We start from the raw sequence: 1,045,779 nt of genomic DNA on the forward strand, positions 1-1,045,779 counted from the left end.
GATGGTTTTCTTTAGAACTTGCTGTTCGTTCGCCAGTACCATTTCTTGGGTCATCCTTTTCTTCCGCTGGGCAATTTTATACGCCTCGCAAAAGTCACATTGGTAACATTCCGGTTTAAGAAATCCTAGATTATATTCGTAATTAAATATATGTCTATAGAATGCTACATTTTGTGGGAATATTTTTTCCTCCGAACAATGTTCAACATATAAGTCATGCATATTGTTAATGTTTAGTAACGGATCAACGTATTGCTTTTTTGAATTGGCTTTGCGCCTTAAAATTTTGCCTAGAATTCACAAATGAAATAAAAAATAGGTGTTTCCCTTTGAAAAAACAAAGTTGGTGGTCGTACTTGATTTTTGGACTATCCTGTATATATGAATTTACCATAAAAAAAACCGCAAGAAAAAATAAAAATCGACGTATCCCAGGATTTTGGCCGCATATGTTCGGCATCTTAGTTATATGGACTGTTCCATCCAAAACTTTCACACTGTATATGTATATCGGCTTTTGCTAATACGAAAGGATATTAAAAAAATAATTTGCACACTTTTATTTTTTCGTTGTCTTTTTCTAAATAGTAGAAAAATGTAAAAGAAAGGTAATTTGTAGCAGTGTTTCTTTTTCGTTTCACCAACGTTCTTTTTGTGTTGTATAGCAAAAAATTATATTTCCCATTTTAATCTATCGAGTAATAATTAATTTTAATTTCTTCCCTTAGATCCATCGGGAAAGTTTTTGTGCATTGATATCTGCAACTTTGGTTGTAATATTTCGTCTCGTTAACTTTTTTGCGGGCTTCAATTCTCCATTACTGTTTACATAACTTTGCCCCTTTTGATACCTTTCTTTTCGTTGAGTACTTTTTCGCATATTAATATTTCTGTTTCGTTTACGTCTCCCGTACCTTCTATTGTCCTTCATAGGCATTTTTTGACACTTAATGTTTAGTTTTTTGACCTTCGTCTTTTATAATTTCGGCTTCCTTCACCTTCTGGAAATAGAATTTACAAGCTTTTGATATAATTTTAATAGTATTACATCCCATTCTGCTTTGATAACTTCCCAAAGTTCTGGCTTGTTTTTGGTTTTATGTTTACCAACTGCTTCCTTGAAGTAGGCCCATAAATTCTCAATGGGATTGAGGTTTGGTGATTGAGAGGGCCATGGCGGTAAATCTATTCTATTACCATTAAAAAATTGTTTTGCTTTCCTAGTTGTGTGTTTCGTATCATTGTCCTGTTAGTACCTCCATATTAGTGGGATATAATCCTCTGCAAATATAACATGATATCCTGAAGAATATGAACATACTCATTTTGTTCCATAATTTCCGTAATCCAATAAATTAGTCCCACGCGATACCATGAAAAAGCTCCCCATAATTTGATATTACCACCTTCATGTTTAACAGTTTTAATGGTATATTTCGGTAATAATTCTTGGTTAGGTGGTTTTCTAACATATTTCTTGTCACTAGAACTCATCAAATTTATTTTAGTTTTAACCCTTCATAAAATATTTCTCCATTTCTTGATTCTGTGTTCCCCATTCCAATTTGAATAATCTTGGGCAAACTTTAAATAGTGTTTAACATTCTTGGAGGAGAGGAAAGGAACTTTTCTGGGTATTCTACCGTGTAAGTTATTTTCCTGAAGCCTTCTTCGGATTGTTTTAGAACTTATTCTTAATCCCAGTTGATTTTAAATTTCGGCAGACGAATTAAATGGATTGTTTTTTGAAGTACGGACAACCTGCATGTCGGTGTATGATGTTGTTTTTCTTCTTACTCCTCTTTTTTCGCAGATTGGCTGTATTTTCAATGAATTTTCCACCATTTTTTTTTTTGAACGACCAATGAGTTTTGCAATTTCCCTTAGAGACTTTCCATCTTTTCGCAAAGTTAGAATTGTCATTCTTTCAGCCGCCGTGCAATAGATGCCACGGCCCGTTTTTATCAAAATTATTTTCAGTACTTCATCAAAAAAACAAATCGCGTTGAAAGTAACGGCACACATGAGATAACAATATTTACTGGTCTAAACATTTCACGACTCTATTTCAATGTCCAAACAAATATCGCCCTAATTTTTTCAACTATTTGCATTTTTTATCGTGTTTATTTATGACTGTTTTTTTTGTGCGTATCTTAAAAAGTTTTTATTAAACATACGTATCAATTTTCCAAAAACGTAGTAAAATGTTTTTACGAAGACACAACGCTAAATTCTATCAAAAGTATACACTGGCTCTATTTCAATGGCCACCGTTGTACATAATTTAAATAATAATAGTCGACAAAACAAGAGCCAATAAAGGAACACCGATTCGCGACTAGTACAAATCCCGGTTTTAATTCTCTAGTGTCGGTAAACAGATCAAAAAGATTTTAATATTTTTGGGTCGGGATTTCTATTTATGTTGAGTGCCGGTAAATGACTCAAAGATATTGACTTTTGTCCATATATGAATTATCCTTACTGACGACTATACGTTATAAACGACAAATTTGCGCCCTTATTATGCACAATTTGGTTTATTATAAAGGGAAGTTCGTTATAGGCGGGTTCATTTTACGCGAAAAAAAATACGTTGACTTTATGAAAATTATTTCTTGCCATCTATGGTAGTTTGCACTAAGCAGAAGTTTGTTATAAACGGGTTCGCTATAAGTGGACATTACTGTAATTCAAATATTATCTGTAACTAAATTATCACAAAGAATTATGTAATTTTGTATGAATATTAACGTTTCTTTAAGCATGTTTTTAAGCAAATTCGTTTTTCTGATGTAAAACCCACAAACTTTATATCATAGATCATAGGCTACTCATTAGAATCTATTAAACTGTAAAGTTGAATAATTTTCTTATTTTCTTTAATACAAATTTCGCTAACTGCTGTGATTTAATTTTAGTAAACTAAGAACTTTTTTTGAAAATACTTTTCATTTAATTAAAAAAATTGTAATCACTTTGTTAATTATGAACAATTCATACTGATTTAACTGCAAAGGTATTGTATTTTGCCAACATGAGGTCTTTCAGTGAAGTACAAAAACATTATAAAGTATTATTTTTATGGTGTTCTTGAGGCGCTTAGGATGGGTAAAAGTACCTTTCACTTCTATTCCTAAAATGTTATATTCTTCAGTTGTACTTAGTTAAATTGCGCTTTATTAAAATTATACAACGTGTGCGGAAAAGTTGGTACAGAACTTAAGGAGGTAAATGTAGAGCCAAAAATAGTAAAAAAAGTTTCTATAAACGTTGGTCTGACGGAAAATCGTTACTGAGATATGTCCCTCTAAAGGAGTCCTATCATTTGGGTATTTTTTTAAATAATTTTCTGATTAAGATGCAAGAATGCAAATTGTAGATAATCATATCATAAGAGTCTTTAACTGTCATAAGATTCATCAAAATCGATTATAAATAAGGGTAGTTCTTTAACCACCATTATCAAAAATGTTTCGATTTTTTTTATTCGTTTGAATTAACAAGCAAATAATATTTTTTAATAAATTACACTTAAAAAAATATTTTTTTCCTAATTCTGCGTAGTTTAGTCAGAAATAATTATTTTTAAAATAATATTTGGCTCAGAACAGTAACAATTTTTTACCATTTTTACCTTTCATCTTTCATGGAGACAGTTTCATTGCAGTGATTTTCACTTTTATATTTTAACAAATGTTTCATATTCATATTCGTAGTTAGTAAAAACATGATGATCCATGCTTGTAAAAAAATCAAATGTAATGCAAAGTCAAACATAAAGATCATAACAAACAAACTAAAGAAACATAAGAATTTAAATGGTAGCACACGAAAGTAACAAAGTAATTTGAAAAGTAGATAATTTTTTTCTTCGAAAAAGTCTAATTCATTAAAAACTAATATTTGCTTGATAATTCAAAGTAATAAAAAAATTAGAAAAATTTCTGTCAAGGATAGTTAGAAAACTACCCTTATTTATAATCGATTTTGATGAAACTTATGATAGTTAAAGACTTTTATGATATGATTATTACCTAAAATTTTCATTCCTTTATCTTAATCAGAAAAAAAGTTATTTTAACAAATACTCAAATGATATGGCTCTCCAACGGGGTCCTATTTTAATAGCGGTGCTCCATCGGATCAATGTTCATAGGAACTTTTTTTACTATTTTTGGCTCTACTTTCACCTCTTTAAGTTCTGTACCAACATTTCCAAACACCCTGTATTTACATTTCATAGTTACATGAAAATCCAGTTTCATGATTTATTTCCTTTTCAGTCACTGCTCAATTAGTTTTTATGGTTATTTATTGGTAATTTAGTTGTTTAAATGTGATATAGTACTTGGTTTATATATGCAGTTAGAAAAATATACACGCGCCGAATAATAGATAATGAGTAGTATTTGGGTTTGTGTATTGCTATTTGTAAATTTAGAGTAATAAAATATCGTTTTCAATATAATATGTTTCTTTGAATAAAATTACGCCTCGCGTTATATAACGTTATCTATGATAAATAAGGTGACATGACACTTTTGGCACTTTTTCATTTTTATGAAAAAAAACAATAATATTTTTGGCATTCTGAGGACATTGTCTAACGAAATAAATGTGGGTCTTGTTCATCTTTTCATTTTTTCAACACTTACCTGTTTTACGGGATCGTGGAGCGAAAAGGGGTACAGGGTGGGGCAGCTAAAACGGGGTTTTGATGTATTTTTAAGGTAGTTCAGGCTAGTTTTGATATATTTGTAGAAGTTTTCCAAACGGTGACATCACTCGTATAAAATATTTTTCTTGTGCAGGGGATACACTAATAAAATAAAATAAGGAAAGGTAAAGTAAGTGTAATGGAAGAATACCAATAAATAAAGGTTTCACACAAAAATATTTAATACAAGTGATGTCACCCTTTGAAAAACTTCTAAAAATACATCAAAACTAACCTGAACCACCCTAAAAATACATCAAAACTCCGTTTTAACTGCCCCACCCAGTACCCCTTTTCGCTCCACGATCCCGTAAAACAGGTAAGTGTTGAAAAAATGAAAAGATGAACAAGACCCACATTTATTTTGTTAGACAATGTCCTCAGAATGCCAAAAATATTATTGTTTTTTTTTTCATGAAAATGAAAAAATACCTAAAGTGTCATGGACCCGCTTTATCTTGTATACTTTATAATTTATAACGAGAGGTAAGTTATAACCTCATGAGTGAGTGGTTTTACTGCCCAACACAGGAGCAGTAAATTTATAGCTCTTTACAAAAACTTAAACAACCCAATATTTGAATATTTACACTCATAAAATATCGCAAGCGAATTATCTTCTTAGTTTCCAGTTTAAATTTTATTAACACATAGAACTAATTCTTGAAATAGAATTTATTTACCTGTTTTACAAAGGAATAATCGTTCACCTAACAAGTGCGTAAAGTGACATTTTATCGTGCGATTACGGTTGAAGACACTTTCGCACGTGTCAGACACAATATTTTTTCTACCAACGTATGTGCGTTAACTTTATTTACTTCTCTACGACTTGCTCAATTAAATTATAAAAAATAGATATATCTATATAGCTATTGTTTATATAATGTTTTATTCATACATAGCAGAACTAACTTTTTATTACTTGATGATATTGATACCAAATAGAGTCACTTAAAGTAAACCATAATCATTTGAAATAATCAAGTCGTAAAAATTCATATTCTGTATGCACTAATATTCAGCTTCTATAACCCCGAAGGCACCCTGCAACAATTTTCCGGTTAAGTTCTGTTTGAAATGCTCCTTATCGGCTTCATAAGCAAATGGAAGTCTCAAAACCCAATAAGCCGACTGAGTGAGTTTCTTAGGGCCGTCACTGTTGGTAATAAATATCGGAGAGCCTGCGGCGGGTTGCACCTATTCGTAATGATAATTCTAATATACGGACAACAGTTAGTACATTAGAATTACCTTAGGAGAAACAGTGCAGTAAACTGGAGCTTTGGGCGTAACGACGTGCAGTCTCATAAGTTGCGCAATTTTACCCGCCCTACATGAGCAAGGGAAATACAGCGGCATGTCTGACTCTGCAATTTTGTGTCCGGTGTCCTTTACGATACTGTTAGGCGCTGCTTTTAGCATACGGTCTGGAGCCGATAGCATAAACCTACGAATGAAATATCTTGTCCAATCCTGATGATAATTATTAACAAATAATATAATATGAAAATATAAATTGATGGGAAGAGTAAACTTACACGATAAGACAAGTATCTATAACCGTACTAAGTTTCTAATTTACCTATGTCCTGAAGGACATTCATATTCCACCCCAATGAACACTTTCACAGAGTAAGGGATAGAAGTCACAGGACGTCCCCTCCTAGTCCTGCTGCCGTATTTACTAACAACTGGCCAGGCTTTCTTCGACTTTGAACCTACCGTAACGTCCCATGGCAAAAGGTAATTTGTAGCACTCAAGAACCCCGGATGATGGGACTCGGGTAAGCCTTGAGGATATATTTACATAATACTACATAGGGGAAACTCGAAATGACTCGGACTTCAAGAACTTACCCACATTATGACTATAAAGAGACGAAGCGCCTAAACATACCAGAGACCAGCTAGAAAATACAGGTAGAAATCCGAGAGGTGAATATAAAGTTAACATTCCAGGCAAATATTCCGTAGTACTCGGTTGGCGAGTTAATCCCTTTTCCACCTAACAATATATACTTTACATTGACCCTTTTATAATACTTATCTACACTACAAGTCCAATAGGTGACTTGTTACAATACGTTTTTTTATGGACAAAGTGATATCAAGAGCTCAGTCTGGAAAATATCAACCAGTATTATAACAACACCTAATAGACATGCATTGCATATTATTTTATTTTGTGCTGGTACCCAATTTTTTTCACAAAATAATGAATATTTGTTGACAATATGGTAAACATAATAATTGTTACACTTTAAACGTTTTTTTCACCTCGGGTGTAAGTTGGGTACTTCTGTCAGATAGTATCGACATTGATTCATCTGCTTCATTAATTGTGGCCGCCTTAAATTCCTTTATGGATGGCTCGAATATTGGGAACTCAATTCTTTCTAATTTCGAGCAACAGTCCTTGCCCATCTGCTGATAAAATAAGTAATTCGCTTGCATGGCGGTGTACGGATCATCTCGTTGTCCTATTTTACGACCGCAATCACACACAGCTTAAGGGGTGCATTTTGAATTTGTCAATCAGGGACTTAATTCAATCAATACTTACAATTATAAATGAACCCACTTATGTGTTCTTTGTCTGTGGAATGTTTCGGTCTTTTACACGGATTCCCCGTCATTGACGCGGCTTCGCATTGCTGCCTCCCGTTTTCCCAATGTGCCTGGCATTCCATCTCTAATTTAAGTTCAAATTGAGGATATTTCGGTCCTCTGGCTTGCGCCCTGAAAAGGCCCAAAACAATTGCCAACCGAGCCTCATGTTCTGCCTTGGCATAATACGATGGTAAACCTTCTTGATACTGGGCAATAGCCAAAGGTAATACTTTAAGACATCGCTGTTCGGAAAACCGCGTATCCGTGTATAAGGAGGTCATGGGTTTATCCTCTTTTACGATTAAATTGTAAAGACATTTGGAAGCTTCAATCCACTGCCCTAGCTTTGGCACCTATAAATTAATATAATAAAAAGCACCTATAAATAAAGCAATGGAAATGTCCAATAAGTTAATAGACCTACTTACTTCAAAGTAACTTGGAGCATGCTGATGTCTGGATGAAGACACAGTATCATCAAAACCTTCATTTTTAGCTTGCTGAACATGAACAAGTAAAAATTTAAAAAAGTCTTTTTCCCGATAAGGTTGACTAGAAAATGGAGCTTCCACTTGCATGGCACTGCCAGGCTGACAATCACGAATAAGACCCTTTACAGCCTCACTCAAACGATCCTTAGGTGGTTCGTCTGATACGTAGACAAATTCATCATTGAGTGGTATTGCAAACAATGAACAACTACAAATTGTTTTCTTGAAATTGTGCGTGATAATGGAGGTGCGTTTTATTACCCTGTGGTGGTAATTATCCTGGTCTTCTTCAAGATGTGGTAAATTTTATCCTCTAAGTTATGCTCTAATTTTTTAATGCTTATGTTGTTGAGGGTGTTTGCCCTTTCAAAAAAGAATATAATTCTGGGGGTGCATGGTCGGCCATTGGCTACCCAATCGGAACTCAAATTCTCTACTGCTTTCAAACTATCACAAATTTTGTCAAATAGTTTTTTACTGAAAATATGACAATTCAATGATTTTTTAAGCTTTGAACCAATTTTGAAACTCACCTCAACGAATCTAATGCTTTAAAATATTGAATATAGCTGGTGTCAAATGAAATTCCTGGGTGAGACAAAATGATAATATGACTTACATAAAAGAGGAATAATAGTGATCTACAGAAAGAGCTCTTGATATTATCATATGTTGTTAAAAAATCCTCAGAAAAATCACTATCATTATTGAAACCTCCCAGTTTCTCTACCAGGAGATCACTGTCTAATAGACTGTACAAATGAAGATATACTATTTGATGCTCTTCATCATATGAACCTTTTATAAATGACTGGAAATTTTAAATCTGCTGCAAATTCAATTTGGAATACTTGCATTTGACACTAACCTTTGAAGTTCTCTGATTTTCAATTGGAAATATTCTACCTAGGGGCTTAACCTTCAGACCAAATGTATTTAGGGAACTTTTTCCAATTATAGATATTACCACAACTTTTTCATTAATTATTCCTCGTCTTTGCCTGAAAATTAATAACATTCACATATTTAGTGCATCATTGGAATCACTGAAAAGATGAGTTATAATGTGGGTTAAATTAGGAAAAGTTGAACATTTTATTACTCATTAAAGAATCTACCTTAGAACTTCATTTATCTCACAATTAATATGGTTAAAATCTATAATTAGATGTTGTTTGTTTTATCCTCACAGACAAAGAAAGTCCTCTGTGGATTTAGAGCATTAGACTACAAAGTCAAGTAAGGCTAATTTAACAAAATAAAGTGAGATACTAAAATGCATATAATTTGACATTGAGTTTATATTGGTTACTTTTTAAAGAATCCTTCAAAAAGTATCTTGCAGGATTCTGGGCTTCGCAGTTATGCATGCCTTCATCAACAAGGTATATTTCGGCAGGTGATTTTAGGTAATATCCGATGGTGGAAATATTCAAATTTTAAGTTACCACTCGTACTTACAACAAATAATCCAAATCTGGCAACACAAAGGTATTTTTAAATTTCATTTCGACTCGTCTTCAGCGTTAAGGGTTAATTAAACAATATTTAATTATTAATTATAATGCCGAAATTGTTAAAACATTTAAATTTGCCAAAATAAATAAACAAAATATTAAGGTTAAGTTAACTTGGCAGAAGTCATAGCCTACGTATGTGATTTTTAAAGTTGTCATCACTGTCATATCATAATTCATCGAAATAACATTGAAGGGATCAACGGATTAAAGTCACGTGGAAATACCCGATTTGATATTTAAAGTATTGCGATTATATTAATACGGCCACCCTGTGCCCATTACATTACTCATAGAGGGTGGATGTACGGAATTAGCTTATTTGTTACTCCGCTGTTATTTTCTTTTGATTTTTTCCTAGATTTTAGAAAATTAAACCATTTTTCGAGTTTTGAATAAGAAATTCAATAAAACGCACATACCTAAACGAATTGTTTGCTATCCTGTACATGACTTTGAATGATCATGAATTTTGGGAAGTTAGTTTGCCCCTATGTATCCCCTATCTGTCACTATTCTCGGTTTCTCTGCAAGGCAAATAACAAAATGAAATATTAGAATGAAGTGTCGATCTATAAATACGCAGGTTTGCGGCTCCGCATATGATAAGCATTAAAGAGTAATTAGCCCTATATATCCCTATCTGCTGCTACTCACCGCTTTCCTTGCAAGACGGTAGAAGATGAAGGAAAAAGTTAAATATGAACATAAACAGAGTATGCATGCATGAATATTTATAACTCATTTTACTATAGTCAATCATAGAAGATTTAGACAATGCTCTTGTTGAGATTGTTAGAGAGAATTTATCCAAAAAACTTCCATAGAGGTTCCATGCTCTACAAGTAAATAGGTACTGTAGAAGTAAAAAATACACTTTAAACGGCAACTAGAATTTTACTTATCACCGTCAAGTAAGGAATGAATAAAGCTAAATTATATGTTTCCAATAAAAAAAAGATGTAATTATGATTCTTTTTAGCCCCATACTCTAACGCTCTGATCCCAGCTACAAGTCGTGACGGCTATCCCGCTGGGTGCAATGGATAGTGAAGTTATGCGGTTTTCATGGCCACTCAGTGTTCCTAAAATCATAATTACAGTCTCTATTTCTAAAGCTCAAAGTTAAAGAGAGATCTTCAAAATATTACCATTATGGGTGGTCTTTAGAGTGTCCCACATGTGGACGTTATTGTCGTCAGATCCGCACATTAATATTCTGCCGCTGACCGACAAGCCGCAGCTTGTGAAACCACTTTTAGCCGTGGGAGGGTTATATTGGGCAATTTGTTGGTCTCCTCGTAAATCAAACATGCGTGCCGTTTTGTCCTCGGATCCGGTCGCGAAAGCAAATCCACTTGGATGGAACTATAATTTTAATTCGAACTTTTCTCAAAATTCCTTTCAAATATTTGGGGATTTGCACGTACGCAAACCGAATTAACATCCGCGCTGTGTCCAAAAAATGTCTGTTTGGGCTTCATGTCCCTTATGTCCCAGAGCATGCATGTTTTATCCACACTTCCAGTTACGAAACTGTTACCATCTGATGATAAACTGATAGAAACGACGTCTCCGTTGTGTGCACTTACGTCGGAAGTTTTCCTTCCGGTTTCCAAGTCCCAACGACAACTGAAACGTTCGAACTATATATACAAGACCAATTTGAGGTCAAGCTTACAGTTTCATGTCTCCCGAGCCGGTAATTATAGTTTTGTCGTCTAGAAATCTACAGGAACTCAAAAATCCATCGTATCCAGCCAATTCCCGAGCCATCTTGGCAACTCCTGACGCATCTCTATTGTTTAAATCATAAATTGTGCACATATTGTCCATACCACCACAAGCTAAAAATTGACAATAAAGCGTGAATTAAATTACTTTCCATAGATAAACGGATTTTAGAATCAATTTATTTAAAAAAAGCATTAAAGAGTGACCATTTGAATGAACGCGAGGTAGTTTTGTTCCAAATTGTGTATAGCCTAATATAAAAATGTAACTAAGGAAAAATGGCATCATCTTGGCTTCTATAATGTCCCTGTGTGAACTTGCATTACGAATCTTGTGTTAGCCAGTGACAATTTATTGCGGCATATCTATTCCGAAGTGCTAAAATAAATAGCCATGACGAGGACCGAAATATATATTACAACTAAAGCTGTTTTAATTCTCTCCTATCTCCTATGAATTGTCCTGGTTAACCTTGAGAAGACTCAAAATTTAACACATTATACTGTGTTCCAACTTCAATAAAAAAAAATCCTACCGACAAAGTTTCCAGATGAGGCATAGGCGACACTCATAACCCAAGCAGACCTTAGAGGTATAATTTGAACCTTATTCCCAGTATACGTGTCCCAGATAATCAGCTTGCCATCCAGTGAGCCTGTAACGCAGTGCCTGCTATCACCACTGTAGTGTACGGAATTAACCTTGTTAAGGTGTCCTTTCATTAATTTTCTAGTGAAAAGTTTCACCGTAGGCGAGTTAGCTACGTTACTGCAACAACTGTCCAGTGTGGTATCTGCACATGCCTCCTGAGCTTCCTAAACATTTTTTTAAGATAATTTAAATTAGGTTTGTATTTAAAAAAATATTGTTAAATAAAATTACGCCTAACAGGTTTTCGTAAATAGAAGCTCACCTTTAATTTTTTATGTAGGTCCTCTAGCTCTTGTCTTAGTGCCGCAGTTTCAGGATCACTTTTAGGGCCCATTATTAACTTGAGAATGTGTGTTACGTACTGATCTCAGGCCTCGCAGTTTTCTGTACTAATAAACGAACGTGTGTAATCTCTTAAGCGCATAATTTAATTTTAAAGCCGACTGACCAAAGGAATCCTTATGCGTTTAACCCAGTTTTGGTATTGATTGAAAAATAGGGGAATAAAAATAAATTTGAGACAAAAATTGACCGCTCGAAAAAACAGGAAGAAAGTAAACGATAAAGGTGAAGAATTATGAATATTAATAAAACCCTTGATTAAAATCTTCCAATAAGAATTTATTAAGGAATAAAATGTGACAGTGTCCCTAAGAAGCAAAGCACTGTAATTTAGCTTCTTTAGAAAGCTTGAATTTTATAACATTCCAAAAAATGTTAATAATAATCTAAAATATAGTTAAATAACAAAATAACATTTTAAATTGTTAATAGTAACTACTAATAAAGTATCCATAAGAATTTTAAAAAAATACAATCGGCTGTACACTACAGTAGCACCAAATTGCCCCCTTCATCGTCTACCTTTAAATGCTTAATTAAGCTTTATACACGGATTATATCTACAACACAATCGATCGGGAAACAAATAAGACTAACGTTAACATTACAACCTAATGAAATTTAGTTTAAACACATTCGAATACTCAATAATACAATTTTGCGAGATATATACAGGGTCTTCTTCAAATTCACTATTAGTATCTTTGAAACGGTGAGAGTTACAAAATCGGTGCCCGAGGTTTTATAACAACTGTAAAATTAGTCATAAGTTTCAATCGAAAATATTTCAAAAAACAAATAAAAAATTTAATAATTTTTTTTATAGTTTCTTCCTCTTTAAACCATTTGACTTTTTTAATTTTACATTTTTGGCAAAATATAAGAAACCAAAAATAATGTAGAGACGTCGTTTAAGGCATATTAAAAATTGCTAAAAATTGCACTTTTTTTCCTTTAATTGATTTTGTAACTCTCACTGTTTGAGAGATAGCAATAGTGAATAAACTTAAAAAAGACACACTGTATTACTTTTTTTTTAATATGTAACGTATAAAGATTTAAAACAATATAGAAATATTTTCCGCTTATCATTAATAATTATTAGAAAAATGTCAATGATTGTTCTTAGATATCTAGGAATTCGATTATTTAAGGCATTTTAAAGCATTGATATTTACGTAGGACACTAAAAATTATAATAAAAGTTCAGTAATAGGTAGGCATTAACAAAAATTCATTACAAATAAGAATTACTCATTTTGCTTTTCGAATAAATTTACCAGATTCCATAATCGTAAAATAACAAATTTTAATCGTTTTGCTTCGACATTATTCGGTAAGAAAGTATAGAGAGTCGTAGTAAATTTATCCATTTTTTTAAGGTTCTTTTTCAAGTGTATTTTGTATAGGTGTGTGTATGTGTGTGTGTATGTGTGCGTGGTGTTATGTGTGGTTTAAGAGTCTTAAAAGTTACACAGAAAGGACAAATCTAGGGTAACGACTCTAGTTCTGAAAGTTATAAATTTGCAAAGTTGTTTAAGCGTTAATGTGAAATCTTTCTTCAAAACTAGAGCATTTCACCCCGTTTTGTCGAACAAAATATTCCTGACACTTACACAAGTTTTTGCTTGGCGCAATCTGGACAGATGATGTCCTCATTGTCCGTGATGAAACCGCGACCCACCAGACTGGTACGACAACTAGCGCAGAAGAAACAGTCATTGTGCCAGTGACGGTCTTCGAAGGAAATGAACTAAAAAAAGAAAGCAAGTTAAAATAAAAAGCGATACTGTATGTAGTTGGGCCATTGCCTTGGTTCCACCGATTCCAGTGATGGGTTTGTTACATGCGAAACACCGTTTGGCAAAGAGTTCTCCAAAGCAGTCGGCACAGTATGGTTTCTCATCACGACTGGTGAAACGTTCTCCAGCTAAGCTCTTTTGGCAATGGGTGCAAGTGAAGCACTCGCGGTGCCATGGTTCGTTCTTGTAGGTTACTCCTCCACTAGTGATGACCTGCGAAATGTATATGATAATTTAGAATTTTCAATTGCCTTTATTAAAAGAGCAGAAGATTGAAAACAAATGTCGCGCCGAAGTTTTTACAATGGATTACACACAGTAGTAGTTAATATGGTTTAATTAAAATTTGAAAAGTTTTCATATTTGCAAATTTCTAATTCAACGTGTTACAGCTTTATTGGTACCTTGTTGCATTTTATGCATCTAGTTGCGTATTTATCCTCGTAGCACTTAGCGCAGTATATTTCTTGTTCTCGGGGGATGAAACTTTGGGTGCCGATGGGCACTTTGCACACGCAGCAACAGAAACACTTCTCATGCCATTGTCTGGTTTTGTATTCCATTTTCTTAGTTCCTGCAGAAAAAAAACATGTTAACGTAGATGCAGTAATTTTTCCAATTAAACATATACTATTTTATTGGGTTTTTGCACGTTGCTCAAACCGTATTTCAAAAGAGTTTTCTGAATCACATTTTCGGAGAATACAGTCGTAAAATTGAAAGATTTCAATTTGGTCCAACATTACTAGGGCGACCAGGAAAATTGTCCCCATAATTGTCCGAGTGCAGATAATCGCAATAATTAGCTCGTGATTATTGCATTGTTGATCTGTCGAACTAAACAGATAAATTGGATTGTCAGCGAAATGTAAAGAATGTAACGAAAGTTATCGATCATTTTTTTGAAGTTTGTACAAATGCAAAAAAGTACGAGTGCATGCAACGCGCAAATATCTTTTAGTTTAAGTTGCACGAGTGTAGTTTTCAAAAATTATAATTCATTTTCGTTAAACAAATAAAATAAGTCGAATATAATTATTTGCACTTCGAGCTATGGGCGCTAAGCACATGGTACTGGAAGATTTACCAGAATAAAAATTTAACTGTTGAAGAAAAAACATTTATTTAACAAAGGGCACAAACAGTAGCAATTGGTTCCATAAGATGTGAATGTGTAGGACAGTAAGTCCAAAAAATCTGAAAATTTGAGCTAAAAAAATCATAACTACGTCGGGGCTTGCTCATTAAATATCTAACAAATGAAGATTTTTAAGCGCAACTTTCAAATTGCGATTTCAGAGCCAATATATCATATGGACAAAAATTTCATTAAACATTCTAGTATTTTCTCAATAGTCTTAATCTAAATAAATTGACTGCGGTGAAAATTGCACACCTTGTAACAGCAGCAATATCCCACGCAAAATTATGATTTTGGGCGGCTAATTGCGTTTAAAAATGTATTGTTGGACGCCTACATACTCTTTAAACGATTGCATTGTAAATAAAGTAAAAGTAATTTGCTTCAAAGTATAGACAATGATGAGGTCCATATGGGCGGTTTGGAATTAATTGCCTGGGCACCTGAGATGACGCGTGGGTAAACTATTATTCACTTGACCGTCGAGTTTCTCACTATTATTGCTGTTCCTCTCGATGAATCAGCATAGATTAGAGTTCTAGTCCAAAACCAAATTATTATGAGAAACTCATGTTGCATATTATATATGTAATTAACACCTGACCCAACAAATTGAGTTAACGATTGAGTTAATGGTCTGAAATAATCGCGGATTTGACTTAACAAGTACCCAATGGATTCGGACGTAAATTATCATTATGCATATGTATGAAAATAAACGTTGCTAATTAAAAGTATGACGTGCACATTGGCGAATTCTGCAAAATAGAAATTACGTTAACATGTGTGTGTATGTGCCTTTATTTAAAAAAAATTAAAATTTATTAGAAAATGAAACTGAATGTTTAATTACGTAACCCCGTTTACCTATATGGAAATGCGATATTTGATTTCACTTTTAAATATGTACCGAATATCAAAGATTGATTGAAGGGAACAGTGTTGCAACTCACACTAGAAATTGAGGCTTTTACAATTACTGGTTGACATCATTTGGTTCTCTTGATAAAGCTAGAAGTATTAACATTTTTTAATGCGGATAATCAAACAAGATTACGTCCAAACCGTCCCTTTAATAAAAATTTTACACAACAATAATTTAGAGTAGTGGCTACAATGGAACCAGGAAAGTGTTGGGTAAGGCATTCTTATTGTCCCACAATGAGCAACATACATGTTTTTATAATGACACATCATTTTAAATTTGGAATTTTTAGCGTTTATGTCGAAGTAGGTACAACGAATGCGAAGTAAGTAATAAAATTACAAAATGAAAATTTGCAAGCAAATCTGCTTTGCGGCTGTTCCACTAAGGGCAATTGATTATCGCAGTTAAATAGAGAATGACATTGAGAATAAATAGACCAGATAATTGAAGAAATTAAGCAAAAAGATTGGTTTTGTGCTTATTTGTTCTCAATTCCATTCTCTGTCTATCTGCAATAATCAATTGCACCCAGTGGAATGGCCGGAAACTAGCCAAATTTTCATTTGGTAATTTTATTACTTACTTCATATTCAGTGTAAGTACCTGCTACTTTTACGTAAATGTTAAAAATTCAAATCTTAAACTATCTTTCGCGGAAAATAAATCCTCTATTCGGCATTGCATTCGTCATATCCTCTGGATTTCGAAAATTTAAGAATCGGTTTGGCGCCGGGTTTCTGTATTTTTCCTATAAATCAATTTTATTTTATTAACATCTACAAGGAAATATACATATCTTTTCCTCGTTGATGGTCCTAACTTCATGACAAAACTTTAACCAACCTAAAGGTAAACTTTTTGGATCCCCGAACAAACAGCGATCCTCTAAGCTGCACTTAAAACCCTTCTTTTCCCCGGGCAGCTCCATGGTCAAAATGGCAACGTCCTCATTGCGATCCCTGGCCCGCCTAATCTTGTCTTCTCCCACAATTTTCGTCTGCAAATTCAACTTCTTAAACTGATCACTCAAAACGCCCGCCATGATGACCGAAACGTGTACTAATGCCTCGCACTTCCGGCACTCGGTTATGTCACATTTGTTTCGGTATTAAATTGGAAGGATCAGTAAATAAAGATTTTTTTATGATTTCACGAACGCATATTACGAAACGCGTGCGATTTGCACCAGCGGCGGTTGTCGAAAGAATCGTTCGTTTTGTTTTGAGTCATCGCGAACGCCACGATACGACGACGACCAGTTTACCTCATCCTAAAGAGAGAGATTGCCGTGTCAGGCCGCAGCCACAGGGCAACTTAAATTGACTGCCTACACGCCAGAATTAAATAATGACTTTGCCATGGCACGAAAAAAATTAAAGGGCTGAAATATTATTGATTAGGGACCAATAAGCCAGGGAAGAGTTCCCATCGGCATTAAATACCCAGCATTCTCTTTTATTTATCCACGCCCTTCAGTGGAATCTATCGCTGATAAGAGCTGCTAACATGACGTGATCCAGCAAATGGGAGAATTCAAAAATAGTAAATTCAAGTTCTTATCAGTAATTAAAAAACGCGATGGCAGCAAAACAAGAACATAAACGATGGATAAAAGGAAGCACCCACCTAGTAACTATCGTTGATCCAAATTTCATCCGACGTAATTCTACTTAAATAAAAAATGTAGGTAATTAATTGAAGCTTTTGCATTCCAATGAGAGCAACGATGAACCCGAACGTATTACCCTAAATCGCAAGCTCTCGTCAGACCATTCCATAGCCCTAAATGGCAATAATAGTTACCATTTCAAAACACACAAACAACATTGATTCGGTTTACAACCATTTTAGTCATTCATTCGCGAGTCGACCTTAACGTTTCTCCTCCCATTTTATTCTTTATTTCAGTTGTATGCATTGCATGATTCGAACTAACAGGACTAGATGCCATATGTCACGAGATTTGAATATCAAGGTCTTCGAAATTTTATCAATTCGATGGTAATAATTAAGGTTAAAACAAATCTTACGTTTATTCTTGTGTTTGAGTAATAAAATATGAGTAATAAAATTTTCATTTTGTAATTTATTACTTACTTCAAATTCATCGTTCCTACTCCTGCATAAGGACTATAAATTCCAAAGTTTTAAAGTCTTTTAGGAATGAAGAGCGTTTCGAAGCGTGAAATGAGTTCGTATTGAAAAAAATACCGAGTTGGTATTGATATCTTGAATGCAAATTTTGTAGCGAGACAGAAAGTAACAAAAATGTGGTTTCTGATTCACATCTTAAAATAAAACAAATTACTTTACATTATTATATACGAACGGAAAGGCAAAAGTCCAAGACACCCGATCAAGTTACGTTGTTTTTAACAAAGGATTATATGTACACATAGTCGGTCTCTATCGCCAATTTTTCTGACCTAAGCCAAAACTTGATAAAATTTAGGATTTAGATAGCAAACTAAGTCAACTTCATAACAATAAACAATGTAATAAATTCAAGATATACATGTCCTTTGAAAGCACAATCAATATTTATCTTGTGTTTACTAATAATGACCTTTATTCGTATCAACAAACATTTCATAAAACACTCAATGATAAAGTACTGAGCCATATTTATGTAGACACATATTTTAGATGTTTTTTCTCATCTTAATGTTTTTCGTACTTTGCTTCCTCTGTGTAGGTGTGAAGTGACATCATTTTTCAAAATAACACTCATAACCAGGTTTAACTGAGTAGAGCATATGTTCATAGTCGATTTGGGAGTGACATTTATCTCCAAAAACCGTAAAGTGCTAAATAGTGGTTTTCGCCCACACCGAAAATTTGAGACCATCGCTAAACAAATTGTAGCTTTATTCATGGTTCAGCTCGACTGTCACGTAAAAACTCACTTTAACTAAAATGGAAATGTTTTTGAATTATTAATAATTGGCGATATTTTCGGCAGTATAAGTGATGGTGAGTATTTAAATAAATATTTGATTAGTGTGATTTGCATAATTTATTGTTTTTCGGACAGACGATATCGGCTTTATAGGTTCCGCATCAATGTAAAAAAAGTTGGCATAATGTAAAATGGGAATGTACTGGTGGAAGCTTTTAAAAATCTATTCCTCATATTCTTCGTTGAGTGTTGAAATTTCTAAAGGAACCTGGAGGATTCTTCTTTTTGCCCTATTAACGCCTGTTTGTTTGTATTAAATCGTATTTTTACGTACCCATGTTCTATGTAGGTCAACAACTTGACATGTTTTTATTGCCATGTGTATTATATTGCCCGGTCTTTTGCAACTGCTTTCACTATTGCTATTCCCGAAACAGTGAGAGTTACAAAGTGCATTAAATGGGAAAAAAATGTTTTTTTGGGGGCTTTTAATATACCGTTAGTCACTTTGCCAAATCGCTTTTGATTTTCGAGATTTTACAAAAAGTGCCAAATTGGTCAAAATTTTCAATGAAAAAATTCAAAAAACTTCTGGTCTCACGAAATAAAGTTTAATACATTTTTATCAGTGTCTTCCAACGCGACACTTCGCGTTAAGGATATCATATGTCGTTAGGGAGATGTTTTTGCCTATTTTGACCCGATTTCCTTCGACTCCTTGGTACCTCTAGCCATGAAGTTTAACGATGACTTACCAGCCCTGAAGATCTCGTGACATCCATCGCACCTGGAGGCGAACTGCTCGTCGTAGCAGCGACCGCAGTAAATACGATCTCCCTTCGAACCGAACTGTTTGTCCACCAAAGATTCTCCGCAGGTGGTGCACAAGAAACATGCTTCATGCCAATGCTTGTCTTTGTAGGAGAGGTCCTAAAGAGCACGAGTTAATGAACCTTCTTAGCCCGTAGCTGTTCACGTTACTTTGGAATCGATTCCAATGGTTCTGCTGCACTTCTCACAGGCATTAGCGAAGACGGATTCGTAACAGGAAACGCAGTAGGGATGTTCGTCCCGCAGGACGTAGCGTTGTCCGGTGAGGCTTTCGTCGCATTGCCAACAACAGAAATGTTGACCGTGCCAGTCCTTGTTCATGGCCTTGGTGTACTCGCCACTAAAAATAAGCTGAAAAAAGGAGAAATTTCTGTTAAGAAAATCTGCGCTTTTTTGGTCCACCATCATAATGCAATTTAATGATAATAGATTTAAAATGGTATATCTCAATGTGACATTATCAACATAAAAATGTTTTCAATTATAAATAGACGGACAGTTAATTCAAAACCTTTGCCAGGAATATAATTGATACTCCACATCATAATAAATCGTTGCCAATTATTTGTATGAGCCAAACAATTGCTGTTTTGCTTTTGTTCTTAATGAGTAAATCATGACAAAATTGAAATTTAGAGCTTCGGTTTGTAAACGTATCTAGGTGTAAACATAGAACTCACGAGGGGTGGAACCCATGACAGGTTCAATAAACCAAAACGAGAAATTACCTCACATGTAAAACGTGTCACATAACAGAGATCCATTACAAATTAAAATAAAAGCGTCCTTTGCCTTAGCAAATAAAACATCACCGACCTTGATGTTGTTTTGAGGCAGGCATTCAGGGATCGAACTTTTCTTTTTTTACTACATATCATAATTATTATTAAGCGCTTCTATTATAAAATCGTTGCTGAATTTCAGGAGGGAGGAGAATTCAATTTTCTATCAAATTCCTAGCAATAGGTCACAAACAAAACAACATGACGTACCTCTAAATATTACAGGGGGTATGTAATTGGCCCGCATTTTCCTCCAGTGTGACAAAGTGAAAATAAAATTTATGGGTTTAAGTAAATTTTAGGCAGACATAAAAATGCAGTTTTTGCATCAAATATGTTGCCGACCTTCATTTTGCCCTCGATAAACCTATAAGATTGCATCCTTGAATGACAATCACCCATAGTGTTGAAAACCATCTGGTTATGCGGTCATCGCGATAATGCATACCGGGTGTTTGCGTTGAACGGAATTAAAACAAGCCAATTATTTTATTTCAAAAATTGTCTCACAATGCAATTAATTAGTATTTGACTAATGCAAATTCGCGTAGGTGCCTTTTTATAAGGTTTTCTAAGTTAATTATTGCTGTATTTTTGTACGCCACGGTCATATAAAAGTCGGGGTCGAATTATAATGGGTTCCTAATTCGAAACAGTTTGATTTATGATTTAAGTATTTTGTCAACCTTATTTTAATACAAAAATTTAATGTTTATTCTTTGATAACCATTGTGGCCATTAATGCCAGAAATTTCAGGTTTAGCCTAATTTATTACATCGTAAATGTAAAAAAGAAAATAATTGTGGGCGAAAACATGAACGATTCGAGGAAATGGGGTTAATTAATATCTACTATTGCAGATATGAGGACTCGAGATTTTATGCAAAGCGATGACGTATGAATAAGATCTTAAATTTGCCTTATAGGGATTTGTAAGAAGAAACTGATACTGTGTTAACTTGATTTTCAAGATTGTTGACAAATGGAGGAGTAGAACGGAAGCTGAATGTTAAGTAGGTATTATTGAAGTACCTTTATTGAAAAAACGTGTTTTTCGCTGTAAAATTAAAAATGAATCAACAAAAATACGTAATAGAGACTGAAGAAATATGACACACTAACTGGAAAAAATCTTCAACTGATTTATTGATAACCTGAATTAAAAACAATGTAAAAATAGCATCTGTGCACGAGGGGATATACGAATATCATTTTATAAAATTTTATTCATGCAGCAGATGTATTGTAGCATCACTGGGAGTCGGCATACTTATTCTGAGACATCTTAATGTATTGGGAATATTAAATAGAAAATGTATTTCCAGAATTTTGAATTTTTAGTGTTTATACGGAAGCAGTAGATACTTATGTTAAATATGAAGTAAGTAATGAAATTACAAATTGGAAATTTGCAAAAAATCTGCTTTGCCGTTATTCCCCTGGTTGCAACTAATTATTACTGATAGATAGAGAATAAAATTAAACATAAACAGCCACAAAATGACGCAGATGATCGAAGAAATTCAGCAAAAAATGATATTTGGTTTGGAAACGTGCGTCAAAGCCAATATATGAAAAAAAATGATAAAAAATGTACATATTTTTCAAGAAAGTATGATTGTAAAATTACTTCTGTAAGTACGAATTTCTGCTTGAAAGCAGGCGTACTTTAGCACCTACAGAAAGTGATTTTAGTCACACTCTTTCCAAAAATGGGCATTTTTTTAACTCATTTATTCAATATGTTAACTATGACTCACATTACCGAAACAATCCAATTTTTTGTCTCGTTTCTTTAATTATCTGCTTTACTTTTTTTTATTTATGCTGCTCAATGTCATTCTCTATTTATCTGCAATAATCAATTGCACCTAGTGGAATGGCCGCAAACCAAATCTACTTGGAAATTTGCATTTTGTGATTTTATTACTTACTTTATATTCACCATATCTCTTTCTTTGCAAGCCCTAAAAGTTTAAAACCTAAAATAGGAAGTATTGGAAAATGATTTCCTTATAGTTGCTCGCATGTGGCTTGTAACGTCTTTTAAACAGCAGCCGAACTTAAGATTTAGTGCTTCCATTTTGCTGCACCTAAAGGACAGAGCCAAAATAAATATTTAAAACAGACCTAATTCCCGAGTGCGCTCCCACTTGGTTCGGTTATATTTAGTCTGTTACAAAACATAGAGATTATAGGAATCTCGCGTACATATTTCGTGAATCAGTGTATTGACCAAATGGACGATCTAAACTCCGAAATGAGTCTTAATGTAATGATAAACTATAGAATTTTTGATAACTTATTCTTGGACTCTAGTTTCAAAAAAAAACTCTAGAATCCGAAATTCCAAAGGGACCTATTCTGTTTGACAATCAGCCTCAAATTCGCTGCCTCACACCCATGCTTAAATGTGACGCGTTATTCTCAAACAATAAATAAATGATTAAATGCTCTGCTTTCAAAGGTAAACTTCTTTTCGGCGTTCGGATAAGTATGTTTCGTTGATCCCAAATCTGCAATAATGCATTTAGCCAGATTCTACTAAACTCAACATCTAAAACTTGTCTCTGAATAAATCTGCGAATAGAGTCCACAAGAATTACTACAGGTCTTGACTCAATGCTTGTTGCTCGCGTTGAATTTCGGTTCAAGTTCCAGAGGAGTCGGTTGTAAACAAGACGGAAAGCCAAAAATAGAACTTTGTACAGGCCAATATGACTAATTTCTGGTTGGTTTGGTGAATGCCAACTTTTTATCATTTTTTTTCCATTTTATTTCTCCAACTGGAACGAACGTGTTCCAAACCCAAAGCCACTGATTTCACTTTGTCACACTCTCTATAAAGGAAATTATATGGTCGGTATTTTCCGCATGAGGATATCAATCCTCCTCGGCTTAGCATCCCTTTGATGGCCAACACATACCCCCTGGTACCATTCTCGGCGATGTTGGTCACTTCGTTGCCGACGTCATTCTCTTGGGTCTGTCGTTTGCTGACCTTCTTCACCTTCTTGGTCTTCTTCTCGGTAATAGTGAAATTGGCGGAGGTAAAATTGTCGACATCTGCCATTTTAAGGCCGTTTTTTCTGTTTCGGAAACGGAACTGGACCGCGCGCGCTCACCGACCTGACTTGGTCTCGCGACTGGATTCTGTAAAAGTGTTTGAAAACGGCTCGAGAGATGATTTTCTCCACGGTATTTTTAGAAAATGATAGAAGAACGCCGTGTGGTGCCGAGTGCAAGGGATTTTTGGTTTGGCGAAGACAAAAATAAATTATATGCTTTTTGACGTAATCAATTAATTCCCCTTCAAGTTTCGCCATGAGACGCGCGCGAAATAGAATCAGCAGTGACGTAACTGAAGTTGAAATAAAACTATGAACCCAATTCGACTTGAGAAAGGAAGAAAAGTTTAACCTTTACGTACAAATTTGGGGAAATTACTGAGGCGAAGGATACAAAAAGATGGGATTAGAGTAGTCCCCTCTATCATATGTACGAGTTACTTTGTTTTATTTTTAATTCTATTTCCTTCTAATCTGAACTTTTTCAGAAGAAATTTTTTCACATATACAAAATAGTGTTTTTCCTTTCTTTTTTCATATTAATTTTTGTTTCCATATTTAAAATCGATTATTTAATATCTTACTTTATGGTGCATTACATTAATTCTGAACAGCTTTCCCAGCAAATTTGCAAATAATTTTCGCAAAATGTCATTTTCCATTAGTTAATATTACTTGGCACCATTTCTTGTTTATACAAATATCAAGTAGTAACATAAAGTAGGCCGCTGCTCGAGTATACAAAAAACCTTCGTCATCCATATGGTTAACTATAAACATGAGGTCCATTTACTTAACATTTCAAAGAAAATCTGTACATATTTCGTTATTTTTCCCCGATAAATGTGCGGTAAAGTGGCTTTATCGCACGCATTTCCGAGCTGAAAGTAGCACTTCATGTTTTAAAATTTTTTTTTTTTGAAACACGTTCGACGTAATTGTTTTGTCTAAGAGACTAATACAAATATATTTCTCATCGAAAGTTAATAAAATTTGTTTGCTTTTGCTTGGATAACACCTAACACGTTATGGATTTACCTCATAGCTGAAGGGTATTGCTATTTTTTTTTACTGTAATTCAATACGTGTTCTGGATATTTTCGCAAGTGGTCGTGGGACTATTACACATTTCTGTAAAAATAATACATGTACTTAATAATATTTTTTAATTGCAGCAATGTGTAAATACACACATATATATCTACCTCAATATTGAAAATCTGTTACCTTCTAAAATAATTCTACAATGTTGTGAAGAATTTACTCGCAATTATCTAAGAAAAATCACACTGCAGTATATTTTAATTCTAAGGTTAAATAAGCCAATTCCACACTACAAACAAACCAGAAATACCAAATTTGTTTTTTAGCGATTTACCCAAAAAGGATCTCCTGGCTTCTGTCTGGCGCTGGAACTTGTTTGCTTCTGTACATCCGAATTTAAAGAACTATTTTCTTCTCCTGCTTTGGCTCCTGCGAATCCGATTCGTCCATATGTGTTATTAATATTATATATTACTTAATACCTTGCGAATCAGCTGAATATTCAGAACGACTCTTCCTCATTCGTCTCCTAATTAATTTCTTTTTCACGCCTCCTTTGCTTTTGTCCAGCCCATCGAGGCTATTTTTTAACTCTTCGGAATATAATTTTACATCCAAATCTTCTGCATCAGTCTCACTAGATAAAACTTCGTCTTCACCTCTGCTGGAGAGCTCTAAATTGGAGGAGGTTTTGGAGACCAATGGATCCTCTACTTTCAAAGTATTTGACTCTGAGTTTGACCGTTTCCTTTCGATGGATTTAGTATTAAGTGGCGATATAGATCTAGATTTCGATTTCCTGATTGGAACCACCAATTTCTTGTTCTCCCAATATTCGGTAGAACTATGGGCTAAATTGCTGTGATTTAAAATTATTTCCACTTTCTCTGATGTGGAGACAAAATCGACATTATTTACAGGAGAGATTGATCCGGATCTAGGTTCATCGATTTCAGCTACACTGACAGGACCGTCAAGCAACTCACTGCAAATACTGTTTCTTGGAACAGTAAGATCAAAACTTGGAAAGGGCGACGGTGATCTTCTGTAGTACAATTCTCCATCCAGCTCGACGACACTGTGACCTAACTTTCTTCGGAAAATATTGTCGGTTTTTGGTTCAACTTCAAGATTTCGTTCAGAGACCAAAAAGGTTTCGGGAAGTGGTAATGGGACTGGATCGTTTCCATCTTTCAGTAGATACCTGGGAATGCTGCATCCCGTATTCTCAACTTCTTCAATCAAGTACTCAGGAACACACTCCTGAGTTTTGGACTTCTGGACTCCTTGTCCCTGGGACTGTTCTGAAACTAAGAACCTTCTAGGTGACGGCGATCTGGAGCGAACGTTACTGCAAAACTCTATTTCGATATCCTCGTGACTATTAAGCCTGAAAGTGGGCCGAGATGGAAGAACTTGCTTGCTGTTAAGCTGATCGTATTGGTCTGAAAGTCTATCTCTGATGCCTTCGAGCTCTTTTATTTGCCTCGTATGAATAGTGGCTAAGCTAGTTTGAACTGGTTCGTAAGAAGTAGCTCGTCTTCTGACATTATGGTAGAAGGCTACAAGTTCAATTACGCCCACACAAGTCACCAAAACGGAAAGCAGCAAACCCATGTCACTTCCACAATGGCAGGTAGGAGTGCGCACTGAACATAGTTTTAGTAGATTTTCGGACAAATATTTAATAAGATGGCACACACCACAATCGCAGGCACTGGACTAACTGTGCCAATAATCTGGCTGGGGCACTAACTACAAAAACCTTGTTGCTGCCTAATCGATAATAATTGGTAACAAAAATATATATACAGGTTATACCTCTAATCGGTTCAATATGAGCGACAGAGACGCAATAAAAAAAATTAATTGAAAAACAACATAGGGACAAGTTGGTGACCAAAACTTACGACGTTATCATCGATAAGTTTCTACGTATTCATTCAGCTGGGATAAAAATGTGCCAGACATTCGGAACTATTGCCAATAGCAGATGGCACGACCATATTGCTATACATTCATTATTTTAATAGATAACATCAAGAGACAAACAGCAAAAGCGGAGCATCAGAATCTGATTCCATGGATAAGAATAGAGCTTTTAGAACCTCTAGGAAAGCCGATGAAGATATTACCATAGTAAGCTCCACTTCACTTATATAATAAGGAGGTTTGTTTTTTTTTAAATTCTTTCAGATGTACGGGGATTTCCAAGGAAATTCAATTCGGAATCTTCTTCAGTGGACTCCAAGGATGAGGACGGTAACTTTTTTCGAGAGTCTCTGTTTGTAGACAGAGGTGTTCCAGTATTTCAAGAACGATGCGTTTTATCTGGAAAAAATCATCCTGATACGCTCTGGAGAATCTTCGACAATCACAATTTTCTTCGGACTCTCTAAAATGGGACAACACTACAAGAGTATTGTTTGACTGAATTTCTCTCAAATCAAGGAATGTGTGTAAGTTAATGAAAAAAAAAATGACCAATAGATAGAAAAGGGCAGCCGACGGTTACCGGAAACGTGACAAAGAAAATTATCGGACGCGATTTTCAATCAAAAGATTGTTTCAAAATATAACGCTTCATAATCTGGGATCTTTCACAATATTTTTTTGTCGCTACGTTGAGAATGGAAATCACAAATTCCGTTTGTGACGATTCCTAAATTACCCTGATATAGATTTAATGGGACTAGGGCAACAACTTCATGCAGAGGTCGGCCAACTTGAGCCTCATCGTCTCAACAGGTGCTCCGAACTCTCGTGGGAAGGCAGGCAGGATGGGATTTAGTGATGGAAACGACGCTGTCGACGTCGAACGTCGAGGCACTGCTGCATTTGCAATCCGAGACGGCGGCCTTGTTTGGCGAATAGGTTCTGGCAGGTCAAATAATTGCGAGCCGTGTGCAAATCGCACAGACTACATTAACTTCTCGGACTGTTTTTTATATTCCCCTTGGGACTAATAATATAGTTATCCAAGTTATATCACACCCTTTACTTGATACCCAGCTACTGTTTACTATCAAATTGCATTATATGCACTTTGGAACATAAGAAAAGATATGTATTAGATAGCTGGTGCACAAAAAATGCACATGGAAAAGTAAACACACTTTCGATGTCGCCGTCGTTAGTCAAAGGTCCAAGTTTAAGTTGTACCTACTAATATTATCTTCACCAGTTCGAATCAAGACACGTGTAATAAATTCCAAATTAAAATTTTTTCTTTCCTTAAAACCCCCTGTGAAAGTCACCGTTGAGAATCTCTCAACACTCACGACATTGCCAATTCGCTTAGGAATATATTAAGATAGAGAGCATGTAAATAAAACTTATTTATGGATTGGGCATTCAGCATTTTCCACACGGCGCTTTTCACAAAAAAAATTGTTTAAATAAAATGTGTAGGAATCTAGCTCGTGATTTTTCATTTGAGGTAAAATGAAGATTCAATATATTTCCGAGAAACGAAAAAAAAAGAATGAGTAATATTTGCATTAGTTTATCCTTATTATCAAATTTCTTTACGTTTTGAATAACTCACCAAATCTGTAGTAAATATTCTCTAAGCTTTGCGGTAAAATTTTTTAAAAGTTTGCAATGAGTGTACTGTACAAATTTCGCAACAAATATTTTCTAAATCTTAATATGCAATGTCTCTAAATTTTTTTATGAACATTGTCTAGCTCCTCTGCTCATTCCAGATGAAATTTCGAGTTGCAAAACACCTTATCTGTAGTTGGAAATATTCTAAGCTTTATAAGGAAATATCTCTAAATTTTGCCATGAGTCTTCAGCTATAGTGAACATATTTGAAAAAGGCACCCTATTTTATACAGGAAACAAAAATTTTTTTCGATGTAGTTTACTACGTGATTGAAGTTTCGCACCAACAATTTGAGATAATCGATCTCCAGTCACCCAACAACGGTTTTGGTGTAATTGCGTCATGCGCCAACTCAATTATTCCATGAACACATCCAGTGACTTAGCTTGCCATTCATAGATTTGGTGCAAATTGCTATTAAGAAGCAACTAAAAATAAAGCGAAACTCCTAACCGCTTTTGCAATACCTATAGTATAATCTAACCGATTTAACTGCTGCGGATTACTCAATATACTCAATGAAAAGAAACAAAACCCGAGATACCTACATCAGAGCGCATACTGAAAGCGAAGCGAAATATTTGTTATTTCGTATAATTGCGGCTTATTTTTAACCATTTTACATCTGTTTTCTTCTATATTTTCCTCCAACATATTTACTTTTATATACATAATATTTTGTTTGTAACATGTAAATAAATCAATGCCAGATTAAGGGCCGGTTTTTCCAACTGCTGGATAACTTTGCCTGCAAAATCATTTCCATGGAAATGATGAAACTGGCCAGTGAGCTTTGCTCTCATTTCCTTCTTTCTATAAAAATTATCTTGTTGGAAAAGTTTCCGAGAATTTAAAACACTGGTCCTTAATGAAAAAAATCCTATTAAAAAATTATTCAGGAAATGGTAGGAAATGCCAGGAAATGTAAGTTGTGGCGCCATCCATGCACCTAATTTTAAATCATAATCAGTGCGCACTCTGATTGCTTTATTACGTCGCGTCCGCCAAAACGTCGTGAATTAAAAAGTTTTTATTCTTATTTATTGCACCCAATCTTGAAATCACAAATTGTTTCAAATATTTTTCTCTACCATATATTTGTAGCACAAATAACAGTTCCCCAAAATAGTAATACTAATAATAATTATTTGTTTTCAAGCCAGAAAAATCTTCTTTATAGGTTATAGTTAAAAAACAAGTTTACTTTTTGGTACCCTTATGTAGATCTTAATCAAATGTGTATAGACTAATCAAAATTTAACATAAATATTTAAAAAAGTGGCGAAGTATTTGTTCAATTTAATTAATATGTGTTACACCGTGGATTTTAAATATGGTTGAGGGGAATTTTAATTTGCTTCGTTTATACTTCTTTTCCTTACAAAGCAATAATTATTATCTATTTACCAGCACTTACCTCATCACAGCCAGCACATCGTGGTTTCATCTTCTCGGCGTAGTGCCGTTCGCAATAAATATTATCGCCGTAGACGCAATACGCCAAGTCCACCAGAAGATCGTCGCAACCAGTGCACTTAAAACAACCAGGATGCCAAACCATGTTGCCCAGCCTGGGAGCGGTCACCACTATTTGCTGGGAAGACACTGAACGATCGCAATTCGCACAAGCACTATTCGGTGGTGCTTGTTTGGCTACCCCCACGTCCAGGGCGACTTCGTTACGGGCCGAGACAAAATCCTGAAAACAAAATATAAAAAAGATATTACATATCGAAAAGTACTCTCCAGATTTTATACATTGCAACAATCATACTAATTTTGTTATACTTAATTACCAAAAAATGAAGTTATAGTGTTTATCGTGCATTATATTTGTAAACTAAGGTGGACTATGTATTATTTTAACTTAATACAAATCGGGCGGTATCGTGGAAATCAATTATATTGCCCCTTTACAAATAGGGGGCCGTAAGAATACTCGAAACGTGTAAATCTAGCTAGGGATCTAACAAATGTATTGAATTACTAACCTCACTGTGTCAAATGTTGGCAGAAAAATTATTTGATTGAATAGCTAAATTTGAAATAAGTTTGAAATTGAATAAAGTGAAATGTCACAAATAAAAGTTTTTATAAAAATTTATAGAAATATATATTTTTAAAAAAGCAATTTTCCTTGCCTGAATCCTTGTGCCACCCGATATAACTAAATTTAATATTGCTGAATACCTCATAACTAGTTGCATATTCCGATTCTATAAATTTACAGGCACTTAGTGATAAGTCTTGCTTCGGTAGCTGTCTAACTATTCGCTGCGATCGTATCGTTTCTCCTTTCGATCCTAATTTAGGTACATCTTCGGATGGCAGTGTTGAGTAGTACTGGTCAACCTAAAAGAAAACGAGATTTGAGCACGTGTATGCTGCTAGTAGTATTTTCTGTTTAGTGACGCCTCATTATTATATCACGGAATGTAACATCACACAAAATAAACCGTACATCGACAATTAAATGTTATTTTAACTGATTACCACGAATATAAAACACACGATTTATAGATAAAAAATATTCTTCATAGCCGTAAAGAAATATCGAACCAAAGTCGATAAACGGCTATATTGATCTGTTGATCACATAATTAGAACCACTTTTATTTAAATGCTATTCCAAAACAGCAAATATATTAAATTTTTTCTGCTTTAATTTTCTAGCTGAATTAAATTCATAAGCTTTTCTATAATAATGGATTTTGTCCAATATACATTAAGTCACGAATAGTGAAGCAAGAAGAAAAACAAAAAGGATTTGACAAGTAATTTTGCTTTTATTTTCAATTGTGGAACAAAGATAAATATGTCTAAATTTACAATGTGTTTTAGATGTTGATTATGCAACATTCTGTTAAGATGAATTTGAACCATGTCAAAAAAGGTTACAAAAAGTAACTTTACTTATAGTATATGTAATGTTACAAAAATATTGTATTATACAGGATGAGTCTTTAGTAGTGGGACACACAGCAATGACAGATTTTTAACATAAAAATAAAGAAATTTAGTTAAATTTATGTTGTACCAAAAATTAATAATAACCGGGGTACAGAGTATTAAAGTAGAAAAATAAAATCACTTTTTCTTTAATATCTCTCGAACACTTCAAGCTAATTTCACGAAATTTCCTATCTAGGGGTTTTTTTGAGATAAAAAATTCAAATTTATCGACGATTTTGGTGCATCTTGTAGAAGGCACCATAATCGACGATTAGGATTCATTTAAACCGCTTTAACCTTTTTGTACCACGGTATATGTCATTTTGGACCCATAAATGTTTTCCTTTTACTTGTTAACATGTAATAACATAATTTTTTTGTATTGTTAAAAAGGCATAAAAATAATATTAGAACAATTTAATACCACAGTTAGTCTTCTATTAACATACCCAGTAAAGCTTCGAACAAATATTTTAACAATAATTAAAACAATTAGAAATTAAATATATCTTCCTGTGGCAACAAATGCTCGACGTGTCTACTATCTACTTGGATGCATTTTACAACCTTTTTACAGAACGGCCACTTTATTTTAAATAGCAATTGTTCATTCCAAAATAGTGTTGCTACATTTTGAATATTGTTTAATAATTATTCAGGTATATTTATTGCATTTTTTTAAACTGAAGGTAAGTAACGTCATAATTGTTAACGTAAACAATTGTTAAAATATTTGTTTGAAGCTTTACTAGATATGTAATATAAGACCAACTGTGGTATTAAATTATTCTAATGTCTTTATGCCTTTTTAACAATATAAAAAAAGTATGTTATTACACATGTTAACGAGTAAAAGAAATGGGAATTTAAGTAATTTCATTTAATTTCTCGGAAACCGTTGCTTCTAACGATACTAAGGTGTAACTTTTTTAAGCAGAAAAGGTAAGGAAAAATTTTTTATGGGTCCAAAATGACATACACCGTGGTACAAAAAAGTTGAAGTGATTTAAATGGGTCCTAATCGTCGATTATGGCGCCCTCTAGAAGATACACCAAAATCATCGATAAATTTAAATTTCTTATATCAAAAAATCCCTAGATAGGAAATTTAGTGAAATTAGCTCGAAATGTTCGAGAGATATTAAAGAAATGTATGATTTCATTTTTCAACTTTGATGTACTGTACCTCGGTTATTAATTTTTGGTATAACATAAATTTAGCTAAATTGCATTATTTTTATGTCAAAAAACATCATTACTCTGTGCCCCATTACTAAAGACTCATTCTGTATATACATGTTGCGGAAATTTTTTTATAAATTACATTATACTACCATTTTAAAGATGTTTGTTTCCAGCAGGCTTCGGTAACCGAGTAATGAAGTGAAGGTGTCTGCTTTATCATCTAATTTCGAAATGAAAGTCGTTTAGTCACAGATTTGATTAAGAAAACTGCCACTTTATTTGTCAAAATTAAAAAAAATACTTTATCAAACAAGCGCCTTATATTCAACTCTGTATTTCAAAGAAATTATTTTTTTCCTACCTCCTTTTTTCGCTAATTGCAATTAATAAATTCCAAAAAAAGTACTGGTTCTTTTTCACTGGGTTGTTTTCTTATAAAATAACTGTATTTTAAATAAAATGTTTAAAGAAACGAGATGCATAATGTATTGTCATAGTGGCGACTCGCTGGACAGAGCAGTAAGTATAGTTCAATATGCACACAATTGTCATTTTTTAAAAATAAATAACAACGAATGTGGTCAAGCCATTAGGAATTATGTTTTACTTCATTATTATACCTGTCTAGCTGTAGTCAAACCAGGAGGCACAAAGGTGTATCCCAAAGTCCGGGCATCCAGACCATCTTGTATCACAAAGCCAAGGCGCGACCGCGCCCCATGTTCAGCTACTACCTCGTGTCCATCCCTGGGGCATTTGCAATTTTTGCATGTCTTTCTGAAAGATACACAAAAATTTATTGAAATTTCCATCTCCACAAACTCGCTTTTAATAATTACAAGAATAAATCACTACTTCTGCGTCAGTGAGCTTGAAAAGTATTGCCGTTATAACCCAATTACTGTCAAAATATGTTTGAGGGCTGTCGTAAAAAGAATTTACTGCAGCAACGAAAGGGCCTTAACAAGACTTCGGTGCTGCCTTAAGGGCCTTGTTAGAATTTGTGATGAAGTTTACCTGGTCTGGCATTTCCATTTCTTGCTTCGGAAACGCTTTTCATTCTTGAAACATCAATTTATCATTTGTGGACTGTTTTTAGTTGGCCACCTAGTTCTTCCGAAATGATTTCAATGAATTTTTTTGGGGAAACTATCAATGACCAAGTTTGTAAAACATCAAAAAACACTGATATGATGTTGATTACAAAAAACTCAAATTATACATTAATCACTCACGAATGAAAGTCGTTTATGATATGATGTAGAGAAGAAAATAACGAAGAAATGTTTCAATTTTTTTGTGATCACGCTGGCAGATTTGAAATATTTTTAATTGGAAGTTTTGATCAATTAAATATTTTTTGTAAAATCTCAGAAAACAAAAACAGTTTGTCAACGTCCTGTAAATCTTCAAAAATGGCAACCTTTTCCCCATTGTAACTCTCACCTTTTCGAAGATAGCAATAGTGAACATATTTAAAAGTGACCAGTGTTATGGTTTGAATCATTGCACAGTATCATAGCGAACGGAAAAATTAACTCATAAACGACATCATAAATCTTATTAAGTTAAATAAAACTCTAACTACAATCTGATTAAATTGACCAGAAATATGATTAAAAAAGACTGAAGTAGGGAGTGAAACTAAATAATAATTATAAGTAATAATAAAGTCTCAAGCAGCCCATATGGCGATAAAAATTAGCACCTTATGGACTGGTTGCCAAAATGAGGAATTTCGAGTATTATTTAGCAGCTCATCAATCATCGTAACAAATAACTGCGTATATGACACTTAATATTTACCTGAATGATTCGAAATATAAAAGTATAGATATTTACATTATAAACTCTTATTATCAAAGTACGTTTAATTTACATCATATTCTACATTTCGGCAATTTCTCGGTTAGATGCTCTCCACGCCTTATAACATTATTTTGGCAGCTCATGACTTTTATTTTGGTTAGTTAATTGTAAAATGGTCCATTATTTTTAACTTATGCACAAAAGATGACGTAAGACACGAAGATAGGTCTGCGAAATTTCAGATATAGTTCCTTATAATTTCGATGTTTAAAAATGGTTTTTGTTGGGTGCCACGTTTTTTTTTTTTTTGGTACCAATAATATCGATGCTGACATATTTTTCCCAGCCCAATAACACATAACATATTTCAGAGCGCTAAATTAAAAACTGTTTTCCGACTAATCAATTTTCGTGGATCTTTCTAATTGACGTCTGTTTGTTTTGGTTCAGCTCCACTAATGAACACTTCCTTTTCATTTCAGAAAAACTCGGCGCTCATCCCACAAGTCCAATTGAAAAAAGAAAATTTTTCGGATTTTCCGCCCCATATGTCTGTCATGTGCAAGGTTAAAATTAAATGGGAACACATTAAGATGCATCTGAGACCGTGAACACCTTAATATCTATTTCTATATTAACTTATGAAAGTGCTAATTCTGAAATGATGCTCATGAGGGATATATCACGGACTTAGCTCTTAATATCAGCACCATTAACATCAGCACATTTGCGATTTTATTTTATAGGTCTGAAAATACGAAATGAGCACTAATGAGTTACATTTTTAAAAACGTTTTTGGAGTTAATAAATAAATTAAATTTTCAAAATATCACTTTCTGGGTTGGCAATAAATTTGTGAGAGTCTTAAAAACCAAAGTTTATTCCATAGAACGTCCCGTATATTACTAACTATTAAGAATCTGCCAACGGTAAAGAAAAAATCCTTAATACACATACAATATCTTTATTGGTTTTCCATTAGTTTGAGGTTTCAAGATAACTATTTTCGCTTTGTTTAGAGCGCTGAAACATAGCCAATTTATAAGCAATGTATGGCTGTAATCACTGAACTTTACTAGAAAAAACATACTTGATATTAAACTTGGTTATATCCTGTTGAAAAACCTTGCCGTATAACTGAAGAATCCTTACACACGCCAAAGTTAATCCCGACCAAGGCAACGTCGAACTTAAATCCTGTTCACTTTTGCTTCTAGTTTTAGTTAACATAGTTTTCCCACTACAACTCCCACTATATACATATATGGCACTATATATTCTATTTCCTTCTTGCACCAACGACCGTTAAGACGTATCTATCAATTTTTACTCCATCTAATTTAGTAATTTTATGTCCAATGTCTATTTTCGAAGCGGTTTCCATTTAACTAATGATACCTTTATCAGTGGGGTTTATTTGTATTTGCTGTAAAAATCGTTTTCCGCTGAAATGTGCTATCTCAAAAGGAAACACCAATCGCTTTAGTAGCTTTTGTTAGTAGAATAATTTTGCTTAATGGCTTATGATTTAAGTACGAAGATGTAATAGACTTGAATTACTAAGGAAATATTGTACAAATGTAACAACCAAATAAATTTGAATTATTTAGCACAATTCGCGAAGTTCAAAGGGATTTTACACATTCCTCAGAAAAAAAAATTATTTCCCTGGCAAACCATCCACCACGTAGAACGAATCATACATAATATGTAAACATCGGATTTTTCGTGTTTACAATTTACTATCCAAAAAGGTGATTAATGCTCATAAAGTGGCTTCTAATAGATTAATAACTCCTTCCACTCTAGTATTATTAGGTATTATGAAAACAATATCGGTTGAAGGATGGTTCAATATAGTTAAAGTATATTTTTGGAAATTATTTCATTCATCAAAGGTATCGTTTCCAGCACAGTTAAATTCAATTCAGTTTGTATTGTTTTTTTATTTGATCAAAAAATAAGAGAAATAAATTTTTGTGGGAGTCTAACTAACCCACAAAAAGACACATTATCGAGCAACAGATATTTAGGTGTTTTTCAAAATCGGACCAAATACGCCTAGCGATAAATATTAAAGAATAATTAACTACACCTGCATATTAAATACACAAGCAGTTGTGCACATTTGCTTCTCAGAGAAATAATAGAACTTAAGGTAAATAAACTAAACAACGTAAAAATCTGATCCAAAAACCAATAATCACGTCAGATATGTGTACTGTGCCTATTAACACACAGCTAATTATAATGTCAGTAATTTTACAAAAGCTTACATTATAAAATATAGTGTATGCACAAAGTTGTGTCAGTTTATTTTCAATAAACCTTTGAGTTAATTGTTAGTTAGGACTACACACTTTTTCTTGACTCTTTAATTATATTCGAATTATTATTCTTACATAAACATGTGTTAGCAAAAAACTGTACAAAGATTCGAAAAATACGGCACAGTGTTGATAAAAATTCGTAAAACATACGTGTGAAGCTTTAAATTCGTTCAATGCATTATGCAAAATAGCTTACTGGGCACCAAACAAACATTATTAGTTATGCAATTATTGAAGTTTCTGTCGTATGATTCAAATTTTTTCACAAATAATAAATACTATTATATGAGCGTCATTTTCACTTCACAAAAAAATATGGATGCTTGCCGATACTTTCGAAACCGAGATAATAAAACAAGATGGTTGATAGACAATTGCAGAAAAAGAGAAATTCATAAATGGTCCCAAAGAGATAGCGCACATGTCAACAGCACAATAAAAACCCCTAAACCAACCGGCACACTTGACAAGTTCGGTACACCGTGTACAAAACGGTTACACGTTGAAACACAATAACAAACCTCAACTCGTAATATATTGACTAATCGGCAATTTCACTACAGGTCGAGTTTTTGATTTTCGCGGGTCGCGGAAAGCATGTGCGAGTCACGAACGAACGTCGAGAAAAATGAGGGAAATTCGACGTCTACATTGGGTGAAACTCGCTATGTTGCAGGATAATCTGGGACGACCGCGTGCGTACAAGAAAAACTAAAGTCAGTAGGGGCGCGCTTTCCAAAACGCACTCTAGGTACGTATCTACTACAGAAAAATGACTGATAAGTTACTTACAATCAAACAAAACAATTAATATTAATTTAATCAATCTTTAATTTTAAACTGTAATAAAACAATAATAATATAATGATAAAGCAGTAATAAAATCGGTAAATATGAGTGTGCAATTAAATCAATTGTAATTAGATTTGAATAACATATTATTTAATATTTAGCAAACTGGAATATTTGTCTAAAATCAAATAAACTGCAACGATTGAACACAACGGAAATTATTATTTAAATATCAAATAAACTATTTTATTCATAATAATAAGGGGCAAATAATGAATTTTATATTTTTGTCACTCGGTATAAGCACTATAAAAGATAGAAATGTGAAAGCATTTATTGCAAGAAAAGACAAAATCTTAAGAGCTTAGTTCGAAAAACTCATGAACTCACATACTAAACGTACTGAATAACAATGTCATAAATAACAGACATGGAGAAAAAGGATAATAATACCAGTTCCAAAAAAATGACTAAACACACGAACAAAAAACTGCAAAACTACTCGTGTTAAGTAAAGTTTTTAAAGAAAATAAAAAACAGACTTCAGGGACTGATTGGAAAACATACCTAAACGAATATATCAATTTGGCTTTATACCGAAACATTTGACTATTAACACAATCTTTGTTTTGACGAGCAACGTACAAGCTATACATATATCTAAACAGCAGAAGAACAACAAGTTTATTTATGGAAATTAACAAATCATTTGACACAATGGTCGGTTATACAAATTATACCAGCTTCCAACGACAAAAAAACCTACTTCAAAAGGACAACTAGATGTACGAAGTAATAGCATTCTTTCTTTTCATTTTTATCCTGAACAGTGACTCCCTCAAGAATCGCCCCTTTCATCCTTCCTTTATAATGTATACTGCCAGAGGTATACAGGGTGTCCCAGAGGCAATGATACAAATGAGTATTGGATGCTAAGAAAGAGGGTAAAAAAACAACTAAACAGCTAAACTAACCGCATACAAAAGTAGTTTATTCTCATTCTACAGGGTGTCAAAATATCCTTTAGTCTGTAAATTGGAAATAAATCTCACAGTTTTTTATTTTTAAACTTGAAATTGCTGTCAGAGAGGTTCTTGAGTGCGATATATTCACTTTTAAAACCTATCGATAACTTCAGTATTGTTGTACACTCTAATACTCTGAACTACTTTACGTCAAAAAGGCATCTCTAACCGTTTTGGAAATATTCTTGATTAAGTTCTTTATTATGAAGTTCTCTGGACTACATTAAAAATTATGTTTAAGCCGCAATTTCCGAAATGAGTGTGAAAAGTACAGTGGCTCGAATCCAAGTCAATGGCGCCGATAACGAATTAAATTTTATGAAGATATCGTAAAAATGTGTAAACTGTAATTTTTTACTCAACTAAACAATAATTTTATGTTTTTTGCGTATTTCTGTTTGTCAGCATCCACCATCACTTATTTTTTTAATCCGATTCTAGATTTTTTCTTTTTTATTTTATTTGGTGACATATTACGACAGTAACCAATTTTATTACTTTTTACGACTTTATGGTGAGCTTTATTCTCATTATTGACTTCTAAACACCGTTTTATTTACCTCTTTTTTTTTGGTTCAGATTTACAAATTAAAAAAAAAATGACACATCGCCGTGTTCATAATTTAATAGTGAGTTCTATGTTTGCGGTCGTGTCGAAACAAAATTGTGGCTCGTAAATATTTCCAGTTTATTGCTAATAAAACCCATCGATTGCGCATACACCACACATTTTGTTTAGGTTTCAGCAAAATTTGCACCCCACGGTTATTAGATTTAACTCATCCATTAAACTAAATTTTATCGACAACAAGATCAAAACAACAATTGATTCGGAACATCTAATAACAATTGCTCCGGTGTTTTTTCACAATGCTAAAAAGGAAAATGGTTGTTTTCATTGCTTATTAAGGGCGCCACCAAATCTTAACTTGTTCGCTGGTTAGATGAGAATCAGGTCTGAACTTTCTTAACATTTAGAAGTAGGTACCCGCCGCATTTATAATTATTCACAGATATGCCCCAGTTACTACTGACGCTTAAATTTCGGGATGTTTACGAAATTAAGCACTAACTAATTATCCTTCATATTTTCTTAGATTTATCGATAATAATGCTCCGTGATCTGCTGTTATTAAACAAGCGGGACCCGCCCATTTATCGTGAAAATTAATTCATGAAAACGAAAATTTAAAGTGGTAAGCAATTAATGATTACCGAGGCTGCTGCTCTGAAATTATTACATTGCCACCCCCCTCCGGGTTCGTTCGGATATGTATTATACACCTGCATTGTTTCTAAAAGCGAATGTAAATTAGTTCAATAAATTTAAAACAACACTTGCTCTATCTAAAAATAGATTAAACGCGACACTATTTTGGCAAATATGTGTATTAACACGTGCCGCTAAAATCCTCTTAAAAGATAAATCTACTTTTCCACAGCTTCCGGGATATTTATAGCGGCGACATATTTTTCCAGTCTTCTTTATGAGGTATTTGTTGGTAAATGAATACTTAAGTACCTTTTCTTTTCTGTTAACTGGAAGATAATTTATTGTTCTACTCCCAGTTCTTTAAACTGAATACAACCCAAACTCCATAACTTGAATCATGATTTGAATTCTCCCATTTTACTACAGGTTAAGATTTAAGTATATTTTCTTTGCAGTAATAACCTCCCACGTATTTGCCAAACACTCCGACTTATTGCGTAATTGTCCAATACAGCAGAACACGTAACATCTCAAACTTCTATAATTACGAAAATTTAATGCATTTTGTAGGCGATTACTCGTAATTCCGTGCTAAAGTGTTTCATTGCTGGGTCTTTAGGGGGCTATAAAACAGTTACGATGGATACCCACTGAAATTGAATTAATAAAAACTGTAATAAATCCATCATTTATACGCTTTTGCGAAACTCGCCGTGTCATTCATCTAAGTGCTCTATTTGAACTAGCTAAATCATATTGCATTGTAGAAACGGCACAGTGCTTTATTAAATAAGCATGAGTTAGAATAATTGTCCATTATAAGTGAGCAAGGAAATATTGTCACCCACCACCACACTATGGGATTGCACCTTCCAGATGGAGATGTTGACGGCTGAGGCACCCATATACGACGGGTCAATGTTATTGCCAAGACCTCACCCTGTATACAAGCTGTTGAATCTTTCTTTCTTGAACAATTCCGGGTAAGGCTGACAATTGACCCATTTTGCAGGTTTAAAAATGTATGATTGGTATACTTATTCCACAAGGTGAAAAATTGAATGTAATCTTGACTTTTTATAATTTCTCTCTAATCCTGATCCTAGATACCCCTTTACTCTTCTGATTTTTTGATATTGAAGAATAGATGGTCCCAGTAGTCTAATAATAAGAAGCGATATGGATTTATCAATTAATTTTCAACGCCATATTGTCAAGAAATTCTCTACCATAACATAAGTTAATACCTAAGTTTATTTATGACTTTTGTTATTAGTTTAATTTACATTAGTTCCGAAAAATAATTGCTTCGATATCTTTGCTGAAAAGTAAATTTCTGTAAAGACGAAAATATTAAAGCAAATCATTAACTTATTTCTTTGTTTCCTTGGGAGTTATCTTCCAGGTAAAGTTGCCAAAATTTTGACCTATTGACCCTTAATCAATCTTACAACTTCCTAATAATTGCAATGGCAGTTAAAGGGTTTAAAAAATAACTTCGAAAAGTTAAAAACGAACTACTAATTTGTTACCATTATTATTATCAATGACAACTCTCTCTTATGAATTTAACAACGCGAAATGGCATTGCTTATTTCAGAACCAGTTTCAGAAATTAATTGACCTTGAGACACCCATGCGATTGATTACTAACCACCATAATGGATAACATCTAAACTAGACCAAAATACCGACAGCTGTGCGTCTGGTTTCTGAAAAACTTTTTATTGGCGACGCAATTCCTGAATTGATCACATTAAACAAGGTGAAATAATCATTATTATTATCATTGAAACAAGAACTATGTATGTATATGTTGAAAGTATAAGGTACCAAAATTCCGATTTCGGTGTCGCCAAATGCGATCAAAGATTGATTTCTTCGTCGCTCGATACCAAATTGATAGGTGTTTGTACTTAAAATGTATGACTGGTCATTAGGAATGTGTTAGCACATTTTATGGAGAGGAATAGACAACAATCTGAAACATTATCATGATGTCAAGAATTTAAAAGAAAAATGTCGCATAAGACCAAAACATGTCTATAATATTTATATAAAAGCTGTATAAACATTACAATTAAAAAATTATACTATGCAGGTGTAGGTACAATATAAATAATTATAAAACAACCATATGTAGCCAAATTTTGAACAGCTTGTCAGCCTGGCCACCATGCATTCATTTCATTTCATTACATCAGCTTCTATTTATAAATCTTATGTAAGAACAATTTAACAATTTATTGCTGTTGGGTATCAGTTTATGTGCACTTGGGCAGATAGAGGTAGTTGCTAACTTTATTAGGTCATATAGGTACAAAGTTCTTTTTTTGGATTTTAATTCCTTAAAGCCAATTTCATTATTTCATTAAAAAGGGCATTTTATCGTCAAAAACATTTCAAAGGCCACTTAAGAAGTCAATCTCTATTTTACATGAATACAGTAGTTCAACCGTGCAAATGTCGACGAAATGTTAACAGCATTATGAAGTACACATAACGCGACTATAAAACCGTTCAAAGTGGAGCTAAGGGGGACAAATTACAACAAACAAAATTATATAAGACCTTTATGGAAGCGTTTTAATTGTTTACCGATATTTGCTGATTCATCACACTGTAAAAAGTAAAATCAAATTTATGACTTCGTGTTTGTCGCTTGGAACCTGAAAATTTCAAGCGAATGACCAATTCAGCAATTATATAGTTTAGTTAAGACATCTCAAATAAAAGAAATTCGTGTAGGGAGCATTATTTCTCATGTTTAGCCCGAATTTAAACGCCAATAGATATTATGTGTAATAAAGATTGATAGGAAGAGACTTGAAAACTCCATCAATTTAATTCCAGCGTATTAATCATTTATAGCAATGGCTTTTACAATCAGTCCGTTGATGTCACAGACAAATCTCCAACGAAGGTGCGACCGCACGAAATGTGTTTCAGGAAATTTTACCTCGCCTGAAAGGGTGCATCAAATTTACTTTTAGATACATTGTTGCCATCGCAGCCCTATTATAGATATTGTTTGACAAGTCATTATTCCTAAGTGAGTGCCAAGGACGTAGGACCTTATTTTAGCGCACAGGTGTGGACATACTAATTAAGCAAAATTTCTATAAAATTCGCTAATTAGGTTCGGAGATATTAATGCGAGTATTATTGAACTAATTGATCAGACCAAGAAAATTTACCCCCCTGGGTATATACTCAATAAATTCAGTTGTTGCAGACAAAAATATTTTTAAACTCCTGTAGGGTTTTTTTTATTAGTTTGGATCAAAGAAATTGTACTGCATTTTACGATTTAAATTAAGGTATGATTCTTTAATGGAGGTATAGCAATCACAAAACTTACCTCCAAACATGCGGCTTGAAACCTTTACATTCGCTGCACTCTGTACAGGGTTGTCCGATGTCAGCTTCTTTTATTTGAACACCCTGGAACAAAAATGCATCCTCTATCAGTTCAAGTTTGTGAGTGATAATAAAACACTAATCGAGCCTTACGGACGATTCACATTATTGGTCAGATCACGGTCAGCTCAAATATTGTAATATTAATTTTGTATTGTTTATTCACCTTAGCGGTCAGACAATATAAAATTAATGTTCCAATATTTGACCAGACCGATAATGGGAATCGTCCTTTATTCTATTATTTGCCAGATTATCGCTTAAGCAGACTCCATGGCTACCTCTTCATCATCTCTCGCATTTTAGGTCTTGTTAATGTTTAAGTCAAGTATGGAACCACACAGTGTTAAAGTATAAAATTCAATTTTCAATATAAAATCCTTGACACTTACATTGCCGGCTCGCTCCCACCTTTTTGGCGTAGTAACGCCGTCGTCCCATCTGTTAGAACCATTTATGGTGATCTTTCGGGGTTCCTCGACTACGTCATAGACGTGGCTCGAATATGACGTCGAGTATGTCTGGTGATCGTCACTATATGCACCACTATATTTCGACGATCTAGACATCGTGACTTAGATGGTAGAAGAGAAAAGTTTGTTCAATTTAGGTGGTAGGGAAATGTGTTTGATATCGGATAGAATTGAAATATTATGAAGAATGAAATCCGAATTTTGCTTAACTACTTTTTAAATACTCCTGTTCCAACACAAAAAAAAACGATTTTATTTTTATTTTTAAACACTATCAGTGATAAATGTCTGGAGATAATATCTGCTAATCACATTTATCCATGAATAACTTAATAATAAGAACCTATATCACCATTAACAAAATGTCTCAGTAAATAGTGAATTCGAAAAATATATATATTAATCCGATACAGAGTTATTCAGTGGAAGTTTTGGAGAAATAAGAATTTTAATCCCAGGATGTCAATGGCACTTAAACACTGATGTTCGCACAGGTAAATATTCAAACTAAGCACTAGAAGGTTCTTATACAACACAGAGGAACCGTCTTTCGAACGCTTATAAACAACGAAAATCACGGTTTAGTAAAACTGACTGTAGGTAAATATTGTTACCTATACAGTCAGCCTCTAACTAGTTCTTCACCTACGTGTGTCTCGCTTTATTAGAGAGACAAAGACATTCGGATTTTCGGCGAAGAACGATCTGCAACAGATGTCTTGTATGCTAATAAAACGTTCGATTGATAACTGGATCGATAAAGGAAGAATCATTTTTTTAAAACTAAGATGCCTGTTTTAAAGTAAATAACTGTTAAGATTGCTAAAAAGTCAGGCTACATTAAATAATGACTGAGTCACAACCTGCTGTTAAATTTAAGTGGAGACCTCGGCGACGATCGTTCATCTACAAATTTACAGAACTCGGTGGCGCAAATCAATTATATCATATTGGAGGACATGTGGTTTTTCCCATCCGTGGCTGAACTGACTCATGAAAGCCACTTTAAGCCAATAAACCTTCCATAAATAAATTGCTTTATCAACTTCTTCCAATCATACGAGAGATAACAACACATCAGTCATTGTCGCAATGTAAAGAAAGTGTTAAATTTCAGGATTTGCTTCTTCAGCAAAGACTAAAAAACGAAACGAAGATTCTATATTTTGTTGGTCAATTATAAATCTCAAAGTGATTTCCAATTAAAGTATGAAGCTTCCCATGAAATAATGTGAGTCAATCTAACTGGACTGAAAGTCTATTTTGACTTTACGTAACCGTAAAAGCGCATTTATTTGTAAACTTGTTATACCACTAATTATTATCACGTGGAATTTAATTTTTGTTCCATACACACGCAAACCTTGATTGATAAATTTCTTAGTGTCTACATCTAGTTCTGTCTTGCTTCCAGTATTTTTACAAAATATTATGCCACTCCCAAAATTATATCATCTTATACCATCACAACCAAGGATGAACTTACCGCATCAGCAATTATTCCAAACTTGTAATTAACGATGGAACAATGATCTCCTATTAAAACCATTTTGGAATGATCTAAAACTTGAGAAACACTCACTGTAACAACATCTAAAACTACATAGATGATAAATTGATCGTTCTACGTGTTTATTTAGGTGATTTACCATTAATTTTTCGATAATAATAATTAAATTGTTATATTACTACAAATAGATTTGAATTGTGATTTTTTAGATAATCTGGATTTGTAAAAGATTAATAGGTAGCTATATACATGTATAATGAATTAGATTTGAAAAAACCTAGAAAAAAATGAAGGAGCAGTAGCGCCTTAAAATGTATAATGCACGAAAATTTTTAAATACCATAAAATCCTCAAAACTGCAGACATTTTTAAAAAATTACAGGGAATACCACGTTATTTCAAGTGATTTTGAGTAATTTCCCCAAATTTTAAATTAACAAGTTTTTGATCCGGATTAAATCAGTTTTTGAAAACAACAAGAAAATATATCAGTTCACCCTGATCACGCTAAATCGGATTGAGTCGATACCAGTAATGTCAATTGTTAAAAAAAAAAGTTCTTAAGATTTTAAAAGTGTTATAAATTGAAAGTGTCTCTAAAAATCTGTTTCTAAAGCCCCACGGCCTCGGTAGAGATATCCAGAGTCAATATGTCGATTAGAACGATAAACAGAAAAATTTTCCTGAAAATAAGTATATAGGTACATATCAGGTAAATTCTACAATTCATAGTAATGCCATGAGTTTGAGTGTAAAGCAATGCATGAAATTGTCTAGCTCTACAAAGCTCTCTAAAAAATCGTAGTAGGAGAAATAGGGAGACCAATCAGTACTTAAAGGTTAAAAACGACAGGCAGTCTCATAGGCAGTAAATAAATGAACTATTTAACAGTGGTGATATTATTGCAGCCAATACAATAATTTGGTTTTAGTCATACTAAAAAGATACCCAGGCAAGGCGATTGATAAATAACAAGTAAATACCGCCGTCACATTATGGTCAATTTTACGTTGTAAGGCGTATATAATTTGTCTGTACTGTATTTTGACTGTGCGTAAATACTGTACTTCGGTGGTCCCCTGCGCGATTAGCCCTTAACTAGCAATTGCATAATTATCATAATGATACACCATCACCCCAGTCCTTAATCATTTATTGACAACACACATATATGTTTACATCACAAAGCAACGTCACCAAATAATGTCTGTGACACATCAAGGGAAAAAAATGTATAGCATTATTTATTTATTAAGTTAAATTTATTTTCAAGGAGTACCTACCCTAGACCATAAGTGTCAATTTAAAACACTTAAAGCTCAGTCATACAGCGAAACCTCATTAGTAATTGAACCACCCCACAAGATTAGCATTGCTGCCACCAAATGTCATTTGACAGCAATGTTATTCTTGTGGTGAATTTTCATGTGCATCAAAATGACATGTAAAAGGCAATTCCATTGGTGAAAAATGGCAATTTGGCAAATATAGTTTTTTCTAAACAAATAGAATGACTCCTTCTCAGGTAAAATGTCAGTTATGCTGTTATTTTCATACTCATGAGGATCCATCATTGTGGTCCAAAATTATGAGATTGGATCCATCATCCATGCACCTCCAACTGCTCGGAAACGCTTTAGAATTTGTGAAATAAGAAAAGAGAAAATGAAGAACTCAACTCATAATAAATAAGTATCACTGTGAAACTCCTTACTGATCCCTATAAAAAAAATACTCAAGGCCCTAATTCCATGTGAATATATAAAATTCAGAATGAAATGTTTGGCAACATTGCTTAATTAAAATATTGCCTTATCCAATTTATTAAGACAAAAATTCCATTTTCACTCTCACATATTCTTATAAGATTGAGCCCTGGAGGTCTTCTGAGACCCAAGACCCAAAGTGTGGTTCAAGTACCAAGGGTTTACCTGAAACGACTTTTGAATTGTAATTGTACTTTCAACTGGGTCTTAAGCTACAAATCTCAGAGCTGAGTAGCATAAACAGTTCGAAACAAACAAATGAATTTAATAACAAAACAAAACAATCTGTTTACTTACATCCAGGGAGAAACATTCAATAGCGGTCCTGATTACTAACATATTAGGGACTCAAAAAGAGACGATGGACTGAGTCAAAGAAGCGCAACACCTAACAAACAGCCACATAAATCAACTAAACATGGAAAGTTCATAAATAAAAATGTTTAAATAAAATGCTTTTTAGGTTAGGGTCTACTGTCACCGACCGATCCGCATCTGTTTCGACGCGGCTGCCGCTTGCGCTGTTTGCCCGAACTGAAACGATTTATTGGAATATCGGGGTTCGTTTCAAGTTCTCTCAACAGAAAAATAAACCAATTCTGGATATCCCTATACTATCAAAAATATGTAAAAGGAGCTTCGATAAGATTTGGGACCAATTTTTCTTCCATTAAGTTTAGTTGGAACTTGGATCTTGTTTTAGAAGTAATATTAGAATGTCCTTTGTATTAAGGCAACGATTTGACAGCTGAATATAGTAGACAACACAAATTACAGCAAACCATATATTTTCAAATTCAATAATTTTCCTATTGAATATTTGTGAAAATGGGGATTGAGCTTTATAGGGGGTAGTCTAGTTATTATGGGAATTGAATCGGGATCATCACCACTAGGATTATTGCCCACATGCCTATTGTAGTTTACATTTGCTTATTCATATTTTTCTTGACAATCTGATGGATAACAGGTTTCGTTTCACTATGTAATATGTTTTTAGTGAACAAGTATTAGCACTTATTTCTAATTATCAAACATAAAGGCCTTATGATGTTTTTTAAATGCATAACTTTAGTTTTCTCACAAAACCCTGAAAGATACAAGAGTTACAAGAAAAAGGGTATCATGAAAATAATACAAATAAACTTGTCCGCGTGTGAAAAGAAAGCAAAAAGATCAAAATAGGTCGATAGTCAAAAGAAACAGGAATATAATTTGCACTGCTCGAGAAATTGTGAATTCCTTTAAGAAAACAAAAATTGTGAAGAAACAAGAATATCAAATTGTTTAGTGAAGAACTGGAGACTGGTTTCTGCGGTTATTCCTAAACCCGACATATATAGAGTGTAACATATTATGGAAATATTTCAGGGAGCAATAGTACTCTTTAAAATAATTTAAAAAATGCTAATAGACCCATAGTCAAAAATGCACCATTTTCGATGTACAGGGTGGCACATTGTCAACAGATTTCATAATTTTGTTTTCAATTTCAGTTCGAACGTTTAAATTTATTTTTATTTTAAAAAATGTGATTAAATGTTAGGTAATGTTATGAAAAAAAAACATAACATCCTGTATATGGTTATCGACAATTTTGACATTTTGTTGGAGACGACCTTAAAGCAAACAGGTGTACAAAATGTCAAAAATTTAACTCGAGGCATACGTGAGAAAAACGCAAAACATGAGAAAAAATTGAAACTGTGCCACCCTGTATATCGAAAATAGTACGTTTTTAACCACGGGCTTACTAGCATTATTTTAATTATTTTGCAAGGTAATATCGCTTCCTGAAGCATTGAAAAACAGGAGTTATCAGAAGATTCGCGGCAACATAACGGTTCTAAGAGATCGCGCAAAATGTTATATAAAATTAGGAGCCTTGGAATCTAAAAACAAGGAACTCAGTAGAAAGTTAGAAGTATAGAAAAAGAGGTTTTACCTTAAAGTATCACACTTTTTCCAAACAGTGGAAGAAATATAAAATAGACTTACGTTCCCTGGTAAAAAAGTGATCGTGTTAAACACCCTGTATATACAATAACCGAATTACCAAAAATAAAAGTGTGACCCGAATTACTCATATCCATTAAGTTCTCCCATTAAAATGACATCTTTGGATCCACGAATCACCCGGTATATTGGCTTATTAGCTGTTATTTGCATTGAAATGTCAGTTATAAATGAATTTTACAGAATCTCGCTTCTTTCTTCAATACCGAAATATACATACTTAGGTATTACTGACTAATTACATGCCGGATTCAACGCCAAAAACAAGTCGACCCAAAAGGGGCCCCTGTTTGGCGTGTATTCGCCGTTTTATTTCTTTCCGTATAAATCTGAGAATTAGTGACCATCTTCCTTAGTCGGCCGGCATACCGTGTGTTGCGTATTTCGTGTGGACCAGATTAAATTCATTATCATGACAAGAATAGTGAGTATTATGTATCCATTACGTCTGCATTAAAATCTGCATGCAAATAAGCAGTAATAAATTAATTTTTAATTTATTTTTGTTATTTTTAAAAATTAGTGTTTTTCGATTACTTGCAATAGATAAATATTTGTTTCTCTTAGTTGAGAATTATGCTTTAACAATATATTAATCCTTATTTGTACTTATTTAATTGTTATATCTTATTTCCATATATTTCCCATTCCATCCATATCCATTATATCCGCACCTTTCTCGCGTAAATCAACACTGATCAAAACGGCAAACGATTGGGTCAACGTCTTTTAAATATACTGTAGCCTTTTAAACCTGTACCTAATAAATATGTAATACACCACAATTATGTTTTTGTCTTCTGATGTGAAATTATTTAGTATTGAGAGTTCTGTTTAAATAGGGATTTCTAGACGTTATAAGTCCGTAAATATTTTTATTTTTATTTTTTCTTAAAGATTTTGATGTTTGATCTGCAAAAGTTGTAGCGCAATATTTTCTTCTCATTGTTCCAACAGTTAATCAAATATTTAGCGTTTGTCGACCTACGTTAATATAACATTTTTTCGTATTTATTAGATGTACCATCTGTCCTCAAATTCCCTGAACGACATTTTAAATATACAGGGTACAACATATTATCATGGAGATATTTCAGGGAGTATAATAATTTGTATATATTTTTTTAAATTATTATATAATGATTTTAAAAAATGCTAATAGACCCATGGTCAAAACACACCATTTTCAATATACACGGTGGCAATGTTATATTTTTTTTCAAACATTTTCAACAGTTTTTATAATTTTATTTTTGTTTAGATTTATTTTCATTTAAAAAAATTGATTAAACGTGCTTCAAATAGTTGATAACTTAGTCAAATAACTATTTTTTCTTACTTCCTTTACCTTCTTAATTTGCATCAATAGATATTTTTGCAAATTCTATGAAAACGGTGAAAGGTATGAAAATATTGCAAGAAACCAAAAAACTAAAGAATTGACGAAGGAATTTAAATTTGGTATCAGAATTTATACAGGATGTTTCAACAAAAATACAAAGCACAAAATACTAGGTCTTAAAGAGAATAGTTATAAATATATTTAAAAAATTAAGATATGTGTAAGAAAAACGCAAAATATGAGAAAAATGTGACATTTTGCCACCCTGTGTACTGAAAATGATGCGTTTTTGGCCATGGCTCTATTAGCATGTATTATTATTTTGTAGAGTACTATTACCTTCTGAACTATCTTTATGTTGATAAGTTACACCCTGTATAAAAAATAAATTAAAAAAACCTGTAGAGTTACATTCCATTTTCGATATTCCTAATGGATTGTACATTTACATTATACACAATAACGTTTCGAAAATTGAATATATGACCATTAGTACTCACCTACGTATTATGGGTTTGCATTAATATGTCCATTTCTACAAGTTTAAACACCTTAAAGAGGAGTATATAAAAATAATATTATTATCATGGTCATCCACAATATAATATGCAATTAAATGACCGAATTCCAACTCCTTACAATCTTAAACATAAAATAAATTGCAGACCTTCAGGGTAGTGCTTGGAATTATCGTATTCGAATCCGGTTTGGTGTCTGGTTGTTAACGAAAAGATGCCCAAGAGTCTTAATAATAAGAGAATAAAATGATCAAAAATTTTGCTCCAAAATGCTACATCACAAATTATAACATTAATCACCAATGTTAAAAAAACGTTATTTAGATTTTGGTATGGGTCTTTTTGATTAGCATACACTCTAATATTGATGTGGGGCATTGTAAAATGTAAATTTCCATGAAACCGTTACATTTTATAATAAATTCTTTGTGGATGCCATCAAGCAGAGTATTATCGCTACAGGAATAATAATTTAGTATAGTGAAAAATCGTGTTTAAGCCATTAAACTACATTTTTTATACATAGGTATGGGTTTTGCAACTGATCTCCTTCGTTTGGGCCTACCCTTTGCAGAACCCCTTCCAGTTCGTGTACCCACTCGCTTATCCTTCTTCAACGGCTTATCTGGATTACAATTATCATGGTCAACCCCTAATTGCACCCCCAATTCAACTCGACATATCTAGACACAACAATGACCAATATTTGCAAAATAACGTATTGACTGGTTTCCCGCAAGCATCGCTTCCACAGCCCACATTAAATATTATGGCTGAACTGCCTTATACCATATCTAAACAGTACGTTCAAAAGGTATTTTGAGAAGAAAATTGAACTTAGAATTTTTAGATTTTCTGTGATACCCATGTTTATCGTTCCTAAAGACGCTTTAAATTTGGCATCAAAAGCGTCCATAGAGCGGCCAGTGATGATGATTAAATCGAAGATCAACGGTTCGATAGAATGCACTCCTGCAGTGAGGATGGTTCTAGAGAGACCTATATTAGTGGGGAGTTTGAAAAGTGATATTCTTTTCCCTTCAGAGGTGCAAATTATAAACGAAGGGATCAAAATTCCTATTAAAATAGGAGCTGTAGTCGCCCCTGTGATATCTGAAACTGCTGTTTCTCCTGAAGCTCCTTTATCCATTCGGGTAAGGAAGCATATTAGTGATATTAATGACCGTAGGAATAATTATTCGATTTTGCTTAAAACCAATAGACATAATATAATAATTATTAAACAAACTGTTGATTTTTATTCACCATTCTGCCAAGAAAATTATTGCCTCTTGTATAACTTCGTATCAACAATTATAAAATGAACTTGAATCGATTCGAAAATTCTCTTGAATAACTCACTTTGCAAATTTGAACTGGAAATAAGCAATGCGCTTGCTCAAAGAATTTCTTAAACTCTTTCAAGATAGTTTTCTGGCGGAATGGAATCTCCTCTTATGTATAAATAAAATATTTTTAATTTTTAGGTGGTATATGCTGTGCCGACGAAACCAATAAAGATTACGATAACTATTGAACAATTAAATGGTACGTTTGCCGTGGTTATTGTTTCTTATTTTTTAAACGCTTATTTTTATCAAATATACAGGATGTAACATATCATTATGCTTTCTACAGATTGCTAATTTGATTGCCCATAATATTTTTTTTCTCATAGACAAACCCGAAAATGTTGAAAACACCGACGCCGTAGTAGTACCAGCCCAGGAAGCAGTGGTGGTAGAAAGCGAATCAGAGTTACCACCGAAAAACGTTACTGTAACTGATTTTCCTAAAGATGAAGCAGAACCAACTCTGGTTGTTGGAGGAGAAGATGTTGAATTAGGTAACAAATACACTAATTTTGTAGTAAAACTTTTAGGTCTGTTCATCACGGTTTTTTAAATTGCAGTAAACAGAAACCCTCCACTTTTTTTGGTACCTGCTGGCATAGTATCCTCCAGTCAACCCATTATCCATGAACAAATCTTCCACAACGACAAGGAGTCTCCATTATTGGAGGGCTTAAGAGATCCTAGTAAAATCAAAAAGAAATAATGGTTACATGGTTAAACCCAAAGACATATGTTATACCGATATGATGCGACCTGGCCTGAATATGAATTTCATATACTTTACTGCCTAAATATGAAGATGAAAGATATTTAAAATACATACAAAAATTTCAGAATTGTCCCAAGTTGGGTTGAATTCAGATGGCTCTAGATACTTTTTGTGTTATGTAATAATAATTCAATAGACTTCACCCCTTCTCAATCTTTAATAATTTGTTCTAAATCTCCTTTACTCCTTTTTTCTTCAATTATTCATAGCTTTTGACTGCGTCGAGTACCTACTCATATCTACTGTAAGTCCATATACACTTTATAGTGTAACTATTTATCTCTGGCGTCAAGTCGCCTATATTTATTTGTTTGATAATAATTCATATAGTTTAAAGAACATAAACTACGACATTTCGAACAATCCGTCCATTAACACCTTTGCTAACTAATTATATAAGCTCCCCGTGTAAAGTTAAGATTATCTCTAATCTCATGAACGCGTTTTTATTACGATAGTAGATGTTATGAGCTTGTTTATTCAGCAATTTAATATTAATCGATTTCTTTTTCCTTTGTGATATCCATTATCAAAATTAAACTCAACTAGGGGAGACCAGATAAATAATAGCAATATAAAAACAATGTAACTGGCTGAAATGAAGCCCAAACAGCCAACAATCATCGTTCACGAATGTACTAAGCAGAGTAGCCGCGCATGCGCCTAATGATTAATCGACGTTAACAAAATAGCCATGATTGAAATAGCACGTGGTACTTAGTATGTAGAAAGATACCATAAGGCTATTTGATTTTTTGCAAAGTTGTTATAGATAATTGAGATGTTTAACTTTCGACTTATTGAGAGGAATTAAAGTGTATTAAAGTCTAGTATCGAAGAAGTATTGGGAAAAATAAGGTATAGTTTTGTAAGCAGAGGTAAAATAGATTTTTCCATTCAATAGTGGATTGTTGTTACGTACCAAATGAAATTAGTTAATTAAATAATTCGCTTGAACCATATGTTGAACCCTATATGCATAAAAATTGTTGGCAAATATTAAGTACTCATTCTGAAAAGACTCTGGAACTTAATTTTAATATATATAAATAAAAATTCTGATTTAAAAATGTTTTTAAAAATGTCATTGTTTTTAGGACACCCTGTACCATAACTATAAAAGACACAAAGGTGATTAAATGAGGGCAAAGTTGCACAATTGAAAATTAAAAAACATGCCGTTTCAAAATTTGAACAATCCCGATGAGGTTCAAAGGTACTCGAAAAAAACTAAAATTTTGTGAAAATACTTTTATTTTTTCCTCACCCTATTTTGTGAATCAATTCAAAATGATCCATACTTCATCATTACATTTTTTTTTACAATGTTGCGATGCCTTATTTAAAATCCGACGTTTCGATTTTTGACAACCATAATTTCTTTTGTTTTTATGAGTGCCATCTAGGATGTTTACCTTTGGAATTTTTTAAAAATTTCAAAGGTAAAAAAAAAAATTTTAATTTTCGGTTAGAATTTTTCAAATTTCGAAACGGCATACTCTTGAACGCTAAATTACGCAACTTTGCCCCAATTTAACCGACCTCGTATCTTCTATGAATACCAAGATCCTTATGATTGAGCTCTAGAAACTGACACCCTTCCTACAGTGTAACCTACTTAAGAGCGGGACACCCCTGTAAAATTTTTATTTGTGGTCCGATTTTAATAATTTTTTTATACGTTCTAGTGCATTAAAAACTCTAGTTTGTGACAAGTTCTTGTTACGTTCGCTTAAAATCCACGTTTTACTTTACCTCTTTCTCATGGCGAAAATTTAAGAAAAAACATTAGGAAAATTTTTAATTTAAATTCAACTTTAGTAATAACTTTAGAATAATTCAAAATGGTTGTATCTCAAATTTCGTTAAAAAAATGTTTATTTATAAAAAGTTATAGAACAATCAAATTTGACTCACTTCAGAGCAGGACACCACTGTAAAATCTTTAATGAATCGTTCAATGTGAAAAAAATGTATAACGAAAAGAGATTTGCTTCATTTTAAAAAGCACTTGCTTCGATAAGCCACCGTTTAGCTGAATACATTTCTCGTATCTTCTTCTAGTATTGCGCATCACTTTTCTGAGAGACAAGAGAGTAACTTCTTCACAGACGTGCCCTACAATATGTAAAAAAATATATCAAAATCGGACCATAAATGAAAATTCTACAGGGATGTTCCGCTCTTAAGTGGGTCATACTGTATAAAGCATGGATGAGCCGATTTCATTTTTTTACATGGTTGAGCTGCAAGTAAATACTTTTAAAATTATGTACTTGCTTCAAGGTAAGGCGTGCCCCCAATGATTTTTTTAGTGGGATTATCTAGATGGAATAGACATCACAAAAAGGATCATTCATTTTAAACGCTCCTTGATATAATTAAATTTTTTGAAAATGAAGAGAGATGAGTATAGGAATTTCTATAGCTCAATTAACCACAATTGTATCATACACAGGGTGTTCTAAACGAAAAAACAGAGTGTCAAGCGTTCCATAATGCTTGGGAATGACGTCTCTTCTGCATAGTGGTTCTACCAACATCAGCAATCCCAACAACAGTTATTTGTGTATTGTGTATAAATAATTTTTATCAGAACGCGTCGAAAGAAACGCGTTCGGCAGGAACGGTTTCCTGATGAACGAGCTCGAGACCCGCTGCTGGCAGTAGTCGCAGTTAGTTCGCGTTGGCAGTAGTTTAAGTCATAAGTTAATTCCGATTTCCATTATTTTCCATTTAAGAAAGAATGGTTGCCGGCAAATCTGAGGATAACGGGGGTTTCCGTGAATTTCAATTTCAACGAGTGCAACAGGAAACCAAATGGGAGACTTTCAAAAAGGCAATTTACGATCCTAACACCAAGTCAGTTCTGGGTAGAACAGGCAAAAGTTGGGGCAAGTATTTCATATCAGCATATTGGACAGTTTTGTTTGAGTTGCTTGTTGAATGTTGAGTTCAACCACAGTACCTAAGCAACAATAATTGATATGGGGACGATATGTGTTACATTATATAATTAAATAATTAAGTGGGTAGGTACTGTTGACTAACCTGAACCAATCTATACTAATTTATTTGATTCTATGTTCAAGAATACTAAAATGGGTATTGTGATTATATTTTAAGTAGGCACATACGACAACTCTCATGACTTACGAGATTCCGCTGAAAATAGGTAGCTATATAATTTTAGATTTGGCTATACAGTTACTTATACTTAGAAATGCTAAAGCTCGTGAAATACTTGTTAATTTATATAGTAAATTTTGTTGTGGTATGGATCACAAACCTACTGTAAGTTATTGGGTAAATAATGTAATGCAAATTAGTAAACATATTAAAAAATTTTATACCTACTCTGTTTATACGAATATTGCACAGGGTGTCCTTTTTTGGAAGCCCACGCAATCATAGGAGTCTCGATAACTATGGAAGATGGGGGGTCGATTACATTAGAGGAAAGTTACGTAAATTAATGCATGTTCAGCATTTGTTGTAAGATTGGAAAAGATTCATACATTTCTGGAGATATCATCGAGAAATCGAATGTTTTGATTTATGTTTTTATTAAATTTTTTAACGACTTTCCATAAGCAGAAAAATGAAATTAAGACATTTTTAATAGAGAACCCAAATATGTTGCAAGATTTTCTCACTTACAACAAGGGAATGTTACAGAAGATTTTCCTCATGAGCATCACATATTTTCCTACATTTTTCTGTCAATTATCATTCATTAAAGATATATAAGCGTAGTTTGCAATCTGCTGTGAGGACGATTAAAAAATAAAAATCATAAAAACGATATTATTTTTAGTAGTCAATCCTTAAAATTCCTTAATGGGCAGATTGTTTGAAATCATACTTGCATTAACATTTTAACATTGACCTTTCCAAAAATAATTCTTATTTTTGTAAAGAAAACTCATAGGGATGGTGCGTTCCAGGCCATCTAGACTTTACCACATAGAGTTTTAGTTACTTTGGATGTGTAATAATAATAAATAAATTTCCCTCCATATTCACCAATAGGGTACAAAAATAAGCGGCTGAATTTGCAGGAAATGCGAATTAAAGCTAAAAGTAGTTTCCTTCTTTTAAACAATCTGCTTGGTTTATTTCATTTACAACTCACCAATAAAAAGATAATCGAGTTATCTCTCTATGATAAAATGAATCAAGACAAACACGAGAACCGTAAGATATCGTTTGTAGTATATGCTTAATTGAGGATATGGACATAATTTAATTTGGCTTGTGCGTAAATGAGATAAATGGCGCACGTCTGTCTCCAGACGATAAAATATTATGGATTTCTGGTCTTTTTCTTGTACATTAGTCTCGTTTTACTGAAATTTAACAGGGCCTACTCTGCGCAGGGTGAATCTTAAGTAGGGATTTTCTATTTAACGCGACAAAGACCTCGAAAAACTAAACAACATTTTTATGCAAAAGCATGTTTTGTCTAAAGCTCAAAAGTAACCGAAATATGCTGGTATGAAAAAAAGTATGGGACTTTTTAAATAACCAATTTTCTAACGGGTGGATAAGTCGCAATGAGCCAATAGGATGACTTGTGAGATCCCCAGACACAAATCCATGTGATTTTTATCAGTGGGGTTAGATGAAAAGTTAGAGTTCATAACTGAAATTAACATAGTAGCAAAGTTGTGTGAATGAATAGAAAACGTTCCAAAAATAATTCGAGGGAAAAGATCTTTTCTAACAGTATGTACAGTGTCATGGATAAGGCGCGTGATAATTTGTGTAAATGAAACCAATGACGATCTTTTCGAACACCTTTTGTAGTCAATTTCGGAGTGAAAAATACTAATAACTAAAGGTTTTCTTACCTTTTAAAATTTACATACTCGCATATTTTGGTTGTTTTTAAAATGTCAAAAGAATGTTAAGTAAAGATTTCGCTTAGTTTTTTGGGGTTTATGTCGTGTTAAAAGAAAAACCCCTACTTAAGATTCCCCCTGTATATAATAATTTGAAGTTCTCGTTTCTTTAAATGCCTGAATAAGATTCGAGGTGTCTATAGCCCTTGATGGAATTAATAACGCTTTATGTGGTTGTATTGCATTGACCAGGAAGACAAAATTACATTTAACTATTTTTTATATTCATTCAACTTTTGAAACTTTAATTAATAAAAATTTAATTTACCTTTAATTTCAATAGCATTTCTTTTCAATCCGTTCACAGGTCAACTTCTCATTTTCTACGCCATTTTCTACGCAGTTCTGGCAGCATTATTTGCCATTTGCATGCAAGGCCTTTTTGCCACTCTCAGCGATAAAGAACCAACTTGGCAACTCGAGAAAAGCCTCATAGGAACCAACCCAGGCTTGGGTTTTAGACCTATTTCGGAGAGAACTGAAGAGGGATCTCTGATATGGTACAACATGACAAATGGTACCGATATTAGGAAGTGGGTTCGGTTGATCAATAATTATCTAGAACGTAAGTACATTTTTAATCTTGAAATTTCTGTAAAATTTCAGTTTGATTCAGTTAAAATATGTACGAGGGTGACTCACATATGAACCGAATTTTTTATTCTAAAAAATTTTTTAGAGCAAGATCCAAAAGCAAATGATACACTTTATTTTTCTACATAATCTCCTGATTAAAGAATGGATTTTTCCCAACATATTGAAAGTTTCTTAATGCCGTTATTGTAGAAAGAAGCGAAGTGTGTTTGCATCCAATTGCTCACGCAGCCCTAAACAATTGCATCTTTGTTGAATTTTTTTCCTCCTAGTGTCTCTTTTAACAAGCCAAACATGTGATAATCGCAGGAGGATAAGTCTGAACTGCAGGGAGGAAGTTGCAATGTTAGCCAGTGAATTTTTAGCAACTTTTTCCAAGTCAGGTTGGTTATACGAGAACGGGCATTACCGTGAAGTAAAATCACGTTTCTGATCAGAAATTGTCGTCTTTTCTGACGATATGCAAGCTTCATCTCAAGCAATATTTGGCAGTACGAGACTAGGTTCACTATCAAAATTCATGGAGAAACTAAATGTGCAAACACCCTTTGCAATCTCAAAAAACTATTAAAAGAACAAACTGGTCCAAGGACATGGCATGGGGCTCATTCTCAACCCTTTCTCATCTCCCTAAAATTTTTTTTTGCTATTGGTACACCTAGGTTTTTTTCAAACAGATCTTTCCGAACTGTGCTTCTAATCTTTAAAGGATTTTCGCTAGTTTCATATCTTCGCATGTAAGAAATTTGATAATAACGCATTGCACAACCTAAGGGTGTGTCTCGTGCTCACTCGTGGTGGTGGCGATTGAAAACGCGACCTTTAGAGACCAAGCAAAGTGGACGTGGTCCTGTAATATTCCTATCTATCACTCCTAGATGCACGAAAGAAATCCCGATTCGTATTTGATTCACTCTCATATACATATGAACGATTTAATTGGATATGCTCACCTTATGCTATCTCCAAAACAGTGAGTTATAAAATCAGTCAAATGGAGAAAAAGGGGATTTTTGAAACTTTTAATATGCCGTAAGCGGCGTTGCCAAATCGATTTTGGTTTCTAAAAGTTTACGAAAAATGTAAAGTTTGTTAAAAGATTTTAGAAGTAATTAGTGAGGAAAACACAAGTGAAATATTACCATTTGGTACATATTTAGTGAACTGGTGCGGATTGTTGCTGTACGATACATATATATGATGGTGAAAATTTCGATACTCGCCATTGGTATCTTGGAAATAGCAAAAGATACGAGGTTGGTTAAATTAGAGAAAATGTATCAAATTTGGGGCTTAATCAATATTCGGAAACAGTGTGGCTAATTTGTTCTTACTTTCCGAGATACTGGGAAAGATCTAAAAAATGCTAAAATTTAATTTTCAAAATAAATCGAAAACTAAAGATTTTTCAAAAAAATGTTTCACATAAAAGTTTTACAGTTTTCTGGGCTCTTGATGTGTGTGACTTTCTAAATTTTATAGCTGGTTTAGTTTTCCAGATAATAACCCCAACTTTCTTTTTTTAATGCGGATCTGGATAAATTTTGGCATATTTTGAAAGTGCTCATTAAGAGCTTTTCAACGATATATCACATGATAACATTCTCTAGTGTTTTGGTTATTATATATAGAGACCATCATCAGAGTTTTTTATAAATGTGATCAGAATTTTATGACAAAAGAGGACATTAGCGAATAAATGACAAATTTAAAGCCTTAAAATAATAATCAATTTCTTAATTTAACATGTGTTCAGCGTCCACCGTTTTCACTAATACAAAGATTTGTTTGTAAATTAATTTTATCCAGTGCTTTTTGTAAGCTGTTAAGGCATTTTTATTTTTTTTATGTTATTTTTGTGTTAAACGTACAAAAACATACGTACTTTTCTTGTCGTATTTTGTAAACATGTTTACAATTGAAGAAAAATTAGACATATACGACATTTATATTCGTAGTTATATAAATTCTGTTTTGTCATCTCAGAATTATGAAAATCCGGAAGACAGCAACTTCACTAAACCATGTTTGCTAGAGTTTCAAGGAATTAAACTTTCACTGGTGGTTTCAGAACATCACAAGGACCGTATCGAAAACAAGCTGGTATAAATTAAATCCATGTGTTGGCATTAATCTCAATCAATTCAGAAACCTCCCGTCGACATTGAAGAATGCAGTATTCATGATTCTACTGTGAGGAAAATTATTAAACAACACAAGTATCATGACTATAAATTCCAATTCGTCCAAACACTTCATCAAAGTGATAATGATAGAAGATTGGAGTTTTGCAATTGGTTTCGTCACAAAGTTCAGCAAGATCAATATTTTGCCCGAAAAATTTTATAGACGGACGAGTCTTCTTTCTTTAACGCAGCAATGTTTAATAGAAAAAATTGCCATTACTATGCAACGGAGAACCCCCACATTTTAAGGAAAACTAGGCCTCAAATGCGATATTCGTTAAATATATGGGCTGGTCTTTTGGACAATATAGTTATGGAGCCATTTTTCTTTGGAGGGCATTTAAATGAGCCTAGATATTTGAATTTTTAGGAAACGAATTTAGAGGAAATGCTAGGTGAGTTGCCTTTGCAAAAGCTTTTATATCTTGAATGGTAACATCAAAATGGTGCTCCCCTGCATAACACTCGCATTGTACGGGAGTATTTAGATAAACGTTTCTCAAATTCGTGGCTGGACACTTTGAGTCCTGTTCGTTGGTCACTAAGATCGCCCTACTTGATACCGTTGGATTATTTTTGGTGGAGCTTTGTGAAAAATGTTGTCAATGCAACCTCAACAGAAAATGTAAATCATTTGCATCAAAAAATTGGAAATGGCTTCAAAACCATTCCAAGGCTCACTACACAAAAAACAATGGATAAAATTAATTTACTAACAAATCTTTGTATTAGCGAAAATGGTGGATACTTTGAACACATGTTAAATTAAAAATGTTATTATTATTTTAAGGCTTTAAATTTGTCATTTACCCGCTAATGTTCACATTTGTCATAAAATTAATATGTATTTTTAATATTATGTATTATTAATAAAATGCTATCATGTGATATATCGTTGAAAAGCCCTTAATGAGTATTTTCAAAATATGCCAAAATTTATCCAGATCCGCATTAAAAAAAAAAAGTTGGAGTTATTATTTCGAAAACTAGGCCGATTATAAAATTTAGAAAATCACACACATCAAGAGCCTAGAAAACTGTAAAACTTTTAAATGAAACATTTTTTTGAAAAATCTTTAATTTTCAATTTATTTTGAGAATTAAATTTTAGCATTTTTCAGATCTTTCCTAGTATCTCGGAAAATAAGAACAAATTAGCAACACTATTTCCGAATACTGACTAAGCCCTAAGTGTGACACATTTTCTCTAATTTAACCAACCCCGTATCTTTTGTTGTTTTCAAGATACCAATGGTTAGCATTGAAATTTTTACCACCCTGTATACTGTAATCAGAATTTTAAACAACCGTCATACGCTTATGGGGTAATTTGGTGTGTCAACAATGAGAAACAGATTACAAAAATCCAGATTCAAAATTCGTGTCAACCAGTGTAATCTACAATAAAAGAGTAATTTAATTATCCTCAAATAGCTCTGTAGAAAACATTTAAAAAAAATTTTTTTTGATACCCTGCATCTCAAAAACCAAAGGTCCTCCACCAAACATTTATAGGGCTTATTACAGAATAAGGTTCTACATCGAATGCCACAGACCTGTTATTAGCACAAACTGACTCACTCTGTAGACAACCGAGTTTGAACGATGAATGTGATACTAGTCAGTACTATCTATTTTTAATCCTTGCTAATGAATACCAACAGATAATTGGAAACGCCTAAATTCTATAGCTTAACCCATAAAAATCAATTAACATATGCTGAGATTAAACTTATTAAGGTTAAATCAGCAGGGCCGGAAATAGACGACCGTGAAATCATCATATCAATATCTATCGTACTCATTACTTTAGTTTCATTAGGGTCTATTAAAATAATTGCGGCAATTTGGTCACATTCACAATTTCCTGTTAGAAAAATCAGCTAATTTGCATAGTTTCCAGCTTATAATTCTAGTCAAACTGGAGAGAGTTACGTAACTTGCGACTTCGACAAAGTCCCACCGGAAGGTAAGGTCTGCGTGACAGACCTCACTAAACTGGGAAACTGTAACGCTGGTCGATCTTACGGCTACAACAGCTCATCACCCTGTATATTTCTGAAGTTGAATCGGGTAAGCTCAGCTCGAACGAGCATTGTTCACATTATAGCTTGCAATAGTCTCGATTCCTGTTCTTAGATCTTTGGATGGGAACCTGATTATTATACATCTGCTGTATCGGGCATGCCAGAGGAATTAGAGCTTCATATAAATGTAGGACGCGTTGATAGCTGCATAATAGATGCTTGGATGATTGCTTTGTTCATTTGTAGAGGACTAGAGAGAAAAACGAACTGGCTTTGAAGCAAATATGGGTTTCGTGCGAAGGAGTGGATGACATTGATAAAGAGAACGTGAAGGGATTCAACTATTTTCCTCATGGAATGGCCAGCTATTATTATCCATATAGGAATTATCAAAACTACATGAGCCCCATTGTTGCGGTGGAAATTGTTAATCTCACTCGTAAGTGTCTCCGTTTCAGAGTCTGTAGAGAGCAAATGAGCAAGAGAGATCTGCTTTAATATTTCTTTCGAAAGGCATGAAACTCCATGATTTCCTCGATTTTAAATACGATCTTATAGGACCTTCCTTTATATCTGTATGCATAGCGACGTGCCCACTCGTCCCTGGAATCATGCTTTGAGCTATTTTTAACCTGCTCCAAATAATCCAGAAGCAGTATTCCAGGCCGAAAAATTACAAATGTTAGGTATTTTAATTTAAGCAGAAAATTCAGTATGAGCATGATCGTTATCCGTATGGTTTGTGCAAACTCGCTTTAGTTTTCCTCCAATTAGTGTCGTGACATAAAAAAACACTAACGAAGAGTAAACACGTTCGTTTACCATTAGAGGGAACTTTCCGTCGATATAAGGGTGGAGCCCTTAGATTTCAATCTATAAATAAAATAGAACTGGTTTTAGCTGCTTTAGCCTAGATATTCCCTATTCCTCACTCAGTTCCCATTAGACAATTATTATTGTCAGGGTTTCTGGTCACTAATAACACTTTCGTGTCTATTTTTGACGAGGCGGAAACGCATCGTCAATAATAAAAAGTTCTGAATATTTTCCAGCAAATGTGATCGTCAGCATTGAGTGTAGGGCCTGGGCGAAGAACATCAGGTACAACGGAGGGTCTTTGGATAGAGCCGGATCCGTTCAATTCGAGCTCCAAGTAGATGCTGCTGGTAGTTAAATCATCCATTAAGTTTAGTTTGTTTATGCCTACATAACTTAATATGTAGGTAGATGCACTAGCATATACCAGGCTTTAGTACTTATATATACATATATAATTACCACGTTTTCATGGGAGTATTAAAATCGTTTAGGTTTAGGATCCAGAATCCACGATCCCTGATAAAAAGAGAAATTTGAAACTTATATACAAGTCGCAATTTTCAGGAAAAATCAGGAAAATGTGTAGTAAGATCCGATTGTTTTTATTTAATTACGTGTGATTATTTTAGTTGTACAAGATGTCTCAAACGCCATGTGGTGGTATTGCTATCTTCTAAACGGTAAGTAATACGAAGTGACATAAATTACAAAAAAGTTGTAATTTTTGAGCTTTCTAATTTTCCGTGTTTTTTGTCTTTAAAGTGAAACCCAACTAATTTGCAATCCAACCTTGACTTTAAATTTTCCAGTATTGAACGTTGTTTATTAGATTACGTTTAGAAATAAAATTTTCAGCTAATTTTACATTTTCCTCAATATCTCGTAACCCAAAAACTTTCGGTGACACTGTATACGGCAACTTAAAAGGCTCCAAAAAGGACAGCCTCTCTTTAATTTAATTAACTTTAAACGTCTTACCTTTTTAAAGATAGACATAGTCCCACGTTGCATTTGGGACACCCTGTAGATATACCTACTTAAACCAGATGGTTGTGTTCTTTACTCTTTTTATACTTTGTTTTTCTTGTTATTAATATTTATATTTTTATATACGTTTAGTTATCCTCACATTATCCCAAGAAGTAAGCATATCCTTTAGTTTTTCATTTTTGGTCTTTATAGAGGGTATCTAAAAATTCATTTGCGAAACCTGACAGGGTGATTCTTTAGATCATTTTATGGAAAAAAGATCATGGAAGAACATACGGTCGCAATTGCTTCGTTTCATAGAAAACAGGGTATTAAAGGTATAAACACTAAAAATGCTGTGGCATGAAAGGTAGGTAGTGGATTACAAAAAAAATCTTAGAGATTGGAATTAAATATCATCATGTCTAATGACTTCAGCTATAAAAAGTTATACCTACTTTCGAAATTTGAGTTAAACACTTTACAAATTCTCAAAGCTGTATGTGTTGAAAAAAAATTAAAAACAAAAGCAACACTGTGTATGAGAAACAAAGGATTTGCATACCTGCGTTCATATCATCACATCCTAAAGCTTGGCAAAGGAATTTCCAGACACACGGTATACGTAGTTGTAACCATTTTTAGGAAATAGTTCAATATGAGAATGAATAAGTTTTATATGCTATCTCTGTGTGTGCCTTAATATTGGACCCAAACCACGCTTTTGCACAAAACAATGTAATAGTGATAGGTACTAACTTTATGAATTAGGAAAGAAAATACATATTTTTAAATTTTTGTTTGTTAGGACTGGCTATATTTATACTATTATTACACTTAATTCAAGTCATTTAAAATATGTATATATCACATTCACTCAGACCTAATTATTTATTAGGTACCTACATAAATAATTGCATATTAATATTGTTATTTATATTAATTTACTTCTTTGACTTTAGATGTAAAACTTTTCCTGCATTAGATCTAAGGTAAAAATGGTATTTCAAAAAAATACATAGTTGTTCATACAGGAGAGTGTAATCTTTAATTAGCAAACTAATTGTCTATATTTTCACTATTAGTTTTCTACAAAAATGTTGTTACTGAGTGCCCAGAAATGCTTTACAAATATTTTAGGAACCAATTCCTTAAGTTAAATTAAAACACTTATTCATTCAAAAGAAAGTCACAAATGCTCCCTTATTAATATATAAAGTGTTGACTTTCTGGTTTTTTACAAATTTCATTTCGAGCCTGTTTCAGCTTTCATGATATTAATAAACTGAACTTTGGTACAGACACTGTTTAAAATCTTCACAACTATGTTTTATAAATCATTGTTTTAGATCTACAGGGGAAATTATTTTCTGGAAGTCAGGCTCATTTTTTCGGACTTTTTGAAGTAAAAACCGTAAATAGAGCGGTAATTGCACTATGATAAATGCCATTTTGAGGCATAATTCTTTAAAATCATTTTTAAACCACATAATTATAACCATGAAAATGTACCTTGAAAACCTCGGTTGTATCTCAGAATTTAGGAGTTTTTCAACATATGCTTGTATCATATTCTTCAGTTAGTAGAACAAGGAGATTCTTCAAATTTTAAATTTGGAATTTTCAGCCCTTACGCAAAAGTACGTACTATAAATATGAAGTAATCAAATTACAAAACGGAAATTTGCAAGTAAATCTGCTTTGCGGTAATTCTACTGGTAGCAATTGATTATTAGAGATAACACAAATAATTGAAGGAATTAATTAATTTCAAATTAATGTCACGTTATTAATGTAACGTCAATGCCAATGTTAAAGTCATAAAATAGGCAAAAATATTTTTTGTTTATTTGTGGGGAAAGTGACACAATTAAGACAGGTTGACTTGTCAAAATTCAACACAGAAAATTGGCCGCATTTAAAGGGACTTAGTGGTAACTGTTATGTTGTGTAACGCTTTGGGTCACTTACCCTCAGCTTAAATAAAATGAGCTGTGCAGAAGGCCAACTGTTATTTTTTGTATGGAATATACAAATTTAAAATAGTTACACATTTATCGTTTTTTCTTAATACAATCAAAGGATTTAGAGCTGGACTAACGTTTATAACTACTATAAAATAGACTCAAACTCGTTTTCAAATGACGACAAAAGAATATGAAATATGAAGAAACTAAGAGGCAAGAGGGGGAAAATATTTAAAACAAGACATTTCACAAAATTTAAAAATAGTTAATTAATGGCAATTTTAATTAGAAGAAGAAGGAAGAAAAAAGGTGAATAGCACTTTGAATTGATAAAAAATGGTTTAAGACCTCAATTCCCTTAATCTGGCAACAGCGGCTGGGTCAAGTGGCAACACCGTAGAGAATGGAATTGAAAATAATAAAACAACATGGCGGTTACTAATGACTTGAACGTTGACGTCATGACTTGAATGATGTCTTGTAGCAAAATAATACTAAAATCTTGTGATTTCTGCAAAAGATATTTTTAATTATTAATTAAATTGTGCACGTACGGGATTACTTGTTTTGCATTTACGTCTGTCTCGGTTTACGTTACTGCTGGGACGTTACCAACACCAAATAGAACTATGGTATTTTTTTTGGTAACTTGACCCACCTGGAAAACTCGTTTCATTTTCCTTCTTTTTTAGAACACTGAAATGTTTCACATCAATTAAAACGGAGCCTGTGGCAATCGGGATTTTATGCAGCGAAAACGGTAATAAATGCAGTGCCAAGTTGATTGAACAAGGACTAAGGGAATCTTCCTGGAATTTGCAAACAAGATCTTTGTCATCTCTGCGTTGCACCAGAAAAATTAACAGGCCATCGAAACCACCTTCGGCGATATGGCTTTCAATGAGGTAAGATGTCTTTCCCCATACTTTCAAAACTTGATTTGTTTACTTAATCATTAGGTGATTTATTATTATATTTGAACTTGCACCAAAGTTCTACATTAGAACCTATAGACATTTTAGCTAATTATTTCAAAAACTTATTTATGTAAACTCAATCACCATGTGAACTTTGAACTTTTTCCTTCACTTCAGATTGAGCTTCAGATTTAAAATCTAATAGACTTGAGCTCAGATCTAAATAAGCTCAACATTTTGTCTTACTGCTTTTGATTTTCATTGCAATTGCTCCTTACATGTTTAGTAAAGTTAAAGCTTATACTTCATTTGACTACACTTAGCTCTCAAGCACTCAATTTTGGAGTGCACACTCAAATATAGTGAAGTACTGTCAGTAATGTCAAATTCATGTTTGATGCCTACCCTCACGTCATTGCTTTGTAAAACTTACATATATCTTTTTCAGCTAAAAAAATGTTAGTTTTGGGTGTTAGATCTCTAGTGAGTTTTCTGTATTTTCTCGTGATAAAAGTGTTGGTGATGTTCATACTAAAACTATGAATGTGATAATTGCAACATGAGCTTTTAATGATTACAATATGATTTGTCATACTGAAACTTGGCACAATATTGAAGTTTGTAGCAACAAGATGTTTGGTCCAAAATATGTTGTATGTATATACAGGGTGATTCACGTAACTGTTTCATTAGAAACTTTTGTACTTGTAGCTAATCTAAATTTTTCATATTTGGGAGTTAAACTAATATGCATACACTCTACTTTTTTAAAATATTTTGAAGGTCATATCACTTCCGGTTATACCGGAAGTCAAGGTCAACTTTCTTATTTCAAATGGAACACCCAGTATATTTTTGCATTTTTGGAATCTAGGGATTAAGCTGATTAAATTCTTATTAGGTACTCTTATATCTAAACCTAACCGTTTCAAAGATATTTTGGTTTAAAAGAAAAATCTGTCTAAAACACCATTTCTATAAAATTTAAAATTCTCAGCTATTATTGAAGCTGGCTTTACGAAAATTTGCTGACATGTTAATTAGATATGGTAGATTTGGTTAATGTGAAAGGTTTTTATAAATATTATATAGGGTGTCCAAAAAACACGTCATATTTAAAGAACTTTGATAGCAAAAAAGTCGCTTATTTCAAATGGAACACCCCATATATTTTTATATGTTTAGAATCTAAATTTAATTCTAAATCGATTACTATTAAGCATCCCTATACCTAAAATTAACGCTTTTGCTCTAATTTGCGATTTTTTAAAATTGTATAATAATAATTCTAAGTATCTTAGTTGCCTTTGAAAAGAACATGGCTGCTTCCTGTAAAATGCGTTAATGTAATTGTCAATTTAATAAGTTCGCTCAGCAGCTTAGAATCATGAACTTTAATAATACTTATTCAAATAATGATATTTTAAATTTATTCTTTATTCATGGAGAGTGTAACAAAGTTTTGGAGAGAACTTGCCGTACATTCAACGAAAGATATCCGCATCTTCCGAAAATCACAAAGAACAAATTTAGGATATTGGAATCAAATTTTTTAAGACATGGAAAAGTCCAAACTAAAAAGTCTTATTCTAATCCCATCATAAATTTAAAAAATAATAAATCAAAACAAATAAAATTAAATTAAAATAAATGTTCAATATGACCCCCATTAACTTCTAAACATTTCAAAATTCTTTTTTTAACTTCATGTTGTGTCACTTTATTAATTGTAATGGGGTGAAGGTCTTCAAAAGCTTCTCGAATTCTATCACAAAAATGTTGTTTGCTTTCTATGGAAACTTCATAAACCCGAGATTTTATATGACTCCATAAAAAAAAATCTAGGGGCGTCTAGTCGGGTGACCTTGGTGGCCATTTCCATGGTCCGTTACATCCGATCCACCGGTCTTCAAATGTCCGATTCATCTCTTCATAAACTTCATGAGAAGAGTGAGCTGGTGCACCGTCCATTTGATACCAAACAGTCTGTAGCATATTAAAAGGTAAAGTGTCTAAAAAGTCGGAGAGAATACCTCTCAATATATCTAAATATTTTGAAGTGTTTAAATTTTCATTGTAAATAAAATATCTTGCTTCATTATTCATAATCATGGCAAACACGTTAACACTAAAACTATCTTGACGACGGGCCTCTTTGAATATTTGAGGATTTTTTTCTACCCAATAATGAAGATTTCTTCTGTTTATAAGCCCCCATTTTGTGAAATTTGCTTCATCTGTCCATATAATATTTGACAAAAATGATGGATCTTCCTGAATACGAACAAGCATAAATTCACAAAATTTACTTCTTCTAACTTCGTCTCCCGGTTTAAATGACTATACAATTTTATAAGAATAAGGATGCATTCTATGTTTCTTTAGAATCCTCTAAATTGATGAATATGATAAATCTGTAAAAATCATTAATTGAAGATAAACAATTGCCATTATTAATAACAATAAAAGTACAAACCTAAATCATTAGAAGCAGTTCGAATAGAAAAATTCGGATTTGCATTAAAATATCCTAAAACGGTGATTTCATTGTCTTCGCTATTTATTATGGGTCTAGAATAAGATTTTTTAGTTTCGACTTTTCCATGTCTTAAAAAATTTGATTCCAATATCCTAAATTTGTTCTTTGTGATTTTCGGAAGATGCGGATATCTTTCGTTGAATGTACGGCAAGTTCTCTCCAAAACTTTGTTACACTCTCCATGAATAAAGAATAAATTTAAAATATCATTATTTGAATAAGTATTATTAAAGTTCATGATTCTAAGCTGCTGAGCGAACTTATTAAATTGACAATTACATTAACGCATTTTACAGGAAGCAGCCATGTTCTTTTCAAAGGCAACTAAGATACTTAGAATTATTATTATACAATTTTAAAAAATCGCAAATTAGAGCAAAAGCGTTAATTTTAGGTATAGGGATGCTTAATAGTAATCGATTTAGAATTAAATTTAGATTCTAAACATATAAAAATATATGGGGTGTTCCATTTGAAATAGCGACTTTTTTGCTATCAAAGTTCTTTAAATATGACGTGTTTTTTTGGACACCCTGTATGATATTTATAAAAACCTTTCACATTAACCAAATCTACCATATCTAATTAACATGTCAGCAAATTTTCGTAAAGCCAGCTTCAATAATAGCTGAGAATTTTAAATTTTATAGAAATGGTGTTTTAGACAGATTTTTCTTTTAAACCAAAATATCTTTGAAACGGTTAGGTTTAGGTAGAAGAGTACCTAATAAGAATTTAATCAGCTTAATCCCTAGATTCCAAAAATGCAAAAATATACTGGGTGTTCCATTTGAAATAAGAAAGTTGACCTTGACTTCCGGTATAACCGGAAGTGATATGACCTTCAAAATATTTTAAAAAAGTAGAGTGTATGTATATTAGTTTAACTCCCAAATATGAAAAATTTAGATTAGTTACAAGTACAAAAGTTTCTAATGAAACAGTTACGTGAATCACCCTGTATATATATATATGTAGAGTAATGAGTCGAAGCACTTAATAGATCTCAATTACCTCTTTACATTTCCAATACCAAGCAGATGTTACCCAATAATATTAAATATTCTGGTTCTTGGTATAAATAATCTTAAAAAGATGATAGTACTTCTACAAGCCTGGAGCTCAATAAACAATCAAAAACTACTTTTTGACAGAATTGCGAAGGCATTCACTGACTCCATTGAGAACTCTTATAGTGACTGCTCCAGTGCTCCTGTGAACATAATCAAGACATGCCTGAACCTGAAAGTGTTGATCTTACTCTACACTGTTGAAGTTCCACTTCCTTGACAAGAACAAGACTATTTTCCCTGATGAATTGCCTTCAGTATGTCTCAGGAATTGTGGGGATCTGTCTGGACCATTATGTCATACTTTCTAGCTCTCCTTGGAGCAGGATCATTTTGCTTCCACCTGAAAGCTCTCCTCCATGGTGAATTTCTCTATTGATCTATGTTCTTTTTGTTAATTCTATTTCTTCTATGCCGGTCACCTCTGGATATTTTTAAGTGACCATTAAAGGATTATTTTATTTAAATATATGAAAGTTTCTGGATAGTAGTTTTTTTTTTTTACTGAAACATGAGTCAGTTGTTGAAGTGCTGCAAAAATAACGATTTCAGCAACCACTTCTATATTAGTTGCCATGCAGTGTTTTATACCAGTTGTATTAATAAATTATCTGATATAATTAGGCTTCATGGGGCTGCTCATTGAACAAAAGAACAAAAAAGATTGTCTTTCCAGGAAATGTTCTACAATCTCCTTGGATATCTTGGAAAATCCCCATTTTTCCTTAGATACCTTCAAATTTCCTTAATTTGTTTTCAAATTTCTTGAGATCTATTTTGATTACAAATTTTGATTGTTGGGTAAGGACAATTCTGGTTTTGATTTTCTAATGGGACACCCTGTATTTTTAGGCATTTGGATCCAACAGATCATTTTATGTAGGACTGGACTATTTTTATTTCATGAGATTAAGTATTTTCAATGTGATTTTGGACTTTGTTGCGTTTATATTTTAAGGGATTTGGCAACTTTTAGTATCAAAATATGTGTAAACATATTGCTAATATGCGGTTTTCACTTATGTGTTGTTGCAAAGCCGTCTTATGTTACGACTTCCTACCATCTCAAGGAAGGAACCAAATTAAAACTGAAACACTTTGTAGACGATTTTGGACTGTTCCAGATATAAATGAATGGTGTAAATTTTCTGAAGCCTTTTGTCTCGACCGCTCGACACCTTCAGGATTCCTTAGCCTCCCCTCACCCTCAAAGACAAGTGCTGAAACAAATGTTTAAAATTCGTTTATAACTATACAATTTTTGGAGTACACCCCTACTTTTCTCCAATTTCCCAATAATTGTACACCACCAACTGTGGACTTTATGATGTCACGTTTTCTTGTTGTTGAGTCAGTAACATGGATTATGGATGTCGAGTTTTCAACTGATTATTATTCGATTCATCGTTAGATTCTTGTTATATGTGTATTTATTTTATTCAAAGGTCAACTTAAAGGTAATTTCAATGTAAATGACCATACGTTTTGATTTTGAAACGGGACATTCTGTCTTTTCAGTCTGTTTTGCTTGGCTGACAGAGATTATAACATTTTGTTGAATGACCAGTGTGAGTGACTACCCTATGCACAACCCAACCAAAAATTACATGACTTGCAATGCAATGTAACAAGCATCGTATATTATTAAGACGTGGTATATACATACATACAGGGTCCTGCAATAGTGCGTCAGGCTTCCTTAGCCTCTATAAGAATAAAATTAACTATTTTTTTCTTTTGCAGCATTACACAACACATAAAGGCGTATTTCCAGAAATTATTTTCTAATGTACAGAGTGACCCCAAAAAGTGTGACGACATACAACTTCGTTATTTTAAATGGAATCCTCCAATTTTTTTGCCATTTTCGGATTTATCGTTAAATTTTAAAGTCAGTTTAAGTGAGGTATACCATCTTTAAAATTTATCGTTTCCGAGTTATTTGTAAAAATTTGAAAAATTTGACAACAGCAAGGTTCCACAGAAATTGGTATTGTGCGTTACCGCTGTGAATGTCGGAATCAATTTTCTGGAGCTTAAAGAGGACCTATTAAGGTAAGTTTTGACGTATTTTGATATAAAAAAAAATCCTCTACAACCACTGAAATAGGCCTCCGAAGTTGCACGACTTCTAACCTCAATAACTTGCTTATTTCAAATGAAATGCTTCAGTTTTCTCGATGGCATTGTGTTCATAATTCAAAAATCTACAACTTTTGTTAACATTGCCCTATCCCTAAAACCAGCCATTTCGGAGTTCTCGAAAATTGCCCCTTTTTGACCTCTAAGTGTTTTGATAGTCATAACTCCTAAGATCTCTAATTTTTCTCTCTCTCCTATCAACTTTTTAAATTCAAAAATAAAAAAATAATTACTATTGCTAATGACTACTACTGCTAACTAATTTTACATTCACATTAAATTAAAGTACATAACTTCACAATTATTAGCTTAACAATTTCATCTTAAAAGATATTCAAAATGTTTTCCACCTTGTTCAAGACATTTGTTGATTCTAACATGAAAGGATCTATCCACGTTTTGGAGCACTGCAGGTGTAATTGTGATAAAGGCGTGAATAAACAATTAAAAAAAACAACCATAAACTGCAAATTGTGATAAGCATACTTCATCAGCCAGAGAAGATCTTAGAGTTATGACTATCAAAACACTTAAAGGTCAAAAAGGCGCAATTTTCGAGAACTCCGAAATGGCTGGTTTTAGGGATAGGGCAATGTTAACAAAAGTTGTAGATTTTTGAATTCTGAACACAATGCCATCGAGAAAACTGAAGCATTTCATTTGAAATAAGCAAGTTATTGAGGTTAGAAGTCGTGCAAATTCGAAGACCTATTTCAGTGGTTGTAGAGGATTTTTAAAAAATCAAAATACGTCAAAACTTACCTTAATAGGTCCTCTTTAAGCTCCAGAAAATTGATTCCGGCATTCACAGCGGTTAGCGCACAATACCGATTTCTGTGGAACCTTGCTGTTGTCAAATTTTTCAAATTTTTACAAATAACTCGGAAACGGTAAATTTTAAAGATGGTATACCTCACATAAACTGACTTTAAAATTTAACGATAAATCCGAAAATGGCAAACAAATTAGAGGCTTCCATTTAAAATAACGAAGTTGTATGTCGTCACACTTTTTGGGGTCACTCTGTACATTAGAAAATAATTTCTGGAAATACGCCTTTAAGTGTTGTGTAATTCTGCAAAAGAAAAAAATAGTTAATTTTATTCTTATAGAGGCTAAGGAAGCCTGACGCACTATTGCAGGACCCTGTATATTAGCGAAAAAAGGTAGATATTAATTAGTGATATGCAAGATGCCATGAAACGGTGAAAGTCGATTAGAAAAAAATGTGTAAATATGTAAAGCGGCATTAATCTTGTCTATTCGAGCAAAACAAATACTATGGAAAGTTTAAAATATCTGATAAGAGAACAAATGATGCATTCGCATGATATTTTGTTAGTTCAGGTTGAAAACTGCAGGGTTTTGCTTCTCCAAATAATTACGAACATCGTTTAGGTACGATTAATTTGTAACGACAAAATTACTAATGGCGACGAGGAAGCGGAAGGCGATCATTTAAATCGTTAAAACATTTCATTACGACTCTAATGGTTCAGTCCCACTATAGCAATGACACATACAAACTAATCCTGTTTTGCGCAAGTGTAATGATGCCCAAGAACACGCACTATAATTTTGAAAAAGCTGCCGATAGCTGACAGCTTTTTTAGTCTTATAGGAAGAGCATCTCTACCTATATCTTACTATTCGGATGTTTACAAAGTTATTGCGTCTTTTACAATTTAAATGAAAAACAATATTGCCCATTTTGTTCAATTATATTTCTACATTTTTGAGGCACTTTTGTGATACTGCGCTCATAAAATTGAATTATTTTTCGTCAACAAACTGGCCCAAGTGCGTTTTCACATCTTCAGCAGTCGCGAAAGTTTTCCATTAAGGGCATTTTGTAGCAATCGAAACCAATGATAATCCAATGGGGTTACGTCTAGGGATGGGGTGGATGTGATAAAATATCCCATCCAAGTTGTAGCATTTTTTCGCTGGTATGAATTACCAATGATAACATAATGTTTCTTAAGTGAATATCCACTTTTGGAGTGTTTTGGGCTGATTTATTACTCTTGGTCCAAGATATTTTATGTACGACATTGTCGTAGATGATCCATTTTTCGTCACTTGTTATCATACGTTTCAAAAACGAGCCATTTTCTTATCGTTTAGAAAGTGCCTTAAGTTCAAGTGGTACCCATAACTTTGAGTTTACTAACGAAAAATACGCAATATTTTTATGGGCAATTTAATAAATAGCGGTGTGAGAAATCAATGTGAAGAATTAAATAGTTATGAAGCAAAAACCTTGATTGTTTATATGAATAGTTGCATTGGCAAGGCCGTTCCGCTTTTCGGACATTTTGGTAACTGAGCTTACATAGGTGCGCTATTGGATCTGCTTTGTGTCTGATCTGTTGCGTCAACCGCTAAATAATCAAATATCGTTTGTTAAATAATATTTGGACAAAACATAATTAATTAATCTTGAAACTAAACCATCAACAATCGTATTATCCGTGTAACGGGGCATTTTCAATTACTCCTTTTCCACCGAAAAAAAGTTGCCACGGTTAAAATCAGTCACGTATTTTATTGATCTCGCGGTTTGAAATTGACAAAAACGAACCTAAAATAGAAGCGAAAGTCGATTCGAAAATGACTATATAGCTAAAACAACAAATGGAGCCAAACCAAATAGGCCATCGGTAGAAGAAAAGTAGTCGAACTCCTTCGATCAGACAAGGCAATCGATCACCACACTCCTTTAGAAATGTCGTTGTTACCGATGGCCACGAAGAATCAGAAATTGAACTCCTGAGCACGGACTGGCAGTTTTCTATGCATGAAAGGAGTTATAGTATCGTAATGCAAGAAAGACTAGAAAAAACGGACATGGAAAATTGCTTCATGCACAAAGTGCGATAGTGCCGGGTTATTGACCCTGAATAAGTTGTCGGGGAACGTCGGTGGATAAAAATTCTAAAACTTTCTACTGGTAGTTTAGGGAGCAAGATAAAACAAATAAGGAACTTCTGGTGTGCCGGCATTTTACCTTTGTATTGTGTCACAACTGCGTAGCATACCAACAATACAGTTTTTTAATTGGGCACCCCGGTATTTTATATTTAATTCGAGTGGATTCGCCTCGGAATTGTATCAATATTTCATCTAGTTAATTAATTTTCTGGGCTAATACAACTAAACGGTTTGAATTAGATCAAAACGGTTTTTCTATCTTAACCTAAACCCCTTCCCTCTCCCTCGAGGGCATGGTTGGCCTTAGCAAGTGCGGCGTCCCTACCCCCAAGAAAAATCGCCGACCAGGAAAGTCTGGACTTGGTCTGCTGCCCTAAGCTATCACCCAACCTCGCTCCCCATAAAACTGATACTGCTCACGGGCCTTCTTGGGTCTTCATCCTAAGATAGTTACATGAATGAACTATAATTGGTCCTATTTCTAATGTTACAGAAAAGTAATGTAAATCTAAGGAGATTCTGTTAATAAGGTTTTTTGGAAAGTTACTCAGGTTAACAACACCATGTGCACTTATTTATCTGTGGTTTTACGCTATGTTCCTTTACACGCTTCGTGCTAATTTAAAATGTATCAGAGCTGAGTGACCTGAGGGTACTAAAAGTTGCTGAAGACCAACCAACCAAAGAACAAAATATTTGAAAAAATGTGCCTTAGATGTGATTTAAACAACACATTTTTTTATGTACTACAGTAATGAACCACATTTAGGATAAAACTACTATGTGTTTGGTTACTCAGTATGTAATGTAAATAATAAACCATCAAGAATGGATATACAATTAAATTCTAAAAATCGTTAAAATCAGGCAATAGGTTTATAAGTTCATTTTTTCTATTCCCTTGTACAAAAAATATTAAGATAATAGAAGAAATATTAAGGTAATAGAAAAAAGGTTTCTGCGACCATCTAGAAAAGACAACTTTTATCATACTTTACTGCAACCCAAATCGTCTTTTTCTTTTCTAGGGAGATAATCGTAACTTTAACTTTTCTCTCTAGGAATAAAACTTTGACAGTTGACGCGTGACAGCAACCCACTTTTCATGGGAGTATTGTTGGATGTTGCTTGTTGACTATGTTGTTAATTTTATGTATGTGTTTGTTTTCCTAGTTTCACGCGATGATTTGAATTTCAGTCGCATCTGCGGTACCGTAACTCGAAAACAATGGAAAATATTGTCCTGTCGAGCATTACTATTCAAATCCGACGCATTACCGCTTCGGTACCCGCCCTCGAGTACACACCTCTGAACGGGTACCACCGTGGCATGTTCGCGCACCACACAACGCTTTTATTCGAAAGTTTCCAATGGTAGTCGTCGTTCGCGGACTCGTCCGATTGATCTTTTAATTTCGCTTCGAATACTCACTTCGGTTCCCTGAATTTTCGATGCTGATAGGTATCAAACAGGTTCCTATCTTGAAGGGTGCGTTACTCACCCACGGCCGTACTAACACTCACCATAGATTGCTATTTTTTGTTGGATAATAATTATAAGTGCGGGTTGTTACCGGAGTAGAAAGGAATTCGGATTGTAGGAGTGTTCATGTGTTATATCTACAATAATGTTATGCATAGTTTCGTTAAATATGGCTGCTTCTGGACTCTAATGGAAGTGTCGGAAAGAAAAGTGCGTATGTTAGTTGGGGAGGAGGAGCGGTGTTTATTGGGTCCCCTGCGAAATTTTAGAGAACATCACACATCACAGCGCTCTACATATTATGCAATTTTCACGTTCCCACAATTCAATTTTAAAGTTCTTAAAAACTATTTACGTAAGTGCGTTTTGTCATAGCAGCAACAAGACAGTTTCGCCTGCTTCCGGAATAAAATTTTGGTTTCATAAATATTAATGGCAACAGCCACATCGTGTTGCACATTACAATAGGACTTAATATACTACTTTTTTAATAGTTACACGTTATTCAAGCTAAATACCAGCCATAAATAGCTTTCTGGTTGATGACTAACTTGGCCCAAATATAGGTAGATTGTTATAAACAAAGATGACATAAATAAAAGGTTCCCACTTATCTCTATAAGGTCCCGAGTAATTAATCTTATAAATTGCTTAGATAGGCTAGATAGGTCTATTGGGTTAATAATTCAAAATTTAATTGTTTCGGAAGTTAGGAAAGTCGTATGATTGATAGCTCAGTAAGCTGAAATATCACGATTTTCAACTCGTATATAAGTCAAAAATCTAAAGCATAGGTGGTATTACAATCCGAGCTTTATTGGTGTTCATATTCAAGCATCAACAATGTGTTTATTATATAAAGTTAGGCGAAAACGAAAGTTATTACGTTGATTCTATAAGTACACCGTGAGTCAAAAAATGCCAAACATTACTATTATGTGTCAATCTTTGAGATAGAAAGCTTAGACATTCGCACATGCGTATTAAAATTTGACAATTGTTATAGATTTCTAACCTCACTCGTGTGTCAAATTCAGCTGCTGTCACCGTCCGCCATGCAAGGACAAAACAATTGAATTCCATGGCTCCGCCCAATTGTTAATAAGTTGTTACAACGCATATATGTACATATGTTCATGTATCTGACTTCGTCTGTCTGGTTCATTACATTTGCCTATTTCAATCTTTTCACCTTCATGGATGGGAGTACTTGTTCCTCAAAATTTGATTTAGCTTCACCGTCCTCCTCTTTGGAGTTTGTTTCCATGCTGAGAACTTACATTAAGCTCGATCGAAAAATTATCCAATCACCGATACATTAACGAACCGCTTCATCGCTAATTATATTTTCCAGCAATAGAAGTTTTAATCTGCCGCATTATTGGCGTCACAGCAAACAGGCTTCCTCAAATTAGTCGCAATAATTACTTTAGCTGATAATTTAACACAAGGCCGAGGAAAAGTAAATAAAAGTATCAAGTTAACGAAGGATAAAGATACTAAAATAAACTTGAGGAATGGCGTTTAATGTCGGTCTGGATAGAGTTTTCGACCGCCCTGTAAATGTAAAACGCACCTATTCTCTTGTAATCTAACTCTCATTTCCCAGGAACGGGGATTTACATAAATACGTTCAAGAACAATGGCACAGACAAACCGTTCGGAGGAGTGTTGCAATTTGCAGTCTTTTTATATGTTCCTTTATTAAGCAAAGAATCGTTACGCAACAGAGCCCTGACATTATGCATATCACGACGAATACCAGACGAAGTTTTGAAATTGTCACGTGAGTTTTCTCTTTTGCCATGTCAACTAAGTGGAAAATCTGGAATTCTAGCATACCTGGTACGACAATGCATACGCATAAAATATTTTGTCCTAAAATCTCTGAAATCTTAAAATCGAATTTAAAAGCGGACCAACAGGTTCTTCTTTCGAATGAAGTACGCGCTGACGAAAATAAATCTGAACACAGCCAATGCCGAAAATACACCACTGAATAAACTCGAATTATAATGAATATTCACATGGCAGCTTCACGTGAGATGAAATAATCATTATCTCATTCTATAACAGAAATTTCCTTCTACTTAGAGCGGCTATCTATTATGTGTGTTATCTTTCTTATTTAGATGCGGTCAGCCACCAGATGGCAAAGGAAAGTACATAGAAGAATGGCGTACCAATCACACGTGTGCATAGTAAGGGTGTTCAATTAGATCGAACCGCTTTTAAGCGTTTATTTATTGCCTACTTTGCATAGTCGTAACATATTATGCAAACTTTTCTTTCTGGTTGCTCAGGAAATGGACCTAATTTAAAAACCGGCCACATTTGAGAACTACGAAGATTTTCTTGTTTGATAGAACACCCCGTATGTTTTACAGTATATGTGAAATAAACGGTAATAGATACAGACTTTATCGAGGTAAAATTTCTGCCAATATCGACAAAAATTTACAAATAATTTTGTAGGATTTGGTTGATAAAATTTTCCGCTGGATATAACTCGTAGATAAGCTTATATTAACACGTATTCATGCAATCCGGAGCAGAAAAAATTACTGGTAATTTTTCATCCATGCGTATTGTCCTAGAATTAGTCGATAATTCTCGCTGCACATCTGATAAGCCGCCACTTAGACATAAGATAAGAGCGACGTGGCCAACCTGATGGACAACGTCCTCCACTTCTCGATGAGGGAACCGTTACCTCGGACACCTTTATCAATGACGATTAAAACGGTGGAATGCGTATGTAACGGACGATAACTCCATTAATTAGTGATTTTGTCATGTCAACGGCACAGTTAGCTGAACGTGGAAAAAGTAACAACTAACATCTAGATCTCGACACTGAAAGGCGACGCTGGTCAATGGTAGGTTTTACCGCTTGATCTGCGGTTAATTCTCCTTTTCGGTGTTCGAACGTTTTTATTGGTTCATACGTCTCGCCTCATGAATCATTTGAGGAATTGATAAGCTGCAGCACCATCACTTACCCACAGATTTAAATCAAACCGACCACGTTGATTTTCGCGCCCAATTTTCTAATCTAGGTTTGATTATTTACTGAATCTTGAGACGAAACACATATTGATTATTGGTATTTTCGGGGAATAACTTAAGACTGATAGTTAGGGCCGGCACAGATTTTCATCCCCATTGATTATTGTTTTTTATGTGTTATTTTATTATACTTCGATTTTCTAGATGAAAATCATATTGATATCACTGTAGTATGCATCTTTATCTCTTTCACACAGTTTGTAATGTTAGACATGATGGAACCGTTATATGTATTATGTAATTGTAATATAATACATAATCATTCTAACAGCACTTAACATTTTATATTTTAATAATTCTATTGATCCATTCGTCACCGATAATAATTAATAGTTTTCGACACTTTCTAGCACTCAAAAGTCATCATAGCGTTTTTGTTCTATTAATCAGACATGTATAGTTAATATGAATACCTACTATTTAAAATTTTCAAGTCCCATACGTTTGAGCACTCAAAAGTGTTTTTCCGTATAATGAGTCAGAGTTAATTTTAGTATTTAATTAACTTACCTATTGTCTTAATCGAGTTGTAACAAAAATTTAACCAACTGATTAGTATCTTATGTCCCAAAAATAACGCACCAAAATGAAATTTTGGCTCCCTGTATACAGGGTGTAACACATCATAAAGATATTTCAAAGAGCAATAGTACTCTGCGAAATAATAAATAAATGTTAATAGGCCCATTGTCAAAAACGTACCATTTTGAATATACAGAGTAGCAAAGTTTCACGTTTTTTACAGGACATTTTCAACAGCTTTTATAATTTTGTTTTTCATTCAAATTTATTTTTATTTTAAGCAATTTGATTAAATGTTACTAATTGCTTTAGATAGTTAATAACTGATCCGAGTGATTATTTTTTCTTTTGCTTCCGCTACATTCTTAATTTGCATCAATAGATATTTTTGCAAATTCTACGAAAACTATGAAATATCTTTCATATATAAAATATAAAAACACTGCAAGAGATCAAAAAGCTAAAGAATTGAAAAAGGAATTTAAGTTTGGTATCAGAATTCATATAGGGTATTCCAAAAAAAGGTACAAAATATAAAATAAAGAACACAAAAAAACACAGGGTGTTTTTTTGTGTATGATTACCAACACCCTGTGTATGATTACCAACAATTTTGACATTTCGTTGTAGAGAGTATAAAAATAGATATACGAAATTTCAAAAATTTAACTAAAGGTATACATTAGAAAAACGCAAAAAATGCGAAACTTCGCCACCCTGTATATCGAAAGTGGTGTGTTTTTTTGATCATGGTTCTATTAGTACTTTTTATTATTTTACAGAATACTATCGCCCCCTAAAATATCTCCAGGATAATGTTAGACCCTATATTCGTGAACATTTGTTTTTCATATTAAGTTCATTTGCAAAGCCGCCTTATTTTACGATTTTCTCCGACCACCTGAAAAAAAAGCAAGTGAAAATTGAAACATCCTGTTTAAGCTCCTCCAATACACACATGACGTATACTTTTCGCTATGAGTTATTTTTTGCTATCTTATTAAAATTATCATGTCGCTTAATGCGGTACGCTATCAAGTTGTTTCAGCAATAATAAACGTATGTAGAGTACCGGTAATAAATCATACCAGGTACAGCCTGCGTACACATAAATTAGGGACCAGCGCAGCATAACAAAACCTCCTTATCTGAGTAGGGGACTAATAAACAGACCCGCTAGTACCTATTGTTCTTGATAACAGTCCAGCCTATTCTATTATAGTAACTAACGCGTGCAGCAGTTATCAACTTACGTAACTTCATCATCGCCAAGTGGGCTTGAATACGATTTCGAAGAATTTTCCTACCGAAGAGAAGTTCCAACGTAGTAACTGAGTTCACCTAATGTTGTCCGATTACATACGGTGTTATTTACCATAGTTGAAGGTGAAAGTGGTTCGATGATGGACGAAGAACTGGGTTCCGGATTCCAGTGGCGTGTACACTTCCAGTGACTTGTTTCCGACGGACGTTATGTGGGGTTCGAATCACCATCAGCAAAAAAGTGCCGCCATTGCCAGACACCCGTCCACCCTGGATCAGCTGAACCTGGGTGGCGGTGGTGGTTTCTTGGGCGAAAACAAAAAGTGGAACCAGCGGCCCGCTTCTTGGGCGGCACCGAGTAATGTTAACATTTTCCCTCCGGAGAGGAACGGTCATTCGCCGCCTCTGAATGGGAGAGGGGTGGGCAGGGGATTTGCTTCCGTAAGTTTCTTTTTTTAAAATGTGTAAAAATCAAAATGGATTTATGGATTGAGATTTGAAGTTTTTAAAATCTGAAATCCCTAATTTATAAGTTTTCCTTTACCTATCATACCACATTATAATGACACATATCTAATCAGTATCATTTACTGGTTTTTCAAGTTTATTTAGCTCGAAACGCGTTTAGTTTTGACAAATTGAATGTCGTAATTTTGAAAAATGTTATTTATGCGGATGCGCCGCTCGTGGTACGCCTTCACCAAAGTATCAAAAATGCAATAATTACCTCTCTATTAGATTTTCTGACTCGTCACACAATTTTAGCAATCTAAAACGGAAAAAATATTTCATGCGAAAAAGCAATTTTTATAGTACATATTCTGAAGACTTTACATTCTATTAAATACGTGAGTTTTTAGTGACGATAACGCTTAGACGGACTACTTGAATCGCGAAACCGCACATAAATTCTTGATTGCCTTTGTTATTTTAAGTTCGAAAGAGTCTCCAGTCTCCCTAGTCTTTAAAAGAATTTTAAATTACGTACAAAATTAGTTACAGCTTGAACTTTCGATTTAGTATTTTCTTGCTATGTCGGTTATTTTCTAAAAGCTTTGTTGAATAGATCGCATTAGTTGATAATGGTAGGTAGTTAGTGCCAGAAGAGTATAATAGCTCATTATTATTTAGACTATTGATGCAGGAGGTTTACAAAAACCTCCATTCTGCCACACATTTCCTTCAATTGCTGCTAATGTAAATAATCAGATTTTCCTGATCAAACGAAATTGTAACGATCATATACTGAATAATCATCCCGATTCGAAAAATTCCATCCTATACCCACTATTTTCCCGTTATTGCGTGTTTCAATTCGAAAACGTATGAACTCTCAATATGGTAATTATTGTAGATAAGATACATACATTATATCGGTAATTTAATCTGCCTGACAGATAACTTTGGAAAATCTGCGTTAGTCATGAGTGATCATCGATGCGAATGAAACTGTGCTGGAAGTGAGACCATGGTTGTTTTTGATATAGCGCACCTTAAGGTACACAATATTTTTCCCAACTTTTTCTTATTTTTGCAATGAGACTCAAAAATTAAAATGTTGATCCCATCTTTAATCTTATCGCTTTTTTGCATCGCGTAGCAGCTCTAGCCAAGATTAAGCCACTTTCAGTGGCTTTAAAAATAACAAATATTCGTAATTAATTATGTAAGCTCCGAGGACACTTTTCTTTCAAACAATGATATATTTACCACCTCTCTGAGCACTATTTTTTATTGAGACTTTATTTGAAGATGAGATAAAAGCGTTATCGTTGATGCTAATTTATGCATTAGTCATAACTGGAACCATAAACGTTTTAGATTATTGTCAATGAGTACTGGAAATGTGTAATAGTGACTACATGCTAACCCACCAGGCGAAACAATACATAATGACTTCAATTTCAAAAGGTTATTCCTGTTCAACTGTTAGAAGTTTATTCCCTAAAAGTCCGCCATTAAAGCCGAGTACTAGTCGGCAGTGGATTTTCCCTTAAATCGTTTTCTTTTTCAGAAGGTCGATCCAGAACTAATATTTACGAAACAGGAACGTATCGGTAAAGGATCTTTTGGCGAAGTGTTCAAGGGGATCGACAACCGAACCACACAAGTTGTGGCGATTAAAATCATAGACTTGGAAGAAGCAGAAGATGAGATCGAAGACATCCAGCAGGAAATCATGGTGCTCTCGCAGTGCGACAGTCTTTACGTTACGAAGTATTACGGGTCATACCTTAAGGTAACCATCTCTTTGCTTTATAAGATAATATGGTGTCGGGATGGTCAGAGTTGGCAGTATAAAACTCATAGCATAGTTGGATGTCTACTAAAGTTTTGTTGTTTTTGTTTTTTCTTATAAAATTGCTATTGCTGTAAGAGTTAAGAATTACTGCTGAAAATAATTATCGATCGCATTAATCATATGAACACCAGAAGCGCTCTGGGAGGAATTTTACGTTAAATATGAGCAATAAGTAAAACGTTGAAAGTGAACGAATTAATTTCGGATAATAATTTGAGCAAAAAACTTAAATCTACACAAACCAGAGGTGTCTTGGGTACGATTTTGCAGTGATACTAGAAATAGTGAGTAAAAAGTTACAAATAATGAGGGATCTGTTTTTAGATAATTACTATGACTAAGAAAACTTGAGGTGCGCCATTGTGTTTAGTCCTTTTAAGTTAAGAGATTTCTACTACTACAAAAATTAAAATTTTAATCGGGTGAAAACCACAGATGCTGTCAAAGAAATTTCGTACAGGCAATAAGTAAAATAAATAAAATAAAGTAAAATATAATAATTCATTTTGGGTAATAATTTGCGATTAAAAACTTAAACTAGGCCAACAATTTTTGGCAAAGTAACAGTAACCTTCTCAGACCTCTCTGTAAGTATAAAAATTGGCATCTTTTTCAGGTACAAACCAAGGTGAAATTGCAGTTTTAAAAATGCAAATAGTTGCCATAGTTAAAAATATTAAATTAATTGCGGGTAATTACCAAAAAAACACTTCGCCAATGAGTTTTTTCATGTTAAAAAATCTACGTGTTCTTTATACGTACAACTTCTAATAATTTAATTCAATGAAAACCACAAGCGTCCTTCGCAGACTAATGAAATTATTGCAGGAAATAATAATGAAATTGGAATTTAAAATGCGGGATTCATCACGAAACGAATCCCGGTTTATAAATTTTTAGGAAAAGGGTAATTAATCATAGTAAAAATAGAATGATTCGATAATTGAAACTTCCGAACGATTTGAGTTATCCCGAAATGGCTTTTACGTCCCTATCTTAGTTTTTCAAAACAAGTATGAATGTTAAATTTGATATGTTTTAAAAAGTTGTCAAAAATTGCTGTGCTACGAGGAATAAACTGACAACAGTGTTAAACATATTCCAAAAACAATCTTAAGAATGTTTCGGCAATATTATATTATAACACCTCGATTCGTAAGCGAAAAATGAACACACAGATTTTTAGTTTTTCACGGATATTAGGAAAGTAGTGGTAACACTGTCAATTTTAAAAAGTATTCCTATTAAGCTTTAAATTGTACAGTTTTGTCCCAATTTAACCGGCCTATTGTATTTTTTAAGATAACTAAAATCGTAATGGTGGAGATCGCAAAACGGGCACCCTATACATATTTAACTGCAAGTAATTTATTCACATTGATAATAATGGTAGATATACGTGTGTGCTTAAATACATTTCAAACTTTGCTCAAAGTAAACACGCCCGCGAAATAAGTACACATGTCTTACTCTTATAGTCATTTGTTAAATATTTGACTTCGTAGTGTAATTGCGTTGTAATAAAATAATTAAAATTCTTCTCGTCTATAAAAATACGTATACGTACGTATACCGAGTGACACCGGAAATGCCATTTCTTCAGTCTTTTGTAGCATTAAACTGAAATATGGGGGAATAGTATTTTGCTCTAACGAGGCAATTTTTAGTTTTTCACAAATAGTTTAAAAGCAACAATACTTTCTGTTTTGCATTTTTTTAAGTTTTGACGTCGATGGAGAAAAACTTACCCAAGTAGCGTGAAAAATTTATTTTAGATCGAGTAGGCCATGATTGTCAGTTTTATTCCTAAAAACAATTGCTTAATGGCAGTGGCAACTTATTATCTAAATTGACAGTTACTGAGCAAATGTTATTAAAACTAATGTAAGATGATGATTTTTCGACGAAGATGATGACCATATCGACCATTTGTGCTATTTGATGAAATAATCCTTTTTTTAAACCAGTAGTTTTTAGAAATAGATGTCACAACGATTAAACCGATTTGAATAAAAATTAATTTTGAAATAGCGAAAAAAAACGATTTTAGAATTTAAAAAATTGCAATAGACGAATTACGGGAAAAAATGTGATGCATTTGAAAATCGAAACCTTCAATTATCTTTGTAAATAGTTGTAAATAACCATAAAAAGTATAAACTGTTTTATATATACTTTTCATCCAAAGATCTCCTAAATATCACGAAAATCGTGGAAGACTCGTTGAAAATGCTCGTAGTTTATTTAAAATTTTCTCAAAGCAATATTCTCCTATTAGGGAACAAAACTATGGATTATCATGGAATATCTCGGAGGAGGCTCCGCCCTGGACCTGATGAAAGCCGGTAATTTCGAAGAAATGCACATTGCCATAATACTGCGGGAGGTCCTCAAAGGGCTGGATTATCTGCACAGCGAACGAAAATTACATCGCGACATTAAGGCAGCGAACGTCCTACTGAGCGAAATGGGCGACGTCAAGTTGGCCGATTTTGGGGTGGCTGGACAGTTGACCAATACCACTAGCAAGAGAAACACGTTTGTGGGTAAGCATTTCCAGATCCACGTTCACATGTGCTCTTGTTTTCGCATCACCGTGAGAAGTCTGCCCTATTATGCTTTTGCCCTTTAAATTGTAAATCATCCTGCATATTTCAATATTATTGCCAGCTGATGAGACTTCTGATCCATGCGTTGATTTGTAAGTTTATAATACATAATCAATATCAATTTTGCCACTCTAGACGATATCAACAATGGTGACACTTTTGAGGAAATAATTGCGCATTGTGAAATTGAAGATGCCATTGTCATCATCTTATTTAGAAAAATAAATGTGTTCTAAATTGTTTCTACATGTTTGGAATTTGGTTGAGTGCAATGTCAATACGCTCATTAAACTGCTTTCCAACGTACGAAGCGGCCTTAGGGTGATATAGATTCGCTTGTAGGAACCGAAAACGTTGAGTGCACCCTGCCATAACTCCTACATTGCTTGCTGATCCACATTTACAAGACAGTCTTTATCATTCTTAATTGATTTATGATGTTTGTCCCTGTGGCCTGAGAATGGTCCCCTCGCTCGTGAAATTACCGCATCTCCTCATTGCAATCTCAGGCTACAGGCCGCAGATCAGAGAACTCAAATGCAGTAGATGAAATGTTTCTGTCCCAGTTTTTTCTCCTTATTACTGGATCATTTTTACATCTCTAGTAAGACTGTTATGAGAGGTGACGATTTTCCATCCTTTTCAGCAGAGATCTGTTTGATTTCCCTGTCCTGGCCTTGCCGGGTTGTTAAAACATGTTACAGAGCATCCGAATACTGGACACTCTTCTATAGTAAACATTTGAGCGCCTTCTTAGTCACTCTGAAGAATCTTTTCTTCCGGAGGGTAAATCCCCCAGAGCTTCAGTTGTTCCATAAAATTGTAAGATCTAAAGCAATTTTTAAATCAGGTATGAATTTCGAATAAAATTTTCCCCATTTAACCGTCACTGTATTCCTTAGGATCACAGAGATTCCCATTCATGTAGATCCAATTTGAGACACACTGTGGGTAATTGCATTTTTCGTTCTTGAATGAATTAATGTAACTTTAAAAAAAACTTAATATGTTTAATGAAATAATAACCGACAGTTGAACTAAATTAATTCGAATCTTCTTCTATTAAAAATCGTTTCCAGGAACGCCATTCTGGATGGCGCCTGAAGTAATAAAACAATCAGCATACGACTCCAAAGCGGACATTTGGTCCCTGGGCATCACAGCGATTGAGCTGGCAAAAGGGGAACCCCCGAATTCCGAACTGCACCCAATGCGAGTGCTGTTCCTTATACCAAAAAATAACCCTCCCCAGCTAATAGGCAGCTATAGCAAGCAATTTAAGGACTTTGTAGAATCGTGTTTGAATAAGGATCCGGAAAATGTAAGTTAACTCTAAGCTGGCGACAAGGATTTGTTGCTAAAATTTGCGGTATTTGCAGAGGCCGACAGCCAAAGAATTGTTCAAACATCCGTTCATTAGGAAAGCTAAGAAAAATGCGTATTTAATAGATCTAATTGATAGGTATAAAAAGTGGAAATGTACGAGGAATGAGGGTAGCGAGACGGAATCTGAATCTTCAGACTCGTAAGTATAACGCTTTTCTTTTTTCAGTCGAGTGTTTTGATGGGGGTACCTACCGTGTGTATATACAAATAAAGAAAGTCGCACTGATTAAGTTTAAAAAATGCGAAAAAAACTGATGCGTGTAAATAGCACATTTTGCATTTTTTTGCATATAGTAAAACTACATTGTTGATTGAGTGCTATAAAATGCTTTTAACTCGCAAATGTGTGCGGTAAAGCTTTACCGTACGCTTGTGGGAAAAATTACATAAAACATATGTATTTCAGAGAGGAACCCAGGCAAGATGGTGACATCGAGTCGATGGATTGGGTGATGACCGTCAAGGGTAACAACATGAAAGTACAATCGGAAGATGTCACAACCTCGAATCAGAAGAACACGAACTACCAGAACGGCATGCGCCCGGCGATTGCGCGTTCGCCACCGAAAAATTCCAATCTGATCCACTATCCGCTGGAAAAGAGTATACAGCCCGTCATTCAGCCGACATCTCCAACATCAACCGAAATTCGGAAAGAGCGAAACGACAAAGATGCCCACCATCGGAGTGACAGAGACCGAGACAAAGAAAGGGATAAATCGATGCCCCAGGCCTCCTCCAAGGATTCAAGTCCACTTCGGGGGGAAAGCACCTCCGTAGGTAAGCAGTGACAACTTATTCAACATAATAGACTAAAGTATATTGTTGCGACCGTTCGATTTGCTCATTAAAAATCCACTTTCTATCAAAACTACTTCTTCGCCCGCTTCCCATAAACCACTAGACTTGCAGCAACCTGGTCAACAGAATCATTATAATATATTTTTATGCACCTATTACTCATCTAAAAAATGTAAACATCTCAACACTTTTTCTGTTTTAGAAAGTAAAAAGTCTAATCGAAAATCGACCTCAAGTGGACAGAGCAAAAGCGACTTTAGCTCTTCGTCTTTCACGAGCTTTATTTCTCCAGTAATAATAGATCTACAAAGCAGACACCATTATAATGGTAAGTTCTAAGTAAAAAAAAACTCAACTCTTAGTTTCGAAATTCACAGGGAGAAACTCGGAAAGTTTCCATAAATCGAGTGATGCAATAGAAGAACTTAAAACTGCATTTGACATAGCCGAAAGAACGAGTCCGGGCATCAGCAACATGTTTATTTCAGAGTTGGTGCAAAAACTAGTGCCATCCATATCCGAACATAAGTTGAAAGGGGTTCTGGATCGACTAAATTAAGTGATGAACTCGTGAAACTTTTACTTATATCCTATTTCCGGCATGCAGAGATTAGTTTCAACAAGAAACTCTTCAGTTCTAAATTGTTCGGAAAATTAATGGGTTTTTCTATCCACTTTGTTTCTCTACACACCGTTAACATGACAATATTTTCGTGTCTATTAAGCTTATACGGAGCACCTTTAATTAAAACTGAATCATAAATCATTACGGATTTAATGATATACTGATTGAAACACGCTTTACGAACGATACAAGCCTATTTTTCTTCAGTGTTGTGCAAAATTGCACCGTTTGAGTTTACCAAAAACTCTAAAGGTAATATCTGGGAGAAGGGGGGTACGTTATAATATTAAATCCGTACGTTAATCGCAACCCTTCAGTAGTTAAAATTGATTATTAACCTTACGCTAGCGTAAGTATGTTCTTCGAGACCTTGATAAATATTTTGTTAATTTATTTTATAAATCATTGCCAAGTCCAAGTGTATATATATGCATATATATATTTATGTATATATATATATATATACATAAATACATATATATATTTATATAAATATAAAACACATATATATATTTATATGTGTATATACATATATACACATATATTGTATACCTAGAATTTCTTATGATAATTTTTTTCTTGCGATGTATTTTTTTAAATGTGTATATATTATACAATAACTACATAGTTTATTTTTAATTATTCAGAGGTGTCACAAATAAAGAAGGGTATTAGAGAGGTTTGTGATTTAACGACTGTTACTAATTTATTAAATGATCTTTTAAATGGTATATTATGGTTTTATTTGTTATCATCGCTTTCTTAATATAGCTACTATTAATTTTTATGACAAAAAGTCCCACGTTGCCTGTGTTTTAACAGTGGTATCCTAGAAAACTGACCTACTCTAAACCTCTCGTTCCAAAAGACTGAGGAATGGAATGATATAAGCAACTCATAGTGGCCAGTTTTGTAGGTTCTTCAAAACAAACCTGTGGATTAAATAGAGAAGACAACCAATGAGAATCAAGAATGTTTTGGTGGCTTAACCTGGAAAAAATATATCCTCGATTTGTCGTCGAGCCCTGTGCTAGATACATACAAATAAATTGGAGATTATAGAGAAAAGATAAATGTAATTTAGAAAAAAAATCTTATAAAACGTGCCTTTTCAAGTGTTTCATTATTTAAATTTTTAACGATGAAAGTTTAAAATCGGTAAATAGGGAAAAATTTGCCTTTTTTGAAAGCTTTTAATATGCTGTAACAGCGTTGTCAAATTGTATTTGGTTTCCAAGATTTTATAAAAATATATAAAATCGGTGAAAACTTTTAATCTAAAATATTTCAAAAACTATCAGTATGATCAAAAGCAAGTTTAAAACCTCCTTTTTGTTACTTTCTCTCAACAACACAAGATTATCACTATCTGAAAGTGGCATTTCGCGCTCAATTTTTTTTAAATATAGATCTAGCATTTTCACTTTATATTTCAAAATTACTTTTTATACCTAAAAACTAATGTATAATTTGTGCATTTTTTTTAAGTTGGCCACCTAGCTCTCCTGACGTAATTCCAATGGATTTTTCTATTTACAAACTCAACTAAAAAATGTTGATAATGGTATTTGGCTAACACTTACCATTCCTAAAAGATCAATTATTAGTTTTTCTGTTTTGGTCAACATTTTATCAATACCATCATGAATATTTCGAGTAGTATTTTTAAAGGGTACAAATGATCCGTTGATCTTTTAGGAATGAAAAGTGTTGTTGAAATATGAAATATAAACGCCTGGTTCCTATCAAAAAAAGTTACTTGGTATCAATATATTAGAACTCCAAATGTCATCAATGCCTTTGTTGTAGAGAAGATAAAACTAACAAAAAAGGTATTTTGAAATATCTTCGATTAAAAGTCTAACCACTTTGTACAGTATATTAAAAATTAAAAAAAAAAAAGATTTTTTAGGTAATAAAAGTTTTTTAAGTTGTTAAATCACAAATCTATTATTTATTTACAATTCCTGTAATAAAAATAGTGAATGATTAAAGGGAAAGTGATGATTTTGCGTATAACAAGATATGAAAAGGAAATATTAATGGCATTTGCAATGAATTATTTATACATTTATGGTATATAATATTAATAATTTATTAATGGCAATGCTATGTGCATTCCTTGATTCACTGATTTTATTGGGAAAACTATGCATAAATCGGGTGTTTCGGCAAAGTAGTTCCCCTCTAAATTTATTACAAACAATTTTTTAGATAAAAATTTTTGGTAATAAATTGTGTATGTGAATTTTATTTTAAACACCCTTACTAGAGGCACTTCGCTGGTGAGTGGTGCTTTTCTATTTTTTTTTTGAGTTTCTGAATCTTAGTGTTATGGAAGTTTTATATGCTAAACTTAAAATAACCCAAAATTCTGACATTTCGGTGGTAAAAATGAAGACTTCTCAAACCAAGAAAGGTCTTCAGGGTGAGTGGAACATAGTGTGTCCCCTACCTGTTAAACGTTTTTCCAAAATTTTTATATTAGCCAGTCTAAAGTCTATTTATTTTCAAGACAGACACGATCAATACAAACGTGCGTCCACAATCACAGTAAAACTATTAAACAGGACGACACTTAGGCGGTTTTAAAATGTAAGAAAGGACGATATGTGAACGTATTGCTAAAATAATTTAATACATTAAAAGTTAAAGTATATGAGGTTATCAACAAATCATAAACAATAATATGTACTGTTTAGATACGAAAGCAATGAAAATAAATCTGTTTGGAATTCTGTAAAATGATTAGTCATCGGCAAATATAGGCCAATCAGTGGCTGGCCATGTGGTGGATGACACGTTTATTATTGTTTTAATTGTGTGAATCTTCAAAATTAATTGACCATACACTGGATAAATTAAAAATTTTTATTTAAACTTCATCAAACTTTATTTTATATGTCCCTTTTCCTCATTGTTATAGAGATTTTTTAATTACTTTACAGAAATACCCGGTAGTACACGGTCTTTTAGTATATGTAAACGTGTTATGATCAGTTGCTCAAATACCCAAGTAAATTTTAAAGAGCCATTTCACATTTACTTTGTGGTATTTGTGGTTTTAAAAAGTATAATTAACTAATCTTGGACTACAATGATTGAAGTTAATATTATGCTGTTACTGTAAATTAGATTTTTAAAACCATTATTACGGCTAATTATTATTAAACAGGTATTTAAGAAAAAATACTTAAATTGTACTACTGAATAGTGACGTTAGTACTGGACACTGTTAATATTCCACTGCATCAAAATTATTAATACTGATGAGTTAAATGTAATGTCTAATTTAGTTCTGTCGAATAAAATTGTTAATTGTATAAGTTTAGAATTTTTAGCGTTTGCGCAGAGAAGTTATTATTACTACAGGTAAATAGAGACTGAAATTAAGCATAAGTAGCCACAAAATAAAGCAGACAACTGAAAAAACAATCAAAAATTAGTTTTGAAATAAAAAAAATAAAAAAAGGCAACATATGGAGTAGAGGGATGGAAAAAATCGAAAGATAAGTATTGTTCAAATTAAATTAAGGTAATGGTACTGATGTAGCACCTACGAACCCGCATTTTACAGTCACTCTGTCCAAATATTAAGAAAGATTTTTTTATTTATTCATTTATTCCATATGATGATTTTGACTTACATTTCAAACCCAAATATAATTTTTTGCTCAATTCGTTTAATTATTTGCTTTACTATGTGATTATTTATGCCTCAGTTTGATTCTCTACTGATCTGTAACCACCAACTGCCACTAGTGGAATGAATGATCGTAGAGCAATTTGCTTGGAAATTTCCATTTAGTAATGTTATTACTTACTTCGTATTTATTGTCCCCATGTACTTTGGCATAAACGCTAAAAAATCAAATCTTAAACTATTTCTCGCAGAAAATAAATCTTCTATTCAATTGTTAACTGTAGTCATTAATTTGTCCTACAGGCACGTATTACATACTTATGATATTTGGTCGAGGTTCCTCTAAAAAAACTTTTTTACAATAAAAAGACCAATAATTAAATGACATAAAAAAAATAAAAATAGCGCTTTTCTATATTATGTCATGGGTACAATTTAAAAATGCTGTTAAAAGGATGATTTGTGCAAAAGAGGTACTACATAAAATTCCAACTTTTACAATCTTCTTGTGAAATTTTTCAGTAACATCTGTTTGGCTTTGATGGTAGACAGTAAATGGCTTAATCAACGCTTCACATTTACACTTCACAGTTTAGTGGCTATTATTGCGCTTCGTCCTTATTACAAAAATTTAGTGCTTTGTGTTCATTCCCTCTAATAGTTTTCACTCAAACCAATCATACACATCAAAATGACCTAAGGGATAATCTTAAAAATTTCACTAACGTTTCTTTTCAAAAATTCTTTTGAATCAAACTCGTTAGACAATGTATGATAGTCAAAGACCAGTTGGTATGGGTATCTATGTAATAAACTAAATTGACAGCAACTATTTATAACAATTACATTGTTTATCTAAAGACGCTGAGAATAAAAAAATATTATCTTCAGTTTTTGCAGTCTGAGACTCAAAAACATGGAAGAATGTCGGTTTAATCGTAATTCTACGTCGAGAGCCGCGGGCATGATATACAGGGTGTAACATGTCATCATGAAGATATTTCAGGGGGCGATAGTACTCCGCAAAATAATAAAATATGCTAAAAGACCCATTGTCAAAAACGCATCATTTTTGAAAAACTTTTTTGTAGGTAAATCATTTCTTTTGAATCAATTATTAAAAAATGTATAAATAAAGAAAACAAGCAAATCTAATGAAAGATAATAATTTAATGCATCTATTTGACCATCATGCCTTATTTAACTAAAATTAATCAAAGAAAATTATTTAATAAAAAAAAAACTTAATAAAAGATGTGCTGGTTTCTAATCTATACGTTCCATTATTCCCCCCGAAAATATTGTTGCCATCCCACTAGAATTTGGAAGTTAGGAGAAAACCTGAAGGTAAAACTATATTTCGAACTTAAAAGCTGATATAGATGATGGTGATAGTTGTTGAGAAATGCATTAATTTAACTAAATAAAATGATCAACTTAAAGATAACTTAAACATGATTTCTCAAAAATTTAACATCAGTAGCAATAACTGTGATTATCACCGTTGAATTGTGAATATAGTTTTGCCTCTATGTGCCAATATTTATTAAATTTATTCAAGTAGTTCCAATATTAGTAAAATGACGAATCAATAAACACAAAGAATATAAGTAACACGCACTGCAGTCTGCTTAGCCAAGATCTGAAAAATCGTCGATACCATTTTCGATTTGCGTGTGAAGCGGTTGAAGATGAAGATGTTGCAATTGTTGCTGGTTCATAAAATTCGACTTAACAACGTTGCCTTGATGGGTCTGAAGCCCCGCCGTCTGAACGGAAAATGCACCTTGGTTGGACTTTAACAGCAACTTCTGTGCTTGGCTCTGAATAAATTTGGGTTGATTAAGCGTCTGACCGCTTGAAACTAATTTAAGGACCTAAAAAGAAAAAAATAATTGTCGAAAATATACAAATCCAGTAAATTTAGTACTTACTGTAGTTGCAGGTGAATTAGAATGACTGTTCTGAGAAGCGGTCGATTGAGATCTTTGCGGCTTAAATACAACCTTTTGCTGTGGAGTTTGCTGAACTCTCTGAGGCGGCTGCTGATTCATCACAATAGTGCGACCCGTTGAATTACTCTAATATTTGTACAGAATGTCTCAAATTGGATGGTTTTACGAAGTATCTCAGTTATTAAAATTAGAAACATACGGGTTTCGCAATTCTGGACAAAGACTGAAAAGTCGACATCAGTCGTGATAATTAGGGGCCCCTCTGTACTTCATTTATTCAATAATGAAACACCCAGAAAGTAAAACAAGATATTGAAACGTCTATAAGATCAAGATAATATCACCTTTATTACCGCCCATTTTCGTTTCATAAAAATCGAGTAAAGAATTGCAAGCACCCGGAGGTATCTAACTTCAATAAAAACTGAGATATCCTGCAAAACCATCAAATTTGACACATCCTGTACATCTTTATTTTAACTTAAGTTAAATTTGAAGTTAAACTAACCTGTTGTAAAATGGTGGTCGTTGAAGCAGTCACTCCACGAGAAACGGCTTGACCCACGGTGGTTATGGTGCCGGTGGTCGTGCTTGTGGAGACTGCAGTCATGATAGGAGTGGGTTGAGTTCTCGCCTTCACAACGGCAGCATGAAACGCGATCCCCACATAGCCATAATCCTGTCGGTACTCTTCCAAATTATCCGGTGGATTTCTCACGCTTTTCACAACAGGCGCGACAATTTTTATTAGGAGCTGTTTTATATGGCCCGATGCGGTCCTATCAGAGTTTGAGATTAAATTACCTTCAAGATGGGATTCAATTCGCGCACCTGGATAATAAACCCATAATAGAAACTAAACGTATTCATGACATTTCTTGATAGTCTCACCAATATTCTTGATTTTGGGCAAGACAAAAATTCGAGTGACTTCAGGTCCCAATTCCGACAATCCTTGCAATGCCCCATAGAGAGAGGATAATGGAATTTTATCAGACTGGTGTAATGCATTGGTGAATAACCTGGTTATCCTTGTTTGAATATTATTTGTGCTGGTGTTAAAGTTTTTACAAATTTGAGACATTAATCTAGAGGCGAAGTCCCTTAAGGCCCAGTGATTGTCCAAGTCGGGTCGCATGCAGAGCTGCTTGGACACGATGCAAGTTGTTACCGATGGTATTAGTTCATGCAACTAGAAACATATTGTATAATTGGGGACTTGTTATTATACCTAGAATGAAACCTCACATATTTTTCGAGATATAGAGATTGATTGTCAAGCAATGCCTTCACCATTCTCATTAAATAAATTAGGAGAGCCAGATTGTTTTGGACTACGTTAACTCTCACACCCTCTATAATGAACGTGCACATCCTTGGCAACATCTCATGCAGTCCTGGGTCAGATGACAAGCTTTGTAGAGCTTCCTAAATTAACAAATTATAATATTATATAATACACAACAATAATAAACAAAACATACAAGGTATTTACTTTTAAATTTCAACTGAATACTTTTCATTGAAATACCTAGGTTCCTCCAAAAGCATTGCAATAATATAATTGACTTACAGCTCTTCTAGCTTCATCTGACCCCACACAAGCCTCAGTAATCTCCTTATAATATAATTGTTGCTCGACAGACAGTTCATGTGTGGCCAATTGTTTGATCTGGACAGTTTCCACATTTTTTAGCTTCTGTTTGCCTGTGCTTGGTTTTCCAGAAGTCTCTTTCAATGGCTTCTTATTGATTGGGTCTACAGATTCTAACTGTGGACAAAAGCTCTCAAATCTTTTACTTTGAAATTATCATGAAATGTGATACCTTTTGAACATTTTTAGTTACAGGAGGTGGATTCTCAGGTATTGTTGGCTGGATGCCGTCAATACATAGCCAATGAGACCTAAGAGATGCCTCTAGAGGAGCCTTTGGGTTTAAGTTGGAGAGCAAATCTCCTAAATCAACTTCCTTTTCTTCGATAAAATGCAGTTCACGTCCACCACCAGAAGCAAAACGGAATGGTAGAGGTTCTGCAGAGTGAAAGCCGTATTGGGGCTACAGGAGGGTGAAATTATGGTGATAAGAAAATAACTAATTATATGGAATGTACAGTTTCATAAATTAAACTTGATATGTGAGCCATAATAATGTACTTCACAACATTGGTGTATAAATGTATTATTATGTGCTCCAGGAATTTAGACCGTTTGCTAACTATTCTCAGGAATAAATTACAGTTTAATTTTAAAAAAAGGAAAATAGCTATACATGCTTTATGATCTATAAAGCAATAGACCTACCTCAATATTCCTAACTTTTAATGCAGAGTCAACATCTGTCTGTAACAATTTTATTCGTTTTGCATGGTTCATAAACTTTGCTGCATCTTGAATGATATGTTTCAGCTGAAAGGATATATCCTCGGCCAGTTCCTTAGCAGCTTCATCTTGTACATTTCCCAATCCAATACTTTCAGCAATAACTTTCATTGATTCAATAGAGAAATTTGTGCCATATAAATCGTTTTCGTTCATTTTCGACATTTTCAATATATGGGTTTAGTTACAGAGTCTGATCTAAGATCTGAGACTAATCTGAGACTAAGATCTCCACAGAGAAAATCGACACCTAACTTAAGATCCAAGTTTTTATAAGAACGATAAACAGGTATTTGGTATCTTAGCCGACAACAGCAGGGAATAGTTTTGTTTATATGTTATAACACATTATAGAATCTTGGAGTCTGGATTTGGGATAATCACAAACTACAAGCTATTCACTTTCAGCTCTTCTCCATTATGTGTTCAGGTTTCACTCTTCTGTTTCATCTTTCATAGTTTAATTAGCGGCTACACAGAAACTACTATAATTATGAAGAAATCGTAAAATTACAACTGCAGGTTTTCACTGTACCATCCTCAAACAACACTCTTGTTAGACGCAACACTCCACCTCAACATAACCTCAACTTTCAACGAGATTGACTGAAATGACGTACTGGGGCGCTTTCGGTATCTTTCGATGAAAGAATTTTAGGTCTTCTCAAGGTCATGTTAAGGCAGAGGTTGTAAACCCCCGATTAATCTATGATGACATTTAATTTCTCTTTAACTTGACCTCATATTTAAAGAAATATTTTTAGCATATAAGTTATAAATTATTATTACCTCAGAGTAGAGTAAATAATTTACAATTTAAGAGAGATACCCGCAGACGCATCTGTGATCTGCTATAAGATGAGACAAAAAAAATTTGGTTTTTATAGAAAAACCTGCATACCTATAAAAACGAAGTTGAAATATATTTTTGATCTCAGTGTCAATCCTGAAGAAACAAGCATATATACAGGACGTCCTTTTCTGGAGGTCAACTATGGAGTTCTCGTCGTATTTGAAAACTACCGTTTCGATTTTTGGAAAGAGTTTCATTACTTTTGTTTTTTCTTAAAAGTACTATTATGAATTTTCACATTTTCACAAGCGATATTGGAAACTGCTCTACATGCGGCGTTGCCAATTGATAACTCATTTTCTTACTTCATGAGTTACAACAAAAAAATTATCTTACTAATGCCAACATTTCGAGGGAAAATTCTCTAAGATACAAAAATCGAAAATCCCTTTTAGCTGGTCTGGTGGTATTAGTTTTTTTAATGTTGGCAAGGATATTTGCAAAATCACGACGTGCCTGAAAAAATAATTCTGAACGTCAACAATATAACAATTATAGAAGATTTGTTAAAAAGAGTCGAACAACTTTTTTCCATACTTTTCGGCGACTGTTGTGGTGGTATCAATCCGCGAGAATCGTTCTAAAGACAAAAGCAAGTCGTTATTTTCACGACGCCATTTTGTATGTGCCGGTGATTTTTCCTAGAGTTGTATACCTGTTTAAAAATTTGTATTAAAGTAAATTTGTCAAGTATTATTTACTGTGGACTGCCCTCGTCCCTCTCCGTTTCACGGGTTTTCCAGGGTAAGCACTCTAGGCATGAATTTCCCTGAATAAGTTACCAATTGTCACTCCCATTTATTTGGGTTTTAAAACTTGACCTTACTCCATTAGGTCTTTTTTTGATATACTGCATTATTTATTTCACTCCACTGTCGCTGTGTAGCTACGCCTTACTTATTTCACTTTTTATTTATAGAATACAAAATCTAAGATGTTCGTCTAGTACAAATTCAAAGCAAAACAATGACTGTGGCAACACGAGGACAGGAGATTGTCGAAGACAACAAGGAAATACAAGTAATCTCAATCTTTAATAAACCCTATTTATTTTTTTCACATGTATCTTCCTCATTAGAGCCCTATAGCTGGCCCTTCAAATTTGACAACTGAAGAGGTCCAAGATGATGTTGAAGAACCAGATTTTCCAAAGGATAAACTGGCTACTTTAGAAGACAAAATATCTAATTTGAGATGGGTAGTTCCAGTGCTGCCAGATCAGGAATTAGAAATTTTATTAAAGGCCTCTATCGAATTGGCAAAAAAGAATTTGGACATTAAATCAGAAGCATGCCAGAGGTTCTTTAGGGATGGCTTAACAGTTTCCTTTACCAAGATCTTAACAGATGATGCAGTGTCCAGCTGGAAATCCAACATCCACGTCTGCATTTATAGCAATTGTTTAAAATTAATTGAGTTATGTGTAGCAAAATTGCCCCATGATTGGTTCCCACTTCTTGAATTGCTAGCAATGGTTCTCAATCCCAACAATAAATTTCACAGTTTTAATTCATTGAGGCAAAGTGAATCGGCAGGTCCAGGGTGCAATTTAAGTGAAGAAGAGTTGTTTGCAAGGCCCTCTCCTGACCCGAGAAACCCCAAGGGTTGGCTTGTTGACTTGATAAATAAATTTGGAGAGTTGGGAGGATTTCAGAAACTTCTTGAAAGGTTCCAGAGTGGAAAAAATTTAAATGTCTCTGTTGTCAATGCACTGCTAACTCCTTTTGGACTGTGTTATGAGTTTCTAACTCCACATACTATCCACAAATATGTACTTCCAATATTGGTAAGTGCTAAATGTAGTTCTATCTTTTCAACTTTTGTTGGATGTTGAATTGTTAGATCCCTACTTATCAAAATTTTATTTGTTGCAGGTGGTAGTCTTTTAACTAAGTTTTATATCAGATGATATTAAATGATCATTGGCATCTGATGTATTATTATATATAAAATGTCAAAAAAACCTGAAATATCTCAAAACACTATTTGAGATAATTTAACAAAATTTTGGAATAGAGTTTCGTGTTTTTATGTGGGAAAATGTATAAATTTAGTTTCTTTTAAGTGGAATGTTCCATATGTTGTTTCACTTTTTGGAATTCTTTCTGCTCAGAGTGTCACTTAAAACACAATTTAAGTGTAGGTGGAGAAACTATATACAATAAAATTGCCTATAATGTCTCACAAAAATGAGATTCAGTTTTGGAATGTGAATTAATCTATATATAGAATCAATGCAGAAAAACTTATTTAGGGGCTATTTATGTTCAATTTCATTATTTGCCTTTAATAAGCAATGAATTCCCAATCTTCCCCAAAAACTGCAAATTTCCATTTTACAATTTTCTTATTTACCTCATATTCATTGTACCTACTTTGGCATAAGTGCTATAGATTCTTAATTTAAAACAATAAAAAAAGAAGAAATTCTGTTTTTAATTAATCAGAAATTTACATAAATAGAAGCTATTCACTTCAGTTGACATCAGGAGTCGTCTGACCTCAACTAAACTAACAGTAATATTAAATGTAAAAAAACAGATATCCAGATTTTCAAGATAATCTGGATATATGTTTCCCTTTATCTTAAAAAATTGGAATTGAATTTAAATAGAAAAAAATATACTCAGAAGTTAGAGAAAAACACAAATATTCAATGGTATATAAACCATTCTATTTAAAAATTTTGAGTTGGTGCTACTTTATCATAGAAAAGGTAACACTGCACCTTTAAAAATACTTTACTAATATAGAGTAGATTCAGTTTTTCTTCAACCAAAGTTTCATGATTATTGTCTTAACAGTACTTAAAAAACGTTAAGTATACCATGAGTGTGGAACACCCTTTGTTTTATATTTATCTCCTGATGTCGATCCCTGATATATCTGTATACATTTATCACTATTTCTTAATTAGGAGCACGTTTTTAGGAAATGGTACCAGGTATCCTGGATAAATTAACTGATGAAGAACTAAAAAAAGAAGCTAAAAATGAACAGAAGAGTGACATCATTTCATTAACCATTAGATCAGCCAAGAATTTGGCATCCCGAGTGAACAGTCAAGAAGAGCTGATACGAACTTTAGAAGGGTTCAGGCTGACCATGATTTTAAGACAGTTGCAAATATCAAGCTTCAATGGGAAAATGAATGCTTTGAATGAAATCAATAAAGTAATATCAAGTGTGGCTTATTATCCTAATCGACATCATGGCATGGAGGAAGAGGAATACCTAACACCAGAGAAAATGGCTGTAAGTAGGAATAGAGTCTGCCAGTGTTTTCAGTGTTTGTTTGAGTATTTGTTGCAGCAGAAAACAATTATTTTGCTTCAAAAATTATTTCTTACCTGCAGTTTAAGAAGCTGCATCCATTGCATACATTTTTTCCTATACTTATCAGCTTTTAATTTTCTAAATTGAATTTTAATCCCAAAGTTGTTGTAGAAGAAGTTCTTCAATGTATTAGGTGTTTTAGTAAGCCACAACATGGAAAGTTCTCAATATATTTCATATAGAATAATGTACATACAAGGTGATTCACAGTAAGTGGCTTATCCTTCTAGCAAATTGAAAATTTATAAGATCTAAAGGAAAACCATTTCAGCGACAGTAGTAATTAAAATTAAACATAAAATTCTTTGCATATTCAGTTATGTAATAAGTACATTTTCCTCAATATTTCCTCTTGTAGCCGTTATTAGAATTTACTCCAGTCAATCGTCAAAACGAGGCAACTATGTAATTACCAATTGTATTATGTGCTATGTTAAGCCTTCTATGAGGCTGTTAAAAAATAGATACGCAGGTTTTTAAGGGAAAAATTTCTGTAATTTTTAGAAGAGATGTAAGAAAGATTTTTAAAAAAATCGCTGCATCAACTACAAATTTTGAAATAAAGAAATGTTATAATTCTAAGAAAATCATTATTTTTTGAACATTTTAACGAATTAATCTTATATCAATAAATCAATCTTACATCAACAAACATTTATGGATGCTGCAGTCACATAAATAAAGCCAAATTACTGCTCGCTTATTTGCATATTTAAAAGGAATACTGCTCTGTCACAATACGCCCATTAACTGGTCAGCATAATCTTTAACGTTGTAACTGTAAACAATTTCAGAAAAGATATTCTAAGTAAAAAATTTCAAAAGCACTTTAAAAACACAAATTGTTACTAGATTGATATGCATATTTTTTTTTTACAGAAATGGATTAATGACAATAAAGTCTTAGAAATTGTCCTTCGCGACTCCCTTCATCAACCCCAATACGTTGAGAAACTAGAGAAGATTTTGAGGTTCTTAAGTAAAGAGAAAGCGCTCAGTCTTAGTGACTTAGATGCCGTGTGGGCAGCTCAAGTGGGCAAGCATGAAGCCATTGTGAAAAACGTCCACGATTTGTTGGCCAAACTGGCCTGGGATTTTAGTGCCGATCAACTGGACCATCTTTTTGAGTGCTTTCAAAATAGTTGGACTTCGGCTTCGAAAAGGCAACGCGAGCGACTGCTTGAATTGATAAGGTTCAACATTTATACCAGTGGAAGGTAATATGATGCTATGATTTTGTAAAACTTTAAGGAGGCTTGCGGAGGACGACAAAGACGGGGTAATGGCCCATAAGGTGCTGACGTTGTTTTGGAATTTGGCACACGCCGAAGATGTGACCACAGAAATTATGGATCAAGCTCTAGCTGCACATGTGAAAATTTTAGATTATAGTTGCTCACAGGAAAGAGATGCTCAGAAAATGGTAAGATTGATAATGTTCGCTTATAGTGCTACACTGGTAGCTGAATTATCTCCATACAATTCGTAGAATTTATGTACATTTGAGAAGATTGTTAAGAAGCAATAATTTAAGCATGCATAGTATTTAGTGAAAACAATTTGTGTCAAAGCTACTGCTTTACAAATAATAATTATATATACAGGGTGATCCATACTCAATGAACTATTAGACGTTTTGTAAGAATTATTAGAGAAATTCTTCTAACAACCATCCTCAAATATATATTATATATTTATGAAAATGTTTACTAATCCATCATTTCTGTATTAATTTCTAGATGTGGTTGGATAAGTGCGTGGAAGAATTAAAATCTAGTGATTTGTGGGTGTTACCAGCATTGAAGCAAATACGAGAAATCTGTACTCTTTTCGAGCAACACACGAACGGGGGCCATCCTCAGCGTACTCCTCATATTTACTATCGGCAAGAGATAATCGAAAGACTGCAAAATCAACATTCTTTAGTTATCTTAGTCACCAACAGTCTGACTACTTACATGGACCATTTGAAGACGATTTATGCGGAGAGGTCCGATTTAACACCGGAAACTTACATACCGGATGGGAGATACTGCCATAACATACAGGTGCTGGAGAGACTCAATTTCCTCAGGTGAGCTGTTCAGTGGGTAAGTGTTTCCTTTGACAAATCGTTACATTTTATTTCAGATTTCTTTTAAAAGATGGCCAGCTGTGGCTCTGCGCCGATCAAGCCAAACAAATCTGGCAGTGCTTGGCGGACAACGCCGTTTTTCAATCAGACAGGGAGGCGTGTTTTCGTTGGTTTTCGAAGTTGATGGGTGACGAGCCCGACCTAGACCCAGGAATCAATAAGGACTTTTTTGAGAACAACATTCTGCAGTTAGATCCGGTTCTGCTCACCGAAAGTGGTATAAAGTGTTTTGAGCGGTTCTTTAAAGCTGTCAACGTTAAGGAGGGGAAGTTAAAATTGAAGCGGAGGACTGTTTTAACGGACGATCCTGATTTGATTGGTATCGATTATCTTTGGAAGGTAAATACGTACAATATACGACCTACTACCAAGTCGATTTTTGACAATGAGTTTTCTTTAGGATTATAAGCTCTTCCTGGCAATGACTTATCCACGTTGTCGGGTCTGAGACATTTAAGTTTAGTCTTTTTAAAACATATTTTTGTGTAATTTTTTTAATGAATCAATAGAATACACAAAAAAAATTGTAGGGTACAATCTTAACATTTTCTGTTTTAAAAAGATCGTGTAAGGTTATACATTTAGATCCGACTATCGAAGACACACATTCCAAAGACAAATGTTTGTGTGCTTGAAGTGTTTACTTTCCATGGATGAGTCACATCTGTGATAAATTTTTGGGATGTCTATTCGTTGGGGATTTTTAAGACAGCGTTTCGAATGCAAAATCGCGCCGTGAGAGCCCTGATAATTATATGTGGTCAAACCGCCATGAGACTCATTATTTTTTAGTTCGTAATATAAAGAATTTCCTGTTAATACAGACGAGCTAGACATTTCGTATACAGATTTTATTAAATTGTAATGTGATAGGTTATCAGGAAGAAATAGGCATTTTTTACAAAAATATCAAATTGTTTCAGGTTGTAACACTCTGCCCGGACGATATAGCCGCCAGAGCTATAGAACTACTTAAAGAAGTTAGTACGAATTTAGGCACGAAATTGTTACAAAACCAAATGACTATTCATACGCAATATATTGGAGAGTGTTATGATCGGCTTAGGGCTCATTACGATACAGTGACCATTTTGCAAAAATCAATGGCAGACAAGGAATTTGACAACTCGCAAATTCCGAACAGGATTGGTGTTGAGGCTGTGAAAATGTGCAGAGTCATGAAGGTTCTGCAGGAGTACATAAGTGAATGTGATAACGCCTTTATGGGCGAAAGGAAAATATTGCCCTTGCACAGGTAAGTTGAGAATATTTCATTGGCATTTTTTTAGAATTTTCAACATTATCTGGTTATGGAAATTTAATTTATTATTATACATTATTATATCGATTCTACATGCCATTTCTTATTCATTTCAGGGCGTGTTACGGCAAGCATTTAGCTTTAATAGTTAGGTTTTCAAATATAAATAGACAAGTTGAGGATATGGAATTTCACACTCACACAAATGATACCTTGTTGTCTCTAAGAAGAGCTATTCTTAGACGTTTAAAAACGAGCATCCACTGCAAGTTAGAATTGTTTTTAAATGGAGAACCGCTGGAGACTACCGATGATAGGAAATTACTGTCTCAGATACCTCTGCGAGATAAAACTGTAAGCTATTAATTAGGGTTTTAGGACAATGGGGTGATATCATTCTCCTCAAATTCTCAATCGAATTTAATATTGCAAATATAAAATTTTTGAAGTAAATTGCTCAAAAGACAATGTGAATTAACTATATGATCATCCATTAGTTTGTATGTAATTCTACAGATAGTATCTGCAAAAGTGACTCAGGTTAACTCAAATGTGGAGTCGTCACAAGACAGCAGTTCAGATAGTTCATCGTCCTCTCCTCAACATTTATATGACGCTCCAAATACGGATATGGAAAACCTACTACCGGGCGTTTTGATGTCTCAAAATCGCGTTTACGCCCATTTTTTTTGTCAACTAATGGCGTTGGGAAGTCAGTTGGAGTTTCCCGGATTGAGAGATAGTGCACACACATTACTGCAAATGTTGCCTTGTGACAGTCTAACGATCGAAAAACTGAGGATCCTTTTTGCTACGCCCGGTGAGCAAAACATATCGATGGATGTGATGTTTTTCAGAGCCATCCCGGCTGAGGTAAATTATGTGAAATGCATTGGAATTGTTTTATAAGTGTAGGCTTGTTTTTATTTAGGTGTTGTACCATTTGGAAGTTTTGTACGCTATGTTAATGCCGGCGATGGACACGCTCTCCGAGAAAACCTACGACTTTCAGTATTCCTTCATAACGTCTGGGGAGGCCCATCTGTTTTTGGAAATGTTAACGAAGAACAATTTCATGTCCAGCGCCGACAATATCACAAGAAGATCGGCATATTTGGTAGTTCTGAAAGTATGCAAGTTAATTTTGACGTCTGTGGCACACGTCTTGGTAACCTTGAGTGAGGACCACACCCCTCCAGAAAGCGGAAACTTTAATGAGAGCACCACAACGCCGGGGATGCATTTGAGACAGGCCTTAAGATCTGTACCTGGACATTCCGATTATGTAAATTTTCCATCGTTACTGTGGATTGAGTTATTGAACAAATTTTAAAATGCACTCGCATAAGTTTAATTTTTTTTGCGTAAAAACTGATGGCCTATTCTATATTTCTAACCTGATCCACACAACATAAACAGTACTATAATTTTTACGTTTTATCGTAATTATTTAATCATTAATTTATGTGATGACACCTTTCTTTCAGCTCTTACGCCAAGTATCCATAAAATTATCCCAGGGATTGGCTCAACTTATGGTCGCTGAAACGGGTAGCTCTGGTCAGGCACAGGCGTTGTTCAGTCAGGCTTTAAACTGGGAATTACCAGATTTGGCAACCACACTGGCGTTAGTTCGATTGGTGTGGGCAGCCAGCAGCGATAATCTAAGTGCCCTGAACTCGTCACCGGAAATGCTCCATGCATTATGTGATCCCGCCAAGCAGACCAGAACAATTGAGTTGGATGTTGAAGACATTTTGTTGTGTAAAGAGTCCATGGAGTTATTGAGCACTGCGGTCGTTTTAAATTCAAGCAGTCTGGAGCATTTATATCAAGACAATTGGTAAGTTTTTTCTATCTATGAACATTACATAATATTAAAAAATATGGAATGAAAAATTACTAGTAATATCCCAATTACGTATTCAAATAGTTTGATTATTCAAATTACTAAATTTCATTAAATTTGAATTGGAATCCTAGGTTTAATTTAAGCCACAAAACTTCTCTATCAAGATTTTTTATAATTTTTCTTCATTTTTTAATATAGGTGGCCACATTTCATTACTGATCTGGTGCTCCTGAATCCTTGTTGTGCAGTACGCGTTGCCGCTGCCGAACAGCTAATTGTGATATGTACGTGCGGCGCCGCCAGCCGCCTGGCCTTACAACTTATAATGCCTCTTCTGTTTTCATTACTTAACACAATGGTGATAGAATATGCTAATAATTCGCATGAGTACTTTCAACTTCTCTGCCAGTTAGTGGGCGTGGCTCATTTTATCGGATGCCCCGTCAACGACGTTAACGCTCTGTTGGCTAACGAAGTAATACATTTTGTTTTGATAAAATGCATTGACGATACGAGTATGGCCTTTTTTTAAGGTGGGTTGGCTGCGGAAGGCTCGAGACAAGAATGAAGTTCTCATTGAAGGCCATCTGTCACTGGCCAAAGAATTACTGGGTTTCATGACGGCCGAACAAAAGTGTGAACTGGGTTGTGCCGAATCTGGGAGTTTGATTAAGGAATTATTAGAAGATTTTCTTTTTCCCGCAAGCAAGTTGCAGCTGCAGCTGACAAAAACAAAACATTTGGGAGAAGACCCTGCTATTCCCATATGTGACACTCCCCAGACTCAGGCAGCCGCCTTCGATTTGCTTATTTCTTTGTGCGTCAATTGTGTTCCGAATTACAAGCAGCTGGTTTCGATGTTAACCGAAATGTTTTACTCGGGTACGATCTTTAACCACTTTAAGCTGCATCAAATAACACCGCATGTATGAAATTATTATTTCAGACCCAGATTCGGCGATAATAGAATGGGACTATTTGCCGGCCGTTGCGCCCCGTCCGTTTCGAGGCTTTGTGGGATTGAAAAATGCAGGCGCCACGTGTTACATGAATTCCGTTTTGCAACAACTGTATATGGTAGAAAATATCAAAGAAGGAATCCTTGCCGCCGAAGGTGCCGCAACTGATCCCAATGAAGATTTCACAGGGGAGGAGAGAATGGACTTGGACGTTGATTGCATGGACGACAGGAACTGTATTGATGACAATAGGAAGGACTATAATGTGGGGATATTGAAACAAGTAAGAGTGCGAAGCATTTTGTTTTCTTTAGTAATTATTTGAAGCAAGGCATAAAATAACCTGAAATATCTACATAAGGTTCTAGAAAACTTTGTATATACAGGGTTGCTCATTAGTGCGTCAAAGTGCGATATCTCAGTAAATATAAGTTTTGGAAGGAAATTTGTCTTAGTAAAGTTTTTGGGGAATAAAAGGCACGTATTTTTAAATTATTTTCAAATGTACAGGGTCTGTCATAAAAGTGTGGTAGTACCAAATTATGTTTTTTTAAATGGAACCCCCCAATTTTTTTGCCATTTTCGTATTTATCGTCAAATTTTAAGGCTAGTTTATGAAATAGGTCTTATATAAAAAATTTGCCATTTTCGAGTTATTTGTGAAAATTCAAAAATTTTGATAGCTGCAAGGTCTCACGGAAATCAATGCTGTTCCCTAACCGTTGCGAATTTTGGAATCGATCTTATGAGGCTCCAAGGCGACATAATAAGCTACGTTTTGACATATTTTAGTTTAAAAAAAGTTTTCCATAATCCTCGAAATAGGCCTCCGAAGTTGCATGACTTCAATCCTCAATAACTTGCTTATTTCAAATGGAATGCCCTACTTTTCTCGACGGCATCGTGTTCAGAATCCAAAAACCTACAACTTTTGTTAACATTACCCTACCCCTAAACCCAACCGTTTCTGAGCTGCCGAAAATTGCCTCTTTTTTACATCTAAATTTGTATTTGAAAAGTCGCATCGGTTACGTCACCATACGCAAATTTTACGCGATGTCCGGTGACGTCCAGTGTCATTTTGACGTTTTTTTTTCATTTCGCCTATAATACCACCCCAAACATTTACAGTCCACTGCCGCTGCGTATTCACTGATCTTACTATTCTTGGATTTTCCATTGAATAATAATGGAGATTATGACGGTTTGGACTACCATTCTGAGTGAATGTTAATTCGTCGGAGAATAATACTTTTAGGAAAAAGTTAGGCGTTCTCCTTTCCATTTCTAACCCTCACTGACAAAATGTTCTTCTAATCTCCAAATCAGGCTCCAATAGTTCTTGATGGAAGGATATACTGTAGTCATGAAACGTGTTACTCTTTAAAATTTTACTAACGGTAAATCGAGGAACATTCGTTTCCTTGGATATTGTTGTTGAACTGGTAGAAGGCTCCGAAATTACAGATAGCAAAACATTCAACTGATCTTCATCGCTTGTCCTCTTAGTCCTTTCACATTTTTCATAAGTCACATTGCTTGTTCTAATAGATCTTTTCTTAAGTTTTTCTAAACTTCTAACCGAGGGTTGCCTTCTATCAGGATATTTTTGAGCATACATCCTCTGAGTTAGCAAACAATTTCGATCAACAGATCCCATAACAAAGATCATGTCAACCAGTTCCGTCTTTTCAAAATTCATACGTATTTAGTGAACTACAAACCTTAATATAAGAATAAGAAAGAAATGTGCAAAACATCTGCGTAACTACTCACCAAAGTGGATAAAAATAAACAACTTAAAAAATTGTGTAAAACAAATTTAAAAAATATGTGGATTAAAAAAACGAAACAAATAACGAATGTACAATGTAAAACTAATTGTAACTTACAAATATCTACGACTTTTATGATATTTTAGAAAGAAAACACAGACATCAATAGAAATAAACAAAGCATTTGTATTTGTTTCCATGACAACATGTAGCTGGTTAACTTGATCAAAATTTAAAAAATAACACTGGACATCATCGGACATCGCGTAAAATTTGCGTATGGTGACGTAACCGATGCGATTTTTCAAATACAAATTTAGATGTAAAAAAGAAGCAATTTTCGGCAGCTCAGAAACGGTTGGGTTTAGGGATAGGGTAATGTTAACAAAAGTTGTAGGTTTTTGGATTCTGAACACGATGCCGTCGAGGAAAGTATGGCATTCCATTTGAAATAAGCAAGTTATTGAGGATTGAAGTCATGCAACTTCGGAGGCCTATTTCAAGGGTTATCGAAAACTTTTTTTTAAACTAAAACATGTCAAAACGTAGCTTATTATGTCGCCTTGGAGCCTCATAAGATCGATTCCAAAATTCGCAACGGTTAGGGAACAGCATTGATTTCCGTGAGACCTTGCAGCTATCAAAATTTTCGAATTTTCACAAATAACTCAAAAATGGTTAATTTTTTATATAAGACCTATTTCATAAACTAGCCTTAAAATTTGACGATAAATACGAAAATGGCAAAAAAATTGGGGGGTTCCATTTAAAAAAACATAATTTGGTACTACCACACTTTTATGACAGACCCTGTACATTTGAAAATAATTTAAAAATACGTGCCTTTTATTCCCCAAAAACTTTACTAAGACAAATTTCCTTCCAAAACTTATATTTACTGAGATATCGCACTTTGACGCACTAATGAGCAACCCTGTATAATAGTTTTATGAATATTATTGTTTATAAAAAAGAGGGTAATGCAGTAAATTCATCTTTTCATTATCCAGCAATCTTTGCTTTATGTTATAATAAATAATTTGATTTCCCATTAGTGGTTTTTGCGGTATTTACTGATATTTTTCAATTTCCAACTCATTTCAGGTGCAAGCAATTTTTGGACATTTGGCCTGTTCCCGTCTCCAGTATTACATTCCCCGTGGACTGTGGAGACACTTCAAGCTGCAAGGTTTGTTTGATTTTTTTTCTGTATTATTTAAGCATTAGTCGTGATTATCATTGAATTGGGTTTCAGGCGAACCAGTCAATTTAAGGGAGCAACAGGACGCTGTCGAGTTTTTTATGTCTCTAGTCGAAAGCCTGGACGAAGCTCTAAAAACATTGGGTCACGAGCAAATCATGGCAAAAATCCTGGGTGGCTCGTATTCCGATCAAAAGATTTGTAAGGGCTGTCCCCATCGCTATTCCAAAGAAGAACCTTTTAGTGTTATAAGTGTAGATATAAGGAATCATAGCAGTTTACCAGATTCTATGGAACAGTATGTGAAAGGTACGTTGTAGATTGTTATCGAATCGTCCTTGTGTGATGACCGTTCTGTTTCAGGTGAACTGTTGGAGGGTGCTGATGCTTATCATTGTGAAAAGTGTGCGAAGAAAGTGGTGACAGTGAAACGATTGTGCGTCAAAAAATTGCCTCCTATTCTAGCGATTCAATTGAAACGATTCGAATACGATTTCGAACGAGTGTGTGCCATTAAATTTAACGACTATTTCGAGTTCCCCAGGGAACTGGACATGGAGCCTTATACTGTTTCTGGCTTAGCCAAAATCGAGGGAGAGATTATAGACTGTGATTTAGATCCTAACGCTATCGATGTTTGCACTAACTATCGGTTATCCGGCATCGTAGTGCATTCCGGACAAGCTTCAGGTTAGTGGACTTTTTTTTACTCAGTCAGTAAAACTGTTAAAAATAATTTACACCAATTTTCGTTTTTTGTCTTTTATCGAGTCTTGAAATTTCGTTTTTAGACATTCGTTGTAACTTTATTTTTTCAAATACAAACATTTATGCGCCGATTACGTATAAAATTTCTTCTTCGCTAAATAGTTACTTTTTTTCAGGGGGACACTATTACTCTTACATTAGGCATCGAGATCCTTCAGGAGATGTAAGATGGTATAAGTTTGACGACGGAGACGTGTCCGAATGTCGAATGGGTGAAGACGATGAAATGAAGGTTCAGTGTTTCGGGGGTGACTATTTGGGTGAGGTGTTTGATCCCATGCTGAAGAGGACGACATATAGGAGGCAAAAACGATGGTGGAACGCTTATATGCTCTTTTATACTAGGCATGATGTGGAAGACGAATCACTAGCAAAATCTCTGAGTCAGTTTACGTTGTGTAAGTACCTTTTAGGGTGACTTTCATGTTTTATTTTGGTATTATTTTCAGCTTCAATAAAGAAGGAAACGCTTTTAAAAATGCCTATGGCCATAGAAAATAGTATAAGAAAGCAAAATGTTAAGTTTTTGCATCACCGTGGACAATTTACATTGGAGTATTTTGCATTCATCCGGAAATTAGCGACCACGTGTGCCCCGACAAACATCAGACAAAGTCAGAATCTTGCAAACGATCACCTAGATCAACAGTACTTGCTTAGCGTTCAATTAGTCAGTAGCTTTTTGTTTCATACGGGTTGGCATACGAAGAAAAATCTTAGGGGGCTGGCTATGGATTGGTAAATTTATTACTCTACAATAACACAATTTGTTTGCAATCAAATTTTTAGGTGTGATGTGTTATGTCTACATCTCAGAGCGTCGCCTTCGATACGGTTGTGGTTCGCGATGAACATGCTGTTCAACCATATGAGCCGTTTTTGTGAATATCTCCTTGGTTGTCCTAGTAACGAAGTCCGATCGGCCTTCATTAAAATGGTAGCTTTGCTGGCCCATTTTTCAATAAAAGACCCGCCCTGTCCGTGCCCACCAGGCATTAATAATTCAGATGCGAATGCCAACTTGAGCGAACATGTGATTTGGGCCTTGTTGACCCTGCTACAGCGCGAAGTCAGCGAGCACGGCCGCCATTTACCTCATTATTGTACCGTGTTTCATATGTACGCCAGTCAGGGTACGTACATATTTTTACCTGCAGTGGCAGAGTGTGTATTGTAAGTTTGTATAGAAAGTTTGGATTTTTTTAAATTTTATTATACAATATGTCTCAATCATCAGGTATACACGTATATACAGCTAATGTTTTATTTTTATGTCCACCCATAGGTGTTGAGGAAAAAGCGCAACTTTTGAGATTAAATGTGCCTGCAACGTTTATGCTAGTGGCCTTAGACGAAGGACCAGGACCCGCCATTAAATACCAATACACTGAATTAGGCAAGCTGAATCAACTAGTCTCTTGTCTAGTCCGTTGCTGTGATGTTAGTTCGAAATGTCAGTCGAGTATCGCCGGTGGTCAGGTTCGACCTAACCCCTATAGGGAGTTTTCAATAGATGATTATATAGCGACCATCTCGCCACAGGCCGCAGACATTCTATTTAACAGGAACAGGTAAGAATTTAGTTAGAAAAAACCTTTTTTTTATGTCTATTCACATAAACTATTACACTTGGAACATCTAGTATAATATCCAAAACAAAACGTTGAATAATTTACCATCTTTCGATTAATTATACCATTTACCTTTTAGTTACATAAAAAAAATTATCGAAGATACCAATCTGACGGACGAGGCCGTCAAACTGTTCCAATTTTGTTCGTGGGAAAACCCGCAGTTTTCCAAACATGTTCTCTCCGAGGTGCTGTGGCAAATCTCGTTCGCATATTGCCAGGAGTTGCGTCACAACATGGACATATTGCTGTCGGTTCTCCTAATGGAAGATTCGTGGCAGTCACACCGGATACACAATGCCGTAAAGGGCATTCCGGACGAGCGCGAGGGTCTCCTAGACACGATCGCCAGATCGAAGAACCATCATCAGAAACGAGCATATCAGTGCATCAAGTGTCTCGTGACTCTGTTTACGAAATGTACAATTGCTAGGAATATGCTAATGAGCCAATCTGACGTACGAAGGTAATTCATGTTTTTTTTTTGTTTAATTTACTAAGCATGTTATATGTAGAATTTTAATTAATAAGTATTCTTTTAAAACATCTTTGGTAGATCTTGGACTTCATCAGTGAGCTGGTTACAAGACGAGCTTGAGCGGAAATATCCACCAAATTCCCAGTATGGATACAACACGTGGTCGCCTCCGGCACAAAGTAACGAAAGTTCGAATGGTTATTTCCTCGAACGATCGTCTAGCGCCAAAAAAACGCTGGAAAGAGCTCTGGAGCTGGTCCCAGAGACAGAACGCGTCGAAGACGAAGGGGTCGAAGATCCTGAGTCACGCGAGGAAGATGCCGCAGGCCACGTGAGCGACGAACAGACACTATTATGAATATTTCTTTCGCACGTTGTATTTATGGTAAGTGTAGTAATAGATCTTATGGCACTTTTCTTGCCGTGATAAAATGCATTAAAGGGTCCCAGCGCTGTAAAAATGTCAGTGTTTGTGAAAGTTTTCTTTCGTCTAAATCTTGTCAGTATCATACCAAAAAGTCTATCCTAGAGGGTAAAGTTCGTCGCGACTAGACCCGCAAAGACAAAAAATCCATTGGATGTCCGAAATAAATCTGTAAAACGGAACGAGCGTTCGGTTGAGGCAAAAACTATCATCTGTACAAAGGTTTGGAAACAACGTTTTTTTTTTCCTTTAAGTAAATCCACATTTCTGATTTGGATCCTTCTAATAGTTCATTTAAATATGCTTGTTTATGCTACATGGGTATTTATAGACTCAAATTAATTAATCGTTGTGATTTTCAGATATCAAGTATTAAAGAACGCGTACATCTGATACCCCCGGAGTTGCGTTAACACGAACTTTGCTCCCACGCCCATGAGTCGCAGTTTGAGATACATTGGAAGTTAACAGAAAAACACTCTCACACATTCACTTGGTTAAAATCGAATTTGCTCTTTTAACCTAGGCCAATATCGTTTATTTACAATCCAAATGCATGTGAAATAATAATTTTCGATGCGAGTCGTAAAAAATCATTGCGATTCGATTGAAACGGTTGTAATTGTTAAAAATATAGTATTTTATATCTTCAGTTAAGCTGAAAACTATCCAATTTTAACTCGCTACTTTTTTTCTAAAACTTATTGATTTTGATTATGGAACTGTTTCAAGTGTTGATACACATCGATAATTATTATCATTACCTTACCCTAATTACTGTATAAAAACACCTACTAAAATACACCGTTTTCTTTTATTACCTCCTAATTAGGATATTTTAAGCATCTACTTATGCGACTTTCCGAATAATTCCGCATCTAAATCTTGGTATCTTAAAGTGGTAAGTAACGTTTCAAGTTACGATATTGTTGCACAATTGATTTTTATCTGCAATTGAGATTCATATCAATTTGAATTACACCGTCAAATTATTAGTATTGCTCCGCGGCTACAAACCAAATTACTGACCAAATCAACTGCAATAACATGTTCCAAATCAGCGGCTTGAATTCAACGCAAACCGCGTTTCAATATGTTTATGCGCCTTCAAAGTTAGAGCACAAATTAAGATTATGCAGTTGATTTAGCCAGCAGTTCACATCGGAAATGGAATGATTATTTCAGCTAAAAGCTCTAAGTAACGATACTAAAAGCTAAAATAAAAACTCAGCTTTTGAATTCACAACAAGTACTGAATTGAATTCAGAGCTTAAGTAAAGGAAATTAAGGTGGCGATTTGCATAGATTTTTCGGGAAAAAACGAAAGCATGAAAATACGCAACTTTTCGCTATCTTTTGAAATAAAGGAGCTGAGGGGGTCAATACATGAGAAAACACCCTGTACATACCGGTAAAGACGTCTACATATATTTTACAATTAGACTCTTTCATTTCAAAAGCAGAGACATCCATTATTTCTTTCTTTATCTACGCAAATAAATATTAGTGGTTTTATTCAATTAATATACAGGGTGCCTTTTAAATGAGTTCACTATTGATATCCCAAAAGGCGAAATATATAAAATCGGTTAAATGGAAAAGAAGTTGCCAGATATCAACACCAACTGAGTTTTTTATATATAAATTTGTATATAATATAGAATCATTTGCGTTTTTTAAAAATTAATTTTGCATTTTTCATAAAATTTCGGAAATCAAAACAATCTGGCAACGCTGTGTAAGTGCCCAAAAATAGTAACTTTTTTCCTATTTAATTGATTTGGTAAATCACCGTTTCGAATTTCATAGAGCAATAGCGAACACGCTTGAAAAAGGCACTCTGAAAAATCTTGAATTTATAAGGGTGAACTCTATGAACCTCTTTTTTAGGGTTGACGCATTTTAAAAATGTGACAGTTTACCAATCTAAAGTTATTATCATTGAATTTTACCTATGTGTGTAATATTTGAATTTTTACAAAAATTTCGATTCATATTCCGCCTAAGTTCCTTTACCCAGATCTCAATGTTAAGAGTAAAAGATGAAATCCGGGGGAATAATATTGTTTTCGATATACGAGTATAAATAAATACCTATAAAATATACTAATAAGTGGAACAATGTCCCTTTTTTAGATATCAGAGGAGTGCTTGTGGGGACCCCCTAAAGACCTCCAAACGCTAGTTTAAAATTGTTTCGAGTAGTGAACATTGCTACATAAAAGTGTTTGGTCTGTATATAACTAACGGGAAAATTAAACTTCAGTTTTTGTTTATTTTGTGATATTTTTTGTAATTATAAAGTTAAGAAACAACTGTTTAAAGTCATAATAAAATTTAACTTTCGCTTTGTAACTGTTTGTATATATCCTTGAGTAATCGATATAATATTGTATTGTTGATGCTTAAAGATGCCTTTTACGTGTTAATTATTATAGCATCAAGCTACGACGTTTGGCTACCATGTGTATATAGTTTTTCCTCCGGAAACTTCCTAGGGAATAATTAAATTGAATTTTATTATGACTTCCCTGAACCAAATACTAGACAAAATTATAAAGCTTCAATATTTTCGTTCTGTAATCGCATACTAATTTATTGCTTTCTTTGTATTGATAACTTTTTCTTTTTCAGTCGAAAATATTGACTATTTCTAGTGTAGCTTTTGTGGTAGGTACATATAGGTACTGGGTGTTCCGAGTTAAAACAGCCGTTTCCTGAACTTTAGACGTAAAAATCTTCTAAAGATGATTCAAGAACTGCGACATAAAATTTCGATGTGTGTAATGGAACATCCAGTACATTGTTGTTTTATTAAATGAACCTCTTCATCTTGATTTCAAAAAAATGTGTGAGTGAAAACGATTAGAGGTAAAGCCACGATTTCGTATGTTTTTGAAATCAGGACGAACAGGATCATCTAATAAAATATCAATGTATCGGGAGTTCCATTACACACATCGAAATTTTATCTCGTAGTTGTTGCACCATATTTTCAACATTATAGATTCTGTCTAAAAGTATAGGAGACGGGTATTTTGATTTTTCTATTGAAATACGCAAGGGTACTAAAATAACAGGTTTTTCATCTAATTTGGAACACCCTATACAGGGTGAACATTTATGATGAGGTATGTATTGGGTTCTTCTAAGTTGAAGGAGCTGCAGAAAGGTTAAATTGAGGAAATATATTTCAGATTGCCGGATTACGTTTAACCTTTTTTTATATATCTTTTGTAATATAGAACCCGAATATGTGCATCATCAAAAATGCCGATCCTGTAAATGACATGAATTGAATACTTAATTTTCTGTTTTAAAAATGTCTTTTTGAAATATATGATTAAAATATAAGCCTATATAGGTACTTATGTTTGTATTATAATTTATGATAAATTAAAAAATACACTTTTATATTTTGTTGTTTATTGATGGTATCATGCGCCTCTAACGTATGAGTGTTTTTTACTACTAACTGTACTTTAAGTTAAAATACAAGTGAGTCGATTTGTGGATTCCTTTTGAGGCAAAGGATCTTTTTGGAAAAATCCGCTTTTTTATTGTGTAAAGTTGCTAGAAATCTCCTAAAAAAATCAGAGTTTTAAGGTGAGAACTTGAATTCTGTATACTTAGGGTTATTTAGGGGTTAATTGTCCAAAGCAGAAAACATTAATTTTTTTGTAAATTACAGGATTCGATCCATCTAAATTAAGCCTATCCTTAACCTTTTTTTTTTGCGAGGAGGGGAAATTAAAGACACGCGGCCTGGTCGTCAACCAGGTAGTGTGGGATTTGACCGCAACTGGTGCGCCCACCTACCCACTAAAACCGCCTTCCCTCTTCCGCCCCGGAACCGCCTCTCGGCATTACATCGGGGAAGCCTATCCTTACCCTAATGAAGCTTAAATAGCTCGCTGACTATCGATGCCCACTGCAAAAGTTCTCTACAGTAACTGCTTATAAAATATGGGAAATTTGGAGAGCGGAAGATTAAATACTGTAATTAAATGTGCGTAAAATCCTACGCAGGCGAAAAAAGTGTTGTAAAATTTACGATTGTCACTGGCTGACCATTGGTAATATGGCACGCTACCGAACAGTTTCCAAGTGTGTTGAAGAATTTCAGTAATATACTTCCAGAGCGTTAATTAGAATGGAACGATAACGACAGTGTCTATTTTTTTTTTTTGAAAATTATGAAATGTTTTTTTATTTACAAGTTTTAATTCAAGTACGTTGAGAGCTTTCAATTTAAGATTTTTTTTAGGAATAATAAATACAGAACAATACAAAAATATTTAAAAGTGCGAGCAATTGTCTGTTATCGTGGCTAAAGTACTTTATACAATCAAAACACTGATAAGTATTCAAAAAATAAATTCCTCTTAAAAAAGTAAAATTTGACCGTTTGCGGCGCACAGAATGAAGTTAGTACTGTTCCGAATTACTCTCACGAGAATATTGAAAACCCTTCGTATGTAATTAGTAACTTGAAAGGAAAGAGGTGAGCTTTGAGGTTATGTTATCTTTATTTTGATTGCAAAAAACGAATTTTAAACTTTATTTTCAACACAAGACTTCCTATTTTAAAAAAAAAATCGAAATGGTAGGCCAAATACAGGTTGTTGTTGCGTTACTGAATAATAGCTCTCAGGTTTTGTTGTAGAATGGAATAATATTAACTGGATTAGGTTTAGCTGCTATGGGTTTTGGGGCTCGATACGTCTTGCGACAGTTGCCAAATGCGACGAAAACGTTTACGGAAGCTATGAAAAACCTCCCCAAATTTGAAGAATCAGCGGCAAATTCCAAATATTACAAGGGCGGATTTGATCAAAAAATGAACAGAAGGGAGGCAGCACTTATATTGGGTAAGTGTTACGAATGTGAATCCTTCATAAATTACAATAAACTCTATTTATTTTATAAAGTTTATTGTATTTTTATTTATTTATTTATTATTTTATAAATAAAGTTTATTGTATAGATATGATTCAGATTCAAGTAAAAAAAGAAAATGAAAGAAAAAAAATTTGCATAATGTGCTATGGAATCGATATGGTGGAAAAAACTAGATGTCAGTATCTCATTAGTGTGTTTCGTTGAAATTGCGCAAAAATGTCTTTTTTTAATGAAGAAAAACGTGATATGCTGGAACTTTATTATCATGTCGCACATCATTTAAACAAAAAAACAAGAGCTTAATCTAAAAATATAAAAATCCAATATGGCGGCCATAAGAAATAACAAAATTACGTGTCGTAATTTTTAAACAAAGAGTGCCTTGAAAATTCTGGTAACATTTTCAAGTTCCTCATGAAAAAGTATCCTAATAATGTATTAGTCAAAAATGTCCAACTCTATCCGTTTTCGCTAAAAAAAATCAAAACTTAAATTTTTTTTAGATTAAAAAAAAAAATTTCGGCAACCTTTGAAAAATTAAAAAGTTTTTCAGAGATATATTTTTATCCTCCCTAAGATGTAACTATGCCCCAATTTAACCGACTTCGTATCTTTTATAATAAACGAGATCTCCATCGTTACGCTGCAGAAACGGGCACCCCGAGACCTGTTGCATTTAGGTATAGAACATAGTATATGAAACACACTATTTTACCTAGAATTCAAAAATAAAATTTAAAAATAGGTGTCTCCATTTGAAAAAACAAAGTTGGTGGTCGTACCTGATTTTTGGGCTACCCTGTATAACTGAATTTACCATCAAAAAAACCGCAAGAAAAAATTTAAATTGATATGTCCGAGGATTTTTGCTGCATATGTTTGGCATCTAAGTTATATGGACTGTTCCATCCAAAACTTCCACACTGTATATTATACAGAGTGTTTTAAAAAAATGTGGCAATATTTAAGGAGGTGTTTGCCCAGATCATTTTATTAAAAAAAAGTTCCTATAAACATAGGTCTGCAAACGCTTCGTTACCGATCTACAGGGTGTTGATTTTTTCATTAAAGAAACAGTAAAAAATTAAATTTTTCAAAAACCGCTTAAGGTATTATAATGAAATTTTAGGCATGTCAATAGTTGTGGAAGACGAAAACTTTGCAATACAAAATGATTTTTTAGTCTTACAAGTGGCGCGTGTATTGACATGTCACAGGCTATTTAAAAAAAATAGGTCGGCGCTTGTTTTTCTAAAAATGAAAAATATTTTTGAATTCCTTGTTCAATTGTGAAAAAAAAAGATTTCTTGACATTTTATAGCATGACACTCTTTTTTTGAGTAAAAAAAAAATTTGCATGTTCATTTATCATAGAATTTTTTTTTAATCAAGCGTTTTATTCAAGGATAAAAACACATTTAGAATTTTAAGTATCACCATTTTCTTACCAAAAATTACAAAAAGTATTCACAGTGACCATCTCCAGCTCGGATGCAAGAATCCAAACTTCTCCTCATTGCTTGGCGAACTCTCTCAAAAACACCAGAATCAATTCTAATTGAGTTGCACCCAGCAATGATTCGATTTCTTAGGTCGTCTACATTTTAATTCTTGATTTAAAAAAAAAAATTATTATAAATGAACATGCACTAAAATGTTTTTTTTTTTACTCAAAAACGGGGTGTCGTACGATAAAATGTTAAAAGAACTTTTTTCTTTACAATCGAACAAGGAATCCAAAAATATTTTTTATTTTTATAGAAGCCAGCGACTTTTCTTTAAAAGTAGCCTATGACGTGCCAATACGCGTGCTAGTGGTAAGACTAAAAAATCGTTTTGTATTGCAAAGTATGCGTCTCCCACAGCTATTGACACGCCTAAAATTTCATTATAATATCTCAAGCAGTTTTGGAAAAATCTAATTTTTACTGTTTTTTTAAAGAAAGATCAACACCTTGTAAATCAGTAACGAAGCGTTTGCGGACCTATCTTTACAAGAACTTTTTTTTATAAAATGACCTGAGCAATCGCTACCTTAAATATTACCGCATCTTTTTTAAACACCCAGTATATACAGAGTGTTTCCTAAATGTTAAACAAAATTTAGGGGGTTATTCTCTGAGTAATTTTAAGAATTTTTTATCCTTTGACGATTTTAGAAAAAATGCTTTGTTCCCTAGATACAAGGCCGTAAATGTTTATTGACTAAATTTTTTCTTTTTTGTTAAAATGGTTAAAATAAGCGTAGCAAGATAGTGTGAATCTTGAAATCAACACTAGTAAACACCTTGAACGTCATTTAATTTGAATACGTTTCCAAATTTGTTATTTTTAATCTTTTTTTTATTATGAATACCTATACGAACGCTGAGATGAATGACATGCATTTTATGTATGGACTTGCCGATGGAAATTCGTTACAAGCCAAGCAATTTTACATTGAACGATTTCCGAATCGAAATGTTCCCAATTGAAAAACATTTGAAACAATTCATCTAAGTCTTCGTAAAGCAGGTACATTAAAAGGAAGCAGAGGTGCAGGAAGACCAGTGATAGAGAGAAAGACAGAATTGGAAGAAAATGTGCTAAACATAATAGAAGAAAATCCAGGTACTTCTACTAGAAAAATTGGAAGGTCTTTGGATGTTAGTAATAAGAATGTGTGAAAAATTTTGAGGAAAAATTTGTTGTACTCGTATCACATACAACCTGTTCAAGCTCTTCTTCGTACACATTTTCCCTTGAGGATTGCATTTTGTCAATGGCTTTTGCACACATCGGTGCAAATTCCGCAACTATTGTCGTTGATTCTTTTTACCGATGAAGCAAATTTCTCGAAAATTGCAATAGGAAATTTTTATAACAATCATGCATGGGCCGAAGAAAATCCATACGAAGTACTAGAAGTTAATTTTCAACACTAATTTTAATTAAACATTTGGGTTGGAATTGTGAGTAATTAGCTAATTGGACCAGTATTTCTACCAGAAAGACTTACAGGCGTAGTTTATCGTAACTTTTTGGGACAATCGCTTCCTGAATTCTTTGAAGATGAACCAGTGGCAACCAGAAATCTAACGTGATTTATGAACGATATTTTAGTAGTAGTAGATGAAGTATATTTTAGTTGCTCGCTAATTTTTAATGGAAACATATGGAGATCGCTGGATCGGTCGTGGTGGACCTCTCTTATGACCAGCTAGATCTCCAGACTTGAACCCTCTGCACTATTTCCTATGGGGTCATTTAAAATAATTAATTTACACTAATCCAGTGAGAAACCTGGAAGATTTGAGAAATCACATAATCAATGGATGCAATTCAATAAAAAACAGTCCTGGAATTTTTGAAAGAGTTCGGCTGTCAATGAGGAGAAAATTAGAAGCATGCATCCAAGCTGGTGACAGTCATTTTGAACAATTATTGTAACTTTTAATAAATTTCATGAAAAATATTTATCACCTTGTATCTAGGAAACTAAAATATTTTTCCAAAAATCATTGAAAGACAAAACATTCTTAAAATTACTTAAGTGAAGAGCCCCCTAAATTTTTTCCTAACATTTAGGAAACATCCTGTATATACAGGGTGATTCGCGTAACTGTTTCATTAGAAACTTTTGGGCTTCTACTTATTGTTAATTTTTCATATTTTGAGGGTTAAACTAATATAGATACAGTCTTTTTTACCATTTCTAACATATTACTGTAATAACTCAGTTAATTGAATGATTTTAGAATAAACTTATCAGTCTTGAAAGAATTTGCAAAAAAAATGTTTTAATAAATATTTACAGCCAAAATAAAAATGTCGTGTACGGTTAATTTTGTGTCTACATTTTTAGTTTATTATTGTTTGTTATTTATTATTTTGGATCGAAACTACTTTTGTACATTTTTTGTAGCAAATTATACACATAGTATACTTATTTGCAATAAATATAGGTTTTTGAAAAACAAAAAATGTGTAGGAGTATTTATTTATTACAAATTTATGAATTTTCGCAATATGTACGGTCAATTTTGTGAATAACTGTATGTTGATCGTGGATACTACCATTGCGGTCATGGAGCCTTGGAAAGGCACTTTACGAGCCTGCCTCTTTCTGCATGAGAAAATAGTAAAAATTAAAGACTAAAATGATGCTGTATCTCAGAAAGTAAAAAAGATATTGCCAATTTTGTTTTTGAGCTAACTTGATGATTAGCTCATTCCGTATTTCGCATATCATGTTTATCGTGTTACCATTCGGCTGAATCATCTAAGAATCGATATTGGTACGAAAACGTACAAAATACTTTAAAACCTGCCTTTTGTACGAGTCATACGACGAACAATAACAACGATACGATAGCCTCTAAACGTTCAAACACTTTTTACCCTTTTTTGCGGGTGTACAGCTCATCGATCTAATCATGGAAACGATACGCGAAACTAAATAATATACAGTGTGTATATGCTTGAGGAAGGACATACAAACAGTGACAAAAACCACTTAGAATGATTACCAACACAGAAAATAAAATTAAGCGAGGTTAAATTAGGTACAATAATTCAGCACCGATCAGTTACCGCAAATAAACCTTTTGGAATTATCGTCCGATTGGAATCCTATCAACAAAAACTGTCATTCCGCAGCCATTGAGAAGAGAAATTCAGTTAGTATACAGGGTGTTTTTTTTTTGGTATGCCTACCATTACTATTTCTGAAACGGTGAGAGTTATAACTTCGATTAAATTAGATTAAATTGACCCCTTATGGAGCTGATTAAGAAAACCGCTGCAAGCTTGCCACATTTTCACTGGTTTCCTAGATATTTGGAAAAATATAAAAATGATCCAAAACTTCAATCCCTCGTATTTTGTATACTGTTTGTGGCAGAAAAGGAGTTTAAATTACAAAGTTTCACAACTTTTTAGTCTCTACAAAACGACATATCGAACGTCATTGTATAACTTTTAGTAACTAAGTAATCGGTATCAACTTCATTATTTTAAATACGGACCTGTAATTTTTATTTTATATTTCGAAAGCGCTTTTTATTCCTGACAGATCCATGTATAATATGTTTACATTTATTAACGTTTCAACGATTTTCGAGATTTGCTATAAATTTTTAATGTTTTATTTTAATAAATATTTCTATTTTTATCAACTAGTATTTTCCTTTTATCTCGAATATAAAATAATTTAAAATTATTAAGATTTTACATAAGTGTCAAATACTTTTGGCCAAGGCTGTATATGTTTCTATTCAATGTTCTAGGAAATTTATTAAATTGATAAACATTTGCTTCAGTAATTCTTCTTTTCACATCTTTTTTTTTAATGACTGCCTCGACAAACAATAAGTCAATAGATTAGTAAATTGATTTATTACGAACATTTCCCAATCATAAAATATGTTTGAATAAAAAATTGTTAATTTGAACGGTATCAAAATATTAATAAGAAAAATAATTTTAGAATTATCTAAGACGCCTACCTTGATAATGCAACAGTTGAATACAACAAATAAGGTTCCAAAATGTAGAGAATCAAAGGTCCATTAAAATGATATATCTCTTAATCCTTGTTACCATTTAAGATACTTGAAAGAGTGACTCTGTGAAGAACAAAGTTCAAAAAGGCGCAGTGAATTTTATATAAAAATTGTTCCCTCTCCATAACAAAATAGACGTGTTCCGGCAATTTTTAAAAATTATATATACATATATACAGGTTATACATTAAACATACTGTAAAAATGCAGAGGATTATTCCCTGAACTATTCTAAGAATATTTTGTCCTTTGATGATTTTAAAAAATCCTCGTTGTTCCGAAGATATAGGAGTAAAGTTTTTGGCAATAGCAACAATTCGTTACTAAATATTACATGTAAAGCTTCTTAATCTACAAAAATTGTTGAGAATAACTATCTTGAGTGAAGTAGTCATTGTGAGGTCCACCTCCACCAATCTATTTGTTGAGAAATTCACTTCATCGATAACAAAATTGTCATCGAGGTGGACCTCACTTATGTCCTGTTCGATCCCCAAACTTAAACTCTTTGGATTATATCCTATGGGAGCATCTAGAGTCAATAGTTTACAATACACCAGTAGAAAATGAGGAAGATTTGAAAAATCGGATCATTGCTGAGTGTAACTCAATAAGAAACGACCTTGGTGTTTTTAAGAGTTCAATAGTCAATGAGAAGATTAGATTCTTACATTTTAGCTGAAGATAGTCATTTTCAACAATTCTTGTAGATCGAGAAGCTTTATATGTAATATTTAGTAATAAAATGTTGCCATTATCGAAAATTTTTCTCACTCTGTATCTTTGAAATAAAAAAGCTTTTCAAAAATCATCATAGGACAAAAGATTCTTAGAACAATTCAAAAAATAACCTCTCGAATTTTTTTCGTATATTTAAAGAACATCCCATATGAATAAGGGTGAAAAGTTTTCAAATTGACACCCTGTATATGCACCTGCTGAATTTTATTTTTGCCTTGTTTATTTCTTGTTTTTGTCTCTATTTTCATACTTTGTCTAATTTTATATTATAAAAATAGAGCTTTTTTAAATTGATAAAAAAAGTTATTATCTTATTGAGTAGAATGCGATATTTATTCCAGGTGTCAGCCCTTCGGCCAATAAATCAAAAGTAAAAAATGCATTTAAGAAAGTAATGACTGCCAATCATCCTGACAAAGGTGGTTCCCCATATATAGCATCAAAAATCAACGAAGCCAAAGATTTTTTAGAAAAGAAGCTGTAAATAGGAAAATAGAAATGCATTATTATACTTATTTAATACATATTTATTTGTGCAAACAGATAAATACCAGGGTTCGATGTATATGTAGTATATGAAGTTAGTTTAGGTTCTCCTTTAGCTTAAAAGCAAATAAAATTACTTTGCTTTATTGTTTTATAAATTGCTTTATCAAGGGCCGAATTATTAATGTTCCGTCAACTTTAACTACAATTACAAGCTATTTTTCTAAGAAACATTGGAATAAAATAAGTTTGAGAACAAACAAACTTAGAACGAGTTTTTGCAGAAAATAAATTTCCTATTCAAGTGGAACAGAAAATGAGGAATATTAGTTTCTATGGAAACTAGCTTGATGTTAAAGTTAATAGCACATAATTAATTTGATCTTAGTTCCTGTTTATTAAAAGTGAAGAAACCGACGAAATTAACGACGTGGCACCACAGCAAAGAATTATTTCTTTAAAAAAATTAATAATTTTCTCAAATATCTACTAAAATTTCCATTCCCACATGTCACATCTTTCTTACTTTAGAAAATTTTGACATATCGGCAACGGCGCATCTGAAATTAGTCACTGACTTTTTTTCAAGTTGCCTTTAGCAATGGTTTGTTGACTGTTTATTAAACATTTGAATTTTAAGAAAAAAAAAATCATATTTGAGTAATTACACCGAGTAAGACGACCGCAATGGGGTCTAGAGCCACTAAGTCGATAGTGGAAAGCCCCACTGAATACTACTCCAGCATATATGAAAATTATAGAAGCCATAATGAGACCAAGGGAAGCATTCCTGCTACTCCATTTTTAACACCAGAGGTATGTGTTAAAGGATGAATTTAACTGCTTGAACAGCGTTCTAGTATGTTTTGTAAAGGCTTCGCATGAAGAAATAAGGGAGCAGTACATGGATCTAAAATCCCCAAGCGAACAAATTGGGCGTAGTCCTTTAGAGGTAAGAAAATTGCGTAACTTAAAAGTATGTCTTAACAATCCTGTGTTCCTAATCTCGCAGGAGCTCTCTGTTGCAACACTGAAACTGGCAAATTTGTCAATCGAAAGCTTAGAAACTGACATTCCTGCTCTAGAAACTCCTCTAAAACACCATCTAGTTTTAGATGTAGAGTCTCGATTTCCTAATGTTGAAGTGCATAGTTGGAGTCCTGTAATAGTTAGAGCCTCCCCTGACAAAGAATTCTCTGCGATAATTAGGGACAAAAATTTAGAAAAAGTTAAGAATCTAACAGAAGTTTGTTCAGAAGTTATAAAATCAACGGATCAATGCCGGGCTCCATTGAGGCTGAAAAAAGGAGAGGAAGTGAAGGACAGTAATATGGACAGGTTGAAAGTTAGAAATAAACCGAGAAAACAAGTCAAGGTGAGCAGTAAGATACCCATTTTTAAAGGCAAGAAGGTCAAAGTGCAGTGTGACAATATACCACCACGAAACATGATGCCTAATATTAGCAGTTCAAAGAAAACAGTGGAATCCTAAAGATTGAAACATTGGTTTTGAGTGTTTAGATTTAATTTTGAATGTTGATTGTGTTTTAAAGTGTTGTGAGGGATATAATGTCGGGTTATGAGTTTTACAAATGTTGCTAACGCAGTGCACAATTTTGGACACATTTATCTGCACTGTTTAACAACAACCAACAATAAAATATTTAAGGCTGACATTAATCTAATAGTTATTTTCTGAAAAAACTCCTGATAATGGCGAAGGAGTTAGTTAAATCTGAAAAATTAATCGTAAATCATGTAGTTTTTCAATATATTTTAAATACTTTTAGTGTCACTGTCTACGCTCCACCTTACCCAGATTCCGTTGACAATAGCAAAGAAATCTTTCTTCACAATTAGAGATTAGCGCATTCAAGAATTTGAAAAATGTTCTGACGATTTTCGGAAACAATGTGAAAATTGTGTGTTAAAATCATAAACTGTCTAATAAGTACAGTCACCTAAATTGTGAAATAAATTACGTCTTTTTCAACGAATGTGATACCTCAAATTCAAGAGTTTAGATATTATCTTTCATCAGGGAGATTTTTTTTTGACGATTGTGAAGAAAATTAACATATTATAGATTTTACGATTGATGGAAAAGAACGAAGTTCAATTTATTTAAAATGTTAAAAAAACAACACGAAACATCATTTTCTTTATAATAAACAACTATTCTCTTTGAATCGTCAAGATTCCACGGAGGAAGGATAAAATACAATCTTCTTTTACTGGCAAAAACCAATTAAACTTAACTTTTACCGATTTTTGAATCATCATTCAAAACACATAAACCATAACCTCACAACTTCAAATTCTTTGGCGGGACATAGTCAGGATCATCATCTTCAACGACCATTTGCTCCTCCTCCAAAAACTGCCGCTTGCCCAATGTACTGAACATCCCCCTTGGCACCGCTGTAGCCTCGATTTCCGTCTCCAAATCGATATCTTTATTCAAAGATACCGCAATGCTAGGTCTATGGTACACAAACGGTTCCATGCCCTTTTTCGACAAAATAATTTTAGTATATTTGGCGGGCTGCTTCATCACCGGAGTGGGATTGGGCATCTTAAGTGTCGTCGGACTGATAATGAAGTTACTAAGGCCGGAACATGCGGTTGATTTGTTGATTACCACGTATTTGTTGGTTGGAATAGGGGAGACGAATTTCGGCTAAAAAACTACAGCATCACCTGGAAAATTCACTTTAAACATTGAGATTTTACCTTGTCAAGCTGGTCCACGGTACTAGAAACAGAAAGATCAGTGGATGGCATATTCGAGTCTATCAGTTGATTATCATCGGCAAAGATAATAGGCAAATCCATGATCTCCTGGGAGGTCAAGTTCGTAGGGGGAGGCAAATTTGTCTTAATCGGCAGTGGGAAGGTTGGAAACGACGACTTTTTCACAGGCTGCGGTTTAGGGAGGCGTAAAATCTTCATGAAAGGCTCTAAGGACCAAAAAAAGTTAAAGTAAAAATGTCTCACTTAAAGTTCCAAAGTTGACAAACTTGTGGGTTGATTTATGCTTTTTCCAGGCACAGTCAAGACAAGAGGCTTGCCACCGCTGGTCTTCATATTAATAGTGGGTTTGGCTGTCTTAACAGGCTTAATTTTGCCGTCAGGAAGAATTACCACGTTGTTGCTTATTGCCCTCTCACCTAAACTAGTTTTAGAAAGATCGTCTCGAGAAGATCTCGTTGAGTTCGAAATCAGTTTAGTTGTAGTCTGGCTGGTCAGCTGCATATTTTCCAGTACTATATAGAAAAAATTAGCAACAAATATGAAAAATTCTCTAGAACCAGAAGACGTGAACCGGAAATACATAATTCTTACAAAAATGGTTTGCCACTCCTCAGAATGTCTTTAAACGGAGAGAAGGTTCATAATTTAATTGGGTTTCTTCATATCCCATAAATTACTTCCTAATTAATGAAGAATTCGTAAAAATTTTACTTACTTTTTATCGTTGACGGGGATGAAGTTATAGGCTTTTGGTTGATTGCCGGAATGGTCTTAATACCGCCTTGCAAGAGGGTGGAAAGTTGACCTGCTGGCATTACGTTTCTACCTAAGTTATAGGCTTGCAACCGCGCTAGGTGATAAATAATACTGGCATTACTCATGTGACATAAACGTGCAAAAATCAAGGCTCTGAAGCGGGTCAACACATGAGATAAAATAGCCACATTTCCAGCCGGATTTTGTTCCGCTTTTTTAAAGATTTTTCTGACCTTTATTAGCTGCAGACTCTCCCTTTCCAGTTTCCTTTCTCCCTCCACTTTCTATGGAACCTCCCCTTTTGACAACGCGCTTCTTTCTTATCGCCCCTTCCACCTTAAGGGGGAATTTATGGCTGACGGGAGTGTCATGGGGACTTTCGGAGGCCGAGGCCGTGTCGGAGGAATGAGGAGATTTCGAGCGATGAGAGGAAGACAAGGAGGAAAGGGCGAAGCTGCTGTTTGGGACTGTAACAGAGGCTGAGGATGAAGTACCTTGGGCTACCTGGGCGGTCCACTTGGCCTCAAGCTTGCATTTGGATTTGCTGGAGCCTGCCGGACGCCCTACTACAAAAAAAAATGGAATAGATCATGATAATGAAGGAACTTCAATTCTTCAGCCTCAAGAATATACTAATCGTCTTTCTCGTAGTCAAAAAATAATTCCTTTATCATTATCTAGGTTTCTGTTTTGATGGACTAACACGATGATAAAGCAATTTTGACGTCATTCCTAAGAAAACGTTCAAATCTTCGGTTTCAAGAATATATATACAGTAAAAGCTCTCACAAGCGGACACCGACAGTTCCGATATTTTTGTCCGTTTATGGGAGCTGTCCCTTTATAGGAAAGTTGACAAAAGAAAATGGATCAATACAAAAATAAACAAAACTTATATTAAAAACTTGTAATATGTATAAGATTAAATCTGTTAATTTCAAAATAAATATTATTATTAACATATTTTATAAACCTATTTTAAAAAATCTGAAATTTTTAGTTGCTTAGTTTTTTACGCTTAGCTTCTACATAAGATTTTTCATAATGCGTTTAAATATTCAAAAGCAATGAAATCCTCTTTAGAAAATTTCTTTAAGCTTTCTACAACTTGTATAGCTTCAGTATAATTCCCTATCATTTCTGAACTCGTTCCTGAATCGTCTTCTTCTTTTTCTTCATTGTCACTGTCTCCCAGAACTAGGATTTTTTCACTAACCTTCACGTCGTTTTTTTCTTTATCGTAGTTTAGTTGTAGCTCCTCAGTTGATAGTGTTTCGTCTAACCGAATGAAGTCATTTCCTTGTATTAATGTCTCAATGTCTTTTACGTTCTTCCAGAACTCTACTAAGGATGTCAATAGCATGTCATCCTCCACGTCATATTCTTCTTGAACCACATCTTCGATTGCTTCTGATTTTCGAAAACCTGCTTTTGTAAAACAATTTCGAATAGTGTTTGGTGTTACTCTATCCCGGGCGTTTTTTATGAAGTAAATTGTTTCCAAAATGTTAATTGATTTTAAAAGATCTGAAGCCGATGAAATGGTATCCATTTCTGAAAAAATATGTTTCAAAATAAAATCACGATAAAAAAACTTAAAATTCTGAATTATACCCTAGTCCATTGGCTGACAAACTGATGTGGTGTTAGGAGGTAGAAATATTATTTTGATATTCTTCAAGTTTACGTCATTGGGGTGCGAAATTGTTCAGAAATAGCAAAATTTTGCGTTTTTGAGATCCCATTCGTTTGTCCATGTCCAGAAGCCATTCAGTCATGATAGCTCCTGTCATCCACGCCTTCTAATTTAAAGTCCATGTAGCTGGCAAGTTTTTTACAGAGACATTTTTGAATGCCCATGGTCGCCCAGCTTTTCCGATGATCAAAAGTTTTTCGTTTTCACCAATCATATTGGAACAAAATAATAAAGTAAGTCTTTCTTTTAACATTTTAGCACCTACGCATTTTTCAGCTTTGAATTTCAAAATTTTATTGGGCAAAGCCCTGAAAAATAAATCACTTTCATCCGCATTATAGATATCATCTGGCTTGTATTCTAACAGTATTGACGGTAACTTCTGTAAGAATTGGGTGACATCTTCTTGGAAAACATCTATAAATTCACCCGAGATACACTTTAAACTTATGTTATGTCTTCTTCTCCATTTTTGTAACCACCCATCAAATGCACTCAATACTTTAAGTCCTTAGCTATTTTTTTTTGCTTTAGCTTTTATTAATACTCCTGAAATGGGAATATGCTGACTCCTAGCACGAGCAAACCATTCGAAACAAATTCTTTCAATCTGGGATGCCTCATTTCTTAATTTTGTTATTTTGATATTCATATTGTCACCTGATTGCCACCGTCCACGAATGCTCTCCTTTTGTCTGAGAATCTGTGCAGCTTGCGTTTTGTCTATTTTAAATCTAAAATTATGTATAAAAAATATTTTTTATTCCCTACATGTGAAACTATAAAAAATTTGTACTTTTCAGGAAGTTTTCAAACACTCAAATTTTCTTGGTCTGCAGCATGATGACTTTCATCTTTTGCTTCACTGTTAAAAATGTTTTTCCGTGTGCCATTATGTTATACGTACGTACTACTTATTAAAAATTCAGTTCACTACAATATGGCATACAAAAAAGCATTAAAATATTTGGTACAATTGTACTGAAGCCCAAAACATCAGTCAGTAGACAAGGGAAGCACTGACAAAGCACTGAAAATAATAAAAGGAGAATCCCATAATGCGGCGTAAAAGTACTTGGTACACACGGGGAAATATCACAGATGTTGCGAGTTTCGACGATATTTTTGTTCGATTTTGCAAATGTTGTGTCTCCTCATCGGAGCTTTTCGAACATTTAAGAAAAATTATACTGTCCGTGTCCGTCCGATAAAGCGTCCACTTGTTGGAGAAACTTTTACGTAAGAAAATATGCACAAAACTTTGGTACCATAATAAATGTCCGGTTACGGGAAATGTCCGCTTGACAGAGCTGTCCGTAATGAGAACTTTTATTGTATTTCCTTCACCATTAAAACAAGATTTTTAACAATGATAAAGGAAATAAATAGAGATTATTTAAATTTCATATTTAGTCACTGTGAAATTTGTGGAAGAAAAGAATGTATATCAAGAAAAGTAAATAAAGCAACATAACTTCACTCGGCTCCTTTATCAAAAATTCATTTTACTGCCATTTTGTGGCATATGATCAAGCTACGACTTACTTTTTATCTTCTATTTCTCTTGTATTTCATATTTAGGTGGCTGAATATGAAATTTAAATGATCTCATAGTACATATAAAAACAAATACCTGGTCGTGTTATACGCGGTGTCGGAGACGGCGATTCGCTCTCCACAGAGCTGGTATTCGAGTTGTACCTTTTCCGCTTAACTTTACTTCCTTTTTGGAAATCTCCGGCAGAAACACGGGTGGGCGATTGGCGTACCTGAGGCGGATAGGGCGATAAAATTAGGTTGCTTATAAACTCCCCCACTTCATCCTTAAAAAAAAGCCACTGATAAAACCTGGTGAAATTTCAGAAAAAACTTACAATTATGCACCGATCTACAATGCTTTGCGTAATGCCCTCTTTCCGCCTTTTCTTCTTAGTAACAATAAGATTATTGTCAGCAGATCCAACCACTATCAAACCAGTTTCAATTCTCATTCGTTCTCGCAGATCTTCTACATCTTCTTGGCTGAAATAATGAATTAAAAATTGGCAAAAATTGATTAGAAAATATTCTTACAAGGAAGTACTAGAGCACTGGCCTATCACAAACAATACAGGACACTGCAATTCTAGTAAATTGTCATCAGGCTCTCCTCTTCTTCCCTCAGCTGTCAGCATGGAAAAACCAAGACTTACTACACAGAAAATGTTCTCTACTTGGGCCAACTGAAGGGCTAAAGTTGCTCCAGCACCGACTCCAACCTAAACCATTCAATTGATTATAAAAGGAATTTTTCATTATTAAAATATTTACCAAAATTATGTGTCTTTCAGGGAAATTTTCCTTGGCTTCCTGAATTGCTCCTCTTGCCAGAGAGAACATTTGATCTAAACAACTAGTCATGGTCATGCGATGACTGGACAAACCTAAATTCTTTCATTTATTCTCATGTCTTTTACTTTCCCTTACCTAAACTTACCAAAGTTAAAGGGGACAGAAACTACAAGTCCTAAATTTGACAACAAACCCAGCCACTTCTGATGCCTCTTTGAAACACCAGGAGCACAAGATATCAGCAATAATACTGGATTAGAAGGTAATTTTTTTGGTTTATCTTGAGCTAAACTAGTTTCCACTGGATCCCACGATTTCTTCAGCAATGGAAGTAAATTCTCAGTATTAAGAGGCCCCATTCGATTTGCTGAACTTGGGGCATTTAACAACTTCTCCAATAATTTGGGGATTTTTGACATTAAGGTCTATAATTACCTTAATTTAATAAAAGATGAAGATTTTAATTTACAAAGAATTACCTGGAGAATGTCTAAATACAATGATAAATTCTGTTGGTCTAAATTATCAAGTAGCAGCTGATGAATCCATTGAAGGAGTTTGGTGTCATAGGAAATGGAGTTAAATAAACGTCTCACTCTTTGTGCAGCTTTATCTATGATGGCCCTTCGAAGAATTGGTTCATTTTTTAAGTTTGAATAAGTCATTTTCCCCAAATGAAAATTGTTCAAAATGTTGACAAATCCATTGAATAGTTTATGCTGAGCATGAGACCAGTCTGTCCTAATAGAAAATTATTTTACCTCCCAACTTTAGCACATCAAAAAACTCACTTAACAAACTTTTCCTCCCAATTTTCATCATCAATACTACTCCTTGCTAAACTGGCATGTTTTTCACACTTCACCATCAAACCTCTTGCTTTTTCAATATCATAAGCAGGAGCTGGAGGCTCTACATCAGTCAAACCATCCACATCAACAAAATCATCTCCACTTTTAGATGAACCACTATCTCTAAAAAGTGGTTTTATACCCAAACTTTTAGCACTAAACAGAGTTTTTGTGGGTTTCAAAAAGGAAGATTCTGGTCCCCAGTTCCTAGGCCGAGCATAACAATGGTCCGTGCACACAGTCCATCGCTCCCTCTCGAACATGTTGGTAAATCGTATTGGATATGAGTATTTCGCTTGTTCATTTTCCACTACCATTGTGTTTGATGAGACACAAGGTCTTTTGGTCTTTTGGAGGTTAATTAGATTGGGAAGAGAACAAAAGGAATTTACGGATGCAAACCAAAGAGTACATCTGAGGGGATATTTTGGAAAGAAAGATTGTTGTAAGGCAATAACACGGCCATCAATATCAGATGTGGAAAAGGTAATTTATCGAAAATTTAGGTGAGTTGATCAGTAATATTCAGTAAGTAATTGATATTAATAAACGAACTTTGAAAGTCTACCAAATAAAGTGATTCTCGGATTATTTAGCAAACTTTTTTAAATTATCAACAAACAATACGGCCATTTTGGATTTCAAAACATCAAATTAGGAATGGGGCAAAAAGAACTGTGTGACCGGTTAATGGCGTTATATTCCAGGAACAGTTGTTGCTGTGAAGAACGCAACTGGCTGTTTTGATAATCAGTAAAAAGAAACAACGTTCCATGTTATAGGAAGATCCCGTGACTTGTTTGATTTGGTCTGTATGTTGGTAGCCTTTTTTTATATTCATTTCTTCTGTGATAGGCTTAAAGTTGAAAATTAACAATAAAAATACACGAATTGGTGACGTTAATTTATTTCGGAACGGTGGCAGAACATCGTTACCGTTCCGATATTCCTTAATAACTGATTCATTCTGAAGATCCGAACAATCAATCGAACGTCAACGGAACCGACCCGAGAACCCACTTCATCTAAGTACTACCGAGTGTCTTAAAACATTTCTGATCAAGCAGGCCATGAAATTATTTGACATCGAATTCATATGTTTTTGATACGTCCTCCGTAATCTCGAACATGAATGAACCACTTAACCTCATTTAAAAATATTACTCTGTTTACCTATATTATTAGTTGGTTTTTATTAAAAATAATATTTTCTAAGACTTCACGGGCTTGTGTGTTGTCAGTTAGTTTTCTGAGTGCAAGATATGGTGTTTACCCTTGAACAAATAACCTTTATGGTTTAGTCTTATTTTTGAAATGGCAAGGTCATAAATGGAGAATGGATCTACAAAATTCAACTTTGTCACCAAGAGTTTCGTGAAAAATTGTCCCCACATTGCAGTGCTGGAATTGCAATTTCGTAGCAAATTGTGAAATTGTTTTGTGAAACTAACAATGTTCAAAGAAAATTAGGAAGCAGTGGACCAACTAAACAAACCCTCGAATTTGTTGAAAATGTAAAGTGAGTAATGGATAACAATTCCACCACATCTTTAAGAACACTTTTTATAAGTCTGCAGGCTGAAAGGGATCTATAGATCTACTTCCAACTTTACTAATTAACATGAAAAAACAAAGGGATAAAGAAAATAAATTTTTATTCTTAATTTTAGATTATAACTTCAAAAATTTTAATTGATAGAATGTAAAAGTTACAATCACTACAATAACTATGTGAATATGTTTAAAAAATATTACTGTTCTGAGCTCTACATTATTTAAAAATCATTATTTCTGATTTTTTTATTATTATTATATATATTATATATACAGCAGACGCTCGATAACGTAAACACGCGATAATGAAATCATTGCGCTAATGTAAACACAAAATTCGTACTATAGGATTAAGTGGAACGCGCGATAACGTAAACAATGTGTACCCTCGATAACGTAAACAGTTTTTGCCAACGGTTTATTCTCGATTTAAATCGGGGAATTCCCCCGATTTATGTAGGGAATTCACCTCTGTGATACTTTGCGACACCCACTGGATCGGCCTTATGAGAGTTTACATTTTACTTTCGATCTTAAGCGAGTACGTTGCACGCGTTTATGCATTTTCACGAGAATGGCATCCACATCCTATAAAAGAAATTGTTTAAAATTGAGTGACAAAGTGAAAATCATAGACGAGGTTGCACTAGGTGCGGGAGTAACACAATTAGCAAAAAAATATGGAGTATCGAAGGCAACAATCTGTAAAATTAAGCGCTTAAAAACAGAAATTTTAAGAAAATCGTGCAACACAGTTGGAGGGCTAGGAAAAAGAAAAACTTTAAAAAATGCGAAGGCGCCTAAAATGGAAAATTTCCTGTATAAGTGGTTTTTAAAACAACGAGAAAAGCATGTCCCAATTAGTGGCGAAATAATAAAAGAGAGGGCTAAATTGCTAAATGCAAAACTGAAAGAAATTGAAAATTTTGTAGCTAGTGATGGTTGGCTACAACGATTTAAAACAAGATATGGAATTCGACTGCTGTCGATATCAGGTGAGAAATTATCAGCACAACCGCAATTGATACAACCATTCAAAGAAAAATTGATGAAAACAATTAAAGAGCTAGATTTAAGTATGGATCAAATTTATAACGCCAATGAAAGTGGTCTTTATTGGAAAATGTTACCAGAGAAAACCTATGCTGCAACATTTGAAAAATCTGCTCTGGGTAGAAAGCCAGAAAAACAACGAATAACATTTCTAGCCTGCACTAATGCTAATGGTTCACACAAAATAAAGCCAATGATAATAGGAAAAGCAAAAAATCCGCACTCATTTAAACATTTTGATATCCCTGTTGATTATGACTGTTCAAAAACCGCTTGGATGACTAGCAGTATATTTCTGAAATGGTTCTACAAGCGTTTTGTCCCTCAGGTATGACAATGACTTTCTAGTCACAAATTTTTATTCATAATTTGAGGATTATATTTAATTTGTAGGTAAAAAATTTCCTGAAAAAACAGCATCTTCCATTAAAAGCGTTGTTACTATTAGATAATACACCAAGTCATCCTCCAGAGCAACAACTGAGGAGCGAGGATGGGTCAATTTTTGTCATGTACATGCCGCCCAACGTAACTCCATTAATTCAGCCTATGGACCACAACGCAATAAGGCTCACCAAATTATACTACAGAAAGTTTCTACTTTCATCTGTCTTGTCAAAGAATCCTGAAAACATATCTGAGGCTTTGAAACAGGTAACACTACGAGAAGCTGTTTTAAATTTGCATATGGCTTGGAATGCACTTAATCAACAAACTATTCAAAAATGTTGGAAGAATCTGTTTTGTACCAATGATCAAGATGAAGACGATATTTTCTTAAGCGTAATTAGGGAACAGTTGCGATCCAGTGCTGATGTTCTTGTCAGTGCGTCATTGGATGTTGTTAATTTATTGAAAGTAGTGAATCCCAATGTTGTTTGTACTCCAGCTGATATTAACTTGTGGAACGAAGATAAGCAGACGATTGATGTTAATAAGGAGGAAGATATAGACAGTGAAGACGATGAGGACGTTCCCATTGAAATTGGAAGTGTAGTGACTGACGCGCAAGCTATACAAGTTTTTAACCAAGCTTTAGATTGGGCTGAAAAAAAAGAAGTAGCATACACGGATATTTTAGTTCTTCGTAAATTAAGGGCGCAGGCATTGGAAGACAATGCTAAGCGTAAATTTACGCAAACTAAAATTACAGATTTTTTTTTCTAATTAAAAAAAACTTGTTGCTATTAAAATATTTGTTCATTTTGTTATATACAAGTTATAATAAGGCAACAAATACGTAAAATTGTATATTAACTTAAAACAAAATTTACCACAACTGTCTGCATTAGGACGGACCAGTTGGTTCTGGCACATCGAAAATTAAGATCCGAGCTCGCAGGCTCGCCATAAAACAAACAAATAAACAAAGGTTCGACACTTGGGGAACGATGCCCATTGCGTCTAAACAAAATTATATTGTCCACTGATTATCACATACATATATGTATTAAACGTTTCTTTTAATAAATACATATGCAGTTAATTATTTACATGACATTTGCTAATGTAAACATTTCGATAAAGTAAACCATATTTGGTATGATATAGTTCACATTATCGAGCGTCTGCTGTATTTATATTAAATAAAATGCAAAACATTTCTGTTAAGGTTAGTTGGAAGATGGCCCTAATTTATAATAAATTTTGATGAAACTTAAGATAGTTAAAGACTCTTATGGTATGATTATTACCTACAATTTTCATTCCATTATCTTAATCAGGAAGAGTTATTTTAAAATATATCCAAATAATAGGACCATGTTGGAGCACCATGTCTTAATAATGGTGTTCTATAAAATCAACGTTTATGGGAACTTTTTCTACTATTTTTGGCTCTACATTTACCTCCTTAAGTTTGATACATCCTTTTCCAAACATTGTTTTTACTCTCATTGTAATTTACATGTATACAGGGTGGTCCACTTTTTTTTAGTAGGATTTTAACAATTGACAGAAAAACTTATTTTAAGAAGAAAATTTCATATCAACACAGGCTCATAAATGCTTCGTTTTAAAAATACCAGGCGTTGAAAACATTAAAAAAAGATCGATAATGTTTTATAATACTCCAACCTCTGGAGATATTTAAACTAAATTTAGTGTACAGCATCACACTGTATGTTGTCATATTTAGTAATAATATCACGGCTCATGAGTAACCAGTGCCGGAGTTGTAGAGTTTTTTTACTATAAAATTCAATAAATTATTAATACGGTTCTGTCTAAAATCAAATTTTATTATTATTGTTAATGATACGTATTGTATAATTAAAAGTGAAAAACAGCTAAAAAGAATCACTTAATTTAAAATAGGTGTTCAAAATATGAACAATTTTGTTACACACATAATTCACACCGACGTCTAATAGATCGGAGAACACCAATTCAATTATGATTTCTAAATTAAGTGCACGCATTTCTAATGCGGCCAATAAGTTCTTCCTTTGTTTCCACAAAAGTTGCATATATTTGTTCTTTTAAAAATTCCCAGACAAAAAAGTCCAACTGGGTTAGGTTGGAAGAATTTATTAATTTAAAGTTTTTTAATTGAATTTGTTATGCAAGTGAGTCAGGTACGAAAAAATGTCAAGAGACATTTTCTGTAGAGAATGAATTACTCATTTAGGAAAAAAAAATGAAATTTGATTTTATACAGGACCGTATTAGTAATTTATTGAATTTTATGGTAGTAAAACCTCACAACTCCGGTACTGGTTGCTTGTGGGTCGTGAAACTATTACTGAATATGACAGCATACAATATGATGCTGTATATCATATTTGGTTTAAATATCTCTAAAGGTTGGAGTATTATAAAAAATAATCCATTTTTTTTTAGTTTTCAACGCCCGATATCTTTAAAACGAAGCGTTTATGGGCCTAAATTGGTATAAAATATTCTCATAAAATAAATTTTTCTATCGATTGTTAAAGTCCTGCTACAAAAAAGTGGACCACCCTGTATAATAAAAAACACAAAAATTAATATTTATTTAGTTACAACAAATGCTCAAAATGTTGTCCATTATTTTCCAAAAACAAATTAACTCAATGTTTCATATTATTAAATACTTTAATGAGAGACTGTGGAAAAACACTTTCACATTCTTGTCATGTTCTGTTCTTGAGGTCCTCAATTATGTGTATCGGAGTTTTAAAAATCGTATTTTTTAAGGTCGGGAACAAGAAATAGTCGGGTGCAATTAAATCTAGAGATTATAGTGGATAGATGCAATTTATGAACTTATTACTCTATCATCATAGGATTCTCCAAGATAATTGAGAGTTGTCCTAGCTGTATAGGCTATTGCTCCATTCTGTTGAAAGTATCCATACCGCAGTTCGTCAAAGTGAAGTTGACTAATGAATTCACTCAACATATTCTGATATCGGTCAGCTATGATAGCGTCATTGAAGAGAGTAGATCCTACTAAGCGTCTTTATGAGGTAGTAACCCATATTCCAATTTTTTAGGGATGTAATGGTGTTTCCGTAAACACATGGGGATTCTCTGCACTCTATATTTTCAAATTTTGTGAATTCACATTACCGGACAAATGAAACTATGCCTCATCATTAAAAAAAGGTTAAATCCAGAAGGTCGTCGTGCATTGTTTGATTAAACTAATTACAATATCTTAATTTTTTTTCATAATTTGGGGGCTGCAGTTCATGAAACACTTTCACCTTGTATGGATACAATCCCAAATTTGTTTTAGCAATTAAATGACAAGTGTTACACAATACATCCAATTGTTAAGAAAGTCTTCTTAAAAATGTGTTGGAATTGTCAGACACTATTCGCCTCACACTTTCAACAAGTTCTGAGGTTTGTTTAGTTGGTCTACTATTTCCCAATTTTCTTTGAACACTGCCAATTTCACGAAATAATTTTACAATATAATTCAAAGTGCTACGAAACTGCGATTCCAGCACTGCAATGTGGGGAAATTTTTGACGAAACTCTTGAAGACAAGGTTGAAATGTATAGATCCATTCTCCGTTTACGAATTCGTCATTCCGAAAATAAGATTCAACCATGAATGGTTTTTGAATGTAAACACCATTTTTTGCACCGAGGAGAAAACTTTAACTAAGCAACACACAAATCCGTAGTCTTGGAAAAGACTATTTTTAATAAAAACCGACTAATAATACAGGTAAACAGAGTGATATTTTTAAGTGAGATTAGGTTGGTTCATGTATGTTCGAGATTATACAGGACGTATCAAAAACACGGAATCGCTGTCAAATAATTTCACGGTCTACTTAATCAGAAATTTTTTAAGACACACGGTACTTGTCAGAGGCTCCTGAACTAACTCACTTTTTGGGATGATTCATTAAGAAAAATCTCTGTCTTGTAGACTTGTTAACCAAAAATGGCCAGAAAGATATTATATTTAATTAAAAAGTGAGATATCGCACGGTAAATTATTAGTGATGCCTTTAAAACTCCCATCCAGATTAACAGGAAAAAATGCTATTTGGAGAAATTCTTATTATATTTAATACCTAAGAGCTTCTTAAAAACGAGTAATTTGAAAGATATATTGAGCATAGTTTGATTTACAATATATAAAGGTCTTGGGGTGACAGAAACAATAATTAAACTAAAAATATTGAAATGTACTTAGAATATCAAATCAGCAAGTTTGCCTTTGTGTTTTTTCAACACAAGGTAGGTAGGCATGTATTTTTACTTTTACGGGGCGGACCGGGGATAGCAATTAGCAATCCCAAGTTAAAATTTCAAACTGATTTTGTTTGTTATTTCACCAAGTTGTAAATGTGCCTATTGTGTTATTAATGTGTTTAACTCATTCTGGAAGATAATCAATGCTAATTCCTGTTTAATATTATTCAGAGACATCTCCAATTCCCTCATCAATCATTGGACTCACTATAAAGCCCCAAAATTCAAAATATATCTGATTTAAGTAAAATTCACCCAATTACCTGTCCAATAAAGGCTCATTACTAAACATTTCAGTGGGTACTGTAGGAGCTCTTTCAGGTATTAAATCTAAGAAATTTTGTGACTGCAGATATCTCTCCACCTCCTCAGGTGTCATATGACCATCTGAGAGCACATTTTCAATAAGCATTTAAAGCTGTTACTGTGGGCATGAGGTTAATTAAAACTTTTTGTGTCTAACAAATTTTTTCATACCACTTGAGGATGAATCTACTTGTTTGAATAGTGAGCTGTAGATTTCCATTTCTTAATTGCTAATGTTGGGTTTCTCAAGTTGGTCTTAGCATTGCTTGTTGGATTATGAGCAGTTTCTACTTTACGTCTGTAGATATTAAAGAAATTAATTATTTTCAATCATATACTTAATTAAGAATCAGAACTTTTTAATTGGTTTAATTTTAATGATTGGTAGGTCATTTTCTGATAATTCAGTCTCCTCAGATTCAGAGGTGGAGTGATCTAATTTTTCATGCTTTAGAAGTTGGTTTAAGAGAGATGACCAGTCTTTGGTCACTTGAAGAAGTCGTTTTTGAATTTTTCTTAAAGAAACTTGGAAACTCTCATTTTCCTGCAATTGGGAGATGCTGTATAGTAAAATTGAGGGTTGGCATACATTTAAGTGACATTCTTACGTAGACTACAAACTGAAATCGGGTTTTTAGAACTTTATACTTTTTCTTGAACGACTCTTCAAGACCTTGTTCTTCAGTTCTAGCCGCTTCGTTGGCTATAGTTCTGCAGTACCAACCATCATACATTATTGTGTCTGAGTAAATGACGATTTGCGGCTCTTAATATGACACAGGGAATAAATTTTATTATAAAATACGCGAATTTACGAATTTGAAAATTTGTATTGTGAATCATAATAACAACAGGTAACATAATTATAAATAACAATTACATCTGTCGATCATGTGATAGTTTCTTAATTGAAATCGGTGATTAAACCGGTTTCATTTCGTAACTTGTTATATAATGAACACCAAAATTAAAAAATATTCTGTATGAAAGTCATTAAGAAATATATAATTTTATATATATAATATATAATTTATGTAATTTGCATTATATTTCAGGATTTTGTTTTTCTTGTTTCGCAAAATTCAACTTGTGGCACAAAATTGTGCACTTCCTAACAGTTTAAATTTTCATGGTCTTACGAAAAAACTATTTCACTCTATCCTCATCAAAAGTAACAGTGCACTGCTTCAAGTTCTTTTTAAGCGTGTCCAAGATCTTCACCCTTTCCTCAACATAAGGGAGACTGAAAATAACAAGAGTCTGCAATTTTTCAAGACTAAGCAAATACATCAATCCAGCCTCGGTAACATTGCCACACCTTGAAACTTGCAAAAACTTCAAACTGTCTTTCACATAATGCAACTCCTTGAGGGCTGCATTCTCTAAGTAGTGACACTCATGCAAAATTATCTTGCCAATGTATTTACAGCCTTTGAGATGCTCAAAGCCATTTGTCATTACGGAGCTGCCTGTGGCATCAATCTCTTGAAGCCTCACTGGGACTTCCTCTTTGGGTAGATTGTTGTAATCTGCTACATATTCCTCATCATGAACCCACTTGACTTTACCGCCATTGCGAAGTATCCATTCAGCGCAGGTACGATCAGGGCCAAGCAATCTCACTCGGTTGTCATCAACTACATTGAACTGCAGGTTGACCCAGTGGAATAGGGAACAACGGGGCACGATGCTAACAATGTTTTTGCAAGCTTGCAGGCTGCTTATCATTTTTCAATCTTCCAGAGTAACTTTATGAGTATTCATAATGGGGAACAGCTTCCAAATGGTCAATTTTCTTTTCCAAAGCGATGAGTTTCTCATTGAAATGGCCAGTTTGGATCGTTATCAGGAGAAATTTGTTTATATTTACCAAATGAATTCACGATATGTGCGATTTTTTGTATGCTGATTGTTATTATTTCAACGTGTTCTCTGTTGACCTAATCTTGTTGGATTTGTTTTTAGAACCACTTCACGTTTATAAGCACCTCAGATGTGTGTATATATATATATATATATATATACACAGTACGTTTCACGACACTAGCGATATGAAGGAGTGTATGCTTTCGCGCATCCCTATTTACAGTATACAAAAGACGAAGTAAACAAAGTGGAGATCAGCTGTCATACTGTATGAGCTTTGCAATGTTGCCGGCTTGCTTTATTAAAAAAAAGTTTAATATCATTGTCGATTTTGTATTTGCATTTTTTTTGAACTTATAGAATCATATATTGTTAGAACAACGAATAAACATATAATAAAATGGAAATTTTTACAATTGAAGCAAAAGTTTTCATGGTCAAACAATTTTATTCAGAACAACCGTTAGAAGGGATTACTTATTTTACTACTTATTTTTAATTAATATTTATTACTTATTTTTTAGGAAATTTTGATAATCAGCCCGTTTCTCCTGTTGATGTAATGCGTTGTGTCATTCGAAATTTTAAGACGATTGGATGTGTTCTTGCATTATAAACGTCCCCTACCAACAATGAAAAGGAAGGACAGGAAATTATGATTTGTGCCAGTGTTGAGGGATATCAGTTTCTTAAGGAAGTAGTAGACCAATTAGATGTGTCACGTGCAGTCACCCACAGAGTGTTGAAGAAAAACGGATATAATTCATACAAGGTGCAAAAAATGAACGAAATTTTTCCCAAAGACTTGGAGAAACAGCCAGTTTTTTGTGAAATATAATTTTTTGTGAAAAAATAATGATGAAAATTTCATCAAAAACATCCTTTTTATGGATTAATCGACTTTTCCGTTATAGAGTCATGCGAATCCAGCCGTCACTCGTTACTGGTCAAGGGAGAATTTACACAGAACGTACAATACACGAATCCAATGTCTTCAAAAACTTAATGTCTGGGCAGTTATTTTAGTGTAATTGGTCCATTTTACGTTGAACATACTTTAAACGGATTAAGAAACCTTGACCTACCTCAAACACGAAATATTGCAGCAATCCAATAATTAGGAGTTGAATTGAGAGATATATGGTTTCAGCAAGATGGTTGTCCTGCCTATAATGCCGCATTTGTTAGAGAATGTCTTGAGGGACATTTGTGAAACAAAGTGGTAAGTAGATGGGGCAACATTTTGTGGCCGCAAAATCCACTGATTTAACTCCTGCAGATTTTTTTTATGCGGTTATGTTAAATCTACAATTTACAGATTTGAGGGAGATAGGGCTAGTAATTTAAATGATTTGCGACTTGACGTTCGAAATTGCATGTAAAATATTAGCCCAGAAACACTTGCAAACGTGCTATAGAATTTTTATGATCGGTTCGGTTACTATTCTGCATAAGAAAGGGGCCGATTTGAGTGTTTAATTTAGTTTCAGTTTTTATTTTAATTTCCATTCATTAAATTTTGATTCTTTTTTTGTTTATTTTCAGAATTTTATTTAGTTTCATGTTTAAGAGTTGTATTTATTTTTTTAATTTAATTTTGAAAAGAAAAATTATTTGAAATCATTTTAATAGCAAACGTTAAATAACAAGTAACCTGGTTGTTTAAAAGCAAGCCGGCAACATTGCAAAGATGATGCAGTACGACAGCTGATCTCTACTGTGTTTACTTCGTTTTTTTGTATACTACAAATAGAGATATACGGAAATATACAATACTTCATATCGCTAACGTTATGAAATATACTGGATACAAAAATTTTCTATATTAAAAATTTGATGTCAGGAAATATAGCAACATCGGCAACGTCGACGGATGAAGTGACATGACGTTGACCAGTAGTTTCCGGAAATTCCATAGAGAGCCTACAAGATTGACCTACTACTGTTTCTTTATTTACTCAATAAAGAATACCAATTATTGAAACAAATAAGTTTGACTTTCGTTAATATTGAAATTGCAATTGCTGTTCATTACATGTGACAATGTTTTAGTTGAGCAGGTTTGGGATCGATTAATTAAATAGTTTGATGAAACGTCAACAAACATTTCATTATTTACATTATTGACTATACTTTGAACATTTTTTTCTCATTTCAGCAGATATATTCCGGGCCTCCCCCGTGTATTTTAATTTCAAATGAAAAATTTAACATTTCCTTCTAAATTTATACATTTCAATTGAAAATCAAATGTTACTCTTTACTTAAACGTTTACTCGCCTTTAATAAAATAATGGACTACTTTATCAGTTTTGTCAACGAGACATCACGGAGTTATTGAACAGCAATTTTTCGCATTGTAGAGGCGGTGCGACTCGAAAACATGCTTGTGGATACACGACGAGCAGATGCCGCGCGGACGTCGAAAACGATGACAATGCCGCCGCGTCAACAATCTAGTAGGCCTCTGTGCGAAAATGAACGACGATCTGGATCAGATCAATTCCTATTAGCTGGTTTTCCACCAATCCGATTAACCCCCGATTATCAGCTGGTAGAAATAATTCCGATCTACATTGCGAAAAGAACTAATGATAACGGCTTAAATAGTCAAAATGGCTACAGAAAAAAATTCGTATACAAACCATATCACACATTCGCCGGTTTATTTACTTTGTTATTTGTCGTTAGAGCTGGTATACGCTTAATTTGGTTGATTAATATTAAAGTGTATGGATAGGCTGAATCTGGATGAGGGTGAGTCTATTTTCCGTAATTTCATCACCACACTACTTAAATAATAGAGACCGATTATGATTAATTTGATAAAAACGAGACATTTATCATTTTCATGTGAATGTTATTTCAATTAGATACACCTATAGGGAAGATATCAGATTTAGAATTCTTTGTTTCTAGTTGCATCATGACTCAGACATTCATGGCCCAAACCAGCTACAGGTAAGTAAGGGTCCTTTTCATTTGGGGCTATGATAGCACACTATCAGATTTTAGCAAAACAGACGAGTATGGATTCGAAAGATCTGGGAGTTTTGATTATGCAAGCTACACCTCCTTTATGTCTCAATATATGTTAATTTTGACAAGAAGAGCTCAAAGATGGAATGCAGTATTTAGTGGTCGAAATTTTAGGAAAAGTAATATTTTGAAGAGGTTTATTCGTAAGGGAATTCCTTCAAATTTACGGTCAACCTGCTGGATGGCTGTTTCTGGAGCTGAAAGGCTTAAAAGTCAATCTGTTTCTTATCCTCAATTAAAGCTTTGCAGCAATAACAGGCACATATTGGAGGCCATTGAAATTGATCTACCCCGTACTTTTCCTGACAATATATTTTTCTTTAATCAAGAAAACTTGCCAAATATGTTGTACCATGTGTTGGCAACGTTTGCTCATCAGAATCCTGAAGTCGGTTACTGTCAGGGCTTGAATTACATAGCGGGTAATTTTATTACTTAGTTCATATTCATTGTATTAAAAAATTCCATTCTGAACATGTTGACTGACTGCATTTTAGGTCTAATTCTTTTGGTTACCAAAGACGAAGCAATAGCATTTTGGTTATTAAAAACGTTAGTTGACGAAATATTACCCAAATACTATGTTAAGACTATGTCAGGCCTTCTTACTGACTTTGATGTCCTTGATGAATTAGTAAGAACATCAGATCCTGTGGTACATAGGTAAGAAATTAAAAGTTATATGGATGAATAAACTAGATGGTTGAAATACAACAGTTTTTAATTTCTTAGGCACGTTCTAAACGTAGGCATGCCATGGGCTATGGGAACAACAAGATGGTTTGTTTGTTTATATGTTGATGTACTTCCAACAGAGACTGTACTTCGAGTATGGGATTGTTTATTTTTTGAAGGCTCCAAGATACTATTCAGAGTGGCCTTAACTTTAATTAAGATACATAGAAACCTAATTTTACAAACTAGTGACCTAAGTGATTTAACGGCTGTGTTTAAAAATATGAAAAGTCATCCTCGAGTTATCAACTGCCATGAGTTTATGAAGGTTAGTATTCAGTCAGGGAATATTTCTTTTTTTTACTATTCTTTATACAGTATGTTACATTTAACCTGGAATATGAAAATATTTCAAATACTAAGCATTCCATAAAAAATGTTTAGTATTAAAATTTAATGTCCCCTCTGAGGGGAAAATGTATTGGTGTTAAAGTCGATTCCCCTCTACCCTCCGTGTGGGCGGGGTAGGGGTTAACAAAATTTAATTCGCATGTTAAATGGCAATCTCCAGTTTAAAAAAATGTGTAGGCCAAAAAAATTCTATGGTAATAAAATATAATAAATAAACAATAAGGTAAACAAATAAAACGTTTACTTTTAAGTATTCTGTTAATATTGCTTCATGATGGAATATTTGACTGTAGAAGAGAAAATCAAAACGGTTTTGGTGTATGGAGAAACTGGTAGGCATTTAGATAATGTGGTCAATCTCTACGCTCAGCGTTTTCCTGAAAAACCACGATCCCGACTTCATCGTATGATTAAAAAATTTATTAATGAAGGGACTGTAAATCAGAAGAAAAGAAATCATCCAGTTACTGTATGTGGAGAAAGCAATCAAATTGTAGTTCTAGGTGCTATGGCTTTTAATCCCCAATTGAGCACAAGAGAAATATTAGGATTATCAGCAATTTCTCATATGAATGTGTGGAAAATGTTAAGGATACACAAGTTTTATTCTTATCCTACCTCTTTACACCAAGAGCTTTTTGAGAAAGATTTTCAAAATCGTTTAAACTTTTGTGAACATTTGAACAGGTAGAACGAACTCCAATTCTTTCCGTTGTGTATTATTTTCTGACGAGTCATCGTTTACAAATCAAAGTACAGTTAATAGGCATAACATACATTACTAGAGTGTTCAAAATCCTCATTAGTTTTAACAAGTTGAACACAAGTGTCTTTGGACTGTCAACGTATAGTGTGGAATATTTTGGAAAATGAACTGCTCATATTACTCTAGAACTTAAATTTAGAAGTGCATCAGAACATGTGGTTTCAACATGACAGTTGTCCGGCTTACTATTCTACGGTGGCATAGGAAGTTCTTAAGCGTAATTTTAATGGTCCATGGCGCGATAAATCTGGTCCGGTGAATTGGTTTGCTAGATCTCCAGATCTTACTTCACTGGATCTCTTTTTGTAGGGATATCTTAAAGTTCAGGTTTATAAAAAAATACCGACTATACGTGCGGATATGATTCTGTAAATTATAACCGTTTGCACCAATATTTCAGAACACACACTTCGTAGATGTGAAGAGTCCTTTAAAACACTGATAAATAAGTGCATTGAAGATTTAAGGACACTATTTTGAATATTTTCTTTAAATAAAGGCTATACAAAAATTCACGTTTTATATATTATTAATTTTAAAGCAGATATCATCAAACCTTTCGATAAATCGTAAGTGAAAGTAAAATTTAATTTTGTTAATTACAATGTTTTCTAGCATGAATCGAAAAAAATATTTCAGACAAATTTTTCTTATTTTTTGTCGTATTATACGAATTTGTGAAAAAAATAGGGGTTGCCGTTTGAAATAAAAAAGCTAACCCTCACCCCGCCCGCACAAAGAGTGGAGGAGAATCGACTTCAGCACCAATACATTTTCCTCCCAGAGTGATTAAAGTTTGATACTAAACATTTCTTTATAGGATGCCTCTAGTATTCGAGATATTTCGATATTCCAGGTTAAATGTTACATCCTGTATATATTTTATTTGTTTGCTTAATATTTTTTTTAGGATATATTTGAGATACCGGGTAGTTTACCAGGCAGTAAAATTTTAAAGTTGAGGGCTAAGTATCACCGAGATTGACGCATGTTCGTTACCAAAAACCATTTTTGTTCACATTTCAAAATTCTAGTCAATTGTATTATAAAGCCCATGTATACGATACTGGAAAAAACTACTGGGGTACTGAGAAATGCGTGTTTTATTGCACATTGGATATATTCCCTGCACATCTAAATATTTAAAACAGATATCTGTTTAATCGCTTCGTTTTTATCTTGGTTGGTCATTATGGTAGCAAATTCTCAGGAAACAAAAAAAAAAATACAAAGAGTAAATGGATGGTTAGAAAACACAGGAAGTTTAGTTCAATTGATGATGAAATAGTCTAATGTTAGTCATACAGTGGGATATTTGACACCTCTAGAAGAAATTTTAGGATTGCTAACGAATGTTTAAAAGTATTTCTAATTGAGAAACACATATAGTCTACCTTTACCATATAATATACAATTAAAGAACATTTATATTAAATTCTAATTTAAACATTCAACAATAATCGTTTCCACATGAATAATTGACCAATTTTATATGAATTTAATGTGAAAAACTGTTCGGAAACAATTTTATGAGGGAATTGCTTAGCAGCGCATTCCGATAGATGGTGCTGAAGTTTTTTTTACTTCAAGTGACCACTGACAGTTGACACTAAATAAACTTTTGATTATTTTTTTAGCAGAGAAAATTCATCCACCACGTGTCAAGAAAACTTTGAAAGTATTTCAATAAATCCAAAACTTTTGTGTTTGTTACTTGCAATTATTCCATTTTCCATTCTCTTATTCTTCATCAATCACGAATAGGAACCAAATCAATCAGTTTAAGTAATAAACAAAAATTTTATTCAAGTTATTGCATAACTCTCATTGAAATAACTCTTCCAAACATTTCTCCCTTATTACTTGAATATTCTCCAACCCAGGTGAACTTGGATGATGTACAGGTGAATTATTGTTCAAGCAAAGTGAAGCAACTTCCGGTAGAACCGGAGAAATAATCGCTGAATATACGTTGGTTTGTGAGGAAATCAAGCGATCTAGAAATAACAATTATATTGCAGGGTTGTGCAAAAAAATTTTTCTTTAAAACTTACCATCGCTATCAGGTAATTGAGATGTTGGACTTGATACAGGAACTTTTGCAGAGCAAATCATTTGCAGCTGCCCCACATCAGTCGAACCATTAATAGGATTTTCGCGTTGTATAAAGTTTATACTGCCAGTATCATAATCAACAGACATAATGCACTTTTTAGTTGCATTTGCGAGCTTTTGAGTCTCACAATCGCTTTGAGGTAAATTTGAGTTTTTGAGGCTCAACTGAGCGTCGCTTTCATTAACTTTGATAACCGACCCTGGGGGGTTCATAGGGCATTTATGGGATTTCTGGCTGACTTTGTATCTGAAGCTTTTATTGCACGCAGTACATTTGTAGGGCATGACACCGGTATGAATCCGCATATGAACTAAGTAAGATACGCGTTGCCTGAAACGTTTTCCTAAAATTCATTTTGTCACATCAAGTTAATAAATAAATTAGGAAACAGACCGCAAATTTCACATCCGAAAGGGCGTTCCCCCGAGTGGATTCGGGCATGGTTTTGCAGGGTGGAATGTTCCTTGAACGCTCTTCCGCACTCAGGGCAGACATAAGGCTTCTCTGATGAGTGATAGAGCATATGTTTGTGGTAGGATTGCTGGAAGGTGAAGGATTTGTTGCAGATGCTGCAAGAATATGGCATCTCCCCTATATTATATAGATCATCCCATAATATCCTATTCAAATCGAGAAACATTTAGCCTACCAGTATGCAATCTTTTATGCTTCTTTAGGAAGTATTTCGTGGTGAACATTTTCGCGCAGACATCGCAAGTCCACTGCTTACATTCATGTGGCTTACCACCACCTAAAACCATCGAATTTTATCATGAAACAACAATCTTTAAAATCACCTTTGATTTCATCAGATTCAGCACCATCTTCAGTGTAACAACCATTGTTGGTGAGCAAGTGGGGAGGTAAATTAATATGGGTATTGAAGCCGTAATGAGCCACCTAGAATCGCAACCACTAAGCCCCGGTAATAATCATGAAAATAGAGCACAAACCCTCAGATGGACCATGAGACTCCCCCTCATTCTAAACCGTTTACTGCACAAGTGACAATGATAACTATACTTTCCGGTCTTCTCATCTGGAGAGGTTTGATGTAACAGTTTTTGATGCATTTCCAGGATATTTTTGTCTGTGAAGGTAAAGCTGCATATATCGCAGCTGATAACCTCGTCAGGTGGTTTTTGAGGGGTGCCTTCTGAGGGGCTTAGATGAGCCTTTGGTACTGTAAACTGGATCTAAAACGTATCTTTAATGTTCACAAATGCAAAACTCACATTTTCATTGCAAATTTTATGAATGCTCCTATCAATCTCCTCCTTCACAGTTTCATGATCCTCCTTGCTCTGACTTATAACGCATATTTGCCTTTTATCCGCAGCTTCACTCACGTGTCCGAATAAATGTATGGTCAGCTTATCCAAGCCTCGTAAAGATTCCTGGCATACCGGACAGGTCAAGGGGGCAGTTGCCACGTTAATCAAAGTAGTCCTTAAGGAGTCCACACCTTCGAAGTGCGGTTTGGAGCACAAAGGACACGACAATAACATTTTTTGGGGGGATTGTTGTTAATGCTAAGTGCAGCAAAACTTCTTGTGAAACGCGAGATTCTGTTTATTAATTTTCTAGTCTATTTTTAAGCCTAATGGGAACGGGCAGGCTTACGGAGGCTTGGGGGCTATATTTAGGAGCTTGAATTTTGGATTATTATTTTGCCAAGTTTTTTGTTTTGGCTGTGGCTTGGGAATGAAGCATTGGGACCACTTGTGCCATTTACGAATTAGATGAATTGTCAGATTCAAGATACATATCAGGGGTTTCAGCTTGGGCTTATAGAATATTTATTGAGGGCCATTGCTCTACAAATTCTTGAAATATCGATGCTTAATTCTTGAAAAAAATCAGGTTTTATATATACAAGGTGAATTTTAAGTAAGGGTTTTTCTTTTAATACGGCATAGACCTTAGAAAACTAAGTAAAATCTTTATTTAATGTTTTTTCGAAATCTAAAAGACAACCGAAATATGCGCATATGGAAAAAAGTAAAAAAAAGTATGAGCGTTTTTAAATAACTAAGTTAATAATAAGATAATCCGCGAGATCTCCAGATCTAAATCCATGTGATTTTTATCTGTGGGAGTTATATGAAAAGTTTGCCGTTTACGACGAGATACGTTTTATTTTAGCTCTAGTACACCACTGCTTTTTTATTACAGCAATATACTCGTAGTTCACGTTTGAGAATATCTCTGGTTTCATTAGAAGGGTTCATAAAACTATTTTTAATCAGGAATTTTCACAAGAAAACGTGAAATATTCATTAACGTACTATGTCTCAATAAAAAAGCATTTATTGAACTTTTGCATGGCCTTTAAGTCTGGCTCTGATGATTATCACATGGATCTGTAATCTTTAATATGGCGAGCTATATCCCAAATAAGATATTTGATCGCTCACCTTCATTATTAAAAATGTCGAAAAAAAGAATTTTGTTCATTTTACGATAGCCTTGACCCCTAGAGTACTTGACCTCCTTGATTTTTATCAAACGGTTTAAGAAATTTTAAATTTATATTTAAACTTTTGGAGGGAAAATGACAGAAGTTTATTAGTGCCCTATATCCAGGACCAGCCTTATGGGGGGGCGAAGTTAGGCGACGGCCCGTGGCGCCAGGCTTGCTAAGTCCGGCCCTGCTTATATCCCAAAATTGGCTTTCCAACCAAAACCTTCCAGTTATGGCATTATGACGCATTTCATTGAATCACTACGCCCTTGATTATTATCACTAACATCAAAATTGCCTCCTGTATCTCAGGAACAAAAATAGATATATACACAACCCCGGTTCCATCGATCACACAACACCAGTGGCTATAACAACCCCCATTTTTCATTTCAACTCCTTTCTGCCTTCGTTAGTGAACCATGGAGATATTAACCAAAGAAAGTTGTTACTAGTGTAGCCTAATATGACTTACGTGGAAGAGATACTGCGTAAATTGGGCTGGAATGATGGTTTTCATATACCAGTGGCCAATGCTGAAAACCAAGCATTGGAACAAGAGCTCGCAAAGCTGACAATGCAGAAAATCAAGTCCAAAGTTGCGTGGGAGAATACTTGCACTCGACTAGAGAATTTAAGGGATCATTTCAAATTTGTGAATCAGGAGAATGACTACACCCAGGTGAGAATCTCAATATAACAACTCAATAAACCCAAAAACGTACTTTAAAGAAACTTATAACTGCCCACAAACAACAATATGATAGTGAGGCCAATCAATATCAATCGCTCAAGGGGGAGAAGAGCAAAATGGAACAGGATATTGGGAAGGTCAAGAAACATATTAAATTCCTGGAAGAAGAGAAGGAAGCTAAGAGGAAAAAGCTGGAAAAAGCTGTCATTAAGGTCTAATAAAACTCATATCCCCCATGGTACTAATAATGATATCTTTCTTCAGGTTGATAGAATAAAACAAGAAACGGGCTGGGACATTGAAGCCTTAAAAGCATGGGAAGAAGCATTGAAAAAAAGGGACGATGACAATGAGCTGATTCAAAAGTTCTCTAAAGAAGATGAGAGAAGGTTTAGCGGGCTTGAAGCAAGAAGAGCCTTTCTGCAAGGAGAGTACGATTCTAAGAATTTAATTTTAGGCAAAATGGTGTGCGATTTGCATAGCTGCGATATGATTATTGAGAGAACTGGTAAGTATGATTTTGAGCTATTGAACAAATAAATGGAATTTAAAAATTCGGAAGAGCAACTGACTTTATAACTCATCGTTTTTAAAATACAGATAGCAACAAGGTATATTTAGGATATTTTATTAAGTACAGTACGCCTTGTTCATCCTTTTAAGAGCCTATTCTCTTCTTAATTTTCCATTTCATCTCCATAGTCCCTCTCCCTCAATCTCTCCACTTCACAAACCTCTAATCACTCCTTATCTTCTTCCCTTAATTATTGCCCTCTTCTTTATTTTATATTATTGCATCACTATCTCTCATACCTCACAATCTCTTTCTCCTCACTAGGCAAAGCAATAAAGCAGCAAATCGACGAAAGGGAGTCTCTAATCAAGCAATGGAAGGACTCAGTAAAAATGCTACAACAAAGGGATGCGGAGATTGAAACTGGACAGGAGCGAATTTTAGAGGCTGATGAGGTGTTGAAGAAGCAAAACGAGCACATAGAGGAGGAGAATAAGATGTTAAGCAACCAGCAAAGGAATAATCATGAATTGGAGCTGGAAATTGAGAAACTGAATGCTTCGAGTTCAGGACTGAAAGGAGAATTGAGTGATTTGCAGCAAAGCCTTTTCGCTATTGGGAATGAGTGCCAAGCTGTGAAAAGGGAGGTTACAACTTCAGCGAATAACTTGGAGAAATTGAGGATCCAAAATCGATTGCTTGATAATAAAATTGATCAAGAAGAAAGGTTAATTTAGTGTTTTTCTGGGCATAAATGAACGATTCTAGTCCTTCTTTGGGTTTTAGGAGATGCATCAAAGGCCGGCAAGACACAGAAGCGATTCAAGAGAAAATCAATGAGATGAAGAGTAGCAATGTATCATCAGCAGAACGAATAAAAAAAATCCAAAAGATGATTGAAATGGTAGAAAAAGAGTGCGCAGTGTTAATCTCTGATACTGAAAAAATCAACAGCAACCTGTTTCGAACTGATCAACAACTAAAAGATCAACAGGCACTGGGAAAAACCTTGGAGACTCAGATCAACAATACCTATTGCATATCTAACAAATTGCGCAAACATATAAGGGATGATAAGAAGATTTTGGAGAAACTCAAAGAGTCCGTTTACGACATGGTAGAGATAGCTTGTATTAGTTAATAACTTGTGAGTTTAAGAATTACTCATTTAGCAATTCAGAATCGACGAACTCAAGCAGCGGCTTTGCAAGTTGGAGGGTTCACATAAGTCCAATAAGCATGCAGATGAGAGGGAGGAGAAGATCAAAGAATTGGAGAAAACTTTGGCTGATCATATGGAGGTACAACATACCCTGCAGCGACAAGTAGACAGATTGCAAGATGAGATGAGGAAATTGTCTAACTTTATTGATCTTGATCGGGAGCAGATCGACATCGTGAAAAATCAAGTAGAAACTAACCTTATGATCTACGATATCGGTAAGTGTGTACGAGTTTACGTGTCAATCCTTATGGCTAATGGGTTGTTAAAATTTTAAGCAAATCGGTAAACCCATATACATATTTTTTATTAACAAAAATGTCGAAATATTGACCTAAATTAATGGCTGAATTATCGAGGTTGTCGCTTGTAGAGGTCAAATCTTAACCACGATTTCTACATAGAAAAATAATTGAAATTTGTTACATACGTTATATCCCAAAAATGTTTCGGAACAGAAATACAGTGTGTTAAATTGTCAAGAAGAAAATTACAAATTTATTAATTCCTCATAAACCCCTCTGTATATTTTATTGCAATTTTCTAAGCGTTACTCAGATCAAACAACTGATTTTTTAGAGTAAAATATAATGTTTTGTTTCAATAATAGCGCGCGGACGGTCACCATCTTTAATATATTTAACGAAAAATAACGTACGACACCGATTTTTCTCGAAATAAAAATTACATTTGAAGTTTGCGTAGTTGCGAATAATAAAGATATCTAAAATTTTTTATTTTGTAAACGCACCGTTTTATAGTAAAAAAATAAATATCGTCTTAATGTATCTGCAGTTAATTTTTTTAAAATTGTTATCTTAAAAATAATGTTGAGACAATTCTCATTTTTTTAAATAAAATATATATAATAATTACTTTATTATAATAAAATAATAAATAAATAAATAATTAATTAATAAGTTATTAAAAATTATTGAATTTTATAGCCATTGCTCAACGTGTAATCAATCGAGTTCGATGCGTTTTTGACATCGGCAAAAAGAATAAACTTCGAACCACCCCTAGCTCACAAACTGCTTCGTGCAAAAATAACCAACAACCTTCCTACTACAGCTAAGCAATTACAGCTAAGGTTTATTGGTAAAGACTAATGATTTACGTGCTAATATCAATAAAAACGAGATAGAGTGAGTAATTCGCCATTTTATAAGAACGATCATATTGTCTATCTTCCCCAAAGCCGAGAGGTAACTTTCTTTATTAATAAACATAACGAAAAACTTTACTTCGGATTGCGTGATTGCCACGTTGGCTTGGGTGTAACAAGACACAGGTCTTAACAATTATGTGTAGGGTGTCTCAAATAAGATGTTATATTTCTTTATCTCGGAAAATACATATAATGTATGTATATGTAAGATTTCGGTATCGTTATTGAAAGAAAAAAAATAAAACAAAAGCAAGTTTTGAGGTACTTCTTTACTTGTCAAGAGTCAAAACCGGAGTGCCCCCCGATACACATGCCTTATCCACCCCCGAGCGCACCCCTCTCTTTTTTAAGAGCATTGATAAGCCACATTTCAGGCCTTTTCCCACGATTCCCTGACCCATCATCAATTTTTCTCTCGCCTATGTTAAGGAATTCATAAACAACCCTCTATCGTTTTCTCACGCTTATCTTAGAAGTAATTTACGGCTAACCCCCATGTCATTCTCACATGGTATTACTTGATGGTCTTAACATAAGCGAGGAATGCTCACATATATAATATACAGGGTGTCCTCAAATTGCGTGGCCAAAATGATACCGCAGATTATTTAAGTAAAAATAAGTCGATTTAACTAAATTTGCCTCAGTCCAAAAGTTGATAATCACGGAGTTACAGGGTGTTGAAGTTGAAAAAATAAATCGCATTTTCTTTAATATCTTTCGATTCCTTTTAGCTAATTTCAAGAAATTTCGTATCTGAGGGTGTTTTAGAATGCGAAATTCGAATTTATAAACAATTTAGTTGTATTTTCTAGAGGGCACCACAAGCGACCATAGGGGACATTTAAACCTCTGCAACTTTTTTGAACCATAGTGTATGTCATTTTGGTATTGAAAAATCTTTTTTCCTACCTTTTATACTTAGAAAAGGTATACTTTATTGAAGTCGCTAGAAGCAACGGTTTCTGAGAAAAACGCATATAAAGCTGATGATGCATGTAAATTAACTTAAAATTATTCCCGTTCAAAAAAAAGGGTTCAAGTTTTTTGAAAACAATTATTACTAAAGATAAAACAAAAATAATAATAATAGTTTTCCGATTTGGAATTCTACGAAAAGGGTATTTTTCCTTGTAAACTCGTACACTTTTTTGACCGTTGCAACGGCAAAGTCCATAGGTTAACAGCATATCCACCATTTCAGAATACGTGAAATTATTAGCCATAGTTATGGCTATTAATCAACAGTGTAATGTGCCGGGTTGGAATAACTATACGCGAGTCAAAAATATAACACTTTATTAACTTCTCGATAATACAAGAGCGGGAGCGAGGCGTAAAGACCCTTTTTATGTAAGTGTTTTGTGAAGATGAGTCGTGAAGGTTTCTGCTGGACTATCTCTTAACTGCTTGACTGCCCTATTTATATAAATGATATCTACGTGGACTTTGCCAAAGTACATCAATAAGGGTAGTTTGAACCTTAAACAGTACTGAGACTTTGAGTCTCAGCTAATTACAATTTGATGGGTTGCTTATATTAGACAAAGGAATTGTGTTTCTACGTAGACATACATTCTAATTAAGTTCTAATATTGTCCTTAGGTTTCCATGAGAAAATAGTACAAGAAATAATGTAAGAGGTTAATACATGTGAGCTTTCATATAGAAGGTGATACGGGGTTGGATATTAATTCATTTAAGGCAAGAGCAATAAACCTGTTATCTTACAAGGATGGAGCTACGTCTTATCCTTGGGCATATGTGGTATGTCACCGACACCTAAGAGTGCCCATTGGAGATTGACTAAACTTGTACTAGTTAAAGTAGATCGTTGCCTTGAAAGATAAAGAGGGTTTGTTTATCATATGGGGGTGTGAAGAGAATGACTAAGGGATGTAAGCGTGGGAAGAATGTAGAAGGTTTAGCGATTATCTTTTGAAGATAAACAGATGCGCGGGGATGTCTCCGCCACCTTGTATGAGGGGGGCATTCTTTTCCCAATCTTGGTCGAATAAAGAAGTCTTGCTTAAATTCGTGTTTTTTTTATTTTTTTAAGAAGGAAATATTTTTTTCTTACATCAGAAGTGGGATAATCTCACGTAAAGTGCCATCGAGACGTAAATCGGTCGCGACGTGAACTATACCGTGTAAAAATACGGCTTGACGAATCTGAAGTGCTGTGAGTTCACGCTGAGTGCAAATATGGAAGAGTTTGTGAAATTGTTAGCAGAATCCGTGAAGTCATTGCAGGACAAAAATAAAAGTGCAGTATCGACGTCCGTGTCCATCCCGATTTTCGACCCTTCATCGGACGTCCACAATGCTAGAAAGTGGTGTCTTGAGATAGAGAAATTGGGGACCCTGTTTGATTGGACGGACTACGAGTTGCTGACGAGGAGTACCCCCAGCCTCAGAGGTGAGGCCGCCGAATGGTTTGCGACGTGGGAACCAGATGAGAGAACGTGGGAAGGTCTAAAACATGAACTATGTAGTGTTTTTCCGACAAAAAAGAACTTAAGTGAGAAATTGCGGAGAGCCAGTCTCTTCACTAGTGATTTGGCAGGTTCATACTGTGAGTATGCCAGGAAAAAATTATCCTTGCTCAAATCTTTAAATGTCAATTTAACCGAAAGTCAATATTTGGAAATCATTATTGGGGACATTGACGATGTCCAAGTCAAAACGGCTGCCTTCAACAGTAAGATTAATAATGTCAGCGAATTATTAGATCTTCTGGCGAATTATAATAAAAATAACCGTAAATCCGATTCCGGTAAACTTAAAAGGAATTATCCGTTCGATTTAAAAGTTCGACGAAACTCTGATGCTAAGTTGTGTTTCATTTGCAATGATCCAGGACACCTCAGTCGTGCCTGTCCAAAAAGAACAAGATTTGGTCATTCTGTAGATAATGTTAAGGGTAAATTCCTAGATAGAAGTAAGCTTACCTGTAGTTTTTGCCATAAAACGGGGCACAGGGTTGATGACTGTTTTCAGAGAAAACGGGAGCAACCGTCCACCTCTCGTCAGGTGAACTTTTTTTGCGCGAACTTAGACAAGAATTTCTGCACCCAATTTAAAATCCAAGATGTTTCGGTTAATTGCTTAGTAGATACCGGTGCTGAGTGCAGTTTAATATCGGAAAAATTATTAAGCAGTTAAACTGTAACTTGGAGCCAACCTTTCTAACCTTGCATGGCATAGGGGCGTCCTCTGTAGTTGTAAACACGAAAACGATCTTAAATATAGAGAGGGACGGCACTGCTTTCGAAACTGTTTTTTTTGTGGTTGATAGTTCCGCCATTATCCCCGACTGCATATTAGGTCGCGATTTTTTTAATCACCCCGGGGTCCAGCTTCTTACAGACGATAAGGGCACCTGTATTTATTTAAAAGATGACCGTGGGTCGTCACCTAAGGCCGTAAACACCATCTCCGTTTCGGCGGAAGTTGTGAAGACGCCCTTACGGGGACGAGATTTAGAGGATTTATTGGCATTGCTCACGAAGTATAGCCAATACATCACTACTGGAATTTCAGTGTCACCAATTGCTACCGCGAAATTAGAAATTAAATTAAAGGATGACAAAGTAGTTAACTTTCGTCCTTATCGGATGGCTCATTCTGAACGAGAAAAGGTCAAATTAATCATTAAGGAATTGCTCGAACATAATATTATACGCGAAAGCAACTCCCCCTTCGCAAGCCCCATAGTTCTTGTTCACAAAAAGGACGGGAGCACTCGTATGTGCTGTGATTTTCGGGCGCTGAATAAAATCACTGTTAAGGATCGTTTTCCCTTGCCCAGAATCGATGATCAGCTTGACCGTTTGGGTAAAAATAAGTACTTCACCACCTTGGATATGGCATCTGGATTTCATCAGATACCAATAGCCAGGTGTTCGATCGAAAAAACTGCTTTTGTGACGCCTGATGGGCACTATGAATATTTGCGAATGCCGTTTGGTCTCTCGAACGCACCGGCTGTTTTTCAGCGGGCGATTTGTGGCGCTCTAGGTGATTTAAGGGATAAGGATGCCATGGTTTACTTAGACGACATACTTATTCCTTCAATGACCATACCTGAAGGCTTGGGAAAATTATCTAGAGTTTTGGATTGTCTCACGGAAGCAGGTTTTTCGTTAAATATCAACAAGTGTAACTTTTTTGTAAAGCAAATCGAGTATTTGGGCCAGGAAGTTTCTGAAGATGGTATACGGCCAGGGAAAAATAAGGTGAACGCCCTCTTGAGAGCCCCTGATCCATGCAATGTCAAGCAAGTGAGGCAATTTATGGGTCTTGCTAACTATTTTCGTAAATTTGTTCCGGAACTGGCGGCACGTACGGCCTGCATCACGAAATTGACAAAGAATAACGTGCCTTTTGATTGGGGGGATGAGCAAAAAATCGCGAAATCTTATGTTTGCGCCTTCCTTAGTCAGAGGCCTCTACTAGCCGTTTTTGATCCGACTTTGGGAACAGAACTCCATACAGATGCTAGCTCAGTGGGTTACGGAGGCATCCTCTTTCAGAAACACGACAATCAATTGCGAGTGGTTGCTTACTTTTCTAAAAGAACATCGAGCGAGGAGTCAAGTACCACTCCTACGAGCTGGAAACCCTGGCGGTATATTATGCCATTAAACATTTCCGGGTTTATTTACTTGGCACGAAGTTCAAAGTCGTAACCGATTGTAATTCTCTTAAGCTATCCCAAAACAAAAGGGAGTTAATACCGAGAGTAGCCCGATGGTGGTTATTTTTACAATCGTACGATTTTGAAATTGAATATCGCAAGGGAAAATATATCCAACACGTGGACTACTTTAGTAGGAACCCCATTGTTGAGGTCATTGACCCCGAGCTCGTAAGAATTCAGGCTGTGACCACGGACAATTGGTTAAAAAGGGCCCAAAGAAAAGATCATGAAACCCAGGGCATTATAAGCAATCTAAACGACGGGAAACTCACGACCGACTATTTTTGTCAAAACGAGTTGTTATTTAGAAAAATTAACCCTGGTCGAAACCCGCCTATTTACCGCGCTTTTATACCCAAGGGTAGCCGTTTAGGATTACTAAGATTATTTCACGACGAACAATGCCACATCGGCCCCGACAAAACTCTAGCTAAAATAAACCACTATTTTTGGTTTCCTGGGATGGCCAAGTTCGTAAGAAAATATTGCAACCATTGTTTGAAGTGCATTATTAGCAAAAATCATACTGGTCCTAAACAGGCGCATCTGCACCCTATTGATAAAAGACCGATACCATTTCATACGGTCCATGCCGATTGTGTGGGTCCGTTCCCAACCTCGGCCGAGGGTTATAAGCACTTATTACTTTTGGTTGACTCTTTTACGAAATTCTTATTTTTGGTACCACTTAAGACCTTGTCAGGTACTGAGATGTGCAGTGCCATGACCTTGTACTTAAATATGTTTGGTATCACGCGAAGACTGATCTGCGATAGGGGTACCAATTTTACTGACAGTTTAGTTCAACGATCACTCTCGGAACTGGGTATTCAACAACATTTTGTTGCCAAAAGTGCTCCACGGGGCAATGGACAGGTGGAACGCTATGTGGGAACAGTCACCAACTTGCTTAGGGCGGAAATAACTAATAGAACAGAATGGCCGAATGTAATTCAAAAATTGCAAAATACATTGAACACCACGGTACAAAAGACAACTGGATTTTCGCCAGTGTATTTATTAACGGGGGTTGAAGGCAGTAGCTCCGATGTAAAAACCTTGACAGCGTCCTTTTCGTTGAAGGACGTCCCCAATAATTTATTAAGCGATCGAGAACTGGCATACGAACGTATGAAGAAGCAAGCGGATTTGGCGAAAAATTTGTTCGACAAGAAAAGAAGGTCAAACAAGGTATTTGTAATAGGTGACTACGTCTATCACCCTTCAGGCAATAGTCATTTGGCAAAATTAGACGACAGGTATGAGGGACCATTTGAAATAACTCAAGTTCTCCCTAATGAAAGGTATGCGCTGAAAAGTCTTGCGTCAAATCGAAAACGAATTGTGGCCAAGGACATGATCAGATTATGGCCTGATGATTTATCGGACAATGCATGATTTACTTACTCTTATTTTTGTAAAGCTGTTGGAAGCGGGACGCTTCGCAACCAGTGTTTAGTTGTTCTGTTGAAAGCGGGACGCTTTGCAGTTCATATTTTAGTGTAGGGTTGTTGGAAGCGGGACGCTTCGCAACCAGTGTTTAGTTGTTCTGTTGAAAGCGGGACGCTTTGCAGTTCATATTTTAGTGTAGGGTTGTTGGAAGCGGGACGCTTCGCAACCAGTGTTTAGTTGTTCTGTTGAAAGCGGGACGCTTTGCAGTTCATATTCAGTTAGTATCTTTTTACTTTTGTAAAGTTGTTGGAAGCGGGACGCTTCGCAACTAATGTTAGTTGTTCTGTTAAGAGCGGAACACTGTATAGTTCCTGTTCTTTATTGTAGTGATGTTAGGGGTGGCACGCTTTGTAATATGTGCTTTTGTTGTCATGTTGGAAGCTGTAGCTCTTCGCACTCTGTAGTTTCATTAATACCTAGTTTTAAGTTCTCTGTGTATTACTTTTTGTTGATAATTGTTAAGGAAATTCGAGAACGAATTTGGTGTCAGGATTGGCCGTGTGAACTTTCATATAGAAGGTGATACGGGGTTGGATATTAATTCATTTAAGGCAAGAGCAATAAACCTGTTATCTTACAAGGATGGAGCTACGTCTTATCCTTGGGCATATGTGGTATGTCACCGACACCTAAGAGTGCCCATTGGAGATTGACTAAACTTGTACTAGTTAAAGTAGATCGTTGCCTTGAAAGATAAAGAGGGTTTGTTTATCATATGGGGGTGTGAAGAGAATGACTAAGGGATGTAAGCGTGGGAAGAATGTAGAAGGTTTAGCGATTATCTTTTGAAGATAAACAGATGCGCGGGGATGTCTCCGCCACCTTGTATGAGGGGGGCATTCTTTTCCCAATCTTGGTCGAATAAAGAAGTCTTGCTTAAATTCGTGTTTTTTTTATTTTTTTAAGAAGGAAATATTTTTTTCTTACATACATATATGTCAGATCTTCCAAACTCGTAGAGAAACAAAAACACAAGTTTAGGTGATACTTCTTTATTTCTCTAGAATCGGGAATCGAATGAATCCCTTTTTGATGCGTGAGGGTCACCCCGGGTGCATCTGCTTTTCTTCCAAAAAGCCTGTCACCATACCTTCCACATTCTTCCCACGCTTACATCCTTTAATCATCTTATTCGCACCTCCATATGTTTTTAGGCGAGATGATAAACAGACCTTTATCTTTACCACGAATGATCTATTTTGACTAGTACAAGTTTAGTCCATTTCTAATTTACAATGGGGCACCAGTAGGTGCCTGTGACATTCCGCACATGTCCAAGGATAAGTTACAATATTATGGGACAACATGTTTTTTGCATTTACATTAAATAAGTTGATAAGTAACCCCATATGGCTTTCTTTATGAAAGCTCACACGGCCAATCCTGACACAAAATTCGTTCTCGAATTTTATCCTTACTAAAACCTATAGTAAAAACATTATCATTTTATATTGCGAAGACTACGCCATTTTAACAATTTACAAAATATTAATTTTAATTGCAAAGAGCACGTCATTTCAACGTTTAGGTACTCATGACCTAACGCAAAGAGCACGTCTTTCAACAATTCTCAAAGTATTAGTTTCAATTGCAAAGAGCACGTCATTTCAACGTTTGGGTACTCATGACCTAACGCAAAGAGCACGTCTTTCAACAATTCTCAAAGTATTAGTTTCAATTGCAAAGAGCACGTCATTTCAACGTTTGGGTACTCATGACCTAACGCAAAGAGCACGTCTTTCAACAATTCTCAAAGTATTAGTTTCAATTGCAAAGAGCACGTCATTTCAACGTTTGGGTACTCATGACCTAACGCAAAGAGCACGTCTTTCAACAATTCTCAAAGTATTAGTTTCAATTGCAAAGAGCACGTCATTTCAACGTTTAGGTACTCATGACCTAACGCAAAGAGCACGTCTTTCAACAATTTTTTTTTTTTTTTTTTTAGGTGATAAATCTAAGTTTTTATCAACTAATAAAGCTCATACGGACATCCGTTGAACAGAACACTTGATAGCGATAACATAACTACAAAAATATTACAAGGGACAAACCTATAAGATACAGTAATATCAAGAATTATTAAATAATTATTAAATAGAAGAAATTATAAAATTATTATCAATATACTACTGATACTTCCTCTTCGAATTCGCCTGGCCATATTCGCATCATGTCTTTGGCGACAATTCGTTTGCGGTTAGTGGCTAAGTTTTTTATTTCTACGCGGTCGTTAGGCAATATCTGCAAAATTTCAAATGGACCTTCGTATCTTGAGTCTAACTTGGACAGATGTGAGTTCCCGGATGGGTGAAAAACTATATCGCCTACTTCGAATTTTTTTGTCATGCGTCGCTTTTTGTCAAATCTTTCTTTTGATTCTGATCCGTAGTGCAACGAGCGTTCATGGGCTGTTTTGCGGTCTTTGTCTAAATTTCGGTTGGTACTTATCACGGGCTTGATGGTTTCTGTCAAATTCTGAATCTCTGGGATATCTAAGGTTTGTCCTGTGAGTAGATAAAGTGGGGAAAAACCCGTTGTTTTTTGAATGGTCGTGTTGAGAGTTAACTGTAACTTTGAAAGAACGCTCGTCCATTCTGACTTGTTGCCATTTAGATCCGCCCTGAGCAAATCTAGAATTGTCGAGACGTATCTTTCAATTTGGCCATTTCCACGCGGGGCACTTTTAGCAATAAGATGTTGTGTAATTTGTAACTCTGAAAGCAACTGCTTCACTTGTTGATCAGTGAAATTGGTTCCTCTATCGCATATTAGTCGTTTAGTGTTTCCGAATATAGTTAGATAAGTCTTTAATTTCTCGCATGTCTCAGGGCCGGAGAGGGTTTTTAAGGGGATCAAAAACAGGTATTTTGTGAAGGCATCGATTACAAGAAGGACATGCTTGTAACCGTCTGGTGATGTAGGGAATGGACCAACACAGTCACAGTGTACGGTGTGGAAAGGAATGGGGATTTTATTGATAGGATGTAGCCGTCCCTGTTTGGGTCCAGTATGCTTCTTGTTCACGATACACTTTAGGCATCGATCGCAGTATTTTTTGACAAACCTAGCCATTCGTGGAAACCAGAAGTAGTGATTTATTTTAGCAAATGTCTTATCTGGTCCCACGTGAGACTGTTCATCATGGAATATTTTTAGTAACCCGAGCCTGCTTCCTTTTGGGACAAAAGCTCTGTAGATTGGTGGATTTTGGCCCGGATTTATTTTTCTAAATAAGATGTCGTTTTGGCAGAAATATTCGTGAGTCAGATAACCATCAAGCAGTTTTGATTTGATCTCGCGAGTCTCGGGGTCGCGTTTTTGATTGATTTTGAGCCAGTTGTCGGTCGTGAGGACGTTCACGGGAGCTGAGCAACTAAGTTCTTCCCGAGATTGTGGAATATTCCTACTGAAATAGTCCACATGGGGAATGTATTTGCCTTTTCGATACTCAATGTCGAAATTGAAGGATTGTAAATAAAGCCACCATCTTGCAACTCTGGGCGCTAAATCTTTCTTCTTCTGTGTCAACCTAAGCGAGTTGCAGTCGGTAACAAGTTTAAAGTTTATCCCTAATAAGTAAACACGATAATGTTTTATGGCATAATACACAGCTAGTGTTTCGAGTTTGTACGAATGGTACTTGCATTCCTCCTTCGTAGCTCGTTTTGAGAAATACGACACAACTTTTAGTTTGTTGTCATGTTTTTGAAATAGAATCGCCCCATACCCTAAAGAACTCGCGTCTGTATGGAGCTCGGTGTTTAATGTTGGGTCGAAAATTGCCAAAAGGGGGTGCTGACTTAAAAACGCGCAAACATAACTCTTGGCAATTTTCTGGTCAATTCCCCATTCGAAACTCACATCTTTTTTCGTTAATTTCGTAATGCAAGCGGTACGTGCGGCGAACTCGGGGACATACTTGCGGAAATAACCGGCCAAACCCATGAACTGTCGGACTTGTTTAACATTTTTTGGATCGGGCGCGTTAAACAAAGCGGCCAATTTCCTTTTATCAGGTCTTACACCCTCTAGAGATATTTCGTGGCCAAGATAAAGAATTCGGTTCTCGAGAAACTTACATTTATCGATGTTTAAAGTGAAACCCGCTCTAGTAAGAGAAGCTAATACCCTATCGAGCTTATCAAATCCTTCTCGTATGGTTCTAGACGGGATAATTATGTCGTCCAAATATACCAACGCGTCGGCGTCCTTAAGTTTGCCTAGCGCCTTACAAATTGCCCGCTGAAACACCGCAGGAGAGTTCGACAGCCCAAAGGGTACACGCAAGTACTCAAAATGTCCGTCCGGCGTCACGAATGCCGTCTTTTCGATCGAATTCTTGGCCACAGGGATCTGGTGAAATCCAGCCGCCATGTCTAGGGTCGTGAAGTACCCGTGTCCTCCCAGTTGGTCAATTTGGTCGTCTATGCGTGGTAACGGAAAGCGATCTTTGACGGTGATTTCGTTGAGTGCGCGGTAATCCACGCATAAACGATGACTACCATCCTTTTTGTGGACTAAAATAACCGGGCTAGCGTATGGCGATGTACTTTCGCGAATGATTTTGTTTCGCAATAGATCTTTGATAATTCCCTTAACTTTTTCTCGCTCGCTCAATGACATTCGATACGGGTTGTAATGTATTATTTTATCGCTCTTCAATCTTATTTCCATTTCGCCAGTTTTTATTGCCCCAACGGAATTACCAGTAGCTATGAAATCGCTATATTTCGTCAATAACCTTAGCAATTCATCGTATTCGCCCCCTTGTACGCCTGTCTTAATTTGTTCGGGAGAAATGCTTACATTTTGAATTGTTTTAGATTCATTCTTATCTTCCTCATCATCTAGGTAAATTTTGGTACCGCGCGAGTCAGTGCAAATTTTAACCCCCTTATAATTGAGCAAATCCCTGCCTAGTATAGCGTCTGGTTTCATAGCAGAACTTTCGACAACATAAAAGGTGATATCGAATGCAGTACCCTCTCTTTCGAGCAACAAAGCCGCCCTTCGACAAGTTGGTACTAGGTTACCACCTATACCCCTTAATATAACGAAACTTGGTTCAAAACGGCAATTTAGTTTATTAGCGACTTTCTCAGAGATGAGGCTACATTCGGCACCAGTGTCGATTAGGCAGTTTACAGTCAAATCTTGTATTTTAAACTTGACGCAAAAATCACTATCTAAGCTTACGCAGAAATAATTTATTTTCGAGAATCTCGACAAGTGGCCCCCTCTTTTATTTTTAAAAAAACACTTTTCGGGAGAATGTCCGATTTTTTTGCAGATATCGCAAGGCTTTTTAACTTCCATCGGATTTAGACCACCCGCAGTAGTAGTATCGCTCAATTTGGACGATTTCCCACAGTTTCGACTCATATGCCCAGGCTTATTACAATTATAACAAATTATCCCTTCGTCGTTCTGCCTAGGCAGATCTGGACGGGGACGTTTTAAGGATTTTCCTTGAGGCTGATGGCCTTGTTTATTGATTTGATAATTACTAAGTACATTAAGTAGCGTCGCAATAGAATCAATATTGCTATTAAAGGCTGCTGTTTTAACATGAGTGTCGGTTATGTCACCAATAACCAGCTCAATTATTTGACCAACACTTAGGTTAAAATTCAGCCCTTTCAATAACGATATCTTCTTTCGTGCGTACTCACAGTAACCCGGTGCTTGTCCGCTGGTGTACAAGCTTGCCCTGCGCAACCGCTCGCTCAGGTTTCGTCGTACAGGATAGAGCTGACAAATTTCTGCTCGAAAACTAGCCCAATCCTTTCTTGCTGGGTGCCAATTATTGTACCACTCCTTAGCGTCGCCCTCCAAAGCGCTTGCAGCTCGGCAAAGTTGTTCGAAATCAGTCCAATTAAAGGTGGTCGCCAAGGCCTGCACGTCATCACACCACCCGTTCGCCCCTACATCGCTCTTCGAGGGGTCGAAGGTCGGAATGTCCACTGGCATAGCAGGCGCCTGCAGCACAGGCACAGCTTGTTGAGGCCGTTGTTGCATTTCACGAAGAACAGCCGTCAAAACACTGGTCAATTCTTCCATGCTAGCGTACTTTTCTGCACACGAAACGCACCCACAAAACAAGCGCACTTTTCACACAAATAATTGTTTTACACGTTGTGGTATCTTCGCGAGTCTATCCCACTTCTGATGTCAGATCTTCCAAACTCGTAGAGAAACAAAAACACAAGTTTAGGTGATACTTCTTTATTTCTCTAGAATCGGGAATCGAATGAATCCCTTTTTGATGCGTGAGGGTCACCCCGGGTGCATCTGCTTTTCTTCCAAAAAGCCTGTCACCATACCTTCCACATTCTTCCCACGCTTACATCCTTTAATCATCTTATTCGCACCTCCATATGTTTTTAGGCGAGATGATAAACAGACCTTTATCTTTACCACGAATGATCTATTTTGACTAGTACAAGTTTAGTCCATTTCTAATTTACAATGGGGCACCAGTAGGTGCCTGTGACATTCCGCACATGTCCAAGGATAAGTTACAATATTATGGGACAACATGTTTTTTGCATTTACATTAAATAAGTTGATAAGTAACCCCATATGGCTTTCTTTATGAAAGCTCACATATATGATATAATAATACGTATGCGTAAGCCGGGGTGCTTTACAACAGGAAGTGAAAGAAAAAACTGATATTTAAGAAATAAATTCAAGTGTCAAAATGTCAACTAGAAAACATAGCCAACTAAGTTATTTACTTAAAAGCTATAACGCAAATGTGCGGCGCATTAGAATTATGCGTTTTTCTCAGAAACCGTTGCTTCTAGCGACTTCAATAAAGTATACCTTTTCTAAGTATAAAAGGTAGGAAAAAAGATTTTTCAATACCAAAATGACATACACTATGGTTCAAAAAAGTTGCAGAGGTTTAAATGTCCCCTATGGTCGCTTGTGGTGCCCTCTAGAAAATACAACTAAATTGTTTATAAATTCGAATTTCGCATTCTAAAACACCCTCAGATACGAAATTTCTTGAAATTAGCTAAAAGGAATCGAAAGATATTAAAGAAAATGCGATTTATTTTTTCAACTTCAACACCCTGTAACTCCGTGATTATCAACTTTTGGACTGAGGCAAATTTAGTTAAATCGACTTATTTTTACTTAAATAATCTGCGGTATCATTTTGGCCACGCAATTCGAGGACACCCTGTATATATACAGGGTGATTCTAGATAAGTGGGACAAGCAAATATCTTGAAATCGGGAAGACCTACAAGAAAAATGTTCAAATAAAGTCTTCTTTATTTTCGGGGCCTCAACTTTTTATAATGTCAATTTTTTTTCAAGGTCACCTTCACCTGTCTTTTGGGATCAACTTCATTTTTTTCAAATGTAACACCAAATTTTTTTTTGAGATTCCAATTTTTTTGTTGGCAGTAAAAATGTTTTTACTTGAAACATTTTTTGCTAAAAGTAATGAGATTCATAATAATACCAAACTCTTATCCCGCGAACGCTACAAGTCCAATTTTATAAAATTTTTGTTAAAACAGTTAAATTCTGTTAACTAGTTTACTATTTTTTTCATTGATTGTGTTAAGACTTGTGTACTCCATAAATCCATCAATTAATCTTATCATTGATTTGTTTATGAATAGGTATAGATTTCGTCTCGTAATCCATACCCTTTAAGTAGGTATACGTAGTTAGCACCAGCAATTTTTAAAATTAATTTCTATTTATGTTATGGTATAGTATATGTTGGAATATCCAGTCCAAAACAACGAATAAAGCGCATTCCTAGTCACAGATATATGACGCAATGTTATCAATGCCTCAAAGAACGACCGGCCTAAATATGATTATTGCTTAGGTTAGTGTTTTTTTTTTCTTCTCTGGCTTAGCGATAAGAGTAGTTAAAAAATCTAGAGTTAGTCTATCGCCTGTCGGGTATATATAACGATCGTTGATAATAAGAAATAAAGGTTTAATTAATTACGCCTACAATTTGATTTTTACTGTCACACCATTAGACGGTCTGGTTAAAAAGGATTATTCAACAGTATAGACTGAGACATACCTTTATTTTTTTGTTATTTTTATGTTTATGTTTAGTTTTAAGATAAAAAGTCAAGTAGATTTCTTTAGGCGGATAGTTCGATTTAAGAGTCAAAGGCTCACGAAAGTAGTTTTATTCATTTTGTGAATCATTGAAATGGATTTATGGAGTACACAAGTCTTAACACAATCAATGAAAAACCATAGTAAACTATTTTCAACGGAATTTAACTGTTTTAACAAAAATTTTATAAAATTGGACTTGTAGCGTTCGCGGGATAAGAGTTTGGTATTATTATGAATCTCATTACTTTTAGCAAAAAATGTTTCAAATAAAAACATTTTTACTGCCAACAAAAAATTGGAATCTCAAAAAAAAATTGGGTGTTACATTTGAAAACATGAAGTTGACCCCAAAAGACAGGTGAAGGTGACCTTGAAAAAAAATTTAATTATAATATAATAAAAAAACATTATAAAAAGTTGAGGCCCCGAAAATAAAGAAGACTTTGTTTGAACATTTTTTTTGTAGATCTTCCCGATTTCAAGATATTTGCTTGTCCCACTTATCTAGAATTACCCTGTATATATCTACAACTTACGTCAAAAAGTTTCTTACAAAAGTTCAATGATTTTTAAAGATCTTTTATTATAAAATAATTTTACATATACAGGGTGTATCACTTTTGCGATTATAAATATCAACTTTGTTCATTTGAATGGAACCCCCATATTTTTTTTGGTATTTTCGGATTTCTTATCAAATTTTAGGGCCACTTTATGTAAAGTATCTTATGTTTAAAATTTATAATTTCCCAGTTATTTTGGAAAATTCGAACATTTTGACATCTGCAGGGTCCTACAGAAATAGATGCTATGCCCTTACCGTTGCGTATTTCAGAATCGGTCTTTTGGGACTACAAAAGGACTTAATAAACTACGTTTTGACTTATTTTAATTTGAGAAAAAGTTTTAAACGACCCCCGAAATATGCCCCCAAAATTGTATTATTTCAAAGATCAATAACTTGCTTATTTCAATAAAATGCCCTATATATTTTTTTGTCAAATGACTCAACTTAATTGCCTACAGCTTTGCTATATGTATACAGTGTTTCCTAACTACATGTATAAAATTTAAAGGCGTAATCTTTGATTGATTTTAAGTAAAAAATGTCTAATAAATATATGTCCGCAAATACTTTGTTTCCAAGATACAGGGTGTTGAAATGTAACAAAAAACACGGTTTTATTCAATATTTTCAAAATGACTCAATTTGACTGTTTCAATTTTAGTCTACGATTATATAATATAATATAAGTATAGTAAAAAGCTCAATATTTACATTTGTTTTACTTCTCTTATTCTTTTTTGATAGGGGCACTCCTTTTCAAAGAAAACATAGTTTTTTGGGGAAATGCTTTAATAGTTAATTATAAGAATTGCTGAAAATTACCATAGTGGTTTTAATATGTATATATGTAATATTAACTTGTTTTTTTTGCTACTGCCACAACCATAAACAAGATAATAAATAATAATACATATTAAAATCACTATGATCATTTTCAGCAATTCTTATAATTAATCATTAAAGCATTCCTCCAAAAAATTGTGTTTTCTTTGAAAAGGAGTGCCCCTATCAAAAAAGAACAAGAGAAGTAACACAACAATTACATTACAATAAGTGTAAATATTAGGAATTTTACTACATAATCGTGTGCTAAAATTGAAATACCCAAATTGAGTCATTTTGGAAATATTGAATAAAATCGTTTTTTCTTGTTACATTTCAACACCCTGTATCTTGGAAACAAAACATTTGCGGACATATATTTATTAAACATTTTTTACTTAAAATCAGTCGATGTTTGTGCCCTTAAATTTTTTACACGTATTTAAAAACACCCTGTATATAGCAAAGTTGTAGGCAATTAAGTTGGGCATCATTTGACGAAAAAATATATAGGGCATTCTATTTGAAATTAGCAAGTTATTGTTTTGAACCTTCGATACCACAATTCCACAGTCTGTATGGATGACACATGGTCGGCATAAGCCTCCAGCAGCAAAATATGGCACTGAACGGTTTTTTTCTTAAAATGGAAACAGAAAAGGATAGCTTCCCGCAAATTGCGTTTCGATGACTCAAAACTGGACATTATTAAAGCGATAGAATTACGTGTTGTCACTATATTTGATTGGCGCGCACTAAGATGATAGCTGAAAGAGAGCCTTTTCTTATGAAATAAATATTGGGCTTCCCCTATGCGAGACTAACTAGTTACATCATCTAACAGAAAACCCTTAAAACTAAGCTTACTACCTAATATAATAAAATATCTTTAAAAACCATTGAACTTTTGTAAGAAACTTTTTGACGTAACTTGTATATTTTCCGACATAAGGGAGTAGAATATCTTATTTGGGACACCCTGTACACACACATTTTACAGTTTCATAGACATCATTTTATGCAAAAATAACCAACAACTTTCTTATGTAACTACAGATAAGGTTTATTAAGGCTAAGACTAAGGTAAAAAGTAATTATTTACGTGCTAAATAAATATTGATGAATGCGAGCAAAAGTGTGACAAAGCCGGCAACAAGGCACTAAAGGATACAAGTAATACAGCTGAGTGTCTGACATCAAACAAAAATAAGACTCGACGGCCAACGGCGGGTTGCCACGTTGACTTGATTCTAATAAGACACACGTTTTTCGGTACTTCTGCAAGAACCGTCCACAGAATTTGTCATAACTTCGTTTTGTTGTAACAATATCGTAGAGAGCTGAGCGGGATACTTGAATAAAATCAGCAGGCACTTCAGAGATTGTGAAACGTCTACACTCCTATATCACATTGTAGGCCTTATGAACAATATCGTTTGTTGCTACGAATTTCCGTCCTTGACCACTTTCATCCTGAATATCAGTTCGTCCTTCCAGAAAAATTTTAAACCATTTTCGCACTGTATTATCACTGATACACTTTTCTTTACATACAACACACAAACATCAACAAATTTCAACCGAATCAAAATGCGCTCAGATCAAAACTGTGACATCAAACAGTTTACTCGTTTGATACGATTTGACAGAGAGATGAATAAATGATACTAAACAAAACCACATTTCTATGGCAACCGAATATCCACAGCCAACTACACGGAACTTGGAAAAAAAATAGTTGTCGTATTATATTTGACATTAATAAATTCCCAGGAATTTTAGGCAGGAAGCAAATTGTGTTTGCCAAGAAATCCACTCAGGAGAAGCAAGTGGAAGAGAATATTATGCAATTGAGGATAAATCACATTGAAAATGAGATGCGAAAGGAGGATCGGAGGATTTTCAATTTGCAAAGACTGAGAGTAACACTGGATCAGGTAAGCATTACATTACTAGATATTCTGTACGCTGTATTGTCAGGTAGGTGTCCAAAATAAGACAAGCAGCCGAATTGGCCGTGAAAAGCGCATCAATCAACAGGTAAAATTTATTTTAGAAAAAAATCTTTTAGGTTACGAAAGAGCGAAATTTGGAAATTGACACCAAAAAGGCCGTAGTCTTAGCAAAAAAACGACATCTGGACGAGGAAAGGAGAAGACTCGCTGGCGATATCTCCATCAGGAAGGTTAAAATCCAACAATTGCAAAAGAAATATCACACTGAGTTAATGGCTTTGGGTATTTAAATAAATTGCGCAGATTTTATAGTCCCTACAAGTTTTTTGATAGGTAAAAACGACCATGGGCAACCCATATCTCTCACCCACTTTAAAGTCAAAAATGCCCAAGAGAAATTCTTTCTTCAACAACAAGGGGACGAACTGGATCAGAAGATTAAAGTGGCTGAAAAAGAGATTGTAGCCATTGAAAATACCCTAAAAATGGTTAATTTAACCAATGTGGCCTTTAAGAATAATCTCTCCGCTGTCAAAGAAGATGGTACTAATTTTTTTCCCTCTTTTTGATGCATTGTAAAATCATATTTCTCTCCCTTTTAGATGAAGAAATCCAAGAAATGAAAGAACTAAACAATCTTTACAAGGAATGGATTTTAAATTGTAGGAAAACCAGACAAAAACTCGATAACCAACAAGCCGCCTATGACGGTAAATTTTTACTCAGATTTTAACCAAAAAAATCAAAACTTTTCTTTAGAATTAGTAGCAATTTTGAATGATGAATTGAGACCAGCTAGGGCTGAGAAGAAGCAAATAATTCAAAAACTTGAAGAAGAGAATCTCTTCATTGAAAAACAACAAAGAGATAAGGAAGAAAAACTCCAAAGGGCACAAGAGCAGTTGAGAAAGGCCCTGAAGAAGCTCGGGACTAGAGACGTGACCATTTATGAGGTATATTTCTTAAAGTTTTAAAAAGTAAAAATATTTCGATACTTTCTCTTGTTGATTGACACAGAAAGGCATAATTATATCTCTACTGCCTCTCTCATAAAACCGTTTCGATTTTTAGCAAGACCTGGAAGTGAGACAACTTAGAGACGGTAACAACACAGTCTTGAAACGACTAAACTCCATCGCAAATGAATGCACAGAGGTGGCACCAAACATCAATAAATATTCTGCAGAATACAGCATCAACCTCAAATCCCAATCAAGTCTAAGTTCTAATACATTCTCCACACAATCCTCAATCAGTTCTGGATCTAGTGCCAGAAGTCTTGTGGCACAAATGGAGCATATTATGGTTAAGACTATAGATATTTCCTTCAAAGAGAACTGAGTTGTACTTTTATTTTTGTGAATATTTGTACAGAAATCACGAGGTACGCTATTGACACTTTATAAGCTGTCACTCTATAATATTTCCTATAAAAGCAACAATTCAGTATCGATTTGGTAAATATCGGGGGCGTATAGGAATTATATAAGTTTTTTTGTAATAAATGTACTATTATTTATATTCAATTACATATTCCAGTCCTAATAAAAAAAAACAGCATTTCAATCCATTCCAGGAGGTAAAAGTTCTGAAGGCATGCCCATGGAGCGTTGCTGTACCATTGAAGAAGGACTCTTGACTTCCACGCCCTGTTGAGGTAAGATTAACGATTACAATCCAGAAATTTTATAAAATTTAAGTTGCATTACCATCATACGACGATCAGGCCCGACAGTTGCATTTGGAGGTCCTGAAAAACTATTCAAAATAATCTCTTGCACCTCAGAGGGAACATGCATGCGCTGAGCCTCAGTGAACGTATTCAAATGTTCTTGTAGGGGTGTTTTAAGCTCTCTGCAGAGGGTTAAAACTTCAGTGAGTTGAGGAGCAGGCAGCTGCATCAATACCGCGAAACTCTGAGGTTTAGTGCGTTGGCAGCACTTTATAAAACCCTCCCACACCACTTTATGCTTCCACACCTAATTTTGGAAGATTGGTTGCAAATGAAAATTACTTATTTTTCTTATATGTATAATAGTATAATTCTACCTGCTTTAGAATAAGTCTCTGTAAGATGTTCATTACAAATCCTGATAATCGGGGATAGCTCCCAAGAGCCTGAATTACAGTTCTCATTAGTAATGTAGGAATGGGGGTTTGGTCCATTAATTGCTGCAAAACTACTGCTAAAACCTCTTGAGTGTATACCTGAAAATAATATATTATTATAGTAATCAAAGCTGTCGCAAATACTGTCGAATTTACGGCGCCTTGTACAAGATCATTAATAAATTTGGAAACGGCTTAATATCTCAAAAAGTATAATAAACAAATTCAAGAAGCTTAATACCGTAGGGATGTCTAATTATGCTCAATTCAATAAGGATTTGGGCATTGTTGCCAAATTCATACTTTTCCTTCAAATATTAGCCAGTTCTGACTGACTTTGAATGACCTACGCTATATATTATCCACCTACCTGCTTTTCTTGCATGCATAAAGACACAGCTTTGATGATAGTCTTTAAGTCAGCTTGATTGGGATCTATCAGATGTAAGGCTACTAGTAGTTCAGTGGGGGATATGGGACTATCACCATATTGCCACAGGACTCTGTTGAGAACTTCACGGACCACCACAGGGTTGAGTTTGATTAACTTAGGGAGGGCCGACGTGATCTTCAAAATCGATTAACAATTTTATATTATAGAAAATACCTATAGGGCTATATTGACTCTTTTTAATGGCAAAAATAACAGTTGTCATTAAAAAATCTTCGTGGTGGGCGATAAACTGTACATGTAGGGCGTTGATTAAGATATATAGATAGCAGCTGATGAATTTATTTAAGACATGTTTCCGATATTTTAGCGTCTACTGATTCTTTTAATCGGCATCCTTTATATAAATTGAACCAAAATAATGCGAAACTTGAATTAAATTTTTCAATAATCCAAAAACCACGCAACATACCTCCTGTTTAGACAAGCCATTTAAAACGGGTATCAAAAACCGCACGTCCGATACTTTTGTATTATACAATTCCTTCACCTTCTCTACCAATTCAGCAGTGGGAGGCACTTTATCTGTTAAAATATGAATCACTCTAGTCACAAGAGTTTCCGACCCTTTAACACAGTCTTCCACCAACTGAATCAAATCCGGGCAATGCATCCCCATAGTTCTTATAGGACCTTCAATGAGGCGAAGTATGATACGTTTAATGTCTGCACTAGTTTGGATGTAGACCTATTACAATAAAATTAGTAGAATATCTTATGTATAGATGAACAGTACCTTTGCCAAATCGTGAATAAGTGAGGAATTAACAGGGAGCAAAGAAATATAAGGCAAAAGACAGGCTTTAATGAAATCGTCACTCCAAACTTCGCTTTTGATTCTTCCCTGGTTTTCCCCGCATAGACTTTCAGGAGGCTTGGACAACTAAAACCACCACATTGAAAATCATACTTTCCAGAAAATATAGCTAAAACTCACTTTCAAAAACTCCAAATTCATTTTCGCAAATTCCTCAATGATAAGCTTCAGTTCAAAATTTTTGTGTAAGTCTAAAATATGGTTTATAGCTGCGTCACGAACTACGTTGGATTCGTATGTTGTATAGGCCAAAAGAGCGTTTAGGAAGTTCAATTGTTTCGGTGGTTTTCTGAGGGTAAGGTCTCTGAGCAATCCTAGCACACAACCTAAAATCCGAAAGATTTGGATATATAATAAAATTTGGTTTTCCCCTTAATGAAACATAATGTTCGTTATTTACCAGATCTTTTCTCGTCTCTGCAAATTATCTTTACTTCTTCTAAAGCCTCATCCGTGATTAGAGGAGCTTCTAAAAGAAGTCGAAAAAGCACAAGTGGGTCATGCGCAGATGACTGAATGAAGCTGCACAGCAGTACATTATAGCACTCTTCAGGCCTCATCCCTTTACGTAAAGGAGGGATTCTTGTAAATCCCTGAATATGCAAAAATATTCATTAATTGTGTATAAAAATGATCTAAAAATTGAAAAAAAAAGGGAATCCAAAATATTATCAAACCTACCTGAGTTATACTGTATTCTTCAAATAACCAAGCCAAAGCCGTATCAACATTGGAGCGAAGATCGGACAGCAAAAACGTCAATATGGTCTCCCTTACCGACGGATTGAAATTAGATGCCAAAGTGGTGATAATTTTCTGCTGCAGATTCTTGCTCTTCAACTTATCGCAACGCAATAACCTCCGCACTGCAGAAACCAACAGCTTCTCCTTCACGTCCCGCATTAAAGGTTTAGTAACATCCGCTAGTTTCAAAGATCTCGTTTTCGGAGTCTTTGGAACTTCTTTCTTTGAAGTCTAAAAAAAAATAATAATAACCCGCAAAAAAAATTTTTTTTCTCACCTTCACTTCCTCCTTTTTGCCTTCATCAACCTCCCTCTTTCTTTTAGAAATCTCCCTTTTCTCTTCCATAACTTTAACATCAACTCCAGGTCCAACTTTGGCTTCCACCCATTGAGCAGCTAAAGCTTCAGCCAAATATTCCTTTCCAATTCTCCCACTGAGCATATATTTAGCATAATCTTTATTAAAACTGGCAGGTGATGTTTGTGGAAGTTTTGGAATGTTGGTAAAAATGAGATAAATTGCCTTTTCAATTGTGAGATTCTCATTTATGAACCTCTCATTTGCCTCTTGAGGAGTGCGAGGGGGAGGCAAAGATGATTGCTCGGATTCAGTTTCTAAGGAAAATACCTCTTGAACTCTCTCAGAACGAAGTCGTTTTGAGGCTCTTGCATATGAATCTGAAGAAAGAGCTCTTTTTTGGTACTTGCGTCTTTCATCTGATTTAGGAACCATCTTGTTTATTTCACTTTGAGAACAACCCAATTCCAATAAAAGATGGCTTAATCGACTCAAGTATTCATAAGCACCAGGGTGTTTCACTAAACCTGAAATCTCAGTTTTCAGCTTTTTCTTCACAGCGTTGACTTGAGTTGCAGTTAAAGTAGGAGGTAAATTGTTGTAAAGCAGTTCGAGAGCCTCCACAACTCTAACCATAAATTCCGCCCTGTTTTTCGCTATGTTAGTTAAAACACCAATACATGCTAATAAATTTGCACTGCTAATATGAGGAGATCCATGGAATTTTACCAAAAGTTCAAACAAATTACTAGCCTCTTCTTCTAATTTCCTTCTACGAGCAATTTTCAAGGTTAACGGTACATTATCTAAGGAAAAATCATTGACTTTCTTCGTCTCTGCTTCATCAGGATAGCTTTGCAATAAAACAACGCATTCCAGAAACTTTACAGAACTGGTCCTGATTCCGTCATTGTCACTATCAATCATATTAGCAATTTCTAGTTTAATAGTATTCAACTGCTTCCAGCCCTCTTCCATTTCCTCAGTGATAGTTGGAGCGCGACATATCCAAGATAGAGTGCGGCGGTATATTGTAATGGTGGCTTGAATTACTCGTTTTTGTACTTGAATTGATTCATCACAGAGTAACATGTGTAGGGTTGCCATTATTTTGGAGATGAAATTCTCTCGCACTTTGCTGGAAATCATATAAATGTGATTTTGAAAAGAAAAAATCTTCACACTAAATTAAGTAAAAAGGTCTAAATTATTATTTAGCTGTTAACATTAATATTCATTTAGTTTCAGCTCAGGGTTAAAAAACTAGGATGCAGACCTCCACCTATATCCACATCCCCATTTTCTGAATGTAGCTGGCCCAAAAGATTGAATTTCATGGACAATTATCCTTTTTAACTCATACTTACCATAATTCCTCAATAAACCCAACTAAATTCCTTTTAACATCTTGCTGCTTATCGGTCACAAAACCGAGCACATTTGGTAGATATTTCAAAAGCAAATGCGGATATTTATACAGAAGAAGCTCCTTAACCTTAGCAAGAAAGTGAACTTTCTCACTAGCTTGTGGACTTACTAAGGCATTATTAATATTCTCTACCACCTGGAAATTAAAGCAATTACGAGTTGGGAAATGAAAGAGAGTTTCATGAGTTTACTTCTTCTTCATCAGAGAGGGTTGCCATTTTTGGGGTTTAGGGTTGTAGTTACCTCAAAAGGAGGCTATACATTAAAAGTAAACCGAGCGGTTCTAGGGGTGAATTTCAGAAGAAATTTAAAATTTTTGAGATTTGGAACTTTTTGAGAATTATGCATAAATGACAAACTTCAATAATCTACAAAGAAAATAAGAGAAAATATGTAAAATTAATAATAAAACAGTCCTGTTTTAGCAGTTATGAGTTTCACTGCCATTTGAGGTTAGAATTGTAAATTTTCAGGTTCTCTCCTATTGCTCTGTAACTGAGTATTTCGAGCAGTTAGAGTAAATAAAAGCGATAATGAACTGTACATCGATATCGGTTTCAGTTTTTCTGTCACTGTCATTGATAATAATAATTTATTAATTTTCTTAAAAAATTGTGGTTTTACAGTTAATTATTCATTAATTTATTTAAAAAATAACTTTCTTCTAAAGAAAAAAAGTCTGCAAACTTGCCTACACATCCTAAGACATCATTATTATGTCCACAAAATCCATTAGTAGACGACAAAAATGGAGTTTAGAAAATATAAAGTTAGACTGTTCTTTACAATCTTTCCCAATATGACTTGAAATATTTCCAGAACAAGAACGATATCATCAGAGCCTTTAGCAGCCCCCCCAGCATACTCATCCTCGGCCATAAGCACCACCTCTGAAGTTTCGAAGAAAACTGATGTGTCCCGGTTAATCACTAAGAAATCATGGGATCTTGCTCTAGCTCCCATCAAGCAGGTCCCAATGAACCTGTTCATTTCCTACATGGCCGGAAACTCAATATCAATCTTTCCAATTATGATGGTGGGAATGTTGCTTATGAGACCAATACAAGCCATTTGGGCCACCAAGAGCACTTTCAAAATTATGGAGACTTCCAGTGCTATACTGCAGATGATAGTTTATATTTTTGGAAATTTGTTAAATATGGGGTTGGCTTTGTATAAGTGTCACAGTATGGGATTATTACCAACTCATGCTAGTGACTGGTTGGCATTTGTCGAACCACCTTTGAGAAATGAGTATTTAGGTGGAGGAGTAATTCTGCATTAAATGGTTTTTTTTAGTATGTATTTTTGGTATCTTATGTTCTATAATAGTTGATAAATGTCTATTAAGAATTATGGTTTTCTATGTCTATCTGCAAAGTCTTTGATTTTTTCATATAAAGCTTGAGGATCATCAACTCGAGGTATCTGGAAATATTGGAAACTATATATAAGGCACTAAACGCTGAAGGAGAAACTTACATCATAGTTTTGACTAACGTAAATGCCCGCGTAAGCTCCAAGTAGGAAGGTGAACTAAGGGAAAAATTGCTCAATTAGAAATTTATTCAATAAATTATTAAATACAACTTACAAGTCCTCTAACCATTGTTTATATTTTGAGGAAATTTAACATTAAGTATTAAATATTTCTAATACTAGTTTGAAGGAAAAATACAAAATTTAAAATGACCCTCAACAAATCTGCTAATACGATAATCAGCTGATTGTCAAAAAGTACAATGAATGTTAAGAACCTATTGAACATGAACTGTCACAGGAAATGAACATTTGGAGGAAAAAGAACTAATCAGGAGCACTCTTTTTTCCTGTACTTTTCAAATTTTGACATTGACTTTCTATGGCCATATGAGATTGACATAAAAAAATTATTTTTTTGCAAAAAAATAAACTTGCAGAAACTCCTCTATATTGACTCAATATTCTCCAATATGGACAAGTCTCTTTCAAGCTATGGTAAGCCCCAATTGTTGTTATTTTCAGTTTTCCCCATAAACAATCAGGCGATCATATTGGGAGCTAACATATTTCCTTTTAGAGCTTACTGATAGCACAATAAAAGCAGCAGACTCAGAAAGTGGCTCAGGATCAGACAAGAGTGAAGCCATTGAAATAGTCGGCTATGGAGATGTTGAGTCGAGTTCAAGTAACAGTAACAAGTCTGATGACTTCGATAGTAACCTTCCAGATACAGTTACTTTGTTAACTCACAAGGAAACTGGGGCTAAGTTGTATCTTGTAGGAACCGCTCATTTTAGTAGGGAGTCGCAAGCTGATGTGGAATTGGTAAGTATGATTTGCAAGGGGAATTTTTTTTAAACCAGTGATAGTACAAAATAAATTTGTTAAGATACTTAGTAAATTAATATTTATTATTCATTGCACTACATAAACAAATTAAATAATCTTGTTTCTTTGATACCTCTTAAATTATACCTATTTTCCACTTTTCCAGACAATTCCCATACTTTTTTACCTTTCAAATAATTAAAATTCATTTTAGGTGATCAGACAAGTACAACCTCAAATTGTCATTGTTGAACTGTGTCCTTCAAGAACTAGTATCTTAGACTTAGATGAAAGTACCATACTTGAAGAAGCCAAAAATGTAGATATGTCAAAAATTATTGCAACAATTAGGTCAAATGGTGCTATTAATGGCCTTATGTATCTTTTATTACTTAACATGAGTGCACATATCACCAAGGAAATTGGAATGGCCCCTGGGGGAGAATTTAGAGTGGCTTACAGGGAGGTGTGAGGCAATTATTTGTTAGGAAATTGAAATCTTCAAGAAAATGTTTATAGGCAAAAAAAATTCCAAATTGTTGCATCCATTTAGGGGATAGACCCATTGGGATTACAATGAGAAGAGCTTTATCGCGATTAACTTGGTTCCAGACAATAAAGCTTGCCTGGCATTTAATTACAAGCAAGGATCCTATTAGGTTAATGCCAATATAGCCTGTTTTTAATTAATTTTTGCCATGTTCATTTCTTTTAGTATTGAAGAAATTGAGAAATGCAAAAACCGAGATATGCTAGAACAACTTTTAGCAGATTTAGCTGGAGAATATCCAGCATTCCGGGAAGTGTTTCTGGATGAAAGAGACATTTTCTTGACTAACTGTCTTCAGAATGCTGCAGCTAATAAACCAAAATCTAAACCTGGTCAGGTTCAAGCATCAATCAAGAGTTTTAATTGAAAAATAATGTTTTTGTAGGTGAAATAGCTGATGAACAATTGAAAATTGTAGGAGTTGTAGGCATAGGCCATACTCCTGGAATTATTAGACTGTGGCCTGTTGAACAACGACCATTTGCAGCCCAAATAATGGAAATCCCGCCTCCGTCCTTAGCCTCAAAAATCGTGAAATATTCCTTTAGAATAACTCTGTTGGGTTTTGGTGGATATCTAGTTTATAAGGTTGTACCCATTCCTCTAGTACTCAGAAGTAAGATTGAAATACTTGCTCAGCAGGTTGTTAGTTCTGTAAGAATCAATCCGAGTGTGAAATATTCGTTGAACTAGTCTGGTGATAATTTATTAAATCCATGTGTAAAAGAAATTGATTAATCATTTACTATGGATTTAATAAATGCTACAAGAAAAGCCCTGATAAGACTGGTGATATTTGTTATGTTGCATTCTTTGTTCAACAATTTCTATTGGATAGACATGCCTAAAAATATAGGTATTTTTGAAGGATGTTACACTTCATATTGTCACTATGTGAGGCATTTAATGCATTCCTACAAATAAGGTTTTATTTGTTAATAAGGGAGAGGGTTGTTCATACTAACAATATTGTTAATACAGAGAAAGTTGTAGTGATATCTAGAGAAATATTAAAACTTTTATTACAATTGAAATTGTTTTTTTTAAAGGAATTTTATGAAGTTTATGAGAAAAAGTTTTATCTTGGTGTATCAGAGAACTGGGATAAAAAAATGGCGATACAAAATTGTGCATCTTTATCTGATACATTAAGTTATACCATAATGAGACAAACGCATGTAGAAAATGTCGGCCATTTTTAGCCCTGAAATCGAATAACGCTCAAGACATGTATTTTAGTTTCTAAGAAACGTTATCTCAAGAAAATTTTTTAAGTTATAATTAGTATTAATTTATTGAATTCTATAAAGTTCTGGTCAAAATTAGATCTTAAATTTTTAATAAAACAACTCCAAATTGAAGTTATTATTGTAGTACATGCAAAAATTAAATTCTACTCGATCATATAGCTATCGCACTCTCACCCGCGAAAACTTCTATTCTATTTTATATTTTTCTATTTTCCTTGTTTGGGCTAACTTTTCACCAGCAAGTAGGTGTTGTTTCTCAACGCTCCAACAATCTCTTTGTGTGTATAACGCATTATATCTAAATAAATTAAAACAGAAAATTAATAATTCGTCTCATTCGCGCACGCAGAAGCATGTGTTTGATAAATTTCTGTTATAAGGGTGTCAGTCAGATGTTTGATAATAAATAGTAACTAGTTTAATCTAGGCCCTACGTTCATTGGTTATTTTAATTTCAGACACACCTTTGAATTTTGTGTGACTTTGACGGTTTTTCTAACCAAAGATTTGGTTTTTTTGGTTTGATGTTTGTCTGCTACTTTTTGTTGCTAATTGTATTTTAATTTTAAATGGATTTTAAAATGTGGATTTCTTTCATTTTTACACCTCATTCAAGTTAAATACTTGTGCCTCAAAGTTTTGTAATAATTTTAAGATCTGTGCAATCAATTTGTCTTGTATAATGATGGATCTTTAACTAACTTAAATATACAGCAATTCATCATAGATTTTCATTACTTGCAACTTTGTAATTACGAATAAAAACACAATGCAAGTTATTTCCATCCTCATTTCCTTACTTTCAATATCCTCTTATTCCTCTTCTGACTGTGGTTGCAATTTGAACCGCAACAAAGACTCACAATGTTCCAACGAATACCACATTAATCCCAGCAGCAAATACTCAAAAAAATCCAATATTAAGCCCAACCAATACCAATCTCAAAATCTCGACATAAGCAATATGATTCTCATACACAAAGACACTTTTCTTATGGGCACTGATGAACCAGTGTTTGAGGCAGATTTTGAAGCCCCAGCAAGAAATGTTACCATCAACAAGGATTTTTATTTAGATATGTATGAAGTCTCCAACCAAAATTTCTATGATTTTGTGCAGGAAACAAATTATGAGAGTGAAGCTGAAAAATTTGGGGATAGTTTTGTGTTTGAAATGTCATTGCCTAAAGGTGAAAGGGACCAATATCAGGATCTTAGAGCTGTGCAAGCACCATGGTGGGTTAAATTGAAAGGGGCTATGTGGAAGCATCCAGAGGGCACGAAGAGTACTATTGAAGGTAAAAGAGAGATTAAGTGAAATTAAAATTGTGGTCTTAAAAGGGCACAGAAATATAAATTTCCTCAAATTGAGCCTGACTAAATATTTTATGTATTAGAAAGATTTAATCATCCAGTAATCCATGTGTCATGGAATGATGCAGTTACCTACTGTAAGCATTTGGGAAAAAGACTTCCCACTGAGGCTGAATGGGAAATGGCTTGTCGAGGGGGACTCAAGCAGAAGTTGTATCCATGGGGAAATAAACTAAATCCCAAAGGTCAACATTGGTAAGTTATGGCCAAATGAGGAGCAGCAAAAAACTTCATGGTAAAGCTTTAGGATTAATATTTGGCAAGGGGATTTCCCTAAACTAAATACTGTAGAAGATGGCTATTTATTCACTTCTCCAGTTGATGAATTTCCTCCAAATAAATTTGGGCTTTATAACATGGCAGGCAACGTTTGGGAATGGGTGCAAGATGACTGGCAGTCAGATCCTGCAGTGAGTTGAACTAAAACTTTTATACAAAAATGCCAATTTTTTTTATAGAATTCTAAGGTGAAAAAAGGAGGATCTTTTTTGTGCCACCAGTCTTACTGCTGGAGATATAGATGTGCGGCCAGATCTTCAAATACACATGATAGTACTGCTTCTAATTTGGGATTTAGATGCGCCGCGGATTCCAAATAATTATGATAATTTAATGTGATAATTCCTCATATAATGAGCCTAATTAAGTAGATCTACAATAAGTGTTATTGAATTTAATAGTTTGGAATATATTTAATAAATTTGTTTTGTAATTTGATTATTGGTTTTCTCTATGGATTCCACTGAAAATTGATGGAAACTTAAAATATCGGTAACAACCTAAAGATAAATTAAAAATCAATTGGAAGAGCTATGGGAGTTTCTTAATAATGGCACATAAGTTCTTGAAAATTCACCGATTGTGTTATTGCTATTACTGCCATCTATAGAGCAATGCCCGAGCACAGCAATTCTCGGAGAATGCAGTAAACGCCCTCTGCCGGAATGCGTTACTAACTAATATTTCTACAACGTGTTTTTATGGGTTTTTAAATGTTTTTTCTTGAGCTTCTAACTGCGATTTTATGTTTTTTTATTAACAACTATAAAATATTTATTAATTATTATGAATGTAGTAGGTAAAATTGACATGATTATTATCAAAAACAAGCTTACCAGAGAAATAAGGAAAACTAAAAAAATCGACATTTTCAAACAGGAGAAGATAGAGGATTCAATATATTAATATTCAGGCTGTTGTGTCGCCTCTTAAATAAGTACATAATTTTTTTATTTTTCTAAAAGTACTTTGCAAGATTAATTGGTTTATCTCCAAAATCCAAATAAGAGATTCGTGAAGTTAAAAAAATGTAGCTTACAAATGCAACCATCTAGAAACTTCCTTATAGGATTGTTTAAGGTCTTAAATATGCTCTTTAGCCACCTAAAATATCAGCCCAGTCTACGGATTTCTCTGAAAGAAATAAAAAAGATTATTCAACAGAGTAAGGATCCACGAGTAGATAAGCAAAGGGAAATTCAATAAATTATAATTTTCAAATAAAGGAACCTAGAAGCTTTGTTGTGCGGTTATCAAAGTTCTAATATTTACTCTTCATTGTAGTAAAATATGAATTCAGTTTTTTGGTGTGTTTACCCAAATTATCTCAGAAACCTATTTTACATATGCAAAAAGCATATCTTTACTTTTGCGTGCCGATTTACAGCTGGAAAGGCATATTTTGCACACATATATGTATATTAAGACTAATTAAAGTGAAAAAATAGACATTCATCATGAGATCAGGCAGAAATTTTTAATTTTAATAATAATTAAATGACAATTTTAGAAAATTGGTACTTGGGAATTATTTACTCCGGCAACACCTTGTATGGATTCAATATCCCATTGGGATCAAACAGGGATTTTAGCTGTTTCATAATAACAATGCTTTCAGGACTCTTGGAGTAATGGATATATTTGGGCTTCCGGAAGCCAATTCCATGTTCTGCACTAACACTGCCTCTGAGCTTGGATGTGTATTCGTATATAAAGGGTTCCACTTTCTTTAGAATGTCTTGGGAAAATTGACGACATGAGACTTGGAAATGGATATTTCCATCCCCTGAAATACCACATAATTGAGATTTAAATTGGTATTTAAGGTAAATACATGGTTACCTAAATGCCCATATCCAGAAACTCGAACAACTTCCGGATTGCCAGCTAACCTTTCGCGCATTACTGGGACTAAAGAATAGAAATTTTCAATGGGTAATGAAACATCATATTTAAAGACGTATCCATCTAATACCAGACCTTCAGTTATTCGCTCTCTTAAGTCCCAAATGTTCTTAAACAGGAAAATAATATAAAAAACACCAACAATATTGCCTATATTACCTTCATTTTGCTGGGTTCATTAGTCACAATACCATCTAATACTAACTGGTTTTTCAAGACATCTTTAAGAAATTTGTTCAATTTCTCTTGATCATGCTCATTATTACTTCCATGAGTTTCAATGAGCATATAAAAGGGATAATTAGGAAGAGGTGAAGTGAGTTTCAAATTTCCAGTGCAGACGTCTAAGGTGCTATCATCTATCATTTCACATGAGGCCACAATTTCCGCTAAATCTCGTTTTGCCTGTTTCATCACTTTCAGTATGTTTTCAAATGAAGAGAGACCTAGAATGTTTATTTTTATCTAATAACTATTTTTTGTGTGGTAATTAGAACACAAACTCAAAAAGGCTAAATTAACAGCTTTGAGCTTTGGAGGACACTGCACAGCCACTTTCGTTACCACACCCAACGAGCCCTCAGAACCAATAAAGAGATGCTTTAAGTGGTACCCGGTATTATCTTTTTTAAGGGTACTGAGTAAATCTATCACTTGGCCGTCAGCTTTGACCTTAAATCAATGGAAAATAGTCTATAATCGCAGCAAATTGAGAAATGGCTTACAACTTCTACTCCTAAAACGTTGCCATGCAAGTTACCATATCTGAGAAGACGCAATCCCCCTGCATTAGTAGAGACGTTGCCTCCTATATGACACGTGCCTTTAGCCCCCAAATCTAAAGGCATCATTAGGCCGTGATTAGCTAGTGCTTCGTCTAGGGTTTCGAGGACGCAGCCTGCCTGGCAAACTATGACTCCTAGATAATATAACAGATTATGAATGGTAGAGAGGAAAATTAATTTTACTGACCTGAATTGTCATTTATACTGTGTATCTTATTCATTAAAGATGTGCAAAGGACTACTTCATCAAAAACTGGAACAGAGCCACCGACCAATCCAGTGTTTCCTCCTTGAGGGCACACGGCAATTTTGTTTTCATTGCAATATGAAAGGATTTTGGATACTTCTTCTGTGCTTTTGGGCTTTAAAACACAGCTGCTATATCCTGTAATAAATGGAAAATTCTCAATTGAAGGGATAGAATGAAGTTAAAGGACCCCCTCCTACATAAAAATCGCCCCAATTTCTCTTAAAACGGGACAAATTAAAACATAAGCTTCTTGGCATTGGAAAACGGGAAAGGTTTTCTTACAAATTCACAGTTTATGTTACCGCCAGCTATAGAGCAATACTCTAACGAAGGAGAAATGACTCTGGCGAATACAGTGAACGCCATCTATCGGAACGCGCCTCTAATTAACTCTTTCTGAAAGGGTTTGAGGTATACACAAGAGTTGATAATTATTTTTTAATGGGGTTTGAGGTTTTTCACTGCTTTTTTGTGCCTGTTCTTCAATTATCTTAAAAATATGAACTCACCCTATTCTTCTGGACATAAAATATAAAGTTAATTTATTGATTTTTTGAGAAGTACTGGGAAAAATTAACTGGTCCTCTTCAAAGCCTCTTCAAAACAGAATGCGTAAAAAGCGAAATTGAAAAAATTCTAACTTCCAAGTGAAAGAACTTAGAAGATTCATTTTTTACTTACTTTTAAATTCGCTTTTCAACTGCGTGAAATCTTAATTTAATCTGTTGATTTCCCTTCAAGTATTGAGTTCATAAAAGAACATTTGCTATATACGAGTAATAAGACAATTTAGAGTCTATTTGATATATGCATTATGAGATCTGATGGAAATTTCTAATTCTAGTAATAATGTGAATATTAATACAGTTTTCTCGTAGTTTCCCCATTTTTCTCGAAAACTAGAGCAGCTAGGCAACTAGAGAGCTAACTAGAGTTCTCTTCGATTTTCTTTTATAGCCTCTCTGAATTCAAATTTTGTCTCGTGTAGCAGCTCGGCGAAAATAAATTTTTTCCTCTTTTTACCTCTAACACTTTTAATCCAGTCAATGTTGAATGATTCGCAGTCAGCTGGATCAGTTAACATTCGTTGGGCCCCCAAAACGCTTTTGAAGAAATTCAGATGATTTGAGTCCAGAAATGCAAAGTTTCCTCTCTCTACCGGATACCTGTCCTAAAAAAGCACAAAATTTTATCTTTTTTACTTCAAAATTTTGTGTAGTTATTGAAATATACCTTCGTTAATTCGGGAATCCCGCTGGCTAAACTTCGGAGAAATTGCTTATTGATTTCTAGTCGATTAGCAATCATGAATGGCAGTAACTTTTTAGTTAACATTTTTCCAAAGTGAAATTTCTAAAAAAAAATAAATTTGGATAATAGCAAGAAAACAAACAGAAGACTCGATTTCTCGGTTAAAGTGACGCGGGAACTGAGAAAAGGGAAATTCATTTGGGATTTAAAGTAGAAAAATGGGTTTCTCTAAATGTGTTTATTTTAGAATTTAAATGAAATAACGGATTGTAGTCAGTTTTAAATTGAATTTGGATTCAATCAGAATTGAGAAATCTGAGGTATAAATAAATAGGTTTATTGCTTTTCAAGGCATTGCTACTCTTCTCCAGAACTCAAAAGTCAAATAGAGAATTGAGCTCATTTTCCGTAATGTAAGGGTACGTATAGGTTTTTAACTTTGCTTAAAGAGAAGGTTTTAAAGCTTTGCATTTGAAAATTGTAAATTTTTCAACTGAATTTTTTTTTCGGACAAAGTTATTGGATCTCGGATAATCACTGCCAGTTTTTAAAAAATCAAAATGTTGTCTACTGTTTATACTTCTTGCTCCTGTTGCTAAAGCTCGGTATCTACGCTACACCTTTTTCTATATTCAAATATAAAATTTTGAAGAATGTGGAGAACTTTCACAACACTCAGTAGTCATGGAGCCTTTTAAGATCCACCAATTTTCTATGCTTGTATTTTCCATTAAATTTTTTTCTTGTTGTAGGTTTTGACGCAGATGATAGTACGTAGTGGATTAAAATTCATGATTTTCAAATTATAGAGATGCCTTATAAAACTACAATATACAGCAAGTCATTAGCATCTCATCATGATTTTAGACCTAGCATTTTTTTAAATAATCTCGTCCAGTCCTACTTTTTTCGCCCAGTTGGTCAATTCAAAGACCATACAAAGAATCATCACATTACTCATATACGTTGAATTATTGAAACATTCCAGCTCTTTATGGTCCAACATTTACCAAAGTTATTTCCCATTTGATTTTTTGTTGCTGTTTTTGATTTTACTCAAAAATTGTTTGGGTACGGCCTTGCTTGACGGACTTCAAATGCATGTTTTTAAAATGAATTCTTGTTAACCCCTACAGATGTTCAATAAGCAATAGGTATGTTGTTTCAAATTTCATGGAAACCAGTGGCGTAATTGGTTTCTCAGATTTTCCATATATTTTCGAAATTTAGAGAGATAAACGACAATTATTTGGAACTCCATGGAGATGCATTAAACACTTCTGAAAACCTGTGGCGTACCTGGTTTCTCATAATTTTTACAAATTTTCAAAATTTAGTTTTGTCAAAGCTGTGAAATTGAGATGCGCTACTGTGTTTCACCGCTGCCAACTTTATTAAGATATTACCGATATCAGAGTCATAGTCAGAAGAGTTTGACAAAAAAAATTCCGGAAAAATATTGACTTCAATCTCTCGTTTCAAAAATGTGTAGATGTTTCAGGTCCCGCATTATCTCTAATTGCTGTGGAAGGTTATAGAAATAAAACTTCGTCTGTGGATTTTAAAGCGATATTAAAAATATCAGGTTCGTATCCAAGAGTATTTGAAGCTGACTCTAAAAATCCATAAAAAGTTTATTATTCATCTTCTGCATTTTGGCAAATTTGTAAAAACAACCTAGTACGCCACTGTATTTCTTAGACTATGAAAGCTCATATCGTTTTTTAAAAAATCTATAAAATTTTAAGCAGTATTATAAACATCAAGGTCATATCCAGGAGAGTTTGAAAAAAAAGACGAAGTGTCAGGGAAAACGCTGACTGAATTTAACTCAGGTGGAATATGCGTAGTGTTTCAGAACCTAAATCTTCTCTACTAGTTCTTATACATAGTGAAAGCTCATACAATTATTTATAAAATGTGTGAATTTTACAGTGGTATTGCCGATATTAGGGTCGTATCGAGGGGAATTTGAAATTTAGATCAAAAATCAAGAATATAAATAAAATCGAGAAACTCGATTTTATGTTTTTAACTCCTTTTGCTACGCCCCTGATATTTTTTGTACGTATTTCGTTTCTTGAATATCAATATGATATATATAATATGAAGTTTCTACGAATTTTTAAAATCTTGAGTGCCAGATAGGTGACGAATTTTTTGGTAAATTTTTTTCTCTTTCGGTACCTCGCTGATTTTTTTAAAGTTTCAAATTTCGATATCAATGAACATCAATGCATTATTTGGTTATTGAGGGTATCTATAAATTTTCACAGTTTTTATTAATTTTTGAAATTTTTAATCCCTTTCGGAACGACTCTGATTCTTTTTCTGTGGTTGCTGTTTCTTACACTAAATTTGTATTTGGTACTCCCTTTTCTTTGAAGGGAATCTTACGTTATAGTCAGTAGCGGGTCGAGGGATAAGTACTTCCCCGGCCAAAGCTTTCAACTGCTTGGTTTTATGTCTTCCACATAACATAAAAAATATTATAGATAAATAACACTTGTGTTGCAAATCCATAAAGCGCGAAAAAAAATTCTAGTAACTTGGTAAAAAAAGTTTAAACTAAACAGCAAGGCTTGTAACGTTAGTGAATGGATTAGTCTAAAACTTTAAGAATTTTTAGATTTTTAGGGGATATTTAGTGTAATAGAACTAAATCAAATTTGCACAAATACTGAATTTTTTAGGGGACTTTTTATTAAAAAATACTTAGTTGTGATCATATTTTTCTGTAACATGCTCGTATACTGGGTGTTGCAAAAAGGTTGTGCAAAACTTAAGGAGGTTAGATGGGATATTGCGATGAAAAATTTTGCATAGAAACCTGTAGTCAAAATTGAACCGTTTTGGCTCCACAGTCATTTTTCTTCAAAAACGTAATGTTAACTCGTTGACACCAAAAATTTCAATATTTAATTCATTTTTATTAAAGATAACGCAAAAAGAAATTATAATAAAGGTTCAAAATTATGATCTCCAACGTGATTATATAAATTTGTTCTTTGAATCATTGAATCGCGCACCCGTTGTAAGATGTGCGAATTTTGCTGCACAAAAAGAAAGGTTCCATCACTCTCCCTAACAGTTCCTCTTGGGTGGTTACAGGAGTTTTATGCACCAACGACTTGATGTAACTCCAGAGAAAAAAGTCCAATGGGCTTAAATCGGGACTTCGCGCTAGCCAACCTGATACGTCCGCCTGTTCCGATCCATCACCCATAAAAATGTTGGTTTAGATGAATAAATTTGCAGGTACACCGTCATATCAAAACCATATTCTATTCTGTATTCTCATAGGAACGTGTGCATTGTTCAATAGCTCAAGAAGTCCGCCTTGCAAAACATTTACGTAGATATTACCAGGTAGCCAAAGTGGAAGCAAGAACGGACCAAATAAAAAGTTTTTAACAAAAATAGCTCTAGAGCGAAAACGAGTAAATTTTGACTAGGGGTTTCTCTGCAAAAATTGTTCACCGCTATGTCCTTTATAACCTCTTTAAATTTGATACAACCTTTTTGAAACACCCTGTGTATTATTAATTCTGTATCATTTTTGAGGTTCAAATAAAATTGAAAAGCAGTTTTAAAAATCTAGAAAATCGGTAAAGTTTTGATTTTTCAATGTTTTTTGGAGAGAGTTAAAACTTAAGCGTGTTTTTATAGTGCTCCTCGGGAACACCGTAAAACCTCAAATCATCAGAAAACATTTACATTGTACACTTTGGAGAATAGATAAATAGACACAATTGATCTAAATTTGGAACAAAAAGTAAAATTGTTATCGTCGATATAACGATGTTTAGATAAATAAAATTGCGAATTTTTCAAATGACGTGAATTCTCGTTTCTCCGCCGCTGCACGAATTCGCACCAACGGGCAACGGTTTCGCCCATAGAAACATGTTTCGCCTACAAGTTGAGAGCATGGCCGATCGCATGGCTAATCATGCGCATAACCAGGCCCCTCCCTACGGGCATATGCGCGCACTTTGAGGGGAACGAAACATTTGTCCTCCTCCCCCGACCCCTCTCCCCCGAAAGCTCGTTCCCAATCAAGTTCAATGAGATAATAAGATAATGAAGAAAACGTATTTGTTTATCGTCAACCAATGTAACGCAATCATTTCCTCTGTGCTTTATGAGGTATTTTATGGCATATGTGGGTGGGGGAGGAACCAACCTTTCCATGATCGTCAGCTCCTTCTACTTGGTTTTACGATTATTTTTTTTGTTCGTACACGAATTTACTATCTGAATGACGATTTTCGACGCAATATAACGTGCACTCCAACTAAAGTGCGCCTTCTCTGTGTCGAATCTGTCATAATTCGGGACATACGTTAGCGTAATGCCATGCACATAACGCGTTTATCGTGGATGTAACGATACGTGTTCGTATCTACGCAACTTAGTCGGAGCTATGCCTAACAACGACCATAACGTTGTAACGAATATCCGGATGTTTCCTATTGGAAACTTTGCTTGCCAATGTTCGGTCAGTGACGACTAGAGTCAGAAGAAACCTTTGTCAAAAGAAACTTCTGTCAGAAGAAATTTCTGTCAAAATGAACTTCTGTCAAAAGAGATTTCTGTCAAAAAGAACTTCTTTAGGTAGAAATTTCTGATACCAGTCGTCAACTCTTTCTGTTTCGTTTTACGACATTTTTTTGTTCCTACGTGGATTTGTTATTTGCATGATGATTTTTTTCGCTAATAAATTGACTTAAATAACATGACGCTATGCGTTACTCACCTTTATAAGCGTGATTTAAGTAAATCCAATACGACTCAAAGTACTGTGCACTCTAACTAAAGTACGCTTTTTCTGCGTTGAATCTGTCATAACTCGAGATTTATGTTAGTGCAACGCTACGCATCTAACAACGCAACGTAAATCGCACTTACCATAGGCGTAGTCAGAAATATTTTAATGTTGGAATTTCAGAGGGGGGGAGGGGGGGGGGTCTACGCTGGTAGCTAGTCTTAATAAGAAATTTAAAATTTTCGTTTAAAAGGTAAAGTCTTAAGTCAAAATTGTATAGTAGTTATAGTTACTCATGCAGGCAAAATCTACACAAAATATGTCTTAGTTGATATTTATTAGGTTTATAAGCATTCTTCTTGACTTAAAGCCTCAAGAAGTTGAAGTCCCAAGAATGGACACGGTGTATATCAATGACTGCCTGTACCGGCTTTATATTAAGTACAATTCGAGTTACTATATGAATGTGATGTGTACACCTATACCACACCATAAAATTATCAAGATTAATAATTAATAAGAATTAAATTTCATCCTTAATCCAGTTCTTCGGTGCTAAAAAAATACAATAACTTTTCAGAATTATTTAGTGGGTGTGCGCAACGCAAGGCGTATTAGGTAACCAAAGTGTGCTTTTTCTGCGCTTGCGTTAACGCAGTGCCATACGCACAATAGCACAACGCAAGATACACTGTTTAATGTGAAAAAAATTCAGTTTTTTTGCTCTCATTCCTTCATAAAGCGGATTTATGTAAACGCAATGCAACGTAAAGTCTCCTAACGAAAAACCTGCAGTTGGCATTGAAATAACAGAGACGTGATACATTTATTTGTTATCTGTTATGAAGTGTTTTAAATGATCTCTCACTATAACAAGTGCCTTTTTCTGCGTTCAATTTGTCTTAAAGCGAGATTTACGTTAACGCAACAACGCTCAATAACACGTACTAATCCAATTCTTGCATAAAGTGGATGTATGTTAACACAGAGAGAGAACTAATGTGCAGCAAAAGGACTGGTCGGAGGAAGTTCTGTAGCGAGATCAGAGAGACTTTGTTTCGAAGTTCGCCAGGCTTACCAAATTGCTGTTTTTAGAAAAGAATAATGAGAGAAACACTAAAGAAACAGGACTGAACATGTACTGCCGATCGCCGGGGAGAGGCCTTAACCTTTTCCCAAGCACTCACCCCTTGAAGAAACAGGCGGGACCATCCTTCCTGGGAGAGGTGGAGCAATACTGGACGCTGGCCTAGGAATGATGACCAACGAAACCATTAGCAGTGAGAAAAAAGTGAGACCTGAAATTCCACGTCCTACACTGACTTTTCACTGTGGTAATCTAACCGAGAATCCGCTACGAAACCGTGATTTGAGGACCATCGATGAATAAGGCCTGCTGTGCCCTAAAATTGAAGAGGCTGCAGGTAGTGGTTTCCCCGACAATCACTGGTGCATTTAGACCACACCGGGGGCGTTGCTCAATGTCTTGTTGGGGTTGTCGAAGCATCCATCTCAAGAGGGAGGCTATCGTGCTCTCGATGGAGAGCCCTAATGAGTAATTAAGGCTAAAATAGTCGTTTGGGGCGAAAATTCAAAAAAGAGGAGAATTTACGATGGAATTTCTTTAGTTGTCGTAGGACAACATTCAGGTTTCGAATGCTGACGAATCACAAATGACTAGTATACAGGGTGTCCTTTGATATCGTGTCAATATTTTAGGGTGTGATTCCTTAGGTCATTTTACGAAAAAAAGTTTCGTATGAACATATATATACAACAGCCCAACTTTTTAGCGATAGGACGTTGAAATTTTTCTTTTCAAACCGTTATTTTAGATACCTTAGAAAGTACTTTAAATCTTACTTTCGATTTTGGTGCATGTTAGTAGGTTTAAATGCTTATTAACACAAGTTTAAAATTTTTTTAAGTAATGCTATTGCTCAACCAGTGGCGTCTCTGCATACATGTCTTCCGATAATATTTACGAAAAAAATGATATATCACTGATATATTTTCATGGGAATATTTTTCTGATTAGGTTGGTCAATTCTTCATGAAAAAGGTCTTTTACGCTTTTCTCTTCGGAGAGCCGTTCTTGGTTGAAACAATAAAAATCGTCTTAATTAATTAGTTTATTTTAAAAGTTTATTATAAGTTATTATCTTATATTAAATATTATGTAATTTATATTTTATTATAAGGCCTTTTTCATGTAGAATTGACCAGCCTAATCAGAAAAATATTCTCGCCAAAAAATGTCAGTGGCGTACCATTTTTTCGTAAATAATATCGAAAGACATGTATGAAGAGACGCCACTGGTGGGGCAATAGTATTACTTTTCTTATTAAAATATGGGGTTGTTTGTCCTATAAGCATACACCAAAATCGAAGACAATGTCTAGAGTACTTCTGAGAAATTTAGAAATAACGATTTGAACGAAAAAATTTCAACGTCCTTTAGCTAAAAATTTGGGCCGTTGCGGACATATGTTCAAATGAATTTGTCTTCATAAAATGACCCGAGGAATCACATCTTGAAATATTAGCCCGACATTAAGGAATACCCTGTATATAGTGAACAGGAGCCGAGATTTACAAGGATGGTTACAGGAGGGGCGACATTTTTTTAGGATACTATCTAACTGCAGAGATTTCTCTACGTCCATGCCACACAAGAACTTGGACAAGCCCCCCCCCCCCCCCCCTGGATTTACTTCTACTCCGAAAGTCAAAGTGCCCTACAACCTGCTGGCAAAAGTAGAATGAGTTTGGCGCTCTTTCAGGGTTGCAGAGGCGCTTTTTAAGAACTGGTAAATACAAGGGGAGTCATTTTAGGCCGGGACCCCGAGCGTCGAGGGAAAGAAACAGGCCAATAAATTAGCCGGGCGGGGTTCTCATTCACGCTTCAGTAGACCTAAACCATATGTAGGGCAAAAGATACGTCTCCCACGCACTGAACACCTAGATGGGAATGGAAAAGGATAAAAGGCAAACTGGATACAGTGAGCGATATATAGTCAAGACAAGATGTCTTTCTCGACTAGGATACATCCAGGGCATCGAGGATACTGAAAAGGGGTCGGCAATGCTTTGGGGACCTAATCGAAGTCTTCACATGTCATTGCAGATTAAACGGACACATTATTTACACACAGGAGTGGGCAATAGGCGGGTGTGTTTGAAATGCAAGATTTTCGGAGTCGCCTTTTTCTTCCAGGAGGAATTTTTGACTCTTGCACGGAATAGAATTCTCTCCTTCATAAGGAAAATGGGATGTTTTTTGGAAAGGGTGAGGTTTTACATGCAATAAAAATGGGCGGATTGGGCGGCAAGAAAACCCTCGATTCCCAGGCTTAACTATCAGAGGAAACCAAACGAAACAACGTTTCGGTTCGAAAAATTTATGAATTTTCACATTTGTGTATTTTTTCAAATGTACATATTAGATATAATTTTTAGACGTTTCAAAACCGGGAAATTTACAACTTGAAGTTGTGAAATGCAAATGAAAATGCTTTTAAAAATGCGTAAATCATGAAAGAGATTCTTTGCTGATCTCGATTTCTTGAAAATCTGTGAGCAAATCGGAAGAAAATCGTGATTTCAAAAAAATACTGAAAATCCTCTTTGATTTCAAGCAATTTAGTATTTCTCCTAGAAGAACAAAAAACATATTTTGGTCCGATTTTACCTCTAAATATTTTTCTAAAAACACCGAAATTTCAAATAGTATTTTTTGTTATCTCTTCATAGGGTCTTTGATCAAAAACATGTTTCTGTTTTTAAAATTAGTTGAATTTGGTAGAAAGTTGTGTCTATTTCTGTGAAATCTCTAGACAAAAAATTTTTCTAAAAATTTTATTCATTTTCCAAAACTGATCAATTCTAAGCCTATGCGGCATTCAATATCACTGTAAAAAATCGGGATTTAAATAACGCATGGACACGTATATGAAAAATTACCTTATCAGCAACATTTGCTATTTCGATAAATTGGGCTTAATTATTTTACCAAAAATATTTAAAAATTAATAAACGTTTTGGACAATTTTTGGGAAAATTTTCCAGATAGAAGTTGAAAATATGTTGAAGGCATTATCTATATTCACGAATATTCAAATCCCTGAAAACGGCTTAATAATTCAGAAAATATCAAGATGGCATCTTGATATTCCTAATCGACCGACAATGAAGCATTTTTAAATAGCGTCACAGAGACACTAATACATGGCGGCCTTCCGTTCAAAATGGGACTAATTTTTGTCGAATGCTGACCATTGTTTGCTAAGTGCACTTTTACGTTAGTGGGAAATACCTACATCTGCTTTTCATGGCAAACGGAGACTTTTATTATAATAACTTGGAATATCATATACCTACTTATAAATCAATGATTTAGAAAAACTGGATATAGCAAACAATTGCTCGCATTTTACTAAAAGTGGGCAATTTTTTGACTAGAAGGTCATTATAGATTAGTGCGTCTATGACGTCACTTTATCACCAGAGGCACGCACCATATACATAAATCGTAAGAAGTCGTGATAGCGTCAATATGTTCAGTTTTACTGCCGTGAATTAATGTCTCATTTGCCCAAAAGAGGGGTCAAAACTGTAAAAATCAACGCTACGTCGAGTTTTTTTGTCACTGTCTAAGGCTATGAACCTTAATCAATAATCTATAAGGACTGCATGTAGTATTGCTTTTTTCCAGTTTTAACCTTCCTTTTAGGCAAATCGGGCACTAATGTATGGCGGAGCAATCGGAGAAAATGACATCCCCATGATCTTTTATGTCTTACAGGCGCTGATTGAGTCGGCACACATAACATCTTTAATGATAAAATGACCTCATATGGGGACATAGCGGTCTTCCATTTAAAAATAGGATAATTTTTAGTGGAATTCCAGCAATTCTTCTTCTCGGTCGTTGATCTGAGCTTTTTCTTCAGTGTCCGGGAACGCAAAAAAGACATTGAGATGACAATGACAGTGACACAGTAAATTGACACTGACATTCTCGCATGCACTCAACCGCCATATTAAATCAGAGCAAATGCCACTATCAATGTTGGTCATTGCTGCCGCGTTAATGTTCTCAGTGGCCGTTTCGAATATTATTTCTCATATTTTGTCAACGTTTCTAACGCAATTGCATTTTCACGTTATTCACGTATTTTACATAATTTTCGGATTGTCCTCGCTGTGCTAGACGCTAGTGGCGCCACTGATGATTCGATCGGGCGTTCTCCCGCCTTTCACCGAATAAACCGACGTTCTATAAGCGCATTGGTCGGCCATACTTCCAATCGCAATTCACGCAACCGTCTTTGTAAGGGTCTTTTTACAGGGCAAAGACACCGACCGCTCAGTTACCGAGCTTTCTTAACCGTCAAACGCTTTTCTAATGCGATTTGCTTGATGTTTTTGTGCGAAAAGTGGCGTTTCGCCTACGCGGCCTTACACTTGGTAACGTTTCCTTCTCTTCTACAGTGTTACCGCTATTATTGGTAAGTGTCAATTTAGGGATTTGGTGATGTAATTAAGGCAAATCAGTGACGTGTCAAGTTGAAGGAAGCCATTTGTGCTGTACGGGTGCGGTCGGCCGAAACGCTGCGTTGCCAAAGTTAACGTTGAGAGGTTGATGAACGTTAGGTTTTTTCTAATATGCTTTTTCTGTCAGAGTTAATTAATGTAGGACGCATGCGCGTGATACTACGCAGTGATTGGTAAAGCTTCTGTGTGGGGAGGGGGTAAGGAGTTTCCAACATAAATTATTAGAGGTGGCCACATGTTGATCAAGTGACAGATAATGAGCAAAATTGCAGAATTTAGTTTTAAATGCCATTTCAGGTTATTTTAATTCAAAATGGCAGCTAGGAATGTTGTATGTCACTACCATTGTCAGTGTAAACATATCGGCAATGAGCAAGTTTCCGACAGCGTTAAAAACATGTTGAACTCAATAAGAATCATTGGTCATTTCTGGCAGTTTTTGTCTGTTTCATACAACTTGGCCGAGTTAAAAAGTTGACAGTTGAAAAATGACAGTGAAGAAATGTCACTACTTTTGACATGAGAAGAAAAAACATTTGAGGATCTGGGATCAAATCTAGTAAGGGCATATTACTGGCACTTTCTATAATAACTAAGAAGATTTAAATTTACCGATTTCTACGAAACAGACAAATTTTCTAGAGATATCTTACGTTATTAAATCATTGTGACCCAAAAGCAAACCGTCTCCGAAAGCAGGTAGAAATTCAGAGACGAGAGATAGCTCTATTTCGTTTAAAATGTCCTTGAGCGCTCCATTCGGTATAGAAGTAGGTCAGTAGGATTTAACCTTCAAATCGGGGAATCGTTCGTTTCACGCACTCGACAGTGATGCCAAGTTTTAGCGGCGTTTTAACTGAACTGGGCCAACAATTTATTTAAAACAAGATACAGATTTTGGATAATAGAAAGAACGTCAACGGAATTATACGAATTTAATATAATTGGTGGTTTATGATGTCGTGTCACATTTCATCTGAAATTGCATTTTTGACCAGCGCCATACATCGTCGACAGGGAACTAATCTACGGGAATTATTTCAAGTAAATGTGACATTACAGTTAAAAAAATTTAAATAAAGAAAATAAGTTGCTGCCGATTGCATAGAACCCATTGATGTGATTCCTCACGTGATCGAACACTACAAAAATTACGTCACTCGTATAAGGGTTTTAATAGTGTTGAAATTCAATATGGCCGTTGGGTGGATGTCATTATTAATGTCAAAATCTTACAATGTCGTTTAATTTGAATTCATGTTTTGGCCAGGCCTTCTCGGTGCGAATACTTTCAAGTGAACGTGGCAACGTGGCGTTGAAGCAGACTGCCGAGGGTGTTGACCTATAATGCGTTCATTATAAGCACTTTCCATGACAGTTTCGGCGAACGTGAGGGACCGTAATAGCTTTTTCTACAGCTCTTCTACATTATTCAAGACATTTTCTGATTGCGTTATGTGTGAAAAATTTTGGTTATGAAATCTGGTCGTTTAACTTGGAAAAGACGGAATTCTCGGTAAAATTTGTTTTATAATTTGCTTAAGATCGTATAGTGCTTGTAGTTGTCAGGGCTTAAAGTACCGTTTTCAGTACAACTTTTTTGATAGATGTTAAAACAAGACAAGTAGAATAATGTTGACAATATGAGGATCCTTATTTGGGTTGGGTTTGAAGCAAGGAAGGAGAAAAATTAACTCATAGAAGAAGGAAAAATGTTCCAAACCAAAACCTATATTTTTGGCATTTTTTGATAAATTTCAAAATGAAAAAGTAGAATTTTATTGAAAAATAACCCTTGAAACGTAAAGAAAAAATGCATGAGTTTTAAATCCCTAATTTACAGTTAATTTTTTGATAGATTATGAAGCATGTAAGTAGAATGTTTATGTTCCATGGAAGAAGAAGAAATCTTTACAACTAAAGGGTTGATTTATAGAAAGATTGGAGAGCTAGAAGATAAATATTCGTGCATTACAAATATCCCTTAAACGCAGGAGAAAAAGTCTGAGCTTTTATTTCCTACTAGTTTCTTAGTAGATTTTGAACCAAGAAAATGGAAAATAATATTCCATATAAGAAGCAAAAATCTTCCGAACCAAAGCCCTCTTTATGCACAATTTTCTGATAGATTTGAGAACAAAAAGGTAGAAGCAAATACCCCTGAAATGCAGGAGAAATATCTGAGGCTTAGAATTTCTATGTCAACCCTATTTTTAGATAGATTTTAAAATAGAAATTAAAAGTTCCTAGAAAGCTAGGAAATATTAAGACACTTTTCTAGCCTAGAAGCCTTGCTTTCTAGCAAATTTCTAATAGACTTTAAGGCCGGAAAAAAGATTCAATAATTGAAACAAATATTCTATGTGCGTAAGAGAAAAGTTTAACAGTCTTTCCTTCCAGTGAATTTTCTGGTAGATGCTAAAGCAAGAATGTAGCCAATTGTACGAAAAAAAACTTATACATATAGTATATAGGCAAAGGAAGAGCCCCTGATGAGTTTTAATAGTCAATTTTTTGATAGATTATAAAGCTGGAAGGTAGAACATCGTTTAAAACAAATACGAGAAATCTTCCTGGCCGAAATCTTCTCTTTCCGAAACTGTGCAAGAAAATTATCTGTTAGATGTGAATGCAAGCCTTGAATGCTCCAAGGCAGAAATTCGTTGAAGTTATTCCATGAGCGTACAAAAAAGTTTTTTACTTTCTTGGAACTTTCTGACAAATTTGATATCAACAAAAAAAAGTGTATTAATTTACAACCGTTCATATTAACACACTCTTGCAAATACAATATTCCGAATAACGTTTATCTTATTATCAACGCATATGTAACCATTATTAAAGCTAATCGTCATGTACGTACTTTTCAACTCTTCACATTTGATTACACTATTGCACTCCTAACCTCACACTTTTACTTTTAACACGGTTTTATAACTCTCTACTCTTTCATTCGCAGTACAGCAATAACCCGAACAAAATAAACTTCCTGTGCACTGAACTTACGCATTAATTTCTGATTACAATTACTAATCACTCATGGAACGTATTTGCTTTTACTTAGTAAGTTGAGACAGAGAGATATGTGCTTTGTATCTAAATGTGTTCTGTCTCAGTTTGGCCAGCTGATGATGATGAAAACCGGTGACGAAACTGTTTTCGATATACTTAGTTGACATTGAGATATTTTACAAGGTGAATTTGGTACGTTTACTGCGGTATGTTTTACGGTGAATTAGTGTTCTGAGGAATATTCCATAGTATTTTTAGTGTTAATAGTATAGAATTGTCAATTAGCACTTAGTACAAGCTAAACGTTTGGAGAATCCAAGAATGATGTCAAATGTCAATACTTATTGACACACTGTCAAACAGCAATAATTGACTCTGACCGAAGAGTCAAACCTCATTTAAACTTTCTAAAACGTTGTCTTTTTTCCTTATGATAAAAACAAAACTCATCATCCTCATCTTGATATTGAGGTATTAAGCATTCGGCTTAATAACGTTTATCAAAAGGGGTCTTGTGCGTTTCCGCCCTTTTGGCCGATCAATAAACACCCTCCGTCTGCCCTTGTCTGCAAAACAAACCATCGCAAACGACCCTGAGCTTGAACTCTGTGTTTGTTTCTTGTTTTCCTTTCTTTTTCGGTTGTTTTCTTTCAGTATTCGCATTCGAGAAGTTCATTCAGACATCAAAATATAAGATTAAGTAAGGATTTTGAGACGCGATGTAACAAAAACCCAAATTAGCTTTACCTGAAAATAATGCGCGTCCTTTTTTAATGTATAGAGTACACTTTTCACACATACATTTTTCAGTTATTTAGCAGACGCAAAACAACCGAGAATCATTTTTCTCGGGTGTGCGAGGTTGCTCTACTGTTCTGGTGATCAAACAGCCCCACCCATGTGAAGAGCTATTTTCGGCACTAGTTACATCATATATCATTGTCAAACACATTTAAGGGTAGGGATGGGAGTGTCGCCCCTTACAGGCGTTGCTTCATGATGCTCTATTGAATGTTATAGAAATCTCCTTCCGTATGCTTCAAAACGGTATATAAAGTCCGTTGTGTAGCTTGTGAAGATTAATAGAGGGTCTACACTCATCTATGATCTACCCCTGATTTCACATCTGAACTATTAACAGCGCACTACTCAAAATAGATCCTTTTTGTGTTCCCATCTACACCATATAAGATGAAATCACTCATAATATGACGCAATTTTGACATTTTTATTCATATAATTTGGACCATTCCGATTACCAATTATCTGCCATCTGATATTTACCGACAGTAGTAACTCGTCATTCAACACAGATGGCGTTTTGAAAGTTTGACCCAAAGCGACGTCTGATATGACACTTGTCACGCATTCACTGCGCATGCGTTTTTAAGTCCCATCAAGTTTTTTAATTTTCAGGGATACTTTCATAAACGATAGATAATAGATAATAGATTAAAGTGAGCGGCATTCTTTGCACAAACAGGATTTTTGATATTTGCACCAAACTGCAGGACTGAGCCTATTAACATGTGATGTATCATTGTAATAAAAAAAAAAGCTGAATACAAGAATTTGAAAATCTAAGATGACGCTCGTAAGAAAAACAATGTTGATGATGATCATCGAAAATCGAAACGTCGGATTTCCAGTATGACAGTGTAAGTTGTAGAAGAGGAAAAGTTGCAATAATAAGGTATCAATTGCTTTGAATTTGCTCGCCAAATAAGCTAAGGGAAAAATAAAAAAAGTTTTTCCAAAATTTCAGTTTTCGTCGACCAGTTCCGAAAGTCATCGGAATTTTTGAAATTTTAAAATTATATATTCTTAAACTCCAAATTGCCCAATTTTGCATCAATATAATCGACCTCGTATGTCCTATGGTTGCCGAGATTCCTATGGTAAAAGTCCAAAAACGGACACCCTGTATATTAAATTAAACTTCTATTACCACGGAATCAGGGCTATTTTAATCCATAAAATCCACTTATTAACCATCACTTTTCACTATAAATCTTTTTTTTTTCTAGACATCCAAGGGCGATGATCTTAAGCATCTAAATAGAGTTGGGAAATCCTGCATAGGTATTTAACATTCTACCTCCATCAAGCGCGAGCACTTGATTCGATCTTGAACCCAAGTAAATTAAAAACCTGTTACTTCGTGAATACGTCCGACCCTGATCATGAAACTGTTAGAAAATTTAGTTCGTATTTATTTAGTTGTCATTCGATAAGGAATTCCCACTTAAAATGCTTATAAAATAAATGGATTATCTTAGAATTTGATTTGTTTTGAGGACACTCACAGGAAGCTTTTATACAGCTAAAGTGTTTTGTAAAATACACTTTACCTTTATAGCTGGCTTCACTTTTCTACGAAAAATTCAACTTTTTTAAGGGTTTTCCGTTGATACAGATACATATTTCTTATTCATTTTAAAAGCAGGAGGTCCTAATTAAAACAATTATTGTTGGGAAGGACAAACAGAGAGAACTACGCACTAAATTGTTTTAAACAAAATCCACAAAATTGGCTTGGAAAATTTCCCATCAAAATTACACAGGGAGTATAAAGACATGAGATCAAATTTCCTCCTAGACTTTAACCACTAACGCTTCATAGGTACTTATAAAACGGTAATAAAACGAGTTTGTCACAATTGCAGGGAACATCTTATAATAGGTGCGGAAAAACCCTATCGATAATAATAAAATAATTTTATTGGACATTCAAGCAATATAACATCAAAGTATTAGCAAAGTAGTGCTCTAACTGACACTAATACTGAACAGCATTAAAATTTATGTGGAGCTTCTATGAAGTTAGTATATCGCAAAGAAACCGTTACACAATAATGATAAATCGTAATTCTAGTTAAATCTTAAAATTGTAAAACTGTTAGTTGGGCTATTAATGACACTAGGCACTATATCCAACGTTGCCACTAAACGCAGGCAATAAAAGACGCTTCTAATTTCTAAATGCGCATATAACGCGATTTCTCAACGAAAACCGTGTCAATCTGGCAATACGGCGACAACGCCCGGGCTGTGCCACGATCTCACTCCGCGTCGGTTTAACGTCCGTCTATGACGACATCATACGGTATTCATTCAGTTGTTTAGTAGCTTGCTCGGTTTGTGCTTGTGCGTATTCCGCTGCGATAGCCTTGAAGGGCGCCAGGCAACCTTTTTGTGCGGATTCTAGAAATCATCATGAACAAAGTAAGTTTCCTGTTAATAAACAAGTTCACCCAGTTCTGCGTGGAGGACCAATTGAAGATCAAGGCCTTGGGCCGCGACACGCCCGATTTGAACATCACCAAGGCCACGCAGAGCGACAAAATCAACCGATCGCGCAAATTCAACCCGGTGTTGTATAATAAAAGCAACTGGATCTGCGGCTGCGCAATCACTAATAAAATGTACTGTTTCCCTTGTGTTTTGTACGGGGGGGATGAGCATTGGAGTGAGAAGGGGGTGGACGATTTGATACACATTTGGGAGAAAATTAAGTCACATGAGCGCAGCCCGAGGCACTTGCACAACATGTTCAGTCTGAACATGCTCGGTAAAGTCGACATTAAAATTCTGTTGAATTCTTCCCTGAGGGCCGAATTGTTGAAGCAAAATGAGCAAGTTAGGCAAAACCGGCATGATTTGGATAAAATTATCAGCAGCATTAGATTTTGCGGGGCCTTTGAGTTGGCTTTAAGGGGACAAGAAGCGTCCCAAAACAGCTTCAAGGAGCTGATCAATTTTACTGATGAACTGTTTAAGGAAAACAGAGAACTCATAGAAAAATTCCCGTTTTTTAAGGACATTTCGTTGAATATCCTTCAAGAGCTTTTAGAGTGCATTTTTGGGGTCTACAAAGAAGAAATCATGAAGCAAATAAAGAGTGCGGAGTATTTATCCGTGATTCTGGATGAGAGCAACGATATCAGCTGCAAATGTCAGCTGGTAATGATAGTACGGTACCTGTTCAATGGAAAACCTGTAGAGCACTTCTGGAACATACTGCATCCAGAAACTTGCGATGCAGAAGGAGTTTCTCGGAGCGTTTTACAAGAACTCGAAGTGTTAATCGGGCAAAACCAAGAGAAGCTCGTTTCAGTCAGCTATGATGGGCCCTCAATTGTCAGTGGTTCCTTGGGATTAATCCCTGACAAAATAAAGGAAAAATACCCTTCAGCAAGATATGTCCACTACTATGGACACTCGATGAACTTAATCATATCCAGCGCAGCTTCCGTGAACAAACAAGCGAGAATCTTTTTTTCCAGCCTCTGCAGCATCTGCTCCTTCATCAGCAATTCTCCACAAGTTACCAATATCCTCAACGAACTGGTCCAAAAGAGAAGAAATTCCAACGTTGCTCAATGGGACTTCGATGCTTCCGGCCTTGGAGTGAAAACCATTCACGAGTACCGAAGAGATTTGGTGATGGTGATGGATTTCCTAGAGAAGTCTGCTAATGACGCTACAGTGAACCAAGCTGGCGGCTACAAGTTCAGACTACAAGACAAGCATTTCATATTTTGGCTGGGGATTTTCAACAAAATCATTCCTCATGTAGTTTCAGTCTTCAATTACATGCAAAAAGAGGGGATTGATGCCTACAAGAAGAATGAAGAGTTGAAGAGGTTTGAGAATGCACTGTATGGTATTCAGCAGCAGATTGATGTGTTGATTAGTGAAGTTGAGAATGAAATTAACTCAAATCCAGATTTTGATGATGATGAGGATGAGCATGTGGCGAAGAAACCTAAGATCCTTAACCGGGACAAAAGAAAAGAGGAAGCTATGGAGATTTGCAATGCGATAGTCCGGCATGTGACCTCCAGATTCACCTCCCTCGACTACCTCAACGCTACTAATTTATTCAGAGTTGGCAGCTTCAAAGAATACAGAATGAGCTTCCCTAGCAAATTTCTCGATGACACAATAAAGCAATTTCGTTTTTTAGACAAACAGAAGATTACAAATGAGCTTCAGGTAGTTTACGAGAGGCCCGAGTTGAGGGTCATTTCGGGTGTTGTCCCTTTGTTGGCCTTGGTCTCGGACGCCGATTTGGAGTCTGCATTCCAAGAACTGATTAAACTTTTAAGTGTGCTGAGCACCATGCCCATCGAGACGACAGAGGCAGAAAGATGTTTTTCTGTGTTGAAGCAAATCAAGACTTTCCTGACTAATAGTGCGAGAGCTAGTGACTTGAATGCTCTTTGTGCCATGTCAGTGGAGAAGGACTTTCTTAATGATATTGATGATTTTAATCATAAAGTCATCAATTTGTTTGCCACCAAGAAGAAAAGGTTGGAATTTGTTTTTAGGAAAGTTTAATTTTGCTTTTGTTGTTAATGCGTTCTGTTGGTAATATAAATGAGTATCAGCACTCTCTCTTGGCTTTAAAGGATTGTTATAAGTATACCGAGTGTTATATATCATTATGGAGATACTTCAGGAAGAGATAATACTTCGCAAAATAATAAAAAAATACTAATAGACCAATGACTAAAAATGCAGTATTTTCGAAATACAGAATGGCAAAGTTTAACATTTTTTCTCATATTTTGCGTTTTCCTCACGTACACCTTAAATTAAATTTTTGAAATTTCATACACTTATTTTCTTTAAGACTCATTACAACAAAATGTCAAAATCGTCTGTGGCCATACACAGGGTACGCATGTTTTTTGGGTTATGTACTGTTTTATATTTTGTATTTTTTTTTGGAACACCTTATATGAATTATGTTACTAAATTTAAATTTCTTCTTAAATTTTTTAGCTTTTTGGTCTCTTCCAGTATTTTCGTATCTTTTTCAGTCTATATTCCGGTCTGTAATCTAGGATGACATGTGTGAGTTTCAATCATTTTAATAATTTTGTTTTGATTTTTGACATTGTACATTTTCAAAAATTAAATTCAAGACATACCCGAAAAAAATGCAAAATATGGAAAAAATGTGAAACTTTACCACCACCACGGATCTACTAGAATTTATTTATTTATTTACAAACCATTATGGCTCCACGAAATATCTCCTTAATAATATATTGCACCCTGTATAAGTGAGTATGAGCACTTTTTTGTGGCTTTAAAGGATTGTTATGGGTGTATAGATTGCTTGTCCTGAAATGCTGTTTTCAAAACAAAACCTTATTATTTTTGTGTGTTAGGACATCCTGTACATTGATGCGTCTCACAATGTTGTCGTCTTCTCAAAAGGTAAATTTGAGATGAAGGTAAAAAATATTGTATACGCATTTCTTACCTCGTTAGCATTTTTTATGTTAATTGACATGGCATAACTCAGTATTGATATAAAACTATAATTTATTATCGTTGGTTTTACAAATAGGTTTAAGTGTATCACTGTAAATATAGGATTACTTAGTTATTTATTTGGTAGATACCAAACTGGATCTATCGAATAAACCTATTATATACAAGTCTACTGTTGTTAAATATTTAAAATCCTTCTTTTTGTTTTCTTGTTCTACCTCTGATTTGAAACCCTGAACAGGTTAAGATAAGTTAGACAATATGTCACTAAATGTCAAAAGCATTGCCGCCATTGTGAAAACGATCATGCGCAGATCTGCAACAATGAAATAGTGATGGATTTCCGCCTTGATGGTCCGGGTTCGATTCCGACCCGGGTAAATTTTTTTTTTTTTTTTTGTATATGGTCCATGGTCGTGAAAAAAATAGTGTACATAACTCGCAAGAAAATCCCTTAATACACCTGTGTGATTGCCACCCTCATCTGCGATTCGTTTCTATACTTCATTTCTTTGCATTAAGTGTTACTATTTTTTTTTGTTATGTAAATACCTGTTTCTTATCTTCTACATTTACAAAAATTTTTCCTAGTGCAATATCCACTCCTTTTACCCATGCTAATACAACGGGCGGCACAAGCATTCAATTTCAGGGTTCTAATGGACCACTTCCCAAATCCACATGTGGTTCTTTTGACGATCACGTGACCTGGAAACGAGGCAATTTTACACAAGTTTAATAAATCAAAAAACCGGCTATATGAGGAAAAGGGCCCAAGGGACCAGAAAAAGTGGGAGACTCGGCACGTAATCACGGTTGTTTCCGAGGACTTTATTCCCGAATTTTGGGAAAAATTCGAGCGAATCCAACTTACCAGTTTCAAGGTCTGTCGGTTCATAGGTATCTTCGAACCTTTTCTGCAAAGAGGTAGCTTGGACCAGTACCATGAAAGTAGCCAAAATGGCGAACATATACAAAGTTGTCTTTATTGTGGCTTTAGTAACAATCATGGTCAGAACTTTTAGGTCGGAATGGAGACTCAAGTAGCTCATATCAGTTCGTAGTGCTGCTTTTATAGACCAGAAATGCATGGTGGTATTCAGGCAGAGGGGGGAGGTACTGTAGAGGGGGAGCTTTAGGTTATTAACTTGTTTTGATCCCATGTCACGATCACATAATATGCAAAACAAATCAGGGGATTTTACATTACAGGGGAATTACTATGGCTCGTTTTATGTGCAGTATGGGTTTTCCCGGATCAAGAACTTAAGCACGTTTTGTTAATTTTAAATATGGATGCAAACAAACTATTAGGGCCTTGACTTAAAATTCTCATTGTAGATCAATAATAACATTCTTATCTATTACACTCGCTTTTTGAAGTTTATGATGGTCTTCTATTCTCTCTAACAGACAAAAAGAGGGCCAAACTTTTGCATGGTTTTTTTTCCAGATTATAACGCTGAAAATCTATTTCCCAATAAATCAAACCTCATGCGTAATCCCGAGTAAAGTGAACAATCCATTATGAGCTATCTCCGAGATAAAATTTGTCACCAGTTGACGAGATATAATGAGGCTTTGATACCATAGAAACCACCTCGGTTTGTTAGGGGGATAAATCCAGATAGGCAGTTGACAAACCTTTTGTACCCTCAAATCCCCAGACGACATTATGAATCATGGAATGAGGATCACTCACTCTGTTAAACTAAGGAATTAACCAATGTTCGGCCTAATTTATCAGCGGAGGAAACTATCCTCTGGATAAAGCTATCTGGCTTTTGATTATTTGACCCTAAGAGTTTGAGAAATCAAGGTCGTGGAAATTTTGGTCGGAGGATATTGTCCATAGAAATTATGGTATTAAGTCTCTTTATTTATATAAAAATTCTCTTCCAGATAAACTTGTGAGAACTCTGATTTGTTGGCTCTAAAAACTTGAATTTCCATGAAAATTGTCTTCTGGATAGAGCTGTTAATGCTTTACGAGAAATAGCCACCAAAAGATAACTCTATTGTAATGTTGGTAGAGGGAACCTTCTACTTGCCTGGTACCGGTTGTCTTACTATCATAGGTTACCGTGTAAACTGAAGATACTCGCAATTCACTATTCAACTATTGACTGCTTTTGAAATGTTAAATAAACATGTTCTATATTCTTGATTTTATTGGTTTAAGTGTTTTTTCAAGAAAAACTCAATAGCATTCTGAAGCAGGTTTTGCAAACTGGAGCATACGAAAATCATAAGTTTTTTACAGTCCCACAAGATTGGCTCCAGTGACGATATCATGTTTTTTTTATTTTGGATTTTTTGTTTTAAAATGTTTCAGAAGAAAAACCGACACCACAGAGTTTACTTGCGTTCATTGATTCACATCTATAAAAAAAATCATTTTCTTAATAGTATTCCAGGGGCAGTACTAAACTACTTTTCTCCGTTACTTAAACCACAGAAAGACACTTTGAGTTCAGGTAGTTTTTACGAATCAAAATCTATCGACAATTGTTGAGATGTTCATTTCTATCTTTCAAAAATCAGGGACGTACAGAACGAATTTGGAACCAGTTAAAAATGAGCCAAAAGGGAGGTTTAATTTTCGCTCCTTGAAAATGAAGGTAGCCAAATGAAACTACACCACTAATTTTGGCCAGTTTTCAGGAACGAAACTGGAAAAGTATGAGCTGAAAATTTCGAGTTTGTTTTTCTAGAGATATACAGCAATTTTAAAATGTATTGCCTCTTTAACGCTTAAAATCGACTAAAACAATTATCCAGCACTTTATATCTATCTTCGTTTAACATAAGTCCTTTCAGTTTCACTGATATTTGGATGATTGTGTTGTGTAGCATTGTATAGTTAATTTACATAAGACTTATAGATAAGGCTATCATGCCGAAAATTGGGGAATTTACTGATAAAGATAAGTGTTAAGGACATTATCTCCTTGGAAGCTAGCTGGAGACCCTTGTAGGGCTTAAGATAAAGGCTGCTAAGATTATTGGGGGCTTTGTATGGTGGAATAGAAGCATAGTTGTTCGCGTAAAAGAAAATGGTTAGGAAAAATGTTTTCTTATTTGGGAGCACTTCTATGCCTGCGTTGTATTTAAATAGGGAGAGGCACCGAAGAACTTATTTTTGTTTACTTTTTTTTTATTAAAACGTAAAGTTTAATATTTTAATTGCGCAACGTCCCATCACACCTAGGAGGTACATTGAATCCGAAAGTAATTCCCCGCAGTTACAGGAGCTGAATGACGGCACCCCCTTTAATTTACTCCCCATTAACATACAATGTACCTTCAGCCCCGCGGCCCCAATCTAGAGTTCCTAGCAATTTGAGAGGCTCCCGTAATGTGCGATTAATGGTTATAATCAAGGGTGCTCGAATGACGGAATATGGGCCACAACCGGATCCCATTTTCCCAGTTTCGTGGTATATTTCATGGTTTGCCATTAAATTTTGACAGGAAGATTATTGTTTCGGACTGAGAGAATGACTGATGGAAATTGAATTTTGATCCTGTTTTAAGATAAAGTGAGTACCTCCTACCAATCAAATTTCCTGTGAGAGAAACCTTTCAATACTTTTTATATTAAAAACTTGTATAATAAATATGTAATTAAAGCCCATTATATTATAAATTAATTCATCACAAAATTAAAGCAAATCTATCTTCGGCATATGCACACTTTCTTCTTACTGCAATATCCGCCCCTTTTGCCCTTGGTTAGACAATGAGCAGCACAGGCGGAGTCGTTGAATGAGAAGCCGCCTATGGAGAATCCTAGAAGGTCACAAGTGGCTCGTTTGACTATCACGTGACCTAAGTAGAAACAAATTAAGTTCAAGTGAATTCAATTTTTAGGAAAAATATTTGGTTACATGATAGCACTCCTGGTGCTGGAATGCTATTTTGTAGAGAGCGGTGCTTTGGAACTAGTTGTTATTTGTGAATTTCAAATTTCCTAGTTGATGATCTAACGAGAAAATGTAAATATTTCTAGTTTGTTTTTCAGTCCAGGTTTCTTAATTATGGGCAAAAAAATCTCCCAAAAAATTTTGAAAAACCTGAAAAACGTTCCTAAACTTCGATTTCTTGATACTACAAATCCTGCATTATAAAGTAAAATTTAAAGTAAAATTCAGTACTTTATACTTACTAGTTTCTGCATCTTCATTTTGAAGATCTTCCAATTCTTCATCCAGAGGAGCACCTGAGGTCGCAACTACAATAGCAAGGATGACGAAAAAGTACAAAAACGTTTTCATTTTCGAACTAAAGTTTAGTAGCAATCTCTTAAGAATCAAATTAAGGTCACCAAAGTGGCTTATCTGACCCGGCACTGCGACTTTTATACACAAGAGAAGTTGCGATGCAAAACAGTAAATTTGTGTGTTAAGACAGGCCCGTCTTCAGGGTATTTAGGTGTGACTACTCAATAAATGATGCATAAATTGACAAAAGTCCTACAATAAATTATGATACATCCATAAGTAAAGAATCTTTAAGAAGGAAGTTTTGAGTTCGGAAAAGGAATTTATTTTAGTTGCAGAGGAGTAGAGAAATGATCCTAGAAAAATCTCAAAATTACGAGGATTTATAAAATATTAATTTTTTAATGAATAACACAGTACGGTCCTGCATAATATTAACCGATCTTTAACACCAAGAATTGAGAAAAGGGATTTCACATTGCTGGGGAATTACTTTGGCCAGTCTTCGGAGGCTTTGTGCCTACAATACTGAGAAGCACGTACTGAAAACGATTGTTTCTATATTTGTTTGCAACAGTAAAATACTGATTGTATACGGTCTTGACCTCTTTGTTTGATTATAGCTTATTATCAAATACAGTTTATTTAAATCGTTTTTCAAAATTTATCAAAAGTTTTTTGTATGAGATAACAATTTCAATATCTGTCTGTCAATCCACAGATTTTCTTTTAGAGAAGAACTTATACAACAAAATTTTGGCAATTTCATTTCTACTTTTATCTTCAATGGGTGATTCCTCTAATTCAGGTGCACTTAAGCTTTAACAAAAAGTGCAAAATTTTAATTTTTTTAATACAAAACTACTATGTTTTCTTGTCAGAAACAGAACTGAAAACGACCCTCTTCACTTACTACAGGCCTTATTTATTCTAGACTCTTTATACAGGAGGATCCAGAACTATGGAATCAAATTTCTAGGGATTATTCCGTACAACAATAAGAGACATTTAATTATAAGAATTCAGGTTCGGAAGTGTGTCCCTAAGGTGTTACTTCCTTATGATGCTTTAGGACTTTTTGAGCACAGTTTATTTTTATTGGTTTGTAGAAAATATCATCACAGTAATTGTTTGTATTGTCAGATCGGACAACATTGGATTGGCGGAGGTGATTCAGTTCTGTGGCCCCCTAGGTCATCCGATTTGACACATTTAGATTTCTTTCTGTGGGAATATATGAAGTACCTGGTTTATGAAACATCAATGGAAACACAAAAAGACCTGATTGTATGAATTACTGCGGCATCTGAAGTCGTTCAAAACTAAGGATCTCATGTTCTGAATTACTCTGTATAGTTTGATCCAGGAATCCTTGAAGGGATTTTTTTTAGGAAAAGGTTAATGTGGCAAAATAATATCCGAAAAAGTTCCAGGTAAATAATCCTGTTTTGAACATTTGACATCGATGGTAAGCAAATTAACAAATTTCCAGGCAAATAATCCTATTTTAAATCACTGATAAGGGTTGTAAACAAAATAAACAAATTTAAGCCAAAAGTACCATTTGTGTGGAAATTTTGAACTCAATATGTAGCATTAAAAGTAAATGGTAGTTAACTCTCAAGGATTAAATTTGAGTTACAAGCAAATATTTGCATCAGAATTAATCATATTTGACTCGTACGAAATTAAAACGCATCTACAGGTTCTCTTCTCTGAAAATCCGATGTCTCAAATAATGCATTTCTGTTTATTTTGGGGGCTTTAATACATCGGAGAGTCTGTTCAATGGAGCAAACAAAAATGCAACCGCAATCTCCGCTCCTTGGAGAGGGATTTAAAGGCCACTCGTGCATGAAGCCACATCTCGATACCTAAGTCATCTACCAGTCGTCAAAAAGCATAAAAATTTGGAGATTATGTTTAATATAATATATAATATATAATTTAATATAATAATATGGTTATATGAAAACGTAATGAAACTTCCTCCATGGATTTTAGCTTTCTGAGCCACAAAATTCCAGCAGACTTTACCCACTTCCTACATCAACGATTGGTGAAACTTGATTCATGAGGTGACTACAAACGTGATAACAGCTTAACTCATTTACAACAGTTGTAAAAAAACAATTATTTGTTGTTTATATTCATGATTAATGTTTTCGGAATCTTCCGCGCTCTGTCTGAGCACAGTAATTCCCCATGACACTAAAGTAGTATTGTTTCAATAACTTACCATTTCTTATTTTTGATTAATAAACTACAGAGACGGATTCAAGAATTTATAAATAGAGAATATTATAAAAGAAGAAAAATATACAGAATATGATGCAGAAATTAATGAAATGTTTTCTGTGTGCAAGAATTTTTTACTCTCTGGATTAAGAATTTTTTAAAATAAATATTAATAAAATTGTTTGTTGTCTAGAATAGTGACATTATGTATAGAAGTGCTTCGTGACCAATGAGATTTCCAGTTGAATCACCCCATAAACACTCCAGTTTTGAGCCAAAATCAGATTTTTGATATCTGCTTCCAGTATCGGTATTCTTAAGAAACTCAAGTTTAAAAAATTCTCATTCCCAAAATAACGAAAATATTAGAATGAAATGTTTGATGAAATCATTAGCGTAAATCTATTTAGTTATCTGATAAATTTTCAGTTGAATCAAGTTATGGGACTCAGCCTACGTCCAAAATCCTCACGCATGTTTCCGCTGTAAATTAAATTTTTGAAAAATTGTGAACCATAAAGTAATATGAGTATTTCAATAAAATCCAGCAAAATTGCTGGAGTAAATATTCTAAATGAATTACAGAGTTTTCAGTTAAATTCGGTCATAAAAAGTGGCATACCAATCATGAGTTTAGAACCTTCACATTTGCCTCCTATATCATCTTAATTATTGAGAAAAGCACATTTTGAAAAATTGTAACTCCTGAAATAAAGTAAATAGTTCAATGAAATTTAGTGAAACCAGCGGCATGGGTGCCCTTATTGTTAGCTTGTAAAATTTATCGTTGAAGATTAAAAACACTAGATTACCAAGCCCTCATCTAGATTTTGCACATCTGCTTTTCATGTGAATTTAAGACTCAATTTTTGGAAAATTGTGGTTTTCAAAATAATACAAGTATTTCAATGAAATTTGGGGTTATTACTAGTATAAATGTGTTTAATGTGTTGTGAAGCTTTCAATTGAATGCCCTTATAAACAATAGCTTTCCAAGCATGAGTCTGAACACCTCACATTTTTTGATCTAGCAGTTTTTAAAATTTCTGGTTTCCAGGATAATAAGAATATCTTAATGAAATTTGGGACATATCTGAAATAAGTGTCTTTGATAAACAACAAATGAAATGTTTGATTAAATTTACGTATCAAGCCTAGATTGAAAACCCTGCACAAAATACGAGTACCTTTCACAGGGAGTTTTTTTACTTGCATATGTACAGTATTTCGTTGGTTGCCTAATTATTACCCCTTAAATTTCTACTTAATATTCCAATTATGCTATAAATTTCAAAACTTCATCGAACAAAAATTCCTTAGTCCCCACCTGTCGCTTCACGTTATTTATGTTTATCCAACTGCTAGTCTCGCTAAAGTATATAAACCTCTGCCTGGTGTTAAAAATCACAAACTTAACTAATTGTAAGAGTCAAGACTTGTTTCTTCAATCACAAATTAAAATTAAAAAACAAAAAATGAACAAATTATTTGTTTTATTCGCAATTTTCGCTACTTTCGCTGTTGCCACTTTGGCAGCGCCAGTTGAAGAAGTTGATGAAGTGGTTCAAGTTGATGATGGTAAGTTTTTGGGCAAATCTAATGGAAAACTTATTAATAGAAAAACGTATTTTTTAAATTTAGATCACGTGATTGTTAAAAGAGCCACGTGCGACCTTTTGAGTTTCGAAATAGCCGGAGCTAAATTCAACGATGCCGCATGCGCAGCCCACTGTTTGGCCCTTCGCAAGAAGGGCGGACATTGCAATGGAAGTGGAGTGTGTGTTTGTCGCAATTAAGAATTTTTGACTATTGTTTCTCCAGGAAAGTTTCCCTCATAGCCCCCTTTTTTCCTTTCATGAACTCTCCACTAATTCCACGCCCCTTTGTACTTTATCCTCTAATCGAATGGATTTTTTTTCTTCAATAAAGCACGTTTTCGTTTAATTTTTCCTTTGTATTGCGGGTAGACCGCTGCGCCTCCAAATTGAACCCTAATGGAAGAAGATATTAGAAAGAAGGAGAGGGAGATTAAAGAAACAGGAAATGGCTTCCTTTTGCTTAATTTCGGCTTACTTGAGAGTAAAAGTGCTGTTACAAGAGTAATTAACTGGAGGCGAAAATTATTACGCCCCAGGGTGAGATAAAATAAGAGTGCATGTTAGATAGACCGCTTTAGGGGGTAGATTCTCGAATTCATGAAATGTTGACGTCAAAATGGCGTTCGAGCAATGTATAGCGTACGTCATTTTAACGTCAAACATCGCTATTGTTTCAGATATTTGCCCTTATAATAGTATAGTTTATCCTAGTCTTACATACACGTGCAACAAACTTTTCATTCTCTCTCTCTTTCTCTCTCTCTCTCTCTCTCTCTCTCGGTAAATAATAGGAATTGTGTGTGGTCTCCGGAGTGTAAATAACTGTAATGAAGCCCTGCATGGACCGAGGGTTCTAAAATAAACAGACCATTATTGTGCGTTTATTTTTCTCCAGCCATATTTCACTTTTAAAGCGTCTTTCAGTAGATTGCACGTTTGTTTGCCTAGGACAAAGCATAGTTCCGAACCAGGACAAAAACATTTTTAATATTTGTAAGGCCCTTTTTGTGTCAGTTACAAGACAATACAATTACCAGAATGTGTGAATATCTTTTGGAAAAGTTGACAAATTCTTGAGAGAATGGTAATTGAGCGTTGAAAATTTTGAAAATTTCTTTGAAGCGGAAAGCTCCTGGTCATTGAACTAGAAAATGTCGATAAAACCTAAAATATCGGATAGAACTTTAGAAAACCTTTGCTCTTAGTCTATAGTTCTCACATATGTAAGAATATACAGGGTGTATTAATTGAAACCAAAAATAAATAATAACATAGTAATCATCAAAAATTAACAATTTACTACCATATCTGCAGTTTTTGTTTACTAAAACATTAGTAAAATTGTGTTTTCTTAATAAATAAAAGAATCATCTTTCAAAAATTTTCACCCTATATATAATATCTAATATAATAAAATAATATGCATCACGCTAGACTGAGCTCTTTAGAATTAGGTTTTGCTGTTCTTATCATCGTTTCTTCAATGACACAAAAGAACTTCAAGGTTGAAAGCTCATTTTTCGGGTTTATTCATTCGTGAAGAGGATTTAATGGAAATATAATGCCTGTTAATGGAAAAATTTTTTCGCTTTTCCTATAGCTATGAAAAGAGAGAAAGATTTGTTGCAGATGACGGCGCTTCGTGCAATAACTTTTTTTGGTGCCAATTGATTTACAAAATTTGGTATTTTTGGTATTTAAAAAGGTGAAATTCCTCTTTTAGAAATTTTGAGGCAAAACTTTATTTTTTTTATATTACTGATTGCAAGTTGAATATTTTGACAGTTTTGCCACTATTACTCTCATTAACTCATTTTAAAACAGTCAAATTCACCTAAAATCTCTTGGTTTTTAAGATTGTTGAAAGTTTTTAAGGTTTCAAAGTGTCAAGTTTTGTTTAAAATTTCTAAAACTTTGATAAATTCACTACGAAAACCGATTGGAATACCAGATTATTGATTTAATTCAGCAGTAAATTACAAGCTAAAATTCAAAATTTGAATTAAAAAAAATTCTTAACTTTATTTACAGAAAATGAAAAACTACACTTATGCCTATAGAATTTGACCTCACATATAGAGAAATTATAGGAGAAGATAGGGAAAAATATTAAGCTGTTTTTTGAAATTCCGGCTGTGTCACCAAATTTTTGATTTCTCGTTTGTGAAAACAAAATTTATATTCTTTCACATTTAGTGTTTGGAAATCTCTTGAGAAAAAAAGACACCTACGCCATTGCAATTTAGGATCACATATAGGAGAACTATACAAGTAAATAAGAACTATATGAATAAATAATAATATTCCGTTGTTTCATTAAATTTCAATGAGGCTATCAAATTTTTTATTTCTCAACTGTTGAAAACAGAAGTTTGTCTCATTTACGTCTAATTTTTTTAAAATTGAGAGCTTGAAAAAAAGAATTATCTACGCCATTGGAATATGACGTCAGATATGTAGAAACTACAAAAGAAAATGGGGAAAATATTCAACTGTTGAATTCCAATGGAGTTACTAAATTCACGTTCGATTAAAAAGAATATTTTGTGGAATTTAATAGTACTTCACCAACTAATTGGTTTATACCTTTTCGAGATATCGACGCTCGAAATGTGAAATTTTCTCTTTGGAACGTTAGAAAACTTTTGAATATTTTGAGGCGCTGAAAATCACAATCTTAAAGAAAAATTAAAAACAAAGGAGAAAATCCGTTAATATACAGGGTACACGGTATGCGAACCCTAGCATGAGCTTCTCAGTTATTTAAAGAGATGCAAAGCCGGTTAAATTAGGGCAAAGTTGTGCAATTTAAAGTTCAGTAAAACGCTTTTTTGAAAATCGAAAAATTCCAACTATTTCCGTAAATACGTATTCGGAAACACCGAAATTAAAAAAATTTTTTTTATCTTTTCCAGGGTTTATTTGAAGAGATAATTGAAAACTATTGACGCTTTACCATTGCAACTTTTTCCCCTCAACAACGTGATGGTATTACATTAGTAATTCGACATTTTGATTTCTATAGTCTATTTGAAAGTGTTTGACAGCACAGAACACCAATAAAGACAAATTTTTACTAACAGGGTGAGTCGCCAAAATTTGAAAAAATAACGGACGGTTTTCATAGTAAATAGGCAATTTTCGCAATTTAAGGTCGTGCTTACCCTAGACCTTTAAGAAACACAATAGGTCATAAAATTTAAACAATAGTAGTGCGGATGAATAGTAGTACCAGTGGCAGAGTTTAAGAAGGGTACAGCTTGAAATTAAATAATTTTTTAATTATATTCGCTTTAATTTCAACTCTGTACAAGGAGGACACAGATACTGTTAATACATATGTATATATTTCAAATTCATTTTAAAAAGGCGAAACGACACTGGTTTATTGGGGTTTTATGGCTTTCGACTCTTAGTTGTGCTGCCAAACATTTCCAAATAGACTATAGAAACCATCATCAACTTAACTTTTTTAAATACGGCCCTGGATTTATAAAATTAAACTCGTATAACCGTTTTTATTCTGAATTTGATGACATAGGACACTTAATAGTTAAACACGTTGTTAATCTTAATATTCTTGATTTCTGTTAAGACGGTTTAAAAAGCTGAAAAGCTTCTCCCTATAAATGTGCCTTGCTATATTCTTATAATAATTATCAAAATACTAGACGATAAAAATTTTGTGACCGTAATCCACGTCTCAGTTTATTTGGTTAGTTCCATTGAAACGCATTTTTTTTTTCAAAGTATGTTCTGGAACAAATTGTTAATCATGTAACTATCCGATTTTTGACAGTTTATAGTTAAACACCTAAACTTTTCGCTTTTAAGTAACAAAATACCTTATTTAAATAAAGATAAATGTGATATCATTGAAATTTATTACAATCCACAGAACAATTTTTAAACTGCGTTTCAAAGATACTTTGAACGATTTCCTGAGCGTCAACAATCAGATAGAATGTATTTTCTATCACTTCATAGAAACTTAAGCCATTGTAGGTCATTTTCGAAACAAAAAAAAAACTGTGGAATTAGACCGAATGAAAACGAAGAATAAGCTTTTTAAGCCGTTTTAACAGAAATCAAGAATATCAAGACTAAAACGCATTTAACTATTAAGTGTCATATGTCACCAAATTCAGAATACAAAGGGCTTCACGAGTCTAATTTTAGAAAGCCAGGGTCGTATTTAGAAAAGTTCAATTGATAATGGTTTCTAAAAATCGAAACGTCGGATTGCTAATATTACATCATCACGTTGTTGAGGGGAAAAAGTTGCTATAGTAAAACGTCAACTGTCTTTACTTATCTCTTCAAATACACCCTAGAAAAATTTTTAAAAATTTTGGTTTTTTCGAATATTTACAGAAGTAGTCGGAATTTTTCGATTTTCAAAAAAGTGTTTTACTGAGCTCCAAATTGCGCAACTTTCCTCTAATTTAATCGGCCTTGAATCTCTTCAAATAAACGAGATGCCCATGCTGGGGCTCGAAAATCGGGCACTCTGTATAAATACCGTCGACGTTCTGATATACACTATTTACTGCATCATCAGGAGACGAGTCGTGATTGGTTCGATGAGCTTTGATAGTCATATAAACATCATTATTACCGCAATTAATTTCCTCTTTTGCGATACCTGGTGATTGTAAATTTGAATAATAAATAAAATGAAGACAATTAAAAAAGTGAGTTTATTCGAACAAAACAAAGACAAAAGTGTTTAAAAATACGAAATAGCTACAAAAAGGGAACTTATAAATACATAGATATAAACAGGTGATTATTAAAAAAACCTGAAGTAGGCGTTGAAATATCTGAGGTACGTCTTGGATAAATTCATCTGTTCTGTTGCGAGTCAGATGTTTGATGGTATACTGCAAATGGCTTAATCAACATCCTACCTTTACAGCTCACCGCTTACTGCCAGGTTTTTTTAACGATCGCTCGTAAGTCTATACAGGGTATATACAGGGTGCTGGCTAAATAATAGAATTCTAGTTGAACGCGTAAAAATTCAAATTTGTCATAGTTGCTGATACAATTCACAAAATTGATCACAAATCGGAGCATTAAATTTGGAATATTTTTAGAACGTAAAATTTACATGAAATTTATTCATCCCAAACCCATTTTCCCTGCTGTTTATATCAAATTTCTCCTTCCGCCCGACACATCCTCATTATCATTATGCCTAAGGTGTACTTCAAGTTCTCCCTAGACAGCCCTTCATCACTGAAATTCACACTTAAAACCACTCAAAGCACTGTTTGGTGTTCACTTTCCGCGATAAAACAAACTTCACATAAGTTATGCGAGGCGGCGCTATTTCCACGAAAACTCGGATGTTTCGACTGCCTGATAAAGCCGCCTTCAGACTCTTAATAATCCGTCTACAGTTTACCAAACTGTTCGTCCTTCAACTCGAAACGTGAGCCCCCTGCCTCACTTTGTACCCCTCTGTTTCGGTTTGCCCCTCCCTCGCCGCCAGTGGGACCCATTTCAAAGCTCTTAGCAAACACGGAGGTAAAGGAACCATAGGCGTAGGACCAGTTTTTGAGCTTAAAAAGAAAACAAATCAAAGATGATTATTCATTCATGTTAATAGTAGAAAACGTAGTGGCGTAATCTAGCTGGCGGTGGACACAGAGAAAAGTTTCATAACAGTACTTCAGATAAGAAAAAAAGCAAAATGGCTTCCAACCGCCATTATGAAAGCTGCGCTTATCTCATAATGGGTACTGAGGGTCTTTTCGGTGCTTTCTGATTTTTCCAGAAGAAACTGGCAACGCTGCATTGAAATGATGGAAACATGCAAGTTCACGCTGCTTTCGTCGCAGTCTCGTCACTGGGTCAATGATCCCATCTTTGTCAGCTGATCGATGACGATCGGCTGTGTGGCCCCTTTACTTCATTACTTTTTCATTCCTCTCTCTGCTTTGTTCTCTCTTCTGCCTCAATCGTTTATGTCTCATCAAAGTTTTATACACATCAATTTTTTATCCCGTGGCAACCCTGCAACAGTCTTTTGTCTAATCGCCATTTTGTGTCACTAAAATTGTGTTACTTTGACATCTGGTAGTGGTGCCCAAAACTCAATTTATAGGTATTTACGTATATGTATTTGTAATGGGTTTTATGGCAGATTAGCTAAGGTACACATTCACACATGCCGAATAACGTAAACAAGGGATAATCTAAAAGCAAACTTTGGGCTTGTAAAAATCGCACTTGTCTAAACAAGTCTGGATTAAAAAAGGGTTTTGTTTACCGAAGGCCCTGTTTTGAAATTATATGGATTTGGGGTTTGTTTTTCCATTAGCAATTCAATCTGACATTGCCGAAATGTGACCTACAACTCACAGTGATGAATTTAAATCATAACCCAAACTCGTGTTCTAATACTCGCGAGTTAAATTTGTTTCTATCTTCTTGTACACTCTCAGGGGACGAGTTTAAAAAATATCCTCAACCTCAATTCACACTCAACTTACCCTCCAATCGAAATTTTGTTTGTTTTATTATTCACATGAATAAAACTTGTTTCTACCTTATTCTAAACTCCCAGAGAACGAGTTTAAATAATCGCAACTTGTGCTCAATTTCAACTCATCCAATCATAATTAGTGGATTCAATTATTTACGGATTAAAATTGTTACTATCCTGTTGCAAACTTGGCGAGTAAGTTAATCCCAAGTTTATTGATCAGAACTCACGTTTTATGACTAAATAGAACATGTTGAGCTGGATTTGAATGATATGCAATGGTATCATTTCATAAGGAACGAATTTCAGAAATCTCAGTTGAATTCATTAAATCGCATTTTGAGTTTTTCATCGCTCGTGAGTTAAATTTGCATTGTTCAGTCTTTTATTTTTTTGGGAATAACACCTCACAGACCAGCACGGATTGTTGGACCGTAAGACGATAGAATCTGGTGAGAAAACCTGAAAAAAAAAGATATTTGGTGTATGAGGCGCTATCCCCCCCCCCCCCCCCCAAAAATACCAATCCGCTTAATACATAGAGAACATGTCTACATTGTTTTAAACTCTAAGAGAATAAAATTATATCGTTCCATGTTCGTCTCAATTCAACAAACCATTAGGTAATAAGAAACCTCATTTTAGGTTTCTTATTACTCATGAGTTAAATTCCTTTCTAATTCGTTGTACACCCGCAAGAATGCAGAGATGAAACTGCAACTTCAAGTAGCGTCATTGCAACTCATCTCTTTTTGCTCACAACTCGCACACCTCGCATCTTCCATATTTAACTCGCCACTTGATGAATCTAAACTAAATTTTGTTCTCATTTTCTACCTTCAGCAACTCGTATATCTTAAAGTATTCCCATTTTTACATTTTTCAAAACTCGTGGTGAATGAGTTTCACCCTTTCACTCACTTCAGCTTAATTACAAAACCTCGCATCAGAGTTGCAGTTAATTAGAACTAGATTTTTACTCGTTGTAACTCGTGCAACTGAAGTTACACACATTTTGCAATGTCCTAAAGATACAACAATTGTTGAAGGGTTCTAAACTCGTAGGCGAGTTGAAATCTCTGCAACCTCATGCTCACGATTATAAATTCAATTTTTAGATCCAATAACTCTTCAGCCTGAGCTAGACTTGTCTTAGAACTGGTTGCGATTAAGTTGCATGGTTTTAAAAAATTTTTAGAATCTTGCGGTGAAAAAGGTTTGTAGAGAATTAGCTTCAACCCTTCTACTCTTAGCTGGACTGACCTCAGCTCAGTTCTGACTCGTCTGACTGACTTGTTTCGATTTGCTTCTGCAATGTTATCCACTGGCATAGAGTGAGTTTAACCTCTTTTAATTTTATTGTTTGCAAAGATCTTGCCCAAGATTTTTTTACACAATTGGAAGTTAAAAGCTTTTCTTTCTCGGTGCGTTTTCAAAAAACCGTATTGCCCTCCCATGACTTTCTAAAGCCTTCCTACGGATTTTTAACAGTTTAAAACTCTCATTACGGAAAATCCTGGAAAGAAACTCGTCTGATTTCTTTCTATTTCCCTGAAAATCAGATTGGAAGCCTCTTTATGCATGGTATCCTAGACAACCGGGCACAATCCAGGGATAGGGATGCAAGTCACAGGGTTTCACGTGATTAGTTTTAGGGCGCGGGGATTATTTCCGTAATGCTCCAATTAGGAGTAAGTGGTCGCAGTTCACTCAAAAAGACAGGTCTATAATTGGCGAAATCGTAGACTCGATTATTCATAAAAACTCATAGAATGTCCCATAACTATTGTCCCATCTGGGAGATAAATGGAAGCGCCACCCATGGCATCTCACAGTTAACTAAAGTCGACATTACGAAGACCCACTTGCCTGTCGGGGGGTAACATCTGCAAGCTCACGACCCATGGGATTCGCCCTTTTGTCCTTCCAAGGCCTGAAACCCTCATCAATTCGACGTTGCTGGATTAGGCTTTAACAGAGGCGGAGAAGTTGAAAATTTTCATTTTGTAATTTTATTACTTACTTTATTCATTGTACCTACTTCTGTATAAACGTTAAGCACAGTGGCGTAGGAAAATCCATTTCGGAGTAATAGCTTTGCACAATTGGTTGTGTTGAAATTTTAGTAAAACCTTATAAAATCCCTTCACGCAACGAACCTCTGACTCATATAAATTTTTAAGGAAAGACATTTACGGAGGTTTTTGGGTAAAAATGTGCTTTTTCCAACAGTTATATGCACAGTGGTGTAGAAAAAACCGTTTAAAATTAGTCAACCCAGAAAGTCCAAACTGCCCTTCACGTGAAACGCCTCTGATTAATACAAGTTTTCAGGGAAAGATAGAGGAAAATGTGGTATTTCAAATGGTTACAGGTGCAGGGGCGTGAGAAGAACCGGATTAGAGTAATTATTTTTCAAAACTGCTCCTGTCAGGGACTCTAAGCTTCAGTAAAATTTTCGGTTATTTGTTTCTTCCCTTCTCCCCTTCATATGAAACGCCTCTGGTTGAGATGACTTTTTTGTGGCTAATAGAACAAGATATGGGGTTTCTAATGTTTATGGATTCAGTGGCGTAGGAATATCCGTATCTGTATATTTATATGCAGCATCGTCAACGGTGAAAATAATGTCTTTGGACTTTAAACAGTATTTAAGCATTTAATCGATTTAATGGATGTATTTGAAATGTATTACTGATATCTCTTAATAACCGATACGACCTATTGTTTCTACTATTTTCCACGTAGCTACTTTTAGTAAATTCCATGACTTAGGATAACACACAACAGATGTCGCTACGTTCGATCTGAACCTCACTTAGCAAATTTCTCTTCTATATTTAGTGTCAACTGTGATCCATCTATGTATGAGTGCAATAACTAAAACTTTCTACCAAGGGGGTGATAACCTAAACCAACACATCAAATTTAATAACATTAGTTCCACATTCCAAAGGGGTGGGTGGCGAGTATAGACAAACAACAATAATGCTGAGACATGTCATGCTTCACAGAGCCCCTCATCATTAAATATGGCGATCGGATCATGCTTGGTTCGTTACGGTGTGCGAGAAAGGACCATAATGGCTGAATGGCCTGCCCTAAGCAATTATACTTGGCAGGGATCCGTTTTCATTAAAACCGTACAAAACGTATGGCTCTTATTTGTTATTTTTGCCTGCCTTGGAAGGGAAAATTATGATTCAGACTGTTAAGGTAGAGAAAGTAGATTTCAATCGCCTTTGGGGTTAAACCTTTGTCTAGAACAGGTTTCCATTAAATCCAATATCTAAGTGGTATTTTAATATTAACGAATTCAATCAAAGAATGTGCAGACCTCATGGGTAGGGGAATAAAACTTTAATAGTGATTGGTACCTCTGTATATTACATATGTACCTGTTACATGCCATATTTACTCCTGCTTAGATATGTTCAAATGCTGCTTTGCGCATTATGATAAAACTCTATATTAATTTAAATCTCTAGCGAAACCATAACGCCTTCTGCGAAATCAAAATTTCTTAACAAACAATTAATATTTATGGTTTTCAAACCCATTTCAAAACGAGTTCGGGCTTTACAAATTCGCCAAATATCTATATTATACCTCTTACTTTGAACTGGCTTTATTTGCATACCTTTAAGTCCTCATTGTGCGACTCTGTGGGGACTCGATCCCGAAGGTCCAGTCTGGTCAATAAAATGCCGTTAGGTGCATTTTTGGGCCGAGTGATTTGTAACCTTAGAAATGACATTTCGAAGGGAAAAGATTGTTTGTCCTATACAAGTCGGATGCGGCTCTGATTCTATAGTTATGGTCCTGTTAAGGGGCCGTAAAACGCTTTATAGCCTCATAAAAAAACCTGTGTGTAGGTTATGGTGGGGGAGGAAAGGTGGGCCTACAGGGAGAAAAGAATTTATCGTCTGGTAATAGTGAACAATGTAGATGAATAATTGGGTCGATAAAACGCTATATTTGAGATGCGAAAACTCCATTTTTTCATATGGGACTTCCTAGAATGAGATTCTATTATAGGAATTATTGAATTTTTACTGCTCACTGGTGTTAATTTACCTATGGAAACCCCTATATCTCGTAGTTTTTGAGTAATATTGAGGTTAATAATTGAGAATGTCTTTAATGCCTTTCAAGGAGAGTTTTTGACATGCTGTTTAAGTCCTAGAGACTCGATTTTTTTCCATTGAGCACCATACATATTACTCGTTCTCATTTCATTTTTATGGGTTCTTGAGTAATTAGAGCCTGAATCAGATTCTAAACCAAAACTGCACAAAGCTCCATAAACTTCCTCCAAGACCCACTAACGCTCAATTACTCAAACTCCACCCTTGGAACTATTTTGCTGAAATAAGGTTTCCGTAAGTAGGTTGTAACTGTACATCCCCTAGGCAATTTTTTATGCAATTTCTCAACCTGGGAGCAGCAGGGGAATTCCACCCCATCGAAATCTCAATTGCAAGAGTGCGTATCGATCAGGGACGCAACGGGCGCAGCCCTCGGGAGAAGGGACCCTGCTAATTCGGTTCGTCGGTATACGTCACTGTCGGGGGTTGATAAAAGGGAGAAAGTAAAGCTAGAAACAAAGTAATGTTTGCATCAGTAGGTTAGGTGGGGACATTGGTTTAAGGTCAACTTTTTATTCCTGAAGAATTCATCCCTTAACCATTGGGAGACGCCATTTTAATTTGGGAAATTGAAGGGTCGAAGGGGTGATGTAGACAAAGGAGAATAATTTATGTGGCAAAAATGCCCCACAAAGAGGTGTTTAGAAATGACACGTGGGCAATTAAATCGATTTTAAGGCAGGGATTTCATTTTTGGGGTTGATGATGCTACTTTTGAAGGGTTTTAACTATCAATTCGTAGCAGCAATTTGACAGAGTTACGTCATATATGTCAGTTCTGATAATGAAGTTAATTGACATATTGGAAAATTGTTGACATATTGGAACCGACGAAAGTCATTTTTCTTTAAAACAACCATGCGATCCGAGCCTTGATAGTGAAAGCCACGGCTGACAGCAGGCAATATCATAAGCCAACTGTCAATTATAGATTGACCGAATTGGTTTGAGCCTTTTAAAATATAATTGTTGACATTCTAAGTGGACCATTAAAAAAAATCGATTCGATATTGTTTTCAGAGTAATTTATTAAAGGTTACGTGCAATTGACGAAATGCTATGTGCTTCATGTTTCAACAACGAAAGTGACAGTTGAGAGTTATAAATTACGTAAATGGGTTGAAGATTATCCAAATGAATTTAAATTTTTTTCTGCCTCGAGCATCAACTATTCGACGAAAAATCTAAAATTGATAATAGTTGGTCAATTGTTGGAAACAACTAGAGAGTATGTTTCCTTTGAAAGGAGAAGGAAAGCCATGTGATTCGAGTCTTATGTTTATTTGTCTTTTTAGCTACAAGTGCCTTCCGTTTACATTCAAGGAGATACATTTACAAACCTTCACAAACCACAATCGCGATATCTCTGCTTTGCCCTGAAAAATCAAACCCACAGATCAAAGTCCCCCAGAAGAGAATCGTCGACAGCACCTGTCACCGACACACGGCTGGTCAACCCCTCCCTGCTGTCGCCGACGCTGCCCTCAGGCGGCGGCGAGACGAGGGAGCCACTCTCTGAGAATCGCCACTTGCCCTTCCATGTTCCAACCGCATTAATCAAGTTGTTGGGGTTTGCGTAATGCGCCTGCGGCTTGATTTGAGCGATGGCGCCGGCGCACGGCTGCTTATGGGGGAATGGCCGCGGCGTCGATTATTTGCATACGATTCAGTAGGGGATAACTTGTCTAATGTCGAATTAAAAAGCCTTTTCACGGCGTATGCGTGTATCTTGTAAATGTCAGCGAGGCCAATCGTAATGGTTTTAGTAGGCCGACATTTTTTCTATTGCCGGTGCGCAGACCCGAAACTGTTTCTCGTCTTTATCTATGTAATTTTGTTTCGAATTTGCAATGGAGAATCATATGAATTTTCGTGAAGATTGATGTCTTTGAGATCTCTATGAACTTTGTGAACCTGGTGGGCAAAATGCAAACATAAGAAAGCGAGCAGTTATGACGCTATATTTGACATAAAAATGACGTTCCTGGTTGTAGTTTGTTACTTGATTTTTTCGGTTTGTTTTTTCTAATGCCCACATGAGTAATCAAATTTCCTAATATGGGATTATAGTAGGTATCAACTGTATGGTATCTACTATCTTGCACGCTGTTTAGCTGAATTTTATGACATTTTTGACACTTAGATAAGAAATTATGTATCTTGCAATGGTCTGGAACCATTACATCAGCCATCTGATATCGTGTTTTTTTTACGGTTTTATCCGCCTTTTTGGAAATGACGTCACATGTGCTATCACGTCTTATATGCGCAGGCACATGACACATCTCTGATGAAAGATGACGTCATTGGGCACTAATAAATGGCGACCCTTCGTCCAAAAACTGGAACACATTTTAGTGGACTGCTGGCAATTTTCAATTGCTACGCCCACTTCTTCCATGTGATTGGCTTGATGAGTCTCGCATTGTTGCCACGTTTATTGTGTTTCTGAAATTGGTAGAAAATTTCTCCTTTCATCCGCCTTTAGTGAAGTACCAAAACGCGAAGAATCTTGTTTAAAACCTTGAAAGCTTGAAAAAAGCTTAGTAAGTAATTGCTATTAAATAAACTGTTAACCCGTATAAGGACATTCCTGAATTTTGATACTTACTTCAAATTAACTCTCAGTGTACTTTGAAGAGTTAAAAAAATGTATACCTAAAAATCGGGTCTTAAATGCGCATTAAATGTCCACAGATGCATGATGCCTTAGGTATTGATGTTTTGATACTCCTTTCTTTTGAACTCATAGGCCGTTTATAGAGATATGTTTGAACTTTCTGGTTACATATCTTAAATAGCCATTCGTTAAGAGGTTAGCGAAACAGTGGCGGGCAAGAATCGAAAATTTTTAGAAATAATACAAATTTTGTTACGAAGCTCTACAAGTGGTAAATATTGATTAATCACAATGATTCTCGGGGAACTCATAGAGCGGGGGTTTACAGAAGTTTACAGAAGTCTATTAAGGAGTGTTTTTTTTTGTTTAGATGCGAGTATGCAGGGTGCCAAACGTGACTAAATAAGTAGCGAAAATGAAAAGAGAAAATTCCTAAAGTCCCAATTTATAAAAATTTTAATTGCCAGTAATAGCCAAATTCTTGTAAGCATGAAACGACCCGAATGGATTTTTAATTTTAGGCGAATTTTTGAGATTTAAAAATTCGACGTTGAGTTTATATTGCAAATTTAAACCTATTTAAGACATAGAAAATAGATTAAAAAACTATTTTCAGAGAAATGTTTATGGAAATGTTCTGTTAATATACTTAAAAGGATTATTGGTAAAGAGAAGAAGGGATCAGTGGCGCGCCTAAGTCGAAAATTGAGGAAACTACTTATTAAACTACACAATGAACAAATATAGATCAGTCACTACGAAACTCTCGGAATTAAGTGGCGAGAGGAGGCTGCAAAAGTATACCTTGCGGTATAAATTCAGCCAAACAAAGTTAAAAAAAAAAAGTTAGAAAATCAAAATTTTGCTCACGCGCATGCTCAATTTTGAACTGTTTTTGCAATTACAGACAGGCATCATTGAATTCCGAATATCATTATATCCAGTAATATTATTTCAAACTTCTTTACGAGATTTTCGTGTCTCTAAATAATAAAGTATATTTATCAAGCTAGGAATATTTCATCATAAATATCCATAGTCCAACATTCCGTAAACCACATCTATAGGCTGATAACTCAGCCATCCTCCATGTTATCTCTGAGTGTGCGCCATATAATATTTAAATTATGATAGCCTAAAAGCGGCCATTAGACAGTGTAGAAAAGCGCAGAAGCCCTCAAGCGAGACAAAGACAGACAGCAAGCCTGTTTTGGCTTCTCCATCGCATTAAAGCGCAGCCGAATCTGGCCGACAAGGCCCGAACAAACTTGTTTCCCATTCGCTTGAATATTATACAAGGGAAACCCTCGAAATTAATATGGACGACGTTCCCCTCACCCCCCAAACGGGACCAATCTAGCAAAATGGAGGGGCAGGGCGAGGTGCGATAGGCCAGAATCGAAGGACATTCGGGTCGACTCCGATGATTCCGAGTCCTAGTCAGTGTAGTTCGAGGGACCACCTATAGGTGTGATTACGTAGAGACGGGAATAAAAATAATCAAGTTTCAGTGCAAAGTTTCATTGTGGCTTGAAAAACTTTGATTTGTTTTAATGTTTTCAGTTATTTTTAGTTGGATTTCGTTGTGATATGGAACGTAATAGGGGTTTCGGTTTTTATACGAAAAGGTCAGTTTTTGTTTGATTATTTAATTTTAGTTTGCCTTAGTTTGCTGTGTTCGTCACCAGAGGAGGCAACCTCTTCAGTAGTTAAACGGTACGTCTATAATTTATGTGTTTTGTGTGTTTCCAAACCCCCATGGCGTTTAAATAAAACTAAAATGGCGGCCGAAAATAGTACATTAGAGTCTGTCCTTGTTTGCACTATGGCGATCGCCTCCTGACCGAAACGCGTCTCTTTGTTCTGATTGTTCAGCTATACGATTCCCTTCCTACCTCCTCTTGAACACCGGTTGTGAAAGCGGTAGCTGCGCAGTGCGCAACCCACTTTCATGTATGTCTCCAATGAATTTACATTCGACTATCTGCCGGGGATAGTGGGTACAAGGTACAAAACACTGTGATTCGATTATTTTGGTGTACAACCATTTTAAGAATATTACCAGGAAATTCGTAATGGATTCATGTGGGTGTCAGATGTTATTTAGACCTCAAAACCCAAATATTTCATAATTTATGTATTTATTACATACAATTTTATTTTCAACACATAATTTAATATAAAGATTTTATTATGGCGTGTTAGTCAGGATATGGAGATAAATCTATTGTTAACATGCTTTGAAAAGTTTAGATAAATATCTCAAAAACTGTGGAATAATGGATGAACAATAAAGAATAATATAAAATATCTACTTCCTGTATCATAGAAAGTTCTCAAGAATTTGAGAAAATTTGTCCGTATAAATGCTGGGTCTGTTTTTAAGGGTAAAATGTGCTACTGTGATTTGGTTGTGGTTTGGTAGAATAAGTACATATTTTTTAATTTTGTAATTAAAAAAATTTTTTTGAGCATTAGTCCTACGAACACTTTATTTTGATAAGAGTTGCAGGTAAAAAAAATATACAAAAATGTTGTAAACTGAAAAAAAAATTGCGTATTTTTGAAAAAATCTGACTAGCACATGAACAAAATTTTTACATTTTAAAAAGCGGCTAATCTCCGAACAAATATCACTATATAGAGCCTCACTATCATTTTAAAAATAAAACTAAATCTGTAAAATTATAAAATTAATATATCGTGACAAATCAGGTTAATATCCCAAAAACTATAGAGGCTATTGAGAAAAATTATGTAAAAAATAAAATTTCAATGTCTTGTACCCGAGAAACAAATTGTAGGAGCATTGCTCATTCATGGTTTTATGAATTTTTTATGTGTGCTTTTCAGGGAAGAATGCGCTCCTTTAATTTGGCTAATTAAATAATTATTTTATTGTCTGAGCATATACAAATTTTCTCTAATAATAATTTTTTGTTTTGATAATGATGGTAAATAGAAAGAAAATGTAAGGGACAAAAAGTATTTTTAATCTAAAAAAAAATTAATTATTATTTTTTTTAATATCTCAGTGATAATTTAACAAACAAATTTGAAACGATAAATGCGAATTTGCTTTCAGAGAAAATATGTAGCATTGGAGTTTAATAATCGTATGAAAAACGAAGTTATATGTATAAAAATTTGAAATGAACATATTTTGAAAATTTCAATTTAATAAAACAAAAACTGAAAAAGCTATAATATGATAAAATTATAAATCCAATTTTCACTCCCTGTATTTTGATTAAAAAAAAGCGTTTACGCGCAACTAACCACATATATTAATTTTCATATGTATTTTTTTAAGTATACAATGCGCTGCGCTGATTTAGCGTTGCTTAATGAATAATTTTTTTCATAATCTACAAATTTAGTTTATCATAGTCACTGCATCTCTATAGCTTTGACAAATAGGAAGAAAATCGAAGGGACAAAAATGTTCTACATTGAATATAAATATAATAAGAAAATTAATTTAAAAAAAAAAACAATCAACAAATAAAAAAATAACAAAAAAAATGACCACAAGTAGAACCTAATTCCGAAAAATTACTTCAATAGCTTTTTGATTATTTGAAATATCGAATTATACGTGTAAAATCGACATATTTTTGAAAGTCTTCTCAACATTTTAAAAACTGTAGGAGCTTCGATGACAAACGTCAGCAGTAAAACTTTAATCCCACATATCTGGGAAACCAGTCCTTTGTAGATCTACGTTAGTATGAACTTCTTTCAGTATATTTATAACGTAAAGATATGATACCAATTTGGAAGCTTCTCAGTTTGTTATTTTCTTAGTATTTGTTGCCATTTTAAAATTATTCAAAACTTAAATGTTATTGGAACAACATCAAAGTGAGTGGGCTGGACGGCATTGAAGTAGGTGCGAAATAACATCTTGTACATTTAATATGTTGACATTTTGTATGTATCTTGTAGAAAGGTGATAAATGGTGCTAGTAAACACCTTCCAACTCAATAAAAACTAATTCCAAGGATAATCGGCGGAGTTGCAGACGTAGGGAGGTGGGTTAAATGGTTTTGACTCCATACACGAAAATGGGGTTGAGAGCTCAACATATAACATCAAATGATGTAAATTCACTTACAAAGCTTTGACAATGAAAAAATGTATAATGGAGTGAGAAAAAGCCTCCAGATACTAAAAACTGGTCATAAAGGTTTTTATGTTGATGGTAATCTAGTCACTAGATTCTAGTGAATCTGTAGTGCCTACAAGAGTTTTAGATACCTAAATCTGTCTAGTGATAGTGATAGTGTTGGTCTAAAAATGTTTTAGTACCACTGAAAAGCTGTTTCCGACCATTCATGACCGATATAACTATGTAAGCGACGGCTCATCTGTTTACAATTTTGAATGGTGTTGACCTTTCTCTTTGCCCCTTTGGACGTAAAAAACTGGAAAACGATTTGGGATAGAAAAAAAGACGCTCAAAGACCGGTTATAGAGAAATGTTTCAGCTTTCTATTGATATTCCTGCAAAGGCTTTTCCTTGAAGTGGGGACGAAGCATACAGTGCCAAAATCGAAAATCCTTAAAACTAAAAGAAATTTAGCTAAAGAACTATAGTAGTCATGAATAGTGATCAATCAATATGAATCTCTAGGGATTCATAGGGGTAAGTGGTCCACAGAAGACATTAGAGGGACTGAAATCATCACTTGGATAAGATTTAAAGAGATTTTCAGTTTGTAATTTTGCCTATGGGCGCAGAATTTTAGTTCACGAATATCTCGGTCAAAGTCATGGAAATGGGATGTGTCGAAGTATATCCCTGACAAGACCCTATTGAGGACTGTATTTCGTGTATTTAAACGTTTTTTGTAGGTGCGAAAATACAGTGAGATAAAAAGGAAAAAACTGCCAATTCCTTTACCTAATTGCCCAAAGTTTGATATTCCTATATCATTCCATGGCAGACATGTTTTTCCCCCGAAGCAAAAAACGCGATGTTTTCGCTGCACTATGCCAAACTAAACAAAAATCACCAATTCCATTACATCCGCCGAAAAAAAGACAAATTCCAGGCTTAAGTTAAAAATCACAATTAATAATTTAACACTTTCTCGGAATAAGTTTATAGGAGAAAATAACAGTAAAAGATAAAACGTCTCCTGCCTTGCACGTTCACCAAACAACACTGTAGAACGTGGTTGCCAAGACGTCGCCCCCAAACACCAGATTTGCCTTCAGTATTCTCGATCACTCCGGATCTTTTCCTGGTAGTTTTGCTGCGCCTGACAACGCTGTGCGCTATAGCACTTCACAAACGACAGCGGCGCTTAAAGGGGACCGCTCGGAAAGTAAAAGCGGGCAGAAAAAAGAGGCTGAACATTAAAGGGGAGCTGTTGTTCCGTTTCTCGCTTGATTGAATGGGCACCCGCTGTTAAATAAATGGCGGGGATAGTAGGCAAAGAAAAAAGAGGGGGCCGTGGGATTATTCGTTTAATATGCATTGGAGTAATTATACTTTTTTCGCATGCAGCGATGTTTTTTTTTCTGGGTCAGATGAAATCTAATCACAACCTGATAAGGAAAGAGTGCGTGTCGGATTATGCCTTTATTGTCAAGGCTACAGGTTGTTTAGTGTTTTTGTTGTGGTTATTCCTCGAGTTTAAGTGCCAAGAGTTTGTATTTGAAAGCAACAAATCGGTTTGCCGCTGTTTACGCTTGAGCTGTTATTCTCAAGAATTGTAAAAAAAATCAACCATGAGCCTCAAACGTACGGAACATAGTGTCTAATGCTATGATTAACAGTTGATTATGATGAATGTGCTATTTTGGAATGATCGGCAACAGCGTCTTTTATTTGTGACGTCAATTTATGCCTCATGTCACCTGTTTAATAACATAGCTGACGCTGAGATTTTCGAGAGGGGGATGGAGTGAAGGGTTCGTTTTGGTGGTCGTTTATCGAGATGGAAGCAGAGAATGGAAGCAAAATTTGGTGAACTTTATATAGAACAATTAAAAGAAATAGAACCGAATCGAACTGAAGAGAGCGAAGGATCATCTTTTGTCCTTAAATGATCAATTGTACTAGCAGACGGCTTGTCGAAATAAGTGAAGAAAGACGTATTGTAGAGAAGTTCGAAAAACATTAGGAAGCTCCTAAATCATTCAATATAATCACCCTAACTCACTAAATATTCGACCTTCAACGGGTTTAAAAGTCTTAGAAACGATTTTATTGGAAGGAACTGAAAGAATGGTGGGAAAACTATAGTGTCGGACTACATAATTGGGAAAGGGAATGGATGAAGGAAAAACATTACAATCTGCGGCCTTCGATGAAGAACAGATTGTTGATCAAATTAAAAACGTCGAGAAACATTCCATTTATCAAGATGAGTTAATAGTGCTTAGTGAAGATAAGTGGAGGCAAGGAACTGGCAGTATGTGGAAATCACGGAAGGTAGTTGACGCAGCAAAATAGACAAAGAAGTATAATAATTGAAGAATTTGAAGGAAAGGCTCAATAGTACAAAAACATCTATAATTTGGGATCATAGAACAACAGATTTTGAAGGAAAATCGCAGAGCAGTGACATCATCAACTACAACATTACTAAATCATCTATTAAAAACTGATTAGGGATCAATGAAGTAACTGGGGAAAAAATGGATACAAGACTATTTTGAAGTACCTTCTGGAGGGCCAAAAAGAAAAACGCATTTTACAGATGAATCTCATGTCCCTCAGGGGTTCATGGAAATCCTGAAGCTGATATTGAGATTTGTTTCATACAGCACGTGACAATAACTGATTATGAGGTTTTATCAGAATTAACTGGGTCGAAGTTGGTTATAGGGAGAGAGAACAGAGAACAAAGGACACAGAGGACAGATGATACACATAGGAAATTTAGGGATAACTGAAGACGAAAACCCCACACAGAGAATAATAGAATAAGAGAAAATTAAGAAAATATTAAGATATTTGAAATGGAGGTAAAGAGTCCACTACAACGCTCAGAAAAAAATGTTAACAATAAATGGAACAACATCGAACGGAGAGAAAGAAGAAGAAAAGATAAAACCACTATAAGAGGAAAAGATTACACGTTAAAGTTAACATTCAGTGGTAAGGACTACTTTTGCCATGGAAGGTTGATCTGATAGCAAGAACCTTTAGATGGTAGCAAATAAAGAAAAAAAAGCATCAAGTGGAAAGAAAGTGTTGAGTCTTCTAAGAAGGGCACACTAAAAAAGAAAGCAAAAAAGAAATCCATCGAAGATATTCTGAAAAGAAGTTTCTCTATACAGGCGCAAATGACGGAAAAATATACTGATAAGTGGATGATATTAAAGATAGCTATAGGAATCTTTATATGTAAATTAACCTTAATGAATAGGAAATTCTAAAAATTTCGTAATATATGTAAAAATGTTTTATACGAAAAACGGTAATTTTAGAATCAAACTAAGCGAAAAAATTGAAACCTTGGCCTGATCACCTTAAATTCTAAAAACTCTGATCCCCAAAGATAGCTATAGTAACGTGTATTAAAAATGTGTTCCTTGTGACTGGCAGGTTGTTAATATGCAATAGAAAATAATCAAGTTTTTATGGCTTAGAGCAAAAACTCCTATTAAAAAGCATTGAAACGTTATTCTTATTAATCTCTGCATTATTCGTATGGCAAGAGAAATAAATAGAGAGATTTCTACACATGAATTTTACGTAACGAGCAGCTAATTCACATAATCGCAATAGTATACATGGTGTTCTATACGAAAATGTAGAGTTAGCGTTATAAACTAAGAAAAATTGGTTTTTCAAAATTTTTAATTTGTTATTTTATAATGGCTCAAATTTTTCAAAAATGCTCTGAAATTACTCCTTGTGACTGAGCGATTTAAAATGTTCAATAATATACAGGATATTCGATGGGAAACAGCGAGTTTCTATTGCTTAAAAAAAATAAAGTAAAAAACTTCCATTAAAAAACATGGAAAGCGTGCTCTTATTACTCCATATTATTTAAAAACTAAAAGAGATATGTATAAGGACTTCTTTAGATGAATTAAATTTAATGAATACTTAATTCACCAAATCGCGTAACATACATATATGATGCCCACGTTATAGAGCCTCAAATTTCTCGAAAACTGATAAAGGCTATATATAGCAAAATGTACTGAGGAATATTTTGTGATTGGTAGGATCATAAAATTCAATAATATATTGTGTGTTCAATGGATGAAAATCGAGTTTTTGGGAGTTAAAGAGAATCATATTAAAAACTCCCTTTGAATAGCATTGAAAATATTTTATTAATTCTTATTATGACACAAAAACCTAGAAAGATAGATATGAGGACTGCCATGGCTCAGTTAATCTTAATAAAAAGGAAATCAAAAACTCGTGCAATGTCCACACTGTCCATACGAAAAAGTAGAATTTTAGTATATCGAACTAGATAATAAAATAGACACTAAATGATGCAGTTTTTCTGCAGGTCAGCGTTTTCCAGTTTTATTATTATTTAAATTGCTCTAAACCTAATTTTGTTTTTAACGAGAGTAAACCGTTGGCCTTAAATTTCACGAAATTTACAAAAATGCCCACCGGAGCGCGAAATACACTTGCTTAACGGCAAAATTTCCAAGGCGGTGCAAAAATCTCAAGATTGCACCAATTCCATTCTAATGAACTTTACCAACTGTATAATTCTTCACAATAAATTCATACCTACGTCGTTTTTTACCACGTTAACAATACATGAGCCTTGTAGTGCGGTTCCGTGGAAATTGCACATTCAGCCATAACCACTGGGTTGCGGTATTGCATGAAGAGGTGTGTGGTATATGCCGGTGATTGATAAGGCTGGTGGGTAGTGTTGCACGCTGGGAGATGTGGGTAATAATACTGGAATGGGATAATTATTGTTTTTTGTGATTTTATGGGAAATGGGTAAGTTTTGATTAGGCCGTGGTGTGTACAAGTCTTCAAGTATGTTTGTTAGCTTTTGAGACATGAAAGAAAGGAAATTTTTTTCAAGACCTAGTAGAATCCCAGTAGAAAATTATTTGTCCTTTTCTATGCCAGTAATTTCCCTCACTCCTTGAAATCTCAGAACGAAGACAAGACTCGTAATGGGCTGATCTATGGCGACGCCGCTGCCATGGCAAAAATCGCTCACTAACTACCCCCGAACGCACACATTTCTTTTTCACGTATTCAGGGGGACCGACTTCAATAATCTCCCTTTTTTCCATATACATCCCCTGCAGAATTTTCGGCGAGGGTCGCGTTCAAAAGCACCCCCGGCTGGAATAATGACTCGCCCCTTCTCTGTCTGATGGGCGGAGATGGAGGAAGAGGGAACGATGGTCGGGCGTTTCTTTTGTGTGTAGTCGAACGAATCGACAGATGATTCGGAGGGTGGGTCACGTGACGAGGGGCCCCGCGGCGGCAGTTTCGACTTGCACCGGCTGCGCCCGACAGAAATAACGGGGGGTTGCCCTGTTCCTGTTGCCGGTTTTCAGGACCGAAATAAGGGTGGATTTGCTGGGGAACAATGGAGGATATGCATGATATTTCGGGGGATTAGAATTGCGATCGGTATCGAGAACATTTGAATTTCAACTTCCTTTAAAAGCTTTCAAAACTTGTTCTTGTTAATCTCTATATTACACGAGGACTGAGAGATGTAGGTATAGGTATTTCTATAGGTAGATTAACCTTAAAGAAAATTCAATAAACTGGATAATATATAGGGTGTTTTATATGAGAATATAGGGTTTATAAAATAGTTGTAGCAAAGTGCATTAAATAATTATTTCTTGTAACTGGCAGGCCCATAATATTGAATAATATATAGGGTGTCCAGACAAAACCAGAGGCGTGCCAGTCAAATATGGGAAGGAAAGGGGGTCATGTCGAAAAGTCCCTATGAAGCGTGCTGAAAAATTTAATTGAAATAAGTAGAGGGATTTCTATAGGGAAATTACCCTCTATGAGTAGTAAATTCCAAAAATCCGTATTATACAAGGTGTTCTATAAAAGAATGTGGGAAAACATGATTGCAACATTTTGCAAACTCATTTCAAAATCTCGATCGTAATTCGCTAGAATTTTACGTTGATGGTATAGGGGAATGTGAATCGTTTCAGATAGCTGTGTTCTAAAATTCCATGTTTTGTACCAGCTTTTGAATCATTCACTTTTGAAATATATTTTTTTACATTTTTGTGCACATGTTGATATTCCATGAAACTCTCAACTAACACAGCACTACTTCACACACTTTCCACATTATAAAATTGAATCCACAGTCGTGGCACTCATCGGCCTGTTTCTCATCTGCAAATGGTTTAACCATTAATAAACCATTAAAAAATGGTCTACTTTCCCATAGTTGAGGCGATAAGGCCCGAGGAACCCAGCATCAGTAAAAGCTCCAGGTAAAATCCCGTTTAAATGTCATCCTAGTGGGAGACAAATAGTTCTATGAGGTCTATAATTAGTAGTTAATTTTAAACGACCAATTCTAAGATTATGAATATACAGGACTAGCTGAGGTGTTGGGTTAAATTTCTGCAAATGTTAGTGCGTTTTTGTCAACCTCCATAAAACGGGTCATAAAGCGAATACGAAACCAGCCCTTTTTGAGCCGTTAAGCCTATCCAATCTTCAAATATTTGCAAGTTTCAAACATCGCATTGTGTGAAATTGGCAGGTAGAAAATATGCACCCCTTCAGGCGAGTTGGATCTATTTTCCAATATATTTTTGCCGGCACATCTGGCCTACTCGCAGGCATTATAAGGACCATATATCTGTAACCATCAACATCGTATCGCCCTCAGGACGGGTCTAGTGTAGGGATAGTAGGGAACACTCTCCCCTTCTCCCCATTAGAGATACGCAAGGGCTTTTGGTTGGAAGCAGGGGCGGAATTAGGGTTTTTGGTAGAGTCAAAATGGTGGAAAATTGCGAAGTGCCTTGGAAAAAAATTTTCTGTGCAGACTCAATGTAGATAGATTCAAAAACAGCAGTGCAAGCTCCTGCCTGTATGCGAGAGATAATAGCTGTGAATATCAGTTATTACAGGAAAAATTTTATGTGTGGTTACTCAAAAGGCAGAGACGTATTAAATACAGCCTTCCAGATATTATATAGGAATTAATAGAGAATTCTCACATTAAAAAAAACCTTCTATGTCTCTTTATATGAGATATAATGCCTGAAAAGCTGAGTTACAATCAGAATGATTTGCATTTTTATATCCTGAAATTCAGAGGTGTGCCACGCATGATTTATCAAGTATTATACGTAATGAATACACAGTCAAATATTTGACTTATTCCGCCCGAATATATGGCTACATGTCGCTGTTTATTCCGAAGTAACATCTCCGTTTTAATCAGAAAGATATACACTGTAAATGTCTAAAAATAAAAGGCATACTAGGCAGAATCTTCAAAATATTGAAGAGACCTGCTGAAATTCCTGGAAATTTTTAGGGAATTAGCTATCCAGGCCATAGTTTAGGTAGGTAAGAAGTTATACTTGAAAGACGCAATTACAAGTTGAAAATGTTGCATTTCTAGAGCCTAGAATTCAGGGGCGTACCATATTAATAACAATAAATTCGAAATTTCGACTTATTATGATCGAAAATGTAACTGTACGCCACTGCCTCTCTCGTACATAATAGTTGTGAGCACCAGATAAAATTGCCAAATTTGAACTATGCTTGGTAAAAACTTAGAGGCATAGAGAGAGAGAGAGAGAGAGAGAGAGAGAGAAAGAGAGACATAGAGATTTTCAAATGGTGGAAATTAGCACCTTAGAAAGTAGAGTTTTTTGAGAATTGTCAAATTTAAAAAGAGTATGCTACTTTACTGTTTATATGCGATATAATACCTGTAAAGTTGAGTTATCATCAGAAAACCATTATTTAAAGGAATTTTTAAAATTACGAAGCTAGATAACAAAATGGCCCCCTCTTCTACATAAACATGATAGAACAATCTGATTTAGCAACTTTACATAGGAAAAATCGGTACGATTAATTTGATATATCTTTTGAAAATAATTGTTCTGTCAGTTTTGGAGATATCCACAATCAAATTTCAAGATTACCATAAGTTCGATGATTTTTTCTCTTCATAAATTTTTGAAGAAAATTCCGAAATATATTAAATGCTGTTTTTTCCATGAATCTACTTGCATTGAACCTATAATGAGGCTGGACATCTCATTTGAGAGCCAAAGTTTAAAAAAATCCAGTTTGACGAACCTTCAATTAGTGACGCTTTCAAAACCACGATACTATGCATCGCAATGGCTCTGTATTTTCGCAACTAATTGAACTATGACAACCTCTCGAGCAGATTTTTAGAGGACAATTCATCATTTATAGAGGACACCAAGAGGATTAATTTGACATACTTTTGGCGTAAATCGCTCCACGAATTTCTGAAATATCAACGATCAAAATTGATTGACAAGTGACAAAGGTGAGTATTTCAAAACTTGGAATTTGCGAACGTAGAATTTTTGGATGTCTTTAGTTAATTTCTTCACATTTTTTAAAATATTTTTAAGATAAAAATCGCTCAGAAATTGTGTAAGTCCACCCGGAATTGAGATCACCCAGAACGCAGATAAGCGAAACACTTCTTTAGCCTTATGAAAGTACCTACACATTTTGGTATCTTGGTGGATTTGACTTAGACCGACAAGATTAATTGAATTCCGATAAAACTGCTTCACGTCTATCATTTATATAGGGGACGTTTTCCTGCAATTCCTTTAACTTGCGCAACCTCTATAGTCTGTACAATTCCTCGAACCTACATTTCTTCCATATGCATAACATCTCTGGTTGGACGTTCCATCGAACCCAAAAACGATTAAGGCATTAAATTACACCACCAGGCTCCCAAACTATACCGCACAAAACTATTTAATCTCTTCCAATCGTTATGGGTTTTTTTTTTCAAGAAGGGTCTCACACACCAGACCGAAAAGCACGCCTCAGCTCACATTCCACCCTCCCATTTCAACATGGCCATCAAGACACGAACAAAGGGTCCTTCCATGTGTTTCGACATCAGCCATATTTCTAGAAAACGTCACTCAGATATTTATGATGCCCGGCCCGATATAGACCCCCATAAAGGAAGATAGATTAACATTTTTGGGTTCAGGAAGGTTGGGTACCTCTCAGTTGAGGGGTTTCGGACTTTCGGGCAACATCATGCTTCTCGGTCGGAAATAAATTACAAAGACAGCAATATTCGTTTCGTGAAAGTGATTGAGAGGTTTTGAATCATGGGAAAGAAAGTTGGGGAGGTGGAAGTTCAGGGATGAAAGCTGTTGGAATGTCAGGGTATCAGTTAAGGTTAAGTTAGTACGCAAGTTTTCAGTCTGAAACATAAATTTCATGCAGAATCCAATATAAACCTAGTAAAAGAGCAATTTGAAAACACGCGACCACACTGCCTGTCACACAAAACAAATGCATGCGGCGGTGTTGCCAGAGTTCTCTTTGCCTCAGGCCTTAGATTCTTGAGATACAATTAAAGTGATTCCGGCAATCGAATGACGTAAAAATGACTTGCTTTTCGTACTATTTTTATTAATGATTCCCTAGTATTCGTCATTCTGACATCGTGCTAATGCGGAATTGTTCGAATCGTTTCTCAAGAATGGATCTCCTGATTCCAATTCGTTTTGGCATTTTTCAAAAGTCGCTTTGAGGAGTTTCAACTCGTTTTTCAATACCGTGTAGCTACTTTCTAAGCAATATTATGCTTTTTTCGAATGAATAAAGCTTCTTCAGCGGGACGCCCCTGATTTTGTACAATAGTTAAGATTGCTAACTTTTTTTCCGGTTTAGAAACTTTCAAATCAGTGACGTAGCTCAAATCAGTGGCGTAGCACGATCAGCCACAATAGGTACCTGTCAATTCTCCACAACTTGTCACGTGTGGAAGTTGGTTTATTAGTTGCCTTTCGTCTCTGAAATTTTGAAAATTGCATATATTTCAGTACTTTAATTTGATAAGATATTCAACGTTTAAAATGATATAATTAACCTAAGGGAAAATTGAAACAAACCATTGAAGAAATAAGACATAACAGTGGCAGCAATGTGGCAGGATATTGTTTCAATAAAGCGTCAAACTTTAACTGTCAAGATTGCAATGATGTTGAAGGAGTGTTTTTCGTTGTTGTTTTGGATTTGAACTTTCAACTGATTTTATTGAGACACCAAGTATCGAAGAGAGCTATGACATTGATTTTATGCAGTTTCAAAACTCGAAATAATTAATCAAGATTTTTCAGGTTCAGTTCTCAAGTCAGTGACCTTCTGGGGATGAAAAATATGTGGCATTGTTGCCAATGCATCTGTAAAGTCGTGAATTTCAGAACTTAATTTTACATAAAGATAAATAAATAATTAACCAGTGTTCCCCTAATAAGTGTTCCTTCTGAAGAACCGATAACTGGTAACAGTCCACTGACTTTCAACTACCTGCTTCTCCTCTACAGATTACAAAAATGCATTAGAAAGTGGTTAAAAGAAAGTGTCAAAGTGAACAATAGTGATTTGTGACGATAATGACATTGAACCAGCAAAAGGTACAGTTCAGGGTAAAATACAAAATACCGGTCAAGGTACGCACCATCAAGGAGTATCGCAAACTGAAGCGAAAAAAGAAGTTACTGGAAGAAAGTCGCAAAAAAAATGAAGTTAAGGAGTTTCTTCGTTTCCCTGATAAAGGAATAAGCAATAATTCACTAGAGATGTAAGATATGTTTTTGTCAATTTCTTTTTAAATCGTTTTCTATAGTCATTATAACCGATAAAGTTTTGAAACATGGTGGAAACCCTCGTGATACCTTCTGCAGGTAGACTGTGATTAAAACGCCTCTTTGGTACCGCCGGGTTTAGAGTCTATTGTGAGCACCAATATAAATCCCCCTGAAGCTAGGGCCAATATTTCATTTTTTAGCATTTTATTGCTGTTTTACAGCTCAAAAATGAATCTGTTTGGATGGGCTCGGATAGGTAATTTTGAAAACATCTAGTAAAAGTGCCTTGTAACAATCCTCTATACTATTTACTTTGTAATTTTCGACCTAGAGACGGAAGCTTTGGGTTCATGTCACGGACATATTCGTACTACATAAGGTATGCATACAATGTGTGTTTATGTGGGAGTGCTGATGGAAATTTAATACAGAAATTTGATGCCATTGTGGAATAAACTATTCGAAGACTGAATATGGTAAATTAACCCTAATGAAAAGCATAGTAAAAAAATCGCATGCAGCAAAATAAAGGGTGGGGGTAGGTAACATATCATGGAGATAGTTTAAGGGGCGATAGTACTTTGTAAAATAATAAAAAAATGCTAATAGACTCGTGGTCAAAAACGCACCATTTTCGATATACAGGGTGGCACCGTTTCACATTTTTTCTCTTGTTTTACGTTTTTCTTATTTATGCCTTGAATTAAATTTTTGAAAACGCAAAATGTCAAAAGTCAAAACAGAATTATTAAAATGGCTGACATTCAGCTATGGCATCCTAGATTACAGACCAGAATATGTAGTCTGAACTTTTTTAATTTATTTTGATGAATATTTTACAAATTCTACGAAAATAACGAAAAATATGAAAATACTGTAGGAGACCAAAAAGCTCAAAAAATGAAGAAGGAATTTAAATTTGGTATCAGAATTCATACAAGGTGTTTTAAAAAAATACAAAGCATAAAATGACCCAAAGAAACATAACACTCTGTGTATGGTTACCGACAATTTTGATATTTTATTGTACAGGGTCTTAAAGAAAATAGGTGTACGAAATTTCAAAAATTTAACTCAAGGTATGCAAAATGTGAAACTTTGTCACCCCAAATATCCAAAATGATGCGATTTTGATCATAGGTCTATTACATTTTTAAAAAAATTATTTTGCAGAGTACTATTACCCCCGAAATATTTCCATCGTGATATATTACACTCTGTATATAAGGTGTTCTACACAAAATAATATAGTTATAGTGACTGAAAATGAGTGAAAATAATTTTCTAAAATTTTGAAATCAAGTTGCTTAAGAACTAATAAAGCGATAGAAAAGTGTATCAAGGATTTCTTCTCTGTTATTAATAGGTTCATAATGTTGCATTATATACAGGGTGTTCTATATGAAAAAAATCTAGTTACCAGAACTTAAAGAGAATGACGTCAAAAACTGCTGTTAAACAGCATTGAAAACTCGCTTTTATTAACTCTTATATTACCGATAATTAAGACAAATATGTATAGAGATTTTTATAGGTAAACCATCCTTAATGAATAGTAAACTGAGAAAATCGGGTATACCGGATGTTCTATTTTAAAAATTGGAGTTCTGGCGCCCCAAACAAAAAAGGCGAGTATAATTGTTTGAAATTGTAAAATCGTGGCCTCACAAAGGCCCAAATTACTCAAAAACCGATGAATCTATTAATATTTACTGCAGTTTTCCTTTTACAAGCTTCTTCTACCATATCTTGCAATGTAGGCCAGATATTTCTGATCCCTGTGTGAATCAAAACATTTTCGATAAATTGGTAGGACTAGACTGAAAACATCGTATTTTACGACCGAACTTTCTCAATAAACCAGAACGTTGAAAGGATTTATCGTTTCGATTTGGGTAATTTCTTCTTCGTGTTAAACGCAGTACAAAGAAGTGTTTCTGCATGGGCTGTAACTAATGTTAGGAATTTATATAATCAACAAATTCACAATTTTTACTTCTTTTCTCTTGAAACCAACCAGACAACTGATTTAATAGTAAACAGTCCATCTACATGCACCCAGATAATCCACCCTCTGGACAAATTTAATAAAGGTTTAACTAACTGTAGTGCCCTCTTCGAAATCCCTCCGTATATCGCATATCTCCCCTGCCGAGACTGGGGAGCAATCGTTGCGTAAAAATGGAAAAAACTCCACTATTCCCCATGGAAAAAGGAGCAGGAAGCGACGGGAGAGGAACATCCAGGGAATGTAATAATTGCATTTTCGGGCTCAAAGTCACGTAGAAGCTTGTATACGTATAGAAAAAGTCGTGTCTGGAATTCCTACAGCCCCAAATATCATGATTCCATTATGTAAATCTGATATGATGAGGAATAAGGCGAGAAATTTCCATTGAAATGGGGAACGTCAATCTTTCTTTCCGAACAAAACTTCTTCAATTATTAAAAATGTTCTCTTTTGAATTTCAGAACGCAACACTATAATAACTTACAGCAGCAACAGCAGCAGCAGGAACAGCAGCAAGCTGACAGTCTTTCGCAGCTACAGCATAAACAGCCTTTGAAAGACACAACGAACACTCCATCGAAACAAAAATTGAATAATAGTGAAGAAGCACAGGTTAACAGTCAGGAACCTTCTTCCACACAGGACAACGTAACCAATCATCAACAAGGTAATATTAAGCGAGTCATATCATAAATTCCCCTTAAAAAGCATTGAGAACTTGCTTGTATTAATATTTAAATTGCTCGAGAACTGAGAGATACGGGTATAGGTATTTTTATACGTAAATTAGCCACATTGAGCAATAACTAAAGTAAGTTAAAAAGAAGAGTTTTAGCGTCATAAACTAAGCGAAATTAAGTTCGAAAAACAGATTTGCATACATAGAATTGCACACTATCTTCAGTTAAAACCAGAGAGGAAAGAACCCTTATTGATCTTTTCAATTGTTTTCCTTATTTTTATTATTTATTTTTATTAATTAATTTTTTTTTCTTTAGTCGTATATGTAAGTGGAGGGAGGGGATGTTGTTTGAGGAGCAATAGATTTTATTTCACACTATTTTCAGTTAAAATTTACTTACTGAAAATAACCATTTTCTCTCTCACCTCTTTCCAGGGTCTCGTTCACTTCAGTGCTTAGAAACCCTTGCTCAAAAGGCCGGAATTCACGACATAACCGCGGATGATTGTAAATATGATGTTGCCAACACACTACTGAACTTGGACAGGGGGCACGAATTTATCAAGCAGAGCGTAGACGCGACGATGGCAGATATTAACAAACAAGTTAGTAGTTAGTTTTGCAACAAAATCAAAACATCTTCATCTAACACTGACAACCTTCAGCAAATCGTGGACGCTAACGGTCAAACGGTGCAACAACAGCAACAGCAACAAGACCAGCAACAATTCCAGCAGCTGCAACAACAACAACAACAGCAACAGCAGCAACAGCAACAGTTGGTACAGGCGCAAAGTCCTCATTTACAGCAAGTCACCGTGAATGCTCAAGGTGATTTTTGGATTTTTTCTCTAACTTTTGGTGATTAGTTTCTTTTATAGGACAACAATGCATTCAAACTGCTACCAACATGGGTCCTCCTCAGCAGCCCCAACATGCTGCGCCCATGCATCAGCAACAGGTAGCTCAGCAGGGACAGCAAGTGCAAATTCAGACCCAAGGAGGGCAAGTTTTGGCAGCGGCGGCGCAGACTGGTAGCACTACCATTACTACCATGTCTCCTTTGCAACAGAGTCAACAAGCTGCTCATCCTCAACAAGTAAGATATTTTTTTTGGGGAGAATAATGATAACGAGTACGATTTTTACTAGGTGGATTGGGGTCACGGTCGGGTGCAAGTAATTCAACAACAACCGCAAAACCCCATGTATTTGCAACAGCTCTACAATCCTCAAGGGCAATTATTGATGCCTAGCAACATTGCCCTGCACCCGAGCATAAATCCCCAACAGATTCAGGTAGGCCGCCAAATATAAATTATTTCAAAGGTTAATGACTTATAAATTCTTCAGGTGATAGCTAAACCCTTTCAAGGGAACCAAATAGCCGCCCCCCACATGATTACTGCCACTCAGGGGAAGCAGGTGCTTCAAGGTAGTCAAGCGACCACTTTTCCCGGGTATACGACCATTCCCACCATTCCGACCACCCAGAACCAGCAGACCTTGGTGTTTAGTCAACTAGGGGTCATTAGTTCGCAACCCAATATACTGCCCAACCATTCCGCCCAGGGCAACGCCCAAGTCACTCAGCAAAAGCCCCAGGAGATGCATAAGGTATTATACAAAGCGGCTATTTTAATTATGCACAATTTGGCAATACCGCGTTTGGCAATTGTTTTTCACCAAATTTGACAGGAGCACACATGTATCGACGGAGACAATGTTGCAAGATGGGGCAATAAATCTGTGGTTTAAGAATTATTTCTGTTATTACCGAGAAAAATGATATTTACTGCATAAAGTGATTTATAATTTTAATTCAGATTTAAAGAGAATAGTGTTTATAACGGTCCAATTTGTATTCATTCGGTTCTAACTCGATCCACTCCATTTGAAAAAGAGAATTGGACCGCCATTTGGACGCTATACATGTATCGGTAATCGGATCAAATCTTCCGATGTATACGTGCTCATTTGAGTTTCTCTCAATTAAAAAAATTTTTTTACATAAAATCTGTGTTCCAAGGAATTTTGATTCAATTTAAGTTCTGTAATTACATTCAAGAACATAATATTTTCAATTTATTATTTCTTCTAGGGGTGTCCCCGGTTTTTGATATTTATCCCTTCAGTGTTGCCTATGACTTTTGGCCCAAATTAAGTTCTTGAAATTTGGAAATATGTACTCGATAATTTTGTTTTTTTCAAATCGACGTGTTCAGTGGGGTACCGAGCAATCTAAAAATTGGTTTTTCATCATTGACCTTCAAACGAGACTTAAAGAGTAGGTAATTGATTTGATGAGTTCGAAATGGTGCGATGAGTAATTTTTTGCATAAAAACTTACTTTCTCAATGATTCTCGCCGTTTCTTGTAGTTCAGTATTTGTTCCTCCAGCTTTTGGACAAGTGAGGAAACAGCCAATTTAATTAATGTCTAACCTGAAGGACACTTGCCTGCTGTGACTTTTTATAAAAATGCAGATAACGGGTACTTAAAATCGATAGAGTTCAACCAAAATTGGTACAAATAAGTCTCTTCTTATTTTTAACCAATGTCCATTTGGAAGGACATTTCCCTCTTGTAATGGTTGACTTGCCTTTTCTTGGATTCATGGATAGAATCGACTTAGAAAATTCTATATCATACAAAATCTTAATTCTAAGGCCAATTTTTCATAGTTATCCGATTAGTACTAGCGAACATTTTTTTGTCCAATACAGGTAATGGGCCAAAAGGTTCAAATGCAAAAGGTTGCCCCTAATACTGGCGCAGTGGCGCAAACACAACCGCAACAGGGCCAATGCGTTCAAGTGTCTCAAGCCATGATAGGAACGCAACCGACCACGCAAATTATCAGCCCCATCCAAGTAAGCCGGCTGCGGTCGATTGCTTCTTCTGTAGTCTAGAAAAGTTCATTTTGTAGCTTAGAAAAGCCTGTGTGATTTTCGAAATTTTCGCATGAAAACTTAGGTATTTATGGCCCTGAAGAAAAACTGATTTGACTACAGAGAGTACGTTTCAATAACTTTAGTGCGACGTTAAAAGAATTTAGAAACTTCCACATAATATAATTTAGTTGAAAATGCTTGATGAAGATACCATCTACTTGATATGGTTTACAAAGATGGTTTGATAGAAGTTTCATATGCGGAAATCAGGAGTTTTGCATGGTATTTTTGCATGATTCAACTCCAATGAACACTATTGCTTTTTCTTTCATTTATCTTTTTTAACATTTTTTTAATGGTACTTCTTCTTTCTAGCCGGGAGGCCAACCAATGCAGCTCGCTGCCAACAGCTTCCCATGGCAGTTTACCGCCAATGGGATTCCGCAAGTGTGGGCCACCAACGGGCTCCAATCTCAAGCCCTCCTAGCACCCAATCCCATCTTTATACGCGGAACCCAAGCTGATGGCTCGCCGGGAATGTTTATTCAGCAAAATCCTCAAACTACCATTCAGACTCAACAAAATCGTTAGTAGTTTTTAAGATAATTTTGAGTCGAGTCACACTCAATTCTGGATTGTAGAGGCTATAGCAGCCCAAGGAGCTGTCGCTCAAGCTGCCAAGCAGACCAGGCCCATTAACGAGAACATCCAACCCAAACAGCCGACTCGGCCTTTGAATATATTACCGTCCAATGCGACAATCCGACCAGCAAGCTCAGTTTCTACTCAAACTATTGGAGCACAAACTCCGGTAAGTCCTTCAAATATGCAGCAATTGGTGTAAATTAGCCACAATCTACACAAATTTAATAATTTTGAAGCTAAATCTTGTATTTAATAAAATACAGGATGTCCCGAAGATGAGGAAAAGTCCTATTATTGTTTTCCTGTGTAATATAACAAGTGCGTTGAAAATTTTCGATGCATTTTAGGGTAATGCAGGGGTATGCACGAGTGCAGTTTGGAGCGAAAAGAAGCACGAGTGCACGTAATGCATCACCGCTCTTTCCCGATCCAGATTGCAGGATTGAATATTGTTCGAGTTATTTTTCATACGTGTTTGTGACCACTGGGGCCTCAATCGTTACTTAATAACGGAATACTTGATTTTTGGTGTAAAACAGGTAGTGAATGAAGTTCTCATAAAAAATTCTTTAAAATTTACATGTACAATCAAAACTGCCTCAATAGTTAGTAATAAACACGCACTTTTCCAATTTTTTTAAAGACACTCTGTATGCATTTCCCAACACTTGTGAATCAATACAAGAATTTAGCTTCAATTTAATGCTTTTTTGGAAACACTACAATTTTGGTTCTATGTATGTATAATTACCTTTTCGGGAATTAGACATATTCGTCACAGGCTATGGGAAAAGCTGCTTCCAAGGTTAGGCCCAAAGCTCCTCAGATCAGGTCCCCTGCCCCGAAAGCGGATGCTGCGAATCAAACTCAGATGAAGTCGTATACTAACTTGCAGCCTCATCATATTGTTCAAGGCAATAAGTAAGTTTGGTTTTTTAATTTATTAATTTCCATTTATCCTTCAGAACCCCTTTTGCACGACTCTGAATGATTAGAAGCCGATTAGCGAATTTTGGGTATTAAAAGAGAAGTTTTCAAGCATTAAAAGCCATTCGAGTAAATTGGTGTTTTCTGGGGTAAATTTCAAAACCACTTTCGTACATCTCTGAATTTTTACTAATTAGCTAGAAATATCGAAATTTGTGAGATTAATTTTTACATTGCCAAAATACGCTCAAAACATTGGCGGAACCAGGTCTTTTAGTCTTAATAATTTTCCCGAAAGTACGAATTAAGGTACTCGTTACAGACTCAAAGTCTCCGAGAATTCCTGCTGTACGCTTATATTTTATGTAATCGAAAATTATAGAGTTTTTACACCTATCCAAGCCATTGGCGTACCTTATTTTATTTTGCAGCCATGATTATGTTTTAAAAATTCGAGGTTAAAAGTTTCCAGTTTCTCTCGGGTATATTTTTAAATCCTTTCTGCACGCCGTTGGTTTCTGCATAAACACCTTCGAAATCTCTCTCGCGTGTCTCTGAATTATTACGGATGAAGATGCAAATTTGGAAAATTAAAGATCTGAACCGGTTTTCTAGCACTTAATATGAGCCTATGGTAAGGCCTTAAAACTCGACCTATTTTTATACAGAATGTCCTCTATTGTATGCGACTTTCTGAATTTTATGCAATTTACATTTTTAAAGCAATACCCAAAAATTCGTGGAAATATGATACTATGTAGCATAGCGCAGTAGCTGTTATTTGCTATGTTACTCTTCAAGTGATAACATTCAAAGACAAGGTTTGTTAATATTATAGCGGCATATGTGATGATAGAAGGCATATTTTATCTAATCAGATAATAATTTGTAAAAATTCCTCTCAAAAAATCTATTTTCGGAATGCGCGCTTTTGCACCTATAAGTAGCACACTCGTCACGTCCTACACTATCAATCCACATAGTTTAAATCAACAATCTTTTACTCACATTTACTACATACAATCTCCCTAATAGGATGCTGTTGATGAACACGTCAACAGGCATGACGACAATGACTCAAAGCTCCCCGGCAACATTGACAAATCAACAAAAACAAGTGCAGCAAGCACAACAGGCCACCAGTCAGCAGCAGATGCAACAAGTAACATTGCAGCAACAGCAAGTAATTCAACAGCAACACGCTATGCAGCAGTATCAGATTCAACAGGGGCAACAAGCGCAGCAACAGATTCAAGCCAAACCTATGATGAGTAAGTTGGGATTGATTTATTTTGATTTTGAATCTGGGAGAATGTGTCAAATTGACGTGTGTTCTTGGGTTTGATTGTGACGTCAGAGATATAATGTTTTTCAATGTCAAAAAGTGACATTTCAAGTGGGTGTTAGTTTTGTTGAAGAAAGTGAGCGATGCTGTCAAAGTCATTGACACTTAGATGGCTCATAAACTTAGAAATTTTCGAAGTCTCGCGTGAGTCACGGCGTTACAATCTACAAAATACGAGAGTTCATGTGGGTATTAAAAAAGGCCGAAGATCAGCTTCTCCTCCTGGAACAGCAAAACTACCTAAACTCACTCGAATAAGTAGAGTTAATAAGTTATGTTGTGATATAGTATCTCCTATGTAATTTTGCCTTGTTTTTCACAGTTCAGACCATCCAAGGAATTCCTCAACAGCAAATTCAGATGACTGGGGATCGGTCTATTATGCCTGTGCAACAGGTGCAACAGCAATTGCAGCAGCAAATGTCCGGGACTTTGCAGCAGGGAATTCCACTGCAACCCAATTTAGTCACTCAGCCGATGAATATGCAACAAATTCATCCAGTAAGTATATGAATTAAACTGGAGAAATTGCCAAAATCATCAGTTACATTCTATCATTCGCTATATCATTTGAGTGCAAGTTTCTAATATTGATCTCCTTCAATTTATTGGTATTCTAAGATTTTTTGAAAATGTGAATTTTAACTGAGTTTATAAGCTTGCTCTGTTGTGTATGTCCTGCATCGTTTCTATGGAAGTTATTCTCCCGGTAGTGCTCACTGGATTTTTTAGCCCCTAGAGGGTTCTTTTTTGATAAAACAACAGCTAAAAAATCGTTTTTGCAGTTACAAAATTTCGAGTTTTCTCCTCTTATAAATTCTTCTCAGTGGTCACCAGATTTGGATAAACAAGATTTAATAGTCTCTCCCTCTGCCACTGTTTCATAAACATGAGAATACAATTTTTCGAATTTTTTAGGAGGATTTTTAGGATTGCTTGCTTTAGGATTATTGCTAAAAATATATCAAAAAAGCACATTTTTGCATTCAGCATATTTCAAAATGTTGTGTCCTTGGAGTTCAGTATCTGTTTTTTCTGCCATTGTTCTGCTTCTAACGTGTTTCTCCTGTTTATATTATAGATTGAAATCAATTATCAAACAAATTTTGAACAAATTCTCCTAAAATAATTTTAAAAAATTGGCAATGATGCTTTGAAGCCCTTAATGTTTGTACGTACTATCTATGGCGCAATATTGCCGCATTGACTTAAGAGTTTGTCCCAATGTTGTAGAATTTATAGTAAATTGAATTTTCAGTGGTTTCAGAGGTTTTTGTGAAAATTTTCAAAGGAAATTGCAATGCAACGAAACATATTAAAAGCTCTAGTATGTTCTTTAAAACTGTTCCGGCACCTTAAAATAATTTTCTTTGCGATCTGTTTCTTATTTAAAACCAGTTTTCAACACTTGAAAACGATTTTTTAGTTTCCAAACTGGTGCATAAAATTTTGTGAGTATTTTATTATTCGAAACCATCATAAGAGTTTTTTTTACAATTTTTTTCAATTACGAACACCACAATCTCTCTCTTTTTTCAGCAACAAATTGCTCAAATGACCCAACCAGGTACCATCCTCACAGGCCAGATTCAGCAAGGTGGAGCGACTCAGACTGTGGTGTCTCAGGTCGTGACTCAGGCCGGACAACCAATGCAACAACTGCATCAGATTACTGTTGCGTCTGCGCCTCAACAGCAACAACAGCAGCAACAGTTAAATCAGCAGCAAGCGCAGCAGCCGCAACCTCAACCGCAACAAGTAAATAATAGTTTATTTAAGAATTGTTGAAAATTGAGTGTTTGTGTGAGCATAGAAAACAAAAAATTACAAAATTAAGCGTATTAAATATTTAAAAAGTTATTTAAAACCTGTAAGATTAAACAAAAAAAATCTGCGCTATAAAACTCATTCATTCACGTTAGTTCACGTTAGTTGTCAGGCCACTGATCCCAAAAAAGTAAGCATAAATTGAATATAGCTTAGCTCAATTTATGTTTTAGCTCACTTGAGTTGTTCCACTAGAAATAACGTTGATGTTGCAGATAGAGTTAATTTGATAATAATATATTCCTTATGGGAGAGCTTAAATGAGCGAATAGTGCCTTAATGTGCTTGTTTAATTAAAAATTATGCCTTTGAAAAATATATGCTTTTGTAGTTATTTCAAAAGATTTCTCAGGTTCCCTTGCCACCAGTTGTACCCCCCGTGGCCGATAAAGAGGAGGCACCTAGTCTTGGCCAGGACCAGGTACCACCAGTCCAAACAGTACCTGTAACAACCACAGTTGACACTTCTATAAAGGAAAGCAGTGGTGTTGACGGTAAGTGTTACATAGAAAATTTCAAATGTTTCATGGGTTTTTACTCAATCAATGAAACCCCACATCCAGTCATCATTAGTGGCATTTCAAACCTAAAACTTGCTGAAACTATGAGTAATTTTCCCTTTCTAAAAAGAAATGTTATGAATCAGCTATAAAATCATTTTTTATAGCTTCCACTGCAGCTGCCAGTGACCCCAAAGAAGCCACTCCTACAGTTGCTCAAGACCCTAAATTGCCTCCAGCGGGAGAAACCCCGGGGGTGCAGCCAGTACCCCTGCCTGGTACAGTACCATCACAACCTGCCACGACCAGCGGAGGGGAAGTTGGTCTACCAGTGGCGGCGACGGCCGAGGAAGTGAAGGAAAGATGCCCTCCTAAGGCAATGGTAAAGCCTCAACTTAGTAATAAAGTAAGTTTGTGTGTTAATTTCAATTTTTCAAAGCCCTTTAACTCAAAAAAACCTTTTTTTAAATAGGTTTTGACTCATGTAATTGAAGATTTTGTGATACAAGAATCTTCAGAACCGTTCCCTGTTACCAGAAGTGGAATGATTGGAGATTTGAAGCGGCCCCATTCAACCAACGACCATGAAGATGACCCATTACGTAAGTGGTTTTTTCTTAAATTTTAGTATTTAATTAAAGGTTTTCTTTAGGGAAAAAAGGCCTGTTATCTCCCAGTGCTTTATCTCCCAAAGGAGATTTGGCTAAATGTGAATCTTGCGGTGTAATTGATCACAAATCCAAGTTCAAGAAGAACAAACGATTCTGCTCTGCTGTCTGCGTCAAAAGGTAGCCTTAATTGTCCTAAATAATTGATATTTAATTGTGAATATTTAACTTTTAGTGGTAAGAATAAGGATGATAAGAAGAAGGAGGAAATCGGATCTGATGATGGCAAAGCTGAGAGTACTAGTGCTTCAGGGGCCAGCGATGAACCGAAAGTGGATCCTCTGAAATGGGGGGTGAGTACCCTTTTTGCGTTATTTCATATTTAAATTCTCCAAACAATACAATGAATGGATTTACAATAGAGAACAAAATCCATGGTATATACCAGATCAATATTTGGAATAGTTCCATTCTACTTTTCCAGATGGCAGTCTATGTATTGATCGGGGAGCGTATTCTTGAAATAGTGAAACATTTTTAGTTGCATTTAGATTACCGTTAGATGCCGCTAGATGTACAGGGTGATCATTAAAAACATTTCTTGTATAAGAATACTTGCAATCTAGCGTGAGAAAATCAAAGTTAAGTTTTATACTTTTTCAGAAAAGTTGCTAAAATTTCAGTTCAATTTTGAGAACCTCTAACTTCATTACATTTAAAGATACAAATTCTTACTGGATGCTGTAATATATAGATTTAATGGTACATTTTAAATTAAATTACAGCAAAAGTTTCATGGGAATAAATTACAGATGCGCAAATGCTTATTTTTGCACCCTTTTTGGAGGAGTTTTGGAGCGATTTTGATAGCCTGTTAAAGAATTTCACTTTAGGGATATAACCATGTAGTTATCTTGAAATTTAGTTATTTTTAGGGGGATAAGATAATTTCAAGTTTGAGAAAGGGCGCCAGATGAGTTTCTATGAATTAAAAAAATTCTAGTTTAAACAAGAAATTCTTTAGTTCATAGCGAAACAGAGTTTGGTGAGCAAATTTAAAAATTATTTATTGATTGAAAGTGCGTTCTGAAACCATCCACAATTACGCAATTTTTATAAAACTCCATGCAAAAATACCAGTTACCGCAAAAATTCCTCCTATTTTTTTAAATCCCATGTTTACATAACTTCAATTTCTGTACCATTATGATAAATAAACCGGGTTTATTTAGGATTAATCGATGTTTGTTTTATTAGTAAACGAGGCCGTTCAAACTTAAACCAGTTAATATTCTGAGTTCGAAGGAAAATTATTACGCTGAGCATTTTAGAGACACAAATTCGTTTAGTTTTTTTTTACGAGTATAAACTAGGTCCAAAAACCACAAAAGCAGCACGTGAACTGCGCTGGGTGGGTGGAGAGGATACTCTCTCTGATCGAAAAACGCTTTTTTGGTTTTTAAAATTTTGTAACGGGGACGAATTCCTCATGGTTGAACGTTACCATGAAAGTGGAAGATCCGTTGTCGATGATGGCGCCCTGACTGAAATTAGTGAGGCTGATCTACGCCAATTTATGCAAAAATTGTCACGCAGCTGGATATTTCAGATATGACCATTAGAAATCATATTCATCAAATGTATAAGACAAAAAAGCTGGAAAAATAGCTTCTTCACAATTGGCCAACCACAATTTGTTGAATCGCTTGTCCATCACGTCTTCTCTTTTGTCTAGGCTAAAAAATAAATTTTGACTTGATTATTATTTTGGATAAATAATATTTAGTATATTTGTTTGCTGTATTTTTTGCTCATAATAACAAAATGACAACTTTTTGTGATACTTGGTATATTTGCTGAGATAAAAAAAAATTCGTTTCAAGAGTACACCTCCCTTTTAATGCATTAGAAGCCTCATGGTTGCTCCCACATAACACATTTTCCTCCTTGATTGGTCGTGTTAACGTGTTCAAATTTCTTTACTTCTAACCTTATTTCCAGGTCCAGGAAGTGTTCGAATTCATCAAAAACTTGCCAGGTTGTTCTGATTATGCTGAAGATTTCCTTATCCAGGAAATAGATGGACAAGCACTGATGTTGTTGAAGGAGGACCATTTAATGACTGCCATGTCCATGAAACTTGGCCCTGCGCTGAAAATCGTGGCCAAAATCGACGATATGAGAATAGATAAAGAGCCTCCAAAACAAGTTTAAGTTAAGTAAGTTTTTTTTTATCAAGACTGGTGTAGTCTATATAATTTATAAATTTGTTTCAAAGTGTATCATATTTTTGTTAAGTGATTATGGTAATGTAATTGAGGAAGGATCTGATTTAAACGTTTTATAGCCAATTTTACGACGTTATGACCAAGTTCTCTAGTTTTATAGAGAATATCTCGTGTAGTATAACATATAATTATTTTAAGATTACCGTCAGCACTCACTACTTAATTATCAGTGTAAATAAATGTATATTATATAAATCCAGATTTCTTAATTTAGTGGCTCAAAATTCGCTCTAAAATAGAGCTACATACAAGCCAGGTATATGTAATTATAATGTAAATAGTTCTTCAATAGTCATTAAAAAGATAATTTAATTTCGATTAGTTACAAATTACTTAAACTGACAAAATTGTGTAGATGCACTGTGTTGAAATGTCGGAGTATGTTGTAATAATGTGCAATTTATATGACTAGTGTAGTAATAATTATAAGGCTTTCAGTCTGTGACGAAGCGATTCAAATAAGGATGTTTGTTACTTTTAAAGTACTGCCACTTTATGATTAACAATAAATTTGTAATTTATATAATTTCCTGTATTTCCCCGTAAGTTATAAAACAACGTCAAATCGTAAAACGAATTTTGTCGTTAAAGTCAGATTTAAAGGTACTGAAAACAGCGTTTTTGAAACGCAAATTGCGGCTATAAATGGCTTTAAAATCACTCCATCAACTAAAGTAAAGCTCATATTTCACCAACAGCAAAAGTAGCTCTGAGCCATTAAATACCTTCACTTGAAAACGACAATTTTCTTGTGAAATCATAATAAGTTTGAGGAACGCCTGCAGGTCATAAGGTAAGTTATTACGGGTTTGTCAAAAGTGACTGCAAAAATAACAGAAATGACGTTAAATTGACGTTAATGACGTAAAATAAATTTTATCATTAAAGTCAGTTTTAAAGATGGCGAAACTAGCATTTTAGAAAGGTAAATGTCAGCTTTAAAATCTAGTTTCCTGTCACTGAAATCGATTAAATTAAAGTTCATATTTCAGGATTAATAAAAGAGGGAAAAGTCTGCGTGTTATAAAATAAGTTACTTCGAATCTGTTAAAGTGACTTTAAGTCATAAAAAGATGACAAATTGCAGAACAAATCTCGATCCATCGATATCTCAGAAGCTAATAGAGATGTTACAATATCCAATTAATGCTAGGTTATGCCTTACTGCTTCGAAAGAATCAATAAATAGTGAAAAGTACGGTTCACATGGACGAACACTGAACATACTTTTTTAGTCGTTTTACTTCCTTATTCAGGTAGCAGAGAAAACGTCATGTGACGCGATTGTTGGACGATTCTATAGTTAGGTATTAAAATTCTGGAATGTGCATTAACTACATTTTGCATAATAACAAGATTTACTCGGCATTTTTCAGTTCGAGTCTTCAGACAGATCGATTACTCAAAAACATTTATAGATTTGAAGAACATTATAAGCTTTAAAACCGTCATGATACGCCCCTGTTACATGACACCCTAGTTTGGAATTGATATTCTGGAATGCTCATTTATTAAATTTAACATAATGATAAGATTTATGTGGCATTCTTGAACTTGAGACCATAGGCGTACCGGCAGCTTAAGATTATTTGTTAAGTTTGAAGAGTCTATTTCATAAGCTTGAAAGCCATCCTAATACGCCCCTGTCAGATAACATCATAGTCGTTCGGTATTGACATTCTGGAATGTTCATTTATTAAATTTAATATAGGGACAAGGTTTGCTGCATTCTTCAGTCCGAGACTATAGACATATCGATTACTGAGAATTATACTTACAGATTTAAAGAATATTTTTAGCTTCAAAACCCTTATGATACGCCTCTGTCACATGGTGCTACAGTTTGGTTTTGATGTTCTGGAATGTTCGTTTATTACATTCAACATAGTGACAAGATTTATATGGCATTGTCCAACCGGAGATCATAGGCGTATCGATTACACAAAAGTATTTATTAGATTTCAAGGGCCTATGTTATAAGCTGGAAAATTATTATAATGTGTCCCTGTCAGATGATATTATAACTTGATAGTGATGTTTTGGAATGCTCATTTATTAAATTTAACATAAAACCGATTTTTCCATAGAGACCGGGACCAATCTTATTTTTTTTCGCTGAATATCCTCATAGCTTTAAATTTTCTCAGATTGGTTTACCAATCCTCACAATTAATCCGCGATTGACTAAAATTGACGAAAAATATCTGAACAAAATCAAATATGCAAAAACCAACAAATAACGATCACTCCAGTCTCTATAAAGAAGTTCTGACCTGTATTTGAAATGTGATTGCAAACCCCATTTTAGTATGTCCCCGTAGTGCTCCAAGATTTATCGGTGTTCAAGTGTCTGGATGCACGTTGGAAGCTCTGGATAGGCGACATTGTGACGGCGAAATTATTTATAAGGCTTATCTATTATGTACGGAAACCGGCATTGCTGATTTGGGCTCTGATTAGAATGAAAAGGAACTTGAAAAGATCGGGATTCCGAAGGAGGGAAGTCTTTCAGTTTGTTTTCATTGCAGTGGGAATATTGGGGATTTTATTTGTTAATTTGCAAAAGTGGGAAATTTGTTCCTGAAGGATACAAAGATAATAAATCCAAGATGACCGCAGTTAATTCGAGACGGACAACACACTCAATCCATGACGCACTTTAAATTTACGATGAACTCACTTACTTTGAAGCGAACACACTCACTTTGAAATTGAACACATCCACTTTGAGGGTGAACACACTCATTTTGAGGACGAACACATTCACCCCCAGATGAACATGAACTCCAAGACAAGCAAGCCTAAATGCTTAGTTACTTTTTATGGCAAAAGCTGACTAGGTTTCTCTCAGATAAAGTCAAATTTTATGGAGCAACCGGCTAAGGGCCTTAATTCCTTTTGACACCTGAGCGTCTCCGAGGGCAGTGTCCTTTACCTGGACCGAACTCCAGTCGATCCAACCGAAAAGTAATTTCATTAATTTCAATTTAAAAAACAAACCCAAAACTAAACATAAATTATTCAGGATTGGGGAACTTTTGAATAATTTGGCTTCGTTTACACATTCAATTTATGCCTCGGCTCGCAGTGCCGTTTTCTGGACCCCTGACATTCTGCTCCAACGGTGTGCCTGTTTAATTACGACGCGACGGGCCCATATAATTTAATTAGAACGTGATTACACAATCGACTTGGGTGCGAACTCATGCCAAACACTGTTAGAGCCACAAAAGGCTCTTCGCCATGGTGCCCTTCACGTCTCCCTTGATGCTACTTGTATGCAGCTGTTGGAAATTGACGCACTTTGCTCACCACTATCTAATCTCAGGGTCAATTAGGACCTACATTTTTTTTCAACATATAAATCTCCCCATTAACCTGAACCACCCTCATTATTGTGAATTTATCTATTATATTATAACTCCGACAAGGATCGCATTCGAACCTCTTTAGGACATCGGCCGTAAAGAGCAAAGTTATTTTCCATAGGGGGGATATAAAGGATAAACAGGAAAGTTTCGGTTAGGTAGGCTAAAACAGCGGCGGGTGACAAAAACATGTAAATTGCTTTCATTAATCTTCTTGTACCTGCAGGAAGGTGGCTCCTTTCCTTTTTAAACTTCTTCCTGCACGTTTTATATCCGCTTTACAGATGAATCTGTAAAGTTTTAAGTAGGGGCATTTAAGGTAAAATAGTGCTGGAAAAGGATAAAATGCATTGCAAAAGAGTTAATTTAGAGTGGGAGGGCTTAAGAGCCTTCAGTCGCTCCATAACAAGTAACGATTCGGTTTAGCTCAGTGGTGTACGTCGTCTTAAATACCCCCAAAGTTAAGAGCAAATATCTTGTCATATCTGGATAATTTCTAGCAATATGCAATTTGCACTTTGCACACATCAATGGTTTTCTAGTAAGTTTGGCCATGTAAACTGTTTCCATGCAGAAATATTGTGAGTTTATTATCATTTAAGGCAGTGGCATGCATTTGAATACCTATAAAATTAGGATAAGATTTTTCACCATAATTTTGTTCAATTATTGAAGATTTGCATAATTTTGAGTAATAGGTACGCCTATGGTCAGACTAAGGAATGTCATAGAAACTGACAGGGGCGCATCATGATGGTTTTTAAGCTAATGTCCAAGACTCTTCAAGTTTCATAAATAATTTTGAGTAACAGTGGCGTAGAATAATCTTTCAAAAATATAAATATTATTCCTTGAACTCATCTAACAAGGGACATATGATGGGTTTCAACCTAACGCATAAATCTTTCAAATCTATAAATAATTATAGGCACTTATGGACACCTATAGATTCAGTTTGAAGAATCCCCTGTAAACCTTTTCATTATGTTAAATACAATAAATGAATAAAACCCTTAAAAATTCCTCATGTACGCCACTGGCTTGAATGCAAAAAGCTGAACATTAGGGATTTCAAAATCAGATAAGAACACTTTCAGTTCAAAAATTGTAAAAAAAATGAGTGATAGGACCAGAACTAAATAATTTTTGAAAATCCTTTAGAGATATTTTGGTTCGGTTTGCCGTTCACTTACCATGAACTGAAGTTTGCGGAAATGGTTTCCGTATTGATTGATTTGTGAATGACCATATTCATACTGAAATTCTTCGTGCAATTCAATCAAAAACTCGCATTTTTAAGCATTCGATAAGGAATTTTTAATGCATAAACCTTCAGAGCCCACAAATTTACAATATAAGTCTTGAAGGAAGGAAAGAAAAATCACGTCCGAGGTACGTCGCAGCGAAGACAATTTATGATCCCACATAACGTTGCGGTTGCTGGAAATATGGAACGACGAAACCTCTATCTATTAAATTATTATGACCCTATTTCACGAAATATTCTTGGAAAAATCCCATTTTTCTTATAAATTGATTAGTATAGATGCAAGATATTCACACAAAACAACACCTTCCATAGAGCAAACTCATAAAGTGCAAACTCTGCAAAGGGAAAAAGCTCAAACGTCTTTTTCATAGCGTTTAAGACCTCTTTGAAGTTGCTTAAAATTCCCCAGGCAATGTGGAACAAATGGGAAAAATCGCGTCGTTGGAAAACAATATTTTGCCTGCAATTGGAGCATTTGCTGCCAACTCTCCAAGAAGTTATCTGCAGGCCATTGTGGACAAAGAAATATCGGGTTTGTATGTAGAAAGTTTCGGCCGAGAGTTTACAGTTTTTGGATCAGAGGGAGTTGCTTTTGTTAATAATTGCACAAACACAATCGTTGTGAGAAAAGAAATTTGTAGTTGGCAGGAAACTTTGTGAAAGCGCCTTTTAGGGTTAGTGGATCAATGTCCTGGCAAATTTATTTAAAAGATAGCTTCCCTGGATATCAAGAAACCTACAAAAATTAGCTCCATTATTTAATCTACCTCTATTAGTGGTAATTTAGAGTTTGCATTTCTTTTCTTTGTTAAATTTACTTAAAATTACCAATATTTGAGTAAAAAATCAGGAGTTTCACTAAGAGCTTTACAGTACTGCAATAGTTTAAATAATTCTTTTATTTGGAGTTCCATGATGAGCAAAACAATTCTGGAATTCTTTTATTATGCCACTGCAGTTAACCATGATTTCAATCAAATATAAAAAATCAGATGTGCATCTAAGATATGAGCAATTATTTTACCTCGACCATGCTTTCGGTTTTTAAGATAAAGAAAAACTTTTTGGTGCGCCATTGATGATCTTAAGTTTCTTAAATGGCAAACTTTTCACAGAACAGTGCTTTTACGTTATGGGATTTCAGTAAAAATATGAAACTTCAGGGGCGTTTCTATAAGGGGAGTTTGCTAAAATGATTCACTGTATGTCTTTGGGGTTGGAGTTTTATGAAGGGAAGAAAATCTTGACTTTTTAGGCCGTCACTTTTAAAATGCCAAATTGATGCATTCTTACATGATATGAGGAATATTCAATTTGAGCTAAATATCATATACCAGGGTCGTCACTAGCAAGGATTTGGCTAGTCAAGTACGTCTCTGATTTTACCAGATGGATTTACAAAATTTCAGTTGTTACACAGAAATTGCGGAACGATAAAAAGTGGGAAGTTCATGGACGTGCTAGATCTCAAACGGACGTTTCCTTTGAAATCGATAAAGTTCTGGAAATAAGGAATTTTTCTTGATTTCACGAGAGGTCTGGACCTTCGAGTAAACTTTTAATTTTTACCGAAATTCATTGGCATGTAAGATGATTTTTTGGCTGTTTGTAAAACTACCGATTGTCATGTTTCTTTATCCATTCTTCCCTTTCTCGACCACTCTATTAATGGTTTATCTCTGGTTCGTTATCCAACAGTTCTTCTCCTTTTTATTCGGGACACCTTTTGATTCCAACTACCTGATTTATTCAGATTGCCGGGCAACTCTCGACTATATACCTAAGCACCAAAGAGATTAAAACTAGGAAGTGTCATAATATAACTTTTACAGTCATCCTAAGGAGCCTTCAAACAATCCACTCGTTCTCCTTCCCCATCGTAAACTGTACAATAAAACTAGAAGTTTACGACTGGTAAAGAATAATTTCGTAGTAAGAATGACTTCTTGAAAACTTGATTAACACACTTGTTCTATTTTTTTCCAGGAAACTTTTCCCGACTTGAACAATAAGAAATTATTAATTTTGAACTTTATTGTAATTTTGTCGCCAATCATATAATACTGTTTTACTTCCCTCTCTCAATGCACATATCAAAAACAGAGTTAGTGTCTTTGAATACCTTCAATGGACTATCCAGAAGATTTCCCAATTCTTTAATCTTCGCATTGTATTTTTGGTCTACTAACTCTTTGTTAATAGAGGATTGCAGAAATTGCTTCGACTCATGTGGGCTTGATATAAAGACGCCCACATAGTGACGGGTTGGTATTCCTCGGGATACCAACCGACTAAACTCTACTCCTATCTTCACCCTGGATCTTCCCTGAAACTGTCACAAGGCATTACTTTGGGAGGAGGTTGGTGTAAAACTTCTGGCTCCTATCTGTGTCTTCTAAAACTCTGGACCCTCGTTGTTCCCTGTCCTGTAAAATATTTCAAAACTCTTGGCCCTCATCCATCCATATGGCTATTCCCTTATTGCCTGGCCCTTGTTGATCCTTTCAAAAGGTGGTTTCCTGCTTTGGTCTACTAATCCAAACTAACCTGAACTAAAAATACGTTAAAAAACCTGAATGAGACACAGATAGTCAAATCAAAGCTATACCGAGTGAAGATTGGAAGAAGAAACTGAAAGAAAAATTCATCAAGGAACTGTTTCCATCCAAATCAACATAATACTTTGATATTTGCCTTTAAAACTGGTAGATCATCAAACTCAATCGCTTTAGGTTTCTTAGTGTCGAAGAAATCTAAATACAGAGTTTCAGAAAGTCCATAAATCTCGTACTTTGTAGTGCCTTCCACTTTCCAAATGGAGTATCTTAGTGTAGGAAAACGGAACCGGAAATATTTGCTCGTGTTTTCTACTTTCGTCGCTATTCTCAGCTCGTTCATGCAGAGTGTTAACTGAAACAAGGGGGTTATTTTAGTCTGATTAGAGTTTCCAAGTTACTTTCGAATTAACTAAACGCCAGGCGAATTAAACTGATTTTGAGTAAGGCATTTAGGTGCTAATGCTTAAGCAAACTGTAAGTGATTGTGTTTTAAGTTTTCGGTGGGAAATTTCCTAATGGAAGAAATAAATGTTTCTTTTATTGGGGTGCTGAAAACGCCTAGGGGAGATAAAGAGGTAAACAATCTTCCTGCTACCCCAGTAGTAAAACTGATAGTTTCAGAAAGAGTGAAATATAACAAAACACTTAACTTACAATGTTCTCGTAAGGATAAAGAGAATTGCATCACGTCTCCTTTCAATTTCCCTAAAGCAAATTATGTATATCCAAGACAGTAGAAGATTGCATACTTATATGAGCGATAGAAAAGTCTTGTAAAGTTGTATTGGGGATGCAAATTGAGCTACAAAAATTATAAAAGCGACGTTATCCCACAGACAGAACAATTTTCCATTTCCCTAATTCCGCGGTAAAATTGGAAAATAGCGTTCGTTAGTAACACACAATGATGAAACTTTATTTCAATCACGATTTCGACGAGCGGACGACACATGTCTAGTGGTTAATAAAACCATCAGATATATAGCTTAATACTCGTAAAACTTCCTGGCTTTAGGGGGATTTTGGGGGAAATACGCCACTAGCCAAATGGGCATTTTAACAAAGTTATAGATTTTGCATAAGTAGGTCAACTATGAAGAGGTCAAAATCAGTGTTTGAAAATTTTTAACTTCCGAAATCGTGAAATGGCTGTGATTTATGGTTATTTAGTGCATGTTTTATACATTAGATGAAAGTATGGGGATATTGGAGGGCTTTCTTGGAGATTCGGGAAGGAAGTTGCAAGTCCGTTTAAAATCAAAATTTGTAGCTTCCAGAGAGTGATTTTGAGCCATTTATAGTACTCTTCTTTGCTTTATATCAAGTGGAAATAAGAACTGAACTCGATATTTAGTGATCGATTATAGAAAAATCGCTTGAGTCAACAGAATTTATCTAGAACTTCTGAAAAAAAATTCAAATTCAGAAAAATGTTTGTGTTATTCCAATGATTTTGTATAAGAAACGATTTCTAATTGTTTTATTTAAAAAGATATTTTTTTCAATTAAAAGTATAGGGGTACGAGTCTCCGATTAAAAGAAGAGTAATAATTCTTTAATGCATCTTTAAAAAAATAAAAAATCTCGAAACTGCTTGCATTGTGCCAATGATTTCCTATAGAAAGGAGCATCCAAGGGTTTTATCTGAATATAGAATAATTTTCTAAAATTAAAAAAATATTTCGCAAGAAACAGATACGTACTAGGCACAAGAAACAGAAATTTACATTTTGCACATCTATTCCTAGCACATTATTTTCCTCACATGTCTAATAAGTTTTCATTTTACAATTAAGATTTTCAGTGGCGTATCAATAATGTAACATGAGATTTTTATGTGTGAAAACGCCCTGGATCCAAATATTTTTCAATTTATTAATCCCTTGCGAAATGCTCCTAATTTATTTATATTAATTAGCAAAATTTAGTTTATCATGATAAAACTTGTTTTCTTATGTTACATCATCGGACATGATTAAATACAGAGTCCCAATAGAGACGCGTCCCTTCAGAGACGATTCTGATTCTGGGTATTTGCTGAAATTGAGTTCTCTTCATTATAAAATGCTTAATGATAATTTTGCTCTTGGAAACTAGAAGTGAAGATTTTTTTCCCTTTAAATTAAAATCATAAAATGGAGATTTGCGTGCAGAGGACTTCAGTTGATTAATCCCTATAGAGACGCTTTTGATTTTTTACATTTGACTCTAAAGTGAGGTTTATAAACTTTCGCGATGGTCGATAATTTAGCCACTTAAATAGAGATCTTCAGCGGCGCATGGCATATGGATTAATTTTTTTCTGAGCTATTTCAAGCTATTTTATTGCCGTGCTTTTCGGTTCAAATCGCCAATAAAACCACGGGATTTAATTGCATCCAGGCCACTGATTAAACACTAAAATTCGAAAGTTGATGTCACCAATAAAAGCCTTCGATTCGCTTTCCGATCGCGCCAGATGAAATTTCCTTATTTACTCATCCAGACTTTTAATTTAGTTTTATTGTTCTCTTTGTCGCTATTAATCCCAGACATTGCATAAAATTAATCCGGCTTGCTCAGCATGTGATTGGAGATAACAGTGCGAGTGAGAAACAGTCAACAAAACGAAGGTGGAAGTGGCTATCCAGTGAAATGGGCTTAATCAGGAATTATCTGGATTAGGGCCGGGTAGACAGGTTGTAAACATGTTCTTGCCAGGACGTTGTCGCCCTCAGGGACGTAAAATCAATTACAGTACAAACCGATATCTGGATGGTTTGAGGGGATATTTTAATTGGCAGCGATCCAGGCACAATGTGCGGTAAATGAAGAAAAATCGAGACCGACTCAAAGAGCGAAGGGAAATAAACTACGCAAATTTTGAGAGGGAAGATGAGAGGGCCGCCTGGGGAAATACCACCGGTGTTATTTATCTCGAAACGAAGAAGTAACAAGTGTTTCTGGCAATATAGAGTCTCTTGTAATTTACTTTGTCGAGTCACTTTTACTCCATGTGGGGAAACGTTTATGATAAATATTACCCGTAAAATACATAATAACATTTGAACGCTTCCTCTGAGTTTAATGTGAGCAATCCGGAAATACCTTAATCGGTGCAAAATACTAGAGAATGCAGCGGCAATATTCAACAAAGGTATAAGGGGTAAAAATAAGTTTCCGCCGTTTGATATCAAAAATTAGGAATTTATTGTGAAAGAACGGTGCATTGTGTTTTATTCTAAGTATTGCCCATCGCTAGCCACTACTTTTTCCCATCTTTCTGACAGCATTCGAATACCACGTCGGAAGAACTCTTCATTTTTTGAGGCTATCCATGAATCGACGCAATCTTTGGTATCTTCATATGATGTAAAGCGTTGCTCAGAGAGAGCTTGTGCCATCGACTGGAATAACTGATAGTCAGATGGGACAAGGTCTGGTGAATATGGCGGATGAGGTAGGACTTCCCAACACCGCAACATGCGAACGAGTATTATCATGTAGGAGAATAATTTTGTTTTGTCTGGAGTAGTAATGGGCGCGTTTTTCTTTGAATGCTTGGCTCAGTCTCATTAATTGTATTCGGTAGAGAGTTCCAGTAATGGTTGTGTTCGGTTTGAGCAGCTCATAAAATATGACACCAATCTGATCCCACAAAATGCACAACATGAGTTTTTTTCTATGAATTGATGTCATTGTTGTCGATGTTGAAGCGTGGCCAGGTGGTCCCCATAATTTTCTTTCCTTTGGGTTATCGTGATGGATCCATTTTTCATCGCCAGTGACTCGATGCAAAAAACCCTTTTTTTATGTTTGGCAAGCAGCATTTCACTCATGCAAAATCCGCGTTCAACGTCTCTCGGCTTCAATTCATAAGGAACCCAATTCCCAACACTTTTAAATAATACGAAATTGCTTGTTGAGTCACTTCTAATGTAAGTGCAAGTTCTTTTTGCGTTTGGGATGAATCTTCCTCCAATAATACTTCCAATTACGTATGTTCGTACACTTTAGGGCTGCGTTCTTTACCTTCCACGTGAAATTCACTGTTTTTAAATTTGTGAAACCACTCACGACAATTTCTCTCAATTAAAGCAGCCTCACCATATGCTTCTACAAGCAATCGATACGCCTCAGCTGCAGATTTTTTCAAATTAAAGAAGTAAATTAAAAGTTCCCCTAAATAACGCTTATTCGGCGTAAATCTTGACATTATTGAATGAAATAAATTATGTGATGCTGATAAGGAGTCATTAATATTTCAAGGTTAGCTCAGGTTAGTTCAGGTTAGTTAGTTGTTACTAGATAACCAAACTTGCGATAGTACGTTTTACATCTGACGATTTCAAGATAATCTTCTGGTGGGGCCACGTTTTGTCAAACAGCGGAAACTTATTTGTACACCTTATAACATTTATGTAACTCTTGTACAAACGTTTTAAGTATATTTCAGAGTAGCATTTCATTCCGCAGAAATATCAACAGTTGCGCAACTGTTACCTCTGCTGAAGGGGGTTACTAACAAAGGGTCAGAATTTTGCCAGAAACAGAATTCGTGGAAATTACTACTAGATTTAAAAATCGTACCTTCAGAAAAAGACAATTACACTATTAGAATCTTACGTTGCATGAGAGAAATTGGAGAAGCGAATAGGGAAGCATAGTGGGCAGTTTCATGAAATTCCAGTGGCGTAACTAAATTTGTAAACTCCCGATAGTTAAACACAGAATTTCATGGAGATTATTAGTCGATTTAAAAATCATTTAATTAGAAAAAGACAATTACACCATTGGAATCTCATGTCGCACGAGAGCAATTGTAGAAGCGGGCAGGGAAACAGATTGGGTAGTTTCATGAAATTTCAGTGGTGTAACCAAATTTGTAAACTTCCGATAGTTAAAAATAGAATTTCAAGCAAATTACTAGTTAATTTAAAAATCATTTTAATGAGAAAAAGACAACTACGCTATTGGAGTCTCACGTCACATGAGAGCAATTGTAGAAGCGGGCAGGGAAACACAGTGGGCACTTTCCTGAAATTTCAGTGGCGTAACAAAATGTATAAACTTTCGATAGTTAAAAGCAAAATTTCGTGGAAGTTAGTAGCTGATTTAAAAAACACTTTAGTCAGAAAAAGACATCTACACCATTGGAATCTTACGTCTCATGAGAGTAATTGCAAAAGCGGATAGGGAAACACAGTGGACAGTTTCGTGAAATCCCAGTGCAGCAACCAAATGTTTAAACTCCCGATAGTTGAAAATAGGATTTAGTGCTATTTACAATTAATTGAAGGAAAAATTATAATTTCAGTAAAATACACCTACTACTAGCAACAACGTGTACACATACGCTTGAGACTTCCCATCCCCGATAAAGAACAGAATCTATGTCTCAATACTGTAGTTTGCCTGAGAAAGCAGCTTTTCCCAAAATGCAAAATAAAGTTAAATGTATAGAGCATAATGGATGTTCACAGCCATATAGGTAAATCCGCATGTTCGTACTTTTAAAGTTTCTAAAGTTCGGCAGCTCTTCATGTAAGTAGAACTTAATAACTGCTGCAAATATATTGTAAACAAAAGATTTTATGAGATGAACGAGGCCTGAACATTATTTCTGAAATTTATGTTTTTGGTTCGAGTAGGGTTTAGCTTAAATATTATTCTCTTTTATTCATGTTATTTCCGCTAGATCCAGCAAAAAGAAATATTTTTTCCCTAAATACATTAGATCCAATGCCTGGTTTTTGTGGCAAATGGCTCGCAAATGTACCTTATATTTGACTCTTTGCTGTCAGACATGTGTAGCTGGCAGAGCTGAATTTCAAGCAGCCTGGACCACATCACGTACGCACGTCACGGAAAAATTGAACATTGGTATTATGGAACATCGGACTGTCTGCCTGGAACTGAGATGTAATGGAAAATTATATTAAAGAACATCGCAAAAAGGGTATTAACAATGACGTTAAATTAATTGCCAAGGGGGAAGGAACTGAGAAGGAAAATTGATTAAAACTTATTTAGGTTTTGGAGTCAATTCTTTTTGTGAAATGTCACTGATCACTAAAATGCGCCCTTTACAATAGTCAAAGCTTCACTGGTTTAGATGAATTTGTTAATTAGAGATTATTTTTAAAATCAGATTATAATTTCAGATCTATGCAATTTCTTTCAGGAGTAAAGTTTGCGTTGGCGAAGTCTTTTTACGAAACGCCACTGATCACTGTGAAAATTTGAATAAAAGTAAACTAAAGTATGATATTTTTGGTAATAAAAATCACAGCAGCGTAGATGAATTTGTCTCTTAGGGATTATTTTTCAAAATTATATAATTATAGATTTGTGCGATTCCTTCCAGGAATAAAGTTTCTTCTGGCTTAATCTTCATGTGAAACGCTACCGACTACTATTATAACTAGAGGAAAATTAAACTAAAGTATGCTATTTTCGGTAACAAAAATTACAGTGGTATGGATCAATTTATTTCTTCAAAATAATTTGACGGAACTATATAATTTTCGATCGCTGTGATTTTTTTCAGGATCTAAGTTTCCGTTCGTCCTCTAGATATACGCCATTGATCTCGGTGAAAAATACAGAAAAAGTATAATAGGTTAACATGTGCTTTTTCATTGGTGAAAACTACTTACTTTTCGAGGATAATTTTTTAAAATCATAGATTCAGCCCTTTTGAATTTTTTCTAGAACTTGTACTTACGCTGATTTCATCTTGTGGTGAAATTCTTATGATCTCTGTAAAAACTGCTAGAGAGTAAATTAAAAAATGCTGTTTTTATAGTAAAAATCACGTTGACATGGATGAATTTATTTCTTTGAAATAATTTTTAAACTAATTTGATCAAATGTTAAAGATAAAAAAGTTTCCTCATATTTCATTCCCTTGAGAAGTGCCATTAATCATTATAAAAAATGCAGAAAGACCAGATTAACATGTGGACTTTTCAATAATTGAAAATAAAAACATTTTTTGTGTCTATTTCAGATTTCTTTGTGACTCCTTCCGGGATTTGAGTTTCCCTCTGAATTTGTACTCTCGTGAAGTGGCACCGGCTCGTATGAAAACCGCAAGAAAGTAGTTTTTCTTTATTCAATGATCGATTTACGTTCCCTCGATTTATCCTTCAGCCTGCGAGATTAGCTAATTTGCATTCTAGTTCTTCTACACCACAAACAGAGACAGTAATAAATCACTTCTTAATAGGGAGTAATTTAATAAGGCTGGAAGGCTCATTTCATGGCAGATTAGGCATAGTAGCAAAAAGATCCCCATTTAATATGTTGAAATTAAACAGGCATATCCGCGACAGACATCTTCTTCTGTTTAAGAAACGACTGGCAGGTATACGAAAAGCGGGATGTAAATGAGCCAGATTCGCTTTGTAAATTTCTCCTATACATTCTTCGTAATTAGTTCCATATCCAGAGTTAGGTACGTGTGTGTCGACTCGAATAAGCTAACAAAATTAACTACTCATTTTCGTCTTATATACAACATATGAAAATACCTGTTATTTATGTATTTAATTTGATAAGGGCCTAATTCTATTCGTAGTCATTGGCACAAAAAGGGCCCTATTAACTGTGTTGCTCTTGGATAGGCTCGCACACGCGATATCTTTAGTTAATTAAACCCTATCTCGCAGGTATACGAATTGTTAGACAAAGCAAGGCAGAACATAAATTTGCATTCGCTGTTATAAATTAGCTGCGTTTCCTTTACACTATGGAAGTAAAGGGCAATCCAAAGATCGTTAATTGCTTTTTAATTCGGAAGTCAGGAAAATGTTGCGACGAAGAGGGGCAACGTGTGTCGAAAGGTCACTTAGAGATATTAATTTCAAGTTACTTATAATCAGTTCGATTTCTTGAGTATCCTAAACTTTTTCCAAAATACTTTTCACTTTACCTCACAATTCGTTTAAGAAAAACGCTCGTTTACCATCTCCAAATAAACTTTATGGTCTATTTTTATATCAGATTTCTTCCGGTTAGCCTCTCCGGGCCCGTATTTAAATGATATTCGATTTTAGTCTTGTAGGGTCTTCGATCGGGCACTCCGACGCGTTTAGACTCCAACAAATCCTACGTTTTATGCCAGTTTTATTGATAAAACGTCCATTGCCAATCTTTACGGTACAGATTCCATCGGAAACGTCCGGCAGTTAGGAATTCCGGTCTGAATTAAATTTTTCTTTGCCGAATGGTTTGTTTTTCACTTCAAGCTTAGAATATTGAAATTGAAATGTCCTTATAAATTCTCTTACCGAGTTTTAATATTACTGGAAAGACAATTTCCGATTTCATTACAGAATTGAATCGACAGCAATAATCAGATAGCAGAAGACATACCCTTCTCCGTTATGTAAATACGCTGACAAGCAATGAAATGAAAGATAGAGTTTCATTGTTTGGCTCCATTATGTAAGAGAGGAAGTACTTCTCGTATATAACGGATAATGCCACATTATTATATAGAGTGATAGTGAAGAAGAGTTTTCTAATTTCTCCGATAATTAAAATAACTAAATCAAAGCCCAGTGTAGTCGAGAATTTATATAATTTGCCACCTAAAACCCTTATTGACAGGTTTTTACCGACAAGGCAACACGGTTTTCATTCTATGGCTAAGACGTGATCGCCCTCTTCACCCTCTTTGGAATAAGCTCAATATTTCGCAATCAGCTTTCCGAATTGTATAAATAACTACAAAGTTTTCAATCTACTTGGAATCTATGTGTCTCTAGAGCCATATAAGTCCCGATGGTGGCCCATATTTCTTTCGCGATAACACAGACGTGAGGCCGATGGGGGCTAAATTTGTTTATGCCCCAACTTTGCGGTTTTTGCGTGGGAATTCTATGACGTGTCCCTCCACTGATTTATATGTTAGGCACTAGGTTTAGTCTTAGTTATACCTAGAAAAATTGCTTTAGAAGCTAGAGGCCTATTAAAAACGGTTTGTCAAATATTAAAAGCAAAAGCCCGAGGTGTGTTTGGTTTCGGATCGCCCAATATTCAGAAACACTTTTTAATCTAATTGAAATTGATATTTCTAAAAATTATGAAGTATTAGTGAAAACATGCTATATAGCCGATTGCAGGTATTTTTTTTTAAGTAGCAATTCTGTGGTCGTAAATAAAGCTGCACACGAGTCTCAGATCATTATTAAATTAAGAATGGATGGGTCTTCCTATTGATTTCCATGTGGAATGATGACTTACAGTTTCGGTTATATCTAGAAAAATTAGTTATTCTAGAATTCAAACGTTATACCCAGTCTCGGTTACATTCAAAAAATTTTGTATTACTTAATTTCTTTACTGCTCCTAAAAATGACATCTACCATCACTTGGTTGTGCACTACACAACAGGTTTAGGTCTTAATTATATCCAGATAGTAAAAGGGCCTTTAAAGCTATGCAACTTCGATTGAAGTATTGAAATATTCGAGGCTTTCATCACTTTAACGATTGAACTAGTCGCAGTTAACTTTAGAACCCCTTATATTTAAAATTTTGATTTCTTCGTGAATCCTGGCCCTTCACCGCTATAAATTCCGAAGCTTTTCTGAAAATTTTAAAACTCTTCTCTTCTAACTGATTACTTTCCAATTTTTAAGATTCTATAAAACCCCCCGTATTCCGTTGTTCCTCTCAAACAATTCACAACTCGTGGCATATTTAAAATTCCATAAATCTCCATGGATTAAGAAGACAGCGCCGAATTTCCATAAAACCGAATTTGAGTTCAGATTCCAGGTAAATACGTCGACGACACACACCGGGAAAGAGTCCAATGGGTCAGGTTGGGAGAGCAGAGGTGTCAAATAGAGCGCTGTAGGAGGGCAGGGAGAGAAACGCGTGCGCCCTCTCTCTCTTTCGCTTTCGGGAGATGGCTCAGATTTTGCTGCAGCCGCAGCAGAAGTCAGTAGCCTCGCAGCAGCACTGAGTACGGTCCTGCAGGAGGCTGCGATCTCGAATCGGGAAAGTTTCGTTCGGAGAACTCGTTCGGAAGTTGAAACTTTTATCGGGGTGACGTGCCTGGACGATGTGTTAATTTGCCGTTTTGTGTTCGCCTCGAGTGGGATATTGTCGTTTTGATGTGCCACTGTTTATGTAGGGCCTGGTGCTTTTGCCTCATGTGTTAAGTGGGTACTAGATTTGTGGGAATAATTGGTAAGTGTCATGCAATGACAAAGGATACTCGTGTATGGGTGAAATTTTTCATGAATCGTACAAGTACAGACAATTTTCTAACAGTTGGTTAGGGCTATGGTCAGAACACGTCTATACTACTTCACGTTAATACCTTTAGAAATTTGTCCATATTTGAAAATTCCTGTCTCTCGTTACTCTAGGAAATGGTGCTATACCCAGACAACAATAACAGTCAGCTTCTTGTATTTCGTAAATGTAACAATTCATGTGTTTAATCGCTACGAATAAAAGAGGAATGTTACCCAACAACAGAATGCGAAAATTTCCAGAAAAATTACGGTACTCCTGTCCCTTATCTCTTCAAAAAATGAGGCATTATCTTATTCTTAAACTTTTCATGCGTTCTCTAACTGCGACTTCGACGACAGCGCCATGAGTTTCATTACTCCATTTGAAACTAACATAGAAAGCCGATACTGATGGATGCTGATTCACAGTTTTACATAAGTTCCCCTGCGAATGGCAGAGAAACTCAACGACATCGCATTTTTTTAGGTGAATTCATGACTTTAAATTTTCTTCTAGGCAAGATCCAGATTTTAAAATTCTGTCCTAGAAATCAATCCTCAAGTTTTCCTTTAACGGATGCAAGCGAGGAACTCAAAAGAATAATAAATTTTTAAAGGCGAACTTTAATTTCTTCCACTCTTGGCTAAAAACTGAAGTTTTTGTAGAGTTAGTTGTTGGAAGAGGATCAAAGACTTTGTACTAGTAGATCTTGTAGTGAACTCTAAGTTTCAAATTTTATTCTAGGCACATTCTAAATTTTATTCTTGGAATCAATCCTCGAATTTTACGTTACCTCATATATGAGATTGATTCAAAAGCAATTTTTTTAGGTGAATTCGGTGTTCCTACATTTATTGCAGAAATCATGAAGATTTTCCTTACTAGATGTATTGGAAACAATTTATATTTTCTATGTGAATTGCAATAGGTATTTCCCTTCAATACTTTACAGAAGAGTCTCAATAGCTTGGTACTCTTAACTTTTGAAGTGAGCTCTCCTCCCAGATTCCATTAGTTCCAAATTACATTTTAGCCATATTCCAAATTCCATTCTTGGAATCAGTCCTGAAGTTTTACATCACCTGATGTATGGGGTAAACTCAAAAGGATTTCAATGTTTTTCAAACAAATTCCAAGTTTCTACTTTAATTTTAGAAATAAAATCTGAAGGTTTCCTATGCCAGATATGTAGAAAAAATAACTTAAATTTTTTTGTGCATTCCAGGTTCTAGTTTTCTGATAGTTAAGTACTGTTCAGAGGAGTCTAACAAATTTGTATTGGTATATTTTGAAAGTAATTTTAAGTTCCAAATTTTATTCTAGGTATATTCTAGATGCCTGATTCCTGAAGTTTTTTTTATATTATTTGTGAGAGAACAAAAGAAGAACTCAATTTTTTTTAGGTATATTCGTGCATTTTGCCTTAGTCCGATGCATGAAAAAGTTTAAAGGCACCTTAATTGTTTTCAGGAGGATCTAAACTTCCATTCTATTCTTGAAGATTGAATGTTTCTTTTTGGAATTGATGGTTTAGAAACCACGTACTTTTTAAAGGAAAATTTCAATTTTAATCTTTTCTTTAAGAAATTCCAAATTCCACTCTTTATTTCATAAAAATTCTAAATTTCAAATTTCTATTCCAGAAATCAACCTTGAGGTTTTCCTTAGCTAAACCCTTAACTCGTTATCCGTGTAAAACTTAATTATTTTGAAATTAATTGTAAATTCCAATTTTTAAGCTAAGTTTCGGATTTGAAGTTTATCGTTAATTCCAACTTCCAAAACTCCATTCTAGAAACTAGTAAATAAATTTCGCTTTTCCACATGCATGACACAAATTCAAGAGTATGTCAAGTTTTTTTAAGATAATTTCAAATTCCATTCTACTTTCTAAAAATGAAGATTTCCTAGGGTGACCTTATGGAAAAGACCCATGAGTTTAATATTTGTTGAAGAAAATTTTTGAAGTGAACTAAATTCTTAATTTCATTCTAACATGTGTAAAGTTACAAACTTCGCTTCTACTGTTCAAAACTGATGTTTTTCTTTCATGAAAGGAATTTCGTGGTAGGCTCTCAAACACCTTGGGCTTTTTCTAGGTGAATTTTATGCTCCAATCGCCATTTTGTGCAGATTTTAAATTAAAAAATTCCATTCTATAAAGTTGTAGGTTTTCATTTTAGGAGCTCGAAGTTTCAGATTTCATCGTAGAATTAAAAACTGAAATCTTTTTTAAATTCTAAATTAAACTAGTCTGCATTAAAAATTTCTTTCGGTTGCTGTATGAGACTTTTGCCGCATGAAGTATTGCTGCTCGGGGGTGATTCAGAAATTTGATTAAGTTTGCAAAGAAAATTTGAAGTTAAAATTTGTTGATGATTTTGTTCGATTTCAAAGTCATTGACTACATTTTCAATACTGATTTTCATGTTAGAAGCTTGAGGTAAACACATTTTTAATTAAGGGTGTTTCACCACCTAAAATCCCAGTATCCAGGCCACTGAAACCTATATACATAGGAAATGGCTACATATTCTGAATACAAGCGATTCCTTTTTTAAAACATCGGAGTCCAGTTTGAATTGCAAATGCGTGTGCGCTGTCTTTCCCCACAATAAAACAAATAAATAGCCGCACTTTACTGGCCATAAATTTCACCCTTATAAATATAGACTATTGTAATACTCGTAGGAATAGCTACTAATGAAAAATCGATACCTCCGACCTAATGGTCCATTTTATCTCATACGAAATGGTCCAAATTATCAAGCAAAACGAAGAATCGATCGGATGCTAGGATAGGATGAAGTGTATTTGGAATCAAACAAAAGTTCTCTGCAAACTACTGAGAGATTATCTGCATAAATAAGTCTATTAACGTTTGCGTTTCTCTCCTGTAAGTAAAAATGTGTATTGTCTGAGGTGCTAAAAGCATAATCTTTCACTCAAATCTATTTGATGGGAGTACTTTCTCCTGCTTCAATCCTCTTAATGCCCATTACTGTAAAATTGAACTGAAATATAATACTGAAACATCACTCATTAACCGAAGCCAGGCTTAAAAGGATTTTCGTTAATGCTAGGAAAAAGTGTAAACCTTCGGAAATGACGTTTGTAGAAGGAAATTGGGAGCCCCAAAATAAATATTTCCTAAAGGGCTATAGCTCTGGATTCGCCTGCAGTCGTTAGCTTCTGATTTAGCCTACTTTGAACCCTCCAACATTAAACATGCTTCTCTGATCATATTGCAAAATATTAGGGCGCAAACTTAAGACTTCCAAACACCTAAATTTTGCGTAATGCCGTAATTATTTCTAAAAAATATCCAATATCCATTATGTTTGTTTATTGAACTGTCACAAAGCAATTATTGGACAATGGAATAGATTATTGCCAATAAACATTCAGGTTAATGTAACTATCGAGTAGGATCAATATCGGATTCGGCATATAATTCTCTTGTCGATAGTTGTATGGTTCAATTGATCTTTGTTAAAATGTTTTTCTCAATTAAAATCTACAGAATTTATGTGTTTACTTTGCCTAATTCCTTTAATAATAATGAAACATTAGATTAGAAAAATATTTAGATTGATGTAGGAAATGAGTTGTCTAATAAATGTACTAATTTTGTTAAATCTTGAAAGAACTAATTGGCAATTATGCGTACGAGTTTTATCAAAATCTTTGCAGATTTCTGGAATATTAAATCATTTAGTTGCTTTAGTATTAATGTTTAGTAGCAAATTTCCCTGCTTCTTTCTCTAAATTTAACTTCAAAGCAATTATCAATGTGCCTCATCTATCTCAATTATCTTTGCTAATTAAGCTGCAAATTTTACAAATTATTCATAATATTTCAGAGGTTGTTCAGCCTAAAAGTCTATTGCGTGGGTGATTTAATTTCGCAGTTCCAATTTATCAAAAATACCTTTTTTATTGTAAAATTTTGAGAGTGTCCTTTCTCATGTTCCTCAAATGTGTACCTGTGCGCCAATGGCTTTCTTCTCTTAAGTTGTACATTTTTATGGTGCCACACACTACTTGAGGGGTCATTTTGCCTGGAAATCATTTGGCATAAATTGTGGTTGGTTGTCTACATTAGTAATTATAAATTTGTTTGTCCAGATAATCTCGAATGCGGCACGTCACAGTTTCTTTACCAAATAAGTTGTAAATTTAGTTAGCTTTTCCCAATATTTGAGGAATCGTTTAGCCCGAAATCAGTGGTGCAGATAGAACTTAAAAAAAATGTTGAATGTTTTGAGAGAGGGTATCCTTTTATGATTTCACATGTGGGTCTCGTAGGCCACTGTCTGTTTACCAACTAAGTTGAAAATTTTACTTGTTATACACAATACTCCAGAGATAGTTTTGATCAAAAATCATTGGTGCATATAATCTATTTGGGCAGGTACAATTTATGGATTTGCCTTTGCAGTTTTATTTTTTATGCTACGGTCATTTTACCAAATGACCTGCAAATTTTAATACTAATACGCAATGCCTGAGAGACTGTTTAGTCGGCAAATCTTTGGCGAGCATTTATTATTGAAAATCATTGTCGTAATTGGTCTATTTCGAGAGTATTTTTTTGTTTCAGGAGTATGCTTACTTATGCTTTCGAATGCGATTTCTGTACGCCACTGTTTCTTCAGCAACTAAACATTGGATTATTCCATTTATTGACAATACCAGCGATATTGTTCAGCCCACAAATTATTAACGCAGATGGACTATTTTGTTCGTAATACGATTTATTGATTGTCTATTTTCTCCCAAAAATGTATCACATTTTTCTCTTCTTCTTTAGCAATTCAGGCGCCAATTTTATCAGTTACACACAATACTTAAGGAATTCTTTTTACTCAAATATCATTAGTTCACATGGGCCTAGCACCCTATAAACATTCCACAATCGCTTAGACAAGTGATTGCTTCTTCAAAACCCTATAGCTTCATCTAATCTCTTCAAGTCCAATTACGTAAATTGTACTTAACAATAACTTAGCAGCCTAGACATGCACCTATCAACCTCGAATCTGATATACGATTATTGCCTCACATTAGCAAAAGCGTATAGAGACCTGTTGATACACCACTGCACAAACCTAATTAATTTTCTTGTAATACGGAAACTGCTTTGCTAATTATCATTTCGGATTTTTGGGCCAAGAAAGTTTCACTTAACAGTTGTGAAACTGTGACGAAGCAATCCACTTAACGAAACTATACAAAGTTATTTACAATACATCCGATTAGTGGGGGCTTTGTCAACGGGTCTGCCGACCGCTTTCTTCGAGTTTGAGTTTAGTTTAGAAAGGTGAGGAACATGGAGAAGAGGCTCGTTTAAAGTTTGTTGGAAAGATAGAGAGTTGATTTGAATTTAAGTCTACGCCAGTGATTTTTGGGTTAAAGGGCCCGTCAAAGATTTAAATTTATTTGTTGAAGAAACAGGGGCGTGCAAACGTAAAAAAATAAAAAATAATAATATTTAAAGTTCAAAATTTTAGAGAGTTTTCATAAATTTTAACAATAAAAGTGGAGAACTTACGCTTATGATTTTTCTTTAAATAGCCCCTCATGTATTGACCAATTAGTAAAATTTCCAGCTTGATTGATGAAAAAATTGAGGCGTACTTTTGCGATTCCGACAAACACAGTCATGTCATTTACGAGGAAGGGCACATTAATAAACTATAACATAAAATATTGGCCAAAATGTATAAATATTGGAGCATATTTGGTAAAGAAACAGTGGTGTATGAGAACCGGGTTTGAGACACACAAAGGAAATTTTTGAAAATTAGTAAGTATTAAAACAGATTACATACTCTAATGATATTTAAAGCTAATCCGTTCTTGAAGTAATTTAAATGAGCAGTAAAATTTGCAATTGCATTAGAAAGGCACCAGTGGCGTAGAAAGTCCTAGTCTTCAATATACTCAAAAATTCTTAAAACAAGGAAAATTTTCGAAAATTGTAGCTTTCAAAATAGACTCTCTGCATCAATAATTTTGGGGCGCCATTTTCCCTTGATTATAGTATATAATTAGAAAAATTTGCAACTCGATAGAAAAAACAGAAGCGTTTAGGATAGTAATTACCAAAATAGGCCTCCTGCATCAACGATCTTCGGACACAATAATCACTTACACATTGTTAATAGAAAGAGAAATTTGCAATTTGCATGGAAAAGGAAGAATGGTGTAGTGAAGCTCTAGATGAGAGCATGAGAAAACATTCTTAAAAAACTTTGAAAAAAAGGAAAATGTTGAAAAATTGTTGCTGCAAAAATACACTATCTAAATCAAAGATTTTCAGGAGCAATTTTCCCTCAAGCATCGTATATAATTAAGAACATTTATGACTAAATTGATAAGAAAAAATACGTACCGGATATTAATGAAAACTTTGATACAGCGTACTCATAAAGCTGAAAAATAAAAATTTGTACTATGGAAATGCGCCAACGATCTTCGTATTCAATAATCACTTATATATCGTTAATAAACAGAAAAAAGTTGCAGTTTGATTCGAAAAAAACCAGTGACGTAGTGGATTCAAAAATAAGCCCGTACGTAAACTTGTCAAAGAATAGTTTGTTGAATAATAACTACCGAAATAAATGCCAATATTCTGATACAACAATCTCATATATCAACATACAACCTTCCCTCAGATAACGGCCATAAAATATACTACTTGAATGGCCAAAAAACAGTGGCGTACAGAATTCAGAATTGAGCTTGTGCATAAATTTACCAAAGAAAAGTTTGTTGATTTGTAACCACCATAATAGATTTGCTATATCAATGATTTTTAAAGTTAATATTCTCTCATCATAATTTACCAAAGATAAAACATCAGGAAATTCGTGACTAAATTATCATAAATTCATTATTCATTTCATCATGTCTTCTCACTAGGAAAATGTACAACGCACCGCCGATATTCTTCAAAACTAATGATACGAGTATAAAGAAAGCCGTTATTGAAATGAATCTCTGAAGATTAGATTAATAGAAATTCATGTAACTCATGTAATATTCATGGTACTAGTGTTGCATGCGAAACGCGTACAAAATACGAGTTCAAAATCAAACAGACGTAACTGCATTATTCATCAAAAAGGCCTGCAGGTGTTGTAAATTTGTAAATATGGATGTTTGTCAGCGAGTCCAAAATCCGCCTACAAAAGTGAAAAAAATGAAAGTTTTGCCGTACTTAAGGTTGAATTTAATTTATGAAGTTCAGGGGTTGAAGGTAAATCAATGAACTTAAACCTATTCCTGCTAACAGGTGGATTAGAGCAGGCTTAAGATGGGATTATCGGTTTCATGTATTAGTAAATCATCTCCTGCTTCGAATAGGTGGTTTAAGAATTTTCATCCACTTTGGCAGCTGGAATTGGTTTTACAGTGGCGCAAATCTGCGAAGCATAACCTTATCTTTAGTAGAAAACTAATTTCTCTAAGTGCGTTTGGCGAGGCAAACAAACTCCTTTTAAACTTTAGAATTTGCTCTGAAACTGTTACCGGGTAAATATTATATTGCGAACTAAAAGTTTTCTCATTTACCGTGGAGACACTATTTTCCGGGAAGTGGAGCAATAAATGGATATATTTGATGATGTGAATATGATTTGTTCTCTTTCGAATAAAATTGTGTGTGGAAATTGACTGCACATATTGGTTTCGTACAGTATAACCTGCAATTGTAATGTAATCATCTCCCTCTCTCATTTTCTCCCTTCTTCTTTTATCATTTCTGTACCGAACCCCCGATCCATCAAAAAACCGAGCCTGGCAGCAAAAAATCCAAAACACTTTCTCGGAATGAAACACTCACTAGTTATATGGACCCCCTGTAAATAATTTATTTGGGGCTCATAATTTCGATGTGCAAATGTCGGATTCGGGCCCCCTTTTTGTCCATGGACCCCATTTCTTACAGCTATCCCCCGCTAGAGGCTGCTAGGATTTAACTAAATCGTTCCCGGGCTGGTTTCCTCCTACCTAATGAATGATCGTCCTTTATATTTTTTGAGGTTTTCGCTCAAAGCCGGAGATAATAAATTTTAGCTTGTAGCGGAAGCTGGCTGAGTAGAACGAACCGTAAACAAAAGAAAAGACACTGAAAGACTACAATTAGTACATTCATCATTCTGATTTTTTTGTCTTTAACCTAAGGGTGAATTTTTCTCTCTGTCAGGACAAACTGTCTAAATTAATTAGTTAGTTGCATTTGAAATATCTTTCATTCCTGCTAAAGAACTTTGGAATTTACTGCGACCGGATAATAAAACTATTTAATTCTATCTCGGCTTCATGGTGTTCATTCTAAATCGATAGTTTGGATATTGCAAAAAACATAATAGTGTTGGCAGTGAGTGAAATAGGCCATAAACTATAAAGATGATATCCCACGAGTGTGTGATCAGCAGTGAGTAATGGCAGATTAGCGAATAAACCTAGTTGTACTCGTACATTTCGTACTACGTACTCGAAACATTTTACACAACATTCCACTGCATTTTAGTTCAAGTTAAGAGAGCGAATCATTCCATAACTCAGGATGTAGTCGCTTATTCCATGACCTACAAAAAGGGGTCATTACCCACGAGTGACGAATTAAACATAAAAAATTCTCTCTTAGATTAGTTCAAATAAGACGTAACGTTGAAGGGCAGTAAATGGTGTCATAATGTGAGACTGGAGGGTATATCACATGAGCGAAGGAGATTGATCAGTGAATGAACAATACTATTATCTCGAGAGTAATAAGTTAAAACCAATAGAATTTGATTAGTTGACAATGAATGCGTCTTATTATAAACGAGGTAATCACGTTAGAATTCACCAGTGAGGAACGTCTCAAGAGCATTTAAGCTGCTTACAGTCAAAACAGTCTACACGTAAGTAAAACTGACGATAGTTCATGATTCTAAGGTTTGTCGCCCGAGCGACCGAGTCATTGTTCCCTGATTTGGTAAAGGGCGTTTTTATTCACGGGGATGTCTCTAGTTTAGTTAATTTAAATTACGCATGAGTGAAGCGGGTCTTAAACACGAAGTATCCGTACCATTTGCGCTTGAAGGCGCAATTTCACGAGCGAGTGAAAGAAGTTATTATCCATGAGGGACAAGTTTTCAGTACTCAAAGAAACGAGTAATAAAACTGAAGTGAGAATTCTTTTATGATATTCTGCATTAATACAGGTGTTTCATACTGTAATTGGAATAAGGTATTGGGAATTGGAATAAGGTATCAAATGAGTGAGTTAAGTTAGCTTTGCGGCATGAATGATCTTCATAGTTCAGCTCGATTGAGATTACGTATAACGTTAGAATTAAATCATCTAATTTATCAAATGAGCGAGCCAAACAACCTGTGAAAGCCACATTTAGGGTAAAAGCATTTAAGAGAATGTAGGTTTAAGCTGTGTGCGGAATAATTTAAATAGGTGAAAATTGAAATAAGGAACGGGGTTTGTCAATAGGAAAATTTTCGACTCCTCACTATCACTCACAATTCTTTGAGTAGCAAACGGTACTCGTGAATTAAAGCCTCACTCCTTGATAATGAACGAGTCTCATTCACTTTATTATTTGACAGTTTTAATATTTAGTCTCTCCTTAATGGTACATTCTGAAGTGCCTCTTTTCCCCCTTTTCCTAAATTTTGCCTTTAAAATCTGCATAATTCATTCATAAACCTCAAACTCGGCCCTTTTGAAGCGCCTTAGCATGGTTTTAGCATGTTTCCGACCACAATCGCATAGATTTTTGCCATTAATCATAGAAGTTGTTTGCATCCGAAAAGCTCGTAAAATAATGACTGAAGTAAGTAAAACGGGATTTGAAAATTGGGATTGGCAGTCGATTTATGTGTTCGATGGGAGTTTAATGTTGTGCTCAGTTTTTGGACTTGAAGCCCCATATTGATGAAATTTTGAATGTATTTCCTTCAGGTATGAGTTTTATCGAATCAACATGAATCTACAGGCAAGTGTTAGCACGCGTTTCCTCTGTTTGTTTTCCAAGAGGACGCGGTGATTAACGACGTGTACTTTCCTGTTTAATTCAATGGAAATTCTAAGTGCATAACACAAATACTGCCAGCATTCACGATTTATTTTACCTGTAGATTACTTGTTTCTTTCCTCTTGGAAAACCTTCCATTTCGGGCATGACAAATGATGCCGCTAGGCGAAATTACGACAGTGCTATACACTTTGGCGAAACTTTTAATCTAATTTCCTTATGAATCTTAAAAATAATGTAACTTTTATGCAAATTACCGCAGCTGTATCATTCATTCCGCACTCTAGAAATTTAAATTCCTTTCTGCTATCCAGACATTATTCACAAAAAAAATTAAATAAATTCCGAAAATTTTTATGTTCGCTGGTTTTATTGCCCTTGCCAGGGCGCAAATTTGCATCATATCTTCCTTACCAACCCTACTTACGTTTTTTCAACACTAAATTCTGATTTTTATGAGATGAATATATTTTCGACTATAAGAAAAGTGGGGAAGCCAACTTAATAAATTTTAGCTCCCACACACCTAAAGGCCCGAATATAAAATTAAAATCTTCCCTCGATTTCAAGGGATTTTTGGGGGTCTCTCATTGTCCTGACAAGATTTATGGCTGTGGAACTTCTTATAATTAGTAACTTAAGTCGCGTTTAATTAACAATATTCAGGTCTGATTCTAGTAAAGGCATAACGAAAGACAAGAATTCAAGTGATAATTTTTTTTTAGCCAAAGTACAGGGCCGTACTAAAGAGGAAACTAGTGATAATAATAGGTATTTTAAGGTATTTGAATTACTTGTGATTTTGATGATTGAGTTTTGATACTTTAATGAGTAATTTCAGGCCAGAAACGCGGCGTGAACATTTCTCTATTCCCATCCGTCCTATTCAGTCCCAGGATTATTCGACCAAAATTTACAAAGTGTACTTCATCATAACTAGATTGTCCTAAACCTAAAAATTGTACAATTGTCTTTCTTCAATCTTTATACATTTTTTTACATATAACTTTAATCGAGAGATATGTATAATGTACTATCTTGGAAGAGAATTGTATTAAATTTTTGAAAAATTTTCGTCAATATTCGATAAATCAGTTTCAGATTAATGAATGAGTCAGAACTTTGTAATAATTGAAGATACATTTTTTCTTGACTACGAAAAAGTAAGTCTCTGTATAAATCCAGAGTAGTACAATTTTAAAGATATGTACTACCTTTTAAATTACGCTATATCTTTTATTTATCTTCAGTTCCTCCTATATCTTCGTGTTCGGAGCTGAGACGGGTACCAGAATTTGAGTTAAGATCAAACTCAAAATATCTCGTCGTGAGTTCACAATGTGAAAAACTAGGGTTATTGATTTTATTATCTTACAACAGATTTGTACTAAATTTCAAAAAGATTAAATTTCATTCAATTTCCTTTAACTTATCTTAGTACTTCGAGATTAAAATTTGCCCAAAATGAATGTCTAAAGGTCTCTCAATGAGCTTTAAGTAGTACAGTGAAAAGATGTTTAATATACTAGTTTTTGAATAATTAGATTATAGAGTATGTCAATTTCTAAACGAACCACCCTCAATATTTTGGTGATTATAGAAAATATGTAAACATGCAAAAACATATTGATTTTATTTTCAAGGAGAACATTTTTTAAATTGCTTTTCTATTAAGTTGCATGTACCCTCTAGCGAAGGTGGAAATAACCAGTAAAAATCTTAAAGGGGAATGTCGGTTAAGGTGAGAGGAAGCTCATTTGAAAGGTCTTTCAATTACCTTTCCAAATGTACCTTTTTTTTATTGAGAGATCTCCGAAGAATAGTTGCCAAACCGTAAACAAGATTCGGTATCAATTGTATTATAAAAAAAAATTAATATTTTAAATGTACAAATGCTGTTCATTATTTTCTAAACAGTAATAAAGTCTATTTTCGAATTTCATTCTAACATTCACAACAACTTCTACTTGAACTTCCTTACAAGCAACTGTAATTCTCCTCTTCAATTCTTTCAAATCTTAAGACCGGGTTTTATAAACAATAGATGATTATTTTGGATTTTATTTGTTTATTTTTATTTTCAAATACAAATAAACACAATATTTACAAAAACGATTTGTAAGTACATCATTCAACTTGTAGAAAAAAACAATAAGAATAAGACTGTTCGGTTAAAAAACGTTAATGGAATTTTTGATTTTTTTTGTTAATTTACTGAATATTTGTTATTCTTAATTTTGTTTCGCGAGTTAAAGGTTGTGTGCTTATAAAGTTATTTATAAAAATGGAATCAACGATTCAACAAAAAACCGAGATTATTTTCGTTTATACAGAATGTGGAAAATGCGTAAGAACAGCAAGAATTTTTAATGTGAGGAATCATAATACTAAATTTGAAACATAAATACGTGTTGGGATTAGTTGCTAAGTTGCTAAGATTCTATTGTCATGAAAAAAAGAGGTCATATACATGTTTTCGATGAAGCAGCTGAAATTGAAATTTTAGGCTCTTTTGTTGCCAAACCGGGCAGTACTGTGGCACATGAAGTAGGAATGACTTACGAACAAGTAAGAAAAGCGTTAAAGTTAATAAAATCCACCCAAAACTCAAATATTTCAACAATTTTGTGACGACAATTTTGACAGAAGGATTCAACTTTGTGAAACAATGACAGATTTTATAAATGACAACCGAAATATTTTGCAAAACATTTGATTTAGTAGTGAGTGTACGTTTTCCCTTAATGGACATGTTGACAAACAGAATTGTCGATACTGGAGCGATGAAAATTCCCGACTATTTAGAGAAGGCAATAAATAGTATCCACAAAAAGTAAATGTTTGGAATGGTATTCTTGGGAATGCCGTTACTGCTCTTTTATTCATAAAGGAAAACCTCACTGGCTGGCTCTGCTTAAATTTTCCAGAAGAGATAATAGATCAATTAATAATAACTAATTTAGAATATCAAGTTGACGCAGCTGGTAATAGCGTTTTACAAGAAGATCTCCATTTTCAACAAGATGGAACTTCAGTACAGAATTTTTTCCTGTTAGACAGTGGTTACACGATAGGTTTCCTGACATATTGATTGGGCGAAGAAGACCAATTGAGTGACTCTGCGATCGCCCGATTTAACACCTCTGGATTCTTTTTTTACGAGCATCTTAAATCTGTTGTTTATAAAACCCGGCCTCAAGATTCGGAAAAATTGTAGCTGTGTGTAAGGAAATCCAAGTAGAAGTTTTTTTGAATGAGGGAATGAGAGTGGAGTTTGAAAACATACTTTACTGTTTAGAAAATAATAAACAGCATTTTGAACATTCAAAATATTATTATTTTTTTAATAATACAATTGATACCGAAGGTTATTTACGGTTTGAACATGATTTTTTGAATTCCTCCCAATAAAAAAAGGGTGCGTTTGGAAAGGTTATTGAAAGACCTTTCAAATGAGGTATAACTCAACGTTTCTTTTTATTTAAAATTTTAGTGGTTGTTTCAACCCCCGCTTGAGGGTGCAAGTAATTTAATAGAAAACTGACTTAAAGAATATCCGCCTTGGCAATAAAATCGACGTGTTTTTGTATATTTACATATTTTCTATAATCATCGAAATATCGAGGGTGGTTCTTTTTCAAGTTGATACACTTTATAAATTTTTATATCTTTTATCCATGTTTGGAGCAAGTTAAGTTTATAAATTAGCCTCAGAATCAAAGTTCGACTATCTGGCAATAGTCCCTTTATTAAATAGCAATAGGCCCTTAATTAAAGGTTGTTTAATATTTTAAAGCATAATTGTTCATAAATTTTTTATGTTTAGCTATAATTTTTCTTAATAAATGATCGCATTTGCAACTCAGTTAGGTCTGTGAATTTGTACCAGATTGTATTCTTAGAACACCTTTCGAAGCCCAAAATAGCAATAGTCAAGGTTTTGTAACCTATAACTATATTCAAGATCCCATAAATATTTTTATCCGTATTTTATCTGCATTTAGAAATGATTGAAGTCTATAAATATACCTCATATTCAAAGTTTGAATATCGTTCACTAAAAGAATTATGGTGCAATCAAGAGTAGTGTAATCTATCGTCCCTGATAAAACTGTACTAAAGTGTTCTTAAAGCAATTACTTCAATTACCCAGATATCGACGTTCATTTTTTCATTTATGAGATGCTGTGTGGACTAAAATTTGATTTTTTCCTCTTTTTTTTTTAATTGAATTCATTTCAATTGTTTTCGATCGGACGTGGACCTCGGGAGATCTCAATTGAGATCTTGGAGCTTTGAACGTGCAGTTTGATCAACTTATTTCGGTTCAGTCTAGAAATAGCGAATTAAAGTCACCCCGTTTCTTGGAAACTAAAAGAGATATTCCATTCCGCCAAGTGCAGCATTATAGAGCTTATAGTTGTACTAACTTACAGTGATAACATAATTTGGTGGATTCGCTGGAATAAAACAGGATGCTGCTGCTTTAAAGAGGTAAAAGCAGATTGAAATTTTGTTAATTTATCATTTTTTTGCATTTGCTGGATTCACAAGAGTGAAATAGGGTTGCACTTCGAAAGCAACTAAAGGGGTGAAAATTTTAATTTTTTTATTTTTGACAAAAGCAATAAAATAAAAATGATTCTGGCGCAGCCCGCTCTTCAGGCAAGGTAAATTTTAATATACTGCGTGACAAAGAAAGGTAAACACCTATTAAAGATAATTTTATTTTGATAATTTTTTTTGTACGTGTTCAGTACCACATACTTATTCAATGATTACATTTTCAGCAAGATCAGAAGAATACCTTCATTTTTTTTTTCAATAGTGTGTTGAGCATCCACGGTTTCTTATACACTCATTGATACGCCTGGGCTCGGACCTAATAAGATTGTCAATGTCTTCTTGAGGTATCTCATTTCAGGCAATCTGAACTTCATGAGTAAGGGCTGCTAAAGTCTGTGGAGGGTGCTGTAAATTCAACAGTCTGCGGCCAATCATGTCCCAAACATGTTCAATAGGAGACAGATCCGGCGATCGAGGTGGCCAGGGTAAACGGTTAATTTGATGTTGATCCATGAACGTTATTGTTTGCCTAGCAACATGAGGTCTAGCATTGTTTTGCTGGAAAATAGCATTCGGGATAGTTCGAAAATATGGAATCACATATGGTTCCATCACTTCTTGGATATAGCGTTGGGCAGTCATGTTGCCTCTAATGAAAACTAGGGGTGACCTGCTACCATATGCAATAGCACCCCATACCATAACGCCTACAGTACGGTGGACATAACGCTCTCTGTCAAATTGTGGATCTCGCCTTTCACCCCGTCGCCTTCTCACCCTTGCCCGACCGTCGTTCATCCCCAGACAGAAGCGGGATTCATCACTAAAGATCACCTGAGTCCATTCTTGGTCCCACTGAATCCTCTCTCTACACCATTGTAAGCGGTTAGATCGATGTTCGCGAGTGAGAGGCAGCACCCAATGCGGACGATAGGACAAAAGGCCAAAACTTCGTATTCGGCGATATACTGTACGCATACCAACCCTATTCCCATGTTCTTCAAACCACTGATTTGCAATAGCTCGACTGCTGCTAAATCGGTCTCTAAGAGCCAAAAGTCGCAATCGACGATCTTCGCGCTCTGTGGTTCCTCTGAGTCGCCCAGTGCCTCTGGCTCTGTGTCCACGGCCTTCCTGAGTCCACGCCTGGTAACACCGCACTATGGTTCCTAAGGATCTGTTAGTTCTTCTAGACACTTCTCTGACCGACAGACCTGCTTCGCGCAACCCGACACTCCGCCCCCTCTCAAAGTCACTAAGCTGACGGATCTGTTCAATTCTACGCACTCTAGGCATAATGAGTAAAAATTATGACCGATTGCAACACACTTCACAAAAGTTGCGATGCAAATGTGAACAAAAATGTTTAAACAAAATTTTATTTTTTTAAGGAACGACCCATGGAAACTAAAAAAAAAATTAACAGATAAACTTGAAATTTTGATCATTTCTTTCTTTTTTTAAGATAAGTCAACATGCAAAAAATTATCAAAATAAAATGGTTTTTAATGGGTGTTTACCTTTCTTTGTCACGTAGTATATATAAATAGACAAATACAGAACCTTCATAAATGTTTGACCACCACGTAACTTTCAAGGTTAAATTCTATTTTTCTTGTGTCATTATGAATTTTGGTAACTTAACTAGTTCTCTTTTGAAAATTGAAGTTGGTTGTTATGATGATGTGTAAAAGCTTGATGCATATAATTTAAGATTATATGACAGTTTGTTACTAACACGTTTTCTGCGATTTTCGATTTTCTTCTTGCAATTTTCGCCTATCTATCGGAAAAAACTTTGTTAGAAGCTAAAATAGTGTATCGTTCAGTTCCAGTTGAAATCAAAAATGGTTTTCATACCAAATATCCAATAATAATATGTAATAACATAACCCTCAAGACCGAATTTTATAAACAAGAGTTGTCAGCTTATTTTATTTAGTGAATTTATTTCCAGAAACTGAACAGTGTTGCTAATCAGTGTATATTTGGTTGTCTATATTTTTGATCACGTGGTGGTTAAACATTTGTGAAAGCTTTGTATAATATATAAATAAATACATAAATATATGTAATATATCAATATATAAATGTAGTATAATATAAAAATAAAATAAGTATATACAGGGTGGGCCATCGAAAACTTTCCACTTGATTTTGTAAGGGTTTGCTGGAGAAAATTGAAAAACGCTCGGACCCGTTAATTTTAGATTTAAGGGGGACATATTCCTTTTATATTATTATTAAAGCAAAGGTCACCGTCTGACAGGGTTGTCAGTGACCTTGAAAATTTTAAATAGAAAGGGATGTCGAGTGGCACCTTGTTTTAAAACGCTCTAATTCTCTTTTCAACAACACCAATTTTTCGTAATTTATATTAGTAGTTTTCTAGAAGGTACGTAATCAAAAATTAAATATCTTACCATTTTCAGTCCAGTAAATGTTGAAAATGGCCACCATTCACCTGCATACAATAATACAGGACTTATTCAAAGTATCGTCGAATATACTGAAGTACTTCAGGTGTTACTTGGCGGCATTTGTGTATAAGTCCGTGACGTAAGTCTTCTAAGGAATTTGACTGTGTTGAACAAATTTTTAACTTTAAATGACCCCGCAAAAAAAGTCAAGTGGAGTTATATCGGGAGAGCGAGCGGACCACTTAGTAGGACCTTTCCTACCGATACACCTTTCTGGGAAATTGTTATTTTAAAATTGTCTTACTGCCATGACGTAGTGTGGCGGAGCACTGTGTTATTGTAAAGTAAAATTTTCTGCGCTATATCGGTTATCTTCTTCGATAATAGTTGTTATTGTTGGATCAACGGCGTTTTCTAACAACTCTAAATACATTTCTCTTGTTAAATTACCAGTTAAAAAAATGGACTAACGATCCGATTTGCATACATCTCTGCTCACACTTTTAATTTTTCGGGGTGCTGAGTATGTGTTTCACGAAAAATTCTTGGATTAGAATCTATCCAATATCGACAGTTTTGTCTGTTAATTGTACCACTTAGAAAAAATGAACATTTGTTCGAAAAACCAACATTAAACAGAAATTGTGGATCGGTCAAAATGCGTTCACTTATCAGCTCACAAAATTGTAAACGTCGGTCATTGTCACCTTCATTGATTTCTTGGACCAATTTAATTTTGTACGGATGTAATTTATATTTTCGTAAGATTCTTCGTAAGATGTTCGCGACACATCTGATGCAACTGAGAGTTGCCTGGTAGTCAGTGTAGGATGTATCGCGATATGCCCAATAACTGCCACTTCAATAGCTTTATTTAGTATACAGGGTTTTCAACGTTTCTCTTTTTATTTAACACTGTTCTTGTTTCTTAAATTTTTTTCACTAATTTGCAAACGTAAGTGTGGTATAGAAACTTATCATGATGCCTACGTTAGGACTTGCGACGTATTGTTATATTATGGATTATAGTTATGTTATTTATTAGTTTAAATGTTCAAAGTGAGTTTAAGAAACTGATATTACGCCCATGGACAACCCCAGCCATTGGATAATACTGTTGGAATTCCCAGGGTTTAACACCCATCTTCGGCTGAGGGAAGTTATTTTATGATTGGGATTTCCAGCACTATTCTTTGTCGGACTAAAATTGCGAATCTAAATTAAAGGTACCGCCAAACGAATACGATGGCTGGGCTTGAATAAAAGCCCAGCGACTATGCCTCTAAGTGCTACATTTTAACGCGACAAGGTAGCCTGGAAGCCGCTAATGGGGCCTTATCGGGAGTACGTCTATGGGTGTTACACCTCCATATCAGTACTTAAGGAGGGTGCGAAACTGAAGAGGCTCTTTTCTCGCTATTTCATCACGGACTCGTGCGCGTTAGATTCTTCTCGTCAACATATGTTAAATAGCGTATTTTTCAATATTGTATAGTTGTTAATGTTATCAATAAACCTTTGTTAAGTTTGGAAGGTTTGGTTTCTCTTATACGCGAAAACAGTGTCTCTGAGACTGTGAACTCAGGGTGGTCCTTCATAATCGATCAATCCAGTCCACGATCTACGTAATTCACGATTATCGTATCGAAAGGGTGAATCGACCCAACCACGTGCACGCGCCAAATTTGGACCAAACAGCCTATCATTAAACAATCGTGCTGTAGCCCTGGCACAATCATTATTTTTAAAGAAGGCAGAGATAATTTCTACCCTTTCTTCAACAAAATAGGTCATTTTTGCACTACAAAACGCAAGATATGGTTTTAATTATTCGCGCCGAGACAGTAAACTAACAAGTTTAACAAATGTTAAAACTTATTTTGGTATTTCATCTGCCATTGTTGTTCAAGCTATTTTTTAGGAGATGTTTATTTCACTTTTCTTATCAGTTCTCAAGAATTTCAAATAATAAATACATTTTTGATGACGTAGTTCCTCAAAAACTACTAATCTAAATTACGAAAAGTTGGTGCCATTGAAAAGAGAATTTAGAGCGTTTTGAAACAAAGTGGCACTTGACACCTCTTTCCATTTAAAATTTTAAAGGTCACTGACACTCCTGCCAGACAGTGACCTTTGCTTTAATAATAATACGAAAGGAATGCGTCCCCTTAAATCTCAAATTTACGGGACCGAGCGTTTTTCAATTTTCTCCAGCAAACGCTCACAAAATCAAGTGGAAAGTTTTCAATGGCCCACTTTGTATATTAATGTATCACCAATGTTCCTAAAAGTTGTTCTTCACAGTAAAAATGATCCATCTTCGTGGTTTAAAGTCAAAATTGTTGAAAGTCATATTCTACGCGTTAAATAGTTGTTGTCCGGTTTCATGGACCTCGAAAGATGGTATAAGCTGTGGTTTCCACTGTCGCAGTTTTCAACCAAAGATTGTGGGACACATCGAAATTTTTCGATTATTTGAGAAGCCCCCCAACACCACTTTGAAGCCGTTTATGTAGGCACAAATTCTAACAGTGAGAAAACTACTTGAAATTTCGTTCGCAAGCGACTTTAATTTCTACTTCTACCTACACCTGTAACTCCATCTTGATTATTCGTATTTGAAGCTCGTACCCGATATGCAAATACTGAACTAGTGAGTGGCTGAAGTGGGTGCATTAAAAATTTAAGCGCCCATTAAATACTGAATAAGTAATTAATCACTGTCGAAATAGGCGAGAGGCGAAAAAAGGCAATTTTTGCAGATAAAATAAATCATATGGGCGATATCCGTTAGCGTCGAAATTTATATAATATCAGATAGCATATTTCTGGTCATTAATCACTGAAACCGAGATAAATTTGTCTAATTCAATCGCGGAAGGTGTCGGATTAGATTGGTATTGGAAGGACGGTCTCCCGAAATTAATCCAACAATAAAAATTGATACCTAAACTGTGTGGAAACACATTTGCAGCTGCTTATTAAAAATTAAAAATCTACTTTGCGTTCGGGAGTATTAGCGAAAGTGGGCCGTACATAAAACGCCAACAAAGTCAACAGTTCCATTTAAGGTTTACTCCCTAAAACGGGAGTTTCGGAGAAACTTCATTACAGATAAAGTAAAGTAGTAAAAGTTTGGGAAGTCATTATAAGTCCCATGTTAACGGCCTTGATACAATAAAACGAATGACTGCACGTAGAAATGCTATTTCTCAGGCCAATCTGAAGAAAAATCTTCACGCGTAAAGAGTATTTGTTTTGGGATTGAGCTAACCATTTGTGTAATGCGAGAACTGCTCGCCTCAAGATTATATTGTATTGTTTACTGGTGGATTTTTAGGGGACAATAAGAAGAGTGAAAGTAACTATAAAGATGGTAGGCTTTGGCCGAAATTTTCTGGGGCAAATGTAGTATCAGGTTTTGATATTAGCGTAGATGTAGGGCGGTGTTTAGATCTATGAAAGAAGCCACAGGTCAGGAGACAGGATTATAAATGTGCTTTTATTAATACAAACTTAAACAAAGCGGAGGACAGAGTACTTTGCGAATTTGCGAGCGCGGACACGGTTCTGAGTCGCCAGCGACCAACCGAACCAAGAATGGCTCCCTGTACATGCCCTGCAAATCCTTAAATATTAAAGCCTATGGTGGCAAACCACGGATGTACCTTGGCTAGGGTGCTATCTACCCTATCCGCCGCAATTAAACCGTGGTACCTTAACTGGGAATTGGGACTGCAATTATAAGGCTGACAAAGTTCATTACGAGGAATTCCAATGCTAACAAAGTATACCACGGGAAATTCCCGTGTACCAACTAATGCCTACCAGGAACATACCTCAGGGGTATATTAATCCCTGGTGCATGTCCTTAATACCATTTAATAGTAATACCTAAAACCTATACACAAGGCGAATGAAATGTTCTGACTAATGGTAAGCAGTACAAGTGTACACGAATAGTCAACTGTAACTACAGCTTTGTTACACAACTCTACATAAACATGCTGGCCATTTTCAACAGAGAAGGAAAAGAACGGGAAACAACGCAGGAAGAAAGAACTTTGAAGAGAACCTTCAAGAAGTTTCTGCCATGGCATAATCTTCCCGAAGAACAATTTTCTGTACAATGTTAATATTAGACCATAGCTTAAGTTCTCATTGGCTAATCGAAAAATTACAAATTTTACGAATTTTTGGAAGTCGAAAAAGAACTGAGTTGTTTTGACTTGTTTATTGATGAAGAGGCGTCCCTGGAACTTAATATTGAAATCAAATTGTGCCTTTTTTTGGGGCAAAATTCATTTCCGCAGCGGCGTACCACCAAACCACCAGGAAGTTTTAAAACTCTGAAATAGAACTAAACTACACCCTCCTTATTCATCAACTTTGTAGAGACGCCTCTGGCTTTTCCTATATTGATGCAAATTATTTTGACCTTTTAGTTTTAAGCTTTGTCATTGTTTATCAAAAATCATTTCTTTAATTTTTCAAGCTTTTTTTAAAGCGTCTAGCTGTCGCTCCATTAACCGAACTCTACGCCATTGTTTTATATTTAATTGGTTAGCAAACTGTATGCTTTATACACAATGCTTAGACAATATTAACTTTGAAACTCTTCGATATACAGTAGGTGGTCTAATGAAAATTATTATATTTTATTAATTTAATTACTTCTAGTTATATGCCCTTTTTTAGTCCTATAAAGAATTGATCCCGTTCTACGCCACTGTTTTTTATTCAATCAATTTGAAAATTTTATTATTTATGTACAATACTTACTGCAGTATTCGCTCTGAAATTGATTGGTGTAAATGGATTCTTCGAATTAATTCAATTTTTTGAAATTTAATGTTCCTCTATTTCAATGCTTTTTTCGTATCGTTCAAGGATTATCCTCTAGGCCAGTGCATTCAGTCAATTTGCAAATTTCCCTGCTTAAGCTGGACACCTCCCCAAAGGTTTTACGAAAGATCTAATTAAATTATTACCATTTTTTTCAAATATCATCTTCTTCAAGGCACTTATTTGCCGCATCATCAAAATACGTCATCTCTACGCCACTGATCTGTACCTAACCAGTCAGCAAATTGTACTGTCTCCACAAGAATTGGGAAAATCTTACCTTTGAAATTCATTGGCGTAGGTGGTTTGGTTGCATTGTTGCAATTTTCCTTAAATTTAATTTCTTCTATTTTTATGCTCTTTTTTGGTCATCTCATGAAATGATCTTATGAGTCCCAGTTTGTTGACTCTGAAAAATCATTGGCGTACAATTCTTTGCGCGGCAACAGCTTGATCAATCAAAATTCTCATTGATCGTTAAATATTTCGCATAAACTGAGATAACATTGTAGTATTCATTTCACGATTGTTCTGTGGGAGACCTAACGACCTCGAATTCATTATTGAAGCGTTACGTTAAGTGGAAAAACCTCAATCGTTTACAATCGTAATGAAATCCCAAAAGTGATGAATTCGTCACTCGTCGAGGACAGCAGAGATTTTATCGCCCTCGTTTTATCCCGTTTTTCATTAAACACAGTAATTTCCCGCAAATCCCGAAAGTCACGCCCATTCCATAGAATGTGCAAGTTTCACTTGAAAAACCGAATGAATCGGGATTGAAAATAAATCGTAAATGTCAGGGTGGCCTATGCCTTCGGAAACCTTTCGCATTCGTATCAGTCATAATGAGAAAAAGTGTTGAGATACTAAAAATTGGGTGCAAAATTCCTCTTTACATAAAATAGCTCATTTCCAACAGCATTAAAATGTTAATCTGGCAATGTTGCTATCCAGCTCATAATCATTCAGGAATTTCTTGCAGACTCTTGAGAATTTAAAATTTTAATATCGCGTTTTAAAGGGCAGTCGAAGTCAGTAAAAACTCGCAGGCGATGTAATCCGCACTTTCCAGAAGCTTTTACCAGATCTTCCACGTGATCAAACATTATGTTCCTCAAAGAGCTTCGACGCTTAGATGCAGTTTGTGGACTTCTGTATGTTTTGTTATACATTTTATTACGTTTGCAGTAGGATATATAAGCTTATTTGAAATTAATTAAAATATATTAATTTATATTAAAATATAAAATGTTTAAAAAGGACGTCGGAAAGATAAACATCCTCCTAACTAAAAGGAAAACTTGTTAAGGGCTCTCCAATGCTCTTTTATTAGTCTCTCGAAGAAGCGACTCATCCTTAAAATTATATGTTCCGTGATGCTATGTTTTAGTGTGTGTAAATTTCGACAAACATTCTTCATTGAATTATCAGCAAGAATTCATTTTTATGCTTCCTTTGTAGCATTGTAAAGCCATTAAGTCGGCGACAGTTTGTTTAAGAGATTTAATGAAAAAACTTCGCAGCATTTTAATTAATCAAAAAGTTTCCTGGTTTGAATAGATCCAAAACAGTTGTTTTGCAGCTCAAGTTTATTTGGGAGTGGCGAGAAAATTTTCGCACTTTATTTCCGTTATTTCTTGGTTATTTTGTAGGCACTTTCCATGTTGCGAACACAGATATTCAAGCGATTTCGTATTTCAGGTAGTGAAAAAGACATTAGAATCCGGTTTGTGTAAGCATACAGAGCTCATCGAAACGATTATTTTCAATCCACTTGCTCACAGTCTCCGAAGCATTTAGACTAATAAATTTTACATCTTTTCAACTGAAAACATGAGAAAAAATTATCGATAGTTCAGGATAGTTCGGCAATCGACCTACATAACGGATGAAACACTGAAAAAGGCCGCCAAGGGCCCAATCACAGGGTTCTGTCTCCCTTCGTTTTATTACTCCTACTACTCGTACTACTATTAATTTAGCTGCTTCAGGGATTTCTGCGTTATTGGTGTTGAAAGTTTTGAAAAGTAGCGAAAAGAAGGTAATTCCACCAAGTTTTTCAATTTTTAAATGGCCTTTTTTCGATCTGATCAAGTAAAATGTATGCTATATTGAACGTGGATACCTCAGTTGAGATACTTGACTGTCGGAAAATGCATTTTGTACACGTTGAATACAATATTATCCCAGAAACTAAAAAAAAAATTTTACCGGCTTGAAAACTCAGAATCTGTAGTAAATATCCGGCGAGCTGTTTAGTGCAAATTCTCTAATTTTTGCAACAAATTTTACTATAATAATATCTCCGCATTTTATATAATAATGCGGGATCCGTTAGTCAGATCGCTTTAACTTTTCCGTATATATACATATAAGAAAACTTTCCTATTTTCCAACATGGTCGAGGCACGATCGAGGAGTAGCAAAGTTGTATATAGTGATAGCGTTAGTATTGTTAATTAAATATTTAGCGGAACTTTAGTTAAATTATCTCTGTTAGTTCTAAGGTGAAAAGAGATGTAATAGGATTGTTCTATAGGACACCCATATGTGTCGCAACCTGGTTAGCAGTATTCTCGCCAATTAAGAGGGTTTTGCGATCGTTATCTATGTGTATTGTTTATATTGGATGATTAATGTCTAACCGCCTTTTGTTAGCACTGATGAGAAAGTGCAGCCGCTCTTCGTCGGCATTAGTGAGAAAGTACAGACCAAGTACTATCAGTAACGCTGTAATGCCGCGGGTAGTGTCATAAATTATTAATCGCTCTCTAGCCAGGGTACGACACTGTTTTATTACCCTTAAATATAGTATTTAAGATTGTCCCGAACCTAAAAGATCCTCTTTCTTCCGCTTACTCTTCATCTGTATTTATTATCCGTGGATCAGAGATCAAAATAGTGTATCTATCATCGGAACAAAACTCAAGACAACGATAAAAAAACCTCCAATAATACTACAAATACTCTCAAAATTATATTATTAAATTTGTCTAAAGTTTGGTTTTTAAAATTCTCTAAATTTTTTAATAAAACTTGTCAAGATACTCTATGCACTTTAGGCTAGATTTTATACCCGAAAACACTAAATCTGTAACAATTATTTTTAGAAGCTTTATGGTTAAATTTATTTAATTCGTAAATCGAGTTTTACTACAAACAAATTTGCGTATTTTACATAAAATCCCGACGAACATTCTCTAAATGAATACAATCTAGACCACCATTAACCAAATTTGTCCAAGTTTTGCGACAGACATTTTTAAAATTTTCTAATGAAAGTTTGTCTAGACGTTTTGTGCACATCAGAGAAGATTTCAGCCTCCAAAAAATTTAATTTAGAGCTGAAAATATTCTCTAAATTGTATTATAAAATTTCTATAAGTTTTTGGACGTAAATTTTCTAAAGAAATTCTTTTCTAAAGAAAAAATTACATAAATTGTATTATAAAATGTCTTTTTTACCCTTCTCAAATGTATCACTACGCCTCTGAACTTTGTGCACCTCAGGTATTTATATAATGATAATTGTTCGAAATTTTAAATATAAACAAAGCTCAGATTATGAAATTCACATCTCAACGAGCCTCGGTCAGTTAAAAAATCTCTTTTAAGTGTCGATTTATCGATGTCACTCGCCTTTTGCTACGCCTCTGAAACTTTCTGATTCCTTGGTGTTTCTTGTATTTTTATACTATTTTAATCGTTGGACTTTGCCCGTATATTGTTCCTAAAACACTCAAGATTGTTATAGAAATATACTTCAACTAAAAGATATTTAGTTAGGGCTAAGTACCAATTTTTCCCAAGAATATGTCTGGCGATATCGTCGGAATTATTACTTTTCCAGCTATTTTGGCGGGGCAAGAGATATGGCGGTTATTGAAGGGAATTGAAATTCTTACGAGTTTTGCATCTCGAGACGGTTTATATGTATTATAATGGACGTTTTCGATATGAGTGGATACCACTCTTTGGCGGAGATAACCGGAAATAGACAGCAATAATGGTAAAGGTAGAAGGATAAGTAGAAGCAAAATTATGGTTGCTATGCTAAAAATCATATAGGTACTCATATAGGCCTAAATTTAATTGCCTACACCCCTTATGGGGACGAGATTCTTTATTGGGGGCGCAGGTGTTTATTACACATTATTACTCGTCCGATGTGAGAGCAATTAATTCTCCCCTTTTTGCAACTCGTTATTTCGACCAGATGGCACAAATCCGTTAAATCTCGACAATTAAAGTTCTTATTACGATTTTATATGTCTATAATTGATATGTTTCGGTTTTAATTGCCGGATTTATTGCCAGTGCAACATGGCCAAATTAAATTGCATTTAAATATTCGATTTTTAAACAGACGAGGGAGAAGAGTTTTCTAATCGTCTCCACAGATCAGTAGAAAATTTTACTTCCAAAGAAACAAGATAACACATAAGGCAAATTCCTCTTTCTCCCGTTTAAAACGTCCATGTCCGTGTAGTTCTCATCTTGCTCGCTCCGCAATAATTGAATTGGAATTTATATCCAAATCTTTGCATTTCCAGTACTAAGAGAACAAATATCAATTTCCTTCAGCGTGGTAAAATCAAAGCGCCGATTGTGATTTCGCCGTATGTTAATGAAAAATCAATACTTTCCGAACAAAACGGCCCGATACGGAATTGGAGAAACAGCAAAGGAGCGTAAGATTGGACTCTATCCAACTGTAAGTATCAATAATTTCGGTGCTGGTAAACACAATCATTATGGTCAAGGGAAAAATTATTTTCTTATATTCATTTTTCGCCTTGAAAATTGAAATAAGGCGGTTATAAAAATAGGTTTAAACGCAATTATCCCTCAAGAAGATTTTAGAGAAGAACTATGAATATGAAAATGGATAGAAAATGTCCAGAAAACTTCCTTACTATACTTTATTAAAGTTGCTCGGCTAAAAGGTCTAAATGGATTATCATGGTTTTTGAAACTTTCCTTTTCTACTATATTACCTGAGACTCATTAGCGTAGACGTCTTATTCCTTTAATCAGAATTTTCTATTTTATAGTGGACTTTTTCATGGCTTTAAATACGGTTCGACTACATCTTGTTCTTTACCAGTTAAATTGAAAATTTTACTATTTACACTTAATTCGGTGCTGTTTATTTAGGTTGTCACAATATGTTTTCTGTGTTTATTTATGTGTGATTTGTTAAGTCCTTAAGTAGGGCTTATGTACGCTACTGATTTTTTCCTAATAAAGTAAACATTTTACTATTTATAACTAGTACCTAGAGGATGATTGTCTTTGATTATTGAAATTTCCCTTTCTTCCCCTAAAAGACCCTTTAAGGATGCTTTGTTATGTCTCCAAATAGGGTCTCCTCTGCACCACTGTTTCTTAACCAATTAAGTTAAAAAATTTATTATTTTTTGTATAATCCATTGGGAACTACTATTTTAAAAAGACATTGACGTAGAAGGATCACTTAGAACGTCATAATATGTTTTATTTCTACATGTGAAGACGTTTACGACTAGTTTATCACATCCTCGAATAGAAGCCCTTCTGTCCCACTGTTTGTTAATGAATTATATTGCAAATGTTATTATTTATTATTGCTGTATATTTATATATTTATTAATTGCTGTAGACGGCCTTTTCTGTTCGTTACATTTTTTTATATTTACATAAGATTGTCTAAGACCACTCGGCCATGGCCGCAAATGGAGAAGAGGCTCCTCTGAGGCACCATTTCTTAATCATTTAAGTAGTTAATCCGTGGACATTATTTTCTCAAAAACTCATTGGCGTAGAAGGTGCGGCGAGCGAAGTAAGGCGTTTATGTGATTTTGCATGTGTTCACGGAAATCGCTTACCTGCTGGCGCATAATGATTGACGGAGATTCCTCCTCAGAACCTTCAATGCGCCGATTCTGATGAATGAATAGAGACCATTCGAGCTCGCTTATGAGTGTAGAGAAGTAGAGATTCAATGAATTGAGGGTCATTATTATAACATTTCTTCTATCCCCGTATTTTTATAAAACCTTGGATTGCATGCCTACTTTCGATTTTAACTTAATTAAATGGAGCGTTCCTAAGAGCAATAGGCAGATATTTGATTATTACCAATTAAAATTCCATTTATACTTCTTCTTTTCTACATCCTGGGTAATATGAAAGCATCCATTGTTGCATCTTTCAGATATAAGCGATTAGAGCGAACTCCCATCGTCCGTTGATTGAAACTGCGCTCAGAAAAATCTCCATTAAAAGATATGAACTGAAAAATGGTTTCTTCATACCTTTGGAAATCAAATTTCGTTTTTTCGCATATTGAACTCCATAGTATGCAAAAAGAAAATCAAACGTTCAGGATATTGGAAATTAGCCGAGTCCGGGTTGTTGGTATGTTTCAATTTCTGCTCAGTTTGCTTTAAATTAGCAATTTACTGTGCAGCCGGAGAGTTTAGTTTCATATATCATGTATTAGCGCCAAGTTAAACATTGATGTTTACCCGGTCGTTAAATTGGGAAAATGAGCATTTCATTAGATTTTCCCACGTTCTCCAAATGGCAAAATCTCAAACAACTATCAGGTATCGGAACTAATCAGCAAAACATATTTGGATTTAGCTATTGAATTTTAATCACTCCACTAATGGCGGCCATTCAATATTAATTTGCAACCTAGTTTGCGGTTGGATGTTTAGCTTAAACAGCGGATTCGGATGCTTACATGATTTACCTGTTAGACTTGGTAACACATCACTCTCTTGGGAGAGAAACAGAGAGAATTGCGATTTTCCATTATCAGCACTGAAGACTGAATTGCAGAGAAAATTTGGTTCATCTGGTAGTCAAATGGAACATATGCAAATCTTCATTTTCCACGGCTTAAGTAACCAAGGGGATTTACGACTTGACTTGGATGGAATATCAACTACGCCACTGTAAGTGCGTGTGTGTAAGTAAGTTTAATGGTCAGTTACTTAAACAATCAAATTTTACTAATTATTATTTAGAGAAAAATACGTATACAACTTACAAAAAATAAGGAAATAATAAATTCAGTTAATTAATTTACATTATTCGCCATAAGTGGATGAACACATATTTTTTTTAAGTTAACGTAATTAACTTTCTTAAAAACAGCTTCAAATTCAACCTTATTTTTTGTGAATAGTATAATAAAAGCCCTTTTAAAAAATTAATAAGTAATTCTATATTTCTTATCAATAAAAAAAATGTTTCATAAAATGTAATTTTTTGCTTGGACAAAAATGAATGTACAAAAATTAGAAATTCATTAAAAATTGTAAAAAAAATTTCAAAGTAAAAAAATTATATTTTCTTCTGATTTACCCAATCTTTGCCTTTGTTAATATTTTGTGTAGTATCCTTTATTTGCAATAACATCTTGACATCTCTTTGGCATTGACTCTAAAAGTCTGTCGATAATCGATAATTCCATCTGGGCCCATTTTTCGCTTAAAGCTTGGAATATTTCATCCTGATTTTTGAGTTTTTTGTTCTTATTTTACTATCTAAAATTTCCTATAGATTTTCTATCGGGCTAAGGTCTGGGGACTGCGATGGCCATTTCATAACTGGTACCATTTCATCATTAAGAAAATGTTTTATTAACTCTGCTGAATGCTTAGGGTCGTTGTCATGTTGGAAAATAAATCTTAATGGTATATTGTCTTCCACATAAGGTAGCATTTGTTTTTGTAAAATATCCTTGTAGACAAATCTATCCATCATGCCTTCAATGCGGTGTAACGGACCCATACCATATCTTAAGGAGCAGCCCCAAATCATTACTGATCCTCCACCACAGTTTACTGTCAGCCGAGTGTATTTTGGCATTAATCTGGTATTTGGTGGTAACTGTACGTGTTTGATACTATCAGATGAAGTTAAATTAAATTTAGATTCGTTACTAAAACAGATTCGTTTCCACTGGCTTACAGTCCAAATTTTGTGTTCCTTAGCAAATGATAATCGGGCCTTCACGTTTTTTTTGGAAAGCAAAGGATTTTTCGCAGGTCTTGGCGAGAATAACTGAGCATCCACTAGCTTCATTCTGATGGTTCTCGAGCTTACTGTGGGTGTTGCAAATTCTTTAATTCTCGCTTTTATTTGATTAGAGTACACGAACGGGTTTTGACGAGAAATGTCAACTGTTGTCCTTGTCATTCGTGGAGTAATTTTTCTTGGCCGACCTGACTTCTTATTTGCCTCGACACTTCCACGTTGATGATATCTTTTTATAATCATGCATACCACAGATCTGACAAGACTAAATTGCTTGGCAATATTTGCTTGGCATTCACCATGCTCGTATGCTGCTGCAACTCGCGATTTTAAGTCATCTGACAAATTAATACCTTCTGGCATTGTGAAAATTAAATTGCGTTTATCCACCTCAACACAAACGTATCACGAAAATACCGAAATAGTAAATAATATTCTCCGCAAAAACTTATTTGCTCAAATAAACTGAAATAAACAAATGTGCTCATCCACTTTTATCCAAGCAAAAAATGACATTTAATGGATTTTTTTTTGGTGATAAGAAATACTGAATTATTTGTTAGTTTTTAAAAAGATCTTTTATTATAGCATTCACAAAAAAATAAGGTTGAATTTGAAACAGTTTTTAAGGAGATTAATTACGTTAAATTAAAAAAATATGTGTTCATCCACTTATGGCCAATACTGTAGTTTGCGAAAATATGGAAAATCTACTACGAAATCTTTGTGACATACACATGACAATATGTGTAAACAGAATTCAGTTTATTCTTAAAATGCTGGTCAACAAAAAGCCTTATGCGATTATTAATATTTTCTCATAAAAACAATCCAGGGCCGTAGATAAGAAAATTTAAAGCTAATCCAATTCAAAGCAAATATGCAATGTGTCGAGCTGTTAAAAAATACAGTATGTTTGTTTGACCCAGTACACAATGATAACGGGCATTTAACTTTTTCACAGATTCATGAAACCAACATTGCTTAACCATCATGCAAATGTGGAAAATGTCACTTGAATTAATCCCAGAAGCGTATCAGTCACAGATTTACTAATTAGAGTTTTGGGCAAGCGACTCCACTGATTTCTTTATGGTTGAAATTCCCCAAATCAAATCTATATTTAACCATATTTGAATTCAAATGGAGAATTATGAAGAGCAATGTTTAAGGGGAATAGAGCCGGAGAAAGTTTGGGTAACTTTAATGTTTCTGTTAAATAATTCTTTAAGATAATAGCCATAGGCAATATATACAGTGTGGATATAAAGTAACAAATAAATTCGATAGCAATTCAGGGAATTTTCTTTCAGAAAAATGCTCGGACACGTATTTTATTGTTTTTAAGTGAGCATTTTTTGAGAAAAAATTGAATATACAGGGTAGTCCAAAATTGAGATACGATCCTCAAGTGGAAATTTTCAAATGAGAACCCCAGTTTTTTGTCGTATTTATGGATTCTACGTAAAATTCTGAGAATTTTTCATTAGCATATTTTATGTCGATATTCATTTGTGTACGAGAAAATGGCGGTTGAAAAAAAGTTATTTATAATAAAAGATTACAAGATTGTATTAGAAACATTGTATTTAATAATAAGGAGCAATAATTATTTACTTAATTAAATGCTGAAACTGAAACCGGATATTTTGTTATTAAATAAAACAAACACCTCATGTTGAGTTCGCACTCTATCACCATACCCAAGCATCATAAGAATTTCAATTCTTTGTGTTAACGATAAACGCATTGTAATATACAATTGTATTACTTTTGTTTGCAATAAAGTCAAACCAAAACTGATAAATTAGGAACATCGAAATTTTAAAATTTTAAACGTTATTCACATGTTTAATAAAATTCCTATAGAAAACCAAAATTCCCAACGATGAAAGATATCTTGATTTCCTACAACAAATTTATTTCCCAGTGCTAATAACCCGATGGTACACGACGAAGATTTATGTAATTAATTGCTCTTTATTGTTAAATACACTGTTTCTAATACAATCTTGTTATCTTTTATCATAAATAATATTTTTCATCCGCGATTTTCTCGCATACAAGTGAATATCGACACAGAGTATGTTAATGAAAAATTCTCGGAATTTTACGTAGAATCCATAAATGCGACAAAAAACTGGGGTTCTCATTTGAAAATTTCCACTTGAGGGTTGTATCTCAATTTTGGAACATTCTATATATTCAAATTTTCTCTCAAAAAATGCTCACTTAAAAACAATAAAATACGTGTCCGTGCATTTTTCTGAAAGAAAATTCCCTGAATTTTAATCGAATTTATTTCTTATTTTATGAACACACTGTATGTCACTGACTTGTCAAACCAAGTCTATTTTACTTTCAAAAGAAAATGTGGTAAATTTACTGAGAAATCCCACTGCTAAAAAAAACACGATAAAAATTGTTCTCACAATGCTTGCATAGAAAATCATATAGGATTTTCATTGGCGCTTTGGGCAAGCGACGCCACTCATTTTTTTAACGTTTGTGTTACTCATATTAAATCCTTTTTTAATAGAGGATTAGAGAATCTCTTTCTAGCCATGTGGGCTTGGCCTAAAGGTGGTTTTGTTTGCAGACATAGCGTTGGGTTGGTATCCCTCGGGGCACCTACCGACTAGATTTTTTCCCTCTCTTCATCCTGCATCCTACCCGGAATTGCCTCAAAGCATTACTTCGGGAGGAGGATAAAGTACAAATCCATTTCCTCCTTCTAGAAGCACCGCGCCTTATCCATCTATGTGTCTAAAAAATTGCTAGCCCTCATCTATCTATGTGTCTAAAAGCGCCTAGCCTTCATCCATTTAGGTGTCTAAAATTGTCCGTCTACTAAATTCTGGACCTCATCAACTATTTGGCGAGACATTCGTGTCCTGTTATAAATTATGTCATGTTGACCTCTCCATGTCCTCTGTCCATACAGTTTAAAGAGAGAAGACCTAGATAAAATGTAGGTAACCCAAATAGTTCTAGGAAATAATACATTAAATCATCTAGCATACAAGACAGAAAACAGTAAATATTTGGTGTGATTGTCTAAATCCTCAAGTCATTTTCCTAAATAAGATCAAGTAAATACATTTAAATTTATAAAATGGGAGGAATCGGTACATAAATTTGGAATAAAAGATCAATGGAGTAGCGCCTATTCGTTTTAAGTATTTTCTTTCCGTGAATGTGCTGTATGAGTATTTACTTAGCATGGGAACTTGGCATTTTCAGGTCAATAAAAGAGTGGCTCCATGCAAGTCAAAGCTTTATTTCAATATCATATTTACTTAATGGAAATACAGATAAAACTGCAACCAAAAAATTGACTTCCTGCACTGAAGAAAATCTATTATTTTGGCAATATAGTATGACCTAAGAATACTCAATTCGATACATTAAAATTTAACCCAAGAATTCAATTTATACTGTGAAGACAACCTGCTCAATTGACTTTTTTACAGTTTGACGAAAAGCTCAGTTAACTATACTTCCAAGAAAATATGGAAAATTCAGTTAAAATTCCAGTGGCGCAGCAGCCAAAAATTTAGACAAAAAACGGAGTAAGCTTTCTTGTCACAATGGTTGTAAAAAAATTCAGACTTTACTAAAGCAGTCAAGTCAAGGACATATTTTTTCAAGTAATTCCGCTTTTAAGTCAAATAAAGTATTTGATGAAAAACCTACTTGATTTAATAAATCTCTAACCAACCAATGCTGTCATTTTCAATTACGGTTTTGTTGCGGGCTCGTCAAAAAGGCCTGAATGAAAAATGCCTGTCCCAAACATTTTAAATGGAAAAAAGTCGATTTGAGTCTGACATAAAAGGAATACACCAAACACTAATTTATCAGCATTCGGCACGTCAAGTCCAATTCAAAAAATCCAATAATTCCGGCCTTGTCATTCCGTAGGTTCGAAAATAGAAACAGGGCCCGTTTTTAACAATTAAATCCGTCCTCACCTGTTATATGCTGTTGTGTAGGGATTAACAAGAGGCAAAAAACAAATAATGATGGAGTACTGATGGTTATTTAAATCTGATTTACCACATACAGTGTGAAAGTTTTGGATGGAACAGTCGATATAACTAAGATGCCAAGCATATCCGGGCAAAATTCTCGGACACATCGATTTTTATTTTCCTTGCTATTTTTTTAATTGTAAATTCATGTATACAGGGTGGTCCAAAAATCAGGTACGACCACCAACTTTGTTTTTTCAAATGGAAACACCTATTTTTTATTTCATTTGTGAATTCTAGGCAAAATTCTAAGTGTGTTTCATATATCATGTCCTATACCCGCACAACTATACAACGCAACAAGTTTCGAGAAATTTACGGTTAAACATATCAAAAATGAAAACTTGATTTTTTTAAAAATTTCTTTAGTCCTCAAAAGGACCGATTTTATATAAAATAAAACAACAAGCAACAATTAAATTAAACGTTCAAATTGGATCCCACCTACTTCTTGACAGTAAGTAAGACGATGAATGAACTCCTGTTTGACATTTTGAAGCATTGCTGGGGTAATTGTTCTTATTTCATTACGGATTCTTTCTTTTAAGGCTTCGATAGTTGCTGGTTGGTTAAAGTATACCTTACTCTTCAGATAACCCCATTGAAAGTAATCTAAAGGCATGAGGTCAGGTGATCGTGCCGGACATTCAATTACCCCTCGTCTCCCAATCCAGCGTTCAGGAAAAATGTCGTTTAAATAAATCCTAACATTAACGTGGTAATGAGGGGGTGTTCCATCATGTTGAAACTATAAAGTATGACTGGGAACATTAGGATAATTCTCATTTGCAACAACAAGATCTATGAGCAATTCTAAATACTTTTCACCCGTTAATGTTCCATCAATAAAATAGGGTCCTAAAATTCTGTTGCCAACTATTCCGGCCCAAACATTTACCTTTTTTGGAAATTGAGTGTAGGCCTTCATCATCCAATGAGGATTCTGGGGTGCTCAATAGCAACAGTAGAGTGTAGGTATAGGACATAGTACATGAAATACACTTAGTATTCTGCGTAGAATTCAAAAATAAAATAAAAAATAGGTGTTATCATTTGAAAAAACAAAGTTGGTGGTTGTATCTAATTTTTGGACCACCCTGTATACATGAATTTACCATCAAAAAAACCGCAAGAAAAAATAAAAATCGACGTGTCCGAGGATTTTGGCCTGTTCCATCCAAAACTTCTACACTGTATGGTATATGCCAAATGTTATTAAGGATTCCTGTTTTGTATATAAACCAAATCCAGGCATTGTGAGGAGCAGCTATCTTTCCTACTTGGACTAAATTCTGCATGAAAGTCGTGTTAGTTATCCATGCAAAGAATAGCAGTGGTGGCAAATGGGGTGTGAATTGTAATCCTGGAAACATCGACCCAATCTCCGCAACGTAATTTAACTTTCCATTGTAAATTTTTCAATTTTATTTAAAATTCAATCTCAATAGAATAGATTCAACAAAAATTGTTGACCGTCAAAATGAACAACGTGAAAGCTCTGCAGTGTCACTTGTTGATGACTCTATAAATTGCTAAAACACGTCAGAGGCGTTTTAGAGCTTTGAAAGCTCTTTCCGAATTCACATCTCTCTTTAGGCGACGACTGAAAAGGTTTTTCTTTGAAGTCAATTTACAAGGGACGAAGTACCGGTTATCCATATAGAAATTGACTGATGCAAGTAAATGGCCTGTAAAGTGATGAATCTGGCGGAAAATGCGGTTTAACGTTGAAAATTTTATAATAGTTCCCGTAGTAAATATAAATTATGCCTGGTTTGTGTTCGAATTCATGGAATTTTAATGAGGAAAGTGACGACTAAATTTATGCCTCCTGTTTGCATTAAATCTAGAGTTTGTAGAATAAAGAATTAAGTCTATATACAAATTTTAAATAATGGATGCCATGAAGCTCGAAAGTCGATATTGAATAGTTAACATCGGGGATTTTGACCTCATTTTTAGGTATTTTTAATTCCCCGACAGAACTTCTTTAAAGTGCTCAAATTCACTTTTAATTCAGTAAAAAATTCAGCATAGTAGAGGATTTCTCAAGCTGTCTTCATGCAAGTCTCATAAATGGCACAGGTTTTAAGCAGAGTGAACTGAAAATGTCATAGACTTGATATAGCTCCTCTTTCGAACTTTTAAATTAGCACTGGCATAGGACATGAACCGTAAGAGGCAAACAATTTTTTTTTTTTTTAATTCACTTTGGGAATTTCATTCTCATGAAACTAATGTTTACATCTTCCCTGCACCCCTGATTTTATGCAATTTAAAGACGATTCTGAGGTTTAATTTTTAGTGAAAAACCATGAACTCTGAGCAGTAAAAGTTTAAAAAAATTTGGGTTTAAAAAATATTTTAATCACTCTGATTCACTCACAATACGCCAAAGATCTTTTTCTGCGAGACGGCTTTTACATCTGATTTTCAATCAAAAACCGTTGGCGTACTATACGCTTCTTAAGGTTTCAAAAATGATTATTGCAACAATTTTGCAATCAGATTGTTGCTGTTAGTGTTTTTAGCTCTAGCACTATTAGTTTCAAGCAGACTGAATTGCACAGATGGTTCCAATATCTACTTTTGTGATGAAAAATCTTACCATAATCATGTTGATTCTCCAGCTCCGTCTACGCCACTGTTTTGAACGACATTAAATTGGAAATATTTCTGTATAGTGAAAGTTAGTTAACTTTAAGTAGAGGATCGCTGGTGTAGGATGTGCAATTTTCAAGTTCGAATAATTGTCTTACTATAACGAGAAATTTTGTTAGTATTTAAACTTTGACTACGCCGCTGCCTTAAATTTGATTGAACTGAATATATTTATGTGAACGAATGGGTCATATTTATATCTGAATTTCAATGCATAACCGTTGCTGTAGGAGATATAATTTGTTGTTTAAAGTGGTGTTTTGATCATAGATCACAAAAAAACTCGTTGATGTATTAAAACCTCACGTACAGTCGTGTAAATTGAAATAGCAGATTCACAGATTCAAACATATTATCCCCTTTGTCAATATAAAAAAAAAACTTACATTCTGTTTTGATGAAAAGGAATGTTGATAAGACTCAAACAAAAAATGGCTGATATTGAAAGTCGATTTCATACGTCTCATTCAATATCTTAGCTATTCACAAATCTGATTATATTTAGCCTGTTACTTAAAATAGCAATGTCGCTTGATTTCCAAGTTTCGGACAAAAAATTGTCAACGATTTTGAGAAATTCGTAAACTGTAAGAATCTTCAAACTATTTTTCAACTATACGTTTCCACTTTTATTTGTTTAGAAAACTAAAATGGGTCGAAATACACATTGTACTCCGGAGAAGCGGAAAATAATTTTGAAAACGTTAGAAGAAGGCAGTAAATACAAATTCATACAAAATACTTTACAGTGTTCAGCGAAAATGATAGTTAATGCTAAAAAATTTGTAGTTGGCAAGGAAAAGAGAGGAGGAAAATGTAGAATGACTCCTGCTCAAGATAGACAATTACTGAGGCTGGTAATACGAAATCCTTTCATAACATCTACCGAAATTAAAAAAGAGCTTGATCTTCCAATTTGTACGTCGTCTATTAGAAAAAAGTTAATAACTGCTAACTTAGAATCAAGAAGACCTAGAAAAGTTCCTCTGATGAATAAAAGACAGGTTTCCAAAAGATTAACGTTTGCAAAAGACTATGTAAACTGACCGACAGCAAAATGGGGTAATGTATTGTGCACCGATGAAACCAAAGTTATGCTATTCAATCAGGCAATACTCCTAAGCTATGTGGGACGTCCTCTGCTGCAATCCTTCAATCTAAAGTACACCACTAAAACCATAAAATTCGGCAAAGAAACCGTCATGGTTTGGGGATGCTTTTCCTAATATAGGCGGGGTTCAATTTTTTACATAAAGGAGACCACGACTATTCATGTTTATTTAGACATTCTCAAGAATGTGATGCTACCTTTTGCCGAGTGAAATATGTCGTTAAAATGGACGTTATAATAGGATAACGATCCAAAACACACGATGCGTATTGTAAAGTCTTACTTCGCAGAAGAAAAAAATTGATGTTTTGGCCTGGCCACCACAGTAGCCAGACCTTAATCCCATCGAAAATTTATGGATGGTGATGAAAAAAGCAGTTGCCAAGAAAAATCCCAGCAACAAAGCAGAATTATAGCAAGAAATAGAACTGGCGTGGAAGACTATCGATATTGGGCTATGTCAAAAACTTGTAGATTCTATGTCCAATCGATGGCAACATAGAAGGGCTACTCAATATGTTGTTAGGGTAAAAAAATGTAAATATTATAGTTTAAGTTTTTTTTTAGTAATACTATATATCACTGCTATTTAAATTCACAGTCTGAAGATATTTCTTTTTATTTTAGTTCTAAACTAATTACTCTACATGTTCAAATGTAAGCTATTTTAGTGGAGTAAGTTTATCATTATCATGAAATTAATTTTTTTATAAAACGATTGTTTTGTGTTTAACAAAAAGACAGTGCACTGGTATTTTAATTCAAACGACTGTACGTTACCGATTGAAACCAGAGTAAGCTGAAAATATTTATGTATAGGAGACGAGTCAAACATCAAATGTTTAATAAAGAACCATTGGCGTCGGATATACTAATTTTAAGTAGCAAATTTTCGAAAAATTTTCAGTAGAGTAGACTCCCTATAACACGGACTTTTATAAAACGGATCCGTATAATACGGCAACATAATGATGCGATTTTATTACGTTTGTACGTATACGATTTTATCCACGCCATTTTATTACGCTTTAGCTCCAATAATTAATATAATTCATGGATGGTAAAGCTAAATGTCGTTGTGTTTCTCAAATTTCTGGGAAATCCCATTGTTAAAGGGCATCGTCTCAATTTCTTTTTGATTGTGATGCACATTGAACGTATTTGAAAAAAATTTTATGTCACGATTTATTTTATTCATTTTAAATTTGAGGAACAAAAGTTTTAAGAAAATAAGTCTTTGTGGAATTAAATTCGATTTCATCTAGAGGAAGTACTGCAATGTGCTCATATGTTACGCCTATGTATCACTGTATATAACCATTTTTTGGTAACAACTCGGCATGGCCAGATTTTAGTACTAATAATTCTCAAAAAAGGCTGCCTTGCCTAATAAACCTTTCATCCCTTTTCTTTGCAAGAAGTACAGACCTAATACATCCACGTTTGGTTAAATCGGTATAACTGCAACACTCCAATAAAAGATCAATCTTGCTAGTCATCTAAGTGTTGCGCTTTAAAGATATCGACAGTAAATTAACCAACAAGGGCCTCTTAGTCGGAGTACGTCTATGCGTAGATGCATTATTTAACAGCGAAATAAATGACTTCGTAAGTTGTTCCTAAGTTTACTGTTCCAAGATCAATTACACGCCACACATACGAGTTAAGGCTCGAAGCTCGCAACTCTGAAGCGAACAATTAAACGTTGCACTAAAGAGGAAATAACACTTGGGGTCAAAATTCAAAATACTTGAAAATTGTTGGTTTGTCGTTGATTATTATAATACAGGGCGTTCAATGGCAGAAAATCCAATTTTCAGGTTAGTTTAGGTTAGTTTTAAGTGAATCAGAGCTATAGTCCCCTTTAAAAAGCATTGAAAACGTGCTCCTGTGAACCTCCCTCTCCTTTTGCCTTGCCAGTGTTGTCACTGATATCTTACTGCTCATGCGCATCATTCAAAATTGTGTTATTAAACCCAAGTCATCGTGGCAACCGTACCATTCGCTGTGGAGCGGTATTTTTGTTATTTGTTGCTTATGTATTTGCTGTCGTACATGAACACTCTTTTTTGGGGCACTTAGCTGGCACCATATTTTTGCCCGTATTTATCGATATTATTCAGCACGCATATGTATGTACAGGGTGACCCAAATTCAAGGCATATCAATGGGATCTCGTAAACTATAAGGTATTATACTATATATAGTACATATACAGTACTGTTCTAAATTGTCCCCCCTCCTCTCCTTCTGTTGACTTTTTAATGGATTATTTTTTTAAAGTTCCAAAAGAGGCCTTAAATAAAACAAAAAAGATTATCTTCTGACAATGTTTTTGCATAAAATTTATTTACCGTATCGCCGCTGGGCCGAAAGGGCCATTTTTTTTTAATGACACCATAGGTGGAGTGGTACCTCATTCGAAAAATATTTTAAAACTGTGTACAAAAATGAAGTTTTTTTTTTTTAATTGGCTAATAAATTTTAAAAAAATTGTATTTCTCAAAAATAAAATTTGAGAAAAAATTGTTTACCTTGTCAAATTAAATGTTCGAAAGGTCCCCCATGTTCATCCTGACAAAATGTAGCCTGTCAAAAAATTCCTTTCTAACATTTGTAACTGTCTGTTGCAAAGATTTACAGGAGTAAAAAAGTTAACACGGGGGGGGTGTCAATTTAGAACAGTACTGTATATGCATACTATACCGGGTGAGCCAAGAAGGTGGTTCGCCCTTATAAATTTTTTGTTTTTAAACTTAGAAAGTTGAAATTTGGAAGGAAGCTATATGACAGTAGAGCCGATTGATTAACATTAATGATATTTATCTAGCACTTCCGGTTTAACCAGAAATTACCTCAACTTTCGATTTTAAATATAATACCCTATAAATTTCGACTTTTTTAGAATCTAGAGGTCATTTATAATCTAAAAATATGTAATTTAAAAAAATATATTTTTTCGGCGTTTTTTCGTGTCGAGCTACACCATTGAGGTATACGTATTAGGTACAATTTTAGGTCAAAATTATGGGAAAAAATATTAATTTGTCATTTTATTGAGTACTTTTGCTTTTATGAGCAATTTAAATACCGAGAAACAGTTTTTCCCATTTATCTTCTGTTTTTCAAATGGCAACATATTGGCTCATTGCGATTTTCTGAAAGAGTATTTTTTTCTGAATTTTTTGATACTAAGCACAACGTATGTTCATTTAGAAATAAATCGTTAATTCATTAAAAACGTTCAAATTCAGAAAAAAATACGTTTGCCGTGGAATACGTTATGGCTGCTTTCCAAATGACAGAACAAAATAATAAAATATTTCTACTTGTAGAAATTGTGTGCACTACTAAGAACGCAAGTGAATTATATTATAAAAAAATGCAAAATTACAGTAATAATAGTAATAATGAAAAAATGGATGTTGTTAGTATTTGGAGAATGTCGTCAACGGCCTTCCGATGCTGTGCGAGTTTATGCGGAAAGGTTTCTATTTAGAAACCAGTTGCAATATTCTAATCGTCTTTGATGATTTTCTGGATATAAAGGCTGGTGTACTTGATACTTGTATGACCGGTATTTATGTTTCCTCAAAATTCGATGCACTGACGAATAGCTTATCTCACGAATTGATGTACTTGGATTAACTTCTACCATAGTTAAAACATCGATTTCTTTGTCTTCACTGATAATAAAGTGTTGTTCTTCATCAGCATTTCCAGTTTTCATTTTATTCACTAATTTTTTAAAATAGTGGCGGCTTGGATGGTTTTTAAATGGAAACCTTTCGGCATAAACTCGCGCAGCATCGGAATGCCGTTGACGACATTCTCCAAATACTAACAACATCCATTTTTTCATTATTACTGTAATTTTGCATTTTTTTATAATATAATTCACTTGCGTTCTTAGTAGTGCACACAATTTCTACAAGTAGAAATATTTTATTATTTTGTTCTGTCATTTGGAAAGCAGCCATAACGTATTCCACGGCAAACGTATTTTTTTCTGAATTTGAACGTTTTTAATGAATTAACGATTTATTTCTAAATGAACATACGTTGTGCTTAGTATCAAAAAATTCAGAAAAAAATACTCTTTCAGAAAATCGCAATGAGCCACTATGTTGCCATTTGAAAAACAGAAGATAAATGGGAAAAACTGTTTCTCGGTATTTAAATTGCTCATAAAAGCAAAAGTACTCAATAAAATGACAAATTAATATTTTTTCCCATAATTCTGACCTAAAATTGTACCTAATATGTATATCTCAATGGTGTAGCTCGACACGAAAAAACGCCGAACATTTTTTTTTTTTTAAATTACATATTTTTAGATTAGAAATGACCTCTAGATTCTAAAAGAGTCGAAATTTATAGGGTATTATATCTAAAAATCGAAAGTTGAGGTCATTTCCGGTTAAACCGGAAGTGCTAGATAAATGTCATTAATGTCAATCAATCGGTTCTACTGTCATATAGCTTCCTTCCAAATTTCAACTTTCTAAGTTTAAAAACAAAAAATTTATAAGGGCAAACCACCTTCTTGGCTACGGTACAATTCCTTATAATTTCCGAGATTCCAATGATCACCTTGTATTTGGACCACTCCGTATACTTAATTATTTGGCGAAATTCTACTATGGCAATACCAGAACTTCGAAGGGAAGTTAGACATGCACTTGGAGTTGCTACTTCTTGTTCAATGTTATGAAGACGAATCATTCACTCTAGTTTGCGATTACGTCGACTAATAAGTTTTCCCGGGTGGAATATCCACACAGACTTCATGGATTGCAGTGGACTGAACAGCATATACTCTTACTTTAAGGATTTTGAAATTTTGTTCTTTTTTCTGATGAGACCAAAATTTGTCTGATAAATGATAGCCGCCAAATTTGAGTTTGGAGAGAGCCAACGATGACTGCTTAACTTGTCCACGCTCGCCCCATGTCTCTTTTTTGAGAGAGGAAGTGCCATGTTTTAAGCTGATATAATGTCCGACGGGCACACTGACTTAGTTCATGTTCAAGGGACAATGACGGGCGATAAATTCATTAGGGATATTCTGAATCCATGTGTTAGACTATGGCGACTCGCTGTTGGTGGCAGATTTGTCATTATGCACAATACCCTTCCTCATCGTATTATGGTAGTAAATAACTACCTTGAAAGTAAGGGGATCAACTGTGTAAATTGGCCTGCATTGGTACCCGACATGAACCCTATAGAACATGCTTGGGATACGTTTTCCAGAGCTGTGAACTCTCGAAGAGATCCTCCCGGAACTATCCAGGAACTTGTTATTGTTGATGCACAAGAATGGCAACATATATCTCAAGGTCTTATAGCTAACCTTGTCCAAAGCATGGATCGACGTTTTTAAGCTTGCATTGATGCAAGGGGTAGAAATATACGTTATTAATTTCTTTTTTAATTTAAAAATTGTTTTCGTTGTTTAAAATTTAATAATGAAATAATTATGGCACAAACTTATGAATTTTTAATCAAAATTCTAAAATAAATAAACATTTAATATAGTGTTTGCAATATAATAAAATATCCAAGAATCAAGGCAATGCAAAACTCTTGAAGCTATGTGTAGTTTGTGCAATGCACCTTAGCTATAGTTAATTGAGCACGAAACAGTGTTTTTGAGACCACGAACTCCGGTTGGTTCCAATGCGATTATCCAGTCCACAACTTCTTATGTAGATCGAAATCTTAATGGAGAACTATTGGTGTCCAGTTGTGTTAAGTTGTGCTTTTGATCTAATCTCATCCATTGTGAGGTTTGCATTGTGATGCTTGCATGTGGAGACTGTGAGTAGAGTTCCATCAACTAAAGAGTGAGTGAAGAATTTCTTCAAAATTGTTTGATTAAAAGATTTATTTTCTCCAGGAAAAAATTCGTTTGAATAGCACGAGAAAGGTTCCATTTAAGTGGCTCAAAAAACGCGGAGTTGTCTCAGGCAGTCATGGATACTTCTGCTTATATCGTGGATGAACTTTCTCTGCCTGGGGTATTTTTCATAAGATTTGATTCATTGTTTTTTCGTTTTTTCATCTTTCTCATCTCTCTTATTCTGCATGGAAAATTTACATTTTTTCTATATCAATTTCAAGTCGACAACAGTTCTACCTGAACATAGTCAAAATGGCAACGCCCTCCATTTCAGCGAAATTCGCAACCTCCTCGGTGAATTCCCGTTCACTCTGCAATAAATAGGGTAGTTCGTTTGTGGACAAAGTTGAAAGTGAAACTCTGGTAAATGAAAAAGCTAACACGAAATGCGAGGCTAAATAATTAGCACGTGGAAAAATGGAAATGGCACAACTTTGGGACTGATTGTGTGTTTACGTTCCGCAGGGGTGAATGTAACGAATTTAAATTGCCCTCTCAACTTAATTAGTTCTGTTTCTCCCAAGTGTTTTTGAAGTTTAATCAATAGAGAATTTTCCTTTGTAGGACAATAACTTTAATTAGGACTGTGAAAACTTCCCTAATATCACTGCGGACCAAAAATATTCCATTTGGAAAAGGGCTTGTTCTCTTAGGGAGAGAAATGAATACATTTAAAGTTGTTTCTCGCTAAGGTTCCGCCATCCTTGTAAAAATACTGGCACTTTATCACAGTCGCAGTTGTGGCAATGTCGAACAACACAGGAAAGTTTAACTTTAATTAAAAACCACGGCGGAAGCCCTACGTTTTCTGGAATTTCCCGTAAAATCCCGTTGAGCCTTAATATTCCTTCATTTTTTTTTGTATCCAGCCGTCGGAGCTCTGGAAGCGAGAGCTTTTCGTTTTTGTTTTTGATGTTGTTTCGGAAGGGAAAATTTACAAAATCGTTTTTGATGTATTGGGTTTGCTTTCGAAAACCACGAAATCTCATTTATTATCGGGGAAGTTGAGGAGGAATGCCTGGTTAATTATCTTGTGCGTCTTTAGTAGTATAGGAACTTTAGGGGCTAATATTGGGGAAGATGAGAACTTTTACGAAATTCATTCAGAATTTTTCCTCCACAATTTGGGGTTTTCGAGTCACAAACTTGAATTTTTTTAAAATGTTATTAACACATTTCTTATAGATGGAAAATTCAAAACTAAATCTTGATTTTAAGAATTTTTATGGTTTTTTCATTCATTTGGAATGTCAAACCGCCTCTCTAGAGCCCTTTTTTCGAAAAAATAATAAACTCGAAAATATCATTACCGACAAATGTTCCAATCTCGTGATTTAACGATCGGGCGTGTAAAGTACCCCAGGTTACGCCTATGTTTTCTTCTTTTATGTTACTTGTATTATTTTCTCATGGAATCCTAAAGGCAACGTTACAACTTAATTAGAATGTATATTAATTCAGAAACACAACTTCTTTGGCTGAAATAACTAAAGCATCAAATTGTAATTAACTTCGACCAAAGGTCTGAGTACTGTTTAAAGTTCAAACTACCATTATTAATGTACTTTAAAGAAGTCCATATATAAATAGGGGAGGACTACACAGGGGAGTCGACAAGTAGGAACGAACTCGACACGTCTTCTCAGACACTTACATTTACATCAAAAGGGTCTTTGCGCCTTATTTCTGCTCTTCTATTACCGAGAAGTTAATAAAGTGTTGTATTTTTAAAATCGCGTATAGTTATTCCAAACTGCAACATTATACGTGTACGATTTGTTCTAAAATTCGTTGTTTACTAATTTTTTTTATTTCGGTTAATTTGAAAAGTTTTTAACGTAATTATCTAGCTCTACTTTTTGAGCAGTAGGGTCCAAATTATAAAAGCGCACATAATTGCTTGCGACGGCTAAAATAAAGCTTCTAAAATCTCTAGAATGATTGTTAAAACAACGATTAAATTCGACCAAAATTTGTGAAATTTTGGTCTAGTTCCAGTTCTTCCTCCCAATATTTCAGACAATGCAGCAAATTAAGTCCAAATTTCTTCTATTATAAGGGCACATGTAGGTGCTTACTATAGCCATAAATGAAGGTTCTAGAATCTTTAAAATAATGGGTAAAACATCGATTAAATTTAACCAAAATTTGTGAAGTTTTGGATTAACCCCAATTCTTCCCCCAATACTTAGCAGCGAATCAATTTTAAATTTCTTACATTATAAGGGCATATGTATGTACTACAGCTCTAAAGGAAGGCTCAACAATCTCTAGAATGTTAATTAAAAATCTCTTATGTCCGCTTAAAATTGAACAATCTTGGTTAGGGCATTGTATAGCTTCGGTCCTTGAACCCAAGGCATCAGTCTAAAGCTTCTAATTAAGCTCAAATTTCCCCCATTATAAGGGCTCATATTAATGCTTACTATTCAAACAAACGTTCTTGAGTTTCTGGGATTTTGATTTAAAATTTTTTAATTTTATTTAAACTCGATCAAACATTACGCAGCAATTTTCTACCTCTGGCCCTTGAATAGTTTAACTTGAAGCACGCAATCAGGCCCTCATTTGCTGCTTCACAGACGTACATACATATAAGAGTCTGCAAGGGCCTTAAACCAAGAATATACTCCCTTCAAAATGTTGACTTAAAGTTCATTTATTTCACTTAAGTTTAACGAAATTTGCGAAGTCATTGTCCAGCTTTAGTACTCTAGCTCAATACTTCAGAATAAAGCATCCAGTCAAGCTTAAGTTTCCTAAGTTATAAGGGTACATATGGACACTTGCTTCAGCCTAACACAAAGGTTTTAGAACCTCCAGTATGTTAGTTAAAAATTCATTAACTCTGCTGAAATTTCAGCAAACGACGTTAATGCTTTAGTCTGAAGCTCTTAATCAAGCTTTGATTTGCCGGATTATCAGAGCGTGTATAGGGGCCCACTTTTTAAAAAGAGAATCCAGTCCATGTAAGTTTTTGAAAATAATGATGGAGGTTCCCAAAGCTGCTTTTCCAATGCAAGCCCCATCAGTGAGGTATGCAGGGTCCACGTGTAACATTTCAATTTAATTGCACAAAAATTTTTGTGCTCTGTTAAAATTCCCTCAAAACCGTGATAAAAACCTTCAATTTCCAAAAGCGTCTAAAAAGCAGCTTTCCCGGACATGTTACCAGCTCCTTTTTTGCGCTTTTTCCGTTCAATTTTTACTAATGCAATCCCCAGCAAGAAATCTGGACCACATCCAAAGCATTTTTCATCCGACATCCATTTAGAGAGGGTTTTCCTCGCTTAAAACAACCGAAACTATAATAATGCATCAACGCTGAAACCTAAAGGGATTTAAACTATTCGGAGAATTTAAGTTTCATTCTTCCACACTTGACTGCACCATACATCCTGCAACTTTAAGAAACTTGACAGTGGAGTGCCGGAAGTTTCGGCCAAACTTAGTTCTGATGTGTTTCTGGAGAAAGGAAGTTTACGTTGAAGTTACTTAGTCCTGTGTGTGAATTTCCTCATAAGGTTTGATAAATAGAAGATGATGGCAAAAATAGGGCTTTACCATAAAATTCGACCTTCGGCAGTAGCTGCGAAGGAACTCTTTATAGCTTCATATATTATTTGCCAGCCTTTCCCAGATATTTGCTCGCGAAAATAACTTAAAAATGATGTTTACAAAAGTGATTCTCGTCGTAAAATGCCGGGGGAGCTGGAGAATCCAGAACAGATCGATAATGATGTAAGCAAGAGTGTGGGAATACATAAACGAGTTATCTGGAAATTTCCAGGTTCAAAGATCTCTAAAGTTGCCCGATTTTTAACTACAAATCGGTAAAGTGGAACAAGGGCCGAAATTGCAGATACACCAGTCCGTTGGGAACTCTAAAGTAAACACCCCTATGTCCAAAATGAAGTGTAATTTAACTTCGAACCCTCCCGCCTGAGAGGGACATAAAGGTATGCTTATTTGCTGTCAAATGGAGGTTTTTTAGGGCTTTAATTGAAACATTATGGCGTCTGGGACGAAATTTTTGAATTTGCATTCGCAATGGGATCTGGCGTTCTCCGAGAGATTTCAGATAATTATAGAACTTTTTCATATAGAGCAATAACAAGTTATATTCATCAATTTTTTTGATAGCATAATCCCATTTACAACCGGTTTTTGTCTGCTCGTAAGCTATCCTTCATCCCTTATCTTCCTGCCGGTTTGGGGGTAGATTAAATCGTTGGTAAAGGCCTCCTACATGTGTTCCCATATATAATTTACTATCCCTTTTTGTTGGATAATCCAGCAGGTTAGTATGTTCTTAATGTTCTCTATTGAGGGGATGATTGTGTTAAGCGAAACAGGGAGAGAAGCAGAAAAAATCTTATTCTCTTAGTTCCATTAAGATAATTAAAAATTAAGACATAGAAATTAAAAATCTGAGAGAAATCCTCTTTGAAGAAGGCTTTTATAAGTACTTGAAAGCTTCCTGTTTCTCTTAAAGTTCTCAGGCTTTTTGAAGTTTGCATGCGGGTTTTAAGTTGCGCAACGTAGTAACGTAGCTGAAGTATTAAATAACGGCTTGTTAATTTAATTTGTTGCTTTTTATGCGAAAAACAATACGAAACTAGCAATTTATTGTAGCAACTTCTCCTTATAAAATATAATTCCTAATAATATGCAAAGTGGAATGAGAAATTTAGAGTCTTTTTAACTGGCATTCCCAATTCTCAAGGTTCTAAAACCTTTTGTTGAAAGTAAGTCAGCAGTGTAGCATTTCTTGAGATGCTTTTACGAATTTTTAATATCCAGATGTTGGCGTCAAATTTAATCCTGCTTCCATATCTCTAGTCTTGTTTCAGATATGCTCATGCGAATTGCCAAGTGCCATTTATCCTTAGCGATTGCAACGTAAATTTGGCGCTTCCAAACCGAAAACAAATCAATGGCTTAGCATGACTTCAAGTTCTGCTATCAATTCTTATTGGATTGCTTTTTGGTGAAATGTTGTTCTAGTTTCATCACTTTAAATCGCACTTTGAGACGCCACTGCGAACCGACGATTTTTCAGTAGTGATAACGAAAATTTGAGACTTTCAAACCCATTACAAATCAATAGCGTAGAATGTCTTGAAAAGGTACTACGAATTTTATTTAGACGTTGATATCAAATTTTGTCTTGCTTTGATTTTTTTAAACCTCACTCTGATACGCCCCTGCGAGGTAAAATGGGTTTTTGCCTGCGACTGTCGAACTGAAAATAAATCACTAGCATAACATGAATTGCAACTCTGTACCGCGTATTTACTGGATTATTTTGGTTGTTCCATCGCTTTAAGTTTCCATGTGATACGCCTATGAAAATTATCGTGTCTATTTTTTATAGTGAGAGCTAAAAAAAAATGTATAGCTTTGAAACTCAGAAAGATCAGTAGCGTAGAATATTTTTAAACACAATAACGAGATTATTTAAATCAATTTTTATTCGTCTTTCATAATTTTATTGTGTTACTTTTCCTATTAACATAAAAATCAATGTTTTTGTCGTTTCTTTCTTCTATTACATTAAATTTAATCGACAAACTATAGTTTGCTGTATGTCTGGTTGCCTATGCAAGACTTGGCTTCGCCATGCGTAACAAGATTCAGCCAAGCTTGTAGCTTCTTTACACGTGATCTACATTTTCAAATACTTCTGGATATATTGAAAACTGTTCTTTGCCGATCGTTTTTGCAGTTTATTTCAATCTCATTCAACTTATCTATAATTTTTAATACAAATGCCCGGCACATACTTGCATTCGTATAACTTTGCTGGGGACGTTCGCCTTTGGATTGACTGACTTTAGAACGGGTTGACTTGTTACATAGTGAGACAAATTCATACAGTGGGAGAAAATATGTTATACTGTATAAAATAACCAAAATCTTTAGCTACAAAAGACATAACCCTAAACTGTGATTAGGAGAGTTTAGTTTGGCAACACTGTTTAAGGATTGGCAGATTCAGGTAGCGGAGTTTTCCAAACATACGAGAACCGGTCTTCCCATAAAAAAATCAATACAGTTCAAGTCTGGAAATACTATTTTTAGACTGACCCATGAAGAGTGTTGCAATGTTATCAGAACTTTTCAAAACTGTTGAGCTTATGTAAATACATAATAAGATAAGTTTGATTCCTGCAATTTCAAATTTGAAACTCTTACCTTTAATTTTATTAACTATTGATTAGACTTCCTAGAGAAATAAGTGAATAAAGCTTCAATGTGTCGGTGTTAAAATTTTGAAATAAATTCATAGTTTCGGGGATTTAAAATTTAAAAATCTAAGGTGAATTCGATGCAAAAAATCTTCCTCATCCCTAACCCAATAATTTGAATTGAAGTTTGGCAACAATATCAGTTAATTTAACAGATTAAAATGGGCCGAAGATAAGTGAATAATGCCGTATTGCCGAATTTTAAAAGATTCTAGATTAAAGGTTTTCTTTTTAGCTCTCTTGAACAGAAATACTGAAACAGGGGCAAACACAGGGATTTTCCCATGGGATGGAAACCTTTTTTAGTTAGTCAAACTGATGTATGACAGCCTTACTTTTACTAAACCGTAGCGCAAAGATCTGACAACACTGTAATCAGATTGACATACTGATGTGGAAACAAATGACCAATGCCACGTTGTCAGATGTTTATATTTAGGGGAAGGTACATACGTAGTTTTTAGATAGCAATGGATTTCTATCTTTACTGTCGATATGCTGAAATTGCTACAAAAGAATAGATTTTTCATCTTTGTAGCAGGGAAATGACATTTGTCGCAATCTTCATAAGTTTTCTCAGTCGCAAACCAAAGGAAAGTAGAAATGGAGACTTTAGTGAAAAATAAATATGATCTTCAAGCCCTTGTAATGATAAATTGAAAATTAATGATTTGAAATGAAGAGAACATATTTACTAGAACTCCATCTTCCCTGATGATATCCTGGCTTTAATGCCGGTTTATATAGCTTTAAAGTAGGTTTCCGTAGATTGAACTTTTGTGATCGAAAGCTGAATAGCCGAATGTCAAATGACTCAATGGAAAAATCCAATTTTGCCGTAAAATCGAATCGTTTTGCACCTGGTTTAAGACGTAATATGTTATTCTTTCCGGCCGTTTAGTATGGGAAATAGAGTTGAAACGAGTTGAAGGTAAGCTCGATAAGAATACACAAGTTCTTTTGACTTTCAATAATAGAACGTGAGCAATTTAGCCCGGGATATATCTTTCGAGTAAACAAGAAAACTTTCCGGTGGAGACGTACACTTTTTAGTAGATGTGATGGAAAACTTTGTTGTTGTTATTTTAAAATTGAATTTTTCCGCCTTCATATTAAACTTGGATGGGATTTAATAAATATTGAAATATATTGAGGGGTGCAGTAAAACTTTCGGTCACGGCTGCCAGCTTGTTGCTGCTATGAGAAAAACGGTATAAAATGGAACGTCAGAGAAGAACAGGTGTATTGTGCAACGGCGGAAAAGACATATTTGTATAGCATTAGAATGGCGAAAGAGAGAAATTTGATTTTTAACAGTTGAGAAATCTCTATATGCCATAAAATGAGCGCCCTCATTCGTGTCAAACAAAATACCCTGAAATAAGCAATAAAAAAAATTAAGCGTGAATTTAAATGATTTTTGACCATTTCAACTGGAAAATCGACAATTCCTGAGAACAATGAGATGAACGCAGATAAACTTATGTGGATTACGATGTGTGAAAGAGCAATCGATAGGTGATTTTACAAATTTTGCAAAGATCTTTCTTTTTCTTACAACCTCGCGTTGATGAGGCCTCCTCAAAGAAAAAACGTAGGAAAATTTAGAACATTTACTGAAAAATGACTTGAATCGGAGAAAGTCGATTCTGAAAATTTCAATTTTTCTTTAGCACCGTAGATCCCGCTTCAGAACCGCTTAGACTGTACCTACTGTGAAACTTTACCTTCAATAAAATCCGGGTAAAACTGAATCAAACATCTTTTATTGTGTCTTGCAAAGATTCCAATTTAGAAACATAAACCTCCTTTTATGTTCTCATTTAACTCCGCTTCTTCTAGATTTTTGAGCTTGAATATCTAACCAAAGTTAATTGTGAATTAAGCCTAGCTGAAATTAGCTTGAGTTCCCTTAAAAAGTGACTGGTTCACTCTTTAATTCCTATATCGATAGTATTTTCAGCTTGAATGTACAGTAAATGTTAACCCTTAGTTGAGCATAAATAAAGAAGGGTCAAACATCGTTTTAACGTTACCCATTCAACGTAGACTAAAAGCTGCCTTTCTATTCTCGTTTAGTTCTACTTACTTTAGATTTTTAATCTCGAGTATCTGGTGAATTTTAACCGCTAATTACGCCTAACTGCTCTTAGTTTAAACACCTTTAAAAGATGAGCAATTCACATTTCAATTTAGACGAGAAATTCCCTTCGCATTCTGCCAACTTCTTTTAAGGAATATTTTAAACTGGAATAACTAGTCAAACTTAACCCTCAGCTAAGCATAACTAAATGTGAGTTAAAAATATATTAAACATGACCTATTGACCTTTCAATTTAGACTAGAAGCCTTTGAACCCTCTTTAATTCTTCCCGTGTCGGTGGTATTTTAAGCTCGAATAGACAGTGAAAGCTAACATTCTAGTTAAGCCCATTTAACGCTGGATCAAATACCTTTTAAACGTGACTTACTGAGATTAGAAACTCCCTTAATATTCTCGTTAGTCTCTGGCTTTTTATTTAATATCTCAAGACTCTAGAAAATTTCTTGGCGTCAACGCAACTGATATCGAAAAAGTCCGGACCTGGAGGTTATTTTTGTCTGCAAGATTACTTCAATAATCCCTGGTTATCCGCTGATCAGTTTCATTCGGATCGAGCAAAAAGCGCTCGCTGAAACAAGGAAAAGAAGTTTTCAATTCCTTGATTTTTGAGAAATTCCCGAGAAACAAGAATGTTTACACAAGTGTTTGAGTCGATACTAAAAAGGCCTTGGCCTCTGCCAATTATCCAGCCAAATTGAAATAATTTATCTTCGGGAACGAGATAAAGGGAAACACGCGGATAAGAAGGATAGAGCTGATACTCGTGTAAGATTTTTTGTTTTCTATAATGATATAACGACTTTGTTTCGCACGAGCAATTAACCACAGAAATTCTTTGGCATCAAAATATGGCCATAATGAATCTTCTGTGTGGGGCTTACTACGAGTGTGTTCTCTTTCCGGATCCAAATGAACTTTTATTCAATTTCAAGTCAAAATGGCGAAACCTCCACAATATTTCATTGTTCATTATTCATCGGATGCACAAACACACAAATATCCAGCACCCACAGAAGAGAATTTATGAAACGCCAAATTTGTTCTTGGTGGTGGAAACGTTCCTTGCTGCGAACGAGCAATTATCTTTGCACCCGAGTGCAATTTTACTTATGAGCAGTTTCCGGAACTTGGAATAGTGAGGACATAAATTCAGCAAGTAAATCTTATTAAATGACCGCCCACAGAGAGTTAACATACGTTGGCGTTCAGCTAAAGCTCTAATATTCGATGATCTATCTTATTAAAGAGACATTCTCTGGAAGAAACGAGGTCAGAGGTGTGTGTCTGGAGAAAGTTTAAGCCTTGGAAATTTTGCAGATATTCAAAGCTTCATCTAATGAATTGTTAAAGTCTTGCTCATGGATTTCCTGAGTTGCTTTATAGTTAAGCTAACTTTAACCCAAGCTAACCTGCACTTTGATGGATGGTAGGACCCCGAGTAACCTAAAATACCCCTGCCGTGTTTGACCGGAAATTGACTTAATTTTCCAGGCGGAAATTCCTATTTTTTAACTTTTAATTTTAGACGGTTTCTCCGAAATCCAGTTTAACATTTTCGTGCTCGACGTTCTGTTTAAAGCTGAAAAAGTATTTCCCATCCAAAACAGTTTGTTTGCTGCTAGATCTATTGTGACGTTCCATTTCCTTAAGAAGGCGATTCCCTGTATTAGCCTCTCATGGGCAATCAACTCTAACACGCACACCCTAATTTTGAGGGAATTATTACCACCAAATATACAGGGTGTCCGTTCTTTTCTTCACTGTAGAAAACACGAGGTTGGTTAAATTGGGACAAAGTTGGGCAATTTGGAGTTCAAGAATATGCCGTTGAAATTCGACGTCTCGAATTTCGGTAACCACCATCAACTTTGATTTTTCTTAAGGACACAATCTTGAATTTTCATATTTTTAAGTTCAGCTTTTTTTTAATTACCATCATGTATCACAGGTTAAGATTTAGTCTCAGTTAAAAATATGAAAATTCAAGCTAGCGCGCAGAAGAAAAATTAAATTTCTGATGGCAACCGACTTCCTAGAGCACCAGAGACAGACACCGTGTATAATGAACCAGATATGCAGGGTGTATCAACTAAAATTTACACTCCGTGAGATCTCCGATTTCGGCTAAATGTGGGAAAAAGGCTAGAATATGTCAGTTTTAACTTGAGGAGAGATCTAATTTTATCTTGGTTTCGAAATAATTTCTGCATTCCTTTAGCGTCCAAAGTCACATCTTCAAAAACTTTAAACGGCAAGCGGGGTCGAGCGACACATAATTTTAAGCTGCTTCCATTTTCTATGCAACCATGTTTTTTTTCAAGTTTGAGGAATTGGCTTTTCAGAACACGGCCTAGATGACTGTGAAAGAAAATGAAAGTGGGTATGAGAAAACAATTCAATTTAACGAATGTATTGCTTGAGGTGTCCACCACCAACTTCCACTCAATAGTTCGAGCAATTTTGAAAAGCTTCTCGAACGTTTTGCAACATTTCTGGCGTGACCAAACTGCACTTTGCGACGATTCGTTCTCTAAACATTTGTAGAGATACAGATGGTGTAGCATAAACCTTAGACTTTAAGTGGCCCCAGAAAAAGAAATCTAGGGGGTTTAAGTCGGGAGAGCTGGCTGGCCATTCGAAGGTATCACCCGGACGTATCCATTGTCCGGGAAAATGAACATCTAAGAAACCGCGTATTCGTGCATGATAATGGAAAGGTGCTCCATCGTGTTGAAAGAAAAATTGGTTTTCTAAGAGATTTACGTCTTCTTCCAGCGCTTAAGTTATTAAATACTAAGTAAGGTCTTCTAACAACTGCAAATAACTTTCTCCATTCAAATTGCCTTCAACAAAAAATAATCCGATAATGTGGCCACCCAGACTGCCTGTTCAAACGTTTAATTTTTGGGTCGTTTAGGTGTGACTTTTACTGAAAATGTGCGGGTTTGTATCACTCCAATAACGACAATTATCCCTATTCACTTTACCGTTCAACAGAAACGTGCTTTCATTAGACAAACAAATGTATAGTAGATCTGGGCTATTTATCATTTGGTCAGTTAAATTTTTACAAAATTGTAAACGCCGATTTGGATCATCTTCGTTTAATTCTTGGACAAGTCTTATCTTGAATGCATTAAACTTACGTTTTTTTGATAATCCGATGAATATTACTTTTAGACACACCAGTTTCTTGAACCATTTTTCTTATAGTATGCTATCTATGTAGGATCAAAGTTGATTGTTGGGGGAATTCTTGTACATAGGTGTTACTTTTACGTTTGATACATGTTAGATAGTAAGTATTATCTTTAAGATATACCCCTGAGGTACGACTCTGGTAGGCATTAGTTGGAGCATGGGAATTTCCCATGCTATGTCTTGTCGGCATTGAAAATCCCCGCAATAAACTTTGTCGGCATTTGAATTGCCCGTGATCGATTTCGTTGGTCCTATAGTTGTAGTTCCAATTCCCAGTTAAGACGCCACGGTTTAATGTGGCGGGTGATGCAGATGGCACCCTAACTAGGGTATGCCCATGGTTTATTATCACGGGTTTTAGTATTTAAAGATTTGCAGGGCACGTATAAACCCTCTTTTCTTCTGGGTTCAGTCGTCGTTGGTAACTCAGAAGTCGCATCCGCGCTCGTAAATTCATAAGTTACTTTGTCCTCCGCTTTGTTCACTTTATATTAATAAACGCATATTTATAATCCTTTTTCTGACCTGTGATTTCATTATAAGATATAAACACCCTCCTATATCTACAGTAGTATCAAACCCGATGCTACATCTATTAAAAGATTACAAAGGAGGGTCCCTTCAACTTCTTCTTCATTTTGGATAGGATGTTGACGGTTATATATTTTTAACAAAGCCCGATTCCAGAAATTTTACAGTTAAATTAGTAAGATGCTGATGACTAACTTGATGTTCCACATAATTTTGGTTGAAATAGCAACACTGGTACAATGGTTATGTCCATAGTACAGTTTTACCAGTTCAATTTTTTGTTCCAGGCTATTAACCATTTCACAAATTATGGTTTTTATATTTAACTTAATTGAACTTTTAGCCCAACATCTTTAGTCAATTTTAAAAATGTTTTAAAAACTACGAACATTAATGCAGATACGGTAAGGTAATATTTCTTAATCTGTTCCTACTAAAAAAAATGTTTAACAATTTGAACAAAAATGTACCGGATTAATAATGTTGAAAATTTCAATGAACCTACAATTCCGTGATCCTGGAAAACTAATCATTCAAACTTGGAAAAAAAATGTGGTTGCATAGAGAATGGAAGCAGCTTCAAAACGATGTGTCACTCGGCCTCTCTTGCCATTTAAAGTTTTTGAAGAGATGGTTCTGGGCGATAGGGGGATGTAAAAACTACTTCAAAGCCAGGATAAAATTTGGTCCCCCCTCAAGTTAAAATTGACATATTTTAGCATTTTTGCCATATTCAGAAGAAATCTGAGATTTTGTGAAGTGCAAATTTTATTTGGGACACCCCGTATATGATCATCGATGGTTATCCTTGCGATCTGTAAACGATGAATTGGTAAACTCTTAAAGAAATGATTCGAAGTAAGTTTAATACTTCCGATCCCGCTGTGGCGTAACTGGCAATATATCTGCTTACTGAGTCCTCCCATGGGTCAAAAGTCGGAGGAGCATAGTCCGTATTTCCTATTCTTGAAGCTCTATGTAGATAACGCTATACGAAACTCGAAGACTCGGAGGTCAAACGCTTGTTTAGATTGCTTGCTTAGAGTTGAGATTTATTGATAAGTTCTACTCAATTTAAGCCATGACGCTGGCACATTATTGCGAAGGAAAGATATAGAACTTAATGTCACAGAAACTATAGAAAAAAATATGCGCTTTGATCTAAAAATTACACCATAGAGATGCTAGCAATGGGTTTGAAGTTAGGTAACCTCAAAAGAGACTCCTTTAGAAAACTCTGTTTTTGAAGAATTCGGACAGCCTTAAGTTGGAAATTTATAGACTGTATTGAAGAGAATTTATAGAGCTCAAAATTACTAGAAATATGGGGAAAAATATGCTCGTTTGTATGAAAATTATACCATAGAGGTACCGGTAATGAGCTAACAATTATGTGATGATAAATATCAATCGATTAGAAAACCTTGGTTTCGCCAATTTAGACACTGTAAGTTGAATATTTGCAGATTACCGATGTCGTAAGACTCAAATTTGCAGGCAAAAAAAAAAAAAAAAGAACGCTTCTTTTGTTTAGAAAATTTGATGGAAAATGTCGAAATACACTGGACTTTTCTATAAAAAAAGTTGACAAATTTTGGGGCGCCAAATATATCTCTTTACACGTCTTTGTGCCTTACTCACCCTTTGCCATTCTAAGATTATTAAAGGAATTTTTTTATGACATGTTCGGGACTGCAAAAGTAATAATGGAGCACCGGAATGATTGAGCCTGGAGGCTCTAAAACTCTCGCAAAAGGAAAAAGTATTTTAAAGTTGAAATGCGAACAGCCCACAGTCTATCAGTCACAGGAGGAAATTTGTTACTAATTTAACTCAACCCTCAACAGGCAGAGGGTAACAATTAATCATGACAACAGCATGCTGGAGGCAGACCTCGAAGTTGGGTTTTTATACGCAGTTATTATCCAAATGTCCTTTATCAAACTCTCTCTTACTTGTTGAGTTTACATTCCCATCTATACACATTCTCATCTATACATCCACGATTTCCTGCGTTTTATTTCATCCTCACAAAATAGGAATAGGGGCTCTCGTAAAAATCAATCTACTTCCTTTGGATTCCAGTTCTCGGACCAGAATGGAAATTAATTAATCACCCTCAGGACCAAATCGATGTTTTACCGAAAATTAAATACTTGTGTAGCAGAAAAGGCAATATAAAAAGGGATAACGGTCCCTTAGTATTAACCCTTTTTGCCGACAAAGTAATCAGAATCTCGTTCCGTATTAATTAGATCCCAGAGCTATCGGAATCTCCGCACATTTTAAATGGTTTAAGACAAGTTCTCCATTGAGAAATATGGTTAACCGGACTCGTCAACAGGGCTCTACAAGTGGCCTTAAATCACTGAAACAGAATAAGCTGAAATTTCTTTTGCATAATCGGGTTAAATAGAGTTACGAACCAAATTTCTGACCTCACTAAGTTCGGGCAGTCTTCTTGGGGAAGTTTGCGAGAATCGTGACGAGGGTAGGAAAATTAGCAGTTGTATAGTGTGACGAAGGTCCAGCCTGATAGTCCGTAATCGTGTCGGATAGAAGGTTTAATATCTCACGGCTGACAAACTGGTGCAACGTCTTATTTGGACCAGATGCGGAAGATTCGTTCAAGATAATGTCGGAGATGAATGAACTTGGTCGTTGTAAAAGAGGGGTAATCCAGAAAAAAATTGCAAAAACATAATTTTGTGTAATTTTGAAGGATAAATTGCTCGACAAGTTAAGATGTCGTGGATCAGAATTTGACGGTAACCGCAGGGTGGTCAAATACTAATCGTCGATGCCTCAAAGGTTTACGGAGCGATTACCAAAGTTCTTAGAGATATAGACAACTAAAATCGCTGGGACAGATAAATAGACGTTAAATTTTCAAACCATTCAATCCAACCCTTTTTGTGGAAGGTTCGAGTTCCTAAAAAGGTGGGATTTCCCATTGCAATCACGAGCAAATCCCAATAAAATGTGGTTTTTCGTTGAAAGTTCTTCGCTTTAAGTAAGTCGTGCATCAAAATGTCAATTGAGTTAAAAGCCGAAATTGAAATTAATTGTCTTAAAGACGCTTTTATCGAGCTAGGTGTTTTTAATGCTTTCGGTTACATTCAGGAGCTGGGTCAATTTAATTAGCTTTCCTCTTAATAGTCACGATGCCGTTTTTATGTATAAATTCTAATCGAGCTCTTTTGTATAATTTTCAATTAAGCCTCTCTGAAAAGGAGTTTCGAGTATCGACTAAAGGAGCTGCTGCGGAATTCGATAACAGTAATTCAGAGACAACTTATAACGCTAATAGCGAGGCTTTTAGCTAAAAAGCACACCTCTTTAGGTATTTTTGCCTCTAATTTCTTTTTGATTGAGCTTAATGGCTCACCCAAGAGAAGAATCCTACATGAAGACCCTGTTTTGTCAATTTATGTCTTATAAAATCTTGGTCATTAAATAGTCACAATAATGTCAGGAAGATTGACTGTTGAACTTCCCGCCTTGCGGCCATATGATTGGTTGGATGTGAACAAAATACATGTGAATATACTTAATTAGTCAACTCGCCTGGTATTTTCTGATTTCCACATTTCCAAATACCCTTAAACAACCCGAAAATCAGGCTTTCGCCGAAGCGTGTAAACCACTCCAAATAAATGCAACAAATAAACATTTAAATCCAATTTTAATTTGTTAGTTCCATGAATAATCATGGACGAATTTCATGGTCCCGCAACGCATTAAATACCGTAGAATGGTGGACTGTTTAACGAGCTAGTTTTGTGAAAATGGAACGGACAATGGAAAGTTTCTATCCCAAATTCCCGTTAGCACTATGCAGTTAAATTTAATTTCCTATAGGAAATTATTGTAAATCTGTTTGCCAAGTTATTACGTGTCAGGTTAATGGAATATTAAAACTTATTAGCGAAAACGTATTATCAACGAAGCTCTACTTCATTAGAGTGATGAGGTGATAGAGTGTATTTGGTCAACAAACAGGGTATTTAAATGAAAAGTTGTCTAGCTAAAATACGACATATTTTGAAAACTGATAGGAAAGGATGCAGGAAGATGTGTTGGAAAACTATTTCTTTAAGACGGCATAATTTAAGAAAAGGGAAAAATATAGAGCATGTGTGGATTGAAATGATTGAATGTTACGTCTTTGAAGTACAGACGATTTTCAAAATTTAGTTTAATCAAACTTATGCTTATTCCTAACAAAGCTCGAGTATCTTGAAAATCGGTAAAGTGAGATATAGAAGTAGATATTAAAAATGTTTGTCAAATTTCAGCTTTTCGAGACCCAATAAGGAGTGATATTAAAATAATATGTGATTCAATTTATCTCTTATTAAACTTTAATTCAAATCGTATAATCAGTGATTTGTGAATTGCTAAACCTGGATTACAGGCTTTCCAAATTTTCCCTGTTCCATTTGTCCATATTACATTACCAACAGTGCCCCAATAACAAAAACTAATGAAAACGCAACTTGAACAATTAACGCAAATTGAACAATTAACCAAATAACTAATTTAAATCAAAAAGCAAATCGCTAATTGATTGCAGCAAAAAATTAATAGAATTCGATAATGCCTCACATCACGCTGATGCCCAATTCATGGCTCACAATAATTAATATCGTACGAAGTTCTCTATGTAAATAATTCACTCTATCATACACATAAATAATATAATATATAAACGTAAGTAATTAATTCTACAAATTAAATTACACGCGAATAAATCTCTTTCTCATAATATCGCGAAATTCGCTACAGTTTTTGAATAATTGCAAAAATTTCAATTTATTCATTCGATTTTGTTGTTTCTGGACTCCGGTTTAAAAAGCGAATTAAATAATGTTAGCGATAATAGCCTTAATTAAATTTCTAATTAACTAGGTGTTTTACATTTCACCTCTTTTTAATCGCTCTAGGAAAGATTAGTTCCCACTCTATCCCTCTTCCTTCCTCGTTAAGGATGAACGTAGGCACCCCATGAATATTAAATTAAAAAGTAATTAATTTTTTTTCATTTTGGGTAATTAGTGAGGTTGGCTATAAACGGCGGATGCGGTCGTGGCGGCGGATGGTCTTGGCCAGGAAACCTTTGTTTCATGGATTGATACATTAATCCCCTTTCCTCGTATAAGAAATGATTTCCACTGGTTAAACTGACTTTAATTGAATCAATTCCCCACCAACTTTAGACTCCCTTTTTTCCGATCCTCAAATCGGAAGAAAGAGATGATAGATTACCTATAAAAATATTTCTTCTACCGTTTCGGCGCGGTGTCAAGATAGCTTGCGAACACACTTAATGGTTTTCTTGTCTTGTCGGAAAATAGACCTGTAAAAAGGAAGGTGATGTGGAGAATAGGGACAAAATTGTCGCTCGGTTTTGTTATCGTGAACTCCCCAAAACTATGCGGCTTTGTTTGGAAAGACCCCCCCCACTTTGATTGATTTCAGATGAAGTTGTTATTGGATTTGTCTCATAAATAACATACCCACAGCTATTTGCTAAAGGAGGATAAGGCTAAAAAATAGCCGAAATATTTCCTTTTTTCGGAAAATGTAGCTTTGGGAACGTCGACTATTATTTAACATAATAATACCAGCAGATTATTTAGAGTGGAGCGGGAATTAGGGTTGTCTCGGAGTTAGTGTTACGTAACATAATAAGTTATTAGTGTCGTGTCCCACGAGGAAAATATAAATACAGAGTTTTTCCAGAGAAATCCGGAAAAAGGTACTAATACCGGGAAAAAACTGGCATTTTATGAACGGTCTGTGGCTAGTTCCTGGCGCTTACTGATTTTAAATCTTTTAACAAAAATGGAACACAACACGGCGCATTACTTTTAAGAAGAAATAAATGAAGAAATTATTTTCTATGAAGCAGTAAATTGATTTAATAAACACTGGCATTGACGCCACTTTATCACCTCTTCTTTTCGGTTCTCTCTTCTATTCATCGGCCGCCAAGAACTTCTAACTTCATCTAATCTCAAATGAAAAGGAGGGCCAGAATCAATCTGATTAATTTTGCTACCTCTATCAAATGTTTTGTGTTTTCGTTTATCCACTCCTATTCTGTTGTTAATGTTCAGCTGCTTTTTCAACCTCCTAATAATTTTTTTCATAGAAACGTATTCGTTTTTCCTGGAATATGAAACATTTTCAATTCGCAGTGCCCATCAGCAGTGACTCTATTGGATCTGGATTGCATACGTTTTTTGAAAAATGATTAATTTTATCAAGAATCCAGTTCTACACACTCACTTTCGCAAGAACTATAAAATTGCTAATTGCGTGATTTGGAATAAACTATAATGAAAGAAGAATTGAACAATGCTCCTCCTCTATCGCTGTTTATCAGTTTTCAAGATATACAAGGCACTTTAGAACAAAATAAAAATTCGTAGCCAGAAGCGATACACGACAGGTCCCTCCTAGTTTTGATCGATATTTCTATAGTTTTCTAATAAATTTCCTATTCAGAAGGATGCGCCCATATCGTCGATCAAAAATACTTCTTTTTCCAGGAAAAAGTAAAACGTGACAAATGATTATGGCAATCAACAGAGTGATGTTTTTCCTAGGGCCATGCTCTTTTCAACCCCTCAAACTTTTTCCGATACTTTATTGACCATTTATTTCACGTTAGTTCTCTTCAGGTCTATTTTTCGTTCCCGTTAAGTTCATTGAAGTTCTAACGATTCCAGCGAAGTTTTATGCGCCACTGATTTTCTAAAAATGAACTCAGAAATAAATCTGTTGATTAAGAGGAGCTACAGCTACAAATTGTCTACAAAAGCATTGGCGTACAACAGAGCAGCTTTTTTATTTCTTTTCCATTAATTGCACAATTCATTAAAATAATTCAGACATTTTTTCATGAATAGCGACGCCACTGATTTACATCGAGCTTCTCCAGAATTTTTTCAGAAGATTCATTACGGATTGAGCTAAAGTGCTCAGCTACGAATTTCTCAATAGATTAAAAGGCTTTAGAGCTAAAATTTTTAGCAAAAGCATTGGCGTATAAAGTTTTATTTCCAAGCAACAATAAAATAAAAAGTTTCTCTTCGACTCAATAAAAATTCCAGTAATTCAAATCAAACTTTGTGATTAGCTACGTCAACGATATTCATTGTTAATTCAAACATATTTGAGTAAATTAAAATTGGTTAAAGCTAAAATTTCCTGAAAATGCATTGCCGTAGAATGTTTTTGATGTCAAAGTAATTTCTCTAAATCTCCTTCTGAATAATTTTATTGAAAGTCCTGCTAATCAACTTGTGCTTTATGAAATAGTGGCATGGTGACTATAGAATAAACTAAGTAATTTTTCTGCAGTAATCTTAATTTAAACTAGATATGTGCCAGTACTTCCAGAAATAAAGGAAGGAGGAATCTCGATCGATACTATGTCGATAAGTAGCCCTGAAATGTCTCATGGAAAAACATAATAATATCGATTTACGAATCGACAAACCTCATCTCTACCTATCGACATCGTGGACAATCAGGTTAATGTCGATCACGATTTAATCGATGTGCCTTTTAAATCGATATTCCTATAGTTTTCTAATCTTGTTAGATAAGTAGAGCTGAGGAATTCAGTGGTAAAAAAATTTAATCTCAGACCAACGATAAGTATTGATAAATTGAGTTGACTTGTCTAGTTACTGTGGAAATTCCCTGCAAAACTAATGCAATTTTTGATTAAACTAATATTTGGAAACTTACAGTAATGTCGACTAAAGCTGGTGCGTACTTCTCCCCGAAATAAGGATTATCGACTAACATTAAGGATGAGCCTGGGGCGGCAAATAAACACCGATATTATTCCTGAATGTGATTTTTCTCTAGCTATTTTTTTATATTTCATATTTTGCATAAGTGCATAAGCAAAAGAAGTAGAACATGCTCATGCTGGAGCGGCGACATAGCATTAAAGCATTTCCTTCTGCACAAATATTACCCCAAATACAATATTTTCATCTCCTAATGGAATTCCGGCCCAATATCTAGACACGCTTTGTCTGAATTATTTTATTCATCCCAACTCGAAGTGTCTTTTATGTTTTATTGATCTCTTTACGATCTCCCGCTTCTTGTGGCTGTTACTACGAGAATCACTTTAGTGTCGTTTTAACTTTGCTTTCATAAAAGGATCGTTCAGAGACGACAAAAAACACGAGAATACGGCACGTTCTGATGCAACAGATTTTTTGCCCTCGAAAGGGGGTAAATGCGAAGTGGTGGAGTGCGGGTCATATATGCTGTACGAATATAGAGAATTTCAAATCGTTTTTGAGTGCTATTATATCAGAAAAAGGCCTTTCTTTTTCCTCTATATAGAAAAGGGCATTTGGCTTTTTTTTCGGTCTGTGTAGAAACAGCTGAAGTTGAGAGCTTTCAAGGCTTTGAGGGGAATGTGCCAGGGAGTTAAGCAGTTTTGAATGTAACAAAACAAAGACAAGAGTTGTGGTCAATTCACATTTGGTTCTTACTTCAAAAACTTTATTCTGTACGTCTCTGTTCTACTCGCTTCAAACATATTTTTTTCCCAAATTACCGTTAGGAAATTTTCAAGAATCCTCATAGGTCGCAATACGTCATTGGCGTTTTAGTTCTCACGAAAACCAGTGTTGTTGTATTTAAAAAAATATTTTATTTTCCAGAAATGAAGAGTCAAAGAGTCACCAGAAGTTCCAAGTATACCCAAGCATCCCCCGGCGACGTCATCGAGTACCAAAACGTGGGCCAAACCATCATCCCTTTGTCCCCTCAAGGAACAATTAACGAGGATCCAGATAAAGTCACTTACGCAGAAAGTGTCTTTTATAACGTCAATCAAAGCTCAGAACTCCTCCTCAAAAATGCTCCTCCAACTCTGGAACATCCTCGTCAATCCAAGCAAAAATCCGATATAGACACTTTATGCCATTGCGTCCAGAGTAAAGACCCAACGAGCATGTGCAGGCAGAAAACTCGGTTTGTGGATGAGATACCACCGGAACAGATGATGGTACTCAATAGGTCTTTTTCCTCCCTGCCGAGGTTGGCTAGTGTGGATCCGAGTACTCTGGATAGGAAAGCTAGCTATCAGGTTCCCCCAAGACACACGTATATTTGCGAACAAAATCAGAGGATTTTAAGGGAGATTAAGACTGCTTCTTTGAGGAGGATGCAGTCTCCGGAGATAATAAACCTCCATAGGGGGCCGAACAGTGTGTTTTATGACGGGTACGGGGTAGAACAGTGCGCGGTACGGCCCTGTGATAGACAATGTGAGGAGTATAATAGTGGGAGGAGAGGGCAGACCATGAGGAGTTCTAGAAGGTAATTAGATCTTTTTAATGGGTAGTTTTCCATTTGTATCAGGGACATGGACGCGATTTAAGTGAAACATGGAAACATGGTGGACAATATGAAAATAGCTATTTATTTTTAGATTGAAATCGATTGCGTTAGTGATGCATCAGCACGCCACAATTATTAATTTGTAATTCCCCTAAGAAGTCTTGCGGAATTTGTTCATTTTTTTATCGTTTTGGAAACACATTTGACTTTCAATAATTACGTAAAATTCTAATTCAGGTATTTTTAAGCTTTTAACGATTTTTAAACTTAAGTGGAAACTTTCATTGGCGTACCAGCAAGTCAAGAAGTTTAAAAAATTTCGACAATCCTTGTAGTCCGTAGTGCGAAACCTTTTTGGAATTTATTAACCTTCGGAGACACCAATGATTAATGAGTATTGCAGCAGAAATTACTTTCTGACAATTTGAAGAGTTTAGCAATTTTTTGCATAAAGTCGAGTGCTCCAATGAACTATTAGGACGTCCACAATTTTTTATTAGTAATTCTTCTAAGAAATCATACCTATCGTTAAATTGATTAAGCATTTGACGACCCCTCTGGGTTTCGATTTTTACGTCAGATTCAAATTTTGATAATATCAAATATTTGATATTTTTTCAACTTGAAACTCAAGTTTTCAGTGACGTACTAATAGTCAAACAAAAAAATCCCGAAACTGCCTCTAGCAAAGAATATAAAACCTTGTTTCAATTTAGATCCATTTAAAAACGTTCCTGATTTATGAGTATGAAATTTCTCGTGTTGCAAATTCCAGAAAAACTCCTTCAAATCCAATTTACCGCTTTAAACAGGTTTTCGCTTAATGGAAAAATTTGTTAAGAGAAACATTGCGGACACAATACTTTTTATACATTGCGCGCAGTGTACAAAATCGTAACGTACCCTTGAATACATAGCTACGTCCCCACATAGGAACATTCGCGTAATACGCAAAGATACGAACATAATCGCAAAAATACGAACATTCGCATAATATTAAGATTGGTAGATTTTCCTCAGAGTCAAAACGTCCCCCACAGCAAACGTTTTGGTTTTTTCCTCTCGCCCTTTCCACTGCTTGATTTCAAGAGACCTGCATCCTCTAGAGAGAAGATACGCCTTTTTGCCTTACGAATATTTTGTTATTCAGGGACCAATTTCTTTTTGAATTGCTCTTGTGTTAAAATTCAAATTTCGTCAGGGAAAAGGGAGTCCCAATTTGTACGTAGTAGGTTCCTAGCTAGAAACCGAGGTGTTTACGCATCTGGTTTTCGGGGGTTTATTAGGGGAATGTTTTGGGTTGCTTTACGTAATAAACACTTCCTTCTTCCACTGAAACCTTTTAGGGTAGTAAATTTTTCTGACGTTAATTACCGATTTTAAACTTCGCCCAAGGGAGAAGTAAAACAACCCAGCATCTAAAGTTTGAGCTCGGTTTCAAAGATTAATTTTCTGCTTAGTATTTTGGTCTGGTTTCCCATTCGTGGTGGTAGTTTGTCATTTTAAACGACAAGTTAATAGCGAAAAATATTATGAAATAGGAAATTTTACTGTGCACCGATCGGGAAGTTATCTCCCTGAAAACACCTGAGAATGTAACGATACACAATTGGTTTAATGCCACGTTTTTGAAGTTGTACACGACTCTTTTTGCCACGCAGGACTAATTAGTCAGGAGATAAAAATAAAAAGGGGCAGTGTCAGGAAAATAAATATTTTTCGTATACGTATACGTATACGCTACGCAATGCAGATAAATCTACCTGTTTGGGAATTGGTCTAAAAGGGAAAATTGTTAGATGTATATTTAGACAAAAAGCTTAAACAATCTTCTCTAAGTTGGCTTTCGCAATATTCACCACTTTCAGAGTATTTCAGCACACTCTGGAAACATTTGCCAACCTCTAATAAAACCCTCACATTTCTTAACATGCACTAGCTTCTCCTTTCCATAAATTCTGGCGATAAATAACTCGACTCAATGCTTGACTACATTCTCAATTTCTGTTTTGAATTTCAACTAGTTTTATAATACAAGACATGTCTCCGAAGGTATCACTTCACGCTTGCCTGGATGTACGAAGCAGATCTTAATACTGATATATTAAAGCCCTCAAGAAGAGACTGGAGAGAGGAGTAAAGAAACTGGGAAAACGTGGGAGTTGGAAAGTTCCAGCTGCCGCGTAAAGTGGCCGATATATATTCCGACAGACCGAAATTAAATTAAGGAAAACTTAAAACTTGCAAGTTTCAGGCTTGCTTTTGGCTTGGTTAAGGCCCCGGTGAAAAAATGGGTGTTAGCTCTGAGACATTTCCGCTCATTTCATTTGATATATGCTTTGGAAGCGGGTTTCTGGGAAATTATTGCCCTGGAATGGGAAAGTTGAGGCTAATCTGGACTTTCTGGAAAATCAATAGCGAAAACTGGAATGCTTGTTGCGTGTCCGCAAGATAGGAATCGACATAAAGGAACCATCATCAAAAGGTCAAACGCGATTTTCCACGCGAATTCAATTTGTAAAATCTTTTTTATTTGCTCATAATAAAATGCTCACTGCGAGGTTCAAAAATTGTATTTACTTTCAATAAAATTTAATTTCTTGAGGCTGCTGTCTACATCTCCTCTTCATGCATACAAAATGATTTATGTCTCAGAGAGATCAACGGGCGAGCAAACGAGAAAAATCTGCTTTATTCAAGAACATTAGAACGTCTATAGAAGCAGAATCGAGCAAGACAATACAGTACATTAAGTATTAATTTGCAGAGACTACACTGAGAGCAATTCAATCAATTGATACTAAATTAGCGTGAAAAAATTCGAGATGAATAGGAAGGCATCCAATTGTTCCTTGGTAACGGAGGAAAAAAGAAAATAGAATAGAAAAAGAACAAGAAAAGTAGGGAAAAAATTACTTTCCACTTTAAAAAAGTCAGCGTCGTGCGTATTCTTTAAACTCACTTACGATTTTTTTAATTATACTTATATTACATATTTTAATATATTATAAATATTTTTTTTTTCTTTTACTGCATCAATTTTATAGCTGATAGGTCTCAGAGTGTCACTAAAATTTCCTACATCTCAGTGGATGTAAATAAATCATGGCGCTTTCGAGCTTTAATAGAGTCAGTGGCTTACCTTCGTTGATATTTGATCACTATAATTTGTTTTTGTTGCTGGATTTCTTCTCTGAGACGCACCTGTGCAGTGTTGCAGCAGTTCCGATATTTCTGAAAAAATACCGAGAACTTGAAACTTTGGCACTTTAAAAATATTCAGAGGCGTAGCTATATAAGAAAAACTACAAAACAACTAAACCTCTTCATAAGGAATTTTATTCTTCATCCATAGAAAGAATTCCATGCCAGATACTCCTTAGAGATTTTCATTTCAATAAATTTGTCAATTTTTTAGATTTGTCAATTAAATTTGGAATTTTTGAATGCTAGGAGATCAATGGTATAGCTCTACGTCAAAGTCAGCTCTACGAACGATGTTCTAAATGTTTTAGAACCCGAGTCATAAATTTTGGAGTTAAATCTGTGATACCTGCATGAATGCGTGGTTGTCTCTGGACTCTCTCAGTGGATTTTTTTAAAGATTTTAAGAATTCTAAGCAAAACTGGAATTTTTCTAAACACAATGATTCATTTTTAATTCAATTTGGACATTTGATGTTATAGGTTATATCCTGCTTTGGTCGCTGCAATTCATATGCGATACGCCTCTGAATTTTTGCAATGGAATTTTTAAGACTTATATAGTGTTATTTTGGACTTGGACGGCTTTTTCGAAGCTTAAAGGAAATCAGTGGTGGAGTTACTCAAATAATGATCTTTGTGATTACACAGTGAATTTTTCAAAACTTCAAGTATAGCAAACCTATTTTGGAAATTTCAAACCTTATAAATGTCATTAGCGTAGCTTCACTTTAGACTCAGCTATAGTAAAATTTAATTGTGAAATTTGGGCTTTACATCCATTAGTTTCTAGTTATTACTGTAGTAAATGAATATCTAGAACACCTCTGTTTTTTCGCGGCAGATTTCTCCAACTTTCAGTGATTGAGAGCTTGAAACCTGAAAATCTCAAAATAGTCAGTGGCGCACTTTCTCTTTAAAACTAAACATTTTTGAATTTTCTAACACGAAATCTAGATCATGGATATTAAATTATATCCAGCTTTAATTGCTTGGAATTAATATCTGTTTGATTTCTGGGATTTTCAAAAACTTCAATGGTTATAAGTAGGTTTTGGGACGTTCTAACAATAAAATACCTTCAAATATTGAGCACATAAGTACGTAAATAGTAAAACTAAATATTTTATTACCATAAAAGTGTTTTCGCCACAATAGAACTAACTTTCGTAGCAAATATTCTCCAACTGCATAAAACGAATCTTTCCTCAAAGCGATGAAAATATGAGTCTTGAACGGGATTAAGCTTTTCAATTTGGAAAGTTCCTGCAACTCATAAAATGTATATTACATTTTTACTACAATTGAAGAAATCACATGTTTGAAACAGTAGCTAACTATATGGATTATACAGAGTGTTCACTTAACAGCTCCTTGGACTCCTATGAGTTTATTTGTGATTTCATAAAAAAACTCAACTATGAGGATGTATAAGAGGCTAATGAAGGTAAAATTTTAAATCAATGGTAATCTTACAGGGTATCTAAAAAAGCGGGCTGTCATGAAGAGTAATTTTTATAAATGGCACCGTCTGCATTTTTTTCACGTAATAAAATCCTCTCTTGAGCCTGTGTTAGTTCCCACATTTTTTTTACACTGGGATCCACTGACTCGAAGCAATAATGTTTCAAAAGAAATTTTGGATATATGCATGGTCTGATAAAAAAATTAATATCGCTATTAGTTTAAATTAGATATTGATAATTTTCGGATGAATTTTCATGTAAGATCACCTTATTAGACACGAATATTCGTTAAACCAAAAACACATACAGGGTGTCCACAATAACAGCTTTAATTTTCAACTTGGATTTTCTTGATTTTTTCAAATAGGATATGTTTTTTATGAATTAGAACTAAAGAAAATTCAATTTTTTTCATTTTGGTATAAAACAATAGCATAATTATCTTCAAGTTAATGAAGTTATTAATTATTTCAAGAAAACTTGTATTTATGGCTAATATAATGTATATGTATAATAATAAATAAGTAAAAATGACTATTTAGCATACATTGCATACATTTTGCAACGTGGAAACCATTGCATTAACATACACATTGGTTTCCATGTTGTTTGTTTTAAAATTTGAGAGCTCCTTTATGGTTTTCTGTTTCTTCAAAATCTACTTATTTTAAAATTAGCCATCAAAATGAAATACACTCAACAAGAATTTATGAGTATGATTTATGTAATTGAATTATATGATGAAAATTGTTTATTAGTGTGGGATCCGCTTGTCAGACCGCTTAGTGTACATAGTTTGTAGATATCCTGCTATAAGTTAGGATTAAGGATTAGGGCATGAGAGCGATTTACCCCTAAGGTACGCCCATGGTTGGCATTACCCGGTACCCTGGGTTTTTTCCACGATGCTCTGTTGGCATGGGAAGTACAATGCTGGTTCCCTTTGGCGAGGTCTTCGCCAAGGGCTGGGTGCCAGATGTGGACGCAGCGGCTCCGTGCGGAGGACTGTCCCAATGCCTTCAAGTATTGTTTAGATGGTACGCCCTAGGTTTACGACCATGGATGTTCATACTTAAGGCTAGGGAGAAAGCGGATCGCTCTCTTTTTCCTGGCTTCCCGTTGGACTGAAGACTCAGGGGTGCGCCCGCGTTTTTTTTACTCAGTTTTTTATCTAATATATTCATATCGTTAAGTTAACGTGGCTATCATTGAAAGATCCCTAACTATCCCTAAAACACAATTGCCAAAGCTCCAATTAATAAACCCCTAGACAACGGAGAAAAACCTACATTAGAGTCTCGAGTTTGCACACAACGATTTCCTCAGAGGACATTTTGATGTAAGAAGCCTAGAAAGTCGAAAGAAGCGTTTTGAATGGACGGGAAGTGTTAATTATGAAAAGAAATTATAAAAAATTAAGAATAAAATTAGAATTAAAATTAAAATTAGAAATTATTAGAAATTGTAATTTTAATTAGGGCAAAAGGTGTTCCAAATGTCTTCCGTCGTTTTCCAAACACGCTGCAACTCTTAAGAAGAATGATCTTCAGGCGTTAGAAAACATTTCCGCACTAATGCTCTGAAATGACTCTCGAATCCTCAATGTCATATTTCCACGCATTGTTGCTGGTGTCCTGTAGGTATCTGACTACACTGTCCCCCAAAATAAGTAGTCCAAAGGAGTTAAGTCGGGACTCCTTGTGGTCATGCAACTGGACCTAACAGAATTTAATAATATCATTATCAAAATTCTAAGCCTGTATTGTTGTTAAAAACGTTGCCTATCAATCCATTTTTCAAGGAAATGCATTAAGAGGTGTTCTCGTACACGTAAACTAAAATGAAGTGGAGCTCCATCTAACTGAAACCACCTTTGATCTTTTATGTTTTCCGGGATGTGTTCTAATCGCCGTGGAAGATCTTGATTCAGTTTCATTGAAAATAGTTGATTCGAATGGCTCAAGGATTTTCTGTTCCGCAATAGTAAAAGTTGTGCCTATTAACAAATCCGTTCTGTTGAAAGGTGCACTCATCAGTAAACAGAATTAATTTTAAGAAATTATCTCTATTATTTTATTGCTGCAGTCACTCGCGAAAATTAATTTTAGCAAAAAATCAGCAATAGATAATTCTTGACATAATTGCCAATGATTTGGAAGGAATTTATTGGCCTTTAAACATTTTGCAATTGATGGTTTTCTTACTTGCAGTTCCGGACTAATATCTCTGGCTCTAATGCTTGGGTTTTCTACTACTGATAAAGTGATGTCTAGTTCATTTTCTTCTAGTAAGACCATCTTCTTTCGACTTTTCTTTTCATAATTAACACCTCCGGTCCGTTCAAAACGCTCCTTTAGACTTTCTAAGTTTCTTACATTAGGATGTCCTCTATTAGGAAATCGTTGTGCTTAAACCCGAGATTCTAATAAACAATTTTCATCGCATGAATCAATTACATAAATCATACTAATAAGTTCTTTTTGAACACACTTCATTTTGATGGCCGATTTTAAAATAATCAGATTTTGAACAAATAGAAAACCGGAAAAGGAGCTATAAAATCTTAAAACAAACAACTTGGAAATTACGGCAATGTATGCTAAAATCTCAGAGACTTGGCCATGTTTGCAAGTTTTCCTGAAATAATTAATATTTCCATTAACTTTAAGGTAAATATGGCATTGTTTTGTATCAAAGTGGCGAAAATGAAATTTTCTTTCGTTCTACGTCATAAAAAATATACCGTTCTATTTGAAAAAATCAAGAAAATTCAAGTTGAAAAGATGAAAATTGGAGTTGTTATTGTGAACATCCCGTATGGGCTTTTGGCTAAATAAGTATTCATGCCTGCTAGGATGATCTTACATGAAAATCCATCGGAAAATAATCAAAATCTAACTTAAACTAACAGCGATATTAATTTTTTTATCAAACCATGCAAATGTCCAACATTTCTTTTGAAACATCATAGCTTCGAGTCGGTGCATCCCAGTGTAAAAAAAATCTAAGAACTAACACAGCTTCAAGAGAAGATTTTATTACATGAAAAAATGCAGGCGGTGTCAATTAAAAAAGTTACACTTTATGAGGCCCCCCCTCTTTTTTTGGACACTGTAGGGTTGCCACTAATTTTAAAAGTTACCTTCATTAACCTCTCATACATCCCCATAATTGATTTTTTTATGAAATCACAAATAAACTCATAGGAGTCCAAGGAACTGTTAAGTAGATACCCTGTATAACAGAAGTGAGTGATTTACACCCTGCTAAAAGCTCAATTTATCGAACTATGGAATAGTCCATGATCCCAGACATTGTTACCCTACACTCCATTCGTTCTAGCAACATTGAAAGTATGTTAGTAGGAAAATTGATATACTCCTATCTTGCATTATAAAGTCACCCGAATACGCCTTATTTCAGGCGAAATGGGCCGCTGGAGCGTATGGGAAAACGCTTTTATATTTGCCATAATAGGGCCCATCAGAAAGTTGCTTTCTTCCCGTTTTCCTCCAGAAAGGTCAAGCTAAAAGGCATTTATATGCTAATACCACAACAGTGATATCGAAGGGATGCTTTCTGCTATGTATTAACATATTATGTAACCTCAATAGTGGCCATTTCATGCTATACATACATACAAGGAGATGATACGAGAGAAGGAAACTTCCTCGAAAGTTTCCGTTAGGGGGGGAGGTTATTTTTTGCCTGAAAGTTCAATAAAATCATTAATCAAATTTGCCTAGAAGGAACATTAAGAGACGCCATTAGGCTTTACCATTTACAGGTTTTCCTCCCTGAGTTAAAGTACTTCATAAAGCGAGACGTTCTGCAGCTGCTCCCTCAACTTCTCCACTTTCCACACTTTGGAATAAGCTGCAGTTTGTTTTGCCTGAGAAATTAATTACTGGGCGCTAATAGATTAAAAAAACCATTAAACATTTCATTTCAAACTGATTTTCGCATGGAAATGTAGCATTAACCCAGATCTCTTAAAAGCTGCAGCAAATTTAAATTCTTAAAATAATAATAATTAAGAGCTGTATTAAATCCCTTGATTGAGCCCTGGGAATTAGTTAAACAGTAATGTCAACATTAATAATTGGAAGGACCACAAAACCCAAGAAATTACAGTTTTGCGAACTGGCTTTAATTCGAAATTGTAAGAGCTTAATTGCGATAGAGAATGTACGCAGATGTGAGTGCTAATTTGGAGAACGGAGGGAGAAAAAGTCCACTTTATTGTCTTGTTTTATACATATTACCGCTACGACCTTTGTTTCTATCTTCCTCGCAATAATGTTTCTTAATATTGTCTCCGAACGTTATACTTTCCCTTAATAAATTTAACTGGAACCCCTATAAAGGTCTAGTTAAGTCTCAGCGGCATGGTGCAAGGGATCGCTTTATAGGCAATTTCGGATTTTAAAAACACTATTACCATTTTTCCGGACAAAGCTCACTTGAAAGAATCTTAATACCTTATAAAACCGTAATTCAGGCGGTCTGTACAACTTATCCCGTTTAAACTTTAAAACCAAGTAAACTTTATTTTGTTTCATAATTAATGAGGTATGGTTAACTAGATAGCGGCAAATTTAAAGGGAATTTTCTCGTTTTTCCCTTGTAAAGCTTAGTTTCTTATTTCGGTTTCGTGGTTTAGTATTGATTGCCGCATAAGCGATTCTAACGGAAAATGTAAATTAGAGCTTTTCTTATGAAAATAGAATTTGAAGGGATAATGGCAATGAGGTGGGTGTTTGGTCCAGAACGAAAGCTCAGAAATGGTTTTGTGGATCTGGCATGATGGATTCACCCGTGGGTTTAAGATAATTGTGAACTGGATACTCACGTTCGAACCATCCGGAAGTCGTAGTCTCAGGGACACTATTTTCTGTTCAAAATCAATCAATAACCCGTTTAGTGATAACAAAGGTTTATTCATTAAACTACTAACTGGCTTGAAACAATATCGATGTTTTGTCCCAGATAAGAATGAACTGCATGGGGATCTCGGAAACGGTAATGGATACAAAATGATTTAAATTGGGAAAAAGGTGGGCAATTTAAAGCCAATTAATTATTTGTTTTTATACCGGCTAAATTCCGAATGGTTACGAAGATATCTAGAAAAAACGAATTTGATGGTTTTCGTTTTCTGCAAGTAACTCTTATATGGTTATAGTTAGAGGAATGAAAGTTTTACATTATTAAGGCCCTTTGTTGAGAACTGCTTAGCAGTGTTGCCAGTTTTCTTGTTAAATCCTTACTTTCGGAGAAAAATTGATAAACTTTTGATTTTCATATAAGCGTGATATCGATTATTTATATTTTAAAAATTGTCATAAAATTCCCTTTTCAGCCATGTATTACATTTAGCATTTTTCTCAGAAACTATGAGTTATAGCCATTAAAGCATTTTTTGATAGGACAGCCATGATTTTAACTTATAATAATGATACATATTAAATAAGTGAATGCTGCGGAAACATCAAAATTATTTTAAAGTTGTAAAACCTTAAATTTGTTTGACGTGTGCATAATTATATTTACCTACGCGCATTACTGAGATCAGCATAAAATAAAAATAATAATTTTTTCAAATTATGTATTTAATAACAACAATGCAGCTAAACTTGGATCGAATAGAAATCTCAAATTATAACAAATGTTCAAACAAACCACCATTATTTTCCAGGCTTAGGTATGCTCTTTTCACCATAGAATCTAAAACTCTGTTTAACATTTCTGGGGTAATCGAATTGAATTCTTCTCTTATATATATTTGTAATTCTTCTTCGTTTTCAAAATTTTGACTGTTCCCTTTGTTTTTAATGTAACCCCAGAGGAAAAAATTCAATTGTGTTATGTCCGGAGATCGAGTTGGCTACAAAACGTTATTGTGAATTCCATTAGATTTTCCTGGAAACTACCCAGTAAGATATTCCCTTACGACCCTCGCATTATGTGCCAGAGCCCTATCTAGCTGGAATCAACAGTCGCGAATTTCCGCTAATGGTAAATTATCAAATGCATCTTCAAAATCATGTTGCAACATGTCGAGATACCGGTCTGAAATGAGAGAGTTGTAATAGAAAACTGGTTCGATAATTCTATTTCCAAATATTTCACACCACATATTAAACCCAAAGCGATGTTGGTGTCTTGATGATTTTTTTAATTGTGGATCCTGTTATGACCACTAATGAGTATTGTATCAGTTAAAAATGTCATTGTTGGTTACCATGCTTTCATCTGTCCAAATTATTTTAGAAGGAAAATTTATATAATCTTCACATTTTCTTGTATATCACTAGTAAAAACTTTTACGCCTAACTTCATCACCTTGCACAAGAGCATGGCAAACTTTAAAATAAGGGCGAAAACTGTTCTTTCTTAAAATACGATGGGCCGTTGACTTAGCAACATCAGTATTTATCTCAATATACCTGCATGATGTTTCAGGAGTTTCTATAACAGATTGTAAAACAGCATATTGTATATCTTCGGTCAATTCCTTTTTGCGAACATTTACAGGTTGTTTAAACGAACCATATTCCTTCAAATTTGACACCAGTCTTCTAAATTTGGATTTTCCGGGTTGCTTTTTTTCCAGGAACTGATTAAAATATATATGTTCAGCGTTTACACAATTTCCATGACATAATATGTAGCACAACAACATGTCAAATTTCTCTTCATTAGAGAAGCAATTTTGAGCCATAATTATGCACACCTCAAATAAATTTAAGGTTTTTAAGGTTTAAATTTAAGGTTTGACAACTTTAAAATAATTTTGACGTTTCCACGGCTTTCATTCATTTAATATGTATCATTACTGTAGGTTTTTTTAACGTTGTCTAGGGTTTTAATAGGATTTATTGATATTAACGAATACGCTTTTTGGATTTCTGCTTGCGGATAATAGTTCTGATGAGCCACTCGAAAGAAAGAGAGCCCTCTAGATTCGGGGCGCTCTTAAATACTAAAACTAAGGGTAATTAAACAGTGTCGTACCCTGGCTAGAAAGCAATTATCGATTCATGACACCACCTGCGACGTTACCGTGGTACTGATAACACTTGATCGGTACATTCTCATAGATGCCGACAAAGCGCGGCCGCATTTCTCATCAACGCCGACAAAGAGCGGCTATCCTTACCCACAGGTACCGACAAAGGATGATTAGACGTTAATCATAAAATATCAAAATCGCACCAAGATAACGATTGCGAAACCCTTTTAATTGACGAGATTACTTCTAACCAGGTTGCGACATACATAGGCGTCTTATAGGGGCACATCAGCCCCCTCACAACTCTTTCATCTTGGATCTAACAGGCCTAACCTAATTAACATTATTAGCACTATCACTATATACAACTCAAAGATTTCCTGATCGTAACTCGACTTTGTCGTAAAAATAGAGAAGTTTCTGCATATATACAAACGGGTTAAATCTATTTGACCTAAGAATCCCACATTACTGTAAGTCAAAATCATGGCCGACCTATCAAATAAAAATGCTTTAATGGCTATAACTCATAGAGTTTCTGAGAAAAATATTAAATGTAATACATGACTGAAAAGGGAATTTTATGGCGATTTTGAAAAATACAAATAATCGATATCACATCTATATGAAAATCAAAAGTTTACCAATTTTTCTCCGAAAGTAAGGATTTAACAAAAAAACTGGCAACACTGTTAAGGAATTCTCAAAAAAGTGCCTTAATAATGTAAAACTTTCATTCCTCTAACTATAACCGTATAAGAGTTACATGCAAAAAACGAAAACCGCCAAATTTGTTTTTTTCCGGATATCTTCGTAACCATTCTGAATTTAGCTGGTATAAAAACCGGTTATTAATTTGCTTTAAATTGTCCAACTTTTTCCCAATTCAAACCATTTCGTACCTGTTACCGTTTCCGAGGTCCCCATGCTGTTCATCCTTATCTGGGACAGACTGTATACGAGTACGATTAAGATCAAGTTGACATCGAGCCACTACACAATATTAGTTGTTCAACTAAGTCTCCGTAACAAACAATACGAGAAAAAGACGATTTAAACAAAATGACAAAATCGGGAAATGCAATAGACTAAAATGCGATCGCTTCGCGAATAATGAGAAAAAGACCGCCTGGCCTCTTCACTCGATTCTTAAGCATCAAAAACTGAAGGCTCCGGACATAGGCGTACTCCTACTCGGAACTCATTGTCAGTTAACTTGCTACCTATCGCTTTAAAGCATAACATTTAGGTCAATAGCTAGGTTGGCTCTTTACTGCTTTACTGCCATCACACCGACTGTATGAAACGTGCCTATACCCAAATTGCAAGTTCCGCCAAAGGAAAGTGGCGGGAACCAAGAGCCCCCTTATTGGATCATAATGGTACTGCAATCTAGCCATGCCGGGAATATTACTAAAACAGATGGTAATATACATGGGCGTAATATAAGGTTTAGACTTAAACCTATAAACTAAACATCTAACAATAATATATCGATCTAATAGGACCCAAGTCTTAACAGCGAGGAAGCCGTCGTAAAGGAATTTAAGGCAGGAGAAATGTTTGCTGAAACTGTCGAAATATTCAGCTTATGATTTGCCCTAATAAGATTTGGGAAAGTGTGTTTGTGTGCAAATCAAATTGAGTTGAGTTGAGTGTGGGGAATGTCTGACGAAATGGTGTTAAGGTTGGGTTCCTTTTTGGTAGCTTTGTGCAAATTTTGCTTTTGCGATTTCAGAACTTCTTACCTTAAACTATTTGAAATGTGACTTTACAATAAAGCTAAATATCTTAAAAAATTATTTCATTAAACTAAAAATAGCACATGAAATTTCCATCATGATGCACTCTAAATGAGCTAGTTAATATAATATCACTACTCACAAAAGGCTAGTGTTGTGTAGGTGCTAATATTCCATCACTTGTACAGGGAGTTCCAAAAAGGTTGTGGCAAACTTATGGAGATTAGAGAGAACATTGCGGTAAACAATTTTTGCGTAGAAACCCCTTCAATTTAAATGTAATAAAATAAAAACAAACAAAACAACCACTTTTTTGTCTCCTGGTACAAATTTATCAATTGTATTCGTAAACTAGATGTTGTTGAAAATTGATTTTAATCGTAATGACGGCAAATTAAGTGCTTTATATTCGTTTCTTTAGCGGCAAATTTTTGCGGTTAAACTATGAAAATGGTCCAGTGTATGTTATGGACCTATCAGATAGCCAGCGTGAAGTCCCGATTTAAGCCTCCTGGATTTTTTTTCTGGGAATACATAAAGTCGCTAGTTCATGAAATTCCTCTAACCACCCAAGAGGAACTGTTAGGCAGAGCAATAGAACCTCTCTTTTTGTGCAGCAAGATCCGCACATATTACGAGTGCGCGATTTAATGATTCAAAGAACAAATTTATGTAACCAGGTTGGAGGTCATAATTTTAAACCTTTATTATAATTTCTTTTTGCATTATCTTTAATAAACATGAATTAAAAATCGAAGTTTTTGATGTCAATGAGTTAAAATTACGTTTTTGGAAAAAGTGACCGTGGATGTAAAACAACTCATTTTTGATTAGACATTAGACATACAGACTATACAAAAATTGTTCACAGCAATGTTCCGTATAACATTCTTAAGTTTAGCAAAAATATATTTGAAATCTTCTATATTTCAGAATAATCCTTTGGATTTCTAAATATATTAGTTGTAATTAATGCCACGTTTCTTCGTATTTATTATATGATTTAATCCGAATCGTTTTCCACCTGTATATGGATGACCGTTTTAGAGCTAAAAGGTATCTTTCAAAAACACATATTTTAAAATCGATTTGAACTTTTTAAATTGGATATCTTGTTATCATTAAGCATTTGAGAAATTTTAATATTTCCGTCACTGTGCTTAACATTCAGCTCACGTAGTCAAGGCCCTGGAGGTAATTACTAAAAATACTCCATTTTTTTGATTAACAAAAGAATCCAAAATTGTTATTATGAAAGTTAGAGATATTCAATATTTAGCAAAGTTCCATTAACAATGCTTCTAAAAATGCATCAAAAAGTGCTCCTCCTGTTTCTCCGGGATTAAAATTAAAAATGTTATAACACACTTTTTAATTATCTGTAAGTTAATCGAAATCCTAAAACTCGCAATCTATTTCCTGCATTCAAAACATTCCAAAATTAATATTTATCTTAATCTATAAATTGCCTTTCAGCTAACTCTAATTTACTCAAAATAAAAAAACGCAATTTATGTTTCACCAGATTGAAAAAAAAATTAAAATTGCTATTTAGCTAACTAGGAGACATACAAGATCTTGCACATTACCATTAGCAGTTTCTCCATAAATAGAAAAATCCATAAATTACAATTCATATTACACTATTAGTAATTTTATTCTAAAACTCTCGCCCTTCATTGCTCTGAATAATACACCAATTTTTCAGTTTATGCAGGAAAATTGTGTTTACTATTTTCCTTTGGAAACTCATACAAAAATCTATCATCAAAAAAGCCGCTCAATATTTTTTCCTACCCCATCAAAATCAAGGGCCTACATGCTTCGTTGTAGAAAGAGAGCTTCTGGAAATGAAATTGTTCTTCGAGACCCGAAATTTCCAATAAGGGGTTTTTCACTTTCGCTTCGGTTTCCAGGAGCCAAGGACATTCGAGCAATAAGCGGCGTCCCGACGGCGACGGCATGGATTCAAGCGTCGAGGATTCGGGACTTGAACTCCCTGCGGAGCGCCATCTGACGGGGGGCGAGTGCCAATGCGCTTGCGACCACGTGGTCTACAGTCCCACCGCCTACACTTGTTTGCAGGTAAGCGATGTCTATTGAAACCGGATCATCCCCTTTCCCAGTGTTACGGGTCCTAATTAAGAAATGAAATCTTATACAAATCGATCGTTGCATATCGTTAAATAATGATAAAATCAGTATGGCCAAATCCAGAAACGAGGCAATTTTAGATATCCAGCGATGTATAAATATCATCCCTATGTGTATCGCAAATATTTAAATTGGATCATGGCATTCCTAAAATTTCTAAATTGGACGTATGGGGTGGTGATATTTCGTTTGAAAGGTATTTTCGTTCTTTACTCAAAAATGAGATATCACATCCCAATTTAAATATTTAGTAGTTATAGCTGACGCCGGAATAGGATTGCCATTTTAGAATCCGACTCATTTCGGGATTTTTAAAACTTAATTGAGACACTGAATTTTTATTTGATTTGGCGGTTTTACACTGTTATATGCAGATATGAAGCGAAAATTGCCATCTGGAAAATGCCTGGAAAGGGAAAAGCCGAGACACTGCATTGCTATAAGAAGCTTGAAATATGAAGCCAGAAGTAATTTGACTGCGGCCAAATCCTAATAAATTTCACCGGGGAGGATTCGGGGCAAATCAGCATGAGGAATATATAAACAAGATATGGAGTGTCGAGACTCAGACCAAATGGTATATTTGAAGAAAAGGCTAGTGGTGTTTTGTCTTTCTGATTTTATTGGAGTGTCTAGACATTCGTCAAAGCGAAATAGTTTGATACTCTAATGAAATACTTGATTTCAAAAGATAATTAAGAGAAACATTAGCTTTCTTAGAATTAATAGTTGTAAAAATATAATATATTATGTAATTGAATGTTGAAGGTGATAGATACAGGTGTCTGCAGAATTGCAAGTTGTTAACAAACAAAAAGTTATTTTGTAACATTTTTTTCACAACACTGTAAAAGACCTATATTTTAGTACGCTGCTAAACTTTGCCTAATATATTCTATAGTGTGTCTACAAAAATAATGCCAACCTGGATATCAAAAAATTGTCAAAATTTAAAAATTTTAAATGGAACCATACTATTATTTTAATGTATTATGAGACTCTGTTGAAAAAGAACTTATGTTCATATTTAATTACCTATAGTAAAGTTGCTTAGTTTTTGAATAATTGCGTTTTATAAGTTGATGAAGGTATAGCACATTCCTAATTCTAAGGTATAGTGCGGATATAATAGACATGTCTGTGGAAAAGGGAAATACAACCAAATGATATTGTTATGTGACATAAGTCATACACATTTAAAGAAAGAAGTATTCACATTCATATTTGCAGCTTAGAATTAGGGATGTACTATTTCTGCATCAACTTACAAAATGAAATTACGCAAAAACTATGCAACTTTACTATAGGTAATTACATGTGAACATAAGTTCTTTTTCAACAGAGTCTCATAATACATTAAAATAATAGTATGGTTCCACTTAAAATTTTTAAATTTTGACAATTTTTTGATATCCAGGTTGGCACTATTTTTGAAGACACACTATAGAATATATTAGGCAAAGCTTAGCAGCGTACTAAAATATAGGCCTTTTACAGTATTGTGACAAAAAAAGTTACAAAATACCTTTTTGTTTGTTAACAACTTGCAATTCTGCAGACACCTGTATCTATCACCTTCAACATTCAATTACATAATATATTATATTTTTACAACTATTAATTCTAAGAAAGCTAATGTTTTAACAAGTTTGTAAAAGTAGAATCCAAAAATGCAATAATGTATAGGGCGTTTCGTTACAAATAAGCAAGCAAGTATCAATTTCCGGTACAACTGAAAGTGTGACGTCATTGAAAATGTTTTAGATGAGGTTGCCCCATGGTTCTTACCAAACCACTAAACTTTCGTAACTTTGCTATTCATAGTTCGCACAGAACTAATGGCGGTTCCCGGTGGGATATCCTGTATATGGATATTTTTTGTTTTAAATAACCGATTTTTTTCGACTTATCGATTGTTGCCGAATAAGCGATTTTGTCCCATTAATCATGGAGTTCGTGATTCAACTACGTCATTTGAAATGAAATGATTTTTTTTTATATATCAATATCAGTGAAATTTTTCAAAACAGTTTTTACGTAAAAAAATCTAGGATATTGTCTTTTTATATCAAAAAAAGTAACAATTAGGTATGTTAATTAGATCTGTGATTAAGCATAAAATTTTGTTACCTTACAGCAATTATTCGAGACTTTAATGTTGTTATTATTAAGTGGATATGATACTCGTCCTGAACGATTAAATTAGCTTTCTGGTAATCCATAAATTAAATAATAATTGATAGGTCTCTCTCAATTAGTTTATTATTTATTTATCGTCACACACATATGCAATCTCAATGGGTTTCTGATTTTTAGAGAGCTTTTTCTGAATGATTGAACACTACACGAAACGAAAAATAGAAAACTAGTGCAGTAACATGTACGTTTTGGTGACAAACAACATTCCTGGAGTTGAAAATTTTATGATTTTTCTATCATTAAGAGGGGGTTCTGGACCCTTGTATAACGCCTCTGGCTTACATCTACTTTAATTCGTAATCTCTACATTAAAACTTGGCAATGTCTTACTATTTATATTAGGACGTCAGTGGCGGATCACGTGCAATTTGTTTTAAAGCAATACTACAGATAAAACTGGAAATCTTTCCTAGTGGAAACCACCCTGATTGCTTGACCACGAAATTACTATGTTTAACTTGGTATTCTAGTCACATATTTGAAATTCGATTAGATTTCAAGTCTCGCTTATCCCTAGCTTACCCAAGTAAGTTAGATTTCGCTTTTATATCCCCATCAGACTTTATTGAATGAAGCCACAAAACACAGCAATCACATTTATGAATATTCATTTTTTGAATATTTTTAGCGCGAAAAAATAAACACTAACAGTAAACAAAGCCCAAGCTAATGTGGGATTTATCTTTTATTCGGTTGTCTAGGGTTTATGTATAATTGGGATAGGGTACAATACGAAGCTTAAATGGTAACTTCATTAGTAAAAACTCGCGTCACTTAGTTCGTCGTTCACTCCGGATATCAAAGAGAGCGATTCTCCTTGTCACAAATCTTAAATATTAAACCTGGGGGTAATAAACCAGTGTCGTACCTCGAGTAGAGGCCAGCGACCGTTACAACATCTGGCTGCTGCGAGCCAGCACCACGAACCATCCTTTGTTTGAGCCCTTAGCAACCATCCTCCGGCCCTTCTTCCTTGGTTCAAACAAAGAGATGTTCGCTTTTTGGGTTTTTTCCGTGACACAGATTCTAGGAGGTTACTGGGAGAACCCAGCAACAGCCGAGAATCACTCGAACTCAGGTACGATACGCATGGGCGTAACATCGAGGTACCTCACTTTTTAATCCCCCTCGGTTCCTCAACCCTAATTTAACTAATACTATCTAACAAATATTCGGACTTTCCCGTTGGTGTCTCGATTTGGTCAGACAGTAATAATTACATTTAGAAGAGTTAGAGCGATCTGACGAGCGGATCCTACACTAATTTATTTCCCATTGGAATAAACACGTTCGAATTATGAACTGATTGCGGACAAGCGTTTCCTAAAAAATGGTTTACACAAATTTCTAAGGTCCCTGACACATTTCTAACGAAAATGACGAGGGTTCGCATATTACTAAGCAAAAAGTAAATTGGCAAAGGTCCGTAATAAATTCAGCAAGGAATGTTTTCGATTTCAGGGTTATGGGTTTAAGTGGTTACGCTGTCTGCCAGTCGAATATTTCCAGAAGATATCCAGTTTTTTTTTTTTTTTGACCGGTGCATGCGGGGAAATTGAATGGGGATAATGGAGCGCAATGGCTGGTTTGTTGCGAATTTTCTTCAGAATTAAATCCATCAGCTCGGAAAAGAAATGAACGATTTTGATTTTTCATAGAAATATGGTGCAAATTTCATGGTTTACAGAGAAGTTTTGGAGCATTTAATTTGTAAAAAATCCGTAGCGTTAGTCGATTTAATAGGAAACTTTTGAAGATGTAGACTTGCAGAATCAAAATTTCTGGCTGACCCAAACCTGCGTATTTGCCGATTTAAATTTAGCATGAAGATTTCAGAAGTTTTTTGAATTTTTTAAAGGTTTTGAACAACAAACAATAAATGGTGTATCTTGTTTTAAAAGACTACTTTTGATTTTTAAAAACTTTTGTATAGAAATTTTTGGCATACCAAAAATGATTAAACTACGAAGCTTTTTGAATCTAAAAAAGCAGTGGCATAACTTGTTTTAAAAGGTAATTTTAAAATTTTACACTTTATACAATAGATTTCTGGTTCATAAGCATCCTTTGATCTTGATTTTGTTACCGCTGATTTCCCATAAAAATATGGTGTAAATTTCAGGATATACAAAGATATTTCGAGTGTAAACCAGCAGTAGCGTGAGTCGATTTAACATGCGAATTTAAATTATTTTAGGGCCCCTTAGGGCCTAATTAAAGGGTAAATTTGGCCTGTTTGAACATACAATCCAATTGTGAGGGCACGTTATGTCTCGTTCGGCTCAACCTCCGTATATCGTGAATATTTCCATATTTCCCGTCATAAGCCGGAAAACTCAAGACGCTATCGATCTCCCCCGCAAAGATTATGGAAAGTGCTTCCTCGCTCTTCCATTAAGCTAATTCGTCCGATACTCCATGGGGTTGTTTTAGTTTTACCGACATTAAACCTGTAGTACCCACTCTCCATAATCTAGAATGGAAGCACTCGATTTACAGTTCATCTTGTTACATTATACGAGATATCGACTTAGGGCTTTTCCATGGATTAGCGGGCGAAATAATGCGGAAACGTTGATCATTTCCTGGTTTCGTGCAGATTAAATTCTGATGAAAAGGCGTCTCCATAATGGAATATGCATGATGCCATCGTGAATGGTCCGGCACTGGATGATGTTACTGAATATGGCAATTTACGGTGAGATGCTTTCTGAATTTTAAATAACGCATAATTCGCAAATCAGATATAGTAATTTATGGCCCACGAATGGCCCTTTGGATTAACATACACTAATCTGTTATAAATATTCGGTTATCGGAAATCATTAACGTAAGCTCATAAATCCAAACAAATGCCGCATTTTAACGATATTTAGCGTAAAAAGATAAATATGATATTTATGTAGATTAGAGGGGAATTCTCGTTTAAATTATTGGTTTGCGACAAAAACAAAATAACTCCTTCGCTTGTTAGCGAATTTTTATTGATAATCGTACTGCCTTTCTTTTCTTAGTTAACTCTAAGCCACAAAAATCGATTAGAAGACGAGCTAAGACACCGGCCAGATTGCCGCCCCTACATAAGAAACAATTCCGTCTTTTTCCAGAAGAATGTTTTTGTATCTCTCAAAAACATTCGTTCGAAGCAAACGCAACGTCCACCCATGTCGTATTATAAACACACTGGACCGCGGAATGAAACCGCAAAAATAAAACGTGGTGGTCATTCATCAACGTCAAACGTCACGGGGAGACAGAAAAAGAATTCGGAGGCTGCTTCGAAAAGCTACAGCTATCTGGAAAAAAATTAAGGGCCGAACAGATGTAAGGAATATTTCGAGGTCTGTAATAATTCTGTTGCTTCGGCCTTCAGAAAGAAATTTTTAGCCGGGATGAGGGAAAGCCATTCGTTTCATTTTAAAAAATTGGCACAAAGCGCTCGGAAAGGTATTAGATAAGGGATGGTTAATGAGATTTCCGTCGGGAGGATTATTTAATAATTACAGATGACACGAAAAGGTATGGGATGAATGGGGATGTTGTCCTTAATAAATCCTTTATACATTAGTAAATTAATTTTTTCCCGTCGGGATCAGGAACACTACGAAATTTGGTATTAAGTGCCTACAGAAACTCATTCCCATAGTTTACACAATTTAAAATGGGCAAGGAAAATAATATCTTCAATAAAGATAAACCTTGTTACACAATGATTGGTGCTAGGAGTGTTCGAATCCATAATTATAATTATACTCTTGCACTACACCATTACTTCTCCAATGCTTTATGTGATTTCTTGTTCAGATTACTTCAGGCTACTTCTAAATTGCTCCATTTTAATGCCTTTCCTGAGAATTTCATTGTTGCGACTCTACAGGTTTCTAATTCACGAATTTAGAGTTAAAAATGTAAGGAATCGATTAAGTTCGTAAAGAGGTTACATTTGAAATTATAGTTTTTGATTGGACATCGATACGTGTAAGTGTTATTTTAAACTAAAAGAGGACAGATTTTAAAGCAATTTCTGACAATTTTATTAATGCGATTCTACAGATTTCTAATTCACAAATTTTGAATTACAAATCGTTCGAAATCAATTTAATTATAAAAGAGGTAATATTGAGAGTTCTATAATTTTGCTCGAAGATCGATACGTTTAATGCGTAATTTTTGGCTGAAGGAGGGTTGTTTTTACTTCATTTCTTGGGAGTTTGATTAACACAACTCTACGGGTACTCCATTCACACATTTTTAAATAAAATCGATTCGAACTTAATAAAATGCTGAAAGGGCACATTGGGAATTCTATAATTTTTAATCCAAGGTCGGTGCTTGTTGTTTCAAGAGGATTTCATTGATGCAACTCCACCGGCAAAATTCATTTTATCATAATTTTCTCAATTATTTTGTGTTAACCGACTGACTTTCGTATCCTAATGGTTTATGAAATAGGAAAGGAAAATCGCGGAAATTAAACTATGCTATATCGAGCGATAAAGGTTAGGAGTTTTCGAATATATATTATGAAAATTATTCTTTGCTGATCTTTATCAATATTATATGAGATTCATAGTCATACTATTTCATCAAAATCGATTCAAGCGCATAATTCATCAGATGAATTAAATTTATTTTCTCGGATATTATCTCTGTATGGCGGCTAAGTATTCCCATAGCAAGATCTGGAAACCACCAGAAAGCTACTTCCAGAAATCTAAGCTAATAAAGGATTCAGATTGACCTCGTGACATTTCCTATTAAAGCCCTTAAAGAGCTCTTCTGGAACGCTGTTCTACTCCTTCTAAAACGATTCTATCTCGTGCGATAAAGCTATTCTTAGGAAATTTTAATACTCACGAAAATCGGATTGTTGCAGTCTTAGCACTCTTATCTAAACTGCCGCTGCAATGAGGGAAATAAATGGGGATTTTTCCTTTCTTTGGAGAGGGAAATAAACTGCCTCGGTAAAGTGTTAATCAGCTTCTGTCTAACCTCAAACACTGCAAAACAGCGAAAAGGATCGTCCATTGTATAGTCGCTAAACCGAGAGCAAAACAAAGAGATAACCGTTTTCGAAAGAAAAATGTCCTTATTTTCATATAGGTTCGGGGACACAAACCAGAATTTATGAGCTTGTTTTCAAAAGGGAAATATAGAGCAAAACTAAAAGTTAAACTCTGCGATTCGTACCTTACATTCAATTTGCTGCAGGGATGCTTAGAATATTTATTCAAAATTTTGTAAAAAGTTGTTTTTAATTTCTAAACTTTTCGGGACATACAACTTGAGTATTTAAAAAAATATAAATGTCAAAATTAAAATAACTTTAACTTTCGCTTTTGATAGCGATACGAACTAGGTTGTTTTCGAAATATTCTTTGGAGCATTTCTCATTCTAGATAACGAACATGCGTATGCACGAAACGCTGCTGGCTTCTGAATAAAGCATGCAATATTTTTTAAAGCAATATTTCTGAATCTGTTGTGCTACTCGGATTTATATTTATACGCAAAGCTTGCAGTGATTTGTTTCTAGTTTTGATTGCCTTCATACTAACTTTCATACAACTTTTCTTTCCTATTTCATTTATTTTTAGTTGCATGCAGATGATGGACATGGCGGGATGTAACTTCCATTAAAACCGCTGTTTTCGCTGCAAAAAGTTCTGTAAAATTAACATGCGGGTAAGCAAGGGAAATGCAAAACTGATGAGTTAATAATGGATACTAAATTGCTTATGGACTATTTCAAATAAGATAATAACTTTGCAGAATTATCCAGTTTATCCATTACATTGATAGATTGGTTAACTCACATAACGGAAGAAATTTTGGGTCGATTATTTTCAAAAATAGTTTAAGTTAATCATCTCAATTAGCGTTATGTGTCTGTGCAAACTAAGCGGAAATGCCTCTTTCAGTTTCTATTGTACTATACAGAGATATTTTCAAAATTCGTCACAATGAAAATTTCGCAAAATCATTTTGCAGGACCTCATTTGAGATGTACATATGTGGTATTGTTACACAATAATTAGTGTCTTAACATATTTTTGTCAAACGTAAGAATTTTCGAACAATTTATCTGCAACCCTAACTTCTTATGTTAATTCCACCGGCACGCCTATGTTTTAGGATATAAAACGTCCAGTTTACCTGGATGTATATTATCCGCCTAGATATCGCCTTACACGATTCAGGGGTACTAATTTATTTATACTTCGGAGTGTTACTTCAGAGTATTACTTCGGAGTGACTCTGACTACAGAAATCAAGTGATTCTTCTGCAATGTGTTGTTAACACCTACTGACACACCTCTGATATTCCAAGATTTATTATAATATACATCATTAAATATTGTCTGATGCAATGATCAATAGCACCAATATTTTATCAAATGAAGGAATTTTCACTATCTCTAATATGTTATTAACCTCAGCTGACATTCCTCTATTTTTTAGGCGCTAAAACGTATAATTCTATATCTCAGACAACTGGCAGAGCCGTAACATGTTCCTCGCTATAATTTTGTTAATCCTACTGAGGCGCCTCTGTTTTTCGCGCAATAAAACTATCAATCTGTAGACATTATGTCGTACAATCACCAGTAACGTCATACGTTTTCATTAAATATATAAAATTGTATTATTGATCCGAGATACCTCAATAATGAAGGTCCGCACAGCTTCGACCTGAACTTCGGGATACCGTTATTTTAAACCCTTTCAAAATGTCAAGTGTAGGTGTTAAAGTGACTCAATATTTCAGAAACCAGTGAAGAGATTACAATTTGATTTATGTGGGCTTTTAAAGTTCATCGGGGTGATTATTTAGAAGTATTCTGTAATACAATTCTCAAGACGCCTAAATTTTAGAAGTTCTAACAAGTTGATGTTTTTCGGTCTCTCTCATCTCTAACTCCATGCATTATTTAATCTTGACCTCTCGTTGAAGCTCCAAAATAGCGAAAAGCTGGGAATTCGATAACAAAATGTAGTCCTTTGCCTTGCTAATGGTTCACCTGCTGCGGCTAAGAAAAATAACTTATTTCGGGTAAGGATTTTGAAACGTGACCTGAATGCCTAGATTTCGACTGCTCTAAGCAAGATTTTACCTTTAAAGCCAAATCGGCTTTTTTTTAATAGAGTTCGCAAGTGGGATGCGTATGAGTACCAAAAAATCAAAAAAACTTTCCTTTTAATAAAACTTCTTCTGTATTACTTCTTATCTGAAAATGGAAGCTTTAATTTCTCTCTTTAGGAACTTTAACAATTAATTTCATCACGAAAGGCATCATTTTAGGCTTACAGCTCCTACGGGATCATCGTGAATTTTTCTATTAGCCTCAAGCTATAGTGTAGTAATCAGCAGTAAATCTCATCCTCGAAAATCAGCCTGTATATGGAATCTGGGTCACGTTCACCTACATACCGATGCATTATTAAATCTTGATCTCGTTTTATCTAAACCTAGATGGCAAAAAGCCAACAATCCGAAAGGGAAATGAAGATTTTACTTACGAGTTGTCTAGTTTCGGGTAGGAAAAATAGGTTTGGGAGCTGCATCATCTCGTTAGGCAAGACTGACATGAGAGAATTGGAATTTGTTATGCTACAGTCTTGGATCTCGTTTTGTTGCTTTGGATTTCAAAAATGGGAGAACGGTTACAAGCCAGAGAAAAAGAGGAAAATGGAGTTTGGTTTAGGGACATCATATGAGTATCACTAAGACCTAAATTGAAGAAGGCAGCAGTTTTTTATTCACCATATACAGGGTGTCCCATAAATATAGGGACACAAAGCGGGTGGAGATAGTACATGTAAAAATGAGACATTTAATATCAACTTATCTGTATCAAATATTGATAGTTAAGAAAATACTAGGTATTTTAATCGACCGAGTATTTTTAACAGAATAAGATAGTATTTGAATAAGGCTCAGCAAAAATGTATTGAAATTAATGGAGATCATTTCCAACACCTTTTGAATTAAGTAATTCGTTTGATGTTTTGTTATTCGGTTTGTTTATCACTATTTTGTTATTTTTAGTTAAAATGTAAAATTTAAATAAACGTGTAAGTGTTCTTTGCACAATTTATTTACTAAAATAAGTTTTTTTATATAAAAATATTTAAGCTTTCATAATTTTCAATAAAAAATTGCAAAAAAACTTTCTACAAAAAATTATGGTAACATTTATGCGACATGTTGCATGTAGGTGGCGCCCCCTTAACGCTACATTAAAATCGATGATTACATCTTATGTATAGTATAAAAATATCCAAGTCCACAAAATTTCAATAATTTATCTTAAATGGTTCTAAAATAATTTATGATTTTTGAAAAAAAATTTTTTTTTGCACACCTTGTATTTTATTAACTAGCAATATTTGATACAGGCAAGTTGATACCAAATGTCTCATTTTTACATGTACTATCTCCATCTCTATGTCCCTATAGTTATGGGACACCCTGTATATATTTTTTAATTTTCAATTTCTGCAACCTCTTCTAATAAAATATTTGATTTGTAAAGATTGACTGGACAAAAATCTATTAAAGGATTTAAAAAATAAAACTGCGACTATATTATCAAACTAGTTCAAGATATTGCAGAAATCAGAAAATAGTGTTTCGTTCGCAATGTGTGTATTTTTTTACTTTTGCAGTATTTTACAATTTCTCTAATCCGTTCTAAAAATTCTTTAACCGTTGTATCTTGGGCAGGAATTATTCGAGGGTGTCAGCGGAGCATTCATAATAACACGGTAAAAGTTTTTTTCTTTTATTCTATTTAGAAATACCGCCTCGCACCTCGTTGGAGCGCTGAAATTGCATACTATTCTCAGTTAAAATTAACTGAGAATAACAATAACAACTTTTGAATGTTTCACACTTTTTAGATATTCACTCATCATGCATTTTAGTTTATCGTTAATTATCGTTGTTGTTTTAAGTTTTCCTATTTTCCGAAGACGATGATAGATTTGTTACCGAGACGTTAATAAGGGTTTTCGTCTAAGCCTTTAGTAAAGAGTGAATGTGATTCCAAGTTAGCGTTAACTAAGATTAGTGTACAATTCCACCACTCCGACCACCCTTACTTGTGCGTGCGCCATTATTCTGAAATCTACTAAAAGGCAAAATGAATTTAAGTTCTTCGCTAAGGCACGCTAGACCCATTTTTCTTGATCAACGACCAAACAACATCGCCTTATTGTGGACATAAAGAAAATACAGCATAAACTGCTTTGTCGTTTGAACTGATGAGGAACGAGAGTTTTAAAACATTTAAATAAAATTGTTACCAGTTACTCACATTAATATTTTCCAAATGGGTTCTGCACCCTAGACTCATTTTTCTGCTCAAGTAACTAACAATCGGCACTATTTAAGGCATAAATATACTGCAATATAAACGTCTTTTCATTTAAAGTTATGAAGAATCAGAGTTAATAAAGTGTATACACTTTTTGCTATTTCGACGAAGTATAGAGCAAACAGTGCCAGATATAAAAAAGTAAGATAGGGTACGAATTCTGTTTTTGAGCATAGTTCATTGGTTCAAAGAGAGGTGTTTCCGATATACGGGGGGTTTTGAAAATTAACTTTTTTGATTCTTCGTTGAATTCTGACTACTGTTCGAATAAAAAACTAAAAACAGTTTCTTATATTGTTTTTTTGTCATACGGGTCAGTGTCGAACTCAAACGTCTCTAAACAATAGAAAATGTATTAAACCATTAAACAAAGTTTTAACTGAGAACAATATGCAATTTGACCGCTCCAACAAACCCACTTGTGCGTGAGGCGTTACCCTGAAATCGAATAAAAGAAAAATTACTTTAAATTAATTTAAGTTCTTTCCATCAACGTACAACAACAAAGCGGCGGGTTGGGATAATGGTCCCTACTAACGAGAAAAAGGAAATCGTTTACATTACACTTTTCACAATTTACATGTGCGGTTAAAATGAGACTTTCGAGGTACTTTTTAACTCTGAAATACAACCTAGTTGGCAGTTCTTACGATTCATAAATCATAAATATGCATTTACGGAAATATCCGCCAACAATTTGCTTAAAGCTAGAAAAGAGAGCTCATGGCTGCACTATATAAGGTGCTAACGTCGAAGTACATGGTTACGATGACTCATAAGAAAGAAATATAAAAATGGCTTCTCAGACTTTGAATGCATACTAGTTTCTGGGTAAACCAAAATAATTCTCTAAGTAACATATTTCTCAAGAATTTGAATTGTGATCGCTCCAGCTTGAAACAGAAATCGTATTAATTAAACTTTGGTACAATCCTACCATAAGCTAAAAGCTAATTACTTCGCTTATATCTGAAATCGATTAAAGCGATATTCGCAATCCAGATTAAGGAGCTGAATATGAAATTGAATGCGTCCTTATCAGCTTTGTGAAGCAAGTTTAGTGGCATACAGCTGTATAACTCGCTTTAAAACAAACTCGCAAATTCATCTCGACCTAAACATTTCCTTTATATCCCTGAACGAGGTTACAACAGGCATCAGAGTATTTCAACCCATTTAAACTAATGTCTTTATGTGGTCTAATCAAAAGCTGCCTGCAAGCAGCTCCGTTGGAGCTAAACTGGAAACGCATTTAATGTTATTGCATGTCTTAGAAAGTTGAAAGCAATTTGTGGTGTTCCTGCTGGCAGAAAAGTTGCCATTTCAGTTTTCCTCATTGGGATTTAAGGTAACATTTTAGCCTGGTGCAAAAATCATTAAAATTAACTGGAATTTCCGGAAATTCCCCAACAAAGACTCCTTTGAGGCCGCACAATAGCTCTAAATCCATTTAGTATTACTGGCGCTATGTGGCGGTATAAAGCCTCAGTTAGAATAAACAGTCGTGTAATGAAACAGCACCTTTAACTCTCAAAAGTCGCTTTAGGTGGAAAAGAGGCTACAGATGCAAGTTTCAGCTCTATTAAGGGGCAAAATGGCTTTGTGGAGCTCAATGTGTATGAAATCTTTTGTGATTCGTATCGCACGAGCAGTTTGCTCTTTTTCACAAGGAAAAAATTCAAGATAAACATCGAAGTAAAAAGCTTCTAATGGATCCTCGGATCTTCACCTGCAGAAAGAGCAACTTCGGGAAAGCGGGAATGACAATTTTATAGGCTCAAAAGTTTAAGAATTAGAATTCTTCCGATTAGACATTAAAAAGTCTTCGAAAACTTATTCCTCGTTTAGACTCATATCTCTTGAACCCATGATTGAGTAGAAGAAATATGCCAAATTCGAATCCTATTATAGCAAGGCAAACATTTTCTGGAGAATTCGAGCAACATATTCAAGCACCTTCAACTCGCAAAAGTAGCTTTGAATGAAAAATAGGTTACAGATGGAAGTTTTAGCTCTATTGGCACAATGGATATTGACTCCTTTGTGGTCAAAATTTACTCCTTTTTCCAAGTAAAAATTCCAGATAAATTTAAAAGCAAAGAGCTCTTAATAGCTCCAAGGCTCTTCGCATACAGGAGGAGCAATTTCGACTGAAATATGGCGGTACTTAAACTATTTTTGGGATTCTACATTTAGATTAATCTTCACTCGGATTCACTGGAAACCTGGCTTATAATCCGCCACGTTGCCCCTGGCAATTTGCAGTTGTGAATATGAGCATGTTTTATAGTTGCTATTTACCTTCAGAGAGAAAATCGAGTAAAATATTCCGAAATAACGTAGGTAGGTTTAGAGGTTGTGCACACTTTCGCTCTTCAAAACATTTTAATAAGTAGGTAAGCGTATTTTTTCGAAAAGTAATAAAATTTCAATTTGTTCTTGATATTAAATTCCGAGCCACCTTTAGAAAATTCTAACCGCATTTGCGGATGCTTCAACATATTGTACACAACACCCAGAATACTAAATCCATCTTTGACAACCAACTCCATATCGATCTCATGGAAATTGAGGAATATTTTGCCTCCTGGTATTTACCTGAAGTGCATGTTGGAAAAACAGGATTATGGTTATTGTTTTATATTGCAAACACTTCATTCTGATCTCATGTTCAAATCAAAATTAAATGGACTCCATTTTAAGTGCAACAATTAAGGTCGATGGAGTGAAAAGATGTTGGCACTGATGATTCGAACATTTTTCTATACACGTACGTAATTTGGCAAGATTTCTACTGCAGTCGATTGCAAGCGGCATGTTAAGCAAACTCGAATTGACATGCCTACGTGAATTTATAACTTTTGACTGCTTCGTATTAAAAATTCCTTAAAATATAAATTTCAAGTTCTAGCTTGATCCCATAGATCAGCTACATGTGGCAACAGAATCACCTTACCCAGGATATAACAGAAGTACAATACAAAGCTTCATTGTTCGGATGCTTTATCGTTTAGAGTGATGAGGGATGAGAGTTTTCGAGCCTTTAATGAAAATTTCTGGCAGTTCTTTCAGCAAAATAAATTATTTACTGAATGAGTTCTATATACTGAAAAAAGGTATAAATTTTGTAGAATGCAAATACTCACCAACACCCTTAAAACCAGCGATTCACCAATAACTAACAGAATTACCTCCAGAGTGATACTGTGAGTTGTTTCTTTATTTAGAGTATACTGACCTAAACAACATAAACCGCTTTATTATTTAGAGTGAAGACGGATGAGAGTTTTCCCAAGTTCCCTTAAAAATGACTACCTGTCTGGATTCTCCACAGTGAAGAAAACGATAAATTTTGTAAAATACTGAGGCACGTTAGATCGACTTTTCCTGGTCAAATAACAAACGGAATCGTCATGTTCGAGGCATAAAACTGTTCTATCGTTTAGAGTGCTCAGGGACGAGAGTTTTCAAGTATTCAAACGAAATTGTTACCAGTGCTTTTGGTATAATTCATGATTTACCAAATGGGTTTTGCATATTAAACCCTTTTTTTTGCTCAAGTTACTGACAATCTTCATTATTTAAGGCATAAAAATTTAGCTTTTATAGATCAAATTATCATTATTCTCTTCTTGGGCATAATGATAATTTTATATGTATATCGAGGTAACATTAGAGACGTTCTCCATAGCTAAAAATTCTGTATTTAATTAAAAGCAAAAGTAGCAAGGCGAACTAACGAGTTCACTACTACTGATCCGCTTCTCTGCCATTTTATCTCTTAACTGCCCGTTCCTTGTTTCTTTGTTTTAACTTTTCCCAGTTCTGATGGTCCTTAAGACCCAAGAGAGAAGTACCTGCTAGTTCCGGTTTCTCATGAACGAAATCCCACACATGGCCATTTAATTGCATCGGTAGTAGTGACCTCGTGTTTTATCTTCAAGATGGCTCTCTCAGCCTGCCCATTATCTTATCATCAATACTAATTTTACATCTTTAAACTTAAGGACTAATAAATCTCCGACATATATCATAATAGTTCCAAAGTAATTTTCTAAAAATGACGATGAATGATAATTGAAAGTTATCAATGAACGTAAAGATGAATTTAATGAGCAAAAGAATTCTTCATTACTCTTCACATCGTATGATATAAAACACCCGGAAAAGTGAAGATCTGAAGACAAAGACCTTAAGAATGTTTTCTTAGTAGTCTGGGACAGTTGTTCGAAAATTTCCTTACACGACAGTGTCATTATCTTCACTAAAATTAATCATTTACTAAATGGGTTGAGCACATTGAAGAAAAGATCTAATTTTGTTGCTTATACCAAACATAAGTCTCTTGGGATTAAAAATATCTCTTTTATAAGGTTTTTCCAGCTGAATATACGGTAAGAGCCATTTAAACACTCAGTTATATTTTGACGAACGAATATCAGGGGATATGTTTACTTCATACAACCACCTCTTCATTTTATATCTTCCATAATTTTATTCTGACGTTTTAAGCCTTGATTCAGAATTATACACTTCCGTACTTTAAGTATGTACTTTAAAAGCTTAAAAATACTATTAAAGCACAATAACACTGAAATCATAAAAATGCAAAATACGTATGGTTTTTGTTCGTTGTCCATTCGGAAAACGTATCATATTGTGCAAACAACGATATCATAATTTTAAATTCGAAACTACTCTAAATCCCTTTTGATTGGTATAATGGAAGAGAAACATCATTCGCGTGAAACAATATGAATTTTCATACCAGTAAAATTTGTATGCGCAAAAAGTAATTTTTCTGGATATATTGTTTAGATTCCAAAATAGGTACTATTATGTATTGTTTGGAAATACATTAAATAGTACAATATAATTTCATTAAAGTTTGATAAACGGATTTTAGCTTTAACCAAACAATCCCCTAAATTTCCGGCTATCTAACGCTAAACATCCAATTTTGGCTGTATATGCAAACGCGAATTAGTTGCCCTCTAGGGTATGAAGGGCTTCTAAATTGAAAATAAGCATTAAATTTCAATACTTTTTTTCTCGCAAACTGGTTAGGTCAAAGTGTAATTTAATTGACAAAAATGCAATTTTTGTCACGTTTAAAAATTTCACAGAGCAAAAGCGACAAGCAGCGACATGATAGAATAGACGTAAATTTAATTGCGCTATAGAACCCACCAATACGTCATTCCGTTCGATATTATCCAATTATGCCTGTCAGGTGCTTTATCTATGTTTAATTTAATGCATACATTATTGACAGGCCATACATTACATTGCGCTCAAATTTAAATTTAACTGCATTACAAGGACTCTGGGTATTCGAATCCAGGTCAAGCAACAATGGGATTAGCTCTGGAGTCAAACACAGCTCGTTTAAAGCTGCGAGAATTGAAAAAACCTTTATCAAACATAATTCAAAAGGGGAAAAACAAGGGTATATTTCGCCCCAGCCGAGCTCATCAGAGTCCCTCGCAGATTTGGAATTAAGGATATTTTTGTTTCGTATTCCAGACACGACCAGAACGATTCCAACCCGCCTCGTTTATCTTGGTAGTTTCAACTTGTTCTCGGTCTTAACCTTCGTCATCCCCTTGACCAGTTTAGTTTACGCCCAGATCCTTTATCAAACAATTATCGTGGCTTTCTTGGCCCGAATGTTTAAGCTCGAGTGTTTTAACAGGATGGATTGTGTTAAGATTATTTATTTTCTTTGGGAGAATATTGGAATGTTTGCTTTTCATTTCCGGTGAGAGCTTCCTGCCACAGGAACAAAATTATTTTGCACGAGACTCTTTTTGAAGGCTGTGGAAATCTTGGAGAAAGTAACTGCAATTCCAAGAAGTTGAATTAGGAATATTTACTGAGGAGAAAACTTATCTTAGCGCCAGGATGAAGGAATAGTTGAGTCTGGGATATTTATCCTTCTCTAATTAAGAACAAAACTATATGCAGTAATTTTGGAGGAACCTGTATCAGCTTACATTGTGAAAACCTGAAGAATGACTCCCTGACGCAAACAAATGAGATATAAGCCTTACCTAAAAGTGAGATCCAATTCATCTTTTTCTTTACTTTTTCCCCCATAATAAGCTGCTAGATCCACGGAGAACAAACAAGAAAATGGAGTGGCTCAAATTGAAAAACAAACAGGTTCTAAGGTGTTGTTTATATTAGGAAAAGGAAAGTTTGTTCCAGATTTATTCTTCTCATTTCGTCTTGCGACTTGTGTCAACAACGCTCAGATAGTTTTATAGTCGTGCCACACCAGAAGTTCTTTTGCGATTTAAGGAGAAATTTCCCAGATTCAAGTGGATCGACACGTGAGAAAAATGCCTCATTAAACCTGCATTTGCTAGTTTTAAATTGTGAACACTCGAACAAATGGGCGGAGATTTTTCCGGGGTAGAAATAAAGGGCATGCAGTGAATAAAGTGTTAAAGAACAATTATTTAAATTTCCTTTTTCTGTTGCTTTGCTGCTAGAGTGGGAAATTTTTCTCATTTTCTTTGCAAGTTTGCATAAAAGAGTCCCTTATAACGTCTTATGAAGAACTCATGCTTGGCGAAAGCATTTATGAAGTTTCTAGGGAGTCGTGAGATAAATTTTTAAAAACTTAATGGCAAATTTAGAGAATTTAAGACGAATTTATGTGTAAGGAATTTTTGTGTTTTCAAAAATTTTCGGACCTCCTGGAACTGGATTTCCATAATTCCTATAAAGATATTAGAATTCCTGGCAAGTTTTAAGTGTTTCAATATGACGTTGTATTATCATTTGAATGAAACTTTCTGATAAACATTTAATTATTATAAATGTGGTAAAAAAACCTTCCCTCATCACTCTACAAAGAATTCTGTTTACTACTAGGTGTTCAAAAACATGTACCAAAGTGTCTACAGATCATATCATGTTTCTTCAATATGAAATATAATAAGCGAACCCACTCAGTGAAGCAATTATTTCAGCATAGAGATTGATCGAGTAGTTTCAATTTAAAGTTTATAAACTCGCATCCGTCATCACTCTACGTAAAAACTAGTTTATTTTTTCTGGGAACTAAAGACGTTGCAATGAATATTGTTATCATTACGCGAAAGTTTGAAAACTCTCATTCCAAATCAGTTCTGATTCACCTGTGGTAAAGCCCAAATTACACACTTTTAGTATCTTTAATCAACTTTGGCTATTTGTATTCCCAGAAACGGCCATCTCGGTAACCACAATAGGATTTCCCCAGACGAAGAATAGTTATATACTATTTAACATTTTTGCCAGTTCCAGATACTAGAACGGGTGAAAAAGTTTTTAAATTGAACAGGCAATTCGAATCTCTAATAATTGGTGGTTAGTTACACAACTCCAAAAAGGTACTTGTAAGAGAAAAGGGGGCATAAGCCCAGAAACTAATATTACTTTGTAGATCCTTCCAGCACCGTAGCATGTATAAGAAACAACTTAGGCCCAAGATATGAATTAAATATAGATAAAACCGTTATGCGAACACATTGAAAAGATTATTTATCAAAATAGATGCACTCATATTCAAAAATACATTGAAACATTAGATTAAAACAGATATAGATTATAAATTTGCAATCAATATCCATAATAACCCGTTTTATAATAAAATTTCTCTATTTTCAGGAATGTCGAACAGTGTGGAAAAATAAATTTATATGTACATATAAAACGTACAATACATACACATACAAAAGATTTACAACACATCCTCCAGTATTTTCAATACACTCATTTTTTTAAAATTTTATTCTCTGCTAAAAAACTTGTTGTATACCTACCTAATAACGGACACATCCAAAACATTTATTGTAGAATTTGGAGTTACTTGACCATCGCGAGCGGGACACCGGTGTCGTCCGAGCCAATTCTGTCCCTGCCTTACCGGCCACACTTACCCTTTCCTCAATGGTACTTGGGGAATCATCCCCTTCGCTTCTTAACGAATCGAAGAAAGCCTGCTTGCTGCTTCTTAAATTATCGTAGGCCATTCTTTTACTGTATAACAAATTTATTTACGAAAGAAAACATTTATCGCGTATAATCTTTGTTTACCAAGGGGTACCACCGAAGTTTTTCTAAAAGATCTTTTAACGGTACTTTTACAGCTTAACCTAGGAAACTTTGGAAACTAACCGGATTACAAGAAAGAAAGTACTCTCTAGGACACTCTACAACCTAAGACTAATTGTATCGTGTATATTAAAAAAATTCTGATCAAGTAGGCCATGGAATTGTTTGACAGCGAATTCATCTGTTTTTGATACGTCCTGCGTAATCGCGAACATAAATGAACCAACCTAACCTCATTTAAAAATATCACTCTGTGCACCTGTGTTATTAGTTGGTTTTTATTAAAAATAGTCTTTTCTAAGACTTCACAGACTTTTGTGTTGGTTAGTTAAAGTTTTCTGAGTGCAAGAAATGCTGTTTACACTCGAACAAATAGCCTTTATGGTTGAGTTTTATTTTCTGGGGTTCGTTTAGTTGGTCTACCACTTCCTTGTTTTCTTTGAACATTGCCAGTTTCACGAAATAATTTCACAATATAATTCAAAGTGCTACGAAACTGCGATTCCTGCACTGCAATGTGGGGAAATTGTTGATGAAACTCTTGAAAACAAGGTTGATATTTATAGGCCCATTCTCTGTTTATGAACTCGCCATTCCTGAAATAAGACTCCATCATGAAGGTTTTTTGTGTGAGTGTAAACACCAATTTTTGCACCCAGAAAACTTTAACTAAGCAACACACAAGTCCGTAGAATCTTGGAAAAGACTATTTTTAATAAAAACCTACTAATAATGCAGGTAAACAGAGTGATATTTTTAAATGAGGTTAGGTTGATTCATTTATGTTCGAGATTACTCTGAACATATTGTTGAGAATTTCCCAACATAAAGATACCCCAAATAAATTATTGGGCCTAATCAATTCGACAATAAAAATAAAAAAATACACTAGACCGATCTTCAACTTACCGTTACGTGCTGAAGTGCAGACACAGTCATAAGACTCGAACATTTGTATTAGTGCACTTCGGGCTCATGACCAAAAAAGAGCGGCCATAAACCATTTTGGAATTTCCGATCTCTCGTTGTAAAAAGAAGCCGAAGGCAGCAACGGTTGTAATTGGAAAAGAGGGTTGAAGGTCTTAAGTCTCCCACCAGGAGAAGAGGGGGTTTCCCTTTTGAGAGGCTCGGAAGTCCGCACCCGAACGCACTCAAAAAAGAAAGTTCTTCAAAAGAGGTCAAAAAGAATTTATTTTGCGATATACACCAAAATATCAGATCTCGTGCAACCCGTACTTAGTTCTGTGATTAAGATTCTTGCTCTCTTTTCTGTTTGTGTCTGTACAAAAACTATCGTGTAAGTAAACGTAATGTTAATTATCGCGACGGTATTTCGTTTACTCTTGAGACTTTTGAACTACATCAATTTATGACGGTAAACCGTCTGGTCCTTCGATAGAAAAGAAATCACTAGCGTAAGTGGATTACTTCGTGGGTACCTAGTGAGGCAGTCGCTATTGTTGGGCAGGATCTCAGGAAGCCCCTGACCTAAACACATATCAAAAGCATACGGATTCGCTAATAAAAAACTCTATGGCCTATTTGATCAGAAATTTTTTAATACACACGGTACAATGGGGACCGTTCTTATACTAGGTGAACTACAACTAACCTGTGTATCTCTTTTCTGTTGCCGGATGTCGCGCTAACACTTTCCGAACTTACTGTTTAAGGCGTGTCGACTATGAACTTTCGAAAAATCCATCGAACCAGTCGGGATCAGCTACTACCTCCGAGATTTCCGCTCGACCCTCCGGGAACCACTTCACATATTCATTTACGGGAAGTACTTTTTTAACAACACATGAGTCGGTGGTTTAGAACCAAGAGCAAGGTGTTAAGACATAGTGTGCAAGATTACAAGAGAGCTCTGTTCCATGTTGAGAGTTCGTAAATACTTAATTTACTGCAGAACGACCATAGGCGTACTTAGACTATGGAGTAGTTATTGGTCCAATAACTACTGACCGCGTTAAAGCATAACACTTGAAAGGCACGATTTGGCCTTTTTGGGTCTTTCGGTAACCGTGATTGCACCTTAGTACTAGTCCCGACAGAAAAGCTGCTGGGAATTCCACCACTTATCTCATCCCTTATTCAAGGATAATGGGTAGATAAACCCTGTATTTGGCGGGAGTGAATCTTAAAGTAGTGACGCTCATAGGCGTATCGCGAGGATGCTATGCCCGACAATTGCACGTTTTAATTCTAAATTATCCTATAGGTAATCTCATTAAATTAATAAAAATTTACACTATAATGGTTTTAACAGTCTCCCTATTCTGTTGCTCAACAGGGAAATTCATTAGATCATGGGAAACCCTAAGCGGTACCCTGTAGCGAGTATTTTCCTTCAGCTTTTAATAAAAGTAAAGGATTAGTTAAGACCTATAGATTCTGTGGCAGACATATCCACAACACTTTGTACAGTAATAATCCAAAGTTTGCAAAGTGAAATTCATGAATTCGCCACAATTTCAGATTTTACCCGATCACTTTCATTTTTGGCAGATTCGCGTAAGGCATGTGTGGAGCACCCTTGGGATTTTTTCAAATTTCTACCTCATCGCGTTTAGGAGGTAGAGGACGAAATGTAGTGAAACGACCACAAACAGATATCGAGAGGGAAAAATTCAAAGTTAAATAACTCGCCCAGTATAGGATCTAAGGGAAATCTCCCAATAGGTTTTTTTTTCCTTTTGCCGAACTCTATACGATTACGATGAAGGTAATCATTTTCTGGCCCTTCATGACCCACGACGGACGATGGGGCCGTTAAATTAGGTCGATTTTCACGTCGAAATTTTCAGCCCCGATTTACACCCCTTACACAAGCACCCTCTGGCAATTGTTAAATACAGTAAAGGTAGCCCAGACGACGCCCCTTTCAGTGCCACTGGGCAGGTCTCTCTGCAATGCCGAGGAAGGGAGTTATCTCGCCCCCGCACGGCCCGAGTGTTCGTAAAAATCGAAACTTGGAATTTCTTTTTCACTTACTTATACTAAAGCGCACCCAAAGGCATCAGAACTCTACACTCCTGACGTCTACATCTTGGCCAAATTCCGACATTTTTAAGATGCCGTGGCGACTTGGCCTTTTTTAAGATAGCGTATTTTTAAAAAACGGTAAATTTCAGCTTTACCACGCCGCTGCTCTGGGCCCCTTATCCGACCGACTTCAAAGGGAGCCTTAGAAAGCCTAAATATTCGTTTTTAATCACCTGAAGCCTCAAACTGTGTAGGAATAACCAACCGAAAATCCAACATAGCACTACTAAGGAAAAACAAGGTTGATGATGGTTGCTGAAAATCGAAACGTTAGATTTTAAATTTTGTTAAAGTTGAAACGATGAAGTGTCGATTATTTTGAGTTACTTCGCCAAATAAGTTGAAAAAATAAGAACGATTTTTCTAAAGTATAATTTTTTTAATACCTCCGAAAGTCAATGGTTTTTAATTATTATGAAACGGCGTACTTTGAACTGATTTTGCCCCGATTTAACTAACCTCATATCTTTTAGACTACCGAGATCCCCACGGTTGAGCTTGAGAGACGGATACCTTGTACATACGCACATGATATCAAAAAGCAGTGAAAATAGTGGTTTTTATTACTTGAAGACCTGAAAATGCTTCCACATCGGCATAACAGGAAAAACGCGAAACGGTAATTCACAAATTATTAATTAAAATTTATGAGAACTTCCCAGTTTTAAATTGTTTTCCTCGGCTTGGGCCACCTCAAAGAATGTGGTCCTCGACTGAAAACAATCCTCTAACATGGGAATTAGAAAGTAATATTCCGGCCTTATTGTCATAAGCAAAGCAATAACATTTCCCTTGTTCAAATATTATATTCCACGAAGATTCAGGCAAATTAGAGAGCCATCATATCTCTTGTGGAGCGACCCAAAGCGTTTTAATAATCCTAGCTTAATATTAAATCTCCTGAATCTCCTGAAGAGCACATTAAATAATGGAATTTTAAATAAAAGTCCCCGGCGAGCAAAAACCCCTTCGTTATTATAGCCAGGCTTTTGGGATACTGCCTGGATCTCAGCGGAGCGTATTATATTAGCTCGCAAATTGTTTATCTCTCGGACACCTTTGACGAAATTTCGTAGAAGAAAGGCAATAACGAGGAATGTATTTTTCGAGCATCTTTTACGTTAAATTTAACAAAAGAACGGTTTAAAACTACCGTACAAAAGTATCTGATATTTACAAATGTGACGATGGGGAAACGAAGGATAATAGGGACGAAAATTAGCGTCTCGAACCTATAAGGGGAGGAAGTTTCTGCATCATTTTAATTAAGAGAAAATTAGATCATCTGTTGCTCCTTGTTAAACTTAAACAATGTCTTTAATTATGAATCCGAACAAAAGCTGCTTTTTAATTATAATTGTACCTCCAACATAATGGAATATGGAACCTTTGCAGAACTGGAGTTATCGAACAGCACGGCAATAGAGTTTATAAGTTCCTAATTAGGATTTTTTATTGTTCTCCGTGTAATTGGCCTTATTTTAACCATTGGATATGGGAATATAGCACGATTAGATTTATAGTAGATTGTCGCTTGAAAAAGATCCGCCAAAAAATGGGGGGGAAGACGATAATACGCGATTATTCTTCTATAAAAATGGGCCTGTAAATTGACAATTTACATTCAAACAAAAATCCAGCAGGAACGGATATTTTGTAAATATTTGCAGACAGAATGGGACGTATACAGAGCACAATCCGTCCACTTCCGCGCTATTAATTATTCGGGACAATGCAAACCGTTGACAGTTTATAAAAATTATCGTCGCTGTAATGACGGGTGTAATGTTTTCATTTTGTTTATTTATTTGTTTTGTATTGATTGATCGATTGACCCATAGAATGACCCTATCGGTTTCTCTTCTGCAACTGTTTTCCAGGTTTTCATCGATTTTCGGATTCGACGTTTCAAATTTCCAAATGATAAATTCCGGAAATTCAAAAAGACAATCGTGAATCTTGCCTCTTCATAGTGTCTAAAAACACATTTACTTGAAGTCTATCCAAAGCATTGTATCCAGGGCATTTGATCCATACATATGTAAGTTATTAAAGACTTTGATTACTTTGAGAAAGTCAACTCAAGGTGGTTTGCATAATCAAATCAATTAGCACCTGTTATTGACGTACTTCAATTCCACACTCTGGAAAACCAGTATTTAAATTCGTTTTTTCAATTAAGATTACTTTACTCTGGTCAAGTACCATTTCATGTCTATCCAGGTAAGTTTTTCGCACCGGTTTGAATACTTTTATGCAAACCTATTGAATTTAAAAAAAAACTGCCTATTCGGGAACTTAATTCAATCCAGGTTACTTTCAATAGGACAATTTATGCTATTTGCATCATGTCAATCTGAAGTATTTAATGACGTTGATTCAGTAAACGTTTTTTTTTATAGAGAATCTGCTTCCAGACATGAGGGCTAGACATAAAGACGATCATGTTTACCAATATAGTGTCGATTTGGTATCCCTCGAGACCGACTAAATTCCTTCCCTCTTTTCACTCTGGATCCCTCCAGAACCGCTGCAAGACATTACTTTGGAAGGTTTTTCCTTCTTCATTCCTCATCAATCCATGGATTAAAAAAGTCCTATCCCTCATCCGTCCATTCTCTTCAAAAACAACTATCTTTCATCCGTCCATGACATGTCTTGAAACCAGTATATCTCTGTAATAGTGGCGAGTTTCCTCTCCTCTTCACTCTTAATTCAATGCACTTTTAATCTTTCCTTTTCTCTCCTTTTCACTCATCACCTCTCCTACATATTTTGTTACCCTGTCTCACATATTCTCGGTTTTCAGCGTTTCATTCACTATGTTCTCCACCTCAATCTTCACATGCATCTCCCCCTCCAGTTCGTTCCCATCCGTGTCCACTCAGAAATTACATAGGAAAGTAGTCAATCTCCCCGTGTCCCCTCGTAAACCATGCCTCCACTCGTGGAATTAAAGTCTTTGTCCACGCTGCCACGCTCAGGTCCCTTGTCCATGATTCAATAAACTGAATAAACACTATTCAGGTTACTTTATTATGTCTATCCAGGAAACTTTGTTCAGCTCATTCTGGATAATTTTATTCAAACCTATTAGAGTTATTAAAAGACTCTCTATTCAGACACTTAGTTTAGTTCTAGTTAGTTTCAATAGGTCAATTCGTAGCATTTGCATCGTGTCAATTTTAGGTATTTAATGAGCTCATTTCACGCTACTTTCATCAGGTCATTTCAAGTGCACTTTACCAGTTAAAATACTTCGTTTAAGCCAATAATTTTCATATCGATCTAGGAAAGTTTGTTAAAGTTATAAAAGACTGTCTATTTGGAAGCTTAATTCTGTCCAAGTAAATCTTTATTATATTGGTGGGTATTATCCCTTTTCTGGATCTTCAATATAATGATAAATGTTGCAGGTTACTTCATTCCATTCATCAGATTACTTTCTTTAGGTTGCCGCGTTAGAATAGTTAGAGCCTCATTCCATCTCTGAGATTAGAAGTAATCTAAAGATTTGATGCATTTCTTCATCATATGCATTTCATCTGTCTCTCTTTTTCGACCCAGTAAGCTGGAAATTACGTGTTTGGCAAATTACTCCTTAAATTAATCGGGATTACCTTTCGTAACTCTTCAAAGTTTACTTTATTACTATTTAACAAATTTTTTCCTCGTTAATTACCTTTTTATAGGCGATGAAAATTGCCGTATTTTTCGAGAAATTTTTACCAGCTTTCTACGGCGTTCCGTCCCTCGAACGGGCTTACCCTTTGAAGTCAAAAATATAGCTATAAAAGCAAGATTTATGGTAAAAGGAAGAATAAAAAATGGGTAGTAATAAAACACTTTCAAGGTTTTATTTCTAGAGAGTAACGATGGCCCGGGTTCGGCCTGAAAGCCTATTAATATGCACCCTCTTAACATAAGCCATAATAAATAAGTTTCCTACATTGGCTTGATTTTAACAACGATGTGATAATACATTGTTGAGGTTTAATGAAAGAATAAAGTTTTCCTAGCAAAAAGAGGAATTTAGAGAATATGAGGAAAGTTAGTTTACATAGATCCTCAAGTAGTGAACTCTAAAATGGGGTTTTAAATGTAATCCAAGTTCACGTTTCGGGTTATGAAGATACCAAAACTAACGATAAATTTAAAAGAACTAAATTTAAAATTCTCTCCTGTTAAAGGCAATACGTCACCATCTCCGACACTTTCCTGAAAAATTGGGAACATCTCCATTTGAACGCTTTTCTAGACTGGATCGTTACATAGAACATTTGCTCAATGACGTCCTAATTCGGGTCGGCTAACAGTGAAACATTACTTTTAGGTACACATCTATCTATTTCGGAATTACGGAGATTATTACCCAGAAGGGGATTCTATTTCATTTAGTTCAATAACCATTTGAAACCGTAACACTTTTTTTCTCATTTTATTAAATAAGTTTAATTTAAGGTGTCAATTTAAAGTTCCCGACCGGTCTTTTCAAGGAAAAGACCCCAAGAACTTTTTCGAATTTCTGATTTAATATCCCCGGAGGTTTCGAAATGAACTCCAACGATTGGAAAACAGAGGGGTGGAAAATGCGAAAATGTGAATATTCAAAGTTGCTCTGCTGTTTGCGGAGACTGTACGCAAAGAGACTTTAAATTACTTTGAAATTTCGTTTCTAAAGACACGTTCCATTCGAAATAATTATGTCTTCGAGAGACCCCTGATAAAGCATTCAGATAACGAAATTTTATTCAAAGCATAATTGCTATACAAATTATGTGGACTTGGAAACATGTGAATTGTGCTTTTAGACTCGATCGTCAGTCCAAAATTTCCACAATAACAGCAAAGCACTTGAAATTTGCGAAAAAATGGTCTTTTGATCTTTCCAGAAATCTCAGACAATTTGCCAGTGATTGGGAAATCAACCAACGTTTCTGTATATGTGAATGAATTTTTATAGAAGCTCAAATCTTCCGAATTGTGGGTGTCTGGAAAATACCAGCATTAAGTATTAGGGGAAATTGGAAATTACATTAAAATACTGTACAATGACTCGACTGTGTCCTGTCCAGAAATTTTCTAATCCGAACTGATGGACAATTTTATATGCTCAAGTAGAACAAATCTTAGGATTAAATGAAAAAATCGCCCAATCACAACTATCTATACCTTCCTATATCAATAGTAAAAAACCTGAACTAACCTGAAAAAGCAAGTTTCCTTATCTTCTGAATATTGAAACGTGAAGGAAGCAGATCTAAGCGCTTCAGTTTTAATTGAATTTAAAGATTGCCGCATGAAAACACTATTTTTCACATATATCTTGAAGATGAGGGCCGAGTTCTATAGGGATTTTCATTTCATGGTAACCAATTTATTAGCAAACTGAAGTCAAGACCTCAAAGAGTTTCCAGAACTTCTAACCACCAAACTACGAGCTTTACCTGAGGTGTTAATAGACCGGAGGACTTTCCCCTACAAGTAGTAAAACTCCTATTACAACTATTCCCGAAAACTGTGCCAAGTCTTCATTTATGGTAATTAGTTTCCAGAATTGCTAAGTCCCAGACTACAAGTTGTCCTTTGATTCTACTAAACCAATCAAGAATCTATGCATTTTCTTACATCATGTAAATTGTGTATTGCCATAACTGAAGAAACCCGATCTGGATTTGGCGAAACAACTTTACGAGAGGAACTAAAGGCGAGATATTAAAGAATTTCCAGAATTTCTAACTCCCAAACTGCACGTTTTTCCCTAGGTTGAAATACCATTTAAGAGTCTTCAGTTTCTCCTACGTCGTGCACATTTTTATTACGCTCATTGAAAAAATGAGACTATTCCAGATTATGGGACCTACTAACTTTACGAGGAGAACTAAAGTCGAGACGACAATGAGTATTTTCTAGATTTTCGAACTGCAATACGCATCTAGAGTTCTAATAGCTCAAGGAGAATTACTACTAATAAGCCTTCCCAAATACTACCATGGAATAACGTATTAGCATATACTATTCCTGAAGCTAAGAGTCGATTTCGGTTTCTCTCCGTGGAAATTTATGCCGTGTATATTGTCACATAAATTCGGAAACGTTTTCAACGTAAAATTGAAAAATCACAATTTCCCGAGTTTAGGGAAAATAATTAATTGAAGACTTCAGTTGAATGTTTGCCTTAAATTTTTGTCAGTTTTCAAACCCTCCTGGAAACGCTAATAATCTGGTAAAATACACTCCTAAATCTCAGATTTTGTACGAGAAGCTTCGGAGTTTAAAATTCCTACTTAGGTCATTGGCGTACGCTGTTTTTAAGTTTACCTGAAATTAAAAAAAGAAGTACTCTTAGATTGCAGGTTTATTCTTACATTTTTAGCAGTTTTCAAACTCTCTTAGACACGCTACTGATTTAAATATGAGCACCTAGTAAATCTGAGGTTTTGTGAGAAAATCTTTAGAGTTTCTAACAGTTGGTGAAATCAGTGGTGCACCGTTCCCAAAATTTGCAGAAACTTAAAAAAAGTTTACAGTTGCATGATTCTCTTATATGTGTACCTAATTTCCAAGATGTTCTGGAAATACTACTAAATTAATCAAATAAAATGGTAAATTTCAGATTGTGAAAGAGACGTGTCGGGGTTTCAAACTCCTACTCAAGTCAGTGATGTACCTTGTTTTTAAAGTTCTTCAAAATGTCCAAAATTTTGGGTTACATATTTGTTCTTCAATTTTTATCAGTTTTCCCACCCTTCTAGGAACATTACTGACTGTAGTAAAATTAGCTTTTAGATATCAAGCTTTGTAGGAGCTTCATCAAGTTTTAAAACTTTTACTTAAACTACTATTTAAAACTTCAAAGTCAGTGACGTACCTCATTCCCGAGATTTGCTTAAACTTCAAAAAAAGTCTCCAGTTTTATGCTTTTTCTAAATTCACCTGAATTTTCAAGCTCTTCTGAAAATACTACTGATTTCGGAAAATAGGCTGGCGTGCTTCGTGTTTGGCGCGAGAATCTTGAAGGTGGCAAATTCCTGCTAAGGTCACTGGCGCGTCTTGCTTTTGAAATTGATGGCGTACCTAGATTTCCTGAAGTTTCCAAAAAACGTATTCCTAATTACCTGCATTTTTTTTAATGGTGAGTGTACTTTTATCATTTTTTTCCAGCAAAAAACTCGAATATTTTCAATGGACTGTCATCCTAACACCTTTTTAAAGCGAAAACCATGATGTTTCGAATCCATAAATTCACCGAAATTGCGATTTATACATCTGCATCGATGCCAGAAATAGAGGGATTATTTTTAAAGGCTTCGTAGGTACGAAGGTAATTCCAGGATTATTCGAACGTGTTCAGAAATCTATAAGTCTCCAATTCAATCCTCAAGAGCAGTTTATAAATGATTTTTTACTTTCTATAAAATAAAATTTCTTTTACCATTATATTTGACCCAAACCGGACTTGAGATCACTGAGACCTTCAGACTCACCTTCAGGGGGCCTAATTTCTGCGAATATTGTATCTCTATGAAAATTCATATCGGTGAGAGATTTACTTATTTATTTATCTCATAACTGGTATCCAGCTAACGAGTTTGAAAAATAGAGTATGGAGGGGAAAGATCGGATTATTTGAATTTTTCATTTGAACATTTCAGTAGTCTAGTTCGTTACCGGGGGCATTAGCTAACAACCCGGATTTACTCCGGCATAATGCCAATTTGGACTTGAACAGAGCATAACGTGATTACATGCAAGTGGTGTGAACACTACTAATCAGAAAAAAGTCAATTTCCATAGTCTATGCAAATGAAAGTGTTCCAGAGCTCATTCCGTAGGCGGGGCTGCCCGGTAAAATTTTTCTAAAAAATAAACTCGCATTAAAATTCATGTTTTTAGTGCCAAAGTAAATGAGTAGTGCTTCGGAGTGACGTTTATTAAATTAAACCTGGTTAGAGCCAAATGAGAGTTAGAGTCTTATGTATAAGAGAATTGCAGATTCAGTTTAATGGTGTTAGTTGAATATTATTAGCGGCAATAAACAGGAAGTTTCAATTAAGTTACTCCGGTTGATCTAATGTTTTAGGCGAATTATTCCTGCTTGCAGGAAAGTTCTCGAGGAAACGCTGCAGTTAAACACTAATGAGATTTTCCGATCGAAAATTGGGATTCCAATAAGACGTTCTAGAGATTTTAAAAAGACATCTGGCAATTATGAGAACTTTCCAATACACTTGAGCCAAGAACAATAATTTCCAAGTTATTAGTTAGAGTCAATACTCATTTATAATGCAGGAAAATTACGACAGAAGCAGTGGCGGGAGGTCCATTAGCCCCGAAAACAATTTGTTGTCCTTTGAAAGCGGAGAGACGGGCCCGAAGAAGTGTCCTGGAGCGCAATAATTTAATTACCTCCAAGAAATTTATATTTCATTAATTTCATATTCAAATGTCTTTTCATGTAAATTTTTAAATTTCATTACTCCGGACAATGATTCTGAGATATTTACATTCTACGCTCTCTTTGTCTTGCTGAAAACTTGAGGGGCCATTGTTGACTCGAAAACTTTTTCAATATGTTTTTGAGAGATTTTATGAATAACAATGAGATCGCCTTGAGAAAGATATAGATTTGAAATTAAAGCGATGTCAGTATTACCATAAGTGGGGATTATTGCATATAAACCAGGAAAACATGAAAAAAATAATTAAATCTCTATCGTTTCTCTCTCGGTTCCTCATATAATGAGGCTTGCCGCTATTTTCAACCATATTTCATATTCGAACTCGCGATTTTCATTACTGATTATGAATGGCCCTCAAATATTGAATGTGACTTTATCGGAGGTTAAATTCCAGTAAAATTCGGTAGACAAATTGCCATTTGTATTGAATATTGTGTACTCGTAGTAGCGGTAAAAGAGGGGGGAAGCGAAGCCTATAATCAGGGCTTTAGAATTAAACAGTTAATTTCTATATGAGACTAATCAAGACTTATCCGACTAAAATCACATCATTTCACTTCATTTTTTTAATTTTAAGAATATTTCAAACGTTTTTCACTTTATTTATTAAAATACTATTTCTTTAAATCAGACATTTACTGCAACATATATTTATAGAGTTGCAGTGAGTTTGTCAGTCTATCATTCTTGATTATTAAATATCTTTGTTTTCAAGTGTTTTAGTAAAAAATATGTTACAAATCCCACCAATTCCTCTCGCATCAGAAAGTATCTTCTTTATTTATTTTCTATTTTTATCTCTCTTTTTTTTATTTTTTAAAATCTTCCTAATAAGGTAATTTAGAGCTGAAATGTGAGGCTAAGATGTTCGAATAAAGATCTTGATGAAGTACTTTAATGCCGATATCTGAAGTTGCAAGATGATGTGAAAACTTCAGATAGAGATCAAAATAATTTTAGGAACAAAAAGGAAGACAAAAATTATGAAAAAAAAATCCCTACCCATTGATCTGTAACTCTTCTATTTCTAATTATCGGAGACACTTTAGAATCAAATAATTTAAGCCTGATATATGGGGCTACAAGATGATGTAGGGAAACCTAATAAAAATTGTCGATAGTGGCAAAAATAATTTTATAACCAAAATGAAATAAAAAATTACAAATATTTTCAAATTCTCCTCCTTCATCGGCCTGTAACTCGTCTATTTCCAATTTTTGATTAAACTTTTAATGAGGCAATTTTGAGCTGAAATGTGGAACGACTCGTTAATGTAGAAAAACATAAGAATAATTTCAGACAGTGGTCGAAAACATCTATAAACCAAAATGAAGCGAAAAAACACCGAAATTTGAATAATCTGCCCCTCCATCAATCTATAATTCGTCTATTTCTATTGTTTTCTCAAATCTGATAAGATGATTCGATGCCGAAATATGGAGCTACAAGGTGACTTAAAAACCTAAGGTAAATTGCAGGCTTTGCACAAAAATAATTTTATACTCAAAAGCCAGGCCGAAAATCAGAGAAATTTTGAAATTCTTTCGTTTTCTCGGTTTAGAACTCCTGCGTTTCTAATCTGCGAAGAAGCGTCCTTATGAGCTAATTTGAAGCAAAAATACGGTTACAAGATGAGTTAAAGAAACCTAAGAACTTACGAAAAATTGCAGATAGCGGGAAAATTCTTTAGCCGCAAAAAATTTCATTAAACAAAATTATATGAAAATGTTTAAAATCAATGGTGCTCTAAGAAGAAAACGAAGAAATTAACAGTATATTAACAAAAAAAGAACTGAAGTAGATGATAAATTCATCATATACTCCGATACTATAGATATTAAGAAAACATTGCAGAATATACACGTAGATGCCGGAGGAGAAAAGCTACCACCAATAAAATAAAGCTTTGCTGCAGTTTTTTCGAAAAATTGCCACCACAGAAAGCAACAATTTCCCATATTAGACATAACTTGTTAGAGAATTTTTCGATCCAATCAACAGAGAGCATGTACAATCCCAACAGGAAGACCAATAAAATATTTCAGACAGGCGTGCTGATGTGCTCTCTCCTGAAAATCCGAATTTATGTATCGGATGGAATCGAGGAAATCTTCTAAGAGCAATTTTTCAGGTAGCTTATACCGATGTTTTGCTGTGGTGCTATTGAATCAGCGGAAATATTCGGTCGAGGTCTCGTTTTGATATTCGTTCAGGTTTTGCATGGAGAAATCGATGTTTTATTCAGTTAAATTTGTCTCTTGGAATGGCCCAAATTGATTTACATTGAGGAAATATAAAAGAGAAATTCGAAAATAAACCCCTTTCCTCCCAAAAACTGTAAGTTTCTCAGAAAATCCTTCTGTATTTTGTCTAAATTCAAAGCTATTCCTGTCTAACAAGAATATGGATCCGTATTCTCAAATTTGGGGAGAAAAATAAATATTTTTCAAAAATTACATCAAAGCTGTGCCATCATGGCATCACTCCATGGAATTTTCCCCACTCCTAAAACTTGAAAGGACGATTCCTGCTAACTTCTTTTGCAATGTATAGAAAAACTAATCATTAAACAACTATGTGTGCGTGTGTGTGTGAAATAATCCTCTAATCCATTACATCCCAACAGAAACACGAGTACATCCTGACCATATTTGCAGATTATCCGACCTCGGGATAACGTAATGGATTATTATTTATTGGTAATTTCGTTGTTAAGCTACATACTCGCTAATGGGGGCCATGGTTGATTAATGTGGTAGAATTTGATTTAATCGGTGGGTCGGTTGGCATTACGCCTGTGTACTATGTATGATGACGTCCACGTGATTAATATCTAAATATGCGGCGAGTCTGTGTCTAACACGCATCATTAATTGAAAATCTTAATCTAAAAACCTGCACAGACAGCAGGCTTTGCATTTGGAATAATACCTTGGAGTTCTTGAAGAAATTGAAATTATTATAGAATTTTTGCTCAGGAATTTTTATTTGAATTCTTTTAAGTATTTATCTGCTTGAGGCCTCAATATCTTAAAATTCTTGGAAAATGTGGTCTAATACCTTCTCGTATAGGAAAGACTCTATTGTGACGACGTAATGCCCAGTATTCTTTGTTTATTACTAGACGGATTCAGAGGCGTGAAAGATTATCAAGTTGTCTTTAAATTTCTCGCAATTTTGAGAATCAACATAATGAGCCAACTCTAAGTTATCCATAACAACTTGCATCAGAACTAAGGCAGATTATAGCAGGATTCACTGAAAAACTAGCAAAATCTAAAAAGCGCAGCCTTTTAAAGCTGGAAAATCAACTTCCGGATAACATTACCGGAAGATAATAACTTCAAAAGCGGAGCCTAATTCCCTCATTTCCATGCGAACTATTTACCAGGTAAAGTTATCAATGCTTTAATCTACTGGCTCTCAGGGATATTCTCGGATTTAACTCATACCTGATTCTGATAAGAAAGATACAAGGCTTTAATCTGTAATTAAATTATTCAACTCTCCCATTAAACCTTCCGATGCATAGGAGCTCTAAATGGTCGATTCTAATTCCTTGTCCGCTCTGAGATGCTCTAATATTAAAATCCCCATTAAGCAGAACATGTTTAAAATTGTAGAATTTTAAATATGCACATCCACATGGCGTAATCCTGAATGGAAATTCTGATTATATGTTGTAAACTTTAACACAAACCAAGTTAAGTTTAATTGAAAGTTTTGGTTTGACGCTGAAAGTGACGCCTTTTCTCTCTATTTACTGCTTATTATCTATGCAAAGTTTCTTGGCAGATCTTGAGTAATGTTTATTAAGCTTCGTGTCGACAAAGTAAACGAAAGTTTAAGTTTCAAGATTTCCAGAGACAATTTGCATGTTTCCTCTGAAAGAACAATAATTCATTTTTTCTGCACATTCGAGACTCAATTCCAGTTACGTAGAATTTATGTTAAACCAGCTGAGAGTGAAAAAGAATCAATTTTTTCAGATGTTAACACTTGGCTAGGTTGAAACAGTATTAACCTAACTACGTAATAATCCGTTACAGCGACGGCTTAACACGGTTTTAAAGCCTTTCCATAGACCGACGTGCGAAATAATTTTTCAGCAGAGTTAACAAGGAACTCATGCGGAAAATAAAGGGGTCACCCTGTGACATTGGAAGTGAAATCCCGGAGTTTGGACTCAAGCACGCATTGTAGAACAGAATTTGATTATAAAATTATTGGGCTAAGCTAGAAATTAAAAAAATAATGGATTTCTATCATAAAATTCACCAGGTAATCAATTCCTCCTTTTCTCCCCAGATTTGCTGGGAAAGCATCTGGAAATTGTTCAATTGCCCAATCAAGGTTCGGAGGCTTACCGAGCCGAAAGCACAGCATTATGTTTACGAAAGTATCAGCCCTTTTGCCTCGCCATTTTTACACTCGATAGATTTTAGCACCCTCACTTTTAGTGCCAACTCCTTAATTAAATGATTTATATAAATAAAAATGGGGATCGAGTTCAAGGTTTCCCGAAATATACACGACAGGAATCTTGAGCTGAAAGATAGAAATCTGTACCACTGAGATTGTGAACTGAATGAGAGAGAGGAAGAGACTGCAGAGTAATTTCCTTTCTGCAAAGAATCGCTTGATTTTATGCTGCATAGAATGGAAGACGTTCAAAACTTGCTCCCATATTGCACTGATTTACCATCGCCAAAATTCCGCCCTCAAACAAAAGAAATAACTTTAATAATAGAAAATTTGGGCTTTATCAAAATCCATCAGCTCGGAATGTTCTCTTCCCATTTCCCATCTAAGTTACATAAGGAAATGAGCCGACGCGCCGAGCGTGGGAGAGCAAATAAACACAATGTGCCTTATCATAATAATAAGTCTGATAACTTTAGATTGATGAATTTCTAATTTTGAGGGGAAGATGTGTTGTACTATGGAAAGCATTTCGGAACATGACACGCGGAGTTTGCTACACAGTTGATACTGAGAACGAGGGGTATATGGAACCTTCCTGATTTACGCCTAATTGACATAAAATAACGATCATTGAACTGGGAGTCAGAGAGTAATATCTTTAAAATTAAATCAGACCGTTTACAGACAGAAATTTCTTCAAAGTAAGCCAGATAGACGATAAATTGTACAGAAAAAGCATGTGAAGATTTGGCAAAGCTTAAGTTCGGTAATATCCACCAGATGTCAAGAAAATTCCTATAAAAGGTGCAGGAAGTCTCCATTCCAAAGAGTTGAATGAGTGTGCTTACACCGAAATATTGTGTAAACTTTGTCTCGAAAATTCTTTTGATAACTGAGAATAATTTTAATAAAAGACCAAGTGAAATTTAAAAGAAATTTACACCGAGACGTATCCTGCAATTGTCAATAAAATTCCTACAAACGGCGGTCTGTTTTTAAAGAAATTACACGAGGGCATTTACACTAGAATATATTTAAGAATTGCCTTGAAAATTTCTCTAATACAAGACGTTAAATTTAATAGAATATCAAGTTAAAGTTAATAGAAATTTATGCCGAGACGTATCTATTACTTTTTAAGAAAATTCCTGTGTAAGTAGACTGTTTTAAAAGAAGTTAAATGAACACGTTTAAGCCGAAATATTATAAAAAATGCACTTGAAAATAAACTTGGGTCCACAGAGGATACTGCGCGATGTTTATGTTGGATCAACAACTATTTGCCGCACTACATATCCACCAATTGTCAAGAATATTCCTATCAAAGGAAATTTATTATATTTTCAGTAGAGTTAAATGAGTGTATTTACGACAAAATATATTGAAAAATTGCCGTAAAAATTTCTTTCAGCCCAGAGGTAAGAAGTAATTAATAGGAAACTAAGTTAGAATTAAGCGAAATTAACAAAACTACATGTCCATTAACTGTCAAGAAAATCCATATCAAAGGAAACTTACTTTCAATAAAGTTAAATGAGCGTGTTTGCTTCGAAATACAGTGAGAAATTGCTTCTAAAATAAATTCCAATCGAAAGAAGGAATTTACCTCAGATCCACGAAAAAATTAATCGAAATTTACATTGACACGTATTTATCAATCGTCAAGAATAGTACTGTGAGAGAAATCTTATTTTCAACAGTTTAATGAATGCATTTACAGAAAATATGTTATATTTTAAAAATTTGCCTTAAAAATTCCTTTAAAACCAGAAGTTAATTTTAATAAAAAACCAATCCACCCAATTGTCGGAAGAAATCCTGTGAAAAGTAATTTGTTTTAAAGGAAATTAAATGAGTGTTTTATACTGAAATATTGTGAGAAATAACCTTAATAATTCCTCTGAGACTTGCGGTTGGCCGCTTCCAAATTTAGTTGGGAAGTTCTTGAGATATTTCTGATGAAAATTAAATTAAAAGAAAACCTAAAAGACGCAAATTTGATGACGCCATAAAAGCGAGCATGGTCAATATTTGATGTTTAAATATGGACCTTTTAGCACCATAGCTTTTGATAAATGATTAAAGGAGTGAGAAACCAAGCAAGACATGGCAATAGTGAACAATCGGAACTTTGATCTAACAAATTCAGATTAAATATCTACTTTTTAAATGAGATTTTCTGCTTCTCCATGGAACGTGACAACTTCTAAAGAAAATAACCAATTACATGCTTCCAATTATATAAATTTCCCTATTCAATTATCTGTGAACTTTGCGGGAACTCCACTTGGAAACAAGTTTTCTCAGAGTGCCTCTGTTTGCCACGTAAAAAGCAAATTGCGAGGCAGCACTCGAAATTTTATGCAAAAGATTCGTAAAATCATCAGAAATGCTGCGGAACTAAGTGAATTTCAAAAGGGGCCCTGCTTGTATATGTATGCATTTCATAGCGTTTAATCAGAAATGAAAGAAATTAATGTATTTCGCCTTCAAGGAAACAAGCAATTTGTAATGAGTAATAAAAATCCTCGCCAAATCACTCAACATCACTAAAGTTTTTCTCCTCAGAGTTCTCGGATCATTTAAAGCAACAAACAACAGCGGCGCTAGACAAATTGCAGTTCTCCATGAATATTTCAAGAAAGTTGGCCATATCTGGAAAATAGAAAGTGTTCCGGAGGCTGGATAAGGAGGTTCGTGCAGCCGATATCTGCGGAAACTGGTGCTCGTTTGTCACCGTCCACTTCGCCTATCTCGCCTCCATTCGAACTTTTTAGTTTTAAGTGCCGCCTATATGCGTCATTTAACCTGGTTGAAAGTGTCCCAGCTTTATGGAAAAAGTAAATAACCTCGTTGCAACGCCCCGGGGTCGGCGAGAACATTTCTCATAGGACGCCTTTTCCATCTCCACAATTCTGTTATGGCCTCACTGCTATTTTTATCGCGCTTTTTTTTTATTTTCCTCAGTGGGGTATCTAGGGGTAGAGCCTGAACTCGCATAGAATAACCTGGATCTGTTTGTAGCTTTCAACATGCCTTCGTTCTACATTTCACGAACTGTTTCTCGGTTAAAAATTGCGTTCAGTCCTCCTCTGTTATTCTACTGAATTATGAAGGAGCTTCTAGTATACGTTAAATCAGTAGCGTATCAATGCCCTTGAATGTCTAAAAGTTTTACGAATTTAGTTCTTCTATTTAATATTTTTCTTGTTACTGATCCTTACTTGTAAATTTTATTCTGTACGTCCCTGTTTTTACTGGCTTAAAGCGCATATTTATCAAATCTCTCAGAACCCTTGCAGCATTTAACACACAGTACGTTTCACGACACTAGCGATATGAAGGAGTGTACATATGTTTCTGCGCACCTACACTTGTAGCATACAAAGAACGACTAACTAAACGTAGTGGGGATCGGTTGCCGTACTGCATATTTACTGCTATAATCAGACCGAACTCTGCAATGTTGCCGGCTTGCTTTATTAAAAAACAAATTAATGCATATGATTGTCGATATCGTATTTCCAGTTTTTTTTTGAATTTATAAAATTATATTTTCTTCGCTTGCTATCGAAATTTTAGAATAATTTTATCTTCTACGTATTGTTAGAATAGCGAATAATAAATGTAATAAACTAGAAATTTTAAAAGCAAGTCGGCAACATTGCAGAACTTGACCTGGCCGTAGCGGTGTATGCGCGGAAACATACACTGTTTCATATCACTAGTGTAGAGAGACGTACTATACAGGATGTTTCAGAATAGTATGTCATAAATTTAAGGGGCAATTCTATGAGTGATTTTGAGAAAAAAAGTTTATATGAACCTAGGTCCGTTTTCGCTTTCTGTCTGAAATACAGGGTGTTAAACTTTTCTATATTTTTTGTTTTTTCTTTTTAATAAGTCCGGACCTGCATTTAATATTTTTATCAAACTTGGTGGGCGTAAGTTAGGTGTAGAAATATATCTTTTGAAAGAAAAAGGAATTTTTAAATTTAAACAGTGACGCCCCCAAAGCCATGAAAAATATCGCATAATAGCTTCTTGTAACACTATTAGAAATACTCTGGGAATTTTTCAAAGAGTGCGCGATAATATGAGAAAAAGGACTGAGGCATATGTCATTGCAGGCGGAGGACATTTTCAGTAACTTATTTAATTTTTTTTGTCTGAATGGTCATTTTAAATTGCTACAAATTAAGTATTATTATAACTAATTTGATCGTTATTATAACATACAATGTTAACTAATCCGTTTGTTGTTGGAAAACACTCGATGTTACGAAAAAAATTCAAGAGACCATTTTTTTAACAAAAAGAACTAGAATTAAGAAAACGATTTTTGTTTTTTGAAAAAACAACGGCGTATCATATTTTTCACAAAAAATAATCAGGGCCATGGCCTTGGGGACGCCACTATTTAAATTAAAAAATTTGTTTGTCTCTTAAAAGATGTGTTTCTACACCTAACTTACGCCCACCAAGCTTGATAAAAATATTAAATGCAGGTCCGGCCTTATTAAAAAAAAACAAAAATATAGCAAACTTTAAGACCCTGTGTTTCAGGCAGAAAGCGAAAACGGACATAGGTTTATATAACGTTTTTTTCTCAAAATCACTCATAGAATCACCCCTTAAATTTATGACATACTATTCTGAAACACCTTGTATACTAAGTCATTGACGTATGACATTGTTTTTAGACCCAGCGATTTTTAGAAGCTACTTCCATTATTTCCAGACTTTTCGCCCTGTCTCGCAATTCAAAATTATAATACGTTCAGTGCGCCTCTGTTTTTGCTATGCCAATACGATAATTTTTCAAATTACAGAGAGTACTCAGCCAATGTACATTAATCATTAGCATGTCACAGTTTTATGATTCAGAAATTTCTATCTTTCCTTTGATTTTTCTTATGTTGCCAGTTCTTATGCAAAAATTTCGTTTCATCTCGATTGTTCTTCAAACCAGCGATACCTCTACATACAATGTGTTATTGGCGTTTCTGTCTTCATTTACACCGGTGGCGTAGTTTGGATTTCTAAGAGTTTATATCTAAACACACTTCTGAGTTTTACAGATCAATTTACAAAACTATATTTATAAAAATGTTGATATTTTAATATTTCTGAAAATAGTGACGTATTTGATTTCTCAAAACTGCCACTTTCTCGGAGTTTCTATTAATTTTCAAGACTTTTTCCCTAATGTTTTGACTTTTTTATTTCTCTCTCATTTATTTCTAAATTTGATTTTTTCGGTTGTTCCGACAAAATTGGGTTTCTTACGCTCCTATTTTCACTGGCTTCAAATCGATGTTTTTCAAATTAAAGCAAACCCTTATAGCGCCTAATACTAAGTCATAAACATAATAAAAGCGTAAGCGACCCCTGCACTTTCAAAAATTATTTCTTTCATTTATTCCTGTTTTGGACTTTATCTTTTGTCCAGTACGCCTCTGGTATTAATGTACTTAAATGATTTTTTGTAGAGAACAACTTCTACATTATTCAGGAAGCATACTCTATAATTCGTGGGCGTATCACAGTCTTTTAATATTGGTTGGTCCTTACTTGAAGAACATTGTAATCCGTAAGCCCCGGGTTTCAAGGCTTCACATACATTTTGTTCAAATTACCTTCCAGACTATGGCGGATTTAGAGGAAACTGCTCCGTCATATGTCCCTTAAGTCTCTTCCACTCTCATCGAAAAAACATTTTTTCCTAGCACTAAGTGCAGTTAATGAACGTAGGAAAACTAGTCATCCTTTGAGATCATTATTCGCGCAAAACTTTCCACATTAATATAAATTATAAGAATTAGGAACACTTGGTGAGAGCTCCCTTAACTATAGTCCACAACCGGGACTCCACGCAATAAACTATGGATTTAAAACTTGCCTTATTAGGACATTAATGGGAAACTGGGACAAAGTTTTTAACTTCCGCCTACTTGTCTGGTAAGTTCGTTCTTTTGGGGCTTTATGTATGTATGGCCCTATAAATCAACAATAAATTATTTGTTCGCGAAAAAGAATTAAGACCTAAAACCTTCATTGGAAATTTGCATGTCTCCACTACTGTTATCTATTGATTTTCAGAAATCCCTCCTAGGGAAGATAAAAGTTCTGCAATCATTTTTAATTGGCCTCTAAAAATCTCTACAAAAACGAAATCGCCGAATTAAACCTACGGTTTGATTTTATGGAAGGATTCCTCGTAAAACTGGATACTGTTACCCTGTTAGCCACATAATCTCAGCTTACACGTATGCAAACCATTTAACTAGGTTAATGGCTTATTCTTCTTAGTTTTGACTGGATTGTAGACGTAATGTGTCGAAATTTAATACTTTTTCCCAGAGATTGAAAAAATCTTGATATAATGGTGAACGAACAGTTAATAAAAAAAGTGAAATGGAAAAAGCGAATTTAGTGCTTTTTGCATTTCATTTCTTTGCTTTTGGAGTTTTAAAAACGTAATTGCGTTCATGAACGAACATGTTGAACAAATATTGATGACAATTGCTCAATTTCGTAAAATTTTAAATGAAACAAGGAAAAACTGTTAACTCATAGTCAAAAAGTATTTTAATGATCACTCTTTATAGAGCAACGAAGGACAGGAGTTTTCAATTTCCAGTTATTGCAACTCGCTGTCCCAGCTTCATCTACCATAAACTTATGGCAATAATAAATTATGAATGGCCGACATTTTAGCCCAACAATCTAGATAAGTAAACGGGAACTACAGCAGATGTAAATGAAATGCGAGTAATATCTCTATTTGTACACCCTTAGTGGACGTTACCCAAATCCAAAAGCAAAGTTGGTCGGTAGATGTTGGGAATTGGGTCAGCCCCAGGACTTTTTCCCTTAATTAAGTTCTTTGTTACCGATGGCCGTTTATTTTCAGACCTTTGCCGTTTTTGGGATATCCATACAATAAAATATCGTGCCTGGGAAGTCTGAAATATGAGTAACGAAATTGTTACTGGGCAGATTTAATCAATACTATTTGCTTGGGCCTTAAGCATTCGCTAATTTTGGAAACTATCTGAGCTGTGAATGAAACATGAGGAAACATGTTACTCACTTAGATATGCTTCTTAGTAAAAAAAATAGTGTGAGGAAACGCGTCATGTCGATGGAAAAATTCATATTTCCAAGCCTGAGTAGAGAAACAAGTTCAATTGCACCCTTCCTGAGTAATTTAAAACAGCAGCGAAATATACACGTTTTGTGTTATTACCACTGTAATTGTGGGCCATGTAATCGCAAATGTTTGTTAACATGGAACATTTAAATTCGAATCAGTGTGTAACGGAGCCGCAGTTATGTAGAGTTTCAATTGTGAATGTACAAACTGAGTAAATATACACGTAACCAGAGGAATGGGAAAAAAATATCCGAATCTAAATTCAAAATACTGTGGACAAAGCAAACTCAATTTACAGTGGATGTTGGCAATAATTCGTGTCATTTAAAGTACATCTCTGAGAAATTCATGGTCCTAAAGCCCTAAATCATTTTTGGAACTGCGTCTCCATGCATTTGTTTATGGGGTCAACAAATGGAGAATCAAACTTTCAATAACAAATCATACTCTGTTTGAGCAATTTTGTAATAAATTTAAAAGCAAGAGAAATAGTGCGTTAAACTGTTATTAATTAACTCTTCTCATTGCTAATTAATATTTTCCAACATATTGGCCCTCGAAGCAATAAAGTGAACTTCTCATTCGGAGAGTGGTAGTTTTGGTCATGTCCAAAGCGTAATAACAGTTTATTTCCGATATGATTTTATCGTCGTTAATGGTTGACAGTTTCAGAGTTTTTCCGCGATTAACTCTGGCAGCTTGGAATACGGGCTTATATTGGCAATTTATTGTTTGAGTGGATTTGTAGAGGACTTTTTTCTCGTTTCAGTCAAGGAAATTGCCTCTATGTTTTTGGGGGAAATGTTGCAAAGGGATTTGTAAAATGTGTTGGAAGTAATCATAGTAGGGTTAGAACCATTGCGGCCTAGTAGGGAATGAATTGCCGACTCAATTCGGGATAACTCCGAAAATTTCCAAAAAAAAATATCTTAGAAGCGTGATTTTTGACCGTCAGACACATCTATTCGTATAGTTCAATCACGGAAAATCTTAGCTCATTTCGCTACTTTTGATGGATGTTATGAGTAAGAGTAGGGCAACACCGAGAGTCCAAAAAGATTAGTGGGAAAAATTTGAAAATGTACAACTCTGATATCGAGGAATCTAAAAGGTTCGTACTTACCCAAGGTCAGCAACTATATCGTCTCTTAAAACACCAGAAATATGAACCCAATTTGTTAATGTACTTGAAAGTTATAGATAAACGTATTGGGACATCACCAACGGTCCAACGGATTTACTTTAGGTTCAGCAAAGTGAATAAAATTGCAAGTCCGATATTGAAAGGTCCATAAGGTTTATTTTTGGTCAAATCAATCCACATGTGTTGGCTTAAAGCCTTGAAGATATTAACCCAATTCGCCAATGTAGTTGAAAGTTATACGTAAGAGTAGTAGGATATCACCAAAGATCCAACGAGTTTACTTGAGGTTCAACAAAGTGAAAAAAATTGCAGCTCCGATATTGAAGAGTATAAAAGGTGTACTTTTAGTCAAAGCAATTCGTTATGCACTTACTTCATTACCATACTGTACTTTACTTTGATGTTATGAATAAAAGTACTGCGCCATCGTCGAAAGTCCAACGAGTTTACTTGAGGTTCAACAAAGTGAAAAAAATTGCAGCTCCGATATTGAAGAGTATAAAAGGTGTACTTTTAGTCAAAGCAATTCGTTATGCACTTACTTCATTACCATACTGTACTTTACTTTGATGTTATGAATAAAAGTACTGCGCCATCGTCGAAAGTCCAACGAGTTTACTTGAGGTTCAACAAAGTGAAAAAAATTGCAGCTCCGATATTGAAGAGTATAAAAGGTGTACTTTTAGTCAAAGCAATTCGTTATGCACTTACTTCATTACCATACTGTACTTTACTTTGATGTTATGAATAAAAGTACTGCGCCATCGTCGAAAGTCCAACGAGTTTACTTGAGGTTCAGTAAAGTTAAAAAATTTATAAGTTAAATATGTAAGGTCCGAGGAGGTTTCTTTCTGGCTAAAGTAACGAACTATGTGGCACCTTAAAATACTGAATAAACTAACTCAATTCGTTTATTTCTTTGAATGTTATGGAGAAAAGTAGTCGAGAATCGCCGACGGTCCAATAATATTCAACATAGAGTTCTCCAAGAAGAGTCATTCTCAGATATTTTTAATTAAATTGCTGTATGGATTCCCGAGATACCAAAGTAGGTTGGTACTTATCTCCTACACCTTCAGAATTTTTCAAGTTTATTTCAAAGAGCCGTTCATTTTAGGTTTAATCGACTGATGTGGAGCATGTATCGTCCTGGACGAGTCGGGTGGGGCCTCAAAATCTGGGAAATGCACCTTAACTCATGTTCAATACAGAGCACCTTCAAAATTACCAAAATAGGTATCAAAATGTTCTCCAATTTACCATGAATGGCAGACAAGGAACCTCATATTTCCTCTATTGTAACACTAAAACCGCAAGTTCAAAAGTTCAAAGTTCCCTTAAAAACACTCATAAAGATGTAACGACAGCTGGATCCCAACTCTTCAAAGACTCGTAATATGAGTCTTATGCTTTATCCTGGCATCACTGCATTAAAAATTTATTATCCTGAAATTTACGAGTGTGGCCAAAGTTGCGTTATTTCTCACCAGATGTAATGCTCTATGAAATAGTACCTCATGATAAATAGAACAAGTTTCCGAGGTAGTTTTGAAATTACTGAGCGCTTGTTAAAAGTTTATAAAGCAAAACAAAAGGAAATGGAAAAGATAAAGTAAAGTAAACACATCTTAGACTAGCGTTAATTTAAAGTTTGTATCAGGATTGTGTGCTTTGCGGGGTTTATTAATCATTCGCCTCTATATAGCCTAGAGCAAATGCATTTCTATAGGCTTTCAATCATGCAAATGTCGTTGATATTCAATGGAGTATTTGAAACCAGAATCGGTAATGTAATTTATAAACCGCTCTTCAAATTGGCAGTAAGATTTTATGGACGACTTCCATTAAGCTCTTCCACCCCAGCAACTTCCCATAATATAAACTTATTTCCAAGAACGATAAATCCTCCTGACAGCTTCTGGTTGTTTCTCGTCTTGACCTTTATTATCATTCTTAGCTGGTTTGGTTAACACCCGATCCCTTATCAAACAATTATCGGGGACGCCCTGCAGTAAATGCTCAGACCTAACTGTTTCAACCCCAGTTATGGGATCATTTGTTTACGTATCCCAGGAATTTCATTCTGGCTCTTATGGGTGCTGGAATAATTAATCCTCAGGGCGTACTTCTTGTCCGCATTCGATAAAATGAAAAGAGTAATGTCAGCGGGCATTCTTCTATTATCACCGGACAAAGGGCCGAATATCTGAGAGGCACGAGAAGCGGTTTTAAGTCAACACACAAAAAAATGTTGCCGCTTGAGCTACACGAAAAGCAACACAGAGAAAGGGCCTTTTTCATTGTCGCAAAATAACTTCTCCGCCTACGTTCCATGAATAAAGGAAACACATGGATGGACGCTAACGAGGTACTGTGGAGCCCATTATGGGATCTATTATTAAAAGAGACGCTTTGTTATGAGGTTATCGGTCTTGCGTTGCATTTCTCATAAATGTTGTTTATGATGCTTTAATGTGAAGAGAACGCAGCGTGAGTTACAACCACTATAACACAGGTCATAAAACACCGAGAAAATCGAAAAACTTGACAAATAACTAGAAAAAGCAAACAATCAAATGCAACGTTATTTATTATAGAAAGACAAATGTTACATGCTTGATTGACACTTATTGTTCTCAATGTCGACAAAAAGACGAGTAATCACGTCCAATCTGAACAGAAAATCAAAAAACTTCATATTGCAACGTTCACAAAGAGACAATCAATTTTTACATTCTGGATACGCATCTTTGGACCATTGTTGCATTGACATGTTGGTGACGATTTGTTAAGTACGGGCCTGATCAAGCATCGAAATGAAAATCATAACAGGTCGACGAATATTCAGAAAAAGGGATTGGACAGTTTGTTTAGGTTTAGGGACGCTCTTATTAATCCCTACATTACTCTAAAATTAGAAGAGATGGGTATAGGACTTTATGTGGACAAAGTCACCTTGATAAGTGCAAATTCTAAAAATCGCATAATATACAGTATACAGTAGAAGTTTTGCTCCAAACGTGTCGGAAAATCATATGCCGAAATTTTGAAATCATGGAAGATGAAATTGCCCGAAGACTGACTCGACAGCTGTGGGATGTATAGTAGGGAGGTATTCCCTGCAATTTGTAGATTTAAAATATTCAACAATATACTGGGTGCGGCGTGAAAACAACCTGATGTTTTATAAACTAGCAAGCCAGAAAAAAGGGACAAATTCTACGTTTGTTAGGACTCATAATTATACCTATTATCAAACACCTCTGGTCTGCTTAATTCGTCAATACATAGGTCTAAGTTTAGTCTGGCGGTCATCTAAGAGCGTTTAAAGTGATGGCTGATTTTATTTTATTTTGGTTTAGTCTAGCCTATAAGTTTACACCCTTTGTATCAGTAATTGACAAACTTAGGAGAAATTTTAATTATGTCTCCTTTTTCTTTTCCCAAGCTGATCTCTTGAGACAAAAGTTAGTTCAGATTCAAGACACCACACTAAAGGTCTCGAGCTCAGTCTCTAACTCAGTTGACAATTTACTCGATTTTTCAATAATAACCCTTTGTTCCATTAGTATTATGCAGTAAAGTACAATAAACCTCAGTTTAAAAAGTGAAAGTTATTATTTCACGAACAGTGTCTCTGAGACTATAAAACTCAGAATAACCCGCGAGTGAACCATCCAGTTAAACTTAACTGTCAAGAAGGATAAAAAATTGAGTCTTCAAGCCGGAACATGCAGTATTGTTTTTGAAAAAATCGTATTCAACGGAAAATTGTATATTTTGACATTTGGTTAAAATAAAAATCTTAAATCAACGATCTTTTTTCGTCGGTCGCCTATAACAAGCACTCGCATATAACGAACAACAAGCCAAGTCCCTTGAAGGTTCGTTATAGCCGAGTTTTACTATAACAACTTTTAAAAAACTGAAATAAAACTGGGAATGTCATTGTGAGAACTCAACATGTATTTTCTTTAATAATTATTTAACAATTTTTTTAAGGTACTGAAAGAAAACATAATAAAAAATCATACAACAAGGCATTAAGAAATTAATTCAATTTTTAGTTAGTCAAAAAAATAGCAACTGTTACATTTCTCTAGATTTTCTATAACACAAATTTTACGAAATAGAACCAAATTTCATATTTAGTTAATATTTAGTATAGTAACCCTTTTGTTTAATTACAGCTTCACATCTCTTGGGTATTGACAAAATTAATTTATTAATACTGTCTTCACTAATTTGTTCCCAGACGTTTTCTAATTCAAGGAAGGAATCATTTACTTTTTGTCACGAATTTTCGAGTCAACGAACTCCCACATGTTGTCTATGGGATTTAGATCTGGGCTTTGAGACGGCCAAGGCAGAATGGCAATTTTTTCATCTACTAACCATTTCTTGACGTGCTTCGACGAATGCTTGGGATCATTGTGTTGCCAAAAACACGATTCCAGGGGCATTTTTTCACCCATATATGGTAATAGATGTTCTCTTAAAATGTCTCTACATATAAATCTATGCATCTTTCTCACAATTCTTGAAAGAGACCTATTCCATAACCAGAGAAACATCCCCACACCATTACCAATCCGCCGCCACATTTAGCTGTTGGTGCATTGTACTTTTTGTTTAGTCTTTTTTCTACAGGACGTCTAACATGATTTATACCGTCATTTCTGAACAAGTTAAACTTGGATTCGTCAGTAAAAATTACTCTTCTCCGTTGCTCAAGAGTTCACTCGTACTATTTAGCAAAATGTAATCAGGCTTTTACGTTCTTCTTGGATAAAAGTGTTTTTTTTTAGCTGGCCTTCTACTAAATAGTCCTGCATCCACTAATCTTCTTTGCACAGTTCTTGCATTAACACCTTCTACCCCTATTTCTATTATTTGGCCAAGTATTTTAGTTGATGACAGAAATGGATTCTGTTTTGCAATCCTAACAACGAGTGATCTGTTTTTCCGAAGGTAATTTTAGGTCTCCCAGGGATCCAATGATATCTGTACTCTTATATTTTGCAATAATTCAAGAAATTATCGACTTATTTTTGCCCAAACTTGGACTAATTTCAATAGGTTTTTCGCCATTATTGAATCGCTCAATTACAATCTTCCTTAAATCTTCTGAAATTGTTTTAATTCGACTCATTGTTTTAACAACCATTGTACAGGGTGTTCAAATAACAGAGGACGTCGGCTGTGTCTGGGAAACTACTCATTATCGGATATGGAGAAAAAAATATTATCGCTAAATAGGCCATGAGAAATCGCTGGAAAATATTTTTAAGTTCGTAACCATGCCGTTAGGGGGCGTTTTTTACATGACAAATCAATAAAAGACGATTTTTAGTAAAATTTATCTGGAAAATGTATATTTTAAACATTAAATATCAATTTTTGAGACAATATGTCACAACTTTTGTAGGAAGAGTTTTTTGAAACTGAAGGGTGAGGGAAGCTTCTAAGTCAGCTCAAAAAATTCAGTTTTATCGACATTAGCTAAACATAAAACTACATTGTAATACCTCGTTGGAAAGGTCTTTTTGCAAGTTATGACGTGACAATTATCTCACTTCATGTTAATGTGACACAAATAGCGTTAGGGGGCGCAATTTGAAAAATATGGTAATTTTTCAAGTTATTTCAGAAAACTTAAATGGAAGGGTATATCTTTTGTTGCACCATTCGAAAGAGCGTTAATTTCTGCTTAATATAGTCAAAACCCGATGCAAATATCTTTATGTGGTAGTAAATTATTGCAGTTTGAAAAAAGGGTTTTCTTACGCATGAAACAAACCAGCTTCGCTTATGAATCAAGTAGACTATTATTTAAATACGGTTTAATTTAATCTTAATAACTTCAAAAAATAACTAAGATTAAAAGAAGAACATTAAAATAAAAAAATAATTAATTATTTTTAAGATGCTCAAATTGTTTCCCATTATTTTCAATGCACAATCGAAGTCGCTCCTTTGTAGAAAAAATTGCAGTTTGGATTTCTCCTAAGGTGATTGATGTTACGGCATTTCGGATTCTATTTCTCATGTCTTCTTTTGTAGTTGGTCTTCTTTGAAAAACTAAGTCTTTTAACCTACCCCATAAATAAAAGTCCAAACACGTAAGATCTGGCGACCTCGCCGGCCATGGAAATAAACTTCCCCTGCCTATCCACTTCCCGGGAAATGTAACATCCAGAAATTCTCTCACATTAAGAGCAAAATGCGCTGGGCAACCATCGTGCTGAAAATATATTTCCCGTCGTGTTTGAAGATCAATTTCTTCCAATAACACTGGTAACTCATTACGCAAAAACTGCAAATAACCAGTGCCTTTCAATATTTCTTCGAAAAAATAGGGTCCGACAATCTCATGGCCTATTTAGCTATAATATTTTTTTCTCCAGATCCGATAATGAGTAGTTTCCCAGATACAGCCGACGTCCTCCGTTATTTGAACACCCTGTACGATGCAACTAAATCGTTTACAACACTAGATATACCAAATTTTACGACTGAAGTAAAATATAATGTTGAAAGAGTAAAAATTGCTATCTTTTTGATCAGTCAACAATTGAAAAAAAATCATTTAAATTGAATGAAAGAGTAAACATCGGCTATGTTATCAATATCTATTCTAACAAATATAAAGAAATGCTCTGGAAATAGTAAAGGGATGTAAAAAGATTAATTTGTAGAAAGTTGCTACATTTATGGCCAACACTGTACATTTGGTCCCTCATATCTCTTCAAACCACATCCTTCCACCGGACCCAACAACGTTTTCGATGAATACCAAACAAAATTAAGTTCTTAGTAAATAGACTCCTGTTACGCCTGTTTGACAGTTATTACGTTCTTGCCGCGTTAATGAAAATTTCCCCTAGCTGGTATTTTCAAAAAGGCACTTTTTAAAATAAAATTATTCTCCTTTTCAGGATGAACGAATGTTTGCACCTGCCCCGGATGTGACCAGAGGAATGGGGTCAACCATCAACCTATCAAAACCTGAACCACCGGGTTCCCCACCCTATTACAGATCCACCTCAGTGTCCAGTTCAAACTCAGTATCTTCGCGAGGTACGTCACGGTTTTGAGTGTGCCAAAAATCTAATGCCTTAAAGCTGGATCATCGAGTTTAATTCACATCAATTGCATTTTCCCCGAAACAACAGTCGTACTGCGAATCTGGATAAAATCCAGGCGAATGCCTATTTGCCTTCAGCCACAGTTTCGCATGCGGATAATCGTAGTTTATAGGCGTTTTTCCAGGATAAATTATTATTTAGCAAAATTAAATAATACGCTATTCGGCGCTTTTCGACGTTCATAAATCGGAGCTGTTATTATTTACGCATTGAAGCTCGAAACTGATAATGGATTTCTGCTGGTCATTATGATTTGCTAATGGAAGTTTTTCCATTGAATCAAAAAATTCAATACCTGTGCGGGATCACGACGCATCAGTTGCAGGTTAATACAATGTATGGGTGATTTTGATTTTCCAATAAGTGCCAGGTTGCTGGGAAATTAACGAGGAACTACGAGGCAAAGACCCTATGCAATACTAGTAGAAAGCTTAAAATCTATGAGAATTTTAGAAATATAAATTGCAATTTTGCCAGGATTCGGAAATTTTCGCACGTTATTTGTGAAAAAATAGGAAGATAAGAAGCTTTTGGAGACCTCAAAATAAGTTTTTTTTTGTCACGAAGAGAATCTTCAAAGGGCACCGGGCCTGATGCTCTGGTGACCGGGTAGTGTGGGTTTCACCGAATTGCCTATCCTCTAAAAATCTCGAGATGAAAGATCTTTCTCCAGCTCCGAAACTGTCCCTAAGGGATATATCGTCAGGGTTAGAGCACTGCGAGTAGCTACTATCTACTCCACTCGTCTTCTGCTAGTTGATTCTCCTCATCTGTTAAGTTTTTAAAACATCTACTGTCTCTTTGGATCATTTTGATCCTATTGTACTTTTTTCGCCCTTTCGATTTATGTTTCACTTTCAAGTTGCACAGCAACGGCAGTCTTCCTCCTTCAGACCGCTTTGTTTATGTCCCTCTGGTCCCCCAACGTGTTGCCACCATTTTCGATATATACAACCATCAGAAATTTTTGCTTTTTCCTTCGGCAATGAAAATCGTTCCTGCATGTTTGCATTTTCTCTTAAGATGTTTCTCTTTGCGTTGTGCCATTCAAACTTATATGGCCGTCCTTGGATGTTTGGTCCCTTCGTCATTTCGTCTTGATCTTCTATGGTCTTTCCTGTCGTATTTGCTCTGATTTCTGATGATGCAGTAGATCGTTCCTTTAAAAGACCCAAGTCCAAACATTCCCCTGTTTTACCCATTAAACATCCATCCTTCTGCCTTCCGCATTTGTTACTCCTCTCTCTCTCTCTCTCTCCCTCCCCCGAGATTGTTTACCCAGACTCGGGGAAGGAGGTATCCAGGAGTCACCACGTGGAGGTGCAGATAAATCTTTGATCCCCAAAGGAATAACCCTCCAGAATAATCCATGCTATACCAACTATATATTAACCGTAAGAATAGATGTTGACACAAGACCCTACTTTACTTGAGCCGTTATGACTATTGCAGTTCTAACGGAGATTAGATTTTTTTATGATTAGCAACTTGTCGCGGAACACAAATTTCTCAAAGTCCTAGTTCCCCTTGAGCTTCAGACCTCCTTTTCCTATTTACCATAGGAGGATGTAGTATAAAAAGGGTCGTTTGAGTCAGTTCATCAATTGATATTATTTTACCTGATACTCACCATGTAGTAATTCCTTCTGATGACACAAACAGTAAGTCGAGTAAACACAAAAATAAATTCAAACTATCAATTGATGATAAAGAAACAATAGTCGTCTCTATCGCCGCGGAGACTCCCAAATGCTTTCGGAGCTCCTTGTTTCCGAATTCCCTGCTGTTGAAATTTATTCGTGTTGAATAAATTGTGAAATTTACGAATTTTTTTCTTCGACTTGAATGTAAAGCGTTAGATGGGCGTCTTACAAGAAATGTAACGAATAAATAATCCTTAAAGAAAGGTGGAAACATTTTCCTGGAACCGAACGCGTTACATTACCTCTAGCGAGAAAATCATCATGGCTTTGCTAGGTACTTCTCCATTTCTACTATCCTTCATTTGTAGGGGCAATATTTGCCATTATAGTAGAATTAGTTTAGTGGTTCCCTTCATTTACAGGATTGAGCTAAAATAGGAGCAAACTTATCCTTTTAAGACTATCCTGATGTATGTGCCATGCGGAATATTGTTTCCACCAATGGTACATTAATTTCCCTTGTAAGAGTTATTTTTTCATTTTTATTTTATGAGAAATATTTCCAGTAAAATGTTAATTGTTACTCATCAAATAAACTGCTCCACAAAAGCTAGGAATATTAGAATATTTTTGATATTGCTTAGAGTTAACAACAGGAATTATTTTTTTGTAACCCTTGTCAAAGAATAAGTAAAAAATTATTGTTGATGATATTTTTTAATTTATTTAAGAAAACCAAAAAAATAATAAAGAACTTTTACAAAATCAAAAATAATATAAAAACTACATCTCGAAAATTAAATATGTCGTATGGCCCCCCTAACATCTATAACTGCTTCACATCGCCTTGGCATACATTCAATGAGATGATTTGTTTTGTTTCGTGGTAAATTTTCCCATAACTGTGGAAGAAGTTCTCGAAGCTGTGGTATTGTTTAGGGACATGGTCGATGTTCTTCAACACTTTTTTGCAATGTGTCCCACACATGTTCAATAGGGTTAAGGTCAGGCGATCTTGACGGAAGCGATAAATATTCGATACCTACGTTTTCAATCGCATCTTGTTGCACGATGTGGTCGAGCATCATTGTCCAAAAATGGGATATTTTCTCCTATAGCAGCTTGAAAATTTGGCAGAATGTTGTTGATAATGTCCACAGATTTGTGAATTCTTGTTTCTTTTACATTCGTACAACTCACTTTTCCCAGCATGTCAAATTCAGCCCCAAACCATTATTGTGCCCCCTTTACAAAAATGTACTTTTTGTACAATTCTAAAGTTTCTCCATACTCCAGAATTTGTCCAGACATGAACACGCCGACTACCAGAATAATGGCCAAATCCGAATTCGTCCGTGAAAAATACAGAACGCTACTCTTCACCCCAATTGATGTTCTCTCTTGCCCACTTTAGTCTTGCAAGTTTATTTTCTTGGGTAAGAACTCTTCTTAAAAGGCATCTCGAGACTATGTTTACTGGTTTAAGTTTGTAACAAATTGTTTCAACGGAAACTTGGACTCCTGTAGCGCTTGATAGGCTACTAGACAAATGCTTACATGTGGAGAGGACTTCTCTTCGCGCAGAAACTGTAATAAGTCGGTCTTGCGCAGCCGGATTTTCTTCGGTCGTCCGTGTGTGTCATCTTTCCACGACGTGTCCAGTTTGTTGAAACTTTATTAACAGTCTGGATATCACGCTTCGAAAAACTTGGAACAATTGGGCAACATCCTGTTATTTTGATCCAGCTGACAATATACCTACAGCCCTGTTTTGTTCCCTTGAACTTAATATTCTCCAAACTTTTATAAAAATATGCGAATACCTTTGTACAATCAAGTAAAGTAACAAGAACCACCTAAATGGTATGACATCCGATATCAGTGTTTTGATTGTATTTAAACGAAAAATGTGAAATACATAACAATAAAATTAATTTTTTTATTTATATTATTTGTTATCGCTTTGAGAAGCGATACAAAAAAGTATATTACTAGCATGCTATTTGTTATTTATTCAGATTTGACCATATTCCTAAATTTTATGGAACAGTTTAAATCTCTATCAATTGAGCGCTAACAAAAATTCTCTCCCGCAGAACATAGCAGCAATGGACTACCGTCTATTACTTCATGTCTCTGACACGGCAGAGTTTCGTCAGAATTTTGGAAACTTCTTCGGATTTTTGCACATTTTAACATTTTATAACTTCCTAAATCCGAATTTCTCCTGATATTAGCACCCATTTAAAGAGGCGCTCTATAGCAAACTCCCCTTCCAGTTCCGCACCGCTTTGAAAAAGGTTTCACTCTCTAAGGGTAGAAAATAACGTTTAACGAGTCAAGGGTAAATATTTGTATAATCCCACGTTCAAAATGTCGCCGACATTTAAATTTGCACGTAATGAAGGTCGGGACGTGATTGGACGATTTGCTTTATATAACAATTAGACATGTGTTTGCGGTCGAGGCCTATCCAGAAATCCCCATTTTGCCAGGATTATGTCGACCAAATCCCCAGGAAATGACGAGGCGCGTTGTGTGTTTCCGGAGGAGTTATTACGACAAAGGATGAAATGTCTAGGAAATTTAAGAGAAAAATAGGAGGTTCTGTTTGCAATTCGAGATGTCAGAAAGGCGCCTGGAACACAGAAAGTTCTAGAAGGCTCTAGAACTTTTAAGGATCAGTACGTAATAGCGTTTACTTCAACAGATTTATACAAGATTTGGATTTGACCAATCCACCTAGGCCAACTCTAACTATATGAAGACGATATAAAGAAAACGCAGAGATGAGATTCACAACTTTAAAAGATGAACTTGATTGCTTTGAGCTAGTAGTATGAAGCGGAGAATGGACAGATAGGGGACATGCGGCGGTAACTGAAGATAATAGAATTTTATTATTTTATGTATAAGACCTCTAGAGTGCCTCCGCCCACGGCTCTATGCAGGGAGAGCGAATTTTGAGAATAAACGGATAAATTCATGAAGGATTTAGATTTAATTAGTCTACCTGGGCGAGCATATGAAAGTAATACGAAGGAAGCTCTCTCCTCGCATTCTTATCTCTGTTTTCTCCTCAGTTTCAATCTTGTAGCTATACAGTTCCCTCGAGTTAATCCAGACTTGCCGGCTTTCATATCACGAGTTTGAGCTGCAGATAATTTTAAGCATCTCCAATTAAGCCGTACTGCTTAATCGGTCTCCCAGCTCCAGCACTAAAAATGTAACAAATTACGCCCACTTTGTCGGTTGTAGCTGAGCTATACTTATAATTAAAGCAATTTCCAGCACACACAGTTGGCAGACAGAGCAAGAGAAGGGTTGCAGAATTAGTGGAAGGTCTATTTGAACAATTAGACACTTGTTCAGAGTCTCTCGTTTTCAACGGGCTCAAATTGCCCGGAATTATCTTGACCGGATCCCCAGCGCCATTTTATTGTGTTTCCCGGTGGCGCATATCTTTATATTAAAAATAAAGCGACTGAGTCCGAGTTAAAAGAATGCCGTTTCCCACGAAATTTATTTGACTTTTGTTGTTTCATTCAGTTATTGCATGTTACGTTTTACACACCCTCTCGAAGCCGCCATTTTACATCTTTTTGTAGTCTAGATACAAATACATAAACCCTCCGTTTTGTTAGACCTAGACAGAGCTGGGAGTAACAAGGTGTTCGGCAAAACACGCATAACTTCAAGGGCAATAAGTCCAACGCAATCAACCGATCATTCTGCTACTTTTACTGACGTAGATCATGATGGCCGCCAATAGATCGGCAAACTGAACGCCATTTTGTTGCCAATCAGCTGTTGCGCAGATGCAGATGAAGAAGCAGATGGCGGTGCGTCAGGCGGAACACGACAGACCACATATTGAACGACAAAAGTGGCAAGGGCAAAGGAAACTGCCAGTCACCGCTAATTGGGAACAGGCAAAAGAAAAAAATCCGCCATTTTGTTGCAATTAATTGACTCCACGAACAATAAGATGGCGGTGCGTTAGACAAAATATTGTATCAAAATAAAAAGTTATAAGATGGCCGGCTTCTCTTCTAGTAGCCATTCACTATTTTGTCAAGCAATGATAATATACACAAAGCGCGTTTTCCCCATAGAACTTTAAAGCGAGAATTGAAGGGATACTTACAGTTTTCAATAAGTTATGCATCGGCAACACATGTGGCACACCTGTCACTCAACGGAATAAGTTTGGCCGTGTTATAACACTTACTGGGAGCAGACTGTAACAAGATGGCCGACTTCTCCTTAAATGGTAATTCACCATTTTGTCAAGCAATGATGGTATATGCACAACGACTTTTCCCCGTGGAACTTTAAAGCGAGAATTGACGAGATACTTGCAGTTTTCAATGAGCTATGTATCGGTAACACATCCTGCACACCTGTCAGTCAACAGAATGAGTAATATCAACAGATAAACAAAAATCGCTACAACGGTAAATCAAATAAAGCTACTACGTTGACTTTTGCACTCGCTTTCATTATTCGCAGCCGAGATCAAATCGGGTAAACAATGTGAACCAAAATAAATCAATCACCTTCTGGCCAGGATTTTTCCAGGTTGCTTTATATCGGAATTCGTAAAGAGCATTGGAAATGTATAAATTCTATTCCGGGTGAATGGTTCTTTGTGGTAGAAGTTTGCTAGTTAGCTTGGTCATCGTCACACAAATGGACGGAATGAGAAACTAAAGAAAGCTGGAATAGCGCGTAAAGAGATGAGGATAGATGTCTCTGAAAATAAATTATTTTATGAGAAGCAAAAGCAGAGACGGAGAATTTCAGGAATCGGGTGATTGAAACTGAGTTTGTTGTAAATTTCTCAAGCAATTTCTGGATTTTTTTTTTAAAGTCTTTGTTTTTGGCCACGTTACTGTATTTCAAAATTTGGTAAAATTAGTAGCACTTTGCTGAAAATGACTTTACCGCGTTCAGTGTGAACCTGTAATATCCGTTTTGGCGGGATGTAGGAGAAGCAACAAACGATTTCTTCAAGTTAAACTCTGCAACTGCATCTAAAAATTTTTATCCTAATAACTTCCAGTGGGGCAAGTTTAGAAATTAAAGAAGCTAAAAACATCTCTCAGGAAACTTTAATTAGTATAAAACCCAGGCCGTAAATCATTCGTTCCTCCCAAGACAGTGTTTTAATAATATGAAGTCGAGCTTCTCGCCTAGACTGCTAATAGTTCGAGATAAGAAAGCATGTAAGCGGTTGCTTATTAGAGGGAGAGTTTCCTGCAAATTTAATGCAGCTGCTGGTGTGTGAAATAGTTTGCTCGGAAGACTTAACTGGAAAGGTAATAAGCGCAAAGCTGATTTTATTTTGCTTAAAGTTCACGTCTTCGAACAACTGTTGAGGAAGTTTGTTGTTTCCCTTTAATATAGTTTCTTCTCAACAGTTGCCTATGGGGAAACCGTTGAGAAATGAAAATTTAAAATTCAATATAATGTGCCTTTTTTCTCATTTTCCGCGCGAATCAATCAATCATAGTAATTCAAGACTTTCACCTTATCGAATAAAGCACCGAGTCAATTCAACTGAACATTGAATTCTTCTAGACTAGAATTCCTCCTCATTAGGGGTAAGTGGCCCGCCGGGCAAGGCACCAAATCGTCCTATTATGTCTTCTACTGTCCTTATCAGCACCAACAAGAGAAAATTTAGATGGCGTTCAATGCAAAGTGTTACATCATAACGTCTAAATCTGTGGTGAAAAAAAGAACTTCGAACATGCGTTCACCACAATGTCAAAAAAATTTGTTCAAAGATTAAAAATACATTGTTTTCTTAGGTGATTATTGCTTTAATTTTTGAGAAATAAGAAAGTATCATTTTAAACTTATCAGCAAATAAGGGAAAGAGAAGGAGAACCCCATCTTCCAGTCACCGGCAGATCTATAGGAATGAGTAAACAGATGGGCACAGGTTTCAAAACAAACTGTTAAAGTAGCCAATAAATCAAGCGATTTAAGCATTTTCAAGCTTTTTCCCATATTTAATAGGTAACTTTGGACTGAAATGGAAATCTCGTGTTTAAATTCGCTATCATTACTCACCGTTAGCTTAAATTCGTAAGCACCATGTTTTGTTAGACCAAGCTTTTGTCTTGTGCGTATATGCTGTTGTATCCTGTAATTAATGATTAGGGTGCATTTCTAGGCGCAATGATACTAGCAATTACGAGTTGTGTGGTTCAATGGAGTGAGACAAGTCTGGACAGGCGACCAGCAGCTGCTGAAAATGTCATAAAATGAGAGAAAGCCACATTTCTTTTACAGAATGCTCTCTCATTTATTTTGGCTTTAAACACGAATAATCAATCATTTTAATACGGATTCGATGTTATATTGGGCATGCGGTAAATATTTTATATCTAATGTTGATGGACAGTGATGCTTCTCCATGGGGAAATATGTATTTTCAGTTAGAATTAATCCCAGATTTGATAGGCTTCAACTGAGAGTTGAAAGAGGAAAAAGAATAAATGATAACAATATTTATCGAGGACATAATGTCTGGTTTCAACATTGGACATCTTTATCGCATGTCATCTATGTAGGTGTCGTCTGCATTCTCGTCAACATCTCTGCTCACCTCCACTCTGCTCTATCTCTTAAGATTTGATGCATTTTCCCTAAATTTTTTTAAGGGGGAATCGTGGTGGTTCAGAGAAGTCTTCTGTAATCGACATTTTTCATTTGATTTTAAAGTAACGGAAAAAAAACGGGGAAAAACAGAGAAGCCTCCTTCTTCAGATAATCCTAGACCACCCTCTCTAAGTGAATCAATTTTGAATATCCGACCTCGAAAGATTAATCCAACAAAATATACATCCAGTATGGAAGTTTTAGATGGAACAGTCCATATAAGTAAGATGCCGAATATATGCGACCAAAATCTACGGACACATCGATTTTTATTTTTTCTTGCGATTTTTTTAATGGTAAATTCGTGTATACAGGGGGATCCAAAAATCAGGTACGACCACCAACTTTGTTTTTTCAAATAAAAACACCTATTTTTTATTTCATTTGTAAATTCTAGGCAAAATTCTAAGTGTGTTTCATATACCATGTCCTATACCCAAACACAACAGATTTCGAGAAATTTACGGTTAAACATATCAAAAATAAAAACTGTTAATTTCGTTTAAAATTTCTTTGGCCCTGAAAAAGACCGATTTAATACAAAATATAACAACAAGCAACAATTAAATTAAATATTCAAATTGGATCCCACCTACTTCTTGACAGTAAGCAAAATAATGAATGAACCCCTCTGACATTTTGAAGCATTGCTGTTGTAATTGTTCTTATTTCATTACGGATTCTTTCTTTTAAGGCTTTGATGGTTGCTGGTTGATTAAAGTATACCTTACTCTTAAGGATAACCCCATAGAAAGTAATCTAAAGGCGTGAGATCAGGTGATCGTGCCGGCCATTCAATTACCCTTCATCTCTCAATCCAGTGTTCAGGAAAAATGTCATTTAAATAAGTCCTACCATCAATGTGATAAGGAGGGGGTGCTCCATCATGTTGAAACCATAAAGTATCACTGGGAACATCAGGATGATTCTCATTTGAATATAGTTCAACAAGAGCAGCAGCAAGATCTATCAGCAATTCTAAATACTTTTCACCCGTAAATGTTCCGTCATTGAAATAGGGTTCTAAAATTCTGTTGCCAACTATTTCGGCCCAAACATTTACCTTTTTTGGAAATTGAGTGTAGGTCTCCATCATCCAATGAGGATTCTAGGGCACCCAATAGCGACAGTAGAGTATAGACTGTTGCGTTTAGATATAGGACATGGACATGAAACACACTTAGAATTTTGTGTAAAATTCAAAAATGAAATAAAAAATAGGTGTTTTCATTTGAAAAAACCAAGTTGGTGGTCGTACCTGATTTTTAGACTACTCTGTATACATGAATTTACCATCAAAAAAACTGCAAGGGAAAATAAAAATCGACGTATCCGAGGATTTTAGCCACATATGTTCGACATCTTAGTTATATGGACTGTTCCATCCAAAACTTCCACACTGTATATCTCACTTCTTCAAATCAATAACACTTACGTCAATGAATATAAGTCCAAACCCCCTCGATATGACTACCGGCAAACTTAACGTATTCGAAGGCAGAAAAATGCTTAAAAATTACAATTTTATTCTCCCCCTCTCGCATCAATGGAGCTGATAGGTGAAGAGTCTGTTGAGAGCCCACCGCATAGATCCTTCCCAAAACGAAACCGTTAATTACCACTATTCTTTTCCCCTAATCCTGGATATTCAGGTATGAGTCCCTCAAAGGAGCTTTGGCAGCAAACTTGATCTACAAATTAGTTTTTGAGTGTTACTACTTAACTAAATAATTATTTTTAACTCTGTATAAAGCAGGGGTTGCTCTTCTTTCCTGAATTTTATGCCACCCCGAAAGTGCTTTGTTCCAGAATTTCTTGAATTCCAAAGGAACTATTTCCCAGCTGGTCACAACTTTATTTTCAATTCGAACATCTTCAATTAAGCTTAGAAATGCTCATTGAATAGTTGTCTTGTTTGAAGTAAATTTACCTTTAAATTGTTGGAATTGACTTAATCCCCCGTAATTGCTCCTGGCATTGTTTTCAATAACTAAATCCAGAGTGGCGTCTTTAAGAGCAGTTTTAGCCTGTGTAATAGAGGAATTTTGCAGTCTCTAATACCTAGCATTGAAGGTGTTATTTGGGACATTTTTAAGGGTAAATATACTTGCCCAAAATTGTTTAAGTCGTCTTTGCTGGAAAGGATTGGAATCAGCAATTTTCCATTAACAAGGACCAAAACTGTGTCTCTGACATATCCACTAATGACCAATTCAGAGTTCGTCTCTAGATCTATTCCAGATTTTCTGTATACGCTATACCCGGAGTTTCGCCCTTTAAAATGTTAACATTAGATGGTTTTTTCCAGGAAATTAACCTGGATTCACCAGAGTTGTTAATTAGCAGCTGCTGCATTGAAAGCACATTTTCACTGAATATTTTATCTGAAAAAGTGTCTATGAGCTCCGACAGCAAGATTTGCTTTGTGATCTAAAATGTTTTATCAAGCGAACCGTAACTTTCTTCTAATTTTTATTACTACCTGGCCATCATCTAAAACCACTCTTTCCGCTACTTCAGGAACCTTTAAATTTTTAGTCTTCACTAGATAATATTTTTCAGTTAATTCAGCAGTTGCATTGAATTTCTCAGTAATATAACCGGCTTCAGTGATAGGAGAATCGTAATCATAGCTAGCAATGGTTTATGAAAATGAGATCATATTTGAACAACCACTTATCTTGTAATATCAGGTTGCAGCCCTAAATTTTTCAACCCAGCATACAAACTATTAGCACCATTTGTGAACCCAAAGTTGGTACTTCCCACGAACACGTAAATGTACGGTGAGGCCGGAAAAACGATTATTTCTTCCTGGACTTGTTTGTAAGCCTGGACTGAGATTGTACGATGATCTTCAGTGACGTAATCAAACCAGCCTATAAATCTAATTTTATTCCGGTTTTAACTCGAAAAACCTCGTAGCACCAGATCAATATTCCTTGGTCATTGTCGGCTTACTGGTCTGCAAACTGTCCAATTGCTGCAAATTGTCTGTTGGGTTGTTATTGAAGTTTCCAGTCGACAATAGCTTATCTGGCAAAGCTCCTCTGGTTCCCACACTTAGTGGGTCTAGAGTATACAAAAATTCTTTAATTCCATTGTCTCTGTAGATCTAAAACAAAAAATATACACAAATTAGCGAATTATGATGATTCATGATTCACTAATCTTTGCTGACAGTCATGAACTTCTCTACCTGGACTAGTGCACGCGAGTAATCAAGATCCAAATTTCCAGTGTTTCCATACTCATTCTCAACTTGAAGAGCGATAATGGGGTCCCCATTGGTGAAATACAAAGGTTCCAAAAAAACTAAAAGCTTTCCAGAATTTTGAGAAGCACTTGACGAAAACTGAGTCGTTGATGCGCACTTTAATTCCTTCTTCAGGCAAAAGACAACTTAGAAGGCCTTAAGACGATGTAATGTGATTATTGTGACTCTATTTGGTGGAAATTTCAAAGTTTTACCTCCAAATTCCCACTCAGAGCAAATGTAAGGTCCTGTCCTCACTAGGACAAACAAATCCTCTTCTTGGGAGATTTTAATGAATTCGGCAATGTTAAGGAATTCTTCGAAGTCCGAGCCACCATTTCCGAAGTTGAAAATACCTGAAATTTTTGAAAGATATAGTTAATTTTTGAGAAGCAAATGTCTCACAAAATGGACTTGGATGCCTTCATGGTAAAAAACCACATGCATTGGAGCGACTGGGTGCTTCGCTGAGCCGGAATCTGCCGTACCGAATCAGTTCGTACCATCATTTTTAATTACATGCATGGCACAACATACCAATTGTCGTTAGCCGAATCGGCCGTTCCGAGCCAGATCAGTTCGTGATCTCCTTAAGGCTGACACAGTAGTTTTAAATGGCCATTCCGAAAAGACAGGAATTTACCATGGAACTTCCTAAATTACCATCAGACATCAATCAGGGTTAGTTTATTGAAGAACAGCGAATGACTGAGATAACAAACTGACAAAATATACTGAGTGGAATTCATGCAAATTCCAGGTGACATATGTTTCAACAGTATTCAACCCGTCCGCCATCAACGTCCTCAATCTCCCTCTCCACTGAAAGTTATGGACTCGAAAGTAACGGAAAGCCCCACTGAAGAGTGTAATATTCTTTCCATTAAGCTGGAAGTACCTCTGATCTACATTTAGATCTATTTTGACACCTCTTTTAGTGTAGTAATCATAATTTGTTGGCAAATCTGCTGCAAAGTTCTGGTCTATGGAGAAAGTTAGTGCGACAAACTAAAAAAGCAGGAAAGAAAACACGTTTTGACCATGTTTATGTTTAATCACTAATAATACTTTTTTATAAGATTTTTTTTGTTTTATAGCAGTGATATAATTAATCAATTATTGCGCTTACTTGAATTAGTCCACTTGAGATAAGTTTATCAATATGAAAATACCTCTTTTGAGAGGCTTTAAGTTTGGAGTGGGTTGTTTTAAATTCTATACTTTTCCAGGCTTTTAAGATCTTTAAAGACCCCCAAGGAGGCCTCAAATTAGTATTAAAAAAAGTTTTCAAACTGTTGCTGGTGAGCAAAAAGAGTGCTTGAATAATAATGAGGAGAAAGAGAATGAATGTGAAGATTTATTGATAAATTTTGACGATGATAAGCACTAGAATTTCGAAAAGAAATATATGTCGGAATAATATTGGGAACATTCTCAATAATTAATAAATGTTAATTTATTGATAAAATTTAGACAGACAAACTAAGGAATTTACTACTATTTGACCGCACCTCTACGCTATATCTCGACTGTCCATTTTCCTCCCAGCCCAAAAGGGGATTCCCCGACATTTGTCCATTTAGTAGCGAAGGTAGTAGTAACCTCATTCAACAGTGCTTCCTCTCATGATCACTGGTCAGTTTACTTGTCATTATCTTATTACTAACTCTAATACTATGATACCGAAAACTTAGAATATTAAATCTCCGATATACAAGGTGTAACATATCATCGTCATGGAAATATTTTAGGGAACGAAAGTACTCCACAAAATAAATTAAAAAATATTACTAGATCCATGGTCAAAAACGCATAATTTTTTATATACAGGGTGGCAAAATTTCCCATTTTTCCAATATTTTGCGTTTTTCTCAAATATGGTTTGAGCTAAATTTTTAAAATTTCTAACACCTATTTTCTTTAAGAATCTTTACAGCAAAATGTCAAGATCACGGTAGTTATATGCAGAATGTTATAATATGTTTTTTGGGTCATGTATTATTTTATACTTTATGTCTTTTTTTTTGTAACACCCTATATGAATTCTAATACTAAATTCAAATTAATTCTTCAATTCTTTAGCTCTTTGGTCTTTTGCAATATTTTCGTGTCTGTCACAGGTTTCGTAGAATCTGCGAAACAAACTATCGATGCAAATTATGAACGTATAGGGAGTAATTAAAAAAATCATCTGGCTCAGTTATCATCTATCTGAAGCAATTCGTAATATTTCGTAAAATTTCTTAAAATAGAAATAAATCTAAACGAAATCAAAATTATTAAAACTATTAAAAATGTGCCACCTTGTATACCAAAAATGGTGCGTTTTTGACCATTGGTCTATTAGCAATTTTTCATTATTTTGCGGAGTACTATCGCTCCTTGAAATATCTCTCTAATGCTTTGTTCCTCCCTTTTTACAAACAATTTGTAAGTATTGTTGTTTTTCAACGTTGTAAAGCTCCCCTTTTTGTATCAAGAACGCCTGAAACTGGTTCCAAATAGTACAACATTAAGGCAATAATTCCGTTTCAAGTGTGGGCCGGCTCCTGGGACTCATTATTAATGATAGCTCTAATGTTCCCAGATTATCCCATTTTATGGGCAAGAAAATGAATCGCTTGCCCAATGAAGTGAGACAAACCGTTAGAGTTCCGATCAATGGTTTCGTCGTTTATAACAATTGTTTACGGGTTTACAATTTGATCGGTTTACAAACTTGCTAAAATCCATAATTGACTGCAGGAAACTGATAAGTCTACGAACAAAAAAAAACATATTTTGTCAGTGATTTATTATATCGATAAACCTGAGCAGATTGTAACCGACTGAGAACCAGGTTTTGACACCGGCATATTTAGGGCCAAAATTCCTCACCCTGTGGGTCAGGAAATTAATAGTGCCTGTCAGATTATCCCGGTATGAGTTTCCGTTTTACGGCAAATTCGTCTTCTTGTCACCAGAGGCACAAAATAAGCCATTAAAGACCTGCAGCCAGTGCATTAAGGCGTCACGTGGGTTGAAACGAAAACGCTTTCGAAAATAATCATGGTTTTTAAAGTGTCGATTCTAGCATGGAAAAGAAAAAATCCCTTTAAAATTACGGCTTATTCTTTTAAGTTTCCGGCAAGGCTAAAAGTCAGCTCATGCCCATGATGGTAATTGCATTTTTACATAAGATTGACGATATTTGCTAAAAACAAATCCTGAGCTTTAAAGAAACCCAGCAAGTTTTGGCACCGTTGCATTCACGACTTGACAGAAGTCATATGGTGATTTCTCTGTCACACTTGCACGGTAGTCAAGCCTGCCTGCCACCTTGTCATGGCAAATAAACAAAACGTTGTTGCCACTTACTAGATTAACACCAGATCGTAATTTTGGAATTTTGGCCCGTTTTGCTATGAACAAATCGAATGTAAGCAAAGCTTTGAGAAACATTCCTGGATTCGCGAATTTTTTTTAATTCATGGAGCGACACTCGGAAATTTTCAAATCCTTAACATTTAAAGAGTTCTCGTCTATTCGATGACTATATAACTCACCCTTTTTCCTAAATTAGTACATCGTCCTTAACAATAGCAAAATAATCATGACAACTCCCCCAGCATGCAGCTCGAACAATTATCTACAGAACAACAAGAGCGTCTTAACAAGATTCGGCCTAAGCTGCAGGAAACTGGTAGAATACGATAATTTCGATTTAAATTCAATTTATTAATGAATATAGACGAGGCGGATGCTGCAGCCAGAAATCACAATGGGGCGTGAAATATACGTGAATGTTATGAGCCTCACTGAGAGAGATAAATTACCGGTGCTTCTGTTACATTCGTATATAGTTTGAATAAACAGGCTTGGAATTGGCGTAAATGTATTACCTATGAATCTGAGCGGTGCATAAACCGTATGGACCGCAGTCGAGTATCAAAGGACGCAGATCGCAAATTGGGGCTTTATTAGTTTGTGCAAGAGAATGTATTAGGAAGCCAAATAGAGCGGAGCCCTTTGGAGTCTGCGATTGTTAGAAATGTTGATGCAAACATTAAAGCAGGGAAATGACAATGGTGTGCTCGGCATTCGCCGTAAAAACAATGTCATTCCTGTCATACGATAGACAATTGCAAATCTGTCAAACATAATGCAACGTTGGCAGAGTTGATTTCCTTGCAATAGCCTTTAAAGTCTTCTCTTTTGAGAACTTTCGCATGCTTTTAGAAACGTATCTGTACATTTTTAACCCATGACCCATCAAGAACTTTCGGAACTTATTTGAGAATTTTTCCTGAATGCTGAAATTTTTAAGGACAGGAGAAGGAACTTATGCCAAATTTTGGAAACTTTTGTGGAGTTCATAAAGACTTTTATTTGAGACTTTCGTGACCATACATATACTGCTATGTCATATAGGACGTGAGAATGACATGATTTATAGATTGGAGTGTTGATCATAGTTATTCTATCAAAATTGTTAAAAGTCTGCCGTCATACATTTCTATCAAAATATTATTAACATTTTTACTAAATTACTATCCAGGCACGATAAGAAAATCGAACTCTCGATTTTCTGATGATCGATCTCTTCGAATAAAATTGATGATAAAGCGATAGTCTAAAAATTGCGCTTCGTTTCAGTTCTCCCGAACATTCTGAGATTTGTTAAGGAAATTTTTGAAAAAAACTCTTGCAAATGAAATTGCAACGCCGCCCTTGGCATTTGACTTTAAAATCACATCGACGTTGACGCACAGATGTCAATTACGTACTTATCAAACAGAAAGCGCTGTTGCCAAAGCTGATTTTTTGCAGCGATTGTACCTCTATAAGCTCAGTCTTTCTTACATTAACGAGAATATCCGGATAATAAATTGAGACAGTTTCAGGTTCCCGGTTTATCCTCGACCAGAGTCCTTATTACGTGTTGCCATGCCTTGGCGACTGTATTTTATTACCTAAACCTGAGATCAGCCCAGTTTAAGCAATAGATGCAACCGCTTCCCATTGTGCTTATGTATTCATTAGAACAATAAAGCGAAATTCCTCCCATTGCCATTGTAAATGGCTCCCTTGTAGTGGGTAATACGGCGTCGGGGTCTTAATATGAATATTCATATGCGTGTATAAAATAAATACGATTTTCCAGGATTTGGTGCGAATTTAATTAATTTTGTGCAGGAATTCATGTCCTAAAAATCATTATTTTAAACTACAAGTTAGCTTAAATAATCCAACAGAGCTGGACAACTCAAATCGCTTTCAACTGAGGCCCTTCTGACCGAATATTATTAAATTTCGCAGATGTGACATTTAAAACCAATTCGGTGAAATTTAATAAACTAAATTCATATGCGGGATTAAATTATTGGCTATTATATTCTCATAAATAATATGAGGATGTAAAATAGGACCGAATGCCAAAACCGAAGTGTCTAAACCATTCAAGTAATTAATGCGAGTGATGCGCATATTCCACGGTTATTTCGATTGTTAATTTACAACGTTATGTAATATGAAGTCGGAATCGAATGCGAATATCATTAATCTAAATTCATCATTCATTGAAATTTTGATATATGTAGGCACTCGAGTTAGGCAGATTTAAATGAGGAAGAAAATTTGATTTAGCGTTGAGTTCTGTTAGTTGCGTGCCTGTGGTTTTCTGCACCGCCCAGAAGTTATTTGGTTAAATAGGATCTAAATCAATCGATACGAAACCAAACAGCGCTTCAAAAACTCTCATATTGTGTGCAACTACCGACTAGGTTTATTCAGTAATACTTTGAGGAGTTTTTGAAAAGTTGAGAAACTGTCTAATATCGCTTTGTTGTCACGCCGGTAGTGATTTTATTTTTATTTCCTTCTCTCTGGAACTTCCAATACATGCAAAGAATAGCAATCAGATATTCCTAGCGCGCGAAAGAATTTTATGAGAGAGCAACATTGCACTTGGCATTTGTCTCAAAGACGATACAGTCGCTAACGCACGGTAACGTCACTTGCGAATCCGTCAAACGCAATGCAGCATTGCCAGAGGTTAGCCTTATCCGGACTCCTCTGGCCTCACAGAAATTTTTGGACGCTCTCGCGTGCTTTCAAATTGGGACCCAAAGCCTCAATTAATGAGGTTTCTAGGTTCAGTATTGAACTTACATCCATGACCAAAGAGACCCAAAAACCCGTCATAAACTGAGATTTTTAATAGATTCCTGCTTTTTATCACACCGTCGATACTTCAGAGACACATGGAACAAGCAAATAGTAATTCAAATTAGAAATTCTATGTAGCGTTGAAGTAAACAGTAAAGTAGCACAGTGGTGCATAGCATTTGTCTTCAAAACGGTATGGTCGCTAACGCACGCTAACGTCAGTTGCGCATCTGTCAAACACAAAACAACATTGCCAAATATTAGCCTTATCCGAATTCCTCTGATATGAGCAACTTTTGGAAACGATCGCATGCTCTCAGATTGGAATTCAGGATCTCATTTAATGAGATTTCTAGACTCAATATTGAACTTATATCCATGACCAAAAAGACCGAAAAACCGCCTAAAAAATTCCAAAATTTTTCTGAAAATTATCAAAGGGTATTTATTTGTTGTCACATTATCGATATCTCAGCAACCCACAGGGAGATTGAATAACAGCACAAATTAGAAACCTCAGTATGGGGTTGAAGTAAACAATGAAGAAGTAAAACGGCCAAGCCATTTGTCTCAGGCTTAACATGCTCGCTAATGCATGTTTTGCTAACACGAACTAACCCGACACAAACTTTTGAAAGCTTTAATATATTTTCAGGTTAGAATTATTCAGGACTTTAAATGACACTTTTATGTTCCATGTTAAATGAATGGTCACTCACACACACATACAGAAAATTCGACATTTTTCTGAGAAGTTCCTAAAGAGAGAGGTACCTACTTTTTGCCACACTGTCTCAGGAAATTAGGTCAAATTCGGGCAGTTGACGTAAACAATGAAACGGCGAAATGGCAACGTGGCACCTAGCATTTGTCTTAAAAGCTAGGGGATAACTGACGCATGAATGTAAGTTCCAAATCTGTTAAACATAATGCAACGTTGCCAGATTGGATTTTGTTACAGGGAGATTGACCTGTTTTCTACTTGAACAAACTCTTTAGAGCTCTTTTGACCTTCAGTGGTCAACGAGACACAATAAACAAAAATTTCGTAATGATCTCGAAGTGACACATACGGATTCCGTACATAATCCACACAAAAAATTTCAAAATTTTTGCGAAAAAAAGTATTTTTCCTTTAACCTCCTTTTTGCTTTAATACAACAAAATAAGCTTTTTTTGGTTACTTCACTCCCAAATTCGAGACTCAAAAACCTAGGTTCCTAGCCTAATTACGACGCTGCACAGCTGCTATTCGTCCCATTCCCGGAAGACATTGTTTTAATAATCTGAAGCTTAGCTTCGCGCCTAGACTGCTAATAGCCCTAGATAAGAAACACGTAGGCGGTTGCTTATTAGACGGCGAATTTCCTGTAAAATTAATGCATTTGCTGGACGATGAAACGAGTTTTCCAGGAAAATTCCGCCAACAGTGTAATGGAGGCTAAACTAATTTTCCACCTCTTTAGCCAAAAATTGTTTTTACGGCTAATGGATGGCTGAAACGAGTGCAGTTTTAGTTTCACTCCAGTGAAACTTCAACAGGAAAGCAGATTACATAAATTGCAGGTAAAGATCTTCAATAACCCAAACACGATCCAGAAATTTTAGACCAAGAGCATTCTATTTTCTCCATAAACTCTATTATTTAAAACAATTTGTGATCCCGGACTGGCACCATATAATTCCAGATAAGGAGACACGTGGGAGGTTACTAATTAAACAAGGAATTTCCTGTAAATTTAATGCTGCTCCTCCTCTTTAAAGTGGTTTTCCCTAACATCCTCAAGTTGGAGCGTTAGATAACACCGATTTGCCCCTGATGGAAATCTGGCTCGTAGAGCTGCTAAGTCTGGATGAGCGGCGCACTCTGTGGCCTAAAGTGAATTATTATGTCGTGACGGTGGTTTATGAAAATGTTGTGGAATTTCCAGGGAGATGCACTGATTAATACAGTGGAGAATCAATGATTCCAGAAGCTCTGCTGCTCTGCTCCTTTGTTCCAAATAAATTCGATGTTTTGATTTGGAAGTTGATAGTTTTTTGCCTTCTCGTTTTCATACAAAGACGAGTTACTGTTGTCAAATGAAAAAAACAGATCCGTTGCGTTTCTATTGAATAAAAATTAATTTTTCAGATATTTGACAAAAAAGTAAATTTTTACTCTGTAAAATACCAAAATGTACCAAAGGCGTAAACGTCAATTTTATCACTTCGGGTTCCTTTGTAGAACCAAGATTTATACCTTCGTTGTTCTCCGTGAAAATCGTATTCGGTGCGCTCACATAATATAAAATTCTGTAGATTTCAGGGCTAATAAATGAAATCGGTGACTATTGGGCTATAAAAATTGGGAGGCGTGCTAGAGTTTTTTACTTGATTTATGAGCGTTTTGAATTGGAAATTTTAGAAGCATGATTTATAATCTTTTCTTGCTCCGCGAAACTCGGTGCTGGCACGCCCATGGTGCAAAACAAATTTGTGATTATTGAACAATGCAAAACCAGTGGCGTAGCGTCAATATCTTGCCAGATTTATGAATCGTATAAATCGGGAACTACGTTTTTCCTGCATTAATTATATCCGTTGAAATGTTCTACGCTACGCCTGCGAGTTTTTACACAAAAGAATATGGGAAGTGTGAACCAAAGCTGCGACTATTGAATGGTAGAAAATCAGTGGTGTAGCCGCACTTTAGCGAGAGGAAATCGAAGCAAAGAGGTAATGTCTTCAATTTGAACAAAATCTGGCTCTCGTTGCCGTAAGGTTCTGAACGAAGAAATAAATTTATCTGTCGTGAAAAAATGTTAGGCTGGACCAGACACCCCACTGCTTTTTGCCTGATGGCGGACATCCAAAACAAAGTTTTCCTCTTTGTCATTTTCTAAGTTTCCTCGTCGTCATGGGCCCTTTAAACTTAATCCCCCTTTTCACTCAAACTAGAGGTATCCCGAAATTAATTTCGCTCATAAATTAAATGGGATTTTAAGCGTCTAGTGGTAGTGAAATTGAAATAAATCAGCGAAAGAAAGTCAATTTTATTTAGGAAGAACGTCATTTATAGTTTCGCTCGGCAACGGACCAAAATGCGATTAATTTTAATTATTTATGCGTTAGTTATACCTCCCTCCAAGCCAGACGTCGACTTTATTTCCAGAGTGAGTTTCCATTTTACGTGCGCCAATTTACTCTTTCAATTCGCGATTTTTCCTCGCTTTTCATTGTCATATCATTTAATATGTTCGAGGGAAATGAATTCTAAAATTGGCAGTTTCTCAGACGTATTTTATGAATAAATAATGCCTTTTTCATTCCCGTTTTGAACCGTGGCTCGTCTAAGCGGCATTTCAGATGTGTAATTTTGGGGACGATTTGGATGTAATTTTTGTCGAAATGAAAATCCGGGGAGAACATGAAAAGAAGTACTGAATGAGTATTCTCCATTTTTGAAAGTGTCCTTTACTGTTTATACCCAAAAAATCCCAGAGCTGCAATAAATATACTCTTTACTTCCTCGCTGGGAAGGTGAAAACAAACCTCAATCGAATCGCCTTAATTAAAGACTAAATAGACCTCGATAACTCTAATTACCTAATATATCTTAATCGAATTTAGATAATTGCATGCCCGCAAATTCCCGAATTTTATTGGAGTTTGCATAAAATTTCTCCTCGAATCGGAGACTAATTCTATTAAAACTTCAGCGTTTCCCTTCTTCGAGCTAGAAAACTTTCGACGATGCCAACATCGGGAGGAAAAAGCAATTCTCGAACATTTTAAGTTTAATCAAATACGGACCATTAATTCTTCCCATTTGGAAAAATTAAATCAGCAGGTTTTTGGTCCGAACAATGGAGATCCATGTGCGCATTGTTCGTGCTGTATTAAAAGCCTTTGTTTTCATTCTTTGTTACGCATTTTATGTGAAATTTGTTTCGTGTCAAACACTGCGTTTGAATAATACTTATAACTGTTATTAATAGTGATAAATCGGCAATTTCTTAATGCACTGAACTTTGTCAAAATAAACGGGCGTTCTCGGTACTTTTTTGCGCTATATTCGTAATAGTATAATATAAAAATTTATTCAAATAAATCAGGAACAAAAAGCGTAAATTCCTTTTTCTGGCACCTAATATTATTCATATTCTATTATTCTATATTCACATTCTATCATTCTATTTCGTATTCTAGCATTCTAAGTTCACATTCTATCACTCTATGGTCATATTCCGTCATTCTATATTCATAATAGTAATATGAATGTAGAATTTTTTAGCTGCCACAACGAATTAACAGTTTCTTAATACGCTTTTCTATAGGTGTCTTTATCGATTTTGCAGCAATCTGAGCTTTCATCAAGAGACGATTACTACATTTTGAAAACTGTATTCGCGAAGTTTGAAGCACTAAAGCGCGATTTCCTATATCGAAAATATCTTTTCTACTTTTGCTCCCATTGAAGCACTATTTACGAGTTACTTTCTAAAATATAAATCATCCGCCGTTTCTGTGAAACATGAACGCTCTAGTGCCTCTGTGTCTACTTGTTATCATCTATTAAATTATTGAAACATTTGGCCCCAATGGGGGGGGCACAATGTTTGGGATGAATTTATGAGGCAAATTTGCAAAATCCCTTTATCCTGTTTGCTCTCCAAATCCACCAATCTCTTTATGCTAAGTTGAAAAGCACTTATATCTCCCCGAATCCAATATCCTTTATCTATACACTAAAGAGACATTGATTTGGAGTTGGCTCGGGAAGTATCGCCTTTGTAACATTCCAGGACCAATTTGGGCTGTATGTTAGTCCATAGAAGCAGTTTCGGGTATTTGTAGTGTTAGAATTGTGTTTTCCTCGAGGACAAAGAAAAATCTCCAATAAAGGGCTTCTACCTCACACTATACCCACTTCCCCATATAATATTCCCACATCATCATACTACTTAGTCGAGAAAAATGGAGCATGTTTTAGTTGATCCCCGGGAATATAATATATCCTTATAGAGATTTAATGGCGTAATTTTTCGCTCATCAGTTCCCGTATAGCGTATACCGTTTTGGGGCAACATCAATCAAATCGAGGGAAAATAAGCATGATAAAACGCTCGCTGGCCCGATATTATAAGTCATGATATTTCATCCTGAGCTTCGTTTCGATGTTGCAACCTTATTTAGAAACGTCCGTGACAAATTGTCCAATTTCTCAAACTACCGAGGCCACTTTAATAAATTTAAGCGAATCGTTAGCTCTGGTTTATGATCACGAGAAACACTAAAATCCGACCCTGGTTGTAAAACAGGGCCAGTTATTCGAAAAAGACGCGTTTCAACCTCCATTTGCCGCATGCATTTCAGTAGTTCTCTTAAGTGTTTGAGTTTATCTAGAAATGTTTACTAACAGCCAGTCGGTTTTTCCTATTCTTGATTAAATGGCGAGTCGGAACTAGGTAGCAAAATGACAGCAAACTCATAAATGACGGCCGAATTTTAGAGATTAACACACGTTATGCGTTCACCAAAAGGTGACGTCGCATTTGCATATTGTATGGAAAAATGGAACAATTTTATGCGACAGATTTAGGATGAAATAACAGTGCGATGACCTCTTATATATGTTACATGACTAAAAAATGAAGTTAACATTACGTATATTCTATGACGTCTAGAAATGACCAAAAATGACGAGGAAGAAACCTCAGCTCTAGGTCTATTTCTAAAATAAATAACGTTAAATTGTCTTTTCTGCACTTTTGAAGCAAAAGAAAATAATCACGTTACTCAGCAGAAAAGGCTTCTCTGGGTTTTCCTTCAATCGAATATAGAGCCGTATCCGATACCTCTCGATCCATCTGTCGATGCTGCTCGTCAATACAAGGTAATTTAAGTCTTTGTGTACTTTAATATGTTCCCATTGACAAGGTCGATTGATTTATCCAGAAAAGCAGCATCCTCCAGCCGCTATAAAGGAATGCGAATGAAGTTTTATTGCCGCCAATATCCGTATCCCCAGACACTAAACGGTTTCAGTACGTTCCTTGCAAAGGAAAAAAACCGGAATTTTGTCGATGTTGCGACTGTGTAAAATTCACTTAGATTTTTATATAAAGTTCTAGAAGTGTTAGAAGAGTTTCTTTAAAATCCCCCAAAATTTCCCATAATTTTCGTCTTATGAGTTCCCAAAAATTGCAAGAATCTAATGAACTATAGGCATAGACTAAAGGCCCCGAAAGTCCCTAAGGGTTCATAAGAATAGAGGAAATGCTCTAGTAAGATTTACTATCTACCAATATCATTTGCTGCGTTCTTTATGACGAATTATATCTGCTGCGCCCAGGTGGTAAAATGCTGTAAGAAACGGTTTTTTTTCCATCACATTTCAATAAAAGTGATATGCTTAACTCATGTATAAACTACTGATGAAAGTAATAGATCCGTCGCAAATGGGGAAAGGGTCAGAAAAAGCCAAAAGTCTGGTAATAGACTGCCAAGCACCAATGGTGAAAAACCAAACTTTTGGTTTTTTCAGGGCTCTCTCCACATAAACGCCAACAGCAAATAACCGAATCTTCTACGAATCTAAAACTACATCCGCACTGATTTTTCCTATACATTTTTTCCAAATTTCCCTTCTTAGACAGGATTTTCCATCACTAATAAAAAGTTATCTATTTCAGGAGGTTTGGACTTAACCCCCAAACATTGGTGGATCATAGCGACAGTCCTGCTACTAGCTGCAGCTGTTGGGGTGGGGGTGCCTATAGCCCTTAAAATAAGCGCTGGGGCGTCATTTGAGGAAAGACTGGAAGTAGCTTCTAGATTATTACAAGTAAGTACATTTTTTCCATTTTAGATGTTAAGCTGGATATAGAGGGTGTTAACGCAAATACTGAGCGTTAAGTATGTAGACAAACTCTATGGAATAGATCTGCAGCAGCTTAAGTTTGAAATTCAAATTTTCAAAAATCGTTCCTTAAATTTTCGAAATATGTAACTCAAATTTGGATGGGATTAAAGCTCGCATTATTTATCATATCAAGTGATTGTGAGAATCAAGAAAGAGTGAATTTTCCTTAAGAGTTCTTCCACATTCTACTGAAATTCTGTATGTGTTAATTTAGGAAACGCCATTGATAGATGGGCACAATGACTTGCCATGGAACATTCGGAAATTCATGCACAATAAGCTGAAAAACTTCAAATTCGATGGGGATTTACGGGAGGTGTCTCCATGGTCCAGCAGTGCTTGGAGTCACACGGATTTGCTCCGATTGGAGAGGGGTCACGTGACTGCTCAGGTGAGCAAATTTCTCATTTCTTTATCTCACTTCGCTCCCTTACCGAAATAGCAAATGTGCTCAAAGCTTTGAGCCATATCTTTTTACGGGGACAGCGCCTTCATACGAAATTGAGTGCCGACATAAAAGTCATTTTCGGTCGTATATGTCCTGAATAAATTGCTTCTCCTTGTCATCGCTCAAATATTTCCGTGTTTGACAAAAAATCGGAAAAGTGCCAGTTTGCAGCCGCATTGTGCTGACGAGAAATTTGCAAAGTTAGTGGTACACATTATAAATCCGCACTGCAAGCAGGCCACATGTGTGGCAAGGCAATTAGCTGATATCGTTTTTTGGCCTTTGGTGGACCTGGTTTATATGCAGTCAGCATCATTGGCGTACATCGCACTGAATAGCAAAATTACCCTCTACTAGAGTAAAATTAAGGCTCTATGGGAGCAATTTTAAACTGAAAAATGTAAATCGAAAAGAGTAGATAATTAATAAGACAAAAAACATAACAATAGTTATGTCGATAATTGGGAATATACTTAATTTCGTTGTTTGTTTCCCTTTAGAAACGCCACTGTCTTCCAAGCAAGTTAAAAATCAATATTTCTGCAAATTCAGAATACTCAAAAAATTATTGAGTTACAACGAAAATTTAAATGAAACATATGTGTAAATTTAAATCCTTACAAGAACGTGATACGCCAATGATTTAATGCATCCGGAGTGGTGTAAAGGATCTCTGCAATTGGAAAAATTGTCCTACAGATATAGCAAACGCAGAGGCTTACATAAATACTAAAAATTCCAAACTTAATCAGAGTTCTGTTTACTTTATCTAGAGAATAACTTCCATGCAACGAAGGAAATAGCCAATTCGCTGCTTCGATTTCACAATTTCCATGAAAACTATCTGGTTAACAAAATTATCAGAACTCTGATATACTGATACGATGAATTTTTAAAGAAACAGTTGACCAATGCTAATATTCTGATGTTAAGGAGGGCAATAAATTATGGTATTTAGTTGAGTGTTTGCAGTTTAATGACAGGGAGATTTCGCACAGCTTCAACTTTAGTTAACAGTGAAATTTTGATTGTGCTGTTAAATTTAACAGTCAACTGGGCAATAACAGGCAACGATTGAGCGTATCTACGGAAATTACAGCAACATCCAAAATCTTCATTGATTGAGACTGTCTTCGACCCGGATCTAGACAATTTGCACGGATTAAGGAAAAAAATCAATCAGTGAGATTAATCCGTCATGATAAATCTATGACTATTTTCGAAGAATGCGGAATATTGAAAAACATAGATATTCATCCAACAAAAACTGCGGCGTTCAAAACATGATTTTTAACCAAGAACCAACGACAAGAAGAAACATCAAATGAAAGATGTAAATTTCGAAAATTGCTGGAAGGAAGTGATATGCCAATGATTTAATCTCTCAGCCACTTTTTCTAGTTATTTTAAACTTCTCCCATGCACCCACCTAAAGTTTCAATTCCATCGAATTCCAAATTCTAGAATCATTGCCTTTGATGGAATTCATCGGAATTTTGTTTCTAAAAGACTCACATTTTCCTTTAAAATGCAATCAAAATCTCTGCTAAAATAACTACAAATGCCCGTTTCTCGGTCTCATTTTTTGGGCCATTTTCAATTTCAGATTCCCGGCCCTATCTATCGCCCAGAGAGCGGTTGAGCTTGCCAAACAACGTATCATGAGGTCGTGTCAAGATAAAGGGCGAGACCGCAAAGGCATTCGCTATTCCCGGACGGCCGACCACAGAATAAAAGATATTCAATTTTCATGAAAACTGGCATTAGAGGAGTTTTTTGCTTTTTTTCTTGCTTTCTCTTTCAGATTTTGTTTACTGTCGGAACACTCATATTGTTTTCAAAGTTAAGGAACAAGCTCAGTTTTATAATTAAATCCATAAAAATTCTTATAAAACTCTTCAATTATTTCCAATTATCAGTACTCGCTTAGATACAAAAAGACGTTCTATCATATGAAACTAACCTGAACTAACCTAAACATTTCTACACATGCACTGAAGCTATCCAGATTGTCTAGTTCTAAATTGCTGAACAATAACCGGAATTCTCCATTGCGTTCAAGGCAATCCTTCTACTTCGGCAAGTATTACAACACAAGAAATTAACGTATCTCATCAGACAGTGTGGAGAGTATTGAAAAAACAGAAATATCGCCCATTTAAAATTCGTATTACTTAAGTCGTGCATCCAAGAGATACAGAACGAAGGACAACGTTTTCTAGGAATATCATGGCACTATTGGAGCAAAATACCCATTTTCTTTCCAACGTGATATTCACGGATGAGTGCAAGTTTACCAACGCATGCATGTTCAATCGTTACAATGGACATGTCTGGTCCACTGAAAATTCACACGAACAGTTGGTTTATTTGGCAATACAATCACTGGACCATACATTTACAAAGACAATTTCACCACAAATGGGTATTTGCACTTATTAAGGCCTTATCTTACGGATTACATCGATAACAACATTTGCCTCAACCACTTAAACAGCCTTTGGCTATAGCAAGATGGTGCTCGCCACATAACGCTAGGAGGATTGCTGACTGTTGGTCTGAAATATTTCCCGGTAGAGTCATTTAAACAATAGAGACATGCGATGGCCGGCGCATCCACCAGATCTTTCCCCATTGAATTTTTATCGATGGGGCACTGTGAAAGACCTCGTTTATAAATCTGCACTCAACGACATTAAAGAGCTGCGAAGGAGGTTCATCACAACTTTAAGAACCGACATAAGAAAAGAGGATGTTTTAAGAACAAGGTAGAATTTGAAAATACGCATAGAGTCGTGCTTGGAAGATCGCTAGATACTTCTGTTAGCATTATATGTGGATACGGAGTTCTTTAATATTGGAAAGCCTACTACACCTTCAGAGTTCCAAATTCAAGCTTTGGAGCCAGAAAATGCGGTTTTTTAGTGTCGAAAACGTTTTAATTTGTGTTAATCCGCATTATATTTGGGCATTTTTACAGAAGCACTTTAGCTTTATAATGAAGAGTACAGCAATAGGCGACAGCTTCATAGCTGCAAGTCCGATAAATCATCATGTAATGTGTTTCCAGAAACTACCCGGAAACCATAGATCAAACTCATGATGTGTTGAGACAACTCCCTAAACGAGGGTGGACAACTTGTGCTGAATTTAGACCCGTCATTAGGATTATTAATAAGAATAATTCTCTGAAGGTTTTATAGGCAAATTGAGCAGTTAAACTTTCATTAATCCACACATCAAATGCACATATCACCCCCGGTTTTATTGGGTCGCAAGGGACAAATGGGAACGATTAAACGCTTTAAACTGTAAGAGGCCATGCAACTAAGTTGCCACTTCTGCTACCAACATTTGGCTGCAGCTTCTCAGCTGCAAGCGTGTTATGAGCGCATAAATCTTTGCTTAATCCAATGCATTTGCCAGAGCTGGAAGGAATTATGCTCCGGGTTGCAGGCGTGTATGGATATGGCCATTGAGCCATAAAAAACTTTCGTAATTTTCGAGAATTTGAAGAGGGAATCGCTTTTGAAACTAAAAATTGAATTGCTGGTGAACTACCCTACGAAACTACCATAAGATTGAAGATCCTCTGGTCGGATTGAGAATACAAACTAAACATGGAACGCACTGCTCCTACGTACAGTGATTAAAGTTCAGTGGCGTAGCTTCAGGGGTCTGTTGGATTCAGGATTTATTCACTTCTTTAACAATTTTTGTCTCTAGAAGCACTGCTATAATTCCCGCGCCCTACAACTCTGGTTTTAACTGATGACACTGAACTTAGACAATCATCTATTGCCTCAAATGCATAAATTGCGACTCTTCTCTTGAGGGTTCGCTTAGATTTAAAAATCTCATTACTCTTCCTTTTTTTGTCTCTGCAAACTGAGCTCATAATTCTTGCGCCAATACGCCTCCTCCTATGGTCTTATCTAAATAAAATTTGTCAAGATTCCAGACAATCAGCAAATTCTTAAATTCAAAAGCATAGCTTCAAGGTTCTTTTAGGGTTAAAAATCTCATTATTATTTCTGACAACAATTCATGTCTGCATAAAGTAAATTCATAATTCCTACGGCCTGTGCTTCAAGTCTTCGTCTCATGTTAATGAAGTTTTTTCTCGATCATCGACAAATGTATTAAAATTCATATATTCAGGAACATAGCTATAATATACTCGAGACTTATCCATTTTTTCTAACATCTATCGGTCTCTGAAAGGTAAGCTTCCTACTCCTTATCGCTCTGCTTTTGGTCATATTTAAATAACATTCTTCAGGGTTCAATAAAACCTATAAATTTCTCAAAATCGACAAGTTCAATGACGCAGATTCAGGATCCTTTCGTTTTTTTTCACTATTCCTTACAGTTTTCATATTTGGTAAGGAAACTCATGATCCCTGCGTCAAGCGCTTCCGATTTTTAATTAGATTTAAATAACATTCTTCGAAAATACATACAAAGAGTGTCCCCCATGAAGATAGTCAAAATGCCCTTTGATCCAAATTGAAAAGCTAACTGAATGGGCATATAGTTACATAAGTTATAACCTTAATGTCCTATGCCAATCAGTTGTGCAAAATACCCTTACCCCCACCCCCTAGACCAAAAAATCCTTTAAACCACCAACTTCTCAATTATAATTTTTAACTTAAAAATTGGTTTTTCGAAAAATCTGAAAAATCCCACATATATAGAAAACCCTAGCGCATTCGCCATATTTTTTTCGTTTTTTTCCCCTAAATTTTAATCTAAAAACGATTTTTAAAATTTCAAAATGGAATAACTTTTTCTCAGAATGGGCTGCAGATCCAGTTTTTTTTTTAAATGATGGGCATTTTTATGGTAAATCTAAGTGTATATAAAATGTGTGTATATAAAATTTTGGCTACGCTACAAAAACTCAATTTTTTGGCATTTTTTTGAATACCAAGCTAAGTATTTCGGCTTTTTTTGAGCATCTGATGCTCTTTTTGATATCCAATAGTATCTATTTATAGCATTTTATGACGAAATCTTTAATTCAATAATAAAAAAAATGCCAAAATAATGATTTTTTTACATTTTTCAACATGACGTAACTTAAAAAATTACATATTTTATATACACTTAAATTTGCCTTAAAAATACCCATCATTTGAAAAAAACTGGACCTGCAGCCCATTTTAAGAAAAAGTTATTCCATTTTGAAATTTTAAAAATCGTTTTTAGCTTAGAATTAGCATGAAAAAAAAATGACGAATGCGCGAGGGCTTTCTATTCTATGTCTGATTTTTTTTCAGATTTTTCGAAAAACCAGTTTTTAAGTTAAAAATAATAATTGAGAAGATGGCGGTTTAAGGCTTTTTCGGCCTAGGGGTGGGGGTAAGGACATTTTGCACAACTGATTGACATTAAAGGGTCATAACTTATGCACTTATATGCCTATTCAGTTAGCTTTTAAATTTAGATCAAAGGGCATATTGACTATCTTAATGGAGGGTACTCGTTATCAAAATCTATAAAAACAGGGGCTTATAGGCAATTCAGGGTTTTATAGGCAATTTAACTCTAATGAGGAACAAATTCAAAAAAATCACTTTGTATACGGAGTGTTCTATATGAATGAGAATAGTTTCAGGGTCCCAACCGTAGTGAAAATATTCTTCTAAAATTTTAAAATTGCGACCTCCGTACAATAGTGTATATTGGGTTGCGAACATTAAAAGTTATTTATTGCAACATTCCACGTACAAGACTATCTTATCGGACTTATTCAAGTACTATTCTCATTTTTAACTTAATAGAACGAGGACAAGGTTCCAGCAAAAGACGAATTCAGCTACTAGGTCACTGATTCACAATAGGAATACTTTCTTGGCAACCAAACAGCATTACGATGCTGCGTCCAAAATATCTATGTGATCGAAGATAGGTGTGTTCCGTATCGAACATATGCAATTATAGCCGATACAATACTTTTCGATTTCGGAAAATTCCGGCACCGACCTCCAGGACAATATCGAATTATTTGCTTTGTTGTCCTGGGGCCCATGGGGCATAGCCTTTCTCATTTTTCACAAAAATGAAGAGAAAAGTTTCTCATTTGATTCGTACAGCCACTGCGCTGTCCTTAATTAAGTCAAGAGTTAAACGCCAAAACTGGCAAAGCAATAAATTTTTATTAACACGTACTTATCTCCTTTTATTACTCTATAAAGCACACACTTAATGGGTATCGAGGGCCATCGGCAGGAGTTTCAAATTAGATTATAAAGCAGACAGGTATTAAAGTTATGGCGGGCTGCGAATATTAAGCCAAAATCCTGTGCTTAAGCGGCGCTATAATTTAATGTCTATTATATTGTTAAATAGAGCAGCTCCATAACAAAATTGAATAGAGCTCAATGTATAAAAGATAGATGGGTCGTTTTGATTATGCTTCAAAGCCGAAGGCTTAAGAACGGTAGCGATATCGGACAGTGGGCGTCTCGGGACTAAACAAAACGGCTCTATACTAATGATAGGCATTAATGCATCATAAAGTTGGATTTTAGGAGTTATGTTCAATCTATTTTCCACAATTTGACAACAACACTCTCGCAAGAACCTTTCGAGGGCGCAACGGCCCTAAGCCTCATTAAAAATTTAAGAGTCAATCACACCCTTTTAGATTATGTTTACCATTCATGTTTTAGAATGCACGTACACCCGCCTGAGACCTAAAGTATCCACTTGGGGACCACTTAAGCCCTTGAGAGTAAAGGGACTTCGAGAAGATGCCCGCAGGCTTTCATTATATCGTTGACTTTTCTGGTTTTTTCATGGAATTTTGTATAGTGAATTATTCATAGTTTTTTTAGAGTGCGGTAGGGAAGGTCCAAATTCGAGGCTCAAAGTTGGATTCTTGGTTTGAGCCCTTTTTTTCATGTAGGAACCCTGTAGGTAGGTGTTTTATGCGATATTTGAATTTCTATTGAATACAATTGATTTAATAGGTTTAATAATAGAAAGTGAGCATTTTCTGGTGAAATTAAGCGATATTAAAAACATACTTATTGGAAATGTTAATAATCCAAACAATTTCCATTAGTATTTATAATCTTTCACCATTTATCGGGTAGATGATGGATACCCTCGCCATAGAAGCTTAGTGGTTTCGAGACAAAATAGTTATCGAACCATTTTTGAGCATCTTCAAGTTTAGAGAACTGCTGGGCAGCTAGATGACGCTATATTGATCTGAATAAATAAAAGTCAAAAGGGGTCACATCTGTAAAATACACCGCATGCTGGAGACTTTCCCAGCCTAAGGATATTACCGTATACAGACGAGCATTGTCACTTACCGACTTCCGCAATTTCAGAGCCTCATTTAATTTGATCATTTGGGCGTAATGATGTTCAGCTGTAACAGTTTGACCAGGTTTCAGGAGCTCGTAGTAAACGACTTCCTTCCAATCTCACCAGGCACATAGTAAAACTTTCTTGGCACGAATATTCGGTTTTGCAACTGGTGTGAATGGCTGGCCTGGATCAACCCATGCTTTTCTGCGCTTAGGATTATTATACAGAAAATTCTTTCCTTTATACCAGGAAAGCAAGTACATGCAGATGTCAACTCTTCGATTTTTCTTGTCTTCGGTTAGCTCATCAGGAACCTGTTTTCTTTCCTTTAGAATCTTTCTCGTTATACACAGTCAAACCGAAATTGCTTGTTGGCTCACTCCTAACTATTCTACAAGCTTTTTTCGATTTGGCATGGGTTTTCGTTCAATAAAGTTTCAAGTCCTTCGTCTTCAAACTGTTCGTGGATTGTTCTCAAGATAAAAATTTCCCTAGCGAAACTTTTTAAACCACAATTAAAGCACCAACAGAATTATTTCCCCAGGCCGAATTAATCATTTCTGTAGTTTTAACAACATTTCTGTTCAGTTTAAAATAAAATAACACTGATATTTTTTAATTCTACCTGCTAACATCCACTTTTAATTGAATTTTATGCACTGAATGATAGCTCGTAGGCAACTAAAATTTTTATCATGTGAAGAGCAATGCCTAAACTACACATGCGCAAAATTGGAGACTAATTGGATGAGTCTACATATATTTTTAATGTAGCTAACTTCAGTGCTCAGCTTCTTTTTGTACATCTATTTATTTACTTGTAGAAGTTGTCACACATATCTCTTCTCATTTTCGAGTAATATCAGAATTATTTACTCGATTTTCTTTCTACAATCATTTCTTGATGATTTGCGAATCATTTCAGTTTTCGTAAGATCATGATGTTTCCATCAATTTCAGGTCTCAAGGACTACTTTTTTTAACCAAATCAACAATCTATATAGCAGTTTTCATTTCCTTCAGATCTCTATTCAGCATCCCAAAATTTCTTTTATATTGTATTCTTTTCAGATTAAAAAAAAAGCAAGAGTTCTAAAAGACTTAACGTACTATACATACGAGTAAGTTGTAAATTTTAACGTTGAAGCAGAAGTAGGTACAATTAATATAAAGGGGAATTAGTAATAAGTAAGTAACAATACAGGGTGTAACATATTACCATGGAGGTATTTCAGAAGGCCCTAATACTTTGCAAAATAATAAAAAAATGCTGATGCACCCATAGTCAAAAATGTGCCATTTTCAATATACAGGGTGGCAAAGTTTCACATTTTTTCTCACCCATGTCTTCAGTTAAAATTTTAAAATGCGAAACGTTAAAAATCAAAACAAAATTATTAAAATGGCTGAAACTCAATCATGGCATCCTATATTACAAACATAAACATGTAAACTGGCCTTTCTTAAGTTGCATCAATAAATAGTTTTGCAAATTTTACGAAAATACTGCTAGAAACCAAAAAGCTAAATAACTAAAGAAAGAATTTAAAAATGGTATCAGAATTCCGACAGGGTGTTCTAAAAACGACGCAAAGCACAAAATATTACATGAACCAAAAAAATATAATACCCTGTATATGGCTACCAACGATTTTGACATTTTGTTATAGAGGGTCTCAAAGAAAATAGGTGTATGAAATTAAAAAAATGAACTCGAGGCATACGTGGGAAAAACGCAAAATATGAGAAAAAGTGTGAAACTTTACCGCCCTGTATATCAAAAATGGTGCATTTTTGATCATCAATCTATTGGCATTTCTTTATTATTTTGCACAGTATTATTGTCATCCAAATTATCTACATGATAATATGTTACACCCTGTATAATTTACATACTATAGTACATAAGTATTCTGCATTTTGATACTGAAATTAGAATTGATTGGTGTTTGAGTCAGTAACAGCAAAGAGTTTCGATGTTTCTGCAGTCACGTTTCTTACTGACAATAACATTATAATGTTCAGTATGATGACTCCTTACATGCTCATAAATAATTAACAATAAAAATGCTTAATATATAAGAGTATAAAATGACGAACTTCATTTATTGTCGGTAACATGTTACACATACTAAACAACAATATAATAGTGAGTCTACAAACCTAGAAAATATTGAAAATAGTCTTCATAATAACAAGGAAAACAGTAAAAAATTTGTGTGTTGTTTTACATGTAACAGTGAGAAGATGTAAGTATAGATACACTTTCCTGCATGTTCTTCATTTAATTTCAAGAGTGAATCTGTTGTAAATTAAAAGTTATGTAAGGAACTTAAACAGTCATAAAACCCCAAAGGAATCACTTTTATATGGAATTTTAATAATATAATATTTTGACCTATATTTATTGCTAAAGGAAGATTATAAATGTGGAAAAGTGTGAACAATCATCAATCATTGTCTTGTATGTATACCATTAATTTGACACAAATATTATACCTTTCCATTTTGAGAACCTCCACAGTTTGACCTCTTAGCATGTTCCATGCACACCTCTCTTTCTGAGAATCACCTTCGGCTTTGATTTTCTCTTAACCACCTGTTGCAGTTGCTCCAAATTGTGCCGAACCAACACCACTTTCAAAAGGCGACAAAAAATTGCCTTCATTTGGAAAGCTACATCCCCTGGATGTTGCCGAATCTGCCTTTTTGGGAATTTATAATATCTGTATGTCAAACCTTTTTTCTCTTGATAAGTAACTTCATAACCACAACTTTCAGCAACCTTTAAAGGAAGTTTATTAATGTACCATTCAAGCCTGTCCAATTTTCGGCTCTTTGTGACTTCAGGGCACATGTGATTATCTCGTTTAATCAGCTCTAATCCTAGATCTGATGAAAATGGTATGTGAGAGCAAGTGTTAAATTTGATAGTGTTGGTAATTAAGGAAGGAATGGGGGTGTCTTCTTGGGTGAGGCTTGATGTGGTTTCCAGTTTAAATAACCTCAAGAATTCATTCTGATTTAAAACTTGTGGCTTGTGTAAAATTACTCTAAGGTCAACTATTGGTTGTGACTCTATGTTAGGAAGATTTTCTGAGGACTTTTTTTGCTTGCAACAGCTCCTAGGCAGCAAAGTCCTCCGTTTAATTGGAATGGCACTATCGATATCACTGAGCTTTCTCTTGCGATATATCCATTGTTTTGAATCAATGTCAGTCACAAGCAATTCGGTGTTCAAATTTTCCGAGGGTTTTTTAAAAAATTCGCAACATTTGTAGACCAAGAAGCGCAGCAACGTCATGAAATACTTGCCATCTGAGGTGAGAGTCTTCGAAATAACTTGCTCGGAAGGCCACCATTCTGGCTTTTCTGCCTCTTTGAGGAAAAGACTTCTGCATAATCCTGCGAAATCCTTGGGCTCTTCAGTAGAGACATTGGAGCTGTATTTAACCAGTTTCAAAACAAATTTCTCCAGATAATCTCGATTCATTTTTTTCACAGCCATTTCGGGAAAATTGCCTTTGAGTACCTGGGTTAGTACGTGGGATTTATTGGGCAAAGTTTTCATTTTTGTATTGGGATGTTGATGATGCAATCTGGCAATAACAAACTTTTTTTAAGAAAGTCGTAAACACTTGTAGCCACTTCCAGGTACAATCATATACCTCTGTTTTTGAACGACTGTGACACTGACGCTGCAAGCCGAAGTTAATTTGTAACTGACGCATATTAAATGACGTAAAACGGAAAATTTCTGCATCTGCATTGATTTAATGTTGTCGACTTTCGCTACCTAACGGTAGATGGCAGGTTTAGACGATTTCGTATAAAACTTTTTTATAATAACATTCTCGCTGCTATTTATAAAAAAACTAATACTACTGATATATATTTACTGTTACTAAAAAACTGTTATTCTAAATCCGAGAAAAGCTTTTCTTAGACCTCTAAACAATAAATTCCAACACAGAAATTCAGAAAATGAATCTCCATTATATACCTATTGATCCAAATATTTAAGCGGTAGATGGCGCTGTGCTAAACTAGCTGATTGGTCCAAATTTTCCAACGAATTCTCCATCGAGAATAAGAAAAAATCTTAGAGAAGAGAATATTACCACACAGCACACCCTCCATAAGAAGGAGCGAAGTGACTTTAAATGCCAAAACTCATATTTATGAGTGATATCGAGAACCACAAAAGTACAACTATCTCTTGAAATGGTGTTAATACGAATCTTGGTTGAGAGTCACAATGGCCAAGTTTCGATATGCGACATAAACAGTGTGTCCCAGATACTGTATCTATTGTGATAATCGAAATCCCCATACATATGGAACCAATTTTGGACACACCGTATACGGCGTAAGTCGTATTCCCACGTACGCTCCCCAGGCGAAGACCCAAAATTTGACATTAATTAACAGTCTAGCGTTATTTAAAACATTAACTTCAACAAATCTTTTTGAAGGAGATTTGTTATGCAAATATCTCTCTCGTTACTTTGCACAAGTTGTGATCTCACGTACCTTTCAATTGAAGATCGCCAAATCTGACTGTAATTATAAATGTTATAAGAGCTGCAGCTCATTCGTTCTCTGTCGAAGAAAATTGAGTGTACCCATTTTTCCCCCAGTTCTTTAGCAACATGTAAGAGTGAGAATCAAAGTTCAATCCAGTAAAATTAACCAATGGCATTTTTTACCGATGTCGCCAACAATTTCATTCATTTGAAATTTTCAAAGAGTTAATTGACTTATCCAAACACTCTCTTTGTAGTTCCTGCAAGTCGGGTTCCCACGTACACATCCCCCTTTTTCAACCGAGCTTGAACTTAAAACAACTTCGAATCCACTCTCTCCATCATTAATCTTTAAAACATCTCTCTAACATCGATAAAACTCATTTATTTTCAGTTTTGGGCTGCGTACGTACCATGCGACTCTCAATACAAAGACGCAGTTCAACTCACCCTCGAACAAATCGATGTAATACGAAGATTTACAGACTGGTATCATCCCCGTCTCGTACTGTGCACTTCTGCAGAAGGTTCAACATTCCTGTAGATTATTTCTTAAAAGGTTTTAAAACTATAATTTCAGATATAAAGACTGCCCATCAAAACCACCACATGTGTTCACTAATAGGAGTAGAAGGCGGCCACTCTCTGGCCGGAAGCCTAGCAGTTTTAAGGACTTTATACCACGTCGGAGTTAGATATCTTACGTTAACTTCAACTTGTAATACCCCCTGGTAGGTTTCGTTGATATGTCAAAATACTTTAAGTAAATATTTTCGTAATTCCAGGGCTGACTGCTCTCACGTAGATATGCCTGGAAAGAAACCTGAGCATGGGGGCTTAACCACCTTTGGAAAGGTATTTCATTCTGTAATTTTTAAGTAAAAATATTAAATGCGGTTTTCTTAGGCTGTAATAAAGGAAATGAACCGTCTAGGCATGATCGTAGATCTCTCTCACGTGTCAGTCGGCACGATGCGCGATGCGCTGGACGTGAGCAAGGCTCCAGTTATATTCAGTCACTCTTCTACACATTCACTGTGCAACTCAACGCGCAACGTCGCCGACGATACACTGCGCAGATTGGCCTTAAACGGGGGCATTATCATGGTTAACTTCTATTCGTTATTTCTGACGTGCAGAGAAACTGCCACTGTAGCTGATGCAGTTGGTAAGTTACATTTCAGAATATTTTACATTGAATATATTTGTATATATGTGATATTTTAGCTCATATTAATCATATTCGGGAAGTGGCTGGCGTGGACAATGTAGGCATCGGAGCTGGTTACGATGGAATAAATTAGTAAGTAATGATTGGTGGCATTTAAATCTGAATTTGTATGAGAAAAACTAACACAATCGAAATATTTTAGCGTGCCTCAGGGACTAGAAGACGTTTCCTCCTATCCAACTCTCTTCGCCGAGCTCATCGGGACCGGAAAGTGGAGCGTGGAAGACTTAAAAAAACTGGCGGGTCTGAATTTTTTAAGGGTGATGCAAAATGTGGAAAGAATCAGGGATGAATTTAAAAGGGCCAATGTCCCTCCCTACGAGGACGTGATGCCTCGACCGAAAGGGACTAGTAATTGCACATCCCAAGCCAACTATTAAGTCACTAAATTTTTTTAACTTGTATCAAAATGCTAGTTCAAAATGTCTGGTGTATGTATGAGTGACATTGTACCCAGTGGCCATCTTGGATTAGCAGTCGACGTGATGTAAAAATGGCTGCTGTGTGCATGACCGCCCAGCAGCCATTTTCACTTAGCTGTCAAAATGGTGAGACTAAAAATGGCCATTATGAATAAACGGATCTATTTTGGACTCAATGTCAGTGGCCATTTTTAATCAGCGTTTTGACAGCGTTGCGTGATGTGTCAAAGAACAGATATATTTTGTAATTTTATAATTCTTAATTTTCAATTATATTGCAGTCATATGAAACAGAAAATCGCACACTTAAGTTATTTATACATCTGAAAATTGCCAGTAGAAGATTTGAAAAGTGCCAAAACTACTTCCGCTGCAATGGCTTATTTAATCTTCAGTGCTCACAATTAAGAACTCATTAGACACAGTCCAGTCCATTTTCATCAAAGGGACCTTTCGGAGTTCTTTGAAAATTAATATAGGGCGTTCCGATTGGCTCTCAGAATAGCTATTTAAAGTGGATGTCAAGACGTTCTTCAAATAATTCTAAATATCCGATATAAACAGTGGTACCAAAGACAGATTCGGAAAACGACGGTGATTAACATGTAAACAAATACAAAAGTTTCAATGTCGGCCACCACGGACCATTACAGGGGAAAAAAATCAGCTAAATATTTTCGAACTATCGTAAACTTGCGTAAAATTGCAGATCAGCGTGACTCGAATAGTATCAATCAACACGTAGTTATCATGTTAATATTTTGGAAGAAACATGTTTTGCCGCCATTGTAATTTTGAATATCAAGTATTTAATTTTATAAATTGAGAAATAATACGGTAGAGAGAAATGACTAGATAGAGGATTGTCCGAATATTTACTAATTCAAAATGGTGGCTCAGATGTACAAATGTTGATTCAAAATGGCCGCTGGAAACAATGTCGCCGCACAGGTAAACATAACACTTTGACAATGACGTTGATGTGGATAATTCGCATTTGACAATTCTAAAAATAAACGCTAATAATTCTGTTGCCATTTTCTTTGCTTAAATCAAAATTGACGAAAATTTCGAATATAAAGTAAAGCAGCATAACGAACAGAAAATAATCGGAAAATATATTTAGAAGGAATTTCAACAAAATGAGTCCGAAAAGTCCCTTTAAACAGTAAGGCCGAAACCCTGCTTTAATAATTTAAAACTTCTTAAGAGTATTTATAGACTGATCCCTTGCCAGGGTATACCACCTAAGACTTTGCAAATTTTCCATACAATTTTGATACGTTTAGCTAGACTAGTAATTAAGCAATCCCTCATAATAATAATTAAAATAAGTACAATTATTCATACCTTCATTTCTAGTCATCCCTATAGAGCGTCATAATTTAATAAGTGAATTAATAGAGTTATGTACCATGTACAAGAGACATTTTATATTAAATACATTTAATAGTATGATTAATATTGGAAATGGTGCTAAACACTACAAATATTAAACGAATATTATTAATACAAAGCGACAAATCATAAAGTTTGGTTTGAAATACACCTACTAGAAATTAATTACATTGTGGTTTAATTTATGTATCAATGTTCAATAAAAGGCAGAAAGTGACTAGGATAATTCCACATAGTTTTAATCTTGTTGTAATTATTGTAAATACATACTAATAATGATGATTTTTGTAGGTCAAGTATAATGGTGTCTTCAAACACATTTCGCACGCATATTTATCAAAATTACGATCAAAATGGAATAAAACAAACATAAAGTAATTGTGTGAAATGGGTTTTTGACGTCACTTTTTTAAATTTCTTTATCTCTTTCGAACTCTGAAACGAGTAATTTTATGTGGGTAATTCTAAAATAATTAGTAAAAGGATGCCAAATTTTCTACCTTAGCTAAAAGCCTTTTGTATATATTTAAAAACGGCATTCCTCAACTTTAGGTAATTTTAACATGTGAATAGTATTAAATGTACATAATCTAGGTATTGCACATAGACATTTAGAGCACATTTCGATAAAAAAAAATGGTAAATGATACTAGAGAAGTAATTTATATTTTCCTAACTGTGCTTAGATTGCAATTAGAAATATTTTTCCAGCATCTAAGCAGTGAAAATCGATAAAACTTCAAAATTATAGGATGACGTGGTAAAAAAACTTGTTAGATCATAAGCACTAATGAATTTTATTAATAACAAGCTGTTTTGCCCTTAAAAACGTGTAATTTCACCACTGTGCCCGTATCATTGTCATGCAACACAAAATCAGGGCCATTTCCAGAATCATGCCGTTGTCCTTATTTATTACATGAAATTAGAGAAAAACAAAAAACAGATGCTACTCCTGTTAGTCATACTGAGGAGAAAGCCGTTAGTCAATGTATCTTATTTTAGGGAGTTTTTGAGAATTTTGAAGTTGAGTCTCGGAATCAGTGGTAAATATCGTGTATACAAATGATGAAATAAAAAATATTAAAGGCTTTTAAGGAGAATGCAAGATTCTTTATTGTGGGTAATTTGAGACCACCGACGAATTCTTGGAGATTTTTTGTTCTAAAATCGTATAAAAACTCCCTAAGAATTTCGCCAACGTAAGAGTTCTTGATATATTATCAAATTTTCAGCTGGAATGCCTGGAAAATATATCCAATTGTATTTAACTATTTTCTGGCATGTGTGCTCTAAGCACTTTACTTTTATATCCTTATACTAAACCCGAAATGGAGTCCTTCTCCACCGAATATAACCGTTTTCATACTTTAAAATCAAAACATCCATTATTTCCATCCGTTGCCCGAGCAGATAAAGCAAGATCAAGTAAACGATTTTAGAATATGTGCATTGTGCCATGCTGAGCATCAGACTTTATGCATTTTTCATAAGAGATTGTCGTATTCGGATATCTAAAACATTTTACGAGCTTTGCATATAACGTATGGTGGTGCAAGGTAAAACGTCTAAAACGTTTTGTTCGGGTTGGAAACGTTGGTAAGAAGCCCATAAATTTTACATTTTCTCTGCTTTCGTATAAACAGGCGAATGTTTGTTTTCTTCCTGTTTCGAGAGAGTTCAGGACGTGAGAGGTACATGTGTGTTATGCTAAAAAAAGTAATTTTTAATGTATATCGAATGAGAATCAATGTGTATTAAGATTGTAAAATCTAATAGCACAATATGAATGTTAAAATTTAAAAATATATTATATTAAAAATTAAAATAGATAGGTGCTGTGGTAGGAAAATAATAATACCTTAAGTTTGTAAATTTGTAATTAATACCTATGTAAAATAAATTTAAGAAATTGTGAAATATCGCTGGACCAATTTCTTACTACAAGTAGGATAATTTAAGCCCTAGACGTTAATTTTCCGACATATCACTACCTAAGTAATAGATAATAAAATGTCAAATGATGCGGCATTTCATCAAGCCTTGGGACACTTAAATGTACCGCACCATCATCAGTACTACTTCCAGTTAATATTAATCTAGGTCAGTCACTATTAGGAAAAGGTAACCACCCTTAGGAAATAATAGGATAAAGTGTACGTGTATCGAAAACCCGTTTTTAACCTTTGTTAATGTTTTATTAAAATAATTTGAATATCGCTGTTAATAAAGAATTTATAAGATTGTGGTAGTTTGTATTTGAAAGAAAATTATTATTACATTAATGAGGCTTTATTTACATAGACACATTACAGCAGGTAAAACGTATTGATAATAATGCTTAAAAGTAACTAAGAACGATTAATATTAAAATCAGATTTTGACGTCTTCAAGTGACCTATATTTACTTAATTAGTTATGACGTCTTAAATTACACTTAACCAAACGTACTTAATTTTATACTTAAAAATATTATGCTTTAGTTTTAGGATCTCTCATATACTCAATATTTAAATCTTACTTACTGAAAAATGTCTCTGAATACTGAACAAGTTTATTTTCATAACTGGCATGGATGGGCGCAATATTTTACTTCAAATCTATTTGGAAATGAAGGTGTTACTCTTTCCATGGACGTTGTTGAATGCGTGGAGATTGCGACGAATATCATGGTTCCTGCTATAAAGGCGAATATTGATTCAGGCGGTCAAAGTTTTTTATTTTCGCAACTTTTAAAACTTAAAAGTAATCGCAAAATCAACAATAGAGGGCAGCAAAGATTCGGATCATAACTCACTTATTTTAGTTAAGGTGCGCATTCATTGCGCGAACTCCGAATCAACATTGAACACCAAATAAGCAATTTAAATTCGTTTAATTAGTACCATTAACTGAAGGAGGATCTAATGAGAATTTCGTGTTCGATTGAAGTTTAGCAATCTGCAAATAGTATGATCAAAATAGAACCGTCTAATTACAACTTAGAATTATAGTCTTTGCAAGTCTTGGCAAAGGATACATAGGCAGTAAAATGTTTTTTTTTTTAATCCTAAGAAGCCAGCCACCTCTTTAATCGTTTGCCTTGAATACCATGCTATTTAGACCCATTTAAACTGAACACCCTGTTGCTAAACCTACACTGTAAATCAGATGTGAAAATAACTGAACTATCTTGAACTAAAACACATAGAACAACAAGAACATATATTTTTGTGACGTGACATGAACGGTCATAACGTCACGTAAGTTGAAGACATAACAGCAGTGTGTTGCCACCTTAAACAGCGAAAGCTTACCTATTTAAATCCGCCATAATGGGCGTCTTCTTCTAGGAAATGGGCGGCGACTGAAAAAATTATTTTTTATTTAAATTTAAGCTAAACGAATAGGTTTTGCGATGTATTTTGACTATTGTTTAACAGTAAACGCGCAGTTTATTCACGTACCGGGGTCCATCTCCTGTTCCTCCTTAATCACCATTGGCATTACGTCTATTGTAGTTGAGATAGGCTCAGTTTTAAGCCATATAGGTCTATAATAACAATATAATGTTTTTATTAAAATAAAAAAAAAACAAAACATTTACAATTTTTCATATATTATAAATTCGCCAATGCAGACAACCATCAGACATTTACTTGTCAAGATTAAATATATTAAACTGTACGCATTGATGTTTATACTCACACATGATACTCTGGAGTCGATATTTTGGCATTCAAAGAGCTTTGCAAAACATCCTCCGGAAGTTCAGTTTTTATTTTTAAAGGCCCATGTTCGGGATTCTCAGATGTACCCGAGTAAAGCCAATGTCCTCCGTCGATGCAGCGACTACTTAAGTTAGAACTGCCATTTGCCTTGGATGCACTGCCGACGTTAGTTTGGCTCGAGGTGAAACTTTCCGAATTCTAAATTTTTCAATATTTGAAACAATGAGGAGAAAATTGAAAAAATTAACTATCAGGAGTAACAAAGTTAAATAATAGTTAATAAAGTAATGTCTACATACAGCACTGTCACTACTCTCGTTTCGTTTACGGGTGTTTTGAAGCTTGGGTTCGCCTGGTCGACCTGCTCAAAAATAAGGTATTTTAATTATACATTTTTAGATGTTTCTAATGATTTAAATCACATTTCGATTGTTTAGTTTGCAATGTCAATATTTTAGGGTCAATTGAGACGATTAAACGATATATATAAATATAAAATTTTAAACTTTTTTTTATTACTACTGACAAAAAACTTCTACTCCCTACAAGTTATCTACATCTATCTGTAAGGAATCAGACGAAAACAACATACCGACAGTTCCATGCAATCTCCTAAACCGCACAATAATATTCCTGCTATACATTTCAGTGTTGTGGGTGTTTCGAAACCCTTCAATTGCATCATCTGCAGAGTTGAAAGACACAAAAGCATATCTCGTATACTTCATTTTCTTGGCAAAACCGATGTCTATCCTTTTATATTTCGGGTAAGCTTTCACCACATCCTCAACAGTAACCTGTCAAACACGATTAATTATTTATACATGCGCGTTTAATTCCAATTCTAGTAAATTATAGACTGTTATTACCTCCAGTGATAAATTCCCAACATAAAGTGTCTTGGGATCAATATCTTCCGGTCCTTCGGCCGACTGATCATCTTTTGAGGTCTTCGGTTCAGCTGTTAAAAATCCATAACCGAATTTCGTTTTATTTAGATCTTCCATAGTCTCTTTAATACGTGATGCATCCTACATTAATGAAAAACAAGTTGGAGCTAAAGAAAATCACAATAAACGAAATAAACAAACATTGAAGTAGTTTTACTATATTCCTGAAACAAAATATCTACTTTATTTGTCTACTTACCGATAAAGACACAAAACAAAATCTCGGCGTGTACGCCTGTTGGAAATACACACGTTCAATTAGTGGATGTAATTTCGATACAATATCTCGACTCAATTCCAAATCTGGAAATTTTATGACCAATTGGTGGCGTTTGTGCAGCTTATTGAGCTCCGTCTCTACATCCAAGGCGTGCTGTGATTCCTCAATAGTCCATTCTTTCTTAGAATATTTGTTTTGAGACAGAGGCTTCTTCTTTTTCTTTACTGTATTTTTTTGCATGGTAGAATCGGGCTAAAATCAAAAGAAGTTCCCAGTTTACATTTAAAATTTTTAATGATTTTAATTTATAACATTTTTAAACATAAACAATTTGTCATAGAAAATAAATTTTCTATACAATTAAGATTGTAGTCAAAGGTAAGCTTCTATTTATTGATTGAGGGTTAAATGGAGGTAAAGTTGTGCCTTGATAATTTTATTTTTTCTTTTATTGTTAAAGAATAACGTCTCACACATAAATAGGAGTTCTTAGAACGGTGGAATTGTTTGGTATTCTCAGTTAAAACTTACTGAAAATATCATTCACCTTTTCTTTCTTGAACAAGAATTCTTGTTAACATTTTGGTGACAAGTCTGTTGCCGTCTTCAAAACCCAGGAAAAAATTATTAAAAAAAAAGAAAAAAATAGCAAAAGTATAGCGTAAATATGTGAAATACTCTGAAAAGTCCTCATCTTAATTGCCGAAGAACGACAGTTTTTTAACAAGAGTCATGTGAACATTCCAACTGTTAATTTGAGGTAAATGATTGGTGTTTATTCCTTGTACCTAATTTAATCTGTCTTTTTTTATTTTTATTATGTGTTGATGATTACTCTAAGTAATATTTGTTAGAAATTAGTTCTTTTCATGGCCCGGTATAACATTTTACTAAAACATAGGTTATTAGGCATATGGCAAGTGTTGTTCATGCTTAGTCAATAAGAGGCCACTCGTTGGTTTTTATCAAGTAAAATATATGCACTTTAAATTAACCAAGGCTGACCCCAATATAACACATAATAAACGATTGTTACTCATGTGTAATATCTAAATTACCTGATTAAAAACGAACACAACTCACCTCATGTGACATGTTTCTCTTTCTATTTAAATGGTTGTTATAGCCCTTTTTGAAATATCCATAATCATTCTGCGCCCATTGGGGACGAATATTGCCTTGTTTCACGGCAACATACTGTCCAGCCCCTGTACCAAATAACTACATTTACAGGGCTGCTAGAAAACTGACAAATGTCAAAGTCAAAAGCACTCTTAACTGGCAAGTCCTGAGATTTTTCAAGGATCAACTTTCACCTTTAGTTTTATTTCATTCTGTTAAATTATTGATATATATTTGACGATTCCTGTCTGTTCAGCAACAATTCATATGATGAGGGAACTTTGAGCCCACCAGTTAAGACTCTAATAATAGTTTCTATTGACATAATTTAATAGTTCTAATAGTTTGACAAGATTATTCAAACATTTATTTTTCTTTGTTTAAACACTATCCCAAAAATGTGGGAAAAAAGGTTACCAACACTGACAATCTCATTAAAGAATGAAATATTGATAAATACCTAAAGAAGAGAAACTGGAACCTTGACCCATTCTTCCATAAGGCCGGATTGGACTTGTGGCATTTCCCAAAGATGGACTAATAGACTTCTTATATGGATATGGTGGTGGTTCTGAGAACATTGGCATATACGGTGTAGGAGTATTTTGAGCAGTGGAACAAGGTAGCATTGGTAGTGGCAATTGAGGTGATGAATTAGCTAATGGACTTTGAATTGGTGATCTGAAAAATTATCAGACATATTATCCACAACATTTTTTTCTATGAGTTTTGTTACCTGTTAACTGGACTTGGAACATTTGGTCCTTGATAATATCCATATCTCCCATATATTGAAGCTTCATTTGGGCCCACAGCTAAGCCGTAATGAAATTGTAGAAAAATTAAATAAAAATATTATGCAAAAGATCTATTACATGTTTGTATTACAATGGCATATTGACTGATTTAACAGCAATTTAAAAGAATCAAAAAATTAGATTTTACACATGACACATGACACATGACTAGTGGTAACTGGATATATTCGTCTTCAGGGTCTTATACTATTAAGAATATAATAATTAATATTGCAGCGTTCACCAAATCCTGCAAAATCCTCACCTGGCTCCTTCTTCACTGCCACATAATTTGGGCCCCTGAATGTACTTGATTGCTATAAGCAGAGAAACCAAGATATGAGAGAATTATCAGATTGCAATCACTATATTGGAAGATGCAAATTATCACTACATAGTCAGAACCCAGTCAGTTATTGTTACTGTTAAAAATTTGCAATTTGAAACAATAATATGGCAGTATAATGGAACTGAGGTTTTACTAATATCAAATGTCATTTTAAAATTAGCTACAATTAATATCAAGTTTTATTATTATTTTGTCCTACTTGAGACTATATTAAATTAAATATTGTAAAAAAAGTATATAGCAATAATTGGTGCGGTGGGTTTGACACAGACTCTACTGTGCAACAAGTTGTCCAGACAGTTTACAAGGTATGCTCACTTATTTTGTGCTGATTGTTGTGTTTTCACGAAATACTACAACTATAAACAAAATAATGAATGGAAGGCGACATAAATCACTAGTAAAACAAGTGAAGTTTGGTAAAAATGGTGTGTTGCTACTATCCATCATATTACCACATCTTGAAAATGATTATGTTCATTACTTCCCATACAAAATGAGCCATAAAAACCAAATTTCTAGTTTTTTAAGATATAATTTGGATAAAATATTGAAAACAAAGAGAAAAAAAATTGAAATTTGAATAAAATCAAAAGACTGGCTACTTGTTTTCTATTTGTAATCATTATTACGTAGATGGATAACCATTTTTAATTTTTCAAGATTCCGTAAAATCACTAGTAACTCTTTTCTCCCACTACCAAAATTGTAAAATTATCAATAACGATAATATTAAGAAATTGCTTGAGGTAATCAGTATCAATTAATACATAATTGAATCTATTAATGCTAATTAAATACAATAAACACTCGATACTGTGAACATCGAATAACGTAAACCTCCGGATAACGTGAATCATCTTTCTATCACATTAACCACCGTATAACGTGAACAAATGATTTCCGTTACCGGGGGAACTACTTCTGGGGATTCCCTGGCAGTCGTGCTCAATACGGGGTTGCCCGACCCCGGGTCGTGCCCGGTATTTCCCCAGTTTTACTTTGTAGTTTCATTTTTTGCATTGCAACATTTGCCTGTTGCTTTTGAATGGTTGTCGAAAAGTTTAGTGAATACGTGTTGTTATATGTAATGTCGCTGAAAAAACCAAAGTGTTTAACTCTCCGTGAAAAATCTCTTGTAATTCAGGAGCTAAGTAAAGGTGCAAGTGTTTCAAATTTATCCAGAAAATACAATATAGCTAAATCTACGATTTGCAAAATAAACCAAAGAAAAGAAACCATTTTAAGAGTAATAACAGATATATATGTTAGAAAACACTTAAAGATAAAAATAGAAAAACACTTAAAGGGTCTGGATTACCACAAATGGAAAACAGCTATACAAATGGTTTCTAAATCAATGAAATAAGAATTTTGTTGTAAGCGGAGAAATGATAAAGCAAAAAGCCAAATCCATACATTCTCAAATAAAGGAAAGTGATAAGGAATTTACGGCTAGTGAGGCATGGCTACAGAGGTTTAAAAAAAGATTTGGAATTCGGTTTTTAAAAATTTCCGGGGAAAAACTTTCTTCCCAACCGGAACTTATTGACCCTTTCAAAAAGCAGTTAAAAAATAAAATACAGAAACTTGGAATTACATTAGATCAACTTTATAATGCTGACGAAACGGGCTTATACTGGAATCGTCTACCGGACAAAACATTTGTTTCATCTGCAGAAAAAACAGCGCCGGGACGAAAGACTGAAAAACAACGAATAACATTACTAGTTTGCACAAATGCTACTGGAAGACATAAAGTAAAACCATTAGTTATCGGTAAGGCTGCCACTCCAAGGTCATTTAAAAACTTCACTTGCCCTCTTGATTATGAACACTTCAAGACAGCGTGGATGACTGCATACATTTTTAAAAAATGGTTCCATCATTCCTTTGTACCTCAGGTAAATTTTGTTGTGTATTTTTCTTGAAATCGTAGCATAAATTTACGTATTCCTTTACAGGTTACACGTTTTTTGTCAAATAAAGGGCTCCCGATAAAAGCCTTACTTCTGCTAGATAACGCGCCATCTCATTCAAACGAAGAAGAATTAAAGAGCGAAGATGGACAAATAGTAACAATGTTTCTTCCACCTAACGTTACGCCGCTTAACCAACCTACGGATCAAAATGTTATTACGCTTACAAAATTATATTACAGGAATAGCCTTCTTGCCGATGTTATAGCAAGTAATTCAAACATAACTGATACATTGAAAAACTTGACTATTAAGGAAGCTGTTGTCAACTTAACGGCTGCATGGAATCGACTCGATTCACAAATTATTGCAAAATGTTGGAGAAATATTTTAGAGAACACTGAAATGTCCGAGGATGACAATGATGAATTACCTCTTTCTGTTTTAAAACATCGATGGGACGATGATAAAGCAGACTTAATCTCCAAATCCTGTGATCTTCTAAATACACTAGCACCACAAGTAAGGGATTTATCTTTACAATTTAAATCTGTTATTACATATGTAATTTATGTATATTTGTAGGCCACATTCAAGGAAACTGATGTATTGGAATGGAATGATGCTGACAAAGAATGTGAAAACGACCAAGAAAAATGTGAAGTTCATGTAGTCGAGAATTTTCAAGAAATGTCAAGTAAAGTGTCACTGGACAGCGCTATAACTGCATTAAATACTGCAATCCAGTGGGCAGAATATAGTGGTGTGGACTTCACAGACCTCATAGTTTTAAAAAGACTAAGAGAAACAGCCCTTGTGCAAAAAATTACAAATCCTAAGAAGCAAACTAAAATTTCAAACTTTTTTGTCACCCAATAATCTATTTTCCACTCTATTTAGATTAACCTCCGATTACATAAATAAATCGCTAACGTGAACATGCGTTGTTTTATTTTGTTCACGGTATGGAGTGTCTACTGTAATATTTAAGAATAATGTTGAATATATGTCAAAATAGTGTTAACAGGTGTTAAACTAAGTGGCTTAACTCCCTAATCTCTAGCTACTATCAGCTGTTATGAAATGGCAAGGAAATAAAGAAAAATTAATATTGTTTCCAGGAAAATCAAAAATTTAATATGGTTACAAGCCAAGAGTTCCTTTTCCACTTCAATTTACAGACAAATTGAAAATGCAACTATAATGTATTAAACACCTAGTTAAAATGTAAAGTGGGGCACTTACACGATAGCCCGGAGGAGGCTTACTGAAGTCCTCCATGGTCTTTTCCTGCAAATTATCCCTGAATACTCCTGGATATAATATACGTACCTAGGGAGTGGGTAAGAACTTTCACTGGGTATTTTTAATAGTTATTTATTCATTATTAACCTTTTCTATATATTTTAACTAATAAATTAGTGACAAATTCTTAAATTTTAATTAAGGAATAAAAATTTTTAGTTGTTAGTTGTTATGACAAAATTAACTTGAATGCTCAGAAAACAAATAAAACACAAAAAGTCAACGTCAATGCGTTACTAGGCGATTTCAGTTTATTAGGGATTCACTCTGTAGTTCCTGTGGCTTTAAGGTTAAGTCTAATTTCATATAGAATGTAGCACATATTAGATAATAGAGAAATTGCAACTGCCGCTGTATATTTAGTTCTCAGCTCAACATTAAAATACTCACCAATGGGAATGAAATCAACGATAACTCGCCCCTGAGAATACAATTTCACAGAGCCAACGGTACCAAAATCCTACTCTTGATGTTGAACCTTTCGAGTAGCTAAAGTAGTTTAATTGTGCTAGAAAATCTAGTCTCGATACGTCATTAGCATGTCAAATTGACAGAACTGTCAATTTATTGTCCAAATTGTTTATGTTTTTTTATCATTTGAAAATTTATTTGTGTTTTAATTAATTAATTCGTTTTTCATTGGGCAATGAGCGTGCTTTGCCTTTCTCTGAAATATAGAAAATTTAAATTTAATTTCGAATAAAGATGCCGGCACAAAAGGTAAGAATTCTTACCAACATTTTATCATTTCAAGCAAGATCGTAATATAATGAAAGGCGCAAAACTCGTGACAATTACTGTCAGATTTTTACTAACAGTGACTATAAGAAATAACCAATTATTTTTGTGGTTTTCTGCAAATAATTAAAACCCATTAAATTATTCATAAATCACATGAAAGCGCGCCACTTAGGCAGAGTCAGGAGTTCAAACATGCGCATATAGCGGTGGCACAATCGCATTTTTGGGCGTGCGTTTCGGCAGCGGCAAACGTAGACGAAAAGTAGAAACAGCCGTACGCGAACACCTTTAAAATCGGTAAATCGGCCAGGGAATTTACAGTTTCTGTTACAGTACGGTGGAAAGTGTGTCGGTACCGGTTTTGTCCTCATGTGAAAACCATTTCTCATAAGCGACAAACTCTAAGTCAATCCGATAGAAAGTAAAGTGAGAGCAGTGCCTATAAGGAAAATGAAAGAATACAACCAAGTCACTTTACCCAATTACTCCTACGTTTTCAATTTTGAGTCAGACTTCATTCATCAGAAAAGCAGAACATGGATGCTGGACAACTGGACATGGGTATTTTATTATGTGGGTGTCTACATGGTGTTGATATTTGGTGGACAATATTTAATGCAACACAGGCCAAGATTTGAACTAAGAGGCACTCTGTTTGTGTGGAACACCCTCCTAGCCACCTTCAGCATTATGGGAGCCTGTCGAACTCTTCCAGAATTTCTGTGTTCTTTGAATCATCATGGGCTCTATCACTCAGTTTGTGTGCCTTCCTTTATTGAGCATGACAAAGTGTCTGGCTTCTGGACGTTTATGTTTGTGCTCAGCAAGCTCCCTGAGCTAGGAGATACAATATTTATAGTCCTCCGCAAACAACCCCTCATATTCCTGCACTGGTATCACCATATTACTGTGCTTCTGTACTCTTGGTTTAGTTACACTGAGTACACATCTAGTGCTAGATGGTTCATTGTGATGAATTATTGCGTCCATTCCATTATGTATTCTTATTATGCACTTCGAGCTTGGGGTTGCCCCCCTCCTCGGCAGGTAGCCCTGATTATAACTTCTCTCCAGCTGCTGCAAATGGTCATTGGGTGCGCCATCAATCTGTGGGCCCACCAGCTGCTGCAGCAGGGAGTTGAGTGTCATGTGACTCCCTTTAATGTCAAGCTTTCCATAGCTATGTATTTTAGTTACTTTGTACTTTTTGCCAGGTTTTTCTACAAAACCTACGTTGCCAAACATAGTAATACAAAAACTGCCTCCACAAACCCAGATTATCCCTTAATGAAATCTAAAGTTCAGTAGTCGAAACTATGGGGGGAACTGCTGTGTCAAACATTCCTTGCAGATGCATTTTTAATATACAGATTTACTATTACTGAAAAATTGCATATTTTACTAAATTTTTATATAGAAACAGCTTTCCTGTTGTTACCACCACAACCTACTTTAGCGTTGTGAAATTTCAGCGTTTCTCTTTCTTTTAGTTTATTTGTTGTTATATAAGTAAGGTAAATCCAAGTTTAAATCTCCCATGTAAGAATATATTATGTAGACAACAGCGGGATTAAATAACCTCATTATCAAGGCTAAGAATTTTGAATTGATGCAGCCTAGTGAGGACGCCGTTATGTAATGCACAGTGCAATAGCCTTGCAACAAGCAAATTTTACAGTCTCATTTTAAGGATCGTTTGATTTAGGTTGCAATTAATAGTTTTACTGCTGACAATTCAAAGTTTAAGTAATTTTACAGGGAGAGTGATTTTTATAGAAACGAAGAAATAAGGGCAGATCACTGGTTAAATTCTTGGCATCATTTCTCATAAAAACTATAATTAAAATACGCTACAATTAATAAATTTTCCCTTCTTAAGTTTTCAGTCATACAAGAAATCACATTTTTTTATGAGCAATTGCTCACATGATGTGTATTTGTGACGATGATCTAAGTATTAACCTGCTAAAAATATGCCGATTTCACAAGGCTTTGATACTGAGTATTATTCCCTCGCCTGACCACTCGAAAATGGGTCATGTTAGGTTTAGTTTTAACCATGGGAATGTTAAAGTTAAGTTTTATGCTGTGAAAAATACCCTATAGGCATAGTGTACAAAAAGAGGTATTTTATTGTATTTATGGGGATAAACCTATTTTTTACTTGCTGGGAGGGGTGTATTTATTATATTTGCAGACTAGTCACTAGTTTATAAATTATTGCCACTGTATAGAATATTAAAACGCACGTTTTACTTTCTCTTGAAGATTATAATCCATTCCTTTCATTTTATAGTCTAAGCAAATTTTTCTGTTCGGTTACGAATGTTACCCATGTGCAAATGTCATACACTAGGCCAAACATTACCAGATTTGTTAGGTAATTACTAACAATTTTTATTTATTAGACCATGTTTTATGTTGAGTACATACATATATTGGGATTTTATAATATAAGAGTATGAGAAGGCTTTTAAAATACCTGCGATATATTGCTAAGCACGACACGTAACAGAATATGTTGTGAGTCTCAATGACTTTAAAGGTTCTTATACTTCAATTTTTTATAACAAAGACATCAATATCACAATTAATTAACGCTTCCAAGCGCAATGAAGTAATATGAATTTGTTAAAAAAAATTGTTAAGATATCCCTTAATTGAAGGTTCTAATATTGTTTCCCAAGCAACGATATACTATGCGTTATATAGATTGTTTTATGCACGCTGCAGCAAGCATAAACCTTAGATTGTGATGCACACATGCGTAATAAAAGCGCATTTTTTGCATCAAAATGTACATTGTAAATATTTTTTCTTTGTGTCCCTCTATAGTACAAGGATTTAAATCCCTAACATACTTATCTTACAATATAAGTGGTTAATTACGTACATACTATTAAACATTACACTGTATAGACCGCGTTAAATTCGTGTAATGATAAATGAGTAGGTTCGTTATCTAGAACCTTTCGGCTTCCCAGAATATAGCAATTTTATCTAACGCTAAGTTTAAGCGAAGTTAATAAAAATTGAATTTTCAGATTACAGAGAACACATGAGTAACTCGATTCGCTAATGTACATTTTCCTGTATTATTTAAGCAATTTTCAGTCACATGTTCAGTTAATTCCATTGTGTATGATTTTTGCGCATATTATTTACCTAACGATAATGTTAGACTGGCATTGGAATCTGTAGTTTTTTGTCTCGTTAAAGCGAATATTTTTACCTATTTTGTGATGTACTTAAAAGTTATATGAAAAGCAGAAATAAAGCTTCCGTTTAAATATAATGATTTTTTTGTCCTAGTAATATATGTCATTATTATTTCATAGTGAAAATGCATGAAACATTGATGATGTTACATAATTATTTACGCATAAACTTTTAGTTTTTTTTTTTTACCCGCAACAGTTTGATAGGGGCTCCGATTTTACCAGACCTAATACCATAGAGTTATACTGTAAAAGTAAAAATCCCATAAAGCTAAATTATTCATATAACTAAATGATATCAAGAGAATTTATATTCAGATTTTTAACTTGAATCATCTTTGAGAGTCAATTGTACAAATAGGGCTTAAACTATTAGAGTCTTACTAATAAAAATAAAGTACCTGTCACAAGTGAAGCTAATTAGACAGTAAAAAATTCCTTTATGGAAGAGCTCAAGTATGCTAAAGTCTAAGTGGAGCATAGCTTAAACCTTATTTATATAATACAGGGTGTCCCAGAAACATTGGTTCAAATTGATATAGGGTGAAAAGTATTGAAAAATAATGCTATTAAGCTGAGCATATCTTATATAAAACTTGTTGCTTTTCGATCTACAGGATGTTAAAACGTTTTTTTTTTGTAACTTATCGGAAGATCTTTCATTTTGCAAGTTTTTGAAATGAAATTTTACACAAGGAGGTTTTTAGGTAGCTAAGGGTTTAATCTAACTAAAATATCTATTTTTAAGTAACGTATAGGTGGTGCCACCTACACCCTACACGTATTTGGAAAGACTAGATCCTTTTACAAAGAAAAGGTATACTTAAGAAAAGTGTGTATCTCTAACGGTTCTCAAGATATTTGCAAGTATTTTTTCCGGCGCATATGCCATGAGTGCGCTGACAGCAAGTTATTAAAGCAGCACTGCTTTTAAAACACTATAGAAAAAATATATTTTTATGATATGTGGAATACTGGTCATAGAAGTATTATTTGTGAATTTGTTTTTTCATTTTTTTAATTATTTTTTTCATTTCATTAATTTAAATTAAACGGAAACTTTTCCAACTTAACTTCAATATTTAAATAATAAAAAAATATAATACAGTTACACTAAAGTTAATGTTCAAAATGTTGGCCATCCACATCACTTCATTTTCTAAGCCTTAAGCCAAAATTTTGCTTCACCTTGAAATAAGTTCCATTTTCATTTCTAATCTCGTGTACCACTTCCTGAATGTTGTTACACAGTTCTTCTCTGCTGTTATCTGCTGTCTTGTATGTTAAAGATTTTAGATATCTCCAAAAAAAAAGTATAGTGTCAAGGTTTCGCACTGGCTTTGAATTTTCGCTATCGCGACCAATCCATCGGTGGGGAAAATTTATATTTAAAGATTCCCTTGTAAAAGATAACGATCGTGCATAAACCAAGTTCTCCTTTTTACATTTAGAAGAACATCTTCCAAAAATTTAAAAAATCCATAACGTTTTCCATTTAGCTTTAGAGGAAGTTCAACTGGTTCCAAAATTGTGTCTCCCAATATCCCACACCACAGATTAATGAAAAACTCATGTTGAAAATGATGTTCTCGCGCTAAGTGAGGCTGCATCACATCATAAAAATGGTTGATCCGCCAATTCAATATCCCCATCGTGTAAATGTTGCCCCTCCGTAAATAATATTTTATTGAAGGAAAACGGGTTCCGATTTTGTTTTTCGTGCAGGAAGTGGCAAATATCAATTTTGGGTTGGTAATCTCCCGGCAATAAATTTTGCACCGAAATGAAATAATAGGGATGTAACTTTTCATCGCGTGTTATGCTGGATACCGAAGATTTGCTGATTCCTGTTGCTGCAGACAGGCGCCTACTGCTAGGCTCTGGATCTTCCATTATGCGAATTAGCACTTCTTTCTCCCTTCTTCCCCAGTTAATTTTTTTTGGCTTCCGTTATCTGGTTTAAAATTTTAAAAAGCCAGTTTTTTCCAATCTATCGTATATTCCTTTAAAAGTTCGATGATCAGGTTGTCTAGGTCAGGGGTAGGCTTCTAAATACTTTTCAGCAGCGGAGCGACTTCTAAAATTCATTTGAGCAAACACGCAGACCACATTTCTCATCTTAATATTCATTATATCGGAGCATTTTCAAGTGTCCAGATGACTTATGTCGAAAACTGTCGGCAGCAATCATTATTAATGATCTGATTAATACTCCATCAATTGCCAAAACATGATCTGCTTATCAAAAAATATTAGTACCAAGAAGCCATAGCATATGCAGCGAGAAATACGATAAAATATCTCGAGAACCATTAGAAATAGGTACTTTTCTTAAGTATAGTAATGTAGTGTAAAAGGATTTAGTCTTTTCAAATTTATATAAAAAATTAAGCTACAAGGTTTATTTAAAAACTTATGTTAGTTTTTCCAAATACGTGTACGGCGTATGTGGTGCTAGCTATACGTAAGTTAAAAATAGACATTTTAGATTTATTTGTCGTATTCGGAAAACTCCCTTGTGCAAAATTTCATCTCAAAAACTTGCAAAATGTTAAATTTATTGATAAGTTACATTTTTTTATTTTAACACCCTGTAGATAGAAATGGGACAAGTTTTGTATAAGACATGTTCAGCTTAATAGCGTTATTTTTCAACCCTGTTTCACCCCCATACCCAATTTGTACCAATATTTCTGGGACACCCTGTATATGTGGAATGTGGCCGATTTCACGGTGATGAAAATATTCTCTATGTTGCCAAACTGACTAGCATTTGCATCGTTGTAAATTGCCTGATATTTATCAAGAGGACTATTTGAACAAATGTCTGCAGACACGAACTTAGAAATTTCGACTCTCATTATTTTATTTATTTTAACCATTATCTTATTGTAGTGATTAATCGTGAAACTTTATGAATAATTGTCTCCGAGGAATGTAATTGACTGATAAAGAAGTTATATCAAATTAGGTATGGCCAATATGTAGGAGTCTGAATTGCAAATTTTCGTAGTTTATGCTTGAGGATTCAAAAAGGAGGGAAACTAATTAACTAGTTCGAAAAAGAGGGAAACTATTTAATTAATTCGAAAATCAGAATAATTAATGTTGATATTTTATATAATTGTAATAAGAAATTGATACGGTGGCTGTGAAGTACGTTTATCCGCCGAGTTTCTAAACCAGAGATTCATCATTACATCATATGACTCATTGTTTACCTGGCGATCTAAGGAAGATGGTTGCTATGAAAATGTATATAAAATAATACGTCATCGTTGATATCGTGATACAAAACGCGTCGTAATTTTGTTATTGTGATTTAATTTATTCTTAATTTAGGTAAGTCTAATCGAATTTTATAATAGCTAGCAGTAACCATGACCCTCATAGCTTAGATCCTTCAGCGCTGCGCGCCTCGTGATTTAAACTTGGCGTTCGCGTGATAGAAAAGTATTTTACAACCTTGGCGAATCATCTACTTCATGAATGGTACATGAAACAAAATTGAAGAAAACGTCTCTATACCTATGATAATTATATTTCCTGGCCTTATTTATGAACGGCATATATCAATTATTAAATAACCCCCTTTTCGGGACAATGAAGTTGGAGATATTTCCGTGGCTACCTCAAGGCCGTTGCCGGGTCTCTACGTTTAAATAACCATTCAGGTACTAATTGTAAATACGTTTTTAATCCTATTAATTCTACTTTGTCGTTGTTCCACGTTATGAAAAGTCCTAAAGCTGGCATAAATCGTGTTCATTCTGCGGATGGCTGATGTACGGTCATTTTGTGACAAATATAGGCGATTTAGGTTAATGAGAAATTCCTCAAAATGTTGATTTCCCCTTAATAATTAACTAATACATTCAGGTTTTTCTACACATTAACCAAATTTCCGTGACGTATTGTCAATTTATACCAACAGAAGTCGGTTCGGGTCAGTTAATGATACATGTACCATGCCGTAATTGCGAACATAGGAAATTTGAACCTGAGGACAAAATCCCCTTAAGTTTTTTTAAGAGACTCCCTTAAAGGAGGATCTTTTGTAATTTGTAGCACAAAATTCATAATGTATATTGCCTTTTGAAATAGTTGCTTCACACATTTTATACCTGGAATATGAATCTCGATGCGTTTGATTATGTAGGATGTAAAGTGTCAGCATGGAAACATTTCAGAGGGCCATAGCACCCTTCAAAATAATAAAAAAATGCTAATAGATCTATGGTCAAAAAAGCACCATTTTCAATATACAGGGGGACAAAGATTCGCATTTTTTAAAGGATATTTTCAACGGCCTCTATAATTCAAGAGCCCATTAAAAAATATATACATACATCCAATTGGTCCGCAATTTTGAGCATGTACGGTTTAATCATTGCTCTTTACATGGTGAAAGTGTCAATTGTCTACGAGCTGTCATTCAGTGCGTAAAATATGATTAAGAGATGGACGTTTCCAGGCAAAATTTAAGAATTTTAAACCAAACAAAAATGCTGCTGAATCTACAGAAATGATTAATTCGGCACGGAAAGATAATTCTGTTGGTGCTTCAACTGTGGTTTACGAAATTCAGTGAGGGAAATTTTTGTCTTGAGAGTAATTCACATCCGGGTGTAGAAAAATAGGTTCAAGATAAAGAACTTGATATTTTATTGGAAGAAAATTTATGCTAAAATGAACAAAAGCTTGCAGAGCGTTTACGAATGACTCAAAAAGCAATTTCGATTCGATTACGTATAATGAGAAATATTCTAAAGGAAGGAAAACAGGTTCCTGATGAGCTAACCGAAGACAAGAAAAATCGAAGAGTTGACATCTGCATGTACTTGCTTTCTCAGTATAAAAAAAAGAATTTTCTGTATGACAATCCTAAGCATAGAAAAGCATGAGTTAATCCAGGCCAGTCATCCACATCAGTTGCAAATCCTAACATTTATGCTTAGAAAGTTTTACTATCTGTCTAATAGGATTGGAGGGAAGTTGTTTACTACGAGCTTCTGGAACCTGCTTAAACTGTTACAGTTGAATATCATTAGACCCAAATGATCAAATTAAGTGACGCTCTGAAACCTCGGATGTTGTAAAGTGATGTTGTTGCGTGACAATGCTCGTCCACTTACAGCAAAACTGATTCAGGAACTCATCTTTTCCTTAGGCTGGGAAAATCTCCAGGGTGCGACATATTCTCCAGAGTTGGCTCCTTCCAACTTCCGCTTATTCAGATCAATGCAGTCTCATCTAGCTGATTAACGGTTTTTTAAATTTGAAGATGTTCGAAAAACAGTCGATAAATGGCAAAAGAACATAGATAGTAATGAAGATTATTTGAATTATTAACATTTCTAATAAGTATATTTTGCACCAAAAAATGGTCAGTTTCTATTTGTACATCTGCATATTACTATCGCTCCCTAAAATATCTCCATGATGATGTTACACTCTGTATATGTATGTATGTACGTACATAGGTAATTCTATTACACTCAAACTAATTGTTATATGTGACATTGGAACCTACTCGCTATGCACAGAACTCCTGTGTATCTCCAAATGATTTACATAACTAATAATTAAATAAATAATATTTACTCTTTTATGCTCATTAGGTGTGCAAAAAATTCTTACCAACTCGACAATAATAGTTTACGTGCTACATAAAAATAATGACCTAGTAACCTGTGTTATTTATTTATATCGTATAGTAAACATAGATTGAATAAAAGCCCTGAACTTGAAATCGCCCACTTTCAGTTTCATCAAATAATCATTACTATAATATTTCCATATATCCTAAACTTTTAAATGTAAAATAATATTAAATAAATACATGTATGAGGTATTTATAATTCCTAAGCGTTTTTTTACCGAGATCTGGCAAAATTTCAACAAGTGTAGTAGGTAGGTTGAGGGATGACAGAGATTAATTAATACGTTTTAAATATGAAACACAAATCAAGTTTAAAATATACCGGGTGATTTTAGATAAATGAGACAAGCAAATATCTTAAAATCAAGTAGATCTATAAAAAAATATTCAAATAAAGTCTTTTATTTTCGAGGACTCAACTTTTTATACTCTCAATTTTTTTGGAGATTTAAATTCTTAATTGACAGTAAAAATGTTTTTGCTTGAAACATTTTTTGCTAAAGGTGATAGAATTCATAATAATAGTAGATACAAAATAAATTCATATTTTGGCAGTGCTACAAGTTCAATTTCATGAAATTTCTGTTAAAACAAACAAGTCCAATTGAAAATAATTTACGTTAATTTTTCGTGTGACATTTTGTACTTGGGCACAAAGAAGACTTCACGAAAATGCAATTTTTTTTTCAAATGTGCTATTTTCGGATGAATCAAGCTTCACAAACCACGTTCGCGTAAATCACCAAAACATGCATTATTGAGCGATTGACAATCCTCATTGGTTGCATGAAGTTAAAAGACAGCGACCATGGACTTTGAATGTTTGGTGTGGTATTTTAAGTAGACATCTAATTGGGCAATAGTTTATTGATGGAAACCTCAACTCAGAAACTCCAGCAAAAACAGCAAAAAACTCCTATACTTATAGGAGTTTTTTGCTAGAAGATTTGTCACATCTCCTAAAGGAAGTTAATTTAGAGTGATGGTTGACAAGGTGGTTTCAACATGATAGCTGCTCATTATGACAGAAATGTTATAGAAGTTTTAAATGAACATTTTCCACAAAGGTAAACTGGGCCTGGTAGTGCAGTTAATTGGCCTACCCGATCACCTAATTTGACTTAACTAGATTTTTTTTGTGGGATCATTTGAAACATATCGTTTCCGATCAAGTGCCAACTATTGCCGAAGATATGAAAATTCGGATAAGAAATGTTTGACAAACATCACACCAGAAATGTTAGAAAATACCACCCAATCATTTCAAAACTTAATTGTGAAGCGCCTTGAACAGCAGGGGCATTATTGGTTAGACTAGATTTTTTTTTATAATAAAGTAAAATTTACTATATAATAAATAATATTGCTCAAATACCTAAAAAAATTTAATAAAGTGTTTATTTTTTATCTAGTATTATTATTAGTTTTATCATTTTCAGCAAAAAAGTTTTAAGTAAAAACATTTTTACTGTCAACAAAGAATTTGAATCTCCAAAAACAAATTGGGTATTCCATTTGAAAAAACGAAGTTGACCCCAAAAGACAGGAGAAGGTGACCTTGGGGAAAAAATTGACAGCATAAAAAGTTGAGCAATCGAAAATAAAAAATACTTTATTTGAATATTTTTTTGTAAATCTTTTCGATTTTAAGATATTAGGTCGTGTAGTATAAAATGAGTAGAATTGAATTGAAACTTTAGTCATTTTTTTTTTCATATGAAATGTTTTTATTGTGAATCGAAATATGCACCACCATTATCAATACACTTCTGCCATTTAACGGGAAGTTCATTGATTCCCCTGCTGTAAAAGCCTGCAGGCCGGGAGTCGATAAACTCTTGGAAGGCAGCTTTGACAGCCTCGTCGGAGTTGAATGTTTTCCCTAACAAGAAGTTATCCAAATTTTGAAAGAAGTGGTAATCAGTGGGTGCTAAGTCGGGTGAATACGGTGGATGACGAAGAGTTTCCAATTCCAACTCCTGTAGCTTGGCCAAGGTGACTTGCGCGGTGTGTGACCGAGCGTTGTCGTGCAACAATAGCGGTGCGCTTCGATTGACTAATCTTGGCTGCTTAACCGTCAGTTGCCTCGTCATTTCGGTCAGTTGTCGGCAGTAGACATCAGCCGTAATCGATTCACAAGGTTTCATGAAGCTGCGATGGATGACACCTGCGTTGGACCACCAAACGGACACCATAAGCTTCTTTTGATGAAGATTTTTTTTCGCACAATGTTTTGGTGGTTCATCTTGATCCAACCACTGCGATGAACGTCTGGTATTGTCATATAGGATCCATTTCTCATCACAAGTAACAATCCGATTCAAAAATGGATCGTTATTATACTGGCACAACAAAGAAACACAAGCTTCGAGACGTCGTTCTTTCTGTATGTCGCTCAACTCATGCGGTACCCACTTGTCCAGCTTTTTCACTTTACCAATTTCAGCCAAATGAGTCAATATTGTTTTTTTGGTTACACTGAATATTAACGATAATTCGCTTGCACTTTGACGTGGATTCGCTTCCACCACGCTTCCACACTTCCAGATAATCGTTATCCACTTGAGTTTCAGGTCGTCCACGTGGTTCATTTGTTCAGGTTAGTTCAGGTCAAAATTGCCAGAACGAAATTTCACGAACCAACAAGATACTGTTTGCTGTGAAGTGACTTCAGTACCAAACACATCATTAATATTGCGAGCCGTCTGAGCTGTTGTGGTTCCACGGTGGAACTCATATTTCATTAACACACGAATTTCACTATTTTGCATGGCTGCACAAAAATGTTTATAAAAATAAAAGTTTTCAATAATTTTTAACACTTTAAACTCTGATCGAAAGAGGAAGAATGTGCCTTTTCCACATAAAAAAAGTCAAGTCCAAATATAGATTTAGAGTGAAGTTATTCGCAGTTGAATGTGGCATTTCGAGAATTTACTCATTTCATACTACACGACCTAATATTTGCGTGTCCCATTTATCTAGAATCACCCGGTATGGGAAATATCAATTAAGTGGTTATAGCAAAAACGACATGTTTACTTATAACTAGGAATTTAAATAGGTATACGTAGCATTTACATACAGAACTTAAATATCAGATTACAGAGTAAAGTCATTCTCTAATTTACTTCTAAATGCCTATAATATGAGTTAAGTGAATTTGATGAAAGAATTATATCAAGAATTGGCTAATTTATCAATGGAATTCAATTAATGATAACATTTCTAATTTTATTCATTTTCAACAAATGATTTCCTGTATTCGCTTATTACTGTGAATCGATAATAACATAAAATTTAAATACTAAATGTTTAAGTACTTATTAGACGGTAATGATGCCCAATGTTGGACTATATTGTATTGAGAATTTCATTCATATATCTAATTTGGTAGTTCAACAATGCAATACAGGTATCTAATCGTTACGCTGAACAAATCACTGGCGAATTAGCGGTAATTTGCACTAGTACAACTATCGCAAGAATTTCATTCACCTCTGTTCTACATTAAAAATTAGATATTTTATTAAGTAGTAATCACAGTAATGACTAGTAAAAAAATTTTACCGTGGTAAAATTTCAGAAAATTTTATACGATGTTATTCACGTCATGCTACAGGGAATATTGCGGCTAAAGTACTTAATATTTTGATTTTTTTTGTGTTGTATAGAAATCAAATAGAGGTATATTCTAAAATTATTTTCCTTTTATACGGGGGTTGTAAATAAGTGAAAAATATCAAAATTGTGTTTTTGTAAATGGAACACCCCATATATTATTACTTTAAATAACATATTACCAATCGAAAACTACGAGAGCCATTTGATAAGTCAGTGACTTTTGAATGAAAGATATTTTTTTCGACCAAGAAACGTTTTATTTCTCAACAAAGTCTCCTTTTAGCTCGACACATGTAGTCTAGCGTTTTTCTAATTTTTTGATTCCTTTCAAATAATAGGTTTTATCAAGGTCCTCAAAATAGGCGTTTGTTTCGGTGATGACCTCTTCATTTGACCCAAATCTCTTACCGCTCAGCAATTTCTTCAGGTTTAGAAATAGGAAATAGTCGCAGGGAGCTAAATCTGGAAAATATGCTGGGTGGGGTAGCAATTCGTAGCTTAATTTATGGATTTTTGCCATGGCGACTACACACATGTGCACCCGTGCATTGTCTTGATGGAACAGCACTTTTTTGCCAAATGCGGTCGTTTTTGCTTCAATTTAATATCGAATCTGTCCAAAAGTTCTGAATAATATTCACCAGTGATCGTTTTACCTTTTTCAAGGTATCGATGTGAATGACATCGCGTGCATCCCAAAAAACTGTGACTACCGCCTTGTTGGCCAACAGACCCATCTTGGCCTTCTTTAGTGCATGTTCACCTGGAGAAACCCACAGTTTCGATTGTTCCTTGATCTCTGTGTTGTGATGGATTCACGTTTCGTCAACGGTTACGAAACGGCGCAAAACTTCTTCAAATTCCGATTGAATATCGCTAAACACTCTTTTGACATGGTCACACGGGAGCGTTTATGGTCGAGTGTGAGCAATCGCGACACCCATCGCGCGGATAGCTTTTTCATATCCAAATATTCATGTAAAATGTGATGTACCGGCTCAGTTAAGATGCTGACAGTCTCAATCACCTCACGCACTCTCATTCTCCGATCGTTCAATATCGTTTCATGAATTTTATCGACAATTTCTGGCGTGAGGACCTCATTTGGACAACATGAACGTTCTGCGTCACTTGTGCTAATACAACCACAACAAAATTCAGTAAACTACTTCGTAACCATTAAAACTGATGATGCAGAGTCCTCATAGCATTTATCAAGCCTTTCCTTGGTTTCGGTGATGATTTTTTTACATAAAAAATAATGCTTGATCAGCACACGAAATTCACTTTTTTCCATTTTCGTCGAAATTCACGAGGTCGTCTGGTTTCAATGGCTGTTAAACACAAACTCAATGACATAGCTTACTCAAAATTTGACAGTAGTCTACTAACAGACAACAGTAGTGTTGCATTTAAAGTTGTCACACGAGAAATTTAAAATGTCACTGACTTATCAAACGGCCCTCGTATTATACGTTCCTATGCCTAAATGCACAAGTTTTTTTCGAAAATTAAGATGTAAAAAAAAGTAGAAAACCCTATTATTTTTGTATCAGTTGCTATGGTTACATCTAAAATGTCAATATAAAAAGTCATATCTATGAGTTCTTGTTTCGGATAATTTTTTATTTATGGTATTTTCAACACTAATTGCGTAACTTAGAAAACAAATATTATATTTAAACAAATCTGATAATATGTAAAAAAATTGGCAATATGTTAATATTGTAGACACAACCCTGGCAATTGATACAAAAAGTAATGAAATTTCCTACTCTTTGCATACCGATTGTATATCAATTGCCAGTAAATTAAAATTTCTGATTATTTCTTATTTAATTTAAATGAAATCCTGTATTTAATATTTTCAACAAATGTAAAATTTAATTATTTATCGAATAATGCTAAAAAAGAGCGAATTAAAGAAATTTACAGTAATTGTTCAAAATAATGACTATTTATTTCTATACGCGGACTATAACGGACTTACTTTTGGAACGAGTTGTTAACTTTCCTTAATATATTTGGAGATACACTTTGAAAAGCTTCCCTAATTCTATTTTTTATATCCGGTATTGTTATTGGTGGAGTATCGTAAACGATTCCTTTTATATAACACTATAAGAAAAAATCTGACGAAGTTAAGTCCGGTGATCTTGCTGGCCATCAAATTCATTTTCTTCTGTGTCTATTACAGGTTTGTTTCTAACGGATTTTTTGTAATCCACACTTCCAGTTTCTTTGAATTGATTTAACAGTAGCTTGTATCATATTTATATGTATATTTATTAAACCTCTGTCAATATCGGCTAGTCAAAACTTCTACAATAGAGTTATAAATTCATAATATTTAGCTCATGAAATTCTCCTTGGAATGTAACTCGTGCATAGAAAATCATAAATTATTTTAGATCAATAGATGTTTATGCAATGTAAATCAGGAAAAACACGAGTACGCGTAGCGCACATAAAGTACTTGTGTGGTACGTGCCTTCGTCCTTTTTAATCTCAAATTACATTAATGCAAATTGTGTAATAAATAAAAACAGAGTATAGCTTTGAAACAGTTTTTTACTTCGCAAAAGTTTGGGCCACATTTTTTAAAGTTCAGAAATTTTACATTTCTCTGTTTGAGATAGACTAAAATATGTGTACATACATAGTTGAAATGTTTGCATTTATCATTGGAAGTTGCAGATTTTTGAGGTATATGCATCTGTACACTCTCATAATATAGAAAAATATGTAAAAGTTTCTTAATTAGGTTGGACCACCATTGCTCCATTTCCAAAATGGTGAGAATTACAAAATTTGTTAAATATGAAAAAAATTGCGATTTTTAGAGATTTTTAATATAACGTATTCACGTTGTCAAATTATTTTTGATTTCCGAGATTTTACGAAAAACATTTAAAACTTTTAATCGAAAATATTTAAAAAGTTACTAATTTAATCAGAAAAAAAATTCAACATATCAAATTTTCGTGTTCAATATTTTTTGGTTGTGTTTTGTAAATTCGGTCATTGATAGTTCCTCAAAAAAAAATCAATTGGAATCCTATCAGCAAAATTAGGTGGTTAACTAAAAAAAATGCCCAAGTGATATATTGATCTCTCAAGGCTGAAAAGCGCTTTCAAAATATACGATAAAAACGCTAAGTCTGCTATTAAAAAAAAAACTGATTTGTTGCAAATTTCCTAAATGCCAATCTCATGATGCAATAAAAATAAGCTTATGTTGTAGAGTGGGGAGACTAAAAATAATTAAACGTTTTTTTGATTTATATAGCAGATTATGTAAATACCCTCAAAGAACGTTGTCGTGTGTCCCCATTTTTTTTCATATAAGAAAACAGATTAAGCTCACGAACATAAAATTATTACTGCTCAAAATATTCCACATATATTGTAATGGATGTAGACTTGGGACGTAATAGGGAGTAGATATCCTAAATTTGGACACGTTAATTTTCGTATGGTTGTAAAAACATAATTAGTGAGCTACTGTTTACACCAATATCTAATTGTTTTTTAGCTACAGTAATTAATATCAGCGTATATTAAAAGGTTTATTACTGTTAGTGCGTTTATTGCGAAAAAAATTAATAGAAAACTTTATTAACTGATCAAAAAAATTAATGCACATTAATTGAGGAGCTTTTAAGGAACCTTTATAGGTATTATATAGGTAGATACTCAATTTTATGAAGGGAATTTGTTAAAAACTATTAGAAAATTATAGATTATTTGAATGAAACGGCCTGATAAAACTTAATAAATAATGCGTGCGTATATTGCGTACATTTTTTTAAGGCTCATTTTTTATGATTGTCATCATGAAAATCTACATAGATCGACTTAAGGCGGAAATTACATAATCCAGAATTTTGCATAAAAATCTCGTCTAAATTGTCGTTCTTGAATAAACAACACACTCTATGGGAACTTTATAAAGTTTCTTTTGCATATTCAAATTGCATCGTTTTATTTGATATTTACAACCCATCCATAAAATATTATTGTGCCTTTAGTCAGGGGCATATAAGGGCATTTTGTATCTGTCCTTCTGTAAGCCATGATGTGACTTTTAACCCTGTATCCTAGAAGAAAGTTACCCCCCGAAAGATTGAGGTTCCCAAGTCTTCTGCGAGAATTCCTCACTGCCTTCAGTGACATGTTTATATTATATTAAAATGCAGGTATTTGATTTACGTTACAAATTGCTTTTTTAAGTAGATTTATATAAAAATAATATTTCCATAAAAAAACTATTACTCGAAGATTTGAAATTGAAATGAATGATTTTTTAAAGAATATTAAAACATTTCTGTAATTAACCAAAATACATTAAATACGTGAGAAATGGACATTTTATAACAAGATAAAGGGTTTTCGGACACTATTTTAATGAAACCAGAAATATGTATGTAAATTTGTTACACTTTTGTGATGACATGGTTTCGTCCATTTTCTTTAATTACCTAAATACACATCTTGTATACTGCTGACGTCAAAGCCATTACCAACCATTATTTCCTAATTGATTTCGACAGAAACTATCATGTACTCTAAGCAGTAGAATTGCTCAACACCTATAAGTTAGACTTCCGCTATTCCTTCTCATTATTCGAATTAATTAGTAGAGTTGAAACTGTTATCAAATACAATTGCTAATCGGTTGCCATCATTGTGATGTCCTCAAAGCATGCATATTTGCTTGCAAACTGTTTTGCAGTTGTATTACTTACTTCATATTTTTATATCCACTTTTCATAAACGCTAAAAAAATCAACTTAAATTTAATAAATCTTTTATTGAGCATGATCCGAGTAAGCAAGGGAAGATATTGGGTCATCAATGAATCAACTCTTCAGATTACATTTCCAATAAGTGATAATGCTCAAGTACAAACAACTCAAAAATTACAAGATTATGTATCATTGCAAAAAGAATTAACTAAGACTTAAAAATCTTGTAGTTATAAAAGAATGCCTTATACGCTACCAAGCTTTCAAATGAGGTAACTTTTCATCATTTAATTTTTGCAATCCCGAGCAATTGCAAAAGTTAACGACTCGATATAGCAAGGATCAGTGACTTAATTCTAGAGCAAAATGAATCATTTGCTTCATGTTCCATAATTTGTGTCCATTTTCCAATCCTATTTAATACATCCCTGCATTCTACCAAATTTGTGTTTATTAATTTCAGAATTTCACATGAATTTTTTTAAGGAAATTACTTCATGGGTTCCCGAAATATGGACACTCAAAGCTTAAAAACTTCCTAAAACTAGGTACTCCACTCCTCTTTTTTGAATTTTTAAGAAATTTTTTTTTGGGAAACATATGTATACATACTATAAATATTTTCAATAAGAACAATTCAAAATTTAAAATAGTTTTAGTTGCATTTTTGTTTTAATATTTGGCTCTGCTATAAAATTCAAAAAGAAATCAGTTTTTGAAACATCTGAAAATGCTACTCTAATACCTTTCAAATTTAGCAAAACCAAAGTGTAAACTTATGAAAAGGTCCCGGTAACTTTCTACGCACCTCTTGAGCCTCAGTGTCGATTTCTCTTCAACGCATATAATATTCTGTAATGCTATCTTTATTGCACCGTACCTCACTACGACATTCCCCTATAACCAGCACCAACAGTACACCAATAGAGATACGAGGGACCTTTGCCAAATTCGGTACAATTGTGTTAAGCACAGTAATTAGTAGCAATAAAGAATAAGGAATATAAAAATATCCGCAGTTATTACATACTTGCACATGTCAGTTTTAATTATAACATTCTCATAAATTGGTCTTATAATACACAAATGAATGTTGCCTTATTTATTGGTATGAAAGTAGCATGTTGCAATAAAGTACGTATATTTTACATAAAATCTTAACGACTCATTATTTGAACACGTTTTTCTCTTTTTTTCTAAATAATTTTAATATATAATAGTTTAATTTGATAATAGCTTTTTGGTCATTTATTTCACTCAACAGTATACATATAGTTCGTCTCAGATAAGGATAAATAGCATGGGAATCTCGGAAACAGTAATAGATACAAAATCCTTTAAATTAGGAAAAAGTTGCGCAACTTAAAGCAAATTTATAATTTGTTTTTATACCGGCTAAATTTCGAATGGTTACGAAGATATCCGGAAAAAACGAATTTGGCGGTTTTGGTTTTTTGCAAATAACTCTTATAAGGTTACAGTTAGAGAAGTGAGAGTTTTACATTGTTAAAATACTTTTTTGAGAACTTCTTAGCAATGTTGCCAGTTTTCTTGTAAAGACTTTACTTTTAGAGATAAATTGTTAAAATTTTGATTTTCATATAAGCACAATATCAAATATTTACATTTTTAAAATCGTCATAAAATGTCCCTTTTCAACCATGTATTACGTTTGGTATTTCTCTCAGAAACTCTATAAGTTATAGCCATAAAAACATTTATTGATAAGTCGGGTATGTTTTTGTCTTATAGCGATGGTGCACATAAAATAAATAAATGCTATGGTAACGACAAAAATATTTTAAAGATATAAAACCTTTATTACCTACCTATAATTACGGCTCAAAATTTCTTCTCCAATGAAGAGAAATTTGATATGTTGTCATGCTGCATATTACGTCATAGAAATTGTGTAGACGCTGAACATATGCATGTATTTAAATCATATCCCAAAAGAAAAGCAACCAGGAAAATCCATTTTTAGAAGACTAGTGTCTAATTTTAAGGAATATGGATGATTTAAGCATTTATTTATTATGTACCATTGTTATAATTTAAAATGATAACAGACTTGTCAAAAAATGTTTTAATGACTGTAACTCATAAACTTTTTGAGAGAAATACCAAATACAATACATGGCTGAAAAGAGAATTTTATTAAATATTTAAAAATGTGAATACTCGATTTTGCGCCTATGTGAAAATCAAAAGTTTAACAATTTATATCTTAAAGTAAGGACTTAACAATACAAAACTTTCATTCCTCTAACTGTAACCGTATGAGTTATTTGCAAAAAAACGAAGACCACTAAATTCGTTTTTTTTCTGATATTTCTGTAACTATTCGAAATTTAGCCGGTATAAAAACAATTTGTTAATTTGCTGTAAATTTCTTAAGTTTTTCCTAATTTAAGAAATTTTGTGTCTACTACCGTTTCCGAGATCCTCATGCTGTTCTTCCTAATGTGGGACGGACTGCATATTTATAAACAAGAAGCACTAAAAATTGAACTAATTACAGTAATTACAACTTGAAACTAATATTTTATGATTAGAAATTAATTTTAAACAGACTTTATGCCAACAAATTCGAACAACTAATGATTTGGATACCTTCCAGTAATAAGGTGTAGCATCGCCCTATAGCTTTAATTATGGTTTTAAATCTCTATCTGGCATTGACTCAATAAGATTACGGAAACGTTCGGGCAAAAATTCTGGCATAGTTGTTTGTGTAATGTAAAAACCTTTTTATGTAATGCCATATATTTTTAATGAAATTTAAATCTGCACTGCTGGAGAGCTATAACAGAATACGTAAATTCTACTCAGCAATCTACGTTTAACGCTTTTCGCCGAAAATAAGTCACTTCCATCTGTGTTGAATAGTTGCAGATTTGTTAACAAATAGGTTTCTATTTTTTCTTTGTAATTTCATTTATGACTTCACATATATTTTGATACAAAAAATTAATGAAACCACTGTTTTTGAGAAGTTTTAGTATTTTGATAGTGTACCCGACAGCTTGTCAATAATGGCCTTTAATAGTTTTCATAGCATACTGCTAATGACCGTTTATAAATTTTTGTCTTCATAATTTGTACTGAACTGTATAGCCCAAATTATGAAACTAGAATAATTGTTTGGGTTAAAAATTTTATATCCGTGCTATTTTAATGTTTAAAATAATAGACTGAGACTTTAGTTTAATTACTAAAATGATAAAATTAATTATTAAAATGTCATACATTTAGAACACATTTCTGAGATGAAAATAAATGTCCAAATAATTAGTTGTAAGGACTCGTAGCTTCAATCACGTTTATTAGATTGGTACATTAATAATACAAAATTAGGCATACAAATGTTTTAATTTCTTCCTTTGTGCTGCATTTAAAAATTAATATCTAAAGTTTAAAGAATAGTAGGAACAGTCGAAAATTGGCTGTTTCCATAGAAATTGATAATTTGTAACAAATGAACCCAGTCTCATCTACATATTTTAAATTAACCTACTACAGTACAAGTAAGTTACCACATGTAACCTTAACAACTCAATATGTAATTCTTATAACAAAAATAAAGCTAAACATCAATAAAATTTATTTTTAACTTTTTATTACACAGTACTCACTCAAATTCAACCCTTATCTGGAGTTGCATGTAAAGTCAAGTCCCAATAACCTGGTAATGTATCTTCTCTAGGCCTATATTTCCCTCGATGTTTCATACATTTTTTCAATGCCAAAAGCTCATCAGGTTTGACGCCCTGATCCATATAGTATTGTGCACAATTCAGACAACCCCAAGCAGGAAGTTTCTGCCTGTTTTTCCCCCTCACCACTGGTGCAGCCTCATATTCTTGTGAAACATTTTGAGCTTCGGCAAGGAAATTATTCAAATCTCTCAGTTGCTTTGCCGCATCTTTTTTAGGCTCTGAAGAATAACCTTCCTGAAATGAACAAAGACTTTCTTCTTCTAACATTCCACTGTTAAGGGAAACACCCAAACATGGATCTATATTTTCTTCAGTTCTCGAGTGTCTCATAGTTTCTTGGTTGATATAACAAACCATGCTCGTAATGCCCATTAGAGAATCAGATTCAGATTGATTAGAGGTAATGGTTGTTGATGTGGGAGTGTTGTTATTATTTTGACTTCTTAAGCCAAACCTTTGCTTTGGAATTTTTAACTGCTGCCTCACAGTCTTTAACACCGGAGTACTTTCAATGATATCTAAATCATCATCTTCTGATTTTTGCTCATATAAATTTAATTGTTTTTCAGTTTCATTTTTCAATTGCACTTTTTTTGAGGAACAAACCAAGTTTTTAATGAATTCCACATCCTCAAATACATCTTTGTCTGGCGTCTTTTTAGCCCTAGGATTTTTTTTATTAATCATCTCTACAATTTCCTCGTTTAGTTTTCTCTTCAGCCTCTTTCTCCACTTGAAATGACTTTGTTTAGAGGATTTTTTAATCTCAGGACTAGTGCTCATATTCTGAACACTACAAAACTCATTATCTGAAATTACTATTGAACCACTATCATTGGCTGATCCACATTTGTCTGCACTACTGCTTTTGGAACGTTTGCTATAGCTGTTTATTAGTTTTTTAGATTCCCCATTTAATGTTAGAGTTTTGCAGTTGAAATAATTGTCTACAAACTGATTTCCTTCATTTTCTTGAAGAGATTTCTGAAGTCTCCTGTATTCTCGGTTGATGCAACATAGAAGCATTGAGAAGTTCTTAAGAATGTGGAGTGGTTCATTATTCCATGCCTCAGAAAGGTTATTATCAAATAGCTGCTTCCAAGATTCATACCCATGTGGGAGCTCCATAATCATAGATTAATGCTAATTTGAAATTAATAGTTTATTGTCATCATCCATAGAATAGTGGATCTTATGTAGTTTTGTGTTGTGTGTAAATTTAACAATCAGGGAATTTTCACTGGTGTTAATTATTCTAATAACAAGCATATATTTAAATTATACAATTTTCTGTCTTTTATTAATTTAAATCATGTTATTAGCGAATTAAATTAAACATAAAAAAGGAAAGATTCAAAAGAGGTTACTAAATAAACGTTACCTTATCTTTGACAATTCGTAAGTGTCAAACTGACTCAATAATGGATATAACTGGCCTTTGACTAATCACTCCAATTGCACGACTCGTTTAGCTTGGTGCAGTTCCAGAATGGTCGCCTTCGGGAGATTATTTAGACAATACTCCAAGTGGTATGGATTGTAAAATCTTCACAAAAGAAAACATTTGTCCCATGATTTCATTAATGCCGCATTTGCGATTTACAAGACTGCTTCTACTTCTATATAACGGGTGATAATTAAAAATCCCTCGCATTAAATGGTCAACGTAGAGCGTTGATTAAGCCATTTGTTATTTACTATTAAGACAACAGATGATACCTGATGAATTGATATTTAAAATTTTTGTTTTAATGTTTACCCTTTATCACCCAGTTCTCAAATTTTCTCTGCTCTCATGGTTCCAATACAAACGAAAACGATTATTAAAAAATGGGAGAAACTCACGGTTAAGTCGATATATATATATATATATGTTTATCTTTGTCGCTACCGTTCTGCGACAATAAACCTATCTTTGTGTTGATTTATTTATAAAAACTAAAAACGCAATTTTTATATCAAATTCATCAGCATAATATTATGTGATACAGAGAAATCCAGGAAATTTACTTTTATTTGTAGCATTTGTATTCACAATAAAGGCAATTTAACAATTTACTGACAAAGTGGAATTCGAGACAAGAACACAAATCACACCAAACAAACCCCATAATGGTACTGGATTCCGATAAGTACCTTCGCATCAAGTCCATCCTGCTGGACCTTGAGTGCTCAGGGGAAAGGCTGGAATCCTTGAAGGCCCATTTTAAAGAAGAGATAAACTCAGAACGTAGCTTTGAGTATATAATTTCTTTACATATTTTATGGAAAACTTTAGAAAAGAGAGATATTCTTAATTCTCGGCAAGAGCAAGCCCTACAAATCATTATTGATAAAGTTGCTTCACAATATGAGAGAGAAAATATAATGAGAATTTTAAACAACACCACCGAATGGGAGGGACTTGGTCACAGTAGTAATATTCCAACCAATTCGAGAGGTAAGAGAAATGAATAGGTAATAGAGAAAGATAATGATTAACAGCCCATTTAATATTAATATGGCAAGCATATAATGCAAATTCAAAATTATTTGTGTTTATTTGGAATTTCATTAAATTCAGACTGAGGAATTTGGGCTACAGGGTTGTCTACTGGTTAACCAAATTCAAATGTACAAGTAAATCTAATTAGTTGAAAATCAGCTTATGGAGATCAATCCTATGCAGATCATCATTTTCCAAAAGGACTTCTACCTTTATTTCAAAGATTCCATAGATATTCTTATGTAAAATTACTAGGCTTTCAATTTATTCATACTAAAGGTTAATAAATCAAAGTCTCAACCAAGAGGATAATATTCATTAACACATTGAAATATCAACAGAGTCTGTTCATATCATTCATTGTCAGTTTAATGAATTTCATGAATATTTGTAATCTTTAATAGTTGCCAGTATATTAATCTAGTGACCTATGACAGGGTGCTCATTTGAAAATATACAACCACAATAACATCAAAATGAAAAAAGATACTGAAATGCGTTTTGAGGGGATCTCAAAGGTTTTAAGAGAGAAAATTTTTCAGCAGCAGTGCTAATATTATGCACACTTCTACTCCCAATCACTTCAACTTCAGAATCTTAAATGGCACAATACCTCGATATGTACCTCATATTAAAGGGCATTTAAAATTCGTTATTTTGATGCAAATATTTCTAATATTAATAAAGTTGTTTTCAAGAAGTTTAGAAAAAAACAAATTCTTTTACACAATAAACGAAATTCGAAGAACCTGCATGAATTTTAATATTACTGTTTATACAGTAGTAATTTACTATTACTACTACTTTACTATTTTAAAAGTGTCAGTTTATTAAAAATTATGTATTCGACAGAAGAGAGAATGGAGATTGTATTAATTTATGGTACGACTAATGAATTCCCCAGATAAACTGCGTCGATATTCAATGAGAGGCACCCTGACAAACATGTTTCAAATGTTTATGTAATTCAACTATTGGAAAAATTTAGAAGAACTGGATCTGTACTAAATGTAAAAGGAAGTTTAGGGGATTCAATTAATACAATCTCAACTCTCTCTTCTGTGGAATACACCATTTTTAATAAACTTATACTATTACAATAGTACCTAGCAAATTACTACTCAATAAACAGTAATATTGAATACTCGAAAACAACTTTATCAATATTAGAAATATTTACATCAAAATAATAAGTTTTAAATGCCCTTTAATATGAGGTACATATCGAGGTATTATGCCATTTAAGATTTTGAAGTTGGGGTGACTGGGGATGAAGAGGTGGGCACAATATTAACACTGATGCTGCCTAAAATGTTCCCCTTTATAACCTTTGAGATCCCCCAAAGCGCATTTAATTGGTTTTTTTCGTTCTAATTTGGAGTGATAAGTTTTCAAATGAACACTCTGTATAGTTAAACTTCATGTTAAGTAGGTCTCTATCTATTTCTAACCATCTAAGTTTTTTTTCAGTAATACCTTCTGTTCCAGACATTCTAGTCGAATCCATTAATGACGAAGTAAAGCGCAATATAGGTGCAAAATGGAAAGAACTTGCACGCGGCCTCAACATTCCTGAGGGCACTATTGATGACCTTGAGTGTCGTTACAAATTTGCTGCTCAAGGCATGGAAATGATGATACATAGAGTCCTGCAATCCCATCTGGAAAGATCGGGTTCCAATTTTGAGTATTGGAGGGCTGGATTACAACAGGCGTTGAGGAAAGCTCGCCGTACTGATTTGAGTGAGAATATTGATGATATTCTTAAATTCCATACAGTTAATGCTTAAGTGGTGAACTGCCTTTTTAATTTTTGTTTCAGAGATTTTTATTCTTGTTATCTGACTTATGTCATTGATGTTTTTCATGCTTTACCTGTAATGATATGTCTTTAGAGAAGAATTCCTTTTACCTATATCTACATTAATTTTAAGTAAACATCACGACTTGATTATATTTAAAAATTAACTTCCCCAAACCCTTTAACTATTCCCTTATTTACCTTTAAAACACACAAATCAGTTATAAAACTTATAATTCACTGACTGAGAACAGGTAGTGATTAATAGCTATGCAGTTTTACCGAGCAGGTAGAGTAAATATTGGGGCTATTTCTGTGAATTATAAGTACAAAATAAGAAAAGATAGGAGAGTCGAACTAACGTCCTAAAGCTGATAAACAATATATTCATGATGTGTTTTATCCGTTATTTAGGTTTTATATTATTTTTCTTTTAACTGTTTGTACAGTATATAGGGTGTTTACTTGAAAAAGATTTATATAAATCGATGTTTGGAGTCACTTAATTTCTGAAATACACATTCTTTATAGAAGGCTCCTTAAATCTGGGCTGTATGTTTAGGAAACACCCTGTATATTATCGGAAAATGTACGCTTAGGAAGACTTTTCAAGAGCTTTCAATACCAAAATATTAGAGAGTTTTAAAGCTATTTCAGAGGATCACATAATACTTTAAAAGAATCTCTTAACTTTACTCTGTGTATAGTGCTGCAATTATTCTAAATGCAAGTAAAAATAATGTTATGTATTTTTTGTTAAGTGATTAATTGCGCTCATTACAAGTAGGAACAGTAAGTTTCAGTATTAAAGACTGAAATTTTTTTTTGAGTGACTTATTGACAGATTTAGATTTAATGATGTCCTAAATATACTGTGTATCCGGGAAAATAGGTTGCATAGTTTTAACAGAATATCCTCCGGTTAAAAGTAGGGTGGCTTCCGTAACCCTTTTGCAAATAAAGGCGAAGTGGTGACAGATACTCTGTAGGAAGAAATCTCATAAACTTTGGGAAGTCTAAATGATAAATTTGACATATATTTCATAAACGAAGCATTTACGAACCCACGTTTATAGTAATAACTTTGCTGTTAAAATTATGAAACCTAATTTCGAAACGTACGGCAATTACTGCAAATTTGGATGCTAGACGCAACCAATCAATATCAAATTTGATCTCATAAATGAGATCTCGTTAAATTAAAAAAATATATATTGATAATTGGACGCTCTCATTAACGTATATTTTATGCAAAATTTAAGTATATATTCCAATTAAAAATAAATAATGAATATTACTTATTATTGCCAGTTTTCATACCGAAAATTTAATTGTAGGTATACGCGTCAGGCAGTACTTTCGTATGATCAAAATCTTATGCAATAATGTACATTTTGTGATATAATGGTGCCGATGTATAAAGTAATGTTTATTGTTATTATGTTAGTAAACAATTAAAAATATTTATGACTTCTTTCTGCTTGTTTTTTTAAATCGAATTTGAGAAATATAAAAGCTCTACATGAAGTGTTATATGATCGTGAGAACTATGGGAGAACCTTAAGAGATTTATATGAGGATCTGACTAAACCATCTTTATGTGTGGAAGAAAGTGTATGAAACTGAACATAAAAAAGTGTACTCTTTATTGGCTTTAAAGTCCTCACTGGAAAGAAGAATTAAGCAGTAATCGAAATACTATTTTTTGTTTTTTTAACTTTCTAGGGATGATCCATATTACTGGGTTTTTGTAGATATTCTTTCATTTTGAATGGTTGTAGTAAATAAGGGGATATTTTAAAGAATTCTCAAATAATAAAATACTATTATTCAATTAAATTATAGCAGTGAAACAATGTTCAGCAAAGTTCCACCCTAAGAATTATTATAAGCGGAATTATAAAAATATTAACTAAATCAACAATATTAATCAAAGAGATGCATCAACTTTAAAGGGTGTATGAGTATTTGGAGCTGGAGCCAGTCTTGTCCATGGTGTCTTTATGGATCTCATAACCAATGGTGGTGCAGGCAGGAATGCGCAACCTTTCTTTAAGTTTTTTGCCAATTTCCAATACTGAGGCTGAATTATTTGCATCAGAAGTCCAAACACCTTTAAATGTAAACCAAGTAATTTAAAGGTACAACAATAACTGTGATTGCTTACCAATCTTGTCACCCTTATATCTTATATTGACTACAGCACCGCATACCTCATCTGAATGTTCAAAAGCTTCTCCAATTAAACACAGTATCTTAAAGTTCATCATAAACTTATATGAATTCAAAGATTATTCATTGACAAAAACTTACAATATCCAGCCAATATATGTCAAGCTCTTTATTCCTATGTCTCTTCTCCAAGCTAATCAACCATCGTCCTCCTCTTTTATTAGCGGCATCTTCCCACATAGGCATAATTCCCTTCTTGAAAAGGGAATAATCAGTTCCTTGCTTCAGTTCGCTGGCCAGCTTGATGTGGTTGTATAAACTGAGATTAAAAATTGCGTCTTTTAAAAACTGTTTTTATTTAATTTGCATATACCTCCAAAAATCTTCAACGGTTTGAAAAGAAGCAATCTCCCTTTGGTTCTTCTCCCAGGATTGAGTTCGGTCATTCTCAAAATACCACAAAGTCCAGCAATTCTGAAGAGGGTGCTTCACCGAATAATCAATCGGCGCTTCTATTAGTTCAACTTCATTTTTATATTCGCTTTTTTCATTCTAAAAATTGAAAAAGAAGTGTGGGGGTTGTGAATTCAAAATGGCTGGCATATGTCACAGATTTTAGATAAAAATTTCAGCCACTTGGAGGGATATTTGAGGGTAAATAACCATTACGGAATGGAGGTAAACAAAGCTGGGACGGAAATAGGGTAAATTGTATTTTTAAATACCTCAATATCCAATGAATTTGTAGACATTTTCGCCGCTGTTGAGCTGCTGCTGAATGTCTATAAAAAAGAAGGTAAGTGAGGTTAAGAATGATAAGTTACTTTTGACATTTTGTCGGTTGTTAGTTAGAGTTCAGTGGACTGTATTTTATCCACTCTTTTTGTGCTGTAAAGCAATGGGTTGAAATGAGATGGGTTTACTAATCCCCAAGGTGTTAAAATACGATGTAAAATCCCGTTAATTGTAAAAGTTAAATTATCTGTCTCTTGTGTAAAAAGATATAAAAATATTTTTATATATTTTTTTATATTTAAGATACTTTAAGTTTATATTTAAAGATAATTTATTAGTTTTGGCGGAGTTTAGTCGTTTGTAAGTATGCTAAAGCGGATATGTTAAAATTTCACTTTTATTATTTAAGGAAATAGAGCGCTCTAAAATTGAAGCCCATCAATTCTTTGAAAATTTACTTGTAGTTTAAATTAAGGGGGTTAGTTTTTGTGGAGCCTTCTAAAGAACATTTCAAATGCAATTGAAAAATATACATGCATATGTATATAGAATTGCTGAAGTTTTATTATCCACATTATGTACTACTATATTCTAATCTAAACTCTAGAGTTTCTGAGTAAGAGCTGGGAATATTATAGGACAATAAAAGCTACTCACAATGATAAGGAAATAATAGGGTTTTTTTTATTTATTTCTGCAAATTGCATTCAATTTTTGACTTATCATTACTTTCAAAAAAACTGCCCATTGCAAATTGTCATCTGGTTACCATAACGGGATAGAGATCATACTGGTCAGTATTACCTATCTGCCTATTTCTCACTTACTGATGTATTTATCTTTCATTCAAATCATAAAATCTCGGTTGTTGTCCTCAGCACTTCCAGAGAACATGCAATTATATAGGGTGGGCAACATAGCACAGTTTTAACAAGAAAAGTCCTAATTCTAGCTCCTATCTAGGTGTAAAAATTGAGACTGTTGTTTCTTAATCATAACTATTAATATAGTTTTGGAAGTAGTATTTTGATTTAGAATTGATCTTTTTAGTTATGCTTGAACTTATTATTATATGCAGAGTGATTCTGAAAATATGCAAAAAATGTGCTACAAAATTAATTTTTTTACAAGGCCCTAGAATTTAACTCGATACCTAATCACATTTAGCACACCTTAAATTGTTCCATTCTACCCATCAACTGCCTTATTTAAGCAAAAATTGAATGATTACTATAGAGTAAGTTGCTGCAGTGGATGTGATGGACCCCAAAATACCCCAATTGAGCTGAAAAAACCCTCCAGCATGTATTCCGATTTTTCTGGATTTGCTCAAATCCAACAGGAAGTTCAGTTCATTCACAATACGTTGTTCAGCTTCAGTTTTTACATTCCTGTGATTTAGTTTCATCAACATTGTGAAGCAAATTGATGTAGTGCGCCCGCCCTCTTCCTGGATATTTTCTCCTATCATTGCGCCCAAAGCTGCTTGACCCTATAGATAGAAGTACTATACTAGTTATATGCACTTTCAACAATTAACACATACAAAAGTATTAATGGCCATCAAAGTCTCCACAATAAAAACGTACACATGAGTATGCATTCCATTGATCACTCTCGGTTTGGCACCATACTGGATCAACACCGTGCAGTTATACAGTATGTTAGTTACCAGACACATCAGCACTAATACTAGATATGTTTTAATGTAATTGTTAAATTTGTCGAGCATATCACACAAATAATTATAATGGCTGACTACCTTGCTCAATTTTCCTATATCAAATAAGTTTCTGGCACTCTGGTAGAGTCTAGGATAACCGACTTCTCCTGGCAAATAACACAACTTCTGATCTGGTACGACGGGACACGAAATGCTTAGTTCCTCAAGATAGTCGTTTAGAGCCACATAATGATAATTAAGTTTGTTTATCATGCACGAGAAGCTGCAGATCATTAAATTGAGGATGTAGTACCAAACATCTCTAGCCAAGAAGTATTTATAAACCGTCCATCCAATGCCAAACCCGAAAAAATATAGTTGGATGCATAAGGGCAAGATGGGGGCCACGCGCAATATTTTTATAAACCTGGTAAAGGTTTTGCCCTCTTTTTTAACGCTGTAATTCCTCTTTGAAATGAAGGAGAATATTTCCAACAAAAACGGGCTTCCAGCGAAGAAAACCACTGCCATAATGTTGACAACCACCAAGAGAAAGTCGCTGAGGCCATTGATGAATAAAACCACTTCGCTGTTGAAGTGATCGGATTCGTTATACAAAATTGACTTTCCAATGGTGCAGAAAACGAAGGCGATGATGTTCAACGCCACCAAGATCATCTGCAGAAATCTTGCAATGTTTTTGTGATTGAAGCTCAGGACTAGCAACTTCAATTCCAAAGGATCTTCCTTATCGCACTCGATTCTTTTCGAGTCCTGTTTCGCGTTTTCGGGGAAAACGAAAGGGGAGAGCCGACTAACGCGATTAGACATTTTTTTACTAATGAATATGTAGAGTGTGTACGAGAGGTAATTATGACAAACCACTAATTATAATTATCGGATCGAGGATACTTTCAATAATGCATACGGAGGGGCTGGACTTGTTAGTTGGACACGCAACTGAACAGCATGGGATAATGGCAATAATTGATTTTCATGATGATAACGCATTTATATAGAGGGAAAAAAGTGCGATTGTTTGAGCGTTTTTGAATTTATGAGATAAAGATTTTTGAGAGAAAAGCGCCAGGCGATGAAAAGAGATGCCAAAACTACTAGGATGTAACATTAATGGCATTATTACTGCGTCCGTGAATCGATATAATAGTACAAGGACCATCCTGTACATGGAAATTTTGCAATATTATCAAGAGGTTATAATGAACAAGTATTGACAAAATGTCTCATGTTCCTATAAATTGATGATATGGTGTCGGAGCTGTATTGTTTCAGTTTTTGTGAAGTTAGCCCTAAACTTACCAAATAACAAGTCGCCCTGCATTTCCAGGCCGTAGTACAAGCAAGATGTAAAGAATTTTTAGCATAAAATCACTCTGAATTGGTTTAGGAGCAAACTCAAATTGATCTTCTTGCGCAGCCCCGTAAAATAATTAATCGTTAGAGGTGTTAAAAATCCAACTTGTCGTAATTTCGCACAACTTTACCGTTTTAGATCTGGGCTCTCTGACTACGTTATAGCATATAGGAGTTACTACCTCATTCGAGAAGAACTCCTCAGACGGTGAGGCATAGAGTATTTCATCGTTTGACGTCAAGGCTTCAGGGTCTGAGAAATATTTGTCCTTTGATGTCAGCGAAAATTCACAAATTACGAATAACATGTAAGTTTGAGTAGTGCACGAGGAATGATGAAGTTTCCGCTAGGATCCTTCGTTTTATTTTCTTGTTTGTGCACTTCAATAGAATTTAATGTGAGTTGAGTACCTAAGAAATTTGATAATCGATTACTTCAACAACAGGATAGTAAAATCCGATAAGGAATCAGTGTTTCGTATGGCGATGGGAATTCCACAGGATTCAGTTCCGGCACCTGTGGAACATCCTGAACGACTAGATTCTGGAAGCTTGAAGATCGCAAAAAGTTACTATCGTGTATGCCGACGACATAGCCCTGATCGTCTGTGGCGAGGATAGTGAAGAATTAACGACAGAAGCAAGCTCTGCCACTAAGAAATACGAAGAAGGACTATTGGATCACTCGCTGAAGCTGGCATCGGAAAAGATAAAAGCCATCGTCTTTTACGAAAAAACGAGACATACGTTTGCTCATGAGTGAAAGTAACTTAAAGAAGCTGGGCCAACAACTCAGGATAATGCCAATGATAGAAGGTCCACTTCCTTAAAGAGGCGGATGCTCTACAGAGTAATTTAATCAGCAATTCTCTATATCACTCTCATCTGGGGAAGAATAATGACATTTAAAAAGTATATACATATGTATGCTTTCGAGCGTCCAAATAAAAGTCCTGATGCGGGTCATCTGTGCATACCGTATGATATCCCTAGAGGCAACTCAAGTTTTCGCAGGAACTTCATTGTTCGATCGACCTTCTGCTGAAAGAGCGCACTAAGCTAATTGTTCTCCATCATGTCCCGGAGGCAGGTAGACAAGAGGCCAGGAGAACGACCATCCTGAAGTGGCAAACACGATGGACTCGATTGGTGGACAAGGGCCAGTGGATCAAGCGACTGATCCTGGATCCGACTCATGGACGTCGTGTAAACGTAGGCAGCTGAACTACTATCTAACTCAGACGTTTTGCGGATACGATACTTTTAAGAACTATATCCACAAAGTAGGGAAAACAGGTCTGGTTGCGAGAAGAACACTGAATTTACTAATGCTCATTATTCGAAGAGCAGCAAGATGTGCTAAAAGAATGCATGGACAACCTAACTCCAACATCCCTCATCAACGGGGTGTTGGTAGATAAAACAAAGTAGAATCGTTGTAGCAACGCCATTTCTGCGATGGTTAAGGAAAAGGAGCACATGAAATGTGCCATTCAAAAGAGACAATGATTCCGGACCTAAAAGTCATTGATAGCCGAATCTCTTAGCTTCTCGACAATGACATTTTTATCTCCTAGGGACAGTTCCGGGTCGTGGCAGGCTGCAAGAAAAGAAAACTCGAAGTTTTTAGTCGGTAGGCGCTCTAGGGAATCCCACATTATCCAGTCATCAGAACGTCAGACCTGGGTTTTTAGAAGATTTTTCTCAAGATAAATTAATATGCGAGTTGAGCAACAATATCGAGATGCCATTAATAATGGGAAGATAATGGACACATTAATTTTGATAACTCGGATTGAAGTGGAATAATAGAAAATTACTTTGATAAGCGCAAATTATTGTCTTATATTCAGGAAAATTACAGAAGGCAGCAGTGAAAAATATCGTCCTTTCAAATGTTACATAACCATTACCATTAATTAGAATAAAAAAGTAATATAGTCTATTAAGACTGAAATTAAGCGGACACACATTTGATTTAAATTTTTATATCATTATTAACCTTGTAGTTTTTCCTTATTTTCGAACATGGCAGATTTATTAGATATATTAGATATTTATAGCTATTAGTAAAATTTATGAAACAAGAAGACTCGATAGAATAAAACGAGTAATAAAAAAATTTAAGGTGGTACTCGATGTATGTACATACAGATTTAGTCAATTCAAGGTCAGAATGTTTGAAGTGGTTTGATAATTTCAATAAATTAATTTCGAGTTTTTCTATGTGAATGACAAAGCTAAAACAAGATATGACGACGATATCGACTCAGATCAAAAGCTTCATCACGCCTGAAGGGTCACAAAAGCAATTTTTAACCCTGTTTATGGTAGCAGCTATTAACAGTGAAATGTTTTTAAAAGTTAAATTATTCCTCAAATTTAAAGATAATTTCCAAAATCTGGCAACGTAGTTCGCTCTTTGACTTTTACATTAACGCATTTGCCGAAAAGATTATTTGAAATCAAATTAATGGTGTGATGATGCCATTTCTTGGAACTGCTATGCATTTTCTAGAATTGCCAACATTTCATTGATTTTAGATAGATTAGATTTTGAAATTAAGATCGCCTATCATCGGCCATTATATAGATTGTCAAATTCAATAGGGTCCTCAGCATCTTTTTCTACATATCAAATAGTGCTTGTGAATTATAATGGAACTATTCATGCATGCATCATTACTGCAACGGTAAATATTTTTTTAACTTATTATGACTTAATAACTGCAGAACATAAAGTCTGTATTCCCGCTGCTTATTTAAATTACACATGCGCTATAATGGACGCACTACATTGCGACCTCAGTCGGCGTTGACAGCTATTTTGTTTGATCGCACAGGCGCAAACAACTTCACCGTTGATTTTTTTGATCATCATTCCTTCAGGAGATTTACGTCTCACTCCTTGAGGGCAAGGGAGACGAAAAAATGTCCCTTGACCAAGGTCGAATGATTGTAGTATATATACTATCTTTTGCAAGATTTTAAGTACATGGATTATGTATAACGTACCACCTATTTACTAGTAGATGCAGTTTGTAAGAATGGATTCAACCCCTCAGGCGATGAAACGTTCTCCTGAATCAATTCAGGGCGATTTTGTGTAGAAAAATTTTCGTCATATCTTGCTTGTACTACGGTCTGTACATGTATAATAGTGGGTCTACAGGTATTTCACGCAAACATTGTTTTATTGTCTACATGCATGACAAGTATATTTGAATTCTATTTTGTATATTTCGATACATGATTCTTCATTAGGTATTCATTTTTATGGCAGGTAGGTATATTTCAATGTCTAAAATTATAACTTTGTACGGAAAAAAACGAGAAATAGAAGTTTTGTCATATTATATGAAGTACAATATTATTCGCCTCTCTAGATTGTATGTGCTAGCTATTTAATTAAACGAATTAAGCTATTACTAAAGTATTGGAGTGCGGCTGTACATATAATTTCTTATTTTACCATTATTTATTGTTATACAGGGTCCGGCAACGAACGGTTTTGAAAAGTATCCGCTTTTGGCATAATCGAACCATACTTTTTTGAGGAAAACAACCACACTGTTACCGTCAATTCTGACTGATGTGTTATGATGTTGGACACATATGTGAATTTAGAACTTCAAAGAAGGGATCAAAATATTGTACGGTTTCAACAAGATGGTGCCACCCCTCATACCAGTAGGCGAAGTTTAACTGTTTTACGGCAAATGTTCCCACATCGCCTCATTTCACGTTTTGGCGACATTCAATGGCCCTCAAGATCTCCGGATTTGACGACACCAGATTATTTTCTATGGGGTTATTTAAAGGCAAATGTATACGCTACTCGTCCTCAGACAATACAGGACCTAAAAGATCGGATTAGGGAAGCGGAAACGGAATTCCCCAACATTTGCTTTAGAACGTGTTGGGAAATTTTAGAAAGAGACTCTAAATGTGTGTCAATGATCATCGCGGACGTCTTAAGAACATAATTTACAAACATTAAGAAATTACCATCAATAAAGTCCGTGTTTCAGTACTGGTTGATTTAATCGCTACATTTATTTTCTCACAGCAAGCTTCTTAAAATAGTTCAATCCTGTTGCCGGACCCTGTATATATATATTTTTTATTTATTGTTATATTTTCGCACTTTTAGTGCGAATCAAATCAAAGTCCTGGCAATTTGACCAACCGTAAGGACAAACAAAAAGGTTTAATTAAAAATATGGTATTGGTCAATTTGAAGGTTTGCATGGAAATTAGCTTCCAGATAAAGTTGACAGTATATAGATTTAGTAGCCCTTAGACCCGATTTTTCAAACTTCTGATCACGTTGTCAGCAAGACAATTAAGGAAATTTCTGTAAAAATGAGGAAATTAACCAATGCCCTGCTCTGATTTCGCCATTTATATGGAAATAATTTTACTGGAAAAGTTACCGGGTTATTTAATTTTACAGGAAGGATCCTCCGATCACAATCTAATTCGAGTTCTACTTGGAAACGGACCATCGGTAGAGGACACAATCGCGCTCAGAAGGACAAATTGGGGTTTATTAAAAACAACATTGCAAAGAGATCTATTTGTCATTAATAGAATAGAAAATGTAGTTTAAATCGAGGAGGCTGTTTCAACTCTAGAGATGGACATAAGAACAGCCCTAAACGCGAGCTCGAAAATCATCAAAAAACGGAGGATAAGGGATTACTTAGAAAAAATTTCGGAGGAAACCAAACAGCCGATTCAGCAAAGTAGACGAGCCAAAAAAAAGACATTTAGGACAAATGCCCCGGCCGACAAAAATGCTCTGAATCAACTGAACAGAAGGATTAAAGCGACTCTGCAGGAAGTCAGGGAAAAACAGTGGCAGGAGTATTTGGAATCCCTTAACCCATAGGACAGGAGCAAGTGGAAAACGCTCAAGGCGATGAAATCAAAGAGGAAACCGATTCCTCCCATCCAAGGAGAACAGGGAATCGTGTACACCACAGAAGATAAAGCAGAGGCATTTGCTGACAGCTTGGCAAAACAATTTCGAGAAAACGAAATTGAGGACGACGACGCCGAAGACTGAGAAAAAGAAGTCGACAGACGCGTCAGACAAATGGAAAACATGGAGAACCAGGAAATCGTCAGACACGTAACGCCAAACGAAATAAAGGAGATCATACAGCACCTGAAAGTAAGAAAAGCACCCGGATGCGATCAGATCGGAAGGCAGATTCTTAAGAAGTTACCAGTACGAGGGGTAGCCGCATTGGCGAACATCACGAATGCGGTCCTGAGGCTACGGCACTTCCCGAAGAACTGGAAGAAGGTTGATATCATCCTGCTGCCCAAAGCAGGAAAAAATTACCTCTTTCCACAGAACTACAGACCGACAAGTCTCCTGCCACACATGGGAAAAGTCGTGGAAAGAGTAATTTTGAAAAGGCTAAGAGAATGCGAGGAAGGCTTAAAAACCATCCCCGACGAACAGTTTAGGTTCAGAAAGCAACATTCTACAGAACTTCAGGTGCTGAGAATGACGGAATTCATCACGGACAGCTTCAACAGGAAACAGGCTGCAGGAGCAGTATTGTTGAACATAGCAAAGGCATTCGATAGAGTTTGGCACAATGGCCTATTGGTAAAGATGATAAACGCGGGATTCAAAATCTCGCTGGTCAAACTCGTCGGAACTTTTCTCCGAAACAGGACATTCCGGACCAAACTGGATTGACATTCGACGTACAAGGCAATAGCAGCGGGAGTACCTCAATGAGCGGTACTATCCCTGTTCCAGTACAATATGTACGTGTCAGATCCTCCTAGGAGAGAACACACACAACTGGCACTATACGCTGACGATACGGCGATACTGGCTAGATTCTGGAACGGAACAACGCTGGTCAGGCATCTGCAACAGGAGATCACAAATTTGGAGAAATGGTTTTCGAAATGGAAAAGACCCAGGCCATCGTCTTCAAATGGAGAAGAAAAATCAGAACCTAAAACCAACTGATGATCAAAAACGAACAGATACCGTGGAGCAACAAGGTCACGTACCTCGGCGTGGACATGGAAGAAAGGCTTACGTGGCAGCAGCACGTAGCGAAAACAAGGAACAAGGCAAAAATGACAAGGGCAAAACTGTACTCGATACTAAGGAGGAAGTCCAAGCTGCCCCTTAGGAACAAGATCACGCTCATCAAAACAGTTATACAACCACAGCTAACGTATGCATCAACAGCATGGAGTTATGCAGCCAGGACTCATTTGAAAAGTCTTCAGGCAGTGGAAAACATTGCTTTGAGGACGGCTCTGGGTGCGCCTTGGTTCGTTAGCAATGGAACGATAAAGAGAGATCTAAATTACAGAACAATGACGGACGTCATCAAGGACCATGCAATCAAGACATCCAATGACATCCAAGACATCCAAATGAGTTGATCAGGAGGGCAACCGACTACATTCTGGAAAATGCCATACCGCACAAGAGACCGAGACATCAGTTGCTGGAAAATGAATGATGAAGGAAACCAACCCACACAGGACCAAACAAGTGGAGACTTGAAACAAAAATAGAAAATGAGCCAAAAAGCAACCCCGCAATGATGGAAGAAAGAAGGCCAGATAGCCTTTCTGGTACTTCAGACTCATCATTGCGAACCAGCAACCCACGAGGGACACAGCCGACGAAGAAAGAAGCGTCCAGAAGGACAGAAGAACCCCCTGTCGGCTAGGTGACTCACGCCAAAGATCCGGGCAGTGACTTAGATTCATCTACTGAGAAAGGCACGAAAAAGGCCAAGAGCGATAGCAGAATAAAAAAGCGATAGTTCCACTTGACTCTGTTATCTCATACCAAACACCAAAAGCGGCCCAAAAGCGCGATAGAGGACTTCGGGCACGGGCTCGAAACCCTCTGCAACACGGGGTTTTTTAGTGGGTGAAACCCCACACAGGCTGGTAGTATGGACTCCAGTACCGTCTTACCGAAAAGATTTTTTATCCCCGGGGTCGCCCCCCCCCCCCCCAAAATACCGGGTCATTTCAGGTTTTTCAAACTTCCGGTAACTTTGCCAGCAGGAAAATTTCTATTAATTATTTGTTAATTTCTATTGAAATTATCTTGCTGATAACTCCAAAAGAGAGATGTTGCTAAGGTAATTTCCATAGAGACGACGAGATCAGAGCAGAGCATTGATCAGTACCTGACTTTTAACGAAAATGATCTTGCTTGCAAAGTAGCCAAGAGATTGAAGAACCGGTCCAATGGAACCCCAATATCTGTATATCAAGTTACCCGAACCTTTCTGATTATCTTTCTGTCGAGTAAAAAGTCTTGTTTCATTATACTCGGATTAAAATTTCACGCTCCTATGCCTTCGTTACCGCTTTTACCAGATATAATCCCAACAAAATTGATTTTTATCACTTTTACTTTTGTGGTCAACTAATCGGCTATCGTAACCGATCTAACTCTGTCAGTTTGGAATTGGATCACTTTGGGTCGAGATGTCCCGTAATCTTAACTTGCCCTTGTTATTGGTTTTAGGGCTCAGTTTAGGTAACTTTAAGTCTCCAAATGAATTGTTAAAAAATTAATTTCGCCATGAATTTGATTTAGTCGTTTACAATGTTGCTCTGGAGGAAACTTGTAAGAAATCGGAGCGGGGCGAAACTGGATGTGAGGAAACTGAAGCTCGTGATATGTATTCTCAAGAAGTGAATTTGGTATTCCCAGGTAAGTAATGATTTTTTTACATACCAAATGTAAATATACAGTACAATATCATAAGTTTTAACAGAAAATGAAAATACTTAGCAATTAGCTGCCACAAGCCCCTACTATCATTTTAAAGGATTAGGGGTTGTAGCTGCTCTCAAAGGGGTTAAATGCAGGGCTGGAATTTTTGCGATACTGGGTGCAATTTGGGAAATTAAAATTGAAATGTCTTATTTAAATTTTTGAAATAAATAAACACAATAGCATTCTGAATTGATTCCTTTTTGTCTGTTCCACACTGTGTATAATTGTTGTATATCTAAATCTCTTCCCACGCGAAAACTCTCTAATAACATAATTCATTAACTGTTAAGTAATTGCTATACAATTGTCAAATAACGCGTTCAATCTGCGTAAGAAGCTATTAAGCAATGATAGCGAAAATCTTAATGAATGCGGTCTAATGTTTACTTAAACAGATTCTCCACTCTGTTTAAGAGCGAGCAAGACGCATATATCCCCGCAGATCGAAATTCTATAAGAGCAAGTGAGATAACGCGCATCTACGTGTGTTCGGAGTTATCAAAGATATTAGTGTTCTTTGTGAGATGACAGACATGTGTGGATGATATTTTCGATGTTTGGTAAAGTCGAAAAGGATACTTGAATTATTCTTTTAAAACGTTTTTTTTAATGATTTTACCGTAAATTTGAGTTCAAATTAAATGTATTTAAAGAATTTATAGTGCCATAAGTTCGAAACATGAAAGTACAAGTTTTGTTTGCCTCGGTTTGCGTTATTTTCGCGTTAGAAAACACAAGTGCCATTCAAAATGGTAAGTGGAGGTTTAAGATTTGGTTATCTTTTTAAATTAATTTTACCATAAAAATCTAAGTTATTCATGCCCTTTTCTGTTAATTAATTGTTAATATTAGCGCTTCTTCAGTACACAACTCAATATGTGTCTTCAGGCACGTACACCAACTATCTGAGAACATTCCAGAATCCAGCCTCCTATTTCCTGTTAATTCTAAGATTTTTCTTATCCATTTCCTATAAAACCCTGACCTACATTATTACGAATGCTTAATTAACAAACTCTACCAAAAACAATTATAAAAGATAAATATTTTATATTTAATAACTTAATTATTTTCCAAATCCCACTTCCAGGCAGTAAGGAAAGGGGGGCAACTATGATTAGACATACAATATTTTTAGGATTTTAATTACACAGATTTAATTAGCTTAACACATGGGAGCTGTTTTGAGCGTTATATAAATATCTCTTCTCTGTTTTAAACGACCTAAATATCAGCATAGAAAACACAAGATTATCATTTTAGGCAATGTATTGCAAGGAGGTTTAATGTATGGAATGGAGTAGGTTCTATCCTTTTTGCATTTTTAAATTTAAACAATAGTATGTAAATCCTAATAAGAAAGGGAATAATATTATTATACATTCTTTTTATGAATAATTATTTTATTTATAAGACAAGAAACCACTCACCCATCTGGAATTTACATTCTTTTCTCTACTGCAATTAAATTACTCGAAAATATTGCCTCACTTGTTATGTAAATAACTGTCAGTAACTATGTTTTTTAATGAATTTGATAATATTCATATTTACTTCATTCCTTCTTATTGCAGATATTCTAGTCTTCACAGTTGCCACAAATGAAACTGATGGCTACCAACGGTACATTGACTCAGCAAAAAGATTCGGCATTGAACCCATAATATTAGGCAAAGGTGAAAAATGGAAAGGAGGTGATATGAGGCGCCCAGGTGGAGGGTGGAAAATAAATCTCTTAAAGGCTGCTTTAAGACAGTACAAACTAGATGACGAGAAAATTGTACTGTTCACTGACGCTTATGATGTGATATTTTTGGGGCAATTAGGAGAAATTGTGCGTAGATTTAAAGCCTTGGGAGCAAGGGTTTTGTTCGGGGCTGAACCTTATTGCTGGCCCAATGTTGAATTGGCCCCTCAGTACCCTGAAATTACCAAAGGACAAAGGTGAGTTTTATTACTTTAAGTATAGTCTTTTTGAATTAAAATTAGCTTATTTTATTTCCTTTTCTAAAAAATTTTATTTGAATTTATATCATGCTAAAACATTTTTCTAAATGCATTATTTTCTTATATTATATGGGTATATTTTTTATGTTTCAGATTCCTAAACTCTGGTATTTATATTGGGTATTTGCCTGAAATCAATAACATTTTGAGCAAAGTACATATTGAAGATTCAGCTGATGATCAACTGTATTTTACTCAAGTGTATTTAGATAAGGAATTTAGGGAAAAGAATAAAATTCAGTTGGATCATTTGAGTGAAATTTTTCAGAATATGAATGGCCAAACAGGTACCAATAACACTAGTATTAAAAGAAATAAAGTTCTACATTTTTTTTATCTTAGACATTTTGGAAATTAAAACTGTGGAAAACAAAGATGCAGGTGTTGAAACTTACTACTTAAAAAACACAGAAACAGGTACAGAGCCCCTAATGGTCCATGGCAATGGCCCTTCAAAACTGTATCTAAACTACCTTACCAATTATCTTCCAAATGGAGTTTGGAACAGCATGGAGGGCTGCATAGCTTGTAAAAAGGGACAAATGAATCTGGACACCATTAAAAAAGACCAGTGGCCTATAGTGTATTTGGGTTTATTCATAGAACAAAACACTCCTTTTATCGAAGGATTCTTCACCAAGATTTACAAGATGGAGTATCCCAAAGAGAAAATACATCTGTTTGTTCATAATGCGGTTCGTGCGACTTTCATTACGGTTTCAAATATTACGTTAGATTATAAGAAAGTTTGGTGCCATAATTTCACGCCTTTTTCTTTGTGCAAGCAAGATTTTGTGGTCGATGATGTTAATAATTTCTTTTTTCTCATAACAGCCTTCCACCTCTAATTTTTGCATCACAAATTCAACATAATTAATTTTTTTTGTGTTAAATTAATTATTTTTTAGGTGAAATTTCATTCCAATCAAGTAAATGAGTTTGTTGAAGCTCATGGTTCTGAATACTCTTCTGTGAAGCAAATTAAACCTGAAGATGGCACCACTGAATGGGCTGCAAGAGATTTGTCTTTGTAAGTGCACTGGAAACATTACACAGCGTTTTTTACATTTTTGTCATTTTTTAGAGATCAATGTCTGTTGAAAAAGTGCGAAATCTATTTTGCAATTGATTCAGTTGCGCACTTAGATAATCCATTTACACTGAAACTTTTAATAGAACAAAATCGGACTGTAGTGGCACCATTGCTAATCAGACCTGGAAAGTCGTGGAGCAATTTTTGGGGCTCGTTGAGCAAAGACGGGTTTTATGCCAGGTCTAATGATTATATGGATATAGTTCATGGGGAGAAGAAGTAAGTGGCTTTTTTTTTATTATTAGACACATTTAATTCGTGGCCAATGAATTGAAACTTTTTAACAAAATACAATGAATGTATTTCTATGCCCAATTTTCTCAATAAACAATAATAAAGTATTTCTTTTATCACAATCCTTGTCACTTAATCGAATGTTATACTGAAGTCAGTTTTAAACGATCTTCTGTCAATTGAGTACATGTTGTCTGCAGTACATTCATAGAGACCAGCGTCCATTTGGGTAGCAGGATCGATTTCCAGTTTGCTTTTTCTAGTATCATTATGGATTTGCCATTCATGAATCTACAAAAGTGATTTATTTACGTTAAATATTACCAAAAAAGTTGTCTCAAACATACGTGTAAATATTGATGAGTAAAGATTTCGCTCCCATCTTTGAACCAGGTGATATGAGGACGAGGATTACCCCTTGCAACACAAATAAACTGAATTTTGTGCCCTAAGACATACTCAAAGTCGAAGTGAGACGCGAGGACTATTTTTGCGCCCTGCAATCCAAACAAATGCATTTTTTTCTTGCTTTCACATTAAAATAACTTACATTATCGTTATTGTAGTATTTGTCAGATTCAGGGTCACGATATTTCCCAGTAATCGGTAGTCCAATTTGGAACTGAAAATCGAGTTGTGAAGATTATTTATTGGCGATTTTTGTAGCCACAATACCTTGGACCTAGTCCTCCCCCTAGATCTGCCCCTACGTGACTCGATATCCCCGATAAAACCGATCACCAGTAACAAAACAATCGACACAAGTAATTTCATTCTGACCTTTCCAGCGAAAAAACAGTCGAAACTAAGCGCAACATTCGCGTATCAAGCTGCCGTTTTGCTCCCCTTTTTACGTACGCAGATTGAAAATAATTTGGATCAATTTATGTTACTCCTTGTAGTCCTCTAAATGATTTGCATTAAACTATAGTGGAGAGCTTTTGATTAAAGTAACAGGATAATGTCGGTTTTAAGGCCCAATTCGCATTAACTCTGATCAGCTGATATAATTTTGTATTTAGTTTCAATCGCGGTTTTGTTGTTGAGTTTTTTAATGTATTAATGTTTTGATAAGATAGTTTTATTGATCCGTTTTAAGGAATGTTGATAATCAAGACGAAAAGCAATTATTTTAGAGGTGATTATTTTGTGAAACTTTGTGAGTAGGTGTTAATTCCTTTCGAGAAAATTGGCAATTCTAAAGATCAGAAATCAGAAATGTGCCAAGTGTTATCACGCTTTTATTACCACACCAATTTTCAGTATTTTCTTAGATGTTATCTTTAAAAGACAAATGAGGTCCGACACTGATTATTGTTTGAGATCATAAATGTAAGTCCTAGTAAAAATTTTGGAAATATTCAATTTGATTCTTTAGAAACTGAGGGGAAAATCTAAGTCGGATTTCGTAATTCTTAATAATTTAAAATAACAATTAAACCACAAAAACCTCGAAGAAGGCGTATCCAAGTCTATAAAAATTGCATGAATTGAACTAGTATTATTATCTATCATAGAGAATTTCGTTCGCTACTTGGTGTACGCTCGAATCAGGTGTTTCATTATTAAGTAATCACAGTAATAAACCCTGACAGAAATTTGATCCCAATAAAATAATTTGTCAGCAAATGTTATCGCTATTAAATTTCTGCCAATGTGTACTGGTCAAAAATTACACAAATTTACCACAAATGCGTAGCATTTGGTTCGTGAAATTCTCTTTCGAATATATAAATCATACATCGAATATTCCGGAGAATTTTAGATCAATATGCATTTATACAATCTGAAATAGAACAAAGCACTTGCGCACTTGTGCTTTTTCGTTCGAAATTGCATTCATGCATATTGCCCTAAATTTAATAGATAATTTTCAATGCATTTGTTATGTTATATTATTATCTATTCCGAATTTTTTACCGGTTGATTAATGAGAAATTGTGAGTGGCGTAGCTACACCCTCATTAGATCCCGCAAGGCTGCACATATAAGACTGCCATTCATGATTGGAACCTTACCTCGTTAGCCCGCTAAAAGTTGCCTCTTGTGAGAGAGCCCTGAATCGAAAACTGCAGGAATGGGGCAAAATTTCTAGTTACGTCGCTGGAGTTGGTTTTTGAAAATCTTGAGAAATAACATGAATTATTATTCGTAGTGAAGCAATATTTTAATCAAACTTTGATTGTAATAAAACAAGAGAACTAGTATGTAAGCATCGCATAATCCGTCCTGAAGGCCCTAAAATCAATGGCATATTTATTATTAGCCTGACACTCGTAGAATCCTGCATCTTTCTGAGTCGCTGGGTCTATTTCCATTTTGCTTTTAATTGTGTCATTTCCCTCTGTCCATTCGTGCACCTAAAATATATTTGTCATTATAATTTACCATTAATTTCTATTTTTATAAGCATCTACTTGGAAATATTTGTGGTTATAAAGCTCAATTCCCTCTTTAAACCATGTAATTTCTGGCCTGGGAAGTCCCTTTGCCATGCAGAAGAATGTTATTTTCCTTCCCAGCATATATTCAAAGTCGAAATGGCTAGATTTGACGATTTTCGCCCCCTGCAACAAAAATTAGTCACCTTCAGATGGGGCACTATTACTTACTTGTACATCTTTGTGCTCGTAATATGTGACAGATTGAGGGCTCCTGTGATGGATTTTAACAGGAATCCGTGCGCTATACAGCCGCCCCTTGCCAAATTTATCTAAAATTCCATCATATTGTCATGTAGCACTAATTTAGGTTAATGTATAATTACTTTTTACCTCCCGCCTTGCCTCCTCCTCCTATACGAGTGGGATTGGTAAGAGTCTCCTGTAGCGTTCCGACCACAACCCAAACCAAGAGAAATGCGCGCACTTTGGGGAGCATTCTGCGATGATTTGCGGGTTTAAAAATCGTGATGAAATTGCTCCGGACATTCGTATCAGCGTCTTAATAGAATTATTTACTGCCAGCAGCTTCTTCTATTATTGCGTAATTTAATGCGTAATCGGTTTGTAAGTGGTCGTATAAAGGGAGTTGGGTTATTTTTAAATCAATTCGCAATTAAAAAAAAAGAATATAATATTAGAAATAAGATAACCGAAAATTTCATAATAAGTCGTAATTTAAGAAGCGACACCGCTCGGATGTTATCCTAAGTAGCATTTGTTAAAGAAAACTGTAATGAATGCGACGCCTGGTGGGCTAAATACAACCATAGGAAAGTGATTGCTTCTGACATGAAATTGAGATGATAAAAAAAGCAAAAATGTTCCATTGAAAAAGAATTAAAAAAATCATAGGTGAGGTAAAAAATTACCTCTACAAAATATCTTGTTCCAACTTAGTCACTGATTGATGATCAGCTTCAGTAAATATGAAAATCTCCAAAATTTCATTAAATTAAGAGAAACAGTTTTTGAGATAATAAGAATTTTTAAAACTTATTTTCAATCATGTAACTAATCTAATCATTCTTACAGGGGCCTATGGAACGTTCCTTACATCAACAGCGCGTACCTAATTAACTCCACTCTTCTGAAACAATACGACAGACTTCAGCTTTCTTTCAATCGTCCCAATGTGGACGCAGATATGGCATTTTGTCGCAATTTGCGGGACTTGGACGTATTCATGTACGTGTCCAATAGGGTCGAATTTGGTCACCTAATCAACGCCGATACTTATGACATTACAAGAGCTGAGCCTGACATGTATCAGATATTCGAGAACGAGCAAGATTGGGAGGAGGCTTTTATTCATTCAGATTATCCAGAAAATTTGAATCCTGAAAAGAAGAACTTGCAGGTGCGTTTTGGGTCTGTACAAAATTAGTTGATAACTAAGGAATTGAAATTTCAGCCTTGCCCAGATGTTTATTGGGTGCCGATTGTAACTAAAAAATTCTGCAAAGCCTTAATTAACATGATGGAAAGTTATGGGAAATGGTCTTCTGGAAAAAATGAGGATGACCGTCTCGAGGGTGGATATGAAGCTGTTCCCACCAGGGATATTCATATGAATCAAGTGGGTTGGGAGGCGCATTGGCTTTACTTTTTGCAAAAATACGTGAGGCCGGTAAATGAGCACATTTTCGTGGGGTACCAGGGAGATCCTCCGAGGAGTTTGATGAATTTTGTCGTGAGGTTCGTTTTTGGTACAGAAATTTGACAAAATACTATGTAATTCCTTCTATTTCAGATATAAACCAGATGAACAACCGTCCTTAAGACCCCACCATGATAGTTCTACATATACAATCAATATAGCTTTAAATGAGGCCGGTAAAGACTTCGAGGGTGGGGGATGTAAATTTATTCGATACAATTGCAGTGTTACTGATACCCAGATGGGATGGATGCTAATGCATCCAGGTAGATTAACTCATTATCACGAAGGTTTGCTTGTTACAAAGGGTATTAGGTATATCATGGTTGCTTTTGTTGATCCGTAATTTCATTGAAAACGCAGACTGTTGAAAATTGCGTCTAAATTTTAGGTTATTTTTTTATGAAAATATATGTTTATTAATGCTAAGTATAATTCTAATAATTGGGGACTAATCTCGAAGTTTTTTGACTCGGATTTAGCATTATGTTATGTGTAAAAATAATCTATAAGATTGCTCGTTTTTATTAACTTCTAATGTTAAGTATTAGATATTTTTACTCACTGCCTTGTACTTTAAATTTTATTGTTGGTTTTGCGTGTTGTATTCGATGTCGGCAATATTTACTAATAACTAAGAACCAAAGAATAAACATGACAGTTCCTTTGTATTCTTTATAATCCTGTGTTTTTCTTTCATACGGCTAGTTTACAAAGAAAGTAATGCGTAAGTTTCAGCAATAGCGAAGTCGTTAATGGTGATGTTAATAACGGGGTGCCTACACGATGACGAAATGACTGAAGATTGAAAAATCCTATTTTCTTAACAGTCAATAATAAAATTGCAATGGAACCGCATTCATGACATCGAAATCGCAAGTTTGATAATCGAAACCCGATGGCGTACAAAACAATTAGGTGAAAATTGAGTACTGCGATTTCAACAAGATTTGGTTCCGCAGTAGGCATACGATACAGCATCGATATGCCGGGGTCAAAACTCGAATCCGACAACTTCGATTTTTAGGTCCGAAAAATACTATCATGAAAATTTTTAACCCAAAAACCAAAAAAAAATCAAAGTTGCCCGATTCAAGATTGAACTGCGACATATCAATGCTGTATGGTACACCTACCACGAAACCAAAAATCACGGAAATTGGAGCACTCAATTTTGATTTAATTTTTTTTTGCAAAATTATCTTGTGCGCCACTAGTTTTTAATTTTTAAATCTTTCGAATAATTCTTTACTTATGATATTTTCAATATTATTTGCGTAAGTTACAAGATAATTTTCATATTTAATCAAATCTCCGAAAAAAGAATGCATAAATATGATTCTTTATATTGACATTTTAGATGTCACCGTGTCAACTGATACAAAAAGTAATAAGATTTTCTTCTTTCTTTAAAAATCTTAATTTTCAAGGGAAATTTGTACATTTAGGTATAGGAAAGTATAATAGTTTTCGATCGGTAATATTTCAATCTGATAGTTGGAGTAATAAAATATAGGGTGTTCTTTTTAAATTAAGCAAGTTAATACCCTTCAAAGTAAGTACATTTTTCAATTTATTTTTTGGACACACTGTATAAGATATCTAAATTTTCATGACTGGCATGAAATGCCTCATGTCTAAGGCTTTATGTAAATTTCGGCTTATCCCAGTTTAAACTTCCTTTAAAGCAGTTTTTAAATTTGCACTACATTTTTACAAAATCTCAATTATTTCAAAATCCTTAAGGTTTAGGGTAGGTAAACCTTTATCAGACTTACATTTATTTATCTCAAGGAATCTAAAATGGTACTAGTTGTGTGTGTGTTCCATTTAAAAAAACATAACTTTGATATTTTTCACTTATTTACAACCCCCTGTATAAAAGTAAAATAATTTTAGAATGTATCTCTATATGAGTTCTATACATCGCATAAAGAAAAATTCGAAATATTAAATACTTTAGCCGCAATATTCCGTGTAACATGACGTGAATAACCCTGTATATAAATATATCTTCCTTGCCGTAGTTGCATATAAATGGCACGGTGGCATGGTTAAATTTTTTTAATGAAATGGTGAAGACGCAATAAGCTCAGTAAAAATCGTTAAGAAACGATTTTTACTCTTTTAGTTGCATAATTTTTTGGAAGTTTATATTATGAATTTGTTAATGTTGTTATGTTCGTATAAAAATCTTTTATCGCCCACTTGCAGTTATGTGCTTTTTGACGCTTGCTAGTAGGAAATATAAAAACATTTATTAAAAAAATACCTTCCCTTGCCGTATTGAAAACCAACAAAATTAACAATTTGATATCTATAATACTAATTATAACAATAATTAACTAGAATACAACATTATATTGAATTAACTATTAAAGTTTTTATTGGACGTACCAAATTAAGTATCTCGAACCGAATTTAATCTGCTAATAACCCCCAATTTTGTAAATTAACAGCTACTTTAAATCCCTAAAATTTTTTTAAAAATTATAACACTATCAAACTTGCATTTCCTATTCATAGTTTGCTCTGCGTACGATAGAAACTAGTACCTTGAGTTTCTTTCAAACCTTTATGGAAATGTCTTCGTCCGTCCACGTACAACATGGCTTCATAATACGTCTGCGGTATCACTTCTGGAACTATGTCCGGGGCTTCCAAAGTAAAATGAAAGGCGTTGGTGGTGGAGGTCAAACCAGAAAGCGGATTGTACACTTGAGCAAACACTGTGGTTTGTATGAAGTTCTTTCGACTGTAAACCACTGTTGCGTGCATTTGAATTAAAGAATTCACTGCAATTGGGCTTCTGAATTGAATATCGCTCATGCTCCTGGTTCTAGGCCTATATTTGCAAAACATATAACTGGCAATCCAACTTAACTCCGTCGCCTGTCTCAAAATAAATCCGCCAAACACAGTGTTATGTAGATTACGATCTTCTGGTTGCGCTAAAATTACATTTGATACTTTGGTGCTCTGCATCCAAACGCAATGAGGTGGCAAAATCCGTGTTGACATGCTAATATCTGAAGGATCAGTCGTTTTGATATATAAATCATGCAGCACTTTTTGCTCATCTGGAGGAGGAACATGTTTGGATACGTGCTTGGAACCAATATCCAGACGTCGCTTCTTCCGGTCTTCGCCTCCAGATAGAATAATCTTTTCTCGTTCATTTGCAGGTTCTATGGAATTAACTAGAGAAGCATATGAGTTTGTTGGATCTCTAGCTGCTAAGAGGAACAAGGCTCTGGTAATGCGATTCCACTGTCCATGGTCGAACTGTTCCAGCCATACTGCCACTTCGAGGGTAGATCTACTTGACCAGCTTACATGTCCAGAGATTTTTATGTCTTTGTTAGGCTGAAAAGAAAATTAAGGGTCAAAAGCTACCCATTTATACCCTTTTAAAGTTAAAGGGTATACATAAGTATTGTGAATAAGGAATTGTCTTTTAAAGAACAAAAATAGAGCCTATATGAGATCAAAATTCCAAAAAAAAATATACAACAATATACTTACTTTTGGCATGTACTCAGTAAACTCAATTCTGTCTACCAACACTGTAACCAAAGTTTGAGGAAAATTAGTCCCTTTTGGAAGTGCAGGATTAACAATATGTTTTTGAGCTACAATAACTAAAATCCCATATATTATAATTCTGAAATAAACAGGAAATCAGTAAAACTTACCAGTAAAAATATCCATATCTTCCACTAATCTCCCAACTCGCACAGACCCAAGAAAAGTAGTGTACTTTTCCTGTAGTGCTACGTCTTCTGACAATGGAATGATGGCTTCAATATAGCTGTCTTCCATGGATCTTTTAGGCAATTCTTCCTGAGATTTTGGAAGATATTTAGTTAAGTGTCCTCGATCCATTGAATATGGTTTGAATGGATGGTTAACTCCCATTTCTTTGGCTAACGTCAGTTTCACTATTAATCAACATTCTTTACAACTCTGTGAATTAAATACACCTAACAAATGCTTACATTCACTTAAAGTGACTTTAATGTCAACAGGTGCAGTGGTTTCATTCTTCTCAGTAGGGGATGATACTTGAGTGAATTGATACCCAGTAAGAGGCAGGCCATCATGCAAGAAACTCATTGTCCTTTTTATTTTCTGTCCATTTGAAACACTAAATTTACTGCTAGAAAGTTATGTAATGATTGCCTCAATATTATTAATTAAATCTATTTCCCAAATGTGATTGATTTTAAAGGTTTTAATCATTGACAGGAGGTTGCTCTTTGACCAGTGTAATACCAACGATAAGGCTCAAGGCTAGATCCGAAGGTCAAGTAATCAACAATTAACAATTATTGATTATCACTGACTTAGTTCTGTAGTAAATGCTAGGAATACTTACATTGAAATTACACTAGTAATAGTAAACTTTCTTGGGAGGAAGACAAGTAGTGACATTCTATAAAAACTCAAGGCTGAGTGCTATTGCAAATTTCTGTGGATCTTTTACCTCCTTTCAATGATACCGTTGGACTATAAAACGATTAATTAAATAATTCAAGTTTTACACATTTTGCAGACTTTTTCTGAAGCAAAAAATAACCATTTTTTTGAAAGATGTGATGCAATGTCAGCATAGTCAAGGCCATATAGTAGCGGGCCTATTAGGTTTGGGTCAAAGTCCAAAGGGCACCTCCTTTATTAATATTTTGTTTTTAAACATAATTAATTACTGTAATTAATAAAATCTACCTAGGTCGCAAACTTGGCTCTCTCAAGTTCAATCATGTATCCAAACCATGCTTAACCAAACAGTTGGATGTATTCATTCATTAAGGGAATTGTTCATTATTAGATTGCTTGTCTTTAGTTAGGTTTCAGTAGAAAATAGAAATTCAATGATTTAATTGGAATTCCTATTATTTTTATGCTTTTATGACTGAAAATGAGAGTTTTAGCAATTGACCTTTTCAAAATATAAACAAATAACAGCTGATAGTGACAAGTGTTTGATTGGTTTGTTGCCAAAATTTCAAACGTTGTCATCGTTTTAAATTTAACAAGCCGCGATGCCAAATGTGACAACAAAGGCTACGAAGGCACCATTTTCTTGTATAATTTCAATGAATTTCTGAACTTTGGCATATTTTGCATTAAAAATCAAATGAGCGATACGACATAAATAAAAAATACGCTTAGATACATGATTATTTTGATAAGACTCTTCGTCACAGAAACAAAGAACTCAAACCTGACTACACAAATGTATCGGCCTAAAAGGCTCCCGGGAATTTGAAATAAAAGACATCCGTAACAAATGTACAAAAGTATAATTCAAAAATTTTATAAAAACTTGACTAAATATGTATAAAAACTATCTAAACACAACAAAGATTAAAAAGTAGTCTTATTAAGCATAGTCTTCTGAACCATCAAACACTTCGCTTTCAGCAGAATCACTATCTGACTGAGTATTATTTATAATAATCCCGTCATCATCATCATCACTAGGCAGCTGCAGATTTTCCTCGCCCTCCTCAGTAGCACTGGACGAAACCTCTGTGCTTTGTGTTAAAATAACCTGCCTATCTATATCTTTATTCCGTAAGTTGCCCAACCAAAAACCAGAAGCACAATTATTAGCCACTAAAGCTGCTTTAACCCTGTATATAATAGACTCTATTGTTTGCTTAAACGACGGAATATGGGGCAATATACTCGTATCTTTGGTGAGTTTGGACTGACAACAAAGATGATGAAGAAATCTGGTAGTTGTCTGAATTGTTCTGAAGACTTTACACACCTCAGTTGGACTGCTTTTGAATAAAATTTCCATCATTGGAATCCCATCTGTTAAGAAGATCTTCAGAATGCTTATAGTCTTCTTCAGGAAGCAGGCTAAATTTGTGCGGTTGTTTAGGGCTTTGGCGATGGTCATGAGGTTGGTTAAAGTGCCGGAGACTGTGAGCCATAAACAGAGGTGCTCTAAGTTAGTTAAAGCCTGGATTTCGTTTTTCACTGCATCTAGTTGGGCATTGCACATTCCTAAATAAAACACATGAAAGTTCTTGTTGTCTATCGCAGGAAATAAAGATAAAGATCCATCTTTCGCTTCAAGATATGCAATGTCTTCAGTTAAACTCTCTATTAGCTCAGCAATTTTCTCCACCTTAACGTCTTTTAGAAAAGCTCTTACTATGACGTCAAGGCTTCTGTTGAATTGTTGTCCATGATCAAGTTTCCCAATGAAATCGTACCATCGTCTCTTGAGAAAGCTTTCAGCTAAAAACGATAACTTCTTCTTTATTTCTTCAGTAGGTATTGTAAGAGAATGAAGGGCTTCTATGGTGTTTACCAGACTTACTGCATGAGACAAATGCAGGCAATGCTCATCGTATTGAGCGATTTTAACGGTGAAATCTATAATCAGTCTGTTAATCGAGATGACGATTTGACTATTGTTAGCTTCTCTAGTGGACTTCAGGATATCTTTCAACAAACTACTTCCGGTGGTATGTTGAAAGCCTGGCCATTGAAAGATCAAACTATAGGATTGGAGAATATTCCCAAAGCAAGTTTTAATTTCATTTGCCTCCTCAGTATAACGAATTTCTTCAGGTTCTTTCAAGAGCTCGCCGATTTTGTTGGCGATAATGTCGAGGAAATTGCTCAAATATCGGACAATGTGCACACAATCTTGAATTAGGTGCTCTGGGTTCACTTCATTTAAATGGGAAAGACCTGACTCTTTTTTATTTTGAGTTAATGTGATCAGCTTTGAAATGAAGTCAGCTAAAATAAACTTCACTTGTTGAAGATTCAGCGTAAGCTTCGGTGCACTTAGTCTTTGATTGTTAAAGCTTAAAGGGTATTTTATTAGTCGTATTATGTCCGTATCCATTACCCTGAATTGAATCGAAATAACCTTTTTATTTAAGCTTAATGGGCTTTTTGTCTTAGGTGCAGTAACCTCCAGGGTATTCACACTTGCATTTAAAGTATCATTTGCTACCATGGAATTCGATCGAAATTTTTTCTTAGGATTTTTCAACTCTCCTCTCGGTGGAGGTTGCTTTTTAATACTCTGGTCCGAGTACAACTGATTTTTAGGCAAATTATGTCCTGGAACCCGCTGCAAAAACACCACTAATTTATCCTCAACTTCAATCAAATTATCCAGTCGCTGGATCACTTTTTCCTTTATGGAAACATGCTTTTGAGTAACGAAAGCGTTGATAATCTCCCGAAACCAATTGACACAATGAAACAAGCAATCGCAGACTTGCTTTATTTCATCGACATCCAAATCGTTAGGATCATCTACATCAGGAAGCAATACCCCACAGCCTAATAAGGAGTCTATCTCAGACAGGTGTTCATGCTGCCTGAAATGGAGCAGCCTCAATACGCGAAAATATGGAGCTAACATTAACACTTTAAAACTTTTGTCACTCACTGTGTACCCAGCAATGTTAACTGCAAAATTCTCCTTGGTTTCTTCAGGCTTATTCAACACGTACTGTACTGAGAATTTTAAATCGCTGGTAGTTTCTGGAATAGACTTGGTGAGAAAGATATTCTGGAAATCGTGTTCGATCTTATTGTACAGCCAATAATGGAAATATTTATCAAATGCCTGATTGCTTGCTAAAATTGAAGCTAACTGGTCATAGTAGAGACACAATAAATCAGGATTATCTCCTGAGGCACTCATGACAAGCTCTAATAGTTCTGAACTGAATTTGGGTGCTCCACAAAGCTCGTTTTTTAAAGAATCATTTATCAAAACATCTTGCTCACCGTCTACTGATATACAATGCTTCACCATCACAATGGCACCAACAATACCTATGTGTTTAATGCACCTTTCAGAGCGGGATAATAATTTCCTAATAATAATACAAATTTGATCTTTAAAACCTGTGAAGCCATGAGAAGCCATGCTCCCGCACAGCAAATAACATAGAATTTCAAAGACAATTTTCACATCTTTCAAGTCAAAAGTGTCCAGTTTTTCAAGTAGCTGCATCAACAATGCCACATGGGTGCCAACTTTATCAGGGTTTGTCATTTCTAGCGACAAAATCAGTTTCAGAACTGTGTTAATGGTGAAATGATCATTAGTCCCAGTTAAAGTTATCAAGTTTTGCAGTATTTCCCCTCGATATACTGTCTGTGTGTATCTGTTATTGAAGAGAAGGTCAAATAAAGACATAGCAAACTTGGCTACAATAGAATCCTTTGAAAACCTCAACAGATAGCATCCGATTTGAATCACATCGCTCATATAGTCATTCAGAAATTGTTGCGTCATGTGTTTGTCAAAAACCTTTTCCAGTAGGTTCACTTTAAATAACCCTTGAGAGACGCGTTTTCTGAATATGGCCTCAATTATCTTTTTCCGGCCTTCAAATACATGATGTAACATTACAATTATAAGAAAATCAATAGGTTTATGGTCCGCTGAAGTCCTGCAGTTTGAGATAGTGTTTAGCCATCCTTCAGCTACATGTTTCTGGGCCAATGCAGATGTTTGTAGGTAGTGGAAGATCACAGTTTTATCAGATTCCTTCTCCTTGCTGCTTATCCCAATCATATTATCCAAAGAATTCCTAATTTTCAGCAATGTTGCCACTATATTAGGAGACTTGCAATTATCACTGATGAGAAACTTTATCAAGATCAAATAAACTCGCAGTGAAACCCCTGCAGATATTCGAGCCATAATTTTATTGTTGATTTGTCCCCTCACCTCTGGATCAAAATCTAAGGCGGTTAAACAATTAATTATTGCTCCACATAATTCTTCATTGTTATCAAGAAGCTTAACCAACTGTTTTGAGGCAAAATCGCATTGATTATCAGGAATAACTTCAGGGAGGGCTTCCAGAATTTCCAATTGGCAGGGAAGATTCGCAATTTCCAGAATATCTAATAGGCGCAGTGAAAGTTTTTCCCCACTTTTGATAGTGGGCAGGCATGTAAGGGGTTTCAATAAAGTTCTTAACCAGGCGGTATCATTAGTGGTCTCATCATCAGCAGCAGTGGTTATATGGTCCAAGAGCAACTGAAGAATTTCATCTTGAAGAGCATCAACTCTGATGAAAATCCTGTAATGCAAAACAAAAAAAAAGCTACAAAGACCTTCTGTCTAGATGGAAGTAGATGTCATGTAGTTGCTCTTTAAATTATTATGTTTTCTAAATACATTCGCAAAACAAGATAAGGAGTGTTCTATTTTTTACCATTTTCACATTGTTTCTTTCCTAAATATTTTTCTAGAAAAAACACAGATTTTTTTCCTGAATTATAACCCCAAACCATGCAACCGTGGTAAAAAAAGGGAGATTCTAAAATGTCTACATGATCGAGTAAATTAATATACATTGAACAAAATTTCAATGTTAAAAAGATATATAGAAAATATTTCATGGAAAAACAACTGTTCTGGTAATTATATATGGTATAATAAAACTTCTAAATCTTTAAAAAATAGAATTAAAGAATAATAAAACTATATCAAAAATAGAGAATAACATAAGTCAAATATATGTCACTGTCTTGGACAATAATCACAGAATTAAATCTGGAATAATGTTTGCAATTCATGTTGTTGTTCATTTTACAATAACTTTTTTCTAAATTCTGGAGACTGTGACATATCAATATGGGTTTTTATTTGAGCCTTTAGTAAAGGATGAATATTATTCTCAGTTAGTTTTAATAAAGAATATCATGCAATTGAATCATTCTAACAAGCCCTACTCATGTGTGAGGCTTTATTTCCAAATAAAATAAAAGAAAAAATATACCTATTTACCCAAACAAACTATTTTGATATATTTTAGCTTCACTATCTACTGATTTCTCAAACTCAGTGGGAATAAGAAACTTCTTGAAATGCTTTTCCTTCTGGCACAAGTATTTCAGCCCCGACAAGAACTGTTCAACACAATCTGGTTCTTCATTTTGGAAATACTTGTTCAATTCCCTTACGACAAGGGCCTGCTCCTGTTTCAAAACATGTAGATGGTCGGAATTAAAGGAAAGTTTTACACCAACATCACTTAAAATTTTTTGGAAGTTTTCAGTGCATGGGAGTAAACGGTATTGGGAATTTTTTTGTGAGAAACTTTTAGAAAATATGGATGACATTTTTTCCAGGTAGGTAAAATTATTTTTTAAAATTTTAATTCGGTTTGATGTTTAATTGTTTACATCCATGTTGTTTTTCTGGTCATTAACCTTTTTTGGAATCTTGGCGGCAAATTTAATCTTCAGATATGTCATTTAGAACGTCGCAGTTTTAGTAGTTCTTAACGTGTTCTAGCGCAAACTTGCCAATTGAAATTTCCTAAATGGCAAAAATTCGACGTTGACTTTGTTTGACGTTGACTCATTTGACAGTTCTGTTCTCCATGCTGGCTTCTTTACACAAAATGGATGACGCTTGTTGTGTTCTTCCAGAGTAGAGAAATCTTCTCATATTTTTCGACTTTCTTGGAAATATTCTCGAGATATAAATAAATTTCTTCAGCCAAAAGGTTTCTTAATAAGGTGAGAACCTAGAACACCCGCAGGGAATAGCGTCAGAAGCAAAAAGTGAGTGGAACAAAAATCAATATACCCCCTGCCAATACCATGCTCTGCGGCATACCTTTATTTAAATTATACCCCATTCGAAGTGTACCGCAATGCCGGCCCCATTAAACAACTACGGCAAATCCATATTTGGTTGTTGCTGTAGGTTTTAGTTTACTTTGTAGATTACAATTGTATTGTAAAATAAAGGATTATTCAACCTGCATTTACCATTGTTTTCTTTTTATTTTGGGAGGTTGCTCCTAGTTATGTCAATAATTTAACTTTAAGCACAAAGAATGGCACAGACTGCACTTTGATTTCTTCTTTGAATATAAATTATTCATTATCAAATTCGTGGAGCTTCCCAAGCTTAGGTACTTAACAACTTTTTCGAGTCCAAAATTGTCGAACTGGGGATTACAACAATTTTTCTAAATTTTAGGCAATACTCTAATTAGCAGAAAACTAGAAGGAAATGGCTAATAGTGTTGTTAAGGTAACAGATGTAACAGATGATTCTATTAATGACAGTTTGTTATTGTTGATTGGGAAAGATGGAACTGTTACACCTGACAAACAGACTGTGGAAAACTATCTGAGTAAGTTTAAACTAAATTTGACTCCACTACATATGCTCTTTGTGGAAGATGTGCCTGTTTTTTGGACTAAGATTCATATTTAGCAGAAACTAAGAATTTATAAATTTGTTTTTGGTATGAAAATATCCCCTGAGCAAATATACATAGCTGTTTGAGGACTGTAAAGCACACATTTCTCTCAATCTATATTCCTAAATTTTTGCTACAAATTTCTTGATTTTCATTATTTTTAAATTTCAGTTTATGATTGTTATGAAACCTGATTTTGAGTCTCTGTCTCTCACTGTTTAATTAAGAGAAAAATCAGTTAAACATTTATACACTTAACCCAGACAATGCATATTTAGCCCTCTATTTTAGGCTCAAAATCTGGACCAACAAATCTTCAAATAATGCAGATTGGCAAAGGTGATGAAAATCAAAAGGGAATTGATGTTATTGTGGATAATGTTATGTACATTCCTGATAACATGGAAGTTGCTAATGAAGAAGGTAAGCCACATTCACAAATGAATATCTCATATTAACAAAGTATTGCTTCAAATTGTAGCTATATTTTATACAGGTAACATAACTTCTGTGTCTCGAAATCTTCGTAATATACAACTTGATCATGATTACACTCCTTTAACATCCCTGAAGGAGCCCTTATCTCCTCCGGAGGAAGATGATGAACTAGGTTTGAAACTATTGATTCTGAGAGTTTTTTTAGTCATGAATAATTTATAGCTAAAACTCTGAGTATTCTGCATGGCAGCGAAGAAACTGTTCAAGCTGTTGAAACTGTTGCAGTCCCTTCAAACGCCCCAAGGGGAGGCATAAAAATTATTTCTTCAATAACAATTCCGCCTCAAAATAATGCACAGAGTCTTTCAACTAGTAGCACCTCATCTTTAAAAGAAAAATCAGGTTTAATTGAGCAGAAGGCGGTAACTTCTAAACCAAAGGGAAAAGTAAAGGTAAGTAGAAAATAGGGTTTATGAAAGTTAAAATGGCAAAAAGCCTTTTAGATTATTTTATGGCCAAAAATTGTATATTAGCCTTGTAATGCTTTAGAAATTTTTTTTATTATAATATTTCTTTCAATAGATCTTGCATACTTCACCCAAGGCTGTGCAAAGGAAAAGAGGCCGACCGAAAAAAGTTGTACCTAAACTGGTTGTTAGTGAGCCTGAAGATTCAGATGAAGAGGATGATGATATGGAGGATGAAGATGAAGGTAAGAAAACTATTTTAAAATTTAAATTTTTAGTCAAAGTAAAAGTTTTTATTTTCCAATGTCATTTAGAATCAGAGGAAGAGGAGTTTTCCCTAGCATTTGAAGATGACGAAAATGATTCGGACTTTGATATCAAAGAAGAGATTACAGGAAAGAAAGGAAAGAAGGGCTTAAAAAGAGGCAAACGCCAAAAGATTTTAAACGAGTTTTCGTCTAAGGAAGTCGGTATTAAGGTTGCCAAAATGTCGAAAAGAATAAAGAAAAAGGGTGAAGTAGGTAAAGAAACTGAGGAGTTTGATGTGAAGACTACAAGGACAGTTGAAAAGGTAAGTGTTTAAACTATATTTGGTTATCAAAATTTCTGTATATTTTTTCCATTAGACTCTAGATCCAGAGCAACCTGAAGTAAATATTTCGGACAAGACCGAAAGCAACAAAATTGCGGGTAAATCTGATGGTCTCTTGGCGGAGAAGAACGAAAAAGCTGAAGAAAAGAAAGAAGTGAAACCCCCAGAGAAAAAGCCCCCTAAAAAGAAAAAAGAGCCGCCGAAACCAATTCCGGGCGACTTTGCCTTATTTTCAACCCCTGATATAATTCGGAAAGTTGGTGGTAAAGAACCAGGCACCCCACAAACTCCTGAAACTGCCCCAACTACCCCAAAATCTTTGAAAGCTGTTGATCAGAATAAAACTCCCAGTTTGCTTAAATTTGAAACTTCCGGGTCTTCGAAACCGGGGAAAATTTGTCAAGAATCTCGCTCTAAACAATCTACTGAATTACTTTCGAAATCAAGCAGAACAAGTCTGGATGAAAAGCACCATACTCATCATCATAGAAGCAGGTAAGCTATCTCTAATTTTGTAAGAGCTCTTTGGACTTAAAAACATTTTTAGCAGCACAGAAGTTAGGGGTAAGGATCGAAGGGAAAGCATTGAGAAGCCAAAACATTTGAAAAGTATTGAGGAGAAGTCCAGCAAATTGGAATATTCAGCAGGACGCACCCATCACCACGATAGAAAACGGTCTGATTTCAGTTCAGATTCCAGCAAAACTTCTTTAAAACTTGAGCACCAACACTCGAAAGTAGATGATAGTTCTTCAAAGTCGTCTCAAGAATCCAATGATGAGAGCATATCTGAGGATATTCCAAGTGCTCAGGATATCAGGTGAGAAAAGGTTTTATATTCTCTTATTTTATATTAGAATAAAAAAGCATTTAAAAACACCCTGTATAAATAGGAAGTTTATGAAGGAATATGTTTGGCTTTTTTGATTTTTCTAACAGATTAGATAATTCCAATAATATTTCAGGGCCATAATAATGAACGACGAAACCAGAACGTACACCACGAACACTACTACTATACCAGACGTCCCCATCCATCTAAACAACACAGCGGATTCCGACAACTTGAGTTTGGCAGAGTCCGGGTTGGATTTGGATCAGTCGATATTAGATAATATCAATAATGATATGATCTCCGAGGACATCCTGTATCAAGTGGCTAAGCAGCTTGTGTCTAATACAGAACTTCAAAACGCCATTGATAAGGGGATTAATGACGGAGTCTTGGACACTAGTGGCATACAGGAAGCTATGGATATGTCTTCGCAAGTGTCTGAGAGTTCCAATACGTCGACATCGGTAAGTAAATAGCTTAATCAACGCCCTATGCTTATGATGCATTGCCATCTGCAGTTATTTTTCAACGATAACCTGTTATAATTTCGGTTAGGAATCTCAACAAGGTGAGATTATCAAGCAGGGTAAACAAATAGTACGGCCTGACGGACGGATTTTGGTGCTTCCACCCATCGAAAGACCCACTACAAGAAGCAGAAACAAGCGTAAAGAAGAGTCAGTTAAACCTAAACCGTGCTTCAAGTAAGTGATGTTAGCGTTTGTTAATTTAATGGAGATTCAATATATTCAAGTGTTCGTTTTCTTGAAAGGCAACCAACTACCAAAGTGGATAATAGGAATAAAGAAAGGTAATTGATCATGCCTTAACATAGCGTTTGAGGTGTCTTCTATACACATGACGATTCCAAATTTAAAAGTTGAGTTTTGGTATTCATAAAGTGAATTGCATTTTTTATCTATTTCTTCAGAGCGGTTCACAAGCCTTTAGACGATGAACATGTGTCTGGTAACGAATTGGATAGTTCCGGGGACGAAGAAGAAGAATCTGAAGATGACCCTAATAAATTATGGTGCATCTGCAATCAGCCGCACAACAATCGCTTTATGATTTGCTGCGATACATGCGAGGAATGGTACCACGGCAAGTGCGTGAACATCACCAAAGGCATGGGCCAGCAGATGGAGTCTGAAGGAAAAGAGTGGATATGTTTGTTCTGTATGGTAAGTTAAGTAAGCTTAATGTTTATGTTGAAAATTGGAGATCGAGGAACTTGTTAAGATTTAGAAATTGTAATGAGTGTTCAAAAGTATATGAACAAACTACCAGGTTATAAATATTTAGTTATAGAATTTTCATCATTAGATTTTAAAGCATTATTACTATTTTCAGGATCCCTCTTTGAAGAGACCTAAGGCAGCAGCGAGAAGAATAAGAAAAGCTTCTCATAACTCTCGCCAATCAACAGACAGTAACAATTCTACAAAGAAAAACCCAAAGGAGGGAGGAACCACTAGTGGCGCCTCTGCTGTACCTTGCGTGGTATGTCAGAAACCCTCCAGGAAGAGCTCAATCTATTGTTCCGAGAGTTGTATATTGGCGCATGCTCAAGGCATTGAAAGGGTATGTTTTATTGCTGTTTTAATTTCTTTATTGACCTTATTCTTAGGTTGTAGTCTTTGAAAGAACCACAGGAAAAATGTTAACCGGAGCCAAAGCTCCTAGCGCTGCAAATTTGGACCAGTGGTTGAAACAACACCCTGGATATGAAGTTGTGAAATCTGCGGGAAAAGTCGTAACAACCAAAGCCAGGGTAAATAAATTATGATCCAAGAAATTCACTTTTCAGCGCACATTTTTCAGCCAGGACAACTCACTCAATCAAAGCTAAAATTAGTAAAAAATTCCAATAATGACGGAGTCTCGGTTGCCGTCCAACAGCGCGGAGTTAACGTGGGGATTATGGCGCACGCGCCGAAACATTCTCCCCAATCATCATCCACTCCCAAAAGGTTCAAAATTATTACAATAACGCACAATAAAGATTCAGCCTCGAAAGACTCGAAAATTAAGCTCATTCAGCCTCAGCCACTACCGCCATCGTTGAATCCCAAAGAGCAGGCTCCGAAAAAAATCCAGGTGCAAACTATACTGTCGCCGATCTTGCCCTCTACTCCGGTTCCGAAAACGCCAAAGAAAGAAACTCCGAAAAAAGAGACTCCAAAAGAGGCAAAACCGAAGACTCCAAAGGCAAAGACTCCGAAGGAAGATGCGCAGACGCCTCAGGCTAAAGCTGAGGATATTAGGGACAATGTGCAGAAGACCGTGTTTGAGCAGCTCATAGTGAGACTTAAAGGTAGTGAGATCAAGCTCACTGAGGACGAGGTATAAAAGTTTTGTTGAATTAAAACCACAAATGAAAATTTATGTATTTTTGCGTTAGGTGAAGAATATATCCATAGAAATTGAGGCGGAACTCTTCAAATGTTTCGGTGATATCGGACAGAAATATAAAAACAAATATCGCAGTCTTATTTTTAATATAAAAGACGCGAAGAATCAGACTTTATGGAGGAGAATTTGCGAGAGAAGCATTAGTTCATACGAACTGGTAAGAATATGCTGTGTATATGTGAACTGAAAATATTACCCAAACTTGAAACAATTATGCTACGCCAATGAAATTTTATACAGGGTGTCTCTGAAATGACGGTACAACGCTTCACCAAAAAATTCCTGAACCAAAAGTAGGGCGTTCTAGGCAAACGTATCTATATCCACTGTGATTTTATTTTGTCGCTATAGGGCGCCAAAGTTTTCAAATTAATATCGTTTTTTTTTCAAAATAATTTCTAAACATTTTTATTGATTTTCACTAATTTTGGAACTAAGAATTACCACATAAATTGGCGTATTTCGACTTGAGATCTTTCTTTGATGCGGGGAAATATTAAAAATGGCGCGTGGTTCGTAAACAAAAGTTTATATTTTTGTTAGCCCCTGTACGAATGACTTAAATTTTTTCTTTGCCGTAAACTGACTTTATTTTGAAATTCTTCGTCAGCCATAAAGTTTCTCTACAAAAAAATTATTTACGATACCTTGCATTGTATACCTACATTGTTGTTTAGTCGGAAGGAATACATGAAAAAAAATTAATTCTAAATAACTATCATACTAACTTAGTTTAATTCTTCTAATAAGTGTTCAAAATATTCACCATTTCTCTGAATACACAAATAAATTCGTTTCAAAAAACTAATTTGTACTTTGGGCATCGTATCGGGCTTATTTTAAAAATAATCTGGAGGGTTGAATATTTTTTGCAGTAACTTAGCTTCCATAGTGATGGGGAAAGCATACCCTTTTGATTTAAGAACTCCCCCCAAGAGAAAGTCTACAAGCGTTAAATCGGGTGGTCTTACTAGTTAATTTACGGGTACGTTGTTACCTCTTTCAATCCATGTGTTAGGATATGTTTTATTTGAAAATTTCCATTTACACTAAAATGAGGTGGTGCTCCGCAGTGCATACACCACATTTCGTCAAGAGATTGTAATTGAAGGTCATTCAATAAATTGGGTAAAGTGTTTTGTAAGATGATAAATAGTTATATCCATTTAACCGATATGGCATTACAATTGGTCTAATAAATCCAACCAAACAAAAAAAATCAATATTAATTCGTAAAAAAAACTTTTAAATCATTAGAGTTTCAAATTAATTTCGACTTAAAGAAGAAATGTACACAATTGAGACCTGAATCACAAAAAAAAATAGTATTAATTCCTGAAAAAAGTTTTAAAAATCTCAAGAACTTAAGTTGCGATATTATTTTTCGGCCATGTCCTAACTATTTTCCAGAAGATCCAAAATTATAAATAATTTCGACTTTCAACTAAAATTCTAATTATGTTGTTCTCACTTTGACAAAACTTAACTGTAAATCACAAGAAACAACAATCTGAACTTACCTCCGAACATCAAAAGTGTGAGCAAGAATCATGTCAGTAACATCCCCTTTCACTTTAACAGTTAAACGTCGCCTACTTTCACTCACTAAGTCAGTCACTTACTGAGTCAGTTAAACGGCATACCTCACGAGTCTTTAAAATAAAAGGAAACTCGATTATTCCGATTATTATTGCTGTGCACATTACGAACATCTTGTTCATCGCCACTCCAACATTCGAGTGAATCATCTACGAAGTAATAACGGTATGAAAACGTACAAAAAATTTACAACCTGCCATTTATAAAAGTACAGCTGATCGGTCTCGGAAACGATACGCGATAGGAAGTAATATGCGATGTTTCCAGATTTAGTAAAATAAAGGAAAAGTTGCGAATTCAAGGCACCAGTTTCATTATGCAAACATACCTCGAAGGAATAAAAAGTACATTTTCTATTGCAAAAAGAGAACTTGATCGAAAAAGAACTCTGAGATTTTCCAAGAACAATACTAATTTACAAATTCATACGGCATTAAATATGTAATGTTCATAATTAATATTTATATAATAAAAATAAAGCCACTATCCACCTTAACATTTTGTCTTGGTCTAATATATATTATATATAACAACTTTGGGGGCTAAATAATATATGTGAACTTACAAATGAAGTTCTCTCGTGAACGGTAGCTATAAGCATCGTGTCCCGATCCTGAAGTGGCATCTCTTCCTTCATCAAATTATCCAGAATTCGTAATTTTTATTAATGACACGTTTCTGAATTATGCAGGCAACTATTTCAATATTTGCAATAAATATATAAACACAATTCCACCTCTCGATTGACATCTTAAAGGCTTTCGTACTATTTATTTTTATATTGGGGAATTATTGGGAACTCAGTTAGGAATGGGTTTCTTTGGTACCTTCTACTTCCATAGATATTCTACCATTCAACTGGTATGGCACCATATTTTTGTTTTGTCCATTTTTTGAGTTTTTGACCTTGGCGTCTTCGATAAACATTATTTGAGTTAAAACTGCTCGTTTCCCTAAATTACCATTCAATATTCTCTAAAGTTTGATGGTTTGGAATTCTATGATTTGGATATTTGTTACAACAGATTCTGACACTCATGTGTCCATTTCTCTCACGGAATCCATATACTAGAAGCATGGTAACCTTAACGCTAGAATAATGTTCCATTTTAAGATGTCAAAAATTATTCAGTTTACAATAAACTCAATTACGATTAACAACAACCATAGTAAACACTATCGGTATATCAGATGTACGGAATATTTATTTTATTGTTATGTAGGAGGCACAAAACCCTGTTTTAGCATTGTTTTCACAACGATAAATTTCAAGGTATCATAAATAATTTTTTTGGAAAGAAAGTGTATGTCCGACGAAAATTTCACAAAAGACAAAAAATTTCAAAATAAAATCAGCTTGTGGCAGAGAAAAAATTTAAATCATTCGTACAGGGGGTAAAAAAACTTGTATTTACGAACCACGTGCCATTTTTAATATTTCCACGCATTAGAAAAATATTATGCTCACGTCAAAACACGCCAATTTATATAGTAACTTTTAATTCGAAAATTAGTGAAAATCGATAAAAGCATTTAACAATTATTTCGAAAAAACGATATTAATTTGAAAACTTTGGCGCCATGTAGCGGCAAAACGAAACTACATTGGATATAGGTAAGTTTGCACAGAACGCCTTATTTTTGGTTAAGCTTTGTACAGTTATTTCAACGATACTCTGTATAATTCTGAAAATAAATGTAAATCATCCCATAGTTCCGCTACTAGGTCATAAAATAGAAGCCTGGTAAATATTTTAAATTTTTGCCGTAGGTTCGCCTTTCCCCTGACGATATGGCTAGCCAGGAGTTGGCCAAATGGCGAGAACAAGAAGCCAAACACCAATTGGACATGATCAAGAAGTCTGAAATTGAGTTATTAAACTGCAATAGACAATATGTTCTCAAAACCCACAAAGGTAAATTAATTTCCCATTTTCCAACACTCCACGAATAACATAAAAACATCAACAGGTGAAGAAGTATTGGAAGACCGTCCGAGCACCATAACCGACAACACTGACATCATCAAAAGCTTAACTGAAGGTTCAACACTGGACATGGGCGCAGACCCGAAGCTTATGTCCAAGGATCGGGACAAAAACAAGGACAAACGAGGTTCCTCTAAGTATCAGCATAAAGATAAAATAAAAGAAATACACTCTGGTAAAGAGAGAAGGGAGAAGAATAAAGAGCATAAGAGCCGTAGGTCGTCGAGCAGGGAGGTGGAGAAAGGCAGGAAAAAATCGAGAAGCAGAGACCGGTCCAGGCATAAGGAGAAGAAGAGAGATAAACGAAGCAGATCAGGGAGCCGAGAAAGGGAGAAAAGTAGGGACAGGGATAAGATAAAGGAGAAAGAGAAGGAGAAGCATAGGTAAGTTGTTTTTTGTTAATATGTGAAGTTTTAGATGAAAATGGCGGTGATTTATATTGAGTTTATGAGCTCAATTAATGTCCATGAGTCAATTTGACTCCTTTTTTGGAATGATTTTCTACACTCAATTAAACCGATCAGTACTAAAATGAAGAGTTCAATTGATTTTTGAAGCTGATTAGATGAAAATATATTTTCAGAAATTCTGCACATAAATCATCTCGGCACAAAAAACACGAGACTATTTCATCGACCGATAGCCTGGATAAGCGTTCTAAGGAAATATTAGAGCAACTCAATAAAATAGCCCCACCCGTGGAAACCCGACTTTGGGAGCACGTCCCGCAGGAGGACATAGCCCTAGGTATTGATAAATGATCAATTACTTTGAATACACTAGAATTTTTCACGATCGGATTCTATAACTTTTCTGCATACAATGTAACTAATTTGCACCGATGTAAAGCAGGAACTTGCATTGTTTTTTAGCCAAAATTACAGTAATACTTACCAACATCAGTTGCAAGCAATTACAGTGGATTCCGTCTATAACGTACTTCCGGTTATTAAGTACGTATTTTATTGGTCCCACCGAAATACTCTTGATTTTTTGCCGGTTATAACGTATCATGTATAATATTAACTCCGTTGATAGCGTCCTTTATTTTTCCTTTATTTTGTTGCCAACTCTGGGTGTAAAGTACATTTGTACGTTATAGCCGGATGGTGGTCCGGTGGTTTCTTTAAGGCGGCGGAGATTTTGCAATACTCGATCGTACGGAACAGATATGAGTAAAAGCGGTAGTTTTAGGCTGATGCTTTTATATTAGTGAATGCTTGGTACTTTTTTGTTTTGCTCGAAATGGCAGACAAACGTAAGTCTATAACTGTTAAAGAGAAGTTAGACATTATTAAAAGTATTGAGAGTGGCATTTGGAAGTCAGAAATCGCCAAACGAAAAAGTCTGGCAAAAACAACGGTTTCTACAATTTAAAGCAATCGACAAAAAATTAAGCTAGACAGCAAAAAAAATCCCAGAAGATTAAAAAAATTAGAAATCCTGTACGTCAAAATGTAGATCAAGCTCTTCTACGATGGTTTGAAATTCGAAGATCCGAAAATACTGCAATAGGTCCAGTTATAAAAGCAAAAGCCGAAGATTTGTCCAGGGGATTACAAGGTGACGATTTTAAGTATTCTACAGGGTGGCTCGAACGTTTTAAAACTCGACACAACGTAAATTTTGGTTAAGTTTCTGATGAAGCAGGAGATGTTGACAGACAAGTTATCCTAAAGTGGTTAGATGATAAGTGGCCTGGAACATCGAAAAATTATAGCAGGTGAAAATATTTTTAATGAGGACGAGAGTGGGTTATTTTACAGGATGATTCCAGATTATACCCTTAAATTTAGGGGAGAAAAATGTGTGGGAGGGAAACAATCAAAGTTGAGGTACACCGTTTGGGTTTGCGCAAACATGACGGGTAGTGAAAAATGCAAACTTTTTGTTATCGGTAAATATGAACGGCCAATGTGCATGAAAAATGTAAAAAGCCTGCTAGTAATTTATAAATCAAACACTCGAGCATGAATGACCAGTGATTTTTGAAAATTATTAAAAAGATTGGAATAAAAATTTGCGACAACAAAATAGAGAAATATTGCTGCGGGTTGACAATTGTGCAGCTCACTCAAAAACTCTACATCTAACAAATATCAGATTAGAGTTTTTGCCATCAAATTATACCTCCGTAGTACAACCAATGGATCAAGGCATAATTAAATGTCTTAAAGCATATTATCGTAGATCCTTTATGTGCCGTCTGATCAAATCATTAGATAATAAAGAGCTCTTCAACATAACCATCTTGGACTAGATAAGTTAATCGACCAATCTTGTAATGAAGTTACGCCAACAACTATTGCAAACTGCTTTCGATATGCAGGTCTTGTAAAATCGATCGAGGAGTTTGATTCAGATGATGAGTTGCCCCTGGCATAGTGGCTTGAAAAGTACAAAAATACTGATATGGACTGTAATGACTGGGATGTTCCCCATAGTAACTGGCTGCGCCTTAACTATCAAGATCTAACAAGTGCTGAAACATATCTTGCTGAGTATGACGGTTTATCGACAGTTGATGATAATGTAATAGCAACGGAAACCTTAACGGATGATGATATTACTGCTGAAGTTTTAGGCACATTAAATGATTATCAAAATTCTGATAATGAAAACGACGATGCTCAACAGGATGGAGAAAAACCAACGAGTCATTCTGAGGCACTTTGTGCTATTAAAAGTGTTATACATTTTTTAGAAACTACTAATAATGTATCTGATGATATTCTTCAAGCGGCCCTAAAAGTTGAAAGGCATATCAAGAATATAAAATTGTTGAAAAGTAATCGGCAAACAAAAATAACAAGTTTTTTAACAGAAACAGAATAAATACAGTACAGTTTATATGGTATTCTATTTCTATGTTGTTACAATGTTTCTGTTAAAATTCATCATCCATTTTTTTAATACATACATATGTACATATACTATACACATGCATAGATATGTACTATGTATATACGCATTAGCATTTTTTTGTATTCATGTACGTATGTATTACATTCAAAATTTAAGTGTACCTAAATTACTATGTGTTAATAAATTTGTTTAGACTTTTAGATGAATAAAGGCGTATGTGCGTAACATACGCAATATGTAAGAAATATGAATTTTTTTAATGTATTTTTTATAACGTACCTCCGGTTATAGAGTATCCTATTTTTGCTCCCTAGAGAGTACTTTATAAACGGAATCTACTGTATATAAGTATTCCACTAATTGGTGTAAATTCTATATTACGAGTTACTATACAGGATGTTAGTGAAATAACTTTCGTAAATTTAACCCATAATTAGGAACATCATTTTGAACAAAAAAAGTACCTTACAACAGGGGTCAAAAACCTAATCGTTTAAAAAAAAATGTAAAAGTTGGTAACCGAAAAGCTATGAAAAGCTTTAAAATTTGAATAAAATGTGGAAAAATGTACTCGACACATGTTAATTTTTTGACATGTAACAAAAAAACTTAAAATTATTCAACAATAAGCAATTGAAAACTTAATCAATAATTTAAGCAGTAAAAGTAAACGTAAGTGGTAACGCCGCACAAAACTTGACCAAGAAAGAGGAGTTTGTTTTTGTTATGATTGTTTTTTATGGCCCTTATGAGGGTCGCTCGTCCACTTTGCGGATGAAGCGACAAGGCTTTGGAATGCGCAGTAAACAGATTGACTTAGTACCTCAATAGTACACGAGTTATGTAACTATCTGCGTTATGCTGTGGTCATCTGCGCTTTATCCCATTTTATGTAACATATGATCCTGGGCAAAGAGGCCTGGCGCCATGGACACGTGAAGCCCATTAGGGACCATCGAGAAGGGACAAGACAAAAACCACCCTTATTTTTCAAATTTGTCATGGACTGTATGTCCTTCCATACTTTTAATATTTTAGTGTGATTTCATTCTCGCTGAATGCACCTTCTGTCAGTACACGCAACAGATTAACTGCAAAGTTAATTTGGGCGAGCTTTAAGTGATTTTATTCCGACTTATTAACAGCACCTACGTGACAATGTATTCTGTAAGCGAGTATCATAACGTGCTTTTGATTTATGGAGAGGAGTCACAAAATTCTGAAGAAGCTCATTACAGTGCATTTACGGTAATCGTTATACAGAAGAAAACCTCCAGCTCGACAAATATTTGTGCAAGTTTCCCAAAGGCTTCTGGATACAAGTAACGTTATTCCTACGTATAAAGGACGAGGTCGATAGCGAAAAGTTGGTTCTGAAGTCGAAGAACAAATTTTAAACCTTGTTCAAAAGAGTTCAACAAGGAGTACCCGGAGTAGAGCATGCATGAACTCAAATGGTGAACATTTCAAACATTTAATGTAGCAAAAACAATAATAAATTTGTGTTTTTGAGTGTGATGTGAGTGGTGTAAAATGCTAATTAAAGATAACAATAATTTCAAAGTAAATGGCTTTTCAAAATAATAAAATAAGAATCACATAATTTTTAAATTTCACGAATTTAGTGCATTTTGTGAATTTTGTACTGTAAAACCTACCATGCCCAGAAAAAGCACCTCAAAGAGACCCACTTCATGCGGCTACTTAGGTATGCATGGAAATGAAATAAATACGATGCAACGTTGCCAATTCTCACAAAATGTTCTTTTGTTTTTCCGGGAAAATGATTGTATTTACGGCCCCTCTTGTAAGAAACTTTTTTGTTCAAAATGATGTTCTTAATCGCTGGTTAAATTTACGAAAGTTATTTCACTAACATCCTGTATATACCATAAAATTTTTGAAGTAGGAGCAGACACTGATAGCGACCATGAAGTTCCCAGCTCCACGGTAACGATACCGACCCCCCCTCGCATTCAAGATGCCGAAGATTTCCCCAGTCAAAGTTCAGACGATTCTAAATTATCAACGGGACCAAAAGATGTAGAAATCGAGGATGAACCCCCGACATCGCCCCAATCAAGAAAATCTCCAACAGAAATGTGGACAGGGACTATAAACATGGTGGACGTAGCCCAGATTGCCATTACTGCCCATGAAGTTTCAGGTAAGAATATTTTAAAGAATAAATGGAACCTGGATTCGATTGATTTGTTTATACATGTATACTATACAGGGTGATCCAAACTTAAAGTGCGAAACTTTACCAGCGTATTGTACATTTAATAATATTTAGAAAAATTCTATACAACATTGGTCGAAAAATCCTTTGTAAAGAAAATACAGGATGTAAAATTTTCTCTCCGATGCACCATTTTCGAGTAAGAAAATAAAAACTGTTTAAAGTGCATTTTTTTATTATTGTCTGATAAACAAAAAAAAACATAAACATAAAAAATTATTAATTAACTGGAAGTACCTAAAATGATTGTCCCCGCTTCAATACATTAGTTGCATCTTTGGGCGACTGCTCTGGTAGCCGTAGCAATATGCACTGATCGTATAGCTTGACAACATGCTCGAATGGAAGCAATCAGCTCATCACTGGTTCTTATGAGATTTCTTGCGAAATGCACTTTGAACGGTTTTTATTTTCTTACTCGAGAATGGTGCAGCGAAGATAAAAATTGATCCCCTGTATTTTCATTAAGAAGCATTTTTCGACCAATGTTGTATAAAGTGTTTTTTATATTTTGAAATGTACAATACGCTGGTGAAGTTTGGCACTTTAAGTTTGGGTCACCCTATATACAATTTTATTCACGTCATGCTACAGGGAATATTGCGGCTAAAGTATTTAATATTTTCAATTTTTTTCCTTATGTTGTATAGAACTCAAATAGAGGTATAATCTAAAATTATTTTCCTTTTATGCGGGAGTTATAAATAAGTGAAAAATATCAAAGTTATGCTTGTTTTTTAAATAGAATCCCCAATATATTTGGATCGTTTTAGATTCGTTGAGAAAAATAAATGTAAGTTTGATTAAGGTTTACCTACCTTAAAACTTAAGGCTTTTGAAAGAATTAAGATTTTGTAAAAATGTGGTGTAAATTTAAAAACCTACTTTAAAGAAAGTTTAAATTGGCGTAAGCCGATATTCACACCTCCTTCAACCTCAGACATGAGACATATTTCAAGCTATAGTAATCAAAATTTAGATATCTTATAGAGTGTGTCCAAAAAATAAATTGAAAAATGTATTTATTTGAAGAGTATTAACTTGCTTAATATAAATGGAAAACCTATATTTGATTACTTGGAATAACAGATAGAGGTATTACCAATAAAAAACTATTATATTTTCCTATACCTATTTGTACCTAAATGTACAAGTTTTCTTCGGAAATTAAGATTTAAAAAAAGGAAAAAATCCTGTTACTTTTTGTATGAGTTGCCTTGATTACATCTAAAATTTCAATATAAACAGTCATGTCTATGAGTTCTTTCTAATAATTTTTTTCAATACTATTTGCGCAACTTAGAAGACAAAGAATGGTATTTATGTTTTCTAAGTATTTTGAAAAATTTGAGATTGACTAACATAAGGATTAAAAAATGAATTTGAAGTACTTGGTGCTGTTATCGAAAATCTTCGTACACTTAGGTATAAGAAAGTATAATTTTCGCTTGGTAATATCTGTTACTATACTATCTATTACTACCTATCTGTTACTTCAAGTAATCAAATAAAGGGTGTTCCATTTATATTAAGCAAGTTAATACTCTTCAAAGTAAATACTTTTTTAACTTACTTTTTGGACACACTGTATAAGACATCTAAATTTTGATTACTATAGCTTGAAATATGTCTCATGCCTGAGACTAATTTTTTGCAGCGTTATTTCTAGATATCCTAACATAATTTTGATATTACTAATTTATGAATAAGTCGTTACAAACCTTGAATATTTTCAAGAATATGTTTGTTGGTCCACTTTTGTCCGCTACTGTATATAACACTAACCCAAAAACAAATTCTTTAACAATGATTTACATACGGCGGTTCAACTTTGACTCGCCCTGTATATATGTATGTATTGTGTTTCAGGCGATTGTTCTGGACTAAATAAAGAACTCTCAGCCAATTTAGATATAGTGGGTCGAATATCTCCGGACACAGTTTGGGACTACATTGGGAAAATGCGGAGTTCCAACAGCAAAATAATATCGCTAATTAGGCTAAATGCCACTAATATAGAAGAGCAAATGCCTTATTTGGCTCTGTATAGCTACTTAAGTAGCCGCAATCGTCTGGGGGTGGTTAAAAGTACGAATAAAGCAATTAAAGACTTTTACATCTTGCCGTTGGCCGCTCAGAAACCCATTCCTCAAGCTCTGTTGCCACTCAATGGTCCAGGTAAGACACTATTTTTTTATTGCAGGTTGTCTCCATTGTTGAACATTTTTTCTTCAGTATTTAGTTCTCGTTTTGGTTACATTTTACCGACTATATATCTCTCCAAATTTGATTTTTCTTATTTACAGTCAAACAGTGGTTGGAAGCGTCCGTCAAGAAAATTAACGACCTAATCCAAAACGGTAAAAGCAAACAAAACTTATTAATTTTTGTTTTGCATTTCATTTTTTTCTCTTTCTGTATTCTTAGGAATTTGCATGTTTGTTATTTGCGGAATTATGTTTTCTTAGGTTTGCATTTTGCCTACCAGATGTCGAATTTATTTTTGGGGTTCCCAGTTGAACCTAACTGAATTATTAATTTCTTACGCCTTTCCTGTATTTTGTTTGGTAACATCAACCTATCAGTAATTACCAACAAAATCGCTAGCTTCGATGGGTATTATCTTGCAGATATTTTCCAATTCTTAGATTTTAATAGTCACTAGTTATAGTATAATATTGTCAAATATGTAACGTTGTACTATCACTTAGCTATAATACTTTTTGCAATCTCTGTAACTGTTTTTAGATTCTCGCCGTATTAGTAGGTAAAAATTTGAAATTAATTTTATTTAAAAGCTGTATCGTTTTGAGTGTTGTATAGCCTTGAAATGCACCTTTGCACGAAATATTTTTGTTCAGCCTATTACTATTTTTGTTTTGATTTTTGCATATCATTTTCTGAATTTCAGTAAACGTTAGCGAGGTAAAATAACATTTATCTTAGGTTTTGAACCAACTTTTCGAACTCTTTCTGAGGATTGTCGAAGGTTCCCCAAATCGTACTAAAGATTTTTTGCATAGACTATGTATTTACATAGTTCGAGAGTTTTTAGGAGTAGCATATCGAGGAAGAAGCGTTGCCTATCCATCTTCTCCCTCCAAAGAAAGAATTAAAAGGTTAAAATTGTCGTTTAATCACACCCCTCATGCTTGTATATCGGGTGTTCCAAGCAAATAGCTCACGGATATAACTATTTTGCTAGTTATTTGCTTGAAACGAATTTTTCAGGGTATATTTATGGTCTAAAAGTACATTATTCACTGCGATATTCAACTTAATGTATAATATCCGGTGTAGCCGGACATGGCCTCAATAACGATAAAAAGAAACTGTTGAAAAATAGGGACTATACAGGGTGGTCACTTTTACGACGCATTCTATGGGGATTTTCGAAACGGTTAAAGATACAAGGTTGGTTAAATGGAGAAAAAGTTTCGTATTTTTATGCTTTGCAAAAAGCTGAAAGCAAAATTGAAATATCTTATGTAATTACTAAGATATCAAAGAAATACCAAAAAAGTCGATTTTCTTTTTTTGTCTATAACTTATTTATTTTTCATACAATCATTTTGAAACTTGGGTGTTCTATATTTTCCGTCAGTGTCTTCAATATGGAAAGGTCAAAAATATCCTAGGCCTACTAGTTTACGTGAAAATAATACTAACTTTTGATTTTCTTATGGACGCCATATTGGATTTTCGCATTTTTGAAAAACACGAAAGATTTCCGTTTCGGCGAGGTGCAACACAAGGGTCTTCTGAACTATTTTACAATAAAAATTAAAATATTTAAATATTTAATGAAAAATTCAAGTAGCACTGAATTTGTCAAGGTCATAATTGGTTACCAAGTTACTGACTGTCTTTGACACATAAGTCAAGTAGCCAATATTATTGGTTGTTATGTCAACATAATTTTATTTAAAAAGAAATTTAGTAAAAAAGTGAGTTTTGTTCTTCTGTAAATTAAGTAAATTTTAATTTTTATCAAAATGGGATGATATTTCTCCAAAGATGAGAAAATAGACATGTATAATGTGTACATAAGACATTCAAAAAACGCTTATCTTATCTTAGAAACCCAATTACAAATTTCTTTCGGACCATTGACCCAGTTGTTATCAGAAGAGTTACTTCAAATATGTAGTATGAGCGAACGGCATTATGTATTACTCATAGTGGCGGTCATTTTGAACATTTTATATAATTTTCTCTCCTCGTATTAATTTCTTTGTTAATTAATGTTAGTTAATGTTAAAGTTTGTGTTATTGATTTTCGAAAATACATTTGATAATTTTTTTTATTACTTATTTAAAAGTTGTATTATTGACTACTTGACTTATGTGTCAAAGACAGTCAGTAACTTGGTAACCAATTATGACCTTGACAAATTCAGTGCTACTTGAATTTTTCATTAAATATTTAAATATTTTAATTTTTATTGTAAAATAGTTCAGAAGACCCTTGTGTTGCACCTCGCCGAAACGGAAATCTTTCGTGTTTTTCAAAAATGCGAAAATCCAATATGGCGTCCATAAGAAAATCAAAAGTTAGTATTATTTTCACGTAAACTAGTAGGCCTAGGATATTTTTGACCTTTCCATATTGAAGACACTGACGGAAAATATAGAACACCCAAGTTTCAAAATGATTGTATGAAAAATAAATAAGTTATAGACAAAAAAAGAAAATCGACTTTTTTGGTATTTCTTTGATATCTTAGTAATTACATAAGATATTTCAATTTTGCTTTCAGCTTTTTGCAGAGCATAAAAATACGAAACTTTTTCTCCATTTAACCAACCTTGTATCTTTAACCGTTTCGAAAATCCCCATAGAATGCGTCGTAAAAGTGACCACCCTGTATATTGCACCATTCTGGTCTATTTCCTTCCTAATCCGTTTCTTATAAAAAACGGAAAAACTCCTGTCTATATATTTTCATTTTTTTTTTCAATAAAGAACTGCTATTATGCAAAGTATTACATTACAGGATTCGAGGAAGCTCGCCCAGCTTTATTATTGGGAATAATAGTGCGAGATAGACGAAAACGCCCCCACGGAGAGCCGATACCGTCTCATGGAATCTCGCACAAAAAGAATAGAATTGAAGGGCACGTGGTCCAAAATCCCCCACCCAGATCATACACGCCTCCTCCAGTACCTCCGGAAGTAGCCCCTGCGCCCCTGCCCCCGTTGCCACCTGCGCCTAAGGTGAGCAGTCGTGTTCCAAAGGTAAATTAAGTAAGAATTTGATTTGGTGAAATATTATATTTATACTTAATATTCAGACATAACACTTGAGTTTGTAATAAAATATAATTAGAGCTTTCTTGAATTTTTGAATGTAGTCAGGAAGCTGTGTTCTAAAATATTTATATGGTGGGAATGTTTCAGTGATCGATTAAAAAAATTATTCCTTAAAATATTTTTTCATGAAAAACGTTCAAAAAAATGTAATGATTTAGGTGGACCCCAGATTGGCAAAATTCAGTCAACCTCCGCCATTAACATCTGAGTTGCCGGAATCTCCATCAACTTCAGGAAATACGCCTGCGTTTCCTTCTCCTTTGATGTCCCTGGTGACTCCCCCCCAACCAGTCCCGCCACCTATTGCTCCAAAACAGGAGCCTCTCACTCCTAATGATGATGGTATGTTGTTTCTTTTATTAGTAGGTATATTTTTTTTAATAATGCCAAAACCTTCTCTATTTCATTAGACGAACCATACAGTCCAGAAGATTCAGATCCTGATACCACAGCAACAGAAACTCCTTCAGTTCTGACTGCAACCACCGCAATATCGATCACTTCGGCTTCTATTAGCACTGAATCCTATGTACCAATTCCAGGTAAAATTCTACCATTTTCAGCCGGAAAAAAGTTAAATCTATTTTCTAATAAAAGGTCTTGGGGATGACACGCACTTGTCGGCGAAGAAGATGGACATTCAGAGGCAGATGGAGGAATTGAATAAGCAAATCGAAATGCAAAAGTGCGAAATTACGAGCATTACCAAAAATATTGCGACGGCCGAGTCGAAAATCGTGGGTTCCGCTTTGGCTAGTATCGCGTTACCCAGCAATTTACAGCAAATATTGGATAGCATAAAGACGATTGGTTCTACCAGTGTCGGGGAATCTGTCATTACTGCAGTATCTCCGATACCCGTAAGTAATTAAAATTTCTTTGACCGATTACGATTGTTCAACCCTTTAAAAGAGGCCCGTGGTTTTGATAAATTTTTAAGTGAAAATTCCAATTCTAGCCATGTCCAATAAAATAAAAATATTCTCGAAATGTATATGACTAGAGTGATCATTTAAATTTCATATTTAGGCAGCTGTGGAATTCTACACAAGAGAAATAGAAGATCATAGGCCGCAAAATGACGTTAGAATTAATTTTTGATAAAAGAGCCGAGTGAGATTATGTTGCTTTATTTACTATTTGATTTTCATAGGAAAATAGGTATTCAATGAAATGCTGCACTAGTTGTTAATACAAGCTGGAGCGTTTTATTTTATTATCAAAAGGCAAGGGCAGTGTCTTTTTAAAGACTAACTTACAAACCTCTTCTATATGAGGTATGTACGTCCTATTTCACCTTTTTGTTTATTTTATCTAGTCATCAATGTTAAATACCTGGGGTATTTTAGAATTAAAACAACATAGCTGGCTTCAGTACCAGCCACAACTTATCGGTTCAAATTCTCAAAGTATATTGATTTACATAATTATATTTCAACGGGGATTAAAAAATAAACTGTCTATACGCTATTAATAAGCGTACCCTTGATAAGCATGGCAATTTTGGCTACTCAGCCATGAGTCACCTTAGCGCCTAACGGCTTAGATTACTGGACAATGATTCCTTATAGTTATTGCCAGCGAAGCGGTCAGCAATTAAACTCGGATGTTTGGCCAATAATGAAATTGATGTGATTCCCGACGTAAACGGCTGATGCAGCATCGGGATACACTAACATACTTAATTATAATTAAAAAACAAATAATAATAAAAATAAAAATACTAAACAATCAATATTCTTAATGAGTCTAGACGTTTGCTCTTAAATGAAACCTAATAATATTACTTCTTCCTTTTTGAATCTACACTGGCGTTATACATAAATCTAATATTTACTTTTAATTTAGAAAATTTTAATTAAATATTAATTTTTTTAAATAAATTAAAAACTATTTTTTGACAACACAAGTCTAATTGTTTGAAAAATTCACAATAATTGTTGAAAATGTTGTCCATTCACTTTAATGCACAAATTTACCCGACGCTTCATACTATCGAAGACATTGTCGAAAACTTCTGGGGTGATATTTGCACACTCTGCTCTAATCCGTTCCTTAAGGTCTTCGATTGTGCGTACTGGTTGTCTAAAAACATTATTTTTTAAAGTTGGGAACAAGAAATAATGCAGTGGCGTAAGGTCTGGGGACCGAGTGAATAGATATGCTCTGTATATAAACTTATCAAACGATTGACATAATATTCTTTTAGATAATCTAAGGTTGTACGAGCTGTTGTTCCATCATGTTGGAAATAACCTTGTTGTAATTCGTCAGGGTGTAGTTGATTAATGAACTCGTCCAACATGTTTTGATAACGCTCTGTTGTAACACTCTCATTGAAAAAAATTGGTTCAATTAAATGTCTTTGGGAGACAGCAACCTAAACTCCAATTTTTTGCGGATGTAATGAAGATTCTTGAAATGTGTGAGGATTATTTGTATTCCACATTTGCATATTTTGAGAGTTTACATATCCCGATAAATAAAACCAAGCTTCACTAAAGAATGATAGATCCAGAAGATTGTTATTCATTGTCTCATTGAACCAGATGCAATAAGTTATCCCAGTTTCATAATCTAAAGGCTGAAGTTCTTGGAACACTTGTATTTTGTAGGGAAACGTGTTTAGGTCTTTTTTTGAGAATTCTGTGACGGGTATTATAAGATAAGTTGATCTGCTATGGCAATCTCCTCAAGGAAGTATTCGGGTTTTCATGCATTATTTGTCTTATATTTTCTGCAGTATCTGGAGTTCGTTTTTTTGGTCTTCTGCTGTCCGACTTTCTCTGAATGTTGCCGGTTTCACGAAATAAATTTACAACATACTTCAGTATATTTGGGAAGTTCAGTTCATTTGTTACAACTTCAGGAAGTTTTTCACGAAATTCTCGAAAACAAGATGAACTTTATAAACACACTCTCCATTAATTTGATGTTCACTATGAAAATAGGCTTCAATCATAAATGTTTTCTGCTCGTCCGTGAACACTATTTTGCAGTAAGTACAGGAAACCGAATTTAAACAAACGATACTGTACTTTTAAAAAATACTAATTTTTTTATAAAACGGATATAATTAATAAAATAACAGAGAAAGGAAATCGAAAAAATACAAAGGCCGTATGACAAATAATGAAAATAATAAATAATGATTGGCTAAATGTCTCTGGAAGAAGCGTTTCGGCATGAAAAATTAGTAAATAATGTAGGTTACTTAGGTAACCAAATTACACAAATGATAATCGACATACGTTCTTTTCTTCAACAAATTCTACAGCTTACTAGATATGAAATTTAAATGATCACTCTGTATTGTCATGTAGATTTTCTTTTTATACATAAAAAAAATTCTTTTTGACTGTTCATATTTGAAAATGCCCCTCCATTGGCTTAAAAGTCATAATTAACTCCCAAAACTTTCCACTTCTAGGCCAAAGAACCACCTCTCACAGCGGGAACATCTTCCGATCTTACAATACCTTTAATGATTCCAAAATCGTTTTCCAGACCTCTGGCGTCATCTCACGATATCCCAAACACAATCCCCTTAAACCTCCCCAGTAAATCCAAATTAACCCCTCCTTTCGTCGCATCACCTGAAGAAAAGACCGGTTCTGATTCTGACAAGCCCAGCGTTCTAAGTAGTCTCAGTGAGGAAGATCTTATTAGAAAAGCTGCAGAAATGTTGAAAGAGACTCCCGAGGAGAAGGGTTCAAAAAGAGAACGCAGTCCGGCGCCTCGCCCTTCAAAAAGTGAAAAGAAGCCGATTAGTTTTAGTATCGCTAAGAGGCCGAAAAGCGATGTTGCTTTGCCGCCACTACCCGGTATGGACGACTAAAGGTCACTAAAAAAAGGAAGTGAATAAATTTTATGTTGTGTGTGAATTAAGTGCAAATATTGTAGGGTAAGAAGCAAGGATCAAAGATCTTATTGTTTTTTATGCGGACAAAGTTAAATTTTGTCGAGAAACGTAGGATAAACACTAATTATTCTTTGTTAATGTAATAATAACTAATTTCAGTGTAATTTGGTGGGTGATCATCAATTCTTTCTACCTTAGACAGTAAATTTTGTGGAAACCTCTGATTTTATGTTCTGAATGTTTGTGTATTTACCCTTAATGGAGTAGCCTTTAAACTTTGAGGGTAATCTTATCCAATATTCACTTATAATACAATAATTACTATTTCTCTTGATCTCACAAGAAGCCTGCATGATACCAGATAAGAGATCATCAAAGTTTAATGTTAATAATAATTATTGGCAAATTTTAATATATTTAATTAAACATAACTTAAGATCAAGTAAACATGAAGAGTATTTTTATTCAGGAAATTTCATGGTAAACTTAAAACATAGTACTGGATATAGCACGACACAATTTAGGTCTTGGGAAGAAAATGCATTTGAAAAATTTTGTTTTCAAAACTTTTGTAAATGTGATTCAAAATAATTCAATCAGCTTTTCACTTTACCTACTACTCTCCATTCATAGATTACAATACAATACTTATGGGTTTTATTTCTCTGTGAAAGAATATTCAACTTTACATATACATTTGTACAAATTACTTGTAAATTTATTATTCATTGAATTAATACTTTCTGTATATAATTTTTAAAGGTCATAATATTGGATGAAAACAGTTATTGCTGATTTCTTAGGTTTAATCACAAGTTTGTTTTTTTTTGTTTAATTCTGATTTACATTGTCTTGGAATAAATAATATTAACTTTACTTTATTTGAGACTTTTATTTAATAACCACATCAACGAGGTGAGATATTATTTCTCCCTGTGATCCAACACATTTTGGTACCTTACTTTGCTCCTCACAAAATCATCCTCAGTGATCGAAATTTTTTTCGGAGGAATTAGGGCAGCTACAACATTTCGTCCTTCAGCATTTAAAAAATTAAAAGTAGGACAAGCAGACTCAGTAGGCAGGACTTCAAAGGAAAGTTTGTGCTTCCTGGAAAACTTGACCAAAGTAGAGAATATATCGCGATCATCGACCTTGTCCCCAGTTCCTAATACTATGATGTCAATTTTTGGCTCTAGCACTTTAAATAAGCTTAAAGAGTCCTCATTTATATCATCAATGCCAGATATATTCCAAGCTAATACAGATCTGGAGTGAATGAAACAAAAAAAGGTGTAATTACACTTCAAAGAAAGAGAAAAAGTTTTTAGATGATGAAAAAACATTACCTTGGAAATATTACCATGGGTCCTAATATTGTTATTTGATTGTTTAATTTAAAACCAACCTGAAATGAATAAAACAGTGGATCAAAAAAACAGTAATCTCTCTGAGAAGCTATTAATGAAAATATGGCTTTCTTATTAAAGGTAAAATTGACATTAGAGGTATGATTAACTACCTCACTATAACCATCAATCATCAACCCATATTCATCTTCTTTGTTCATGACATGTACAGTAGTCCTACCTTCATCCGCATACGTACTTGGAGGATTTAGGGCATTTGACGCTGTTGATTTGGATAAAGATCTGTGTAAATTTGAGAAACTGCGAAGAACCTGAAGAAATCAGTGGATATACTGTACCTCAAGATTATGTTCTTTAAACATTTTGTAGGGGACACGAACATCCTGTTCATCGAAAAGTTCATAGTTTAAACCGTCTGCGAAATAATTCGACAGAAATATCGTTTAAATACTTTATTAAGTATTTAAAGTAGTTAGTTATATTATTTAAAATTTAAGGTTATGTTGAATCGTTTTTCTAAACGTAAAGCTAATTGATAAGCATCATGTGCCATATGGCAATCAGCTGATCCTGTGGAAGAAATATAATCTACACGAACAATAGATGTCGCTGTTCACCTGGTTTCTCATTGGTTCCGGTAAAATTGGGGCGAAAATTTAGAATTCTTGACGAGGGAACATCCTCATGATTGTTTTATCAATTTATTACATTTGTTGCTTCGAACAAACGTTTCCACATTTCCCACTTTTACTATGGGCGGATTACCAAAGCTACCGGGCTTCACTTTTTACGACCCAACGGTCGGTATATTTCCACATATTAACAATATTACTTAAACAAATTTTAGTTTTCAAAATTCCATCGATCTCAGACTTTCGACATCCGCAATGGTTACAAGCAGGCAAAAACGCAATATTCAGGAATAGGAGGCAGAGAGCTGGCTGGAAATTCTGTGAAACAGATCAGCCTAGACGACCCTATAAGATTTGATCCCTCCCTCACATATGGCCGCTGCAAGGCTAAACCATTGCCTCAATTTGTGCCCCATTTTGCTTTATACGATCAAAAATGTCTGACTTTTAAAGCATTTTTCAGGCAGTCTGTAATGGAATCTCCATTGGAGTTTTATAGAGTTAGACCTGTTAATATAATTTATTTTTTGAGTGATGATACAATTTTGGTGGTTGAGCCAAGAATCGAGGTAAACAATGTCTTATATGAATCTAATTTGACTAGGTCAACTCATTGATTTTAGAATAGCGGTCTTCCTCAAGGGAAACTTGTGCAAAGGGGAAAAATCCCTAAAAATGATAATGGGTCTTATTGGCATTGGAAGGATCTACAAGTCGGCAAAGATCTTCTTTTTTATGGCATTGTGTATCATACTGTGGATTGCGATGTCTTTACTAGAGTATATAATTGTAGAAAGTGTAAAATTGAACATAAACATACTATCTTTAGGAATATATGGCTAGTCAAGGTCTGGATATGGCAGAAACTGAAGAAATGCCACACGACCCATACACATATAACCGAAAACTGCAGATGATTCCAAAAATCTCCAAAACCCCTCCTGCAGACAACAAATTTCGAAAGTTTTTGGAATACGACGGTAAAGTACTGAGGTACTTTAAATTTTTCACTCTAGGCCCATTTTCGTCTATCCTCCCGTTTATGCAGATTTAAAGCAGCGTGGGACGATAGAAACAATCCATATGGAGAATTAATGAAATTTGAAATTTTCTATTTTCTGTGTGATGACACAGTTATGGTTAAAAACGTGCACGAGGAAAATAACGGCAGAGATCCTTATCCCATTTTATTGAAGAAAGTTAAACTACCAAAAGTAATACTTGTAAATAATTCAAAAATTAATAATACTATTTCAAAGTCGTTCGGATTTATAAGGCTATACCCACCTCACATCCAGCAATTTACCTGGAAAATGCCGACACTGAAGTTTTGGAATACTACCAGCCCAGGGACTTTTTGGTTGGGAGTAAGATATTTGTATTAGGGCGGGATATGATATTGTATGATTGTGATAAGTTTACTAGGGATTATTACAGGTAAGGCGCATATGCTTTAAAAAAAATCCTAAAATTCTGTACGTTTTTTCAACTGTATTTGAAGGAATGCGTTTTACATAGAACAGAAACCCCCAATTTCTATTGAGGAGAAAACCTCTGTACCATCTGCTCGCGACGGTTTAAGGAAACTTAAAGAATCACTTGAAAAGACTCTAACTTTAATACCTAAAACACCAAAAAAGGATGTTTTAAAACAAACAGCTAATACCAACAAATATCTACGGTATTCCTTAGTTTGTTTTCATCACTAAGCCAAATTGTTTGGATGAAATTCTTTAGCTACGAAATGAAAATGGACGCCGCGCATCCTGAAGACACAATTAGGCGTTTCGTCCTATTTTACTCTCTTGCTGATGGAACGTGCAAAATCCAAGAACCCCCGATTAAAAATTCTGGGATTCCAGGGGGAAAATACCTTCGTAGTACCTTATTAGCGAAACCTGATTCAGATCCTTTAACCCCAGAATTTTACACTGCCGGAGATTTTTATATTGGGGCCACAATAATTGTCTTTGGTCAAAGGTATTTAACTGCAGATTTAAATTTATACCAAAATCTACAATTCTTCCGCAGATTTATTATAACGGGAGCAGACTTGTACGTGTACAGATACATGATCGAAAACTGCAGCAAATTTTCTTGTGAAAGCATAGAAAATATGAGAAATTGGATGTGCAATCAAGGATACCTTAAGAACGATTTTGATAATGTGGTTAAAGACGATTTAGAAGCAATAAAGAAATTCGATGAATCTATCGGTAAATAATGAAATTTGTACAAATTAAAATTTTATACAGTCGCAATATTAAACAGATCAAGGAAAATCAGACGTTCAAAAAAGTCATGAAAACTTAAACGTAGGAGGAGGAGCTATGAACCCAGAGTTGGAAACAATTGAACAACAAAAAATTCCTCAAGAATATGAAAAATCCATTAAACATACTTACAAAGTACCACCACATGGTACTTTACCCGCCCAAAAAGTTTGCGCTCAGCCCGCATTTATCGTAAAAAAGAATAAAAACTTCACCTTCACTGAAGACATTGAAGGTATTTACCTAATTTCTCTATTAGCTCTTGTTAACTCCTAATTTTTTTATTATCTATAAATCCTGAAAATATTTTTAGCCAATTACGCATCATACACTCCAAAACACATTGACACTCCTGAAGAGATGGCAACTAAATATTACGCTAGAGTGGTCAAAGATCAGCAAGAAGTATGCGATAAAAGGTATCCGATAAAGTGGAAAGATTCTCCTTTGAAAGAACCAAGTACCTGTGAAAAGGAGAAGGAAAAAGCTGGACCTTTGATAGTTTCTCCTTCTGACATTTCTTCAGAATCATGTAAATTAAAAAGCAAAATTGTACGATTTAGCGACACAGAGCAGGGCGCGACAGACAGGGATGATTTGTGCGACTTGAAGGGAGACAAGGATGGCTGGGACTCCACTACTTTTCAAAAGGATTTGTAAATGATTTGTGTGGTTTGATTTATATAATTTTTTACCTCATTAAAAAATTTATACAGAAATGTTTACCTTTTTGAGAAGTTCTGATCCATATGTTTCGATGACCTCTGAATGTTATTCAAATTTGACTTAATCCTTTGCTCCATTGACGTGTGCTTGGCGCTCTTCAGTAAATTAGTGTGCACAGCATCTGCATCAAATTTCTTTACAACCATTTCCTCTTCACGCTTATTAGTCTCTCTATATTTTTTCACACTTGTTTCTCTCTCTTTATCCCTGACTTTGGCATCCATTATCATTTCTCTTCTGCGTCGCTCCTTTTCTTCCTCAGTCATCTTTTTGATGTTTCTTCTTTGATTTTGCACTGGTTCTTGAATTTTTTTTGAAGGCTTAATTGCAGTTGAACTAGTCAATTTCTCACTTTTAAATGCTATTTTCTTCCCTTCATAGTTCACCAAGCCAAAACTTTTTTTTTGTAGCTTTTCATTTTCAGAGTCAGAGTCTTTATCAGATGATGATGATGATGATGATGATGATGATGAGTTAAAGTTGCTTGATTTTAAATGAGCAGGTTTCTCTGGAAGCATTGTTTTGGTTGATTGTTTGGCTTCAGTTTCCTTTCTTAAAAGTTTTAGTCTGGCCATTATTTTTTTATCCAATTCATCGTCAGTGGTTTCATGGCTACTCTCACTTTTAGCCTTTTTCTTTATTTTCAGACCTTTGTTTTTATGTTCTGGACTGTTGTCTCTTTTGTAATGTTTCTTTTTTTCTACACTCCTACTTCTGCTTTGTTTGGTGTTTGATTTATAGGTCCTTTCATTCCTGCTGGGTCTTTGATGCCTTCTACTGCTGTAATCTCTGGAGATACTTCTGTGTCTAGTCCTCCTAGGGCTATCAGTTCTTCTTGTTCTTACCGCATAATCACGGCTTCGATTTTGATAACTCTGCATTTTCTCTTTATACCTCTGATCCATACTTCTACTTTTATTTTGTATGGTTCTATTCCTGCTTTTTCTATCTCCTTCCTCTTCACTTGATGACATCTTTTTTTCTTCTTCTTCTTCACTGCTCTCACTACTTACTTTCCCATCTAAAACATCCTGCAAGTCTTTTTCTGATAGTTTCTGTTTTAGGGCATTAAATTTATGCATTAAGATTGTATTCATTGCATCTGATTTTTCTTTTTTGGAGTCTTTTTTAGCACCAAGTGCCTTTAGATTTTTTAATTTTTCTTTAATTTTCTCATCAAGGTCCTTTGACTTGGACTTTTTATGCTCCTTTTTAAGGCTTTCTTTCTTTTTCAAAGCTTCTTGTAACTTTTTTAACTGAACAGGATTTTGTAGAAATTGCCTGCGAGCCTCTTCTTCTCGTTTTTTAATAGCAACCAAGGGATCTTCTTGTAATTTTGAAGCAAGATCAACCTATAATGAAGTGGGAAATCTTTATATAAAATTAAAACATTCTACTTCTTGTCAGGGAGTACATCTTTGTAATTATATGAGATTGAACATTATTTAAATGGATGCAAAATTGGGCATTTTAATGTTAAAATGATATTTAAAATATTTCAATAACTTCCAGAAATATCTAAAAAAAATCTATTTCGGATTTTTTATAGCTTTATTACTCATTATTTTCTAAAATTAATAAACTTTCTTAAGGCACTATTTTCCTTCTTCCTCAAAACGTATTTATTTGCCAGATTTGACATTATGAAGTATATTGAATAATCAAAATGTAGGCACTAATACTAAAGCATATCATAAGGATCATAAGTTTGATAACATACAAGTGCCATATGCCCTACATTTGTCTGTTATGTTTTGATATCAATGTTTATTTCTCTATTTCTAACAATGAAAAAAATGTACACCCTGTCATTGTGAGTTAATGACAAACAAAGGTTTTGCAGAAATTAATAATAAATTTAGACTATAACATTAAAGAATTAAGAAGTTGGATAAACTTGGCCATAAAATTGTTTTGTAATGGTAACATGTGACAATAAGAAGAAAAAAATTAACATTAATTTGACTCACCTGTTCTGCTTGTACAATTTTATTGAAATCTCGTATTGATGGAGGAATACACTCATGCTCGACGTGATTTTTGGGGGTTGGTAATATAATTTTATTAGGTTTCTCCTCTTGGTTGATTTGCTCTAAAGTTCTATCAAGCTTCCGACCAAGCAAATACTCCTCTCTATCGACCAAACCATTGGCGCCTTTATAAATCCAGTCTAGTTTCTCCTCACTACCCATTTTAGATTTAGTAAAGTCAGTGAGAGCAAAATTGGATGGAAATTAGTAAAAAACAAATTTTTGAAAATTATAAATAATTTGCAAAAGTAACTTTTATAGGTTATATTTCAAATATCAGCTGTGACAATCAAAATTACCGACGTAGTCAATTTTGACGTGAGGTAATAATGTTGTTTCCAAGGAATAATAATGGCACATAAAAAATTATTTAATGCTTTGTGGAAGTGAGAACAATTATTTCAAAATATTATATTTAACCCTTTTATATAATTTGATGATAACCTTTTGAAAATCTCTTCAATTCATAATTTCGAAAAGATTTAATTTTATAAGTGTATACTCTCATGTCGCCATAATCAGGTTTAACATCATCAGCTGTTTTATGTGATTTATCTGTTACTTGGATGTCATTGTTGACGTCTAATCCGAATATGGCGGTTGTGTTCGTTTTTCTTTAATTCTTTGTACTTTGCTCTGAAATTGCATTAAATTTAAAGTTCAATTTACTTTTTAGTGGGTGTAGAAGTTTATTTTTATTAAATCCATTTTCCATTTTGTCCTGCCAGTTAATTCACCACGTGCAGTGATCTAAGACCTAGTGCTCCACCTCAAACGACGCAGTACCTCTTACTAATCTGACTATGATCACATTCTGACACCAAAATTTTTTTATCATAATTTAATTACTTCCTTATGACTAGAAAAATCCTCTCTAATATCAATAACATAAGAGAAGTTCCAATTTTATCAGTACTACAGCTTGCCAGGGGAAATGCACTACGGGATCCCCTTTAATTAACCATAGTGAAGGTGGTTCCACCCAAAAACAACTTACAAAATATTTTCATTCCAACCATTATAATCCACGTTATTACAATGTTATTGCCAGTATTAGCTATGCTGGGACTGCAGCATTTTTATTTTTGTCAAGCTGAGATATATGCCATAAGATTTGTGAGTATAAATTCTACTTAAAATGTAAAATTTACCATAATGTATCAGTTTAGCACTGTTTTTTTTAGACATCATTTTAATTATTTTTATTTTTTTTGCATTTAGGACTCCGAATTTTATTTCGAAGAATTCACAGATGTGCAGGCCACATTTGGTCCAGATTTGTATTTAAATTGTAAGTATGTATAATTCTTGATGTAGTGAGGAAATATATTCATGAAAATAAGGGAATAAATAATTCCTTATTAAAATTTAAAACTAGTTATATAAGGTATTAATTCCACTTCAGCAATTTAATTTTTTTATACATATTATTCTGATATCTCTAAATATAATTCAATGTTTTCTAGTCAGCTGGTATTGTTTGCTTTTCCAAGAGATAGGAGAATGTTGTGTTTTTGCTATTGAAGAATGTTGTGCATACCTTATAGAATGTAAGAGTAGGAAAATTGGTCTTATTTCTTTCATTTTTTCTTTGGGGTAAAGCACTGCAAATTCTGGCCCTTCAAAGGGAAATCTTTTTTCAAGGTACATTATTTCTTAGCATGTCGTAAAAAATTCTATGTATCTTTGAATGTACTTAAACCCACTTAAAAATGGGATGTAGATATTAGTTATTATAAATTCATTAATGCCAAAGAAGTCATTAACGAGGACTAAATATCCAATAATAAACAATATATCTTTAATGTATTTTACCTTTAAGAACAGTGCTCAAAATTTATCTCTGTAATATTTTTATTTCAAATTCTGAGATTACAAAGCTTATGATTAATAATTTGTTGATTAGTGAGTACTATTTGCAAGATAAGCTAATGCAGTTTATGCTGATTATTTAATATTCATTCTAAGCAGCACTGATAAGGATTTTGAAGAATAAGAACTTTATTAACTGCATTGATAAGATTTATTAGAATCTTTGTCCTTTTCCTACCAGTGTTTTCCTTTTTAAATTGTTTTTAAATCAACTGTTAAATTTCCTATTAAGATATTCTTAGAGTAGAACATATTTTTTCTCAGCAGTTCGAGGAATGCTGTTAAATGCCACACCACCCAGTGCATGTAATGAGTCTCTGGCACCAGCTCCAAATCATAATAATACAGAGAAATGGATACTTCTTGTTCCAAGGTATACTCCAGAAGTAAATTGCTCCTTTGAGACCAAAATTCGTATGGCACAACTTAGAGGGTAAGTATTTAGATATAGATAATACAGTTTTTTTGAATATAAAACTATTGTTCAGTTTGTTGTAAAAACACGCCAGTTACACCTAGGCACATTTTGTAAACTAACCACACAGAAAATCACAACCAGCCCCTCAACTAAAACCCCAACGAACTTCAGTTTTGATAAGGTTGTGGATTTCCTGCCTGACAACCTTGAATATCTTCCTTAGTTTACAAAGGTGAAGTTTGCTGTCAAGCTCAGATCTGTTATGGTCGCGTTTGTTTTAGATAAATTGATCATAGTGCAAGGCTCTATTACAGTATTGTTAAAAATAGTGACAGGCATAAGTCCTCTCCAGATAGATTCGTATATCTTTCATTTAGTTTAACTAACAACGCAACAAAATCAGTTCATCTTTTGTCAATTTCCTAATGTCAATAGCTTCCTTAATTTCTGAACGACTTAGGACTCCATGTGAAAGGTCTATATATACGAAAATTGTATCTGAGTTTGAATAATTAATTACCTTTGTTACAATGTTCTCAACTGAAGTTGACCCGCTCATTCGAGGTCCAAGTCTCCACCAAGTATCACATCCCTATTTCGTTTTTTAGTCTATCTGCATTGCTTTAACGCTCAAATTTCCGTACACGATTACTTTTCCTCCACTGCAAGTCTGATTCTCGCTGGTCTGGACGGATCTCCAAAACACGTCACGTCCCAACTGATGAGGCCACCTGGCTCGTGGAACGGATCACTTTTTATTATATTCCGCAAATTTTGTTGTCTTTTTCTTCACTCACGAATATGAAGTTGAGAATAAAATATATTTATCGTCAGTTCATTAACAATAATAATTGATAAATGTGCTCTACTATTTCTGTATGTATGTATATTCTTTTTGCAGTTACAATGCTGTAATCGTACATAATGTGGGCTCAAACGACCTAGTGCCCATGTCAGCAAACAACAGCACCGGCATCAACATACCCTCAGTTTTTGTGTCTCAAATAACAGGACGAATGCTGCGCGACATTTACGCCTATCCCGATTACTTTATAATCATCACCGCCGAAACTCCATTCAATATTCAGACTCACCTTCTGATTCCTTTCGCGATTGTTGTGGGGATTTGTTTCCTTGTTATGGTAGTTTTTATGGTTAGTTAGCAGCAGATCGAGAGTTAACAATGAATAATTTGATTATTATGTAGGTAGTTAAGTATATCAAGGATCGAAGGCGGCAAAGGCGCTATAGATTGCCGAAATCTCAATTGAATAAAATACCAACGTGCAAGTTTCAAAAAGGGGACCGATATGAGACTTGCGCTATTTGTTTGGAGGATTATACCGAAGGAGAAAAACTCAGGGTTTTGCCCTGCAATCATGGTAGGATTACTGTTAGTTTATTTTAGTTAGTTTTTCCTGAGTCAAAATTTTCAGTATATCATATGAAATGTATTGATCCGTGGTTGACTAAAAACAAAAGGGTTTGTCCGATCTGTAAAAGGAAAGTTTTTGCTCATGACGAGCCTCACCACGACTCGGACAGTGACAGTGATACTGACGATACAACCCCATTAATCAGATCAGGAAATACTGGGACTCAAGGAGGAACATTTCAGGTTGTTTTCAAATAAGTTCAAAACCTTCATAATTGAGAAAATACTCCCAAATAGGTTCAGCATGAAAACCCATTTAGAAGGGCTGCTCGTTCTATTTCTCAGGTATTAGAGGGTCGTAATTGCGTCACCACCTCTGACTATCACAGCATCAATGCTGAAAGGCTGGAAAGACACAGTATTGCCAGTACCGATTCGAGTGGTAAGTCAACACTTTTCTATTTTATACAGTAAATACCTAAAAAATCTCAGAAACATCAAGCGACAGTGCCAGCAACACAAACACGGTGCCTTCCGTAGACTTTGTAGTTCATAATTCAGATCGTCATGATGAGGACGATTCCGGACGTCACGACAATCCTTTCGATTCTTCTGGCACTCGGGGAGAAAGTGACAATTCTCATCATTTTGACGGCGGCGATGTTCTTGTTTGAACGTATGATAAGTAGCGAGAAGGTGTGGTTCGTATCTAGTCGGAATAAATGATCCCGAAAGTGTAGCTCATAAATTGTATTTCAAGCGCAATATTGGATGTGTGAGAAGGATGGAATAAACAGAAAAAAAAAGCAGATTTTAAGTTTTAATTGTTAAATTTTGTTGGAAGGAACTGACATAGGAGATTAATTTCCTGGTACGTTTGTGCTATTTTCCGCGCTATATAAAATTGAATATAATTTAAGCTATTTTCCGATATGCAAGAGAAGAAGAATGAAGGTGCTAGCAGCTAGGTATATATGTAAATAAGATCGTGACTCCCAGATTAGTTAGCTTTAATATTAATGTGGTAGGTAATGATAATCGTTGATCTAGATATATGTATATGTTAAATAATTTGTATTAATTAAATCGAAAATATACATGATGGTAGTGTTTTATTTTGGAGATTATTTGATCAGTATCTTTGCAGACATATGAATTGCGACTAAAGAAGGGCCTCAAAAAATATATAACAGAATCGTCGCAACCCTAAAGGAATCATTATTGAATGCTTCCTTGCAAGGAAATGAAACGAAGCGAAGCTAATTTTTACAAAATAACCCTGACCCAAATACTAGATCTCCCCATAGGAATTCTTCAGAAAAAGGTCGCAACTTTTCAGATGTTGTTTCTTACTTGAATCGACTTGTCGGATCGTAGAACGTGTCGAAAACCAAAAAGGGCACGTAACATTTTCGCAGGCCTACCTGCCCATCCCAATGCCCTTATAGGGACAACTAAACGCCTCTTTGTTAATGTGTGACTGAACAAATCGAATTTTTAACCCAATCCAGTGTTTAGGGTCCAGGAAAATGTTCAGTACGCGCGTATACGAGGCAGCGCACTCATCGTCATCCAGTATTGATCGCGCGTTTCTATGCGCAAACTCTTTGGAAAATGTATCCAGATATAAAAATAAAGGACAAATTGACCAGTAAATAAAACAATTAATAGTGAATATATTAAGTGCATATTTACAAGTTAATATCGTGCGGTAGTGAGGTTGTGATAGACTGAAGGAATCAAGATGAGTTCTCCAGTCCTCAAGACTCTTTCCCTGCTTTTAGGACTGTTCTTCATATTTGTAGGGATTATTAAAATTTCCAATATCGTTTCCAAGGAGTTACACAAAGACTTGGTAGGTGTTTAAAATTTTTACAATGAAAAAATCACTGTAGAGCAAATCGCTTTTATTTCCATCGAATTATACAACAAAACGTTAATATAAGGCTTGAGATGTTCAAAATTCTTGGCGCCTTGCCTGTCGAGGTTGAGGCAAATATTTGCGTCTATTGTGGTATTTTTTTAAATCCTTTAGGTAATATTTTGTTAAGAGACGTAACAATGACTCACTCAAAATCAAAGACGAGTTTAACAACACGGCAAAATTACTTTTCAGCGGAAAGAATATGTGAAATATGCGAAAGTATTTCCGTTCTCGGATTTATTGGACTTCAAAATACCTTCCAAATGGTACCGAAGGACTGTGGGTGTGCTTGAAATTGTTTTTGGGGCAGCTCTGGCATTCTATCCAAATCGTAAGTATTAAATATTTCCATTACTCTGTTAATTTTCTGCCCTTGAATCGAACTAATTTAAGGTGTTGATGCATTAGAATAAGTTAATTTTGGCTCGCATTGACAATAATTATTGAAATGTATGTAGGTTGCGGTCAACACTAAATTTTTGGTAAAACGAGAACTAAATTTACAACACATTGCTCAGTCGTCTAAATAAATTCTCGACTTAGTATAAAATTAAACTGGCACCGATCAGGGAATCCTCTGTTCAGTGGGAGTCCCAATTGTTGATATTTCCACGTGACGATGAAAAACGAATTTTGATTTGTGCTAAATCGCTGAGGAACATCACGAATTTTACTATCAAATAGAGAATTCATTTATTTCAACGAAATGGGAGTTTTCCGAGATATTGACGCACTGCGTTCCAGTTAGTCTTTCGTCCATCTTTCCTTACACGATTGGGCCTCCTTGTTGCTAAAATTCTTTAGCAAAATGCCCTCATGTATAGTCACTCCTAGTTTGGGTACTTTCTTGATACTATTCTTTTTTCCAGACAAAATAAAAAATGGCGCCAACATGGGTTTACTGGTGCTCACAGTAATGGCGATGTATTCGCACTATATGGTGGCTGACAGGCTGGAAAGGACGGCTCCAGCCATAGTGTTCTTTTTCCTGCTTTGCGGTCGGTTGGTCGTCTTTTTCCAAATCCAGAAGAAGGAATTACTGGCTGCAGAACAACCCACAAGCAACGGCTTCAAGCAAGAATAAAGACGCTCCGTGGACTCGTAATGATATACTTAATCGCTACAGATAACGAAGATTGTTGACTGAAATAATCGAATGCTAGGTTTGAAATCTTATTTGTACTTGTTCAAAATTAGCCTGAAAAATCCTGATTGTTTCACAAAAATATCCATATGGAGAGAAAACAAGTTGCTGGTGCAGTTATGGTAACAACAGATTAATTAGACATTAGATGTTGTAGGGTACTGATTAAGCTTATACATATAGAGTGTGCACGAAAACCCAGTCGAAAATGTGTTAGAAAGATAATTTAAAGCACATTTTTGAATGCGATGATGGATGAATAAGTAAAAGTGAGCAGTTGTTTGAGAAAATTAATTTCTAATTGAACATTACAAGTAATATTTATTTTTATTTATTTTTTTTACTGATTTATTAACTCAGAATGTTATTTTTGTTATTGTAATTGCGTTTCTCAATTCACCCTTAAATACCCTCATAAGCAATATAAGTAATTCATGTCCGTGTCTAAGAAAAAATAGGTAGTTATGAATAGAGTAGGGAATATTATACGATGATATTATAAATTATTTATTAAATTTTACGTAACCTGAATGCACTAAAAGTACAATTTTAATATTTTACGTCTGGTAAGATATTTTTAAAAACAATAATATTTTCGTGATATTGAAAACACCTTTCATAAACCATTGTAAACAAATGTTTTCCTTCTTGAAATAAATCCTAAATAACAACAAATAAATATTGTAAATATACAACTGAGTTCAAAGACTATATTCGTTTCTTCTTTTCATTGGACACATCATTTCGTTGCCTTATTGTCCATATTGTTAAATCGCCATCACTGCCACATATTTAAACGATAATTATATACTAAATATGAAAGAAAATTTCACAGAAAATAAACCGCTACCCGAAAGTTTTGTGCGTTTTTCTTGCCTAGACTATTCAGTACCATGATTTTTAAGTAAAAAATCTGTGGAACTGTTACAGAAAAATAACCTTGTCCTGGAGTGATGCGGTCCAAGTTCAGATCTAAAATAGCCTGCACGTTTCTATAATTAAATTCCTTTACTAGTGGTCACACAACCAGGCGAAAAATGTATTACGGGAATTAAGGCGTTTTGAGAGTGAGTAAGTTTGTTTATTTGAGGAGAACTTCCTAAATTACAGAAGAGAAATTATACAATTTTGGAAATTGATAAAAATGAATTACGTCATTTGTTAGTACATAAATGACGCCATTATGACGAATGAATGCGACGTAGTTTTGATGTCAAAGCGAGGGGCAGTTTTGATTTCGCAGAATCATTTGATGGTGAATTTCCTTTTTATCTGAGATCAAAATTTTTTTCGCTTTTTTTTCAAGGAATTTTGTACATCGATTGTAATTTCTCCAAATGCGAAGCCGATTTAAATATGTTATATCGGCAATTAAATTGAAAATAAATGTAGCTCAGATTGCCGTATTAATCGATATTATCAATTTTCGTCGAGAAAAAAATTAGGATAATGATCAAGCACGTATAAGCAGAGTTATTCCCACGCGTTACTCGAAAATGTTCGCTTGAAAAAGTAGTCCGATGTTCAAAATCCGAAATAAATTAATAGGAGAGAATAAAAATAAAGAAAAATGTTAACAATAAAGTGTAGAATAAAAGAAAAAGGAAAAGAAACATAGGATTTCAAGAAAAAAGCGAAAGTGGGCATAAAACTAAAATGTTTCTAAAGGAAAAAATCTAGAAAGTAGTGAAAGCTTTGAGAAGAAAACCATTAAATCATTAGTGCAAAACAGAGAGATATTAGAAGAACTTCATGCATAACTTCTAAGAAAACAATGAAATAATGACCAACGAAGGTGAAGAAGTGAGCTTTTCCTCCTTTAAGTTTTATAGGTCAGATTGGTGCGTTTAGGTCACTTAAACATTAGCAACCATTTACTCTCTTTCTTCGGCACTAGAGACCACCGATATCTTCACCATCAAAAGCGGACTCTTGGTATGTTAGACCTTTAGGCTCGGTGGTAAATCAGTTCCATTTCTTAAGTTTCACGCCCGCATACCTCAGCAAAGCTATTTCGAATTGTTTCAATAACATTTTAACAATGCCAAGGATGAACTGTAGGTCCAATTTCAAATTCCAATCCTTATTCCCCTAGGTATGTCCCTGACTGGGACGTCATGGCAAGAAACAAATCATGTGACTATACACAGCTTCTATACGAGCCCGTGCTAGTAGGAAATATCATTAAATAGTAATAGGTGCAATAAATAAATGCCCTTTGAAAAGAATTTATAACAGTACGGTCTTCTTGATAGCAAGTATGGTTTAGTTAGTAAGTAATGTAACTATGAATAATAATATCGCCATACATCGTGATGACAAATTGATCGGCTGTGTGCCGATGTAGAAAGCATGAAGATTTTTGTATTGATTCGAATTGATTTAAATACGCAGTCTGTCATAACAGCTGTTTTTCATTTTCTTAAAAATGTAGGGAATAAAATGGTAACATCTCACAAAATTCAATTTTTAGGAGCAATGTAAGTTGGGTTACCTACTTTAACACATCTGGGAAAAATGTCTTATGGTGATCCACGGACACCTACAACAAAATGCTGGAGGAAAACTGACGGTTTAATTAAGGTTGCAATCAGCAATCTAGGCATTTTGCAACAAACAACAGCACATCAGCCATAATAGCCATAAATAGATATTGATACTGGGCATTAATTTTGCTTAGTTTTCGGCAAGATTTGCATTAAATACGCAGATGCACTTCACGGGAACTGACAATCGCACTATAAAAGTGACAGGCCAATTGTTTTTTAGGGATGAACAATTTGATGATGGCCGGTAATTTCGTCACTATGCGTCCACAATGTCGACAATGCTTTACATTTTTATATTGCTTTAGATTTACTGCCATTTAAATTCAATAAGTATTAGTCCTGCTAATTAATTTTAAGGATTGATGATATTGAAAACTACCTGAAGAGTTTGATAATATAAACATTATTAATAGTTCTTGTAAAAGCTAACCGTCGTTTTCATCCCTATCAGATGGGAGATAAATACACTTAACCGCCAGCTGCGTATCTCTACATCTCGTTGGTTCAAAAGTCACTTGAAGCAACCATTCGTACTGTAAGCAATCATGTATGTATTCACTAAAGATTCTGAATACTCAGTACTAAAGAATTCCAGCACCAAGCTGCGCTGTTCTCATAGAAAATGCTCAATAAATCTCTTTGACGAACCAACTAATTACACTCCAAACGACCCTAAAGTTATAAAAGTACGGCTCTTTATTAATTAAAATTTCACCGCTAATCTTGGACCAACGTTTATAAATGTACTTTAATTACTTCTCGAGACGTTTCCCCGAAACTAAGAACAATCTGGAATTTTTCTGTAATTGTTAACGAGGAGATTTTGTGTCAAGTTGCTGGTTTAATTAGTGTGGGAAAAGATGCTGCAAGTACCTCAGGAAAACAAGCTTGTTTTAGGTAACTTTATTGCTTATAAAAAGTTAGATAAAAGAAGAACTCTTCTCCAACGTTGCGATATTTTATGTAAATTTATTCAATCGCATGGCTGAGTGGGCTAAAGAAGTGAGGCAAAAACTTAAATGTTCTATTAACCAAAGCTTTTTGTAGCGGCCGATGATGCTCAATTAGAGCCCCGACAATCATTTATGCTCTGTTTATATTAGGAACATTATTTAATTAACCCTTTAACTTGTAAAACTTTTATTTCTTCCATCAAGAGAGCACGTGGTCAGTTTTACTTCACCACCGGATGTTGCTTGTATTGCTCTTATATTGTTACCTAATAACAATCATTTCACCGTCTTTTCTATTAAGATGTTAGGGAAAAGATAGACGCACATTTTTAGCAACTAATAGTTGAATTAATTTCCTGTTCGCGATGTTAAAACGTAATTGAAGTAAACGGAGTGAAACAAACTTATGCAAAAAACGATTGGAATTTATTTTGTACCAAGACTTACTCATAATCCTTTCATCTTTGTACTTAAAAGACTCAAAACCTATAAACATGTACTTAGTTGGAAGCATAAACTTTGTCCCAGCTGTGTTTCATGCGCTCGAATTTACAATTTAAGTTATTACCATTACGGTAAGTCTAAAGAAAGAGATATGTATTATTTACGAGCAACTTGGGAAAGGACGGCGAGCCCACAGAAATTATCATTTGCCATAAATTGATGAATCATACACGAAAAGATTTATCCAGCTTTGGAGTGGTAGCGAAGGATTTGTATTTCTTGCGTGGGTAAATTTTCTGAAATCGAAGTTAACTTGAAACTGGGAAACTTCGCAAAAGCGCAAAATCTCTTGCCGTCGGGCATGGAAACTGAGCAAATTTAGCTAGAAATATTTGATTGTTTCAGGGAAGATTCTACGAAAAACCATAATGGACCTTTTGAATTCGAAGGGCAGATGTGTTGAGGATAGCAAGGGACAATCTTTTAACCCTCGACAGTCCAAATCTTCAAACAGGTTTGTCCCTGAAAAGGTAGTTGGTCTAGTAAGCCACTTTCTGCTAAATTGGCGCACTCGGAGACTTTGAAAGAGCACTGATACACTCTGCTTTGACTCAACTTTGAACCCAAAAATAGGTAGTTGACAGAGTTTAATCGAATATTCCGAAGAAGTTTTAAATCGTTGGGTGGTCTCTGACAAATAAATGGAACTTTAGAAAGCTAATCTTTTCAAATATCCGAATTGCGGTTATTTCTCTTTTAAGCTCATTTCACGCACATTTGCTAAGAAATATTTTTCGCAAGTATACAAGGTGTCCTAAAAAGGTTGTGCCAAAGTTAAGGAGGTTATAGGGGAAATTTCGGTAAACAATTTTTGCATAGAAACTTCTAGTCAAAAATGAGCTGTTTTGGCTCCAGAGTCATTTTTGTTTCAAATGACTTCGATATTCAGCTGAAGTAAATAAAATAAAAACAAACAAAACAACCACTTTTTTGTCTCCTGTTACAAGTTCACCAATTACATTCCTAAACTCGATGTTGAATGTCATTCCACATAACATGACGGTGCATTTTCACGTTTTGCTCGAATTGTGTAGCGTCATCTAAACCAACATTTTTATGGGCGATGAATCAGAAGAGGCGAACCTATCAGGTGACCAGCGCAAATTCCCGATTTAAGCCTGTTGGATTTTTTCCTTTGGGTTACATCAAGTTGTTGGTGTATGAAACTCCTGTAGTCACTCAAGTGGAACTGTTAAGAAGAGTGATAGCAGCCTCTCTTTTCGTGCAGCAAAATCCGCACACCTTTCCACGGATGCACGTTTCAATGATTGAAGGAACAAACGTATGTAACCAGGTGGGGGTCATCATTTTGAACCTTTATTATAATTTTTCTTGCGTCATCTTTAATAAAAATGAATTAAATATCAAAGTGTTTTAATGTCAACGAGCTGATATTACGTTTTTTAATAAAAATGACTCTGGAATCAAAATAGCTTATTTTAGACTAGAAGTTTTCATTCAAAAAGCGTTCACTGCGATGCCTCTTATATCCTCCTTAAGTTTGGCAAAACCTTTTTGGAACACCCTGTACAATAATTTTTTAAAAATTTCTGAGATACCTATACGTCTCTCTTTGGTATGAACAGATAAAATGTGTATCTCTCGACTTCATAATCGTGATTATGTTGGGACGCTGACGGTATCTTGTCTCGAAAAAGAAGTAAACGTAATGAATTGCCATGTGAATGTCTTGTGAAGATGCACTTTTTAGGCATTCGACTCTACAATATCTTCAAGATACGCACGTGAGGGAATGCGAAATTAAAATTAAAAAATATTGTTTTGCTTGGCTGCTAATGCCTAGATTATGTGGAATAAATAAATCTTTAATGATGTGTCCTTGGAGGTAAAAGTGATAAATAATAAAGTCAGTGAAATGCCGATAATTAATCGTTACAGGATAATTGTTCGCGATGACATGATGAGAAATCTGATGCTCGTATCGTATTTATGGGTTTTTTATTCAGTTAAGTCACCAATTATTAATCACTTAAGCTACCAGCCACTTATAATTATTATTGAAATTGTTAATATACCAGATAAAATCAATATTTTATATGTATATTCATATATCATCATGGATATATTTAAGGGGACCATAATATTTTGCAAAATAATAAAAAAATGCTAATAGGCCCATGGTGAAAAACGCATCAGTTTCGATACACAGGGTGGCAAAATTTTACATTTTTTCTCTTATTTTGCATTTTCATCACATATTCTTTGAGTAATTTTTTTAAATTTTGTGACCTATTTTCTTTAACACCCTCTACAACATGTCAAAATCGTCGCTAGCGATATTATTGTATATATGAAATTATACATATAAAAATTGTTGAAAATGTCTTTTGAAAAATGTAAAACTTTCTCACCCTGTATATCGAAAATGGTGCGTTTTTGATCATGAGCGTATTAGCATTTTTTAAATTATTTTACAGAGTACCGTCGTATCCTGAAATATCTCCGTAATTTTAATCTATCATAACAGTTTGGACATTCGCTATATTTTCTTTCTTCTAAAACATTCTTTTTCTCATCATTTTTCCCACTCTTCCTTACTCTTCTCTCCCTTAATGTGTTTTTACGAATCCCCAATTCCCTTTGCTATACAGTGTGTCCATTAAACATACGGCAAAAATTCAGGGGATTCTTCCCTGAACTAATCTAAGAATATTTTGTCTTTTAATGATTTTTAAAAAGCTTTTTTGTTCCGAAAATACAGGGCGAGAAAAATTTTCAATAGCAACATTTTATTACTAAGTATTACATGTAAAGCTTCTTAATTTACAAAAAACTGTTGAAAATTACTACCTAGAGTGAAGTAGTTATTGTAAGGTCCACTTTGGCTAATCCATTTCTTGAGAAATTCGCTTCATCGGTAAAAAGAATCGTCGAGGTGGACCTCACTTATGGCCTGCTCGATCGCCGGACTTAAACTCCTTGGATTATTCCCTATGAAAGTTTCTAAAGTTATTAGTTTATAATGACTTTAGATAGTCCCATATAGTGAGAAATGTGGAAGATTTGAAAAATCGAATCATTACTGGGCGTAACTCAACAAGAAACGATCTTGGTGTTTTTGAAAGACTTCGGCAATCAATAAGGAGAAGATTAGATTCTTGCATCCTAGCTCGACGTAGTCATTTTCAATAGTTTTTGTAGATTAAGAAGTTTTACATGTAATATTTAGTAATAAAATGTTGCTATTGAAAATTTTTCTCGCCCTGTATTTTTGAAACAAAGAGCTTTCTTAAAAATCATCAAAGGATAAAATATTCTTAAAATAGTCTAGAGAATAATCTCTTGAATTTTTGCCATGTGTTTAATGGGCAACCTATATAAAATAAAAATGTTTAAGTAAAAATCTTCTAACTTCAAGAAAAAACCAAGTTTTTGGGCAAACATTACTCCCAACACTCCTCTACATATCTGATATTTCAGAAAGAATAACTGTTCACCTTAATTTTCTGCCGTTCCGTTACTTTAGACTCTAAACTGCATATATTTACCTTAAATTTCCAAGTGAAGCCACGATGTATTCGATAATTAATTGAAAACACTAATAAGCCGCTTAGGAAAGTGAAGGCGCTAATTAATGTTATGAACCTGTTTGTTTTGTGGTGTCTGGCAGAAGCTAGTTTCATTGAGGACCGATTGAAAGAAATCGTATAAATTTGTTAAAAAAATTTAAATTTATTTAAATTTCAAAGAGTCCTCGTTTATCTTGACGCATAGACTTAATGATGATTCAAAAACGTTTCCTTCTTAAGATTAAATTAATCGGCCTGTGTTTAAAATACGACACAACACTAATTGATAAGAATGTGGATCTAATAATTAATAACGAATAAATAAGATATCAGATTTTATAATCTGTGACAGATTAAAAACAAGCTATTGTAGTCATCACCTTAATAAATATAAAAATAGCATTTTCCTATAAAAGTTTCCTTTCCATTCCCAAAATTACATATTTTTTAAAAATTAAACCTCGATTTTGTTTTTGTAAGACATGATATATTGATATGTCACCCATATTTGTGACGTCATAGTGGTGCAAAATATGACGTCATTTAATTCTTTTAAAATGACACCCCAAAATTTTATCCGTCCTATGTTTTAAACGGACACATTAGATCATTTTTAAGCTATTGACTTCAAAACACGTTAATCTTAATGTTAACTACTAAGTTAACACATGTTAACATTAAGTTAACTATTAAGCGTTAACGCATTCCCTTATATGTCTACGTACTGATATTATTTATCTTAAGCCATATGAACCTTGACGCCCCTTTGACCTTATCGTTGTCGCTGATTTTATAATTTTTACTGTTAAAAATTGAAGTTGTGCCTTAAAATGTATTTTGTTTTAATTAAAGATAATGGCTAGAAAGGTTCTATTTGTAAGGAGATTAATCGAATTATTTGTCTTGGAACGGATTTTTAAATTTAATGGTATTATGCTGTTTATCATTTTATTTCTCATACCGGGACTCTTTTCGCTTCCAATCCACCTCTTGTCATCTATTTAGTAGCCATGATCCCATGGCTCTCTCCCTGTCTGAGACTTGCATACAATGATGCTTATCCCCTCACAAGAACTAAACCACTCGCTTGGCCTGTTACGCAAATTTCTCCTTCGGGGGATGATAACCTGCATTATATGTTCGTACAACAACGTACTATTCTCTTTCTTAATTCAGAATTACGGGCCCCATTTAGCCACACTTAATTTTTTCTTATACTTTTCTCCAATTTGGTTTCTGAACAATATTGGAACACACATAATCGCCTATTCAGAGAATAGTCTGGATATAAACATTTAAACTGATTGCCAGGTGGCAATAAAACAAATGGATTCAATGTAATTGGCTGGGCAATAGCAAAGACAAAAATCAGAGATTGCCTCGAATTGATTTCCTTTCACAAACCTTTAATTCACACTTCGAGAAGGGTATTTAAAGAAAATAAATAATGCAATTTTGACAACCACCATAAAAGAACATTTCTCGGTTTTATTATTGATTACTAACACTTTTACAAGTGCCCGTAAACGCCTATAGCTATACATAAATCAATTTCGATTTATATGCGTCATAAATAGGGCTGAGATTGTAATTATCGGCAAAATCTTGCAATTTTGATCAAGCAACTAGTAATTAATCATTTCTCCTGAAACTCTATGTGCTAGAGCAAAAATTATAAACTGCAAAAGTAGAGCATTAGCTCCACCCTGTTTAGAATTCTACCCACTTTAGTACATATAGTGTGTGCCAAATTGGCAATACTGGTATCTCCGAAGCAGCAGCAACTTGTTAGCGTTGGAATGCTCTTCTTTGAGATTCCATTTTCGCTTCGATTTATGTGTTATAAACAACTCCAAAATGCTCGAAAGCTGAGTATGTTCCCTTAATATGTTAAACATTATGAATGGAACAGATAAAGTGTCCCAAATAGTTTCAACAGTGCCAGTGTCTCCGAAACAGTAGAAGCTGATCGTTAGTGTCGTGATTCTCATATTTTTTTCAGTTTCATTTAGTTTTATCTTTACTCAACTTTACTTTTTTGCATCTCTATTTTTAATACTTTATACTGAGTAATACGTTCCATTTTCGTTCTCCTTTCACACGAGCAATTACTTCAGAATACTTCGTATACCATTCTTCTAAACAGCTCTAAGTACTTGAATAGGTGCACAAGTGAACGGAATTTCCTATCTTTAGATGTAATCTCGTTAGATAAATAGTGAAAAGTGTCCCTGAACCAGTGGCATGGCAATTTCGTGCTGACGATCCACTCTATTGACCACATTGTTGACGACTCTTTCTTCACCTGTAGACATTTCAACTTGGGAGCTACTGACACACTCGTGCATTCAATACTTTTTTAATAGCTCTATCACGGAAATGAATCCCTATTATCATAAATTTCTCGCAAGGAAGAAATTTAACATTGCTAAAACCAATGGTTCCATCCACTAAATGAATATATCCCCATACCAAGATCGTAGCGCCAATCAAAACAACCGAAATCATAGACGAGGTGGTACCGGCACCAGCATCAAGCGCAAGAACTACAAAGCGAAGCAAAAGAAGTTGCAGTCTTCTTTGATAACGCAGTGACATTATGAGTACCCGCGGCGGTACCACTTAAGTCGGTGGCGCTACGAATGGGGGTATTAGTCCATGGGGCTTCGGTGCGAGAGAACAAATTGTCGAATTTGGCAAGAAACAGAGCTAACTGTAAAACAAATTAATTCAGTTATTTCTGTGTATACTGGATGGATGGCCCGAATCGGTAACAGATTATTTCGTGGATCTTTAGTAGATTTTTTACAGACACGATGCAGTGAGATATTGTGAATGTCTTGTGAGTTCATGGCTCAATCGGAATTGGTGATTTAGGGATCAAAAAGGTATGTTGGTAATCTAGTATGAATAGTAAATGTTTGAAATATATTTTAAGCCACTTAGGTTCATAAAAATTCAGCATGGAGCCTATGACAATCATCTATTTTTAACTTGACATTCTTGTACCAAGTTAGCCAGTTTTTTAATACTTTGGCTCTTAGTATTATTATTTTTCCCCCTTTTTTATATCCCACCGAGATCTGTTTAGATTATCCTGGGAATTTCCTTTCTCTTGTTCTAGATGTAAATCGCCCCGAAGCTTCTTTTCACTATTTTCTTCTACCATTTTACAATATTCAAATATGCTTCTAACACGTGTTTCACATCTTAACACTGAATATATTTCTAATAAATGGCAATGAATAAAATCTATGTTGTCTTAATTAGGATTTCGTTGAAGGAAGACAAATTCACAATACGCTAGAGAAGATATTTTATGATGTATATTATTAAGGGCCCGATAATTTATTTCTTTCTATTCAAGATTCCCAAGAATCCGGCGAATACTGAAGCTCTATATCAACGCTTTTATGGAACCTAACTTGTAGTTGAAGTTTATAGCACATTAATAATTTGATTCTAAATGAATAACCTTCTCGAAAATGCTACGTTAATTTTTTGTGATAGAACGCACCATATGAACCTTTTATCACTGGAATATCGGCAAAGGATTTTTGAACATAGCTGACAATATCTGTACATTAGAGTAATTCAGAGTTAGTCAATTGTTTTAACTAGCTGTGTTCGAAATTTATACTTTAGGTACCACTTTCTTCTCTAAAAGGAAAACATTGCAAATCAATTTTGAGATTTTCAAATTAATGGAATTTTACACATTTGGTTCCGCCCTAGGTGTTCCACCTAGATCGGATTGTTCCATATATTTTTCACCATTAAGATCACTATAACAACCTCGAAATTATTAATAAATACAGTGTGACCCATAAAGTTCGCATCGTATGGGAAATTCTTTTATTTTTGAATTATGGTAAATTTTGACTTTCAGGTTGTGCTTCAGAAATAATGAGGAATAGCATATAAATACAAAAACAAATGACTGTCTATAACCGTCAAATTGCAATTTTTTTTTCAAAAACATTCAAAATCTACCATTGTTTCTCAAAATTTTTGAAAAATTGCAAAGGAAAAAGTTTCTCAATTTCTCATTATTGTATCCTTATGCCAATTTTCAACTTTCTCAGACGACTTTAATTTTTTAAAAATTGTATTTTTGCATTTCCGAAGTATTCAAATCGATCTGTATCCCTGTAAGAATAATTACAGTATATCAAAGTAATTGCTTAAATGAGTATTCATTAGTTAAAGTTGTTATAAATTCATCTTTTTAAAGAAAATGTAAAATTAATTAAAAACGTTACGTATGCCTTGATGCAACTTGATAGTTGATCTAGGTTATATAGAAAATGTTCAGGTTACCTTATTCCGGTATTTTTATAAAGTTTATTGACACAGAATTAGATATCAACAAATATCAGCGTAAAAATGCTACAGTATGTTTTATATGGCGATTGTGTATCCTTTTCCGAACAGATATCATTTATAGGCCAAAGCGAACTTCAAAGCTTATAAGAGAGCCATGAATACATTTGAACGAAAATTACTGGGGAAATCATTTTTTCATGTTAAGAAATTATCAAGTTATAAACTGTCAAATTATCATAAGCAATATGCTATCTCTTCAAGAAAAAGTCAAAATTGTGTTCATCTGTAGAGAAAATACACCTCACCGAGGAATAACTGCTTTCTTTAATGCTTGTCATCCAGAAAGAAGTATTCAGCAATTAACGGTCACTAAGATAATAGCTATGTTTAAGTTAACTGCTTCAGTAGATAATAATTTCAAAAGACCTCATAAGCGATCAGAATACACTCAAGAAGCAGAACACAGTATGTCTGGATGTCGACATTAAGGCAACAAATGTTCGAGACATTTCCAAAAGAACAAGTGTTAAGTGTGAGAGTGTAAGACACATTTTACATGAAAATAAATTCCATCCATACAAGCTAAAATTTATAAACACCTTGAAACAACATGATTTCGACATGAGGCTGGATTTTGCTTCTTGGTTTGAAGGTAAAAGAGAAGAAAGTTCTGAGTTTCCTTATCAAATATTATGAACAGATGATGCTTCCTTCACATCTAATAAAGTGGTGGGCTTACAAAACTGTAGATGGTGAGGCCAACAAAATCCAAATTTTATAATTGAATGTCGCGATCAATATTCGTTTAAGACAAACGTGTGATGCGGTATGTTGAATAATCAAATCATCGGTCCTTACTTTTTTTGACAGAACTTGAAATCCGAGAACTTCTTAAAGTTCTTAAATATAGATCGAATCGAAGTTATCGATAATATGCTCTGGTCGTAAGAAACACTTTGTGGTACCAGTGCGACGGAGCACCTATTTATAATTCAAGATGCGTTAAAGAACGTCTTGTAAAAATATTCTGGGGCAAAATAATTGGACGCAATATGAAATACCACTGGCCACCTAGGCCATTTGATTTGACCCCACTGGTCTTTTTTGTAGGGGTTTCTAAAACAAAACGTTTATAAACAAAGACCCTTTTGCGATGTCGATCATCTTGAGAGAATTATTCAAGAAGGTATTTTACACATAAGTCCTCAAGCCATCAATAATTCAATGAAAGAGGTTTTTACAAGGACAACATTTTGTATTGAACATGATGGAAGACGTACAGAAACATAATTTAATGAATTAATTTCCTTAGTAACTTTCGTTCAAAGGTTTTCGTGGTTCTCTTATAAGTTTTAAAGTTCGCTTTGGCCTATAAATGATATCTGTTTGAAAAAGAATATACAATAGCCACATAAAACATAATGTAGCCTTTTTGCGCTGATATTTGTTTATATCTAATTCTGTGTCAGTAAACTTTATAAAAATGCCGAAATAAGGTAACCTGAACATTTTCTTTATAAACTAGATGAACTTTCAAGTTGCAGCAACTTGTATCAAGACATACGTAGCATCTTTAATAAATTTTACATTTTCTTTAAAAAGACGAATTTATTACAATTTTAACTAATGAATACTCATTTAGGCAATTACTTTGATATACTGTAATTATTCTTACAAGGTTGCAGATCGATTTGAATACTTTGGAAATGCAAACATAGCATTTTTTTAAAATGAAAATCGTCTGAGAAAGTTGAAAATTGGCATAAGGGTAGAAAATAAGAAATCGAGAAATTTTTTCCTTCGTAATTTTTCAAAAATTTTGAGAAATAACGGTAGATTTTGAATGTTTTTGAAAAAAAATTGCAATTTGACAGTTACAGACAGTCATTTGCTTTTATATTTATATGTCGTTTCTCGTTATTTCTGAAGCACAACCTGAAAGTTAAAATTTACCCTAATTCATAAGTAAAAGAATTTCCTACATGATGTGGACTTTATATGGCTCACACTGTATACTTAATTTCCAATTTTGTTGCTTAAATTGAGAAAATAGTTACACAGGTTCAGTTATTATTTCCATAAAGGGGTGTACTTATATTCCATATTCGTCTTGGATTATACTCAATCGTGTCCATAAATATTAACAAACGTGTCTTGATTGGCACTACTTACACTTGAATAGAATTTACACGTTTTAGGAGTAATTGAAGTAAATATTCATCAAATTAAACAATGTGTTTGCATGAGAGAAATATGCAAATAACCTGAACTAACGACCATTTTTTATGTGTCATATTTTACCCATTAGTTGATCAAATAAAGATCAAAGAACGCCGCCAACAACCAATTCTTTTTCATCAAATTGTTCACGGATTTTCAATCAAGTATAGCTAAACTTAACGAAGAAAGGGAGAAAATCAGGATCTGTGTATAAAAAAATCTCTCACCAAATTCATACATGAGTATGAGCGTGCTGTTGGTCCGTCGTTCCTTATTAAAAAAAATAATTTTTTGAAGAAGAAATTATAAGGGATCTATATTAATGACGATATTTTTCAAATATTACAGGGTATCCGATTTAAAGCTGTGATTGAAGATTACTCAAAAACAGTACGTTGTATGAAAAGAAGTTTCAAATAAAAGTTGTCCGGTAAAGAAGGAGACATGTCATGAAGATAGTGACTTTTAGACAAAATGTCATTTTACGGTCATTTCGAGGGCGACTTTTTTTTCAAATGACAACTCCGTATTTTTTTTACAGATCCTTGTAGACCTTCAAAAAATGAACATCTTTTATTTGAATAATTTTCTTATTTGACATTTTGCTGCAGAGCATTTTTGTCCAATTTTTGAGATAATCGAAATTATTGTAGTTTTTTTTTAGAAAAGTTTTGCAATGCATATTCTGTTTAAAACTCATAAAAATTCTTGTATTTAATTAATTTGTATTAAATTTGGCAAATTAATTTAAAGTCTTAATTTGAGAAACTTATGAAAGCAAATGTTCAAAAGAATATCCTTCCTGCTCCAAACACGACTCAACTCTTATTCGAAAAGAATTGTTTACTCCACGCAACATTTCCCCGTTTGTCAATTGACACTCATTTTCAATTCTCTTTTTCATGTCACTGCAGTTGTTGGTACTTTTGCATAAACTTTGTCCTTTAAAAAATCCCAGAGAAAAAAATCTGGTGAGGTCAGATTAGGCGACCTAGGAGGCCAGTTCATTGGACCACCCCGTCCAATCCATCGATCTGGATACATTTCACTTAGAACCTCACAAGACATTCTAAAAAAATAGGTTGAACGGCCCAACGTCTTGATGATATTACATCACCCGTCTAATCGCAAGTAGAACGTTTTCTAACAATTCCAGAAGATTATTACGCAAGAAATTGCGGTACATTTCTCCATTCAAGTTTCTTTCAATGAAGAAAGGTCCAATTAAGTATTCCCCAATAATACCGCTTTATACATTCATTGACCATGGTCTTTGATGTTCAACTTCTTTAAGCCAGTATGGGTTTACAGCATTCCAAAAATGCAGATTATGACGATTCACTGCACCATGATTTGTGAGTGTGGATTTGTTCGAAAACAAAACGCTGGAGAAGAAATTTGAATTTTGATTTAATTGCTGCCTTGCCTAATTACAAAAATTGACTCGGTTTTCAAAATCAGTTCCATGGAGTTCCTGATGTAAAAAAATGTAGTAAGGATGGTATTTATTCACCTTGAAAATTCTTTGGACATTTGTCTTTGATATTTCTGAGTCAGCGGCAATTTGACGACAATTTACATGAGGATCGAAGGCAACAACTGTAAAAACTGCTATTTGATTGCCGTCATGTGTTGCATTTCGGGAGTGATTGCGCTTTTTTGCTTCCAACGTTTTCATTTCTTTGAAAATTTTAATGACATTGTTGAAAATCCCCCAACAGGGGACTCTTTCATCTGGAAATCTTTCAGCATAAAGTTCTACTGCTCAACTAACATTTCTTCCAGCCTCTTCATAAATTTCTAATTTTTCATGCAGAGTGTAGTCATCTTACAAAACAATTTGATTGATTGTCGAAAAAAGAATATCGATTTCCTGTAGACCTTGTTATAACATAGACTTTAACAAGAGGAAATTTAAGAAAAATTTTTTTTTTCCATAGAAATATTTTTTTTTATTAGATAGAAGGATTATTATGAGTTTTGAACAGAATATGCATTGCGAAACTTTTCTAGAAAAAAATGCAATAATTTCGACTATCTCAAAAATTGGACAAAAATGCTCTGCAGCAAAATGTCAAATAAGAAAATTATTCAAATAAAAGATGTTCATTTTTTGAAGGTCTACAAGGATCTGTAAAAAAAATACGGAGTTGTCATTTGAAAAAAAAGTCGCCCTCGAAATGACCGTAAAATGACGTTTTGGCTAAAAGTCACTATCTTCATGACATGTCCCCCTCTTTACTGGACAAATTTTATTTGAAATTTCTTCTCATAAGACGTACTGTTTTTGAGTAATCTTCAATCACAGCTTTAAATGGGACACTCTGTTATTTTTCCTTTGAGGCAAGAAGTCGATATCGAATTTTGCACGCAAGTCATTACCAGGCCTAGTTGTTTACACTGAGACAAACTTATGCAGATTAACAAAAATTCCAACAAAGCGCTAATTTCAATATAACGGGGATCGCTTGATTAATAGGAAATCGAAGCACCAATTAAACTTCTTAGCGTTGCATTCGTCACACATCCGAAACTGTAACGAAAGCTCCATTACAAATAACGAAATGCTTCATCACGCAATAGCCCATCATGGAAGTGCAATTTCTTAAAAACTCCTAAAAGAAATTTGCTAACAATGGTGTTTACAGTAGTAATATCACTCTTATTGAGCCATGGCACACTTTCTTTGATAGGACCACTTGTCTTGCTCATTACAAGCTCTCAAATTTATTTCTCTTCATTGGAGGATGCTAGAGTTCTTCATATAGAGATATAAAATAGAATTTAAAAATGTCTCGAACTGCTCCCATTTCACTAATGCAACCAATGTAAATTAATTAACCTGAAAGTTACTTCACTTCAGATAAGTGATTCAGCTGATTCAACATTATGCGGTGGGCTTTATCGGACACAACTGAAGCAAAATTGTTGTAATTAACATAAATAGAAATGTGTTCTAAATCTCAGATTAAGTCTCTAAGGTCACTTGTAACAGCTGGTTACAAATCCTGTGGTTATCTGATCAGCGGTGGTGTAAATTTAAAGATACCTAGACGAACGATGTTGTGGAGAGACAGGGGAGTAGATTGATGTGTCAGGTATCAACACTTAGCAAGAGTTGAGAGAGAGAAATAAAGGGATCATTAATATGTCTGTAGAAGTCGGATTCCTTGAACAATAAATTTTGTGTTTAACTGTTTTCTTCCTATTCCATTTAAAGTTTTTTATTTGCTCCTTTGGAATTTTCTCTCTCCGAAAAGAAGATATTTAGAACATGTATTCCTAATACGTGTATTGGGCCGTGTAGTATATTATTAGAGTAACTGAAATAAAATTCTATAGGGTGGTCCAATTGCTATGGGCCACTAGCGTTATTTTCTAAACCGTAAACGTTACAAGTTTGATTAAATTAGATAAAAGTTGTCAAATTTGATAACAAGTTAAGATTTCGAGGCACTGTTGCCAAAATTTGTTTGGTTTTGGAAATATTGGGAAAAAACGAAATTTTGTCGAAAACGGTTTTTGTAAATAAACCGAAAACTAAGGGTTTTCGAAAAATGTTTTTCTTACAATATTTTATTCATTTTTAAAACTCTACACACTAATGTTAAATTCGAAAAAATAACACTTTTAGTTTTTGAGACATCACCACTAACTTCAATTTTTTAAATACGGACCTGGATTCAATTCAACAATGACCTGGATCATTAATTTAATTTCTTATTTCAACAGAGGTACCTAATTTATTTTGTTTTACATTAGAATTTTAGTTTAGAGCAAAATAAAAATTATAGTTTCCAAAAGACAAACCTAAAAGTATAAGAAAACGAAACATGTTTTCGATAAAATTTCGTATTTTCTCAATACTTCCGAAAGAGAACAAATTTCGGCAACAGTGCCTCAAAATCTTAATTTGTCACCAAAGATAAGTTTTGCCTCATTTAACTGAACTTGTAACGTTTACAATTTAGAAGATAGCAATAGTAGCCCATAACAATTGGACCACCCTGTATTGAAGGGTAAATAATGAAAAGGAGTTAATGCAGCAATGATACTTAACAGGGATTTATCCCCAAATCAAAAATTACGTGATAAATTTCATCTACAAACTGAGTTTAAAGATATACTCTTGCCAAATATGTTGGTACAAGTGTCTATTAGTGCTGAAAAATCAATGACGAAATGTACAGGGTGTCCCACATTCTATTTTCAACATGGGGATCTCAAAAACCGTAGAAGATACAGAGTCTGTTAAATGGAAGGTAAAATTGTATCTTTATGAGAAGAGTGTTTTGCCTTTTTAATTAAAAAAAAATCAATTATTTCCGGAGGTATCTAGAAAAAACCGTAAATTACAATTTTTTTTCTACTTTAAATTACAGAGAAACGTAAAAATGAAGATCACTTTCTTAAAGTACATTTCCCCGCGCTACAACATGAAAATAAATTTTCGGAGATATAACGTTTCAAATTTTCAATACTATCATCAACTTTTTTTTTCAAATAGAGCCTTGACCATTTTTTTATAAATTGAGCTAGTCATTGATAATTGAAAAGCAACCATGTGTTACATTTACTGATTTGCCACGTCTACATTAAAAATATTCATATCAGGAGAAACAATACCTCCAACATTTTCACATTCTGCTTTGGTGCATCCTACTTACGCCACTTTCAAAGTAGAAATTGAAAACCCCTGTGTTAAAATGAATAGCTCAATAAATATCAGATATTGATCACATGGCAGGCATAGACACGTAGCGATTAGTGTCACAGATGCTACTTGTCTATTTTATTTATATTATTATTGCTAAACCGAATATTTCCAAATAAGTGGATGGATAACTGTGGTGCGGTCACTGGCCTCCCCGCAGTCCAGACCTGCATTAACAACCAAAATGTTTAAAATATATTTTCAAAATCCTGACAATGAATATTTAAATCGGCAAGTGCGACACATGGTTGTTTTTAAATTCTTAATGACTAGTCGAATTCGTAAAAAAATGGTCAGGGCCCATTTGAAGAAAAAAAGTTGATGAGGGTATTGAAAAACCGAAACGTCGTATCTCCGAAAAACTATTTTCATGTTGTAACGCGGAAAAAAGTGCTTTAAAAAAGTGTTTTCCATTTTCATATTTCTTTGTAATTTAAGACAGAAAAAAAAAGAAACTAGCAATTTTTAGTTTTTTCCAGATATCTCTGGAAGTAATCGGAATTTTTAAACAATTAAAAAGTCAAAGTACTCTTCTCATAAAGACACAACTTTGCCTCCATTTAACCAACTTTGTATCTCCTATGGTTTCCAAGATCCCCATATTGAGAGTCGAATATGGGACACCCTGTACAGAGTAAACCAGAAAAAATAAATTGTGTTATTGGCTATAATAATTGATTGTCCTTTACATTATATCAAACATTAACTCTTCTTAGGATACTCACATAATGATGATAGTAAAAAGATAATGATTCGTTAATCTGACTATAAGATACGATTTCATATAATATCCACCATGTAGTTACAGAAATTCCTTATATGTATGGTCTGAATGAATTTACCTTCTTGGGTAAAGTTGTGTGAACCCAATGAGGGAATTAACTCTCTCTTTCTATAAGGTAAAGTTTTACGGCAATGCTGCTAATGAGATGTTAAGCTCGTGTGCTTTGTAAAGGGTTGGCCAGTTATTTGTTTGTTTTTGAAATTCGTATTAAATCTACGTTGTTGAATATTTTAAAATAATTGTTACTTTATTCAATAAAGTACACCGTCCCATTATTTACGGAAAATGACTTCAGTTAAATGACTGCCACGGTTGACTTAACTGTAGCCCATTTTTTTCACCCAATTTCGCAGTACATTTTCGATCGTTTGCGGCTCTATTTCATAAAGAACTCGATTAATGTTACCTTTAAGTGCGTTAATTGTTTGAGGATTGTTAGTGTGACAACGGTCCTTAACGTATTTCTATAAAAAGTATTCAAGTGGGGTCAAATCGCAACTGCGTGATGGCCAATTACCGTTCCCAAAACGACGGATAATAAGGCAGCTGAATTTGGTATGTAAAAAATTTATTCTTTCTCTGCTTGTGTGACATATTGCTCCATATTGCTAAAACCAAACCTAATCAAGTCCAAATTGGCTAATTGCGGCCACAAAAAAATCAGCTCTCTGTAGCCGACTCCATTTACCGTAAATTGAAAAAAGTACGGATCAATGATACTCTTACACTAAACAATCACTTTTTCAGCATGCATTAGCTTCTCTATGAGTACGTGTGAATTTTTGGAACCCCAAAATCTACAGTTTTACTTATAGACGTAGCCTCCAAGATGGAAATGAGTTTCGTCCGAAAAAATGATTTTGCGATTGAAATCGGTGTCATTTTCAAACATATTTAAAGCCCACACTGAGTAATAAATTGATGATTATTTTGTGCGTGTATGTACGCTGGACGCCCTCGTGAATAGGTTTTGTTATCTACAAACATGCCAGTTTCACAAATTTTCTTGCGCTGACGGGGCTTCCTTCCGACCAAAAATTGTTTCCAACTTTCGTACAGTTTCTATAATACAGCACTGACTTTGAAAATAAATTTTTAATAATTCAAAACGTTGCTCATGCGCAAAACGATCCATTTCTTACAGCGGACATATGTCGATATGTCAAGTGAGATAATGTTGTCGATAATAAAAACAACAATCAGTCTAAAAGAAATAAATAAATGGTCATCAGCTCCAGATGAAAAACATTTCATAAGGAATGTCAAGTTAGTCACAGCGGACATTTAACTGAAATCATTTTCAATAAATAATCGGAATGTATACTTTATTAAACAAAACAATAATTATTTAAAAATATTCAACAATGTAGTTTTAATAGTAACTTCAAAAAGAAATCAATAAATGGTTCACCTTTTATTTTCATAAGTTGCAGACCAAAAAAGAAGACTAATTTACCGTCATTCCCGATTAACAAAAATCTCCACAAGTTCTGGAAAATAAGCTGTGCTACTGGAGCGATGTTTACATACTTCACAATGTGCTCCTCATTGTTCCTCTTTTGTTTAACCGTAATTTACTTTCATAAAAATTGTCTTGTTCTTCTTCTCACATGCCGGAAAAGAGACTAATCTGGGGCATATCTTTTTTTGTTTGTCGTCACAAAATCCTTACTGCCCGGCGTTATATTAAATAGTTATTAATTTGTAAACTAACGATCTTCCACTTTCACCACAGGCCCATTTTTTTCTGTTTTTGCTTCGAATTAACAACTAACAAAATAAAATTTTACACGCTCACGTGTCCGATTTAACAGAAGACATAATTTGGACCACTTGTTGTGCGTAAGAATTAAAATGTTTGTCTAACGTTTATCGGCGAACACAAATATTTAATCAGACAGAAATACTTTTTTAAATACACAATATTTCTGTTCGGATTCGGATAAAACGCAGTACCAGGCTAACATAATGATTATAAATGACGAGCGAGTGTTTCGAACAATTGTGACAAAAATGTGAGGTCTAGCACATTAATATTGCGGATTAAAAGATTAGGAGTTTAGGTACTTAATGACTTCGACCAGGAAAGAAATCCGATGGATATGATTCAGGTCATCTAGCTGGCCAATCGCAGGAGGTTTCTCTTTAATTGGACAGAGGCACCATGTAGATATTATTATCATACCAATATATTTATAGAGACTGCCATTTAAGAGGAAATCTTTGAAAACATTTTAAGCCAATGAAAGGTAGTAGTTCAGGTCAATATCTTCTATTGGGTTTGATCACAGGCTGGAAAAGCTATGGATATTTGTGGAGCAGAACTGAAATTAATAGTCAATGAGGCTGACACAGGTACTAGTCATTATAACCATTACATACCGAGGGATTATAGACGGTACCTTAAGTGAACAATAAAAGAAGATGAAGATTATATGGATGCAGATAGCTAGTACTGAAGACTCCGAAATAAGTGTTTTCAAAGTAATCACGTTAATTGCCAATTTTTACAGAATATGTATGTAAAATATGGTAAAATCAAAAACATCAGAAAATGGAGGACAGGAAAGCAACAAAAAGGCAAGTTCTTAACTAACCTTCGTATAAACTTGGAGACGTAGAAAAACGTACAACCAATTTTGAAGAGTCCCTGCAATTGAGGTATCCAAAATTGATATGAATCAGAAATATTATATTCTGTAATAGATAATTAATCAAATTAGTCTAAATGTTCAAAAAAAAAGTTAGCGCATCTTTAGCTTCAACTATGAAGTCTGGCGAAATTGAACCTTGGGTGGAGTTACTCCTTTATGCGAGACCCGACAGAAGATTCTCTTTTCGCGTTGCATATTGGGAAGCAAGAAGTAACGATCAGAAATGGACTACTGGAGCACCAAAGGTGCTCGATAGTAAAAGAAAATAATTGTGTTATTTTAATGTTCTGTTTAGAAAAATGTAAAATACAACTGTTTCATTTATATTAATGGTGTTAATGCAACTGTATAAATAGAAAATAGCTTTCATTGTAAATTTAGTTTATTTAAATTTTTGATTCAGAAAAATTCATTTGCAAATCAAATTAGTAAATAAACTTCTCCTGATTTCAATATTCAGTACCTTCCTATGAAAACGATAAATTAAATCTCCTATCGGTTCTTAGTTTAGACCACGGGAAAAATTCAAAATATTCCATTTGCGTCTAAAATATGCATTAAATCGTGTTAGATCTATAATGAGCCTCGTAAGAGGCGTTCGGCATTTGCCTTTACGCAATTTTCTGTGAATGCCACCTGATGCGGTGTGTATCTCAAGCAAGACGCGTTTCAAGACATTATCTGCAACTGCCATTATAATTTACCATTTACTTATCCTTTTTTTTTCGTCTCGGGTGCCAGAAGTGATTTGGCAATCGTTGCACACTCTCAATATACCCGCTCATTTTCATTGTTTTTAATGTTGAAATACGAGATTTCGGCATGCCAATTGCCCATTCTCATCATTGAAAAAAAAATTGTTATTTATTGTATGTGTGTCTTTTCTAGCGTGTCCAACATAGCAATAAATCAGATTTATTTTTTATCGAAATAATTCGATAAGAAATTAAAAATTTCTCCTCTCTTCATAAATCCTGAATGAATATGGAACGCTCGTGCCGGTTCATTTTCTACCACTTGGAGGCAAATTGGAGATAGACAAATGGCCTCTTCAACTTTTCACAAATGGGTACTTATTTAATTCTCTCATGTCCAGTGGCGTGAACATTCAGCCCACGCCACACAGCACCTACGTGATAATGCTTCCTTTCTATGCACTGAACTTACCTAATGATTTATCCTCTTGGAAAGATGTGGTAGTTACAAAACGTGCCATTATCACATCAATCAGCCTATCATCGATAGTTGATCGCTAATAACATGCCCTGCACTGGAAAGCTTCTTTTACTAGCAACGCCAATTTATTAATGCAGATAATATCTGTCTGCACATAGTAATTGAACTTTGCTGTAATTAAATGGGTGTCTCCTTGTGGGCGAACCGTACGTTAGAGTGAGTTTGTGTACCGGGCGTTCCAAAAAGGCCGTACCAAACTTAATAAGGTTATAGGGGACATTGCGGCGAACGTTTTTTGCATGGAAACATTTAGTCAAAAAAGAACCGTTTTGGCTTCAGAGTAATTTTTGTCAAAAATGTATTATTAACTCGTTGACACCAAAAGACTGATAATTAATGCATTTTTATTAAAGGAAACACAAAAAAAATTATAATCAAAGGCTCAAAATGTCGACCCCCGTCTGATTACATACGTTTGTTCCTTGAATTATGGAATCGTGCATCCGCGGAAAGGTATGCAGATCTTACTGCGCGAAAAGACAGGCTGCCATCACTTTCCGTAACAGTTCCTCTTGGGTAGCTACAGGAGTTTCGTACAGGAAAGACTATATGTAGTCTCAGGGGAAAAAATCCAACGGCCTTAAATCAGGATTTCGCGCTGGCTACCTGATAGATCCGTAATGTTAATTGGACCAAACGAATGTGAAACACTTAACTTTCTGCAATTACAATTTCAAATCAGTTTTCAACAACATCGATTTTAGAAATTCAATTGATAAACTTGTATCAGGAGACAAAAGAGCGCTTATTTTGCTCGTTTTTATTCTATTCACTTAAGTTGAATTTCGAAGGCGATTGAAGAAAAATGGCTTTGGAGCTACAACGTTTCACTTTTCACTAGGAGTTTCTATGCAAAAATTCTTCATCACAATGCCCCCTGTAACCTCATTAAATTTGGCACAACCTGTTTGGGACACCCAGTGTTTCACAATTAGCGCTGAAGTTCCTTTTATGGTCATAAAACATCTCAGTTGACTCAGTCATCTTCCGTATTATACCACACTAAAACTAGGACTATAGAAGTTCATTTTGAAATTTAATTTAAGTCTTTACATGAATACCTATAAATCTCTTTACGAAAGAGGTTCGTAATTACATGTCTAGCCCAATAAACAACAAAGATTTTTAATCCAATGATTAATGATCATATTCCTCACTAACACCATCAAAAATATTTGGAATTTTTTGCCCAATCAATTTTAGGCCATCAACATCACTTTCAGAGTGCATTAGCATGCCACACCAGAGATCGCTATTGAACTCAAATATATTTTAATGCGAGAAACTCCCGGATCTAAATCTTATACATCTAATTAACGTGGTTCTGTACCGTAAGTAATAAAATGGTACCTAGCTTACCTTCGCAGAACAAATAATATCCCATTGTTAAAGCTAAAAAGTGGTTTTTATTCATGTGGTACCTATACAAAGGAAAACGGTACTGTGATACACATATCGTATTTGAAGGAATGCTGGCATGTACGGCATGACGGAACGAAACTGATTTGCATTGAAACGTAGAAATTTAGTACAATGTATGCAAAAAGTATTTTGGTTTTTATTAACAATATCAGGACAATAGATTTACAAACTTTCGGCACAAAACAGTGCATCCCAGTAATTTTCCCTCTTTGGACACAGTGCTCTTGTTCGCTAAAATCGACTGATTTACATCCTAAACCGGCACTGAAGCGGAAACATTAAGTTTGTTTTAGACGCTATCAAAAAAGGTTAAATTTCTTAACAACGGCAACCACGTAACCGCTACACTTAGTTACGCGCGACGTTGCCATTTGGGGAATTTAGCCCAATGTTTCAGGAAAAGTCAAGTAGTAAAAGGTGAATGGAGAGACTAATAGATTGAAGTTATTTTAGAGAAAATTATTCATCAGTTTTGTATAAACGATTTAATCGGTCCTGTATTCTTCTGACATTCCTTGATTAAATGTGTTTTCCTGGGGAACTTTCCATTTATTAACAATTAGAATTTTTGGTGAACATCAATCTCTTTAGAAGTGAAACATTAAGATGCTCAGAATTTTACTTTAAAAACAGATTTTTGTGCTTTTAACGATTCTCTAGATTTCCTCTAGTTCTTGGTTCATTTTACCGTATTTTACCTAATTACTTATTGGCTATATCAGATGATAAATTGAAACTCTCAAACCATCACCTGTGTAATAATGACAGAAAAAAGACACAAAGAATGATGGATTGCTCGTAAGCTACATTGTATTTCCACGGTTTAAATAGCTAACAAAATGAATAAAATTTATACGTTTTATTTTTTTAGTTATTATTATATTATACGAAATGACTACATAGTTCTGTTGTCTTATATAAAATCTAATGGTTCTTAATGGCCTATAATTCAAAAAGGTAGAGTATAAGGTCTTTTATTGATTGCTGCCAGTGCAGGTGGACGACTTTGGAAAAAACGAGAAATGTTAGTGATTATAATATAATTTATAATGTAAAATTTGAGAATATAGATAATTAAGACAGACCGTGAATTGGTTCTACCCAGTACCGGCCTCGCACACTAAACGAATATGTAAACAATCCGACTCCAACATCCCTCATCAACGAGATGTGGAAAAGCAAAACGAAGTGGGACCGTTGCAGCAGTGCCATTTTTATGATAATCAAAGAAAAGGAACGAATGGAGCCTGTCGTTACTCAAAGACAGTAGGACAACACCATAACACAATAAAGAAAAGAATTAGGCGGAACAGGCCACATAATAGAGGTGCAATAAACCCTTGTCCCTTGAAAGACGACGATAATTTAGATTTATAGAATTATAAACAGCAGAATTTTAACACCTCCTTAACACTGAAGATACATTCCTCAGGGGCAGTTCCGGGTTGTAAAAGGTGGGTCCTCAGGTATCCCGAGGTTTGTAGTGGGAAGGCGCCCGGGGGAATCCCACACCACTCGGCCTCCAGAACAACAGGTGGAGGGTCTTTTTGCAGATTTTTCTCGTGAAAAAAAAAAGTACCGGCCTTATGGCGGGCGGGGTTGGGCGGCAGTCTAGGGCGACAGACCAGGAAGGGCGACGGACTTTCCCGGTCCGTGGTTTTTCTTGGGGTTTGGATTAAAAATTTCGTCCAGGGTGCCTGACTTGCTAAGGCCGGGCCTGCTTCTACCTTCACATGAGATCTCAAAATAACAACTAAACCTCACCTAAACTGATTCAACTGCAATGAATATAGGTATCTAATCTTGTTAATTACTGGTAGTTTACAAAACGATGAGCTATTACTCATCTAGATAATGATCTTGTTCGCTATAGTAACCACTATTTCTGAGCATAAACGAGTTAACCGCGTTGAGACCATAACTTGATCTAATAGGATTATGTATAGTCTGCATAACACCAGAAGACCCATTAGTAGATTTATTTGGCAGCTCTCAAAGGCACTTATGGAAGGTTTAATTGGGCGTGTTATTAAATCCAAACAAGTATTTTTTTTAACACATAACTGCGTGACCACTTTTCCCATCAGTGATAATAATCGTTATTACCTCTCTTGCTGCTTGAGAATGCACTATTAGCTTAGCTTCATCAATGGTATTGGTATTTTAATGCCTCAATTGAGATGATTCATTATACATAAAATTATTTGCAAGTTTTATTGAAATCTACAAGAAGTGGATGTTCTATTACGAAGTACACTCGATATCAGCACGTCTATCTATCTAAGTCGCGCAGTGTAGTTGTAATACTTATATTGCATGTTGTACCGAGATGTAAATTAGGGATTAAATAACATTGGAAGAGTCTGAACATGACACGCCACGCTATGGGAAATTATCGAGAATGAATAAGAATTTCAATGAGAAACTTACATCAGTAAAATATACATTTTTCAAACTATTAAGTTTATTAGGTCGCAATCTTCGAACATAAAACGTTCAGTGGGCCATAATATATGTCCGAAAGCTTTCGAAAATTTTGGCCAATAACAATTTTAGACTCCATTAAATTGGATATTTTCAAAGCGCTTATCCATATAGATTCGAATTTACTATAATGATTGCCTACCGGGTGACATCAGAAAGTAGGGCACGGTGTAAGTTATTGTTATTTCATATAACAATTTGAAATCCAAATTATTCGTAAAAGACAACCTTATTAAATTTTCCGAATAATTTTGAAGGTCCGTGATTCTGTCCGCTCGGCTGGAGATGACCTTAACTGTTAATTTTTAAATTGGACAAGCTGAATTTTTTATATTTTTCGATTCAGTAGATGATTTCAGCTGTGGTAAAACTATTCTAGAGTATTTTTAAAGGAACTGAATATTTTTCTTTAATTTAAGAATAAAGACTTACATATGAAGCAGTTATTTTCATAAATTGCTTTTTTTGATTCTAATTGCGGGAACAATGTTAAATCTGAATATTTTTTTCCTTTTTGAGTATGTACTTCCACCTCAAAAAAAAATTTCTAATGCGAGTAAGGTGGGCCCGATTGGCTCACCGAAAACTTGAAAATTTATGCATATTTTGACACGGACGTCTGGTAAAGAATAGAAGCTCCCTAGTCCAAAATCACATAATTCTTAAATTAAATAAAAAAATTTGATGCCATCAAAACGTTCCGAAATGATCCTATTGTTGGTATAATGGTCTGCTGATTAAAAAAATGTCAAAAAATACAAGTCATCCTATTTAAAAACAAAAAATTAAGTCCATTCCCGGCGACGTTGAAAGTAGCATTATATTAAAAATTACCTAAGACTCGTAACAATGGCCGGTATAAGCGATGGACAGGACATACATGCTCACTTTCTGTTGTCACCCCGTATGGTAAAATACATTGACAATTCGCAAAGAAAAAATTTTCAGCCGTCGTTTTGTTGAAAAACACATAAAGCAGATGATAATGTTTTGTATAAATTTCTTTTAATAAGTATTTTTAATAGTCAAATCTATTCAGTATAGAGACACAATTACTTCTAAGTAAATAATAGCTTTTTGAACTTCTTTAGTTAAATCACGTTTTCGGTTCGCTCTGTTAAGTTGTTTCTTATTCAGTAGGAGACTCAACACGACATGAAGAGGTTAATGATCCGTTGTCCTTTTTTAAACCATTTTCTTCTTATTGAATACGCCTAGATTATTGTATTCAGATGAGAACACGTGACATAGAGATTTTTCTGCACTACTAGGCCATTAAAGTTGTGATAAATTGTCTCTGAATAGTCGTAATGTATATTGTATATTGGACTCGATTCCATGTAGAGATTGAATATTGCGATTTTGCTTTGGAGAACCATGAATCCTAACTCATCATGAAGAATTCAATGCTTCGCCTGTCACTTCAATGCCTTCATCTATCGGAGTTAACTACGGAAGAATTTTTTAGATATTTTTTGATGGGCGTTAACTAGGACCATTATTTATGTATAGTCATCAACTTTGTAGGTCAGATACGAGGCAAATCATTTCTAATTTTCATGCTCAATTTTCGACTCTGAGACTTAGAGATTGGCTTCATTCAACCGTTGATTCGTCGTAATTTGGAGACCCTTGAGCCCAGTAATCTTATGGAGGGGACGAGGTTGCCTTGTTATGACCGGCCCTGCGTACATGAGGGAGTCAGAAGCCAAGAGGTCCAAATAGATTTTTTTCAAACAGGTCTTAAGTGCAGAAATTAAAATTTAATATATACATTTACTTAGTGCCAAAGGAATTTAAGTATAAAATAAGTATTAATGCTGCCATTTAACAGTGAGAAATTGTACTACTCATCGTACTTCAGTTTTTGCATGGATCTAAACGGGTCTAAGTGTACTTAAACCTTTTTGCAACTAAGGCAACTTGTCGATTTCATTTCTTTATTATTAGTTCTGTCGGTCCTTTTTCACGTACTAAAATCGTAAAAACAGTGATTTAGGAAAACTTTTGTGTTGAAAATGTATACATCAGACAACGAAAGAAGTAAATACTTATTAGAAGAAAAAATTAATAACTTATCGACATATTCAAGGTTATGATTAAAAATTCTATAGTTTTTACTTGATTATAACCTTTTAAATTTAAGTAAAAGTACATACGCAACCATCTGTACTATTTATTTTTATTTTTGTTTTTTCTAAGTATTAGGTGTACAACTTTGCTTCCGCCGTTTTTGAATAGATGTATGTAGCGGTAAGTAATGATCGAAATAAATAACCCCATGTGGGCATGCAGGAGCCTTGGGCACCTGTTAACATAACCTCATAAAAATATTAGTCTATTTGTGTCTTCATCATAAAGTTATTCGCAATTGAAAATGTCAGTGTACGAGCCAAATTCTCGTCATTTGCGGGAGGTTTTACTTTTCTGCTTCAATATGAAGAAATCTGCTGCTGAGGCTCATCGAATGCTCTCAGATACTTATGGGGAAGCCACTATTAGTGAAAGGACATGTCGTGAGTGGTTTCAGCGCTTCAAGAACGGTGATTTTCACGTCGAAGACCAACATAGCGGTGGAAGAAAGAAGGTTTTCCAAGATGCGAACTTGGAAGCATTACTTGACGAAGACTCGTGTCAAAGTCAACAAGAATTGGCACAATCATTGGGAGTGACTCAACAAACAATCTCAAAACGCCTCAAAGACATGGGAATGATTCAGAAGCAAGGATATTGGGTGCCGTACGAGTTGAAACCAAGAGATATTGACAGGCGTCTGTTCGCTTGTGAACAGTTGCTTGCAAGGCAAAGACGGAAGGGATTTCTGCATCGTATTGTGACTGGGGACGAGAAATGGGTTCATTACGATAATCCCAAACGCAAAAAGACTTGGGGATATCCCGGCCATGCTTCCACGTCGACGGCCAAACCGTCTATTCATGGTTCCAAAATCATGCTCTGTATTTGGTGGGATCAACTCGGCGTAATATATTATGAGCTGTTACAACCAACTGAAACAATCACAGGTGCTCTTTATCGAACCCAATTAATGCGTTTGAGCCGAGCATTGAAAAAGAAACGGCTGCAATACAACGAGAGACATGATAAAGTGATTTTGCAGCACGATAATGCTCGACCCCATGTTGCGCAAGTGGTCAAGAAATACTTGGAAACATTGAAATGGGAAGTCCTACCCCACCCGCCATATTCTCCTGACCTAGCTCCTTCTGATTATCACTTGTTTCGATCCATGGCACATGGGCTAGCTGACCAACACTTCCGGTCTTATGAAGAAGTAAGAAATTGGATAGAATCGTGGATCGCTTCAAAAGATGTCCAATTTTTTCAACACGGGATTCGTATGCTGCCCGAAAGATGGGAGAAAGTAGTGGCCAGCGATGGACAATACTTTGGATCCTAAAGGTATAATTAGTTTTTTACAATAAAATCGCGAAATTCGGAAAAAAAACGGCGGAAGCAAAGTTGTACACCTAATAATTTTTGAAATATTATTGAATTTGTATGAAACTTGGCACTCAGGGGTTTTGTAACATGAGAAACTTAAATTTTATCTAAGTTTCGTCTAAATTCGAAACTATACTGCGTGACATAGAAAAGAGAACACCCCGTAAAAATGGTTTAATTTAAATAATTTTTGGTATGCATGTTTGTTTATATGTATAGCAGAAACGATCAAAATTTCACTCATATTTATCTACGTATTTACGAGTTATTCGGAATTTTAGGTTTTTTTTAAATATAAAAATTGCAATAAAATATCAACAATACAACTGGAAAATAACATTTATTGGAGTGTAGTGTGCTCAGAAACTGCGTAGAGATATGCCTAGAACCAGAATAGAGCGAAATTTTCATCGATTGAGCGAGTTTGAGAGGGGTCGAATAGTGGGTCTACGAGAGGCTGGTCTGTCATTTAGGGAAATCGCCACTAGATTGAACCGTAGTGTAAACACTATAGTGAGATGCTGTCAGGGATGGTTCGAAGAAGGGCAAACAGGCAGAAGAACAGGTACTGGACGACCTCGAAGAACTACAGAACGCCAAGATCGCCGACTCCGAATTATGGCCCTAAGAGATAGGTTCGTCTCGTCGAGGACGCTGGCGGATCAGTGGTTCGCTGAGTATGGAAGGCCCATTGGGATACGAACCATTTATCGCCGCATAAGAAGTTTTGGATTGATTTCCTACCGTCCCTATCTCGTGTTACCCCTCACCTTAAATCATCGTCAAAATCGACTACAGTGGTGCCAAGAACGGATACATGGGACTCTGGAATGGGATAACATCGTGTTTAGTGACGAATCCAGATTCTGTTTCGGTATGCATGATGGTCGGGCAAGAATACGAAGGAGACGGGGTGAAAGATGGGATCCTCAGTTTGCAATACAGAGGCATGTCCATCAGACTGTTGGGGTAATGGTTTGGGGTGCCATTGCATATGGTAGCAGGTCACCTTTAGTTTTCGTCAGAGGCAGTATGACAGCCCAGCGATACATCCAAGAAGTCCTGGAACCTCATCTTGTGCCTTATCTGGAAACTCTTGTTGATCCAGTTTTCCAACAAGACAATGCACGACCACATGTGGCTAGAGTGACTATGGACTTCTTCCAACAAAATGCAGTCAATTTGCTACCTTGGCCACCTCGATCTCCAGACCTCTCACCGATCGAACATGTATGGGATATTATAGGTAGAAGGTTGCATAATTTACCCCATCCCCCGCAAACCCTAGCGATGCTGTGTCATGCTGTCCAGTTAGCCTGGAATGAGATCCCCCAAGAGGACATCAATCACCTCATTAGATCCATGCCTAGACGTGTACAAGAATGTAAAAGACACCGCGGAGGACCGACAAATTATTAAATTTTTTTTAGTTTTTAACAATTAAATTTGTTCAACTTTTTAATGAAGTATTTGTTTTGGCGTAAACAACATGCATACCAAAAATTATTTAAATCAAATCATTTTTACGGGGTGTTCTCTTTTCTATGTCACGCAGTGTATTTGAAAAATTACTTAGAAAAACAAAAGTAAAAATACAATTTTAACACCCTGTAGCTCGAAAAGTAAGGCCTTGCGGACCCATGCTTATATGGACTTTTTATCTTAAAAATACCCGAGGAATCGTCCTGTGAAATATCGGACGTTTACTAAAAACACTCTATATGTACTTTATAATTTTTTTAGAAATGTTTTCCGATAACTCTGATATGAATAGAGATTATGTTCCAAGTAGCAGTAGTAGGAGTGCAAGCACCGGTTGAGGTTGGGAAATGAAGAAAAAGAGTGCGTAAAATTGAGAACTGGAAAAAGAATGCCTCAAAACTTTGAGGAAACAGTGGCCAGGAATATGTTAGTTGCAAGGGCAAAGTACATTGTGCAAAATTAGTAAAAGCATATTACTATACATGCAGATACAAATGTGCAGAACATTTTTCGGAGGAAGTTAGAAACACAATTTTTACTGATTATTGGAATATTGGAAAGAAATCTAATGGATGGAATCTACAGAGTGCCTTTATTACATCATGCATTCAAAGTAATACTCCAAAAACAGACCGTCAAAAGAGTATTAGTACATTACAGAGACGTGATCTTAAAAAGCTTATGTCTAAAGTTTGAGGATGCTCAGTTGGTTTGTATTTGTTTTGGAGTCGTTTTTAGCGAACACTTTTAAAGATTTTATAAGCATGGATAAAATTGGTCATCAATACGTGATTCAATACTTTCATTTAAAAGGCCTTAGTTCATCCACCCTCAAAGCTGAGTTAGATTCTACTCTGGGAGAATCTGTCCTTCGTCAACAACTATAAAATATTGGGTGGCAGAGTTTAAACGTGATCGTGCGAACTACCAAGATGAAGTCCGCAGTGGTCTACCTAATGAGGTGACCACTCCAGAAATTGTAGTGAAAATTCATAAATATGTACTGGAAGACCGTCGGTTAAAATTGCGCGAGTTGGCAAACATGACAGGTATTTCAAAAAATACTGTACATCGTATTTTGATCGAAAAATTGGATGTTAGAAAGCTGTGCGCAAGATGAGTGCCGCGATTACTCACAATTGAACAAAAAGGGAGTGTTTGGCAAAGTTTCACAGCAATATGTATAGCCGAGTTTTTTTGTCGATTCATAATCATGGATGGGCCCATCATTTCGCATCTGAAATGAAGGAGCAATCAAAACAATGGACTCGAAGGGGAAAATCAGCTCTAAACAAGGCGATAGCCGTTCCACCTGCAGGGAAAGTAATGGCGTCAGTTTTTTTGTAATACACGTGAGATAATTTTTATTGACTATTTTCCTAAAAGAAAAATGATAAATGAAGAATATTATACAAATTTATTGCAGCGTTTAAGCAAAGGAATTAAGAAAAAGCGACCCCATTTGGTAAAAAAGAAAGTCTTGTTTCATTAAACGCACCAGTCCACTTACCGTCATCGTGACGGCTAAAACGAATCAACTTGGTTTCGAACTTTTCTTTACCCGTCCTATTCGCCGGATTTAGCCCCCTCAGATTATTTTCTATTTCCAAACTTAAAAAATGGCTCGGTGGAAAGAGATTTGCCAACAATGAAAAAATGGAATCCGAGGTTGATGCCTGTTATAAAACAGTCGAAACTTCTCACTATTATTGTATAAACAGGGGATAGAAGCCATAAGACATCACTAGTAAAAGTGTGTTAATCTCAATGAAGACCACGTTGAGAAGTAATGAAATATTTTCCATTTTTTTCTTCTGGGGTCGTAGGTTAAAGTTTACATGGCGACGCGATATTCTAAATCAGCCCTGAAACTAAAATCGAATCAATTTTTATTTTCATAGAATATTCGTTGCAAAAAGTGGAGCGAATAGCCACGAAAACGCAGTAAAACGCCAATCTCCATAGGGTTTTAGATTCCGTTAAAAATCTCGTGTACCTTTATCTCTTGGTCCGTGAAAATATTATTTCATTATTTAGTGGTTTATGCAATTTATTTACTCAGAACGGCATATTTTGAACATATTCCACTACGCCAAGCTATAAGTCAGCTTAACATAAACCATAATTTCTTGTTGACAACTCAATTACTATACCGTTCCTGCTTCTCATCGGTACCTTTCCACATTAACGACTCGCGTAAGTTATTCCAAAATATTTGTATATCTTTTTCCAGTTAAGCATCTACGAACCAAGTACCCATTTCTTTTATAATTGATACCACACATCCTCGCATATCTTTTGCACCTGTTGAAAGCGGACTTTTGATTGCACAATCTACTTAAAAATTTTCACTTCTATATGTGGCTTATTAACAAATCTGATGCCTGAGTGTCACAGTATTCTCGAGATGAATGCATGTTAATCATTACGTCAATTCCTGCTAATAAGACGGAGTAATAGCAGATTTGAGGACAGCCCTATTTTTATGCTGACTGGCCACTCATTTCAACATCATTAATTTTAAATGAACTGGAGATGTAAATTAAAAACACTTGAAGGCTCTTCAAGTTCGGGCTGATGGAGCGATAATTAACCAATAACACTGGTACATTGGATGGAAAGTACCATGACAGGAGGAAACGAGACCGATAACATGACTGAGCAATAAATCTATATGGGTATTATGCAGCAAAGGTTTTAAATTTAGTCTAAAGTGGGTCAAAATTATAAATTTTGAACCACACAATTTTTCCGATTTTTAGCAATAATCAGGTATCGCAGCCTGGAATAATGCGAGCGCATGAAGCTATGCAGTTAATTGAATTCATCTATCCGTAACGGTCAATAATCAGAGATTAATTTCTTGGTTAAATGCATCATTTTATTGTAAAGTGTAATTATTGTAATGTGCTCCAGGAGTGTACAATTTCAGTGGCACGTGTAAATTTATTAGCTTGCAATTATAATTATTAAGATCATTATCTCATTACCGATGCTTAATTTGCGATTTAATTTAAATGGTTATTAAGATTAATAACTTAATGCAGGGCCTTACGAGGCAATAAAACAATCTCTTCAGAGACAACCTCAGTCGCATTTTCTGTTTATTAATGTCGCGTATTTAAAGAAATTTCAAACCGAATTGTTTGTGGCTGGTGCTGAGTAAAAGTCGCCAGAAGCCGCTGTGAGAACCGAAAAACACTTAGCGAAAAAACTGCTTTGAGCCAGACTAAATTAACAACCATAATGAGCATTAAGCCTACAAATTAATATGCAATAAAACGATATTTATTGCCTAATTTTCTCATAACTTTATGAGTTTTAGGCAGAAAAATATGCCACACTTTGTAGAGCCATAACTTCTAAAATTCATGAGATTCATTAAACCTAAGAACGCCATAACTATGCGTTTGAAACGCGCCGATTTCTTATTTCTCTGTTATAAAATGTAGAATAATGATCATTTTTATCACATTTTTAAGATATTAATTCTGTTTTCGCAATTATTTTTTTCAATTTGTATAGAACTGTTTCTTAAGCTCATTCCAGCACATACAGGATGTTCGGAAAGATCATGTCATAAATTCTAGGGGTTATAGAAGAGGCTAAAATAATGCTAGTACTTCATATAAAAAAATTCCTGGCGGTCTTCGTTACCAAGTTATTAGTTTTCAAAGTAAGAAGTTAGAAAAAGTATTTTTGTTGTAACTTTAAACCATTATTATGGTAACATTGAAAGTTGGACGGTTTAAATAGCTCATAGTTATGCTTATTTTCACACGTAAACCGATGTTTCATATATCTTCCTTATACAGGGGAAGTCAAAACTTTTCATTTAAATTCATCTATTTTTTTAGTGAGTTGACGAAATCAATTTTTTGTCTCATGAATTGATTTCTCCATAATTTTCCTACAAAAAAGATATACCTTGTTTTAATCGATATCTTGTATCGTTTTTGAGAAAATCGCATTCTATTATCATCATATACCATACATTCCAACAATTTGAAATGAAATAAAATAGAAGGTTTTTACAAAAAAAATTATATGTATCACAGCTAAAGTTACCAAAAATGTTAAATATGAGCATCTTGGGCTGCAACACATTTTCTAAAGTTTTCTAAACATCTCCTTTGTACGCGAAATAACACGTGGTGATCGTTTCTAATAGAGTTCGCAGTCGTGAGAATACGATTTAACAGCTCATCTATATTGTTAACGGGCGTTTAATAAATCAAACTTTTGAGATGACCCCAAAGAAAAAAATCCAGTGGATTAAGATCGAAGGATCGAGGTGGCCATGGAATAAAATTTATGATATGACCTTTCCGGACACCCTGTATAAGATGATTCAAAACCGAGATCAAACTTCTAGGGATTATTCAGTACAACAATAGAAGACATTTCAGTGTAACAACCCATGCCCGGAAATGCCTCCCTAACGCGCTACGGCCTTCTACAAGACGTCCTGCTGGAACTTCGTGACAACGTCCCATTAAACGTTCGACGGCAAAGGTGGCTGCAACATGATGGTGCGCTTGCACACTTTTTTATTTAAGTCCGTCGGTATTTGGATCGTCAATTCGGCCAACATTAGATCGGCAAAGGTGGTCCAGTTCTGTGACCCTCTAATTCACCCGATCTAATACCTTTAGATTTTTTGCTGTGGAAACACGTAAAGTCTCTGGTTTATGAAACGTCCGCGGAAACACAACAAGACTTGAGTGCACGAATTATTGCGGCATTTGAACTCGTTCAAAACGATGATCAAATTCTTAGCCAAATCTGCAGGAACCACATACGCCGTTTAAACAGGTATAGTGAAGCTTAAGGACGACATTTTTAACAATTACTGTAGTGTTATTTTGTGTAAACAAAATAAAATGAAACTTACTAAAACTCGATAAAACACATTTTTACACATAACTGCCTTAAAGCATGATAAGGCTGTAACCCTTTTGGAAAACATTTTCGGACATGGGTTCTCGTATTTAAATGTTTTCTATTATGGCACAGAGTAATCCCTACCCTAAGTTTGTTTCCATCATTCTGAAACCCCCTGTATAGGGCAGCCCGCACACGTTTAATGTCACCACAAAACACATACAATGGAAAGTACCCTGGTACCTGCCACAAAGTTTGTGTGCAAACATAACCATTGACACCTTAACCTCTGGTCTTTGTATGGAAGTAAAGCGGGAACGGTACTTGTTTTCTCGCGTTGTTGATATTCTGTCAACGTTTTTATCGTTTGTGTACATACATATGCGGCCCCGGTTTTCGGTCTACAAACCTTTTTTCCTCCTACTCATGTCTTTCTTATACCGCAAACAATAGATGGTACCAAAAGAAACACGCAGTGGCGTAGGTATCAGCTAAAAAGCCACCCATGCACCTATAGTAGATGACAACTTTGTATCCCATCAGAACCGGCCTTACCAAGTTTGGTACCCAGGGCGAAATTTTTAAATCAAACTCTCAAGAAAAACCGTCTACCAGAAAAGCCCGCCGGCCTTCCTGGTCTGCCGCACTGGGCCATCGCCCAACCTTGCCACCTTCTCATGAAGCCGCTACTGGATCCCATAAAAATTGTTAGTTGCCTAGAAGAGCTGACATTGACCAGCGAACTTGAAAAAATCATTTTCTATTGGTGTGTGTGAATGTTTCCTGTCGATGTACATATGCACAGGGCGTTTCAGAGTTAACTGTATGCACATACGCTACCAGAGGCTAGAATTCTTCCCCTTAATTCAAATTCATCCATATATTGTAGGTAAATCTCGATTCATTTTCGAGATACAGGGCGTTTTCTTTTTTTGTTACTCAATGATTTTATAGTCATAACTTTTGTCTTACTCGCTATAACTAATTCAAATTGTGTGGGAAGTCGCGTCTTAACATGCACTCAAAGATGCCATCACCAGAGTTTATAAATTGCAAGTCTGGACTAGGAAATAGTCTTTATAGAAATTTTTATGAATTTGGATACTTTATATATTATTTTCTTTAAAACCATATGGAGCCTTCAATAAAGCGTTAAAAGCTGTCTTTACCACATTAGTTTCATAATTCTCATACGTATCATTTTGACTCCATAACAAGACATTTTTCGAAAAAAATTCAAAAATTTAATAATTGTTCGAAATAAACGCCATCTTTGTGTTGTAACAACGAAAAATTTAATTAACTAATCACAATTACAACACAATAAAAAAAACAGTTACAAGAGGTGTTCAAAATGACTACCAATTGCTTGCAATCTCATCCATTCGTTTTCTAGATACAGTATTTTTTAGTTTTTTAAATGGGTTTGAGTTTATTACTCAAGTAGGCTTTTCCTTGTTGCTAAGTAACGCCAGATCTATGACAAGCTTATTAATAATTTTGTTTTGTGAAAGCCATTCTTGATTACTTCTTTTGATTCTGAATTTGATTTCTTTGAGCATCGAATATTTTATCGTGTCATGATGCCTGATTAATTTGCAACACAAGAATATGCCGGCATAATTTTTGCGTATGGTTTTTGCAACGATAATGGAGGAGTAGCAGTTTGTGAGCATGAAAGATGTTTTCCCAATCGTAGCTTGCCCAACCATTGAACATTTGGAAATATATTTAGTTACCTGCGAGAATACGGCTGTTGTCCCACACTTAAAAATAATGAATATGCTGACCATGACGATGAGGTTCAGTTAAATGGAAACACAATTGATATGACAGAAAACCATCTAGAAATAAGCACTAAAGAAATTAGTCATACACTTGGTGTAACTCATGTTAAGGCTTGGCATACTTTAAACAGAACAGGTTTATATCTATCTCATGTGCAACAAGTCCACAGACTTGAACTTATGGATGAAGTAAATCGAGCAACGTTCAGTCCATGGATCATACAAAGTTAGAGAATTCATTAAAGAATTCTTTTTTCGGATGAAACTTTATTAACTAAAGACGGCATCGTCAACTTGAGAAATGATCACAGGTGGGCTTTGCACAATTCACACGCAGTGAGGAAATATTACATTCCCCATACGAGTCTAGTGTGAATGCTTGATGTGGACTGATAAACAGTCACCTAATAAGCCCATATTTTTTCCTGAAATCCTAACTAGCGCGATTTATTTCGGCTTTCTGCGAAATGTATTACTTCTTCTTCTCGAAAATATGAATGTCAGAGGTATGTGATTCCAACAGAAGCGTTATCCCATTTAAACGACCAATTACAGGATTTTTGAATGCTCCTTACGAAAAGCGATGGATTAGACGTCGTGATCCGCATATATGGCCTGCTATATCGCCAGATTTTAATCCATTGGATTATTATTTCTGGGGGCATTTAAAATCTGAGATTTATGAACGAGAGATAAACACAAGAGGAGTTCCTTCAAGAGATAAATGACTGCTGTGCCATAATTAGAAATAATCCCGACATTATACGAAAGGCAATGAGGCAACTTTCACTGCGAGCAAGAAAAGGCATACAGGTAAATGGCAATAATTTTGGACAACTTTTGTAACTGTTTTTTTCGTTATGAACATAATTATAGCAAGTAGGTCACAAGTTATGACTATAAAGTCATTGAGTAAAAAAAAAAGGAAAACGCCCTGTATCTCGAGGATGAATCGAAATTTACCTACAAATGGGTAAATTTGAATCATGGTGAAGTACTCTAATCCTGGTAGCGTATGTACAGTTAAGTCTGAAACACCCTATATATGACTTCTCAATTTTGCCTCAAAACTACGTAGGTATTTTTCTCTCACTATTCACCTGGAGCATTGGCAATAATTATCAAACATGTGAAGGGTACTAGATCAGGTGTAATAACACTTCAAGAGCCATCAGGATACCGATTTTGCATTCAGTGAAAACATCTTGTTTGATGCACTGCCAAACTTTGAAGACTACCTGATTGCTTTATCTTATTGTGCACTTGTTAAATTCTTTCTAAAATTTGATATCGGCAACTTCGCGTTTGGCATTTGTCTCCAGCAAATAGAAACTCTATTCAATTATATCTGTCATTAGGGCCATTAATGACACTGAGCGGCATTGCCAAACTTTGGAAAAATGCAGTAACTTCAGGATTTTCGACGGGACGATTTTTTATTTTTTTAAATGGAAATATCGAATAACCTTCGTGGAGGTGTTAAAAATATGTCACGTTTGTATTCATCACACCACATGTGGATAACGGAAGCTCTAAAGAAACTACCATTCGTATTACCTTTCATTAAACTTTATGTTGATGACACCATTCTTGCTCGCCAGATGGGTTGGGTGGACGATGTACTTCAGCAATTCAGTGAGTTTCATCCGAGGATTAAATTCACGGTCGGTTATGTTGATGAAGGCAATTTGAAAACAAACTGGTATGTCAAACCTACCGCGCTCCTGGTAGGGTTCTTAATTAATTGTCCAACAACGCTGTTACCCATGAACGATTCGGAACTTAATTTATATACGTCATTTATCTTTAATAGTCCCTAGTTTGTGGGAAAAATGATCGCCGCATTTAAATTATTCTTACGGATGATGATGGAAATAGCTCCTGCGGATGTTGGTAAGTCGCGTGTTTCCAAAATTGAAAAACAAATTGCGGTGTGCTGAAGCGGTGTGGTAAGATACACGCCGATGCTGTTCACTATTTTAAATTTCCGCATATCATGGACCTTTCAAATGAATCCCAAAAATGCTTGGAATCCATTTTTTTATGGAGTCAAAGATCTGAGCGTAAATGGATGACTTTCGTTTTTTCTAGCGGTTGGCAGGCTTCAATAACTCCTTCTGTACAGGGTGATTCAGACTTACGGGGTCAAATTTATAGCGATTATCCAGCGCAACAATAGAAGATATTTATAAGAGTATAAGAATCCATGTCCGGAAATCTCTCTCTAATGCGCTACGGCCTTATTATGCTTTCAGACAGTTATGTGCAGAAAAGAGTGTTTTATCGAGTTTTAGTACATTCATTTTAATTTGTTTATACAAAATAACATTACCGTAATTGTTTAAAATGTCGTCCTTGAACTTCGCCAGTTTGGACAACATTCAATCGGTAAAGGTGGTCAATTCCGTGGCCCCCTAGGTCACCCGATCTAACGCTTTTAGATTTTTTTCTTTTGGGACATGTAAAATCTCTGGTTTATGAAACGCCAATGGAAACAGAGCAAGACCTGACTGCACGAATGACTGCGGCATTTGAAATCGCTGGAAACAATTATCAAATTTTTAGCCAAGACCGCAGAAACCATATACAATCATATACAAAGTTCATCATATATACAGTGTCTCAAAAAAAAACAGGAGAAGTTATAACTCGGTTATTGATGAACGGATTTTGATGAACTAAAAACCAAATAAATATTTTTTTTCAGACTACTAAGTAACCTTAAAGTTGATTTGTTTTTAATTCAACTTTTTCTGCTTCAGATGTCAACTTCAGAATTTTAAATAGAACTCCATATTTTTTTACATTTTTGATGGAAAATATTTTTCTGAATTTAATGATGTAAAATAAATTAGTGTTAAAACAATTTTTAACTAAAAAAATTGAACAATATGAGCTATGTAACCATCTGTATCATTATGGGGCCATCTGCGTTATTTTGGGGCCTTCTACATTTCATTCCAGCTTATCCTATTGTATCATCTTGTACAAAAACGTTTGGCGCCATGAACAAATGGCGCCTATGTGATATCCAGTAAAAAGGGACAAGATAAAGCCGCTCTTAATTATTGGAACACATCATTCTTCCTCATACTTTCCTGTGAGCAGTTATGCTATAAGTCTATAGAAAAAGTTCAGTTAAAAACAAATCAACATTAATGTTGCTTAGTAATCTGAAAAAGATAATTTTATTTGGTTTTTAGTTCATCAAAATCCGTTCATAAATAACTAAGTTATAGCTTCGCCCGTTTTTTTAAAAACCTTGTATATGGAATAACGGCAATAACTTTTTAAATAATTTTTTTATCAAAAAATGTTTCAAGTAAAATTTATAACGCTAATTTGTTATTACTTTTTGTTAACTTTAAACTTCTTTTTCTGACTCCATATCATTTCAACGAAGTCCAATTTTAGTTCTTCAAATAGAGCTCTGTATTGCCGATTTGTTTCATGGAATCTACACTTATTTGCACATACAGACATATCAAATTTTATTAGACTTAGATTAAAAAAATTTCGAAAAAAAATTCATTTTCCTTATTTTATTCAAAAAAATTAAATTCGATCAAAAAAGCAAAATAACAAATTATAACTTACTTATAAGAATTAATTGTTATTTAATTCTCAAAGCATTTGCTGAAAATGCCTTCTGTCGTTATCCAAACATGGCGCTATTCTTTGCATAAATAATCTTGTCACCTGAACATAGACATTTTGCCTGATTGATTGCATTGCATCGCCGATACGAGCCTTCAAGTCATCTATGTTATTTGGCCGATCCTTATAAACTTGATCTTTTAAATGGCCCCGAAGGAAATAGTCACCGGTATTTAAATCAGGTGACCGGGCTGGCCACTGTATTTCACCGAGCAGAAATGCATGCTGCTTTTTTGAATTAAAAATTGGAATTTGTGGAACGCTATTTACTTGACTTTTAAAAACTACAGAGGATGTTTTTGTTATTTTGCTTTTCCGCCCAAATTCGATTTTTTTGAATAAAATAGTATAAGCAAAATAACTTTTTTCTAGAAATTTTTTTTTCTAACCCCAATAAAATTTGATATGTCTGTGGGAGCAAATAAGTGTATATTCCACAAAACAAGTCGGAAATACAGAGCGATGTTTGAAAAACTAAAGTTGGACTTCGTTGGAATGTTATGGAGTAAAAAAAAAGTTCAACGTCATCAAAAATTGACAACAAATTAGCCTTATAAATTTTACTTGAAAGTTTTTTGATAAAAAAATTATTTAAAAAGTGATTGCTATTATTCCCTATGACGCACCCTCTATGTACAACCTATCAAACTTCTCCCACTTAGCAACTTTTCTATCAAGTCGACCCGCCACTCTCAGCTATTCAGATCCTCTATCTCTTTGCATTGATTTGCCTTTCAACCCCTTTTCTTCAGCTCAACGCAGGCAGCACTCGGTCCTAAACACCTAATCATCTCTCACCAGACCAGCTGCTTAATTTTTTCTTCAAATCCGGCAAAATTACAAATCATCGGAATTCTAATTGGCATCTGGTCGCGTATTAATTACACCGAAGCGACTTTCTTGTCTTTCGGACCTCACGTGAACCCATTAATATGCCAAAAACTGGATTTTATTGAAACGTAAACTGTCGTTTAATGTTTTACGACGTGGATTTTCATGTTTGCCCAACTCATTATACCAGATAATAAAATTTCTTCGGGCTCCTTCAGTAGATAAGTTAATTCCGTTTGACAATAAAGACGTCGCTTATTAAGCGACTCGGAAAGTGTCAACAAGGGCTCCCGGTTTAATTGCACGCATTGTATGGTAATTTGGGGCTCTCGCTAATTATATACCTATAAGACATACTTCCATAAATTATCATTAACGCGTTTGTCACAATTTTCAATTCACGAGAGTATTCCTTCGCAGATGGACAAAGTAATCGAGGAAGGGGCTTTAAGGCTGCTCATCACCGAATCAACGTGTGATGTTATTCTGAGCTGCAGTGATCATCGGCTGATGGCTCATAAACTCATCCTATCGATCGCCAGTCCGGTATTGAGGGTAAGTTATCAACACCCTCAATGATTTCAACTAAACTCCTTGACCAACTCCAGGAGCTGCTTCAAAAGCATTCATTTGAAGCCACCCCAGTGCTGATCCTGCCAGACATCAAAGGCTCGACAATGTCTCAAATTCTCGACTATATCTACACAGGAACAGTGGTAATTTACACTCTAGAGGAGTTCCTATCGGTGGCCAAATTCCTGAAGATCTCAGTAAATACTCAGGACATTGAGAATAACGTTAAGAAGCGTGATGGCTTCCTCATAGATTATAGCAAAGCTATCGCTAAATCTGACGAGGATAAGGGGAATGATTTGGTTAAACCGAACTTGGACAAGGACTTGACGAAAAAGCCGCAGAAGATGTTACCTGACCTCCTGCCCATCGATTTTGGCTTGAAGAAACCCAAAAACAGAATCTCAGAGGTGGTTGTTCCCAGTCCTTGGTGTCGCAGGGATGAAACGAGTTTTCTTGGCGATCCCAGAGTCGTCTCTCCATCACGCGAGGTTCGTTGAGAAACGATTTCTTAGTAACTGCTTCCTATAGCATCCTTTACTATAGTTTATATCAGTAACGAGTTTATGGCTGGAATTTTAGACCATTAAGGAGATCGAACCTTTTTGTAAGATTTGGTTCTTAAAATACTGCAAGCTTACCACATTTAATCGTTTCCTGACGTGTAGTCTAGCAATTTGGCTCTCGCAGGAGATTGTTGACATAAAATATTAAGTTTCGTTACGACAACTCATTATATGCCTTGATTGAGCTAATTAAAATGCCAATTTATCCTATGTGTGCTCGATAAATTCTTTAAACTGCCCCGGCAGACACAGGTATTCTCTTAAATCAAACAAAAATTTTACTGAAATTCTACGATAATTGCTTCTGCCTTAACTCGGCTTTCAAGCCTAAAAGTATCTCGGCTATTAATTGCCGACATTAACAGAGTCGTTCGTTAAGTCACTATTAGCAAAACTATGTGAATAGGTTTCAAAAGTACCTACGCTCAAAATATGCAAATTTAACCATTCCTTTCTAACTAATTTCCTAAATGGATGAAAATTAAGTATCAACAAATTCGCATCAAGTGTCCGAAGGTAAATACTAATAAAGAAGCACTACCGACAGGTATGTCTGGTATTCTAAAGCTAATGTATGTTAACTATACAAGGTATAACATATCATTATGGGAATATTTCGGGAGATGATGGTGCTCTGCAAACTAATTAAAAAACATTGTTTTTGTGGTTTTTTCATGTCGAGCTACGCCACTGAGGTGTACGTATTAGGCACAATTTTAGGTCAGAATTATGGGGACAAATACTAATTTGTCATTTTATTGAGCACTTTTTCTTTTAAAAGCAATTTAAATACCGAAAAACAGTTTTTCCCCATTTATCTTCTGTTAAGGTTCCTTCGATAAACGAAATCACGAAAACAACAATTTGGTTTACGAAAGTGGACTATATTAATTTACACTTATTTCAATAATGACAAAATGGTCTAAGTATGAAGCGGGAGTTGGCTTACCTGGGCAGGTCATGAACTATGTTTACGATCACATGTCTAGAGTGAGCACTGGTCAAAAGGGCAAAACTACTACGCTCATCCCTTAAGTACTAAACCTGAGGAGCTCTAACTAGGGGCCCACCACTACCAGGCCGTACCTGATGCCATAAATAGCAGCTATCGGGTGAATACCTATACAAATCGCTCTTATTGGAGTATTGCAGATCGCGGCAATGGTCCAATTTAGAAAGCTTCTTTTAACAAGTAGCGTATTTCTCAGCCATATAGAGTCCTTCCATATGGCCTGATGGGTACGGTTGTCTGGCACCCAGATGGAATCCTCTAAACAAATATCGATATACATGGGCGTAACTTAAAGGACGAAAGTAAGAATAAATTAACTAAGCAAAAACCTAAAGTCCTTAACATCTTCCGTTCGTCAAATGGCAACATGGTGGCTCATTGCGATTTTCTAAAAAATTATTTTTTCCTGGATTTTTTGATACAAAACGTAATGTGTGTTCATTTAGAAATGAACCATTAATTCATTAAAAACATCCAAATTTTTAAAAAATACGTTGACCGTGGAACATCTCTGTATTCTTGTGGGTATCAACAAGTAATTAAATGAGCAATGAACCATCATGTTGCCATTAAAAAACGGAAGATTAATGGGAAACATTGTTTTTCGGTATTTAAATTGCTTATAAAAGGAAAAGTACTCAATAAAATGACAAATTAGTACTTTCCCCATAATCCTGACTTAAAATTGTGCCTAATACGTATACCTCAGTAGCGTAACCCGACATGAAAAAATGACAATATATATACAGGGTGTCCCAAAAGTAATGGGACAAAGAGAAACGGCAGATTCCTAACATCAAAATATTAAGATCCAGCGTAATTGTTGTATTCCGAAAGTTCATATTAACAGAGATACAGGGTGTTAAAGTTTAAAGTTTATTTTTGATTTTTTTTCATATCTTTAACATCTTTTGACTTATGGTACTAAAATTTGGTATACGGGGGTTTTTGGACTTGGGAAACTGGTTAGGACTGTCGGTTTCATTATCTCTAATAGGGGGCGCCACTTTAAAACGTCTTGGCTAGTTAAAACGGCTCTAATTTTTTTCTACGTAGCTCCAGTGGCCCCATTAATTAAAATTATTATTCTGTTTAAAATTCTAAACAAAAAAGATATACTTATTAGAAATCTTAAAATTTGACCGTTTTCGAGATATTTGGCACTTTAATAACGTTCATAATGTAATAATGGTATGTGCGCTACGACTTAATTAATACCCAGATAATTTAAAGACTAATAATTTTTCGTCCATTGAAGTTTGTTTGAGCGTAACAACACACCATATCTCGCATCTCTGCAGTTGAAAATAGATTATGTCTCGGCATAATGTGCAATACGTTACAACTAACAGAAAAACTTCAATTTCAGTAAATTTTGAAGAAAAAATTAATAGCGATTTTGACAACCTACTACTTTGTCACTGACAAACAGGTATTCAGTTTAAAAATGGCGCCCATGTAAATTTACTTCGTTTGACTTCGCCAGTTTTCGGCTCTATCCCATGAGGTATTAATCTAGGGAATATCTCGAAAACGGTCAAATTTTCAGATTTCTAATAAGTATACCTTTTTTGTTTAGAATTTTAAACAGAATAATAATTTTAATTAATGGGGCTACTGGAGCTACGTAGAAAAAAATTAGAGCCGTTTTAACTAGCCAAGACGTTTTAAAGTGGTGCCCCCTATTAGTGACAATGAAACCGACAGTTCTAACCAGTTTCCCAAGTCCAAAACCCCCGTATACCAAATTTCAGTACCATAAATCAAAAAATGTTGAAGATACGAAAAAAAATCAAAAATAAAATTTAAATTTTAACACCCTGTATCTCTGTTAATATTAACTTTCGGAATAAAACAATTGGGCTGGATCTTAATATTTTGATGTCAGGAATCTGCCGTTCCTCTTTGTCCTATTACTTATGGGACACCCTGTATATATTACATAAAATGATATGTATTTTTAGACTAAAAATGACCTCTGGATCCCAAAAAACAACAAATTTATAGGACATTACATTTGAAAATCGAAAGTTGAGGATAGATAAACATCATTAATGTCAATCAATCGGCTATATTCTCATATAGCTTACCTCCAAATTTCGACTTTCTAAGTTTAAAAACAAAAAAGTTATAAGGACAAGCAACTTTCTTGAATCACTCGGTATATAGCATTTCGTATTAAATTTAATATTGCTTAATAGCGAAGTACCGTAAGGAAAACTTTTGCTTTTCAACTATCTATTAGCAACCAATTTTTAAACTTTTAATTTTCTTAGAAGCACGAAGACAGCAACAATAACAACTTTCAAGTGGGAGGTATCAAGAAATCATCCAAATGCCTGGACACTATAATCAACAACTTGTACCTGAACAATCCAGAAATCCGGAAAGAAATGCTCGAAATTAATTCAGCTATAGAAAAGCCCCATGAGTCTAGTTGTTATCCATACGTAACACCTCCTCAAGACAAGATAGAATTGCCCAAATTCACCAACTTCCCCTTTTCAAGGCATTTGACAAACCTCTCACATTTTGGCCAGAAAACTCTGGACCATGAAGATTTTTCCAACGAAGTTTCCACTCAGAATTATCCAGAATGTTCCTCTTCAAGTAATGTGCCCAGAACTGAGGACTCGATAAAGACTAACGAGTGCGCGATAAGTGACAATTATTCCAATCACCCTTTAGTGAATAGTGGCGAGTCCAGTAGTGAGGACAAACATGAGGACGATAAGAAAGGTGCGAAGAAGAAGTTGTTCAAATGCGAAGAGTGCGGGAAGTGTTTTAGTCAGTTGAGAAACTACAAATATCACAGGTAATTACCGTAAAAACCGTCTTGTTCCTGATGCTTATAATATCTCTACAAGACAAGAACATGTTGATTTCCTTACACGACTCGCATTACAGCAGTCTGAAATTTTCCATCCTTATTTCCCGATTCTGATTACGTGAACTCACACAAGATGCAAAACACAATATAATGCCTTTGGCCTGCTTCTCTCGAAACCATTTTCTCTGTTACCTTGTGTATTGCTTATTTTTGTTGTTTTATCGAAAACGTGGCTTCCTACTTTCACCCTTGTAGTCTTCAAATAAAACATCCTTCCCAACCAGCTCAGAAAGGCTATCGATAGCCTCGACCTACCTCTACCTGGGACTAACTTGTGGCTCATAGAGTCTCTTCACATTCGTCCCATCAAAGTGCATGTGCATCAAATTTATATGTGTATTAATACACACATAAATGATTAATCCACAAGACCTACAATATTTATAAAATCTTGGTGTCGAAATTTTTGTTGAGCTAAATACCTCTCATTAACCACTTATGCTGCTGAGGGACATACCCTGTGGACACGAGTGTTCCTCGTGAAAAAAAACTTCAAACGATTTTTTGGAGCTAAACACATTACGAAACCTGTAACAGGAAAGTCTCAAGGTGGCCCTCGATTCTCCGAGTTTCGTTGAGATCGATCTATACTTGCGACCTGCATCGTCTACCAGCTGAGCGAAATAGCATTTTTCGATTTTCCTACGCCACTGCTCCTGCCCCCCCTCAACCGATCGGCTTCACACAAACATCAGGAGAAACAAGTAGAACAGAAATTATGACCGATAATTAAATAAAAAACATGTTTATGTAAGGTCAAGCTACGCTCGTTTATAACTAAACACCGTTTACTTTTGATTAACAAGAACGAGTTATTATTTAATCTTTGAACTTAACTGATGTTGATACTTGCAGATCCATGCATGAAGGCACCAAAGAATTCTCAGCAAGATGCCCTGAATGCGATAAAACTTTCAATGACAGGGGATACCTTAGCAGTCACATGAAGATTCACAGAGATAGAAAGGAATATGCTTGTCCCCACTGTCCAAAGAGATTCAACCAAAAAGTGGCCTACAATATGCATTTGAGAATACACACAGGTAAGGATACCATGTTCAAGTATAAACATCCAATTTTCTTTAATACTAATATGCTGTTAATGTTCTAATCAAAACAGTTAGGGAATATTTCAAAATATTGTCTTAAAAGTTTTTGGTGCCACATGAAATGCATCAAGACAAATTATATTTGCAGTTTGAAGTATTTTATTGATAAAATAAAGCATTTCTTGTTTGTGTCTTGATTTGACTAGTTGTGATTTGACTAGTTGTGATTTGACTAGTTGTGACAGTCCTGTTTAAAATTGTGCAAATTTGTAAATTAAAAAGCGATGATTATCTCACGTAAATTGAATTCCTGATTTATTAATTTAGTACAAAAATGAATTTTTAATCATTAATATTACCCCCTTTTGCTGCTAAAAAGGCTTGGCATCATGATGGCATTGATTCAATCAAGCTATCAAAGACGTCTTGGGGAATTCCATTCCATTCTTCAATTAAGACATTTCGAAGATCTGAAATAGTTCGAGATGGTAAATTTCTGCTTGCAACATGTCTTCTCAAAGTATCCTAAGTATGCTCAATTGGATTTCCATCTGGAGAATCGGCAGGCCATGCCATTCTCTCAATATTCATTTCATCCAACCAGTCGTTCACGATGTTAGCGCGATGTGGACGAGCATCGCAACGTCGACATCTATAAATGTGAATTGATTGCCTATTGCTCCAGCATAAGGCATTATAATAATTTGAAGAATTTCATTAAGATACCTGTTGGCGTGTAAGGGATCATTGTCAATGAAATAAAGATCTGTATGCCCGCCATGACTAATACCAGCCCATACCGAGATACCGCCACCTTCAAAGTGAGATCTTTTTCTTATAAAGTGATGATTGTTTCATGTTCCGCGTCCACGCTAAATTCGAACACGTCGATTATCAGGTTCTAAAGTGAACCTAGACTCGTCACTGAAGAGTACTCGACCCCAGTCATTACGGGTCCAATTTCGAGGAAGCTCAGCCCATGCTCTTCTTGCTCTTTTATGTTTCACAATCAGTGGAATACACATAATTTGGTTTTCGGGCATACAATCCGACATTGTAGAGTCTATTTCTTATGGTTTGAGTGGGGCATAAGTCTTCCGATACCACGGGCAAATTCGTTTCGTAGAGATGTTGCATCGACATTACGATGTCTTCTCGCGAGCAATTGGTGAAATCGGTCTTCCCTGGGTGTTGTTGTTGATGGCCGACCTTGTCCTGGTCTTCTTCTAACATTTCCTGTTTCAAGAAATCGATTCCACAATCTTGAAACTACATTTTGGCTGACATTAAACACTTGGGCAACATGCGTCTGTGTTCGCCCAGCTTCGAGTTGCCCTATGGCTCGCCATGCCTCAATTTCCATCAAATCATGTTGCTCGTTCATTGTAGGAATAAATTAAATCAAAAAATTGTACACCACCTAATCCTGGGTACAAAAATTCGACTGATACCTAAATAGTACTTAAATGCGCTTTTATACTCTTTGTGAGAATTCAAGTTAAAACCTGTAAAATCGACAGAGACCTACTTTATGCATTATTTTCTTGTTTAGTCCTGTAAAATTACTATTACCCTAAAGGAAATAGGCCAATAAAATTAAATAAAAAATTATATTCATAAATCACATAATATCCCCTAATTGTTTTGAGTAGTGTTCTTCTACGCTTCTACATTCCATAATAAGAATATAATTTAAATATTTTAATGGTAATATTTAAACATATTTTTTTGACTAAAATAAACAGTATTCGCAGTTTACGGTTAAAAATGTAAGGACTCATTAGTTGTTTTTTCAACGAGATTTCTGTGCATTACTTTATACGTACTAAAACTCCCTCGTGATTAAGAATGTAAATAAAATTCCATTTTCGTATAATTCTATGTGTATTTTTGGTGGCGTGAATAATTAAAACACATTTCAAAGGCCCGAAAACTCATGAAAACACTGTACAAACAACATCGGTAAAAGTTAATAAGAGGCGCGTTCCGGTAGATGGCGTTGAGCCTGGCTTGGTTTACATTCCCACTGTTGATAACTAACTACTTTTTAAATTAACTAATATTGTTTGGATGGCGCCAAGCTGAGAATTTTCATTAATGTACATTCACCATTGTCAACAAACTATTATTTATTCATGTCCTACCAAATTTCCATGATGAACCGATCATAAGTAAAACATAGTGTGAGTAACATTCAAATTCGAAAACGTCTTGCTTTTAGCGATTTCAACTAAACAGATTTGCTTCCCCCATACATACCTTTGTTCACAATTTACCGTCAGAAAGCCTTAAATTCGTTGTAAAATTTATTAAATTGTTCTTAAAAGTTTTTACTAGTGTCTCATATAATTTATGAACCCCTCATTTAATTAGTAATTAGACAAAGCGTTTTCATGCGAAGTATGCATAAAACAATAGCGGACCCAGCAAAATGTATTCCCTATTTCAGCATTATAATTATAATTATCGCCCATAAAGTAAAAGCATTTCTACGCAAAATGGCAAATAACAGTAATAGACAAATTCCGCTAATTGGAAGATCAAACAGTTATATAAACTACTCAAACACTCAACGGATTATTTCTAGAAAGAGCAAATAAGGCAGGATGCCCAATATTTGCTTTTGAAAGTAGCCCACTTTCATTGTCTATACGCTGCATAAAATTAGCTTCAATATATTTTTTCATAGGCCTTTCGCTTTCATAATCGCAAGTGTTGATGTCCTGTTGATTTATATGTTTAGGCCCAATTAGACCCAGATTAATAAAGTCATTTGCAAATAAATAACATGGTTTAGTAGCCATTCGACTCGGTACCATTCTTGTTATATTATAGCCTCTCTGGTTTTAATGTAAAATAATCGTCGGAATTGTTTGCAACGCAACAGTTAACCTTGTTGGTTTACTGTTTACTAGGCATTAGGTTTAGGTACCCGCTTCTTATTATGAATTAAATTATTTATTGGTGTCTATTTTCTTTAGGTGTTAAGCCTCATGAATGTCCCACTTGCGGGAAGAGCTTCTCCAGAAAAATGCTCCTCAAGCAGCACCAAAGAGTCCATACCGGAGAACGGCCTTATTCTTGTCCAGAGTGCGGGAAATCGTTTGCTGATCGATCTAATATGAGCTTACATGCCAGGCTTCACACAGGTGAGTAAGGCTTCTCTATTCATCTTTCAGCAACTCCACCATTTTCCTTTTAGGGGTAAAGCCTTACGCATGCACCCTTTGCCCGAAGAGTTTCACCAAAAAACATCATCTAAAGACGCACATGAATTTCCACACTGGCCTTAAACCTTATAGTTGTGAGAACTGCGGCTTGGCCTTTTCGCAGAGCAGCAATATGAGGACTCATTATAAGAAGTGTGTATTGAAGGATCGGTCTGACTTGGTTGCCGAGTGAATGTGAAGATTAAGTGTAGAAGTTCTGTTGAAAATAATTAATCTTAATGGAGACAAAATAAGTGGGATCAGGTCGATTAGAAACAGAAAAATGCCAAATTGAAAGGGAACTTATCGGTAATTGATCACCTATATTGGAAGTATCAGTCAATTAACGGTTGCACTGTGTCAATTTTTGAATTCTTGAAGAATTTAACCAAGAAAACGCAGGAGAAAAACTGCTAAAAAATGTCTTACCGAAAATTAGCAAGAAACGCGTTTCGGTAGATGGTGCTGGATACAGTGCGGTTTACGCTGTCTCTGTGAGCGGTGCAAGCTGAAGGTTTCTTTCGAATATTATTAGTCACCATTGTCAAGAAGATTAAACTAAGCATTTTTTAATACAGAGATAATATTATTCTTTTTATAGATTTGTGGGTTTAAAATTGTTATTCATTTCCATTACATTACTGAGGAGGAATAACCAATTCCACAAATCTTTCAATCTCCGCTATTTCCAATGAGCCCACAATGTTAAGGTTAATATGATTGAATATGATATTGATGTTCGACTTATTTTTATAATAATTTATATTATGTTGATAATTATTTATTACATCTAAATACCTATCAATAAAATTAAGTTCTAAAAAGCTTTATTTTATAAGCAGTATTTCTATACAGACCTGTGATACCTATTTTAGATATTTAAGTAGATGAGTAGCGAATGTAATAATTTATATTCTTATAATACCATAAAAATCCAGAAATTTGTATCTAAGACATATGTTTAAAATGTATATAAAAACCGGCAATTCAAAATGAATACATTTACTTTAAACAATGTTATATGTAAGAGGATTACATTTTTATGTGAAATGCAGTATTTTGACAATGGTTTCTCAATAAATTTGTTTCTTATTACTGAACTAAATCTACAGTTTTTGCACTAAGTATAAATAAAATCTGATTCCCCCTTCTAGCAGATCATGCACAATCAGCTAAAGAATATAAAATTTAGATAGTGTGCATTATCCATGACGATTCAGTTAAGAGAGATTTAATGTTAATATATTAAAATAAACAGTAATTCGACTATTGTGTTCATTATTGACAATGATTATATGTCCTGATTTAGCTGTCCTACTTAAAGCGACAATTTGCACTATTGCAATTAATGTGATAATTTCCTTTGACGTCCTAGCACTAATATGCCAAATTGAAATGTTTTAATTTTGCTCTTCTTGAATTCAATTCGTACAAAGAAAATTAATCTACAATTTTTGAAAACTTTACGCTCGTGCAAGTTAAATGTCTTAAAAAGTATCAATAATTTTCATTGAAAACGTATTCAAAACTCACGTCAATCGAAATTTTCAACATTGTCTACATCTGAGCAGACTACCCTATTAGTTGCTCACTACACCATCTAATGGCCCTAACGTAAATCATTCCTGAAAACACTTAATTAAGATAACCCAAGTGTCAAACAAAACAGCTGATTATGATTTATTTTCCAAGAATTTGTTATTATCAACATTGTATCGTCTAATATAATAAAACCACTAAAATACACCATAAACCTCTCAACTTTCTGCAGCAATTAAAAACCCGATACAGAACTATAAGCCCTATTTCCTAAGATATTTATCACTTCTTATTTTTGTGTCCTACAAGTTTTTATCCCCCAATTGAACTTCAGGATGCCTTTTCCTCCAGTGCCCCCTGAAATAAAACCCGTAGCTCATTTGATGAAGCTGGCAGAAGAACATGAAGCTAGGAACATTGTTGTAGCTTACTGGGGTAAGCCTTAATTCACAACTAAAAGGGTAAACTAAATCAATATTTTGACCTCAGCTCGAATGGCAGCATGTCGACTGGCCCTAAAAATGGTGCCAGGTAAGAAATCTCCTGAGGTCACGGGCCTAATTGGTGAGATTCTAAATTGGCTTGAAAAAACAAAACAAGAGAATAAAGGTAATGATGGCATTACCAATGAAACTGCAGCCCAAGCTCTGATAGAGGAATATGCTTTGAATTTGTTTAGTCATGCTGAGAAGCAGGATGCTGCTGAGATATTTAACAAGTAAGAAATTTTGTGTCTTTGCTAAAAGAACGTTTTATTATAGATCACTTGAAAATTTGCTGTCTTTATATTCCCAGTAAAAGTTGATTTTTTGTACACATGGTAAAGATAATATTGAAGCACAGAGTTGGTCGACTCAATTTTTGATTGTAGATTGTCAATACGAACTGCATCTGCTATGCTTCATAGACCATTTCAAACTCTGGCACTCTTGGTAACCACAAGAAGAAAACATTTAAAGTAATTTTATTTGTATGTTTGATATTTGAATAGTTATCTATGAGGAAAGGTTTGAGTGTAACATTACTTACCCTCCAAACAAGCAGTTAAGTGACAATTTTACATCTAGAAGTGAAAGTATTTTCACTAAGTATTGTGTTCAAAAAGTAAGTTCACTGCTAGTATTGCGGTAGTGTAACGCTCAAGTGATTATCATATTGTAGTGATGATTGATGTAACGATTACATAATGTTATCTATTTTCCTGATAATGTCAAGGAAGGATTTTTGTGAAATTGTGATAGTAAAAGTTGTAAAATAAAAGTACTCTCTGTGCTTAACACAAAAAGGTCCAATTTTACACCTAGTAAGAAAATATGTTATTGAGTTGATTTATTTGACTACTTAAATAATTTAAAAATCAGTTTAAATCACATGTAAGTAATGTTTTGGTATTGTATTTTACTTACAGAAACACAGTCAAGACATTTTACACTGCTGGCATGCTTTTTGACGTCCTTGAACAATTCAGTCTCAGTGAGGACCTACATGAAAAACAAAAATATGCCAAATGGAAGGCTGCCTATATTCATAATTGCCTGAAAAGTGGAGAAAGACCTCAGCCAGGGCCACCCAATTCTGGAGCTGAAGAAAATAAGATGATCCACATTAGTGAGCTCCCTGAAGAAGAACAACAAAGACTTTTAGAAGAGAAGAGAAAGCTGCAAGAAGAGTTGGACCGAAAACGGAAAGAAGATGAAGATCAAGAAATATTAGGTCAAATGAATGAGTTTGGGAATGGTTTGCCTAAATCTGCAGATGCTCAGGGGCCTCCGAATAACATGGGTTTTCCTCCTGCAAATACAAGCAGTGCAGATAATGCATTTCAGTTTCCCAAATATTCCCCAGTAAGTTTATTGTTTTAGGCCCAATTGCATGAAAGTTGATTCACCTGACTAAAAACTGAACTTAATTTGATAGCAATATTAGGCTTATGAGATTGTTCAAGTCTAAACTCCTTAAGAAGAGCATTACCACAGTAAAATATTCACATTTAACTGTGTGGTAACATGATAATATAGCAATGTTCTTTTTAAAGCAATTCAATTCTTTCTGTCCTGGTTCAGAAGAACAGACTTTCATACAACTGTGCCTAAAACACTCCTATGAGAACTAAATTTCTTTGCCAGGTCAGCCCAAATATCCCTCAACAGCCGGGATCAGTAACCCCTAACATTCCAACTACCCCTCAAGGTCCAACCACCTATAGCTTACCGTCCATCACCAATGACGGTACTCCCACCACCGGCCAAGTGTCTCTTTCTCCCGAGCAGATCCAGTTGGCGCAGAAATACAGTAAATTCGCCACCAGTGCCTTGAATCACGACGACGTCAAAACTGCCGTGGGGTATCTGCAGAAAGCATTGAATTTGCTGCAGTTTGGAAAAGAATAAACAATGTTAATAATGTTAATAGTGTTATGGTTTGAGGACTGCTCGTGTAGATTAGTTTTATGAAATTAATATATTTTTTAATGGTACTAAGCTGAAATAATCATTAATTATTATGTTGAAATTGTAAGCTTAAATAAAATGTTACTGAATGATTGTTTGCCTACTGAAGTGGTTGCCCTGTTGGTCCCTTGTCTTTAACGAAGAATAGTCGTTGAGAAATCATAGGCATGTCCTGGCTAAATTTAATATTTGATGGTAACTAACAAATGGCTTTGATCACCGCCCAACGTTTACGGTTCGTCGCCCATTGCGAGATTGTTTTTAATGACCACTCGTTAAATAGTAAAGGAGTGCTATATTCTTGACAATGTGGCAGGTCGTGAATTAGTTACTCTACAGTCTATTTATTTTCAAGACAGACATGCTCAAAACAAATGCACGCACAGTTATAGCAAAACTATCGAACAGGGTCGCATTTAGGCTCTCTTAAAATGTACTAAAAGCGATACCTGTGCTTATTGCTAAAATAATTTAATAAATTAAAAGTTGATATGCATATGAGGATACCAACAACTCAACAACAACTTTAAATAATAATTCATAACATGTATGTAAGTACGTACAAAAGCAATGAAAATGAAACTGATTGCCGCTCTGTAGAACGATCGTTATCTGCAGTTGTAAACCAATCAGCCAACCACTGATTGGTCTACACCTGCAGGATATATATTTTGAATCTTTTACGTTTTAGAAGATCCCTATACATTTCCGTGAATTTGTAGTATTCCGTATATGCCGAATAGATTCAAAATCTTTAAAAAACCTCTTTGGTAAAGCATGCACACAGGAACGGGATTGCCCAATTGATAAATGTCAGGTTGTCTTTCAGTTTTCTTTTCGTTTGTGGTCTAAGGTAATGAAAATTGATGACGCATCAATTTGTGTCTTTTCTGGAAAGTAAATTTAAATTGATTTAAACTCCAATAGTGGTTAAAAGTGTTCCAAACCACTAAAAAGTGCTGAGAACCATAGGGTAAAAAATTACTTAAATGCACGTTCCAATAGATGGCACTGGCGAGGTAGTTTACGTGTTCACTAATGCTTTCGCTTACACTTGATAAATGGCCGGAATTTAAAAGTATCGTTGACATTTTTTATTTAGGTTTTAATTTATTTCTCCGTTTACTCGCGTGGGAATTTGGATTTGCATGCATACTGGATGTTCATTTTTAAAGGAACCACTTGAAATATCTCTTGATTGGGAGGAAAATTTTAAATAATAAAACAACGTTTATTTAAATATCTAGGGGGATGTTTAATTTGATATTAGAGAGAATTGTATCAGTCACCTCTTCATTTCCAGCTACCATCACTGTGGTATTGCACCTCCCGTCGAGTGGCACATCATTGCAAGAGAAATTCAATTTGCTATGTAACTGTACCCAGGAAACTAAAATCGGTTGATGGAGTCGGGAGTTAGAAGGAAAAATGTACTCTAGTGCAAATAGCTTATTGAGGTCAAATAATTCATTTTATTAGGGTCTTAAACTGCGAACGGTTATTAACAAGGCAATAATAAAGTCTGTTTCGAGAATAGTTCAATGAACGATTTCCAGAAAAATGGATTTGCAGAAGAGGTGTGTTAGAATGTCCAGCACTATCTCCAGATCTCAGTCCACTAAACTTTCTCCTATGGAGTTATTTAAAAACTAAAGTGTTTAGAACTCTACTTGAACGCGTTCAAGAATTAAAATACAGGATTTTCCTGGAATGTATAAGTATTACTGAACAAACTTTGGCCCATATTCGCGAAGAATTTGAAAACAGACTTTATTATTGCCTCGCTAACACCGGCTCATGTTTTGAGCAGTTAATAAAATGAATTATTTGACCTCAATATGCTATTTTCACTAGAACATATTTTTCCTTTTAACTCCCGACTCCATCAACCGATTTCAATTTTCTGGGTACAGTTACATAGCAAATTGAATTCCGCTTGCAATGATGTGCCACTTGATGGGGGGTGCTATTTAAAATACCACAGTAATGGTAGCTGAAAATGAAGAGGTGACTGATACAATTCTCTCTAATATCAAATTAAACATCCCCCTGAATATCTAAATAAACGTTATTTTATTACTTAAAATTTTCTTCCAAATCAAGAAATATTTCGGGTCGGTATTTATTATGAACACCCTATGTATATAATAAATGTGTAAATGTGTAACTGCCTTGGTAACATCATTAAATTGAACACATCAGCACCCTGAACTAACCTGAAATTGTTGTAACAGGACCGGGGAAACCCAGAGAAGTTTTTGAAGTAGTGACTCAACAAAACTGATTAAGATTAAAGAGAGCTTCATGTAGATTCTTTCACACGTTTTTATTTCAATAAATATTAACATAGTAGAAATAGGTAACTTTAATACTTACGTACCTATAGGTATTTCACAGAGGAAGTTGTGGATAAATTAAAATTAACCTTTTCTAAGTGCGTAAAATACTAACTTGTGGAATCATAATTGCCTGAACTTTCTTATGATAAGTACCTATCTACAACCACCGCTCCTTTTTTAGACCGAAAATCTTTCTTACCTCACACAGAAAACTCTTTGCACGAATCAAATCTCTCAACGGGACAATATACAGGGTGTCCAGGAACAACTTCGATAAAATGAAAGGAGTGATTCTATGTACAAAATTATGAAAAAAAAAGTCCCTATCAACTTGCACCCGGAAATGCTTTTTAAAGAAACTACCACTCTTTAAAGATAGCGACCTAAAAACGGATTTTTGATTAATTATTCTAAAACTACTTCAGACCTACACTTCAAATTTGGTACACGAATTAACAATGATATTTACTATTTTTATAGACTACGTGCATACCTGCATATTCCTCATTAGTAAATGAAACCATTTTATAAACAAACGTAAACTAATAGATTGTGAATTAATCCGGTGACCGACAATTTTAATAATATACTTAAATCTTACTTTCAATTTAATTAAATCGGAACCAAAGGCACATAGAGAACCAAAGACACACAATGACACATTTGTCAATAGTTAACATTATCAATGTTAATCGTGTTAACATTATATCATAATGTTAATCTTTTGGTTTAAAGAACGTCTAATCCTTAAAGAACTTATCCTAATCTTTAAAGAGCGGTAGCTTCTTTAAAAAGCGCTTCCGGGCACAAGTTGATAGGGACTTTTTTCATAATTTTGTACGTAGAATCACCCCTTTCATTTTGTCGAAGTTGTTCCTGGACGCCCTGTATACAGAGTCTTAAAAATAATATTGCACACAATCTAAATTTAAATTCGAATAAGCTATTGTTGATTCACGTTCTCTGGGCAGTTTAATGCAAGCGAGGTGAGGGCACTGCGTCTACCAGGAGTCACTCCCAAATTCTCCCAGTTGATCCATGACAACCTGGCAGTTAAATCTACAACCAAATGTTGCATAATTAAAACCGGGGGATGTTTGCAATAATTAGTCTTACCGCTAGTATTCCAATTAGCCCGATCCGCTTTAATTTCACCCCTCAAGCAGCGCTCCACGTACGTAAGGGGGTCGCAATCGGCAGTCAAAACCTCCCTCAACAGGGCTATGTAGGCGATTGCTAGTCGAAGGGTGTCGATTTTGGACAACCTCTTCTCGTAAGGGAAGGTTGGCACGTGCATTCGCAGTTCGTCGAAAGCGGAGTTTATACTGCTGCAAACCCCAAGAAAATTAGAGGATATCGAACTTACGAAGAAATTTCACACACAAACTATAATAGATCTACTGATGATACATCATGTCACTACTCATTCAATTGTGCTAAAATAAACTACAATCTCAGGTTCAATACAAACAACCGCGAAAACTTACAAATCAAAATCGAGCTAAAAGAAAAAAGGAAAATCGAGCTAAAAGAAAAAAGGAAAATCGAGCAAGACGAAGAGTACCCGGTGGGTCCAATAGCAGACCTCAGCATGCGTTTCCTTTCCCGGATGTTGGCCGCATGTCTTTGCACCCTGTATGGAGACGATCCATAAAATTCTGAAGAACTCAAGTTGGAGCTGGAAGAACCACATGGATTTGGCTCTGAAACATTTAATATTAATTGAAGATTAATGCGATGTGGACTCAGCAAGCAGTAAACTTACCAGTGCTGTGGTGTAACGAAGTTAGGTAATGATGTTGGAGGTTTGAGTTCATAGATCTGGACGCGAAAGCGCAGCTTGGCAGGTCTGAAAGCTCGTCTTCGGATAATTCTCCAGTATTGTATCCATATTGCATGCTGCAAAGTAGAAAAGGTTCAATGGAGAAGGTTTTTGTCACTTTTTAACCCTCAACAACCCATTAAAATTCATCTCAAAGTTTAAATAAAAAAACGTTAACGTTAATTCTTAAGTTAACATTGTTTTCGATAAGATGGAGGGCGTGATTTTAAAGTTAATCTAATGTTACAAATTTGGTTGGGAAAACTGTATAAACATCGTAGTTCTGTTACCGGACATTTTGAAATTTATAAAATCGAGTTTTTCACGATATGCAACAATTTACTCAAAGAAGTCAAGTACGCCACTGGTTTATCAGAAGCATCGAAATACTATTTGTAAGTCGATGCAGAAAAATCAAGGGCGGTGTTTATCACTACAATTTTCGAAAATTTGCGAAAACTCTTAGAAACAAAAAATTTCACTGGATTTCATCAAACTGCGGTATACGGATACCCTGTATTTTCAAAAAATATACGGTTGAAACCAATACAAACAGGGGCGCACAGAAAACAATTTCCAATGCAAAACCACAGAAAACGAAAAACGGAATTGAAGATGTACGTGGCGATTCAGATTTAAACCCGGAAAGTTTAATAAGCGACAGAACTGGACAAAAAAAGAGAACAATGCATATGAACTTGTATATTTTAAAGCTTCGTTATTGAAATACAAGGTGATACGCTTTCAATTTATTTTTGGTATTTTGTTCCTTGCTCGTACGATGTGTGTGACATTTCTCTGGAATTTTTAGTTTTACAATTTGCACTTTTTTCAAAATATCGCAAAATGTGCCAGTGGATGATATTCTTCGACTCAAGCAACCTCCTCAGCACTTACTTGATGGGTGGTGAACTAGACGAATCTGGTAACTGACCTCTGCTCATCCTGACTAAACTTTACTACCTCCTCACTAGATTCATCAATTACGCTTTCCACTCACTAATCCTCGCACCACCACCAAATTTAATTAAGGAATAAACTGCAATCCCTCGGGATTTAAACCTTTATACCATCTTTCACTACCATCAAGAGCAATATTTCTGCAACAATTTACCCCTTAAAACACTTTTGCATAAAGCTCACTATTAAAAGGATGAATGATATCGATCTGGCTATAGGGGATGTGCCTGCATGCAAGTTCCAGCCAATGGGAGGCCATGTTGAAATTGAAATGGCTCTGATTGGCGAGAGGGTTTAGGGGTGAATTATGAATGGGGTGGTGTGCTGTTGACAGGTTGGAAAAGAGGGAAATTGCTTTGGGAAAGCCATCAAATGCAGAGATTTGGATGCTGTGCATAAAAGCGGTTGGGGTGGTAAAATTTGCTAGTGAAGTCTCTTTTGTTTGGAGTTTGAAGAGGAACATTATTAAAACAATAAAGGAAAAAGTGGCATTTTTAAGTTCTATGAGAAGGAAAATGATGAATGACACGTTAAAGATATCGAAAAGTGCTATCAATTAAATTATTTCCAGTCTAAAAACCGCAAAACAAACAATTCACACATGCTCAAATAAGACAAATTGCCTCGACTCTCAAATTGGTCTCAGGGGGTGTGTCAGTTTTCCGAAGACACGTGACTGGGGCCCCATGATTTTGCATGGGGTCGCGTGCGCGACACGAGAGGCCCCACTTACATGTGTCAAACATGGTTTCGGTGGCCTGGCCCTAAAGGGATTTGTGGACAAAGTTATTCTTAACTGCACCAAGAAAAGAAAGTAGGTATTTTTAAAATTCAGAATTTGTCCTCACCGTTATTAAATCATACTATGTCCTCATTTGATATACGTAGTTGAGCTTAAGTGACTTAAGTGACACTTAGATGCGTCATTTAAACTTGTCAATTACGCAGTCATATGAGGACAGAAGTTTTAATTAAGCTGAGGACGTGATTTCAATTTAGAGGACTTACATCAATGTGCCTAAACTCAATAGAATTTGTTGGTGCAAACTGACCCTTTCAATTTCCGATACAAATACAAATATTTCTTGACCTCATGCCTCGTCATCCGTGGTCTTTTTGTTCAATTGTTTGGAAAGATAAGCCGACCAGATTTATTCAATCCCTGTTTATTTTTTTGTTTTGTTCGCGGTGCTCTAAATTATTTATTCGGGTTTAGCTGGATTTGTTTGAGAGCATGCCCTACATAGGGCCACTACCGCGTTTAATCCGATTTTTTATTTGGTTTGATGGTGGTCGGAATTGTTGTTTTTTCTCAGGATGATTAAGTTGTAATGGGCTCAAGGGTGGTCACATTTGAGGGTTCCTGTGTAGAGAATTGAACCGTTTGTTTATGAATAATTTAATACCAAATTTGTTGTGCTTAGAATTTTTCGGGGAGTGAATCAATCAACTGACATATAACGTGTATCAGTGGTAACCACCAAGTTGTAATGATGTGTTGTAATTTTATTGTTACTGTAAGCAAGGGAAAGAACTAGAGAACGTACCTGGTACAACAAACACTAGAGCCTCCTAGAGTACTACTCTGCATTTATGTTTAAGCTAAGAATTTTACATCAAGTTAAGTACATTCTTAAAATTTTTATCACAAATTTGCATCAAGGTTCAAGTCAAATATTGATTTCCACATTTCCCCCTATATCCCGCACCTCCTCAAGTGTTCAAGCACTTTCACCCATCTTAAACACTCCGTATGGACACATTCAATTGGAAAACCGATTACCCACAGTGCCCATTAATTTCTCCTAATTATTATGCCACACTCCATGCGTCGGATGCAGCAATATGTTTCTGGCATTGTCATAGCGGCCACAGAGGAAAATATCGCCCTAGTTTGAAGAGGGCAATCCGGACGCGTGGGAAACGTCGTCCCATTCATATTCATTGTTTGACAACAATTTTAAGTGCGGAAGATTACTGTCATTTACCAGGAGGGTGGCGAGTGCGCCGTGACAAATTAATAGGCTGCAGTTCGGGCGAGCGCAAAGGCCGATAGAAAGCCACTTGTGACTTTGATGTTATCTGAGTGCATAAAAAAGTCTTATTTTTTGATATGTACGAAAAATTAAATCAAAATGGAAAATTACCTCGCAAAATCATTGGTTTGTAGCAGTAAAATCAACAAAATTTAATGTGATTTTGTTAAAAAAATTCGCTGTAGAAAATTTCAAAATTAGCATCAAACTTTTTGATTTGATCTCTTTCCAGCCGTCAATGTGATTTTGTTCAGAAATTTTCATCGCACTTATTTTACCTTTTTTTGAAAAAACTTCTTCAATTATAACGGAAAACTTCTGCCATGGACATCCCCTCTCCATTTTTTTTCTGCTCACACATTACAGAGTGCTTTGAAGGGCGAGGCGTGCCCTTGTCTGTGATTTATCGATTATTCAATTGCAGGGTAGTTATCATCACAATGAGCAACGCATTTCACGCTTCTTTAAGCAAACCAAATCGTTAAGGGTAACTTCCGATTTGTTGTTTATCGTTTGTATGGGAAATAAAGAGTTTTGCAGCATATATTATCAGCTTCCGAAACTATTATGCCATTAGCTGAAACTAGTACAAATTCATAATCCTACTAGTTGTTAGGATGACCGTATTGAAACACAAATTTGCGACTGTATCTGCTTTGCCTCGTAAATATTTCAATTGCCACCACTGTGTTAACGTCATGGAACCCTGCCTAGCCACCTACTGGCAACATGTAGCCATTTTTTCTTATTATATGAGAAGAGGCACAGTCAATAGTGATGGCATTAATCTTGTTTTCCTAAGTATTGAGGAAGACTAATTAAATAGAGGATATGTATATTTTCTGAGAGAAATAGAGTAAATTTAGTATTTTCAGCGTTTCCGCAGAAGTAGCGTAGCTCTAAAAATGTGAAATTTGAATGGATACAATTGACACATACGATGTATCTTTTATCATCATTTATGGGCATGTACCAAAAAAGGATGATTATATGCTACACAGCAGCTGACGTTTGCTTTGAAACATATGTTGATACGAACAGTGGTGGCAAATGAGAGTTTATATAAACAAAATAAAAAATTTATTTTTGTTGATAATTTTGACGTTTCCAGAGGTGTTTCAGAGAATGTAATGAACCCTTGAAATTTGAGTGGATGTAATAAAAATCACATTTCTTTATTCAACTTTATTGCAAACATTTCTCTCAGCGTAGAATAAATGACATATTTTAATATCATACAATTACAAAACTCTTATAGTTTTCATTACAAAATAAATAGATATAATTCAATCACAATACTTGTTACAGATGAGTAATGGCTGTATTTACAAATTTACAAGTCAGTAAATCGGTTTTATAATACAAGCTCTCGAGCAGGAAGACCAAGATTTATGATTTAACAATACAAAATTGTATTTTCAAAATGTAGTAAGTTACTAATAATAATCGTAAGTAGGTATAAGGATATTAATTCCTTTTAGTAAATTTATGAGATTTTATTTTAAATTGTCTAATGAATACACAAACTTACAAAGTAATATCTTTACTTGACAAAAATAAAAATTTGAATAATAAAAATTTTCTAAAATATCTTCCTTATGATATATGTAACTGCTAGTATGGAGTAAATTTGCGAACTTACGAGATTTCATCAGTCTTTAAGAATATAAGAAATTTAACTCGAGAATGCTAGGCAGGCACTATTTCCACGTATGTAGCTGGGAATATTCCAACGTTACCATTGCATTCACCAAGCCACCATCCATCATCTTGCTGTCGATATACCTGAAAAAAAGAAGAATTTGATTCGAAAACTTTTTTGGCAAGAGAAAATTTTGAAACTTACAAAAACCACCCTAAGAGAATGTGTTTCTACCTTCGCATTTACAACAGAGCTTACTAGTCTCATTCAAAACTTACTTTCAAAATATCTCCAGGATTCAGCAACAATTCATCAGGTAAATTCGGCTTATAGGCATAAATGGCTTTGCACTTGGCAATGGGGTGAACGTTTTCGGTATCCGCCACTTGATCTGTGCTGCTGCATTGCGACGAAAATTCATCTGCAAAAATAATGGCAACTAAGATAATATGATAATCCTGGAAAAATGTACGAAGAATAAAACTTTTTGAAATTTGGAATAAATCCGGGATGGCAACGTTGCGCTTGGGTTTTGTTTCCGAATGACCAATAAGACTAAGAGATTTTGGGCAGGCAATGGTGTCAGATCGAGAAGTTATAGGCAATATGAGGAACAGACATCTGTGTATTTTTTTCTTAATAATCATATGATTTTAGTTACCAAAATCTGATTCTGGTTGGTTTGAATTGCCATCCGCCGCACCCCGAAGGGTCCAGTCGTGCAGAACATGGTCTTCCACGTCGTTTATATGGGAATCTGAATTGTCCGACTTCTCGGATTTCAGAGATTTTTCGCTTAATGGACTTCGATCAGTCTCGAAAAATTCTTCTCGCAACCATTGCGGAACCTAAATAAAAGCAAAAATGCCAAAATTCGTTATTTTCGTCTGAACAATATACCTGTATCCCTCGATATATGCCGAGGAACCGATCTCTATCTCTTTCTCTCCCTCTTTTTATGAAAGAAATTTACCTTTAAGATGCTTTGTTGTAGCCCCGATTTGTCCCTCGTGATGATTATATGAGGCGCTAGTGGATGTCCAGTTCGGGGTCTGCTGTCCAATTCGGCTAAAGCACTTTGTACTTTATATCGGGCTCCTTCGAGATATGTTAACATTGATTTCATCTAAAGAGACACATGTTATTGTCGAGAAATGTTAGAAAAAGAGTTGAAATTTTTTTAAATCGAGAAGTAATTGCAATTAGCTTGAGCGTGAACGAACCCTGAAAAGACATATGAAACTCTAGCCGTTTTTGAGATTCGCTGCAAAGTAACATTAGGGTATTGCATCACTTACATGATAAAGCTTCTCAACTACAGATTGCTGCGAGTCTTCGTTTCCAAAATTGGGAGTTTGCTTCAACGCTTTGGACAAGTTCTCCACCCCGTTCTTGGACTTCCTTTCACGTTCTATATCTTGTCGGATCAAATGCAGCAATTTAATCAACGCCTGTAACAACAACTCATTACATCTAAATTACAAAACTTGTAACATACGACTCCATACCTGTTTCCTTCTTTCCCGATTCATGGCCAAAGTTATGTGCTCGCAATAAAAGTCAGGTAGCAGTTGTTCAGAAATCTGCTGTGAGGTTTGCCTCAAGTTTTGGATGGTGATGAGGTCCTTGGAAGGGTCTGCAGCCTCTAAGGGAAGTTTTAGCCTTTCTGTAGCCTGAAAATGACTTTAAAATCGGAAATACAAAAGAGGAATATCTCACCTCGATTATCCTAGGCTGGAGCTCGTCAATATGCCTAAGGTATGAAGTTAAAACTAGTTTGAGGTTGTTTAGTCTCTCTTCTTCCAATAGCTGGAAGGTATTTACTCCTTTCAGCACCGAAGACTCCCATTCGAGTCTAAAAATATAAAGAAATTATAGTGATACCACAGAATTGAACTATATATATACTATACTGGAATTAAAGTTAATTTTTATGGGACACCCCGTATGCAAAAATCAAGTTTTACCTTGCTCTTTCTGCCCTGACACACAGGGTGTAGTACTCTATATCTGCCTTTTTAACTGCGTCTTCAGCTTTTTTCTTCTTGCACACCAACTGCAATGGAGAATAGGTTAGTTGTATTGGAAATTTATTAGATTATATACAGGGTGTTTATTAATATATGCATATTATGATAGAAGAAGGTCCAGGTATTTCTACTCGAAAAATTGCAAATACTTTAATTGTAAGCAATGGGAATGCTTAGAATATTTTTAGGGACTATTTGTTGTACCCGTATCACATATAACGCGTTCAGGCACTTCTTCTTGCTAATTTTCCTCCCCGTATTACATTCCGCCAAGGGATTTTGCACACATTGGTTCAAAACCCTCAACTACTGACGCTGACGCTGAGTCTTTTTACCACTGAAGCAAATTTCTTAAGCAAAAAGGAATTTTCACAATAACCATATGTAAACTGAAGAAAATCCATATGAAGTACGTGAAAATAGTTAGCAGCATCAATTCTCGTTGAACGCTTGAATTGGAATTGCGGTGACTGGCTAATTGGGCCAGTATTTTTACCAGGAAGACTGACCAGCGAAGTGTATCGTAACTTTTTGAAACAAACGTTACCTCAGTTTCAGAAGGCTGTACCATTGTCAACAATAAATGTAATGTGGTTTATGCACGATGGTGCACCAACGCATTTCAGTGTGGTCGTTTGTAAATTTTTAATCGTAACATATGGAGATCGTTGGATTGATCGAACTGAACCTCACTTGTGGCCTGCTCGATCCCAGGACTTAAACCTCCTAGATTATTTCTTATAAAGTCACCTAATTAATTTACACTATTCCAGTGAAAAATGAGAAAGAGTTAAGAATTCCTAAAATGACTGAGTGTAACTCAATAAGAAACGACCCTAGTTTTATTTAAAGAGTTGGATAGTCGAGGCCTACAAGATTAGATTCTTGCATCCTAGCTGGAGGTAGTCATTTTCAACAATTTTTGTAGATGAAGAAATTTAAAATATAATATTTGGTAATAAAATGTTGCTATAGTTGAAAATTGTTTTCGCCCCTTTATACAGAGTGAGTTTTTTAAGTGTGTCACGAAAATATCTCTGAAGTTATTCGTTTTAGAAAAAAAAAGTTTCAAATATAGAAAGGGTCGTATGAAGAAGGAAAACTTTTGGCTTTATCCCTATTTCGTTTCAAGGTCACATTCAGGCTATAATCAAGGTCAATTTTTGTTTTTTCAAATGGAAACCCCACATTTTTTTAACAGATTCTGATTTATTGTTGAAAACAAATAAGTTTTTACTTGAAAATTTTTTTATTCAATTAATAATTTTGAAAAAAATTGACATTTTTGAAGAATTTTTCTTTCAACGAAAAGTTCTTGTATCAATACATTCAACAGAAAGAATTAAAAAGAAACATATTTTTTTAACGATTCAACCAAATAAATGTTCAAAATGACATCCTTCTACTTCAATGCAGTTAGCGATTCTCATTTTAAATGACTGTTAGATATTAAAAAACGTTTCTGGTGAAATGTTACGGTAAGCTATTCTTATTCTTTGTTTCATGTTTTCAGCAATTGTTGGCACTTCAACGTAGACAATTCCTTTTAAGTATCTCCAAAGAAAGAAATCTGGAGATGTTAAGTCTGGTGATCGTGCTGACCAGTTAGCATTATCACCACAACCAATCCACTTTTAGGGAAATATTTAATTCAATTTTTCCAGAACAATTGTTGTGTAATGGGCTAGACACTTGATACTACATGGTTATTCGTCGGTATAGATTTATTTCTTCCAGAATTATTGGCAAATCATTTGTTAAAAAGTCTAGATATTTTACAACATTAAGATTCCCATCGATAAAAAAGGAGCCAATTAAATGTTGACTCACAATGCCATACCAAACATCGATGGTTGCTGGTTTTGCATCTCTCGCAACTAATAGAGATTTTCAACAGCTTAGTAATGCATGTTGTGTCTGTTAATTTACCCATGGTTTGTGAATCCAGAATCGTCAGAAAACAGCACATTCGAGAAAAAAAATCATTATTTTCTCTAGTTTTTCTTTGAGCTCAAGTCGGTTTTGAAAATCGTCACCATGTAATTCTTAATGAAGGAAGAAGTAGGAAGGATGAAACTTATGATTTTTCAAAATTTTACAAACACTGCTTTGTGATACACTAATTATACATACATTTCAGCCAGCTGGTACTCACATAAGGATCAAGTGCAATCGCAGCTAAAATACTAATTTGGTTGTCTTTATTTCCAACGACAGTCTTTGAGCGTACCCTTTTTTGTGTTTCGACACTTCCTGTTACTCGAAATAGACTCATAATTTTATTGACAAAAGTCTGTGATGGAACTAGGTTTTGTGAAAAACGCTCGGCATAAAGCTGCACAGCTGCAGTAGGACTTCTACCTGATTCGCCATAAGCAAAAATAATTTAAATTTTTTCTCCTTTTGAAAAACGCATTGCCAAATTAAAATGTTTATTATTTTAAAATTGAATTGAAACTGTAAGCGAGTAGGACTGTGAGCCAAAAAAATTGATAAAACATCTACGTATTATTATTTTTTAATTTTTTCTGTTGAATGTATTGAAACATTTTTTGTTAAAAGAAAAATTCTTCAAAAATATCAATTAGTTCTAAAACTAGCAATTGAATAAAAAAAATGTTTCAAATAAAAACATTTATTTTTAACAATAAATCAGAATCAATAAAAAAATGTGAGATTTCCATTTGAAAAAACAAAGGTGGCTTTGATTAGAGCCTGAAGGTGACTTTGAAACGAAACAGTAATAATGCTACAGATCCCCCCCCCCCCCCCACCAATATAACTCCTTTATTTTAAACTTTTTTTTCTAAAACTGATAAGTTCAGAGATATTTACGTGACACTCTTAAAAAAGCCACCCTGCATATACAGTGTATCCAGGTTAAAGATTTACTATTCTTGTAAAATGGTTATTTCTTAGCAGATTTTGATATATTTTTTTGTTAATTAGATACTCAAAATGCGCATATGTCTAGTGGATACGATGAATCTTTACTCATAGTCATGGCAAGCTGCGTGAGTTTTTATAGGATCAAATTTCAAAAAGTAGTTTAGGGCTTTTTTAGAATAAAAATGAAGACAGATTCTCAAATAGAATGACCTAAAACCCACCTGCACCAGTTTTCAGTGTTCTGCTACTAAGACTATTTAAGAAACGAAACGAATTGAAAATCTAAGACACCATTTTATAGAGGAGAAGAAATGGCAATGAAAATGTGAAATTTATTAAAAAATATATTTTGAAACAATATCAAAAAACGGTAAAAAGGAATCGCGGAAAATTGTTTTTTCTCAAATAACTTACGATCCATTCGGAATTTTTCAAATTTGAAGACATGATTTTGCAGAATACAGAAAAGCGTAACTTTCCTTTAATTTAATCACCTCCCTATTTCTTATGGTTTACAAGATTCCTGTAGAGTGCATTTTTATCCTGGACAGCCTGTATATACAACACACGGTATATCACATATACAGGCCATTCCGTGAAGAATGTGCCAAAAAGGAATCTTATAATCTAGGCATTAAAATAATAAGATTTAACCCACTTGCCTTATGAAAATGTTATTCGTTTGGCTATACAGGGGGTAAAATAAATGTTTATATTTGAATTTCTTTAAATAAATCGAGTAGCTTTGAAGGTATTTCATCTAAATTTTGTATCTATGTTTTTTTAATCCGATAAAAAGAATATTTCATGAGATTTGAGATTCGAAAAAGAGGGCGCTAGTTGCAGCCTATAGGATGCACACTTATGCCCCCATATTTTTTAAATGCATTAATTGTGATTTTAAGCGGTATTATCGATAGATCTATTATTTCTAAAGATAAAAGGTATACCTCGTTTATTTCGTTAATCTAAGTCACTTTCGAAATATGGAAAATTTAAATGTCTATGACGTGCCTAAGGAAGTGCATGACATTTTATTGATACACTCGTAAGTAGGCTTTGCGGAATTATTGAAAACAATTGCAAAAATGTCATGTTGTCAATCAATTTAAGATCAACTGCAAATAGTAAGTGGTTTATTTTGATTTGTTTTAATACTTAAATGCTATTTTTTCAAAATGGTTAAGTGTAATGATTTTTTCAATTATCAAATGAGAGATATGATTTGTGTTTACGCTAAAGCAAATGAACACATGTGTGCCGCCGTACGACGCTATCCACAAAAATACCCAAACAGGAAACCACTGGATGGTAATATGAGGTGTACAAATAAGGTTCCGCCGTTTGACAAAACATGGTTCCACCAAAAAATGATCTTGAAATTGTCACAAGTAAGACGTACTGTCGCAAGTTTGGTCATCTAACCTGAACTAACTAACCCAAACTAACCTTGAAATATTAGTGACTCCTTATCAGCATCATATAACTTGTTTCGTTCCCTAATGTCAAGTTTTGCGCCGAATAAGCGTCATTTGCGGGAACTTTTAATTTGCTTCTTCAATTTGAAAAAATCTGCAGCTGAGGCGCATCGATTGCTTGTAGAGGTATATGGTGAAGCTGCTTTAAGTGAGAGAAGTTGTCGCGAGTGGTTTCACAAATTTAAAAACGGTTAATTTTACGTGGAAGACAAAGAACGCAGTAGAAGACCTAAAGTGTACGAAGATATGGAATTGGAAGTATTATTGGAGGAAAATTCATCCCAAACGCAAAAATAACTTTCGCTTACATTAGAAGTGACTCAAGCAATTTCGCATCGTTTAAAAGTGTTGGGAATTGGGTTCCTTATGAATTGAAGCCGAAAGACGTTGAACGCTGATTTTGCATGAGTGAAATGCTGAATAAAAAAAGGACTTTTTGCATCGAGTAGTCACTGGCGATAAAAAATGGATCCATTACGATAACCTAAAGAAGAGAAAATCATGGGACCATCTAGCCTTGTTTCAACATCGACAGCCAAACCAAATATTCATGGAAAAAAATTCATGTTGTGTATTTGGTGGGATCAGCTTGGTGTCATATTTTATGAGCTGCTCACACTGAACACAACCATGACTGGAATTCTCTACCGAACACAATTAATGAGATTGAGCCGAGCATTCAAAGAAAAACGCGCCCATTACTATTCCAGACACGACAAAATTATTCTCCTACATGATAATACTCGTTCACATGTTGCGGTGCCGGTCAAAACCTATTTGGAAACACTTAATTGGGAAGTCCGACCCCACCTGCCATATTCACCAGACTTTGCCCCATCCGACTATTACTTATTCCAGTCGATGGCACATGCTCTGTCTGAGCGACACTTTACATCATATGAAGGTACCAAAGATTGGGTCGATTCATGGATAGCCTCAAAAGACGAAGAGTTCTTCCGACGTGATATTCGAATGCTGCCAGAAAGATGGGAAAAAGTAGTAGCTAGCGATGGACAATACTTTGATAAAACATAATGCACCGTTCTTTCACAATAAATTCCTAATTTTTTATATCAAACGGCGGAAATTTATTTGCATCTCTTACATTTTTTAACGAATGTTTACTAGCTTAGGAGAAACTGGATCATTTCGTCTTAAAAGTCAACATGGATCCGTTAAAATAATTGCTGTTAACCTAAAAGAAGAATTGTTAGTTCGCGTTGTAGAAAATCCCGAAAAAAGCATTAGGCAGTTGGTAAGAGCTGCAGGAGTAAAACAAACAACGGTTTTTCAAATTTTAAAATAAGAAAAGTTACATCCGTATAACTTTACTCCTGTACAAAATTTAGTGGAACACAATCTATCAGCAAGACCTCAATTTTGTCAAACAATTATTGATAGCCAAAATCAAGATTCAAATTTCATTAATTTAGTTTTATTCTTCGCTCAAACTACTTTTACGAGGCATGATGTTTTTAACTGGAGAAATAGCCATTATTGGAACTGTGAGAATCCAAAAGTAGTAAAAGGGCGTCATTTTCAACATGAATTTTCTATTAATAGTGGAATTTTTGACGATTGCATAATTGGATCTGTTGAATTACCTATAAGGCTTAATATAGAACGACATTTAGAGTTTTTAAGAATTGAATTAGGGAATTTACTTGAACATGTACCATTAAATTTAAGTCAAAATATCATATATCATCTTTATGCATGACCTCATTGTAGTTCGTAATTTTTTGAACAGACAATTTCCTAATGGATGGTTTAGACGAGGAATTGACATACTCTGGCCGGCTCGAAGCCCCGACCTCAACTCAATGGATTTCTTGTTATAGAGGTACGTGAAATCCTTAGTTTACGATACAGACGCGCGACCAATTATTTCCACGCTTCCAGGATGCCACCAAAGTGATTAAAAATAATGACGGGAATTTATTTAGAATAAGACAACACTTAATAAAAAGAGTACGAAAATGCATTGAAATAAATGGTGGACATTTTGCATACTTGCTAAAATAAAAAATAGTGTTTCAATAAATGAATAACTGTTATCAATAAATTGTATTTACTTAATATCGCGCACTTACTTAGACATGTTGTGGACATTTAAATCCACCATATTTCGAAAATAGCTTAGATTAGCAAAATAAACGAGGTATACCTTTTATCTTTAGAAATAATAGATTTATCGATAATACCGCTTAAAATCACATTTTTTTTTAATGGGGACATAAATGTGTACCCTATAGGCTACAAATAACACCATCTTTTCTGAAACTCAAATATCATGAAATATTCTTTTTACCGATTAAAAAAAACATGGATGCAAAGTTTAGATGAGATATCTTCAAAACTACTCGATTTATTAAAAAAATTCAAATATAAAAATGAACTTCAACCCCCTGTATATCCTAAACGAATAATATTTTCATAAGGCAAGTTAGGTTAAATCTTGTTATTTCAAAGCCTAAATGATAAGATTCCTTTTTGGGGCATACTTCACGGAATACTCTACATATTTATACAAGGTGTTTATTAAACATGCGGCACAAATTCAAGGGATTATTCCCTAGCTATTCCAAAAAAATTTTGCTCTTTGATGGTTTTTGAAAAACCTAAAAAACATAAAAATTTTAAAAATTCGGGCATTGTAAATATTTCAATTTTAAAAATAAGAACTTACCAATAATCATAAAGAATTACATTCTAATTTCCCAAAAATATTGGGTGAAAATTCTTCAAATTTAAAGACCACGTCATAATTTGGCAACATGGTGACTTTGTGGCTGCTTACGTCACTGTACTTAGAGCCATGATGATTTTCGAACAAAAAAGCATTGCATTGTTGCCATTTATTGCAGCTGATTCAAGAGTTGTGCCGATACGTTGAAATATACCTAATTCCTAATTCCGTTTGGTGCTCAATGGAAACAGCTTTTTTGAGTTTTTGAGAACAAAGGGATCTCAGATTAAGCAATTTTAATAATGATGAGCAATAATTCATGAGTTTTAAAGTAAAAAAATAGAAAATAGGGCGAGTGGAAAATTTTGTAAAATTATTAGAAAGACTATGAAGGTCTCTACTAAATAAGATTGTTGGCAAATCATAAAGCTTTTAGATAGCATAGTTTTTCAAAAAAAAAATTGTCGTGAAAACGCTTGCGCGTTTCATTTTCCATGGAATTTCATAGAAAACAAGCAAAAATGCAACTTGATGATTTATCGCAAGTTAAATGTTTATCAATTTGTTACAGGGAAACCCTTCTCAGCAGGCCATATCTTTAAAAAAAACATCAAATTAAATGCCTCATTAAGGGGCAAATCACATTAAAATCCACTTTACCATGGAAATCGGTCATCCGAGAAACTACCTACGAGTATAACTAATTTAAATTGACACATAAAAAGCATTTAAAGCACCCTTTTGTGAAAAAAATTGCATAGAAAAAATGAGGAAACCTAGGGTTTCTTGTTATGTAAAAAATGGCTAAAATCTCAGGTTTCGTGCAAGCTAATGAAGAACGAAACCATAAATGGAACTTATCCCCAATTGGGACACCAATAATCAAAATGTTTCGGTTTTGAATACTTTCAACCTTATTACGTAATACTCCTAACTATTCTGCCAATAGGAGGTCAGGCATGATAATGCAATATGTGCAGTATGTGCCCAATTATTTTTAATAATGAAATGGATGCCTTGAAAGAAGGAAATAGAGCAGAAGCACTGAACGAAATAACGTACACATGTGTGAATGTTTTTATATTCGTGGGGCAGGTTGTTGGTTGTTTATTATTAGAAACCCACCTACAAGATCTATTTTCAGAGGATCTTAAACTGCGCATTTTTAGATATTGAAAATTGTGTGATAAAACTTCGAAAGATGGTCTTACTTTAGCGTTTTCCTTATCTGCTGAGTTCTGCCGATGAGTCAGTTGTATGAGACTGGCACTCTTCGACAACCTATAAAACAAGTCTCTGTTAAGAAACCTCCCTTATGTAAACGAAGCTAAAACTTACGTCTGTTTCCCAAATTTTGTAGTATCAATAACAGCAGCATCCTGCAGTTTCTCGTTATCTCTGGCACAAGTGTGACTTTGCTTCTTGCCTTTAGCCTCAGCAGTTCTAAATTCGGCCAACAGCCTTGCGGCCTTTTCAACTGCAGTTTCGCATTGCTTTCTAGTCCTAAAACGCCGATCTATATCAATCAAAAGCTCTAACACCAGCAATGCTTCCTCACCGATGCTGACTTTCCGTAAGGGTCCTTAAAGGTTTTGCAGTTTCCTCCAGTAAAGCGTTGCCAGTAATGCGATGAGCCTCAGCTTTGGCCTCTAATTCCACAGCTACAGCCTTCCAGGCCTCATTGAGCCCACCCACCCCATTGCTGCAAGCCCTGGACAGTTTAACACTGAGCTTGGACAGACTTTTGGCGTACTGAGTCTCGGCTTCAGATCTTTCGTGTAGAATTGTGGCTAGTTCTTTGCAGAAGTCGCTTCCATGCTTCACGTATCGTCTCAAGTCTTCGAATCCGTTTTGTCCCTGAAACCAGCAAGGAAAAATATTTTAAATTAGGTTTCGGGAGTTGCCTTGGTGACAAATGCATATTATTTTTGCTTAAAGAGCATTAAAAACTCATTTTCTCCATTTTTGGTGCGCTCCATAATGAAACCTTGTACGCCTCTAATTTGAGTCGAATTATAACGCCAATTTGGCAGGTTATTAATGCCATACAGAGCCATCTGTCGGAATAAAAGACCGGTTAATTTTTTTATTCCTTTGAGATTTACAATTTTTCAAAATTTAGGGAATTACTTTTTGGCATCCGTCAGATTGACCCTACGCGCGCCTCTGGGTTGATCAAAGCAAGATGCCAATTTGACAGGTTATCAAGGACATGCAAAGAACGACTAAACTTTTATTCCTTTGAGATTTACAATTTTTCAAAAATTCGGGACATGAATCTCATTTTCTGGCTTTTGGATGAGTTTCAGATTGAAGCCTCTGTACGCTTCTGGTTTGATTTAAAGTACGATTTCAATTAGACAAGTTATTAAGGGGATACAGAGCCATGTTTCGACATAAAAAAATTATAGCAATTGTAATTCCTTTGGGATTTACAGTTTTTTTACAAATTAGGGGAATATGAAATGAAAGTAAGTTTTAGAGATTCAATATTTTTCAGATCGAAACGGCGCGCACCTCTGATTTCTGTTAACTGATAACACTAATTTGATAGGTTTTTAAGAACATTGGGAGCTATTTCTTGGAATAAAAAAATGAACAAATTTTGATTCTTTTAAGGTTTAGAGTAATTCTTCTGATATTAGGGAAATACTTATATCTGTAGCTGAAAATGTACCAATAGATCAGATTGTTGAAACTTGGATTTTAGGTTCAAATCGAAACCGATGTCTCAAAAAACAGAAAAAATGTAATTCGTTGAACTTATGGAAGTAAAAATCTAATAAAGGGACGGAAAAAAGTTGAGTAAAAAATGATCGCGTCTCAAATTTGCAAAAATTCTACACTCCTTGAGACGCCAGTGAAAGTTTCAATTTAAAGTGAAATATTTGCCAAATATTTTTAATATTTTACCAAATATTTCAGTTTTGTGACTTTAATTTGACCTTCAAATCCAAAAACAAAAGCGCTCCAAAAATAATATAAATTGATCGTTAATTTTAAGAAATTTCGAAAAATTCTAGACATCTTTGGATTCCACTGAAGACTTTAATTTGAAGGGAAAATGATAACTGATAAAATGATACTGGCAATAAGACCTGAAAACAACAATCATCTCAAAAATTAAAGCTTAAAGCCGCAATTTTTTCGTCTGAAACTAAATTTTGAGCGTGTCCTTGGCCTCAAATACATAATATGAACTTTCCAAAGCGACATTGTTGCAATATTGATTTTTGGATTGATCATCATAGAAAAACAAATTATTTCTTTACTTTAGCACAAGCGAGAGTTTACGGTGGTAAAACATGCCGTATCAATGAATCGGTTTCTCGAACGATTTGTTTCGAATTATGATCGATACATACTTAATTAGCAGCTGCCTGATCTTACAAATCGCGAAGAAAAAGCGTCTCAGGACAATCAGAGCATGATAGAAATCACTATTTTCTGATTATTACTGCTATATTATGCCCATCTAAACCACACAGGTACGCAAATTACCTACCTCTGCCATTACAGGACAAAAAGTTGCTATTATTAGCAAACGCAATGTGCAATGTGTGTTGACTACATTTTACTTCAGGTAATGGACCTTAAAATTGACCAATTAACCTTTAGGTGCGATCAATTATAGAAATGATCTTTGAGGTCAGTACATTAACTTTTTTAGGATTCAATTACCGCCAGGGCCGTTAAAAGTTACCGAAATTGAGTCATTTGAACTGACCTGTTTGGAATCTCTGAATTCCTTGTACTTCCGCCGCCTTAACCATTTAATTCGTAACTTAGGCATAAATGAAAAATTATGAAACAACACGACACACATTGAAGGTAAGTATGACTGATAAAATTCCGCGGAAATTGTTCGTTTTCGGATCCAATGTAAATGGTTCCAACACTGATAAGTTTTTAGAGACAGCGTTGTAGATAACGCTAAATTACACGGTAGTCATAGCGCTTCAACATAGTGTTCGTTCAAACGTTCCAAGCGATTTTAAGGGTCTTAAAAATTCAAGGCAATTAAGTGGCTGTTAAATTTACCAAACGCTTCAAAATACACCTCTTAACTACACGTGGAGTCATACCAAAACTCCCTCAAATGGTAAGAGAAATAGTATAATAGAAAATTATCAATATACTAGAATATCAGTCCACTGTGAAAATATGCGAAAATTCCTTCACCTCTAAACTACAATCGTCCAACTGAAATAACATACCTCCATGCGATACCTTATACGAGAATATTAGTGTTGGTCCAGTATTTTGATAGCACGCTTCAAATGAACCAATCAGTTCACTCCGAGGATTAAAACTAGTGATGGACTGATATTGTTCTCCTTGTTTAACCGTATGTGAAAACAATGATGGATCTATATGATTCGGAGGCGAAAGCTTAATTCTCATATATCCACAAGGACAACAGTGGGGGAAATTACAAATTTTAATTAACAAAACAAATTTGTTAATGGAAGTAGGTGTTTCCATTGCTTTCGGAGTTGTTTCAGGTAATTTATTTGTGTATGGTATTGTTTGATGTTGAAGTGTGTACTTAATGTTCGGAAGTTCTACAGAGTGTGTTCAAGATAAGGATGTCCAGCATGGCGATTGGGCAAACGGTAATAGATTGACTTGATTAAATGGGAAAAAAGTTGCGCATTCAAAGGAGTAGTTTCACGGTTCACTATTCTTTTGAATGAACATCTTCTCTGACGTTTAACTAAATCTACTACCAAGTTATTAAGTTATCTTATGAAATGCAAGTCAAGTACTCATACGGCATAGTTTTCTACCTGCACTTGAAGAGGATAGATAAGTCGAAAACTGACGAGTGTTGATTCTGCGGTAAACCGGATAATCTGAAATACACGATATTCAGATGTCAAACTTTGCTGATCTGAGAAAAGAATCCAGTAACACCTGCATTGAGGAACATAACACGAAAACCTGTGTGAGACTCTTATTAAAGTCAGAGAGACACTGAGATGCAATTGGAGGGTATCTGGAAATAGCGATAAAGATAAAGATGAAAAAAGAATGAATTCGCAAACACCAGCAGTGATCCTGAGAAACAGAAATACATATATATCTATCACCACCTCCCCCCCGCCCTATCTGAAAGAATGCTTGACGGGAACCCAGAATGGAAACGGGGTGAAGAGCGGGAAGGGCATTTAGTGAGTATTCCCTGGGGGAACCCACACTTGGAGATCCAGCAACACCAACAACATCAAAGACCTCCGATCAGTGCTTAAGGCATTCATCTCATCCGCTACAAACAAAATATCTCTTTCATGGGATCTAGTAACATTTCAACGCCTCATCCTTATCTTAAACACTCTGTATACTAAATTTATCCTATTACCTCAGATTTACCATCAATATCCCTGAATTTATAAAAGTAATGGAATAAATTATAACTAAATTAAGTTGCCAGTTTACTAGATCTTCATTATGAATCCTGAATTTGAAAAATTTACAGAATTCCCAAAACCTCAAATATTATACTTAAACAGCCAAAATACCTTAATCTTAACTTTAGAAAAAATTAACCAACACTTTACCTCAGAAACATAGGCCAGCTTCTTCTTAAACGTGCTCTTAATAGTGGAAAAATCAAATTCCTCTTCCTTATTCTTATCGTCACTGAATTCACTTCCAAATTTACTCATTGGGGAGCAGTCACTATCACTAACTTTATCACTAACATCATTTCCTTCTTCACCCTCCTTTATATTCAACTTATACTCAATATCACTAGCTTTCAGTTTCCAATGCTTCGGCAGGGAACTTTTGCTATTATTCTTCACAATATCACTCTCAGGGGTCTCACTCTTCTTCCTTCCTTGACTCAGCTTCGTGGAAATAATTTTCCCAGTATTCTGCAACACTTTCTTGCATTTCGTCTTCGAGTTTTTATACATTTCCTCAATGTTCATGGCAACTTTGTCCCTATCAACAAACGCACCAACTCTCTGGTGAGCAGCTTGCTCTGTAATCATATTACTCATCTTGCTCTTAAAGTTGTTCCAGGAATCCAAAGCTCTCTTGGGTCGTTTCAGCAACGTAGTCCTTCTAAATCTCACTGGAAGTTTGCTGCGAGTCTGACAATAGTCCATCTTCTCAGAGAAATTAGGACTGGAATTCCGCATGTTGTATTCAGCTAGTTTCTGTCTGGCTATGTCAACTTGGCTGCAAGAAATGTGCTCAATGCTGGAATGGTTTGAGGAGTTGGGGAGAATCTCTGAGTTCATGTTCTCAAGATCAAAGTCGCTTAACGATTGAGAGAGGCGATGATGAGGGTTCAAATTTCTGGGAACTTTATAGAAGCTTTCGTCTTCCTCTAAGCGAAGAGCTATATTAGGGTCACTCCCGCTTTTGGTTAAATTTCTGACGATAACAGCTCTCACTTTCTTCTCACATTGAGATGCAAGCTTCTCTGATTGGCTGCTTTTAATCGAAGCATTATCAAGCTCTTCCAGAGCCTCCTCAATATCCTCATCTTTTAAAGTATCATCCTTACCCTCATTTGGCTGCTCCAAGATTATCTGAATCTCACTCCTTCTTGTGTGCTTCAACAAAACTGGTTCATCACTGAGGTTTGCCTCATTTTCATAGATATTTTCTTGTTTTTGGGTGAATTTAAAGCTTATCTTTGGCACATCATACTCAAATTTGCTATTGTTTTTGTCAATGTTCTTCAGCTCCTCCGTGTCCATGTAAATTTCCCGATTTGGAGTTTTGTCTTGGGCGTCCATGAACTCCTGATCTTCGTTCTCAGTGTTTGAGGATGTAGAAGAGGAATCACTGTCCACGTAAATGCTGTTGGGGAGGCTGCGCCCTTTATCGAACTCCACTTGGGCCTCTTGGAAATCGTAGAAGCCTGAAGATCTCTTTGAGATTTTATCTTCGTCGCAATTAGGGGATCGACGGAATATCGAGGAGTTTATATTGGGAATGGTCACTTTCCAGTCTTTTTTCGCGATTTTGTTACAGAATTTCTTCATTATCACCTCACAGACTCGTCATTTGTTGAATGTTATACGAATGGTGCCATCTAACTACGTAGGTATGCTACTGATGAAAAACATGTTAAAAACTAAAATTCGAAGGTAATGAAAAAACCAGCCTAATTGTCGTTCCATTACATTGGGCAGATATACCAGGACTGGTTGAAATCTGATTTTCTACATACAGAAATGCCAGAGCTTCGTGCTGGCTGTGATGACCCTATCCTTACAAGAAGAGTTTACTCACGCTTCTTTTGATAGATTTAGAACTAAATTATTAATTCACTGTTAACTTTAACCTAATTTTTTATGAAAAGGTTAAAATATGGCCAGATCCTTGGTTTCTAAAGAAGCTAACTTAATGTTAATGTTAACAACACCTTCATAATTTGGCCCTTAGGAGCTAAAATTTGGTTTCTATAAGCGCTTAAGGCATGTTTTCATGCTCCCCTGTACGTGTATGATACGCCATAGCGGGCTATAAAAGTTTAATTTGTTCTGTGTGCCTACAACATCAGGTAAATGTATTGAAAATTGAAGGTCATCACATGAGGCGTAATTATCAATAGCACGGACGATAATGGACTATTTAATGTTTGGTATGTGTGCCTATTAATTAATAGGCAAAATGTAGTTAGGAAATTTCATTTCTCCTGCTAATCACAATAAGATGAATAAATAAGCAAATAAAGAACAATAAGGGGGGTTTGTGGATTCTAATACAGTCATTGGTTTAGGTCTGATAATGACTCGGATAGTTCTGAGTCAATGCTTACGAATTTCTCTGATAATTGGTGAATAATGGAATCGTCTACCTGGAAATGTTGGGTAATAGCTTGAGGTCTTGAGGAAGAGGCCAAAATCTTTGAGGATTCAAGGGGAATCTTAAATTTTGTACCTTTTAAATAGAGTAACCCAGAATGATAATTCTTTCGCATCTAAAGCATTCATATGTTTCTCTGAAGCAGTGATACCTAATCTGTACTAGCTCGAACTAACCCGAACTATCCTGAACCAACCTGAGCTAATTTGAACTTAATCTATAAGGATTCGTCTTGGTGGGCCTCAAATTCTGATACTGAATGTTTTCTTTTTCGTATTATGTAAGTAACTAAATCTCCAACTGTTTATCTTCGGTCTGGTTTAATTCGAGTCACTGAAAGTTTTTATTTAGCTCTGAATAGGCACCTAAAAATATCTAAAAGAGCACACGTTTGTGCTTCTCTAACGGTGAAGAAATATTAGGACGCACTATACACCACAATTAAACACGTTTTTGACTTGATTAGCTTCAAAAATATAGTCAGAAACTGATTTTAAACTCGTTAAAAGATACTATAATGAGATGTTCTCGTTCAAGGTTTATTAACTGTACTCCGTAATGTTTATTTCGTGTAAATATAAATTTTCATCCCATTAATTCTCAGTGCAAATATTTAATAACATGTAAGTCCTATAAGAAGGTTGCCTGGTGGTTATACCAAGATGAAACGAAATTTGGAGCACTCAGTTTGTGCCGAATAAGGCTGTTTTTCGCGACCTTCTTACGGTATACAATTCAATGAAAATAAAAGGGAAATTACACAATTCTTTCATTGCCCACCCTGCCACCCATCACGAGACGATCTATTGTTCGGAGAACGTTGACTTCTATCAGGTATTTACCTACTTTTACATGATTGATTATCTAAGGATTAGTTCCATGGATTTGAAAATTGAAAACATACAAACACACAGCAGGTACTATGGAGATAGGTGGATAGATTAAGTCAATAACACAAATTAACAGAAGACGTTAATCAGTGCAACAAATTAGAAAAATCGTGTTATATACAGGATAGTCTACTAGAAAATGTTGAGCGTGTTATAATATCCTGATCTCATAAAGCTCAACTTACTCTAAAAACGATAAATATGGATAGGAAAATATAGGAAAGACCTGTTGGTTTTTACAAGGTTTGGTAACTATGCGTGTGGATCTCTTCAAGACCTGTTCTATTACGCCACTGTTTCTTTACCAATCAAATTGAAAATTTTACTACACAATCACCACACCTGAGGCGTTATTGAGTACAAATTTTATTGGTGCAAAATGTTTACTTTGAAAGTTATAAATTTTCAAAATTTTCTTTCTGCAAAACTTGGCATACGAATGCTTTCTTAAGTATTAAAAATGCAGCTCAACTACGCCACTGTTTCTTTGCCAATTAGGCTGCAAATTTTACAGTTTATATACGATTCTTGAACGATTTTTCAGTAGAAAATTGTTGGTGCAGAATATCTATTTTACATTTTTTTCAAAAGTCGCTTTTCGTAAGGTCTGATAAGTCGGTTTTTGTGTTCTCAATTGCAAATCTAGAAAATCATGTAAAAGCACCATTTAAATAACATTGAAAATGTACTATCATTACTCCAACTAAGGAAGACAGGTTTAGGGAGTTTTATAGACAAATTTCTCTTAATGAACAGCAAATTTGAAAAGCATCATCATATGTAAAGCGTTCTATATGAAAAAGTGAAGTTTATCATCCCAAAACCAAGCGAAAATGAATATTCCCAAATGATGAGTCAAGTCAATTTTTCTATCAGTAGCACCAGCATTGTACAACTCTTATCATTTATGTTCATGTACAACATGGTGCTGACATAAATCCTATGATTCTTTTCTTCCACCTTCCATCTGGTATATGTAGGTAGATTATGGAGGTTGTGTCAAGGTTTATATTGCGGTGTTTCGCAGATGATACAGCAGCTGATTTCGCCTTTAGGGTGGTAAATATGTGCCCGAGTTTGTGTTCCAAAGGGGCCTTTAGATAAATGGAAAAGTACTTAATGAAACTGGCCCGCTAGAGCTAACCTGGCAAGTGACTACAGTTTTGCTATAGTATACCTAGTTTGGCACCATTATTACAACATTGGAATACTGAAGATAAAATGCAAAAGGGTGAGATCGAGCAAGAAACAAGACTTCATTGAAAATTACTATTACTATTTAACGAAATACTGAATGACAAAAATAACAAGTTATTTTTAGTCGCACTTTTACGACTTTCCTGCAACTGTATTTGTTCTATTTTGCTCAATTACATCATGCTCAAAATCGTACCCCCATAGCTCTATCTCTAAATTAGTTGTCCCAAATAGTGAACCTGGTTCAATAATTTTTATCACAACACATTATCACTAAATATCACTAGTTCTGCTCACTCCGAGACCTCACATGAACACAGTAATTTTTCTCCGATAATCACAATTTCGGCAACTTCCGGACAACGGGTACCTACTCTGGTACCCACTCGGTACGATCGGCTGAAGTGGGAGCCCAACGCAGAGAACTAAAATTCGTCCGACGCTATTATTATCACATGTGTGCAGGGACTCCTCCTATGCTTTGCTAATAACACAGATAGATATAGAGTACGTCAAATCCCGCACAAATTGCACGGAGAGAAGTTGCTGTTTTCGAGATATTTAGCTTACAACTGACTGAATACTATTACACAGCACACTGGCTGTTTCATGTTAAAATTGTAAAAATCGACGAAACGTGCATTAAGTGAGTCTGATTACTATTTTTCGGTTATCACTGCGTTGAGTTAACGTGGAAGTTATGTAACTCCGCTAATTGGAAGCCCCTTAAAGACGCCCCATTTTCATTGAGTGTTCTTTGAATTTTTAACTATTGTATCAAATTCAGTAGTCCAAGCGAAATCGATTTCGCATTGAAATAAGTAAAGTCGACACAGATCATTGGTTTTCGACTACATAGCTTGTTTTTTCTGACTCAAAAAATTCAATATTAGATCATTTTAATATCAATTGAATGACTGAAAGACTTTTTGGGTCTAATAATAATAATTATTCCGCTTTCTTCGAAAATAATCATAGATTGACAATGGAGTATTAATCTCATTGATTGATTTTTTTCCTTGATCCGTGCAAATTGTCCAAATCCAGGTCGTGTATGATTGAGACGGTGAAAACCTATGTTTACGTTTTTCAGTAAACACGACAAAGCTAAAAATCTAAGCTGTCGATCGAAGCACATTTAACTAGGTAAATACCTAGAAAACATACACATCATAGAGATACAACTTATATACATATACTACGAGGGATTTGGAGTACCTGACTACGTCGTACTTAATAATATAAAGAGGGTTTTGGTACTAATATAATTTTAATAGCCATGTACTTCATAAATCGAATTTCAAGTCCTTGAATTCTATGACAGTTCAATTTGATAGGACAATTAAAATTTCAGCCTTAACTAATCTTGAAAGTATGCGAAATCTCCCTGATGCTACACTGCAATCACGCAGCTAAATAACATACCTCAGTGACCTTAATAGGAGAATATCAACGTTAGTCGATTGTTTTTTTTTTTTAAATTCGATATGTCAATATGTGATATGAGATCGAAGCAGCGGATTGGCTAAGTCCTCCTTTTACATCGGCGGTATCCCCAATCAGAACTAATTCCCTGCAGGTACCTCCCATTTAGAAATAAGGTACAAACAATCGTCAATTAAACTCATTGAAATTAATGAACATCTGCACCCAATTAGAAAGATATGTTAATGAGGAAGTTACATATTTATAGTACGAATATGGTGTACTGTTAACTTAGAATTTCTGATTTCAAATCAGGAAATTAACCCTCGGCAAGTGGCAATGATGTGTGAATAAATGAATAAATATACCGTGGCATATGGCGGGTGGCCTGCCCTTACCATAAGAGTGATGGACTCTAAAGAGCGACGTTGTCAATATACAGGGTGTCTATAAAAGGTCTTTCCAACGCTCCACCACAGATTCTTCAGATCAAAACGAGACGATTTAGCCCTATTTACTTTAGTCCAAAAATTGATAATAGCTACGCTAGAGAAAGTTGAAAATTTTAAATCAAATTTTAATCATGTTTTCTATATTGTACAACATAAAAACGTGAAAATTAGTGTAGGGGAGTTTTTCAAGACGCTATTCATATCTACTGACAAATTGCGCTTATTTTGCGCCACTTACAGACCACAGCACGTATTTAACTGATTCAAACTTTTTTGCCTCCTAGTATAAATAATTTTTGAATACAGGAGTGTATCTGGACTTCGTTTATAAGTAAAAAAAGTACACCTTATTGATGTTGCTAGGAGGAACCGTTTACGAGAAAATTGCATTTGAATGATGGCGCGAAACCAATATTGTCTTAACAAATTGGTAATGAGCTGACGAAGTTTAATAAGAAAACAATAACAATTTTAATACCAATCTAAAATTTGGTATGTTGGTATTGCTTTATGGGGCAAAAAAAACATAACAAAATTATGGTTAATACCAATCCATGGGCGTAGAATTTGATTTTTTAGTAATTACATATGTCAGACTTCTACGCCAATGGAAGAAAAGGGGTTAGGTGTGTGAGTTTAGATTAAGCAACTCGTTTACTGCAAAAAAGGTACTATTGATATATCTTATTATATGAAGGCTTTTTTACTTAGAAATTATGACTACATACATTACTGCATTCAAAAATTATACATACCAGGGGACAAAAAAGTTTGAATCAATTAAATACGTGCTGTGAGTTGTAAATGGTGCTAAATAAGTGCAATTTGTCAGCAGATGTGAATCGCGTCTTGAAAAACTCCCCTCATTATTTTTCACTTTTTTATATTGTACAGTATGGAAAATATGATCAAAGATTGGTTTAAAATTTTCAATTTTGACACCCTTTAACGCTATTATTGTCAACTTTTGAATTAGAGTAAAATGGGTAAATAGTCTTATTTTGACCTGAAGAATCTGTGGTAGAGCGTTGTAAAGACCTTTTACAGACACCCTTTATACTTTTTCATTCTAGAATTTAAGAATTTTACGACGAGCGTCAGCACAAAGATCTCGGTAATAGTGAGAGATATTAATTCAAATGGGAAACAACTGGCACTTTTTCGCACCTTTTTTGCACCAATACCTTCTTACATTATTTAGGTATTTTTATTTCTTCCCTAATTAAAACTGTGTAAACGAAAATGTCCTCATTAACTTTTAAAAACCTAAAATAACCTTTAGCCTAATAGCACAAATCTGGTACCAATAAACATCGAAAGGAAAGTTACATAACGAACAAGATGCAGCCGCTATTCAATACTTCGAGGTCCAGTGACCTTGTTTCGTCCATACCAAAGACCTGCTGCTAATTAAAAACGATGAAAAATGTTAACAACTTTTAGATCGAAAACAGATATTCGGCCAATGGCAAAGAAACCGATTTGTAACGGAACAAGATTAATATCTTCGCAGAGGGATTGTGTATAGTTTTGCCCGGTTTCTACGCTCTCTAAATAAAGTTATTAAGTAAACTAAATACCTGCTGTATAGTATTAAGAATTACTCATTAAAACAACGGTATAATAATTATTGTTGTTTCAGTATAATACGTAATATGTAGATACTTCCGTTGTGAATTTCTAAGTCGTCAAACACAAGGAAACGTGCGTGGTTGATGTAAACTGGGATATTATAGCATGAAAACTCATTTGCTTGATATATTTGAACTGTCAATAAAATTATTTCCTCGATTTTAGGCAAGTTATAAAGTATAATTAACGTAAATGTGAGCATTGGCAAATTCGTTTTCCTGTTGAAATTTATTAATTAGTGGAGATTTAATTTGCTTTCGACAGAACTAAAAATGCTACACCCTCATTGTATTAAGTTAATGAACATTATTCAAATTTAATTAATTAATATTGTCTTTATTAGAATACCGAATTCATTTTTATAGTATGAGACACGTCACTGACATATTGCAGCGTTTCGAATAATTAAAATTTAATAAAAAATGTAAACTTGTTGCTTTGTTACGTTGGTGACAAAATGGTGAATGTCAACAAGCATTAAATTCGATAGCAGGCTGTGTGGGTACCTTTTCGTTCAAACTTCAACGTTCAACAAAAGAGCAAAGAAGAAGAGAAATTTGCGGTGAATGCAATGAAAATATTTAGAGGCATCGCAATAAGCTTTGTTTGATTCTTTAAAATTGTAATTTTTCACAAAATACCTCACTTTGTCGAATCAATGACTGAAAACATGTCCAATGCTGGACTTGGGTGTGCTTGAACGAATGCAAATGCGAAAAATATACAGGATATTACATTTAAACTAACAGTCACAGAGGCATCAATAATGACTAATTCAACCTTCGAAATTCTAATTTCTCACCCAGACATTCTCACACAAAGAATAATTAAAACTGTGTTGTTCAGGTACCTAGAAAGAGCAGTCAAAAATATATAAACTTACAAGGGGCTACTTTTCGACTAACTGAGTTATAAACATTTTAATAGCGACCCACTCAACCTTAGAAATTAAAATTAACAAATTCAAAAAAATGCAAAAATATATACAAGGTATAACATATCGTCATATAGCTATTTCGGGGGGTGATAGTGCTCTGCAAAATAATTAAAAAATGCGAATAAACTCATAAACGCACTATTTTCGATATATAGGGTGGCAAAAATTCACATTTTTTAAAGGACATTTTCAGCAATTTTTAAAATTTCATTTTCGTTTAGATTTATTTTTTTTTAAGAAACCGGATTAAAAGTTACGAATTGCTTTAGATAGTTAATAACTGAAGTGGATGATTTTTTTTCCTTACTTCCTGTACATTTTTAATTTACAACGATAGATATTTTAGGAAATTTTGCGAAAACGATGAAAGATGTGAAAATACTGTAAAAGATTAAAAATCTAAAGAATTGAAGAAAGAATATAAATTTAGTATCAGAATTCATACAGGGTGCTTCAAAAATTATACGAAGCATAAAATAGTACATGACCCAAAAAACATGACACCGTGTATATGGCTACTGACGATTTTGACATTTTGTTGTAGAGGGTTTTAAAGAAAATAGGCATATGAAATTTAAAAGATTTAATTCAAGGCATACATATATGGGAAAACGAAAAATATGAGAAAAAATGTGAAACTTTGCCACTCTATACAGGGTGAGTCAAGAAGATTGGGCCAACACTAAACCGGAGATATTAGTCACCAAAATATTGTAATTGAGCTCAACATGGCTTATACCAATGTCACTAAGAGATACAGTGTGTTCAAAGCTTAAATTTTGCTCTAAAATATCTCAATAATTAAGAAAGTTTTAATAGTAAAGTCTGAAAATTAGTAGTTTTATGTTTTTTGGTGTGAGAATTACGAATTTTTAGGTTACTTTTACGTTGCTCCTAGAGGGCGCTAGTTTCACCGTATTATTTAAATAATTTGAGACATTTTTTTATCTGTTGAACCATGCTTAAAACAAATCGAGAATTTAAAAAACGCTCAATTCTACAGAGGAAATGTACTCTTGTTTAGGTTGTCCAAATCTATCGGTTTTTAAGTTATTTACATTTAAAAGGTTCAATGTATTTTGCTATGATTTTTTAATTTTTAAAAGAAGGAAAGATACAGAGAATTAATCAAAGCAAAAATATATAATAATAACAATTATTGGTAACAATGATAATGACAAAGTTCAAATCAAATGTTGGAAGTGTCCACCTACCTCAATACATTTTAAAATACACTTTCCTAAATGTCTCTGAATGTTAAACAAAATTTCCTTATTTTTAAAAAATATATTCGTGATTTCTTGTATTCTCTGCTGCAGCTCCTGAAGAGTATGAAAATGAATAAAAAGGAAAAAAAAATCATAGCAAAATGCATTGAACCTTTTAAATGAAAATAACTTATAAACTGATAGATTTGGACAACCTAAACAAAAGTATATTTTCTTTGTAGAATTGATCGTTCTTTTAAATTCTCGACTTGTTTTAAGCATGGTTCAACAGATAAAAAAATATATCTCAAATTGCTTAAATAATACGATGAAACTAGCGGGCTCTAGGAGCAATGTCAAAATAATCTTAAAATTTGTAATTTTCACACCAAAAAACATAAAACTGCTAATTTTCAAATTTACACTATCAAATCTTTCTTAATTATGGACAAATTTCAGAATAAAATTTAAACTTTGAACACACTGCATCTTAAAGCAGCAACATTGATATAAGCCATGTTGAGTTCAATCGCAATATTTTGGTGACTAGTGTCTCCAGTTTAGTGTTGGCCCATTCTTTCTGACTCACCCTGGATATCGAAAATGGTGCATTTTTGACCAGGGGTCTATTCGTATTTTTTAAATTATTTTGCAGAGTACTATCGCCTCCTGAAATAGCTCCATGATGATATGTTACACTCTGTGTATTTAAATTAACACAACGGGCATTTTCACTCATTCCTTTATATCTGCCACATTAAATCACTTAACAACTGTCGCATCTAGCCGATATAACCACTTTCCCAGATAATTTTATTTTTATCTAACACTCATAACTTTCGTTATTCATTTCGTATTCGTTACCATTACAAACCAAACGACCGCCACTTTCCTTAATTCGGATTTCATCGGTCGTTGTCATCATGGCCCCAGTTCAAAGACCATTATTACCATAGGAAATAATAAATAATTGCTCAGACTACCAACAAATCATTGTAATTCGTGGTAAATAAACCACGGAAGAAAGTTTTTTCACGCTCGACTTGGATAGGCGGGTTTCGGATTTAAGTCACTGACATTATGTCGTTTAAGACTTGTATCGGTACCTATTTAAGATATGGATTTCGCATGAAATTTATTAGATAACGTATGGTACCATATGGTCTAACATTGAATGTTTTGAGGGTTAAGGTCAAGTCATAAACCGTTTTCGCTATAAAGCTGGTTTAAGGAATTTAGAGACTTCTGGTCAGAAGCCATTACCATATTAAAATCAAAAACCTCGATTAGAGGTTTAAAAGCTTTGACGCCCAGTTGGTGACAAAATATGTAAATTATTAAACAAAAAAGACGGAGGAGTCTTCCGATTTCGACAATTTATCCCAGTGGTGCAGCGGACCTTCTTAAAGTAACCCAAAGCTGGTTCATCAAGTAAAAACCAGGCATTTCCCGCCCAAACCCATTTGCGATAACACTTTGGCTAAACAAAAAATCGGATATTTTTTGGGTTTCACGTTGTTTTCAGATGAAGTCATCGAAAATTGAACAAAAACATGTTGGCACTCTTCAAAACCGCAGACACATGTTTGTAGAATAGACACGCCACTGATGATTTTCCTTAAGACTGTGTAGCAATAATGGTATGTCATTAATAAAGAATTACTAATTAATGCCACATTATGTAATTAAAATGAACGTAGGTAGGAGCTTTTAAGATAAACTATGCTTCTCTGGTGGACGTGCGATACAATGGGGGGCGTGCTTATCAAACAAGGATGCAAAAGTGATAGTGAGAAGTTAACAGCTACTGTTTGTTTGAAGACAACAAACGTCAGAAAGATGAAAAAATGACCCAACCCAGATTGAGAGAAACAAAACAAAGAGAAAAAAAGTATAATTAATTAAATAAAATAATTACTTATTGGCAGATTAATGAACTGATTAAAACTAGACACACTAATTGATAAATGTGTTCTGTATATTTGATCGATTGTTCATTTTTTCTTTCACTGCTGAATGAAATAAAAGAAAAAACTAATAATTGATTTTTAACATAAATTAAGAGGCTGTTTGCTTTTATTTCTTTGGTAAGTAATAATGCATGCCATAATGAACCAGGGTCCCATGTGAACTTTAATCGGAACGACACGAAAGGAAAAAAGCAACAGGAAGAAAGCGTAACAAGACACCATATGCCAAACATGATGCACGTAATCCCGATGACGTGTTTTATATTAAGTTTCCAAGTTTTTAGTACATTACACTCTTTAAGCACTCAACTGAGGGCCTTAATGCCAATGTTGCCAAATAAGGCCTCTTCGGTAATTACCGAGCAACCTTGCCATTTTTCAAATTTGAACTCCACTTAACTGTAGTTTATAACAGGGGTACAAAAAAAGCGAAGCCCTAAAGTTAGCCGCATTAGAAAATATACCTGAATTGGTCTGCAATTTTGCGCATGTGCAGTTTAGTCATTTCTCTTTATATGATAAAAGTGTCTATTGCCTACGTGTTGTCATTTAGTGCATAAAATGTAATTAAGAGATTAATGTTTCCAATCAAAATTTAAGAATTTTAAACTGACTAAAAATCCTGCTGAAACTACAGAAATGATTAATGTGACTTGAGGAGATAGTGCTTTAATTGTTAGGAGGTGATTTAAGAAGTTCCATGAGGGAAATTTTTGTTTTGAGGATGATGCACCTCGTCCGGGTATAGGCAACTTGTAATCAAATTTTACAGAACGAAAATCCACACCGAACTGAAAAAAAGTTTGCAGAACAGTTAGAAGTGATTCAATGTCGATTCTATTGCGCGTAATGAAAAAGATTCCAAAGGAAGGAAAACGGGTTCCTCATGAGCTAACCAAAGACAAAAAAAATCGAAGAGTTAATATGATAGCATTAACTTACTTTTTCGGTATAAAATAAAAAAAATTTTTTATGATAATTCTAAGCGCAAAAAAGCATGGGTTAATCCAGACCAGCCATCCACATCAGTTGCAATACCAAATATTTATGCCAAGAAAATTTTACTATATGTTTGATGGGATTGGAAAGATTTACTACGAGCTTCTGGAACCCGCTCAGGCAGTTACAATGGAATGTTATAGAGCCCAAAGGATAAAATTAAGCAAAGCTTTGAAACTACGAAAGTCGGAAAGTGATATTGCTGCCTAACAATGTTCGACCGCATACAGCAAAACCAATCCGGAAATTCATCTTCTTAGACTGGGAACTTCTATGGCGTGCTGCGTGTTCTCCAGACTTGACGCCTTTTGACTTCTACTTATTCAGATCAATACAGTCTTATCTAGTTGATCAGCAGTTTCCTAAAGTTGAAGATGTTCGAAAATTGCTCGATAACTGTTTTGCCTCGAAACCACTAAACTTCTCTCGCGAGATCATTCATCATCTACACGATAAATGGCAAACGACCATAAAAAACATAAATAACAATGGCGATTATTTTGAGTATTAACATTTCCAATAAGTATGTTGTTAATGAAGCTTAATTTCACCAAAAAATGCTCAGTTTTTATTTTTAGACCTATTATAAATATTGAGTAATTTCTAGGCTTAATAAAATGCTTCGTTTTAATAATATGTAGCCCTAAAAGCTCAAGTCTCTCGTGTATAACTAATTTATTGCGAAATCCCGATTTTTCTTGGATAATTGGTTAAGTTGTGTCGGCAATCTTGTATATCGGTGCTAAGTACCCGCAACCCGCGGTTTAAAATGTTAAAAGTTAAAACTATTACCTTTCCGATTAATCACTGTTTCGTGTTGTTTGCAATCGTGAGAATTCCATTCCTATTTCAATACTTTACAACTAGACAAATCGCAGTTGTTGCAGTAAGAACTCACTGCAAGAACTCAGTAAGAACACACTTGGAAAAAAGGAAATTTTGAGCTCATTCCAGGGAAAAAAGAAAATCTAAGAAAGAAAAATGTATCATAAAAGAGTAGTCCGATTGGAAATGTCTCGGAGATACTAAACAGTTTACCCTGGTTGAAAGAGAAAAATTGTGTAATTTTTGGTATAGTATCACAAAGCTACGAATCCAATGAATTTATCATAAGAAAACAGTGATGTCTCGCATTCAATGTATAAATTTACATAGACTGATCGAAAACTAAGCTTATTTGAAATTTGACTCCCAAAAGGTTCAGCCCAATCGATGACTGATACCATTCGAACTAACCGATAGAAGATTGAGCTGTACAACCTTTTCCAATGTAGATAGCAACACAAAAATTTCCTTCCTTTAATGCAGGAAAGCGTAAAATCTTTCCTTTTTTATATGATATCTTTATGGAAATTGCAAAAACCCCGGAAGTGTTAAGATAAAGTGGTTTAATGAATTAATTTTGATTAATTATTTCCTCGTTAGCTTCCCTCAACTCGCGGGGGGCCTTCCCGGTTTGCAGGAGTACTGGAGGGAGCCACTACAGGAACCGTTCTGCTGGACAGATTGCGAGATTAGTAGGGAAAATCACGAATTTGGTCTTTGGTCTATCCCGAGAACCTTTCGAATTGTTGAATTCCGCGCAAAGCTCCATGAACAGGCATCAATTCAAGGGACTCAATCAAATCAACACAAGGGGCTTCCCCCGAGTGAAGGTCGTTTCATTAAAGAAAAAGTAACACTTTTGACCACAAGGCCGCTTAATTCTTTAACTCGCACCAACGTATCACACAACCTACTGCTAAGGCTTTCTACTTCCTTCTTTAACCTCCAAGGTTTAGTTTAAAACTATCAAATAATCATCTGAAGAGGCAATTCTATAAAGCAATCTAGGGCTATATAGGGTGTTTTTTAATGATTGCGAAAAATTTTAACCGGATTTTGCATCGAAAAATAATGCCCGTTTGCTATATAAACCATACTTCAAAAATGCTTATGTTGAAGAAATACAGGATGTTGAAATTTAATTAAAAAAATGGAAATTTACAAATTTCTTCAAAACGAATAGAGATATTTTAATGACATTTTGTAGGTTATCTTTTATTAACAAAAATTTGCAAAAGCTGTTGAAAATGACTTCCTCTTACTTTTTTTACAGTTAGAAAGGCCGTAAACGAAATACATGTCACATATTTCACTATTTGTATACATTTTTATTAACGACTTATGAATCTTTTGATAAAATAATCTTAAAATTGTGACAGTTGCGACACTTAAACAAATGCAAAATAATGCCATTGTTTCATGGCTGACTACGTTTTTCATTAAAATATGTATCCCTACACATTCATATGATAATTTATTTCCTTCCTCGAAAATGGCTCATCGTACGAAAAAAAATCAAGAGGGCTTTTTTCTTTACTATTGAACGAGGAATTAGAAATATATTTTTTATTTTGTAAAATCCAGTAGCGTATTATTAAATTTCAACACCCTGTATTTCTTCAACGAAGCATTCTCGGAATGTGGTGCATATAGCAAACTAGCATTATTTTTCGATGTAGAATCCGTGATTAAAATTTTTCGCAAACATTAAAAAACACCCCGTATAAGATGAGATAGAAGAACTCGGGAGGAACTGAAAAAAATCCGCCACCCTTCCAGGTCTTTCCCTCAGTCTCACCCCCCGTATCCGGTACTGAAAATAGGCTATGTACATCAAACAGACGATACTCTGATAATTTGGAAATGTATGAAATCACATGATGTGTATTCCAAACCCCTAATTACAATTTACTGCAACCGACAAAGAAATCAATGTATAGAGTTCCTTTCATCTTAATAATTTTATAAACACATAATGCAGATGTGCTTTCAAAGCCTAAATCTCACTTCCAGATGACAATGTGGAAGGAAAGTGGTAGTGTGTTAAGCAAATCAAGTGTGACTGAGTTTGAAATAATTACTCTCTTTTGGTCCAACGAGAAACTCGTTAATTGCGATTAAAAATAGTGATAATTGATAATTATTCGTAAACTGTATGTACATGGACGTCGTTTATCTCAGAATTTCCAACAATTAGGAAAAAAATTCTCAAGTGACTTGGGCTGTTATCAAAAAATCTAATTAAATAAATAATTGAGTTCTTAAGTAATAAGTCACGTAAGCCCACTACTTAGATAATTATATACCTACTCCTAAAAGTCTTCTAAAGGCACATGTAATCAAATAATAATGCAATATTACCATACTTATTAGGCCAATAGAGGAAGGCTGCTGTCTGTACATTAGACATATAAAGCAATAGTTTTAAGTGGCTGTTTCAGCAACGACTAAGTAGCATTAGCCAGGAAGTGACTATAAAACTTTTGGTTTACTGCATAATTAAATTTCATTTTTGACTATATTATGCCTGAAACAATGCAGAAAATCTATAAGGAACAACCACCTGCATTCTGCCTATGGTAAATCAGTATCTGCCATGGAGAATTGGACATACAGTAACAACGGCACATGCTCATTTTTAACATCGGTACTTAATCTTTCAGTTCGAGCGTGACCGTGGGTCGTTCCATTCTACAAATCCATGAAATGGAGGTTATTAGGGCCTGCTTGACCGCTTCATTCAAGAAGAAATCCGTTCGGTCAATATTTACTTCGTCCTGAAGTTAAAAAAAGATACCATTAGTAAAGCACTCATCTCACGTGGTGTTCCCGATTTAATCGCAAGAACAGTTAGATCGTGTATGGTACCTAGTTACTTCTGATTAAGCAACAAACTAGTTCAAATTCGTGTGTTAAATTTTTTAGCGAAAATCTATAGCATGAGGTTGAATTAATTTAACATGCATTCTGCGTACTGTGTTGGGTAATGATTATGCCAAAAGTTAGTTGCAGAGTCACTTTTAGTTAAGAATTAACAAAAAGTTTGAAAACCCAATTTGGTTGACTTTTTCAACGAGATTTTATCATTGAAAATAAGTCCAAAATAGTTTCAGAATAGTGGTCATTATAGCAGAAAGGACTCAAATTAAAAAAGTCTTTGTGGAAGTTTTTATTTTAGCTCACTAAACGCGTTTTATTCTAGATATCTTGTTGTCATCTTCTAAAAGTGACTAAAAAATCTGTAAAAAAAGAAAAAACGGCAGCGTTGCGACTTTATGTTACAAATATTTGCTCATGTCCAATATATGGCTCACTATGTAGTTTTTACGACAAATACAGAGCGTCATGTTGCCATTTTTGGGTTTTACTTTTTTGCCGAGATGATTTTCCCGGTAGGATTTTAAGTTTCTGATAGAACGCTAATTAACTTACCGAGCAGATAGCTCTCATCGCTTTGATGTAGATGAGAATGTGGACTCAAATTGTCTTCCTCTTAAAATTATCAATATATTAATAATTTTTGTCTTTAGAGTACTGAAGCAATCGCCTACAAACTAATTTATGGACAATAATATACAAATACATATCTAGTTTTAATTTATAATTTTTCGTGCGATTCATATAAAACTGTATTACAAGCGTGTTATAAAGTTATGAGGTGATAAAAGGAGAGAAATGCGAATTTTCTGTAATATTTTAGCATAAATTTTCATTTTCAAACTATCTATCTCCCTAGACGTCTGTTCGAAAATTTTAAGTAGATGAATTATAAGAGACGATAGGTAGAAAGCGAAATCCAAATTTTCTGGAATTTGGCTTAATTTTTGCGTATCACACTATTTAGAGTGCTGTGTATCTCTTGCCAGGTTTTTCTAACTATCATCCCGCAGATCCAGATTTCTGCTTTAAATTTACCTCGTCGAATGTTCTTTCCAAAGATTAAAAATTAGTTTTCCCTCTTTATACGCTCAAATCTCTCTCTTCAAAACTGTTTCGCAAACAAGAATTAAGACAAAAATTCATAAAATTAGATGTCCTCTTCCATAGCCTCACAATGTTTTCCAATGTCTGTTCAAGTTTCAAATTCTGTAGAAGAAATTTGCATTCGTCATATGTATATTTATTTTAGTGTTTATGTATTTGCATTATCTAATTAGAGGTCTTAAATTTAAGGCCACAACCACTCAGTAACATTATAACATTCTCTTATTAACAACGTATTTTTTACATTACCATTGTACCTAGTTGCAAAATTCACCATTTAAGTTACATTTATGTATGATTTAAGTTTAATAAATCAATAAATTCTTTCAGAAATACAGCTTATTTAGAACTTACACTAAAGGCGTAGATAGACACAAAGATAATTTACTATCTATTCCTTTACGATCGATTTGATTGGAAAGTTGCGAAAACAGTTTTTTGAACTTATTACTGTAATTGTAACAATCTGACGTGATATATGTATTAATATGTTCGTGTGCATTGTTAATTAATATGTTTAAGCATTTAAAATTTATTCATTAGTTATGCTGCTTTTGCTGTTTCCTACAGAACCTTTTGTTAAAGCTTAATCATTTTTAGTTCCTTTTAAACTCAAAGGATATAAAATAAGTATTTTATCCCCTAAATAAATACTTTAACTAATAGAGGTACAAATAGAAACTGAGCATTTTTTCGCAAAATTAGACTTTATTGAAAACATACTTATTAGGAATGTTAATACTCAATTACTCAAATACTCTATTACTGCCTATGGTCTTTTGCTATTTATCGGATAGATAATTAATGCCCTTGCAATAAAAGCTTAGCGGTTTCAAGACAAAATAGGTATCGAGCATGTCTTCAACTTTAAAGAACCGCTGGTCAGCTAGATAAGATTGTATTGATCTGGATAAAGGGAAGTCAGAAAGGGCCAAGTCTGGAGAACACGCCGCACGCTGGAGAAGTTCCCAGTCTATGAAGAAGATGAGTTCCGGATCGATTTTGCTGTATGCGGACGCATTTGCACGCATTGTCACGCAGCAATATCACTTTCCAACTTTTGTGGCTCCAGAGCTTAACTTAATTTGATTGTTTGGGGCCGATAACGGTCAGCTGTAACAGTTTGACTAGGTTTCAGAAACTCGTAGGAAATAATTCCCTTCCAATCACATCAGACACATAGTAAAACTTTCTTGGCATGAATATTCCACGCATGTTTTTTAATGCGGCTAATTTCAGTCCTCAGTTTCTTTTTGTACACCTATTAGAAACTGCATCAATTGTGCAACACTCTTCCTTACTATATTCAGTCCTTGCAAAAATGCTCCTTTCTCCTATTTGAAAAACACCAATTATATCACAATTAATTCGATCAAAATTTTATTAATTACCCATTTTATTGCCCTCCCCTTCTATGATTGAATCTTTCATTTCACCTTAAGTAAAAATTGACAATTTCCCACATCAGGCTAAGTCACATGGCTTTAATGGTGCTAACCGATTTAGAATGAGTTTTTTACCAACATCTGAATAGTTTCGCTGTAGTTATAAGTCATTAACATACTTACATGATACAGGTACATGATATTTTTAAGAAGTTTTATGAAATATTAATGTACTTTCTACTATATGTACCGAGTAGGTATAATAGTCTAGATTTCTTTTTGATGCCTGTTATGAGTACGTGCATGCACGTGTTTCGGTTTTAATTAGCCAGTATGATATGGTAAGGAAAGGGAACTTAATGATCAAGGTAATATTTTCATGACCTAAGCCAAAATCTCTTATTTGAATTCATGATCCCGAAGCAACTAACGCCCTGGTATTAAAACTAGATCAACACGAGCATTTTTTAATTAGAGCTTATATAGAGACACTCCTTTGTGTGTTATAAAGAACACCTGATTATAATGTGTTTAGTTATTTATTTTAGCAAGATTGAGTAATCGCTCTCATTATCGAAAAACCCAGTTAAATATCACAAGTTAGATAACTTGTTACATTCTCAACCATACCAAATAAATCTATGGGCGGATAGTATGGCTCGAAGCTACCACAGAGGTCGATAATTTCGTTCTTGCATTAGGAAATAGAGAGTTTTCGTGTCGATTCTTCATGCATGACCCAAAATATCGCTTTTTTCATTTCAATGTCTCAAGAAAAATCAGTTGGAACGACTCTATTTTAGTTAATAAGAAATGTGTAGTAACGATCAATGATGAGCATTGGTTTTCTGTGGATCACTCCACGACATTTTAGAGGCATTACACAACTAACATGCATGATGTAATGGCCTAAATCAAGCCAAGCTAATAAGTATTTAGGAAATATAATATGTCTAGAATATTGCTTGTAAAATGTGGTTTGCACCATTATGGGTTGGGTACTGATATGGAAATTCAGTTCAGCTAGATATAATAAGCAAAAATAATTCTTTCATTCAGGATTCGTTATGACTTCATTGCTTAAAACAAATTGTAAAGCAGACTGTCCTTTTCAAGATAATTAGATAAATGTTCTATCGGTAACTTTATCCGAGCAATAATACCCATGAAAATCAACAAATTCAAGCATAGATTACATGAGCACAGATTTTTTTATATTAAAAGCTTATCAAAAACTCGAGTTTGCACATCACCGAACATTAAAAAATTCACTTGTAAAATACAGATTTTATTTAAAAATCCACAGAGTTTCAAAGTCTAAATAGACTATGGCGTGCCTTTTATATGAGCAAGATCCTTTTCCAATGAAACATATTCCCATATAGGACAATGAACTTCACTTGTCAAGAGGCAATGCATTAGCAAGGGTATTGAATAATGTAGAATTGAGTACCTACTTCCAATAATGGGTACTTCCGCTTAATGAATTGGAGAAGGTACTACTGCGAATGCATTTGCCATATAGAACGTAACAGACCGTTAGATCCTGTCTACAAAGTCTATAGGCATGGATCAATTCGGTTTATAATGCAATTATTGTTGATGTCTATAGATGAAGTCGAATGGTCAGTGAGGCAAAGGTCCCTACTCCGATTATGAGCTAATGTGAGACGATTGCTTTACATATTCCCGAGATATCAGTGCTCAAAGTTTGAGTAATCCTGGTGTTTCGGTTTATCAATTTTTGGATATAAGAATCATGACTCACCCTGTATACGAAATGTCGATATGTTTAAACACATTTACGTCAGAGTTTCAATTTGGAAACAAGGCGGGAGGACCTACTTTGAGTACGTCAAACTAATTTTTCTTTTTTGATGGAACTTGCACTCAAGACAACGTAATAGATAGCAATTGACACTCGCGTACACACGTGTAGCTTTACCATACCATGTTGCCAATACACAAATTTGTACAAATGATTTCCAGATTATACCATTATCCCTTGATAGTGTTAAGCAGCGAAGCGATAAATAGTGCAACAAATATCATAAATTGGTTAAGCTGCCTTTCTTTAACAATAAATTCTAGGTTTTTAGCTTCCTTAACTGTACCAATGGGTGGGTGTGGGTGGAAGAAAAGCTACAGCATACGACCGCCTATTACTTATTCCATTCCTGCTTATGGAGGCGCGGCATTAAGATGGTCCCCGTGACCGCATTTGTTTGAGGACGTGCTTCACATAAAAACATTTTTTGTATCATTATCTAAATAGTATTGTAACATACTACATATAATAGAACTCACTTATATTACAGCACCGCTTACCTACCTACGTCAATAACAATAATTGGTCATATTAATTATCACGAATTCCTAATTATTATTGTTAAATGTGAGTAAATTGGCTTATTGGTCTAATGTCAAGGCAACGTTCTTATACGCTTGTAGCCATAAAAATAGTGTTCGGTGCATTTTAAATCCTATGCTGAAGCCATAAAGGTATTAGCGCACCATCTAACATTACCATCAAGCAAATAGGATCTTAAGAATACCAGTAAAAAGTGTCCCAGTTTTATCGAGAAAACACGCGCCTATAAAGAATGCCTTAACGGTACCTGGAGTACCTCCTTTATAACCGTTTGTGATGGGGATAGTTGCGCTACTCTAATGGCCATATGGTTCTAAATCTCCACAGGAATCTTTACCTATTGTAGGTAAGGGATTTCGAAAGCTCTCAAAATGGCAATTTCGTGTTAATACTGCACAATGACTAAATCTGGGCTCACGAGAGGTGTTTTAGTGCCATATTACAAATTCTCAAAATAAAAAACCAAATACAATAATGTAAATTAGCGGCAAACTCAAACACTCACAACTACGGATGCTTCATTTCTGTCTTCATTCAATGTTCGAAGGATGTGAGCATGAGGTCTTCAGTCATTTTTCTAATAACAATTTGCTACAGGTAAGAGTGAGATAGTTACTACTGTCAAAAAAGTGGAAATGTCAGTCCAAAGCAATGTATCCTTGTCTCTCTTATTAATTTCTTTTTTAGATGCCGCTAAAGTAGGATGATAATATTTATTAACTCTCAACTTGATAACAGGCACGGCGGCCATTTTTTACTCTTGTTTCATTCATAATTATAATGTAACTCATTCATCAATTCATTATTTCCTTACTATTAATAGTAAATTTTACTACTAATAGTAAAAAACTATAGAATTTTGCCGCGATTTTGTTTCAGTGTTGAAAATGCAGGTCCATTACAAGCAAATAATAACTAGTCATTTAATAGTAATAGAAATGCATGTTATACGTACATATGTATTTACCATGGTATTTACATCTATTAACTCGCAAGATGATAATTGCCATTGGACAACCATAACAATAATTGGAAACCAATAGCAAATCATATTTGACTGATTGACAATATCTGTAATCTGGTACACGTTTAAAACGTTATAATAAAACATACCTATTATAGCCCTGACATGAGCTCGAAATGTTATTATATCATATTGTGGGGGAGTATTAATTTCTAAACAAGTATTTGTCGGTCTCAGGTGATAATGCAAATGGGTTTTAACACAATGCAGTAATGTGACCACAATATTCTGAGAGAATTATTTTCTTTCTTTGAAAAATCCAGGAAATCCTCTTTGAGGCGGTAATATTCATCAGCATAAATGGGTTTTGCAATTTGAAGTCTACAAATTGCCGAAGAAGCCAAATCTTTATAAGGTGTATGAGTTGTATAAATCCTTCTATTCGCCCAGAAAACGTTCTTTCCCTTGGAATTTTTCCGAAATATCAATACATATTCATCCTTGTTACCTGAACTCTCCTTTGAGAGATTTCATTATTGTAAAGCCTTTGATATCAACATTTTCGTGAAAACCTAAGTATTCTTCCTATTGTCAAAAAGATTCCCATAACATTTTGTCCTATCAACTTTAAATAATTTGCGATGTTTGAATGCAAAATTGAAAATCTATTATTTCGTCAAACAAAAATTTTGTTTCTAATGAGAATAGAAACGTTGCAAAAACCTTCTACTCTTGTCCACACCCAATCTCCTTGACAAACAGAAGGTAAAAACCTAAAAATTTCTTCCAAACCCACAATTTTCTTTCTCACCTTCAAATACATTTGCCTTAACCTTTTCGATCTTCATAACTCTCATTTGCACTTTCTATAAACGAGCCAAACGACAGTTAAACGTGTGAAAATATGTTAATGCTCGATTCAAACACGACTTCAAACAACTTCATTCAATTTGTCTTCCTGGTGGTTCTGTCCATTATGCCGAGTGCATGTCACTTTCCTTTTTTTGTCACTGATTTTGCTGAGATAATGGAGGTGTTCGGGTTCACTCATTAAGTAGATAAGTTCATTAAGTTAGACATAAGCCTCTAATTGAGCTCTTTTTCATGTTCAACTTTCAGACTTTCAGATTACCCAGTAGTGCAACGTTATTAGGTGGTACCGTTATAAATTAGCACATCCGCAGTAATTTTGTAGGGTACACTACGGAAATGAGGAGTGTGTGACAATATTAGGTTTGTTTGACTCTAAAGAGGTTGTTTTAGGTTCAAAACGAACTTAAACAATATTTAACACATACTCATTCTTCAATGGTATAAGGAAGTTTTATATTTTAGATACCTACATGGAGGTAATTCGTGCGTTTGCCTAATGCAAATTTATGTAACCACTGACCTTTACCAAGTGAAATAAGTCATTTATTAACGATCATTAACCATGCACGTTTTATTTAGTGCGTTGTGTACCATTTCTCTTTGTTTTTTCTGGCAAACAGTCAATAATTTATTCTAAAACATACTTGAATTATACCGTATAGGTACTTCTCCCTGGATTCATATCCATGAAAAATAAAAAAATTCAATTTGCCTTTAAACGGGTAAAAAAATATTTTTTGCCCTTCATTTTAGTTTAATTTTCTACGTACTCACCTTGTAATATTAGAATTATTTCAAGTAGAATAATGAGTAGTTTCGAATACACTTCACATAGATAGTTTTTACATAACTAACTATATGCATGATAAGAACCAGTGACACAAAACATTATCGTCTCCATTATTACATATTTTAAAATATTGTAACATTTTCCATGCAGATACTTGGTAATCTTCAACTTAATGCACAGTATTTTAACGTACTATCATTAACATTCCATCCAGCCAACTATATTCTAAACTTTAAAACCATTCTTACCCAGTTATTATCCTTAAAAATCGACATTCTCAAAAGTCCATCAAGCTCAATCTCTATCCCATTAGAACCACCAATTTCCCCCGAATCAGACACTTATTCTGTTAAATTGTTATAACTCTCACCACTGGACGGTATATCAGGTTCCTCAACGACCGGTTCCTATACAACTAATTGTTTAAACAAAGCGTTATTTAACGGGTAATTTTTTCAAACTGTTAATCGCGCGTTGGCGCAATAGTACCGAACCGTGGCATGTAACACGAGCCGTCGTACTCTGGTACTATTATTGTTTATTCTATGAACTACCTGCGGCGATCGAATTTACTTTCTACTTCTATGGTACACTCTATAGCAGCAATGGGGGGGACCTTGTCGATCTGTTCGGCACATCAGATTACCCACCAAATCAGGTGGTTCGATCTGTGTTCGCTCTGTGGGTATTACTGATGAGGTTTGTTAATGGTACTCAACACCCACGATTCATAATCTCCATATCATTGGGTGGGTCGGGTTATTGTTGTTGGTTTTATATGGGAGGTTTATATTAGGTATAATTCGTTGATAGTTTATAATATTAGTTTGATAAGGGAACAATTAGTTAGGAGAAGTTCAAAGTTGTTCAAGTTAAATTATGTTAAATCGAATTTATGCAAAGGTACAACTCTGAGAAATGATCTCAAAGTATTAATTTGTAAATTTCTCCCGTATTTCATTACGGAAGCCTTCGTAAAATTCTAGATACATCAAAAACGCCTCAATCGGAAAATTACATAGTTAGAGGCGCATTCCGATAGATCGCACTATCACGCTGGTTACAATTTCTCCTATTTGAATAATTTAACTTATACTTTATAGGTGGCACCAGGCAAGTTCGCAAAATCCCAATATATTACAGTCACTATTATCAAGCAACTTTAGGGTAATTAGGTAATTTTAGAAACACTATTCTCAATATAAGGATTCAGTAAAAAAAAAAAATATAAATATGGGATCCGCGTGTCAGACCGCTTAGTGTACATAGTTTGTAGATATCCTGCGATAAGTTAGGATTAAGGATTAGGGCATGAGGGCGAGTTACCCCTAAGGTACGCCCATGGTTGGCATTACCCCGTAACCTGGGTTTCTTCCACGATGCTCTGTTGGCATGGGAAGTACAATGCTGGTTCCCTTTGGCGAGGTCTTCGCCAAGGGCTGGGTGCCAGATGTGGACGCAGCGGCTCCGTGCGGAGGACTGTCCCAATGCCTTCAAGTATTGTTTAAATGGTACGCCCATGGTTTACGATCATGGATGTTCATACTTAAGACTAGGGAGAAAGCGGATCGCTCTCTTTTTCCTGGCTTCCTAGTGGACTGAAGACTCAGGGGTCGTGCCCGCGCTTTTTTACTCAGTTTTTTATCTAATATATTCATATCGTTAAGTTAACGTGGCTATCATTGAAAGATCCCTAACTATCCCTAAAACACAATTGCCGAAGCTCCAATTAATAAACCCCTAGACAACGGAAGAAAAACCTACATAAATAAATATTTTAAATATTTATTCAAGTACCAAGACTATTTTGAATTAAAAAATCGTGTCAATTCAGCGGCGAATTTACAAGTTTTCTGGTTCAGGGTCTTGGTGACGTCTGTGTCCACAGTTCACCTTGTCGGCATAGTTGCAAGTTCTTAGGAAGATGTCATAGTACAGGCCTTTAGGACAGCGCATCAAGTAGGGATGTCCGTTGGAGCATTCAAAGTAGGAAGCACAGTTCCAAGGATTGGGAAGCAAGATAGCGTGGCGGTTGGGGTTGTCTACAGCAGGGCATGCTAGAAACAGAATGTTTAATGTTCATATTCATCTCCTTTATGAGACATAATTGTTACAAAATAAGTACTTGATTTCCAGATACCTGCTTTAATTCATGACTTATCTATTATGCATCCTAGGCTAGTTTTCAAAGAAGCGCTGGTATAGAAACTGGGTATAACTACTTGGGATCAGACCCTTTAGCTTAAATATTGGAGGTTTGGCTTTATGTTAAAGTTAACAGTAAATTGATGTTATTTTCAAAGAAATCTTGGGCGAAAAACTTGTATGTTTTACCAATAAAATAAAGTTTCTAAAGCAAAAAAATCAATAAATCTTACCTGGAAGACGAGGTACGTGCCAAGAGTAACCAGCGCAAACAAGGGCGGCTAAGGTGAAGATAATAAGGGCGGCTTTCATTTTTATTGATTTCGTGGGTTACTTCAAGCTCTGAGACCTCACTGATGTTTTTTTAATCTAATTTTCCCTTTTTATACCCACGACAAGTTTAAGATTTCTTTGAAACTCGAAATAATTGATATTAATAATCGTTCTCAAGTGGCTGGGACAAAAAGAGAGGCAATAATCGATTCATACTCATACAGTTATCAGATTATAATCTGACCTTTCGAGTACCTTTCAATCATTTATGAGAGATAGGTATTGTGAAAGAATCAAAGTTTGGTTCAAAATTCAAGAGAGAAAGGTGGTTTATCAAAATTCAAGAGGGGTATTTTTCTAAAGATTTAATGTTTATCCACATTAATATTTATTAATGGTCATTGCTTACGAATAGATTTGAATTATTGATGTTAATTTTAATAACCCAGTACTTCCCCAATCCTTTTGCAGAACAACATAAAATAGTTTTAATCCGGATTACCGACCTTAAAAAAGATGAAACACATATGTTTGCACACAAAAAACAAATTTGAAGTGCAAAAACGATATATTTTCGTAATAAATCATATGAAATTTAGTATTGTAAAAATGCTGGTTTTAGAACTGGATTACTCGCTTAATAGATGGAGAAACTCGCTTAACTTTTGCCTTTCTGTTGCTCGAATTTCGGGTATTTGTTTTCAACATCGGTCCACGTTTCCTTACTGTAGGACAAATTATGAACTACCGTTGCTATTTCCTTCAACTGAAAATGGAATATGGAATAATGGAATATTTTAATACAATAATCTCCTGATTAATCCATTTTCTTACCGGTATTCTAACTTGAGTCATTGAATCCCTCTCTCTAAGAGTCACGCTATTTGGCTCTTTTAAAGTATCAAAATCGATAGTAATGCCATAGGGAATTGCAATTTCGTCAGTTCGCGCATATCTTCTTCCTATAGATCCAGAACTGTCGTCCACTTTATGGGATACATCCATTTTAGTTAAATCAGTGGCTGAAAAAAAGACACAGAAGTCTTCAATAATTCGTTTAAAAAGGATTTTATTAACTTACATAATTGTTTGATAAAGGGAACAAACTCGGGGTTTCCACTCAAAGGCAAAACGCTGCATTTCAGGGGCGCAACCACAGCAGGTAGTGAAAGATACGTCCGCTGTTCGTCGCTTTCCCTTTGCTTGAAATTGTGCTCAAAGATTGTGTACATCACCCTTCCAATTCCTAATAAAAATTATGACCAAAACCATCTATACAGAATCATGAATCCTCTCACCAAATGAAGGTTCAATCACACTCGGAATGATTTCCTCCACATGTACCGTTTGCTGGTAACGTTTAACTGCAACATGATCTTTCGTCAACGCAAATTCTTGATCAATCACGGACAATTGGTAATTTCTAAACTCAAACCAAATCAATGTGGAAATTTGCAAAAGGACTGAAAGATGACCCACCCTGTGGACTCTAGGCTTTTCTCCAAATCCTCAATATCAGATAAGCTCAGAGCAGCCAAGGCCTCCGTTATAGTTTTAGCGTCCTTTTTAAAAGTTTTGCCCAACATTCCCTTATTAGGAGCAGCCTCAACTACATCAATAATTTTCGGCTGGTCTAGTTTCTTTTCAGCCGCCAAACGAACCCCTGTAGCTCGAGTATGTTGGGTCAGATCATATGCAGATCGATCGGCACAACCCACGCATTCAATCCAACCCTAAACTTGTTAATAATTTAGGAGATAAATAAATCTAAATCATGTCTTGTTTAAGAAAAGTTTCCTTAGCTTGTTGAATCTCTTTTCTCAAACGTTGAACAGTCGTATATACTGGAAGATATATATATGCTCTTACATAGCTTGTCAAACATTCTGCATCCCAACAGTCACAAGCATAATGGGCCATTTCATTGGCCATATGCTGTCTGAATCGCAAACGAGCTGGATCAACTCCGCATTTCTCCATAAATTTTTGGATTCTCCCCATGAAGTAACCAAGAGTTTCGTTTGCCACCAATCCCTAATTGAAAAACAGTGAAAAATTTAATAAAACCAGAAACTTTCCAAAATATTTAAAGGGTGATCATAAAAAAAAACCTGACAGAAGGTGGTGAACCGTAAACATAGGGTGTTAATTAACTTCCCTGTAAACAACCTACCGTAGCTACAGCTTCTTCAATTGTCTTCTTCTCAGCCGCTTTACCATCCATTTGATTACAGGCAGAATATAGTAGTAAAGTCACATCTTTAATCCTGAGAAGTGGTAGGTATTAAAAAACATTAGCTCACAAACTAGATTATGTGACTTCCAATAGTTCAACATGCAATAAATTAGCAAAAAGAAAAATGTTGTAACTATTAAAAATCCTTACGTCTCAAATTTAGGATGACTCTTATCATTAGGATCGCAGAAGTGTTCAATTTCAGCCATGGTAAACTCCCGTACTCTTATAAGACCAGATCTGGGAGAGATTTCGTTCCGAAAAGAGTTTCCTATTTGGGCGGCGGCAAATGGCAGTTTCTCTTGGTTGAATTCCAGCAGTCTCTTGAAGTTGACAAAGATACCTTGGGCTGTTTCAGGTCTCAAAAATCTTTAAGAAGGCAAATCTGAATTTTTTCAAGAATTCAAGGATCAATTTTTTTTTCATAAATCATTATATCGAAGTCACTGATGTAAATGGTTGAAGAAATTCCACTAATAAAAATTTTAATATTTAAAGTTGTTTAAATTTATACATTTTGTTGAATTTCAGAATGGGACAGACATACCCTTTTATCAAGCCAGATGGACCAATTTGAGTCCCAAACATTAAATTAAATTCAATAGGCTCTGTCAATTCGTTGCCAGTTAAGGGACTCTTCATGTTAAATTTCTTCATTACAGCAGCCATTTCTTCTTTATTCATGCCATCAAGCTAAACAGACAATAATTACAATTAATTTATAAATAAAATAACATTTGAAGCTAAATTACTTTAACAACAATATCTTGACACTCCTCTTTAGTTTCAACACTAGTTTTCTTATCTGAAGCAATTTTCTCCAAATGAGCTTTAATCAAATGATCAAGCCTAAAGCATTCGCCTGTCTTGGCATCTTTTACCATCAAGTCTGCAAATCTGTCGACATGTCCTGAAGCCCTGAGGTAAATTATGCAAAATGAAAAAAAAAGATATATAAGACAGAAAAACTGTACTTTAAAACTGATTCTGGTGTTAAAATTGAACAATCCACTTCTAGCATTTGCTCCTCAAGAACAAAAAATTGTCGCCAAGTGTGCAACAAATTGGCCTTAAAGGCACATCCCATGGGCCCAAAATCAAACTGCCCAGTTATGCCTCCATAAATTGCAAAAGATTGATCAAAAAAGAACCTGCGTTTCAGCAAATCCTCCATTTTTGCCCTATCAAAGGTGGAATTTGGGGCCAGAGCCAATTCCTTATCTTCAAGTACTTTCTTCCGAGCTTTTAGCTCTGCCACTGCCTTTTTTACATCAAGCTCCAAGGCCCCTTCAGATTTCAGTTTACGAACCAAGTCACCCTATCAAAGATTAGAATTAAAAAATGTTTTAAAATTTTACATATGTTTAGGTACTTGTTCTTTTACGCTTGCACGCAAAGGTGCTAAAATCTGCTCAATCTGTGGGTCTCCCATTGTATCAAAATATAGATTCAACTTGACTTTTCTGTGCTTCTTGGTCTTTCCCCAATCAGTTTTTTGGTTATAATGGTTACTTAAGCAAGATGTTATAGAGAAACTTCGAGACTTTCCACACTTGAAGATGCACTGACTCACAGGTTTGTTGACAAATTCAAATTTTAGCACTAAATGATGTAATACTGTATGTAATTTCATTTACGTACCACACTGAATTAAGAAATTATGGATTTAAAAATGATTCAAAAGTGAAAGGGTTTCAATGTATTCCACGTTTGACGTTAGCAAGTTTACATAACCTCGTAAATTGAACCAGAAAAGTTGGGTTAGAATTTGACAGTTAATGTCAAAGTAGCCTTTAACAGTGGTGCTTTTCTAACGTCAAATTCCGTTGGATTTGGGGTTTATAGGTGTTTGCGTTTACCGATAGGGATTCGGGGTAACGCGGCGTGCTGTTGCTGCTAACTGGGTAATCTATGTTTCCGTTAGGAGGTGAGCACGCTAAAGGGACCCGTATTCTAACCCGGCCAATATACTAGTACTTGATACAAAATACGCGCTGATACTGCTTGACTATCTTTATTTACACAAAACTATTGCTACGTTTATTATCACAGTCTGTATGTACTATACGGAGGGTGATAATCGTGGTATCTTTCTCGAGAGAGCTAAGGGTAAAAGTAAAAAGTGAGAGAGCTTTTAAGGGTCGTTTTGAGTTTATATAGCTAACCAACCCTTTCGCTATTTACGCCCCTGCTACTCGTCAACTCTCACTCCTGTGAGTGTCACTTGTCGGTGCAGGTTTTCGGAGTGAACTACTCTCGAGTGTACAATGCACCACAGATTCATCTCTGGTAATAGCGAACCACTCTAAATATTCCCGTGTGTTTCTGTTGTGTCATGATCTAACCAAAAAATAATAGCTCTTTTTAATCGGTGAGTAAACAATTTTTCAGTTAAAAAATATAAATTTTATTTTCCAGAAGTATTATAAATCTCATTTAAATCTACGATTAATACAGTAATAATATCCTCTATTTTTCTTAGTATCTTTCAGCACTGAATATCCCTCAAACACTGCATTATTCTTTGAACCAAGCATATTAATTAAATCCCTTTAAGTGAAAATGTCCTCAGTTTTGTGCCCCGAAGTCAGTCCTCCCGGTTTTTCTTTCGAGAACTGCCGAAGGTAAGCATTAACTCATCTATTTAGTATTAAATGAACTGAAGATAAATCTCTCAGAAATGCTATGCTTCAAACTAAAGGCATGACAATGCCAAAGGCCCAAAAAACTGGTACTACTATCGTAGGCATAATCTACAAAGATGGTGTGATTCTTGGAGCTGATACCAGGGCCACAGAAGACACCACTGTTGCTGATAAAAATTGTGAAAAAATACATTATTTAGCTCCTAACATGTAGTAAGTACACTCTCCTAAATCACTCAAAAAGAATATTATTAAGCAATCTGCTGGGTCAGTTGCTGTGGTGCAGGTACTGCTGCAGACACTGAAATGACAACTCAAATGGTTTCGTCCCAGCTTGAGCTCCACCGCCTTTACACAAATCGAGTAGTTCGAGTGGCAACTGCCAATCAAATGTTAAAGCAATATTTATTCCGTTATCAAGGCTATATTGGCGCTGCTTTGGTTCTTGGTGGCGTTGATTCTACAGGTTTGTGTTTGATAATTTTAAAAAATTCATATAAATTATTTTGTCACATTATAAAGGTTCTCATTTATACTCAATTTATCCCCATGGATCAACTGACAAACTTCCATTCACTACAATGGGATCAGGTTCGTTGGCTGCAATAGCAGTGTTTGAATCTAACTGGAAGCCTGATATGGAAGAAGCTGAAGGCATTCAGCTGGTAAGTATTGCTTAAAAATAGGTTTTTATATTAATTATAAGCTGATTGGTATTAGGTCCGTGATGCAATTGCCGCCGGTATTTTCAATGACTTAGGTTCAGGCTCTAATGTTGATGTTTGTGTCATTCGTAAAGGTGGGGTAGTTGATTATAAACGGACTTATGATGAGGCCAATAAGAAAGGAGAGAAACAGAATTCTTATAAATATTCTAAGGGTAATAATAGTTTTTATAGCTGGATGTTTTTGAGTACAAGGGGATTTTTGTTTCTAGGAACTACTGCAGTGTTGACTACTAAAGTTCTTGATGTAGAGGAGGTATCTGTTAAGAGAATTGAGCAACCTGAGGAGATGGACACTGCTTAAACATCTTTTAATAAATAATTATTTGTATTTTGTATGATTGGGTTATGTTATGCTAAAAGTTCATTGATTTTTGTAACTCATGCAACTTTCTTTTCCTTTATTAAAATTTGATATTTTGGGGTGAGTGTTAATTTATTTCCTAGCTATTCATAATAAATAAAAACACGATTAAGATAGTAGAATATGTGTAATAAAAATCAATGCAAAAACTGAGTATTAACAATGAGTATAAAAATAATGTCTGCAATATACTTTTTTCTTAATAAACTATATTTTTAAATGTTCAAATAATATAAATAGTTATGTCTTATTTAAATAATGATAAAACCTTAGAAATTGAAGATTTTGCTGCAAGAAAGGTCAGCTCAATTTCTGTTATGGAAATACTACCCTTTTTTACAGTAAAGTTCTTAATTTCTATAAAAATATATCAGATCTTATAGTCTTTTTTAATAGAAAGAACCTGTTTACATGCTTGAAAATATTTTCTAATTATAAATTGCAATTCATGCAATTTAGATCAGGGAAAAACAATTGTACTTTTTTCGTCCCATATTGCATTCATGCTTATTGCTTTAAAAGTAATCCATGATTTTCAATATATTTGATGCATTATATGTGATTAAAATTACAATAATGGGTAAAGAGATCTTATGAGGAAGGGGGCAATGTGTTGGCTATTATCAAAATATTAACTTTTATTTTAAACTGTAACCTACAATATTATGAGTGCATTATTAATAAGCATCAACTCTTGTGAACAATAAAATCCCATGTATCCTTCCACCTAAGCCCTAAAATATCCCCAGTATTGAGTGCCACATTCCCATAACTAAACACAGAAAACTTCTTAAAAACATAAATCACCACCAGCACCATACCCAAACTAGCGAGAACCACCCCCTTGGCCAACATTCGAGCTTTTAACACGTTCTCTAACACGTAATGAACATGCTCAATTGTGGCAGCAAACAATAACGCTTTAAAAACGAACGCTGAAAGGTAGTGATGTAAAAATAACGTCCTCTCCACGAAAAAATACGGTAAATAGTGTAACAAGTAGCCAAGGAAAAACACTTCTCCGATAAGTTGGAATTTCTGCCAGTTGAGAGCGTCTAGGTCGAAGCATTGACGACGTCGACGAAGAAGGTAGATTATAAGCAGGGTAAAATAAAGGATGAGGCCGAAAGTTGAGAGATACCAAACTGCTATGTTGCCCATTAAATGAATTTGTGCCTGACCAAAAAATTATAAAGTAAAAGTAAGCTGAAATATACCTATACTTACGTTCGTATCTGAAGACACCCAATAGGCAATTCCCCTACTCATAAGGGGCCATTCAAGTGGTGTAGAGCTGTACATGTGGTTCTGAACACTTTCAGTAGTGGCGAACATCATTTTATAATGCAACTCAAAGAATTTTTCCCAAAATGAAAGAGAAGTGGCTGCAGTGGGAATCATTTCTGCGCTCACTAGTTCTTTTTCACGCTCATTCTGATCCTCCGCTAATAGAAAAATACACAATTTGTGAGATAATTTTGATATTTATGTAATTTTGTTTTACAAACATTTTGTATAGCGATGCTCCTCAACATTCCAAACAGTATCATCCTGATTGATTACTCTATCAGCTGCTACTTCATGTTGATGAAAACCCCAATCTGGAAGCTGCTTCCCCGTAAATTTTAACGCAGTGTTTGTGTCAACGTGAATTATTCTTATTAAAGACTGAATTGTGTGCCATTTATCGCCTATCTGATCCCTAGTATTTGTGCCAACATAGTTTTTTAATTTCTGATTTTATAAAAAATATTATCTACCTGTTGATGATGTCAACTTTCCATAAATTTTGAGCAGGCATTGATATGTTATAGTCAATATAACATGTCACTTCCTGACACTGAGGGGACATTGGGGCTGCTACATCATGGGAATTTAGGGCCCTGCTAGTTATACCTGTGACAATCAAAATGCAGAAGGCTTGATTACAAGCATTCAAAAATTGTAATGTAATAATTTACTCAACACTAACGAAAATAACTATCCCATAAGTTAAAGTCAATAACATCAACAATCTAAATTGTTAATTTAACACTTACCATGAACCAATTGAACCACATCCCCATGTTTAATAAAATCTACAGGTTGTTCAACTACCAAATCATTTTTGTCAGGTCTCTTAACAATCCACCAATTATTCACATCTTTAAATGAATAGCAAGTGATTTGCTGCTGATGACTGGACCCTCTTTTGTCTGGATATTTTATAGGGTACACTGCATTATGTGAATGCAACCAACAAGTTCTGCCATGTGAATGCCTTTAATAAAACTATTTTCATAGAAAATGATTTTAAAGAAACTTAAATGCTCTTACCTTAGGGTAATTTGAGATCCATGGGCAACCAATAGAGGCTGTCCCTTAGTAATACTAGCAAGACCCCCTTCTAAGGAGGCTTGAAATGCACTGGTCATGATACTATCATGAGGTCCTGCTTTATAAAGCAGACTTAAATGAACATAAAATACCAAAAGATAAATTGTTATTGATGCCACTGCACTAACTAGTGTTTGAATGAGAAATCTGACAAATAAAGATCTATCTGATATCGATTTTTGTGAGAGCAATCTCCAAAAATCCCTTAGAATTATTGCCACACCAAGGAAGCAGGAATAAAAACCTGCATATTTAACTGAAAGTGAACATGTGAGCGAAATGGCAGCTGAAATCAGCCAAAAGAACCAGGCAGTGTTGTAAGGTTTTAAATAATATTTTCTGAACTTCAAAATACACAAAATTCCAAAAAGAGAGAAAAATAAAAGCATGGATTCCATTAAAATAAACCTGCTTTGTGCCAATAAGGCATTGTCAAATAAGAACAGGAAGGCAGCAAAAATGGAAGTCCACTCAGAGACACCTATTTCAAGCATTAAGTGGTATGTAGTGGGGATTATAAGACTTCCAAAAAAGGCTGGGATGAACCTTAAAGCTACTAAAGGCACAGAATCACTATAAGAACTACCAATACGATCAAATTTACATTTTCCATCAAAACCTGCAATATAAGCAGCCAAGGCTATAAGCTGTTTGCCTAAAGGAGGGTGAGAATCGAAGAAAAATGTGTTCTTCATGTAGAGAGCGACATATTTCCCATAATGCAATTCATCGAATCTAAAAGAGATTTATATAGTTTTAGTTGGGAACAGTCAGAAGTACTTACACAATATTCCTTGGCTGCTCAAGCTTATACATCCTAGTAGCTATAGCGCCAATAAATAATGTCACTGATACCACATCAATTTCAATATTAACTTTGAAAAACTGTTTAAATTTGCTAATGTATTTGTTTGTGGAATCATAAGATATATCTTCAGTCTCTTTGGTTTTGGGCTTTTCATATCTAATTGAATCTCTGACATCTGGTTTTATCTCTGAGGACTTTAAAGTATATTCTTGAAAAGGCCTATTTGACGCTTCGGTATTTTTCTGCTTATATTTTACGTTTCTTTGCTTTGTAGAGTCCATTTCTCAACTAAGACTCTTTTTAAGCTCTTATCACCCTCAGTCGCTTTTATTTAAATTGCGTTGTAGCGGTATTTGGATTTAGTGTAAACAGTTCAGTCATACTATTTGAACTAATTATTATTTGGCTTCGCAATGAAATAATACATATTACTAATTTTCAGTCAAAAATATGGAAAACTGGGGAAAACGTAAGGCAATTTGTTCCAGATTTAAATGGTAAACAAAAAAGTGTCAACGTACTCAAGAGCTAACTGTCAACTGCCGGAACTGGCATTCAGTTGGATGACGTTTATTGAAAATTTGGATTCCTCGGTTCGTAATTCTAAAATCTTTTTACTCTAACAGCTCTTATTACACAGCTTTTATTTCACTTTTCGTCACTACTTTTAATAAGTTAGAGTAAGATGGACTATCCGGAACTCTCAGAATGTTATTTCATTCGTGCTGTCATTTACGAATGAATGAATAGCGAATTGCCACCAGATCACTACCTGCTATATTTTTTACTTAGGTTAAGGCCATTCTTTCATTTGTTATTTATTTTAACTTATCGATATAATTAATTCCTCTGGCAGAATACCCACAAAATACTTTCAAAACAGCCGAATAAACAGATTTTAAAACCAATTTATTACACTGACAGTGGTACCGTCTTATTTGCAATATTCCCAAGGGCTCCAAAGACATTTCTTCAAATCTTATTTCAACTTTTAAATAATCTGTTAAAGTTTTTCCTTCCAATTCTGCATTTTTACCTCTTGTAATCCAGCTAATATTATAAGCAATCACTGCTGCATTGCTTCTGTGTTGCAATGGCTGAAAATACTGATCAATTAGAAGAAACATTAATGTTGGCGGCTGCAGCTGCTGACAGAAGATATGAAGGAAACCACTCATACTCCACGAAAAACTTTGTGGACTCACCTGAAGGAGAAACGTCTGAAGATGATACTGTCCACAATACTCAAACAAAGACTGAAGGCAGTTATAACAAAAGGAAACGACAACTAGATGATGATGATCAACCCAGACCTCTTAACAAATGTTTAATAGAGCCTGAGAAACCTGTTAGTCATTCCGAAGTGGTGGCTACCCATTACAATTTAATTGAAGATAAAGGCCTAAAAGAAAGAGCTGAGAGTAAGATTATATATTTGCGGAGGTTCCACAATTGGATAAAGAGCATGCTTATTAATGAGTATTTAACCAAGATTAAAGACTCAAAAAAACAGTTTAATCCTCCAATAAGAGTGTTTGACTTATGTGGAGGAAAAGGTGGAGATTTGGAGAAGTGGAGGAAAGGAAATGTTACGCATGTTATTATCAGTGATATTGCTGAAGGGTCTTTAGAAGACTGCAAGCAAAGGTACAATCTTATGAAGCAGAGTTCACAGAATAGAAGGAGTAAGTAAAGTACTGGTAAAAAAAATATTTTTTTCTGACAGACAAACAATTTTAAGCAGTGAATCATCAAAATAATAAAATGCCTAGAGCATTATCTCTAACTTGTATTAGAGATATTTTTGTTTCATTTCGGTCAAGTTGTTTAATCATAGTATAAACTTAGTTCACCTAACTTTGACTTCTATAAATTTGAACATCCATATAAAATACACTACTGTTACAATAACAGCAATTTGATATAGTCAAATTCATAAAGTAAATTCATATATGCCTAAGTTAAGTTTAACATAACCAAGCTTTAATGAAAATTCAATAATTGGTTTTTAGGGTGGCATTCAGGAAATTTATTCTCAATTGAGTATATTCATGGTGATGCTGGTAAAGTCCGATACAGGGAAAAATTCGAGGACCCATCCCTTAAATTAGACCTTGTCAGTTCTCAATTCGCCTTTCACTACAGTTTTGAGAGCTTATCACAAGCAGAATGCTGGTTAAAAAATGCCTCAGAGTGTCTACAAGCTGGAGGATATTTTATTGGTATGTGTATAATTATTGAAATTATCAAAAATCTTTCTGTTTCTGTATTAAAGGAACAATGGTGGATTCTAATGAAGTTATAAGTCGGGCAAGAAAATCTAATAATGGAAGATTTGGAAATGACATATACCAAGTTATACCACACTTTGATATTGAGAATCCACCTTTATTTGGAGGCAAATATGATTTTAAATTGGATGGGAGAGTTAATTGTCCAGAGTTCTTAGTACATTTTCCTACATTTGTCAAACTAGCCAGAAAGTATGGGTTAAAGTTGGTTAAAAAAGAGAAATTTGGGCAATTCTTTGAAAGAATTAAAGTTGAAGGTATGGTAACTAGAGGAAGTAGTACATATTAAGTAATGTTTTACATCCTAGGGAAACGTTTATTGGTTAACATGGCAGCTTTAGAATCATACCCTGCAAGGGATAATAAACCATTGACAGGGGACGCTCCTGATGACTACAATCATGCCACAACATTTATTTCCAGACAAGGAAACAGTCAGTACCTATGTGGCACTCTATCTAAAAGTGACTGGGAGGCTTCTTGTATGCATTTTATTGTAGATTGAGAATTTTTAATTTATTGTAAATCTATTTTCAGCCCTATATCTGACATTTGCCTTTGAGAAAGAAAAAGTTAGAAGTTGGAACAAAGATGGCACTCCTTGTTATGATTAACAGATATTTTATATAAAGCACTTAATTTGTAGATGTAATAGTTACTTTAATAATTTATTAGTTTAATTGGAATATAGATAATAGTTTTAGCAATAGTCAGCACCGCTGATTGATAATCAGAGACTTGATTGGCCAAGAGATTTGCCAATTTGCTGATAATTTGGTGACTATCAGGAATGTTTGAAGATTGTTTCCGAACTAAATGTTAGAGGCATGCGCTTCCACATGCCTGTAATTTATTTTCCAATCAAGACATTCCTATAACCATTTGAACTCCCAACAACTTGTTAGTGATTGTTCAGGCATGTGTGTTGCACACAACTTTCTAGAAGCGCCAACCTATCACAGACAAACCACGGATTAATTGCTGAAACAAACCTAATATGTTGTGATTTCATTGAAAATAAACTATGACACATTGTTTATTATTTTTTATATTTTCTTCCATTTATGATGAATGCCTGGGCAAACTCCTTAGTGTATAAATTGGGTCATTCAAACTTAATGTTCCACATATTTTACATGAAATTGGTTGAATGTAATGAGAATGTTTATACATACATATATCAAAATGTGAACATAAAATTATACTTTATATTTAAACAACAAATTAAAAGTTTATGTATATCTTGATCATATATTACTCTAATAAAGGGTGATCTCTAAAAAAAACTTTAAGTAAACCTCAAAAATTATCCTTAAGACAAAATCTGTGGTTTAAGTCCTAGTCTATCAATAACATGTTGAGGCATGCAATAAGTTGGATTCACTTTCTGTAAGCTTTCTTCTGCAAGAAGGGACAAAGCTGCTAAACCAAAAACTGTATGGAAAGGGTCGGCCATATCTCCAGGCCTATCTGCAAAACCTCCTACCAAAAACATCATATAGAAATGTTTCAATTGTCTTCAATGTCTGACTCACCTGTTTCTGAATCTTGGCAGGCAAAAATAAACTCTTTCAACTTCTCAGAGTCAATCCAGTGCAGCCTTCCTAGTATTGATAAAGAAGATAATACCCACCAAGAGTAGCAAACATCAGGCAATTTCTCGGGCCTACCATTTAATCCCCCTGAAGGGAGCTGTCTCTCACACAACCACCAAGCCAATGTATCTCTATCCACCAAATCTAATCTAAATTTTTACATTGTAAAAATAATTATCTATATATTATAATATTTTGTTACCTATGTGTAAGTGACAAAAAACCTACATTGCAATAAATCAGCCCTGCATGACTCTCTGACAAAGGTCTTGACCCAAAACCCCCATCAAAGTTCCTGCAACTCTCCACAAAATTTACCGCCTTATTCACATCTATTGCATCCATTCTTTTCAACAAAGACAAAGTCATCACTGAACAAAAAGAAAAGCGAGTATCAATTTCTCCCCACTTATCTCCAGCAAAACTGCCATCTGCTTGTTGCAAGCTTTGCACATACTTTACCACCGCATTGATATCAATGGCATCAAGCCTATCATATGTGGCCAAAATCTGCACTCCACTCAATGTATGCAAAATATGGGGATCATGTCCAATACACGCACTTAGACCGCCACTCTGGGGATCCTGGCACTGTTTAATATAAGTAACAATGCTTTCTTTGTCTTGTGTAGGTTGGGCATTCATTAATTCTAGTGCAGTTAAACCCCAGTACATTCCAGAGACTCGAAGATAGTCCGTCATGCCATATTCGAAATTCTCTTCATCCTGGCCGTATTCATTGATAAAATCTATGTGCTTTGAGGCGAGGATTTTCTTAGGATGATCTTGGGGTAGTTTTATATCTTTCATTAGAGTGGCCATAGCAGGAATTGTTCTATTATACAGCGCTTAAATATGGTGAGGTGTTACTTCGACAGTTATTCAGTCAGGCACAGATATGAGTGTTTTTTCCAGAAAATTTATAGAAAAACAAAGCGCAATCATGAAATTTACATGTGAAAATGATGAAATCCCGGAACATGGAAATAATATGTAAACAAAAATATAAATAAATAAATAAATAGATTAATAGCAGTTCTGTTATTAATGTCAAACTCTAAGGTGGAGATATCAAAAATGTCAACATCTGTAGAGTGACTAGAGCGTAGAAGTAGACAAAAATCGATTCGATGGTGGATAGTTTTATTTTAATTTGATATAAAATTGAAATGAAAATACAGGATGTCCCGAATTACATCTGTTTATGTTTTGCTTCAATGAGATTTTTGTAGGCACTTTAAGAATATTTCAAGCACCATAATGTATTTCGATTTTTACCTATTTTCAAGATATCAACGTTTGAAATATGATACATTTTCCCATTTTCAAAGGTTCTAGCTTAAAAATGGTTTATCTCTAAATTTATCGGGGTATTCTCTCTCTATAACTATGAAGTGTTAAGAGATACAGGTTAGTTCGGTTTGTTAGGCATCAGTGTGCCTTTATAGCTCAAAAATGTAAAATTATATTAATTCTATGAAAATATACAATTCCTAGGGCGACCTCATATACCTGCTATACGATAATAACACCCAACAGTCTTGGAACTGTGTTGTTGAGTTTGAAATCCCTTATTATGAATTCGAATGTCTTGATGCTTCACAACCCGCATTCCAGACATTCCTCGAGCGACGCAAGCGCATTAATAATCTTTTCGCACTTTGACGAAAAATTGAAATCGGTCTTCGGCCAGAATCCGACTTTGTTCGATGTTCACGTTATCGTTGGAAGGTTGTGGAGATATCTGAAGCAAATGGAAGGCGATAACTCTGTCGTTGAAGGAGATTCGGCTGTGGTAAATATGCACAAAATTTGCTAATTTAATTGTCCCTCTTTGTACGCAGTTATTATTTCGCGAAAACCTCGAATTTACCAGCTTTACTCGTGGTCGCATGCACTACATGGGAAATTTTTCTAAGTCCCAAAATGGCGTCAGCGGCTAAGTCCCACGTCTACTTATTGCAAAGCACGCCTTTTACCGGATTTTTCGGTTTTTCTCCGTTGTGCATTGCCGCTTTCATTTCAGTTTGTCTAGGGAAGTTATATAACTCAACTTTGGATTATTTGCAGCCCTTATTTAAGTTACATTTTTCAAATACACTTGATTTTTCCCATACACTATGTTCCATTTCATGTAAACGCTCCTCATGGATTGTTAAAATTACTGTAAATACTTGATAAACAGGTCACAAAATCCTCTTGAAATTGGTCCTTAGTAGTAACTGCAACTTTCTGCATATTTAGAATTGCATTTTATGGTGTATAATATTTTATAACACAAAATTAAGAATGTAGTTTCTTGATGATACTTTCACTGACCTCACAAAAATATTGAATGAAAAAATTGGGTACTAAGTGATAAATTGAATTGACAATATTTTTACTACTTTTGTATATCTACCTCTCCCATTAAATATTCCACAGATTCTGATTTCTTAATCATGCTTGCCCACAAGACGTTTTTATATTAATCTACTATAACTTTTGTATTTAATTATATGATCTTACTATTTATTTTCTTAAAGGTTAAAGAAATCGAGTCTTCAGGGGCTGTGAATGGGTTGAATGGTTATTCTGATAAGCACAAGTCTGAACACAAGCATAAAGACAAGGATAAATACAGAGATAAAGATAGGGACAAATCCAAAAGTAAAGATCACAAATCGTCCGGCAAAGATAAGGATAGGAATAAGGATAGGGATAAGGAAAGAGACAAACATTCCACCTCTAAAGACAAGGAGCGGCACAGCAGTTCACATAAGTCATCTAGTAAAGACAAAGATAAGGATAAAGACAAAGAAAAGCATCGGGAAAAGGACAAGGAGAAACATAGAGATGATAAAGATAAGAAAACTTCTTCCAGTTTAAAGGAGAAAGATAGGGATCATAAAAGCTCCAGTTCAAAAGATAAGGACCGTGACCAAAAAACAAGCTCATCTAAGGACAAGGATAGAAAAGACAGGGACAAGGAAAAGAGCCGGGAAAAGGAAAGATCAAAAGATAAAGATAGGAAAAGTAGTAGTTCAAAAGATAAACATAGAGATAAGGACAAAGATCGGCACCACTCAAGCAGTAAGGATAAAGAAAGAAGAGATAGAGATAAAGACAAGGAGAGCAAAGAAAAAAAATATGATGGTAAGTTTATCTACTTGAACAAGTATTCCACTAAAATTAGACTATTTTTTTAACAGTTTCCATGTTTTAAAATAAAGCATGAAAGTGTAAAAAAAAAACATATTCTTATAGATCATTGACCTGGGCCAACCTTATCCTTTAATTATGGTGTTCTATATAACATATACAGGACCTCATAGTTTTAATAAAAGTATTAGTCTGTAACAGAAAGTTGGCATTAAGTTAAATCACAATCTTTTTCTGGTAATAAAATATGTTTTTTCTTTACCCATCTCAATATGAAATAAATAATTTCTCTTTAATTAACATATATCCTCACTGTAAATTTAATAGCCAATGCTTTAAAGAAGGAACAAGTCAGACACTACATTTCTTATAACAATGCAAAATGATTGCAAAGGGATTGTGATGTACTTTACGACTTACAGAGGATGATTTGAGAAATAAAGTAAAGGAAGAAATAAAAGAAGAACCTGCACCCAAACAAGAAGACACATTTAGTACCGATGATGATGAAGATAAGTTGGTAATTAAAGATGAGCCATCCAGCCAAGATGAGGGTGAAAGCTACAACAATTTATCTCAAGTAAGACATTGAAATTTTACAGCTTTATAAATAGGGAAAAAACAATTGAATTTTAGGCTTCAAGTTGTGATTATAATCTATCTCAATTCAGCAAAGGTGAATCTACATTTGAAAATTCTGAAGATGATCAAGGTTATTCAGAAGCTCAAGATGAATCTCAGGATGAGGATTTTAAGCCTGCAAAAGAAGAAGAGGACAGTGAAGAAGATATGCCATTGGTAAGTGGTGGTTTAAGAGAGTTTATCTGTGATTTTATATTTTGTCTCATGCAGCAAGTACGGAATAAGGTATTTGTGTTGTTCGTTTAATTGTTTAGAAAAGAGTTGGTTTAAGGTTGAATTGATTTTTTAACAATAAAATTTGATTTTATTTAAAAAAAGTTTTATGTTGTCAAAAAACTTCAGGCTGCCCGCATTAACCAGAATAAACGGAAACTAGATGAAGATGAGGATGATGAAGAGGATGATGTTCCTCTGATGTCCAGGAAAAAGATCAAGAAAGAAAAAGAGCAAAAGAAAAAAAAGAAGAAACATATAGATTCAGATGAAGATGAATATGAGGATTGTAAACCTCAGAAGAAGAAAAAGGTGAGTGTAGTGATTTTTATTTTATGTTTGAAATTTTTAGCTTTTATGCAGAAGTAGGTATAATGAACGTGAAATAAGTAATAAAATGTATGTGTAATGCATCATATGTTTTCATTAGGTTAAGAAAGAGAAAATAAAACAGGAAACAATTAAAGAAGAGAGTCCTAAGAAGGGGGGAAGGAAGAAAAAAGAGGAAGAAGTACAGGAAGTTTGGAAATGGTAAGGATTATTTCGTCCAATAATTATTTTGTGAAGTTATGAAAAAACAAAACATTTCATTAAACTAAAAAAGTGAATAGGTGTAAATGGCTAAAAGTGGAAGACAAAACTGAATTTGGATTATCCAATTCTTTGTATAAGATATTAAATAATGTTTAACAATTACAAGAAATTTGATAATCTTAAACAAACTTATATTATTTAAATTATTATATTGACGTCATACAGGGTGGTTCAAATTTGATGAGGTTTTGTTTTCTCAATATCTGAAGGGGATATTAAAAACAAATACATGTAGATTTCCTGGATTTGATTTTAAAAGAAAAATGGTGTAAATCACACACATTGCACATTCTTCACTCATTGTTAATTCTCGCGCTATTGGGGGTTTCAGAAAACTTGCCTTACGTGTAAGGTCCCTATAGCTTAGCAACCCGATATTGAATCAAAAAATTGGTTAATACTTTCTTAAGACATAATCTGTATTATGATTGTCATAGGGTAGTTTGAAAATAATTCTATTAGTAAATTATTAGAGATAGATATTTAACAAAGATGGACAAGTCATATTGAATTTGTCTGGATATTCTTGAATTCGACTGTCAACTTCAATATTGACTAAGTGAGTAACATATGCGATGTAAATGGCAGTATCTCGGACAAGTAAAGTAAATGTCCTTGGACATGTTACAACTTATTTTTTTTTAAACACATGAGAATTCTTTTTGACAGACATAACCAGACTAAGAATAAACAAAGATACAGTTAGGGCGTTTAGCTTAGTAAAACCTCTGCAATTGTTTCTCAGTTGAATTTGAAAAATACATCTGATAATCCAATTTTATATGATAAAAACATTACAGTAATTTGTTTTTGCTATTTTTCTTTTAAAATCGAACGCATGAAACGTGTATAGCTTTTATATTTCCTACAGATTGAAATTTACACAGGAAATTTTTCTCAGGTTCAATAAAACATTTAGTCATATCAAATTTCTCATAATTATTACAATTAGCAATTTTTCAACTTTTTATTAGAGTAAAATGTGCCATGTAGGTACAACCTATCAAATAAATTATCTAATCATGTTAAATTTTATGTATGATGCCTACTCTAATTGTCATCTTCTTTTACATTATTCCTTTTGCGCCATCTACAAACCATCTATCGAACTTGATGTGAATTGTCACACTTGTCAATTCCAATGTATTTTTGACTTGATGCTTCTCTTTCATAAATTAATAGTTTGAGGTTATGTTCTCACGTTTTTTCTTCATTTTACCTATTTTCACTACATCAACCCAATTATGTAGCTCAAACATGTTCAAAAGCTTCGTTTTATGGTACAATCAAAGGAACTTAATAAAAATCGGTTACAGCCTGTGGGCAAACAACAGTTGCAAGGTATTAGAGCATAGAATTCATTACAAAGTGTACTTCAAAAGTGGGGAGTCCAAAGAGCATTTGAAGACTTCAGTTAAAAAATATGCAAATTCCGGAGATCAAAATGTTGATAAATGTATCAGGGGTTGTCCGAGATTGGCATATAGTTTGAATCGTGTTAGGAAATGTGTAGTTGATGAATTAGTGCAGAATCAGATTAGTTTGTCTAGTAGGGGTAGAAGGAAAAGAGTCTTGAAGAGGTAATTAATAAGCATAGCCTCAGCCTGATAATTTATAATACAGCTATTGGGACACTTGATTTAGCTTATTGTTTAGCTGAAATAAATTGTGGTTGGTGCTAGATTATACAGGACAAGACGCCTTTAAATTTAGATACTATATTGCATTCAATTTAGAAACTTCTTATAGCATTTTTGATATTTTGCTCTTGGGCAGAGATTACTCAGTAGATAATTTATATGTTTGACTTCGAAAGGTTCTATGTTGCTCAGGTCATAACTTTGTAATGATGTTTAAGTAAAAAAAATATTTATTAGAAAAACCAAAAACTATTTGACACATAATGAAGATCTTTGTATTTGATAAACAAATTTATATTTATTGATTTTTTAGCACTTTTTGACTTGAAATATCTCTATGTGCCTAAATACTTTTGATTATTGACATGGCATTTTATTTTCATTTCATTTTCAACACAAACCATCTAAATGCTGTTAATTAAATTTATTGAGTTATCACTTGAACCTCGTTTCCTTTACCCAGGTGGGAAGAAGAAAAAAAAGAAGATGGAGTTAAATGGAATTACTTAGAACATAAAGGTCCTGTCTTTGCCCCGCCGTACGAACCTTTACCGAAAAGTGTTAAATTTTTCTATGATGGGAAGGAAATTGAACTTAGCCCAAAGGCAGAAGAAATCGCGGGATTTTACGCAAAAATGCTCGATCATGACTACACTACAAAAGAGGCTTTTAATAAGAACTTTTTCCATGACTGGCGGGAGTCAATGACGAGCAGCGAGCGCGCTAAAATTACTGATCTTAAGAAGTGCAATTTTAAGCCAATGCATGCTTATTTCATGGATATTGCTGAGAAAAACAGAAATAAAACCAAAGAGGAGAAACAAGCTGTGAAGGAGAAGAACGAGGCAATGATGAAGGAGTATGGATTTTGCGTTATAGACGGGCATAAGGAGAAAATTGGGAACTTCAAAATTGAACCGCCAGGTCTTTTTAGAGGTAAACAATAAATTTGATGTAATATATTTGGTTGTGGAAATTTTAGTAGTGTTAGTTTTCTACAGTATTATTTTCATGTAGGTCGAGGTGAACATCCAAAAATGGGTAAACTGAAAAGGCGAGTTGAACCTGAAGACATTATAATTAATTGTAGTAAAAAGTCCAAGATTCCTGAGCCTCCTCCTGGTCACAAATGGAAGGAAGTGCGACACGACGACAAAGTAACGTGGCTGGCTTCCTGGACGGAGAACGTGCAGAACCAAGTCAAATATATTATGCTGAATCCTAGTTCAAAATTAAAAGGGGAGAAAGATTGGCAAAAATACGAGACAGCCAGGCGACTCCATCAAAAAGTAGACAAACTTAGGGAAAACTATCAACTTGACTGGAAGTCCAAAGAAATGAAAATCCGACAAAGGGCAGTTGCTTTATATTTCATCGATAAATTAGCCCTCAGGGCTGGTAATGAAAAAGATGAAGACCAAGCTGATACAGTTGGTTGTTGTTCATTGCGAGTGGAACATATAGAGCTTCACGAGGAGAGGGATGATAAGCGTTATGTAGTAGTTTTTGATTTCCTGGGTAAAGACTCGATTCGTTATTATAACGAAGTACCCGTGGAGAAACGAGTGTTTAAAAATCTTCAATTATTTATGGAAAATAAAAAAGAAGGAGACGATCTTTTTGATAGGTAAACTCTTGTAGAATACTTTTGAGTAATAAGGCTAATGTTTAATGTTTCATCTAGACTGAACACTAGTATCATGAATAAACACTTAAACGAATTGATGGAAGGATTAACCGCTAAAGTATTTCGTACGTACAATGCTTCATGGACCCTGCAACAGCAACTAGACGAGTTGACCAACGAGAACGATTCAATAGCTGAGAAGATCCTTTCCTATAACAGAGCGAATAGAGCGGTCGCCATTTTGTGCAACCATCAGAGGTAATAGTTCTACTTGTATGTTTTTATTCTAATATGACTGTTTAGGGCGGTACCCAAAGGTCATCAAAAGTCAATGGACGCTCTGAAGGAGAAAATCGAGACTAAGCGGGATCAAGTCAAAGACGCAGAAAGGCAGGTTAAAGATGCCCAAAGGGACGCCAAGCATGGAAGCGTAAAGGAAAAAGTGGTTTATGATAAAAAGAAAAAAATGTTGGAGAGGATGCGGGAACAATTGGCCAAATTAGAAATTCAGGTAAGGTTAAAGAATTTTGTTTTTTTAATTAATTGCTAAACTAAAGTAACTTGTAGGAAACTGATCGAGATGAAAATAAAACTATCGCCCTAGGAACATCAAAACTTAATTATTTGGACCCCCGGATATCAGTGGCTTGGTGCAAAAAATATGGAGTTCCCATTGAAAAAATCTACAATAAAACTCAAAGAGATAAATTCCGATGGGCCATCGACATGGCCGGTCCCAGTTATCGTTTCGAAAAGATAAAGTAGTGAAACTGCTGAAAAGAAATTTCCCTCATTGTACATATTATAGTAATACTTCATGTCCTCTTCTTTAAGCAAATTTCCGGTGTGAAGTGTGGGCCAAGATATAGATTAAATTTTGTACAGTTCGAATTTAGTCCGGGACTAATTTAAATGTGTCGCATTATTCGAGTAAATTCGTTGATTGAAATGTCAATTTATTGAAAAGAGGATTAGTTAGAAAGAAATTTTTATATTGTGCTTTCGAATATATTTATTTACATTTTTAGTGCGGATGCATTCTTCATTGGCTATCATCGTAAATCTAAATGAGCGTAAAATGTGATTTTTTGTTTAGGATATATAAAAGATAAGCCGAAGTGAACGGAAGTAAAACTCGGTTATCTGACACTAATTAGCGCTGTTTAGGAAAATATTAGCTAAGTATTTCCGCACTTGTATTCCGTAATAAGTCGGACGCGGTTTTTAAGTCGATTCTACATATGTAAAACGTCTCCGTTTATTTTATTTCTCAACCGAAGCCGGCCCGGCTTTACCTAAGAAAATAGTTCTTAAATCTTAGATATTTTATATTGCGTAACATTCACTAAGAAGATATTGATGAGTAAAAAAAAATTATAAAGGCGGTATAGCTTACACGTTTTTTTAAATAATGTAATTGACTGGTTTTAATTTCTTTTTACAGTGAAGTAAAATGATGTAGGTAGTCTGTATATTACAGAACTCTTAAAATAAATGAAGCAGTTTTAAAGTACTGGACAGAGTTTTATTTCTCTCCTTTTGAAAACAACAACAGTTACGTAACAATATAATTATATGCTTAAACAATAATAAATTTTCTTATTCAAAAAAAATCAATATCCTTATATTCAGGCGGCATAAACGTAAATTCTGCTCCGTCTTGCAACCGACCATATCCTGATAAAATTAATTTACAAAACAATTTAAAATAAAAGTATTGCGAGAGATATTAATACTTGCTCACCCAACTCTTTCATTAATTTGGTGGGAGCATTTCTAATATGCAGGGGAACCACCGGCTGAGGTCCTTTATGGTCTTTAATTAGCGATTTTGCACGAGCCAAAGCAGTGTCAGCTTCTCTTGATTTCGGTGCTCTGAAGCCAAACCAATTACCCAAAATTACAAATAATTACATGCTTTTATGCTATATTAAAGGATGGGAAAATATTCTTACTGCACCTTGCCAAATATATAGCACACTGCGCCAGAAGAACATCAGCCTCAGGCATTCCTATCAGTTGACAACCTTGCATTGTAGCAATTGCTAATGGTAGAGCTTGAGGGTCGGCATTTCCTAAATATCAGTGCAAAGTAAAGTTGTTTTAAGTATAAAACGTTTCCTAACAAAACTTTACCAATATCTTCACTGGCAGCCCGAACCATTCTTCTAGCAATAAATTTGGGATCTTCGCCACTAACGATCATTCTGGTCGTCCAGTAAAGAGCGGCGTTCGGATCGGAGCCCCTGATACTCTTATGCATCGCTGAAATAATGTTGTAATGTTCCTCACCAGTTTTATCATATAAAAGATGAGCTCTCTGTAAACACCCAACATCCCATTCTACCCTTTACATTTCGTATTTAGAAATCACCTTTAATTTATCTTCAATATCTTTTATTGTTACCACATGACCAGGAATTTTGTGGTAATAGTTCATTATGAGTTCTAAGTTATTTAAGGCTGATCTTGCATCTCCATCGCTTACTTCTGCAATCCATTTTAGGGCATTTTCTTGTATTGCTAACCTTGTGAAAATAAATATTATTGTTAAATGCCCAAATAGAATGTTAAAAAACAACATAGCATACCTATCACTTTTATTACAAGCATTTGCCCCATCAACAATGCAGCAGTCAAAATAAAGAATGGCTTTCTGTAAGATGCCATAGAGTTGATCTGCATTTAGCTTTTCCAGAACAACTACCCTACAACGGCTTAGAAGCGCACTATTTATTGCAAATGAAGGGTTTTCTGTAGTGGCTCCGATTAACACAATATCCCCCTTTTCAACACTTAGTAAAAAAATGTCTTGTTGTTTTTTGTTAAATCTACAAATTCCAAACAGTCAAACTTCATTTTAAAACTCAACCTGTTGCACACCTATGAATTTCATCCATAAATAATACAGTCCTTTTGCCAAATTTTAGGTCATTCTTTGCCAATGCAACAACTGATTGCACTTCTTTAATACCTGAAGTGGCTGCACAAAGACTGACAAATTTCCACTTGGTGGCATTTGCTTTACAGGTCTCCTGGACTACATGAGCTAAAGACGTTTTTCCACAGCCTGGAGGTCCCCATAGGATCATATTTGGGATACTTCTTTGCTCTAGGAGGTTGCGCAATACTGTGCCTTGGCCTAATATGTGGTATTGACCAAAAAAGTCATCCAATGATTTTGGTCTCACTTGAATTGCAAGAGGAATTTTAAAGGAAAAATCTGGTGGTTGCTTTGGTTTTTTCAAAGGACTTGGTCCAGCAGTAAGTGCCTCTAAAATACATTATATGTTTTGTTGTATGTGTAAACAATCTTTAAATCCTTTTAAAAAATATTTTTTCACAGTGTTTCATTTATATATTGTACATTGTTTTTTTTTTAATTGATACACCTTGTTTGAAAGACATAACGTTGGTTTGGGGGCGAATCTATATTATGCAAGGGATCTTAATTGTAAGCAATATGAAAATAATTGGGTTTTGACCATTTTCCTTATAAATTACCAACTTACCCATTGACGATACAGTTGCAGATTTCTCTATGTCTCGAGAATTCCTCTGTGTTGCGAGGACTTTTTGTCGATTAGAGATATTGTGTTCATCGAAAACGAGTAGAGGTGAAGAGGACCTTTTACGTTTCTGCTTCTCCTCGGTGCAATTCAGAAATATGCACTTATTAGCGTGTTCTTCGATTTCATTTGGAGGATAAAGATCATTGCAAATGGGACAAGATACTGTTTTGGTATTCATGGCATATAATTATGAAATTATAATCTGTAAATTTAATAGTAAAGTAACAGGGAATCTTAACTACATAGTTTTGGCGGCTATGTTTGTTTATATTTACGTTTAATACGACAGATGTCAAATTTGTCAAAAGACATTTACATGACAAAAAATGAATTTATAGCTGTATATAGGTGGTACAACTCAAGAAATTCTTGATGATATGGCGAAACAATTTACATTTCCCCCTTTAATTCGTTATCACTGTGACAACACTGATAAACAAATTTGAAAGTTTTAACTCGGTTACATCCTGAGAGATTCATTATGCACAAAGTACTACTGCTTATATTAACCAAAACCATGAGCATTACGGAGTATTTTAAAGCTGAGAGTTAGTGAAGAACTATACGCAAAAATATCATATATAGTATATATATATATATCTTTGAATGTGATCGCCACTGGTTTCAGAAATATTGCCAACTAATGAGGCAAACATAGCAGTTGCCAGCTAAAATCCCTCAAATAACATTCTGTTGATGAGATGACATAATTTGAATTTACCTGTAGTAACAAAACATGCACTCCCCATCAAAAACCTATTCGTTGGGACAACTATGCATCGATTACCCGATGTTTTCTCATGGGATTTCAAGTAGTCACTTGCTTTATGCTTTCGGTTTTAGACATGAGAAAAATGCATTTGCAGGGTCTAACAAAATTATCTTCTGGAGATGAATAAAGTTTAAATAAAACAATGCAAATATACAAATTTTCACAGAATTATAATTATAAATTTTGGTTCAAAAGTTACAGCATACAATAAAACTACCGCGTAGTATTCGATTTTCATTACCTTTCAAAACATAAAATGTAACTAAATATAATAATGATGAAGTGATTAGATCTGAAGTGTGAAATTTGATTGAATCACTGATTCTGCTAGGGAATAAAGCCGTTTGAGAACAGCTGTTACATGCAACGTTAGGAGTCAGTCAGTCTGTTCTATGAATTTCACATTTCAAGAACTCATAAGATATGGTGAATGCATTTTTGCTCTAACTTCCTACATTTTAACCACATTGTACTTACAATTATTATTGTTAACTTATATACACAAGAACCGAAATGAAATATTCTTTGAAAATCCTTAAGAATCAGGAATTGCGACGTTCACCCGGAATTAATATTTAAAATGCTTAATTTAACGGTATTTTATTCAATAACTTAATAACCGAAATGATACAAAATGTGGTAAGAAAAAAGGGACTGAATAGTAAATTTGTAATGTTGCTCTAGATATCCTACACTACTCTAAATCAGGAATGGGTTCATCATCAGAGTCGCCTCCTTCATCTGCGTCTAAATCTGCAAAATTCGGCTTTCCGCCACCTCCTCCTGAAAAGAAATCCCTTATGCACATTCTGATATGTATACATAGTAGAAGCAGAAAAATAAAAGAAAACTTTTTACCTAATCCACCCATTTGTCGCATCATTTCTTCAAAATCACCTCCTCCCATTCCACCTACACCTTCATCTCCCGAATCATCTTCATCATGCCATTTATTAAAATCACATTTCAGCCAATGATGCTTTTTCTTGTCAGATGTAAGGTAAGGCCAATAAGGCTCTTCAAGATTTGCCTGAAATGATAAATTAAAAATTTGTTTGCTTTTTAGATAGAGAAATGGATAAATATACTTACTTTGGCTAAAACAATTTCAATACATCTTTCCCTATTGAAACTCTTACTTTTATCTGGGTCTATTTCCTTATATAAAGGAATTGTGACTTCATATTCTTTTTTATCTACACCCCCTGTTCCATGAAAGAATACTGAATCCTTTGTGAACCTAATGAGAAGTAAAAAAATATATATTAATAACTTCTATAATATTTTTTGTTACAAAAGAAAGAGAATGTGAGAACGCAAATGTGGCTGTCTAGTTCTGCAATTCCATAAATATTTAATAACTAAAGTGAATTTTAGAATCAACAGAAACTTACTGCAATTACACATTATATTGAACTAATGTTAAAATACAAGACTGCACAAGCAAACAATTAAGTTTTAAGATAAGTTTTAGATTCTTAGAACACTCTTACTTACTTGATTTCAGGGTTTTTCACGTCCTCCAAATTGATAGTCAGGAACACCACAGGAGACCTTTGGGCCCACATAACTGGAGGTGGAAGTCTGCGACAATTTGACAAGAAGTTAGGTTAAAAGTGCCTAATACTGAGAAATTACTATTGAAACTATATTTTTCCATTTAATAATGAAGTAAAAGCGTCTTTAAGTAGTAAAAATTTATCAAATTGCAAAAAATTAATCGAAAAGGAAAATATATGGAAAATTCTAGAATCAATAGTTTTAAATGACAACATGGCGTACAAAAATGTTTCGCGTGTTAAATATCAGCAAATATCGATTAAAACCTGTGAATTATGGCTAATTTTAAGGGCTGATCAGGTGGAATCATTGTTCTTACTTGGAATCAGTCATTTTGCGTGTTGTATCAGAGAAAATAGCTTCAAAAAATGAAAAAAACTACACCGCTATTCTCGAATTTTTGTCGTGTCTGACAACAATCTGAACTCCAATAGTTTCTTGGTTCCATTGTTTCCTCCATGTCATACGTCATATGTCATTTACAGTGGGCATGTATGGTTACCGGTAGGTATTATGTATATAATGTAAACAATGCTGCATTTTGTATTCTATTTAATTGCATTTTAAGAGATACTTTCACCAGTCCAATGCACTTTACAGTCCACTTTTGCTATTTTAGCAAAGTTGTAATTGTGTCTTAGGCAATAAATCAAATTTTGAATCGCTCCTTCTCCATTCAATACACTTTTCAGTCACTTATCTTTTCAAAAGCTCTTTCGCCCACCTAAAAACCCTTTGCATTCATCAATTTAAAATTTACCTTAACTATTCATCAATATTCGGAAAACGTTTTGTACACTCCAGGACACACTTCCTCAGTATCATTAAAATAATAGACTTTGCAACTCTCTTTCGTTATCTTGTCAAAATATAGTATGGTTTGATTTAAGTTAAAATTACAGTTACGCTGCTATATTTAGGCTAGTAATGATCTATCATAGAGTTCTGCAAGTGCTTTTGTTATTCTCACAATATTTCCTTCGCCATACCGTCAAGGTTTCAACATCAAAGCGCCTTCATCATTTTATTGAAATATAAAACGTGCTTTCCTAAAGCGTTGCTTACTTTATAAGGCAAATGAATACAAACTATACGGAAACTTAAAAAATCTGCAGTGGTAATATGAATGGAAAAAGCAAAAAACAGTAAAAGTGGCATAAGAGAACGTGAATAGAAATTACGAGCAGTCGAAGTAATTGAATGATTATCAAATGTGTACCAGGATAGTAGTTAACATTCCAATGTAAACATGTAGTTAGTACCGGTCTTACGGTAACCAAGGTTGGGCGACGAAACAGGGCGGCGGACTTTCCTGGTTGGTGGTTTTTCCTTGGAAGGACGTGACTAAAAATTTCGCACAGGGTACTAGACTTGTTAAGGCCGGCCCTGTGTGTAGTAAGTTAGAAGAGATAGAGAAAGAAATTCCTTTCTATTTTGAACAGGTCAACGTTGCGATTATATATTAGGCCTTCTTTTTGGAATCGAATAGTTCTGAGGAGGCCCAACTATATAGTCGAAACGTCGGAGTTTTTAAAATAGATATGGAACTTATGTTATGGTTCCTCACTAGCTAGCGGAACTTACTGCATTAAATGTACTCCATAGCGCGTCATATATTTTCCTTAAATTATTTTAAAGCTTTAAAAATTATAGAACTGTAGTTCTATAATTTTGCCTTCCACGGAATAAAATGGGTCCTGAAACTAAGTACGAAAATCTATGTAATAAATTAAAATTGCTCAACATGTTTTATATTTATACAAATGTTACTCAACCTTTTTTAATGTTTTCAAGCTATTTAACGTTTTTCAAATCTTCCTTAAATTTCCATCTTGATCAGCAGGCAAACCCATCCCTATCGTGAACTTTCACAAATTCGTGAAACACTTTCATAAGGATCTTAAAACCTTAAGCACGTACCCTCAAGTATTTTGATGCGACCTTCGTGATGAATCAATTCGGTACGCCTTTGTTGTTATTTATTATAGAGACAAAGAACAATCAACCAAAAAAATACGGAAATTAGATGGATGCTTGTTGGCCTAAACCATCATTCATATTATATCTCGTTTCGTAATAAAATAACAGACATATGAAAAAATTATATAGGGTGTAATATATCATTAAGGCGATATTTTAGGGGGCTATAGTACTCCGCAAAATAATAAAAAAATCTAATAGACCCACGATCAAAAACGTACCATTTTCAATGTACAGAATGGTAAAGTTTCATAATTTTTTTCATATTTTGCGTTTTTCTCACATATGCCTTGAATTAAATTTTTGAAATGTTGTACACCTATTTGCTTTAAGACCCTCTATAATAAAACGTTAAAATCGGTCGATAGCCTCATAGAGGGTGTTATCTTTTTTTGGAACACCCCATATGAACTCTGACATCAAATTTAAATTTCTTTTGCAATTCTTTAGTTTTTTGGTTTCTAACAGTATTTTTTTTATTGCATTTACACTTTGAATATTATCCAATAACGTCTCTCTGTTGTTAGGTATATATTTATATGTCAATGATTTCAAAAACTCCAAAAAAGAACTCTAATGGGTTTAGATCCTAACTTTGTGATATCCACAGTTGTTCATTATCCTTGGCGAATTCATGAATATGAAAATTTATATTCGACAACTTGTTTATCACTATACCGTAATGAGAAGGAGCCTCTTCTAGCATAAGCCGAAAACATTGTCTTAAGATCGAAAGAATATCCTCCAATACTGGAGATAAGTAATTTTTCAAGAAGGTTCTGACCCGCTTTTTTACGGTTCATGTTCTCTCATTAAATAAGAATTTTCTTTATTTTAAGAATAGCATTTTTCACATCGTTCTCGCAACATCAATTTAAAAAGGAACCACAGGTTCGGTTATCATTATTACTTGGATTTTATACCATTTTCCACCATGGGGCGATCATCTGCTCCTTTAAAGTAATTTAGTTTCTTTCTTAAGGTTAAATTGTATCCCTTATTATGATGAAAAGCAATATTGAATCGAAACATTAATGAGCACATAACAAAAAGTAAATGTTTGCATTACATTTCATACATTTAAGTGGAGGGCAATATTAACAATATCTTAGCTAAACTCAAATCATAACAAATATTTTTAGGTTATAATGGGACGAAAGAAAGAAACATCTGGGAGAAGGTCCCCAATATTATCATCATGTCTCTTTCTGATTCGTGTAAACTGAAAGCTCGAAACAAGGACAGGTATACAATTTATTTTTATGAGCTCTAACAATCAGAGGCGAATAACCAATCGTTGAATTTATGTTATACATATGCCATCCTTATCTGGCATTAGTTTGGATGTTTTAGTACTCTATCTTACCTATGGTGACACATTGACCCATTTTCTTCAGAGCTATCTCTTTATTAAATAGACTATTCCCTTTAATTGGCGCTAAATATTTGGCAGTGGAATGTCTGGAATGTTGTTGTGGCCTATATTTGGAAGCGCCATGTTTGTTTTCCCTTTAACTTTGCAATCTGTATTCACCTTGAACTGGCCTTCGCAGTAGAATGTGGAAAGAACGCAGACATTTCAATATTAAGAAACTTTTTCAGTGTAATTTTGCTTTTAGTCTAATATTGCCTAACTTTTTAACTTAAAATAAAAATAAATTTAAATGAAAACCAATTATACAGGGTGTTTAAAAAAGACCCAACAATATTTAAGGGGATGATTTCTCGGGTCATTTTATGGAAAAAAGTTCCTATAAATATAAGTCCGAAGATGTATTGTTTCCAAAATACAGAGTGTTAATTTTTTTTTTATAATGGTTTTTCAAAAATAATTCAAATATCTTTGGACCAATTTTTTAAAAATTTAGTAACGTTGTTTGTAGTAATAAGGAGCTGATTTGGCCCTAACTAAATTAAAATTATTAAGTCCAGTGGTGCTTTTGTATGATAAATGGACATGCAATAAAATGATTTTTATTTTTTATCTCGTAGACGAAACAAGATAAGATAAAAATTCAGGAGACAAAAAAATTGTATTTTTAGTTTTTTTATTTTAGAAAAATATAGAAATTTAATTAAAGTCAGTGGCGTACATTCTTTTGTCAATACATTTGGTTAAGGTGTCACCCCTAACACCACTAGACTTAATAATTTTAATTTAGTAAGGGCCAAATCAGCTCCTTATTTCTACAAACAACGTTACCAAATTTCAAAGAAATTAGTCCAAAGATATTTGAATTATTTTTGAAAAACCGTTATTAAAAAAAAATTGAATACCTTGTATTTCGGAAACAATACATCTCTGGACCTATGTTTATAGGAACTTTTTTTCATAAAATGATCTGAAAAATTACTCCCTTAAATATTGCCTCGCCTTTTTTAAACACCCTGTAAAACCTATTGAAAAAGTCCAACTCCTACTAAGATGCAGAACGCCACTCTGCCTCATGAACTATCGGACTCCCTCAAATATTCCAGGAATATTGTAAATGATGATTTTAAGACATCTGATTAAGATTACGAATTGTTTTACATAAACAAATACAAAATTACAAAAACTGTTGAAATCTCCTTTAAAAAATGTGAAATGTTGCCATCTTGTATATCGAAAATGGTGCGTTCTTGACGATGGGTCTGTTAGCATTTAAAAAAAATTATTTTGCAGAATACCATCTTTCACTGAAATATCTCCATGATGATATGTTTCACCCTGTATATTTACTTGAACTATCATAAACTAATACCCTTTGTCATCTTAACGACCTCATGGCTAAGTTGTTCCCAGGCGCTCAGGTTCATGCAAATGTGAGCTGATTTCAAATAACATTTCGGCACATCAATACTATTAATGCCCTGTCTTAGCAGTATGACGCTGCTAATACTCTACAGGGCTCAGTTATGCTCCCCTAATCGCATATGCAAATCTGCTAAGATGGAAAGAATCACAATTTCTTGGTAAGGACTGAGACCGTTAATGTTCAAGGGATAGTCGTAGGCGGAAACTCTTTAGTCCTTTTCTGTTCGTTTGAGCGTTTTTTGGTAGGCTGTACCAGAAAGGGATGTTAACATAAAGCATCCCGGATTTGGTTAATGTGCCTTCGTCCAAAATCCTTTGCTTTTGCTAGTTGAAACAGTTCTTGAACTTGATTTACGCCGAATCGTTTTCTTGTTAGTCGCTCTTAATCCTCACCAATCGTAACTGGATGGATAATTTGAAGATGTATTTTTCAACATCTTTTCAATTGCGGTCACCAAAAGATATACACTCAATGCTTTTCGGAGATCTTAATGGACATCTCCAATACGACAGTGGCTCTGTCAGTATCGCCCTTCTTCAGAGCGATAGGAGCCAGGCTTCTAAAATGCGATATATTCTTCTTTTAGATCAAACCGAATTGATTTGAGGGACCGTTATTTTAGAAGAAAGAAATGATCAGGATTATTGGTTTGCTTAAGTGGACGTGGACTGGTTCCAACTTGTGGAATCCATGGGATGAAGATTGCATCGAAGAAGCAATGGGATTTTCTGGCATAGTCTAAAAAAGAACGCGCTAATGGGCGGGAAATAATTTTGGTTCACACGAAGAATTTTGATTAGGGCCACGAGACGACGAAGAACTGATAAGGTGAGAGATGTTTGGAATTGGCAGAAAATGTCATTTATTCAATAGTAGCCTGAGTGGCTGGTTCGCAGAAGCTGGGAATTACCAAAAACATGTCTTAGAATCAACACAATGTAGTGGTTTTCAGAACGTTATCAAAGACACGTGTATTTAGTCTGGCGTAGGAAGTAAAACCGACATTTAATTAGAATCAATTTGACTTAGTGTCAAGCCGAATGAGCAGAGATAATTTATTTAAAAACAAAGGCGTGACAAATGCAGTTGCGAAACTAAAACATTTGATTTTAATTGGAATAGGGAGATAATACGCATTTATCTGGTTTTTCCCTTCCTTAAATATGTATCTTCCTCCATTACAAACTAAACTAGAAGAACTAAATAAGATGGGTACCGGAGGGCAATTCTTTCTTACGTATGAAAGTTACATTTCGCCAGATATCTAACCTGGCAACGTGCAAATTACTACTGAATGTCATATGGCGATCGTGTCTTAAGCTAATATGAATATGACGTCATATGGCACACATTTTTGAGACACTATGTATATTTCCGTATATTTCTTTGAAATTTGGAAACACACACAGGACATTTTTGTCAAATCTCCAAAAGATTCCCCGACCTGCTGTTTTGGCAGCCAGGGAGTAAGAGATTCATCGAAGGACCTGCCGAGTAGAATCTCGGGATGAAAGAACCTTTTGCGACTCCTGAATTGTCCCTGAAGCATATGTAGTATATTATTAGTCGAAGAGGGCTGCGAGTAGCTACTATCTACTCCGCTCGTCTTCTGCTAGTTGATTCCACGCTCTTCTTATCTGTTGATTTTAGAACATTTACTGCATCTTTGAGTCATTTCGTTTCTGTTATACTTCGTTTCGCCCTTCGTGTAATCTAAGGGACCTTCGTGATGGCGCCTGCTCCATTTCTATCCTTTCAAGTTGCAGGACAATGCCACTCTTCGTCCGTCCCAATACTTCGGATGGCCGGATGGACTTTATTTTAATGGGTAGGTACATGGGGTGACTCTTGCCTACGTTACATTTGACCGCAATAAGGCCTAAGGTAAAGGAGGGGCGGGTAGTGCTCGAGAAAAATTTCAAACTAGTCAGTCGATAAAAGACTAGATCGGGTATCTCGTGAAGATTCACCTAGCGAGAAAAAAACGATTAGTTTAGGTTGATGCGATGACGGACATTCTTTGAATGCAAAAATTGGCCCGAAGATAGGCCAACGGCAGAAAACACCAGAAAGAAAACTTTTACATCTACAAATGTAGAAACAATTACGGTAAAGAGGAAGAACTGGGAAACGATAGAGTGCTGAATTGTAGGAGTACTAAAATCAAAAGAAAGCGATGAGAAAACCATGGGGAAAACGGGCAGAGGGAAGATATTGGAGGGAAGAGCTAGATCAGAAAACACGGATGGATGAGGGACGGGAGTATTGGAGGACGATGATGGTGAATAAGGTCAAGGATTGTTAGAAGTGTTCGATGAAGGACAAGAGTTTCTGTACACCACCCCCCTCTCGAAATAGCGCAATGCGGCTGTTCAGACTGAGAAGCAGAGTGAGGAGAAGAAAGGAGTTTAGTCGGTTGAACTACTTAGGCACACAAGCCTTGACCTTGATGCACTTGGCCTTGATGCCAAGCCTATATGTCTCGAAACAGATTCTCTAATCTTCTATAAAAAAAGGTTGATGCGACGAAGATAAACAGGTAAAAGAAATAGTCAAAGGATTCTTAGGATATCTAATACTTAACAAAAAAAAACTTTCTGTGTGCTGTTCCACCTTAGGCAATAGTAGAGGCGAGATATGAAGTAAACAGTTGAGTGGTCAAAAAAATAAAAAGGAGGAGGAAATAGTGAAAAATCTACATAACGTCATGATGAGCTCTTTTAGCAAAAATACTTACTGGGCTGTAAAGGGTTAAGGAATTCGAGGCAGATGCCTGGAATATTTTCCAATTCAGTGCATTTCATAGTCTGTGACAGTGCAGTTGCATTTCGCATTGCCGGTTGGTTGCCTCGAAATAAAACACACATCAAAACAATAAAATGCAGCTATGTATTTCATTAATTTGCGTATAGATGCATGAAGGCTACCATCGACCATTAAAAAGTTGAATAAGTGCGCTCTTCACCACACGATGGAAGATCTATCTATGCCAAAATACAATGTTATTGTCATAATAAGCTAACATTCACAATTATGAAGTAAGACAAAGTTGCTGTTAAGTCATTCACGCCAGCTGCCTTGAAATAGCAAATAAAGTAGCTTATCGGTTCATTAACAATGTTGCTTAATAGTAACCATATTGATTAATCATTCCGAACAGTCGCTTCGGCAAGTTGCAGTGGAGGATGATAACGGAAGTAATTAACATGTTTTACAGTGTTAATTTGTTATAATTTGAAACTTTAAATTCTCAGTAATATGTGATCGAAATTTAAAGAAACACTCATGCTAGTTAAAGTAACCCATCGTTGAGATACGCGTGATCACTGTTTCTGGTCCTCACGACGCACTTTCTTTATAGGATTATGTTGTAATAGAATTGTTTTCATTCATGCAATTAAACAATAAATAATTATGCAAGCTATAAGTGAAGGAATTAACTATAGTTTATTTCACTAGTTGCAATTATTTTTATCTTGTATCAACCTCAATGATTGCATGAAGCAGGCGCATCTCTTAAGCAATTGCTTTTTTATCACATTTGACACTTGCAATAAAAATTTGAAAGTTTGCACAAAAAGCTTTTTTTGAATTACTTAATTCTGCATCTTATGGAATATTCGATGATATGCGTCAGATGTCTGGTAAATAGCGGTTGCTTAAAATGCACATATTGCCTGAATTGATTACTTAAAATCACATAATTGTAACGGAAGGGAAAAATCCCAAGTAGCAATTTCTTGATTTATAATTGCGGCAAAATTTCCTTATAAAATAACACAAAATGATTAATATATTTGATATTTATTTATTGAGTTAATTTGTTTTATCCCGAACATAAGATTATTCATACGCAAATTAACCCATGCAGGATCGATCAAGTCTGATGCTTGAGCGAAATTTTTAATGGAAACCCCCAAGAAAAACCGCCTTCCAGGAAAATTCCCCTCTCTGCTCCCCCGGTATTACTCCAAATTGTTGTCAATCTTTCAGGGCGACTAGTGTTGTCTTTGTGGAGCAAAATAAATTATAATTCCCCATATCTCCAATAATCTCTAGTGACCAGATTGTTAACCCTGGAGAATAAAATCTTTGCTAATTGCACTAAAGGATCGTATGATTCTTGAACGATAGTATCAGTTGAAGTGAGGGAGACTATCCTATAATACTGTGATGTGGAGGTTCAAATGTGTACGATAATAGAGAGTTTCCAGCTGGACAAAGGGCACACTGATAGAGTTTGCATTCTGGAACATCTATTTAATTTTGATGCAGTACAATGTTTCTAAGGCTTTTAAGTAGGATATTCTCCAATACTAACCCAATATGGTCGTATGTTTCATGTAACATATAATATCAGCTAAAATGAGGAGGACTATTGGTGACCGAGGAAGACAAGAAGCATGGTGTAATCGTTCACCATTCCAGGAGACTGGGTAGTTTCCATTAGCAAAGCCATCAGCTATCTGGAAAACTTTGGCTTTAAAGTATCCAAGGTCAAAGTCTATATGAAGAAAATATTTGAATTATTCTTTAATACGGGACTCGGATCATAAGATCAAGGACGTGCCTTTATGTTGGAAACTGAAATGAATGCGGGCAGACCCCAGCAGTGGTTCTCTTCGTCTACAATTATTGCACTCAAGTACTGAATCTATAGTTTGTACCAAGCTAGCCTCCTACTAATCCAAATTAACCTAAGAGAAATGCCTCAAAGGCTCAGGCCAGAAATCTTAGAATGTCGCATGTCTATAGAAAAAACACCTGAGATCTGGGACACTTCCACCCTCCAGAGAATTTGAAACTCTCAACAAGAAAAGTGACTTCGTTAGACTAGTTGATAATTTGATATTTTCGGAAACTCGAAATTTCTCATGAATGTGATCTTTCCCAGCGCTTCGGCTCATCTATATTGAGTAAACATTTTTTAATTCATTGGCTTAACATCTTTATCATATTCTACAAGAATATTAGTAGACTCTTGAATCCATCCAACGGAGCTCTCAAAATGCTCTATAAAAATGGAATTTTGACTGTGGTGGACCAGGAAGACTTCCGGAAGCCGTTTTTCAAGATGTATAATATTCTGTCAAATATGTGTATAAGACACCAACTGGTCGATTTTTGGGTTGTTTGAGAGCGTTGCTGAAATCTTAATAAAATAGAACAAAACGAAGAAGGGTTGGTGAAAGACATTCCTCATTATGAACTGTAGACATATTTTTCAATGCTGGATCTGCTGTTTGGAGTTACATTGACAACTTCCCTGCTAGCACTCTCATCATATTATGAAGCTAATTTTCCAGCCCCAGATTCTGCTCTTGTCTGGACTTCTCAGAGATTAATTTCTGCTTCATGGTTTTTTTGGGTTCAAAACTTATTGTTTTGGAATGATCTTGTCCTATGATTTTTCGATTTTGTGAAGCTTACGGAAGACTGTTTCTCGCATTGCTGTTGAAAGGGTCTCCTCGATGGTCAATGGTGAGACTTGCTTATAAGATATCAGCTACTTTTAGAGAGCACGAAGGCTGTACAAGGAATGAACGTCCACCGCTGAATTGTTGCTCTTATGTTGGATGTAAACCAACCAATTCCGGACATAGACGTTCCTCTGATTTTTTTTATCGAATTAATTTTTTAATGGACTGCTAGCATGTTAAAATTATACCTCATGTAAATACAATTTTTCCCTCCACACCTCTCATATATTCTCTTGTAAATCTAGCCAACACGAAACGTTACTACAAGACTTAATTACTAGTTCCGTGTGTAAGCAATACTCATTCTTTGGCTCGTTTATTTGAAATTCAAGATTCCTAGGTGAAGAAAATCGATTAGAGGTAAAGTTTGGTAGGTACCAAATTGAAACCTAATCAATGCACTGTCACAAAATAGCTCGAAGGACCATTAATCATAGATAATCCAATTAAAAACAAAGGCGAGACAAATAGCGCAAATGCCATTTATCGTCACCTCGTATAAAAGCGCGTAAGCCGAGTGCGTAACACCCAATTCCCCGTATATACCCCCATGGACAGCACCTCAGTGGCACCCCGTCGATTGTAACTTGTCCCTTCTTTTTTTTGTGGTACCACCAATAGTCAATTCTTCGCGTCGTCCATGCAGACACGCATATTGAATACACATTTTAAATGCGGCGGTTCTTGCCGGCGTCGGTGAAGAGTGAAATGAAACGCGAATTTTGCAATCTGAAGAACTCTTGTTGGTCGGTTATACACGCGTGGAATCCCGAAAAATAAGTCCGAGGACGTTTAAAATAAAAAGTGGTACCGTGCGCGCGACTGTTGGTGCCTTTTGTGAACCCAGTGCCATGGGGCTCAAGTTTAGGACCATGAGACTTGCGGGGCTATGTGTAAGTACCTCAACTTGAGAATCAGAGAAGGAACGAGAGAGAGATAAAAAGAGAGAGAGAGAGATAGAGAAAGAGAGAGAGAGAGAGAGATGGATTTTTCTGCGAAAATTCTTCTTTATCAATCAGTTTTGTGTATCTATTTTGAGAAAATTTTGAAAAAAAGTCAAATCGAGGAAGAACTCCTGGAATTCAGCTAGAACTTTTAGTTCTTCATGAAAAGTTTTACGATCTATTGCCAAGTAGTTCTGATGAAATAATTGGAATGAATGCATGCAAGGATTTATAGGTTGTTATATATTTGCAGGAATATTTGAAAATCTAGACCCTAAAAGATGCAAGATTAGTGAAATTGAAGCAAAAATGTAAAATTTATTACTCATTTAAAATGTTTTTAATATTGAAAAGAATCTGAATAACTCCAGAGATATCCATGAAAAACCGAATGTTTGGAACCTCGTTAATTTTAAATCGCATAAAAATTGTAAGGAAATATAACTAAAATGTTGTAAGGCAGTTTTTTTAAAAGAATTTATAAGAAAATATTTTTGCTTTATGGGCGCCAATGGAATTTTCTCAGATTTTTGGATCGGTTTTTATTTTGAAAATTGTAACACAAAGATGCAAAATTTAGACGAATTTTTTTCTCCTAAAAAGGATTTCTTTCTGAAACCTTCTCTAGAGACAAATTTAAAATTTTGAAATTTATTTGAGGAGTCAATTTCCAAGTTTTCTTGAGTTGGCAGTTAGTTTCAGGCCAAAATTATGTGAAAGCTACTTCTTAAAACTGTTTCTGAAGAAGAAAGGATTGTCTAAACTTTCAATTACACCTAGAGAAAAAAAAATCTATAAAATTTGATTTTCCATGTTGGGAAAAATGTGGAAACATATTTTCTCCAATGAACAATTCTTATAATATTTGAAAGAAACGAAATTTCACACATTCGCTTTTTTGCAAATATCTCTGGAACTATTCGAAATTTTTTCAACATTAAAGCGGACTCTAAATGATCATCGAGTTGCACATAATTGCTGTAATTTAACTGATCATGTATCTTTTATAGTTTTGAAGATATCCAACATGTGTAGCACCTCATATACATATAAGGACAAATTTGGAATAAAAATTATTTTATTCTTTGTTATCATTGGGGTAGGTTATGAGAATTTTATTGTCTTGCACCAACTCTCCTTGTCCTTGTTTTAAACGTAGGCAGTAATTATCCTAAATATAAACCAGTTTTGGTTTTTGCCCATAATATCGAAGTAAATCTGGTAAAAACTGTCATGAGGAAGTAGATAAAAATCGCGAAATATGGATTGTTTAAATATATTTTTACATAAATTTTAGCATATTTTAAAAACATCTCAAATGTTTATTAATTTAGTCGTAAAAATGAGTGTCCAGTATAGCTGAGAAATGCCTTGTTTTGTGCAATGAGTGGGATTCTGTAGAATGACCGGAGCGAAGTCTCGCAATATGAGACCAGTTGTATAAAATAGTGCAATTCATGACACAATCACATATAAACTCTAATGCGTCTTATACATGATTTTTTCTAATTTTCCCACTTATTCACTTTATATTGTGTTAGTCCTTGAACGTATACGGGAAATGCTAATATTTAAAAATCAAGAATCACCTGGGTGCTGAAGAGGATTCCGAAACTGTAATAGGAAATGTAGGGTGGCTGAGGTAGGAATGTCTGAAGCAGTGTATCCATGCTTTTTAAGATTCTCACTTTTTTGCCTTGATTGCAACCTTCTGTGAAAAATGTAGAAATTCAATAAGGCGCTCATAAGAAAAAAATCTGCAAAATACGAAATTTATTACATTTTGAATGATAGGGAAAATCTAGCAATAAAGCCTATGATAATAAGTGTCTCACATATACTTATTTTCATTTTTCTGCGATGAGTAATTTCCAACCTATTTACCATTAAAATCTAAAATTTGCACACTTATTCCTTTTCTCATAAATAATTGCGAAATTAGTCGGAACTTTTCACACTTCGAAGCAGAATTTATTGACCAACTGACCTCAATATTGCGGAATTTTTTTTCAATTTACCTACCTCGCATCTCTTATCGTTTCCGAGATCCCTATACTAGATCTCCACACACTGTTTAACCTCTCATGTGTTAATCTGTTAATAAATTCAATATGTTAATTTTCAAAGTTCTGTTAGTTCTTCTGACGCTCTTCTCCGCCTCCGATTTTGTACTTTTTACTCTTTGAATTTTTTGCGTCAATTTATTTCCATGAAATCAACAGCGCACCCATTTTCTAGAAAATTTATTTGAAAGAAAAAGATTATCGGTAAATTCGGTTGGTTGGAAGATGGTCTGATTTTGTATATCTTCAGGTCTTGAATAACTTTAAGAAAAATTGGAAAATTGCCTGTTTACCTCAAAATCAAGAATGCAGTGAGGGGAGTTTCTGAAATTACGAAAAAGTAATATTTACTACTTGGAGACGCCCGCTACTTCTACCTGCTACCCCACTGATCTTACGTTTTACAGTCAGCTAACAGAATTGATTGAAAATCATTTAGGGTGGTGCTCATTGAATTTCTAAAAACTTAATTAAAAAGAAACATTTTCCGAAAAAAAGTTTAACCAAGATTTATGTTAAAAATTCAAATGCCATAAAGTTTATAGAATTTTATGTCTTCACAACAGTTGGATCGTGTGGAAATGGATAGCGTGTTCCAAATAGCATTTTATGTGGCACCAACTTGTTATCTTTCTTGGGAGCGGTAACCAGGCCCGGCCTTAGCAAGTCTGGCGCTTTGTGCGAAATTTTTAATCACCGGCCTCCCCACCCCAAACAGAAGCCGCCAAAAATTTGCCAAACGAGAAGTCTGCCGCATTGGACTGTTGCCCAATCTCGTCCCGCATAAGACCGGTACTGCATGCAGTTTGTTATATTTTGAAAAAGAACTGAGTTTCCTGTGGCTGAACTGTCTTAATTGAGTATCAACGTTTCTTGGCAGTCATGATGTGGCCTCATGAACTCGAAGGTATCTCACCCATGAAGTAATAACTCATTATGTAACATCTCGCCTATTGTAATAGAAATATATCGACTTTCCCAAATGCATTTCTTGCCATTATTTATCTACTTTTGCAATATTTTTATCAGTAAATTTTCTCATTTGCATAATTACACAGGACAAGCACCTATTTGTACCCGAGGTATTTGCAACATGTTTCAATTCGCTACTTGCATAACTCAAAAGCATTCGATAACTTGAAAGATACACTATATTTCTTTCTCAACGTGGTATATTCGGCAAGTGGAAATTAATTACTGTTGCGGGCAAATGACTCGATAGAACCTTGTTTGTAATCATCACATAAATCATTACATTTGTAATGACATTTAAAAACAAGCAAATCTTCGTCTATGATATAATCTTATTCTTCTATTGTCAGCTTCGCCGATTCACCGAATTTCATTCATTGATTATATAGAACGAAAAAAATGTGACCTTCGTTCGTAGGTATAACTTTGAGTTTCTACTAATTGAACTACCGCTCATTATCGTCTTCCTACATACATATCTGAGGCACTGCACTAATTTGCCCTACACGAGGTATAACATATATCATCATGGAGATATTTCAGGGGGCGATAATACTCTGCAAAGTAACACAAAAGTGGTAATAGACCCATGGTCAAAAACGCACCGTTTTCGACATACAGGGTGCCAAAGTTTCACATATTTTAAAAGACATTGTCAACAGTTTTTGTAATTTCTTTTTCATTTAGATCTATTTTTATTTTAAAAAATGTGATTAAATGTGCTTCAGAGAGCGAATAACTGAGCCGCATCTTTTTCTCTACTTCCTTTACATTCTTAATTTTTGTCGATAGATATTTTTGCAAATTCTACAAAAACGGTGAAAGATACGAAAATACCGCAAGAAACCATGAAAGTGAAGAATTGAAGCAGGAATTTAAATTTGGTATCAGAATTCATACAGGATGTTCCCCAAAAAGATACAAAACTTAAAATAGTACATAACCTAAAAAACATTACACCTCGTATATGGTTACTGACGTATTTGATATTTTGTCTTAGGGATTTGTCTAGGATCTTAAAGAAAATAGGTGCATGAAATTTAAAAAATTTAACTCAAGGCATATGTGAGAAAAACGCAAAATATGAGAAAAAATATGAAACTTTGCCACCTTATATATTGAAAATAGCGGAAATTTGATCATGGGCCTACTAGCATTTTTTATTATTTTCCATAGCACTATTGCTCCTTGAAATATCTTCGTGATGTTACACCCTGTATAAACTAGTAACAACGATAGGTATCTATGTTGAAATATCACAGGGTCTTTCAGGTGAGTTTCGTGATTTATTCGTTAATTCTAGAATGCCTTAGAAAGGATTATGTACATGCAGGGCCGACCTTAGAAAGCCTGACGCCATGGGCGAAATTTTTAATCACCGTCTCCACAGTTTCAAGAAAAAACGCTGACCAGGAAAGTTCACCTCTTTAGGCCATCGCCCAACTTTACCTACTCTGTACATACAACTCCTTGAGAGTACAGCTCATGTCTAGGGAAAACACAATTATAGCTTATTAAATTTTTCCCTGTTGGTCTCAAGTATCGCCAGAAAGATGGAAGAATTAAAAACCAGAAGAAAATAAAGAGCGAAAGGCCAGAATTCTGAATCATTTGGTTTAAGATTGTAACAGAGAATTCACTTAATTTCACCGATTTTCAATTAACTAACAAATTCAACCTAAGCACTTATTCAGCTCTCCCCTAGGCTAGTTGACCATGCCCTTAACTGGAAGAGGCTTGGTTTTCTTAAGAGAGCATTTTTGCAGGCTTAGCCAATTAACTTTAATAGAGCTATTAAAGCTATTAAAGGTGTCGAGCTGTTTTCTAAAGTAATTACTTGATTTATTACTCTTACCAGATAAGTCCTACTAGGCTAGGAAATGTCGATTTAGTGTTAGACAATCTCTGGGTAATTTAACGCGATGTAAGATACGACAATTAATTTAACTTTGCAGAGAAATAATAATTAATTGATGACTGCATACAAATGCGAATATCCCCGACTCATCATTCAAAGCTGATGATTTGGAAACCCATGTCGCGCTTTCAAAGATTTATAGCTAAGTAGGAGAGGGCGAACTTTGCAACCAATCCCAGGAAAACGGTAATCACAATGAGTAAATTGGCTTTTCTGAAAAAACCATTTTTCTTTGGACTCACAATTCTGTTTTCAATTAAAGTAAAGTTCTCGAGGAAACTCTTCAAAAAGACACCCGGTCTGTTGCTCTGTTGACCGGGTAGTGTGGGATTCCCCCTTTAGTGCTCACCCACTAAAAATGTCGGGGGTTCCTGTTCAAATTTGCGAAGACCCGGAACTGTCCCTGAGGGATAAAAACGTCGGAGTTGGAGAAGCGTGAATTAAATGGTTCTGTTTTACTAAGGTCGTAGATATGGTGTGGTGGTAGGATTAGGCATTTCGAATGCTACGTTGCATCCTATCACCATCTTTAACCGTTGCAGAAATGGTATTGCTGCATCTGTCCCATTTAATTTTACTTTTCGCCAAAGATTCCGGTGTTAACGAGCTCACGTTCGCGTTTAGTTCTTCCTTTTGGTGATTAAAATTCTGGCCTAGAAGACGCAGTATTCCGAGGAATTGACGACTTCTCAAGTCAGTCATTTCAGCTCGGTTCTCCCCGTTCGATGCGTGAACTGTCTGAAGCTTCCGTGATCGCTAAGTCCGAGTTAAGTAAAAATTCAGACGTCTACATATATACCAAATCCAGATTTCTAAGTCCGTAATTAATTTCTCAGTCCAATGGCCCTTGTCTTCTAAACTCGTCCATCGTTTCGGCCATGCCCGAGTGGTCGTTGTTCTGGCCCCTCTCCTGTTTGCCTTCGTTATCCGTTTTTTCTTCGAAAAGGAGATCGATGAGGGGAGTGTCCGCTAATGCTTGCACTGCTTCGCTGGACGCAGTGCAATACGCACATATGACCCGCAGCAGGGTTATTGTGCGTTCAGAATCATATGTGCCTACTTTTTGATCCTCATCATCCATCCTTATATTGAGACGAAGGAGAGGAGCGTTAACTGTATCACTTCATAGAGCTGTTGTCTCTTCTGGATGCATTGATCTACGATCGCGGATACAATCTTTTGGAACTGGTTTCGTTTCTTTAAGTTTTGCCTGCAAATGTCCTTTGCGTGCTATAGAAATGAAGTACCTGGGACTCACCTTTGATAGATCGCTATCGTTGCATACCCACCTGGCCTACACGGCGATGTTTTATCTCGTCCGCAACGGAAGGCATTTTCCTATGAACGTGTAAAAACATGTGCGGGAAATCGTGGGGGTTTTCAGACCATTAACCAACAGCTATATCTTGAGAAACATCGGCTTGAAAATGGCATTGAAGCTGGCATCAGACGGGAGACACTAAAACAAAACCAAATTTTTTCCTGTACAATAACGCTCCATCATTCATCTAGCTTTTGTACACGCAACAATCACCTTTGGCAATCATTAACCAGACAGAAAAATGAAGGGCCCCTTATTGACCAATCATCTCTTGCAAATCAATTACATCGAAAGATATATTGAATTACGCAACGATCCTTCGGTGAAACAATGGCATTTTGATCTTAAGCAGATGCTAATTGAGGTTTTATTTAGTAAGTAGGTCTAGAATTAGTTCCCTGTCTAGACCGAATGTGGGGTCACTTGTGTGCTGCTAATGAGGTTGTGTTGTTGGGGAGCCAGAAGATCGTGGGGTCTTCAAAAAATGTTTGCTAATTAATGTTGGGTAATGAAGTTACTTATACGTACAATGGAAGATGATGGTATTTGAATGGTACTATCTGAAGAACTCCTTTGGAGTAGTGAAAAAAACCAAGTGATCTTGTTATCAAACATTATTGCGCAATGGAGTTGTTGAGAACAATCTGCTGCCATATGAACGTAATAGCTTATAAAATGCAAATCATTGTCATGTCTAACGTGTAATGGGCTATATGTAAATAACGTTTTAGTGTAGCAATAGCTTTCTTCAAACGCCTTGAAACCTTGCAATATGAAGGTGTAAAATAGTTGGATTTCACGTAAGTGTATTCCCACTGTTGGAGTTTGATTCGAAGAATAACGCAGAACAATTTCCCAGATATATGTTCCTGGACCATTCTATTCCGTTCTAGAAACACCTTAATATACGGGGTGTCGTAAATGTCATATGGCACCTTTAAAATGGTTGGAGATATAAAGTTGGTTAAATTAAAGAAGAGTGATTATTTTTAGAGAGAAAGAAAAGTTTCGTTTTTGAGATATTGAAGAAGACGTAAAATTAGTCCCAATATTAATATTAAACCTGAACTAACTTAAAATAACCTTTTTCTTTCTAGGAGGCTGGAGAAATGCGTTTACGCATTTTAGACTGTTGGTGGTAGAATCTTGCTCAATTTAGTAGTGTAGTACTCACTGCTAGACTATTCCCGAATACTCACTAAAACCCTTTTTCCTCTCTTTACCTAATTGTCCACCCCGAACTGCCATCAAGCATTACTTGGAGTGGGGAGTGGCTATAGGATTAATCCCTCTCCTATTTCCTTTCGACCTCTGATTTCCCTCTTATTATACTCACCATCATGCTGCACGTGGCCTCCCAGTCCTCCTTTGATCTTAGCAACAGATCCCCCACGTTTCTCTTGGTAACCTCCTCCCCGCATTTCTCCGCTATTACACTCTTCTCCATCACAAAGTGTCACAATGGAGAACAATGTGCTTAACATCACCCCTTTCTCCACCGGACCAGCATGTCCAGTTTGTTTTCTTTTTTATTTTATGGAGGTATATCTCGAAAATGCCATGTCTCGTCATAGTCTGAGTAAGAAAGTGATTCATCTCTACCCACTTGCGATCCGGCCACGTCTTTAATAAAAACCCGTGCCCATCCCTCATTTTGATTCTTCTTCTCCTGCCATTGTTCCATCAACTCCTCTCAGTAGACCGCTCTCTCTTGTTTTGTTTTTCCATAGCTCTTTGCCCTTTTTGTTATTTGGAGATCTACCAACGGGATTCCATCAATCGCCTCGACAACAACAGTTCGAAAAGCCGAGCACATTATTATTACCTTTCTTCGAAATACGCCCTACGAAGAGCATCCGAACCAAACCTAAACTAACCTGCAACAAAAATATACAGGTCTGATTGCAGACAATTGCTAGAGCACAGACACACACTGAGAGTAAATGAAATAGAAAAAACTAAATAACACAAAAAATGAAATAGATTACATTAATACTGATTACACGAATAAGGAACCCCATCTATTGGTATACGAATTCGTACACATGTCAAGAAAAACTGAAGGGCTGAGAAGACAATCGTCACAACTATACGATTCTACACCCTCTTTGCGTGACAAGACAAACAACCATTCTATGAATAATTAACTGAAAATTTTATTAATTTTTACATCGAAAACTACAAGTCTAATCAAGGTATGTTTAGTACGGCTATGTTTAAATTCCTTTCATTCTATAAGGGGAACATATTACCTTTTGAAAATAGTGATTGTCACCCCAATACCAATACCGTCATAATTTTTTTTAATATGACCGTGGATTTTTTACCCCTAAAGTGAATTCCATTTAGTTTATCCTTCAACTATGTAGTACAAGCATGTTTTATGAATAAAAAGTTCATCATCTCAAATTTTTCAAACCTCAAATCAAAACAAAAGGTTAAAGAGTGGTAACTTTTCATTAAACGAACCAACTTCTTTCTATCCTTTGCTGTGTTGGAGCTAAGTGGCACTAATGCTAAGTGGTATTTGGGACACCCTATAACACAAATCAAAAGAGATTTAACAGTAATTTGTAGCTGCAAGGCAAGGCCCGAACCGGATTTACATAATTACGAATTCTTGGCTGCTCTTTCTGTCGACAGTAGAAAGTACCTTACCCGTGATCGTGAAAAGACTGAATAACTATTAGTTTACGTCAATTTAGATTTCGTCTTATAATAATGAAATCAGTCGGTTTATGGCCTTATAATAGCCTATTTCCAGCTTAAAAAACCATAATTTTCAGATGTAATAGACTGGTCGAGAACAGAATGCTGCTCCACTGTGTGCAACATATAATTTTACTTTCTATGTTTTATTAATTCATTAAGTGCCTACCTATCATTTATGTAATCTTAACGCCTAATGTTTATTATAATTCAACATCATTGACACATTTTTCCATCGCATATTTGGTTTGGGTTAATTACTGTTCGTTTAGTCCTTTTCGTTATATCACCAGGATATGGTCAACGGTCTAAATGGAAAAATGTGAGCTCAGGAAACAGCCGCGAAATTTTCTTATAATGAAGAGTAATAGAGAAATAAATACTAAAAGACTGAGAAACAATAATTTTTCCTCTTTTCTAAGTTCGGAGTCTCAGTGCGCCAACGCTTAGTAGGCACTCAATTTAGTTGATAATCTATACGTGGACATAAAGAAGGATCTGCATGAATTTTCAATAAAATTGTAATCATGGTGCAGAGTCTTTTTTGACCTTTTTTGGGCTTTTTGGGTGGAATAATTTTTTCAAAAATCATTAGTTGTGAACTTCCCTTCCCCAAGTTTGGCTTCTTAGAACTCAATTTTTGAGGGTCACATCAAATTGATATTTAGGTAGATCTACAGGACAAATTGTACTCATTTTCAGAAAAACACAGTGGCATAAGATGTTTCTTAATAAGTTATGCATTTTTGAATAAATTTTCCTTGAAATATTTCCTTTTTCACCTTAGTCTTCCAGTGCGCCACAGCTTATTAGTGTCGAGTGAGTTGATTGATAATTTATGTGGACATAAAAAATTAAATGAATACTTAAAATTAGCAATTTTTGCAAGATTAAAAAGGCACATTTCACAATAATCCTTGAAATATGGCTTTCTGGTATCGGAGTGCTAGTTTCGGACTTCGATGCTTCGCGTCAAACCATTGTGGCGATTTATATAGAGATAAAGAAAGAATTTGATTAATTTTGAGCAAAAAATTGTAGTAGCGCAAAACTTTTTCTCTAGGAGTCTTCTTGAAAATAGTTTCCTTCAAATATCTTTTATCTAATTTCAGAGCCACTTTACGCCACTGCTTAGTATATTATCAAACTGATAATTTATCTCGATATAAAGGGATAAGTGAGGTAATTTTCATTAAAATTGCAATGGCGTAGTGGGTCAAAATTTCACAAAAAAATTGCATAAAAAATATGCGTCTGTACGCATCTAATTCTTGCCTAATGAACTGGCAAATTTCCAATTTAACCGAAGGAAGTTCAATAAATATACCATTTAAGACACATACCAGCCACTACAGTTAAGAAAACGATTGTACTTGTATTTTCAAAAAAAAAACATCTTTTTTTTTTAACAAACCAAATTCTTAATGATGACGAGGTAGATACACAAACATTTTATTAAAAAAATTAAATTCTAGAAATAACGCATTTGAAATCCACTAATGAATCTCATTTTACCCAATTCATACCAACCAGTTCCAATTACTAAAAACTTGTTAACATGCTAATCGATTATTATTGGCTGACATAACTAACAACCTGAATAGAAACAGTAGTCGTCCAACAGTACAACGGTGAGTGAGACAAAAACTCAGTCAAGGGTAACAAAGAACAATCCTAATAACAGCGAGTAAAAAATATATAAATAATTGTTGTCATTACTATATAATTTTAATTGGTGATTAGAGCAATCATTATTGTTTTTGTGTTTTTGATATTTGACCTGTCAGGCTCCTCCCAATGTTTTTCATTAGTAAACCAGGATCTAGTTAATCAAATTCACAGCGAGATATGTATCGATGCATATCTGATTTAGCCACGGGTCATTAATTTTTACGACACTAGTGATATGATTTATAAGGTTAAAAAAACGATCACTTATCACCGATTGAAAGGAAACAATATCCTGAATGCCAACGAAATTTCATTGATTTGTCATTGGTTCAGGCTAGTTCAGGTTGATGAATTGTCAAGGAAAAAATGACTTAAGAATTGCGTAAAGGGGAAAAAATGCTAAAAAGAAGAATCAAAATCCAACCACGCAACAAGATATTGACAAAATGGCGACTGTATGAACCACAACCGAATAAATATCTGTTAAGAGACAATCAACCCATGCAGGATTTATGTCCTCGGAATAGCAGCATCTCACATTTCCACCGTAGGGGAAAAGAAAATCTTAAGCCGACAACTAAACTTATTACCAGCGACAAAGCATAATACCTCCAATATTACCAGCGACCTGAACCTAATAGCTGAGTTCAGTAGAACCAAAAGATCCACCAAATGGGGATGCTTGTGACAGAGAAGTATTCAAAGCCGAGGCCCATAGAGACTTCTGCAGATCTTGGAAAGAATGGGGATAAAGGTCAGATGCTCTTCAACAAATACCTCAATTACTCAGTGGTAGGCTCTACCAGCAACCTCTTTCAGCGTCACATGGAACAACGCGAGCTTATGACCAGCGGCAATAACAAGACAAGAGAAAACCATCCGTGATAAATTGTGATATGTAACCTACTTCAAAATGTAATGTCCATCTAATTTGTCAGGTAAAATAAATGCCGTGGACATGAATGCTCTAATGGTATGCTGTGATGACCATTAAGCCTTAGCCACCTTTCTCGAGTGTTCTATAATTTCTTAGAACAGAACTGAATCGTGCAGCAATGAGGAAGAAATAATCTCTATCTACTATTGATGATCATGTTTCTACTTTTTGTTATATCTCCTTAGCTAGCCACAATCCTAGTTCCATTGCTGGTCGACGTCCTAATACAGCGATCTCTCTCCCATCGGTGACCTTTCCGGATCGAAATATCACAATCAAATAATCTGTTAACGATCGTTTTTATTTTATAAGTTATTAGTGTAATTTGGAAAGGACCTTTTACTTTCTTTCAAACTAGTTGTAGAAATCTACGTCGATTAAATTAAAATTATACAAGCAGTCAGCGCTAGTAATAAGCCACCCAAAAAAAAATTCAGAAAAAGGTGATTAATGTGAGAGCAGAAACTTCTCTTCAATAAACAATTGTTATGTTATATAATTTGTAACTTTTGTGGGAAATTTATGCGTGGCAAAACCGGTAGTGCCTCACCATTGGTACCGGTTTCATTACTATTATTATTAATTTCATACATTGCCAAGGAATGCTAATTATTTTGACGAGGGAGAGACAAAACAAGAATGAAAAAATCAGTTCACTATTACGACTCCATTAACATAATAATAATAATAATAAATCTCGCAAAGTGGGTGCTTTAATACGTGTTTTAATATTCATTACCTGAGCAAGGTTTCCACCGATAAATCGTTCAGAGAATTCTTGACTTTTTGATTCATGTTCTTGTCAGGTAAATGTGTAACATGCGACTTGACATCAGGGACGTGTTTATGAAATAAATGATATCGACATTTTTTCAGTTTAATTACGTTCTTTTGGCGTGACATGGTATCGGGTACTCCTACACCGTTGGAAATATGTTTGTCCGCAGCTCTATAAGAATATTACGGTACACCTGTTCATAAGCACATGATAAGATCTCTTATTAATCCTAACAAAAACAAAAATACTATCGAGAGTGAATGATGACTTCATCATTCACTATCGGTCGCCCAACATTCACCATATATGGCAAAACAAGGAACCAAATCTGTAGTAAGCCCGCTGTTCTTCCGGATCATTAAACACTTCTTAGTCAAGCCAAACTCAGAAGGGCAGGAAGGGATGATTTTATAATTATAAAAACAGCCACTTCACTTGACCTACCAAAGGAGTTAGGGTCGTAATGGATTGAACATGACTTCAAAATCCTCGCAGGAAAGTCTCTCTGATCTAGCATGATTTGCTGGTTCCACATATATCGGGTCTTCAGATCATGCACATTTCTCTTGTTGAACTAACTCTTCCTTATATAACTAGGCATCTACGGTTACTTACTTCACCAATCTTCAAGGGAAAGTATTTAACAATGGCATTTTTGTTTATCTTCAATTTCAATACATCTGCTGATTCAGTAGATCAAATAGCAAACAGTGCTAGATCAGAGACATTGTCTTTCGACACTTGTGAAATCGTGATCAAAGGGTCATGATTCCAGTGGCAAACTGTTAGAATCGTAATTTCTTTGGTACATTAAAAAAACAGTTATTGTTGTAATCATAAAATCCTCTCTTCTTTTCTCTCTATAATATGAAAATTTTTAACGATTGAGAAAGGCGCTTACTGCAGATCTGGTTCTTTATTTTATTGTACAGGGTGTACCAGCTAAACATAATCAGTAGAAGTATCTGGTTAACCATCAAATATAAAAATTTTAAAAAATTCACATAAATCTTTATCGACCTGATCTACCTCTGGAAAATATTTTCAACTTTGTGACACTTCCGGTTATACCGGAAGTAGCTACCAACTTCGTTATTTTAAATCGAAACCCCCATTTTTTTTGCAATTTTCGGATTTATCATCAAATTTTAAGGTCACTTTATGTAAGGTATCTTACCTTTAAAATTTACTGTTTCCGAATTATTCCGGATAATTTGAAAATTTTCGGAGATGCAAGGTCCCACGGAAATCGATATTGTGCGCTAACCACCACGAATTTTGGCATAAGTCTTTTGAGGCTCCAAGAGGATTTCACAAACTATGTTTTGATATATTCACACTTTAAAAACGGTCCCCCTGAACCTCCGAAATGGTATGACTTCAAACGTCAATAACTTGCTTATTTAAAATGGAATGCTTCAATTTTCTCCACAGTATCGGGTTCAGAATTCAAAAATCTACAACTTTTGTTAACATTACCTTATCTCTAAACCCATCCGTTTTCGAGATTCCGAAAACTGCCCCCTTTTTAGCTCCTATATATTTCGATAATCGCACGGGTGACGTCAGCATAGACAAACATATCAACTACGATACCATTACAGTGATTTAATCTTAAGTATCCGCAGTGGCCCAAAATTACTCCAAATAAGTTTACTAAAATAAGAAATAACTTTTTAAACACCGGATCATGGAAGACGGAGCGGCATCGTGCCAAGGAAGAAAATGTTATAAATGTTCTTGGCTACTATAATGCGTATCCTAAATGTTCAATTCGAGGAGCTGTTGCAGATTTGGGCGTTTCTAACGGATCCGTGGAAAGAATTTTAGCCAAATATAATATGCATCCCTACAAATTTACGCCAGTGCAACATTTAATTCCAACAGATTTTCAAAGGCGAGTAAATTTTTGTGAATTTTTACTAGCAAAAATTCATGAACATCGTGACTTTTTAAAAAATATCATTTGGACTGATGAGGCTAAATTTGATCGTGAGGACGTATTTAATAGTCACAACCAACATTTTTGGGCAGATAGAAACCCTCTTGTGATTTGGGAATGTGGGTTACAAAATAAATTTAGTCTAAATGTTTTTTGCTTAGTTAAAAATAATGAATTAAGGTTTACTATTTATAGAGAAAATTTGAACAGTGATCGTTATGTCAGAATTATTAACGAAGTTGTAGTGGATTATCTAGACAATTTACCATTATCTAATTTAAGACACTTGTGGTATGTATTGGATGGTGCGCCCGCTCATAGCACACGTAATATTGCTGCAAACTTAACAGACATTTTTGAAGATCGTTGGATACGGCGTTTGGGACCCTGAGACTGGCCAGCTAGGTCTCCAGATCTCACACCTTTGGATTTTTTCCTTTGGGGTACAATAAATGAAAACCTCTTAAATGTATCTTAAATTGTTTTGTCTACTTCAGGTACAATAAAAGAAAAAGTCTATGGTAGAGAACATATTAATAACATTGAAGAGCTAGAAAATAAGATTAACCAAGCGTTTGCAGAGGTTGAGCCACATCGAATTGCAAGTGCCATATTATCAGTGGAAAATAGGCTTATCAAATGTTTGGAGGTTAATGGAACGCAATTTGAGCATTTATTATAATTTTTTTATTTTGTTTGTTTTTATTGTCTATGCTTTTTTTACGGGGAAAATCTTTTAAAAGACACCACGGCCTGTTGCACTGCTTTCCAAAAGAGGGAGGAAACGTTATCCTTAAATTATAACATTTTTGATCTGAAATTGTGAGTCCAAAAACGACCCAGGTCATACAATGCTCAAACTTTAAGTATTGGGGGAAAAGTGGTTATTTTTTATGTTTCTAAGACGCTTCTGATGTTTCTGGGATACGATCTCTAACTTGCTCTGTAAATCTAATTAAATTATTTGAACTGAGGCAGCGAATTTCCAATGTCCCTGTGATTTTATGGACCTCCTGTTTGGTCCAAATTTGGCGCGTGTACGTAGTTGGGTCGATTCACCCCTTTCGATACGATAATCGTGAACTGGATTGATCGATTATAAAGGACCACCCTGAGTTCGCAGTCTCAGAGACACTGTTTTCGCGTATAAAAGAACCTAAACCTTCTTGACTTAACAAAGGTTTATTGGTAACATTAACAACTATACAATATCGAGAAATAAGTTATTTAAAGAATGTTGACGAGAAAAATCTAGCGCGCACGAGTCCGTGATGAAGTAGCGAGAAAAGAGAGCTTCTTCAGTTTCGCACCCTCCTTAAGTACTAATACGGAGATGTAACACCCATAGACGTACTCCCGATAAGGCCTCATTAGCGGCTTCCAGGCTACCTTGTCGCGTTAAAGCGTAGCACATAGAGGCATGGTCGCTGAATTTTTATTGGAGCCCAGCTATTGTATTCTTTGGCGGTACCTTTAATTTTGATTCGCAATTTTAGTCCGACAAAGAATAGTGCTGGAAATCCCAATCATAAAATAACTTCCCTCAGCCGAAGATGGGTGTTAAGCGCTGGGAATTCCAACAGTATTACCCAATGGCTGGGGTTGTCCATGGGCGTAACATCAGTTTCTTAAACTCACTTTGAACATTTAAACTAATAAATAACACAACAATAATCCATGATATAACAATGCGTCGCAAGTCCTAACACCTCCTCTGTTGTTTCATGAACGACTTGAAAGGATGCAATTGACTCCCGATCAGGGCGGGTAGATTGAATGATCAGGGGAATTTTAAGGAATCCCCGAGCAAATTTCTCAAATTCCTCTTGAGAAATTGTTCAGGTACCACATATTACCTACATATGAATGTAGAGAAGATAAAAAATCTCGAATTTATGGGAGCACGGTAGAGCGAAGCCGAGCAAATTTTAAGATTCACTTATCTGTAGATTTTTCTTCGAGGTGCAGCAAACTACATTCGGGTTTTCCTTGAATGGTCCACGGCAGGTCGACTGCCATCTGAAAGTTTGAAATTTGAAATATTCACCAAATCAATATATTTCCCTCGAAGAATACGTCCCTGGATTTAAGAGGTAACAGTGACCAACTCTGCCATAGAAAACCATTAGGGTAGTCCAATATTTGTAACTTTAAAATTTTTTTTAAGCAAACTCGTTTCTGGAATTAAACGATTTCAATGACCACACCGTTCCCTTGTATTTAAGTTGCCTTTAAGTTATTGTATTGTACGCCTGGTAAATTTCTTTTCCAGTTATGGTTAATCTTTAATTGGATCAAGAAATCTGATTCAGTGTGCACTCCAGAATACGGTCCCAATCCAGCTTGCAAATTCATTCCCGCACCTCCCGGCAAAACCCCTCCCTGTGCCAGGCCTGGATTGACCTATTGCGAGCATCCAGAAAACTATCCGGGGTAAGTCTCTTGATTCGTCTCGACGACTCCTTTCTATGTGCTCAAATGCCGCTATGCTTTCAGCGAAATCATTTTCCAGCTCATCCAGAAATGGCAGTTCGATCACAAAACTTTGATTATCGACGAAATCAAGGAAGAATTTAACACCGTATACTTTCCACCTCCCAGTACTGTGTACGGCCCTCCTTCGTTCGGACAGAACCATATACAGGGCAACGATGGGGGATACCATTATCCTCAACCTATCTATATCCCAAAACCACCTCAATCATTTTCTGATCAAGGTAGACCTATTTCGACTTATTTTTACGTGTGTTTATCTAAATTTCTTCATTGCTTAGGCGGATTCTATCTACCACCAAAGCCGCTGCAACCGGAATTGTCCCCTCATAATTTCTCTTTAGGATTCAACGGGTATCCAGACTACAATAAAGACGGGTCCTTTTTAACGTACAAGTACACCAGCAACTTCCCGCAAAATGGAGGTTCTCAATATAACCCATTTCAGTCGCCCATTTTCGCGCCTCCGACCTACACTCACCTTAATGATATCTGGAAGAGGTAAGGATCAATGCACAGGTATAGGGCATAATCGGTTAATTGGGGAAACGATCCAGAAACGAAAGACTGAAACGATCTCTACGACACAAACGGGCGATTCAATTCGCTTCCAAACACCCCAAAGCACACTTATCCAATAGTACTGCCCTGTCCACGCATCTGAGGGCTAAAAGGCAAGCTACAATCACCGGTCAGACCCTTTGCAGGAGTCGGTCCAATTACATTATGCCAAGGGCCGCTTTGAACAGCAAAGGGAACTGGATGTACGTAGTGAACATGCCAGAAACGAACCAGCAGTACACTCAGTTGGTCAAAAGCGAGATGTGCGCGTAAGTTTTTCACTTCTAAACCGATTTTAAATTAATCGGTTGATGGTATAGGGACACCAACTGCAGTGGTTTATGCCAACTGCCTCAAGGGTATTCGTCACGGTGTGAACAGAAGTATGTCCAGAAGAGGCTCATCGCTTTGGAAGGGAGCGGGAGCGATTTGTACAGTGACACCTTTTGGTTTCCTAGTTGTTGTATATGCACAGTTTCTAATACCTAGATTAATTTATTATCCAAATAGGCAGAAACTTTCCGGAAGTTGGGCTAATCGAAGATGTAATCTTAAATGCACAATATCCGTTCTTGTGGCTAATTAATTGGTATAAAGTGCAAAAATGTCATGACCTATTTAACAAAACGCATATAGGATTTCCTTATTTATTACTTAAAAGAATAATGTTTAATTCCTAAATCAAGATTTTTATTAAAACGTGAATGTTGGTTTTAAATTGTAGATTATGTAGATAAATGTTATTATTGAGAGCACTGTAAGTGATGCCATCTCTATGTTTTATATACGCATTCAAGTTTACTTACCTGTTACATTTTGTAGATAGTAAATATCACTATAGTTCTGTTTAGATGTATTGTGAATAGTATTTTGCTGTATTGTGATCGTTATTGTAGTGCTATATACAACGAAATAATATACGGTATTGCGTAGTTTTACTGAAAAAGCCATTGCCAGAGAACGTGAGGAATTTGTGCGATGTTGAGAGAAAATTGGACTTAGACAATCTCCGACACAAAGACAATTATTTAATAAGAAACTGAATATTCTTGGTGAACTTGAGCTTCATTAAAAACATACTTATTGGAAATGTTAAAAATCAAAATAATCTTCATTACTATCTACGATCTTTTGCCATTTACCTGGCAGATAATCGATACCCTCGCGATAGAAGCTTAGTAGTTTCGAGGCAAAATAGTTATCGAGCCATGTCCGAACATTTTCAATTTTGAGTACCGCTGGTCAGCTAGATGAGACTGCATTGGTCTGAATAAGTGGAAGTCGAAAGGAGCCAAGTCTGGAAAATACGCCGCACGCTGGGGAATTTCCCAGCCTAAGGAGATGAAGTTTTGCTTTATGCGGACGAATATTGTCACGCAAAAATATCACTTTCCAACTTCCGTAGCTTCATTTAATCTGATCCTTTGAGCCCATTAACGTTAAGCCGTAACGGTTTGACCGAGTTCTAGACCCTGGTAGTAAATGACTCCTGTCTAATCCCTTCAGACACACAGTAAAACTTTCTTGACATGAATACTCGGTTTTTAACTGACGTGGATCAACCCATGCTTTTCTACGCTTTGGATTGTTGTACAGAAAATCCTTTCTTTTATACCGAGAAAGCATGTGCATGCAAATGTCAACTCTTGAATTTATGTTGTCTTCGGTTAGCTCGTGAGGAGCCTATTTTCTTTCTTTTGGAATCCTTTCCATTACAGACCATCGAACTGAAATTGCTTGTTGGGTCACACTACTAACAGTCCTGCAAACTTATTTTCTGTTTGGCATAGATTTTGGTTCAGTAAAGATTGACTACAAGTTGTTTGCATCCTGACGTGGTAGATCATCTTCAAAATAAAAATTTTCCTCATGAAACTTCTTAAACCACCTCCTAATAGATGAAGCATCAATAGAATTATCTCCCCAAGCCGAATTAATCATTTCTATAGTTTCAACAGCATTTTTTTTCAGTTTAAAACAGAGTAACATTGATATTCTTAAATGTTGCCTGGAAAAATCCATCTGTAAATCATGTTTTATGCACTAAATGATAGTTCGTAGGCAAGGGACTTTTATCACATAAAGAACGATGATTAAACCGCACATACTCAAAATTGCGGACCAACTAAAGGCGTCTACGTATGTTTTTGAATACGGCTAATTTCAGTGCTCAGTTTCTTTTTGTACACCTATTACATGGCAATAAAGAAGAAAAGTGCTACTTTTTCTCCTGCGGACTAAAATACAGGGAAAGAAAATCAAATTAGTTCCTAAATCCATTTATTCAATAGATTGTAGAAGACTTCAACATTTAATAGTATAGTAAGACTCAAATTGACAGCCACTAAAATAGTACTACATAATATAAGACTTTAATAATAACCATTTACAACATCACCATTTCGGATAATAAATAGAAAATATATTTATTTATTACATTTACCTAGACTCTAAAACACGTAAGGCAAAAGTTGCCAGGTTTGTTATACGTACAGTTGTATACAAGGTGTCCTACAAGTTCCACATTGGGGTCTCAGTTATCTTGCGAAAGTGGGCTAAATTAGGGAAAATAATTAGGTTTTCGACTTGGTTGCCAAGTCGAATGTGTAGTACATTTCTGCAAATAACCGTGAAAACTGAAATTTTATTTTTTCATTTTTTACTTATGAATCGAAAACGATCCAAAACAAGAAGATGGAACCGAAACATTCTTAAATGCCTTTTTAGAATACTTTCTTAACAACGTTGTCAGTTTTCTTCTATTCTATTAAGTGTTCTAGATATGAAATTCGACTTTTGTTTTTTTTTTGCAAGTCAAAACAACAAATTTCTTTTTTTGGTAAGAGTGTCATGAAGCGACAAAATCCAAAAATATTTCACTATCAAGTTTTTGACAGCCTGGTTATAGAATCGACATTTTTAAAGCCCAAATACTTTGGATGCAATTTATTTTGGATTTTAGAAACATCGAATTTATAACCGAACTGTCAAAAGCTAGATAGCAAAATATTTTTTGTTTTAATTTTATCGCTCCACGCCGGTCTTACCAACAAATGATGTTTTTATTTTAATCAATTTGACAACATTGACTAGATTGTGACGTACCTAGGAATTTGGAACAAATAAGGTTACTCAAATTTGCAAACACCGAACATGGAGACTATAAGAAAAACAGAAGTTGCATTCCAATCCTAAAACACTTGGTGCATTAAAAGAGATCTGGCAACGCTCTTAAAAAGACCTTTAAGAATGTTTGAATTACATCTTCTTATATTGAGCTATTTCCCCATTATATGCAAAAAACTAAAAAAAACAATTTAAATTTTTCACAAATATTTAGAAAAATATTAATAACATTTTTCAATTAAAAACCCACTTTTATTAAGCTTTAAATTATACAACTTTGTCCCAATTTATAATCGAATTCGTACCTTTTCAACTAACTGAGATCCCAACGACGAGGCTCGTAAACCGAGTACCCTGTATACTTACGTTATTGCATACAGTAAATATCACTCAACTAGGTGAATAACGAAATCAAGGGAAATTGACATTTTGATAATGTCTAGATCGCATTATTTTAAACGGTTAGGTACTGTCTTCCTTTTTCTGGACATCTGTTAATTGTCCTTAATTTTCCTATCCACCTAATGCTATGACTTTACCTATATGCCAATTATATATCCTTTCATTATTGTGAATTTGAATTTTAGCACTTAGTGGTAAAATTGAAAACCGCAATAATGTGAACATGTAATTCATATAGATTAATGTATATCCTACAACACCGATAATTTATTAATATAAATCGGGACTTTATTTGACAGTTTTAGATCGAAAATCTATTGTACAAAAGGTTATTAGTTTACTTTGGAAATATGTCAACTCAGCTCGAAAACTTTGGATTTGGTCTCTATATTTTACATTTGAAGCAAATCAAGATAAACAGAAGACTATGAGTTCTTACATTCACCTGCGCAGTTTCAGAAACTTATCTCGAATTCGAGCATGCACTTGCTGCATGTCTATACCTTAATGTGCACTGTAACATTAAGGTACCGATTAAAATTTTCTGTAGTCTCTTTGATTTAGTTTCACGCTTGCAGTTTTTTTATTTCCTTATATTTCAAGTAGTTTAGACTTTCAACTTCATCACTCATTCACTGTGAGTTCCTTATTCATATTGCCACTGCCACGAGCCTGATATATCAAAATTGCATTAATTAGGGCTGCCCGAAATTGCCTACTTTTCTAAATTAATGATAAACTAAATGACATAATTTACGGTAAGTACGGCTGAGCAACTAAAAATCAGGTAAACGTTAATGGTCCCTAAACTAACACACCTGGCATTCCACCGTTCAAGGCTTATCCTTCACTTGTACCATTTAAACTAAATACGAATTTCTTTACCACAGAAAACAATTTATAAAATATTGAAGAGAGAGGCGATTACTTATATCAAAACTGAGCCTGACTACACATCTCATTAGTAAACAGAAATATACTTAACACGAGAAAGAATTTGGATAAGCCCCCTATTCAATGTCCACAAATATAACGAATAACTAACTTCATGTGTTACAACTGCGTCTATTGCAAGTGTCGAAGTTTCGTAGTAGATTTTCATTAACTGGTGGTGCCGCTCTCGGCTTCAATACTTTCAAACAACATATTTTTATTAAAGCGTAGACATATCACCAAATTGGTATTAAATAATTAAATCTTTAATCCTCGCATCTATGATTGGTAGAGGCATCACAAACATTCTTCAACCTATTCATAGAGAGACAAACTAAAACTCTTGTAAATAATAAAATTCCAAATAATAAAATCAACAAGCTCTCTCTGCTCGTAAATAACTTGATGGCGATCCGTATCAAACTAGAGGATGACAGGACATACTTCATGTGTTCTAATTCCGATACAAAACTGCTGTCCAATCAAATTAGTAGCCATTTATATGCCATAATCCTTACTATATAAATTTACAGCAGTGGGATGTTAGTAATAAATCTTCGTGATTAAATTGACTCATCATCAATCGCTAAAACTTTGTGATTCCTCTATTAATCTTCATAAAATTCAAAAACTCTTGACTTCCCCTAATACACATTTCTCCTACACCTGATAAAAACTAACACTCAAATTTTCCTTTTACCTCCAAATTCCCAAACTGTCGCATTCATACTCACTGTCGCGTTCATTGCACTTCCTTATTCGCAAAACATAAACTCAACAAGCACAAAAACAACACAAAATAACTATAAAAAACGAACATAAGAATGGCACTATCAAAAATAAATAAATCGAGGAATATGCAACCAAATGTACAAAGAATAAATAAGAACTTAGACACTAGGAACCAGTATATTCCTATTTTCAAGCGATTCCTTTAACATATGGAAGAGCTGGAGTTGTTGTTCGGGCTTCATATAGAGGACTTGAGAGAGTAATTTTTGAGGGCTGTCCGTTTGGATGAAGCTGCTGATGTAAACGTTTACAAATGTGGCCATAAGAAACTGACAGTCAAAACGATCCATTATACCACCGTGGCCAGGAATTACATCACCGAAATCCTGAAGAAAAAAACTGCTTAAGGCCAACGTACTAAGTCCCTAATTAATTTGTCAACAAGACTACTTCGACTTCACCATTTTTATGGGAAAACATTCTCGCTGTTAAAGTTGGCACTAGTTTGATATATTGACTCCCAAAATTTGAATTTCTCTTCTGGTTTAGTCAATGCAATGTAACCTAACAAATACATAACTAAAGCGAAACTTTCCGAACTCTCTGAAATGATGTATGCTGGTTAAAATTTCTTTCATCTTAGAACAGGAAAAAAGGTTCTTTTTTGTTCTAAAAAATTCTAATTTTTTTAGGTCATAATTCACAATACATTGTTACCAAAGGACCTCTGTCAAGAGAAATTTTCAATTATTTTCACACTACACAATGAAAAAACGATCTTTCGATGTCCGCAGGACAGACATTAATAACCATCAACTGAGCAATAATAAAGTAATAAGAATGGTGATAACCTTTGTAAACCAGGAAAAAATGTATATCGTACCTTAATCTTAAAGGCCCTTTTGAAACCAGAAGCAAAGAACCCTCCAAAAGGCCCAATGACGCTGCTGAACAGTGACAGTGATAGGGAATGCAGCATAAAGGGATATAAGTAGATAGTGTTGCCTACTCCAAACTGCAATGTTCCAATTTATTATTATACTGTATACCGACCGATACAAGGAATACGCCACAAGCGATACATCTGGTTCTATTAAATACCTGTATGTTAATGTTTGAAATTTATAATATTGACATCGAACATATATTTATTATAGAAAGATCAGTTTGCACTGTTGCATAGTTGCTCAGCACTTTGATCTAATCAAAGCAAAGCGCAACCCGAAAAGGCCAATTGTATTCACAATTTCGCCGTCGCAACACCTAGCTGATTTCTGTAGTGAAAAGCCAGTGTATAAGCTGTTGCTTCCTAAGACCTTTCAGCCTGCCATTTCATCACGAAATTCTACCAGGATCTTATTGCTTAAGTGGGCCCGATTGCACGACGGAGAATTTAAAGGTTTCCCATAGTCTAAAAGCTATAAAGGTAAAGAATATTTGCAAAATTTCAGGATGTATGATCCTAAGTTTCCTTCTTCTTCAGAAAATCTTCAAAACCATCAAAATATGGAGTTTCATTTTCAATCTCCCGAAATTCAAATAATTATATTAAATACAACTAGATATATCACTTGTGCCTCTTGGATTTTAAATATCTTTACTGTCCAAGTATGCTTCTACCTAAATATGTTTCCCGCATTAATTTTTTTTTAAATTTTCACAGGTATTTAACTTCAAATTTAGGCTACAATTTATCATTATACGTTTCGAAGTTCTAACAATTTATTATTTCATTAGTGAGGTAAAATTAAAAACCGTATACTTACAATCTTGAGCCAATTCATCCAAAGTGGTAAAGAGTAGCCCTGAAGCCTAAACAGGGAACTGGGTTCACATTCCATTGTCATTTTTTCCAGAGTTTCACTGTATTCGATTGGACACACGAAGAACGGGTATTGGCACATCCAATACGAGATCTGATTGTAAATTACTCATCAGCGATTTAATCTTTAGACGGGAAAAACAATATGACGGAGAGATAACAAAAAAGGCCTTAATATTAAACTAGTTAAGTTCTCCTGATTTAACTTTGATTATTTCCCCTTTAACCCTTTACTTACCACCAATCCAAAGAAAACTGTAGAAATCCCCCCACCAATAAAACCCTCCCAAGTCTTCTTAGGGGACAGTTTAATAAGTGGCGTTTTTCCGAAGAAAAATCCGAACACGTACGCCATTATGTCGTTGCAAATGATCATAGAGACAGGCACTATGAACCAAATCAATCCTTCGAATATATTTTTAATGATCAGGTACGACTGCGTAACCACGATGAGCAGAACTACGTGGGTCCAGGCGAATAAAGAAAACTGTTTCATGTAGTATTTTTTGACCAAAGATAGGACAAACCATACAAAACCCACGCAGTAAAGACTGAATGAGATGAAGCGGTGGTAGGCTACTAAAAAGCGAAGACCTTCCTGAAAATTAAATACCAGCCCTGTTTGAAAATACACTGCCAAACCAAAATCACGTTTTTAATATGCATAAACAATTTACTTTTTTGGTGGATAAAATACTGTTGAAAAATGGTGTCATCATGTCAACACTTACCGTCCTATTAATTAGAACTCCAAAATAATCAACCAAGTTTTCCCCATAAAAGAAGTAGTTTGAGGTCAAAAGGAAATACCACGATAAAGACCTGAACCATGGAAGCCCGTGAATCCTATACACTGCATACCCAATATTAATTATCTCTTGGAAACATTTGACTTGCACTACCAAAGTCTAAAACAAATTAACAAAAATGCAAATGTATGATAATTTGAACGTAATCTCAAAAGAACTTACTGTAATCATGAGGGCAAGAGGCCCTCCGTATATCACAAGTGAGAAGAAAACTATCATAATTAAGCTGAAAATCGCTCGTACAGCCCAATTTCGCCATTTCTCTGGAAGATCTTTAACAATCCATTCCAGGATGCCTGGAGCCTTATCAGTTCCTGATGGGATGGTTTTAGAAAGGTCTGTGGCATGTTTAATTTTGTCATCTTCACTGTCGATCTGGAATAAATGCAATTTGTTTTAACTTTATAGGGAAAATTGTAATGGATTAGACCAAATAAATCAAAAAGATATTCTCAAATTAATTTATACATTGACTGGCGGACAGTAATAATAATTGAGAATGTATATGTTTTAAGTTTCCACAAAGATGATGTTGTTCATTTCTATGTCACATTCTCTAGCAATTTTTACATTCCTATCCAAATCCTTTTTCTGAATTAGATGCTGCATTCTTTGCACTCAGGACAATTTTAGGAAGGAAAAATTAAGCATGCAATATTCACTATAATTCTACATTGGTGTTTAGAGCATACAAATTCTTTAAAATGTATTTCTCTGTTAAGGGTGTTCCCTATTATAATGTTTGGACGCTTGGACTTGTTAAATCCTATTAAGCCAAGTATCTGGTTTGGCCAGATCTTAAGAATCACTATTTGTAGTATCTCCAAGTGTCATAGATTTAAGAGAGCCTCATTTCAACCTTTGCTACACCAACTCTACATATCAAAAATGAGTGAATGTGAAGCCCTTTACAAAACTTTTTTCATTAATTTAAATTAAAATAAACTGAAATAACTAACACAAAGGTTAATTAACAGAACTTTTTACCAAGACTTATATGGTTACTTTAATAACAGGCAAATAAAACACATTTTGCAGGAAAATTGGAATTGCAAATTCAGGGCCAAGGAAAATAGCATTATTCCAGATTATCTAGCAACACTTACATGGTCCGATTCCGCCGATTCTAGCACTGTGCCATCAGACTCTCTCCGTTTCCGGATCTCAGACATTTTGTTCTGTTGGATTAATAATTTTTTAATAAATAACGTTGCTAATTAGCCGGACTATTAAAAAAATACACTTAAAATTGTTTATAAATCGGTCATCGAGAAAAATCAATACAGAAACATTCGATTCTTTCCAGGTTATGTCGCATGCGCCATAGGGCGTCTGTCAGTGAAAGTTCTAATTAGATTATATTGTTGTCCTGCTTTATTAGCTTTAGTGCGAGATAGAGTCATATAATTAGAGTAAGAGAATTTAATGAATTGAATTGCAGATGTGTCAAGCTTTGGCAATCAGCTGATACAGATGACGATTTTCGCATTTTTTGCTGACTTTTGCTTGTTCCTGTGACTTGTGGGCTTCGCAGGTGTAGAAAAAGTACAGAACAGAAATTATTAAATTCATTCATCCATCGACTTTGCGTTCCTCGCAGTTCGGTCAGTGCTCATCTCCCAAGTTCCGTGCTTCAAATAGCTCGTCCAAATACGTTCAAAGTTTTTCCTTTGTTCCTAAACTCCAATCGCAATTCGCGTCATACAAATATCCTGAACTTTTCTATGATATAATTGCCCCAAAAATGGATAGCAAAACAAAAGTGAAACCAGTGTTCTTCGCTCATCTTCGAAGCACCTAAAATTTACATACAAACACTATTGTTTACTAATTTAAATGCCATGCCTGGGCAATTTATAAAAGTCAAGGAAACTCGGGCAGTAGTTTCAAGGGAAGCCTTCTCTGACTCTATCAAAAAACAAGACCTTTCAAAATGTGACACAGACTCCAATTACTCCAATTCCATGGGAGATATCTGCAGGATATGCCATTGTGAGGCAGACACTGAAAATCCATTGTTGTCTCCTTGTTATTGTTCAGGGAGTTTAAAGTATGTACATCAGAATTGTTTGAGACAGTGGTTGGCTGCTTCAGATACCAGGTCTTGTGAATTGTGCAAATTTAATTTTATTCTACATACAAAGATTAAACCATTATCAGAAGTAAGTATGTTTTGGTTTCAATATTATTGTGGTATGTTTTTATTTGTCATAATGAATCGAGATGTAGTAATAATAATAATTTTTTGTAATTGAAATGAAGTTTATAAGAGTTATCAAATGCGTTAGAAAACCATGCAAATATTTGTATCAAAGTTAAAATAACAGATTATGTTACTAGAAGCAAAAATGGGTCTTTTTGTGCTGAAGTCAGAGGTTGAAGGCTAATGTGAAGCTAAGGTCAGCAACTAGGTGAAGCACAATAAAGTACTCAACATGTATTGGAGTAACATATTCTTTCTTTTACCCATTATTAATGCAATTATAAATGACAATCATTTTTTTAATGACATTTTTGATTTCTCCTCCTAGAGGTCCCCATTAGGATGAAGCCTGGCAATAGGCATCTCAAATTTAAGCACTACAACTAGCACCCATTTATTTTGCCATTTTTAGTTCATATGGTAAGCTGTTAAATTTTTAGTTCAATGAATTTGGTTAAATCGCCATTTCATAAATGTCTCTGCTTGATATTGATAGAGAAATAGATAATATTATATAATTGTTATACAAGTGGATCCTGTAATATGACAATGAGTTTAGTATTGCACCACCAAAAAGCCAGCTGTAAGTTTATGCAACTTTTTCTCTCCTTGGCCTAGAAGCAGCACTTTATGTGCATGTTTTAAGGTGAACAGAGTTGGGCTTTAAGGCTGATTTGAAAAAAAAGCAATTAATATATCTACTGTTTTCTAGCAATTGGAACAATTGTAGTATTAACATCTAAGGCAAGAACATTTTTCAGCCAAGGCAATGCTTTGGTCAATACCCAAATAAGTTCCATATTAATGTAAAAGTTGTCTGTAGTTCCATGGGGATTTCACAATAATAATTATTATTATGATATAAACAAGCATACAAATCGTCAGGTCAACAATAATTATATTTATCATTATTTTAATCTGAGAATAAATTGCTTGATAAATATACTGCTCAAAATAATTTAGGGAGTAAGGATAATTGTTGCCAAATCCTGATATTGAAGAATGGGCCAATGTGTTATTCAGAAATGAATGTCGATTTGGATTTCAACCTAATACCTGAAGGCAATGCATTTGGCGTTAAACAGATCGGTTAGAACGAGAGAGGCCTTTTTAGGAAGTTCATAATTATGGAATAGGTTTCATGATGGTACGGGGTGGTATTATATTGCATTACGAAACCGAGCTCGTTGGTTTAGCACAAACGCTAAACCAAGTGCGGTACTAAGACCATGTGTTTAAACCTGTTGTCCTTCCTTTTGCATAGGCTGCTGGCCCAGAACTCCTTTATACGCAAGACAATGCTCGTCCACATGTTAGCCAGGCTACTACGCGTTGATTCGGGGACAAAAATGTAACTCTTATAAATTAGCCACCACAGTCATTCAACTTAAATCTTATACATAGAGCATATATGAGACATGCTGTAAAGACAATTCTATCTACTCATGGCACGAATTCAAGGAAATATGGCTCTTCAAAATATTCTCAGGAAGCAGTAGCAACTTTTACCACAAAACACTATAGATAGGGTGATTTTGAGTATGCCAAGACGTTGTCGTGTTGTTATTAATGCTTGAGGTGGTAACACGAGGTATTGAAGAAGTTTTATGTGATTTAATACCATTAGATAAAAATTATAGCCAAAAGTATGCTTCTTCTTTAGATTCTTTTGAGCAGTGTATTTATTATTGTTTTCTCCTTTGCATTTATGGCGCAAATAATCTTTGATTTAACAACTATCTTTCCCGATGTATATATTACCAAAACGAAAACTTTCTCACTTTTCTCTTTTAATGTGCCTTAACACTCCTTGTAACAGTATTAATTATACATAAAAGGTTACTATTCAACTTACTAATATGCACCCATTTTCTATTTATGGCCAATAAGTAATGATAGAGTTCTCAAGCCTGGATATACCTTGCTCAAAAAAATCTAAGGAACAAGTCTACTTTTGGCTATAATCTTTATAAAATAACGTTAATTCACATAAAATTTCTTCGATATCTACCTCAAATAGGCCGAAATCCAAATCAAGACTCATTTGGAAATCACACATTGGCCCATTCTTCTAAATCTCATTGTTGTTAATTGTTGATGTGACCCAAGCCAAACATAAAGCCCGATTACCTTAACGCAGTGCAGGGACTATTGGGTGACGAAAGTGTAGACTAAATTCTTGTAATTGGTTTTTAGCAATTTGGTTTGAAATCAGCACCCCGTGTACCTCGTATAGGTGTCCAAATAGATCTCTAGGTATAGCTGTTCTTGTACGCCTAGTTTAAAAGACCAAAGAATGATTTGCACTGCTGTTGTAATACGTCTACGTCTTTCTGCCACGTCTTCAGTTTCTTGGTATCGTGCTCACAATCGGCTAGTAACCAACCAAGACACAGCAACAATTTTCCTTATTTCCTATATTATTTTGAGCAGTGTATGTAAGTTGAAAGGTTTGTTGTTGATCAATCAATATCAATAATTTAATTCTAGGGAAATTTTAAAAAAATTTATATTTCATAAAATAATAAATAGTAATAATTATATAAATATTATTATTTATTTTAATTTTATTAATAACAACAAAACAACGAATAAATGTTTCTTATAATATCCACAACAGCCACTTCAAAACCTTTTTATTATATTAATAAGTTAACTTTCAATTCAATTATAAAGTTAAGCCCAGACAGGACCATTGAACCTGTTTTTGAGATTATTTTAAAACTCATTAGGCAATTATTTATTCCATATTGCCAAAATATCAGTAAGCAGGTGTTTTGAGTGTTGGCCAAAAATTCAAAACTGCCCAGCTTTAAGGAGTTTGCCAGATTTACAGATGCCACTTGGTCAAGGCAAAAATGTTGTGTTAGGAGATCGAGGTGAATATCATTTGGCAACACAAATCTAATTACTGGTATAGAAACATGCCTAATAATATATTAATGCATATTTCGACCTTACAAGTCCGCTCGGATGGGTACCTGAGAAATGGTACCTATAAATCTTTCGTCGACTACACATTATACCAATTATTAAATTTATAGTATAGGCGACTAATAATCTTTAAAATCCTGTTCGGTTAGGTATGCAGTCTAGATCTCCGACATATGATCTCACTTAGGCCAAAGTGTGCAATTAATCTGGGAACAGCAAACTCAGCAACGGTTTATGAAGAGATTTATAGTGCTGTGACGTTAAAAACACATTTAAATCAAATAACTGAAAGTAAATGTAACGATTTTGAAAAAACTTTTTTACACGTTTTATAAAGGTCTTAAGTACTGGAGTCTAGGCGTAAGCACATAGAGGCAAACTGTAGGCTTAAAGCTGGGCTAAAAAGTGGTTACCCGCTATATAGTTGATTATTGTTATATTGTCATACAATCGTTACTATTAGGATCAATATATTAACATACTCAAGGCTTTATCTAGAAGATTATTTTCATAGATTCTACCAAGAAGCTCTCTAATGATGCGCCCATATTTCAGTGTTTTTATGGAAATTATCCACTTGGTAAAGTGATTTAGACTTTGATGGTATAAGTATGGAAAAACTTACCAAGAATCGCTTCTCTAGAACTCGGAAAATAAAGGCAAAGCATTGGCTTCTTTCTTAAATAATGCCAGGCCTTTCACCTAGTGGCACTCACGTCAATAATAATATGTGTTTTTTTAATGCGGTACTGTGATCAAACCCATTTTAACATAATATGATCTTTTGTTATAGGCAATAAACCTTATTTGGTGTAGTTACCAGAATAGCTTCTTCGAAATTGTCATGTATTCTATTAAAAACTGCAATGTCCAGAGTCCTAACATTACAATTGTAATGAAATTTCACCTTAGCTAAACCAAATACCAAATTCTAGGAAGAATATTTAAACTACACTTTTAAATGTAATTTCTTCCGTTTCAGTGGCGAATTTTAGAGATGAGTAGTGTAGAGCGTCAAAGACTGTTATGTGCCATATTATTCCACTTTGTAGCAGCAGTTTGCGTCGTTTGGTCCCTCTTTGTACTCATTGATAGGGCTGCGGAGGAAGTGCAAAGAGGTTTAATTGGTAAGTTTGATCTTAGAACTTGTTCGCCTTAAATTAAGGCAAAAATGGTTCATGCCCAGATCAAAACTCATTGTTTAAACAGCGGGTTTTAATCGCTTATTCAATGAAAACAATAGTTAGTGTGGTAAAATAATGTCATTTCAATGTTATCAAGGCATAATTTTTTTTATTGTAGGTAGGACATTAAAAGGCTTTCAAGGTTTTTGGAATTACATAAAAACTTTGTTCGAATAAATTGCTTCATTTTTCTTAAATTTGTATATGTTGGAATAATGTAGGAAGGCAAACTAACGAATTTACTACTACTCAACCGCACCTTTGCCCTTTTATACCTCGACTGTCCATTTTCTCTCCCAAAGGGAAATCCCCGACATTTGGTCATTTAGTAGCGGCGCTAACAGTAACCTCGTTCGACAGTGCTTCATCTCAAGATGGCTCTGTCAGTTTGTTTCTCATTATCTTATTACTAACTCTAATGCCATAATACTAAAAACTTATGAACTACATGGCCTCCGATATATAAAATATTGATGTTACTTCCTTTATCCGTCTTCGGTTTTTGCCGCTTCTTTTCTGTCCCCATTCTATTATTGCCATAATAACTAACATTTAATTTAACGTAATATTGCAGCTTGGCCATTCTGGACAAAGCTTGTAGTAGTCGCTGTAGGATTCACTGGTGGTGCTGTGTTTATGTATATCCAATGTAGACAGTACTTACATCTGTTTTCAAGATGGAAAGCCCACAATAGGTAAGTACTTAACGAAGTCTCCGACTTGGATAGAACCGTTCTTTTCTCAATTTCAGAGTAATTTTAGTACAAAACGCACCGGAGAAGGTACTTCCGATACCCCCGTCGCCAAATCTCATCAGCACAAAAGAGAGTGGCCAAAATTTATTGAGCCAAGTTGTAGCGCACGCAGAGTACAGCGTTCCGTCTTGTGATACAAACTCGACCTCTCAGAACGAAGTCCAAGTTTGCTACATCTTCGAGAAGGAAAAGCTGACGAAAAGCTTAGATAGTTGCGCTTCCTCGATTCAGAAAGCAGACGTGCACGTGGAGGATTTGTGCGAGAGCCCTCAGCAGGACTCCGTCAAATCAGAGGAATACTTAAAAGTCAGAGATAACTTAATTGCGTTAGATATTGAATGTCCTTCGAATAGTAGGAAGTTTTACACGTGCAAGACTGAACCTATAGGCGGTAACACTTGTAAGTCTCTGCCGAATTTGTTGAGTTCAAGTCACGAGAATCTGCTAGTTTGAAGATGAGGTTTTTGTTTGTGATATTATGTAATTATATTTTACTAATTGTAACATATTTACTTGATTAAATATGATTTATTAAGGCAGAGATATTTTATTAATCAAACATTTCGAAGTTAGATTTCCAGTCTACGTGTCGTAATATGTATGCTCATATAAACATGCGAGGAGGGAGTCCCTCTGTGAATCCCAACCAACCCTTCATATTGTTCTGTATCATCACCGCCTGTTTATTCAATTGTGATGTTTGCATCAGCTCCTCGGTATATGTTTTAATGAGCACCCATTACAAATCCATGAATATTTATTACGCTATCTACCTCAACAATTTTAAACCCCGCGTTTCGATTTTCGGCAACCATCAACTTTATTTTTTCTTATGAACGCCATATTGAATTTTTACATTTTTGAACTCGCCTTCTTTTTCAAATCACAGTGATGCACGACATGTAAGGTTCAGGTTTACAGGTTGGTTGAGATATAAAAAATTCCGTATTTGCAAAGACTGCAAGTAAAGAAAATTGTAAGAGGTGCTCGAAGGATTTTTCCTCCACTTAAAAGCGTAGCTCTGTGCGCTTTCTCAAATTTTGCAATTATCTTAAAATGTCTCTTCTTATTTTGATCTTTAAAGTTGTGGTGGCCTTAGTGCATACGTATACTTACGTAGTGCATACTTAGTTCCCCATCATTAAAAATCTGATGGGGAAAAATCTGGTGAACGTGCCGGCCAACGCATAGGCCATTGGCTGAAATGACTAGCGGAAATTAGTTCAGGCAAGTAATCAGCCACTGCTCCTGCAATTTAGATTCAACTAGGTATACTGAGTGTCTATGCTTATAGGAGTATGTGAACTAATAGTATATTATTGGACGAGCATATAATGGAGAAGCTTTTTTGCGCAACTTCGCTTCGCGTGGTTCAGGTAAGTCAAAAATCAACGTGCGGTAAAGTATCGGTTTTTACGCTCGTTAGGTAAGTAAATGGCAATTTAAGCAACATTTTAGTAATGCAATCGTTTCTCGTATTATTCACTGAGCATCCCTCGCTCTTCGCAGTTATACTTTTTGTATAACGATCCTAATTAGCAAAAACGAAACGATTTTGGTTGATAAACGCTTTTATATTTAGCGGCAGTTGCAGGCATCATAAATAGAACTTATACCTAAATGTAGAACGCTTATTTCTAGATTTGCGTAGTTTTGCTCGAAACTTGATATTTTTTTCAATAGAAGAATAATTAATCTCGTATACCAGTTCACTGCTTACATCGTCATAGAGATAAATCATTAGTATATCACAATAACTAAACATATAACAAACCTATGATTACTCATTAAGATGTAAAAGTTATCCTTACACATGAGCTACATGTTTGCACTTGATTGAACGTCCCAAGCTTTGTTTGTTGTTTCGATTTGTCTTGTTTCTGTGTAATTTCACTTTTGCCATCCAAGTGTTATCCTCAAGTGCAAAAACGAAGCTTTATCCAGAATTTAAACCTAAACCTATAATAGCATGCCATATAGATAAACGTTTATCTATCATTTTTTATTGTACATACCTACAGAGAAATGACTTTAATAGCCTCGAGAATCGTGCGTAAATATGAACTACAGATATGGAAAATAAATTAAAAAATTGAATAAGTTAATAATTATTGTAGGTACATCAGTTGAGAGACCTTCGAAGAGGTGACAAACATTAAATTAATTATCTTCATTCAATCATCTAGTATCGATATCCATTGGCTCCTCCGCCGCCACTGCCTGTACCACCAGAAGCTGGATAGCCAGCTTCACCTCCTCCTCCTCCGCCTCCAGCAGCCTCTTCAGCTGCATTTTCTTCCAAGGATTTCAATATTTCCGGCGGGATTGGAGGAGCCGTGGGCAAATGATCACCTGCAGAAGTTCATTCATCAAACTTTGAAAAAGTACTCAAATGGCAAAGACCTTTAGGGACAAATCCATTTTCGTCTGCTGTATACTCGATCTTAATCTCTGTGCCGTCTGGAGCGGTGTAAGAAAACGACCCTATAGCAGACTGAGCTTCAGATTCGCTTCCAGCGTTCTTCAATTCTCCAGTTTCCTCGGCTTTTATCCCGTTGCTGGTTTCGTAGCTGTGAATTAGGAACATGTTAAGGGTTGGTTTGATGAGGATTGAATTTAGGTTACCTCCATTGATAGTTACCACTTCCATCGTTGTTATTCTCGTAAGAGAGGATTGTAGCTTGGGCGTCTGCAGACGCTGCAGCATTCGCACCAGCTGCACCGCCACCTCCAGAACCACCAAATGGTGGCCTAGAACCTCCATTCCCTATTCATATAAGAAATAAGTAAATCAAGGTGGGTGACTCCGAAAAGGTGTAAAATATGAATAATTTACTTTTGCATTCCGATTACCAAGAGATGCTACCTGAATGTAACAACTTAAGGTAAGATAGGTTTTGTTAGTTAATCGTAATAACACATCCTCCGTGTCTTCTTTGCATCTCATTTCGCAACTTTAGCACCCTGCTGGAGACATAAGCCCGGTACTCTACCACGGTACAACCTATCACGACTTGCACTGATTTACATTCGCCGACGAACTGATATGGTGATCTGGGACGTAACCGAAGAAAGGATGGTATGAAAGAGACGCGGTAAGCACTTATTTACATATACAGTATTTGAATGAACCAGAAGTGTTAAATTTTGGTGACCCAGTAGATGCAGGATGTCCATACAGGGCATCTTGTTAGAGTTAAAGCAATGAAAGCCTAGGCCCTCGCTAATATCGAAATGAGAGAAAATAGTTCATATGCAAATGATTCTAAATTGCTTTGTTTCGGAGATATTCAGTACGTTTTTAACTCGCAATATAGGGTTCTACCTGTTAACTTTTTGACCTCATGTTTAGATTTGTTGGATTAGGTTTACAGGTACGAAACTTGTCACAAGTAAGACTTAAGGTCTTTCTATTTCACTATAATTTGCCAATAATTCTGTAAAAGTTTATAAAAGTGCTTAAAATAAGCATTCGTTTGGGGCACTGTTTAGCAACAAACGGAGGTCATTTCGAACAATAAATTGCAACACCGGAATTCATTTCTAGCACAATTTTGCCCATTATTTGCCCATCCTTCTTCTCACTCCTCCTTGAAGTAACAAGAACGTAAAAATTCGGATAGATAAGAACTCACGTTCAAAATTTCAGCTCAATATCTCAAAAACTAGAAGTGATGAAAGAAATATTTGGAACCCATGTAGAACTTTCAATACCTTAGTTTTAGACCATAGCTCATAACATGAAGTATTTTAACCGAATTCATTCTGAGGAAACTGCCTCATAATTTCCGAGAAAAATCTGTTCCTACCTCCTGACTTACCACCTCCTCCTATAGGTGGTCTTCCTCCATTACCCCCTCCTGAAGAAGAGTATGGGGGTGATATTCCAGGTCCTCCTCCTGCGCCGTTGGCTCCTGATGGAGGGAGATAATTGCTGTCCAGGCGGGCTGAAGAAGTGTACCCTAGGAGGACTGTCACTAATAGCTTAGAAAGAAAAATTTCAATTTCAATTAATGTTATTCACGTGGATAATTTCTTATCAACCAAAGAGTTTGAGCTGAGGAAAATTGGAAATTTTATAGGTTTCAGAGCACGTTTTCGTCCACAAATTGCTTATCAGAGTTTTTGTTATGGAGTTGAACAATTTCTCCAAAGTTTCGAGAAGTCCTTGGCCCTTTTTAAGTCTGGGGTATTTTTATCCAGGCAATTCGACGAACAGGGCAATTTTCTTTTGGGTTTTAATATTATATATACTCTAAAATCTTGGGAATTATAGTCTCATTTTCGTGTTTTCTGCAATCATCATTTCTAGTTTAAGTTTTTTTTGCAGGAAAATGGAAATGTTGTCGATTAAGATTTCAGTGTTCACAAGTTTTAATGGAGAATTCGGCTACCCGAAAATAATTGTGTACAAGTGGGTCTTAATAGCTATACAGTGTGTTTTTCATAAGAATATCCAATACAGGGATCTCGTAAATGGTAATAGATAGAGACTTGGTCCACTTTTGAAAATGCGCAGAAGTAAATTTTATGGGTAGTAAAATAATAAAAAGTAATGAAAAAACAGTACTTTGCCTGATTTATTAAATATGATGCATCAATGAATGTATAATAAAAAGTTGTCTTAAAATCAATTAAAAAAAATTCTCAGGGCCGTATTTAGGAAAAAAGGCGATGGTCTTTTTTGACAAACGAAATATCATAGAATAAAACGAACACACTCATATGGAAGTTTATAAAAACTGCAATGAAAAAGTGGTTTCGGTTTTTATTTATCTTTTCATATAATCCCACAGATAAAAATCACACGGATTTAGGTCGGGTGATTTTGCGAGACGCTTATTAATTCATTGCGACCTACCTACCTGTTAGAAAATTGGTTATTTGAAAAGACCCGTACTTTTTTTTTCTGTTTTTCCTACGTGAATATTTCGGTTGTTTTTGGAATTTTGAAAAAATGTTACGTAAAGATTTTTGCTTAATTGTTTGGAATCTGTGTCATTTTAAAAGGGAAACCCCTGCTGAAGATATTCACCGTGTGTAATTTAAATTTAGGGAACAGAAATAAAAGCAAAATAAAATATTTTAAATTTACTAAAATTTAGTCAAAAATATTTTCTATACACACTCCTTCCATCTCCCAAGAACTTTACAATTCTAGTAAATCTGAACTCACCAGTCGTGCATTCCACATATTCAACCACCGAACTAAACGCCAATAAAACTAACACTATTTTCGCTTAAGGACAATCTTACCATTTATATACTATACCCATTTACGGAATCAATAAGCCATTCTGCCCCACTATTGTCATTTAATCATCAGAATAAAAAACAGATCGCATCTTGAAGATGCCACAAAATGTTTATGGTTTGTTCGTTGGGTTTGCATTAAGTATGTTATTACTAAATATAGAAAAGGTTGTCTTCTTTCAGCTCACATGTGGTGCAAGTAACGTATTTCTGTGACTTCAAATAAATCAGATACATCTTCTTAACAAGGGTACCTATGCGGGTCCCATGAAGAAAATCCTTTCACAAATCCACTGATGATGTCCCATTACATAATAGACTTTAAGTAAATTTTTGCAAAAGCATATAAGTGTGTAAGGTCTTAATTGGTACCTAGATTGAGTAACTTTGTGAGTGGATTATTGGTTTTTCATCATTTTGTTAGTATTCAATTGAGGACACACCAGAAGTCACAAATTGAGGACATGGCAGAAATCACCATCGGGTGATTTCTAGTATGTTCTCATCAATCACCAAATAGTCATTTTTGGTAGTCATCAATAATAATTTTCCTTCTCAGAGGTCTATGAGAACGCAGCAAATGCGTTCTTGAAAACACTGATCATAAATACAGAACGCCATGAGCTACAAATATAGTAATTTTTAATGAAAGATGCGTCTTCATTGCACAACTCTTGCAGTTTATGGAATGCCGATGGATTTACGAGCAAAAACACTGATACCTCATCAATTATACCACCATATTCTTAATTCATTTACACATTGATGCGACTCTTACAATTCTATTACGTTTTATTGTTGAGACCTAATGGTCATCATACGTATTATAACACTCGATGAAGGCGACATTCATAAAGCCTAAAGACAATGTTATCTATCTCTACCATCAACCAGGTGCTCAGGGTTTCCTCTGCAAAGATCGCGCCCTAAACGATGGCCAGGTATTTACCTACGTCATTGCACAGTGGAAATTATAGCGAAGTGATTTCAAAACTTTCCTGTTAATCGTGTTGATAGAGTTGTGCAACAACAAGGAGGATCTGCATGGAAATGAATCGGTCTCATTGTCGTTGGTTTGTACCTTCACGATTGCACGCAAATGTGGTAGGTATAGTCTTGAACTTTGCTGACATCTATAAACATCGGGATTTATAAGTTTATTGGGTTAATTAATAAGAAATGTCTTTGAGGGAATGTTGCTCACAGCAAAAATGGACAACGGCAGGCATTGGGGTTTGGTTTAGAGCTCGCGAATGTGGGTCGTATACGCTTTCAAGCGAGCAACCCCTGACTATTGCCCAAATTCCTTCAACTCTACTGCTCGACGATTAAGCCAAAAATCAAACCGCTTTGTAGAGCATGTATGTTCATGTTCATTCATCTCAGATGTTTAATGTTGGACCGACTACAAACATTCTATGTGTTGTTGGCTGCAGAGCCGGCTTTACCAAGTTTAAAGCGCTGGCCATCACAGCCTCCCTACCCAGAAGAAAAACCACCGATCAGGAATTTGCGCCGCCCTTTCTAATCTGCAGCCCCGGGACTTCGCCCAATCTCCCCCCCCCCCCCCCCCCCTCTAAAATTCGGTACTGGTTATCTGAGAAATCAAGCGAAGTCTCTTAGAAATACATTGACCTTAATGAACACAGCCAGCATTTGAAATTCCTGTTGAGATTTCTGACGATAGCTGCAAAAAGTGTCACCCACCAGATATTCAATGTTCAAAATTCAATGTTTAATAATTGGAGAAAAAAGAAATAAAAAACAAACAATAGGAGTCATCATGTCTGCAAACAACTAATTGGAACAGTAAAAAAATTCAAATATTACTCCTTAAGGCAAAAACGATCTGAAAACTGTTGCGAAGGAAAACTCGAGCTCAAGGCGTTACCAGTATCTTATTAACCAGGAGACGCTCAGGAATCATCTGGAGAAAATGAAGCTCTTACGGTGGGAATCGAATCCGCAGAATCTGACTGAGAAATTAAACAGATGAAATCGCACTCAAACCTGAAGCAAAAGCTGCCAGCACATGTTTTTAGGAGAAATATTCAATTTTTCCAATACCTTCTACCTTGAGTGTATTCTTTTCAGCATATTGCCCTATTCCACATGCATTTCTAGCATAATTGTGGTAAAGCATTCTCCATCCGGCCAACTGTTTAATTCAGAAAAAGTATTCAATTTTCCACTTCTCTCCAATATATGTGTCCTTTTGGTTAAAAGATGTTGACGATCGCGAATGTAGTAAAGAACTGTTTTTATTTAATCTTGACAACTACTTAAATAAACTAATTTGACAAAAAGTAACTATTCGCAAATACTCTAAAAAATAATAATAATTGGTGGTTTGCCAGACCTATCTATGACAACAACCAAATTATAATACACCTATAAATAAGCTAATTATTAACAATTAAAAAGGAACAAGTAAGGAAGTAAATCAGGTACTCACAATCAGCACCTGACCTAAATTACGTGCACCACATATGTTTCGATCCAGTTTTTTCAACAGCGCGTCTTTAAAACCCATGTAATCAAAAAACGATGAGCTTCGACAAATATCGGACACTTGTTGAAATAATAACTGATTTGCCTTATAAAATAGAAATTTCCTACCACTGTTTGCCGCTAGCGCCATCTGTCGTAATTTCGACAAGGGATTGTTACTGGCACAATTTTCTGAAAGATCCCTTGTCGAAATTACGACAGAGGACGCTAGTAAAAGGAGAACGCTCTGAAAGATCTCTTGTTGAAGTTACCACAGAGGGCGATAGCATAGAGCACTTTCGGTGGATTTTCCCTGCACTAGCGGCCTCTGTCGTAAATTCAACAAAGAATCTTTCGGAGCATCTTGCGAGGAACGATGCCTAAAAACGTGAGTCCTACCCACTTTTAACTTAAACTTCTTACGAAATACGAACTCTTATCAATTACAAACTTCAAGACATTAACCAACAGTAACCATAACAAATTACACAGCCATAACAATATACAACAGGATTATCAGGCTTTCCTAATTCCGTAAGAGTGGTAAAATTTTTGATGCGTATTCATATATTATGATTACCTTCGTGGTGCTACAGGGGTTGATGCATAGGGTTTAAAGTGTTTAATTTGAGAAAAATTTCGGACTGATTTACACATGTTAGATATTCACTACTCATATATCTTAGTTTACTGCTTATTTTCGTTTTTCTACTCATTTTTTCTAGGTTCTGGAGACAATGATAAATACTATCGAAGCCTTAACAAAGGTGTTCGTCCGAGCCCTTAATAAAAGGTGTATACTATCCTCAGTTAGTTTTAACTGAGGGCTGGCGCTACTAAACGGCAATAGGGCACTGTTATTTTGTAAAGCTGCATTGCTAAATTGGGCGGAATTTCTGTAGACTTCAGGCACTTACATACAGATTCTATTACACATTTATTTAACTCACATATCACTGCATTTAGCATTTTTGCTTTTGAAAACTGTTTATTGTTGAACTTGCTGTTTCTCCGTGAAGAGGATTCTTTTAATAAAAACTAAAATTGAGAGTGAATCCTTATTTAATTCATTGCCATATCAACACCAGTAAATTAGTATACAATGAACTCCAAAAAGTAGTCCATTCTCGTTAAAAATAATCATACACGCACACTTATTAAGAAAAACTTCAATTTCACAGGAACATTGGTTAGTACCGATACCTCCTTTGATAGCCACTGTGCCTCTGAAAAGTGTTTTTGTCATACTCCTCAGAGTACTGACCTTCTTGTACTGGCTGTCTGGAAATTAGATCCAAAGATCTTTTGATTTCATCTGGAACTGGTGGAGGGGTGGGAAGGTGCGCCCCTTCCGCTCTAAAGCCGTTTTCGTCTGCGATCCAATTGACTGTGATTGGGGTTCCTACAATATTTAAAACAATAAAAAATGTTATAATAAATTTTGAAATAAATAACCATCTGGGGAGGTGTACGAGTAGGACCCTTGCATCACTTCGGCTTCAGTGTCCTTTTGGCCGGCGTTTTTGAGGTATCCTTGCGCTTGGGCTTGGGAACCATCACCAGACACATAACTAGGAAATAAAATAAGTGCATAAAAAGTGATTAAAACTTGAATGCAATTGTGTTAATTGATAGCTAATTATGAGCACTGAAACGTTTTCGATGCATCATTTCCAAATTTTCCAATGCCTGCAACCTTGCAAGAACAATAAGTCATGTTAAAATGCCAAGATCTCTATCTAAACTTCCCTTGGAAAAATAAAGCGGAAATCGCAATTGTTGCACTGTTGTTACATCTTACATCACACATTGTATTCTTCAATTTAGAAAATTGTATGTTTATGAGACATTGATTTCTCATGAGCAACTTTAATTCCGTTTTGATTTATGTTCGCTGCTCACGCGAAATAACGTATTTGAATCATTCATCTGGCTTAGGGAATTACAATTCTTAAGTTATTACAGTTTTTCAACAACAGTTTTGACTAAAAAAACAATCAAACCCTTACCTGTAACTAAAAGACCCATCGGGATTCAACTCGTTGGACTCGGAAACAATTGGAACTGGTGGTGGATACGGTGGTTGAGGTTGGTATGGTCGCTGTTGTTGGTATGGAGGTTGTCTATAGTAGTTTTGAGGCGTGGCTAGAGCTGTGCTCAGCAAACAACCGAATATGATCTGGCAGAAATGGGTAAATTTGAAATAAAGTCATAGCTGAATGTTTTGTTTAATTTGGGATGCTAAGACAGCACTTTCTCACATAGAGCATCGTCCTACCTATAAAAGTCCCAATACCCATCTGTCTTAGGTGTCGAATGATATAATATGCCTTGCCAATTGCGCAAATGTATCAAACAGGGCCCAAAACCGAAAATCTGAAGCAATACTTAATTAGATTCAATTTCTACGTCCTTGTGAAAATTAGCCTGCAGTTAAAATTAATGCATTCAGCGCCAGAGCTAATATGTAGAGTTCTATCAAGAGATCGTTTCATAAAGTGGCTGTTAGACACTCTATGAAGCGTGTATTACGTCGCCCCATGATAGAATTTTCAACCAGAATACCAGGGGTTTAAGGGGCTACAGCATACACCTTAAGCAAAAACTTTCAGGCGAGCAGACGCGAGTGTGCACTACGGAAAAAGACACGTTGAGCTTTCTGATCATTTTTTGCAAAAGTGTCCGATATGGTTCTGTCACATGAATAAAAGAAATAACATTAATGGCAAGGCTGTAGCGGTCACAAAAGCAAGCACCATAAGATTTCGGCTCTACAATAATTTTTTGTCCCTTATAGGGACAGATTTGACTATAGGCCACGACAGGCGCTATACTGAGTGTGTACACTTAACAATTTAAGTCTGTGCGGCAAGGCACAACAGCCTATTAGGAGACGCTGGTGTCTGTTCAAGGTGCCTGACGAAGTTAACCTGAAGCAGACATCGGTGTCTGCCATAGCTCTCAACGTGTTAGGTTTCGGTTTGATAAAATCTTCGTCTGATAGGAAGTTGTTAACTGGCAACTGTCGCTTCCTAACTGAATATTGAAAAACTGGCCCAAAGTTCTGGAAACTCGATGTGTATTCCTTGCTCTTGACTATTATTAACTAATTATTAAAAAAAAATTCCCTTACAATAAGTAAAAGTACTTACAAGCAACATACTGACTCTACTCAAGTAATCCTCGTACAGAATACACAGAAACACACGAAATTGATCAACTGCAAAAATTGTCTAATGAATCCGTGAAGTTACACCCATTATTTATAAGCCACCCCCACTGTAAACCAAGTTTTGGATCATCTCATCTTGGCACACCCTACCCCAAAAATTTTGCATGCATTAGTGAACATCTTTAGTGCACAAGGCCATTCTTCAAATTTCAGGTTTTTTATTACTTACTGCACGCCAGGCAGATGAAAGCGCCTCTTCCATTTGCGCAGGTACCCAATATATGATGGGAAAATCCTTGTTTTTTTTTTAAATAAAATTGTGAATAAGTTTTTGATTGTCGTTTCATGGAAGGAGATTAGTAATATTTTTAATATTCAGGAAATTTCTCGTTTAAGACCAAAGAGTGAGTCACATTTTTTGAAATAATAATCACAAAACAAAATCGATAATGATTACTTTAAACGATATAAATGTAGTCAATTTTGTCATAACAAACACCTAATATAGACAATCCAACAAACACGCCAAATGGGCCTTCGCCATATTGTCTCTTATTGGCTAGGTTTACCTCGTAGGTTATGACAACTAATTCAGTTTTTTGCCCAATTCTGACCATTTTTATCACGTGATGTTTCTCAAACCAAAATTATCATACCATAACAAATATGTTTCTGTATAATGCATAGTTCGAGATACTTTACTAAACAGTCCACTTATATGCAAATCACATCAGTTGGTTAATGCTATTTGTGTTAATGGCTATTCTTTATATGCACATCTCAATGCAATAATTAGACATGAGACTTTGATATTCTTGACGATACAATGTAGCCATTCAAGTAGACAATTAACGACAATTTTTTTTATGAAACAGGCAGGCAGTCGGGCACGATGTCAAATTTGATAAATTACCTACGAATGATAATTGCATATTCAAAAGCCGTTGAAATTCAATAAGGAATTGCTTGATTTTTATTGGTTCTGAAGTAGTAGGGCATTGTAATGTCAGAATTTGACCCTAAAGTAACCTACAGACATTAGATATTACATTATATGTGGACCATGTACTTTGACTTTAACAAATTTATTATTCAAATCAGTTTATCACTAAAAAAAAAAACGAAATGTGGAGAACCGTAGAAAGTATATGAGGAAAAAACCTAATCAAATTAGCAGGTACTAATCATGCCATTTCGGAAATTAATAAGTTTAATTTCGGCAGCAAAATCTAAAAGGAAGCAAATCAGTATCTCCTTAAAGATGGGTAATAAATCCTCGATTAAGGCAAACTTAATCCATCAATTAGAATTTAAAATGTTTTCCCAAATTATCCATAATACTCCAGTACCCATTACAAGAACCATTTGAATTAGACCAAAGACCCGTATACCACCAACTTCCCCTGTAATCAGACTTAACTGCCTACTTAGCATTTTCACAGCTCTTTAGAAAAAAATCACAATCATTCCCTCTTTCCTCCGTATCACTGATAAAATTTCCAAACAATAGCATTTCATGGTTCCCGCTTTTTCAGGTTTCTAGAACAATCGATCTCTGAAGATCCCCATTGCCGATACGATTATTATTCTAATGTAAAGTTTCCCAAGAGCTCTTTTAGAGGGTGTCAAAATTCGCGCTTTGTTGCCTGCAATGTCAAGGTTTATTCAGCAAAATAACAATGAGAATTTAACGTTTATTTATACATCAATATGTGCTGGGTACTCCGTAAACGGAGTGTGGTACCACTACAGGTTCATCCAATACTTTGGTAACACGAGGAACTGTGGACTCATGTTGAACTTGCGAGGTTGGTGCTACAGCATGAGGAATATAATAGTCAAACTTTGAAAGAACTGGGGCTGCATGTTCTACATTGTAGGGAGCGCCGTATTGTTCACGGGGTTCCTCTGGAGCAACATAAAGAGGCACTTCATATTTATCGGGCACTGTGGGAACTCCATATTCATTGGCTGGTGCTGCAGGGGCTACATGAGGAATGTAGTAGTCGAAATGCGTAACAATGGGGGATACATTTTCCACAGCATGAGGGGCTCCGTATTCTTCATGGGGTTTCTCTGGGGCAACATCAAGAGAAACTTCATGCTTATCGAGTACATTCGGGATGCCGTATTCATTGGCTGGCGCTACAAGAGCTACATGTTCCCCAGACTGAGGGGCTCCATATTCTTCACGAGGCTTCGCTGGGGCAACATGAAGAGGCACTTCATGTCTATTGGACACTGTTGGAACTCCGTATTCATTGGCTGGTGATGCAGGGGCTACGTGCGGAATGTAGTAGTCGAAATGCGTAACAATTGGGGATACATTTTCCACAGCATGAGGAGCCCCGTATTCTTCATGGGGTTTCTCTGGAGCAACATCAAGAGAAGCTTCATGTTTATCGGGCACATTCGGGACGCCGTATTCATTACCTGGCGCTACAGGGGCTACATGTTCCTCAGACTGGGGGGCTCCATATTCTTCACGAGGCTTCTCTGAGGCAACATGAAGAGGTACTTCATGTCTATTGGACACTATTGGAACTCCGTATTCATTAGCTGGTGCTGCAGGGGCTACATGAGGAATGTAGTAGTCGAAATGCGTAACAATGGGGGATACATTTTCCACAGCATGAGGGGTTCCGTATTCTTCATGGGGCTTGTTTGGGGTAACATCAATGGAAACTTCATGCTTATCGGGCACATTCGGGACGCCGTATTTATTTGCTGGCGCTACAGGGGCTACATGTTCCCCAGACTGGGGGACTCCATATTCTTCACGAGGCTTCTCTGGGGCAACATGAAGAGGCACTTCATGTCTATTGGACACTATTGGAACTCCGTATTCATTAGCTGGTGCTGCAGGGGCTACATGAGGAATGTAGTAGTCGAAATGCGTAACAATTGGGGATACATTTTCCACAATATGAGGGGCTCCGTATTCTTCATGGGGCTTCTCTGGAGCAACATGATGAGGAACTCTATATTCATGAGTTGGTGCTACTGGGCCTTCTTTAAGGACTACTGGGACATCATAGTTCTGAGCTGAACTAGGAATTGTATGAGGAATGTGGTAATTGTGGGAAGTCGCAATTGGCGTTGCAGGCTTAAGAATTGGCGTTTCATATTTATCATGCTCTTTAGGGATTCCATAGGAGTCTCGAGGGGGTGCAACATTTATTGGTTCTTCCATGGAAAGGACCGGTTTTGACATATCTAAGTAAGCGTTTTGAGTAGTTTTGGCCAGGTATGCAGCGGGCACTCCATACTCAGTGTGGGGCTGCTCTGGTGGGGGGTAGTCGGCTTGGGAGGAGGCCGCAACGGCTGCGAGAGCAAAAAGAATCTAGAAAAACATAATGTAGCATTGTATTCGTAAAATTGGAAGAGAAAATACTTACAAATTGCATGTCGCTTGCCATATACGCTGAAATGATTATTTTTAAAAGACCGCTTTCAGTTTTATACTTATACTTTGAAAGTTGAAGGTAATATGCAGTTAATGATGTTGTTAATTGGTTTTATTGGGGAATGGCAACTAAAAGTTGTTAGGTTCTTCGCGAGTACCGGATCTGATTACATACAGGGTGTTACAGAACTTAAGTAGTTAAGGTAACTAAGGTAAATTCTTCACTGTGAAATTCGAAAATAAATGATCATGAGTTATGATCGGGCTCATGAGGCTTAGATTTCGATGCCCTAGAGGGTACTTAGGTATAATTTTTTTTTAAATCATCATTACTCCTGTAATTTTGAGATATTTGTTGTGAATTTCTGGCAATCAATCTAAATGTTTTCCAGGGAATTGGAGCTTAATTGATTTAGAAATTCCTAAAATTCTAATGGTGGTTAAATTTAAAAAAAGTGAAGTAGATACTCCCCTCACTCACATGGTTATTTCTCAAAAAAATATCTCAATTTTTTAAGTGTTTTTTGCTTAAAAATCGAATGAATCTTATATCTCTCAGAGGTAGAGGACCAGGCGTTATGATAAAGTATTTAAAGACGAAAATTATAGGTAATGCAGTTCGTTATAAAAGAAGGTGTTTTGTAAATCATGAAACAGATTGCAACTAGTGTCTGCCGATTATTTCAGAAACTATAAAAGTTATAACAGGCCAATCTGCAAAGGCTTATAAAGCCCTCAAGACGACTAATCTGAGAGTTTTATTGAGGGTCACTGGACCCCAAATATTAGATATATCTTTGATTAAAGTCTGTGCAATAACAAGCACTAGATACGTCCTATAAAAATAGGTATTAAAGTGATCACGATCTCCAAAAACCACAAGAGATATTTGAACGCACCCAGTGAAGGTTTATAGAGCTCCCATCGATTAAATGCATTTATATTTTAAAGCAGTTAGTGCTCCAAGGGGAAATATTGGCGGTCTAAGTGTGAAACGCGTAAAAAAGTAGGTAGTTACCCCTTTTTGGAAATTTCCACGAATAATAATATACGGGTTCTGTATTCAACCCAGGTATCTTAATTGAAGACCTGATGGACCTCTGCAAATGCAGTTTCACATTTGTTTTTGAGCTCTTTTCAAACCGCAAACATCGGGGTTAAAGTGACTTCGTATCTCAGAAACTAACAGAGATATTCCAACTTAACCAGTACATACTTCGCTTGCATATTTTAGTTATTTTTTTAAGGCAATTGTTCCATAAGTTCTAGTGATATCGAGGGTTAAAATTTAAAAAGTGACAAAAAAATAGATACATCTTCGCTTGTTTGAGGAAATTTTCGAAATTTTTAAGGTTCTTTTTAGGTCCTACCTTTTAAGTTTACCTAATTGTGAATAATTTACTTGACGCATCGTTTTCATTTAGAGGCAATTTTGTAACTCGGAAATTAGAAATAAGACATATACGTTATCAAAATATTTTTGAGAGTTTAGAATCAATGAATGTTTGAAATTTATAGCTATTCGATACTTAATAACGAAGACAAACTACATCTTTTGTTCATACACGACTTTAAGCGTTGAACATTGAAATTCCATAAACCTATCTAGAAGCAATTATCATTAACTCAAACATGTCAATGAGCAATACAACTAATAAATTCATGGATTTTGTTCTTAAAGTGTAAGAAAATTCTGCTTTCACTCCCCTCCCAACATCCCTACTTAGCAATTATAAATATATTTTGTAATATTCGAAATAATACATTTGTCAATCAGTTGCGGTTAAATTAGCACGTGAAGGTCAGGTAATATTACTAGTGTAGTAAGATGTAATTTTATAATACTTTTACCTGTAAGAAATAAAGGCAAGTATTTAGATACATGTTGTAATTTATAGGTTAAAATGGTGGGAGTTTTCCCACTTCTCTTGGCAACAATCATTGCTGCAGTTAAGGGCGATTACTACTACCCGTACCCAGCAGCTGAAACAGGACATGGAGCGCTAATTCTCCACCCTTATCCCGCTGCTGAAACTATTAATCCGATAAGTGGTCCCTATCCCACCGCTGAAACTATTGATCCGATAAGTGGCCCCTATCCCGCTGCTGAAACTGTCCTTCCAATAAGAGGCCCTTATCCTGCTCCTGAAAATATCCTTCCAATAAGGGGTCCTTATCCAGCTGCTGAACCTATTAATCCGATAAGTGGTCCCTACCCCGCTGCTGAAACTGTCCTTCCAATAAGAGGCCCTTATCCTGCTCCTGAAAATATCCTTCCAATAAGGGGTCCTTATCCAGCTGCTGAAACTATTGATCCGATAAGTGGTCCCTATCCTGCTGCTGAAACTATTCGTCCAACAAGTGGTCCCTATCCTGCTGCTGAAACTATTCGTCCAACAAGTGGTCCCTATCCTGCTGCCGAAACTATTCGCCCAACAAGTGGTCCCTATCCTGCTGCCGAAACTATCCGTCCAACAAGTGGTCCTTATCCTGCTGCCGAAACTATCCGTCCAATAAGTGGCCCTTATCCTGCTGCTGAAGCTATTGGTCCGATAAGTGGCGCTTATCCCGCTGCTGAATATAAAGAAACATCAGCTCCAACCAACATCCCTTATCCACCTGCACAACCCGCTGCGACCGGGCCATATTCATCTAGTGAACCCGCAAAGTTGTCAACGCCAAGCCACCCCTATCCAGCCGCAGAACCAGTAAAACCAACCAGAACCGTTCCATCTTCAGCTACAACATCAAAGGAAACAACCGCACACTTCCCTTATCCCGCTGCTGAGCTCATCAAAAAACCAGCACCTTTGAAACCAACCATAACTTTTTCGTACCCAACTGTTGCGCCAAAGGCGGAAACCACAAGTTTCCCTTATCCAGCTGCTCAACCTGCTAATGAAAGGCCGAGTCTGCCTTATTCAGCTGCAGAACCTATTATTAGTCACTCATATCCAACTACAGTAACTCACTCTCATCCTCGCGTGGAACTTAACACTGTGCCCTCTCATCCGTATCCAGCGGCGGAATATTAGCAAAAATAGGGATGGGAGAGTTAATAATAAAATCAATAATTTAATATGCAAATACACACATTTAATAGCTGGTATTATTGTTTTTTATATATACACGTTAGTGAACTTATAAGAGAACCGAAAACTCATTATCGTAGAAATCCGGGAACTTCAGTACCAATTTTTTGCTGGATGAGCTTTCCATATCCACCTCTACCTGCGTCATAATCTGTTCTGTACTCATCTCGAACCTAGGGCATAATGCAAAAAAAAATCCTTTAGTACTGTTTAAGTGATTCACCGTTGTGGTATTACCATATTTCAAATGAATTTCAAATATTCCTATAACTCTAAAAAATTATGGTTCTCACCTGTCCACCAGTTTTCCCTCTTCCATACTGTCTTCCTTCAATGAAGCCTGCATCCCAATCTGTTCTAACAATTCTGTCATCCAGTCTTGTTCCATTAATATACCTTATTAATGTAGAAAAATAATGAATAAGGCGTTGAAAACTAATATGCCTGGCACCGCAAAAAGTCCTATCATTTATTTGTTATGAGAACAAAATAAAGCCAACGAATATTTTAAAAATTATTTATTGATCAAAATAATCACCTTCACTCTCCAAAACCTTTTCTCAACATGGCTAAAGGTCCTGAATTCCTTTTTTTTATATAAAAATCAGCTGTTTTGGATGAGAAAAAACGTTTCAAGGCTTTTTCCAAGGAGTTGCGGGGCGAAAACATTTTTCTCCTCACACTGTTAGCCAACGCTCGTAACAGGTGATAGTCAGGAAATAAATCAGAATATTGCATGTGAGGTATAGTTCCAGTCTGAGAAAAGGCTGAAAATCACGCAATTTTTCGTAGGCTTTATCAATTATAGATGTATACGTACGTATGTATTTGCTGTAATTGATTCGCCTTGATTAAGGAGTTCAAAATAAACAATACCTTCAAAAGCCCAAAAAACAATTTGCAAAATTTTGTATGTAAATCCTTCTTAGGAAAAATGTTTTGAAGGTTCATTTTTAAAGAGTAATTGATAGGACCGTTTTGTGTTGTTATACAAAGCCCATTTCTCATCACGTGATGATCCCATCAAAAATTGGTTAATTTTTTAGTTTAGACAAAAGAAAAGACGCAATAAAAAAGCCATTCAATCGATTGTAGTCGGTCAGTTTGTAAGGAATCCACTTCTCCAGCTTTTTTGTCTTATCAATTTGATAAAGGTGGTTTCTAAAACACTCAGCTGTATGACTATTTCTGCACAAGCTTGACGTGTTCAGAAATAGCCATATAATCGACAACTTCCGGTCTTCCATTTCGAAGTCCATCCATAAGAGATTTATCCCCGTTACGAAATTTTGAGAACCAAAACTGCCCCTTTCCATCTAAAAAGGATCCTTCCCAAACATCTGGTGTAATTTTCGTGCTGTCTCTGTGGCTTTAAGGTCTAATTTATATTCTAATTTGTGTCTTTAAGGTGATTATCGTAATAATTTTCCGTTGGGCTCAGAATATCAACTGGTTTAAGTTTGAATGACCTTGTTTGCTAATAAAGCAATCATCTATTAATCCTTGTACAGTGTTATACATTGTTGTACCTCTCCAGGACACTGTTGTAACTTAGTGATATCTGCTTCCGCGGCTGGTGTTATTTTTGATAATACCGAAGGACCACTCTTGTTTTTATTAGACAGAGAAAACTGGATTTATGCACTAGGTTTCACTTATTTACGACTTTATTTCCTAAATATCTTAATTAATAATTACAATAAAAGCATGTATAAAAAACTTTACTTAGTCGGCGTTTTAAAGGATAACTAGCCACTGGTGTTTCTAAGAATAACTAGTTTGGTTGTGTTGAAAGAACTTGTACTTGAGTCCCTTGAGTGATGAACATTCACACTGTATATGCTCTGTAATGTGCAATGGTACACTGTATATGTACTGAATGCTGTTAAGTAACTTGACAGAGTTAACTTGGAGATGATTTCCCCGAAAAATCACATAAGGAACTGATCTCACTTGGTCTCTTCAATCTTCCCTGTTCCAACACCCCCAATGGAGAGGGTTGAATCATTAAATCCAACAACGCGGTTGGAATTCCCCGTTGCGGTGAGTCTAATTCCTGGCCTCTAATTCTTTTGCCTTTGTCGCTTTGTAGTGACCATAAACTTGAATTAAATAAGTTTGTACTGTCCTGGAGCCGATCCTTCGTCGGCCTTTGATTTTAAGGTTACCAATTTCTAGTTCTCGCAAACACTAGATGTTGAGGGTTAGCTATGGTCCATCTACGGCCCTGTGTTGTGTAGTTGTAAAACTTCTCCAGAAATTCGAGATGATTTTATTTACTAGCAGTAAACTGTATTGTCGACAACTGTTAAGTATCAATCTTTTAAAGATCCCGTGGGTTTATTTCCTTTCAGCTTACTTTATTGCAGAAAATTGGGATTCCCAAAAAGTCTGAACTGTTTTCAGACAATCCTAAATGTACCCTGTTTGATTATCGTAATGGCATATAAATTGGAGGTGTGTAAACATGAAATTATAAAAAAACGAGATGTCTTTTTGCGGTACCTGGTACAAATAAATTCATATTTAAATGTCATATTCATAAATCTTAAGATATTCATACATATAAAACACTATTTTCTTATCATGAGCCATGTCTAAACAATACAAGCGTCGTTCAGCAAGAATGAGAAATTTATAAATCTCTGGACAATTTTGGAGTTGACTCAAAATGACTACGAGAGGTAAAGAAAATTCTTGAGTTTTTGCTTAAAAAATGTCACATTTATAGAAATTTCTATAAATTGTAACAATAAAATTTGATATTGCTCTAATTGAAAACTAGAAACATGTTCAGTATCAGGGGTTTAGTGACAAGCGACGCGGGACTTTCCCAGGGTCATGTCAGGACAAAGATGAAGCCTTATTGATTTTAACACTTGGAAGATACTGGACATGACCAAGATGTGTCAGAGAGTCACATGGAGGAAAAGTGACTTTTTACCTCATGCTTATCAAACAACATAAATTAAAGTTTGGTAAGCAATGAAATGAGGAAAAACATTTTTGCAGAAGGTACAATATTTTTATTAACCACATGTGTATTAATTTTACTATCCTCTGAAAATTCAAGTAAATGAGAGTATGTGGCAAAAGCATGTCTAACAATCTCAAATACTCATAAAAAGCTTTGATACTACTACAGACATGATAAATGCTATGTACAGTTAGTAAATAGGTATGGTAAAGCCCCTTTATACTTATAGAGAAAGTAACAAATTCAATCTCACCGTAAACAATTCTCTGCATCTTCTCTAGTGTAGTACTCAAGAAAACAGAAACCACAAGGCGTCTTCTTGTACTTGTCAAGACCCATAATAATCCTCCTCACTTCACCGCATTTTGAAAATAGTTCATAGATTTGTTCTTCGGTGGTATAAAAGGAAAGGTTTCCAATATACAGGGTAGAGGTCAGTTTCAATAGTTTATCTTGCTCTGCCCGGGTACCCTAATGGGAAATTGGAAATCTGTCATTAAATTAAGTTTAATTAGGTCTTTATTTTAATAGGAGAGACCGAAATTAACCTATAGACTGAAATACCTTGAAATGTTGGTCTCGATAAGAGCTTAACTCTATCGAGGGTGAAGTTATGCTGGTCATTTGGAAGTCTGGAAAGCTTTCAAGTCAACAGATTTTAAATGAGATTCAAGTTTGCTAAATTTAATCAAAACGTTAGAGAATTCAGAAATCCAATAATAAATGAAAATAAACATATAAATCCAACAGAGAAAAAGATGATTACAAGGCCACAACAAAAGAAAACGAAATCATTAACTCCCTCTAACCAAAATGTCAAGAACTTTAACTGTCAATCAATGTGCTGAACTGTCAAATCTTGTGGCTAACCCCAAATAACGTCATTTGTCAGTGTTAATATGTTCTATAGGTTTGAAGCGGATTGTTCAGTTTTTCTTTATTAGCTTTAAAAATAAGGCTTCAGGCACAAATAGGGGTTGTTAGAGTAGTGGTATTGCACAATACTCTCAGTTAAAACTAAGTGTCCTTTACTAAGGCTTCGGACGATAATTCCTGTTAACATTTCGGTGTTAAATCTGTTACTTTCTTCAGAATCTAGGAAAAAATTATAAAAATGAGAATTAACAAAGCTAAAGTGTATGGGATATAAGTATGTAAAATATGTGAAACGCTTTGAAAATTCCTCGTCTCGATCGCTGAAAAATGACAGTTTCAGAACATATATAATATATGTTATATATATAATATATGGTACGTATATATATAAAACTAATACTAAGACATCATGATACTAGTACATTGAGAGATGTCAGTGCATACCTTGCAAAATTTCTCCATTATTAATTTTCCAAGAATATTGCCACAAGTTGCAATATTGTGTTAAAATAGCTAAGCTGAACAGTTAGCAAAATAATGTCGTGGATATTCGGTTATGGCCGAAATAAAGACCAGGGGCCGGATCTTTCCCAAATGGGACTCGGCGTTCCCGCAGGACCGCATGGTGGGTCCCGAGATCCGCCTTCTCAGGAGCCGAATTTGACGAAAGCCGAGATGAAGCACATGGAGGCCTACAGATTCGACTCGTCCGCTTTGGAGCGAGCGGCTCAAGCCGCAAAAGATCTTGAAAAATCGAGTAAGTTTTACCTTTTTAATAAGGTTATGTAACCTTCATTCATAACTTACATGAATGATCTAGAACGAGGTAAGATTGTTCTTTAAATCCAGCAAACTGTAGAGGGACCAATATTATGAAGTGATACATCGCTAGGTCTAGAGAACAGAATTATTGTGCAATATTTCAGTTTTTTTCAACCTTTGAAGAAAGCAACATCTCAGCTGCAGGATATCTCCTTTTTCTATATGTCCAAGGAGTATGGATACATCAAGTAAAAGCTGATCCAATTCTTGGACCGGATCAGTATGAGCTTGATTAAACTATGATTATATTAAATGAATATTATATGATTATTCAGTCTAACAGAAAAAGCCCCTTTCCAATGATTTACAATTAAAGGACAGAAGGTGGTTCAAAAACAGAACTTATAACCAAGCAAAATAGGTCAAATAAAAACAACATTTTCAATTTAATTGGACTTTATTGGAACCAAGAATAGGATCGAAAGTCATGATGTGTCTATACTCAATGATACATTGCAAGTGTAGCAGTTGCTTTAGCTGGGTGTGTAGAACAAGAAAAAAAGCAAAAATTGATTAAACACTAGATTAGAAATAAGCACAAATAAGGACTAAGAAAAGTTAAGAATAAACATTCATAAGCTTTTAGTAGTGTTTTTCATAGTCATTTTATGGTCGTGGTTATGAAACATAATTTTATGACTTTCGACTCTAAAAAGTTGATTAAAGTTTATAGAATATTTTATACAAGATGGCTCAAAAAAAGTCCATAAAGACATAAAAAAATAAAATCCTTTAGATTTCTGTTTTTCATTTCTCTCCATGATCCAAATCCATATAAATCCTAAAAACATTATGACCCAGGGCAGCTCTAGATTTTTAAGTTAAAGAAAAGTTTCAAATTTTTAATATTTTAGTGTATCACTATTATAAATTACAATGACCTTCTTATTATCAGTATAAAACCAACATTATCAATAAATATAGGGTGTTTCAGTTTTAATTTGCGTCCTTTCAGGAGGTGGTAGAAAATGCAGAATAAGATGTTTTTGTAATGATTATTTATTTAAGAAGTTCTACATTCCTGTAAGTTGATTACAGTTGACTGAACGATGTGAAGGTGAAGATAAAGACACTTTCGCACATGTCGGATACAATCTTTTTCTTAAAAGCGTTTGTGTATTCACTTTATGGTCTTCTGTAAATTCAATTAAATTTACACACCTACGTACAACAAAAAATTTTTATCCCACTGACACATACCACTTTGATTTGCGTACAGTAAAACATCTTACCAGACATGTAATATAAAGTGCTATTTTCAGCTCGGAAATGCGTGCTATAAAGCCATTTTTCTGTACAGTTCTTTAATTTTTTGAAATATTTAGTTGACATTCAGGATAGGTGTTTCTCAAAAAGCTCCACGTCAACTGGATTTGAAAGCTATAGGATGAAATTTTTTGCATCCACAATATTACCTCCAATATTTCCATTTACTACCGTCCCTTGAAACGACGCAGGTTAAAACTGAAACACCCTGTAGAGCATGCCAAAGAAGCCCTGGATCTTTCGAAGCTCCAAGAAACAACTAGGCAAGTTGAGCAACAGGCGAAAATCAAAGAATATGAAGCATACATTGCTCAGTCGCAAATCGAGAGCAAGAAAGCTGAAGCTGAAGAAAAAAGAAAACTGCTTCAGGAAGAAACGAGGCAACATCAAGCTAGAGCTCAGTATCAAGACCAACTGGCACGAAAAAGATATGATGATCAGTTAGCACAACAGCAAAGGATGAATGATGAAAGTCTAAGAAGGTAAAATGGATTTTGTATGAGTGTACATTACTAATTTACTGTTGTACTCTAGACAAGAAGAATCTGTAGCCAAGCAAGAAGCAATCCGTAAAGCAACAATTGAGCATGAAATGGATTTGAGAAATAAAAATGATATGAAAAAGGTGGAAGCGAAGTTTAGGGCCAAGGCTAAAGTAGATAGAGAGAATCGGGATTTGACTCTGGAGCAAATTCGGCTGAAAGCCCAGGAGAATCGAGTTACTGTTTTAGAAAGCATTAAGTGAGTATTCAGTTTTAGACTTTAGAAAACTATTATTGTGAGCAGGCAATTAAATGAGTTTGAATTTACAGAACAGTGGGTACTGGAGTTCAAACCATGCTAACAGACTGGAATAAAGTACTTACTGCAGCAGGAGGTCTAACTCTTCTAGCTTTGGGAGTGTATTCTGCAAGGGGTGTAACCGGTGTTGCAGCTAGATATGCTGAGTCAAGGATTGGTAGGTCACACTTAAAGTCTGCCTGCACCAAGAAATATATATTAATTATAATTGAGTGTTTTCTCTATTATAGGGAAACCATCTTTAGTAAGAGAAACTTCTAAATTTTCTATGCTTGAAGCTGTAAAACATCCTATTGAAACTTTAAAAAAAATTAAAAATAAGGAAGGTGATGTTCTTCAAGGCGTTGTATTAGCTCCAAAGCTGGAAGAAAGGTTAAGGGACATAGCCATTGCTACAAAAAACACCAAGCACAATAGAGGAATGTACAGGAATCTCCTTATGCATGGGCCGCCCGGCACTGGTAAAACCATGTTTACAAAGGTAAGATTATGGTATATAATTTTATTTGTACTTGAGTTAAATTAATATTTAAAAATCTCATGATTTCTACTATGTTATGCCGCAGTAATACATCTTACACTTTCTTACATATTTTAGAAATTAGCAAAACATTCTGGTATGGACTATGCAATTTTAACTGGAGGCGATATAATACCGATGGGTAAAGAAGGTGTTACTGCCTTGCATAAAGTGTTTGATTGGGCCAACAGCACCCGTAAAGGACTTCTGTTATTTATTGATGAAGCTGATGCGTTTTTGGGAAAGAGATCTTCTGAAAATATATCTGAGGATTTAAGAGCTGTACTTAATGCCTTTCTTTACAGAACTGGTAAGTGTTATATATAGGGGCGGAGCAGCTATATATTCTTAATTAAAGAGACCTTAAATATGACAGTTTTGCATTAAAAAATAATTACTTATGTGCTGCAAACTGTGGAGTTACTAAGTTTTCTTGGTTAAACCATAAATCAAAAACTGAGAATCCTAAATAGCTTTTGAGCCAATGGAAAAATTAGAAAATTGAATTTTTAGGTGAACAAAGTGACAAATTTATGTTGGTATTGGCGTCGAATACGCCCGAACAATTTGATTGGGCCGTAAACGACCGATTGGATGAAATGGTCGAGTTTCTTTTGCCTGGTTTAGATGAACGAGAACGATTAATTAGATTATATTTCCAAAAGTTTGTTTTGGAACCGGCAACGGAAGGAAAAAGGTATTATTTCATTGAATAACTCTGAGTTTAACATTTCTCCAATTATAAACCTAAATGTAGGATTTTCCTTGTCATTCTGTCTGCGCAAGTTATAGATAAACCTATAGTTTTATGTATATCATTAAACTGGCTGTTTAGTGTTCACATCGCTCTTTCAAGATTATTAAATCGTTTGACCCTTGATTTAATAAATGATGAGATACCTTCACATTGTCCCAGTGCAGTCAGTGGAAAACACCATTAACCTTTTTTTTTTTATTTAGGAGGTTGAAAGTAGATAGCTTCGACTATAGCGCTCTCTGTACAACCATGGCTAAAATGACGGACGGAATGTCTGGAAGAGAAATTGCGAAACTGGGAGTGGCATGGCAGGCGGCAGCCTACGCATCTGAGGACGGTATCTTAACCGAGAAAATGGTCTTGACTATAGTTGAAGACCATGTCAAGCAACATAAGCAAAAAGTAAGTAAATAGGATATAGTATAGTATATTATACAATGAGCGGGATTGTTTTCCCTTTTCTACCATTATAACAATTTGTGGAGATTAAAAGATATTGACTGCTTTAGAATTTCAAAATTCGATTATCAAAGGTTGTTGCTTATCAGAATTTACTTTTCTTTAGTTTTTTTTGTATTAAATGTTTTGCTCAACGTATCTCTTATTTTCAGGTGGAGTGGCAGTCGAAGCAAGAAAAAGATAAATCCAAAAGTTTTTATCATTCAGAAAAAGAAGACTCATACATCCCTGTAACACCAAAAACAATTGATTACGACGCACCTTTAGATGTCGAACATCAAAAAGAAGCCGAAACCAAATCCCAAATTTGTAGTAAATCGGCAGAAACAAATAGAGCCCTATCCAAAAGGAGGAAATAGACTGACCCATAAGATAATTTTTATAGCATTTAATTGAGCGCAAAAGCCATAGCCAGGGTGTTTTTAAGCGGCGCTACTTGTTCCTTGTCAGCACCACTTTAAAACCCGCCCTAGAGAGTTGTAGTTAATGGGTGTAGGATATTCCACATAGCTTTTTGGCTCTGTGATTTTTGGTTGATTTCCGAAATATTTTTTGTCCTAGTCTATAAGTATGTTGATGGTGTGATCAAATAGCGGGGAAGGTTTCTGAGAGTGGCATTTGAATGTTTTTGCCTGAATGTGGCTCTTTATACGCCCTTTTTGAGTCGTTTATTTGAGGCCAGTACATACAAAGTCTAGAGTTGATGTTTGCAGAAAAATGCGAGTGGTCAATTCCTGAGAGATCTGATTTTATAGTCTTTTTAAAATGGGATTTCAATAAGTTACAAAAGCAGACAGAGAAAACAGAAAAGTAATTTACATACAGTGTGTTCCAAATTCGTTGCTTTTTATTGGGACTTCGGAAACATTAACAGCTATATGGCGGATTTGATTTACAGTCGTTAAAATGTGACTGCGTAACTGACATCAAAATGTAATTACAAGGACTCTTCTTCTGGATGATAATAAATGTCAAGAGAAAACATGTTAAGTTTTAACCAAGAAATCAGGTAGTTTGTTGGATCTCTTGTGTATTGATTACAATCGTATATTCATACAAAATTAGATTTGTAATGCTAAACGTAGTTTTCTCGAGTCATAGATGTTTTGCCACAGGCGAGTCATTGTGATATTTAGGACGCTACTCAGGGAAGATTGTTTATCTTTTATTCCTGGCGTCCATTTTTATAGTTTTGTTATACTGTGATCTCGAAAGTGCAAAAAATGTGAAAAGAAAACATTTTTTTAAATAAAATCGTTTAATAAATACTTGTTTTATTTTTGGACTCTCACAAAAGTAGGCCAAATATGCCCAATATTCCTATGATTTCTATATTAAGTATGAAGTGAACATATGAATATCAAGCTATTTCTAGGAGAAAACAGTTTTTTTCAAAACTGTGACTTAAAAAAAAATTTAACTTGATTGACTTGGGATGAATACCCAAATATTGCCTTGTTTTTAAAACGATTGTTAGTCTTAAATTATGTTCGTGTGCCAACATTATTTGCGAACACTCGTCTCTTAATTAAGCATCTAATCTGAAGCCAATGTTGGTCAAATCTCATATACTGTAATATACAGGGTGTATCAGAAATAAGTACCTTAATTTTAACTGGTGGTAGAACTCTTCAAGGCCAACAACTTTTCCTCATACTTTTTTTTCGATCACCCCTCATTAACAAGATAAAATTAAATATAATTTTGGACAAATTTCACTACTCGGTACTGACCTAGTCGACTGAACGATAAACACATTCCAAAAACAACCGCAAAAAAGGTTGGCAAGTTTTTGTATTTACGCCGAATTCTTAACGTTTGAAATGTTTACGATTCTTAGTGATTCATTTTTTAATTGTAATACAAGATTTACTTATAAAGTAAGTTCATATTGTCAAGTTGAGTTTCATATTAATAAAAAAAGACACATTAAGCAAATATAAAAAATTCAACTTACTTAATTCATAAGGCGCTCAAAATAACCACCATTATTTTCAAAACAACACTGCAACTGCCGACGAAATGATTCTTCAACCCTTTATAACATTATTGGATTATTTCGAAGCGATATAGGAAGATGTTCCATACGTTCTCTTAACTCTTCGATTGTGTTTATCGAAGTAGTATAAACCGCACTTTTCATGCTCCCCCCTAGGAAAAAATCACATAAGTTTAGATCCAGAGATCTGGCGGGTCAATTTATAAGGCCATTTCTTTCTATCCAGTGTCTTGGAAAATTTCCTTTTGCCAGTTTCGCACTGCTCACGATTTATGGAAAGGTGCTTCGTCCAGAAGAAGCCACATGTTGGCTCGAATATTCAATGCCACATTTTCCAATAAATCGGGTAAAACATCTATTAAAGATTGTAAAAATCTTTGCTCATTTAACCGTCTAAGCATTACATGAGGTCCGATAAATAGGCCATCTATGAGATCTGCTCATACATTAATTCCAAATCTTTCCTGAAAGTTGTTTGGTCGGATAGCATGTGAGTTTTCCTCTGCCCAGATATGCGTGTTGTGCATGTTAAAAACGCCTTAAATCCAGCTTCATTAGTTGAATATAGGAATGATAGAAAGTTTAGTTGTTCATATATTTTAGCAAGAATCCATTCGTGGAATTGACATTTTCGTGGCAAATCTTCAAGATTAAAAAATTGCACTTTTTGTACATGGTAAGGGCACAGTTACCGTTATTCTAACATCCGCCATACTGTCAAATGAGATATCCTAGATTGAAATGCCAACTTTCTCGTGCTAGTTTCTGGTCGAAGTTCAACATTTTTAAGAATTTCCTGCTCGAGATTTAGAATCCTGTTGGAACGTTGTCTTTCATGTTCATGGGCTGTCGGTGTAAACGTGCCGTAATCCCAAAGATGTTGAATAACGTTTATAAAATTGCGTTCATTAGGAGTTTGACGTTTCAAAAACTTTTGTGAGTAGATTCTACGAGCTTTAGCAGCGTTTTCATCGGAGGCACCATATGCCAAAATCATGTCTGCATATTCATTATTTGGAAAATGAACCATTTTTAATAAATTTAAATCGCTTCACTTGTCGAAACACCGAAGGTAAAGGCGGTCGCAGTATTAAAAAAAATTGATTTGTTGATGAAAATACGCATATCAGAAGGTTAATCTCTAGCCCTTTATGTTTGAAAAATAATGTTAACTCGACAACAAACATGACTGGCATGTCATGAATTTTAAGGAAGGAAATGTAAGAATGAAAAAGTGGTTTTTGAGGAAAATAGTACATAAAACACCAGTTAAAATTAATGTACTTACTTCTGATACACCCTGTATATTTGTTTTATTATAGAAAACAATAGGTATTGAAAAATTGGTCCCTCAGTCTCTTAAGTTGCCCATTCACATACAGTTTGCACTTAAACGAGTTTTATATCACATTGGCCTTCAAAATTTTATAAAGACGCACCTGATTCTTGTAGTGCCGCTCCAAATGTTTTCCGTGATTTATTCGTCTTTTATAATATTATTTTTTAATTGTTTATGTCGCAGATCGTACAAATGGGGGAAGGACTTAACTAGTTGTATTAGTTCTCCGTTTGTTTTGAATCGGGCGTCAAATGTAGAAGATCTGGGTAAGTACGCCGCAAAAAATTAACCTAATTTTTTTTAGCACTTTTTTCAATAGCCACTTGTAAACTTCTTAAGTGTGGTTACGTCTAAAATTTAAATATCGCAACTTTTTTAATGTTAACTTTGACGATACGCGTTACAACAACACATTACGTGGATCTATAAACCAGGTTTTAAACTAGAATTCAGCCATCGTCAATAAAATGTAAAACTTTAATATTAAAATATGTTAAAATTGTCCACAATAACAGTAAACTCCGATTTATCTGGACTTAAAATCCAATTCTACAACTAGGGACAAATGGTCGGAAGGATAAACTTCGTTCGGCAAACCCACGTATTGCTTCAGTTCCTCAGCAGTCGGGACCGGAATTTGTCGGATCACAGAAAATTTTAAAGCGTCGACGAAAATATAGTCTAAACAGCCTTTATAGTCTTTCGTGTAATTTGTATATTTAGGAGTTCCACTGGCACTAATTAGACGGAGTTTGTGATGAAGCAGTGCGTCTCCTGAAGGGGAAACTGAAAAAATGAAATGATAAGACTAAAGTTATTTTACTGAGTAATTTCATTGCATATAACAATTACATTGAAAATAATCCACTAATTTTAGGGCAATGTGGATGGATTCTTTTATCATGAAAAAGGTATAATTGCACGAGGGCTTTTATCTGATCCAGATAAAATTATCTAGAACTTTCAATGCTCGAGTTATATTCGGAGCAGAATTCCATGACTATATTTGTGATACTTTTATTGAATTTGACTCGTAAACATTAACAGAAACTTAATCAAGTTAAAATTCTCTGATAGAAATTTTACCGTACTAAAATTTCTGGCAATGTATAGTTACTCACAAAATTTGAACTACATACCGTAAAAGTTAATAAATCTGTTACAAATAAGTGTTTCTAAATTTTTTTAATTGTTTTAACCAACATATATTTACGATAAATAAGTATGGAATGGAATATACTACAAAGGAAATCACAAAGTAGTTTCAGTTCAAAAATAATAAGTGATAAACAATAATCAACCATAAATGTAAACACAAAATTAATCATACAAAACACAAATATAAGTTATGTTGAGTGTAGGTTTATTTTTTGGTAATTTTTAAAATTGAAACTAACGGTTTGGTAACGAGATTTTAATGATGAAAAAAATACAAGATGTCTTGTCACCAAGAATACCGAATCAGTTTTGACCCTTTTGGAGAGCCGATTCGTTATCGGGAAAAATTATATAAAGCATACAATCGATACGCCGAATATCTTATTCAGCGTCTAGCAAAATATGAACGTTGGCATAACATACAGATTGCGGAGACGATTAGTGTCTACATCTATATATATTGTGACGTTTAATGTCTATGATCGCGTATCCACGTCGCGCATCTGGTACGATCTGTGGTGCAGCGGTGACAGGAACCGAATTTAGTAAACCCAAAATTTTCGAAGGAGATGTGTTGTGGCTCGCCAAATAATGCAATAAATTATGAGTTGCGCTATTAAAAATTTGCGTGTAGACAACATCGTTTATTTTTATATCGAAAATAAACAAAAATACTAATTTCCCAACTAAAATTACTAATACCTCAGAGATTCGATTAGAAAACGTCTGGTTCCAACAGCATGATTGTCCTGCCTACAATAATCGAGAGATACAGGAATTTCTTCAGAACGATTGTACCGGATGCACGACGTGGATGCGCGTTCATAGACATTAAACGTCACAATATACATAGATATAAACACTAATCGTCGCCGCAATCTGTATATACATATTACTAATTTACTTTAATAAATTTGAAGAAGTTAATACTTTGTAGCACCTCCTTTAATTTGAATTACAGCCGTCAAGGGACGGGGCATAGATTGTACCAACTTTGTTGATAAATTTGCAGAAATATTTTGTCATGCAGTAAAGACAGCCTTTCTGAGTTCTTCAAGATTACTGCAATTGCTATTTTGAACCTCGTTTTTTTAAATTCTCTACGAATTCTCAATCGGGTTAAGATCTGGCGATTGAGGCGAAGAATTCAAATAATTTTGGCATATTATATATCGACCATTGCTTTACGATCCCAGCAGTGTGCTTGGGATCGTTGTCTTGTTGGAAATAAAAAAACTCTAGCCATGTTCAATTTTTCGGTAGAAGATCTTAAATTGGTTTTTAGAATATCGAGGTAAACATTTTTGTCCATTATTCCTTTAATTTCATGCAGGTTCCCTGTACCACTACTTCCCATAGCACCCCATGACATAAAAGATCCTTCTCCATACTTGTCTGTTCGAACAAGATGTTTATTATGAAGCTCGGTGTTTGGTTTTCTCCATACGATTTGTCTCCCATCTGATCCGAATAAGTTCATTTTTGTTTTGTTAGTGAAAATCACGGTGTTCCAGAACTCAACAAGTTCAATAACATATTTTTTTGCAAATTCAAGACGTTTTTGTCGATTAATTTTTGATATACAAGGTTTCTTTCGTGCTATTCTACTGTTGTAACTGCTTTTTTTAAGAACTCTTCGCACTGTTTCAGTTGACACGGGTTTATTTACTCTTTAGGACATTTCTTTCGTTAATGTTGGAACACTTTTTTTCGGATTAATCCTCATTTCACATAAAATGAATCTTTCATCCTTTTCAGACAATAATTTTTCCGTCCTCTTCCAGGCTTATTTTGTATTAATCCTTCATAGCGATACTTGTTTATAATCCACTGCACTGTGAAATGGGTCTTGCCTGTTAATGCAGCAATTTTTCTCATTATGCTTCTCGTAGAATAAAGTTTTCCTACTATTGTATGCGTCGTAAGATCAGTTTGCGTTCTTTTGTTTGCCATAAGTATATCTACCAAAATTAATGCAGTAGACTCAACTGAACGAGTTATGACTAAACTTATCAGTCGTCAACAGAATTAAGCTAAAAAACTTCCTTTGATAAATTCTTACAGGCTATAAAAATGAATCACTTGTTTTGTACGGTTAATTTTGTGTCTACATTTATGGTTGATTATTGTTTATTGCTTATTAGTTTTAAACTGAAATTACTTTGTACTTTTTGTTATAGCATATTCCATTTCATACCTATTTATTGTAGATATATGTATGTTCGTTAAAATAATTTTAAAAAATTAGAAACATTTATTTGCAACAGGTTTAGTAGTTTTTACGTTATGTATGGTCAATTATGTGAGTAACTGTATATTACTGTGGTTGGACCTATTGCTTAATAATAAAATATCTGATCTTTAATGTAGCACAAATGGTAAATTAAATTCTTATATTAAAAATACCTTTTTATAACTTACTTTTAGTGCAGTCTTCATGCTCTGGATTAATGGTTCCTGCTACCATGAAATCGTAAAGGGATTTTGATACATCACTATTAAAATCTCCACAAAATATTATTCCTACCCTGCCATGTCTATTGCTTTCCTGAATATTAAAAGACGTGTTCACTAAATCTGTTTAAATCTCATACCCTAATTTACCTTGCCTACACGATCCTTCAAATTTCCCAAATGAAGCGTGGCCATGAAGGCTTGAAGCAGTCTTATATGGTTGGCATCCGGATGATAAAACAAGTGAGTATTTCCTACTATTGCGATATTGTTGGTGTATAGGTCTTGTAAAATGGTGGTTTGCAACGAGGTTTTCTGGCGAAGAAACTCCTTTTTTACATCACTGTTCGCGTTCAACAAATCCAGGATTTTTTTAAATTGTTTGCGATCTAATGAGCCTGACATGACCAATTGCTTAGTTTCTAACAGACTAAAAATTAATGTTTGCAACTCAAACATTCAAAACTTCTATTATACATACTTGAATCTATTTGCCTTAAAGGCACATACCAAACCTTCAGGAATGCAATTGCCCTTTCTGTTAAAAATGCTTTCATATCCTCTTTTTTTAAATTGGTTTTTATAGAAAACTTTATATTGCATGTCGTCCACCTCTTGCAAGCATATAATGTCGGCTTTATACCCTGGAATTTTTTACATAAGAAAGTAGTAATTACTGAGGAATCATTGTTTACCTTCCAATTCCTTCATAATAAGTTTTTTTCGGTAGTGTACGCCCAAAAACTTACGAAGAGTATAATCAAATTGATCGAAGTCCACGTACCGATCAGCCAAAACATTGTAAGTCACAACCCTTATTCTAAGAAAAAAGCAAACGTTAAATTACTTAATTTTAGAATTAAATCACACGTACTTGTTTCCCTTTAACTCTTCTTTAGTTAAACTATGCCTCTTCTCAAAGGGACATTCAGGCAATTGTGGTACATTATTAACCTTGTACTCTGAAATAGCTTCCACCACAGGACCTTTAACTTTGTGGCTGTTATATGGTACACAAAAGAATTTTAAATAATGATCCAAGTCCTCTTCTGTAACGTTGTATCTATATCCCTCAGCAATTTTATGCCAAACGTTCTGGTCAGTGGATTTCAACCAAATGAATTTAGAAGTCTTTCTATCCAGGTTATAGGCTTGAAATGTAATCGGTTCTACTGGGAAGTTGGTAGATATAGAGAAAGGCAGCTTAACCACCCTTATGAATGGGGCGTTAGTTACAATGGCATATTTTTGGTCACACACTTGAAGTATTTTATCTTCTTTTAATTTGATAAAATCTTGAATTTTTATGCTATCTTTATAGTCCTTATCAATTTTAAGAAACTTTATTATTAGCGTTTTCCTTGGTAAATCACACAACTCATTGTTTTCACAATTCTCATTACGATCAACCTCCGCATTATTGCTGCTGAGCGCCACTAAATTTTCTTCAATGCTTTTCTTCAAGTCTGCCAAAGTGTCAAAATTTTTTGCAAAACCAGTAACATCTTTTTCTAATGTATTTCCCGTTTTGGTTTTTACAGTCAGGGTAAAACGAATATCACAGATAGAAGTATCAAATTCTCTGAGATAAGCAATTTTTAATTCTGAATTCGACATAATTATTTATTTGCAAGTGTATTTTCTGTAAAAAAAGTAATATTAACATTAATATTTTATCTATAATGAATTAATATTATGGTGAAAAGATATGGGGTACCTGCTAGTTTTGCCACCTTTAAAGTGCTATGCACCAAATAATCACTGATTGCGATAACTTCAATACAATTATGCGTCTACAACCCACATTCAATTTAATAATTTTAATTAAGATAACAAATATATAAGTACCTATATAATAGATAATATACATAAATCATTATTGATTAGTTATCTTTTTAATAGAGTAAAATTTGATGTTTCGAGGATGTGTGAAAATTGGCAGGCTCCTTACATGAGCATAGACATGTTTGAGAATGCTAATAGTAATGGGAATAATCATGCAAATGCAAATACTTGACATCTATATGACAGTAATATGACAAATTACATGTAAAGTATATTTGCAGAATATCAAGTTACAACATCGCAATACATTAAAAATTATGTTTTGTTGATAGTTTCTATATTACATATTTTGAAACAAACAGAACATGATATAAAAGATTCAGAATGTTCATATCTGACGCCAAGTCCCTGAAAATGTTGATGGAGACAGAGAGATAAATATATAGATAGAACATTTATCTTGAAAAACAAGTGTCTAACAAATCACTTATATATTTATTCAAGTTCAACAATAAATGGGTGGAATACATGAGTTGAATAAACATTTTAAAGGATTAATAAGAAAGAAAAACTAAATGACTTCATAATTTACAACTCTGTAGGCATGGAATTAACTTGGCATCCTAACACTCACAAAATCATTTTGCTAGAATTGCAACTTTTTCTTTTCAGAAATCTGAAATTCGATAAATTCTGAACAAGTTTAGTATAAAGCTTTTTGTCACTTTTACCACTTAAAAAGGTATAAGAAAAGAAATGTTAACATATCGGTATCTAGGAATATAGATAGTATCTCTAGACACTTTTGAATGATACAAAATAGCTGGAAAATGGTGACAGATATAGAAAAGACGTTAGAGATAAAAACATTCATAACTTGAACACGAAATTCGCATATTACCAAATAAGTGGCCATTGACATACTATGAAAAGGTTTGAGATAAAATAAGAAGGCCGACCTCAGAAAATATGTCACCCTGTAGATTTAGGCAAATAATTGGGAAGTATATTTATGTACTTCCAATTAGTTAAATATTCTTCACATAATATCTCAAGAATTACCCTTAGATTTCTTTACGCTTAAAGAATCTGTGATGGGAGAAATAGTCTCCTTTTTCCGGACACCCTGTATGTCCTCCCCATGTTCAATACAGTCATATTAAGATTAAATCAAGTTTAATTCATACTTACTTGATATAGCTTGGGAATACGTGACTATTTATCTATTTAATAATAAACAATAAAGATTTGTAGAATTGTGTTTTGATTAATAGCCATCAATAACCACTAAACTAAACTGTCAAAAAAACATTGTTGTTGTTGATTCGGGGCCCAATTCTAGATATAAGAACTATGACCATGTGAGAGTGAAATTAAAAACTTTAACCAATGAATTTAGCGAATGAAATTTTTTGACCAATCAAAATTAACGAAAATTTCTTTCTTACTCTCACATATTCCCATCATAATCAGGTTACTGATTAATTGGACAATCGCCAAAACCGCTGTGTTAGTGTTTTGTTTTTTTTTGTCAAAAACAGCTGTTTTGTGTTTACTTTTCCAAGATTATTTCCATTTTAGTCTGATGAAGAATTTGGTTTTAGAAATTAGTGTTTCCTTGCTCTAGTTTGCAAACAATTCCTAATTCCCCCCCATAAAACATTTCGTATGTATTATTATGGAAGATTCACACAAAGAAATTGGAGCTTCTGAAGTAAGGGCTTTGCAAATATTATATTCCGAAACTGAAGGTAAGTTATACTCTCCATTCTAATTTTAAGCAATTTCCGACCGGCCACTATTGAAAACCTTTGATTGGTTGCTGGTTTCATTCACGGGGTTAAATAATAAGGCTAAAACTTACCAGCCTGGGGTACCAAACACATACCAATGGCTGGCCAAAACCGCCTTTAGTACAGTCATTTTCAAACATTAACAAAAATTATAAATAATCAATATTAAATTTATTAGTAAAGTTACATAACCTTAAAAAACTAAACTCAAGTTTATATTAAAACCTAGTATTTTTCTCAAGTTTGACTTATCATGGAACAATTCAACTCATGTTCAACGCTTTCATTAACGTTTCCAACAAAGGTGCAGCCTGACTTGCTGTTTGTACACTTCAATTTAATTTGGTCAGCAATGATTTCCAAGGCAAAGTTGCGACTTTCTGTGAAGTTCTTATTACATAGAACACAGTTTAATGCCATGAGTTTACATGCCTTACAAATGGTATGGCCAGTAGAACAATTATAAATTGGAGCGGACATTAACATTTTGCATATTGTACATATCAGGTTCTGCTTCAGCACTAAGCTTGGAAACTCCTTTTTTGAGTCTTCTATATTTTCCTCAACTGTTTCAACAATTCTAATTTTATAGTTTACATTATCTGATCTCAAAAGATTTGCTATATCACTCACATCTATTGCTGTGGTCATATTTGCTCGGATTTTCTCATGTCCTTTGTAGAGTTTAGAAAACTTGTGGAACTTTGAGTTACATTCCTGTTCAAGGCAAGTAATGCAATGCTCATGCTCTTTGAATGTTTTAATGGGTTGATTTATCAGCTTTATGAAACGTTTGCCATCTGGGGAAATGAAGGTTATCTCGAAACTTAAATTTTCATTTGGGGTACCCATGCAGTAAACACTGACCCAAAAACGAGTATTGTCTCTGTAATTGAACATCAAATAAGTTTGACCATTCAAAAGTAACATCCTCATCAAACATCTATTTGGCTGCTTGATGTTTCTGTTTAAAATACAACATTCTTCTAAGCAAACATACTTCTTATGAATCTCTTGAAAATGTGTTGCCAGCTCATAAGCAGGAAGTACATGCTCACACTGGTAGTAAGGGCAGTTAATTGTTCGATATATGCAAATGGCTTCATGCAGCTCAATTGTACTCCAATCTAACAGACAGTTGCATCCTTTGAAGGTACAAGGGAATGCCATGAAAGAGATGAGCTTTTCAAAGCCATATACAGGATTCTTGAGATTTGAAGATGATATGAAGCTACAGCGCCCACATTTGAATGTTGAGCCATCATCAGTGAGAATAGGAGAAACTAGGAGATATTTGTCACATATGCTGCACTTGAAGTGTTTAATAATGTGTTCAGGGATAAAAGGAACATCAGTTTCCATCGATAGTCCTGCCATGAGATGAAATTTCTTTGTATCTGGTGATTAGAGGAAAGATAATTAATATTAGGGTAAACACAGAATTTTATTTAGGGGTCAATAATCTCTTTTGGAAAGTTATTCAGGTTGCTTTTTTCTTAAAGGAATGATGAATTCTGAAAGTTTAGTTTATCTGTGTTATGTACTTGTGCTTTTAAAATAAAAAAATATAAAAACATTAAGAAATTACGTAATATGTTTAGGTAAGTTGCTAAATCAGTGTTCAATGGTTAATTGTATTTAAAATACTTACTTAAAGTTTCACATTTAAACTACTTACCCACCAAATTTCGATTTTATAACGTTTTTTAATTTTCCTAACCTATTTTCCGGTGTACTTGCTTGTGTAATAGGAATTTGGAATTCTTATGTTTTCGGAATTTGGAATGGAATTTGTTTTGGAATTTAAACATGAGACATGACATATAGCATATATGCTTAGTTGCATTTACTAGCGATTTCCAAAAATCGATACGATAAAAAATCAATCTTTACTCAACGCATGCAGTCCAAGCACTGTTCATAACATGTTGGATACTTCTTTTATTAAAATCAAAAACGGGCGGTCGATTAGGAAAAGATATTTATTGTGAACATTTTTAAACTCATAATTAAAAATTACAGTTACTGCGAATGCACGAAGTCTGAGAAAACTGCACTCTTTGAAAGTTTTTTTTTTGTATTTTTTTGATAATTCTTATTAATCATCTGAACTAATAATATACAGAATATTAAAATTTGTTGCTCATCATTGGAATCTTGAAAATTGTGAAAGTTACAAGTTCAGGTAAATTTGTTAATTTTTATGCCGAACAAAACTGGGTTTCAAAATTTAGAAAATTCTGACTATAGTCTGTTATTTTCAAGATAGACACGATCAAAACAATAATAAATGTGTTATCCACCACGTGGCCAGCAGCTGATTGGTCTGTTGATGACACATTGTTTATATGGTTGCAATTAGTGTCATTTTTATTGTTTTTATACGCATTTACATACATTTTATTAATTGCTATTTATTACTATTTGTGATTTGTTGATATTCCCATATATTTCAATGTTTAATTTACTAAATTATTTTTGGCAAAATCACATGTCGTCTTTGCTACATTTTAAAAGAGTCTGAGTGCGGTCCTGTTCAATAGTTTTGTTATGACTGTGTGCGCTTGTTTGTTTTGATCCTGGCTATCTTGAAAATAAATGCATTTTTGTTCTGGAAATAATCGAGAAAAAACCGATATTTTCTCGTATTGATTTTATTTTCTTCCGAACTTAGTTGAAGAGATACCAGACAAAACGATCGGATTTTTAATACGACGTTTCAGATTTTCAGAACCAACATAATTTTTTCAATTAAGAACCTATCTTTTTTGGAACACTTTTTTTCTTTGATTTTCTGAATAAAACCCATTATTATCCTATATATTAAGCATCTGCTTCTTTGCAAAAAATGTAATAAAAACATTCAACAACTCTGAAGAATGTTAGGAAAATACCCAATTTTGTATCTAACATTTTCTCTTTTTATAAACATTTCTATAATGAAATATTTATTTTGGTAAAAAATACACAATGTGATTGTGAGTTTTATTTGGAAGAATAAGGGTTTACAAAAATATAATAAAAATATCAGGTCCGTGTTAAAAGAAATAAATTTGATGATGAATCTGAAAATCTGAAACACCACATTGAAAATCTGGTGACACTATGTTCTAAGAAAAGAAACATGCTTATGAAAAATTCAAATTTAATTTAAACAATATCCTAATAAATAAGCTCAGGAAAAAATATTAACTATTTTAGAAAATATCGAATTTTTCCAAAATCAGTATTATTTTTAAAATTTTACGTAGTTTTAATTTATTGGACATAAAGATGCATCATTTTACCCTAATTTAACTTCATATCCTCTACAGTTTTCTAGGTCCTCGTGGTGACCGGCGAATTTGAATAATCCTTACATTAATATTAACAACTTATTTCAGATTTTTTATATCGCACTAGAGTAGTGCCGGAAGTGGAAAACTCTCAAATTTATAATGAAAACTGGCCCTTAGTGTTCTTCAGAGAATATGTATCAAAAAACTTCCCAGTATTAATTAAAGGAGGGTGCGACTTTCTGCCGGCAGTGTCTAAGTGGAGTTCCGATTATTTTAGGTAAGTTTGCCAAATTACTAATTCTTACAAATACGAAAGTAAACAATAAATTTTCAACTTTAATTATTAGGGAACGCTTTGCAGATAAACGGGTTACTGTTACAATAACCCCGAATGGAAATGCGGATGGCGTGGCCAGTTATAAAGGACAAGACATCTTTTTTTTACCTGAAGAACTAGAAATGAAATTCGGCGAGTTCTTAAACCTACTAGCGGAAAAAAGGTTTTTTCAAGATTTATATCAGGCGTTTTAAATAACCAATTGCTTTCAGGGATAACTATGTCACATATATTCAACAGCAAAACTCTAACTTAACTCAGCATTTTTCAGAGCTGCTTGAAGATGTCCCAAGAGAATTCGAGTGGGCATCTAAAGCTTTTGATAAGTTACCTGACGCTGCAAATTTTTGGATGGGAGATGAACGGGCCATAACCAGTAGTAATAGCTAATTTTAATTCTTGTTAAAAAAAGCACTTTAAAATCATTATTTTAGTGCACAAAGACCCTTATGAGAACATTTACTGCGTCATCGATGGCTACAAAGACTTCATTCTAATACCACCGGTAGATTTGCCGTACATTCCCTACAAGAACTATCCTGTTAGGAAGTATAAGAATGTCTCGTCTCAAGGTTTCGAAATTTCAAGGTGTAAGGACTATCCTGACAGCACATTCTGGATATCCGCAGATCCAATAAATGATAGCATGGCCGAGGAATTTCCAGAATTTTATGAGACAGCCAGAAGGTTCAATGTCAGAGTAGAAAAGGGTGATGTCTTGTATTTGCCTAGTTTGTGGTTTCATCATGTGAGGCAAAGCCATCAGTGTATAGCAATTAATTATTGGTATGATATAGAATATTCGGATCCGAAGTATTGCTATTATAGAATGTTAGCGGGCATGTGCGGGAAAAGTGAATTTACATAAAGATTGAGTGGTTATCAAAAAGTTGTATAGTATTACTTTGATCAGTATAACAAAATTTAATACCAAGAAAAATCAATTTCTTCCCTATGGATCATAGAAACATAGATCTGTTAGGTCACGGTCCGAAGGCAGTATACCTGCTTTTTTTTACAAAACTGGACATTGGCCTTAAAAAAAATTTGATAGACATCTCTGGAAGAATATGCCTTTTTCTTCCTCAAACGTAGGTGTCTTCCGTTTCGCATTAGATCTCAAAACATCCGTAGGAGTAAAAGTAATAGTTTCATATTTTGTTATATTTCTGATCCTAAAAATGTTCTGCTTAATGGGGACTTCACTCACCCACAAATCCTCCAAAACAAACAAACCAAAATATGGGAAAACAAAATTTAATAACAAGTTTCTTATAAACGTGTATTGTCTTGTAATTGAACTTCTAATTTACATTTCGCCGATGTACTAAAAAGAATCCTGTACAATATGACGCCCTATATTAAAATAAAATAACGTTTTATTACAGTACGGTCAGAATAATTACAATAAATAAAAACAACTACTATAAGTAATCACGCGCACTTTAGTGCCTACATAGGTTGGAAATTTGCTTTTATGTTTGAAATGAGTTAATGTCGAAAAATACCCAACTTAAGTGCCCAACAAACACAGATTGTAAGGAATATGCTATAAGGTAACCTGCGAAATAATGGAAAAATTAAATTAATCACTCCAACGATCACAATCGCTAAACGCAAAACTCATCATCAAGTTTGACTAAATAATATATCACAACGATGTATTGGGACCTGTCGAGTATCATCTTGAATGTGTTTTAATCTTTCCTGGTGGATGAATTCTGATTGTAAATCAATGACGAGTTTTGCATCAAGACGAATTACACACAAAGAGAAAATTTAGGCAGCTTTCAACGCTTTCATGAGTCCATCGGTGGACAAGGATTTCGGTCTTTCGATTGGAAGACCGAGTGCTCGATCCCAGACGAGGGCGGCTAGTACTCCCAATGCTCTTGAAACTCCGAAGAGTACGGTGTAATAGTTCATTTCTTTGAGTCCATAATACTATTAAAGAAAAATTATATCTATTTATACCAATTTAGTATTTCAGGTTTAGGACAATAAAATCAACTCTAAAGTTAATCAAGTATCGACGTTTCTCCCATATTTTTGCCCTCTTCAAGGCTAATTTGTGATCACAAAAACTTGCAAGATTTTGTATGATATTATTACATGTGTATTTCAAACTGTTAAATAATGAATTACCTGTAAGAGCACTCCGGAATGGGCATCTACGTTTGGCCATGGGTTCTTTACTTTGCCAAGCTCTAGCAGAATTGGAGGAACTACTTTGTAGACGTCTGAGACCAACTGGAAGACAAATAAAACGTATTTTGTACTTAAAGATGCAGCTTGATTGGTCATGTTAATAAGGTAGAGGTTACAGAAATTTATTCCATTCATTTTTTCCATTTGATATACTCTTTTGAACTAAACTTACCTTGAAAAGGGGATCTTCGGGCAGATGCTTCAAGGCAAACTCTCTCTGGCACGTATATCTCGGATCAGTCTTCCTCAGCACGGCGTGGCCGTATCCAGGTACAACTTGGCCAGACTTCAACGTTTTCCAGATGAAATCCTTTAGCTGCTCTTCAGTGTATTTGTCACCTACTTGCTGGCGCAATTTTTGCAACCACACGAGTACCTAATTGACAATAAATCCTGCGTAAAATACCGAGTTATTGAATTGACCAAACTCGCACCTCCTGGTTAGCTAATCCGTGGAGAGGTCCAGCCAAACCGTTGAGACCAGCAGCAAAGGATAAATAGGGGTCACTTAGGGCGGATCCCACCAAGTGAGTGGTGTGAGCGGACACATTTCCACCTTCGTGGTCACTGTGGATGGTCAGATACAATCTCATTAATTCGATGAATTTGGGATCGTCATAACCCAACATTTGGGTAAAATTATAGGACCAATCTTTGGAGGTATCAATGGCGCCAATTCCTGAAAAAAACTTTATATACGAAATACTGTGCCTTATTTGAAAACATACCGGAACCGTCCTTGTAAGTATTCCTATACACTGTGGCGGCGACCACAGGCAATCGGGCAATTAAATCCATAGAATCTTCGTAGATGTATTCCCAATATTTGGACTTGTGCACCCCACTAGCGTAGGCCTTGGCAAATTTACTATCGCTGTTTAAAACGGTAATGGCGGCCGATAGCTGCGACATGGGGTGCACGTTGCTTGGGAGGCTATTGAGCAATGTTACTACGTGGGGAGGTAGTTCGGCACGTTCTGCCCATTCTTTTGACACGGCTCTGACCTAAAAACACAAGCGGTCTTAAAAACTTTTGAACATTTAATAAGTGGAGTGGACATTACTTGGGCTTCAGTTGGTACGTCACCAGTGATCAGCAACCAAAAGAGACCTTCTGGCAGGGGCTCGCTGCCACCAGGTGCTTTTGGGAGGACCTTTTGACATTCGGGGATGGAGAGACCTCTAAAACGGATACCTTCATCGGCGTCGAGGACTGAGGGTTCCCACACCAGACCTTTGATCCCTCTCATGCCTCCATACATCTGGATTTAATGTAAGAATGGCTTGAGCACTTTGGAATAAAAATAATTTAAAATTCAGGCATATACATAAACTGACAAAATTTACCCCTTAAAATATATGTAAGAAAACTGGTAAAAAGCCACCTCAAATGTAGATAACGTGTAAGTAATTTAAAAAAATTCAACTTGCACATAAACTTAATCAATTATTTACGAGTAAAATGTGTGAAAGTGAAAGTCGCATTTGAATGCGAACTTGTAGTGTGAAAAAAAGTCTTGAACAGGAATTTTTGAATATATCCGTTACATTAAAATCACATTTCCCATAATCTCGCATTCCCTACTAAATATGTAGTAATATCTGATAGTGAATGACTATTTGAATTTCAATGCCACAGAAGAATTTCTATAATTATTACTTTCTGCACATTAAATGTTTCCAATCAGTATAGTTACCGCTCAGTGTCATATTGGAATAAATTAAATTCGCACTACTTGCAGAATTTGATCATATATGTGATATTGCGTATGTAAATAGTTATTTTTTAGTAAGTAGAAAAATTTCGTAATTTTGAGCACGTCTAGAGCAAGTATAGTGTACGCCTTAGCTATTTTTTTTTACTGATAATCGTATGGAAGTTTCACAAAATAACTATATAGCATAACATAACGCGATAATCCACCTGACAATCATCTGAAAAGCTACAGATACTCATTTTCGTGTACAGAATGTTAAATAAATTGAATGTTATTGCTCTGTAATTTAGAATATCTCGTATCCTATTTGTAATTAAACTTGCGCTACTTCGTGAATATAGATTATAATGTAATTCAACTTTATTAAAATCAGAACATAGTCGTAGGGAGAATTCAATTAACAAAAATCTAAATTATGAACCTCTGTAACTAAAACCTCAATTTATCAATTACACACAATGAAATTTGCAAAAACAAAACAATAATGTTGGTGAACGGTTAATCACATTTGGTTGTTATTAGACTATGATAGATACTTTGTCCTGACCTTTCCAATTTAAAATACTCGTTATCTATCCTTACATTATTATAAATACTGAATTTATTGAATATTGGAATGCCAAGAGAGATGTTTGTGTAATACTGAATGAAAGAATTACATACACAAAACCCCGTAAAGGTTGATGTTTGCGCAAAGAGGTAGTACTTCGACTTCACTTTTCCAAATCGGTGGATAGGCAGGTGAGGATCGCTCGACTGGCCAGCAAAATCACCTGACTTTACTCCATTAAACTTCTTATGGGGATATGTAAAGATAGTGAAGTATAGTGTAAAAAAGACCTTTTAAATGAGGTATCATAAATACATATTTTCAATTTAAAAATTTGGTTGTTGAATTTAAGGATGAAATTTTTCTGGGGCAGGATATAATTTCACAATCTAAAATTGTCGTATTTCGGTATTTTTTTTCACATATGTTGAAATGTGCAGATATTGAATTTATTCCATTTGGCTGTTTCACAGTGTATATCTATGAATATCCTAAGTTGTTATGGCCAAGACATGTAGAAAGCAAAAACAAAAATTACATTTTTTCGTTATTAAGTTCATGATTCTTAAGCAAGGCTATAGCAAAGTAAAATTTATATTTAATATTCTGTCCAGAATAAATACTTGAACTGTGAAATTTATGAGAGTTTATGAGATATGTAATGTCATTAATTAAGCTTAATTTCCAGGTAATTTGTGGCAACAATTTTATTACATTCTAAGCAGATAACAATATTTCTTAATAATTATTTGCCATCTTCAATATGCTTGAGCTGTAGATAACATTGAAAATGTACCCCAAAACGTTTTAGAAACCATTACAGCTCATACATCTGATACCCAAATCAAGTAGCAGTAAGATTCATCTAATCATTAGGTTTAGTTAATTTATTTGTGAGAAATGCTGGAAAGAAACATGCAGAATTTCCCAGATTTTAAAAATATAACAATGTTATCATAAAACGTGCAAATATTTTATGTTCTCCAAAATCTTTAAAGATTTTTTTTGTGGAATTAAGAATACGTGATTAAGTAGATATATTAGAACTGCATTCGCATGCAGATCAGCTATTTTTCGAAACAGTCTAAACCTCAAGGAAATTCCTCATTTTGGAAATTTTCCAAGATAATAAGTCTGCTTGAAATGTCGTAGGTTGACACGTGATTTAAATGGAACAATTAGCAAAAATATTATCGAACTATTTTTCTCTAGTTTCAAGTGCGAAATCTCACCATATCAACAGTAACTTCTCCAACTTTGGTGGCTCCATGGCTTTTCCTGAAATTCTTGACGCGTTCCTGTTCTTTGGGAACTTTGGCCGCCAAGACTCCCTTGAGATCGGTTGAGGCATCTGTGAGCTGTCTGAGTGCGCAGGACAATTGTGGGACGATTTTCTAGAAAAAATATCCTTTTCGTTACAGGAATTGTGATAAGGAAACATGAACGTCTTTCAAATAAAAAGTTCGCAGATATTCAACATAACATGATTTTATTGGGCTTATAAATCTTACAGTTAATCTTCTGGTACGTTAAAATACTAGTCTGAAAATGTGCTCGACTTAAAGTATTTATTTTAAAAATAAAAGTACTTGTTATTGGCCGTCAAGCCGCGGTTGTGTAATCGCGTTTTGGATTCTCCTGCGAAACTATACTAAAAATATCAAGAGTAGGTGCGCGTCAATTGATTAACATAAGTATTTTCGTATCACACTGAATGAAAATGATAAAGCTTCATTTTAACGACATTGTTGAATTCGGTCTTATGTTATTTACTATCTACATCATTCGCTTGGACTGTTATTGTAATGAAAATACGCCTCCTATACAGGATGTAACATATCATCATGGAGTTATTTCGGGGAGCGATAGTACTCCGCAAAATAATAAAAAAATACTAATGGATCTATAGTCAAAAATACACTATGTTCGATATACAGGGTAGCAGAGTTTCACATTTTTTTCCCATATTTTGTGTTTTTCTCATGTATACCTCAAGTTAAATTTTTGAAATTTCGGACACCTATTTTCTTTAAGACCCTCTCCAACAAAACGTCAAAATCGGTCGGTAGCCATATATAGGGTGGTGTGTTTCTTGAGTCATGTACTATTTTAAGCTTGGTATCTTTTTTTGTAACGCCCTGTATGAATTCCGATACCAAATTAAATTTCCTTCTTCAATTTTTTTAACTTTTTGGTCTCTTACAGTATTTTCATATTTTTGACCGTTTTTGTAGAATTTGCAAAAATATCTATCGATGCAAATTAAGAAAGTCAAGTTTACATACACTGGTTTGTAATTTAGGATGTCATGATTGAATTTCGGCCATTTTAACAATTTTGTTTTGATTTTTGACCTTTTGAATTTTCAAAAATTTAATATAATGCATATTTGAGAAAAAAGAAAAATATGAGAAAAAATGCGAAACTTTGCCACCCTTTAATCGAAAATGGTGGTTTTTGCCCATGGGTTTATTAGCTTCTTTTATTATTTTGCAGCATACCATCGCTTCTAGAAATATCTCGATGATGATATGTTACACCTTGTATGTGTAGCCATCAAAATCTCATGGCTTTAAAATGCAAATGTATGCAGATCAGGTTATTAACTTTATCACGGTTATGTGTGTCATAATATACTACATTCACAAGAAGGATAGTCAAAATTATAGTCATTCATGCTATGAAGCTTTGATATCAAAAATCATGCTACAGCCTATTACGTAAGTTCTCTCATGTTCGTCATTGATACCCGTCTATTATCTAATTTAACCCAGCCATCAAATATATCACGTTACCTTTCCAATTATTAAATAATCCCACGCGTAAGATAAAGACGTGACTAAATATATTTAACTCAGACTTTGTCCTCGTGGAATCTCGGCGTGACAATTTACTATGTGCATTGGACTTATCATTGTTACTGTCTTGACTCCATATTGGCCACTCATTAGCATTGTGATTAAACAAAAATGTATAAATAACATTTGGGAATTGATAAAAACAACGTGATAGTGTACATGAAAGTTGCAGAACTGAAGATGAATGATCGCGTGACATGTTAACCATGCATGATTGACTGTTTTTGCACAGTTAAATGTGTAAAAATATCGAAAGGATTTTTGGAATTTAGCTCATCACAATAATTTGTTTTAACATTAAACCCTTGAAACCCCCCTTTTTATTTTGCAGAGTACTATCGTCCCCTGACATATCCCCATAATGATATGTTACACCCTGTATAAATCATCAGACACCTGATGACGCAAATTTGTACACATAGACATGTTACGTAAAAACAATTAAGTTGTTTCTGAATCCATTGAATCCTAAAACCACAATAGATTTAAGTCGAGATTTTAGATGAAAATTGCGACTTTGGACGCTTTGGAAGTAGGGCAGATATCGATGAGTAGGTGATAAAATTTCAAAGATAAACACAAGTAGCTTTGCTACTAGTTAACAACTAGTAAATAGTATGAATGGAAAGGCTGCTTAGTTAATAGATGCAAAGCTCTGACCTTCTTAGTGCTCGATCAACAAGCATATGTCTAACTTTCGCCTAGACTGGCGTGACCTTTTCATTACCGTTCATTTCATGATACCTTGATCTTGCAAGATTACTGAATACGTATAGGCTTGCGCAACTGTAATTTTTTTCTGTAAGAGTAGAATTACTGGTATTATTTCAGATTGTATCCGGTCGTGACCTTGCTCCTTGCAGTGTTTGATCAAATATCCGATGACCTACTAAGTACGCATTACGAGGTCATCTACAAGGTTCAGTATCTTTGGATATTGTTCACGTAATTTTTCGTGCATGTTTGAGTTAATGATTATGAGTTCATGCAATAGAACTTCGTAATTTGGTTGGAAGAACTTTGATAAATTTGGTGGAAAAGGAGATGAAATCGACTTTTGGGAACGCGGAAGATTATAGGAAGTGTAATAGAGCAGTGCTGCCTTTGCAATGCAGAGCGATTCAAGTTTTAATTGAAACAGGTGATGCAGAGATACTTAGACCTCTAAAAAGTAAAAAAGACAAGTTATTTATACTACTATTAAGTATTTAACCAACAAATGTATTAATAGTCCATTAATACACGAGCTAATTACAATATTTTTCTGCAGACTACTATCATGACTAGTATCAATCATGGTTCTTGAAGAAAATTTTTGATAGTAACACGTGACCTTAGCTTTCATTAATGGGAGTACTGTTGGAAGTATGCTACTTGCCATTTCGCCATTTATCTCAGTTCAGATTATTCCCAAGTAAAGTGAAAATAAGAAATGCAAGGCTAATGCCATAATGCGAAATAACGTTATACTAACATAAAGCAATATATATAAACGTCAGCATAACGTCAACTAAACCCTGGTACTACTAGGTAATCCAGTTGGTGAGTTAATGCAGATCACAGTTGACCATTACGGCATATTGCCAGTAATGCAAGCATTAAATATGCATTGATTTTGGCAATTTTGTAGATGTATTACCATTACTGAATAGCCCCCTACAAAAATTATTTTCTCTAGCGTAGTATCTAAGTACCACAAAACGATGAACTATCTGGGTGTCTTTCTGAATTTTTGTTGGAAACACGCTTCTGCTGAAATAAAGAAGACCAGGTGTGCACTGTAGACACACAAACGGGTCTTCGGCCGCATCTCGGATCTCAATGCACGGAAGTCGCTCCGACTTTATTATGAAGTAGCCCTAACATACGGTCCCGTTTAGAAACAGCTAACACACCCAAGCTTTTAATGGACAGGGTTCAGAGTTTTACGTAAATGGGAATAACTAGGGCTATGAAAGACTCCTATTCTATGGTGAGGGTGGCGGCCCTGGAGGCGTTACTCAATTTTACGTCTACATCTAGTTACAATCTAGGGATGAAGTCAGAGGAGATATGTGCGGCATGTGGGATACGCACATTTGACTAGTTGCAGGGAGAAAATTAGTACGCTCTATATGTATATTGTTAGATATTTTGAATAAAAAAGCGTTTTTTTCCATTATTTATTTTATTTTTTATAGCAAAATCATGCAATACACAAGACAAAGAATGACGCTATGGAATTGTACGACAGAGAATATTCTAGAGAGCTTTTCTGAAAACAACAAAGGTAACAAAGTTTTGAAAATTTCAAATTAAAAAAATCGCTCTGTATAATTGCCCCTCTGCCAATCCAATTGTCCAACAAGAATAAGAAATTACATCCAGTAGGCAGAATTTTTATATCTCCCGTTTCTTGCACTCAATCAATCAATCAATAATAGACAGAAAGTAAATTGATACATTGAAATCACTCTCAATCATAGTTTATCCCTAAGACTGTCAATACACTGGTTCCTAGATATAGAAAATAAAAGTAGTATTTGCTGATGCTTCAAGTATTCATTTACTTCACATAATAGAAACTTCACATGCAAAGTAGATGCTTGATCATCAGCAAATATTACTATTTATACATACAACTCATTGTCAAATTTAAATGGTACAATTTCCATAATGCACATCATTATGTGGCATGCCTCACTACTATGAACTGCAAACTAAGAGGAAGACAGGCAGGTTTGAGGGTTTTTTGACAACACTTGCAGTTTTCGAAAAAGGCCCAAGGTGGCCATGATTATAAAGTACTATCTGGGAGTCTAAGGTAATTAAGATGATGATGAGTCTGCATACCAGTGTTTCTTTAGCTACTACGGGCTTACGTACTTAATCCAATTATTACTTAAAATTATTATATTCAATATTACTTAGAGAAAGATTAGAGGTAAATAGGTTATGAAACATATCAAGCTGCATAATCTGGGAAAAGTATAGAATCAAAGCTGGGACTAGGAGCACCCTTTGAAGGAATTAGGAGAAGATAAAAATGGTAATTCCTGAATAGATGTGCTACGAGAATACCCAGCTATTTAGTAAAATCATGACCAAAAATAAGGAAGCAGAGGAAGAATGATCATATGGGAAGGAAACCATAGAATAAAAATGAACCTAATCTCATTAATTTACTTAAATACTTATATGGGCAATTTTTAAACGACAGTCAGTAAGCTTATGGCATGTTCATCTATAAAGAATTATTGCAAGAGTAATTGTAAAATTTTCCCTAGAATTTAGGACCTGAAAAGAACTACTAAATAGCCAAACGTCTTACGTAATGCTGTGCGTCTGAAAATTCTCGTCAAATGCCTCAAAATCAGAAACACATTCTTTGCAGTACCTTAAACTACGGCGAGCTACACTTCCAAAACGTGCATTTTTCAGCAAACTTAAAGGGCGTCCCAAAAGGGACTCACAAGTCTGATCTTTAGAACGATGCAATAATTTTAAAAGAAAAGAAACAATTTTTTACATATAATTTACCTGCGATTCTTGCAATCTGGCCGTAGTTATACGAAACAATGCCATTTTAGCGGGATCAGGTTATACAAAAAAATTTTTCACTCACGATACCGCCAACAAACGAGCCCCCGTTTCGCGAACCTCCACTCAAACCTCGAGCTAGTGCGGACCTGCGCCTAGGAAGCAAAGTGTATGAAAGAATTGCAAACGTCATGTGAGTCACTATGAGACGCTACTACTTTCACGTGACTTCAGCGACATTGTCACTTCTAACTAATTTGTTAGGGTTTTAGGATAATAAATAAATTGGCACTCAATGTTTTTTCGTATTGTAATGATATTGAATAAGTAAGCTACTTATTCAGCGCCCTACAGTAACGTCTATTCCTAGATTTTTTTATGATCACTTTTATTAAATTCTTTATTCCATTTATATCATAGATGGGGGGAACAATAATTTGGCAACGTAGTTCTCTTTAAACATTGGATCTAAACAGCTGATACTTGCCAAATTTTTGTGCTGACAACTGACAGCTGCACAGATGATTTATTGATCGATGTGATTATTACCTATAATTCAATAATTTCATAACTATTTCTTTACAATTAACACTTAAAATTTGCCGGTTTTTAGCTTGAAAACCTTAATCAATTGCGAGAAAAATACTCAAAATCCGCTATACATTATAAGTCTTTTGTGGCAATTCCCCACTTGCAAAAGGTACCTACTTAACCATTCTTGATTTCAGGAAGAAAAAGTGCCCCCATTCTTCTGCCCTGCATGACTCATTTCCTTTCACTGATTCTATTGTTACGTCCACAGACTAACTAATTACTTAACTGCACAGTGGAGAATTCGGTCTTGGTAATTTCAAGCCCAAAAATCGTCTTTTCTTGCAGATGGAGTTTCCACAGTCCTGTGACACTTTTGTAGTCTTACCACCTTTCACTCAACATGGGGTGATTTTTGGGAAAAACTCCGATAGACCTCAAGGGGAGATTCAAGAAGTTGTATATTTCCCAGCTGCAGAATCTTCAGAACCAACAACCAAGGTGAAAACACCAAATATAAAATTAATGCATGTTGTTATAAAATATTGCTTACAGTGTACTTACATAGAAGTGGATTCTGTATCTAAAACTAAGGCCGTGATATTGAGCAAACCAAACTGGATGTGGGGTGCTGAAATGGGGGCTAATGAATGTGGAGTTGTGATTGGGAATGAGGCAATTTGGACTAATGATAATGAGGGGGATAGTGATCCAAAAGTGAAGAGGTTGTTGGGAATGGACTTGGTCAGGTAGGTAATTTAATTTATAGTATCTGTTCATAACAGGAATAGGAATTTTGTAAACAATACTCAAGAGAGTAGATTACTGATAAATTTTTGTACACTAAAATACAGCAGAAATATCTTGAAAATGTCTCAGAAAGTTAAAAGTTAAAATTAAAAGTATCTCAAATAGAGATATGAAGGTATTTGCATTTTCTATGGATTCCGAGACAGACATTTTAAAAATTAAATACAGCAATTTAATCTTTTTGTGTTTGCATTTGCATTCACAAAGAGTCTATTTGTGTTAAGTCAAATTTTAGCCCTCTATATAATTTTGCATTGACTACAAATATGATTCACATTTGTGTAATTTTACTGCCCCCTAAAGCTATTGTTTCCCCCTCTTCATTCTAGACTGGGTCTGGAAAGAAGTTCAACAGCAAATGAAGCCTTAGAAATTGTAACTGCCCTATTAGAAAAACATGGACAAGGTGGTCCATGTTCTAAAACAGATGAGGGTTTTTCCTATCATAACTCATATTTAATAGCTGATAATTCTTGTGCTTGGGTGTTGGAAACATGTGGGAAACATTGGGCTGCCGAACAAATAACTTGTAAGCTTAAGGTCACATATTTTGAACCACAAAACCAACAAATAAGGGCATTTTTATTTTAGGCGGATTTAGAAATATTTCAAATCTCCTTACAATTACCACTAAAATTGACCGTAAGTCAAATGGGCTTGAAAGTTATGCTAAATCAAAGGGTTTATGGGATGGGAAAGTAAGTTGTCACAATTAAAGAATATGTATGTGTGGTTTGTTATTAATGTTTTCCAATTATTTCCAGGAAGAATTTAATTTTTCCTTAGTGTTCTCTGGAGAAAAAAAACCCGGAGACGCACGCTATGACGCAGGTCGAAATTTATTGCAAGAATATTCTGCCTCTAACAAGTTTAGAGAGACAGATATGTTCAAAGTGCTTAGGAATAAAGAGTCAGGAATATGTAGGGGTTGTGATGAGGCTTTTCCTACTGCTGGAAGCCAAGTATCAATTCTTTTGAAAATAATTTTTATTATTATTTAATAGTTGTTTTTAGGTGTCCATATTGTCATCCACAATACCTAATGTGCACTGGTTTACTGCAACACCAGACCCTTCTAGATCTGTTTTTAAGCCATTTATTTTTACTAAAAACGCTGTGATTTCGAAACACACAATATGTCCTGATAAGGAGGTAAGCGTTCATTGGGTTGTCGATTTATTAGTTTGATTACCATGTTTTTGTATACTCTGAAGACTACAGAATGGACTCCAACTTAGAAATGTTTTGAAAAATCTATGTATTAACGTACCTTTTTTAATTTTGAGATGCTTGAAATTTAAATCTTCTACAGAATTCGCACACTCTATACACCCTTTACAAAAAGGCCGAATACAAAGGAGTGGGAAATTTGCTTCATGAAATGGAATCGAATTGCGTTAAAGAACTAAACGACGTGATTACCCATGTGGGTGAGGACCTTTCAGAATTCGATGAACTTTTCAAAGATTGCGTTGAAACTGAAGTCAAGTTCTACCGCTAAAACCAGGCTTCGATAGTAATGTTTAATTAATAATTTTATTTGCATGAGTGAGATTATATTATTTATTATGATGATATTTAGGCTTTGAGGTTTGGACGCTTCAATTTAGGTCTATTTATTATTATGGCGCTTTATTTGCGATTAGATTTGAGTGATTTTGAAACGGTAGAAAACAGTTACCAATAGAGAGTTTATGTCGCCGGGAATTTTAAAGTATGTCGATGATATGTCTTGCAGGGCTATTGAAAATTGTAGTCACTGGCGAATATATAAGAATTCAGAAGTTTCAGTATTTTTTCGGATTAATTTCTGCCATTCTTTTGATGCGCCAGCGGGTTTGTAAAGCAAATCATATGTTTTATGACAATTTTAACCCACTTTTGAAATTCCCTGGAAGACTATACATTGCTTGCTTTAGTTACTCTGATGAATATACATGCATGTGATTTTGTACCGATGTAGGTAGGTATTTGTATTCTGGTAATATGGGAGCCCTATGACACATCAGTATTTTAAAAAGGAGCTCAAATTGTTGATGTTTTATTGCGATTGATGCATATTATTAAAGAGAAACATACATATAGAAAACTACAGAAAAGTAACAAAGGATCTAATTTATTGAATTTAATTCATGAAAAATAGAATAGAGGTTTGTTTATTTTCTTTTAGCAAATACTTCAGTTTTCTATTCGATTTTTCGTTTAGTGTGAATTTACTTTGTGAATATAATACGTTCTATGAATGATCCGTACTGTATTGTGATTTTCCAGCTTTAGAAAAAGTTTAGGTATACGTTATTTTTATGCTTTTCATATAATTTAACACATTTTGCTTGTTAAATTCCGGTTTGTCCTGTTTATTCTCCACTTTCAGTGATCCTTATATTCACTATACATTTTGCGATGTTTAGTGGTGTAATGAGATCTTTCCATCTCATATAGGTATCTATAATATTCAGGTTTTTCACAGAGAGGTAAATTTAAATTTTATATAAATTTTTATTTCAAAAATAGCTACTTTTCCGTTCCAGTGCCACAGCTTTTATTTCACATTTTTGATTTGTTTTGCGCACCATTCAATAAGAAGTGAAACCGTTGTAACTTATAAATGGTCATTTTCCTTAGATACTTATTACCGTAAGTAACGAACAAATGTAAGCATTCCATAATATGGCAAAATATATTAATTAATCGTAATTTTGGAGTTTTACTAGGAAGGTCCTCAAAACGATTTGATATATAAGCCGCCTCGGAATTGGACATCCGCGTTGATGTAAGAGTCTTGGATATGTAGTTTGAGAGGCTTTCTCCATTTAAGAGTTCAAATGGATGTCAAAACAGTTCCATATCTCGGAAACTAAAGTAAGTATACCTGTAGAGCTCGTGGAGCCATCCTTGGAATTAGAGAATTCACTCTGGTGGCTTGTAAGTTCAAGTGGGAACCATCTGTAAACTGGACATCTCTTCATGGATAAAATTAATGAATATGAGAATGCGATATTCAGAAACATCAGACATATTTGAAGTATTTATCCTAATTTTCTACAAACTCCATAGGTATACGTAAACAAATTTTTTTATATTTGAAGAGGAAAGTATCCTTCGTTATGGGCATCGAAATATCAGATGTTTGCGTTATACGAAACAGGAAGAAAGGTCGATCCTCAACAAAAAATAAAAATGTTCTTGATAATGGTGAAGGTAAAATTTCAGTCGTTGATCAAATAAGTTAGTGACACCTAGCACCCCTCAGCTCAACTGACTGAATCAATTAACTCGCTCCAAATATAACTCCTCTCATCAGCACCATCTGCCGGAATGCGCTACTAACTAATATTCTCTCAAGATCAATTTCGTGTAGTTTTAGATTTTTTGAGAAGTGTTAAAGAATTATATCTTGAATTTTGAGAACAGATTTATTGAAGAATTATCGGTTAATGATGATGAAACTGATCTAGTGTAGCCCCTACAATAAAGCAGGAGCAAGTATAATCCTAGTAAAATGAAATAGGTAGTAATATATGTATGTATGTGTTTTTTGTGAAAGCGACAGTGATCGAATATTGACTCATGAACATAAATTTCTTTTAACAGATGATCGATATATTCCAAAATATTTAAATTTTGACCTAAAAGCTAAATTATTAGCATTTTAACGGAAATTATATAAAAAAAGTTGTATGTAATATGTAAGTAATGCGGCTGTATTCGCTTCATAAAATGTGAATATTATGTGTATTTATTACATAAACAACCATTATTTATGTTTAGTATGTGTAATTACCAAGGAGTGCTTGGTAATAAGATAACCCTCTGGTCCTGCTTGAATATGGTCACTTAATTCATTAAGAATTTATTTGAGTTTGAGTACCTAAATAGCATATAAAACCTCCACCTGAATGCTCTTTCCTATTGATAGACTCCCACATTGGCTGTTTATAAAAAAGAATTATATGAATGTTTGGCTTTTCCATTTATTCCGATGTTTACGTCCCAAATAAATAAATGATGAAGTTTACTAAATTAAAAAACAACCCTTTCGGAGCTGAGTTAATTACATCGAAATGTTTGTTCAAAGCATCGACGTATTTAGGTCAATTAATGCAATCTCACATTTTTCCTTTAAAAATTCCAAATTTACTGAACATAAATTTCTAAAAAACTTCTTGTTAAGTCTGGGCCATTTTCATTAATTATACTGTTTATTTTTTACCGGTTAATTACTGCCCACTGTGACCAAAATTCCATTTTCTGCTGCTTATTAGCACCAACCCAGATATAAAATTATATGTCGAAATTATGAGGTTTCCTTTCAGTGAGGCTTAACAGTAAAGTATGAAAAAGGTATTATAATAGAAAGACTATTTAGGTTTTTAGGTCAAAGGAAAAATTCGAGTTAAGTTTCAGAGGCAATATTGTTTGCAGTTGAGATTGCATTTAGTCCTTATTACGCCTGAATGATGATATAATGGAAATGTTAGCGTCATGATTGGAATTATTGGAAAGCACTACATCCATTAAAATGGGCCCCCACTGTCCACGTAAATATCGCAACATAACTTATCGATATTACGTCCTTATGTTTTAGACGAAGCGATCCTTTTCTGGAAAACATGCTGACGTAAATGGACCAGCCTTGTAGCGTATTACGAACTTTTGTAATATTTGTTTTAAGAAATGGGAAAGTCATTCTTGTCTGTGATCTTGGAAAATGAACGAAGCGAAATAAAATAAGGTATTTTCTAATAAACTTACAATTTATTAATTAATAAAATTAAATTCAAAAATAAAACTATCACAGCCGTTTGGTGCACACAACATTATTCACTATGCAGTATACATTAAAATGGAAACAAAACAAATAAATTAATGAAACATTAGATGAACTTATCCATAATAAAATAGTGGGAATTTACTTTAAATAACCCAATCCCTTCACTTTTCCTGACAAAAACTATTCTTACAATATTGTTATAAGTATTGCAAGGATCGACATTTATAGTATACTTACATACACAAATCCCAACACCATTTTCAAACACTTTAATGTGCGTAAAGTCTATATACTTTCATACACACAATTATTTTCTAAAAAAAGTTTGTGGTAAAAAAACTAGAAACCTACAAGATGATCAACAATTGCCCAAAACCAGCCATGTATAGGCAAATTTAGGGAGCAAATAGCATGGTTTTTGGAGTTGCAAACCTAGAGGCTCAGTATACTGACTGTAACATACTGTAGTGAAGATAATTCAGGGAGCGACAATACTCTGCAAAACAACAAAAAAAAGTTACTAATAACAACAATACATAATATAATATGGTCAAACATGTCATATTCTATATACAGGGTGGTAAAATTTCACATTTTTTAAAGGACATTTTCAACAGGTTTTCCGTCTATTTTGATGTTTTGTTGGAGAGGGTCTTAAAGCAAATAAGTGTACGAAATTTCAAAAATTTAACTCGAGACATACGTGAGAAAGACATGAAATATGAGAAGAAATGTGAACTTTGCCACTCTGAATATCGAAAATTGTGCGTTTCTGACAATGGATTTGTTAGCATTTTTTTAAAACTATTTTGCAGACACTAGCGGCCCCTGAAATATCTTCATGATGATATGTTACACCCTGTATATCATACTAAGGAACCTCTAAATTTCTCTTAATCACAACTTATCAGCTACCTCATAAAACTGAGAGCATTAGTTGATCAACAACAATCAACTTTCATACTGATTTCAGTATAATAATAGTAAGATTTAAAATTTAATTTAACTCTCATTCTCTTCTTCTAGTCATAGGGACGCAGTTGCAGTGAAATTCTGTCGCCTCCTTAGTACCCTGGATTTGTACAGATCGGATTTATGGCAAACCACCACGGTACCCCCCTGCTTGGTTTCGGAATGAGGCTTGGGGTTTACGTTGCCTATAAGGGAACCGATCATTTTGGACACAGAGAACTTTCTGGTTTTTTGGGTGCTTTGTCTGCACTCGTTTAGGACCATGTCAAAAGCTTGGTAAATTTCCTGGGAGTTGTCTGCTACGGACACTTCGTAGAAGGTGCAATTGTTCTGGATCCCGACGGTACGGCCTTCGGTTTCCTCGACCTGCAACAATGGAAAATACTATTAGAATATTATAGTTTCTAGGAGAATATGATATGTAATAATCAATAAAATCGCTTAATGTTTGAAGTTCCCAGCAGAGCGTTCTAAATATATTTATATTGAACTCGCTAGAATTGGGTATTTTATAATAATTTTCCCATAAATATTGGGTTACCTCATAGACAGTCGGTTCTGATGTATATTTTTATTTGGCAAAGTAACCAGAATTTATCTGGCAAAAGGGATTTTTGGCTGGAAGTGCCAGAATTTATCAAAGCGACATTGCGTTTATTAGTTTGTTTTGTCTTCGGATAATATTTAGGTATCAAGTTGAGATATTGATGTATATAGTAAATAACTATTAAAAATTTGAGAACAGATGTAAAATCCATCAGACCCGATCACAATAGCTTGGAAACAAACCTAGTCAAGGGATTTTGGGGACCGAGTGTATAGTGTGTTGCCTAAATCAGATGTTTTTCGCGAGTGTATTGACTATATTTATATCGCTGATGGTCAGTCCTATTCAGAAAATTTTTGGGAAATTTATTTATAAGTGCCTGTTTCATGGCCCACAAAAGTTTCCTCATATGTCCTGAAGTCGAAACATTTCATAATTAGCACGAAGTATTCAAACAGGAACAATTCACCTTCTGCGTTATGTTACATGACCAGTTTCGCTAATGTTTCAAAACCGACTTCGATCTCATACGAGGTTTCCTGTGTAGATATCAAATCTATTTTCGCTCTCCCATTTTCTCTATTTGGGATTCCAGACGCCATAGAATGGCTCTAGCGTGCCTATAAATTTGCTAAACACACGTAAAATTGATCCGAGGAACAATGACCCCATTTTTCCTAATTTGTTTTCCTAGAGGCTTTTCTTTGATAATTTTCATTTATTGCAAGATAAAGAGTCCCGTGCTTGTGCACACAAATCACAATGTCGAAGGCAAGTCGCATTACAAATTGCGTCTTTTTTTTCTATGTTCCTGGATGAACTTTAAGTGAGAGAAAACCATTTTTCACATCCGAATTTCCATTAAGTTAAAGCTCCAATATATGTGTGGTCATCAACCCCATTCTAGTTTATGACTTTCCCTAACCATTTCTGGGAAAGTTTTTTTCTGGCAGATATTAAGTGGACCGGGATATACACCCCTGTTTAGGGTCAGTCACATGCGGTTTAACGGCGATTGCTTTATAAAAAGAGGATAACTTTCAGAAAAATTCCGATATTTAAAAGGTATCTTTATGAGTTGAAGTGCACTGAAAGTACGGAACTTTTGATAGGTATTGTTTCATTGAACTCACAATGCAGGAGATTTATTGGGAAATATATTTTACCACAGGTTTGAATGTATAAAAAATGAACATGATCATATCTAAATTAGGAAAGTTACTCATATGCTCTTCTGGTATTCATATATTTTCTGGGGGGAGCCAAGGAAAGTTGTTTTCGCGAAATCTGTTTATAAAGGCTCTTCCCGATTTGGACTCTGAATGTTTGAAAGCAGTAAAGTTTATGGATCGCTGAAATCTTAACAACTGAAATTAGTTTTTTCTGTACTGATTTTGCCTCTTGGAAGCAGGTGCGAGGATTTAAAAGTTGTAAACCATGAGGAATTTTAAATATTTATTCCATAGTTTTCTGTTCAAAAAAGAAGCAGCTTTTTTGTCCGAATTTCGTTGAGTAATGTTGAAGAAACCGATTCAAGGTTTGTGGTGTTTATTAACTCTTTAAAGCACGAGAGTTCAAATATCTTTTTCTTCAAGACATGTACATACGCAATTTGTCGCAACTTTGTCACTCTTTCGGCCTTTAATGGAGCAATTATCGATTTCATAAACCTCATTTCTTGACCTATCACGGAAAAATAGCCTGAAATTTTTAATAATCTTTATAAGCTCATTTTTCGAGGTCTGCATGACATTCTGGAGTAACTTTTGGGTTTGATGATTCCGAGTAACTGTGTCCTCTATAGGATGATGTGACTCGCCACTTTTAGTTGCTGCTTTTGCTTATTTTAATCAGATCTTTCAATCACTTATAATGAGTAAGCAAACTCGTTCTATTGTCGCGAAAGCATGTTTCAATATTGGCAAACGATTTGAAGATCTCAAGGCAACAACATACAGAAATATGCCGGATTTACAGTCGTCCTTAAGTGCAACCTTCAAATCTCGAATATCTTTATTTTCTAATTCGCCTTACATCTGATCCTACATCTAATAAAATCAATATAAGCACCCATCAGGCTTAAGAGCTTTTGCCTTTAGAAAAAAGCTTTTCATCGCAGCGATTGAAATTTGATTTTTAGTTTGAAAGGACACGAGCGATAAAGCTTGAGTTCAACACTCAAGTCAATGGCTCTTTTATGAGTTTAGATTAATACCTCTGGAAGAAATTGTATTGAAATTGAAAGTAAACTAGAAATTTATTAACGTTAAATGTGGGAGACTTGCAGGGGAATCCCGGCAAGATCTAGTTTCTGAGAACCCAAACTTCTCGTCTAATTTATTTAAAACTTTTAAGGACAGTCATAAATCGTCATTAACTCCTTCCTCATTCATGCATATAATCCCCTTGAAATTCTAAGATTGCTTGCCAATATTAATGTATGTTTCTTATTACGATAATCTTGTTTACCCATTAATAATTAAAGGAACATTGAACGCAGTTCAATGAAAAGGAAAAGCCACAATGGAGTCGTCCTAAATCAAAAATTGGGACAAAGAGGATGTTTGGATTTAAGAATGAAATTGCCTCAATTAATAGTCAAAGCAACAATAAATATCAAATTTGTTTATTCCCAGCACACCTCAGTTTATGCCTTGAAACTTAGTTAAGTGTGGCCACAAGTGGAATATAATGTTGTGGGTCAATGCTGAAATTGCCATAAGTTTTGCACTTATTTAATGGCATCCATAAACCGAAAAACCTCGTATTCTCAAGATAAATCCTGACAAAAAAAGGTTTTAAGGTCAAATTTAATTGCAGGTAGTCTGGGATTGTGAGGCATAGTTTTGCTTCCAAACTTCTTGTTTTTTTGCAGCCATTTTAGAGAAGAAAGGAGCCCTATTTCTTATATTTTCTTCCAAATTTGAGGAATATTTATTCAAATTATAAGACATGAAATTAGCTATGAGAAACCTAAATTAATCACACTTGGGAGGAGAAATATTTGCCCAATTTTCTGTATCCAAACCTCGAAGAGAATATGTATAAAGAAAAGTGAAGATGCATAAATTCCGAACTCTCAAGAGGATGATTGTTTCAGATATTTATTTTTAATTTGAATAAGTGTTGCAGAGAGCCAAAGACCTGAAACTAGCTGTGAGAAGCCTGAACGAGTCTTCCTTAAGAGGATAAGCATTCTCTTCATTTGGTGCCTCAAAACGTTAACGGAATATAAAGAAACAAGAAGGCTCATTTTACGTAAATTCTGAATTCCAAATAGGAGGAATGTTTTTCAACAAATTTTAGTCTGTTTTGTAGGGAACTGACGATGTGCGAAATAAGCTTTCTGGATCCTGAATTAATCATCTATGAATCGACAAATATATTCTTAATTTTGTCTCTCAAAATGTCAACAAAATATAGAGAAACAAGAATTTACACAAATCCTGAATTGGCAAGAGAGGAGAGAAATGTTTTCCACAAATCTCGTTGCACAGCACTGAAAGTGAAAAGCGAAGTTTTGAGATGTCTGAATTGATGATCTGTGAAAAAGTACCATTTTGAAGAGCTCTTGTTTGAAATTCTCAACAGATTTCGAAAACAGGTAGAGTTTGAATTCAGAAAAGAAAGGTGTAGGTAGCGATATTTTCAGAAAAAAAGCCACGTAAATATTTTGTAGATTTTCATTCTAAATCTGAAAAGAAGTAGAGAAAATGGAGAAGAACCTACTTTTCTGAGATGCTCGAGATCAGCCTTATTTCCCAGCAGTACCGTCGGAATCTGAGGCCTCAATTGCAGGACCTTCTGAAGCATTTCTGAGGCTTGCGAAAAGGATGTTCTGCAAGTGACATCGTAGACAACGACAGCGGCATCGGCCCAGTAGATGGCTTCTTCAGGGAAAGCTTCCAGGTCGCAACTGCAAACGTCCACGATTTCTACTTCTAGGGACGTGTTGTTTATTGTCAGAGTCTGTCTGTAGAGCAGATCTGCAATAGCAAAAACAAAGCGTATTATTAGATTTATTGCAAGTGAGTTTCGTCACGATTATGCATTGATTCGAAGATCTATTTCTGTGTCAAAACTTATTTGAGTGAAATTTAAACAAATTTGGTTTAAAAAATTGTTCTTGACCGGCTGACCCACTTTAATGTAAACACTTAAAACATTCTTTGAACTTCATAAAATATGAAGAAATGTAAACTTAATTTAAGTGACTTCAATTGTGCGTAAGTAATTTTAGGAATGCATGTAATGATGTTAGGATTTGGGTTTTGGAGATGGGAGCTGGCACATGTTTGGCACAGCCGAGCTTTGGATATAAATATCAACACTACAATATTGGGTAATAAGCAGTTTCTGCAAGAGTAAAAAAGGCAGGAAATTACTAATTTCTGGATGACTCAATAGTGAGTGCACATGAGCAAACAAACACTGGCATTTTTCGCCAATTTGCACATACCTAACCATTTTAAAAACGTTTTCAAGGAAACGGTAGACAGGCGTACCTCATTACTTTACGATTTAACGAGAAATGACCACGCACCGTTTGCAACTTGGTATCCATTTTTTTCGAAAATCCTCTGGAAATTTATTGCAACAGCAATTTTACTTTGTCACTTAAAGTTGTGCTTGCAAAACAGGCATCCTCAAGGATAATCAGGAGTGTCGCAATCCTTGATGATATCGAGCTACCAATTAAATTCGCTTTGGCGCCATTTCTTTAAACAAATTTAGATTTGGAAGATATTTTAACGGCTTTAATTTTAGTTTGCACCCCTTAAGGACCTTGAGTGTGATATTACGGAAAATGCGCGAAGTGACATAGATTTAGGATTTCATTCATTGCATTGTGTCCGTGAGGAAAGTCCCACTGGTTCTGCAAATTGCTGACTATCAAACAATATTTTTCTCATTCCCCACTGTTTCAGGGACGTTTTCCGTGTAATTTTGTAAAGAATGTATAGTAGCTCTGGAAAGAAAACACACAAAACAATCTGCTGATTTTCCTCAAACAATGGGAAAAACATTTTTGGGGAAATTCTGGCGGAAAATTTATGGCGATTCTCGCCATTGTATTGATTTTACCGAATCGTGATCTATTTCCTGAAACTGGAATGCTTACAGATTCACTTAAACAAACTGAAAATACACTCCTTTCGCTCTCATATCAAAAAACAGATGGTTCTTGTTATACGTTATTTCTCCCGGCAACTTCAGCAACCTCCTCCGGATTAGTTTGGTCTAATGGAATCTTAATTGAGGTTCAAGAACTGTGATTTTGATTTTTAAGTTTAGCTCTTGCTAGAAGAGATACTGAAATATAAATAACAGAAATGAATGAGAGGGAACAGATGTGTCCTTATTGGATTTTCTGCACAGCAAAATCGTGAAGATTCTCATCAAACTTGGATTAAACTCGATCGACTGCTTCGCAAATGGAATATTTGCTCGAGTGTCAAAGAACCCTCCAGTTATCAATCTGATCTGCTTGTTAGGCTTCGAGAGCTTTTGAGAAATTTGGCCAAGTGATCGGGAATTTTGAAGAACCTCGGCCGACTGAGGGCAGTTTGAACTCATCCGGGCCAAGCTGGGGCCTTCGTGAGATTGCAACAAAGTGACCTCCCAAGAAGGACCATCAGAGAATCTGAGGTAATTTGGGCAGATAGGTTTGAATGATGTATTTGCATGTTCCATTGAGAAAGTTTCCACTGACTCCGCCCATTGCGCCTCAGTATCTACAGATTTGAGGAGCTGAGGAGCATTCAGCAATGACGCGCAGGATGTTATAAGTTTTTGATACTTCCAAAGATATCAAGTGCGGTCTTGATATCAAGATATGAAAATTTTAATTATTCAAATGAATGAAATTGTCGCGTCTGGTGAATTTTCAGACACCCTTAACAATGCACTCACAGATGTTTCGTTTGTGGAATTCCATGGAGGTGTTAATACTCCTCTCCTTTAACAAATTGGCAAATCAGTAAGCAATGCGGATACCTATTAACCCACATACTCTACCATATCAAACGAAGGTATCAATATTTATAAAATACATCAGGTCCTCGTTTTGTTCACTAAAGGCCCAATAAAATTTGGCAACTCAGTGCTAGTGCATTAAATCAACCTTGATTATAAACAATCGATTTATGTGCCTGAATTTATATCATTCGGTATTGCACAAGCAATTATATATTACCCCAAAGAATCCCGGCCGAGGTAAATTATACAGGCCAGGTAAGCTGATGACCAGGTAAAAGAGAAATTCCACGATAGCATAAAGTAACTGGGTCAGATATTTAGCGCCAGTTAGTTTTGCTTGCATCTTATTTTGGAGCTATAAATAAAATGTGGGGCATTAATATTTCTTTGTCAAACTGTGCCCGATAAATCTGCAGGATGGATGCATTTATTAGTGCTTTTAAGTGCAACAATGTTTATTTTCAAATTCTCCTCTATTAGCGAATGTTTTGACGGCAAGATGTTCGTTTTACTCAAAATCCCATTTCTGCATTTGTGCATTTCAAGTGTTGAGTAAATACAGAGATTAAGCCCAATTAATCGCCATTTTATTGGCCCTTCGTTTCGATTTAATTCGGGGGCTTTGCCTCCTTTTGTATACCTACCTAGCTCATTCGGGCAGATTTCAGAATGAATAATTTAGCAAACACTCGTGCGAATTTCCAGTAAATCGCATGGTTAAATTGAGAACTGAGATGAGGGCATAGATAGCAAGAGGACAGATAATTGAAGTAATTCCTAGTAAACTACTCTATCAAAGTAAAGGCGAAGATAAGGATAGAGATGATTTTTTTAGAGACATTATTGCAGATGAAAAATTGATCGCTGGTTGTATTCTTATCTTCTTGAGTCTGATAAGACCGGCTCTATACACCAAAGAGTGCTCTTTGTCGTTTTGCGCATTCACCATTTTGGCAAGATGGGGAAGATACAAAATTGTCACTGAGAAAGAGAGTGGTTTTGAAATGAATTTCAACAAATGAAACCTCGATTAGACTAGAAAAATTGGCAGTAATTACGCGTTACGCCGTTTAAAAAATAAACATGATATTTCTAAATTCAATTGGTTTTGATTGAACATAGCATCTTTAGGAATTCAATACTTGCCTTCAATTTTGACAGTTTGTTAGTAAGTTCCGTATTTTCAATTAAGTTTCTGGAATTGTAAAGCAACCACATAGAATCTCGTGATAATTGTTTATTCGCCATTAGCTACATAAATACGATCTGACCTAGTGAGTTTTTTTTTAAATAGACATACCCAGTTTGTAAATTAACTATTTTACGGCTTGTGTGCCTTTAAAACTGAATGAGTTTTTCAGGATTCCCAAGGCTTTCCAGAGTTTGTTTTGACTCGCTTGAAACAATAGTTGTTAAGAAAATAACTCAGTTCGAGTTTCAGCTGAATATAGGTAGGTACATATGACTAAAAATAGACTCATCTATGGGTTTCATAATTGAATAGACGAGGCAAATTAATAAGTTTCATTGTTTAGGTTTAGAAAAACAACAAAATTTAAATTAAATGTTGTTTACATTGGACGGTCCGAATTTGAGATCGAAAAATTTGATTGCAAAACACGCGGAAGAGAATCCCAACCAAATTTTATTGCTGTTTAAAAGTGAGTTAAATTATTGCTGTTTATATCAAATACAAAATAAACGGGTGCGAATTTTTTTCTGGCAGATCCAGGTTTTATGTCATATTACAGTTTTATCTAAATTTCTTATATTGAAATCGAATTTAAGCTTAGGGCTTAGTTTAGGTTGGTATAGGTTAGACGGTTAGGTTTAGGTTCACATTAAATGTTTGAAAATATCAAAAGCCAAATAAAAAATTCAAAAGCACTTTCAGTAAATTTCGTTTTTAAGTATATCAAAAAATTCAATTTGGTTTCAATTATCAAGGAAATGGCAACAACTTGATTAGCGATTGTTTCTAAAGATTGACGTTTGATTTTAACAGAAATATAGGTCTACCTTGATGTGCAGCGTTGTCACATAGGGCAAAAATTTCGAGGCACCAAGGATTTTTTGATTTGAATTACATTCTGTTCATCTGGAGACGTTTTTAAAATCTGAACCGTAGATTATTAAATGATCCAATAAGCGTCTTAATCGTACTTTTTCTTTGAAGAGAAATCTTTGCATATTTGCCAAAGGGCATGTATTCCAAGTACTGTGTTAATTTATTAACATTTTTAAGATTTTGAGCCTTCAAAGCTTTAACCACAAGGTTCTGTGGATTATGCAGGGTCTTAGCAAAAAAAAATGATTTAATCAAGTAATCAATACCCTATAGCTATGTGGATTCAAATAACAGCCACGGAAATGCAAAAATAAACCAAACATGAGTTCAAACACCACAAGTCCATGGCATTGTTCAAATAGTACAAAACACTGTTGGAATCTAACAAAAATCGCCTTCGAATTGACGCATATAAGCGTCACGCTCGTTATTTTTAAAATACGTGTGTGAATGGTTACATGAAAACGATTTTTCATTGAATAGATGATACGCATTACGTATTTAAAATCTTCAAGTTACTGGATTTGGCTCTAAACTTCATGTCCAGATTAAAGTTGTTTAAAAGATTGGACATGAAAATAGTTTCCTGACTACATACCGGGGATACTTTTCCTGAAGCACAATCAATAAAGCTGAAGTTTTACATGGCTTATCGTTTAAAAAGTTTTAAGTATAAATTATGATCCGCTCTCGAAAGCGTTAAAAATATTTTTTGGCAATTTTGAATCATCCCACGGTAGATCAACTTTCACCTGCGCACTTCCAAGCTCCATGGGTATATATAGCGTACACATTTGACTTAAAAAAATTCCTTGTTTGTTTTTTTTTTTTTTGGAAAGACTTCAGTTTCGATAGCACAGATGGGTGCCTTAATACTTGGACGCAAGATCGCTTAAGGAGCAATATTTACAAACATTTTCGAAGTTACGAAACTTTTTAAAGCCAAGGAGTCCGTCTGTTTTGAAAATAATTTAATCTGCCTAATCCTTAAGATTCCGTCGAGGTCATTTTTCATTGGGTGGACATCCTGTCCGCAGCTCCTCAACCCGACTAAAAATAATCGCTGATTAATGCACAAAAGTATCGGTTTCTTCATTAACTAGCGCTAAGTACCACCTTCACAATATGAAACATATTTTGACCTTAATTTTTCTCGCAAAAAAACTGGAATAGATTTTTTCAGCAGATTTTTTACGTCAGTTTTGCCCTATTTGTTTCAACAAAATATGGCTCATTTTGGTGTCACATAAAAATGCTCTAATTCATTTCTGCCCACGCAGCACAATTCCGGGGATTTCCTGCAAATCGCGTCCTTCAGGGCCTTTGAATAAATATTGATGCGAATATCTCGAATTTGCTTACTGATGAGTTAATTTGAGGCAAATAATGCATATTTTTTCATCTGACGACACATCCTTTCAGTTTTCATGCCAAACTTTGCACTCGGCTCTAATAGTTCCATTAGCACTTGAAGAAAAAACACATTATTAAATCCGAGTTGATTTAATTGAGGGGGATTGATCCGAAAGCTAACCGTACGAATTTTGATAATTCCAGGATTCGAGTTAGCAAAAAAGAGGCAAAAAGTCCGATTTTATATTAGATCCTTGGAGATAACCTTTAGTAAGGTTTCTTAAGGTTAAGGTTAGTGACGTCAAGGTTAGGCTAATTTAGGAGGCTTAAGCAATTTTCTGAAATATTTCTGAGAGCCCTTAAACATACTTTTATTTAAATTCACCTTGGTTTTTTAGGAAGTCCATTTTTTTGTCCTAAAGCGGAAGAGCTATTCAGGTTTAGATGCTCAATCGGACGATTTCTGATGTTACGCTATGCATATACGGCTTACGAATTTTATTATAATTTCAACTTACAATGAAGTCATTATTTACACTCTTCTGACCATTTCCAGAAAGAGAATTCGCTCTCTCGATGTGATAAGGATTTATAATCTTCCCACTCTATGACCTAGATGTTATAACAATAGTTCTCTATTCTCTGTTTAACGGATGATAATTAGAGAAATGCAAAACTTACGACAGAATAAAACATTTTCATGTAGAATTATTCGTGTTAACATTGTTAATAAACTTGAAAGGATTGACTGCAACCTATGAACCTGAAGGAAGTGAAAGTAAAGCACAGTTAAAGACTGAGGTCGGTAATCTGAGGCCTGAAGTAATTTTAGAAAATTCCCATGATAATTAATTTCCTTATAAACATGAAGAAGTGACTTAAGTGGGAAGTAACATGGAAAGCCACTTTATAGAATTATTGTTTTTGGAAAATCAGTGAAACTTGACCTAATGATATGAGAAACCTCTCATTAGACTGATTTTTTGAGAAAACGATAGGAAATGACTTAAGGTCAGAAGCCGTGACTTAAGAAACCCTTCGTCAGTACAAACTTTTGTAGACATTTGTAGATAATTGATTTGAGAAATAATAATTCATTAAAATGATTCTTCTTTGAAATCTGAAGCCACCTGAATCACCTGAAACGTCTTAAGTAAAAGGGATCTACCGGAACTAGAATTATAGTAAATGCCAACTCGAATGAGGTAAATTATTATGATTTGAGTAAATTTTTCCTGGTAATTTGAGAGACTTGGAGAGGTCCTAGGCGATAATCGGAAAAACCTAGACTCGCATGTGGAGGGTTGTGCACTAGATTTCCACCAGTGGTTATTTCCGTTATTACCAGTCCTACACGAATATCTTTAAATTGGCAAAGTATCATATTTTCCTCCAAATCATCGGAATCTGTTGTCGATTGAACTTCCAAAATATTTTAAAATGACACCATTTTTTGGGAAATTTCAGAGCTTCGCGGAATTCAGTTATGATTTCCAGATTTGGAAGAATCTCAGTAATTAGTCAAGATCTTTAGTTTACTGAATTATTTTAATGTGCTGCTTTGTAAATTTATAGGCCCTTAAGCGTTCCATTTTTCTCGCCTCTGGATATTTAGAATTTTCCAGGAAAAAGGTTTTCTTATGAAAACTACGGGTAAAACCTGTTGACTGATATCTAAATAACTGGAATACCACTAACATCCCTCGTGATAGAAAAAAATCCCCAAAGACATGAGATAATCAAATGGATTGTAAATATTGAGGTAGAGGAACTCACATGTATCGCCATTGTTTACTTTCCGAACAACCTACGCAGCATAATGGAGTGTATCGTTGTGTAGATGTATTTAATGCGTAGTTACGTGACGCTGTTTCAAAGGATGATAAAGTTGGAAGACAAAAACACTCCTGAAGACAAAATTGTTAAATGCGTTTGCCAATTTTGTCGCTCGGCAGAGCGCTAACGAAAAACACTAATAAAAATCACTCAAATCCAGGAACCGTCCAGATAAGTTAAAGTACCGTTAATAAGTGACATTAAAACGTGGAAATAAAATACCCATGCCGAAATGCTGTTGGCTCGAAATTTATATTATAAATGCGAATTTCGTTGCAATTATATGAAGGCTTACGGTGCAAATGAGCCGGTGTCTCGGTGACATAATAAAAACCGAAGTGGTGATACATCTTATTACGAAATACGTGCGTGTGTCACATTGGAGGCCAAAGTGTAAACGAGCTTGCGGAAAATTCACTTTGATACAGTGCTGAAGCGCCTATTCTCGACATCAAAGTCAGGAGTGGTTGCTCAATGTTTAAATTTAAATCACCTTTTCGAATTTGGGATTGTCGCGCAAAGGAAAAGCGAACAAGACGAGCGGGGATTTTTCGCTAAAAATATTAATTTTAGTCTTCCGCTCAATATTTACCTGTGTTGCTGCGGTATTCTCCGATATACCTCCTGGTGAGGTACCGCACGGTGAGAGCTGAAACAAATAAAAAAATCAAATTAATCTCAAACACATTTTTTAAAATTTTTTTTTATATTGCCCAACCATCGTAAATTTTGGACGATAAATGCAAGGTTGAGATTAGCTTTAGGTGCGGCCTCAACCCAAAAAGTTTTTGAAAAACGATGGGTCTGGCATCGTATTGAGGCGAATTAATTGGCAAACGAGTCGCCGATTGTGTTTTTTTGTTATTGTTTTATTTGCAATGGGGACCTGGATTAAAATGACTCGGGGTATGATTAAGCGAAAGCCCAATTTCTCAGTTTTTGTTTATTTTAAATCTGGAAGAAACGTATTAATATCGAATTTGAAAATCATCGCGGGAATTAATTCGCTCGCCTGGTTTTCACAAAGTTTACTGTCACATAAAGTGTGTCTTTCTTAATCATTATTACTGTGTATCAGTCAGTAAAACTTAGACATTGGGGTCACTTGAAAAACGATATGACCACACCCGGCATGATACTAAATTAACTATCAAATAAGTGGCTGATTGTGATTTTTGTGTTATTGTTTTATTTGGAACGGTAATCTGGATTAAAACGACCAATCCGTGGTATGATTAAGCGAAAGTCCAATTTCTCGGTTTTTGTTTATTTTGAATCTGGGAGACGCGTATTAATGTCGAATCTGAAAGTCATCATGGAAATTAATTTGCCTGTCTGTGTCTGGCCGAATTTATTGTTATATAAAGCAACTTTTTTTCTAATGGTTATTATTTTATTTTGCTTAGGGACACTGAGATATTAGGGCACTAGAGAACTTTTCTTCAAACTGTAAAACTTGGCTCAGAATTTCCGTCTAATTAAATGATTTTTAGAAAATATGGGATCTTTATTTCTACAAAACAACTTTTCAGTACACGCAGGAATCAGTATAGGCATCAGTATATGCGATTCCAAGCCGGGAAAAATACTTAAAAATTCACCGAAAAAACTTTTAAGTACTAAGCAATTAGTGACTTGCGACAAAAGATGTTCAAAATTGTCGTCATTGGTTTCATTTACACAAATCGTCTCTCGTCTTACCCATGATTCTGTACATGCTGTTAGAAGAGATTTTTTCCCCCAAACTATTTCTGCGACGTTTTCTATTCGTTTACGTAACTCTGTCATTGTGTTAATTTCAGTCGTAAACACCAGACTTTTCATATAACCCCACAGATAAAAATCACATTGATTTAGGTCTGGTGATCTCGCGGGCCATCTTATTGGTCCATTGCAACCTACTCAGTTGTTAGAAAATTGATTATGTAAAAAGTCCCGTATTTTTTTACTGTTTTTCACACGCGTAGATTCGGTTGTTTTTGAGATTTCGAAAAAATGTTACATAAAGATTATGTTTAGTTCTTAAAGCCTGTCGTGTGAAAAGAAAAACCCCTGCTTAAGATTGACCCTGTGTAAAGGTTATAGCCAAATTATATTTCTCTTAGATTATTTTCAGCAGTATAATTCTTTAATCCAAGTTGATTACATCGAAAAAAGCCTATCATTACTTAACATTCAGGAATGTTAAGGATATTTGGGTCTTATTAGAATAATGACACAATAGAACTATTGTCCCAAATTCGAATCTCCTGCTTACATCAATTAAGTCCGTCAAGCAAACCATTCATATTAAAACCAAACCCATCACCCAATAACTAAAAAAATACTTCGTCACCGTTCGTTAGAGGATAGAACCAATAATTATTTGTATTAGTTCTAAACGGTGATCAGTAAGGAGAGTTTTTATTTGAGCAACTAAAAATATGAAAATTTGTAAATTGCGAAGAAAAATGTTAAGCCTACGTAATCACATTGACAAATAGAAGCAGTGACAAAAACAGGTCAGTCATTACCTGTCTCCAAAAACAAAATACCCGAGCCAAAAATAATAATAGTAAAAACATCTACAATTCACTAAAGAACAAACACATTAAGGCTCGTTTTATTAATGCACCGATTGTCTAGTAGACACATCTATCAGATAAAGTTATCCAGAACATTCAATGTCTGAATCGACGTTTGACATTTAGCAGAACATTTGGCACCATTTCACTCATGCCGTTAAATCCAGACAAAGTATTTCTGATAAGTTTCCAAAGAGTAATCTAAAGGGGCATTGTAGCCAGTGTTTATGCTTTCCTGGTCCGTTTTTTAATTCCTTTTTTAGATCTCGCAAATTATGTGTATGGGTTGGATTCGAGCCAGGAAAACGCCATATTCCTATTCCTAAATCGTCCTCCTTGCTTACCTGATTTGCCTACGTTGGACTTTCCTATTACGGCGATCCGCACTTTGGGGATGTTGTTCTTGTCCTCGGTTTTCATTTTCTGGAAAAGGAATAAAGTTTTCAATCAGCAAAAGATGCCGAAAACAATTTATCTACGACGACTTGATTTTATTTATGTAAAACATAAATTGGCCAATGACGGCATGCAGCGGATTAAAACTTGGATTATCTAAAATCATAAATTTTCCCGAAATGAAGGATCACCTCGTAAAATTAATCCTTTCGGACACATTCTTTTGGTTTTTTTTATTGGGAATTACGTGGGGAGTCATTATTAATGGCTTGTTATTATCTATTAATACATAAATTCCGAACATCATTTTTCTGTTCAACGAGCGATTTTTTAGTGTAGGTAGAGACACTTTCGTGCAGCCTCCTTGCTATATCAAAAACCTATAAATCTGAAATTAAATTTCTACATCTCCCAGTAATTTAATGCAATAATCAGCAAAGCACTTTACAGGCAATTAAAGCACTGCACCAAAATTTGGGAATGCAAATAAATCTCCTGGTTATCGCACTGTTTCTCAGCAGCAATCTCATTTACATGCAAGAAAACGGAATCGATGAAGTAAATATGTGTGTACGTTAATATCTTTGGAATGTAAATAATCGATATTTTTCCTTTATTCGCCCAGATTAATCGCCACGGTTTAGGTTGATTTGCGTTGTAATATTAAATTCCTTGTTCAGTCAATCCATCGCTGAACACCTCCCGGACAATATTATTTATATTACATTGTCAAGTAGGAATTCAAAACACTGACCTACCTTCAATGTGAAATAATTCCGCCTTTTATTGGTGCGAATTAATTTTGGAACGAACTAAAGCAAACAATGCAAATTGCTCAAAAAGATGTTTGCAAATAGAAAAAATGGACATTAATGTTCTTGTCTGGTGGCGTGTTTTTAAATTGAATTTTGGCAGGGTGAATATAATGGAAATTTGCTTGAAAGCTTTTTTTAGCTTGAAGTCTGTGACCGCTCAGATTGACACCAATATTTTGTCTTCATTATGGATTTTTTTAGACGTTAGTTGGGACAGTGTTTCTGTCTAAAGGTCTGTTTGCCATTCTAAATTGGTGTGTTTGGATTGATGGACAAGTATGTAAAATCTCATGAAAATGTTGTATGCCGGATTGCAATACATTCACACATTTTTAACCTCTAAAATTGTCGCCGTTGGTTTCATTTATACAAATCGTTACTCGCCTTGTCCACCACTCTGTACATGTTGTTAGAAGATATCTTTCCTTGAATTATTTCTGCGGCGTTTTCTATCCGTTTACGCAACTCTGCCACTGTGTTATTTCCAGTCGTAAACACCAAACTTTTCATATAACCTCCACAGATAAAAATCACATGGATTTAGGGCTGGTGATCTCGCGCGCCATTTTATTGGTCCATTATGACTTATCCACCTGTTAGAAAATTGGTTATTTAAAAAATTCTGTGTTTTTCCGTTTTTTTCGTACGCGCATATTTCGATTGTCTTTGAGATTGCGAAAAAATATTTTTCTTATTATAATTATATAATTTTGCTTAGTTTTTTGAGGTCTACATCGTGTTGAAAAGAAAACCGCTACTTAAGATTCACCCTGTATATATGATTTTTGCAGCAGTTTCACTTTGGTTCAGATGAAATACTAATGGTTCTTTTTGAAAGGTGCCATCATAATTCCTTACCGACTTAACGATTCTTGGTGTTCGCTTGGGTTCAGAAGCTCACTTTAGATCAGTCTAAATGGTTCTTATAGTTCTTCTCATCATTTTTTTATATGGATTTCAAATTTTTAAGTCTCTTTGAAATTCAAATCGGCTCAAGTAAAGAGATTTTCAAGATTTCCTAAATTTTTTTAGGTGTTCTCCTGACAATTTGCAAGATTTTGGAAAGGGTTTTCAAGTACCAATCATCTATGTGATTTGGGCTATTTTAATGTCAAAAAATATATAGGGTGTTGCACAAAAAAATCGGTGTTTAGGTATCCAAAAGGCTGGATAGAACTTTTTTAGGCTTCTCTGCAAAAATTTTGTTAAAGGCTTGGTATCTTAAAGAATATATAGGACATTGTAGCGCAATTCATTAGAGGCTCTATATCTCAAAAATCGTTCTCATGATTTGGGTCGCTCAAGTGGCAATAGACGTATTAATGAAAATTTATCCCCAATAATTCGGATTAGTATTCAGATCTGAAAAAATATACAGTGAGAGTTATTGAAAAAACTTGACTTTTGGATATCTCAAGGGCTTAAACCCATTAAAAACTATATATTATTTTTTTTAATTTCCTTAATAAGGCTGAAATTGAAAGTGAGAATTATAGGTGGAAGAGATGGTAGTGCCTGTTTTCAAGGAAATTCAAACCTGTTGCCAAATATTTGTAAAACATAAATTCTACTAGTAACTCCCAATTATCTAATTTGAGAACGCCACTGGCCTCACTTAAATTTAACTATTATAGATTTTTCCTTTTTATAATCAACTTATAACCTGCTGCAACAAATATTCAGGAGCATACTTTGAGTATTTGCAAAGTTATTAAATTCAAAGTTGTTCCCAAAGATAAGTAAAACAAAATTTTTCATTTTGACTCTAACTTCGGTCTCTCCTGTCCGGAAAGGGACTTCCTCTCGCTTGAATTTTAAAAATAAAAAAAAACTCTTCTCAGACATGGGTAACGTAAAATCATAACGTAATCTATTCAACCATCAGTCAAAAACATTTTTCTAAAGAAACGACACAAATTTCTCTTAAAACTAACATCAAAACGGAGCAAATTCGATAGGTACCTTGAGACTTAGTGCCGGCAGAACCATCTTCTTGGACATCCATTTCCACCTCTGTAAAGTCAAAGTCATCAACCGAATCTAGTGGACCGGACGCGCGGTCAAGGAGACACACCGGACAAATCGCAGTAAGTTTACAAAAATTTCTCGGAAATCTTTGCTTTTCGGTGGAACTGTGATCACCAACTCGGACCCATCTCAATCTCGCATGAATATGCGGCGCCTCGATTTAAAAATAGTGCGCCGCCGCCAGTGGAATTTTTGGCCAGTGACGTACAGAAAAATGTCTCCAAAAAGGATCTTTTTCTCTGGTTTTAGGACCTCAAATCGCAGCATAACAGAACTCTCCAACCTGGATAAGGCTGCGCTTTCCGGGTGGATACAGCGGCGGCGCCAGTGATTTTGGTGGTGTTCCAAAATTTTAAAAATCTGGCCTAGCTCCCGCTAATAATCTGTTGTCGTAGGGCACTATTTAAAATTAGTTGTTTAAAAAAGTTAATCTATTTTCAGCCCCCTCACTACTACTTCCTTTGCCTCGCAGGAAGTAAAATTTCACTAAAATTCATTTCAGGAAATTTCTTTAGCCTTTTTTTACTTCATTTTTTGTTCCAGAATCAGTGCCAAATTCATTGGCTTTTGTCTCTAATTCTCTAGATGAGTAATATAATTACAGAGAAACGATGATAGAATTTCGGAATTTACATGTAGTTCTAATAGTTTTCATGACTTTCAGAATGCCATGCACTTTTTTGCTGTTATGTATGTATTTGCGTTACAAAATGCATAATGTATGAATATTTACTAATTTTAGATTAAGAATTTCTGGCAGTAAATGCGGATTAGCGGAAAAACACCGCAGGTGGTTTACGCTTATGTGCTGGAAATAGCAAGCAAAATGGGGTAAAGCCTTCTAAGGAAGAGAATGTATGGATCTAAAATCTGAATCAATAAGTAATGTTTTCTGAGCACAGATAATTGCAATTTTGATGCTCGATTTGAAGGTCATTTCAGGCTCCAAAAATAGTGAAATTGTGTAAAGCCTTTTGTTTTGCGAAGCATTGCCATCAAAGCGTTTGGTGATCGTTTTATAGGTAATCAAAAGCGCATATTCCAGATCCCCATAAATTTAAACTTTAAGATAAAACGCCTAGTTTCCTCTATTGACCCGAGCTTTGCCCACTTCTCTAAAATACCGATACTTCAAATTTTCAATTTTTAACCTACATTTACCTAAGCAAGTTCTCTTGAAAATCTAAGAAAGGCGACTTTATTCGCATTCCCAAGGAGTGGAAGTCTCACCTTGAAATCAATTATTCAGAGGAAAACTTCCACCTTAAATAGAATGATTCGATCATTGACTTCTTCAGATACGGAGCATTTGCGGAAACACCTGTCAACATTAAGTAATGGATAGCGACAAACAAGGAAAAGCAGGCAGGAACTTTTCCAAAGCACTTTATATTCAGGCCGGTTTATTACTGAACATGGGAAAATTTAGAACTCTAAATTAAACCATCAGGAAGATATTAGCCGAGTCTTAATTGGCAGGTCGTAAGTTATAGCCATCCGCGATATTATGTACTAATCTCCGGACTTTTAAAATAAACAAACTTCTGTCGCAGTTGTGCCTGTTTCGAAACTGGAAAGTGGACAGGCAATTTCCGCGTTGTTGTGTTATTTCTGTTTTTTTTTTGGTTTAACAGAAACGCCACAAAAATTACTCTTTTGGCTTCCATACAGGTAGGAAATTATATTAAAAGTGTGGGAGATGAAAATGTGTAATTATGTAGTTCAAAATGTTGTACCGTGGGCGTAGACGTTGACCTTTAGTGAGTACGGGAAATTTAACATTATCCAGAGAAATTACTGCGACGCTACAGGGATTCGTTCGCGCAACTTTGAAGGATTTTCCAGAAATTCTTTGTGTTCTTGAGCTACACAGGCCTTCGCAGAAGCTTTCTAAAAGACATTCCCATGAATCCTTTCAATTACTTTCTTCGAACTTCTAACGATTCTGGTATCTTTCATCCAATCATTTTCATGGAATTACTTCCATCAATCCCATTTCACGGGAATTTTTCGAATGCATTTAAAGCATACCTGGAAATGTGTTTTATTGCACCGGTGATTATGCAAAAATAAGGGACAATAACACTAAATTACTCTGCATAATATCAATTTGACACACGAGAGTCGGCTGGCGCTCGCTTCAAAAAACGTGACTGAAAGATAAAAGAAAAAATATCGACCCAGATTGCAAAATAATCCGAAGAAGAAGAGTTTCGCACTCTGTTACATTTGCATTTTATTCGACGTCACAAAAGTATCTGTAACCCGTCACTTGGAACGCTGATTAATTACCCTCATTTTTAAATGATCAGCTTGTTGGTCGTCAAGAGCATTTTTCAAAATGTACACCTCACTGCCTGAGAATCCAAAATATTTTAATCTCGCTTGTTTTCGGGAATTGTGTTAAACGACTTGGAAAGTCATTGTGTCGGCTTTTTTGTTTATGGCCTTAATGGGGTTAAGTCATTGGAAATTTCGTTTTTTACCTTAATGATGCCATTATGGTGGGTCTTGTCAGCTTTGAAAGTGGCAAGAGCTTTTCAAAAAAGTCGCAACCAGATGTGACCATATCAAGCTGGTCGTACACTATCATCGGCTTTTATTAGCACGTCCTAAATCATTCATGTCGCAGACACAACAGGAGAGCACGTAAGAATCTTCATACAGTTCTTCATAAATATCTCGGTTATAGCTACCTTTCAGTAATTTAGTTGCGAATCCATCTTTTTAATCCCCTTTAAAATATCTTTATTTTAATTATTTTAAGTCCCATTTGATTACAAAGGGCTCTCCGTGATGTTTTCTTGTGACCGTAATTGAGTGATTATGGTCCTAGTACAATAAAGATAATATGTTGAGGTTTTCAGAAAGAACAAGGGGCAAGCGCGGAGGTTGATGAGATGGATTAGAAAGGCAATAATATCAAGTTAGATGTACGTACAACACGTGCCATGAGCAAGAAACTCTAACACCTCATAACTGAAGGTGGAATCGTACTCTTCTTCTAAGTTGGGTCTAGGTATTCTCTTTTGCTATCGTTCTTCTGTTAGGAAATGTTCATGCTTACGGTACTTTTTTTGTGTTTCTCAGTGAATGTGCACGATAATGTAGTAGCACATCCTCGATGGAGTTCTTTTTGGTAAGTTCCCAGGAGAGTGTCTACTCCCTTTTTAGGGAGTTACCATTCATTTTAGGGATCATTAGCTAGTTGTTGAAGATCAGAAAGTAACAAAGTACTTGAAGGATCATAATGATGTTAGTTGAAATTTTATGATCAGTTTTAGAGACTATATATTATTTCGCATTTGTACCGCATATTTTGGTACCGAACATTAACTGTTGATTTATTTTTACGGGTTAATAGTACTCCTTGACCTTTCTTTGTACGCGACACCGGAACTGATTATTGATGACATTGTTATGACCCACAAAGGTATCATAGTGTACGTTTATTATGTTTACTATCGTTTTATTGTTGATTACTTGTTTGCCATATTAAATGGTCAGATGGTCACCTAGATATATAGAAAAATATCGGAAACTGTTTAGCTGCTGCAGCTAGCCGGAAATTCGTTTAGAACAGGTTGTATTTTTGAGGAAATCGAGATAGAAGTTCAAGAAGTATTCTATTTCACAAAGTATCTTTTAATATCTTGAAAAATCTCTGTATATTATTAACATCTATTCTGCCTATTCCAGTTTTTCTAACTTAAAAACGCCCTTAAAGAAAAAACCTTTATTTGTATTTTCGGGGACATTGGCCCGAAGTATCCAGGCTCAATTATAGGATCTAAATAAGTTAAAAATAATTAGAAATATCTCAGGAATTTGTAGAGAAACTTAACTAAAAACATCAAATTCATTGTTTTGGGGAGTGCTATAATCTATTTAAACAGTTATTAGATCTCTCTTAATTTACGAGATATGGGGTGATTTTGCAATTTTTGCAATTTTCGGAAACAGTGAAAATGAAGACTCCTCAAACTGAATTTCCAAGACTATTAATCTTCAAATTACCGTTGCCACCTCATTCAGGTTCGACCTAGAACCCAAATTAGTTTAGGCGAAAATTGACATTAGAAGAGAATTTCTAGAAACGGGAGGTATGTGAAGTAGAAAGGATTTTGAGAGAGAATTTTGAGGACACATAAGATATATTCTCAAAAAACCCTCCCCATTCAAATTTTTAAGCGTATCATCTGTGGGACAATTAAGCCAAACTTAAGCCAAATGAATCAATTACAACCTGAACCCATAACTGAGTTCCTTAGACTCATAACATAAACTTCAAAACACGGACAGTACACAAAACATTCGTCTGAAACTCACCACTTTTAGCGTAATGCACCAACCACAACTTCTTCAGCCCCAAATAAGTTCAATGATATAGCACTCGAAGGAACGCGTTAAAACTTTTCGCGCAAACTTTCGCTCTGAAGCGCTAAAGTCCTCGTTCAACGTATGAATGGACTGTGGAATATCTCATCCAGACGCGCTCGTATTTATAAACTCCCATTTCCATGGATACGTCGCGACGCCAAAGCCGATTTCCACCTGGTGGAGACGTCGACGACGGCGGCGGCGTCTTCGGCATGTGTCAAGGGTACCGTGGGATTTCCTTTATTGGATCTGGAAAAATGCCTGGAAGGCTCTTTGAAGAAGAGATTACTGAGTTTTGGAAACAGAGCACTTACTTCCTACTTGGAGAGCTCTTGCTAATCACACATTTCAATTTTGGGTAATATGTAAGTTGGTGCCGCAGTTTCGAGGCATTAAGCGAAGTTGTGAAGTAGGTCGACTTCAAGGATTGACGTCAAAATTATGCTTGCGGATGATATTTCAGGATCATCGATACAGTACAGGTCGCCTTCTCGAATGAAATCCCTAATGAGTTTTTGAAAAATGCTGTTAAAAATAGCTATTAGGCCACATGAAAACTGAGATCAATTCTTCAAACTATTGGAAATAGAATAGTATCATATCATTGCATAAAGTCAAAAGTGCCATTCCAGTTTCGCTAACAACTCAATTTGCAATCTTCCTTTAACTCCACAGAGCTCTATCAGCTGGCCTCATATTCCAGGAAAACCATTAAAAACTGAACTTAAAGCAAAGAGATAATTACCTGCTTTTAATCTCCATGTACTCAATCCCGCTCCACGTGCAGGATAACTTAGCTAATCCAAAAGCAAGCAGGAGATTATTTTATTGAGTCGTGTGGCTATCCATTCTCTGCGGATTTGCACTATTTCCCACATTGGAGAAACTTTGATAACTTTCAAGTTAATCACGTACTAATAATAGTCCACTTCAGTTAATTGCAATCAGGCCGAAAATTAAAGTTGTTTTAATGGGTATGAGTTGGCTATATTCAGAAATTTTTCCAAAAAGGTTTTCAAAAAGCGAAATTACGTTATTGATCCGGAAAACTCCCTCATATTTGTGTCCAGCAAGACAAAAGTGGACTTTATGGACCGTATAAACGTGGCAAGTAAACCGTGTCAGTGAGGACACGCGAGGATCATGATCATAAAAACGTTTCCGGTTCTCCTATTTCCACAACGTGAAAATGGCGAATTGTATACAAATTTAATACACACTGTTGGCATCACGTTGCCAGGTTGCATCCAGGCATTTAGCTGTGTTGTATCCACTTTTATATGTGCCGGTATTGTATTACTTCCCTGTGTAATAATTAATAGATAGGATCAGATCTTATTTTGCGCCCCTTAGTCGTACTAGAATTACTGACTTGACTGGATTAAAAAGTTATTGAATCCAAAGTCTTGTGAAGGTGGGCGAAACGAGATAAGGAAAGAACTGGAAATCTTAAATAAAGATTGTCAATATATTATTTAAATTACCTAGCCAAAGTAGAAAGGACATTCTTTCCAGGAGAACAATTGGATGTATTAGATCTGCGATGCTTTATATTGAATATATTCTAACAATCCGCAACAGTTTTAAGATAGTATTGTTAAGAAAGTATGCTGATGTTTGGAAAAGTTGCTGCGCGAGAAGTTTTTGAAATGTTCTTAAAAATCGTTGTTATTTTTCCGAATTTTTTAAGGGTTAATTTCTGGCAATTCTTACGTATTTTATAGGATTCTTTAAAATTTCTACAATTAACAATGCGTCTTTTGAATTCAAGTGGTATTTTTGACGAAGATCGGTAGTTTTGAGAGGGTTTTAAGGACCTGAAGGAAGCTAAAGTCTGGATTAATATGGAAGCTACTTAAAAGCGGTTGTTATTTTTGAACTTTATGAGGAGAAATTCTGGTAATTCCCTGTATGGAAATCTAGAAAAGATTCTTAACAAAGGGTTTCGCAATTGCAGGTGCTCAAACACAATGGTTTTTAGTACTAATTAATTAAAGAGGAATTTATGGCATTTGCAGAAATATTATTCAGGATTTTTTTTTATTTCTTTCAATTAACGACAAATTTTTGGAATTTAAGTTACATTCATGACGTTCTATGATTTCTTGGAACTTCTAAATTGAATTTCAGGAAACTGAACTATGCTGAAATCCAGAAATGATGCCAAACAAACAGTTTCGAAAAATTCTTAAAACTTTTATTCTTTTTGTTCTCTTTCTGGTAATTCCAGAAGTATTATTCAGAATTATTGAAACTCTCTTCAATTAACGATAAGTCTTAGTTGTATTCATAACGGAGGTAAATGATCTTTTTGAAAGATTGACAATAATTTTAGGGGAGTTTTACATAAAACTCTGAATAAGAGATTTTTTCAAACATATCTAAAAATCGTTGCTATTTTTCCAATTTTTTTTTTGAAGGAGAAATTCTAATTCTAGAAGTATAATTAAGATTTGTTGAAATGTTCAGACTTTTTGTTACACTGATAATAGAGTTTGACATATTTTTAGGAAATTACAGAGGACTTTGAGGCGCTTTTCGCGGGAGTTTTGAAATTAATTCGAAGGTCTCTCGAAGAACCAGTTCGAAGCATTGATCGAGAAGAATCAGAGATCTAATGCAACAGTACCAGCATCTAAGGAGAATGACTAGACGATTGTAATCAACTACAAGAACTATCTGCAGATGAGCTTAGCGTGCCGGTCAAGGGAGGAAATTTTATTATAACTCCATCTAGGCTAGTTCAGGAGAACATTAAAGCTAACGTTATCTATGTTTGCTGCCAATCCAAACCGTTGAGCAGATAAGGGCAGAAACATCACAGATTTATAGATTGCGTCTGTAACTATTAATAATGGCACAAATGCATGGAAACTGAAGCGTGATTGGAAACTTTTGAATTTTTAAGGAAAACCAGGTACAATATTAATTAGTCATTAGGCTTCAATCAAAATGTTTGTTTTACATACTTTCAACGGTTTTTAATGCTCCATTTCAACGATTATTAATGCTCCAGGTAGATAAACAGACATCTAGACATCTGATTTACATGTTCGAAATATCAAAGTCCAGTGGATAAAAAGAATTTGAGCTTAAATATTTACGTCTTGGAAAAAAGTGGTCTAAACTGCATATCTATTGTTGCAATCTATTTTGAGACTGATAGAAATGCTGAGGTTACGTGACTCAATGAAACCCTACTATTCTTCATCTAAATATACCTACATTCAGCAGCGATATTGTCTATCAAAAGTCCAACCTTTTGAATAAGATTATCCAATCTGCAGCAACATGTAATCAGGCTACATAAAGGGGGAAAAGCCCTAGAAAAACAATCAATACTAGTTGGTAACAATACCAGTAGTATTACGATATTCCTTTTGTCTTTTATAACAGAAAAACAAGATCTTATGAGCGTAGTTTGTAATATGAGTGTTTGTCTATAATTTCCTTATTAAACGACGGAGTTGGTTGCATAAATGAGTGTTATTAGCGCATGTCTCTAAATAATTTTAAAGTAAATTAAATTTCTTTTAAAGTTCAGATATTCAATTCATTCAAACTAAACCCAGCAAGTTTCTACGTTAGTCCACGCCCCAAAAACCAATATTTAGGTAATCAATCAGCGGCTCATATAAATAGAATCGTTTATATAATTGGTCCCCTTGGTGCGGACGACTTGCTTAAAATCAATTTATTGAAATAATATATTGTTGTCTTCCTTCCGCAAATAGCCACAAACATAACAAATCCCAAGAAACTTTCTTTAATTTGTTCTATTTTCGCACGCGAAAATCTATTTGTGTCTCTTTTTATTTACCAACAGTGAGGAATCAATTTAAAAATGGAATATAATCCGAAAGATGCTATTTAAGCTGCAGCGGTGTTTTTACAAGCCAATCTGGATGGTACAGATGAAATATCCTTTGATATTTTTTTTAATGTATCGGTCGACGCGTAGAAGTGCATCTTTAAAAACAGCCAATTTAAGACTGTTTCAGCGAGTTTCATTAGAAGATGTAACGTGGCGTAATCTCTTTTTAACAATAAAAAAACACTGAAAAAAACTAAACTTTTTCCTAAAACATTTAGTAGTAGTGTGGAATGGCAGTGGTCACTAGTATTAAGACAGAATAGGCACAGTGCAATTATGCACTGTCTAGTCATCTCTACAGAGATGTACACAGAGCATGGAGTTTTTGCTAAATGTCTCTGCACAATATGGGTTAAAAACCAGAGTCACTGCTGATTCTGTCAGGAGGGAGTTGAAGACACTCCATAGCGTCCCCTCTTGGTGAGTCTCGAATGGAAATTGAAGCGAGAGAGAGCAAGGGTGAATAGATCGAAACTGGAGCATGAGACAATAGGGAAATAACTGACGGAAAATGAGAGGAAATGGATGGAGTTCAAAACTATAATGAAGGACATTACGGAAAGGAGGAACGTGTGCGTTTGTGGTGCTTCGAAGTAATGTTGACAGGACAGTTCCGGGACCAGAGAGAAAGCAGGGGATGATTTTAGTGGGTTATGTACGGATATTTCAAATCCTACACTATTTGATTGTTACCATCGGGCCTTTTGAAGATTTCTACCTCTTCAGGCACAAAAAAAACATTGCTAGTCAACATATATGAACCGACACCTATAATTCTTATATGGATATTTTAATAATTTAATTCATCAATTTATAATCACTACTACACTTTACAAACTTTAAGCGCCAATATCTCGGGTGTCCTTGGAGCAATTGTCTTGAAGATGCACTTTCATGCACGATCGTCCTCATATTTTTTGCGACAGTAGAAGAGGCTCTAGTGCCTAAAATAAAAGTGTCTTTAGTTGCGTGTCGAAAACTCCTCAATCTCTATAAGCAAGGGCTCCAACCATATTAAATAATCACACCGAAAAACTGATCTCAAAATTTAAAAACCTTCCTGAAAATAACCAAGCTCGTCTTATTGTACTTTTTGCCACTTTCGAGTATAAACATCTTGGAAATCCATTAAGCATTTACCCTAAAAAATAAATCAAATTCATCATACTTTTTTCTTTGCAATTTGTAAAGTACCTCTCATATCAGTCGCCTTTGAAACTTTCCATTTGGCGTTGTATCCAAAGGGGGATTCACGGAGACCAACCACCCCTGGATGACGCCAGCAACGGGAGTGCCATCTCCAGAAAGATAAGTAAAAAGGGAATGATGCCACGTAAATTTTCTGAATTAAGTGATAATAAAACAGTTGGCGCCTTAAGCAGGAATCTCAGGAGATATAAATAAATGGGTTTTGTTGTTTTCTCATAAAGAACGCGGTCATTAAAACCGATTTTATAATCCGAAAAATGTCACTCCGCATTCTTTCCTCGGAGTTTTTCTCCGTGAACTTTCCGAATAAAAAGCTCTAATTTGGGGGTTATGGAACGATTAATCATATCTCTATTTACGGGTTTGGACAATAAAGTGTCGAAGGTAGAGACAGCGTCACATAAAATACAAGGGTTGCACGTCTCGAAATAAATCAATCCTTGAGGAAAGGTCAAATTTCTTAAAGATTGATTGCTAAGAATGTTTCGAATAACTTAAAACCACAAATTTTGGACTGGGACTGTGGGGGAAATTTAAGAGTTTTCTGATACACTCAAAATCTCTTGGCTATTGTGTTTGCAAATTAAGGGCCAATAAGAAATCGTGAGAAACAAGTCTTGCAATTTTTTGTTTTCTTTATCTCAGGCATTACAGTATGCTGATTCGAAATAAATTGGAAGTACTTTTAGCGTCCTTAAAGCAATCTTATATATTTCTTTTTTGTCAATGTAAGGAGGGTAAAAATTATCTTTTCCTTTCACAAGCGAGCAAATAAAACCCCTATATTTTCACTTGACAACCAATCCATAAAAGAAGTCACCAATTATTTATTCAAGATTGTTACGTAAGGTAAGACCTAATTAAAAAGATACTCGTTTCCTCTTTCGAGAAAATTACTTTGTTGCTGTGCAAGATGCTCGCATATAAGAAAATGGAAACGTGAAAAATTTTCCTTTTCCCTTTATAAAATCAATCAATATGACCTAACAGCTCCTTCACAATGAAAAAACGGTATCAAATTCCAATTTGTAATGGAAAGTCTATAATGACTTATCCCGAGTTGTTGCCTAAGGACTGAATTTGCAATGTGGAATGAAAGTTAAAGGGATGATAATTTTGGTCCACGTGGTAGGAAATACTGCATTGTATAAAAGAAGTAAATTACAGAAAGTCAAACTTGATTCAATGTTAAGGAAAATGATTAAGGCCGGAAAATTCAGTTAATATATTTTTTTTGAATGGAAAATAATTATGGACAGAAAAGGTCAATTCCAATTTCTAGTTGGTTTACTATCCATGAATCAATGTGGATAGAGTTCATATATGAATTGAATTAAATTAAGGAAAAATTGAATGACACTTATTGAATGAAATATAATATATAAAATATATTATGAATATAATTCTTAAATATGTAAATATGCACTCAATCATAATGAAAAATCTCTGAAAATGGTGTCTATCTATGATGAAAAAATATCTACATGCAATATCATTAAAGTATATTCTTATTATTTTTTGTATACAGAGTGTAACATACAATATCATCATAGTTTCAGAGAGCAACAGTACTCTGCAAAATAATAAAAAGGTGCCAATGGACCCATGGTCAAAAACACAATTTTTTTATAATTAGGGTGGCAGTGTTTCGTATTAACATAACAACACAGTAAATTTTCAAAATGTCGACTGTTTTCACCAGCATATTTCCAAGCCTTAAACTAAAATTTTGTCATATCTTAAGCAAGATTTGATTATTGTTTCTGATTGCATTTACACCTTCTTGAATATTATCCCATAACACCTTTCTGCTGTTAGGTACAAATTTGTATGTCAATGACATCAAAAGTTCCAAAAAAGAAATCTAATGGGTTTAAGTCCTGATTTCATGATATTCACAATTTTCACTACCTCGAGAAATCCATGGATGTGGAAAATTTAGATTAAAGAACTACCTTACAAGTATATGATAATAAACAGGGGCGCCTTTTTGCATAAGCCGCAAACATTGTCTTAAGACCAGAGGCACATTCTGCAAACCTTAAGGTAAGTCATTTTTCAAGGTTTCTACCAATTTTTCTCCACGGTTCATGTTCTCTCATTAAATGAGGATTTTCTGATGTTTAAGAATAGTATTTTTCACACCTCCCTCGCAACACTAATCGAAAACGCAACAACAGGCTCAGTTACTAAATACTATTTCTTAGGGTTTATAACCTCTTCCACAGCATACAATGGGGCAATCATCCACTTCTTTAAAGTAATTTTGTTTGTTTCTGAAGGTTAAATTGCATTGCTTATTATAATATAAAACAACATTGATTCCAACATCCATTAGTACATAGTAAACAGTAAATGCATGAATTAAATGCAATTGTAAATAATATAATAGCGAAAACAAATATTTTTGAGGTTATGATGAAAGCAAGAGACATCTGGGAGAGGTCCCCAATATTATTATCTTGTCTCTCTCTGAGTAGTGTAACTTAAAAATCCGAGACAAGGACAGGTATACGTTTTCAATTGTTTAGCTCGACGATCGCAGCCCAACAACCAATAATCGAATCCATATTGCACATATGCCATCTTTATCTGGTATTCGCTTCAATGTTTTAGTACTCTATCTTACCTATGGTGACATATTGACCCTCTTTCTTCAGAGCTATCTCTTTATTAAATTGACCATCCCCTTTAATTGGCGCTAAACACTTCGCAATGGAATGTCTGGCATGTTGACATGACCTATATTTGGAAGCGCCATGTTTGTTTTCCCTTTAACTTGCAATCTGTAGTCACCTAGAACTGACCTTCACGGTAGCATGTGGAAGGAACACGAGCATTTCAATATAAAGAAACTCTTTCAGCCTAATTTTGCCGAACTTTTTAATTTAAAGTAAAAATAAATTTAAACGAAAACAAAATTATAAAACCTATTGAAAATGTTTTTCTACTACTAAGATCGAGAACTCCACTCTTTACTTGATGGTTCGACATACTCTATCAAATACTTCAAGAGTATTGGAAAGATGATTTTAAATTTGATTAAATGTTAGGAATTTTTTCAAATAACTGAAAACAAAATGATAAAAAGTGTTGAAAATATCTTTTAAAAAACGTAAAAATTTACCATTCTATCCCATTTCGTATATCGAAAATGATTTATTAATATTTTAAAACTATTTTGCAGAGCACTGTCGCCCCCTGAAGTATCTCCATGATGATATGTTATACCCTGTATATGCAACAGTTCTATCGGTTTGTGATTGTGTATTAAATATGTCGTAGATAGAAGCATTCACCAACATGATTGTTCATTATTCCAGGTCACGATACCTTATGGGAAAACTTACAAGAAAAGTTCATTTATTCATCATCACAGCATCAGATCATGTCCTGAGAAGATTCAAGAAAATTGACTCTTCATAAAATATGTCCGAGGTAAAGGCAGCAGAAGCTTGGAAATGGGGCAAAAAAGGTGGCTTTATTCTCTTCAAGTTGCCCAATTGGAAGGAATATCGTATATCGGCCATTGCTTGAGGACCAAGGCAAGTGTGTCAGATATATTACTTGTTGAAAATAACACAGGAGGATGGTAGTGGGGAAAATCCGATGCTGTTATTGCAAGGTCCTTTTGCATGATCCTGCTTAAATTAATAACGATTTTGTCAAAACTTCCTACAACCATTTAAAACTGATGAAACTATAATCAATGAGCTCATTAAATCAATGCCAGAGGAGCAGTATAATTTAATTAAAAACTTTGTTCAATCGTTTGCCATGGAGTTTAAGATAACTTCAGAATTCGATACGAGTGATAGAATACAACGAAAATAATAACAGTAAAATAAAAATAAAATATAAATTATAAATGAACTGTAAAGTTACGCATAAATGCTATATAAACGTATTTTGTTTTTACTAGAGTGGCGAATAAATGTTATGTTTCCACATAAGCAATCGTCATAAAAGTGATACTTACACGTTGTCAAAATAATGGTAAAACTGAAGGTTATATAACGTGTGAAAATAAAAGGTTCTAATGGTCCTTTTTCCTGATTTCCTATAGAGCAAGTTTAAGAATTGTCGGCTATTAAAGTGTGAATCAACCACCGGTTCGGGATTTTATTTATATCCAGCAGAAGCGCTTGTTTTAGTCTGTTTTAAGCCTGTAACATGATGTTTTTGTCGTCAATTTTGCATGACCATGCCAGATTTGTCTGATGATCTGAATTTGGTTTGACAAATTTGGCGCCAGGCCATCAGTCTTTGCAAATTAAGCCAGAAAATCCAGTAGTGGTAGCCACATGATTTATATCAGTTTTGTTGGTAGTTGCACGCAAGACTGATTGCAAAACGTTACGTAGAACTCAGGATCTAGTCAAAGTTGAAATAAATTGTGAAATAACTATCAGCATTTTGAGATATAAAATTACACCCTTTCCCACAAACCAAGAGGAATGAGTAACCAGACTTCAAAAATGGACATACAAAATTGCATAAAATCATAATGTGGAATTTCATCTAAGGTAAATTATTATAAATCAACGCATTCCTAAAGAATTTTATTTATTTTTTTTTCAATTAAACCTGAAATCTTCTCAATAATATTTTCGTTATTTATTCTGGAAGTGTCTGTTCCTGGCAGGTTAAAAATGGAATTATCAAGTAAAGTTTCAATTGCAGACTAACTTGTAAAAACATTATTTGCCTCTGTAACTGAGTATTACTTCATCGGGTTGATAAACATCTGTTTGACCTAGTTTACGGACAATTTTCTTCTTGTAAGGTTATAGAAATTTTCCACTGTGGAAGGGGTTATAGCTTAAAAAGAGAAACTCAAGTAGTTATAAACCTGATCAATTTACGGTCCATATGAAAGAGATTATCCAACGAGTTGTCTTGGTGTTAATTACCTCGTAATTTTGCCGAAAATTAAATTTCTGGGAACGATCAAAATCGGAAAAACACATTTCTTTTTCACTTTTCAGCAGACGACCTATTAAAACACATAAATACGCAATTCAGAAAATTAAAAATTATTTAAATTTCCCATTTCGGTTATTGGCCCATAAATCTTCTCGATATTTGGAGTAATAGGTTGGATGACTTGGTTTAGTGACAATTTACAAATTGTAGTGGTAGTATATATTTTTTCTGGCATTATACATAAAATTTGAAGGATATATTGGGTTGCCAGATGATTTAGCTATCACTGTTGCTTTTGAGAAAAAAAAACGTATTTTTGGAATGTCCCATTAGAAGGCCCTTCAACTCAGAAACAGTCCAGAGGCCAAAGAAAACATACAATACTTGCACATAAAAATCGGCGCATTGATTTTTCTGACCAAAGTCCATTATTTTATATTTGCAGTATCTCCTGTGATTTATAGAGATTTTCATTTACCCAAGTTAATTATTTATGTGACCTTGCTTTTAGGGGTTATTCTGTTTATTTAGGTTAAATCGGGAGACTAGTTTTCTCGGGATTGCCTTGAAATCTCGCAGAATCATTCGGAGACCCTGAAAACTCTCAAATATTAAGGTAACACGAATAAATCTTTCCATCAATCGCTGTATTATTAGCATGAGTTATTGCTTCTGAACCTTCTGAAATTTCATCGGCAAATCTCATCGAGGTCCACTTAGCCAACTTATGAGGCAATATTATATGTGCATTTGTTTTTTATATGCTGATATGTAAGGACACACGGTTTTTAAAGAAACGAAATATTGATATCAGTCTGAAAGTCGTAGGTGCAACGTAGGAGTTTACGTTCAAGTAGTTGATTCCCCTGTTTTTCCCCTATCAAGGTGTATTATCTATTTTGCCCTACATGGATACCTAGAGCATACAGAGTATATATTTAAATGCTTCCTTCCTTTCTTGAAATGTGTGAAATTGTTTCTAAATTTACGAGACACTTCATGAATATTGACATTCATGGGAGAGGGGAAACATTATACGGGATAATCCTGTCGCTTCACTTCCCATTTCTCCCTGAAGATGTATTTCCGTAAATCTCAAAAAGCAATGTTGGTCGACTGACACTTTATTTTAAAGAAGCATTAAATCTTCATGTTTTGGCAAATCTCTATGTTCCAGCACTCCAAAAGCAACATGCATTTGAAAGACGTATGTAGAAATCGAGGAGTCCAGCCCATCACAGTCTTGTAAACGATTTGTAGGAATCAGACAATCACCTAAATGGATCAAAAGGTGGAAAATTGCTTCATTGAAAATGATTGTGGTACGCCAATGACTTTTAGAGCGTCCTTGCTGAGTGTCGTCGAAGTTCTCTATAGTTCGAGAACTTTGCGTGTAAGCACAATGAAAATAGGGGTGTAAAGGACTCATTTCAAAGTCAAGGAACAGAAAGGTATAGACGTGATATAAAAATACGTTTATTTCGAAATGTTACAAATTTAACGAAGGTAGGGAGGGCTTATTTACATCTGTAATCGATCTTGGAACAGGAACCTCAGGAACAACTTACGAAGTAATTTATTTCACTGTTAAATAATGCACCTACGCATAGGTGTACTACGGCTAAGAGGTAATCATCGGATAATTTACTATTGATATTCTTAAAGCGTAACTCTTAGATAACTAGCAAAATCGATCTTCTGTTGAGCTGTTGCAGTTATTTCGATTTAACCATACGTGGATGTATTAGAACATTAGTTCTTGAAATAAAAAAGGTGAAAGTTTTACTATACAGGGCAACCCTTTTTTGAGGATAATTGGGGCTAAAATCTAGCCGGGTACATCATCAAAAATAATTATGTACATAGGTGTAACATAAGGGTACATTACATGACCATCACATAGCATGTGTGCTTATGAAAAACAATATCTTCTTACAATGGTTTCAAAATCATCAATTAAAGTTATTTTTTAATTTTAATTATAATTAAGGAATTACGATAATGCGTTAGTGTACGACGCATCGTCTGCAGATGATGCTCTACCTCAGATGATATATGAGCATCATAAATATGGTATCTGGGAGTATCCTCCAGGTTTTCGTCCATTCTGGACCAGGAGAAAATATCTCAACCTATACAAGTATTAATTGGAGTTCCTTTCACTGTGATTCCTGAATCGCAGCCGCCAGTCAACAATCTTTCCCGAGCGAACAGTGGCATTGCCACGTGCTCAGCAAATTGCTCTATCTTTTGATTTGCGACCAATTTTTCTATGGACGAAAAACAAATTTAAATAAGGGCACCCACGAGGGAATTAAAGATATAAATAGAGCCAAATCTTAGCAATCACTGAAAGTTCTCAGAACGCGGACTTAACTGCAAATCGAGTCTTGAAAATTTTAAATGCAACTGGACAGATAATTTAATACGTTCTCCATCGTCGATTGACAAAACTTAAACATGGGAAATTAACTTTTCACATCCTCTCTAATGATCACATAAATCGGCTCCACAGGTTAATAGCATCCCTAAACATCTAAATCTCAAAATTAACCCTGTCTCACATAAAATAAAATCGTTAGTCTAAAGTACACGGACCAAACGAACCTTTCCGAAGTCGTTAAGATCCCTGGAAAGCAACCTCAGCTTTGTCCCTGCACAAACATGAAATATTCGCTGAAAATGCAAAGCCCTGAACATCTCAATGGGACATAATGAAAGGTTAAATACAGGCCGATTGATTTTCATGATCCGAATTTATGTGGCAAACGAAAGCAGCAAGTACCTTTATTTCGGTATCTGAACCCTTAGTATGGGATCAGAGTGAAAAGTCCATAAAATAAGAACCGATTTGATTGGTCCATTTTAAAGATGAAGGTATGTGCGGAGAACCTGCTGTGCATATTGGACCTAATTTTCCCTTTACACGAAGACATGTGTTAGTACCAAAAACGTTTATCCAATATTCAATGGACAAGTTTAAAGTAAGGCTCAGACACAAGTCTACTAAATAAAGCGTGGAGAACGTGTGCGAATAATGTCAAAGCAATTTTCTCTTTCGTGGTTTCATTCAATTCAATAGGCCTTTTAGAAGTCAAATTAAGCATATACGAAAACGTAGACATGGGCTAGATGTGATATGAATCTATCGATATAACTCCGCATAAAACGGAGATATGTTGATCAATGGTTACTAATGATGCAATTAGATTTTCATCGTATATGTTCTTATATTAGTGGAATTGCCATATCGAATCGATAAGCTGAACATTCCTACTAGAATCCTTTATAATAGACTCGAAATTACACGTTTGCTTGGGTGATTTGAAGTCGTATTAGGTGCACATGCAACAGATTATTATTAAATAGAGCAGAGAAACCACGTGTTGACCATTATTAGACCTGCATGTCACGGATATAACATGTGCCCGGTTTTACTACTTTAATCACAGTTTAAAAGCATAAAATGTATTTTACAAATTCTTACATTAATTCGTAAGCAGGCCGTAAAACTTGGTCTTTAACTTTCGTTACGCCACTGATTCTGCACTACCGCGAAGCTTTGAATTTGCTTAAAAAATCTTAAATTTACATATCCGTTTGGAGAAACAAGGTCGCACTACGAGGGCATTGAAAACAGTAAAACAGATTAAAAATTTTCCTTAGAATTAGGTAAAAAATGTATATTTTTTTCATATCTGTGAAGCTCTAACTTTGCTTAGGAGATTCCTCAATCTATAGCTGAATTTGTCAACTTAAAAAATACGACCATATCACACGGGGGTTTAAACGAATAAAAACTAATTAAAATTTACTTTCAGACCATGCATGTTATAATGCAATCAATAAAGATAGGAAATTTGACTTTAGCACTTAAATGTTTGAAACTTTGTAATTATTTTTACAGGCAAGTTACGCCACTGGTTATTTACATCTGCGAAGCTACAACATTCTTTAAGAGGTACTTAGATCTATAAATCTTTTATTTCAAAAATTGGGCCGTGAAAGAGTTAAAACCAGTTAAAAGAGATTAAAATAAATAATTAAAATTAAAAGGAATTGAAATTTAAAACTCAGTTATTTAAAAAACTGTTTTTTCTTTATTTAAGATTTTTGTTATTACTTTCTCTAAGAGATTCTCGTGTCTAAAACTATTACTGCAAAAACAAAGCCGTTTCACAAACGATTAAAATCAGTAAACAAATATTAAAATTTTAAAATTCAGTTGTAAAATTTGTAAAATTTGATTTTGGTTTTATAGGTAAGCTTCGGCACTGATTTTTAATATCTAAGAAGCTCAACATTCCTTAAGAGGTCTATAAATCTCATACAAATCTCTTACTTCAAAAACTGATCAAATAAATTAGAATTTAACTTTAACCCTCTCCGGTGATTTAAAAATTTGATTTCGCTTTTATATGCGAGTTACGCCATTAATTTTGTTACATATATATATGAACCTTCAAGTCTACTTAACATAGTCCGTTCCATCGAAAAACAGAGTCGTATCATATGGGGATTCAAACGAGTAAAAATTTTATTGTATAACACACAAGTTACGCTACTAATTTTTTGATTATGAAGTCCATCTAAAAAAATCTTAAATTTACAAATCGAATTAATCATTAAATTCATCATAAATCTATAATACAGGGTGTTCTCAAAGTTGAGTCGTTTATTTTAACAGCTGGTAGAACTTGTAAAGAGAAGTCGATTTACCAAAAGTCGTTTATATAAAATTTGCAAAATAAAACAATTATAAACAATTATTTTTAAAAATTGAAATTTAAAAATGTTAATACAAATCTGATTTACTGCGTTGTAAAAACATAAATTGTTTGTTTACTATTAATACTGGGTGTGCCTATTTTTTGTAAGTGCATGGTTTTCAGTGCGACATTCGATTTGACTAGTGCTTAATTCGTACAGTATTGCGTGATTTTATTTTTGATTTGTAGGTGTTTTGTGCAATAAAAATGTCATACGCTTATGGAAACAATGAACTAGTAAACATAATATTAATTTACGGGGAGTGCCAACAAAATGCAGCTGCAGCATGTCGCTTGTACACGGAAAGGTTTCCTTTACGAAATCATCCGGCTTCGTGGATTTTTGTAAATTTAATTATAAGACTTGGAGATACAGAGTATTTAAAGAAACAACGAAGAGGTCACGCTGGAAGTCCTTCTTCACGCGAAATGGTGGAGATCTAAGAAGACATTATAGAAATTGTCGAAAACAACGCAACAACGAGCACTAGGTCCATAGCAGTTCAAGTAGGTGCTACTCATAGTAAAGTCTGGAAAACTATACAAGAACAATTTTATCCCTATCATTATCAACGGGTACAAGCATTACAACCCGAAGACTATTCTAAAAGAGTTGAATTTTGTCAGTGGCTTTTACATGAATACAACATAAATGAAAATTTTCCAGAAATTATTTTGGTTATCGACAAGGCCACGCTTACAAGAAATGATGCAAATAATTTCCATAACAACTATGTTTAGCAGTGGTAGAAAATCTGCATGCTGTGAAAAGAAGCCATTTTCAGCACCGATTTTCAATAAATGTTTTGGGCTGGCTTAGTAAATAGTATATTTATTGGGTCTTACTTTTTGCCAAATCGACTGATAAGGGAAAATTAAAATGTGAGAGAGAATATGTGGTTTCTACATGATGGAGCTCGACCATATTTTAGACGAGAAGTTCACGAACATTTAAATAATAAATTTCTTAATAGATGGATAGGGCGGAATGGATCCATTTCTTGGCCGGCACGTTCCCCGGATCTAACGCACTGCGATTTTTTTCTATGGGGCTATTTAAAACAGTTAGTTTATGACGATGGAGAAGTAAATAATGTGGAAGAACTACAGTAGCGCATTGAAAATGGTTGTGATATTAGTCGTGGACACCGGAATTTTATTTTTGACGCATGTAATCACTCATGAATATGCTGAGCAAGACTTTGCATTAACTGATCAAATGGTGACAATTTTCAATAATTTTTGCAGAACAAGATGCATTTTACCGGTAAGCATAGCATAATTTCTAATTTATTAGGGTTTAATCTAATATTATTTAACTCTTTTATTCGGTAATTTTTTTATAAACGACTTTTGGTAAATCGACTTCTCTTTACGAGTTCTACCAACTGTTAAAATAAATGATTCAACTTTGAGGACACCCTGTATTCACAAAAGAGGACTGTATTATGTGCATGGGGATGATCATTATAAAAAAAATTGTAGCATTTGGTTATTAATGTCATTAATTATTTGTAACTACAAAGCTTAGTCTCATTTACAAATTAAAAAATGTAAACGACCGGTAATTCAAAAACGGAAGCGAATCACGTACAGACTAAAGCCTTGATGTTAAGGAATTATTTAATTTTTTTACAAATTCATAAGGATTTAATTCTTGAGAGTCCAATAAGCCCAGTGCTATTACTTGTTTCTTTTGGGAAGTCCGAAATATGTTTACTTTGCGTTACCTTTATTTTATCAGACAAAAATAGGCTGACGGAGTTCCTGCAACTTTATCCCAAGGATTTATCTTGATGTATTTCTTATATGGAATTTATTCATGAACTTCTCCACCCTTGAACTCCTGTTCGACCTCTACGAAAAAAGTTCATTACCCTTAAGAATAACTAAATGTAAAAAAATAATTAACAGTTCAAGACCGGGGAGCTAAACAAATTGGTTGTTAAAAGTTACGAGGCAATTAATTTGAGCGAAACGCGGGAAAATGTCATAAGAAAAGGCTTTGAAAATATTCAATATAAAAATAAATAAAATTCTTTTTCTTTCAGGAAATCGCGTCAATTCCGGACTTAAACTCTGAGAGAAATACGAATAATTTGAAATCCTTTCGTTAAGATTGTATATAGCTCGAGGGCAATGGGGGTTGAAAACACAAGGGTAGGATATGATACGCCTGATTAACAACATTACAAGGAATACTTTATGTATATACAGAAGGGCTCAGGAGTCTCATTTCAACCTTAATTATGTCGCTAACATTTTTTTTAAAATTACATAGTAGCTATTTGCGTAATAAAAGCGCAAACTGTTTTAATGTCGAGAAGGTCGTAAAGAAAAGAATATTTTTCAAGAACTTTTTACACGAATTGCACGCATAATTTTTCTTAAAGTTGCTCAAGTAAATTTCGAGTTAGGAGAAAAAGTTTTTGTTAATTTGTATTACAATATGCTATTACCTTGGCTTTTCATAATTTGTTTCCTGCATAATGGTTCATGCCTTTTCCTTAAACCACCCAATGAAAGGCCTTTAAATGGACTTTTACTTTTGCGGCCACAAATGAATAAGTAAAATTTCTCGTAAAATCCCTATTTCGCACTTCCTTGTGGAAGCACAAAAGGACGTTTGTTTATAAAAAAAATACTTCAGTAAATCTTCAAAAAATAATTAGGCATGGCAACGCGGCCTCTATGCCTGAGGCCTGTCAAATAATAAACCATAGGCAACCCACAATACCCCACACCTAACAGCTTCAAAGGCTCAATGTTGCCACTCATTTTTATGTATGTTCTTCCTAATTGTACAAACCCAATTTTTGTTATTGCAAAGATATTTTGAAAATTAGAAATTAGTCCAGATGTTGTCATTTGACCATGACTAGGGCTTTCATAGTTCATCCATTGAAATAGGAAGATTTTTCGCCTACAAACCTAAAATAGCACGCTTCATTATGAATTCGAATTCAACTAACAAAGGTTTGATTAACCCTTTAAACCGCAAAAAAATTGAAATACGTTCTGAATTATTTTCCAAGACCCCTTATTCTCCTTTAAACTTACAATGAAATGTCGATTTTCCCCCTAGACGACAGTTTGCCAAAAAAAACAAGTTCATTATTTGGGTATAATTTCGCGTATATTTGAGGATCTCTCAATGTTTACCGCATGAATATGCCAACATAGGCTAAGTTGTTTCGACAAAGCCCTGTAAAGCCTTAATAAACTTTATAGTCTGGAGAGCTTTGATTATGATTGGTTTGGAGCACAAGAAAAGGTAACTTCGTAGCCAATTTTATCCAGGTAAATGTACTCTTGCTTTCACAATTTCCTCTTTTCTTTAATTATATTTAAACGCGTGTGTAAATCAGTTGTTTCAAATTCTATTCAGAAATCATATTTTTCCAAGCAAAACGTGAAATTCCACTAGTGTTACCATTGACGATAAGGGTGCATTATCTCAGTTTAATAATAAATGGAAAAATTCCAGAGTTAATAAGTGGAATTCTGAACGAGGCGGCTAAGGGTTTAATAAATGGAAAAAACCATCGCCAATCTGGCGACCATCCCCTCTTCAAATGCTCTATAATAAATGTTTTCCATTGTGGAAATTTTTTATCCTCCTTTGTTTATGTATTGGGATCAAATTAATCGTTCACTTCATGTATATCAGAATCAAATGATTTATCATTTATCGATGAGGCAGATTCCGCAGAAGTGCACGACAACAGCTTTTTTAGCAATAATTATTGCGTGACGCTTACGATTATATTTTCAATAATACACAATAAATGTACGTTCACCTGTAATACAGTCTCCGTGATTTATATAAGGATATAGTCGTAACAGGAGACGGCACACGATACAATACATTATCGTAGTAAAGTGTCGATGTATATTATAAAGGAAAATGCACTTTATGCAATCAAAATCTGAGTTTACTTATAGGGAGTAGAAATGGGGCTCTATTGGGTTCAGAGTTGGAAGGAAATACAAATTTACTTGAATACATTATGGATTCATTGTTAAGTGAGTTGGTTTCTAGCGCATTCCAAAAGGTGGCACTGATTCGACAATCTTTCTGGGGGTTTAATACTTGAATTACTACTTCAATAAAATTATAATCACCATTGTCAAGAAATTTTTGTCCGTGTGATTTTTTATTTTTAATGTGTACACAGTAAAGAAATTTTGCTTGCCTTTTAAAAATATAATAATATTAAATACAATCACTAAGGGATACTCGCTCACTTAGAGGCTATAGGCTCGAGTTCGTTTGAAGACAGTTAATTTAAGAAGTTGTCTGTGTTTTAATGCAAAAATTACAAGGTTAGAACCGATAGCAAAACGAACAGAATTGCTATATAAATATAATCAGGGAAGTGATTTGAAACGGAGTCTTTATGAACACATTCTGCAAAGTTAAAACATATAAATCAAACAAAACCAAAATTATATTTCTCACTACAAGCGTTTACTAAATACATAAGATTAAGCTTGATTTTCCCAATAATTAATATATATTATGTACATTGATAGGTATATTTTTACAGCCAGCTTTAACAGTAACCTGTCATTTTTGGTACTACGAGGTCAATAAACAATGAATATTATTTTTCCAGTCTTTAAGAAACTACACACTATGTCACCATTTTACCGTTAATAGGTCTAGTTTCGCTGCCAGTAATATATTAACAATTGCGTTCTTACTCATATTGGTGGTTACAGAGGCTGAAAGGTGTATCTACTTAGAACATTGGACAAACTTTACATACAAAGCAAACTTTTAATTAGTTTTTTTTTTATTTAATAAAGCTAACATAAGAGTCATTAAAGATAGACACGAATGTATGATATCACGAAAGTAACTAATGCTAATAAAGGCATGTGCGCTAGGAAATACCCAGTTGATTTTTTACAATTATGAGAGAAAAAAAAATTTGACATGCTTTATATCAAAAATGGAACCCAAAGGAATTTATTGAAATTGACTAAAATATCCTGATAAATAAATAGATAAAAAACAAAAGAAAAAACAGTTTTCATCACTTTGCCTTGGCAATGGCCATTCCCACACCAATAATCGCTCCTACCGCCAGGACGGCACCTCCAGCTAATGCCATTCCCATCAGGCCTTCTTTCTCCATTTTCTTTTTTATGTTTTGTTGTAAACTTATTACCTGTTGGTTTCCTGGAATTTTCAATTTTTTACTGGACTGTGAATACTTATGAATCATTTATTACCAGGTTCAATTGACAAGAAGGATCGAACATATCCTAAAGCCTTTGTGTACTCTTTTAGCCTTGCATTCCCAATAGCTAAATAATACAAGTAGTCCCTTTGTCCCTCTTCGTTAGTTTTATACAGCTCTTCCAATAAGACAATTCCTTTCTGGATATCTGCAGCATATTTGCTGCGAACTAAGCACCAAGCATATTCAAACTGGGCCTTGGGAGTGATATCATTTTTGTATAATTGTTCATGAAAGATTTTTTCAAATTTCTGAAATAGTTTGGAGAATATTGTAAGAATATAATAACTAAGATGATTGAAAATGATAATTTATAATATACAAATACCATATGGGTGGTTGAAATATGAAACACTTATAGTTTAAGTCACTATTTTATTGTTAGAGAATAAATAATTTTGTTCTAATTAAACTAATGCAGAAGATGGCTATTAAGGTCAAGACTATTTTAACTGAAATAATGTAATGATGTATTTAAAGGAGCAGCAGGCTCGTAAACAGGGTAAAGGAAAAACTAGGATTGCAATAACTAATTTACAACGTCGAGTGTCTCATAGAGCATTTATACACTTTTAGTGATATCTAGAGATAACATATTTGTTAAGAAATTAAAAAAATTTTCCTCAGTTGTGAAAACTTGTGATATCACCCTGCAAGGCACTGGGAGGATTTTCCCTAGGAGGAAAATGACAAAACTTACCTTCAAATCTTCAAGAAGGACAGTTTCGGTTAATATATCAGCCATATTATGCAAAATGTGAGTGTGCAAAGTTGATTCGCTACTAAAATATCAAAGAATTTTATTTTTGTATCGAACTGATAATAAAATAAGAGATGAAGAGACGTCAAAACAGTCTCAGTTTTATATATTTTTTTAGAGCAAATGTGTCATCGTGTCGATTGTCAATGCGTTAGAGACATCTGTCAGCATTCCCCCATAGCAAAAGTTTTTACGTTTTTGGATGAATGGTAAGCTTTGTAGATAATGTTACAAATCCCCTATCTAGTAACTCCAGGGTTTTTGATGTAGGATTTTTCAGACTGTGATGGACATGCTTTAAACGTCACATGCAGAATAGAGGTTCTCCATTTAAAATTGTTGAAAACTGTTGTAACTATGTCACAGGAATCTTCAGTACCGTAATTCAATAACGCAGCCTTACACTTGGCGCCATCTTATGGCGCTAATACTGAAACTAGCTCCAATGAGAAATCGTTAAGTTGCTTACCCCACTACTTGCATGGTAAGCTAATAGATGGTATCACGCTTTGGAATTTTCTTTTTAAGTCATGGGATGCACAAGGTGATTTGTTATATGTATATTGACCATTGTCCCATGGACTATCGAGCTGGTTTGGAAATATATCAAAAAGTCGTAAATACAAAATAGTTGCATTTTGAACTAAATTTTTATAAGATAAGAGAAAAAATGTTCGAAAATATTATATTTTTACATAAGTGATATTTTTTAAAAGGAACACCGTGTTTATTATTGATTATTCGGAAAGAACATATTATTCTTTATTCAAATATGTATACTTTTTTGTATTTCCATTCGGCGGTTTAAGCATTACGTAAATATAAATGTCGCTTGTTTCGAGTGGAACTGGCAATGCACGTTTCGCAATAACGAAAATATATATTTTTCAATTTTAGCAAATAAAGAGACAGTTTTCTTAATGAAAATCGGTGACTAAACGGGGGAAAATAAGTGAGCCCTTAGGCGCAGGCTTTTCGAAACCGCTGTCTTTCTTCGGGAGGAATTTCTGACTTTTAAATGAGATGGCATACTTTTCTTCATAAAGAAATGGGCCCGTTTTGCGGAAGACGTCCACATGGATTACAAAGGAGTGAGGAAAGGCCTTATTCGTCGGGTATTGCCTCCCTACTTCTCCTATTACTACTGTATAATTTTACATGTAAAAAGCTGATTTGAAAACGTTTTAGGAGAAATGAAAATTTTCGAATAGGAAATGACTTAGAGTCAATTTTTAACCATGCCCTTTTTCGAGAAACGCCCTGTAGTTCTACGACAGATGTCGCAAAACGGGGTTTCCCCATAAAGTTCATGATAAAAATTGAGCGTTATACACGGACATCAGTTTTGCGTTCAATTTTAACATAAAAAAAGAAATTTTATTTTAAACGAGCGCAATTCGGACTGCACTCTATAATGTGGCTCACACAGGTTTACACGTTTTTTTAAACATTCCTGGAACCACTTCAGATTTGTTAATCTGTTATGGAATTCAAGATTCCAGGCGTGAAGTTTCAATTTAGGCTTCCCTGCACCTATGGTACCGTACTTAAATGAAAAACGAGACAATTCCTATACAGGCTGCCCCGAAAAACAGCGCAAATCAGCTAAATGTGCACTATTTGAGTAAGAAAATATGTCTTTTCGTTGTAGTAACTTGGCATTTGTAGCATTCATACGGTGGTTATATGTTTCTTGTTTTAAAGCCGTTGCCGTCGATGATCTATTCTGTGCCTTACAAAAAAACACAAATGGAAGATTTGAAATTATTTTATTTTTAAATAAGTAAGATAGTTTAAGATAAATTTTATTATGTACAAAATCACTAATCTACGGTATTTACAAATATAAAATACTCTTACAATTTACACTTCGCCACGCAACATACATTCCTCAAAATAATTTATCATGACTAGTTCAAAATTGTGTTAGACGGGGTCGGTGTTAACTTGAATTCTGGTTGAAAATGAAAAGAGCAAATTCTTGAAGGTTTGTTTCCGTTATTTAATAGTTCACAAATTGTTACTCATCAAGTACAGGCTGAAGATAAAAATATTATATATAAATACTGATATAAATCCGAGTATCATCCATTGTTAACAATTTACACAGTAATAAATATTTTCGTTTCATCAAAATGAAATATTGCATATTTTACAATCATGTACTATGTATACACTTTTATAATACAACGATTTAAATATCCTCAAATTTACAGTGAAAATATAAAATCTCGTGGATTTCTACCACATAATTGATTGTGCGGTTTAATGCCAAGCCATTTTAGAAAGAAAAACAAAAGGGAGAAAAATGACATTAAATCTCACAACGATTTGCTGTATAGTGTCGCTCGTCAACATCGGCGTAATAAAGGGACAATAAAATTGCATTAAAAAGACCTATTATGAGTCATAAATTAAACATTTTTTCTTTAAAGCGGTGGGAATTCTTATCAATTGATGCATTGCATTTCCAAATGACACGGAAAACAAATAAAAATGGTTACTAATGCACCTGCTATTCAAATAGAGAAATGAGCTCGATTAGTGTGACTTTAACGTTTAACGTTAATGCTAGAAACAAACACATCAAGTGGACAGAAATCCATTTCAATAACAGATAAGCAATCAGTCGAGTTTTTAGGTACAATTTTAAGTCGTATATGTATTGAGTTTATTTCATAAGAAATTCTGCAGTGCACATGACCGAACAAAGGTAAAATGTAGTCTTTTAAGAGACCGAGGGGTAAACCGCTCACGGATAGGTGGTTTACCGATTAAGACTGTCCAGAAAATGCATAGAAATAAATGTAGTAAATGTGGTAAAGTGTGAAAACCTTGAAGGAATGAATGAATGAATGAATGAATGAATAAATGAATGAATATGTTAGAAGATATAAGCAAATGTTCAGAGTTATTTAAATAATATATACAGGATGTAACATATCATCATGAAGATATTTCAGGGAGCTATAGTTCATTGCAAAATAATTAAAAAATGCTAATAGACCCATATCCAAAAACGCCATTTTTGATATACCGGGTAGTCTATTAGTATTTTTTATCGTTTTGCAGAGTATTATCGCCCTCTAAAAATCTCCATGACGAGATGTTACACCCTGTATAATTTCGATCTATCAAAAACGTTATCTGAAGTTATAGAAAAAGGATTAATTTAGCAAAGTTTTGTGTTTTCTCATATCATCAAGACCTGCTGCCAAGCTGACACAATGATTATCGAAAATCTATAAGAATATTGTATGTTTTGGTCTTGATTTAGCATCTTATTTCGGTTTCTTTAAATTATTATTTTTTCAGTTTTTTCAGGATTAATTTAGCTAATAATTCAATAATTTTCAGTACACCTCTGGTTGCAATTTCCCCAAGTTACTATTTTTTAAATTCACAGAAACAGTTATGGGTTACCTTGTGAGGAAAATCACGAACACCCATTTCGTTTTTTTGGTTCAAAAGGAATTTACTAAAATTTGCGATGCTTTGATTTTATTTGATTGTTATTTATATAGAATTTTTCTTCACCAAAAACAGTTAAAGGTTGAATCCTTTAGAAAAATCAGTGCGTTTTTTAGTTTTAATTTTCAAGAATTAAAAACGAAAATTGATGTCTGGTAGATTCATGTAATTGGTCAATAAACCTCTAGTAGACCTTCGGTTACTAATTTTTGCGATCAAAGGAGACACTGAGGCTCACTTAGATGAATGTACGTAGAGATTGTTAACTGTACCTAGAAGGTAACTTCTAACGATATTATCCTCTAGGTAAAGTTGCCGAATCTTTGATGCATTGACCCTGTATAGAAACTCATGAGCATGTCTGTCATTTTTTGGTTTCCAGGAATTCTTAAAAAATATCAGTACTTTTGGTTTACATGAAGTGCTATTTTAAGTGAAAATCACGTGGCATATTCAGAATACAGATTTACCCCTCAAAAGGAACTCACTGTATCACAGAATTCTCATGAGATAAAACCAGTCGCTGCCCTGTAACGTTTCACAGACCAAAAATATCCACAACCTTATAAGCTACTGTACAGTCTTTCTAATTGGTAAAAAATCACATATTGGAATGGATTCATTCATTTATTGCTCGCCAGCCACAATTTTCTTAACTGAAATTTAGTCCTCAACGAGGGAACAAATCCACCGGGCACTGGGGATACCCGTTTCTTGTGCTGGACGCATCTACGTTTAGAGTCCTTAAAGAATGCGCCCTGCAGGTTTCTCCGGTACGTATGTATGTGAACCCGGTGACGGGAAGAGTCCCGCCGGGACCTCTAGGTCCTCGAGCACGCCGCCCTTCGCCCTCCAGACAAAAAACCCCAGAGGGCGGCGCGCTCAGCTCTAGCTACAACTCAGTCACCGGAATATGCTTAATGGGTAAATTTCCAGTACGCATCGTATACTCATCCTCGGAAAAAGTTTTCTGGTACTCATGCTCCTTCCGACTAATCGCTCTTTTGTTAAATTTGTAGTCTTTCAAGGCATCACGCACTTTCAGTCTGTACCTAAACAAAAACAGCCCGAGCACCGCCAAGAGGATGATGGCACTAACACAAAAGGTCAGTATAAGTACTTGCTGACTAGGGTCACCGAACGAACATCCCAAATCATCACTCGTGAGCGATTTTAAAGATCTATCGCGCAGCTGCAACGGACTCGCGCACTGCACGTTAGTGAGGTTCTTCTGATTGGCCAGTTTCAGCAACCACAAGAGTTGGCAGTCACAGTTTATCGGATTATCTGTAAGCTCCAATGCTTTGAGCTCATTCCAGGATACCACCGATTCTGGAAAACTTTTAAAAGCATTCTCACGAAGCACTAAGTGTTTCAAATTGGGCAATCCCACTAAAGCCCCATCCTCCAAGTTCTCCAGCTTCTTATTGCTCACCAACATTATAGTCTCTAGATTCATGTTATCTGCAAAGACCCCCTTTTCAATGTGCTCCAAATTCTTAGCTCCAGTTATATCGAGCCTCCTGAGGTTGGACAGGCCCTTAAATGCTCCTTTTGGCAGTGAAGAAAATTCGTTTTGGCCTATAGTGAGCTCTTCCAGCCTGGAAAGATATGCTAGTTGCATAGTGGGAATTTGCTGTAATCTATTGTCTGCCAAGTTCAAGTTTCTGAGCCCTACTAATCCTCTGAAGGAGTTGCCGCCGATGTTGGAGATGCCCCCACTGCTTAAATCCAAAACTGAGAGTTTGCTTAGCCCTTTGAAAGAATCATCTGGAAGGGATTCGAAGGTGTTTAAACCCACATGGAGCTCTGCCAGGCTGCCTAACACTGACAATGATACTGTTGGTACTGCTGACAATAAATTATCGTCCAGAAATAGCACTCTTAAGCTGAGCAGCCCATCAAAGGCCAGAGGATCAATTTTGGTAATTCTATTCTGGCCTAAATTTAGCTCCTCTAGCTTGGGGAGAATAGAAAATATCCCCTTGGACAACTCATCGAGGAAATTCTCTCGTAAATTTAGCACTGTCAAGGACTTAAGCCCTTGAAACGTCCGATTACTAATAGTGGACAATTTATTCTTGTTCAAGTGCAACTCCTGTAACTTCTCCTGGTGAAAGAAGCTCTTGGTGGGGATGTTCACTAGATGATTACTGGATAAATCCACGTACTGTAAATCCCTGTAGAACTGGAAGGCTGCGTCCACAGTCTTGATTTTATTGCTCCGGAGGACTAGCCTCTGGATAGCCGGATTCAGCGTTATGGGAATTACATCCAGCTTGCTGTGTTCGCATTGCACAACGAAGGTATCGTCGTTGCATACGCATCCAGTGGGACAACCCGGAATGCTTCCGGCTAGGGCGGTTGTGGCAAATGTTGCCAACAGAAAGAGGTAGATCATGGTCTGAAACAAAGAAATGAAATGGTAAGCTTTAAGTGGAATTAATAAGCCTAAGATTGCGTGAAAGAGGTCAGAGAACGAGAAACAATAAGTGTTTACGGTACTGTGATGTTTGACACGGTTGGATCGGTCTGCTTATATTGTAATGGGCGACTGTTTGTTTGATGTGCGTGCTTTGATGCGGCTTGTAGGGTTTGAAAAACCATTGTTAAGACCAATTTTGTAATTTGATGTGGATGGCAAACCGATGTGAATTTGTATTGAATTTTCGAGCTACTTGGAATAAAAAAATACAGATTTCAAAAGAGGGTGGAGGGGGTAACTTCTAGAGAACCATAATTTTTTAAAAATATATTATAGTCTATTTGGAAATGTGTGGCAGCACAACTAAGGGTCGAAAGCCATAAAATCCCAATAATCCAGTGTCGTTTCGCCTTTTTAAAATGAATTTGAACATTACGAGAAATGAAAAAAAAAATTAATTTCAAGCTGTACCCTTCTTAAGCTCTGCCACTGGTACAATTCATTCGCATTACTATTGTTTAAATTTTATGACCTATTGCGTTTCTTAAGGGTCTAGGATAAGCACGATCTTAAATTGCGAAAATTGCCTGTTTACTATGAAAACCGTCCATTGTTTTTTGAAATTTTGGCGACTCACCCTGTTAGTAAAAATTTGTGTTTATTGGTGTTCTGTGCTGCCAAACATTTTCGAATAGACTATAGATGCTAAGCATGTGATCAATTAACCTTCCTAAAGCTGCACGAACTAGAATTAAATTCTGAGCTGTGGCGAATTTTTAAAATCCAGTTTTCTAAATTCGATTTTGAGACAATTTTGTGAGTTTCCTTTTACAAATATCGTAACGAATCTCACGTTATCAGAAAATCTAGCGTTTTCTTTAAAACCACACTAGTTGAGACATAAAGAAATTTTCTCAAGAATCATTAAAACGCAGGGGTACTGATTTTGACTTTAACAACTAAAGCATTTGTATAAAATGGCATGACATTCCTTTATAATAATTAAAATTCCAAAGGTGCACATTATTCCGAAAGCAGATGCAGTTTAGTGACGTCAACTAATGCAGGAAGAATGGTGTTGGATTGAAGCATCCTAGTATAAATATATACGAGTACACGGTGTAATATATCATAAATGAAGATATTTCAGGGGGCGATAGCACTATGCAATTCAATAACAAAATGCTAATAGACCCATGGCCAAAAACCCACCATTTTCGTATAAAGGGTGTCAAAGTTTCACCTTTTTTTTCATATTTTGCGTTTGTTTCACGCATGCCTTGAGAAAAATTTTTGTCGCCCTGTATATCGAAAATGGTGCATTTTTGATTATGGATCTATTGGAATTTTTTTTTAATGATTTTAAAGAGGACTGTCGCTACCTAAAATATCTCTATGATGATATATTACAGTTTGCATTTCTTTAAAATTCTTTATATACTTCTTCGCCTTTCGCTTAAAAAATTTCTCACAAAAAAAGAACTCACTCCACTGTTCTTAACACTTCGTAAACAATACACATATAGATGTGAAATGAATAAAATGTAATATTTTCCTATTGTATTGTCATGCCAATATTTTGATTGCAAATACGATGTCTGTTATTGATTGTTTGATTCAATATTTACATCGATTCATCAAACAACAGTCATAGAAAATATGTATAATTCAAAATAAAATCGTTACTGGGATAATTTCTCATTATTGTTTCAAATTTAGAACTGCTCATTACTGTTTCTGTTACGTTCTTTTTGTTAAGTCGTTCATTCTTCACTACATTTACACAATTTACAAGTTCTTCTTAAACTCAAAGTGATTTACTGATTTCATTCAATTCACTCAACAAAACTTCATCAAACATAATTTAATTTATCAGATATCTGAAGATAGAAAAACTGTGCTATCAATCAAAATTACCAAAAGTTCACAACTATTTAAGAACTAACGAAAATCATGTTTTGTCCTTTTTGCTTTGGTGACTCTTTATGAAATTATTTACTTCATGCTTTCTTATGGATTCAGGATAATTCACGAATCATTCGACTTCGACAAAATCGGAGAGTTTTCATTTCATTCGTCTCTCCGTATTTCCCATTAGAATTGGCTACTTTTCTGCTTCCATTAGGATGCAATTTCTATACCGATTTTCGAATATCCAATAACCAACAGACGAATATTAAAGTTTCTACATATAGGAAAAGTCATACTTTCATTTATACACTTCAATTTGGTGACTCAAAACCCAGGACTATAAAGTCATAATCTCATTTACTTTGCCTTTTCCTATAATCGTAATGACGATAATGCCCAATTTAGCGAATGTTTTAATTGATCAATTTACGTTTGTAGCAGTAACTCAATTACATAATTATCCTATTAGTTCAATTTCAGTAATTTTCTAGCTTTGGCTATTTAAAAAAATCTAGGATTAACCATAAGAATGTTTGATTGGCCTGTTAATGTCTGAAACCAACTGGTTAGTGTTTTATTAAAACATCACCAATGGGCTTTTTGCCCAAGGATTTCGACTATTGAATTTCATGGATAATTATGCCAATTATGTTGCCAATGCGTTTCTTCACAATAGGTCTCGTAATGGGTCGGTTACTGCGGTTCTATCAATGTTTCACTATTTGAAATGAAATTTTATGTTAATACGCTACACGGGATATGCATTTTGACGTCTTAATTAATATTTTATGACACACAGTTTTGAAAGGGATGGGGGTGACAGTGATAGAGACCGGTCAAATCGAGTGATTTTTTGCAAAAATGAGTATCGTAGAGTCAAAGAAAACACAGCTTTTTAATTCGTCTAAAAAAACAAGTTGCAACGTGTTTAGAGGCAGAGAGAAGGCAGTTTGAACTTGTTTTGAAAGATAGAAGAAAAACATCTCTAAATTATAAATCGCCTGATAATTTGTTGTCAATGCAAAAACAAGTCGAATAAATGTGCTATTTTTTGTTTCAATGCATAAACAACCCCTCCGATTTTTGCCAAAAAAGTATATCCTTCCAGTTGACATGTCAACGACACCCCCACCCCTCATAACACTGTGAACCATGAAATTTTAATGACGTCAAATTGCGCCCCCCTCGTAGCACATTAATATTTCAAAATTTCAAATAGTCAAATGTTTTTTTTTATCTATCCCCTTATTGCCCTTCAAAAAACTCACTCTGTATATTTATCTTCAACGCTGTGGACGTCAACGAATTTTCATTTACAAAACTTAAAGAAAACTCAGTTTATTTGAACCTTATCATCACTTATTCATATAAATATGACTAATTCATTACTTTTGACCCTAAACTTCTTGGTTTGATATCAGGAAAGGCAAACATTGCAGCAAACAGTTGTGTTCCCGTTAGCGACTATTCACCGTTACGAGACAATTGCACATTCTGATACTCAATAGATTCATTTCAGACCTCCTGGTATATAATTTATTATAAGCAAAGGGAAATCACGCTGAGAACGTCTTTTTACGCACTTTTTGCATTCTTTATTTAACTACCTACAAGTTTTTCAACTATCCGTATATGAAATCAAGCTAGATAGATTGAATAAGTAAAATTCGGGCTTTGGAAATGCGATTATTGTGTTCTGAATAAAAGAGCAGCTCAGTATATTTCGAGCAATTTGACAACACAGTTAGATCTTTAAATGTCACGTTAGATGCAGCTACAGCATTGAACACTTAACAAAAGACGGTTGCAGAGTTGCCACCACTGTATGCTTAAAGCGCCTGTTTATTTTCTGATTCGTCGCTCGTATGCTGATTGATAATAGATTTTTCAGTTCGAAATTTAGCGACAATTTGCGAAAAGAAATTTAATTAATGCAATGTCTCATCACCTCTGACATATTTGGTCAACATAGCTTGCCGTTCAGACTTTAGGTCAGTTGGTCATCAATCTCGTTTCAATTTACGTGGTAGTGTTTGTTATCAATGTTATACCACCAAAACTCATTTATATTCTCTTTTGCCTGCTTCTGTGTGTGCTCTTTCCTTCCACTATACTTTATACACAACTTGTCAATACAAACACAGCTTGACTTTCGAACGTCACATCAACTGATTGACGGCGTGACAAAACACGGTTGCAGCGTTGCCGAAGTTTTTTTTAAATCGGTTTCTCCCGGTAATGTGTATTGCCTGGGGCATATTTTCTACAAGAAAACTTATTTTCTATTAAACTTTAAATCAAGCTTTTATAGATGTAAAGCTGCTGATACAAGCCAATGTAATATTTCCAGTAACGCTGGGATCTATTATGGACAACACTACTTTTATATGATTATTGTAGCTGCATTGCCTTGAAGTGGAACATACATATGTAGATGAACGTCTCTTATCTTCTTATTTGTGGTTTTAATCTGCGTCCTGAAAAAAATGTTTCTTGCAGTTTCGCTGTGTCATAAATTATTTTAGTATCCGTCTTGCTGTTCCATGCCTTCATCCTTCATAACATTATCTTCTTATTTTTCTGCTTTGGTGTCTTATTCAGCAAACTTGAGAGATAAAATACAGACGTACCACTCCAACCAATATAAACAGCACAACGACTGCCTTCTTCGTGACACTTAAACATATCTTAATCACAATCATAAGTAATTGACCTACTTAGTCTTAATCTTAAACACTTATGAATGACGTGCCTCGTTTTAGGTAGCAACTTTTATTACATTTCCTGCTATTTTCCTCACATCACAAGGTCTCTCAAGATTTTGGGTTAGTTTACGACATGAGCGATGTATTGTTCCATATAGAACATGAAATAAACTAATAAATTAAAATTTTCTAATGGATTAAGAGATTGCTGACATTTTAAATCAGCAATTTGAATAAGAGTTTAATGAATCCCTCCCATGACTAGCAGCTAAAAGTTAAATTTGAGGCATCTAGAATTGCTCTTTTGAATTCTGATTTTATCTACAGACTAAAATGCATTTCTGAAACAATCCTTAAGAGTTTTGGCATTATTTATTTAGGGCATTAATTACGGGACGTGCATTTTCTTCGTAAAATCTGTATGATTTTTATTTTATATCCTAATCAAAACACACGTTGCTGTTGATCAAAAACATCTGCAAGGTCAACAAAACACTCTTTCTTCTCTCTTTTTTAAAAATCCTTTCTGGATTTATTGTGGCTACTATAGCATTCTTGAATAGGCAGGAAATCGCATTAAAAATGAGCCTTATGATGTTTTCAAAAAATATTAAGTCGTTATCCTTATTATAGCACTTCTTTAGTCCTCTTTCACCGCTATTCGTCACGCCAGTAACTAAACGTATATGACCCATAAAACCATCTCTTTTACTGCAATATAATTAATACTAAGCTATGAATGGTTACTCGCAGATTTCTTAAGTAAATAACTTGTTAAATAGTTTTCAGACCTCCAAATCCAGATACTATATGCAATTTTAGATTTGTGTTATTTTTACCCATTGCATCACGGAAGCTGAAAATGTCTCCTTTTTTAAATTGCGTCGCACCTTCATCAGATCTCCTCATCCTTTATGAAACATTGCAATTATGAGTTATGATTTTTGCTTTTTCATTGTTACCACTGTTAGAAGCAGGGCCGATCTTAGCAGATTTAGCGTCCCAGATGAAATTTTTAATGTCCCCAAGAAAAACCGTCGATTAGGAAAGTTCGTCACTTTGGGCCGTTACCCAACCTCACTCCCTCATAAATCCGGCACTGATCAGAAGATTTGGTCAATCCGAACTGAGCGTGATATTGTTGCGATTACCAAGATATCAACACTGTTATGTGCTTTTTCTGATCTCAGGGATTTCCATGTAAACAGCGTGGATGTGCTGATTGCATGAATGTGACTGATAGGTTTCGTTTCTATAACATTCCGAGTTATTGTAGTCATTTCGGAGTCATCCTCAGTGCACTCTATGTGGAAATGGCTGTGATGGCCACTGTCCAATCAGACTTGCAGTTGCTTAGTCTCGCGCCATCCAACTTCTCAATTTAAAGTTACACCAACTATAGAGATTGGATTTGACTTAAACTGCGTATGTCCTATACTCCAAACTCTGGTCAGTCGTTTATTTAAACGAGACAACTTTCAATTATTCTTTTGAGGTGAACAAGACCATTAGTAAATTAAATCTGAAATCATAAGCTTGACATCTTATGAATATTTATTAATAGACTTGTTACATAAAACTATAATGAATAAATGCTGAAAGCGATTTCAGAAATTGATCCTTTGTTATGCAATCAAGGGATTGTTTGAAATATTCAAGGAATGTTTGAAATCCGTGATATGAAAAACAATCGTTTAACCAAATATTTTATTTGTGTAAAGTTTCTCCTTTCAACCTCATTAGGCAATTCCGTCAGACACAAGTCTTAACCAACAAGAGCATCGCTAACCACAAGCAAAATTTACTACAAATCTCCTAACAACTCAAGTCCGCACGCCGAACTATTCTTGTTCCAAGGTTACTCTTGTAACATCTATTGTTACACACACCGCAATCCACTTTCAACTTACTGTGAGTATTTAAATGTAAATCCACCACTAAAAGTAATCCTCAAACCACTGAAGAACATATCACACTAAGAACTTATAAAGCTCATTTTTACAACATCCGCGAACTTTATTAGACTCCCAAAGCTTATATAGGCACGTCGTAACCTTCAATAGCGAATACTTTAACTGACGCTACGACTCGGTCTCGCTCATGGTGTTCTCGCTACGCGTTCATCTAACCGACTGATCGCAGACTAAGCTGCGCAATGACTGGCTAGCCATCGGCGGATCAGCCTGCTCGACCGCCAGATTTGACACCCCTCGGTATTGTATTTACTATTAAAGTTGCGTCTGCGAAGAAAAATTTCTGCCTATTGATGGAATTTTGCTGAGGGTTGTATATTAGAGAGTAAGGGTGCCTAAAGAGCATTAGGGATGATGCTTTTTCTTTACTTTTTGTTTGTGATTATGAAGTTTAGTCATTTGCGCTGACTGATTGAAGCAGAACTGTGTAATCATCATTTGAAGAATAGAATAACCAATGATCATTGTTATGCTTTTAGTCGGTCAGCTTCAAAACTTATCTCTTTCCCTGATTTTCTCAATTCTGTGCGGCCTTCCAAATTTCATATCATTCCTCAATCCAAATCTTTTATGGTTGCTTGCCCCTCTTCCTTCACCTCTTCAGGCAAGAAAATATCTCCTTAAACAACAAAGTTCATTTCAGATTAACAAGTAATTCCAAGGCAGCTCAAGCAACGGGCCTAGATCATAAGGAATATGAGGTATATGCCTCAGTTGCATGATAGTGATTATCATGACAACTTCTTTCTCTGAACACTCTAACTAAATGAAGATAATATGCAGGTCCCGTATTGGATTGGAGAGGGGGAATTTGGTCGACGGCCCAGTACGGCAGACCAGGAAGAGCGACGGGATTTCCTGGTCGGCGGTTTTTCTTGCGGGTAGGGGGGCGGTGATTAAAAATTTCGCCCAGGGTACCAGACTTGTTAAGGCCGGCCTGCGCACTTCCTTCCTTAGAAGATCCTTATCAACTTCATTCATTAATGACAACCTTCTATTTCCATATAGAGTGGTCGACCAATAATCTGTTTGATCATAGAAGCTAAGGGGTCTAACATGCAGTCTGTACAGTATTTAGTGGGCTATACTAAAGAGTCGAATTTACTCCAGTGCAATAAATTGGACCTACATAGAGCAATCTAAGGCAAATTAATTCCTACAGTGCCTTGTGGCTAAATAAGGAAATATTGAGAAATTGCTACGAATATAACAGTGATGGTTATTGTCAAGTAAACCATCTCTGTAAATAATCGAATTTCCACGAATCGTCTGGGTTACAAACGATAGCGTGGAAAACGTTTAGTTAAGTAACGTTTATGTCGATGATATAAGTTTCTTCTGCGGTTTTATACCTCAAACATCCCTAGATATTGCCATATTATACATACGAATATGTATGTAATTACAAGAGAATGCTCGCAAGATGTAATTTTCCAGATTACAATGGGTAATCGTCTCGTAATGTGGCGTGAATGGAAACTAAGTAAATGACCCAGAAATATGGAAAATAATGCAGATCTGATACTTGCGGGAACAGGTTAAGGTTGGTGTACACCTCTCAACCCAACGTCGGTGGTCGCCTAAGGTGAACAAACTGAAACAACGTGTAACTAATCCGAAGACAATACCTTTCGCATGAGCGAAGTGGGTATCGAAAAATCACTTCCAACTTACGATAATGAATTGGTTACACGAGCAGGCGTGGCCGATGTAATCGACGAATTGCCAGTTACAAGAAAACGTCGGAGAGTCAATAAAATCGTCGCAAAATACTCGGTAATCTTATCATGGCAAGAATGATTCACGGAATTAATCTGACATAGATTAGGTGGAAAGGGATGAATGGAAAAACAAACATCGGGCACAATTTGCCTTTGATGTAGAGAAATTCAAAGTGAAGCCGTATTTTTTTGTTATCGTTCGTGGTGTTTTAAAACGGGCCTCTCGAAGAACTCTGCGAGACGGTATCCGAATTACAAATTTCGACGGTATCAAAAGCAAATTTAATATAAAAATATTAGCAAAGGAATTTGAAAATATCCCCATAGGCGAGCCTGTTTTTCTCTTAGGGCTTAGGCAGGGGCGTAGGTTCAACTTCAAAAAATCCCGAAGCCCGGTTATACCATTCGATGTGCTGAATGTATAAGATAACATAGTGTATCTTCATATTATTGGGCTCCTCTTTTTATTTTGTTATCAGTAGAAAAACAGATACGCTCAAGACAATAAAGTAACAAAATCCACCGCATCGTTTTGCTGAGTTGGCTTTTCTGGTCCGGGCATAAACCTTTCATATATCTTTCCGCAAGAGGTTTTGTGGATACCGAAATCGACTAAAAACCAATTCGCGAGGGCCTTGTATAAATACATATCAAGCAGCTGGAATAATGGGAGGCGAAAATGCGAAATAAAGCTATATAAAACAGAGGCGTGCTATATAGCTGAGAGAACATGTCTAGTTGTCGTCATGCTTACTTAGCTATTTGCATTGTATACGCTTAGCGTGTAATGGAGCCTGCAAACGTAAATATCGCATCTTGTGAAGAAATATTTCGTTCTGGCTTCTTACAACAAGTGAGGATAATGCGTTGTTTTGGAAAGTCTGGCAAAAGTTGCACCTTCCGGTCTTTGTGGAAACTTTCGTGTAAATGAGACTGGAAATGAGGATTTTATTTCCCTAAATTTTTCTTAAAATCTGTTGGGATTACGGATTCTGGAAACTGTGTGTTTCTTCTAGGTAGTGAAATCCTGAAACTGGATTGAACTATACGAGAATGCGAAGGGAAAGGAAACTTGTCGGAGGTGCTAACTTAGGTAGATATTAGTCGCGGGAATGGATTCTGCGAAATTGCGGGAATTTGTTAAAAGTATATTTATTTAGACTTCCAGGCACAATGTCGTACATACAAGGGGTACTGCTGGACCCAATTTCGAGGATCGAAAAAACAATAACGTAATGAATAATTCTGGAAGATTGCGGGGCTCAGGAAAGTTACGCTGATGAGTTATTTATATTAAACACTACAAGGATTCTCTGCAATATCAAAAACATGCATTTAACACCTATAAAAAAGAAGGCCAGATTTACAGGACTGAATTACTGGAAAAGAACCAGGAACAATAAAACAAGGTAAGGGTCCTATCGAAAAGGTTTGAGAAAATAAAATGAATAATTAAAATTCAAAATTATTACTTTTGAATGAAAACTTGAGAACTGTACCAAAAGGGATTAAAAATGTCAAGGAACAAATTGTCATTTATAACTCAATACTCGCAAAAGATATGAAAAAAGCAGTACCCCACTAACTGTCATGCATGTTAATTTTAGTCTGATAGCACAACTATGAAAAAAATCAGGGTCTTAACAGGGATACGACGTATGTTTGGTCATAAATCTCGATATTGCGTTAGATACCTACTAAATGTTTGAAATTTGTGGATGATTAGAGAAAGCAGTACCACTGGTTTTCGGAAATGAATTGTGAATTGATTCAACAAAAATCAGGGGCGTACTTACACGGGACTTAAAATGACTAAAATGTTAAAAAGAAAGTTGTTGCTTATCTTGCTTAAAAGTCCCAGAAACAAAATACGTCATTGATGTTTGTGAAAATTGGAACGCCAACGACATATTGTGTATCGCACACTGTAAGGGTACTTTGTAATTTGAAAAATAGGCCGGTGAAAACAAGGGCGTAGAGAACATATTTTTCAAAGAAGAACCAGCAAGATTACATCCAGAGCTGTTCCATGATTGCTCAGGCAATCTCAGGTTACCAACTTCCTATTAAACGAAGAACGAAATAACGATCGAGAATGAAGAAAACATTTTGATAATAGAGGAGGTAATTGAAACTTTCCATTCAGTGCTGACGGAATAAAGTTGGCCATTTTCAAAAAAAAAAAAGAAAAATTCCAGTATTAAACTCTAAACCGAAGCCCCATAGACTTTTATTGTGAATCTTGCCTCTCCCCTCGAATTCAGCTTCCAAATTGCGGTTTAAGTAATTATTTCTCCATTTCGGTCCCTAAACTCGTCCAAAACTTCGTGACAGCCCTGATGACGCCGGTGGAGAGAATGCAGAAACAATGCACAAGAAATCGCTGTTTCTGCGTCATTTCATGCACGAAACGATGAGATATTACCACAGCTTCGGGAGTTATGTAAGCGATTCTGTTATTCCATACTTTTAACGGCCCAGTTTACCTGCCCTGAAATTATTTTTCGGCTTTTATTGTTCCAGGGTAAAGATAATACGCGAAACATTACTGGATTTAATTAAAACAATCTAGAAGCGGGGCGACTAAAATAGTCATAGCAATTTGGGAAACGAATAACCTGGATAAGATAAAACTGCGCTGCAGGGTCGTTTGGATTTTTTTCGGAAGCAATTTATTCTTGTTGTTCTATAGGTGATAAATTTTGCCTTCCTTCCTTTAGGAAAACCGAATAACGACAACTGGATTATACGAAAAGTTGTATCGGATGGCGTTGGTAAGGATAGAACTGATGGAAATATCAGGCAAGACGATGCCACACATTATCGCATCATATTGCCCTTTCGACATAGGACCACGAGAAGTAGGAGCAATGAGCTACTACGAGCAAAGCGAGCTCCGCGCCGCAGAAATTTCTCTCAGAACAGCCTTTTTAATGTTATCGTCAGCGCGATTCTGATAACTACTAACCCTAATCAAATGACTGCATTCTGCAAATTTCCACTCGTGTTCGCAATTTCGGTCTTGCATGTTAACAATAATAATAATAATAATTGTTAGGTCCAATAACACCGCGTCTGATTAACCCAATCGTCTCGACATTCCCGAATTAACCTGAGATCCTCTGGTTGGTTTTCATCTCCAAAGTGCACTTCCTAGAATATTCCAAAGCGACAGGGAAATAAAGTAACAGTAAAAGATAAGAAACATTCCGGCAGGCATAAGTATGCATTTCCAGTCTTCGTGCCATATATTTTTGATTTGCATGAGATAAGATTTCGTATCAAAAATGGAATAAAAAGGGTGTGTCGCGAAGAGCGTCTCGAATTCGCGGATATATGAATTTGAGCCAGTCACGCGAGAACGAAACCGCGACGTTACACTTATTTGTTTATTGCGAATTTATTACCGTCTGGAAGCTGACTTTGACCCCCGATTGTGTCTGGAAAAAGTTAAAGCACCAGCGCGGAAAGCAGGATCTGGATTCCACAGTGTTCATGCAAATGAATGAACGTGGGGGAGCGGAGGCCTCGATCGAAAAATTACCTCTCAACTTTAATTACTTTTTGAGATATTTCACAGTCCATAACGGTTTCGGAAATATGCTGCATAATATAAAAAACACACCACCCAGTAATAATGGTTTTTGTTTCGCAATCGGTAATTAGCACCCGAATATGCATGATATGGAGCCAGAAGGCAAGTAAATTTTCATCAAACTTAGAGAGTTGGGGAGAGAGCGAATAGTAAGTTTGCGAGGAGGTTCATCCTTTAAAAAAAATTACTACTCGGACGACTGGAAATTTGAATACAGTCCGGCATGGTTTCAGGAAGGCCGACCTGAAAAGAGAAAAGATCACCGAAGAATGTGACGAAAAGTATTTCAATATTTACTTGAACCTGATTCCGAACTAATCTGAACGACCCCAATTAACCTTTTCCGTTAGGGCACAGAAAAATACCATTTTCCGGACTCTAAATAAAATTCGCAGTTTAACAATGAAAAGCATCGTCCATTACATGTCCCCCAAATACAGCCACCAGATTGTATTTCGAGCCAGTGTCATTACTATTTTTATCAGTATCACACCATTTTCGTAATGAAAGTGATCGTTACTGGGGTAATTTTTGAATTTCCCAGTGTCATGAACTGGAGAATTAAAGGGGAAATTCAGTTTTCAAATAGTAAAAGATTGAATGAGGAATAATCTGAATTTCCGAGTTATGAACATTGGTCATGAGAGTAAATAATTGTCTAATTTTTTAATCAATTTTATTTAATCAACTTTGAATGACAATCCGAAATTGGGTTAACTGGGCTAACTTTATGGGTTCCTGTTAATACAAAATTCGATGTTCGTTCCTACAGAGGATTTTTTCGACTGAATTTTAGGGGATAGGCAGAATTTACATCAAGAGAATATTTGCTTTTTTTTGGTTGCAACAATAGACTGCAGATAAAAAAAAATCAATTTTCCACGGTTGTTTGTGAAATTGAAAATGTCTTTACCACATAATTTTCAAGATTTGAATTTTTCACCCGATATTTTTCAAAGATTTTGAAAGCGGACACTTTCTGGATTTATCTATTATTGAATGTTTCTTGCGCGGTCCCGTTACTGTATTTTGAAAGAAAATTTTTTAAAGTTTTAGTAACGACAATGAGATTTTTTTATAGCATAAAATACATATGGGTATGGATATATATGGTATGGATTATAGGGAAAAGGAGTGGATTGGGGAGCGAAAACGACTCCTAACGACCTAATTGCAGGGCTTCGACCCGGGGCTGGAGGGGGGAATGGGGCTGCTTTACTACTACGACGATTTCTGGCACTAAACGTCAGCACTTCTGATCACAGATTTCAGAAGAACAAATAACTAGAATTGACCTTAAAGAGAAATTTAATTTTTAGCCCGGTTGAGGTGAAATTTTCCGGATCTTTTTTGGTTTTGGACCACGTAAGTAAATTTTCTAATTATTCCTTGACTCCCCGTTTCTTGCAAATTTTCTTCTTATTTTTTGCAACTTGTAAACACGTACCGATTTTCTCAGAGTGGCTTTCGGTGAATTTTTATAGTTCTGGCAAAGCAAAATGCTATTTAAAACCACTTGAAAGGATTTAAAAATCGCTCTAAAACTTTTTCTGTATACACATTAAAAATACAATGTTAAAGAATCTGAATGCATATAAGCGTAAAGCCATAGAGCGAAACTGCACTTTTATTTTCCGTTATTTACTTATGCGCGAACGAGCTGTTAGGCGTGTATTTTGCGGCATTACAATGTTTTAAAATTTTATTAGTCTCCAAATAATGGCTTTTCCCCTATGTATGTACGTGCTATTTTGCCTCTTTTGCTTTACTCTTTCATCTCCAAATGATTGCGCATTGCAATCCTATGCCGGTGCGATTGCTGCTTTATGGGGTGACAGTTAATGTTGGAGATATGCTAACAACAAGTTTTGCTCATAAATCCCTCTTATGGGTTGTGTAAAAAATAATATGTTTCATCTCGTGAAATATTCCTCACTGTATATGGGGAGATAATACGAGGAAATGTCAACTTTCCTGGTATACAACATTGACAAAAGCCCCGTTCCCGGTGCTTCACAGTGAGAAAAAATCTCGAGGAAACCTTTTTTATGGAGACAAAGGACCTAATCATTATTTGTAACACACAATTTACCGGGTTTCACACCACAAACCTGTTCTGTAAGCGAGCGGGGTTTTTGAAAGGAAACCTGGGACGGGTAAAAATAAATACGCCCGAAAACACAACCGCAGAAAATAAATTCGAGTTGTGTTGTCTCTCCAGTGAAATTTCGTTAAAATACCAAAAGCGACAAAAAGAGATTAAGTGAGCTTTGGACGGGATTATATGAAGGATGCGGTGAAGGTCTTGATATCTGTGCCAAGATATTCCTCCAACTTTCTCAAAGAAAAGGGATTGTCCTTCTTATACCAAACGGAATTGTTTTATTTGTTCTTTAGCAAACGAGAAACATTTATTAAAGTTAAATTTGCTTTGTCGAAAATTATGAAACTTTTGCTGAATCTCGAAGATCGACTCTACTGGTATCCGAAAATCGACAGAAGAGGGTAACGTAAAAGCTTTGAAACTGCTAATTTTTATCGTACATGTAGGTGCGATTATAATTGTGCAGACCAAGGTGTTAGAAAGGAAGTACCTTTTGTATAACTATTAGAAAAACTTCAACACATCGAGATAAACACAGCTCAAACTCTTTGGTTTTGCTCATTTACTGTTTTATAATTCATATTCTTCAGCGTCATCTGAGGAGAAGAGTCACTACATTTCACAACGTCGAGTCTGTCGACGTTATAAGCCAGCGGCGTTATCAAATTATTCATGAAAGAAGAAGGGACGCAGCCAAAAGGCTTGCCAGGGGTTTGAAAGACGATTTTGGGGCAAACCATAGAAGATTTATACTTACAAAGGATTAATTTGGGACTTCTGAAAAGCATCAGCGTTTCGGCCTTTGAAATCAGAACTAGAATTTGTATGTGTAAAGTGGGCTTCGACACAAAAGAAATTCAGATCTGTTGATATTGAGAACCCAATATACAATACATACGATAGTGGGCTAATGCTTTAAGATCCAGACATTTTCTAAAATGATTTAACTTATGTATGGTATTCCTCATTTGGTCCTGGTCAGTAAATCAAAATTACGTCATGTACGCTATAGCTTACATACTAGTTAAATGTAAAATTTTTCAAATTGTACAAAAAGCTTTACAGGACTCAGTGTACACCCAATCATCGGCGTACCAAAGTCCTTTAAAATTCCAATTTTTCAAATTTTATGTGGTGGAGTTGATGAAGGAGTGAATTAATAATTAACTAATGAAGAATAGACTTAAAGATGTGGAAGAATAATAAGGACGAATTTAGGAATATGAGTTGATATAGATAGTTCTCCTTACTGATCAAATATTGCAAGAGACGCCACGTATCACCCAAAAGTTACTGATGGACATTTTAACATTTCTTGACACTTTGAAGCAGACTCCCTTTATTTATCCGCCACTATTCATAACCTTACCAATACCTTGAAATCATAAAAAACAAACTCCTGAAATTTTCCATCCCCAAAACCTGGGTCCAGACCCTATTTCCGCCAATTTTCATTAACCAGTGTTTCTCAAGATTAAAAATTTTATTAAACCCCAAAGCCAAATTACATAAGCTGCTTCAGAGAAGATGATGCACGGAAAATTTACATTTTGAGAGAAACCTAATATCTGGGTTACTTCCGTCAAGGTTATTCCTTGGGAGATTACCTGGAAGGATATAACTACAGAAATAATGGGAAAGGCATTGGGGAGATTAAGAAAATCGGATAAAAAGGAAAGATTTATTACTCTTGTTTACGTACAATCATGTTGATATTTAGCGGATTTTCTTCAAGACAACGAAATAATATTTAAGGGCGAGAGGGGGGAAATTAGAGGTGATTATATTTTATTATCAGACACGTTTGGGCTCTAATGTTTATCTGATTTTCTTCGAGTTCATAATTTGTCCTTTATTTGAATCGAAAAAATACTGAAAGCAGTAGTGAAAAGTTGTGGCTGATCATATGAGCAATAAGAAAACTTCCATGGCATCATAAAGCAGCTGCAACAAATATTATGACTTTCCAAATACGAGTCTGGCTGTCGAAAATCAAAAGCTCCATTACAGCGTATCCGAAAGCTCTATAATTAATTCAAAAACTTTAATATAAATATTTCATATTTGACGCTTCTACGCTTTTAATATTAATAAGGTTGTGTTGCGCCCAAAGATTAATAGCCATCTTTTCATTAATTAAATTTTAATAATGCATTAGCTTTTAATATTTTTTTCAGTGAGGGGCCGCCTTTTGATCATACGTTTCCCGGTTTTTAAGTCCATTTTGATTTGGACTTGATATGTGATATGAAAGCTCCGAAAATTAAGTGTTTTGATAAGTTAATTATGGGGTGTGTCAAGTGTAATTGGACGATTAAAATATGCTTTGCAGGAGCCTTTTAACGCGTTGGTTTCACTTATGTAAAGCTAAACTCTTTTAACCTTTGGCTTTTGATATCTACATTTGGGACGAAGACATATTGTAAGTAAATAAAAAGGTAGGCGAAATCCTCTAGAAATGTATGATTTATATTCCGTTCTAAGCCTAAAGTAAACTGACAACTCAATATATTTTCTATGAGTTTTTCTTTTATTAAGAGGATTGTGTTCTTTCGTATCATACAAAAAGGAAAGTAAGTTTCTTTCTCAAGAGATTTTCTATAAAATGTTTCGGTTTACTTTCACGTAGTTAAAACTGAGTACTTAGGTGCTCGTATTTTTTCTTACCTTAAAGGTGCAATTCTTTGCAGAAATCTGAGCCTGAAACAGGAAAAAGTTAATGAAATATTGAAATGTGTGGGTATAGAATTCGGAACTCATCTTATGTTTGGTGGTAGTATACAATTTCCAACTAATTAATTGAAAAAAGACTCGGTTTTCTCTTAAATAGGCTGACTTTCTACCAGCATGATTGGACAGGCGTCAGCTTTATCTAAAGCCACTTTAAAAATCTCTAAAATAGCTCAGCACCAAAGGAGTATCTTAAAAATTAAAGAAGATATTCCAACCCAATTTGAGCAGATTTGTAGAGCTTATCAAAACGATCAATTTACACTGTTTTTCAGGCAATTGCTTTACGAATTTCTGAGATATAGAGTCTCAACATGTAAATAACACAAGCATGGCATAAGTGTGTACTTCCTCTCTCCTCCCCCTTGGAAATTTAAGAACTTTTTATAGATATCGATCCTAATTTGAATCGGTATAGCCCTATTGAGGTCCTGAAACCTTGAAAATGCAGTTTGAGGAACCATTTTAGAGCCCTTCAAAATCTAAAATAATTGTCATCGTGGCCTTGTATCTCAGAAACTAAGGGAGTCATGGCAAATTGCAGTTGTGTAATGAAATTTTTCTGAATAGATACTTTCTTCAGGTCAGTTACTGCCGATTTAAAGTTTGGGAAGTATTGAGAAATTGCAACAGTGTTAAAATTCTTTTTGGACACTTTCGCAAAGCCCTCTGGAGATTTACAGCAAAATCATGCTCTTAGTGAAGCTTTATATTACATACTTCAAAATTGCAATAAATATCGTTCAAACTTTTCATAATCAAGATCTTAGAGAGATTCATAACGAAAGATGTTTTTTGAGGCATTTCAATATTTTTGAAATTCTTCTTCGTTTATAGCAAAATCACGTTCATTGTGAGGCGTTACCTTACTAGGTAAAAATACCTTTTTTCAATGTTAAGATTTTCAGACACGTCATGTTCGATGTCCTGTAGGTATTATATTAGAAAAAATATTGTAGGAATATTTCGGAATTTAAAAAATATTAAAATCTCCGTTATATAAATGCATAGAGCTCCTCGAGGCGAGGAATTTTTGCCATTTGTTGGTCCAAATTGTCGGGAAATCGACAATCAAATTAAAAAAAATCGGTATCTTCCCCCTTTCAAGGGGGACAATGAGGAATGGAAATGCAGGTTGGGGTGCTCTCATCTAATAACACTAAATTTCAAAAATAGTTACCACAGTGACCTTCTATCTCGTAAATAAAAAGATTTATTAGAATCGCGTTTGCGCAGATTTATAGAGGTTCTTTGAAATTTTTGACCTCAATTGGTTAGTTGCCCGAAGAGTTCTCGAGAAATCGAAGCATGGAAGTTGAAAAATGGCAGAAGTTGCATCTACGCATCTCGAAAACTAAAGGAGACATTAGAGCTTTGATTTCAGCCAGCATCGGGTGTGCGTTATAAAGGGGAGACCCAACGGAAATAATTTGAACAAATTTCTCGAGCAAACTTTCATGTTTGATTGCAATTAAAAGCGAAATATTTTTTGATCTTTAATTGAATCTTTTCCTTGAATAGTTACGTTTATAACTTGCTTATTTGGGAGCACTTCGCAATTAATAACGCAAAATCTATGGAGAAACAGAGCCGGCTTTTGGCAAGCGTCAGGACATAGATTATGTAAAATTTCCGAAACGGTCCAATTTAACGGCCATTTGAGGTCGACAAAGACCAAAGTTAGTTGCTCACTTGGCTTGGAACTTCAAATCAGGGCGAATAGCCCTTAACTCGCATCGTGTATTACTTATTCAGGGCGGATGCCAAAGAGTAAATTGTCGGGGTAAATGAATGTTTAACAGGAAGTTGCCAGATTTTCTCGTTTTGGATGTAAAAGTTTAGTGTATTTCGAAATTCCTAGCAGAATTTCCTTCCTTTGTTGTTGCCAAATTAATGCCTCTTTGACAAGCGAGCTAAATGGCTGAATACGGTGAAACGGGGCATCCATACGAGGACTACAGACATGTTTTATTACCCATTACTGGAGAAGGAATTTGCCAATTTAAACGAAAGTAATTACCCTGTCTGAAATAATAAACCGATAAACACGAAATTTTATGCTGTCAGGGATGTCTTATGGCTTCGCAGCAAGGAACTAATGAAGCGATGATAATGCCTGAAATTAAGAAGAAAGAAGACGGAATAGATACATGCATAGGTGGTTTTTGCACTTTAGAAACTGCGTATTGCAACCTTAAACCCGCATCTCAAGTTTGCTACACTGCTAAAAGCAAAAACTCCCCAGCACTGGCAGTTTGAATAATTCAAGTTTAACAGGATGTGTGTTAAACCAGATTCCATGTTTATTTTCAAAGCAATTTTAAACATACAAGTGCGCGATAACCTTAATTAAGGTTCTAATAAATGATATCTGGAATGGCTTTAGTTTGGAACCTAATTAGCGTTAAAAGTTGTTGAAGAGCTCCATGAGGGTGCTCCGGCCGTGGCTCGGGTTTTAGAGCACACCTATCATTTGTGTGTAAATTGTTGGGATGTCTATTTGCATAAATATGATGGGTAAAAGGTCGTTTACATTTTGAACCCGAACCAAAAACTCGCAGACTGCCATGATAATCGATGACATAAACCGGAGCTCGACGGGCAGCCAGGAATTTTCTCTCTTCTTGCGAGCTCGGCAATTCATCCAGTTGTAATTTATAACCTTTTTAAGATGCCTGAGTCATAATTGGCGAATGCCAAGTGCAGAATTTACAGTGCAAAGAAAACCGGCAATAATAAGCATAACGGTAGAATTTCTAAATGAAATAAGCGCACCGCTTACGAATCGCGAGCATAAATGGAACGAAATTAAACTTGAGTATCAAAGGAATTCCTGAAACAGACACTCATTATTATTGAGTTCGAGAAAAACATCGCCCAGGGTATTGTGTATCAAATGTAGTCATGAAGACAAGAGCATGGGACCTTAAACGTCCTGTGGAAGGTTTTGTATGAAATGAGGCTCTTCTTGGCTTTCAGTGCACGCATAACAAAAGCAGGAAAGTTCAGACACCGAAACTCCAAAAACTTCCATCGACCAGGGAGACATTCAGATTGTTTTAAACATTCTGGGTGGCGGGAACGCGGCCCCCCGGACTCGGAACGGGCCCAAGTCCAATCATGGAGGCTGACGAGTATAAGCTGCTTAGGGGGCCCATGAGACACATTTCGAAGATTGCCAACTTTGTCTACGCATCGCGAATGTACCCCAGATTTTCAGTTTGTGCATTCATTCTCTTTGGGTTAACGATCAGGAAGATGGGCAGCGTCGATTAGTCAATGTTCCTGATAGAGCAACCTGTGTTACAGGAGTAGGTACAACAGATCAAATGTTCAGAGATTTGTTAGTTCAGGTTAGTTTAGTAGCAGTTCTGTTGCAGATCTTTTGGTGACGTTCTGTTCGGCTGTTTTTGTGTGATCACCGTGTTACTGCATCTTCCAAGTTATCACCAAAGCAGGGTCACTCAGAAATATAGTCTCTCAAAACAAAAAAAAAACAGGCGAAGGTGTAACTTAGTTATTTATGAAAGGATTTTGATGAACTAAAAACCAAATAAAGTGATATTTTTTAGACCACTAAGTAACGTTAAAGTTGATTTTTTTAAAACTCAACTTCTGCTTCAGATGTCAATTTCGGAATTTCAAATAGAACTCCATATATTTTTTTTTTACAGAAAATTTTTCTGAACTTAATTACGCATTGCAACTTGATGTTGAAACAATTTTTAATTGAAAAAAATTGGAACAATATGAGGTATGTAGCTACTTGTATCCTAAATTTAGACATTATGAGTTATGTAACCATATGTATCGTCCTGGGACCATCTGCGTTGTCCTGTGTATTTCATTTCATCTCATTCTATTGTATTATCCTATACAAAGCCTGGCGTCATGGACAAGTGCCGCCTATATGATACCTAACGAGAAGGGATAAGATAAAACCGCTTCAATGCCTTAGCAATTTCTCTCACTGATGTTTTTGGATTCTCTTCAACACTAAGCAATAGATCGAGTTTTACATTTTCATCGAAGTCTTGCAATGATTTTTTCGGCTTTGTAAAAGATCCATAGCGTCATAAGTTATCTTCTAAACATTTAAATTTATTACGATTAGATACTTCTCTCTTAGGAAAACGGTAGAATAAAGATGTACTGCTTCATTGGAGTTCTTATTGCTTTGGAAATATGCTTTAAGCATATCTGTAAATTCATTGTTCATTTCAAAATAATTTCAACTCAAATTAACACTTGATAATTGTCGCCAATAACAACACTAGTAACTATTTTTATTGCACTAAAGAACTAATTTACAATAATTACACTTGCAGCATAACCGATCACAGAAAATTATGAGGAAGAATGATGTGGTTCCAATGGTTAAGGATAGTTCTATCTTGTCCCTTTTCGTAGGGTATCATATGGGTTCTATTTGACCATGTCGCCAGGCGTCTCTATACAACGAATGTATATGAGAAATTTGAGATTACTGAGTTCTCATTTGTGACTTGCTGAGATCTCGGTCAACAAGGAAATGTTATGAGATTAATTGGGCTATATTACGGGATTAATGATAATATTTATACTGAGTCTCTCGGATCATTTACTTTTGTTTACGAAAAGAACTTCTAGCGTAATTCCCATTCTAGAAAGTGAAGGCACATGTAACTAAGTTGGCGCTTTTTACACAGAATATTCCATCTCTGGCACTCTCAACTCTGGAATCTTAGCCTGAAGCACTCTACACTGATTGCTTTAAAAGTTTTACTAAAACTACGTGAATGGTTTCTTCTGGGAAAACAGGAAATGGTGGGGTTAAACGATTCTTGAATATCTTGGCCAAATAGCTACTTGACTGAAGATACGTATTGTAAAATTGCTGGTTTTGAAACAGACCAAATTCTGATTACCTCTGGGGCTTCCGAAGGCTCACATCTACTTTCTCACCTAATCCCTATATTAATACAGACGTTGAGCTGCGTTAATCGTACAATGACTGTCAGATTTCTACAATACCTTACGAGTTTTCATTGTTCGTATATTATTTCTGATTTTGACAAATTAATCTGCATTGAATCTTCATTCGTTCAAATGGGGACTTTTGAAGCTAAAGATACAGTAGTTTTTGTTGATAATGAATTGTTGTAGGCTTGCCATTCTGCGAGAAGATAGCCTATGATGATATTAGGAACTTTGGCTTTGCCTCCGTTGGAAGAGTTTTTGAGATATTATCTTTTCTTATAGAGTTGTTAATGGTGTTTAAATGGAACTTATTCAGGCTTGTTTTCCAGAGATGAATCAGACAACTAATATGAATGAAATCCAATAACGAGAATGTACAGCAAGGCAAACTGATATTGAAAGAATATTGACGTAATGTCTTGGGTTGGGTCTTAACTAGTTTAACAGGACATTGTTGCTCAATAAATTGACGAATCGATGATTTTCTATATATTTGTACTAAATTCATCAAAGAAATGAGCAAACTGTATAAATTTGAGCTGATTTTATGTCTGCTGTTGCCTTCAGGTATTTCTTGTTTGTTGGCTGGGGGCTGAATCATCATAAGTTAGATCTAAGGAACAATAACAAATACGGTTGTGGTCTTGTTATTACTGATCCCCATAGTTCTTAAATGTGTTCTTGTGTGTCCAGGAAGAAAAACATTATTTTCCCATTTTGTGTAACGCAATGACTATTCGAATTGACGTCACCCCCAGAGTAAATCCACATTTAGTGATGGCCAATCAAGATTAAGATATGACTTGAAATTCAGTAGCCGTGGTTTTTAGATTTGATTTTCAGTAAATCGTTCCATTATCGTGAAAATCGCGGATTCACTTGAATATAATTGCGAATAAACATCGAGTAAACATGATGATGCTGTAAAATGCGCTATAAATTGAGTTTTTTGATCGAATTCACTCCTCTCCTTCAAATCTCATAAACGAGTGAATCAAGTGAGTGAATAGGAAAATTTTATCATTGAATATTGAAGTGGTTCAGTTGCCCTGCTAGCAAGGGACTTTTTGGGCTAATGACCACGTCTCCACCAAATTATGTGCCAATGAAAGTCGGTATTGTGGCATATTTGGTGGTCGGGGTTTTGAAAGTTGGAAAGAAAAATAGTGGAAATTGTTGCATTTTAATTTTAACTGCTGGTCAATAAATTTCGAAGCGATTGAAAAAGTAAGGAATTTTTCAACGCATGCCCACCTCTTCTCCTACAAAGTTGAATATAGCAGGAAACCCGAATCGCCTTCATTTGAATTGAATATGTATAATTGAATTGAATTAGTAAAATCTTATCGCAGCGTTCATCTGGGCTTGAAACAAATTTCCTAAAATAACCCAATTAAGCTTCCCGGTAGGATACATATTCTTTAAGATTAGACATAATGATTAGAGCTGGGACGTATTTATTATTGCTGGTTTAAAGTTGGTCTTGACGTTTCTTGAGATATACACAGTTTAACACATAAATTCCGAAACTCTCGCAGCATCGGGATGTGTTCATCGAGCCGAATTGCACACACGTAGCCGATCCATCTCGAGTTTCAGATAACGGCGTGTACGTATACAATTCCAGGTCTACTCTAATTCTAAATTCTATTAGTTCACCGTCGTGTCGTAACAACACTTCCACACTTTCCAATATCCGAAGTTAAGTCGACATAAAGAACTTATACGAGCGTTCGCGTGATAGAAAACTTCCCGCTTCCCGTTACGTGTATATCTAAACACATATAAAAGTTCATAAAACCGGCTCTTTACGGATCACGGTTAGTTTTATGTCATTTCGCTAGCACTCGGGCAATTTTTATTATTTTCCGCCTCATATGCTCGAAAACCGGCCTCGCTCTCTCGCAAATCTCCTACGCGAGCCTAGAAGCCTTTTGACACCCTATAAACGAATTATTTACGACAGTCGCCTTGCTTGTGTGTATTATCTTTACGGAATTTATTGGACCTCTGCATGTAGTTTTATATGTGTGTGCATTATATGTGTTTTTGACATACGCGTGTAGCATGATTTACGAGACCGCATTTGCAAGAGCAAAGCCGAAGACCGTAAAATCAAAATTCTCGAAAAACTTTATTTAGCCGCTGGATCTTCATAAAGAGTTGTATAACAGCCCCCTAGAAGTATGCAGGGTGCGCGCTTCTGGAGCTCAACCGTTCAGCCTTGTTTCATCCTTTCTCTTCTCCTTCTCCCAGACTTCTTTCTTTTGGCATCTGGGGTGTCGGAATTTTTCAAATTTTGGAAAAGCATTTTTTTGAGCTCCAGATGGCGCAACCTCGCTCCAATTTAACCGACTTCATTTCCTTTATGGTCACCGAAATCTTCATAGTTGAGCTCCAGAAACGGACATCCTGTATAGTTTACAGAGAAGTATGTAGGAAATGAGTAACAAGAAGATATTCTGACCAAATGGTCATTTCGGGCGTCAGGGACCGAAATAAGCAGCAATGGACATACCTGGACTCGAATCTAATTTATTGACTTCGATCGAAGGCCACAAAATTTTTGGCTAATCATAATTTTCTTTTGTCATCATCTCCTTTGTTTACAAAGAGCGGCAAATGGGACTTAATTTTCCTTCCAAAGGTCTTCTGGGCAGTCTTATGGTTAAACTTCACCAACAAGAGCAAACAATTTAGCTGGCCTGGGACGAATCTCCCTCTTCATCGAACTCCTTGAAGAGGACAATGCTGCCGTCCTGAGTCTCGTGAGCGCTGAAAACCTCATGATTTGCACTGACTTCAAGTGGGATGTCACTAATGCCGCTAGCAACAGCCAGGGACAAGTGCGGGATCGGTGCCTGAAGAAATTATATGGACTTAAAGGCACTTTTTCGAAAATCTCACTTCCAAGTCGTTCTCTCTTAAGATTCTTAGTAGTGCCGAGTTAAATAGATTTTTTTAGAAATCTTACTAGAACACCTTATTGGCTAAAGGTTAAGGGTATTGTAATATATATGTATTACAATACTAGTCACTTTTATAGGCTTTTTTGATGATCTTGAGAGAACGAGGAAGGTATCTCTGCTAATATTCTGTTGTGGGGCCTCTAAGACTCATAATCCCCCTTCTCTATTTTCCAACATATTGTAACAAGAACGTTTAATATTGTTAATATTGAAGCTTAATTAGAACAGTTGTCTGTTCACTGATTAAATAAACTGGTATTAAAGCTAGTACAATTCTCAAGACTGATACTGTAATAATTGTGGCTTACTTCCATTTACCTGTTCACACAACGAGAAATAATTAATACCTACTGCTCTATTATTAAAACGGAAGTAGGCAAGCCGCCGAAGCGGTGTCAGTGAACCAGAACTTGAAAGTCCCTGCCAAGTTCAAAGCCATATTGGCGACGAAATATTAAAGCAAACAAACTTAAAACTAATTTAATATTAGTGCCTTGTCACTATCACCACGCCGATCTCCGAAAAATTTGTGCCGTCTCTAATTTATCAAAAGGAACCGCCCAAATATTAAAGAGGAGATTGGGGCTTTACGTGATGGCTCAATGCAGAAATGATATATGTTCTTAGGAAACATTAACAAATCAGGAGGAAACAATAAGGAAAATGTCAATGCCACATTGAGCGTATTACTGTACTGCAATTACCGCAATCGCTGTACACATAAAGCACAAGCAGAGCAATAAAACTTGCTTAGTGCAAGTCTGATGTATAAACCAACGATATTGCTCCAGGCCAATTAATTTTTACTGCGGTGTTCTATTTTCCTTATCGCTTTAGTAGAAGATTCATTCCAATGAGGCCGCATTCCCAGAGTTCCTTTCACTGACTTGTTGGAGTCACGTCTGAGGTAAGCAACCGTGACGCAAACACAAAAACCACTTTAAATTGCTAATAAAATGAATTAAAATAAATACGTCGGTCGGTTACAATTGAAAAAAAGTAAACTAGATGGTATTTTGTAATGTGGTTGTATTGCCACGCTATTTTAAATTGGTCAATTATTAGAAAGGTCAGAATTTACATCAACACCGAATCGATATAGTGAAAAACCAAAACAAATGTTTGATGTGGGAAACCAGGTTTTTTTGACAACCAATGATAGAACATTTTGTCTTTACGTAATCCTTTTTATTAAAGCTGCCACTTAGAGAAAAGTGAAGAGCTTTATTAAACTGGAGAGGTCTTAACGCTGTACGTGCACCAATTTCCTCTAAACGTTCACATAGAACGGCGACAAAGGGACCGTCACAATACAAAGACGGGAGCAATTGGTGACATACTGGCAACAACACCTTCTAAATTAAATTCAAGAGATAAAGCAAAAAAGCGACAGACTAAGACGCAGTCATGCAGGAGTTCTTCCTGCCGGAAAGCGCCCCATCCGGAATTAAGAAGAATATTATGAAATGCAGAGACGCGTGACGTTTCCGCTTTTGCTACTTGTTTTTAGTGGGGTAAATTTAATTTACCGCTTGTCTTTACGTGATTTCAAAATGGAAATGTGCTTTCGAAAATGCAGCGATAAAATTTGAAAATCGGGCCCCTTATTAACCATTTGTAAGTGAAGTATTTTGGTTTACGGTTTCAATGCAACTTTTTAAGGCGTGGATCTCGCCAGGAATTTCAAAACAGCCACCAATCACTCACAAAGAAACATTAAGGAGTCCGTCTTGTGTAGTCCATCTCTGGTAGAAAGATAGTCACTATAAGCTCTTACACTATGCACCACTAACGCTGAAAATTAGATGGACTATGCTTAATTTTTGGAATCAGGATCGGTTTAGATTCTGCAAAGCAAAGCTGCGATAATCCAACTAGAAATCTAGATAAAAGACGATATATGTATAGAGCGTCCAATCAAAATAGAGCGATTTATAATTAAGCTTGCCTCTGGTAGAAAAATTAAATGTCCCACTATCCCATTCTCTCCTTAGCACCTTTCATATTAAAAACTTCAAATTAGAAGTGGGGCGACATGTCGGCTAACAAGGATGCTTCTAAAAGCCGTAACTAAAAGATAAAGATGGGATATCTAGACATGAGAGAAAAGTGAAAAAGCGATACACATTTTAGCCTGAGTTAATAACAATCCATAATTGAGGTAGTTCCAAAAGTGGTCATCGACCGATGCGATTACCCGAAAGTGGTAATAAGATCCTGCCGGGATGGTTCTCGCCACTAGGAACCGGAATTTATAAGTATTCCTAGTTAGTCGCAGTTTCGAGGCGGGAATTTAAATTGCTGGTTATAATAATCTCCTTTACTGCCAGCAGAGTTTACATTACACCATAGCAACGTCAAAAGAACACAAGGATACAACGTAACCTGACACGAAAGTATCTAAAATTACAAACATTTCAAAGTATAATAAATTCATTATTCTATGCGGTTATGACAATAGTTCAAGGCTGATGAGTTAATGACCATCAATAAAACTTAATAGATCTAGATTCTATAATATCAAAAAATACATTTAAATGTATGGATCGTGTCTGACGAGCATGGAGATATTAAATATTACATAATGATACTACTTACTAAAAATAAAAAATATGAAAAAGTCCCTTTCTGAATATTTTAATTCCATCAATTTATTTTATGGCGCTGCTCAAAGAATTCTATGTTACAACTGAGCACAACAACTGAGCATAATAACTGAGCGTTTGAACGTGGCACAAATAACGTTTCCTTTTTTTGAGAAGTAGGGATAAACGTTATTCATTGCTATGAAAAGTGAAATGTTGAGAAACTTAATATGATAATTACGTAATGTACTATGATTGTCAATTAGAGAAGAATAGTATATGCTGTAACAAGTATGGAATTAATAATTTACGAGTTTTAGACGATACTTTCTCTCTAACACAATCTATTTTATTGCGTGTATTATGAATCGTACTTAAATCATGAATTGAACAGCACCATTTGACATCATTACAGCGAACCATCTACGACCATATCCTTTCATCTCTGGTCCTTTCTTTTACATTTTAAATGAAAGAATTAAAAACAAGAAGGATAGAATAATAGAGAAATTAACTTCCGGAACATGAGAACAGCTCTGTTAGGGAGACTTTGGATACATTCTATTTATTTTATAAAAATTAAACATTTCAAAATTACAGAGGGTGCAAAAACGTTGACCTCTCAGAACACACACGTCAATGCAACACAAAACGAAAAAAATGGTTGTTTTCATTCCACAGGGTGTTTAAATATTTATTTTTATTCTGTAAATTGGAAACAAATCTTTAATTTAGAGGCCTTACATTGCTCCTACAAAAGCTTGGGGGCACAGCAAATTAATTTAAGATATCTATTGATGTGTTTGTGGAATGTTTGTTGAAATGTTGATGCGATCTGGAAAGAATAAGTCTGTCCATTGGAAGTTGGTTTTAAGCCGTGTACGGAATTATACTACAGGAGGCCAGAATTTTTCCCAAGAAAGCCACACTGAAATGCCGTATTTCCATTTTGAGGCACTCATGCGATAAAAATGCAAAACCCAAAATTATGCCATAAACCCATCGAGTCATTTTAAATTAAGTCCGGGCAATAAACCGCGCCTGCAAAAACTCGCAACCTTTATTAAGGCAATTTATCAAGACACTTCACACGGCGCTTTTAACAATACAAAAACCCATTTAATCTATCTTTTAAAACTAATTTAGTCGTGGGTCGTTTTTTATTCGGGAACATCCTTCTCTTTTTTCGGAATCCCTCCTCGGTAAGATTATAATTTGACATGACGTGTTTAGGCGCTGGTGCTAAGGCTCCCAATGACAGCCTGTGATTAATGGAAAAAATTCAATTAGTTTTCCACCAAAGGAGCGAGAAAGACGGGGCGATTAGAAAATTGGAAGGCGGCCTGGCACGGATATGAACTAATTAACATGAAACTGTTTAAACAGACCACTTCTTTGTGTTGTGTGGTCTATGACTGACCGCAGTACCGGAAAAATCACTTAATTCGATCCCAGGCTTTACGTTCTCTGTGCTAATCACCCCTCGTTACGTGTTTTTGAGCGTTAGGCTCAATGCGAGGAAATTAAATCCTCTTTATTATTTTTTTTATTACAGATCTTTTTTAACGTAACGCTTCAGATAACCGCATTCTTTCTAAAAATTATTCGATTGCACACCTGCTGCGACTACATGCAGTTTTAAAGACCCACTTTCTTGATTACCTTATGCAGGGTCGGACTTTTCAAGAATAATAAACAGGAGCCAAATTCTTTACTTTACGACTCTTTGTTTGAAGTTTTAGAGACCTCAGAGTTATTGGGCTAATTCGGGGAATTTGCAGCTGTCGAGAGTTGCACCCTCTGAGCTTCAAAATCCGATTTGACAAGCGGTCGATTTCATCTTGAGAAAATTGAAAATTCCGGCTTTCCAGTATAATTCCTTGAGTTGGCCCATTAAGGTATCACTGATACAATCCTATAAAACCGAATTAGAATCATTTTGCAACGGAGTGTTCCAGTTATATAAGTGGGCATTGAAGTCACACCTGTGCAACTAACAACCTAATTACGGCACTGTTCTTTATTAATAACATGAATTAACAATGTGATTGGTTCCATATGGTTATTGCGAATATTGCACATGCAACTCAATTGTTAATGATTCGACATTAAACGAGAAAAGAAATTTTTTATGCTTAATACTTATGTAGATTTCATTTTGCGCTTGTGTTATTCATGTTAGGTGAGTTGTTGAACACAAGCAGCTTGTTCATTATTTAAGCTTATAAGTTATGCAAGAGGGTTTCGTATTCAGAAGTTCAATAATTTACAGCGATCAACGAAATACGTAGGTATATGCGTCAATAAATTAACATTTCAGTAATAAATAGCTTAAATTTAGAGTTTGGTATTTTTATTGCTTTAACTTTTATCCTTTGGTTTAACCCGTTTAACCTTTATTTTCACTTTTTTATACAAAATAGAATGTATAAATGACAGAGTTTTATTATGAAATTAAATCGTGGATTGGAAAATGCACATATTGTTTGTATACATCTCACTGAAAGGTATGTTCAAATTGCTCATATATGTATACAGGTTTGGCGTTCATTACTGCAAGCATTCAAAAAATATTTCCACAAATAGGAAGCGTATCGAGATAAATTAAATTTTGATATTTAGGTTCACTAGGCGAAAGAGAATTTTTTTAAAATCATAAATGTGTTAATCCAGTGTGTGACAAAATTACATTTTTCGTATTTTTTTAAACGTTTTGTGGGAAGATATAAAAGAGTTTGTGCATATAAAAGTGAGTATAAATATAGGAAGAACTCAAAAATACCTAGAGATAGTAACAACAACGCAAGCATGCATACCTAGCACTTAAGAGAATACGTTTCATTGCTAATTACAGTCGAATTGAACATTCTTAGCGATTTTAACCGCGGACAGCTAACAATTCTGTATAAAAAGCTCTGGAAGAGCAATTTCGCGGCTTCTTTCTTGAGTTTCCGACAAAGGTTATTCCCTCCATTAAACCTACCTAGATGTCCCCTGGAGGGAGGCGAAAGAAACTGGAACAAAGGGCAGTAATCTTGTTTCCTCAGATCCGCAAAATCAATCTCTGAGAAACGAAGTACGCCACAAATATATTGATAATTGGAAATTGAAGCTTTATAATTATTAGGTTTATATGAACAAATCGAAAGTGAAGCTAAAAGTGGTTGAAAAGAAGTGAAAACGAGTCGATTGCCACTCAAAATTCATAAGGAAAAAATACGTAGAACGTCACTGATCATCATGAATCTTAATTTGACAATATTGTTATCTACACACATCTGCAATGCTAACTTTCCGAAATGTTAAAACATCATAATTTCGAATTTTCTAAGCCAATTTGAGAAATATCAGGGCCGTACTCGAAATTCTGAAAATTTGTCAGAGCTCTGAGAAACTAAATGCGTTAGTTTTCATAAACATTGACATAGGTACTGTAAATTGAACGCTGTAAGAGTTCTCTATAATTTAAACAACATTCAGTTGACTTCAACAAAAACAGAGACATACAGAACAGTGTCCAAGCAACACTAAAAGCGACAAATAGATCAGATAGAAGATCAATTTGGAAAATTTCTTGACCTTGACGTTCGTAACTTAGAGCATATCGGATGCTATAAGTAGTCTACAATTCCAAACATTTTTCATGGAATTATAATAAAAGCAGTAAATGCGTACTGGGTACAATTTCAAGGGAATAATTAGAAACAAAAGAAATATAAACATGAGAAGTACGTTAAGAAAATCGCTGAGCATTGCAAGGAGATCCAGATGCATTCGAACTTGCTTTGTACTACTTACTCTTAATTACCCATAGATCCGCCACTGCTCTGTATATTGCCTGGAATGAGAAGAGAGACGTTGGAATCAAGAACTACTGTTGTCTAGAAATCAACTGGTTCGTTTAATACGTTTTCTGGTAGGAATTTTTAGCACTTCTGGATGCTCTGTCTCTTGGACGGTAGAGAAACTGGAAGAAAGAATTAACCTCGCCTCTACAAATCAACTGGATTCGGCTTTTCTCAGTTCATTTCTCGCATTTTAAACAAGATTATTCCTTTTATTACACTTTCCTGAATGGAATTCCTAACAAAGCCTCTGGATACTCTATATATCCCCTTTATTATCAGGGGCGGATTAAGAGTTTTCTCACCCCTGAGCAATCAAAATTATTTCACACCCTCTTGGTGTCTCCCGTTAGTTTTTTTTTAATTCCAAAAAGTAGTTATGTTTTGTTTTGGTTTCTCCTTCTGCAGCTCTTCACCCTTATTTATGTAGTTCGCATGGTTAAGTCGACCTTGTTTATTATCAGAAGTTATTGTATGTGTTTGTGCGTTCTTACTATTGTTGGGTGGAATATATCTTTCATATGCGAGGTGAATTTTTTTATAGTGAAATAAGAGGTTTACTTGAAACCAGTTCATTCCGCCCCTTCATTAAAATAAGCCTCCCTTAACCTCTAGAAAGTGTATTAAATCTTATCAACCCCCAAGAACTGGTTTCACGTAAATATTATATATTATATTTCGCTTTAAAAGAAAATCACTCTGTATACTGATTACGTATTTTTAGTCACGGGTATTATAAATCCATCAAAATTTCTCTGCCGATTTGATGTATTGAATCCGTTAGTTTCAAGTCGAAAAGTTTCTTAGCCTTTAACAACTGCACGGCTGGAAAACTAAGATGCATCAGTAGTGATATCATTAATCTCTGGCCCTAATAGCAGCAAGAAATTTGATATATTTTTGGAAAATATAAAGAGCCCTTCAAGATTTCAAGCCCAGATGATAAATGAATTTCTCGACTTTCTCGTTACAATGTTCCTCGAGCAGTGGAACAAGAACTGGCAAAGTAATATATTTTTATGTCTTACAACAGCTAGCTGCTCTAGCTCATTTAGCAGGTCTTTGCATTTTATTAGTAGTTATGTTATAGTGCGCTGCCAGGCGAAAATTACTCCACATAAATATGCAGAATTATGTTCTTTGTAAAGTAAATTAGAGCTTCCCAGAGAGGGATTTTTGCTGCGGCTCCAAAGACACTTCACAGATTAAGAACAAATTGGACCATTTCAGGTAAATGAGGCTCGGCATCTTTTTGCAGTAATATCAATAAAATAACGAATTATACCATTGATCTGCCCGTTTAAATACCATGTCTGTTTCCCATGAAGTTACGAACCGCAGCCTCAATAACACAGCGGGGATTCGTTTTTAGTAGCTGCGCAACAAGCCTGGGAAACAATGAAAAAGACTTCAAACGATCACGTTGAACCTGTTTTGAATTATCACCTAATTCGAGGAGACCGTAAAGAAACGTGGCTGACATTTTCTAGGCCAAAGGTGGTTTTCGTTTCAGAAACAGTGACCTTATCTTGGGACTCATCGTCACATCTTTTCGATGGGAACTGGAGATAGCGGAACCAGGTAGACCCAATTTGATTCAAAAGTTCGTTAGTTTTCGTCATTAGATCATTCTGAGAAAAAACTATGATTCAGAGTAATTGCAGGTAATGCGGCTCTCAGTCGGAAGTGTTAAAGAGGAAAACAAATCGGTAGTGTCAATCTTACAACATGAATAATTAATAGTTTTGCTTAAAACTACACAATTCGTTGTGCTCACAAAGTCCACAGATTAATGGGCCAAATAAACAGATTCGTGTTTACCAGAACCAGACTCATATTTCCAAGCAGATAATATAGGTATTTTGACAAGTCAGCCCATCCTTTGAAGTTCTGAGAGACATAAAGGAGCCTAAAAATTACCTCATACATAAAACTTGTAGGCCGGCGCGGTTTATTCATATAGAGCAGAGCCCGCTTTCAAACTCCTGTTTAGGGTTATTTATAGTCTGTTTGATTTACATTTTACAAGGAAAAAGTGCGGTTTCCGCTCGTTTATCATAACTCGGTGCCATGAAAGTGTCAGTGAGGTGATGGCGAAAGACTTGAGAGAGAGAATACAGTTGCCGAGTTCTGGAACATTCGTCCTGACATCGAACAGATCACCTTGGATATTAATCCATGCAGTGGGATCTGAGGCATTCACATTTAGATGAAAATAAGTAATAGGTAATTAATATCGAGTGAGCAAAAGGTACTGCCAATTAATGGAACTTACAGGACAGGAAAAAGGGACATGAGAGATAATGGGAAGGCCGACGTCAAATCGTTCATAAGGTGATCAAAGAATCACAGGGGAAATAATACAGTAATAAAAACTAATTGAAGATATTCTTTTGCATTCCCTATTATAAACGTGACAATTTTTTGACGGGTTTTGACGTCGAAATAAAAACTTGTTGTTCCAGGTAGGTCTAGATTTGTTTAGGTTATGCTCATATCCCAATTTCGAAATTTAGAGAGAAGCGGAGGTTGGGGGAATGTGACGAGGAGGTCACCAAGGGGAACGTCTCCCCGCTGTTGCTGAGATCTGAGAAGGAATCGCACAGACTGAGCGGTATGTTGGTTAAAATCATGAAGAGGAAGTCGGATTTCGAGAAAAATCAATAGAGGTGTGTTGCATTCCCGATGGAAGCCGATGGATGAAAGCCAAGAGCTATTTACACCACCCTCCTCCCGAGGTAATGCCTAGCGGCGGTTCCGGATGGGGTTCAGGATGAACAGAGGGAAGGCGTTTAGTCGCCCGAGGGATACCAATCCGACACTATTTGGGTGAATAAGACCGCCATGTTCGAACGCAGATTCTTTAACCCTCTATAAAAAAAAAGGTTATGCTTATATTTGCGACCGGAAACCTTCCGTTACTCCGGAATTAGGGCAAATAACAAGACCCGAAAATATTGATTGTGATTGTGAACAGTGATTTGCTTGGGCTAACTAGCAGCTTAGTTTTGTAGTAGTTTATGATAATATTATTTCCTTGTAAAATTTACCATAAAATACCAATTAGTTACTTTAATTCTGGTTCAAATTGAATTTGTTGTGCAAATTCGTTGCCTATATTAAATTAAACTCAAGCTGAATTCCTCCCAAGATTATCTACAAATTTATTACATTAGAAGTCAAGGTCAATGCTTCTAAATTTCTCTACAAACTTGATATGTTAAAACAAGCTTTACTCCTCGTAAATTTCTCCACAAATCTGTCACGTTTATTCATATTTGCTACTTCCCACATTTCTTTACAAATTTGGCTTCAAATTTTAAACGAATCGCACTATGCAAATTTAGTGTGTGACAGTTCAACATTTATCTGCAAATTTTGCATAAAATCACCTTTAAAATAAAAAAAATCGGTCTAAATTATTCTGCATTTGCTACGTTAAAGCGAGTTCGTTAAATTTCCTTCTAACTTTCTTTACAAATTCGTTACGATATCAAGTTCAGTTGCTCCTAAATGTCTCTACAAATTTAATACGTTTTACTTCTCTAAATTTTCTTTACAAATTGATCACCTTAATTTCAGTGTACATTCTCCTGTATTTCTCTACAAACTTGTTGGGATAATTCAAGTTGCTGCTTCTTACTTTACTCTATAAATTTGGTCCCAAATTTTGAACGAAACACACTGTTAAGTTCAAGATGCCCAACGTTTCTCTGCAAATTTTAGGTAAAACTAACTTCAATTCCTCCTAAACTGTTCTACAGATTTGTTACGTTAATTCGAGTTCGTTAAATTTCCTCCTAACTTGCACTACCAATTTGTTACGATGCCAAGTTCAATTCCTCCTAAATGTTCCTACAAATTTGATTCGTTAAATCAAGTTTTACTCCTCCTAAATTCCTCTACAAACTTATTGTGCATATATGAATGGGCTCGATATATTCCTCAACACAATTGCCCGTAAATTTTAATCAAAACCGTAAACGAATCGATCATTTTTTCTAGAATCGCGTTACGTTGTCGAGCTGAATTTCTTATATATTTTTGTACAAAAATGTGTATGCTCGTCAAGGCGATTAATTTGATGTAATTCTTGATGGTGGTTTTCACCAAATGTTTCAGATATCGACGATCAAAGTTTGATGAACGATGAGAAATAAGATAACGTTTTCATGCCTTCCAAACATTTCATTCTTTGGCGGCGACCATAGTTCGCAGAATGAATGAAATCTGAATCAAACTGATTAGATATAACTGTTTGTAGATGCCTTTGAAATTTTGGGAAAATTGGCTTAATAATATTTTAAAACCACCTCCAGCTGTCTTTTACTAAACTTTGCCAGACATTTCCTGATCTTCCATGTACCATAATAAAATTGAACCGCATAAAAAGCATGCAATCAGGCCACAAAGCAGGATACAGCTCCACGTGAAACCAGCCCATAAAATTTCCCTTCCGTTATTCCTACTTCTTATAAGCACCGGATTGAAAAGTCGTAAATTTCCGTAAACAAAGAAAATACCTCTAACCCATATTTTTCATATTTTAATCCATCCTTTATGACTTTACAGACTCCGGCTTACATACCCAATTTTTATTAATATTATACGAGCATTATACAGGGATTTCAAGAGAAGCCACAACCAATAGAGAGCTCTTGGGAAGTCGACAAGAACGCTAAAGATTTTACAGCAATTAAATACCATAGTACTTCTACATTAAAACTTGGAATTGCAGAAGTTTACGGCTGGATATCAGATTATATGGAATTTAAATCAAATTGAATTTAAGTTATGTGTGAGAAGTGCTTTGAGGTTTTTAACGTACATCCCTAATAAACCGTTATTTGCCACGAGACATTTTTGTTTTTATTGCAGGCTGCTGACACGAGAAACCGCACTGTAAATGTTTATGTTTCAGAAAAGGTGTTATGTTTTCAGTGCTGCTGAGTTGACATAGACGAAACAGAAAGGAAATCGTTAATGACGGAATTCATATTTCACTGTGTGAGCGTCTTTACTGTAGTTTGTATGATCCCAATCCTGCTAAATATAGGAAATGTGTAGTTAACTCCACTTAACCGAAGCAAATACCTTCCTGCGCCTTCTTCGTCTTGAATATTGGGCGTGTCACTCACCTGCAAAAAGGAGCATTGGCGATTAAAGAGGAAGACATTATAAAGATAGTGATTGAGAGTACTTAAGATCATTAATTACGTCCTTGGGACGAAGAAAACCAGTTGGAAGGCAGAGAGTGTTCTAATAATAGATCGGAAAACTCGTTTCATTGAAAGTCATTTGATTAATAATTCCCCTCGATGAGGATCCATTTATCAAGGAGTGCAGTCTAATAAATTGAAGATAGTTACGACGGATGCGCTCTAAGATTCGACGTCTTTAATAAGTTATCCACCGGATTGGAACGGTTAATTCGAGTTGCGATAGTTGCCTGCATGAGAACAATACCTACAAGAAAGTCAAAACTGTACTCTCGCAGGGAAATTAATTATTCAGCAGTTTAACCCTTCAGCTTAAATAATAAACAAGTTCCAGATTCGGGCATTGTTAACCCCCCTTTTTGTTGTGGAACAAACTTCACACCAGGCGTTTGTTGTTTAATATCAGCAACTTTTACACCAACTCCGCTTAAAGTTTTGGTATGTTTCAAATAAAAGGCAACGTGTTTATCGGTTGAAAATTGTAGTTTCTACACCCTTTTAAGGATAATCACGAGATAAAGTTTACAACCCTTTAAATCATTGAGTTTTAGAACTGTAGAATTTGAGGCATTCATAAATCTTCATCTTCCCTCTACAATCAACTTCCAATCTTGGCATACTTTTAAATTCCAAATAAACCTGTCCAGTCATTCAATAAATACTCTTCTACCTACGATAGATTGAATTTGGCCTGGAAATTTATGTCTCTCGAACATGGTAAAGTTATTGCGTGTTGATAAACACTACGTGCTGTATTGAAATATTTCAAATTAGGATTACCTAACCAACAACCTCTTATAAGAAGCTATAAATCATCTCTCGTGCCTAAATACACTTTAAGTTTATCCGGTGGTAACTTGGATCGACCATCATTTGGGGAGTTGCTAAGGGGTTTTCTGGCAAAAGGAGGTAGAGATTATTTATGATTTCAAGTTAAATTCGTTGGATTTTGCACTAAAATTTCCAATCTTTGTAGCTTTAAAAACTGAATACATTTTGGTATTAATAAGAATTTTCTTGTAATTTTGTTTGAGATCCTCCAGATCTCTTGAGGAGATATGGGTTTCTTGGAATGTTGATCTTGTCTAGAAAGTTAGGTTGGTGTTGAAAATTTTGGAAGCATAATGTGCATTTTATGTACGACCGAATACCCTTCTACGAGTAAATATGCCGCTTATAAAAAGAAAGATGCAAGAGCAAGATATATTATAGAATGTTTCCAACTATGTGAAGTTAAGTTGAAAAAAGCTAACTGATACTGATGGTGCAGTTCAGGAAAGTTAAGTAATAAATTATTTGATTTATGAAGTATCTATTGATAATCTTATCCAAACGTTAATGGAGTTCACAGAAAAAAATCTGTGTCTACTCAATTTAGCGTTAGAAATTGACACTTTGTGGTGCGGAAAAGGAAAATAATTTTCATTAACTTGCGAAAATCGCTATTTGCGAATTGATCTCATTACCCCAGGCAAGGATTTGGCCTGTTCGATTGAGTGAGGGAAATGGCCCCCCGCATGAGAGAACCCTGGATTACAACTAGTTACCACTGGTTAATCACGGATAGGGTTTAAATAAATTTGGTTTAAAAGAAAATTTTGTTTTATCTAGAGAGTGTTGTTTTTCCGGAGCTGTTTATTTGTCACTACCTCTTCTTTCGTGGGTAGTCTCCTGGTCATATATTGTCTAACAGCTTCTCTTATAGAAAATGGCATCTTCTGGATCATTTTTAACTTCAAATTTCAAAGTTAAAAATTTTGCAATTCCTTTTGACAGCATGTTCTTTGATTCAGTTAATGTCTGGTAATTCAAATCTCTGCGGTTTGCATCATTGCTGACACATCAAGAAAATTTTGGATTGTACATTGACCACTCTTGATAGAATGCCAAGAGCCTTCGAAATGCAATTCCGGGGACTTTTTGTTTTTTAAATGGTATCATCTACTATATACTCTTAGAAAAGAACCATAACATCTATCTCTCCTTCTGAGCTAGCCTCATTTGAGGGATGGTATGAAAAGTAACCACATTTGTGCAAAGGTAGTAACTACATATCCGGAGGCGAACATAAATAGGAATCTGAGAATGACAAGGGAAGTAAAATAGATAAAAAATTACTGCTTGGAATATACAAGATTGAAAATTCATGATGAAGAGGAAAAGTTCAAAGAACAAATTAGGGGGGTGGGGTGAGGAAGGAATAGATTGAAACAAGTAGTAGAAGAAAAGAGAAAAGAATTGCACACCTCGAAGATTTATGTATTAAACCAAACTTAATGGATGCTTTGTCGATTGGGGCCGATTCATTCAACATCTCAACGTGTGAGAAGGATTTAAATCTGGAATCCGCATAAAGAAAGGGCCATAGACCGGGATGTGCAAGATCTGAAAAAGAGGAGCATTTAAATGGCATACTGTTGCCATACAAATGTGGAAAATTACAAAAAAGGTGAAGTTGTTCGAACTTTTGGATGAATAATAGGAAGAAGCATTAACGCGATATTTGTTTATGTCTATGCTTTTGTAAAATTTATTTCATTCGTTTTCTGTCTATTTGTCCCCTAAGTACACGAGAACCAATATATCCGAACCAACATTAGACATGCACGCCCATTTCCCATAAATACCAATAATCCCCCGCAAAAAGTAAGTCTTATTGTACTCGGAGCATTACCCCCGAAAAAGGGAGTACTCTGATATCTGTAAATTATAGAAACAGCGTAGATAAATCCATTTTGTTCGACGTTTGGCATAAAAGCAAGATTTATTGGTATTCTTATCGCATGTTTTGGGGCTCGGGAGGGTAAACCGATCGTGTACACATCGACATAAATCCCGCGGATGTTGCGAAATTCCTAGAAAATTTTTCTCAAACTTTACAAAGATGATCGCTAGTTCAGCCCAACAAATCATTTTCAACCCTGCCCCAGGAAATCTAGACAAACGCACTTTGTGTGTGCGATAACCATCTGGACTAACTACAGTTACTGTGCACTATTCTCTTTCCCTTTTAACTACCCTAATCCCGTACCCCTCACACTTTGCGATTCATTAAGGGTTCGTTTCAGTCACGACCCTTAACTGCCTCATGTTCGTGTACCCACACATAGAGACCCACAATCCCTATTCTCTTTCAGATGTCCGAATTCCAGCCTTTATGTCTATAGGTTTTGATGCTCGAAGCCGATTTCTTTCCACCCTCTCAGCAAAGGGACCTACAGCAATATAATTATTTTGACCATGAACCGTTGCTCTATTACAATCGGGGATATATACGACACTCTGTACACAAAGCCCTCTGTATATTTAACTGCAAATAATGTATGCGTTAGCCATTCTGAAGAGTTGTTAAAGGTGACATAATGGATTTCCGTGTTGACAAGGTGTGAGTGATAAAGCCTTTATTTTTAGGTAAAAACTTCCATAAGGGTTATGGATGAGATCTATTAAAACCGACACATTTAAAGGTTAAGATTATGATATATTGCGGGATTTTGATCCTAGTGCCAGTACAGAAAGGGTTAAATGGTTAAAGAGAGGCCCCATACTCGAACTTGAAAGGAAGTTTATCGAATTTGGACCGCATGTCTTGAAAGGGTTTTATGTAAACAAGATCCGACGAGCTCTGTACCCCGGTCATGCCCGAAATGAAATGCAAATTGGCGACAAAGGCGAGTTTTTGAAAGTAAAATTCACTGTTGAGGGAAGTTTCAATGGAGCTGGAGGGCAGGTGAGAGTTTTTTAGGATGGGTTGATGACCGCGAACATGTTGCAACCGGAAATTTTAAACACGAGTAAGCTCGTTATTAAGCTAAATGACTTTCTAACCTTTGGACGGTTTCAAGGTTAATTTTATAATTACCAATGAACCCATTAGGTGCTAGACTAACAGTGTCATATTCTTTTCCCTTAACATGGTCTAGACGATCAATTATCAGGGAAATTGAGTGGTTAATTGCATAATAATTATCCTATTTTGAACTAAAGTTGGGTTTAGTAGTTACGTCTCAGGAAGTGGTGATTGCAAGAGAACTGTTTCAAATAGCAGCCCATTTAGTGCGGATTTACACATTAAAAATTCTTTAATCCAACTAAATAGCTTCTCTATTTCTTAAAAGTGGTGAAATTGAGGCTTCAATATACAGTATACCCACAGATAGGTGAATCGACTCTTGTAAAAGGTAAAACATTTTCGATTTAAATTTTCATTTTTTGGGGTTTATTCCTGTTTGGTTAAAGATTAATTTTTAACATAATTTCACTTTTAGAAAATCAAGTACGTTTTGGAAATTTTTAATAAATCTATTTTCCTGTAAAACAAAGTGTCTCTTCTGTATAAAATATGATACAATGTTATTAAAAAAAATTGTTTAGAATCGGGACCTAAGCTCATACACTAAATTTGAAAGTTCTCGGCCAACTTTGATTTTTCCCATTTTCTTGTATTTTCTAAATCAACGAATTTTATTTTTACCAAGTTTTGTTTTATTAAATTGATAAATTATTATCATTAGATAAATTAAAAAATGTATAATCTTATATTAAATTTAAAGCTCCACTAAATCTCCTCCCAACTTTGCACATTTTTCAATAGTGTCAGAATTCCTTAAAAGCTGCTTGTACGTATTCTCTAGGAATTAATTGAACTGCCTGTGTTATCCTGTTTTTTTTATATTTCTGTACCATTTGGAATGTGTTCTTCCTAAACTATTTGTTTCTTTCTTGTCCAGACAAAAAAATCCATTATCGTAAGGTCTGGGGATCTAGACGGCCAAGATATCTGGCTTATTCTCCCAAACTATCTTTCACCAAATTGATCATTTAGCCAATCAGTAATCATTTGTGTAGAATTCGCAGAGTACCAGTCATTTTGAAAGAAATGTGACTGTCGAATATTTAAAGAAAGTTCGTCACAAAATTATTGCTAAAAATAAAATTTTGTGATTTGGGAAATACAACAAAACGAGACAAATTAAAGTTGACCGAGGACTTTCAAATTTGGTATATGGGCTTAGGTCCCGATTCTGAACAACTTTCCTTAATAATATTATGTCGTATTTGACACAGAAAATACACTTTACTCTACAGGAGAATAGGTTTTTTTTGAAAATTTCCAATGTATACTTGATTTTCTAAAAGTGAAATTGTGTTAGAAATTAGTTTTTAACCAAGCAGGGCTAAACCCCAAAAAATGATGATTTAAATCGAATTTTTTAAATCTTTTACAAGAGGTGGTTTACCTATCTGGGGACACATGGTATAAGGTGTTTCTGAAAATAATGCCATAAATTCAAACACGTATTCTAAATCCCAAAATATAACAAAAACTTCATAAAAAACATCTATCATAAGGCACGTATATGGAATCCTAGGTTTGAAAATGGAAACTCTACTTCTGGTCTAAGTGAGTACAAATGACCGGCCATTCATCACAGTTAAGCTCACATAAGCTCCCAGCCCCATAGAAGATATTAAAGCTACCAAATTCGTTACAATCCCCAGAAAATTGCTAAATATCAATAGTTTCGGGCACTCAATATTTTATTAAGTTCCATAATAGGCCATTAAAGCGAAAAGCAATAAGCAAGATAAATACGAAAAAACATCCTTGGAAAAGTCTCCAGGGATGACATAATGAGCCTGATCAGGACTAATGCGCTTCACGATGAAAATGAATATAGCGGCAGCTACAGTAAATTTTTATATTATTGATTTAGATGGCGAATGATATGCATAAATTATATCTTATGCGGCACCTCTGGGAAATACGCATTGAGTGCTGCTCTTATCACTTGAGTCATTCTATGACGATGTCATCCAATGGATTGAAGAGATGGACAAATTTACAGGTTATCAGAGGTGGTTTGGATTAGACGTCAAGAAAGCTTCATGAAGAAATGAATTTAAATTTCAATCAGTTTTGATGAAAAACGAGGTACTCTAACAGAAACCCTCTCATTAAGCTCCGATTATACAACCGCAGCTGAGGCTATGTTCAACTTAAACTTTAGCTCATTTGGTAAGATAAGAAATTTATTCTCATCAAATTAACTTTAATTATAACAACATTACATTATGGGACGTTTCTGGTGTACCTAAATGGAAATTCTGTAAATTTCGGTGATATCAAATGTCAAATGGGATATACGGAGTCAATGAGGTCTCTGATATCAGAGGTCATTGGATGAATCCAATGCGGGATATCAAAAGACTAAGACAAATAATTACAGGCATTCCCGTAAAAGGGGAGAGTTTTTTTTAATGGAAGGTCGCCATGTATTAGTGTCCTTATGACGTAATTTTGATGTTAGAGACGCGTGATGCGCCAGCAAAATCGGCACATATAAGACATAAGGGGGTTGTGGTCACGTTATTTTCCCCGATTTCAACGTCATGGGTTAGTGACTCATTTGCTAGAAAGGGGCGTCAAAATTGCGAAAAAGCGATTTTATATCCAGGATTTCTAGACCATGGTTTTGGATCATTCTCATATTGAAACGTTTTAATTGGTATTCTGGATCCGCTACTCCCAGGCGCCTCAATTTCCCTCTATCCATCAGAATGCCCTGATACCCAGTACTAATCTGTTTATTAAACAGGTTAAATTTAGTCTCGCCTAGCCTTGGTGCTGTAAATTCATTAAGCGATAATATGCTATCACTGAAAATAATTAGCCACATTAGTCGATTAACTATGCCTGTCGGTTCAGTCGTTATGTGTCGTAAACAAATCCCGACCTAATTCTCGAAGAGTGATGTCTATTTTTGTTACGGTTTAGTGGTATCACAAACTTCAATTAAGGCCGTCTTTGAGTGGAACATTATCCGCAGTTTTTAAGAAAACATGGTTGCTCAATGGCGACTGAAAAAAGTTTGGGAAGCAATTTAAAATTGTCAAAGTGAAGGCCCGGTTGAGACTGAAAATTACGTTATGGCATGGCAGGGGAAATATTTCAGCTTGTTTGCAAAGTTTTCCCGTTTTTCCGTAAGCCCGTTTTAATTTTTTATTGGCCCGAGCAGCTGAAGCCTTGCATGAATATTAATCGGCTTTGAGTGAATTAAAAACGCTTTCCTGGTGGATGGGTGTGGGTATATTCGTCTTTTTAAGGTGACTGAGCAACACCTTTTTTCGACCTTTTACAAAAGTAACACATTTTTTCCCGGAAAGAGCGGTACGATGTCATTTATCTCTGGTAAGTTTGCGCGATATTTCTCCTCCTTGCTCAGGCCATAATTAATTTTAGCGTTTTTTTCTGCGGTGATAAAATAAAACGGGGCCTCGCTCGGAGGAGCAGAAAAATAACACACTGGGAGCTAAACGAGCGGATTAAGGAAATTAAAATACGCGGGGATACTTAAATTTAATGCGGCACGTAATTTGTAAGGTATTAATTGTATAAATTTATCTTGAGACCGCAACGAAGCGGCGCAAAAGGAAAAATTCCGCTAAACCCGAAGTTTTCTAACAAGTTTGCTCCCGGAGCGGATAAGGTTTCTTGGAAGTTCCGCGTCAGCGAGCGGGTACGGCATCGACAAATATTTGCATACTTTAGTAATAACTCTCCTGCTTTAGTGAAATTGCAATTACTTTATGCAGTTTCCTTAAACTTGGTTAGGGCGATACGCCATCGCGTGTTGGAAGGTTATACAAGTTATGCTTTGCCCTTGATTCAAGTTCGTAGTCCCGCAAAGAGTCATCAACCTCATGCAAAATTAAACCTATGAATAAAATATAATGAGACTAACTTCCACCGGCCAGGATCTAAAGCGTCATAAATTACAAAAATACAGGCCTGAATATGCAGTTTTCCAAAAACTGAGGACGAGTACTTATGAGATAGTGAGGTATTTTGTTAAGGAAGTGATTTACTTCGCTAGACCCAAAATGAATGAATAACGCAGGGAGTTGAAATCTGTGTACTGTATAGATATACAATGTCAAATTCCGGAGCTGAACCATGAGGATCTTGGTGACCGTAATGGAAACGAGGGCGGTTAAATTGGGGCAAAGTTTCGCAATTTGGGGTTCAAGAGGCGAAAAATGAGAAAAATTTCGATGAGTTTCAGAGCGATTCGAAAAAAAATAAAAATTTGGAGAAACGTTATTCCAAAATCTCGTTCCAATTCACGTTTAAACTCTAAAAGAAAGTTTTAGAATGTCCATTATCGTTCATAAACCTTCCCAATATAAATCGCTTATCCTTGTTGAGAATTATTTTTAACTCAAAAATGTGACTGTATACTCTAAGATGAATGCAAAATCTGAATAATCGAAACGAGCCCAGTTTTCACTAATATCTCAATGTTCTGAACTGAACGTTGCCATTAAAGCTAGAATTGAAGAAAGGTGTTATTGGACTTCCTGAAATTATACCTATACCTTGGGAAAGCTAAGAATTATCTCAAGTTAAGAGTGATAATTTGTTATGTAATTTTTATGAACTAAAGTAACTGTAGTAAGCAAACGCGCTTTCTACTTATAATATACTTTTAAATAATTATTTAACCGTTAACAATACCACTAATTCACTCCAGAAATATTCCTTTGGCTTAATGGAACATAAAGAAAGTTTGATTAATAATAAGCCTTTATACATACATACCGTTACGAGCCAAAACCAACATTTTTTTAACCTATAATAATCTCACATTCCTCACACTGCTCTCCTTGTTTAAGATCCCGCTCTAATGTATCTCTACAATCTTTGAATCATTTCTCATAATGATAGGGCTGGGTTATGAGTGCACCAGCCGCACTGTAATGACGGTGATTAAATATCCTTCTTCGGCGATAATAATTATGGTGCAGCCTTGATATTATTAATTTGTGCACTTGGTGTGGTTGAAATCATTATGAGAGTTTGAAAGGAAGTTCAGTATCGATTGAGGAATATTCTATTAATGAGACAGGAAAATTTTCATTTTAACCTGTCAGTCTGATAGGAAAATAACTAAAATTTTTGTTCCAGCTACTCAGATTTTCATATATCAGTGCTTTGCTGAGTCCCAACCCATTGGGAGCACTATCTCCACGAGTATTTTTAAGATGCAGATTATTCACAATTTAGATATTTGCGTAATTTACGAAATCAATATTTTTCTCTGGTTTAGAAAATTGCCTCAATCATTCATCTCACACCCTCAAGAATTGATTGCGTGGAAATGTGTAAAAGGGAAGAGGTGTTAGAGTTTCTTAGACATTTGTAGCAACGCAGAACAGAAAGATTGAACAATCAGCTGTTATTTGTTCCAGTTTAGCGAAATGTTAGCCGCAAAGCACGATCTGGATTACAGCAAAAATTCATTTTTTGGTTTGGGCGAATTTCGTTATTAAACATTTTTGTAGAGAGGAAAATGTACAGAAAAGCTTCATTTATCTTGATATTCGAGAGTGCTTGAATCCACATAGTTTTCAAATATTCGAGTTATTTCAATGGTTATTTCATCGACTTCATTTGATCTGTAAAGTTCATTATAGGTTTATAGAGAATAAGAGCAGAGTGGTCGAACAATTAGTTGAGAGGTCGCTTTCATTTAATTTTTCATTTGAATCAATAATTGGAGTGAAAATCGCTTTGGTTTAGCTTCCTATTCCCTTTCTGTTCTATTTATATGTGAATATTGATGCCTTCCTAGCATTTCTTCTATCCTCCCTTTTCTTCCATTTTAGAGGGAAATTTACTTTCTCAATTTGTTCTCGTTTTCAATAGCTATCGTCTTTATAGAGAAATTTTCGATTTTGTTTTGTGATTAATCACTCTATTATCGGGGAGTGGTTAAAAATCCTGCGTGAGCAGGATCCTGATGTTTTCTGAATCTGATGTATGCAGGCACAGCGGAGCAGATAACTGGAACGACATAGAGTAGATTGATGCAGGACCATGCTCATCTGAGCTGATGTAGTGAAATGATGAAAATTATGATGATGATGATGATGATGATGATGATGATGATGATGATGATGATGGAGATGCAGATGAATTTACAGTTCACTTAGAACAGAGAATCTGATATTAAGGACGGAAAAAAGTACGTTTCCATTAGAGCAAATCGCTCCATAGTGTGGCGAAATATACCCTATCTCACAGATTTGAGATTTCAAATCCCCGGTGCAGGAAATTAATTGCCTTCGAAACAAAACGCTCAATTTTTCCGCCGTTTTAGAAGTGAATTGACGCCAAACAATCGTAAAACTACAAGTGCTTGCCGCCTCCGGTAACAAAACACTTTTAATTGGCTATATATTAATTTTTTCCTCGGAACTTTTCCACTATTTAGGGCGGCAAACAAACAATATAATGTCTTCTAAGCGACTGTTTGGCGCAGTTTATCGCTGTTTGATGCAGTTAACTAAGTGACCGAAAACACGGGATTTTTGACGGGTTAAGAACCGGACAATGAGCCATAAATAAAGCTCTTCCTCCCTCAAAGTCTCTCTTTACTGCGGAGGTGCGTTTGAATTTAAAGCCTTATATGCAAACAACACGAATCATTACTCAGTCGGAACAGCTTAATCAGATGTTATCTATTTAATGTGCCATTTTGACGAGATGAAATTGCAGACTTGATTTGGGACTGAAAGGAAAATGGTAGAGAGAGAGAGAGAAAGAGAGAGATCGTGTTCGTGCCACAGCTCTTGCTTTAGCTCTATTACATTAGGCGTATCAGGGTGGCATCAGAGATATGAAATATTCCGGAAATTACTTGTCGCATTACTTTCGGCAACCACATTATGCAGCTAAAGTAAAATACGCCCTAAAGCTGCGTTTACAGGAGGAGCGAGTTTGGAACTGGCACGTGCGTGACTGAGGTTCGTCACGCACAGCCTGGTTTTAACTAATTCAGTATATATTTAATAAGGCAGTGGTGGAGGTCTTTGGGCGGAGGTGTCTCAATTAGGTTCTTGCGAATACGAGAACGTTTTAACAAAGAATCTTTATTTCGCCATAATTTTCGTTTTCCCACCTCTATAGAATTCACTCAATGACGTTAGATAATCTCAAGCAATTGTCACAATACATCATTACACATTGACCCGAAAAGAAGTCAACTCTCTTTTCATGTTGTTCTCGTACAGGAACAATCACAATCCAGAGACCACAATTACACCCATTACAATTCCATTGATCATTACTTCCGATAAGATAGCTCGCATAAAGCAGAGCACAAAAGGCATACCTATTACGTATACGATTATTTAATCCGCATGTGATTAAAATTGGTTATTTAGCATAAAAACAATTTGCCTATGGATAGTTTGAATTTACAAACAGTACTCTCGATAACAAAGCGTGATGGCAATAGGGAAATGTCGAGCGCATACGATCAGTGGCTTACGTTGACATTTCTTCCCCGGAATTTGAACTTTATGGGGTTAAACTGGGGTACAACGACCTCCATAGATGGGCCTTGGTATTAAGTGGCTTAAAAAAAAGTTTCCCTATAGTACAATATGATAGATTTAACATGCTCAAGACTTCAGTAACACGCAAACTAATAGAAGGCCGCAGGCGTTGCGCTAATGTCTGCATAATAGTTTACTGATCGAATCAAATATGTAAACATTATCGATAATTTTACATCGTAGGGAAGCAATCAGATGTTTTGTTTGTCGAACGTGTCTAATAAATATGAACGCGCATTGTAATATTTATGGCCAGATATAATAAATATATTTATATCAGATCGAACGGAGTTACTGATAATAAAAGTACTGAAATTGGGTCGAGAGGGTAGCGCAATTACCACCTGAAAATAACTACTATTTGCATTAAAAGGTGAGAGCTTTGTTCTGATCAATGGTAAATTAACAACTGAACAGGACATCACGATAGCACATTATTCAGGCAAAGTCGTTATTATCTTTATAGTTATCAGCGGTTTGGCATATGAGTCCCTATAGTACACTTCGTATTTAGGTTAGTTCAGGGTAGGTTAGCTCAGGTTAGATAATCCCCTTGGGAGGTGGTTAAGCAATTGGTGGAACACTCCAGGGCTTGAATTTAATATATTAAATAAAACTGCCGGGATTTTGCAGACTCACGAAAGATTGCGAAATTGATCGTATTGTACATCGTATTATACAGGACAGGTCTGAAAGTGCCAAATGCATACAGACATTCATGCTTGGAGGGCGTCACAACTAAACTGTCCAAGCACCTAAAAGAGATAGGGTGTATGAAGAAATTGGAGCTAGTGGAGGCTTTTTATCCCTGTGTTTTAATTTCGAGTAGATTTCGATTTTTTAGATTACAGGAAGAGGTATTTTTTTGAGGAAATTACTCCACGAAATATTTCTGCAGGAAATTTTCTTGCCGGATTCTTTTTATTGAGCTCGCTTTCTTTCCAAGTAGTTCTTGACCTCAGTTCCATTTCTTGCTCCTTTTACGTTCTGGATTGAGCTCAGTAGAGTTTTTAATTCTTTCCCAATTCCTTCTCTTACGAATTTTAAGGTTTTACAAGAGCTTTGTTTCATTTTAATTTTAGATCCATGTTTGAGCTGATTTTTATTTTAGTTTTCGCTTAAGATGGGATTTTACTCAATAATTTCTACTTCATTAGAAGCGTTTTTCTAACCTTGTTTTTTTCATTATTTTAAGCTTTTCTTGTAAATAGTTTTTTACTAATTTAGGTTTTTTTATTCTAGTTTTTTACCCTTGTCTAAGTTTAAAAACTGTTTTAGCGTAAAAGACGGCCAGAAGGAAGTGATACATACCTCCTCGGTAATAAATGAATGTCTCTGAAAACTGAAAACTGCTGAAAAACTCATAATTCTCAAAAATCTGAGGAATTCTAAAGTCACCGCGGGTGGTTTCAGGTATACAGGATGTCCCAGAATGAGAGAGTTAACGCTTAACCACATATTCTTTGGTCAAAAATATTTCAATTCATGGTGCTATATCTATATACATAATTGCCTTTTTCTGGAGATACGGGCGGTTAAAGTGTTACTTCTTTTTTAAAATTTGCAGATAGGTCGAAAAAGACTATACAGGGTGTTTCCTAAATGTTAGGCAAAAATTTACAGGGCCATTCTCTGAGTAATTTTAAGAATTTTTTGTCCTTTGACGATTTTAGGAAAAATGCTTTGTTCTCTAGATACAAGGCCATAAATGTTTATTAAATTTTTTATTAGGGCATTTTAGTGGGATTGCTCGAGGATTTTTAATGGAAACATATGGAGATGGTCGGATCGGTCGTGGTGGACCTCACTTATAGCTAACTAGATCCACAGACTTGAACCCTCTGGACTATTTCCTATGGAATCATTTAAAATCATTAGTTTACACTAATCCAGTGGAAAATCTGGAAGATTTGAGAAATCGCATAATTGATAAGTGCAATTCAATAAAAAACAGTCCTGGTATTTTTGAAAGAATTTGGCTGTCAATGAGAAGATTAGAAGCATGCATCTAAGTTGGCGGCAGTCATTTTGAACAATTATTGTAGTTTTTAATAAATTTCATGAAAAACATTTATCACCTTGTATCTAAGAAACAAAGCATTTTTCCAAAAGTCATCGAAGGACAAAAAATTCTTAAAATTATTTAGAAAAAAGCCCACTAAATTTTTGCCTAATATTTAGGAAACACCCTGTATAGATTGCAACGAAATTTGGTGTATAACCTTTCTGTTTCTCAGGGCACATTCGGCGGGGGTTATTATTCTAAAACCATCAGGGGTAGTGGTCAATTGTTAGAAGGTCGAATGTTACATACACCAGAACTTTTTTATTCACTCATGAAGATGGTCGGTTTTTTGGGTGAAATTCCCGATCCGTTACGCAACTTTTTTTTATCTCTTATTGAATTTTGATTTGGTGTCTCAATTAGACGAAAAAAAATGTAATTTTTGATTTCGATTTCTGGAAAATAAGCTACAATGAATGTGATGTCATTTATATTCTTGTGTAATTGACAAGAACGCTGTCACCAGCTCATATCATTGTTGACAATGCCATTGAACGCATAGTCTTCTGATTTCATTAAATTTGCCAAGTTTTAAGTAAGTTTTGAAAATGTTTACGTTTGGAAATAAATTATATTATTACAAATCTTTGCTTTTATTTCCTTCTGAGTTAAGCGTCGACTCTCTCATTTTGGTATATCCTGTATTTTAAGGGATTATTAAAATTACTCCATGGATTTCTGAGATATCGGCTTAAAATTTGAACCGGTTCAAAAAGGTGGCGGAAATAGGTGTCAAGGTCACTCGATATCTCACTAGGTAAAAGATTTATTATACCCTGTTGGTGCAAAAGTTAAGAGCTTACAGAGATGGTTAATTGGAGGAAATTTTGAAGGTGATTGCTTTAAGAGATTCCTGACTCGTCACACGAATAAAAAGTAAGTGAACTTAATCTCCTTGGATATTTTTAGGAAAATATCGGTTTTTTAAGTTCTGATTTGTGGTCTTCTCAACTGATATGGATCTTATATCGAGTACCATGGAAAAGCCATTTCCATTTTAGATTCAAAATTGCGAAAATAAATACCTCGTGACATTGTATTTTAGAAATTGCGTAGGCTTACAGACCACATTCAGCCTGCAGCGCTCGACTGCTGCAAATTCTATAATGAACCCAATGATTCTTTAGTAGCATTTACTAGAAATGTGCCCTATTTGGTAATCCTTAATAGGTAGCTATTTTGTATGCTTTTACGAAATGCTTCAAAATTTGTGAATGAAAGATCCAACTCAACGTATTTCAATTAACGGCTGTAGGACAGACGCTAAAAAAAGTTCATGACAGAGCAACGAGTGGGCTTCTCTGTTGTTATTGTAAAGCCGGCTGGTGCCCACTTATTCCCCCTTTACGGAATATTAATTAGGTTTTATTTTTGCATATTAGATTGCTTGTTTTCCAAGTACGAACGATATGGATAACGAACACACTTGAACCATAGACGTACATGTATCTAATTAAGAAAAATTTTGAAAGTCTGAGGCCTTACTTGCAGTCTTCATTGCCAATCAGCAGTTCAATGCTGATGGAAGAATTGTATCGTCACATTTTCGCTTATTAATAATTTCATGTTCTGTTGCACGTAAATTAATTAGAAAGCAAACTTTCAACTCCTTCCTACTTAACATCGAAACCCGCAGCTTGGAAACACTTAGTTAATGCAACTTTTAATCTACAAAATTGTTAAAATTGAAATTAATTTACAACATAGTTCCAGTGGTTGCAAAGCCTGCTTAAAACCACTTTGTATGCAGCTGGTTCCTAATTGCTCGATAACTTTATTTAATAATATACTCCCTCGTTGGTAATGAGGCTTTTGAATTTTACATTATTGTTACCAGAGAATTACTAAGTATTGTTTCTCAGAAGTGCGTTAGATAACGCAGTGATAGGTACATTCTTTTACATTCATGAGGGGAATGGGAACTTACCTTTATCGAACGCGTTAATGAGTCATTATCAGGGCCAGTAAATTGCCTTAACATTTGTGTTTTTCTGCAGTTTCTTGAATTTATGAAGCATAATTTTTAATGTGATCCATCTTAATTTATCATTCTCTCGGACAAAGAAAAATTACAAAGCCCAAGTTTTTATGATTGAATCGCATTTTATTTATTCGTTCTGTGTCGTTAACTTGCAGCACATGGAAAAGCTGGTTTTAAAATTTTATGGTTTGGCATTTAGTGCCTTGTAAAAGCCCTAAACAATGCAAATTTTATTGTTTATGTTTGTAAAGAACGATGGGAAATAAAAGGATTTATATCTGAAAAACTTTCTAGGAAGTCGTAGAGTTTTGATTACAGTCATATTGCCTTTCATATTAGGCATACCGAAAATTTCAAAACAATTTTTCGACTTTTACGGAGTACTTCTTAGGCAATGATAATATTAAAATTCCTTGCGTGCGTATTCCTACTGATTGCTTAATAAAGCATATCGTTTACGTGACACAAAACTCAATGCGGCCATTATTATTTGATATCAACCGACGTTTTGGTAAATTTATATTCTTTTTCGAAACTTGTTACGGGTTTTCGTACTCCCACGGCAGCCGGCCGCCATATCTTCCTATTTCGTGTCGGAATATAAAAATGTCTTATTACCATTTTTTATGTTTCCGGCCCTCGTATGCACCCCCTTTCTATTTACTCACACACGCGCCACTTTCATCAATGTCTACAGTCTGTTACCCAGAAATACATAAATTCCTAAGTGGATGAACCCTCGAAACTGTTTAAATTTCTTTACGGCATAAGGGTGAGCATTCAAATATGTTAGTGTAGACAGTTTTTAGGCAAAATAGGAGCTTATTTTCTAGATGTTTCCGAACACGCATATTTCCGTTATGTACAGGGTGTCCGGGAATCACGGAAATAATATTTTGGGCGAAAATATCGTAGGGGTCTGAAAATGCTCCATAAGAGATCAGGAGCAGTTTGAAGGTTATGATCAAAAAATAATTTTTTTAAAACTCCCCAGCTGAATGGGATTCGAGATATTACGAGAAAAATGTTCTTTCATCTGTAGGATGCAAAACGAGTCATAAAATAGGAGTTTTATACCTAAAATGGACTTGTATCTGTTGATCCAATACGGTATCTTTACGCCACTGTTTTTTAATTGAATAAATTGAGAATTTTAATATTTTGACTTAACTAGAAGATTGTCCACGTTTAGGTGGGATAAGCTTCTTATAAACATTTTCTAGAATTGAAATGTTTTGGGCCTTTTCTCATCTCATCCAATGCGTCTCGTTTCATCCATTGCGATCTCTCGACCTCACTATAGTCACTGAGAAATACCGGAGATGAGAGTGGAATCACTATTTTCAAGAGCTTTTTAGCTAAGAAAACACGTTTAAAAGTATTTTGCTCGAAAAATAATAGAATTGCTGTTAAACTTAAGTATTTGCAAATTAAAGCTTTATTTGTCTGGATGCTCTGTATTTGATTGCGACCAATAGAGAATATTTAAGAATTTACTGCTCCGAAGAAACTTGAGTTGCAGATATTTACTCTTCACCAAACCACAGATGCATTTACGCTCTATCTTGATGATAGAAGATAACTGTCTAGTTAGGGAAAAGCAAACGAGAATCAATTCCACATTGATGCGAGTTGAAGGATATTCGGAAATTTATTCAGTCGAAAACAGCTTAGCTGAAGAGCTCCTCTTTTCTTCAAACCGCAGTTCAAGCACACAGGTGAAGAATTCTGTCTTCATCCAAATCACAGTTCAGTATTCCCCTATATGTAAATATACGCACATTAGTAGGTACATCTTCTCGAAGTATATTTGCAGAATAAATTTTGCCAGGTCCTTAATGTTAATTCGTGGAAGTGGCAATTTAGTTTGCAATTTTTGATCGTTCCTCTAAACCCCCAGCTATGTTCGCTTAGTATGACTAATACCCTCAGATATAGTTTTAGTAAAAAAAACTCTAGCTCACCATATTTATGAGCTCCTGGACCACCATCTAAACCATGTCACCTGAAAAAGAAATTCAAATTACCAATATAGAAAAACAAGTCAAACACATCTTCTAAATTCCTAATTAGGTTCAGCAATTCGCTATGCGAGAGTGTTCTTCCAGCTCTCGATCAGGTGACGAAAAAATCACTTAATCTAAAATGTCGATCAGCCTCATAAGTAATTCAATAGGCACTCGATTCGTGCCATATTTCCAATTATTAAATCTCACTTTCTCATCATCAGATATGCCCCGAACTGAAACCCAATCAGTCAATGAACTTTCTCTTAGTACAGAAATGAAAGGTATTCCCAAGATTTAAACATTTACCTTAATTGAGACGCACACGTACGTATGTTTATGGTGTCTTGCACCAGAACATGTGTCTGGCAGATTGGCTCCGGCGGCGACATATTTATTGATCCGATTTATGAGAACAATTTGTTTTAATGGATCATAATAATTTTTAGGAGGAAGTAAAATTTTTAAATGATTTAATGGATCGTCTTCACTGGTGGTACATAATAGCTAGGCAAGATTCACATGCCGCAAGAAGTAATTGATAGTCATGAGACTCAAACCATTGTTACATTCCAAATGGGGTCTCTCAAGGCCCAATAAAGATCAGGTCTTCAATTACTCCTTTACTTGCTCAGAAATTGGTAGTGTGGAGCCAGCTTTAGTGCATCATCAGCAGGAGGTCTTTGAATAATCAATGGCCGATTCACCGAACAGAGCTCATTGTCGGCCATTTAATTATTACTAAAATAAATTATTTTCTATTGTGATTCGTCGGCTACCAATATTGCCATTTCCAGGCGAATAATAATAATTGTAAATGCATGAATAAATTATGCGATATTTCCCGCTAATAATTTAAACCCAAAGCTTGCAGCGACAAGTGCCATTATTCATTCGGACCGGATTTAATAAAAAGTTAATCCGTTTTCGATACGTGTTAGTAATGGGATAATTAACATCGAATTTAACTAACTTGTATTAGTAAATAAGTGAAGTTAAATGTTAATCAAATGTTGATTAGCAGGTTTCTGCAATATAGCGAACTTTGCGGTTTTGTTCAGATTAAGTGAGAATTTTAAATTTTTTGTATGACGAATACTTGAATCTAGTTTCAAGTCAACATGAGAAAAACTTCAAGCAACAAAAAGACAATTTTAACAAAAAGAAAAAGTGAAGAAAATCTTCAAAACGTCCGGAAAAACCCGGACTTAAAATTCTAAAGGTAAATCAAAGATGTTCTCTAAAGCCTTCTTTGATTGATTGTTTGTTCTCCCTTAATATTTTGCATTTCTGATTTGAGGCTTCTGTTGTGCATTATTGGCTTTCTCGTCTAGCTCTGTATGAATCGTTTGGTAACCGTAGATTTTCAGCCTCATTCAATTTTTCATGTTTCCGGTTACCCTTTATTCTCTTTGTATTTTTCGTCCACTAATTTCATTATTGTTCTTCTTCACTGACGGGATCATTATTGGTCTTCATCTTATGTATTTCTTATCGTTTTTGTGTTTGGTATTAATGTAAGCTAAATACAGAAACTGGATTCAATTATCCTGGATGTACATGTACACAAGGACGGTTTTTAAAAGTATAAATACCAATATCTTGAAAATTATGTCGGCAGTGGAAAAATTTTAAAACACGTCTACCATAATATAATGGGGAAATATGATAGAGGATATTTAAATTCACTGCTCTCTACCAAAACTCCCCAAATTATTTTTTTTAACAGAACGGACATAGTTGCGATGTATCATCGGAAAGTATTTTCAGTATGCTTTTCAATAGTACCAAAGTTTTTGGAATTCCGCCATTGAATGTATTCGATAACGCCTAAAATGCAAAATTCATTAGTAAGACACCTAGGCGTAGAATTAAATAGTTTTCAATTAGAAATAAGTAATAGAACTGATAATTAATTAAAAGTTTTATTGTAATTAAGTCAGAGCGTAAAATTTGCCGCTCAATATTAATAATTTTTTCTAATAGGTGTTCGTTATTTTCCATGCAATTGTATCATATAAACGATATTCACTTTCTCGACGCACATTGTTATCAAAGAATTAACAATAATGTTAAATGTAAAAAATCAGATATTTTTCTTTTATCGGTATGTATTTATGAGCGTTTTTCTACTTAGTGAATCGTCGAATCCTGTTTATTGTCTGAATTTCACTTCCTGCTTCTTCTCGCAAATTTTCAATCCAAACATGGTTTATTCAATTGCGGAACGGGTTGAAATCGCATTTATTTATGATGCTGAGGAACGTTCTCTTTTACGAACCATAGAAATATTTCTCTAGCGACATCCTGGAACGAACATTAATCCTTCTTACGTTAGGAAATTAATACAGAAATTTGAAGAAACCGGTTTTGTGGCCAATAATAAGAGGAATCAACTTAGGATATTAGGTGAGCTTATTCAAATCGAAATTTTCGGACAATTTGCTCAAAATCCATGTCTATCGGTTAAGTGTCTACTTTAACTAGGGTATCAATAGCATCGGTTCGAAAAATTCGAAAATTACATAAATTTCGTCCACATAAAATTAAACTTCGTCAAGAATTGAACGAAGATGATTCAGACCGACAAATTAAATATTACGAGATGATGCAAGCTTTGATTACCAATCAGCCCCGACAACTGTTAAACGTTTTCTGCAGTGACGAGTGCACATTTTACTTGAATAATACTCTCAATAGGCACAACAACAGAATCTGGAGTGATTCAAATCGTCATGTTATGAGAGAAGGAAGCACTCAATAGTTACAAAAACTAAATGTTTAGCTCGGAATTCTTGGAGATGCTATCATAGGACCTTTGTTAATTGACGGTAATTTAAATGGTGAAATCTTCCGTAACCTTTTAGAAAATGCTGTTAAACCATTAATAATCCTTGAGCTAAGGAGTCAGCAGGACAAAAATAACGAATTACAACTGGACGAAAATTTACTAAGATTTCAACAGGACTGAGCACCGCCATATTTTGTTTTACCCGTTAGGCAGTGGTTGGATAACAATTATTCCGCGAGTTTGGAACATCGGAAAGACAAGAGTGATAGAATGGCCCCCTAGGTCTCCAGATCTCACGCCCTTGGATTTCTTTTTGTGAGGGCACTTGAAATGTGTAGTGTTCAAAACCCAACCACAAACAATTGAAGAGTTAAAATAACGAATTATTGCGGAGTGTCGTGCAATTCTTAAGGAAACTTTTGTTAATGTGCATCAAGAACGTGAATATCGTTTGAAACGGATAACATTTCAAACACCTATTACAAAAAATTATTAATATTGAGCGACAAATCTTACGCTTTGATTTAATTACAATAAAACTTTAAATTAATTATTAGTTTTATTATAATACTTATTCCTTATTGAAAACCATTTAATTTTACGCCTAGGTGTCTTACTCATGGATTTTATATTTTAGGCATTATCGGATACATTCGAGGGCGGAATTCTAGAAACTTTAGTACCATTGAAAAGCTTACTGAAAATGCTTTCCGATTAGGTATTGCAACCAAGCCCGTTCTATTTAAAAAAAATTACTTGGGGTGGCTGGGATGCATTTGGTAGAGGGTAGTGAGTTCGAATACTTTCATTCATCTTCCCTCATTATATTATGACAGATGTGTTTTTGGATTTTTTCATTGCCGGTATAATTTTCAAGATATGGGCATTTATACTTTTGAAAAACCTATCCCGTATGTACATCTATTTTCTTTTCTAATAAAGGGCATGTTTTCGGTCTATCAAGGAAACAAAGTTTCGTCTCGTTGACAACAACTGACCCACTTCATATCCACCTAAATTCTCCATATATTTACTCTCTCACATTGTTTTACCTTGGCATATTGTTTTAACCCACATTTCGACTGTTTAATCTGCAAACATTGCGCCTTAGTGAACCAACATTGCAAGAAAACCTACCTTGTCAGGAAGCAAGCCCTAGAATCAACGACATAAAATTCAATTTCTGATTACGCATTTAAACCGATGATAAATGAAATAAAACTTTTATCTCCAATAAGTTCCCTAAAATACCTGTTAAATATAAAAAGAGACAAAACAGAAAAATGAATGGTTCGATGGGAACAAATTGAAAATCCCAAGGCTCCTATACAAAGCAATCTTTCTCTCTGGTATTTTTCATTTGTCTGTTGGCCTGACCTATATTTTGAGGAACGTGTGTTGCTAAAGATCTTCTCATCTCCTCTCAATTTGGATGTGGCAGCATTTCGGTGAGCATCATTATATCTCTGTCTGTTTCGTTTTTATAGTGTCACAAATTCAGACGATTCAATGTAATTAGCTTATGAGCCGAGAAGACATATGTACATGTTCCCTCAACAACAAGTGTGAAACCAATCTACACCAAGCGTGTAACACGTTTTATGGACGGTTATTCAATTACCCTCAACTCTTTGGCTTTCTACCTGGTCATGTTTAACGTCAAAAACAACACTCTGCATCTAAACATTATTCTAATATTGACATGCCCGTGTTTAGTATCGTTAAGGCCCGGCCGTCGTACCCACGAAGGTTTTCGTATATACCGTTTATGTCAGCAGCTCTTCTCTTGTGTAGGTATCGACGTCTTGCATCCAAACAAAATATTGACTTTGGCTTAAAAGATTTTGTAAATAGTATATATATGTGCCTGATGTGAAATTAATGTGTTTGAGGGCTTAACATAAACTGAATAAATATAAATTTTAAATTTACAATTCCCGGTCCACCATTGATCGCTTCGACACACAACAGTGAACGTTTATTTAAAACTCTGTGTGTGCGTGTGTTGATCCGCCTTGTTGGAGTATTCTTTGACTTTGTTATACAATAATTCAGGGAAATATACGATCAAAACCGAGGGCCTCACACAAACGGTCTTCCAAATCGATATTCATTGAGTTGAATCACAAAATTACATGGAAATTTCGATTATGCAAGTTCCGCAAAAAGTATATAATCCACAGTGCTAATGACAATTCCATATGGAAAGCAGCAACAAATTATCATCACATAATTTTAGCATGCAGTTCTATTTGCATTAGGTTGTCGTTTCCAATATTCGACAACTATAAGGCCTTATTGCTCTTAATGACGTGCGAATTAACATTTAATTGGCCCACATTTGTTCTGCAAATTTGATATTCATTACGCTTGATTTACGATGTGATTTTTAAATGTTTAGTGTATATTTAATAGTATTGAATGGGAGGACTTATAAAATGTTTAACAACAATAGATGTTTGAAAAAGAAAGTACTTATGCGTTACCCCCCCCCCCCCCCTTTGAAAATACCGCAATTCTTGAGAAGCTGTTTCCTGCTGATATCGACTAATATGAATTCTATTTTGATGCTGGAAACCTTTAGAAATTTGAAAATGTAGTTTGACCCATCTCTATTTTAGATGTACTCAAACTGGTAAAAATAGATAGCAGAGTGGCAACATATCAGAGAAATTAAAAGAGATATTAGCATGCGTATAGGTAGGTAGGTCATTGAGAAGATTAATGAAGCACCTGTGGTGCACACACACACATATACTGAACTGATCCCCGATATTCGGGCTATTTTATGTTTCCATCAAAATGAAATTCAAACAAAAGCGAAAATTAACAATAGAAGATGCCTTTAATTAAACGTAATAATGGAGTTGCCAAAGAAGAAAATACCAGTAAAAAAACCACTGAGATTAGGAAGATACGAAATACCACAGTTGGATAGGGAAAGAGTGAGAAAGGAATGAGAATGTGATTTAGACTCATAGGTGAGAAAATTGCTAGAGAATTTCGTAATAAGTTTAAATGAGTGAAATAAATGAGAAGATTAAAGGTAGGAAGGATAAAAATCATAACAAGAAAGAAATTTGACATGAAAATTACCATCATAATGAGAACATAGCGTGAGAGGATAAAGTGATTACGAAGAAAAACATAATTTATATAACGATAGGGAAAAGTCAAAAGCTCAATGAAACACAGTAACACAACCACATTTGGTCCAGAGGAAAGAAAAGTAAACCATGAAAAGAAAATATATAGGATGTTTCAAAACATGTGCTGGAAAATGAAGAGTGTGATTTTTTGGCTTATTTTAAGAAAAAGAGTTCTTATTAATATGGGTCCGCAAACGCAACATTTTCGAGATATAGGGTGTCAAAAAACAGGTCTTTTTTCAGTTTTTTGACACTATCTCAGAAATCGTTTGAGATACATAAGTCGCATTTTGTACACCTATTATCATTAATATTAATTACATTTTGAGTGCTACTTCAATTTTTCACCATATACCAAAGGCGGAGATTTTTGGGGTTGCGTGAGATTTTTTTGCCACTAATTTTTGCACCACTGAGAAAATTAGCATTTTAGGGACATGTTTGATATCGCCTATGTGGTCTACACAAAAAAGGTACTCATGGTCGAAAACTCTAATGCGAACCATTGTCGAGAAAAAGATTTTGTGATGAAAAACATGTAAAAAATTAGCAACATGAATGAACATGAAAATTTCACGCAACCCTAAAATCTCCGCCTCTGGCATATGGGGAAAAATTGAAGTAGCGCTCAAGACGTAACTAATATTAATGATAATAGGTGTACAAAATGCGACTTATGTATTTCAAACGATTTCTGAGATATCGTCAAAAAACTGAAAAAAGACCTGTTTTTTGACACTCTATATCTCGAAAATGGTGCGCTTGCGGACCCATGTTAATAGGAACATTTTTTCTTAAAATGAGTCAAAGAATCACACCCTGAATTTTCCAATACATGTTTTGAAATACCCTGCATATGAGGCGCGAAGAACGTTAAAGAAACAGGGAATAGAGAAGCTTCTAAAGGAAATGAATAAAAGGACAAAGCAGGAGTGGGGAGGATGGATAATCTGAATTGAAAAAAATATTAAAAGATAAAAATTATTGACGAATATACGCAACTGAAGCCAAATCTAAAATATTAAACTAAATCAAACATGGATTTCTATACTAATTATCTAAAATTAGCATAATGCTAACTACTAAATTAGGGCTATAGTTTATTTATTTTTTGGCTTTTATTCTATTATGTTTTATATTCAATTGGATCATAATTATATTAATATAGAGTAATAACAAGTATTTGTTTTTCTAGTTCAATTAGCCTCTTTGCCATAATGAGTTAGGAATGAATATTCGTTGAAGTTTCATAAACTACATGATTTTAGCATTTATAGGTAATTATTTCAAACACGATAAACTATTATAATTTCATACATCTACCTATTGAAATAATAACATAATAACATAAATAACTCCATTATATTGGGTCACAGAATAATAAAATTTCTGGTAAGTATTCTCGTGCGTTATGGGCATATACAGGGGAATATTCCCTGGATTATCCAGTTCAATGCATAAATAACGAAAAGTCAATATCATAGTACATACATCGAACTGGCTTTGTGACGATGACGTAGTTTTTGTGCTATATAGTTTTATCGGCAGACGAACTCTCAGATTATAGAACGATGAACCCTTTAACATCTTTATGTGAGGAAATGTTTACATACCGTTATTTTCAGCTGCCAAATATGTACATTTCTTTAGATTACCTCAAGGTATATCAAACATTCATGAAATTGAAAAGTTTCATTTAATTTTGAGATTTCATTTTTTCAATTCCCAATGGACTTGATATCGTGAAGCAGATAATCTATGTGTCAGATCGGAATTATCGTTTTGTGTTGGAATGATATATGTTTATTTCAAGATGTCACAAAATATTTAAATTCTGTGTTATACATTTGATCAATTGGAGTTTCCACAAGTCATAAAGTTAAGTATTAGGGTTATAGTTAAAGTTAAGTATTAAGTATGAGGGTTTGCTCTCATTTATGCTAATCGGTTTTTCCGTTGTAATAATTTGCTTTTCCAGATGAGGATTTCTTGATATTTATTCAAACACCCCTGCTGTATATTGACGAAATTGGGAACCTAAGAAACCTATAATATTTATCAAAGATTGTCAAAACATATCATGAGCTTTCAAGAAACCTAACAAGATTTGGCAACGTAGCTCTCATGATTTGCTATCAATCATACATCGCCATCTCTCTCACGTCTGCATGGTAGCTAAATCTGCCTGTCATCTACTCATGACAAATGAATATGCCCTTGTTGCCATTTAATAAAAAGTGAGTTTTTCCTGGAAAAAGTTGCTTAATGTGATGTAAGCCATATTCCCCGAGGTCATAACCTTTAAAGCTGGTTTTCCTACTTTACGAAGGCATTAGTAGTTTATAAACCCTTAAAGTTTACGAATATTTTATGACGAAAATATTGTCTTTTTCCTTCGCGCAGTTCACATACTTCTAGCCCTATACTTCATATGAGTACGTTATTAAATCCACATAAATGCCGTTTCAACTTTCCGTCATACAGCGGAATACGTGAGATATATTCAAATTCCAGTCTGGTCCCGCGAAATCCTTATTATGGGTCGGGATGCTCGCTTGGTCTGATATAAAAACTTTTTTAAAATGCACCGGAAAAAATACTGAAATTTTTATATTGTATGTCGGTTCTGTGTGTATTCTTATTACCTTTTTTTGTGCCGGAATCCTTCCGGTTTGCACTGTTGCGGAAATGGGATTCAGACGAGGAACTGGGAAGTGAATAATACATATGCAAATAAAAAAATTAATACATGTATAACGATCCATGATTTAAGCTTCAAGAAAGTTTCATCCGCATTTAGAAGAATGTGGACGAAACAAAACTTTTGAAAAATACTGAAGATACTGAAAGGAGAGAATGACAAAGAGAGATAAGGAATAATGTAAGAGACTCATTTGAAACTGAAGCTGTCTTGGCACTTGAGATGTTGGCACTTTAAAATACCACAAAATTGACAACCCTTATGGGATTTTCTCTCCATCATTTATTGTGGGTTTCTTTGTATACGTCTACAGTCTCCAGATATCCCTCACATTCCTAGTGACAAATAAGACAATAGTGATTGACCACTCTTATGCAATACTCATCCTGTATCTTTTCTATCGAGATATTCATGACATCCATAATACATCCATATTATAATAGTGACATCATCTTATGAGTCAGATTGGTCTATTTTAATGCAGGAACTTTTGGGGTCTCAGATATTGCAATGTTGGAAAATATTCGTATATTTCTCTTGGAAATCTTCTCTTCTGGCCAAATCAATCTCTTCTCTATTTTGAATTTAAGTTTATACAAACCCACGAAGATAGGAACCACTCAAAAACCCCATAAGGAGGTGGAATTGTCTTCTTATTGCATCTTCCTAAGCAATACAATATTCTTCTCAGATCTCTTCTCATGGTTCTGAATATTTAATATTAAAAAAATATATTATATTGCTTGAAAAGGGAGAATTCAACCACGTTGTCCAGATTGTCTCGGGCCTGAAGAGACCCTTAGCCCTCAAATGAAAACCGCGTTGTCCTGTGCCGGACAAATTACCCGTCAATCAAAGACGATCTAGCAAATCTTGCAATCAAAATGTAGAGCTTGATGACTGATTCTCACTGATTGCGAGGGTAGAGGAAACTTGAAAATATCCGAAATTTCCCAATCCAACCATCCACTCTCATCGTTACTTCTGGACACCACACGAGACACGGTTAAATCTGAGCTTGTGCCAAGCCGGTCAAAAAGATCCATTATAGTTTCGCTTTTATTATGCAAGAATGCAGTTTAAGGTCACGGTTTTCATGGGCTAAACATGGCAAAACGAAGAAATATCCTCGCGGAGAGATGCACGAAGTTGGGATGGCTCCGTACCGACAATATAAAACGTTTTCGAACCGTTTTACGATCCATTCTGAATTGCGGTTTGAAAGGAGAATGCAGGAACTTGTGCATTGTGCATGGCGAATGTGCTCTATCGGGACTTACCGGTATGCTTTATATAGGATTCAGGACCGTAATGAAATGAATCTCGCTTGCTTTTCAGAGTAAAGCACTTGGATATACCTTTTACTGTTTACTTTTGGCCCTTTTAGTGATTTTATGGAAGCTGCTACTTTTTCCCTGCAGCTGTTCGACTTTGTCGCCTTCCGACAACAAAAATCCCATTGGTACAAGAAATATCACGTAATAACTTCTATAATCTGACAGGGTTATATTCACACCTTCACTACCTAATCCCAGAGCTCATAAAAACCGGCTTGTCAAAGGAATGTTGGGTGCCTTCGCTGCACATCATAAATTCCAACCCTAAAGTCGAAATTTTCATTTTCTCCCTTTCCTGTTTGGAAACGAGATTTGAAGGGCTGCCTCATTAGCGAAAATATTACGGTCCTCCCTTCGTCTTGTTTTAACAACTATGCGCCGATTAAGCGCAAAATTCAAATAATCCGAGATCGCACTCTCGTCTCGAGTCTCGGCGTGATAAAACTAATCTAAGTTTCTAACAAGTTTCCGTGGAGTTTGGCATCGGGAATTTCATCAAACTCTGCTCACTTTTCACCATCCGGAATCACATAAATAAAGGAAGTGTTGATCCTGACGTGTCGCCAACTTCAGATTTAAATGGAACGTCCAAAACTTAGCAGACGATGGACGTGTTTGGAATTTGTTCCGGCTTTCCGGCATTTGAATATGTGTTTGATCGATTTACTTTCAGGCAGGTGGATTCGCCTTTTTGACGGTTGAGTACATTGAACTTTGCGAAAAAACGAATTTTTATTAGAATTAAGTCCAAAAATTTCAAATTTCTGGTGTCTATCCATCCTCAAGGGGCACTTGTATTTTGAGGATGAGGATTTCCTTAAATCCTCATCTTTAACCATGTTTTTTGTCATCTTCTAGCTTTCTACTATATGTCAATATTATTTTCAATATTTGTTACTAAAACCATGGAAAAGGGTCGATTTGGCTTGATATGCCTCTCTCGCCACGCTGACCTAAATTGTTAAATTGCCTTTCGTCCTACAAATTCGCTCTAAGCCGCATTTTATTGATTCGGGAAATTTGGCTTAAACCTGCCTGTCTGGCTATTTATATGCATTAATAATTCAATAAAAGGATCCTTTGTCTCGTTAAGCGAATTATACAACTAATAAATAAGCTTTGCGTATACCCTCTCGACGCTCCAGCTTATAAAGATGGTAAATGGAATACGATCGCTATCAAAGAATCCTGCCCTAATAAGCCACTTTAGTCAAGGTTTAAGGACATTGGAAGGTGGTATTAAATAAAATAAGTTTAAGTACGTGGTCACAATCTACTTTCAACTTCCCTCGTGAAACCAACTTTATTATTTCTAATCGGATCGCTAAAATCGATTGAAGACTCACTATTGAATCTTTATCCATCAGCATCTACCTAAGGCTATGTGTTTGTCTTTGATCGATGATTTGGTCAGTTTAGGTCAGTTTGAGATTTATTTATAACAGCTCCGCTTGTGATTTAGATAGATAGATAGATATTAGATGGAACACTCCTACCTTAATTCATATTAAAAAATCTTTCTCCTTTAGTAATCCCCCTCTTTATTCTCTTAGCTGTTATGTTGCTCTTTTCATCACTTCTTTAGAAACAATTATTCAATTTTCTGTTTTCTAATTAATATTTTTATGTAAAGTCAAAGATTTGCAGGTTAGTTCAGATTATCCAATTGTTCTTTTTTTAATAAGTATAGTTATCAAGTGCAAAAGATGACTTGAATGTGATTGCTTGAATGGTACCTTGCTGATTTAATAAGATATAGCGTAAAAAAACTCTTACTGACTAGAGTTATCTGGTAAATGGAAAATTGTTGGTGCCCTCGTATACCCAACTAGCTTAATACGTACACCTCGGGGTCAGGTTCCCATCTATATTTCCTACCTTTTAATGTACTAACAATAACTAAAAGTCTCTAGACTTTCACTACTACCTAAATTGTCATGTCTTGTATAGTTGGGATGATCTCATCCCAACCCTGTATATAGAGTGTGTGATTTAAATAATGCATTGTACGCTACTATACAGTATGTGCAACATACGCATGCATTCCGGGATGCTGAAAATAATGTTACAACATTAAAGGGTGATTAATATTCCTAAATCGAATTAAGCATCTACATAATTTTGAAGATGGACAGCGGCCATGTAAATATAAAATCTATATTGATATAGTTTTTCATATTATAAAATCAGGAAAAAATAAAAAAGATTCCTGTATCAAAGATCATCCTTATTTTGGACACACTGTATATTTACATAGAGTCTAAATTTGACTACGAGGTGATTTTTTCACTACATCACTAGGTTTATTAATCTGTGCATGGAGACGACCTACTTGCCTGAGGCTTTCAAGTGGTCTTCAGTTTTGCCCATTTACAAGAATAAGGGCAGCAGGAGTGACATAGGTTCTTACAAATCTATATCGTTCTTCCCTGTAACATTCAAAATATTTGAAAAATCTGTAGTTGCGCAGATGTTTTGCAGTTTGAGGTCTACAACTCGTTCAGTGATGCGCGGCATAGTTTTGTTGAGTTAATTTCAGATGCTTTTGAGGACTATGAGTATATGAGTGTCAGCTTCTGTGGCTTGAGCAAGACATTTGACTGCGTTTCGCATGATCTTCTGATAAGGATATCTGAGTTTGAGGAGACTGATTGAAATCCTACTTGAGTGACAGGTTGCAGCGTGTAACATTCAGTGGTAAAATGACGGTAAGTCTGGAAGCCAGTGGGTGTGCTTCAGGGTTCAATCTTCGGCCCATTACTATTCTCAATACTCTACCTGGGAGTGACTCACTTGTCGATTTATATCTTTTTGTCGATGACACGGTAATTAGAGTTTGTTTTCTTGACGATAGAGATAATGCATGGGGAGGTTCAATCAAGTGCTAGTAGATGGTTTCATGATAAGGGTTTTGTGTTGAATGAGGGTAACACTGACTACATGGTGTCTCTCTCTCTAAGTAAATGTGATTCTCAGATAAGGAATAATGGCGTGACTCGTCCTCTTGGTGTCACATCAGTGGCACGTTAAAAAAATCAATGAGGTTCAGATTTTTTTAATTCAGCGCGAGTTTGCCATTTTCAAAGGCATCGATTGAGAGCAAGGGTAAACTGAATTGAATTGGCCCCGGCGGCACGATCACCTGCAGACTCCACTCATCCCTATATGTCATTCCAAAATGCAATTGTCTCCGTTAAATTTCAAGAATTTACGGCTCGGACTGCCCTAACCATCATGATCGTTTTGAATGATTGCTGTAAACAACACGTATTAGGGACACGACACGTATTAGGGAACTTCTCTTTCAAAATGGGTTCCGCGTACTGAAAAAAGATTACCTCGTTTTCTGTGAAAGAATTGTCTTAGTTCTACATATTAAATTTAAAACTCCAAATACGACGAAACCCTATTAAACGTTTAATCTCCAAAGTAACTTTAGCCAAGTCAAACACGCAGTGAAGGCAATTTACTCGAACATTCGTTCGGGTTTCAAAACCTCCTTTTTCTGGTTGAATGTAATTCCTCTTTTCCAAATACAGGCAACGAGTTTGTAATAGAAAAGAACCAAAGAACCCCCCAGGTCTGTCTAAACAATCGCTTTGAACGGATATTCAAAGAGAAATTTTGTGCTAAAAAAACTGGTAGAAAATAAACTTTGGGATGCAACCTAGTTTCTTTTCTGGAGAGATCCGCGTCGGATAATAATGTTTCATTTTTAAACAGCCGGAAAGGGAAAACTTCGAGGAAACTATTTAAAGTTGGGGTTTTGGAAAATTGTTTTACCCGCGTTCGTTCTATTTGCGCTTTAAAATATTGTAATTCTGCATCGTTCAACGAGGTACGATCAAATAAAACTTTGGTTTAATTTAAAATCTCCTCAGTTGATGAAAAATAGTTTAGACAATTTCTTAGAAATTTCTCAGTCGAACTAAAGCAACAGCCAGGGCGTACCCCAAAACTTCCCCAATTCCTATTTAATAGTTTTTTACGACGCCCTTTAGCACCTTTCCCTTTCCCAAACGTGCCATCCGTGCCGAAAACCCCTACGTTCTTTAGCGCTATCCCCTTCATCCCTATAGTTGATGAAGGATGACGCCCATCAGGAGAAATGTTTAATATGGGACTTAAGTAATTTGTTTCCTAATTAGAGTCTCAACAACATCTTTATGCCAAGTTGAGCCGTGTTGGCTTAACAGTCGATACTTGTGAAATTTTACCGATGATAAATTGATTTGGGGATTATCTTTACTGTCATTAAATGTTAGCTTGATTTTCCTGGCATATTGCGAAACGAGGTCTTTGACCAGTTTTGTTAAATATTTATAAGCCTTTTCCGACTACATGTCCTAATGTAAAATGTTCGTGTTGACCTCCAGCAACGCATTTTTCAAGTTGCTTATTGATTAATTAATAAACATAGCTCATTTATATTTATAAACCAACAACATTCCCCATGAATGTCTTTCGATAATCGTCTGGCTGTGTTTCTATTTTTTACGCCCAGATTTACACTGTTGTTGCACTACGCTTTAAATCACGCTTTAACATGCTATTGGCTTAGCATGTAAACTTGGTTCCCTTGAACCATCAACTTTGCATAATAACTATTGTGTAATACGCTGAGAATCTGTATTTATTTGTAGATAATGACCCAGTTTCGTTAAATGCTTTATCAATGGATTTTATTTGTCACAAGCTATTGTTATTCATGGATATAAAAGTTGTAATGAATACCATGCAATTTTTCTAATTTATAGCCTTCGCCAATGATCGATCACAGGCAATTTATATTACGTTCGTTCAGTGACTCTGAAAACGCACATCAACGCTTTGGAATGAGAAGAGATAATTTGTTGAATTCTTTAAAAACGGAGTGGCTGAAATGGCTTCTGTTTCCATTCCTCCTCTATTTTGTGCTTCTTTTTGCCTTGTCTTCTTGCATGAATTGACTTATTGAACTAATATCCCTGGTTATCGATCATTGAAGGAACTTCTTACATCTCCTCTCCCGTTCGCCATCTCTTTTTGCTCTTGATAATTCAAGAAAAAACACGTTGTTCTATTATCTCCAACATGGCATGGCTTGTGAAATTTAGTTTTCCTTTTTGGTAGAAGACTACTTTATGATTTGAAGAGGGATTGTGTGTATTCGTAGCCGAGGGTGTGAATAGAAAGATAAAGGACAGAGCATCGAGATTAGGGCTAAAGAAGGAAATATTCTTCGTCATGCAAATGCAGATTTTAATGTCCTAAGATATCGACGCTTAAGGCTTGAAAAGTAGCAAACGGGAGGGACCTCCTCTCTCTTTTCTCTTCTGTTTGTTCGTTCTTATAGAGCTATCGACACTAGGTAATTTATAGGATAATTGCTGTTCTAATTTCCGAGATATTGACGCTCAAAACTTGAATAGTGACAAAAAGTATGATAATGAAGGGTGAGCACCGATTAGAGAAGCAGACCAAGACGAGTTCAAAAACCGGCCTTTAGATAACGAAAATGTGACAAACACATGATTATAATTTATATGGGAAAGGGAGTTTTTTTCGAGTTTTTTTTATTAGTAACTAATTTATAATTTATGGTTATTCTAATTTGATTATTGAAAAATATGGTGTTCTCATGGTCATATATAACCACGGGACTTAAATATTTGTTTCCTATGTAAAACTTGCGAGAGCAAGAGTCTTGGAAATCGTAACTATGAGAAGTAAATTTTTTTATAACTTTAAAAACAAAAGCAATATTCACCCTTAGTTCAAACTCAAGAGCCAAAAGGGGTAAAATTTGAGCGACTACTAGTTTTATCGCTTGAATAATACATCTAAAAATCCTGGCCTCACTCCTTCCGAATATACCTAACTTAACAAACTAGTACTAATACGCCCCTGGCAAGAATCTTCTTCTCTGGTATCTGGTATATGCTCAACTATGCGAGAACGACTTTCGGTCCCAGCAAACAATGCACAATTCTACCCCATGGCTGTCACGCTCGCTAAAGATTAACAAGGGTTGCATATTTCTCATTTTAGCGGAATTATAGCAATCTCGATGGAAAATGAACGCTATTAACAATGAATAAATTGGTGTGTTGGTGTTCTGGCCCAAGGGCCTTCTCGTTAGGTGAATTTTACGAGCGAAAGTAGTGATTTTTAGATAAATTTGTAACGTTTGATTAACCTCTATTTATCCATTGAAATTGTCCAATAAAAGTATTTTGCAGGAGAGTGCTTCAAGCCTTTGAAACAACACAGCAATATTGCATGAGGAGGGAAAGCCTCGGGGAAAGCTTCAAATTGTAATGAATTGATTAAAAATTTCAATTCTATATCGGGGCATTTATTTGAGCGGGTATAAAGCAACATTGAATTAATTTGTATTTGCCCATTTCTCAATTCCGACAGTTGATTGAGGGAAATATTGAAGTCAAATATTTGACAGTGGTAAATTTGGTAGAAATTAACGGAAGTGAGGTGTTGGTTTAGAGCAAATCAAAATTGAGGAGTATCACCAACAATAAAAACGGTTATCATGTTATTGAGACATTAAAAATGCATTCGCCCAAGCTTGAATTTCTATCACAATATTTTGTAGGCGAACTGGTATTTAAGTAATCCATTACGGCATAATAAACTGGCTGTTTAGATTATGTATTTTCGTCTAAATAAAGCCTGAAGATTAATGGGCGACGATAAAAAATCGACTAATTACTTTATCTCGCGTGAGGAAATGCTGGTTTCCATTTATCTTAAACCAATTAAGATAAATCAAACTCCATGCCTTATGAGAAGTGTCAGCAGAGTGGTAATTTTAAATAACTTTTGAGAGAGAAGGTTCCTAATAAGTTGGATAATAATGGTAAAATTGCAAGTAGCGAACTAAAGCTTTCTGCGGTCGAAAGGATGAAGTAGATGCGTTGGGTGGTAGAGCAGTTTTGCCACGTGTTCATTGACAATAGATATTTCGGGAAAACAGTTCTGTAAGGCAAATTTTAGAAGAAAAAACTGGTGGAGGTTGAATTTCTAAAGAGATGAGACCGTTTAAGATTTTTTTATTTTACTTCAATTTCAACAATTAAAGCTACACGGCCCCATAAACGAACCACATTTGATTGTGAAGTTTCAAAAAAATTAGGTAGGCTGCTTCAAGTGACTCCAACGAACAGCTTTTATATGGAGCCATCGAATAATGTCAAATTCATTGAGAACAGAATTTACAGAGTACACAAGTCTCCTCTAACAACAAGTTCTGGAACATCTCTTAGCATTATAGACGGATTAGTATTCATCATTCTCCTAAAACTCCCAAGAAGCTTGAACTCGGGGTGTTCTGCGGTTTCATCCACTGCTGATGCCCTTTGCGAACTGAGATTAGAGGTGATTGGCACATTTAGAGCCGTGCAGTAGTGGAGGTTTTGGGGTTCTAAGAGATGATATTTCCGAGTGGCTAGAGGAGAAAAGTGTGGATTCAACGGGGGATGGAAGGGAGGTGGGAGGACTTATAAGGGCTATAAAATTTTGAGTCGGGACTTGGAGATGTGTACAAACTGCGAGAGGGTTGACTGGACATGGTCTTTGAAGTACTGGGCTTTGATAAAGCATGATAGTAAGGTCTTTCAAAATTATTGACTTCCCCGCTAAAGTGGAGGAACATTGTATCTGACAACTATTTCTGTTAACATCTTTCTGAGCAATTTTTGCTCCCCTATTATTCCACCCTCATTTGCCAGAGCCCAAATTGTTACAAGCACAAAATTGTCAAGCAAAATCTAAAGCAGTAAAGCACTGGAACGTTTCTTTAGTCTTAGAGTTAAACATTCTAATAAAACAGTTTCCAACTGTATTATTACAAGTCTCTGGGTGGTTCGCGGATATATGAACTGCTTGAATCTTCCACAAAGTATTTATCTAAAACTTGTTAAACTATCTCCGGGGCGAGTTGCTTTTATCTAACTTTCTAAGCCCGTGGGTTTGGGCTTGAAATATTTACCGCCGGTTTATGACATTCGAAACTAGACTATTAGTGAGACAAGGAAAAGCCCCTGGGTACGTGCAATATACTCTTTGAAGTCAAACGTCGGACCTGCATTATTAGTTTTCTGATTCGGCAAGAATATAAAGCTATAAAACACTTTAGTAAACTCGATGCAACTCCCGGAGATAAGAAAACGATTTCAGGGTCCCGACAAAGGAAAGTTTGCTCACAAAGAAACTGATATCATACATGTGGATCTTGGAATTCATGTTGGCGCTCTCATGATAGGTATAATCTGACTTTAAGATACCCCATTTCCCATTCGTAGAGGACGTTAGACTTTGAAAATGATGCTTGCTCAAAAGATGACTAGTTTTTGTGCCTTTGAATTCAGCCATTGGGATATAAACGTATTCGTGCAGACTGTACAAAAGAAACTTCTCTGATACCCTTTGAAAGAATCATTTTTCAACCCTGTTAACCCAAAGTAATGTACTACATATGATAATTGTCATGTTCCAGCCAATAACATAATAAATCAATTAACTGCAAAATACTTCCACCGCCGGTAACATGTCAGAAGTGATTAGTTTCTAATTATTAATATTAATTATTTTTGTGACAGCAAACTGATAAATCCGTAATAATATTCCTATCTCTTTTCGTTAAAATAATATTTAAATTGAAGCCTAAATGAGTTTTTATTACACGAAATCTCTTTAGACCGCAAGCTAGTGAATGCGATCTTGGGACCCTCTTAATTTGATGAATGGATTTTTAAATGGGTAAATATCCGTCGAGTCTGTTTCAAATTGAAATTTAAATTAAATTAGCTCTTATTATACGTGTAATTATTCGGATATGTTATTAACTGGATATGCATGTAACATTTTTATGGCTGCCTAAAGGAAAAGAATGAGTTATTATCGTACAGGACTTGTTTTGAAACTTGTGTTCCGCAATTGGCTTGGAATTAATTTCTTTTTGGAAACCCACATAAGAAGTGTATTTTACGAAATTTTAAAGCCAGCGAAAAAGAGGCGATGTTCAACATCGACCCCATCCATCAGGCATTTTTTGGCCGTTTGGAAACAGCGACGAAGCACGCAGCAAATAAAATATAAAATAAAATAGAAATATAAAAATCAATTGATATTTCCGCATACCTTATATTTATTTTGAATTATAACTTTAGGATTTCCTCCTCATGGTAATTGAAAATAGCCACTAAACGTGTAACAGGCTTCAAAAGTAAATAAAAAAGAGGTAAAAAAATTTAGTGAGGCGAAAAATTTAGAAGGAGTCTACTGGATTTCAGGAATTCGGCTGTAACGTATGGTTTACTTGAAAAATATCAATTTAAGAGATAATAATCCAATATATACTTTTGTTGTATCACAAAACCTTCAGCTCTGCTAGATTACAGTAAATCATAGGCATTCTCTGAATTACGAGTGGTAAGACGATACTTTCCAAGTCGTTGCGGTTGAATAATTCATGCTTCACATGTTTATTTCACACAGGAGTTTTACAATTTGAATATTTTCATAATTCTTTTAGAACAAAATAAACGCCTATTAGATACTGACAGGCTTGAGTTCCCTCTTGTGGCTTGGGCAAATGTTTAGGAACTACTTAAGCCTATAGAATAACAGCTGAGCAAAACGTGAAAGCTATTACCAGTGGACCATTTAATAACCAGTTAATAACAGTTCAAAGACATTTCGCAGTTTCATCTTCCTGGCACGCAGCCAAAACATCTCAATCAAAACCACCGCGTTATCGTGTTCGGTATAAAGAATGATTTGTCGGTTCTTTGATGATACAAGCGGGCACTCTGTGCGAATTAACGACTTAATTATCAAAGCCAAAGCGAAAACAGGACGGAAAAATCAAAACATTTTGAAACAATAAAAAAAAAACGTAAAATTCCTGTTGCACAATGTATTATTAATGAGAAATGAGGCTTTTTACGATGGATTCCAAATATTTAAATGACCACTCCGAACAACATGAAGACCGTTGCATCATTTGTTTATGTTTGATCAGCTGAAGGTAATAATATGCACATTGTCCGGCACTGTTAAAATAAATTTATTGCTATGTGTACTATTTAAATTGGCTTTTAATTTTCATTTGTAATGTAAGCAAACATTATGCAGATGAATTACCCTTGTAATTGAGAATTTATTACCACGGCGATTACTCCAATGAGAAAATTTGTGCCATGGATCTGGTGATGATTTACATGCGAAAAGCTATTTTTTTAAATATTTAATTTAATCCTTCAGTCGGCTTAAAGGAAATCTAGGTTGAACAAACGGAAAAAATAATCATTATTTCTTAAAATTTAGATGAGCGTTTATCTAAATTATTCAACCTTAATGGCTCAGAAAATACCATTTTCCGCTCGTCTTTCAGGAAATATTTCAGTCCATTTTATGTAATCTACTGAGGCAGAAGCGCGCATTTTCAAACAAATTTATATCGCTTAAGCTTTTAAGCTGTAAAAATAGTCGAACATTAAAAACACTCGTTTATCATGTCGTTATTATTTTCTTCTTCAAAAGTTTAATAAATAATACTGTTTCGCCAACGTAAACAGAATTTTCGTGAATAGCCTCCCGCGGACTATAGATTCTCCTAGACAATAGTTTCGGAGGAGATTATATTCAGGAGGCCGGAGATAATGGAAACTTGGAAAAAGTTGTCTTAAGAAAGGCCAACAATAGTAATACTAAAAGCGACCTAGTTTTTCTCTCCTTAGAAACGATCTTAAAAAGACGAATCAAACAAAACTTCTGAAGTTTTACTCAATGGTTAAACCTAAAGTTATGATGTAACGGTTTGACAGAATTTTCACAAATATGTCTCTTTAAAATTAGATCTTAAAGTGTTTAAGTTAGTTCAGACTAAGACCATGTGTAAAGAATAGGCGGATGTCTAAAAGTGAACCTAATGTAAATTGTTTCTTTTGAAGAAACGACTTGATTTCACATTCGTTTTTAAAGACTGGAAATAAAAAGATGATTATCAATTCAAGAGAATCAAACTTAAAAACATAAAATTGACGTCTAAAATGCCTTAGTACCTTATACGATAGATGCATTAAGTATCCAATGGCTTCTAAAAATTAGGTGAAAGGCTGATAATATTGGACTCTCTTAATATCTTCTTAACGTGATTACAATCTTTGATATCTTCAGCACCACAACTGACTCTCAGATTGTGTGAATGTGAAACGTGCAAAAATAATACTTGAAATTAAGAATAACCTAAAGCTTTCCAATTCTTAAGTTTCAATACTTCTAGGTACATATATGCTCATGAGAAATTTATCTTTTTTTTTGTAGTCAGATAACCCTGCTCCATGTATGTCCGGCCTAGGGCTTGTACTCTCTGAACATGTCGAAATTGTCCAACAGGGTTTATTCCCAAGCTCTCGCAGTCAAAGTGTAATAACTTTGATGCATTCTCGGATTTGAGATTACTAGGCACCTGTGGCCCGATTTGATGATTTTTTAAGAGCTTTTACAAAGGTAATTGATGGATCAAGGAAATTCGAGAAGTTCTATTTATAGTAACGATTTCAAAATTCTGTTGCTATCTCGAAATTGAAGTATTGCAAATGATCTTTCAGGCAATAAAGGTGCAACCAATTCTCATGCAAAGTTACCTACACCCTGCAGCTTCAATGAGCTTTATATTGCTCAATAGCTTGGAGCTTCTCTGATGGATGGCGCAAGGAAATGCAGTTTAAGGATTATTTGAGTGACTCATTTGTCTTGTCAGCAACTGATGTTCAAGAGATTTACGTACATTGTACGTTGGCTGAATCCATAAATGTGTCTTTTGCAGAAAGTGGAGAAGATATGGATCTCTTGGAAATTACAGGACTCAATGTCTGAAATTGTCAAAAAGTTCGTGAAAAGGAGAATAATGACGTTTTTTGTTAAACATAAAATATTGGAAAATAGTCATTTTGACTTTCAGGCATTCAGCGGTACAAATGATTTTTGAACTTCTAGAGACTTTAAACTTGGGGATTAATGCTGATGATTGTGCTGCCACTGTATTTTGTGATATCTCTAAGGCATTCGAGCGTGTCAGACATGTCATTCTATCGAAGAAAATAGCAAAGTGTGGTGGTTTCAGTGAGTGACGTTGCGTTAGTTTTAGTTGTACTTAGTAGGATATTAGATGTGTGTGGATGATTTATACTAAACCAAAGATTCGCCATGGATTTCAGCAGAGTTCTGTTCTGGAGCCACTGTTGCTTTCACTATACCTTTGGGTACATCAGTAAGGTTCACTCCTTTGCTGACGATGCTAATGCGTTATGATATAAAAGAGACGAGGGAGTGATGCGAGAGATGAGATCCACCTTTCAACTACACTGATTTTGTCATCAAGATTTCCAGATTTTTTTTGGCAGTGAAGCAGATTTGATGACCGTTTCACATCAAATACATAGGATCAAATTTTGATGAAGAAGCACAATGCTGGGGCTAGATCCCAATCGAGAAATGCAGTTCTAAAGAAACCCTTGAAGGTGCGAAGATTAGAAAAGAACCTGAATGGTTTGATGAAAACATCATTGAAATAATTAACAATCGATGAAGACTTAAATGAATATTTACTGAAAATTTTCATCAAATCACGGCAGATCAACACAATGCTTCTTAATATATATTTAATACAAAATACAGTGTACCCACAGATAAGGATATCTAGAATGAGAATCTCGTAAATTGTAAGAGATGCAAGGGTGCTTAAATTAGAAAAGTTCCGAGGTCAACCAAATGATGTTTCGGAATTTGCACACTTCGGACTACTTTCACGGATACCCGGGAAAAACTGAATATTCGAATATTACTTTTTACTCCAGTCTATTGATACGGATCTTATCATCAATTCTATAGTGTCTCGGAAATTTAGTTCGAAAAATCTTCATTTAGAATCAGTAGAAAATCATCAAAATTATGGAAACGGGTATAAGTCACCTTAAATCTCGGAAATGAAAAGTAGATATTAGAAAGAACTTCGTTTATCTAGGCTTAGAGAGCTAACCAAGGAGATTAATTTTATGTACTTTTATTTTTATATTTATATATATTTTATATAATCAGTACTATAGATTATCAAAGTTTGCAAAAGTGCAAAATGTAGATGTCTACTTCTATTATCTCCACTTGAAAAATTTCAGGAACATTTTTTAAATGCTCTTTTTATTGCATTCGCTTAAGCTTAAGGGTTTTGGAAATGAAGTTTGAAGGTTTTCGTTTAACGAGGCTCTTAAAAGAACACACCATACCGAACAGAAAATTTTATCTGAAACTATATCTGCCCTGGATACTGGATAGCACTCAATGGAAAACCGTGAGTCTTGTAAATAATATTTGATGGAAGCCCATTTAATAGACTTCCAAAATAGCGAAAGTCATCAAAATGACTTCGAGTCTCGGAAATGAAGTTCAAGTGCTCAAAGACCTAATCCTAATGAACTTTGCATGAAACTAAATATCCCATTAAAAGATGAATGACAAGATTCAAATTACTTTGAAAAACGTACATGTACTAAATGTATAAAAAAACAGTATGATTATGAGACTAGCTTTAAGAATTGATTTGGATTGTTCCATGAAACTCCAAACTGTTACTGTGTATTAGTAGTAGAAAGGGTCACATAGGAGCCACACAAGTAAGCACAAAATTTATGATTGGATTAGAGTGTTCGGAAACTACAGAATACCAGAAACCGCAGTGGAAGTAGTTAGACTAACTGTTGCAGCTTTCCAATGCCAGATATTGGTATTAGAAGAAATAATTTCTCAGGCAAAAACCTCAAGTTCCCTACATTAAGTAGTGAATACTGTTCATTTCTTTCTTCTAATATAAAATCAATCTCAGCACGTTTTGGAACTGCTGGTCGTAATTAATTACAACAAGTTTCACAACAATACTGTGCTGCATCAATTTTCCCTTTTCTCTCTGGGTGTGACCATATGAACAGCACAACACTTAAAACTCAAGAAACAGAAAACAAGTACGTAGGTTATCTAAGGCAACAATATCCTTCATTAAAAGCTCATTATTCTCAAGGTGATGTTACCCGCTTATAGATGTAACTAAACAGGAAAACAATACCAAAGTTCAAGTTCCTGTATAATATCATTACGTTAACTGAATTCATTATTAGGCAGGTTCGTAATTGCGACCTTTCCGTACAAGAACATAATAAATTAGTGTCCAACGCCTTTGTGATTTCTTAGAATTACGTGTCTACCCGGTGTGCTAAAAACATGCTGATAGAGCTGAGAACTCACCATCAGGGAGTTTCGTGGCGAGATAGTTCAGCATCTTGCCCAGCAGCAGCAACAGCTACGTAAATCCATGTCAGAAAGCAACAAACAACAAAAATCCACCTCTGGAAAACGAAACCATCTGACACGGCTACGCAGACTTTACATAACCATAAGATCAACGAGAGTTACCAGTCGATCTCTGAAAATGGCGCTGGCGAATTCCGAAACGTTGCGTCCGAACGCTCGTCTCGCACTAAACGGGAATAACGGGATGACGAGTTAAATTCCCGACGTTTCTCTACCCAAGACACCTTCTCTCTCTCGGTCTGCGTTCAAAACAGTTGAGAGTCGCGCGTATCGTGGCGCCATCGCGGTGGGGCGCGACAAAAACGCCAAGTAGATCGCGCAGGATTTATTAGCTTTTATATCGGAAGAATATGAAAAGCTGTGTAGTGGAGAATGGGAATGGAAAAGGGGTTGATTCGTTTCGGGGGTTATCTTTTGTTGGGTGTGGGGCTTTGAAAAAAATAGGACGCTTCACGATCGTGGGGCCGACTGATTTTTGGTTTGGGACCCACCACACTCATGACTGATTTAAGTGCAGTTTATGTCCTGAAAACCTGGGTATTTGAATATTTTGTTTGAGCCATTATTGTGTATAACGAGTTCTTCCACAAAGGCTAGAGATCGCATCTTGCGATATCTCGGAAACTGAAGGAGATGCACCGACCGTGTGAAGAATAACAAAAGGCTGTATCTCGAAAACAGTTGGCGACGGAAAACGTGGAAAAAGTATTAAGGAGAAATCGCTAAGAATATGAAAAGTGGACTAAACATCAGAGTTATATAGGGTGAGTCGGGAGGCTCGTGCTAAACTTCAGGGGCGCATTATTTATGAAAAAAAAAATGTAAAAAAACTCAAATGTTGTTATCCGATTTTCGTTCGGTTGCAAGTTATAGCGTAAACAATTTTTTTAACTGGTGTTCTATTTACTATAAAAGTACCGTTGTTATTAATGATACTCATATTGGTTTGACGTTTATTTTCGAGTTCAAAACTGTGTGTTACAAAATATCAAACATTTACTCAAATTTATATTAGAATATGCCAATATGGTGTTTGTTTATGGTTTTTGCAATGCGAACGTTCGAGCTGCTGCTAAAAAGTATCGTCACCGGTTTCCATATCAAAGACATCCTTCTAAAAACGTATTTATTAAAATTTTTAACAATCTGTGTGAGACCGGAAAGCTGCTCTGTGTGAACATATCACCTGAACCATCTAGTGAACAAAACTTGAAAGAAGTAGAAAATATTCTGAATCTAGTAGAAGGGGATGCAACGACCAGCTCACAAAGAATTGCTACTCAATTGAGCACTCCACAATGAAGAATAGTAAATACTTTCCACGAGAGAAGTTTATATTCATATAATGTACAGAGTGTACAGCACCTGCAACCGGAAGACTGTGCTAAACGTAGGAAATTTGTGGGTGGATCAATAAAAATCATGGTGTTGAATCAAGTATTCTTTTTACGGATGAAACAACATTCACTTGTGATGGCATTAATAATACACGTAATTGTCATATATGGTCAGACGAAAATTCCCACGCAATAATCGAAAGTAATTTTCAACATAAGTTTTCGGTAAACGTGTGGTGTGGTATGATTGAGATTTATTTAATTGACCCTTTTATTTTGGAGAAACACCTCACATGGGAACACTACTTGAATTTCATTCAAAATGAATTACAGGGACTTGTAGAGAATGTTCCTTTAAACATCCTAATTCAAATGTACTATTAACATGATGGAGCTCTTGCACATTTCGCTCGACAGGTTAAGCAACGTTTAAACCAAAGGTTCCCGGGGCGTTGGATTGATCGGGGTGATGCTATTAGTTGGTCTGCAACATCTCCAGTCTTCACATCATTAAACTATTGTTCGTGGGGCTTGTTTAAAAATTAAGTGTATCAAGTAAAAGTCGACACTCGAGGTGTACCAATTTAACGTTTTAGAAATGCTACAAGTGATATTAAAGAAAGACATGAAACGATCAAGAGCGCAACGAATGCTCTTCATAGACAAAGTAGAAAACATTTAGAAGTCAATGGCGGTATTTTTGAACATTTATTAACACAACACTATGATAATTATTAATTTATGAAATTTATGCATTTTTCGAATTTTATGTTTTAATTTTATTTACGCTATAACTTGTAAACAAATGAAAATCGGATAACACCAACTGAGTTTTTTCATATTTATTTTTTAGGTATAATACGCTCTTAAAGTTTGGTACGATCCTCTCAATTCACCCAGTATGAAAGTCTAGAAAAGTATCTATAATCTAATTATACCCTATTTAATGATGTTCTTCCATGTTGCCAAGTTCACATTTTTCTTCCAGATATCAGATCATTTTTACAGAGCATAAACGTAGCTAGAATGACTTAAAAAGAGGCGGGAAGTTCAGTGAGGCATAAGAAAAAAATCCGACCTAAATAATAAAATTAACGTTTCTCTTTGAATTTGATTTATTATTTATTAAATATCATCTGGGAACAAGCTTCTCCCTAGGTAAAGCTCATGCTTTTTTGGATTAATCTTGGCTAAACCCCCAATTCTCCTTGCTCAAATCACTCACTTTCGCTCCAACCATAATAACCGGAGCGTTCACATTTCCATTAAAAAATACTGAGCATAATGGACGTATCTGTCTACCTCAACTTCATCATCCTCTACGCCTTTAATGGGGCATCCAGCACCGAATCTGGGTGCAAATCTGTCTCCTTTGTGCTAGTGGACATTGGATGACAGATCATAAAGGTGAGATGCCTGGTGCTACACTACGAATACGAATACGAATCGATCGGGGTCGAACTTATAGTCCCTACATCCAGGAAAAAGGATTTTGTGAGGTCTGGACCCGAATTTCTAAAAAGCTTTTGAAGTGTACACGTTCACGGTTATCTTAATTTCCCCGGTGGTTCTTTGTGGGTGAAGTATATGGGGATGATCTCTGAGTTGTCTTTGAATTGCACGGTTTGATCTACTCGTTGTCTTTGGGGCGCAGGAGGGGTAAGAGGATAAAGCAGGTATTCGAATTTTTAAGAAAAAAACAGCTTCGGGATGAAATTGTGGCACTAACTTTTGCCCGTGATCTATTCCACTCAGAAGCTTGAATGCTTCAGAAATGTTATTTGGCGCTAGATTGAATCTACGGTGGCGGTGTCCATTTTAGGATTTCTCAACATCGGTCCAACATCGGGAGCGTGCAATTCTCATCTGGGAGTGACCTGTGAATATGTCTAAACTTGATAGAAGACATTTTGGTTTAAGGCACTTGCAAACTCGCGAAAACAGGTATCAACGTGACTCTATTTTTAGGAACTTGAAGAATCTGTTTGCATAGACTTATCAAGCATGTATTGTAAGGCTATTAATTTGAGGTTTTTCTTCGGATAATTGGTCCTCAAGTTGTCAAGATATTTACGATCAAAGATTGACAAAATTTTAAAGTTTCGAATATTGTCAGGAATATTTAAATATTTTTGGAATTCTGTTTTCGCAGTAGTCATTTGATTTTGATCCTGTATCAACTATGTATGTCATATTATCCCAGAGTCTTACAGGCAGACGCTGCATCAGCAGCCTGGATCAAAAGGTGCCACTTCGGCTATAAAACTGATAGCGGCGCGATAGAAGTACCAAAGACAATTAATCAGTTAGGGACTTTTCCGTGTGAGATTCGATAGATTCGCTCAAACTTTCAACCTGTTAAGATCACAGTAATAAAGTCCAAAAATCCAAGAATTTTGAGTCACTTACTCCCACTAACCAAGACCCACAACATTCGTTATAGTAAAATATAACTTGTATACCTTATTTAAAACCTATCGCCCTGTGGATCTTAGAAACACAGTTGAGAAAAAAGGCATTACATAGTATCTTTGAAGTTAAGAGAGACAGTAAACATGTGTGTAGTACATTAAATATACATATGTACATATTATGTTGTATATAGGATATCCGTTTTTGGAACTCAACTAGGAAGATTTCTCATGGTTACGAGCACAATTTGGCATTCAGGAACATGCCGCTCTAAAATTTGAAACATTTTTATGATTTACGGAGGTATTCGAGAAAAATGTGGAATTTTAGAATTTTTTCCCTAGTTTATTTAGCGTCGATCGCAAAATGAGTGACACTTCATGATTACAACTTTGTATCATTGCAGAAAATCAAAACGTGGTTCCATGATTGAGCTCCAAAAACATAGACTCGTAGTTTCCATCGATAGCGTTTTCGCTAGTAATTCTTTCAAGATATCTAAAATGAAAAATGTCACATACAAAAGCCTAAAAACAGAGCTTTAAGCTTTTTAATTTATCGAATAAAGCTCAAAAGCCATTCATCTACAGTGCCCCTATTATTGTAATCAAAAGCTACGATCACCCGTTCGCTCCATGCTTCGATATCACAAAAGATAAAACAAAATCGGATGCACCTGCTCTCTAATATACTATAGGTCGAGGCTCAACAACCACCCATTAAAAAATACTTTTGTTTTCTTTGGGATCCGGTCAAGTTGGTTACTCTCTTGCAGTTCGCTGCATAATGCCAGGTCAAGTGAATCAAACCGACGTTGCAACTTTTACATGCAGCCCTACAGATTGTGTTCTTGCTGTCCTTTCATGCAGCAGTTCTTTTCTGGTATAATTTCAGAATTGTGGCAACTCCACCGAAATAATCTGAATCCATGATCTGTCTCGTAGCGGTCGTCCGACAACCTCCAGGTAAGCAGGTGTTGCCCAGGCTTCCGTGGTCCCAATAAACTGGCCCTCGGATACAGAAATCGCCCTTAAGAGACCGTTCGAATTTCTCGCCCTGTCACAATTTTGTATAAACCATCGGAGTAAAAAATGTGGGGATTTGGCCCGGAAGCCGAAGGAGCAACAGATATTAATGGGAAACGGGGCCACACATATGATGCTGTATGAAACCAATGTGCCATGAAAAGGTGTGATGCGTAATATTTCACAATTTGGAATGGTATTGGAAGGAGGTTTTTAACCGATTTTGAATGGGGACAGCTGGTTAAATGACGGTTTATGCGCAAAATTTCTTGAATATATCAATATTGGTACACTCCGAGAAAGAATTTGTAAGAATGGGTAATTGAGTGGGGCTTGAGTACAAAGAGGAAACTTTAAGAGTAATGAAATTGGTCGTAAGTGTGATGATGATAAGAACGATTCAAGTGAAAGGAAAAGAATTTTAAGAAAATTAAGAAATCTTTGTAGACAATCAACTTTTGGGCAGTATTATCACTTTAAGTCGAGGAACACAGCTCTTTATGTTAATATTCATATTCATTGATATTGACGCTCTCTCATCTTGCCTATTTTGAATACGAGTAATTGTTCACATTTTACCCTTCTTCGATCTCGATTTTCCTCAACTTTATTTTCTAATTTTTAATCTCGTCTCTACTTCATTATTCAATCTTCTCTATTTCCTTTATATTTAATCGAATTTTTACAAAACTAAGAATGGTGTAGACTTGCAGTTTACAGTAATAAGTAGCAAGTTTTTAAAATTACAAAGGTCCCTTACAGCGCTTAATAAAAAGTAAGTCAGTAGCACATGAGAATATTGTATTAAACTCAGCAATTATCAAATAGTCACTTATCAAAATGTGAGCAAAGTGTTACTTTTACCCCCGTGAATAATTAGAAGCCTGATGCGAGGCAAAAGGCATCAACATTCGAGGGAATAAAAGAAGCATTTTCTGCCCTTGTTGGGCAACTGGCAGGTTTCCACGACCCCCATAGAAAAGAAAATAGAACTTTTCTCCCTTATTTGAGGGTGGAAACTCCAGAAGTGTGAATCTAATTTTTCCATGACCAATGTTCTGTTTTATAAAAATGAAGAAAGCAGGTGTTATTTGAGCAAATGGAATCCAACCAATAATCTCAAAGCCCAGCGGGAATAACCTGTTGTATATTTATGATGATCATTTTCCTTTGTTTTTTCCCGTCATTTTTCTCTGATATACTTTGTACATGTTCTATACGTTTGAGGTGGGTTGTCATTTTTTTCTTTTATTCTATTTGGGAACAACGCCTAATATAAAAGTAGGGGCTGTTGGAGCAGTAGAATTGCACATTATTTTCAGTTTAAACTAACTGAGATTTTCTTATTTTTTATCTTATTTTATCTTATTTATTATATTATTAACTGAGACATTGCCCTTTTACTAAGGACGCGAACGAATAGCCTTGTTCACGTTTTACATATTTTAAATATTCAACTTATACTTTTCGTTCTGTTCATTTTCATTTTTCTATTAATTTGGTCTTTGGTTCTAATGACGATGATAGATTTGTCGCTGAAACGTTAATAACGATTTTCATTCGAACTCTTAATAACAGGTGAGCTAATACTTAATTTTAATTTAGACTAGTGTGCAATTTTATTGCCCCAGCTACCCCTACTTGTACGTGTATGGATTCATCCTAAACAGAATAAAAAAACTTGCTTAAGAAAGAACAATAATTGAGTTTTTAATCCACTCAACGTTAATTCTTCTCTTCTTTTCCCAACTTCTTGAAGTACTCCTGACTGCCAGGAAAATACCATAAGCTGCGGTATAAATACCCTGTGAGATAATAGAAGAATCCCTTTCAACGACCCCTAATAAAATGTTTGTGGGCGAAGAAAGGGTTTCTAAAGGTTGTTTTCTGAAAATCTGACAAACTGACTTTAAGCATGCTGGTAAATATCATAATTTCTCAGAGTTCCTAAATGTGATTTATTGATCGAATATTCCCCCATTTAATATTTTAAGCTCTAGGTGTTTGAATAGGTGGCAAAAATACGCTTTTTTGTATTTCACTGACATTTATAATGATTTATTTCCCTCTTTCCAGCAAATTCCATACATTTTTGAATATGAATGTAAATCAGTGAAAAGCTGCTGTTGAATGGACGGCCAATTGGAATAATTCTAAACCGCAAAAAATGTTTCATTTGGTGTTAATAACGTGTCAAAAATATGAGTGTATACATAGAAGTATTGAAGTTGGGTGGTCTGAATAAAATATATTGGCTTTGTAGGTCTCGCTGTTTAAATAAACGTATCTGTAATCAACCTTGAAATAGATTCCACTAACCTGAATAATCTTTAGAGGAATTCGAAATGTAGATGAGCATGATTTATTTAGATATGCGCAGCAATGAAATATCCGAAGAATTTGCATAAGATGTTTATTCAAGGACGCCTTCCTTCTAATGGACAAATATAGTTCAGCTTATAGTAAAATATTTAGAGGGTAGTTGAAGTTCCAGGATTAATTAAAAAAAGTGGTTTTAGTTACGTTCGTCAACATTGAGCAATTTGAAGAAATTACAACGTGTTTTTGACAAATAATACTTATGTTTTTTTGGGGTAAATACGGCTTGAAATTCATCTTGAAATAACGTGAATATTCGGCAACAAAATATTTGAAAATTAGCCGAAAATCCAGAATTAGTAAGTGGCAAATTTGGTTTAACGAGACTCAGCAGACATATTTCCAAGTTATTTTTTTCTGCGTCATACTAGAATTAAAGACGTCTTCAAACTATTTTTGCAAAACTTGAAAATCTGATATTGAAATATCAAGAACTTGTTGGTTGTGGTACTAATAGCTCTTAAGAAACGTTCTAAAAGGTTCTTTGATGGCTTATGAAAAATTTATCGCATAATTTCAGGCATTCCTAATTTAGAATTGAGTTAACGGTTACACTCACTTATCATTAAAATTATCACTACTTGATTAAATAGCGCTTTGTATCTCGGATAATTTAAAATTCAACTATAATGGAACTTGAAATGACTAAAACCTTGTGTTTCTTTCCAATCAGCCTTCTGCTTGTACAATTTACATGTAAATATCTTCATGTCTCCTGCACCAGGTACCTCACGTCAAATAACATTACAATAAGACCATTATTCGCCTAAAAGGAATTATTTTTCTTCCCGATACTCGGGACACCTTGTGCCTTAGTTCGACAGTTTTGGGGTCTGCCTAAATACAACTAAATTTACTTATTGTCCTCTTAAAAGGCATGAATAGGGACCTCCTTCGGGTTTTGGCATTACAATGTAATTGTATAGAGCTTAAGATATATGGACAAGTTCTGAATGAACTCTGCCACCACCTTGCGCTTTTTGCTTCAGTAGTTCTCTGTTTGTTGTGAAAAGGTGCTGCTTTGAAATCAATTCTTAATATATCCCTTTTGTGGTCATTTAAGTTTTCATACGAGAAAATATGAGTTTGTTTAAAATTTTTAGGATTAATGCCGCACACACCAGTAGAGCTCGTTTTTTCGCCAACATAATATTTCTTCAAAAATTCTTATAACGATGATAAGTTTGTCACCGAAACGTTAACAAGGGTGTTCGTCCGAGCCTTTAGTAAAGGGTGAATGACATTCTCAAATGGTTTTATCTGACCATGGTGTGCAGTTCCACCGCTACATGGTGCCTTCATGTGTCATTCCCAAAAATTTTAAAAATGATGAACATTTCGTCTCAAACGTGTACAACACATTAGCAAAAATGACCATCTAACGTTAAATTTTGATTGCGTGTTGATTTATATGTCTGCATTGAGCAACAAAAATTAGTAATTTGGCACTTTGACTGCAATTAGACACCTCCAAATTCAGCAATTAGATAATAAATAGGTATTTTATGGTGCTCAACAGCGATTTGACAACAATAGAGCCATGTTAATGGCAGTGTAAACTTCGCTAGCTCCTAAATGTCACAATGTTATAATACCGGGGACTTAGAAGCTGGAAATTGTCTTTTGCAGCTTTTGAATGGCTTTTGTTTCACCGAGACTCGGCGCAAATCGATCATTTTTGGAGACACTTTGTCTGGGAATGTGGCTTCTTTCGCCCCGTTTAGTTTGGGGGGAATCGAGACAGGGTGAGTAATTGAAATGAGAGTTTTTAGCAGATTAGTCGCACTAGAATTGGCGTCAAATAAAACGAAGCCACTTGTGCAGCAAATGGATTTCTTGCAGAGTACAATGGAGCTTTCATGCTTTTAAATTAACGCCATGGGCATCGTTACCGGAGCAAAAATCGATCTCGAAAACCCACACAAAGCAGACTCCCAAACCTAATATTAATACTGGTCCGTCGATCTTAATCAAAACATTCAAAGCCTAAATTCAGCGTGTAATGGTCGCCACAATGACTTTTGTAAAAAATTAATGAGTGATTTACAATCAATCACATTTCTCTGTTAGTCACTCTTTTATCGGCTGTAAAAAGCGGCATGGAGTCCATTGTTCTGCGGCTTCATTTGGGAGGAAAGCCCTGTGAATGTGGGATGTATAGGATGAATACGTTTGAGAGTTGCTGAATAGATTTTGATTCGTAAATGTCTAAATTGGGTAATTAAGCCTTCGTATGGAGACAATGCCTGCATCAACTAAAGAGAGAATTTTTACTGTAATACTGAAAGCAACAAAGGAGATAATAGGCCTGGTGGAGATGATGTCTAAAACCCCCCAAAAGGCACATTTGTTTCTATTATTCGACTAATATTAGACAATTTGGAATGGGAAGGGCCAGCTGAAACAACCTTTAGTCCCGCATGAGGATATAAATTGTTCCATTTAGGCTTTATGAAAGAGTGATAAGTTTATGGTTTCCAACCCATAATGATCATACTGATACGTTACATGAGAATATAAAATAGAGTATTGAGAAAATGCTGACAGAAACAAAATTTTGTAAAAAGTAAGATCAAAATCACTAATCTTTGAAATTCATTTCGTAGCGTTATTCGGAAGGAAGGAATTCCTTTAAACTTTGACTCAAATTGAAATTCCACGAAATAAGTCTTGGAAATTCCACTGAAAATCTTTACAAGATTTATGTCGTTCACAGGTAGGTATCTCCTAGCATGTCTCTGGAACCAGTTTGGTAAGAAAATACTGGAATTTTGACTAAAGTAATTATTCACTAAAAATTAGTAACATCATTTTAAGTCAATTTTAATATTTTAGAACTTCTCCGATACTTCACTGCCAAAAGTAACTAAATCTAGTCTACTACAGATTTTCCGATTGTTTCCCAGTTGACTTTTCCAGATCCCTTTAGACGCAGAAGATTCACGGCATAAAAATATCTTGCAAGATCCCGAGTGATTTATTCCGGAGTATAATTATAAGACAAGATCCAAAGCTGAAGGATTTTTTAATTTTAGAAATTTTGTAGATTTTGTTAATTTTTGATTGTAAGAAGTCGAAAAATTTTTCAAATGATGAAAATTCATATGGATTTTATTAATTGGAAAAATTCGAGTCACATACTTTCTGATAAATCCATCGAAAAGTTCCAAAGAAGATTAATTTTAGAAGGATTCTTAAGAGTTTTCAAACTAATCCGAAAAAATTAATTTATTAAAGAAATTTCGTAGATTGTTAAGAATTTCTAATATGTTCTTGATGTTAACTGTCCTCACATCTGTGTTAACCCAGTTAGAAGTTTGAAATTATTAAATTGTCGATATTTCTCGATAAAATCTAAAGACGTTCTCCGACAATTTCGAAGGTGGAATTTTAGAAGGGTCGAAAAGAGAGAAATATAATTTTTAGATTACTGTATATTTTACAGGTACAGCTCTTCAAAAATCTCATTTAAATTATTGAAACGGAACCAGATGATAACGATTTCATCTCATTGCCGTCCTGGGGTGTCCCTTTAATCATATGTAGAAATCTTGTTCTAAAAGATCGCTTTCCGAAAAATGAAACAATTTTCCAAAAAAATTTTAATGGTATTTAAATTATTTAACTAATTTTTCTGGCCTTTTTTCTTAACGAATTAATCGCATTTCCTTTATCTACAGATTCGGATTAAAAAGTGAAAATTAAATCAATGTATCTCGGAATTTTGCCTTGTAATTTCAATTTAACAGCGAGCTCCCTATCGTTAATGAGATTACATTAAACGGAGGAAATTTATTGGTTGGATATTAATTTTGAGAAGAAAAAAACTTGAATTAAGAACGTTTTTGCTTGTTAACGTGATTGATATTTTTAGAACTTCGAGGGAAGATACTTTTCATCGCGATCTCACCCGAAATTTGACATCGGGGAACTTGTGTATATTCCAAATGAAGCGGGGTCTAAATACTTTTTTCCGCAACTGTACATACGTATCGAATTTCTCTTCACAATGTATGTATCTTCGCATAATACAAGTTTGATGTTCTACGGTGGCTGGTACCTCAAGATACAATGTGTCAGGCTTTTGATCCAGCCCTTAAACAAAAATTCAATAGGTGTCACCATTTTCGTACAAGGAAATATCCCTTGTTTATGCAACATTACACAGGTAACATGTCCACTTCCTGTGCTTTGAATACGGATCTAAAAGATTCTTGGCCTATTTATAACAATCGATGAAAGGTCTACACGAACAGGAAACCAATTTTCGAAGGCAAACCGATTCTTTTTTATGAGTTTACATAAGCTCATGCGAAAACTTTCGCCTGTTATTCACCTAATGTTAATTCCCGTCAATTTCGGGCCAGAAAAGGCATTTTTGAAAAAAGTCGGAAAGACAATTTATCATACTGTCAGAGGAAAAGGTGTAAATCCGTCTTTGCCATTGTTTCGCATTTAACAAGGGCCCATACCTGGCGTTTCATTTTTACATCGCGTTATCGGTCCTTCGTATCGGAACCCGTCTGCTTTGGTTGTAAGTCATGATTGCATGCATATCTTGCCGAATCTCGGGATTTTTCAAGAAGGAACGCTAATTTTATAGCCACTTAAGCAGCGTCGAGGCTACTCCGAGTAGCAATTTATTTTTCTGTACATTTTAGGCCACCTTTCAGGGGATTGTATGAAAAACCTTTTTTAAGCGGCATTATCCACTTGGAGCTCTGACATTCATTCGGTTGCCAGAGCACAAAAAAATCCCAATTATCCATACTTTACATTTTTGCTACGGAGGATACCTTGAAGGTTAAGTGGAGCAATTAGCCGGTATTGTCCGACGTTAGAGGTGATTGTTAGAAACTGCGCAATCTTTACCTTCTGTAGAAACACATTTAGGACACCCCCAACTTCCATCGGTATAATTAAGCCATAAATCAGTAAAATTACCTAACTTTTCTCGGCAGCTGCAATATTTGTGCAATACCGACAGCGTTTGAGCAATTTTTCGTTTTATTGCCGTGCAACAACAGAACCATCCTATTAGGACCAATAAAACTTACGGTAATAAACAAAACGATGCGTTTTTACTATCCGGCAGTTGTCGACACAACAAGTAATTTTCATCGGTTTAATACCCTCGATAAAGTTATTACTTTGAAATTGGTGATAAAAGACTCATACTGGTTTTCGAAGAAAGAAAAAGAAAGTTCAAATTTTCTATAATTCAATACAACGACCTTTGATTTTTTTATTCCAAGAATTTTCTGCATCCAGTGCTTCATTGCATAATATGTCTATTTTCAAGGGTAAACCTGTCGAAGATCTAGGGCCTGGTCAAGGGGCTGGCAACATCTGAGTTATCCACTTCTAATTTCATTAGAGGAATATTTTTCTTTGTGTTAGTACACTAGACTTAGTGATGTGCTTGAAAATTCTCATCATCCATTTGTGCAACCGGACCTCAAATGGATGCTCATGGGTGCGACAGTCTCCAGGAATATCATTGATTTGAGACGAATCGAGTCGCTTTAATTTAAGCGTCGTTGAAAACAATGGTTTAGTAAATAAAAGTTAATTTTTTCTTTTTCGACTACTCTCAAACTTGATTAGTTTTCAAATTCTAGTGCCTTGTATAGTCAGAATCAGATGAATGAATCATTATATACCCAAAAGACGATCGTGTCTTATTTCTTTAATTTAAATTTCCTCAGACCGACATTTTCCAAAGAAAATTTCACTTTCGAGGAGACTTGGCTTGGAATTTGAAAACTGTGAAATCTGTCTTTCATTGCTTTTCAAATTTTAGAGCTTTATGTGGTAAAGTCAGGTGAATACTCCATACTCCATAGACATTCTTGTCTGATATATTAAATTTAAGTGTCCGCCAAACCAACGTTTTTGCTTGGAATTTGACCGCCTTGAATCTTGTCTCGCATTGCTTTAAAAATTGTATAGCTTTGTTTGGTACAGTCATTCGAATGAATCCACCGTATATTCTATTAGACGTCCCCATCTTATTTTTTTTATTTTAGAGGGTCCTCAAAATTGTGACACAAATTTTAGAGCTCTGTGTGGTAAAATTAAGCGAATGAACTTCCTAGGAATTCGTAACTGAAACTTCCTAGAAATTCCTAACCTGAACTAACCTGAACTATAGCATACTTCCTAGGAGCTCGTGTCGTAATTCCTTCAATTTAAATAGTAGTTACAAGATCGCTACAAGAAAAACCATGAGTCAAACACCAAACAGCAAAAACGATTTACATATGTCAAATTATTTCATACAAAAACTAGCATTGAAATGAAAATTTTAAATAACTTCTCTACTTTTCCACTCATCTCGCTTATGTGCTTATGTTCCATTGATTTGATTGCTAAAGCAAATAAGCCAAAATCGTTACTTAACAATACGAACATTGAAGTGTTCTGGTGTAGGTACTTGACGGTGCGTGAGCCAAACAAGCAGATGATTGTTACAAAGTGCTATGTCAAATAGTACTTACTAAAAACAATGAGTTTGTACTGATGTGAGAAGCAAAATGGCACTGTTATGATAATGTAAATTAGTTTTTCGTTCCTTTGTACCTAGGGAATGTAATTATATCGGTCATCAACCTACCACTATCGTCTCCTGCAGCTAAGAACTGACAAAATGTAATATCCTAGGATCTCCTATATTAAATTTAAATCAATCCACAAAAATGAGTTATTATTCATGCCTTATCAGGGCCACCAGGAGTAATTTTTATGTTCAGCAACATATTGAACTGAGAATATAATTCCCCCTTTCTGACAGGCAGGCAAGGGGGAAGTTCAGGAATATAATAGGCCCTGGCATAACTATAAATTGGTCGGGAATTCTTTTACAATGCGATGCTGGCAAAAGCATAGGAAAGGGACCAGATTGGGGTTTGAATAATTTATTAATTTACTACCACCAGAGCCTGTCGTGTGGTTAACTTCGCTAAAGGTGGAAGAAATTCTAAAACTTTTTTGAATAATTATCACTGTCGCTGCTGGTATTGGATTACAAATCCTCTATTGCCAAGCAGAAAATGCTGCTAACGATTTATAACTGATGCCAGCATCTGAGAAACAGACGTAGAAAGACACACTCCGTGTTGGTCGATATCGTGTACCCCCAGATATACTGGGATCAAGTTGCTAACAAGTAAGTTTCTGAATTATTTTGACGCCCCTGACACTCGGATTAATTCGAAGGTGTCGTGGGAAATAAGCTTAAATCCCTTATGTGAATGTCTGTTGATGTATTAGAGCTTCTAGGCTCTCGAAAGCATGCCAAATTAATTTAAATCTTAAGGAACATCCTTTTTACGCCGCTGAACATAATGTTCAGCAATTAAAAAGTTACCTCATTCTTTAATTTTGCGATAGTCTTCCTCGTTAAATTCAATCTGGTGTTAAACGAAAATAGGAAAAGCAAGTTAATTGCGCTTTAAGCTCCAGTTCTAATGGTTTTATCAGTTTGTTGTTTTGAAACTGGGAAATAAATGGACGCTACTGACATAATTGATAAAAAAGCAAGCGAAACATGGGCTGACCCACATTAAACGCATCATTGGTTCAGACCCGATATTAATCTCTATCCAATGCGACAATGACTAGAATTTTTCTATTATTTTATCTCCAAATTTAATGGCCGAGGGACTTTTATTTCACTGCTTTCATCCTTTGTGAGCGCGAACATGACGTGGAATTTAATAATTGTATGCATATAAAATAGTTGGTGTGATTAAATTCTTTGCAGGCGAGCTGAGCCATTGTCGGTGGTTTCGATTATGATGCAGGTAATAGCAATAGCCATGGGGTACAAGCTATGATTTAGCCCAGAAGAATGGATGCATTTAAATTCAGCTATATAATCGGCAGTTAATGCTGATCAATGCCGAAATGGTCGAGTTAATGATGACCACAGACATCGAGAAGGAGGACGATCTCGCGTAAGCACGCGAGGGGGCCATGGCATGAGTGAGCAGCTACTATGAAGGCAATAAGTTACAGATACAACTCCTAGCCGTAGTATATTTTCTAGTGTTTCCAGATTTTTCAGTGGTCCACCAGCAGGTGCATATAAGCAAAATCAGCTACCTTCAATTCAGTTTAAAAAATTAGTGGTAATACATGTTGTTGATTCTTTTTTTGGTCGCAGTTTAAGGAAATACACGAGGACTCTGATGAAGGTTGATTACCTGATACAAACCAGAGTAGTAGTTGATCGTGCCAGAAATCCAGTTGAAAGTGTCCTAGCTATTTGCGAAACCTACATCAAAATCGTTGTGAGTTTTAAATCGCTTTTCGAGCGAGAGGATATGTGATGCATGAATGCATGAATGCATGATGAAGTGCATATCTGAGAATTCTTCCTTCTAATTTTGAGTAATGCCGTGAGTGAGATGAGGAAGAGTCTTTTTGAGCTTCAAGGTGGTACCGAAACTCAACTGATACCTCTTGGAACCTTAGGAACTGGACTGGAACAATATTGTGCTATTCTATTCCACTGGATCGAATTGTGTTAATCAGAAGAGGTGCGTCAACACAATGTCGTTGACTTGTTCTTTGAAACTGAGGACATGACGAGCCTGGGGCGACGTTAGACGATGTCTCGATATTGAGTATTTCAATTGAAACCCTTACGGAGTTCTTACGTAGAGAAGTTGAAAAAGAAATGGGGGTATATGAATGTTTTTGCTGAAACCTTTAGGGTATATAATGAAGATCGCTATGAAGTATGACTACCCTGGATTTGAGATCAGTCACCATTTCCGAGCAATTGTGCGGTTGCAAAGACATAATTGGGTGATACCCTGAGAGAATAGTTACCCTGCTGTCGTTTTGGTAAAGAGTGAATTTGCTGAATGGAGATAATTTGAAGTGCCTCAGAAGAACTGAAATTCTCAGATGTATAGGATTCAATACAAATCAAGGAGTATCGCTACGAATTTATTGTTAAAGTCCTCCAGAGGTCATGCCTCTCCCGAAGGCAAAATTTCTGAACTATTTTGCATGAAGACTATTGGATTTTAGGTGGTAAAGGATCCATAAAATTTATTGTGCGTGACTGGTAAATGTTCCAGAAGCAAACATCTGCAAGTGTTAGCTTCTCTTTGGCCTCAAACGGAGTGCGTGATGCATATTACAATCCGGTTTATGCAAACTTATTATACGCAGACCAGTAATTCTTACGAAATTAATAAATCCTGATTTCGTACTTGAACATTAATTGAACATTCCACGAAATCAAGACTGGTCCACGTTAACAACTTGATAGCATTTATGCCCATCAATAAACAGTACCTTCGTTACACGAACCACTGTAACATTTTAGTGTTAATTAACTGAAACCCGTTAATAAAGCAGTCAAACTGTAACTAAATCGAATTATTTATGTCTACTATTGCTCATTTTGTGGCATACACTAACAGGATTACGGCCCCCTTAGTCAAACCTAGTTAAACGGATGGAAAAATGCCTATTAATTACTGACGTGAATGATTTTGCACTAATGCATAAACACCTTTGATCAGAACCAGCCTGCTTATTGAATTTTTGTCGGCTTTGTTCTACAGGCATTGAAACTAACTACCGAATCCTGACACAAACTTAATAGACTTAAGGAAAAAACTCATAAAAAATCTTTTGTTCGGGTGTCTCACCCAAATTTGACCATTATGTGGCTATGGGCAAATGCACACCTTTGCTTCAGGTAGAAGGAAATAAAGACATTCGCAGCCGGCCATAAAGTAAGTAATACGAAAAAGGTTTGGGAGTGATAATAGGACCCAGTGTGTGGGAATTACAAATAAATCACTTGTGTTTCGATTCAGTGGTGACTCGTTAGGAATTTGATTGATTCGCGATAGGAAGTCTCCTAGAGATCGTGCCGAAAAGCCATAATGCCGGTTTTTGCAGACTTGAATTTTTGCTTTTGATCCAATCTCTTCTTTTCCGTCCATCGCACCCAAATTATTCTCAGCCCAATAGTTTCCTTGAATCGTCACTCACGCTTCGTCATTGTTTTCTTAAGAACAGAATTCCTTTCACACGAGCCGAAAGTCGTCAGTAAGTCGGCAATTCCTTTTCATTTAAACTTGGTTTCAGCCACCCTACGTCGGTACCAATTTTCACAGATCATTGGAAACCCAACACAATAAGACGTATAAAATCATATGCGGTTACGTTAAACCTTCGTGATTCGTCGTTTCAGCCCATTGTTGTGTCCGAATAGAAAAGAACTTCGTGTCTTTGAATAGGAATAAAAAGTGTATTGGGGTTGGATTATGGAAGAGAGGATCGGACTTGGAAGGAATAACTTCTGTTAATGCTATGGGAGGCCAAAGAGATAATAATTGGAATATTTTTTAACGTTAAAGTTTGGTGGACAATAACGATTTTGTCTTAATATTTCTACTCGAAAGCTACTCAAGGCATATGCGTATGTACGAGTCATTAAGGCACCTTTCCGGGCTGATTTGTGAGCGACTGTAAATTTTCCAGGCACTAACCGGCAGACCGTTTTATGGTCTAAAATTAGCATTTGCCATTTACGACTTCCTTTAAAATGCCAGGTGTATTAATATGAAAAGTGGCTTACCAACCACTTTTCATTCAACTTAGCTGATGGTTTGCATTTGACTTGCGAAGTGCTACCCAAGATATTATATAATGAAAAAGTGCAGATGTCAGAGTAAAACTCACTCACATGTTTTAGAAATATCCGGAGTTAAATGCCTCCGACTTTCCGTTCCAATTAAAAAATTGAAACTATCCAAATGGTGAAGTTAGAAAAAATCCCAAAGTCTGTTCGAAGAAGGAAAAATAGCCAACGCAAAAATTATATGGCAGTACAAAGATGGGAATTTGGAAAAAGAAGAAAAGAGAAATGTAACCTATAGATTTTCTAAAATAACAGCGATAAACTTAAAAGAGGTTTAAAAGTTGTAAGACGCACTAAGAAAACAAGGTGACAATAGATTGATCGTATTCACAGGAAGGGGGGTGGGGGAGAGGGGCCAAGGTATCCAGAGTCAAGCTCTTACTAAGGTCCAGAATCCCTCCAATAATCTTTCGATATAGTTATTTGAGAATCCAATAAGAATTTCTTCTCTAAAACTTAAAACCTTAAATACGAATTTGACCGGTTTAGTTCCTGCATTTCGCTTTCAAGTTTTCATTCGCTTTTTCTTGGAGAAAATTGTGGGCTTACATGTATCTTTCCAAATTATAGGAGATTATTGCCAGATCTCTCTGTGTTTACGAGCATTAGTGCTATAATTTCCTGAACAAACATTGATTTGTTTAGGATTCAACAGAAATTTCAAGAGATACTGCAAACATATTTTTTTGTTCTTCGGAGTTGTTTGGAGCTTTTCCCCAATAGTTAAGTTTCCAAATATTTCTAGAAATTTCGTCCAGATCTGTTTATTTTGTAGCAGCTTTCCTAGCGTGCCTTCTTTCTTGGAGCATATTGATTTGTTTAAGATCCAGCTAAAAGTTGCGGAGATTCTTGTAAGACGATTTAAATTTTTCTGAAAATTTACGATCTTTTTCTGAAAAGTTTGGGATACTTTTGAATCCAACTCTGACTTGAGAAGTGATAAGGCACCAGGGGAGAGGGGAGCTATTCCTCAACATTCATCTGTTCCCTTTTAAGTCAAAGAAAATGAAGTATCTCACCTTCCCTAAGATGGATCGCGAAGTTATTCTTATATATATGGAACGAAGTTGATTTAGTTCGAGCAATAATGAAGTAAATTAGCATATCAGACTTTTGTAATGAATTTTGTTTTTACTATCACCATTCAAAAGTAGTAACTAGGCATGGAAACACAGCCATCAAGACATTGTAATCCGATCCGAAACGAGGGGATCAAGCGGTTTCCCTTCGTTTTTATCGGAATTACCCCGCCAATCTTAAATATGCATCAAAGATGGAGGGACTTGTTTGATCTTATGGAAATTATGTTTGGATAATATGTTAAACGGAATGATAAAAGCTGATTTGGGGCCCTAAGATTAAGCACCGCTCGATTGAGGAACGATTTAAATTAATTTACAAACACGAGAAGATGTTGGCTTAAAGGGTTTGTGTTGTTCACATTTAATTTTATCAGGCTGCTGCCACAGAGAGGTATGGGAAATTCTCTTTTGATTAATAAATAGAAATTGGATAATTAAAGAAGAATCTTGTACACAGAACATAACAACGTTAATAACTATGCCATTTCGAGCACTTGCATATGGCGAAGGCATTAAGCAAATTAGCGAAAAGCCTAGAATTGTGTTTGTCAATGTTAATTATTCAGTTCCAAAGCGAGTCCGCTACGAATTGGGGGATATGTATGCGAAAAGCTTTTCAAAACTTTTCGCGTAATTTAGTATGATAATGCTGTTTGCTATAACAAAGACTGTCTTTGGAGCGACTGGAAGCTTCATAAGAATTCTCTAGCTTTTAAAATGAAAGAGGATTTTTATTAGATTGGAATCAAATATTTGCTTAAAGTAGATGTTTCTGAAAAGCTCAAGTGCTTTCGATTTCGATGCTTCTTCGTCAATCGATTTTATATGCTCGTCTCATTTGAATATACAAAAATCTTTTAAGCAACTTCATAGCGACCAATTTGACTGGGAAAGAGACAGATTGAAAGAAATCTCGACACCGGGTAATACAACAACACCATTTTGCCTTTTCTTTCGAAGAATATGCCCTTTTCTGGTGCTCAAGTAATAACAATCCATATGATATAAATGATATAGAAACGATTTGTCATGTTTTCACTACGGAAAGGTGCCTGCATCCATACGTGTGTTATGATTTATGGTCCTCATAACGAGGTCTGAGGTTAAGGAAAATAATAGTCAGGCCCGGTTGTTTTATAAGGGTTCGAAGACCGGCGCTACGGGGTGTTCCTGTTTCAGCTGAAATCCGATAGGTGAGAGGAAAGGTGTGCGGTTCTACAAAATCAGGGCTGGACTGTTAAAATGTGGTTATTGTGTGTGCTGCTTGTGTACCAAATGAACGTGTATGAAATTCTTATGTCCGAACTTGAACTAATGACGATTATAACATGGAAGTCACATAATTCTTTTATAAAACACCAAGACACAAGTTATAAAGTTAGTTTTAGTGCAACTCATTTCTACTTCTAGAATAACTTCTGAGAAATTTTGTATTAAATTCTCGGCTCTTCTGAAGTGTCATAATGTCGTACTTTTAGCTGATTCAGAGATCTTCTCTCTGGATTTTCTAATATTATTATTGGATCAAAGAACTTTCCAAAAGTTCTTTGAGAAATTCTTGAAACTTCAATTGAATCTGAGCCAAATCAATGTATCCCTAAAAACTTGTTATTCGAAAAGGGCTTGATCTTTCTGAACAACAAGAAACTTGTAATTAGTACGAAAATTATTCGAGAATTTCTAGTTCCACGTAATCTTCACGAAGTGTTCTCAAACCTTTTCTTCTGGAATCTCAGGTATTCCTTCTTTGAACTTATTTATAGACGCAAAATATAATATTTTAGATAAATCATCTTTCTTAATATCTACCATCATCTCTCGATATCGAATCTTATTGGAAATCCACAAAAAGCAAATTATCAATCTATTGTGTACTGATAGAAGCGATCTGTGTTAGTATCAACATCGGTAAACTCTCGATAAAACCCTATTGCATCCGGTACACACTCTTATCAATAAACCTCCCCTTGACCCAAATAATAGGAATCCAGACCTTTGTATTTAGAGGCGGTAACTTTTTTGTCCCGTTTTCAATGCGGCGTTTCTTATGGGGACTTTCAAGAGACGTCACTCCCCAGGTCCTCGACTTGCTTCCTTTCAGTCGGACGGGAAACTGATATAAAACGTTTTCGGGACATAAAAACGTATTCAAGCAACATTCATTCAAAATGGAACACCTGCCTTTCGGAGCGATTTACGAGTGTATTGTGGACCACTCAATTGTCTTTGGCAAATTAGAGTTTAACGTCAAGGAAGTCACATTTCATTTAAGGAATGCTAGAATCGAATATATAAAAAATGTTTTTCCTTCAGCCACAGATACGGAAAAGCATCCTTTCCCGCTCGATGGGAAGATAACCGCCAAATCGGCCAATCACTGGAAATTGGTTCGTACCTTTATCGGATCATCTCCAGAAGTTGCGGGAGACAGAACGAGCGATGTTCACCTTTCCCATCAGTAAAAATTGCTTTCATTATGTCCCAGTAAGAAAAAAGGAATCGCGGAGGATTTCCGATGAGGCTTGGAATTGGCTTAGTCTTCTTCTGAAAAATCAGGTTAATTTTTTAGGATGACGGACAAAAAGACATGGGGGAAAACTTAAGAATGACTTAATTATTTTTGGTTTAGATACATTGTCTCTCGAGGGCTGAATGCAGAGAACAATTCGTCAATAAGCGTTGTAGAGGGAGAATATACCTCAAGATACTAGAATATAGTAATATAATATAAAGGTACGAGCAGATACCTATAAGATTTTTGGAAGTTTTGAAGAAATCGGTTTTCGAAAAAAAATGGGAAATATTAGGGCAAAAAAGGGACATACAAATTTTGTCAACTTTTCAGAACTTTTCGGGAGTTCGGAGGCTATTTCGTACTGATATTAGTTGGGGTTTTAACTTAAGCTGAAATCGCATAAAACTGGATTTTGATCTGGGTTATATAATATTAGAAACGGCAACACATCCCTCCCTTTGTTGAGCCAAATGTTCCTGACGCGAGATTTCTGGTAGCGACTTGCCTCCCCTTTTTCCATTTCACCCTGAGTGGTTTAACACATAAAGGTTTATCTCAAATAGGAGATGCATTTAATTTATTTACTTCCACTATTTATCAGCTGTCTGGTGTTTATTTCATCCGACCCGGGTCGGCCGTTCATTACTCACTACTTGTTTCTGATACTGTCGTTTCAACCCCTCCTTATAGACTCATTAACATCCCCCTTACATCGTTTCTTAGCTCCGGTTTCCCGTCGTCTAATGCATCTCGTAAATAAAACTCTTTTTAAGCGATGAGGACTTTTTTAATGGTTTCATTTGGAAATTGAGATGCAATACAAAAACGACCTTTGCGAGAAAATTTAATTGGATCTAATAAATGAAAGTACAATTTCAATTTGCGAACGTCTTTTCGACAGGCAGATAAGATTGCGTTCATCAGTATAAACCAAGACTCATTTTTGGGTTTTACGATACCTAATAAAAAATTTAGTAAACGATCTCTCTACGGGTCCGTAAAGCGGACTTTTTAGTGCTTGTTTTAGTTCGTCAAATCAGTTAATCAAATTAAGACCTCGCTCTGCGTGTTTAACAATTCTACGGTGCCTCGTTGGCGTATATTTATTCGAGCTCCATTTTGATAGTGAACTTTGTAATCATCGTTCTCATTTCGATTAAAAATTGCGAATTTCTCATATCTCTTTGAAATGCGCAAGTGTCCTATGAATATTTATTTAATCCTCCGTTCCAGGGCGTACTTAAAACTCAACAAAAACACGAGAATAAATTTATTAAGTCAACAATTTGAGCTGTTCATGTAAATTTATTCCGACACCTATTGCTCATTCCCCGCGGTTCAAACAATCTACCTAATACGCCCATTTACGGCCTTTATGCTTTACATATAAATTATAACCCATTGTTTATAGCCATTCAGAAACAGCCTACCCGAGGCTCTTACACATTGAGTTTTCCATTTAACACGGCTTGATCTATGGGCAGTTACTTGTTCTTAATTTTTCAGCATTATATGGGCTTATATGGTAATGAAGACCATAACTGAAATTTCAATCTCGGACCGGACATATTTTATCTTTTAACAGGTACAACTTAATTTGGGACCATTCAGAGGTAGTCAAGTGGTAAACTTGAATTTTTAATATATTTTTTCGGAGAGGAGAGACACAGAGCCGGCTTCTGAGATTTCTTGGTCATAATTACAAAAATTCGTTTGCATAATTGCTTGCATGCTTTCAAAAATTGCAAAATTTGGTATCCCTTGAGATACCTAGTTTTGCTTCTTCTGTCATAGTTAGTCTTCTTGCGGTCACTCTCAAATTTTAACTTCCTCTGTATTCCACTCTCAATGTACTTAAGACTATTGCAGTCCTTAATCCCCATAATCTTCAATCATGAAAAAGTTTTTTGTGGCACTTTCAAGCGAAAGATTCAGTTGTAATTGTAGTTCTTGTCCAAACACGGTGTTGGATGGCGTTCTTCCGCTTTATTCGTATCCACTATAGCTGGGTAGGAATGCATCTATTCGTGTCGATTTGATGCCGATTAATTGCTACTCGAAAAAAATTCTTCAAAGTTCTGTTGAATCTATCCAGCATATCGTTAGTTGTGGATGCAAAGTTTGTTATTTGAATCTGAATTCCTTTGAGATCGCAGATCTTCGGGATCCCTTTCGATCCGTAGTTTTTATCGTGTTCAGGGTGGAGCTATGAGGATAGTTCCAGAAGTACTTGACCTGATACTTAAAAAAAAATGGAAATTATTAAATTATTTCTCAACATAGTCTCCTTTGAGATTAATACACTTCTCCCAGCGATGCTCAATGGCTTCTATTCCGTGTTTATACAGTGTGGAAGTTTTGGATGGAACAGTCCATGTAACTAAGATGTCGAACATATGTGGCTAAAATTTTCGAACACGTAGATTTTTAGTTTTTCTTGGAGTTTTTTTGATGGTAAATTCATGTATACAGGGTAGTCCCAAAATCAGTACGACCACCAACTTTGTTTCTTCAAATGAAAACACCTATTTTTTATTTCATTTTTGAATTCTACACAAAATTCTAAGTGTGTTTCATGTACCATGTCCTATACCTAAACGCAACAGGTTGCGAGAAATTTACGATTGAACGTATCAAAAACTAAAATTTTTCATTTCTTTTAAAATTTCTTTGGTTCTGAAAAGGATCGATTTAATACAAAATAAAAAAAACAACAATTAAATTAAATGTTCAAATTGGACCCTACTTACTTCTTGACAGTAAGCAAGACGATGAATGAACTCCTGTTTGAAATTTTGAAGTATTTCTGAGGTAATTGTTCTTATTTCATTACGGATTCTTTTTTTTAAGGCTTCGATAGTTGTTGGTGGGTTAAAGTATACTTTACTCTTAAGATAATCCCATAGAAAGTAATCTAAAGGTGTGAGGTCAGGTGATCGTGCCGGCTATTCAATTACTCCTCGTCTCCCAATCCAACGTTCAGGAAAAACTTCATTTAAATAAGTCCTAACATCAATGTGGTAATGAGGGGGTTCTCCATCATGTTGAAACCTTCAAGTGTCGCTGGGGAACATTAGGATAATTCTCATTAGGATAATTCTCATTTGGATATAGCTCAACAAGAACAGTAACAAGATCTATGAACAATTCTAAATACTTTTTCGTTAATGTTCCGTCAATGAAATAGTATCCTAAAATTCTGTTGTCAACTATTCCGGCCCAAACATTGACCTTTTTTGGAAATTAAGTGTGGGCCTCGATCATCCAATGAGGATTCTGAGACGCCCAATAGCTACAGTTTTGTCTATTGACTGTACCGTTAAGTGTAAAGGTAGCTTCATCAGAAAAGATAATACGGTTGACAAAAATAGCATCAGTATTGCGCCTCTCCATCATGTTAGCACAGAATTCAACTCTACGATTAGGATCATCTGCATTTAACTCGTGGACCAATCAACTCGTGGTAATTTGTATTGATGTCATTCATAAGTTTTCAAATATTTCATAACAGAAGTGTGGCTGATGTCATTATTAACAGCCACTGCTCGCGAGGTATTGTGCGGATTTTCTTGTAGCTGCAATAAAACGTTTAATTGCACTTCTTCGGGTACTTTAGACCGGTGCTGTAAATTGTCTCTAACATGTCCCAGTTCAGAAAACTTATTTAAAATTTAGAAACTGTGGAGTGCACTAAAGGACCATCATCTGGATATTTATTGTTAAATAAAACACATATTTCTTAATGTGTACGTTGTCTATCTCCACATCTTTTCATAATCAGAATTTTGATCCTCTGTTTTTCTGTCAAATGCAATAATCAAAATGCTGCAAATTTTGCAATAAATCAAAAGCAATGAAGAACACTACTTGGTATAAACAGAAACTGAACGAAAATATACAATAAAAAAAAGACATGCAGGTTCGCGCTCAAATAAAATGAAATAAAAAATAGGTGTTTTCATTTGAAGGAACAAAGTTGGTGGTCGTACTGATTTTGGGACTACCCTGTATACATGAATTTACCATTAAAAAAAGCGCAAGAAAAAACAAAAATCGACGTGTCCGAAGATTTTGGCCGCATATGTTCGGCATCTTAGTTATATGGATTGTTCCATACAAAATTTCCACACTGTATAATAGTAAGAAACTTTGAATGTTTCAGAATAGGTATCAATTTCTGACTCCACTTCTTCATTATTTGCAAATCTCTTTCCACTGAACCATTTTTTTAAGTTTGGAAATAGAAAATAATCTGCGGAGATTAAATCTGGCAAATAGGGTGGGTGAGCAAAAGTTTGAAACCAAGTTAATTCATTTTGGCTATCGCCATGATGGAAGTGGGGACTGGTGTATTGTCTTGAGTACGAGACATTTATTTTCGCCAAATGCGGTCGCTTTTTGCTCATTTTTTTGTTCGAAAGCTACAATAAATTTGTATTATATTCTCTTTATGTTTTTGCTTTAGGAAGATAATAAATAAAAATTATCACACGTGCATCCCAAAAAACTGACGTCATCACCTTTTCTGCAGATGGAACGGCTTTCGCCTTCTTTGGAGTTGATTCTCCCCTTTAAGTCCATTGTTTTGACTGCTCTTTCGTTTCAGGTGTGAAATGATGGGCTCATGTTTCATTCACGATTATGAAACGACGCAAAAACTTAGCTTTATTGCTGCGAAACTTTACCGACCCCCCCCCCCCTCGTCATTTTTTAAAAATTATGAGGAATCGTGGCACTCATCTAGTGCACAGGTTTCTAACATACAACTGTTCAGTTAAAATGTGATGTCCAGTACTTTTTTAAATGTCCGTCATGTTTGTTAACGCACGTAATTTTAGCCGACGGTCTTCTAGTACAGTTTTGTGGATTTCCACCACAATTTTTGGAGTGATCACCTCATTGGATCGACCACTGAGAGTTTGTCTTGGTAGCTCTTACGACCGCGTTTAATCTCTACCATTTAATATTTTACAGTTATTAACGAAGGACCAAGTTCCCCAAGAGTAGAATCTTATTTCGATTTGATGTTCGATGGACTAAGACGTTTCAAGTGAAAATATTGAATAATCGATGACCAATTTTTTCCACATTCGCAAAATTTCTAAAAGTGTTCACTAGAAACGGTTCTAAAACAAACACAAATGAATGTAGTACCCTTAAGCTTTAGATAAACTTTTTAAGGTTAGGTCTTTGGAATATAGGCAAATTTTTAACTTTTAAATCGTCATGTATGTATATGTGCGATCGGGTACTTCTGGGACTATTCTCGTAAACGACCTTATTGAATCTACAGTAGAGATTCTCGAGGGGTAGTTGTGCTAGAGGTGGTGCAGATTTCTTGACTAGGAATGAGTAAACTTCTGGCGATTTGCTGAAATAGTCAATTGTTACAAGAACATATCGATTTTTACTATGGGACCAGCAACTTCGACTGCCATCCTCTTGAAAGGGGTACCCACACCGTACTGCTTTATTTGAACTTTCGACCTGGTTCTCAAATCTATAAAATTCAAATAGTCGCCGCCCTATCAATACCAATCTTCTATGTGAGTGTTACTATTTAACCAATAAAATCAGTCATGGATAATGATCTCAACGAGTCTTTTGCAGTCTTTGATTGACCTTCGACCGATAAGGATTAGTTGTAGCTCTTTTCTCCTCCGGCAGTATTTTCAAAGAACCGTTTCAGTAAATTTTCTTTAAGTATTAGGAAATCTCAAATTACCCAGTATTTTTTTAGTAAATTTGACTTATCTGAGACTTCTTTCCAGTTAGGTCTCATGCCATTTTTTTTCCAGAAATTAGATATTTCAAGTCGGGCTTCTTAGTGGCTCTCTTATCATCTTATATCCTATTTGTTGGATAATCCGTGTTCACTGGTATTTATTTTCTGGGCTTACTCCACGGCTGACATTAAATGTACCGTTGTTTCTTCCCAAAAAGAAAGAATCGTTACTTGCTCAAGGATAGTAGAGTTTGATTTCAATCATTTCTATGTTTTTCTGCATTCTTCAGATCGTTTCCAGCATATGTATGAAATTCTTTATTCTGAAAGTAAAATGTAGAACAAAATAACGTCAAAGGGATCACAAAGTATGTGCTATATTTGCTACGAACCACATAGCAACCTGATAGCATTGTTCTACAGGATATGGTTCCAAATAAATTAACATGTTAAGTAATTTCTTTTTTAATAATTTTAATTCGGTAACTATTACATATTATACTTAATAGAATTGATTTAAATAAGTTTATGCATTAATAATAGTTTTTTTCTGATACGGTTAGTCTATGCGCTGAGTATTAAAATTTTAAAGTTCTAGACGAGTATAGACTTTGATAAGCATGTCTCTCAAATATGTGTCTATTAAAAAAAAGAAAAGTATGTACTTCTGAATATATGCTACAGTAGACTTCATGGTTCCAAGTTTCTTAAATTTTCATGTGGAAGATTCTCCACATTTTACGTTTAACGTAATTCTTAAGGCCTTATTCTAACATGTAAAAAGTTTTAGTGAATGCTCACTAGTTCTGTACATAACAATTCCATATCTAATGAAACTTTCGAAATGGGCATAATAAATCCTTTTCCCAACATCAAAGAGAATGTATTTGGAAATTACTCTTTTATGGTGTAACATAGAGTTTTAGCCTACTTACTACTGTACTGCACATGATATTGTCACACCTACTATTCTCTACAGTTATCATCTCTAAACATTCGATTTTTTCTTATATTGATATTTTGTTGCTTCTAGTTTTAATTCAGTTTCCTCATTCTATGGGGAATTTTTAATTTTTTTAGGAGTACGATATTGACCTTTACTTCATTTAATATTAGCTCATTTTTTGTAAACCAAGTACTAGCATCTGCCATGATTTTTTCAATGAATATTAGTGTCATACAAGTTGAATTAAATTATATAAAAAAGCAACACTGTATTCACAATACTATCCTGCGGTATTCTCGTGTTTTGATTTCGATAGTACTGTGTTGTCTACCTTATGGAAAACAACAACCTGTTTTTTTTTGGCCAAGTAGGATTTGATCCAATTGAACTCCCTTCTCCTCATTCCATAATAGTTGCCTTATATATATGTAATAGTAGGTCAACATCTATTCTATCATAAATCTTGCTGAAGTCTAGAAAAACTCTCACAAGCACACTGACCTCCTTCATTGCTTCCAAAATACTCTTTGTGAATTCAAAGATTACCATATTTGTAAATTTACCCAGTATATACCTGTGTTGACTTTTATTTCGTATATTATGTTGCATGATAAAACGCAGAATATTTCAACATATAGCTTTTTCAAATATTTTTGAAAATGTAGAGAGCAGATTCATAGATCGATAGTTTTCCATGGCTTTGGATTCACCTTTTTCCAACACAACAAAGGTCGTCGGGAATTATACCAAGTGTAATAGAGTTATTTAATCCACGTAGCAGGATATTCCATACTTGATTGGTTACAGATTTTATTATTATTAATATATTTATTATTATGGAGAGAGTGTAGACTTTTGTTACTCGTTTTGATGACCTACTCGCGCGTCACCTGTCTTGATGTTATTAAGTACCCTGATGTGGGTACCAAAACCTGCATACACAGCATTCAAAACGAGGAAATCACTAACATTAAAACGTCTCTTTCTCGCCGTTTTTTCCAATGAATAACTGTAATAAGCATTTTAAACTTCACGCGACAAAAGGCGCTTCTATTCGAACAGAAACATCTTGCATGCACGGCATTGAAGTTGATAACTATAATTTCCAACACAATGCATTCTTCCGGCAATCTACTATTATTTTGCCTTAAATTGAATCGAACGAAGTTCTGCACAATGCAGCTTTTTCTTATTAGAATATTTTAGTTTCATAATATCCGTTGTCGTCAAAAATGCATCAACAATGGGCCAATATTGCCTCCCCGTCATGGCAACCGGGTTTCCTTAAATATTTACACCGAAAAGGTTTTTCTGTTGACTTAGGTGAGGCCAATAGCAAATCTCTCCCTGCATTATAATAAAAGTCACAAAATTCGGGTTGTATTGAATAATGTAAAGGGACAATGAAACCCTGCCCTAAGAACATTTCCTTATACCTAACCTCCTGCTGTTTACTCAGCTGTTAATGCCATCAAGACATTAATTTTGTAAAAAGGCGAAAGACCGAGAAAGAGGTCGCACCCTTAAGGTCTTAAAATATCACTCGACGTTTTGCCGAAGAGAAGCGGGAGCTCATGGCATAGAATCGCAACTAAAACAAGATTACCTAATTCAGAGAACATGTTACTCTCACTCTAAGCTTGTTTTATACGGGTCTTAGTATAAGTTAGATGCATTGCGTGTGTAAGTTATGATTTAACCGTGGCATTTTCCGGAGAAATTAATGTAGTTTAGCAAAACACGCCGGGTCTACGAAATTAAGCGTCTGTCCAAATTTCTCGTCTAACTTTATAAGGCTGTTCATCAGAGATGCCATGAGTTTGGGAACTTAAATGACTAGAGGTTTGTCACGCAATATCTGGTTAGTGAGAACAGGTCCAGATTATAATCCTAATCCCTAATAATTATGCAAAATTCCAGAAACAGAAGCAACTCCTCCGCATGCCGCTAAACGCTACTTTATCTAATCGTAACTAAAGCCCTGTAGCTAAACTAAATATCCCAAATTGTGCACCTGATGCATGGGCCCTTCAGCAAATCGAAGGGGTGGAACAGGATAACCTGAGCCCTCAAGGGTTGCACTATTGGCTCGCAGGTCAACGGGTTAAAGACACAGGGATTGACATGTAATATGTTAGGGTTAGCGTAATGTATATCAAAACCAAAACTGTATTTGCTCCAGACGAAGACGGATAGTTGCCAAAGGGTGTGGGTGATGTATTATTTGTCTGTCGGATTAAGAAAAACGATTTGTGGTCGGCTTGGATTAATTACACGGTTAGTTTGAACAAGGTAGGAGGATGCCGTCTAAAGAAATGGATTATTGTCTTAGGAAATAAAGTAAGGTAACACGAAATCCAATTATTTCATCAAAAAATAAACGAGGATGTCTTCAAGGGGATGAAATACAACAATAAATTGCTTGTGCTCATTTGTGATACTTAAATAAAGTAAATATGGGCCCTATCAGAGAGTTACACCTGCATATCAAAACTCAAATGTCTCTCTCCAACACTCTTTTTATCTCAAAGCGGTAAAATAAATATTTATATTTCACTCTTGGGGGTGATATTGCGTACACAACTACCCTCTTATCTCCGTTTTACGTGTTACAAATGCCCCGTGCAATCTCGGCAAGCTCGTTTTTGTCTAAGTTTAATATTTAGGTGCTTAGGTTCGACCCTACAAGGGCATTTCAATGAGCTTGAATTCGGTGGAAGTTTATTAGGTCGCATTGCGGTTGGAATAATAACGTCAAAGCATCACCCCCAGGTTAAAAATCTATTAGAATCAAAAATCGGTCTAGAGGGTTTTCGTTGTTCTAATTTCCTTATCAAAGCATTATGCGAAGTATGGAAAGTGGCAAAAATGCATACATGACTAAATTCTAAATGTCTTGAAAAGACATTTTTCATCCTAATCCGTTGATATGGGATCTGTTTTAATCCTGGATGCCTCAATCGAGGTCGTGGAATCTTGGAAATGAAACTGGAGATAACCATTCTTGAGTGAATTGAGAAAATTGGTATTAAAGCAATTCACATATTGCACCGGGTTTGTGAGGGTTTTTGGAGCTCAATAATCTGATTATTGATTTGAGGCATTTTTGAGGTAACTGGACCATGAATTCTCGAGATAGTTCAAATTTCAAGAATTTTTTATAATCTAATAACCTATAACTAACCGAAATCAACCTCAAGTAAATTTAATTCAGCCCTGGAGCCTTTGATGATTTCTACTAATTGACCATAACTAAGTTAAAGTTATTTGAAGTTTGAAAAGTAGTCAAAAATAATCAAATCTAAGTTACCACTCTCGAGGCTAAGTTATGGGGAACTTATTTTTGCAAGGAGTGCCATTACTTAAGACTCCTCGTATACAATAAAATTTTTCATTTTACTCTCTCTAGAGCGTGATAATTCACACTGCGGTAGAGGATCTATTTGGAATGGTATAATTTTTCAAACTTTACCTTTCATCCAGCCCATTTGAATTGTGCCTTAATGCATAATCACATGCGACTTTCATACGCCACTCTTTCATGCGGAATCAAATTAAAACCTTCCACATCTACCCAGGACAGTAAAGTGATAGTTCACTCATAAATTCAATGGCATCGAGGGTCTATTTCGGAAGATACAATTTTTTAAAGTTTCCCCTTTTATTCAGTCCTTTTCAACTGTATTTTATTGTCTCATAAAATACGTATCTTCTGCACCATTCTTTCATGACAAATCAAATTTCACTATCTGTACGTAATCACGAAGTAATAATTCCTTTACAAATTCAGTAGCATAGGAGGTCTATTTGGAAAGGATAAATTTAGAATCCAGAGCTATTCATTGCCAAGCAGAGAGTAAGAACTTATCCTTTTCGTGCAGAAGGCCTTCTATTTAGGATCCGATATCCAGGACAAGGACCGTAATTATCCACAATCTCGTGCCTTGAAACTTTTACTACTTCCTTTAAACTAAGGAAATGGCAACATTGTGCTTCACGATTATTTCTGTAATTCTTTGACATCCACTGCGGCAGTTTGGTGATGAAGACATTGCCTGATTATGCAGAAAATGCCGATTTCATGGAAAACTAGGGTTGACCCGCTCGGGTCAGGGACCATCCCTCGAATTCAAACGAAAGTCGAGTTATATTAGATTTTCCTGGAAACTTTTATAACTGTCCCATTTACAATTGGCTTAAATAGGACTAGGTGAATCGTGCTATTTAAATATTTGCGCCCTTTATTCTTTCATCAAATATGGTTAAGATTCATTACACCTTCCTTATGTATAACTCTCTCATTCAATTTAATTCTCAAACCTCTTCTGGAACTTTCTGAAAGTACGAACTTTAAAATGCATTTTTCATGCACCTACCTAAAGTAATAAGAGTGACTCATGACATAGCCCGTCATCAGATAAAAAATTGATTTGTCGAATTCTCCACTATCAGAACGCGCCACTAAGGGAACTATGCAAGAAAACGGGCAGTTGTTTGGGGTGAGCTACTTCCCTTGGGAATGCCCTTCGGTAACTTATACAGGGTCGGTCTCCGTCAATGGTCAATTTGCTCTATTATGGTCGGGGAGCAAGTGGAATGAATTTTCAAGCGACCGAGGGCGAATAGGCAAGCCCCAGGGAAAAACCTCCGCGTTTTTTCCTTCTGTTGTAGGAGGCATAATTGAAACGTTGATAACCTGAATATGGTTAAAAAACTGCCTTAATAGCTGCGTTCCGAATCGCCCCTATTATTCCCCCTTTTTCTTCCCTTTATTGAACTATCAATCAATGATGAGTTGTGAAAGATATATTAACTCGATAATACGTTTTGCCGAATCACGATACTTTTTTTATGGAATCCCGGGGCTAAATTAACACGTCATGGTTATAAATTGGTGATGAATACTGGAAATTTAACCCGTTATTAGGGGAACAAATTAGGTATTTTGCAGTCACGAGGTTAGGGGAGTGTTGTTTCAGTCAATCATCGTTAAAAGTTAACTTTAAACTTGCAAAAACACATTGATTTATCTAAGGTCGATAATAAAATTTCTTAAGAAAACTTCCAGCAAATAGCACCCTGCACAAGAAGGGCAGGGACTTACGCATTTGATGAAATCGTGACTTTACTTTCGACAAACAAGGGGGAACTTCTGCGTTAATATTACGGAAAAGTTTAGTCACTACTCTAAGCTCCAGAGCAAATATTGACTCTACATTATTGAAGAATTTGGTTCATTGCCTGGCCCCAAAAATGTCACCATTGATGTATTTATCGTGGCTGGATAATTGAATTCAGATGAAAGAGGAAAATGTGTCATTATCGAAACTTAGTCAACATGTATTATCGATCATGCAGAATGGTTTTCGTTTTACGTGAGTTATTTAGGTCCTGTATTCCTATCCGAAATTTTCGAAACTAAAGAAGATAAAAGAGGTTAAGAATATTAGCTGTTTTTTAAAGCAATGGATTCTTAAGATATTGACAGTCAAAAATTGAAAACTGGTCGAAATTAGAAGATTCTGACATCCCCCCTCCCGTTGGGCATTTCGGGGAAAGTATTTAAATTTTTGCGGTGTGTCTAATCCAGATATTTGATGAGACAGACATTCCCAAGCTATCTGCCCCGAGGTTTGACTAAAAGCAAAAACTGGGCACCTCCCCGCCTTTGGAAATTTTCCGACAAAATACGGTTTCCCATATTTTTCTATGCGCAGACAAAACCACAGAAGACATTTTAAAGTCCAATTCCTGCCATCGGGGTTTGTGTACACATTATGCTCCCTTGTCAACGATGTACCCCTATTCTGTTTTATTTGTGTTCGGTGATCTGACGTATGACAAGGGGTGATACGGTATGGACTCGGAAATAATGGAAATCCTTTGAAAAAATATTGGGCGGGCTGATAAAAATAATCCCAAGGAAAGTAGCTTATATGCAGTTTCATTTGGCTATAGCATTGTATATGTTGCTCAATATTGCTTAAATAAATCCTCTCCTTTCTCCGCTGATTCCTAGGATATATCCACAATTCCCTGGCGAGATAGAAGATAAACCAACCCGGTGTAAATCAGGGTGACGGGTAAATATTCCGCTCACGGCTTGGCATACATTTCTTGGATCCTTCTGATAAAATTCCTCAAGTCGTATCCTGGGCCCGTTGAACGTGTTAAGGGTCCTTGTCGGCAAAACAAATAGAAAAATTCCCCATAAACAAAGCTCGAGTGTTCGTAAGATAAAACCAAAAAGGGGTCTTTAAATCTTACCGTCCATCTCAGAGTTCATACGCTTTGAAAACCGAAATATTACGATTTGGTTTCGCGTTCAATATGAGGAACGAGAAACCATGTAATTATCCCATTAAACCCATCATTGACAAATAATCCTCGGACAAGACCCAATAGGTAATTAAATATAATTGTCATCCAATTAAGGACTCGTTTTTTCCAAACGTTATCTAGTATTTAAAAGTTAACCGGTCTGGCAATTGCCGGTATAAAAGCCGCTATAAATATCTGTATATCGGACAGACCGGCATGACTTTTGTAATTTAATAGCCCCGGGATAAAATGAAGAGGTAAATCATTGGCCTTAGCTGAGACACCTGCTGATGCCAGCCAGACATGCACCTGCTTAAGGCAGGACGCCTGGCTTTGATTGATCTACATGTAGAGATTAGACCAAGAACTGGTAATGATTATTGTTTTAGGGCCACGTAAGGTCAAATTATAGCATACTATAAAGCATTATTAATGGTCTATATGCAGTATTATTGAGACATATAAGCCATGTATGTGTTCATGCACATTTTGGGAGAAATTGCTTGAAAAAAGCTCAAAAGAGGCCACATACTACTTAAAATGCAGATGTTGTTCATAATTTTTTACTAATCTACGTCGGCAGGAATTGAAAATTACTGGGCAAAAAAGACCAAGACCCGGATGAATGTCAAATAATTAAATAGCGCAAGTGTAGACTGGTAGTAAGCAAAAATATGAAGATGGAGTGAAATGAGAATTTGAAAATTTGCAAAGAAATAACGGGGTGAAGTGCAAAGCGAATGAACTAATAATTCAGAGTAAGAGGCAATAATTATTGGTATACGAATTGCTTTTTGGGTTGTGTTTTTTTACCAAATTTTTTAAAACTTTTGAATTATATTCATAAACGTTCCGATGTTGATTTTAACGTCTTTTGATCCGTCTTGAAGTTTTTTCTGTGCGAAGGCAGGTCTACACCACTGATTATAACATCAATTTGAAGCTAAAAGTGTCATCAATAATGCCTGGAAAATTGAATTTTTTATTTAAATCAGTGGCGTACTAGAGGGATTTCTAAGAGCGTTTTAAATCATTTTGAAGACCGTTTTAAATTTTAAAGTACGTCTGCAGCACTCTGTAAGCATACTCTAAAAATCATTAGCTTGCTAAAGCGCTTCTAAAACACATCAATTATTAACTCTTTTTTCCATATCGCTTGTCGGCTGGTTGGTACTTAAAAAAATTGTGGTGTGTACCCCTTGATTTCGCTGGCATCAAATGCATGTCTTTCAAACTACGGAAAACCCTGTCTTACAATAATTGGTGGGGCATCGAACTGCCCAGCTACACGTCCGCCACTGATTCACTGACAATATTATTCAGCACATCTTTTGAAAAAGGAATGTCCAGAAATTGAGGTAGCTCCTAGATCGATGGATTTATGAAATTTACATATTATGTCTAAGCGCCTAGGACACATCCGTATTTTAATGATCGTATTCTTCATTAACGCTTAACTACAAATATGAGGTCTGTCATATTTGTAGTCCCTAGTGGATTTCAGTTTTGTGGAACAACTTCACCACTTCGACTTTCGGGCCTCTACCTCACGTCTACCCTTTCATCTATTAGTATAATTGCCGGAGCGGGTGCTTGTTAGACGGAAAAATATAAAAACAGGGTGCGATATAAATTTGAGTGCGGCCTTTGAGACTTCACGTCTCTGCAAGCGTAACTATTTTTATTTGTGTAAATTGGTCAAATAACTTTATAATATGGGAAATTTCGGTACAAACATGGAACTTCAACGTGGTCCATCAAACTGATGGAATTTGCTGACAAAGATTATGATTTGATGACTACGGTTGGACGGTTGGAAGAAGAATATTTTCACCAGTCGTATGCACCAGAAAAAAGAAAGCCTATACGATTCGCATTCTGAATAGAAAGGAGATCACATTACTTGATAATAAACAGAGAGATAGCAATGCTCAAAATGTCGTCAAAAATATCGTGATTTTACGGTTGGTAATTTATTTTAAATACAATGTGATTCGTATTTAAACCCATGTTTTATTGTTTTTACGTTCAAACCGGATAATGGAAAATCAAAAATCCTCGCCGTGGAGCAAGAAGAGAAAAGATTCGTTCCAACACTGAAGAATCCCAGACTAGCACTAGACATACTATTTCTGAAGCGACGAAGGTTAAGAAATAGTCAATTTTGAGGCTTCTACGGAAAGAGAAATTGTTTCGATGTTATTTTACGTCTCTGGCTAACAGTAAAAAATACATGGCTGTCCAGCATTCTCCCTTGAAAAACGTTACCTATATATAATAATCTTTGAGCAAATTCGCACTCGCACTCTCACGCTTATTGCGAAGTTTGATACAGAGTCTTCTATAAATTTTGGACACGATGCAATTCAGGAAAATCTACAGTTAAAAGAAAAATAGCATAAGGTGCGACCCCGAAAGGGGTATTTGAAACCTAGAATTTCCCAAACCTCTGAATTGCCACGAATGTACCTTTTATAGATCCTTTCATTTATCATCGTTCCATTTTCACTCCATTTTGTTGCCAACTATCATCTTCATTTCAAATGTCCGTTGAATTCCCTGATGTTACTAACTTCAGAAACTGAGCATTCAATTTATACTAAAGACTCAATTTCAATCTTTTGATAATGTATCTTAGAGCTTTTGAAGTATTGTAGTTTAGCCAGAACTAGTTGTACTACCGTTGCTTACTTGGGGTAATATCTGGCATAATGCCTTTCATACACAATTTCTGGATGAGAGTTAGGCACTAAAAATACCGTTTATTTACGTCTCAGCGATTCAATATGTTTTTGCATTTCCTGTTTTTCATCTTGATGCTTTTAAATTAATAAGTTTAGCCAAACGTCCCAAAAGCAAATCAAATGGAAAACATAAGAGGGTAAAATATAAGCGTAACTTATGACCCTTCCCTCTATCTGCAGAAAACAACGATCGGCCAAATAATAAATTGCGATCATAAATAAAACTTCCTTCTGAAACATTAACCTCAAATTTCCATTAACTCTTTCCCGTAGTGTGCCCACCGTTATTATTAATTTATGCGAAGGGCGCGGCCCTTACCCGTCGTATGGTCACATATAAATTGGAACATGCATTCGGTATTATGATGACCTTTTTGCTTTTTGGAAGGTTTATTTTGAATTTTCTCGCTTGTGAATAAAAGACCTTTCAAGATATGAATAAACATCGAACGAAAACCCTCTATACGCACTTAACACATTACTTTGAGGTTGAGCATACATTGGCAGCCTCCACACTGAACATTGCCAGAAGTGTGCTAGCGGCGTAGCTGGCAAGATAGTAATATTTCCTATGAGGAGCTATTAACGGTTCAATTACAGAAGCTGAGAACTATTAGTGCGCACTTAAGGGGGCCGGCACGCACCGGCGTAATTCGAAGGTAGGTATGGTCTATTCACTGATAATGAACTCGTTAGCTAAATTGCTAAACGATCGAACCTTGTGAAATTTGATGAGAGAAAGGGCTTTAATGTCTGCATTTGACTAAGTATTGAGGTTGAGTGGATTGTGTTATCGGGGTTATGAACAGGGGGATCGGTTTAAGTTCTCATTCAATCCACTATTTTCTCATTTGGGACCAGATCTTAGTTGTCAGTTGATTTCTCTCTTGGTAGCATGCTTCAAGTTTAGCGCGATCAAATCAATATTAGATTGATATGCCTCCGTTCCTTATCAGCTAAATAAGAATATGGCCCTCGGCAACATATAAATCACAAAATCAATTTATGACCCCGAGCGTGAAATGACTCGTGAAAAATAGCTCAGATGACAACTTTCCTCAAACTTATTGCTTCCAAATTGAATTGATTATACTCAATTTATTATAAGATCGATTTTTTCAGTTTGCTCCGTAAAATATGCAATCACAAGCATCTGATTAGTTTCAACAGGGGGTTAGGCCTTGCCCTTTAACCGACTGGCTCTTATCCAGATGTACAGAACATTGTCACTTTCTACCCTTCCGGTGAAGGGGGTCACGACAACAGGGTCGGTCCTATGTTTGTTTTCGCGTGCTCTCGCCCAGAAACTGTCTTGACTTCTGTAATCCGTCTTGTTGATTGTATTAATGAGACATTTACTTCATGATTAATAAGATTAGGGGAAGCTCAGTGACGTAAAAATTGGCACCAAAAAGTTTAAAAAAAGTAACCGATCCGTACCTGCACTCTAAAACCCATTAGATTCTGGTTAGCTTCCCCTGCATGCTCCGAGTTATGGTAAGATTACAATTATTTAATTAGGAATGTGTGTGCATTTAGAGCGAGGGTAGATTCCGCGGGGATATGAACGTTGAATGCAATTTAATTGCATTCTCGGGTCCTGAATTGAAAAATAGTGAAGCGGAAACATTCTTAATTATTATAACTTTTTTTAACAAGTGCTTAAATGCACATGTTGCAGACAAGACTAGTGAATCATGTGGGAAGTATCGCATGTGCGAGAGCATTGTTTGGCTGGCATTATGGAGGTCTGGAAGTTTGGGATTTGTTGGTTTAAGTAACAAACTTATAATTATTAATCAGTGAAATAGCTAAGCTGACTTAGTTTGGCTTCCTGGGAGGAACAATCATCATTGGATGAGAGAGTAATTTTTCAAATTTATATGTTCCAAATCCGCAAACTTGAAATCAAGCTTTTCAGCGATTTAAATTAACTACATGTAGCTTATATTTGTTTCTTAAAGAAGCTCAATATTACAGGTGCAGGGTGCACCACCTAGTATAAACAACTGGCTGAGAAATTGGATAATATTTGAAAAGTTAATTTCTAACTTCATTAGTTTGGATGCTTGATTTTCGGTAATGCATGGATCAGGCACAGATACTTAGTTGCTTTAAAGCTATCTTGGTCTTTTACCATCAAAAACATACAAAAAATAGTAAGCTAAATTAGACAGTTTCCTTGGAAGTGCCGAAACGTTACAGGCTACAGAACGAAGAAGGTAAACATTATGAAAGATCCAGCAGCATTTGAAAAATTGCGATTGTCAAAGCGAAAATATGTAGAAGAAAACAGATAATGGTTATAATAATAAATTAGCTTCCAAGAAGTATTATCCGATGTGATAATTTTATCGTAAATTACCAAACGAAATTTCTCAAAAAGTATTATTCAGTAGCAAATTTAAGCCGTTTTAAGAGAGATTATTCTGCTAATGCTACGGCTCTCAGAATGTTTTGGTTCACACATTATGCAGGAAACTTCTTCGATTATAACATCTTAAGGAGTTATAGCATTCATAATTGAGCATTATTATGCTGGTTGAAAAACCACTCAAAACTTACATCCTCAAATCTTCTATGATGAAAATTGCATAGCGCATCACAGAAAAATCAACCTGCAAAGTTTTATGGTGCTTCAAATCCTGCGATTGTGATTCAGTGTCCGTTCCCAAAACCCCATAAAACTTCTCCTTCCTGATAAACGGGAGCGAGTCTTAGGGGAGCGAATAATGTGCACCCCCAACTAAAGTTGCGCGGGGTGCATTTTTTATTTGGCCCCTGGTCAAAGGATGGATAAATATTGTTTTAGTGCGCAGCTATTTTCACTTTAGTGCCCGCTTGAACACCAAATTAGAGTGCTTTCATCTTCGTATGGCTGGAAGCTACGAGGGTCCCCCCTTTGTCTTATTAATATTTTACGTAAATTTGGCAACCCTCTGTTGCAATATTGGGCTATCGACGTGCTGTAAATAGCTGCTTATTCCACTTGAGGCTGCTTTGTGCATAAAGGGGCTGCTTTAATCAATCTAAAACTCACTTTTTCCTGCAAAAAAGTGGTGGGTTGTAAAGAATTGAATAACGAGGCAAAGAAGGCGCCTCGGGGTTTTGATATGCAGCCTAAGAATTATCGACCGTGAAGCAAGAATTAAAGGTTTTTAGGCATATAACGTTGCACAAGAGGAGATTAGGTTGCATATTACCCGGGGACATGAAAGATTTATGGACCTATTAAGTATTCTTTAAAATTCACTGGATTCTCGGTAATATTCGTGTCAGTCTGGGCATTGGGCTTGATTTATGCTTTATTAAAAGAGGTATTATTGAGCTAATTGAGGTTAAATTGATAGTTGGAACGGCGGTTTTCAACTTTATTTTAAGTATTGATAGTCTTAAATAACTAGGTTAAAATTTAAAAATAAATGTATGTAGTTCGTGAGACGAAATAATCAATTTACAACGTGAACATTGATGGAAAGTTGAAGGAAACAGACGTAAAAGAGAATATTACTGGAAGTATGCAGTTGGTAAATATTCCAAAAATTTGACTTCATAACAGGAAAACTATGTTTAAGCATACTCTCAGACCACTCCAGAGTGGTTTCGTTGTTTTCGCACATTTCAGGCTCTTCCCGGAAACTTTGGCATAATTCTTATGATTCCTTTCTTACTTCCTCCTTTACTATCTTCCGCAGTTCGCTTCTCAGCTCAATGCTGACTAACCTGAACGAATCAAACATGCTTAATCGATTTCTACAGACAAACGCATCCGCACCTTAAAATAATTTGAAGAGGTAATTCGTACTTGTATTTCCACCTACCGGATGTTATAGCCAATTACCTCAGCAGATATATTCGAAATTTGCATAATCTCTATAGGGTTACACGGTATGTATGTGAGTAATTATCCCAAACATGGTGTTAATTTAACCGTTTCGCTTTGACAGCGAAGTTATGAGCAATTTTCCGCTGAACTTGGAGGAATAATTATTAGAGCACCTGGCCAGACTGCGGATGCAAACTGTCGGTTTCGAGTATTAAATTCCCAACTAATTTAAACGCAATTTGTCCTAGAAAAATAGGCACTAAACCACCTTGTATAATAAGCGCATAAAATGTCAATTTATTCGACGTTTTCCAAAATTGGTAACCACACAGGGAGCATGATTTATAACGATATTTATGTTATTACTTGTGTTCCGTATGTAATAGACACATAGAAGGGAGGTTTAATATTTCATTTTCCCAGCTGCAGGGAAGCTTCTCGGAAGTCTCTTGGGGCCAGTGCGTTAAGAATACAAAATAACTTCATAAATAATATGAGGGAGGCAGTCAAGTGAGCGTTTAAATTTTGTATAGCCTTTCAAGATTCTAAAATTTTTCATTGAATAAAAACTCTCAATATGTTTCCATTAGGACCTGTAGCAGAGCAAATGTTCTAAATTCTCTATAGCCGGAAATGGATATTAAACACAAAGTAGTGCTATTCCCCTATACAAAAAAAGACGCAATAATAGTGAACACGTCACGCAATTAAGACGTTATTAATATTGACATTTCGAAGGCTTCGTATCCGATAGGGCCGCAGCCAAATTGGGAACGGTGGCGGCCTAAAAGGCCCACAGGGTCTAAGTGAAGGACCCTTGTGTTATTTCCTCCTCTCCCCAGCTAAATATTATATGAATACACAACCGGGACTTCGGTTCTTTTTTAATTATGGAATATCATTCAAAAGGAGCACAGTGGGAGAGAACCTCTGTTGGAGGCCAAAACCGGTGCATGGTTTTATACGTCAAGCTGCTAAGGAATTGTGGAATTTTATGACGTATAAATTGTAAAGCTTAAAAATACAGTTTTACAACTTTTTTTTTTCTTTTTTTATAAACGTTGACCCTCTAATGTTTCAATGTTTTACCTCGCTGTGAACGGGCTGCTATAGCTGACGGGCAAAAATGTCAGATAAGGGTCTAAAATCCATGTTCCGGTTTTATGAATTCATAAAATGTCCTTTGCCCAAACACCATGTAAAAATTTTAATTTCATTATAAATTATAGGTTAGCAATAAATTCTTGGTGCCGCAATCTAAATATTTTAATTAATTTCGTCTACCTTCTGTTATGATCAAAAATAACATTACCATTGTGACTATTACCAGAAAAACCAGATTCATTTAGAACACTAGAAATCAGTTGCAAAAGGACTATTAGATGGGTATCCAAGAAATGAAAATCAAACAATGACTGATGAAAGTGTGTTTTGCCATGTGAGGCATGTTTGAAAGTCATCATGAGGAAATATTATGAAGACTACAATGTAACTTAAAATACAGTGTTCATTAGAATATGGCTATTGAGGATAGTTGTTGGCATTTGTATACTTGGCTTTCTGAGTGTTTAAAATTGTAATAAATCTGTTATTGTTTCTTATTGATCTCAATTCATGAGATCTGAAGTAAGTACGACTCTGTTTGTTATCGAAATAGATTACCAATAATAGAAAACATGGGAAATTTCTGGCTACAAACCTGCATGGAAACGTGCCTAGAAACATTAATATTTATAAACATTGAGTGCATTATGCACGTTTTTCAATATTATAAAATTGAGTAGTCGAGGTTAGGGATTATAGAAGAATTATCACGCTACAAAACTGTAGCAAAAACCTTGGTGTAGATAGATGGTTTCAAAAACACTAATTGAACTATCTACATTGTTGTAATAAGAAATCTGATAATTTATTCCACTTAATTCGCTATGAGGGATTCGCTATAGTTGCTATATTCAATTTAAATTAAAACTTTTTAATTTAAATGGAAAAATTTTTATTTAAAAAGATTTATTTAAATTCAGGTCGTGTCCGACCCTGCTTGTTCCTGATTTCACCTCTCAGTTTTTCCAAAAATGAGTACCTGAAGCTAATGCTTTACTTTGGCCTTTGTAGCATATAATAGTAATATGTAGATAAGAATAATAAAGAAATCTGATTTTTATCAAGGGCCTTCATGATTTTGAAATAAAAAATTACTTTTGGGCTTGGTAATTCAAGCATTATCTGAAAACTCCAAATTGTCTGCTGAGTAATAAAAAATTAATAATAAATCTTAAGTTTTTTTCCTGCCAAGATTTTTCTTTCCTTAATTGAATAGAAGATTTATTTCCTGCGAGAAATAGTTTAAGTTTGAAATGTTTAGCATTTACACAGAGTAGGTACAATGAATATGAAGTAAGTAATAAAATTACAAAATGGAAATTTGCATGCAAATCTGCTTTGCGGCCATTCTACTCGTTGCAACTGATTATTACAGATAGAGAATGAAATTGAGTATAAATAGTCAGAAAATGCAGTAGATAATTGAAGATATTAAGGTAAAAATTAGATTTGGTTTTGAAATGTCACTCAGAGTTAAAATATGCGATATTGCCTTAAAGTGTCAGCCAATATACATACATATGTATGTATGCAGTTATGGACTGGATAGTCATACTGGGACCACCCTGAGTTTGCAGTCTTAGAGACACTATTTCATGCACAAATAACCAACAACCTTCCTAACTATAACTAAGGTGTATTGGTTAAATCATTATACATACGTGCTGGACAACATCGGTAAATCCAAGTAAATATGTGGTGTCAGCTAAGTGTCCAAAAAAAGGGTGTTTATGTATAACGACAGATACATAGGGAAAACATAATGAGAATACCGCTCCAAGATGAATAGCGGGGTTCTTGGGTCTAATAAGGCACAGTTTTGAATTTGATTCGTCTAATTTGAGAATTGTGTCGCCTTAGAGCCATTAAATCAATCTTCTCAAATTCTGAATAATGGTTAGGGCATCTAATAACATCCTTTTCGACAATTTTTTGCGGTACAAAATGTAATAAAGTGATAGTACATCAGGTCCGCTAGAGCTGATAGCCCCCAAACAAGTCGAGGTCTACAGTATACACCCCCTTCACAGTTTTTGCGTTTGACAATTAATCGACCCCTACCCACTTAAGGATAACACTTCCCTGTTTCCCAATTTTTTTGTCTAATTTGTCTTTATTAATGATTCCACGTTCCCCGTAATTAATTTCGCAAACCTGTCACCTCTTAACTTAATTTCGGGAGAAAAATTATTCGTCTACACTTCGGCCAAACAGTGGAAGTGCTGTTTTTGCCACTTTTCCTATTCTACCGAAATAATGGGTTTTTTGCCGAGGGACTGTCTCACTGTCTCGAGATGTGTTTGTTCTGGACGTTTTGAGCAGGTTCTCTAAAGCTTTCAGCAGAAGAATATGTAACAAAAAAACCAACACAATTAAACAGACGCATTGGACACAATACCGGTCGTAACGAACGAATAATTGTTTGATATTGTCCTGTGGAAATGGCAGTTCTAAAAGCCCTATAATTTGTTACGGGCAGATTTTCCAAGTCAGCGAAGCTTAAATTCGACACTTTTGATTGCTGTCTATACAATTCATCCTCTCACTTTTTTTTAGCACTTACAGAGCGGTAATCAATTTTGACCTACTTCCTTGTAAAACGTCACACCTCGAACAGGTAAAATTCGAAATTAGGTTTTCCACGTTCCAGGAAATTTATTCCTGGCTTGCAAGAACGTCCTGCAGGTATAGGTCATACAATTTTCCTGCCGAATGAGCTTGGTCCAATTTGGGATCAGCCGGGATGAAATGTGAACACGATAGACGTGTATCAGCCACAGACGAACCTAATTTTCGACTATTTCCGAGATCGTCTTAGAATGTAAGTTGAGATTTTCCAGGGATCACGTTTCAGAAGGCGCATATCGCTGACATCTATTTTACAAGGTAACATGTGTTATTATTATCTCATCGAAATGTCTCTTTCATCAAAAATCAATTTTTCTTACCGGCTTTCAAGGAGGCGTTTAATCTTAAAGCTTTCTTTAACTAACCTGAACGACTTACGGAAGTTTTCAGCCTATCAAGAAGGAATCAATAGCTAAACTTTGGAGCTTAGTTGAAACAGGGAATATACAAGAGAGGCATATTTCATCTTATAAATTACGTGTCATCGATGTTTTTCCGATACGTTGCATTGTTTTCCGAGCTGATGAATTGTTGTCAGCAGAGTAAACGTGAGTGAGTTTCTCGCAAATTGATTGATTTGATTAATGGATAGTCGATATTTCAGACTTGACGTCCTTTGTTTCTCGTGATCTCGTATTTTCAGGAGTTTGAAAAGCACTTAAGTTTTGCTGTTGCAGGATCTAAGTAGATTGCAAGTGGATTAGAGTTAAGCAAAGTCCTCCGTGGGTTCGTGGGCATCCAGGTGGCATACGTATATGTAACTATAAACAGATTAAAAGCATCCTGAATGAAGTTGGCTCAACCGAGTTTCCTGCAGATCAAACGCATTAAGTGACAGAAACTTTGAATTCAAACCAACGACAATGGGAAAACCAAAGCTTTCAGGAATCGTTCACACAATAGAGATAATCATCGAAAGCGTACGCCTTTATGGATTGCCGTAATGCTACACTAATCCGGTTTAAAATCACTTTGTCCTGATAAAGCGGTAAAGGTCTTATTTCAACGAACAACTGTTATTATTTGGCTGGATCTAAAGGAAAAGTGTTAATTAACTGTGGTCTTGCTATGGTAAGACCAAAAATCGGAGTGAATATAGCAGACCATGAAAGACTATTACCACGAGTGTTTCATCTAACGCTCTCACCTGATTAGAGATTATTTGATGGTTGATTACGCCAGAGACAAGGCTCCTGTTGCAGAAAAGTGTTGTGATGGGATTTAAGCGAGGGATTTGAAATTCACTCAGTTACCTATCAGACGTAGATCTATCTTGTTCGGGAACCGTAACTTCACCTTAACACAAGAAGCTATAAATACACCTCAAACTAGCTACTCGCATGTATCTTTACATAAGACTTGGAGCTAAATTATAGAACCAATAAATTCTGTTCTGCCTTTGAGCAATAGCTGGCAAGAAATTCCTGTGGGTATTACACGACGTGGAATTTTAAAGGAGCTCCATAGCATCGTTTAGTTGCAATAGGGCGGTTTTCAATTTGGGTGTTATTGCATGGAGTTAGACGAATGTGGTGGGGCGTCTGTGTCATAATATTCGGTGCTACCTCAAAATAATAAAGCAAAATTCATAATTCCTAAATTATATTGCACATGACGTTCGTTAGCAAAGGTAGCATAAACGCGGTTGTATGTTTTACGGTCGTGCCCGCACCGGAGCTTCGCATTTTTGCATCTGTGTAATGAATTTAAAGTGACTAATGGAACCCTAATTCATGCAAATGGGTGCTGAAAAAACTTTAAATTGCCGAGGTTTTTGCCGCGATGTTCCCTGTGAATTTACCGCGAGAGAAAAGTGTGAAAAATTAGAGAGAAATTAGCAGGTATTAGCATTGGAACAAAAAGGAGAATCCTCATTGTCTTCGAGTATAATGAAAATGCTGGTCTAATAAGGCCTGAGTCATATTCGACATAACTAGTCCCCTTGTAAAAATCACAGAATTCCTCAATTTTCTTGTGAAACTCCCAACTTTACAGAGAGATTTACTAAGAGAGAGAATTACTAATCAATTCTCGGGAGTTCTTAAAGCTCTCGGGGATTTGATAAGTAATACAAAAATTCCCAAGTTTCAAGGATTTCCTCCATTATCCGAAAAATGTTACAGGGTTCAATATGGAGAGTTACTAAATATGAAAATTTGTAACTTCCATATTAGAGTATGTAGAAGGCTCATATTTGGTTACAGTATGCACCAATATATTACCTTCAATCGGTGAAATTATGGGCTGAATTAGTTAGTTGACCTGGAAGTGGTGGACCTGAATATGCCGCTATTAACGAGGGTTTATAGGTTTGTTGCGAGAATAAATTCAATTGAAGTTTTTTTATTTCCATATTAATGCATCTATAATACCCATATTTGGCAAAGTAAGCATCGATGTGTTTATACATGTGTTTACGCTCTGAAATTTGGTCAAGACACTCATGTGTGTAACGCTACAGAAGGGAGGGAATTCAAAAATGTTTCTAATGAATAAAATGTTTAATATCTCATTACTATCCTTAGAAATAATAATTTTCTAAACTTTGCAATATTTGATATTTGAAACAATTCTTCAAAGTTGTGTTTTCTTCCTGAAACTTGATTCAGAAATCCATCTATATAACATTTCAGAAGGGAGGGATTTTGAAAATCAGTGCCAAAATTATCAGCAAAATTTTCAAAATCCTATACTTTTGAATAAATTGTTTTCTTGTTTCTTGCGTAAAAGTCAATTATATTCTAGTTTTACCATATACACATATGTGTGGTGAAACACTACCGTAAACGTGCGTGTAAAGGATTTACTGTACGCTAATATTTAATTTAACTTACAGACGACGGCAAAGTAAATACAAGATATCAGCTCATAAGATAAATACTATATTTAACACCTGCGAAGGTGTCTTTACCGCAATCAACTTGAGGTAAGTTATTGCTTTCTGCACTTATTAGGTGAATACCTACTTTTTGCCTAATGAAATCAGCAAGTATGACTGCTGGAAAATTTAACTACACGAAAAGCCTTTGAATAGTCAAAAAAACATAAGTTTCTTGCAATTATGTGGAAAGTCGAAAAAAGTGCTGTAAATTTTTACGAATTCCTTCTTCTCATCATCGAATCGCGAGGACGGCCTAAACAGACTTTGATTGATGACTTGGTGACATTCTTGTAGCAACAGGGTCTCTAATTGGTTTCCAGTGGCTTGTTCCTCTTCCTGTGTTACGCACTGCATTTGCGCCGGCACGTCTTAAGCACCCTAAAAACAGCTGTTTCTCGTTCTCCAGGTTAATAACTCATATTTTATGCTCCTCTCTACGAACCATATGTGTTAACCGCATTCCAAATAATACGACATTAGAACGATTTGCATAGGTTGTAGTTAGCGCTCCAGTTTCGAACGCAGAAAAACCTTTTAGAGCAACTTTTCCTTGGCAACTCGGTCCAGATTCGTTTTTGATATGATCCAGACATCGTTTTTTCGTCCCGGCGTCGGCCGTGGCGCCATCTGACGGGGCTCATTTGCATAATGTCCAAATATCATGCTAACTTAGTTGGAGGCAGAATAATTCACGAAGCACTTGATGCTGATTGAGATTGTATTACGTCACATTTAAATAACATGCGGGGATTCCGAACTGATGGCGACCATTTCGGAAATATTCAAATCAGTCTAATTTACCGCACCGAATCGGATGTTGAGAATGGGGAGGCGATTCGAGTCGATTTAGGACTGTGCAATGCAATTTGAGGAAATTATGGATTGTGGATTGGAACTAACCTGTCTATGAGATAGAGGGTGTTTTTTTAACGCGCAACATACGTTGAGTAATTTTTGAGCTCATGTTGAGGTCTACACATAGCTTCAAAAGTTTTGCATCACCTGATTTTCCCGTTTTAAAATCGTTTGTCATAAGAATTTTCTTTTTATCTTCATATTTATGGTTTGTCATCAACAACGGCACCCTTTTTGTGTCGTATTTTGACGGTATGGGCTGGTACCCCTTTAGGGTTCCAAGCGAAACCATGAATTGCCAAGTACCACCACAAATTGATCGTGCAAAAATAGTGGCTTTAGCTGAAGAAGGATATTCGCGGAAGTTTGGAGCTGAGCGGATAGGCGTTTCTCAAAGCGGCATCTCCCACATATAGAATCGCTAGTCAGACACTAACTCTGTGTAAGACAGGCCTAGATGTAGCCATAGGCGTGTTACTAACCAAAGGCAGAATTTCTATATATGGTACAATTAACAATTCGGTGAAATCCTACTATGGCATACCAGAACTTCGAACGGAAGTTAGAGTTGCACTTGGAGTTACTATTTCTTGTTCAATGCTGAGAGGATTATTCAGTCTGGTTTGAGTTGTCGTCGACCAATGAGAGTTCCTTGGCTACAATATCAATACAGACTTCGTTGATTGCAGTAGGCTGAACAGCACGTACTCCTCCCCGAAGGATTTTGGAATACTGTTTTTTTTCTGATGAGACTGTGTCTGGTAAATAATAGCTGTCCAACTCGAATTTGGAGAGAGCCAACAAAAGTTGTTCAAATTGTCCGCACTTGCCCCGTGCCTCTTTTTGTGGGAGGAAGTGCCATGTTTCGGGCTGTTATAATGGCGCACCGACTTATGTTAGTTTATGTTCAACGGACAATAACGGGCGATAAATACATTACGGACATTCTGAATTCATGTGTTAGTCTATAACAAGGGACTGTTGGTGAAAGATTTGTTTCCATGGGCGACAATGGCCGCCCTCATCGTACCATGGCAGTAAATGACTACCTTGAAAGTGAGAGGATTAACCATTTAGATTGGCCTGTTTTGTCGCCTGACATACACCCTATAGAATATACTTGGGATATGCTTCCCAGAGTTGTGAACTCTCGGAGAAATCCTCCCAGAACCATCCAGGAGCTTGTTAATGTTGCTACTGAAGAATGGCAGATTATTTCTTAAGAACTCATAACTAAATTTGTTTAAAGCATGCAGTGACGTCTTCAAGCTTACATTTATGCCAGGGGTGGAAATACACGATATTAATTAATTTTTTATTTTAAACTTTTTATTTTAAAAAATTTATTTAAATTTAGAAAAATGTTCGTTCTTTACCGTTAAAAATTGCTTTTATTGTTTAAAATTTAATATTAAAGTAATTGGAGTATAAACTAATTGATTTCTAATCAAAATTTGTTAACAATCAATTTTTCATACTTTTTTGCACTACATAATAAAATATCCAAGAATCAAGGTGATGCAAAACGTTTGAGGCTATGTGTATTTCGTTAGAGTTACAGCTATGAAACTACTCTAAAGTACATAAAAATCGTTAAAATGAGCATTCATTTGGGGTTACCTGCAGATCGAAGTAATTTCGAGCAATAAATTTAAACAAATACATTTTTAACATTTAGTTTTATCAGCATTATTATAAAACGAATCAATTTTTTCTGTTTATTCCTGGCTGTTTAATTTCTACATTTTAATGGCCTAAAAATTTGTCGTTTTACTTTCACCTGATATGTAAAATTAAAAACAATAGTTACGAGGGAGTTAAAAATATACCAATTTTCTAACAATAAATGCTTATTTTAGGTATTTTTATAACCTTATTTCGAATAATAAGGAATCTTATTTGGGTCAGCTATCATAATTCTCATTCTAATAGCTCAGCACGAGGTTAAAAATTTAACACGTTAAATCCTATAGGCCTTTTTTGGGAACTGATGATCTAATTCGGATTGATTGGCTATCATGGAGTAAATTTCCAAGACTTCAAACTTCCAGAGAGGATAAGATTCGTTTAATATGTGGGTAGACTTTAAAATCGAATGCTTCTAGTTTGGAGAAATCTTCGTGAAAGCATAAGTTAATCATGGTTTCTTTAGGGCAGAACGGTGGAAATGACTACTCCTAAATAATGTTCTAGTAGATTTGCTGGATTTAGGACAAAGAGGATAATGGCGTAGTATAGTGATCTATCAAAATTCCTTCAGCTTACAGATTCTGGAAGTAAGAATTGGTGGCGATCAAACTACAATGAAAACAAGGTTTGAAGGTGGGTTCACTAGAAGTTGATCATAAACGGTGCTTTTTAAAATTAGAGAAATTTTTAGAATAATATTTGAAGTAATTAAAAAAATATTGATTAAATTTTACAGGGTGTTACAAATTTGTGGGGGTGCATGGGAATCTTCTAAACCATAAAAGGTGCTGGATCGGTAAAATTAAGGAAAATGTCTGCTCTTTGATTTGAAACAAACTGATGATTTTTAATGATCTGCCTTTTTTTGAGAAATATAAAATTTATTTGTCTCAGATTTGTCCTGAAGTGTTTGAAATGTTTCCAATTTTAAAGCAGAGTTAAAGTAAGCATTAAATTGCACATAATTACCTTCATATAACTGACTCCCTACATGTCTTATGATTTAGAAGGTCCACATATATTTCCCCTACAAATTTCTTGCACCCTGTGTAGACCTCATTTTGAGTGTTCAAAGATGTATCAAATTTATCCATTTTTGAATTTTAAATTGTGCAATTTGGTGTCGAATCGAGTAATACCTCTCGAATGTCGTGCATTACTCTCACTGATTGTCCAAAATCCATTGAGTTAGATTGCAAATATTTTGATTGTCCCATAATGGTGCTATGCAATTTTTAATGATTCCGGCGGTTGTTTCCGTCCTAGATACCCTTCAAATCAATAAATGAAAACCGAATTAACTCCGAGGCGGTCGTCTTAAAAATGCATTAAACAATTAACAGGGTCTCGTTTTCGGTAATTAACATCGAGGCATTTCCGTAATTGAGTCAAAGGACTCCGCATTTCGGAGTGTCTAATTTAGGGAGTTGGTAATTAAGAGGCTCGGCATGCCATTGGGTTCGGTGTCCGTGACATGGAAAGGTTGTGAAGGAGTGTTTTCTTCATTTTTAAATTTAAGTCCTGAGTCAACTTCTTAGAATGCAATATGTTTTCTAGAGGACTTTGCCTCGATTGGCAAAATATTAAAAATCCTTCCCTATCTTCTGACCTATTGGTTCCCTGCGAGATAAGAGTCCTTAAAGTGTCCATTTAGCTTGAGAAATGATAATTCCTTATTGGAAATCGGGCTCGGGAAAACGGGGGCTGAAAAAGCATTTCCACCTACTCATTTCCGGCAAATAAGAGTTTTTTACACTTTAAGTGTTCAATCTACGGCGATGGAAGTTGTGGATATAAAACTTGAGTTGATATTGCCACATCAATCACCATAATTGCTTTCCCGGTTTTCCTTTGAGGTCTGAATACCGGCAGTAAGGTTTAAGAGGTTACGGAATTTAAATTTCGGTATACCTATAGGCTGTAACCTATCGATTTTCGCTGGCATGATAATTCCGACTTTAACAAGTTTTGAGCTGAGGTAAAGCAAAGTTTCGAGGATGTGCGATTATAATAAGGTTTTGGGGAGATGTAAATTTGGTCTGAAGAGGTTGCACGTGTGTTGTTTTGCATATATATATATAGGAGCGGGGAAGAATTTGTTTGAATTAAGTTCCATTAGTTTGAACTTTAATGACCTATGGGAGCATTAATCTTATTTGCAGTCAAGGGAAACTGTAGAGAGGTCGAATTCAAGGAATGAATGTCATTTTAATTCGATTTTCTGTATGTGAGCCTCAATGACCAGAAGCTTACTTTATTGTTCAATCTGGCCGAATCAAAGATGGTTTCATCCCTGTTGCGCCAACTCCAAAGTACAAATTCTGCGCATAAAAGGAGCCTATACTGTTGCTCAATAACGAAAACCTATTTTGAGAATATATAAAGCCGGCATATTCTCATCAATCACCTTAATGACCTTTCGGGCCTTTATTTTGCCACTTAGCGCCCGAAGCTGTCTAACATAGCTTCCAAGTTCGGACCCTACCTATAAAAGTTCGGAAAACCCTCCTTAAATATTAACCTTATATGGAGGCTGTCTCTAATCTGTTATTATTATCGAAATATGTTCATTGATTGAACATGAACTCGTAGGAAAAATAATATAAAGGGCCTTTTGAAAAAGTCGACTTTTCGGTACGTAATTAGGTCGATCTGGAATTTCTCGTAATTTTGCAATCCTTAGAAGCTCTGGAGCTCTTAAACAGTGAAAGGTAAATATGGAAATATGTACACTAGCAATAGTCATTTCCATTTGTAGTTCATAAATGTAGTACTTACCATAAAATTTGCAACACCTAGAATTAATGGTATTGGTATACGTATTTATTTGTTTTAGTAGTATAAATGATCAGATTTTAAAGGAGTTCGGGCAATATACTACCTCTTCTTTTAGTTTGTTTTTGTTCGAAACGTTTACCTTGCTATCAGCATGATTTTAATTGAATAGCGCAAACTGTAGACAGTACCGGTCTTATGCGGGGGCGAGTTGGTACGAGGGCCTAGGGCGGCGGACTTTTCTGGTCGGCCATTTTTTTTTAGCGGCAAGGGAGCGGTGATTAAAAATTTTGCCTAAGGCGCCAGACTTGCTAAGGCCAGCCCTGACTATAGAACAGTTTGTTTTTTTTTAATTGTGCTACTTAGGAATATGCTATAAGAAGGCGTATTGCGGGTGTACAAAGGGCAAATGTTTCGTTCCGGGAAATTAATAATCGTGTATGCTATGAGGCTCTAAATTACCCTCCTACTTCCTCCTCCTGTCTACTTTCAAACACATCATTTTAATTTTTTTTTAATTCAAAAGCAACATTAAATAGGACAAGAGGATATTATCTTTTGACGTTTATTTATTTTGCTAAATGTTGCTTATGTTGCCAGTAGGGCAAAATAGCCGCTTCTTTAAAATTGAAACATGGGCCAACGGTACCTCAAAAGTATATTTCAAAACTACATTTAATGGCGTAATACGATTTGTGCCAAACGTCAGGAGTGTATTGTGCATGAAAAATGAATTCATAAATTAACATTTTGGTTATCATAACATTGTGTTAATAAATGTTCAAAAATACCGTCATTGACTTCTAAACATTTTCTACTTCGTCTATAAAGAGCATTCGTTGCATTCCTGATTGTTTCATGTCTTTGTTTAATATCAGGTGCAGCCTTTCTAATACGTTGAATTAGTGCATTTCGAGTGTTCACTTTTACTCTGCACTCCTCATTTTTAAAGCAGTTGCACAACAATAGTCTACTGGGAGAGGTCTGAAGATTTTGGGGGCCAACAAATACGATCACCGCAATCTCCTTCTTCCCAATTCCCTATGTTTAACTTAATCTTTCGGTTGTAGGTGCTGTACTCGCAGTACATGATATGGATATAAGCTTTGCTTGTGGAGTGTGTTTATTACTCTTTTTTGTGGAATGTTCAATTGAGTAGAAATTCTTCGTGACCTGGTTGCTGCGTCTCTTACTAGATCCACACTATTTTCCATTTCTTCTCAGCTTTGTTCACTAGATCATTCAGTTAATATGTTCGCAGTGGGAAGTTTTTCAGTCTCGGACAGATTGAGACTTAGACAAATACGTTTTTAGAAGGATGTCTTTGATGTGAAAACATGTAACGATACTCTTTAGCAGCAGCTCTAGTATTCTTATTGCAAAAACCATAAACAAGCACCGTAATGTATATTCTAATATAAATTTGAGTAAGTGTTTGGCATTTTGTAACACATTAATTGAACTCGAAAACAAACGTCAAACCAATATGAGTATCACTAATAACAACGGTACTTTTATCGTAAATACAATGCGAATTAAAAAAATTATTTACGATATATCTTGTAAACAAATAAAAATTGGATAATATTTGAGTTTTTTGTACATTTATTTTTCATGTGCAGGGTGTCTCAAATCAAGGGGCCATTATGGGGATCTCGGAAACCGTTAAAGATACGAGGAAATTTAAATTATGGGAAAGAAGCGTATTTTTATGCTGAAGAAAATGCCGTTTAAAAATCCTACAAATTACGACTGGTTCCCAAGATATACAAAAAAAACCGAATATCTGATATTTCGATTTTGCTTCATTCTAACGTTATTCCAATAAATATCGGAAAGCGAATGAGAGATTGTTAGGGCTTCTGTTTCTGAAGGAGAAGGTGGCACAATTAGACTTTATTTCCGACGTTTCGTCATTTGACAACCATCATCAGTTATTTGGTTATAAAATATGAACCTGAATATTTTATTGCAGTGTTCAAATTTGAAAAATGTGAATTCAAAAACAACAAAACGTTATCAATTTTATTTATATTAAAATAATATTTATTGAATTAAAAATTTAAAACGTATGTTAATTAATAATAATTAAAATAATAATAGAAAATTATAAAAGGTATTCGAATTGAAAGCCATGCGCCTCGATACATTTTGCACTCAGTTTATGTAATCTTAGTATCGCAGGTTGTATAGATCGATGGGAAACGCTGTTATTTCCTTCATTAAATTCAATCGTAATTAATTAATATTATTTGGAATTTTACGGTATAAACAGTTTTGAAGGTATCCTCACAGAAAATAATTCATGGGATTCAAGTCTGGACTTCTACCAAGCCACCTCACAAGTTCCTGGTTTTCGATCCATTGATTTGGAAAAATTCTATTCAAATAATTTGTTACTTCTTGTCCATTGTGTGGAGGCATACCGTCACGTTGCCACCATAATTGTGGTAGAATAATTAACGGCTCGTTTTTGATCCAGAAATTGATCCAGAAAATGATGTAATATTAGTTCTAAGTATCTTTCGGATGTCAAAGATATATTATATAGCCAAGAATTCTATTGCGCCCCATACGGGTTCAGATATTAAATGACATTCGCACTTGTGGTCTAACTTCTACATTTTGTCTCGGATTTTCAACCGACCAATGATGTTCATTATGTCTGTTAAACATTCTGTTTGTCAAGAATGAGCATTCATCGATCCAAATTATAATATATTTGACAAAAAGTTGTTATCTTCAGTAATTTTATTTTGAAGCCAGTGACAAAAATCCAATCTTCTACTGTTGTGAATGGGCCTAAGTGCGTGGCTTGTGTGGATTTTATATGGTTCATATTTATCAGAACGCAAAGTTCGCCATATTTTTATTCTAGAAATTTGCAATTCCCTTTCGAAATGCCTAAGAGACCTTTGGAAGGCATTATTCACCTTTGAAAAAAAAACTTCAATCGACGAATGGATATAATGTTTACAAGTTTGAACATTTACAGCATTTAAAATAAGTTCTTCTTCATGTGGATCTCGTCGATGATCATAATTATTTATGGGTTTACTAAAACTTCCAAATTCCATTAAATGTTTATCCAGTTTAAAAAACAACTTTGATGAGGTTGCTCTCGATTGAGATACTGATTCAAATATCATTGACTTGCAATTCTAGAATTTGTATTAGCAGAGTAATAAATGTGTAACGCATCATGATCTTCTAAATTTAAAAACTTTGAAAATATCATTTTTCATTGGCTGCAATGCAGTTTTAAAATGAAAAAAATTGTGAAAATAGGTAAATAATTCTTTTAACAAACCAGCCGTTATAATTTTGCGTCATTTGTTTCACAGCCACCTAAGCCCTAATCATTTGCTTCTCAATGTTTATAAGAATAACGTACAGAGGGAAACAAAATCGAAATATCAGAGCTTCGGTTTTTTTCGTATATCTTTGGAACCAGTTGAAATTGTTCAAATTTTTAAACGGTGTTTTATTCGGCATAAAAATACGCAACATTACCATAATTTAAACGTCTTCATATCTCTTACGGTTTCCGAGACCTCCATAGAGGCCCCTTGATTTGAGACATCCTGTACAATACACTCCTGAAGTTTGGCATGATCCTTTCGACTTATTCTGTATATACAAAGCGTTTGGAAAAGTTGGTACCAAGTTTAAGGAGGTGAAAACAGAGCCAATAATAATAAAAAAGTTCTTATAAATATTGGTACGACTGAACATCGTTACTGAAACATCCAAGAGATACTCCAAAGAGGTCCTATCATTGGGATATTTCTTAAAATAACTTTTTTTCTTATTAAGATAATGTAATGAAAATTATAGATAATGATCATACCATATGGGTCTTTAATTATCATAAGTTTCATCAAAATCGATTATAACTAAGGGTAGTTTTCAAACTATCATTAGCAGAAATTTTTTCAAATTTTTCTATTCATTTGAATTATCAAACAAAGGAATATTATTTTTTTATTAATTAGACTTTTTTGAAGGAAAAATGTCTACTTTTTTTCGAATTTTGCGTAGTTTAGTCAGAAATCATTATTTTTTTTAATAATGTACGACTCAGAACAGTTAAATGTTTTTGATATTTTCACCTAATAAGCATTTTTCTTAGTAATAGTTTCATTGTAGTAATTGTTACTTTCATATTTTAAATAAATATTTCGTATTTCATATTCACATTCACGGTTAGTAAAAGCTTGATGGTCCATGGTTATAAAAAAATCGAATGTAATGCAGTTATTCACAAAAATCACAACCAAGAAACTAAAGAAACGTAAGAATTTAGATGATAGCACACGAAAATGACAAGCACTACAATGAAAATCGTATAACATACTTTCTATGTGAAACTTAAAAAATGTTATTGTTCTAAGGTACACATTATTTCAAAAAGAGTTATTTCTGGTTAAGTTACACAGAATTTAAAAAAATAGTTTCATCAAAAAAATCTAATTCATTAAAAAATAATATTATTTGCTTGATAATTCAAATGATTTTAAAAAAATGGAAAAATTTCTGTTAATGTTAGTTAGAAAACTACCTTTATTTATAATCGATTTTGATGAAACTTATGATAGTTAAAGACCCTTATAGTATGAGTACTTACAATTTTCATTTCATTATCTTAATAAGAATGAAAGTTATTTTAAAACATATCCAAATTTTGGTACCCCTTTGGAGGGCCATACTTCAGTAACGGTGCTCCGTCGGATCAATGTTTATGGGAACTTTTTTTACTATTTTTGGCTCTACTTTTACCTCCTTAAGTTCTGTACCAACTTTTCGAAACACCGTGTATATGGAGTGTCTCAGAAACATTGGTACAGATTCGTATGGGGTGAAACAGTGTAGAAAAATAATGCTATTAAGAATGAAAATGTTTTATATAAAATATGTTCCTTTTTGATCTATAGGGTGTTAAAACAAAACAAAAACAAAACAAAACAAAAAAATTGTAGCTTATCGATAAATCTTACATTTTGCAAGTTTTTGAGATGAAATTTTGCACCAAGGGGTTTTTGTGTAAAACAGATCTATCTAAAATGTATGTTTTTAATTAACGTATAAGTGGCGCCACCTACGTCGCACATGTGTTTAGAAAAACTAACATAACTTTTTAAGTTAATTTCGTAGCTTAATTTTTTGTATAAATTTAGAAAGAGTTGACTTTTTTACAAAGAAAAGGTATACTTAAGAAAAGTACGTATCTCTAACGGTTTTCGAGATATTTTTAATTACATTTTGCGCTGTATATGTTATGATGTCCTAGTAGTAAGATTTTTTGATGGGCAGGCCATCAAAAAGGCCAGTCGTTAACATAACACATTTTGCTTCAAGTTGGACGTTCAAGTTATTTCTGACTCAAATTTATCTTTAGAATAGTAATTATATCATTAATAATAATTGCTAGCCGACAGTTTCCGATGTAAGTCATCTGAACACTTCAAAAATGCCCCGACATAATGAATTTACGAATCTTGAGATGAGAAATATGATCTGCGTGTATGCTCCAACGAATTTTAGAAGTCGTTCCGCCGCTGAAAGATATTTAGAACTCTACCCCAACAATAGATAACCCCGACAATAGATAACCTGATCAACGCAACGAATCTACGATAGATTGGGAGAAACTGGTTGTTTTGATTCTAACCAGATAACGGAAGACAAAAAGAAATTAATTGGGGAAGAAGGGAGAAAGAAGAAGTGCTAATTCGTATAATGGAAGATCCAGAGCCTAGCAGTAGGCGCCTGTCTGCAGCAACAGGTATCAGCAAATCTTTGGTATCCAGCATAACACGCGATGAAAAGTTACATCCCTATCATTTCAATCCGGTGCAAAATTTATTGCCGGGAGATTACCAACCCAGAATTGATCTTTGCCACTTCCTGCACGAAAAACAAAATCGGAACCAGTTTTCCTTCAATGAAATATTATTTACGGATGAGGCAATATTTACACAACGGGAGATATTCAATTGGTGAAACAAACATTTTTATTATGTGATGCTGCTTCACTTAGTGCGAGAACATTACTTTCAACATGAGTTTCCCATTAATATGTGGTGTGGGATCTTGGGAGACATAATTTTGGGACTAATTGGATTTTCTCCAAGGTTAAATGGAGAAAGTTACTTGAATTTTTTAAGGAATGACTTTTGGAAGATGTGCCTTTTGGGGCAAGAAGAAGATAATTCTGTTTATGTTATGCCCATTATCTTCTACAAGTAAGGGAATTTTTGAATATCAGTTTTCCCTTCCAATGGATTGGTCGGGGTAGTCAATATTCAATGGCAGCGCGAAGCCTTGACTTGAACGCACTAGATTTCTTTTTTTGGAAATATCTAAAATCTTCAACGTACAAGAACATACGTAACAGCAGAGAAGAACTGTGGAATAATATTCAGGAAGGATTAAAGGAGAATAGAAATAAAAACGGAATTCTTCTCAGGGTGAGGCAAAATTTTGGCTTAAGACTTTGAAAATGTATTGATGTGAGTGACCAATATTTTGAAAATTTATTTTAGTGGGATTGTATTATTCTTTTTATTATTTAAGTATTGAAGTTAAATTAGGTAAATTTCCATTTAATTTAAATTAATTAAATTAAAAAAATAACAAAAAATAAAAATGCAAATTCATAAATAATAGTTTTATAAAGAGTATTTCACATATCATAAAAATACATTTTTTCCATAGCATTTTAAGAATAGCGCCGTTTTAATAACTTGCTGCCAGCGCAGTTATGGTATATACATCGAAAAGAATACTTGCAAATATCTCGAGAACCGTTAGAGATATGCACTTTTCTTAAGTATACTTTTTCTTTGTAAAAGGGTCTAATCTTTCCAAATTTACAAAAAAAAGCTAAAAGGTTTACTTAAAAAGTTATGTCAGTTTTTTCAAATACACGTATGACGTAACTGGCGTCACCTATACGTTAGTTAAAAATAGATATTTTAGATAGATTTGCGATACCCAAAAACCTTCTTGTGCAAAATTTCATCTCAAAAACTTGCAAAATTAAAGAAATTATATATTTTTTTACAGGGTGTTCCTATACATTTATATATTATTTATAATTATATATCATGTACATTTGGAAGTTTTTTATATCTTTTTTCTTTAGGTTATTTCATAACCAAAAGTAAATATAGGTTCGAAAACGCTTCGTTACCCATATACAGGTTGTTCAAACATAAAAAAATTGTCTGTTTTTTTCTTTATGCATCTTTCAGTTTTTTTATTTTTAGGTAAAATTTTGAATATAGTTTATGCTATAGGACTTACATCATTGGGCATGTCAAATGGTTTTGATAACCTACAGAATAATATTGTTTCAGGAGTCATTCCCCCTTTTCTTCCCTTGAACTTTTTTATGGTGAGGTTGGTAGGTTCTAAAATACAAAATTGCTTTTTAATTTTTTTTAGAAACTTTTTGCCTCTTGCAGTTTTTTCATTCTCCCTTGGTGATTCAGATTAAATTAAAATGTATTATGGGTAAGCAATTATTTATTATAGGTAATCTTCTATTTTTAAGAATATCGAGTTTATTTGGAACTACCCGTTAAAAATTAAAGTTCGAATGACCCTAAATAATAACCTAAATGTTAACAATAATAACAATAATAAGAAAACTATGTTACAGCAAGTGTTGAAAATTACCTCCTTCAACCCTTACACATGCGTCCACTCTTCTTCTCATTGATGCCCGTATCCTTTCGAATACCTTCGGAGTATTTCTTATTGTTTCAAATACGTCTAATATTCGATTTCGTAACTGACTAACATTATTCACTTTTTATTTTTTTTAATAGTTTGAACATCCTGTGGAGAGGTGACGAGGCGTTTGCAGACCTATGTTTATTTGAACTTTTATTTATGAAATGAGTTAAAGAATTACCCCCTTCCGTATGTACATGATATTTAGGAACACCGTGTGTAAAAAAGTGGTGTAAGGGGTTTTGTAAAAAAAATTGAAATATCTTTCTATTTAAGTAAAAGCACTTCAGTTTCAGACTTCGAATCTTTTAAACGGGAGAGGTAGGTAAAGGGCTAGTAATTTATAGTATCACGAATTCAGTTGTTTTTGACTCAAATTACAGAGCAAATACATCCAGTTATTAATTCCTATTCGCATTAAAATCCACTTTACCCGTTTAAAAATTGGACGACATTAATCTGGAAAGATCGTTTTATCCGTATTTTTCTTTTCATAAAGCTCCTTTCCTTGGTTATCGGTTTCCATTCTTAAATAGGGTGCGCTGAACGTTGTTTGACACTCGAGAAATATTGAGGGCGATTTTTCGTTTTGATCTTTCAGGGTAATTTTGCCCTCCATGGAGAATGCCCTCCATTTGCATGTACGACTCCGTTTAATATTGGACTGTCAGTTAAAGTTGGTCGTTGGCAAGATTCAGGATTGATTTTGCTGTGTTATTGATGTAACTCAAGGACAAATTTTTCATTTTTGTTAGACCAAGCGATGAATCATCGCGCACAATATTGGACACAAAATTACGCTATTAGCTTGATGAACTATTTGCAATTATCGGTTAATCTCTAATCTTGACTGCACAATCGTTACAAACACCACTATTGGATATTTCGAAATCATGATTTGCAATCCTGAAAAGAGGTAATTAATGAAGTGTCACTGGGGTATTTTAGTAAATAAGCCAAATACAAAAACCAGCATTTACGTATTGCTATGTGCTGGTTCGTTCTCTGATTTAGCTGGTGTTCCAAAGCCCTATTTATTCGACTTGTCAGCCATTCAGTCGGAATCACAATTTATGCGAAAAAAGATATTTTATATTGGGATTAATGGAAGTACCAAAACTAGCCTTTGTACCATAATATGGAAGTTATCAGGAATATTCCTAGGCCCAAACCCTCTTTGATATATAACACTTCCATATATTTTATGTGATAGTAGACCTGGGGGCTCAGGATGACTGATGCCAAACCCAATCTAATTTAGTGATAACGTCAATTTCAGACAAACAAATGTTTAGTCATTCCATCTCGGACCCCTGGAACGATCGTGATTTGTTTGCTTGCGGGGATGGACTAATCAAATTAACTTCATTTGTCCGAATGCAAAAGTTGCGGCCACCTCTCTGAGGGCGGCAATTAAGCCAACTTTTTCCGCTTTTGATGGATTAAATTTTAGTACATGATGGAGTTTAAATGGTTGTTTGGAACACGAATCTTAAAGATATGCCACCATAGCAAATGAAACCTCTAAGAAGACTATAATAATATTTTGTTTATCCGGTAATCCAAATTGGGTTGAATTTGAATTCTTAGGACAAGGTGAACTACTGTTTCTAATCGGCAACGAATATTTGCTTTTGTGGAGAATTATTGGTTAAAAGAGTGTTTCCAGTTATGACGAATTTTATACCCCCTGAGTAAATCTTAACAACTTCTGGCAATTTCCAAACCGGAAAAACAAATAAAAGATTTCACTCGAGGAATGAAGGAATATTCTTGATTTATTTAAATAAGAAGAAATTTGAAGCTTTTTTGAAATTGTCTCACATTTATAAAGTTTGAAAGATTTTTCCTTAAGGTTTTGTAAGGCAATTTTTTGGTACTCTCAGTCTCTGTCTTATATTTTCTATCCCCTTGAAATTTTTAAAAATTTTGAGTAATTTAGAAAAGTTTTGTGAATTCCTTTTCGGGAAGATTTATAGGTTCTCAATTTCTTGTTTTTATAGTAGTATAATTAGTATGCAGATAGTTTCAAAAAATTTGAAAGTACATTTCGTGATGGAACTCTGGTACTTTTTGAAAGAAAGAATTGAGGTTTTTAAACACCTCTGAGGGTTCTGGCGACTTCTAAGACGCAAGGAAATTTTCTTAAGTTTGGTGATAATTTTCTAAGTTTTGATAGAACTTTTCTCAAATTCTGAATTAGAACTGCGAAGTGCTGTTATAATTTCCAAAGTTTTCAATTGTTGTTTTTTTGTCAGAGACTTTTATTATAACTCTTAGAAAATAGTGAATTTAAGTTATTTCACATTGTCGCCAGGAAGGCCAGGAACTTTTGAACATATTTCGTAATTTAGTTACTGTGAAGTTAAGTTAGTTACGCTGAAAGAGCTTTTTGAAGCCTCAGGGATTTCAAGAATTTTTCTTGAGCATGAATTATGGTTTATTTTAAATATTTTCTGTGAATTTTGGTAATATGAATGGAATAAAAATATTTGGTTTTCAAGGAAATTCTTTCAGTTTTGAGGATTATTGGTTTCTTAAGCCTTTTTAAAAAAGGTGTTTTGGGAGTTTTTCATAGAAATCTGTAGGACATATAAGCATTGAATAAATATTTTCTATTTTTTTCAGGAAAATGGTTTAAAAAACACCCTTTTGAGGTAATTATTTTCGCCGCTTTATCTTCTTTATGCTTGAGATATTGCTTTTTGTTTGATTGATGGTAATAGTTTTCACGTATTTTCTCCATAAATAATAAATATTTAAAATGTATAAATATTTTGTATCGTAGATTATAGCTTTCCAAAAACTGTTGACATACTTAGGTGGGCAGGAAATCAAATGGTCTTCTAGTTTTAATGGCAAACGTTACATTATAAAAATTACAACAGTCGCCACATTTTCAAAGTCAATTTAGTTTTAGCATTTTTTAATGGCATTACTAAAACACGTACAAAAGTGCAGGTTTAATAGCTGCAGCTTTAGCTGGGGCAAACAACAAATTCATTTCATTTAATGGATCGTAATGGTTTTGTTTTCCGAACGCAATGCAAATGGAAACACCTCCTTTTAGCAGGTTTTTCTGTTATCGACTGAAATTTTAAAGTAAATTAATCGAGTGTCACTGCCGCCGACCGAAATTAATTAAATAAAATTTCAATTTGCATTCCGCTTTATGTTTGCGCACTAATTACGCAAATGCGTGTTCTATGGCTTTATTTATCCGAACTAGCTGGGTTTCAACCCGAAATACAATTATTTATAGGAGAGGATCAATCTTTTTGTTTCGGTATGATGTGAAAAATAAAACAAATACATTGCGGTGCATAAAAAGAGTGTTAACGATTAAAATGATATATTGCGAAAATATTCGAAAAATTTACAGTTTTCATGGCAAATCGTAAAACGCCATTGAGGCATATAATTTACATTTATTTCATTTGTATTGTTTCCATTATTATATCATTAATCCCATCTAGTCATTGACAGCAGATGCGATTATGAATATCATTTCAGCCTTATGAATACTTGCTGCTTTTCTCAGAATGTCTAATATTATACAAGAGTAACCTTTGGGTTTTATAAAGAAATCTGACGGGCCTTCTCTATAAATCAAAACTTCCAAATAACTGCTTCTCTTCCAGACATCTACTTGGCAATTTTTCTTGACAAATGCTTTCCAATTATGGGCTGTATAATTGCAAAAAAATTCACTAAATCTCGCTAAACCAGAGATTAACACATCCTTAAAGTGGTGACACCCTAAATCCCCGTTCCCACTAAACCACTCATAAATCGGCCCTCATCTCAACTTTTATTGCCTCGAAGAAATAAACGGATTCCAGACGGTTCAGGAGATTAATAATATAATATTTCTTTCTCTAAATGTCTCTGCATCTATCTGAAGCAAGATGGCTTACGTCTTATGTTTTTCCCCCAAGGCAAGATTTATGAAATTTCAAGTTTATACAGGATGCGCTGACCCTCAGATGATCCAAAGTCTTAACCTGAACGTCGCAATTTTATCGAAATTTATGAGGATACTGGTTTCTTTGGTTTGGTTTTATACACCTGGATTAAGCACTGTCTAGGATTTCTGTGAGCATCATCTTTTGGCTCTAATTTGTCTCCATTTATACATAATTCATGGCTACTTATGAAGGCTTGGCCCAAAGCATTTTTTTGCTGGGCTTTATCAATTATGTATGTGGCCAAAAGATCTCCAGATGCGGCCTGACGTAAACGCTTAACAAACAATGGGTTGTTTGGTCTTTCATTCTTAAACCGTATTATTGCTCTTAAGCTAGGTAAACCTTGAAAATCCAATGGCGTTCTAACTTTATTATCTAACAAGGATCATGTTTTCTTAAATTAATAACTTACACTTTCACAAATTACTTTGCTTTGAGTTTAATATTATCAATGTTGATTAAGTTTTATAAGGGTTTATTTTGTAATATTTATATGGATTTTTTAAAGCTACGCCACTGATTGCAGGCACTCTCCATTTTTCATCTCAAATCCCGTGTTGATTTGATGAAAGCCGAAAGAATCTAATACGAGGTGACAGTATTTGATTTTCTTGCATCTGCTCCTTTGTTATCCATGATACAATATTTGGATGTTTAGGTTAAGTAAACCTTCGGTTTAATTATCGTAACATATCGGTTTCGTTTTTAAGCCATTATGGTTTCTTCGGGCAGAAATTATGGAATATTATTGCTTTGTTGAGGTTTCTTCGACTGAAAGTAGAATGGCATGGATGGTTGAAATGAGGTAGTATTGATATATCAGTGTCAGCAATCAGGAGTGCTTTGATCAAGGAATGAACACAAGAAGCAGTAACTTTGGAGACGTTCTCATTGAAGAACTAAAGCAACACAGGAGGAATATATTTTCATTTTATCTATGTCCTGCTGATGTCGTCAGTGTCGTCAGTCGGTCAGTGATGATCGTGATTTATTTGCCTTTAAAGGGATTCCAGCAAAATTCGCCGAAATTCCTCTAAATTTTATGAAACTCTCAAAAATTGTTTACCAGTGAACAAAGTTGAAAAATAGTCGGAATTTGTTCGGCAGTTTTTAGATTTCTGGGAACTAAATCATTTGTTTCAGAAATTTCAAGCAACCTCCAAAATCTCACAAATGTCTTCTTATAAGGGAAAATTATAAAGTCGATTTATGATAAAGCTTCAATATACCTCATTGAAATACAAAAGAAGATCGAAATAATGCAACCATGACTAAAAGGAAGAAAGGAGAATTAAAACTGATAAAAAAATTATGAAGGAAATGGCGTAAAAAAATTTGGAAGCCATTTCACATGGGCTATAGATGAGTAACTACATGTTGAGTGAGAAGGAGGAGTCTTCTTTGGAATGAAAGAAATGCTGTTTTCCAATTTTCACTGGCACGAACTTTGGTTATTGATAATTGTGTAATCAATAAAAATTAAATGATGTGAAATTCCTAAAACTTTAGCGAAATTGTGAAATTTTCTAATTAGAAACGGTTTAGTAGCTTTAGAAACTAGCAAAGTCATTTCTGAATTACTAATAAATTTTAATGAAATCCATATAAGTTTCAAAGACCTCGCCAAAATCATTATAAACTCCTTTAAACTGCCAATAAATCTAAATCTACGAAGTAACTCAATATGTCTAAACTCAATATGATGAAAACTAAATATTTATATAAAGCAATGCATTTGTGCGACTAGGACATCTTCAACTTTGACAAAAATGATATTCGAGAAAAATGAAGAAATGCTACATTAAAAAATGATAAAAATCTCTTTTTTTATCCGACCAAAAGACTCCACAGCCATAGCCCTATGTCCTGGTGAAGCACTGATTACTACGAGTTGCCATAGATTATCTCTAAAAATCTGGGTTTCCCTGAAATGTAATCGAACAAGAAAGACTAGCAGGAAAAGCAATTGCCTTAACTTTTCAAGACACTTAGTTCGATAAAGGATAAGATCTATTATAATGTCTTAAGAATTCTTCCAACTTTTTCACAGCGAAAATTTAGTCGAGCGCCACCTTGTTAAAAGGTGCGCCTATGGCAATTTATCAAAACTCCCCAACTCGCGGGATTCCGTTCTTCGAGCTAAAAGTTTAAACGTTAAAAAACCCACCGACTAATGGACCGTATATCCTTCAGAATTAATTCTCCAATAATTCCTGCTTTTTAAAAGTTCAGCGAAACTTCATTTGTTCGGGCTACAATGGACTTACATAGTTAAATGCAGTTTAAAATTTTTTGAATTACGATCACTTGTACAAGTCGATCTGCGGCTGTGAAGTGACGCATTTTACCAACTTCAATATTTACCAAACCGATGTGAATCGTTACAGACACCAGCCCTAAGAACACTTGAACATTCCCACTAGCCGCAGGGAAATTAATCCTTGGCGTGTGAAATTTTTAAATCAGTCAACCAAGTTATCTCTACCATCAGTTTTCTATGCATACATAATTTTTAGGGCATAAAGTTTTCCATTAAACTTCATATAAATATTGGAAACGGAAGTTGTTGAAGAAATCTCGCTTGTTCCTATAAAAGAGCTTTTTATGACCTGAAATGAAAACCTATATAGAATATTTTTGCCAGGCAATAAAATATCCCATAGAGTTATTGCGACATATAACCGATTGAAATTTTGACCCATGTAACACCTTTTTGTCTAAAAGACATTTGTCTAGAAGTACCTCTGTTACGCAAAGAAACAGACTATATAAATGTCTATTCTTGCAACTTCCATCCTTAATGGAACTCAACTTGCACGCATCATTAGGCAATAGCAGTTCAAAGGGTTTAGAAATGCATATACCAGGCAATACATAATAGCAAAGGCTAAAGTAATATAGGTTGCTTCCTGTGATCGTCGATGCAAATAGCTTAGTGGATTAGATGATAAGAGACTTTATGATGTTGAAGTCAGGTTATGTATCGATTTTATTGGAAGAGAAGTGCTTTACCTCGAATTCAACGATGTAGTTGTGGGATAAGTTCAAGTAAGCCTTAGGGAAAACCTGGAAATGGGTTAAAGAAGGATGAAGTAGTTTTGGGAAAAGCACAATTTTGAAGGAAAACTATTAGAATAACGAAAACATGGAATTAAATTTGCATCAGATTACTGATGTAAATGCTAGCTTTTCCTGGATCGATTTTTTCGAGACCCTCCTGCTACCTGAACTAATCTGACCGAGATAAATGATTAATCGAACTCGCAAAATCTAGGAAAGAACACTTTTCATTAATTCCTGCTACAATTTTCCGGTTTATGGGCGAAGGATACTCATATAACCACTTCGTCATAGATAGACACATTATTAGACTCTTGTGTTCGCTAAGCGAAAACATGAACTCTGGTCCTTTCTCGAATTGCCAAAATATTCTCTCTCTTATACAACTTTAGAATCCAGCTTTAAGCACATTTCATGTTCAAGCCGGCTTGCAAACTCCGGATGATAAACGATACACGATATTAGAGCAGAAGATTACTATTAGTTATACCTTATCTCCACTCCACCTGACAAGGGATGTCCCTGCACCAAACCGCAACTACTCATAGTCATAATAAGCTGTTTCATGCCGTTTTACGGGATTAAAGTTATTGCGCAAACAGATACGCAAGGATTAGCATAGTCCGCAGGACACAAACAGTTTCAATCACGTTTCAACAAATTAGAAGCCCTTTCAGATGTCGTTTTTGTAATTTTCTTGCCAACATTTTCACCGGTACTTAATCAAATAATCTCGGCGTTTCCGCGTTTTCCAACCCCCAGTTTCTCCAGGCCTCCAGCAGTTTATTCCGATGCCATCCAGAACTCTGAAAGGTTTTTCGGTTGTTGTTATTTACACAGACTCACGCACCGGAAGAAGGTATTTCGGAATCGTAACTCGTATTGATCGGAAGTGGAAGAAGGGTGAAGGGAAAGTTTTCCGGGATTAAGACATTTTTATGTCTGTCTGCAGGAAACGTAGAAAAAGGTTAAAAGAATGGAGTTTTATGTGTTATCGATGTACCGAAAGAGCATGGAATCCTTCGAAAGGTCCATAATTTTTGTTTCATTTAAAATGTTTTCAATGTAAAAAATAATTTTCTTGTCCTATATAAATTACCAAAGATCAAAAGGGCACATTCGAACGTTTTACGTAACAAAGTTGAGAAAATGGCCAGTTTGGAGGGCGAAATATATTATTTCACAAAGTTCTAATGATTGTCTGGTGTCGGATTTGGCGAACTGAGAAAGGCGAAAATGCAGTAAACAAGGAGAAATGCACTCGAAAGTGGTCAGACGTGAAAGTTGCGACGAAATGTTTCTGTGACAAACAGGGTAGCTTGTGGTGCAGGGAAAATGTGCAAAGTTTAAAGTTCATATCCCTTTCATGGGAAATGATTTATCAAGGCGTGTATGGGAAATGGCTGGAATTTGATGACCAAAACCGCAAGAAAAATGCACAAAGTATTGCGACAAACAGTATTGAAAAGTTCTGAGATTGAGTGACAAATAACTAAGAACGTTCCAGGATTAATTAACAATTTGCTTAGCAAACGACGCGAAACATCTCCAACAATGATAATGGAAACGAAAAATAATATACAGTTTTGAAAGAAAAAACAATAATTTGGATAGAAAATATTGCTTAACTTCCCTTAAAAAAAGTAAAAAATAACTTGATAATTATTGAAGGATTTCAACTATCCATCATGGCATTTCATACCGAGAAACCCTAAAATTGGATGAATTATCTCAAGAATACATTTCGTAGAAAACTAAACAATACTTACCAAATTAAAAAAAATATTAATAAGTTCTTAAAAATAGCTCTATCATTGAGGGAAGTTGGATAAATTGACGAGATTTCCCCAAAAATGAGCATTTCAAGGAAATTTAAATGACAACATACCAAATTGCCCAATTTAATGTGGGAGTTATATTTACTAAAGTAACTCCCAAAAAATATGAAAAACTTGGTAAGGAAAGATCTCGTGGATTTTTAAAAGCTTCATAGAAGAACTCAGTGATAGCGTCATCAATAACTAATGAATCTCTAGTATACATGGATAAATTATGGAGAAAACCCAGAGTTTGTTGTGGCATTCCTTTTTAAACCGTGAAGCAAATCAATAATGCTTGTCCAAAGATATCCTAATAGATTTCACAGAAATCCTTAAGGACATTTTGATGCCTCTCAAAGAAACTTCTCAACAATCTTAATAACTGAAAAATAAACGGAAAGGACTCGATTAAAAAAAAAACGATTCTACTTCTTAAGCGTTTTGCATGCCAAAACAAAAATTTTCAATTAGTCCTATTAGTACCTTGAATAGTAGTAGATGAACAGATTGAGCACAAAAACCCCATTTTCTCTTTGAAAGTTCGCCCTACATGGAAAGGGGCAACACTTAAACTTCATTTAGCGCTATCCCATATTGTCCTTTGTGACAGAGTTACAATTGCCACTTCTGGGTGAAATGCCCAACATTGTAAAAGTTTTAACGATAGTTTGGCTGTTTGAATCGATAAGGCTCGAATGTCATAAACATTGAGGTCCGAGGGCGCCGTATGGCCATAGGATTTAGGATAAGAGCAATTTAGTGTCAATCTAAGTTTAAACACTACTTAAAACACATGTTTGCTTGTATAGAGAGAAGTAAACTTGTCGGTGTATTTATTTGAGACTTATAGAGTATTCTACAGAACTAGTGCTGAAAGTAGCTTAATAAGTAAACTTGTTAAACTAATATTGTCATCCTTCCAATAAATTTCGTCTGGCTGCAAGGCGTCTTTGCGAACGAAGACATTAATGTCATCATACGCTTCAACAACTCGAGAGAACACGTTCTTACCTACTTTGTTCGTGAGATGATATAATATTGGGACAAAGAATCTAACTTTCGACTAAGTAATTAAGTTTCTAAACTAATTTTAGACGAATTTGTCTGTGATGCACCGGGGGCTTACGCGAAATTGCAGCGAGAGCTGCTTTTCGGCACGAGAGAGATATATTTTTCATTAGTAGAGGCATGCTGAAGCCTAACGAGTATTACATACATTAGACACGTCTTTAACTGAAATAAGACCTTTATAGAAGAATTTTTCTATCATAAACTATAGTTAATTATATGGACATTTGTCACAGTCTTTACAAGACATGAGTGAATCCTTAATATGACACAAATTACAAGGTACATGCCTCAGGACCGCATTCCAACATATCATTAAGTGATTTGTGGTTCGTAACTTGAAATTTTCAATTCCAGAGCTCTTTAAAGCGGTAACTGATGGTTTGGTAAAAGGTTTTGAATGTTTTAGAGGTCTGAGACAGATTTATGTTATGTAGGAAAAATCGTTTATAACGTTATCACGCAATGCCCTACTCAATTCATAACCTACCCGCGATAATAATTAGAGTACACAGTCTAAAGCAGAACTTTGTATCTGAAATTCAACGTTAGGATTATTTTCCAGCCCGATTAAGTAAAGAGACAGGCAAGTCCCCTAACTAAGTTTGGGCCTTAATTTTAAATTAAGTTGTCGCACAGGAACAGCCGATCCCAGTGTTTTAGGAAACTATACATGTCTCTCCCATACAGAACGGAGTTAACTCAATTGAGTGAAGAATTTCCTCGGAAGTTGACAGACCTGCCCGAAAATTGGTTAACTCTCTTGGTCGCAAACTTTTCAAAGATCCCTGTCAACGCGATAACAAGATGTAAAGTTTGGAGGGTCACTTTATGTTTGTATGTGTATAAGTCAAGGGTCACCTTTAGGGAAAAGGAGTCGGCAACGACCTGAATTTACGGGTGTTTAGAATAAGGGGGGGTTACAGATTAATTTTACAAGGGTTGGTACATAGTCACTTTGATTGAAAACCATCCACGTAACATCCGTGACGAATACATGAGCGCTTTTAATAATTCTCCCATAACCCCCTATCTATCCAGGTCAGTTCTTCCTTCAGTTATCTGGAAGGGTTCTTCGAAATAAAATCTAGTCCTTTATTTACATTTCATGATAATTCCCACTGTTACTCACACTATGATTTGCCAAATTCCCATTTCTCTTTTGTTTTCTCTACGGCCCTCCGTAACTCAGGAAATATCGAAATTGATTGAATGGAAATATGCGGGTTTATGCAAAAAGTTACTCAGTTATCCTACTTGCAAGTGCAATATGTATTTTGAAATCGATTTACAGATAATAAACCCTTCACACCATAACGCCCTCCTAATGAAATTACTGCAATCTGCAGAGTGGTAATCAGATCCCATTCCTCTCATATAGCAGTTTACAGACATGTAATAAATTACCAATTTCAGCATGCTACTCGATTTTAATTGGCAGAACTACTCAGCTTTCCGGGTATTTGGAAAACTGGCGAACTGGAAACAAAGAGTTATAAATTTGTATTTACACAGTACTAAATTGCTCAATAACTCGGCTTAAAATTGACTTGTGACCCGAAAGTTTTCTTTTATGCACAATAAACCGTTTAAAGACTGGTCTTACAGTCGTTACTGACTGTTTATGGAGACTGAAGATACTGAAGAGACAACAGTTTCGCAGTTTTAGAAAGGAAATAGGACAATAATACCCAGAGAAATTCGGGAGAGAAGTTGAACATTAACATGAAAATCTTCGGATTAGGAAAGTTGATAATTGAAATAACGTACTCACTGGAAACTTGGTGAGGCAAACATTTGCGCAATCTTGTTTCCGTGTAGAGCTAATTCACTTAAAGCTTAGGATTGTTCGTGTGAGTCATTAAGTAATAAAATAATAAGAGTGATACGCACGTTGGGTTGGCATGGTAATATCGCGTGACCCAACAATTTGTGTCAAAACGAATGTATTCTTTGCCATCTGTTACAGCGATAATATAATAGCTTAATGATGCTCCCTCTTTGGGATAAAGAAGAGAGTGTCTTTGAGACTTATTTAACACAGGGTGTGCCAAAATTAATGTACTATAGCTTACCGACGTATTCTCCATCTAAAAAGATACCAATATGTTCATATGAACTTTTGGAGTTTTTCCCTTAAATTTTTCTTCGTATAGCGCGTATGAGAATTTGTGTATGGGATTAGTCATATTTATTGTATAAGGTGCGAACGCGAAAACGGTCCCTTAGGGCCTACTACTGCTATTACTACTAGTACCACTACTACTATTTTAGTGTACCATTCCTGATACGACTTTATTCACCAACCAGTAGCATTCGCATAAAAACTTGCAAACCTTATTTTTCATTTTCTGCTAACATTGAAATTAAACCTTTCCCTTTAAAGGATAAAGAAGTAAAACTGGCGTTTCGAAAGCTTCCCCAAACTTTGCCCGCTTTTTAAATGTAGACAAAGGAATAAAACTAACTTTGGCCTGTGAAAAACTTCTTTCGTTCCGATCGCTGCATACCTTTTAAAAGGGCTCGAGTCGAATATTCTTTCTGTGTTATTAACTTTAAATTCCTGCACCGCAAATCTTTATTAAACATCTTTCCCTAAATTGCTTTAGCTGATTGTTTAGTCCAACTTTTCCTTTCTTTCAGACGCTTTTGCCTAAGTTTTGTTTTAAACTGGGCTTGAGATTAAATTATCTTTATTGCCCTAAATGTGCCCTTAAGTTTACTTAAGAATTTCAACTATTTCTCACTGAATCGAAGCAAAATATTGCTGATAATGTTTCGGACAAAAAGGCAATGGAAATTAAACGAAAATTGCATTAAAAACTTTCAATGTCGAAGCTTTAAATCTCCCCCAAACTTAATTTAATTTCCTGATGAACCTTTTATAGCTTTTTAGGGGCATCTTCGACCGAAACCCTCGGCGATGGGCTTCAATTTCTTTTCTTACAGCCCTTATTAACGAATATTCAGATTAAGGGATAATTGGCTGATTTATTTGGGCAGCAAAGCGCTTTTTGAAGTGTAACGAAAAGGTATTATACGAACCAAGGTGGAATAAATGGGAGGATTTATGGTGTAGGTGCTGCGGAAACTGCAGTGGCGTTGCTATGAGCAGTAATGAGTTAATAAGAAATAAATCAATTTAATTATTCTTCTTAGAACATTTAATTAATTTTAAAAAAACAGTAAAATGTGACTATTTAGGAACCTCTATTCTCTCCATTGACAGAATTTTTATAAGTGAAAAAGATAAACCATGCACGAACCTAAAATAGACCAAACCCGCCAGATAGGGAGAAGCAGAGGAGTATAGTGCATTTTAAACTGTATATAAATCACTTTGAAGTATTCAAAATACCCAAAGAAAATATGAAAATTGTGGAACTACTTAAAAATACACCGTGGTGTGGGGATCCTTCAAAATGACAAAAAATCAACTGAGAACAGTTGATTCAGCATGGGACAGAAGTGTGTGACATAAAAGTATGGGGGGTGAAATTTTTGAGAGAAATTGGACAATTTATGACATTTAAAAAAAAATTTCCATTGTCCCTTTAAATTTTTAATCTTTCAAACTAATCCAGGATTAGCCAGAAGAGTGGCAGGTAAACATCTGAGGAAGTCAAATGTAGGACAGGAACTATTTCTGAAGAAGACTGTGTGTTACGAAAAATATGAAAGCCCTGGCTCTTCTCCAAGAGATACAGGCGCAACTAAATAAATGAAGCTTTATGATATCTTCCGTTAAATAACTCCTTCATGAGATTTTCTCCCTATGAGAGGGGAAATGAACGATTTCCTCATCGCAAGCAGAGATCTTGAAAGCTTTAGGAGCACATGTGAATTCATAAATATTAAATGCATTCAAAAGCAGTGGTGTTACATCAGGAGACCATATAAGTTCAAGCACCTTTCAAGCCTCCTGATCAACACTTTCTAGCACTCTAACAAATCTTTTGGAGTGTTCCATTCAAAATGCATAGTTCTGTATACCAGAAGCAATAAAATGAGTGCCGCCGCTGTTTGTAGTTCACTTGATTGGATTTTGGGCGTTCCCCAGTGAATTCTTCTGAATTATATTGCACAATTCTGATGCATTCGCCGCCTCTATTGCCGATGTTATCGCTCAAGAAAGGTCGGCAGTAATTGAATTGCTGCGTCGCCCCACTGCTTATTACCGCCTGCACTTCTTGTACAAAAAAATCGTGATTTATTATACTCGACAAATTGATTTATCGACACTTCCTCGTATTTCGGAATCTCAAACATGTCAGGGAAATCCTAATTTTGCTTGGGACTTTATTGGAAAATCCTGCTATGTATTATGCATACGAAAGCCTATTTTTGCAACGGCAATATTTCGTGATATAATATTTAATATTTTATAGCTAAAATCGAAATCTGCCAATTTATTTTGAGCCTCAAAATGCTTCAATTCCGCTTAATTTTATTTTATTTCAACAATTTAGTCCCGGAATTTTAATTCATCTATATTTGCCTCAGTTGAAATTGAAATGGCATTTTGAAGCTTCGGGTGAATTATGAATTATTAATTGCCGCTCTCCATTGTGCGTGAATTAAAAACAATTGGAGTTTCTTGATAAAATGATTTTGAGTAAATATGTAAAATACTCCGAGAAAAAATTTAAATAAGATAAACTCTTACAAAAGTTGTAATTTGTTGATGCTAAAGGTGGAAATTAAATAAAACCCTAATCTTTTTTTTAATGCAGGTTTCTTTCTCGCTATTGTCATGATATAACCATTAGATCCACTGAATTATAAAACTGAAATAACCGATCTGTAAATAACTTTTTGTCTTCAGATTACTACATTTTGGTAATCCGACCATGAAGCGAGAGATACGGAACAGGGAATTTCTAATCCAGAATCTATCTGAAATTGAACAGAAATAAGCATTGAAATTCTATATTATTGGAATTCCAGCTTGCTGATCAACAGTGCGAAAGTGCCATTTTGTGGAACCGTAGGACAGAAATTCTTTGCCCTGAGATAGAGAACTACATATAATAAGCTTGATTGCAGTAGCAATTGCACAATGAAACTAAGGAGAGAGATACATAAGCTGGCTGATCAACTAAATTTAAGTGCGGTTTTGGAGAATTTATGCTCAGTTGTTTATCTTCACCTTAAACCTCATCTGAAGCTAAGCTGGAGATTTTGACCTGGACCTTAAGGGAACCTTTGGCTCTGAGACTGCAATAAACTTAATGGCAATGTGAATTGTAAGATGAAACAGATTTGAGAGATACGCATTATTGATTATTTTCTAATTCAGAATTGGTCTGGAATTTTATAGAATTAAGCGATGAAATATTTCTATTAGAGGATTTTGGATACATATCCTCTAATAGAGAGGATAATAAGATATTAAAGCTTGGAAACTTTGACAACATAAGCTTGATGCATGATTAAGTTAAATTCAGTGGAATTCATAACTGAAAAGTTTTCCCCCTGAGATTACAAACTTCAATAGATTTGTCAATCCTGGCTGGTATATCAAATAAGCGAGAGAAATTTGTAAATGTAATTCAACAGCATTAAACATTTAAATTCTCTATTAAGCCTGGTTTAGTCGTAATGTTTTGTCGTTAGACTCGCGTTATAACGTCAGGTTTGGCAAACAACGTGGTGCGTGTACAGGACACTTACGTTTTACACGAACTGAATGAGTTTTGACAAACTTTGAAATGGAATTCGTGTCAAACAGGAGGACAGACAAGCTAACTAGATCAAAAGAAATTTTGTCAATTACAAATTCTCACGATTTAGTGCTCAGAAATATTCTCTCTCGGGTTATGAGCGTCAAAAATTTAAAACTCCTAACATAGAGTGATAAGAAAAAAGGTCTTGACGTTGCAGTCTTAGTGTTGATCTTGTATCAAACGCTTGCAAAATAAGACCAAGACCAGATGTAAGAAAGCAAGACCGAAACTTTTGCGAGAACAAGGCCAGAACTGACCAGAACAAGATTTTAGTTTTAGTAAATTTTCGGGTGTTGACCATGCATCATAGTAATAGTAGGTAAATTATTAACTCCAAGTTCTCGTTTATAAGAAGGCGATGTGAATGACCAATTCTAAGGGGAGAAACTCAGACATCTTTAGCTCCCATCTGGCAACGCGACCGTTGCAAAAAAATTCGGTAAGGGTGCTTAGTAAGTTTTTCTCCTATACCGTCATTCTTCCATACCTCAACAAATAACCCACCTATTAGTTCCAGTGGACTAATTACGATTTCAAAAGCAGGTGAGAAGCCTAAATATGGACTAATAACCGTTTCTCGCCGCATTTAACCCTTTCGGAGTAACGAGCCCGGGTGTAATATGGTCTAAATGTAATTTATTATATAGTTACTCGTTAAAAGCTAAAACATGTAGCTTGTAACTTAAACCCGAAAGTGGCTCTCGACGCACATTAAAATAATACCCTTTTAATACAGATTAATAGCAGGTGATCGACAACCGAGCACTGAGCCATTGTTCACATAATTTACATGCATTTGCGGGACTTGTTGCGTTGAATACCAAAAATTGGCAGAACTGCCAATGTTGACCGCAGTCCTATCAGTTACTGCATATAACATTGATTTATCAGATGGTATATTTAATGTAAATCCATCTTGAACCACAATTGGCCTTTTCAATACATTGTAAATTCCGCATTTCAAATTCAATAAGCGCTTGTGTACACACCCTCGGGTAATAAGGGCGTTGATGAATGGTCGCATTGCAATTGCACTCCTCCAGGAGACGACTACGATTCATAAATTACGTAAAATGCAATTATGGCACGCCGCCACAGCGATAAATAGCATATAAATGCATTATTACGGATCTCTTGCGGAATTTTATATTGTTCCGTGCGGCTACCGCCTACAAGAATTGCGGCGGGAGATCTTGTAAATTGCCAGATTAAGATTTTCGAGAGGGGAAACAATGGTACTGCGAGGGTGCGAATGAAAGTGATAAATATCTCTATATAACCTCCCTTATTTGATTTTATTATTAGGGCTTTAGGCTCAAGCATATGCTTTTTCACATAGGAGATTCGCCAGATGAAAAAGTTTATGGAAAGAGTGGAAGTGTCACGAGGAACTACAGGACATCTTCTCTGATGTTGTGCCTTGTTAAAAGAGGATTCACTGGTGAATACACGGTGCCATCAGGTGTCGATCGTTTCTGGATCTCTATTCTAATACTGGATCTAAGCTTCTTGGTACTTTTAAGGCAAACCTTAACATATGAACTTAAATCTTAAAAAACCTTAAAAGATAAAAATGATTCATCTTAAAAGCCTGTAATAAGTTTAATAAGTTCTACCATTTCCAGTTTTTGGATAAATTTTATAAACTTAGAATTGAAGCCTTCAGTAGCGTTCTAAGATAGTTTCTATTTTTTCTAATTGATATTAATTTTGGCTCTTGAGCTGTCCGTGCACTAGATTTTTACAACAAATTGAAACTTACTCATTAGAAAAATTTAGTACTTTACATGTAGAAATGTGAGCCTGCAGCATTATCTCAATACCGATTTTTTTTTTAAATTTCATTAAAAAAATTATAGTGTTCAGTCGAGTTTCAATTTGCGACGAGTTTTTCAAAATTTGCTTTAATTCCGTGCCATTTTAGAGACGTCCCTGCATTATATTTTTTACAACTAATTAAAATATCAGCATTTTGAAGTCTTCAATAGTGCTCCGCTTCAAATGACGTCTTCAGTGGCACTCGAACATGTAAGAAATTTTTCTGCACTGGTCAATTCAATAACTTAAATTTTTTAATTCCACTTCTAGTTAAGGTCGCCTTTAGATATTTAATTATATCTAGTTGAAATTTCAATATTTAGGGATGTTGAAGGTTGCTTCATTTCTAGATTAATTCAGATTAAAGGACATTTCTTTTTCAGGATACATAAGGAAGTTCTCGTCTGAGGTTTCCATCAGGGAGGATATAACTCCGCTTTTGATATGAGCTCTATGCTCGGTAATAGACTGAGGATTTCTCTATAGATTTTCACTCATAATACGCCAATACAAATTTAGGTCACAAATTTTCAATTTGACATTCCGGAAACCTTCGTCGGCTGATTATTATTATTATTATTATTATTATTATGCCATAGCCGATTGTTTCCGCCAATAAAGTTGACTCTGTAATCCCCCATTCTGCTGTCTTAATTAATCCTTGTCTCCATATAATGTCGTATCACTATGCGAAGCTCGCAGGCTTCCTGGGGAGCAAGTGACGCGTTATGTCGCTTTCTGAATTAACCCCTTAATGGCGTCAAATAACACTCTCTTTGGCATGTTTCAGCCGATGAAGCTAAAGGTGGTAATTTGACCTTTTAGCAACCTATAAGACTGTGTGTTATTTTAAATGCGTCGTAAAATTTGTAGTATCAGTAAGGGTATTGTACTGGTGAAACTGCACTCCATTCTTAGTTCAAACTAATTGAGAATAAAATTCACCCTTTACTAAGGGCTCAAACGCACACCCTGGTAAATGTTACTTAGGAAACCTAAGAAAAATGGGTTTGAAAAAACGAAAATAAACGGAAAATTAAAATATATAAGAGGTGAATAATTAAATGGCGTGAAACACTCCGAAATTCCTTTTATTAATCACTGAGGGATGACAGTCTCTAAGACATTTAAGGGGGCACGGGGTAAGGTAAGGTTTCTTTGAAGATGTCCACCGGTTTTTATTAAATAAAATTCAGCACTTTTTTCCTTTGTATGCTTCTTTGATAATGGTAATTAGAATGAGAGAAAAAAAGCATTTGTTCGTATCCCACGATGGGTTTAGAAGGGGCTGGTATTGGATTAGGCACGGTCCGGAGCATTTCATCCTACCGAAGCCTTCAAACGTGAAATACTCATGTATCTTTACATTTTATGATGATTTTTTGTGATGATGATGTACGTTAAAAATAGAATAATTTCTATTTTGATACATGGAGCCTCTCCTTGAATTGTGGTTTCCTATTACCTCCCCACTTTTAGCGAGATGTTTATATACAAGTAGTTTACTTAATTCGATCGTCAAATTTCATGTGCGGAGGGTAAATAGAGCAATTTCAAATTCATTGGCTTAAGCCTAAAGCGGTCTGCGAAGTTGCCGAGTTAATCGAAAATGGAACTGAATGGTTTATGCAAGGAAGCTTTCGAGCCACTTATCCCTTTGTTTAGAGACGGGATCTGCGTTGACCGATATTGGTATATGAAAGCCAGTAAAAGGTTTGTATGGAGTTTTCTCACACTAGATATCACTTTCATCTAATAAATCTCTGCAGAGCAAGTATAGTTCTAACCGCATTTGAGCGCAAACAGACACATTTTTGTGCAAAAATTTAACTTAAATTGAATGGCAAAATGTGCGTCAATTGGCAACAAATAAAGCGAATTGCCGATGATTGATGATGCGCCCTCGTATCAATATTGCCATATTGGGAAGCTAGAACCATATTTTGTGACGCGACCTCTTTTGATCTATGACGGAGGCTGACATTGGCTATGAATAACGAAATTGATATTACCCCCGCATTTGACAATGTGCCCAGATTAAAGTATGAATAAATTTCGCTGGAGAAAAGCTTTGGCTGACGCCTTGATGCATATTGATAGCTGCTGGTTAATCCTCTAAAAGCCAGATATAAGCAATTGAATTTATAATTGATTACGTTTTTTCTGTATCGCTCCTTGGGACTAAATCGGAGCAAACGTGGAAAGTGCATTAAATGAACCTTTCTCCATGACATTATGAGATCCAAATCCCTAACCAAGAGCTTGATTTCACTCTTCCAATTCCGTTTTTTCAGCTTTAGCATAAGAGGATTTTGGTCTTGCTAAACCTGCGTGCCGGGTTTGATTTTCCAAAATCCCACCCATCCCGGCGGAACATAAATTTTGAATTAGCAATCTCATGTGTAAATCTAAACAAGGAACATATTAAATCGACCATATGCAAATGTTGGTAATAATTTATGTGCGAAATACGGGAAATACACACATATCAGATCGAATCAGCTTCCCCTGACGATGACTTGCTTACGCATTGCAGATATTTTAAATAGGTTCGTTGGAAGGGAATTGTTCGCCCTTCGCGAACGGCTTTAGGTGCTCCCTCAGCGTAAACAATGTTTAAAATATGGCTCGCATGCACGCTCGTCAATTGGCAAATAGGAATTAAAGGCTACAATGGTTTCGTTAATTATTTATCAGCTCGATTTAGCGGGAGATGAATCGGGAATTGAATCTGTGTTTGACTTCATGGGGTGGGGAATTGAGTATGTGCACTTCCGGGTAAAGAGACGTGCCAAATTGATTAACGGGTTGCAGAGATATTGCATGTTACAGAGTGGAATAGGCTTTATATTTGGTACAGTGGCGAAGGGTTCCACGCAGATTAGGAGAAGGCTGAGGTTTGTGCGAATTTCTTTTTTAGCACAATACATTCTTTTCATAGCACGATAAAAATATCAGCCAAGAATTGCGTACAGATTCACTAAATAGATTTATCCCTTCCTCTCAAATATTTATCAATTAATTCTACGATCCCTTACCGAAATCTAAAAATGCCTACGTCGGTTTTTTAATAATGCGGCTCCAGGTCCCGACGCTGTAACATATCCCCCTTAAAAAATCTGCTAAGGAAAGAGATTGTTAAAATCCTTGAATTGCACTTCAGAATCTTTGGATGGGCTCATTTTCCATCTTTTTAAATTACCAAAAAAAAAGTGTATAGGGATAAGTTTTTTCCAATTCTTCAATTCTTATGACAAGGCATTCAACAACTATTGGAGACCGTCGAAAAGTAGACGCCCCTTATCAATATGCACAACTGCCTAATATTGACTAACTTGAAAAATTCCATTTAAAGCATCACCTACTTATAAACAACAATTTATAGTATCAAAACTCCTCTCGTTGTTGCGATGCTGTTCGAAAAACAGCTGCCGGAAGTCTACACAATTTCGAGGACTATAAGTCAAAAGGGCTAAAATAACAAAAGACAGACTCGTTTTTGCCAATTACTGAGAGCAAAAATAATATTAATTAAGGTCGCTTCTAAAATTAATGCCCTTTTCCTCGGGAGCACTGTCAGTTAGCCTGGCCCAATTTCACTTAAAACTCTTCAATTTTTTTCTCACGTTTGAGGAAAATACTAACTTCACCACCAACTACAAAGGTTTGAACTTTGGTAAATTAGATTTCCCTCGAATTCACGCAACTTTCACTCCGTATTATGTCAGAGGTTGGAACATGTTTGCCGTAATTAATATCATTCCGCAGAAGGAACATTATCAGGACGCCTGTGTCTACGAGATATCACACGCGACCTTATTTATTCGCCCCTTCGGTGGAAAATATCCGCACCATGATTAACAATTAGCGTGCAAGTAGTTTAGACTAACTACCCCATAGCTGGAGCTGGAATAGTATTAGATTACATCTTAACTTTAGTGGAATTGTTTGCATTTAATACGAATCGTTGAAGCTAATCTCTTAATGTAAACAGCAGAACGGGGGCATGTGAAATATTAGGCCGAAACATGGAATTAGATTGCTTAAAAGCTTTCAGTAATTGTTAATGAAATATCAGTGAATTAAGGTCTTTATTTAATGGGGAAGTCATATGAAAATTAATGCAATGCTCACGGATGTATTTGTTATTTGAACTTCATCTTCTCTCGCACTATGCATTCTCCGAGCTCTTAATCCTCATTGTGCCCCGTCGAACCTATAAAGCATAAAGCAGTAAAGTTTTCCAGAAAGTTTGGAAACCTTCAGTCCTAAAGGCCGGCGCCTTCGGTCTTCTTGAAGTGACCACTAATGACGTAAGTTTCCGAATTTTAATTCGATATTCGTCCAGTCGAGGAGAAATAAACAGGCCTTGCATCGGGGGTGTTCAATTTAGTCGGCGATTTATGGCGCAAAATTAAATGGGAGCGTTCTGTTGTTGGATTCGATTCCGATTCAGTGCCGCCGCGCGAATAATTTACGAGAATGCGGTTTCCTGATAAAAAAAAGTGTTCAGTGTTCGGGATTTGGTCGGATCGACACCGATAGTTTTTGAAAATTGGGAGGTTTAAGTACACATTCTTTATATCCACTGAAAATTGCAACTTGACTTTTGAAAATTCAGCGGCGCATCAGGCTGTTGAAAATCATTTTGTCACGTTAATTATCACCAATGAAATCAACTTTTATAGTGACATATAGTAATTTGTTCATAGGCACCGTAAATTGCAACTTAATTGCTCATAAACCAAAATCATACCAAGCTCACTTTTTGATTGTTAAAGGAATGCTTGTATAGTTGAAAGCAGAGATTTTTAGATAATTTTTGATAAAAAAATCAAACGCGAACAACATATGCTACACCACTGTTCATGCTTTGCAATATTCGGAAAATTCAAGTAGTATTACTTGTGAGTTTTCTATTTTTGAAAGTTTAAGATTTACAAAAGTTTCAAGCTTGAATCACACATGGTACACCATTTCTTATGATGTAATATTTGTAGCGTACTATATTAGCATGAAACATTTTATAAATATCCCGAAATAAAACAATTAATTGCTTCAAAAGGTGCATTAAGTTGCCTTGAAAACTTTATAAAGGATTTTTATATACATGGTACGCCCCTGCTTATGGTATGATATGTTAACATGCATTACAAACCGCCTGAAATTCAAAAGTTAATTCACTTGGGAGCCAGAGGCGTACTAAAGAAATGTGTTGTTTATCTTTTAATATTACTGTTGTAAAACAGTAGAACTCGTTGCAGTTTAGAAATGATATATTTCAGGCAAATGATTTTCATATTATTCCTCTAGCGGTCTTTTGAGTTTTAAACCTTCAAACCAAGTCCAATTTCTCTTCATCTAAATGTTCAGTTTTACAGTGTAAATCTGCCTTAAAAGCATCCGACAAATCTCCCTCGAACATTAAAAAGGGCTTAAATTAGCAGCGGCGAAAACAATGATTGTATTTTTACTAATTCCTTTTCTCCTTTGAGTCTGTTTCAGGATTGTTTTCATCCGGGTATTTGCTCTTGACTTAAATGCTTCGCGAGTTAAATGAATTTCTTTGAATACATTTTTAATAGGCCGGAGTTTTTCCGCCATCCCTTCCGACCGAGGGAATTTTAAATCCGTTTCTGTATAATTTGAAGCCTTTGTGTTTCAGCTCGAAAAAGATCTGAAATTAACCTATAGGGAACGAATATTAATTAAGCTTTAAAAGACCGTCGTTCCCATTAAAAATTAAAGCTGTTAGTGTCTTGCAACACTCAATCACATTAAAACACATGTTCGAAGTCGTTTTCCTCTAAAAAGGATATTTATTCCCCTTTGAGCCGCTCTCCCACTTTGCGGGGTGAAAAATCGACTGTGCAGTATAATCCAGTTAAACCTCTGGTTTATCTTGGCTTAAAGGAAAATGAACCTCTTTGGGCGGAAAATGCGCTCTTCTATAATTCAGATTTGACAAAATCCCATAAGGTGCAAAAAGTATAAGCAAAATTACCCATCTCTCACGGGAATGCACGCTGCTATCCGCACGATAACTATGGGATTATAAAGCGATATATTTCCTCTCATGGCAGAATTAAAGCCGAAGAGGAAATGAAAGGACCCCGTAAGTGCCGGAACTGCCCTAAAAACCTGGAGGTTCAACCTTTATCTTAGCTTAAAGCTGCCTAGGCTGCGTTTCATTTTTATTGGCACTCGGTTCAAATAACAGCCAAGGATAAAGCTGGATGTGGTCGGGTCTTAAAGCGAATGTCGACTATTTCCTGATTGAACTGGTGTTTGACTTTCGAACTGGCAGCGAATTATATGAAACTTCGAAAAAGAGAACTGAGAATGTCGCTTTCGAACTAAAATTCGAAAATCGCTCAAATTATGAAAAGCGCTTCAATTCGCACATTCCACCAGGGGATGCTAAAATTCAAAATATAATTTAACCGCAATCAGCAATAGTAAACAGCAATCAAAACATCCTGCTAAACAGGATTAGGCCCAGTGCTGACTATCGAAATCATTTGAAATCTAATTTTAAACTGAAATGTCACGGCTAGTAAAAGAGAATATCATCAGAATTTCGAGCTATCCAAAACAGACATTTATTCAGCCTCCAGGTTATTTGTATACGAACACTCATATAAAGAAGAGCTTCCATAAGCAACCTTAAGTGGTTTCCTATAAAATTACTTTCAAGCGGAAAAATACAGTATTAAACTAGTTTTATTAAACAACCTCTTTGTGGCGCGTTGAAGCGGTCGTAAAACCTGAATTTAAAGCCCATTTCCTTGGAAAATCATTTCAAGATTTGTGTTATTAAAGTATAAGAAACAGTTTCCTCGTCTAAACAAAAATTAGTCGACAAATCGAACCTTCTACAGTTATGTCTCTATTTTAGTTTCAATCTAGCAAAGTTGGTTATAACACAAATAGAAAATAACCCCCAACCATTCTATATACAGCTCAGGAGCTATTTTCAACAGTAACCTGCTGAAATATATGGCCGCAACTTTCTGTTGAAAACACTGCAAAAGCCTGGCAAGGATAAATGTGTGGATGCTTTATTAGAGTTTGGTTGTGAAGGTAGTTTTATGATTTAGCGAACACTTGATTTTTACTTAAACACTTGTTTATGGGATAATAAATAGATAGATTATTTGTTGGAGTCCTAACAAAAATTTATTTTACACGTACGTAGTATACATAATGCACAATACGTAGTATACGTGAAGCTCCTTTAGCAGTGGAGAGCGAGGGTCAAAATTAGAGTTACAAACTCATTACAATGTTTAATGTTGGCTCTCAGATGTTTTTTAAAATTACAAAATGCTTTTCTCATTAACCAGTTTTTATTCCTTATGGTAAATGTCTCAAGGGATAGTATCCTCCCTAAATGTGATAACTTGCAGAATAGAGGTCTAAAGTAATTAGTAGCATTTCTACTTGTCGTTAGTTTCAGACATTTACCCTAATGTTGTCTACACCTTGAGTAGGGTAACGGTGAAAGTACTTAGTTGTCTGGTATATCTCGTAATTTTGGCGAACATGACTTACATACTCCTATATACAGGGTGTTAGTTCACTATGTATACATGTTTAGGGGTGCGTGTTTGAAGAATTTTAAAATAAAAAGTTTTCATTAACATGGATCTGCAAGGGCACAGAGTCTCTTTTTGGTTTGGAGATGTTAAGTGGAAAAATCGCGCTTGGTATGGGGTGGGGGGTCAATCTTTAACTCTCCCCGTAATTCCGCAGCACAGTCACGTTATTCCTAAGTTCATGTTACATTTCTGCGATTTAAATGAGAACTGGAATACAGGGGTTGGAGTGCCGGGTTCCGAGGATCTAAAACATAAGGAAAATTATGAACATGAGTGTAAACATCTCGAACTTCCCTTTGGATAAAAATGAGCTGGTGAAAAAATCCTGAAGTTTTTCCCACGTCGTGGCGGGTAAATATCCCGAAGACCCCACCTAATTGCAGAATATTATATAGAAACTTCTTGTAACAAATATACTTGTAGATAATTTAAGCCTTTAATTACAAACAATGGTGATTCGATTTTGAGCTTCATAAAGATCACATTCCTGTTTTTTGTATTTCATTTAACATAAACTGTGAGATAGCAACCAAACTGACGCCTCAAACTACACATTTAGCATGCGACGGAGCATATCCTTCACCTCTTTCTCAAATTCCAGATTCTTTGGAACGCCCATATCAATAGAACATAAAACCTTGCGGAACTCCATAATATTTTAGTTGCAACTCCTGGCTACATTAAAAAAAAATTTGGAACTGAGATTGGTGGATCGGTGCACGGATGCGGTTCATGGCAAAAGTAAGTATCTCCCGCTTTAGAAATTTCGCGATTTCGGTCTTCATGAACCATAAATCGCAAACCAAACCTGATATAACCCGAAATAGTTTCGTGTTTGCATTCCGACCTTCAGGCATTAAAATGCCGGTACACACTTGAGTCGATTCAGCGTTTGCCTCAGGGATATGAAGCGTCAATATTCGAGCCAGGATATGAACGGCACATCTAAGCACGTTCCCGATTCGTTCCATCCTCCAAAATAAGGCGAATAACCCTGGATAAAATATGAAACCCTGGCGATTTTATATCTGCCTCTGGAAACGAGATTCTTGGGCACCTCCAAAGGTCTCTTCGATGTAACAATGTTAGGAAAATTAAGGTTAAAATTCCCAATATTCAAATTAGCTCTTCAGGATTTCGAGTTCACGCTTAAATCGACGCCTCGTTCGTGCTTTTAACTTTGTGATTGCCCTCTTTTCCAGAGGGAAAGTTCCGATAATCCCGATTGGCAGTTAATTAAATTAACTTTGAGAATAAACCTTTTAAACTATTTTATCTGGCGGGATTAGCCCTGCTTCTGCCGCTTTAACCACTCGTGTGTTACCCTCGAAAATAAATGAGATCTTAGGAAAAGGAGCGCAAATTTATTGCCGAAGGCATAAACTTAATTAGAGTTAGAGCAAATCAGTGTTTGCAGCAATTGATTGTATAAATTAAGGATTTTTCTTGTTGAAATGGTTTCAATTTCATAAAACTTTACGATATCAAATATAACCCAATTATACCTTTCCCAGTGAAGAATTACGTCCAGGACCCGAAGAAAATACGACCGCGGCTTCCGGTGGAAAATGCTGCAAAAGTCATGCAGAGGTTGAATTTATGGGTGCGTTATTATTGTTGGCGTCTGATTGGCCAAAGGGTTATTTCCTGTTTTAGTTTAACTTCCGATTTTCGAAATAACGGCGAATTGTAATGATAGACAAAGGAAATTACCGTGGTTTATTTTACGATCGCAGAGATTGCAGGCTCTGTGACAAACATCGAATTGCTTTATTAAGGGATATCGGTCTTAAGTGCGGAGGGTGAACGTCCCAGATTTGGTACATTTAGAGATAAATGCCAATTATGAAGCCAATTTATCTTATGGGATTGAACACAAAACACGCCCATTGGCAATTTTTTAACAAACATATTTTCGATTTGATCTACCTGTTTTTCGCGCATTTGCTTAAATGCCCATGTTCTAGTCGTTTACTCAAATAACACAAATGAGTTAAATGCAAACAAGACTGAAGATGTTGGAATATTTGAAGAAGTTTATTAGAATTTAATATCTGCAAAAACCGCATTAGTTAGACATAAATGATCTAAGTCATTTTCATAATAGGTTTCCTTTCACAACTACTGAACTGATTTAGATTAAATTGGCTTTAAACTTCCGATTTTTTGCTTAATCCGGCAACCTTGTTAGCCTTATATAATTTGGAAAATCTACAGGAGAGCGCTGGAATTCCATTAGCTACTAATTAGTCAGGCAGGTTTCCCAACTGCACTTTAACACATGAATTTTGTTTGTAGAGTTAACATAAGGTATGGTTTCCACGCATTAGGACACATAGGGAACGTACCGTTGGCATGTAAATGGGAATGGGAAAGATCGAAGGCAACCTGGATACATTCAGCTTGATGTAGGCAAGCCAAGACTGTCTTCTCCGGCTTGGACACATCCAAGACATCGTGGCAGCTAAGCAGAAGTCGGCAATGCATCAGGGATTTCGTGGGTATCCTGGTAGACTAAACAGACGTAATATGTATATCTTGGTAAAGGAGGACAGTTTTCTCTGCAACCATTACCATGCAAAAGAGAAATCTACCACTTCTTAGAAGTGCGCAATAGATTGCCCAGTTGTAGACATCACGATTTCGGAGCCGTCTTTTCCCTCCGAGAAAGACTTCCCACTCTTCCAACTCTCCTTCGTTAAGAAAACAGACAGCTTTGCGGTAGGAGAGGGGAGTCACACGGAGTGAAAAGGGGCGGATTGTGGCTTCGTAAATTTCCTAGAGAAATTCATTTAGGTCATTAATTTTTTTTATTTAAGTCCCAATGGATTATTGCAATTTCTAAATGGCCGACTTGGTTTAAGAGACCCAACTTCGAAATTCGACTACAACCATATTTTAATTACTGGCATAATTTTGATAATGATAATTTTTAATATTAAATATATAATTGTTTTATTTATTTAATTTTATTAAATTAAATATTTAATACGCCAATAATTGCAAATATTTACACAAATCTCGTGTATATGAGAATGAACTTCAACTACTGCTTGTTAGACATCTTACTGAAAACTAATCCGCTCTAAAATTCGGTCCATGTAACTTAAATCAACTTTCCATGTTCTTACCAGAATTATCGATTGCTCTATCTGTCGAATAAATTAACGCCCCGAGACTAACCCGTAATTCGTAAAAGTCCCATCCAGAGAATAAATCATACTTTTTCCCGAGCTCGGGTAATTGTTGTGCGCTATAGAATCTATAATAAGGCTATGTTCCCAGTAGTTTGCCTGGATAAAATCCATTTATCTCGTCCATTATACAGGCGGCCTCATCCTTAAAAGTAAATGTGGCCTAAAAGTCTTTTCGGATACTTCGGTTGATGAGTGTTGGCAATCAGTGGCGTTCCCAGGGTTTGGCGCTATAGGAAAGTTGAGTTTATGGTCTCAAGAGACGTTTCAGTGGTATTTTGAGACGTTGTCGGGGAAAAGAGCAACGTCCCAATTTCCATAAGGACGGAAACCGTCTTTTCGGCTGTTAACCTATTTTCATTTAATCTTATAAGGAATTCTCTCCGTCCCTGCTTAAACCCGTTATGAAGCGAGCAAAAAGTTTCGATCGGGCCTTTAGCGAGTTAAGTCACGATTCACGGCGTTCCTAAGCTCTCTCGCATTAACCTTATCTCGCGAATTAGAAGAGGTTGCCCGGTATATTGACGCCGGATTTTTATTGGGTTTTAAGTTGTTTGAAGATGGAATCTCTTGTGGAAAAAGGCCAATTTGACCTCAGAGACAATTTGCTCGGGAATCGTGCTCTGATAAAGGGAGGTGATCAGAAACAGAAACGAAAAGACTTTGCTACGCTTGAGAGGCCCCATTCAAGCCAGCCCTCAGAGGAATCAGAGCTTTAACATATGCACAAACCTCCTTTCATATGAACTAAACAGTCATGTAATTAAATTAGATACGGGTGAAAATAACAGTAATTAATAACACCCATCTGTCGACATTCCTTCGAATAGACACGTCTGTGGTCTTTAGAATGACACAGTGAAAAATGATTATTATTCTTTATTCAAATCATTTAAGCAGACGTTCATATGTGCTATCGTTATTATGGTATAAAAGATGACCATCACCCAGTATTGGGTTTGATTTAAATTCGGACCCACAGATTTTTCTATTGTGATTGATGAAAATTATGTTCCAGGGAGCTTATTACCAATGAAAGCCTGCTTATCAAGATTTATATTGACGTAAATTGTCTTAGCTCTTGTGTAATAGATAAAGTTGCATAAAGAGTAAGATTAAAGGGAATATGACAAGAGAACTTGTGCTCTATTAATAAACGGATTGCTGTAAAAAAGCAAAAAGCGATTTTTCGAGTTACAGGACCATGTCGCAGGACAAAAGCTACGACAAAACCATCAGGCCCAGGTGGTCTTGAAATATGGGAATAGCCAGAGCACGTGTTACGTGTCGAAAGAAAGAAGAGAAAAACGGCCCTTTTTGTCACTTTACGAAGAGAAATTAGGTCCAGGCTATAAATTTCTTATTTAAAGAAAATATGCTTTTGAATCGAGAGCATCAAAGCCTTCTATATTAATTCCATTTGTTGCTAAACATGAAATTTTCCCATGAAACCAACCGAAATGAGATTCCACAATTTTAGAGATCGGAATCCAATAAACTGAACCAAACTTATAGTGTTGTATCCTCTAAACTATTTAAATATCTGGATCTGATGTTGCTTCCGATTCAACGGCTCCATTCGTTTAAATCGATAGCGGAATTTCTCTATCCAGTTTAGGAAGGACTAATCCAGGCATTAAATATTGTTTTCTGAGAAATTTATCGGCTGAAGTTTGGATGGTTCGGTCGGATGAATGTACGAGAAAGCTGAGCAAGTGTAAATAGGAATTGTTACACGTTTTTAGTTTGAAAAGATGTTTCGAATATTTCATCTTAAATTCGAATTACCAAAATTATAAACTTTTTCATTTTCTATAGCTTCGTAATGAAGGCACGCAATATTTGTAGAGATGAATGGTCCTGCTACACTAAACGATTCGTACCGAGAATTTATTTAACTATAACTATTTGTTACGAAAAAAAAAGTTAGGAAAGCTGTTAAAAACAATAGTTTTGATTGAATACGATAGAAATAGAAATTATCAGCTTTCAAATAAAAGTGAGAATTGTAAACATGTAATTTTTTTTTTAATTAAGTTTGATTCGTATATTAAAAATTACACACGAAATGGTATTAGTTATTCAATTAATGCACATGTCGGTTACACGATTTATTAATTATTATTTATTAATGTAATGGATCTAAAATACAACGTTATAATCACTATAACGTATTGTACTTTAAGTAAAATTAGTAAGTGTAAGATAAAGTGTCGTGAGTGACCGATCGCGATGTGTACCGAGTGAATGTTCGTTGAGAAGTCAGCTTTTGTATAATTTAAGTTATGTTCCAAACCTATCAGTAAGAACATCGAGAGAGAACATTTATTGGTACCGAAATCTGGAGTTGGTAGTTGTAAAACGGAAAAGTGGACATCTGCTCTTAGGTTCAAAATGCAACAAGACGCCCGAACGGTCAATAGTAGTTACCCTGAGAAAGTACACAATGGTACTACCAGAACATGTTTTCACGGGCTTCGCCAAATTGTGATATTGTAGGGCTGATGATTTCTATTAATAAAATCTCTGCCGAAAAATCTTAATGAATTGAATATAGAGTGTGGAAGTTTTGGATGGAACAGTCCATATAACTAAGATGCTGGACATATGCAGCTAAAATCCTCGGACACGTAGATTTTTATTTGTTCTTACTTTTTTTAAATGATAAATTCATGTATACAGGGTAGTTCAAAAATCAGGTACGACCATCAACATTGTTTTTTCAAATGGACACACCTATTTTATATTTCGTTTTTAAATTCTACGCGAAATTCTAAGTGTGTTTCATGTACCATGTCTTATACTTAAACGCAACAGGTCTCGAGAAATTTACGATTGAATATATCAAAAACTAAAACTTTTGATTTCTTTTAAAATTCCTTTGGCCCTGAAAAGAACCGATTTAATACAAAATAGCACCCCCTCATTACCACGTTGATGTTAGGGCTTATTTAATGAAATTTTTCCTGAACGCTGGATTGGGAGACGAGGGGTAATTGAATAGCCGGCACGATCACCTGACCTCACGCCTTTAGATTACTTTCTATGGGGTTATCTTAAGAGTAAAGTATACTTTAACCAACCAGCAACTATCGAAGCCTTAAAAGAAAGAATCCGTAATGAAATAAGAACAATTACCCAGCAATCCTTCAAAATGTCAAACAGGAATTCATTCATCGTTTTGTTTACTGTCAAGAAGTAGGTGGGATCCAATTTGATGATTAATTTAATTGTTGCTTGTTATTTTATTTTGTATTAAATCGGTTCTTTCCAGGACCAAAGAAATTTTAAAAGAAATGAAAAGTTTTAGTTTTTGATACGTTCAATCGTAAATTTCTCGAGACCTGTTGCGTTTAAGTCTAGGATATGGTACATGAAACACACTTAGAATTTTTTTAGAATTCAAAAATCAAATAAAAAATAGGTGTTTTCATTTGAAAAAATAAACTTGGTGGTCGTACCTGATTTTGGAACTACCCTGTATACATGAATTTACTATCAAAAAAACCGCAAGGAAAAATGAAAATCAATGTGTCCGAAGATTTTGGCCGCATATGTTTGGTATTTTAGTTATTTGGACTGTTCTATCCAAAACTTCCACACTGTATATACGGAAGTATGTAACAAATTATTTTGATGCTAAATGAGCAAACAGAGATAAATAAAATTTTAAATACTTACTGCTCTAGATTTAAAATTTATTTGTTTTTTAACAAAACATTATGGAACTGATTAGCGCTGAATACTGTATACGTATATATTTTTAATAAATATGAACATAAAAGTTTAAACTGTATCTTGCTTAGAAGTAAAGTTTAGATATAATTTAATCCGTTATGGAGAACAACAGTTTGTAATTAAATAGTCTGAATCGGCCAGATCTGATTTCGATCAACTGTTTTGAACTTTGAGCGAAGTTTATGTAATAAAATTATTTTCCAAACACATTTTATTTACAAATGTTGGTTAAGTTGAATAAAAGATAGTGTTTAAGGACACTTTCGTAAAACAAATTAAAATGAAAAACATAATAATCATAACAAAGAATTAAATTCGAAAACTCCTAACCCTCGTTTGTCGGTTATTGCCCCGTTTTGCTACTGAAACTAAGTTATCGCAGGCTCTATCTTCATAATTATGTTTTTGCCAGCCCTAATAACTCGTTAAGGGTCTTCCATAAAGTAATAAGCGATAATTGGGTGGAGCGTAACAAAAAACCTCGAAAACAAAAACGGAAACATGGCAGTTGCGCTTTTAAGCTTTAAGCCTATTAACCTGATGATTCTTGAAACGGAAAATTTGATTCATTAGTGTAATTGATGGAGCCAGCTTAACGAAAGAAATTATTTATAACCTACATAGATCTCTGAAAATGTCTGCATTTAAAAACTTCTTAAATATATGTAGGTATAAGCATCCTTTCCGGTTTACCAAGCCCTCAAATTGAACTTATTACATAGGACGTTTCCGCATGAAAGACCGTCAGGCTCTGACGATAAATCCTGAATAATCTTCATCAATAATTGGATTAGGACTATTGTTTGTAAAATTAATATTTACCAGCCTGGAAATTCGGTGGCAATTGTTTGGAACTACTGACAATTTGCACAAATTCAATTCGTCCCGTCCTAAAGACGGGTGTATGTGTTTTACACATATCCGGATTGTTATGCGATTTCGCATAAAGGACTGCGAACGGGCGTTGAAATAAATATGTTGCGAACAAATGGGAGCATTTTAAAGGCTTAAATTTAAAAAAGCACAGTTGATGATTTCTCATCAGCAGCCTTCACTATGGTTATTTGTTAGGCACAGATTTCTCCCTTTAAAATACTGTCCACTCTAAAGCTGCCCTATCTAATTGCCCTGTAGTCAATCCCCTGCCAAGTACGAAATTCCTACCTCATTAAGCCCATCAGATCAGACACTAAGTAAACTAATACCGGGACTCGCAGAAGATAATAAGTACAAGGTCTTGGAGGCGATTCTCGACCCTTTTAAGTCCCCAGCGTTCTATTAAGATTACAGTTGTTATGGTGCCCTGGGGAATTATGTTTAGATGTTGGACATTTACATGTCTGTTGCAGGAAAAAAATTGTAAATTACCGGCGGGAGTGGAGCGTGGAGTTGCGGCCGAACATGGAATGGAAACTTGAGATAAAACTTTTGGAATGCAGAAGCGTGTTGCACGTATTTCCATGCATAATGTTGTGCTGGTGTGGGGGTGTTCAGTATGGTGGTACAACTTCATTTTAATTTTGCATTCCTTCGTGCCAGAGTGTTTAAAATTTCAGTTTTTCCACAATGGAGAGAGTAAATCGAGCAAAAAGGCCAGTAGAGAGAAGTTTGTTGCCCATAGCAATTTATTTACATAAGTGTTAGAGGGAGAGAAATTTTACTATGAAAGATCTTTGAAAAATTAAATTTCCTTCAACTGAACTGTTTTTCATGGTTTTAAATGGAAATGTATCTACTTGAGATCGTTCGAAGTTGAAAATTCAAACAAACTTCAATATTTTGTATTGCATATTATAGAACAGAACAAGAAATGTGAAAATGAAACAAGCCGTCCTTTGGCACTTTTAACAATGGTCGAGATTATATCTATCTCAAATACAGATCCTTATGCCGGCATTGACCTATACACCCCTAAATGCCCATCAGTAAACAATAATTAATGTGATGTATTAGTTTTATCGTCACATCAATATATTCGTACATATTCAGGATATAATTATACCGGGTGTCCCGTGACGTAACTGCCGTAGCCTTAGGGTGTGCTGCCGACGCAATCTGGATTGTGCTCGTTTATACAGCTCATCTAAGCGATTAATTTGAGATAAGTCTTCAGGCAATTTCACCACCAATGTCCGAGATATCGACGTCCAACAGTTTGAAGTAGGGCGCTGGAGCTTTGAAAATTGAGTTTGACGCACCTTGTAGGTATCAGAATAATTTACATCTCAGTAATTAAAGAAATATCATTTCTGGGTTATTCAACGTGGATATCTCAATCGATGTTTTGGAGTTTTGAACATTTTGGCTTTCTTAACACTCTATCCTGTTCCAGATTTAAACTCTGAGAGTTCCTCATCTAACTTTTCCGCAAATTTAAACTTTCTCCGTTTTTACTCCATTCTCATTTCTTTGTGTTCAGGTTTTTGAGTAACTGTAAATATGACTAAAAAAATGACGGTTTGTTTTGTATTCACTTGAAACGACCCACTTGATTAAAACTCGTTTACCTGAAATTTCCCAATAATACGCGAAAACTGGCCTGGTCTAGTTGATTTATATCCATAGACCACTGTCCCTCGTTTTGCGTTTGAAAGGTCCATAAATTTTATTGGAAAGAATCAATTAAATGACGTCGCCTGTTTAAAACAATGCCGGGATTTATGACCCACGGGGGGAGATTTACTGGTTATGCAGCTAATGAAAATCGAAACCTTATTGACTAGAAGGATGATTAATCCGAGGTTCGTTTTGGATGTTCTAGGGGCGCATTAACCTCCTCGAGACAGTCAAATAAAAATTTCTCGGATCGTTTGAAATTCCGTTGCGCACATGACATTTGGAGATTGCTTTGAATGGATGGCATTCAACTTTTGTGCGGATATCTTCCAGCATATTGCTGGAAATCCCACACATAAAGTTCTATGAACGACGACAGACTCAATTTTGCAGTTTCCTCTGCTTGATATGAAATATTCTAAAAATGCTCCTGCCGAATTTTCTAGGTATGTGAAACGGCTTTCGAAAAGAATTTATTATTGGACTGAAAACCCTGGTAAAACATATCGATTAAAGCCTACCTAAAGGACATTTTTTACAGTAGGGCCTTTTTAAAAGCCACGTTCGCTCTCTCCCTGACGCTTTACCAAGTCATTTAACCCAGTGTTAGGTGGAAAGCTACTTTGTTACACGCAAAAAAATGCCTTTTAAATCCAACACGTGCCATTTATCTTCCTTACTGGTTAACGTCATGTCCATTTCAGAACATGGAAAGGGACTTTTAGGTGGAGATGCTTAACATTATTTAAATTTTCCCTTTTTGAGCTGGAATTATGAAAACAATAATCCTTGAGGTGGATCGAGTGTTCAAAAAATGTCAGTTTCAAGAACACGAGTACGAGCAAAACTGGGTCAGATATGCAGGATTTTGATAAATTGGCGCCAGTTTTGTGCTCGGAACTCGCACGTGCATTCTGCAACGTTCGGATATGTTGGGAGATAAATGAGGATTATTATTTTGATGCGAGTATACATTTTACCAACTAGGGCAAATTGCCAAACGACCTTGCTTCCGCGTTACAAAACTTCCAGTATTGATTATGATGACCCATGAGCTGATTAATTCAATCCACTTCTTAGTTCTTGGAGCCATGCATGTTTGCATGTAGTCTGAAAATAGCCCGTATACCCACCTTGTTTTTTGCGTAATTACGGTTAATACAAACTTTTTCCATAGCACTCCGTTAGTTATGCTTTATCTACAATCTCGTTATTAACTATGAAAAATATAACGGAATGTTTTCACTACTGCTTCCAATAAGTCCCAGTCGATCCTTTCTCACAATACTAAATCGCAACTATTTACAAGTTTAGAGAAACAAAGCCAGCCGCACTGATGGAGGAAGTTAAAGGATTTCAGTGAACGTGGGCGGATACAGTGAACTATTTAAATAACAAACTACCAGATGTATTTGCGAGAGACTGCCCGAATTCGGATAAATCATTCTCTAAATTGATTCACCAAGAATGGGAACGAAACGCTTACGGTTACTGTTAGAAAGGAATTTGCTCTAAGGATTCTGTTTTGCTTTTCTTTCGAGCTATTTGCTTTTACTTTGTAACAAATCTTGAGGTTCTTGCTTTATATATTCGAATCATTTAGACTGAAGGATGCCAAGAGTAAAGATATGACCAAGATAATCAAACGAGTGTAGAAGGAATGAATTGATTGAATTGGTTTCCTCCTGGTTGCTCCTAGAGGAATTTACAGAATTGTTGAGTATGTACCAGTAATTTTTGCAATATTTAATATGTTCATTTCGTGCAGTGAGGAATGGTGGAATTTAGTTCAATTTTGTAGTTAAAATTAAATTTGGAAAATCCATAATATTTTTTATAAATCTATTTAATATCTGGCAATGCCAGAAAAAAATAAGCTCCTTTTGGAAATATTCCATTTACATTTTTATCAAATAAATATGAAACGAGATAACATTTTAAAAACAGACAAACAATAGGTACGCACACAGGGTGTATTTAAAATGCGGCGCAGCCTCTTCAATGCGTTGTTGGAAATCCTGCAGGGAGCTCTATAAAAAATTAGTTCCACCGCTTTTCTCGCAAAGAGGTAGAAAGTTGAAAATAAAATTTTTTATTCAGCGGTTTTTTTCCGGCATCAAAATATTACATAAATGAATAAGTCCCTATATCATTGCCAATCATCAATTGGCATGTTGACGTTATGACATCGCTGAAGTAAGTTTATTTGTAAAGATGTAAAAACAAACAAATTTTATTTTAATCAGTTTTGTTAGGCTCATAGCGTAATCGTCATGACGTACTCTGGTCCATGCGCGTCATTTTGAATGCATCCTGTATTACTCCTTTTAGATATTTTCATGAACACCTCGAAATTTTCGAAGTATCACCTTTCAATATAATCGACTAACACGCATCCTATTTTGGATCGGAATATCTCATATGAGGTCCTGATGGAACCTGGAAAATGCTCTTTGAAGCACGTTTATTTTAGCACGCTTTCAAAGTCGCGATAGTATGTTTTAACGCGACCAAGTTTCTCAGAAATTAAAACATTTACAACGGTCTGGTATCTGCATGGTGAAAGAATCATTGAGGCTATTCATTCAGTTACTTTGTAAGGCAATTATTCCAAGGGTTTTCAATAAATCGCCATATAAAGTTGAAATAGTCCAAAAAATTAGGTACATACCCTATACTTAGTTCTCTTTAATAATTTTTAGTGCAGTTAAAAATACGTGAAAATAGGCATTAAAGCCACCGCGTCATCGGAAACTAAAAGAGGTATTACAAGCTAGTCAATGTAGGCTTAAAAGCATTATCGAGACAGTTAATTGAACTATTTTTGGCGCATTTACCCTACGGATTCCAGGGATATGGGTGTTTAATTGTAGATGAGTGGTGAAGCATAAATAGAAAAAATACGATATTTTTTTAATCTAATCGATTGAATGAGTCCAACATTGGATACCTAAATTGAGATCTTGGAGCATTTGAAGCATTCTTTAAGCATCCTAATTTTAGAGTACTTTGCAAGAAATATTATAGGTACTATTGTGACGTTATTTCGGAAACTAAGTAAGATATGTGCACATTTAAATATGATGGAACAAATTTCAGTTTTAGAATTTTAAAATATGCGAATTTCATAACAGAGTAATAACTATGTGTAAAAGTACAGCTTAAAATATCAAAAATCTCCATTTTAAAGTTATACTCTAAAACAAGCCTCTCCTGGAAATATTCCCTTTATATTTTTATTAAATAAATGTGAAACGAAGCGCAAATAATCCAGGCAGACGTTAGAAAATTTAAATTTTCTTTTACTACTTCTGGGCTTCTTGGAGAACATAAACTTATATAAAATTTCTTAGAGAAAAGTTGGACTTGTGTTATATAAAGGAAATATCTTGTAAAAACTTTTTCGTCGATCTGGGTTCAACCACCGTTCAAAGTCGAGTTAAAAACTTTGTTACAAATTTTGTGCAGGAATTACAAATCTACTGACACAATTTACAGCAGCTAAAATTTCAAAAGCAAATAAGTGTCAGAAGTTAACTCTGGCAGCCCGTTTGGGTTGACTTGAGAGTCTTAGACAATTTGGCTCTGGAAAGTCGGGAATAATTAGATTTCTATCAACATAACACCCCAAAATTAAAAACACGGAAAACAAAGAAAGTTTTTAGAAGAATAATTGTTTTCCTTTCAGTAGGTTGGTAAGAATTGATGAAATAAATGAAGCCAAATTAGTAGCAACAAGTTGTATCTACACGTCTGGATTTGTGACTAGTTGTTACACTTTTTGAGGCAATTCATTCACCAGAAAAAAAACACCTAAAGGCATAAATAACAAAACCTGTGAAACAGAAGCACAAAAAAAATCTCAAAATTCCAAACAATTCTACTTTATATCTATCTGGAATCCTGATTATTCAACTTTTTCCAATAAAACTTTATTCGGGTTATAAAAACATGCTGCGTGTTAAGGCGGAAAGGGCCTGAATATATTGAAAAAGCTGATGGTTGCAATATCGGAATTATATGAAAAAGTTCTCAGATAGGTTTTGTTTGAATTACCAGCCATTTGTCAATCCCATCCCCGAGACCAGCCAACGGAGCATTGAAATGCGGTTTTTCTTTTATTTGCCACCAGTTTTTCTTCAAACATTTCCAAACAAATTTGCGTTATATTGTACTTTCAAAGTAAGTGAAATCGATCTTAATAAATTCACATCTTCAAAGTTGCAAACTGCTCTAAATTTACTTTGCCCAGGATAAAAGCCCAGTTCAATCAGCTCGATTTTGAGCCTAATGGAAATTTATTTATCTCCTAGCCCAGATTTCCGAAGAATAAAACACGGAAGTTAGAAGAAGTAAAAATAATAAAGATTTACCCAAACTACGCCAAGATTGCGAACGAACTCCCAAAAGGTGCCTGATCAAAATTTACAGCCACTGGAGGACGCGTATTGGGAGTCAGACCCGCTTTAAATTTTTTAGTCACAAATTTAGGGCTCGATGAAAAAGTCAAGTTGAATGAAGTGTAACTTAGATAAGAGATATATCAGTAATTCTTAAAGGACGTTTAGGTTATTACATAGACACCGGGAACATTGAATTTTTAGGCTTCTATTCGTGCTTCTAGTTTATTCTTTTTTAAGACTACACATCTTTGAGACTAGAAATTTGGAAAGTATATTATCTATTTGTCGAGCCTTGGTTGGGCAACAGACCAGGAAGGGCGGTGGGCTTTCCTGGTTAGCTGTCTCTTTTTGGAGGTAGAGGAGCGGTGATTAAAAATTTCGCCCAGAGCGCCAGACTAGCTAACGCCGCCTCTGTCTGTGGAGTCTAGACTCCCATTGAAGTACTACGATCTGATTAAATCTTTCATCTGCTTATAACACAGATAAATATTTGCGCAGTATTGAACGAAATTATTTTCAATTAAAGCTCGATGAAGACCTGTAATTGGATTAATTGATATCATTAAGTTCATTTCACGCCGAGGTAGATTACGTAAGGAATCAAAATCGAAAAGAGTTCCTTTGGCCTTTAATCTGGGTAACGTAATAAGAGAGGTGCAGGAAACCGCGTAAGACGAAATTTCGATATGCTTATTTCGCTTTTAAATCTAAAAGTGCCAACAAATAGATGGCTCTCCAATTATCTCAGAAAAGATTAGAGACATTTGGGGAGCTATTTTTCGGTCTAATCGATAGCTATGTAGGCTGCGCTTTAACAATTTGCAAAAAATAGTTATCCAATGGTCCACTACCTCAGGAACTAAAGTAAAAAACATCATAAGAAAGGGAAAAAAGACAATTAGATACGTACTCATAAAAATTACAATCGGTATTCAAAGCCCACTGGCAATACACAAAAATGTGATTTAAGCGAGGAAAACTTGCGCTAGTCTTATTCAATATTCCATAACTCCTCCATTATTCTTAGAAATATCGACGAGAGTGAAAAACAAAATGTTAAGAAAAATTTGTCTGGAGTGTCGTTTAAAATGCGATATTCTGTAAACGCTACAGTAATCCATAGATGGCTTAATAATATAGGAAAAAACACTTGTTCCTACTTGTTTTACCCGGTATGCACTGATAATAGACTTTCTCCAAAAAGTTGCACACACGATCCATGAACAGACCTATAATGAAATCAAAAATTCACTCAAACCATGCAATAGTTTTAGAAATTATTTAGGAACAAATTTGTGGCATATTTTCAGTGGTGCATTCATTTTGTCAAGGAGTTTATGTAACTACAACAAATTTAGTCTATATTAGGTAACTAAAACCCCGTCATTTACCAATACGCGACAATGCAACATTCAGTAACAGTCGAATGAATAGCCGAATAGCCATTCAAAATGGTTATCGACTACTAACTTTCTATGTAGACTCGCACTGGCCGTTCTTTATTCCATCCCGATGAATCACCATCACTCATCGCAGTATCTTTCCAAGTTTTGCATGTCGATCGTTTTAAAACGATTTATTTCATCGAATCCTTTCGCTTAATTCAAGATCTTAGCTCAAGGAAGTTGGCGCACCCATGCAAGTTTCCACAATTTCAGACGTCATGTGATATCTACAATGGCACCGGAAACACCTCAGAAATTGATAGGAGGTCGGTTGCAGCACGTAAAAATCTTATCAATCAAGTTTTACCCCACGCCAGGGGGTGTTCAAGATATACGAAAGCATAACAGGAACAGGTATGGAATGAAGTTCTGCGTGTTTCAGAACCCGGCCCGCCCAGCGAGCGTTACGTGCAAAGCAGTCAATATAAATGCATTGCATATATCAAGAACGATGTGTTACTGTCTCTTTCGATGGATGAATTTAAATTGCTTTTGTTTTAAGCTGCTGGATCAGAAAGTATTCACATTTTTCTTGAAGATGAGGAAAATGCAAAAGTGGCACACAATCCTCATATTTCAGCTTAAAATTCTCCTGCGAATAATTTATTTTTCAGTATTGTTGTATAATTTGGCTTCACCCCCTATTATCCACACAATAGCCCGCAAAGATACATAGGTTTAATTGAGTCAACAGCTAAAAACAACAGACATAAAGAAAGCCTCAGCCAAGCCTGGAAAACAATAATACCCGAGGAGGAAATAATAACAAACAGTTTTAATGGAACCTGCTTCCCAAAGCTGAATCAAAACAATGCAAATTGGAAATTCTTTTATTCATTCCCATTTGGAAATTTCGATACAAAAACCCCTAAAAGGAAAGGGCCAATTAGTCGCTTGTCTGAATGAAATTTGAACTTAAAAACAGTGCTGCGAGGAAAATTTTGGTCTGAAGTCCGAAGTAAACACACTTGCAATAAATTGTTCCTCCTTAAATACCCCTCGAGAAGTCTAAACGAGGAGTAGAAAAAGTAAATACCGGACCACAGCAGGAAGAATGACTTATCCGAGCATTTGAATCTTTTGTGAGGAGTCGTCGAAACCTGAAAGCCCGACCGCTTCTATTGACACAGTCGAATCAAACCAATAACATGGAAAATAGATGGACATGGGGCCCTTTCTTCCAATTTCCAGTGTTGTAGGCAAAACTGTCTCTCACCACTAATCCCTTCCACTTCAAATTTCTTCACAATTCCAACTTCTGGAAAGCAATAGAAAATGACTTTTAATTCCAGCTAATAAACCCTCTCTCCGGTTGTTTTTAAGGGTCCAACATCAAATAGGGTTATTACTATTGCTATTAGGTCTCCGCCACTGTCCTTCCTGCATATCCAATAGATCAAAGCCGGCGCCGGACAAAAATGTCTTCATTTTCGACGAACGTCCATGTCATCCGAGGTCCGAAGGAGATTGAATTTGAAAGTTGTAGGGGTCGTTTACGGAAACGTTCCTTTCCAGTTTTGTTTTCTTTTATGTTTCTTTCTTTTCGACCGTCTTGAAAATGTTATTGGAAAGTGAATGTCGATGTCGGTCGGTCGGTTACAATGCAGACTCCCTTCGTTTTGCTTTTTTGCTTTGTTTACAAGCGAAACAATTTAGGATAGAGTTGGGACATAGTTTCATTTACTTATCTCAGCTGCGGTAATAGGGTTTGCTATTTAAACTCCATTATGGTGGATGCTTTATCAATAGACTGTCTTTTCAGGAAATTTGTTCAAACCGTAAATACATGTCAAAAAGATATTACGATGATAAGGATACCTATAATCGACTAATGTCTTACATTGACCTAAAATACTTTATCTGAGGTTCAAAAATGTAATTTGAGGCACTTTGCGATAGAGCAAAACTTGAAATATTTTACATGTTTTTTCTCGGAAAATCCCAAACTAGACTCATCCATTAAGCAGTTGGCTGGCAAACTGGATTCGGTCTTTGACTTCCTAATGAGACAAACAGAGACCTCTGGAGTTTCCGGCCGCATCTCCAGAGGATATGGTGCAGTCTATTTTACTTGGCAAGACCAAAGTTCATATAGAAACACGACTGTTGCAATCTGCCAAGTGTTGATTACGTTTGTTGTGTGTTGTATTTTAGTTGGAATGCACTACTGCCTTTAATCAATTAGGATCTGTTGTTTCAAGGATTTAAACTTTAAACAAACTCATAAAATTCAAGCAGTTATTTCGTAATTGCTAATAATTATTGTAAACACCTGCGAATATTCAAACGTAATCTTGTGGCGGACTTAAAAACGCAGGTGATTCGGTTCTCGAAGAAGTATCGACAGGTGAATTGCTAAAGGTCGAGGCTGAGATTGCACCTGTCGTCTTACCATTGCTTTTAATTTAAGCGTAAAATTCAGTGGCGTGCTTGAAAAGGTAAATTTTTTTAATGCAGCTATAGGTATTTAAATGGCATGTTATGTATGTTTAAACTAAGACTGGAGGAAAGTCACCAAACTCGGCGCTGATGTTCCTGTTCTACTGTACCAAATTTTCTGTCCTTCGGAACATTTGGGAACTTAAACACCTACACCTTCATACTGAAATAAGGTGAATATTTGCAGACTCGCAATTCACAAATTATACCAGATACAGACATTACATCAGTCTGCAGTCTGTGTCTTATTAGAGTCCGTCAATCTCGTAACATATCTTTAATTCATTTTTCAGAATTCTAGATCTAAATCTTATTTACTTTAACCTGAGGCCTTATGTAAACCACGTGTAGTTGTGTGTTTTTGACAATTCCGGGTCGTTGCAGGTTGCTGAAAAAGGAAACTCAAGGTTTAATGTGTAGGCGCTCCGGGAAATCCCACACTAATCCGGTCACCAGAATACCACACTGGGTGCCTTTAGAGGATTTTTCTCGATACAAAAAAGAACCATAACTCACACATTCAAAAATTAAACGGCAACATTTTCAAATTAGTCTACAGACTCGACTGCGTCGTACTTAAGTCCAGATCATCAAGTTTGACACATTTCCCTGATCTACATTTCATGGTTTTAAATTGAAAGGTTCATTAATCTGAATTTCATGCTTTTCTCATGTGTTTATTGGCAGACTCGTAGCTCACAAAATATGAAGAAAATTTCAACATTTTGGCGAGCTTACAGCCTGGACTACGCGCTATTTGAGTTTAAAGTACCAATTTTGGAATATCTTTCTGATTGGTGTTTCAGAGTTCTAAATTGAAGGTCTTATTTACCTGACTTGTGAAATTTTTCTCATACAATAGATTTGCAGATTCGTCATAAATTGCGAATGTAACTACAGCAAACTATTTGATCAGTTTAAAGACCAAACTGCAGTCTATTTGAGTCCAAGATATCAGTTTAGAATCATTTCATATTCTCTCATCATCTCTCATTCACTGCTCTAAATTGAAAGTTTAACGTGTCTAAATTCAGGGTTATTGCTAGAATATTAATTTTGAAATATATCTGATGCAGAATTCAGGGTTCTAAATCGAAAAATGTTTTTTTTAAGAAGACAGGGTTTTTCACAATTTCAAATTTTTCTTTTTAAGTTCTTTTATATGGTGTCTCAAACGAAACTTCTTGACGCTGGAAATACTCTTCTTCTTTTGTGGTGACAGAATGACGAGAATCCAATTTCGTACATTCAAAGCTTAAGGAAAGCACCTCTTATAAATTTGATGTTGAAAGTGAAGCCTGTCAACCGAATCTGGGTATGATGATGGGCAAATTGCAGGCACGGATCAGCTCCCCTTTATGAGTTTTTAATGCCCCGCATGCATCATTGCAAATTTTCCTTACAAAAAGTGAAGTTATTGAGTTTTGCAGACAATTTTTAGAAGTAATTTGGCGACAAAATGGAGCGGAACTTAAAGGCGGAATTGTAAATATTTTCTTAAGTTCGCATCTGGGTTTTAAAAGACAATTGCCTACAACACTGGGGGAAACTAAAGCGAATTCAATATAAAAAGTGGAACGAAAACAAGTTAATTTAATACGAACCCTTGAGAAGGCAACATGGAGCTTGCAGAATGTTGACACTGGAAATTGCTTTAATACGTTTAGAAGACACTGGTGCAGGAAAATGTTGCCTTCTCAAAAACTTGCAATTCAGCTTTATTCTTTTCCATGGCCGAGGGAATTCTATAGCTTAATAGTTAATAAACATGGTTAATTCTAGTAAAGTCGAAAAGAGTTTCAAATGGCTCGTCCAAATTCGCTTTGGTTCACCTGTCTCGGTCGGACTATCTTGGTCATTAGTTCTGAATACCGGCTAAATAGAACGGGGCAAAACAGAGGCGGGTGTTGCTAAAATCCCGAAAATCAACAGGTGAATTGTATCTATTGTTCTATGTGGTTTGCGGCTTTTACGTGATTTCAAAGCGATTTTGTCTTTGATATATCACTAAATATATTTATTGATTTACATGCAGGATCTAGTGTCATTGGACGCGAGTGCGATTATTTTCATCTACACAAAAGTGTACTCAGAATTCTCTTGATACATAACAACCAACATTAGAGCTTACTCGCACCATTCAGCATTTAATCCCAGCCCACAAGATAGATTGCCCGGCATATTCCGGAAACGCGATTACATTTCTTCCAGAATATGGATCTCATTCAATTTAGGCAAGTTGCAACTGCTTGGTTACATAAACCGCTTTACATCGCAAGGGGGGGCCGGACTCTCCGCAGTAATTAATGAATCTGGCAGACGTAACAATGTTGTGCATCGAGTGAAGCTAAATCATAATGTAAATCTAATGCCCGATCTCCTATCGCGGCCACGAAATGTGTACACTGCAGGCCCTAATTTAAATATTTCACGCTTTAACGGGCCCTGCTTTCTCTCTCTCTCTCTCTCGGTGGTCGATCACTGGACGTAATTGTTGAGGGTCTGTGTTGAGGCAGGGTAATTGCACGGAGATTAAAGTTTGGAAGGGTTTAGTGTAGGCCTTAATTGCAGAGATGCAAAAGTAAGCTATGTAATGATATTAAGTCAGAATCACTTAACCATTTACCTACCCTTTGTTTTGGCCAACAGCATACAAACAACACATCTAAACGGTAAAAGATCTGCAAGTATATTAGGGACATTAACAAGGCATTTGATAGAGTCTGACACAGTGGTCTGTTTAACGAAAAGGTTGACACAGTGTCTTCTTTATCAATTACCTGATATATGGGGTTTTTCTCACAAAGATGTCTCTTGAGAAATCAAAATGCACGTGTTCTAGCGTTTTTCCCTCAATCTATAATATCAGGCAAATTATAAATTGATGTGCGACCCTTTCGTTGACCCACCTTGTATACATATTTCTCACAGTTCCTGGAGTAACGGAGAATATTCTCACTTCCAATATTTTTAAACGTCCCTGTTCCAATTTCTGACATTAACAGACTTCTGATGACCTCTAGCGCTTCTTGCACCTCATTAAGTCACGGCAACGCTTCCACACTTACCGGATAAGTTTAACATAATTTAATACTTTGATGTCAAGACATCGTTGAATTATTATGACAGGGGATAAACATAGTCCAGTTTGCCCTTAACTAATTGTGACAACGTGATTTTAGAGCTGGTAAGGAAGGTTCGTTTAAGACGATGATCGAAACCGAATTCTGGAAATATCACGAGTGAACTTTGTTGGATTCCATCAAGGCTAACCTAACACAATGAAAGTTGACGTATTTGAACTAATCTGAATTAAGTAGATTGAAAGGACATTGCTTGGGGGCCTAATTTGGATCACAAATTTAATCTCAAAGTCCCTTCCCCTATATCATATTGCTGAAGTTCAGACTTTCTTTCCTGCTAATTCGCTCTTAGTTCTCCTTAAGTTTCATCCAGCTAGAGGCAGAACTTCATCCTTACTTTCTCTATGAAGATTAATGAATTATAATTTGGCGAAATGGTAGGATGGCGTGGGAAAAAGAAATTGACCACATTCAGCATCTGGTCAGCATAACATGACTTCTCGCATAATATTGCACAAATGCGAATCCCGTCAGCATAAATCTTACAATATTTTCGCCAGGCCAGGAGTTCGAAATAACATGTTTCATGTGTTTGCAAATCTGCTAGTCTGTTCCATGTAAATCAGGTTTGTTTGCTTTTCGGCTGAATCGCCGGAAAATTGTCTGTTCTCTGTTTGGCTCTTGTTATCCTTTAACAGATTTCTTGTTATAGGCCGTTTTTTTGCCTTAATGCTAGAGAGACAATTTTCCTGGGCAAACCTTATTAATTGACTGTATGAAAGAATTCACCTTTGTGGTGGAAATGTAACTTTGAGCTTAAAAAAAAAACACACATTTTTATGATAGAGTTTTAAGCATATAGAGTAAAATCCAAGGGAAATAAGTAAATATTTGAAACCCGGCGTTTATACAGCGGAACTTCCACACTCTAGCACTTAAATAACCGCATATATGGCCTGGGGGAGCTAAAGCCATTTCGCTTAACTCTTCTAACTCTGTTAGCGCATTCGAATTGTTAGAGGGATTGCTTCATTTTGGATCGTGCGATTTAATAGAGAAAATATAACGAGTTTTAAATCTAATAACACTTTGTTGCATAACCCTCAACATTCTTCCGTATTTATCATTATTTGCCATCCTGCTGGATGAAGATGATCACGAGCTCAAGATTCTTCGAAACAATAATGATTCCCCAGATAATTACAAAACAAGTCTCCCTCGCCCAGTAAAAGCATTAATATAAATGGGCAACTAGACCGAATATGCCGCAATGCTATATCCGAAATAGTTTTATTGTGACACCCCGGGACCCTTTGAAACCGGCAATTCCACATAATAATTCTAATTTTAATATTCATGAATTTTGGAAAGTGGTTTTTTAAACTCGGGGATTGCCTGCAATTTATTTTAAATTGGGAATCTTTCGTATATAACGAGGTGGGGATTTTTAGGCTGACGCGACGTCCATAACCGAGTCATATAAAGGAGATGGGATGTGTGAATTTTTTCTTTTTTTTCCTTGATACTTCAGAAGTTTTTGAAAGTCATTATGATTAGTAATTTTTTTGCCTATAGGTGGGACGAGTCTAAAAAGAGAATTTTGACACACATTTGAAATTTGATCTACTTATTTCGCCTCTGTGAAGGGCATTTAAGTCAAATACTGTTTGTGTTTTGGTGATTCAAATGATGTGTTTTTAAATATAAAAATTCGGAAACTTGGTGAAACTGATTATTGTAGCACTCATGAAACAGAACATAAAGAAATAACTTAAAATCGTGTTTTTATTAATTACAGGGATTTCCTACTAAAACTACACTTGCTGAACAAGAAACCTGCAAAATCGCTGCCAAAACAACTTATAGAAAGATACCTCAGTGATGTAGCTGAATAAAATGGAAATGGATCTGCAAATGCTTCATAAGAATTAAGTTGCTTGATATATCATTTTCGAATTTCGAACTTTTCGAATGTTGTTGCTTGAATGCTCTATGTCTATACCATTGAACCCAGCATTCACAGTTTTTTCCAGCGCCGCTCTTTGTTAAAGGCATCCATATACGTAGCACAAACAAAGCCTACACTTTTATAATCGACACGACAAAAACAGCACTTTATACCGTCCTTATTTGTTTGTTTAGCCTGGCGAATTAATCCATGCGAGATGAACATAAACGAATGAAAGCGCCATTTGCAGAAGTTGTGAGTAATTTGCACAACCGGATTTAACGAGACCCGAAATATTTATTTTGTTTATTTGGGCGTTTGCTCGTTCAGAAACACTGCGTAGGACAATGTAATTATTTTCGACCGAAGCTGTTGCTACAAAGACCAGAATCGTTTCATCTGGAAAAACAGCGATATTAAGCGATTTTTAATTATTGTTCCGAAACAGCTGCTTTTGGGTAAAGGCTCTAAATAAACTTAGTGATTATTAGGGTAATAAAACGATAAATACTCGAAGATGAGGAAGCTTTGCGTGCGGGGGGGGGGGGGGGGTTTGAGGGGCTTTACTTGCGCTGGAAAGAAAGATAAAAAGAATTTGAGGACAAATTTGTCACCCTATTGGATAAAGAAAATTTTGATTTTAACCGGAAGAATTGGCTCGGTTATAGGCTTAGTGTGGTAAAAGGGCCTTTTAGGGAACCCCCAGGCAGTGAAAAATGATTTTGATAAAAAATGGGTCACCTGCTAATAAGTGTAAATCAGAGAAGCACTAGAGATTCTTATAAGCCTGTAAAATTTGAAGAAAGGTAAAATATCTTTGAGAGCTAGGAAATGTTGAGTCGCTGCAAGGACATCGTAGTTACTTATTGGGTCAGTTAGTCAAAGATAATCGATATATCGTAAGAAATGAGAAAACGGGAATAAACCCCGAAAACGACTAGCGACAAACATTAAAAGGTCCAAAATTACGGTTAATTATTATTGAAGAAAGAAAACCTTAATTTGCCTAAAAGCAATAATATTGATAAGGCGGCCCGCCAAACGTATATGCGAGGTCAGCGTTTTTAGTGTTCCTTTGGATGTGTGTTCTTTTTAAACAGTTAGTCTGTAATATATCGTGTTGTAATCAGGTGCTCCCTTTTTTCTTTTTCTCACCCACTGAAGCAACCCTCAACAGGTTATGGGCCCAGTGTGCGAGTGAGAGTAAGTCGCGAGTGTTGTAGTGAGAAGTGTCGGTTTGAGCTTTTGTTCGCAATTATACGACTAATTACAAAATTAGTGTATTATCTGCCATAAAAAAAAAATGGAGATCGACAAGCCTAGAATCGAAAAACTACGTGATTCCGAAAACTGGCAACAGTGGCAGTTTGTTATACAAACGATATTAGACAGTGAAGATGCGTTAGACATCTGCAATGGTACTGAAAGAAGGCCTGAAGAAAATGAACTGGACTATGAAAAGAAATTTAAAAAATGGATCAAAGGTGACAGGATGGCAAGAAAACTGTTCGTCACAACTGTGGAATCCAAACCGTTACAACTGCTGATGAATTGTGCCACAGGAGAAGAAATGTGGAAGAAATTGCACAGCGTGTACGACTTAAAATCAGATGAAAGTTTATCCCTAGTGCAAAAGAAGTTCTTCGAGTTCAAGTGGGACCCCAATGGTAATGTTGCACACCATGTGTCAAAGCTGGAGCAACTGGCCAGCAAAATGAAAAAGCTGGGAGGCGACATTCCTGAGTCCATGTTGATCACAAGAATTCTATCAACCTTGCCGTCCAAGTTTAACTATTTTCATAGTGCCTGGGATTCAACTCAAGCTTCTAAAAAGACCATTGAGACCTTAACAACTCGTTTATTAACTGAAGAATTACGTTTGGAAAAACAGCGGGAGGAAGAGGAGGAATCCACAGTCGCCCTGTTATCTAAAGTAAACCTAAAAGGTAATTTTCTCAAGAAGAAAAAGTTTTTTCAGAAACAGAAAGAGGACTCTAACGTGTCGCGCTGTTCCTTGTGTCGGAAAGTGAATCATGAGCGGAAAGACTGCAAAGGTTGTTTCTCGTGCGGGTCAAAAGAACACTTAATAAAAGACTGTTCGTCAAAACAAGGTGATCAATCGAAAAGACAAGCTTTTGTTGGGAATACTATTGTTAATGAGAACAGTGACAATTATTGGTTGATAGACTCAGGTGCTTCAAATCATATTTCAAATAAGCGTGAGTGGTTTTATGAGTACAAGGAATTCCCGGATCCAGTAGCAGTTTACATTGGAAATGGTGACCAAGTACTAGCACTAGGTCAAGGTAACATAGATGTAGAATCTTTTGACGGCAAAGAGTGGATAACGGCAACATTGTATGACGTGTTATTCATACCAGATATGGCTAAGAACTTATTCTCGGTTAAAACAGCAGCTAAGAAAGGTATTGACTTTATTTTGAAAAATAACGGTTCACAGTGTTTCTTTACTAGAAATAATAAAGTTATCGCTGTTGGAGTCGAGGCCGATAATCTTTATCGAATTAAATTACGTGTGATCTTGCCGAAAATCGTTTGTGCGGCGACTATGAGCAATACATTGCAACTCTGGCATGAACGCCTATGTCACCAAAACAAAAAATATGTGAAATGCTTTCTTAGGAACTCTGACATTGCATTTACCAATGACAACCTTTTTTGTGATGCTTGTGCTTATGGCAAACAACATCGGGAGCGTTTTAGCAGAAGGGAAGATATTTCAAATAATGCAAGAGAGCTTATCTACTCTGACGTTTGTGGACCTATGAGTGTGCAATCTCCTGGACAAAAACGATATTATGTTTTATTTAAAGATGATCATAGCAAGTATCGTACTGTTTATTTTCTACGTGAAAAATCAGAAGTAGAACATAAACTAAAATTATTCTGCAATGAAGTAAAGACAAGATTCGGAAAAGACATTGTTGAGTTACGTTCGGACGGAGGAAAAGAATACGCCAGTAAAGAAATATCCGTTTTTCTGGGTAACAGAGGAATAAAACATTCGATCACTGCTCCTTATACCCCTGAACAGAATGGAAGCTCTGAAAGAGACAATCGCACCATAATGGAGGCAGCTCGCTCAATGTTATACTCCAATACTAAAATTCCTCAATATCTATGGGCAGAAGCCGTTAATATGGCCGTATATGTAATTAACAGGACAGGACCTACAAGATTAGACCGAAAAACACCATATGAACTTTGGTTTAACAAAAAGCCAAGATTTGACGACCTCAAAGTGTTTGGCACTGAATGCTTTGTCCACGTGCCGAAACAAAAGCGTCGTAAACTGGACAAGAAAGCCCTTAAAGGATATCTTGTGGGTTATCTCGAAGGTGTCAAAGGATATCGTGTGTGGGTACCAGAGCTCTATGATGTAGTGCTAAGCCACGATGTTGTCTTTAAAGAAGAAACTCTCTCACCTACCACGTTTGAAATTGAAGATCACAAACAAGACGTTGAAAACAAGGATTTAGAAGAGACCAAAGAGGAGGTACCAAAAGTTTTGCCAAAATTACGTGACAGAAGCATGCTAAAAAGACCTGATTACTTCGGAATTCCTGTAGCTATGTTTGCTGAATTTGAACCAACAAATTTCAGAGAAGCAGTTTCTTCAGAGAACTCACAAAACTGGATAAAAGCGATGGAGGAAGAGATGTGCTCTTTACAGAAAAATAATACGTGGCTACTGGTTGATGCACCAGAAGATAAGAAAGTTATAGGAAATCGTTGGGTCTATCGAACTAAGCACAATTCAGATGGAACAGGTGCTGATCGTTATAAAGCTCGCTTGGTCATAAAAGGGTATTTTCAAGAAAAAGATATCGACTACTCAGAAACTTTCAGTCCAGTGGCACGTTTTGATACTATCAGAACAGTGTTAAGTGTAGCAGCACGTGAAAAATTAAATTTAAGTCAATTTGACGTTAAATCAGCTTTTCTTTACGGCAGATTGGAAGAAGAAATTTACATGCAGCAGCCTGAAGGGTTTGAAGATGGGACAGAAAGAGTGTGTAAATTGAACAAAGGCCTATATGGACTAAAACAAGCCCCTAGATGTTGGAATCGGTCATTTAAAGATTTCCTCATACACTGTGGCTTAAGGGAGAGTAGTGCGGATTCATGTTTATTTTTCAAAGAAAGTAATGAAAATAAACTGCTACTACTTCTATACGTCGATGACGGCCTAATTGCAACAAATAGCCAAGAAGAAGCCAATCAACTTCTCAGTCAATTAACTTCCAGGTTTGAAGCAAAAATTACAAGAGAGGTAAACAATTATTTGGGAATTGAGATACATCAATTAATGGATGGTTCAATTTTTATCAATCAAGCTGGTTATGTTCAGAAAATTTTACATCGTTTTGGAATGCTGGAAGCAAACGCTGTATCAACTCCCATAGAAACTGGATGGAAAGCAACTAAATCTCCTGAAAAAGAAGACAATTTTCCATATAGAGAAATTGTGGGAAATCTAATGTATTTACAAGTAGTGACTAGACCTGACATTGCGTTTGCAATTGGTCTTGCCTCCAGAGCACTAGATAAACCGACGAAAGCGCATTGTCAACTTGTTAAAAGGATCCTCCGATATATAAAAGGAACAGAAGATGTTGGATTGCTTTATTCCAATACTGGAGACTTCATGACCTACAGCGACGCAGATTTCGCAGGAGATGTCGAGACCAGAAAATCTACTACAGGTTCATTGTGCCTCTATAGTGGTGCAGCGGTGACATGGCGTAGTAAAAAACAGCAATGTGTTGCTCAATCTACTACGGAAGCGGAATATGTGAGCGCGGCTAGTGCGGCCAAAGATATGTTGTGGATGTTACGATTGCTAAGTGAAATTAGCGAGGCAAAACAGGAAAACACTTTGTACATGGATAATATGAGTGCGATAAAGTTAGCCAAAAACCCTGAGTTTCACGAACGTACTAAACATATAGATATTAGGTGTCATTTTATAAGAGATCTTTATGCTAAAAGTACAATAAAAATAGAGTACATTTCGTCGGAAATGCAAATCGCTGATTTGTTTACAAAGGCCTTAGCAAGACCAAGATTTAATTTTCTAAAAGGTAAATTAGGCTTAACAAGTTTCGAAAAAATTCTATCTTAGTGTTGTGTTGTTTATTGCTTTATTCTAGTTAAGTTTTAGGGAGAGTATTGAAGAAAGAAAACCTTAATTTGCCTAAAAGCAATAATATTGATAAGGCGGCCCGCCAAACGTATATGCGAGGTCAGCGTTTTTAGTGTTCCTTTGGATGTGTGTTCTTTTTAAACAGTTAGTCTGTAATATATCGTGTTGTAATCAGGTGCTCCCTTTTTTCTTTTTCTCACCCACTGAAGCAACCCTCAACAATTATTAAAAAAAAAAACATCACTGGAAAGCCTCAAAGCGGAAAAGATACAAAACAAAAAGCCAGGAAATATGCTAAGTATAATGATGAAAATGCATCAAGCTATAAAGATGAAGAAACATATCCTATAAAGCATCTCGGAGCTTTGGAGTAAATATAAGGACAGAATTTGTACTTAAATCTTACAAACAGCGGCCTAAGACAAAATTCAGATTAAGGCAAAATATTACGGCAGGGGATAAAAAGTAACAGTTTTGGGATATGTTTTATAAAAAACATAACTAGTATTCTGGTCTGCGATGCAACCAAATGATGCATTTGAAGTCTGAATATCAAGAAAGGGACACATTTCTGGGATCAAGTAGTGAAAAAGACGCAAAAATCAACGAAAGATTTTGATAAGGTCCTCAGAAAATGAGAGCGCATATGTGGGATTTGCATTTGCATTTATGTGTAACTTAATATTCAAATGTTATTCTATTTTACATCTTGATTCTAATTTTCGTGAATGCACGCTTTATTTATCTTATCGCGGTGTGGTGAGTTGGCAAATGTATAAGTAGAAAGAGTCTTTCATCACATACAAAGAACATTTGGCAGTCATTTTAAAACCTAAACAAAAATGTTATGTGTGTGCTGCACACAGAACCTGCTTTGTGATAGATCCAGGGATTAAAAGAGTAACGGAAAAGGTTTTTATCGCGAATTCGGTACCGAAAACAATATCGCCAGTTGAAAGTTGCGCGTTTTCCTGAAGATGAAAGTCGAACGATGAACAACGCAATTTTTAACTTCTGTCGATCGACTCGACATACATAAACTGTGCCGATAACCGATGAATAATTGAAGATGAAATTGTTAAATCGATTTATGTCATTAATTTCACTCACTCTATGTAACTTGCAACACTATAAATTATTTCTCTGCTACAACATACTCTCTTTAATTATGTTACTGTGTTACTCTCTAGGCACTTGGAAATTACCCTAACCCTAGACAGTAACATCAAATTTCTACATATATTATGGAAATCTGTCGATCACCGAACCTCAATATGTGTGATCGACTAACCAGATGAACATTTAGTATTAAAGAGGAAAAGAAGAACCAAAAGAAATTGATTGGCAAATCATGAATAAGTCTCTGCCTTTTTTTAACAATTATCATATTACAAGTTTTTACTTGTTCTATTTTCAATCTACTTAAAACGTCTCACATTTATTATCACAAAACTGAGATAACCTAAACACTACCCTCATTATAAGAGTGTCCCAAAGTCTTATCTACCGCATTTAATCATAGTTATGTCCATCTGTCGCCCCAATAACCGACTTGAAAAGACGTCCCGAAATTTATTAGAATCAGACCAACTCCGAGAGAACTTCCGTTATTACTGTGGCAAGTTTTAATGAGACTGTCACAATATTTTGACCAAAGCCGTCTCGGAAGTTCCAGCTTCTGCGGGATTTGCAATGCATTGATAGGCTATTGTCTATGGGAAACTTGAAACTATTTGGAGCACATTGAGGAGTAGTGAAGAGTAATACGATTTGCTTCATGTAGAGAATGAGAAAGTGGGAATCCGCAAGGCGAGTTATTTGAGTAACTTCAAAGGGCAAAATAAATTTGTAGGACTAATCCAATCGCAAATCAACATAGCCTTGATTTATATTAATATGGGCCTTTTCCGGCGTTGATCGATTTACATCCGGTTTGATTGATCGATGCAGCGTTACTTAACTACATGGAAGCGCTGCTTTGTGAATACCAAATTGAATTCGAGATTTCCATATATTTTGTCCGGAATAAATAAATGGGGGAATATAATCCTGAGGCATGCTTTTAACATTCCATCAATTGGATCACATCTCTCTTTGAGTACGTGGGTAGTTTTCGATAAGGAATGACAAGTCTTTATGTACTGGCTTTAAGACAAAACAAGACTTTTATGGGGATTCACCCTCGACGATAAATCCTTAAGACGTCAACTGCGGGGTAATTTTTTCGGCACCCCTGGACTTGCAAGGCATTAGGCCTATAATGCGTCCAGTTGCGATCACCCTATTTCAGAGCCTGCAATGTCATTTTCTAGGGGCAACATCGTGTTTATCCTTATATTAGAAGTGATATATTGAAGAAGGAACAAATTCTGGAGATTTAGAGATTGTAATGAATTACGAGACAAATGGCTGTGGATGGAATAGTATTTACAATAGTGCAAACCAGTATTAGTCTAAAAAAATATTGAATGTTCAATTTGCGTAGGTAAGTAGGTACCTTATCGCCTTTCTATGAAAGTGTTTATGAGGGTTAGCGAATTCACTATGTACCATGATTGAGTTTCTCGAGTTTCCTCAGATTCTAGATGTAGAAAACTACCATATTTTTAATCATATACAATTCAATGAGACATATCTAGTAAAACTTCAAGTTTGTTCGGATGTGTTCAGGTCAGGTGAAGCCTTCCTGTCGAAAATGAAAAAACGAAGTGGTTGAAAGTCACAATACCAAACTGGCTCTTCATGAATCTTATGTTCTAATAACTCAGGCTTACTGCAATAAAAATTGGTGAAGACATTTTTTTATAACCTTCGGTAACGTCTGTGTCATTGCTTCTGCAAATGGTATAGAGGAAATACTCCTGCTTGATCAATAACATTGCCGTCCACATGTTCACCTGGAATAGTGGATCTTGAAGAATTACTTCTTCTGGAAAAGAGACTATTTCCCTGAAATTCTTCTCTCTTATTTTGTTCTAATTTACTACGAATTATTTATGACCCTTTTGTTAACCTCAACTATCTATATTTCTTCAAAACTATCCAGTATTTTCTCAAGCTTTCCTTAACTGAGACATTCTTCTCCCTACAGAACATTTTTCATTTTACATGGTTAACGTATTGCGTTCGCCCTGGTCTTTGTCACATATTTATAACCTCGATTTGCTCATTGACCTGAATTTAAAGAAATTTTATAATTATAACCAACCCGATTCGTTTCCGAAGTTCGGCAAATTTGATACGAGCAGAATAATAATTCGAAAAGTTTGTTTCGAGTGGAAATTGCTTTGTCAATTTGTCGCTCCCTATTTGTCTTTGATATGTAGATACTAATTAGGCGCGTTTGTTAATTAGAACCCCGGTTTGTATGTTTTAAGTATTCAACTAATTAGCTGACGCTTAATGAAGTATGTTTGAGTGATGAGGTTTTTCAGCCTCAAAACTAGGACATCATTTTCATTTCGTGATGAAAACTTTATGTCTATGGAATTGAGGCCAATCACCCAAGGGCCATGTAACTCATTCGGATTCGTGTCACAATTGCTCTAGTTTTCCTATGAAATTCTTCGGAAAAAATAATTCCCCTTCAAGGTTTGCTCTAACCAAGGAACTCATTATTGAAACTATCATCCTGAGGCTTAAAATTAATGAAATTTGCATGTCAAAGATGACTCATATTTCATTTAAGTATAGCTGAAAATCTTCATACAAACTGGAGGTGACAAAAGTCCCAATAAATCATTTTCTTTAGCACGGCAAGGGTGTTATCATCCGACGAACTTTATTCGAAAGTAAGTGCCTGCAGACATTCAAAGTACAGAAGATACTTTCCGGATGATAAAACAGTTCCATTCAGGGGAGACCCTTTTCTTTGCTAATTAATAACGATTAATCATATTATTGCGTCCCTCGAAAGTGCTTTTTACCCGGTATAAAACCGGGCCCGATTGCCTAGTTTACTCCGAAATCAGTTTAGTATACGTTATCTGTTCTTGTTTAGCTCCAGGGTATTCTGTTGCCGATAAATGAATTGCACCCTGCGGAGTAATGATTTTGCTAAGTGCCTCCAAACCTACTTGCTAATTTAATATCATAGCGGAATTTAATCGACACATTGTTGTTGTTGGGATATTGAAGACTGAAAAAATTGGTAAATGAAAAACCATAGGCTCAAATGTGACGCCTCTGCCTCAATAACTTAAGTGAATCAATGAAACTTGATGCGCTCTCTCTTCTTATCGCTCAATCCATCAAGGGTAAAGAAAACCAGTGAACGGCACACAAAAGACCTTATTAATATAGATCAGGATAATGCGGATAGTTAGGAGAGAATAGGTAAACACATTCGTCTCTCCCGTTAAAAGCATCCAGACAATATCTATTGAGCATAATAGATTCTCGTGTCATTGAAATATTGGGCCTTGTCACATCCCTGCTGAAGCGCTGTCCCGGCTTTTCCTGCTCTATTTTTCATACAGCTCTCTCGACCTCTAAAATTACAGTTTACTGGCCAGTTTTACAAATCAGCCACGTCCTGCTAATGACTGTACAGGGTAACACATGTTGTGGTCTCGAAACTCCTGCCAACTCACCGACTGAATTTAGCGGACATCACGTGCAGAGCCATCCACGAAAAGTTGAAAAGAAGGAGGTTGTGTTACGGTTGCTAATTTGCCTTCGCCATGTGTGCCTGAGATGGGTTATGGTGTACAGACTGCCCCCTTTATCTGTCCACTATTTAAGAACCTATCAAAGTTGAGAATATTAGCTGCTGAGATAGTAGTTACCATTAAGGAATGTGCAATTGTTGAAAATGTAGGAATTAACTTAATCCTTTGAGATATTTTCAAGGTCATGTTAAAATCGTTTTCAAGTTATTAAGAATTTAAACTCACTGTAGATAATCGATCCAGACCTTTCAGCATATATAAGTACCTTCATACCCTTCTCCAAAACTTCTGGATAGATATCATCGCAATCCTGGATTACCCTCTACGAGTATGGATCGTTATAGATTAAAGGTAAAGGGAACGGCGAAATTGTTGTAGACGGTGTTACTTTATCGCCCTCAAGAAGGGCGAAACTTCTTTGTGTTGCAGGACTTGCTCCCCTCCTAAAGGCCTATAAAACATCTTTCAACATCTTTCAACATCTCACAAAAAAACTTTTTGGTGACAATTTTATCACAAAATACTGGCAAATAAAAGACTATGGAAAAGGAGAAAAGCGCGGATTTTGATGTACAAACAATTATTTGAAATTCAATATCTATAATAAAACATCGATTTGTCTTCATTTTACTATACGAACGTACACATATGACAAGAATAACGGGAACACTACACCAAATTCAGGCAAGATGGAAAAAGAATTGTCCCAACCCTCTTTGCATTACATAATAAAAAAAAGTGTTAGTTAAATTGTAAGCATGGGAGTCCATACAACATACTAGAAAGGATGGAGATGAAGACTCAGGTTCATAAATCTACTGATTCTTGTCTGGGTTAACAGTCACTATAACAAGATTTTTGCAGCGTTGCAAATATACACATAATAGAAATGTTTCAATCCAATTCCCTTAAAGAAATCATCAATCTTCCACCCAGGCAACGTATTTATCCGTACCAGTATCGGACAGAAATCATTCCAGCAATCTGCCGTCTTCAGACTTCCGATTTTTCACAGGTGATTTAGTTAGACCCGGAGGAATAATAGATTTCCAGATTAAAGCCGGAATCGCTCTCTGCCGCCACTTGGAATCCATTAACTGCGCTCACTACCAATTATTTGGATAATCAATTGAGGCTTGTAATTAAGTTAAGTAGAGGGATTCGCCCCTGGAATTTCTCTGTGTGAAAGGTTTAAATGTGTATAATTTGCTCCTGGGAACTAGACCTATTTCAATCCTGCCTCAGTCTGGCTGGTTGCGTTGTTTCTGGAATTTATTGCGAAATTCCTGGCCTACATTTACTTGAAAACATGGCCGAGGAGCAAGCACAATTAGAAGAAAGCAGTGTCTAAAGTATTTATCTGTGTCCTATATATCTAAATAGAACGCACCGTATCTACCCTCTTTAACATAAAAACCGTATATACCTGGGTAAACTAGAATTTGTGTCAGTTTTTCTCACGGCAGGATAAAATATTCGAGACATATAAACAAGTCGGATGCAGGAAAATTTCCATAGAACGAGCATTCGGTGTCGCGGTGTATATAAAACAGGCATCCAGTTGCAGGATAAAAATTCTGTTGTACTCGTTTTGGCACGTAAATTTTAAAAAGTGCCACGGGATATTTCTTACTGTCATGCCATGTGGGAAAGGCTCAAATCTTCGTATATTTCAGGGGGAAACACCCAAGGTTTTCGTTAAAATGGAAGACCGGTCACAAAATAAGATTTATCTACATCAAATTTGGTGCCTGAAACTAGGCGACATTGAAGAAAAAATTTCGTATGTCGATTCATTAGCTGAAATTGCTGTAATTTATTAAGTTGGATCTTACCTTTGAACTTCAATGACAATAGATCTGAAATGAATACCGAAGGCATTAAAAATTAATCTGACAATTTAAATGGGTATTAATAAAATAATTACCAAGAAGGCGGAATCCTTTTGTTGGCTTTAAAATTAAAAGGGGTTATAATCTGCAGTGTTCACAGGAAATTAAATTGGATTCCTGCAGGAAAAAAGGACGATCATGGCCCTCAATTTATGTAAGTTTTATGCAAATGGCAATAATTAATCCGACGTTTTTATTGAGGCAATTTTCGCCAATGAGAAACATTTTTTGAACACTATATTTCATACACCAATTTCTAGGCAATAAGACCGAATCAACTTTGCACTAAAACTGAGCAAGAAACGCAGAGCTCCATTGAATTTATAATGTAATCATCGAACGTGTATACAACAGTTCCATTTCGGGAATGATTAAATGAAAGCCTAGATTTTCCCTTGGGTTTTGCAGGGCCCGCCTTTGTTCTTGGAACATTTATCAATTTTAAGCCAAAGTCTTTAGAGATATAGAATGGAAGCTAGCGGGGACTTAAATTGTCGTGAGGGTTAAGGTTTAATAGGCGAAGAGACGCTCGGTTTAAATAGTTTTCGGTCTAGTTTTTATGGGAAACTGTTTCGAAGAAAATATTGGCATAAGAAAATATTCTCGAAGAGCTCTAGACCAAAATTCAGTAAGTAAGGAAAACATTGTATCTCTCTCCTATAGGTTCACAAACAATCAAGTACAGTCTCATTATAATTTCCACAAAAAAGGAACTTTCAGGAAGCAACTTCATGTTAGACTTAACTCGGCAGCTTTATAACGAGCTAACGTAAAAAGTTGGGGACAATGGAGCTTATAAAAGTTTCAGCCAAGTAATTTAAAACAGGGAATGCTCCTCCAAAGAAAACAATGACACTGTTTCCTATTTAACATTCATAATGGCTCGCCATAGTGAGGAGACATCGTTAATAAACCCAAACAATACGACGAGTCTTAAATGGGTATTCTTTATCTTTGCGGGAAAGTTTAATAAGTTCTATTAATAGTGTCTAGAGAAGTAAAAGTGAGTTAGAAAGTTGAGTTTCCGTTGTGGTCAGATACAGATTTTGGGTGGTACAGAAGAAGATTTCCTTGGACATTTTTATTAAAAGACTCATCTTTCCCATCCCTTTATTGAATTAAGCAGTTTTTGTAATACAATATATTGTATGCATTTTGTTTCATAAATTTTGAAATAATTTAATAGTCTCCCAGAATCAAATGTGATGTAGGAAATTGATTTTTCGATTTGATGAAAGTCAAATTTTGTGTTCTGGGGAAGAGGATTTTCTTTAATGTTTTTATTTAAAAATTCGTGGCCTTCATCGCTGTACAGAATAGAGCAACATGTGCTATACATTTTTGTGCGTTTTGCGTGACTGATTATGAGGTCATTTCAATATTAACTTTTAGTAATTCATATTCTCTTCCCTCCTCCTTACCATAACGTCGTTATAGAAAACAACATAATAAAAATGCAAGCGACCGTCAGCTCATCTGCACGTGAATAGAAAACCGATTCAAAGCAAGACGAGTTTTCCTTCGGAAAAAGCGGTCCCACAGAAAACTCAATTAAGTAACACTTGCAGATTTCATAAAATGCAGCACATGCGGCTCGCCACATTTCGAGAGTGTAAATTAAGAACGCGCCCCTATGAATATTCAAATGGTCCCCTCGGCGAAAGAACAGACCAAAACAAGCCTTTTACCTCTCTTCGAACCCAGTATGGCTAAGTGATGTAATTATTCAAAGTAGTGCCCTTGCTTGTGAACGTTTGATATTTATGGTATATTTCGAAGACGAAGACTATTGTGAATGGTCTGAGAATTATTACTGGAAAAATTTAAAAAGACTTTTAAAGGGACATTTGGAATTTGATTAAGAACTATTTTTAAAAGTTCTAAGAATTTAAGCTTAAAAAAGCTCATTTTTAAAAAATATACAGGGTACCACATTACAAATTACTAAGGATAAATTCGATCCGAAAATAACGTGATCGAGCAACTTAATAAATGCAGACGCATTTTTAGCGACGCTCTGAAAAGCTGCCAGATTTAATGTGAAGTTGTCTAACTTTGTTTATCGGCATGTGCAGCTGGCGTAAGCTCATTTTATTATCACATGGCCCACAAGCTGGTTTAGTATGTGCTCGTGAGTTTCTGGAGTTAAGCTCTTCAGAACTTTACTTTTTATTTGTCTTTTCTGGAGATTTTTTCACTTTTTTCACTTAGTTTCCGCATTAATCTTAACTTCAATTATACATCACTGAACCTAGGAATATAGCAGAAGCACTGAATTTGAATAAGGTTAGTTCATTCTAAGAGTAGCATTAACTTTTCAAGCTGAGCTCATCCCCAGACCACTATTCTCTTATACTTCCACTTGTCAAAATCCTTTCAGGAACAAAGCGGGTTTGTTCCAGCCACAATAGCTAGCTAAAAACTAATTCACCACCTGAAAGTCGCTTTTGCACTACAACAAAAGCATTACACTTCGACCAGAATCCATTAGCTGCACTTAATACCTCGGGTTGCATTATAAATTGATACAAACTCCCACCTATAAATCGCGCCACTTATTTTAAGAAAAGTAACAGAGGTGTGGCTTTAGAGCTATTTTCACTCGTCCCTCGTGATTTATGCCATGCACTTCGTCTTTCCGGCTCTATATAAGAGTTTCTGCAAATTCTTTCCAGATATATTTTACGATACTAGTGCCGTTTATAGCCGGAACTTTGGTATTGTCGGCGCTTTATTATACGGTATTTGTTAACGTGGCAGGATAAGTGGAATTCGCTAGGACGTGGCTCTATTTCAGTTTCGATGTGTCATGTTAATATATCTATGTAATTCTTTATGATTTGAGTACTCCTGGCCCTCATCCATCTGTATACAATTTCTATGTTCAATAATTTCATTATCATGAAGTCTTTAAATAATCGAATCAAATAATTATTTTATCGGCTTAATTTATACAGAGCTAACACGGCGGACTGGAAATGTAAATAGACGAAACGCACTATTTCAAGCTTCATTAGGCAAATTGTGAACAGGGACAACGTTATTCGGATTATTTGAATATTTATGAAGGTGCATTCTAATGAGAATTTGGAAATCTCGTCGGATCGCAAAGGTCCTCGTAATCATAAAACTCAATCTGGAACCAAATATTGTGCATGTCACAATTTCACCATAGTTTTTGCAAGGTTCAAAATTAGCGCTCCACATGAGTATTGAATCTATTCTCACCCTATAATGTTCGAATTCTGATTAAAGTTAATATGTCCATCAAACGATTTAAATCGAATCCCTGCTGTTAATTGTTTTGCGGCTCTCGTAACACAAATCTACGTTTACCGATTTCAATTACTGTCAAATCCAGAGTTTAATTAAATCTTGTCTCTTTTGCACTTACACATTTTATTGTTCCATTTCAGAGAAATGTGAAGGTGGCTGTTTTCCTGGATTTTGACCTATAGTGCACTGGGTAAACTACGTCAACTGTCCATGGCAGCAATCTTTTATATCCAGTGGGAAATTCCAGGTTTAAGGGTGACGTGGTTATGTGGAGCTTCGACAAAATTGTTATTCTACAATATCCCGCAGCTAATAATAATGCCTGCCGTAATGGTACATGTATTACCCCTTAGACAATCCAAACATGGGTATTCTAGGACAATGGTATTGTTAATCAAATCAATTCAGGAACGATATCTTTGGAGGACTCACCGGGTTAAATCTCGCTAGTGACTAACGACAAGACGTTAAAATGGAATCTAGCTTATTAAGGGGCAAATTTCCGTATTAGTTTAGCTAACTAAAACTGCACCGGTAGTTAGAACTTATCCCTTTACAGAAACACTGAAGATAATTCTATTTAGTGCCATACCGCCTCGCAGAAATAGACATTTAAAATTAAATTTAAATGGGACGGTCCCAGGCTCCACTAAACTCGTTAAGAAACTTCACTGAGCGAAATTAGAAAGACATACAATTAATTTACAAGTTCGAGCTCGGAAACTTTTTCATCTAGTCGCGTATTCACTACATCCGCCTTGAAAAATATCGGGGAATTAAACAGAAAACTTCTTGATTTGGAAACGGTTTAAAATTTTAAACTCAAACAACGACAAATTGAGACATCTGCATGATTTCCTGGACGACGGAAGGTACTTTTTGATCGTGAATGTTAATTTTTATAAATAAGACTTATGGAAATCGGCGTTTCTTTTGAAGATGTTTTACTTGGATTTCAATACTTTTAGTTGGATGGAGTACACCACTTCTCTTTCTGTACAAAAGGAATTTTAAAGTGATACTTTTCAACCAGAAGTTGAAAATCAACATAAATATGAAGGGAGAGAATGTAGCCTGGGGAAAAATAATCGTCATATACAAGTGCTGAAATCCTATAGCAAGCTTTATTACCGTTATGTGCAGACAGTTTTTTACTGTTATTTGTTTAAGTCTGTCGAGTAGTAAAGCATTGATCCTTCAGACGAATCCACCACCAGTTATAACTTTTCAAGTATTATTTATCTAATTTATACCGTTATATTTATATACGTTTATGTATACGTATTATATACATATATAACGTATATACGTAATATATACATATATAACGTATATACGTAATATATACATATATAACGTATATACGTAATATATACGTCATATATACCGTTAAAACCATACCTCTATTAGTTAGTTATCTTTCATTCTTAATATTTCGACACAGTCTACGAATCTAGAAAAGTCACATTAAATGAGGCAAAAATGTATAAGCTCCTGGAGAGGTACTCAGATGAACCCAGACAAATTCGGGCGGATAAATCTCAATGCACCTGGCATTGGAATTCCAAGGTCACCTCATCCATCCTCCAGTACATTAATAGTCGCGAGTTTTCTTTCCTTAGTTACCTCCATGCCCGTTAAGCCTAAAAATGCTAAAAATGCTAATATTCGTTCCTATGGCTTATATGGGCGAATAAAAGTCAGGTTTAATCAAAAGTCCCGAGAATTCTCGTTATGAACGATGTGAGCTGGTCGAAAAAATACGTTAAATTGAGTATCCAGGAATTTTGCCCCTTCCATACCGGGTTAGGACTAAAAAATATCTCTAATTTTTGGAAACTCTTGTCTGTGGTTAATCAGCTTTAGAAGTCAAAAATTTCGGATATTCTCTTTATAAGACCATTAAAAATGACGCTTGGCTGTCCGAAAATTCCACTCCACCAAAATTTCCCCGGTAATGAAATATCCCAAATACATTCTATGGGGTGTTTATCGACAATCCTGAAATTTTCTCTTCACAATTAGCAAAAAATTAACCCCTCAAAATATGGGGTTCAGGAAAATTTCTCCATAATATTAGGGAAAAATTGCCTCAAGAAGGCAAATAGTTCATGCATTTTTCAGTTCTTTTTTTATAAATATATTACTTTACCTTCTGCGGTATGCACGTATATCGCTTTATATGTGCGTAGCGCCATCTATCCGCGCATCGTTATGTGAAGGTTCTTCATTATAGTACATCTCGAAAAATTCAAACTCTTGTAGTCGTTCCAGAACTATATTTCGCTGATACATAATATATTTCAAAAATATGATATTAGAAGGCTCATAATATATAAACATTTGTAACTTCGAAATGAAGGTTTTTTCCATGAAATACTGAATATTTGAGCTCAACTCGCGATTTTAGTTGGAAGTTATGAGCAGGAGTAACAGAGCAGCGCTTAAAATGTCTAGTCGAGACTTCAAGCGAATTTAAAAATGTGTAACTTTCAAATAAAAAGTTCCAGGAGATACCTTGTTGTAGATGCATTTTCTTTTAAAATTCTGAAAATATAAGCTCAATTGACAATTGCAGTTGGAAGTTATGGGAAGGAGCAACACAGCATCACTGAGACTCTAAATGTATACTCGAGGGTTCAAGTAAGTTTAAAAATTAGTATTTTATTATTAGTTTTATGGAATCCAATTCGCGATTTTGAGTTGGATGTTATGGATAAAACTAATAGGGCATCACTGGGACTAAAAATGCTACTCGAGACTTCCTGCAAGTTTCGCAATTTATAACTTCCAAATGAAAAGTTCCAGGAAGTTCTTAATAAAGTGAGTTGTCTACAGGATGTCCAAGATTTTGTAACCAAGGGTTCAATAATGTTTAAAAAACACATTTTAAAAGGGACTACTCATAGAAACGCAGGTCCTGACTTTCTGAGATACATCGTCAGGGTCGAACTGGACTGCGAGTAACTAGTCTACTCGTCTTCTACTAGTTGATTCCGCGCTCTCCTCATCTATCTTTGAGTTATTTCGGTCCTGTTGTACTTTTTTTTAGCTCCTCGTGTAATCCAGCGGACCTTCGTGATGGCTTTGCGTTTCCTTATGCTTGATTGTATTCTTTTAAGTTGCGGGGCAACGCTGTTCCTCTTCCTTCCAATCACTTTGTCTATGCCTTTCTGTTCCCGTATCACGTTGTTACCAACCCTGAAGTATACCTCTAGCAGAAATTTTTGCTATTTCCTTCGGCAATGGAAATTGAGCCTGCATGTTTCTGTTTTCTCCTGAGATGCTTCTCTTTGCGATTTGGCATCCATTCATGTATGGTGTTTGGTTTCTTCGTCTTGACCTCCTATGGCCAAGACCAAGAGAGGGTTTCTAACAATGCAATATATCGTTCCTTCCGCAAGCCGCGTCCAGGCACTTCTGGATTTTCCTATTGAACATTCATCCTTCTGCCTTCCTGTTACTTCTGTCTCCCTCTCCGAGGTTAGTTACCCTGACTTGGGGGAAGAGACCTCCAGGGGTCATCACGTGGAGATATGGATAGGCTTTTGAATCCCAAGGGCATTATATACTAATAAATCGATAGAAAAAAAATACGTACGGGAAAAAAATAAAGTAATCATGGGAAAATGCTTTTGTTCCTTGATATTTTCTCGCTCTGACACTATTTCGCCGTAAAGTTAATTTTTGTCATTTGCCTTTAAATTTTTCTCTCCGGAAAATGTCAATTTTTAAAGCATTGATCGTCTAAATTAAGAGATATAATGTTTAACAAAATGGCCGATTTTCTGTTTCCCTATATCAATTAAATGCAATTTTTCAGTAGTATTTAAAAACGTGAAAATATACTGGTTATTTGCTGCAACACAGAAAAATCTGCATATCACCAGTAAAAACGATTCAAAAACAACTGGATATTAACCCTTCGGGTGCAGTCAAAATTGATTAAAATGGATATAATGCAGAGATTTAATACGGATTTGGTGTAGTGTAAAAGGGCCATAAATTATTTGCGAAAATCGTAACGGATATTAATGTCTTTATAACGACACTATTCGGACTGCGATTTTAGTGAACAGGAAAATACTACCCCACATATTAGTCATTAAAAGATGGGATAACACATTTCTCATCTCTGGATATTTCCAAATTTAAGTCCTCAGTAGTTAACCAATGAAATTTCGCAAAGAAATAACAATCTAAATTAAAATTTGTATTGTACGAAAATTCCTCAAAGACGAAACAATAGTATACACCCTGGAGCTGGGAATCGAATTACCAGTTGTTTGATTAAAAACTTCCTTTTGAGTAGCCAACTCCAGAAAGGTTAAAGGCTTAATTACTGTAAGCAGAGAGAATTAATGCGGAACTCTCGTGGGAGGTAGTTACAAACCTTAATAGTATTTTCTTATTAGCAATTTGATTTAAAGAAACGTCCAATAGATTACCGGGAAAGGGCACATCCAATTCCACATAGTAATTTTCTTAGGTCGGGTCGGTGACGGTAGGGTCCGATAAAATGAAATAAATTGTCCAACGTGGACATTTTTCTGGACCGAAATGTGTTAATTGCCTCTGCGAATAGCTGTGGCAATCTGTGGACATATCTAGAGAGGATCTAACCAGAATTGGTCTGAAAAGAAAAATTCGATGGAGGGTTTCACTGAATAATTTTCTGGAAAATTTATCGAAAAATTCCAAGACCACAAATTCCATTTGGGCAAACAGACAATGCAAATATAAAATTCCTCATCTGAGCTGAAAAACTCCAGACTCGTTCTAACAAAAATGAAATGTGACGTGATATTACGCCTCGTTAGCTTCTTATTATACTGAGGAGAAATATTTTTATAAGAGCACATAAATTACGTAATTTCGACACCGAAAGAAACTTAATATAATAATACCATGACGCAATACGTAAAAAATTAGCGTATGAGAAATACGAGATAGAGGAGGTCTTTGATTTTCCGCATTCAGCGGCAGAGCAAAGAAATCGAAATAATTTGAATAAGGATATGTGAAATGTTTTCGTAGCATAGCGGACCCAGATTCAAACCCAGTCGAAGGTATATAAACATAGCAAGTAGCTGAATAGATTATATAACTTCAAGAACAACAACATCTAGTTTGATCGGAATTCTTATTCGAATTGCTACAAAGTTCACCGTTCCATCCCATGGGGCTATTAATAAATGCTCTCTGAAGACAATCCTCATGACTTCTACTATTACTTGGCTCCGTTAAAAGAAACTTCTTATAAACTATCGGCTTTCCGGTGGTGAAGAAAATGGTATTAAGGGATGTACAGCCCGCGCCAGAATTCTCTAAAGAATCTTTTCAGCGCAGAGCTGTTCGATTAAAAGAAAAACGAAATAAATTCTCTTATATCTCGGTTCCTCGTTATCAGTACTAAATGGTAATGCTAAAATTCATAAACTTTTATTATCATGATTAGTATCACCAAATAGTTTAGTCAACACTAAATCTGGGCATTGTACATGATTCCAAATTTTGGTACCAGGGTCAAAGACTAGCTGAAGGCAGTTCTCAACCCATATGCCAGACAACCAAGTTGTCCGGCCATTTGAAATAAATCTACTGTAAACTACGGGATGTCTTGTAGTGATGTAGTTGAAATCGCCAAGTCAGATAATCACCTTGAAAGTTTGGAGGCGATATCGGTTACTTAATTGCAATTATTTTTGGTTAATTAGGCCAAATAACTTCCTGGGCTAGTTTGGTTCCAGGTAGCTCCAAATACGAATTTGTCTTCAACTGACAAAAAAGTGGCAAATTCTATTCCGATTTAATTGCACAAAGTAACAGCAATTGTGAAATTCAATTTTTGCAATCCTATTACGTAAGACGTGCGACAAGTGTGCCTGTAATCACTGGTGGAAGTCCTCGTTACTAGAACAAGTAAAATAAAATAATAATTTCTTCCTATTTCGTGCAAGAAACTGGATTTGACATACGGCATAACTTTAAAAAGATGGTACTTGGATCCAAAAAGGCAAAAAGTTTCTTTAAACTTATGCCCGGATTCGGTTCATCTACGAAATACAAGGTATCAAAGCTAAAAAAAACCTTCAACCATTTTAATTAAAATTTTCTTTATTTAATAATAATATTGTGTGGTATTTTTTAGACATGCTCGTATCAGTGTTCATCCATAATTTGCAGGGAAGTGCTCGTGGGGCAG

General features: G+C 35.0%; 73 protein-coding genes, 3 long non-coding RNA genes and 2 pseudogenes across 110 annotated transcripts; 36 read left to right on the top strand and 42 right to left on the bottom strand.

Annotated features, from left to right (window-relative positions):
* Positions 1–5,506: 5,506 nt before the first annotated feature.
* LOC136419145 (nonsense-mediated mRNA decay factor SMG8) lies at positions 5,507–9,441 on the bottom strand. The gene is made up of 11 exons (XM_066405322.1): positions 9,289–9,441; positions 8,696–8,828; positions 8,361–8,638; positions 8,089–8,304; positions 7,765–8,035; positions 7,290–7,689; positions 7,004–7,233; positions 6,584–6,731; positions 6,309–6,516; positions 5,978–6,173; positions 5,507–5,923 (listed from the first exon to the last, which is right to left on the bottom strand). Exons 1-11 carry the CDS (start codon positions 9,333–9,335, stop codon positions 5,738–5,740), a joined length of 2,313 nt encoding a protein of 770 aa, XP_066261419.1. The 5' UTR covers positions 9,336–9,441; the 3' UTR covers positions 5,507–5,737.
* An 832-nt stretch (positions 9,442–10,273) lies between these two features.
* On the bottom strand, positions 10,274–12,211 carry Gbeta76C (guanine nucleotide-binding protein subunit beta-2). Its single transcript, XM_066402575.1, has 6 exons — positions 11,992–12,211; positions 11,614–11,893; positions 11,026–11,191; positions 10,775–10,976; positions 10,496–10,712; positions 10,274–10,429 (listed from the first exon to the last, which is right to left on the bottom strand). The coding sequence occupies exons 1-6, from the start codon at positions 12,061–12,063 to the stop codon at positions 10,323–10,325; spliced, it is 1,044 nt and encodes a 347-aa protein (XP_066258672.1). The 5' UTR covers positions 12,064–12,211; the 3' UTR covers positions 10,274–10,322.
* Positions 12,212–12,329: 118 nt separating this feature from the next.
* Lmpt (Limpet) lies at positions 12,330–47,141 on the bottom strand. Of its 8 annotated transcripts, XM_066402448.1 has the most exons (11): positions 44,864–44,896; positions 43,297–43,465; positions 42,846–42,928; positions 32,935–33,091; positions 30,368–30,529; positions 29,595–29,876; positions 19,823–20,023; positions 19,597–19,771; positions 14,278–14,447; positions 13,883–14,086; positions 12,330–13,824 (listed from the first exon to the last, which is right to left on the bottom strand). In XM_066402448.1, the coding sequence occupies exons 1-11, from the start codon at positions 44,866–44,868 to the stop codon at positions 13,684–13,686; spliced, it is 1,749 nt and encodes a 582-aa protein (XP_066258545.1). In that variant the 5' UTR covers positions 44,869–44,896; the 3' UTR covers positions 12,330–13,683. The 8 variants fall into 8 exon arrangements, with proteins under 8 accessions (XP_066258545.1, XP_066258562.1, XP_066258536.1 ...); XM_066402465.1 differs by lacking the exons at positions 43,297–43,465; positions 44,864–44,896 and adding an exon at positions 46,952–47,141; XM_066402439.1 differs by lacking the exon at positions 44,864–44,896 and having other exon boundaries at positions 43,297–43,478.
* A 1,711-nt stretch (positions 47,142–48,852) lies between these two features.
* LOC136417084 (uncharacterized) lies at positions 48,853–52,838 on the top strand. Its single transcript, XM_066402586.1, has 6 exons — positions 48,853–49,094; positions 51,057–51,331; positions 51,381–51,684; positions 52,018–52,078; positions 52,209–52,376; positions 52,443–52,838. The coding sequence occupies exons 1-6, from the start codon at positions 49,083–49,085 to the stop codon at positions 52,586–52,588; spliced, it is 966 nt and encodes a 321-aa protein (XP_066258683.1). The 5' UTR covers positions 48,853–49,082; the 3' UTR covers positions 52,589–52,838.
* Positions 52,839–55,280: 2,442 nt separating this feature from the next.
* LOC136419143 (sodium/potassium-transporting ATPase subunit beta-1-like) lies at positions 55,281–65,189 on the top strand. Its single transcript, XM_066405318.1, has 6 exons — positions 55,281–55,548; positions 57,866–58,123; positions 62,242–62,411; positions 62,478–62,552; positions 62,612–62,804; positions 63,418–65,189. The coding sequence occupies exons 1-6, from the start codon at positions 55,401–55,403 to the stop codon at positions 63,537–63,539; spliced, it is 966 nt and encodes a 321-aa protein (XP_066261415.1). The 5' UTR covers positions 55,281–55,400; the 3' UTR covers positions 63,540–65,189.
* Positions 65,190–66,556: 1,367 nt separating this feature from the next.
* On the top strand, positions 66,557–93,703 carry GckIII (Germinal centre kinase III). 5 transcript variants are annotated; one of them, XM_066402501.1, is made up of 10 exons: positions 66,557–66,752; positions 66,813–67,025; positions 82,019–82,500; positions 84,074–84,298; positions 86,640–86,907; positions 88,050–88,291; positions 88,350–88,495; positions 88,763–89,136; positions 89,360–89,485; positions 89,535–93,703. In XM_066402501.1, the coding sequence occupies exons 3-10, from the start codon at positions 82,270–82,272 to the stop codon at positions 89,714–89,716; spliced, it is 1,794 nt and encodes a 597-aa protein (XP_066258598.1). In that variant the 5' UTR covers positions 66,557–66,752; positions 66,813–67,025; positions 82,019–82,269; the 3' UTR covers positions 89,717–93,703. The 5 variants fall into 5 exon arrangements, with proteins under 5 accessions (XP_066258598.1, XP_066258628.1, XP_066258614.1 ...); XM_066402531.1 differs by lacking the exon at positions 82,019–82,500 and having other exon boundaries at positions 66,558–66,752; XM_066402517.1 differs by lacking the exons at positions 66,557–66,752; positions 66,813–67,025 and adding an exon at positions 76,984–77,423.
* A 943-nt stretch (positions 93,704–94,646) lies between these two features.
* Positions 94,647–98,341, bottom strand: LOC136418738 (transcription initiation factor TFIID subunit 6-like). Its single transcript, XM_066404908.1, has 8 exons — positions 97,683–98,341; positions 97,207–97,437; positions 96,954–97,151; positions 96,629–96,808; positions 96,272–96,572; positions 95,889–96,211; positions 95,360–95,506; positions 94,647–95,302 (listed from the first exon to the last, which is right to left on the bottom strand). Exons 1-8 carry the CDS (start codon positions 97,923–97,925, stop codon positions 95,057–95,059), a joined length of 1,869 nt encoding a protein of 622 aa, XP_066261005.1. The 5' UTR covers positions 97,926–98,341; the 3' UTR covers positions 94,647–95,056.
* A 678-nt stretch (positions 98,342–99,019) lies between these two features.
* On the top strand, positions 99,020–117,848 carry faf (ubiquitin carboxyl-terminal hydrolase-like faf). 2 transcript variants are annotated; one of them, XM_066405517.1, is made up of 26 exons: positions 99,020–99,357; positions 99,533–99,633; positions 99,692–100,399; positions 101,545–101,868; positions 102,829–103,142; positions 103,201–103,372; positions 103,689–104,023; positions 104,080–104,422; positions 105,007–105,338; positions 105,461–105,698; positions 105,861–106,217; positions 106,276–106,629; positions 106,832–107,187; positions 107,395–107,671; positions 107,730–108,078; positions 108,143–108,438; positions 111,035–111,119; positions 111,186–111,440; positions 111,495–111,821; positions 112,016–112,297; positions 112,349–112,637; positions 112,689–113,032; positions 113,185–113,470; positions 113,610–113,996; positions 114,087–114,393; positions 114,795–117,848. In XM_066405517.1, the coding sequence occupies exons 2-25, from the start codon at positions 99,580–99,582 to the stop codon at positions 114,364–114,366; spliced, it is 7,344 nt and encodes a 2,447-aa protein (XP_066261614.1). In that variant the 5' UTR covers positions 99,020–99,357; positions 99,533–99,579; the 3' UTR covers positions 114,367–114,393; positions 114,795–117,848. The 2 variants fall into 2 exon arrangements, with proteins under 2 accessions (XP_066261614.1, XP_066261615.1); XM_066405518.1 differs by having other exon boundaries at positions 116,569–117,848.
* A 1,092-nt stretch (positions 117,849–118,940) lies between these two features.
* LOC136419542 (mitochondrial import inner membrane translocase subunit TIM14-like) lies at positions 118,941–126,189 on the top strand. Its single transcript, XM_066405965.1, has 3 exons — positions 118,941–119,038; positions 119,099–119,303; positions 125,960–126,189. The coding sequence occupies exons 1-3, from the start codon at positions 119,036–119,038 to the stop codon at positions 126,100–126,102; spliced, it is 351 nt and encodes a 116-aa protein (XP_066262062.1). The 5' UTR covers positions 118,941–119,035; the 3' UTR covers positions 126,103–126,189.
* Positions 126,190–126,322: 133 nt separating this feature from the next.
* On the top strand, positions 126,323–127,852 carry LOC136419541 (uncharacterized). Its single transcript, XM_066405964.1, has 2 exons — positions 126,323–127,056; positions 127,117–127,852. Exons 1-2 carry the CDS (start codon positions 127,009–127,011, stop codon positions 127,594–127,596), a joined length of 528 nt encoding a protein of 175 aa, XP_066262061.1. The 5' UTR covers positions 126,323–127,008; the 3' UTR covers positions 127,597–127,852.
* Positions 127,853–128,199: 347 nt separating this feature from the next.
* Positions 128,200–135,122, bottom strand: LOC136419540 (KAT8 regulatory NSL complex subunit 3-like). Of its 4 annotated transcripts, none has more exons than XM_066405961.1 (12): positions 134,433–135,122; positions 134,121–134,382; positions 133,787–134,066; positions 133,621–133,733; positions 133,384–133,568; positions 133,185–133,332; positions 132,944–133,133; positions 129,848–130,177; positions 129,574–129,663; positions 129,125–129,370; positions 128,838–129,064; positions 128,200–128,784 (listed from the first exon to the last, which is right to left on the bottom strand). In XM_066405961.1, the coding sequence occupies exons 1-12, from the start codon at positions 134,807–134,809 to the stop codon at positions 128,410–128,412; spliced, it is 2,823 nt and encodes a 940-aa protein (XP_066262058.1). In that variant the 5' UTR covers positions 134,810–135,122; the 3' UTR covers positions 128,200–128,409. The 4 variants fall into 4 exon arrangements, with proteins under 4 accessions (XP_066262058.1, XP_066262056.1, XP_066262060.1 ...); XM_066405959.1 differs by having other exon boundaries at positions 129,848–130,180; XM_066405963.1 differs by having other exon boundaries at positions 129,848–130,180; positions 134,121–134,377; positions 134,433–134,604.
* On the bottom strand, positions 130,654–131,467 carry LOC136417535 (uncharacterized). Its single transcript, XM_066403279.1, has 2 exons — positions 131,229–131,467; positions 130,654–131,168 (listed from the first exon to the last, which is right to left on the bottom strand). The coding sequence occupies exon 2, from the start codon at positions 131,164–131,166 to the stop codon at positions 130,654–130,656; it is 513 nt and encodes a 170-aa protein (XP_066259376.1). The 5' UTR covers positions 131,167–131,168; positions 131,229–131,467.
* Positions 135,123–136,549: 1,427 nt separating the features above from the next.
* LOC136419368 (jerky protein homolog-like) lies at positions 136,550–138,266 on the top strand. The gene is made up of 2 exons (XM_066405649.1): positions 136,550–137,427; positions 137,493–138,266. The coding sequence occupies exons 1-2, from the start codon at positions 136,621–136,623 to the stop codon at positions 138,264–138,266; spliced, it is 1,581 nt and encodes a 526-aa protein (XP_066261746.1). The 5' UTR covers positions 136,550–136,620.
* Positions 138,267–140,773: 2,507 nt separating this feature from the next.
* Sym (symplekin) lies at positions 140,774–180,938 on the bottom strand. The gene is made up of 13 exons (XM_066405530.1): positions 180,691–180,938; positions 180,439–180,635; positions 179,051–180,209; positions 178,711–179,004; positions 178,430–178,622; positions 178,150–178,355; positions 177,949–178,095; positions 177,625–177,900; positions 177,132–177,329; positions 176,702–176,860; positions 176,362–176,631; positions 176,217–176,301; positions 140,774–140,785 (listed from the first exon to the last, which is right to left on the bottom strand). Coding segments are annotated over exons 1-13 (3,213 nt in total). The 5' UTR covers positions 180,718–180,938; the 3' UTR covers positions 140,774–140,783.
* On the bottom strand, positions 142,057–142,837 carry LOC136417549 (uncharacterized). The gene is made up of 4 exons (XM_066403304.1): positions 142,712–142,837; positions 142,460–142,647; positions 142,294–142,401; positions 142,057–142,192 (listed from the first exon to the last, which is right to left on the bottom strand). Exons 1-4 carry the CDS (start codon positions 142,835–142,837, stop codon positions 142,057–142,059), a joined length of 558 nt encoding a protein of 185 aa, XP_066259401.1.
* Positions 143,060–144,069, bottom strand: LOC136419203 (ATP synthase subunit s, mitochondrial). Its single transcript, XM_066405406.1, has one exon. It carries the CDS (start codon positions 143,829–143,831, stop codon positions 143,250–143,252), a length of 582 nt encoding a protein of 193 aa, XP_066261503.1. The 5' UTR covers positions 143,832–144,069; the 3' UTR covers positions 143,060–143,249.
* LOC136419202 (growth hormone-regulated TBC protein 1-A-like) lies at positions 146,586–149,928 on the top strand. Its single transcript, XM_066405404.1, has 6 exons — positions 146,586–146,726; positions 146,889–146,930; positions 146,985–147,430; positions 147,506–147,671; positions 147,741–148,011; positions 149,771–149,928. Exons 2-6 carry the CDS (start codon positions 146,896–146,898, stop codon positions 149,843–149,845), a joined length of 993 nt encoding a protein of 330 aa, XP_066261501.1. The 5' UTR covers positions 146,586–146,726; positions 146,889–146,895; the 3' UTR covers positions 149,846–149,928.
* LOC136419311 (zinc finger protein 664-like) lies at positions 150,647–152,637 on the bottom strand. 2 transcript variants are annotated; one of them, XM_066405544.1, is made up of 7 exons: positions 152,212–152,633; positions 151,930–152,166; positions 151,774–151,876; positions 151,626–151,727; positions 151,370–151,567; positions 150,915–151,319; positions 150,647–150,857 (listed from the first exon to the last, which is right to left on the bottom strand). In XM_066405544.1, exons 1-7 carry the CDS (start codon positions 152,482–152,484, stop codon positions 150,685–150,687), a joined length of 1,491 nt encoding a protein of 496 aa, XP_066261641.1. In that variant the 5' UTR covers positions 152,485–152,633; the 3' UTR covers positions 150,647–150,684. The 2 variants fall into 2 exon arrangements, with proteins under 2 accessions (XP_066261641.1, XP_066261642.1); XM_066405545.1 differs by lacking the exon at positions 151,930–152,166 and having other exon boundaries at positions 152,212–152,637.
* Positions 153,866–176,052, top strand: LOC136419303 (coiled-coil domain-containing protein 39-like). The gene is made up of 12 exons (XM_066405532.1): positions 153,866–154,122; positions 154,173–154,346; positions 154,399–154,642; positions 154,973–155,375; positions 155,435–155,765; positions 155,821–156,088; positions 174,480–174,634; positions 174,769–174,934; positions 174,986–175,195; positions 175,255–175,362; positions 175,412–175,605; positions 175,724–176,052. Exons 1-12 carry the CDS (start codon positions 153,907–153,909, stop codon positions 175,991–175,993), a joined length of 2,739 nt encoding a protein of 912 aa, XP_066261629.1. The 5' UTR covers positions 153,866–153,906; the 3' UTR covers positions 175,994–176,052.
* A 120-nt stretch (positions 180,939–181,058) lies between the features above and the next one.
* On the top strand, positions 181,059–181,852 carry EMC4 (ER membrane protein complex subunit 4). The gene is made up of 2 exons (XM_066405560.1): positions 181,059–181,268; positions 181,319–181,852. The coding sequence occupies exons 1-2, from the start codon at positions 181,216–181,218 to the stop codon at positions 181,782–181,784; spliced, it is 519 nt and encodes a 172-aa protein (XP_066261657.1). The 5' UTR covers positions 181,059–181,215; the 3' UTR covers positions 181,785–181,852.
* Positions 181,786–182,289, bottom strand: LOC136419328 (uncharacterized). Its single transcript, XR_010753090.1, has 3 exons — positions 182,094–182,289; positions 181,982–182,035; positions 181,786–181,927 (listed from the first exon to the last, which is right to left on the bottom strand). It is a non-coding gene; the product is annotated as an uncharacterized lncRNA (long non-coding RNA).
* Positions 182,290–182,334: 45 nt separating this feature from the next.
* On the top strand, positions 182,335–184,387 carry LOC136419318 (traB domain-containing protein). The gene is made up of 6 exons (XM_066405554.1): positions 182,335–182,476; positions 182,559–182,806; positions 183,024–183,275; positions 183,329–183,468; positions 183,525–183,691; positions 183,745–184,387. Exons 1-6 carry the CDS (start codon positions 182,452–182,454, stop codon positions 184,050–184,052), a joined length of 1,140 nt encoding a protein of 379 aa, XP_066261651.1. The 5' UTR covers positions 182,335–182,451; the 3' UTR covers positions 184,053–184,387.
* Positions 184,388–185,175: 788 nt separating this feature from the next.
* LOC136419250 (formylglycine-generating enzyme) lies at positions 185,176–186,668 on the top strand. Its single transcript, XM_066405461.1, has 4 exons — positions 185,176–185,907; positions 186,007–186,178; positions 186,231–186,393; positions 186,442–186,668. Exons 1-4 carry the CDS (start codon positions 185,379–185,381, stop codon positions 186,580–186,582), a joined length of 1,005 nt encoding a protein of 334 aa, XP_066261558.1. The 5' UTR covers positions 185,176–185,378; the 3' UTR covers positions 186,583–186,668.
* Positions 186,669–187,738: 1,070 nt separating this feature from the next.
* On the bottom strand, positions 187,739–203,806 carry D2hgdh (D-2-hydroxyglutaric acid dehydrogenase). Its single transcript, XM_066405543.1, has 9 exons — positions 203,642–203,806; positions 190,436–190,555; positions 190,226–190,373; positions 189,140–189,337; positions 188,893–189,086; positions 188,671–188,839; positions 188,327–188,613; positions 188,105–188,276; positions 187,739–188,048 (listed from the first exon to the last, which is right to left on the bottom strand). The coding sequence occupies exons 2-9, from the start codon at positions 190,535–190,537 to the stop codon at positions 187,795–187,797; spliced, it is 1,524 nt and encodes a 507-aa protein (XP_066261640.1). The 5' UTR covers positions 190,538–190,555; positions 203,642–203,806; the 3' UTR covers positions 187,739–187,794.
* A 2,966-nt stretch (positions 203,807–206,772) lies between these two features.
* On the top strand, positions 206,773–209,419 carry LOC136419231 (zinc finger MYM-type protein 1-like). Its single transcript, XM_066405436.1, has one exon. The coding sequence runs from the start codon at positions 207,007–207,009 to the stop codon at positions 209,131–209,133; it is 2,127 nt and encodes a 708-aa protein (XP_066261533.1). The 5' UTR covers positions 206,773–207,006; the 3' UTR covers positions 209,134–209,419.
* A 4,335-nt stretch (positions 209,420–213,754) lies between these two features.
* LOC136419369 (tenecin-1-like) lies at positions 213,755–214,355 on the bottom strand. Its single transcript, XM_066405651.1, has 2 exons — positions 214,247–214,355; positions 213,755–213,909 (listed from the first exon to the last, which is right to left on the bottom strand). The coding sequence occupies exons 1-2, from the start codon at positions 214,353–214,355 to the stop codon at positions 213,755–213,757; spliced, it is 264 nt and encodes an 87-aa protein (XP_066261748.1).
* A 3,589-nt stretch (positions 214,356–217,944) lies between these two features.
* On the top strand, positions 217,945–218,483 carry LOC136419261 (tenecin-1-like). Its single transcript, XM_066405474.1, has 2 exons — positions 217,945–218,117; positions 218,181–218,483. The coding sequence occupies exons 1-2, from the start codon at positions 218,015–218,017 to the stop codon at positions 218,333–218,335; spliced, it is 258 nt and encodes an 85-aa protein (XP_066261571.1). The 5' UTR covers positions 217,945–218,014; the 3' UTR covers positions 218,336–218,483.
* Positions 218,484–244,640: 26,157 nt separating this feature from the next.
* On the top strand, positions 244,641–260,456 carry LOC136419300 (polyhomeotic-proximal chromatin protein-like). Its single transcript, XM_066405528.1, has 21 exons — positions 244,641–244,786; positions 245,941–246,197; positions 248,677–248,882; positions 249,333–249,502; positions 249,563–249,728; positions 249,779–249,996; positions 250,049–250,195; positions 250,250–250,513; positions 251,623–251,769; positions 252,166–252,376; positions 252,432–252,601; positions 253,202–253,356; positions 254,398–254,633; positions 255,030–255,208; positions 256,247–256,465; positions 256,866–257,028; positions 257,202–257,440; positions 257,507–257,636; positions 257,687–257,822; positions 257,878–257,995; positions 259,644–260,456. The coding sequence occupies exons 2-21, from the start codon at positions 246,010–246,012 to the stop codon at positions 259,854–259,856; spliced, it is 3,675 nt and encodes a 1,224-aa protein (XP_066261625.1). The 5' UTR covers positions 244,641–244,786; positions 245,941–246,009; the 3' UTR covers positions 259,857–260,456.
* A 16,627-nt stretch (positions 260,457–277,083) lies between these two features.
* LOC136419317 (uncharacterized) lies at positions 277,084–486,919 on the top strand. Its single transcript, XM_066405553.1, has 4 exons — positions 277,084–277,311; positions 341,777–341,913; positions 483,308–483,614; positions 485,130–486,919. The coding sequence occupies exons 2-4, from the start codon at positions 341,779–341,781 to the stop codon at positions 485,447–485,449; spliced, it is 762 nt and encodes a 253-aa protein (XP_066261650.1). The 5' UTR covers positions 277,084–277,311; positions 341,777–341,778; the 3' UTR covers positions 485,450–486,919.
* Positions 342,347–448,276, top strand: LOC136419307 (dipeptidase 1-like). The gene is made up of 11 exons (XM_066405539.1): positions 342,347–342,437; positions 357,802–357,970; positions 408,902–409,043; positions 433,507–433,658; positions 433,951–434,127; positions 446,434–446,566; positions 446,620–446,770; positions 446,825–446,894; positions 446,946–447,207; positions 447,267–447,342; positions 447,413–448,276. The coding sequence occupies exons 1-11, from the start codon at positions 342,421–342,423 to the stop codon at positions 447,648–447,650; spliced, it is 1,587 nt and encodes a 528-aa protein (XP_066261636.1). The 5' UTR covers positions 342,347–342,420; the 3' UTR covers positions 447,651–448,276.
* LOC136417569 (cytochrome c oxidase subunit 1-like) lies at positions 409,552–410,642 on the top strand (annotated as a pseudogene).
* On the bottom strand, positions 416,879–422,253 carry LOC136417574 (beta-galactosidase-1-like protein 2; annotated as a pseudogene).
* LOC136419314 (uncharacterized) lies at positions 443,594–445,266 on the bottom strand. Its single transcript, XM_066405550.1, has 2 exons — positions 445,172–445,266; positions 443,594–445,112 (listed from the first exon to the last, which is right to left on the bottom strand). Exon 2 carries the CDS (start codon positions 445,082–445,084, stop codon positions 444,047–444,049), a length of 1,038 nt encoding a protein of 345 aa, XP_066261647.1. The 5' UTR covers positions 445,085–445,112; positions 445,172–445,266; the 3' UTR covers positions 443,594–444,046.
* On the bottom strand, positions 451,469–459,641 carry Pof (Painting of fourth). Of its 2 annotated transcripts, none has more exons than XM_066405542.1 (13): positions 459,403–459,641; positions 456,155–456,206; positions 455,829–455,907; positions 455,553–455,773; positions 455,054–455,178; positions 453,950–454,222; positions 453,670–453,831; positions 453,393–453,597; positions 453,100–453,161; positions 452,778–452,998; positions 452,537–452,622; positions 452,387–452,436; positions 451,469–451,766 (listed from the first exon to the last, which is right to left on the bottom strand). In XM_066405542.1, the coding sequence occupies exons 1-12, from the start codon at positions 459,436–459,438 to the stop codon at positions 452,387–452,389; spliced, it is 1,572 nt and encodes a 523-aa protein (XP_066261639.1). In that variant the 5' UTR covers positions 459,439–459,641; the 3' UTR covers positions 451,469–451,766. The 2 variants fall into 2 exon arrangements, with proteins under 2 accessions (XP_066261639.1, XP_066261638.1); XM_066405541.1 differs by having other exon boundaries at positions 451,471–451,769.
* Positions 460,314–462,597, top strand: Baldspot (elongation of very long chain fatty acids protein baldspot). Its single transcript, XM_066401455.1, has one exon. The coding sequence runs from the start codon at positions 460,654–460,656 to the stop codon at positions 461,509–461,511; it is 858 nt and encodes a 285-aa protein (XP_066257552.1). The 5' UTR covers positions 460,314–460,653; the 3' UTR covers positions 461,512–462,597.
* On the bottom strand, positions 480,819–482,501 carry LOC136419265 (uncharacterized). The gene has a single exon (XM_066405478.1). It carries the CDS (start codon positions 482,306–482,308, stop codon positions 481,097–481,099), a length of 1,212 nt encoding a protein of 403 aa, XP_066261575.1. The 5' UTR covers positions 482,309–482,501; the 3' UTR covers positions 480,819–481,096.
* Positions 486,920–487,271: 352 nt separating the features above from the next.
* LOC136419320 (eukaryotic translation initiation factor 4E1-like) lies at positions 487,272–488,479 on the bottom strand. The gene is made up of 5 exons (XM_066405557.1): positions 488,358–488,479; positions 488,006–488,184; positions 487,774–487,951; positions 487,628–487,715; positions 487,272–487,573 (listed from the first exon to the last, which is right to left on the bottom strand). Exons 1-5 carry the CDS (start codon positions 488,382–488,384, stop codon positions 487,410–487,412), a joined length of 636 nt encoding a protein of 211 aa, XP_066261654.1. The 5' UTR covers positions 488,385–488,479; the 3' UTR covers positions 487,272–487,409.
* Positions 488,480–489,542: 1,063 nt separating this feature from the next.
* LOC136417584 (uncharacterized) lies at positions 489,543–490,861 on the bottom strand. Its single transcript, XM_066403347.1, has 3 exons — positions 490,239–490,861; positions 489,914–490,133; positions 489,543–489,859 (listed from the first exon to the last, which is right to left on the bottom strand). Exons 1-3 carry the CDS (start codon positions 490,859–490,861, stop codon positions 489,572–489,574), a joined length of 1,131 nt encoding a protein of 376 aa, XP_066259444.1. The 3' UTR covers positions 489,543–489,571.
* Positions 490,862–499,744: 8,883 nt separating this feature from the next.
* Positions 499,745–507,312, top strand: Plod (procollagen lysyl hydroxylase). The gene is made up of 9 exons (XM_066405533.1): positions 499,745–499,948; positions 500,771–501,140; positions 501,297–501,490; positions 501,546–501,898; positions 502,112–502,233; positions 502,288–502,515; positions 506,007–506,331; positions 506,386–506,669; positions 506,725–507,312. Exons 1-9 carry the CDS (start codon positions 499,876–499,878, stop codon positions 506,975–506,977), a joined length of 2,202 nt encoding a protein of 733 aa, XP_066261630.1. The 5' UTR covers positions 499,745–499,875; the 3' UTR covers positions 506,978–507,312.
* LOC136419326 (immunoglobulin domain-containing protein oig-4-like) lies at positions 502,525–503,422 on the bottom strand. The gene is made up of 4 exons (XM_066405564.1): positions 503,206–503,422; positions 503,081–503,152; positions 502,878–503,027; positions 502,525–502,821 (listed from the first exon to the last, which is right to left on the bottom strand). The coding sequence occupies exons 1-4, from the start codon at positions 503,302–503,304 to the stop codon at positions 502,663–502,665; spliced, it is 480 nt and encodes a 159-aa protein (XP_066261661.1). The 5' UTR covers positions 503,305–503,422; the 3' UTR covers positions 502,525–502,662.
* Positions 504,666–505,477, bottom strand: LOC136419325 (immunoglobulin domain-containing protein oig-4-like). Its single transcript, XM_066405563.1, has 4 exons — positions 505,305–505,477; positions 505,149–505,243; positions 504,948–505,097; positions 504,666–504,890 (listed from the first exon to the last, which is right to left on the bottom strand). The coding sequence occupies exons 1-4, from the start codon at positions 505,408–505,410 to the stop codon at positions 504,732–504,734; spliced, it is 510 nt and encodes a 169-aa protein (XP_066261660.1). The 5' UTR covers positions 505,411–505,477; the 3' UTR covers positions 504,666–504,731.
* A 1,569-nt stretch (positions 507,313–508,881) lies between the features above and the next one.
* LOC136419370 (Fanconi anemia group D2 protein-like) lies at positions 508,882–516,870 on the bottom strand. Its single transcript, XM_066405652.1, has 8 exons — positions 516,428–516,870; positions 512,024–515,717; positions 511,118–511,140; positions 511,010–511,066; positions 510,630–510,787; positions 510,327–510,572; positions 510,157–510,272; positions 508,882–509,997 (listed from the first exon to the last, which is right to left on the bottom strand). The coding sequence occupies exons 1-8, from the start codon at positions 516,760–516,762 to the stop codon at positions 509,152–509,154; spliced, it is 5,475 nt and encodes a 1,824-aa protein (XP_066261749.1). The 5' UTR covers positions 516,763–516,870; the 3' UTR covers positions 508,882–509,151.
* A 137-nt stretch (positions 516,871–517,007) lies between these two features.
* Positions 517,008–541,350, top strand: pps (protein partner of snf). Of its 9 annotated transcripts, none has more exons than XM_066405520.1 (28): positions 517,008–517,209; positions 517,634–517,790; positions 518,151–518,282; positions 518,341–518,469; positions 518,520–518,749; positions 518,880–519,009; positions 519,079–519,335; positions 519,391–519,851; positions 519,904–520,176; positions 520,322–520,655; positions 520,747–520,895; positions 520,964–521,002; positions 521,123–521,375; positions 521,545–521,775; positions 521,822–521,965; positions 522,016–522,537; positions 522,596–522,763; positions 525,977–526,121; positions 526,177–526,576; positions 526,777–526,940; positions 530,965–531,225; positions 533,170–533,478; positions 533,607–533,660; positions 536,298–536,539; positions 536,773–536,956; positions 537,025–537,156; positions 537,212–537,474; positions 540,045–541,350. In XM_066405520.1, the coding sequence occupies exons 2-28, from the start codon at positions 517,667–517,669 to the stop codon at positions 540,450–540,452; spliced, it is 6,138 nt and encodes a 2,045-aa protein (XP_066261617.1). In that variant the 5' UTR covers positions 517,008–517,209; positions 517,634–517,666; the 3' UTR covers positions 540,453–541,350. The 9 variants fall into 9 exon arrangements, with proteins under 9 accessions (XP_066261617.1, XP_066261616.1, XP_066261621.1 ...); XM_066405519.1 differs by lacking the exon at positions 517,008–517,209 and adding an exon at positions 517,549–517,565; XM_066405524.1 differs by lacking the exon at positions 517,008–517,209 and adding an exon at positions 517,549–517,565 and having other exon boundaries at positions 536,298–536,518.
* LOC136419322 (NADH dehydrogenase [ubiquinone] 1 alpha subcomplex assembly factor 3) lies at positions 541,117–542,343 on the bottom strand. The gene is made up of 4 exons (XM_066405559.1): positions 542,185–542,343; positions 541,999–542,128; positions 541,826–541,884; positions 541,117–541,745 (listed from the first exon to the last, which is right to left on the bottom strand). Exons 1-4 carry the CDS (start codon positions 542,247–542,249, stop codon positions 541,400–541,402), a joined length of 600 nt encoding a protein of 199 aa, XP_066261656.1. The 5' UTR covers positions 542,250–542,343; the 3' UTR covers positions 541,117–541,399.
* A 255-nt stretch (positions 542,344–542,598) lies between these two features.
* Positions 542,599–707,266, top strand: LOC136419371 (EF-hand domain-containing protein 1-like). The gene is made up of 12 exons (XM_066405653.1): positions 542,599–542,646; positions 542,694–543,047; positions 543,102–543,257; positions 543,308–543,471; positions 543,527–543,701; positions 543,755–543,915; positions 543,980–544,159; positions 544,216–544,458; positions 544,510–544,694; positions 544,750–544,986; positions 545,065–545,407; positions 707,260–707,266. The coding sequence occupies exons 1-12, from the start codon at positions 542,599–542,601 to the stop codon at positions 707,264–707,266; spliced, it is 2,253 nt and encodes a 750-aa protein (XP_066261750.1).
* On the bottom strand, positions 545,425–547,723 carry LOC136419308 (pre-mRNA-splicing factor CWC25 homolog). The gene is made up of 2 exons (XM_066405540.1): positions 547,448–547,723; positions 545,425–546,829 (listed from the first exon to the last, which is right to left on the bottom strand). The coding sequence occupies exons 1-2, from the start codon at positions 547,667–547,669 to the stop codon at positions 545,474–545,476; spliced, it is 1,578 nt and encodes a 525-aa protein (XP_066261637.1). The 5' UTR covers positions 547,670–547,723; the 3' UTR covers positions 545,425–545,473.
* Positions 548,071–552,274, top strand: LOC136418798 (E3 ubiquitin-protein ligase RNF13-like). 2 transcript variants are annotated; one of them, XM_066405014.1, is made up of 8 exons: positions 548,071–548,623; positions 548,729–548,798; positions 549,644–549,812; positions 550,699–550,951; positions 551,005–551,179; positions 551,234–551,415; positions 551,470–551,614; positions 551,665–552,274. In XM_066405014.1, exons 1-8 carry the CDS (start codon positions 548,546–548,548, stop codon positions 551,844–551,846), a joined length of 1,254 nt encoding a protein of 417 aa, XP_066261111.1. In that variant the 5' UTR covers positions 548,071–548,545; the 3' UTR covers positions 551,847–552,274. The 2 variants fall into 2 exon arrangements, with proteins under 2 accessions (XP_066261111.1, XP_066261118.1); XM_066405021.1 differs by having other exon boundaries at positions 549,647–549,812.
* LOC136419205 (novel acetylcholine receptor chaperone) lies at positions 552,698–554,951 on the top strand. Its single transcript, XM_066405407.1, has 3 exons — positions 552,698–553,027; positions 553,289–553,427; positions 553,966–554,951. Exons 1-3 carry the CDS (start codon positions 552,917–552,919, stop codon positions 554,178–554,180), a joined length of 465 nt encoding a protein of 154 aa, XP_066261504.1. The 5' UTR covers positions 552,698–552,916; the 3' UTR covers positions 554,181–554,951.
* On the top strand, positions 564,602–607,846 carry LOC136419305 (zinc finger protein 679-like). The gene is made up of 7 exons (XM_066405534.1): positions 564,602–564,664; positions 598,140–598,274; positions 598,328–598,783; positions 602,147–602,685; positions 603,616–603,803; positions 606,791–606,958; positions 607,012–607,846. Exons 2-7 carry the CDS (start codon positions 598,140–598,142, stop codon positions 607,209–607,211), a joined length of 1,686 nt encoding a protein of 561 aa, XP_066261631.1. The 5' UTR covers positions 564,602–564,664; the 3' UTR covers positions 607,212–607,846.
* On the top strand, positions 608,742–611,097 carry Vta1 (vesicle trafficking 1). Its single transcript, XM_066405551.1, has 4 exons — positions 608,742–608,992; positions 609,047–609,275; positions 609,966–610,401; positions 610,684–611,097. Exons 1-4 carry the CDS (start codon positions 608,893–608,895, stop codon positions 610,945–610,947), a joined length of 1,029 nt encoding a protein of 342 aa, XP_066261648.1. The 5' UTR covers positions 608,742–608,892; the 3' UTR covers positions 610,948–611,097.
* Fer2 (48 related 2) lies at positions 613,385–616,226 on the bottom strand. Of its 4 annotated transcripts, none has more exons than XM_066403785.1 (5): positions 616,066–616,226; positions 615,112–615,245; positions 614,932–615,049; positions 614,463–614,671; positions 613,385–614,405 (listed from the first exon to the last, which is right to left on the bottom strand). In XM_066403785.1, the coding sequence occupies exons 1-5, from the start codon at positions 616,110–616,112 to the stop codon at positions 614,290–614,292; spliced, it is 624 nt and encodes a 207-aa protein (XP_066259882.1). In that variant the 5' UTR covers positions 616,113–616,226; the 3' UTR covers positions 613,385–614,289. The 4 variants fall into 4 exon arrangements, with proteins under 4 accessions (XP_066259882.1, XP_066259879.1, XP_066259881.1 ...); XM_066403782.1 differs by having other exon boundaries at positions 614,911–615,049; XM_066403784.1 differs by having other exon boundaries at positions 613,388–614,405; positions 614,463–614,674.
* Positions 619,330–636,131, bottom strand: Nost (Nostrin). The gene is made up of 12 exons (XM_066405531.1): positions 634,454–636,131; positions 630,451–630,749; positions 630,231–630,395; positions 630,104–630,173; positions 621,774–621,862; positions 621,526–621,661; positions 621,315–621,479; positions 621,105–621,257; positions 620,780–620,932; positions 620,468–620,654; positions 620,085–620,227; positions 619,330–619,949 (listed from the first exon to the last, which is right to left on the bottom strand). Exons 1-12 carry the CDS (start codon positions 635,894–635,896, stop codon positions 619,854–619,856), a joined length of 3,099 nt encoding a protein of 1,032 aa, XP_066261628.1. The 5' UTR covers positions 635,897–636,131; the 3' UTR covers positions 619,330–619,853.
* On the bottom strand, positions 660,394–661,197 carry LOC136418822 (uncharacterized). The gene is made up of 2 exons (XR_010752960.1): positions 661,003–661,197; positions 660,394–660,681 (listed from the first exon to the last, which is right to left on the bottom strand). It is a non-coding gene; the product is annotated as an uncharacterized lncRNA (long non-coding RNA).
* On the bottom strand, positions 661,592–664,970 carry GlyRS (glycine--tRNA ligase). Its single transcript, XM_066404419.1, has 12 exons — positions 664,651–664,970; positions 664,253–664,596; positions 664,031–664,196; positions 663,826–663,971; positions 663,429–663,647; positions 663,216–663,309; positions 662,912–663,076; positions 662,522–662,775; positions 662,341–662,465; positions 662,124–662,288; positions 661,877–662,064; positions 661,592–661,808 (listed from the first exon to the last, which is right to left on the bottom strand). Exons 1-12 carry the CDS (start codon positions 664,909–664,911, stop codon positions 661,701–661,703), a joined length of 2,235 nt encoding a protein of 744 aa, XP_066260516.1. The 5' UTR covers positions 664,912–664,970; the 3' UTR covers positions 661,592–661,700.
* Prosbeta2 (Proteasome beta2 subunit) lies at positions 665,572–667,071 on the top strand. Its single transcript, XM_066401445.1, has 7 exons — positions 665,572–665,649; positions 665,761–665,902; positions 665,957–666,136; positions 666,196–666,389; positions 666,446–666,588; positions 666,644–666,803; positions 666,861–667,071. Exons 2-7 carry the CDS (start codon positions 665,841–665,843, stop codon positions 666,950–666,952), a joined length of 831 nt encoding a protein of 276 aa, XP_066257542.1. The 5' UTR covers positions 665,572–665,649; positions 665,761–665,840; the 3' UTR covers positions 666,953–667,071.
* rt (Protein O-mannosyltransferase rt) lies at positions 667,217–670,657 on the bottom strand. The gene is made up of 7 exons (XM_066401439.1): positions 670,173–670,657; positions 669,329–670,123; positions 669,052–669,272; positions 668,773–668,908; positions 668,521–668,714; positions 668,240–668,457; positions 667,217–668,188 (listed from the first exon to the last, which is right to left on the bottom strand). The coding sequence occupies exons 1-7, from the start codon at positions 670,475–670,477 to the stop codon at positions 667,700–667,702; spliced, it is 2,358 nt and encodes a 785-aa protein (XP_066257536.1). The 5' UTR covers positions 670,478–670,657; the 3' UTR covers positions 667,217–667,699.
* On the top strand, positions 671,055–673,439 carry Rnmt (RNA guanine-7 methyltransferase). Of its 2 annotated transcripts, XM_066405546.1 has the most exons (5): positions 671,060–671,881; positions 672,209–672,418; positions 672,472–672,744; positions 672,796–672,969; positions 673,025–673,439. In XM_066405546.1, exons 1-5 carry the CDS (start codon positions 671,290–671,292, stop codon positions 673,099–673,101), a joined length of 1,326 nt encoding a protein of 441 aa, XP_066261643.1. In that variant the 5' UTR covers positions 671,060–671,289; the 3' UTR covers positions 673,102–673,439. The 2 variants fall into 2 exon arrangements, with proteins under 2 accessions (XP_066261645.1, XP_066261643.1); XM_066405548.1 differs by lacking the exon at positions 673,025–673,439 and having other exon boundaries at positions 671,055–671,881; positions 672,472–672,737; positions 672,796–672,963.
* On the bottom strand, positions 673,719–674,977 carry betaggt-II (geranylgeranyl transferase type-2 subunit beta). The gene is made up of 3 exons (XM_066405552.1): positions 674,285–674,977; positions 674,023–674,231; positions 673,719–673,969 (listed from the first exon to the last, which is right to left on the bottom strand). The coding sequence occupies exons 1-3, from the start codon at positions 674,902–674,904 to the stop codon at positions 673,800–673,802; spliced, it is 999 nt and encodes a 332-aa protein (XP_066261649.1). The 5' UTR covers positions 674,905–674,977; the 3' UTR covers positions 673,719–673,799.
* Positions 675,756–683,452, top strand: Top1 (topoisomerase 1). The gene is made up of 12 exons (XM_066405565.1): positions 675,756–675,877; positions 676,608–677,217; positions 677,646–677,803; positions 677,860–678,021; positions 678,076–678,090; positions 678,208–678,390; positions 678,509–678,609; positions 680,776–681,248; positions 681,330–681,939; positions 681,997–682,197; positions 682,243–682,450; positions 682,507–683,452. Exons 1-12 carry the CDS (start codon positions 675,836–675,838, stop codon positions 682,702–682,704), a joined length of 2,961 nt encoding a protein of 986 aa, XP_066261662.1. The 5' UTR covers positions 675,756–675,835; the 3' UTR covers positions 682,705–683,452.
* Positions 683,296–685,728, bottom strand: LOC136419306 (ATPase WRNIP1-like). 2 transcript variants are annotated; one of them, XM_066405536.1, is made up of 8 exons: positions 685,452–685,722; positions 684,823–685,213; positions 684,531–684,770; positions 684,314–684,467; positions 684,076–684,259; positions 683,900–684,014; positions 683,684–683,814; positions 683,296–683,616 (listed from the first exon to the last, which is right to left on the bottom strand). In XM_066405536.1, exons 1-8 carry the CDS (start codon positions 685,687–685,689, stop codon positions 683,543–683,545), a joined length of 1,527 nt encoding a protein of 508 aa, XP_066261633.1. In that variant the 5' UTR covers positions 685,690–685,722; the 3' UTR covers positions 683,296–683,542. The 2 variants fall into 2 exon arrangements, with proteins under 2 accessions (XP_066261633.1, XP_066261632.1); XM_066405535.1 differs by having other exon boundaries at positions 684,314–684,770; positions 685,452–685,728.
* p23 lies at positions 686,435–688,305 on the bottom strand. The gene is made up of 5 exons (XM_066405561.1): positions 688,163–688,305; positions 687,781–687,867; positions 687,376–687,523; positions 687,142–687,313; positions 686,435–687,066 (listed from the first exon to the last, which is right to left on the bottom strand). The coding sequence occupies exons 1-5, from the start codon at positions 688,174–688,176 to the stop codon at positions 686,978–686,980; spliced, it is 510 nt and encodes a 169-aa protein (XP_066261658.1). The 5' UTR covers positions 688,177–688,305; the 3' UTR covers positions 686,435–686,977.
* A 3,105-nt stretch (positions 707,267–710,371) lies between the features above and the next one.
* LOC136419372 (protein spaetzle 5-like) lies at positions 710,372–717,351 on the top strand. The gene is made up of 6 exons (XM_066405654.1): positions 710,372–710,580; positions 715,669–715,789; positions 715,869–716,073; positions 716,131–716,350; positions 716,407–716,679; positions 716,731–717,351. Exons 1-6 carry the CDS (start codon positions 710,372–710,374, stop codon positions 716,897–716,899), a joined length of 1,197 nt encoding a protein of 398 aa, XP_066261751.1. The 3' UTR covers positions 716,900–717,351.
* A 1,322-nt stretch (positions 717,352–718,673) lies between these two features.
* Positions 718,674–725,497, bottom strand: Cds (CDP-diacylglycerol synthase). Its single transcript, XM_066404334.1, has 7 exons — positions 725,341–725,497; positions 724,397–724,609; positions 724,157–724,333; positions 723,664–724,023; positions 723,370–723,519; positions 722,487–722,618; positions 718,674–721,989 (listed from the first exon to the last, which is right to left on the bottom strand). The coding sequence occupies exons 1-7, from the start codon at positions 725,404–725,406 to the stop codon at positions 721,762–721,764; spliced, it is 1,326 nt and encodes a 441-aa protein (XP_066260431.1). The 5' UTR covers positions 725,407–725,497; the 3' UTR covers positions 718,674–721,761.
* Positions 725,498–725,724: 227 nt separating this feature from the next.
* On the top strand, positions 725,725–731,846 carry LOC136419313 (E3 ubiquitin-protein ligase MARCHF8). Its single transcript, XM_066405549.1, has 4 exons — positions 725,725–726,396; positions 730,354–730,498; positions 731,130–731,250; positions 731,307–731,846. Exons 1-4 carry the CDS (start codon positions 726,076–726,078, stop codon positions 731,761–731,763), a joined length of 1,044 nt encoding a protein of 347 aa, XP_066261646.1. The 5' UTR covers positions 725,725–726,075; the 3' UTR covers positions 731,764–731,846.
* Positions 731,847–732,782: 936 nt separating this feature from the next.
* Positions 732,783–736,560, bottom strand: LOC136419319 (pupal cuticle protein 20-like). Its single transcript, XM_066405556.1, has 5 exons — positions 736,487–736,560; positions 735,120–735,294; positions 733,936–734,077; positions 733,714–733,880; positions 732,783–733,662 (listed from the first exon to the last, which is right to left on the bottom strand). Exons 1-5 carry the CDS (start codon positions 736,502–736,504, stop codon positions 733,493–733,495), a joined length of 672 nt encoding a protein of 223 aa, XP_066261653.1. The 5' UTR covers positions 736,505–736,560; the 3' UTR covers positions 732,783–733,492.
* A 3,537-nt stretch (positions 736,561–740,097) lies between these two features.
* LOC136419321 (endocuticle structural glycoprotein SgAbd-2-like) lies at positions 740,098–742,370 on the bottom strand. The gene is made up of 5 exons (XM_066405558.1): positions 742,328–742,370; positions 742,206–742,273; positions 741,063–741,232; positions 740,509–740,624; positions 740,098–740,455 (listed from the first exon to the last, which is right to left on the bottom strand). Exons 1-5 carry the CDS (start codon positions 742,353–742,355, stop codon positions 740,244–740,246), a joined length of 594 nt encoding a protein of 197 aa, XP_066261655.1. The 5' UTR covers positions 742,356–742,370; the 3' UTR covers positions 740,098–740,243.
* A 1,560-nt stretch (positions 742,371–743,930) lies between these two features.
* LOC136419373 (uncharacterized) lies at positions 743,931–745,644 on the bottom strand. Its single transcript, XM_066405655.1, has 2 exons — positions 745,624–745,644; positions 743,931–745,568 (listed from the first exon to the last, which is right to left on the bottom strand). Exons 1-2 carry the CDS (start codon positions 745,642–745,644, stop codon positions 743,931–743,933), a joined length of 1,659 nt encoding a protein of 552 aa, XP_066261752.1.
* A 1,891-nt stretch (positions 745,645–747,535) lies between these two features.
* On the top strand, positions 747,536–748,666 carry LOC136419374 (uncharacterized). The gene has a single exon (XM_066405656.1). The coding sequence runs from the start codon at positions 747,536–747,538 to the stop codon at positions 748,664–748,666; it is 1,131 nt and encodes a 376-aa protein (XP_066261753.1).
* Positions 748,667–748,705: 39 nt separating this feature from the next.
* On the bottom strand, positions 748,706–752,427 carry Cbp20 (cap binding protein 20). Its single transcript, XM_066405577.1, has 4 exons — positions 752,265–752,427; positions 751,954–752,171; positions 749,017–749,119; positions 748,706–748,896 (listed from the first exon to the last, which is right to left on the bottom strand). Exons 1-4 carry the CDS (start codon positions 752,322–752,324, stop codon positions 748,795–748,797), a joined length of 483 nt encoding a protein of 160 aa, XP_066261674.1. The 5' UTR covers positions 752,325–752,427; the 3' UTR covers positions 748,706–748,794.
* Positions 752,428–752,987: 560 nt separating this feature from the next.
* On the top strand, positions 752,988–758,467 carry bor (ATPase family AAA domain containing bor). Its single transcript, XM_066405572.1, has 9 exons — positions 752,988–753,333; positions 754,879–755,146; positions 755,199–755,405; positions 755,477–755,622; positions 755,696–755,946; positions 756,064–756,295; positions 756,499–756,682; positions 756,946–757,144; positions 757,354–758,467. Exons 1-9 carry the CDS (start codon positions 753,114–753,116, stop codon positions 757,558–757,560), a joined length of 1,914 nt encoding a protein of 637 aa, XP_066261669.1. The 5' UTR covers positions 752,988–753,113; the 3' UTR covers positions 757,561–758,467.
* Positions 758,468–760,991: 2,524 nt separating this feature from the next.
* LOC136419332 (2',5'-phosphodiesterase 12-like) lies at positions 760,992–765,984 on the bottom strand. 2 transcript variants are annotated; one of them, XM_066405573.1, is made up of 7 exons: positions 765,885–765,984; positions 765,026–765,793; positions 764,847–764,971; positions 764,633–764,795; positions 764,302–764,581; positions 764,119–764,245; positions 760,993–761,325 (listed from the first exon to the last, which is right to left on the bottom strand). In XM_066405573.1, exons 2-7 carry the CDS (start codon positions 765,766–765,768, stop codon positions 761,066–761,068), a joined length of 1,698 nt encoding a protein of 565 aa, XP_066261670.1. In that variant the 5' UTR covers positions 765,769–765,793; positions 765,885–765,984; the 3' UTR covers positions 760,993–761,065. The 2 variants fall into 2 exon arrangements, with proteins under 2 accessions (XP_066261671.1, XP_066261670.1); XM_066405574.1 differs by lacking the exon at positions 765,885–765,984 and having other exon boundaries at positions 760,992–761,325; positions 764,847–764,965; positions 765,026–765,840.
* Positions 765,985–767,535: 1,551 nt separating this feature from the next.
* LOC136419334 (bifunctional peptidase and (3S)-lysyl hydroxylase Jmjd7-like) lies at positions 767,536–772,275 on the top strand. The gene is made up of 5 exons (XM_066405576.1): positions 767,536–767,687; positions 771,113–771,284; positions 771,355–771,507; positions 771,557–771,723; positions 771,779–772,275. Exons 1-5 carry the CDS (start codon positions 767,615–767,617, stop codon positions 772,210–772,212), a joined length of 999 nt encoding a protein of 332 aa, XP_066261673.1. The 5' UTR covers positions 767,536–767,614; the 3' UTR covers positions 772,213–772,275.
* Positions 772,276–772,585: 310 nt separating this feature from the next.
* kdn (knockdown) lies at positions 772,586–782,371 on the bottom strand. The gene is made up of 8 exons (XM_066405909.1): positions 782,198–782,371; positions 777,053–777,214; positions 774,617–774,814; positions 774,281–774,557; positions 773,987–774,231; positions 773,725–773,928; positions 773,490–773,594; positions 772,586–773,288 (listed from the first exon to the last, which is right to left on the bottom strand). The coding sequence occupies exons 1-8, from the start codon at positions 782,240–782,242 to the stop codon at positions 773,124–773,126; spliced, it is 1,401 nt and encodes a 466-aa protein (XP_066262006.1). The 5' UTR covers positions 782,243–782,371; the 3' UTR covers positions 772,586–773,123.
* Positions 782,372–782,701: 330 nt separating this feature from the next.
* LOC136419515 (secernin-3) lies at positions 782,702–786,235 on the top strand. 2 transcript variants are annotated; one of them, XM_066405911.1, is made up of 7 exons: positions 782,702–782,897; positions 783,077–783,477; positions 783,868–784,067; positions 784,130–784,236; positions 784,303–784,500; positions 784,553–784,690; positions 784,851–786,235. In XM_066405911.1, exons 2-7 carry the CDS (start codon positions 783,077–783,079, stop codon positions 785,037–785,039), a joined length of 1,233 nt encoding a protein of 410 aa, XP_066262008.1. In that variant the 5' UTR covers positions 782,702–782,897; the 3' UTR covers positions 785,040–786,235. The 2 variants fall into 2 exon arrangements, with proteins under 2 accessions (XP_066262008.1, XP_066262009.1); XM_066405912.1 differs by lacking the exon at positions 782,702–782,897 and having other exon boundaries at positions 782,970–783,229; positions 783,284–783,477.
* A 2,041-nt stretch (positions 786,236–788,276) lies between these two features.
* Positions 788,277–811,356, bottom strand: LOC136419247 (ras-related and estrogen-regulated growth inhibitor-like protein). Of its 2 annotated transcripts, none has more exons than XM_066405459.1 (5): positions 811,200–811,356; positions 803,976–804,054; positions 801,660–801,716; positions 793,561–793,817; positions 788,277–789,650 (listed from the first exon to the last, which is right to left on the bottom strand). In XM_066405459.1, the coding sequence occupies exons 2-5, from the start codon at positions 804,049–804,051 to the stop codon at positions 789,339–789,341; spliced, it is 702 nt and encodes a 233-aa protein (XP_066261556.1). In that variant the 5' UTR covers positions 804,052–804,054; positions 811,200–811,356; the 3' UTR covers positions 788,277–789,338. The 2 variants fall into 2 exon arrangements, with proteins under 2 accessions (XP_066261556.1, XP_066261554.1); XM_066405457.1 differs by lacking the exon at positions 811,200–811,356 and adding an exon at positions 806,805–807,010.
* A 19,105-nt stretch (positions 811,357–830,461) lies between these two features.
* Fis1 (fission 1 protein) lies at positions 830,462–832,150 on the bottom strand. Its single transcript, XM_066405514.1, has 3 exons — positions 831,978–832,150; positions 831,270–831,528; positions 830,462–831,216 (listed from the first exon to the last, which is right to left on the bottom strand). The coding sequence occupies exons 1-3, from the start codon at positions 832,020–832,022 to the stop codon at positions 831,071–831,073; spliced, it is 450 nt and encodes a 149-aa protein (XP_066261611.1). The 5' UTR covers positions 832,023–832,150; the 3' UTR covers positions 830,462–831,070.
* A 1,639-nt stretch (positions 832,151–833,789) lies between these two features.
* caps (capricious) lies at positions 833,790–916,276 on the bottom strand. The gene is made up of 4 exons (XM_066405575.1): positions 915,981–916,276; positions 891,663–891,703; positions 854,610–854,642; positions 833,790–837,912 (listed from the first exon to the last, which is right to left on the bottom strand). Exons 2-4 carry the CDS (start codon positions 891,687–891,689, stop codon positions 836,401–836,403), a joined length of 1,572 nt encoding a protein of 523 aa, XP_066261672.1. The 5' UTR covers positions 891,690–891,703; positions 915,981–916,276; the 3' UTR covers positions 833,790–836,400.
* Positions 877,432–892,273, top strand: LOC136419336 (uncharacterized). The gene is made up of 3 exons (XR_010753091.1): positions 877,432–877,603; positions 877,661–877,979; positions 892,154–892,273. It is a non-coding gene; the product is annotated as an uncharacterized lncRNA (long non-coding RNA).
* Positions 916,277–1,045,779: the final 129,503 nt, after the last annotated feature.

Source organism: Euwallacea similis, chromosome 2, assembly GCF_039881205.1.
Source record: "Euwallacea similis isolate ESF13 chromosome 2, ESF131.1, whole genome shotgun sequence".
Taxonomy (NCBI): domain Eukaryota; kingdom Metazoa; phylum Arthropoda; class Insecta; order Coleoptera; family Curculionidae; genus Euwallacea; species Euwallacea similis.

What these genes read in the sequence shown, in the direction of transcription:
- LOC136419145 (XM_066405322.1), bottom strand. Translation starts at nt 9,335, where the DNA reads ATGAAATTTAAAAATACCTTTGTGTTGCCAGATTTGGATTATTTGTT. An exon ending in AAAATCAGAGAACTTCAAAG is followed by an intron (nt 8,639 to 8,695) that starts GTTAGTGTCAAA and finishes TAAAATTTCCAG; the next exon opens with TCATTTATAAAAGGTTCATA. An exon ending in ATGCTCCAAGTTACTTTGAA is followed by an intron (nt 7,690 to 7,764) that starts GTAAGTAGGTCT and finishes ATTAATTTATAG; the next exon opens with GTGCCAAAGCTAGGGCAGTG.
- Gbeta76C (XM_066402575.1), bottom strand. Translation starts at nt 12,063, where the DNA reads ATGGGCCCTAAAAGTGATCCTGAAACTGCGGCACTAAGACAAGAGCTA. An exon ending in CTCATCTGGAAACTTTGTCG is followed by an intron (nt 11,192 to 11,613) that starts GTAGGATTTTTT and finishes GTCAATTTTTAG; the next exon opens with CTTGTGGTGGTATGGACAAT. An exon ending in GGCTCGGGAGACATGAAACT is followed by an intron (nt 10,977 to 11,025) that starts GTAAGCTTGACC and finishes CGAACGTTTCAG; the next exon opens with TTGTCGTTGGGACTTGGAAA.
- Lmpt (XM_066402429.1), bottom strand. Translation starts at nt 26,184, where the DNA reads ATGGGTTTGCTGCTTTCCGTTTTGGTGACTTGTGTGGGCGTAATTGAA. An exon ending in TCACGAGATCTTCAGGGCTG is followed by an intron (nt 14,448 to 19,596) that starts GTAAGTCATCGT and finishes TTTTTTCTGCAG; the next exon opens with GAACTAAGAAAATGGAATAC. An exon ending in GATGCATAAAATGCAACAAG is followed by an intron (nt 14,087 to 14,277) that starts GTACCAATAAAG and finishes TACATTTCGCAG; the next exon opens with GTCATCACTAGTGGAGGAGT.
- LOC136417084 (XM_066402586.1), top strand. An exon ending in AAGCTCCTTTATCCATTCGG is followed by an intron (nt 51,685 to 52,017) that starts GTAAGGAAGCAT and finishes TTTAATTTTTAG; the next exon opens with GTGGTATATGCTGTGCCGAC. An exon ending in AACTATTGAACAATTAAATG is followed by an intron (nt 52,079 to 52,208) that starts GTACGTTTGCCG and finishes TTTTTCTCATAG; the next exon opens with ACAAACCCGAAAATGTTGAA.
- LOC136419143 (XM_066405318.1), top strand. Translation starts at nt 55,401, where the DNA reads ATGGTTGCCGGCAAATCTGAGGATAACGGGGGTTTCCGTGAATTTCAA. An exon ending in TAGAACAGGCAAAAGTTGGG is followed by an intron (nt 55,549 to 57,865) that starts GCAAGTATTTCA and finishes ATCCGTTCACAG; the next exon opens with GTCAACTTCTCATTTTCTAC. An exon ending in AATTAGAGCTTCATATAAAT is followed by an intron (nt 62,553 to 62,611) that starts GTAGGACGCGTT and finishes GTTCATTTGTAG; the next exon opens with AGGACTAGAGAGAAAAACGA.
- GckIII (XM_066402501.1), top strand. Translation starts at nt 82,270, where the DNA reads ATGTGGGGTTCGAATCACCATCAGCAAAAAAGTGCCGCCATTGCCAGA. An exon ending in TGGGCAGGGGATTTGCTTCC is followed by an intron (nt 82,501 to 84,073) that starts GTAAGTTTCTTT and finishes TTTCTTTTTCAG; the next exon opens with AAGGTCGATCCAGAACTAAT. An exon ending in ATTACGGGTCATACCTTAAG is followed by an intron (nt 84,299 to 86,639) that starts GTAACCATCTCT and finishes TTCTCCTATTAG; the next exon opens with GGAACAAAACTATGGATTAT.
- LOC136418738 (XM_066404908.1), bottom strand. Translation starts at nt 97,925, where the DNA reads ATGTCGAAAATGAACGAAAACGATTTATATGGCACAAATTTCTCTATT. An exon ending in CAGATGAAGCTAGAAGAGCT is followed by an intron (nt 96,809 to 96,953) that starts GTAAGTCAATTA and finishes TTGTTAATTTAG; the next exon opens with GAAGCTCTACAAAGCTTGTC. An exon ending in CTAATTCACCTGCAACTACA is followed by an intron (nt 95,303 to 95,359) that starts GTAAGTACTAAA and finishes TTTTCTTTTTAG; the next exon opens with GTCCTTAAATTAGTTTCAAG.
- faf (XM_066405517.1), top strand. Translation starts at nt 99,580, where the DNA reads ATGACTGTGGCAACACGAGGACAGGAGATTGTCGAAGACAACAAGGAA. An exon ending in TACCTGGACATTCCGATTAT is followed by an intron (nt 106,630 to 106,831) that starts GTAAATTTTCCA and finishes CCTTTCTTTCAG; the next exon opens with CTCTTACGCCAAGTATCCAT. An exon ending in TATGGAACAGTATGTGAAAG is followed by an intron (nt 111,441 to 111,494) that starts GTACGTTGTAGA and finishes GTTCTGTTTCAG; the next exon opens with GTGAACTGTTGGAGGGTGCT.
- LOC136419542 (XM_066405965.1), top strand. An exon ending in GGAGGCAGCACTTATATTGG is followed by an intron (nt 119,304 to 125,959) that starts GTAAGTGTTACG and finishes TATTTATTCCAG; the next exon opens with GTGTCAGCCCTTCGGCCAAT.
- LOC136419541 (XM_066405964.1), top strand. Translation starts at nt 127,009, where the DNA reads ATGGATCTAAAATCCCCAAGCGAACAAATTGGGCGTAGTCCTTTAGAG. An exon ending in TTGGGCGTAGTCCTTTAGAG is followed by an intron (nt 127,057 to 127,116) that starts GTAAGAAAATTG and finishes CTAATCTCGCAG; the next exon opens with GAGCTCTCTGTTGCAACACT.
- LOC136417535 (XM_066403279.1), bottom strand. Translation starts at nt 131,166, where the DNA reads ATGGATACCATTTCATCGGCTTCAGATCTTTTAAAATCAATTAACATT.
- LOC136419540 (XM_066405959.1), bottom strand. Translation starts at nt 134,809, where the DNA reads ATGGTAGTGGAAAATGAACAAGCGAAATACTCATATCCAATACGATTT. An exon ending in TGGGAGGAAAAGTTTGTTAA is followed by an intron (nt 134,383 to 134,432) that starts GTGAGTTTTTTG and finishes ATTTTCTATTAG; the next exon opens with GACAGACTGGTCTCATGCTC. An exon ending in TTCTGTCCCCTTTAACTTTG is followed by an intron (nt 133,734 to 133,786) that starts GTAAGTTTAGGT and finishes GAAAGAATTTAG; the next exon opens with GTTTGTCCAGTCATCGCATG.
- LOC136419368 (XM_066405649.1), top strand. Translation starts at nt 136,621, where the DNA reads ATGGCATCCACATCCTATAAAAGAAATTGTTTAAAATTGAGTGACAAA. An exon ending in ACAAGCGTTTTGTCCCTCAG is followed by an intron (nt 137,428 to 137,492) that starts GTATGACAATGA and finishes TTTAATTTGTAG; the next exon opens with GTAAAAAATTTCCTGAAAAA.
- LOC136417549 (XM_066403304.1), bottom strand. Translation starts at nt 142,837, where the DNA reads ATGTATGATGGTTGGTACTGCAGAACTATAGCCAACGAAGCGGCTAGA. An exon ending in AAAATTAAACCAATTAAAAA is followed by an intron (nt 142,402 to 142,459) that starts GTTCTGATTCTT and finishes TAATATCTACAG; the next exon opens with ACGTAAAGTAGAAACTGCTC. An exon ending in ACAGCTCACTATTCAAACAA is followed by an intron (nt 142,193 to 142,293) that starts GTAGATTCATCC and finishes TATTGAAAATGT; the next exon opens with GCTCTCAGATGGTCATATGA.
- LOC136419203 (XM_066405406.1), bottom strand. Translation starts at nt 143,831, where the DNA reads ATGATAAGCAGCCTGCAAGCTTGCAAAAACATTGTTAGCATCGTGCCC.
- LOC136419202 (XM_066405404.1), top strand. Translation starts at nt 146,896, where the DNA reads ATGACTCAGACATTCATGGCCCAAACCAGCTACAG. An exon ending in ATGGCCCAAACCAGCTACAG is followed by an intron (nt 146,931 to 146,984) that starts GTAAGTAAGGGT and finishes ATCAGATTTTAG; the next exon opens with CAAAACAGACGAGTATGGAT. An exon ending in GGGCTTGAATTACATAGCGG is followed by an intron (nt 147,431 to 147,505) that starts GTAATTTTATTA and finishes ACTGCATTTTAG; the next exon opens with GTCTAATTCTTTTGGTTACC.
- LOC136419311 (XM_066405544.1), bottom strand. Translation starts at nt 152,484, where the DNA reads ATGTTATTGTCGTGTCCTTTGTGCTCCAAACCGCACTTCGAAGGTGTG. An exon ending in GTCTCATGGTCCATCTGAGG is followed by an intron (nt 151,877 to 151,929) that starts GTTTGTGCTCTA and finishes TTGCGATTCTAG; the next exon opens with GTGGCTCATTACGGCTTCAA. An exon ending in TTTCGGATGTGAAATTTGCG is followed by an intron (nt 151,320 to 151,369) that starts GTCTGTTTCCTA and finishes AATGAATTTTAG; the next exon opens with GAAAACGTTTCAGGCAACGC.
- LOC136419303 (XM_066405532.1), top strand. Translation starts at nt 153,907, where the DNA reads ATGACTTACGTGGAAGAGATACTGCGTAAATTGGGCTGGAATGATGGT. An exon ending in AGGAGAATGACTACACCCAG is followed by an intron (nt 154,123 to 154,172) that starts GTGAGAATCTCA and finishes CGTACTTTAAAG; the next exon opens with AAACTTATAACTGCCCACAA. An exon ending in GAGACGTGACCATTTATGAG is followed by an intron (nt 175,606 to 175,723) that starts GTATATTTCTTA and finishes TTCGATTTTTAG; the next exon opens with CAAGACCTGGAAGTGAGACA.
- Sym (XM_066405530.1), bottom strand. Translation starts at nt 180,717, where the DNA reads ATGGCAACCCTCTCTGATGAAGAAGAA. An exon ending in GCAAAAAGGAGGAAGTGAAG is followed by an intron (nt 179,005 to 179,050) that starts GTGAGAAAAAAA and finishes ATTTTTTTTTAG; the next exon opens with ACTTCAAAGAAAGAAGTTCC. An exon ending in ATGGCTTGTCTAAACAGGAG is followed by an intron (nt 177,330 to 177,624) that starts GTATGTTGCGTG and finishes TCGATTTTGAAG; the next exon opens with ATCACGTCGGCCCTCCCTAA.
- EMC4 (XM_066405560.1), top strand. Translation starts at nt 181,216, where the DNA reads ATGTCCACAAAATCCATTAGTAGACGACAAAAATGGAGTTTAGAAAAT. An exon ending in TGGAGTTTAGAAAATATAAA is followed by an intron (nt 181,269 to 181,318) that starts GTTAGACTGTTC and finishes AAATATTTCCAG; the next exon opens with AACAAGAACGATATCATCAG.
- LOC136419318 (XM_066405554.1), top strand. Translation starts at nt 182,452, where the DNA reads ATGGACAAGTCTCTTTCAAGCTATG. An exon ending in ACAAGCAAGGATCCTATTAG is followed by an intron (nt 183,469 to 183,524) that starts GTTAATGCCAAT and finishes CATTTCTTTTAG; the next exon opens with TATTGAAGAAATTGAGAAAT. An exon ending in TAAACCAAAATCTAAACCTG is followed by an intron (nt 183,692 to 183,744) that starts GTCAGGTTCAAG and finishes ATGTTTTTGTAG; the next exon opens with GTGAAATAGCTGATGAACAA.
- LOC136419250 (XM_066405461.1), top strand. Translation starts at nt 185,379, where the DNA reads ATGCAAGTTATTTCCATCCTCATTTCCTTACTTTCAATATCCTCTTAT. An exon ending in CACGAAGAGTACTATTGAAG is followed by an intron (nt 185,908 to 186,006) that starts GTAAAAGAGAGA and finishes TTTATGTATTAG; the next exon opens with AAAGATTTAATCATCCAGTA. An exon ending in AATCCCAAAGGTCAACATTG is followed by an intron (nt 186,179 to 186,230) that starts GTAAGTTATGGC and finishes GTAAAGCTTTAG; the next exon opens with GATTAATATTTGGCAAGGGG.
- D2hgdh (XM_066405543.1), bottom strand. Translation starts at nt 190,537, where the DNA reads ATGTTAACTAAAAAGTTACTGCCATTCATGATTGCTAATCGACTAGAA. An exon ending in GGATTCCCGAATTAACGAAG is followed by an intron (nt 190,374 to 190,435) that starts GTATATTTCAAT and finishes GTGCTTTTTTAG; the next exon opens with GACAGGTATCCGGTAGAGAG. An exon ending in TTCTGGATATGGGCATTTAG is followed by an intron (nt 188,049 to 188,104) that starts GTAACCATGTAT and finishes GTGGTATTTCAG; the next exon opens with GGGATGGAAATATCCATTTC.
- LOC136419231 (XM_066405436.1), top strand. Translation starts at nt 207,007, where the DNA reads ATGAACAAAGTAAGTTTCCTGTTAATAAACAAGTTCACCCAGTTCTGC.
- LOC136419369 (XM_066405651.1), bottom strand. Translation starts at nt 214,355, where the DNA reads ATGAAAACGTTTTTGTACTTTTTCGTCATCCTTGCTATTGTAGTTGCG. An exon ending in AAATGAAGATGCAGAAACTA is followed by an intron (nt 213,910 to 214,246) that starts GTAAGTATAAAG and finishes GTTTCTACTTAG; the next exon opens with GTCACGTGATAGTCAAACGA.
- LOC136419261 (XM_066405474.1), top strand. Translation starts at nt 218,015, where the DNA reads ATGAACAAATTATTTGTTTTATTCGCAATTTTCGCTACTTTCGCTGTT. An exon ending in AGTGGTTCAAGTTGATGATG is followed by an intron (nt 218,118 to 218,180) that starts GTAAGTTTTTGG and finishes TTTTAAATTTAG; the next exon opens with ATCACGTGATTGTTAAAAGA.
- LOC136419300 (XM_066405528.1), top strand. Translation starts at nt 246,010, where the DNA reads ATGACATTGAACCAGCAAAAGGTACAGTTCAGGGTAAAATACAAAATA. An exon ending in CTATTGGAGCACAAACTCCG is followed by an intron (nt 252,602 to 253,201) that starts GTAAGTCCTTCA and finishes TTCGGGAATTAG; the next exon opens with ACATATTCGTCACAGGCTAT. An exon ending in ATATGCAACAAATTCATCCA is followed by an intron (nt 255,209 to 256,246) that starts GTAAGTATATGA and finishes CTCTTTTTTCAG; the next exon opens with CAACAAATTGCTCAAATGAC.
- LOC136419317 (XM_066405553.1), top strand. Translation starts at nt 341,779, where the DNA reads ATGAAGAGTCAAAGAGTCACCAGAAGTTCCAAGTATACCCAAGCATCC. An exon ending in TTAACGAGGATCCAGATAAA is followed by an intron (nt 341,914 to 483,307) that starts GTCACTTACGCA and finishes GATTCCGATAAG; the next exon opens with TACCTTCGCATCAAGTCCAT. An exon ending in TATTCCAACCAATTCGAGAG is followed by an intron (nt 483,615 to 485,129) that starts GTAAGAGAAATG and finishes GTTTTTTTTCAG; the next exon opens with TAATACCTTCTGTTCCAGAC.
- LOC136419307 (XM_066405539.1), top strand. An exon ending in CCGCCTACACTTGTTTGCAG is followed by an intron (nt 357,971 to 408,901) that starts GTAAGCGATGTC and finishes TCTCCTTTTCAG; the next exon opens with GATGAACGAATGTTTGCACC. An exon ending in GCTTAACCACCTTTGGAAAG is followed by an intron (nt 446,895 to 446,945) that starts GTATTTCATTCT and finishes CGGTTTTCTTAG; the next exon opens with GCTGTAATAAAGGAAATGAA.
- LOC136419314 (XM_066405550.1), bottom strand. Translation starts at nt 445,084, where the DNA reads ATGAAAACTTTGCCCAATAAATCCCACGTACTAACCCAGGTACTCAAA.
- Pof (XM_066405542.1), bottom strand. Translation starts at nt 459,438, where the DNA reads ATGGAGGACTTCAGTAAGCCTCCTCCGGGCTATCGT. An exon ending in AGCCTCCTCCGGGCTATCGT is followed by an intron (nt 456,207 to 459,402) that starts GTAAGTGCCCCA and finishes CTCTGCTTATAG; the next exon opens with CAATCAAGTACATTCAGGGG. An exon ending in GTTCCAAGTCCAGTTAACAG is followed by an intron (nt 455,774 to 455,828) that starts GTAACAAAACTC and finishes ATAATTTTTCAG; the next exon opens with ATCACCAATTCAAAGTCCAT.
- Baldspot (XM_066401455.1), top strand. Translation starts at nt 460,654, where the DNA reads ATGAAAGAATACAACCAAGTCACTTTACCCAATTACTCCTACGTTTTC.
- LOC136419265 (XM_066405478.1), bottom strand. Translation starts at nt 482,308, where the DNA reads ATGATTATGGAGCTCCCACATGGGTATGAATCTTGGAAGCAGCTATTT.
- LOC136419320 (XM_066405557.1), bottom strand. Translation starts at nt 488,384, where the DNA reads ATGTCTACAAATTCATTGGATATTGAG. An exon ending in ACCGTTGAAGATTTTTGGAG is followed by an intron (nt 487,952 to 488,005) that starts GTATATGCAAAT and finishes TTTTAATCTCAG; the next exon opens with TTTATACAACCACATCAAGC. An exon ending in ACATATATTGGCTGGATATT is followed by an intron (nt 487,716 to 487,773) that starts GTAAGTTTTTGT and finishes ATGAACTTTAAG; the next exon opens with ATACTGTGTTTAATTGGAGA.
- LOC136417584 (XM_066403347.1), bottom strand. Translation starts at nt 490,861, where the DNA reads ATGTCTAATCGCGTTAGTCGGCTCTCCCCTTTCGTTTTCCCCGAAAAC. An exon ending in CTTGAGGAACTAAGCATTTC is followed by an intron (nt 490,134 to 490,238) that starts GTGTCCCGTCGT and finishes AGGAAAATTGAG; the next exon opens with CAAGGTAGTCAGCCATTATA. An exon ending in TGATGGCCATTAATACTTTT is followed by an intron (nt 489,860 to 489,913) that starts GTATGTGTTAAT and finishes TTCTATCTATAG; the next exon opens with GGTCAAGCAGCTTTGGGCGC.
- Plod (XM_066405533.1), top strand. Translation starts at nt 499,876, where the DNA reads ATGAAAGTACAAGTTTTGTTTGCCTCGGTTTGCGTTATTTTCGCGTTA. An exon ending in CACAAGTGCCATTCAAAATG is followed by an intron (nt 499,949 to 500,770) that starts GTAAGTGGAGGT and finishes TTCTTATTGCAG; the next exon opens with ATATTCTAGTCTTCACAGTT. An exon ending in CTGAAAAGAAGAACTTGCAG is followed by an intron (nt 506,332 to 506,385) that starts GTGCGTTTTGGG and finishes TTGAAATTTCAG; the next exon opens with CCTTGCCCAGATGTTTATTG.
- LOC136419326 (XM_066405564.1), bottom strand. Translation starts at nt 503,304, where the DNA reads ATGAAATTACTTGTGTCGATTGTTTTGTTACTGGTGATCGGTTTTATC. An exon ending in GGGGGAGGACTAGGTCCAAG is followed by an intron (nt 503,153 to 503,205) that starts GTATTGTGGCTA and finishes CTCGATTTTCAG; the next exon opens with TTCCAAATTGGACTACCGAT. An exon ending in AATACTACAATAACGATAAT is followed by an intron (nt 503,028 to 503,080) that starts GTAAGTTATTTT and finishes TTTGGATTGCAG; the next exon opens with GGCGCAAAAATAGTCCTCGC.
- LOC136419325 (XM_066405563.1), bottom strand. Translation starts at nt 505,410, where the DNA reads ATGCTCCCCAAAGTGCGCGCATTTCTCTTGGTTTGGGTTGTGGTCGGA. An exon ending in CATATTACGAGCACAAAGAT is followed by an intron (nt 505,098 to 505,148) that starts GTACAAGTAAGT and finishes TTTTTGTTGCAG; the next exon opens with GGGGCGAAAATCGTCAAATC. An exon ending in ATAACCACAAATATTTCCAA is followed by an intron (nt 504,891 to 504,947) that starts GTAGATGCTTAT and finishes AATATATTTTAG; the next exon opens with GTGCACGAATGGACAGAGGG.
- LOC136419370 (XM_066405652.1), bottom strand. Translation starts at nt 516,762, where the DNA reads ATGTCATCCATATTTTCTAAAAGTTTCTCACAAAAAAATTCCCAATAC. An exon ending in AACGGTATCATTGAAAGGAG is followed by an intron (nt 511,067 to 511,117) that starts GTAAAAGATCCA and finishes GAGTTTTTATAG; the next exon opens with AATGTCACTACTTGTCTTCC. An exon ending in AGATATGGATATTTTTACTG is followed by an intron (nt 510,273 to 510,326) that starts GTAAGTTTTACT and finishes ATGGGATTTTAG; the next exon opens with TTATTGTAGCTCAAAAACAT.
- pps (XM_066405520.1), top strand. Translation starts at nt 517,667, where the DNA reads ATGGCTAATAGTGTTGTTAAGGTAACAGATGTAACAGATGATTCTATT. An exon ending in GGAGGAAGATGATGAACTAG is followed by an intron (nt 518,470 to 518,519) that starts GTTTGAAACTAT and finishes AATAATTTATAG; the next exon opens with CTAAAACTCTGAGTATTCTG. An exon ending in GGATATGTTTGTTCTGTATG is followed by an intron (nt 521,376 to 521,544) that starts GTAAGTTAAGTA and finishes TACTATTTTCAG; the next exon opens with GATCCCTCTTTGAAGAGACC.
- LOC136419322 (XM_066405559.1), bottom strand. Translation starts at nt 542,249, where the DNA reads ATGAACTTTTCGATGAACAGGATGTTCGTGTCCCCTACAAAATGTTTA. An exon ending in TTAAAGAACATAATCTTGAG is followed by an intron (nt 542,129 to 542,184) that starts GTACAGTATATC and finishes AAATTTACACAG; the next exon opens with ATCTTTATCCAAATCAACAG. An exon ending in TGATTGATGGTTATAGTGAG is followed by an intron (nt 541,885 to 541,998) that starts GTAGTTAATCAT and finishes TATTCATTTCAG; the next exon opens with GTTGGTTTTAAATTAAACAA.
- LOC136419371 (XM_066405653.1), top strand. Translation starts at nt 542,599, where the DNA reads ATGGGCGGATTACCAAAGCTACCGGGCTTCACTTTTTACGACCCAACG. An exon ending in TCACTTTTTACGACCCAACG is followed by an intron (nt 542,647 to 542,693) that starts GTCGGTATATTT and finishes AACAAATTTTAG; the next exon opens with TTTTCAAAATTCCATCGATC. An exon ending in TACGACGGTAAAGTACTGAG is followed by an intron (nt 543,472 to 543,526) that starts GTACTTTAAATT and finishes CCGTTTATGCAG; the next exon opens with ATTTAAAGCAGCGTGGGACG.
- LOC136419308 (XM_066405540.1), bottom strand. Translation starts at nt 547,669, where the DNA reads ATGGGTAGTGAGGAGAAACTAGACTGGATTTATAAAGGCGCCAATGGT. An exon ending in AAATTGTACAAGCAGAACAG is followed by an intron (nt 546,830 to 547,447) that starts GTGAGTCAAATT and finishes ACTTCATTATAG; the next exon opens with GTTGATCTTGCTTCAAAATT.
- LOC136418798 (XM_066405014.1), top strand. Translation starts at nt 548,546, where the DNA reads ATGTTATTGCCAGTATTAGCTATGCTGGGACTGCAGCATTTTTATTTT. An exon ending in AGATATATGCCATAAGATTT is followed by an intron (nt 548,624 to 548,728) that starts GTGAGTATAAAT and finishes TTTTGCATTTAG; the next exon opens with GACTCCGAATTTTATTTCGA. An exon ending in TTGTTATGGTAGTTTTTATG is followed by an intron (nt 550,952 to 551,004) that starts GTTAGTTAGCAG and finishes ATTATTATGTAG; the next exon opens with GTAGTTAAGTATATCAAGGA.
- LOC136419205 (XM_066405407.1), top strand. Translation starts at nt 552,917, where the DNA reads ATGAGTTCTCCAGTCCTCAAGACTCTTTCCCTGCTTTTAGGACTGTTC. An exon ending in AGGAGTTACACAAAGACTTG is followed by an intron (nt 553,028 to 553,288) that starts GTAGGTGTTTAA and finishes ATTACTTTTCAG; the next exon opens with CGGAAAGAATATGTGAAATA. An exon ending in TCTGGCATTCTATCCAAATC is followed by an intron (nt 553,428 to 553,965) that starts GTAAGTATTAAA and finishes TCTTTTTTCCAG; the next exon opens with ACAAAATAAAAAATGGCGCC.
- LOC136419305 (XM_066405534.1), top strand. Translation starts at nt 598,140, where the DNA reads ATGGACAAAGTAATCGAGGAAGGGGCTTTAAGGCTGCTCATCACCGAA. An exon ending in TCGCCAGTCCGGTATTGAGG is followed by an intron (nt 598,275 to 598,327) that starts GTAAGTTATCAA and finishes GACCAACTCCAG; the next exon opens with GAGCTGCTTCAAAAGCATTC. An exon ending in GCATTTGAGAATACACACAG is followed by an intron (nt 603,804 to 606,790) that starts GTAAGGATACCA and finishes TATTTTCTTTAG; the next exon opens with GTGTTAAGCCTCATGAATGT.
- Vta1 (XM_066405551.1), top strand. Translation starts at nt 608,893, where the DNA reads ATGCCTTTTCCTCCAGTGCCCCCTGAAATAAAACCCGTAGCTCATTTG. An exon ending in CATTGTTGTAGCTTACTGGG is followed by an intron (nt 608,993 to 609,046) that starts GTAAGCCTTAAT and finishes TTTTGACCTCAG; the next exon opens with CTCGAATGGCAGCATGTCGA. An exon ending in AGTTTCCCAAATATTCCCCA is followed by an intron (nt 610,402 to 610,683) that starts GTAAGTTTATTG and finishes TTTCTTTGCCAG; the next exon opens with GTCAGCCCAAATATCCCTCA.
- Fer2 (XM_066403776.1), bottom strand. Translation starts at nt 616,112, where the DNA reads ATGAGCAGAGGTCAGTTACCAGATTCGTCTAGTTCACCACCCATCAA. An exon ending in TTCGTTACACCACAGCACTG is followed by an intron (nt 615,050 to 615,111) that starts GTAAGTTTACTG and finishes TAAATGTTTCAG; the next exon opens with AGCCAAATCCATGTGGTTCT. An exon ending in GGCTAATTGGAATACTAGCG is followed by an intron (nt 614,406 to 614,462) that starts GTAAGACTAATT and finishes ATTTGGTTGTAG; the next exon opens with ATTTAACTGCCAGGTTGTCA.
- Nost (XM_066405531.1), bottom strand. Translation starts at nt 635,896, where the DNA reads ATGAAGAAATTCTGTAACAAAATCGCGAAAAAAGACTGGAAAGTGACC. An exon ending in AGCTGGCCTATGTTTCTGAG is followed by an intron (nt 630,750 to 634,453) that starts GTAAAGTGTTGG and finishes TGCTGGTTTCAG; the next exon opens with GGACAAAACGGATTCGAAGA. An exon ending in GTCAGGGCAGAAAGAGCAAG is followed by an intron (nt 621,662 to 621,773) that starts GTAAAACTTGAT and finishes TTATATTTTTAG; the next exon opens with ACTCGAATGGGAGTCTTCGG.
- GlyRS (XM_066404419.1), bottom strand. Translation starts at nt 664,911, where the DNA reads ATGAAATTACATACAGTATTACATCATTTAGTGCTAAAATTTGAATTT. An exon ending in ACACCAGAATCAGTTTTAAA is followed by an intron (nt 664,197 to 664,252) that starts GTACAGTTTTTC and finishes AATTTACCTCAG; the next exon opens with GGCTTCAGGACATGTCGACA. An exon ending in AAAAGCCTAGAGTCCACAGG is followed by an intron (nt 662,466 to 662,521) that starts GTGGGTCATCTT and finishes GTTTGAGTTTAG; the next exon opens with AAATTACCAATTGTCCGTGA.
- Prosbeta2 (XM_066401445.1), top strand. Translation starts at nt 665,841, where the DNA reads ATGTCCTCAGTTTTGTGCCCCGAAGTCAGTCCTCCCGGTTTTTCTTTC. An exon ending in TCTTTCGAGAACTGCCGAAG is followed by an intron (nt 665,903 to 665,956) that starts GTAAGCATTAAC and finishes TAAATCTCTCAG; the next exon opens with AAATGCTATGCTTCAAACTA. An exon ending in TGGTGGCGTTGATTCTACAG is followed by an intron (nt 666,390 to 666,445) that starts GTTTGTGTTTGA and finishes CACATTATAAAG; the next exon opens with GTTCTCATTTATACTCAATT.
- rt (XM_066401439.1), bottom strand. Translation starts at nt 670,477, where the DNA reads ATGGACTCTACAAAGCAAAGAAACGTAAAATATAAGCAGAAAAATACC. An exon ending in GGATCTCAAATTACCCTAAG is followed by an intron (nt 669,273 to 669,328) that starts GTAAGAGCATTT and finishes GTTTTATTAAAG; the next exon opens with GCATTCACATGGCAGAACTT. An exon ending in TGTGGTTCAATTGGTTCATG is followed by an intron (nt 668,909 to 669,051) that starts GTAAGTGTTAAA and finishes TGATTGTCACAG; the next exon opens with GTATAACTAGCAGGGCCCTA.
- Rnmt (XM_066405546.1), top strand. Translation starts at nt 671,290, where the DNA reads ATGGCTGAAAATACTGATCAATTAGAAGAAACATTAATGTTGGCGGCT. An exon ending in AGCTGGAGGATATTTTATTG is followed by an intron (nt 672,419 to 672,471) that starts GTATGTGTATAA and finishes TCTGTATTAAAG; the next exon opens with GAACAATGGTGGATTCTAAT. An exon ending in TGAAAGAATTAAAGTTGAAG is followed by an intron (nt 672,745 to 672,795) that starts GTATGGTAACTA and finishes TTTACATCCTAG; the next exon opens with GGAAACGTTTATTGGTTAAC.
- betaggt-II (XM_066405552.1), bottom strand. Translation starts at nt 674,904, where the DNA reads ATGGCCACTCTAATGAAAGATATAAAACTACCCCAAGATCATCCTAAG. An exon ending in TTTTTGTCACTTACACATAG is followed by an intron (nt 674,232 to 674,284) that starts GTAACAAAATAT and finishes GTAAAAATTTAG; the next exon opens with ATTAGATTTGGTGGATAGAG. An exon ending in CTGCCAAGATTCAGAAACAG is followed by an intron (nt 673,970 to 674,022) that starts GTGAGTCAGACA and finishes TGTTTTTGGTAG; the next exon opens with GAGGTTTTGCAGATAGGCCT.
- Top1 (XM_066405565.1), top strand. Translation starts at nt 675,836, where the DNA reads ATGGAAGGCGATAACTCTGTCGTTGAAGGAGATTCGGCTGTG. An exon ending in TTGAAGGAGATTCGGCTGTG is followed by an intron (nt 675,878 to 676,607) that starts GTAAATATGCAC and finishes ATTTTCTTAAAG; the next exon opens with GTTAAAGAAATCGAGTCTTC. An exon ending in ACCGCCAGGTCTTTTTAGAG is followed by an intron (nt 681,249 to 681,329) that starts GTAAACAATAAA and finishes ATTTTCATGTAG; the next exon opens with GTCGAGGTGAACATCCAAAA.
- LOC136419306 (XM_066405535.1), bottom strand. Translation starts at nt 685,689, where the DNA reads ATGAATACCAAAACAGTATCTTGTCCCATTTGCAATGATCTTTATCCT. An exon ending in TTTATGGATGAAATTCATAG is followed by an intron (nt 684,771 to 684,822) that starts GTGTGCAACAGG and finishes TGGAATTTGTAG; the next exon opens with ATTTAACAAAAAACAACAAG. An exon ending in GGCTGCCAGTGAAGATATTG is followed by an intron (nt 684,015 to 684,075) that starts GTAAAGTTTTGT and finishes ACTGATATTTAG; the next exon opens with GAAATGCCGACCCTCAAGCT.
- p23 (XM_066405561.1), bottom strand. An exon ending in GTGAAAAACCCTGAAATCAA is followed by an intron (nt 687,524 to 687,780) that starts GTAAGTAAGAGT and finishes ACTTCTCATTAG; the next exon opens with GTTCACAAAGGATTCAGTAT. An exon ending in GCGACAAATGGGTGGATTAG is followed by an intron (nt 687,067 to 687,141) that starts GTAAAAAGTTTT and finishes ATTTCTTTTCAG; the next exon opens with GAGGAGGTGGCGGAAAGCCG.
- LOC136419372 (XM_066405654.1), top strand. Translation starts at nt 710,372, where the DNA reads ATGGGGATGCTTGTGACAGAGAAGTATTCAAAGCCGAGGCCCATAGAG. An exon ending in CATCCAGAAAACTATCCGGG is followed by an intron (nt 715,790 to 715,868) that starts GTAAGTCTCTTG and finishes ATCATTTTCCAG; the next exon opens with CTCATCCAGAAATGGCAGTT. An exon ending in CTTAATGATATCTGGAAGAG is followed by an intron (nt 716,351 to 716,406) that starts GTAAGGATCAAT and finishes GAAACGATCCAG; the next exon opens with AAACGAAAGACTGAAACGAT.
- Cds (XM_066404334.1), bottom strand. Translation starts at nt 725,406, where the DNA reads ATGTCTGAGATCCGGAAACGGAGAGAGTCTGATGGCACAGTGCTAGAA. An exon ending in GAGTTCTAATTAATAGGACG is followed by an intron (nt 724,024 to 724,156) that starts GTAAGTGTTGAC and finishes TTTAATTTTCAG; the next exon opens with GAAGGTCTTCGCTTTTTAGT. An exon ending in AAAGGGCCTTTAAGATTAAG is followed by an intron (nt 721,990 to 722,486) that starts GTACGATATACA and finishes TTTTTTCTTCAG; the next exon opens with GATTTCGGTGATGTAATTCC.
- LOC136419313 (XM_066405549.1), top strand. Translation starts at nt 726,076, where the DNA reads ATGCCTGGGCAATTTATAAAAGTCAAGGAAACTCGGGCAGTAGTTTCA. An exon ending in AGATTAAACCATTATCAGAA is followed by an intron (nt 726,397 to 730,353) that starts GTAAGTATGTTT and finishes CTTCCGTTTCAG; the next exon opens with TGGCGAATTTTAGAGATGAG. An exon ending in AGATGGAAAGCCCACAATAG is followed by an intron (nt 731,251 to 731,306) that starts GTAAGTACTTAA and finishes TCTCAATTTCAG; the next exon opens with AGTAATTTTAGTACAAAACG.
- LOC136419319 (XM_066405556.1), bottom strand. An exon ending in AGGAGGTGGTAAGTCAGGAG is followed by an intron (nt 734,078 to 735,119) that starts GTAGGAACAGAT and finishes TTATATGAATAG; the next exon opens with GGAATGGAGGTTCTAGGCCA. An exon ending in AGTGGTAACTATCAATGGAG is followed by an intron (nt 733,881 to 733,935) that starts GTAACCTAAATT and finishes CCTAATTCACAG; the next exon opens with CTACGAAACCAGCAACGGGA.
- LOC136419321 (XM_066405558.1), bottom strand. Translation starts at nt 742,355, where the DNA reads ATGATCCAAAACTTGGTTTACAGTGGGG. An exon ending in AAACTTGGTTTACAGTGGGG is followed by an intron (nt 742,274 to 742,327) that starts GTGGCTTATAAA and finishes CAATTTTTGCAG; the next exon opens with TTGATCAATTTCGTGTGTTT. An exon ending in GATGGGTCTTTTAGTTACAG is followed by an intron (nt 740,625 to 741,062) that starts GTAAGGGTTTGA and finishes TTTATTTCCTAG; the next exon opens with TTATGTGTCTGGTGATGGTT.
- LOC136419373 (XM_066405655.1), bottom strand. Translation starts at nt 745,644, where the DNA reads ATGGCAAGCGACATGCAATTT. An exon ending in TGGCAAGCGACATGCAATTT is followed by an intron (nt 745,569 to 745,623) that starts GTAAGTATTTTC and finishes ATGTTTTTCTAG; the next exon opens with ATTCTTTTTGCTCTCGCAGC.
- LOC136419374 (XM_066405656.1), top strand. Translation starts at nt 747,536, where the DNA reads ATGGTGGGAGTTTTCCCACTTCTCTTGGCAACAATCATTGCTGCAGTT.
- Cbp20 (XM_066405577.1), bottom strand. Translation starts at nt 752,324, where the DNA reads ATGACCAGCATAACTTCACCCTCGATAGAGTTAAGCTCTTATCGAGAC. An exon ending in GATGCAGAGAATTGTTTACG is followed by an intron (nt 749,120 to 751,953) that starts GTGAGATTGAAT and finishes TACATTAATAAG; the next exon opens with GTATATTAATGGAACAAGAC. An exon ending in GAGGGAAAACTGGTGGACAG is followed by an intron (nt 748,897 to 749,016) that starts GTGAGAACCATA and finishes ATTATGCCCTAG; the next exon opens with GTTCGAGATGAGTACAGAAC.
- bor (XM_066405572.1), top strand. Translation starts at nt 753,114, where the DNA reads ATGTCGTGGATATTCGGTTATGGCCGAAATAAAGACCAGGGGCCGGAT. An exon ending in ATATGCTGAGTCAAGGATTG is followed by an intron (nt 755,623 to 755,695) that starts GTAGGTCACACT and finishes TCTCTATTATAG; the next exon opens with GGAAACCATCTTTAGTAAGA. An exon ending in TGCCTTTCTTTACAGAACTG is followed by an intron (nt 756,296 to 756,498) that starts GTAAGTGTTATA and finishes TTGAATTTTTAG; the next exon opens with GTGAACAAAGTGACAAATTT.
- LOC136419332 (XM_066405573.1), bottom strand. Translation starts at nt 765,768, where the DNA reads ATGTCGAATTCAGAATTAAAAATTGCTTATCTCAGAGAATTTGATACT. An exon ending in TATTATGAAGGAATTGGAAG is followed by an intron (nt 764,796 to 764,846) that starts GTAAACAATGAT and finishes AAAAAATTCCAG; the next exon opens with GGTATAAAGCCGACATTATA. An exon ending in GCATGAAGACTGCACTAAAA is followed by an intron (nt 761,326 to 764,118) that starts GTAAGTTATAAA and finishes TCATTTTTTCAG; the next exon opens with TTTCCCCTTCAGGAGACGCA.
- LOC136419334 (XM_066405576.1), top strand. Translation starts at nt 767,615, where the DNA reads ATGGAAGATTCACACAAAGAAATTGGAGCTTCTGAAGTAAGGGCTTTG. An exon ending in AACCTACTAGCGGAAAAAAG is followed by an intron (nt 771,508 to 771,556) that starts GTTTTTTCAAGA and finishes AATTGCTTTCAG; the next exon opens with GGATAACTATGTCACATATA. An exon ending in TGAACGGGCCATAACCAGTA is followed by an intron (nt 771,724 to 771,778) that starts GTAATAGCTAAT and finishes TCATTATTTTAG; the next exon opens with TGCACAAAGACCCTTATGAG.
- kdn (XM_066405909.1), bottom strand. Translation starts at nt 782,242, where the DNA reads ATGGCATTGTTTCGTATAACTACGGCCAGATTGCAAGAATCGCAG. An exon ending in CCAGATTGCAAGAATCGCAG is followed by an intron (nt 777,215 to 782,197) that starts GTAAATTATATG and finishes TATTTTTTCTAG; the next exon opens with AAAATCGTCCCACAATTGTC. An exon ending in ATTCCGGAGTGCTCTTACAG is followed by an intron (nt 773,289 to 773,489) that starts GTAATTCATTAT and finishes TTTCTTTAATAG; the next exon opens with TATTATGGACTCAAAGAAAT.
- LOC136419515 (XM_066405911.1), top strand. Translation starts at nt 783,077, where the DNA reads ATGGAGTTTCCACAGTCCTGTGACACTTTTGTAGTCTTACCACCTTTC. An exon ending in TTGGGAATGGACTTGGTCAG is followed by an intron (nt 783,478 to 783,867) that starts GTAGGTAATTTA and finishes TCTTCATTCTAG; the next exon opens with ACTGGGTCTGGAAAGAAGTT. An exon ending in CAATATGTCCTGATAAGGAG is followed by an intron (nt 784,691 to 784,850) that starts GTAAGCGTTCAT and finishes AATCTTCTACAG; the next exon opens with AATTCGCACACTCTATACAC.
- LOC136419247 (XM_066405457.1), bottom strand. Translation starts at nt 806,873, where the DNA reads ATGACTTTGACTTTACAGAGGTGGAAATGGATGTCCAAGAAGATGGTT. An exon ending in TGCCGGCACTAAGTCTCAAG is followed by an intron (nt 804,055 to 806,804) that starts GTACCTATCGAA and finishes TTCCTTTTCCAG; the next exon opens with AAAATGAAAACCGAGGACAA. An exon ending in AGAATACCGCAGCAACACAG is followed by an intron (nt 793,818 to 801,659) that starts GTAAATATTGAG and finishes TTGCTATTGCAG; the next exon opens with ATCTGCTCTACAGACAGACT.
- Fis1 (XM_066405514.1), bottom strand. Translation starts at nt 832,022, where the DNA reads ATGGCTGATATATTAACCGAAACTGTCCTTCTTGAAGATTTGAAG. An exon ending in TCCTTCTTGAAGATTTGAAG is followed by an intron (nt 831,529 to 831,977) that starts GTAAGTTTTGTC and finishes AAACTATTTCAG; the next exon opens with AAATTTGAAAAAATCTTTCA. An exon ending in CTTCTTGTCAATTGAACCTG is followed by an intron (nt 831,217 to 831,269) that starts GTAATAAATGAT and finishes TGAAAATTCCAG; the next exon opens with GAAACCAACAGGTAATAAGT.
- caps (XM_066405575.1), bottom strand. Translation starts at nt 891,689, where the DNA reads ATGGTGGTCCAGGAGCTCATAAATATG. An exon ending in TCCAGGAGCTCATAAATATG is followed by an intron (nt 854,643 to 891,662) that starts GTGAGCTAGAGT and finishes TTCCTGTTTCAG; the next exon opens with GCTCAGATTTCTGCAAAGAA. An exon ending in CAAAGAATTGCACCTTTAAG is followed by an intron (nt 837,913 to 854,609) that starts GTAAGAAAAAAT and finishes TCTTTGTTTCAG; the next exon opens with ACCATGATCTACCTCTTTCT.